The sequence below is a fragment of the Excalfactoria chinensis genome, chromosome 11 (assembly GCF_039878825.1).
Source record: "Excalfactoria chinensis isolate bCotChi1 chromosome 11, bCotChi1.hap2, whole genome shotgun sequence".
Taxonomy (NCBI): Eukaryota; Metazoa; Chordata; class Aves; order Galliformes; family Phasianidae; genus Excalfactoria; species Excalfactoria chinensis.
In genome coordinates, this window is record NC_092835.1 from 845,743 (window position 1) to 1,908,172 (window position 1,062,430).

The 1,062,430-nt window shown below is 52.4% G+C and overlaps 59 protein-coding genes, 1 long non-coding RNA gene, 1 other non-coding gene and 1 pseudogene across 111 annotated transcripts; 27 read left to right on the forward strand and 35 right to left on the reverse strand.

The window, feature by feature from the left end:
- The first annotated feature begins 1,305 nt into the window (after positions 1–1,305).
- Positions 1,306–6,458, forward strand: PSMD7 (proteasome 26S subunit, non-ATPase 7). The gene is made up of 7 exons (XM_072346131.1): positions 1,306–1,490; positions 2,121–2,212; positions 3,476–3,568; positions 4,393–4,490; positions 4,739–4,819; positions 5,193–5,284; positions 5,979–6,458. Exons 1-7 carry the CDS (start codon positions 1,417–1,419, stop codon positions 6,415–6,417), a joined length of 969 nt encoding a protein of 322 aa, XP_072202232.1. The 5' UTR covers positions 1,306–1,416; the 3' UTR covers positions 6,418–6,458.
- On the reverse strand, positions 6,417–38,208 carry WWP2 (WW domain containing E3 ubiquitin protein ligase 2). 4 transcript variants are annotated; one of them, XM_072346127.1, is made up of 24 exons: positions 38,138–38,208; positions 36,804–36,888; positions 36,063–36,210; positions 35,651–35,769; positions 29,789–29,926; positions 28,973–29,069; positions 25,082–25,221; positions 22,841–23,054; positions 19,137–19,226; positions 17,449–17,623; positions 15,754–15,808; positions 14,396–14,477; positions 14,051–14,179; positions 13,734–13,812; positions 13,548–13,619; positions 13,365–13,453; positions 12,152–12,311; positions 11,365–11,498; positions 11,136–11,276; positions 10,589–10,709; positions 10,190–10,294; positions 10,003–10,099; positions 8,904–8,976; positions 6,417–8,725 (listed from the first exon to the last, which is right to left on the reverse strand). In XM_072346127.1, the coding sequence occupies exons 2-24, from the start codon at positions 36,871–36,873 to the stop codon at positions 8,626–8,628; spliced, it is 2,628 nt and encodes an 875-aa protein (XP_072202228.1). In that variant the 5' UTR covers positions 36,874–36,888; positions 38,138–38,208; the 3' UTR covers positions 6,417–8,625. The 4 variants fall into 4 exon arrangements, with proteins under 4 accessions (XP_072202228.1, XP_072202226.1, XP_072202227.1 ...); XM_072346125.1 differs by having other exon boundaries at positions 6,423–8,725; positions 29,645–29,926; XM_072346126.1 differs by lacking the exon at positions 38,138–38,208 and adding an exon at positions 37,957–38,093 and having other exon boundaries at positions 6,423–8,725; positions 29,645–29,926.
- On the forward strand, positions 38,205–40,862 carry NOB1 (NIN1 (RPN12) binding protein 1 homolog). Its single transcript, XM_072346130.1, has 9 exons — positions 38,205–38,342; positions 38,428–38,560; positions 38,683–38,816; positions 38,920–38,991; positions 39,078–39,215; positions 39,289–39,498; positions 39,739–39,836; positions 39,949–40,093; positions 40,267–40,862. The coding sequence occupies exons 1-9, from the start codon at positions 38,271–38,273 to the stop codon at positions 40,534–40,536; spliced, it is 1,272 nt and encodes a 423-aa protein (XP_072202231.1). The 5' UTR covers positions 38,205–38,270; the 3' UTR covers positions 40,537–40,862.
- A 557-nt stretch (positions 40,863–41,419) lies between these two features.
- NQO1 (NAD(P)H quinone dehydrogenase 1) lies at positions 41,420–43,235 on the forward strand. 2 transcript variants are annotated; one of them, XM_072346651.1, is made up of 6 exons: positions 41,420–41,523; positions 41,887–42,051; positions 42,124–42,254; positions 42,395–42,508; positions 42,583–42,684; positions 42,759–43,235. In XM_072346651.1, the coding sequence occupies exons 1-6, from the start codon at positions 41,517–41,519 to the stop codon at positions 43,062–43,064; spliced, it is 825 nt and encodes a 274-aa protein (XP_072202752.1). In that variant the 5' UTR covers positions 41,420–41,516; the 3' UTR covers positions 43,065–43,235. The 2 variants fall into 2 exon arrangements, with proteins under 2 accessions (XP_072202752.1, XP_072202753.1); XM_072346652.1 differs by having other exon boundaries at positions 42,789–43,197.
- A 6,492-nt stretch (positions 43,236–49,727) lies between these two features.
- Positions 49,728–101,605, reverse strand: NFAT5 (nuclear factor of activated T cells 5). 5 transcript variants are annotated; one of them, XM_072346102.1, is made up of 14 exons: positions 101,132–101,605; positions 85,135–85,260; positions 72,299–72,857; positions 67,361–67,553; positions 65,850–66,040; positions 64,098–64,270; positions 61,850–61,984; positions 61,636–61,688; positions 60,098–60,230; positions 59,377–59,454; positions 55,931–56,070; positions 52,974–55,410; positions 52,178–52,424; positions 49,728–51,313 (listed from the first exon to the last, which is right to left on the reverse strand). In XM_072346102.1, exons 1-13 carry the CDS (start codon positions 101,202–101,204, stop codon positions 52,186–52,188), a joined length of 4,530 nt encoding a protein of 1,509 aa, XP_072202203.1. In that variant the 5' UTR covers positions 101,205–101,605; the 3' UTR covers positions 49,728–51,313; positions 52,178–52,185. The 5 variants fall into 5 exon arrangements, with proteins under 5 accessions (XP_072202203.1, XP_072202202.1, XP_072202207.1 ...); XM_072346101.1 differs by having other exon boundaries at positions 59,377–59,457; XM_072346106.1 differs by having other exon boundaries at positions 59,377–59,457; positions 72,718–72,857; positions 101,132–101,144.
- Positions 101,606–108,433: 6,828 nt separating this feature from the next.
- On the reverse strand, positions 108,434–120,218 carry CYB5B (cytochrome b5 type B). The gene is made up of 5 exons (XM_072346494.1): positions 120,006–120,218; positions 113,327–113,455; positions 112,754–112,780; positions 110,333–110,367; positions 108,434–109,395 (listed from the first exon to the last, which is right to left on the reverse strand). The coding sequence occupies exons 1-5, from the start codon at positions 120,159–120,161 to the stop codon at positions 109,305–109,307; spliced, it is 438 nt and encodes a 145-aa protein (XP_072202595.1). The 5' UTR covers positions 120,162–120,218; the 3' UTR covers positions 108,434–109,304.
- A 1,929-nt stretch (positions 120,219–122,147) lies between these two features.
- On the forward strand, positions 122,148–129,780 carry TERF2 (telomeric repeat binding factor 2). 2 transcript variants are annotated; one of them, XM_072346751.1, is made up of 10 exons: positions 122,148–122,380; positions 122,513–122,608; positions 122,724–122,854; positions 123,122–123,208; positions 123,739–123,885; positions 124,284–124,966; positions 125,207–125,587; positions 127,079–127,164; positions 127,850–127,902; positions 128,821–129,780. In XM_072346751.1, exons 1-10 carry the CDS (start codon positions 122,203–122,205, stop codon positions 128,977–128,979), a joined length of 2,001 nt encoding a protein of 666 aa, XP_072202852.1. In that variant the 5' UTR covers positions 122,148–122,202; the 3' UTR covers positions 128,980–129,780. The 2 variants fall into 2 exon arrangements, with proteins under 2 accessions (XP_072202852.1, XP_072202853.1); XM_072346752.1 differs by having other exon boundaries at positions 125,363–125,587.
- A 1,006-nt stretch (positions 129,781–130,786) lies between these two features.
- On the forward strand, positions 130,787–133,533 carry TMED6 (transmembrane p24 trafficking protein 6). Its single transcript, XM_072346362.1, has 4 exons — positions 130,787–131,041; positions 132,202–132,328; positions 132,510–132,661; positions 132,971–133,533. The coding sequence occupies exons 1-4, from the start codon at positions 130,787–130,789 to the stop codon at positions 133,193–133,195; spliced, it is 759 nt and encodes a 252-aa protein (XP_072202463.1). The 3' UTR covers positions 133,196–133,533.
- Positions 133,534–133,680: 147 nt separating this feature from the next.
- On the reverse strand, positions 133,681–135,565 carry NIP7 (nucleolar pre-rRNA processing protein NIP7). Its single transcript, XM_072346363.1, has 5 exons — positions 135,463–135,565; positions 134,526–134,612; positions 134,298–134,436; positions 134,071–134,211; positions 133,681–133,985 (listed from the first exon to the last, which is right to left on the reverse strand). The coding sequence occupies exons 1-5, from the start codon at positions 135,516–135,518 to the stop codon at positions 133,866–133,868; spliced, it is 543 nt and encodes a 180-aa protein (XP_072202464.1). The 5' UTR covers positions 135,519–135,565; the 3' UTR covers positions 133,681–133,865.
- Positions 135,566–135,590: 25 nt separating this feature from the next.
- COG8 (component of oligomeric golgi complex 8) lies at positions 135,591–139,484 on the forward strand. 2 transcript variants are annotated; one of them, XM_072346365.1, is made up of 5 exons: positions 135,591–135,941; positions 136,164–136,371; positions 136,621–137,439; positions 137,647–137,815; positions 139,092–139,484. In XM_072346365.1, exons 1-5 carry the CDS (start codon positions 135,628–135,630, stop codon positions 139,247–139,249), a joined length of 1,668 nt encoding a protein of 555 aa, XP_072202466.1. In that variant the 5' UTR covers positions 135,591–135,627; the 3' UTR covers positions 139,250–139,484. The 2 variants fall into 2 exon arrangements, with proteins under 2 accessions (XP_072202466.1, XP_072202465.1); XM_072346364.1 differs by lacking the exon at positions 139,092–139,484 and having other exon boundaries at positions 137,647–138,402.
- A 133-nt stretch (positions 139,485–139,617) lies between these two features.
- VPS4A (vacuolar protein sorting 4 homolog A) lies at positions 139,618–142,854 on the reverse strand. Its single transcript, XM_072346366.1, has 11 exons — positions 142,737–142,854; positions 142,476–142,587; positions 142,259–142,406; positions 142,120–142,181; positions 141,832–141,951; positions 141,471–141,627; positions 141,087–141,235; positions 140,860–140,941; positions 140,500–140,719; positions 140,282–140,422; positions 139,618–139,999 (listed from the first exon to the last, which is right to left on the reverse strand). The coding sequence occupies exons 1-11, from the start codon at positions 142,755–142,757 to the stop codon at positions 139,898–139,900; spliced, it is 1,314 nt and encodes a 437-aa protein (XP_072202467.1). The 5' UTR covers positions 142,758–142,854; the 3' UTR covers positions 139,618–139,897.
- A 487-nt stretch (positions 142,855–143,341) lies between these two features.
- On the reverse strand, positions 143,342–148,395 carry SNTB2 (syntrophin beta 2). The gene is made up of 7 exons (XM_072346449.1): positions 147,922–148,395; positions 145,311–145,521; positions 144,977–145,178; positions 144,733–144,875; positions 144,460–144,656; positions 144,102–144,283; positions 143,342–144,018 (listed from the first exon to the last, which is right to left on the reverse strand). Exons 1-7 carry the CDS (start codon positions 148,361–148,363, stop codon positions 143,926–143,928), a joined length of 1,470 nt encoding a protein of 489 aa, XP_072202550.1. The 5' UTR covers positions 148,364–148,395; the 3' UTR covers positions 143,342–143,925.
- A 197-nt stretch (positions 148,396–148,592) lies between these two features.
- Positions 148,593–153,277, reverse strand: UTP4 (UTP4 small subunit processome component). The gene is made up of 16 exons (XM_072346441.1): positions 153,049–153,277; positions 152,428–152,619; positions 152,247–152,331; positions 152,048–152,137; positions 151,597–151,808; positions 151,335–151,506; positions 151,163–151,254; positions 150,780–150,876; positions 150,364–150,428; positions 150,128–150,250; positions 149,847–150,006; positions 149,621–149,727; positions 149,410–149,505; positions 149,129–149,314; positions 148,873–148,983; positions 148,593–148,748 (listed from the first exon to the last, which is right to left on the reverse strand). Exons 1-16 carry the CDS (start codon positions 153,205–153,207, stop codon positions 148,632–148,634), a joined length of 2,064 nt encoding a protein of 687 aa, XP_072202542.1. The 5' UTR covers positions 153,208–153,277; the 3' UTR covers positions 148,593–148,631.
- A 108-nt stretch (positions 153,278–153,385) lies between these two features.
- CHTF8 (chromosome transmission fidelity factor 8) lies at positions 153,386–154,255 on the forward strand. Its single transcript, XM_072346409.1, has 3 exons — positions 153,386–153,713; positions 153,789–153,906; positions 153,975–154,255. The coding sequence occupies exons 1-3, from the start codon at positions 153,691–153,693 to the stop codon at positions 154,170–154,172; spliced, it is 339 nt and encodes a 112-aa protein (XP_072202510.1). The 5' UTR covers positions 153,386–153,690; the 3' UTR covers positions 154,173–154,255.
- Positions 154,256–154,284: 29 nt separating this feature from the next.
- Positions 154,285–159,693, reverse strand: HAS3 (hyaluronan synthase 3). Its single transcript, XM_072346410.1, has 4 exons — positions 159,543–159,693; positions 157,500–158,120; positions 156,994–157,095; positions 154,285–156,915 (listed from the first exon to the last, which is right to left on the reverse strand). Exons 2-4 carry the CDS (start codon positions 158,118–158,120, stop codon positions 155,992–155,994), a joined length of 1,647 nt encoding a protein of 548 aa, XP_072202511.1. The 5' UTR covers positions 159,543–159,693; the 3' UTR covers positions 154,285–155,991.
- Positions 159,694–160,524: 831 nt separating this feature from the next.
- TANGO6 (transport and golgi organization 6 homolog) lies at positions 160,525–185,092 on the reverse strand. The gene is given in 18 exon segments (XM_072346715.1): positions 160,525–160,918; positions 162,556–162,669; positions 164,428–164,579; positions 167,713–167,865; positions 170,570–170,627; positions 170,787–171,293; positions 173,655–173,789; positions 176,282–176,461; positions 176,585–176,711; positions 177,700–177,876; positions 179,219–179,331; positions 181,335–181,417; positions 181,960–182,122; positions 182,577–182,701; positions 183,157–183,304; positions 183,953–184,069; positions 184,332–185,002; positions 185,005–185,092. Coding segments are annotated over 18 exon segments (3,288 nt in total). The 3' UTR covers positions 160,525–160,741.
- A 779-nt stretch (positions 185,093–185,871) lies between these two features.
- On the reverse strand, positions 185,872–194,177 carry CDH1 (cadherin 1). 2 transcript variants are annotated; one of them, XM_072346323.1, is made up of 15 exons: positions 194,079–194,177; positions 190,340–190,572; positions 190,095–190,229; positions 189,833–189,988; positions 189,620–189,764; positions 189,331–189,506; positions 189,092–189,220; positions 188,817–189,002; positions 188,485–188,729; positions 188,266–188,408; positions 187,961–188,185; positions 187,537–187,758; positions 187,330–187,460; positions 186,961–187,104; positions 185,872–186,841 (listed from the first exon to the last, which is right to left on the reverse strand). In XM_072346323.1, exons 2-15 carry the CDS (start codon positions 190,535–190,537, stop codon positions 186,629–186,631), a joined length of 2,448 nt encoding a protein of 815 aa, XP_072202424.1. In that variant the 5' UTR covers positions 190,538–190,572; positions 194,079–194,177; the 3' UTR covers positions 185,872–186,628. The 2 variants fall into 2 exon arrangements, with proteins under 2 accessions (XP_072202424.1, XP_072202422.1); XM_072346321.1 differs by having other exon boundaries at positions 188,485–189,002.
- An 801-nt stretch (positions 194,178–194,978) lies between these two features.
- LOC140257174 (B-cadherin) lies at positions 194,979–200,697 on the reverse strand. Its single transcript, XM_072346260.1, has 15 exons — positions 200,495–200,697; positions 198,860–198,981; positions 198,668–198,787; positions 198,286–198,441; positions 198,067–198,211; positions 197,781–197,956; positions 197,581–197,709; positions 197,323–197,508; positions 197,002–197,246; positions 196,783–196,925; positions 196,329–196,553; positions 196,025–196,243; positions 195,806–195,936; positions 195,579–195,722; positions 194,979–195,473 (listed from the first exon to the last, which is right to left on the reverse strand). Exons 1-15 carry the CDS (start codon positions 200,607–200,609, stop codon positions 195,261–195,263), a joined length of 2,469 nt encoding a protein of 822 aa, XP_072202361.1. The 5' UTR covers positions 200,610–200,697; the 3' UTR covers positions 194,979–195,260.
- Positions 200,698–201,215: 518 nt separating this feature from the next.
- Positions 201,216–204,428, forward strand: LOC140257497 (cadherin-1-like). The gene is made up of 9 exons (XM_072346836.1): positions 201,216–201,257; positions 201,341–201,487; positions 201,595–201,750; positions 201,818–201,962; positions 202,076–202,251; positions 202,362–202,496; positions 203,637–203,779; positions 203,856–203,991; positions 204,225–204,428. Exons 1-9 carry the CDS (start codon positions 201,216–201,218, stop codon positions 204,312–204,314), a joined length of 1,170 nt encoding a protein of 389 aa, XP_072202937.1. The 3' UTR covers positions 204,315–204,428.
- Positions 204,341–212,284, reverse strand: GAS8 (growth arrest specific 8). 3 transcript variants are annotated; one of them, XM_072346378.1, is made up of 11 exons: positions 211,801–211,937; positions 211,358–211,450; positions 210,195–210,392; positions 209,805–210,011; positions 209,207–209,261; positions 208,439–208,644; positions 207,994–208,161; positions 207,547–207,633; positions 206,406–206,615; positions 204,917–204,982; positions 204,341–204,639 (listed from the first exon to the last, which is right to left on the reverse strand). In XM_072346378.1, the coding sequence occupies exons 1-11, from the start codon at positions 211,801–211,803 to the stop codon at positions 204,490–204,492; spliced, it is 1,443 nt and encodes a 480-aa protein (XP_072202479.1). In that variant the 5' UTR covers positions 211,804–211,937; the 3' UTR covers positions 204,341–204,489. The 3 variants fall into 3 exon arrangements, with proteins under 3 accessions (XP_072202479.1, XP_072202481.1, XP_072202480.1); XM_072346380.1 differs by lacking the exon at positions 211,801–211,937 and adding an exon at positions 212,032–212,284 and having other exon boundaries at positions 204,389–204,639; XM_072346379.1 differs by having other exon boundaries at positions 204,389–204,639; positions 211,534–211,829.
- A 59-nt stretch (positions 212,285–212,343) lies between these two features.
- Positions 212,344–215,220, forward strand: DBNDD1 (dysbindin domain containing 1). Of its 2 annotated transcripts, none has more exons than XM_072346382.1 (5): positions 212,344–212,496; positions 213,150–213,239; positions 214,120–214,266; positions 214,425–214,594; positions 214,664–215,220. In XM_072346382.1, the coding sequence occupies exons 4-5, from the start codon at positions 214,522–214,524 to the stop codon at positions 214,822–214,824; spliced, it is 234 nt and encodes a 77-aa protein (XP_072202483.1). In that variant the 5' UTR covers positions 212,344–212,496; positions 213,150–213,239; positions 214,120–214,266; positions 214,425–214,521; the 3' UTR covers positions 214,825–215,220. The 2 variants fall into 2 exon arrangements, with proteins under 2 accessions (XP_072202483.1, XP_072202482.1); XM_072346381.1 differs by having other exon boundaries at positions 212,358–212,496; positions 214,454–214,594.
- A 319-nt stretch (positions 215,221–215,539) lies between these two features.
- DEF8 (differentially expressed in FDCP 8 homolog) lies at positions 215,540–219,186 on the reverse strand. Its single transcript, XM_072346377.1, has 10 exons — positions 218,850–219,186; positions 218,597–218,746; positions 217,930–218,071; positions 217,694–217,858; positions 217,467–217,594; positions 217,155–217,268; positions 216,792–216,872; positions 216,577–216,717; positions 216,336–216,445; positions 215,540–216,241 (listed from the first exon to the last, which is right to left on the reverse strand). The coding sequence occupies exons 1-10, from the start codon at positions 219,171–219,173 to the stop codon at positions 216,139–216,141; spliced, it is 1,458 nt and encodes a 485-aa protein (XP_072202478.1). The 5' UTR covers positions 219,174–219,186; the 3' UTR covers positions 215,540–216,138.
- Positions 219,187–219,900: 714 nt separating this feature from the next.
- TUBB3 (tubulin beta 3 class III) lies at positions 219,901–224,398 on the reverse strand. Its single transcript, XM_072346838.1, has 6 exons — positions 223,458–224,398; positions 222,932–223,250; positions 222,311–222,766; positions 221,804–221,912; positions 221,210–221,320; positions 219,901–221,066 (listed from the first exon to the last, which is right to left on the reverse strand). The coding sequence occupies exons 1-6, from the start codon at positions 224,396–224,398 to the stop codon at positions 219,991–219,993; spliced, it is 3,012 nt and encodes a 1,003-aa protein (XP_072202939.1). The 3' UTR covers positions 219,901–219,990.
- A 2,132-nt stretch (positions 224,399–226,530) lies between these two features.
- On the reverse strand, positions 226,531–243,635 carry TCF25 (TCF25 ribosome quality control complex subunit). Of its 2 annotated transcripts, XM_072346706.1 has the most exons (19): positions 243,445–243,635; positions 242,330–242,491; positions 241,349–241,423; positions 239,195–239,319; positions 237,658–237,723; positions 236,425–236,507; positions 235,749–235,879; positions 233,836–233,935; positions 232,557–232,650; positions 231,478–231,519; positions 231,427–231,447; positions 230,717–230,822; positions 230,213–230,372; positions 229,220–229,307; positions 228,497–228,655; positions 227,928–228,018; positions 227,537–227,616; positions 227,003–227,075; positions 226,531–226,772 (listed from the first exon to the last, which is right to left on the reverse strand). In XM_072346706.1, the coding sequence occupies exons 1-19, from the start codon at positions 243,607–243,609 to the stop codon at positions 226,611–226,613; spliced, it is 1,983 nt and encodes a 660-aa protein (XP_072202807.1). In that variant the 5' UTR covers positions 243,610–243,635; the 3' UTR covers positions 226,531–226,610. The 2 variants fall into 2 exon arrangements, with proteins under 2 accessions (XP_072202807.1, XP_072202806.1); XM_072346705.1 differs by having other exon boundaries at positions 231,427–231,519.
- A 328-nt stretch (positions 243,636–243,963) lies between these two features.
- Positions 243,964–250,139, reverse strand: SPIRE2 (spire type actin nucleation factor 2). Its single transcript, XM_072346777.1, has 15 exons — positions 249,856–250,139; positions 247,671–247,708; positions 247,060–247,419; positions 246,889–246,969; positions 246,649–246,813; positions 246,485–246,571; positions 246,265–246,388; positions 246,023–246,192; positions 245,773–245,935; positions 245,428–245,558; positions 245,183–245,317; positions 245,039–245,106; positions 244,895–244,922; positions 244,640–244,755; positions 243,964–244,531 (listed from the first exon to the last, which is right to left on the reverse strand). The coding sequence occupies exons 1-15, from the start codon at positions 250,070–250,072 to the stop codon at positions 244,321–244,323; spliced, it is 2,094 nt and encodes a 697-aa protein (XP_072202878.1). The 5' UTR covers positions 250,073–250,139; the 3' UTR covers positions 243,964–244,320.
- Positions 248,591–249,582, reverse strand: LOC140257453 (uncharacterized; annotated as a pseudogene).
- Positions 250,140–252,183: 2,044 nt separating the features above from the next.
- FANCA (FA complementation group A) lies at positions 252,184–282,380 on the forward strand. 4 transcript variants are annotated; one of them, XM_072346248.1, is made up of 43 exons: positions 252,184–252,233; positions 252,681–252,787; positions 253,066–253,138; positions 253,412–253,554; positions 254,168–254,263; positions 256,031–256,104; positions 256,928–257,040; positions 257,788–257,867; positions 258,324–258,357; positions 260,677–260,743; positions 260,827–260,939; positions 261,897–261,973; positions 262,379–262,520; positions 263,054–263,187; positions 264,123–264,233; positions 264,619–264,714; positions 264,812–264,871; positions 265,934–266,022; positions 266,422–266,482; positions 266,572–266,621; positions 267,678–267,754; positions 269,421–269,525; positions 270,022–270,164; positions 270,581–270,651; positions 271,343–271,442; positions 271,863–272,062; positions 272,495–272,591; positions 272,813–272,989; positions 273,590–273,663; positions 274,097–274,225; positions 274,723–274,786; positions 275,014–275,180; positions 275,714–275,819; positions 276,303–276,362; positions 276,750–276,854; positions 277,533–277,645; positions 278,427–278,568; positions 279,852–279,914; positions 280,245–280,350; positions 280,693–280,768; positions 281,127–281,253; positions 281,665–281,757; positions 282,257–282,380. In XM_072346248.1, the coding sequence occupies exons 1-43, from the start codon at positions 252,194–252,196 to the stop codon at positions 282,362–282,364; spliced, it is 4,263 nt and encodes a 1,420-aa protein (XP_072202349.1). In that variant the 5' UTR covers positions 252,184–252,193; the 3' UTR covers positions 282,365–282,380. The 4 variants fall into 4 exon arrangements, with proteins under 4 accessions (XP_072202349.1, XP_072202350.1, XP_072202347.1 ...); XM_072346249.1 differs by having other exon boundaries at positions 256,931–257,040; XM_072346246.1 differs by having other exon boundaries at positions 252,194–252,233; positions 252,678–252,787.
- A 79-nt stretch (positions 282,381–282,459) lies between these two features.
- On the reverse strand, positions 282,460–289,467 carry ZNF276 (zinc finger protein 276). Its single transcript, XM_072346255.1, has 11 exons — positions 289,140–289,467; positions 288,014–288,323; positions 287,858–287,910; positions 287,151–287,642; positions 286,137–286,215; positions 284,976–285,056; positions 284,579–284,689; positions 284,426–284,501; positions 284,039–284,156; positions 283,678–283,777; positions 282,460–283,237 (listed from the first exon to the last, which is right to left on the reverse strand). Exons 1-11 carry the CDS (start codon positions 289,333–289,335, stop codon positions 282,952–282,954), a joined length of 1,902 nt encoding a protein of 633 aa, XP_072202356.1. The 5' UTR covers positions 289,336–289,467; the 3' UTR covers positions 282,460–282,951.
- On the forward strand, positions 289,409–293,521 carry VPS9D1 (VPS9 domain containing 1). Of its 4 annotated transcripts, XM_072346254.1 has the most exons (15): positions 289,409–289,658; positions 289,765–289,837; positions 289,923–290,015; positions 290,087–290,240; positions 290,559–290,670; positions 290,753–290,815; positions 291,194–291,246; positions 291,336–291,423; positions 291,541–291,626; positions 291,719–292,182; positions 292,284–292,413; positions 292,549–292,742; positions 292,815–292,881; positions 293,089–293,193; positions 293,263–293,521. In XM_072346254.1, the coding sequence occupies exons 1-15, from the start codon at positions 289,545–289,547 to the stop codon at positions 293,336–293,338; spliced, it is 1,872 nt and encodes a 623-aa protein (XP_072202355.1). In that variant the 5' UTR covers positions 289,409–289,544; the 3' UTR covers positions 293,339–293,521. The 4 variants fall into 4 exon arrangements, with proteins under 4 accessions (XP_072202355.1, XP_072202353.1, XP_072202354.1 ...); XM_072346252.1 differs by having other exon boundaries at positions 292,549–292,881; XM_072346253.1 differs by having other exon boundaries at positions 293,089–293,521.
- On the forward strand, positions 293,224–295,011 carry SPATA2L (spermatogenesis associated 2 like). Its single transcript, XM_072346256.1, has 3 exons — positions 293,224–293,345; positions 293,520–293,814; positions 293,897–295,011. Exons 2-3 carry the CDS (start codon positions 293,521–293,523, stop codon positions 294,830–294,832), a joined length of 1,230 nt encoding a protein of 409 aa, XP_072202357.1. The 5' UTR covers positions 293,224–293,345; position 293,520; the 3' UTR covers positions 294,833–295,011.
- Positions 295,012–295,280: 269 nt separating this feature from the next.
- Positions 295,281–298,808, reverse strand: CDK10 (cyclin dependent kinase 10). 2 transcript variants are annotated; one of them, XM_072346400.1, is made up of 13 exons: positions 298,640–298,808; positions 298,386–298,458; positions 298,154–298,225; positions 297,964–298,066; positions 297,774–297,855; positions 297,532–297,599; positions 297,137–297,189; positions 296,929–296,998; positions 296,749–296,808; positions 296,500–296,623; positions 296,284–296,423; positions 295,990–296,042; positions 295,281–295,919 (listed from the first exon to the last, which is right to left on the reverse strand). In XM_072346400.1, the coding sequence occupies exons 1-13, from the start codon at positions 298,748–298,750 to the stop codon at positions 295,816–295,818; spliced, it is 1,113 nt and encodes a 370-aa protein (XP_072202501.1). In that variant the 5' UTR covers positions 298,751–298,808; the 3' UTR covers positions 295,281–295,815. The 2 variants fall into 2 exon arrangements, with proteins under 2 accessions (XP_072202501.1, XP_072202502.1); XM_072346401.1 differs by lacking the exon at positions 298,386–298,458 and having other exon boundaries at positions 298,640–298,766.
- A 1,520-nt stretch (positions 298,809–300,328) lies between these two features.
- On the forward strand, positions 300,329–305,375 carry CHMP1A (charged multivesicular body protein 1A). Its single transcript, XM_072346763.1, has 7 exons — positions 300,329–300,447; positions 300,622–300,641; positions 301,277–301,354; positions 301,729–301,875; positions 302,292–302,420; positions 302,774–302,961; positions 303,544–305,375. Exons 1-7 carry the CDS (start codon positions 300,441–300,443, stop codon positions 303,563–303,565), a joined length of 591 nt encoding a protein of 196 aa, XP_072202864.1. The 5' UTR covers positions 300,329–300,440; the 3' UTR covers positions 303,566–305,375.
- Positions 305,376–306,268: 893 nt separating this feature from the next.
- On the reverse strand, positions 306,269–309,229 carry DPEP1 (dipeptidase 1). The gene is made up of 10 exons (XM_072346696.1): positions 309,123–309,229; positions 308,098–308,230; positions 307,886–308,018; positions 307,660–307,810; positions 307,511–307,580; positions 307,238–307,414; positions 307,079–307,163; positions 306,928–307,003; positions 306,663–306,798; positions 306,269–306,442 (listed from the first exon to the last, which is right to left on the reverse strand). Exons 1-10 carry the CDS (start codon positions 309,227–309,229, stop codon positions 306,269–306,271), a joined length of 1,242 nt encoding a protein of 413 aa, XP_072202797.1.
- A 1,195-nt stretch (positions 309,230–310,424) lies between these two features.
- LOC140257392 (sulfotransferase 2B1-like) lies at positions 310,425–312,682 on the forward strand. Its single transcript, XM_072346684.1, has 6 exons — positions 310,425–310,589; positions 311,414–311,622; positions 311,736–311,862; positions 311,936–312,030; positions 312,115–312,295; positions 312,371–312,682. The coding sequence occupies exons 1-6, from the start codon at positions 310,451–310,453 to the stop codon at positions 312,484–312,486; spliced, it is 867 nt and encodes a 288-aa protein (XP_072202785.1). The 5' UTR covers positions 310,425–310,450; the 3' UTR covers positions 312,487–312,682.
- A 1,632-nt stretch (positions 312,683–314,314) lies between these two features.
- CPNE7 (copine 7) lies at positions 314,315–319,691 on the reverse strand. The gene is made up of 16 exons (XM_072346565.1): positions 319,575–319,691; positions 318,682–319,116; positions 317,300–317,482; positions 317,155–317,229; positions 316,969–317,043; positions 316,675–316,758; positions 316,514–316,603; positions 316,326–316,424; positions 316,002–316,088; positions 315,854–315,913; positions 315,616–315,749; positions 315,439–315,493; positions 315,296–315,347; positions 315,076–315,209; positions 314,758–314,994; positions 314,315–314,663 (listed from the first exon to the last, which is right to left on the reverse strand). Exons 2-16 carry the CDS (start codon positions 318,904–318,906, stop codon positions 314,526–314,528), a joined length of 1,728 nt encoding a protein of 575 aa, XP_072202666.1. The 5' UTR covers positions 318,907–319,116; positions 319,575–319,691; the 3' UTR covers positions 314,315–314,525.
- A 1,231-nt stretch (positions 319,692–320,922) lies between these two features.
- RPL13 (ribosomal protein L13) lies at positions 320,923–325,211 on the reverse strand. Its single transcript, XM_072346124.1, has 6 exons — positions 325,062–325,211; positions 324,692–324,807; positions 324,210–324,351; positions 323,182–323,355; positions 321,625–321,681; positions 320,923–321,124 (listed from the first exon to the last, which is right to left on the reverse strand). The coding sequence occupies exons 2-6, from the start codon at positions 324,793–324,795 to the stop codon at positions 320,966–320,968; spliced, it is 636 nt and encodes a 211-aa protein (XP_072202225.1). The 5' UTR covers positions 324,796–324,807; positions 325,062–325,211; the 3' UTR covers positions 320,923–320,965.
- LOC140257544 (small nucleolar RNA MBII-202) lies at positions 324,511–324,588 on the reverse strand. The gene has a single exon (XR_011905052.1). It is a non-coding gene; the product is annotated as a small nucleolar RNA MBII-202 (small nucleolar RNA).
- A 142-nt stretch (positions 325,212–325,353) lies between the features above and the next one.
- On the reverse strand, positions 325,354–354,730 carry SPG7 (SPG7 matrix AAA peptidase subunit, paraplegin). Its single transcript, XM_072346123.1, has 17 exons — positions 354,504–354,730; positions 353,079–353,181; positions 352,069–352,158; positions 347,231–347,481; positions 346,822–346,961; positions 344,402–344,504; positions 342,797–342,922; positions 342,321–342,483; positions 341,703–341,876; positions 336,385–336,509; positions 335,158–335,260; positions 334,011–334,121; positions 330,672–330,787; positions 329,406–329,562; positions 328,730–328,893; positions 328,112–328,189; positions 325,354–326,902 (listed from the first exon to the last, which is right to left on the reverse strand). Exons 1-17 carry the CDS (start codon positions 354,594–354,596, stop codon positions 326,693–326,695), a joined length of 2,307 nt encoding a protein of 768 aa, XP_072202224.1. The 5' UTR covers positions 354,597–354,730; the 3' UTR covers positions 325,354–326,692.
- A 6,298-nt stretch (positions 354,731–361,028) lies between these two features.
- On the forward strand, positions 361,029–436,944 carry ANKRD11 (ankyrin repeat domain containing 11). 3 transcript variants are annotated; one of them, XM_072346900.1, is made up of 12 exons: positions 361,029–361,104; positions 413,122–413,266; positions 417,102–417,240; positions 423,605–423,775; positions 424,336–424,539; positions 425,593–425,735; positions 426,186–426,333; positions 426,787–433,490; positions 434,324–434,422; positions 434,528–434,671; positions 435,089–435,181; positions 435,879–436,944. In XM_072346900.1, the coding sequence occupies exons 2-12, from the start codon at positions 413,180–413,182 to the stop codon at positions 436,062–436,064; spliced, it is 8,118 nt and encodes a 2,705-aa protein (XP_072203001.1). In that variant the 5' UTR covers positions 361,029–361,104; positions 413,122–413,179; the 3' UTR covers positions 436,065–436,944. The 3 variants fall into 3 exon arrangements, with proteins under 3 accessions (XP_072203001.1, XP_072202999.1, XP_072203000.1); XM_072346898.1 differs by lacking the exon at positions 361,029–361,104 and adding an exon at positions 377,137–377,216; XM_072346899.1 differs by lacking the exon at positions 361,029–361,104 and adding an exon at positions 403,922–404,033.
- Positions 436,945–437,793: 849 nt separating this feature from the next.
- Positions 437,794–441,605, forward strand: SLC22A31 (solute carrier family 22 member 31). The gene is made up of 9 exons (XM_072346514.1): positions 437,794–438,177; positions 439,050–439,153; positions 439,226–439,380; positions 439,690–439,858; positions 440,053–440,186; positions 440,269–440,377; positions 440,463–440,677; positions 440,759–440,870; positions 440,958–441,605. The coding sequence occupies exons 1-9, from the start codon at positions 437,794–437,796 to the stop codon at positions 441,316–441,318; spliced, it is 1,743 nt and encodes a 580-aa protein (XP_072202615.1). The 3' UTR covers positions 441,319–441,605.
- A 74-nt stretch (positions 441,606–441,679) lies between these two features.
- Positions 441,680–447,775, reverse strand: CDH15 (cadherin 15). Of its 2 annotated transcripts, XM_072346609.1 has the most exons (15): positions 447,647–447,775; positions 445,895–445,986; positions 445,096–445,230; positions 444,846–445,001; positions 444,627–444,771; positions 444,380–444,540; positions 444,159–444,287; positions 443,893–444,078; positions 443,558–443,811; positions 443,313–443,455; positions 442,978–443,214; positions 442,656–442,895; positions 442,320–442,456; positions 442,082–442,231; positions 441,680–441,984 (listed from the first exon to the last, which is right to left on the reverse strand). In XM_072346609.1, the coding sequence occupies exons 1-15, from the start codon at positions 447,654–447,656 to the stop codon at positions 441,787–441,789; spliced, it is 2,373 nt and encodes a 790-aa protein (XP_072202710.1). In that variant the 5' UTR covers positions 447,657–447,775; the 3' UTR covers positions 441,680–441,786. The 2 variants fall into 2 exon arrangements, with proteins under 2 accessions (XP_072202710.1, XP_072202709.1); XM_072346608.1 differs by lacking the exon at positions 447,647–447,775 and having other exon boundaries at positions 445,895–446,016.
- ACSF3 (acyl-CoA synthetase family member 3) lies at positions 447,703–487,499 on the reverse strand. 8 transcript variants are annotated; one of them, XR_011905000.1, is made up of 11 exons: positions 486,502–486,726; positions 483,627–484,349; positions 482,282–482,437; positions 473,881–474,035; positions 473,632–473,777; positions 468,002–468,114; positions 459,871–459,997; positions 449,148–449,282; positions 448,917–449,028; positions 447,980–448,198; positions 447,703–447,811 (listed from the first exon to the last, which is right to left on the reverse strand). XR_011905000.1 is itself a non-coding variant. In XM_072346611.1 (11 exons), exons 3-11 carry the CDS (start codon positions 484,317–484,319, stop codon positions 448,081–448,083), a joined length of 1,755 nt encoding a protein of 584 aa, XP_072202712.1. In that variant the 5' UTR covers positions 484,320–484,349; positions 486,502–486,636; positions 487,445–487,499; the 3' UTR covers positions 448,061–448,080. The 8 variants fall into 8 exon arrangements, 6 of the variants coding, with proteins under 6 accessions (XP_072202712.1, XP_072202716.1, XP_072202711.1 ...); XM_072346611.1 differs by lacking the exon at positions 447,703–447,811 and adding an exon at positions 487,445–487,499 and having other exon boundaries at positions 448,061–448,198; positions 486,502–486,636; XM_072346615.1 differs by lacking the exon at positions 447,703–447,811 and adding an exon at positions 487,445–487,468 and having other exon boundaries at positions 448,061–448,198; positions 486,502–486,601.
- Positions 487,500–503,782: 16,283 nt separating this feature from the next.
- CBFA2T3 (CBFA2/RUNX1 partner transcriptional co-repressor 3) lies at positions 503,783–525,216 on the forward strand. 5 transcript variants are annotated; one of them, XM_072346440.1, is made up of 13 exons: positions 509,450–509,849; positions 510,631–510,801; positions 515,437–515,583; positions 516,534–516,611; positions 517,001–517,242; positions 517,959–518,048; positions 518,719–518,900; positions 519,463–519,701; positions 519,792–519,877; positions 519,989–520,184; positions 520,304–520,372; positions 520,480–520,670; positions 521,469–525,216. In XM_072346440.1, exons 3-13 carry the CDS (start codon positions 515,463–515,465, stop codon positions 521,745–521,747), a joined length of 1,773 nt encoding a protein of 590 aa, XP_072202541.1. In that variant the 5' UTR covers positions 509,450–509,849; positions 510,631–510,801; positions 515,437–515,462; the 3' UTR covers positions 521,748–525,216. The 5 variants fall into 5 exon arrangements, with proteins under 5 accessions (XP_072202537.1, XP_072202538.1, XP_072202541.1 ...); XM_072346436.1 differs by lacking the exons at positions 509,450–509,849; positions 510,631–510,801 and adding an exon at positions 503,783–504,042; XM_072346438.1 differs by lacking the exon at positions 510,631–510,801.
- Positions 525,217–526,069: 853 nt separating this feature from the next.
- Positions 526,070–529,048, forward strand: PABPN1L (PABPN1 like, cytoplasmic). Its single transcript, XM_072346572.1, has 7 exons — positions 526,070–526,285; positions 526,593–526,701; positions 527,087–527,151; positions 527,302–527,408; positions 527,610–527,697; positions 527,785–527,930; positions 528,047–529,048. Exons 1-7 carry the CDS (start codon positions 526,160–526,162, stop codon positions 528,084–528,086), a joined length of 681 nt encoding a protein of 226 aa, XP_072202673.1. The 5' UTR covers positions 526,070–526,159; the 3' UTR covers positions 528,087–529,048.
- Positions 529,049–530,162: 1,114 nt separating this feature from the next.
- Positions 530,163–532,472, reverse strand: TRAPPC2L (trafficking protein particle complex subunit 2L). Its single transcript, XM_072346196.1, has 5 exons — positions 532,388–532,472; positions 531,951–532,123; positions 531,167–531,254; positions 530,981–531,060; positions 530,163–530,329 (listed from the first exon to the last, which is right to left on the reverse strand). The coding sequence occupies exons 1-5, from the start codon at positions 532,418–532,420 to the stop codon at positions 530,284–530,286; spliced, it is 420 nt and encodes a 139-aa protein (XP_072202297.1). The 5' UTR covers positions 532,421–532,472; the 3' UTR covers positions 530,163–530,283.
- A 21-nt stretch (positions 532,473–532,493) lies between these two features.
- On the forward strand, positions 532,494–575,076 carry GALNS (galactosamine (N-acetyl)-6-sulfatase). The gene is made up of 14 exons (XM_072346194.1): positions 532,494–532,610; positions 536,118–536,241; positions 537,430–537,504; positions 538,522–538,624; positions 541,456–541,599; positions 543,242–543,308; positions 543,454–543,581; positions 544,587–544,726; positions 545,854–545,957; positions 551,628–551,764; positions 554,372–554,474; positions 561,777–561,898; positions 571,672–571,789; positions 573,911–575,076. The coding sequence occupies exons 1-14, from the start codon at positions 532,506–532,508 to the stop codon at positions 573,995–573,997; spliced, it is 1,557 nt and encodes a 518-aa protein (XP_072202295.1). The 5' UTR covers positions 532,494–532,505; the 3' UTR covers positions 573,998–575,076.
- Positions 575,077–579,607: 4,531 nt separating this feature from the next.
- APRT (adenine phosphoribosyltransferase) lies at positions 579,608–582,494 on the forward strand. Its single transcript, XM_072346195.1, has 5 exons — positions 579,608–580,060; positions 580,458–580,561; positions 581,374–581,507; positions 581,626–581,704; positions 581,980–582,494. The coding sequence occupies exons 1-5, from the start codon at positions 579,714–579,716 to the stop codon at positions 582,120–582,122; spliced, it is 807 nt and encodes a 268-aa protein (XP_072202296.1). The 5' UTR covers positions 579,608–579,713; the 3' UTR covers positions 582,123–582,494.
- Positions 582,495–583,443: 949 nt separating this feature from the next.
- Positions 583,444–587,045, reverse strand: CDT1 (chromatin licensing and DNA replication factor 1). Of its 2 annotated transcripts, none has more exons than XM_072346563.1 (10): positions 586,636–587,045; positions 586,259–586,363; positions 585,943–586,157; positions 585,584–585,778; positions 585,351–585,496; positions 585,132–585,235; positions 584,800–584,988; positions 584,379–584,513; positions 584,102–584,303; positions 583,444–584,029 (listed from the first exon to the last, which is right to left on the reverse strand). In XM_072346563.1, exons 1-10 carry the CDS (start codon positions 586,939–586,941, stop codon positions 583,866–583,868), a joined length of 1,761 nt encoding a protein of 586 aa, XP_072202664.1. In that variant the 5' UTR covers positions 586,942–587,045; the 3' UTR covers positions 583,444–583,865. The 2 variants fall into 2 exon arrangements, with proteins under 2 accessions (XP_072202664.1, XP_072202662.1); XM_072346561.1 differs by having other exon boundaries at positions 585,584–585,781.
- A 1,194-nt stretch (positions 587,046–588,239) lies between these two features.
- On the forward strand, positions 588,240–606,656 carry PIEZO1 (piezo type mechanosensitive ion channel component 1 (Er blood group)). Its single transcript, XM_072346152.1, has 50 exons — positions 588,240–588,377; positions 592,244–592,333; positions 592,898–593,020; positions 593,159–593,201; positions 593,280–593,427; positions 594,189–594,327; positions 594,425–594,638; positions 594,827–594,992; positions 595,100–595,192; positions 595,272–595,350; positions 595,428–595,519; positions 595,612–595,872; positions 595,944–596,055; positions 596,128–596,306; positions 596,383–596,531; positions 596,732–597,006; positions 597,565–597,722; positions 597,788–597,964; positions 598,036–598,161; positions 598,246–598,446; positions 598,526–598,730; positions 598,805–598,909; positions 599,001–599,154; positions 599,579–599,822; positions 599,902–599,998; positions 600,088–600,256; positions 600,336–600,425; positions 600,578–600,660; positions 600,921–600,992; positions 601,345–601,448; positions 601,518–601,611; positions 601,960–602,049; positions 602,138–602,310; positions 602,386–602,477; positions 602,568–602,750; positions 602,862–603,120; positions 603,206–603,394; positions 603,477–603,753; positions 603,829–603,949; positions 604,034–604,181; positions 604,271–604,485; positions 604,616–604,774; positions 604,861–605,008; positions 605,088–605,276; positions 605,345–605,437; positions 605,525–605,697; positions 605,766–605,888; positions 605,961–606,040; positions 606,123–606,321; positions 606,398–606,656. The coding sequence occupies exons 1-50, from the start codon at positions 588,314–588,316 to the stop codon at positions 606,645–606,647; spliced, it is 7,467 nt and encodes a 2,488-aa protein (XP_072202253.1). The 5' UTR covers positions 588,240–588,313; the 3' UTR covers positions 606,648–606,656.
- Positions 606,657–607,275: 619 nt separating this feature from the next.
- On the reverse strand, positions 607,276–610,604 carry CTU2 (cytosolic thiouridylase subunit 2). Its single transcript, XM_072346153.1, has 15 exons — positions 610,479–610,604; positions 610,318–610,392; positions 609,553–609,631; positions 609,415–609,474; positions 609,289–609,349; positions 609,050–609,159; positions 608,692–608,972; positions 608,482–608,617; positions 608,241–608,372; positions 608,066–608,157; positions 607,899–607,990; positions 607,779–607,827; positions 607,619–607,685; positions 607,489–607,547; positions 607,276–607,410 (listed from the first exon to the last, which is right to left on the reverse strand). The coding sequence occupies exons 1-15, from the start codon at positions 610,550–610,552 to the stop codon at positions 607,338–607,340; spliced, it is 1,440 nt and encodes a 479-aa protein (XP_072202254.1). The 5' UTR covers positions 610,553–610,604; the 3' UTR covers positions 607,276–607,337.
- Positions 610,580–617,986, forward strand: RNF166 (ring finger protein 166). Of its 3 annotated transcripts, none has more exons than XR_011904964.1 (7): positions 610,580–610,825; positions 612,276–612,432; positions 612,829–612,941; positions 613,274–613,388; positions 613,867–613,974; positions 614,804–615,220; positions 615,364–617,986. XR_011904964.1 is itself a non-coding variant. In XM_072346154.1 (6 exons), the coding sequence occupies exons 1-6, from the start codon at positions 610,593–610,595 to the stop codon at positions 614,867–614,869; spliced, it is 792 nt and encodes a 263-aa protein (XP_072202255.1). In that variant the 5' UTR covers positions 610,580–610,592; the 3' UTR covers positions 614,870–617,986. The 3 variants fall into 3 exon arrangements, 1 of the variants encoding a protein (XP_072202255.1); XR_011904965.1 differs by having other exon boundaries at positions 615,368–617,986; XM_072346154.1 differs by having other exon boundaries at positions 614,804–617,986.
- A 1,389-nt stretch (positions 617,987–619,375) lies between these two features.
- MVD (mevalonate diphosphate decarboxylase) lies at positions 619,376–622,411 on the forward strand. Its single transcript, XM_072346261.1, has 10 exons — positions 619,376–619,472; positions 620,210–620,280; positions 620,382–620,496; positions 620,572–620,712; positions 620,786–620,985; positions 621,060–621,134; positions 621,329–621,547; positions 621,616–621,731; positions 621,897–622,005; positions 622,082–622,411. Exons 1-10 carry the CDS (start codon positions 619,403–619,405, stop codon positions 622,160–622,162), a joined length of 1,197 nt encoding a protein of 398 aa, XP_072202362.1. The 5' UTR covers positions 619,376–619,402; the 3' UTR covers positions 622,163–622,411.
- A 325-nt stretch (positions 622,412–622,736) lies between these two features.
- Positions 622,737–625,503, forward strand: CYBA (cytochrome b-245 alpha chain). Its single transcript, XM_072346262.1, has 6 exons — positions 622,737–622,922; positions 623,446–623,515; positions 623,740–623,814; positions 623,919–624,002; positions 624,081–624,162; positions 624,252–625,503. The coding sequence occupies exons 1-6, from the start codon at positions 622,865–622,867 to the stop codon at positions 624,432–624,434; spliced, it is 552 nt and encodes a 183-aa protein (XP_072202363.1). The 5' UTR covers positions 622,737–622,864; the 3' UTR covers positions 624,435–625,503.
- Positions 625,504–625,627: 124 nt separating this feature from the next.
- IL17C (interleukin 17C) lies at positions 625,628–627,327 on the reverse strand. Its single transcript, XM_072346839.1, has 3 exons — positions 627,301–627,327; positions 626,890–627,212; positions 625,628–625,877 (listed from the first exon to the last, which is right to left on the reverse strand). The coding sequence occupies exons 1-3, from the start codon at positions 627,325–627,327 to the stop codon at positions 625,628–625,630; spliced, it is 600 nt and encodes a 199-aa protein (XP_072202940.1).
- Positions 627,328–629,356: 2,029 nt separating this feature from the next.
- ZC3H18 (zinc finger CCCH-type containing 18) lies at positions 629,357–668,013 on the reverse strand. Of its 4 annotated transcripts, none has more exons than XM_072346814.1 (20): positions 667,873–668,013; positions 667,407–667,474; positions 662,135–662,747; positions 659,590–659,674; positions 657,266–657,414; positions 656,867–656,959; positions 656,164–656,321; positions 654,908–654,940; positions 653,267–653,384; positions 651,581–651,873; positions 642,011–642,211; positions 640,873–640,998; positions 639,811–639,912; positions 638,207–638,350; positions 637,227–637,379; positions 634,994–635,154; positions 634,232–634,425; positions 633,191–633,287; positions 631,666–631,762; positions 629,357–630,382 (listed from the first exon to the last, which is right to left on the reverse strand). In XM_072346814.1, the coding sequence occupies exons 3-20, from the start codon at positions 662,714–662,716 to the stop codon at positions 630,184–630,186; spliced, it is 2,985 nt and encodes a 994-aa protein (XP_072202915.1). In that variant the 5' UTR covers positions 662,717–662,747; positions 667,407–667,474; positions 667,873–668,013; the 3' UTR covers positions 629,357–630,183. The 4 variants fall into 4 exon arrangements, with proteins under 4 accessions (XP_072202915.1, XP_072202918.1, XP_072202916.1 ...); XM_072346817.1 differs by having other exon boundaries at positions 635,000–635,154; positions 662,135–662,730; positions 667,873–667,943; XM_072346815.1 differs by having other exon boundaries at positions 662,135–662,730; positions 667,873–667,943.
- A 659-nt stretch (positions 668,014–668,672) lies between these two features.
- On the forward strand, positions 668,673–670,371 carry LOC140257348 (lipid transferase CIDEC-like). The gene is given in 7 exon segments (XM_072346596.1): positions 668,673–668,748; positions 669,218–669,285; positions 669,427–669,571; positions 669,645–669,794; positions 669,909–670,093; positions 670,172–670,322; positions 670,324–670,371. Coding segments are annotated over 6 exon segments (714 nt in total). The 5' UTR covers positions 668,673–668,748; positions 669,218–669,235; the 3' UTR covers positions 670,357–670,371.
- Positions 670,372–670,880: 509 nt separating this feature from the next.
- ZFPM1 (zinc finger protein, FOG family member 1) lies at positions 670,881–699,387 on the reverse strand. The gene is given in 12 exon segments (XM_072346842.1): positions 670,881–671,800; positions 671,802–672,002; positions 672,004–673,709; positions 673,839–673,988; positions 674,109–674,204; positions 674,452–674,676; positions 674,778–674,987; positions 675,452–675,557; positions 677,522–677,655; positions 684,732–684,827; positions 686,577–686,708; positions 699,098–699,387. Coding segments are annotated over 12 exon segments (3,243 nt in total). The 5' UTR covers positions 699,138–699,387; the 3' UTR covers positions 670,881–671,653.
- Positions 699,388–705,478: 6,091 nt separating this feature from the next.
- ZNF469 (zinc finger protein 469) lies at positions 705,479–827,246 on the reverse strand. 2 transcript variants are annotated; one of them, XM_072346864.1, is made up of 4 exons: positions 827,208–827,246; positions 740,300–740,406; positions 721,056–721,126; positions 705,479–718,152 (listed from the first exon to the last, which is right to left on the reverse strand). In XM_072346864.1, exon 4 carries the CDS (start codon positions 717,988–717,990, stop codon positions 705,796–705,798), a length of 12,195 nt encoding a protein of 4,064 aa, XP_072202965.1. In that variant the 5' UTR covers positions 717,991–718,152; positions 721,056–721,126; positions 740,300–740,406; positions 827,208–827,246; the 3' UTR covers positions 705,479–705,795. The 2 variants fall into 2 exon arrangements, with proteins under 2 accessions (XP_072202965.1, XP_072202964.1); XM_072346863.1 differs by lacking the exon at positions 827,208–827,246 and adding an exon at positions 753,100–753,314.
- Positions 827,247–831,669: 4,423 nt separating this feature from the next.
- Positions 831,670–853,133, reverse strand: LOC140257415 (uncharacterized). The gene is made up of 3 exons (XR_011905014.1): positions 852,959–853,133; positions 848,831–848,893; positions 831,670–832,922 (listed from the first exon to the last, which is right to left on the reverse strand). It is a non-coding gene; the product is annotated as an uncharacterized lncRNA (long non-coding RNA).
- A 27,194-nt stretch (positions 853,134–880,327) lies between these two features.
- BANP (BTG3 associated nuclear protein) lies at positions 880,328–996,316 on the reverse strand. 7 transcript variants are annotated; one of them, XM_072346736.1, is made up of 14 exons: positions 996,160–996,316; positions 987,637–987,781; positions 987,062–987,133; positions 986,710–986,804; positions 985,386–985,585; positions 972,827–972,949; positions 972,000–972,175; positions 961,696–961,935; positions 946,122–946,289; positions 937,444–937,574; positions 934,500–934,562; positions 932,662–932,706; positions 884,196–884,339; positions 880,328–881,189 (listed from the first exon to the last, which is right to left on the reverse strand). In XM_072346736.1, the coding sequence occupies exons 2-14, from the start codon at positions 987,704–987,706 to the stop codon at positions 881,118–881,120; spliced, it is 1,599 nt and encodes a 532-aa protein (XP_072202837.1). In that variant the 5' UTR covers positions 987,707–987,781; positions 996,160–996,316; the 3' UTR covers positions 880,328–881,117. The 7 variants fall into 7 exon arrangements, with proteins under 7 accessions (XP_072202837.1, XP_072202836.1, XP_072202840.1 ...); XM_072346735.1 differs by having other exon boundaries at positions 934,500–934,571; XM_072346739.1 differs by lacking the exon at positions 987,062–987,133.
- A 5,097-nt stretch (positions 996,317–1,001,413) lies between these two features.
- Positions 1,001,414–1,015,753, forward strand: CA5A (carbonic anhydrase 5A). Of its 2 annotated transcripts, none has more exons than XM_072346745.1 (7): positions 1,001,414–1,001,561; positions 1,007,186–1,007,383; positions 1,009,887–1,010,005; positions 1,010,945–1,011,040; positions 1,011,183–1,011,245; positions 1,011,342–1,011,497; positions 1,012,795–1,015,753. In XM_072346745.1, exons 1-7 carry the CDS (start codon positions 1,001,429–1,001,431, stop codon positions 1,012,972–1,012,974), a joined length of 945 nt encoding a protein of 314 aa, XP_072202846.1. In that variant the 5' UTR covers positions 1,001,414–1,001,428; the 3' UTR covers positions 1,012,975–1,015,753. The 2 variants fall into 2 exon arrangements, with proteins under 2 accessions (XP_072202846.1, XP_072202845.1); XM_072346744.1 differs by lacking the exon at positions 1,001,414–1,001,561 and adding an exon at positions 1,006,479–1,006,658.
- A 2,015-nt stretch (positions 1,015,754–1,017,768) lies between these two features.
- SLC7A5 (solute carrier family 7 member 5) lies at positions 1,017,769–1,048,399 on the forward strand. Its single transcript, XM_072346743.1, has 10 exons — positions 1,017,769–1,018,486; positions 1,029,057–1,029,182; positions 1,039,326–1,039,431; positions 1,040,074–1,040,118; positions 1,041,401–1,041,524; positions 1,042,623–1,042,726; positions 1,043,276–1,043,372; positions 1,043,698–1,043,847; positions 1,044,631–1,044,808; positions 1,046,460–1,048,399. Exons 1-10 carry the CDS (start codon positions 1,017,892–1,017,894, stop codon positions 1,046,513–1,046,515), a joined length of 1,581 nt encoding a protein of 526 aa, XP_072202844.1. The 5' UTR covers positions 1,017,769–1,017,891; the 3' UTR covers positions 1,046,516–1,048,399.
- Positions 1,048,400–1,062,430: the final 14,031 nt, after the last annotated feature.

Genomic DNA, 1,062,430 nt, shown 5'->3' on the forward strand with positions numbered 1-1,062,430 from the left:
TCTAGATCGTCCTCCCTCATCCTTCAACAACCTTCCTGGCATGCTGAGATTTTCAATCTCTTCTGACTGATGTAGGAATCAAGAACAGAACCGAAGTGCGACTGTCGCATCCAGCCTGAATGCCAGGGGTCAGAACAGCTTACGGTACGCAGCCCCACCGCTCCAAACTTTATATCCTTTCTGTCCCTCGGTTATTGCCCGACATGATTTAACAACTAATTCCTTATTTAACGATGTCAAAGGTTTTTAGGAAATTGACTGTATTTCACCAACGATATATTTCTTCTTGATTACAGAGCGGTTAAAATGATTTTAAACCAAGACAGCAAAATAAAGCAGTAATAAAATCAATAGAAGGAATGTTTTAAGCACCTTTTATTAGGTAATGGCATTTAAAATATCCGTAGCTTGTAATGGCACTTAGGATATGCCCAGAAATCAATGGGCTAAATTACTTATTGAACTGGTTAATTTGAACGTTGAGTTTTATACGTGTATTGATACAACACGCCGCAGGATCGCCGGCCGCCTGTGAGCCGGGCGGTCACAGCTCTCCCTCTGCTGGAAGAACCGCAGCAGCGCCGCCGGAATCCGCCACAACGGCACCGACCGCGCGTAACGGCCGAGCGGCGCCAGCAGGGGGCGATGCCGGGGCTGCGCTTGGCGGGGCGCTGCGGGATGGGGAACGGCGAGGCGGGATTAACGGCGAGGCGGGATTAACGGCAGGGCGGGATTCAGCCCAACAGCGCCTCACCCGAACGGCGCCACGTGGGCGGGGAAACGGGCGGAAAGAAACGCGTGGGGAAAAGCGTGGGAACAAGGACCGTCCTTCAGTGCCTCCTCAAGAGCCAACGCGTGGGCCCGGACGGGGCTCGGCAACGGGACCGGGCGGCGCTGCGGGCGGCTCTCGATTGGCCGCTGAGATGATGGGCCCGATAAAGACCGGCCGCTCGGGGCAAGGCCGGCCGCACAGCACGCGGCTCATCGCGGCTCGTCGCGGTTTCACGCGGTGCCGCCACGAGTCCGCGCGGCCGAACCGCTCCCGACCCCAGCGCCAAGAACCGGCCCTAAAGCCCCCCCGGCTCCACCGGAGACCCCCTCGGAGCCCCCCCAAGTCGAACCCCGCTCGCTCCGCCCACCTCCCTCCCCGGCCCGCCCCTCACTTACCTCACGCTGCCGACGAGGTCACTTCCCCAAGATGGCGCCTCGCCGCCGGTCGCGCGCGCCTCCCCAAGATGGCGGCGTCCTCGCCGAGCGGGCCCCGCCTCCCGCCGACCTTTCCAAGATGGCGGCCTGGCCCCGCCCCGCCGCGGGGCAGGCTGGGAGCGGGGCCTGGCGGCGGGGAGCGGCCTGCGGCGGGCTGGGAAGCGGAGCTGACGGCGGAGCGGGGCCGGAGCGGGCCGGGCGGGGGGCGCCATGCCGGAGCTGGCGGTGGAGCGCGTGGTGGTGCACCCGCTGGTGCTGCTCAGCGTCGTCGATCACTTCAACAGGTGGGACCCGGCCGGCGGCGGACGCGGCGCTGAGTCACGGGCCGGGCCGCGCCGCGTCGAGAGGGACCGCGGGGGGGGGTCGGGGCCGGGCGGTCGTTGGGTCGGGACCCCGAGGCGGGGGGAGCGCGGCCCGGAGCGCGCCGGGGGGGGGGGGGTTCGTCCTCGGGACGAGGAAAAGGGCTGCGCGGGCGGCAGCGGGCCGCCGGTGGGCCCTCACGGCGCGGGGAGCCCCGCGGGCGGCGGGAGGGCCCGGAGCCGCTGCGGTGTGTGACGCCGAGCGGGGATTAACGGCCGCCGCGTGCCGCCAACGGCTCCGCTGCTGGGCAGCAGCTCGTGCGGGCGCGGGGCAGCGGAGGGGACGGCGCGTGCAGCCCCTGATTGCAGCGCTCGGCTTCCTCAGCGCCACGCGCCGAGCGGCGCCGCGCTCCGACCGTGGGTCCGAGGGCACCGGATAGCTGCGCTGTAAGGGAGTGCGGTAACCGGGGACACACAGGCGCAGTGACACAGTCGCGGTGCCCCTTCTCTTGTGCCCGGCTCTGCGGTGCTTGGCACGCCCGTTGCAGAAGCAGCCGCCGCTGCCCGGCTGTGTGTGGGGCTGCGGTGTGGGCACTGACGGCCTTTTCCCTTCAGAATAGGAAAGGTTGGGAACCAGAAGCGCGTGGTGGGCGTGCTGCTGGGCTCCTGGCAGAAGAAGATCCTGGATGTGTCCAACAGCTTTGCAGGTGAGTTGGGTGTCCGGTCCCTGTTAACAACGTAATTTAAAGGCTGTGCTGTAAGTTTGGGCCCTAAGCCGCCCCGACAGGTTACAGGTCCAGAGTCTAGAGAACCTCTGCTTTAGGAGGGGTTGGGTTGGTCCATCTGCAGAGGCCTCTTCCAGCCCCCATCATTTTGTGACTCAGTGAAACCAAAGTGGCAGCTGCCCGCTGTCAGAAGTGCCATTGGAGCCTGTCTTGCCCCACGGCCTCCCTGCAGCGTTGTGCAATGTGAGTTCCAGCAGCAGCTGTAAACTTCTTGAAGCACTGCTGACTGTTTTGCTGCATTGGACGTGCTGACCTCTGCTGAGCGCTTCATGTCTCAGCTTGTGGAACAGCTCAGTGCTCGTGTGCTGTTACTGCTTATGGAGAGATGTCATCCTCAGACTTAGTCCACTTAAAGCGCTCCTTCCTTTAAGCACGTTGGCATTGAAACCATTTCCTCTTACATACTTCCATGTGATACCATGAGGAATTTTTGGATGCACGGCTCTCTGTCCCATTTGTGTTAGTTCCATCATTTCCCCCCGGTGACAAAGCAGACATTTCTGTTTATTTATGGAGTTTCACAGTTGAAAGGAGTTCTCCCATGGGACGGCTTCTTTCTGGTTTTCTTTGCCAATTTTGGAGGATCTTTTTTTCCCTTTGAGCTGAAAAGAGGTTTGGGGTGGGTTTTTTTTTTGCTACTACTGACGGCCTTTCAACTTTGAAGCTGTAACATTCCTGTAAATCAAAATGCGGAGAGCAGGCTGTTCTCAAAACCAGCAGTGTGCCCCTGTGTACAGCTGATGGAATAACTGCCTTTTCTCCGGGGTAACTGCTCCTTCCCCAGAGTGCCTGTTTATGTTCTACTAGGCTGTAAAAGCGTTGATGAAATGCATCCTACGGTGAAAGCTCCTCTTGCTCTTTGTTGATCAACAAACTGCAAGGTCTGCTGGGATCCTGTTTATCATATCAAATGTGTGTGCATACCGTGCACTTACTGTTGCGTAAGGGAGACTTTCCCTCTGACGCTTTGATGTTGGCCACCGAGGGTAACTTTCAGAACGCTTTGCATTTTATTCCTCAGCTTTAAAACTGTTGGCAATTAGGAAGGATTGCACTGTATTTTGCCTTTGCAGCGTAACATTGCAGAGCAGTTGAAACCAATTAAGAGCTATCCTAAAACATGTGTTTCTATAAATACTTTTAGTCACAGAATTGGTTCCTTAAACACTGACGTTTTACTTCCAGTACCTTTTGATGAGGACGACAAGGATGATACCGTGTGGTTCCTAGACCATGACTATCTGGAGAACATGTATGGAATGTTTAAGAAGGTCAACGGTAAGTTTAGGTTGCTTTGCAGTCATGGATACACACCCAGAAACTTTACTTTGTCCACATGAGAAGGTGCGTTCATAGCTAAGTAGGAATGATGTGTCCAGGTAAGAAGCCTCTCCATGATTATTCCTTATGCGGCTTCACTTTTGCTAATGGTTTTCCATGGATTAATTTGCGCAAGTAGTTTGTGCTAACACATTCATTCATGCCTTATTAATTTCCTGACAGCTCTGTATCTTCAGAGTTAGATAGATTTCAACCATGCTGCTATTTCTAAAGAGTTACATCTGTTTCTCTTCTGTAACTTCTGTGTAGATTTTCCTTGAAATTGTTTGGGTTTTTTTAAATGAACAAAAAGACATATTTTGTTCTTATGTAATATTACAAATACTACAAGCTCCTGACTTCAGTAATGATTCTCTTGCTCTTCACTGCTTCATTTGAGACATTAGAGCTGAACGTTTGGTCATAACTTCACTTCCCAGCTCTGCCCTGGGAACAGTGTGAGACATTTGGGAACCAGTTCCTGTTTCTAGAATGTTTGCATCCTTAGATGTCAGAGTTGCAAGTTGACGGATCGCTGTTGTGTGAATTTCTGCATTATATGGAATAGTCCCACTTAATGAAGAACCTTGGAGTACAGTTATTTCTGTGACATGGCCTCACTGATAGCCTGTCATTGCCTTGCCTCCTCTGATTCATTTTCCCCTGCCTTACATTTGTCTTCCCCATGCATCAGATTGCTCCTTTGCTAATTCAGTCCCACCCAAATACTTTTGTTTTTGTCTTGCTACACAGTTCTGATTTAGAATCCTTTCTTTGCTCAGCTAGAGAAAGAATAGTTGGTTGGTACCACACAGGCCCTAAACTGCACAAGAATGACATTGCTATCAATGAACTGATGAAAAGATACTGTCCAAACTCTGTAAGTACTGCGCTTTGTTTGCTTTTCTTTCTCTAAATGCTGGACCTGGGAGTCTTCGGCCCCTACCCTTGTAACTGTTGATACAACTTGTTTAAAAACTCACTGCAAAGTATTTTAAACAGCTGTAGATGTCTTATTTCAGTGCTCGGAGCTAACAGCTCTGCATAGCCTATAGTGTGATGGTATTTTGTTCCGGTCCTTGACTAAAACCTAGTACTCTATAATGTTTGTTTTGTTTTTTCCATAAGGTGTTGGTGATTATTGATGTGAAACCAAAGGACCTGGGACTGCCCACAGAAGCTTATATTTCAGTTGAAGAAGTTCACGATGTGAGCACTTAAGGTTTTTCTGTGCCTTCCTAGGGAAGGGGTTTCCATTGAAAGATGGGTGTTAGGTGCCTGTATGTTCAAAAGGATGTACATCCCGTGGCACTCATCTGCCCTCTGCAGAGGTGATGTTGCATTCACTGGCGAGGGTCTGTATGCTTGAGTCCCAATACTGTTTTGCCCTAATTTGTCCCATTGCCTCTTCCTGATTCTGTCATGCAGACAAGACTCAGTCCACCTTACACTGCTTTGGCACTGTTCACATCTCCCCTCTGTTTGAGGGTGAGCCATCTGTACTGGCCAGTCTGTCTCTTTGTACCTGTAGTCAGCTGTGCGCACTGCCTAACCCTGTCTCCTTGTGTTTGTGCACCTCAAGGATGGCACTCCAACCTCCAAGACGTTTGAGCACGTGACTAGTGAGATCGGAGCCGAGGAGGCAGAGGAAGTTGGTGTTGAACACTTGTTACGGTAAGCACCTTTAAGATGAGAGCTTTCTTGTGAGACTTGCACAGCAGGGAACGTGCTCCATCTGGCATCTCCCAGTGCCAGCTCCCTGGAGGAAATGCAGGGCTTGTGAAACATGCTGCTTACGTGCTAAAAGTGTGTTCCCTTAGCAGTCTTGCTTGGCACGTTCAGTCATTGCTAGTGAAAAGTGTAACTGCCCACTGAAACTCCATCGAATGCTGACAGCTACACTGTCAGAGTTTCAAAGCTTTGGAATATCATGGTTTGGAACCATCTCAGCCCCTGCGTACATCACAGAGCAGGACTGAGTGGGAGCACGGCTGCTGGAGCTGCAGCTGACAAACTGGCAAAGCTTGCCAGCCAGGAAAAGAGCAGTCACCCCATCCACACTGCACAGCCTTTCCACCTGTTGGGAATCCCGTTGGCTTCTTTCTTTCTGTCCCCCTAACATCATTACTACTGTTCCAGAGGCAGCATTTCTGCACAAAAGCACACAACGACCTATTTTAGACATACTTCCTAATGTAAATCAGTTTGATCTCATTCTTTGGCTTGAAGTGTTCTGCTTATTTGTGCTTCATCTGTTCTTGTGAATGCTGTTCTTTCTAAACAGGGAAGACCTCTTAGTGAATACGCACTATCCTGTGATGAGTACACAGCAAACATTCTAACGTGGAATCTTTGTTACACGTTTCAGAGACATCAAGGACACCACGGTGGGCACTCTGTCCCAGCGGATCACAAATCAGGTCCATGGCTTGAAGGGACTGAACTCCAAGCTTCTGGACATCAGGAGCTACCTCGAGAAAGTAGCCATGGGCAAGCTACCCATCAACCACCAGATCATTTACCACCTTCAGGATGTCTTCAACCTGCTACCGGACGTCAACCTGCAAGAATTTGTCAAGGCCTTTTACCTGAAGACCAATGACCAGATGGTGGTCGTTTACCTGGCTTCTCTTATCCGCTCCGTGGTTGCCCTGCACAACCTCATCAACAACAAGATTGCCAATAGGGATGCGGAGAAGAAGGAAGGACAGGAAAAAGAAGAGAGTAAAAAGGAGAGGAAAGATGAGAAGGAGAAAGACAAGGAGAAGAGTGATGTCAAGAAAGAGGAGAAAAAAGAGAAAAAGTAAAATGTGTAGTTTTTTTATTTGTAAATTAAAAAAATCTTGTAAACTAAGTCACTTTGCTGCTGGGTTTTCCTTTGTAGTGATAAGCGCTCTGGGTTTTTGCTGCTTTGATACTGCGTTTGTTATGACATGGCTGTACGGATGGACTCAAAGTGGCAGAAGCTGCCCAAGGAGCGATTTGCTGTGGTTGGGTGCTGTGGTCTGGCTGTAGCTGGTGATGGATGGGATACATCCAGGGTGGGCTGGGCTGTGTCAGTGCCGGGGGCTGACAGACAGCAATGCAGCCAGAGGCCCACAGCAAATGAATTCCTGGGGGTGGGCTGTGCCATACTGGCAGCAGTTTCCCACAGCACAAGTATAGTCTGTTAAAGAAATAATAACCCATCGCAAGTGCTGCTGAAAAGCAAAGCGATGGCAAAATTATGGGATGCCGGCTGGCCCCTGGTGGTGTGAATAGCAGGCTTGGTTAGTTCTGCTGGGTTGGAGTTTTTCTTTTTTTTTAAACCAAGAGCTGCAATTCCCAGGGATGCTGTTTCTCATGTGCCTGATTTCCATTGCTGCCTCACAGCTTTGTGCCCCAGCACCACACACAGCATGACAGCAGCCAAGCCCCAGTGGCACCGCGTCCCCATGAGGGTGGTGCCACCGTGCTGTGCCAGTCATACCCACCCCTCCCGCCCTGGCTGCAGCCCACTAATTACAGGGGACATATTCATCATGGCACCCAGCTGCGGGCATGCAGCCACAGAACCACGGCCAGTCAGCCATCCCAGAGCCATTTTTAACTAAACATGATTACAGGCTGGGGGAGGCAGACAGGCGCTGTACCCAGCCAGCCCCCCAGTGCAAGGCAGGCGCCTCCATGTGTGCACAGAAAAACAGATGGAATGTATGTATGTATTCATAGAAACCAACCTAGAGCAGCTCTGAGCAGAGCTGTCCCTGCTCCTGAAATAGGGGCATGGAGGGAACCCAAACCTCCAGCCTCATCCACGGGGTGGGGGGGCAGAGGGCTGTCCCTGCACTGTGACACCAGCCAGGGACGCACCATGGCAGCTGCTTGTCTTTTATTGCACAAGAAATCGGCATCACTGAGGCAGGATGGTGCAGTACAAAACGCTCCGGTCACCGGTCAGAAGCTATTGCAGAGCTTTGTATCCACGATTTCATTTATGTACAGATATACACACACCAATGCTTGCTCACCAAGGCCCTGTCCTAGAGCCACTGCCAGGACACCACGGCCCTTCACCCCGGGTACAACAGGGCCGTGGGCAGGGCCTGATCCTGCCCTTATCACAGTTCTGGAAGCCCCTGGCACAGCACAGGATGGGGGTGGTTGAGCCTCACATAAGCTGCAGAGCACCAGCTCCCAGCACTTGCTTTAAATACCAAACAGCACAGGGCTGCACTGCACACTGGCAACTCAAAACAGTAGCAGGGTGGAGCTTGGTGCCGGCCCAGCCCTGCCTGCACCCCAAACTGCAGGCACCCCAGGACTTTGCAGGGAGCAGGACAGGGGCCAAACACATCTTTGTGAGCACCTGAGGCAGCGCAAGAGCCACTTCTCATCCTCAATGTATCTATGGAAACGCCACAGGAAGGCTGAAAAATAAGAGGGGAATAGCCTACACCTAAACCAGATCTCACATCTAAGTCTGGGAAAAGCCCCAGCCTGGCTCCTTAAGTCAGGGCCAGCTTCCATTGGTGGCTCTATGCCACAGGAGGAAGGGCTGGGTACTGCTACAGGGAGAGGGGCAAAACAAACTGTGAATAACACTGGGGTTCGGCTTCAGCGCATCAGTCAGAAGCTGTTTGTGTCCATTTCCAGGTGCACAGTGATTTCCCACAATCAGGGTCAACCCCACTAACATGGAGCAGCCTCTAGGACGGGAGTGCAGCCCACAGCCCCACGCAGGACCCACATCCCCCCAGCATCCCAGCGAGGGGACAGGAGCTGTGGTGCAGACTGTGTGCACAAGGCTGGGCTTGGCTCTTCCTCAGCCCCAGGCTGAGCAGGGACAGCTTTCACCCCCGCTTCCCCATCCCAACTTAAGTTTGGGTTGGGAGGGACACGTGGATGCTTCCCCGGAGCTGTGAGTGCAGACCTCATACAAGAACAAGAGAACAGAATCAGCACCGCCCGCACCATCCCGCAGGCAGCAGTGCTGTGAGCACCACTGGAGCTGCTGAGAGAGCAGCAGGGCTCCATCACTCCTGGCCAAAGCCTTCTGTCTCCTCAATGGCATACAGCAGCTTCTCCTTCAGCTGTTCGTAGCTCTTGTAGGGAGGCAGATCCAAGCGGTTAAAGCTGGTGAGACAGGGCGCTGTGAGCAGGGCAGGGAGCCCGGTACTGCTGCCACCCCCCTCCCACGGGTCCCCCCAGCAGCTCCATCCCATGCGAGAAAGGTGTACGGGCAGCCAGAGCCCCACACAGCCCCACAGGGACACCACCATGTGCCCCACACAGTGTCACAGCAGCCACTCACCATGTATGGCTCCGAGGCAGCCACGTCTCTTTGCCGACTTTATCGATGCAGAATTTCTGAGGCCCATTGCTGCCTGTTAATGGTGAGCAGAACCAAATCTCATTACATGATCAGGAGCTGGAAAAGGACTCTGACCTGGCCCTGCAGCCAGCAGAGTGACTCAGCCCTACGATCCTACAGCATGCGGGGGCAACAAACCCAGAGCTGTACTCAAAGCTTGTTCTGAGCCCTCTACAAAGAAAATGAGTATCCAAAGGAAAAGCAGAACAGTGTTTGCCAGAGCACGTAGTGACACAGCACCGAGCGCAAGGCAGGTGGTTCAGCAGCGAGCGCTGAAACACACATCTGCAGAGCCACAGGAGCCAGCAGTCTGCCTGCACACTTCAGGGACCTGGCTCAGGAGGTCTGAGTCACTGAGGCTGCTTTTAACAAAGGGTTGGCCCTGGACAGGCTTCGGGGGGCTGGAAAAAGGCTGATATGGCAGTAAGGATAACTGAACGGGTTAAGTTAGCTGGTACACATCAGTTCCAGGAAGACAGTGGGCAGGCTGCTAGGGGCCCCAAAAAGCAGCAAATTAAAGGGCAGGCACAGAGTAATGCAACACTATGGTTTTCCAAAAAAGGGGTTTCATAGCATAAAAAATTGAAATTAAATAAGCAGAAACACAGAATCACAGGGGTTGGAAGGGACCTCAAGAGATCATACAGTCCAACCCCCTGCTAAAGCAGGTTACCCACAATAGGTCACACAGGCAGGCATCCACACAGGTCTTGAATATCTCCATAGAAGGAGACTACAACCTCTCGGAGCAACCCGTTCCAGCGCTCCATCACCCTTACCATGAAGGTGCTCCGAAAAACCCACTAAAATCTCATTCAAAATGAGGCTACAAACTGGGCTGACACAGTTAACTGCAGTGGCACAGCTAATGCCCAAGGAATTTGTCTTAGTACAGCACCAACCACACTGCCTCACTCAGATGTCACTGCAGCTGTACCACTGCCCTACTAGAATGGGAACATGAACACTTGGCCCCAGCAACCAAAGCCATGCATGGCCATCACCCCCCTCCCTGCCCAACCTTAGTGTGGCCACACACCGATGAGCTCTGCGAAGCCCCCAACAGGCAGGCGGCACGTCCCCGTCACAAACTGCAGCAGGCGGATCCTCTTCTCATTGTCCATCTCCTTCACCACCTGCAAGCACAGGGAGGAGGATCCCCATCACCCCACAGCCTCGGGCAGCGCCCAGCCCTGAGCGTGGCACATGAAGGCTCTGGGGCTCACCTGCCAGAACCACTGGATCTGTTTGCTGTTCTTGGTGTAGTGCCGGTAGATGGTGTTCTTCTGCCAGTCGTTCATGTCGATCTCCTGCATGCCGCACAGCATCAGCTGGGGATGGAGGACAGTCAGGGGGATGGAAATACAGCCCCGTGTTCACACATCACAGCACTGACTCTTCTGGGGCTGTGCAAGGCACGAGCTTGAGCAACAAAAGTGTACAAGGGAATTCCACACCTCCGATGAGAAGTTCTCACCAAGAGACCCAACATGCAGCCCTGCAGCCCCTGCTGCCTCGGGTGGGCACATCTCTGAGCCCATGGGTGAAATCAGGGATCGAGGCTGAGCAGAGCTCAGACACCCCATGGGAACCACAATGGCCTTCCTGGGGCAGGGCCCGCTCACCTCCAGCTCCTTCTCATCAAAGTACCGCAGCCACTCGAGTGGCACCACTTCGTTGAAGCCATCCAGGAATGCCTTGGTTTGCTCCTCCACACCCCGAGTGAACCTCCAGTCTGTCAGCAGCCTGCAAAGGCAGGTAGGGGTCCATGGGTGGCACCGGGGCTCTCCTCACCATCTTTCACCCTTCAGGATTCCACGATTCCCTCCCACTGCTCCCCACGGCCCACGAGCAGAAGTCGGCTCCGACTATTGAGCAGTCACCATCAGGTGACCATCAGCAGCACCACAGTGTCCCCAGCAGCCCCGCAATACACAAGCCAGCCAGCAGCATGGGGCGAGGCGAGGAGTTGCACCCTCTCTCCCCTCTCCTCTTCCCTGAGAGCCCTGGCAGCCGCCCAGACCACAGGCAGCCAGACCGCAGTGCAGTGCTGCGCCAGCTCGGGCTTCTCAAAGCCACGTAGCCAAGGAGGGGCCACGTCCCCAGCCCCACACTCCCACCCAGCGCTGCCATGAAGCCAAGTGCCCAATGTGGCATCAGGACCAGACTCACATGATGTACTCCTCCTTGTTCTCCTCTGTCACCCGGATGCTCTCACCGCCCTCCTTCAGCTCATGGGTGGTCACCTTGCCCAGGATCTCCATGTCCTGGATGAAGTAGAGCTCCAGGCCGCACTCCTCCAGGCTGTTCTCCCTGCAGAGGGCACCGGGACGTGAGAGGCCACAGGGGGAGCACTGTGCCCCCCCCGTCCCCCAGCAGCCCCAGAGCGCAAGGCACTCACTTGGTCCAGATGATGGAGTTGTAGAACTCTGGATCAATGGATTCCAGGTCCTTCAGTGTGGGCCGCTTGTTCAGCATCCGCTTGTAGAAGGGCAGCGTGAAGCCGGTGTCAATGAACTTCCCATGGTACAGAGCCTGAAGGGTGTGGAGATGGGGATCAGAGGGACCAGGATGGGCTCCTTGCAGACCACGGCTGGACCCACAGCATGGGGCTCGAAACCCTTCCCCTCCCCACCATGAATTCCACTGCATCTCCTTCTCCCGTCGCAGCTCTATTAAGAGCACTTGTTTAAACAGAGTTCTGCCGTGGCTTCCCTGAATCCCTGGCTTCCAGGAGCCCCAAGGCAAAGGCAGCCAAAAATAATGCAGACGCTTGTCTAGAACAGCCCAGCGGTGAGTAATAGTCTGGAGTTTTATTGGGATCCTGCAAGGCGCGGGGCAGGGCGCAGCATTTTGGGCAGACCCTGCCCCATCTGGGACCACTGCAGCCCTGTGCCCACCAGGCCCTGGGGAAGGTGAGAACAACAGGAGGAGCCAGGCAGGGGCAGCTGGAAAACCTCACACTGCTGGGGCTAAAAACAGCCCCAGGGCTGCAGAGCCGGGTGGCAGCCAACAGCCTGGAGGCACAGCCCCAGGAAACTGTGACCCCAGCCTCATGATCAGCCCCAGCCCTGCAACACGTCACCTCATGCTGCCACGGCCACTCTCCCTCCGGGCACACACTGAGCAAGAAAGTGCTCAGAAAAGGTGACCCTGCCAAGCAGAGCTCCCTGGCCCCGGGCTCTTACCATGGCAATGAAGCGGCCGATGAAGCGGAAGTAGGTGAGGTGGTCAGGGTTGATGGAGGAGGCGGGGTTGATCTGCAGGCAGTAGTTGTTCTTGCCGGCATACTCGAAGAGGCAGTACATGGGGTTGAGCACCTCGTGGGACAGGAGGAAGAACCACTCCCTGGGCAAGAGGAAGGGAAAAGTGGTGAGCAGACATCAGCACCTGGGTCTGCTACGGGAGGCTTCGTCCCAGCAGTGGGGACAGCCCTGTGTCCGTGAAGCACAGCTGCACAGACAGAGCCCGGCTCCTCGGGGTGCGGGGCAGGCACTGAGCCCTGCTGAGAGTATTGGGCAGCCCAGGACCCGGCCGCAAAGTGTCTCTGAAGACATCAGTAAGAAAAATCTAGCTGCATGAATCCAGTCTGTCAAACACGTGCACATATGCCTGTGCACACATGTACAGTGCCCGCAGACACCAGCTACCCTTCACCACAACCCTCTCTTCTCTCCCCTCCCCGCCAATTTCCCACTGGAAGCAGTGCAGAACAGGCGCAGCCCTCACTCTGCTCCCCCACCACTGGCAGTCCTCAGACGCAGAGGCAGCCCCGGCATCCCGTCCGTGGTTCTACCCTGTGGTAGAACAGCATGACGTAACCTACCATAGGGTAAAACCACTGGCAGGACACGGAGAGACACAGGCAGCAGGAGCCCTGCCCACAGCCAGCGGCAGCATCACTGGGAAGGAGGAGGTGGGGAGCACACTGCAGCACGGGTTCTGGGGCAGAAGAGGCAGTGCAAGCCCACCACTGAGCCTGACACCCACGGCAAGCTGGCCAGGGGACAACAGACAGTCCCTCCAGCTGGAGGCACAGCAAAGTGCCACACGGCACCATCCACTGGGTAGATGGTGGAAGCCAGCAGCACCACATTTGCCCTGGCACACACCGCCCGTCTCAAGAAACACCAGTGCCTGTCCTGCAGGGAGAGGAGGCAGCTCAGCCCATCACTGGTGGCCACACTGCACTGAGGGCTGCAGGAGAGCCCAGCTGGGCCCCCAGCCCTCCCTGTACAAGGGATCAGGGAGTGCAATGCCTTCCCAGAACTCACACTGTTCTCACCTCCTCTCCCTGAGCAGGCACCAGAGGAGGGCCAGGAACCCTGAACCCTGTTACCAGAAGGCCTCATGCCATGGGGGGCTCACCCAGCCCCACAGCAGACGTGGCCCCACACTCACCTGGCAATACCACCATAGTCCAGGCCCTCCTCACCACGCATGATGATGTAGAGGCGGCGCCGCAGGTCGTAGGGCTTCATGTTCATGATCTACAGGGGGCAAGGAGCACATCACTGTGGGATGCTCAAAGTGGGGGGACAGCCTTGTGCCGCCCAGGGCTCTGCCAGCCCCACACCCCCTCACCTGCTGGAAAGAGTCCTCAAAGAGAGTCTGCCGGGAAACACTGATCTTCACATGGCTGGGCAAGGCATTTGACTGCAAGGCACAGACACGAGGCCGTGTGGGCTGGCATGGCAGTCCCACATCACCAGCACACCCATGAGCACCCCCAGCCCCGTAGGCACAGCAGCCCTCAGCTGCACTACTCACGTGGCAGAGGAAGCGGAACTGGTGGTACTTCCAGCGAAAGCTCCGGTCGTAAGCACCTGGTGACCCACCCTGCTTGCTCCTGCAAAAGGCGCACCAGCTCAGGGCACGGCTCCAGCACCTGCTGCCACGTCCACAGGTGGGAGCTGCCCCCCACTGCACGCAGGGAGCTCTCCTCTACACAACGCAAGGCCCTACACTCACCTACACACAATGCTCAGCGCCTCTGCCACAAAGCCCCACTTTGCCCCCCCTGCACTGTGACCACACAGGTAGATGAGCTGTGAGCGAGTGACCCCAGCCCAGTGCCAAGCACATACCCAGACTCAAATCCTGGCCGTGGGTCCTTGAAGGTGGTGGTGCGTGTGTTGTGGTCCACGAAGTAGCGCACGCCCTCGTTGGTGTATTTCATCTCCCAGCCAGGCGGCAGAGGTGGCTCCTGGATCATCCTGTAGGCAGAGATGGGGTCACCACGTTGCCACCTGAGGGGAGTCTCTCCCTGCTTCATGTCGCTCTCCCTGGAGACTCCTTGGACTTTTGCACCTCCAGCACCACGTTTTCCCTTCCGGCTCCCCAGCCTATGTGGCTCAGCAACCTCACAACCACTTTACTGCGCTTGGTGCCCCACCACAAGCATCACCCCCCCTCTTCCCATGGGCTCCTACCCCTGTGTGCGAGGGTCTTCCCACTGCGTGGTCCGTGTGTTGTGGTTCACGTAATACACCCGCGCGTTGTCCTGTCTCTTTTCTAGGAGGAAACAGAGGAAGAGCAATAGCTGGAGCGCAGCAGGCACCAGTGTCCCAGGATCAGCCCTCCCCTCCCAGTGTTTGTCAGAACCCCCCTCTCCACCTGCTCTCCCTTTGAAAAAGGCAGAATCAAAAATGAAAATAGTTACTTTAAAAATGACATTGTTTTTTCCATGTGCAGAAGCTGCAGTGCCTCTGGGGAAGGCTCAGTGCTCCAGGGACCCCAGGGGCACCCCTGCTGGGGGCATGACCCCAAGGATGCTTTTTTGCAGCCCCGCTGCCTGCACACACACACAGCCCTCTTCATGTAGCACACAGCCATAAGACAAACACACTGCTCACACCAGCACCACTGCTGCCCACTGTTCTGCTCCTGCTCCGCTTGCTGTGTCCGCATCACCACGTGTGCCCCCAGCACAGCCCCACTCCATGCTGGGAGGGACGCTCTGCACGCGCTCCCTGCCTCCTCCCTGTCCCCCGCTGCTCACTCTCAGGCTGTGGGAGGGAACATTCCTGCCCCCAACCCCACAGACACGCCAGCCTTGGTGATGGGGCGGCTCCAGCATTTCTGCTCATGGCTCCAGCTGCCCCAGGGACTCCATCCATCTGCCCAAGTGCAGCACAGGGGTCGGACAGCCTCCCACACCCCAGCCCACCCTCCTGCAAGGATGCCCCCCTCAGGATAGGTGTCCTCTGCACACACTACAGGTGGCACTTGGGCCCTTTAAAACATCCTGGCACTCCTCAGCTCCCTTAATGCCACCTCCATGTCACCAGACCCTTTCTGCTCCAACTGCCAGCCCTTACCAGCTCAGGTACACCGAGGTCCCCCACACTCTGGATGTGGCACAAGGACAGCAGCAGCACCTGGGGACAGGGCTGCCATCCTGTCGTGCCCAGGGATAGGGCACCCAGGGGCACTGCGTGGCAGCAGGCAGAGCTCGAGGGCTCTGGGGCCGAGCAAGGAGTTGGATCCCTGTTCTCTGCCCCAGTCCAAAGAACAACCACAAACACTTCTGCATTCAGTAGCTGAGAGAGAGAGAGCTGGGAACTTCTCCAGGAAAAGAGAAAAAAGGTGGAAAAAAAATGGGAAAAAAGCTGGATTTCAAATCAGAGATGGAGCTAACCGTGGGCAAACAGCCCCGCACACAGCAGAGCACGGGGAGCGCCGTGTCCCCAGATGGGGCACTCACTGACACAGGATGGACGCGCAGATGCATGGAGCATCTTGAAAGCAGCAGGGCAGGGCACAGGCAGGTTTGGGGCTCTGTACTTACCCCAGCCAGGAGGAAGGGGGCCGAGAGGATCATTGTCGGATGGGGCGCCGGACGGCTGGAGATGAGAGGGCAAAACACAAAATAAAAAGCGGGGCCAGGGCAGGCGGAGCAGCGGGGCGCAGACGGAGGGGAGCCCACAGCCCTGCTTCCCAATCGCCTCCCATTGGCCCACAGCTCCCAAAGTACTAAAAAAAAATAATCCAAAGAAACAAAAGAAAACAATTGCGCGCTCAGGGGGTGCTCAGGAAAAAAAAAAAAAAAAAAAGGAGGAAAAAAAAGCACAACCTAAACAGAGGATGGGGCAGCACGGAGAGCAGCGGGACTGTGTCGCAGCTCCAGATGTGCACGGCCGCACAGCTCCCGCTGGCCCGAGCGGCTCCCCAGCAGATACACCTCCAGCCTCCTCCAAGAACCACACACAAGAGGGAAAAAATATCACAGGCCTTTCCAATGAAATCATTCCCACAAGCCCTGTCCACGCCCAGCGCTTCCTGGCGGGGCCCGCACCCCCCTCCTCCTCCTGGGCAGCGCGCGGGGCCGGGATGCGCTCGCACTGAGGGCACATTCATGGCTGCGCAGACAGGCGGCTCCCGGCCCCCCTCCTTTCCCCCCCCCAGCAGGTCGGGGCCGCACAAAGCACCTTTCTTGTGCCGGGCGGGCGGCCTCACCCAGCCTGAACCAGGGGGTGCTCCGGGCACTGCGCCCTGCTTTGCGTTAGCCCACAGCTCCAGGGATGGAGGCGCAGCCCCGGCAGCCGGTGATTCAAGGCAGAAGGAGTCTGGAGGTGACTTTGGGGTTGTAACAAAAAAGGCCTTTCAATCACATCTCTTGAAACCCAGCCTCAAGAGAGAGATCGGCATCCCAGCCCACCCCCATGGGGATGGGGCACAGCCACCACTGGGGGTGTCGGTGTCCCCTGCCCACCCAGAATGGGTGTCAGTCCTGCCCAGCACCCTAGGGATGCTCTGGGGTTGGAGCAACCCACATCTCTTGGCTTTTCCTCTTGCACAGGAGAGTCCTGGGCACAGCACGGTGCACCTCGGGTTGCTCCCTGCCCAGGGCAGTAGCTGAGCAACGTCCAGGGCTGTCACCTCACTGTGACTTAAAAATAACCAATTCAAACAAACAGAGCAGAGAAACAAGAGCTCAGCACAGCCCCGGGGAGTCGGCGATCAGCAGCTCTATGACCTGCAGCGCCTGAGAACAGCCCTGTGCCAGGAGAGCCCTCAGCTCACGCAGTGCTGCTCCCAGGCAGTGTGTTGTGGAGGGACCCTGCTGCAGAACAGCCCAGAGGGGGCTCTGCACTGCCAAGAGGGCAAAGAAAGCACAGGGTCCCAGTGGAGAGGAAGGCAGAGCAGGAGCCATCGCTGCTGGCAGCACAAAGCTCAAAATGAGAAGTACAATCGTTTCATCAGGCTAAATTTGGAGTGCGCGTCCCTCCCTCTGCACTTCACAGAACACAGCCAGAGTGAGTCGCGCTGCGCTGGAGGGGCTCCAAGGCGCCTGGCAGGGAAGCCAGTGGCAGATCACAACCGAGCCTCAGCCGGAGCCCCCTCCTCTGCCCCTACCCACAGCGCATGGGGCCGCAGGAGTGCAGCTCCCTCTATGGGGCCTGCCCAGCTGTGTGGGCAGCAATGCCCACGCCACGGACACCCCGCCACTGCCCCCTGCTGCCACCCAGCCCCCAGCTCTCACCTGGTACAGGAATCTTTGGCTGAACTGCTGCATGGCTCCCTGCAGCTGGCTGCGCTGGGACTGCCACTGCTCATAGTTGCGGACGTACTCAGCCGTGGGGCGCTGCCACGTGGTGGTGCGGGTGTTGTGGTCCACGTAGTAATAGCGGCCTCTGGGGTCCACGCGCTTCTCCCACCTGGAAGCACCATGGGAAGATGTCACTTCCTGTCATTGGGAACAGGGATCCCTGGGCACGTGTGGCCCCGTTTCACTGCTCTTAGAGCCTGATGACCCCTTCTCCAAGGGATTCCACACCCTACTGGTGAGCACACCACTGTCCCACCTCCTCCAGCACTCCTGCTGCTGCTGCTCAGCCCCCAGCACATGGCACCACGCTGCTGAACAGAGGACACAGTGTGGCACACCCCTGCTGAGAGCACTGCAGCAGCAAAGGACAGTAGTGACAACCAGCACAGACCCAGGTTGCACCCCATGCTCAGCTCACACAGCTACTCAGTGCTACCACCGCATGAAGGCACAGGGGCTCAGAAACGCTCCATGGGATCAGCACCCTCCAGAAACACAGGTGAGAAAAGCAGCCTCCAAGGGAGGAATGGGCTGAGGTCCCCTCTGGGGACTGATTTCTCCTCTCACGCTGACAGCACAGGCTGACCTCCCACACTCGCTCTATGGGAACAGACTCTCTCCCAAGATTAAGCACTGCTTTCCAGTGCAGGTGCTCCATTCACAGCTCTAGTTCAACCAAGTTCATGCTGAAAGGGTTCCTCAGTACAAGGTGAGTCCTGCTACAAGGGCATACAGAAGCTCACTGGGACCTGGGGCAGCTTTGCTCCAAGTGAAGTGAGGCAGTGCTGCCGGGCACCACAACTGAGATGCAGTACATGCGTTCCCAGGAAGGCAGAGGCAAGGCACCAAGCAAACACCTGCACTGGCACAAGCTGCCCAGAGAGCTGTGGGCACCCATCCCCTGAGGTGTTCAAGGCCATTAATGGGGCCCTGGGCAGTCTGAGCTGGTGGGGGCACTGAGTCCACACCACAGGGTAGGACTGTGGAAGCTGTGAGGCTCCTTCCAACCCAACTACGCTGTGACTCTGTGATTCTAGGATAGGAGGGAGGGAGCACACCTGGGGCCCTCCCAAACCTGTCTTTTCCTGGGAACTGACCCTCTCTGGATACCGGGCAGCTTTTAAGCTGTTGGAGGACCAGCAAACAGCAGGGAGGGCAGCATGAGAGCATGGGGACCCGGAGCTCCTAGGACTGGTTTGTATTTCACACTTGCTGCTATGCTGGCTGCGAAGCACCGTGCTCCTTCCAGCAGTGAGCTAACCCAGCCCAGAGAGCAGCAGCTTGGCTGTGCTGACTTCTCTGTTTCTGGGGAACAGAGAGGAGGTGAGAACACAACAAGCTTCTGGAAAATGCACAGGACCTGAGGGCTGCGCAATCCTGCAGACGCAAGGCTGACCTCCCCCCAAACACAAGTTCTGCAGAGATTTTCCTGCAGGTTTCACAGAGCTGTGCAGAATTGTATGCGTGAGAACAAACAAACCCCAGGGCAGTAAGAACAGAGGCCCCTCTGAGCAGATGCAGTCCAGCTCCAGGCTTGGGGCATACAGCACTGCCTGTGCACGCTCACCCAGAGCTCAGCCCTCCTACCTCACCATACCCCAGACCTGCCCCAAGGCCCTTACCCTGGCGGGAGCGGCCGTTCCCACGTGGTGGTCTTGTTGTTGTGGTCTACATAGTAGACTCTACCATTTGGCAGCTCCCGCTGCTCCCACCTGAAAGAAACAATCGCAGTTGGTACAGACAAGCAGCGAGCCCAAACCCCAGCAGGGCAGAGTCCAAATCCTGGCAGCAACCAGAGCCTGCTGCGCTCCATGCCTGCGCCACACAGCTCCAGCACTGGGCTGAGCAGCTCCAGCAGGAGACATTGAGGACGCTGTGCTAAGCCAGGGCCATGCAGAGGGGCTCGGCCAGAATGAGCATCGGGGACCCAGCACTACCCAAACAATGTGACAACCCATAAGGGCTCTCCAGGACCAGTGGGTCAATAGTAATTAATAGTCAACTTATCAGAGAGTTGCATCTGGTGGGTTGTAACCTGTCTCCTTGCCCTGCTTAGCTACAGAAGTTTGAGCTTTCTTTAAAGCACAGTACAACAGCAGGTCCACACGGCAGCTCTTTGGCTTACTACACACAGAGCAGGGCAGAGGTGCTGCAGCAGGCTGCGTGCTGAACACAGCTGTTGTTGGGAGCATAGACCCGTGACTTCCTGCAGAAGGCAGGAGAGCCAGTCACTTCACTCAGGTGCAGTTTTATGTCCCGTGTGTTTTTGTTTCGTTTCTTTTCATACATTTTTAAAGTAGAACCTTCAAGTTTGGGCTGGGATTGTGTTTCCCCTGGCAGCCCTACTGCTGCCAGACACCATGAGGATGCAGTCCCCCAGGGAACCCAGTGCTATGGGGTGGCCCAGTCCTGCACAGCACTGCAGCCATTCCTCACCTCCATTAATTCATCCGTGGAAGTTTACACTCTGGCAAACACAGAGCCTCTGTGCAGCACCACGCTTTGTCAGCTCTTACTCTGCAGCACGCAGCTGCTGACAGATCAAGTGTTCTCCTGCCACACTTCTGCTCCCACAGGTCTCCCTCCCAATTCAATCTTCAGCCTCAATTAATCACCACTAAAAGCCCTGGGAAATTAACCTGCTCACTTCTGTTGTGCTGGCAGCTGAACGGATGCGGGCTGGCAGGCCCACACAGCACTCTGCGAAGGTGCTCCAAGCTGCAGTGCCCATCATCTGCAGCACTCATGCTTTCCCTAAGCCCCCAGGGTAAGACATAAGTCCAGAGCTACATGCACCTCAGCCCCAGTGAGCACCACGTGCGCCTGTGCTGCAGCGGGAGCAGCAAGGGGTGGCTGCGGGGCAGTCCTGCAGTCCAAACAGAACACCTTCCTTATGTAAGAAACCACAGCAGCGTGCCTGCTGCCAGGCACATAATGCAGCTCTTTGTGCACGCAGACGGGGCTGTGTGCACAGAATGGCAGCGAGCGCCTGTCCCCGCGTGGGATCACTGCTGATAGGAACCAGATGCGGGGCCGGTGGCTCTCATGGCCCTGCTGTCCCATGGGCACCCAGGCAGGAGGCCCAGGACCCCACACTGAGGCTCTGGGCTACTCCTGCAGCACAGCCGCTCTTCAGTGGCCAGGGGCAAGGGAGGGATCCACACACAGCTGGGGCTGGAACGATTCAGGACTCCTTCCAGCACCCTCCAGCCCCAAACAGACCGCCCGTTGTATGCTGCCTTTGTGCTCAGCACATCTGGTGCAGATGTTCAGAGAGAGTTCTCTGATCCCCACGTGAACCCAGCAGCCTGGAACTCCACACGCAGCCCAGCCAGCAAGGACGGATGGGCTCAGAGCTGCCCCTGCCCTGCACAACGTGAGCACCCTCCCTGCTCCCAGGATGGAAGGGGATGCTCAGAGGAGTCCAGAGAACAGGCAGCCTTCTGTTGGCTTCTTAGGGACAGTGACACGATGGCTCCCAGCAGCTCTGCAGGAGACCTAGTGATCGCCAGGGCTGGTGAGGACTACGCAGTGCCAAAACAGCCTGGTTTGGTTTGCGTGCCTCCTGCCTGGGGCATCACTGTCTCCTGCAAGTCAGCTGCATCCTCATCCCATGCTGGGCCCCAAACCATGAATCACAGCAATCCCCCAGTGCAGTGAGCCAGCCAGAGGCAGCTTCACCACACTGGGTCTCCAGAGATCCCCCCAGAGCTCACTTATGCCATTCTCAGGGCCACAGTCGTTTCTGCAATCCCTGCTTAGCAGAGGCAGCAGCCTCCAGCCACCCTCACACAGGGCTCACAGCCCAGCCAGATCCAGCGCTCTACACTGGATCACCTGGGAGCACCTCAACACTCAGACCCCACCTGAGGAGCCGAGCAGCTGCCACAGCTCAGACGATGCATACAAGATGCTGCTGCTCTCCTCTCCCACTACAAATCCTGTGTTGAGAAGCAGGGAGGGGAAATTAAGGCCCCCCTCCACACCCTGGGGAGGAGCATCCACATCTCTGCACCTCAGGCAGGCAGAGGTGGGGAGGAGAGCTCCCATTTGCCTGGTAAGCACAGGAGGGGCATGGGTTGGAATAAAGACCTTTTTCAGAGCCCTGGACTTTTCCAGCTGCCTGGAAACAGGAAGCGCCCAGGCCGGAGAACAGTAACCCTCACACACCCCACATAAAGGCACACTGAGCCGTTAACCCTAATTACCTGTGACTGACACATCAGCAAGACCCTGACCTTCCAGGCATCGGCTTAGCCAGAGGAAAATAAACAGCTCCTTCATACGCATATGAGGCACTGCAAGACCCTCCCCCCACCTCCAACTTTGCATTCACACTCCAGAGCAAAGGTGTAGGAAAGGTGGAGGCTCAGCTTGTACCAAGCCACAGTCCCACTACTTCTCAGCAGGACACAAAGCAGCCAGAGAGGAGCCCAAGTCCCAGGCATTCCCACAGCACAGGACTGGGCTTCACCTTCCCAAGGATGACCCCCCTCCCTCTCTCCCAGTAATGCCAAAAGACCCCAGGACCCAGGAGAGGCCCAACCTGGCTCCAAACACTGATGCACCACAGGACTGCTCACCTCCCTGCTCAATCCACTGTAGCACTAGACATAGAAGCTGTGGGAGGATCCCTCTCAGCTCCCCACAATGGCCATTTCTGTCGTATTCCACTCTTTGATATCCATGCCTCCCTTTTAGAAGGAGCTCCCTGCAGATCCACACTCTCTCTCTCTCCTATGTTCTTCCCTCCAAACCTTTGAACAGCCACAGGATCTCTGAGGACTTCACTGCTTCAGGCACCAGCCCTGGAAGGCCACTAACAGCGGAGATGTGATTCACTGTTCATTTCCCCTGGGCCCCACAGTGGATACAGATCAGAGTCCTGGCCCAAAGGAGGAGAGAGCAGTCCAACACAGACAGACCCCGCTCTGGCTGAACAGGAGACAAGCTGTGTCAGGGATGGGAGACACAGATCCCCATTCAGCAGAACCAGACAGAGACAGCAGGTCTTCTTGGATGCTTCTGCACTCCCAGCAGCACCCCCTCTCTGCTCTAGGCTCCCTTCCCAGGCTGTGCTCAAGGCCCCTAGCAGGGCTTCCCATGCCCTGAGCTCTGCTGTGCAGGAAGGCCATCGCTGTTGAGCCCTGCTGCATGGCCCCAGCTTTCCAACACCCATCCCCTCTTGCAGCACAAAGCAGCATCCCAGCAGCTCTCTCACTGCCTCCAGGGCTGTGCCTCCCTCCTCAAGTACCCCCAAGGCACTCAGCCATGCTGCTCCATCAGGAAACAAGAGCCTCGAGCTGGAGGAGACAGAACTGCTTACCCAGGGGGCAGAGAGTCCTGAGCCTGCACTGCTGTCCGTGCCTGCGGGGTGCTGGGTGCTGCCTCCTCGGCTTCTGTGGAGCCAGGCAGGGCAGAAAGGGTGGATGCAGCAACAGAACCATCAGCTGTGCTCGCCGTGTCTGCAGCCAGCACGGCAGTCCCCGCAGCTGGCCGTTCTTCTTCCACGTCTGCAGCTCCCACCACATCGCCGTTCACTGGGAAGGCAGAGGGCAGAGATGTTAGCACCAAGAACAGCACTGGCTGTTCCACCACCCTGGAGCAGCCTCACAGCCATGGTGGTGGTGATGACACAGAGCACACGGTTCCAGGCCAGGTCCACAGAGCCCCTGCCTCCATCTCTCCTCTTGAGAACAAAGCAGACACAATTGCATTTGTGCTCAGCATCCCTTCTGCTGCCTGCAGATGTGCTGCAGACCTGACATAGATGCCAGATGTGAGGAGCTCAGGGGCAAGGCTGCCTTGCAGCATCCCCACAACAGGCACTGCTGGGAGCTGAGTGGTGCTGGTTCCACTGCATTTGTGGAGAGAGGAAGGGACTGAGCAAGGGAAAACCACAATGAAAACTGATCAGGAGGAAAACACAGACCAAAAGAATGACATTTGTTTGATGAATATTTATCAGCCAGCCAAAAAACCAGAGCTCAGCAGCACAGCAGAGGATAACTTTTGCCACAGCCACAAATTAAAGAATTCAAAACAAAACAAGGATGCAGGTAGAGCTCCACAGGTCAGAATCAAGAAATGGAAAAAGCTGCAAGCCCAAGTTTTGTAGGAAACATCACACAGTAGCCAGGTGTTCACTGCTGGCAAGCCTTGCAAAGGAGATCGAGGAGCTTCAAACAGGCCGTGCCAATGTTCTGAGGGAATGTGACTCGGGTGACTGCACTGCAATTGCATTGATCTCAGTCCTGGACAGAACATGGGAAAAGATAATTCAAAGTCCACTGATAAGGACTATGTGAGGAGTAGGGCTGGGGCTAAGCTACACCATGGAGAATGCATGCCACGCAGTAACTTCCTTTTCTTCTCAGGTGAAATTACAGCTATCGGCTACAAATGCAACTGGGAAGTTCTTGCAGCAGTCTGCTCCAAAACTGCACGCGCTATTGTCAAAAGAACACACGGGGCTGGGAGGAAGAGGAAGGCTTCTGCAGGCAAACTGAGTGTGACGCAGTGCCCAGCACCACCCCCAGGCAGCACCTCCCATCCCGAGGTGTTACGCCCCAGCTGGCACGCTGCTGAGATAAACAGCAACGAGGACGGCACAGCCATAAAGCCACTGGGAAGGCTGGGGCCGGGCCAGCACAAGGCGTTGTGAAGTAAGCAGAGCCCAGGAACAGCACCGTGCCTGCGGGTGCGTCACAGCGGGGCAGGGGCTGGGCAGGCGGTGGCACTGAGCAGCACTGGGGCAAGCTGGGACTGCAGGCTGAACTGCCGCGTCCCAATGCAGCCCTCTGCACACACACCTCCCTCCCAGAATGGGTTTTGGCAAAACAGAATCACGGTGCTGCAGCTTTTTCCAAAGTAATGGGAAAAAAAAAAAAAAAAAAAAAAGGAAAAAAGTCCTCAAGGGTTGAACCAAACATTTCCTTCCATCTGAAACAAAGCGTGCTGCTTTCCCTTCATGTCTCTGACAAGAGCAAAAGGAAGGACAGAACTGCTGCAAATAACAGTGCAGGGGAGTAGGAAATGCCTGTGGTAGCGGTGTCACCCTGCTGCCACCTCCCACCCTACAGCACCACACCATGTACTCGCCCAGGATGAGGGACACGGGACCCCTGCAAAGCCCACAGTGCCAGGCACTGTCCTACCACCACATCCTGGGGCAGCTCCTGCACATCAGCAGAGAAAAGCTGGTGAGCTGTTTGTGGCTTTGTAGTCACACACTTGGGTCCAGTGGACAAGCCCATGAAAAGACAAGGAAAACTCTTCCTGAAGGTACTGCTGGCAGAAGACTGAGTGTCCTTCTAAGGGGTGGGTTTGTGCCCTTACAGAAAGGAGCCCCAGGAATCATTACAGAGAGACAGAACAGGTCCCACCAGTGAGCCTGAAGGAGCTGCCCGGCTTATCAAAGTGAAACCAACAGCTCCTTTATGGGGAAAGAACCCCTCAGCACTACGGGACCCTTGATCACAGTAGAAAACTCCTTTCCCCCTCAGACTGCACCCCCAGCTCTGCCCACCCCATGCCCACAGCAGCAGCAGATCCCCGCCTTGCTCACCAGTGCTGCTGGCAGTGCCATTGGCCATGCTGGTGGGTGTCGGGCTCTTGGGTGGCTGCCGGTGCCGGCTCCGTGCGTTGGGACTTTGCTCCCCGCTGCTCACACCCTGCCTGGAGGCCCCAGCAGCGAGGCGGTGTGTCCTGCAGGGAAAGAAACGGGAGGTGAGGCACAGCTGGGCCTGGGTAAGAGCCTGTCTGCCCCGTCTCCGTGCTGCTGCTCCTCAGGCACAGACGTCTGCCTGCTTGCTGGGACACAGCAGCACAGACCTGCTCCGAACCAGCACGCAGGTCCTGGCATCCCACCCCCAGTGTCAGAGCCCACAGGACACAACTCCCAGTGCAGCTCTTGCCTGCATGCCCAGAGGTGATCACACACCGCTGCCTTCTGCACCAGGGGACCCCCAAGGAAATGCTCACAGCAGCCATGAGCCCGGTGCAGAGACAAGTGAGGAAGCTGCAAGCTTCTGCCTATGCTGCCAGGAAGGAACAGCTGGGAAAGGCAGCACTGAAACCACCACAGCCAGAGTCCAACTTCTCACAGGGATGGCTGGTGAGGGGAAGGGGAATGTTCAACAGCAGGACACCTCATTGTGCACAGACATCAAGGTGAGAGAACTGCTGACCAAGGGAACACTCCGACACAGACCCCTTGGTGTTCAGTCCATAACTGGGAGCAATGACAGCTCTGCACCACTGGGAAGAGCCTCTTCCCCACCTCAAGGCCCAGGGAGCACAGGCAGAGTGGGGCCACCGCTGCCCAGGGCGGCACAGTGCTCACAGCCACAGCACCAGGATGCAGACATTTAGGGCTTGCTTTGCTCCAGCCAACTACTCCCCTTAAAAGGGCAAAACCTGCAAACTGTCCCCACTTCCCAGGGTCAGGCCGAGCTGGGAGGGGACAGCAGCTTGGCAAGGGCAGGGCACAGCATCGCTCATGCCACCCACGCCAGCTCCAGCAAGCCCTTGGATCCTCCCCGTGCTCCTCAGGGAGCAGCTTGCAGCAACGCCAGGCAGAGGAAGGGCTGGGGCCAGGAAGAGACACGGGAAGGCAGAAAGCAGCTCAGAGCCAGCCGGGCTGCAGGACCCAGATCTCTGTGCCCATCCTCAGTTGAAGCAATGGATGGATGAATGTCCTGTCCTTACCCTTCTTGCTGCAGATGAGCTAAGAGCTGCCCGCAGTTTTTAGTGACCAAAACAGGATGTTTCCCTGCTGCCAGCTGGCCGCACAGGGTTATCAGGCCTGAATTAGCCCGCGGGCCGCCCAGCCCAGCCCTCCTACGAGCGCTCCCATCTGGGCATTGTCTTTTAATAGATGCATGGAAACAAACCCAGTGAGGCCACGTGACAGAAGCTAGACTGGGAACAAACTCTTAAAATAGAAATGGGGGAAAAAACAGCAGCACACAGATGGGAACAGGCAGCAGTGTCACCGGAAAGGAGCAGGCAGGGACAGCCCGCTGCCCTGGTGGTGAGCATGAGCCCCACCATCCCCTTCCAACAGCCAACCTGGGCCAAGGCAAAGGGATCGGGCACAGCAGCAGGGTCAGCCACCAAGGCAGAGCCCTTCTGCATGGGCTGACACAGGGCAACAGAGAAGGGCACATCACCCATGCTCACCTCCAGCCCAGGCGTGAAACACAGAAATGGGTTCCATCCCCATGAGCCAAACACAAGGTGCCAGGAGCCACTGAAGTGCCAGCTGGTCTCATCCAGAACGCAATATGGCAAATGGCAGCTGGAGAGGAATTCTCCCTGTCCCAGAGATGGGGAGGAGGCAGCCACCATGCCCCACATCATGTGTTGTGCTGGGAATGGGGACATCACAGGCACCAGCACCTGAAGGAGCACCTGTCATCCCACATCAGTCAGAAGCACTGGTGCTTGGCTCTGAAACCCCAATCAGTGTGATCCCAGCCCACTTTATCCTCATTACCCAGCACCCTGCTTTGTGAAGCAGACAGAGAATGGGGCTCTCACCAGGGGGAATGGGGCTCATGGATCCAGAGGTGCTGCTTGTCCTCAGGGCTGCTCATGCCCGTTACCAGCGAGGCTTTGGATGTGATTAGGCAGTAAAAGTTAACACACAGTGCACCAAAGGAATCACTGGGGTCTGCACTGTTTGCAGCAGGTGACAGCAAAGTCAGAGGGCAGCACTCAACAGCGCTCAGCCCACCAGCCCAAACCCAGAGCTGGCTGCTCCAATTACATGCTGTCACGAGGGGCCTCTTAGGCCCCCATGAAACAAATGGGGATCATGGCAACCCTCTGGGCACCCATAGCACCAAACCTCAGCCAGGGGCCTCTGGGCTGTTTTCTCTTCATGCAGAGCACTGTGGAATTTCACACCCCGTCACCAAGATTAGCAGCAAATCCCAAGATGACATTTGCTCAGAAGAAGAAAGAGAAGCCCTGAGCAAGCAGTTTCCCTTGGGGGGACAAGTGTAGAAATAGTCAAGGAGCAAAGAATGAAACTTTTCTTTCCATCCTGCCTGCGAGCAAGTTTGCCAGCATCCATCACCAAGCCTATGAAAATAAACACTGCTCTGCATATAAACAGAGCTAACATCAAACAGCATTCCCATGTGCAAAGGACCTGGGGAAGGCAGCTGCCTCTGCGTTGGGTACACACATGCTTTGCCCCATACAGCAGTGCTACACCAACACGTAGGTTGTTATGAACAATTTGACATTCAGATGAGCCCAGAACAAAGCAAAAACTAGTGATAAAGTTTCCCATGCTGTGATTTGTAACAACTGCAGGCTGGCACAGCTAGAAGGTCTCTGGAGGTCCTTTCAGAAGCACCAGCCAGGACTCAGCATGCCCCTCTTGCATGCTCACAGGTAAGGAAGACACCAAGAGCAGAAACTACTCACAGGCAGAAAGCAACGTGGAATGTGAGGCACTCAGTCTCCAGGTTGAGCATCCCAACCAGTTCTTCGGTTTCAGGCTCTCTAACACCAACTGAGAGCTGCTGAATGGCTGCAAAGAGCAGCTCTTGCCAGGACAGTCTCATCTCATCTCTGAGATGGTGTTAACACCCAGATAGCAGGAACCAGGAGCAGACTGGTTCAGCAGACTGGAGACAGACTGCGGTCAGCAACGTGTCACCACTCCCCTACCCCAGACAAGCACTGTACTGAAGCATGGGGTCACTTTTCTTTAGAGCTAGAAACTCTTATCTCCTTCACTCCTCTCTCGTATGTGCCTGGTAGATAAAGAGGAGCAGAGGAGCTCCAAGCACACAGAGCTCCTTACCATGCTCCTACACCTGAAGCCCGCAGGACTCATGGAGCCCCTTACTGCGCAGGCTGCAGGCTCACTACAGGCACACTTTAACCAGAAAATCCGTACAGGCTGCTGGGCTACTGCCACACCATGGAAATATAAATAGGTGTTAAATTCAACTCCATGTTGACAGTGTGACACGTCCCTCAATAACCACAGCTCCAAAAAGGAGCAGCTCCGCACTGCTCCATTCCAGCAAGAAGGCAGGGACAGGCACTGTGCCAGGCAGGGTGGCTGCTGCCCAAGCATCTCATTTCCTTTGGAAGTAGCTGTTATTTCCCTGCAGCTAGGTTTGCTTTGCTTCTCTTGCTCTCCCTGGGCTTTCTGAAGCATTCCCCTGTGACCACCAACATGGGTATGGTGCCCCCAGTCTGGCCCAGGGCCATGCTGCAGTCAGAGGTTCAGTGCCCACCCCTGAGCAGCCACTCAGAGCGAGCCCCATGCTCAGCTCTGCTGCCTGCACCCAGCCCTACCCCAAGTCTCCTGCATGCTGCTTTGCTGGGAGATCTGGAGGAGTTACCATGTCCCTCAGCCACATGGACACTGCTCGAGTGCCCCAGGGGCTCAGTAAATGCCCAGTGATGGACTGGCAGGTGCTGTGCTTACCTTGATCTGCTCCCAAAGCAGTTTGTGGTGGCAGACTGATGTCTGCTCTCCGTGGCTGCAGCCATGCTGCCGGCGTCCCGTCCAGGCACCTGGGACCCTGAATAGGTGAAGAAAACAACTATAGCACTGATTAGTTCTACCCTCCTTTCTTCCTTCCCACCATAAAGGAGACTTAAAAGCACAACGCTGTCTTCCCACTGTCCACCTCGACTCCATCCATAAGGAGTTCTGCTCCCTTCTGCCAGCCTGGGCTGGGGCTCTGCCCCACTGGACCCTGGAGCATTAGGTATGACCATGGGCTCTGTCAGCATCATCAGAGAGACTCACCCAAGGCCCCCAGGTTTTAGGACCTGGATCACCCAGCAAGGCAGAGAAGGAACAGAGGGAATGCAAAGCAATGCACTTCCTAGCATGGGCTCTGCTTACTCCCTGAGCAGCCTCGGGCAGTCAGACATCTGTCCATGCCCCTGCACATGCTCCCTCCCCATCGAGGGCCCTTTTCTGAGTGGTTCACCAGATACAGAATGCATTTGCACAGCCCAACGTGGGAAAGCTATAGAAGGGGCTGGACTGCTTGAGCACTGAGAGGATGCAGGCACGATGCCATTGACACTCCTGTGTTCCACCACACATCTGCTCTCACGGGAGCCTGGAGCAAAGCCAGGGCCTTACCTGGGGGAGCAGGTGGCTGTCGGCACTCAGGTGTTTGCTCAGCAGTGCTGGGGGCTGTGCTCTCAGCCCCGCTCCTCTCCCCGCCGCTGCTCACCGCCTCGTGCACAGAGCTGCTGCGTGCATGCGGAGCCGGGCGGCACTCACCCTCTGTCACAGCGCTGCCATTCGGCAGGCTTCCCAGATCAACAGCCGGCCCGTCCAGGAAAATCGTCAGCTCTCCACCGGAGACAACACTGCCTTTGTTCTCTGTCTGCAGGTTCAGGGTCAGCTGCCTGTTCTCCACTGGGGGAGATGAAGAGAGATAGAGAAGGAGACCACCGGTCATCACCTGTGACCTGACCATGATGAGGACATCACATCCCAGCCTCCTGCAGGACCAAGAGCTCCCCGTGGGCCCCAAAGGACCCTCCAGTGTCAGCTGTCCCTCCAAGCACCAGCAGCAGCCCGACACCTACAGGTACCCCACAGTGCCCACAGAAGACTGTCAGTCTTACAGCCTGCTACTGAAGGAACCCCCCAGGCCCCCCAACCTGCCACACAAAAACACCATTCTCCAGCCACGGGGGGCAAGGCCAGGTCCCTCCATCCCCTTACATGGAGACACAGTCACGACAACCCAGACCACAACAGCTCACAGACCCAGATCTGAGGCTATAAGGAGAGACTGTGCTGGATTCATGTATGGAGCAGGAAGGGATCCGGGCCAGCACAGCCATCAGCTGCCTGTGGCACAGAGCGGATCAGCAGCACGTGCTGAGGTGCCTGAAGTCCTGCTCTGCTGCAGAGGAGCAGGAGCGTGCTTCAGGCTTGGGTTACTCTTCTTCTCACCTAGAAAACTCAGACAAGCAGCACAAGAAAACCCCAGACCCATCACTCTGTCCACATCCCCACGTATCTCTTCCACTGAGCCCAGAGGACTGTCCCATGACATACAGAAATGCTCAGCCCCAGCACTGGGCCACCTCTGCACCAGTTCAGGCCAGGAGGAAGCTGCCAGCTCCACTCCATCGTGAGCCAGCCCAGCTCTCAGTGCTCAGCAAGACTTCACCAGCTGTTGTCATTTCACCCACAGGTAATCCATCAGGGGACACTGCCTGCCACAGCTACAGCCACAGGGAAGGCAGCAAATGAGCCACAGGCACCATCCACCAAACAGGGGCTGCACAGCTGCTACAAGAAGCAGAGCCTGCCCCAAATCACTGACTGCTCCCTGTCCCAGGGTGGGCACACGCTACACACCCAGCTCTCCAGGGGCCATCCAGACAGCAGCAAGTCACCTCCCCATTGCCACTGGGGGAGTCACCAGCTCCCAGGCTGGCAGAGAACAGCACAGAGGCTGCCTGCACACCTTCCACATTACCCCAGGAACAGAAGCACAACGGGACCATCAGTACCACAGCTCTCAAACAAGTGCGGCTGTGCCCCAATGGAGCCAGTAGGACCAAACCAGCCAGCTCCGCCACACAGGGCCAGAAAAGTTTGGCTGCCCCATTGTGGGACGGCAGCCCAGACACTTCCTGACTCATTTGCTCAAATAATATTTTTATTATACACGGATTGCTCATGACACAACGGCACCATTTTTAAGCAACCTGCTTCACCCTGTCTCGCCATGAGGACGAGATTCAATACCCACCCATGGGAGCAGAAGGGGAGTATGTTCCCCACGGACCCCTTGCCTTGTCCCCAGCTCATGGTGAGGGCCTGGCAGGGGCTGCAGGAAGCATCTCGCACACTGCGCCCACAGCCCAGTCCAGCACAGTGTAGAGCTCAGGGCTGGGAGTGCTCCCCAAGCCCAGAGCTCTAGGACACAACCCCAGAACCCACCAGCCACACACAGTCAGGAAGGGACACAAACAGGCAGACGAGGGGTCACCGCACTGCAGGGTGCTGATCAGAGACGGAACCCTCACCACTGCCCTGCCTGGAAGCAAGGCCTGGAGACAAGCGAGCGTGGAGCTCTCTGGGACCTGCTGTGTGCAGCATCACCTGTTGTGCCACGCTGAGCATCCAACATCCACCCCAAACCTGGCACTCACGGTGGACAGAGGCTTGCAGGACAGGTTGTGCACAAGCATTGTGAATTCTGGTCCCAAGGAGGCAGATGCCCTCGGTGCCCAGGGCCCTCACCTCAGGGCACAGAACGGATGTAAGCTGGAGCTGATGCTACTGCTCGTTTCCCACCTGCCACCAGATAGGGCTCTCAGTTAAGCCCGATCTCACCTATCTGCATAAAGGTGTTATTCTCTGAACTTCCAAGGGGAACAGATCTCACGGATCCTTCTAAGAACGCGAGACAGAAGATGCTACTGAGCACAGCCAAAAAGCAGAACAAACCCAGGCCCTGTTCCTCCCTGCCTGCTCCGAGCCGTAGGAACGTGCCCTTTCCCTGAGCCACACGGAAGTCACACCCGCACACACCGGGGGTCCCCACCTCCCCTCCCGTGAGCGCCCCGCAGCCCAGCGCACCGCAGCGCACAGACCCTCATTGTGCAGCGCCCGGCCCGGGGGGACGGCAGCACAGGAGCAAAGACGAGGCGTCTCCGAGTAGAGGATGTGAACATGAACCTCCCAGCCGGCTGCCTTCTCCCCTTCTCCACCCCCTTCAGCTTTTCTAAAGAAAATAAACACCGGCAGAACCTTCCATTCACTGTCCCCATCCAGCACGCGGGACGCACAAAGGGACATTGCTGCTGCACCAACAGAGGGTCCCCTGAACGGCCAAGCACAAAGGCTGCCTGTGTCCTGCCGGCTGCCAGAATGTCAGAGGGATTATTATTATTTTGGGAGGGGGTCGGGGGTGATTCGGCCCTGAATAAGGTCTCAGTTCAGCTACTTCCAGTGCCCCGCGTGCGGCATCAGAGCTCCCATTTAGTGGCGGTGAACTGGAATTCCCTCCCAGCCCATTAAGCAGATTTACAGTTCCACCCTGGTAGCAGCGAGCACAACTCTGCACTGAGCCCAAGCCCCCTGGGACCCCTGGGAGCCGCCTGCCCATCAGCACCAGCATCGACGGGAGGGGACTGCCCTGCTGCCTCTCACCTGACAGGGACGGCTCCTTTATCCCACAGGCTGACAAAACAATTGCACACCTCTCACCTCCTACAGCCCTCTTTGCACCACCGTTCCATTGCATACAGATCCCAGGTCCCCCTCAAACAGCTCCACGTGACCAAAGCTGCACCCACCACCATCCATGAAAAAAGCCCCGCACGGAGCCACCTGGGGAACCACTGACACCAAGATCAGCAGCTCCTCCAGGCTGCCACGGCCACACACTCCGCTCAGCAATCTACGTGCCCCCAGTTAGCTTAGGGCAGCAACACCAGCATCCCAAGGCACACACAGGGTCCCTGCTGCTGTGGTCCTCTGGGAGGAGCCTGAGGGGAGCAGGACATTCCCCAGCAGAGTTTAGGAGAAGTGAGCATCGTTAGTCTGACAAGAAAACCAGTCTTCCCAGACAGTGGGAGATTAGTCCTTGCTGCTGACCCAGCCTCTGGTGCCCAAGAATCACTGACAACTCTGCCCACTCCACTGCCATGCAGCACAGCCAGGAGAACCTCAGACCTCTTTTCCCTTCCTTTTCTCTGACCAGGCCCGCTGCCCCAACACAGGCACCATTAAGCATTCACTGCAGCCCATCTGGCTGCCTGCATTCACCACTCCTTGGTGAAAGAGCCTTTGCTTTCTGGCCACGCAGAATTCCTGTGGCAGCACATTCATGCAGTGGGGTCAGCTGCAGCTTTCCAGAGGTTCGGGGGTTTGGCCAGAGGTGCAGCAGAATGGAAAGAAAGGGCTCTGCAGGATCTGTCAAGTCCTGGCATATGGTGCCACTGGAGAAACAGGAGCCTGTTGATGTAACTCGCAACCTGAGCAGTAAGCAATAAAAGAGAGCACTTTCATCCGCGAGCTGCAGCCCGGCTCACTGGTGTCCCTCCAAAGCCTGCACAGACATCCACCGCTCAGCTGCCAGGGACCAGCAAACAGCAGCACCAAGATCAGCTTCCACCCAGACCGCGCCGGGGGCCACGCGGGGACACTGCTCCAGCCACACCAAGGAGCTGCTGGCGCCTGAGAACAGAGAGCTGCTGCTGGGGGGCCCAGGGCAGGGCTGTGCCACCGAGCACAGGAGGCTGCACCTCATCTTCTGTCCTTAATCCCAGCCGAGGACAGGAGTGTGCTCTGCCCTGAGCCCCAGCACAGGCCGCATCCTTCTAGAACAGCCTAGGTCCAGCTCTCCACAGGCTCTTCCCATCACCCAGCCTCACTGCAGAGCTCTTTTTCCAGGCTGCAGGCCTCAGGGCTGAGGCTGTTCCACCTGGAGTGACGCGTGCTTGGCAGGAGGACCGACAGCGAGAACAGAGGGAGCCACGGCTGCTCCTGGCAGCACGAGCCCTGCAGACACTGCCATGAACGTCACTAGAGACGAGAACACCACCCCTGCTGGAAAACACCCATCTGCCCAAAAGCTGAGCCATGAGAACAATCCTTCCAGACCAAGTAAAGCTACAGGAATACAAACAAAAGATTGCAGTTATGCTCACATAGTGGTAACTTACAGAAAACCTCACTAAAACCATAGCAAAAAGAGCAGGTCAGACAGCAGCATGCTGCCAGCCAAGAGCTGCCCTGGGGAAGACATGTCCCTGCTCAGCACTTCCCAGGAGCAAGGAACGAGCTCGGGGGCTTCCAAGGGGCAGAGGGCACTCAATCCAGAGTCTCCTTCAGCAGAGGGAGCTAGGCTAGATTAGGGCATCCCTTGTCCAGCTCAGAAGGATTTAATCCCAGCTTACATGTGTGACCTGGCCAACTCCCCAGTCACCAGACTGCTATGCACCGGGAACGGCCTCCTCATCTCCTCAGCAAGCAAGGCAGGATCCAGAAGATAGGCTGTAGGACACACTAAGTCCCTTGCCAGGGCAGGGTCCCCAGAACGCAGCCTTCCCTCCAGAGGAGCAGCAGCAGCCTGGTGCCCACACAGAGCCGGAGCAGAGCCCTGAAGGCCGAGCAACATGAGCAGGGCCCAGGCTGGGTAAGACAGGCAGCATGCAGGACTGCCCCCCCTGCAGCAGCACCTCCCCAGCAAAGCAGCGCTCTGCAGCTTTAAGAGTCCTCCCTCCTGGCCCACAGTGTCAAGGAAAAATCTGACACATTTTTTCTGCCGCACGTTAACGAAGGCGCTAGAACAGCCAGTTGCCTTTTCCATTCATTTTCCACACAGCCCCCTGGGACACCCACTAATGAAAGGGCTGATTGTGCCCTGCCGCAGGAGTGGGCAGGTAGGGCGGGAGCAGTGGCATGACTGGGAGAAAGCAGGAGGGAGCACCATGGGGCTGAGCCCCCAGCACGGGCAGCTTGAGCAGCCCAGCCCTGTGCTGCCAGGCGCCAGCCAGGTCCTTGTGGGCTTTACAGCATGACAGCGGCAAACGAACTTCCTGAGTGTGCCAAGCAAGGATGCAGCGATGCCAAGGCCCTGGGGACACCAGTCATGGCTGCCCCAAGGAGCACAGTGGGGGGACTGCTGGGGCTTTGTCACCTGCAGCAGCAGTGCCAGGGAACAACCCCATGTAGGCCTGTCAGGGGCCGAGCACAATCCACTCCCCACAGGGCAGAGGCCCCTCTCCCCCGCCCCACACCAGCTCTGTGTTCTGTGAGAAGCAGAGCTTTGCTTGGAAAAGACAGAGCGAGCCTTTTCCAGGCCCGCACAGCAGCTTCCACAGCTGAGCCCTGAATGGGTGCCTTTATGCAGAAGCTGCCGCCACAGCCACACTCTGGTGACCACAAATGGCAGCAAATAGCTGAGGGTTTGTGTTTCCGCACAGCTCTGGCACCCTGGCTAACGCAAATCTGGCGGCTGTCACAGCCAGCCCTGCACCCTGCACACAACAGTGCCTTGTTCCCTGATGGGGCCACGCGGCGTGGGGAGACCCCAGCCCTCAGCAGGGACACAGACTGCACGGAGGCCGAGGGACCCAAAGCAGCTCTGGCCAGGCCATACGGACGTACATTTCCCACCGCTCTTGAGCAGGTTCCAGAGGCTGACGGAGGCAGTGCCCAGCAGCTCGTTCCTCAGCGTATGGCAGCTCCACACCTTCAGGTCCAGGTGACTCTGAGCCGTGACATTCCTGAAGACAGAACAGAAGAGGGTCCATTACCACGGCCTCGTCCCTTCTCTTTGCTCAGGAGCAGGCAGTGCCAGGCCTGCCAAGCCAGGGAACAGAAGGGATGCAGGGAAAGCCTTAGGGTGACAGGAGACCGCATCCCCTTACTGGTGACACTCACAGCATCCTCATCAGGGGCAAAGCCCTCTGACATCCAAACAGCCCTAGCTGATGGAGTTGGATGGATCCCCACTAAGGGCTGGGCCTGGGAGCAGGGGACAGCCCCAGCCCCACAGCACAGGGTTGCAGGGACTTACAGGATGAGGATCTCATTCCACAGCAGCTCAGAGCTCCCCATCTGCTTTCCCGTCTTCTTGGTCTCGCTGGGCAGCCCATCGCCCGCCACCTCCACGTAGCAGTTCATCCGTGACTGGCGGCTGTGGGCCTTGGGCTTCACGGACACCACTGAGTGGGACAGGCAGGGGTCAAGCAGCAGCCCCACAGCCACAGCCCCTGCCCAAGGACACTGCTCCACATGTGCACACCCCATCTCTGCCACCAATGCTCTGGGAAGGGGACAGCATTGGGCTGAGACAGCCCCGGTCATGCTTCACCCACTCCCATTTCACCCCACAGACACCTACCATCCCTGTTCAGCTGCTCCCAGCCCCAGGAGCCTGATGAGAGAGCCCATGCTCTATGACAAGCCAGGGACACAGGGGTTCTGCAGGAGCCAAGGGAAGGAGGCAGTTGGCCAGGGAGAACTGCCACGCTCTAGATGGCCATGCCCGGACCAGAGGGCTGTGGGCAGTGCTGGGACACAGCTCCTAGCATCTGGAGCCATCTCGTGGCCGCTGCAGCACAAACACCGCCCTGGCAGAGCCATGGAGCCACATCCCAACAGAGGAGGCAGAGCCCTCCACAGGCAGTGCTCTGCTTCCAGAGGCCATCAGCACCAAGACCTGGTAAGGGCTGCATGCATCACAGAGCCTGGAAAATGGTCCCTCCCTACCAAGGGTGCACCCAAAGCCCAGCTCCCAGCCCTGCACAGGACTCACCTTTCACAGAGAGCTGGGACTTCTCACAGGGCAGCCCTGCCCTGGCCCTGCTGGAGCTTGCAGAGGCCATGTCATCACCCCCGGCCTGGAAGGGAGAGAGAGAGAGATGGGGACTCAGCACTGAGTCTGAGCTGGGGCCCGAAGATATCCTGTGTCCAGCACTGCACACAACAGAAAGAGCACACAGCCAAAAGAGCACACAGCCACTTGGGGCAGCAGCCTGCAGGCAGCCTGGTGAGCAACTCCACCTCACCCCAACCCCAAGGCTGCTGCGGATCCTGGCCATGGGGACAGAGCAACCTCCAGTGCTGCTGAACACCAAACGAACGCCAAAGCCTGCAGGTGAGGGCACAGCATGGTATGTGCGATCCCTTGGAAAGGATAAGACAGCAGCACCATGAGCTGGGTCTGCTCACAGCACAGCAGAGCTGCACGTCCCTCAAGGATGGCCCAAGTGGCTGCCAGGCAGCAAAATACCATGGAAAAATCGGTCCCCTCTACTCCAACACGCTGCAGAGCTGCAGCTCAGAGAGGAGAGGAATCGCAGACTCTCCAACGGCAGGGCCAGACCCCAGCACGGCCTGCACCTCCCCAGGCACTCACCACTTCCTCATGCTGGGGCACTGCACCGCTGACAGCAGCCGCAGCACTTCCCTCTCCCCTGTCTGCCACAGCTTTCCCCTGGAGCTGCACACGTGGCAAAGCAGCAGGTTTTCTACTGAAACGCCTGACCGTGAAGGAGAACCCCAGGGTCAGGGATCACGCAGGAGCACGAGGTGCTCAGTCTGACACCGACAGTCAGCTCCGGTATCACACTGCTCTCACGGGGCCCCGTCTCAACCCCCGCTAACTCCTTTTTAACCCCTCCCGATACCGGCCTGGCACAAGGCTGAGGCCTCACACAGCTCCCCAGGAAGGCACTGCTGGGTGAGGCCATGCAGGGGGACGACAAGGTGCCCCTCCATCCTCTCTGGCAGCTGGGAGCCCAGCTTACAGACTGCGGTCACATCCAGGACCGCCTGTCACTGCAATTACTGCGGCGCACAGATACACAAACATTAGCTGTGCCCACCACAGCGTCGCCGCGGGCGGGGGCAGCTCCCGGGCTGCACGCCGAGTCCCGCCGCCGCCCCCTCAGCCCACAGACACTCACCGCCGCCGCAGCTCCTCACGGGCCCGTCGCTCCCTCCCAGCCAGGCCTCGGCCCGACCTGCCCCGCAGTCGGTGCCCCGGGCCGCCCCGTCAGGCTTCCCCTCCAGGGGCCGGCAGCCACCGCCGGTCAGAGCCCCCGTCACCCCGAACCACCCCGAACGGCACCGGGCCGCTCCGCTCACCGCTCAGCGCCGAGCTCCCGCTTCCGGCTGCAGCGCCGCCGTCATGTGACCCCGCGCGCACCTGACCGCCCCGCCCGGAAGTGCTCCCGCGGCGCCGCTCCCATCAGACCCCGCGCGGCGCGACACGGCGGACATGGCGGACACGGCGCGGGTGCCGCACGTGGTGGCCGACGCCGGCGCGTTCCTGAGCGGCGCCGCGCTGCAGGTACGGACCAAGAAGCCCGGAGAGGCTCCGGAACGGGGTGGGCGGGGGCCGCTCCGCGCCGGGCTGACCCGCGGCCCGCCCGCAGGACGTGGCGCAGAGCGTGTACACCGTGCCCGAAGTGCTGGCCGAGATCCGGGACCGGCGGGCGCGGCGCCGCCTGGCTGCGCTGCCCTACGAGCTGCAGCTGCGCCGCCCGAGGGCCGACTTCGTGCGGACGGGTGAGTGAGGGCGGGGGGCTGCTCGGATGTCGGGCTGCTCGTAACGGGCTGCTCGTAACGGGCTGCTCGTAACGGGCTGCTCGGATATCGGGCTGCTCATAACGAGCTGCTGGTGCCCGCAGTCACCGAATTCGCCAAGCGCACCGGGGACTTCCCCAGCCTGTCGGCCGCCGACCTGCAGGTGTTGGCGCTCACCTGCCAGATGCAGACCGAGATCGCGGGGCCGGGCAGCGTCCGCCTGCAGCCCCCGGACAAGGTAAGGGGGGGATGGGGATGGGGTGAGGATGGGGATGTGATGCTGGGGTAGGGATGGGGATGGGGTGGGTTGCAGGCGCTGCTGAGCCCGGCGCTGCCCACAGGTGCAGCTCAGCTCCAGCCCACGGCACCCCGAGGCCACGCTGCACCTCGCCGGCTTCCACCTGCCTACCAAGGTATGAGGGGAGATGGGGACAAGGAGGGGCTGTGAGGGCTGAGAGGAACGGGGATGTGGAGCCCGCGGCTGCGGTGTCTCCCCCAGCACAAGCGCCCGCGGAGGAGCCAGCAGCAGCACGGCCCTGACAGCAGCACGGAGCTGCCTGACAACGCTGAGTTCAGCTCCTTCCTCTACTGGAGGCTGCCCCTGCCTGACATTGAGGACGAGCTCCAGGAGATGTTGGTGAGGCTGCTGTGCTCACTGCCCTGCATCCCGGCTCCTTGGCATACACGGCACCAACTGCCCGTCTCTGCAGAAAACACACAACGTCTCCAGCAGAACAACAGCCACTGATGAGTGCCAGAGCTCAGATGGGGATGGTGCTGAGGAGGAAGGGAGTGATGATGACGACGAGGGCTGGATAACACCAAGCAACCTCAAGCAGGTCCAGCAGGACACGGGGCACTGCGACACCGTGCCTGCCAACGTGCAGGTGGGCTGTGTCACCACAGATTTCTCCATGCAGGTGAGTGTTGCCTCACATGGCACTGGCTCCAGCCCATAGCTCGGTTGGTCCCACACACGTACCATACAAAAGTCAACCTGCGGTGCTTTCTTTTGTGTTCAAAGCTGTCAGTTCTCCACACAGCAGAGGCCTACGCAGAGCCCATTGGCTTTGCTGTCCTTGTCCTCTCGCTGCCCGGGCAGGCAAACTTGGTTGGAGCTCCTGGGCTCATGGCATCTCGCTTTCTCCCCCTCATGGCAGAACGTGCTGCTGCAGATGGGCCTCCACGTGCTGGCAGTGAATGGCATGCTGATCCGCCAGGCCCGGAGCCACATCCTGCGCTGCCACGGCTGCTTCAGGTGTGGGCACAGCACCACCAGGGCGAGGGGCAGCCTCTGGGGCTGGGCAGCGATCCCACTCCTGGGCTGAGCCTCTGCTCTAGTAAATCCCCTCTGTCTGTGTCTCCCACAGTACAACTTCGGACATGACCAAGGTCTTCTGCCCTCACTGCGGTAACAAGACGCTGAAGAAAGTTGCAGTGAGCGTCAGTGAGGATGGGAGCCTCCACATGCACTTCTCCCGCAACCCCAAGGTGCTGAACCCGCGGGGACTCAGGGTGAGTTGCTGCATGGGCTGGGCCGGGTAGAGCTGTGGTTGCCTTCCAGATGTTCCACTTACTGCAGGGACTCTTGGGCTCCTTTGGCTGAGTTCTCTCTAAACCGGCAGTCACCGTGAAGATCCTCTAACCAAGAGCTGCCCCCGAGGTTTAACAGTCTGTTCTTTGGGCAGTACCCGCTGCCAGCACCACAGGGAGGGAAGCACGCCAACAACCCGCACCTGGTGGAGGACCAGCCCTTCCCGCAGCAGCGGCTCTCCCGCAAGGCCAGGCAGAAGACCAACGTCTTCGACCCCGACTACATCGCGGGGCTCTCGCCCTTTGCAGAAAATGATATCTACAGTCGCGCAGCCAACCTGCAAATCCGGGACACGGCACTGGGCGCTGGTAGGAGGCGCCTGAACCCCAATGCTGTGACAAAGAAGTTTGTGAAGAGGAGATGAAAGGCAGTTCAGGGCCTTCAGCAGTGCAGCTGCGAGAGAAAGGGAAAGCTGGGCTGCCTGGGGGCTGCGTGGCACCTGGTGGCAGCATGAAGGTGAGATGCCTGCCGTGCCGGCACCCAGCCTTTCCTTCTGGGCTTCTTCAGGTGTCTGTGGGGCAGGCAGCAGCTCTGGGTGTGTGAAGCACTGACCCTGACTGCCTGCCAGACCCAGCACATGTGGAGAGTGCTGGCTGCGCTCCTAGTGAGGTGGTGGCATTTCTGTTTGTTTCCAAGGGCACGGTGTTGAATGACAGCATTGCGAATAAACACGAAATGCTACACCACCGTGACTCAGTCTTTTGTCCATTGAAGGGGAGGCAGGGCGGTTGGGCTGGGGTCCACCAGCAGCTCCTTGGGGCAGTTTCTACCAGGGCACTCCCTGACAAGCAGGTATTAATCGCAAACATTGTAGCCAGCCCAGCCCTTGCTGGGGCTCTGTGCCTGTCTGCACCTGCACAACAACACAAGCCACCGCACCAGCACTGCATGGCTGCTTCTGTAGCTACACGTTGCTGGACGCGGGGCAGGGTATGTGCTCACATCGGGATGGGGAGGGCACGGGGCAGTGTGCACACCCCTGGGGAAGCCCCAGGCAGGTGACAGCCCCCGGCTCTCACCACAGCAGGGCAGACCAGTAACACTAACACGGCGAGCTGGTGGCTTCCAGGGGAGTGAAAGCAGCACAGGGCAGGGTGTAGCTGCCCGAGGGCAGCGGGTGATGCCCCAGGGAAGGGATGCAGGCAGGGACACGGCCGGGGACACACCACGAATCTCGTGTGCCAGCAGCGGCGCGGCACCAGTGAGTCTCGGTACTGCACGCTCCGCCCCTCGGCCGGCCCCCTGATCTCAGCAAGCCCTGCCCGTAGCGAAGTTCAGCCCGGCACTTGTAGCAGCCACGAGCCGCGTTCCTGCCTCGCTCCTGGGAGCCCAGCCGCCCCGGCAATGGCAGGTAGGTCGGCACTAGTACCGGTACAGCTGGATCCTGCCCGGGGACAGTGCGCGGTACCAGCGCCTCGATGCTGCTGGGTCCAGCTGTGCTTTCCTCTCTATAGCACCAATCTGGAGCAGATGATTAACTGCGCCACTAACTGCTGCCTTCATGGGCTCATGTGGCCTTGGAGCTGCAGCTCCTGGCACGGACTGCCTGGGGCAGCAGTGGGTGCTGGTAGGGATTGGTGAGGGGGCAGCTGTAAGGGGGTCTACCATCCACGTGGCACCCACCAGGCTCTGCAGGGCAGTGTGGACTGCTCCTAAGTACAGCCATGTGGGTCCATTGGCCCCAGTGCCACTGCTGAGCCGCTCTCTCCCACAGGCCGCAAGGCGCTCATTGTGCTGGCACACCCTGAGAAAACCTCTTTCAACCACGCCATGGCAGCAGCAGCCAGCAGCACGCTGCGGGACAGGGGCTGGGAAGTCACCATCTCCGACCTCTACGCCATAGGGTTCAATGCTGTGCTCTCACGGAACGACATCACCGGTACGAGTGCGGCCGTCATCCCCATCAGCCCCCCAACCCGTCATTCCTCCCTGAGCCCCCACCTCCCCGCAGGGCCCCTCAAAAACCCCGACTGCTTTGTCTATGAGATGGAGACGGCGCATGCGTGGAAGGAGGGACGCCTCAGCAGCGACATCGTTGCTGAGCAGAAGAAGATCGAAGCGGCTGACCTGATCATCTTCCAGGCACGACTGCGGTGCAGTCTATGAAGACTGCATGGGCTGGGGTGATTTTGCAGGGGGTGGCTGGTTTTGGAGGGGCTGTTTCAGGGGCTGGGAAGAACAGCAGCACTCGCTGCCTGACCCAGCACCGCCTGTGCCCGCAGTTCCCACTGCAGTGGTTTGGGATGCCAGCCATCCTCAAGGGCTGGTTTGACCGCGTTTTCACCGATGGCTTCGCCTACTCCATGGCCACCATGTATGACCAGGGACCCTTCCAGGTAGGCCTTGGGGCAGTGGGGGAACACGTGCTGGCCCTACAGCTCCTCCTTCCCCCCCCCCTTCCCATCCTCAGAAGAAGAAAGCCATGCTGTCACTCACCACTGGCGGGATGGGCTCCATGTACAGCCCCAGCGGCATCAACGGCGACATGAACGTGCTGCTCTGGCCCATGCAGGTAGTACGGACGGGGCTGGGGACAGCGTGGTGCTGGGCGCACTGTGCTGACAGCTCCTCCCGCCCCGGCGGCAGCGGGGGGCCCTGCACTTCTGCGGCTTCCAGGTGCTGGCACCCCAGATTTGCTACAGCGTGCGCTACGCGAGCCCTGAGGCGCGGGCACAGATGCTGAGTGCGTGGAAGAGCCGCCTGGCAGCCGTGGAGCAGGAGAAGCCCCTCAGCTTCGTCCCCAACAGCTGCTTCGAGATGAGCCCGGCCGGTGGCTTTGTGCTGAAGCGCGAGGTGCTGGCGCAGCAGGAGGGGCAGCAGCACGGGCTGACGGTGGGGCAGCACCTGGGCAAGGCTGTGCCCCTCGATGGGCAGCTCCGGGCCCGGGAGTAGCAGCCAGGCCCTGCACCTGCACTGAGGCCACGACCTGAACTCACAGAACTGTTTTTTCCACATTCCTGACATTTTGCTGCAGAATTGTACTCAAAATCAAAGCCTCCAAGGCACAAGGGCTGGGGCCTGTGGTTGGGGCCTGTGTGAATGCAACAATAAACTGAGGTCCAGAACCTGGTGGCGTTGTGCTCTTCTCTGCCCCCATCAGGCAGTGCAGACCCAGGCCCAGCTCTGCTGCACATGCACCCACGGGACGGGCCGTGCACTGGGGCAGTATTTGAGCTGAGGAATCTGGAGGACAATCTGGATTGAAGTTAAAAGAAAGGGATCTGAGGGCTTCTCCAAGCCAGCAGGCATCACTGCAGAGAAAGAAGCATGACGCTGGCTAAGCCACGTGGGGTTGGGAGGCCTGAGCTGGGGGGGCTCCATCCATAGCAGCGTGCATTGGATTATCAGCGTGGGACTGAGCTCAGAGGGAGAGCGAGGCTGTGCCAGGCTGCAGGAAGGAGTTCCTCTGCTCCCTTTTCTCACCCGCTCAGAAGCTGAGGGGGCACCATGACAGTGACTCAGCTCTCGGGACAGTCCCTGCCCACAGAGGTCATGGCCAGGAGCCAGGACTTGGATGCATCATTGAAAAGAAATGCTAACAGGAAACTGAACACCCACACAGCAACACACGCCAACACACGCCCCTTCCTCCCACAACAAGCAAATCGGTGCCACGTTTCCTCCTGTCGTGTTACAACAGAGTTCAAGGGTCTGATCTCTGCTCCAGTATCATACAGCAGTGCATTCTGGCAGTGCTCAGGGGAACTTTAATGTTTTTGTTCCTTACCTCTGTTGCAGTTTTCCCCATCCAGGCGGTGCACAAAGCCCACGTTACCACGCATCGGAGCACTCTCTGCACAAGCTGACTTCTGCCAAGTTGTATCCCTGCTATTTCTCCAGCTTGCACATCCACCTGAAAATTCCAAGAAGGAACTACCTCAGACCGTGCACTGCCTGCCTTGCCCACAAAGCATCATCTTGTTCAAGCTTACCCTCTAAGAATGCAGCCACACTTACCGAGGCATACTTTCAGTTACAGTAATTGATCATACTCCCCTAGTCTATCCATTACACCTCCTTGCATCCAGCTGAGCCATGAGGCAGATCCCAGACCTCAGCCTTGCTGCCAGCTCTGCCCGAGCCGAGTGGGGTGAAGCCACTGCCAGCCCTGCAGGAGAGCCCACGGACAGGGCTGTGGGAGACCGCAGAGGGAATCCCAGCTCAGGCAAACCATGAAATACCTCCCTGAAAGCTCTGCAACTCACAGCTGGGGTTTGGGTAGTAAGCAACCTAAGAGACCTCAAACCCCAAAATGAAAAAGAAACATTACAATTTTCCACCCTACAGTGTATGTATGTCACAGTGCCCCTTCCTATGCCACAGCACAACCAAAGGCACAAATCCATGCACTTCTGTCTACACAGTCACATTTTTTCCCCAGCAGAAAGGCGTCCTTGAAAAGAACCACCACAAGACTTTACACTGCAAAATGAAAACTTTCATTGTTTTATTCTTGACTGCAGCTGTTTACAGAAATATAGTTGCGAGTATACAAATGTCCCAATAGAAGCAAAATATTTTATTTTTTAATATTCAACAAGTTATCACAGGATAGCTAAAAACATAGATGCAAATGAAATATCCCCCTCAGAACAAACCGAAAGCACTGGGGATCAGTGCTCTGAAAATCCCATCTACGAAAGCCATATACACAGAAATGCACAGGGAATATCTGGTGCTACTTTCACATTGCAGGACAAGGGAAAAGGCAGCTCAGCGGTTGATCAGTGCACTGCAGGAGAACATGGCAGAAAAGGCGGCACCACGAGACAGACTCAGGTGTTAACAGAGGTAGAATGCTCTGATCTGAAAGGTTTTGGAGCTTACTCACCAGCAACGAGCTTTAGTCAAAATGTGGAGTCGCCTCCTTTCCAATAGTGTTTAAAATTAAAAAGCTTCAGCAACGCTGTGGGCTTTTAAGTGGGACACTGGAACTTGTCTCCAGGTCCACCACTCCTGGGGTGGGGAGGCAGTGCCTGGGGGCTGCAGGGCACAGCAATGCTGCTTGGCAGCCTGGGCCAGGGGGCAGCTCTGCAGACTAAAGGGAAGTTAAGGCAATTTACATTGTCCAAACATGGGACCCTTTCCTCATCTACTTTACAATAAATGCACACAGCATCTTCAGCAGTTCTGGAGGCTAAACTGAGCATTGCAAAGAATTTTGGTGAGTAACCCATAGGAGGCAGTGAAATCCTCTTGTTCCTCACCTCGTCCCAGTACAGTGATATGTTATGAGCAATTTCATCCATTGAGATAGCAAAAGCTACAGGTCTCCAAGCTCCAGCAGCAGTGGAAATCATCTCAGAGAAAAGAAATGAGGATGCTACTTTCAGTTTAGCAGAGATGCTCTGACAAAACCTGCACCAGGACAACAGTGTCTATTCATCAACCTCACACCAAACCGCAGTGAAATCCACCAGATTTGGCATGAGGAGTCACGGTGGACAAAGCACACACTGCTGACTTTTCAATCTAGGTTTCCTTTTAGGGAGCTCAACATCTCAGACAACCTGCAGGAAATCAATATGGGTTGGGACAGCATTCCCCATAGGTAGGAACTGGGGAGAGCTCTCACAGGGCTCCAGGGAGACGGTGCTCCAGATATCAACTACTTCAATACAAATATAAGCAAGTTTAGAGATGCTCCCCCTGACATGCGAGGATCGGAGCAAAGAGAAGAGGAATGCCTACAGAGTAAGCCTCAGCATCACAACCCAACCACAACCCAAGCTGAGCTGCTGCCGATATCCCTTGCTACGCAAAGATTCACAACCCCACTGTAAGAACAGTGCTGGTGTCAGCTCAGCTGAGCACACACACCACTGCTCCGTGCCTGCAGGAGCTGCTCACAGACGCAGACAGGAAGCGGTGCTAATGACAGCCCTGGCTGAGCTGCTGGAGGGGAGCACACGGAGCACATATGGTGCAGATAGTGTGCACTGCCATGGTGCCCGTCCTGTGGGCTGACCTGACAACGCTGCCGGTTCACAACACATTCACACAACTATTACTAAAAATGTACAAAAATACAAAACTGTACAGCTGACTTCAACAGCCACTTTAACCCACAGACATGAGTGACTTCCAAAAGCAGAGACAGCTCCTGAAGCAACGCCACCAACAGTGCCACACGTACAGTACTGAAAGGTGCTCTACAGCTACCAGCCAGCTGCTGGAAAACCTCAGTAAATATGAAAAAAGGAATATAATTTCAAGGTAATAAAAATGTAAATATAGCAGTACTCTATACGTGTCTATTGACTATTTATAATAGATATGTGACTCCTCTATATACATATCTACAATCCTAGAATATACAGGCATTGCCTATTTACACACCTACACTGCTTGTATGAAAGGCAAAGCCTCTCCTGCGTGACCCCTCAGCTGACTGCTGCCATACACAGCCAGCGTAATCGGTCTGAATGTGAACATGAAGCACTCACAACCTATCCCAAAAGACTACTCCAAATTAAAGAGACAACCCCCAAAACAAATGAACACCTTCCACCCACAACTCACGGTTGAGCGCATGCAAAGCAATTCTTTCTCTTCCCTCTCGCTCAGATTTGTGTCTGCAATTTTTAGCACTCCTCTCCTGTAATAACTCTGAAAAAACAAACCAACATCATGCAGATACGTGAGACTGAAAAACTGACAGGAAAGTCCTTACCAGCTCTTAATGAATGGGCACATGCGTGCCTGCACATGCGTTAAGCAGGAACTGTGCTTAGCTTTAGTCCAATAGAAACTTCTGATTTTGATTTTTAATAAGCCAAAATGCTACTCGACCTGTGACTTAAAACATCCCTCAAGTCAAACACAAGCTTCTCACTGGCTTGGGATTCCTTCTGAAGACTCTAGAAATGAATGAAAAAGCTGTTCAGACGAGTTTCATTTTTAGAAACTACATCATAAATTGTATCACAACCCTTCCATTTTGATCCCGTTAAAGCAGGGCAATGCCCATCAACACAGTTTCATTCTATCTTAAAACTGAATTACTGCCCGTGATTTTAAAATCATATATATATGATTTTAAGATTTATATATATGATATATACAGAACAGCTGGTGATTAAACCTCTACTTGGAAGCAGTAAGGTTGAAATTGTTTCTTGAACTATTTTGATGTTAAATAGCAAAGCTCTGGGCTTCAGAAACTGCTGGAGGAGTAAGCAGCAAAGAGGCAATTAATACCAAAAAGTGGAGTTGCTAACGAAGCACGCTCATTACTTTGTGTATGATGCTATTCATACACAGTTTTGTTTGCTGTTTCTTCTTTACTTGTAAAACAAGGTACAGGCAGACAGGAACCCAAGGCTGGTAGTCAGCAAATGCAGCTCTGTAGCTTTTAATCTGTGCCAATAAACCTGTTCCATAAGCCATCAGGTACAACAGGTGCTGGGCAGGCAGCAGAGAAGGCATCTACAACTGGAGGAACAGCCCATGTTTAGGACGGAGGCTCAGAGGGCTTCAGAGAGAGCTCAAGCAGCAAACAAACAGAAAACCCATCACAGCAACACAGCTCTGGTTTTTCCACTAGTTTTTTTCACCTAGTAATATTTCTTGCATTTAACTGCTGCGTTGCGTATGACAGCAGGTTCTTTTTTTACAGTAACATTAGGAACTTCAAATGTACAGACTAAATGTGTCAGTATCTTCCTACTTTCTCCAGCAAAATGGATTAGATGTGATATCACTACCTCTCCGCTCTGTGCCAGCAAGCATCCACCAGCCCCCAGTCTAACAGGCACACCAGCATCAACTCACAGAGGAGTAAGCCAAGGGAGTAAAAATGCAGAATAAGCTCCAGTTATCAATACCAACTGGTTTGTCACTGATGCCCAGGACTCTGATAGCACACCGACTGGCTCACGCTGCTCTTGTCTCTTTCTGCCATGAAATCCTGCAGGCTGTCCTTAAGCTCATTATTGGCTTCTCAAACCCCTCATCTGCAAGCAGCAGTTCCAGCACTAATCAACCACTGAGCAATCTTTTCCTTCATAAGACAAATACTTTTTGTAACCAAATCACATGTTCAAAGTGTTGTACATTTAAACATTGACCTAAAATGAAACGAGATAACTTTAAACACAACAAATGAAAGGTGTTATCCAAAAGTGAAAAATGTGATAGCACAGCCCTTTTTTTTTTTTCCTTTTTCTTTTTAAATGAGCCACCTGAAATATGCACACAGTCAAACATATCCTTCCCCTGGAGCTGTAGCAGTCTTGGTACAAAGTTCTCTTTTGGACACCCAACTTCTTAACTGGAAAATTGGTCCCTGGTGACTTGGCACTGACCAACAACGCTTCAACAAAAGGATACACCCTTCAAAACAATGGAACAAAAACTGAAGCAGCATACAAGTGAATGTGTCGTTCCTATTACTTCTGTGTATGAAGGCCCCAGATGACACCCCACAGTTTGTCCTGGGACTGGGATCCTGCAAAGCCACCAGCTCATCTGTGAGAAACTGGCTATCGACTTCCACGACCATCTGGAAGCTGTTTCGGTCCACAATTCTCAGTCTTCCACGCATCCTCATCGAGCATTTAGTCAGTTCTGAAAGGTTGCTATTTTCATGTCATGAACCATAACAGGGTTTTGTTAATATTTGCTCTTAGCAGAAAAAAAAATTATATATATATAAATCACAGGAAGAAAAAAGTATGGTTTGGGGTTACAAAGCAGCTCCGGACAGTATGAAGCAGGGAATTCTTTTTACCGTGATTAAACTTTTAAACATTTTAGCATAATCATAAATTAAAAGTTAAAACACAGAGGCACTAATAATAAAATATTAAATAGACAATGATAGAGGATAAAAGCTGAATGGCTCATTCTAAATGAAACCCCGTTATCCGCTCTACGCCTAAATGCCTACGGGTTTCCGTACTAGATTGAACTGCTGAGTGACAGACACCAACACACACGGTGAAGCTTCTCATAGCCAGCTGGAACAATACATTGCCTGATGGAATGGCGAGAGATGAACAAGTTATTTATGTTGCAAAAAGTACTTAAATACTCAATAAAGACATAACAAACCCCACCCCACCCCACTGTTATCAGACGCCACGTTGTGGTAGAACATCAGACAAACTCACAAATTTACCACAAAAATGTGTGGCAAAAAGAATATTTTATATATATGTATATATATAAATTTTTATATTTATGCCAATGTACTCACTCAGTACAAATAGCAAAATAGTATACCATTTCCTAAATACAAAATATAGCTTTCCAAAAAAATGAAACACACATTAGATATAAACCATCCAAAACTTGAACGATTGAAAACTGTATTCAAAATTAAATGACCCAGAGCAGGTCTCTTTCTGAAAAGTTCCCTTCATATCGGCAAGAAGCCTTACTACTGAAAACGTAATTCAATGCCTCTCAATGAGAGAGAGAAAGAGAGAGACAGAAAGAGAAAATGAACGTTAGGACAGACCGACAAACAGGAAAAACCACTGAAACAAACAAAACCTCTACACAGCTCAGCTAAGCACACGAGTTAGGGAGAAAACACAGTACGCAACTGAAGTAAGTTAAAAACCATTTACAGACTATTCTTCGTTATTTAAAATAACAAAAATGAAATAGAACATGATATCAACTATGCTATACCGAGGCGTAACAGCCATCCACGACAGCTGTCTGGCTCTAACTGCATTAACAGCTTTCTACGTGCAGAAGGAGAAGAAACAGACATCCGAATGAGGCTGTAGCGAGCTATCGCAAAACCTGCTGGACAGTCGGAGCACCCAAGGGATTCCCATGCCTCACAACACAACTGCATGGTTTGGAGTGGGTTGGCTTTACATTCTGTAACGAGTCGATGTCTGACAATCTAGAAGCTGTGCCCAGGGGGCTGTCAGGAGGAAAATAACATTTCAAATTGCCAATGAGCTACAAAGATGCAACAGCTCAGGATACAGTGAGATTTTCAAGAACGGGTAAAGATGATTTAATTTCCTCCTATCTGGAGTAAAGTCAAACAGAAGATTTACAACAGCAACAGCTGGAAAGTGACTGGTTAAGGGGGATTCCCACATTTCAAGGGATGCAGAAAAATTGCTTCCTCTTTCCTTAATCTCTATTTGTCAGAGCCTGTTTGACTGAGCATTTTAACAGCACAAGGGTCGGCGCCATGGACTCCTAAAAGCTGCTTCTGATCTTGAAAGAGAGCAGGATATTTATAACACTTCCAAAAACATAATATGGAACTGAGGAAGAGAGAAGGAAAAACACAAAAAGAAAGAAAAAAAACAGGTTTGAAAATGGGTAATGCAGCTTCAGCAAGTTCTGACCCATACAGTCAGCATGGGAGACCAAAAGTTGTTGTTTCTTCAGCCAGGCAGAACGTTCTTTTCAAGCTGAAGGTATTTAAGAGGTTAAGATTTTTAGAGCATAATTTAACTGAAAGCTCCCCTTCATTTCTTCAATTTGTTAGAGCCATCAAACCCTTGCTCTATTTACAGTTACATGTAAGAGACACAGATAACCGTTAATTGCGTTCACAGATGGGAAGCGCCCACCTCTGTCAGGCTACCTACAGCAGCAAGCAATTCTCTGCTCATTTGTTATGTGTGTAAATATTTTCATTGCCCCCTACTGCAGTTAATAAATCACAGTATTAGCTCTCCCACTTAAGTGTAAAACAGCCAGTCCCTTCACTTACTGACAGCTATGAGTCACGATTCATGTCACGGGTATTTGATGTTTCTGCTTCACTAACTTTTCTACTCAAAAGAGGGGATGTAAAGAAGAAAGAGGGGGAAAAAAAAAAAAGTAAACATAGTATGTATTACCTTCTAACAACAATAATAACTGACCAGATATGCTTTAAATTCAAAGAGCATCCCACTCATGGCAGGCATCAGGAGTCAGGTAACAGCACAATCCTGTGCCCTCATAAAACAAAGCATAGCTTTTCAGCATTATTGGTACTATGAACCTTGAATCTCAAATAATACAGTCATAGCCTTAGGTGCTAGACACTGCAACTGGCCACATATGTGCTCTTGAGAAAAGAGGGCCACTTTTTGACAGAAGCAATCAGTTCCACGCTGCCTAATCCAGAGTCACAAGGTTTGAGAGGATCCATCACCTCTTCCTTCAAAGAATTTCTGCATGGGAACAAAAGCAAGCAAAAAAAGTTAGACATCACAGAAGTCACCTTCCTACCTCTACACAGCTCCTCCATCTCATCTTGAAAATGTCCTTTACAAGCAGACATCAAACTATGAGCAAATATCAGAATCGCGCACTCCTCCGTACAGCCGGATCGCCTTCCTTTAACTCAAGTTCATATCGTCACTCAATCTCACTTCAGTGAAACTTCTGGGGAATTTAGGATGGCAACTCAATGTTCTAAAGCCGAGTAACATCCTGTGGATAATGTTAAGATTCTGGAGTCTTTCTGTTCCCGGTGTAGCCAAAGGCTCTTTCGCCTCTCTAAAAAAGGCATCTTCTAAGAGCAGAATGTTTCCTGCTCGCTGCTGATCCTGTGATCTCATTTTTAACAAAGACTCGCCATCAGACACACTCAATACCTGCCATAGTCCACAGAAACTTGATTTCACGTTACAGTACTGTAACTCAGAGGGCAACTTCAGAATAGTACAGGCTTGAGCTGTGTTATTTACCCAGCAAGCCATACACTTTTAACTACAGCCATATTCCATAATGTTTGTCTGCCAAGCTGCCAGTGATCCACTCACTCCTTCCTACTGAGGCACTACACTATAAAAACAAATGACAAAACACACAGCAATCAAACAACAAAACTCAGCCAACTGTCTCATAGAAACACTGATTTTGGACTATTTTAAGTAACTCTTTGTTCTACTTACTGATACTGTATTCTTAATTCATCATGACTGATATCTTACCTGACCGCCTGAAGCATGGGGATACACTCCAAAGAAAAACTTGCTGAATAAAAGTATGCAGAGCAGTAAAGAGCCCAGAAACACAAACACACTACTTACTTGCTTAACTAAAATGAGCCGGTCATATTGTTCCCCTGGTTTTGCAGTGAAACAAGCAGATCGTCTATTTTCTCAATATTCTGACTGGGTGCCATAGCTGAAGGTAGTGGAGAAGTCTCAGGTATCTGCTGGGAGAGAAGCGCTGGCACTGCTGCTTGGCCCTCGCTCTGTGGCTGACCTGGCTGACTGATAGCCATCAACTCATCGGGCAGTGCAGCTGGTCCAGAAGGCAGCAGCTGGCTACAGTCTGTTAAGCCGTAAGTAAAGAACAAAATGACAGTTTCAATTTGATTAATGCAAGTGGCGAATTAGCCAATCTCCTCCTATATATCCCCACAGTTTTCACATCACCACCTTTGCTCACCACTCCCTACAAGTATACGCACAGGCTCAAGGTATGCACTCTGAATTACAGACTCCGTATTATGACCAAACACTACTGATATGTCAGAGAAAAATACTTTGCTTCAAGAAAAACGAGATGTGTGACATAAGAGAAGCACTAAGCATATATTTAGACACACACAGTATTCTAGGCAGCTTCTGTCATATGGTAATTCTAGGGGGAGGAAAACCAACAGACAGTGAAGCTAAGAGTACTCGTGCAATGCTAAACTTAACATAAGTGTATGGTCAGAGCAACAGGAATGCATACATACACTGTATGCGAGTGGCTGTACTGCCACATTACTTTTTTTTTAGTTAAACATACTAAAAGTGAATAATCATTGTCTTGCAGACTCCCATCAGTAGCTCTTCTAAGCTCCCAGTCATGCATCTGTCAGGCACCACTTACTGTTCTGAATTCCAAACAGGAATATTCCTGAAGTCTGCTGAGATGAAGCAGGAGAATTCTGCAGCTGGTTGATAGCACCTCCTGCTGTGTTATGGAATAAAGAAGCTTGCTGCTGTGGAGGAGAAGCAGTTCCTTGCATTCCTGCCATGCTGTTTTGAGAAGAGTACATAGGAGATTGCTGCAGATCTTGCTGGCTCATACTGTTCTGCAAGGCAGACATGGAAGCTGAAGAGATGAAAAGGGTGACCTGCTGCTCTTGAGAACTTGGTGACCCTTGGACCAACTGAATCTGTGGCGAGTTATGGAAGATGGCTGGCTGCTGTGCTTCAGCCTGGCTGGATCCAGGATTCTGTAGAGAAGACACTGTAGTCTGACTCTGGAATTGCATGGGCTGCTGTTCCTGGTTTATTGGTGCCATGTTAGACTGTGGATGAAAAATGGACTGGCCTTGTTGCTCCTGATTAGTAACGGGGTTTTGGTTTGGGTTAAAAATCATGTTTTGCTTTTGAGAAGCGATTGTACTCATTGCATTCTGATTACTGAACATCATGTTCTGTTGCTGCTGCTGTGGCTGTTCTTGAGATGGAGGACTGCTCTGAATAGCAACTATTGAATGCTGAGGCTGGAAGATCGCTCCTTGTTGGTTCTGGGGAATTGAACTGGACTGGATGGAACCTAATGGTACTTGAGGCTGAAACAAACCTTGCTGAGCAGGCTGAGTCTGTGGCTGCTCCTGAGGAAGCATAGAACTCTGGATATGGGATATCTGTGTCTGTTGTTGGAAAGATGTTGGCTGCTCAGTGTTTGCTGCTGCCTGTAGAGGAGAAATGGAACTTGGGTTTGTAAAGAATGACATCTGCTCTTCTTGAGTTGCTGGGTTGCTTATTGAACTCTGGGAAAGGAACATGTTGGCAGACTGCTGGTCTTGAGGAACTGAAGAGCTCTGTAATACACCCATGGTGCTCTGCGAATGGAACATTGGAGGCTGCAGTTGGTCTGACGAATTAGTATTGGTCTGGTTGTGGACAATGGAATTTGGACTGTGAAAAATGGAGCCTTGTGTTTCCTGTGATATATTCTGAGTATCACCAATAGGATTCTGAGAGTGAAAAAGCTGAGCTTGTGAGTGTGGAGATTGCTGCATAAAGTTTGCAGGCTGAATAGACATCATTTCTCCGCCCTGCTGGAACAGACCGCCTCCTTGCTGCTGAGCTCCACTTGGCTGAACAGTCATCATGTTTTTAGTAGATGAAAAGAGATTCACTTGAGATTGACTTTCTCCACTGTGCTGCATTTGAACCATGGTCTGAAATACAGAACTTTGCATCTGTTTACTCTGTCCTGAAGCTTCCTCTCCATCTGCAGAACTTGACGCCTGAAATATAGTAGGCCCATTGTTGGAGACCTGCTGCTGAGCTGTAGAATTAGTCTCACTTCCAGAAACACCAGGAGATGAAGAGAATAATTCGCACTGCATTTGCATGTCTTCACTCGTTGATAACCCACTCATTATATGAGAAGCCTGCTGGTAAACAGGTGACTGTTGGAGGGCTCCATTCCCTGAAGTTGTTGAAGAGAACAAATCGGACTGCATCTGTGTAGCAGCCTGACAAATGTTTTGCTGGATTCCTATCACCATTGCTGCAGAAGTCTCCATTGCCTGCTGCTGCTGCTGCTGTTGTTGCTGTTGCTGATTGGACAGTGTATTTTCAGGCTGTGAATGAACATTTTCACCTCTTCCAGGCAAAAGGTTCTCTGGTCTGGAATGAACAGCTGTATCTGATGAGGAAAATATCCCAGGATTTACGCTATTTTGTATCTGACTAACTTGCTGAAAGATATCTGCATTCAGCTGATCTTGAACATCCTCGCTGCTGTCAGACCCAGAAAATAAAACAGAAGATAACTGTTGTTGAGCTTCCAGTACCTGCTGCACCAAGTCTACATTTCTACTGCTGCCTGTAGCAGTGTTAGTTGGAAAATTTCCAGCCTGCAATTGCTGTATAGTGTTCTGCAACTGACTCACACCACTCGCTGACGAGAAAATACTTGATGAAATCTGTTGTTGTAACGCCTGTGCTGGTTCTGGTAGTGTAGATTGTTGTTGTTGCGAAGCATCAGTTAACTGTGACAAAGTGACTACCGTGCCATCTGACTGCAAGACTTCTCTGGTTTGGGAATCTCTTGTTTGGAACTGTGCAGCTTGCTGCAATAACGTGTCACTGTTCTGCAGCTGACCTGGAGTAGAGACAGATGAAAAGCTACCAGGCTGGGTAATGTCCTGCGTTTGGATAGTAGTTAGAGTCTCTGGATTATAGACCTTAGGCTGTATTTGTTGCTGCTTTTCGTTTTCAGAAGGTAAATGGGAAGCAGAAGTTGGTATGCCAGGCATACTGCTTTCTAATGTTTGTTGAGTTGGTCCAACTACTTTTGAAGCCTGAAAAGAGCAGCGATACGTTAAGCAATTCACATGCTTTATCAGATTACATTTATACTATTTCCACCAACTGATAATGCTCAGGGAAGATGATGGAATATTTGATGGCTGTGCATCTCTTCATACATAACCAGCAATGCAATCAAATGAGTGGGAAAATGATGGAAATGCTATCTCAAGGACGAGTCAAGTCACAATTCAAGGAAAGCAATACCGAGAAGCGATTAAAATAATATCCTTGCAATAGTTTACTTATTCTGTGTCACAGGACAAAAAGAACATTAATCATAGTAGCATTATCCAACCAAGTCAGGAATGTAGGAAGAAGAGAGAGTTACTTTCAGAGGAAACTGTCCATTACTTTAACCATGCCCTGAGATCATAAGACCAGACTGATCTCGGACATGTCATTTTCTCTGCACATACTCTTCTCCACTGTGCACTATTAGAATGCAGGCTGATGAGTAGACATAATTAGGAGTACTGAAGCCGATTATCTTCAGATCACAATCAAACTTACCTTGAAGACAGGGGGAGATCTTTTTTCCGCGCTTACTTCCATTGGAGACACATCTTCATTCTTAATCATACTGCTTGGCATGAGTGGAGTTATCAAGGCACTAGGAAGAATATTTACCTTCTCCAGATTACAGCTGGTAGCTTTCATAGATAAAAAGGAGAAAGAAATGTAAACATTCACTATACAAAGCACGGGTTTCTAGCAGTGGCCTGCTTCCCATTTAACTTCTCAGTACTACCATAAGAGCTCAAAGCCCCACATAAGATGCCAAAATGAAGAGATCACTACAAATATATATCAGATAATACTAAGAAACAGTAAAACTGTTCATGTTTTCTTTCATTTGTGTCTTTCTGGACCAGGAAAGCCAACCATCAATTGTCTTAAACTGCAAACATAAAAGCTTAACACATCTTTCCACAAAGCTTTTAAGCCATACTGTACTTGGCTGTACTCTATTTTGATTTTAGAAATGCCTGGGTTCTTTCTTCCAAATAGAAGTGTGAACGGAACATCCAAAGCACTCAAACTGTATTTTTGCTCTGTTCAAGAACTAACCAAGTGAAAACTAGATAAATCTGCATGCCAGCTCCCTAGCGAGAGCAAGTTGTTATTTTGCCTTTGCAGCGCCTTTCTTTCTTTTTGAAATAGAAAGGTGGCTTCTTAACACAAATTGCATCTCCTTGTTTTTCTTACTGCCGATACAGATAAAAATATATCTATTACATAGGCTGAGATCTCTGCAGAAAATGAAATGAGTTCTCCTGATTTAAAATATTGCTGAAATTACCTGAGCTTAAAACAAATCAACAGAAAAATCTGTGAAGGCCACAGACCTGTAAGTAGCTTTGAAGTAGATTAAAGAATTAATCCTCAACATACAGCAAAAAACCTCCAAACCCTGAACAAATTTAAATCTTACAATAACATGGCAGTAAAGTTTTTGCAAATCTGTATCAACAATATGCCATGCCCTATGTCACAGTTCTCATGTGTTTGCTTATTCTACATACAAGCAAATATTGTCTCCTGAAGTGTTATCTTCTATCTATAGTAATAAATTCTCAGTCATCAGTATGCCAACACAAATCAGTAAACCAACAGCCAAACAAACTCCTCCCCTCCCATTAACCCACACATTTGGGATGGCTCCAGAAGCACAGGCCACGTGGCCTGGAGTGCTGGGTCGTGCTGCTGGCAGGGAACACAATCTGAGCAGAGGAATCCCTCTCCACGTCTGCCTCAGGACAGCCACTCATACACAGCGCTGTGTCTCCCTGCAGTGCACTCACAGTTAACAAGTTTTCCACTCTTACATGTTTAATCACGTTGTATTAACTGGAAGCAATAAAAACTTAGGTAATTAAAATTCCAATGCCATACAGCGTAGGCAGTAGCAACAGTATGTTGGTTCACAGTGACATACTTGGTTGGAAAGATGAAAAAAAATGAGATTAAAAATAAAAAAGAATTTTCAAAAGCAGAAAACTGCTGTTGGTTTTGGTTTGTATCATGTTTTCAGATTTAGGTATTTTAGAACTTCTGAACTGCTACAATGATGTTTTCAAAGCAAATACACCCTCTTTCCCTTTTCTCCCAGTGAAACTGGAACCTGTAACCATCTTTACCCATTCACAATCAATGCCAGGTGGCTACTCTGCTTGAAGGATGTGTGTTTCCTGAGGCAGACTCACTCCTCTTTCCCGAGTTCAGAATTCTAAACGTTGCCCTGAAATACAACTTGCTCCTGAAATCTTTCAAATCTACAGTCGTGGAGCAACAAATCTGAAACTGTTTTGGGAAGCAATGCGTTGGATTTTTGCATTTATACAGATGTAATAACTTTATAGGGAATATTTACAGATATCTGAGACAAAGTTTGAATTTGCCTATGATAAGAACAGAAAGGCCCCAAAGTTCAGTATGTAACTGTACAGGCGCTGGGCGGCAACAGATTATTCTATCTGAGGCTGCGGTACGTGATGGCACCTGTATTATGAATTCTATGATATTGTTCCCAAACAAACAGGAAGAAAGCCACGTTCCGCTGGATCCCCACTCGCTCTTTATCATTTCAGAACAGTGATGAAGGATAAGCTGGGACATGTAGAGATAAAGCAGACAAAACCGTCTGACCTAAGGTTCACCTCCAGCCTAAAGCACATTGAATAGGTACAAGAATGAACAGCAAAAAAAAAAAAAAGCCAAAGGAAAATCCACACAAGGAAAAGACAAGTTCTCTCATGAACAAAGACATGAGCCAATAGGAACCACGTGTGTGCATGTGAACAGCACTGTTCTCCCGATGCAGTTGCCATCTCATCTTGCTTAAGCCTCCATACTAGATTAGATAGATGCCAGGCTTGCCCCGATACATTGGCTATTATTATCCTTATCTTTTTAATCTAGCTACTAAGAAGCCTTACCAATCCTTTGATCAGCTTGTTTCATTGCCCTAAACCCTTCTGCAAATTTCTCCCCTATTACTCTCTGCAGGTTTAAACTCATCATATCTTGCATTATCCTACCTAACAAGTTGTAAAGTCGACTTATAAAAACATTCCCTGTCAAGGCCAAATGTACAGCTATTAACCTTAAACATGAGCTTCATGATTTTAACCTGAAGCTATGGATTCCTATCAAACTTGTGATCACATTGTTAATTTGCTTACCTTTCAATCCGCTTCCACCAGAGCAGGCTCTGGAAATTTCCATTGACCTTTGTACACTGCCATAGTTTTAACAACCAAAATATTTCCTTCCTTTATTTCCATATAGGAAGGATCGATTCACTTAAACCAGCAAGCCTACAAGATTCTCTCTTGGAATAAAGCAACAAACCTTGCATGGACAGAATGACAAGGAAAGGGAACAGCAGTGAAGGAAAGAAAGCGGAAAACACCAGAATTCACCTTCCTACCGGAGCCACTGAAAGCAGCCATAAAAATCACTGGCCAGCTTCAGCCCACACCATATTACCACTCCATTAGAACTTTAGGGAATAGCACCAAGTTAGTATGTTTGGGCTTTTCAGGGCTCTGCTCCTGTAACCTCCCCCTGCCTTTTTATTTATTTACTAATTTCAATTGACACTACACAGCTTCTGAATCCTTTGTTCTAACTGTCTTCTTATTTTCCTCTCCTCTTCTTTGTAAGAGTATTAACTGAAGACTGGAATGCAGGTTCAAGGCATGAAAACAATTCTTTAAAAATTATTTTTGCTGAGGTTTTTGCTCTGCTCTCTCTCATATTACAATATACTTCAAGGACTGCAGTTATTAAGTGAAATACTCAGGATTAGAAATCAAACCCCGCTGCAAGAATGCTGCCAGGTTTTCTAAGTGCATACTTAGCTTCTCAGGATGGCTGCTGATTCATTCCTGCAAAACTTGGGTGGGAATTTATGGTTAAATTATTAACAACAACGATAAGAATCAATTTAGTACCTTTTATAGCCTCTTCAAAAGAACAATGTTGGGCTGGGCTGGAGATTTCCTTCTTCACATTAACATTCAGAGTACCAGCTGCTGAGGCAAAACACATTGAAAACTTCCTTATATTAAAACAGCAAACAAGAAAAAAATCCTCAAAGCAAACTCAAACAGTTACTTATACCTTAAAATAATTAAGCTTTTTGGAAACTCATAACGGCATTTTGCAGCGATCAGTAACTTTCTTTATCCTGTGAACACATAGTTCACAAAATTGTGAACCGCGGTGCCCACAATATCATTTTCACTTCCAAAAATGAAGTCAGCGATTGCACCGCACACTGTCATGTGGATACAGCAACAAAAACACGTCATGAAACTTCACTCCTTACAGTAAAAGCTGGTGCTGTTTTTCTGCTGTGTTCTGTATGTAGGATGCTTATATTTTTCCTACTCAGCTTCATTTTGAACCTTACAGAAGAAATGCTTAAGAACAGCTGCTAATGATATCTGTCAATGCATTTTGATGGCAGCACCATGCAGCTGGTCTGAGCTACCCATATCCAATGAATAATGAAATCCAAGGACTTGGCTTTCCGTGGCAGAGCAAATCTTAACCACAAGCAGAGTCTGCAAAGATCCTCATTATTTAACATTTGTTATACAGACTATGAGGTTAGGAATGAAAGGCTGAGCAGGTAAATGCCCACTCCCTCCTGTATTCCATTTCACATACATGTGTCTGGAGTGTACGTAAATTGCTGCACATCGTGTGATCGTCCAGCATTGGTCACCACGTAAATTCCCACAGAAACAGCTGAGGTTATTCGCTGGTCATGATACGGTGGCACCTTCACAATAAGGTGATTCTGTAAATGCCAAAAACAGCAAAATCATATCAGAAACCTCACTTCAGTACTATTACGACCATCTACCTCCATAAAACATAGAAACAGATTAATAAAACACCAGAAAGAACGGATGAAAACGTGGTCAGTGAAGTCAGCTGGTAACAATTTTGATTTCATTTTGGAAGGAGTCAGAATTAGTCAGCCCAGAGTAAATCAGGAAGCTTGCAGTACTACTTTTCATTTTCACAATAGAACTGCAGGTTGTATTGTATAACAGCTTTCCTACAGCCACTGTTTTATAGACAACACTTCCTGGACATCAGATTTTAAAGTGTGATTATCCAGAAGCACCGGAGCTGCAGCACAGTCAAGCTGGAGCGACAGGCTGCCTCATTCCACTCGACACAAAGCTACATGAGAAGCATTTCTGCACACCAACTGTTGCTTTACTTCAGATGGATTTTAATTAGGATCTGCGCATTTCAGCTTCTAATTTACACGCTGACGGGTCACACACGCAGAACGCCACTCAGCCCAGAAGTTTGCAGGCAGGCTGGTTGCCAGCTGCCTCCTACCACTTGTCTGCCATGGAGCAGCTCTGTGCTCATTTAGGCACTTAGTTAACTCTTTTTTTTTAAACTGAAGGGGGGAGGGAAAAAAAAAGCAGATCCAACAGAACGAACATCTCATCTTTGGAAAAAAGCAACGGACTGCAGAATCACAGTCCCAAAAGAGAAGCTTGTCACTAGAGCATAGAGGCAGCCCTCTCAGAAAAGAGCTGCACATTATGTATTTATTGTAGCCCTTCTGCCTTTTGGGCTCACTGCAATTCCCTTTTCAGCGAAGGAAAGCAAAATCTTTTTACATCTCAAATATTTTGTGGTGGGGTTTGGCTTTTTGTTTGTTTTTCTAGTACAAGAACTGACTGCTTGTGAAGCAGCAAAGAGAAGAGACAGAACAGTGACACAGCTTATCTGTCTCAAAGTTAATAGTCACTTTAGTATAGAAAATATGGAAAGTCAAATCCGAGCAAAATTCAAGAAATTAAAAGTAGCATTAAAAATACTGCCTATATTGTTTAAAATTCTATTTTTCTTTTCTTCCAGCCAAGGGAAGCCCGTTCTCCCCCTCCATTATTCAATAGCGCTGACTGAAAACGAAGCCACTGGGCACATTTTCCAGCTTTCATCAACAGGAGCCACACACAACAGCTTTAGCAAAAGTGAAATCTTCTTAAGCTCCACTTCCCCAATTCTATGCTCTGCTTTCTATTTGCAATAAGCCTGTGCTCCTGGAGCACATTTGCCAAGACAACGACTTAAAACCTAAGAATCAGTGATTTGATCATGCTAAAAGGGAGCCCACAGGTCATCATAAAAAGACAAATATTAAGAAAAGAAAACAGAACAGTAATAAGAAGTACCTGATGAAACAATTCCATGTCTATTTCAGCTTCTGCCTTCCAAGAATTTTCATCTAAACAAAAGTCAAAAAGCATAATTTATTGCTCATTCACATAAAGCAACTTATTTTAGTGCCTTTGATTCAGTTTGTCACTTTGTTCTCTACAACTGCTCTGTATGAAACAATAACCCGAGCATGCTCTCTCTCCAAGAAGTTGTTGCTTTCATACTAACCAGAAACATTCTCTTGGAAAATCACTTTCGTCCCCTTTAGAAAGTTCTTGCCAATTAGAAAAACTTCCTCTTCGCCCTTCACCGAACAGCTGTGCAGGCTTTTCTTTAGGATCTCGGGAACTCCTGCTGGTTGAGCTGCAATTGATAAAAACACAGCTTGAAATCCAAGAAAACATCAATATCCCAGAAAAACCACCAAGCTTTTGTTTACAGGACTATAACTTACTTCACTTATGGGAAAGAACAAAACAAATCCTAAATTTCTTTCTTTAAATATATTATTTCTATTATTTATTTTTAAATGTACTGACTCCTTAAAAAACACGTGTTGGTAAGCGACCCAAAAGTCATCTTTTCCCCTTTCAACTGCATTTCTTAAACTTTTCAAACAAAATTTCCAGTGTTTGAGCCATTTTCAAGAGCTACACATGTCTGCTAATATAAATCCTTGCTACACTCACATCTCTTTCCTTGAGGACTACAGCAATCCGTATCCCCTGAACCAGCAATGGGGATGCAGCTTACCAACACACACCGCTACAAGCCCCTGCCTCTCCAAAGTCATTGGCCGAATCGTGGGCTATGAGGCTACGAACTGGTTGTGCTGCAAACTATTTCTGTGCTTCTTGAAGCACAAACCCAATAAAACCACCGTGCTAAAGGAAAATGACCACCAAAATGGCTGAAATACAGACACACACTTCAGTGCATGGAGCAGTTTTGGAACCCTCCTGGCAAAGAGTCTAAACTTCCCTTGGGCCTTTTGAACAAAGAACCGGATTTTTAAAATAATGCATCTTGACTTTGTCACATTTAATATGCAACAAAATAAATCCAGTTCCTAACAGAGGCTGTTCAGCCAGCTTTACTATTCACCATTAAATCCTAGTGGCGTAAGGCTGTACTTGTGTTTTGCATTCATGTGGCCCACTTTCAATGTTTAATAATAGTACTCTCTGAGCTTACTGCACAGAAGAGCATACATACCATAACGGTCCACATTATTTAATGACCTTTCAGAAAGGATTTTTCTACAACTGTTGAAGCAGGTTCCTAAGCAACCGTTACGCAGCTACTAAATATGCTCAGTGCACATGAACTTCTCAATAGAGAAACCAGATTTAGGTTTGCTAGCAAATTAGCAAGACCTACACTTTAAGTCATCTTCATTAAAGGGCCTGCATCTCACGTCTGTAGCTTTGGGAACATTATTAATACTGCTGTCACAGTGGCACAGAATCACAGAGCCATAGCAGCTGGAAAAGACCTTTGAAGTCCCCCCAGACCAACCCCTCAAAGCAGTTCTCTACGGCAGCTTGCACAGGGAAGTGTCCAGGCAGGTTCTAAATATCTCCAGAGAAAGAGCCCCCCATTGCTCTGGGCAGCAGTGCCAGGGCTCTGCCACCTTCACAGGAAAGAATTTTTTCTCCTGTTCAGATGGAACTCCCTGGGCTCCAACCCGTGTGCACTGCCTCTTGTTCTGTCACGGTGCTCCACATGTGGCTTCCCCAGGGCAGAGCAGAAGGGAGGAAAACCTCCCTCACACTGTTGGACTCTCTTTTTAGTACAGAGGAAAAGCTCTCCTATCCTCTTGTTCATCAAATACAATACAAAAATACAAAGAATTTAAAACAGCAATTGATGCATCATTTCTCCAGTCTTTTCTCTGACAAACTCCCTGTAACCGATGCAGCAGCTCTACTCCGATTTCATTTTCCACATTGGTCAGCAGAACCTAAACAGTCAAGGCAGCCATCTGTTCTCAGTGTTAAACAGAGCGTCTTAATAAATAGCTGTAAAAAGTTTAATTCTTGCACTGAACCAGAACAGATTCCCCCTCTGGCTCAATGAACTCCCACATCTGTACAGAGCCATGCTTAGTAACTTATGACAAGTCATCTCTATCACTGAAAGCTGGCAGATGGAAGTGACAGTACAGAAGAGATTAAAACCTGTTTTAAAGTCATACAATCAGTTCAAAGAATTTCTCATCTTTTAAAAGGCAAAAATGAATTTAATAACAGATTAGCCATTTTGTAATGACTTTTAAATACTGGTCGGTCATTTAATGAACACCCTGCTCCAAATAAAGCTCATTCCACTTGATTTGAGCCATAGCAGTTCTGGAACAATCACAGATTAACATAGCTTTCATTTTATTGTTGCTGTGATTTTTTTTTCCTTACTCCTTCAATCACACCATAACCCAGAGTCCTCTGACACCAACGGCTTTAGCTTGGATACTTACTGCACAGAATTGGGGAAGAAGGTGTCTGCAGAGTCAGCGTGGAACCGTCTTTGCGAGTGATGTTAACACGAAATACCAGCCTGGCACGTGTGCTTTTTTTCTTGGAGCCAGCAATCCCTATTCTAGCTTCGACGTCAGCATTTCTCAGCTTCAGTATTCCCACGCAATCAACCCTGGCAATAAGAAGCAGTTGAGGGTTTAATCAATTCAGCATCTTTTTAAATCATTTCACTTGTTATGCAAGCTGCATAAAGTCACAATTCTTGAAGTAACTACTGAAATATTATTAATTATTCACATGGAAATTTCTGTATAGCCTTTCTCATCATATAGCTGTTTTTCAATTCATCCCTACCTAATTTGGATGCTAAATCATGGGAGGAAGGAACGTGAAAATAATATGAGTAGAAAAGAAAATGCCATATAAGAAAGTAATTCTGGTAAGCATTCAATTTGTTACCAGAGATGTTTATCATTTCATTCTCTGGACTAGATCTGGGTTTGCAGAGTTATTAATGAAAAACATTCTGGACTGATTTAAAGCAGCAGTAAAACAAAAAGTTCAGGGCAGTAACTGTGGTACTGGGATAAATGGATACAAAGGACGACGGTGAGAGAGAGCAATGCCACGCCAACCTTTAGAAAGACACGACTAATGCGGAAGGATTTAGAAGAAAAGATAAACGAACAAAACCCTCAGCCTGATGTGCTAAGGAAAAGAACAGTAACTCTACCAGGATCTCAGGCCTTACATCCAAAAAGTACACAGGGCATCTGATTCTGAATTTGAGTACAGCAAACCTTTGCACTGCATGTCACCCAAGGAGGAAAAGCATGGGAATAGTGAGAAGAGGGAGGAGAAGAGACAGCAGTTCCCATGTGGCACTGCCATTGCCATCAACATACAACTACACCACCACTGCTGACATACCAGGAAGATTCCTGAGGCATTCAGTATCTTGTGAGGAAGCAGCCAGGGCAAAACTTGTCTTCCTTGGTAACTCATTCCTTCCGGTATCAATTTGCTTACAGGGTTTTATATTACCGCTTGAGGGCAATTATAAATTATTTTAAGAGCCAGTTTTTACTTAACGTGGGGAAAATGTTACATAAAACAAAAAAGTCAAATGATCAATCAGACTGAGTTCACCCCTCCTGAGCAGCAGCAGCATATACAGCTTAAACGCATCTGACAATCATTCATTTAGTGTCCAAAACGTTGCCTACATTTGACCAGACAAAGTCCGTAACGATAGGAAAGCACTAGGCTTTCATGACAAAGAACCGCCTGACAGGAGTGACAGAAATGGAACAAGCACAGAGGAGAGAAAACAGTTTAACCTCTTTGTCTACATGTCCCAGCCCTTCTGAGAACTAAAGATCCTGCTGTTCACCTTTCCTCTTCTGATAAGCAGTTTCATACTTGTTAAATGAAAACAGAGCAGTGGAACCAGTGACAACTTCATGGTTCACGCACAATTTGAAGGTGCAGGTTATCCTTTAAACAGTCCATGAAACTCTATTAACAAAGTCCACAAAAAAATTCCTACAAAAAGACAAGACTAAACATCGAGCATAATAAACAAGCAGAGAATGGGATTTAAATGTTTCTCTTACGCTTGCAGCTCTAAGTGCCTGACATGTGCCAAGACGTTCATACTTCTAGCTGCTAAGCAATCCAACTGAGAAAGGAAAGTCAGTTCCCAAAAACAAATTAAAAGTATACCTATTTTTTTAATGAGAACTACTCACGCAAGTGTCATATTGTTGCTAGGGTCCAGTCCCACCTCGATAACAGTAGTGCCCTCGATATCCACCTCCTTACAGGGAGTGGTGTTTCTCCCAGTAACTCTGCAGGCCTGGTAGAAGCCATGTGGTTTCACCCGGCCGGAGTCATTTCCCACAAACACCTGCAGCACCACCGGCTCGTTGTGACCTTCCAGCTGAAACACAGCAGCACAAATCAGATATTTCAGCTGAACTTAATGAACAGCAATGTCTTAATTAAAGCAGGGAACATTTTACGCAGCTGAACTTGAAGTGAACCTGCTCCCAGTGTTTGCTGGAAACAAAACAAACATAAGCATGATTTTTTTCATATCTAGTTTCTAAATGAAATCACAGAATGGTAGCTAGGTTACATGCTACAGATGGGCCAAGCCAAAAGACCTCTGGAGGTGGCCTATTGCAGGCTCACATGTCTGCAATCAGACCAACAGGTTAACAGCAAAGAGCTCGAAAGGCCATGGCTCCCAAAAGGTACTTCAATAAACACTTTACTAAGAGGTAATGCTTTCTAACAGAAACAACTTTCTTAAGAATAAAACAAATGTAGTTTTCAGACTAAGCTGCTGATGCATTTCTTGCTTCACTGTTCCAAGTAGTTTTGTGTGCAGAGTATGAACTAGTTTGCCTGCTGGTGAAACAGCTCGAGCTTCCAGGAACTCTGCAATGTGAGACTCTTCCAAACAGAAACTTTTCACTGACGGGTGCTAAAGGGTAACTGGGAAAGGAATTAAAAGGGAATTCAGACAAACAAAGGCCTATTAAGAAAGCCCACATAAATGAACACTAAATCACCATAGCAACAGGAGTATATGAATGGATTCTTTTCTTATGAAACTTTACTGCACTTCTATATTACTGAAGAGGACAGAGTGAAGTGTTGGAGATGCTTGCAATGCTGTTGAACTGGTCTTTAAAGACAAGTGCATTTTACTACCCTGTAAACAGCATAAATTTTTAAGGCCTGCAAGGAAAACAAACTTTTTTTTTTTCTTTTTTTTTCTTTTTTTCTTTTTTTTTTTTTGTGGACCCAACAAACTGGTTTGTATTGAGAACGGCACCGCTGCTTTCCTAAACTGGAATTACTAAGGAAACGTATTAGAGGAAAGGACAATACAGAAAGACATAATGATGAGCCATCAGCAGCAGCAATTGAACAGGTACAGAATTTTGCTGTCCTACTTTTGCATTTTCAACTTCCTGGCTATCTGTATGCAGCTCATCTAACTGTAGCCTAATAGAACATGCATCAGAGATGAGGTATCATTGCCTTGATGTGAAATTTCCTGCCTCTTGTAATGTTGTGATGCCAGTAGGTGTCTTTGTACTCTCAGGAAGAGGCACAGTACAGTTTTAAAGCCATTACAGTAAAGAGATTGCAAAGTAAAAATTCCAGTCCTTATCTGAACTGAACCGGCTCCCATCTACTTAAGTACCTTAAAAAGATCTTTCATATCACCTAATACTAAACAGCCTACCTTTACAGTTGGAAAACCTTGTTGTGTCCGGTCTTTCACTGAGCCTCGGCTGCCTTCAGTCAGATAACGAGCCCTGTGCTGGGTTTCTGGCTGCACCACTATCTTCAGCTCCTTCCCCTCACTTTTGGTTGGATACTGACCACACAACATCGGGGTCTTCTTCCCTCCAGTTCCTTTCTGGCTCTCCGACGCTCTGAGAAGTCAAAGCAGACCCATTAAAAAGATGTTAAAAGCAGCTCCCCAGTAAAAATAAAATCACAGAAGAGCTATAAGGGGAAGATGTGTATATTAATGGATTCATAGTTGAGAGATTTCTCCTTCTGACAGAGAAGGAGACCTGCAGGATGAAGAGGAATGGTGATTCCCTGCCTCTTCCATCCAGTGCAAATAGGAACTGCTTATTCAGAGAGTAAACATAAAGGAAGGGAAAAGCAATTAGCATCAAACTATATTAACAGACAGAAGGCTTATAACCTGCTGTTTTCATAGTGCTTGATACAGCCCATTATTACTGGAATAAGCCATTATATTTCTGTTAAAAATATACATAGGTACACACACACACTGAATGGATTTAAGGTTAAAATGATACTTCAAATAGGAAAACAGCCTCATGCCTGTCTCCTCCCGACCTTGCATCTCCATGCAGACTCAAATACTAATTTCTGTTAAAACACATTGATAAATTTATGTTTAAAACAAATTAGTTGTAGTAAAAGGTTCCAACATAATGGCACAAATTTTAAAGCTGCGGTGTAAGCAAAAGAGTGTTCCTTTGCTGGTGTGCACGTTAAGATGTACCGTATTTGCTGTGATCAGTTCCATAATTAAAACTGGAATGAAGAAGCCCTCCAAAGCATAACTTTTGGGGATCAATTCTTAGTTGGCTTTAAAGCAAAAGGAAAGGAAACTCTTGATTTTACAGAGAGCAGGTTTTTCTAATGATCATGAAGTCCAGTTAACCCATCTAACATTAACAAATTTAAATGTGCCAGAGCAAATGGGACAGGCAGGAAAATACATCATTTTTTTCTTTAAACTACTAAAAAGGCATTTTTAAGTGCTACTCAATCTGAAGAAAGCAGCTTTAAGTCACAAACCAAAATCTTGTTTTAGTGAGCGACATACAGAAGTAACTCATCAAGGACTTCTTTTCTGAAGGAGCAGGGTGAGAGAAACACCTTTTCTTCAACAATACTGAGAGCTTTGCTGCTGCCTGCACCCACTGTTTAATTCTGCCATGGACCTGATGCCAAAGCAGCCTGTAGTGCTCTCTTCCCGGATGCCAGGTGACCTACACTAACCAACGTCACAGCTTTCCTGCAGCTGCTGCACCATGGAACAGCACAAGGCCTCACCATGTGCCAACGTTCCTGAGGCACTGAGCACAGCTCCTGTGTCTGCAGGGACTCTGTCCCCTGAGCCCCCCGCAGCCCCCTGGCTGCCACGCTCCAACTTCCACCAAACCTTCCAGAGGTCTGCAGTGCAAGTCACAAAGGGCTGTGGTGCACCTCGGGGAGCTGCTGGGAGGTTTGTGCTGGGCCTGAACCTCGCTTTTTCTGTTCCTGAAGGTTAACTGTGGAAGAGGCGAGGTCCCAGACCTACTGCTCCTCCTTCCTCAGCTGTCCTGACCCCATCAGGCCTGTGCCAGCAGCTAACAGCAGCCAGCCACAGCTGGCAGGATGGAGGCCCACATGGCAGCATCCTGCTGCCCTGTGCCCTGAATACAGCCAGAGGCAAGTCAGACGGGCTGTTAGGAAAATGCTGTGTAAAAAGAGGCCTTGCTTTAGGAACATAAAAGGGGCAAGTTGTCTTCAATGTAGTGTATACAAATCCTGTGATACACTGTACACTGCAGGTAATACCACTATGCTCTTTGCTTAGATAAATAGTAATTGAATTCAAGCTTTGTTAGATTATCGTTTATCTGTACTTCCTGTCAGGACATTACTCCAACAGAGCAGCCATTAAAAGGAATACATTTAGTAACTTTCACTCAGTGTCTTTTTTCTTATTCAGAACTTTAAATTACACAGCTGAAGTTCAGTTCCCACAGGGGATGTGAAACGGAACGCTGAGCAAGGCCAGCTGCAGGGCACACGGCGGCGCTAAGCGAGGCGCTGCCTTCACCTCCGCGTGGGCTCACTTCGCTGCAGGAAATGCAGCACACGAGCTGCTTACGCTGACCTTGTTGCTCTTCACAATTCCAGCTAAATAAATTAACGCAGAAGACTACATAGAGAATTTTGAAGGGAAGAGTCAGAGAGGCAGCCGTTAAAGTGAAATTCACTTCTGATACCAAAAATACCAGGTTTTATCAGTGTGACATTGACTCATTGGCCTCTCTGGCACATCGCTATGTTTTCCTGAGAGCACTTTGCTCTTAAAACCAAGTTACCTTCATTGTCAACATACTAACATTTCACACCTTGCAGCGCTTACGTGGAGAGATGCTGCCTAACGATTACTTGGAAAGTCTTCCCTTAAGAAGAGGATTACTTTCAGTAAGATTAGATGAACATGGAAGTGATTTTTCAGACTTTGCCAGAATTTCTCAGAGCTCTTACTTGTCAGATTGCCAGGATATATCATTTTATCATTTACACATCCTTTTAATTTAGTCATAACACTAGTAGCCATGCATATACAAGTAGTAAAAATAATATTTCACACACACACACCTTTATTTATTAGCTTAATTGTTACCAGACAATGTCTCCTCAAAGCTAGCACTTCTTTTCTAAAATACAAATGGCAAAACCCATGATTCTATTAAAACAGATTTCAGGAGTTAACGTTTGTCTGGTCCTGCACTTGCATCATGGTTGTTCCAAGTGAAGACCTGAAAGTGAAAGCGAGACCAAGCATGACTGAAATCTGAGAATCTTTGCTCTAAATCACTTTTAACTTATCTATTTTCAAAAGGCTTTCAGAAATTCTAAGAGTTTCCATAGGAATAAATTCTTTTTTCTACCTCTGAAAGACAACCAGCAGTCTCTTTTGAGACAAACTCTATTTCCACTTCACCAATCACCAAACGTTCTTTCCTGGCTTTTTTCTTCAAGCCCAATGTAAATGAGCTCCTTGGGCTGAACCCCAACAGGACAGAAAGTTTTACAAGCTGTGCGGCCACTTCTGTGACCTACGTCTGTAACACTGAAACTGCATATTCTAACTACAGAATTAACTTCTTCCATATCATAGCTATCTCTTATTGTATAGCTATCTCTTATTGCAAAGCCCTTGTTTAAAAGGCCAGTTCTGTTATGTAAGATTTTTGCTTCAGTTTAATCTAGCCTAAATGAGGCACTATAGATACATGCTTATCCAACCCCTTGTTCACAGGATACTGATGCAAGTATTGAAATGCTCATTGGTTAGCCCCTAATATTCTAGGGAATACCATACTCTTGTAATGCTTCCGACTGAAATCTCATATCCTGTTCCCAAGTTTACCACATCTCCTCTTTCTGCCACAAATCACAGTTTTTGCCTCCTGATAAGAGTTTCTTCCCTTTGTTATTGAGTGAATGACCTCCTTTGTGCTTGCTGGCAGCAGCTTCCTTGATCCAAGTAACCACGCTAATTTGCTTCCTAGGTTCTAGCAAGACTTAACGGTTCACTTCATCATAATTTTTAGCTGCCAAAATAATAGATGCTGAGCAACATGAGACAAGCTTAAAGCATTTGTCATAAGGAGACACCGAAGTGATCTCCATACAGCTGTTGCTGTCAAAGGTTTGAGAGCAGCAGGTGACGGTACCAGCTCCTGGTAACCAGCTAGCTCTGTATTTCCCAATGATGTACCTAGTGTAGGAAGAAGCAGCAGCACACTCTGGAGAGTTTCTCAGACTCACTTTCTGAGTCTTTCACAGTGAAATTTTAAGTATGGAACTGCAGTGACCCTGGGAATACAGACTCCAGGCTCTTTCCCCTTGGAATATGAGAAGTTCATAATCTTTCCCACCACTCATACTTTAATATTCACCATTACTGTGATGAACATTAGAACATACTGCAAGCACATACGTAAGAACAGAAACAAAATAAAGAACTCTCCCCCAAAAAACAACAAAAGAAAATAACCAAATCTATCCACTTGACCATCTTAGGAGTACTACAAAAGCCACAAGATAAAATATATATATATGTATATATATATAATCAACACACTAAGCTGATGGATATTTTGTCTTTAAGCAACTACTGAAATGCATTTAATGAACAGTGTGAAGTGGGAGAGATGAGAGACCACCACCCAGGCGTGCCCACATACAGACACACGCATGCACACAACCCAGAAGCACAGAGAGAAACAGGATTAGAGATTTATTTCTGAAAAATCAAATACAGAAGTGAATTCACAAGTAAAAACAAAATTTAGTTCACCATAGAATCCTGACATTTTTATTAAAAAGGCTACGTTAATTTAAATGATGAGAAGCTTTAACAAGCCATTAACTTCTACTCCCATCACTCTCTCTATTTGAAAATAGAGAAAGGGACAAACAAGAAGGTAAAGCTCATAGGCTGAAATCCTCACATAAAATACTGCAGAAGCAGCAAGGTTTGGGGTGTGTCCAGTCCACTTCTGCCTTTGTTTTTACATACAATAACATTTTCACTGTCATTTTATAAATGGGATTGTGCAAACTTTTAGGAATCTTGAGTAAACAAAAATACAGATGAGTGCATCAGTGCTCTTCCAATTGTTGTGACAAACTTTAGCTTTACCTTTATTTAAAGATTGTTAATCTTTAATGTTTAAACAGCTAAAGTCTAATGAGACTTCATCATGGGCTAGGACGCCAAAGGGAATGGCAGAGAAGGGAAGGAATTTATGTGAGAACCTGAGCAGGAGGTTGACGGGAAGGGAGTTTTATTAGTTTGGTTTTACATATGGTGATAGAACTTTAAAAAAAAAAAGCAGATACCAACCCATTTCCTGCTTTTGAGTTGCCTTTGCTGTCCGTGCTGAGCTGAGAAAGGACATAGTGAGGCGCTTTGGCACTGTCGGCATCAAATATATCCATGTTGGACTCTTCACAATCTCGGCGTTTGATCCCTGGCCTCTGCTTTGGATTTCGTTTGCGTGATTTACGTGGCACCTCAGTGTTATCATTGTAGGAACTGGTACTCATGTTACTGAAGTTGGAGGGTGAATCCTCCATCCACATACTGCAGCTCTGTTCTGATTCCAATCCACACCCCTCATCCTGGCAGGACATCCGACTGTTGTCCAGCAAGTCCTCAGGTGGTGGCGAGATGTACAGCACTGTGTGTCTCTTCGGCGTTGACTGCTGCTGCTGGACCGTGTTACTGGTTAACTGCTTTTCACTTACCCCTCGGTTACTTACCCCCACGGCTGAGGAGCAGCTCTCCACTTGCATAGCCTTGCTGTCGGTGACTGAGGTAGAGTAAATGGTAGGACTGGAAGAGGTGGTAAAGGAGCTGCAAGCACCGCCCATGGAGGAAGAGGAAGGAGCTGAAGAAGCATCTGCGGTGTACAATTCAGAAGTAAATACAAGACACATGGTTCTGTGTGTGTGCTGGCTATAGCAGTCCCATTGAAGTAAGTGATTTATGAACAGATTTCTTTCCCCCGACAAATATTTGGAATTTGGTATGTTTTGGACTGTCAGTGCTCAAAGCAGTAAAGCCTAGCCAATACGGTACTTTGGACATGCCCAAATAAGACTTAATGCGTTGCGCCGTGGCCAACTATTTTAAAACTTAAAGTTAATTCAGAAAAATGGCTGCAAGTAAACAGAGCCTTCATTGCCTCAGCTGGACTAATTATTTGTGTATAAGCCATTTCATCTAAAATAATGGAAGCCCCAATGCAAAATGCTTATAATCCACATTCAATGCCAATTAAACCATTTATCATTGGAGTTTATTTTTTGAAAAAGACGGGACTGTGCTTAGCCACAAAATATTAAAATAAGTTTCTAACCTATGAAGCAGAGAACTACAGGTCATTTTTAATGCAGACACTCCCTGCTTCAGAGGCAAATCCTGGAATAAAAATATGAGAAAATAAATGAGAAAAGAGCTGCTGATTATTCCATCATAAATGAGAAATAAAATATAAAATCAACTGAGTTGGTAGGCAAAATGGAACTGGTATCAGTCACTATGACATAGCTGTTCATTTTACAGGTTCAAAGCAGGGATGAGAGATCTGGACTGGTGAATATTGACACAAGGCCATGTGAAGTTTCTGTAGTCTCCAATTCCGCATTACACTTCATTCAGACTTCATTAGCTGAGTCCCCTAAGCGCACAGAGGCGGCTTGGGAGAGTCCTCTAACAAATCCACATTAAGCAGGGCATTTTAAGCAGCGTGATGGCAACTCCTCCAGATGCCCCATAGATGAAGCTGTTGTACAAATGCAAAGGGCAGCAAATTGATTAGAACAGAACCCTGAAGGTGTCTGGAGAGCAGCACAAGCATTTCCACTGAAGAATGTCAATAGCCAAATCAGCTGAAAATGGAGGCTGGCAGGTTTGAGAGAAGGCAGCAGGAAGGACACGGCTATTTATTTCAATCAGCCGTAGCTCACTGAGGAATAACTGGATTTTATATCCAGATTTTAAGTTCCTAGGGAGGAGATGCAGTTTTCTTTATTTCTGCCCTGCTAACTACACCTCACACTATAAATATGAGCTTTAGAAAGAATCTAATTTGGCAATCGATCGTCCATAACAGATATAGGTAATAAGACAATGTGTTTGATCAGTTGAAGTTATGATGAGGTTATGGTGAGAAACGTTATACTTTATTTTTTTTTAAATCCGAATTATCACTGAAAACTGTCAAGCCTAAAAGGCTTAGAGGTAGCTGAACTATTTTATCCAGTGTCAAACATTTAAGAGTAGTATGAAGGTATATTCGGCTATAATATATATTTAATTAGCAGCAGAAGTCAGAAAACCCTCCTGTAAAGCAGTCTACAGCTTTTCTGTACTAAATAAAATGGGAAGCAAATCAAAGGCATTTCACATTGGAGTCGAGTGAAATGCAGTGGCCGCTACAGAACACCAAAAATCAGTTCCGCTTTTATTCACACAGGGAGTCCCTTCCCTGAACCTCCCAGAGAACCAGGAGCAGATGAATGATACCAGTTCCATTTTCCAGTTTGTTCTTTGGCAAATACAGTGGCTGAAATTGGAAGATTCAGTCACTTTGAAGTGCATTCCAATTTAAAGGCAAATTTATCCTTTCTATATCATGCATTAATGCAATGCTTTTTTCAAAAACATTGATAGGATTGGCAAGAACTATTAAATCCAGATATTAATTTCAGTGACAATATTTAGAAGCTGATTTGCAGCCACTTTGAGTTGAGGTTGTTGCTATTTGCGATGCTTCCTTTGTTTTGTTAAAATAGTTAGTTTCTGTTCATCGTTTATGCACACAAAGAAACAGGAATACGTGGGGTGTTTGCAAGGAGAACACGTGGAGCGCAGCACAGCGATGCTGGGCTGGGCTGCTGAACAGCAGCATCTCCCGTTTAACAAAAATCGCTTCTGCTCTTTTTAAATGGATGAAGCTGAGCATCGCGTACGTCACGATGCATGCAGTGTATGCAGATCTCATGCTTTCCTGTCGGTGACAAAGACTGTGACAAATGCTCTTGGAAATACAGTTTGATTTTCAGGCGGTGCTGTGCGGAGCCAGGAGTTGGCCTCAATGTTCCCCGTGGGTCCCTTCCAGCTCGGGATGTTCTATGGTTCCATGAATTAAATAATTACGTGCATTGAACCTGGCAGCAGGGCTCTAGGATCGAAGGACTTCTCCTCTACAGGGAGCTTAATATCAAGGATCATCTTTTTACAAGTGCAACATGTTGCACTGCACTGCGCCTGTGCATCCACTGCCTCAATATAAATCCTGTCCAGAAATGAAAGTTGAATTTTTCCTTCTGTTTCTTTGAGAATTTTAAGTCCCTAAACAAAATACTTCTCAATGTGAAGCTAAGCCAGATGCTAACATTTACATTATTTTTGGATGCAGCAGTTAGAAACATTTAAGCTACTCCAGTTATTTCTGCCAAGTTCCCAAGCACAGTTTCTTCTCCATCTTTTGTTCCTAACATTAAAAAACATGTATATGTATGAACATACGGGTTTTGCCTCCAGGAGGGAAAGAAAGAAGCAAGAACTGTCCTTTACACATTGGTTATTTTCTCCTCCACGTGTCAGAGACAACCCGATAAAATGAAATTACGGAAACATCAGCATTGAGATGAAAAAAAATGGCAAGAAAACCTCTGTCGTCAGCCATCCATATTCTCAAATGAATGCTACTACCATCCAGAAACATGCAAGTGTAAAAGCATGTACAGGCCAGCGCTGTCCCTGTTATAGCAGCTAAAATATGTAAGAAAGGATGACAAATACCGAAGCCAATTAAACAAGCTGGCTATGATGAATATCCAAAATGTAACATACATTTAGGGGGATGAATTAATAACTCTTCTATGAACATTTTAAGTTAAGCAAATACTGACAATTGAATACAGCTTGTATTTTCTCATAGGCAGGCCTTTAGCCAACCCATTTTCCTTTGATCCAGTAAACAAATAAATGGGATCAACCAAATGAGAATCCACAGAAGTTACTACAACAAACAAAACACTGCATCTTTCACGTGGCTCCCTCTGTTACATCAGCCCATTCCAAAGCCTGTGACTTTGTGTGTGTATCTGACACCCAAAGGGGGTCTCTTGGTTGAATATGCTACATTCAAAAACGCAGTTTTTCCTACAGTTCTTGGTCATTCGGTCTCGACTGGCACTGCTTGGTAAGGTGTGAATGGTTTGCACTTCCAGTTCTTGCGGAAGGAAGTTTTCCCCAGTATGCAAAGAATAAACAAAATATAACCATCAGGCACTCAGTCTGACGGGTATACCTGGTCAGCGGTCGCTCAGGTGACAGTGGAAACAAACACGCCTTGCCCAGTTCAAGCATTTCTTTTATTTGAGGTTTACTTTCCTTGGACACATTGGGAAATGCTTACAGGTGGCTCTTTCACTTGCAGTTTAACAGTGCTTGCAATGACAAACATGTAGTTTCAGCGAGCATGCACAGTTGGAAATTTAAGGCTGAGCGTAATATTTTAACACATTTTCAAAATGCAAATTGCTTTCAGAGCAACAACATGGGATAGAAGCCAAGTGCATGTTATGGCAAGTATGCAGCCACAGTACCATAAATGAAACATGCACCAGCTTCACAAGGCTTTGTCTTGAATTAATAAAGTGTGAGAGAGAACTACTGCCACGTTAGAGCAGCCTCAATCACTGCCGGAACTGAACCTCCTGAAGCTACTGATCACCATCTCTATGCCACCTAAGGCAGCTGAAATCAGTAATCCAGAATTTGTCTTACATGAGTGTTTTTCCCTCAGATAGGTCAAGTGACATCAAACAGTTCAATGTAAGGAACTTCTGGTCCTGTTTTGGACAGCATAATTTGTACACCAATCAATAACTCTGACACAGGTAAATGAAAGAAAGGAATCAAGAACTAATAAACTGCTAAGTGCCAGAGCTCAGAATGCAAATAAAGATAACCCTGCACTACTCCTAGAAAGACTACATCTCAAAGCAACTTGAGCTGCTGTCATTTTGCATTTGCTTTCCAGAAAGCCTAAAATAGGGGCTGGCTGGTCCCAAAGAGTTACCTGACTTTCAGGAAGCGAACAAAGTCATATTCACAACCAAGAGACTGAATAATTCAAGTTCTGTCTGAAAACAAAGAGCAGGCAATGAAAGAACGGATGCAACACGCATGTGGCACAAATGCATGCTGCTAAAAATCACAGGCTTGTTAAATATCAGAGAGTAAGGGAACACGTAGCAAAGAGCATCCCCATGAGCAGATCAGCACAGTCTTTTCCGTAACAAGCTATTGTAAAAGAAAATGTATTACCTCCTGAATTGCCAGCTAAGGCAATGCAAATATTTCTATATTTTATTATCTTGTGAAGTCAAACAAGGCATTCAGCCTTTAAAAAAATGTCTGAAAGGGAGAAAAAAAAACAAAAACCGATCACTTCTTGGCATTGCGGGGCCTTGTCTTTGGATAAAACTCACATGGAGCCAGAAGTCAACCCTGAAATCCGTGTTCAGCCCCATCCATGGAGAGCATTCAGTACAAGGGTTACCAAACCTTGCAGAGCGAAGTGTCTTAATGACACCTTTTCCTTCCATCATGGCTAGAGAGCAAAGCAAATCGTTTCTCAGCCTGGAAAGTTCCAAAGGAGATATTTTTGGTTTTACAAGTTTCTCTGCCACCTGTATGTGAACAGTCAGGACTAGCAAAGAGCCATTAAAGGACTCACCTTTTCCTAGCCTGCATCCCATGTGATCCACTATTGTATTTCAGGAAACAATTGAGCACAGAAATGAAAACTCATCACATAGAATAAGGTTAGAGTCATTTATAAGTTTAATGTGCAAAGTATACCCCTTTATTAAACTTGTTACTTTATCTAACATGTCATGTTTTTATAAGACTTGTTTATTTGTAGAACTACTGAACTCTGGAGAACAATTTCAGTCCAAAAACAAGGATACTACGTGCAAAATTTCCAGCATCAACCCTTGTGTTGCCAAAGGCTTTCAGGTGAAAAACAGAACTTGCAAAGTGGCTGCAAACCTGCTTTCAATACCTCACATGCCAAACCTGGGTTTCTACTTTTCTTGTTCTTGTATTACTGATGTAAAGTCAACAACTTTTCCAAAGAGTTTAGTTTCAAATCAGTATTAACCCACTATTTAGAAACAAAACAAACAAAAGGGGAAAAAAGGAAAAAAAATAAAAACAAAAAAGGAAAAAACAAGAAAAGGAAAGGAAGAAAAGAGACTTATGAAGAAGTCTGAAAACAAGACCGACCTATACCCTGGGTGAGATTGGATGGGTTAAGTGTCTCTGGCACTATTTGTCTTCACTATTGACAGACACTGTCACACAACCCACCACTCGATGCCTGTCTCTGAATGGCGAAGCTAGAATGCAAGTTAAGTGTATTAATAGAGAAAAAAAAAACTAGCATCCCAGCAAATATAATAAAGCAATCCAATTCACCAGTTATTTAAAAAAAAACACTCAGATTCAAGATAAGTAGGTTAATTTAATTTACGTTAAGCCCAACAGTGTAAATTCCCCTTACATTCACATGCTGAACCAAGCAGTGCATTATACTTTGGGTAAATACATCAATCAATCAGCTTTTATTATCAGTGACATCCACCATTACGTTAACACTCCAGTTTGGACATCCCAGCAGCACTGTTGTTAGTGGCTCGGGCCCAGCTCAGCTCCTGCCAGGCAAGGCAGAACTCCAGGCCCTCAGCTGCTCTCCAAGCTCCCCTCAACTCCCTGCGCCCTAAGACAGGGCCTGCGCAGCACATCATGGGTCCCAAAAAGGGCATCTCAAGATAAGAATCTGCCTCTTTAGTTCTGTAGGTCCACAGTTGTATTTTTCCCTAACAAATTAGGAACTCCTCTTGGCCTTCAGGAAGTCTTCTCTTACAGTAAGCACCTGAATTGGAGTACACTGAGGATGTTCTCTTTTTACCCTTCTCTGACTTGGTTTTCCTTTACTGATTAAGAAACAAGCAATCCTTAAGCCTCTTTTGATGTAAGAACAAGACCCATTTGATGCAAGAATTTGTCATCAAAAATCTCTCAGAACAGTAAAAGCAGTTCGTGTCTGACTGAGCAGCTCTGGAAAAGAGGCATTTGTTGGTTATGTAAGACTCAGGAAGACCGAAAATAAAGCAAATTTAGAAAAAAAGATCTAGAAGAAGTCTCTATGATCCTTTACATGCAATTATCAGAGAGCTCTGCTCCACGCAGCATGGCAGACGTGCTCAGTGCACAAACCAACCCACAGAACTACAGTGCTGTCACTGAAGTCAGAGAGCACAGCCAGCTGGCTTTTAAAAGACTTAAGACTCTTTTCCTTTGGCATCTCCTGGGCACAGATGCTCGCAGCAGTCTGCCCAGAGGGGCCCACAGCTAACAGGGCCCAGCTCAAAGCCTCTGCTGCCAAACAGAGCGGCCTGTGCTGCTCTACTACCCACAGCAAAGATGTGTTTGTAGAGCATCTGCTTTGGTTTCATCCCACAAGAAAGAAGTGCTTGCCACAGCCGAAAGAAGCACAGTGCAGACAGACATCCCCGAAGACATCCTCCTGGGGGCTACAGGAAGGCACCTCAGCTGGGAGCGGGTGGGAAGAGGAAGGGAAAAGCCTACAAAGAAATGGAAGTTTTTACAGACATTGGAGATCAACTACAAAGAAGCAGCTTTCTTTTTCTGATAGTTTGTTTACAATGTGTAGTCATAAGCCCAGTAGTGGCACCGATCTCCCCTTTGAAATTTCTGGTAAATATCCCTGTATCAACAGGAAAAACCGACTACTGACACCAGGAAGGATGACAATGTGAGAAAATATTTTCAATAAGAATGAAAATTAAGAAGCTCAACAAACTACTCAAAAATAAAACAAATCTTCATTTTGAAGCATTAGAATCTTCAGCTTAGAAATGATGCAAAAAGCCTTATCTTTGGAGGGGAAAATGACCCATATCCTTAGCACTCAGTGTCCGCCTGCAGGGAATCCAAATATTTTTTATCTATTTTGCTACAGAAATGTCTGAGAAGCAAAGCTTTATTTTCATAACTAAAATGACCAGAAATGCTTAGAGCAAGATAACAGCTCTTTGATCCAAAAAGCTGAATTACTGCTGTTGGGGACAAGTAGTCTACTACCTTTACTTAACAAGGAGTATAAAATTGATAAGGAAAGGTAAAATTTCAGCATTCAGAAAATGTATCTCTAGGATATAAGCATAAGAAACATGGGAGGCAGAAAAGTTCAATATGTAACAGATTAACTGTATCTAAACACAAAGATACCAAAGAGTTCAGTACACACATCTCAATGGCAAAAAAAAATCTGCTGCTCTTTTCTTACACCACCAGCTCCACTCTTTGGGAGGAATTCAGTTTCGGGAACTGGAAGCTGTCGCAGTGAACACAATGCAGGAAAGAAAATACTATCCTGAGGAGCAATGCAAAAATACAGAAGGATATATTTGCCTCTGTGGTAAATGGAGAGCAGTGTAAGAGATCATCAAGTAGCTGAAGAAGCTCCTTCCAAACTCCATTACTGCAAGAAGGAAAAGATGGTAAGAAGATGGAACAGTTTTCTTTACTGGGGCTGTGAAGGTTTGAACATTCCTGTCTCTGAAAATAAAGGATGAACATGCAATGCTTGCTTAAAGTGCATGGCTGAAAATACTTGTGAATCAACCCCAAAAGACAAGAACAAGGAACTGACCCACTAATGAGAAAAGACACCTTTGAGGAAGGACTTAAATTAGCAGTTGATATTTTAAGCACTGAAGTACTTTCTCAGTACATCTTGACCAACAGGAAAAAACTGGTCAACCCTTGTAAGCAACCAAAAAGAATCAAGCATCCCTCCGTACAACTGGAGCCTAATACTGTGCAGAAGGCATTGGTAAAGCTTCAGCCATACGTCTCATACGAGACGTCTCCAGGCACAGCTTACAGCAGCATCTCTTGGCACGACACCTTCATGTATTTTAAGAGTCTGTACGATGATTCATATTTAATGTGTTTGTGGTACTCCAATACCAGGCAAAATCCTATGTCCTGAACAAAGACACTTGTGACACAAATAACAAGCACAGAGAATGCTTTTCTAGGGGTAAAAATCAGACCCCTTCCCTCCTTTCTGCTTTCCTGAGGTCCAACAGAATTAGAAGCTTGAGATAGCAGCTAAGGTTGTGAACATAGCAGCTCAAAATCCTAGAGTTCTATTAAATTATACTTGCCTGATCATTATTGAGAGAGTGGGTAATAGCACTTTGTCTAGATTAACGAGCATCAGATACACATTTATTAACAAGTTAATGAATCCAATCAGCAACATTCCATTTTAGTACTTGTAAAGCTGTTCTGTAAATGGCAAGACAAATTTCAAAATGGAAGAACTAGAAGTCTGTCCCCGAAAGGTCATCACAGCTAAAACCATCCTGCTCCTCCAAAGAAACCCACTTATTAACTGCAGCAATAGAGCTACCTCGATTGCAATGATATTTTTAACAACACTTTTTAACAAAGTCCTCCAGAAGAGTGCCTGACAGAAAAGCCTCAAGCAAGTTGAGTTTCAGCCACATCCTATCTTGCTGTGTTTTGGGAAGCAGAGAACAAACTTTATTGCCTACTACAGAAGTAGTAAAAAACTCTCATCCCGTAGGACCACACCTGACAGCACAATCCTCTCATTATCACAAGCACATCTGCAATAGACTTCTACAGTGTGCTAGCAGAACTTATTAAAAGAAGGATTGATTTGAAAAGAGATAAATGAGAATAACCTACAGTGCTATGGAGACTAACTAGCATTTCTCTGCCACTTCCGAAAAACTGCAGAGTTTTAGAACGAGCGAAAGCTGACAAAAAACAACAACAAAAAGAGACACTAAACAGGGAAAGATTTCAGAACAAGCAGGTCTATGCCACAAGCCAAAGACATTTCTCCTCCTCATCCTATCATCTGTACAGTGGCAACCCCCTGAAGATGCTATTATGGACATGAAATACACAAACAAACAAATAGCCAATTGTGCTGTTTAACAGTAAATTTTAAACTTACGCTTTCCTGTACAAACTGACACACGTATAAAGCCCTGGCTCATTTCCCTCTTCTTTCCTGTTAAGAAATTAAAGCCTAGCTAGACTTCCCTTTATAACAAGAGGCAGGGCTTGGTAATGCCACAGTAATTCAAAGACACCATAGCAATCCTAAAGCAATTAGTGAAAACAGCAAGACCCGATATACCTTTGTATCTAGAAACATGGCACACCTGTGGCAAGAGTAGAGCTGAAATGCTTGTGATCTGTTCTCCATAGAAAGAAGTTTGGCTGCAGAAGGAACACACAGGTAACCCCACTGAAAAGCAAAAGCACTCCTGGGATTCTGAAAGGCAACTGAACTCTGGGCAGAGCACCTGCTCCAAGGAAGTCACAGACCCCAGCACCACCTCAGAAGTACTGAGCTCAAGGCAGCTTGGAATAGGAACCAAACCCCATGGAGTGGGGACTGACTCAGCTGTCACTGTGGAAACCGTAAGCTCCCTTCTCTTACTCCTTCCTTCACCTACAACTTTGGTACACGTGCTTCCTATGCTCCTAAAATTTGTCCCCAGCTTCAAAGAGAAATGAGACTTGGCATCAGACTTGCAGGGACTCCCAAGCACCACTCCATCCATGAGGCGTATGGAGCGTTTCCTCCCTTCCTCCTGACAGGAGAAGGAGCAGGGACTGTCCTTTCAGCATGGTGCTGTGCCTATACTTTGGATCATAGTCTACAGCCCTGCCTTCCAAGTAAACAGTTATCTAAGATGCACTTATCGACGACGTGGTGGAGGACAGAAAACCCATTAACACCTTAAAAATATCTGGTAACACTCAGTGGCCAGAATTCCAGGGCTGAGTGTGCATGGAGGCCTTTAAAGGCAGCAGCTGCACCGCTTTGGGCAGGGGCTTATCTCTGCTCACATGTGCACACAGCACAAGTGGCTGTGGAATTATCCTGGTCATCACAATCGTATGTTTATAAAAGGGCAAGATTCAATTGTTCTTGTCCTCACTGTGGTGGAAATTGACATAACCAATGAAAACAAAACCAGTCTTTGCTCTGTTTTCTTAATTTTTTTTCCCAACAACTAGGAGAACTGTAGTTTCTGTACGTGGTACTTCCGATCCAAAGCTTAATGGCACTCAGATACTTAACTGTCTCATCACAACACTAATGGAAGGCCTCCAGAGCCACAGCTCAGTAAACAGTTTAAACTATCACAAAGTGACAGCCACTTTTTCTCAGTGCTCCTTTCTCCTCATCCTACTCCTCCCCTTGTGCCACCAAAGGCATTGTGCAGGCCCAGCTCTTGGCTGAAGCAGGTCCTTCAGCAGAGCGCTGTGCAGCACTCGGATGGAAACCTCTTCTTTTGGCAGTGGGATCAGTTTAAAGTCTTTGTGAAACTTCTATACCACTGACACTGAGAAGTGTTCTTAATTGAATGAGTAAATGTCCTCCTTTCAGCGTTTGCAAATAAATCTCCACATTATTCTTTGCAGTTTTTCATTGAAGAAAACCTTGCTGCAGTTTAACCCCAAGATAGCTAACACATTCTTGGTTTTTTTAGAGGAGCTGGACTAGCTGTTAGCAGACACTAAATACCTGGAGGAAACAGACATTTAGTTCTATTCACCTCGAGTGTTTAAGATTTCAGTTAGATACAGAATTAATGAGCGCTTCGTGTCTGTCTGTGGATTTAGAGTGTAACAGGGCTTGTGGGTTTTTTGTTCTTCAAGATCTGTGTTGCTACAGGATTTGGTCACTGCTATATCTTTGAACAAAACTGGTCATAAAGTACTTTGATTTTGAGAAACATATGCCCAAATTGTTTTTGAATAACTGATACAAAAATATCAAATTAGTAACTAATAAAAACATTTTTTCTTCAACGCAATTACTGAAGTTCCACTGTGCACAGTTAAATCCACAGGTTCTCTCTGAAGAAGTCTGGCAAAACATGACAGGTGAGCAGTGCTGTAAAGTTTTTCCAACAAGTCTACAATCACTTTAATTTCTCATCAGGATTCCTGTGTCATGCAAATGTGGGAAACGTTATCATATAAATATTGAATGCATATGAACCCATAGAGGGAAAAAAAAAAAAAGACTAATGCAGCTATCAGAACTCTCACCTTATATACACACTTTTTTCCTCAAGTAACTTAAGGCCAAATAGGAAATTGAAACATGACTTGGTTATGAATATGGGGATCAAATTATGAAAAAACCAAACAATCCCCATCCGATGATGAAACACGTTTTGTTTTTCCCCTTTTTCCTCATTGCACGGATGTTCAGTAATCTACAGAGGTCACAGACGAGAATTCAAGATGCACACCAGCACTAACCTCACAAATGAGAACTTTGCCCTTAAATCCTGACCTTATATTTAATGAAGACCAATGACAGAGTCTTTAGACTGCAGTCTAAACTGTGACTGGGAGTAAGCTAGAGAAGAGAAAGATAAAGAGGTCATACCTCATTTTTATGTGCTGACAGTTAGCAAAAAGATCAACTTATCAGTTTTTAAACTGTGCTGTCCTGACTGCTAGTTCCCATTCTCATGTAGTTGAGAATTTTATAATACATTACACTAGAGAGCTATGAGGGAATGGAGTTTAAATACTAAGCTTCCTCCTCAGGCCTCTGAAAAGAAAACAGGACCTTTCTTCCGCCCTATAGAGGGATCTGAGATCTCCCATGGCCCAAAACAACCTCCATTCTATTTTTTTAATCCTTGCCAGAATTCCTAGTTCTACAGGTGGTCGGCATTCTGACTCAGCTTCAAGCAGGTATGTATACCTCTAACAACAGAGTGCATTCCGGGAGTTGAGAGGGCTGTTCTGAGTAATCACAGAATAGGAAAATAGAAAACATTTCCTATAGATAAATTGTATGTGAAATACAACAACTGTTGACATAGCATACTTGATCATTTGGGTCACCTAGTTTATGTTGGGTTATAGCCCCTAAATTTTCACAAAACTTCTCCACAAGCCTTTTACAACCAAAACTTTGCCAGCACTGTTCATGTTGGCCAGAACGTTACAGGCCTTAACAAAGCAACAGAATAAATGAGAATGCTTACCAGCAGCGACTACAGCTGGAGGAGGCGAACCTGCCTCGCCACCACTTGTTTGGCTCATGGATGCTACAGATGTTTCTCTGGAAGGTGGTAACTGCAGCTCCTTTGGGAGAAGGTCATAGACAGATTCTGTTGGACAAAGAAAAGGACAAAGTTTTAATTAAAAATGCATTCCTGATCAGCAGGAGAGAAGAAAATGTGTTTGTATAAGAGATATGAGCATCGACTCAACATTTTCAGACCCTTCCTAAAAAGTTACATTAAGCACACGGAGATCTTAACCTCGCAGAATGAAGTTCTTTCAGAAAACAAACCAACCACGGGAACACGAAGATACACATTCTCGAGTCCAAAACAAGATACAAATTTGTTCCAACAAAGAAAGAATTCATGAACTTCCACTGAAGCTGTAGCTGCTTAGAACAGAACTTGTTTAGCGCTCTGTAGAGATGACAGCATATACCAAGAAATGCATAAGCATTGAAGGCAAACATGCACTCAGTGCAAACTGTGCAAATGACTTTCAAAGAAACAGAGACTAATTTAGTATCATCATCTCCAGAATATCCTACAAGGTCTTCCCAGGTAACAAGTGTCAGTTCTTGTTATCTAAGATTCTTACTTCCATTTATCTGCAGCATTTTTCTTGCCTCAAACTTCTCAGTAAACTGCTGTAGATACTGCAAAGAAAGCAAATTCCACCAAGAACTCTACTAGTGACATTGCAGCGCACCCAGCACTCTCTGATCTGCAGGAATACCACCTCAGCACCCGCACACAACTGCATGTACACCTTCCCAGGAGGACACAAAGAATGCACCCAGTGTAGAGACAGATGGATCTCTTTACATTCCCTGGCTTGCAAAGGGAGCACGAGTGACGCTGAGGCTCCGTGCTCCTGTTTCCCAACCTGTCTGAGCGGGGCAGATGGGCAAATCCCAGGCAGAGCAGCCAGGAGCTGATTACTGCTGTGAGCAGCTGCTGGCACCCAGCTTCTGAATTTGCAGTATAAGGCATCAAAACTTATGAGGAAGGGTCATTACACCTTCAAATCCGCTTGCATACAGGAAGGAGTTAGTGAGAGACCCTGGTACCACACTTACAACCGACATCAGGGCTTTTCACCCTCTGTTCTCCTTCTCAAGCTGCAAGGTCAGTCCTGATGCACAGAAGCAAAGTTCCAGCAGAGGACAGACATGCCTTCACACCTTTTAAAATCCAGCTGGTGTAGTTCAAGCTCCCAATGCTACCTCGCACTCTGCAGGCACAAAAAGGCAGCCAGCAGTGCATATTTGTAGGAGGTGGTTGGTTGTCATGCCACATTCTGAGAAAGCTTCCGTGAACCACAAATCCCAAGCAGTTTTCAGAAAAAAGATGTTTACTTATTTCCATGTTGAATGCCTCCTATAAGCTTGGCCAGTGTCACAGCTGTCAGTGCATCCAAAAACATCTCCAAATAAAACGTGGCATTTGGAAGCCATGGGATGTGTACGAGTCTATTTTCTGCTGAGCCACAGATTGTCTTCAAGAGGAATATTCTGACCCAAAGGCTGAGGTTGCTGCCCCAGCAACAGAGGCCCCAAGGCAGCTACAGACACTCAGCCACCCCTGGTGCACAGCGCCAGCCCCAACACTGGGACAGAGGCCCTGCAACAGGGGACCAGCACCAGCCCCATAGTCAGAGGCTGCCGGGTACATTTTTATCTGTATGCAGAATACACGCATACATTTTCACTCCTCACTGTTGCCTCTCAAGGAGGATTTCTTGAGAGGACCGTTCATCATTACAATTCCAACATGACTCACAAGATATTGGTGTTAGCTACAAAGCCTCGTTCCAGCTAAGTAATTAGGTGGGATCGAGCTTTCATCTTTTTTAAAACATGTATTTTTAATTCTCAAAAGTGACAAAAGCATGTCAAATCTGCTGCTCTAAAGGGATGCTCGGAGCCAACAGCCCCAAAGCAGTTTCTCAGGGAACAGATAATTTTAGCACAAATATGACCCGCAACAAGCACAAATACAATCTCTGTGAATAATTCTAACAATACGATAAAGAGAGCACAGGGAGGAAAAGCAAGCATTCAAACTGAAGCACATTCCCAAAGATCACAAGACCATTAAGAGCAAACCTTTAATTTCATGCTTCATTGCTGAAAGACCAAGCGACTCAAAACGGCCTCAGCCGCGGCAGCCAGCTGCCATCCCCACACACCTGGACACGAGTCCAACAGCACATCTAAGCTAAGGGGAATCTCCTGGACTTTCCTCAGAACAGGTCCAGCTTTGTGAGCTAACACCCAGCCCCCGTCAGCAGGGTTACTAAGAACTGTCCCTGCAGAACTTCCCTTGGGAATCTGAAACAGTTTGGGGACCTTTACGGAAACTTGCCACATCAAACCTGCTCCGAACACATCAGACTTCAAATGAAACTTTGTGTTTTCACCTAAACACAGGCCAGTGTTTATATACGCTGCACTATAAATAGCATTAAAGCAGAAACTGACAAATGCCAGAAAGATTAGACTTGCTGCAAGGAAACCGATTCTTCCCGAGGGATGCAGCTTCTCCCCACGCTCACTGCCATACTATCCCCTTCTCCCCATGCTCACTGCCATACTATCCCCTTCTCCCCATGCTCACTGCCATACTTCAACAGCTCAGACTCCTTCCTCTCCTGATCAGCTCGATGCCACTGCTGTGTTTGGTTTTCCGTTGGTTGCCTTTTTGGTAGTGGAGTGGGGCTGATTGTTTGTTTTTTAACACGCAGATACTCCTTCTGTGAGAATTTTGCATTTATTCACATGGAAAACATCAAGAAGAAGCAGTTATTACCTAAATGCAGTATTGCGTTTGAAAGCAAAAACAGTTTTAAAAAAATTAACACAAAAAATACGTAACTAGAATTCCTGTTTGCAGCAGGCGCTGTGCTGAATGAAGGAGCCAGGCTGCACTCAGTTGGCAGCACCAGCACCTCCAAATTTACTGCTGGTTTAAAACCCCCTTGAAGAATGCACCCGTTGATCTCGAGTTTCTGTTCTTCTCTAGCAGCAGCTCCTCTGATGCCCAGCATTCACCATGAATACAGTTTCTTTTTTCCAGACAGGAAAAGAGGAACCTGCATTTCAGGACTGTTATTACTGTGAAGCATAAACAAGACGGACACACCAGCCCAGCCCAGCAGCAGCCCTGAGCTGCTCACATCCATCCCCACACAGCCACGCTGCCAGCTCTCCCACCGCACCCTCAGCAACCTCCTGGATCCCACAGCACCCCTCTGAATACCTCCCTGGACCCACCAGGTGAGCCCCGGCTTCACAAATTCTATTACCAAAATCAAGGACACATAGGGACAGGCAGATTTACACCAAGTACTTTAAGTGTCAAGTTTCTTCACCCGCCCTTTATCCAATTATCCCAGCACTGTAATCTCTCCACAATCAGCTGCCTCTAACTTTGATGTTGCTGCCAATTATATTGCCACCTCAGAAAACTGCACTTCACGTGGCCGTCCTGCCAGAACAGCCCAGATCCTGAGCTCATATCCAACACTGCAAGATTTCAGATCCTCTGCAAGCACACGGCTAGAGGTGGCCTAAGCCCCTCAGAACTGAACGTTCCTCCTCTAGCATTGGATATGTCCCACAGAAAGCTCACTGGTGTGCTCACCTCTCAGAGAGGCAGGACAACTCCCCTTTTGGGCAACCCCCCATTGTCAGAAGAGAAACCACTGCCAGGCAAAAGCTCCCTTATTAAACAATACGAGCCTAATGCTGACATGGGGACAGATGCTCCTGCTTCAAGTAGATGGAAGGTGGGAAGAGGAAAGCAGCAGTTTCCTCAACACAGCTCATGAAAGGAGTGGAAAACAATCAGTGCAGCTATAGCTCAGCAAGCCCAACACACCCAGAGCCAGCATTGCCTCACATGCAGCACTTGCAAGCCTTCTCTTTAGCTACTCACATGGAAAGAGCCTTGAATGACTCCTCAGTTACATCCCATAGAAGTTTCAGCTACGCAGATGAAGAGTTTTGATCCCAGCAATTCAGTGCCTCGCTGGCTCACACAGTGCCAGAACCGGTTCATGACACTGCAGGAGGATTCATCTTCTCCCCAAGCTCTGTGAGGAGGCTCCTCAGGTACAGCTGAACCACCACAAGTCCCTGAGCACAGCCAGGCCATCCACAAAACCCTCAGGCCCCAAAGTAACAGCAGTGCCCTGTGCGCAGAGCAGCCGTGCAGGAAAGCACAGGGTCAGTGCCAGTGCACTGGGGCAGGTAGGGCATCCCCATGGGCTTTTTGCCTTTAAGGGTATGTACTGGAAATCTCTCACCACTTCCTCTGCCTCCTGAACAACAAAGACAATCCTTGTGTGTAATAAGCTCTCCTCACCAAATGGCTGTCCATCTCCACCAATACAGTTCTCCTCAACATGGTTTAATACCCACACAGATTTGGCTGCTTCTCCCAGCGCCACTTCCTTGCTGTAGCACATGACAGTCACACCAGAGATTAGACAAACCTTGGTGCACTCCTCATATCAGCTGGCAGCATACTAGCAGAAATCTCTTCGAATGAGGTACTCCGAGCTGATCAAAAAACAAGCAAGCAAACAGGCAATGAGCTGTTTACATGGAAGTAAATTAAAAAACAATTAGAAGTACACAAACACACAAATAGCTTCAGCTATAGAGGCTGCAAGTGAGGAAAGTACAGTGGAGCACATGTACTCTGCAAAAGAAGGACGCTAATCAGAAAGAAAATAAACCACCAAAACCAGTGTCCATGTTGCATACATCCCCAGGCAGCATAGAAAAAAACAGGTTCAAAGTGCCCATGCACATACAGATTTTGTGATGCTCACCAGTTCACAATAAAGCGTGGGGTTTGGAGCTAAACCTGTATTACAAGGTCCCTGCTGTCACTCCCCACTCCAAAGTTAGCTGCTGTTTAATGAAGCTCTATGTGCAACTGAGGTCTTTCAGAAATGTTTGTAGAAGGCAGTAAAACCAAAACCTATGCTATATCTGAAAAATCAAGGCTTCTGATCCTTTCAGAAGAACCCGCATGCTTTGGTTGGTTGTTCTTTGTTTGTTTATTTTTAACTAAGTTTGGTTCTACCCACAAATCCAGTCTATGACAAACAATATAGTTGCATACAATAAACCCAGTCACTAAACAACACCACAATAGCTCAGTTCACAAAGGGTTCTGAAAGGGAGGTGGGAGTGTTACGTCAGCTCTAAATACTCAACACACAAGCAAAGCCTTGCTTTGTAACAACATGTTAGCGTCAGGAGACCCTGACGGATTTTTCTGTAACAAAAGCCTGGGTGTGGGAACACTTTCAAGCAAACTATTTCACGTCAGGAAGAGCCTGTAGGAGCTGATCAGCTCCCTCCATACATCCACCAAGGAAAACGAAGTCCTCCCACATCCTCCACGTTTTGCTTAATTGAACAAGCTTGGTTCTTACAGTACAGAATGATGGGATGAGCGCTGCTGCAGCATGCAGGGATTGTGTGCACACAGCCCAGCTGCACTCAGGTCAGCAGGGAGATGCAGGCAGGCAGCCTGATGCTTTGTGCCCCTAAGTCAGCAGGGAGCATCGCAACAGCCACGCTGAGTGCACACCTCCACACATGTACAATGGCACAGGATCTGTGCGTAACCAGCAGAAGGTGCAAGTCATCACTGCTCCGGAAGAGCCAAGCAGATGGGCTGGGGCAGGGAACTCCTTCATAGCCTTGATACAGGTATCTCAAAGCATGTTATGAGCCTGTCAGTATGATTTCTCCTATTTCTGCACATGCAGAAACTGAGCCACAGGCAGGCAGCAGCTGATGAGGCTGCCCAGCCACCAGCACGCAGCAGGACTCAGCCGTGTCTGTGCAGGCCAGAGCTCAGTCTGCCAGGTAACACCACAGCAGTGCTTACATGACACCTCTGGGGGTGTCTCAGAATAATGTGATTAAACATAGGACTCAGCTCAAACCAACACCTTAACCAGGTGACAAATGAGTTTACGTTATGTCCTTTCCCCGTGCACACATTGTGAGGAATACATCCTTCTGAAAGGAAGGCACACCAGCTGTGCTCCAGGCACTCATGCTGCTGCCTTCCTTCAGCTGCACCTCCAAGCAGGCAGCGGTGAAAACAAGTGAGTGAACTTGCTGCTTCCCCTGCGTTGTATCACCCATGCCACGAGCAGTGGATCTGTGGATGGCAGCACAGCTGAACACCGGGAGCGAGTCCTCCCTCCGGTGCTCCATTTACTGTCAATACTGGCAGAGTTATATTGCCGCTGCAGCAACAGTGGCAGGTTTTCAAAGTCACTGCAGCGTATACAAGGCTGTTTTACACAACCAAACATACAAATCTTCCTTCCAGTTCCCTCCTGCTTCAGACAAAAGCAGCAAACCCTAAATCAACACAATTCACGAGCACACAGGGAAAGGCAGATGCCATCATTCTGCCCACAGCAGAAAACTTTGATTAAGAAGTTGATGTTGGTAAAACTCCCCTGTGAAGCAGCAGCAGAGGAGCTGCATTGTGCTCACACACTGCACACACAGCACACACTGCTCCAGCAGTGCAACACACGGCATGTACTGGTGAGCAGGAGAGGAGCTCACTGACACACAGCCACCTTCACTGTAAACCACGTCCATCAGCAGTACCTCACTAACCAAGTTCTATCGCAACTCTGGTATCATTGCCTCTTGTATTGAAAAATAAATAAAGAAAATCCAAAAGGGTTTTTCCTCCTTTTTTTAAAGCTGCAAGCACCGAGACAAAAAATGCTTGTATTAGAAGGGCAATCGTGCCAATAATTTATACCTGAACAGAAGTCACTTACTGCAGTGTTCCACCAACCTGCAGAAAAGCTGTTAATCTCAACATTCAGGGTTCTGCTCAGCAGGGTAGGGTTGAGAAATTAATCCTTTTAAAGTTGAATTTCAACAACTGACAAAGGCATGTGTTAGCTGAACTCTATTCATGGCACACGTCCAAATATCAAATAAAGCTTTCCTGGCTGTGTTTCAGTCATCCTCATTCACAGCTCAAAGAGTACTTTTATAAATGCAGACAGACAGTATAAATCCTGGGTCTTGTTTGCATCCAATTTTACAAATCTCAGAAAGACAACAACTTTATTTAGCGAGTGTCACTTCAAGAATTGGACCGGCACTGACTTACTAAAAAGTCTGTCCTATGCCATTGTAAATTCCAGACTAAACTCCCAGTACTCAGAAGAAAGTAATAAAACACGGCAGACAAAGTGAAGAAGGACAGAAGCACAGACACACGGCCCAACACAGCCAAACCACCCCAGCACATCTCAGAGACTTTGCTATATCCGAGGAGCAGCAGCATTCTAATAGGATCACTGCTCATAAACAACCCCAAATTGAGAAGAATGAAAAGAAAACAACCCAAAGCTGCTGTATTTTAATTTTCCGGCATGCAGGAAACTGCACTGAGGTTGCCCTTTGGAAAGAATCCAAATATGATAGGTATGAAAATTCAATTAAGGGATTCAAGCAACTCTATTTTCCATGTAACAACAGTAAATAACAATGTTACAACAGCAACACTTTGTGACTCTACCCAGTAAGGAATGGAAAGGGTTCTTGGTTTCCTCCCCACCTTCCTTCTGCCACTAAAAAGCTTTGGGAAAGCTCCCAAACGCCCAAATATTGCGTGTCCAAAGAACAAGTATTAGCACGATCCACTCACTGACCACTTTAAAACACTGCTATTGTGCCAAAATCCAAATTTACAAGGAATACAGGTAATCAGGTGCTCCAGGCAGGTACATCAGTTCTGTAGGTGCAAAGCATCAGCTGGAGCCAGAGACGCAAGTCCATCTGACACTGCACTTACTCTTGTCCCACTATAACATCTCCCAGCCTTTTCAGGTTTGCACAATGTTTTTCCGATGGGCTCATTTTTGCCACCTCTCACATTTGCTGTAGAACAACTGTAACAGCACCCACTGCTGTACTGCCAGCAGCAAAGACAGATGCCCCTCTTCCTTTTGAGCCACACCACGGTATCTGACCTCAAAGAATTCAGACTTCAAATACACTGCAATTACCTCTCAGATTCAGCATTTCATAGTGAAGGCAGGTCTGGAGGCCACATTCATGAGACTTGGCATGCTCCAGTGTTTCCTACCATGGCACCATCCGGAGCCCACAAGCCATCAGCACAGCCCCTATGCTCACTTCAATAAGCTGCTGACATTAAAGGGTGCTTTCATGCACCTTCCCCCAAACTGAAGAGCACTTATGCTCCCTTACCATCACTTTAGTTCCTAGCTACAATTCAAGTACTATGTTTGATGATAAAGTGGGAAGCCAAGCCAAACATTTAACAGCAAAATATGGATAAAAAGTTCTTTTCTGTACTGCACAGCTAAATCCCCAATGGAAACAGAGGAAGAGCAGCAATGAAAGAATGAGTGGTGTAACTAGTCTGGAATTGCCAAGTGGTAGAAAACATAGAGATTGTAATGCCAAATCAAACTAAACAGAGATATCTTTTCTCTGATAGCAGCAAACTACAAGGACAGGTTTACAAGAAGCAGTAAGTTTTGCACAGAGTACCCTCCAGGCTCTACAAGCGGCTGCAGACCTGCTCCCTACCGTCACGCTTTGCTAAGCAGGTGTGGTCCCCTACAGATCTGACACCTCGAGCCACTGACCCTTTTACCACCCAAAGCATCAATCAGCTATTTCTGAAATTAAATGGTGTACCAAAAAAAACCAACACCCAAATAAATGTTGTTTAAAATCACTGCCTGCTCATTGCACTGGGTGTCTTAAACTCTGAAGCCATGAAAACTAACAAAAAAAGCAAGGCCTGTTTACCTGTGCTTTATCATCCACAACCCCTCCACTCAATCCCTCAGTTTTGCATGTGCAATGCTTTGTATGTGCTAAAGCTCAATGAGGATTCATGGAATGTAATTTAACAGAAGATAAGCCTGCTGGGGGTTAGAGTTCACGGGGGTAATCAGCTGGCATGCAGATAACAATGCTTGCTGGACACCCCAGCAAAAGCTTCCGGGGACTCAGGACATGCCTCATTGAGGGCCAGCCGCTGGAAGGGAGCAGAGCATCACAGCCTCCCTGCTGTATACTGAAGACCTCTGCAGCTCCACTACCTTGTCTTTTCTCACTGAACTCTTAAGGGACAAGCCTCGTTCTCAGAGTTCCTTCAGCAGGTACTGGTATCCCACTGCATCAGGCGTCTGCTCCCAGTTCCCAGGGCTTCAGCTTTCTTTCCTCTACATGTTAAAGCTTAATTCAGTAAACATAAAGCCCTGCAGATTCCCTGGCTCGGTGGTAGAAAGGTAATCTTCTGAAATGAATTCTTTTGCTATTGTATTAATGTACTGAAATACCTGCACAGCAAGCAGTACTTAATTTTACTCTAAACAATATAATCCCTTCCTTGCTACCACTCCTCTGAAAGCATCTCTTTTATTGAACTGGCAGCATACAACTTAAACAAAGTGCTGAAGATTAAACTGAATCTTTTCAGTCCACAAAATAAGAATCCAAACGATTTCCCCATCTGATTGAGGAGCAGTTCCATCCCAGGTACAGCTCAGGTTTCAAGGCGAGGCAGAAGGCCCCATCTAGAATACAGATGCCTAAAAGAAAAACAAAGCCAGTTTTATACCCAAAGAGAATCTGTGTGCAGGCAAAGGAAGGGCAAGTGCTCACTCAATTTTACTTACAGCTGGGAACTGATGGGAATTCTACCAGCAGCAAATGCAGAGAAGAGTTTAAAACTGATGAATGGGGGTACATGCCTGGAGCACCAAACTCCACAACACAGAGAAAGTCAACTCCAAAGGAACACGCTCCTGCTGAACAGGTGTAACCCCTCTGCGAAGGGAGCAGCAGGGCTCCAGCTTCCAGTAGGGTCCAAACCTGTCAGATACCTTCAAGCCAAGAAGCAATAGGACACAAAACCCACACATCTACAAATTTGGGGAAAACCATCGACTACATTCAAGAAGAATAATTTGCCCCAATAAGAAACGCAGGTGAAGATTGACACTGAATGTGAGTTGCTGATGTGAGAACTCACAAAAGTCCCAACAGAAACAAGAACACTTCAGAATTCACAGCCAGTCGTGCACATTGGCCCTGAGGATGACAAAGGGACTGGAGCAGCCCACACAAGCAAAGCTGAAGATGCTGGGCATGGCCAGCCCAGGGCCGGGATGGCTCTGGGGGTCACTTCTGTCTGCCCTGCTGCACACAGCAGCTTGTACAACCACCATCAGTGAATGGTCGTATGAGCAGATCGTGTTCCCCTATGCACAAGGAAATATAAACTGCCATCGGTTCATGGAAACTACTGAACTCTGCAGCTTATTATTTTCCAATCACTCTGTAGCGCTGCTATCAAAACTTACAGATTCTTCTGCTCAGCAAATCCATACAAAATATCAGGGCCCCGGACAATGCGACTGAAACAACTGGCGTGTAAGTGGCTGTTTGTCTGAACTGCAGTGCAACTCCAACAAGTGCAAACTTTTTTTTATTGTTGCCTATAATTCTTTCTTTCCTACAAGCCTCATCTTGCCAAGCACTGGCAATGATTGCTATCCGTCTGCCTTCTGTTTGCCAAACAAACTTCACCACAACTCAGACCTGTCTTTAATAACAAACCTCCGCATTATTTGGTACATTGCATCGGTTTGATAAACTTTGCAAGGTGACCCCAAATCCTTTCCAATTGTTTACAAAGCAACTACAAAAGCTCTCCAGCTGCTGTTGGGGCAGCTGATGGATGGGACCGGGATCGCAACTCCTCAGCACACCCACCCCAACGGGAAAGTGTTCCCTACACTGTTGCAGGGACATTTGCCACTCAGACCACGAGCCACACAGTGAATGCTAAAAAGTAACAGAGTAATGCTACAAAGTAACAGAGTATCATACAATGTAGCAGAGAATAATCATCCTGTTCAGGAGCGACTGGTGAGCCCTATGTGTCCCTTTCAACTTGGAATTCAATTCTATGAACAGATGCTGAGCATTTACATTTCAAGTCCTGCTAAAGCACCGCATGCTTTTGCAAGCAGCAGTTGCTTTGGATTTTACCACTGACCCAGCAGAGTCTGTTAAAATACAGTTCAAAGTCAGACCCATTAGTTCATTTCAGTCAGTCTTTAAATCAGCTGCTGTACTTACTGATGAGAAAGCCAAATCTTATCCAAAGAATATTCACCCTCATCAGTTTACTCTTAACATAAACACGGGGAAGATAACACACATGATAAAGCGCACAGGGACGAGCACGTACCTTACTTCACCTGCACTTTGGCCACTCACCAATTCCTGCTAAGATTAGCAGCATATCTGAACTTCAAAATGAGGTCAGGCCGCTATCTTCTTGTGTGAAAGAAATCATTACTCCTCCAGACGACTATTAGAGTAAGTACAAAAAATGCAAGAAAAGCAAACAAAAAACAAAGTCTCTAGAGCAAAGCTAATATAAGAGATGCAAAGAGGCAAAACCTTGTGTCTGCAAAGTATATAATGAACTAAAAAAGCTAAAGATGAAGGTGAGAGGAAAGGAGAGCACAGAGAAAGACTTTCTGTCTCTGCAGCAGTCAGGAAAACCTGCACAGCAGTTACATGTAGTTTTTCAACTTCTGGATCCCTGAGAAGCCTCCAGTGCAGAACGCACAGCGCACCATGGGGCAGGCAGGGCAGGCATGGCACAACACAAGGAGCACCTTATCCCAGGGCAGAGTCAGACGTTGGCAGCTCTGCCCCAAACCCTTCCTCTTCCAGCACCAAACCCCAGCACTCTTCTACCCTGTCTCATCTGGATACCACCACAATGTAGCTGCACAGTAAGCAGGATCGGGGGCAAAACATAAGAAAACCTGACCCAAAGCACAGTGTACTCCTAGCCTGGTTTTCCAATTCCATTCATTTGGAGACATAAGAAAGCACTGCACTGGCACAATGTAGAGAACTGGGTGGGAACACGCAGCACAGCGAGGGGATGTTCCCACAGCACTGTCCTGGAATCTTCTAATTCTGCTGAGAAAAGCTCGGAATTCAACACCCTGCTCCAAATCCGGACAATCGTTTTGCAGCAATGCACTCCATAGCTCTGATTTTAAAGCCAATAAGACAGACCCAAAGGAGAATCAGACCTGTCCAAGGCTGGCAGAACTCACAGGGCTTTGGAAGAGCTACACCCTGGTCACCATCAGCCTGCAGAAAGAACCACTCAGCACGGCCTGCTACAGCACCACCTTGGAGCTCCTCAAAGAAGCTAAAACATGTTATTTCTGCTCCTGAAAACTGCTCGTATTTGTTCTGAAGTTGAAAAGTAACAGCAGGCTCTTGCTGTTTTCATAAGGCATCTGTTCCACTCTCCTTTGATCATTCATTCATTGCCTCGCTAGAGTTACTTCTTGGATCATGGAAAGAAAAAGAACTCTAGTAAAAAAGCAAATGGCTACAAGCGTATGTAGTGCACCAATAAATCCCAGTGAGCACAAATAGACCGCAGTCACGTAAGCATGGAAGGAAACCGAGTTTTGACTGGGTGACATTTTCAGGGCAAAGGAGCTGTTCAGGAGACCGCTCACATTTTTCTTGTTGCTTCCAAGCTCCAAAATCCCTGCAGTTTTACAGGTATTCAGATACGAAAAACAAAACAGAGAAAAAAAGAAGAGTAAAGAGCTCCCATCTTACCTGCTCCAGTGAAAAGATGTAACTTCTAGTACATGTTACTCTTTAGCTGTGCAAAATGAAAGCATTAGCTAAATTAGCACATTTAATCGGTTCAGATTTAGTGCCTGACATTGAATGAACTGCTTTGATTGCAATTTTGTACCTCTGCCTGTTCATAATGAATAGTTAACTTTGTTATATTCGAATGCTGCATATGATATTCAACCACAGAACAACCAGCCTCAAGGTTTTTGGTTTTACGCTTCAGTGATTTTTCTACTACATTACCGATCTGTATGCACTTTTTGGTGGCTTTATTTCAAGAAGGACACTATGTTATATAAAGAGCGGAAGACTGAAATTTATCACTATCTCTATTATCTATTAGCAAACACCATCCTTCAACAACAGTTACAAAGGATCTACTTTTTACAAGTACTGGTTATATACTGTACACCAAAAGCCAGCTTTCCAGTCCTCGGCACTGCAGGGATGAGCTCCAGCACCAGCCCCAGAGCCGCTGCCCAGCGCTCCCACAGTACTGACAGCCACGTCCCAAAGGCTGGGGATCCCACAACCCAGGGATCACAGCTGCTTCCTGGGCACGCTGAGCAGACGTGGGCCCATCCTTCCCACAGCTAGTTTTCACACGTCCCTTCCCTGAGTCAGCGTAAGTCATTCGAGGAGACCCACAGCAAACTCCACCTGCAGCCATAAAACTGTAATTTCTCTTCCCTTCTTCCTTTTCATTTCTTTTTTATTTATTTATTTATTTAAAAGGAGAATGAAGAAGGGAAAAACTGAGTTTGTTATAACAGGATTGCTCCCCAAGCCAACAGTTCAATGTAGGGCTACAGAACCACTGGTGTGAGCAGAGCAGTGAGGAAAAGAGAAGGAAGAGACTGTCTGAACTCCGCAAGTGCAGATGCATTCTAGCTGGGCCTGCTTGTGAGCAGCAAGTACGGGAGTATGAACTGGAAGATAAAGCTCTTGGGACGCTCAAAGGAAAATATTCCCTTTCCCAAGCTAAACATGAATGGGAAAAAGCATCCTCAGAAGAATAATCAGAGCAAATTTTAAATCAATGGCTCTTGCTTTCAATTGCCATTTCACCTCAAATCCGTGTGGGTTCAGAAGTTCAGCTGGACATTGTGGCAGAAACACGAGGACAAGAATCTGCACTGAAGTGGCCATGCAGAGAGAACGTTAACGCGCAGTGACAGCGTGCTGGGTGACGTAACAGCTGCGGGGAGCAGGCCAGGCCGTGCCATGAAGCACCACAGCAGCCTCATCCCAACTCTCTGCACATTCAAACATAACCTCTCTTTCTCCCTAAGAGCAGACGGCATGATTTAATCCGGGCGCTAATACTCTTCTACTCCCCTTTCAACTGAGTAAAGCACAAACATTAGGAACTGACCCCCAGGAAGTCCTCGTGCTTCACTCCGTTACCAAAACACCTCCGTGCCCACAGCTGGCACTCACACACAGGCACGAAGCAATGCAGCCAAACTCACAACCCAGGGCACGGAGGAAAAGCCGCAGGGCAGCCTGAGAGTGGGACCCCAGCTGTGGGGCAGCACTGCCCTGCTCCCAGCACGGCCTCCCCGCCAGCACACAGCTCTGTGTGGACCTCCTCCTTTATCTCATCAGTTGTACTTACACTCTGATCCAGGATAAGTTTATCCAGAGCACAAGTGCACGGGATAAGTTTATCTGTACCCATCTATAAAATAAAACAGCAACCAAGCGTGTCCTGATTAATCAGATAACCACTAATATCTTTCCCGAAATCCTGCTAAAATCATACCAACAACCTTGCAGCAAAGAGGAGAGATTAGTTCTTTATTCTGCACGCACATCTCATTCATTCGAACTTCCAATTTAGATCAGACGCATCCCACACTGACATCTCCTCAATCTTTCACTACAACAAAATACAAAAAGCAAATCCTGCTTTAGGGTCTCCAGCACCGCTCAGTACAACCGCACCGCACAGAGCCCCGCTGCACCCACAGCTCCTATGGGCACTCCCAGCACGAGCCGTCCCCCTCTGCGGGCTGTGAGCCCACAGCAGTGCCCCCAGAAGAATGTGCTCCTGATGAACCAGTTTGAGAGGCTCTTCCTACCTGGAGCTGACACTCCATCATCCCATTAAAGTGAAACAAATCAAGGATGTTGGCAATCCACAGCAAGGTGAGTGAGCCCACAAGTTCTGCACAGTTACGCACAAGCCCTTGAGGAAACCTCATTCTTATAGAGAACACCTTTATGTTACGATGCTTTACAAATTGTTTTAATAACGCGCTTCTCAAATTCTCAGTACAAACATCCAAATGATTTCTGAAATCGCCCTCCTCGCCAGCTGTGTTTTTATTTTCTTTCTTTGTTAGAACTGCCCCCTTCTACTGCTGCGGCTACAGCAAAGCCAGGAGGGACACACGCGTGGTAGGCCACAGAACCATAAAATATCCCACGTCGGGGAGGACCCGTCAGGACCATCGAGTCCAACAGGGCAGCCTTAGAGCCCTTCAGCAATAGGGCTGTAAAAGCACACGACGGGCCGCACGGCAATGGCAGCTGGAAGGCCCAGAGCAGCGAGAGCTCTGAAGTTGCACTTTATTCCTGAAAGTGTTTTAATGTCTTTAAGCTTCAGCATTACCGACACGTGTCTCACAGTTAACGACCATATTCACATCAGCTCCAGAAATACTAAGTGCATATCTATGATTTTAAAAAAACCCACTTTAATCTTTCCTCCGACGCCCAGCTCTGCACAGCCGTCCTCAGAGCAATACAACGCCGTCTATCCAGCCGTGCATCCCCATATCGCCGCTCCTCCGACGATTTCCCCCAACATAACGACGTTACAGCCCTTACAGCCCTTTAAACGACCGGACCGGCAGCCGCTGCCTTTGTCCCGCCGCGCACCCCGCGGGCACGCTGGATGCCGGCGCTCCCCCCGGCCTCGCCGCCCCCCCCCCCCCGGCCCGGCCGGCTCCGCTCCTCCTCGGTTCGGCCGCCGCGCAGCGCCGTTCCCCGCCGCAGGCCCCGCGAGGCCCATCCGCATTCCCGGGCGGGCCGCGAGCCCCCCGCCGCCCCCGCGGGCAGAACCTGTCCGGACACATTCTTGAGGCGGCCGCGGCCGGGCCAGGAATGCGGCCGGGGCGGGCGGGCCGAGCGGGCCCGGAGCCGAGCATCCCCGCGGCGGGAGACCCCGGCGCTCCCCCCCCCCTCAGCCGTTTGCGCCCTCCCACCCCTCACCCGGCCCCGCTCACCCTTGGAGTAGAGGGACTTGGGGGACTCGAGGTCGAGGTCGGCGCTGAGCAGAGAGATGAAGTCCGAGGGCATCGCAGCTCCGCGGCCCGGCTGGGGCGAGGGGGGCGGCGGCGGGAGGGGGCCGGCCCGGGGGGGGGGCGCTGCTGCTGCCTCCGCCGCCCCGGGGAGGGGAGGGCGGGCACCGGCGGGGGAAAGAGCGGCGCTCCGCTCGCCGCGGGGCGGACCGGGTCGGGCCAGGCCGGGGGGGGGGGCTCCGCTCGCCGTCGGGACCGGGCGCCGCCGCCGCCGCCACCCGCCGCTGACAGGAACCGGCCGCTGCCAACGGAACGCGCCGCCCGCCCCCTCCGGCACCGCTCTGCGCCTGCGCGGGGCCGCGGGGAGGGGGCGCGCGCCAGGAACACCGGCGCCGCCGGCCCGCGCATGCGTCGCGGAGGGCGGGGAGACGCGCGGACGGAACAGCCCCGAGGCCCGGCCCTCTGCGCCTGCGCGGAGCGACCCGCGCGGGCCGACTCGGAACCGCGCCGTGAGGGGAGAGGCGCTGCGGGAACCAGCGGCGCGAGGAAGGGTGTGCGCATGCGCAAGGAGGGAGGGGGGGCGGCAGGCGGAAGAGCCGCCGTGGTGGCGGGGGGCGCGGAACCGTCTAGAACGATGGGGGCGGGGCTGGGCGGCATCGCGCGGGAGGCGCTGAGGGGAGCGCGGGAAACACGTTGGGGAGGCCTGGAAGTCTGTGTCCGGATCTGGGCTCACGGAACCGCAGATACACGGATGAACCGTGGAGAAGCCAACGCAGGGCCGCCAAAGTGCTGAAGGGGCTGGGGAACCCCTCCTGTGGGAGAGACTGAGGGAGCGGGGCCTGCTGGGCCTGAAGAAGGCCCGAGGGGTCTCGTCGCTGTGTAAAAGTACTTGAAAGAAGATGAGAGAAGGTAGAACCGCGCTTTTGTCTGTGCTACCCAGAGCCAGGGCTGGAGGCAGCTTGTGTAAATGAACATGTGAGGTTCCACTTGCCCAGCTTGCACTGCTGCGTTGTGCAGTGATGGACATTGAGGCCATAGGCTGTGTGGTCTCCTGCATGGAGATCTCCAGAACCAGCCGCAGGTGGAGCTGGGTACCAGCACAGTGTCCCAGAGCAGAGCACTGAGAGGCCTCTTCAGATCTCAGCCATTCTGTGAGGAGCAGAGCAGGACGAAGCTGTGACCACACTGTACCAATCCTGGCAGAGGCTCTGGTATCCCTGGGCACTGCAGCTCCTTCATTCTGACAGCTGACAAACTGCCTGGGAGCCAGCATCCCTGCTGTGCTGTCCTGAGAAGGTGCTGCCAGCAGATGGTCTGCAACAGAGAAGGAAGGCAGATCTTACTCCTGAAAGCAATGAGGTATGGATCAATAAGAGGTAAAGCACATCAAGATAGGAGATGACAGCATAGAACGAGGCTAAAAGTGGAGAAAGAGAGTCAGAATCCTGCAAGACCTCAGCTTCCAGCTTCACCCCAGACTCAGGTGAGCTTTAAGTTGTGAGGGCAGCTACCAGGTTTAATCAAATCTGTCTCTGCGTGTTCCTACCAGCCACAGGCTCCCTGCTGTCTGTGGGGTTGGGCTGTGTGAACAGCAACTGAAACCCATCTTGTGTTCCTTGCTGAAGCAACTGGGACAGCACAGGAGGAATTCAGACCAGTTCCTCCTGGGGGCTGGAGGTCACCACTGGCTGGCACAGCCCAGCAGGTTTGGCACCAAAACCCCAAATGTGCCTGGCTTTCCAAGACTGGCATGATTTGGAGGTTGCCTGATGACACAAGTACATGCACAACAGAGTGAGCACACTGATGTGCAGGTTGATGTAAGTGTTGCCCCATCTGTGTCGCTGAAATCTAGAACAGAGATTTCCTGATCCTGTGTGGCCTGTCACGGCCCGTGCAGTACTGGGCACTCATGGTGACAAATCCAGACATGGGAAAGGCTGGAGTGCCAAAGGATGTTGTAGATTAACAAGTATTGATCTTATGCATTTTCCTGTACTTTTTTGATTTTTTAGCGTTTTGTGTGCTTTGCTTTGGATGCACATCCAGTTTCAGAGCCTGGGCTTGCAGCTCCAAGCAGATTTGCTGTGAGCTCGTGGTGCTTTGAAGGTCCATCTCAAATGTCAGTTTGGCTGATGGGGAAGATATTTAGTGTCCCAGGAGGGGGAACTGCACGTGGGGACTGTAGTGGAAACAGTGAGTGCTGTCATAGCTGTGCAAACTGCATAAACAAGGGAAGTTTAAATTACAAGGGAAAGGAAACCTGCAGCCGGTTTGGATCAAAAGGGCCCACAGCTGAGTGAACACACTGATGTGTTTTTTCCCCAGTCATCACAGCGGAGATTTACAGAACGATAGGTTCTGGTCAGGGATGCTGCCTGTGGCATGTGGAGGTGCTTGCCTGCATCCTTCCCCACTCCACTCCCATTCACAAGCCCTCATGGTTGGACTTGAACTTATAGGTCTTTCCCAATCTTAGTTAATCTATATGGAATAACATAGCTGAAACACAAAAAAAATCTCAGCCAGTTAACTGCCAGGCACTGAAACACGAGACTTCCATCAAAATGTATGAATTCTGTGTAATTAAGGTATTTCCTCGTTTTATAATTAAGCTCTTCTCCCCGTGTAAGCAGTGGATAGCAGCAGGTGTGAGTGGGAAGCAGTCTGTACCAGGCTGTCTGTGTACATTGGCAGGTGCATGCGTAGAGTCACTAGCCCTGCTTGCAATGTCTAAACTTGTGTAGGTGTTGTATTTTTTATCTGCGTTAGAGGGCTGTCAGAAAATAATTAGGCTCTTTCAACAGCTGCCCTACTCCCAGATTACTGCTTCCTGACTCATTAGAGCCGCTGAGGTTGGCAGGAAACTTGTTCTATAGTAATTTCTGCCAGCAGCGTCCCTGGAGACGGGGCAGCCTCGTGTGTGACACCAGCGTCCACTTCAGCCTCGTGATGGAGGCACTGGGCCGCTGGAGGCCACTGGGCCGGCTGCTGTTTACCAGAAGATCGTTAGTGCTGTCATTAGCAACCATCAGGAGCTTCCCGGTTGCTCTGATGGCTGCGTTGGCTGGGCACTCGAGCAGCACGTGCAGTGCACTGATTTCCCGACTATTTGGCCAACTCGGGGTTTTAAAAGGAGGAAAGAGTGGGGCTGTGTGACCCTAAGATAAGGATGGACATTCTGTCCATGAAGAGTTTCAGAGCCACGTGGCAGCTTCATCTCGTGACTGGTGCTACCGGTTCCATTGGTCCCCAGATTATGTCAGCTAACATCCAGGACCACAGCATGCAGTTCTCACTGATTTTCCTTGCCCAGTTACCACATCAGCAGTTGCTCATTTGTGCTCGTCGCTGTTCTGTTCGTTCCTGGGATTCCCCAACCAGGTACCACTTATCATGCGGCTGCTGCAGCTCCCATGAAAGCTGCAATTCGGAAATTCTAGATCTGGATTCTGCTGGCCGCTGTGGGAGTGGGAAGATATACTCCCTTATAAGTATTCCTGTAAATAAATGCTGTGTTTTTCGTGTCCATTTCACCTTTCTGTTGAAAGCCCTTCTCCCACATTTGTGGCCATGATAGTTTATGTTCTCATGTTCTCCTGGCAAGCACCTGGTGGCACGAGGTGATGCTCTGCACACAGCCAGACTGTCACAGGAGCAGACCTAAAGGTACTTAACTGACAACTTCCTCCCTACTTTACTTCCATAACTCCTTCGCTGCTTATTTGTCACACTTCCTGAGCAGGTGACTGGAATTTGTCAGGGCCTTTCACTACACCTCTTCTGTGATTATAAAAAGTCAAATTGCTGTTATTATAGTATTAAATACTGTGCAGAATCAGCATCTACTGACCAGAGAGCAGGCATTTGTGAAACTGGAAAGACAAGACAATGCTCAGCCACGTAAACGCACCAGCTGGTCATGGAGATCTGCCTTACAAATAAGTTTAGAACAGAAGGAGAGTGATTGCACAATGTTTATTAACTGCAAGCTTGAAAATTACCCATGTTTAGACCACCATGGAATGAATGCTGCAAAAAACCCCATTCACTCCCCCCTGCCACCAAACCTGGTCAGCATTGCTCGCACTTTGTTTGTCCAGAAATTGTTGCTTTCCTGGCGCAGTGCAAGAGCAAATCATGCTGCTTGGTTACAATGCTCTCAACAAGATCTTTGGCAGAGGCTCACTTTTAACTGATGCCATCTGAAGGATCTTTCCTGACAGGAAGACAAATCCTACATCTGCAAAAGCTCAACATTTTCTCAGCTTTAATTCATTATTAGTTTTAAGCAGAACAGCTGTCATGGCCAAATTTTCCCTGCTCTCACCACACTGCATCTACACCCAGCCATTTTCAAGAATCCAAGTTACAGCTCAGGTTCCTTCTCGATGATGTAGCTCAGCTGATGCTGGCATCCCCTTCCCAAGAACTTGTTGCTCCAGGAGGGCCATGCTGGGAAGCAGCTGCTGTGCTTCCCCCATCCTTTGGCCTGGCTCTACTCATCCTGGAGGTGTATGGAAACCCCGGGCCTCAAATGCAGATGAGAGCTGGTCAAATTTATAAAATGTAACAAATACTTGAAAATGGGAAACAGTAACAATAGGTAGATGTCCAAGCGTGCAGTAAAACTTAATGCTAAGCACTAATGGGCTAATTCCCATTTCAGGGAGTTTTCTAGCAGGACAAGAGCTGAGGTAGCACCTGTATTCTGTGGCTGAACCAAAGCCAGTCCCAGCAGCACAGGAGTCAAGCACCAGTGCAAGGACTTGGGATCCTCCTTTTTTAATCCTCATATAAAATGGGTAAACAACTTTGTTAATGCTTCCTTCATGTGCTAAGCACTTCCAGGCCACTGGCCCCATCACTTGGTGATCCACGGGAGGAGACAGGAGATGGGGGCTGTGCCCAGCAAGCAGCATCCAGCCTCTGGGGTCAGCAGAGACAGTGCCCTTCAGAGGAACACTGAGGGATGCTGCTCCTAGCAGGTAAATGTGGAGAAGGCTTTTATGTAGTTCCTGCAACTGAAGCTCAAACATCTTGATAGGTCAGCCTGCATGCAGAAAAGGGGCAGCTGTTTGGCAGAGGCTGCTTGCGTTTCCATAAGACACTCAGAAAGGCACTTAAAACCACAGAGATGCCACATAACAGGCTTGGAGGTCTTTCATGGGTAGTTAATGGGCTGAAAGGAAGCAACAACAGAAGAAAGGCAACATGGCAAACTGGAATAAACAAGTCATTTTCTCAGCATAAGTAGCAGCAGGACAAGATGCGGTAAGGGCAGAATGTATTTAGAGCAGTCAAAATGCAGCTGAATGCAAAGAGCATCAGGAAGACTATATTTTAAAAATGAAACTAATCAAAACGTAGGTAGAATGATGCCTGCAGAGGAGACAAATCTGTTACCATCACACCAGCCAGCTCCTTTCCTCAGGTTCCTAAAACCAATCCCTCTGACTGCTGGAGAGGGCTCAGGACTCTCCAGAGCTAATTCTCATCTGAAAAAGATGTTTGAAAAACATGCCTTCCAGCTTAAATCTTCAGCTTCATAGAGAATCCATTATAAACCTAGCTAAGCTGTTTCCAGTGTTAATGACCTAATGATAAATGTGCAAAAATATCTGTTTCCAGTTTGAACTGCTCTTGCTTTAATGAGTGGACCTTGTTCAACTTCAACTTCATCCTCCAGATCAAAAAGCCCTTTGATGAAGTTTCTATTCCACATGCAAGCACTTCCGTGCTGCAATTTTTGTAACCTTTTTCTTCGATAAGCTACACTGAGCTCAACTGTCTTACCATAAATAATGTTTCTCAAGCTTTTAATCACTTACGTGTTTTTTTTCTCTGGATTTATAAGCGTCAGAGGCACAGCCATAGCATTCATTCCCTGCAGCAAGAGTGCCAAATGTGGACAAGAGCTCCCACTACCGCAGGAGAGGAACGCACTCAACCTTTACCCCTGGTGTCATGCTCTGCCACCTCCTTGGTGTGATGCTGCACTGCACGCTTCCCAGGATGTAGACTGGCATCCCAACACACAGCCCAGCATTAAGTTCACCAATAACACTGGTGGTTCGGTGCCAGCAGCTCACCTCAGCCAACAGCCTGCTCTCTGGTTTTCCTGGGGAGCGTGTCTCCTTCCAGGTCAGAGTTTCAAACAGCACAAGTTGCTCTTTGAGGTAAATCTGGAACACACTTACTGAGCAGCTCTGCCCTTTTGCTGTTAAATCAAATCCTTCCCTTTTTCCTTGTGGTTTTTGTATTGATTTCATTAAACCATACCTTACACCTTGCACTATCAGTTCAACCAGAAACCTAAGCAGCTCAACTAATCTCAAATACAAAAATATCAAGTTAGACTGACAGATCTGTTTTCCATAAACTTAGATTGACTGACCCGTTGCATACTTCAAGACCTGTTAAGACTATATAGCCTGTTACCTTTATCAGTACACCTAAATAGAACTACCCAGATCTTTCCTACTAGATATTCCTTGGCACAATTTTATCTTTTTGCTATACTCTTGTTAAAATGAATAAACAGAAACCAGACAACCAAACCAGCTAGAACAGAATGAGGGACAACATAGGGCATTCAAGAGCCACTTAGGCAACAGCAAGCTTTAGGTTTTCCTGTGCTGCGTGCAAGGTAGGCCAGATAATTCACTGTATAAGACACAGCAATCAATGGAATAACGTCCTGCAGGGGGGGGGTGAAACAATTCCTGGGGGGCTCCTGCTGCAGCTCTGCTAAAACAGCATTTGAAAAACATGACCTGCTGCTGCTGGGAGAAACCAAACCAAGCCCACTGGAGGAGCAGACGGAGCCCCAGCAGCATGCTCCATTCCTAATAGCTATGCAGTTCCTTGGCCTTCATCGTTAAAGAGGTCGACTGCAATTCTAAGTGCAAGAGACTGCTGAACAAACTTCTGAAGAGCACAGTGATTCCATAGAAAAGGACAAAATGGCACAACCTACGGGAGGTTTTCACAAACAGGACATATTGCTTCTCTTTTTTGCTGCCACTCAGAAAGGTGAACTGCTTTGCTGCAACATTTGGATTAGGAACAAGTTTGAGACTGCTAAAGGACATATGAACCTGGAACACAAATTCCTTTCTGATAACGGATCCTGACAGCACCTCTCCAGCTGGAAGAGCTGGAAAGCTTCATGCCTCATGTTGCATGAGGCACACCCACCCCTGTGCTGCTGGAGGCTGGCTACAAGGCAGATTATCCTCCCATATTTATTCCAAGATAAAAACAGCATTATGCACAAATCCCAGATGGATTTCTTTTCCTTTTTATTTAGGAAGGAGAGGCAGGATTATTTGTGGGTTCCCCCCCCATCTGGTACAGATTCACAGGCAGTAAGAATGAGTTTTGTTTCCAATACATGTGTTGGATCAAAATCCCAGGAAGAAAAAACTCCATCTCAAGAAGCCACATGTCAGTTCCCATTCCTGGCATCACCACACACGGCACAAAAACACCCAAACAAAGAAGGATCCAAGGCATACATTGTTTCACAGAATATACACGTTAAAAGGACAAGTAGAAATATTACAAAATCAACAGAATCACTTTTAAAATATTTATATTTGTTGAACCGTTAAAAACAGACACAGAAAGAGGTAGCAAAGCTAACAACTTCCTGCTGCTCTAATTAGTGTTGCCTGCATGCACTGAATGTTACTGTGGAACTGAATCTCAAAATCTTCTCTGGACAGAATTGTAGACGATTTGCAGTTTGTTTCTGATAACGCTATTTGACGTAGAGGCAAATCCACAGGCTCACTAGCAGCTGTTTCACGTTGTCTGGCTTAACAAAAAGGCATTGAAAGGAAAAGGTTATCTGTATTTTACTTCAGAGAGCAAGAGAGAGCGCAAGCACACACACTAGGGAGACCACACACAGATGTAACACTAACAGGATGCTTCACTTGCTCTGCCACAGCAAAACTGAAGAATGACAGATCCCTGGGTGGCAGAGTTAAGACAATTTGACATGACCTTGGTCCCATGGATATGAACATCACTTGACAAAGCTAAAAGCAAGGCATCAAAGGTGAAGGGAACCGGAATTCCATGTGTTGTGTGCATGCACTCTCTCTCACACCTGCTTCTTCAGGCTTTCTGAGGTCCCGTCAAGGCCAGTTCAAGAGGATCTCCCATCCAATATGTAATAGCGATACATTAAACCTATGACCAGTGCTCCAAAGATGGGGATTAGCCATGTTGACCAGAAGCTATGGGGAGGAAGAAACAAAAACAAACAAACAAAAACAAAACAAAAAAAAAACACCCAAACACACACACACAAAAAGAAGAAAGTATTAAGTTATAACACATTCGATACATTCACTACTTGCTACACGTCTGTCTTCACCCAGCTAGCACCAGCTCACAGACCAACCACAGAGGACAGAACAGCTCTAGCTGTCCCATGCTCAGAGCTCCCCTACCCCTGTGAGAGGCCCCTGTAACTGCAAGGACGGCTTGGTTGCTTATAAAAGAGCAGCTGGGTTGCTGAACTTTCCAGCCTGGCACATACAGAAACCAATCTGAGTTTTTTGTTGTTTTATTTTCTTATAAAAGCCAGACTGTCAATTTGCGCTATACAAACAGCTGAGTTGACTCAAGGATGGAAATTACTACAGCTACCCCACAATAAATCATCCTTACTCATAAACCTGAGACCACAGGCACAGGCTCACCTTTAGCAGCCTCCTTAAAAAAAAAATAAAAATTCTGATAGGAAAGACTAGGTTTGTGTTCTGGTTGCAGGCATTCCTGAATTCACAACTAAATCTCACTGGTCACCATAAAGATCCTTCAAAAAATGCACACTGCTGAGAGTATCCACTGTAGCACAAAGGGAGTGCAGCCACACTTGTGCAACATGAACACATGGACAAAGAATTCAAGCTCAAAAATCCCCAGGTGCCTGCTCTGCTCAGCGTGAGCAGGGGACTTCTCACCACCACTGGCTGCACCTCCATCTCCAACAAGAGAGATGCACAGTGTGATGCAGTTTGGCAGCTTATATTACAGTACCTGCTTTTTGGAAGGACAGTACAGTAACATCCCATTAAGTTCTTCCCTGCCTGATGGAGCTAATCTGCAGTCCTACAAACGGAGAGTCCCATTCTCTCAATTTCTTACTCTTATTTTAAGATACTATACCTTGCTGCTTGTCCTGGGGATGTCCTGTTTTGATCCTGAAAGAAGGAAGAGGGAGTTAGCAGGGGAAAATAAATAAATAAGTCATGCTAATAAGACTGCAAGACTGGACAGGTGACTGTAAATGCAGAGGAAAAATAACCCTTCTTCTCTAAACATCCTCTCTCAGAAGCATAGATGCTTCTGGGGATGTTTGCCCTTCTCCCCACCTTCACATTCTTTCTATTAGTCTAAACCTTCCCACCCAGTTCTCAGTTTTATACTGGAACTCTCACATCTCTCAAAAAAATGGCCTTGAAACCACTCCATTTGTTTGATGTGATTCAGAGGGTAACTGATGATCACAGGTACATAGAATTGTTTGGGTTGGTAGGGACCTTTAAGATCACCTAGTGCCAACCCCTCTCCCCCCTCACTGTTTGCAGAGTAGGATGCTCACAGCCCCATCCAGACTGGCCTTCAGTGCTTCCAGGGAAGGGGCATCCGCAACCTCACTAGGCAACCTGTTCTAACCTGTTCCAGTATCCCACCACCCTCACAGTCAAGAAGTTCTTCCCAATACGTAGTCTAAATCTTCCTTCTTCCAATTTACAACCATTTCCCCTCATCCTGTCACCACCTGCCCAGCTTTCCCCTTCAAGTACTGGAAGGCCAATATAAGGTATCCTCAGAGCCTTTTATTCTCCTGGCTGAAGAGCCCCAGCTGTCTAAACCTGTCCTCATTGGGGAGGTGCTCCAGTGCTCTGATCATCTTTGTGGCCCTCCTCTGGACCTGCTTCAACAGCTCTATGTTCTTGTGCTGGGGGCTCCAGAACTGTTTGCAGTATTCCAGGTGGGGTCTCACGAGAGCTGAGTAGAGGGGGAGAATCACCTTCTTCAAACTGTTGGTCACACTTAACTTGATGCAACCCAGGATATGGTTGGCCTGCTGGGCTGCAAGTGCACACTGCCAGCTCACGTTGATCCAGATAATCATTTCACATTTTCCAATCCTCTGTCTGCATCCCTAGTTGCTATCTTACTGCTTGACCACTGACAAAACTGCAAAGTTCTCTTCAAATCTTCCTTCACATACAACCTGTCCCCAAACTTTCATACTGTTTTCAAAAGAAATCTGAGAAAAAAGAAATCTGAAAATAAGTTTCCAGTCAGCTGAAAATTACTTTATCAATTCTACAACCTCAGTGGCTGTTGCTGTTCTCCAGTATGTACCAACCAAAAATTGCTTCCACTTCTTGAGAATCACAATGCTTTCTTTCCTGCCACAACACCCCATCAGTGGACGCTAAACGTTAACATTAGACTGTGGGGAGTTACCTCTGACCTGAGTCATAGGAGTATGCAGTCACTACTTCTTTTTTTCCTGGTAAAAAATAAATAGGTGGGATCCACGTTACTTCCATATGTTTAAATTATACTTGGGTCCACTTTTAAAATTGATGTTGCACACTAGAGAAAGACCCACTGGACTTTGTTTAGAACACAAAGATATCTGCAAAAATAGTTAACATCCAGCAGCATTGCTCAGATTAATTTCTATGCACATTTTAAGCACATCACTCTGTTAATGAAACAGAGTCGAACCAAACGATATAATGTTAAGGTGAATGCATAATCACACAGTCCAGCTTTGTAACTAAGAACAAGATTTACTCAGCCTGATTTATTCTTTTTATGGCTGACTGTAATAAGCGAGTTCTCCTGAGGGCTCCAGTTGCTGCTCTCTGTTGGCAGTTTCCATATTGATTCCTGGTACTCTGCAAGTGGCCCTGCTTCGAACAACATCTAATGAAAGCGTTGTTGAAGACAGAGCTGTGCCTGGTCCAAGCCAAGTAAGAAGAGAAGCCAACTGCAAGACGCGTGTTTACCTCTCAGATGGGATTCTATTTATTACCATTTCCCTCTTCCTATCCATTTTGAAGGCATTTTTGCAAGACTGTGTCCCATTCTAATCCAGGAGTACCTAAGTTTTAACCAACACCTATGATTTCGAGGGCAGTTAACAGAGAATTCTTGTTTTACAGCCAATCCCATGGTGGTTGTACCCATCTCCTGACTTGAATGTAACAACACTAACAGTTCAGTCATCAGGACAGAGCAAGCACTGCGAAAATATAGTCTGTGGCTCAAGGGGCAGAAATAGCATTGCTGATGGCAGAAGGGAGAAGGCACAAAAAAAAACCCCACTCCCATTTTCACACCGAGGTGCTTGCTGAGCTTCTGAACAAACCCAATGGAATCATTTGCTTAGAAGATTTATTTGCTTCTATAGTTTGTAAGCATAAAGCCACAAACTCCACAGAGGGAGGAAAAAAAGAAAGAGCAAAATAAAAGGTGTGCGGTGACTTCATTGTTCACTTTGTAAGCATAATATAGTTTCCTCAGCATTAAATAAAATGGAGCAGTAAAACACCAATATCTTACCTTGGAACCTCCCTTTTTACGGTCATCCTGTCATGGGCAGAAAAAAAAAGAAGGAAAAAAGTGATAAGCAGTGACTTCAAGAGAAACCTGCAGTCATTACAGCCATTATGAGGGAACTGCTCTGTACACAGTCCGCAGCACACCAGCAACTGCCTGGACTCCAGTTTTCAAAGTAGACATACCTACAGCACCCAAAGGCACTGTCTCTGTAGTAGGCAGCAAGCTGGTGTTGGCGTCATGCCGGTCACCTTTCACCCTCCTGAATTCTAAACTGAGCATGAGGAAGTTATGGTACTATCAGCTAAGGAGTAACTGACATGGTTAGCTCCCTTAAGTGCCACCAATTTAACTGAAGGGAGAAACCTGTTCTGAACAGTGGGAAAAGAAAACTAATCTGGTTTTATTCTCAGCAGTGATCCTCTTTCCTCAGTCGAAATCCTGGGTGACACTGTATAAAAAGCCTAACTACTTACTGTGCAAGACTCATCTTGGTGTACATTTTCTGGGTTACATAAAGGAAAGGCACATTTCTACTGCATCCTACCCTGTGTTTGAAAGCAGGCTGGTCCTTACCGGATGGATCTCCCCTATGTAGTACTGCTTGAGCATCTCCCTGGCATCTGTGGAATGACCAACATCTTCAAAGCTCTCCGTGGCATCTCTTCCAGCTTGTTCAAGCAAAACCTCTTCTCCACCTGGATGCTGGAAGAGAAGATTTAAGGTGAGCAAAAGGCTGGGTGCAAATGAAGTACCCAGAATCTCAGCAACCCTTCAGTCCCTTTTCATTCCTTCTGAATGCCTCAAACCACTATCAGTAGTAACTACCAAAGATTCAGTCATCCAGCCTCTCCTTCAGGAAGTCTCAAAGAACAATGCATGCTGCACAGCCTGGGAAATACCTTGCATTAAGTAAAAATCTTTCCAAAGAGGCAAATCTCCAACCTACAGAGAAGCACAGCTTAGCCCCATCCTACAGCAAAGCTAACTCTTCTGCAGGTCTGCAACTGACATAGGCAAGAAAATAATACAGAAGAAAGCATATCCTCATGTACCTTTCCATAGGCCTCACAAACCACACTCCCTTGCAGAGGAGCCTCTGCTGCATGATTTTTTCATTAAGAACTTCCCAGAGACAACTCAGCTCTTAGTGAAGCACAAGACAGTGCTGCATCCATAGGCATCAGTGGAGGAAATGATGTTCTACTTCTTCAGATCTGACAAAAAAACAGCTTCTTTGCATGTATCTGTACAATGAGGGGTAGAGAAGAACCAAGGGAAACTGCAGTGGCATAAGAAGCTACAGCTCTAGCATGGCTGCACCGGTACCGAACTTGACCCAGCGTACAGCTACTCGGTGCTGCACATTTTTTAAAGTGTACCATTTGACATCACATACTGATTTCAGAAACTCAGGAGCTGCAGCAGCAGAAGCTGGTGGTGGCAGACAGTCACAGACAAAGCCAGGCAGCTTGGACTAAAAAATCCTTAGTGCAGGGCTGTCTTCCTTGATGGGTTGGGCTCTCCTTTACACTGTCAGTACCAGAATTCCAGGAACAGATTGGCAATAGAAAGCAGTAACTACAAGGCCAGCAAAGTACAATCTATTTACAGTGTATGTACGGGAAGAAATAATACTTCTGTTTAAACTACCAGCTAATCCAGTTAAACCAATAAAGTGATCAGGCTGCTGAGTCCACACACAAGGACTAACCCAGTTCTGCAGAGCACTAGGCAACAGGCACTAGATATGCCGCCTCAAAAAGATGAGACTTGCTCAGTGCTGCCTGAAATTCCCCTAACAAGAAGAAGCCTGGAACCGGAAAAGTTAAGAGTAAATTTCACATCAAAGGACTAAAAGACCTATTTTTCTCTGCAATACACTTTTCCTTACCGCAGACACAGAACAGTTGTTATTGCCTCTTTCTTCAGCTTGTTTGGTTTCTCTCCCAAAAGTCTAAATATTCTCACTTGGCTATGCCACTTCATACCAAGCATACTGCGTGTGGACACAAAAACAGCTCCGTTGTTTACTCCAGAGAGGTGCTGCAGCCAACTCTCCAATCCCCATATCAGAGGTCTTTATTCTGAATAAATCCCTTTATTGGCCAGGTATGTAACATAATCAACACAGAGCGCTCTCAGCAGCTATGAAGGGCAAAGTCTGCAGGCCTGGGAGGCAGCAGTCAGGTATTAGCTCTCCTCATCTGTAAAACCAAGCAAGGCTTCGCTCTGCTGCTCCCCTTTGAGCCCAGCCACATGTCCCACTGCCACTGCTTCTGCACCAAGGCTCATCTGATCTCAAAGGCAGCCAGGTCAGGGGCTGCCATAGCAGAAAATCAGCCCATCAAAAGAAAGGAAAGGAGATGATGACTATTTGCTGGTCATTGTGAATTAACTCCCTACAGACCTGCATGCATGAGAGTCAACAGGAGCAGAAGTTGTAGCGGGACCAATTTAGGTCACCACAGCACTCTTTAGCTCACACTCTCAGACCTGATTGTAGTGGTGGATGCTGCACCTTGTTCTGCACAATGTGTGCAGTTGTCCAGTTTACAGAACACACTTGTAAAGACCCACTTGCAAAGAAATGAGGGGACAAAGGGCCAACCATTTACTCTAAGGTTTCTACAAGAACCCTTTTGGGATATCCCAATAGCAATCTCATTCCAGAGCTGAGACTCATTTAAAGATTACCCTGCTTTCCTAATCATCCATCCTAGATGAACAGACAAAACCCTGCAGTAAGACAGAACATGGAGCGGCCATCCGCTTTTGGTGGGAACCAGTTATTGCGTGTTCAAGGGACAAAAAAAAAAGGGGAAAAGAGAAGAATGGCAAAGGCTACTCCTCTTTACATGCACTTGTTAAACCTCCAATAATTATTTACTCATGCACATCTGTCTATCATTATCACCAAGTCAAAGGAAAAAATACAAGAATCTTTGGCATATCTTATTTCTGACAGAACTCTCTAGTCTAGACACCCACAGCTGCAGCCAGACAGCTCGTACCTCGTCATACCCAAGCACATGTAAAACCAGACTATTTGTACAAGCCATCTACTCTGCCACAAAACTGCCCAAAGCTACAGCTCCTGCAGAGAAACAAACTGTGAGAAGCATGGCAAACTCTGAAAATAAAATGTACTTCCAGAAAAAATAATGACCAAAATAAAGCTCCTTCTGAAAATGAACAGACAAAAAGCCAGCGAGAACAAGAGATGGGCCCAAGTGCCAGCCCTCCAAACTCTTTCTTAGCAACAGTAAAGTAATCAGGACCTCCCCGTCTCTGGAGTCTCTCACATACATAATGCATTAAGTACCTGATGACAGCAGCAGTAATAGTCTTGAGGCACTGGCTCTGAAAGGACATACCCAGTGCCACTGAGCAGAGAAAGCAGCTTTACAGAGGGAACCCTGCTGTCTGGGAGGGAAAGCAGCAGCTGCCACAAGCACAAGGCACTCCATAGCCCCAGCCCTACAGCACAGGGAGGTTAAGGGGGAATAAAACCCAGGATTTGCAGAGTATGCATAATACTTGGAACTATAGCAGATGACCTCAAATGATTAATTTCCATGTGATCTTTGAATCAAGTTCTCTGAATCCAAGACTGGTTCCCACAAGGCAGAGAACAGCAGCAAGATGTTGAGTAACCCCATATGCACTCCAAACTTACTTTAAATATGCACTCATGCTCTTGATGATCCTTGATGACTCTCCCTCTAATTAGTATTTAGGAGCAGCTCATATATTTCTCATGTTCTGTGTTCAGCCAGCAAGATTTTTATTGGTGAAAGCCAAGGAGATGCTCTCTCTGCGAAGCCTTTAGAAGGGACATGTAGCAGCAGCGGTCAGAACTAACTGCACTGCTGACAGTACCTGGAAAGGCTTCAGAAAATGCAACGCAGAAACTTGATGCAGAAGGAGAGAACCTGGAGCTGTCTCTCCACAAATGCCTGTCCACGTGTGTGGCAGCCACCCTTACAGACCTGTGGCAAACTACAAGTGAGTTCAGAAGCAACACTAAGTTCTGGTTAATTAGGTTGCTGGATCAGATAATACAAAATCATCACATTGAGGACAGATGCAAAAGCTTTGATTTCCAGCCACCATTATTAAAGAAATATGCCATGAAAGGAAAGAGTATGTCCGTGACATAGCAATGTGTCAGTACCGTGCAGGCCAGAAAAACACCTACACAAATGGTGTTCATCAGCCACACGTCCTTCCTGACTTGTTGTAAGACATGAAGCAGGTTTCCCTAAGACCATCTGCATAGCACTGCAACAAGTCAGCGTAAGGAAAAACAGATCCCTGACATTCCTTCTTGTCCCTCACGGAGTTTTGGTTTCAGACACACCTGAGTAGGCAGGAATTTTGTGCTGGAAGACAAAGACATTCCATATTGTTTTCTTACTACTGGCACACAGATTTTGAGTTGGCCAGTTAACAGCTGACCTGCTGCACCTACGGCTGCAGAAAACATGAAGCAATATTCAACAGCCTCACTAGCAAGGAGGCTTCTCAGCGATAACACAATTGCTCCGAGGCAACGCTCCAGCAGAATTCAGCAATCTTGTTCAAATAATCTATGGCCAAAGGCCAGAAAAGGCAACAATTAGACACTGCTTCAGTAACTACACAAGATCAAGGGAAAATATTACCCACTGAAACTCTGATAGCTGCAGTTACAACAGCTTGGAGCTTGAAAGCAGAACAGTTTATCAGACAACTGTAACCTTTAAACAAGACAAACACTCCTGGTTCCTATCAGCTCCACATTGTTCTCCTGTCACTGGACTGATTACAGCGGGATAACAGATACAAAATATGTTTTTGCCAATAAATTAGGCTGTGATTTATGTTTACAAGCTTTAGATAGCAGAGACTTTGTTAACCACGCTACTACACTTACAGGAGTAGCCTTACTCTTCTTCCTTTCCCTAATCAAAGTGAATTTTTATGTCAGAAAAACACAAATGGGAGAAGGGGCTGGGGAAGGGCAATGCCAAGATTTCCTCTGAAGGAAACACCCAGGGCATGAAAATGAAGCCATTTTCTGGGCTCATTTATACACACTGAAGGCACTCCAGATACCATCTCAGCAGAAAGAGCCAGGACAAAGACTGTGACCGCTCCATAGCACCCATGCTGAGAAGCACTGTCATACACACTGTGCATCTGCAGGTAAATACCCTGGAAACGGTGATTTTGAAGAAAAAACTTCAAAGACATTTTTTTTCTAACTCAATTCTGAAAGCAATAAGCAACAGCCATAAGCACACATGGAGGCAAACGTAAGACAAGGCACACGCTTCCTGCAAGTACCTTCCCAGCTTCCAGCTGGTTTTGGCTCTTCCTCAGCCCCAGGTACTCTGTTATTTAGAAACAAATAGTGAACTGCTCTTCCACATTTCTGTCCCATCTTCCCCTGAATCTGCCTAAACTTCCTGCATCCCTAATGTTCTTTGGCAAGAAAGGTCTGTTCCTTGTTGTGTGAAGAAACTTTGCTTGTCTTGAAACAGGCTCCAGCCAGCTTCTGTGATGCCTCCTGTTTCTTGTACAAAGAGTTTAGAGGCAGGCAAACATGAATGCTTTCAGAAACCCACGTAATAACAGGTGTTCACAATCAGCCCCAGCACCCTGCCCATTTCAGCTGGTCAGCAGAGTGTGCTGAGCCCAGTGTTGTGCTCTGCTCTCAGGAACAAGACAGGTGCCAGATGACAGTTTAGCCTTGTGCCAGGGAACACAAACATCGGGGCATGCGTAAAGGTGGCAGCCAGCTGCCCACACTACTCAGAGACCTCCATTCTGCTCATAGCTCCACTATTCAATGGCTTCCTGAGCCAGAGCCACGTTCAGTGGGATTGTCTTCCCTTTCCCACCCTGACTGCTCCTTATGGTACAGCACGTATGTCTTTGTGTCTAGGTGCACAGCCAGTCCTGCACCTCAGCTAGAGCTGTGGGCTCTCCTGTACAACAAGCAGTTAAGTATCAGCAGATGACTTGCTGTGCTCCTGCCCAGCACCCTGCAGCCACACTGCCACAAGTCACCGTCCTCCTGTCCTACATATCTTTCCTTCCAGCCTTCCTATGGACTGGGTGCCCCCCCACACCTATCAGATGCCCAACAACAGCTGCTCAGCAGGTTGCTTTTCACATCCTGCAACTGAAAACCATTGCTAGAGTACTAAAAGCAGGCAGAGCTGAGCAAATGAGCTATAAGCCAGGACTCATTTCCTCAAAGGAAAAGCAGTAATTGTTGGTTTGAGAGCTGTAAGCAGTAAAAATCTAACTATAGCAAAGGCCATCTCAAGCCACCGTAGTAAGAGACACTGAAATGCCTCATTTGTACACTGGGATACCCTGGAGGCTTCTCTTAAACTATGTGTTGGGAGGAAAACTCAAAGCACAAACCAGACTCAGAATGAAGCATTATGATGCTGGACTGTAAGAACAAAATACATCTTATGCAACTTTATATCTTGTTTATCAACACTGGAAAGCTACACAGAAAGCCACTACTTCCAGCTGCCAGGCCACTGTAACAGAGCTGCCACGTTATCAGCCTCCTCCTATCTGGAAAGCCTCTTACACCTCATCAAAGGAGTTCATCATTACCGTGATGTGTACATAGCAGACATGCTTTAATCACATATGCCTGGGGGAAAACAGAAGTGGAATTTACACAAGCAAAACCAGCAAGCAGGAACTTGAAGATTTTTAATGAAGTGCTCTCCTACAGCCGGCTCGAACCAGCTCTCACGCTATGGATACCACAGAGCTTGGCATTACTTTAAGCTGAGACAAAAGCCCTTTAGGAATTGTCTAGCATTTCACCACGCTGTTTTTAGCTCCCAGCAGTACGGATAAGGCTTTCAACTCTCTCAGAAGGAACAGCCTGAAGGCATCGAGTCCTAAGCACAGTTTTTGTCCCCGCAGCCACGGGAACTGGGGATGTCACAGCGAACGCAGCCTGCGGCCCTTCCTCCTTCGCACGGCTCTACAGGCGGCGTGCCGGGGTCGGGGCCGCACCCGCTGGGTTGTGACCGCAGGCCGCGGCGCGTCTCCTACAGCGCGGGGATCTCCGGCGGGCCGGGCCTCCTCTCCCTCCTTCTCCTCGTCTCCCCCGGGGCGCCGTCGGGACGCAGCGGGGCGCAGAGCCCGGAGCACCGCACAGCTCCGACCCTCCCCCGACTCCCCCGGCCCGGCCCTTCCCCTGCCCGCCGGACCCCGCCCCGCGCGGCCTCACCTCCTCCAGGAAGCGGGTGACATCGTAGACGCGCCCGTGGATGACCAGCCAGGCCTCGCGGTTGGAGTTCCGCTTCCCGACCTCCTCCAGCGTGAACACGGGCCCGGCCGCCTCCTCCGCGCAGCCCGCGGCCTCCGTCCGCTTCCCGGCCTCCATGCTGGCCGCCCGCAGCTTCGCGGAAGGCGCGGTTTGACCCGCGGCAGCCGCCGTAGCGATGGTGGGAGGAGCCGCCCCGCTGGGCCGAGCGAGCCGGCCAATGAGGAGCGAGCGGCCCCGGCGGTGGGGCGACTCCAGGCAGCAGTCGCAGCCAATGGGAAGCGTTTGTCTGTTGCCCCTGGTTGGTTCCCAGCGTCATGTTCTGCAACGTGCGACACGTTCTCAATGAGCGCCGCTGTACTTTCATCTCTGCAGCCGGTGCTTGCAGCGTTTGTCCGTACATTCAACACAACCTCATTGCAGTCCTTAGCATTCCCTGTTTCTGCTCTGACAGCAGCTTGGTTACTTCTTTTCTGTAGCTATCCACTATCTTTCCAGGTATCTCTTCTGCATTTACATGCAGTACGGTGGGATCCTGGCCCTGGACGAGGCTTTCAAGGCACGTTAGCAATGCCTGCACCAAGCACACAGCGGGCACACAAACACGGCAGAGAGAGGAGCGTGTGGAGACCAGAATGCCCCAGTAATTTTATGCCCCAGTAATTTTCCCATGTTGTTTTCCACTACCAATGGAACAGACACGAGGCCCCAGCAGCGCGGAGATCTTGTTGCCTGGAATGTTTGCTTTCATCTGGAATCGCTGCATCGAAATCCATCAATCAGCTGGTTAAGGCTAAAAGCACAAGCATGGCTGTAATTTGTGTCTTCCTGCCCCGTGTTTCTCTTGGCACACAGAACACCAAACCTCTTCCTGAAAGGGAACTGACACTGGGAAAGGATTCAGTGAAAGCGGACAGGAAGGCTCACAGCTCTGCTGGCCCCATGTCCCTGCTTCCTCCTCATTCATCGCAGAAGATCGAGAGCATAACAGTGCTTTGCAGTGCTGTGGCTACTCTGAAAACGACCAGTCCAGGATCATTTTGCAGTGCTGGATGCTGCTGGCACACAGTCGGCACGGGCAGGCCAGGAGACCTCAACCAAAGCGCGTCGCCCTGTCATGTGTCTCAGCCCAGGAAGCAGCCATCCCTATCTCCCTCCGCAGCCTTCCTACTGCAGCCGTGACACCGTCCCCTTGCTCAGCTCCCTCTGACCCGCGCTGCCTGCGGCGAGTCGCTGCTGCTGGGCCTCACACCGTTCTTTTGATCTCCCTTTGTTTGCCAATAAAACCCCCTCCCAGTTTTACTGTTTTCCACTTGACACACAGATTTTTCCCATGTGCGTTTCCTTCTGCCCGGGGTGGGGGCAGGGAGTGTCCCGGGTAACCTCACGTGAGAGGAATTTCCACGTGCTTTTCCACCTCAGGTGAAGCAGCCTCTGAGATGAGGCACGATGTGCTGCCAGGGCCCCAGGGCTGCCACCAGCACGTGCTTGTGCTGCTCGCTCGCTGGATCACTTGTACCACAGCACTGCTGGTGCTGCAGGGATGTGCCAGCACAGAAATAACACAGCACTGCTGGTGCTGCTGGGATGTGCCAGCACAGACCTAGACGGGCTTTAGCAGTAGGCCCAGCTGAACCTCCTGAGGTCCAAGCCAGGCGCCCTGCCTGCCGGTACGGGCTGGGGGTGAAAGGACAGAGCACAGCCCAGCCAAAAAGGACCCGTGGGCAGCGGTGGATGGCAGCCCAGAGAGCCGGCCGTGTCCTGGGCTGCACGGAAGGCAATGCGGCTATCCGGGGAGGAGGGATCCGTTCCAAGTCAGGCCGCAGGAGCCATGAGAACCAGACCGAGCTCTGGCTGTCCCCGTGCGCCGCAGGGAGCCGGACCGGGCGGCCTTTAGAGGTCCCTTCCGGCTCCGTGACTCCATCACCCCGCTGGACACGAGCAGCCGCTCCCGCCCCCATCCGCGCACTCGGGCAGCTCCGTGCCGGCCGCACCTCCGGGCCGCCAGGCGGCAGCAGCGCGGCGGGGCTGGGCGGGGCACGCGGCACCGCGGGGTCAATTCTCGCGAGAAAAGCCGCGGCGCAGAGATGGGCGTGGGGCGGGGTTTCGGCGCGGCGGTGTCGTCACTTCCGTCGGCGCGGCCGCGTCACTTCCTGGCGGGATGGCGGCGAAGCGGTCGCGGGCGGCGATGGAGGAGCAGGAGAAGACGGCGGCGCGGAACGACGACCGCGAGCAGGCGGTGAACCGCTGCGTGCTGCAGTTCTACTTCCACCAGGCCGTGGCGGCCTATCGCTCCGGGAGGAACCGCGACTTCCGGCAGCTCCGCGATGTGATGCAGGGTGCGGGGGGGCGGGACGGGGCGGGGCCGGGGGAGGACGGGCCCTCTATAACCCCTCTGTAACCCCTCTGTAACCCGTCTGTAACCCGTCTATAGCCCGTGTAACCCCTCTGTAACCCGTCTCGTCCCGCAGCGCTGCTTGTGCGGCCCTTGGAGCGGGAGCCGGCCGTGGCCCAGATGCTGCGCGTGATGCAGTTCCTGTCGCGGATCGAGGAAGGTGAAAACTTAGGTGTGTCCCCCGTCGTTGCTGGTCGCCCCGCAGGGCCGTGCTGGCTGTGGGACTCGTGATGGAACAAAACGCTTCCGTGTCGGTTAATGAAGCCACGGGCTGTGAATTGTTGTAGATTGCACCTTTGATAAGGAGACGGAGCTCACGCCTCTGGAGTCAGCGATTGGGATCCTGCAGCTGATTGCGAAAGAATTCAGCGTGCCTGAGAAGAAGATAGAATTCATCCACAAAGTGCTGAAGGAAGCTGTAAGGCCTTTCCTAATAAACAGGCTGTTGTGTCTCATGTCCGTATAGTTTTCTGTTGTTCATGTTGTTATGTCACATGAGAACTGTCATAGTTAGCAGTGAATTGGCTCAAATGTGTGCTGCATCATTTACTTTAGAACTGAACACCAGCTTGTACTGACAGCACGGGTTGCCCCTGTGCTGTGGTGATTACTGCACGTACTTTCGAATTGGAAGCAGTGTTAACGCAGCATCAACAGAGAAACTGGTCTTTTTTTTCTCTCATAGGCTGTTATTGTCTGCATAAAAAACAAAGAGTTCAGTAAAGCTTTGGCAGTTTTGAAGAGACATATGGAGAAGGATACTGGAAACCAGGTGAGTCGGCATCTGAATGAAAGATGGAGGAGGGCTGTGGGTTATGGGTTATTGTGGGTGATTTGTGATTTCTGCTACAGCCATAAGTTTCACTGTGAGGCCAAGAACCTTGGGTAGGTCTGAAAAAGAAGAAAAATTAGAAGGAGTGAAGTGGGTTGAAAAATGAATCCACAGCACTGAGCATTTCTCCAGGCTGTTGGCTGTCACTTCATAGCGTACTCTTTACACACATTCCCTCATTCATTCTTTGCTTCAGGACAAACACAAGCTTACGTGGTAGAACAAGAGCTGGCAAAGAGAGTGGGAGGAGGCCCCATTTCTGTCTGTGTGCAGTGTATGCTCTGAGGCCATGAGAGCAAACAGAACCAGTTGGATTTCCTATTTATCCAACTTCTTCCTAAACTGACGTCAGCTTGTTGGGCTTGCGTAGCACCCAGTAGGAAAGGCACCCAGACCTACTTCCTCATATTCACTTATGATGGGTCACTTATAGGTCCAGTAACTATTCAGAGCATTCTTGTCTCCTTCAGAAAAAGAGGACTGAGTTGCAGACTATCATCCGGGAAAAGAATCGCGCTCATCCAATAATCAGAGATTTCTCATATGTGAACTTCCAGCAGTATATGTTTCAGTTCCTGAAGGCCTATGTGGATACCTCGGAGCCGCTGCTGGTGACGGTGTGTGTCTGCCCTGCTCACTTACTTCCAGCCCTGTGCTGGATTCTGCCCTCATGTGCTGTAGGACGCGGCATGAAATGGAATCCTGGGGAGAATTTTCACCTTTCCATGAGACAATCGAATACAGTGATTTGGGTTGTACATGCAAAATTGTTGCAGTTTTAGTACCTGATTAATAGCGGATTAAATCTGAAATACTTTAAATCTGTTCCTAGAAGGTTTAAGCAGTTGGAGATGCTTTTCAACTGTTGCAGGCTTTAGTTGGTAGGCATGAACTCTGTATGTAGTGCTCAGTGAACTGCAAGTAAAAGCTTAAAGCTCACTTAGAGCGTAAAGTTGAATGGTGTTGCAGTGAATTATCATTTTAATGGTTACATGTTTTTTTTTTCCCATCCAAGATGATGAAGAGTCTGAACTCGGAACGTGCTGAGGAACCAAAGCGCTCATCGGTGACTCCTGAGTCTCCAAGCAGGACAGAGGACCAAGAAGAAGCCTATGAGCCCTTAAGAAGAGTAAAGCACTCAGCGGGGACTCTGAGACGTGCAGAAACTACAAGAGATGTGGTGAGAGCTCCAAGCCGCCCTGAGTTGGCAAAGGACTCAACAAGAGCTCGGGAGCATGTAGAAACAGTGAAAGATGTGGCGAAGGCTCCCTGCCCTGCTGAAAGTACAGAGGATTCACTGGGAGCTCCAAGATGTGCAGAAACTGCCAGTGATGTGGTGAGAGCTCCCAGCCCTGCAGAAACTGCAGAGAACCTGGCAGGAGCTCCAGAGTGTGCAGGCACAGTGAAAAATGCAGTGAGAACACCCAGCCCTGCTGAAAGGAGAAAGGACCTTGTAAGAACTCCAAAGCGTGCAGAAGCAGCCAGAGACGGGGTGAGAGCACCCAGCCCTGCTGAAAGGGCAAAGGACACGGCGGGAGCTTCTGAGCCTGTGAGAAGTGCTAGTAACCAAACGGTTCCTCAGCCTAGGATAGCAGCTGTTCAGAGCTCAAAAGTTCTTTCAGCTCCTGTGGAAGTATCTGAACAACCAGCAGCCGCAGCTCCAGTGCATGCAGGAGTGTCCTCCAGGGATCTGGAAAGGTGGGCGGAGAAATCTGGCCTTGTGCTGTAGATAAAATTTGACTGTGCTGGTGGCCTTGGCTGTGTTCGTAAGGAGGGCGGGCAGAAGGGTTGGGAGTGGCTTCTTCAGTAGATTTTATTTGCACCATAGGGTCATAGTGAACTGGTGAGGGTCACAGCATGGGGAAAAGACTGATATCAGTGAGGTGGAACCGTTTAGGTGAAATACTTACAAGCTGCTTAGTTCTGTTTATTTTGTAGGAGGACCTTTAGAACTGTAACCATGTACGGAATTTCTGTTCTGAGAGAAGCTTTCAAGATGCTGTCCAACTCCCCGGATGCGGATGCGCTCTTCAACAAACTGGATGAAACAGACTTACCTTCCCCCCAGCAAATGTTTCCTTCTGTATCCCACAGAACCAAGAGACGGAAAGAAGAGAAGAATCAAGGTTCTGAGACCTTGGACTCTCCTGAAATACCCCAAAAGAGCAAACGCTTGTTCACCATAAGCAAAATGATCATGGGCCAAGGCAGCCAGTGCAGCAAGTCAAGCGAAAGCCCAGACTCTTCCCAGGAACGAGTCGTATCTTCTGCCTGTAGACCTGTTCAGGAATTGTCTGACCAGCCTGTATCTACTGAAAGGTTGAGTATGAAGCCCGTCTCTCGTGCTGTGATCAAATCTGCACCCAGTATTTTCGTGTAGATTAACTTGAGCAGTGTGAATGACAAGAAACCTTTCTTTAGTTCAGTACAAGTGTATTGGCCTTCTTTGTCCACTAGCATGTGTAGTGACCTTGTTATAACTTGCTGTTTGGTTACTAGACATGACAGCGATCCAGCAGCAGTCAGCCAGCCAGTGCCATTAGTATTGGCAGGTGTTTCTGACAGTCTCTTGGGGGTAACCTTTCTGTCCTTTGAGAAGTAGAATCTCAGACTTTTTATTTTCCTGAAATGCATTTGGCTAAGAAGCTCTTAGTTGCAGCTTTCTGACTGTTTCTGGAATCTGTTACCAATTACCTTATAGCTGAAATTACTGCTGTGAAGGGGGTAGAGGGATTTGAGGTTTCTAATTTTTGTACTTCCTACAGACAGCAGCAAAGTAAGCTCACTGGCAGAAGTCTGAGATTAATACTGGTGTATGACCCCTAAGCTTAGTCTCCAGAGTATCTCCTGCAAGCCATAGCAAAGGTGTGACAGGTTCCTGCTTCAGTTGCTGTTCTTTAGTTAGCAGAGATGCACAGCGGGCAGCAGTAATACTTTGGACCTCCAGGAGTGAAACTGGGAAGATTGTTTGAGGAGAACTTTGTGTTCAGAAGGAGAAATAAATCATTTTCCCCTGGTTTCCTGGCTGAAAATTGCTAAGAACCTGAGGTTTAGTTTTGGGAAGGTAGGCGGTGCAGATCTTTGTGTTCTGCTGCACAGCTTCTCTGGAGATGTGTTGTCTTGCTCTGAAGCACCAGAGTGGCCTCAAACATCATGTGCTGTGATGCAGCCCGCGTTAGTGTGAGCAGTGGTGAAATCTCTCAAGTGCCTTGCCCAGAGTTAAGCTTAATGACCAGAGATGACACTGAGACTTGATTTCCATCCAGCTATATTGGATGTGATAGCCATGATGAACTTCTGGAAGTATTCCTGAAGTGCCTAACTTAATTTCACTTGTTTGTGCTTGAGTCATGGGAGCAGGTAGCAGCACTGAGGCATGTTCCATCACAAAGGCTCCTCTAGTTCAGCTGCTCTCAGTGTTAACAGTGGAAACTTGTAAGCGATGCTTAGAAATACTGCAGGCTTCCTGCCCTGTGCTCTTGTTGAGTTAGTGCTGTATGTGGTGGCCTGGAAAGCCCAGTGCACGTTGGTTTGCTAATGCTGTTAACATGCAGTTATTAGGCTTTGCAAGTGCTGATTACAAAATACAATATGCTACTTGTAATTGAGTGAGATAGAGCTGGTAGCCTCCAGCAGAGACTCCTAAGGACTCATCCCCACTTTGAGGGGAATGGAGGGGATGGCTTGTTTACACAGTGCTTTGTGGTATGTTTTTCTGTATAACTTGCCTGCTGTGCTTTAGCTAGCCCTGTACTCCGCCACCAAAATCTTTCTAGCCATCAGCTGAAGTAATTGCTTGCTTGCTTTCAGGTCCTCTCGACCAAGGTGGAATGGTTCATATTGTGAGGAAAGAAAAGACAGCTGGAGTGATGAAGATGAGCTCTTTGCAGATGTAGGTAAGTACAGATCTGCTGTCATGGGCATTAACTGATGGTAATCCTGGTTTTGTGTCTCATTTGTAGATGCCTTGCTACCTTTTGTGTCTGATTTATGATTTCTGGTTCCAAAAAAAAATGCTTAATGCTGAGATATTTGGGTTTTGTTCTTCTTAGCCTGAAATGTGTAGCAAGGCCTCATGTTCAACTTTCAGACTAATTGTGCTCAACTTAAAGGATGCAAATATTGGAAATTCCTTCCCTTTTCCTGCTACGTAGTCATGAAATAAAGGTTAAATCTACCTTTTCATGCAGATGGATTTTCTGGTCTGGTTACCTCTGTGGCTACATGCATGGCTTAGCTGGCATTGCTGGTTAAAGGGAGTGGGTGAGGGTCCAGAATCCCTAATTCCAGCCTCAGCACAGAATGTAGCCACGTTCTGGGTATATGCCCCTGTTCTTGACATAGTGACTAGTTTAAAACAAAGCCAGCCTTACTAGGAAGCTTTCCATAAAGCAGCGAGGGTTTAAAAGAGAGATTGCAGAAAAGAGAGGGATAAATTTATTTTGCTTTGCTTTGTGTTGTGGGATTTTCTCATTGTAAGCAACTGCGGAGCTCGGCAGTTAAGCCAAAGTTTGTCTCTTAGGAATGTCTGTCCTGACATTGCATTGCTACACAACTTAATTATCTTGTTTTGCTTTTCAGCAATAACTGAGACAAGCAGCAACAACTCTACAGTCTATGGTTCCAAGAAGCAGGTAATGTTAGAGCTCTTGCAGCCTTTCTGTAAAGTTTGAAATCAGAACACGTCTGTAGAGAAAAGCAAGCTATCAAATGATAGGAAATGTTGGTTGAGGGGATACCCTGATACAGCCCCCTGCAGCAGGCTGAGCTGCTACCATGTGCACAGGCTGGACTGGGGAGCGGTTCTTGCTGAGACCTTGCAGCACTGTGGCATGGTTAGTTGTCTGGGTTTTGTGTTTATAGGGTTGGTGTGAGTTTCTCTTTTAAAAACAGATTTGACAGTTGGTTGTGGTTCTGTGCCTCCCACATATCAGGTATTGGGTATTGGAGCAAAGCTGCTCTTCCCTGGTGTACAGGGTACAGAAGTAGGTTTGTGAGCACTGGAAAGGTTCGGCATTTTGTTCAGGTGAGGCAGCTGTTCCCTTCCAACAGCTCCAAATGACTGTCAGCCTTACTTATGGGTGAATGGCTGCTGGCTCTTGTGCAGCTGTACACGAAGCAATGCTTTTGTGCTTATGATTGCTTTCTGCATTTCTGTTTTATTTGCCTCCCATGCAAAAATTCAGCAGACTTGACCTTGCAGTTTTCACACCGCCTCTGTGCAGCTGAGTGGGAGGTAGGCACTGAGAACTCTGTATCTCTGCTTGCTGCTGCAGCAATGGGTAATTCCTCTTCTGTGATTAGTATGTGTTTTGGGAAGCAGAACCACTTGAGTTTGTGCTGGAGCTTGGCATTGTTCTCATCTACAATGAAGTGTTTTTTGGATGTCTGTGTGCTTTTGACAGAACAGTTCCACCTTTCCTCATGTTCCTAGCACAGATGATAAAGGAAAACTAGTTAGGAAGGAGCTGTTCTGCTGAGAACTGTGCTGTGTAACTCGGTTATGAGACTGGACTCCAAACTGACGGAATGCTGCTTACCTGCTTTTTTAGAAATGGACGGTACAGGAAAGTGAGTGGATCAAAGATGGCGTGAGGAAGTACGGAGAAGGGAGGTGGAAGACCATCTCTGAGAAATACCCCTTCCAGAACCGCACATCAGTGCAGATCAAGGACCGCTATCGGACCATGAAAAAGCTGGGGATCGCCTAAGGCTGGGGAGCACGGGATCCTTAGTGTTGCGGTGTTCTTGTTCTTAAAAGGTTGACCGTAGCAATACTAGCAGCAAAGCTGCAGCGCACTTCCCTGATGTGTGTGGTGAGCCCTGCATTGTCATACCAGAGACTGCTGCAGCAGATGGTTCTTGTCAGATGTGGTTTCTGAGGAGCCTTGTGTCTCGAGTTGTAGCTGCAAGGTTTATGTCTTCTGCAGGTGGCAGAGGCTGCAGTTTGAGTGCATTTGCTAGGAAATGGCCTGGATTGGGACTTCCTTTTCCTACCTGACAACCGCAGCCAAACTGATGGGCTGCTGAGATGTCTCCTGTTCTGCCATTGGACAATATCTGGGTAACTGTCAGTGGCTGTTTTTATGTTTAACTTGTCTGAACTGTTGGAGTTTTGTTTGATCCATTTGTATTCTCTCCTTTGGAGAGGCAACGCAGTCTCACGGTCTCTGGGAAGAAGTTTAAACAAGGCTGTTTTTTTCCCAGCAATATTTTTCTGGCCCACAGGTGGGATCTTCTCCTCCCCCTTCTTTTCCTCCTCCCACCTTGCTGAGACTTAAGCAACTATTTTTTTTTTATTATTTTTTTTTTTTTAGTAAGTAAATATTGATTGGTCCCACATTAAACAATCCAGCGCTTAATGATGTTGATTGTGACTTATTGTCTCCTTCCTGGCAGCAGCATCCCGTATGCCATCCCTGCAAGCATGTGCGTCCTGACGGTGCTGTTTCTTGCCTTCAGGCGACTGAGTGGTATCTTCTATAAAATAAAGTTCTTTGCTGATGAGTTTCAAGAGTTGTAATGTGTGAATTTGTACCTCCCTGATAGCAGTGAGGCAGCTTGGAGGTGGTGGTGGGGGGGGGGTGGAATGGGGATACTCTGAAGGTGTGAAGTGCCACCTCACAGGTACTGAAGTCTCACGTCAAAGGGGCATTTCCTAAAGGCACACTGCTGGCTGTGGGTGAGAGCACAGAAACCCTAGAAATGCTGGGAAAGCCCAGCCAGGATTGTTGCTTTTTTAGTTATCCCGTGGCCTCTGGACTTACAGCTGGGGCTTCATGTGTACTGGGAGCCAATGGACAAAAGCCAGGCAGCTCTGCAAGGAGCAGCAGAGGTGCCAGGGGGACTGCCCACCCGGCTGTGTGGCAGATGTACCCTACAGAAGCACAGTAGGGTTGGATCTGGAAGGATTACTGGAACAGCTCCTACTTCCACCCTCTGATCTGTTCAATTCTTTATTTTAGGAGATTTTTTGGAAGGGTTTTGTTTCTTTTTTTAATCAGTGCTCTGGGCTCAGTGAAGCAGCTGTGGAGCTAGTGCTGGGTAGCACAGTCTGTTTGGAAACACCTGCTTTCCCCTCTGCCCTTCAGCAGCTGCTGGAACGAGCTTCCCCTGCCACCTGTTTGTGGCTGTGCGTTTCCCTCTGCTGCTGTAACACTACTTGTGCTGGAACAGCTGCAGATAGGGGGGACCACCCTGAGCTTGCAGGGGCCGGTTCTGGGCTTGGTGAGAAGCATGCACTGGGCGGTGTGATTAATTGCTTTGCTCACAAGTACTGGTAGTGTTAGTCTGCAAGCAGAATGAGACTGGCTGGGACCTGGACCAGTGCTGTGCAGCCAGGAGATGCTGAAGGTGATTGTGGTGCTTTGCAGCAGCCCTGGCACTTAGCAGAAGGGTTCAGCTGGGTAAGATCCTACATGAACAAAGCAGACCAAGTCCTGCTGTGCACCAATATCACCTTGAGGAGTGGAGCCCGCTCCTGCTCAGCAGTGCTGTGCAGCAGCACAGGCGCAGTTAATGATTGATAACGCTGCTGCCTCGGCTCTGTGCTGCTGCCCAGCTGGAAGCAGCATGTTGCTGCTGCTGCTCCTGGTGCTGGGGCTGCCAGGTCCTGCTGTGTGCCCCAGGACTGAGCCCCTAAGCGGGGCCAGCAGCGAGCCTCTGTTCCGTGGTGCTGACCGCTATGACTTTGCCATTGTCGTCCACGCTGGCACTTCTGAGTGCTTCTGGCAGTTTGCACACCAGAGTGGCAATTTCTTCTTCAGCTTTGAGGTGAGTATGTGGGACAGTCCTGTGAAGTTGTGAGTGTGATGCTTCTGCCAGTGGGTTTGGGGGAATGGCTGTGCTGGGTTGGTTTCAATCAGCAGCTGTGTGGCCCTGTGGTGGGCAGTCCTCCTTGTTAGTCCCATGGTGAGCTGGATGTATGAGAGAAGCTTTTGCAGGATAACTGCCATATGCCAGTTGACCTCCAGCCCTGCTGTCCTTGGGGTGGAGGGGAACATCCTTGGTTGAGCCAGGGAATGGCTGCGGTAACTTCAATGGCTGCTCCTGAGGACTGAGCTTTTTATTGTTATTTAAGGCAGTTTCCTTTCTCATCAGCAATCCCATCCGTTAAACGCACACTGAAAGCCATGAGTGTGCTCAGAGTGAGGAGGTACAGGGTGCTCTGGCTGTGCTGGCCCTGTACCCAGAGGGAGCTCGCTGGGGCAAGCTCAGTGCTGCAGGAGTGCTGGGCTGGATTCCATGGCAGGACCTCAGCTTCCCTCTGAGCTATGGCTGGAAGGAGTATTGAAGGTCTCAGGTGCAGCCATATCAGTTTGTTCCTGTGCTTAGTCCCCTTCCCACGAGGGAAACCGGAGCCCTTTTATCTCCTGTTTACACTGCTGGCTGAAGGAGCTTGGGGGCACAGCTGCCACCACCTCATGCTTGGCAAAGCAGCCACACACTGCTCATGTGGGAACAGCCCCAGGATGTAGCACAAGCCCAGCTGGCCCCAAACATGCTCTTGCTCAGCCCCAAAGCCAGCAGACAGCTGGGAGCTGCTCTGCAGTTTTTTGGGCATGCTTTTGGAGCCTGCTCTCCCCTCCTGGGTCCTGACAGCAACCCAACACAGTCCCCTACCTCTCTGTGAGTGCCAGCAGCACCGTGGGCAAGGACAAAGAACTGAGAGATGATGCTTCTCAAGACTGTGGGTTTTGTTTTCCTTTTATGTGTAGCTGGCAGCGGCTTGAGGCATTTAATGCTTCAGGGTGCAGCCAGCACCCTCAGCTCCTGGTGACAGCCAAGCAGAGGGGACCTTGCTGGACTCCTTGCCTTCTGTTTTCCCAAGTGAAGAATCGGGCATGAAAGACCCATAGGTGATGCCTCCCTAGGGACAGGTGTCCCCTTTGGGCAGCGTCCCAGCCCTGCTCTTGGGTGTCTCCCCCCTCCAGGTGCAGAGGGCGACAGGCATGGCCAACAGCAGGTACATCCTGGCCACAGCAAGAGACCCCAATGGCTTCCAGCTCGGCGCCTCCCAGGACGTGCGAGGACAGATCAACTTCCTGACCAAGGAGACAGGTCCCTGCTGCCTGTGTCCCCTGGGGCTGGGTGGGCTCTGTGGGGTGTGCACTCCCCACAGTGCTGGTGTGTGTTGTGTGGTCGTGGTGCCCTCCCTGCCTGCACACATCAGCACTAAGTGCTGGAAGCAGCGCTGTCTTGAAACAGCTTAGGGAACAAAAACCTCCACTTCTCTCTGCAGGTTTCTACCAGCTGTGCCTGGACAATGGGCAAAATCACTTTGGCTTTGTGCAGGTGTATCTCAACTTTGGTGTCTACTACGATGGTTTCAACATGGAAAAGGAGCAGCCAAAAGAGAGGAAACAGTTGAATGACACACTAGATGCCATTGGGGTAAGTGCTGCTCCTGCCACAGAGTGCTTCAAAGCAGGACATGGCTCGGGCAGGTGCAAAAATAGGCCAGAACTGAATGCAACAGCACTGGCCTCCAGCAGCACCTCATGGCAGGGATGGGCAAGTTCTTCCTGAGGGACTAAAGAAGGGCATTTGTCACTGCTTGATGTGCTGCTGCCTAACTTGGTGTTGAACCAAGCTGGTGGCTCAATGTGTGTTCCTGCAGGGGCTCTGCCAGCTCCTCAGCAGCGCAGTCTGCCCGAGCGTGGCTGGTAAGCACCTCTCCCTCCTGTGGGGTTGTGTCTGCAGGACAGCATTCAGAAACTGCAGATCCACATCTTCCACATGTGGAGGTTCTACAACTTCGCCCGGATGAGGAAAGGGGCAGACTCCTTCCTCCTCGAGTCCAACTACCACTACGTCAACTGGTGGTCCATGGCTCAGAGCTGCGTCATCGTCCTCTCTGGGGTCCTGCAGCTTTACTTCTTGAAGCGTCTCTTCAACGTGCAGAGCTCTGGGAAGCCGAGGTGCTGACAGCTCCCTGACACAGCACAGCCCACAGGAGCACCCACCTGCAGCAGTGACTGAAGGGCTTGCCGGCACCTCCCCATCAGCCCCTCTGTTTCCCAGAGCTGAAGAGAAAGCCCAGGTCCCGCTCTGGAGAGGAGGTGGCATGGTGTAGCTGGAAGCAAAGCTTGCTCACCTCCCACCTTTAATTGAAATCACCTCTAGGAAGAAAAGAACAAAACCTCAACTTTGTGCTAGTGTGTCTTATCCAGCTTTTAGTGCTTCAACCTGCCCCTGTTGGCTAGAACCCTACTTTGTGAAGTGGTGGCAGCCATCCCCTCTTGTGCCTGCCTGGATGCTATGATGGCAGCCTTGAAGGCAGCTACCTGCTGTGCTCCTGCCTCCCTCCTGTGTATTGCTGCCTGCTGCACCAAGCCCAGGCACCCAAATCTGCAGCCAGGACTCAGGACTGACACCCCAAGTTGTTGCACGAGACAAGAGGCAGTTAGGAAAAAAGAACAGGCTTTATGCAACCACAACAGCAGGGCTGCTGCCTCTTTGTGCTCACAGTGGCTGGCAGAGGCTGCTCCCTGCTTGGGGTGTGCTCCCCATGGCTCTGTGTGCTGCTACCACGTATGATGCAGGACAAGTCCATTCTGCCCAGGAACGCTTGTGGCTCCTGAGTGTTTGCGCTGCCCTATGTCAGAGTGTCCTCACTGCGCACGTACTCCCCGACATCCGCCTGGTGAAACACCACGATGGCCATGGGATCCACCTTCCTGCAGTCCTGGGTGGATTTTGCAGCTACTCCAAATCCCTGGGAAAAAAGAAGTGGGATGAGGGAATGTTTTGCAGCCCGGCACCTGTGCCCTTAGGATGGGAAGTGTGGGGAGGCCACTCACCAGTGGTATGTCAGCCATGGAGTACACCACCACCCCCTGGTACTGTGCTGTGTTCTCTGTGATGCGGCCCAGGCCAGACTTGAGCACGTGGTTGCCGTAGAGGAAGGACTGCTCCGAGCCTGGCTTCACCCACACCTTGTACTAAGAGTAGGAGTAGGTGAGCCACCAAAAGGGTGGCACTGGGGACAACCAGGTGTTGAGGGGGTAGAGGGGGAGGCACATCCTACCTTGGCATAGGGTGCAAGGAAGTCCAGGGCAGTGACATTGAGCCGGAACTTGTGTGTCTTGGTGAACTTGCCAAAGCAGGTGCCCAGCGCCACCAGGCTGTCCCGCGGGATGCTCACAGCACACTTCAGCAGCTTCTCACTGTGGGGAGATGGCGATGGAGCAGCTGCAGGCTGAGGGGGCTGCGTGGGCTCAGCTTGTGCCCCACAGCCACACCAAGCACAGCTCACCTCACATAGTAGACACGGTCCCGGTGCAGGCGGAAGCAGTAGGTGCCGTCAGGCCGGTCCACCAGCAGCTGGATGTTCTCGCCGATGCTGCAGGGAAAAACTACATCAGACCCATCCCTGGTGCTCCCCCAGTGCCCTCCAGTCTTCTTTGCTCCTCCCGGTCCATTGGTCTCTTTCAAACCTCGTGAGGTTCATCGAGGCCAAATGCAGGGTATTAATTAGGGCAATCCCAGATAGATACGCAGACTGGGGAAAAAAACTGTGTAGAAAGCAGCCCTGCTTAGAAGGAGCTGGGGGTCCTGGCAGAGGAACCGCTTAATAGGAGCCAGCAGCCTGGAAAACAACAGTATGCTGGGCTGCATCTACAGCCCAAGATGGGCGACAAGGGGCAGGAAGGGGATTGTCCCCATCAGCTCTGCCCTCATGAGGGTCCATCACGGCGTCCCGGAGCCCCCAGCAGATGCTGAGCTTTGGGAGGGGGTTCAGAGGCTGCAACGCTGCTCTAATGGAGGAAGGCTGAGGGGTGTTGAGGCAAGAAGGCTGCGGGCTGAGCTCGCAGTGCCGTGCAGGACCGGAGCACAGCTGATAAATGGGAGCAGAGGAGCTCGGTACGTGGTCTGACGGTGCGGGGCAATAGGGGGCGGCTTTAAGGGGCAATAGGGGCGGCTTTAAGGGGCAATAGGGGCGGCTTTAAGGCACACGGGGAGGTTGCGGTCACGCTGTGACACCCCGCGCCGCACTCGGTGTCCACCCCCGGAGCTGCCCGTGGCCGCGGGTCCGGCCCCCCGAGCTGAGGGTCACGCGGCGGCAGGAGGAGCGGAACGGCGCGCGATGCCCGGCAGCTTTAGCGGCGCCACGGCTGCTCGTGTCCGCCCTGCGCTCCGTCCTCCGCCCCCCCCATCCCCCCCATCCCCGCCGCCCCCCGCTCCCCGCTCACTATCTGCCCAGCTTCTCGAACACCGCCCGCGTCTCCAGCTCCGTCAGCGGCCGCATCGCCCCGCGCAGAACACGCCGCCGCGCCGGAAACGGAAGTGGCGGTACCCGCGCCGGAAGTTTATACGCCGGGGCCGGAAGCGGCGTGTCTCCGTGCCGTCGGGGCGTCATGGCGGCGGAGGAGGAGCGGCTGCTCGCCTGGCTGCGCGGCCCGGCGGCGGCGGGATCCGGCGGCGCTGAGCTCGCCGCGTACGTGGCGGAGTTGGCGGCGCTGGGGCTGGCGGAGCTGGGCCGGGAACCGGCGCGGTTGGCGGCGGAGCGGGAGCGGGTCGGGGCCGAGACGCGGCGCTTGGCCTTCGAGCATTACCGGGCCTTCATTCGGTCCGCGGAGTGCACCGGGAGCGCCGGGCGCGGCTTCGGCGGCATCGAGAGTCGGTTGAGCAGCGTGATGGAGAGACTGCCGGCACTGCAGGATGCGTGTCGGTGAGTGCGGATAGAGCCGGGAATAGAGATGGGATGGAACCGGGATGGAGCTGTGGATAGAGCCGGGGAGGCGCGGGACGGGATGGCGGTGGGTGATGCTGTGGGCGGTGGATCCCTGCGACCGGATCCGATGTTGAGACCCGGGCCGGCAGCAGAGCAGCTGAGGAGCTCCCCGGGTCTGCCCCTCTGCCCGCTCTGTGCCGAGCCTTCCTGGCCCCGCAGGAACTTCATGCGTGATGCCGAGGCCATCGCCTGCAGCCGGCGGATGAACAGCCTGACCCTGAACCGGCACACGGAGATCCTGGAGATCCTGGAGATCCCGCAGCTCATGGACACCTGCGTGCGGAACCGCTACTACGAGGAGGCGCTGGAGCTGGCGGCCTACGTGCGCCGGCTGGAGAAGAAGTACAGCAGCATCCCCGTCATCCAGGTAGGGCCGCGCTGCCCCAGCCGCACAGCTGTCCCACAGCCATAGAATCACTGAGGCTGGACAAGACCTGTGATCGCCAAGTCCAGCTGCCAACCCATCCCCACCGTGCTCACTGAGACCCAAATGCCACAGCTCCGTATTTCTTGATGCGTGGGGCGTTGTGACCAGAGACCCGGCACTTGGTCTTGCTGAGGCTCACGCGGTTGTTCTCAGCCCGCTGATCCCACCATTGGGGCTCTCTCCTCACAGGGAATTGTGGCCGAGGTGCGGCAGTCCACCCAGCTGATGCTGAACGAGCTCATCCAGCAGCTCCGCACCAACATCCCTCTGCCCACCTGCCTGCGGGTCATCGGCTATCTGCGGCGCATGGACGTCTTCACGGAGGCCGAGCTGCGCATCAAGTTCCTGCAGGCGCGGGACGCCTGGCTGCGCTCCATCCAGGCCTCCATCCCTGAGGATGACCCCTACTTCCACCTCACCAAGACAGTGGAGGCCTGCCGTGTCCATCTCTTTGACATCATCACACAGTACCGTGCCATCTTCTCTGATGAGGAGCCGCTCCTGGCCCCCGAGCAGCCCTCCCTCAACGAGGGGGCCATCTTCCACGGTTGGGTGTTGCAGAAGGTCTCTGAGTTCCTGCAGGTGCTGGAGCGTGACCTGCAGCGAGGGGTGGGCGGCCGCTTGGACTCGCTGCTGGGGCAGTGCATGTACTTTGGCCTCTCCTTTAGCAGGGTGGGGGCTGATTTCCGTGGGCAGCTGGCCCCCATCTTCCAGCGTGTCGCTGCCACCACCTTCAGCAAGGCAGTGGAGGAGGCGGTGGAGAAGTTCCAGGAGGAGATGAATTCCTACACGCTCATCTCTGCCCCGGCCGTGCTGGGCAGTGCCGCAGCAGTGCCCGTACCCTCAGCCCAGCCAGGGACACTGCAGCCCCCCATGGTGCTGCTGGACTTTCCACCCCTTGCCTGCTTCCTCAATGGTCTCCTTGTCGCCTTCAATGACCTGCGGCTCTGCTGCCCCATCGCTCTGGCCCAGGATGTGGCTGCCTGCCTGAAGGATGCCCTTGGCAAGGTGAGGTGCTGGGGCTGCATCTACGCTCCTGCTTTGTGGTGGTGAAACAGAGCGGCTGCAAATGAGGATGGTCTCTGTGCCCGAAATGCTGCCTTGGGCCCGATGCTATGAAAGGGAAGTGGCTGTTTCACACGTCAGGTTCTCCAGGTGCTTGGCTTTGCCTGGGGATTGTGATCTGGGAATGAATGATTCTGTTCTCCGCTCCAGGTGACCAAAATCATCCTGGCCTTCCACCGGGCAGAGGAGGCGGCATTCAGCGGGCGTGAGCAGGAGCTCTTTGTCCAGTTCTGCACAGCGTTCCTGGAGGATCTGCTTCCTTACCTGAACCGCTGCCTCCAGGTTCTCTTCCCCCCGGCTCAGCTCGCGCAGGCCCTGGGTAAGGCTGCTGTGGGAGGAATAAAGCGGGAGATGCTGTTGTCACCACGGGACGCGGTGTTGGTGGCACTGTGCTGGTTGTGCCCACCCCTCTCTCTGTGTCCTGTAGGGATCCCCCCGGCCCAGCTGCAGCGCTACGGCCACCTGGGCTGCGTTGATGTGGATGCTGTCAGGGAGCTGCTGGTCCCTGTCCTGCCAGCACAGGAGGCAGCGCTGCCGCCCGGTGAGGAAGAGCTGTCCCCGCAGAGCCCCGCGCTCACACTGCATCCCCCGCAGCCAGAGGGAACCGGGCCAGGGGAGCCCCCGCCAGAGCAGGGCCCAGAGGAGCCCGCGGACCCCGCAGCGGGGGCTGTGCTGCTGGATGGGAGCGGGCCCGGAGGGGAACGGCCTGAACTGTGACCTGGGGGCTTCCGAGAGGGGACGGCCGTGCCGCGGGTGGGCGCGCTTGTTCTGCGGGCACGGGGGTCCCCGCGCGTCCCCTCGGCGGGAGCGGGCCGGGCCCGCAGCAATAAAGCTGTGCCGCCCGGTGACTGTCACTGGAAGCCGCGGAGCCGTCGCCGTTTCTCCTCCCCGCCGGCAGGGGGCGCTCCGTCGCCGCCCTCCCCGCCCCCGGTTCTTCTCTAGCCGCGCCGCCTCGCGTCCCCCGTCATGGCGGCGGTGCTGTGCCGGCGGCTGCGGCCGGGCCGGGCTCCGGGTCAGACCCGCGGCTGCGGGGCCGAGGCGGGGTCGGGCTGGGCGGCGTTTCGGGAGCGCTCCTACTGGCAGGCGCTGCGGCGGCGGCTGCGGGGCCCTCCCAGGCCGCCCTTCTCCGAGCCGTGCCAGGTGGGCGCCCCGGTGCTGCGCGCCGCCGCCGCCGCCGTCGACCCGGAGCGGTTGGGCGGCCCCGAGCTGCGGGCGCTGGCGGCGGCGCTGGCGGCGGGGCTCCGTGCGGGGCCGTGCCTGGGGCTGAGCGCCCCGCAGCTGGGCGTGCCCCTCCGCGTCTTCGCCGCCGCGCTGCCGGCCGAGCGCTGCCGGTTGTACCCCGCCCCGCTGCGCCGCGCGCACCGCATCCAGCCCTTCCCGCTGCGCGTCCTCGTCAACCCCGAGCTGCGCGTGCTGGACGCCCGCCTGGTCACCGCGCCCGAGGGCTGCGCCAGCATCCGCGGCTTCTCCGCCTGCGTCCCGCGGCACTGGGCCGTGCGCGTCTCCGGTACGGCCAAGGACCCTCCCCCCCCCCCCCGCCCCTCTTTCCGTCCCCGCGGTGCCGCTCCGGCCCCACCCGCTCCGTTCCGCCGTAGGTGTGGATGAGAACGGGGAGCCGGTCAGCTGGGAGGCGACCGGCTGGGCCGCCCGCGTCGTGCAGCACGAGATGGACCACCTGGACGGCGTGCTCTTCATCGACCGCATGGACAGCCGCACCTTCGCCAACACCGCCTGGAGTCAGCTCCTCGACTGAGCGCGGACCGAACCCCGTCAGCGGTACGGCACTACGGTACTGCGGAACTACGGCACTACGGCTCCCACCTGCCCCTCGGAGCTTCTTTTCTGTCCGGGAAAGGGGGCTGTGCAGGCGGGGGCTGCCCGTTTGTCCTGTAGCACCGCGGGAGGGGCTGGGAGCTGCTGGGCCTGGGGAGAAACGAGGAGGGACCCAGAGCCCAGAGGCCCCTCTAGAACGTGCTCCTTGTGGGGCAGAAGGCTGCTCAGTGCTCAGTGCCTTGGAGCAAACAAAGGGCTGCGGAGGGGGGGCAGGGGGTATCCCTAACGCTGTGCCCCTGCACAGTCCCAAAGCCTTGCTGTGGAGCAGCAGTGCCGTGGAGTGGCTGGGCAATGGGTGAAGCTTTCAGATTGTTTTTATTTTCATATAAACAAGACAGAACCCAAAGCAGCATTAATTTAAAAAATAAAAAAAAGAAAAGAGCAGGAAGAAGAGTGTGGAGCAGAGGAGCACCGGGGCACCTCCGTTAATGTCGGCCCTGCCAGGGCAGCATGCCCCCGTCCCTGCCTGGTGCTGACGTGTGATGGGTTGGGTTGTGAGCTGCAGATGAACCTGTTTGGCACGGCCGCCTTCCTGGGAGCAGCGGGGCCCCACCATCCACCGCGGCCCTTAACCTTCCTGCCCAAAGTCCTCTGTGAACTTCTTCACCTTCAGGAGGTCCTCAGTGTTCACGGTGGGGCGGGTGGTGGCCAGGGAGCACAGCATGTCCGACTGCAATACAGAGCAGGTGGCAGCTCAGATGTGGAGACTGGGGGGATGGCAGCATGAAGGGGACATGCTCATCCCTACGGTGATACCACTGGGCAGCAGCTTCCCCCAGGGGGGCTTGGGAGGACTCCGGCACCCAGCTGCCATGTGCCTGCACCAGGCCCTGAGGCAGGTGGTAGCTCTGGATGAGGCAGGGGAACCAGTTGGGCTGGGGTGGCAGCATTGCTGTGCTGGGGATGGGCCCAAACGCAGCAGGATCTGCCTACTGTTGGCAGCCCCACTCACCATGCAGACGATGGGCTCCATCAGCTTGTCACTGGGCACCTCCATCCAGCTCATCTCGGTGGCACCCACGTCCCCAGGCGAGCACGGCGTCAGGAGGTCATCCACCAGAAGGTTGGGGTTGGTGCGGGAGGGGCCGCGGACCTGGCGTGAGGCAGGCAGTGCTGCAACACGGCCTCAGTGCCCCCCTCCAGCAGCACAGCTCCTGGCACCCAACTCACCTTCTTGAAGTGCGTAGCTGACTGCACCTTGCGGACAGGCTGCATCAGGGCATCCCGCACAATGATGCTGATGTCAGCCCCGGAGTAGCCGTCTGTCTTCCGTGCCAGCTCGTGGATGTCAGCCTCTGTCAGAGAGTGTGGGGTGTTGCCCAGGTGCAGTTTGAACATCTGGGCCCGGGCTGCCTCCTCAGGTAGTGGGATGTAAATACGCTTCTCAAACCTGAGTGTGGCACAGGTGGCCATGGGTGAGCGGCTGTGTTCAACAGCAGGCTGACCCCGCGCTGCCAGGTCTCACAGCCATATTCAGTGCAGTGCAGGGCTGTGCTTTGGGGCACTGCAGAGGGATCGTGTCCTGCTTACCTCCTCCTGATGGCCGAGTCCAGCACCCAGGGGATGTTGGTGGCACCGAGCACCAGGATCCCGTCACTGCTGTTGCCCACACCTGTGCAGAGAAACAGCAGGGACTTGAGAGCCATCCCCAAAGGGGATCGCTGCTTCACCCATACCCACCCCATCACCCCGTGTTCCCTACCCAAAGGTTTTGCACGCCTTGGGCAGCTCATCCGGCCAGGGGAAGCCCCACTCACCCTGCATCTGCACCAGGAACTCGGTCTTGATGCGCCGGGCCCCCTCGCTCTCATTCTCATTGCGGGAGCCGCACAGTGAGTCCACCTCATCGATGAAGATGATGGAAGGTTTGTGCTGCCTCGCCAGCTCAAAGAGGTTCTTCACCAGCCTGGGCACAAAGGCAAGGGGTGGGTGCTCCCACCCAGGGCCCCAGGCAAGGACCCACAGCTCCACTCTGCCACCCACTGCAGAAGGGCACGAGCCCTACACACCACCGCTTCCTCCCGCCCCTGCCTACCCTGGAGCCCTGTGCTGGCACCAAGGAAGGGAATGCGGTGTGCGGAGAGCAGCCACCCCCTGGGCAGCCATCCCTGGGCCAGCCCACAGCCCTGGTGACACCTTACTTCTCGCTCTCTCCCAGCCACTTTGACAGCAGGTCCGAGGATGACACGGAGAAAAAAGTGGAGTTGTTGGCCTCGGTGGCCACAGCCTTGGCCAAGTAGGACTTCCCAGTGCCAGGAGGCCCGAAGAGCAGGATCCCTCGCCAGGGCGTGCGCTTCCCTGCGACAGAGCCCAGTGTCAAAGCTTGTCCTGCACTGCACAAACTGGATCTGCACAGGGACCTCGGGCCAGAAGGGACGCACATCCCTTCTGCTCTGGGTCACCTCCCTGCACGCACACCTCCACCACAGCTGCCACCCCTGGTGGGACATGAGGCCCCTCTCCACGGCCAAGCGGCAGTCTTGGAGCTGCCACGACCCTCACCAGTAAACAAGTGTGGGAACTTGATGGGCAGGATCACGGCTTCCTTCAGGGCCTCCTTGGCTCCCTCCAGGCCAGCCACATCGCTCCACCGCACGTTGGGCTTCTCCATCATGATGGCACCTGCGGGGCAGAGATGAGAGCTGGAGCCCACAGCTCTGCCCCCAAACCCCCCCCCCAGCCGTGCTGACCCCACGACACACAGCACAACCCCGGCCACGAATCCCAGCAGTGCCCCCTCGGCACCATTCTCTGCCCTGCAGCCGAGCACAGCGCTGCGCCACCGCTCACCCATCAGCTGCTCCTGCAGCTTCTTCTTCTCCGGGTTCTCTCCCTCGCTGTCGCTGTCGCTCCTGGAGAGAGAAGGCGGGGATGCGATCGCAGCGGCCGTAGGACAGGCCCTGCCGGGAGGGGGGCATCCCGCACGCACCCCTTGGTGTCATTCTGCGCCTCCTTGACCGGCCTCTTGCCCTGCTTCTCCCTGCCGCGCAGATACTCCTTCAGCTTCTCGGCCCGGTCCAGGTACTGCTTGCACTTGCCGCGGATGCTCTCCTTGGCCTTGTCGCTGTGCGCCTCATCTGCTCGGACAGCCCCGCCCGTCACCGTTTGCCCCGCAGCCCCGCGCCCCCCGCGCCCCCCCCGCTCACATTTGATGGCGTGCAGGAAGTACTCCACGGCGTGCTGGTACAGCCGCAGCGCCTCCTCGTAGTTCTTGGCCTTGTCCTCCTCGGTGGCTTTGGTCACCAGGTCGATGGCTTTCTGCGGGGGGACGCGGCGCCCTGAGCCCGGCCCGGCCACACCGAGCGCGGCCCGCCCCGCCCCGCGGCCGTGTCCGCTCAGCCGGACGGGACGGGCCCTCCCGGCGCGGGGCGGTCGGAGGCCGTTGCCGGGCGGAGCGGTCGCGGTACCTGCAGGGTGGTCGTTGTCATCTCATCGCCCGGTAGCGGCCGCGGCTCGCGCGACCCGGCCCGGCGGCGGCGGCGGGGGCCCGCGGGACCGCCCCGACTGCGGCTGCGCGCGGCGGATACGGCGCCCCCTGGCGGTGGCCGCCGGGACGGCAGGAAATGGGCGGGGCTTCCGTTGGACGCGCCTGTGCTGCGTGTGCAAGGTGTGCGCACATGGACAAGTACACAGCGGTGTCCCTGTATGCACAATACATTACATACATGGTGCCCCAACAAAACAGCGCATACACAGCGCACGTGTGTATTGCTGCACGCACCTATGCAAAGGCAGCACAAACAGATGGCGTGTGTGCAGCATGTGTGTGTGTGTGTGTGTGTATGTGTGTGTGTGTATGTGTGTGTGTGTGTGTGTGCAGCACCCACATGCAGACCGCACAGCCCACCCTCACAGCACACAGCCCATGGCCGTGCAGCCCCCCGCACGGTGCCGATCACAAACCCCACGAGGCCAGTGTGTATAAATAGCGATTTACAAAGAGTACAAAAATAGAAGGGCTGTGCTGGGTGGGGACTTTGCACCCCCCGTCCCAGCCCGTGGGAAGCAGAAACGTTTGCAGAAGAGTTGGGCCGGGGCGCAGCGGGACCCCCAGCAGCACCATCCCCGTGCCGGGGGATAAGGAGGTAAAGTACAAAAAGCAAAAGTGCATTGATCTACGCGGCCCTCCCCGAAACCACGAGGCCCTCGGGGGTCCCGCCGTGCCCCCAGCCCAGGCAGGAACTGCGCTTGTTTGCAGACTCTGAGAGCTTGGGGGGCACCCGCCCTGTGATTGAGGCACGGCAGGGACTGAGCCCCCTGCCCATACCGGCATCACAGCGCCAGGCCCCACAGTCCCCCCGAGTGCCCACATTTTTAAGACGAGGCCCCCAGGGGGGACAAACGATGCCCAACACGGTCCCACCTGGGGGAGGAACACGCGGTGAAGCCCCCGGGGGGAGCAGCGGCCCCGCCACAAGGCACAGGTGGTGAGATCAGAGATGGCTTCTGGGGACGGGGGATAACGCTGAGCTCCCCCTGAGACACAGAAGAGGAGCCCCCACCCCAAGGCACCGAAGAGGCAGGCAGCGGAGGGGGCTCCATGTTTCCCCGGCTGCTTTGCGTTGTGGAGGCAGCCGGGGGGGGCAGGGCCGTCACCTACACCAGCAGCCCCATGCGGGTGACTTTGGCCGAGAGGAAGGTGTGCAGCACGAAGACGATGGGCTTGGGGCAGGAGTGCAGGTCCAGCGCCTGTGGAGGGAAAGGGAGAACGCTGTCACAGCGTGGGGGCAGCCCAAGTCCTAGGGCACATCGGGATAGGGGTCCCTCCTCACCAGTTCCCCCTCTGGGCCTCCAAAGTCCAGATAGAGGGTCCTGATGCCATCGTCTGCTGACAGCTTCAGCTTTTCGTAGGGGTAGCGGTACAGGACGCTGCCGCCCGCCTCATCGCGGCAGATGGTGAAGCCGCCCTCGTAGTGAATGCAGAGCTTCACCTCCTGGCCGCCCAGCGTGCAGCCTGCAGGAACAGGCACGGCTTTGGTTCTGCCCCCAGTACCTGGCTGCAGTCACCCCAGACACCCCAAAACTCCCCCAAGCAGTGGAGGAGGCAGAGATGCCATCATGCAGCACACCACCATCACCCCGGGGACTCCCTGTCCCACGGGCAGAGCCCCGGTGCTGCTGCGCACTCACCCACGGACACCTCCTTGATGAGCTCAGCAGCAGCGTGGCAGCCCTGCACCAGCACCCGCGTCCAGCAGGACAGGTCACGGTGCGTCTCCACGCGGAAGACGTGCATCTCAATGCCCTGCCGTGAGCCCGTCCGCGTGGCGAAGGTCAGCTCCGAGCCCAGCGAGGGCGAGCGGCGGCCTGAGCCTGAATGCACCAACCTGGGGACGGGAGGGGGATGTCGGTGCTGCATCCCATGTGTGGGGACGGCTCCTGCGGGAGTCCCCATCCCGGTACCTGGTGGCCACCAGCGGGTAGCTGTGGCACGGCGAGGCCCACGCATCGCGCGTCCAGGGCATGGCATCGTACAGCAGCAGATCTTTCTCCGTCACCGCCATCAGCACCGGCCGCCACTGCTGCCGCCCACCATCCAGCCGTGCCTGGCAGATAAGGAGCACGGTGACAGGGCAGCTCCAGCCACCACCTCCCCAGCATCACGGTGCCACCCAGGGATGGCATCCCCCGGTACACAGACCCGTACCTGCTCTGCCAGCCACGCGACATGCTTCACCTCCCGGCCCCCAGCAGTGCCACCCAGCGCGGCGTTGAGCTCCGCCAGCACCTGCGGCAGCAGCGCCGTGATGTTGGCATGCAGTGCTGTGAACCACGAGTGTGCGGTGGCCGTGTCCTTGCAGCGCAGGATCAGCGTGTTCCTGCTGTCCGGCGAGTGGAGCTCGATCAGCCTGTGGGGATACGGGGCGCTGGGACGGGGCCAGCCCGGCTGCAGGCGTGCTGCCAGCAGTGGGGCCGGGATGGGGGCACAGTGCAGCCCGGGCCACGTGCCAAGCGCTTCCCGAACGCCGCCGCCTGCTCACCGGTTCTCCAGGTCGGGCATGCTGAGGTTCCTCGCAGCAAAGCACATCTTCAGCGGGATGACCTTGCGGTCACGGGCGCCGTGGTGCTGCGGTGAGCCCGAGTCCTCGCTGCCGCTCAGGCTGGGTGACTGCGGGGCAGCCCCTTCCCAGGGCAGGTCTGACACCAGCGACGGCTTCTTCATGTAGGGCGTTACCTCCCGCATGAACTTCACTGCGGACACGGGGGGTTGCCGTTAGGGATGGGGGAAGAGGGGCCACGCAGGGCCGCACCAGCGCTGACCCCTGCCGGGAGCCAAAGGCTCACGGGGCCCACCCCGCTACCATCGGGATGTGGGGATCGGAAGGGCTCGGCGGTGCGGCACAATGGTGCGGGCGGGAGGTCAGCCTGCAGCCCATCCTGCAGCCCATCCTGCCCACCCTGCCGCACGCTGCGGCCAAGTTTCCAGTGCCGCAGGCGATCACAGCCCCAGGATGGTGCCTGCAGCCAGGACGTCCCGGCCCCGCGCTCCTCTCCAGGCTGGGAGGAAGGAAGGACGCATCACTCCGGGTCCCCGCGGACCATCCCTCCCCAAACACATGGTAGGCGCCAGGAAGCCAAAATCCTTCGCTCGCTGAGTGCCGTCCCGTCACCACGCCGCTCCCCGCTGTCACGTTCAGGGACAGCCAACACAATGCGTTCCAGATGCTGGGAGCGCTGCGTGCCAGAGCACAGAGCAGGGGGTGACGCCGAGCAGCGGGCGGGCGGCCCAGCCAGAGAGCGGAGCCCCTCAGCAGGGAGGGAACAGCCGCAGGGCAGCAGGGAATTAGAGTGAAAAAAAGCAGCAAGTAAGCGGTAATCTGCTGTGAACCAGCTGTGAAGCGCAGCTCCCCGCAGGCGGGGAGACGGCCAGAGGCAGCGGAGGGAGCTCCGCGGGGCGCCCGGCGGTGCTGCTGAGCCGACACGCAGCTGGAGGGGATGCGCTGCCCTTGCTGCGGGCACCAGGAGATAATATTAGCTCCCGCCGCGCTTATCCCCGGATTACTCCTTCCCCACGCACCTCTAATCCCCACGGGCAGGGCAGCGCCTGGGGTGGATGGCTGTGGACAGGGACTCCGCCGGCGGCAGCCCCTGAGGCGGCTCACAGCTGGCAGCCAGATGTTGGCAGCCTGCAGCTGAGGCTGGGGATGGAGAGCAGAGCGCTGGGGCTGCTGCTCCCTGCCCAGGAGTGAGTCAGTGAGCCCTCTGTGCTCTGAGCCGGGCTGCTGGCAACGAGCAGCAGAGACAACCACATCCCTGAAACCCCCAGGGCAGGCTTCTGAGCCCAAAGCGGGAGCTGCTGGACACACGCTTCATGCCCCCCTCCCATGTTTTGCACAAGGCACCCCGCAGTCCTTGGGGAACCCGTGCAGCACCAGATGTGCAACCACAGTGTTCCAAATGCTTGGGTGGGTGGTGTTGGTGCAGTCAACCTGGTGATTTTCCTGCCCTTGCTGTGGCCAAGGCGGTGCAGACACTGCTGGGCTGTACAACCGTGGCCACCGCAGGAAATACAGCCCAGCACCGGGCCACAGGCAGCAGCAGAGCCAGAACACAGCTGGGAGATGCTGCTGGAGGCAGCGCTCCAGGCAGGGCGCAGGCATGGAGCTGCCGTAGCAGTGTGGTGCAGCACAGGGGGCAGCGGCACATGCAGCTTCACCAGCTGAGCTCAGTCCCAGCACGGCTGTCACGGCACAGCACGCCTACACGCTCACCACAAAGGAAACCCGGCACTGCTGCACCCTCACAGCTCACTGCAGGAAGGCTGCTGCACCCTGGGCTCACCCACAGGGCTCTCACCACAGCCCAGACCCCCATTCGCAGCCCAACATTACCAGCCCCCTCCCAAAAGCACCGGAGTGCTTTCCCCACCCCTACGTGCGGATTTCCTCTCACAGACCTCCTTCCTCTTTCCCAACTCCCTGCCCGGCGCAGAGAGGTCCCTGCGGGCCCAGAGCTCAGCTCCCAGCTCCCACCCAGGACGGGGCAGGGGTCTGTTCCGCTGTGGTGATGGCGCCCAGCACAACTGCCTGCAAGTGGAGCCCAGGGCTGTGGAGCAGGCACGGGGCTCGGTGTCAGTGCTCCTGGCACTGCGGCCCCCAGCCGGCTGGGGCACCCAACCCACATCCGCGGGGCGCTGCCGGCTGCCTCTCGTGCTCTTCCCAGCCCCAAACACGTTCGTCTCCTCCTCGTCCCCCGGTGCCCCGGAGCCAGCGGGGGCAGCTGAGCCACACAAATCCGCACACGCCCTCGCACCGGCACGCGGCCCCGCTGGCCATCAGGATGGGACGCGGGGGTGGCACCGCGCTGACACCGGTGGCACCAGCAGCGCCGCACCGGCAGGTCCCGCCCCGACTTGCCGGGAACAGGTCGGGCAGGAGCCGGCGCTCCGCGGGCACCGAGCCCCGTGCAGAGCATCAGGGCGGGCACCGCGGGGAGCGCCGCCGGTCCCGGGACACCGCTGCCAACCCCAGGGGCACGGCAGCAGGGAGCGGGCTGCGACGCGGCCGTCCCCGTCCCCCGCCGGGAGGAGGGCAGCGCGGGGCGGGGAGCGGGGCCGGGGAAGGGGGGGCGGGGGGGGCGCGGGGTCGGTACCTTCCAGGATCACCTCCCTCCCGGCGCGTTTCAGCGCCTGCACGGCCTGGTCGTGGGTGGCGTCGCGAAGGTCCACGCCGTTCACCGCCAGGATGGCATCGCCCAGCCGCAACGCGCCGCTCCGCTCCGCCGCCAGCCCCGGGAAGATGCGGGAGATGAGCACGGGCATGCGGTTCTCGCGGCCGCCCTTGATGCTGATGCCGAGCCCGCCCGCCTCCGCCTTCACCACCCGCACCCTCCGCACGCAGCCGGGCACGGCCGCCTCCGCGCCGCCCCACTCGCCGCCGCCGTTGGCCACGCCGTTGAGCCCCGGGGTCGGTTCCGCGGGCTCGGCCGTGAGGCTCAGCGCCTCCCCGCTCAGCTCGGCCGCCACCCGCACCCAGCGCTCCCGCAGCAGCAGCTCCAGCAGCCCCGCCTTGGAGGCGCGCGTCCACACGGCCATGCCGCCGCCGCCGCGCCGCTCCGCCCCGCCCCGCAGCGGGCCCCGTCGCGAGGGCGCGCCCCCCGCCCGCATGGCGGGAGCCCATTGGCTGCGCGCGTCGCGAGGGGCGGGGCGGGGGCGGCTTCCCGCGTTCCGATTGGAGGGAGGGGGAGGCGGCGGCGGGACGACGCGGCGCGGGCGGGGGAGGCGGGGCTCCGCGCTCCGGGAAAGGACGAGGCGCGGGACCGCGGCGAGAGAACAGCGCGTTTATTGAGGCCAACGGCCGGGACTAAGTGCCGAACTTCTGCTGCTGCACGGGAGGAGGCAGCTGCGCCGCGATGTCCAGGGCGGGCCGCTCCACAGTCACCAGGCAGCGCCCGTCCAGAAGGTCCGCGAACAGCAGCGGCTGCGGGAACAACGGGGTGAGCACAACGCGGTGAGCACAACGGAGCACGGGAACCCGCACGGCCCCGCGGGTGGTGCTAAGGGCGCTCCCGGGATGAGATGCACGCAGCAGCACCACCGCCCACCTGGAACTTCTTGCAGATCTTGAAGGCGTGCAGCTGCCGGCGCCGGGCGGGCTCTGAGAGCTGCTTCAGGGTGTTCTGGTTCACCAGCATGGCTTTGTTGTCGGGCAGCGGCTGTGGGCACGGCTGGTGTTGGTGCTGCAGCTCGGGCACCAAGCCCTGCACACCCCCTGCAGTGCTGCACACCCCCCGCCCTCCCCTTAGTGCCAGCAGAGCAGCCCCTGCAGAGCACGCTCCAGCGGGGCCCTTTTCAGCTCACCAGGGACTTGTCGAGGACACACAGCATGTAGACGTCGTGCAGCAGGACCTGCGAGGCGTTCTTGGGGTTGAAGGCGATGTGGATGATGGGGGAGTCCCTCTCCAGCCACAGCCTGTGCAGCCCGCTGTTCTGCACCGCGCGGCTCCAGGCCGTGTACTGCTTCTCGGGGATGCTGAACTCAAATAGCTGCGGGGGGAAAAAGATGGGTCCCCATCATCAGCCCAATGCCGGCACACAGCCGGTCCAAAGCAGCACGGGGCTGCTGTGGGCACAGCTCCCACCTGCTGGTCCGAGTAGGAGATGAAAAGGTTGTTGGTGGTTGGGTGGATGGCGAGGGCTGTCACTGCGCAGCTGTAGGTGGGCACTGTGCAGTGGTGCTGAAAGGCAGAAGGACAACGCTGCCCCACATGCCCTCTGCCACCCACCAGGTCCTCCCCCAGTGCCCGGCTCCAGGGACACCACACGGGAACCCACACAGAGCCCTGCCTGTACCTTGAAGTGTTTCAGGTTGTAGATGTGCACCTCCCAGTCCCCGCTGACCGCAGCCAGCCAGTTCCCATCAGCGCTCGACGCCAGCAGGTAGACGGCTTCCCGGGTCCCTGAACAACACCACACACAAATGCTACACAGACACAAGAAACCCTTAAACCACTCCAAAGTGTCCCAGTCCGAACAACCTCAGCCATGTGCCCACAGGGCCCCAGGGCCTGCTCCCCACCTGCAGGCGGGCGCAGCGTGTGCAGGTGTTTGCAGCCCCCCGGTTCCAGCAGCTGCACCACATGGACAGAGCCTCTGTCGGAGGCGATGAAGAGCCTGCCTGAGTCGGAAGCACACTGCAGCTGGTAGGCTGGGAGCAGCAGCTTGGGCACACCGGGGACCTTGCAGTGGGAGAAGGCAACGCCGTTGGTCACGCTGCTGCTGAGCAGCCCCACTACTGCTGACCCACACACTGTGCCACCAACAGCCCCCCAGCTCCCTGTGAGCCCCCCCGGCCTCCACCTTCTTGACGCTGATGTTGTCGCCCTCATGCTGCACGTGGTAGAGGTGGAAGCGAGAGGCAGTGCTGTAGGCAATCCAGCTGCCGCAGGGTGAGACGCAGCTGCAGTAGATGTGCTCAGGACCCTGGGGATGTAGAGGCACTGAATGGGGTCTGCAGAACATCCTGGCACCTGCAGCTTGGCCATCAGAGGAAGCAGAGCTGCCAAGCACAGGTGCCAGCTCCAGTTCAGCCTTACCTTGCTCTTGAGCTGCAGGAGGTGCTCCGGCATGCGGCTCACGGGAAGGACCTCTCCATCCTTTCCTGGGATGACAACTAAGCATCAGCAACAACAGAAACCATACAGACCCCGATGAGAATGGCAGGGGACCCAGGAGGAGTGGTGCCAGACACCAGGATGGAACCAGACCCTTCCCCAGCCACCTGGAGGCTGAGCTCCCCAGGGCACCATCCAGCTCAGCGGGAAGAGTACATTGCCAGTAGCACCATGGCTGTGCACTGTATAACCCACTGTGCACTGTGTAACACAACCATAAGCAGAGTAGGGCTGCACCACTCCTCTGCTGCTCTGGCAGACTGCACCCCGTAGTCCTCCAGACACTGCCCTGGGGTTAAATACAGAGGTCTGTACCCAACAGCCACCCGCAGACGTACCGGTTTTATTAGTAGAGCCAAGTCTCCAGAGCTCCAGGTGCTGGGAGAACTGGAAGAGGAGGAGCCGGGCTTTCCTGGCACAGGAGACGAGGCGTCGCTGTGGGCAGAAATGGGCACGTTGTCATGGACCACAGCCTGGGAGAAACAGCCCGGGCTGCCGGGGAGAAACAGCTCAGGTTCTGTGGGATGAGAACCAGGAGAGGGAGCCGCAGCAGGACCAGCAGGACAGGCTCATCAACTCAATTCTACTCTCCATTTCACTGCATTACAGGAACCCGCAGGCATGCCAGGGCCAGTGGGGCAGGCAGGGCCTGGCTGCTCCCTCAGAGCTCACCTCGTGCCTCCAGGAGCCACCACAGGACCCTGCTTAGAGCCATACTCACGTGGGGAAGGGTGAACTTCCGCAGCACTGCATCATAGCTCTTCTTCTGCACCTTCTCCATGAGCGGGCGGATCACCAGCTGGGCGTCCAGGCCTGGAAACCAAGCAGAGCTCAGACAAGCAGCTATTGGAGGGGGGGACACCACCCACTGAGCTCCCCCTCACAGCCCGCACCTCCAGAGATGAGAGCTGTCGGGGTGTGCACCACAGCTCGCACGTCGTGGGTGTGATGTTGGAACGGCTTCGTCTTCACCCAGCGCTTCTCCTGGCTGCCTGCCTTCACTGGCAGCAGCTGGAGCTGGTAGGTGGACCCCGCCGAGGTGCCCACCATGATGCTGTCCTCTTTCTGGAGAAAGAGAGAGCTGTGGCTAACAGGGCACAGCGCTGGATACCACCTGGCTGCTGGCACTGCCATCCTGGCCCAGGGTCACCTCACCTCCGACACAGCCAGTGAGAGGGCAGCTGAGGTGTGGACAGTGTGGGAGTCCTGCAGCGTCCCTCGCTCCCAGTCCCAGAACTGCACTCTCCCAAACGAGTCCGAGCTGACGACGGTGCCGCTGGCCAGGAAGGCGATGCTCCACACCACGCACTCGCGCTTCTTGGACTTCGGCACATGATGGTTCACCATGATCCTCTGGGCGGTTCGGCCTGAGGTAGGGAAGGGCTGTTCAAGATGAGGAGCGGGATGACCTCAGGCTCCTCACTTCGTCCCTTCCCTGTGTCCTGTGCACCGCAGAACTCCCAGGCTGGGAGCTGTGACGGCGCTAAGCAGGCGTCCCAAAGCACAGACCTGGTGCTGCTGACAGTGCCCCGGCACAGGGGACACCCCGGGCTCCCCCTGGGAGCTGCTCCAAGGAGTGATGCCCCTTTCTGGGGCAGTTCATTACCTGAGTGGACATCAAGTACACGGATGAAGTCAATGGAACCAGCTGCCAGGTGGGTCCCCGAGGGGTGCCAGGAGAGGCACAGCACACGCCCTGTGGAGATGGAAGCCCCAGGTGTGTGCCGGGCACAGCAGCCTCTTGGTGACCAGGATGGCACAAGGAGCAGACAAGGGGACGGTCTCGCAAAGCCCCCCATGCTCACCTTTCTGTCGGTCCAGGTTCTTCTCAAACTGAACACCGCCAGGTACCACCTGGAAGAGCTTCACGGAGCCATCCTCACAGCCAACCTGGGGAAGGGGGGATAAGGATCAGCTCCTGGGGGCGGCAGCTCCTCTGCCATCGCCGGCCCCATTGCTGCTGCCGTCCTCATCCCCGCTGCTCACCGCCAGCCGTGTGCCGTCCCCATTGGCAGCCATGCTCCAGATGGGTCCCCCGCAGCCATCCACAGCGCGGGCCGGGCGCAGCCGCTCCAGGTCGTACTCGGTGATGTCCCCGCTCAGGCCAGCCCCAAAGAGCCGCTCCCCCGCTGCCCAGCACAGCGCTTCCACCGAGCGTGCCTGGTGCCCGGGGATGGCCTGGGGGAGAAGGACCCGTCACCACGGCCCGTCCTGCATCCCCACTGCCCCCAACCTGTGATCCCGATTCTCCGCTGGTTCTCCCCTGTCTCCCAACACGCCGGTTCCTCCCGAGTTCCCATTAACGCTCCGCGCTGGCTCTTCCCGGTAACCCCCGGTTCCCCGCTGTCATATGACCGGGTTCCCCCTCCATCCCCCCGGTTCATCCCCTCCGTTCAGCCCCACTTCCCGTCGCTCACCCTCCCGACTCTCCCTTTGTTTCCTCGCAGCCCCCATCCCGGTCCTTCCCCCCCCCCCATCTCGCAGCTCCGCTTCCCTCTCCCTCCTTCCCCCCCCCCCTCACCGCCACCACCCGGCCCGATCCTCCCGATCCTCCCGATCCTCCCCGCTTTCCCCGCTCCGTCCCCCCGGTTCCCGGCCTCCGCCCACCTTCTCCATGAAGTAATTGGCGGCGAAGTTGTACACCTCGACGGCGCCGTCGGTGCGGGCGAGCGCCAGGCGGCGGCCGTTGTTCCGGTAAGCCATGCAGCGCACGCCGGCGGGCACCAACCCGAAGAAGCGCACGCGGTGCACCTCGAACTCCCCCATCGCGGCTCCCGGCCCCGATCCGCCCCGCCGGGCCCCACGTGCAGCGCCGCGCTCCCGGAAGCGGAACCGACCCCCGGTGTCCGGAAGCGGAAGTACGGAGTAGAATCGGCGGGACGTTCGGTTGCGTGGGGCGGTGGGAGGGAGCGGAGCCCGGTCAGCTGCGGGGTGGGCACGGGCTGTGCGGCTCCGCTGGGACGTTCTGGGGCGCCCAGCGCGTGGGGAGGAATCGGGGCACGGCGGGGAAGCGCAGCGCGGTGTGCGGCTGAACGCGGCGGGGCTGCAGAACGTGGAGCGGGGGATGGGAACGTTGGGCTGAGCGGCCGCATCGGGACAGGACACACAACCGGGACAGGACACACAGCCGGGGTGGGACGGAGCGGGCCGGGCTCAGAGCAGGCGGGGGGTCCCGGCGCCACGCGGCAGCCCGAGGGCGCTTCTCATCCCGTCCCGTTGCAGTGGCGGCAGCTCCGCGGAGCGCACGCGATGGTGCAGCTCATCGTCTCCAGGTGAGTGAGAGCCCGGACCTGCCCCGCTCGGCCGCCCCGCGCTCAGTGCGTGACAGGCCGCTCCTCCCCCGGCAGTGCTGGTGCGGGCGGCCCGGAGCGCTGGGTGCTGCTGGAGCTGCAGGGAGAGCTGGAGCCGCGCGGTGGCGGTGCGCTGCCTGGCAGCCTGCTGGGAGACCTGCACTACACGAGGGAGGTGAGCCGCTCTCTGAGCCCGGGCTGCGGTGCCCACAGGGCTGCCCTGACCCCGCTCCTCCCACGCAGGGCATCCCCGTGCTCATCGTGGGCCACCACATCCTCTACGGGAAGGTGGTGCAGCTGGAGAAACCCTTTGCTGTCCTGATGAAGCAGGCAGCCGACCCTGCGGGGACGCGCTACACCGTTATTGCCCTCATCAAGACCAAGCTGCTCTTCAAAACGCGGCCCAAGCCCATCATCACCAACGTGCCCAAGAAGGTTTGAGGACACGGACCTGCTGCCACGGGAGCAATGCTGTTCCTGTGCCGTGACACTGCCGAGGACAGCAGGCATGAACTCATCACCTACCTTAGGCATGGTGCCTCCTGCAGGGCCAGGCCATGCCCCCACTGGGGGCTGCACATGACTGCCACCAGCACTGCCTCAAGCACCAGAACTCAGCTCTGCAGCCTTGCACATGGTGCTGCCAGCTCTGCCCGTCCTCCTGCCCATGCCAGGATGGCTCGGGCTCACTCTCGAGCTGGCTGCCTCCTCATATTCCCTTCTAAAGTCGCCCCTCCAGACAGCAGAGCTGCAGACAGCGTCTACCACTTGTCGTAGCACCTTCCCCCCTCAAGTCTCCTCAAACCTGGGAGCCCACGTGGAGTTGTGGAGGGGGAGCAGGGATGACACGCCATCTTTCCTCTGTGCAAGTCTTTATTGTGTCAAATCCACCAGGATATAAAAAACAGACTTCTCAAAATATGAAAAAAATATGAGTTAAAAAATAAATAGATTTACAAACAACCAGCAATAAAGTGTAAATACGAAAAGAGCTACAAAAGTCTCCTAAAAAATCCCATCTTAAATAAAAAGCCTGACTCGTAGAAAGGTTCTAGCCCTGAAAAGAGGGCCCGGGGGAGATGGCCATGGGTAAATACCCAAGGGGAACCAGTGGGCAGGGAAAGGCTGGGAACTGGCTCTCCCTGCCCTCCTCTGCATGTCCGGGCCCAAAACCCAGCGCCTCCCCGCTGTCTAGACGGATGCCAGGTTCCCTCCTCGCTTCCAGAGCTAGGGGGCAGAGGAGGGGCGGTGGAGAAGGCAGCTGGCATGGAGCCCATGGGACGCAGTTGGCTTTGTGGGTCAGTGGGCTGCCACCACCAACCCACGCTCCAGCTGACCCACAGCCTGGGTTCTCCTGCTTCTGCCCAGGCTGTGAGCACAAAAATGGGGTGCCAGTCCCCCCCCCCCAAACATGCTCTTTGGCAAAGCACAACAGAGGAGTTGCCCTCCTGGGGCAGCCAGATCCCCAGAATGGAGTCGGAGGGAGCTGTGGGTACATGCCCGCACATACACAGCCATGGGGATGGGGGTGATGGCTTTGGGGACATTCAGAGCTCCATGGGGACAGAGCAGGGGATGCTGAGCCCCTGTGCGTGGGCCCAGCTGGCAGCACCAGCCAGCGGTGCCTGGCATTGGCACAGCATCTGAAGAGTGTGGTGCCAAGGTTGGGATGAAATCCGATTTCTGCCCCTAAATCATGGCAGGGAGGGGGCTGAGCCTGCAGCCTGCTCCTGCCCGTGCAGGGGCTGCACAGGGATGGTGGGGAAAAAATCCTGGGGAGCAGCAACCCCAGCAGCATTGAGTATCACAGCTCAGCACCTAGCTGGACACGTGGGGTCCCTCCTCCACAGTACCATAGGGGGACATCAGGGGTCCCAGGAAAGCACCAAAGGATGGGGCCCAGTGAGGTGGGGGAGCCCAACCAGTGGAGCTCCTGCCGCACCCTCGCACCAAAGCAGCAAAATGCTCAGCGTGGCACAAGGAGAGACCCTGCAGCACCAAGGCTGTGCCAAGCACAGCTCCAGACAGCCCCGGTGTGTGGCCGCTAGCACCCACGGGGCTGAGTTCTACAGAAAACAGCAAAAAAAAAAAAAATTAAAACTAATTAAAAAGGAAAAAAAGAAAACCGCAATAAAAAAAAAGCAAGACTTGATCACAAACGCTGACCTCGGGGTGCGCTCAGCGCTGCCGGATGCAGGGAGCAGCAGCCAGATGGGCCACCGTTGGGTCAGCGCCGGCTGCAAGGGGACCCGCGCCATCCTCACACCTCGGCGAAGACCAACCCGCACTGCTCCTGCCGCTTCCCGCAGCGCCGGGCCACTATGGCCAAGTAGAGCGTCAGCAAGGCCACCCAATAGCAGGCGTAGAGGACGGCGCCCGAGATGAGGAAGGCCACCTCGGTGTCACTGAGCAGGTCCTGGCTGTAGGCTGTGTAGGCCAGGCCGCCCAGCAGCACGGCCGCCCACACCGACACTGGCAGCAGCCCCACAAAGTTGACCACGATGGTGCGGCGGCCCGACGTGCCCCAGCCCGACTTGTTGATGGTGGCGATGGCAAACATCTTGGCGGGCAGCAGGCTGGACATGTAGAGCAGGGAGTAGAGGGAGACAAAGATCATCTCGGCGCTGCCACGCAGGAAGCAGGCGTAGGTGGCCTTGATGATGCCCACCAGCTGCACCGTCAGCAGGAAGAGGAGGATGTTCCAGATGCGCCCGCGGTAGAAGAGCTGGATGACGGTGGCGATGAGGAAGAAGGGGAAGAAGCCGGTCACCACTGACTCGTAGGTCATCCAGAGGTGGTGCTTGTGGAACCACAGCGCGTTGTAGAGCCACTCGCGGAAGTAGGACTTGCTCCAGCGGGTCTGTTGGTTGAGCCAGCGCAGGTACCGCGTCGGCGTCTCCGTCAGGCAGCGGGAGCGTGCCGTGTACTTGGTCTGGTAGCCCAGGCTGAGCACGCGGTTGGTGAGGTGCCGGTCGTCCCCGAAGCTGCACTTGGTGCCCAGGAAGGTCTGGTGGTACCAGTCCTCCAGGAACTGCTGCAGCAGCGCGTTGCGGTACATGCCCAGCGGGCCGCTGATGCACTGCACGCAGCCAAAGTAGGACTGGCAGGCACGCTCCACATTGAAGGCCATCCAGTACCGCACGCTGCTCAGGAAGGAGATCCACGAGTCGTACTTGTTCAGGATCTATGGAGGAGATGGGGTCAGTGCCACTAATGCAAGCGTGGTGCCCCCCAGGCGCTCCCCCCCGACCCTCCACCATACCTGGACATCACCACCGACACCGCCGACGCGGGGGTCGGCCTCCAGGATGCGGAGCATCTCGGCAGTGCAGGCGGGGTCCAGCACCGTGTCTGAGTCACACACCTGGGGGCAGAGGCAACGTCGAGCCCCGCTCCGCCACCCACGCGCGCCCGGCAGACGGCCCAGCCCCAGCCGGGCAAGCCTGAGCCACGGCCGGCGAGACGAGGCAAGGCCTGCAGAGCAGCGGGCGGTGAGGGGAGCGGAGCGCTCCGCAGTGCCGGACAACGCTGCCCCAGGACACCCAGTTCTGGTCAATGGCATCATGGTGGGATACCCCAGCTGACCCCAACACAGGCACGGGAGGTCTGGGCCCCATGCGGTGCTGCACGGTGTCCCCCAGGTGATACCTGCATGCAGCAAGGGATGCACCAAGGAGGTGATGCAGAGCCCTCCCATGCAGAGCTGCACCCCATGAGTCCCCAGATCGTCCCTCACGTCCCCCCCGCCCGCCCGGACCCCACATCCACCTGGATGTAGTCCACGGAGTCTCCGAGCGCCCGGAAGGCCGTGTACATCACCTCTCGCTTCCCGCCCCACTTCTGCAGGATGCAGGAGTAGGTGGTGCCGCGCACCAGAGCCTGCACACGGGCCAGCCCTTCCTGCAGCCCAGCCTCCGTCTCGCCCTCGCCCCGTGCGTGGAAGTTACTCCTCCACACGTAGCTGCCGGCGCGCTCAGAGCCCATCACGTCGTGGAAGATGTCCAGCATGTAGGTGTCGTCGGGGCCGTTGCCGTCCACCACCATCACCACTTTGAGGTCAGGGAAGGCGATGCGCTTGACGGAGTGCAGGCACTTCTTCAGGTAATCGGGATCCTCCTGGTAGGCGGCGATGCAGAGCGCCACTGAGCGGCCCAGCCGCACCGGCTGTCCCTCGGCCCTCATGCGTCGGTGCTCCAGGAAAGCAAAGAGGCTCTGGATGAAGAGGTGCAGCCCCAGGATGGCCCCGTAGAGCCCGAAGGAGAGGTAGTGCTTCTCCGTGTGGATGAACTGGTACCCGGTGACATAGGCGGCCAGGATGCCCCCCAGCACTGCCAGCGCGAAGAGGCTGGTCCCGACGACACGCAGCGCCGTGGAGAGGCTCACTGGCATCTGGGTGGAATGGGACAGTCAGGGCACGGCCACCACCCAGGGGACAGCGCGAGGCGGGCACAGGGACCAGCTGGTCTCCCAGCCCACTTGAACCTCATCCCCATGCAGACCTCGCTTTTGGGATTTCCCCACCCGCAGCCCTGCAGGGCTGGGCTGGAGGACAGGGAAGGGCACGGGGACAACGGGCAGCAAGCTGACCCCAGGGGGGAGGCACAGCCCCGGGACCCCCGGTCCTCGTACAGCGGGACCCGGCTCGGCCTCTCCTGGATCCCCCACCCCGACTGCGGGGCCGGGACTGCGCCGCGGGGCCGGGGGAGCCCCGTGCTGAGGGAGGGGGCGGAGGCGGGCAGCGCTTCCCGGGTGCTCCGCAGTGCCCCGCCGCTCCCGGTCCTCCCCCGCCCCGCAGCCCCCGGTGCCGCTCCGCGCTGTGGGGGGGCTGCGGGCGGTCCCGTGGAGCCGCGGGGGCGGAGGAGCCCCGGGCCGGCACCGGCGGGGCTGGGGGGAGGGAAGGAAGGAAGGAAGGAGGAGGGGAGGGACCGTTCCGGGACTCACCGTGATGCTACCGGTGCGGATACCGGTGCCGGTGGTGCCGCTCGCCCCGGCCGCCGCCGCCGCCGCCGCTGTGAGCCCGGCCCCGGCCCGCGCGGCCGCTTTATACCGCGGCGGAGCCGGCACCGCCCGCAGCCCGCGGGGTCTCCGCCCGGCACCGGGACCGGCACCCCCGGCACCAGCACCCCCGGCACCACCCCCGGCCACGCCCGCAGCCCCCGAGACCCGCCCGGCACCGGCCCCAGCCCCGCACTGCGGGATGCACCGGGCGCCGGATCCGTCCCCATCCGTCAGCCGGGGACAGCGCTGGGAAACCCGGGGACACAGCGCTGTCAGCCTCGTGCCACCCTCCAGGACCCTCCCCACCTCCCCACGCCCCCCGTAGCCATCAGCCACCCCCTCCCGGAGACACACGGGGACACCTCGTGCTGTCATTCTGTCCCTGTGCCCCCCCAGGAACAGGAGCCCTGCGTCCATCACAAGCGATGTCCCCGCGCCAGGCTGACGGCAGGGCACTGCCAGCCCCGACACGGACCCCGCCGAGCCGCAGCCTTCCCTCCTTGGGCTCAGATCCCGTACTTTTGGGTTCCTCCCAGGCTGGGTGCAGGGCTCGGCGCCGCCCTCCAGGGGGACGCTCCCTGGGCAGACCCCGGGGGTCCCACGCGCACGGTGGGGCAGGGATGAGCTGAGACCCCCGCACCGCTTCGGGTTCCCACGTGGCACCAAGCGGTCACATCTACGTCCCTGCTGCTGGGACGCGGGGCGCGGGGTGTCCCGGCACCGCAGGTGGCAGGGAAGGGACGGGGACAGGAGGCTGCACACCCCACCCCGCTGCAGGTGCCCAGCGCTGGGGTTACGCTGCGGCCCCGTTACCTTTCAGTGTGATCGCAGCTCCCGGGTGCTCTCCTCGCACAAGTGCTTCCCAAGGTATAAATAAAATTTCCTCCTCCTCCGGCACAGAAATCTCCTTGTTTGCAGCGGCAGAATTGCAGCCAGACGCCCAGGGAGCCGCATTAATACAGACTTCTCATTCAAACCCTTCCTCTGGCCGTCTGCTCCAGGCCCTGGCAAAGCACAGCCGGTACGGCAGCATCCCGGCGTGCGCCCGCAGCCCAACACCGGCACCGGCTGGCGGCTGACAGCGCAGAGGAGCGCCCGACCGCCAACGAGGACAATGCGCTCCCGGCCACGCGCACACCCGGCGCAGCTCAGCACAGCACGGAGCTGGTGGCTTTGCCGGGGGTGGGGATGCAGCCCCGTACCCCAATCTCGCAGGGCTGAGGCACAGCAGCACCACGCACCCCCAGCTGCAGAGTGCCGGACCCTCGGGTACAACCCTGTGATCCTGCAGCCCCCTGCCCTGTTCACCCACCCTGCCCAGGGTGTGCAGTAATGCTGCAGCTTTGGGGTGTCCCCCTCACTGTGGTACCCCTGGGGGCTGCCCTGACAGAGGAATAGGGGTGACCCCGGTGCCGGGATGCCCCCAGACAGCGGTGCACCGCAAGGCCCTGCAGTCCCCTCAGCACAGAGGAGCTCCAGTGCAGGTCCATAGCGCTATCAAATAGGCAGATGAAGGGCTCCAGTGCTGGTGGGATACAGGAGCTCGGCAACACCATCTCCATTTCCCTCTTCCCTCCTGGGAAAATCACTCAGATATGGGGAAAATCACATTTTGAGTCTGATTCAGCTGCTCCTTCCGGCTATCTTTTTCCTTAGCCCATAAATGCCTCTTGACCCCAGGGGTCTCCTTGCGATCCTGACACCCCAAGCCCCCAGTATGCAGGGGCTCTCCATGTGTCTCATGGCTGAGATGGCACGAGGGCATTGTACGGCTCCCAGAAACAGACAACACACAGCAGAAGATTTCTCCTTTTAATCTCACCCCTCCATGCTGCCCCGGCCAAGGGGCACTGGAGATGCTACATGCCCTCAGCACCGCTGTGGTTTCACCAGGCTGACACCTGCTGAAGGCAGCCGGAGGGCACAGCAAACGTATCTCCCCCAGGGAGCAAATTCACACAGCACCAGAGCAGGAAAGGTGGCTTTCTGCAGGGAACGGCTCCCAGCACCCGCTATGGCAGCACCACAATCTTCTTCTCCAGCACCTGCGGAGGGAACAGGACGCTCCTCACCGCCGTGTCCAGCTCCTCCAGTGCCAGCTGGGCGTGCAGCACGGCCGCGCCGTCGGGCTCAGCTGCCACCACGTGCTTCAGCAGGCGGTACAGGTCCCGCAGCACATCCTGCAGCACCTGGAGAGGGCGGGCAGCGGTTCGGAACCTGCAGGGGCCTCATCAGCACCCAGGGTGAGCCCCACACACAGTGCATGGTGAGCCCCGGCAGGTGCCCCGTCCGCCTGGCCAGCACCAGGACACGGCCCTGTTGCACTGCTGATTCACAACCCTCCATTCCCATTGCTCAGGTTCTCCACATGCAGGCAGCACTGCATGATCTCCCCAAGCCCCCAGATCCCTGCAAGGATGCAGGAGATGGGTGCAAGCTGGGCAGCCCCGGCAACAAACCCAGTTGGTACAGTGGGTGAGGACAGCCACCAGACTGCAGCACCCTCAGCCCCCACACAGGATGAGCCCCATGAGCAGCCCCAGTGACCCGGCAGCTGCAAGAGGCAGCGTGGGCCACAGAGTCACTGCCTGCAGAGGGGCACAGCAGGAAGAAGAGCTGCTGGGGATTCCAATGGGGAACTGGCTGCTTCCTTCCTGGGAACTGAATCCCAACATGCTCACTGCTGGGAAGGAGGGAGGAAGGAGATGATGACCTTTCCAGGTCAAAGTATCCATCACCAGGGCTCCAAGGGCAACTTCCCACAGCTTCCCAGGACCCAGCGTTGCTTATCATCATGTCCCCTCTGCCCCAGGAAGGAGGATACTGCGCTGGTTACTCTTCAGTGGTTGCGCACATGGCACACAGACACTGGCACCAAACACCCACAGGCAGCACCTGGCAGAGGTTCTGAGGCTGTTGGGTTGCTGAAACAAGCAGACATGGGCTCAGGAGGAGTCACGAGCGGAAGATGCTCTTGTGTGGTTTGGGGAAGATGAAGCAAGTCAAGGCTGTGATGCAAAAACATCACTGTGCCACATGCCTGTGTCTTTACAGCCCTCAGCTCGGGCCCTGGAGCTGGAGGGACTATCAGCGTCCCCAGCCCACTTGTGCCCCACGGTGGATGTGCTGCATGTCTGCACTAGCAAATAATGCACCAGGGACTGGTGTGTCCCCACATGACAACACACCAGTCCTGAGCTGCTCTTGCCTTTTCCAGAACTCCTCTGTGCACTCCCACTGCAGGAAGGATGAGAATGGAGGGAATAGAGGAAAAGGGCAGCTCTGGTGCAAAGAACCAGGAGATAAGGAAACAGAAACAATTGCAGTGAGGGGCTGTCACTGTGCCGAACTGGGCTCTTCCTGCTGCTGGCTGTGCTGGTGCTGAGAGCACTTTTTATAAGAGGATGAGTCGGTGCACCCAGCCCAGCCCTCTCCAGGCTGTTCCCACCAGGAGCACAGCACACACTGCTGCTCACACCAGAATCAGCAATAATGCAGGCAGAGCCTGCAGCTGCTCAGGTAATTATAGCTCAGTTAATTTTCTCCTAACTTGCTGCAGCTGCTCCACACACTGCAGCCAGGAAGCTGGGAGGCACTGCGGGGCAGGAGGGGGCCCTCAGGGTGAGCACAGCCACCATGAGCATGGGGACACGTTGAGGCGGTGCTGGATGTGACAGCCCCTGGGGGGGGCACCCCCAGTTCAAGGGGAACAGCCTGGAGGAGAAAGTTCCTCCCATGTGCACCCCCAGCCCCCTCCCTGCTGCCCTCCTTGTCACTGGGGTGGGTGACACCCCCGAGGAGCACCATGCAGTGGGAACGGACCCACCTCGGTTGCCTTCTTGCTGAGCCCCCGCAGCAGCAGCACCACCACATGCACGGCCGCTCTCCGCACCTCCACCTCAGAGTCCGTCTTAGCGATGGCCGTCAAACAGGAGGACACCTGTAAGGGTGGCACAGGGAAATCAGCACGGGCACACGGGGTGACCTGGTGGGGACAGCATGTGGCTCTGATACTCGGTTTATGGCCTGAGGCTGGTGGATGGGGATGGAAAACACTCCCAGCACCTCTGTCCTTCAGCAATGCTGCTCCGTATGCACTGCTGCTCTGTATGCACTGCTGCTCCGTATGCACTGCTGCTCTGTAGCTGGGCAGCAGCAGCTCACCTAGAGCTGGGGCACTTTGCTTGGGGCTGGGACAGGCTCTGCTTGTGGTCAGTGGGCTGCAGAGCAGCGGTGAGCCACACACTCAGGATGGAAACTCACCATCAGTAATGAAGCACAGAGCTTTTTCCTGAGCCAAGAAAAGGATGCAGCCCTGTGCTCTTCTCCTTCCAGCTGCAGAGCTGCAGGCAAGCCGTCTGCCTCACTGCAACGGTGCAGAGCACTGAAATGGGGATGGACTTCTGCAGCAAAAATCAGAACTGCTGCAAATTGTGCAGAGCGTCTGGCATTATGAGTGCCAGGCTGAGTGGTGCAGCTGATGCTGGCACCGTGCCGGCTGTCAGCTGTCACCCTGAGCATGGCAGCAGGTGAGGGAGGCAGTGCCAGTCCCTCTGCAAAGCTCAACCCACGTCAGAGGGAACCGAGCCCAGCGGGACTGCAGTGTGCTCCCGGGTGACACACAGTGTCCTTAAAAGCCCGCAGGGAAACCCTGCTGCCAAGGGGCTGTGCTGCCCTCCAAGCACTGAGCCCCACTGCCTGCAGAGCACTGAGCACCTCCCGCTGCCAGGGGAGCGTAGTGCAGACAGACGTCTTTCAGAGCCTTAAGAAAAAGTGGAGTTGAAGGAACCTAATTAAACACCCAGTGACAGCAGGGAGAATTAGCAGAAAGAGCGCGTTCCTGAAATAGCTGCATGTGTGGTGCATTGGCATCTCATCAAATGCTGTCATTACCCAATTGATGCGTGAGCAGCAAGAGGGAACTCAGGGGAAAAAAACCAGAGCTCAGTGCCGGTGCTTTGCATTCCCTCCAGCCCTGCACTGGCACAGCTGCTGAGCCCTCACGGCAGCTGCAGGGCACGGGAGCACAGCTCTCCAGATGCACAGATGCAGACTGGCCCCACACAGGCCCTGCAGCACCCAGGGCTTTGCACACCTCACCCCATGGCACCTGTCCGAGCAAGGGCTGGGCGCCGCTGCCATCGCACTCCTGTGGGCACAGAGCTCTTCTCCCCATCAGTTGTAAGGAGAGGGATAATGAGGCTTCATTAAAGGGGAGGAGGTGCCTCTGGCAGGTACAAAGCACGCCTTGAGGACTGTAGTGAGATGGCTATGGGAGGAGAAGAAACTGCTGTGCTTCCTTGGGGCTGTCTATCATTTCCCATCACAAGAGACATTTTAAGCTATTTATGAAGCTTTCAGTGCTAGAATTTCCCAAGCGTTTGCTTCAGAATGAATGACTTCCACACTCTAATAGCAGCAAATACCATTCACATCCTCTCCCACAGTAAGCAGTGAACAAAACCATACTGCTGTGCCCCCAGCAGTGGCCCTGCCAGCAGCTGACAAACCACCCTCATTAACACCCCCCAGGAGGATGCCCCTGGGGCCGATGGGGCTTCAGTGCTGCCCCCAGCCTCTGTCCCCACCAGACCCTGGCCTCAGGCCCTGCACCCAGCACAGCCCCTGCCCAGATGGACCATCTCTGTCCCCAGGCAGCGGGAAGCAGAACAGTGACTGCTGGAGGGAGAGCTGGTACCTCGTGGATGACAGAGCCCAGCTGGAAGCCGAGTCTCTGGCACAGCTCCCCCAGGTTGGAGAGGCTGCTGGCACGCAGTGTGCTGTCTGGGTCCCGTGCTCCCCGCAGGAAGGCGTGGATCAGGGGCTCCCGGTGCTTGATGACCATATCCCCTGCGAGAGAGAGCAGAACCGTGGGTTGTGGCAGTGCCAGATGGTGCCGTGTTTTGACCGCAAGGAGATGCAGGAGCCCCATCCTGCACTAGAGCTTGCTCCCAGCACTGCTCAGAGCAGCACCACCCCCTCAGCTCCCAGGGCAGCAGCTCTCCATCACACAGAATGGCTGGATGTAACACCCAGGGCAATGCTTTCTGCCCAGCACAGGGAACCGTGCTCAGAGCACACTGCAGACAGACCCCTAATGGTGACCCACTGTGCTGCTGGGAACTCACAGATCTTTGTCTGGGGCTGCTCAGAGCACCACAAACTCCCCCAGTCTGCTGCTGAGCCTTTCAAATAGGTGACATGCTACAAATAAATAAAATAGAGTGTGAAGGCCCAAATTCTCACATCACTCAATGCGCAGAGCCCACACCCAATTAGCACACGCAGACACAGGGAGGTGTGAGCCAGCTAATTAGGAACACTGAGCGTGCAGCCAGTGACCTGCATGCACAATTAACCAGTGCAGAAAGATGCTTAGAACAGCAGCCTGAAATACACCCAAATGTGAGGGCACCTTCTTGCAAGAGCAGTTCCCATTGAGCAGAGACTGCTTTGATAAGGATTAACCTGAGGAGGTATTTGGGATAAATGAGGAAACCAATGCCCTGCACACAGGGATAACCTATGATTACGGCCACGCTGCCTTGATGTCCTCCCCAGTCCTTGGGAGCCATCAATACCATGTAGGCACCACTCTGTAGCACAGCAGACAGCAGCAGGGAGGGATGGGGACACAAGGGATGCACTGTGGTCCCCGGGCACAAGGCAGCAGCAGGAAAGCTCTGAATCACTACAGTGGCAGAAAGCAAAGCACTTCTGGAAGCACCAGATAAATTCTCCATCTCGAACACAAGAAGCTTTGCAACAAAAACAACTCGGTGCAATTTGTTCTATAAATACACAGGCGTGCCAGGACACAGCGCAGCCCACAGCAAAGGCGCTGCTGCAGGGAGGAGAGCCCCGTGGTGCCGCACCAGCCGCTCACTGCAAGTGCTTCAGGCTGTGCCACGTCCTGTGCCCATGCTCAGTCCCCAAGAGGAGGCTGCTTGGGGCCGTGCTGGCACTGCTAAGCCTGGCACAAAGGGCTGGGGCTGTGCTGGAGATGGGCAATGCAAAAGTGCTCCTGCACTGTCCGTGCCAAGGCTCAGCCTTGCCACACGCACACCCCAAGTGCACCCCTCACCCGGCCCTCCCCTTGGGGCCTTGGCTGCGGGCAGTGCAGCCCTCTGTCTGATCCTCCTCGCACCTCCACACCTGAGATCCTGGCTGGGATCCTGGTTGAGCTCCCTGTACCTGCAAAGCTCCCACCCCCCTGGTAGGTGAGGAGGCATCTTTAAAGGAAAAAGTATCTTTGAAGGATCCAAACGAGCTACGAGCAGAATAAAACCCTGACACACTGCAGCGCAATTATGTTATTATCTTAAAAGAAAGGGCCCTTTGCCAATTGCTGCTCATGCCTAGAGCCAAGAGATGGTTCCCGCAGTGAGGAGGGAGGACGGAGGAGCTGCTGGCAGCAATGAGACAGGCCAGGAGCTGTGATGCTTTCTGCCCTATCAGCCCTCCCCTGCACGGGGCAGATGTACACGGATGTTTCCCCACCTGGCACAGCTGCTGGCTTAATGCACAGCTAAGTTCAGCACACCTTGAGCACGACCAAAGCCAGGAGGCACTGGGCTGGGAGCGCAGGTTGCTGTCACTCAGTTGGAGAGCACAGCAGCGCGTGCCTCTGCCCAGCTCCACCACCACCTTTCAAATCCACACCGGCTCAGCACATGGCAGCAGTTTTCCACATGGGAAGATTTCTCTTCCTTTTTTATTGCAGCAGGACTCCGGGGCATACAGTCACTGCTCTGCCTGAACAAGCCACTGCTGTCCCGTGCAGCCATGCTGGGCAAGGCAATGAGCACCACGCTGTGTGCTTTGAGAATGGAAGCCAGTGGGGGATACCTGAGCTGGGGGATCAGAGCAGGGAGGGCTCACAGCACAGAGCAGAGATCTGTTGTGGTCTCGGAGTCCTGGAGAGAAGCATTTCCTTATAGTGTGGCCGTTATGGGCAGCAACAGATTGGACTGATTAACAGGAAGGCCGGGCAGGTTGCACCTTGTCCCCAGGTTCCCAGGAAGAAGGGTGGCACAGAGCTGCCACCGTGCTGGCAGATACCAGCAGGAACAGTGTGAGGGTTGGCTGCCAAGCTGGGGCCTGCCTGTAGCCCCAGTGCTGCCTACACTCCTATCCAGCCTGAGCGGTATCAGACCTCAACAGGAAGGCATGTGGGGCTGGGAGAGCACAGCTCATATCCTATGGGACGGGGCTGCTGGCAGCCCCACAGCAGCAGGGACAGCAGCTTCCTCCTTCCCTTCATGCCCTGGGAACACCAACAGCCTGCTCTCATCAGCCTCATCTCCACCAGAGAAGCACAAGGCGTTTTAGGACATGTCCCAACAGCAGCTGCCGGGAAGGCCTCATCCAGCTTTCATCCCTCAGCCCTACATGTCCAGGCGCTTCCCAGTATTCTCCAATCCCAGCACTGGCTGCTGAGGGTGAGGGGGAATGGCTGTGGGATCCGCACCCCCACTCCTGCCCTCGGGGTTCAGCTGGGAAGCTCCCAGTGCTGGGGCAGGATCCCAGCTCCTGTCAGGCCATGTCCCCCAGGCAGGATGAAGGCTGGGAGGCCCTGGGGACCTGCTCCATCCGTCCTGTACACAGGCGGATGGGGTTTTCCAAAGAATTCCAGGCCTTTGAGCAACACACCAAAGCCTTGGGCTTATTTTCCCAGCACTGCTTCCCAGATTGCCTCTCCGCCCCTAGTTCTGCACGGGTCCCTCCAGCCTCACCATGCCCACAGCGGGTTCAGCCCCATTTGCTAATATCCTAAGTGATATCACACACAGCCCGGACCCGCAGCCTGGGCTTTACCTGGCCTTTATTCTCAAAATACCCCAGTCCAACCCTGCACCCGCTTCAGGACAGCAATAAGCTCTGTGTGCTAGAGGTGGGGGAAGCACAGGAGAGCAGTGTCCTGCAGCATCCTGCAAGGGCTTTGCAGCGTCCCAGTGGGAGAAGAGAGCAGCCAAGGACTCACCCAGCGCCCGAGTGACACGCATCAGCACCTCGCCCAGCTTCATCCTGGTCACTGCAGCTGCCGTGTCCTCTGTGCCCTGGACAGGACACCCGTAGCGGGCCAGCAGGACGGGCAGGATCTGCTCTGGGTACTCACTGGACAGCAGGGCAGCACCTGGAAGTCAAAAAGGATTGGGAAGGATGGTCCAGGGTTGAGCAGGAAGATGGCACACATGTGGGTGGCACTCCACTTACGGCCAGGTACCGGTGATGTGTGCTGGTCTCCTGCCTCCACTGCAATGGGAATGGCTGAGCAGCACCCAGGCAGCAGCAGCCACTGTGGCTCTGCATTACAGTGAGCCCCATCCCATGCTGCTATCAGGCCCAGCTCCCAGATGTGCTTTGGGAGATGCAAAGGATACCGTGGCACGTTTTAGGCTCCTTGCAGGAATCCCTCCTGAGTAACTGTGGAAAATGACCCCCAGGTCTCACTGCTTGCTCAGCATTGCTGGGTTTTGGCTTGCAGGTATGCCCAGGCTGAACATGAATTCTGCACAAACAAGCATGTCGTGCCCTGCATGCTCAGCAAAGCGTATCATGTAGCCCCCTCTGCACAAAGCCAAACCACCAAGAGCCTAGCATAGAATAAGCTGGATGCCAATCTGAAAGATAAATAACAGCTGGCAGCAGGTGTCCACTAATTACTGCTGGTTAATATTCATTGACCCAGTGTCTACACAACAAGCCAGACATCACTCGCTGCAGGACACTGCCACAGCAAGCACTGGGCTGGGCATGCTTCTGGGCACCACTCGGGTGTGATTCCTGGAGCCCAGTCTGGCCTCTGCCCTCTCATCCTGTACAGTCGAGACTGGCTTTGTGCAGAGCTCCTCCAGCACTGGGCTTCTGCATGCAGGCACTTCTATGGCTGTGGCACTGGGATGGGGAAAGGCAGCTGCTCTCCAGGGAAACGCGAATGGCAGAATTGGACTGTGCCAAAACCTGAGTCAGAGCGAGGGTTGAGAGTGAGCCCGGATCCAGCTCTCCTGCCCTCCAGGAACCTTCACCTCCAACCCAGTTCCCAGTTATCACAAGGCACTCAGCATGAGTTACCACCCACAAGTCCAGGCACATCCAGAGGGGCAGCGACCTCTTCTCCAGCATCACCCATGTGCGCACCCGGTGCCGTGGTTCCCATCTGCACCCCTGCAGCAGCCGGCTCCCAGCAGCAGGACTGTGTGCCCAGGGGTGAGCCCTGCAGGCACAGCGGGAGCCCGGAGCACCATCGGTGCCTCTCCTGCTGCTCTCTGGCCTCACGTGTGGCACAGCATGGCACAGCACCCTACAGTATGCTGCAGGTGCCAGCACAGCACACGGTGAGTCACCACCACAGGGAACTGCGTCAGGGTTAATCACAGCCATAGCCGGGCTGCGAAACACAGCGGCAGCTGCACACCGTATATTAATCACTTGGGGAATATTTCAGCCTGCATTTCTATTTCACCTGCAGGGCAAGGACAAACCCATCCCGCTCAAGACCATACAGGCATGGAGAGGGAAGCATATTGATAAGATCGCTTTCCAAATAGGTTTGAAGGTTACCTACTAGTGCAATGGAGACGCAGGGGCAGTGCACCCTCTTCCTGTCCCCAGCTCACCTAGCCTCAGTGAGCTGCCCCACCAGCTCTGCCTGCCTCCAGTTGAAACCCGGTCCTGCCAACAGTTTCCTCTCCCATTTCAGCCATGACAAGCTTGTAGTTTGCTTGGGGTCTCCCAAGGGCTCCGGTTATGTTTAGGGAACAACCTTCTTCCAAATTACCTCTGCTACTCCACATACACACAAGAGACAGCAATCTGAAAAGGCAGCCCGTTCCACAGACATCTAAACCACATCTGGGTTTGGAAGCTCCTCCATGCAGATCACTGCAGTCAGCCCGGTGCCACCGCATTACAACAGCAGCACAGGGAATAACTGAACGATGAGCAGGCCAAGTCCCAGGGGTCTGCATGGAAGCAGCAGAGCTGGGGGCCCAGCTGTAGGGAAGCTCCAGGCATGCAGAGTTTCCTCCTCCAAGCCCCTGCTCCAGCTATCATGCAGCTTGGGCTCTACAAGAACTGCAGTGCAGTGCCAGCACCAAGTATTGCCAGTCCCAGTTCCTGCCTGCATAGATTTGGTGCCAGAAGCACAGACCCAGTGCAGGGACAGCACTCAGCTCCTGCTTGTCCTCAGCTGTGGAACCTGCGCAGGGCACCCTCACCTCTGCACTTGCAGCTCTACTGAGGATGCACACTTGTGGTCTGTGCACATTAGCAGTTAAATCAGACAGTAAATTAACTAATTACCCATTGACTAAGCACGAGGAGAGCTACAACTAGATGAAGCCCAGAAGACAGCACTCACCAGCTTCAGGACGTAGGAGCAGAACCCAAGGAAACGCTCAAGCTCCAGGTGTCCCACTCCTAGTGACACCGAGGTCCCTGGGAAGGTCTGGCACAGGGGGCAGTGCTCCCTAAGCTCCCAGCCCATCCACACAGCACTGCCATACAGACCATGGCAATGTTGGTGACCCTCCCACCACCAAGACAACCCAGTCCAGAAAAGCCATGGAAAGAGGCTGCAGTTGGCATAGAGCCCTGAGTGCAGCACAGTGCTGCTGCTTGGCTCCTACACAGCCCTCCCCTGTGCTGCTGCCTCCAAAGCCCCTCGGTGGACTCTTCTCCAGGCTGTGCCCTCATGGCAGTACCCAGGGACCCTGCACAGCCCAGCCACTCTACACAAAGCACAGCACCACGTACAGATGCAGCACTGCCACTAGCACACAGTGCTGTCACTCCCCAGTGCTACACAGCTGTCCCCCCCCAGGTCATGAGTTGCTCACCTTGGATGGCAGAAAGGTAAACAAAGGAGTCCTCGTGCTGCACGTTTTCTAGGAAAACCTGTCAAGGTCAAGCAGCAGATTTGTTACCAACAGCTGGAGCCCTGCAGCAGCCTAACACTGACACGAAGTGGGCGCTGCCAGCTGTTCTGCCCCAGAAGCTTCACCATCCACCCCATGCTTTTGTCACAGGGATGGTGATGGTACGCAGACCCTGTACCTGGAGGATTTTCTCTTGAATCTGAAGTGCCTCGGGGTCCCGCTGCATTATCAGGCTGGAAAGACTTCGTAGGGCAGCTGCCCGGACAGGAACCTGGGGGTCATAGGCTGATAGAAGCAGCTCACGAAGCTGAGCTGGGGCCGAACTCTCAGCACTTGGGGCTGCAGCAGGTCCTGCAGCAGAGGGCTTCCCGTGCACAGTCTGCTCTTCACTCTCTCTGGGAGCCAAGGGGCAGCTGCAGCCATGGCCGTGCTGCGGCAGCGCCCCGCCAGCTCCTGGGCTTCGGCAAGAGGCCGTGCCAGCTTCTGTCCTGCCTGGCCCCAGCTTTTTCCCCAGCACATTCTCAGCTGCAGAGTCAACTGTCTCAGTGGAGAAGGCGCCGTGAGTGCAGATGGCGATGCGTAGGTCTGCAGCCAGCTCCTGGATGACGGGGTCAGGATGAGTGCAGGACACCTCCTCCAGCAAGGGCAGCAGCCGCTTCAGGACAGCAAAGTCGCTCGACTTCAGCTGCAAGGAAGGGAAAAGCAGCATTGGCACCATTGTAACAAGGGGCTCACGCTGGCAGGGGGCTGCTCCCTCACGATGCTAGTGAGGGGTGAGCTGGGAGCAGGAGGTGTCATACTCAGGGGTTAAATCTGTTGTGAGACTTTGGCAGGGGGAGTTGTCTTGGTAGCCCTGCAGGAGAGTGGGACTGCTAAGCACTGAGGGCTGCCCCACGGCAAGATCTGGTTGCCAGAGCATCACATCTCAGTGCACACAGCAGGGATCTGTTGCGCTGCTCTAGCTGCTTTGTGCCTGCAAAGTGAAATCCCAGGTTAGCAGCAAACGTATCAATTGCAGCGCCCTCCCTCTCTGATACCACCTCAATCAGCTCATTGTACAGAGCTCCAACAGTGCAGAATTCTCTGCTGGGAAATAAAACACTTTGTGCACTACGAAGTAACATGGTAGCTTTCCGGGTTGAGAACGAACAGCGTGTCAGGGGAGAAGGTGAGAAAGCAGCAGGCAGGGCAGGCACTGCAGGAGCTCCCCAAGGACACCTCCTCATCCCTGCACCAAGCAGCACCCCAAATGCCGGGAGCCACAAGCACTCCACAGAGATAGATGCTTGGCCCTGATGCTGGCACTGATGGCTCTGCTCATCCCACAGCACTCTTGCTGCCCTGCCAAAGCTGCGATCCCCTGTAGGAAGCGGCACGCAGGCGGTTGCAACGTGCCAGGCAGCCCGGCGGGGTTTGCTGGCACAGCACGCAGCCCTGGGGGCTGGGGAGAAGTTCCTGCCCTAACCTGGATTTAGGATTGAATTGCTAGATCCCAGGAGGAAAAGCTGCGCTGCTAAGGAGTGAAAAGCAAAGCTTTACCGGAGGTTTCAGGGGAGCATTTGGATGATTATGTAAAGACAAAAAAAAGCAACAAAAAAACCCCCACTTGGCCATTCAAAAACAAACAGCTTTGCAGCCACTCCTGCTGCTTCCAGCACCAGCTGTCCTGGGAAACCTTTTTCATTCAATCCGCTGGCCAAGTTAAGTTGCTTCCATTAAGAAGAGGAGGGAGCAGGGTCTGGCCTGGGAGGGGGCCCATTAAGGCAGCTCCGGGACCACCAGCGAGGCGGGGGCTGCCTGGACCAGGACCAGCTCCAGGCTTTGCATTTCTGCAGCCAGGCCAATGGAGAACGGGGGGTGCTGGGACGGCCCCCAACAGCCTCAGGCAAACCCTCCAGCCCCACGCTGAGCACTCAGTTTAGCCCCAGGGCTGCACATGAAAATGCAACGCTAGGGGCCAGGAGGAGGCAAGGCCCCAGGCCAGCACCCGATGGGCGGCTTTGCACCTCCTCTTCCTGCACATCAACTGCCACAATACGCTCATTAATTACACCAGAACTGCCTTTTGCTCTTGCTCTAATTGTAGGACACTGCTTGTTCTCCCCTTATTTGTGAGCACGCCATGTTTGCTTTTTAATTAAATGTCCCTTTTCCCAATTCTAGGAACGTTGCTATTAAGACAATAAATCATCTTCTTCCATTAACGTCTCAATTTTCCTTTGGGCAAGCCCAGGGATGAAGCAGCTGACTGCTCAGTGAAGTACAATGGCTTCGCAGTGCTAATGAACGTTACCACTCTGCAGCGCTGTCTGACACCACCAAACCCACAGCCTACATGCAGCCTACATGGAGAGGTTCACCAGGCTCAGATAGAGCACATAGATGTGTAGGGATGCAGGAGATGACAACGTAAGGAGACTGTGATGGCAGTGCTCTACCAGAATCTTTAGGAAGCACATTTTGGATGACCAATGAATTAACCAACATTTTGTGACCAATGAGCATTTTCTGTGCCTCTTCCCACACTGAAACAGCGCCGTGTCCAGGACACTGCAGCCAGTAGCACATGATGATGATGGGACAGGCACCACCATCCAAGCAGCAGGACATGAAGCCTGCAGGCACACCTGCAGGGCTCGCAATGTTCCACCCCCTCACCTTGCTAGAAGCACACAACCTTTTGTTTGGCTGCTTTCTCATTAGGAAACCTGGCACTGTAAAGAGAGCTTGGTTAAAGGAACAAAGCAAATAGTAGGAAGTGGCTCCTGAATGCCAGCGGGACCCAAAGCAGCACACACGTGTGCAGGCAGGCTGGTGCTTCCGAAAGAGATAACAAGGACCATAAAGAGTGTGGCAAGGATCCCAGGGCTCACGCTGGGCTCTGAGTGCCATGCTGGCAAGGGACCCTTGGCTGTGCTCCCAGGAAGCACGCAATGCATGTACACAAATGGTATTCAGGAAACCCAAACCTAACGTATCCCAGTGGGGTCGGCATCACCTCCATCAGCCCAGTGCGTTGACCAGGGCTTGCCCCACATCTGCTCACCTGCACAGCTCCGCTGAGCATGGCAGCCACCAGCCCCATGGCCATGCTTAGGGTCTGTGCTTCCACTGCTGTGCTGTGGCCCCGGGCCAGGCTGACGCACGCCCGCTGAAGTGTGATGGCCACGAACTCCTCCACCTGCCAACGGATGGGAGAACGGTTAGGAAGGGAGGTGACCCCAGCAGTCCCACTGCTGCTCCCTCAGCCCCAGCAAGGAGCTGCTGTAATGCCAGCCCTGCTAGGGAGCCGTGGAGAGCTGGGGGACAGCCAGGATCTTGATGAAGCCCATCTGCAACAGGAACGCAGCATAATGGGGCTCTGCTGGTAGACGTGTTTGAGTTCCCAAACCATTGCCATTCCCCAGACCCAGACACCAGCACAGCCCTCAGTCCTGCCCTCTGAACCAGCAGATGAAATTCACGGGGAGAAGCACCACAAGGGGAGAGGCAGCCAGGCTGGGAGCTCCTCTCCTCTCTCCCACAGCCCTCCCTTGGAGGGAGGAAACCAGTATTTGTGAAACATGAGACCTAAAATCCAACACTACCATCCACTTCCTGAGACACAGCAAACAAAGCTGAAGCAGAAAGGTGCTGACAGCCTGGCCCATAAACAGTCACAGCAGACTGGCTGCCGCAGGGCTGGATGCCTCTGCCCAAGCTGGAAAAACAAGGCTGTTGCATGGGAAGATGCTGGGGAGCAAAATAGGGCTAAGAGGGAGCAAAGTGGATAGAGACAAGCAGGAGGAAATGTGAGAGTTCCCTGAAAGATCGTGCTGGAGAAAAGTTTGAGCTTTGCAGACTGGCAACAACGACCTCAATTTGGTGGCTCAAAGGGCTCTCCAGCAGGAGAAAAGACAAATCCAGTATCAGATATCGTGTGCTGCACACACAGCTGGCACTCAACACAGCCCATTCACCGTGTGTGTGTGTGTGTATGTGTCACACTTGGTGATTTTCTCACAGTTTTCTCTCCAAGCCAGTGATGATCTCGCTCGGCTGACTTTGGCCTTCTCAACACTTGGCACCGAGATCTTTGATCCCACGGGCTTCCTGCGTTTCTAATGGAGCTTGAAATTAATACTTCTTTTCCTCTGTCTGCTCCGGGTGAACTTGTTGACTGCAGTGGGAGCTGGGTGCTCATTCACGGTGGGAAAAGCATGAATTAGCAGTTACCACTGCTTAACACACTTGTTGCAAAACAAGAGGAACGCTTTGGAGTAGCCCCTCCTTTGGAAACAAAGCACGAGAGCAACAAGGCACCACTACAGCAGCTCCCCATGCTACCAGCCTCCTGCCAGCACTGCAGGTACCGTGCGTAAAACAGAATCCTCATTGGAAGGGCTCTAAAAGCCGAGCGATGCCATCTTTATTACATCCTGGAGGAGAGCACACTGCATCACCAGTGGCACACCAAGGAAATCAAATCAACCCCATCAAACTCAACTGTGAGGGGGAAAATGTAGAATAAATGTGCAACTCAGGGGGTCCACAGCTGCCTCCAACCTCCATCCCTGGGCTCAGGCCCCATATGGAGAGATCCTACTTGCTCTCGTTCTGTTCTACACAAATACATGCTGCAAAGCAGCTGCAGCAAGAACAAAACCCCCTAAGGAACCATGTGCTGCAGAAAACGCTTAAGAACACAGCTATGCAGCTGCCTGTTTGAACCTGAGGGATGGGTCCTTGAAATATGACCCCCAGTGTTTACTTGTAGGTTGAAGTATAATGGCTTTTTTGTCTGCACTTCTTTTTTTGCTTGTTGCTTTTAACACCAGACATGCTGGATCCAGAAACTCAGCAAAGCCCCCCTCCCATTTCCCACTCCCAAGTTTTGACTTGGACAGCAGAGCTGGCAATGCACAGGTCTGTGGGTTAAGGAGGGTGCAGGCACGTTGCTGGTGCCAGGCTGAGCTGGGTGTTGCAGCAACCACCCCTGTCACTGCTCCGCCACCACAGGGCACAGCACAAGAAACGCCATTGTTCCAAAAAGAAAAGTGAGAAAAACTGTGCAAGAAGTGACCTGCTCTGCTTCAGGAAGTCATAGGTAACCAGTGTAATCAGGTCATTGAGTTTAAAAAGAACAGGATGAGGAAGTTAAACATGCAAAGCAGCTGGTTAAGCATTGCCTTGGTGCACAACAAAGCCCTCCCAGCCAGCCAGGTGCAGGATAGGAATCTCCTTCAGTGCCACTGCACTGTGGGCTCAGGGGTGACAAAGCATCACATTCTAACAACCCTTTGAATTTACAGTAATTAATACATTTTGCAGCCACCTGCTCAGGAAGACATCTACAGGAGCATGCACTTGCTGGAAAAGCCTGCCCAGTGTAGATGTCTTCAAGTTTTGCTAAATTATGGGAAGTGAATTTTACTCCAAAACCATGAAGAACTGGAATTTTGATGACCTACCTATTCTCTTGGTTTTCAATACACAGCCATAGAAACATCTGCTGGCTGTTCCTTCCTACATCTGCAGCTTACTCTCCTCCCTGCTGATACAGCACAGGATGGCGTCTTGTTCAGACACTCACAACTAACTCAGTGAACTGCTTTTCTTGGTGACATTCTAGTTTTCTCCTGCTGTTTCTTAGCAATTACGTACGTGCTCCCCCAGGACTTTACCATCACCCACCTGAGCAACATTGGTGAATACAGTGTCTGAGACGCTCTCACACAGTGTGGCCACAAGCTGCAGGATCAGCAGTTTCCTCTTCTGCCCAGCACTGTGCTGTTCCAGCTCCAGAAGGCTCCGTCCAGCCACAGAACCACAGCTCGCCGCTGCCTCATCCTCCACAGCCACATGTGTCAGCGCCTGATGGGAAGAAGCAAGGTGAGGTTGGACACAGCAAACCACATCCAGGTGCATCACAGCCCCTTTCTTTGCTACCTGTCCCAGGGAAACCATCCCCAGGGATGCTCCCCCCAAAGCTCTCACCTTCAGGCAGTGGATGAAGAAGTCTCCAGCCAGGCCACTCTGCTGGCAGTGAGACAGCAGCTCCACTAAACTCTCCACGTGGCACTGCTCCAAGGACACCTTCTGGTAAAGGGCCTCATCTTCATCACTGAAATAGATTTCTATTCGTGTGAAAGCCAGTAACAGGACAAGCTGAGTTGGTTGTGTCTCCAGTCACAGGAAGCAGAGGGAATAAGTCCCACACGTGTCACCCAAGGGGCAGCCCATGCACTGCATCACCCTCAGTACCTCTCCATGGACAGCCCCGAGTTGTGGGGCACAACCAGAAAGTGTGTGCCTGGAGGCAGCAAACCCAACTACTGCTGAGTTCATTTGGTCTACATGATCATGCACTCAGCTTATTAATTAACCTACATTCATTAAAACAATAACATTAACAGAAACCATCAGTACAAAACACACACTCAATGCAACCATCCTACCCTAGCACTAGTTAATTCATTCAGCAGTCACAGCAGTCACAGTCAGAACAGACAGAGGCACAGCCATTAAGAAATAATTTCAAATTATATTCAGTTTAAACAGCGCAAACCCCAAGGCAGACCTTCTTCTAATTCGGGTCAGGAAAAGATTGAAATGAAACCAGAATGAGCACATTTCTATGGGGTTTTGTTACACTCGTAGTGAAATGGGCGCCTGCAGCTGCTGACACACCCCTGCAGCAGACACTGCTGGCAGGAGCTGTGTGCTCTGTGTGCCGGGTACCGCTGCTCCGTGCTCACATGTGCCACATGACATTGCTGCCTCTATTTGAAGTGAACAGGGGCTGAGCAACCCTCGGTTGCATAGCTGGAGTCTAATGGCTGTCATTTATTCACCACATGGCCACGCTCTGACTCTACATACAAAGGCCATCTGCAAGAGCAGGAGGGGGGTTTGATTCCTGGCTCAGGTACTCTGGCATCGCTGGGTCCTTGCTGTGACAGTGCCACCTGTGCCTGAGGGATTCCACCAGCTCCATACAAACGTGGTTGGCCACAGGCAGACGGGCTGGAAGTGGAATAGGTGTCTGCAGTGTGCTGGGACTGATGGTGCACAGATGCTGGGTGATGTGGGGCACTGATCCTTGCACTCACCTGATGGGCTCCTCCACTGCGACAGCCGCGCCGCCCTCACTGCCCACGCAGAAGCGGCACTGCGGGTGGAGGCGGTGCACACTGCTGGCCAACCCCACGCAGCCCTCCAGCACCCACAGCGAAGTCTCCCTCTCTGACTTCTCCAGGAACCACAGCAGCACCTCCTGGCACGGGGAGCTGCAGGGACAGAGACAAAGCAATGGTGACCTTCTGCTGCCTGCCACAGCCCTCCCTGCAGCGCGCAGCAACACCGCAATGTGACAGCGTGCCTGAGAACAAAGGGAAAAGCATGAATACTCTGCAGTGAGCACAGACTCTCCTTGGGATGCTCTGGGAGGAGAGATCTGCCCAGCTGAAGGCATTTGCGTCCATTGAAGAGGAGCTCAGCAGTACATTCTGTCGTTCTAGTATTCACAGATGGAAGAATGTAGGCCCTCCAAGATTTCAGCCCAGCCAAGCAGAGAGCACTCTGCCTGAACAGTGTGTCTGTACAAGGACAGCCACTCGCACGCAGTCTCAGTATGCTGCATGCGATGCTTCGTGCCAATCTGACAAAGCTCAGAGCTGTCAGCCATGCCAAGAAAGAGGAAGGAGATGGGGAGCACTATAAGGTGGCACGGAAACCCCTGCCAAGTGAAGATGCAGGTTAATGAGATTGAGTAGCAGTGCGGTGCCAGGGGTCTTGAAACTTGAACGCTTCCAGGCAGCTGTGGTTTTCATCACCCCTGCCAAATTCCTGTGTAAAGAGAGAAGCTAACAGCGACTGCTCACCCAGCAGCACCATTCACTTGGCTTGTTCTGAGAACTTGCCACAGCACTCGCTACTCTTTGAAGTGATTAATGAAGTCTTTAATAATAGCACAGACCTTATAGGGGAAACCTCCAGAACCCACGTGCCAGTACCACCAAGGCACCAATGTAAACCCACCAGAAACACAGGTACTAGAATGGCCCAAAGTCAGAGCAGCCCAGGAAAAGCCTGGGAGGAGAATAGGGAGAGGACAGACAGCGCCTGGTGACCACTGCCAGCACAGCTGACATATGCCATGTTCACCACTGCACATCAGTCATGGGGGAGCTGGGCACAGTTGCCAAGAGGTATGTCCCACATGCACTGGAAAAACGATCCCATGTAGCAAAAAGATGATCTTTTACTTTCTAATCCATCCCCACAGATCCTTCCAACACCCAGCCAAGTCCCGGCATTACCAGCCCTGTCCTGGGGCTGGGCTGCCCTTGCTGCACACTGCAGTGAGGTAAGCAGGGCTCCCACAGGGCAGACCTGCCCGAACACCTGGGCTTCAGGGAAGACAAAAGTGAAGACAAGAACTGACTCCCTGGGCACAGTAAGGTCATGCACCATGCCTAGGCCTGTGGCTACTGCCTGCTTTTAATAAGCTTCTCAGGGTAAGAAAATTAGTCTCCACTTCTATGCGCATCCATATAGAGCATGTACTTTAGAGTCAGGCAGTAAGAAGAAACAAAACCCCAGAAGAAGCTGTGCACAATCCTCCCTTACCGTAAGTATGACACATTCTGCTTGGCAAAGGAATAGAGGGAGAAAACCACTCCCAGGACTGACTGCAAGGATCTCAGAAGCAGGCTGGAGCTGTCATTCCCAACCACGTATACCTACAGAGAGAGAAGGGCACATGAAGAGTCAAACTCTTGAGTGGAACAGAGGGATGGCCAAAGGAGGACGGAAGGTATATCTGTGATGACACCATCGGGCATGGCACAGTGCTTACAGCCTCCACTTCTTTCAGCCCATTCTCCCTAATTATGCATATCCTGCATTAAAAGCAGCTTCCAGCACCATCTTTCTCTCAGCATTTGCTTAAACACAGCAGGGTTCCAAGCTGCAGGAACACTGCAGCAAACTCAGGAAGGCTGCTGCTTAGGGGTCAGGTCACAAGCTATAGAGGGATGCAATAGACACCTTTGAGTCAGCACATCTTAAGGAAACTGCATTCAGAGCCAAATCCCAAATACAAAGATCAGTCTCTTACGGGAGCTGAGGTGTGCTGAACTGATCAGGCTTGGAGGATGCAGTAGGACCACAATCCTGCCCTCTGCTTCAAACAGCACCTTTCTGAAGCACCCTCAACCTGCTGTTACCAGGGCACTATATACAATTCCTGCTGCTGCTCAAAGAGCAGGAAAAAACAGCCTCTTCTTCTCCACATGGCTTCCAGCTCAGAAGACTTTTAACAGAGCGCTCCCTATACCTCCCATCAGCTGGGGATACAGCAATGGGGCTCTGGCCCACCAGAGGCATTGTGACAGCCCAGGTATGGCACTAGGAAGGACACTGTCTTGGTAATTCTTGTACTGATGCAAACCAATGTTTTGCCTTCTCTAATCCCCACGGAGCCACCTTTCCTCACCAGAACCTTTTGTACACAAAACCTCCCTAATGAAGCCTAAAGGATGGTTTCCCACTCTGCATCAAATGACATTTGCTAGGAAAGAAACCCCCACAAATGGCAGGCTGGAGCTTCCATCACTAATCTCACTGCTGTCAGGTCTAAAGCACTGTGCCATTAAGCAGGGATCCTCCCCAAACTCCAGAAGCGTTCTCATTGTGAGCAGCAGCCACAGAGCAGCCCTCCAGACTGGTCTCTGCCTGCCAGCTAGTTGCAACAGATCATTAGTACACAAAATACTACAACAATCACAGCATTTAAGAGCTTAGGCTGCCTAAGGCCATGCCAGTAAGCCAGTCACCCTCTTCTTGAATTCCTGGGCTTGAGATGTCCTTCTCTGCTGGAAAGTGTCCAGCTGCTTTCAGGCAGCACAGCACTGGGAACACTGGTGGGAAAAGGAGGCACGAGTGGAGGTTTTAGAAGTGGTTCTCATTGAACAGCTCTGGTCTTTCACATGACAACATCTTTCCCTCCAGCACCAAAGCTCAGATCTGGTGCTTGAGGCCTCCCCAAGCCCCAGCACCTGATCAGAGTCCAAGCACCGGGCAGGCAGCTGCCAAGCTCCAACAGCCCCCTGTGCTGCACAGAGCTGCACTGAGGCTAGACCACTGTCCCCAGGCATGGTCCTGTGCCACGAGCAGCTCCCAAAGGCAGATCAGCAAACAAGGCTGCAGGACACCCAGCAACAGCTGCTGATGGATGGATTACACACCCACAGGCTTTAAAATTAACATCACGCACATAGAAATCCACATCACGAGGTCAGGCTAGAAAGGTCCCTGCAAAGCAGGCTGCTCGTTTTTCCTTACTTAACCCTCATCTCTTTACCTTGCCCAATGGAAGGGGATGCACTGTAATTCCCTGAGCCACCAGACGTACCAGCAGGAGATGGACCGCTGAGGACCCCCAGTGGGCACCAACTGCGGTGCCCTTCTCGGATCTGGGACACCTGAGGTTGCTTTATCAGGACATGCCTCTGATGCTGACAGGTGAGACACGTCGATTTTGCCAGGGACTGACATGACAGCACCATGGGGACTGCTGGCCTCCAGCCCACCACCCCAATTCTTTCCTTACTTTCAGTGACACACCAGAAAGATGCTGGGGAAAAAACAACAACAAGCCAACCAGCAAGAGCTCACTGCTACTAGCCAGCTCCTTCCTAGAGCAGCATTCTCATCTCCCCACAGCCCAGATCGCACACTCTACCTTGAACACATCTTCCACACAGCTGCTGAGCTCTGCCTCTGTCACCAGCACCGTCCCTGCTGACAAATCTTCCTCTGCTATTTCTGAAACAAAGGGGAGAAAAATAAGTGCCTCCACGTACTGAGGAGTCCCTAATAAAACGTCAGCCCCTCGATGCCCAGCACCAAAAAGCCTACAGATAATCTTGCTTACTCTCCATGAGGGAAAAGTATGGGAGAAGACAAGCCCTAATTAGCCACCCTAAACATCACTGTTGTAAACTCTGCAAGGTTACAATCAAATCAAAGCAGCCTTCTGATGGATTATTCTTTGGAGAGCTGCTCAGTGTGGGAAACTGACGGCTTCCATCCAGAAGACCAGAACAAGACTGTCAGAATGGAAGAGGCTCTATAGAGAGCTGGCAGAAGCCCCACTATTTGACCTCACGCTAACATGAGTTAAGTGCTAGTAAGCACGGTGCACACAGCCACCTAGACATGTCCACAACCAACAGACCCAGGCTTGCAAAATATAGCCAAATAACCAACGCGTGAGAAAATTCTGATGGAAAAACAAAGACCAGTGGGAAGAGAAATCCCGTCCTTCCCTGCTCCAGGGCTCGCCATGTCCCCTCGCCAGCTGTTACCTGCTGCATCTGAGCAGCGGAGAAGCGGTGCCAGCAGAGGCTGGAGCAGATGCTTCTCTGCCAGCTGAGGGTGCTCTTTCGCCATGGTGAGCAGCGTCGTGGTGGCCACTCTCTGGAACTGCCGCGCTGTCAGTTTGTCCTGGATGTGCAGTAGGTCCAGAATCTGAAAGGAAAGCCCACGGTACCAGAACTAAACTTAGCAGCTGGATCCGTGCAGCCAACGGCAGAGACTGAGGACCCCCATAACACTGCTTTACTGCACACTGGGCACAACACACCAGCACCGAGGAGCAGCTCTCTGTCCTACACACAGGAGGTGTTTCTGGATATTGTGAGCCTGCATCACAGCCAAAGCTCCCCCGCAGAAAGCTCCTTGAAGCGCAGTGCTCAATAGCTCACGTGATCAGACAAGGTCACTCAGTTTTCAGTAAAATACAGAGAATTCATGAGCAGGGTAAAAACATCCCATTGGCACAGCAGGAGGAAAACAGCTCTGCACTGGGGCAGCCAGGCCCAAGAAGGGTGACGTTCAAGCACTGATAACACAGATACTGTGCTGAGAGCGCTCCCGCTTTGCATCCAGGCAATCAGCAGGCTGTGCGGAGGGCAGCGCCTACCTGGGGGCACACGTGTCTGTAGTAATCCTCCAGGGAAAGGCACTGCTGAGGGCAGGAAGCCAGGATCTTTGCAACCGCATCACATTTTCTCCAGTCCACAGCTGCTGCTTCAGCATCAGTGCCACCTGCCCCACACACAGAAAGACATGGTCAGCTCAGCCTGACTGCAAACAGCAGGGCTGGTTCGGGCTGAAATCAAACATTTCTGGCCAAAAAAAAGAAGGCTTTCTAATTTTTATTAACCTCGTCAAGCATCTTTCAGGAAACACCTGGGGCTGAACGGGAGAAAAGGGAAAACTATTGTCCAAGGCTTCTGACACGGGAAAATGTCTATAAACATCTCGGTGAATGAGAAAGAAAACAGGGGGAGGCTGTGTTTGAATGGTTCATGCTGCAGGAGTCCAACAGCATCACTACAATTAGAAGCAAAATCTGCCCCAGCACCACAGAAGCCAGTTTGGCCTAACAAAAGTGTTCCCCATATCGGCTTCCCATGGGATGAATCGTCTCAGACACATCATTAGAGTCTTTTAATCTGCAACCCTGGAAACGAAGAGCTGCGCCCAAGCACCCAACTCACCGCCAGCTCCCTCCATGATGCCCCGAACCACAGCCTGAAGCCCGTTGGGTCTCATCAGCCGCTCTGAGAGCAGCTGGCCACAAAGGCGACGCAGCCATGCTGGAGACCGAGGGAGGGCTGGCTTTGTTTCTTCCCCAGCAGGACCACTCTGAAAGGAAACAAAGGAGCAAGCTGAGGAGCCAGTTCTCCTCAGTGCACATTTGTGGGCAAGGCCTCGCTAACAGGCAAAGCAGCCTGCATCCTGCCCCAGAGGACTTGGTGCCACATAGGAGCAGAGGTTGGGGAAACATTTGAAATCACTTCATCCAGGGGCACTAAGCAAATTAAGGCTTAATGAGAGACACCAGCCTTCCCGGGAGCATCCTGTCATAGGGAGCTTTCCTCCTTTAATTAAAGTCTCCCAGGATCAGGCAGCAGCTCTGTCTCATTACTGACACAGGGGCTCACGGGATGAGTCAGCTTCAATGTACATAAGGGGACAGAAGTGGCGAGTCCTGCTCCTGGGCTGCCCAGGGTGCAACCCAGCTAACACTGCCTGAGTCCTTCTCCCCACTGCTAATAAGGCAGGCTCTGAAAAGGCCGCAGACAGCAGCAGGTGACAAGGCAGCAGACAACTCTGCTTCACCAGAACTGATGCAAAACCTTCCAGGTGCAGCTGAGCCCAAACCAACCCCGCACCTTGCTGTCTGCAGGCAGCAGCTTGCCGCGTCCTAGGACACGGCTGAGCAGCTGCCCCACACAGGACAAGAGGCAACGGCCTTAAGTTGCACCAGGAGACGGTTCTGCTGCCTGGTACCTGCTTGGGGCCACCCTGCAGGATGAGCAGCTCCCGCACCGCCAGGGGCTGATAGACACGGTCCAGGATGTGCTGCAGGGCTTCCCGGCTCTGCGCCCGCTCCGCTTCTGAAAGGCCCTGGAAAAACACAAACCCTAACGTGGGGAGGGCGGCCCGGCCGTGAGCACTGCGCCTCCACACACCGGGCACCCAGCTCCCGCACTGTACTAGCAACGGAGCTTTCCTTTATCACACCGAGACTCACACGTGGCACAGAAGCAGCTACTACGAGCAGCACCGAGACTCCGGGCAGCCCCAAACCCCGGCTGCTCCAGAACCAGAACCAGAACCGCGCGGGGACACGCCCGCAGGAAGCAGCGTTAGGATGGGGACCACCGACCTGGCAGTGCCCGGCGGGGCCGTGGCCCAGCAGGCAGAGGCTGGCGAGGAGCAGACCGAGGTGCTGCGCGAGCAGCGGGGCACCGAGCGCGGCGTGCCGGGTCAGCTCCACCAACGCGGCGGTGGCGGCTCGGAGCCGAGTCCCGTGGGCGGCCCTCGGGGACGGTGGCGGTACCGGGAGCCCCGGCGGCCGCCCCACGCCCGGCGGCAGGTACGGGACCAGCCCCAGCCCCACCGCGGCCCGCAGCGCCCGCCGCACCGCCCGGCCCTGCGCCGCGCTCAGCGTGTCGGCGGCGGGCGGCGGGGCGGCCCCGAGAGCGGCCGCGGGGGAGGGAGGAGCGGCGGACAGCGCCGAGAGCCGCTCCTTCAGGCACAGCAGCAGCGCCAGCACCGCGCAGGCTGCGGCCCAGCCCGGCTCGGCCTCGTTCTCCACGCCGGCTGCCAGCGCGGGGGCCCGGCCCAGCACGGCGTCCCGCAAGCCGCGCAGCGCGGCCCAGCACGGCTCCCCCCGCAGCCGCTCCTCCAACGCCGCCGCGTTGCCGCGCAGCTCCTCCAGCCGCGGCGGAGCGCCGTCCGGGCCGGGACCCGCGGGCGGCCCCAGCAGCAGCTCCAGCGCCTCCAGCACCCGGCACGGCTCCACCGCGCCGCCCGCCATCTTGGAGCCGCCGCCATGGCGGGGAGGTCGGGCGGAGGGGCGGGGCTGCGCCGCGCGGCGCCATCTTGGAGGGCAACGGGAAGGAGAGAGGCGCCGCCTGCCGCCATCTTGGGCAGGTCGGGGTGGGCGGCGCCATCTCGGGCCCGGTTCCTCTCGCCGACCACGTGCGGCTCAGCGTGTCGGGACGGCTCCCACCGGCTGCTGTTACCGCCTGCGGGCGGGGGGGGAGGAGCTCGGCGGGAGCTGCCCCGCGCTGCGGTACCGCGTTGTGATCGGCGGGTGGAGGAGCGCGGCGGGGTGGGAAGCGTCCCAGGGCTGCAGCCAAACACGCGCTGCCTTTGGAGTAAACAGATAAGGCTCCCACTGCGGAGCTGCAGCACCTCGCCTGGCCGGGGCTGCAACCGGGATGGCTGCGAATCCTCTGCTCGTCTCCCGGGTGGCTGAAGCACGGCGTTCTGTTCTCTATTGAGCCCTTACAGCCTTGGGCAAACATCAGTGATAGCGCTGCCTGTGCTGCAGCCCCACGGGTCAGTGGGGCGGAGTGTTACACACAGGTGCAGCTCCTCTGATAAGGCACTTCGATGCGAGTCCAGTTTTCACACGACCTGCTGCTCCTCCCTTCCCAGGGCCTGTCCTTGGCTGCTGTTAGATACGGCTGTGCTGCTCCGCAGCCCCCGGTGCTGGGAAAGCAGGCTCTGATATGAATCCATCGGGGCTGCGTTTCATTTCTCTGCAGCGCTCCGGAGCACCCCAAGGAAGCAGCACGGGGCAGCGCTGCCAGCAGAGGTACACACAGAGAACACAGCTGTTGGTTTTCTTACCATTTATTCTTTGGATTTGATATAAAAATCATTGCATCAATGAACACTTAGCCAATGGGCGGCCTTCCAGCGCGCATCGGGCCCTTTCCCGTATTACAAGTATAAAACAACAGCTAGATGTGGAGTTCAGAGTTTAAGTAAAGCCACTTGATTTCAGAAAGCACCTCTCATTAACAGAGCAATAATTACAAACAAACACCTGCTATACACAAAAATAGAAATCTGCATGTAAGTATTATGTCAAATATAACTCTCTCGTGTATCGTGTGGAGAGAATGGCACATCATTGGGCTGCGGGGCTGATGCCCACCCTGTGCTGCACACACAAGAGCAGCTCCACACAAAGGCCATCCCAGACCCTGAGTGCAGCGGAGATGTCGGGGTTGGGAGCACGAGGTATTAAGGAGAGTGCCGGAGAAACCCTTTCCTCTAGCAAAGGGAGAGAGGCGATGGGGGCCTCTTTCCTTGCAGGGGGAGAGATGCTGAGCACCATCCACGCGCTGGGGGCTGTGGGATTCGGGCACTGGGAGCTGACCCAGGAGCATCACACCTCCAGGCCAAGGAGTGCCTGCCACCAGCCTGTTCCCATGGAGCCCCAAATGGGACCGTGTCCTGTGTGGGGCGGAGGGGGCAGGAAAAACGTGGGCTCCCCAAAAGCCTCCAGCCCCGGTGACCCTGAGCTTCCCCTGCACCAAAGGGGAGGGATGCGAGTGATGGATCCAATGTCGCTGGAGGGGGCTTTGGCTGCAAGACCCAGTGCACGTCCGAGGGGGTGAAATGGCAAGAGTCACGTGGTGGGACAGCCAAGGGGACGAGGGCTGCCTAGTCATCATCCTCCCCGCCGCCATAGAGCTCAGCCAGCTTCTTGAAGCGGTTGCCCCACTCGTTGAGGTAGTCGTAGTCCTGGTCCTGGTCTTGGTCGGAGGAGTTGAGGGAGCTGAGCGACGTGGCCTCCGAGCCGCCGCCCTCATAGTCGAACACCAGCAGCGAGTCGTAGGGGGGCGCCGTGGGGTCCGTGTCGGCCGCCTTCAGGTTCTGTTGGGGTGGGGGGCAGAGGAAGGGCTCACCTGGAGCTCCCCCCCCCGGCCTCAGCCCTACGGGATGGGAGCGCTGCGGTGAGCCCAGCGGGGCCGGCGCAGGCGGTCGGGGCTCACCTCGTCGATGAAGTTTCCGATCTCATCGGGGTTGGCGGGCCGGGGCCGGTACTGGGGGGCGGCCATCAGCGGGGGGGCCACGTCATTGCGGATCACCTCGGGGCGGGCGTCCAGGCCGCGGTGCAGCTGGCTCAGGTCGTAGTCCTGCGTGGGGATGGGGCAGAGAGAACAGCAACGTGACACTCGAGGGATGGCTGTAGGCACTGCTGCTCCCGGGCAGAATGAACCGGGGTCTTACAGGGGATTGAGAGCTTTGTGCACTCCAAACATCCCTCATGGCCACGGCAGCGCCCTTGGGAACCACCTGCCATAGGGGCAGTGCTGCAAGGATCCCATGAGCAGCACTGAGACCTGGCACCCCGGTCCCACCTGGTCCTCCTCGCCGCCGCCCTCCTCATCGTAGTTGTAGACGTTGTCCCTCATGTCATCCTCAGGCGGCAGCAGCGGCTCCTTCTCCACTTTGCGTCTCCGGGCAAAGAGCAGCAGCAGCAGCAGCAGGACTGGGAGCAGAGGGCATGGCGTCAGGGCTGCGACGGGAAAGCAGCCCCATCCAATTCCCCATCACACCATACTCACTCAGCAGGGCCAGGATACCCCCCAGGATGCCCAGGATGGCGGGGACACCCAGCCCACCGACGATGTACGACCTCCGCTCGCAGTTCTTGGCTGTCCCTTCACACTCACACACCTGGGCTTTGACCTGTGTCACCTGTGCCTTGCCCTGGCTGTCCGTCAGCTTCAGGAAGATGTTGTACTCGCCCGGCTCCAGCTCCTTTTTCAGGCTCATGGCCAGCTCATCTTGTGCAAGAGAAAGGGGACTGGGCTCAGAGTGGTTCCCAAGTGTGGAGACACTATCAGGGCTCTGCCCCATGGCAGCTCCCCATCATGAAAGCCAGCAGAAGATCAGTGCTGGTGGCATTCAGGGTAGCACAGAAAGAAGTAGCTGGGATCTGGCCCTTGCGCAGTGTCCCCTCGTTGCCCCGCACCCCACAGCACCTACCTTGGCTTATTATATCGGCAGTCCAGTTGTTGCTGGAACCATGCTCCAGTGCTGCCTTGAAGGGGTAGGTGTGTGGGGGCAGGTCCTTGTCGACAATGCTCAGCACCTGCTTCTCAGGCTGCCGGCTGCAGATCTCAAAGGACCGTGGCTCTGGGGTGGGCCCGTTGTCATTCACATCCTGGAGGAGCAGCAGCAGCGTCCCCGTACCGGTGGTATCGGGCACCCCTACAAAGCCAGCCATTAGTGAGGTGAAGAGACCACATCCCCAGAGCTTCCATCTGCCTGCAGCAGGGGCACAGCCTCACCATTGTCCACAGCCAGGATGATGGCCTTGTATGTACTGTTGATGGCGTGCACCGACTCACGGTCCAGTGGCTGGGCGGCCGTGATGAAGCCGTTCTGGGGGTCAATGGCCAGCCAGCCTGCTGGGTCGCTGCCCATGCGGTACCTGGGCAGAGGGAGCGGTCAGGGGGAGCTCAACGCCCACCCCGTGCTCTCTCCCTGCAAGCCAACCCCCCACTCACGTGATTTTCTGCATCATGTCCCTGTCGGGGTCTTGGGCCGTGTAGGATGTAACCTCGTGCCCCACTGGTAGGTCCTCTGGTACCCCCACCCTCTTGATAGGGGGCACGAAGACAGGGGGCTCATTCACATCCAAGACGTTCACCAGGACACTGGCAGTGGAGAGTGTGATGGGCACGGACAGGGGCACTTTGTTCTCCACCGTCACCACCAGGTCATAGCGGCTCTTGGTCTCATAATCCAGGCCCTGCAGGGTGGGGTGAAGGGTTGAGGTGGTAGCGGGGCCGATGGGGACATGACCCACTCTGGGGCCACTGGCAGTGACATGACCCACCTTGGCTGTCCTCAGGATGCCATTGTTGGTGCTGGGGTCAGTGGTAATGCTGAAGGCACCATCCTGGTCCCCACTCTTGATGCGGTAAATGGCTTGCCAGGCTGGGGAGCCTGGTGCGTCTTGGTCCGTCACCGTCAGCCTGACCACCTCCATACCCGGCTTGTTCTCTTCCACCACCCCCTCGTACTGCAGAGAGAGCACAGGGATGGTCACAAATGGGCAGCCTGGGGAGGGCAGCAGCTGGTGAGAGCCAGCTGGGGTGGGGGAACACGTACCATGGTGGGGTTGAAGATGGGAATGTTGTCGTTGGCATCCGTGACCTCAATGATGGCCGTGGCGGTGTTGGACAGACCCTTGCCCTCCTGGTCAGTGGCCTGGACAATCAGCGTGTAGTTGGGAGTGGTCTGCAAGATGAGCTCACAGCATCAGAGACCCCGCGTTCCCACAGAGCGCCCCACCGCCCCTCTGTGTGCGGGCTCCGTGCCCACCGTGGGGCACAAAGGAGAGCGCCCACCTCCCGGTCCAGCCCCGTGCCCAGCACGCTGATGACGCCCTTGGCCGGGTCGATGGTGAACATCTGGGGGTGCGGGCTGGGCGGCTGCTGGCTGACGATGGAGTAGCTGACGATGCCGTTGTCCGTGTTCACCGCGTCGTCCGCGTCCGTGGCGTTCACGGTCATCACGGAGGTGCCTGGGCAGAGCGAGGAGCCGGGCAGACGTCACTCGTGGGACGCGGCACCGCCGCCCCTGGCACCGCTCCGTCCCGGGGCTCCCGGCCCCCCGCCCGCCCACCAGCCCCCGCACCCGGCTTCGCGTTCTCCTCGATGTAGCCGACGAAGACCTCCTTGATGAACATGGGCTTGTTGTCGTTCTGGTCCATCACGGTGATGATGATCTCCATGGGGTCCTCCACGGGCTGCCCGCTGGCCGACACGGCGTGGGAGAAGAGCTGCGGGGGGGGCACCGTCAGCCCGCACGGCCCCGCACGGCCCCACCAGCCCCACGGCCCCCACTCACGGTGTAGCGATCGATTTTCTCCCGGTCCAGCTGCTCCGTCACCTCCAGCCACCCCGTCTCGCGCTCGATGATGAAGATGCCCACGGGCGGGCTGTCCGCGCCCTGCCCCGTGATGCTGTAGTACACCTTGGACTCCTTGTCCTTGTTGGATTTGATCTGGCGGCGAGGTGGGGCGGTGAGAGGGGACACCCGGGGGCCGGTGCCCATCCCGGTGATGCCTGACCCCCCAGGCCTAGGGACGGCTCGGCCCTCGGCCTCGTACCTGCACCAGCCTCATGGGGTAGGGCCCCCGGTGGTTCTCCAGGCAGCTGATGGGGGGGATGACCCAGTCCCTCTTCTGCCTCCGGAGGAAGCCAGAGTCGTGCTTGGGGAAGGTCAGCACAGACGGCGTCATGTCCTGCAGGAACAGCATCTCATCCTGGTGCCTGTGGCAGCACAGAGCAGCCCAGAGGCACCTGCTGCTCTGAGCCCCAAGCAGTGGGGCTGCAATGACCATGGGGACTTCACCTGCAGGTGGTGGTGGTGGTGGTGGTGGCGGCGCTGCCTGTGCCTGCCCACAGTCACCCGGGCCGAGTGCCTCTTGCCCGTGGCATCCCGTGCGTAGATGATGAAGCTGATCTCCCTCCCATGGAGCGTCAGTGGCCGTTTTGTTGAGACGACGCCATCCACGTTCACCTTGAAGCGTGTGTCAGTCGGGACGTACATGGCCCACGGCCGCCCGCTGCAGGCTGCAAAGCTCACTGCGGGCAGAGGGAAGCATGAACAGGGTCACCCCACCAAGCAGCACCCACCATGCACAGCGCATCCCCGTGCACCACTGCATGCACAAGAATGCCTAGGCACGGAGCACCCCTGTGCACTGCAGCGTGTGCAATGCAGCCTGTGCGTGACCCACTGTACCATCACAGAACCATTCAGGTTGGGAAACACCGCAGAGATCCCCCACCCACCCCACCCTGCCCATAACCACATCCCCAGTGCCACATCCCCACAGTCCTTGAACACCCCCATGGACGCCGACTCCACCACCCCCTGTGCAGCCCGTGCCAACGCATCGCCGCTCCTCCAAAGAACTTTCTCCTAATACCCAACCCCAGTGTTCTCCATCCTCGCCACGTGGCACGGTGTGTCCATGCAGAATGTGCCCCCATGGCACAACGCGTGGCACACCGCTGCTGCCCTGCCCGTGGCTGTGGGCTGAAGGTGCTGTGCTGCTGCTCCAGTTGCTTTTCAAATCAAAACAAGGGCTGAGTCTGGCTCAGATCCACTGGCACGTGGCCACCCCAGCAGCCAACTGGGGTACGAGCCTGTGCAGTGGGGAAGGTGCACCCAAGGGCGTGAGACAGCAGCTGGGGCACCCCTGCTGCCCAGGCATCCATACAGCCCTCCATCCCCTCTGCTGCTTGGGGTTCTTTTTGGACAGATGGCACCCCGGAGTCACCCTGCTGGGTCGCAGCGTGAGCTCCAGCACCGGCCACGCAAGTCTGGCACTGCTCACAGCAGGGACCGGCACGCCAGGGCTGAGGACAGCCTGGGGGGGACCGCGCAGCTCAGCAGCGAGCAGCAGCATCACATGAGCCAGGGCCGCATGGCTGGAGCTGCCAGAACAAACGCTCCTTTGTCTGGGGATGTTTTGTTTGAGCCGGCAGCACCCAGCCCGGGTCCCCCTGACCTGCACTCCCTCGGCTCCCACATGGCTGTACAGCACGCGGGGTACCGCCATGGCACAGCAATGCGCCCGGGGTGGGAAGCACGGAGGTGGGCTTCCCGGGGGCGGCCGTCACTGCCGGGACCTGTCCCAGCGTCCCGTGTTACATCAGCCGGCAGGCAGCCAAGGAATTCAGAGACAACAACGAGGGGGAGGTGATGGCAGAGCTGGGCCGGGGGCCGCTCGCCCACCGCCGCGCCGTGCTCCCCGCGGGGCGATGCCAACCCAGGCGGGACCCCGGCCAGGCCGGGACAGCCGGTGGTGCCGGCTATGCAGGGCTGTGCCGGGACATGCCGGGCGCTCCCGCACCGTGGGCTCGCGGTGGGGAGGTGCCCCATCCCTGCGGGTACCGGCACCTGGCACTTGGCCGGCGGAGCGCACCGTGCTCAGCACCCGGCCCCGCACCGACGCGGTGCAGCGAGCACACCGTGCACAGCACCCGGCCCCGCACCACCGCTAAGCTCCCTCTCTCCCCCCCTCTTCCCCTCCGCGCCCGGCCGTGCACAACCTGTTTTTCCAGCTCCACACTTGAAAGCCAGCCCCTCCCAGCTCCCTTCTCCCCGGGGCACGGAGCCAATGGGGCCTCGGCGAGGCGTGGGGCAGGGGTCGAGCTCAGGGGCTCCTGCACTGCGGGAGGCAACTGAGTGCCCCTGATTTCCTGGACCCTCAAATGCGTTCGGCCACGGGGCCAAAACCAGCGAATTATCGGCTCAAAGCTGGGGCGGGGAGGCGAGCCCTCCGCACTGGGCTGGGACCTAGGGTCACTAAGCTACCCCCATTCTGTTGTGACACAGGAAAGTGTCTCACTGGGGCTGGGCACAGGGTGAGTCACAGGCACAGCCAAGTGCCACCATCCCAAGGTTCTTCCCCATCCCCACGCAGGTTGTGCAAGTGTGGCTGTGCCGGGGCGGAAGCTGGAGGCACACGTCAGCCCATGAGCAGCCGGGGTGAAAGTGCTGCAAGAAGGCAGTGAGCCACACGTCTGCCAGGGTCTGACATCACCGAGTTTCACCGTGACTTCAGACTCTCGAGTTTTCTCCCATTTGGGGCTGATCCGGGATCTACGCAACTGGGGAGCGTCACACCTGGCTGCAAACCCGTGTTCCTCCCGTAAGGTGCCGTACCCACATAGCTGAGGGCTCCTTGAGAGCTCCTTCCTGGGATCTGCCATCCCACCCCCTCCCTTGGGACCCTTTGTGCAGTAAGTGAGGCTGAGCTGAGCCCCAGGGATGCGGGGCAGGTGCTGTCTGTCCTTCCCTTGGGGTGTGGGGCAGCAGCAGCCCCAGCATCCACCAGAAAGCATCGTGCCATGCAGCTTTTACAGCCCGCATTAACGTGGAGGAAATTGCTCCTTCCTCCACTGAGCCCTTTCATCAGCCAGGCAGCTGCAGCGCCGCTGGGGAGCCCAGAGCTGCACCCAACTCGGCCCCTGGAGCACCCACTGATGTTCACCACCTGAGCGCCGCGCGGGGCCAATCCAGACCTGTCTGACTGCAAACACAGCGCTCTGCTCATCGGGTAATTACAGGGAAGCTCATCATCCTGCTCGTGCTGAGCCGCAGATGGGGCTTTTGAAAGGCTGCACGGCACGGAGGGCACGGCAGGATGCTCTGTGGCCGGGCATTGTGGCAGCACCACAGACGGGAAGTGCTGGTGCTCGGCTGCTGGGGATTTCCAGCTGGGAGCCGCCACTGTGTGCTGGGTTAGTGCCGCTTGGCACGCAGCTGCCCGTCACCCTGGTGTCAGGCGCTGCCCCAATGGGCACAGCCTGCTGGCGCTGCACAGCTTTGGTCAATGATTAACCATCAGAAAGCTCACAAACATGGAATGCGTTGGTGCAGTGCAGGGTTCAGCTCCCAGCCCCGATACTCCCCAGCGTGGGCGAAACTCAGACTGGAACTCCTCAGCCACCCTTCCTAAGAACCACCACCTGCACCCACGCACGGCTCTGCACCAGGACGGGCGCTCGGCACTTGATGTGGGCTTGGTGCCGTTGTGTGCTCGGTGCTGGGATGTGTGCTCGGCGCAGGCTCAGGGCCAGGCTCCATGCCCCACACCCAGCCTGCCGGCCCGAACAAGCCCGCTCCGCCTGAGTCAGCGCCGCCCGCCTCGGTGCTGCTGGGAGAGGCACCCACTGCCCCTGTGCGCCCTCGTTCCGGCACCTGCACCACCGGGCTGCTCCGTGTGCCCATGGCCACCAGCACTGAACCAGGCAGAGTGCAGCTGGCCCTGACAGCACGCAGGGCACACGGGCACTTAGCCACGGCTTTGTTCCCCGTGGCCACCCTCGGTGCCACACACCCAGCCCACCCCCACAACCACATTTCTATGCCACTTTGCCACGCACTGAACCTGTCCCAAGAGGAAAACCTTTGACCTTGGTGCCAGCCACCCTTGGTACCAGGCGCTGAGCTTGTTCCCGTGTCTCTCATCACCTCTGGTGGCGCACACCCAACCCATCCCCACGACCACAGCTCTGTCCCACACTGCGGGGGCACAGCTCCGTACCCACAGCCCCAGCCACCCCCGGGGTCCTACCTCGTCCCAGCTCCCTGCCCGCCGCCACGCTGTCCCGAGGCACGCTGAAGGCGAAGGTCTCTGCAGCAAAGCCGGGCTGGCAGGGGGCTGCCTCGTCGCACCGCCGGCCACACACCTGCCCGAGAGAGGTGTCAGCCCGGTCCCCTTCTGTCCCGTTCCGTCCCCTCCGTCCCGCCCGGCAGCCCCGCACCTGGAGCAGCAGCAGCAGCACCAACACGGGGAAGCGCTGCGGGGCAGAGGAACCCCACCGCCGCCCCATGGCTCAGGGACCGGGCCGGTACCGCCGCGGACGGAGCTGCCGAGCTCTGCCTCCGCCAAGCGCAGGTGGGAGCGCCCCGCCCGCAGGTGTTGGCCCCGCCGGGCCTCTCCCCGCCCCGCTCCGCCTCACCGGGGCCGCCCCGTCCCGCCTCACCGGGGCCGCCCGCCCCGTCCCACGGCGCCGTCCACGGGGGGACGAGGGGGCGGTGGGGTCGGTCCCTTCTGCGAACGGCGGTGCTCCGCTCCGGCCCGGAGCTGCGGAGCGGGCTGAGCAGCGACCCGCAGCGCTACCGCCGCCTCCGCGGCTGCAGCGGGGCAGAGTCCGCACACAGACGCCGGGGCTGCCCGTACCGAGCTGGGACAGAGGCCGAGCCCCGGCAGCAGCACCGCTCGTTTCCCCCCTTAGGCGCCGTGCTCAGCCGGCGTGGATAACGCAGTTAAGTTGTTTAATGCACTTATTGCTGAGCGCCAAGCGGGCAGAGAGCCCTGGGGATGGGCAGCGCTGCTCCCTGCGCTCCCCATCGCTGCACACGGGGGATGGGGCTGCAGCAGCCCCGGGTGAGGGGGGTCTGCTCTGAGCCCTTGGGGTTCACATTGCCCAGAATCACAGCGAGACAGAGAAGGGTCTTAAAAAAGGAAAAAAAGGAAAAAACCACATCCTTTATTAAAACTTCCCTAAAACTTCTACAGCCCCAGCTCAGCCGGTTGGTACCAGCCCAGTACCACAACAGAACCACCCCGATACCACCCCGGTACCACCCCACTACAGTAAATTCATGGTTGCTTTAAAAACAAAAGTTGAAACACACAGGAGGAAGCCAAGGCTGCTTCTAACAGCACAGGGAGTGCAGGAGAGGGCAGCGCGGCCCCAAGGCACGGGCAGGGTAAGGCTTTGGGCAGCAGCAGCACTGGGGGGGATGGGGGCTAGTCATCATCCTCCCCGCCGCCATAGAGCTCCGCCAGCTTCTTGAAGCGGTTGCCCCACTCGTTGAGGTAGTCGTAGTCCTGGTCCTGGTCTTGGTCGGAGGAGTTGAGGGAGCTGAGCGACGTGGCCTCCGAGCCGCCGCCCTCGTAGTCGAACACCAGCAGCGAGTCGTAGGGGGGCGCCGTGGGGTCCGTGTCGGCCGCCTTCAGGTTCTGTTGGGGAGGGGGACAGAGGAAGGGCTCACACGGAGCTCCCCCCCCCGGCCTCAGCCCTACAGGATGGGAGCGCTGCGGTCAGCCCAGCGGGGCCGGTCTCACCTCGTCGATGAAGTTTCCGATCTCATCGGGGTTGGCGGGCCGGGGCCGGTACTGGGGGGCGGCCATCAGCGGGGGGGCCACGTCATTGCGGATCACCTCGGGGCGGGCGTCCAGGCCGCGGTGCAGCTGGCTCAGGTCGTAGTCCTGCGTGGGGATGGGGCAGGATGAGGCTGACACCCAGGGAGCGCTGCTTTCCCCCCATCCCACCTCCCAGGCCTGGGCCTCACCTGGTCCTCCTCACCCCCACCTTCCTCCCCGTAGTAGAAGATGTTGTCCCTCGTGTCATCCTCAGGCAGCAACAGCGGCTCTTTCACCACCTTCCTCCTCCTCACCAGGAGAAGCAGCAGCAGCAGCACAACTGCAGGAGAGGAGCTCCGTCCATCAGTGGTTCATCCCCACGCCACATCCCCGCATCCCCCCCACACTCCAAGCTGCTGGGCACTCACGCAGCAGGGCCAGCACAGCGCCCAGCACGGCGAGCACGATGGGCACACCGGTATCCACCCGTGGCTTCTGAGCACAGCTCTCCACCCGGCCCTGGCAGTCACACACTTGTGCCCTGATGACAGTGACCTGGTCCTTGCCCTGGCGGTCGAAGAGCCGCAGGTAGACGCTGTACAGGTTCTGCTCCAGGGGCTCCGTCAGCCACAAGGCAACGGTGTCACCTGTGCGGGGTAGGTGACAAGCTCAACTTTACCATGTTGGCTCACGTGGCACCAGGTGCACCACCACCTCGAGTCCCCACATTACCTCCGCTGCCAACCTCCACCGCCCAGCTGTCCCCAGAGCCATGGCTCAGCTCTGCACGGAAGGGCCCGGTGTTGGGAGGCAGGTCCCGGTCGGTGATGGTCAGCACCTGGGGCACAGGGCTGCGGTTACAGATGACGATGTCGCGGGGCTCGGGCTCAGGGCCGTGGTCATTGACATCCAGCAGGGTAAGGAGCAGCGTGCCGGTGCCTGTGGCGGGTGGCAATCCTGCAGGGAGGAGTGGGGCTGGTAAGGGACCCTGGGGCTGGTAAGGGACCCTGGGCAGTGGGACTCCCATGCTGGCAGAAGGCATTGTGGGCAACACAGGCACCACTCCCTGCCCTGGGGCTGAGCGGGACGCAGCCCCCGTGACACCAGCAGCACATGTCCCTCACGTGGGACTGCAGCCTGATGGGAACGTGGGAACAAGAGCCTCTTTCACAGCCGCCACACTCACCGTCATCCACAGCCAGCAGCACGGCCGTGTAGGTGCTGTTCTTGGTGAACGGGGACTCACGGTCCAGCTGCTCCCGTGCTGTGATGAGGCCGTTCTCAGGGTGCACGGCCAGCCAGCCCGCGGGGTCACTGCCCATCACATACCTGTGGGCACAGCGGGTTGGTCCTGCGGGGCATGGCAATAGGGATCCCTCTGTGACCCCAACCCAGCCCTGCTCACTTGATGCGCTGCTGCTGGGCTCTGTCAGGGTCCTGGGCTGTATAGGAGGCAATGGGCTGCCCCAGCGGCACATCCTCTGGCACCTGGGCCAGCCGCAGCGGCGGGTCGAAGGCGGGTGCCTCATTCACATCCTCCACATTGACTGTCACCGTGGCTGTAGCTGTGGGCAGCTTGATGGCAAAGGGGGCTTCATTGACCACGGCCACATGGAGCACAAACTGCCGCTTGGCCTCGTAGTCCAGACCCTGTGTGAGGGAACAGGATGGGTAGCACCACCCAGGGCTGCTGGCTGTGCTACAGGGACAAGCAGGGGATGCGCACCTTGGCCGTGCGCAGGACGCCCTCGTTGCTGGCAGGGTCAGTGGTGATGGCGAAGGCACTGCCCTCGTTGCCACGCACGATGGAGTAGACGGCACGCCATGCTGGGGTCTGTGGCTCATCCTGGTCCGTGGTGACCAACCGGGCCACCTCCAGCTCAGCCTCATTCTCTGGCACAGCCGCCTCATACTGTGGATTAGGAAAGGTCAGCACGGAGCCCACAGCACCCGGCACAACCTGCCCACATCCCGGCCACGGTACCGTTTTGGGGTCAAACTCAGGAGGGTTGTCATTGACATCCGTGATCTCAATCACAGCCAGCGCCGTCGTGGTCAGCCCCTGCCCGTCCAGGTCGGCCGCCTGCATGGTCAGCGTGTACTCCCGCACGCGCTGCGATGGACAGACAGACATCAGCACCCGCAGCCGCGCTGCCAGGGCCGCCCCGTGGGCACGGGTCCCACCTCCCGGTCCAGGCCGCTGGCGATGACGCTGAGGGTGCCGGTGGCGCGGTTGACGGTGAACATGTGGGGATGGGGCTCCCGCGGCTCCTGGCTGAGGATGGAGTAGGCGATGACACCATTGTAGGTCTCCACATCATCGTCAGCATCCGTGGCATTCACCTGCATCACTGAAGTGCCTGGGGGACAATGCAGGGGGGTCTGTGTGAGAGGGGTGGGTACGGAACACGCATCCCAAGAAGGACGCATCCTGCAGGAGGCAGAGCCTCCCCACGCAGCACAGCCCTACCTGGCAGCGCGCCTTCGGGCACGGAGCCCCGGAACACCTCCTGTGTGAACTGGGGCTTGTTGTCGTTTTGGTCCGTCACCGTCACTATGATCTCCATTGGCTCCTCCACGGGTTTGCCATTCTCGGACACGGCGTGGGAATAGAGCTGCAGGGCAAAGGGGGGAGTGTGGAGACAGCACGGCACGGGGCTGAACCCGGCACCCCACAGCAGGGACTTACATGGTACTTGTCAATGTGCTCCCGGTCCAGCGGCTGCGTCACCTTCATCCAGCCTGTCTCCTTCTCAATGGTGAAGATGCCCTCGGGGGGAGCATCCGCCCCCTGCCCGGTGATGCTGTAGAAAATCTTTGCCTCCCGGTCCCGGTTTGATTTGATCTGGGAGGAGATGCAGTGATGCAGGACTGTGCCTCCCCAGTGCAGGGTGAGCAGCCCTCCACGCACCCCTCAGCCATGGTACCCCAACCCGGGTACAGGATCTGTGCCCATGGCCAGCATTCTGCTGCCTTCAATGCACACAGCCATGCCCAGCCCTGAAATCCCACCCAGACCTTGGAAGATGCACACACACACGGCGCCACTGACACCAAAGGGGCCCCCATACCTGAACCAAGTTTTTGGGGAAGGGACCCCTCTCATTCTCGGGAACTTTGATGGGAGGGATCACCCAATCCCTCTTCTGCCTCCTCAGAGCGATTGGAGCAAGGGGGACATCGGGGACCTCCTGCAGGAAGGAGAGCAGTGAGGGAGCGGCCACACGCGGTGGGTTTGGGGACGGGGCTGCCGAGAGCGTTACCTGCAGGGAGCGCCCGCTCCGCACGGGGACCCGCGGGCTGCTGGCATCCCGGGGAGCCACGGGCAGCGGCCCGACGTTGGGTTCCTCGATGTCATACAGCGCCGTGCCGTCTCCAAAGGTCGCTGCGAGAGGCAAAGGGTCAGGGGGCCGGGAGGGGACGCAGCCCGCTGCCCCCAGGAGCCGTTCCCAGGCCCACACGCCATTCGAACGCCCTCGGGGGTCCACGTGCTCGCAGTCCAGCCCCAGGGAGCGGGATTGGGAAGGTCAGGGCCGCTCCCAGCACGGGGGCGGGCAGCAGCAGGAGCGCGCCTTGTCTTTGTTGCCGAGATTACGGGAAATTCCTGGGCACGCAGCGCCCTGCCCCGCGCCTCCCACCTCAGCGTGTCCCCGCCTCGGGGCTCCCGGCTCAGACCCCCCCCCGGGCAGCGACTCCATCATCGCAGGGTCCCACACCCGCGGCCACATTGCAGCCCCGACCCCCAACCTGGCAGCGTTGTGGGTTTAGGGGATTAGCGGCGCTAAGCTGCTCCGAGCGCACTGCTGAGAGGCTGCCTGGGACTGGGGGAGATGGGAGTGGGCGAGGAAAGCTGTGCCCGCGGGTCTCTGGGTGGGGAGGACCCCTGGAGGGTCCTATTATCCCTATTATACAGAGCTGGAGCCTGGAGAGAAGCGCTGGCGGCCCTTTATGGCAGACAGTAAGGAAGATGATGAGGCCGGAAAGGCAGCAGCCACATCATGGCTGGGACACGAGCCTCCGTGCCACGGGAAACCCCCAGCCCTCAGCTGTGGCTTTGGCGCTGCTCTCTGCAGAGGGGACGAGGCCTCAGCTCTGCTCCAGCACCAGCTCAGGGAACAGGACCCCCCCCCATCCCCCCCCTGTACCCTCAAGTGCTCCGGGGCACTCTGCCGACCACCCGTGGGGCTGCACCCCCAGCCCTGCCCTGGCACAAGCCCCACAGCCGGCAGGAGCTGGGCCGTGGGCAGCGGCACGCAGCATCCGAGCGGGCTGAGGTCAGGGCCTGGCACGAGGAGAGCACTTACAGCGAAGTGCTTTGAGTGCTCCGCAGCCATTAAGCAGCGCTGGCTGCGGCCGCGGTTCCCGAGCAGCTCCGCTCCCCGGGGACGTCGACGAGTAAACACCGCGAGCAGCCCCACCGGCACCGGGACGAGCCGCTGCCCCTCCCCACCCGGACCAGAGAACGGACCCCCGGGGCAGCCGCTCCCATCGCCCACCCGCCGCCGACCACCGACCCGCGGGGTCCCGGCGCCGCCCAGCAGCTCCCGGCCGCTCCCCACCCCACGGCCCAACCGGAGGCACGGACGGGACCCGAGGGGCACCCGCAGCCCCCACTCACGGGGCGGAGAGCAGCCGGGAAAGGAAGGACCGCTCCCACCGCCCGGTGCGCGCGAGCAGCCCCCACCCCGCACCCTGACGGTATCGCCGGGCCCCATCCCCGCGGATCGGTGCGGGGCCGAGATGGGAGCCGCTCAACGCACCAAGAGGAACTCCGCCGCTCCGCCCGCCCCGGGGCAGCCTGCCCTCTCCCGACGCGCGATCCCGCACGGCTCGGCGGCACCGCCGGCCCGACGATGCTCCCCGCACACCGACGACGCCGGTTACCGGTTACCGCTTACCTGGAGCCGGGAGCGACCCGCGGCGCGGCCCCGGGGGGGAGCACGGCCGAACCGGGGCGGCGGCGAGCAGCAGGAGAAGGAGGAGCGGGCAGAGCCCGGAGCGCGACCCGCACATGGCCCCGCCGAGCGCCGCGCCGCGACCCGCCCGTTTCAACGCGCCGCTCCAGGTGAGGACGCGGCCGCGCAGGTACCGCCCGCTCCGCCCCGCCCCGCTCCCGCCCCGCATCGCCGGGAGCTCCGCCCGCTGCCGCCGCGCCTCCCCATGTCTCCGTGCGGCACCGTGAGAAGCGCCCCGGGACCCCCCGGTGCCGCCCGCAGTGCCCGTTTCTGGCACCCCCGGATCCTTTCCCACGGGGCTGCGTTGGATCGTTGTGACCGGCAGGACCCGGCACTTGGCCGCGTTGGGCCCCGTCCCGTCGGTCTGCACAGCGTTGCCCCCGAGCGGCGGGGCTCCCGCTGCCCCGTGCCCGCATCCCATCCCCGGGCTGAGGGAGCGGCTCCGGCTGTTAAAGACAGACGCAAAGAAGGGGCAGGAGACCCTCACCCTGTCCTCAGCAGCATCACTCCCCGGTGAACACGATGAAGGACGAGGGTTCTCCTCGGTCCTTTTGCTGCCCGGTGCCCACGTGAGCCGAGCAGGGGCAGCACTGCCAAGGTGAAAGTCCACAGTGGGAGCCATGATGCATCAGCCCTAAAACGAGCTCACAGCAGGGCCGGAGCCATGGCACGCCGAGTCTTCATCATCTTCATCCTACTCGTGCAGGTGGGACCCTCCGCATGGTGGTGTAGGGCTGTAGGGAGGGGCAGCAGGCCTGGAGCACAGCCCCACCACCATCCATCCTGCAGGACGTGGCGCTGAGCGCTCGGGCAGATGTGCTGACCTTCCCCAAGCACGACTCCGGCTTCCTCCGGAGGCAGAAGAGGGACTGGGTCATCCCCCCCATCAGCTGCCTGGAGAACCACCGGGGGCCCTACCCCATGAGGCTGGTGCAGGTACGGGGCCGAGGGCCGAGCCACCCCTGGGCCAGGCCGAGCACGGCATCACCGGGATGGGCACCGGCCCCCGGGTGTCCCCTCTCACCGCCCCGCCTCGCCGCCAGATCAAATCCAACAAGGATGAGGAGTCCAAGGTGTACTACAGCATCACGGGGCAGGGCGCGGACAGCCCGCCCGTGGGCATCTTCATCATCGAGCGCGAGACGGGGTGGCTGGAGGTGACGGAGCAGCTGGACCAGGAGAAAATCGATCGCTACACCGTGAGTGGGGGCCGTGGGGCTGGTGGGGCCATGAGGAGCCGTGCGGGCTGACGGTGCCCCCCCGCAGCTCTTCTCCCACGCCGTGTCGGCCAGCGGGCAGCCTGTGGAGGACCCCATGGAGATCATCATCACCGTGAAGGACCAGAACGACAACAAGCCCATGTTCATCAAGGAGGTCTTCGTCGGCTACATCGAGGAGAACGCGAAGCCGGGTGCGGGGGCTGGCGGGCGGGCGGGGGGCCGGGAGCCCCGGGACGGAGCGGTGCCAGGGGCGGCGGTGCCGCGTCCCACGAGTGACGTCTGCCCGGCTCCTCGCTCTGCCCAGGCACCTCCGTGATGACCGTGAACGCCACGGATGCAGATGACGCGGTGAACACGGACAACGGCATCGTCAGCTACTCCATCGTCAGCCAGCAGCCGCCCAGCCCGCACCCCCAGATGTTCACCATCGACCCGGCCAAGGGCGTCATCAGCGTGCTGGGCACGGGGCTGGACCGGGAGGTGGGCGCTCTCCTTTGCGCCCCACGGTGGGCACGGAGCCTGCACACAGAGGGGCGGTGGGGCGCTCTGTGGGAACGCGGGGTCTCTGACGCTGTGAGCTCATCTTGCAGACCACTCCCAAGTACACGCTGATTGTCCAGGCCACCGACCAGGAGGGCAAGGGTCTGTCCAACACCGCCACGGCCATCATTGAGGTCACGGATGCCAACGACAACCCCAGCTCTGATAGCATCCCGACAACCAAGGTGGGTTGCAGCCCTCCCAGGCAGCCCTAGTGTGGGTGAGTGTCTGTGCTGTTCCCTGTGGCCCAGGAGGGAGCTGGGCTCCATCACGCGGGCAGCCACACCTCGGCACACTGCAGGAGGCAGGCAGGTCGAACGAGCACAGCTCGTCCAGGTGACACCCCAGGGGCTCAGCTCCGCTCTGGCACCCCGACATCCAGCTGGGCTCAGGTCCACCAGCCCTGGGGCTGCGGTGCTGCCAAAGCGTAGGTGCTGCGGAGGCACCTGGGAGCACTGCCCGGTGTGGAGCCGCCTGCGCGGGCCGGCCCAGCCGGGGAGGAGCGTGCTGGGATAGCGGCACTCGGCCCGGCAGCTCCGTGGGGAGGGCAGCTGGGCTGGGGATGGCGCTCTGAGCGGTGGCACCGGACGTTGTGGCTGGCGGAGCAGGATGGAGGTGAGGCAGGTAAGCCGTCGGGTGCCCTCACGTGCCGTTGTGCCTCCAGCACTCCCAGCTCAGCCGGCAGCCAGGGCGCACAGCCGGTGCTGGGCTGGAGGCAAACACCCACCTCACTCCGGCACCCTCAGATCAGTGTCTGCTGTGTGTCCCACCGCACAGAGGGGCAGGTGCACCGCTCTGACCCTGCGCTGGCTGCCTGCCCCGGGCAGCCTGGGAGCACTTGCAGGGTTAATATCCACTGCACGTGACACGGTGACACTGCAGATCAGTGCAGGCCGGGAAGGCGACGGGGACATGGCTGCTTCCAGGCAGCCAGCAGCATGCGGGCACGGGGCTGAGCAGGAAGCCCGGCAGGCAGCCCTCCTTCCCGGCAGAATGCCCACACCACGGTAGCAGCGGTGCCCACAGCACGCAGGCAGCTGCTGGGCTGCAGCACAGCCCTGTGCCCCAATGGCTGGTCACAGCGTGGGAGGGTGGTGGGCAGCTGGGTCCTGCGGGCACAGCACGGTGGTGGGGAGGGAGAAGTGCCAGCAGGGACCCAGCTGCACGGACACGGGCTTGGGGTGCATGGGGCACTGCCAGAGGGTGGGGGACACCCAGGGATGGGGGGGGCTGCCCAGCTGTGGCAGTGCCTACCCAGCATGGTGCTAGGGGAGATGGATGGCAGTGCAGAGGCACCCCGGTGCTGTTCCCTTCTTGTGCCACAGGCTCCAGACAAGCCCGAGGTGCTGAGCGGTTCCCTGACCACCCACGTGCTGAACACAGCCACAGGGCTGCCCGCTGCCGGCCTCGCTCTGCGCCTGGCACAGCTGGGGGGAGCAGGAGGACAGTGGATGGAGCTGGCACAGAGGTAGGAGCAGCAGCAGCGAGCAGGCAGAGGAGATTGCTGCCAACATCAGCCACATTCTGCTTCCTTCTGCTTTCAGGTGGACAGATGTAGACGGGCGCTGTTTGCCCCTCCTGCCCCCTGGGCAGGCTGAGGCTGGCACCTATAAACTGCGCTTCGAGACGGCGGCTTATTGGCAGGGCCTGGGGTACACCAGCTTCTACCCCTTCGTGGAGGTACCAAAGGGCTGAGCAAGGGGTCTGGGGCACTGCCAGGAGCCAGCTTTGGTCACAGCAGGAGCTGCAGGGGTTTGGGTGCTGTGTCCATGCTGGCAGGAGCTCACAGTGCTCAGCCACGCTCCTGCTGCACTGCCAGCACTGTGTACAGGGATGCCCAGGCTACAGGCTGAGCAGGGGGCTGCTTTTGGCCGTGACTTTAACCCACCCACCACCTCCCTGCTCTCCCATAGGTCGTCTTCACCATCACTGACCCAGCCCAGAAGCTGCACGTCCCACTGCTGATCAGCCCCTACTCCTACACAACGTACCGGGGCAGTTAGGGCAAGGCACATCGTCACTCCAGTGCCACGGGGGAATCTGACTGATACTATTAAAGGACTCAAACAGCACCAGCGGTCTCAAAATATTTGCTTTCCTTCGGGTCGGATGCTGGGAGCACAAGGCAGGCACAGCCCTGCTCCCTGTCCCAGCAGCAGCTGTGGGTGCTGCCTGGTGTCATGTGGGCACTGCCACGAGTCCTGCAGGGCCCTGCCCCACTGCCTGCCCCACCACGGGGCTCTCCAGGGGTTTGAATCCCAGGTTGTCCAGCGGGATCCCAAAGGACGTCAGCTTGGCCTCCAGTGTCTGCAGCATGTCGTTGTGTGCCTGGAAGAAAAATGCTCCGTGTCCTGGGCTGCCACCCCAAAATCCAGCCCCTCCCTGCCAGGGCATGGGCAACCTGCGGTCTCCTGAATGGTGGGGGCCCTTCAACAGGTCTTGTTTCACAGGGAAATGAGGGAATGGGGAAAACTGCAGGCTGGGCCAGAATTCCAGGGCACAGAACAGAGCAGCCAGCCTCTGCTCAAGGCCTGGAGGGAAGGCTTCTGCTCTTCCTTCTGCTCCCCAGCCCCAGAACACAGCATGACTCAAACCCCTTCCTCACCTTGCAGGCTCGAGCCAGCTGGTACTGCAGGTCCTCAATGGTGGCGTTCTTGGAATTGAGCACATCCTGCAAGCGGAGACAGCTGTGTTAGACGTGGGTTGCTGGCACCAAGGGCACATCAGCCTGGGGCCACGCTGCAGGCCGGAGCATGTGGCACAGAACACTGAGCAGATGCTTGCACTGGGACATGGCTGGGCAGATAGTCACCACCCCGGAGCCAGTGCTGCCAGGGACAGTGAGCCCTGGGCAGAGGCAAGGCACAGGGACCTCCCAAACCATGAGCAGGAATGCCAGCAGAGCCCCACCATCAGCATCACCTGCCTCGCTGCAAGGGGGGGTGGATGGCAACACCTGCTCCTGCAGCACCTCCCTGCCACCACAGCACCAGGGAAATTACAGGGAGAGTCTCCCCAAGATGACGCCGGTGGCTGGAGGCAGCTGAGCAAAGGAATTCAGGGACCCCAGCAGCTGTGGGAGAGCGCGACGCCTCGACGCCTTCCCAGGAATGTGTTTCCTAGTCTGCTGCTGCGGCACCTGCTTGTAGGTGACAAACCCACTGTCTTGTCACACAGACTGAAAGCCTGGGGCTGCTGCTGCTTTCATCACCAGAGCTCCCTGGCAAGAGGGAGTCCATGAGCACTGCTGTCACTCACCGAGGGGACCAGGAATGGAGCAGTACAAGCAGGAGGACACCAGGGAAGCAGCGAGCAGGGAACCTGCATCCTTTGTGTCTCCAGCCAATGTGAAGCAAATGCTGCTTCTCCAGTTACTGCTGCTGCACACTCTAGGAATGCAGGTCTTTGAGCTGCCACACCGCGCCAAGGCTCTCTGCATATGTATTTTTAGCATGCCAGACATTGCAGAGCTGCTGGGAACCTGTCTGTGCTGCCTCTGCAGCCAGCAAGGCCAGGAGGGGCACGGCTGAGGTTCACCAGCGGTGGCTCCCTGCACACACAGTGCCCAGGGTCGCTGAGATGGGCCCTGCACACAGCCCACTGCTCGGCAGCACATCCAAATGCCACATGCCACCTGTCAGCACAGAGACCGGAGCAGCACTGCCTGGGGTCATTCTCCTTGAAACAGACTCCACCTGAGCGAGAGATCAGTGCCAAACGCCCACATGCTCCACTCTCCAGGGAGAGCCGGAGCGCCCTGCGGCACCACGCAGTCATGGGTGTGCTGGGAACAACTGACACAACAGTCACAGCCCGGCTCTCCACATGGCGCAGCCAACAGCAGAACAGACTGAGGTGCTTTCTGCTGTGTTCTGAGGCTGGGGGCTGCCCATACAGCTGGGTATGCAACAGTGCAGAGAGAGGACAGGGACTGTTTCCTGCCCCACTGCCAGGCTCTGCCCTTACGCTGCCCATGCACCTCAGGACCTGGCCACACTCACATCTCCAAGGTTTCTATTTACCCCAGAGCAGCCTCTGCCCTTCAAGAGGGGGAAAGGAGAGCTTCCGCAGGGCCCTGCACCAGTGCACAGTACCTCCAGCTTCTGTGAGACCAAGGAAAGGGCTCCTGGCTCGAGGTTGGATGCTGCAAAGACCTTGCTGAGCTCCACCTCCTTTTTCTCCAGGACATCGAGGAGTCCTTTCAGCTTGCGTTCCAGGAGCAGGTTCTTGAACCCAGTCTTCTGCTGTACTTCGTTAATGGCTTTGGTGAACTTCTGATAGAGCTCATCTCGCTCTGCCTGCACCTGCTCCAAAACACGGCACTGCTTCACACCATCCTCTGGACCCTTTGGGATATCTCGGCTTGCTGCAGCCCTCCCCCGCACCACCCTGGCACTTCCTGAGCTCCAGAAGGGAGTAAATAGGCCTTCACTGTCCTCCCACAGCAGCAGAGACACCATGCTCCACTCAGCCTGTCCCTGACCTCCACGCTCCTCTGATCTCTGTCCCAAGGCACTATTCTGGACTACAGAGGGGCCCCAGCATGCAGGGGTCTCTCCTCCCATCCTTGCAGCTGGCAGGAGTTCCTGGCTTACAGCTAGTTAATAAGTGTCCTAATTAGAATCTCTCCTCCAAAGCCTATTTCTGACTGCACTGAATATGTTGCTGCCTTAATGATGGATTGTTAACGAGGCCTCAGATCAGTGTTCATATTCCTGGGGATTTCTACGAATTGCAAATGAGCTCTGCTCTGCCTCAATACATTTATCTGGGTTAGCTGCAAGGGAGAGGCTCAGTCTGGGAGAACTCAGTCAACAGAATATTCCTTGAAGAGGCTGCACAACAAGCAAGGAAGTGACATCCACATGCTAGCAGAATGAGGGAAATACTGTCCCCATATCTCTCTCCACTGTAGCAGGAGCCTCTCTATGCAGCTCCACTCCTGACCCAGTGCCACAGCCTCCCACCAGCAGGCCAGGAGGGGACCATCAGCACACGCATGATTGCTCAGTGAAGTACAAGGCTGAGCCTGTCTGCTGAGCATAGGAGACGCCAAAACTGTGATAAGCTTTGTTGGAAGTAGCAGCTAATGCGCCGCTCTGGATTAGAGATTTGGAAAGCTTCCAGCTCAGCACAGCACAGGCAGCCTCTGCAAAGTCCTAGTGCCTAAAACTCTACGTGGGGACAGGGTTTGGAGAGAGAAACAGGATGGCCAGACCCACCTGCAGATCTCACCTTAGTGAACCGCTGCTCCAGCACTTCATGTTCCCATTGAAGGTCTTTCAGTTCCTTATGGCTGATTTTCAGATGGGCTTTTGTGTTCTGCAAGTAGGAAGCAACAATTACAAGACTTCTCTGGGAGATGGGTGTTCTGTGTTCTGGCAAGGGGGAGAGCAACCAGCAGAAGACATGGGGTTGAGAGAACACAAGCTACAGCCACACCAACACCCTTCCTTGTCTGCAGCAGAGGCTGCTCTTCTTTCTTGCTGCCAGAGTTCTGGAGTCCTGTCTGAGGTCTTACACACATCCAACTAAGCTGAAAGGGACCCCAAGGCATTTGCTCAGCAGTCTGGCCAAAGAGCTCTCAGACAAGCTGCAGAGGTCACTGCTGAGCAATGCCAGGAAACAGCCGAAGTGACCCAGGGAAGAATAGAAAAGGGCTCAGCAGGGCTGGCAGCTCACCATCAGAGCCTCCTTGTCCTTATTGTAGTGGGCCAACTTCTTCTGCAGCTCAAACACCTGCTCCTGGGTCTGCTGCAGGGCCTCCTTCAGTTGCTTGTTCTGAAGCAGGGCATCTGCCTTCTCCTTTTCCAATTGAGTTTCTCTCTTCTTCGCCTCCTCCACCTGTTCCTGTTTTTGGGAACACAAGTGCTCCTATAGGCAGGGTCTGCCCAGCTCTTCACAGCTTCCCAGGTCCCAACACCCTCCCAGTGCTTGCCCAGCAAGCCACATCTCCCTGTGTACAAGAACTTTGCTCATGTAATGTTGTACAACTCCCAGGAAAACAGGAGTGCCAGTACTTCCATCAGGGAACTGGCCAGATCTGGGGCAAGTTACTGGACCAGTTCCCTGGTGACACTACACAACAGGGCTGCAGCAGTGGGGTCAGAGAGCAGGCAGGCATTACCTTCAGCAAGCTGATGAGCGTCAGGTTTTGGAAGGTGACATCGTCGTGGTAGTTCTTGAAGTCATGGAAGGCTTTCTCGTGGTTCTTCATCAGCTCACTGATCTGGTTGTTTTTCCTCTCCTCGACTTCATGGATCTCAGTCTTTCGGCGCAGGTCAAGCTGATCCCGCAGTGCTTGCATCTTCTTGTTGTACTTGGCCTCCATCTCTGGGGAAGTGCACAGGGGGCTGAATGAGACCCTCCCACAGAACCCAGGCCCTGTTAGCAAACAGCAGCCCAACACATGCCACTGCAGCACTGCTTGAAGACAGGATGCTCGTTAACAGCCCCACAGCAGCTGCCACCAGCACATGGAGCAGTTATGTTGGGACCATGGAGAGCAGAGCCCAGAAATAGCATCCTGGAAACAGGGCATGGAAACGCTCCAAGGCAGCCCGTGAGAACCCGATGCATCCCCTGAGGAGAGCACTGGAGCCAGGACTTAAATCTGAAAGGACTCCTCCAGCCACCCAGCCAGGCAACTGTGCTCAGCAGTATGGGCTGGCAGCAGTGAGAGCCCTGCCTCCACCCAGCAGACGCCTGTCCAGGTTCCATTTTCACAGCACATTCAAGCCAGGCTGAGTTCAGCTTGGACAGCACTGTTAGCTACGCAGCCCAGCAGCTGTGAGCAGAGAGCAAGAATCGAGGGGAGAAGTGGCCTCTTTCCACTCCAGGAAGGCTATCAGGCTTCCTCAGCACACAGACACAGGGGCTTTGAGCATGTCCTGACCTTTCACTTGTCTCTCGAAGTCATTGCATAGCTGTGTGATCTCCTCCTCTTGTTTCTGTTAGGGAAAAGTTTCATGTTAGAGGCACACAACTCAAGCTTGAGGTTACTGCATCACTACACAGAGCAGGCTAGAGGCAGTCATTCTCCAGTCACTGATGTCCACACAGGCCATGCCCAGCCACAGGGCTGGAGTCCAGCAATCAGGTGCTGTCCCAGCAAGCAGAAAAAACCCACGGTCAGCCACATCCCGTGGGAGCCTTTCCTGCTCCCTGGGAAAGCTGCCACCACAGCATGAACCTATTATCCAAACCAACCTGTATTAGGTTCTCCAGCTGTCCTCGTGGCTTTGAGCCATGAGGTTGACTCTCTTTCCTGCAGGAGAGTTTTCACAGCACTTGCTCCAGGAACCCATTCTCCCTGTTCCTGTGCTCTTTCCAGTGCCTCTCAAGTACATCTGACACTGATATCTGTGGGAAACCCCATTCCCACCTCACCAAGACACCAGAGGATGCAGTCTCCTGCTCGCACACCAGGGACCCACCACTTCCCTCTTCAGCAAAGGCACTTTGCAAGCAGATCTGCCCTGCCAGACACTTACCAGGCGCAGGTTTTTCACCACCACCTCGTTGGCCAGCTCTTGCTCCTTCAGGTCCACTTTCAAGGAACGCATCTCTTTGCGCAGCTCTGTCTCCTGAGCCCAGTGGTCCTTCTGGGCCCGTTTCATGGACAAGGTACCCTCTACTTTCAGATCGGAGAGGTTTTCCTGATGTTCATACAACAAGTGCTTCACCTTCTGCTTGTAAACCTGAAAACAAGCCAGAGACCAGGTGAGAGACATCAGCAGGAGCCAGCAGAAAAACATCTGAAGTTCAGGTTTGAACTGAGACACCTCTGACTTGTATCCAGCCCAGCTACTCCCCCTCTGTCTCCTTCCCTCATCTACCAGGGCACAAGGGAAGGAAAAGGGCCACACATCTCACCCTCCCACCTTGATCTCCACTTGATGCCGCTCCTCCGCCTCCTCCATCTCCCTGTCCTTGTTACGCAGCTCTGCTTTCTTCTCCTCCAGCTGCCGTCGGGTGACCTCCCAGAAGGTGTGGATCTTGTCACGCTCCAGCTGGAAGTAGTTGCGCTCTTCCCGTTCCCAGTCCAGCTCCTTCCGGAGACGTGTAGTGTGCTCCTGCAGCTGCAAAGCAAAGAGGAAAAGAGAAGTAGGGGGAGAAGGAGCACAGCTCCCTTGAAAAACATGCCTCAGCGATATCAATGGTGAGCTCTGTTACAAGGCTGGAGGACGTGGTAGCCTTCATTTATTTTCTCTCTTAAGAGAGAACAGAAGGAGCGAAGTGCTCAGGACTTGACAAATGACCCCTAAAAAAGAGCGACAAGATCTCGCCCTATCATAAGCAGACAGGGCTCAGGCATTCCGTCTCACATTCTCAGATGCTAAATAACACTGAGACGTGCAAGATCTTATCTGCAGACCAAGGTGCCCCAGAACAGTATCATCTCCTCCTGTGTTTATAGGACATCCAGGACAGCAGGCCCATGTTGGGCAGCTATGGCATCTACCTGTCCTTGCTGTCCCTAAGGGAGCTTCCCACCCCCAAAGCAGCACAATTCGGGACGTGCTGAGAGTTCAGCAGGCTGCAAAGCACAGAGATGTAGACTGAGAGAACAGGGGGTTGAGCTTAAGCACAATAGCCTGCAGAGAAGAGACTGCTCATATCAGAAAGGTAAAGGAGATCTAGTTAAAGGGGGGGACAGATGGAGGAAGAAAATACAGAGAGAAACACTGATTCTAGTAGAATTGGTCAACTAGCTGTCTATAGGAAAGCACCACAAAACATAAGGCACTTATCAAATAATATTCTCATCAGAGGCACCTTTTCCAGAACGTTTCCACACTGAGCAGGAGATCAGCACAAGAGAACGGTATAATGGGACGAGGGGAAGTGAATGAGGGCACGAAGCAGGAGAGCAGAGTGCCACAGGCCAGCAGTAGCAAAGCAGGATGAGTTGGCTGCTCTGTACAGAAAAAGCACCGAGCAGCCCTAATGTCAGCAATGAAATGAACACTGCCTGCTGCCCCCCAGATCCCACTGCCACCTGTCATCCCTGGGGCCTCAGCCACAGCACAAGGGAAGCGCTCACCTGCTCCTTGCTCATCTCCTCTAGGGACACAGCATCCACCACTGCTGGAGCTTTGCCCTTTTTCCCTTCTTTTCCAGCTTTCTTTTTGGGTGCCTGCAAAAAGAAAAGATGTGAGCTGTAAGCACAGGAGTGGAAGCTGTGCTGCACAGGGCTCACCGGCCGGCCACACGGCGTACCTGCTGCCATGGCGGGGCGAAACGGGTGCTATTTCGGACCAGGACCAGGACTAGAACCAGGACCCCTCCCCAGAGCACACCACACAGGCAGAAGGCCCAAGCACAGCACAACCAACTCTTCCCCCAGCACCGAGTTCCAGGTGCTCCCTACCCCACCCATAACAGCTCCAATTCCCGGAGCCCCCACACCCGGCTCTGGGCCACCTCGGCCTTTAAGCTGAGGGTTGAAGCCCCCGCGGCCCGGCCAGGCCCGGCCCAACCCCTCACCATGGCGGCGACGGCTGCTGCGCGGTCTCCCAGGCAACGCTCGGGCAGGTCTCGCGAGAGTTACGCCGGAGCGGACACGCCCCCTAGCAACGCGGGGCCCGGCCTTAGCAACGAGCGGCGAGGCCTGCTCGAGCCCGTCCTGCCCCCGAGCCCGGCCCGCCGCGTCCCGGGATCCCGGGCCGGTCCGCAGCCCCGCAGCCCCGCTCCGCCACTTCTCGGCCCCTGCTGTACCGCGTCACCCCCACCGGTGGCTCTCGAGGGGCCGCAGCGCAGCCGGGCCCTGCCCCGGGCTGTGCGCCCGGCCCCACAACGCCCGGCTCCTGCCTTCAACACCGCGGGGCCCCTCCGCGTCCTGCGGCCCTGATGCACGCCCCGGGGCTCCTCTGCATCCCCCGACTGCCACCTGCGGGGCTCCCCGCACCCCGGCACCCATCCGCACTCCCAGCTCTGCCCGCGCCGCGGCCCCCTCCGCACCCCCGGTGACTCCCGCCCCGCTGAGCCCCCCCTCAACCCCCCCCGGCTCCGGCCTCCGCCCCCGGCCCGCCCCCGGCCCCACCCCCGCCGCGGCGGGCAGGAGCGAGCGGGCTGCGGGCTGGCACCGGGCCCACCCCGCCCCGCCCAGTACCGGCACCGACACCGGCACCGGCACCGGCCCGGCCCGGCCCATGGAGGCTCCGGGAGCGGGCGGTACCGCAGGTGAGCGGGGATGGGATGGACCGGAGTGGGGCGAGGGGAGCCCGTCACCGCGGCATCGGGTCGGGCCGAGCAGGACACGGGGGAATTTCGGGGGGGGGGGGAGGGTAGGTGTGCAAGGGGAGGGTGTGTGTGTGTGCGGGGGGTGTGTCCAAAGGGGGGTGCATACGTGCACAACGGGAGCATGAAGGTGGCTGTGAGGTGAGGACATGGAGTGCGGCACATCTCACCCCCTGCCCTGTCTGAAGCCCCCACCCCGCTGAGCGGTTCAGCCGGGGTAGGAGGGCTGAGATGTGCCCCAGGGAGTCAGAGCTGGGGCTGCCACCTGCCTGCAGGCAGCGGTGTGACACCTGCGGACACTGGCGGTGGCCGTAATGCTACACCCAGGGGTTCCTACAGTCGTGGTGGTGTTCGGGTGGCATCGTGTGTCTCCTGCACACGCCCATCCCTCCTGAGTGTGCCCCGTGTGCGGCTGTGCTGCTGCCTCGGTGACGGTCTCGGTCGTGCCCTCCCACCTCACCGGGTCCTTGAGATGGGTTGGGGATCCTGGTGGGGTGACCCCCATTGGGGTGACTGGAGCCCACTGCTGTCTCACTCTGCTGTTGACGTGAGTCAGCAGAGCACTGAGCCCTGATGCTGGCCTTGCTCCTTGCCAGGAGACAGCCGGTGAGCCTGAGCAAAGCAGCACGGAGACGACATGCAGACGGGGGCCAGAGGGGATTGCTGCGGCAGGGACCAGCGCCCCGGTGGGTGGGGGCTCCGCTGGGGGGAGTGGGGATGGGATGATGGCGGGGGAAGGACACGCTTTGGATGGTGGTTGCCCACCCTGGGATTGAGGTTGAAGAAGAGAATGTGCGTGGCTCTTCCTGGCCACGGAGCAGGGTGGGGATCTGGTTTCCCAGACGGAGGAGGGGTGGTGGTAGTGATGGGTGTCCTGTCCTACCTTGCAGGGCTGGGACATGGTGCTGGGACAGCTGCCTGGGCATTGTGCTGCTTCCTTGTCAAATGCCACTGTAATTTCCCTTTCCCTCTGCTGGCTCCTTTGGGCAGTGGGATTTCTGTCCCCTGCCCACCACAGTACCAGCTGCCTGGGGGAAGGAGGCAATGCCCCAGTGAGTGTGTCCCCATACCATCTCGCCCAGCAGCTAACTAGGGCAGGGCCCAGTCCAGCTGTGACACCAAGCAGACCAGGGGCCATAGTGCCCTTTGCTGCTCCACACTCACACACAGGGTCTCTTGGCCCTGCTCGGTGCCAGCTCAGCCCTGGCTGTCCCTGAAGAGGGGCTTTTCCAGGCACTGCCTCTGCCCGGCCCCGCCAGCTCTTCTCAGGAGACAAAACGCCCCTTGTCTGGGCTCCGGCCTCTGAACAGGCTGTGCTTTTGTCTCACCGACACAAAAGGGCTGTGAGGGGCGGGGGGCTGCCGGCTGCGGGGAATGGGACTGATGGGGCCCATGGCAGCTGCTCCAGGCAGCATCGCCTGTCCTGCAGGGGGCACAGGGTTGGGGAGCTGCTGTTCCCTCCACCAGATAGCCCTGGGCGCCCAGAGTGGTGGCATCAAGGCCACAGGAGGGAGCTGCCTTTGCTGCCCCAGCCCTACACCTACATAGCAGGTGCTGGTTCTGCAGAGCTGGGCAAAGAGGCACTGGCTCCAGAACGAACAGCAGGGACGCCCATCCCTGGGACGGCGGAGGAGACCACTGGTGCCCCCACGGAGGAACAGGGTGGCATCCCCATCCCCACTGCCAGCCTGCTGCAGGTCACCGAGCGGAGACGTGAGTGCACCCCCTGCACACCTCCTGCCTTCCCCTGTTGCCCCCATAGTCCCTGCCCACCCCGAGCCAGTCATTGTCACCCACCCCTCCCAATCCTTTGTCCCTCCCTGGGTCCATGCCCAGCCCCCTCAGATCCCACCAGGGGCTCTGTCTGGCAGCTGCCCACCTGCAGTCCTGCTGCCCACAGAGCCGCTGAGCAGCGTGTCCTCCCTGGAGGTGCACTTTGACCTGCTGGACCTCACAGAGCTGACCGACATGTCAGACCAGGAGCTGGCCGAGGTCTTCGCTGATTCAGACGAGGAGAACGTGGCCAGCGAGTCGCCTAGTGGTGAGTGAACGTCTGCCTGCACCCCACTCTGCCGCTGTGGCCAGGGGGCTGAGCTGCCTGTCCCCATAGGGCTGCACCCGCAGGCAATGCCGCGGGCAGGGTACCTGCGCTCACCCTCCTGGACTCGTGCACGCGAGCATGGCCGGGAGAAGAAGCACCTCAGCGACTCAGAGCTGCAGCCGGGCACTCTGGACGCCTTCCTGGCAGTGGAGCAGCCGCAGCAGGAGTAGGAGCTGCCCCGGCTGGTGGGGACAGACACGGGGACACGCAGGGATGGGTGCTTTGCCTTGTCCCCAGCACTTTCTGACCACGTTCCCCACTCCCTGCCCCAAGAAAAAGCCGTGCAGGACAAAGGACTCACTATGGGACAAGTGGCGTGACCGGGCGCTGTGGGGTGGCAGCTTCAGACCACGGGTACCAAGCAATGCCAAAGCTGGTGGCTTGGTGGGGAGGGGGAACTGGCCCCTTCGGCCCTGTAGCACAATGGGGGCTGCGCTACCCGGCCCCCACCTCCTTCCCACCGTGGTCCCACTGTGGCAGGACCAGGAGCCGTGCAGTGTCTGTACTGTACCGCCCACCGCCATGTAGCACTTGTGTGTACTGTTAAAACCAACCAACCCGTGGCCACTGCTCTGCCCTGTGTCCATTGCTGCAGGGAAGGGGGGATGCAACACCTGGATGGGGTGGGGGCTGCCAGGAGCAGCAGGTTGCAGGGAGGTGGGCCGTGGGGAGCCTCTGCAGGAGCAGAACTGAGCATAAGGGAAGCTAGGAGGAGGGACGCGGGGGAGCTGGCACACGGGCAGAGCCAGACCTCATCTGCGAGGGCCCATCCCATTGCTTCCACGATGCCCACCACAGCTCCCTCAGCCCTGCCCCCCGCTCTGCCAAGAGCAGCCCCCAAGGCCGAATTGTGACTGCGGCGCTGTGCAAAGAGGCAACGCAGCTGCGACAGACCGGGCAAGTGTTGCAGGAGTGGTGTTGGGGGACAGCATGTGCAGTGGGGGCTCCCGCGAGCAGCAGTGCGCAATTGTAATAGCAGAGGAGGCAGTGGTGTGCCCCCACCCCTGCTGTAGTGTCACACACCAGCACTGCCCTTAAACCCCTCCCCAGCGTCCCTCAGCCCCGGCCTTCAGTGTTCTAATGCCTCCCATAATGCAGGGGAGGAAGAAGAGATGCTTCCCCCCAGACCAGCAGCATCCGACCAGGTAGTGTTCACCCAGGGCACGTGGCTGCACGTGGTGGCTGCCGGCAGCCCCACCAGGTTAGCGCTCCCCGGTTCTCCCTCAGACGCCATGCCCAGCCCTTTGGGAGCACGTGGAAACCTCAGCCCCATCCAGGCACCCTCACCCATCCTGGCAGAGCCCGTTCCTCCAGCTCTGCCGGTGTGTTCACCCACGCAGTGTGGCTGCGGGTGGCAAAGTGCGGGACCCCCGCCCAGCACAAGTCCTGGCCCCACGTGAGTAGCAGAACTGAAGTTTGCAGGGCAGCCTCCGCAGCCATCTGTCCATTGTAGGGCCCCGGTGGCCGTGGAGCTGGGCCCTCGCTCAGGGCTCTGCCTCGGCCACTGAGTCCTGGAAGAGGGACTGCTTGCGCAGGCTCAGCCGGGCGCACTTGGGGCACGTGGTGGAGTTGTCGTAGTAGCAGTCCCTGCGGGGAAGCACGCAGGCCCTGGAACCACCCGTTCCTCTCCCTGCAGCACCCAAAGGGATGCAGGTGGCTCCAGACAAGGCGCCTGCCCTACCTGTGGAAGACGGCGGAGCAGTCAGTGCACACTGAGGTGTGGCTGTCAAAGGGGAAAAGCACGTCGCCCTCCTTGCAAAGCTCACACACAAAGCCTTTTGCCTGGCAACGCTGGGGTGAGAAAAAGCAGAGGAGCCCCTGGTACCTGGGTGCTGACAAGGACCCCCAGGGCTTCACCAGTGCCCTCCTTACGGCTCCGGTCCTGCAGATCTCAGCCTGCCCTGCAGCACCGCCCCACTCACCTCGCAGTCCAGCTTGATGTGCTTGGCAAAGAGGGTGTGGATCTCCGTCAGGGAGCAGCTCAGGCGCCCAGCCTCGATGTCAATGAGGTCCTGCAGCGAGTACATCTCGTCGTTCTCTACGAAGTGCTGTCGGTCCTGCAGCTGTATGGGCAGGCAGGTGTCACTGCTGTGCCCACGGACCCAGGGCCTCCCCCATGCCCGCCACTGAGCCTGACCTGCAGCAGCAGCCGAGCCTCCATTGCCTCCTTGCAGGTGATGAAGTATGGCTTCATGAGCAGGATGTCCTGGCGCAGCTTCTGCGGGGACACCGGGGACCAGCGGTGTGATGGGAGCGGGGAGAGAGATGGGGAGAAGGTGGTGGCGGGGCAGGATGGAGACGGGGACGGCGATGAGACAGGGGTAGTGTGGGAATGGGACAGGATAAGGATGGGCATCGGGGGAGGACAGTGCCAGGACAAGGCTGGGTCAGCCTCAGCCCTGCAGTTCAGGCACCCTCCCAGCTTACCCTTAATGTTGCCCCCGCCCCGTGTCACACTCCCACCAGCCTTGGCCCCCCCCCATGGCCACACCACGCTCACCCGGATCTCCACCAGCTCCTCCACGTAGTTGAAGAGCAGAGGGTTGATCTCCCGCAGCTTCAGCACGGGCCGCGACACCATCAGCGCCAGGTACCGCATGCTGCAGCGGGACACCTGCACACACACCGCTGTCACACTGCGTGCGGGGCCAGCGGGGCCTCGCAGGGCACAGGCTGAGCCCTCCAGCCCCGTGGAGCTGCTCTGAGAGACCCCATGGCCAGAGGCACAGCCCTGCAAGCGCCTTCCAGCCAGGGACACAGCCTCCCAAGTGATCCCAGGGACCCCTGCGCCCCCCACCAGCCCCACGGGCACCTTGCGGGGCTCGAAGTCCCAGTTGTGGATGGCGCGTGCGGGGACGACAGCCAGGTCGTTCCAGTGGCAGCTGCTGCAGTAGTAGAGGCCGGTGTAGTCGCACTGTCGGGCCTCGCTGGGCACCCCCCCTGCAGTAAGGCACACAGTGGTACCGGCACCCGCACTGCCACCACCACCCCAAAAGCATCCCCCAGATCCCCCCCCAGCCACAGCCCTCGGTGCCTTACTGAGGGCGATGGGGGCCCGGCACTCGGCACAGCGGTAGTCCTGGCTGTCCAGCCCGCTCTCAGGGCAGATGCTGAGCTGGTACTCGGCCTGGTGGCTCACCTTGGACCTGACGCAGGGCTTGGTGACCAGGGGCAGGCACTTGCTGTGGCACCGATAGTAGCACCCTGTGGGCAGGTGGTTGTCAGCTCAGGGCTAAGGGGGGGCTGCAGGGTGGGTGTCAGTGCCCCCGACCCACCTGTGCAGGTGTACCAGGTCTGGATGAGGCCCCAGATGATGGTGCTGCACTTGTCACACATCTGCTTGACGCTCTTGCTCTTTTCCTTGTAGAAGCGGTGCTCCAGCACCACGCGGATGTTGGGCTCCTCTTCATCAGGGTCCTGTGGGTGGGAGGAAGGGGGTCAACGCAGCCCTCTGGTGCCCTCAGGACCCTCAGAGTCCTCCCAGGACCCTCAGCTCCCTCCCAAGATATTCAGAGCCCCATTCCCTCAAGAGTCCTCCCCTGAAACATAAGAATAACCTCAGGACCCTCAGATCCCTTCCCAAGCAGCTCGTCCCTGTGCTCCCAGACCCTCAGCCCCCTGCCCTCAGAACCCCCCTCCAGCCCCCTCCATGACCTTCAGAGTTCTCCCAGGACCCTCAGATCCACTCTTGGACCCTCAGCCTCCCCAGGCCCTCCCTCAGATCCTCCTCAGGACACACAGGGTCCCCCCACGACCTTCAGAACCCCTCCCTGGACCCTCAGGAACCTTCCCCATGACTCTCATCCCCCTTCAGAACACCCCCCAGCATCCTTAGGGCTCCCCTTCCTTCAAATCCCTTCCCAAAGACCCTCTTCCCACCCAGGACCCCCGCAGGACCTTCAGACCCCCCCCGTCACCCTCCGCGTTCACCCCCAGCCCCACCTGCAGCTCCTGCAGTTTGAGGCGGAGGTGGATGAGCCGCACGACCGCGTCCTTCTGCCGCTCCGAGTGTTCGGGCAGCGCCAGGATGGCGCGGCGGCACTCCTCGATGGCGCGGCGCAGCTGCTGCACGTCGGGAGCCAGGATCAGACCCTGCGGCGGGGACGAACGGGAGGAGACCGGGAGGAGAAGGGGAGGAAGGTGAACCGCAGCCACCGGCGCCGCCGCTGCCCCCGGCCCTGCCGCCCCCACTCACCACGGGCCGCGAGAAGTGGTCCTCCGCCAGGCCCAGGTCCATGGGACGCTCCGAGCCCTCCCCGCCCCCCTGGTCCGGTTCGTGCCGCCGGGCCGCATCCAGCGGGGGAGCACCGGGAGGCAGCGGCTCGTCCTCGCCCGCCTCGCCGCCGCCGCCGCCACCGGGAGGCTCCGGGCCCTTGTTGAAGGGGTTGAGGTGCGCCTGCCGGAACCGCGCCAGCCTCTCGTCGTACGCCATCGCCTTGCGGGACGCGGAACCGGCAACCCGCGGCACCGCCCGCACCGGCACCGGCACCGGCACCGGGCCGCCGGGGGGCGGGGACATCGCCGAACCGAGCCCACCGCTCGCCCCGCCCCTCCCGACAGCGCCCCCTGGCGGCCGGCGGAGCGCGCAGCGCTGGGTGGGGCTGCGGGGCCTCGGGTCCCATCGATCCCGATCCCCCCCCGCCTCGCAGCCCATTGTCTGAGCGGCACCGCCGCATGCAGCCCCCGCCCGGAGGGATGGCAGCCAAACCAGCACCCACAAGGGTAGGGGAGCCGCATTAGCACCAAAGAAGGAGCGGGGAATCTCCCATAGAAAGAGTGGGGTCCCGTGTTGCTCGGGGTCCGTGTGTGCGTTGGGGGTGTCCCTGACTCTCTTAGAGCTAAACACGGCCCTGCGTGCTCCGGGGGAACCGCCGAGCCCGTGCGAAGTGCTTGGGGCAGGAGACGGGACAGAGCCCCTGTGGGGGGGGCACAGCACGGGGGGCTTTGCAGCATTATATGAGCAGAAGTTGGGTATGGCCATGGTGGGCTCACGTGGTCCTCAATTTCCCTTCCATTACGGGTTGAAAAGGGAATATTATGCCCCTCCCTCCCACTGCCCCCTCCACTCTCCCCACTGTATGACCCCCCCCCCTTCCCCCTCCCCTCCCAAAGGCCAGAAACCAGAGCCAGGAGTAACCGGACAGCCATAAATTTATTGAGTATTCAAAAAAAATATGAGACACAAACAGTAAAAAACAAAAAAAGAGGAAGGGGGAGCCCATGGGGAGGGGGGGGCGGGGGAGGGGGGGAGAGGGGTCAAGCTAACATGGGGCTGAGGGGAGCAGACACTGAGGGGTGAGGCCGGGGCCTCCCCCGAAGCAGCGAGTGTGGGGCCATCACTTGGCGCCCTGCGCCTCCGACTCCTCCTCATCATCCTCGTACATCTCTCCCTCCTCCTCGGCCGTGGCGTCCTGGTACTGCTGGTACTCCGACACCAGGTCGTTCATGTTGCTCTCCGCCTCGGTGAACTCCATCTCGTCCATCCCCTCCCCCGTGTACCAATGCAGGAAGGCCTTGCGGCGGAACATGGCGGTGAACTGCTCCGAGATGCGCTTGAACAGCTCCTGGATGGCCGTGCTGTTGCCGATGAAGGTGGAGGACATCTTGAGGCCACGGGGCGGGATGTCACACACCGCCACTTTGACGTTGTTGGGGATCCACTCCACGAAGTAGGAGCTGTTCTTGCTCTGGATGGCCAACATCTGCTCGTCCACCTCCTTCATGGACATACGGCCACGGAAGACGGTGGCCACAGTGAGGTAGCGGCCGTGGCGCGGGTCGCAGGCGGCCATCATGTTCTTGGCATCGAACATCTGCTGGGTGAGCTCGGGGACGGTCAGGGCCCGGTACTGCTGGCTGCCACGCGCCGTCAGAGGGGCGAAACCGGGCATGAAGAAGTGGAGACGTGGGAAGGGCACCATATTGACAGCCAGCTTGCGCAGGTCAGCATTGAGCTGCCCGGGGAAGCGCAGTGAGGTGGTGACGCCGCTCATGGTGGCCGAGACGAGGTGGTTGAGGTCTCCGTAGGTGGGGGTGGCCAGCTTGAGCGTGCGGAAGCAGATGTCGTACAGGGCCTCGTTGTCAATGCAGTAGGTCTCATCTGTGTTCTCCACCAGTTGGTGGATGGAGAGCGTGGCGTTGTAGGGCTCCACCACCGTGTCCGACACCTTGGGGGACGGCACCACGCTGAAAGTGTTCATGATGCGGTCGGGGTACTCCTCACGCACCTTGCTGATCAGCAGCGTGCCCATGCCCGAGCCCGTGCCCCCGCCCAGCGAGTGGGTCAGCTGGAAGCCCTGCAGGCAGTCGCAGTTCTCACACTCCTTCCGCACCACGTCCAGCACCGAGTCCACCAGCTCGGCCCCCTCCGTGTAGTGCCCCTTGGCCCAGTTGTTGCCGGCCCCGCTCTGACCTGGGGATGAGGACACACGAAGGGCGCATTGGGCGGAGGGCACGGTGTGAGGATCTGGGATTGGGTTGGGGCCGGGCACCACCAGGATGCGCCTGCAGGCAGCCCCGGGGTGAACCCTCCTGGCGTGGGGTGTGACTACCTACCGAAAATGAAGTTGTCGGGGCGGAAGAGGTGCCCGAAGGCTCCCGAGCGCACGCTGTCCATCGTGCCTGGCTCCAGATCCACCAGGATGGCGCGAGGCACGTACTTGTGAGCTGCAGAGAGAGTGCCCCGCGTGCCAGAGGGAACAGCCACCACCCAACCCCCCGCTGCACATCTGTGCCCCAAAACAGGGGGACCCCCGAGGCCGCGTCCTTCCAACGTCTCCTCTCCTCCTCTAAACAAAGGAGTTCCCTTTGGGCAATTCCTACCTCCCCCTTCCCACCCTCCCCCCACCCCCGCTGTGTCCCATGGGGCTGGTCCATCCATTTCACGTCCCTCCATTCCCCTCAAAGAAACCTATACCCTTACAGAGCCTCGGGGGCTCCACTCACGTACCACAGAGCTCAGCACACCCGTGTTCCCCTCCCTTTTGTCCCCACAGTATAGGATTCCCATGGGGCTGGAGACATTCCCTCCCCCCCCCACCCACAAAACCACAGGTTCCCACGGGACTGAGGGCAGGAGGGAGCGTGGGGACATGAGGTGGGGGAGAAGGGGGGGGTGCATGCGGAGTTGGGGGGGGGTGCACCGCTTACAAGAGGCCTCATTGTAATAGACGCTGATGCGCTCCAGCTGCAGGTCCGAGTCGCCCACGTAGTTGCCGCTGGGGTCTATGCCGTGTTCATCGCTGATCACCTCCCAGAACTGGTTTGGGGTGGGGGGGGCACGGGGTCAGCGTCCCCGCGTGTCCTCCCCGCACCCCCCGCGCCGCTACAGCTGCGACCCATCGCCGGGGGAAGAGAAGGAGGGAGGGATGCCGCACCCCGATTCCCCACCCCAGGGTGGGCGCGAACCCCGCACCGGGCGGAGGGGGGGACAAAGGGGGTCCCGCATCCCGGGGGGGCGCAGCCCGATCCCGCAGCCGCGGCTCCCTCCGCAGGGTGGGCGCTGTCCGCGGTGCTGAACGGCGGCGGCGGGGCCGGAACCCGCGGGCGGCGGCGGACAAAGGAGCGGGGCGGGGCCCTTTGTCCTCCCGGTGCGGCGGGGACGGAGGCGGTGCGGGGAGCGGGGGGGGGGGGACCTTTGTCTGCCCCCGCCGTTACCTTGGCGCCGATCTGGTTGCCGCATTGCCCCGCTTGGATGTGGACGATCTCCCTCATGGTGCGGCCGGACCGAAGCGGGTCGGGAACGGAGCGGCACCGGGAGAGGAGCGGCACCGGGAGCGCGGGGGGCGGTTCCGCCGCCGCCGCCGCCTTTATAGCCGCCCCGCGCCGCACCGGGCCGGGCGCTGACATCACCGTAGCTCCGCCGCCAATCAGCGAACGCCGCCGCAGCGCTGCAACTGCCCCTGCGGCACCGGCGCCGCCGCCGCCCCGCCCCGCCCGGCCCGGCCCGGCCCGATTCTCTCCTGCCGGGTTCGGCCCCGCCGCACTGTGAGGCCTCGGGAGCGGCCCGGACCGACCCGGCGGCACCGCGTTGCCGGAGCATCCCCGGGGACACGGACACGGCGGGGGGGACACACAGAGAGGGGAGGGGGACACGCGGTGGGGGAAGGGTGTCTGCAGCCATTGTGGGGGAGGAGACCCGCCCACTCGGACACGCGTGGGGTACCCCGCATCGGGGATGGGGTGACCCCCGGACCCCCCCGAGCATCGCATGTGGTTGGATCACGGTCCACTTCGTGTCCCGGGGATAAAGGGACCAACGCCCACCGGGGGCTGTACCGGGGAGGGCGCGGTGTCCCGGAGCCCCGCTGGCCGCACTGCGTGCCGCCGTAGAACAAAGGCGATGCCGTTCGGAGCCGCCTTTGTCCCTCGGTGGTCGCTCTCCGCAGCCCCCACCCCCCTCTGCAGCCCTTCGGGGAGCGGCCGGATCCCCCCGCGGCGGTGGTGCCGGAACCGGTGCTTGCATCGCTGCTGTCGGGCAGCCATCCGTCCGCGGGTGAACGTGGGGCACGGGCTGGTGCAAAGCGCCCCGGTCCCGGTGCTCGGGGCTGCCCCACATCCAGCACCCACGGCCACGCGCGGTGCCAGGCACACATCACTGCAAAGAGGCTTTATTTGGGAGTGCGAGGCCAGGCAGCCCAACCCCGGCTGCATTGGGGCACCCAGGAGACACCCCGCGGTGCGTCCGTCTGTCCATCCACCTGTCCGTCCATCCATCCATCATCCATCCATCCTTCCATCCATCATCCATCCATCATCCATCCATCCATTATCCATCCATCCTCCTGTCTGTGCCACTGCCTACCAGGAGCACAGCACCACCTCCCGCAGCGTCCGCCGGAGCTCCTGGCTCCGGAAGGCGTAGATCAGGGGATCGACCACTGAGTTGCAGATGATGAGGATGAGGAAGAGGTTGAAATAGCTGAAGAAGCAGGTGCAGAAGGGGTTGGTGGGGCAGGTGACGATGAGGATGAGGTGGAAGAAGAAGGGCCCCCAGCAGATGAAGAAGACTCCCAGCAGGATGGTGAGCGTGACGGCTCCCTTCAGGCTGCTGGTGCGGTAGATGGTGGGCTGCTTCTGCTGGCTGGAGATGCTGCGCACGTGATGGCGCGCCAGCGCGAACATGTGGATGTAGAGCACCAACATGAGGACCAGCATGAAGAGGAAGAAGCCGATGAGGCAGAGCAGGATGGCGTTGTTGCGGTAGTAGGTGATGAAGACGGTGCTGGAGACGGTGCTGGCCAGCCAGACGCTGGCCATGGTGACCACGGCGCGCTGCAGCGTCATGATGCTGTGGTAGCGCAGCGCGTAGAAGATGGTGATGTAGCGGTCCACGGCGATGACCCCCAGGAAGGAGAGGGAGGACACGACGGAGCTGCAGATGAGCATGTCGATGACGTTGTCCATGTGGCGGACGATGCTGGCGCGGATCACCAGCACGCCGTGCTCCATCAGCAGCATGAAGAGCGTCTCGGCCAGGTTGCTGACGCTCACCAGCATGTCGGAGACGGCCAGGCAGCAGATGAAGTAGTACATGGGCGAGTGCAGGTTCCTGTTCTTGAGGATGGCGGCAACCACCAGCAGGTTCTCCACCAGGCTCACCAGCCCCAGCGTCAGGAAGAGCTCGTTGGGGATGTCCAGCCCCTGGCACCAGGCGCCGCCGGCCCCGGCTGTGGTGTTGCTCTGGTTGCCCTCACTGGCATTCCAGGGCTCGCGCAGCAGGCGCAGGGGGGCCAGCGTCGACATGGCCCCGGCCTCAGCCCCAGGGACCCCCTGGCTGGGGGCCGTGGCCCCGAGCACAACCACAGCACCTACAAAGCCCCCGTGCGCCCTATCAGCCCCGCCAGTGCTCCCACAGAGCCCAGCCACGAGGCAGAGGGGATGTGGGCACCTCTGCGTCCCGGGCACAGGGATGGGGAAGGGGTCCCCCACCCAGGAGCCCACAGGGCAGCAGCGCGGGGACCCCGCTGTCTCAGCCGCCCTCCCCGCCAGCACTGCCCGGCGTATCTGGAGCTCAGTGAGAGCTCAGTGGCGGTGATGGGGAAGAAAGGGCCCTTTCTCTGTCCTAATTTAAAGCTGGCTCCCTCGGCTCCTCCTCCCGAGAAGGGTGGGCACACACATGACGGCCTGTGCCTGGGTAGCCGGGGGCTGAGCCGTGCCGGGGCACCGTGCACTGCGGGGTCTCTGTGTGCCTCGGGGTCCCACATGCCCTAAGGCTGGGCATGCCATCTGGGGGCTGTGCACCACAGTGGGGTTTCCCTGCACCTTGTGGGAACCTGGTGTGCTGGGGGACTGCCCACACTGGGGATCCCATGTGCCATAGGGTTTTGCATGCCCTGCGGAGCCACTATGCCCTGGGGACCCCACGACAAGGGCAGCGTGAGGGGCAGAGCCCATATACAACCATGGCCACATCCCCCCGAGTGTCCCTGGGAGGGTGCCGTGCTGTGGTGCTGTGAGGCAGCCCCGGGGATCGTCAAAGAAGCGATTGAGCGCAGTTCCGTGCTGTGGCCGCTCACGGTCTCTTGCACAGCGCGGTGCCCCTGGGAGCTCAGGCAGGCCGGGGATGCGGGACCCATCTGACCATCATGTGCCTTCAGCTCACGGTTGATGCCTGGAGCTGCTCAGCCACCAAAGAGCCATTCAGGGTTCCATTCCATGGCTGTTCCCACCGGATGCTTCCACCCCATTCTTGTGGGGGTCGGGGCCTCCCCAGGGCTCAGAGTTGCCCCTGGCCCCGCGTGGATAAAAGCAGCTGTGTGCGGGGCGGGTGCTCTGTGCCAGGCATGGCTTCATACCACGAACGGCACGCAGAGCTGAGGTCAGGGCACTCGTCTCCGCTGCTGTGCTGGGAGCAGCGAGGCTACGGTTGGAAGCTGCAGCACAGGGAGGTCCTCGAATGTGCAAGCGCGATACCCGGCCCTGATCCCCAGCACAGCTCACAGCGCCGTGCGCCCACAGCCAAATGCTGGCGGCGCAGCCCGGCTGGATGGAGCAGCCCTGCTCGGCGCCATCCACCTGGGCAGACGGCGTCCCCAGAGCCTCCCGTTCCCCGCAGGCAGAACCAGCCCAGGCCGGTGGGGAAACGTGAGCGGGAGGAATCCGGCCCGGCAGACATCAGCTTCCCCACCCGGCTCGGCGGCGCACACGGTGAATTTCAGCTTTATCAGCTGCAAAACCCGAGTCTGCTGAGCCCGGCAGTGTGAGCACGGATGGGCCTCGGATCCTGCATGGATGGGGGGGGGGGGGCAGAATGGAGGCAGCCCCAGCTGGGGAGCTCCCCCGAGGGAGCCCGGCTGCAGCACGGCGGGGGGGGAGGGGGTAAGTTGTTCCGGGCAGTGCAGCCTCATACACCGTTACACAGCAGAAATGTGAGCAGCAGCGATGAGCTAAGGGCTTTATCGCAGCTGACCTCATTCCGGGCACTGCACCGCTTTGCGCCCTGCTTGAAGGCAGCAAAACAAGGGAAGAGAGGGGAAAGCAAAGAGAGGAGAGGGGTATCCTTTCTGTTCCAAGCACGATTAGAGGCTGCAGCACAACAAGAGCTGCTCCCAGTCAGACACCGAGAGCCGCTCCGTGCAGCCCAGTCCATCCCTGCCCCCAGGGAGCAGCCCCCGCAGCGGGGAGGGGGGGAAGGAGCCTTCACCCGAGGAGGCGCAAAGGACGGGAGGAGCACAAGGGATCTCGGATGATTAAGCACAGGACGGAGCTCAGGAGAGCAGCTGGGGGAATCAGGCAACGAATGCATCCGTAGGGGGCCAGAAGGAGCCTAAGCTGCCGAGGGACAGCTGCTGTAATTAGCTCTCCCATTTTAAGACACAGCTCAGCCCCCCCCTCCCCTGGCCGCAGCCTCCTCCCCACAACACCATCCAGCCCCTCTGCTTTGTAGGCCTTTATTGGAGTGCGGCGGGGTTGGACACAGCTCACACGGGGCTGGGGGCAGACGGGAGCTCTGCGCTCAGTCCCAGTCCCCGTCGCCTTCGGGATTGTCGTCTCGTGGGGGTTCCTGGAACTGGATGTTGGCCAGCATGTCCCGCATGGCCGCCATCAGCCGGTTCACCCCCTGGTTCAGGTCCTGCCCGGCTCCCGCCTCTTCATCTCCATCGTGCCTGATGTCACCCTGCAACAGAGGGGAGCTGCAGCACCCAGGTTCAGCGCTGGCTGCAGCAGGCAGACACACACAACAGCACATGCCAAAATGCACCAGGCTGCTCTGCAACCTGACGTTTACACGCTGCATATGCCAGGAGCCACTCCCTTTGCAGAAACACTGTGCAGTAGAAACTTCTGTGCACTGAAAGCAAAAGCGTGCTCTGATTTGCCGGAGGCTGCTTTGCTGTTGCTACATACCTGCAAGTTAAAATTTGGCAACAGGGATCGGAAGAAGAGAGATAAAGTGCTTTCATTGGATGGATGATTCGTTCTGAAAGACAGACATGGCACACCACAGTTAAAGGGAGGCTTTTACTCAACCTGTGCTCGTTTGGGCCGAGACGGGGCAGTGGAGCTGGTGAGACCCACGCTGTGACAATGCACAGCTCCCTCTGCGATCCAGCTGGGCTCCCCCCGTACCTCCCTCTGGGAATTCATTGTTTTCTTATCCAGATTTCATTTACCCCGAACCACCTTGGTTAAGAAACAACCCAAGTTCTTCAGCAGCCTTTGCCTTCACGGCTGTGATGAGCTGCTGTCTGACAGCCACCACCAGCCCCAAGCAGGAGCAGCAGGACCAGTCCTGCCTGTATGCTCTTCCCTGTCAGCAAGCACCACCAGCCAGGCTGCTCTTCCTCCCAGGTGGAGGAGGACAGCAGCACAGAGCACCCTGAGGCTGAGAGCATCATCAGTGGGAGGAGAGCTGTGCCAGCAGACACAGGGTGAGGGTACCTTTCTGGTCTAGTGTAGGAGATGATGGAGTCTAAAGGCGGAAGGGGGTCAAACCCCATCACGGGCTGCGATGTCACCTCCTGCAGAGAGGAAGAAGAGGGGAGGTGAAAGCTGTGCACCTCCAGGCACGGAGACGGTCGGACCAGTTGGGCAGGCCTTGGTCTTGGGGAAATCATCAGCCACAGCCCAGCCTGCCCACACAGCACCGTGTGTTTATCCCAAGGACGCCCAGGAAGCTGGGCACACTGGGTGGAAGCTCCGAGGTCACGTGGATGTCTCTTTCTGGTGGCTCTGGCCTGAGATGTGCCCAATGTCTGCACATGTAGCAGGGACTGCAATGCCACCACACTGCACACGGTGCTGCTGTCTGTGCCCTATCAGGACCCCTCACCAGAGGCAGAGCTGCCGTGGCCTCCTTCATCTCTGAGAGAATGACGTGCCGGTAGATATTCCTGGGTGCACTCTGGTACCGCATCTTCCTCCTAAAGCAGGGAGGGGGGACAGCAGCTAGCAAGAAGCACAGCTCAGCACAGCCAGCGTTTCATTTCTGCTTCTCTATGTGCAACCTCAGCTTCATTCCTGGCTCTGCTGCCACTTGCTGCATCAGACAGAGCTGGCTGCAGGCAAAGCCAAAGTCACTTGGCAGCTGCTGACCTTCAAATGGAAGAGCAGAACAGCTCAGGGCACTGCACAGCTCGCTCTCACCAGCCCCCGTATGCTCCAGGTCAGCAGAGCAAACTAACTTTAGTTTAAGACAAAAACTGATGCCACCCTCCACCCCCCCCACACACACTTCTCAGAGCTCCATAATGTTTCTAAGCACTCTGAGCAAACCCCAGCATCACTGCTGCCCAAGAGAGAGCTTCCCCCTTGTCTGAAAAGCCCCCAGCCTGATCCGTCCCTGTTTGTCAGCACTGAGGTCCAGCTTGAGAGCTGATCACCTCTGCCTGCTGCACTCACTTGTGTTCAGACTCCTCCACCAGCGGGTCCCTGGCATCCACCATGCGTAAGACCTCGTGGACGTTCGTCTCCAGCCAAGCCATGACAGCTGGGTCCTTCCACAGGGAGTGAGTCCTTCCCACATAGAGGGACGTCAACTGGTTCAAGGCAGGAGGCTGGCTAAGGAGACAGACGTGATTCAGCGCACTCTCCTCCTGCCTGCAGGTCTCTGTGCTTCCTGGAAAGGGCTCATTGTCTCCTCACTGCGCTTCAGCGTGAGAACACGGAGAGAGGAATCGCAGGCTCCCAGCTCTGCTGTTTACATCCACCTTCCCCAGTTTTTCTGCCTCTTTCTATTTTGGGGATAGGCACAGCCACGAGATGAAAGTTACTCTGCCTTCACCTCAGGGGGAGACCATTCACGTGTTTGGGAGGACCACGTGTCAGGGAAATCCAGACTGGCAGGAGACAGTCTGCCCCGAAAGCACGCACACATCGTTCTGACTACATGTACCAACAGGCTGCATGATGAACTTCTGACCCAGCCGCATTAAGGTGAAGCAGGTCTGTCAGAGTTATCTGACAGCCTTGATGGGAATCCATTATCAACGCATCTAAGAGCCTCTCAGAACAAGTAATTATTCTCTGCAGCTTTTAAGCTCCATTAGCTGCCTGGGCAAGCAAAAGCCCCACAACCAGCAGAACCGATTCCTTCTCTTTACTGAGAACATCTCCAGGCCTTACCTTATCTGAGCATTCAGCCCAAAGAAGGAATGGGAGGCGACCCTGGCATCAGGCTGCACACTGCAGTGGTCCAACAGCGGCATGAGAACTGCAGGAGAAAGTCACACAGCTCGTGTTCAGCAGAAGTGCCATGGGAGCAGTCAGTCACCACTGCCAGGCCTGCAGAAACAGTCCCATTCCAGGGGCAGCTTTGCAGCTGGAGGACATGCTGCGTTTTAGCCTCTGGATGATGGAAACAGACCCAGCGTAAATAAACAAGAAAGCTTCTTTTTTTTCTTTTCTTTCCAGTTAAATAAGGTGCAACTTGATGCACTTCGTCTTTCTGGCCTTTGAAATTAAATAAGACTTTTATGCCAGTCACCATGACATACAGTAAAAAAAGACTGTTTCAACCAACACAAACTAAAGCTCTGTTCAAACGCTGTTTATTCTGGGCTCTAAAGACACATCCTCCTTTGCATTCTGTGCCCCTCTGGGCTTGGAGGGGCTCTGAATCTCCCTTCAGGGACAGCAGGGATAAAAGCAGGAGTGATGGGCAACCATGGAGAGGACATCTAAAGCACAGCAGTGCCTGGGAGAGACCCACTGTCTGTTCGAGGCACCCTCAGGGTAAAACGTTTTTCTGCTTGAAGAATTCATTTCTCTCTCTCCAATGAAGGGGCATCAGCCGCTCAGAGAAGAGGGTGAGCAACAGGGAAAACAGCTGCTTCCCAGCACATGGAGGACTCTTGGCTGCACGTGCCCTGCATTGTCACTGCCCTTGCACAGGGCTGGGCAAGATGAACCCTGGCAATGGGTTCTGTCAGTGGGCCGAGCAGCATCACCCCTCTGGAGTCAGGGCTCCCATCACACACAGACAGAGGCCAACAACATTTGCAAGCCATAGGCAAAATGCTGCTCCTGCATTTGACTGCCTGGAATCCAGCGTTCATTCTCACAGATGAAGACACACAAAGCCTGCAGGGACAGACTTACCGGTGGGGACAGACTTACCGCTTGGGAACATGATCAGCGCGAGCTGGATGAGCCGGGCAGCTCTCTCCCGGGCTTGGCTTAACTCCAGCTCCGAGTGCTCCTCCTGCTGGCTCAGGAAGAAATACGCCAGTGGCACCGAGAAGGCAAAATTGGGGAGCTGGGACAAGTTCCGGTGACTCTGCAGGATCAGAGGGTGAGAATTACCGAGAAATGATGCTGTGCAGTGATTTCAGTGCAGCTTCACAGCTACTGGCTCGGTGCCCCCACAGCTGAGTAAGCGATTTTGAGTTTATACAATTGATTGTAGGATACCAGGATTACAACAGAAGTTAACACTGACACCTTAAGCCTTCATGGTTGTTCCAACAACACCCAGCTGGCAGCCTGGCCATACGACAGCCCCCAAAGAGGTAACGGCTTACAGAAGCCCCACACTCTCCAGTCCAGCTTGGCAGGGAGAACCCCAGGAGCAAGCTGTCCCCTAGCCCTGCCTTGTTCCTCTCAAGACTGTTGGCAACTCACCTCCCACTCCTGGAACATGCGTGTCAGGAAAGTGTATTCTCTAGCTCGGAGGGACAGAAAGTCAATCAGCAGCAGCACACACAGGGGGTCATTCTCTGGATCAAGGCTTCAGAGGGAAGCAAGCACAACAAGAGGAATTTAAAGGTGTCACAAAAGCTGAAGTGCCTGCCCCAATTTCTGAGTCAAACAAGACTTTCCTACTGGCACTCAGGGTCATTCCATATTCAGCAAACGGAGATAATAAGGATAAAGACATCCCCGCACAGCTGGGAGGACGGTGCAACACCTCACCCACACTGTGCCCCTGCAAAGAGGAGACAGACCTGCCACAGCACCAAGTGGGAGGAAGGCTGAAGCCACTGCTATGCAGCAGCTCTGCTGAGACTGCAGGCTCTGCTGTAATTATAAGCCAGGCCCAGAGCTCAGTAACTGAAAGTAAGGGACTGTGAGGTCCCGTATTATTAAGTCTCCTTCCAAACAACCACCTATCTCTCCAAAGCAGCAGTACAGATAAGAGCACAAGCTCAAAACTAACCTGTGGAACTACATCCTTAAGGAGTGACACTGAGACTGGGGACAGTATTACAGCTCCATTTGCTCTGTCCAGCCTGGGCAGATGAGGGTTAAGCATGTTGCTCAAAGCATTTCCTCCTGAGCCCCACAACCCCTGGCTCTGGCTGCAGGGATGGGGGCACAGCAGGGGCACCTACCTCAGGATCAGCTTGCAGAACTCCAGGGCTGTCCGGGGACAGCCCCTCTTTTCCAGGAACATCAGGTGTTTGAACAGAGCCAGGTAGAAAGCCCTGTGTGGAGAGCAGGAATGGGTTTTAGAAGCCTGATGTGAGAGCAGCAGCGCATTTCAGTGAAGAACAGGGACCAAAAATCAGCCCAAATCAATCTTTTCTCTTTTTTTTTTTCCCTCCCCTTCTTCAATTTTGATGCCTTCATGAAAGAATTGGGACAAGAAACCCACGGCTGGTTCTACATCTGATCCCCTTGTGCGCACACACACAGCCCCTAAGGCTAGCTACTCAGGACAACAGAAACAAGGCAATCTCTGAAGCCTGCATGCTACAGGCTTTGCAAAGCCATGCCTCTGCTGCTGTCCCTGCACTGCGTAGGGATGGTGACACAGCACATGTGACACGTATGGGGGGTGGGGATGAACATCCCAGTTGGGTGAGATACAGATCACAGCGTTCGGGTCACGGGCAGCACGGTCTGACAGCGAGTGGCTGCTGGAAACCTGAGCAATCTCCAGGTAGAGCAATTTGGGAGAGATTACTCAGGTCAGCTGACTGGAAAATTCCCAGAATAAAGTCACCTTCCTCTGCAGCTGCAGAACTATCAGTGTTACATAAACAGCCAGGCCTTGAGGAGCGCAAGTGCCAGGAACAGTGGCTGAGCAGACAGCACATCAGTGACCAGACACAGACTTGATCACACCATGAGGAGTTCTAGGACAAAAATAAGTGCTACTTCGGGCTAGCATGTACCAATTGTACATAAGGGATGTGACAGGAAGGAACTGCTAATGCTCCAATAAGAAATCCCCTGGGAAAGAAGATGCTTTGCAGAAAAAGCCTCAGCCTGCCTCAGTGCAAGTGACCTGGCAGCACAAGAGCTGCTGGTAGCCTTCTCCCAGGCACTTCCTGCTCCTGTCTCATTAAGGGATGTTGCTGTTTCCAACAGAAAGGGACATTCAAGGTCCTTTTAAGCTGCCACCATCACAGCATGGATGACGCAGCAGGGGTGGTAAATCTGGGTCTGTGTGCCCAAAGTAGGCCATGGGGATGCCACAAGCGCCCTCAGGCTGGTACAGAAGCAGGTGGTTTCCTACCTGTTCTCTGGCCGCCGGTAGTCCAACCTGCAGCTCCCACTGGTGAGACTGAAGACGGGGTGGAAGGCGCACTCCAGGCTGTACAGAGCCCGCTCTGCAGACAGCATACACACCATCAGGACTCGCCAGCAGCCCTGCATAGCATGCTAACCCAGCCTTGACAACATGGGGGTCAGTTTAGTCAAGAAGACACTGCTAAGTGAGATGACCCACAGGCAAGGAGATAAGCTTGTTCACACCCCAGCAAAGTGCAAAGCAACTTCAGGGTCCCAGCAGATAACCAGGCAATCAGGTCCTGCTCCTTTCTGCAGGCCTTACATCAAACTGGGGTTGTGAAAAGTAATTCTTCTGGGGAAGATCTGGGATTGAGGCTAGTACAGCTGCCTCCTCTCCAACAGTTTTCACATGTAGAAGCCAAAGATCCTGTCCTCACTTAACCTCTGGCCCCTCCTATCATGCTAAAAAGCACATGTTCTTGTTACCAAACAGCTCATCTCTGCAGCACAGCAGTCTGAGGGACAGCTACCCCCCAGGACGCCTCCCACTTGCCTGAAATGCTTGAAGCAGAGTCTGACACACAGTGTGCTGGTCACTGTGGCCTGAAAGGTCAATGTACACTCTCCATAGACAGGGTGGGCTTCCCACACTGTCTCTCACACTGCAGCATTTGGTAGCTGCTGAATCAGACCCTCTTCCTGCATAGGACTTCCTACAGGTGACACCACCCCATCACATCCAGACAATCCCTTCATTCTTTTTAAAGGTGAAAGGCAATGTGCTTTGTCACAGACAAGCAAGTCCAGCTCTACTCAAAAGCCTCCGGCAAAAGCTGCAAGTCTGAAAAGCAGCATGAGGCCGAGAGCTCAGGGCCACAGAGTCACAAAGAGAGACAAACCCTTCTGGTTTGCTGCAAAGAAAACAAAACAAAACCAAAAGCCTTTGATGGTTAATCCATAGCAACTGTTCAGTTGTGACTTCTAGGAGGGATTTGCTCAGCACTGCATGCATGTGTCTACAGACACAAGTCACTGCAGCGCCTCTTCCTTCTTCTCCCTCTCCATGCTGTACCTTCAGCAAAAGCCTGTCCCCAGCAGCACAGTGCCATGCTGCCAAGTACTCTGGCTGGCGTTTTCCTTAGTGTGCTTTCATCAACTCCAGCCAGCCACAGAGGGAAGGCTGCCGCTGCTGCTCCCTAGCCCACAGAGCGGATTATACTGCAGGGAATCACTGCAGCCTCACAGCCTTTGCCAGCACATCCACCCCACACCTCCGCTCTCACCTACGAGGTCACGGGCCATCTCCTGATCCTCTTGCATCCGGCAGACATCACTGAGTTGCAGAAGGGAGTCCACATGGTATGGGTTCATCTGAAGCAGCAGCTACACAAGAACATGAGCTTTATTAGATGATGGCACCAATCTCTAATGCACTCTGCCTACAAGGCAAGCTCTGTGAGACTGGCATGAAGACAGATGCCCTGATGCAGCGCATAAGAGAAAGGGGCTGTTCTTGACTCTGGATCTGAATGTGAGGGTATATCCCACCCAGCACCATGCCAGATGACAAAGCTATTCTAGCACAAAGGCTGTGCCAGGCCATTAATCATCTCTGCTGTCCTCCAAATTGTGCCCAACTCCACTGTGTCCTTTTGGAGGTGGAGGGTCCAGAACTGCACACACCATTCAGGATGGAAGCAGAAGGCGCTATTACATTTTTGTTCCATTCCCTACCCCTTTCTAAAGAAGCCTGAATGTTTTCTCAGGCTTTTGCTTCCTTTGGGCACTGAGGACACTTCCACACATCTACTAGAATCCCAGAATCCAGTTCCTGAATGGTAACGGACAGCAAGAAAGGATTTCCAGGCTGCTGAAAGCAAGCCTAAGTATAATCATACTTCAGAGAACTCTTTGTTCACCACTTATCTTATAAATGGGCTACAAAGGTTCAGGAAGTTGTACATCTGCAGAGGCAGACAACATTCCCACCTACAGTACAAAGCTTTCACATTCTAGGCTGTCCAGCCCAGTGCCTTTGCCTCAGTGCCTTCTGCAGATGTTTTACTTCTCCTTGCCCTCTTTAAGTTTCTTAAGTTTCTTAAGGTGTGGAGCACCTGAGGTCATAGCAATAAAGGAAAATGTTTTTATTCCACCACAACTTGACCAACAAGACTCATTTAATCCATCAGGTAAGAGCAGAAGAGCATTCACTGAGCAGGACTCCCAGAAAAACGTGTTTTGCATTTTGCATGCTGAAACCACAGCAGCAAGGCAGATACAGGCTCTGGCCACACACGCTGTGGCTGCCACAGGTATATTGGATGGGGTCCTGAAATACTTTGAGCATCACCAAATCCTGGGCTGTTAGATTTTCCCATAACAGAAAAAAAATGAGGCTAAAGCCGTAAGGCCATCTTCAAATGCAGTCAGGGCATTCAGCAAAGATAAAGACCATGATATATCATGGAAAATCTGTCCTGCTCTGCACGGTGTGTGACAGTGTGTCTGAACGGGCTTTAAGATGCTGGACAGAATTTCCTTGCAACTTCTGAGGTGAATCCCCCAGCTTAGTTAACATAAGAACCGATGAGCTCCAGAGAGCACTGGCTGTGAGCAGAGGGTGGGAAAGCAGGAGGAACTACACTTTGGCCTCTTTAAGGGCCTTTTGTCTTTAGGAGACAGTGGCCTCTTTAAGAAACTTCTCTAGGGCATGTTTCCACACTCACGTGGCCAGAGTTTTCAGAGCAAAAATACTTCAGTTACAGTTCAGGGTCCAGAGCAATTTCTCTGTTGCTTATCATTGCACTCTATAAATGTTACCATACGCTTTAATGAGCTTGAACATGCATGAAGAGCTTTCAACAAAAAGACTGTTTTGCTGCAATACCAGGAAAACACTTTTTTTTCCCAACCATGCAAGAGTTTATAAATAGAATAACTGTTAGTTTAGGGTCCCATTTAAAGATGCATTTGTATAACATTTTTCCTTTCCCAGCTGAAGAGTCGAGACAAGAGAGCTTTATTCCTATCCCTTTGGTTCCTGAAGGGCTACCTGGCATCCTCCAGCAGTGCCACCAAGGGTGGGCCACCAGGGATTGGGTCTTATTTGCACTAAGTTGCCCCCCATCTTACTTACAAGGCAAATGCTGCCTCACAGCACCAGTGCTTGAAATGACAGAGCAATTTCACAACATACCACGATGTTGTTGGGGTCCATGGACTCCACAGCATCCAGGAACTTGAACTGCACTTGCTGGTACTCACGGTGGTGCTCAAATGTGAAGTACTGCACGCCCCTCCTGGTCTCCACCAGCTGCATGGCAATACCTAAGGAGTACACAGACATGGGCCCTGCTGGTGCCAGCCTGCAAACACGAGCAGCTGAAACTCTTCTGCTTTCTTCTCATGTAGAAAGCTTGTATGCATTGCTGGCTCCACAGCCAGGTGTGTTTTCAGAAACTTCCACAGAACTTCATTACTTCCCCTCCTTCTATGAGCCAACTTCTGAAACCCACTCGAGAAGCCCAGACAGCTTGCTCTCCCTGTGGGTATTTTCTCATAGTCGTCTAAGACTATTGCAAGAAGGGAAACATACATCACCTGCTACCTCCAGTAAAGGGAGGGAAAAAAGTCAGATGCTAAGGTGTGATGTGAAGAGCCCTCCTTGCTGAGAAAGGAAGTATTTTCCATCATTAGCTGATGAGCAGTTCCCCTCTCACATCAGCCGGCACAGAAGCCAGGGCCTGGCAGCTGATGGAAGCAGCTCCACTTTCTTTGCACTGAGGCTCTAAGAAAGCACGGCTGGCAGGAGCAGCCACATGGACATGGGACTGTCAGCCAGAAGCATTCTGAAGCAGCATTGAAAGCCTCACCTGTTTTGCTGTAGCGTGGCCAGGTGTTCTTGGGAGCTGTCAGCCACGTGCTGCGGACGTACTGGCGCTGCCTTTGCCTTGGCCTGAGGACATAAACATGACAGGTCACATTTTTCCTGCACAAACAGAACGCAGAGGGCTAAAACCAGCCAGAAAAAGGATGATTCAGGGAAAAAAGATCCAATTTCTTCCCCAGATGCAGCCGCGCCATGCAGAACTTTCACCCAGAGCTTTAACATGCTTGCTTTTGAGATACAACATACCTTCCTCTGGCTCTTCCTTGCTTTACCCATTGCTCTTTGGGGCAGTCAGTGCCTCAAGCACTTCCACTTCAATGGTTTCTTTCCCTTGTTTTTACTCCTGCCAAGTTCTCAGCTGCCTCTTTGCTTCAAAAAGCTTCCCAGGCCCAATTAAGAGAGCCCCATATCCCTCTGACTTATATTTTCCCAGCAGGGCCTTCAAGTGTTGACTGATTCAGTTTAAGCTGTACTCATAAGGGGAACCAATTTACTGGTTCAGAGCAAGAGGAATTCAGAAATCAAGGCAATTCTAAGGAAGTCACATCTCCTTAGTCAGGGACTGCTTCTTTTTCATCAAGTGCTAGATGCCACCTTTTGCTTTAATCTCTCCTTGAAGGAATCTAATTCATCTACAGACCCTCTCACAGGTTTCCCTTTCCACTGCCCTGAGCTTATACTGCACATTTACCAACCAGCCCCCAAAACCAAGGGTTTTCTGGATAACATCAATGACAAAGCAATGGATAATTGCACAGAAATCTTACACCTAAGCAGCAGTTGGTACCCTGAGCCTACATGAGCAAGTTTATGAGACTACCTGGAAAGTATTCAGGGTCTACTCTAAGACAGAGACTTCAGAATAGTAACAAGAAACAAATGCTGGAATAAGACTAAGAACCTAATAGCCTATGAAGCTGAACAAAAGGATTTGATAAGGGCAATTGACAGTAGATGGGAGAGGGGAAAAAAATAACCAGCAAAAGGAACTACTAGGTAAAGTCTGAAGAAACTTTACACCTTTCTCACACACAGCCCCAAAAACATTCTTCTGACCCCAAACCTGACCACTAAATAAGTAAGACCCCCTGAACACATTGCAGTGCCCTGGGTTCCCAGCATATATAGCACCAGGGATTCAGTAAGCAATGCCAAGGCAAGGATAGACACAGCAACTCAAACTTCAGAAGAGTTCACTAATACATTTTGGACTAACCTCTGATCACCGAGAACAGCACGAGCCCCAAAGTATCTCTTCAGCTCATTCTCTGGATTCAAGTTTCTGAGAACGTTGAAACAAGAAAGAAAAGTTAAACAGACAAAAATCTTGCAATCTTTTCCTTTTTAACAAAGCCAGGTATATTGTACCAAAAACCATCCCTAGCCAAACTCCTGGACTGTCACACACACACCCCTCTGGTGTGACACAACACACCAGGAGAACAGCTAATGGTCAGAGCAGGAGGTATCCAAAGCCCTGTTCAATCAGGTGCACAGCTCCTTTGTACACTGCTCCAAAGATCTTGAGCTAGGGAATACTGCTGCCCTCTCCAGGACAGCTGGGTCCTAGCCTGGCATGCTCCCAGGGACAGCCTCGGTTCAGGGAAACATGCCTGGGGTATTTGCACCTGGAAAACATGAGATACCTGCTGCTAAGCCTAGCAGTGACGGATTGCAACCCAAGGCAAGCACCCCAACCACCTTATGGAGGCTGGCAAGGCTTAAAATACATGTTTTTAATACAAAGATGGTACATCAAAGCATGACAACACCTACAGTTTTCTTAATCTAACCTGTGGCCCAGAGAAGGGAGGCACATTTAAGGGGGGTTTCTCTCTGCCATCCAGTGAGAAAGGCTCAAATGAAGAGAGGGAGTGGGAAGGTTGAGATCCAGCACTGCCAACTCACACCCACTCTGAGATTATCCACTTCTCAAAGGTTTCTGAATAACGTTCACCTGACCAGAGAATTCACTGAAGTCTAAAACAACCTCTTGGCAAGCAAACATCCCTCCCTGTATTAAAAGGAAAACTAACTAAACTAGCAAGAAGAACCCACCAGCCTAGATTGTTTTGATGCAGTGTGTTTGGAGGTTTCAGAACCCTGAGTGGTAGATCGTTCAGTCCTACAAGTTCTTTTCCCAGAAGACAAAGAGCTGCCAGTACCCATGTTAATCCAGAACTCTGAGACAGGCTGGACACAGAAGCTGGCTGATCCAGGCTGTGATGTTACAGATGTCTAGTGTGAGGCTAATAGCCTCCTCAGCTGGTGGACATGCCCAGCACTTAGTCCACTTTGTTGATGGTCACATATGGGAAAGGTTAGACGAGTCTAACAAGCATTCCTGGTGAAATTAGTTGCTGGTACTGCCTAGCCCTCTTTGAAGGGCAGCATGTATTGATGTACTGGCCAGGTTAGCCTGGCTTCAAAGCTTTATGTGCTGAGGCACAGCCAACCAACAGTTTTCAACACAGAGTCACCATCAGTTTTAGCCTGAAAGGCACTTCTGGGGGTCACCCTGATCCAGTCACCCGCTGCAGATGGGACAGCAGAGAACACACATTGCTGCTAAAAACTGAGCACAGCTTTAGGAGCAGTAGTTAGAAACGGGGCTGTGTGCAACTACTACCACAACTCCTTTCACATAAGGTTCTGGATTTATGGCCAGATTACGTAGGTAGGCTTCCACCTCCCTTCCTCAGTGTACAAATACTTCTGTCACACTCAAAGCCAGGAAGGAAAGAGAGCACTACCTGTGCTCTATGTAGAGCAGAGGCCTGCTGTCTGCAATTATTCCACTCTGGGTCTCTTGTGATAGTCCATTGGTATCCTCAATCTTCTCCAGCAAGCTGTCGATGTCTTCCAGGTCATCATCTTCCTTAAGACATGCATATGCAAAGACAAGGCAGTAATTACAAGAAGAGACACGGGGGCACACAGGTCACCCAGCCGCCTCCAGGTCCTGTGGCTCACCCCAATATCATCCCACAGACCCCACTGTCCACCCTGATTCAACCCCACTTTGGGATCACACATACTCTTTCGTAATGAGGCTTCTTGCTTTCCACCCAGCGCCTCGCATTTCCCTCAGGAATCCCACCCTGCGCCTGCCATCCCTGTCCAACTGCCCCCAAAAGGCTGGCTGCTCTCCCTCCTTCCTCAAGGCATCACAGGATGCTGCTCTTCATACTATCACAAGCCTGAGCGTGTCAACTGAATAAACCCAGCATGGCAGACTCGCTGCCGGCCTCGTGCTCTGAGCCCAAACCAACTGGCCACAGTGGTCCTTCCCAGCACAACACAGCTCACGAGTGTGCGTGTCTGCTCTCTGGTCTCCCCTCTCCTACAAAGCTGTGCTTTGTCTCTTGTTTAATATATGACGATCTAACTTCCTAAAATACCATGAAAAGTTGGGAGGCTGATTTTAATGGTAAAATAAATCAGCCTTCACTATCTGCTTTCCACGGAATCGTTGAATTACTGCTGTGATCACTGTAACAGAAAATTAGACACTTGCACGCCTGTAATCCAGTTCTAACGTACTGCATGGCCACCTCCCACTCCTCTAACAACCAGAAGAACACATCCAGCAGAAAACATTCAACAGCTGTACAACACTTTCACCTCAGTTTCCCTCTATTCTGCCCACAGATAGCAAGTGACACATTTCTTATGTGGCCACTTCACATCCCCCTCAGGATCCACATGGGCAGAAAGTGGAATTCCATTCGTGACACTCAGCATTCCAAGGTTGCCTTTTCTAAATAGACTGTGTGGAGTGGGTACATGAAAAGTGCATACTGCTTTGCATTCCAGTGACAGAACAAAGGTAGCTTTATCTCTAGTTTGCAAATCAAACTGCCTGTTTCTGGAAATTAAATCTCCATAGAGATTAGGGCTGGCAGATGTCACCCTTCTGCTCATCATTCTTGGACCAGGAAAGGCTCTCCGTGGGGTTCTCTCCCTTGGTGACTGAACCCTGAGCCCCCAGATGTGTTTCCAAGGAGGTGGCTGCCAGCCCACACCTACCTGGAGCAGCTCCTCCAGTACCCCAACATGCTGCAACTGACTGTGTGCGGCCAAGGACCTCTCCCAGATTAAAGCTCTCAGCTTTTAGCAAAAAAAAAAACCTAGTTCCTCACCTGAGCTGTACTTACGTTATATACATTACTCTTTTAAATTCAGTTTCCTAGACCATCTCATGCAGTGACAATATTCAAGCATAGCAGATTGATAATAAAGATTTGAGTATAAACATGTCTCTGTTTTACCCACAACACAGAGCATTATCTGACCTGTTTCTCTTCTTTAAACACTCTTACTTAGGAGTGGACAATTAAGACAATGAGAATCACTGTCCCCTCATTCCCTTCATCACAAGGAGACAGAAGCATATCCTCCTGGAAGGGCACTTGGCCATGTATGTGCTGAGAATGCACTTGGGATGAGCACACACTTGTCAGCATTTAGCTATACGATGCCAAACAACAGAGAAGGTGCGTGACTGTGCACAGAGAAACAGCCAAAGGTAACACGAGTCACTGTCAGCAGTGTGAGCTTTGTAGAGCTCTGCAGAGCTGGAAGAGCTCTCTAAGTAGGGCAAAGGCAGCATCATGAAAACGCAAAAAATCTTTGCAAGCCCCTCCTGTGTAGAGCCTCAAAGTAAAGATGAAAGGCAAAGCTGCTGTGAGGATTTCAGCTCTAAACCACCTGCAGCAGAGCTGTGCTAGTCTCACTGCTTAAAGGACCACAGTCATAAGCTGCTGTTGCCATTTCATACACTTAAATGAGTACAATTCAAGGAGGAGCACTCTTTGCTTCAAAATCTCTTCTGCAACCACTTTGCCATCCCAACCCAATGCAGACACCAGCACAGCCACCAGCCCTCAGAACAAACACACACGTACCAGAGCCTCGCCTGCTGAAGTTTTCTTTGTTTTCCTTTTCTTCTTTTTCTTTCGTGGCTTGTTATTCAACACAGGCTGCAGAAACAAATGAAACAGCTGTCAGAGCAAACCCAAACACTGAATGCTGCTGTGTGTGCTGCTGCTTCCCCAGGGCATACAGAACTAAACTACAGTTTTCCAGGATCACCAGCTCTCCACAGTACTACCCCCAAATAACAGAGTCCCAAGAACAGCTCCACAACTCCCAAGCAGCTTCCAGAGCCAGGAACCCAGCTCCAATCTAACTCTACACGTGCTGACAGCTCCCATGTTTCTACCCAGGAAAACCACAGAGCAGCAGCAGGCGTGTTCTGCAGTGTTTACACAGCAAATTTGGGGTCAGGGCCACATCTGAGCCACTGCTCACGTGGGGTCTGGCTGAGCAAAGCTCACCCTGCATATCTGAAGTGTTCCCAAGCCACTGAACTAGCTGGAGCACACACAGAGAGCAGCACCTGCTCCTCCAGCCACACTGCCGCCACACCAAATACTGCGCTCTACTGGCTGAGGCCAAGGGGCTAATTCATTTCACTGCCCCTACCCTCACCACCAATATTGTATGGACTAGATTTACAGCATCCAGCTCTTACTTAAAAAGCCCTTTTCTTCACATGCTTCTGCAACTGTCATGTCAAGATGTTTTTGAGCTGAAACAGCCCAGAGAAGGGACTCTAACAGAAAATGACAACAACAAATGCAAATGCAACAGGAAAGAAGCACGTCCAATCTTTAGTTTATATTGTTTATATTCAGTTTACATCATTCACTCCAAAACAAATGCTTGCTGAGCACTGACCCAGCAGCCCAGCCCTATCTACAGCACAACACTGTATTAATTGTGCAATGAATGGAGCAGAGAAGCAGCCTCTGTTTCTGAATCACTTTCTCTTTGCACCTTGCATGACAGCAGCTGTCACTACCAGGCAGCTGCAGTTGTGTTACCGTTTGGTCCGGCTGGTTTGTCTCTTTCCCAACTCCATTGTGTTCTTCCTCTTTAGGTGTAGGCTCCTCATTGCTCCCTTCTGCTACATCATGCTCTTTGAGCCTGGCATCTGCTCGCTCCTCTCTGGATGACAGGTCATCCTCTGGTTCTTCGCTGGTGATCTGTGCAAAGAAAAGACCAAGCTGCAGCAGCAGGTACATGGCTGCATCACGCCCTCTCCTACAGCCACAAGGACAGGGTTGTGCAACCTTGTTCTATTCACACCTGTAAATGATAGAGAAAAGTGCTGCAGAAGCTGGGAAGGGCTCAGCTTCTCAGTTCCTTTCTCCAGAACAAGGGCTGGGGATGATAGGTCATTGAAAGCACAGTGTTTGGTGGGTACCAAGGTGTCTTTGCATTTACTTACTAGTTGCAGAGCCACGACTACATGTCTGCTATGACACAGTAAGCACAAATCACACAGCCCTATCTGGATCCCACTCTCCAACCAAGCTCGTCCACAGCCTTGCAGTTAAGGTGGGAACAGCTGGGGCTGGCTAAGGGGACCAGATCTTTCCCTCCTGGGATCCACGTGTGCCATCAGTGCCCATCTGATCCCAGACCACCAGCACCGGGATCACGCACGCTGGGAAGGCAGCAGACACGATTCTGCCACCAGCAGCAGGGCTGTCGGAGTGCCCAGCAGCCAGAACCAGCGCTGACAACACGTCCCAACCCTGCTCTGCCGTGCCCTGCATTTCCTACTCCGATATCCCGGCCACCCTCGGGTGCCACGCAGCTCCAAGCATCTCTTTGTGCACCCTACAGGCTCTGCTCCCCACCTGCTTTCCCTCCCCTCCCCGTTCAGCCCCAGATGCCCACAGACCTCCCCACATCTCCTCCCTATTCCCACGCTTCTCCTTCCCTCGGGACCTCCCTGTCACCCCACGCTCCGGCTCCACGGCTGACACCTTCCCCAAACCACGACCACCTGCCCGCCCCTCGGCCACTGCCACCACCCCGACAGCGACACCGACAGCTCCGTCACACACACAGGCCGTGTCACCCCACGAGGCCCACTCGGGCCCCACCACCCCTCAGGCTCCGTCACCCCTCAGGCCCCGTCGCCCCTCACCAGCTCGAAGCGGTTGCTGACACCGGGACGACCCCTGGCTTTGGCAGCTCCGTGCGGCCATTCCCCGCCCGTCTCGGTTCCGGGTACCAGGCCCAGCTCTCCCAGGCCCGGTTCCTCCTGGCCCCGCTGCTCACCCCGCAGCCGCCGCAGCGCCCTCCGCGACATGGAGCCCCGCGCCGCACTGCGCCTGCGCGGCCCGGCCTCCCCGAGCCTGCGCCATCTGACCTACGCACTGCGCCTGCGCGTGTGGCTTCAGCACGCATGCGCGGCATTGGCGCCGGCCGGGCAGTGCGCTCGATGTGCGACCCGCTCGGCGTGGTTCCCACGCGGGGTCACGGCGGGACGTGAGGCGGGGGCTCGGTATGAGGGGGGGGGCGAGCATTGCCGGGGGCACCGCAGTACGGCCAGGGGATGGCGGCGGGGTGACGCGGGGCCGGCAGGGAGCGCGGCTGCGGTCACCTGGTGTGCGTCCCCGTTACCGTCCTGCCCGGCGCCGTGCCCGACTGCATCCAGCGGGGAGCAGCCCAGAATGGTTTATTGGAGGGGCCGTTATGTACAGTGTGAGCGAGGCACCCGCGGGGCCGTGACACCGACGCGGGGCAATAAGGCGTCCCGGTCCCTGCAGGGCTTGGCACGGAAACGGGACCGAGAGGACGGGGGACAAAGTGCCCCAGAGAGACCCCCATCCCCGTCCCCAAGGGCTGCGCCAGCGCCCCATCGGCAGCGGGGACGGGAGGGCGTCACGGGGCTGTGGGCTGGGAGCCGCGGAGCCCCGCATCCCCCGGTCCGTAATGTCCGTAAGGTATATAAATATAGAGGCTGTGTGTATCCATCCTATGTATATATGTACATCTGGGTAGGGTGGGCGCCGGGCCCTCACTCGTGCCAGGAGGTGCAGCGCAGGGAGCGCGGGGCGGCGGGGCGGCGGGGAGCCGCGTTGAGGACGGCCACGCTGCGGCGGCTGGAGCTGATAACGTCAGCCACGAAGCCGGTGCAGTCACTGCAGACGTCTCGGAGCACGGAGCCCTGAGCGTACATATGGGGGAACTCCTCCTCCACACGACGCCAGCCCGGACCTGGCAGCGAGCTGTGGGCGCAGTGTGTGCCATCAGCCACGGTGCGGGGAGGAGGAGGAAGGGGGGGGGGGGAGGAAGGCGGTGGAGGACGCGGGACCCTTGTAGGGTGCTGGACTCACTGGAAGGTTTCCCTCTTGCGCAGCGGCAGAGCTTTGGCCAGCAGGGAGCCTGGGAGGCTCTCGAAGCCCAGCGCGTAGACGGGGATGTGAGCCAGCTTCTTGGAAGGCATCTTCATCTGTCAGGGTGGTGGGCATCAGGGGCAGCACCCGAAGGTGTCCCCTTCAGCCCAGGTCCGTGCGGGATCGGCACAGCCCAGAAAGTCAGACGGGGACTGGGACTGGGGTTGGTGACAGTGACCAGAGCAGGTCCCTTACCTTCAGGCTGCAGGAGGAGCAGACAGACCTGGGAGTACGGGGAGAAGCAGGTGAGCAGGGCCACCACCAGGGCACCCTCCCACCAACTCCAGCGCCATGGCATGCAGCACAGCACGGCATGGCATGGCATGGCACAGTGCTCACCGCTTGCAGAAGAGGCAGGCTGCAGGCCAGGAGAAGAGGGGGAATTTGGCGCGGCAGCAGCAGCAGACCTGTGGGCACAGGCAGGGTGAGCGTCAGGTGCAAGAGGCATGGGGGCAGCTCAGCCCCTCCAGTCCCGGTCCCCACCTTGCCCTTCTTTAGGCTGTTGTAGAGCTCCTTGCTCTGTAGGAACTTCTCCATCTCGGCCTTGACCAGCACCCTACGCACGTTGATCATCTCCTCCACTGTAAGGGCCAGGCTCTCCACGGGGTGGCTGAACTCCTGGGGGAGACAGGAGCCATCACCCCACACGTGGCATGACCTGATCCCCCAAACCCTGCCCCGTGAACCCTCACTCCAGGCCATGCCTGCAGCTCCAGTCTCACACTCACCAGCCAGAGGTGCTTGGAGCTGCTGCTGGGTGCAGTGCTGGAGCCATCCTCTGGCTTCTCCTCCACAGCGCCCAGGGCAGCACGGGGTGTGGAGCCGTATGGCACTGGGTGGTAGCTGGCGGGGACAGAGCCTGCAGGGTGAGACACCAGGAGGACACAGTGAGGACACACTGCCACACACAGCTCCTCCAGCACATGTTGGCTGGAGAGCATGGCAAAGTGACCCTTGGTGACACGGGGACAGGGATGTCACAGGGCACGTGGGACATGGGGTGGGCTGTGCTGATGACAGGGACGCTGATGGGATCCCAACACAGGACTGGGCTTCGGGCAGCACAGGAGTACCTGATCGGGGCCGGGGCTCGGGATCCAGTGACTCCAGAACCTTGGGTGCTGCATGGCCACCAGCAAGCTCGCTCTGGAACTGGGCTAGGTCCTGCTCTGAGAAGGAGCGGTCCCGCTTCATGGGCAGCCCCGAGACAGACTCTGTGCTTGGTGAGTCCTCCTCCTGCAAGGCCACAGGAACAGCGTCACCTAGAGACCCCCACACCTCTGCTTTGTGCCTTGGCATCCCCCACCACAGCCCCTTTCTCACTTCGGAGATGCTCATCTCCTCCATCTCTGCCAGTGTGGGTGCCTTGAGCAGGATGCGTGGCCGTGGCCGTGCTGGCACGGTGCTGGCCTCAGGCATGGAGAGATCGATGCAGGAGTTGGATGTGAGGTGGCTGGAACAGGCGTGCGGGATGCAGGGCAGCGAGCTGTACCCTGGGAAGGGGATGGGGTTTGGCACTGGGTCCTGCCGTGACACCCGTGGTGCAGAGGAGGCAACGCCAGTACCTTTCTGACCCCGGTATGATGTCTCCACGGGCCGGAGCTTCCTCTCCTGCTTGATCTCCTCCAAGATCTTCTCATGCGGTGTCCTCTGCTTCTGGGGCAGTGGCCGTAGCCGCCGCTCTGATGCCTGCAGGACACGGAGTCAGGATGCTGCAGCTCAGGGCTCACAGTGAGCCCAGCCCAGGGGATGTGGCCACAGGGAGCCTTAGGGGTCAGCACCCACCTGCTTGAGTGGGGGCCGGGAGCGAATGAATTCCAGGATGAGTTCGTGGGCATCCTTCTTCACTCGTGGTGGGATGTCCCCATCCACCTGGGAGAGGGCAGTGTCAGCACCAGCGCTGGTTGATGGAAGCACATCCCAGTGTGGGGACACCCGTGTGTGCTCACCATGACCTTGCGCAGCTTGTAGTTACGCGCACGGATGTCCTGCATGAGCATCTCAAAGGGGGTCAGCTGGTACTCGGTGGGCAGAGGGTTGAACTGCTTCTCCTGCACCTTCTTCAGCTTGACACCGTGCCGCAGCTCCCGCATCAGCTGCACCCACAGCCGGGCCTGCCGGGGGTGTGGGGTCAGCGCCGGCCCTCCCACAGCCCCATCCCCCTGCATGGCTGCCCCGTGCTGCCGTACCCAGTCCGTGTTGCGCAGGCTGCCCAGCTCTGCTGCCGGCCTCTCCTCTGCCTCCTCATCCTCCTTCAGCTTCTGCAGCATCTGTGATGGCACAGGGACACTGTTATCCCACTGCAGTCATTGCTGCATTGTAGGATCCCAAAAATCTCCCCACGCGGGCAAGCTTCTCACCTCCTTGGCATCGCGGATCTTGGCCAGGAAAGCTTTGAGCTCCACAGTTTCAGCAAAGAGCGCCCGGCACACGGCCTGGTAATGAGCCTGGGCTTCATTGGGATCGGCAAGGCGTGCAGCACAGCACCTCATGGCCTGCCCGAAGGTGCGCACAGCTCGCAGCGGCCCCTCGCTGCTCTCCTCCTCCTCCTCCTGCCCCCCATAGCCCTCATCGGCCGTGCCACAGCCGCTGTCCTCTGAGTCACTGTTGGTCATCAGGTCGATGAGCTGCTCCAGCTGTGGGCTCAGCTCCCTCTCCTCATTCTCATCCAGCCCCCAGTCCAGCGCCCGGTAGATGGCGAAGCCCAAGGACTGCACCATCTGCAAGGAGAAGCCACTGCTGGGCCACCGAAAGCCGTGGCACTGCCCGTGCCTCATCTGCTTTCAGAGCCCCATCCATCAAGTGTGAGCCTCACCACACGGTGCACACCAGGACCCCATTGCCTCAGGGCAAGGGGAGCAGGAGGAGATGCACAAGGGAACACATGGTCATGCTGTGATGCCATGACACCACCTGCCCAGTGATGTGCAGCCAGCAGGCATCCAGCTCAGAGATATGGGTCCCTACATACCTGTGCTTCAGCAGCGGGTGTCAGCAGCAGGGGCAGCTCTGGGGGAGAGAAAGGCACAGTCACTGAGGCCCCAAGGCTGGGGGTCAGTCTTATCTCACCTTCTGCCCCCCACCCTGGGGCTGCTGCACCCGACCCAGGACTCCCACCCCCAGCTGGTCCCATCCTGAGCTGGCACAGCCCCGTGTTGTTTGCAGGGACCCACAGAACACAGCCCTGTATGTGGTGCAGTGACAGGCAGCACTCAGCTGACGGTGCTACCAATGCTCCTTTCACTGCAGAGATGGCACAGCTGGAGCACTGTGCACACACACACAAGCTCCATGCACACATAACTACCATGCACACACACAGGCACCATGCCAATACTCAGAAGCACCAAGCACACACACACACACACAAGCACTATGCACACACACACAAGCTCAGGCCAAAGGCTCACAGGCAGCTCAACTCTTCTGGGGGATCATTGCAGACATGGGATGAGGAGCAACTGTGCCTTTTGCATGGGACCCAAGGGAAGTGCTCAGGTGCCCCTTGCATCCACTTTGCCCAGCAGCAGCTGTAGAGCAGAGCACTGCCCTGGGCCCAAGAGAGCACAGGCCATTACCCCACATCCATCATCCCCACGTCCATTATGTGCTGTGCCCATCACCCCACCATTTAGCTAATCAATGCAGCAGTCCGTGGCAGGGACAGCTGAGGCTTCGTGCTGGCTGCAGTCAGGAGCCCAACCCAGGACCCACTGAGCAGGACAAGGCTGGGAGGAACAGGGCTGCAGCCCCCTTCCACTGGCTACAGGAGCCTGTGGCCCCGCAGCCATGTCAGCCACTAAGCCCTGCAGGCAGCCCAGGGGGGTGGCATCACATCCCGTATGGTGGTGGAGCAGCCAGCAGATCCGGCTGGGAGGAGGAAGCAGAAAAGCTTTTCCTGGATGCAAACCAGGGACGGAGGAGCACCCATGGCTGCAACAGGACAGGATGCACCAGGAACAGCAATGCCTGCAGCCGTGGTGTCAAATGAGGCCATGATTCTGGTGGCTGTGCAGCATTCACCTGCTGGCTGCTCCCTTCAGGGTAGGTGATGCTGTGGGATGGGGACATGGAGTACACCCCTTGTGGGTTCACCCTGTGCCCTGTGCCACTGCAGAGCCATGTGCAGGTGCTGGTACTGATGGGACCCAAGCCATACCCACGGCTGTGCTGGGAGCTACCCACAGCAGCAGAGAGCCTGGATGCATCTCCATGTGTTCCCAGGAGCATCCCTGCAGCCAGCAGCAAGGACACAGCCACACCGCAGCACCCTGCTTGCTGCCAGCCGTGGGGACGCGCAGCAATTGCCGCAGCCTCGCTGGGCAGTTGGAGACACCGCAGCGTCCTCACTCGGCCCGAGCACCACGAACCACTTCGGGGCACGCAGGAGCCGGCGGGCACCGGTCGGGGCTGTCCCCACGCGGGGCGAGGCGTGGGCTGAGCTCTGTCATTAGGCGCAGGCTGCTCATTGCTGCTGGCACCCGGCCGTGCCTAATTACAGACTATAAACACAGCGGGCTCTGCCCGGCAGCACCGCCCGCCCGCACGGAAGGCACGGCCGAGGGTGCAAAGGTCGGGGTCGGGGCTGCCCCGCGATGCCCCCTGAGGGAGGGGGGTGCGAGGTCTGTGCCCGTGGCTGCGCTGCGCGTGTCGCTGTGTGCCGCTGTGTGTCCTCGGGCGTCGGTCCGTCCGTCCCCGCCTGCGCTCCGTGCCCCCCCGCCACCCCCAGCCCCACGCACACCCTCGCCCGGCTCCATTCCCGCCGTCCCGCAGTGCCGGTCCCATCGCTGCCAACACCTCCGGTACCCCCCGCTGCCAGTCCCGCCTTCCCGCCCCCCCGCTGCCGCTGCCCGCATTGCCGGCCCCACACCGACGCCCACGGCCCTCCCGTCCCTTTTCTCTCCGGTACCGACTCCCTCCATCTCTCCTCCAGTTCCCGTCCTTCCTCCCCGGCGCGGATGCCCTCCACCCGTATCCCCAGCGCCGCTGCGGCGTCGGTAACCCCGGCAGCTCCGGTGGGCGGCAGGCTGCGGCACTCCCCGCCGGTGCCGGTACCCCCCGGTGCCGGTAACCCCATACCCTCGGCGCCGGTACCCCCTCCCCCGGTGGCACCCGCGGGGGTGCCGGCCCCGCCCCTCCCTCTCCGAGCTCCTTACCGGGAGGCGGGGGTGGAAGCGCTACGCTGCCGTCGCCGCGGAGGCGGATGTCGGCGGTGCGGAGCGGAGCGGCGGAGGGGGCGGCGGCGGCGGCGGCGGCACGGCAGCCCTGGAAGCAGAGCGCCCACGCCTGCTCCTCGTTCAGCGGCTGCTCGTAGCACTTCAGCACCTCCTCCAGGGACAGCTCCCGCGGGCCCCCGCCGCCCGCCCGCGCCATCGCCCCATCCCCGCGCTCCGCCGCCGCCGACCTCCGCCGCACGGAGCGGGGCCGGGGCGGGGCGGGAGGGGCGGGGGGACGGCTCCGCTCGGCTCCGCTCGGCTCGGCACGGCTCGGCCCGCCCCGCCCCGGCCCCGCCCGCTCCGCCTCCCGCCGCCACCGGGGGCGCACGGCGGGTACCGCGAGGAGCGGCGCGGCGCGGCTGGGCTCGGTTCGGCGCTCTACGGCTCCGTTTGGCGGGGCACGGCTCGGCTCGGCACGGCGCTGCTCACACGGCTCGACTCGGAAGGGGCTGAGCGGGTTGGCGGGATGCAAGAGCGGAGCGTGGCGTAGGGGGCGTCGGGACGCGTGCGGGGTGCGGGGTGCGGTGCTCGGTGCGCGGCATGCAGCTGCGTGGGGTGCGGGACGCGGCGTGCGGGATGCGTGACGTGGCCTGGCTCCTGTCACCTGCACGGCTCTGACCGGAGGCGTAGGAATCAGTCAGCTCCTCGGGGCCGACCCGCCTCAGGATGCGCCGTGAGCCAGTGAACGGTCACAAGGACGCGGCAGCCCTGGCGGCTGTCAGAAGCAGGAAGGCTGGGGGCCATCCCTGCAGACTCACGGAGTGCCGCGAGCGAGGTGTTCCCCCACGTTCATCCCTCGGCTCTGTGCCTGCAGCGCACATTCCCATGCATTCCTGCAGCACCCAGTCCCGTGCATTCCTGCAGCACCCAGTCCCGTGCATTCCTGCAGCACCTGCAGGGAAGGAGATGAGACCTCGCAGCTGGTGTATGGGATTGGGGCCAGCATGATGCAGTGGGCAGCAGAAGGCACCGAGATGGGGCATTTCACAGAGCCCGTGTTCTACGGGAGTGTGGCATGGAGGCACCAGCAAAGGTCGGTATGGAATCATTGCATTCAAGTTGGAGAAGACCTCTACAATCCCCCAGCCTGACCCCAACCCACCCCACTGTGCCCATAACCACATCCTCCCGTGCCACATCTCCACACTGCTTGGACACCCCCAGGGCTGGTGACCCCACCACTCCCTGGGCAGCCCTTGCCATTGCCTGGCCGCTCTCTGGGAGAAGAATTGTCTCCTAATATCCGACCTGAACCTCTCCAGATGCTCAAGTCTCCGTCTCAGCTTCTGCACACAAACTGCTGAGATGTGAATGTGCCACTTGCTCTGCCGTCGGCTGGCTTTACAGCCTGATTTGGAACAGCAGAGGGAGGAAAGCTGAGCAACACACAGCTGTGCTGCCCATGGGCACAGCCGGGGTGGCACGGGTGGGTTGGTGCAGGGCAGTGGGACAGCAATAACTCAGCCCACGGGACACAGGGGAGGGCATTTGAATTACAAAGCACGGAGCCCTTTGCTTTGGGTACGACCGTAATTAATGTGTAATCGAGATATAATTAAAAGTTACCGCCTTGGAAAAAAAAAAAAAAGAGTCAAACAAAGCCAAACGTGTATGTGCATGGGGGGAATGGAATGAAAATGAAAGAAACTGGGGGAGGGGGGGAAGAAAAGAAAGAACAGGTTGGGAGAAGGTTGCAAAGTGCTGCAGGAGCATCAGATTGACACGCTACCCAGCACCCCATGCAGCACCGCAGCAGCGTGGCAGGGCTGGGCCGTGGCAGTGCCGTACCCAGCAGCCTGCAGCGGGCAGTGCTTGTTTGCAGGTAATGCGTCCTTCTAGGTGCCCTTTGTCCTTCCTTCCAAAGCCGTTGAGTTGTGAGCACATTGAGCTGTGAGCACGTTGAGCTGTGAGCACATTGAGCTGTGAGCACATTGAGCTGTGAGCACACTGTGCACACTCGCCCCCACCGTCTGCAAACAACCTCCCGGTTGGGAGCTCCCCGTCGGTTGTTCACCTGCGGTTCATTGTTCCCAGCCTAACGAGCCGCGTGTCAGCGGGTCACGTGTCAGCCGGGCGGCGCTGGGGACGGTCACACGCCGCTTTGCCCTTCCCAACATGGCGGCCTCCTGCCCCCCTCCCCCACGCCACCACCAAGATGGCGTGGGATGACAGGTCCACGCCCACTATTCTCTCAGCCAATAGGCGGAGGTGCGCTCCTCCAGCAGCAGCCAATGGCAGCGCAGGGCGGGGGGGTTGTTTTGGCGGGCGCGCGGTGGTGATGGCGGGTGCGGGCGGCAGCGCGCTGCGGGAGCTGTTGGGTATGTGCGGGATTCCCGGTGCTCCCTGCAGCACGGCGGAGACGAAAGGAGGGATGGATGTCCCATCTCTGCCCTCGGGCTGCGCCATGCTGCAGGCTCACCTCAGGGCCTCCCCAGTGCCCCATCCTCTCAGGGATGCTCCCAGGCCTGGTGCTCTTTCTGTGGCCTCCACGCTGTGCGAGGGGCAGCGCTGGGGTTGGTTTGGGTCTAAGGACCTCATAGACTGGCCTACATCTACAGCATCAACGTGGGCTGGGGGCTGTGGGCCCTGTGTTGTACAGCAGTGCTGTGGGCCCTGTGTTGTACAGCAGTGCTGTGGGCCCTGTGTTGTACAGCAGTGCTGCTGGGCGGTGGGCTCAAACGTTGGCCTTGGGAGAGCTGCCCTCGGAGCGGTGCCGGGGCATGGAGCGGGCCTCAGTTCCTAAGGAGACCCAAACTTCTCAGCAGGGAGAGCCAGGAAACGGAAAAGCACCTTTGGGAGCATCACAGAGCTCCGGACGGCGGCTCTGCGCCTCCTGGATCACCACCAGAACCTGAGTGACCTCCTGCTGGAGGTAGGAGCGGGCTGGGGCCGGCAGAGTGCTGCTGTATGGCCGTCCTGGGGCTGTGCTCTGGGGAACCTGCAAACCCTGCACCTCTCTGTTACCAGATCTGGCTTCCCGTGGATATGTGGACAAAATCTCTGGTTTACCTTGGCCACGTAATGCTTTAATTTCATTTCAATTGCTCCTTCTGCATAGAATGCCAGAGCTGCCAAACATGCCGTAGAAGGAATAGATCTATACATGTGTGTAACAGACATCTGAGACTGTTATGTTTGTTTTGCTTCCAGGTAGAAGGTTCAGACAAGCCAGCGGGAGAAGGTGGCACAGAGCACCAGGAGTTACCATCAGAATCATTTATCGGTGAGTGAAAGAGTGTTGATGGGAGATGAACGTGGAATAGGATCGTTCTTTACACACCACGTTTCTGCCTGTTAAATGCAATTCCAATTCTGCACTCTCCTCAATGTTCCTGACCTGCCATTCAGCTACTAGTTTCTTACTTGTCCACTGGAGGGTATCCCTGGCAAGATCGGATTGTTTTATGTTTTCATCTGGAATTTCTCTTCACAGTCACGTGCTCACACCTTTTTTTTTCCCTCCCATGATGCCAAGTTTATTTTCTTTCTCCTTAAGTCTCCGTTCTGCAGGAACAGGCCTCAAGGTTGGGTGTACCCGCTGCAGTCTTGGCAGCCAAAAATGCTGTTGTGAAAATCGAGCAGATCTGCCAGTCTTCCGCGAGCCCCTCGCAAGCACCTCTACTGAACTCAGACCAGACAGTAAGCAAAGTAGTTGATATTTCGCTTATATTGTATCATGTATACGGTATTGATGGTTTGGACTTTAAATCCTGGACTGATAAAGACTGATAAACCCTCTGTTCTGATAGAGATTCAGACATGTAGGACCCCAAGAGGCTGATCACTCATTCACGTGTCTGATATGCTCATAGATACGTGGCGCTCTTCTCCCATATGGAAAGCTGCTAGTTTTTGACAGCTTTCCTGCTGTTGCTAGAGCAGCTCTACGCAACAAGATGCGACCAGCACTAGTGTGCTCCAGCCTTCCCTGGTGTGGCTCAGTGTTTTTTATCCTTGTTCCATCTTTATCAGTCTTTTCAGTTTGCAGCATGGGTAGGTGATGGTCTTCTCCCCAGAGCCTGGGCCGTGACTGCTGGCTCACGTCACCCTGAGGAGCTGTCAGGTGCAGTGTGGTCAGCTTGGCTGCCTCTAACTCAGCCTTAATGTGAAAGGCTTGGGCCCTTCCTCAGGGATTCTCTCCACTATTCAAGTCTTCAAAAAACACAAAGTGGGGATAAAAAAACCCAGCAAATTGTTTTTTTGTAAGAATGTGTTATTTATAAAGGAAATGATTTCTGCTTCGTGATTCCAGGAAAGGTTGTCTTGCTTGCTTCGAACAGTCAAGGATTTGTTGGAGAAAAATGTGTTCAGTCGCTCACACTTCTGTCAAGAAATCTGGAAAATGAAGGTGAGAATTCACAAATCAATGTTGCTTTGCTACAGACCATTTAGATTTCAGCTGTGGGATCAGATAGCATGCTTTTAAACTGCTCCACCAGTGCAGGGCTGAGATAACTCTAAGCTGGACAAGTGAAATGCTGCCATCTGCATTCCGTTTACTTTGGTGTCTGTCATCTGCAGCAGTCTTGCCATTGCTCACCCCTGAGATTTTAAACCCTTTCTGCACGGAGTGAGCATGGCTGGTTCTAGGCAGGGCACGGACAACACAGGGTCTGGAGTTACAGCACGAGTAGCAGGAATAAACTCATCTGGGGCGACGCTGCAGTTAATACAAGCTTTGGAGGGTATTGCTTTCTTTTCTTCTTAGCTTCACTGACCTACTGTTATCAATGAAATATGCTAATAGCTCTGTCCATCTGCACATAGGTCCCCAGATCAGTGCAGGATCTCCCAGCTGGCTGTGGGGTACCACGGCCCCAGCAGCCCTTTGTGTGCTCTGCCAGTAGTGCCCTTGGCATTCTGGCTCCCTGCTTTATTTATCTGGGAATTGCAATAAGCCAGAATGAGTTCATAGTGCAATTGGCCTGAGAGAAATAGGACAGCAGATAACAAGTTGGGTTGTTTTCCAATCGTGTTGTCTTGATTTCATTTGGGTGGTTTGTTCTCTGAAGAGAAGTGGTGCTGTGGGTAGAGCTAAGTACTTCTAGCAAAGCAGACAGTTTTGGTTGCTTGTTGCTCTGGTGGGAAAGAGTGAAGAGACTGACCTGTCTGGATAAAAAGGTGCTCTCTGGTCTCAAATATCCATTCATGGGCTGAAAATAGAATTCCGTGTGTTTTAAGGGCTGATTAAAATCTCCTTGTTCTCAGGTAGACACGGAGATCAAGTGCCGCTGTGTAACTGAGATTGATGTAGTAAAGGATTAAGCTGTTGAAAACAAAGTACGTGGGCGAGCCTGGGGTCATGCTAAAAAGCAGCTGTGAGTCACTGCAGGAGGCTGCTGGGGCTCCTGGTGCCTTGTGTGCTCCCAGGAACATCTTCCCCTGAGAGGAGTGAAAAACGTTTTGTTTCTGGGTCAGAGAGATTCTGTGCTGGGATTGGAATGAGCAGAAGCTGCTGCTGCACCATTTTCTCTGCTTGGTGCATCCTGGAGCTTTGCTGGTACGAGATGCTCTCCATACTTTTCTGCTGGGAGCTGCAAGCGATGTCACAAGGAGGTGGGAAAGGGCAGCGGTTTCATCCACACCAAAGCTGTGCCTGGCGCTGGTTGTGGCAATAGCTGGCCTGGTGTTCAGGAGCAGGACAGCTCAGGTGATGGTTGGTGTTCCCCCGTGCCCGTAGGCCTGTCTTGTACAGCTGCAGCATCTCTTTCTGTAGGCTCCTACAGGGAAATGGATTTGAGAACAACACTGAATCACAGAAGCTAACAAAGAGAACTAAGTGATAATTCTCCAATCTGTTATTGGTTCTGAGTGAACAAGACTCTAAATGTAGAAGCTTTCCTGTTTTCTGGCTCCTTTGTTCAGAATTATTATTGCAGGGCAATGAAGGCTGACATATCTATGACTTGACCGTGGAAATGTGAAACACCCCTCAGCATTTGTAGAATCCAATCATAACCTTTCCTCATCTGATATTGATATGTTAGCTTTTAAATTCCCACAGATCCCAGGCTGCTTGACTGTTGAAATTTGGTTCCATTTCTTTTAAGTACGTCGTTATCAAAACGTTAAGTGTGAAATAAGTGCTGTGACCACATTGTGATGCTCTTGGTAGGACTTTCCAGTGCTGGAGGCTGTGTGGCATCTGCACAGAAATGGCATCGCTGGGCTGGGAGAGCTGCTGGAGAGGTGAGTGGAGGTTTGGAGGTTTGCACACACGTTTAATCTCATAAAGCCTATTGAAATGTAATCGGGCATTAGTCGTGAGTATTCTGGACTAAGAATATAGTCAGATGCTTGCAGGTGATCAGATTAGCAGGATTTAAGAAGTTAGCCAGGGTTTGAGAGGTTACTCGGTGTTAATTGGCACAGTTCAGGGCATGGTGACTGCTTGTTCCAGGGCTGCTGAATCACTTGTGATGTGGGGCAGGAGAGTTGGGTGGGAACTGCCACTAAAGACCATTCTTAGTTAATGTTCCATCTGATTCTTTGTTCCACTGCCCTTGATGGCTGTGTGGGGATACATCCCAGGTGGTGTGGGGAAGGGCTCAAAACCCAGCCCCTTTGGTTCACCTGGCTGTGCCTTGAGATCTGCCTGGAAACTCAATGAGAATTAGGGCTGGTCTTGCTTCACATAAACCGTGTGCTTCTGTCCTCTCAAAGGCACTGTGTCAGTGAGGTGTGGCAGAGCTCATCTCCAGAGGATGTTACTCTAAAGAGCTGGTTTGTTTTTCCCAATATGGAGCTAACCAGGAGGATCAGTTACTCCTTCTGAAGTTCACGTTGTTATTTTTATGGCGTTGAAAGAATACGACTGCAATCTTTGGTGCAGCCTTTGATGTGGGTTTGCTTGTCTGCTAGTGGGATAGAAAAAAAGCTCACAGAAATGTGACATAGAGGGCAGAGTCCCACATGGTCACCTCCTTCCCAAGACCAAGGGGGCGGCGGAATGAAAAACCAAGCAAGGAAATATGGAAGGGATTGAACTGAATGTGCTTCTGTTTGTTCCCAGCAGCGCAGACGGCCATGCTGTGGAGGAGTGGTTGTGCAGCAGCCTTTGTGCTCTGTGTGAGCGGGCAGAGGGGCCTCCCCAGGACGCAGAGCATGCAGGACGTGTTCTCTCAGGCAAGGAGAGGGTCTGGCTGCTGCAAATGCTGTGCTGGTGGGATGCTGGGAGCTTAAGGATGGGGGCCTCACGCTGCATTTACTGATGTTGCTTCAGTGAATTTAATTCACTGAATTTTATTTAATTCTTAATTTTATCTAATTTTATTTAATTCTTAGTGAATTCTTCCCCTTAAGAGATGATTGGTTTGAATGCCAGGATCTCTTTCAAATACCGTATTAAAAGAAAATACAGTTGCAAGATGTACGGGGCCAGTGATAACAGCTCATCAGATAAAGAACATAATGCTTATGCAAAGTGCCCCAAATCTTTCTAACGAGAAATATTCAGGAGCTGATATTTTTTCCCCATCTTTTTTCTAGTTGGAAACATATTTTCCATGCTTTTATTTAGAAAAGAATCACTGCCCAGTTTACTCGAAGGGTTGTAGTCAGACCTTTGGGCCAGTCAGTTGAGCAGCTAAAACTCACATATTCTGCAGTGGTAAAAGAGAGTGAGACCTATGAACTGCTTGGTCTGTATAATCCTTTCAGTTCCTTTGCTTCTTGGCACTGATTGCTTTAAGCCCTTTTTGCCCAGGAGTAATTTTACTCCATGAAAGAAAAAAAGAGAAGCACTGAGCAGTCTTGCTGACTGTGCTGCATAGTGAGCAGTGCTTTTCAGACAGCAGCCCCATTGGGAAGGGAAAGAGCAAAGGGTTTTAATGAGAGGGGATGCTGTAACATGGATTCCTTCTTGTTTTGCAGACTTTGCGATCGTGTTCCTTCAGAATGGCTTTCAGCCTTCAGAGCTGGGAAGGAAGCTGGAATTCAAGAAGGTCCCCCATGTAAGGACAAAAGGAAACTGATGAAAATGGTTGGTTAAAGAAGTAGATACCTCGTAAATCGCTGCCTTTCTGACTGTAAATCAATCTGAGTTAGAACAACAAAGAAAGGGCACTGGTCCAGTTGCTAGGAGCGGGTGAGGAGGAGATGTTGAAACCAGAGAGCACAGACCTTTCTATGGAGAATTTCTCCGAGGTGACTTGTCAAGGACGTTTTAGCCTCTTTGGTTTCACCTTGATTGCTCTTTCTTTTCCATTTGTATGTGAGGCATGGAATGCTGGCAAGCATGGGAAATGCTCGCCCCTCTGCCTGTCTGCATCTGTTCTACATCAGACCCTGAGGTAGAAGTGAAGCATTAAATCAAGGACAGAACTTTTTCTTTGAGTCAGTTTGCCTTTTCTGCATGCAATTTAGCTGTTCTCAACACTAAACGGTCTTAATTTGTCCATTTTGCACAGATCTGCCATGCTGTTTTACAAAGAATGCTGACATGTAAGTGTTCTCGTGATCTGTAACTTTCTGCAGTTGCTGCTCAATGCTAACTTCATTTCCTTCCTCATTACTCAACCTTGAAGGACTCGGAGAAATCCTCTTTCTGGGTTGCTTTCTTTGCATATTTGTGTCACTGATGATGTGTGTCTCCTGTTTTCCTCTTTACTTTTGTGAAGTGAGTTTCTTCTATCGCCACAGATAACTTCTTGTTTCTCATGCTGGTTCTTTTTGATCCTCCCAGCTGCAACGCAGGGTAAAGATATCTGAGCTGGCTTTTAACAACCTTGATTGGAAGCAGTTCAATCTTCATTTGGTTAACTTCTCCTGCTTGTTAAATTAAAGGTTGAATTTACAAAGTTAGGTGCCAGGAGGCTATTCTGCTGTCTCACACTTTGGATCTGCAAACTCATGTTTTGTGAAACCTCCTTTTTCTTTTACGTAGAGCAAAGGCATCTGACGTACATGTGTTGTCTGTAAACAGGCAGCGTTCAGCTGTCCCATGGATACGTGCCTGTTGTGCTGCTGCTGAGAGCTCAGGGGTGGTAGTGCCTGACTTGCAGTGCAGAAACCGATGCAGAAAGACTAAACGCACTGCAGGATTGTTTGTTGTGTGTCACAGGTGATCCTCTCGACAGGTTGCTGTTTCCACTGCACTGTTTTGACTGCAGAGGAAATGTTCACTTACAGCTCCTCATGTGGCCTAGACCCCTGTGTTAATCCGAGCTGACCATGTGCTGCTGCTCTTTTTCTGTTGCCTTAGTGACATCGCTTTGCCACTTTCCTTGCTGGCACGTTTCAGCAACGAGCTGGGTGCAATTGCAAAGATGAGCACTTTTTGTCTGTTGCAAAATGACCAAAAGCCAGGATGCAACACCAGGTTTGCTCCCAAAGACCCCTTCTGTGTCTCTGTATGGGTATTGCCAGCCTGATCCCTCACCCTGTGTCTTGCAGACAGCGCTGCCCGTAGACAGATGCCTTGCAGACCTTGCTGAGCTAAAAAAGGAAAGCTGCAAGGGAAGTGCTTTATTATTTAATATGTATGAGTTCCATCTCAGGTGACCCTTTAATAGCGCTGGCACTTGAAAAATAACCCTCATAAGCTCAGGACTAGAGGGATACGGGGGGAAGCGAGGCAGGCTGCTGGCAGGCAGGGTGGAGTCTGTGCTAACCTGCTCTTCATTTGACCTTCATGTTTCTGCAGCCTGTGCTGCCACCGGTTGCCTTACAGTCGATCTGAAAACACATTACATGTCTCCTGTGAAATCCTTTTGTTAGCGTGTGCTGTTGGGTCATCTTTGAGGAGGTTCACTTGGCTCATCAGCTGCTTTGGAGAACGTTAGGATGCTTTATGTAAAATAATTCACGCTGAATGAAGCTGCTCAGAGGCTGAGAGCAGCCTGGGAGCACTGTTCTACACAGCCATGATCTTGCTGCACTGAACTCCTGTGCCTGAGGATAAGTAGAGCTTATCTCCTTTTCTCTGTTCGGCCCTGCTTAACCCTAAAGCATTCCTCTGCAAGGGAAGGCAGTGTTACCTGCTAGCCCTGTGGACTGCCCTACAAAAGGCACACGAGGGATGCCGGTATTAGTGCCTCATTTAGGTAGAATTCCTTCTCAGAGTGCATCACTGAAATGATCCTAACAAACAAATCCTAACGGACAAAGCAAAGGTTTTACTGTTAAAAGAGGAGGCTTTTGAAGGTGGGATGGGACCAGAAACAGAAATACCGCAGCAGCAGCTGTGGAGCTTAGGATCTCTCAGTATGTGGGCTTTGAGTTGTGCAGTCTTACCCCCAGGACCACGTGCTGTGTGAGCTGCTGCCTGTTTGAGCTCCAGCGGTCACTTTGGGGCAGGCCTTGCTTTAAAGGAGTGAAGCTTTAAAGGTGAAGCTGTCACAACCGCGTGGCATTCACAGCAGTGCCCTCTTTGTTTGCTGAGGATGGTAAAGACCGTTGTCTCCAGGCACAAAGCTGCCTGTGCAAATCTCTGCCTCCAGACTTCTCCCCAGCACAGCTTTGCAGTGTTTGCACTCACGTGTGCACTGCCCAGTTAGGGTTAGGTTTGGAAATTAAATATTAATGCCCGTCCATTTTTAGATGGCTTAATTATGAGCGTGTTCGTAGGAATGCTTTTAAAGTGGTTCAAGGTTAATGGTAATAGTTTTTGAGCCTCTGTGTTACTTCTGAGAGATTGTTGTGAGATTTTGATGCTGAGGAATGGTGCGTTTCCCTAATAGGGTCACCTTAACTGTTAGTGTAGTGTCACAATTCCTTCCATTTTTCTCACTGCCTTTTTGTGTTTTTCCTTTGGGGTACCAGGGGTCCTCGATGCTGTTGGTAAAGAGAAAGAGGAAAGTGACTCCACATTGCAAGCTATGAGGTTCTGGTAAGAAATGCTGTTCCTCTGAATAATGGAGGGCTGATTGTGGTCCTGTGCATCGTTTCTGAATGTCTTCTTGTCATTTATAGGCTGAATGTATTTGATGCGTCCATTTATAAAAGTGCAGTTGATCCGGATTCCTTGCAGCAGTTTTTTAGACACACCCTGACTGAGGTTCTTACCTACAACCCGCTGTTGAAAGGTAGGAACTGCTGGGGAGCAGTAGGTGGCTCTGGGTTTGCTGTTGAGGCTCAGGAGCTCTATCCCACCCAGTGACCGAGTGGAGTCCAGCCTGGAGAAGAGAGCGCAGGGATGCTGTCTCACTCCCTGGTTCTTCCCCACCCACATGGTGCCAAAGAAGATGAAAGGTTCACCTGGGCTTTAGTGGGCTGTAGTTCAGGAGGAAACTGTAGGTGGAAAGTCAGGGGCTCCAGGCAGGGCTTCAGCCAAAAGCTCATGTGGAGTGTTGGGAGAAACACCCACCAGCAGCCTTTGTGGAGCAGACGTGGGAGAGCTGTGGCCTCTGGGAATAGTTTTGGCCAAAGGAGAAACTGGATGGGAGAGCTGGTACTGCAGAAAGCTTGGGGCTGACATCCTGCATCCCTGTAGGTCTTGCTTTAAGCACCAGCCATAGCCTTCCTCTGCTCACTGGGTGTCTGTCATTCACTTCATTTTGGTAGGTCCGTTATGAACGCAGGAAGGCTTCTGTGCATGATGGCTAATTGTAAAGTTAGATGTCTTAAGAGAAATTACTTTGAGGCTGCAAAGTCTCTAGTGAAATATTATCACTCCAAGCTACAACCTGCAGGTCCTTACAGGCAGTATGGAAGAGCTGGTCATTGTTGCTGGCTTCCATTTAAAAGAGGAAAAAGATGGCTCCTTGCTGATTCTCTCTGCATGCGTTCTGCTGGTCAGTGAATGCGTTATCCCAAGAAGAGCTCTGGGATGGCAGCGCTGTGGTGAAATGACAGAGTCCATCTTCATGTAGTTTGTGTTTCAAAGATGAATGGGAGAGAGAGGGTTTCAGCAGGTAGCTTATAGTGTTTGTGGCTGTGAAAGCTAAAGGGAAATCTTGTGTGGTGAGTTCTGTATTTTAGATGTTTGTTTATTTAAACCTGTTGCTGAAAACCATTAATATACTCTTTTATTTTGGGTACAGTGTCTGATGCCATCCACCATCAGAAAGAGTGGAGCTTTACAAGGACGTGTTCGTTGCTCACTGCCTTGTATCGCAAAGTAGGTCTTCCTGGTTTTGCAAAGAGAACATTGCGGGGTTGGTCTCGTATTCATTAAAATATCCGAAATGGGATTATTTAAAAGTAGTGCATTGCAGAATCTGAAGCAGCTGCCAGGAGCTGCAAGCAGGACAAAGCTTGAAGCAAAAGTACTACTGGAGTTTTTGTTTGCGCAGCGATCCTAATGGGTACAAAGATAAGATCTGAAGATGTGAATTTTCACTGTTACAGAATACAAATGGCTTCTGGAGGAGTTGGAGTATGCCTGTGTGTTTTAGCCAGTGCTGGTTCCAAGCCAGAATAATGTCTGGCCCTAGAAAGCTGGTTCAAAAGGTGCATGCAGAATAGCTTTTGCAAAGGGCATCCCCATGTTAATCTTGACAGTGCTGCTCTCATTCTCTTCCAGCTGTTTGTGGCATTCAGTGCAAAGGAGTTGATCTGCCAGCTGCAGCAAGTCCTGGAGACACATGAAGTGAACTGGCAGCACGTCCTGTCCTGTGTTTCCACACTGGTGGTCTGTCAGGCTGAGGCTGAGCAGTTGTTCAAAGGTACGTGGGTGCTGGCAAGCCTGCAGGCTGCCACGTGCCTCTTGCTTCTCAGGTACTGAATGAGGAAACCATCCTGAGTAGTGCAGCATCAAGTTCAGAACTCCTGCTTTGAGATTTCTCTAGGGGAATGAACCACAGGAGCTCACCCTCTCCATTCAGGTGCTCTGTGTCAGCTGTGATGTGAACGCCAGGCGTTGTGACTGACGCTTCCCTAATTTAATGTACAGCTAAGAATGACTGTTTAATAAGTACTTCTGTGATTGTGTGGTGTAGCGATTACTTAATTCTTCTATCTTACCTTTGCTGTTAGAGTGCCTCACTGATTATGTCATTGCTGGGCTCCCTGCAGTTCTTGCAAGTTGAAATCCCCAAGTATTTGACCACTGAAAAAACATAAAAGAACCTCTAAGTTTCACCAGGCCTCAGTGCGTGATCCTCTGGGGCAGATGTTTCATTAGATATTTGTCTTAATGTAGTCTACCGTGGCTCAGTTGTATAGAGCAAAGGTTGAGGTTGCTGCTTTATGTTTCTAGATCTACTGAGCCATCTCCTGATAAAGGCCTTTGAGAATTATGATATGGAAAATATGATCACTGCATTTCTGATTGCCCGACAGGCTGCCCTAGAGGGCCCTGCTGTGTTCATGCCTTACTCTGAGTGGTTTAAGGTAAGACTAAATAAGACCTGACTTTAAGTAAATGAGAAACCTGTGCATAAGGAATGCTTTTCTGCACCAAATATATATATATATAATATAAATAAGAAACCTGGTTTCAGACTAGATCACCAGGAATTTAAAGCCAAAACAAACAGAATCAAAAACCCAACGAAGTAACAAGTGATTGTATTGGTATTAGGAATAATGTAACATTTATTATTGCCTTTGTGTCTGCAAAGAATATATTCATTTGGCTTTCTCTGGTCTTCCCTCCTTTCATCTTTCAAGTACATCTTGCCTTCTCTAGTTATTTGTCAGGAATGCAGACATGTAAATCCTGTTATAATCATAATCTTGGATACATTTCAGTATCTTGATAACCAAGAGTGTTATGATTGCATAATTTGTGGGTTATTGCACATGAGGCATTCCTATTTCCTGGATGTTTGCATGCAGCTGTAATTGGTGTGTTGGACCTTATAGATAATTGGTAATTAGCTTTCGGTTGTAAACACATTGGTATTTTGGGTATGCAAATCTCCACATAATAAAGCATCCAGGATGTAACTAATTTACCTTTTGAAATATTCTGTGTAGGCTGACTGGCTCACTTTTCTTATGGTGCCCAGATAAACCTCCAACAATGTGTTTTCCTGGTGAATTTCAGTCCTTTGGTGCATTTTGGTCTTGCCTTGTCTAAGTCCCCTGAGTGTTCCTGTGGTAGCATGTGAGAATGAGCTTTGAGCTTGACACGGAAACTGGGGAAAGAAACTCAAAAGCTTCTGTAGAGACTCCTGTAAACTTTCTTTGGAGTCTTTTCTGCAGAAAGATTCTATTGATGCAGAGCAGATGTCTGTAAGAGATATGTGGGATTTATGCGGTGGGTGCTGGGATGCCGGTTCTTTCCAAACTGAAAGGTTGCATTGTCACTTTCTCTATTTCAGGCCTCCTTTGGGAATGCTACCGGTCACCACGGGAGCAGTAAGAAAGCTCTGGTCTTTCTCTTTGAGTTCTTGTCAGAGCTAGTGCCCTTTGAAGTAGCCCCATACTTAAAGGTGAGAAGCTGCTGGTAGAAATGGCTGTCTAAAGACAGCTACAGAACTGCTCCATAATAAACATCCTTGCGCTCTGTGCCTTTGAGCATATTACTCGTGTTGTTAGTAGCAATTGCACTATTTCCAATACGCTATGCAAAACCTTTCCTCCCTGAAATAAACAAGATTCTTTTATTTCCCTGAGAAGAAGAGAATCCCTTTTGTGAAGTTATATTTAAGTGACTGAGTGGGAAAATTGCACGTCAGTTGCTGTGAAGCTGTCTTAAAGCAAGCAGTAATGTCTTCTGTGGGGGATGTCTGAGGTAATTGAGAGGAAAAGTTAGCCAGGGTTTTACTGTCACTTCCTGTAAAAATGGCAAATCTTGCTCTGAATTTTACATTTCAGGTCCATATAATGTACCCACCTTTTGTGCCGACAAAGCATCGCTCGATTCTCTTGGAGTACATCACTCTGGCTAAGACCAGACTGGCTGACCTCAAGGTTAGTACGAGCTGTCCCTTTGGAAAGACATCCTTTGAGATGTGTCGAAACATGAGTTGTGCAGTGACAGTGCCCATGTCTATGTAACCTTACACAGGTTGCTATAGAAGATATGGGGCTCTACGAAGACTTGTCTTCCACACACGAATCCGTGCAGGTACTGGTCATCTATCCAACAATCTTCTCATCAGTTATGCTCTTCTCTTCTGTGGAGGTGTTAGTTATCCATCTGCCACTCCTACCAAATCTCAGCACGCTGCTAAATCTTTTCCATCTTTAAGGCAGAGGGGATAAAGGTTGTGAATATGGAAACTTACCCTGGATATCATGAAAATTAGACCTGCATAGAGGACAGATAGATGGTGTATCTGATGAGTATTCCCAGAGTCAGGCTGCAGAGGAACTCAGCAATTAGCCAGCCAGTTAGTGGCCAAGTAGCACCTACATCAGCCACCTAGTCAGCATTTGCTGTTTGAAGCCAGGGAAGTGCTGGCTACTGCTTGCCCATCCTGTTTGGTGGGATGTGGAAAATAATGGCAAAACGTTGGTAGGAATTTAAGGAACAAAGGATAATCTAATGGTGCTGTATGGTGTGAGGAAATGAGGTTATTGAGACCAGGAGATACAGAGCCACACGTCTATAGGAACTGAGGCTGTGTTGGCTCTGCTGGTAGAGCAACTGATCTGTTTAGTGGGTAAGAAACTGGCACAGGTTGTTAAGATGTCTCATGGCTCGAATGAAAGAAACCTGGGACAACAGTCATCCTGCCTGGAGTGCAGTTCTGGCAGCAGAGGCTGGAAGTGAAGGATATGAGTCTTAATTCCAGGCGTGTGAGTAGAATGGAATAACAATAAAATTCAGAACAGAGAAGGTATCGTCCCTGTGAGGGAATGCTGAATAAAGAACGTCATGTTGAGCAGGAATATCTGCTGCAGTCAGTGTATGAGTTGGGTAGAGAACTACACGGACCTTTGGGCTGACACAGAAGGGCTGTTATATATAACAGCCTTCTTATGGCAGGCTGATGGTCCAGGTTTCTCTATCCCGCAGTTTTACGCTGCTCATCAAGTAGTTCTAGTTATTCAGTTGTGTTTGTTCAGTCACTGCCCTTCACAGCACAGACAACTATTAGGAGCCCTGAATGAGCAAGTGGGGAAGATTGCCACCATCCTTGACTTCTCACAGTATCTTTCTCTCTTTGTTGCTTGTGTGAGCCAGCCCCAGAGCCAGGCACTTCGTGACGTTGAAAAAGCCCTTCAGATATTTGAAAGCACAAGGAAGATCCCGACGTCGGTGATAGAAGCCAGGTACTGTGTGCTTCTCAACCCTTATTTTTATCTTCAGTAATAAAGGGGAAAAAAAAATTAAATAAAAGCCAAGTCCAAATCAAAATAACAATGCAAGAAAAATGGAGGAAGTCAGCAAAGGAGCATTTGGGAAATTCTTTCTATGTTACTCATTTCCTCAGTACTCATCTAAATTGAGGCAATTTCTGCAGAGACTGAAGAATACACATACACATACACATGCCAGCGAGTCACAATTACTAGAATTAGAAACAAAAGAAGTAATTTGGTAGCCCGGTTGGTTTGTGGTTATTCATACCACCATGAACACTGCTCTGTTTGCGGGAACCGGCTTCATTTGTGACATAACGAAATGGCACTTTGCAGCTTTGGCTTTTCATAGTTTGTTTTCTGCCTCAGTATTTTCAGGCGACCCTACTATACTTCCTGGTTCCTTCCTGCCCTGCTCAGGCCACGTGTGGTTAGTACTCTGTTCTTTGGGTCCTCCTGCTTAGCAGTCTGTTGGTAGAGAGGTGACTTGCACCTAACCTGCCTGCCTTTCTCTTGCAGCTCCCCAAAGCCCCGGATGTGCGCATGGCCTTCATAGATTGCTTAAAAAGGTACTGAGGCTCCCCAGGGCTGTGTCCTGAGCTTCTGGACTTTGTCTTCTCAACATCAGATTACCGGAAGCTTTACACCTTGTTTGCGAAATGCTGTCGGTTGGCCAACCCTTCTGGCAGAGCTTCGTGGCCAGACTTGTTTGTGGCTTGCAGGTTGTGGAAGGAGTAGCTTTTCTGTGTGGGTAAACGTCTTCAGTTCTGTAATTAGTCCAATTAAAACTGCTCTAAAACCATGATCTGGAAGGAGTCCCACGTAGCCCTTTGCCTGCAGGCCAGACACATTTTCATGCCAGCTTTGGAGAATGCAACCAAGCATAGGAAGACGAGCCCCTCTGTGCAAAGCTCTGCCCTCTTTGGGGAGAGGATATGGGAGAAGGGGAGGGTGAAAGCCAAGTGTATGGTAATGCTCCTTGAGTTGTTCTTAAGACAGCAGGGTAATGTCTCAGGAGATGGCAGCCCCTCTCAGAACTCAAGCCCATCCCATGGCATGTTTAAAAGCACTTCTCTGCCTTGCAGAAACAGCTTTATTTACACCCAGCAATTCCTCCATAACCTAACGTGGAGAGATGCTCACAATGCTGCCTACAAAGGAGCCTTTCAGTCCTGCCTCGTAATTCCAGTCTGACAAAAAAGAGAAGTTGAATCTTTTTAAAAACTAAAGTTGCAAGTGAAGCTGCAAAGTTATTCTGCCTGCCCAGCAGGTGCTGGAGGTCGGACTTGGGCCTCCATCACAGTAACATCTAAGATGTGTGAATACTTCATGTCACGTAACTTAGAGTCCTCAGACATCTACGATGTATGAAATAGGTATTAATGTGTGTGCTGTCCGTAGTGTTGTTTGGGGCAGTGTGTGTTATACTTGCATAATACTGCCAAAGCCTGGGATAGACGTATCTGGCCCTCGTGGCAGCAGATGATTAAAAGAAATGCTTCAGATGCTTTGGAGCCTCTAATTACACTTCATAGCGAAGCTGTTCCTTATGCCTGAATTAAAAAAGATGAAGGTTGAATGTGATTATGTCGTCTACTAAATGTCTTTTTCTATTATGATTTTAGAGCCGACAAAATACCCCCCAACTTGTACTCCACATACGTACAAGCCTGTCGTGCTAGGAGAGAGAAAACGCTACAAGGTAAAACAAGAAGAAATGAACTTACACTCACTTTGCAAGCTGCTGATGTTTGTGTCGATGCTGTCATACAATGGGAAATGTTCAACATGTGGCAGCTGGTTGTGTCTTTCTGTGTAAATGCTGTGTGCTCTTTGTGTCATTGAGGCATGAAATGGTTGCTGCTGTAGTGGTTTCCCCAGCCCCTCCTGCCCGAGTGGCATTTCTGTCTGCAGTCTGTCTGCAGCTCTGCGCAGTGCTGAGGCTGCAGATGAGGCCTGAGCCGGCTCATTTAATTCCAGCTCCAGCACACTGCCATGAATCAGCGTTTGCAGCTTCACCACTTCTCTGCTGTGCACACCCCCCAGTGGCACTGCTGCTGCCTGACCTCCCCACCGTCCCCCTGGGTTACTGTATGTGACAGTGTATGGGAGGTGGGGGGCATCTGATTTCATCTCCCATCTCTGCAGCCTCATTGCTGGTGCAGCAGGTATTTCATGAACAGTCCTGTCTTTCAGCAAGTGGCTTTTTCAAACACTTGCATATAATAATGGGCAGCACCTCCAGCACAGGTTTATCCCAGGCTCTTCCTGGTGCATGGTGGTGCTCTGCGTGATGGGCTGCCTCCCTGCGCGCTCCTGCAGCCTCCTGGAGATGCTGTATCTCTGTGACGTGCCCGAGCCGTCCTGTTCAATCGCAGACGTGCAACATTCTGCCTGCGGGGGTTGTCCTGGCAACGGCAGAGCTGAGAAATCGCTTCGTGCAGCATCGGCTGCATCCCGCTGGGCTGCGGGGCGCTGCGGGAATCGCTGTATTGCCAGTGACCTCTAGCGGTACAGCCCGCTCTGTGCCCGGCATCCTGCGTGCCCTGCCTGCTGTCCCCGCTGTCCCCCGCATCCCTGCCGGGCTCCCGCACGGACCCGGCCTTTAGGATTCTTAGTCAGCTGTAAACCTGCCCCTCTGCTGCTGCTGCTGCTCATTCTTGCTCACGGGGGTGACTCAGCACCGCTCACACCTCCTTGTTTTGCATTGAGGTTGTAACGATTCAGTGTTAACCTCGTTTGCTTCTCTTGGTGGCGGTTGTTATTCCTGCCCCGTGCACAGCACTGTGCTCCCATCTGACCAGATGCATTGGGTGGGTTCCTGCTCTGTTTCTAGTAGGAAAAAGGATTTCTTTCGTTTTCTTCTTTTAAACAAAAGGCAGCACCGTGGTTCCATTAACATCTGCAGTTGTGTCTTGTGGCTGGGGAGGGAGAGGCTGATGATGTGGTGTGTTTGCATTGCAGCGTTTCCCTCTGTGTTTTGAAGCTCTAGTTCCTTTAGAGGACAGCAAATGTTTCCGTGTGGGGCAGAGAGCTAAAGGGAATGGAAAGGAAACTGAAAGGGGGCGGCTTTTGTTGCTTTTGTCTTTAAGAAATGGATTCCGTTCTGAAGTTAGGTGTAAACTCATCAAGGATTAATCAAGTAGCACATTTTGTATGTGAAAGCAAGGCGGTGTGTGTGGCAGGCTGACAGCTTTTGGGGGGGATCTGTTACAGTTTATAGGAATACACAGAAATATAATGACTGCTGCAGGAAAGGTGAGCAGAGGCTGATGAACGTTTTATAAGGCAATTCGGTGCGTGAAGAATAAGGTAAGAACTGTGAAGATGTAAGAGCAATGAGTTGCACTTCCCTCTTGTTTCTTCAGATGAATCCAAAGTGGAACCCAGCCATTCCAAAGAGCCTGTTGAGCAGCTGGAGGCTGAGCTGGCTGCACTGAGAGTGCTGATTGTGGACCAAGCTAAACATGAAGGTATGGAAGAAGGCAGGTTATAATTACCCTTAACCGACTGCTGTCATAAAGCACGGCTAATGCTAGCCAAAGCAACAGCAGTAGTTACTCCCCACTGCTGCTTGAAGATGTAGTCTTTCAGATCAGTCTAATTCAGCTATGAATATGTATTTGTCATGTTTGAGTTGGGAACTGTGCGATGACTGCTCAGCACTGCACGCATCTTTGCTACGATAGGCAGCTCTGTTCCTGGAGCTTGCCTGGTGACTCAACCCCCCACCTTCTGAAGGCTGTTTTTTTCTGTGTGTTCATAATAGGACTGTGGAAAAAAATAGCTTTGTCTTCTAAACTGAAGCTGGTTGCTGTGCTCCAGCTAGTATTTGTTGCTCTTTACAGCTTTTCATGGCATACTTTGGGTTCTGATCAGTTGGAGCCTATATCACTTGTCCTGTTTCATGTAGAGTTATAAATCTTTCATGCCCTCTGTCCTGCCTCTCCTTCTGTTACTGCCTCACAGATGTGCCAGCACAGATTGCAGTCGTTTCTGACAGACTCTCTGTTGTGTTGGGTCACAACAGTGATGAGAATGAAGCTGCCACTCTCAATTCCCGAATCCAAGTCAATGTTTTTGACCCCAAGCTGGAGCCCCGTCATCAGAATGTGAGTACCACCCATTGGAGGTGACAAACGATACGCTGGGTGGGTACATCTGGATGGTACTTGTGAAAGGCTGCTTTATCTGCAGCAAACAGGAAATACACTTCTCCTTTTGTCTACTTCTTAGTGCCCTGCAAAGACTATGCCCATGTTTTAACCTCCTGGAAGTCATTGGATGTCTGGCGGAGAGATCTAGAGATACATCCTATTAGACCAAGCCTATGATGAGCTGGTTTTCTTCACCAGACTTGCCTAGATTCTTGCTGTACATTGGGATCATTCCTGGGCTGCGGTGGGCTGAACTTTCCTGTTAGTGCCAGTGGATCTATAAAACCTGGGCAAACACAACATATACAGAGCACAGGTAGATCTGGTTATCCGGCTCAGTCAGGAGGAAATAGCAGTGTCTCTTATTCCAGGTTATTGATCTTCTACTGACATCTTTCTGCCAAAACCTGATTGCTGCTTCCTATTTTAACCCTCCCGACAGGTAAGATGCAAGTCAAAGTGTAGGAAAATGGCAGTGCTGTGCTGGGTGGCTGCTGCTTTGGAGCACAGCATGCTTTGGCAACCGGTGCATCCTTACCTCTCTCCTATACTGCTTTGCCTTGGTGACACAGGAGTAGGCAAACCTGTTTGGAAGCCTGTATGAAAAGGAGCTGTGATGAACAAGAGCATTCCAGACATTTTTTTTCCAAACCTCCCATCCAATCTCCTCAGAAGTTGGTTTGTTTTCTATCAACTAAACAGGAATGTCCCATAGCAAACCTCCCCCCTTCCTCTGTTTTCCTATTACTTCTTTTTTTACTTTTCTTTTGTGTTATGTTCCCATTTATTGCTCTGCCTCTGCTCCTCTCATGCCAGCCATCTGAGAAAGGCATCTGTGCCCCAGGGAGCTTCCTCCTCTCCTTGATGTTGTTTCAGAACTCTTTGATTACATATTGCCAATTATTTGAGGCAGGATACTGGTGGAGATCATGCCGTTGTAGGGGTCCTCAGTTCAGATGCTCTAAAAGTGACACTTCCCTCGAGCCTATAGAAAGAATGGTAATTATCTTGTATTTACAGGCCGCCACAGCTCAGATACATTGTGTTTAACCATTAAAAACCCCCAGACGTTTCCTCTGCTAGGGATAAAAAGGCAAACAGTCAAATATTCACGTGGCTTTTACCTTCTGCAGGCAGGGGCCGTGTCTCTCCTTGTTTGTGAAGATGCTGTGTGGATACAGGAGTCTCATACCTGCCCTTCTGGGGAGGCTCTGTCAGCTTCTTTATCACCAGGTTAGTTCTCCAGACAAAAATCCTCTGCTTATAGAGCGTTAAAGGTATCCTGGCTCCATTTCCTGTGCTGCAGGGCAGGCATCTACCTGTCTGGACTGTGCACTGAAGGATCCTCACTAGTTTTCAGGCTCCCAAAGATTCTCATTTCAGGAAAATAGCCCAGGCTTGCTCTCAGGAATGCAAGTGGAATGTTTTCCTGCAGAAGTGCTGCTGTGGAATGGCAATTCATTCTGAGATAGGAGCATGTTTAATTTATCTGGTGCCTCTCAGCTGCTGATTTGTTATAATTGCACCTAATTGGTCAATGGATAGTTACAGTGTTCCTCCACTTGATTCACTGAGATTCTTCTGCAAGTAGCTGTTTTGTTACAAATGGAAGACATCTGGTTCTCCAGTTCATTATTTTCACTTGTCTCGCAGGGCCCTTCCCTGAATGATGCTCATATTTTAGGACTGGCTGCTTTTATGATCCACTTCTGTGAGTCCAGACCTTTAATTCCCGAAATAGAAGCTGACTTTGGGATTTCTCAGCCTGTTGCTGAAAAGGTCCTTTCCATTTCTGAGTTCTGGAGCTGCTTGCTGGTGTGCAGGACGGAGGAATCACTTTCCTTCTGCATGAGGTGAGCTTATACCTCTCCCGTGTTCCTGCTTCCCTGCATGACGGCTTAGGTTTGGCACAGGAAGGGTGCTGGGAAAGCTGTATTTTTGTGGAGGATTTCCTGAGTGTATGTGGGTGTATGAGCTGCATAGAGCTGCTACCCAGACGGGCTGATGGTGGCCCCACATGACGTAGCATGATGGTGACTGATGCTTGCCAAAGGAAGGACTGAGTGGATGCTGTCCAAAACTTAAGTCACTGGTTCTAAAATTTGGGCCACATTTGCATTTGGATGCACACAAATAGGGATGGTCTCAAAAGTGAGCAGGTTTTGATCACGTTGGTTAAATCCATTTTAAACGCTCAGCCTTTGCTTTGACTTTGGACTTTGGTGATCGGGAAAAGATGTGATTGAACCAACCTGATAACCAAATTCTTTCTCTTCCTTAATCAGGTTCTGCACAGCAGCCGTATCTTATCTCCTGTGCAAGTTTCCATCCTTTTCTTGTGGCGATTTATGTGCCTTGGTTCCTCCTAGTCTTGTTAAAAAGGTAAAAGGAAAAAAACCCAGACATTCCTTATGAGAAAAATCAGATTCAGTTTTTCACTGCAGACTCCCGTGGAGCTGTAACTTTTTACAAAGAAAACTGTAGAAGAACATCTTGGTAGCTTCCCACCTTGCCATGTTGTCCGTTTGCCTGTTTGGCTGCTGCACACAGCAGCTGCACTGGGCCCTCTTTGGAAGCACGCATTGTTCTTCTGCCTGTTTCAGTTGCAGTACGTTGTGCCACGGCTAAGCTTGGAAGCTCGGGGAAGCACGAGCAAGGAGGATCAGGCTGATCTGGTCTGGAGTTCCCTGACATGCCCTTCTCTCAACTACAGACGAGCCAGCCTCTGCTTATGGAAGCAAGCACGGTTTCAAGAGCTTTTGAAGGAAAAAGCATTCCAGGTATAAACCTTTCCCATGGCTGAAGTTCACGCTGGGATTCTCATTTTTCAGCTCTGCCCTTTACGATTTCCATATTGCTGACAAAAGCTTCATATACAGACAGCACCTGAGAAGTTGGAATGATGGCTGGAGGACGTTATGTGTGGTCAGTCACACGCTCAGCGTTGTTTGTAGACTTTGATACTGATGATAAGGCAGAAATAGAGAACTAGAAGGGAAGAATCTGTGTCTGGTTTACTGGCAACACCACAAGGTTTGATGCAATATACAATATCAATAAGAAAATGATCAGGAACTGTAGAGAAAAAGCCTGATCTTCCCACTGTGTGCCATGCTATAAAGTGATCTGAGCCAGGTTTCACATTCTGAATTGTCAGAGGGTTGTGTCTGTGTGTCACTGGGATGCTTTATAGACTTGCTTTTGATACCTTTGGTACATTCTATGATTTATAGGTTTTAGGTCTTCAATTTAGGTTTTTTTTTTGCAGAGGAAATGGTGCTGGAACTTCCTTGGCTTCGTGCCTCTGGTTTAATCTCTCTTGATCTGTCCTGGGCTGCATCTGGCTGTGATCTCTTACCTAAATTGCTTTTTTCCTCCAGTTATCTTTTAGAGAGTGGCTGCTGTTGGAACTAGAAGTGCACCCTGAAAAGGATGTTCTTTCTGCTTCAGAAAGGTAACTAGAGAGAAAATGGGGCTACTTCAAGATCCTTCCCCACTCAAAACAGGAAAAAGCATTTAATGTTAGGAGATTTAACAACAAAGTAAATAAGCAAGGCTCTGTGGGACACAAATGCCCGCTGCCTACTACAGGAAATGAATTACAGAGCTCAAGCAGCGCTGGGGGGTGAGATGTGTTTTAACTTGAAGTTCACCAGTACATCCCTTCACCTGCATCTACAGCCATTCCAAGTAATTTTTCATAAAACCTCCCTGTTCCCAGCAGCAAGAAGAGGGTTCACATCTGGACATGCAGTGTTCTGCATATAGCCCTTACGTTGGTACAGCCCTTATGTTGGTGGATGAGCTTCCTTTTACATTAAGGTATTAAAAAAAAAGAAATCTATTACCGCCATGAAAGTTTCCTTATCTTCTTTTCAATACTGCAGGCAGGACTTCCATTACTGGGCAATCTATCAGTGGTATCTTCCGGCACCTTCTGCTTCTGGTGGCTGTGATGGAGACCTGGAAAAGGCGTGTGGTGTCATTATCGGTTGCATTCTGGATTTCTCACAAAGGTATTCTGCATCATGACTTGCTTTTCTGCAGCAGCAATGGTTCTGCTAATGGGCAGGCAAACTAAGAGCTGCCAGCTTGTGTCTTACATGGGGACATTTTCCCCATGGTGGAAGCAATTCCCTTCTTACAGGTCTGGCTGCAAATGAAAGGTGGGAGGTGGCCCCGTGTGACTCATTGGTCTTTGCATAAGAATCTTGCTTTAGGTGGCAGAGGTCTGGATCTGAAGTCACAGATAGAGTCCCTAGTCTGTGTGTCTCTTTTAAGTTCAGTTTGTATTATTTGTTTGGCCAGACAAGCGTCAGTGCCCTCGGGGAAGTGGCTGAAGCTAGAAAATGAGGAAGGAGGGTTAGAGGAGAGTTGCTGTCTCATGTAGAGCTTACCTAAAGAACATTAATGTTAGAGCTTTGTGCTCGTGTGAAGCCATTTGATACTACTAGAATGATGTTCTCTGTCTGGGTGAGCAGGGATAGTTACCTGCTGTGTCTCTTAATTTCAGGTTGGACCCAGGTAGCTGTGGCCAACTGAAGTCGGTCAGTCCTGATATTCTTTGCAAGCTGCAGGTGAGTCCAGATTTTGAAGTGCGTCTGTGTCCTTGAATTTGGCCAGAGACTTTTCTATTTTGTCAGTGTACATAAGACTGACATTCAGTTCTCAGATGTGAGCAATGGCATGGAAATAAAGATACTGATTTCTTTGTATTCCTTTGGGGAGAATCATAGAGGCTTTGAGTGCAAACTAGTATGCAGCCCTGACGAACACTGTTTCTCCCCTGCCCTGCCTTATTTAGGAGATGGTACTCGAGCTGGGATGTAGGAGAAAGCCACTTTCTGGCTGCTTGGATGCCAAGAGACACTTCTTGTTTGAGATTCTTCGGGAAAGGCTGAAAGAGAGACACTGTGCTTCTGCTTTGGGTGAACAGCTGTGGAGGCAGCAGGAGCTGCTGCTGCACAGAAGGTAAACGCAGACCTGAATGGCTGGGAATGCCTCAGACAAATGTGCTGTTGTGTATTGTGTTGTGTACTTACTTGTGCAGCTGGGTAGCCTCCCTTCAGAGCCCACAGCACGTGAAAATAAATGACATGGTGCATCCTGCTAGCAAACATGCAAGAGGTGCTTGTTCCCATGCACCCACGTGGCTTAAATGCTTCTGTGTGCCATCCTGGGCTTAAAGTTACCCCTTTAGATGGACTGTATTTCCATGGCCAACACGTATTTATGGACTCTGTTGACAATCAGCAGCACTCTTAATGCCACCACCTGCATTAATCATCCTTATGTTACTTGCTGCTCTAAGATAAGCATGCATTTCCATTTTGGAGCCACTGATAATATCTTTGAAGGTGGTTATATGGTTTCTGTCCAGAGGTTTGAGATCTGTGGTTTGACGTGCTCACAAACTGCCCCAGGTATCAAAGTCATGAGCTCTGAGAGCACCGACTCAGATCTTGATGACGACTTTGATTTTGTTTTCCTCTTTCCTGCCTAAGGATTCTGGTGGGGCTCCCTGCATCCGCCCTGATCGTGACTTGTCGAAAAGGAAAGAAAACTCTGTTGGACTGTGAAGATGTTTTTCATTATGTGAACTCAGAGCTGGTATGTTTGGTTAGCCGGATAATCGTGTCTTGTTGGTAACAGCTCTAGCTAGAGACCTTAAGCTCGTGCTTAGGATAGAAGTTAAGATGCAGCCAACTTAATGTACATCAGAATGTGGGGAATTTCAGCTTCAAAAACATCTCCGTATCTTTCTGGGGTCTTGCAGAGCACTGTTTGTGCTCAGGACAGTTATCATTTCTATTTATTCATCCTGGCTGATGGCATTTTCAAGCCCTGAGGCACAGCCAGATACTGCTACTCATTCTGAGACTGTTAATCAAACTGCTTCTGCTGTGCACAGCAAGCAGGGCCATCTGATGTGCTGGGACTGTAGAGCTCTATCTAGTCAGTGATGAAAAGATCTCTGCAACCTGAGCTGATAGCTGGGCTCTCACAGGGTGATTCCGTGCTATTGGAATCTGCTTGAAGAGAACATTTCAGAAGGGAAGTGACAGACCTTTTTCTTTCCTCATCTTGTTGCAGAAGAACATCTGTTCCAGGGGCTACGCGCTTTCCTATGACATCACTGCCCACTTCTTCAGGGTAAGCTCTGCCTTTGTCATGCTGCAATATTGTCCCTGCCAGCCAGAACAGTTTCCTTACCAGGACACCTGACTGTGTGCTGTTCTTAGCACTGAGATGTGCCATTCACACAGTTGTGTTGGGAATCACTGGTGTAAACTGCAGAAAGGAGAGCAGTAGTCCAGGGAAGTGGAGTGAATTAACAGGAGGAATTAATGGTGGAGTCTAATTTTAATACAATGCAGCAAAGCAGGCAGCAGAAAGAGAAGCTACTGGGTGTGTGTTTCTTTTGCAGGGCCATGCTGACCCCTACAGTTAGCTCTGATTAGTTAATGTATGGGTCTGAGAGGTACTTCAAAGCAGCAAAGACATGGGTGTGTAGTCATCCTGTGATATATCCTCACCCAGGGCCTGCTGAATGCCAGCTTGGACTGTGAAGAACCAGCAGAAGGAGTCAATGATGTTCTAACAACGAGTCAAACCAAGTGCCCCGTTGTGCTGCTCTCTGCGGCGGTAACCGTCCACGTTTTGTCCTTATTTTAATATCAGGTGTATGTTCTGTGCCTATTTAAAGTGCATCTCTTAAACTCCATTCGAGGTAAACTGTGAGGCAAGGGGTAATTCTTAGTGCTTTTGGAGAAAAGCGGAGTGTTTCAGTATACCCTCAGTATATCTGATCTCGGATGTATATCTGAGCTGTTTTAGTATACCCTCAGTATATCTGATCCCAGCTCGGGATGTGCAGAAGTAGAATGGAGGAACAGAGTTGAAGAGTGAGAAGGTGGAAGATGGAAGGAGCTGGTATGTGCCCAGCAACCCCAAATTCTGTAAAGCACGTTTTTTTCTCTCCATGTTACCCTTTGCGTCTTACTTGGAGGTAGTTGTTCTTGTAGCGTCTCACAGCTGTGTGCATCCCTGTGGAACAGCTGAGTTTTGAGCTCCCTGAGGTCCTGCCAATGGACTTTCAGGGCCCTGTGGTACAAACTGTCGTGGATGACCCACTTGGTGTTTCCAGGCTTTGAAACTTGTGGTGTTTATTATGTGTGTGTGTGTGAACATCTTGGGCTTTGACATTAAGTGGAGGAAAAAAACTGTCTCTTATTACCTGGCTGAGATAGGCTGCATACAACACTACAAGCAGCTACTAAGCATGCCACTGCTAACACTGCTGGTTTCTGGCTTTCTTCCTAGCTCTGGTGGCCACGGTTGGAGCCAGTACTTTGCTCTCAGTGGAAGAGACTCTTTGGTGCTCCGCTTCCAGAAGAACTGGAGAGACTGAGGGAATGCCAGTCCTCAGCAGTGGGGTGCGTACGAGGAACTGAACACCGATCTGCAGGCAGACCTGCTCTGATGGACAGGCTCCCTGGAGCTGTTCTGTGAGACAGGCTGGATTTCAGCAGGCAGAAAGAAAGAAATGCTAACGTGGGTTGAGGCTTGTAGGACAGCTATAGACAGATTCCTTTGTAGAGTTCAAACTCAGAATAGGTCATTATAATCATTTCGTCCGGCCTTCTGTGTAATATGGGTCAGAGTGTTTCACCATAAGGAAAAGAGAATCCTTTTAGAGAGGGCTGGAAGGCAGACTCCTTGTTAGACAAACACTGGAGGTGGCCTTTAGCACAGTGTTGAGTCAATCGGCCGCACCCTTCACTCCCTGGATGTGGTGAATTTCACATCTCTTGAAATTGCTGGTTGCTTCCCAGCTGCATCCTTTCCCCTCCATGTCCTCCCCCCCCGGTAAATCTGTCTGTTCAGCATCAGCATTCCAACCAAAAGCTGGAAATTCCCTATCAGAATCTCCTTATGGATTATTGCAGGCAATAAGCACCAGATAAGTGCAGAGATAATGAATTAGCTGCCCAACGTGTGATAAGGGAGATTTTGGGAGGCTCCTGTCTGTTGCTCCGCTTGTAATTCCACCGAATGGTCTCCATCCAGCAACAGGGACAAAGCTGGGGAGAAAAACTGTTTTTGATTTGGCCCAATCACAAACTGAAGCTCTTTGCCAGAAGCCCCTGAATCCCTTCCTCGTTTACAGCTGTGATTCTTTCTCTCAAACCATGACATGCTGGTTTTGTTTCCCAGCTTCCTTTCCTCGGGACGGGTTTTCCCTCCCTCTGTCCCTCCTTGGATTTGTGCTGCCTTCCTCCATCGCGCCGTTCAACAGCAGTCACCACGTGGGACAGAGAGGAACGCACTGAAGAGGCTGGGAGCTGACACAGAGCAGGCAAGGCTGGGCTCATTGCAAACACCTGCTGTTCTCCACACTTACAAAGCGAAAGTAGAACGTCTTTAACCTGAAATATCATTTCTCAGTTAGAGCCCGCTGTGAAATCCTGATGGGCTGATGGTAGAATGTTGATCTCCATTCTGGAAACTTGGCAGGAAGGCTAAAGAGAGACAGAAAGTGTTTGTGAAGCAGGAATGTGTGTGTTTTTAAGGGCTGGGAATGCCAGGAATGGACTTGTGGGAGATTTTCAGTTCTGTTCCAGGAAGTGCATCTGCCGTTTCACCCTCTGTGCACTGGAATTCCCTTCTGCTGAGAAGGAAGTTGGGCTGCTGTCCTGGCAGCTGTGTGTGTTGGTCTAGAGGAGATAGCAGGGAGCAGAGCTCAGAATGGGGAGTGTCTATTGAGGAATGCACAGGTAAATCTTGTTCATGCAGAACCTGTGCTTTACGGCTTACGCTGAAGTTTTAACCCCTGGGGCAAGAGTTGTGGTGGCAGCTCTTCTTGCCGTGGGATCGAATCCACCACTGCTTGTACTGCTCTAGAGCCATAAGCTATTAACCAGAAGCTGATCTCACCGAGGTGATACGTGCATTTAGTACAGGTGGAATAACGACAGCTTTCGCCTTCAAAGTCTGCTTTAAGACAGGAGGAGGATGCTGGAAAGACCTGAGGTGCAATGCCTCGCTGCTGTTGTTCCTGCCTTGGCCTGACTGCTGTGTGTGTGCACGCAGTCCTGCTGTGCACGTAGCTTGCTGTCTGGCCCTGCCCTCTCCCTTCTCAGAAGGTAACAGGAAAAGAAAAGAGGTTTCATTTTACAACTGAACGGGTGACACAAATAAAAGCATTACTTTAACTTCCCGGGGTTAGAAAACCACTTTGATTGGAGTAGTAGGGATCCAGAACAGCAGAGATGGGAAGCTGCACAGCATCTCCTGGTGGCGTGTAGGCTGTGGACTAAGATTAGCTCTCTGCCAGGTTTACATCTGTGGCAACTCGTTTAGTTTTCCTTGTATTTGGGATAAGTTGCCTTTGGTCTGATTTACTTGCTTTTAATTTCATATGGGATTTCCCCTGATAAGCAATGAACCAAGTCAGGCCCCAGGCTGCCTACTTGAAACATGCTGCCTTCACTTGAAAAGGGCAGCAGTGCTTGTAGCTCATCTGAGTCCATCCTGGGAATGCTGAATTTCACTTGATGAAGTGTTATTTCCTGACTGGAAAGTGTAAGTTCTGAGTTGTCACCGCAGATACAACTAACAGGCACTCTCTTTTCCTTGCAGTTCCTTGTTTCTCTGCTGTTCTTCTCACTCATGGATGTGATCTCAGCAAAAATAGCACCAAAGGTAAATTCAGCCCTTAGTGGATTCTCACGACTCCAAATAGATCCCATCAGCTTGGTTTGCTGCCTAAAAATGCTTTGTACAAGTACTCTAAGAGCTGGTAGCTTGCTCTGCCAGAAGGGAAGGATCTGCAGCATCCCAGACAGAGCCTGCTGGAAGCCCTTCTGTTCATATCAGATTGAAAGCGTCTTTTCCTGTCTGACGTTATCTTCCCTTTCACTACAGTAGCTTTCATTTCTCTGCCTGAACGTCTTACTGTCTCTTACTGAAATGTTTCTGCTTCCATACGATTAAAAGCTAAGACAAACCAAACCTGTCCCCTCTGACATCCAGGAAGGTGTGGATTTTCAGACATCTCTGGAATGGGCCCTGGAGATCCTGCAGTGCCTGGAAGAGAGGGGCATATCCTGGCCACTTCTCCTCCTGTCAGCAGAAGAAGGTGAGTGGGGAGGTCTAGTGCTGGACAGTGAAGCTTTATCTCTTTGATTAATCACTGTGCCTGTAAGAAGGAACTCCGGTGCCTTTGTGAGCTGCGCAGAAAATAAGAGTTCCATTAAAAGCTGCTTCTACTCTGCTGCCTGGTGACCTGGCTGCTAATTAGGGGTGATCAAAACTCAATGTTCATCTAGTAGCAAAAGACTAAAAGGAACAGCTTCCTTCTGTCAGGGTCACTGCACCCACCATTAGGGGTTACTGTGTGCTGGGAAGAAGCTGTGCAGACCCTGCGTGAGGGAGCAGAGGACCTCTGGAGATGCTTCATGCTTTTCTCTGACTGTTGCAGGCTCTGGGAAATACAGCGTCCTGCACAGCGCAGCATCGGAGCGCCACAGCCGGCTCTTGCCTGTTGCCTTCTACAGGTAACGACCCGCTGGTTGGAACCAGCAGGAATGCTTGTGGGGAGGATGTGGTCGGTGATTGCCATGCACTGCAGCTGGCCTGTTGGTGAGCCAGGCTCTTCTGGTAGCTGTGCAGGGGAGAATGCTGCGTCACAGCAGGGCTGCCATGGAAGAATCCCTGCATGCTGTGCTAGAAGTTTCCCTTCATCTTTGTGCTTCTAACAGAAGCGTCCCTGGCTGCCTTCTCTCGTGGTGGCCCTGCACACAATGGGACTTGTAAATCAAGCAGGAGCTCTAGCTGTCTTTGCTCTGTCTCTTTCCATTTGAGTCTAGCATGGAACCAGCACTGACTAGATGGTGCATGTATGATTTCTCACAGCCTGACCCCTGGTTTTCACCACAAGCTGCTCACCAGAGAGCGCTGCTTCCTTTACGTGGCACTCGATCTCTACATCCAGCTGCTCCAGCTCTTTGTGGAAGGGAAGGACCTGCCCCAGCCTGAGCAGGTAGGACAAGGCCCAGGCCCTGCAGAGCATATGGGGGAAACTCAGTCTCTTTCTTTCTTCTCCTAACTCTGAATCCTATTTGTGATCCGTTCCCAACACCACTTACAGCATCCCCCTTGTTCTCACCTTCCTGTACAAAGAATGCTGTGGAGCTGCATTTGCAGGCATGCAGCCTGAGGTGGGGAGAGCCCTGCAGGTGTTGCTGTCCTGCTGCTGCCTGAAACCTAAGATGCCTCCCTGCTGTTTTGTATGGGACCTTAGAATGCACATAGACAGTGACTGAGTTATCTGCCCAATGTATAGCTAGACCATGGGCACAGTATAATGGTTCCTTGTCCAGTTCAGGAGGCAGGGACTGAGAGTGACACTGCTCTGGGCTTTGATCTCCCTTCTCTCTTCTGAGTTCCTCAGGCAGATCCCTTAGAAGTGATCTCTGTGGCCCGTTGGTTCCTCCTTGATGCAATTCCACGCTGCCCTGCCAAAAGCTTTGGAAACATAGGACTGGTGCGTGAGCGTTTCCTCTGTCATCACTCTGAGCTGACTGCCTGCTCACTGACTGACAGCGAGCAGATCTTTCGTGCCACACTCCAATCGTACTGCTGCCTCCTGCTTATCACAGTGTACGCACTGCCCTTCTGTACTGCCCTTCTGTAACGCTGGAGCAGTGGAGGACACCTGCTGTTCAACAAGTGCTACAGCCCCAGCTGGCCTCCCTTCCCTGCTGCAGGCTCCATCTTTCTCAGCAACATTAACCATTGCTCTTTCATGCAGCCTCGCACTCGCTGCTTGCTTAATGCTCACTCTTAGGTAAAATATCAAGCACGGTTAAAGTGACGGGCGCTGAAATTCCACCCCTCCACTGTGCCCGTTAGTTCTGCCTGAGTCAGCGGCAGCACCTCTCCCTTCTGCTTTTGCACGTCGCTGAGAAGCAGCGAAATGATCTGCTGTTGCTGCAGCTTTGAGGAAGCAGGGGCAGCTCTGACGCCAGTTCCTCTCTCCCCAGTTACTGGAGGCGTGTGAAAAACTTGACCCAGAGGTGGGAGCCGCCCTGCAGCACTTCTCGGGGCCTGCTGCGGCCATGGAGGTGGATGAGGAGCTGCTCCTGTTCTGAGGGGTGACGCTGCTGCAGGGAGCAGGACGCACTGCCTGCAGGTGAAGGGAAAGACACCACCACCACCTTTCCCACCAGCGCTGTTTCTTTCCAATTACTCTGTAAATAATTTATTACAAGCATAACCATGAAGCTCTTATTACAATAAAAAGTAGGTTACAAACTTCAGTTTAGACTCGCTTTGGGATTTTCTTTTTCTTGTTTCTCCCCAAAACAAAATGCCTGCTTTAAGTTGCTCCACTGTCACACGTACCTTACAGCCACCCGAGGGCAGTTCTGAGCAGGCAGCAGCTTGTGCAGGTCGGGAACGGTTGTGGGCCAACTTTGTTTCTACAACTGTGTGCGTAGGGAGAAGGGGGGACAACAAAGGGGCGCCGCCGAACGTCCACTCCCCTTGGATTAGACAGACTGAGTACAACACTGCTGAATCAGACGTGAGCATGGAGAATCACAGCGTAACAAGCTTTTTCTGAGCAAGCTGAAGCTAATTCCATTGAGTTCTTTGGAGACTAAAACGTAGATTAAAAATCTCCACTCTGCCATATAGTTTCTATGGGGCCAGACTGGGAAAGCTTCCCCATTCCCCCTCAGGTGGGCTCTTGCTGTGCAGTCACTTCTGGCTTTACTGCCTGGCTTTCTGAAGTCCCTGATGTATTTAAAAGGAGAACGGGCTCTGACTCCAGGGGTTTGCTTTTGTCCTGAGTCTGGGTCAGAGGATGCACCATAGACATGTGGACATTAAGGTTATGGGCCTTCTCAAAGCGTTTCCCACACTGGTCACAGGCAAACTCCAGCTCGGTCTCCGCTTTGTGTTTGGTCATGTGGTATTTGAGGGATGCTCGCTGCCTGCACTGGAAGCCACAGATTTCACACCTGCAAGGCAAAGCGTGGGCTCAGCACCCAGCCCAGAGCCACAGCCTGAGCCCAAGCCGTTCATCACAGTGACTGAGCCCGCATTTTCCTGCGCTGAATAGGAGGTAGGAGCTGCAAGAGAAGAATGCTGCAGCCTTCAGCAGCTGGTTTAAAGCATCTTCTAGAACCACCCAAGTCAAGGAGCATCATCATTCTCAGCTCTGGGGCTCATCGCTTGTAGCTGAGCGTTCATCAGCTGAACACCGAAGAACAGGCATAGAAGAGGCAAGACTTGCTTAGCAAAGGGAAGCTCTGGAGCTGGGGCACACATTGGGGCAGTGGATGAATACTTAAAAGTGTCACAGAACTACACTGCACTAAGGACAGTAAGAGCTCAGCACAACCTCCTGACTCCCCCTATCCATTTCCTTGGCTCTGAAGGCACAACGAGGTACACTTACTGGAGGGGCTTTGCTCCTGAGTGCCGCATCTGATGGACTGAGAGGTGTTTGCGTTGCTTAAAGGTCTGCCCACATTCATCACAGATATAGTTGCGTACCTCTGCAATGGAAATGAGGAGAGACTCACCCACTGTGCTGGTTTCTCAGCGCACGAAACACACAAGCAGCTGTCCATGGTTCCTAGGGGAGCCTGAATTCCTCCTCTTGCCCATATATGAGTCCCATATCTGAAGGCTTGCTGCAGACTTACACGTCAGGAAGACATTTCTACAGCCCCCACAGTCTTGCTATGGCACCTACAAGTGAATTACTCCATGTTGGTAACACCTGTGCTCTGAGATGAGAACCCGTAGAGACGCACCTGTATGAATGAGTTTCACGTGACGCTGTAGGTACCGGTCGATCATGAACACCTTGTTGCAGCCTGGATGAGGACAAGGCCTCTCCCGAACTTCTTCATGATGCTCTTTGATGTGTTTCTGAAAAGAAAGGACACGGCTTCTAACCGCTGGTCAACAGGCACAGACTGGGGCTGCATTTCCTCCAGAGAAAAGAAATTGGATCCCACAATAAAAGAGATGCCCATCTTTGGCAGCCTCCTGTACCAGCACTGTTTCACTGTGAAAAAGCAGGGATGGATCTGGAGGCAAGTCTGGCAGAGGGGACTTCACAGGGCACAGCAGAATTCACTGCAAGAGCTGCTGCTGAGCTGCTGGAGTTCTGAGGAAAGAACAAAGCCTGATCTTACCTTCATGCCATCTGCGCCCCTGTAGACAGCTGTGCAGCCCTGGTAAGGACACTTGTAAATGGTAGGCAGCTCCTCCCTGCAAAGCAGAGGCTTTCTGTCAGCCAGGGGCCTGGAGCTGGGGCTGCAGCCTGGCTACAAACTGCTCCTTAGTACCTTTCACATTTGATTTTTTTTTTCCAGCCTGGTTTTGGCCCCGGCTTCTTCCTTACTTTGGGCTCTTCTGCTTTCTTTGCTTCTTTGCTGTCACTTTTCTTGCTGGAAACCCTCCAGGAAAGAAGAAGAACATCTGTTTAATAATTGATGCTGATTCAAGATCTCCCACCTAATTGTCCCTGAATGTTACGCCGGGCCTGGGGGCTTAGCCTGGCAACAACAGGAGCATGCTGTCAAACGCAAGCAAGCCACATTGCCATATTCAGTGCAGGGCTGTGCAGGAAAACAAGCTTGCCCAGCTGAGCCCACCCCACCCCCAGGAAGCAGAGGTGGTGCCAACCCTCCCGTCAGCCACACAGCTGGCACACTGTGCTGCACAGCAGGGAAAGCCCCTCACTTTTTCTCCGGGTAAGGCTCGAAGGAATCGTCTGAAGATTGCATGTTTCTCTTCTCGATTTCATCATCACTCAAGAAGTCTCTGAGAAAGAGAGAAGATGCCTTTTACCAACACGGGACTTGGCCGACACTTCAGCAGCAGCAGCAACATGTTCTTCATTTCCAGCATTCATCTTCCCCATAGAACAGCATGGCAACCGAGGCTCCACGTGTTCTCCTCCCCCACAATCTCCCAAAGCAAATACGGCCCCCAGTCACAGCAAAGAGCAGAACTGATTCCTCTTAGGACCAGATCCCTGTAAAAATGACTGAACTGCTGCCAGGAGAACAAAAATGGCTGCTTCGGAGAGAGTCTGATGTTGTAAACTACTTCCTATGCTAGAAAAGTCATTTTGTAGAGCAAGAATGTCTGGCACAGGTGAATTAAGCTACAGGTCATCCAGTATTTCCTCATAGGGAGCAGCCACATCTTTCTGTTTGTTTTTAAACCCCAAGCTACACAAGAAGCAATTAATTCTGAAGCCAGGAAAGGGGCAGTGGGTTCCTGTGGTGTTTTCAACATGACAGCTGACAGATTTAGCTGACACGCCACAGTAAGTTTGCACTTGGCCCCTCCGTACCTCCACTCAACCAGCAGCTGTTTACACACCTCACTAGATCTGGAGGGCTCAGCCAAGTCTTAGCTCAGAACACTCTCTAAGCAGCCTGCATCCCACTCGGGCTTCTTGTACTCTCCCTGTGCACAAAAAGGGTGATTTCAGAGCAGCAGCTCCTGCCTGCGAGCCCACACTGACCGCTCACAGCTGCAGAGGGGAACCAGCATCAGCTCTACCAGCACACAGCCCGGAGCAGCAGCTCTGCCAGCAAGCAGAACCACACAGCCCCACACCACCCTGCCACGGCCGCTGCTATCCCAGAGCATGGGGCAGTGCACGACACAACCAGCTGTGCTGGAAGCAACCAACAGACAGCGCACGCTGTGTGTGCAGCACGTGGGAGGGAGCCGAGTGCTACCACCGTGGCTGCAAAGAAACCACCCTGCCCCTCAGTGCCACCTCCCAGGGCCTTCTGAGGACCGGGTTGCTCGTGGAGAAGCTCTCCGCGGTCATTTCATACTCGCAAAGAAGACATTAAGGCTATTTTAAACCCACTCTTCTCTCACCCCTCAGAAAGGTCACTGAACTCGTCTTTTACCCGCTCATCCGACGTTGTAGACAGAACCTGCTTCCCACTCAACTGTCCTAGGGAACGAAGGAGAACAAGGAACGTTACTAGGAAAAGCAGCGAAAAGAAGCCAGAAGCAGCTGTTGAGAAGGCCCTGACTTAACTCGTGGTGGCTCATACTGCAAAAAAGATGGGCTCCACGACAAGTTAACGGTTATTTAAAGTCAAAGTCAATGTCTCGTGAGCTCTGGGAGCATCCCAGGCAGGGAGAGCCTTTAACCTGCAGCTCCCACAAGCATCCTTTGGTTTCCCAGTCACTACTGCCCTGCAACCAAAAGACTCCTTTCCCCAGTGAGTTCCGACTACCTGTTCTCTTTCCAGCAGCAGACATATCGTCATGTGACTGCCAGAGCTAAACAGATCCCAGCTTCTGAAACTCAAAATCAGTGTTAAGCCCCAAAATTTAAAAGACAGAAGAACGCAGCAGCAAACCTGTATTAAAGCAGCCCAAGAGCAAGGCTCCCTGTGCAGACAGAAGCGCCTCCCGGACCTCATGCTGCTCACATTGCCCTGCAGTCACAGCAGGGTGGGAAACCCCCCCCAGACTGATGCATAGCCAGGGTTTGGATTGATCCCAAACAACCACCTGGCAAACAGACAGAACGGGACCGCTCTATACAGCTTGAATGGTGCGTGTCCCAAGTGAGAGCAGGGCCACGTGGTTCTGCCAGATAGACACAGCCAGACGAACAGCCACATCTCTCCCCATCATCAGAGGGGAAAACAATGTGCAGAGGCAACATGCTGCACGACAGCTGGGCCAGCCAAAGCTTCACATCCCCCTTCCCTCTGCAAGATTAGAGCCGATCCTCTGGGCAACCAGCACTTCTGAGCCACAGATCAAATGCCATATCAGTCCCCAAGGAAAAGCACCCAGGCCCAGCGGCGCTCCCTGGGCAGATCTCTGCCTTACCCAGAGGTCTGGGGTGCAATCAGAAGGGAAATCCCTTACCTGTGGCACCGCTCAGTGGTGACACGGGCTGGGGCAAGGCTTTCTCCTGTAACGAGGCTGTGCTGTCCTGCTGAGAATGAGATGAATCCCTGTTCTGCGACGGCTCATTCTCCAACTTGAGTGGCACTGCTGCAGTCCCTTTGTTTGCGGGCTGCTGGCAAGGAGTTGTCCTTACTGGAGCATGCTGGGGTTTGGGTGCAGAAACAGCCTCAGCATTATCTGCCCCGTTGTCCGTCAAGCGCTGTGCCATGCTCTTGTTCCACTCCCGTTTGACAGCCAAGGCATTGTCAACAAGCACCGTACTACAGTCAGAATCCGTGTCCATGACGTAGTCGTGCCCGTCCCCGCAGCCCCAGACGGCACGGATGATCCCGCAGTACTCAGAGGACAGCACGCTCTGCAGGCTCGGCACCGACTGGCAGCCCCCGGCGTGCGCATGTGCCCACGTCACCAGGCTGTGCAGGCACTGGGGGCTGGAGGTGATCAGGTCGACTGTTGGAAGGGAAGAAGCAGCAGGCACAGGGTCAGTGCCTGCAGACTCGTTCCTTCCGCACACCCACACCGAGGCGCATGGCAGCAGGTGAGGGAGGCAGCCTACAGGCTGCTCTTCGCATCCCCCCAGTATGCCAGAACCGCCCTGCCCTCAGCACCCCCTGAAAACCAACCCTTCCCTGCTGCAGGAGGCAGCTCTGTGAGCAGCTACTCACCCAGACAGGAGGCACCTCCTTCCACACCAGGCTGAGCCGGGGCTGCGCCGCTCCTGCAAAAGCCAGAAGAGCAGCGATAGCATTAGAGGGACCGTACGGAACACGCGGCGATTCATCCCTCCCAATAAGCACCAGGAGCACAGAGATGCAACGTACTTTCCTTTCGACTTGACGTGGCCGGTGGGGGACGCGTTCACCCTCTGGATGAAGGTCCTGAGGACGCTGCGGCACTTGTAGAACTGAGCGTGGCATTTCTTGCAGACAAACTGTGGGAGCGCGGGGTCCTGGCGCACCGCAACCCCCACCAGCCGCTGGAAGTCCGTGAAGAAAACCTGATCCACGCGGCGCTGCTTCTCCGAGTTCTCCCCCATCACCGGGACCTTCCCGAAGGCGTTGCGCAGGCTCCTGGATGAGAACTTCCCGTGGCAGAGGCGGCAGTATCCAGTGCTCAGCGCTCTGCCGATCCCTGCGAGAGAAGGACCGGATGAGGCTGCGCGGCGCCTCCTGCAGGAGCACGCAGCCAGCTGCAGCCCGAGGGCACCGGCACAGCAGGAAGACAACATCCCCATCCCGTCATCCAAGCCAAGGCTGCCTTCAAAGCCCTGACTTCAGCACCGGCACGGGGACGGGAGGAGCGAGACCTCCGTGACTCAGAGCGGAGCTGGGGCTCCACACCACCACCACAAACCTATCACATCCCTGCCCTGCACCTCTGGGCTGCTCTTCCAGACCTGACTCCGGTGTTCCCAAGGCATCATCCACGCTTCCACCAGCGCTGCTCTCCAGCTGAAACGCTCCTTTTCCCTCTCCACTGTTTAAAGTATTAACAGGCAGCAGCTGCAGCCCTCAGTGACCTCCAGCCTCCACAGATCCCAGCCTGCCCGGCGCACTGTGCCCTAACGGTCCCACAGCCACACATAGGGCACCACACATAGGGCACCACACATAGGGCACCACACATAGGGCACCACACATAGGGCACCACACATAGGGCACCACACATAGGGCACCACACATAGGGCACCACACATAGGGCACCACACATAGGGCACCACACACGGGGCTCCAAGGAGGAGCTGCACACACAGGGATGGAGCGGCCGCTGCCCAGAGCAACGAGCGATGCCCCAGCGCTGCTCTAGTCAGATCCAGGCCGCGGCCCGCAGCTCAGCGCCCTACGGCCCCAAGTACGGCAGCGGCCTCGCAGCCTCCCTCCCTCCCGTCCCGTCCCGTCCCGTCCCGTCCCGTCCCCCCCCTCACGCCGCTCCCCGCCCGACTCTCACCTGCCTCCGCCGCCCCCCCGGGCCGTGCCCAAGCGGAATCCTCCTCCGCCGCCACCGGGGCCCACCCCGCGCTCGGTTCCGTCTCGGCCTCCCCCTCCGCATCCCCCCTGGCCGCGGGCCGCCTACGGGCATCGGGGGAGGCCGCAGCGGAGCCGCCCGCGGCCGCCAGGAACCGCCCGCGCCGATCGCGCTTCATCGCCGCTCAGCGCGGTCCCGGCGCGCCGCGCCCCGCCTCTTACGGCGCCCTCTTGTGGGCCGGAAGACCCGCGGCTGCACTTCCGGCGCGTCCTTTCCGTTTTGAAGTCCCTCCGGAAACACTCTCCGGCCGCACTTCCGGTTTCATCCCCTCGCTTTTTAGGTTCCGTCTGGGAACGCTCGGCCGCCGGGATCTGCGTTCCGAGCGCCATGGCGGCGGCGGGCGGCGCTGGGGATGGAGGAGCCGGACCGGGCCGAGCCCTGCAGACCGCCATGAGGGCGGCGAGCGGGGCTTTGGAGATGGACAGCGCGGGGAGGACGCGGGTGAGCAGCACGGCCCGGTGGGGGGCAGGGCCCGCTCTCTTCCCGCACCTCCCGCCCCCCGTTCTTGCGGCCATCCCTGCATCACTCCTATCTCACGTCACCGCAGGAAGCCTACGTGGAGTATCTGAAGAGCATCACCCTCATCTCGCAGGCGCTGCAGGACGAGGCAGGGCTGACAGGTAACACCCCCCCCCCCCCCCCCGCCGTTCCCTCCCCCCCCCCACCCCACTCAGGGGAGCGCAGCGGGACACCCCCATATCGCAGAGGACAGCGAAGGGCTCGGCCCCAACACCCCCAAGATGCTGAAGCTGGCAGAGCAGTGCCTGGAGAGGGTCAAGTCGTTGGCGGCCACGCTGGGTGAGGAACGTCAGCCCCGGGTGCACCGAAACCTTCAGCGGGGGCTGATGGAGCCGTGTCACCCCGCACAGGGAAAAACAAGGGCAAACCGAGCGCGCTGGGGGGACCCGCACCCATCTCCAGGCACCGCAGGGTTTTCTCTGATGAGGGAGGCAAACTGTCCCCCTTCCTGCCACCGGAGATCTTCCAGAAGCTGCAGATCGCCGAGGCACAGAGTGCGCGCAAGTGAGTGGGGCTGAGGGGCAGCAAAAGGACCAGAGCACAAATCCTATGGGGAGCAGGAAAAGGAGAGTCAGGGGGACCTCATTGCTCCCCTCAGTGCAGAAAAGCAGGGCAGGGTTGGGCTCTTCCTCCCAAGCAGCAAGCAGGTAAGTGTGGTGCTTAGGGACACGGCTTATAGATAGGGGTGGTTATGGATGTTGTGGGGTGGGTTGGGGTGAGTTTGTGGATCACAAAGATCTTCTTCAGCCTGGAAGGGTCCCAGCTGGCCAGGATGCCTGGCTCGCATGCAGACCACCACAGTGTTCACCTCATTCCCTGCAGGGAGCTGACGCCACTGGAGGAGGCATCGCTGCAGAACCAGAAGCTGAAGGCTGCCTACGAGGCGCGGGTGGCACGGCTCAACCCCAGCCAGGCCCTGCAGAAAACCTCGCTGGTGAGTGGGGAGCTGGGAACAACGGGTCCCAACGGTGGGACTTTGAGCAGGTGTCACCCTCGTAGTGTTCGTTGCTTGGCAGACGCTGTCTCTACAGCGGCAGATGATGGAGAACCTGGTGATAGCCAGGGCACGAGAGGAGACCGTATCCTTTCCACTAAGAGAGTGCCTAAAACAAAGGTCCTGCAGCTGGGCCTGGCTTCCTGCTGCAGACCTCAGTTCCTTGCCCCAGGATGCACCAATCCAGCAAGTGCATTTGATTTTGAGTCCTGCCCTGTTCCTGGCTGATGTGAGGGTACAGATCAAAGCCATGTGGACAGGCTGGCTGCTGCTTGTCCAACTCTGACCGAGCTGCCCACGTGTCCTTGCTCTGCCAGCCTAGATGCCCTGGGGGGCTGTGTCCCCCCATGTACCCTGTCAGTGCTTCTGGCTGTTACTTCATCAGCCACCTCGGGGCTGTGCTGGGTGAGATGCTGGCTCGCTGCTGCGGCGCTTCCAGTGCCTTAACTCTGCCATGGCCCAGCTGCAGAGGAAAATGGAGGAGCGACGGCTGCGGCTGCAGGAGGCGGCCAACAGGTGAGGGAAGGGGTTGGGGAGTCCCAGTGGGGACTGCGAGGGTGCGGAGCTCCCCACAGACCCCTCACCTGGCACTGTGGCACTCGCAGGAGGTTCTCCAGCAGTGTGGCCCTGACCCCTGAGGAGCAGGAACAGAGAGAGCTCTATGCTGCCATCCTCGAGTATGAACAGGACCACGTGAGTATGCGCTGGAGGCTGCTGCTGTGGATGCCATGAATGCAGAGGGCTGTGCTGGGAATCAGGGAGAGGGGCTATTCCCACGTCCCCACTGACCTGCTGCGAGCGCTCCCCCAGGACTGGCCACGGCAGTGGAAAGCCAGGCTGAAGAGGAGCCCGTCAGACCTGTCCCTGGTGACGGGGCTCTTCTCCTGCCTCCTCAGGTACTGCAGGGCTGACAGGGGGCTGTTTGCATAGCTGGAGGGCCACAGCGCTTGCCGTTGTCCCCTGCTCACCCCTGTCCCTCTGCTTCCAGCTTCCCAGAGCACCCCATTGCCCAGCTGCTGCGCAAGCTGCAGTGTGCGGTGTACACTCGGCTGTACCCAGCTGTCAGCCAGAACAACCCCGAGGCCGCCCCCGCAGCCCCCGTCGGCCTTGCCTTCCTCTCCCTGGATGCAGGGGGGCTGCTGCCTGCAGAGCCGGGGGGGCGGCGGCTCCGAGCCTCCCGCAGCCTGCACTGCATGTTCTCAGTGCCGGAGCACGGCACAGCCACGCTGCGGCACAGCATCTCCGGAGCAACCCTGGCTGATGGCAGCCCCGATGCCTCCAGGGCAGAAGGGGAGCCCCGTTCTCCCCGGGAGAGCTCCTTCGAGGACCTGGAGCGGTTCCTGGCATCGCCTGAGGACTGGCCCCCGGGAGAGCCCACGGCTGGGCCCAAACCTGCGGCATCGCTGCAGGAGCAGCTGAAGGGCGTCGTGCGGGACATCCACAATGCCATTGGTGAGGGGCGGCCGTGGCTCTGGGAGGGAGGGAGGGCGATGCGGCGGGCCGGGGTCTCCCCGTACGCGGCCAGGTGAGCTGCGTAACTCCTCCCTTCCCAGACAGGCTGCTGTCCCTGACGCTGCTGGCGTTTGAGGGGTTGAGCACTGCTGCCGGCAAGGACCAGTGCCTGGCCTGCATCGAGGACGCCTTCTTTCCCCCGTTGTGGGCCCCGCTCTTGGCCCTCTACAGGTACTGCGGGCCCGGGGCTGAGCCGGGGGCTGAGCCGGGGGCTGAGCCGGGAGCTGAGCCGGGGGCTGAGCCGGGGGCTGAGCCGGGGGCTGCTGTTACGGCCCGTCCCGCCAGCCTCCCCCCTTCTGCCCGCAGGAGCGTTTACCGGCCCCAGGAGGAAGCCCTGGCTCGCAGCATGGAGCGGCACCGCCACGCCAGCCCCGCAGACCTGGGTCTGTCCCCTCGGCTCTTCCCCAGCACGTCCAGCCACCCGGCCTACGGCGCCGCCATCGAGGAGCTGCGGCTCATCCCGCTGGAGACGTGTCCCCGCAGGAAGCTGGACTGCATCGGTGCGGGGCCGGGCGGGGCCGGGCGCTGCGGTGGCCGTGGGACGGTCCTGAGCGCTCCGCTCTGTGCTGCAGTGCGAGCCCTGCGCAGCATCTGCGAGTGCGCCGAGGAGTATTGCGGGGCTCCCAGCGCCGGCACCATGTGAGTGAGTGCGGGGGGGCAGTGCGGCCTGCTGCCGTGGGGCAGGCGGGGCCGGTGTGTGCTCCGGGTGGGCCGGGGGCTCCCGTGGGGGTGTCCGTCAGCCGGTGTTCCGTGCTGCGGGCGGTAACGGTTCCGCTCTGGCCCCGTCGCCGTGGTGACGGTCCCTCCGTTCCGTGGCGATGTGGGTCCCGCCGACGCACGTGGCAGCGGGGCGGACGAGCTGCTGCCTCTCCTGTCCTACGCGGTGCTGCGCTGCGCGCTGCCCCAGCTGCCGTCCGAGTGCGCCGCGCTGGAGGAGTTCATCCACGAGGGGTACGTTGCGGAGCGGGACGTGCCGACCGCCCGCCGGCCCCGAGCCGACCGAGTGCCGGCGTCGTGCAGGTGGCTGCTGGGCGAGGAGGGATACTGCCTGACGTCGCTGCAGAGCGCGCTGACCTTCCTGCGGAGCCTGCCCTGAGCCGCCGGCAAGTGCTGCGCTCCTCCGGGCCGCCAGGGGGCGCCGGGCGCTCCGCCACTGCGAGCGGGCGGGAAGCGGGAAGCGGAAGAACGCGCGTGCGGGGCTCGGCGGCGGGCGGGGCGGGAGGAGCGGGACCGGAACCGGGAGCCGGAAACGGGGCGCTCACCCGCCGCGCCCGCAGGATGTGCGCGGGCCCGGCTCTGCGGCACGAGTACCGGCGGGGCCTGGAGCGGGAGCGCGGCGGGCCCGGCCCCGACCCCTCCTTCGGAGAGCGGCTGCGGCGGCGGCTGCGGGACGAGCCGGGGCTGCTGCCCGCCCTGCAGGACGACGCCGGCGCTCTCCTGGCCCGGGGGCTGCGGGGCCGCCCCGAGCCGGGCCCGTCGCTGCGGGCTCTGTCCGCCGCCTTCGAGCTGCTGGAGCGGGCGGCGCTCAACCTCTACCTCTTCCCCTGGCGCAAGGAGTTCCGCACCATACAGGTGGGTGCCGGGCCGGAGCCTCGTGCCGCCGGGACGCGGGGACGCCTCGAGCGAGACCCCGCCGCCTCCCTTCTCCTTGCAGACCTTCTCGGGAGCCTACGTACACGTGCTGCGGGCGGCGCTGCCCGAAGCCGAGCTGCTGCACTGCTTGGGCCGGCTGGGCTACGCGCGGCTGGACGAGCGCCGCCTCGCCGTCAACCGGCCGCCGTCGGGCTCGGAGCTGGCCGCTGCCGCCTGCGGCTTCTTGGCCTGCCGGCTGGAGTGCGACATCCTGGCCGAGGTGCTGCTGCGGCTGCGGCCCCGCCTGCCGAGCGCCGAGGAGCTGCTGGACGCGCGTCGCGTCGCCGGGGACGTGGAGACCTGCGTGGAGATGCTGCGGGAAGCGGCTCCCGGCTGTGAGGACGACAGGGAGCTGTACGGGGACGTACCGGTCAGCCCTGAGGATCTGTATTTCGAGGGGCCAGACAGCCCCGAAGATGGTGGGGAGCGATATGTGAGTCCCCCGGCACTGAACTCCAAGCTGCAGAGGGACCCTGCGGGACTGCAGGGCGTGCAGGACGTGCTCAGGAGGAACTGGGATGCCTGCAAACATAGTGAGCTCCGGCAGGAGCTGCTCCCCTCCCCTGGCCTTCCCAAGCCAGACCCTTCCTCCTCTCGCTTCTTCCTGCAGCAGGAGCAGAGGGAGGTGGGCAGCAGCCCTCCGTTGCTCTGCCCTGCGCGGCTGCCCCCTGGGGAGCCCCCACCGAGCAGCCACGCCAGGGATCAGCCACCTGCTGCCCCACAGCAACTCCCTGAGCTTCCCTCCTACCAGCTGCACTCGTGCCTGCGGCAGGGCACGCTGCCTGCCTACTGCTGCACCACCTGCCAGCAGCTGCATGCAGGTACCTGCGCAGCCGGGCTGGCTTGCCGCAGCCACCACCGTGGGCAGGAGCTGCGCTGTGAGCGGCAGCAGCGCCTCTGGCTGCAGCGCACGGAGGTGGACATGCTGCTGGCTGATGGCACCAGCACCCGGCCATAGCACGGCAGTTCGGCTTGAGGGGACACTGCTGCTGCTTGTCCCTCAGCCTGAGGGACACCGAACTCAGCCCGTGCTCCCACCGAGCCCTTGGACGTAGCAGGGCAGTGCAGGGAGGTGGGAGCTGGGAGGGCTGGGCCCTGCTCTGGTTCCTGCTGTAAGGAATGCTGCATCCCAGTAAAGCGTGGCTGCCTCGTGACTCAGTGGTTTTGTTCTGGCAGGGAGAGAAGGAGGCGGCCCTGGGGGGTCCTGGGGGATGAAAAACTAATGTGAGCCAGCTGGGTGCTTACACAGCTCAGAAGGCTGAGCTTATCCTGAGCTCCATCAGAAGAGGAGTGGCAGCAGGGACAGGAAGGGGTTGTTCCTCTCTACACTGCCTTTGTGAGGCCCCATCTGCAGTACTGCACCCAGGTCTGGGCACCCGGTACAGGAAAGATGCAGAGCTGAAGGTGTGGGTTGCAGCTGTTTTTATTGACAACAGAGTCAGTGTTGCACCACACAGCCAGTACAGGCCAGAGCTGGTCCTGCCAGACACCCAGCATCTCTGTACCAAGCCCCCAGTTCCCCCCTTTCAGTCCATGGCTCCATCCCACCCCCAGGGGATGAGGCAGCACAGGCTGAAACCCACCCAGTGCTGTGCTCACAGCTCCAGGGCTGTTGCCCCCTCTCAACTCCAGGACAGCAGGAAGCCAACAGTATACAATGCTTGGGCTCTGCTGGGCTGGAAGGCTGTGGATGTTCCCAGCATGAGCAGCTCTTCAAGGGGGTGAGGCATGAGCATTGGTAGCCAAGGCAGCCCCCCTAAATGCAACTGTTGAAGGTCTGGGGCAACGTGGCCAAGAGCCATCCCAAAAGGTGACAGCACCCAGCACTGCACCACTGAGTAGAGCTGTGTGCCTGGCCAGCAGTGGGGCAGAGCCAGTGCCCAGCCCTAGCAATGGCCATCCCTGCTCATGTCCCCTGTACCTCTCCCATGTGGACAGGGCTCAGGGCTTGGCACGCTTTGCCTGGCTTTCAGTCCCCGTGCTGGTGCTGGCTGCCCGCTTGTTGCGATGGTGGGGGAAGGTGGGCATGAGCTCTGGCTCGCAGGCTGGGGAGGTAAAGAAACAGGTCAGCAGAGGCCAAGCATTGCAACCCTGGCTGGTGGGGAATGTACTTACGCAGGGGCTTCTCCTTGAAGTACGAACTATCCAGGCTGTCTTTTGCCGTTGCACTGTGGGGACAAGATGTGGCAAGCTCTGTTCTCAGCCCAAACATGCTGCCACCTTCCCTCGCCCTCACATCCTGCCAGCTCTCCCACTCCCCACCCTGCCCATGCTCCTCCCTGCTCCCATTTCCACTCCAGAACCTGCCCACAGCATTGAGCCGTCCTCAGCTCAAAGGCAGCGTGATGCTGGCAGCCCCATCAGCAGGCAGGGGCCTGGCCCGAGCCCTGCCCACACAGCAGCTCTTACCGCTTCTTGGGATCGTACATGAAGAGGAAGTTGAGCAGACGCAGCCCGGCCTCTGAGAGCCAGGGGAACTTGTGCTTGAGGTTGTTGTAAGGCTGTTTCCGCAGGGTGTACTGACTCACCAGGGGCAACTTGGAGAAACCCTGAGGGAAGGGGTAGGGGAGAGTCAGGCAGGGCAGGAGGGCAGGAGGGCAGGCAGCACTGTGGGATAATTCTCACCGGCCAGATGTTTTCATTGGGCGTCCCCAGGAGCTGCACAATGAGGTCTATTTGGTGGATCTCAGAGGTGCCTGGCAGCAGCGGCTTGTGGGCCAGCAGCTCAGCAAGGATGCAGCCCACAGCCCTGCAGTGCAGAGGACACGCAGGAGTTGGTGGGGTCAGCAGAAATCCCTCTGATGGTGTCCTGGCTCCTACAATTCCCCCAGGCACCACCCAGCCGCCTCAGCCTCTCCCGCCCCCTGCCCTTACCACATGTCAATGCTGGTGGTCTGTGTTGTCACTCCTAGCAGCAGCTCGGGTGCTCGATACCTGTGCAGGGAAGGCACCATCCTTAGCTGTAGCACAGGCAGCCCCCTGCCCCCTGCTGCAAAGACCTGCTTCACATCATCCTGAGCCAGCACAGCTCAGCGCCCCACAATGAGCACTCACCACAGCGTGACGACTTTGGGGGTCATGGGTTGTGGTGGCATCCCATATGTACGTGCCAGACCAAAATCCGCTGCAAGAAAGAAAAGGACCTGAGATAGGAAAGAGGAAAGCTCCATGCTTTGTCTGCTTGTGGAGCAGAGGGAGAACTGCAGACACATCTGCAGCAGGAGCCAAATTGCCAGAGATGTGACAGCAGCCAGGGGCTCACCTATTTTCACACAGCCTTTGTCGGTCATGAGCAGGTTGGACACCTTCAGATCCCTGTGCAGAACACCGGGTGGTGGTGAGCACCGCCTGTCAGGCACAGCTCCCCCTGTACACACACTTCCCCGGGGCACTCAGGAGGACAAAGAGGCCCAGTGCTGACCGACCTCTAAGAGGTGAATCTCACCATCCCTTGCCTTCCCTACCCCAGCTCTCAAACTGCACAGCAAAGCCAAGGCTCTGCTCCAAGCCCCTGCCCAGAGCTTTTCCACACAGTGTTCCTTGCTCCCAGCAGAAGCGTGTGAGCTGAGGAATCAACATGCAGTTACGGTGCTCATCAGGCTGCCTCCCAGCAATTCCTCCCCCTACCACACACCCAACCTCTTCCACCGCTCTCACCTGTGGATGATGTACCTCTCGTGAAGGTACTGCAGACCCTTGAGGACTTGCAAGATGATGCATTTCACCTGAAGAAAGAGGACAGGAGTGTCCCCAGCATGTGAATAGCACCAGCCAGCCCTGCTGAAGCTACCAGCATAAGGTGGATTGCAAACTGCAAGGAATCCACACTGGTGGCCACAGTGTTGTGAATGGACTCACAGCTCTTTCTCAGCAGGTGACATTCCTGTCCCAATCTTTACCTGAGCCTCTGAAAAAGGTGTCTGCATGTTCTCGAGAAGGCTGGCAAGGTCCTGCTCACAGTAGCCCATCACCAGGAAAATACTGCAGGGGAGACACAGGCGTCTCGCTGCTCAGTACTACGAAATGTACCTGAGAGCACCGAGGGGGCATCAGCTCTGAAGGGTGGAGGGCACTCAGGGAGGCTCTCACCTCTCCAGATGGTTCCCCACAACCACCTCCTTCAGCTCCACGATGTTGGGGTGCTGGAGCTCCAGGAGCAGCGTGATCTCCCGCAGGCTGCTGACGGGCATTCCTGGGGGCAGCGAGAACCACACTGCACAACTGCCTCAGACAGAGGCCAGGAACCTGCCAGGAGGAGCCATCCCAGTTCCTCATGTACCTTCCTTCTCATTGTCCATCCGCACCTTCTTCAGTGCCACAGTCTCATCTGTCACAGTGTCCCGGGCACGGTCTGGAAGAGCAGCACAGGGCGGCTGTTCAGCACGAGGTTTAGCCAAAGGGAAACAGGCACAGCTGAGTCTCACTCAGCCTCAGTCCCACCGCCCCACAGCCCCCAGGTATGGACGTGCTCCAGGCCCTTCCACCCAGGCTCCATCCAGCACCGCACTCACACACGATGCCGTAGGTGCCCTCTCCGATCCGATTCAGCTTCTCAAACTCCTTCACGCTCCGGCATTTCCCCAGCTGGAACCGAAGAGCCCCATGACAGACACGGGCTCTCACAGTGCGGCCCTCAGCAGCTCCTCACCAACACTCCCCCAGCGCTACAAGCCCCGGCAGGCCGACGGTCACACCAGAGGGCAGCACTCCGAGCAATGCCCACACCGGACGGCCCTCAGAGCCCGGCTCCGCGCAGCCCCCTCACCCTGTCGGCCGGCGGCACCTCGAAGAAGCCGTCCCCCCACAGCCGCTGGAATCGCAGCGGTTCCAACTCGCTCTCTGCCGCAGCGCCCCCCGCCCGCTCTCCGTCCGCCATAGTTACGGCGCGCACCGCTTCCCACCCGCGGCGAGGCGAGTCGTGCGCATGCGCAACGCCGCGCGCGCTTCACCTCGCGCACGCGCTCTTGCGAGCCCCGCTCTCACGCTTGGGCTCACGCCGGGCCCAAGCGACGGTTGCTAGGCAACGCGCGGCCCGCCGGGCCTGCACTCAGCGGGACGGCCCGGCGCCCCGATCCGCCGCTCAGACACCAACCACCGCCCGCTCGGTCCAACTCGCTTTTATTGCCCATCTCCTCCCCAGCCGGGCAGGGCCGAGCCCGAGGGCGGGCTCTGGTTGGCGGTCTCTGTGTCCGTGGGCACGCAGTCAGTCACGGTGGGCAGTGGGCAGCCTCTGCCTGCGGGTCACGACTTGTCCTTGGCCCCGCCGTCATCCGGGCTCTTCCCGGCCCCCCCGGCTGGACCTTCCGCTGCCGTCCCTTCCGCGCCTTCATCCAGGGGCGGCGTCACGGAGATGTGGGGTGTGGAAGCGGCTTTTTTGTCATCTTGTGCTGGATCTAATGAGCAAAAGGGGGAAAAATAGACCCAGTGTGAAGGATCGCAGTGATGTGTCATAGAGGAGCAGGGGACAAGAAAGGGGACGGATCTGAGACCTCAGAGCTTGTCGGAGCCCCAATGAGCGCCGCTGCCCACAGAGTCAAACCCCTCCACCCGTTATAAAGCTGCTCGTTTAAAGCTGGGATCACAACGGAACAGCCTCATTGAGTGCTCTTGTGGGACAGCGAGGAGGCGGAAGAAAGACCCCAAAGCATCACAGATCCAAGGGGCTTTAGAGCTGATGAATGGCAGCAGCCTGTGATGGGCCGATTGATCTTCCCCTGCCTGCAAGACCAGGCTGGGAACAAAACGTCTCTACCTTCTAAGCAATGAATCCAAAGCGAGGGCGGGTGGCTGAGGAGAGAGGCAGCTCCCTGTGTGCCCAGAGAGACCCCCTGCCCCATCCCTGCCCCATTCTTATCCCATCCCTATCCCCATCCCTATCCCCATCCCTATCCCCATCCCTATCCCATCCCTATCCCCATCCCTATCCCATCCCTATCCCCATCCCTATCCCATCCCTATCCCCATCCCCATCCCTATCCCCATCCTTATCCCCATCCTTATCCCTGCCCCATCCCTATCCCCATCCCTATCCCATCCCTATCCCATCCCTATCCCCATCCCTATCCCCATCCCCATCCCTGCCCCATCCCTATCTCCATCCCTATCCCCATCCCTATCCCATCCCTATCCCCATCCCTATCCCACCCCTATCCCACCCCTATCCCACCCCTATCCCATCCCTATCCCCATCCCTATCCCATCCCCATCCTCAACCCGTCCTCACCTGTCCCCGTTCCCACCCCCACCCCCGTCTCCATCACAGCCCGCACTGTGGGACCCCATTACCCTTTGCTCCTATGTCCTTGCAGAGCAGCTGCCCCATGGCTGCCGTTATGGTCTCGGTCCCTTTGTGATGTCCCGGTGACACACACGTCACCAGCACCGTTCTGACCCCCCCCCCGGAGCCGCACCACGCCCCGACCCGCTCCGCGAGGCGCGGGGCCGCCGTTCCATCCCCGCCCCGCCGCCAGGGGGCGCCATCGCCAGAGGGTGGCGCGCGCACCCCGGAAGCAGCGGCGGCCGCAGCCGGAAGCGGCGGCGATACCCGGAAGCGGCGGCAGGGCAGGATGGACGGTAAGGAGGGCTTGAGGCGGGGGCTCTGCTGTACCGGGCCCGGCGCGGGGCCGCCGTATCGCGTAGAGGCCGTGAGGCCTTCCGGGCGTAGAGCGAGGCGGGCTGCTCCGCGTTCGGCCCGTGTTCCGGTGTGCCGCGGCCCGGCGCTGAGGCGGAGCTCTCTTTCTCTTGCAGACACGCTCTTCCAGTTGAAGGTGAGCGCCCCACGATCCCTCCGGCAGCTCCGTAACGAATCGCCACGGGCCGGTAACGGCGGACGGGCCGTCAGCCCCTCCCGGCCCCTCCCGGCTCCTCCCGCCCGTCACGGCCGCGCTCAGCCCCGCGCCCCGATGCGGTTCCCTCCCTCCGGTGTCAGTGGTGCCATCCCCGGGAGGAAGGCCCGTCCCGGCCGTGTTGGCACGAACGGGCCTCCGGGTGGCGCTGCTCTGCCTTTCCCCGGCTGACAGAGGGAGCGCAGGGTGTGAGCGCCATCAGAGTGCATTGAAAACAAACCGAGCTGCCGCTTTTCCTGGCTGGGATGGAGCTCATCAGCCAAGCTGGTACCTCAGGCAACCGCTGCCAAACTTGTTCCCATCTCCGCAGCAGGAAAACCGGCCCCCAACACACTGTGTGCTCTGGGAGCTTCCCTTCTACCAGCATCGCAGCCCTGGGGGGAGCTGAAACCTCCTCAGAACCTGATGGATCCCTGCGAAGCTAGGAAGCTGCACCAAGTCACAGAGCTCATGTTGGCACCTCGTATATGCTCTGCAAGTGGCCAGTGCCACACAGGTGCTGCTGCTGCTGCTGGCTTCCCCGCTGTCCTGGCACTAACCCGCAGCTCTCTCTCCAGTTCACAGCAAAACAGCTGGAGAAACTTGCCAAGAAAGCTGAGAAGGACTCCAAGACAGAGCAAGCCAAAGTCAAGAAGGTGGGTGGGAGCTTGTCGCAAAGCCGTGATGCAATCTGAATGCTGCACTGAGCAGCTGGAGACCCTGCCTCTTCTTGTGCCCCACTAGCGATGATAGCTACGTGCTGCTGACACGTGGAGGAAAAGGGGCACTTTCTTCTCTTGCTCTCAGTATGTTTTGAAGTCTCACCCTGAGATCTCGAATCTGCTGAGCAGATGCAGTGTGTCACTGTGACACAGAGGGATTTAATTCCCTTCCAAGGGTGTGCTCAGTGTTTATAGAGGTCGCAGATGAGCTGTTTCCTGCTGCAAGTCTGTCAGGCAGAAAATGGGAATGCTTGTTTATAAATACGGAGTGGTTTCTTGGTGCAGGCGGTTGCCCTTTGCTCTTCCAGGCCCTTCAGCAGAAGAATGTGGAGTGTGCTCGTGTCTACGCAGAGAATGCCATCCGCAAGAAGAACGAGGGGCTGAACTGGCTCCGCATGGCTTCCCGAGTAGATGCTGTGGCCTCCAAGGTGCAGACAGCAGTGACAATGAAGGGGGTAAGAGCCTCTGTTCTTCAGCACGGGGTTCTGAGAGCAGTCTGTAGAGTGTTGGCTCCTCCCTTCTCATCTGCCTTGAACCTTGGACTTCCTCGTTCTCACATGAAGATCCTGTAAGCTTTGCAGCGAGCCCAGTCACTCTCAGTTTAGTGAAGTTTCTGACATACCTGCAGCAAGCTCTCCTAGCTGCGTTATTATGGTTCTAATTAAGGAGGCTCATGCCAGCTCTCTTGTCTGTGCTAGCCATTGCATGCTGTGTTTACAGAGATGTGGGCTGGGACCCGTCCTGCTCGGAGCTGCAGGGCTGGTGTGGCACCTCTGACTGTGCTCCACCCGGGGCTGTGTGCCAGGGCTTTACTTTCAGCAGGGATGACTTTGCTTTTGGACAGTATCCATGAAGCAATATCTTCTTGCAGGTGACGAAAAACATGGCTCAGGTGACCAAGGCTTTGGACAAAGCTCTGAGCTCCATGGACCTTCAGAAGGTGTCTGCAGTGATGGATAAGTTCGAGCAGCAGGTTCAGAATTTGGATGTTCATACATCGGTAAGTGGAGATGGCCACGAGGGGGCTGGGTGGACTGGGACTGCTCTGCTGTCTAGCAGAGAAAGTGTTTGCTGTGTAAAGGGGCAAACCAGCAGGCGAGGGAAGAAAAGCAAAGGTGCTATCCCAGCTAGTGGTTACTCAGATGGAGCTGTGGATGCAGCTCTGAGTAGTGGTTACTCAGATGCAGCCCTTTCTGCTGCAGCTCTGCTATCAGGCATGAGGCCATGGAAGCTGTTCTGGTGAAGGGGCTGGTGGGAATAAGGGGTCTGCGGTTTGATTTTTGAGGGAAAGAAGCCATGCTGAGCTGAGTGACTTTGCCCGTGAGATGGGCTGACATGTTGTCTCTTTTGCAGGTCATGGAGGACTCCATGAGCTCCGCTACCACACTGACCACACCACAGGAGCAGGTGGACAGCCTCATTGTGCAGATTGCAGAGGAGAATGGTTTGGAGATCATGGACCAGCTCAGCCAGCTCCCTGAGGGTGCTTCAGCAGTAGGGGAGAGCTCAACGCGCTCCCAGGAAGACCAGCTGTCACGGAGGTTTGTTCTCTCCCAGATCCTTCACCTCATGTTGAGGCAGTTTGAATTCTTCCCAGGGGTCTCTCACTGATGTGAGGAGTGCTTTAATGCAGTGTGGTTGATGGAGTGGGTGCCGAGCCCCTTGGTGGTATTAGCTTGGGCAAACTAGAGCCTGCAGCATCTGTCAGGCAGCCCCTGTGGTGCTTTGTGAGGCCTGGGGAGGGTGCAGGCAGGCAGGCAAAGTAGCCGTTAGGGCTAGTGATGGGGGTGGCTGCTGGCACTTGGCAGCGGGATTCTCTCAATCCGGAGCAGAACCGTCTGCCCCTGCTCTGTGCTCATCTTCACGCAGCTGCTACTGCTCTGGAACGCTTGATGCTGACCTTCAATCAGCTCCAGGAACAGGCTGTTTTGCTGGAACTGCCCCAGGAGGAACCGATGAGCTTCCTCTCCCTGCTCCCTCCCTGCTGCTCCCCATGAGGCTGCAGCCGGAGTCCCTCTGGAGGCTTCTATGCAGAGCTGTGTCCTGCATGGCCTGGCTGACGGGTCCTTCAGGCTGTTTCTGGCTGCTCTCATGCCGGTTTCCTCTTGTCTTTTTCCTTTCAGGTTGGCTGCCTTACGGAATTAGATCTCCTGTCACCCCTGCGGACTGCTGCCATGCTGGTTTTATGGGGCCGGAGGGACTCAGGACTCCTTCCTCTCTGCCTTTACCACGTCCTTGCTCTGACCTGCTGGCTGGGCAGGGCCAACTCCTCCTGCAGCAGCGCGTCCCCAGCCCTGTCCACCTCCCTGCAGACTCTTCTTTTGGGGTGCAGTAGTGACCAGAGCAGGCAGAGATCCCGATGGGGGTGTGGAGCCACGGACAGCCCTTCTCTGGGCTTGACGAGTACTTTGCTGTTTCTTATTTTAGGGTGTTTTTCATTTGAGGGTCACTGCTGGCTTCTTGCAGTGTCCCGTGATGCAATGTGATTTAACACTAAATGAATCTGGAGGTGGGTCGCAGTGTCTCCTGGGGTGCTGGCTGCCAGCCTCTTCCCTGTGTAGCCTGCTTCTGTTGTTACCTGGTTTTGGGCTTCTGTGCTCTGGGCAGCACTTTGCTGGGGACCTACAGCAAGTGTCTGTCCACACAGAGCAGAGTTAGAGAAGGGGACAAGGTGTGTGTGGGGGGGCATGGTGTTTCTGGGGGCTTTGTGCCTTGCAGGAAGCAGTGCCCTTGCCCAGCTCTTGCCACTCGCTCTGTAGCCATATGTGGGTGCCCTGCTTGTAGGCTTCTCCTTGCAGATTCACCTCATCGTGGCAGGCCGACCCCCCTTTGCTTCTCTTGACCACAAAGTGACCTTTGAAACCTTCCTCCTGCCCTGCACAAGCCTGTGTGTGCGAATCCATGCATCCACCGCCTCCCAGCAGTACAGTTTGGCAGTGAGCTCTCTGTGCCATGACTTACCATTGTGCCCCGTCTGTGCCCCGTGCCCTGCAGGTGGGAGAGGATCTCAGCTGCTCGCATCCTTGCTGACTGCAGGCTAATCCCAGCATCCTGCTGCTGGATGGGTGTGCTGGTGTAAATGCCAGACCTGCCCTGAGTGTGCATCCTCCAGCCCTGTGCTGTGCCTGGCCCCTGCCTCTCCCTGCTGCCATTCCCACCTTGCTGCATCTGTAACCGAGCTTCCACCCCAGTGGAACACAACTTCTCAGCGCCTTCCTCTGGGCTGAGGTTTGCAATGCCTCTTCACCCAGACACCGCCGAGTTAAGGGATGGATGGGGAGCTGACAGGAAGGAAATGAAGTTTCCTTTGCGTCTCATGAGGAGGAATTCCAGGCTGCAAGCAGTGTGCTCCAGCTGCCTGGCCCTGCGGTGCCGGAGCCAAGCAGTGAAGCCTGCAGCCAGCCCTGCTGTGGAATGGCAGCTTTGCTTCATCGGCTGTAATGGGAACTTTCAGTCATGCACAGCTGCAGTGGCAGTGGGACATTGGCTGCTATCGGCAGGGCAGCAGCGGGAGGGGGCAGGCAGCTCCATCCCTGCTCCTGCAGTGCTGATGTCTGGCCCTGCGGTCAGGGACAGCTCAGCGCTCATAACAACAACAATTCTCACTGCTTTGATTATTTTTCCTGAGTTCAACGGCCTCGGCAGCACGTGGCTGGTGACCAGCAGAGCCTTCTTCCCTCGTGTGGGATGCGGGGTGGTGATGAAGGCATGGGAGGTGCCTGCGCCATGGAGTGGCACTGCTGCTGGGCACCATGTGTGGGGCTGGGGGCTGCAATGAGGCCCAGAGTGACCCTGTCCCTGCAGTTTCTCCCTTTTCCCATCTGATTTTTCTCTGTGTGTTGATCTGTGCTGGTATTTTTTTAAAGCTTGTCTTGTTTGCCTTTTTTTTTTTCTTTTTTTTTCTTCAAAACCCTGTTGATTACCTAATGCTGTTTTAAATAAACACTGAACATCCGTCATGGTGTGCACGGGCGGTTTAGGCAGAAGAGGGGGGTCTGGGCTGTGCCCGTTCCCTGCTGTGGGTTGAAAACCCAACTGCAGCTGTGGGGCTGAGCACCCACGGCCACCGCGGGGCTGAGCTGAGGAGAAAGAGGCCCATTCCTGCAGCCTTCCTGCCCAAGGGAAGGGCACCAGCTCCCACTGGGGGTCACAGCCTCCAGGGGTGGCTCAGGAGCCGGCCCTGATGTGTTAAGGACACCGGGCAGGCACCGCTTCCCTTCCTGCGGTTGTATTGGGGGAACCGGGCAAGCGGAGGCTGCAGCAGCCGTGGCACAGCCAACACAGCCCAGGATGGCTGCCTCCTTTCTAGATCCTTTTTCCCAGCTTTGTTTTCGGGCTGCTGAGCTCACTGTGCTCTTCCCCGTGCCTTTCCCTTGCCCTTCTGAGAAGCTCGGGCTTGCCGAGGGGAAGCCCCCAACTCCACGAAGTGAACTCCAGCATTTCCCAGCCCACAGACCCAGACCTGCCACCAACACCCCCCACCCATGGGTGCCATCCTGATGGAACTGGGACTCATCTCCTCCCCGCTGGCAGAATGGGCTCTGTGCCTCAGCCAAATAGTGAATGCCACAGGAAGATGACTCTCCTGCACAAGCTTGTTTTCCTGGTGCCCAGAGCTGCCTCCGCTCCAAAGACAGGCTGTTCCCAAATGTGAGAGGAAATTGCTAAGAAGATGATTGAGTAGCCAATTAATTAGCTAATGATTAATGTAAGCATCCTGTGGAGGCAGCCCCTCTGCCACCCTGGCCGCGTGTTGTTGCAGTGATGTCTCACTCCTGGTGCGGTGACAGCCTGAATACTGAGCAGGATGGCTTTATTTTATGGCTGGGCTGGGGCAGGACGTGGGCGCTATGGCAGCAGGGTACTGAGCAGGGGCAGCACCAGCACCAGGGCTGCTGGCAGGGACAGGGCTGGGCTGGTGCTGGTGGTGGTGTAGCCATAGTTCGTGCGGCATCCTCCTTCCAGCTCCTCTAGGGCGATGGGCTCCTCGAGAGGCAGTGTGCCCTGCAGGGACGCCTTCACCTGCAGGGCCAGGGTGAGTTTGTGTCACACGGTGCTTTGTGCATCTCCGTGCTGCTGCTCAGACCCCTGCTCTGCATATCCCCCATCTACCCTCTGTATCTATAGCCCCCCGTGCACCCTCACGTCCCATTTGTCCACGTCCCAATGCATCCCTACTCATCCCCATGCCCAGTGCATCCCTTAGCCCCATCCATTTCCATGCTGCCCATGCCCCACTCACCATCTCCACCCTCTTGAACACCCTCAGCAGGTTGTCGGCCAGCGCTGCTCTCACCTCCCGCTCCGTCCAGTTCCTGGCCAGCAGCTCCGCCACCAGCGCAGGGTACTTGGAGACGTCCTCCAGCCCCGTGGGCAGCCTGTGGCACCCACAGCTCAGAGCCCGACATGGGAGCACCCCAATCCAGCACCCCCCAGGGGACGCCCCACGTGCAGGGTCACCCCTTGGCCTCTCGATCCCGTTCCCCTCGTGCCATCACCCACTTTACCCTGTGACACCATCATAGTCCCCGCCAAAGCCAACAAATTCAGCGCCTGCCACCTTCTTCACATGGTCCATATGGTCTGTGGACACAGAGGGGCCGTGTGAGAGGATGGGGTGACACTGTGCCCCCACCTCATCCCTGCCCGCTGCCACACCTGCGACGTCAGCCAGCGTGGCCATGCTGTTGCAGGTCACGTACTGGTTGTAGAAGTTGACCATCACCAGGCTGCCCGTGGAGGCCTGCAGGAGAGGTGGCCCTGAGCCCCGTAACACCGTGCTGAACCCCCCCCCCCGTGCTCCCGCTGTGTGCTCACCACCATCTGCAGCACTTCGTCGGGCACATTGCGTGCATGAGGGCAGATGCTGTATGCAGAAGAGTGGCTGAAGATGACGGGTGCTTTGGAGACATTCAGTGCCATCTTCATGGTCTCCACTGAGACGTGGGCCAGGTCCACGATCATGCCCAGGCGGTTCATCTCCTCCAGAACCATCTGTAGGGAGGGGGACAGGGGTAGCAACAAGGTGGTGTGAGGACACCACAGGACTGGCTGGTCCGTGGCACCTCCACCCGGCTCCATCCCACTCACCTTCCCAAAGGGTGTGAGGCCGTGGTGCACAGGTTGCTCCTGCTCGGTGTCCACCAGCCAGTTGTCAGCCCTGTGCCATGGGGACAGCATCAGACCCCGAGCCTCATCCCCATCGCCCCCATCCCAACAGCATCCCCACGCTGGGCTACCAGGGTGTGTTGCAGCTGTGTGTCAGGGTCATGTAGCGCACGCCCAGGCGGTAGAAGGTGCGCAGCACACCCAGGCTGCTGTCGATGGAGTGGCCGCCCTCCACGCCGATGAGGCTGGCCACCTTCTTGTCCCGGAACGCCTGCTCGATGCCTGCAGGGACACAGCGGCTGCTCAGCTGGGGACAGGCTCCTGCAGCCCCTCACAGCTGTCCCCCCGCCCGCTCACCTGCGCTATCAACAACACAGGTGAAGGTCTCGGGGTACAGCTCACACATGCGGTGCACCACGTCGATCTGCTCCAGCGTGCGCTTCACTGCATCCTTGTTCTGAGTGTCGCAGGGCACATACACCGACCAGAACTGGTGGGATGGCAGCTGGTGAGCGCCCAGAGCCCCAGCAGGGGCTGTTCTGGTGCCCGTGCCCTGCTTGCTGTCCCACCTGGCCACCCACGTGCCCAGTGTTCAGCTTGGGGATGTTGGTGTGGGTGTCGTTCAGCTGTGTCAGGTTGGATGCCGGCAGCAACAGTTGGTTGTTAAACAGTTTGAGGAGCTGCCAGGGCAGGTCGTTGTGCCTGGGACACAGAGAAAGTGGAAACGGGGGGTTGTCTGTCCAACCAATCAACCACTCGGCTGCCCATCTGCCTCCCTGCTACATCATCCATCAGGCACCATCCATCCACCCACCATCCATCCACCCTCCCTCCTCCCTTCCCTTTTCCCCTCCCTCCTCCCCGCATCTGCCCCTCCCTTCTCCTGCCCCTCCCTCCATCCATCCATCTGTCCCTCCAGGATCTGTCACACCCATCCATCTGTGCCACCAGGAAGCAATGCCCAGGATTAGGGGTGTGGGATCCCCCCATGCAGCCCCCAACACCCATCCCCACCCGCTCCTCACCCCCTGCACATCTCCAGCCCCACATCTCTGCACAGGGATGTCACCACCACTGCCACCACCATGTGCTGTTATGGACCCAGCAGCATTGCTGGGGAAGCGCTGGGGGTCCCACTGCCTCACATCCCTTGGCTCCCACAGCCCCACTCCCACTGCCTGGGGTTCTCTGGGCCACGTGGTGGCTCCACACCCATGTGGGCACCACCAAGAACGGTGGCGTGGCAGAGGATGGGGACATCCCTAAGGACACGATCCCACAGGACTTCCCCCGGGGCAGCCTGACCCCTCACTTCCCGGCACCACTCCTGACGTGGCTGCTGGGGATCCCCATGGCCACACATCCCCAGGTACAGCACGGGATCCCCCAGCAGGGCCATTCCCACGTGTCCCTGGGGTGCTCCGTGTGGGCATTCTCAGGACAGCGCCGTCCCCATGCGGTGCCCGTGGGGTGCACAGTGCGGGCATTTCCCAGCAGGTCCATGGGGTTTTCTGTGCCGGGGATTTCTCAGGGAACCGAGAGCCCGTCCCGCAGTGCTATGCATGCTTTGGAGTGGCCGCGTGGCCGTGCTCACCCATCGATGACCGGCGTGGTGTTCATGATGCGCTCGGCCTCCTGCAGGAACGTCTGCCCCGAGCAGGGCAGCAGCAGGCACAGCAGCAGCACGATCCCGTACAGCATCCTCGCGTGGTGCACCGGCGGTGGGATGAGATTGCTGCCCTGCTGCTGTGCAGTCCCACTAAGTGCTCCCACACTGCTTACTGCCCTTCCCCGTGGTAAATCAATAACCAGCACTGGGGCCATAAACCCACCCTTGCACCCTGCACCCCAACCCCAGCAGTGCCCAGGCACCGCAACGGCCTCTGCAGCGCAGCGCAGGGTGACACGGGGACGCGCATAGCTGTGGTTACGCTCCCGGCCCCTCTAACACAGCACAGATTTTTTCTGCTGGGAAAAAGTGCTGCTCCCATCCCCTCCTTGGCCTCTCCAGCCCGGAACCCCCGGCCCCAGCCCGGCGCCCCCAGCCCCATAGAAGCACCCTCAGCCCCATGCCCCTCATGCTATGGGGTCAAACAGGACACGCTGCCTGGCACCCCTGTCCCCAGCTCACCGCCAGCCCTGGGACAACTCAGGCAGCTGCTCCCCGCTGTGGTTCTGAAATATGTGTTCCAGCTTGCATGCCGCGAGGGGCTGGAACGGGCTCCGGCCACCCCAGAGCCAGCCCCCATCATGGCGGCAGGCGGGGGCCAAGCACCAGAGCAACCCACAGCTCCATGCCTTGGCCACCTGGCTCTGTGGGCTGGGAGACAGCATTGGGGTGGCACAGCTATGAGGGGAAACTGAGGCACGCATCCACTCTGTAGTGCATCCTGCATCCAGGGCCATGGGCGGTGGGGACCACGGAGGCTGGATGCTGGGAGTGGTGTGGGGTCAAACAGAGCAGAACCAGCCCCATATCCTCATCGTGGGGTGGCCAGGCTGGAAACCCCTCTACATTGCACTGAGCACAGCCATAGGGCACCAAGGCCTCCACCATATAGAGCGAGGCATGGGGCTGGCACACCATGGCATGGGGCTGGCACACCACATCACAGGGGTTACCTATGGGGCCAGCAAAGCCTCTGAGCTCCCCAACCCCACGGGGGCTCGCAGCCCCCCATCACTCCCCACATCCCCCGTGGGCTCAGCCACGTGCTCCCCATGGCGGCCCCATCCCCAGACGACCCCACAGCCCCATCCCTGCGGCCGCACTCCCCTCCTGCCGGCCCCGCGCAGCCGCCCTCGGCCTCCTGCCAGGAATGTGTCGGGGGGGGGCCCACCCCACGCCCTCTGCCTGCCTCTCAGGCTTCCTCTTCTGCAGCTATTTAACCGCCGTCCCATCACGTCCGGCACGGCCCAGCAATGGAGCGCCTGGAGGTAACGGAGACCTTCGCCGGCATCACGCTGCCCGGGCACCTCCACACCGCAGAGTCCCTGCAGTTCGCCACCGACTTCCCCTTCCGTGACACCGATGTGGTCATCGTCACCTACCCCAAGTCGGGTGAGTGGCACTGGGTGGGGAGGGGATGGGATGGGGGGCTCTGAAACTCAGCTCTCACTGCTGTTGGGTCCCGGTGCTGCCTGCGTGGCCAGGAGCTGGGCCAGCCCCACGCAATCACTTTCCCTTCCAGCACGGACCCACAGACAGGGGTCCCGGCCCCACAACCATGCAGGAGGGGATACTCATCCCACGCCCTCCACTGCTGCAGCCCTGTCCCTGCCACATCCCCACCTCCAGCCCGGAGCAATGGGTGGAGGCTCAAAGGGGCAGTGCTCCTGTATTGCACCACCAGTCCAGCTGTGCCCTGTGCCACGTCGCACCATGCTGTGCTATGGCACACAATGCCTGCTGTGCTGATCTGTGCCACGGTGCACTGCACTGTGTGCCAAGTGACACTGCTGTGCTGAGCCATGCAGTGATAAGTCAAGCCACACAGTGTTGTGTCATGCTGTGCCATACCAGGCTGTGCTATGCCGTGCTTCCATATGGTACCATGCCATGCTGTTCCAGTCTCTTCTATACTATGCCATACCATGCTGTGCCATACCGAGCTGTGCCATGCCATGCCATACCATGCTGTGCCATGCCATGTGATGCTATGCCATATCTTGTTGTGCCATGCCAAATATATCAAGCAATGCCGTGCCGTACTGTACCATGCTGTGCTGTATCGAGCAATGCCATGCAGTGCCACTCTGTGCCATGTTGTTCCATACCATGCAGTGTCACACCATGTTGCACCAAGCCGTGCCGTGCCATGCCATGCTGTGCCATGCTGCGGCGCCGCGTGTGGGTTGGGGGTGCCCTGACGGCAACCTCCCCAGGCACCACGTGGATGCAGGAGATCCTGACGCTGCTGTACAGCCGTGGGGATGCGCAGCCAGCCAAGACCATCCCCAACTGGGAGCGGGCGCCCTGGCTGGAGCAGATCCACTTCCGCAGCTCACTGCAGGACACAGCCACGCACCGCCTCATCACCAGCCACCTGCCTGCCCGTGTGCTGGGCCCCCGGCTGCAGGGCAGCAAGGCCAAGGTGAGGGGTCCCCAAGGTGAGGGTCTGCGGGTGCACCCCATGTCTGCGGGCCCGTCAGCTCATTGGGCAGCTGAGCCTGGGGAAAACCTGAGCCCATGTTCCTACCCCACCAGGTGATCTACGTGGCCAGGAACCCCAAGGACGTGGTGGTCTCCTATTATCACTTCCACCGCCTGGCCAAGTTCCTGCCTGACCCCGTTTCCTTTGATGTCTTCCTCCAGCAGTTCCTTGAGGGCAAAGGTAAGGGCTGGGGAGATGTGGGGGCTGTGCTGTGTGCAGCTGTTGGCCCCCATCACCTGCTTCATCCCCTCAGTGCACTACGGCTCCTGGTTCGAGCATGTCAAGGGCTGGCTGGGCCAGCGGCAGCTCCTCAACATCATCTACATCACCTATGAGGAGCTGCACCAGGTGAGCCCCGCATCCCTCTATCCCCATTCCCCACGTCCCCCATTGCTGCGTCTCCCATCCCTCCATCTCACCTGCCATGCCCAGGACCTGCGTGGCACAGTGCAGCGGCTCAGCGCCTTCCTGGGCGTTACGCTGGAGCCGCAGACGCTGTTGGCACTGGAGCAGCACTGCAGCTTCGCAGCCATGCGGGACAACGCCATGGCCAACTACACCCTGATCCCCCGGGAGATCATGGACCACAGCCAGGGCCGCTTCATGCGCAAAGGTGAGGGGCTGGCAGGGCAGGGCCGTGGGCACACGGGTGCCCCCCGAGCGCGGTCCCAGCGCTGCCATCCCACAGGCATGGTGGGCGACTGGCGCTCCCACTTCTCACCGCCACAAAACACGCTCTTTGACCGCGTGTTCCACGAGGAGATGAGCGACACCGAGCTGAGCGCCCACTGGGCCATGGTGTGACGGACGGGCACAGCACAGCGCCACGTGTCCCGGGGATGGGGAGCAGCGGCTCCGTGCCCCACGGCTTCCAGCTGAGCGCTGCCGCCAACCCCAGGGCTGCCGTCCCCCGGTGGCCGTGACCCCCCGGCCCCTCACTTCCTGCAGCGCGGCGGGGAGCGCGGCACGGCTTGGGAAAGAATAAATATTTATTGCCATTCCCAGGCCGGCAGAGCGTTCCCAGGGCGGGGGCCGGGCAGTGCCGCAATCTGGCGCCGGGAAGTGGCGGCATTATCGGGGTGGGGGCCCATCATCCCAGGGCACTGTCTGGGTGTAGCCACAGCGGGGCAGCCGGGATATCCTACAGTGTCACCGTGGGACCCCATCCCAGCACGCCCCGCATCCCCTGCACTGTCCTCATGCCCTGCAGCACCACCAGCCCCATCCCCGGCTGCACAGCCAGCAGCGGCCTTACATACAGATCATAAAGCACAGGGAGGGCCAGTAATTAACCTCGGCAACTAAACATCGATTAGTGGCAGCGCACACCTCACACCCACAGGGGGACACAGCTTTGGGGGGGGTCTCAGCCCCCCCTGCCCGCACCGAGGGCCGAACACAGCCGCAGGCCCAACGGGTTTCTATGGCGACGTCCGTTATCCAGCTTGATTGGGATGAATCAGGCGCTATAAATATGATGGATTGGGCACTGCGCTCTGCCCATTGCCGCTACCATCCCCACACCCCACAGCGTTGCTCTGGGACAGGGACATGGCCACAGCACGAGGGCATGGCTGCAAGGACAAGCCCTGTGGCAGCACCCTGTCAGGGAATGGCACATCCCCAGTCACACGTGGGGCAGGGCTTGGGGCACACAGCAGTGGCACCGCGCTTGGAACTGGGCATGCAGCACATGGCATGTGGCACACAGCATACAGCGCATGACACATGGTAAGGAGCACATGGCACAGAGCACACAGCGCATGGCACATAGTGCATGGTGAATCGTACATGGCACGCAGCACACCGAGCATGGCAAATAGTGCAGGGCAAATAGCACATCAGCACAGCACGTGGCACACAGTGCGTGGCACACAGCAGCACTCAGCAGGCAGCCCACAGCACAGCACACGGCATGGCACACAGCACATTGCATAGCACACAGCACACAGCATGGCACACAGCACACTGCACAGCACACAGCACACTGCATGGCACACAGCACACTGCATGGCACACAGCACACTGCACAGCACACAGCACATTGCATAGCACACAGCACATTGCATAGCACACAGCACACTGTATGGCACACAGCACACTGCATGGCACACAGCACACTGCATGGCACACGGCATGGCACACAGCACGTGGCACAACACTCAGCACTCTGGCACAGGGCACATGGCACAGCACCAAGCACATCCAACATGGCACACGGCACGTGGCACAGACATTGTGCAGGAGGGCATCCCTCCCTGCCTCCATGCCCTGGATTTTTGTGCTGCTGAGGCTGCACGGTGGGGCAGCAGCAGCACAACTTGAAAGCAAAAAAGTACAGCAGCTACAAAGCGCTGCTGCCTCTCATTCAGAGGCCGGTGGCTTTCAAGTGACAAATCCCTGCTAATGAGAGCCATGGACAGGTACTGGGCAGCTGGGGGCCGCTTTCAGCTTTTGTTCCCTTCCATCCCTGCCTCCCTGCTGCAGAATGGGGCTGAGCTTACAGATGGGGCACCAGAGTTGAGTGGTGGGCTGCGTGCCCCCATCCCCCACAGAGTGTCTCTGGTTTGGGATTCTCTGTGATGCAGCAGCACCCCATGGGTCCCCGTGCACAGAGAGGAGATGGCAGAGGGAAAGGGCAGCTTGCTTTATTGGCCCAAGGATGGGTTTGTCATGCAGCCTCAAAACAACAAGGAGACAGACAAGCACGGAGCACAGGGACCACAGGGACAGCAGGGGATGGAGTGGGGACACAGTTTGTTGGGGCCTCAGCCACCCCCAAAGGACATGGCACAGCATCCTACAGCGACACCGGGGCTGACCCCATCCCCATACAGGCACACTCACTGGGGCGAGCCCAGGTTGGAGTCGGGGGTGTGGGGCTGGGGGCACCGCGGGGGGAAGGCCTTGTAGCTGTAATACTCCACCACCTGCTTGGGCACCTCGGCCAGCACGCACTTGGCCAGCGCCGTCGGGGACGCCTGCGGGATGGGGTGGGATGGGTGAGCTGGGGTTGGCTGCACCCAACACAGGGGGCACAGGGTGGGGGATAGCAGTGCTGGAGGACCCACTCACGTTCTTGAAGTCACGGAAGGGGACGAACTGGACGATGTCACGCAGCACGGGCTCACCCCGGGGGGAGCGCAGGATGCCGTCGTCACCATCCAGGATCTGCATGTCGGTGAAGTCGGCGTTGCCAACCCCCACGATGATGATGGACATGGGCAGGTAGGAGGCACGGACGATGGCCTCCCTCGTGTCCGCCATGTCCGTCACCACGCCGTCCGTCAGGATCAGCAGGATGAAGTATTGCTGGGAACAAAGGGACCTCAGGGACAGCCCTGCACCGCACACCCCGAGCATGCAGGGGGAAATGCGCACACGGGGCCGCACCGATGCCTCCTTGGTGCGCTCCTCTTCAGCCGCCACGCGGGCCACCTTAGTGATGATGGGGGCCACGTTGGTGGGGCCATACAGCTGGATTTTGGGCAGGCAGCTCTGGTAGGACTCCACCACACCCTGGATGCCTGCAGAGGTGAGAGGTGAGGGGTGCCGGCATGGCTCGGGGGTGCAGGGATGGCACTGGGCACCTGCACAATGGGGCTGCACTCACCCTCACACTCATCGTTGTCAGGATTGAAGTTGATGGCGAAGTCGTGGGAGACCTGGGGGAGCAGAGGAGCAAATGCAGCTGGGGGCAGCAGGATGGGTACATCCCAGGGGTCCCAGTGCATCTCAGGGCCCTCAGCCCCATACCTCGTACTTGGGGGGGATCCGTGCACCAAAGCCCAGAGCGGAGAACTTCTTATCACTGCAAGGGAAAAAGTGTTTGGAGCCTCAGCTTGGTGGATGCCAGCACTGCGGGGTGCCACCGGGGTGTCCTGGCCCCATGGTGGCTGTCACTGTGTTGTCTGGACCCTGGGGTCCCCCCACCTGTCATAGTCCTGGCAGATCTCCCCCACCGCCACGAGAGCCTTGAGGTACTCATTGGGCTGGTAGGGGTTGATGTAGTGCAGGGAGCAGCTGTTGCGGGGGTCCCCATTGGATGCTGTGAAGTCAATGGCCACCTGGTGTGGGGGGTGTTGGTGAGGACCCCGGTGTGCCCTGGGCAGCCCTGAGCAGCTGCCCCAGCACCGCGGTGTGGCCTCAGCCCTGATGGAGCAGCGCTCACCGTGAAGTGGATCTGGCAGCCGCCCATGATGTAGTCCAGGAAGGAATAGACCCTGTGGATCTGTCAGACAGACCAATGTCAGCCACTGGTGCCTCAGCAGCAGCCCGGCACAGCACAGCACAGCTCAGTGTGACACGTGGGCACCCACCTTCAGGTCCAGCAGCACCACGACCCCCGAGTTCTTGTAGTTGCGCTTCTTGATTTTGTACTTGGGGTTCATGCACTCCCACTGCACCTGCAGCACGTGGCACCCGCGCTGCCCGGGTACGGCCCCACAGCCCACAGCCCCATTGTGCCGCAGCCCCACAGCCCCCAGCCCCGCAACCCCACCTGGCTGACAGCCACGGTCCCATCTATCCCTTCCCCAGACAGAAGCCAGTGGAGAATCTGGGAGGTGCCTCGTGGAACAGGGTCTGATGGCAATCCCAAAGGCTGTGCCCCAGCCCTGCTGGCCACATCCCCGTGTCCCCACCTTGTTCTCCCCCATTGCCTTCTGCATCTCCTCGAAGGTGGTGAAGAACTCGCCGATGAAGTCGTGCTTTCCCCGTGAGTCGTAGTCCCACACGACACACTACAGGGATGCAGGTCAGCGCCACCCAGCTCTGTGCCCCCACCACCCCTACACCTGCCCAGGGACGGGGTCCCATCTCCCTTCCTCACCCTCAGCTTCCTCTTCTCCTCACAGCTGCAGAGGGAGTTCAGAGAGACCTTGAAGGGCTCCCAGATGGGGCTCAGGTTGTTCTTCACCACCTGCGGGCAGGAGGGCTCAGCAGGGCCAGGCACCTATAGGGTGGCCGTGGGACGGAGCCAGCCAGCCTCACCTCAGTGCGGTACACCAGCTGCTCGCTGCTGTCATCATCGATGCGGTAGATCTCCAGGAAGGGGTCAGACTTGCTGAAAAGGTCCTGGAGAAGAGCAGATGGGGCCAGGCAGAGCAGAGGACTTCATCCATCCCATCCAGTTATTCAAGCCATCCCATCCATCCCATCTCAACCCATCCATCCATCCCATCCAACCCGTCCTCTCTCATCCATCCGTCCCATCCAACCCGTCCTGTCTCATCCAGCCTGTCCCATCCCACCCCACCCCATCTGCCCTGCTCACAGGCTGCTCACCTTGTCATCCAGCTTCTTGGCCCTAAAGGCCAGCTCCACGTAGCCGTTGTTCCCCGAGATCTCCTCGGAGATGACCTGCCAGGACACCCAACCGCGGGCAGCTCAGTGTTATTCCCCTGCCATCCTTCCCCTCCCCGTCCCCCGTCCCGTTGTGGTGTCACCACGCACCCACCCGGCGTCACTCACCGTGATGGTGGATTTCCCCGCAAACTTCCCATATTTGAGGAACAGCGGCTTCGTCACCCGCTTCTGCGCCACGATCTGCCAAACAGGGCGGGCTCAGTGCAGACACAGCCTGCGGGTGATGGGGACCGGCACGGCGGGGGCTCACCTGCCCCACGGTGCACTCCATGCCCCCCAGGAAGTCATCATCATGTGCGCCCACACCGGCCTGCCCGTGGCTGTCGTACACCTCGAAGCGCAGCTTCTGCACCTCCTCGAAGTAGTAATCCACCGTGAAGATCTTGGCGAAGACAGGGTTCAGGTTGCTCTTGATGACCTCGCTGCGGTCCACCTGTGGGGCACACGGTCACAGCAGCCCGGCCCACGTGTCTGGGACCCAGCGTGGGGGGGGAGATGTGTGGCCATCAGCTCCTCAAGCAGCTCTGCTGAGCCTCCAGAAAGCACTTCTCCTAATGAGCTGGGATTTGCTCAGCAGTGGCAATTACGGTCCACTCTCCTATCAGTGAAGTTCAGCCTTCGATTGGCTCGAGCTCGATGTGCTGTGCTGGGGCTGTGAGGCAGCTCAGGGCTGGAGCCGTGCAGGGGGAACCGCCTGGAGCCGGGGATGTGAGCACAGGGAATGTGGGGACACAAGGACAGAGGGATGTGATGGCACAGGGATACAGGAACATGGGGACATGGACAAGGTGATACAAGGACGTAGGACCAAAGGAATGCAGGAACACCAGGCAGCTGCTGGATGGACCATTAATCCGTGCAAAAGCATTTCTCTGCTCACACTGATCCTGTGGCAAAAGCACACCACTGCAGCACCACACCTGATACGGGAGTAAGGGGTGTCCCTGAGTGCCAGCACTGGGCCCTGGGGCACTGCACCCCCCAGGGCAAACCCCGTATCGGTGGGGCTGCAGCCATGGGGATGTCTGTGCTCTGAAGCATGTTTTGTCCTGGGCTGGTTGGACCCAGAGAGCTGCCAGCAGGAGAGAGGCTGAGCACAGGACAGAGCTGCACCAGAGGGGCCGTACTTTGCACAGGGGGTTGCATCCCATGGAGGGTCCCACACCGCTTGCTTTGGCTCCGGCTCCCAGAGTCAATTACTTGCAGAGGGATTTCATGCTAAATCTGCTGGCTGAGCAGCACCGATTAGCGAGCGTGGAGCTGCTGGAGCCAGCCAGGAGCTGAGCTGGGGGGCAGCCACAGGAAGGAGCTGAGCTTCCCATGACCCGCTGGGACCCACACACTGCGGGCAGCCCATTCCTGGGTGCCACCAGAGCCACCGAGCACCAGGAGGTTCGCCCCGATCCAAAGCCCTGCATTGTCCCCACGCACCACCCGAGCATCCCGCAGCGCCCCACCACGGGGCCATGCCCTGCACCTTGCTCCCCACGCCCTGCACCCCACCCCGTGCCCTGCACCTTGCCCCCACTCCGTGCCCCGCACCTCGCGCCTGGCTCCCATCCCACAGACACCGCACCCACCTCGGCTCCATCCCTGCCCCAATCCCCATCCCTTCACCCCCGCCCTGCCTACCTCCACCCACTGGCCCTGGGACTGCATGAGCAGCAGGACGCAGGGGTCCGACTTGTTGAGGGTGTCGCGGTCCAGGAGGTGCCTGCAGCTCACCCGCAGCTCCACCTTGGAGAGGACGCCCAGCGACGCCTGCGAGGACGGCTCGGGCGCTTCGCCCATGGTGGCTGCAGTGCGGGAGGCAGCCGGGCGAGACGGGGGGCAGGCGGCTCCGTGGGACAGAGGCATGTGTGGTACCAGGCAGCCCTACAGCCTCGCTGTCAGCGCATGTGGCAGCTGCTTGTCATGCCCGGGGCGGGAGGCCCCGCAGTGCCAGGTGTGGGGATGGAGCCTGGGTGCTGCTGGGGGCTCGGCAGGTTCCCGGGGCAGGGTGGGTGTTGGGGAGCCCACAGACTCTCCTTGAGGTGAAGCGGCCGGTCCTGCCGGTCCCGTGGAGCCCTGCGAGGTGTCAGGACACCGTGGGGTGAAGCAGAGTTGGCCACATCTCGCTGTCACCGTGCAGAACTGCCGGCAGACCGGGGCGATGGGGGAATTCTGCCCCACTGGGGACACAGAGCCACCCTCCACCTGGATGCTGGCAGGGCTCAGCCTGGTGGTGCTGCAGCACCGGTTCTGCCACCCCATCCCCGTCCTACCCTCACCGCATCTCCTCCATCTCATCCCCATCGTCCCCAATTACAGCACCCAGCCTCTGCCCGCTGCCCCATCCCATGCCAGGAGCTACTGCCACCCAGCCGAAGTTTCCCCCTGAAGTCACGTAGGGCCATGCCCTGCCCGGCTCACAGCTCACACGCTGGGCACCATCCCAGCCTGGCTCTGCTGGGCACCATCCCAACACCGCCGCGCATCCCCTGGTAAATGGATCCCGGTGCCCCCACCCTGCCCACCCCCTTTACCTGCGTGCGGGGCTCGGTGCGCTGCCGGACCAGGGCTGTGGCCGGTGTGTGCCAGCCGGAGCCGCGTGCCAGCCGGAGCTGCGCCGCTGCCACCTCCACACAACTGACTCAAGCTGCAATTCGGGAGCGGAGCCCTAAGAGGGAGACTACAATCTCCGTTAACCACCTCGCTGCCGGCACCGGAGCGCAGCCCGCCTGCGGGCACTGATGCTGCCGGGGGTCCCCGGCACAGCTGGCAGCACCGCGGCACGAGCCGCAGCTCCGGCATCGCCCCCGGCCTCCTCCCTGCCCCGCACTGCTCCCACCCCACGCACCCCACGCACCCCACGCACCCCACGCAGCCCATCGCTGCTCCCCACAGGTGCCCAAGGCCCATCCCTGCCCCTCGTGGCTCCGTCCCCCCCCCGCGCTCCCCCCACCCCGGGGACAGACAGAGCCGTCCCAGCGCTGCCGGGTCACCGGGTGCCACAGCCCAGCAGCCCCGCTCCCCCTGCTCTGAGCCCCCCCCGCAGCCCCCCACAGCCCCCGGCACTGCAGCGCCGTCAGCGCAGCTTTACGAAGGCTGATATAATGAGCCCATATTCGGAGGGGATTAAAATGCAGAGAGGGCTAAACGAGCAGGAGGGCACTGCGGGCCCCGGGCTGCAGGAGCTAATCCCACAGTGCCTGGCAGAAATAGGCCGCTCTCCGGCAGCTCAGCACCCGGGGATCACCCGCATCGCATCGCGCCGCCGCTGCCATCCCGGGTTTGCCGCCCCTCGGCTCAATCACGCGGCCGGACACCGCGCTGCAGCACGGCCCGGAACTGCTGAGCCAGCCCGGGGCTCCCCGGAGCGGGAAGGAGCCCACGGCACCGTGACTGCGCCCGGTCAGCGCCCACGGACACGGGCGGCACGGCCCGCGGGAGCTGCGGGGCGGCCACGTGCGGCGAGGAGCGGGCTCGGCGTGGCAGCCGCGGGGGTCGCTGCGAACGGACCCCATTAAAGGCCCGGCGGATCAGCACGAGGAGCGGAACCGCAGCGGGCAGCGCCCGGCTCAGCGCGTGCGGGGCTGGGACCGGCCGGACGCGGCTCCACCCAGCGGCAGGAAGCGGTAAGGGCAGCCCCGAGCCGCCCCATCCAGAAGGGAACCGAGCGGCACCACCAGCTGCCCCTGAGCACAAAGCAAACCGCACACCGAGCTGCTCGCTCCCCCTGCGCTGAGTTGGGCCGCAGTCCCAGCACAGAGAACAAACACCTTGCAGGCCTGCACAGCAGCCCCCACGCCGGGCCCACGGGGACCCACACAGCAGGAGGGCTGAGCTCCGGGGCAGCAACACCCTGCATCCCCACAGGACGCCACACACCGCTCTGTTTCCGTGTGTCTTTATTGACAGCTGTAAGGAGAACAGCTCATTTCTTCTTCTCCACGTCCTGCTCTGCCGCTTCTTTGGCTCGTTTGGCGCGAATCCCAAAGAGCCGAGCGTTGGCGCGGGCCATGCGCAGGCTGGCAAAGGCCTTGAAGTTCTTCTCCTCCTCGGAGATAACTCGGGCCTTCTCCCGTTTGAAAACCTGATGGCAGAGAGAAGCCGCCAGTCAGCACACGCATCAGGGGCTGCCAAAGAGGCCGCGCTTAAAGCTCAACATAATTAATCTCGTTCTATTTCTACCACCGGCTCCAAGATGCTGCTAAGAACACTGAATGTGCCCCCCCCGGGCCCTGCCCTTATCATCACTCCAGCAGGCACCTCGTCTCCACCAGCTCCTATTTGTCAACACGTGTCAGCAGACGAGCAGGGAATAGAAGCAAGGCACGACCAAAGGCAAAATGAAACGGCAGTCGGGGCTGTCAGGGCTGCAGCAACGGCGGCTGCCAGCATCAGCTTCAGAGCTCAGCAGCAGCCTGCTGACCTGCCAGGGCCGGCACACGAGGCCGCACCGTGGACACGCAGCACAGCAACGGGCACAGCAGCAGGAGCTGCCCCACGTGTGGCTGTCAGCTGCGTCCCCACGGGACTCTGGCTGTAGGGGGCTGCTCCGTTACAGAGAACAAGACTCAGGGTCACACTTACGTTCCTGATGGGCATAACCGGCCCGGTCAGCTGAGTTGCCATCTTGAGTTCTTCAGGCTGCAAAATAAGAAGGGGGGGAAAAAAACACTTCAGGAACAGAAATGTAACATCTCTGTGCAGCACCGAGATGTAAGACCAGCCTGGTACTCCCAGCTCCAGGAACACCAAACCATCCTGACCAGAGCTGTAACAGCAACAGTACCCGATACAGCTCTTCACTCACACAGCTCTACGTGGCAGGACGTGCTGCACCAGCAGAGCACACCTTCCTGAGCACACCTTCCTGGCCACCCACACGGCCAAGGCAGCCGTGGCTTTCAGCTCTGCCAGCTAATTGCTCTTGTCTCCTGGGCCATTTTTAGCCTGCCTGCTCAGCGCTGCCTTCAGCAATTCCTTCCACAGCCAATTCCAGCTTCTGCTGCGAGCGCGGCAGCGACAAGCACGAATCAATCAGCTGAAGCGTCGGGTAAATACGTTTGAAACACCGCTCCACAGACAAGTGTCTTTATCTGCCCATATCAGAAACAGATTGCAGCAGACAACCTGAAAGCTGCGCTGAATTCACTAAGTCACAGGTTTGCGTTGCTAGCCAATTTCCAACGAGAATAGAACGCGTTTGGCAGCCATTCTGTGCACTACCCACAGCAGTCAGGAAAGGATCCATCTTCTGCATTGGCACGCGAGGTTCAGAAGGAGCTCTGACTTCATAGCCCTCAGGTCCGCCCTCCCTGCAGCCCCCCCCCAGAGCAGCACCCTGCAGTTACTAAGCTGACACACAGAGCACAACCCCCATGTCCAAGCAGCCTGTGTGTGAGGTCAGACCCTCTGTCAGATCCTCCCTTTCCCTGCTCTGGCCCAAGCGAGCTCCAGCCCTGCAGGCAGCACCATGGGAAGGCAGCTCAGGGCACACAGGACTCTGCACAAGACTGAAGGCAGCTGCTACACGCTGCCTGGAACGCACCGCCTGGCTCCGTTACTTGCAGCTCCCCGTGGGAAGCATGTGCTTGTAACAACAACAGCCAAGAACACAAGAAAAGCCAACTCTACTCTGGATCTCGGTGAGATCTTAATGAAAACCGTTTTTGTATGTCACCAGCAACAACCTTCTAGAGATTTCCTCTAATTGCTCCTTTTGCTCAACTGCTCAGCTGAGAAGTTTTGCCTTCCCCACCCTTCCCATACAGTTATAACTGCAGCAGAGCAGACACCCCACACAACCTTTTTGTTCTAACACTTGAGCTTCACAAACCGTAACTGAGCTGGCCAAGATGGAGCAGCTGGGGAGCTCCACGTCTGAGCTGCAGCTCCAGCAGTGCAGGCCCCCAGCCAGCTCACAGCACGGACACCAGAAAGAGCCCAGCTCTGCCCCTGCCAGCCCTGAGCTGTGGGCAGTCACCCCCTGTGTATGTGCACGGAACCAACGTGCCCCCCTCCTATGGGTCTGTGTTACTGCAAGTATTCCAGAACAGCCTGGGCACCAGGACAGGCTGACGGCCAAAGCTCTGCACAAGTGAGCAGAAAGGGACTGTCACGCCTTTCTAACAGCCAGGTACTTACAGAGCTGTCTCCCTTCTTAGGTGCAGACGGCTTCCTTGGGAAGAGGATAAGCTTGGAGCGATATTCCTTCAGCCGCTGCACGTTGGCTTGCAGTGACTCTGTGGATTTGTTCCTTCTCCTGGGATCCACGGAGATTCCAATCGTCCGAGCAAACCTTTTGTTAATGCCAGCCAGCTAAAGAGAGAGCAGAGTCAGCCATTACCATGTGCTGCTGGGGGCAGCAGGATGGAACAACCACGGTACGGGGCTGATCACGAGGGAAGGCACCTCTCCACAGCCAGCAACACACGGATGGGTTTCCTGAGCAGCGACAAGCAGGGCACTAAGGCTGACAGGTCACTGAGGCTGTGACAGGCACTGGATAGTTATGAAGTCAGCACGAGGCAAACCGTGGTGCACAGATTGCTGAGCGCTGCATTACAGAAATACTTTGGTGATGCTCCTAAGTGACACATGCCTCGCGTTGTGTTTAACTGCATACAGCCCCGTGCCATTTTGTGCTGGGGTCAGCATTACCCGAGATTAAAGAACAGCAAAGTGATGAGAAACTCGGTGTTAAAAGTACAATCTTACTGCTTTCATGCACCAATTTCACTGCTCTATCCTTATTAGATTCTAAACAAGACACCAGGGGGGGCTGCCCACGCTAACTGCCCACCACTGACTGCAGCTCCCCGGGCAGGGAGCACAGCACGCAGTCTGAAGCAAGGTGAGGGTGCTGGAGCCCTTAAGGTGACCATAAGCTGCTCATTACACACCCGTTATTTAAAGTGAAGCTCAGGAGCCTCAATTCAAGCTCTGTCTGAATCTGATTTTAAACAAACCGTGGGACCTGCCAGCCCAACCACAGCAACATTTCCTCTTCAAAGCAGCCTTTTGCTGACACACACCATTCCTCCCCCAACCCACAGCTGCTGAATGCACACAGTGCTGAACTCTACTATTCAGATGGAAAGGAACACAGCAGGGCAACACAACTGAAGGTTCACGGCGAGTTTTCCCAGCGACGATCAGCTCCCCGTACTCACTTTAAGCTCTTCCAGGCTGAAACCTCTCCCAGCACGAACTTTTTTGTGGTATCTGATGGTCGGGCACCTCACGATGGGCCGGATGGGTCCAGCCGCGGGGCGAGGCGCGATGCGACGAGCCTTTGCCTGGCGGGCCTTCCTCCTGCAGCGCGGGGAACAGCGGTCAGAGAGCGGCACTGCTGCCACAGCCGGCGCTCAGCCCGCTGCGTTCCCCTGCAGGGCAGCGGCTGCCACACGGGGTTCGGCCCGGAACAGCCCCGACACCGAACGAGCAGTTGGGACACGCGAACGTTCGCGTTCCGGAGCGGCCGCAGCCATCAGACAGTGAAGGGTTCGAGGAATCATCATGGCGGTACAGCGATTCCGGAGAGTCTCATCACCTGGCTGCGGCCGAACGACCCGCGGCCGGACCCGGCCCAGCGATGGCGGCGCCCCCCGAGCGGAGCCGCGGGACACACGGGACGGGACGGGACGGGACTCACCTGCGGATCTTGCGGGCGGGCTGGTTGAACCATGTGGCCACTCTCCGCTGCCAGTCCTTATGGAAGTGCGGCTTCAGGATCATGCCATTGCGGCTGGGCGCCATGGCTGCTCGGGCCTGCGGACACGGGCAGGGCTAGAGGCGGCCAACGGGGCTGCGGCGTCCCGGTACCAGGAAAGGCCCGGCGCAGGCCGAACCCCCGTCCCCCCATCGGAGCCTCCCTCGGGGCCCGGCCCCGTCCCCCCCGAGCCGCCCCGGGACCGGCGCGGGGCTCCGAGCGGCACCAGAGCGCTGCCGGGCCCGGCGCGGCCTCCGGTGGGCGGATGGCGACGGATGGCGCCCACCCCGACCGCGGATAAGCCGCCACTCACCTCCCGCCGCGGAAAATGGCCGACCGGAAAAGGAAGCGGCGGCGCGGCGCACGCCGGAAGTGTGGTAGCAGCGGCCAATAGGAAGGGCCGTACGTACGGCCCAATGAGAACGACGGTTCCGGAAACGTCTGGAAGCGGCTTCACCGCACCCGAAGTAAAGATGGCACCGATCTTAAAGGGGCCGCGCACAGCGGAGCGCACCGCCCACCCCACGCACCGAACCTTTGCAGAGGTTGGACCCGCGGGACGCTGTGCCGGCAGCGCATCACCGACAGCACAGTCACAGCTGGTACCCTCGTGTCAAAACGTTTATTGAGGCAGCCCGGAATTCAGCCATCCCGTTACACAAATAGAACCGGACAGTTCCTACCTGCTGCTGGACTGACAAGTACAAAGGATGAACTCCCTGTAAGGAAACAGAGGCCTGGAAGGAAAAACAACAACAACGTGGGCAATCACATCCCCAGCCATTTCTGCTCAAGACCAGGGCAGCGTCCAAACCATGGGCGTGAGACCCAGCAGGGCCAGGCCGGCAGCACAGCTCGTGGCGTCTTGGTGAGCAATGCCATGCAGGTGAGCAATGCCATGCAGGTGAGCAATGCCATGCAGGTGAGCAATGCCATGCAGGTGAGCAATGCCATGCAGGTGAGCCTCCTCCCTGCCCCCAAGGGAGGGCTCAGCTCCAGCTCAGTCAGTTCTCATGGAACAACTCCAGACAAGAACCCTTCCTGAAGGGCCTTACCCAGCCACGGGCACCAATAATCACTCCAGTGCTTCCCCTGATGAACAGCAGTCAGCTATTCACATCTGCTTTGCAATGCCGTGAGGACAGACAGCAGAACTGCCCGGTTTGTGCAGATGCACCCAGGAAGCACACCTGCATTTGAGTTAGCTGAGCACACCTCTGCACCTGCAAACAAGCAGCGCCGCTCAGCAGTCTGCCAGCACACATTGGAGCCATTCCCTGCAGCGCTGGCTCCTAACAACACACCGTCAGGTTATGCTGGTTGTGAACACAGGTTCCCTCACTCTCTGCTTCTGAAACCCTTGATATAAAAGTGGAACAGAAACCATTGATCAGGGAAAGGAAAGCCCGCATCCTACACGACTCCACAGCTGTAACAGGCACATATTCTACAAACACAGCAGCACATTCAAGATCATTTATTCTAGTGAAGCTTGTTTTCCTATTTTATGTTCAGCAGCAGAGCCGACCACAACAGCTACAGCACCATACCCAGCAGTCCTGCTGCCTTTCAGTGTGCTGCCCATTCTGGTGCTGAGGGGAACAGCAGCGCACTCCTGCAAGCACAGCACAGCTGGAGGCAGCACACAAGGACCATCCTTCACCCTTAAGAAGGAACACGCTGCCTGTGCAAACAGGTTCTTTCCAGCTTCTTACCCAACTCCTAATCACTAACATCCTGCTGAGAATCCATTTCAAAATCCTAAGTTCTCCTCCCTGCAGGTTAAAGCTTGTGTTACAAGACTAAAAGCAGCCATTCCTTTTATTTCAAGGAAACAGCATCACAGAGATGCCCTGCTCTTTATTTTTGATTCCAGAGCTGAGAAGAGAAGCTGTGTTCAAAAGAAGCTTCTGGAGTCCTCCCATTCTGCACCAGGAACGGGCTTCACACCGGCCTCAGGCGTGGCTCTTCCTCCTCCTCATGGTTTGGTGGCTGCTGGGGCATTTCTTCATCTCTAGTGTCTTGCTTGTCTCTCTCTGCTTGAAGCCAGCTCTGAGGAGCTATCATTTTCTTTGGCCCATAGGGTGGAGGCCCAATCAAAGCTTCAATGTCATCGTAATTTATCACTTCTTTCTCCAGCAGGGCATTAGACAGCTAAAAAGAGTGCATAAGGCATAATGAGGCACAGAGGTTTGAAAACTGACCTGAGCTCACCCTATCAGCTCAACTCGGACCTCAACATCTGGACACAGCACGTGCTGGAGCCCACAAGGAGCAGCCCCCGGCTACCACACCACAGACAGTGTGAGCTGGATGCCTGCTGGAGCAGAACAAAGCTCTCCAGGCAGCCGGCACCTCTCACAAGAGTGGGGTTTTTTCTTGTCAGAAACACCCAGTGTGACCGGAGGCAATAAAGTGCGCTCCAGGGAATGATGTGGCGAGTCAGAACACCAGGGGCAATTGGAGAAGTGCCCTTGCTGCCACTGTCACTGCACCTGTGGCCTTGCCTAAGATGCCACAGTAACAGGAATTGAGACTGGAGCCAGACTCATACTCCTCTGTACATAAATAACATGACACAGAGATAACAAAGAGCTGTTTTGTTCCTGCAGGCACGGGCTGAAGGTCATTAGAAGGTCCTCCCCGGAAAGTTAAATTCTCTGGTCCCTCTGCCAGCAGAAGGACCACGCTTGAGCAGCAGGTGGCCCTCAAACATGGAACTGCTCAGTTCTGCTGACAAGATGTGACACACTGACCTGGCAAATGCAACGCTCTGTAGATATTTTGGCTTAACTTAAAAGTTTTTCCTGTGATGAGCCTCTAGCAAACATCTGATTGTTGTTAAATGAAAGCATCAGAACAGAGGAGGCCTGCAGAGAGGACAGCCCCCAACAATGCCTGCCTTCAGAGCACTGCTGGGGCACTGCCCTGGGGACACAACTGTGATATGGGCAACAGCAGGGTGCCGAAGCAAACAAGTTCTGGACACCTTACTATGCACAAGGAGGCCTGATGGTGGGTAGGTGGAAGTGGCTGTTTTTCTGCTGTTGTTTAAAAAGAGATCCTGGAAAAGAGCTGACTGGCCAGGGGACTCCCCAGACACAAAGCAGAGGAGACAAAGCTCTACTTCTGCAATAAGGCCTCCTTCATATATTGGGTATCAAGGAGCTGGCAGGTGAAAACTGCCTGGAGGTACCCAGAAAGCACCAGTCTACCAATTCAGCAGTCCCAACACAAGCCCCAGAATCCCCAATGCAAAGCATTCTAGGACCACAGAGACACTGCTACAACCAAGCTACAGAGCACAGAAAGTATCAAGGCCAAAAGCAACAGTTGAAGGAACTCTACCTAACTCCAGCTTACCGTTTGCAACTTATCTCGGTTGTCCAATAGGAGTTTTTCTGTGCGTCTGTAGGCCTGAGCCACCAGCACTTTTGCTTCCTAGAAGGTAAGAAGAGAGATTGTATTGCAAGTGGACAAACAAGGAGGAGAGACCTCCACACAGCAGAACCTATCCGTCCTCAGTTCCATAACAATGCTCTCCCCTCAGCTCCATCTCCTTCAAGTTATTCTTTCTCCCCCCTCTGCAGAGCATTTCTCCCCCTTTCCAAGTCACATCTGTACCTCCCACAAGCTCTCCAGGGTCCTGTCCACAAAAGAACCAGGACTCCAGCTTTCACACTGCAATGGACAGAACAGACTGTATTTCACAACCCCTCACAGCAGCTCCAGGCAGCACAGAGCTGCTGGGCTGAACTCACAGCTGTGTGAGACTTTGTTCTTAATGCCTCACTGAACAGTCCTCATACACAGAACGGTACCAGAATAACAGAGTATCTCAGTGCTCAGTTGTTGAATTTTACTACTTAATGGCTGAACAAAAAAGAACATGCAAAGCATTTGGGTCCAAGTTCCATGCAATTTTCAATGAGGACAGAAAGTAAAGAACAAAGAGGAACAGGTGACCAGGAGCAGCCTTACGTGGTCCATCATCTGCTGAAGGCTCTGGCTGAAAGGGCGCCGGCCAATTCCAACAGTGCTGTCCCCATCCGGAAAGGAGATCTGCCCAATGCTGGGCACCATCCCATACTGCTTCACCATAGAGTAGGCTATCTTGGTCACCCTCTTCAGGTCATCCTGTGCTCCTGGGTGAGACAGACAGAAGAAAGGTATAGCAGGTCCAGCACAAACACACAATCCACCAGTCAAGAGATTAGAGGACCTGCAGGAATCCATGCATGTGAGCGCTTTACCTCACTGTGTGCACTGCAGAGCAATGAGTGACATACAGGTAGCTAGCTCATATGGACTGCTTACCTGCCACTGCTCTACTCTTATCCCGTTTAGCTATAAATGGTTGGCACTAAGGCACAGAAATCTCCAGGCTCTTCCACCTGCCAAGAGTCTCACTGTGTAATTGCATCTGTAGCCTTAGGCTTTGGGACAAGTCTGAGACTACGCAGTTGGAATCCACAATAAGAGGCCCTCATGCTCACAGTCCCAAGTCCAAGATCAAAACAAGCACTGTGAAATCTCCTTCCCACTCCCAAGGGTGGGAAACCTCCATTTCACCTTTCTCTCGGACAGAGCAACAAGTACGAAAGTTCAGACTCTTAGCACGACCTCCCCTTGCTCATGTCAGGGTCTGTCCCCTCACCTGTGGTGACTTTGTTAAAGGTGATGGCTTCGGACACTCTCCCTCCAAGTGCCATACACATCCTCTCTAGCAGCTGCTCCCTGGTGAAGAGGTATTGCTCTCTTGGAAGGATCTGAGCAAATCCAAGAGCTGCATTTGTTCGAGGGGCTATGGAAACCTGCAAAACAGAGCAGCTCCATCAGTTTGGAGAACAAAAGAGCTCTCAGCTACAGCAGCAGAGAACACAAAGAGGTCTGCATGCCCAGGGATATTTGTTTCAAGCAGTGGGGCTTGCTCACTAATCTACACAGGCACAAACTGCAGTTGCCATTCCCATACTGAAGGCTCTGCCTTCACAGCTGCAGAGAAGCTTTCCTCACTTTTAGAACAAGAAATAAGGAAGTTACCCTGAACAGCAAGCCAGTGAAATCTTGAGACTTAAGAGTGGCTTTGGAGGATGTAAGCCAGCTGAAGTTTACTTAACCGCATTCCAAAATCACGGGGACTACCTAACAAACATACAGGATGTCTTCAGAAAAATAAGACCCAATTCTCTCACCCATTACAAATGCAGCCACATTTTGTGGAGAGTAATTAACAACAGTTCGGCTTATACAATGGTCATTCAGAGTGAATTCGCTGCTGGTGGTAGGCCAAGAAGCTGTCATTCTTGTCATTTCCACCCCTCCACCTCTCCCCTGTGTCAGGGCTCTTTGAGGGGACGTGCATGGGACAGAACACACCCCGGGGTGCCAAAGGGGGGCCCTTCCTTACAGAGAAGGGCTTTGGGCAGGCAAACTCCTAGGCGTGCCAATCTGAATAACACATCTCTTTCGATTAGTATCAGAGCAGTTTCTCCAACGGCCTGACTGGTAGCTGCAACACGCTGGCAAACCACAGCAGAGAAAGAGATCACGCACGCACACACAGCAGCGCTTTGTGCTTGGAGCAAGTGCATGAACTGAGCAGCAGCACCAGAAGATTCAGTTGCTTCCAATGTGCCCAGCAACTGGGTAACCAGCAGACACTGGGAGCGCTTTACAGTCAGTTTTTAAATGCCAGAGTTCCCCTGTGGCTGATTAATCAGCTTCGGACCACCGCTACCATCACTGGAACCCGCTTTTCTTGACAGTGTATTTGCAGTATAAGTTGCTGTTGTATTTACAGCTTCAAGAGCAGAGTAACGCAGTAGGATTAAATGCAAGTGCTGTAATAAAATAATCAGCACGCCCTGGGTAGCAGCAGCCCAAAGAATTCTCTTCCCACCCAACAACACACATCGGTTACCTTCATCACTGCCTCCGTGTGCTCCAGCAGCCAGCCAACCAGCGCGTGGCCCGACTCATGGAATGCCACCACCTTCCTCTCTTCGGGTGACAAGATCTTATTTCTTTTGGCAGTGCCTATCAAAACACAGGCAAGGATCAGATCAGACAATAAGTGGGCAATAGGTGTAAGCAGCAGGACGTAACCCTGTACGGCTTGTTGCGCAAGCCAGCGCTGTCAGCCTTTTCCTCCTCTCCTCTTTACAACAGGCTTAATCACTGCACAAATAATTTCAGACTCTCAGTTGAATCACAGCTCTAGAATGCAAAGCTCTGTTCCGCCCCCAGCTGTGCCAGAGGCATCTTACGCCGTATTCCTGCTGAGGGACCTAACTGCAAAGTCAGCCTGCCACTGGGAGGGTGGAAACACCCCCAGAGCCCAGAAAAACCCACCAAACCACTACCAAAAAAAGGAAAAAGAAAAAGCAAGAGCAGCTGAAGCATCGCACCGATTCTGCTGTACTTCAGACCCACAGGGACAGGAAGGAAGGAAGATTTTGAGTTATATATATAAGAAAGGTCCCAGATGAGACTGAGTGCTCAAGTCAGCAAAAAAACTACGAGTATCTACAAAAAAAAACACCCAACTTTCTCCAAACCCCAGAACTCCCTGATTACCGATAGCACGCTCCATTCCAGCTTATTCCCAGGCTCCTGAGATCCAGCAAATTAAGCCATAACTCACACTTAATACTTTCTCCAGAAAGGTGATTTTTGAAAGTGTCTATTTTCCAACCCAGTAGTCCGTAACGCACAGTAAGTCCAATTAGGATTTCAAAAAATGCTGAATGCAAGTCAAGCTTCTAGCATGTAGAAAATACATTTGTTCCAGAATACACTGCGAATCAAGCAGTCATTATAGCTCCATGCATCAGATGCAAAAAGGTACCAGTGCTTTTAAGTGGATGCCTGCACAGTGCCAGGAGCAGCAGGGGGTAGAGCAGGCAGAGCCGAGAGCAGCTTGGTACCGAGGTTGCTTGATGTCTTGGAAAACAACATTCTATTAAACATTAATTTTTAAACAAAGACAAGAGCTTTATTAAACAAGGAAGCAGCAAAATGAGCGTGGCAGATCTTGTAGAAGTACTGCTCAGGGACCCTGGAAACCACTGCGCCCTGGAAGGCGTGATGGAATCGCAGCAGCCCTGATTTCCATTAGTCAGTCCATTACTCTGCCTTCAGCAGCACGTGAGCTCATCCCCGTACAACTCCTTCTACAAAGAGATGCACGGATATGCTATATATAGGTTCATGGGTTTTTTAAATCCCTGTCAGCCCACCAAGAAAGGAGGGACTGTGCTCTCCTCACAACAGCACAAAGCGTGCCCATGAAGATTGCTTCTGCCCCCAAATAACGTAAGCTGCAGGCTGGGGAGCTCCCTGAAGGCCTGAACTTACCACCTTTATGAGACAAACACTGCAGGAAACAACCCTGGGCTGGCTTTGCTGGTCTTAACGTTGTGTCCACAAACCCCACCAGGGCACAGGCTCTGCTCCATCTTCCCAAGACAAGCCCTGAATGCCTCTGTGTGCTCAGCAGGTTTCCTCCAGCGCTCCCGGGAGACCTGACTTACTGACTGCTTTCTGTTCCCAAACTGAAAACACAATGGGGACTACCACAGAGAAGAGTTCATGTTCCTCCCTCACAGCAACACAAAGCTTTAAGGCTGACAGGGCCTCAGGACTTGCAAAGTTCTCTTTTGATTCCACATCACCCTTATTAAAACCAGAAGCTTATAATGGAAAGCACAGTAATATCTTGTTTCCTTCAAGAAAAGCTTTTATAGCGACTGAAATGTTGAACTTAATTGTGAAACCCAGAAGCATTCTCATTACGTGGCAAGGGTACACTTAATATAAGGGCCCGGAGGGGTGTTCAGGGCCTTTTAGACTTGTTCTACAGAAAAAAATAAACCAAAAAAACCCAACAGCCAGGTCTTGCTAATGTGAAAAAATCAGATTAAGCAACAAAAAGATGATACTGCTTCCCAGATGCCACAGAGCCTCAGTGAAGCAAGCCAGCTTGTCAGCAGTGAAGCTGCTGAAGCCCATGCCCTCTCACGGCCACTACACGAATCCCAGATATTCCTTTTGCTGTGCATCCCCTGCGGTCTTACTTGCTTTTTGCCCTGTCTTCCATGCCTGGGGAACTGAGGAAAGGGCAGGAACCTGAAAGAATAGCCAAGGGAATCCCTGCGAGTTCAGTGCTCTCCCTTGCAGATGGAAAAACAAAGTACATATTGGCTATAGCCCATTAGGGTTTCTGTACTACAGTGAGAGCCGTCTCGCTGCCTGCTGCTGCATACAGCCTGGGCTTTGTGGAAGTGTGACCAGTCACCCAAAGCACTCCCGGGATTATGTTTGTAAGAGGCAGGTGAAACTGAGAGGAGACCTCAAATATCTTCTCTTAAACTAGGCAATATTTGGGCACTTTCCGATAAAAAGCAAACGGTGAAAACGCGATTCCTGCGCCAGGAAATAAGTGACCCAGTAGGAACACACCCTGCTTCATACGCTCTAAGAAAAGCACAGAATGCCAGGCTGGTTGCCCAGACTCTCCCCCAGTGATGACACCGCAGCCTGGAAGCAGTTAAGTGTCTGAATATGAAAGTCAGGGATTGCCTGCAGGAAAGTTCAGACACAAACCTACCAGATTCAAACCCCTCAGGTGAAGTCAAGCGTTCTGGGAATCCTCTCTCCCCCTCCCTATAATATATTGCTACACGGTAGTCTCCAGAGGTTCCTCTGCTGGCACTTGCACAAGCAACAGGGAAAGGCTGACAGGATGTTCTCAGAGGGAGAACAGTAATCCACTGTCTTTCAGTTTATTCTGCCAATTCATCAAAGTCTGGGCTTCGAGGCCAAGAAGAAAAATCTCTCATTTCTTCCTGTTGCTGGTGAGGTTGGGGCAGGATGGCCTATTTGCTTTGCTATTCATGTTTATGTAGCAGGTGTCCAGAGCAGGAACAAAACCCCAGAGATACTTCCACTAATTTATTTATTTAAGATTCCCTAAAATGTTTATGCATATATACAATATTTAATTAAAAAGCCACACAGCTCTGAGTCTTCCCCCTCTTTTTCTGCGTATACGCTTTGCTACTGAATGTCTTCTTTGAGCTGCTGGTTCAGTTTGCCTTCAGATTCAGAAAGGTTGGTCCATTTGTGATTATTGCATTCAAGATCTTACACAAGAAAGACCACAGAGATCCTAGCTGTTGCCCTGGAACACAACCCAGTCACCTGCACCTTCTCTCAAGGAACACAGCACAGCACAGTGAAGGAAGGCTGGGTCACTTACCTGCAATGACTCTTTCCACAGCATACTCGAAGTTGAAAGTATCAATGGATTTGTGACCTTCTCTAGCAGCATGGAGAGCAGCTTCATTGCATATATTTGCTATGTCTGCTCCTGTTGGCAAGAGTATGCAAGAATTACATCGGGCATGTTCTATGACAGGCAGATAAGGCAGAACAGATCTGGAGGAGGGCCTAAGGAAGTCACACAGCCTGCACTGCGAGCTCCTCTTTGTTCCTTGGGAACAGAGAGTGAATCTCATCCATGGTGTTTACTTTGGTTTGAACAATACAACTGCCTTGGCAACGAACGCGGTGTTGCCATACAGAGGACAGAGTTCAGCAATCAATTAACAGGCTAAAGCCAAGGCTGGCTCTAACAACAGGGGAGTGATGTGGGCAGTCTGGATTGGCATGGGCTGCTGCACTGCTCATGCAGCAACCACACAAACCTCTGTGCAGAAGAGAAAGAACATCTGTTCTGAGTTTGCGTGTGTGGGTGATGGTGGTGGGGGGCTGCTGAAAGAAGTCACGAAGAGGCAGTGCGCTGGGGCCTGTTAGAGGGGAAACCCAGAAAGGATATTCCAGGAACTCCGCATAAACAGGAACTCTGGAGCCCCTTGCTCAGCAATGTTTCAAACTCCCAGGGACTGACCCTGGAAGCAGGCTCAGTGCAGGAGCCAGAGCTGTCCAATTTCTACTCCAGCGGATGAAGGAATTGCTGTTCGTTTCTCCTATCCGCTTTCCTGGTAGTGTCTATCAATGCAGGTGTCTTTTCACATCTCAGTGTGGGGCAAAACACTTTATCTTCAACAACAGCTCAGAGAAGTGCATAAACAGATATTAGGATCCCAGGCACTGTAAATAGTGTATTTTTCCCCAGCTTCTGCATCTTGCTATTCCCACACATTGCAGGACACTGAAAACTGCCACAAACAATTGCTCACTGCAGCTCCATTCACAAGGGAGCTGATTAGGCTCTCCCTATTTAAGCAGAGAGGAAGATTTTAAGAGAAAGAGGAAAAAAAAGAAAAGAAAAACCCTTGAGACCAAAACACCCCTTAAACCTAAGCAACTGAAAGCTTCAGGTAGCTGAATTAGCAGGCATAGCAGGGGGCAGAACAGTCCCTGGAGGATACAAGATGTCATACCACTGAAGCCTGGAGTCAGCTCAGCAAGGTGCTGCGAGTAGAAGTTGGCATCTTGGATCAGTTTGAGACCCTTCAGGTGCTGCTCAAAGATCTCTCTTCTCTCCTGTGAAGAGCACAGAGTACTTACATAACAGTGAACGCTTGAGCCCAGCAAGCTTCCTAACATGGCAGCTTCGCTGCTCCTTAAGGCAGGGGGCAGAGGAAGAGCCAGACCTCCGGCAACAGGGACAGTGACACTGCCAGCAGAGGGCAGGGCTGTCCCTACAACACTCCAATTCGACAGGAGCCCTGATAAACACCCAGCTCTCAAATTCAGAACAGATGTACGGAGGCTTACCGTGAGTCACTGCTTTCTCTCCCAGGGCCGCTCTCCCCTTCTAACTTTCACTCTGATCTGTCTTTTAACTTTTCTCTTTCCATATAAGCACTTGCAGGAAGGAGCTCAGGATGCAGCTACCTGCTCCCTCCTGCACTGCAGGAAAAGAAAACCCCATCTCTGAGCTGCTCAGCCTGCGACCACTTACTTCCCAGACAGAGGTGGGGGTGAGCTGACGGATGGCCAGCAGCCAAGGAATGACTCATTCAGCTGGCCCAGGAGATCCTGATTAAAACAATGGGCTCAGTTGCCAGGGTTTTTCCCTTTCCTCCTTCAGGGCAGCTGCAGAGTTCATGCTTCCGGTGCCAGATTGTATCAGGCATTTGAGGTATTTTAACTGAAAACTCTGAGGACGACAGTAAAGCACAGATGGGAGAAGAAGAGGCTGTGCTGGCAGAGCAGACAGAACTTCCCTGCAGCTGAGCCTATTTCCAAAGCTCTGCCACAAATGTCAACGCAGCGGACATGACTGACTCCCCTAATAAATGGATTTAAAAAAGCATTCAGAAGGAAAGTCACTTAGGCTGCCTGAGAGAAAATGAGGAGCTCAGTGAGGAAAATGGTAAACCTATATGAGAAATGGTGCTCAAGGCACATGACGAGTTGAGCTTTCCCCACACCAGCCAGCTTTGCCAATTAGGTGGCTCCTGATTTCCCGGAGAGAAGACAACAAAGTTCTGCATCCGCATGGCAGAGAACCTCACAGAAGAATCTGCTGCTGAGGATCATATCTTATCTCCGTCTTCTCCAAGCTCAGCTGTTGCCAGGCCAATGAACAATCAGCAAGTAAAGGACTGGGACGCTTTAGTCGTGAACATTACAGAAAGGACGGGGCAGACAATGGAATATACCTGGAGTGTTGGAAGATCAATAAAGATGTGTCTGTCGAGCCTGCCAGGTCTCATCAAGGCATTATCCAAAACATCAGCACGGTTGGTGGAAGCCAGCACTATGACATGATCTGTGGTCCCCATTCCTGTAGTGAGACAAGTAAAAATCAAAAGTGAAGGTTTTCACCATTGCAGAGACTTCCTTGCAAGCATAGAGAGGGATGAGGCAGGGCAGGATGCAGAGAATATCTCACACAGCTTCATTACAAAGGCAGAATGCATTTACAACATCCTTTGGGGCAGCTGAGGCTGAGAAAGCATCCTCTTCAGCTAGGAGCACAAGGCAGGAAGGAACCTCTCGGGTCACCAAAGCCACTCCTGGTCATTGTGGACATGCTGAAATTCCCTTTTAAGCCCCAACTTTGTTTTGTTGGGTTTTCTTTTGCCATATTTTCAAATTGCTCCAGCTGGAAACCAGAACAGAATCTATACCGATGAGTTCGAACATGTCCGCTCATCCCCAGCCCTAAAACCAATTCCTGCTTCTTTAGTTCCAGTTGTACAACATATGTTAGCTGAAAGAGCATGTTCCTCCCCAGTATTGCTGAGGAAAGCCTTTTCAGCTTTCATTCACAGACAGGCTACCAGCACCACCAGAGAAGGAACAGGTTTCCTTCTGACCAAATGGGATTAACACAGAAATACAGGACATAGCCTCGCCACTCAATCACAGCATGGTTTGATCTGCATCTTTTATCATTCAAAAGGTACCCAGGCACACTACAGCCCAGAGCAGCACAAAGACCAACCCTGCAGAACATACACCACGGATATCATGTAGGCAGGGACAGAATGTGACCAAACAGCTTTGCAGCGATGATTAACACAAACTAGCTCAAGCCACAGTCACAAGGTTTTGTCTCCAGGTCTTAAAGATGAAGGGAGCATCAGGAATTACAGGCTCCGTGAGAGCAGCCAGCAGTACAGAGGCACCAAAGGCAGACAGGGTTTCCTGGGAAGCCAGAGCACTAACAGCTGGAGGAGGGCAGGAAGGGGCAGGTGGTTGTGTTGCTTGGGTGGGGTGCCAGGGATGATGTTGAATCACTGAACCACACTGCTTATTTATTACATTCCACCAGGTGCCCGGAGGCCTTTGGCTATGAGTCACCTGCTTCCAGCAGATTCAGCAGCCCAAGCACTCGCAGCCTACCCAGGGAAAGGACATGTTAGTCCCGTGTGCTTCCTTCCCTGCCAAGTCACACACTGCAGAAAGCAGCTCGATGCACGTAAGATGGGTGGGATTCAGCTTTCTCTGGCTTCGCCAGAAAGCTGCCAGATGTGTCAGCATACAGGAGCTCAGCAGAGAGATTAAGGTTACAGGTAAGTCAGAGGACTGGCTCTGTCAGCTTTGTAGCAAACCTCTGTTCTTCCTCCCTGCAGGACACTGTCTAAATAAGCTCCTGGAGAGGATGAAGCTGACCGTTCTTCAGGTGTGCATTACACTGCGCTTTGGAATGTGATAAACAAGGAGAGAGACTGGCAGGCACTTGGGAGATAGCAAGCTTCATTCACACAGCAGGATTAGATGGTACAGGACATTATCAGCTTTGGAGCTTGGAAAGCTCGACCTTAAAATAGATCTGACTATTAGAATGAGTATAATCAAAACAGAACCACTGAGTGCATCCTCCTCGCAGCAGCTTCTGCCCCACTTGCTCTCGATCCCGCTTCCCAGCAGTGCCAAACAGCTCCAAGAAATCCTCAGCACAGCCTGAGTCACATCACGCTTCCCAGCACAATGTCACCTGGCACGTGACAGGCGCTGGCTTCCCCAGGCAACGAGCAGTCATGAGAACAGGCTACAAAAACACCACCTCAGCCACGTCAACAAATCTAAAGCAGCTCTGGAAATCTGGCCTGAAAAGAGCCTTCATATCTACAGCGTCAGGCACTTCTAAAAGGAAAGGGGGAGGGTCCACTCGAATCTCTGAGTGCCCTCTTGCCCACTGACACAGTGCATTTGATAGGCAGCTCGTCTGCATTGTTAGCCATTCATTCAGAAGCATTTTGGACATCATTTGTGAACAATATCATTGAAAAAGGGGCCACCGTTGTGGGGGAAGCCAAGGGGTCACAAACCTGCACCCAGCACAGACAAGGGAAGAGGTCTGAGGACTTCACAGGACTGGCTCGCATCTTTATTCACAAAAGCACGGATCAGCCCAGGACTGACAGGCTCCTCACAAACGCATTCAGAGCAGAGGAGGTATTTGGGTCACATTCCTCTTCCGCTTGTTTGCGATTTGTGAGGGAAGATTCACTATTCAGCACAGGCACCTGTTCTGACAAAGGCTGGAGTACGAGTCGCTCTGGTTTTTAAAGTCAGCTTTTGTACAGCTCAGCCCAGTCCCTCCCCTTCTCCTGCTGAATTCTGATGCTTCCAGAACACGAAGCAAGCTGTCAGAAGGAAGCGAACCGAGGTCACTTGTAGAAAGAGCACAACTGCACTAAAATCAGCATACCAGAAACACAGAGCATCAAACCGCACATCTCAGCCCTTACAGCTTAGCACAGGGACTTTTTGCTTGGCGTCCTCACCCTCCCTGCAGCAGGGGTTCCATTTGGCTCTGACCCTCCTTTTCTCCCTGTGCCTTACCTCTGAGCAATCTCATTTGCACACACAGCTCCACAATCACTGCTAAGATGATGGTTCACAGATCTACTTCTGCACTTGATTTTTCTCAAATTAGCAGCTCAACTCAGTTCTGTGGTGTTACCTTGCAGAAATTCAACCTTTAATTTAAGCTCAAGGCGGTGACAAGAGACCCGTGACCTCCCGTTTCAAGGCTCTCATCAGAAATACACACAAACCCCCCCCCTTACACCTGGGCAGGCTCTCAATCTCCTTAAAATTCACTTTCCTCCCAAAAACTTTGTTTTGTAACGATGGACACAGCACGTCAGTGCTCACTGAGGTAGCACGCACAATTAGACAGCAGTTCAATAACACAAGCCAGGATCACTGCTGATGCATACAAGCTAACAGTAAGCCAGCCCATGGTGCCTGCACTACCAGTCTGCCAGCTGTCTCTCATCAGACGCTGTGAACTTCTTAGGCTGCTTTTTTTTAATGCCTGATAAAGCATTCAGCAGAAGGAGGGACTTAATACACGATCTGTATGAGACAAATATATAATCATGAAGCAACACCCAGTTTCGAAGAAGCTAGGCAGCACACGGTACAGAAGCTGTTTGCTCTCAAGGACTCTCAGTGCATACACTAAGGATAATACTCACTTTCTAAACTCACTTTTGAATGATTTGTGCCCTGATTTTTGAACGGAAACTCACCCAGAAAGCAACAGTCTAGAAACAGCTCCTGACTTGCAGATGACAGGAAGTCAGACACTTTCATTTCTAACACTGAGATGTGGATTGTACTGACCACACTTTCCTGAACACACAGGTGGGCCTCCATCTGACTCAGGGGTAACCTGTTGCCACTTCACCCTGCAACTGTCAAGAGGAAAAAAGACACAAAAGCAAACTGGGATTGCTGTTCTATGTGTTACTGCAGGCCTTTCCATTGAGACACCGCTACACAGATACAGCTGTAAGCAGTTACACTCACTCCAAATATGTTCATATGCTTGGCCATATTGCCTAAGTTAGTGCATGTGCACAGTCCCAGGGAACTGCACACATGTATTTATAGCCATTTCTGGTACCTACATAGCGTCATATGTTTCACAGGATGCTCCTCTGATAACCAGATCCATGCCTGGTAATTCAGGACCCACTTACAGATCACGCCACTCCTTCCAGAAGCTCCCTTGCACCTGAGCTGAGGCAGAGATGCCTGGAGGATCTCTATACAGCAGGATGACTCTATCCTGTTTGTACGGCGCTGTGCTCCTGCTTACAATTTTCTTCTCCTTCTGCAGCACAGGCAGAGATCCAACATTACAGATCATCTTGTGTGCAGTACAGAGGAACATTGATGCTTTCCTGAAAACACTTTACAGATCCTAGCTTCTCTCCCTGAGAGCGGAAGGCTTGCTCCATAGCAACCTCCAGAATCAGCCTTGCTGCAGAACCACAGGAAGCACTCTGCTTCAGTAGGGCTGCACCCAGTGCTTCGCTGTAAAAACTCAGTCAAGAATATACACGTACATCTGGAGAAAGAGGGTTGGTTTTAGTGCAGAACTTCCCGTGTGAAGAATCCGATGAGGTAAGCGCCACATTTATGGTCAGACAAGGGAAAGCAGCCCTGTCCCACAAAGCAGCAGACAGATATAAACACACGCTGATCTGCAATTGTAGGATTTAGCCACAGAAGCAATGAGAGTTAGGTCAGGGCTGCAGGCTCTGACAGAGTTATGACTAAGAATAGACAAAGGATTGCTCTTTTTGGCATTTGTGCCTGAGTAAAGGGTTGATTCCATGCGCAGTACAGAAGTCATCCAGAAGAGCAGCACCTAACCAGGACTTGTGAAACTTCTCTCTCCCACCTTAGACAGGCAATCCTGCAGCCAGGTAAGCAACATGACAACAAGCCAAGGGAAAGGAGAATGAATGCATTTCACTGCATATACCCCTCTGGGACAACTAAACTTCAGCCCCCGTCACTAAAATACTACCTGTCAGGCAGTGTATAGCAAGTATCCCACAGCATTAACGGCCAGCTGGAACTAAGCATTACCAGCTGAAGACACTACTGTCCTTGCTGCCAATTCATTCTCTTCCGGTTGCTCAGTACTGTAAACAATTCCTCTCCAACTGACAGTGGGAAAACACTCCTGAACCAAAGCCATTTGCTATAGAGCGAGTCTTTGGGGCTGCTGCCCTCTGTCAGCCATGCTATCTAACACGTGTTTTCCATCAGATTTATTAGCAGGTGGATGCTCGTGTGGTTACTGAGGTGAATTCACTCTGACTGTGACACTACACTCTTTCCTGACCTGGCCTTTGGAGTACAGTCACAAAAACAGCTCATTCAAGACTGCAGGGTTTTTAAGTTTACTAGATGTAAATTCACCTGGCCTTCAGAGCTACAGCCCTTCCCTATGCAGGGGTCCCAAACACGGTTCTCATTTGTCATACAGAGGGTCTTTTAACACGGACACGACCAAGATGCAATGCTGAGCTTCTGGACTGAACATGCTGTGAAGTACAAGCAAGTCTTGTTCCAGGGAAGGAGGAAGAAAGGTTTGTTTCATTTTAAAGCAACGTTGAATGCTTTAAGAAGAGAACACTAAAAGAGGCGTGGCAAGTGCAAACAGAACAACAAACCCAGATCTTCAAGGTAACAAAGGCTCAAACGCCAGAGAAATACTGACCGTCCATTTCCACCAGCAGCTGATTTAACGTCTGCTCCTCCTCAGCATTAGCAAAACCAGACACATTGGTTGAGCGCTTCTTGCCCACAGCATCAATTTCATCAATGTACACGATGCAGGGTGCACGAGCCTGCGCTTCTCTGAAGAGGCTCCGAACTCGCGCAGCTCCAAGACCTACAGAGAAAGAGAAGAAATGAGCTTCAAAGCTAGAATTGTTAGCTGTAGAGCAGGAGTCATGGATCCAAAAAGGCACCCAATCCTGACCAAACCCTCACTGTGTGACCCTCTCAACATGCCAGACACAGAGAACCAGCCACAGAACTCCTATTCTAACATCCTTAGACACTGCTTGTCATGGAGTAGAAGCAAGTCAAGGATAATGCTTTCAGATGGAGACCTGCAGTTTCCCTCTTTAAGAAGCAATTAACTAGCAAGTCAGAGAAAACATGTTTTAGGTACTACATAGTTAACTATCTGCTATCACTGAAAACCTTCCATGCTTTCAGCAGAAATATCCAACTCCTCCTTCTCATGCAAAGAAATGAGAAAACTCCTTTGTGAGGGATCCAGACAGCATCCTCCACACAAGCTCTACTCCCTCCCTCCTACAAAGCTTACCTCCTATCACCTCCACAAACTCAGAGCCTGCCATGGCCAAGAAAGGCACCTGTGCTTCAGTGGCCACTGCCTTTGCCAGCAATGTCTTCCCGCAGCCCGGCGGTCCAAGCAACAAGGCACCCTTGGGCACTTTAGCACCAAGCTGAAGGTAGCGATCAGGGTTCTGTAGGAACAACGCAGCTGTGTCAGATCCTCAGCTCACACACAACATCTGCACAAGAACGTGGTTTTCCAGAGCTTCAGGACATTGTTTTCATCCTGACCAACCCTGAGCTCCTAATAGGAGCAGCTACATCTGCAGCCTGTTACAGAACTGGAAATAGAGACTGAGTCACGTTGATCACAGCAGAATAAAGTTTCCAGCCTTTTTAAAACAAAAGCTGCTTAGTATCATGCATGATAAAGAGAACAAGTATTCTCTCTTCCCCAGGTTACCCTTCTATCCCAGAAAACAGGCAGTGACTGTTTTATTGTACCTTTAAATAGTCCACAAATTCTTTGACTTCCATTTTTGCCTCGTGCATTCCCGCTACATCCTTGAAGCCAATCCCTTTCCCGGATTTTCCATCCACAATGGTGAAACGAGCCATCTTCAGCTGGTTCTGTGGAAAGCAGCACAAGCACTGAAGATGCTCTCCAGACAGTTTGCTTCCACTGCAGGAGACAGGGGCAGCTGTACCTGTGCTAACAAAGACCATTACAATGCCCACCAACGCACTGCTGTTTTACTAACTTCTGCTCTGGAAATACTTCACAGCCAGGCTGCAGGATTGCTGACTTAAGCTTTACTCATCAATATTTTGTTGAGAAGAAACAGAGTAAACCTGCATTACTACTTCCAACACAACCCAGCTCAACCTCCCTCAGACTGAGTACTAAAAACACGTGGAATGCCCCAAGCTTTAATTAATATCCTCTCCCCCAGACTCTAAACGCTCTGGTCTTTAACACAGCCAGGACAGGTATAGTTTTAAGGGGTACGTATGGACTGTGAACAACTATCAGAAGTAAACAAATAACTCTGCCTTGTAAATGTGTGCCAACAGGCATTTTACACCAGTATCCAACACCATCAGTTTCTCCTACAACACAACCCAGGGACAGAACCGTAGGCTCTCCGACTGAACAGGCACCACATCTCAACCTCCTGGTGTGCACTAAGCCACAGCGACAGTCAGAACAAGGCTTTAGTTCAACACTCTGCTGGTAACTGCTCATTATGTTCTGCTGAAAACAGTCACTCAGGATCTTTTTGTTTGCTTTGAGAAGAAAGTTTATAGCTTCTCATGCCTTAGTTTATCCAAATGAAGAGTTAAACATGCAGGGCCTTGCTGTCCCACTTACCCAAGGGCAGAAATGAGTCCTCAAGGCCCTCGTTACTCAGCATTCCTTTAAACTATTCTCTTCCAAGCAGCTGTACCCCTTTGTACAAAAAGAATCTCAAAGCCAGAAGAGAACTTCAGAGGACATTGAGTGGGGAATCCAACAAGGGACTGAATGCACCACTATTTTCACCCCCAAGTCCCTGCGGTCGATACCAGCACACCCAGGGCTGATTTCCACACAGTTTCATCAGCTGATCCAGGCAAGGGAGGAGGGTAGGAGGAGATTTAAGTGATGTTGCAAGTGAGCCATGTGGCGTGAGGGGAACAGGCCAACACATAATGAAATCCAGAATCTGAACATACTTTATAAATTGAGAATTCATTTTGCAGAAAGCAGCAATTCCTACTCCTGGCTGTATGGGAGGCATATTGGCAGGACCCAGTGAAAAACACCATCTGCAGCTGCAACTCATTAACGAGCTTTGAAAATAGCAGAGCAAACTGGACTGCAAATTCACTGAGCTCAGCCCTTCCTGCCATTGGGGAAAGAAAGGGCCTCCACTAAGGCCAGTTACTGTACAATCTGGTCAGATGATCGGGACAGGAAAAGAAACGAGATGTATCCAGACTGAAGAGTCTCTGACATCAGTTAACTCTCAATCTGTGTTGACTTTGCTGGGGAAAAGGAAGGAGGTGAGGCCAGAGGACAAGAGTACCCACAGGATGCAAAGCAACAGAAAGACCCAGGATACTCACAAAAGCATTGAATCCTCCTGCCCGGCCCGCAACCCTTATAAGGCGGAAGATGCTCCACAACATGGACACAGCCACGAGGGTCACTATCAGGGAGATGACGTCACTGAAAGGACAAAAGTGAGACAGGTAAACTGAGTAAATATTACAAGCTGTACCTACTTTTACTGTTTTAAATAGTCCTGACACTTAGGCTAGAAACGCAACCGTGAGCATCCATGACTAAGAAAACACCACTTGTGTAGTTTTTATATAGATGTAAGAAAACCCCAACAACTACATAACTTCAGAAGTTACACAGAAGATGCTGACACACGCTGCTATGGCTGCAGAAGCAATTCCCACTGACCCTTTGCTTCAGAAGCATTATGCTCATCAAACAGGTAGGACCTGCAGGAGTCAGATCACATCCTGAGCAGGGGCTGATGGTGCTGGCAGTCCCATCCTGTGTCCAGAAACACCTGGCAGCTCCTAACTGCCCACTCCTGGCACAAATCCCAGTGCAAGCGGGCTGGGACTCAAGAAGCCCTACCTCAGCCCCCTGCATGAACACGGCCTGACCCCATGAAATGATCCACCCTCACCGCACTTCTGTTCCTTATCTTGGAACTAGGAATATGCGTGCCATGCCTCTGAAATCCCCTCTAAACAGTGAATCAGTTTATGATTCACTGAAACGAGGGGAATAGCACATGCTATATTATCCCCAGCTGCATTGTTTCTTCTCAGTGAAAGCTCCTAGGCAACGCTGAAAGCTGAAAGTCACCTCCAATTTGTCAGCTGTGCAAGCAGAGGATTAATTCTGAAATGCATCAAGTGCCCAGATCTGAAGGTAAACTGAATGCAAGCCGTAAGTACACAGTGCCACACAGGTTAAACTCCTGACTCTGACGTCTCCTCAGAGAGGATTCAGACCCCACTGCATGTCTTTCAGGGGTAAGGCAAGCAGCTTGTGGCGCTGGCTGACTTCAGCAGTTCAGTTTACTCTTCTTAGAACTTTGACAAAAATTGGCAAGCCCTGAATTTCAACTAAAGATTGCACGAGCCATTTGAGAAGTTCATCTATCTCCATGTAAGTCACGTATTAAAACTGCAAAGACACTGCATGGAGGACAAGCAATTAGACAAACTCCTCTCCAGGTTATCTTCCTCATACACAACCGTGATATTTTATTTCACACTTGAGTGAGGCACCTGGAAGGAAGGGCTGCACACCAACCATGCCCACCTAGAGGGAAATGATACCACGCTGCAGACCCCCAGGGCTGCTGAAACCAGATGATGCAGATCTTTGCATGGGGCACAAGCAGATGACCACACCACCTTGGCAGACAATTGCAGCAGTATGAAACTATCTTTCTTGGTTGTTAGGATACAGGATTGCTCCACTTGGCAAGCACAATACTGTGCTGCATCTCCCGTACTTCAGAACCAGCAATTAGTCGAGAGCTCTCCAAACACCAGCCTCACACACTGATGGAAAGCATCTTTCTGCAGCAGTGACAGCCATCAGTGCTGGCGGTGGGTCTGTCCAACAGCCCAGATCTGTTTTGTGCCCTGGACTCCATAAATCCTATCTTGTAAAAACAAACTGCCAGCCTTACCAGAAGGGTAAATAAACCACATCAGCAAACAGCCACAGAACACTTGTACATCATAGGGAAGAACAAGACGAAGCCTGGCCAGAGCATGGTAGTCTTTCAACAAGATTTTCTCTCTTGTTGTTTATTTGAGCACTGACTCCTTAATTACTGTTGTTTTTAAGAGCAGAAGATCTAGGTTTCAGGTAACAGAAAGTTTAATGAAGTACCTCTCTCTCACTGAGATTTTGTAGCTTAGCAGCAAAGCTGCTCTGCTCAGTATGTGGCTCACAGCAGGAGCCAGCACCAGCACAGGCTGTCCTGTGAGCTACAGCCACCTGGGGAACAGGCCTGAACTGGGCGTTTATTTTTACAGACTGAATCACCACCGCAGGCCTTCCTCAAAGCATTTAAATGGGGGAAGGCCGACTGCACCATCAACATTCAGCACGGAGCAGGGTCTAACATCACACTTGTTGAGTCAGGATTTCTATCTCACAGAATCCATTAGTGCACTCGAAGAATGGATTATAAAGACAAAAAGGTGCACAGCTAAGCAAGAACACAAAGCAGCCGACAGGCTTTCCTCAGACCTGCTGACACCGAGCTGAAACATTTTGATCTGCTACACGCTGTGGTTCCACACACCTCCTTGGGACTCTCAGTTCTGAAACACTACAGCCCATCCAGAGCATTTCTGACAGACCAGCTACCTGCTCCAAACAGGGACCACTTCTTTTGTTTTGTATTTACATAACATTCAGTTGGAAGGAACTTTCCTCTCCAAGCGAGGCATGTTGTTGCCAGCATAAGACAAACAGTAAGGAGGAGCTGAGGTCATACTTTCCGTAAAAGCCGGGGTGTTTGTAGGAAACGGGGATTCTCTCTCTCTCATCAATGTTCAGCTCGTCCTCCGCAGCTCTCAGCTTCTCCTCAAACTTGTCGATGTTTGCCACTCGCATTGTGTACAGCAGGGTAACGTTCTGGAATGCAATGGGAAGCAGTATGAAGACAGTGTAAGTGCGGTAGAAAGACAACAAGGAGCAGACGGGGTGCACAGCATGGCCGAGTCAGACAAAATAAACATTGTTATGTCCTTCGTTGGCCACACCAATGAAATAACGAGCAGATAACAGACAGAGGGACTCCAAGTGAAGTTAGGGACAAGGCCATCTTAAGGCAATTCAATCCTTTTTCTCTCAGATCTCCTCAGATCTCTAAGCCTCTATTCCAAAGGCAGAAAGTCACTCACAACTTGTCCATGCGGGGTCCCTCCTGGGTGCAGGTAGATTTCCACAATATCACTCTCTGGAACCACTTCGATTCTCTGGACTTCCCCCTTGGACAGCATCTCGTTGATGAAGTAATTCCAGGAGATGTTGGTCCCTTCTCTGTTCTCGCTGACCGTGAATCGAAACAGCAGCACTATTAAAGTAATGATGAGGAGTGCCCGCAAGCGTTCCAGGTGCATCTGATTTTCCCTTTTCCTGCGTTTCTCTTCCTCTTTAGGGTACAAAAGAAAATAAAATCAGAGAAGAAAAATGTCAGCATGTCAGTGCAGAACTTTCTGGCCAGCAGAGGGACAGCCCCATGACAAAGATGAATGCAGCACTACCCCTGGAAGCACCATACCCATAGGCACCACCTGACTTGCACCACACAGGCCATTTTTCAGCTCAGCTCACGAAGGCAATCAGAGGTTGTGTGACTTGCTCAAGGTTACACCGTGAGCCAGGTTTTCGGGTTACATTACACTTGCAGCCCTTTCTGCCTTCTCAGCTGCCAGGCCACAGGGCCATCAGCTGTACACATGGGCAGCAGCAGGGCAGAAGTCTGGCTATGAAAGCATACTCAGATGTAAACCTAGCAAAGAGAAGGAGGCAAATTTTGCACCCCATTGGCCAGCAATAACCTGGGTGCAACACGCTGCTGCTTCCCGACCCAGACTGTTTTACCACAGCTACCTGCAGCTGTGCCCCATGCCCCAAAAGCCACACAGTGAGGTGCTGCCTACACAGACTACATGGACAGACAATGGAGAATTGCCTCTTTTAAGTGTAGCTTTGGGAAGGGGAGGAACCAAAGCACCAGTGAGGCAAAAAAGCCCCCTGCTTTTAGATTTCAGCATGTATCAAGAGATGCAGCAACCTTGCAGCTTCCTGTTCTTAGGCAGCCCAGCCCTGCCGCAGGACACTTTGCATGGTCTCAGCCCACCAAACCAGTTACAACCCCACCAGGTGCCATTCTGCCCTAAAATGAAAGCCTACCTCACTTTTCTAGTATTATACAGATGCGGACCAAATAAAGCCATCAGACCTTTCTTGCTATAAATTACAGCTGTAGCTCAGTTCTGAGTATCATGCATCTGCTCTGCCTAGTCCTGTTAGATATAACAATGCCTACTAGAAAAATATTAGGGCTAAATGATGTAGCACAGCCCTGCAAGGCATAACTGCTTCCAGCTGCACTCCTGATCTGCCGGCACCCTGCATCACAAGAGCAACAACAGTTCTACTACCTAAGAAAAGATCTGCATTTGCAATAAATCTACAACAGCACAGAAGAAGAGAGATGCGATTTATCCATGAATTGAAACGCACAGCAAATCAATCTCAGTACCTTAACAGAACAGCACATTCTTTCCCTGGCTATGACTTCACTCTCACACAGGCCTGGTAACTCTCTACACTGAGGGTCTTTATCAGAGGGGGATTTAAACATTACATGTGTTCCTGCACTACTGACTCTGGAGACACAAGTAGAGGGGATGGGCTATGCTGAGGGTTTGCCTGCAGAGCCTTTTTCAGCTCCCAGCACTTTGGTAGTGCAAAGGCAGAATTCTGGGAGTGCTGCTCACTGCCAGCCAGCCTTCCCACATTAAGATGACAACCAATCTCTCTTTCTACAGATACACGCAGGCTCTCAATAGATATAATTTACTGCTCATTCCTGATAGCAATTTAAAGCCGACAGCAACACGGCACACATAAACACCATTCTGCGCCCAGAAATGAATTAATTCTGTGCCACCGGACTGCAGGCACATCTGCCTGCCCCAGCCTGGATGAGATTTATTTGCCAGCTCCTAACAAACGCTGTGACACCAGCATTTATCACTAACCACCAATCAGAGCCTACGCACGCCGCAACAAAACCAAGGGCCAAACATATGACCCAGGCAGACGCTAAAAAAAGTACCGTGTCCTTCAGATGCACAGCATCATTTGTCAGCCGCTCCCCAGCCTCGCTCCACATCCAGCAGGAAAGGTTCCTTCCTAAATAGAAACAATGCTGCTTTTCAGATAAGGCTGTCATTCCAAAACACAGCGACAAGCTCAGACGCTGCGTCCAGCCCATCCGCTTCCTTCTTTGATGTCTCCTCCTCACCTGCGTGTTACCTGCTAGATCCAGCTTTATTAAAACACAGCAATTAATCCAAAGGAGCCCTGTAGGTTGACAGTTTGATTAAAGGAAATTAAAATACAGTACAGTAAGGCCTCAGTCTGGGCATTGTCCTCAACTACAGAGCAAGTTGTAAACAACAAAGTTTTATAGAGAAAAGAAAGGACTCCAGAGAAATGAGCACAGACATGAAGAAAGTCTGTCTACTGCTGTGCAAACTCCTCGGAGATCTCAGCACCAGCTGTGGCTAAAGCACTTCTCTGTACTGAACTTCAGATGGGATGCAAATAAACACGTTCTAAAGCACAGACAGCTGAGGATGTCATCACCAAGGAGATCGCTGCTGGCCATCGGGCACCTCACACCAACAACTTACCCAGCAGCTCAGATGTTTAATGCACGGCTGAATTGCTTCAGAACCGTCTAGAAAGCTACAGGAGGATGCAAAGTTTTCTTCTACCCTGCATTTAATTATGGATAAAATTAATCTATCTCTAAGTTTATGCAAAATGTGACCGTCTTTATAGAACAACATTCACACATTGCACCATAAGCTACCCCACAACACCCAGCAAATGAGAACCAGGAACTGGATGTGACACTCACAAGCAACAGCTGTGGGAACACGTCCAGCTCTTCAGTCTCTGAAAGCCTCCACAAAGCAATGATTTGCCATTAACCCCAGATCTGAACTCTCTGATTAAAATCTTGCAAGGGCTGCACTGACAGTTTGAAGAGTTCTTTTTAATAATTACTGCGGAGATGAGCATTCCCCTGGAGACACAGGGTAGCATTCCACCTCCCAAAGTCAAGCTATCCATTAATCACAGGAGAAAAGAGGCCACAGAACACAGCATGTTACTGTTTACTAATTTTAACAGCCGCAGCACTTCAGGGCGCTGCACACACCACCACCCTGTGTGGTCTCACTAATGACAAGCACCCCAGCTCTGCGCTCAGGCTTCTCTAACGAGGACTCTGCCATCCCTGCACTTGCGTCCCAATGCACCTCAGTTACACAGACCCGCTGACAAAGCCACAGATCTGGGCTTCGAGAGACCGTGTGCAATGGCACGAGTCAGGCTGAAGGCATCACCATCTCATTGCTTTCACTTCACACGTCAGTTCATTCAAGAAGATTCCATCACTGTGTTTAAGCACAACAAGGGAGAAGCCAACCTGTTCCACTGCCTGATGATACCCAGGTAAAACTCTACACCACAACACGTAGAAGCGTGAGATGCCTCCTCACTTACAGCAGGCGTCTGCTGCTCTGTCTACACAAGACTTACCCTAGCTCAGGAGTCCAAGACAAAGCAGCACACAGCCATCCAACAAGTCTCAGACAGCAACAGCCCCTGCAAGCATCACTAAAGCCACAAAAGGAAGAAAGCACTCGGGGCTTTAATGCTTCTGCAAACACCATTGACAAGATGCAAGTATGAGACCTTCATCTACACAACTTCTGCCATATAAGCAAACCCCAGGCCAGCAGACACAGAGTGGGCCCTCAGCTGTGGGACTTCCAGCTAAAAGCTGCACCACAGAGTCTGAAAACAGCCAACACAGATCCCAGAAGCCTTGTATGAACTTTGGTTCCTGGGAGGCTCGAGGGAAAGGGTATGCATTCATAAATGAGCAGAGAGCTCTCCTTACTGAATTGGAAGAGTCAAATTACACTTTCTAAATGGAATGCAGATGTTATCAACCTACAAATAGAGAAAGGTTGCCAACAATGCCAATGCTTGAAGGGACACCCACAAATCAGCTCCAGTTCAGAAAGTCTTTGGGGAGGACCTACGGGTATGGGACAACTGGTAGAACACACAAGGATCAAACACAGGCCTAGTGGAAGTCCAGCAAGGCTTTTGCCCAGTATTCGAGTGCTATTTCACACCCCTGCTCCTTTTTAGTGCCATTTCATTCCCCTCCCTCCTTCCCCAAACAAGCTTAAGGTGCACAGAGGGCACACTCCTTGACTTCTCTATGTAACCCGGCATGCTGCACAGCTCCATAGATTTCAGGACACGTTCAGTGAGATACCATTAATTTTCAGGACATCCATTATGCTGGGATGCCTAAGGATTAGACAGTGCAAGAGATGCATAAACAGCCCAAAGCAAACAGCAGCCCAGTATCCACGAACACCTGCTTTACAAAAAGACAAAAATCTGAGCAAGTGCCCCTCAGTAACTCAGCCAAGAACTCCTTAAGCAATCTACTGTTTAACTCGAGCTCTGTAAACCACTAAAAGCGGACACATCCACAAAGAAGGTAAACAAAACAAGAAACAGACTCCGGCTTCAATTCATGTTAACATTCAGCTCCTCACTCAGTCAGTGCTACGCACCAAAACCTCCAGACTGAAACTCCACAGAAGGAAATGGGATTTGCAAAGTGACAAAATTAAAGCAAAAAAAAATCCAAATCAATGAAATTATTTGCACAGAACGCAAAGTAGCACCTTTCACAGATCAGTTTCACAAGCTGCATGAGCATTCCAGTAGCTAAGACAACACACCCCTTCAAGGCTGCTCTTAGCCATAGGCTGATGAGCTACAGGAACAAACCTCCAGGACCCAGAGATGAGCATTACCATTACCTGCCCATGCTGTCCACTCTTACCCCTCTCACACACACACACACACAAGATTCATGTCATTAAACGTGCTTTTGGCACATACATACCCTCCTCCTCCTTCGGAGATTTCTTTTTGAATCCTCCATTCTTATGGTTACTCCTTTGGCAGGCTGAAGTAGTAAAATAGCAAGTGCTACCTGCAGGCAAGCAGAGTTACACAGTCACCACCAAAGACCTCAGGTGACAGAGAAAGGTGGACCAAGGACAGCAGAAACACATGAGCTCCAAACGCACAGAAATCCAAGTTCCACACCCACCCAAGAGCACAGCTCCATTTGCCTGCCAAGAAAATGAAACAGCCTCATAAGAGGGAGTAATGGGAGGGACAGACTCCTCCAGTTTCCTTATATAACATACACTTCTCAACAATTCAATTGAAGAGATGAGTTTGTTCAGACATGATTTCAGTATGGCAAAGAAAATCATCTGGAGCAATGCATTCAGTACTGAAACACTTAAACATTCCCCAAGGCATAACTGAAGTTAACTGGTACGGTCGGTTAAAAGCAGCCTCATACTGGAGCTGGAAATGCACGCTAAAGGAGAACGTGTGCTGGAGTTAAAGGCAGGTTTCTCAAAACACGCTGCTGGGATTCTCTAATAAAAGCCAAGAAAGCATGGCAACAAACAATAAAACTCAGAGTGGATGCTGCAGAACAATGAAGCGAAGGCTTTGTTTGCCAAGAAAACACCAAAAAATGAGAGAAGCGAGGTAAGTGATTTCAGCTTCAATTGCTCACGGTGAACGATATTTTCTTCTTAGCTTTGCTAATGAGACGCAGGAAGACTGTCCAGTTTGAAGTCTGCCGTTCATAAATGACTGATGACTCCAGTGCTTACTTCATCGCACCGAGCTCCTCGGGGAAAGGTGCCACTGTTCCTCTCTGCCACCAAACAATAACCCAGAACACCTGCAGATTGCTCACTGACCCCAGAGCCAAGAACAGAACAGCCTGATTTCAGCTCGAGGAACGACGAGCGAGGAAAAGTCAACATGCTTCCTATATAAGACTTTTTTTTTCCTCCTCCACCTGTACAGTTGTTCTTCAGGACTCACCTAAGAGATTCCAAAGCCTGGCTGGATCTCGGATGATGTGCTGCTTCACTAGGACCCCACCGAGACCTTGACACGTGGGGGAAATTGTTTGTGCCAGAAGGCCCTGAAGAGGAAGATTAAGAAGGAAACAACAACTATTGGAAAAGTACTGTGACTGCTTACCATCCCCACATCCCGTGAGACATAGACTTCTGGACATGAAAATATTGTGGGTAAGTCACAGGACCGGCAGCTGGAAGCCCCAAATATTATTCCTGGTTGTGCTGTGAGCTTGCCATGTGACTGTGAAGATATTGTTTACAATCCAGTTTAAAGCAAGCACCGGTATAAATAGAAACGTATACTCAAAACACTTGGATACTGTGATCAGCTTCCTTGCTGTGCCCCTGCTATAAAGATAGGTGGGAAATCGACTCTTCGGATACAAACACACCCTCCCCTAGCAGATAATCTTAAGCATTACTACAATGTAGCCCTGTTCACAACAGTAACACAACTGTTTTCCCCATGGGAATTCAGCAGCAAGCCTACGGCTTAAAACCCACATGGAAGGGCTGTTTCACAGCATCTGAAAGTCGACACAAACTAATACCCTGAGTAAACACAAGTCTTCCCCTTTCTCAGCTGTATGTTTCCCTGTCCGGCTGTGCCTCAATGGCAGAGACAAGCCAGACAGGAGCGACAACTAGGCTGAAATCCCTGGCCCTCCTTACTTGCTAGACAGCAACACAGCTGCTTGTGCTGGCCTGTCAGCATCAGTGCTTTTTGGAGTGGAACGCTGCAGACTAATTTAAATTGATCACAGAACCGAGGCAGTTGGAAAGCCTGGCATGATGCACACAGCAATCCCACAACTGTCCTTCCTCCACTGCCTGCTTGGGCTGCCTGCACTTGATCCCTGCACTGAAACACAGCGAGCTTTAGGTCCTGCTGGAGGCCTGTATAGCTCATAGAGTCACGGATGGCTTGGGTCAGAAGGGACCTTACAGGTCATCTTGTTCCAACCTCCTGCCGTGGGATGCCCAGGCAGCGCATTAACGTCAAACAGTGCTGAAACCATCAGGCTGCACAGCTGAATTCCTCCAAACCAGATACACCCATCTGACTTTAATGGACATTTCCCATCTGCTGACCGATACATTTTGGGACCCGAGAATGAAACCTGTCAAATTAAGATGCGTTTGCTTTGAACGACGCTCACTGACACAGACTCCTTCAGTACCAGTCTCCCATACTCTTGGCAAAGGAAAAACGAGCCGTCAGTCCCAGCTGGTCATTAACATTACAGCAGTTCCACACCCCCGCACACATCCCCAGCCCTCGGCCTGCAGGAGCGCAGCTCCACAGAGGCAGCACCGCATCGCACCGCATCGCACCGCGCCGCTCCCCCCGCAGGCCCCGGTCCGCCCAGCCCCGCGCCGTTACCTGCGGGCTCCGGGGCCGAGGCCGGGCCCACGCGGCGGGGTTAGGCCGCCAGCCGCAGCGGCCCCGCAGCAGCAGGAAGCGAAGCAGCGCCATGTCCCGCCGGCAGCGCTGGGAGGCGGCGGCGAGCACAGAGCGCCGAGGGAGCGCCGCGCCGGGAGCCGCAGGCCTCAGCGGGGACGGAAGCGGGCGGTGAAGGGCGGGCGGCCATCTTGGGGCCGGGCGGGCCGCGGCCGCGCTGCCATGCCGCAAGATGGCGGACGCGGGGGGCGGGGCCGCGCGGGTCGGCCCACCCGGTTACCGCGGCAACGGGGAGCACCGAGCTCGGGGCCGGGCCGGGCCGAGAGCCGCGGGCTGCCGCGTCCGGCCGAGGGGAAGGAGAGCGGGGCCTCCCGGCTGCTGTCGCTGAGGAAGATCCCCTGCTGACAGCTCGCGGTACGACGACACGAGGTAGGCGCCCTCAGCGCCCTCCTGCCCTGCGGTCCGGCTCTTGGGAGCCACCTCCTCCCTCCCGCCGCACCGACGCTCTTTTGCTCTCCTCACACGTACGTTCCCTTTGCCAGACCTGCAGGTCAGATCTCCACAACCTCCTGCCCGCTGCCTTTATGTGCCATTTGATTCCCTGCAGGAAGAAAGACACCTTCTTTCTTCTGTCCTGGTTTGCTCACCGGGATGCTTTCCGCAGGCCGCAGGGGCAGCTTACTGTATTGACACTGTAGTTGGGAGTCCCCCATCCCGATGTACATCAGGAGTTCTTGAACTGCAGATTGCAGGGCTACGTAAAAGAATAATAAATCATTATCTGTGTGAAGGATCTCTTCCTTCCCAGCAGGTCTGAATTAGCATCCTCTTTCTAGAAGAGTCTCTTAGGACGTTAATTGTCATCTGCCCCCTGGGATGTAGCTAAGCAAACCTTCCACCAGCAAGCTCTATTAGCATGTTAATGTCCCCGTCACTCCTGGAAGTCTCTCTGTATCACTGCCTTAATCGTCAAACAGCTTAATTTACAGACACAAAATTAAACCGGTTGCAATTAGTCTATATGGGCCGGTCATAGCTTGCAGCGTGGCAGTGGTGACAGCTGGCTGTGGGGGCACCTCTCCATGCAGCCACCTGGCACGGCCGGGCAGGCTGAGCTGCTGCACAGCCATGTTGCTGCCCACCTTGGCTCTGGGCTCTCCTCCTGACTCATTTGCTGCCCTCACCCAACACCATGCACAACCCACGGCTGCCTCCTTTGAGGCTGCAAGGAGCCCAGGTCCAACACAGCACACCAATGGTGAGGTGCGTGCTGCAGAGCTGTGGTGGCCCTGAGCTGTCCCTTGGGCTGGGGAATGACAGCAGAAGCTCCAGCAGTGCATGAGCCATGCCAGCCTCTGCTTTCGTTCTTTGCTGGGTGCCTGACAAAGAAACGGGTGCCACGTCTCCACCTGCCATGCAGAGGGACACTCACTGGGAGGTCATTTACACTTGCTGTTTGGAGGAGGAAATGGCTTGTTCAGAAATGCTGACTGAGGGGGAAGGCTCCTTCTAGAACAGGCTGTGCACACAGAGCAGAGAGGAGTGCACCAGGATCAAGGGGTTGTGAGTCCCAGCACCATGCACCTCTCTACCACAGCTTCACTCAAGACATGTCACAATGTGCTTCTACCGACTCTGTGAATAGACCTGTTGCTAATTAAGCCTGTCTATTTTTAAGAGTTGCATCATTTCAATAGAATTACAGCCCGATTAGAAGTGAAGCTGGGCAGTTTGCTTAGACAGGACAGTCCTGCCTTCTGCCATGCTGACCCAACAGGGAGCCAAACGGGTTTTGCTACACCTGCTTTATGCTTTTGCTGCAGCCTCAGTGCAGGCAAACTTGCACCCATTTAATGAAGCAAGGTTCCGAGAGCTGAGTGAGTCCAAGCTCAAGCACAGACCCTCATCTAGCTGAGCCAAGGTGGGCTCACTGACTGCAGCAAACAGCATTTCAGGTCTGTGGGGCTCTTCCTGGGACCTTCTCAGCCAGAAGATGTTGGCCTCGATGTGACAGATCTGCAAGGCCTGGTTATTTTCAGACGCACCACATAGCTGGAATTGACGCAATTCCTATTCCTCTTTCACACTGTGCCTCAAAGACAAGCAGATGACGAGCCACCAGGAAGGGGGTGCTGGGGTCCTTGCCTTGCTCGTGCCAACACAAAGCCATGCCAGGAAGGAGAGGCAAGAAGTTTTGCTCTGCGTGCAGCCAGCAATCGCCGTGGTTGCACTGCGACTCCTGCGTGGGCGGCTCAGGCTGAGCTGTGCATGGGAAGGCAAGTGCTGTCCTCTCTGCGTGTGAGAGATGACCTTGGGAAAGGTGGCTTCAGTCACTGTCCTTGGGCCGGCAATATGCTCCTCTGGGAGTAAGCCAATATTCTGAGAAGACAGATATAACCTGATCCAGGCTTGGCCTCGCTGGGATGTGCTCCAGCCATGACATCACTCAGTAATGCTATGTCTGTTTACTACTGTGAAAGGTGCAGGATTGGAGTCTGAAATCCCTGCTTTATCTCCTGAGCAGGTTAGGAAGAAAAAGCAGCATTAGCAGTCCCATCCGTGCATTTTTAAGGCCAAGAGAAATCAGTTTCCAACTCAGCCTTTCAGCTCTGCTGTGCTGAAAGTCTCACATCTCCTGTCTTCGTGCTCCCCATGAGACGGTCTTGCCACCCTTGCTCTAGCCATGAAGCTCAGGAAGCTCCCACAGGACCCCATCCACCCACCACCATAGCTCAGACTCATCTCAACGCAGCACTTTGCAAACTGAGGGAACGGATACCTGGAATCAGGTGTCTCACTGCACCACCACGGACCTGACATCAATAATGAATCAAAGGATTAAATGTAGAGCTGAAGCAGCCAGAAGGTAAATTCAGACTTTTAAAAAGACACAGAATTGCTCTGTTACCCGTGTCCCTGTCACTCTGCCAGGTACTCTTAGGAGACTTCTTGGTGCATGACAGGGCTGGCTGCTCCCCTTCAATACAGCAAGGCCAGGTACGCAGGGAAACCTAAGGAAGGACATGCTTAAAAGACCACATCTGCCCCTTGAGCACAGTGAAACTCCTGACCAAGGAAAGATCTCTTCAGCAGATAGCCTTTTTATTTGAGCCAGTCCCAGAGCATTACGCCCATTCCTCCAGGAACAGCCTGGGATCGCTGCAGCTTTTAGTGTTTCCTGGTGCTGTTGCCAGACGTTGCTACTGCTTCCCTGCCTGCTCCTCTCATCGTGCATGGGAGAGCATGGCACTGAGACTGCTCCTTCCCGTGGGCAACGAGGGCACGCCAGCCCCACAGCCGGGCAGCCACAGGCTTTGGGCAGGACTGGGACACACTGCTGAGCTACAAGCTTTTCTATCTGAGCTACTTCTGAATACCAGACAGTTTAACTTTAAGACAGGTAGGTGACAGATGGCTACAGGCAGGGGATCAGAGGGAATCAGCGGTACAGCAGTAGTGACAGGACAGCTGCCAGTTATGGCTTATGAATCGCTAGGAAAGGCAAGAAGGAGCAGTGCTCTGATGGAGGGATGCGCGTACCTCTCAGCTTGGATTGCACGGATAGAGAAGGAGGAGAGGAGTAGCTTGTTTGTAACTCGGAGGCCATGAGCGAGCAGATTGCTCCATGGGAATGCACCCCCCGGAGAGCTGCTGAGCTCAGAAGCCCAGGCATCCATCTGTGTGCGGGAGGTGGCTGAACTCATCTCCAAACCCCGCAGACGGGAGGGAGTCAGTCAGCTCCAAACGAGCAACTGTCACTCCGCACTGCTCAAATCCGGGAGCAAACCAGAAACCTAAAGCCTGTCATTAGGAATCATAAAAACAGTAATTAGGGCAGGACTGTCACAAGTTCACACCCAGAACATCAATACGAGGCATTTACCCAGCAGCGGGGGACCACTACCCTTGGAAAGCATCCTCTGCTAGGCGTGCTCCACCTTGCCATTCATATAGGCATGAGGTCTTGCAGGGAGCCGTGTGAACAGACTTCCTAGCCTTGAGAGCATCCTGAAGCCTGGAGGGGTCCAAAAATGCCACTCCCTGCACAGGTGAAGGGCATAGTATGTATGGGAGCTGAATCAGCTCCTGGTTGGCTGGCACTGCCCTGTCCTGGGCCCCTGGGGGTTCCTGAGGCTTCTCAGGGCTGGGACAAATGGTTACAGTAGACCGGACTGAGGAGTGAAACCTGCAGAAGGAGGCTCACCTTGGTTCAAGTGAGCTGTTGCATGAGCTTAGCTTGATGGTTTGACTGCATCTTGCAGAGCTGTGAGCAACCACCTTGCTACAAAGCAGGCACAAGCTAGCTTTTTATTTCTTAATGGCACCACGGGCAGAAAGGCTTTGTCTGAAGCGGGGGGGTGTCCTTTAACTAAAGGAACATACAGATGGCTTGAAAGTAGTTTTATCTAAGGAAGTGAGGTGGTGTGCAGTTAGGGAACTTTGTGCTGCAGCACCAGGAGTATCAGCAGTGCTGCTTGCTGGCTTCCCACACGGCTGCCTTTCTAACTGGCTTGCCTTGTTTGCCAAGGCCGTCCCTCTTCAAAATGTTAATAGGCGACATTAGCTGAAACATGAGCCACGCTCAATGTAAAGGCTCTTCTAATCAAAGTCCTTCTGAAGCTTTATTCTCTCGGCTTCTTTGATGTTGGCATTTGACTGGTCACACAGCGTTTAGCCCTGATGTGTGACTGGAGCAGTCATAATTCACGCTGTACAACCTACTAAATACAGATGCCCATCTCTACCTCCTGATGGGAGCTGAATCAACAGGGAACTGCACCCACAGTAACACCAAGCAGGTATTCCTGCCCTTACGGTTGAGATAATGGTTCCTTCCATTACAAGGCAGTTGCTGGAGAAGCTGAAGTATTTAGATGAGCATGGCTACCCAGAAGCTGCAAAAGCAGTTGAGTGGCTGACACAGATGCTGGGCAGGGTTGGACAAGGAAGGAGTAACTGCAAGGACCAAAGGATCACCGCGCTCCGTCCCCAAAGTTACTGTCCTTTTAGCTGCTGTCACAGACAGAAATAGGCCTGAAAGCACATTCCCCAAGTGCCCTCATTTCTCTGCCCTCACGCAGTGCTCTCTTTCCTCCTCAGCACCAGAATATTTGTTTCGCTTTAGGATCTGAAACCCCCAGCAAAGGATAAAAGCGCCCATCAATTAACCGTAGTTTTTCCTCTGAAGGATTGTCATTAAGTTGCAGAGAGCAAAAGCCAATCTAGGGTTAATGAGAGCGGGCAGGTTAAAGAGCCTTATCCCAGAAGTCTCACCTGGAAAACCAGGAGAACAACCGCCAGATGAGACAGATGACTCCTCCCCATAATCCTGCTGTTAGCGTGCTTTCATAAAGAGCTTTTAATGTCCCTCCCTGAAATAGGCTGAGAGTCCACACTGTGTTCAAATAAAGGTCGGGATGACACAGAAAGGCTTTAACTTCCTCCCCAGCGCTGGATCTTTGACCTGGATGACATTCAAGGCTGTCAAGGAAGCAGTGACAACCAACTACACTTAGGAAAAGACATATTTCCCTTCTAATCTACTGACTGGGAGGCACCAGAGAAGCAGACGCTTGTTTGCAGTGCTCTCAGGGAGGTGTGATGAGCGGCTAATGACAGGGGGGACAAGAGAAACCCAAACCAACCTCCTCGCTTTGACTGGTTCAGTGGGTCTGACGGAGGGAGATGGGTAGAGATAAAGAAGACTAAGCCCACATGGAACACGGCTTAACAGGCTCGGGGTCAATCTCTTCCCGCTGTTATTTAACAGCAGTCGGACACGTGCTCCTTCCTGTGCCGCCCCTTCATCGCTCCGGAGCCCGGCTGAGCTCTGCCGGGGGCTGCTGGCAGCCGGGCCACACTCAGCATAGAGGGAGGGCAAAGCCGTGGGGTTCGCTGCCGGGACTTAATAACTAGCACGGCCTTCTGCAAGATAAAGGAAGCGACAACTAAGCGAGAGCTGCCGAGCGGAAGGCGGCTCGGGATCCCGGCCGGGCCCAGCGCGGCGCACAGCCGGACCGGCGTCACGCCAAGCTCGGCCCGAGCCCCGCCCCCCGCTGTACCGCAGGCCCCGCCCCGGAAGCGCTCCCTCCGCTCCTTCCCGCCAATGAGCGGCCGCTCCGCCGGGACACGTCAACCAATGGAGGCCGCCGCCCGGCCGGCCCCCGGCCCCGCCCCCCGCTCCCGTCGGCCCTCGCGCGGCAGAGAGGTTTATGGGTGCGGGGGGGGGCGCCGCGCCGCCGTGTTTTCCATCCCCCCTCCCGCGGCGGCCCCGCTGACGTCACGGCGGCGCTGGCCCGGCCGGCCAATGGGACGCGCTGACGCGGCGGACCAGTGAGCGGCGGCGTCTCAGCGGCGGCGAGGAGCGGGCGGGCGGCAGCGCTGCGAGCCGTGAGCCGGAGCCGAAGGCCGAGCGCGGCGGGGCCATGGAGCGCGGGGCCGGGAGGGGCTGCCCGCGCCCCCTGCAGTAGCCCCGCGCCCTCCGCGCCCTCCCGTTCCCCGCCGCCGCCTCCTCTATGCGGCGGGGCCGGTGGAGCCGCAGGCCTCGCTCCTCCGCGAGGCGGCCCTCGGCCCTCTGAGCCCGGTAAGGGGAAAAGGGCGGCGGGCGTGGGAGGAACGGGGTCGTTTTGGGGAGGGGGGTTGGGGGGGGGTCCCGGCCGGGGGAACAATGCCGGAGCGGAGCGGCGATTTCCGCTTCCCATCCCGTCGCCCCGCGGGTATCGCGGCTGCGCTCCGTCCGTGCCGTCAGCGGCCTTTGTGCGCAGAGGGACCGCGCGCCGTTCGTGTCCCGGAGCGAAGGACGGGGAAAAAAAAAGGAAAATAAAGCGAAAAATAGGGAGAAAAAAAGCAAAAAGAAGCGATCCTCCCGAACGGCCGCGCTCCGCACACCGGCATGAAGCCCCCCCAGCGCCGGCGGTGGGTGGCGCGGCCGGGGGCTGCGGGGTGAGGCGGCCCCCCGCCCTCTGCCCTTTCCCAGCGCCGCAGCTGTCCGCGGGGAAGGGGCGGCGCGGGGCCGCGCTGGGATCCGATTGCAGCCCCCTTCCCCCCCCCCCAACCCCGGGTCTGTCCGCTCAGCGCTGCGGGGCCGCGTTCCGGGCACGGCGGTCGGGTTGCGGGGCACAGAGCTGCGTGTGCGGGCACCGAGCGGCGCGACCCTCCGCTGCCTTGTCGCGGGGTGCGTCGTTCTGTCGGCTCGCCGGCTTTTTTCCTTGGGGCCGAAGCGCTAAAGGGCGAAGGGGATGATCCCCAGCGTGTTTCTGCCGGCACCGCTGCGCGCTTTTGTGCGTGTTGTGCCGTGAGATCCACGTCTGATTGGGTTCACTTAAAGAAACTCGGTGCTTTGACGGGGCGGGTTGAGTGCGCAGCGGGCACTGCAGCACGTCTGCCCGGCGGCACAGCGCGGGGCTCCAGCTGCTGCATGGGACGTGCAGCCCGAGCCGTGCTGACTTCCCGTCTCGGTGGGGAAGTTCTGTGCCGTGCGCTGCCGAGCCCCGCGAGCGGTTTTCCTGCGGCGGAAGCTCGCAGGCAGCAGCCCCGTGTTGTGCCCCATCCCCTGCGCAGGGCTGCGCCCGTTCCAGGTGTGCTGGGCGCCGTGGAGCTGAGCTCTCCCATTGGGTTTTTCCTCTCTGGCTGCAGGAGAGCCCTCCGGCCCCCCGGAGCCGTGCAGGGCTTGCTGGGGCACATCCTGCTGCGAGGGGTTGTGAGCCTGCAGCGCTGGGCTGGCCGGGGCTTGCATTGCCTCCATGCTGGCTGAGCGAGCGCCGAGGCTCTGCTCTGTGAAACGCAGCAGCTCAGAGCTGGGTGAGCAGCAGCCCTGGGTGAGCAGCAGCCCTGCGTGCTGTGCTCCAGCTCCGGTGGGTTTGTGAGCCCTGCCTGCTGGGAGCTGGGGAGGTGGAAGGCAGCGCTTCTCCATCAGTTCTGCTTTCAGAAAGGAACTCCTGGGTCTGTGTTTCGTAAGAAGGTGGCAGAGGGCAAATTGTGTTTTTTATGTGCCATGTTTTGTTTGTGTGTCATTGTGAGGGAATTTCGGTGCGTGGATTGTCCAACGTGTAAATCAGTTCTGGATTGGGGGGGGGGGGGAGAAGGAAACTCATCAACCTCCCTCAGCAACAACAAGAAGCCACCCCAATCAACAAAAGGGACGGGACCCTTCAGCAAAGTGCTCACATCAGGCAACCTGTTAGGGTGACTCTATTCCCTGTTTCTCTGTTTTAATTGAGCAGCCCCCCCCGGTGCCGTGCAGGGCTGTGCTCAGCAGAGCACACAAATGCATTTCTCCGGGGTCACTGCAGCCCGGTGGTGTTAATCAATGCTGCACCAGCAGCGCTCCCCCAGCGAAGCAGATGGGCTGCCTACAACTGGTGGTGATTATTCCAACTGTGTAATTGTAACGTGGCTGCGCCATGACAGTGTTTCCTGCAGATACTTCAAAGGGAGGCTCCTGACACGTCTATCTCTGCAGCATTTCATCTGTACGCTTTGTCTCCTTGTGGCTTTGGGACGTTGTGTTGGAAGCGTTGCCATTGTTTTCACCCCATTGTTTTTGCCGTTCAAAGAGGGCAGTGTTCTGGAATGAAGTTCTCCATGGCGGCTCTGCCTGGGGACCCCGTGGTGCTGTGCCAGGCTCGGTTGGGTTTGGGCCTGTGTGGCCGCTGTGCTGGCACCGAGGAGGGGCTTTGAGCTGCAGTGTTGGGAAGCAGCTCCCGGGTGTGCACTGTGCACATGGCGTTGTTTGGGGGCAATCTGCCTGCAGCTGTAGCTGGGGACTTCTTGTTACGTGCTGGAGAGTTCCTGCAGCGCAGGAAGGAGATTCACGCCACCAGAGCTGCTTAATTGCATTGCACGGAGCAGCAGATTTGTGCTCTCCTCGCCTGGTAGCACTACCTGAATTTCAGGCTCTGCCGTCTGCGATCCGGCTGGAAATTCCTCCCTGGCGCTGAGCTGTAATGGCGGTACCACGCAGCAAGTAGCGACAGGCACTAACACAGCACTGCATGCAGCCACTGAGACCGGGCCGGCCTTCCCTGCTGCTTGTGCTCAGGGCTCATCGGGTGCCTCCACGGTCACCGTGCGGCAGTGAGGGCTGTGTGGGGAAGCCGGTGGGTGCCTCGCTATCAAAGGTTGTGGTGGTTCGTGATAAACCCGCCTGGTGTTGTTGTTTTTACCCCCGTCTAATTTAAACCGTGTGCGTGACACCGAGCAGGAATGATTTGTATGCGGCTCTGAAATATTTTCCTTTCCCCTGAGAGAGGGGAGGCGAGGAGCCGAGGGCACGGAGCGCCTGGCAGCCAACTCTTATGTAATTTGTATGCCACTGAGCACGGCCATAAAGGAGAGCGGTGGGAAATGGCAGCACCCTGCGCTGCTTGCCTTGTGCGGCCGCTCTGGGCCTCCTGACAGGGAGTGCTGCTCTGCCATCTCCTTATGGCGGGGGAGGAAAGGAGGAGGAAAGGAGCTGAAGTTGTGCAGTGCAGTGTGGGCTGTGGCGGCTGAGCTCCTGGAGATGTGCTCTCATCTCTGTGCCATCTCATCTCTGTGCTGATCCCACGGCAGCCCCGCGCTGCTGGCACATGAAACGCTGCCGTCCTGAACTTCTCTCATGTTTGTCTGGGTGGTATATGAGCTCCGTGGCTCCGAGGGTAATGCAGACGTTGCGTGGCAGAGATCTTGCTTTGATCTGACAGCTTTCAAGATCCATTTCCAATCGCCGGGTTCCATTAGCTCTGTTTATAGCAGCGCCCTCAGACTCTGCGCTGTTTACACCGCTCTGCTGGCCGGTAACGTCTCTGCGCACGCATTAACAGACCGAAGGAATGATTGGGGTCAGGGAATGGAACCGGCCCCGTGTGCTGGTAACTCGGTGCCCCCATGAGCGGAGCAGCACCGGGGTGGCCCCATGCAGGCGGTGCGGCCGTGACCCGCAGGGCAGTGCCGGGGCTTTCCCGGCTGTGGCAGCACGCAGGCGCAGCTCTCAGCTCCGGCCCTCGGAGATGATTTTCATTTTCCTCAGCCCGTCACGTGGGCGGTTTGTTCTGCTCGTTGCAGTGCAGCTGCTGCCAACGGAGGCCAAAAATGCAGCGTGCGGATGTTGGGAATGGGGAGGGGGGGGTTGGGGGGGGGGAGGCTGCCCCGCAGAGCGCGCTGCAGCCCGGGGAGCGCTGCGTTTTCTAGGTCAGGGTTGAAGGCGCTGTCAGCGTGCTGATGTGCAGCATACATTACTGCTGCCTCGGCCCCGCCATATGGATGCGTGCGGTGCTGCCCTTGGCATTCATGCGTTGAATTATTTATCCTCTACAAAAAAACAAGCCACCCCGATCTCTCGCAGCCTGCTTTCCCACGGCTCAGAACCGAACGTAACCGGTTGGTATTTTTAGACTCAATCTTCCCCTGCAGTTGATGGCGGCTCCGAGCTCCGATTGAGGGCTGGCTTTGTGCGGGCAGAGCTGCAGTGTGTCATGGAAGCACTAAGAGAGCACTGCAATGGGGAGCTGTGGGAGAGGGGCTGTGAGGGAGCTTGAGGGCCTTCGGGATGGAAGGGGAGGAAACATCTGTGTGTGTGTGTGTGTGTGTGTGTGTGTGTGTGTGCAAAAGCAGCTTTGTCTCCACAAGGCTGGCCTCTTTCCTATGCGTGAGCTGCTCCAAGAGGTGTTACTGCAGGCCTGCTGTGGGTTATAGGTGTGGTGCTGGGGGATGTGGTTGGTGGGGATGGGTTGGCAGCTGGACTTAATGGTCTTGGAGATCTCCTTCAACCTTAATAGGTCTGTTATTCCTGGGGTGTGACACGGCAGGGGGCAGGTTGGGGGGTTGGAGCTGGCTCTGCGCTGCTGTGCACAATGGAAGGGGCTGAGGGCCTCTGTTAGAGCTGCAGCACCAGCACAGCGTGGGGATGTTGGCCTGGGGAAGGAGAGCCCTGCTGGCAGGAGCAATGTGTCTGAGAACCCTGCACTGCTCTGAGTGCCCCGCAGTGAGAGTGCGTGTGATTAGAAACAATAACTAAAAATAATGTATCCTAGATGACTCTAAAGGGAAACAAGACTCGTGGAAACTCCATCGGTAAGGATGAAATTCTGAACTGCAGTTCGTGGTCCATCTCTGTTTCCCATAAAGCAGACCTGAAGGTGCCCCCTGCCCTGGCTGAGCCGGTGCACGCGGCCTTATCAGCTCATCTGGGCAGGAGTTCAGAGCTGTAAAGCTGGATCCTGCTTCCAGCCTCTCCCGTGACCGCTCCGTGTAAACAAACGGTGCCAGGAGCCCCGAGCTGCTCCTGAGCCGTGGGTTGGGCCGGGGGCAGGCGGTGGAGGAGGGGGGTCGGGCTGGTTCAGTGCTGGGAGTGGTGTGCCCGGGCAGCTCTCTGCACTGAGCTGTGCTGGGCTCTGGCAGAGCAGCGGGCTGCTGGTAGACTTTACTCTCTGGGTCTGTTTTCCACTCTGTGCGCTGGTGGCTGTTGTGGGTTATGCAATGCCTGTTATCACACCAGCGTACGCTGCCGGCCGCACGGAGCCAGGCTGCTCCTGCTGTGGGCTGAGCCTGGTCCTGCTGCTGCCAGTGGGTACAGCATTGACTGTGCTGCTGCTGGGGGAATGCCCTGCTCAGCACACCCTGCTCATGGTGTGGGCTGCTGCTCTGTGCTTGCTTGCTTTCATCTCACAGCCAGTCGCCCCCAGTGCTTTGAGCCAAGCTTGGTGCTGGGTGCACAAGGAACACAAGCCTGGGTGCTCTGGGGTGTGAAGCTTCTCCTTCCTGAGCAGGCTGAGTGTGGAAGGAAAACCTGTGCTCCTGGAGGCTCATCTCCAGGTTACCTTTGGTACCAGCCTCTGGTCCCATCAGCTCTGCAGGACACCTGAGATGTGTTGCTTTGGAGGACGAGGACAGCTGCTAGTTTTTCTCCTTGCTGCCTTGTGCCCCTGCCACGAGTTGGGTGCTGCTGTTCTGTGTGTCCTTCCTGTGGCCCAGAAGGTTCTGAAGGGCTCATGGGTGCTTCCTGAGGCGATGGTGGTGAATGAAGCTGTCTTTGGAAATGCTTAGCACTGGTGTTGGGGCGCTCAGTGTGCTCTGTGGGAGCTGAGTTGCCTTCCAGTCAGCCCTCATGCAAGGCAGGGGAGATGGAATGAGAAGTCAGCTCTGTGGCTTTTTCCAGGCATGCTGAGTAGTGCTCTTTAGTCAGAAAGCTGTGGGATACGGTCTTAAAATGCTGAATGCTCTTCTGCAGCTTGTTCTGCCTGCTAGCTTCTGCTTTACATGCCCCATTTCTTTTCCCTTCTGCTTCCCCTCCAATCCTGGGAACTGATCTCAGAGGTTCTGCTCCCATCTCAGTCCTCCTCATCCAGGCATCTTGCTTCTAATTTTAGCCCATTTGTCTTCTGATGCTTCCTCACTTCTCTTCCTGCCTTTCTGAGATCATCCTGCATCTCCATCTCCCTCGAGGTCCGGGCCTCGCTGCCGTGATGAGAGGAAGCTGCTTGGCACTGGGGCTGCTGGGAGCTGGAGGGTCTGAGGACACGGAGGTGGTGGTGGGGAGCAAGGCTTGGGGTGCCCGCTGTGTTGGCCAGCTGTTACACAGCTGTTGTGCTTACCATGAAAGGCCCGTTGCCTCTCCTGCATTGCTGTCTGAGCAGGCCGGCTCTGAGACACAGAACCAAAAGGTCTCTGAGCTCACCGTGCACACTGACTGTGTCCCTCAGTGCCACATCTCTTTTGTTCTGGAGCACCCCTGGGGACAGTGACCCACCTCACTGCTCCTGGTGGTACCTGGGCTGTCTGCCCTGCTGCGCTTCCCCCTTACCAGGTCAGAATGCACCCACGTTGAGAAGCCACCTTCCCTGTAAGTGCAGGCAAACGTGTGCTAACAAGAAGTGGAAGCTCGCAGATGGCTGCCCCACACACTGGGGTGATCCCCACAAAGCCGGCTCCCGGTGAGCTGAGCGTGCATGCAGCCAGCAGACCTCCTGTGCAGCCTGCACTGATAAGAGAATTAGCAGCAGATGGACGAGGTAACAGCCCTGACCATCAGCGTGATCGTTTCCAATCCCAGTCACCTGTGCTGCTCTATAGGAGTACATTACAGCTACAGCTGCCTCATGGGAAAGAACCCCACGGTTCAGACATGGGATGAAGCTGTAAGATGAGGACTTCAGGCTGCACGTGAGGAAGAGTTTCTTCTCCCACAGTGGTCAGGCAGCAGCACGGGCTGCCCGGGTATCTACATGGGGCTGGGGGTCCAGTGTGCTCCGTGGGTTCTGCATGGACTACAAACACCCGTGGCAGATGTGCAGCCTGGGTTTGGAAGCTCCTTTGTGCAGATGACGTTCAGGCCCTCTGCTGCAGCAGCAAGGAGCTCTGGTAGGAATCCAATCATAGCAATTACAGCAGGTTTTAAAAGAAACCTAGCAACTGCTGCTGTGCTTTGCTTTGCAGATTTTCCTCGCCTAAGATCTGTAGCTCTTTTCATTGTATGGGGAAAGAGAGAGAGAGAGGGATCTGTGCATTGTTGGAGAGAGAAATGTGGCTGGAAGTCTGTGCTGAGCTGGGTGACTGAATGAGCTGCAGTGATAACGGTGCTGCTGCTGTGGGCTCTGCAGCAAATGGTCTGCGGGGGAAGAGGAGCAGGCCTGGGATGGTGGGGGTGTGCAGCAGCCCTGCTCCCCTGCAGGCCCGGCTCACCCGGCTGCTGTTGTCAACAGCCACCAAACGATGAACAAACGAAGCTCTGGGTCTGGTTATGTAAAATGTGAGCGTGCTGCGTTTCTTACATCAGCGTCAGAACACAAAGGGCTTGAAGGTGCACTTCAAAGAGAGCAGTTTGCTTTATGGTCGGACCTCTGAGCAGTTTTATGTACAGGGTGGAGCGAACTCACAGAGAATATTGCAGTTTTCCCACTGCCATAAAAAGTTACGATTCTGGTGATTCGGGTGCTGCTGTGCAGGCAGGGGGGCGGGAGGCAAAGCCAGGTTGGTGGGCAGTGTTGGGCCAACAGCCTGCTGCCATCCTGCTGCTGTCCTCCTGCAGCTCCCCGTGTCCCATGGCTGTCCCCAGCTGTGTGCTGCAGCAGGGGAGGGCTGCAGGCAGTTTGTAACCTACTTTCTTCCTTCCGGCTTCTCCTTGGGGTGTGAGCCAAGTGCATGGAGAGACCAACAAATGGCTGCCTCTGGGGCCAGCCCTGCTGCCGTGCTTCACGAGAGGGGTACAAAGCAGAGGAGCGTTCCCTGAGAGGAGCATTTGGGCCCAACAAGTGCAGTGGGGCGGGGGGGAACCCGGAGGGGCTGCAGCCAGCAGGAATGCAGTGAGTCCTGGTGCTCAGCAGCAGCTCACAGCCATCCCCTGCTGCTGCATGGGCTGCTCTCAGCTGTCTGAGCACCTCAGCCTCTGGCTTCACGCACTGCAGCACGGTATAAAGGTGCTCTGTGTTTGCAGGATCGCAGAGTTACAAGCATTCTTATGTCTTCTGAAAAGCTGCTGCTTAAAGAATGTGCACCGTATCTAAGCATGCAAACACCTTTCTAAAGGTGCCTTGCTTTCCCTCCTGCGAGCTGAAAGAATTTTGTTCTACATAGATTAAAACTGGAAGGAAAAGAGCGTGCAGTCGTTATCTCTGGATGATCCATTAGCTGTGATACCTTCCCCTTTATTTATTTTTGTAAACACTTGTCTGAATGTAAACATTTGCTAGGCCATTCTGGATAAAACGTTCCTGCATTAACATATATTGTCATGGAGAATAATTTTCGTGTAACTGTAACTTGCTTTATATTTTCCTCCCAGGTTGCTATAGAAACACGGCCCGATGTGTGCTGGCAGAGCTGGGCTGTGCATCGCCCTTATAATGGACCTCTGTTAGCAGTGCTGCAGCAGCTGCAAGGTGCTCGGTTAGGGGTGGTGCTTCTGCAGGAGGTTTGCAGTCAGAGCTGCGTGCCGTGCTGCCTGGAGCTGCTGTGTGTTTGGCTGAAACCCTGCCATGGGTCAGACCTCAGCTTTCATTTCATTTGCTGCAATAGCCCAGCTCTTAGCGTTCCCTCGTGTGGTGTCTGGGTCAGCCTAAGATCTTTAACGTTCCAAACAGTGCAGTGCAACGTTTGTTCTCCTTATCTGTGCTTAGCAGACAGCTGTGGATAGCAGTGTGCGTTTCCTCTGAGCACCTCCATCCCATGCCTTGCAGTGAGCAACCACAGTGCAGTTGCCACAGCGCCGAGCTTTGCTCACAAGCAGAAACACCTTATTTTGGCTGGGAGGGGATAGAGAGGTGGTGGAGGTGGGTTTGGGCTGTGTCTGGCTGGGCCGGGGCTCAGGGGTGCCCTCCAGGAGCTGTGTGCCATCACAGTGGCACTGCTGGGCTGCTGACCTCGCCATTTAGAGAGTGATTCATTTCTGCTTAATGGCATGAGCTGAAGGAGAGAGGAGAGCCACGTGGGATTCCCTTCTGTCTGTGTGCTCTCACGGCCCAAGCCTGGAGCCGTGACCCAGCTGTGAGCGTCGCTTGCCTCCATCCCCAGCCCCACAGTGCTCAGTTGGGTGTAGGGAAGGTCCCAGCAGCCCCATCCTTCCTCCTCCCCGTGGGCAGGCGCCAATCGTCCCTTACGTAACCGCAGCTTATCCCAGCACGTGGATGCCTTTGGATGCATATGGTCTCACAGCTCTTCCTCGGTACTTTACGGAAAGAATTGAGTAACATTTTGTTCTGTAACGCAGTATTAAGAAACCCAGCATTTTTCTGTAATGGCGTACAAACAAGTAGTGCTGACATCCTATTTAAAGCGCCTGGAGGAGGCAGGGCTGAATCAGGTTCTGTTTTTCTCATTCCTACACACAGTGAGCAGTCCCGCTCCCCTTTGGAGGCCTGCAGCCCCTGGCAGTGCAGCTGAGCAGCCCAGTCTTTTCCCTCCCCCCTCCACCCCACCTGTTGTCACTGTGAGCTTAAGGAGTGATGCTGATCTGTGCTCCTTTGTGGCCCATCTGGGGCGCTGGTGTGGACAGGCAGTGTGTGTGCGTGGTGCTGAGCTCAGCCCTGCCCAGCTCCTGGCTGTTATCACGGCACAGCCTGGCCATGTGTTTTTCCTGCAGGTGCACGGATGAATTGCAGCATGAGCACAGTTGTGTGCATAAACTGATGTGTGCCGTGACTAAGTTACCTTGTGTGGATCCACTGAATAGACTCTCAGCTGATTATTCTGTTAAACATTCATTTGTTAATGGAAAGAGCAGAATGGCTTTGGTGGCACAGGGAGTGTTTGACTTTCTGCCGCTTCACTTTGAAGTTGGAAGTGTTTTTAAGGCTCCCTTCTTGTGCTCGGTTTTGGTCTGACGCTCCTTATAGGAAAGAGTTACAGGATCCCAGAGCTGTAGGGGTTGGAAAGGACCTCTGGATCTCCCCCTGTACAACCCCCCTCCCCAGAGGAGGTTCCCATGTGTTGGACTCTGTCCTTGTGGAATCCCATCAGGGTGGTCCCAGTGTGTCCAGGGAGCAGAGAGTTGCCTGTCCCCCAGTGAAGGGGCCCCTCAGCCAGCCCTAATGAAGGGCTTAATGAGCCCCCCCTCCAGTCACACTGCTGCCTTCAGGTGTTTGCATCTGACAGCCTTGGTCTTGCTGTATGCCACGTGCTTGGAGAAGGTGCCTGTCTCCACGAGGAGAGGTGTGTGATGGGGTTTTTGGGGGGGAAGTACTTTCCAAACCATCTCTTTGCTGTGCAGGATTATGGTCCTGCTTCTTCCAACAATAAGAACGTGGCAATAATTGTTCTGCCTGGAATTCCCTCCCTGACAACAACTGCAGGAGCAGGGTGGGGTTGTTTGAAAACGTTTGGTGATGAAGTGCTGGAGCAGCAGCCTCCTGGGCTGCCCGACCTCCCCACGTGCTGCTGCTCGGTTTCCTGCACAAAGAGCCGTGCTCCTTTTGGAGGAGCTGCTGAAATCGTGGTGACCACTTCTGTCCCTGCTGAGCAAAACTGATGAGGGATGCTTTGTCTGCATCAGGTCTCCCTTACTCTTCTGCATTCCCTCATTTGGCGTTGTTCATTTTGTTGTAATTATGCCCTTTTTTTTCTCTGGGTGAGGAAGAGGAGAAGCATACCGGAGTGCCACCTATAAACAGCACTTATTGCCACCTCTGCGTGCCGTGATTCATCCCTGAGGCAGCCAAGCCTCAGCATCTCCTGCAGTCCCAGATGCATTCAGGCGTTGTCCTCCAGTTGAGGCATGGCCAGGGGTCAGTGAGCCCTGTGCTGGGTGTCAGATCCCTTCTGTGCTGCTGGGGGTGCTGGGCTGTGGAACTGCTGCTGTGTGACCCCAGGTGTGCTGCCCTGTGCTCCTCGGGGAGAAGCAACGTGTGCCTTGGGCTGGCTTAGGTTGGCAGGGCCCTTACAGATCACCTGGTTCCAACAAGGAGCAGTGAGCTGTCAGGGGTGGGGTGGAACCCACACCCCCGGGTAGGCTGTGCCTGGAACAGGCTATCCAAGATTCGTGGTCTGTTTTCTTTCCTTTAGTGCTCAGTTTCATTCCCTTCAGGTTGGGAAGCTCCCTGGCTGTGTTCAGTGGGGCTTCTGCTGTGCTGCACTCACTTCCCCCAGCCTGGTTGGAACATGAGAGCAGCAGGGCTCAGGCATGAGCTGCTGGGGTGGTGGGAGCAGTGAGAGGAGGCTGCTGTGAGCTGCGTGTGCGTCGGGGCTGGGGCTTAAAACTGGAGTGGTTCACGATACACGGTTGTAGTTGTTTACCTCAAACTGCAATTATCTTACTTCCTGAATTAAAAACGTCACGTCAGCTTGCTGAAGCGGGATTTGATGACAAAGGCATTGTTTTTTAGCCAGCAGCCAGGCAGAGAACATTGCAAGTATACATCTAAATGTGACTTCACAAGCACAGCGCAGCCGGGGCTTTGGCTTGGCTCTGGCCGCTGCGCGGGCTCATGGGTAGCAGTTTGGCTGGGGATCAAGGCGCTGCTTTAATCCTGCCTCTGTCCTTTCGTCCTCTGCCTGCTTTCCCCACTGCCCTCCGTGCAGCTCGGTGCTGTGCTCCCGCAGGGTGGGACGTGCCCTGCCCTCATGGGCTGCACGTGTGGCTGGTGGGCTCTGAGCACGGCTGGTGCCCGGCGCTGCGGTCTGGGCGGCAGGAGGAGCCTCCACTGCACACCGGGGCTGCCCAAATGCTTCTTGCCTTCAAGCAAGCCCTGTGTGCTCCGAGGGCAGCACTGCTCACAGGGCTTTGGGCTGCAATGCTTCTGCCCTGGCACTGCCTGCTGCTCAGAACACACGGCTGTGCGCTCTGAGAGGCTCTGCTGCTTCTTCCCTTGGAGAGCGGCTGCGCGCTTCTGGAGGCAGAATGGTGACTTCCTTGGCCCCTCCTCGCCTAATTAGTGCTTCTTCAATAATTTGGAATGCCTGCATCCTTCTCGCAAATTGCTTTCAGAAAGGAAAGGAAATAGTTTGGTTATTAATAGTAACCCGCATCCAGCTTGCCTCCGAGCTGCTTGGTTGCAAATATGGGACTCAAAAAGGTGACAGATGTCTGTCTCTCGTGCCTGAGAATGTTCTGCATGTTCCCAGTGTTTTAAAATCGAGAGGAGTTACAGATAGGGGAGTGCTGTCCCTCCCTGAGCGCCTTGTGCTTTTGCCTAGAACTTCATAGAGACACACAGTGTGGGGTGGGTGCATGCAGGAGCACTGTGTGCCCAGCAGTGTGTGTGTCCCACACCAGCCTTGTTTAGCAGCATGGAGCTCAGCACAGCTGCTGTGTGCCAGTGGCTGTGATCTAACCTGACGTGGCTGGTTTAATTCCACAGCCCATACCTGGCTGTTGTGCTGTTGAAGGGCAGTGTCTTGCAGCGTAACTAGGACAAGTCAAAGCTCCCAGGGCTTTTTAGCTTGCTTTCATTCCAGCTTGGTGTGGCGTTTCCTACACATGGGCAGTGCTTCTCTATCTGCAGAGCTGGCCCTTGCCTGTCCCATCTGAAGGGCTGCTGGCATGGTGCTCTGCATTTACACTTAGTTCTCAGCTGACTGAGGTCCCCCTGGGCCGGGGGTTATTCCTGCTGCGGTGCAGCTGGCGAGGTTCTGGGGTGCTGTGACAAATAGAAGCTGGCGCTCAGACTTGTTTGCCAGCTGAGTGTTGCAATCCCAACGTAGGTACCTGTGGGCAGGAGTTGGGTAATCCTGGGCTGTTCTTTGTCACCAGCCCGAATTCCTGCAGCTTTCTAACGTGCATTGTTTGTTTTTCAGTCCTCGATTAGTTTCTTCATTTCCCTGTGAACGTTGCTGAGTTGTCAGCAGCTGGGGTTGCTGCTGCTCACGCTGCTGACTGCACTGGTGCTGCCTTCCCCTGTTCTCTCATTGGTGTGCTGGGAGCAGCCCTGGCTGCCTTTGCCTGCTGCTGGAGCACAGCTTGTGCCGGATTCTGCTGGCCTGGAAACCCCTTCCTGCTGCTGACTTCTATGGGGTTTTGTGTTTCAGCTCCATTTTTTGCCCTTTGCTTTACCTGCCTATATGGATACAGCCGGGTGGCTCTGAATGCTGGTAGTGAACGGGGCTGGGTAGCCAAGCCGTTTGGTGATGTGGAGGTAGATGGGATGCTGTAAGACTCTGCTGGTTTTCTTTTTTCCCTCCTGTAAGGCTTTGTTTGAAATCAATATTCTTCCGTGCGCTGTGCTAAGTGAGGCTCCTTCCAAAGCCAGGCAGCAGCTCTCTGCACGTACCCCCCCGTGGCACATTCAGCTCGCTTCAAGAAGCGCTGAACTCAATGGTGCACCTTTCTGGGAGAGGTTCAGCCAAGTTGCACAGACCCAGCAGTGTGAGGAAATGATATTTCATGTTGGGACACTACAAATGAAAACCTGCTGAGGTCAGGAGGGCTGTTGGAAGCCCTGGGGCTGCATAGTGAGCTGCTGCAGCTCCCTGTGCTGCCCGTACAGCCCTGATCCACGTGCTGAGCCATCCTGCTGCCATCTGCAAGCGGAACAGCCCTTGGTGTGAGCTACCAGCACTGCGGGGTGAGCCTGCGTGGTGAAGGCAGGATTTGGTCGTGATTTTGCTGGTAGAAGTGGGTGATCTTTCGGTGTTTTTAACGTCTTCTGTAGCAAACGGTGCTTCTTTATGACTAAATCCCAGCTGGGGTAGCAGCGTGTCCTCAGCCCGGCAGGACGAGTCTTGTCTCTGCTTGCTGCTGCAGAAGGACAAGCCGGAGCCTTGAGCTGCAGCCCGAGGTTGGCTCGGGAAACTGCAGAAACTGTTTGGAGTTAATTCTTTCCACTCATCAGAGAAGCCACAGAAGGGTGGTGAGGGTGAAGGAGAGATGAGAACATGCTCGTGTGTTTCCAGAGCTCTTAATTGTGCACGCAGAATAGAAAAACCTGGTTCAGTGGAAACTGTTTGGGCTTGCACCGCTCTTCTGCCACATCACTCCAAGAAAAAAGGGAGCTACTGAAATGACTTCAGCGTTCAGGTGGTGCTGAGGGCTGTGCTGGCATCTCTGTTTCTGACCCTGCCAGGTGCTTTTCAGGCTGCTTCCACGGGTCTTTGCAGGGGGAAGCAGTGAGCAGTGGCTGTTTGGGCCATAGGAGCTGCAGGCACCCCATCCCACTTGTTGGTGTTCTCTGTGACAGAGCTGGGATGTGCTGTATCCCTGCTGCTCTGCTCAGCTCCCATTGCGCGTGTCGGGGTTACAAGCAGTGAGCAGTCGGGTACGTTCCTGCTGGCCATTAGTTTTTAGTTCAATGCAATTTAAATCCAAAATGAAACACTTCTGTACCGTGCTTTGACCTACTGAAATGAATTACAGAATTTGAACCACCCAAGTCTTATTGCTATAAAAGGAAGCACAGAAATGTACCATACCCAGACGTCTTCTCACGTTCTCCTTATAAGCACGGCGCTGGCAGCAGTTGCTGCATGGCAGGCAGCAGCAGCACTCACTGCTTGGTGCAGTCCAGCATGGGCAGTGGGCTGCTGGGAGGAGTGTCTGTGCTGTGCTTGGTGTCACAGCTCCTGGGCTCCCAGCTTTCAGCACAGGTCTCTAAGCAATGTTCTGCTTCCTGAGCTTAGGCTGCTGGTGTCAGCTTGCTGCTTCTTGTGGGCCATGTTGGTCATGGAATCCTGGAGTGGCCTGGGTTGAAAAGGCCCACAGTGCTCATCCACTTCCAACCCCTTGGTGTGGCATTATGGCCAGGCTGCTCTCTGCTCTCCTGCAGAGCTCGAAGGGGATTCCAAGAGGCATCTCCCTGCCCTCCCCTCCTCGCTCATTGCATGTGCACCCCTCGAGCTCCCTGGCTGCAGTAGTGGAGCTTATCTTGCTGCACAGCTGCTGTATCGTGTGTATCCTCTGCGGATCTTCCCAGTGGAGCCCTAGAGAGATCCCTCATTGAAATTCTGTCTTTTCCTTAAATTCTGTCGAGGGAAGCAGATGGATGCTGGGGAGAAGGGCTGCCCTGCTCTCCTGAGACCTCTTCATTCAGAAGTTGGCACGAGTCGGGATTTGAGCCTAACACTGACACTGTGTTCCACCCCAGCTCTGGGTTGCTGTGGAACCTGAATTAACATAGGGCTGCTTTTAAATCAGAATCCAGCTCTTCTGGCTTCAAAGGAGCACCCACAGGGAAGAACAAACTCGTGTGGGGAGATTGTGCCTCCCGCCTGTTGGGAGGGAGAGCCAGCCAGCTTCATGCTTCTTTCTTACTCCGTGTGAAGCAGAGGCTGCAGGAGGGCCCTTTTGCTTTGCTGGTTGGAGCACAGTGGTTTCAGCCTGTTTGTGTGGCTGTGTGGGCTCACTTCTGATGCTTGTAAAGCACTTGTCGTCTGCTAATGCTGATTTCTCTTCTGTAGAGATGCAAGACGTCCTCTTAATCAAGACGTGTGCATTGCTGGATTCCCAATGTATGTTATTCAAGGGTTGCTACCAGACATTGCTCTGTGTGCTCTGTCAGCACGGTGCAGCGTCTGTCTGAGGTTCCCCATTGCTGGGCGCAGGGTGCTCCTTCCCTGCCCCAACTGCCTGCTCACCCAGTTTGCAAATTACTTTGTGCTCATATGAAGCAGCATCACAAGTCTCGAAAAGCTCCGAGCTTGTTTTGAATCACAACCAGGGCTCCTTGAGTGCTTTATTTGGTATTCAGGCAGCAAAGGGAGGCCTGGCAGTGAGCTGCCCTGCGTTGCATGCTGGTTTGGGAGCTGCATTGGCACTGCTGCATGGCACGGAGTGGGGACAGGTGCCATGCTGCCGGTCTTGGGATGATTGTGGTGATTCTCATCATTGGCTGGGTTAATTAGTGATTGTGATTTAGGCTTCTGAAAGTACGGCTTTGCTCTGAGTGGGAACATTGGGTTGTGCACAGCTGGAGTGCCGTGTGGGACCCGGCTGCTCCGTTGAGTTTATTAAGTTTGGTACCTAGCCTTTCTGGCCCAGCTGTAGGTGTGTGCCTGGGGCAGCATGCGGCTGGTTTGTGATGGGTGCAGGGATGTGGGTGAGGTGGTGGTGGGAGCACGGTGGCGGTCAGCAACTCACACCTGCCTTTCTTTTCTGCCATCCCCATTTGTTAGCAGGCTGCGCTCTGGGTTAGGGGAGGGATTGGTGCTCTCGCTCTGATACTCCAGCACTCTGAACACAATGACCTGTCTAATGAAAGATTCCTGTGTCTTTCAGATCACACAGCGATTTTGGGACGCAGCCCTGTTGGATTGTAATACATGTCCTGCTAGCGACAGCTTTCAGCTATGGAATCGGTAAATATTGACCTCACTTCTATCCGAGCGTTTCCGCTTGTTACCTAACGAGTGCTTCTGTCCTTGCTGGAAATTCTTCCTTTGCTTTGTATAATTCCAAGCCAAGTGTTGCAGCACCCGTGGAGTTACTTAAAGGAGCTGCTAACAGGTTTTATCCAGAGAAGTGCTCTTTGGAGACCTTCTCGTTCTCACGTTGCTCCCAGCACGGTGCGGTGCTGCTGGTCACACACGTCCTCCTGCCTGGAGGACCCCATGGGCTGCTTGCTTTGCTTTCAAGAAAGGAAAGAAAAAAAGCAGTGGAAAAAGTGCTAATTTAACAATCTTACGTCTCCGTGTGATTGGTGTAATTGAAACAGATGGCACCTGTTTCATTTTGGGCAGAGAAACCTCCCGATATGCTGAGGCTGTGGTTTGCATTCAGTGCTAGGATTCGACTTTCTGGTAGTGTTAGCAGGTGTAGAAATAATAGATTATCCTGGAGTGGAATTGAGTGAGAAATGGAGGCTTTTGGTGAAGCATTTTGTGAGCAGTGCTGCTGCCCCAGAGCCCAATGGAGTGGGCTGCTCCTGCTGGGGCTCTGGGTGCTCGGGGCCCTGGTTGGAGTTATGTGGGGTGATGCTGTCATTGGGATGCAGGAAGGAGAGCTGCTGGTTCAGGTGGCTTTGCAAGCTACTAGAGGGCTTCTGTCCTGGGTTTTGAGGGAATGATCCCGTCTTTAGCTGGTCCATACTAATGCCAAGGCATTCAGAAGGAGACGGGTGTTATGTCAGCGTCCCTTGGTGAATATTAATAGTGGTGGGAGCCTTGTGCAGTGAAACAAAACAGGCTGGGCATCAGTAACTCTCCCCTGCTGCAGCTTCGTAATTAAAGTGTATCAGGTGTGAGGCCTTCAGCAGCAGCTGCAGTAACTCTTTCTTTAATGAGTGCTCTGCAGTGGCCTGAAAAACTGAGCTGGATCCTCACATCAATTATAGAACGGGTTGTTTACTGCCTATTGCATTTCATCCTTTGGTACAAAGATTCTTCATTCTGCATTTAAGTCCTTTTATTTTGAGCGGCAGCCTTCCTTTAAACAACAGGATAAGTTTTCACTGCGGTAACTTCCACTTCCTTGACAATGCATGGAATAAGTGAGTGTACCTGTGCTGTTAGTGCAGCTCGGAGCCTTGCACTGAGGTGGGCTGTGCTCTTCCTTCAGGCCTCCTGGTGTTAGGCTTGTGACAGGGAGCATGCAGCTGCACCGAGTGGTAGCTCCAATGTCACACTGTGATTTCCCCCCCCCACTTCCAGCACTGTGTGCAGCTGCTGTGAGGGCTGTGGATCCCCTCCTGAAGGGTTTGGATGCCCTTGTGCTGGGGGTGAGCTGGGTGGGCAGCACTGCCCTGTGTGCCGTGGTGCTTATGGGGACATGGAGCAGGGCAGCTTGGAGATGCATGTGGGCCACACATGGCACGGTGCTCAGCCAGGAGCTGCTGGGGAGCACGTGCAGCGTGTTGTGTTGGGGAGGGCCTTTCTGCTGCAGGAAGTTATGAAAGCCTGAGATTTCTCCATTTTGGTGGATGGCTCCTTATTGCAACATGCACACATTGCTAAAACCCTGCTACCTTCAGTTCTCTAAAAGTAATCGCTTTGTTACCGTGGGAAGCTGAAGAAAACAGGCCAAGAGAAGGCAGCTGGGGGTGCTGGCTCCGTGCAGCCGTGTGGGGATCTTGTGACAGCATTTAGTGTGAAGCTGCCTGTGTTGTGTTCCACGTCCTGCAGCAAGGAGCAGTGCATTGCAGTGGGTGAGTGCAAGGCTGGGGCTCCCAGCACCTCCCTGAGGGCAGCGCTGCTGCAGAGCACCCGGAGGTGGCGGTGCTCCCAGCGGTGACTTTGGCTCTGCTGTGGTGCAGAGTCCATAGTGTGGAAGGCGGTGTGAGATGGAGGGCACCAGCAGTGCTGCTGGTGGGAGCTGGAGCCCTGCCTTGCTCTGAGCTCCTCAGGAGGGCACAGCTGTGAGGCTGAGGCGGTGCTGGTAAAGCAATCTCAATACACGTTTCCAGAATGGAGTCGTGTTCTGGAAGTCAGATGCTCCAATAACGGTGGCATTGTTCGGATGGAATGTGGTTGAAGCGTTTAAAAACATGAATGAATAAATGTTCAACTTGCCGATGACCAGCTCTGCTTTATGTAGTGCTTGTGGAGCTGGGTCAGGTCCCCTCACATAGCAGAGCTCTTCGGAGCCCTCAGGCGCTGCGAGGTGCTGAGATTAAAACTGTGTCTAAACTGGGCATTTAAAGCCGTATCTGCTGTAAGCTGTGGGGCTTTGCAGTGAGCACAGCTTCCTGCTGGCTCAGAGACACGCCAGCATCTGGGTGCAAAACACTGCTGAAATGTGTGGGAAAGGGCTTGGAAACGCTTCCCCTGCCCCATTGGAAGGGCTGCATTTCCTGGTGTGATCTCAGCACAAGCGTCTGCTTGAATCGCTGCTTTGACGCTTCGTTCTCTTCTATCAGTACTGCTGAAATGGCAGATGTTGTTCACGTGCCGTTTCTGGCAGATGCCACCTTTGTGCCCTCAATCTGAGCGTCCCCTTTAGCAGTGCGGGTAGGGGAGGCTCCTGTGCGTGTCAGTACTGCCATGAATCCCCCCAATAACCTTCCTGCTGCTAATGAACTCACCTGGCACGTGAGCACCATGGAGTGGCTTTAAGGAGTGGTTTGAGCTGAGCAGAAACCTCTGAGCAGTGTGAGCTGTTCCATGGGTGCTGCTGGGCTGGGTGCTCAGCAGAGCACAGAAGGAAGCTCCCAGCGAGAGCAGCCCGCAACCAAATATAACACTGCTCTTCCTTCCTCTTGTCTTCTGTTTTGAACCAGCCGAAGCCATTGCACTAACAACCTAAAAGAATGGAAAAGAGGTATTTTTTTTTCCACTCTGCTTGGTTTTCAATAACTGTTTTCACGAGGGAGCTGTGTTCTGCCTGTAGGAGCTTCGAGTGTAGAGTCCTGCAGCTTTCAGAGCCATGCAGCAGGAATCCTAGCATGGTCCGTCTGGGTGTCAGGGGCACCGGGGGGCTGGAGGAGCTGCAGGTGGGGTGGCTCGCTTCCTTACAAGGGTGGGCAGTGATAGGACAAGGGGGAATGGTTTGAAACTGAGACAGGGAGGTTCAGGTTGGATCTGAGGAGGAAGTTTTTCATGCAGAGGGTGGTGACGCACTGGAACAGGTTGCCCAAGGAGGCTGTGGATGCCCCATCCCTGCTGCATTCAAGGCCAGGCTGGATGTGGCTCTGGGCAGCCTGGGCTGCTGGTTGGTGACCCTTCATGTAGCTGGGGGTTGGAGCTGGATGAGCACTGTGGGCCTTTGCAACCCAGGCCATTCTAGGATTCCTTGTTTCTTGCAATCACAGGTTTGGGTTAGAAGGGACCTCTGAGGGCTGCCTGGTTCCCTCCCTGCCCCCAGCAAAGACATGGCAGCCCCATCAGGAGCTCAGCTCCCTCCAGACTGACTCTGGTGTCTGCAGGGTGCAACCTGTGCCTCTGCCTTCCCCATAAACAGCTTCTCATTTCCAGTCCGAATCTGCCCCGTTCTGGCCTGCAGCTGTTTCCCGTTGTGCTGTCCCAACACACCCCTCTAAAAAGTTGGTTCCCTTCTCCCTTACAGCCCTGTTAGGGCGGCTCTGTGCTGCATAGCCCTGCAGTGCATTGCTGGGAGCGGAGCTGAGGTGTGTGCCCTGGGAGGGATGCTGTGGGTTCCAGGGGATGGGCTTTGCAGTGGGATAGTGGGATTACACAGGAACGGGGCTGAAACCGCTTGTTTGCAGAAGATATCCATCACGCTCTGATTAAGTGCAGATGATGCGTTTGGCAGCAAGAGGTGTGCAATCTGTTCCTACCGTAAGGAGCTCGCAGACCAAAGGCCTGCTGATTAGAGCAGGCTGTTGGGGGTTTAGAATGAGTAATGATTCAGGAGGTTCTCCTTCCCTCATCTCTTGCTCTTTTGCAGAGCAGCGGAGATAATTGTTTTCCTGGTGGCTGTGCTGTTCACATCCATTAGTTGAGCTCTGTGTGTCCGTGGGGACAGCAGTGTGGGGAGGCTCAGTGGTGTCACTGGGGGACGCCTGGGCTGAGCATGGCCTGGTGTGGTGTTGTGCCAGGTGATGTGAGCGTGGGGAGGGACCGCTGGTACAGGCAGCTGGAAAGCTCAGTGCCTCAAAGCAGGGGGAAGATGGTATTGTTACTTCTGTCCCACGGTTCAGCTCCTGATGGCCCTCAGGTTGTAGAAGAATAGGGTAATGGGGCCGAGACCTGGGGCTTGAATGTGGGTTGGTTACCAGCTGAACAAGAAGTGCTGGAGCTCAAGTTCCCCGACGGCGCTGCTGCCCTGCATGTTGTATGGCAGTTTGTTCTTCCCAGCACAAATTCCAGAATGATTTCAGTGAAACCACACAACAAATGGCTGCTGTGGGCTGAGGGTGGGCACGGGAATGGCTTCCCACTGTGGGGGGAGTGCAGGAGCAGAGGGCTGTGCTGGAGCTCTGTGCCCCCCGGTGCTGCTGTGCTCCAGCTCCTTTGTGTGCAGCCCCCAGAGCTCAGCTCCAGGGCCACGAGTGCTGGTGGTGCTGGTGGCTCCAGTGCGTGGCTCTCCCTTCTCAAGCAGCAGTGCTCCTGGGCAGCCTCCCCTTTCTGGGTTAACAGCTCTGAAAAGCAAAGAGATGGCAGGCGTGTGTGCCATTCGTTTGAGGGAATTGCCACAGCAATGGATGCTGTCCTCTTCCATAAGGAAAGCTGGAGGTGGGTTTCCTTCCTGCTCATCTCCTTGTTCTGTGAATGAGTAATGCTGGAGGGTGCTTTGCACCACCTGATCCGGGCTGTTGGAGCAAAGCGTTGGCTTTAAACGGAGCCCCTCTGTGAGCTGTGTGGGCTCCTACCTTACAACACCCCGCAAGCAGCTTCTTCTGCAGCAACACGCAGCCCTGCTCTGCCCCCACAGCCTTGGGCTTTGTCTGCAAGGCTTCCCATGCAGGAGGCTGATGCTGGGGCAGCTGGTTGGTGCACTGAGTGCCGTCACATCTTCGCCTTGCTGCTTGTCGATGCTGTACCAGAGATCGGAGGAGTCCAAGTTGGATGACAGCAGGCAGTACACGATTTCATTAAAAAATGGAAACAAATGCATTAGAAAAAGAAATCCTGAGTTTTTGTGTTGTTTTTTTTTCCCTCTGTCAGCAGCTCCAGCTGCACCTGGGCGCAGCAGCTGGCCAGGCCTGAGGCTTCCCCCAGCGTTAATGGTGCTTTTACTGCAGGCTGAAAGGGAAGCTGTGTGTTGGCCGGCAGCAGGCTGGGCTCCCTGGCTGGGCTCGGTCCGTGGGCCTGCAGTGCAGTGTGAGCAGGGCCGGGCTGCGAGCGCTGCTGGGGAAGGAGAGCTGTGCCGTGCTGCTGGGGTCACATGAAGCCTTGCTGGTGTCCCGCAGGTAGCAGAGCTGTTGGCGGCGCTGTGCTGGGCGGAGGCACGCAGCTGTGTGCCGGTATTTTTAGATGTCTGCGTTTTCAAGGGCATCTGCACTCAGGGCTGACGTGTAGCCGTGCTGCAGCACAGCGTCTGCTCGGGGGCTGCTGGCGTGCTCTGGAAGGAATGTGGGCCGGGGCCCAGCAGCGCTTCCATGGGCTCTGTGCTGCCGTCCCTCCTCCCAGCCCCGCTCCATCTACTCTTCATACTTGTGAAACCGCACCGAACTTCGAGGTGCTCCCGTGTCAGCTTGGGCTGCGATGAGCAAGAGGACTAATGAGATCTGGGAGGCAGATCACTGGAGCAATGGGCCGTGCGTGGCAGCAGCCCGGAATCCCAGCGCCGTGTTTGCAGGGAGCTGTGCAGTGTGTGCCTCGTGTCACAGCCCTGCACTGCCTGCCATTCCCATCTGTTGGGCTCTGCGATGCTAAGCTCACAAGTCCCCTGATTGCAATCACATGGCAAGCGTAGGGTTCTCCTCTTGCCTCCGTACAACCTGTTTTCTCCCGACTTATTCTTTCCCATGCGGAGCTTTGCTTTGCCAGCAGGAAGAGGTTGTGTATCCCTCTTTGACTTGGGGCAGCTCGGAGGAGTGGAGAAAGCACTGCGCTGTTTTTTATGTAGCTGTGTTAAATGCCTTTGGATCAGCTCTTGGATGTGAGCGAGGAGGACGGCGTGTACTGGGCAAGGCAGGAATATGGTTTTTGTGAGCACATCGAGCACTCGTGGCTTTAGCGCTGGGAGATGAACTGGTGGGGTCTGCACTCACCTCGGGGGGATTCGTTCCCTCTCCTGCTATGGTTCGTTGCAGCTTCCTTTTCTTCAGTGCTGATGTGTTTTTGTTTACTGAGGATCCTGCATGTCTGCTGGTGACAGCAGAGCTGCGCTGCGTGGCTGGCTGGGAAGGGAGCCTGGTGCTTATTGGAGCCGTGATCCTACGGAGGCTGTAATTAGAAGGTGTTGAAAGAGGGCTGCATGTTTGCAGTTTGCAGAGTTGGGTTTTTTTTCTCTTGCTGCAGTCTCGGGGATCGCTGGGAAAGGCCGGTCTGCCCACTTTCTGCTGGGCAAACAGGAATCGGAGCTTCACCAGCCTGTGCCGGCCTGGTTATGAAACTGGTGTCTGTAAACACGCACTGGGGTGGCTCCGAGTCAGGAGGTAATGGAGCTGCAGAGCAGGGGCTGCTCTTCTATAGGGCTGCCTGGAGCTCAGGCACTGCGGGATGGAGATGCGTCTGATGGAGAGACGTGGTAGGATGGATGTTGAGCAGCACGGACAAACCTCGTTGCTCTGGAACTCATTGGTGACTCCTGACTTTTTTTCCCCTCCTCCTCAGCCATACTTTCACAAGGTATAATTAATTAAAAAGAAAAAGACAAGAAAAAAGGCGCTAGTTTTACTCTTTGTTAAAGCGTGCTGTTGTTGAGCTCTGTGTGGTTTGGCCTCCAGCCCTGCAGTGTTGGCAGCAGGCCTCGGCTGGAAAGAAACGGTAATTCTTTCGGGGTTGAAAAATGGGGGAGGAAAGATCCATGTGCAGCAGAGATGATTTAAAGCAGAGGGAGCCCAGTCACATATACGTACGTGTCCATCTATCTGTGTGAACGTACGCTAACGTTTAGTATAGAATGTTCCTGAGCCTTGTTTGTGTTGCTTTTCCTTATTTTTAGTTCATTGTAGTCCTTCCTATTTCTGACCGTGGGGAACTGGGTGCGCTCACACTGCAGGGGTTGCGCTCTGACATGTGTGCGCTGCATCCGAATTCAGGGGAGGTGCTGGGAAGGTGAACCCGAGCTGTCTGCCAGCAGCTGCCCCACATGCCGAGGGGAGGGCTGCAACTGGAGCCCACAACCAGGCTGAGATCAGCTCGTCTGGGGGTGCCGGGCCCGGCCTGGGCTGTTTGGGACCCTGGGCAGGAGCCCAGCAGGCAGCACGTGGCTGTGGGACGTGCTGTGCTCGCTGCCTGCCCTGTGCAGTGCTGCGGTGTGCTGGCACTTCTGCTTTGGTTCCTGAAACAGGCGTGCTGATGTGCGTGCACCCAGCCTGAAAAGGGAAATGTTCGCTTCTTTCGGCCGTGAGAGTCATCTTTGATCTTCCTTCTGGGCATGTTATGATCACTTCTCTAACAGCAGCGTTACAGCCCTCGTGCTGACAGCATGATTGCTGTGACTGTATGGGAGACAGGAGATAAACTTGGGAACCCTGTGGCTGGGCTCCCCATCCGGAGCTGGGGTTGCTGTCCTCTCCCACTCGAGTCCTGCTCACCCCTCTGCCCCAATGCTCTGTGCCAGACCTGCGTGGTGGGCTGGGCAGCACTGTGCTCTGGGTGAAAGGAATTGGCTCGCATAGGAACCTCTGTGCAAACATGGAAGCATACTGAGAGTTGCATCAAGCCTGGCAACGCTAACTCGGTTTGCAGTGCTTTTTGTTCTTAATGCAGATTGGCAGAAGCTGTGCAGGTGATGTCAGGGTGCTGATGGTGTCCCTGTGTCTGCTGGGGTCCCACAGCAGGGCTGCTGAGGAGCAGCTTAGTGGGGGCTGCGCTCTGCATGCTCTGGGGCTCTGCACCCTGGGAGGAAAGCAGATGTGAAACGGCACGGGAGTGTGAGGCTGCCAGCGGGGGGAAGTGGGCACTTGTTTTGGTAGCGGGGGCACAGCAGCAGGAGGGGCAGGTTGTGGAAGCAGCGGAGCTGTTTCTCTGCCAGTCTGGAGATGCAGATCCAAGTGTGCAGGGAGGTCAGACTGCCCACGTCAGCTGCAGCGCTGGGCCCAGGTGCTGTGCGATCGCTGCCTTAAAGGCATCCAGTGCTGCTGCTGGGTCCTTCCTGTTGAATTCCGCCTGCTTTGATTCACTACAGCTGGTGGAACAGTTAGGCTTGGTTCAGGCATGTGTGGAAGAGAGCTCATTTCATGCTTGGAATTGTAATTATGTTCTTTTCTTTCAAGCTGCCAGCAGTAAAAGATGTCTTCCGGTGTGTATTATCTAAATAAGCTGTAGTGTTTGAATGTTTTCTTATTTCACTTTCAGAACGTGGCAAAATAAATGGCGCTGACTCTTCCAGTTGTTGCTATGGGCCTGCCGGGGCTCTGGCTGTGCTGGCATCTCCTAGCAGGTCTGGTGCTGGTGCCACCCGCTCACCTGGAGGGCTCTGAGCCATGCAGTGGGAGCATCCCTTGTGCAGTGGGAGCATCCTTTGTGCTGCTGTCCCCAAGCACTCGGCCGGCCCATTTGTTCCCTGCATGCATGGTGCTCCATGCTTCAGCATGCTGAGCTTCTGAGCTCATTCTGAGCAGAGATGCGGGTAGTTTTTACGTGCAGCCATTGCAACTCCTCTTTGATTTTGGGTGCCTGCAGTCAGCAATGATCTGCTTCCCTCATCCCCGGAGCCGCTCTGCTCGCCCTGCGGTCGGAGCTGAGTGCCTGGCAGCCATTTGGGTGTCTCTGTGATTGACTGGAAGTCGCAGCAGATAAATCTTTCATGATTGGAAACCACTTAAGCCACGAGGAGGTGGCTGATCACTGGTTATTAGTGGAGAGGCTCTACCAAACAATCAGAGGAAATTGAATGGCAGGGTGTGTAATTTATGACTTCATCCCAGCACTGTGGGGCAAGCCAGTGGGAATCGGAGCAGGGGAAGGGTTGTGTTTGACAGCTGTTTTAAAGGATGACTCCGTTCGGTGTCATCTGTGGCTTGAATGTGTGGATGGATCCCAAGGCAAAGCCCTCTTTGGGGCAGCACTGAAGGAAGGCACACAAGAGGATGTGGTGCACAGCCTGAGGGCCGGGGGGTTCTCACAACGGGCAAGAAGAGTGTTCTGTGTTTTTATCTGGGGCATTTTCCTTTGATAAACAAAGCTTTGAGATCCTCCTTGGTGAGGGTTGAGGTCCTGCATGAGGGAGATGTGTCAGAGCTCACAGGTTGGATGGGGCCTCCTGTAAGGTCAGTGCAATGCCACGTGGCATTGGGACAGACACATGGCAGCTCAGCGGGGCTGTGCAGGGCAGGTGATGTGTGTGGGCTTCACGTGAGGGCTGACAGCTCCTGGAGGAACACCTGCCTTGGCTGGCACTGTCCCTGGCACGGCTGTGCTCAGAAGCCCTCACTGAGCTGGGAACCTGCTGCTGTGCTGTGGAGGGCTGCAGCATCCTGCTTCCTGCTGAGCAGAAATGGGGGGTGGAAGGGGGACCCCCAGACTTCAGCCTTTCACACCGCAGCACTGATGATGCTGCTCGCCTTCCTACTGAGCTGTTTGCCTGCTGTGTGGGCATGGGGTGCAGCGTGGGGTGAGCCTGGGGCTGTCTGTGTGCTCCACTTCTGGAGGGTACGTTCTTGGGAGCTGAAGTTTCCTGCCAAGTCTGTGCTACAGACCCGAGGGAGGGGGAAGAAGCCCTTCAGCTAATAAAATGCTATTTATTACTTCTATTTCTTCGGTTTTAGGTTGGTAGAAGCATTCCAAGGTGCAGCTTATGTGGAGAAGGTGACCGTGCTCTGCTGGCTGTGCATGGTGCTCACATGGTGCTGGGAGCAGTGCCTGGAGCTGTCCCTGCTCCACAGCACAGCACTGCTGCCCTGCAGCCCTGCAGTGCATCCCCAGCACAGTGTGCCCTGCCTTACATCCCCCAGCACAGCATGCCTTGCATCACCAGGGTGCAGCAGCTGCCCTGCTTTGAGAGGAGCCTTAAGGAACAGCACTGGCAGCCCTGCTTTGTCGAGCAGGGGAGCTTGTAAACTTGGGCTAAAGATAATTTATGGTTTCTAAAGCTGCTGCTGAGTAAAACTTTCCAAGGCTGGCTTCTGACCTAGCTATCGTCAGTGCTAAAACTGAGAGCAGTCATTTTAAAGGAGCGTTTTCTGTTGTGTTGATGAGAGGAAGGAGGAAAATAGGCTACCTTACTTCTAAGCACTTAATCTGCTTTGGGTTTTGCAGTGCATGTGCAGATTCTTTCAGACGTGGCTCTCGGGGTAACGGTTTCCTTCTTGTCCCTGTGCTGATGGTTGGTGCATCGTGCTCAGTCCCTTCTGCAGCTGTGGTGGTGCCAGGTGTGCTGTGCCCTGCCTGCAGTCCTACCGTGCCCCTCTGGTCTCCATGGAATGGGATGGGGGGGGGCATCTTTTCATGGAATTCATTCATTCAATGCTTTCTTCCCATAGAAGAATCTGGGTTTTGTTGTAGAAACGCTGTATCAGCATTAGCTGTGCTCCAGACTGGTCTGTATATTAGAAAGCATCTTCCATTCTTCATCACTTTGTCCACTCAGTTTTGGTTCTGGTTTGGCACCTTATAAACCCTCTCACTCTGCATCTCGGTTTCCCGCGCTCAAGGCTGCGGCGATGGGAGAAATGTAGGTCAGGGTGAGTCCCATTCATGCTGTATTTGGGTTGAGAGGCAGAGCTCAGCAGCCAGGCATTGCAGGACGGAGCTCACAGCTTGCAGCTGTGCTCCTGCAGCCCTCAGTGCTTGCATCACGTCCTGCTGCTTTGGGGCACAACTGCACCGGAGAACGCTGTGACTCCAAAGCGTGGCTGTGCTCCACTGGGGTAACCCTTGGAGCTTTCTGGCTGGGAGCTGCTGCTGCTCCACTTCTTATTTTCCTGGAGTTTTCCCGTCTTTCTCCCATCCATTCTTTTATAGGGCACGAGAGTGACAAGTTATTCAGGATCTTTGCTATGCGTTATGATTTCTTGCTCTCAGGGTGTCGCACAGAGAGCACTTCAGCTTTTACAGTTCTCCAAGGAAGTGATATGTAGCTGTTAAAAATAAAACAAAGCTGACTTACTGCACTCAGTGCTGCACGCTGCATCCCTGGGGTCTCGGGGCCGCATGCTGACACCCCCAGGCAGCAAGTAGCTCCAGGAAGGCCGGCAGCAGCTGCCCAAGGCTGTGGCCCAGTGCTCCTTGCACTCAGCCTGCAGTGACCGGGCTGTATGAGGGGCCCTAAGCTTGCAGCCTGGCCCCACATCCGCCTGGCCATGGTGGGAAGCAGAGTGCAGTGCTCAGACCCATCAGCAGCTGCTGGGAGCTGCGTGCAGCCCTGGGGCTGTGCTCAACGCAGCCTCTTGCTGCCTGGTTTGTGTCCTCTGCATTCCTTGTGCTGTGGATCTGCTCTTCACATTTCCCTCTTAAAAATGCCTCTTAAAGAAGCGTAATAAATCCCCGGGCTGGATTTCAGCTTCCTCCTTGGTGGTATGAGAACATCCACGCCCCTGGGGGTTTCCTATGGGGAAAATAAGAGGAATTGAAGAGTGGATGGAGGCTGCTTGGAGCTTCTCAATGGTGATGGTGTGCTCCTTTCCCATGCCTGTCTTCCAGTGGATGCTCTTTGATTTAAGCCTCACTGGGAGACCTGCCCATGGTTGGGCTGTGCCATGTTTTGCCCACGTGTTCCATGTTCCTGATACAGGGCTGTGCCCTCCATGATCCTCACCATGCCTATAACCACATCCCTCATTGCCACACCTCCATAGTCCTGGGACACCCCCAGTGTTGGTGACCCCACCGCTCCCCGCACAGCCTGTGCTGCTTCATCTCTGCTCTTTCCAAGAAGAAATGTTTCCAGTACCCAACTGAAGCAGCCCCGGTGCAGTGTATGGCTGTGCTCCCCTTGGCCTCACGCACTGTCACCTCCCGGGGCCTTCCCTGTGCCCATCCCCGGTGCCATCAGCAGGAGCAGAAATGGGTCCCTAGCCACCAGAGCTGCAGGCAGCAGCTGTAGAAATGTCGGGCCCAGGGAGTGCACTCATCTCACAGGGAGCCCGAGAGCAGCGTGCTGAAATAGCAGGCAAACCAAAGGCAAAACACTGCGCTTTTTCCCCAAGTGTGGACAGGCTCCAAGGCCATAAAAAGAGTTTGGAGAGGCTGTAAAACAAGTTAAACAATTTTAACTGGAGGCACCTCGAGCAGGATTCCTTTACAAATCAATGGGAGGTTTAAGCTGGGAGTTCATCTTTCTCTGAAAGACTTCTGTGATGGGAAACAAGGACGGGCTTTGCTCTCGGTGCTGCCTCTCCTCCCCCAGGCGCATCCTCTGGGGCTGCAGGGGCTGCTCCGTCGCTCGGCGTTGATTCAGGCTGCACAAATGCCAGCGCCACGTCATGCGCCAGGGATGGATTATTTTCGGCTTTTACAGAGGAGTAAATTTTGCTATTTAAACGTTTCCAAATGTCAGCTGTTTGCGTGCAAAGCAGCCCGGTGTGAGCGTGGGGCTGTGGCCGGGCGGTGGGCTCCACGTGTGGCACAGCGCCTTAGTCCCGGGTGCAGTGGGGGAACCAGGAGCTGTGCTCAGTGCTTGGTGTTCCCCATTGCTGTGCGATGCATGGCAGGTCCGGGCTGCATGGACACATGCGTTCTGTGCATCCCTGCTCGCAGGCTGGGGGAGGTGTGGTGTGATGGCCGTGGTGCTGTCTGTAGCTGCTGGTTTCCTTGCTGCTAAGTGTGTTCCCATGGAGGGCAATGGCTGGCGGTGCTTTGTTGCCATGGGTGAGTTCTCCGTAGCAACCCATGCAGGGCTGCCCTCGGAAGGAAGGGGAAGGAAGGGTCGTGGTTGTCTTCAGAGTTGCAGCTGGGAAGGTGAGAGCCGTGTTGGTGGCGTCAGCTGGAGATGTGGCTGCTTTCCTTTGGGGGCTTCACTGCTCGGAAGGGCAGTTGGTTGGTGTGCCTGGAACCCAAGAGCAGCCCCAGTCTGACTGGTGGTTGGGTTAGGTGGCCTTGGTGGTCTTCTTTTGGCCTTTAGGATTCCATGAGGTTTTCTTCTTCCCCTCTTATGAAGCATCCCGTGCTTAGGAGGGTCATTCGGGCACAGCCGATGCCTTCAGTGGTACCTCTGTGCAGTGCTGCCTGTGCTGTTACGTGGGGATAAATGCAGTGAGCGCAGCAAGTCTCCGGAACGTTGAAGTTTAACTTTATTTCCAGTTCCTAAGGAGATAAGCAGGCTCTCCTGCTGCCAGCAGGCCCCATGCTGCCATGCTGGGGCTGGGCTTTGAGCACACACCGTGCCCCCCTGCCGTGCTGTGTCCCATGCTGGGATGGTGCCCAGCTGCCCCAACAAGCGGTGCTCACTGGGGCTGATGCCTGTCAGTGTTTTTCCTAAGCTCCGGCACAACTCGGTTGACTTAATTTTAATGGAAAAGCTGCATGCAGTGTCCCTGCTGCTTTATATAGCAGCCAGCCCGACCAGTTCCCAGTCCCACCCCCGGCAGGGCATTGCTCCACAGCTTGTTGGTTTAAATGCCTCTAAGTGTGGTGTTCAAGGTGCAGGCCTAGCTAACCTGCGCATAAAAGTTTGTGTTTTAGCCAAAAGATGCCCTTAGCAAACCCAGCCTCAAAGCTGCTCAGGACTTTGCCCATGAATGTTCAGATTTGAGAGCAGGATGGAGTTCCTGGTTGCTTCTCTGTTGTTGAGGTGTAATAGCAGGAAAAGGCACAGGTTGGTGTGGGAGAGAAGCTCTGCGTGCTCCCATGTCAGCAGCCACTGCTGGGTTGGTGGAAGCACTGGGTTGGAAGGGATCTCTGGGACATGGCAGTGCTATCAGGAGCTCAAGGCCCACCAGCCCGACCCCGGTCTGCAGGGCTCAGCCTGTGCCAGTGCCTCACTGCTCGTATTGCAAAAGACTTTCCCTTACATCCAGTCTGAATCTCCGTGTCCCATCCCAGCAGATCCTGCTGATGAGTCAGTTCCCTTCCTCCTTTGGGGACTCACAGGCCATTCTCAGCTCTCCCCAGAGCCTCCCCATCTCCATTCTGCTCTAACCCCTGAAAAGCTGTTCCCCATCTGTTTTCTTCCTGCTGCAGCACAGACCTGAGCACTCCCTGTGCCAGCACAGCCCCCCTGGGCACGCTGAAATGGGATGGGGGGCATTTGGCAGGCAGGGGGCTGGGGCTGCTGCATCCATGGGCTGCACTGGAGCTCATTGCAGGTCACTTTGGAGTCAGAGCTGGGCTGCTGGGTGCAGCACTGTGCTGTGAGGCGGTAACTTAGGTTTGTTGGAAGCAGCTTTACCCCACCGTGCAGTCCCCAAACACCGGCTGGGACATGAGGCTGCATGCCGGGTGATTCACTCGGTGCTGACTTCAAAACAAAGCAGTGCGTGGAGGTGCAGGTTGGAGGTGCAGGTTGGGTCGGGCCGGCTGGCAGCTGGGCTGCAACGAGTCGCCTCGGGGCTGAGCCCACAGGGACACAGGGACAGAAAGTGTGAGCGTTTGCATTGTGAGCCCGCTGGCAAGCGTGAGACGTGTCTGCGTTGGGGCTAATGGGATTGCTCCCCCTCCCCGTGCGCACACTGCGTCCACTCTGGCGAAGGCAATTTGCTGTGCGTTCTCACCCAGAAATGAAGTTGTGTGCGAGCCGTGCGCGCCAATTTGGTAAGCTTCTGTGCACCTGTCCCATGTGCTTTGCAGCCCAGGCGTCAGCACGCTGCTCCGCATTCAGACACACAATGTCCCCTTGTGTGCGCCTGGCTGGAGGGGAACCCAGAGCTTCCCGTGTGAAATGGGGCTGGGAGCTGTGGGGATGGGGAATGGGCCTTGTTTAGCTTGGGGAAGAGAAGGCTTGGGGAGACCTCATGGTGGCCTTCCAGTGCTTGAAGGGAGTGTGTAAACAGGAGGGGGAATGGCTGTTTGTAAGGGTGGGTAGCAACAGGACAAGGGGGAATGGTTTGAAACTGAGACAGGGCAGGTTTAGGTTGGATCTGAGGAGGAAGTTTTTCCCCCAGAGGGTGGTGACGCACTGAACAGGTTGCCCAAGGAGGCTGTGGATGCCCCATCCCTGCAGGCATTCAAGGCCAGGCTGGATGTGGCTCTGGGCAGCCTGGGCTGCTGGTTGGTGACCCTGCACACAGCAGGGGGTTGGAACTCAGTGACCTTTGAGGTCCTTTCCAACCCAGGCCATTCTGTGATCCTATGACATGACTTCAGCCCGCTCCTGGCAGTGCCCCCATGGCTGTAAATCAATGCATTAGTGGGTGCTGGGTGAGGCGATGTGCAAAGCAAAGCTCAGCCCTGTACCTGTGCAGCCATGCAGGTGTTCCCATAGGCTGTGTCAAGCTCATAAAATAAGGAGCTTAATGTTGTGTGGCGCAAACGTGCGCACTGGGGGCGGTTATAGCATCGTTAATTAGCAATCTTTCTTTGTGGAAATGGTGATATTGTGAGTCTTGTTCCTGGTTCTTGCATCACTGTGCTCCAGGCAAGCGGATCCGCTCTGCTTGGGGCTGTGTTGGCCAACGTTGGGGTCCCAAGGGTCTGTGCAGCTGTTGAACCCCCACGAGATGAGGAGCCTCACCCTTCCTAGCTGCTGTTGGGTGAAGGATGTGCTCAGGGCTGGGGGGGGCAGGCTGAGCTCCTGGAGCTGCACTGCCCAGGGCTGGGCTCAGCCGGCTGCACGGCAAGGAGGAGGTGCTGCGGTGAAGGGATGTGCAAACACAACATTGGGAAAGAGGGGAAAAAATACGAGTGGGTGGCGATGAGAAGGAAGAGGAGGAGACAAGGCGGCCGGGCTGAGCAAAACAGGATCCTCTGCGAGAGATGGGAATGCTGGAAGGAAGCCAGGGAGGAAGCCTGAGAAAATGGAGAGGAGTAGGCAGGGCAGCCGGGCTGAGCCTGTCAGCAGGTATTCCAGGCATTCGCCTCCGAGGGAAGGAGAGCTGGGATGTGCACAGAGAGCTGGGATGTGCACAGAGAGAGCTGGGATGTGCACAGAGAGAGCTGGGATGTGCACAGAGAGCTGGGATGTTCACAGAGAGAGCTGGGATGTGCACAGAGAGCTGGGATGTGCACAGAGAGAGCTGGGATGTGCAGAGAGCTGGGATGTGCACAGAGAGCTGGGATGTGCACAGAGAGCTGGGATGTGCACAGAGAGCTGGGATGTGCACAGAGAGCTGGGATGTGCACAGAGAGCTGGGATGTGCTCATTTCGGTGGTGAAGCTGTAATTACTCTCTGAAGATGAAGGTTCTGTGAGCTGCGCTTTGGTGCTGCTGTCAGCCTGTCTGTAGGCTCCGCGCTGTGCGTTCTGCTGGGCAGCCGCATCTCTCCTCCCCTGCCCAAAACAGACAAGAAATAAAAGCCCTGCTGGCATCCCTTTGCTGTGGGCAGATCCGCAGGCTGTGTGCTATGGGTAGATCAGGCCGTGTCCTACCTGTGGGTGCTCAGCTCTCGGGAGGCTCTTGTTTCCAGGGCTGCTTCCCAGTTGCTCAGCACCAAGTGTGCCCTTTGCTTTGAGGAGTCCAGCACAGGTGGCAGCAGGTTGGTGCAATCAGTGCTGCACGAGGAGCATCTTTTAGCACACGTACACAGTGCACGTTTGCGTGCTGCAGGTGGGGAGGATGGCCTCTAATCTCTGAACCTGCTTATTGAAATGCCTTCTTTGTATGTTTATAAGGAAAATGGTTTGGGGCGTTTCCATGGCAGCGGGTGGGTGAGTGTGCCCGGTGCATGGTAGCACACTGTGGCTGTGATGCTTGGAGCTGTGGCACTCCAGCATTTCTCCTCCAGCTCAGGATGCTCCGTGTCTGTGCTCCCATGCACGTATTTAATGTGTCGTCAGCTTTTTCTCATTGCTTCCGAGTAGAAATAAGCAGCAGGTGCTGTGGTGGAGGTGAAACAGTTGTATTTCAGGAGGAGACTAGGGAACCTATCAGTAAATAACCCTGCTTTGGAATCCTTAAGGCTGCCAAGCAGAGCTGTGGTTGCATGGAGCTCCATTGGGCCGTGCTGTGCCCACCACGCAGCCTCTCTGGCCCATGAGAGCCATTCTCCCAGCCTTTGTTAGCAAAGTCCAGCAGCTTTTGCTGCGAGCGTTTATTGTAGCAAATAACACCCTGGGATAAGGGCTGGGAGCAGTGCTTCCATGGGAGCAGCAGCGCGTGCTGCTGGGGCTGCCCGGTGCCACGGTGTGAGAGTGGCACTGGGATGGGATGTCTGCATGGTGATGTGGGCACGGGCTGCCCCAGCATTCAGGTAGGGAGGGCTGGGGAGCACCGTGGGCAGCAAAGCCTCAGCTTGGCCCAGAGCTGTTTCTGGATTGCGAAAATAACACGGGGCACGTCAGTGCGGTGCAGCGCAACGCCCGCGTTGGCCGCCTTTGTCTGGGCCCCATCTTGCTCCGACTTGTCCCTGGGGTGCTGCTGGGTCTGCCTTTGCAGGGCTCTGCCTGTGCTAAAGGGAGGGAAGGGGCAGCCCTGGGCCTGGCAGCCTGGTGCTGTTGGGGGGACGGTGGGTGGGAGCTGGGGCTGCTCTGGGAGATCCCTCCTGCGCTGGGGGCAGGGATGGGCGTGGGGAAGCACTTCTCTTTTCCGCAGCATTTGCTGTTTGTAGTTGAATTGCATTAAAAAACGAATCCCGCATTACTGAGGAACGAGTGGGCGAATCGCTGCATTGACTGCCATGGTAACTTAAAGGGCTTCACCCGCAGCTGTCAGTGCTGGGATTTTAGTGCTGTAGCGACTCTTAATGCAGAATAGTTTCCAGGCCATTTAATTATTTGGTCTCCTTGGTTCAAAACAAAACAACACAATGCCCCTTTTCTCTCAGCTACCTTTTAGTTGATGTTTTCCTTTTTGACATGCATATATCTGCATGCCGTGCTGTGCCATGCTGTGCTGTGCCATGCTGTGCTGTGCCACCAGGAGCATGGTACAGGTTGCACATCATTGCCCTGAATGCTGGCTTAGGCAGCCCTGCTGTAGCATCCCATGGGAACCTATGGGGCTGTGTGTGCTGGGCTGTCCCTCCCGTGCTGCCCCACGCTGAGCAGCATGGCTGTGGGTTGAGGTGTATCCCTGGTCCCTGCTCATCACCCATCTTAGTGTTGCTGAGCATCCCGGCATGGTTCAAAATGGTTTCACCCTGAATAATTCATCCCCTGCTGCAGCAGAGGCGGCAGCGGGCAGCTCTCAGAGGGACCACCAGCCCCCACCCCATCCAGCCCCCCCCACACCTCCCCATCCAGCCCCCATCCAGCCCCCTGCCCTCTGTGGCCCCCCAGCCCCGCTGCTTTGTCTCTCGCAGCCATTCCTGCTGAACAAAAGCACCGCGTCCCGAGCACAGCCCGGCCCCGACCTCCTGACCCGCAGCTCTGGGCTCTGCTGCTCTTTGTTCCCAGATGCGCTCCCCCCAGCTCCCCCCCAGCCCCCCATCCGTGCACTGAGGAGCTGTAAGATGGAGGTGGTGCTGGCGAGGCCCCGTCCCACACTGCGCTGCCCTACTTCTGTGGGATCAGACGCTCTCGTTGCGGCCCCACAAAAGGCGTCTGAACGCGTGAGTTTACGTGGAATTAATCTCCAGATTCCAAACATGCCTCCCAGCCGGCTCGGCCTGGTTTTCCTGCGGAGGAGGCCGGCCCTGCATGGTGAGCTGAGCTGAGCTGCAGCCGTGAGCCATGCACAGGCACTGCCTTCAGCCCGCTAGCAGGAATGCTTTGGCTCCCAGACAAAACAAACTGCGACACGGCATTCTTTGTGCAGCATGGCCGTGGTGACAAAGTGGTGTGGGGCCATCCTTCCAGTAATGCAGGGCTGTGGGAGAAGGGTAAGGGATGAAACACGGTGCAGAGAGTGGTGCTGACGGCAGTGCACAGCGTGCACGCAGTTGTGTGTTCACAGGGAGCAGCTCTGCTGTGGGCTCGGGGAGCCGTGTGCCCATAGGCGCAGCCCTGAGGAGCACACAGGGATGGAGCTGTGCTGTTCCATGTCGTGATTCAGCTGGGCACGGATACATAGATCTGCTTCCTGGGGGAGGGTGGGGGAATGCTGCTGGAATGATTTCAGCAGGTCTTGGTGCACGTGGAGCGTCTGTATGAGCGGCACACAGACAGGTTCATGGAGTGTGCTCTGCTCGGTAAAAAAAGGTGAAAGAAGAAAGCAAATGGTTGAGCCCAGCAGCACCTGTGCCGGGTATTTCCTCCTCCCAGCTCAGCACCCTGATGGGGAAGGAGTCAGGCTGAGGGGCTGAGCTGCAGCGTGGGCACGGTATCCCTGCGGGGCCCCCGCCGTGCACCTGGCAGGCCGACTCCGCTTTGGTCTCGCAGTTGCCCCCATTGAGATGGAGCACGTAGGAGCACGTGGCGTTGGAGACGCGCTGTGCAAAGCGCTGCTGGGAACCGCCTCCATCGCATTCCTGTGCTGCAGCTGGGCCGTGCGCTCTGCAGCTCCAGGAGCTCTGCTGCCAGCTGTGGCTGGTGCTGCAGGGCTGGCGTGGGGCACCTGCAGGGGATCTGGGGGGTGTGCGGCCCTTGGGGGCACCCTGAGGTGCCGGCTGGTGGGCGCCCGGCTGCCTGCAGGGCTGAGCCTGGCCGTGCTGCACGCAGCAGCGGGGCTGTTCTGTAGATAAGTCCTTTTGCAGAAATGTCTGCTTTGAGATTGAACAACCAGGGAGCTGGGAAGCAGGCAGCGTCACGGCGTTGGGCTTTCACCAGCAACAAATGGCTCTGCTGGTTTAAAACGAACAGAAAACGCGTTCAGGTCAGCAGCGGCGCTGGGTTGGAGCGCAGCCTGTTTGCTCCATCTATATGATGAAAACACCACCAAAATAGAAGCTGTCATCACGACTTGCAGGGCAGGCAGGAGCCGGGCGCAGGCAGCAGCGCTCGGGGCTATTGCAGGCAGCTTCCCTGCTCCCACCCCTGCACAAACATCTACAGCTGAGGGAGGGATGCGGAGCTCGGCATGCAAAGCTTGTTTACAGGAGGATGCAAAGCGCAGCTGGGAAGAGGCTTTGCAGGCTGGGAATGACGTTGCGCTCATGTAGGCTGCAAGCTGAGGCCACCGAGCGCATGGCTGGTGTCTGTGGGAGGCAGGGGGGCCTTGCGCTGCGGGACCACGGCTGGGGGCAGCTCAGAGCAGGACAGCAAAGCGCTGCTGGCTGGAGGTGTGCTGGCAGCAGGCAGGCTGGGCGCTGCGCTCAGTGCAGGTCAGCGCTGCGGTGGCGGCTGTCACCCTGCGGCCTCTCTCACCTCCCTGAAAGCAGCACTTCCCTGCCTCGCGGGGAGCCTTACGGCTTAATCCATTGTTTGTAAAGCTCTTTAAGATCCTTGTTTGGAAGTACTAGAGTCTGGAGGATTAAAAACAATTTATTTTTGTGTATCTTGTATAATGCGCATCTCAGAGGCTTGCCAAGGAAGGAGGAGCTGCGAGGCAGACAGTGACGGCAGGTCGGAGGTAAACAGGAGGCAGCAGCAGGAGAACAAAGGGGGAATGGCAGAGTGCTGCTGTCCTGCAGATCCCAGCACAGAGCCCTGCGGATGGAACCGCAGTCTGCTGGGGAGTGCTGCTCCCCCTGCCCGGCCTCGTGGGCTGAGCCCCGTCCTGCCTGTGTGCTTGGGGAGCTGGGCCTGGGGGCTGCGCTGCTGCGGGTGCAGGCGGTGCCGGGCGCGGTGATTCATGGCTGTGCCCGGCTGCAGGCCTGGGCACCGTGTGGGTGTGCTGCCACGTGTGCCATGCTGTGCGTTCCCAGCGCCTCCTGCTCCCGGCGCGGCACATTCACAGCGTGGTGCATTACAGCGCTGTTCCCAATGGGGTGCGTTCCTAACACCGTGCATTCACAGCGCCATGCATTCATTCCCAACACAGAGCGTTCCCAATGCCGTGTGTTCCCAGCTCTCTGTTCCCAATGCTGTGCATTCCCAGCACGCATCCCCCCATGGCTTGTTTGGAGCAGCAGGATGCGTTGTTGTGCTGTGCTCCCACTGCTTCGGGCTGCAGGTCCCAGCCCGGGGCTGTCACAGCACTGCTGTCCCCAGGCACTGCTTTGCTCAGGGTGCTCGAGCACTCAGCGCTGCGCTGCTGTGCTTGGAGGAGTGGGATTCTGTCAGCTTCCTCGTGCTCAGGGCTGGAAGCACTGAGCGCTGTGGCTGAGTGAGGAGCAGGGGCAGCTGTGCCTGCAGAGCCATCCAGCAGCGGCTGCAGGAAGAGCACTGCTGTGAGAGCAGTGAGCGTGTGGCCGCAGCAGGCCCTGCAGCCCCACAGTGATGGGCTTTGTTAGGCACTGCCTTGGCTTTTTATCTGCTGCAGTTGGTTTGCATCGGTGCAGCGTGGAAGCAGAATGAACTCGGGGAAGTTCTGGCCCTGTTGGGCTGTTTGATAAGGTACCGCAGCCATCCTTCTAGCCTCCAAAGTGATAAACAGTATTAATTGGCATCACTCCCTATTTTTGCTGTTCCGACTTTGCCCCCCTTCCATCAGTGGATCTGCCTCCTGCCCCATAACTCCACGGGGCCACCACTTCTGTGCCCACAGTGACCCCACTGCTCTGTGCTGTGCTGGCTCAGGAAGGAGCATTTCTCTCCAGGTGTGTTTCTCCTCCTTCTCCTGATGGTGCAACTATTACATAGTTTTAAACAAAGGTTTAACCCTCAGAAGTGATGCACAGCAGCTTTGAACTGCATTTTCTCTTGCGTGGCAGGGAGTGGTTTCAGACCTGATCCCAACTTTCCCTCCTGGTGACCCAGCAGCTGTGCTGGGAGCAGCGTGGTCCCAGAGCTACCCAGTGCATGCACACTGCAGCCAGGGAGCAGGGATTAGCGCACGGCTCCTCCAGTGCCAGGGCAGGGGGGTGCTGAGCATTGCAAGAGAATCATTAATTCCTTGGGGTTAATCCTTGGCACATGCGGAGCCTCTGGAGCTCTGTCTCTGAGGCTGTTTTCATGGAGCTCCACCGCCGACACTGGGAGCTGCTGGCAGGCAGCTGGGCTCCCGTCGGTGTCAGTGCAGGGCTGCGCAGGGTGCTGCGGGGGGCAGAAGCACTGGGGTTGTTGTAGCGATGGTCAGGGGTTGAATGGGAGCTGCAGTGAGCTGCGTGCTGCTGCATGGGGCTGTGCCTTGTGAGGGCTGCAGGGGGGAGGGATGCACGACATTCACACAGAGATGGCCTGCTCTGCTCAGCAGCTTTCTGGGCAAGCAGCTGCAGGGCTGCGTGCTGCATCCCCAGGGCCATGCATGGCCATGGCACAGAGCATCCTCCTGCTCCTCCTCCTGCTCCCTGCCATGCCGTGTGTCTGGGCAGCTCGGTGTAGCAGCAGGCCTGCTGTAGAGGAAGACCCCTCAGCAAGGGAGGGCTATGGATGGGTGTACCAGGAGGCTCCAAACGGGGCACATGTCTGGGCACCACGCTCAGCCCCACACAGCAGGTTTCTGTTCCTTGTGTGGGGATGTGCTATTGCTTGAAGGGCTGAATGACAGACCCTCAGCAGCCTTCTCTCAGTGTGTGGTTTTAATTGGAGATTCAGCACGCTTGTTTGGATCCAGCCTTTGTCACTTGCAGCTGGGGCAAGGTGACCAGCATGGTGCTGCCTGGGCATCACTGGGTACCCTGCATGCACTGCTGTACTGCCCCATGGCCCTGCTGCCCTATAGCCCCTATGCTGTCCTATAGCCCTGTGCTGCCCTTGGGCATGGCACTGCCATGGGGCGAGCAGAGAGGGGCTGTCACCCTGCAAAGCGCATCCCAGCTCTAGCCATAACGTGGCGAGAGGGGGAGCGAGGGAAGGGAACAACAGCATTAGCGGATGTAGAAGTAGCTGGAATGAGAAGCTTTTGTGCCATTAATAACAGCTCTGGCTGGCAGCCAAGGCTCGGAGTGTGGGATTAGCCTGAACAATCAAGACTGCGGGATCAAAACAAGGAGGCAGGAACAGCGAGGTCACGCTGCTGCCATCTGCGCTGCCGCAGTGGTGGGAGGGAGCGGAAGAGGGGGCCGAGCAGCGGGCGGCTGCGGGGAGGAATGGGGCGGCCCGGGGCTCAGTGCTGCCCGGCCCCCGTCGCCCCCCATCCCCCATGGCCCCCCATTCCCTATGGCCCCCCATCCCCCATGGCCCCCCATCCCCCATGGCCCCCCATTCCCCATGGCCCCCCAGCCCTTTGGTTGTGGCGGTTGTGCCGAAATCGGCGTCTCCATGAAGAATGGCACCCGGTGCCCAATGGAGGGCTGGTGGCCGGGCACTGTGCTGCGGGCAGCCCCCCAGGCTGCGCTGCTGCTTTCAGTGCCCATCGGTGGGTTCCTGCTGGGGGGGAGCCATGGGGCAGCTCCGTTCTGCTGCGCCCCGTTCTCCATCGGGGCAGCCCGGAGTGGCGGCTGGGAGCGGCGCACGGCAGCGCTCGGAGCGTTCACGTTCCGCCCGTCTCTTTCCCCGTGACCCAGTAAATGTAACCGTCCTGTGAACGTAAATACAGAGCCGGGCGCAGCGGCAGCGCCGTGCCCCACAAACAGCTCCCAGCTCCGGCTAAAAATATCAGCGCGCAGTGACTCCCAGGCATTCTTTTGTCTGAATGCTTTTGAATTCCCTAATTGAAGTTGGTTGGAGGGCAGCGCACCAGTTTCCTGAATAGCTTAGATCTTGATTGTGAGCTAAAAAACAAGAGCAGGGCTGCTTTTCCTTTGTGTGCTCCTGTTTACGTCCCCTTCCCCCCCAACCCCCCGTTGAATCTCTGCGTTTTTTCCCGTTGGGTTTTGTGGGGCCGGGCGCTGGGATGGGATGCAGCTCTCCGACCCCAACCCCTTATGTACTGAGAGCAGGAAGCGCTCGTAATGGCTCCTAATTGCCTGCTAATAACGAAATCTGTGGGATTTGGCAGCGGTTGGGGTGTAGTTTTCTCCTGCAATCTGTCTGTTCCCTGCAGAAAGAACCACGTTGGAGCGCTGGCGTGCCGGGAGGAGTGGGATGGGATGGGGAGTGGGGATCCGGAGCCCCTCTGTCCTGTTGGGGCCGTGGGGCTGCCCTGCTCCTGTCCCATCTGTTTCATCTCAGTGTGGAAGTAGAAGAGCCCGGGCTCACTTTGTGCTGCACGCAGGGGGTGCTCCCACAACATCCCCATCCACCCAGGGATGGAGTTGGATGGAGGTTGTGGCGCAGGCGGTTCCAGCTGCTGCTCGGGAGCTGGGCTTTGTCAGGCTCCGTGTGCCAGGAGATGCTTCCCAGCAGTTCGGCAGCAAAACAAGCACATGTTTCTGTCTGCAGGGATGGCTGGAGGCCCTGGAATGGCCTCAGTGCTGGTGCAGGGTTGGGGTGTCAGCAGTTTGATAGGGGGAAGGTGGGCTTCTCCCTTTGTCCATGGAGGGGAAGCACATCTCAGTGGGTGCCACAGCGCACAGGACTAGCTGTATGCTGGCAACCTCTGCTTTGGGAGCGTGCTGCTGGAGTTTGCACCTGACCAAAGCATTTTCACTCCACAAACCACAGAGGGAGAGCTCCGGAATGGAAAACTTGACGCTGCCTTATCTGCAGGAATCCGAGCCCTGGCTTCTGTCAGCCTCCAAGCTTCCCCTGTCCTTCCAGCAGACCCTCAGCCTCCCTCTGGCACCCAATGCACGGGGAAGCCCAGCTGTGTGCTCACTGCTCCCGCTGCTGCCCTGGGGGTCCCTTACGGCTCCGGGTGCCCCCAGCTCTCCCTCCACGATGCGAGCGGCCCTGCAGGCTTCTGTCTGCTCTCCATTAGCAGAGATAAACCAGCCCTGCCTCCAAGGTCACCAGATGTGCCCGGAGCCCTTTGTGCTGCCGGAGGTGTGGGAGCAGCCCTGCTGCGGGCGCGATGACCCCGGGAGGCGGCTGTGGGGTCACACCGACATCTGGCACTGCTCACCGTGCTGGGCCCAGGGCTGCTTTTCCAGCGAGGCACACACAATAAGAGCAGCAGTTGCAGGAGCTGCCGCGCGGCTCTCACTGCCCGGCTTTCACTTGTCACAAAGCAGGATGCGTTTGCGGGTGCGTTTTGCAGTTATCAGAGCTGAGGATCGGGCGTTGTTTTTGCTGTGTGGCAGTGAGAGCTGCGCGGTGCTCAGCGCTGCACATCTGTGTGCGTTCAGAGCCTGCAGCTGATGGCACGGTTTCCTTCCTGCCCTGCCGTGCTCACACCTCGCTGGGAGCGCTCCCTGCTCTGCACTGTGGCGCAGGGCTGGTTGCTGGGGAGGTTGGGAGAAATCCTTCTGAACCTTCCTGGTTTTGATAAAGGAGCAGCACTCCTCACCTGCTAGGAGTGAAGCAGAGCGGCAGTGCAGCAGCTGGTCCTTCCTCCAGGCAGCACTCTGTGCCACATGGCACTGCGATGTGTCCCCAGGACACCCACCCGATCCCACTGCTGCCTGCTGCAGCCCGGTGTGCCTCACAGAGCCATGGGCTCACAGCATGGCTGGGTTAAGGGGATCCTGGTGCTGTCCTGTTTGGTGCACAGAGCTGTCAGAGCAGCACCCCACAGCCCTGCACTGCCAGCAGGGGTGGGCACCATCTATGTGCCCGCAGCTGCCAGCCTGACCCTGGTGCTGGGCTTTTTTGCAGGGTGCTCGGCTTCATGAGGTAGATTAGATCCAGGTTCCATTAGAAACCACTGGAAATGGGTTCCCAAGGAGTTCTAAGGTAAATCAATAATGTGTGTAGTCTCCCTGGTTGGATGTGGTGGCCGAGCCAATGGTTCATTTACCCTTTGGATTTACAGTGCTTCCCAAATGGTTCTGCTGGGGTTGGCTGACATCTGGGTCAGACCGGAGATGGAGTCCTTCAGCAGTGCCCAGTGGGTCTGATTTCCTCCCCATGCCCATGTGGAATGGGGCTGCAGAGCAGTCCCTTCTGTGCCCAGCTGGCAGGTGGTGCTGTGGGAACCCAGGGCTTGGTGCCACCATCCCCATCCCTGTCCCCATCCCCATCCCTGTCCCCACCCTCAAACCCTGGCACTGGTGTCTGAGTTGCCCAAACAGGGCTCAGGCTGGGTATGATACAGGGCCATGGTCAGGGAAGTCTGCCATGCCCTCTCCCCCACGCTGACATTATCACCAGGTTTCTCCCTGTAGCTCTGGAAGGCGGAGATGGAGCTGCTAGAACAGAATCTATTTTGATTACTAAAACTCCTCGCGATGCTAATTTAGTCAGCTCGTACGTTACAAATGTAGGCTCTGTGTGTTCAAACTGTTCTTGTTTTTTTTTTTTACTTAATAAGTTCTCAGATAGTTGCCATGGCAATAATCCTGGATTCCGAGGATACGGACAGGCCCACGGGAGCCAGCACAGAGGGAGCAGAGCCCGAGTGCCTCGTGGGGCTCCGAGCGGTGTCCCCAAGCCGTGTCCGGGCAGTGCGATGTCCCCACGGCAGCTGGAAGGTCTGCCTTTTGGCTGTGGCAGATGGAGTCTGGGGGCGAGGGGTGAGCTGGTGAGCAGCAGGAGCGGAGCCTGGAGAGCCGCCTCCCCGCGCACTGGGGGAGAAGTGGTGGTTTGGGGGCTGACCGCCTGGCCCCGTAACCAAGATCCCATCTCCCTGTGTGCGGGGAGGGACCGCGCAGCCCTCGCGCGTCCTCTTACACCGCTGCGAGTGCATTAAATGAGCGAGCGGAGCGACAGCTGGGCAGGAGGCTGCGAACAATGAAGGTAAAGTTGGCTTTCAGCGACGTGACCCTCTCCAGGCTGCACGCCAGAGGACCATAAATAATGGATGGGAGCAAGCACCCCGGCCAGCACGCTAATGTACGGAGCGGCTCAGCGCTGCTTCGCCATTACGTCAGCGCCGCGCCGGGCTCTCCTATCAGCACTGTAATTTTACTGCTTTTAAATAATACATTGCGCTGGGAGCTGAAATACTCCTTCGCCCCATTCAAGCCTACCAGGGTGTGCAAGCACACAGATGAATTTTACATACGGTAAAGATAAATTTTGTATCGAGCTGCAGAAAATTCCTTGCGGCCGGCGCTCGGCCTTGCCAGGAGTGGGGTGTGGAGTCCTTAGGCACCGACCAGCACTGGTGCAGATGGGATAAGTCCCCATGGTGGCTGTGCTGCTGGGAGCCCGAGGGCTGCTTTTGGCTTCTTCCAGCACGGGTAGTTGTCCAGGGGTGAAAGAAACTTCTTATAAACTAAAGTGTGGTTCAGCACAAAGCCGGAGATAACCCGAGACTTGCTGCAATCCCAGCGCGCTTTTGATGTCCTGGGTTTGCAGTGGGGAGGGGTGAGGTGTCCCGGTGCTCTCAGGGACCATTTGATGGATGCTGCAGCCTGTTTGTGTGCCTCCCAGCAGGGCTATTGGAACTGCAGTGCAGAAATAGCCTGTACCTGTGATGGTAGAACGTACCTGCACCAAAGCTGTGCAGGCACCGGGCGGGTTGTGTCCCTGTGGTCGGTCAGTGTCCCCATGGCAGCCCCGTGCTGTGCCTGCAGGAGCTGCTCGGGAGGTGATGCTTTGTTTGCTCACCTTTTGCAGCAAGACTGAAGGAGTTGTTATTTCCGAATCAGGAAGTGAGCAATGTCACGGAGCTGCATAAGAAAGTGTAAGCAGCTTACGGCAGATTAGAGACTGACCACTTAGCCATGCAATCAGATGGGGCGATGGTGTGATAAATCAGGAGCAGCTGCTTACCTGTCCCATGATGCTGTTTATCTCGGGCACGTGTGCTCCACGTTCCTTGGGGCGGAAGGGTGCCTGGTGCTTGTTTTGCAGGGGCAAAATGGCTGTAGGTCCCTTGCAGCCCAAAGGCGCTCTGTGATTCTGTGGTGTCATTCACTGAGCAGGGTGCACAGCTTTGCACTGCCCCAAGATGTGTGGGTTCCACTGGCAGACCATCCGGCTGTGGGTGCTGCAGGGCAGCGCTGCGTACAGCACACCAGGCCGTGTGTTGGTGCTGCCCAGCAGCTCCGTGGCACCTCCTGTGCCTGGGGACACTTGGACTTGCAGCTTTGCTTCTCCCCATCCCAGCAGCTCACCTCCCCTTGGCCTGGCAGGGCATCCTTGGCATCCCTGACAGTGCAGGTGCCTTCCCAGTGCTTCCCAACTTGAAGCACGGTGCTTAACACCCAACTGCTGCCTTAGTAGTGCAGAGGGCACCCGCTGCAAGGTGGTCCTGGGCCCTTTTTCCTCCTTTTCCTCCTGCTGCTCCCCAGGGGCTCGGAGCAAAGCAGTGATGTGGACTTGGCACCTGGGGGGCACCATGTGCTGACATCAGTCTGTTGTGGTGTGCTGGTGATCCAGAGACACTACCCAGCTTCCACATCTAGGTGAGCCGTAGTAAATTACCTGTAGTTAAAAAATGATGCTAATTAGATTCCAACGCAATAACGATTAACACCGCTGATCTCAATTCGCTGAGTTTCCTCGCGGCTCTAATTGACGGGAGAAAACCACCTCTGCAGAGGGGAGGGGGGGATCGTGGTGCTGCTGGCACCGCGCTGCACCCATCTCCTGCTGCAGCTGCAGCTCCCAGCCCCATTGCTCTGCTTTATTCCCAGCAGTGAGCAGTGCTGTGCCACATCACCTCGTGGTGGGCACCGCTGGGCTGCTGCTCTCTGTGTGCAGAGCGTGTGTGTGTATGGGGCCGTGTGGGTACAGCGTTACCTGCATGCCCACAGCCCGTCCCCTCACTGCACAGCACTGTGGTTATCCACTGGTGTTTCTGCAGGCTTTGGGCAGCCCGAGCTCTGGCTGTTCCTTGTGCCGTGCCGGGCAGCAGCATGCCATGCCACTCGGTGCACGGTCACCCAGCTCTGGAGGAGCCGGGGATGCTAACGAGTTTGCATACATTGAATTACAGGCAGGGCTTTAATAGTATGGTTTTTAGGCCCTGGCTCCGATCCAACATTTTTTCGTGCTATTATCCTCTATTTACAGCTCTCTGAAATCAGCTGATGTCACCGCACATATGTTTAGAGCCGTTGCTAAGGTGATGAGCTGCAGCGCGGGCGCCCACGCAGCCCCAGTGAAAGGCTGGGAGCTGCTGGGCAGCGTCTGTTCCAACACCGCTTCATGGGGAGTGCTGAGAGCCACAGAGCTGAGAGCCCCCATGGGGACACAGTGGCTGGGATGGGCACCGTGCAGGGGCTCTGCTGCACCACGGGCTGCCTCTAGGCCTGCAGCTGCTCCTCACCCGGAGGCAGGCAGCAGTTGCCCCAAATCCACGCACCCGATGGCTGGTGCCCATCCCACGTCCCCGTGGAGTCCCTGCGGTGGCACATTTGGGTGATGTGCTCCCATAGGCAGAGCCCATCTCCCGTGGAAGCCGTCCCCCGAAATGGAAAGCTATGGACCATCCTTCCCTGTGGTGAGCGGCACCGAGCTGCCATCACAGCAGGGCAGGATCCTGTCCCACGTGGAGCAGGGCAGCTCGTGGCGTGAGATGGAATAACTGTGCCCAGCTGGAGCTGCCCTCTGGGATTGTGCTGTAAGAGTGTTAAGGGGGAAAAGCCCTTGTGGGTTTAAGTCGGTGTGTGAAATGCATGTGAAGAAAAACCCTCTCGGTCCGAGGTGCTTTAGTGTCCTTTAGGCCAAAAGGAATAAGCAGAATCAGCCTGCCATTTCAGCTGTGCGAAGACACGGCTATGTGTGTATTCATCTCTATTTTCCCGTCCTCCAGTGCACACCAAGCATCTCAAATGATGACAAACGTTTTCTTCCCCAGGAGCTCGCTGTTCTCCCACAGATATTTCTTTCCTTTTTTAAAGGATGCTCGCTAGGGCTTGACCTAGTTTGGCTGCAAAACGATGCTGCGTGCACCCAGCACAGCTCCCTGCATTCCTGCTCGGTGGGCTGGGCAGAAACAGCCTCGCATTGCCCTTCCCCCTTCCCCCTTCTCCCTTCCCTCCCCCCTGTAAGGACAGGATTTAGCACATGGCACAGGTGTTCAGGCACTGCCAGGGGAAGCGAGAGCCTGGGTAGCTAATTTTAGCATAAAATATAAATCTTGTTAATTACTCTCCATGCAAGGAGCAGCGAGGTGAGGGCCGTGGAAAGGCGTTTTGCATCGTCTCGCTCCCACCGAGGGGGCCACAGCTGGTGGTGCTGATGGGCCGTGCTGCAGGAATGATGAGCTGACGTTGGGGTGCTGCTGCCATGTGTGGGTCGTGGTGTGGGGCACTGCTGGGGCTGCCTGTTGCGGAGCAGTGAGGCTGGGGGGCTACATTAGAAGAGAGCTGTTATGAAAGTAGTGCTTTGGGATGTGGCAGTGTAGGGCTGACCTGATGGCTGCTGTGCTCTGGGACCGCTGCAGGGACAGGGCTGTGAGCCAGGCTTGTCCCTGGGGTCCCCACTGGGCTTGTCCCTGTAGGGTCTCTGCTGGGTTTGTCCCTGTAGGGACTCTGCTGGGCTGGTCTCTATGGGGTCGATGTCAGACTTATCTTTATAGGGTCTCTGCTGGGCTTGTCCCTGCAGGTCCATGCTGGGTGTATCCCTATAGGGTCCCTGTAGGGTTGATGCTGGGTTTATCCCTATAGATCTTGCTGTGCTCCCCTCTGCCCACCTCACAGCCGCTCCATGTGGTGCAGCCCAGCCCAGCCCTGCTCCTTGCTGCAGATGGGGCCTTGCACTGGGGGTGCTGCCTTGCACATCCCCCCACCCACGGGTCTGGGTTTTTGTTCTGGGAACCAGATAGAGCTGTGTGTGATCAAGCGCTCATGACAAGATGGAGTAATCCATACTTGGGGCAAATCCAGGGCTTATAACTCCTAATAGCCTTGTCCTGGGTGCTGCAGCATGTGCTGCGCCGAGCTGGGGAGTCAAGGTCTTCGCTCCTGATGGTTTAATTTGGACAATGAGTATCACTTAATAGCAGCGTTTTATTACATTCGTTTCACTCTCACTTTTCAAAGAGTTCTTCTGATGCATTCAGGCTCCGGGCCCTTTGGATGCTAATGGACTTCTGCTGGGGTTTTGTTTTTGTTGCTGCGTAGCACCAGGGCTCCCATTTGCCGGGGTTTGGTATGAAGAACGCCCAGCGGCAGACAATGCGCCCATTCACAGCAGCACAATGGAGGTGGAACGGTCCTCATGTAAATCAGCATGCACAGCCCCATCCGGCCGGCTGTCTGTCTGTCCATTTGCTGGGCTGGGGCTGCCAAAGGAATGTGGTAGGTGCGTGTCACCTTGCTGCAGTGCAGCTGTTGGGTTAAGGTGGAAGGTGAGCAGCAATTTGCTCTGGGCGGTGGGGATCCAGCTGACAAAGTGCTGCTCCATCTTCTTACTCTTAAAAGCAAAACTGGCCTTGGCAAAGTCCCTGCAGGAACTGGGCAGTGCTGCTGCTGGGGGAGCATCTGCTGAGCTCCCAGCAGGCCAAGGGGGATGCAGACTCCCATGGGGGGTCCCATGGCACAGGGCTGGGGCTGCCTGTGTTTGCCCTCTGCAAATGGCCACCGCCAGGAGCAGCCCTTGGATCAACTTTGCACTGTGCTCCGACCCACACGGACAGCAAACAGCCACGCTTTGTGCTGCTAAAGCTGGGTTTAATCTCTTTCAATCTCAGTCACGAGTCAGAAAGGTGAAGGGGTTCACGGAATGAATCCAGCCTGGCCCTGTGGGTATGAGCTCCAGGCTGGGGATGCTGAGCCACATCGCCATGGGAGGGTGTGGGCTGGTTCCTACATGGCAAATGTCCCATGTAGGGAAAGCTTTGGGTCCGTGTGGCGGGGAGGTGGTTATGGGGTGGATGGAGAGAAACAGAGCTGTGCAAGGAGGAAGAGGGGCTTTGCTGGTGGAGTCCATTGGGTTTCTGTGCAGTGGGAGCTGGGCTTCGTGTTCAGCTTCCCTATGCTGAAGCATGGGATGGGGTTGAACCACGAGAGTGCAAAACCCTTTGGGGTTACTCTGCAGCGTGTGCTTGTGTGTGAGTCCATATATGTGTGCATGCGTGCGCACGGGGACAAGTGCTAGCAGTGTGCAATAGTAATTCACTGCAATAGAACCGTGCGAGCTGCACATCATTGGCAGCCCTGGGTTCAGGGCAGGCCGTGCCTGCTGGCACTGGGCTGGGCACAGACAGGGCTGCAGGCAATGTGGGTCCTCATCTGCAGCTCTGGACGGCCGGGGCCGTGGGAACTGATGTCAGCACACACAGCCTGGTCCTGCCATTGCGAAATGCAGCTGTGGCTGCAGAGCAGGAGGCAGCGCGGTGGGAAGCTGCTCCCGGCCGGCACTGCTGGTGGTTTGGGGCCAGGGCTCTCATTTATCCCAGCGCCGTGGATCCTGAGAACAGCCCCATCTGGAATGTTCTGAATCCCGAGGCAGCAGGACAGAGATTTCCTAATATACTTGTGTTAAACAGCAGGCTCGGTGTTGTAGAAAAGCCTGGAGTTGTCATCAGGGCTTGGGAGCAGTGCTGGGCAAAAGGAGATGCTCACAGGGATCCCAGGGCAGCTTCAGTCGTGGCCTTGTTTGGGTCCTGGGAGCCATGAGGATGAGCTGAGAACTGTAGGTCCACTTGGCTGCGCCCTCCCTGAGCGCTGTGCAAACCCCTCCTGGCAGCAGCAGCACTGGGGGCACCGGGGGGCACGGCTGCTGTGGGGTCAGGCAGAAGGCAGAGGGAAGGGTCATGGGGGGACCAGGTGCTGCTTCTGTGAAGGAAGAATCCATGCTGAGAGATGAACGCAGATGTTCGGTCTGTGAGAACAGCCGACAGGGAGTGACATCCCTGCCCAGACGGTGAGAACAGGAAGGAAGGGAAGCAGGAGGAGGATGCTGGGTGAGGGCAGAGGGGCTCGGAGCCCAGAGACCCCTCGGAGTGGCACGCGGTGCCATGCTGATGGCGATTGCCTGTCGGAGGCTGCCCGGTGGCACTGCCTGGTGACACTGAGCAGAGTGGGGACGTGTCACCGTGTAGATGCGATCTGTCTGAGCTGATAACTCAAAGATTTGCAGACACCTGTTTGTTGGGACAGAGCCTTCAAAAGGAACGTGAGACTTAAAAAATCTTGTATCTTGTTCCTATTCCAGCCATTGCAGACCAAACAAATGTGTTGGGTTTGCGCAAATAGTGTCTGCTCCTCTCGCTCCCATCCCTGCCTTTGAGTTTTTGTGGTGGGTACAGCCTGCAGCCGGCTCTCCTCTCGCTGGCTGGTGCTGGAAGACGTCTGCACAATTTCTCTTGCTCCAAGCTGGCAGGATGTGGACACGCTTCAGGGCATGGACAGCGGGCACCGGCTGACCCCAAAGCATCGGCACATGTCACAGCCACGGTGCTGCCATCACAGCCAGGACCAGGTCTGGTCCGTGAGGGGTTTGGGGTCATCCCCGCAGCCTTCACTGCTCCCAGCATGGCCGTGTTGTGCAATGCAGGCACTGGATGGCTCCTGCCTGTTTCCTTTCCCTTTTGGGACTGTCGCTTTTGAGGTCCTCTGCAGCCTCGTCTGGTCTCGGTGTGTGGCCTTGGGCTTGGCCTGCCCTGGGCAAAACAAACAACATTTTCAGCTGGTTCCTTGCCCTGAGAAGGGAGAGGAGGAGGCTGTGCTGGGAGACGTTTCAGGGCTGGAGGCTGCTGGGGGACTCACAGCCGTGTGTGGCTCACACCCATGCGGTGCCCTGGCTGCTGAGGCGAGCAGCTCCTTTGTTTTCATGGAGAAGCACAGGGGATGCCATTCCATTGCTCTCCATTGCTCTCCATTGCTCTCCCACTCCTCGCCGTGTGACCCACGTGCAGCCATCCCGTTTTGGAGCCTTGTTGGCTGTTCACAAAGCAGGCTCGGTGGCGATGGGCAGCACTGGGGGGCTGCTGGGGGCAGTGGCAGATGTAAGCAGAGCCCCCAGCCCGGCCCCCCCTGCGCTGAGCCGCTCCAAATGGAGGGCTGCATCTCGCTGCTGATTGTTGTGCAAATGCGCTGCTCCCTGCAAGCTGTCGGGCAGGCGGGCGCTGTGTGCGCACCGAGAGCAGCAGCTTTCCAAGCGTAATGAGTCAGCGAGAGGAACAGAAGGGCGCAGAATTAATCTGGCACCCGTCTGCCTTCTCGCAGTTAAACGGGTTTTCGTGGCTCCACGTGAATTGGTACCTGCCCTGCTGCACGCAGCCCCAAAGGCAGCGAGAACAGGGCTCTGCGAGGGTGCACCGATGACGTGCAGGGCACAAAGTGCTCCTAGCACGGCGCTGGGCTGCATCCGCTGGGAGTGGAGCAGCTCCTGGGGCAGAAGGCAGAGCTGAGCGTTTCCACGTCTATTGCAAAGCGCACACGAGCTTCCATTGCTCGTCACAAGCCGACTGAGTTTCCTCTTGCTCGGGCTTTTGGTGAGCGTGGAAGTTACCTGTGCTGCAGGGAGGGCCGGCAGCTGAAACCGAGGGGACAAAGGCTTAAACATCACAGATCACTAGCGGCACCTGGCAGAGGCTCTCAGGGCTGTAAATTGCTGCAGCTGCTTCCCTAGGAGGGCCCGACCCTGTGCTGAGCCCACAGTGCTTTGGTTACCAACCAGCCCTCGTGGTGTGTGAGCTCTGGCACTTAGTGAGGAGCAGGGATGCAGAGATGCAGCCTTCTGCTGCCTCCCCTCGCCCGGGCGATGCTCTCCATCCTCACCGTATGGCCATGCTGGGTTTGTGCCCAGCCGACCCAGCACCGGGGCCACCAGCACAGCGTGCTTGGCTGCAAGAGGAGGAGCAGGAGAAGGGTGTCCCGGCTCCAGAGTGTCCTCACACTGCCTCTGCTCCACGGCTCTGCTGCTGCGGGGCTGGGAGGGGGCCTGCACATTGCTTCTGAAGTTCCTTAAAGACAAAAGCAACCCGCAGACCAACCCCCGGGGCCCTGCGAAGCACCGAAATGAATGACGATGGCATTCCTAAGGTCCTCCTAGAGCACCACGTCCCCCCACCCCCCCTTCCTTGGGGTGCCCAGCTCCCCGTGCCGGGGTTCCCTCTGCAGGACGCAGTGCTGCAGGCTGCGGCTCCGTGCCTGCTGTGCTCTCTCTGTTTTCTTTCCCTCTCCCCGCCCACAGGATTCCCAGTCTTGTGATGCAGCTCTGCGTGACTTTGTTCCTGGACCATTTCCTGCAATTGTAGCCTTGCAGAAACCCGGCTGCTGTTAGGAGAAGTTAATGGGAGCAGTGTGTAGCGTTGTCAGGTGGTAATTAGCCGGGGAAGGAGTTTGCAAATGGTTGCTGTTCTGGCTGCTTCAGCGTAAGTGCAGGGAAACCTTTGCTGCAGGAGCTACGGGTCGCTGCTCGGAGCGCTGCTGCTGCACAGATGCTTTTTAGCCTCTTGTCTCCAGAGAGGAGATATTTTTGTTCACCTAAAAAGGCCTCGCCGGCCTTGGCTGCAGCCCTCCTTTCTGATCCCCGTTCCAGCTCATGCCTCGCCGTATTTCAGATGTCAGCTGCCTTTTCAGCCCCGTAACCAGGCAACACATGGCAGAGCAGGCAGCGCTTTGTTATTCCCCGGATCGCCGCACCCCGGCACACACAGCCGTGCTGCCGCAAGGGGAGCCCCGGGGAGAGCCCCGCAGTGCTCACCGTGCACATGGTGCTGCCCTCCCATCCAGCTTCCCAAAGCGTGCTTTGGGAGGAGGTTCCGTGCTGCAGTGCATGACTCCGGGCTGTCGGGGCACACAGCCTGCTCCAGGCTCACATGCCGTGTTTGCAGGGCAGCTCCCAGCTTGCTGCTGCGGTGCCGTCCTGCTGCTGCCCTGGGGGGGCCCCGTGTGCTTTATCCCCCAGTATCATCCCCGTATCCCCAGTGAAACATCCTTCTGCCACGTCTGACTTCTCTTTTCCTTCCTCTCTCTAACAGACGGTTGATGATGAGGCGATGGCAGCATAAATGAAGATCAAGTAAGGAAGGCAGAACGATGCCCAAGGGTGGGTGTTCTAAAACACCACAGCCAGAAGATTTCTCTCTCAGCAACGACATGGTGGAGAAACAAACGGGGAAAAAGGTAGCGTGGATTGTTTGTTGCTTTCCTTTGGGAACGCTGCCCCTCGTGCCCGCCGTCTCCGAGCTGTGAAGCCCATTTCTCACGGCAGTGCTTTGCCCAGGGCTGTTCCTCCCAAACCAAACCTGCTTGCTGGCTCTCTGCCTGCAGGTGAGGTCCCCTCTGCTTTCTCAGCAGCTGTAGTGCTGCCTGGGAAGTGCTGCACCTGCCCAGACCTGTGTTGGTGAGCAATGGGAGTGTGTGGGGAGACTTCCAGGAGCGCTGGGATTGTGTGAGGAGCTCTGCTAAGCATGGCAGGGCCGAGCAGCGCTGCGCTCTTGAGTGCTGTGCAAGGGAGGAGATCCTCCTCCTCCTCCTCTCCCCTCCTCCCCACCCCCAGCTGCCAGCACAAGGTCTGGGTGCTGAGTGCAACCTGGCCAGCAGCTGCTCTACACAATAGCTGTTGGCGTTTATTTGAGGGCCTGACTGGGCCTGAGATGAGGTTGTAACAATGAAATCTGAGCATCGGGGTAAGTGAGTACATGCTTTTCCCCTGTTTCCCACACCCAGATGCTCATTTGCTCCAGACTTGCGCTGTGCCTCCTCCCTTTCAGCTTTTCCTGGCCTTCCTCAGCTCCCAGTGAAGAGAGCTGCATTCAGGTGTTACCTTTAAATAAAAACTGACCCCTCCTCTGTTGTATTCTGCAGTGGAAACAAACATGGCCTGCTGTTCCTTTGCTCCCCCCCTTCTGGCCTTCCCTGGTTGTTTTCCAGCCCCGCAGTGCCTTGCTGCCACGTCTTGTGCTCTGATTCCATCACGGTGCCACACTGTTGACATAAGGAGGCAAACAACAAAGTACCAGTGGAGAAGTCCCCAGCAGAAGAGTGGCTGTAGCACTGGCAGCATCAGCCCATTTCCCCAGTCCATGTGTTTGGGTCCATAGCAGAGCCACACTGTGAGGTTCCCACTCCCCTCGTTGACCCTGGCCATTGCTGGGCCCGCAGCCTGGGGGCTCTCACCCATTCCTTGCTGTACTGCTGCTCCCACAGCCCTGCAGCAACATGGTGCAGGATTCCCCACCCCACACATTGACTGTGCTGCTAAACTGGGGGGTGAGCCCTGCTGTCTGCCCATGGCCGGCATGGGCTGTAGCTCTGTGGAGGCTCCAGAGGCCCTGGGGGGAGCTGGGGCCTGATCCTGGAGCGGGGCCTTATAAGGGCTGCTGCTGCCCTGGGCTGCCGGCTGCAGCTCAGCCCGAGGGCTGTGCAGAGCTATGCACGCCTTATATGAGGAATTCCGCTGCTCTGCGCTGCCCCACAGCTGTGTGCTCACAGCTGAGGCCCAGCCCAGAGCTGCAGCAGCAAGGAGAGCCCCGCTGGAGCTGCTTCCCACTGCAGCCACGTCCTGCACGGCTCGCTGTGTGCTGTGCTCCGGAGCTGTGGCTCACAGGTTCTGTGTCAGTGGGGAATGCTTGGCTGAGCAGTGGTCACACGACGTGGAGCAGGACAGGGCTCAGCTTTTGCTCAGGGCTTTCCTTCCTCCTCCCAGGTTCGGTATGGAGAAGCTGTCCCCTAGTAGTGCACAATCTGTGCTGCACCACGCTGAGCTACAGGTGATGCTGCTTGGGGTCGGGCAGCACCGTGGTGCTCCACGTGGTAGCACAATCCCAGCTGTCTCCCTCTGTGCTTTGAATGTTCTGTGGCAGCCTATCAGCACACGTTCAGACCGTTGTGAACTCCACACGTGGTGTGCTGTGCCCTGGGTCTAGGGACACCTCGAGGGACTCAATGGTTGGGGTGGTGCATGGGGTTGTTTCCCCCACCCTCAATCGGTCCTTGTGGGGGTCCATCCCTGCCCCTCCTCGTGTACAGCGCAGGCTGCCAGCTCTCCTGCTCGCTCACTGCAGCTTGTTTTTTTACGAGCTTTGCAACCTGAAACACTTCCAACATGTTTTGGAGAACAAAGGGCTTTGGGGATTTCCACGCAGGGCTTTGCATAAGAGGCCGGGATGTGAGTCAGGTTCTGCCGGTGTTGCAGTGGGAGAACCATGGGGCCACGTGGGCACCAGCAGCTGCTGGGCAGAGGGGAGGGGGCTGCAAAGTGCTGGAGGTGCAGCTCTGTTTGTGTTGGGCTGTGCATGGCTGTGCCTTGCAGAACGGTGCCCCTGAATGAACACCATTTGGATTGGTAAACTGGCCTAGGCTGAGTTCTGCACAAAGGTAGAAAGTGGTGTTTGATTGTGTGCGTCTGAAGTGACCCGAGCAGCTTGCTGCCACGGCCTGCCTCGCTGCTCAGAGATGTTTGTGCAAAGAGGAGCTGGCACGGGTGCTGCTGTGCTCGGTGTGCACCATGCATGGTGCTGGCTGCTGGGGCAGCTGCTGGGTGCTCGGTGCCGGGTTGTGTTGAGAGCGCCGTGGCTGGGAGCAGTTGGTGCTGCAGCCTTCCCCTGGGGTGAGGGTGACTTGAGGTGGCCCTGCTTACTCATCTAGTAAATCTTAGTAAGAGCGTAAGGTGATGGCAGGGGGGTTTCCTGAAGTCATGCTCTGCAGCCTGCCCTTTGCCCAAGCGGTTTCCAGCAGCACCCAGTGAGGAACTTTGCCCCCATTGCAGAGCTCTGCTCAGCGCCAGCAGCCCATGTTGCACACAGGTACTCAGTGCTCCTTTCTGTGCTGCACCGATCCAGTCGGGTCCTTCTTTCTGCAGCACCCAAGTCATGCACTGCTCAGATGGGTCCAGGATGACCTGAAAGTGAAAACTTCTACTTAAAGAAAGGATGACGTTTGTCTTTACAGTATTGGAAACAATTAGAGAAGGAAAGCTTAAAATAAGAATCTGAAAGCAGACGGTATTTCCAGGAAAGTGGTGCTCTGTGCTGCCTTCACTTCTCTGCGCTGCTTTGGCTGCAGCACCTGCAGGCTGCCTCCGAGCTCATTGCCTTCCTGGGGAGCAGAGCCTGGCCCTCCTTGCTCCAGTGGGTGGAGGAGGTCCCCATGCCCCTCACTAGTCAGGTTGCTGGTGGCAGAGCCCAGCTCCAGCTGCGCTCACTTTGAAGACCACAAACAAAGAGCTGCACTCGGTGCACGCAGCACGGCCCGGCTCCTGCTGGAGCTCTGCTCGGGGCTGACGGCTGGAAGGAGCGCTCGCAGTCGAGGAAATCCCGCCGCAGGGTGCCAGGGGCTGGACCGCATCCTGGCCTCCCGCTGCACAGGGCTGCTTTGTACTTCAGTGGCGGGTGGGACGCTGAGCGGGGCCGGGTGTCGCTGGCAGAGCCAGCATGGAACCGGGAGGAGCGGGCAGACGGAGCTGCCCTGCAGCCCTGCAGCCCTGCCTGCTTCAAGTCGTGCAGTTTCTGTAACATAAAACCTACAGGTGCGTGACTTTGGTTTGCACGAGACGCACAGGGTTTTGGTTCTGTACCAGCTTTCACTGTTGGGGTAGAAAACCTCGCCTGCCTCCGTGCTTTGTGCCATCGCCCTCCCGACAATGTCACAGCCCTCCTGACAATATCACAGCCCTCCCACTGCCCGTGCCGAGCAGCCCCAGTGTTGCCTCCCGCGCTCTCGTGCAACAGATTGGATTTATGCTTCAGGTCGCTTTTCCTCTTAAAATCCCAGTAGGAAGCAGCTTAGAATTAAGCGGCTCAATCCTTCAACCTGTGCTGCCCTCTCTGTCAGAGTGTTTTCCTGCAGAGCTCACAGCAATCCTTCTGTTGCAGCACTCCGACCCCGTACCCGCTGTGCACAGCCGGGCTCCGCTTTGGGATCGTGGGGCACGGCTGTGGCAGCGGCTCCAGGCACAAGCAGCTGCTGTGCTGGTCAGGGGACGGCTGCTGATCCCTGCTCTCTTTTCTCTTCCCAGGATAAAGATAAAGTTTCTCTAACCAAAACTCCCAAGTTGGACCGGAACGATGGCGGCAAAGAGGTGAAAGAGAGGGCTACCAAGAGGAAGTTACCTTTCACTGTTGGAACAAATGGAGATCAGAAGGACTCGGATACAGGTACGGGATTCGGACTGCGCGGTGCAAACAGGAGCACCCTCTGGGAGGGCAAAGCTCAACGTCTGCAGCACGTTGCTTGTGTCAGTGTGTGGCTCCTGAGCTCGTGGCTGGCTTTGTAAGCAGAGAGGAAGGGCTGTCCAACACCTGGAGATGGAGGGGATGCGGTGGGGCGGCTGCAGGAGGCTGTGTGGTCACATTGGTCCTTTTGGTGCATTTCTTGGTAGTCTGTGGGTGGGAGCTGTGTGCAGACGGGGCAGGTCAGGGTCACAGGCTGAAATCATAGAAATTGGACTCAGAAGATCAGAATGCTCCTAAAATAGGTAAAAAAGATGTGAAATTTGGGAGAAATAAGGCTGCTTCCTCCTAACCCTGAGAGTTTTGGGTCTGCTTCAGAGTGCAGAAATGTCATAAATGCTGCTGGTAGCGTGGACAAAAAGCAATTCAAACAGCAGCTGGGCAGGGACAGCACAGTGCCACCCCCAGCACGGGGTCACATCAGCCACCGGCCACAACCCTTCCTCTGCTGGGGTACAGCTGGGCCTGTAGGTGCACACAAGTACCTGGGGAGGCTCATGGGGTCCCCCAGCCCTGTGCAGGTGTAACAGCGTTGCCCACAGCTCCCATTTAGCTGCACCTCTCAATCACACGTGGTCCCCAACACCCCATCTGGGTGCTTCTCCCTTCCCAGCCTTGGCATTCAGCAGTGGGATTGCAACACCCGTGCGTGCCGTGCCAGACCCGGGGCTGACCTCCAATGATTTATTCCATGCAGCCGCGCTTCCTGGACCGCCGCACGCGGGCGTCCGTGTTTGTCTGAGTGCAGCTTTGCTGCGGTGATCCATAGCCACGTGAAATGCAGCTGGGAGACTTGGGAGCTGGGAGAGGTCACTTTGTGCCTGTAGTGGGATGTTTTCCATCTTTCCATGTTCAGACAGCAGCGTGGAGCCTTGTCCAGCTGTGCTGTGAGGCGCAGCAATGCCTTGCCCCGAGCAAGCTGCACGAGCTGCAAGCAGGGAAGTGATTCCACGGTAACTCAGCTCTAAATCCCATACAAATCATTCCTTCAAAACTGTTTGTAGAGCAGAAATCCTGAATCTCAGGTGCTGGGGAAAAGAAAAACGGCGTCAATCTGTGAGCATCCAAACTGTGCCTGATACGGACCCAGCAGCTTCCCTCTGCCTCCACTTCTCCTCCCTTCCTTCTCCCCCCTGGTGCAGCTCCCACGCCCGCAGCGTGCCGGGAGCCCACGTGCTGCCTGGCAGCCAGCACTGCCAGCTCCTTCCCCAGCAACCCCGGGCTGCCTGCAGCTCCTTGCTGGGCGCCGTGCTGGAGGGAGCTTTGGCAATGAAACAGTACAGCAAATGGTAACATGAAGAAGCACACTGCAGGGGAGGGGGGTGGCCCTGCTGGGAAGCTCCAGGCTCAAGGGGTGCAGCCCGGCATGCAGAACGCAGCACACTGGCCTTGCTGGGAATGGCTTCTTCGGCTTTATTTCAGGCTGCCACTCGAGGCCCCTCAGCTCCCTGTGGGGAGGATTGTTGTGTCGGGGCTTTCAGTCATTCCTGGTGAGAGGCAGGACTCAATGGACATCTCTAGGGTGCTTGGAGAGCTACTGGGACCTGAGCAGGGCAGGCTCCCAGTTGCCAGCAGGTGCTCATGGCTCTGAGCACAACCTCTTCCCATGCTTTGGGGGAAGAGGAGCACACCGGGGCAGCTCTGCCCTCATGGGGTCACTGCTGGCTGCTGCCTCCAGCCCCTCGGCCTCACTGCAGCTTCAGGGCTTGGGTGGCATCTCTGGGAAGGTTATACGTGTTTGCAGGATGGGAGTTTAGAAAAGAGGAGCACGGTTTTGTCCAGATGGTGCCTAAACCCTGCTACTGCTAGCTGATACCCTGCCTTGAATCAATTAGCTCTTAAAATTGCAGGCATAGGAGCCGGCCTGTGCTTGTGCTCGTGTCATAGCCGTGCAGCTGGTACAGCATGTGCTGCTCCGTGTCAGAGGGGATGGCAGGCACACTGACCTCAGCAGCAGTGCTTCAGAAACCCTGAATAGCAGGGCAGTTCTAATTCTGAAGCCTTCTGAGGAGGGGTTCTGGTGGGCAGGAGGGCTGTCACAGCCATGCAAGGTGAACCAAACGGCCCCTGCACAGCAGTGGGGGCTTGGCATGGGTCAGGGCACGGGATGGGGAGCAGGTTGTGCTGGTGTCAGCGCTACGGACTGCTGTGCTCCAGCAGCATCCGATGTGCAGCTCTGCTCTGGGCTTGGCCTGCAGCGTGACGCTGATCCGAGGTCAGCGATGCGATGAGTCAGAGCCGGCCCAGCCCTTCCCACAGCACAGCACAGCACTGCACAGCACAGCACAGCACAGCACTGCACTGCACAGCACAGCACAGCACAGCACTGCACAGCACAGCACAGCACAGCACAGCACTGCACAGCACAGCACAGCACAGCACTGCACTGCACAGCACAGCACAGCACAGCACTGCACTGCACAGCACAGCACAGCACAGCACAGCACAGCACTGCACAGCACTGCACAGCACAGCACTGCACAGCACAGCACTGCACAGCACAGCACTGCACAGCACTGCACAGCACAGCACTGCACTGCACTGCACAGCACAGCACAGCACTGCACAGCACAGCACTGCACAGCACAGCACTGCACAGCACAGCACTGCACAGCACAGCACTGCACAGCACTGCACAGCACAGCACAGCACAGCACTGCACAGCACAGCACAGCACTGCACAGCACAGCACTGCACTGCACTGCACAGCACAGCACTGCACAGCACAGCACTGCACAGCACAGCACTGCACAGCACTGCACAGCACAGCACAGCACAGCACTGCACAGCACAGCACTGCACAGCACTGCACAGCACAGCACTGCACAGCACAGCACAGCACTGCACAGCACAGCACAGCACAGCATTGCACAGCACTGCTCTGCACGGCTCCTTACTCACTGCCTGGGGGTGGCAGCGCGAGCAGCAAGGCACTGCCGTGTCCACAGCAGCATCTATGGACACGCTGGTTCCTTCTGCGTGGCTCCGCTGGCTGTGTGCAGCTGTGGCTCACGGCTGTGCCTCGCTTTGCTTGGATCCTTTCAGCCCTTTTTTTTTTCTAAACTAAAATAGTCGAGGAACTGTTCTCACCTAGCAACGGGGAGGGAGCGCCTGGCAGAGCTGCTGCGCTCCATAGTGCCGCACTGTGCGGATGGGCTGCAAGCAGCAGCAGCCTTCACATGCATGGCCCTTCGAGCTCCCTGGTGTGTGTGTGTGTGTGTGTGTGTGTGCAGGAGGTGTGTGTGTGTGTGAGGCAGCCACCCCCTGCCCCCCAGCCCTCCTTAGCATGCAGGGGAGCAGCCACAGCATACCATGGCTCTGCCAAGCATCTATCAATGATGGCTTTTTCTTTCATAGAAGAGCTTTTATCGGTGCTGTCTGCAGTGTCCTGCCCCCAGCTGCTGGGGGGGAACCTTCCTCCTCCTCCTCCTCCTCCTCCTCTTGGCCTCGTGGGAAATGAGAAGTCGGGCCCTTAAAATGGGTCTCTCCTGGAGTTATTTATCATGGAGATAGGATTCTGATTGAACACCGAGGTTCCCCCTGCAGCAGCTGGACAGTCAGTGGCTGCTCTGCATAGGCACACTGACATGTTTCTGTGTGACTGTGTGACAGTGAGCACAGCTCAGGGAATCCATGCTGCCTGGGCTGCTGGGGACGTGGGGCATGACACCGAGCCTCTCCCAGGTGAATCCTGATGCTGGGGCTGCGGGGGCTCAGGGTGTCAGCTCCTCTTCCCCTCTCTTTCCTCCCTCCCTCCCTTTGGCTGCATGCAGGCAGCACCACCATGTGCTCATCCCGCAGCCACTGCAGCACACGCTCCAGCTCTGTGCTGCAAACCAAGCCCTGCTCCCTGCTGCAGGCTGCATGCTCCCATCCACTGCCCTCCTGCTCTGTCCCTCGGTGCTGGGCTCAAGGCTGCCCTCACCGTGCACCCTCCGACTGCTGCAGCAGGGATGAGTCACACTTACGCATGCCAAGCTGGGGACTGGGAAAGCAGAGCTTGTGCAGTCTCTCGGGGTGCAGTGCAGTCTCCATTGCTGTCTGTGCCATTCTAATTTATTCCTATTGATCTTCTGTTTACGTGCCTGCTCGATGAATAAACCCGAAACGCCCGACCCGTGAGCGGTGCTGGTTGCTGAGCTGCTCAGCACGAGCTGCAGCTTTGGGAATGGTATTTTTCCTCAGGGTTCCACCTTGTAAGCCTGTGCTGTCATGTCAGAGCCGGCTGGGCAGATGCTGCCTGCATTACAGGGTACGTGGGAGCGGGGAGCTGCTCCCTGACCAACAAACCTGAACCCAAAAGGTTCCCCCACCATTCATCTCTGCCTGTGCCGAGCTCACAGAATCCCAGTGTGGTTGGGCTGGAAGGGACCTTAAACATTATTCATGGGGCACTTGGAACCTGGAGCCAAGCCCTGCATGCAGCTTCCCCTTGTGAACCTGCAACAGCTGTGCTCTGAGCAAAGCTTTGCAGGCTGCAGTGGAAGGGGTTGTGGCTGTGGGGCAGGCAGCCCGGTGCTGGTGAGCGCTGCACAGCACGCACTGCCCGGGTTATTTTTATCGTGTCGATCACATGCTTTTCCATGCTAAATGTTCTGTGGAGGAGGAGAATTCTCCAAGTGAGGAATGAATAGGAGTTTAGGGCTTTGGGGTTGAACTTAGTAATGAATTTCTGTAGATCTCAGGCTCGCTGCTGACAGCCTGCAGTAGCCACGAGCATTAAGGAATGCTGCCCAAAGCGTCGCCCTGTTGGTGCTCGAGTGGCAGTGGGTGAATGCTGAGGCTTTGTCTGGAGAGAGTACAACGTGGGTTTGGGCTTTCTGGGCTCACATCAGGCTTTGCAGCCCCAGCAGGGAGCAGAGGAGCAGGGCTGGGCCCCAGTGCTGCATGTGAGCGGTGTGCCAGAGGGAGTGAGGAAGGGAAAAACAGGAAAGAAATGTTATTTCTTATTGCTTCATAGGCCAGGGGAGGAATGCATGGCTCTCAGAGCCCGTTAGAGATGTACGTGTTCTGCTCAGGTGTAAGGTGGAATGTTTGCAAGGAGATGTGTCTGAATGAAAACATGGATATTGCCAACTGTTTTGTCACCTCCCATTGAGAAATAGCACAGATCCAGGGGCTCCAGGCTGCTCTCTGCAGTGTGTGCAGCCTCCATGCAGGGGGGGAGGCGAAATATGGGCATAACCCCATGGGACAGGGGCCTCGTGGTGGTACATTGGCCTGCCTTGGGCCCCATACCATACCATACCATACCATACCATACCATACCATACCATACCATACCATACCATACCATACCATACCATACCATACCATACCATACCATACCATACCATACCATACCATACCATGTCAAGAGCAGGGACTGCTCACCTGCATCTGATAACCTCTGCGTGGCCTCAATAATTCTGTCACCATCCCTCTGTCCGCAGCAGGAGCCATCAGTCGGCCAGGCTGCAGCACGCCGTGCCAGCACTCAGAGGAGGGTGGGAGCAGCGTTGGGTTTTCCACGCGCGCACGCCATATCTCCTTATGCTTTCTGCAGGGTTAGGACAGTTGCCTGGTAGGAGGCACGCAGCAAGGCTGCTTGGCAAGGAGTCTCCTTGCTGCTCTGCAGATACACGTTCTGCCTCCTGCTTGGCTGGCTGCACGAAAGGAAACTGAAGTTTGGTTTCCTCAAGTGGGAGCTGGAAGCTTTGGCCGCATCCCTGCAGTGGGGTGCGGGCGGCTGCGGGAGCACCAGCACCAGGGGAGGGGGCTGCCAGCTCTCCTTGCCTGGGGAAAGGAGTGATATTTGCAAAGAGAAAACTGGAAAAGCACTCCAGAAAGCTGTGGTCAGGCTTCTTGCCATGGCGTGGCGGTGGGGTGGTCCAGCAGGCTGAGCTCTGTGGTTCTGTGAGCCAGCAGTGCTGCCCAGCTGTCACCCTGCACCTCTGCAGCACTTGTGTTGATGCTGCTCGTGCCTCCAGTTCATGCTGCTCTGTGGTGGTGGAAGGCTGTGGGCAGCCCTTGAAGCACCGTGGCATGAAATGGAGGCTGTTAGAAGCTGGATGGAACGTGCAGCACAGTAGCACTGTTGGTTCTGGTTCTGTCCTGTTCCATCCCATCACACCATGGGTAGCAGAAGGGTGGCATAAGCCTGGTGCCAGCATTCCCAGCACTAGGACATGCTCTCCCCTGAGAAAGCAGCAAGGATGCAGAGCACTGCTGGCACCAACCTGCTCGGGAAGGAATGTGGCTCTCAGTACGGCAGCACTCACTCACTCACTGGTTGTGCTTTGTGTCACAGAAAAGCAGGGTCCAGAGCGGAAGAGGATTAAAAAGGAGCCCGCCACAAGGAAGCCTGGCTTGCTGTTTGGGATGGGCCTTTCAGGAATCCGGGCAGGCTACCCGCTCTCTGAGCGCCAGCAAGTTGCTCTGCTCATGCAGATGACAGCAGAGGAGTCTGCAAACAGCCCAGGTGAGTTCGGGAGCGCGGTTTGTGTGGGTGAGGCTCACAGCCAGCTGTTGCTGTTGCATACATCCCCCACCCGCCGGGGGTCTGTGTGGGCATTGTGCTGTCTGTGCATACCTTGCATCCCACGTGCAGACGTTGCAGTTTTAGCTATCAACTCTGTGGTTCGTAACCCTAGTCCAGCAGCTCAGGTTGCTGTCACTGGACCGAGCTGTGCAGTGCTGAGAGCATTCAGCTGCTGTCCAAGGAAACGTCGCCCTCCCAGGGCTGCTGGAGCTCACAGACACTCGGTGGCAAAGGCACTTCCCTCAGGAAGGGAGGTTTTGGGGCGAGGATCTGCACATGCTGCAGTCTTTGCACAGAGTGTGATTCTCTGCAGCAGCTCTGGCAGCCTGCAAGTGCTGTCCGTGCTGCACACACAGGCTTTCCTCTGTCTTGGGTCAGTTAACAGTGCCTTGTGGGGAGCGTGTTGGTGGAGAGATGAAAAGTGATGCAACAGCTCCCTCTAAGGGTTTGGGTCTTCCCACGGATGGCAGCTGGTAACGGTGCTTCTCTCCTCCCTGCAGTTGACACAACACCAAAGCATCCCTCTCAGTCCACAGTTTGTCAGAAGGGAACTCCTAACTCTGCCTCCAAAACCAAAGATAAAGTAAATAAGAGAAACGAGCGAGGGGAGACTCGGCTGCACCGAGCTGCCATCCGCGGGGACGCGCGGCGCATCAAGGAGCTCATCATCGAGGGTGCCGACGTCAACGTGAAGGACTTTGCAGGTGAGCAGCCCCGGCAGCAGGAGCTGCGTTGGATTTTCCACCTGGAGAATGGCTGCTTACAGAGAAAGCCCTGCCCTCGTGTCGCAGTTTGCAGTTGGTCAAGGGGAGACGATCCCAAAATAATGGTAGAATCACAGAATAAGGATTTTGGTTAGAAAAGATGCTGTGGAATGCTCACACCAGAGCTGGGTGGCCGATGCTGCCAGCATCCTGTGCTGCACGTGCTGACCGCGGGGTGCCCATCCGCTCCTGCTGTGCTGGCACCAGGCAGCTCCACCTGGCACAGCCCTGAGCCGCGCTTCACTCTTTCTGTTCTCTTTGCACGATTTCGGGCTATAAATAGCAGTGCACGTTCCTCTGCCCGTGTGATGAACATCAGTGCAAGAGTGAAGCTCCGTGGTGATTAATTCTGGTCACAGGTGCCCCTCTAACTCAGCAGTGAAGGTTCTGCAGCGATCTCCCACGGCGCTATCAGCAAAACACCCGGAGCTGGGAGACTTCAAAACAGCGTCTGCTTAAAAATAGCTTGTTTGAACATGATAAAATGCTTCGTTCAGTGCTCTGCAGAGGTTTGTTTGAGAACTGGGGCCACTGTTACTGTGGAGATGTGCTGTTTGGTGTATCTCAGATCAGGCCCTGTTTTGCAGTGCAGGGTTGCTTGCTTGGAGAGCACAAATAATGTTTGTTAGGTCTGTGCAGAGGATGTTCTGGGGGAGTGTCTGCAGCTCAGCGCGCTGCTCTGTGTGGCAGCCCTATTGCTCAAGCAGGAAAGGGAAAGGCTTTAAGCCATGACTTACACACAGCATCAAGTTCCTTAATTCCATGCCCCAAATTTCACCATTGTTTTTGCTAGGTCTGTACTGCTTCCATCTGGGTGCAGCTGAGGTGGGGTGGGGCTGCAGGGGCTCCTGCAGGGCTGCAGTTGTGGGGCAGAGCTGCAGGTCCTGGCACAGAGCTGTGCGGCACAGTCAGCAGAGGCAGATGGATGTTCTTCCTCACTACCTGCGGCTCCATGAAGGTGATGCCTGGTTCTGAACGTGTGTTTGATTGCAGGCTGGACAGCATTGCACGAAGCGTGCAACCGGGGTTACTACGATGTTGCAAAGCAGTTGCTTGCTGCAGGCGCTGAAGTCAACACCAAGGGGCTGGATGATGACACCCCCCTGCATGATGCAGCAAACAACGGGCACTTCAAGGTTGGTTTTTTGCTGTTCTTTATGGATGTTGTTTTCTTTTTTTAATGACTTCTTTTTTTTCCTTCCTGTGCTTTCAAGCAGCCAGCTGTGCAGACACCAAGATTCTGGGTATTTTGTTTTCATTTGCTGCTGATAGCTACATAGCAGGTGAGAGCTCTCTGCCCCATTCTGCTGAGAGCTTTCCTTGTGTAGGAGGGGAGCTCAGCCCTTCTGGAGCAGGAGGAGAGAGTGTGGCCTTGCATCTGATTCTGCTCCCTCCTTCCTTGCCCAAATCAATCCACGTTGCTGAGTTTTGTCTTCTTTCTTACCAGTATCTGTTAGTGCCACCAGTTTGTCCCTGGCAACAGTCTGCTCTCCAGCTGGAGGATGTGCCCCGTTCTGTTTTATACCAAAATCATGCAGATAAATAAAATCTCTATAAATATTTAAGGTCTCAATTTCTGTTTTCAGGTGGTTAAACTGTTGTTGCATTATGGAGGGAATCCTCATCAAAGCAACAGGAAAGGAGAGACGCCATTGAAAGTAGCCAATTCTCCCACCATGGTGAATCTGCTCCTGGGGAAGACGACGTACCCCTCCAGCGAAGAGAGCTCAACAGGTGAGGCCAGTTTTGTGCACGTGGGGGTGGTGTTTGTGGCCCCCAGCTGTCTGTGAGCACAGAGCTGTAAGGAGGACAGCAAGGTTAGACTCATCAGAGTGCCCACATGCTGCTGCTGCTGCAGTCCGGGGTCCTTCTGTAGCCATAAGCCCAACTCAGACAAGTGCAGCCTTGAGCTCTGGGAGTAGTGGCTGTTTGCTCTGGAAGCCCACACTGAAATAGCTTGCCTGCTGCAATTAAGATATAGGATTGGAAGTCATTTGTAACGCGGACCTTTCCAGGCTGTGCACTGCTGTCATAGCTGGGCCAGATAGGAAGTGCTGCAGGTTTCATTAGAAGGAACTGGAGGAGAGGTTCGTGTCCTACAGTGCAGGGTGGGGGGGGTCGTGGCTTGCACTGTTTGCAGTTGTAATCCTCTTTGCAGGCCTTAACATGCTGTTGTTCTCTCTGCAGAGACCTCAGAAGAGGAGGATGCCCCTTCCTTCGCGCCCTCCAGCTCTGTTGATGGCAATAACACAGACTCAGAGTTTGAGAAGGGTTTGAAGCACAAGCCCAAGGCCCAGGAGCCCCCCAAAACCATCACCCCGGTGAAGGACGAGTATGAATTCGATGAGGACGATGAACAGGACCGGGTTCCGCCAGTCGACGACAAACATTTGCTGAAAAAGGATTACAGGAAAGAGACTAAAGCAAACAGTTTCATTTCCATACCCAAAATGGAAGTGAAAACTTATACTAAAAATAACACAATTACACCAAAGAAAGCTGCCCACCGCATCCTGTCGGACAGCTCGGACGAGGAGGAGGCTGGCGTCGCTGTGGGGACAGGCGAAAAGCTGCGTCTCTCGACCCACTCCATACTGCCCAGCAGCAAGATCCGGGAGCCGGCCAGCACCAAGGCACCGAAGGAGAAAAGCAAAGTAAAAAAGAAGCGGAAGAAGGAGACAAAAAGCAAAGAGGTTCGGTTTGGCAAAAAAAATGACAAATTTTGTTCCTCTGAATCAGAGAGTGAAAACGTGGAGAGTGAGGAGGATGACAGAGACTCTCTTCAGAGCTCTAGCTGTGTAAAGGACTCCAGGCTAGTGCTAAAGGAATCCTCCTTGTTTAACTCTCTGTCTGCCTCATCGACCTCTTCTCATGGGAGCTTGGGATCCCAGAAACACAATGCTAACCTTACAGAACAGCACTCCAAGCACTGGAGGACGGACAATTGGAAAACCATATCTTCTCCAGCTTGGTCAGACGTCAGCTCCTTGTCGGACTCCACGAGGACGAGGCTGACGAGCGAGTCAGACTACTCGTCTGAGGAGTCGAGCTTGGAGTCCCTAAAGCCAGTCAGGAAGAAACCAGAGCACAAAAAGAAAAACACCTCCCACGGCACTGTTTCTGAGAAAAAGAATTCATTCCATAGCAACGTGGATGGAGCGATTCCAAAGCTGGACAAGGAGGGAAAGGTGGTTAAAAAGCATAAAACGAAACACAAACATAAAAACAAGGACAAGGGGCAGTGTCCCATCGGCCAAGACATTAAAATCATCAAAACTTTTTCTTTTGAGTTTGAGGACTCTAAACAAAAGCCTGAGAAAGGCTTGATAGTAGAGACAGAAAATCCAGTTGAAAACAAATTGAAAGCGTTAAAGCACGAGCGAGAGCACTGTAAGAAGGAAGACAAGCTCCCCAAAAGTAAAGGGGAGGAGAAGGACTGGTTGTTTAAAGATGAGACTGGAAAATCCTCTAAAGAGGAGAAATCGTTAAGAAAAGTCAAAGATGGTAGTAAAGACATGAGCAAATCCTTCAGAGAAGGATTGAGTAAATCGGAGAAAGAGAAGCCTGCAAAGGAGAAGTCTCCCAAAGAGGAGAAGCCGAGGACACACAAGGAGGAGAGAAAGAAGAAGTCGAAGGACAAGCAGTCCAAATCCGAAAAGAAGAACGAACTGAAAGAGGAGAAAGCTGCTAAGCTGGAGAAAGAAAAATCCTTCAAGGAAGAGAAGGAAAAATGCAAAAAAGACAAAATGTACAGGGAGGAGCCTGGGTTCGATGAGTTCAATAACAAAGCCCAGTTCCCCGAAAGCGAGGACACGAAGTTCAGCCTTTCGGATGATCAGCAGGAGAGGTGGTTTTCAGACCTGTCTTCTGATTCGTCCTTCGATTTCAAAGGCGAGGATAGCTGGGATTCCCCGGTGACAGATTTCAGGGAGATTAAAAACGACACCGTGGCAAAACTGATCATAGAGCCGGTGAAAGAGGAAATTAAAGACAAGAAAAAGGAAAACAAAACAAAAGAGAAGAAGGAGTACAGCGAGAAACGCAGCGAAAAGGACTCTTTCTTAAAGAAGAAAGAAAGAGACTATGTGGACAAGAGCTCGGAAAAGAAAAAGGACCAAACAGAAAGGCACAAAGCTGCTCCTGGTTATTTGCCTGAAAAAGATAAGAAAAGGAAGGATTCTGCAGAGGGTGTCAAGGAGAAGAAAGAGAAAGATACGGGTGAAACCAACAAAGATAGAAAGGATTCCTCTGATGGCTCTAAAGACCGAAAAGAGAGTAAGACGAAGCAGGAGGAGCCCTACCGGGATGACTTCAAGGAGTACGGCTGCGAGGCGTTCTTCAAGGAGAAGTCTGATGCTGAATTCAGCGGTAAAGCCCTGGAGAGCTGGGAGAGGCACCACTCCGGGAAGGACAAGGAGAAGAAAGATACTTCTGAGAAGGAAAAAAAAGAAAAAGTGAAGCCAGAGAAGTACAAGGAAAAATCCAAGGAAGGCGACAAGGAGAAAAACGAAAAAGCGGCTCCTGAGAAAATCCCAAAAGACAAAGAACTAGAAAAGAGCTTCAAAGAGAAGAAGGAGAGCAAGGAGAAGTACAAAGATCTGCACGGCAAAGACAAAGAAAGGAAGAGTTCCTTCGACCAAGTGAAAGAGAAGAAGGAGAAAAGCTTTTCCACAGACCGAGAAGACTTCTCTGAGAAAAAGGATGAGAAGAAGGGCAAGGAGAAGAGCTGGTACAGCATCGCAGACATCTTCACTGATGAAAGCGAAGATGAGAGGGATGATTACAGCTTGACGGGGTTCAAAGTGGGCGAGTCGGTGGGGAGCGAGATGCACCGGCTGGACAGCCTGCAGGAGAAGGACGAGGGTGAGAAGGAGCTGTACTCCGACAAACACCGCAAGTACTCCTCCGACCGGCAGCACTCCGGGGAGAAACAGAAGGAGAAGGAGTCTAAGGAGAAGAAAAAGGACAAGGGAACATCGGAAGGGGGAAAAGAGAAGAAGGAGAAGAACTCCTTTGAAAAACACAAAGAGAAGAAAGATAAGGATTCTTCAGAGAAGTACAAAGACAGGAAAGACAGAACGTCCATCGATTCCAATCAGGAGAAGAAGAAGCAAAAGCTCCCAGAAAAGGCTGACAAGAAGCACGCCAGCGATGAGAAGGTGAAAAACAAGCACAAGGAGAAGCTGGATAAGGAGCATTCCAAAGAGAAAAAGTCTTCAAAGGGAGGAGAGCCTGAGAAGAGCCTGCTGGAGAAATTGGAGGAGGAGGCTCTCAATGACTACAGAGATGATTCCAATGACAAAATCAGCGAGATCTCCTCCGACAGCTTCACGGATAGAGGGCAGGACCCAGGGCTCAGCAGCCTCTTTGAGTCTTCAAATCTCTCTCTTGCGGACGCCTCTGAAGAAAAGTTCAAGGACTCTCTCCCATTGCCCTGCCTGCAGGACAAACTGAAGGAGAAGGAGCGGCACAGACATTCCTCATCTTCCTCAAAGAAGAGTCATGAGAAAGAAAAGGCGAAGAAGGAGAAGACTGAGAAAAAGGAAAAAGCAGACGAATTCAAGGAGTCCAGCAGCAGAAAGGATTCTTCTCATTATGAAAAGGACTTCTCTGTGGATGGGGAGGCTTTCAACACTTCCTATGGCATGAAGGCAGAGCCTGATGAGGAACCGGAGAAAAGCATTGATTACTTATTTTCTGAAAAGAAAGATAAAAATGATTCTGAAAGAGAGCTGTCAAAGAAGGCGGAGAAAGAAAAGGCTTACGGTTCCAGTGCCATCAGCACAGCTAAAGAGAAAAAGAAGCGAGATAAACACAAGGAAAAATGGAAGGAGGAAAAGGAAAAGCACAGAGACAAACACGCAGATGGTTTCTTTAAACACCACAAAGACGAGCCAAAGTCAGCACTTAAGGACAAGGACAGTCCTCAAGTTACCACCTTCAAGGATAAATCAAAGGAGGAGAACCTCAAATTCGGTGAGAGCAAACTGAAGGAGAAGCTGAAGGAGAACCAAGAGAAAGACAAAGCAGAGTCGATAAAAATAAGCAATGGCAATGAAAAAATAACCCTTTCCAAAGACAGCAGCAAGAAGGATGCCAGGCCGAGGGAGAAGCTGCTGGGGGACGGAGATCTGATGATGACCAGCTTTGAGAGGATGCTGAGCCAGAAAGACCTGGAGATCGAGGAGCGGCACAAACGGCACAAGGAGAGAATGAAACAAATGGAGAAAATGAGGCACAGGTCCGGAGACCCCAAACTGAAGGACAAGATTAAGAGCTCTGAAGATGTCCGCAAGAGGAGCCTGGATCTGACTGCAAAGAAGCCACTGGCGCTGGACACCCAGCTGAAGGACAAGAAGCTCAAAGAGCTGGGCCCGCTGACGCCCATACTGTCACCAGAGAACAAGGCACAGCCCACAGCTGGGGCAGACTCCAAGGACTGGATCACAGGCCCGCAGCTGAAGGAGATCCTCCCGGCATCCCCCAGGCCAGACCAGAACCGGCCAACGGGCGTCCCCACCCCGGCGTCTGTCGTGTCCTGCCCCAGCTATGAGGAGGTGATGCAGACCCCACGCACGCCCTCCTGCAGCAACGAGGACTACACCGACCTGATGTTTGAGTGCGCGGACTCGCAGCACTCACTGCCCATTTCCACCATGTCCATGAACGCGTGCTCGCCGTCCTTCTTTGACAGGTACACAAACGTTGCGGGTGCCCTCCCCGAGAACCCCGCTCAGACCCCAACTCGTACCATCCCCTCCTCAAACCTGTACCGCTCCATCTCTGTCGACATCAGAAGGGCACCCGAGGAAGAGTTCAGTGTCGGAGATAAGTTTTTCAGACAGCAGAGCGTCCCAGCGACGTCAAATTACGACTCTCCAGTGCAGCATTTAATGGAGGAGAAGGTTCCCCTTCCTTCTGTTCCTGCTGAGAAGTTCCAGTGTCTGTCTCCTGGATATTACTCACCGGACTATGGGGTTTCATCGCCCAAGGTGGAAGCCCTGCACTGCCCACCTGTGGCGGTCAGCGGGGTCTCCCAGTCACCCGAAAGTGTCTTTTCTGGTTTACAAGCCAAGTCCTCCCCTTCGCACAGAGACGAGCTTCTAGCTCCCTCAGTAGAAAGTGCTCTTCCCCCCGACCTGGGCATGCCACTGGATACCACAGAGGAGCAGCAGGCCACCGCCTCCATCATGCCACCAGAGCCCACCTACCTGCCACCAATGGAAGAAAATAATTTTGGTTCGGCAATGCCGGAGCAAACCAACATGGACTGGGATGCCCCTCCTGCCCGGAACCCCGACACAGCGATCCCTCCCAGCCTGATGGCCAATGCGGCTGAGCACTCTGTCGGCTGGTCCATGGGCTCTGAGCTCCTGATGAAATCACCCCAGCAGTTTGCTGAGTCCCCGAAACCTGCACTCTGCTCCCTGGAACCCATCCATCCTACGCCGGTCGCCTTCATCCCCACGGATGCTTCCTACCCTGTTTCTCCCATCTCCTACCCTCTGTCCGTGTCGGAGCCGGGGCTGGACGAAGTCAAGGAAGATGCCGAGGAGGCAGTACCGGGAGAGATGGCGAGTGCTGAGGAGCAGCCACCATACATGTCCCCCACGAGGCTAGACACCTTCTTCACCGGCTGCAAGCCCCTTCCCGAGGAGGCACCCGAGATCCCCGCAGAGGCCCCCTGTGTGCCAGCAGAACCTCAGGCAGAGGTGGTCAGCGTGCCAGAAAACACCTACTTGGAAAACAACAGCACGACGCCAGCGAATGGCGAGGAGGCGGTGACGTGGCCAGACCCCTTCACCACCACTGAGGATGAGCTGGACCTCGGCCCCTTCTCACTGCCCGAACTCCCACTGCAGCCCAAGGATGCGGCTGAGGCAGAGGTGGCCGAGGCAGAGCCGGCTGAGGAGGGCATGGCTGCAGCCCCAGAGGTGAGTGCTGGGAGCACGAAGGCCGGCACGGCTGCCACAGCTGGCGGAGAGGTGGAGGAGCCCGCAGCTGTCCCAGCAGCACCCGTCCCAGCCACAGACACGGAGCCGCCAGCCGAGGAGCAGAAACCTGATGGGGCTGTGCCAGAAACCACCTCGGAAGCTACAAGTGGGACAGAGGAGAAAGGAGGGGAGGAGGCAGAGGCACAGGTGCTCCCAGCTGCCCCGTCAGAGCCTGCCCAGGCCGAGGGCAGAGAGGCAGAGGGTGCACAGGATGAGCCGGCCTCCGCTGCGGTGGTGGAGGGCAGCTCCGGTCCTCCTGCAGCCCCCACCGATGGCAGCACCGGCCCCGAGAGCACAGCAGGGCGTACCGGGAGCCAGGGCCCTTCCTCACAGCCCGAGGCTCCTCCGGCTCAGGCAGAAGTCATTGAACCAGTGCAGAAACCGGTAGCAGAAGCTCCCAAACCCCCCAAAATAGAAGAGATTCCTCAGCGGATTACCAGGAACCGGGCGCAGATGCTTGCCAACCAAAACAAGCAGAACGCCGCAGCTGCTGAGAAGGAATTTGCTCCCGTCCCCGCACCCACCACCCGCACCAAGGGCCGCGGCACCGAGGAGGACGATTCCCAGGCGCAGCACCCACGGAAGCGCCGCTTCCAACGCTCCAACCAGCAGCTGCAGCAGCAGATCAACACGTCCACCCAGCAGACCCGCGAGATGATCCAGCAGACCCTGGCAGCTATCGTCGACGCCATCAAACTGGACGACATCGAACCGTACCACAGCGACAGATCCAACCCCTACTTCGAGTACCTCCAGATCAGGAAAAAGATCGAAGAGAAGCGGAAAATCCTCTGCTACATCACCCCCCAGGCTCCACAGTGCTATGCCGAGTACGTCACCTACACGGGCTCCTACCTGCTGGATGGCAAACCGCTGAGCAAGCTCCACATCCCCGTGGTGAGTCTCCTCTCTTTGCCTGTAGTGTAAAAATGCAGCACTGAGGCTCTGCCCTGCCTGCCAACACAGCCACATTGCCCCCCAGTACACCCTGAGCACCTCCATGGAGCCCAGTTGTGCCTTTCCTGTTCTTCTGGACAGATCTCAGTGACAGGATGAAGCCTTGAGGTGCAGGTGGCTGCGTGGTAAATGCATCCTGAGATGTGTTTTTGCGGAGAAGGCCTTAGGCTGTTCTTAGGAGCCTAAGATTTGTTCAGGTTTTAGAGAAGGGTGGTACGAATGCTTTGGATTTGAGGCCAGAAGGCAGAATGGCTTTTAAAGGCAGTGCAGTAATTGGGTGATGAACCTAGGAGAGTGCAGGATGGCTGCTCTTAGCTGCTGCCTTTGTCCGCTGAGCACTGCAGTTAGACCTGCTGACAGCACACCCTGCTTGGCAGTGGGATCCACCTTCCTCTGCTGCTCGGCACAAATGTGCTCTGCGGATGCTTGGTGCTGCAGGCAGTGACTCCAGGATCCTGCAGGAGGTCAGTGTGACTGCCTCCCCCCCTGCTGCAGACAGGGTCGGGTACCCCGGCTATTTCTGCTGCCCATGCAGCACAGTCCATGCATCATCAGTCCAATGAGTTAGCACACCCTTCACCTGCCCAGCACCGCAGTGGGTCTAGCTGAGCTCACACCTGCCTGCTCCTTCCCACACCAGCTCAGGACCCAAACGCCACATCTCTGTGGTTCTTGGCCTCCTCCAGGGCTGGTGACCCCCCAGCTCACTGGGCAGCTCGTGCTGCTGCCTGACCACAGCAGTGTTTCCTACCTGCCCCGTTGTGTCCCCGCAGATCGCCCCGCCGCCATCCCTGGCAGAGCCCCTGAAGGAGCTGTTCAAGCAGCAGGAGGCCGTCCGGGGGAAGCTGCGGCTCCAGCACAGCATCGAGCGGGTAAGGGGCAGTGCCAGCAGCTCTTGCTGGGGTCAAAGCCCTGAATTTCCTTTGCTGAGAGAAACTGAGGTTGCCGTGCTCACTGCTGTGTTTGCTCCCCCCCAGGAGAAGCTCATCGTCTCCTGTGAGCAGGAGATTCTGAGAGTGCACTGTCGGGCAGCACGGACTATTGCCAACCAGGCTGTGCCCTTCAGTGCCTGCACCATGCTGCTGGACTCTGAGGTCTACAACATGCCTCTAGAAAATCAGGTCAGTAGTGCCTGCCTGCCGGCACAGGGCTGTCCCTGGGGAGCCGTGCAAGACCCCAAGCAGATGGGTTTATCTGGGTTGAGTTACAGGCAGAGAAGCATTAAGGTAATCTGAACACCGGCTTGGAAAGTGCCGGGCTGCTCTCAGCACACATGACATGGGATCCCTTCCTCTGCTCAAGGAGTTCTGTGCTGCTGGGAGGGAACTGTGCCGGGTTCTGCGAGTGCTGATGTATCCCCTGCACCATCCACAGAGCGGGCAGTGCCTGCATGTCAGGGTGTGCTCCTCTGGCCTCCCCCCCGCCCCCTCCCGGCTCTGACTGTGGTGAGCGTGTGCTGTAAGAGGGCTTTGAGCCTGTTAGACCTTGGAGTGCTGAAGGTAAATAACCCATCTCCCACGTCATTCCCTTCTGCTCAGGGAGACGAAAACAAGTCGGTCAGGGACCGCTTCAACGCACGGCAGTTCATTTCCTGGCTGCAAGACGTGGACGACAAGTACGACCGGATGAAGGTAAGGGCTGTAGGTGCAGTGCTGGGCACAGATCCCACTGCTCAGTGCCGTGGGGTGCGCACAGCATTGGGAGCTGCATTACTGTGGCTTCCAAAAGCTCTGCAGTAAGGCACGTGGGGTGCTGGGCCAGAACCAGGGGATGGGGACACGTCCTGCTTGGACCCACCTGTCTGGCTGCTGTTGCTGTGTTGTCATCCTGAGCCTCCTTGCTCTGCTCGCTCCCAGGGCTGCTCTTGGCTGGCTACAGCAAGCTCAGAACCTGCAGCAAACTGGGAACTGGGGCAGGGTCCAGAGTGCTCTGCAGGGCTCTGGGCAGGCAGACCCAGGGGGGACATTGGGCCACTTGTGACTGTCATGGGTTAACCATGACAGTGACAGAGAGGTGGCAGCTCTGTGCAGGGAGCAGCTCTTGGGCATTGAGTACACTGCTGCTGGCACCACTGGGTCAGAGCTCAGAGTGCTCACAGCTTCCAAAGCTACCGCACCCCCCTTCGCTGCGCTGCATGGCTCTGTGATGGGCTGATAATAGCAGGGTGGTGCAGTCTTTAGCTACGAGAAGTGAGGAGAAGCCTAAGTGCAGCAGGCACAGAAACGAAAGAGCTGCTTACCTTTGGAAGGCCTCAGCTAGACAAGGATCTCACAGGGCCGTGCGGTGTCCCCTCCTGCCCTCACCCCCCTCTGTCCCCTTGTCCTGCAGACGTGCCTGCTGATGCGGCAGCAGCACGAGGCCGCGGCGCTGAACGCGGTGCAGAGGATGGAGTGGCAGCTGAAGGTGCAGGAGCTGGACCCCGCGGGGCACAAATCCCTCTGCGTCAACGAGGTGCCCTCCTTCTACGTGCCAATGGTCGACGTGAACGATGACTTTGTGCTGTTGCCGGCATGACAGTTCTGCACCGGGAGACGTCACTGAACACTGGCACGGACGGAGCCCTCCGAGGTCGGGCGGTCGCGCTCACATTCACCCTTCCCGCTTGCTGATGAATCCCTTGGTCAGAGGAGGAGGAAGCAGCTCTCGGCAGAAAGACGACAAAACAAGCAAAACCGACCGACCAACCCGATAAGAACCGAAAACAACCAATTGCACTTTCTTCACAGCGCGGCCCTCAGTGCCGGACTGACGGCGCAGCCCCTCGGTGCCCGGCGGCGGGCAGGAGCAGCAGGTGGTGCTGCAGGAGCTGCTGACGGAGAGGAGACCGCGGGGGGGGGGGGGGGCAGGGGGTGATTTTCTCTTCCATCCATCCCGGGGATGTCTCAAAAAAGACAAGACTGAGTCAAAAGAAGCCACACGCAGAGACACAACCCGACACAAAGGACAGCGGGGCCCACGGGCAGCGCTGCAGGGCGGGCAGCGGGGCCCAGCAATGCCCAGCAATGCCCAGCAGAGCCCAGCAGAGCCCAGCAGAGCCCAGCAATGCCCAGCAGAGCCCAGCAGAGCCCGGCGATGGGCGGCGGTAATGCAGAGAAAGGACTTTGCCAACTGTGTTTTTAATGGAGTCAAATCCATGTGGTTTATATATATATATATATATATTTTTTGTTTCCTTTAATCTTGGGCATTTCGTTTCTCTTTCTGAGAACATAACTTGAAAAAACACTACAGAGCCAATACTCATATAAAGAAAAATTGTATCCCATAAATGCTGTACAGTTTTTATATACATTAACAATGTACTTTTGCTGCCTTCTAGATAATTTATTTTGCAACACATTACTGCACAGTTGTAAATAACTTATGTACTGTAACATCACTTTCAGTTATGTGTAAAGAAATAAATAAATTAATTAAAATTACCTTCGTCTCTGCGGTCCAGCAGCGCTGCCAGGGGAGCAGCACAGCACTGAGCCCATTGAACCCATTGAGCCCTCTGACCCCACTAAATCCATTGAGCCCACTGAGCCCCCTGACCCCTCTGAGCCCATTGATCCCACTGAGACCATTGAGCCCACTGAACCCTGCGACCCCATTGAGCCCACTGAGCCCCCTGACCCCTCTGAGCCCATTGAACCCATTGAGCCCTCTGACCCCACTGAACATTGAGCCCACTGAGCCCCCTGACCCCACTGAGCCCATTGAGCCCACTGAGACCATTGAGCCCACTGAACCCTGTGACCCCATTGAGTCCACTGAGCCCCCTGACCCCTCTGAGCCCATTGAGTCCACTGAGCCCTCTGACCCCACTGAGCCCTGCAACCCCTCTGAGCCCATTGAGCCCATTAAGCCCCTGAGCCCTCTGACCCCAGTGAATCCATTGAGCCCACTGAACCCTGAAACCCCATTGAGCCCACTGAGCCCCCTGACCCCTCTGAGCCCTCTGACCCCTCTGAGCCCTGCAACCCCTTTGAGCCCATTGAGCCCATTAAGCCCCTGAACCCTCTGACCCTACTGAGCCCCCCGACCCCTCTGAGTCCACTGACCCCCCCCCAACGCACGCAGCCCCGCAGTGCCCATCTCACACGCAGACCCCGCTGCGACCCCCCCCACCCCCCGAACACCGCGCGGCTCCAAACGCCTCGAACCGAACTTCTGCCCTTCGGGGGCGGTCGGGGGGCAGAGCCCGGCCCAGGGGTGGGCACAGCGGGAGGTCCCCGCCCTCACCTGCTGGGCCGAACGGATGGCGGCGGCGTCGGGACCGGGACCGGGGGTTGGGGGCGGTGGGAACGGTGGGAACGGCGGGCGGCCGCGGGGTCGGCGGGCGGCGGGGGGGTGGGCTCCGTGCGCGGCTCTGGCGCTGGGCTGGGCGCTGGGCTGGGCGCTGGGAGTCGAACCTCCGCACCGCTGCCGCCCCGACCCCGCGCTGCTGCCGCCGCCGTTGCGCCGCCTGGCGGGGTCCGCTCTGCTCCGAGCCGCCGTACCGCGGCTCCGAGCCGGATGGAGTCCGTGTCAGCTCTACCGGTACCGCGGAACCGCCGCTCCGCCCAACGGCACCGGGCCGTGCACACGAGGGTGGCACTACGCCATGCCCGCCGCCGGGCTGCGCTCCAATCTGGTCACCGAGGTCTGCGGGGAACCCGGAGGAAGGGGAGGGTTGAGGGGATTGTGTTGGGGTTTATGTGGACCGCTGAGTTTGAAGGGGGTTCGGGAGGGTCTGGGGGGGGCGCTCCGGGGCTGGGGAGGGGGTTAAAGGGGTGTAAGGCTGTCTGTGAGCTTTGGAGATGGGGGGGAACCGGGTGCGGGGAGGTGTGGAAGAGTGCGTGGGTCTGGGGGATCTGGGATAGGTTTGTACCGGGTGGGGATCAGGGAGTGGGGGGGGAGTTATGGGGGTCCTTGAGTTCGTGGGGGTTTGGGAGGGGCTGAAGCCTGAGAGGGGTTTGAGAGGGTTCTGGGGGGTGTTCCTATGTTCTGGGGGGTCGGGGCTCTTAGGATCTATGGGATTTGGAGGAAGGTGGGGGATTGGAAGGGTCTTAGGGTGGGGGTGAATGGTGTATGGGAGGTCTGGGGGGTCTGGAGCACAGGGGAAGCTGGGGTCCTTGGGAGCTCAGGAGAGAGTTGGGGTCCGGAGTTCTGAGGGGTTCAGGAGGATCTTGGGGGGGGGGAACGGGGATTAAGGAGGGGTGGGAAGAGCCTGGGGGGTTCCCTAAGTTAGGGAGGAGCTGAGGAGTTCTGGATGTGAGTTGGATTTGCAGTCCTGGGCCTGTGGGAGCTTGGGAGAGGTTGGGGGGCTTGAAGGGTCTGGGGGAATCCCTGCACTGTGTGGGTACCTGAGGGATCCCGAACTGGGGGTTCTGGGGAAGTCTTGGGGCCCAGGGTGGGTGTCCAAGGGACCTCAGGGGGCTCTGGAGGGTGTTCCTGAGATCTGGCACTCCCTGGATGGGTTGGAGGGTGCCCAGAAGCCCCCCCAGGCAATGGATCCCCACCTCCCCCCCGCAGTGGGACCTGGTGTGTGCTGCACGTTGGAAGGTGCCCCTGGAGCAAACCACGCACCTGCTGGGCTGGGCGCTGGGCAGCGTCACTGCGGGCATGGCCTGCGACAGGTAGTGGGTCAGGGGGCTGCTGGGGTATCCCCCCATAGCGTGCCCAGCACAGCTCACCCCCTCACCCCATAGGTTTGGCCGCCGCCCCACCTTCCTGGTGTCCCTGGCGCTGGCGGTGCCGCTGGGGCTCAGCGTGGCGTTGGCCATCGACTTTGTCATGGTGCTGGTGGCACGGCTGCTCTTCGGGGCTGCGCTGGCCGGAGCCTTCCTATCCCTCTACGTGGCACGTGAGCGGGGTGTGGGGCTGCTGTGGGGCGGGGGGGGGGTGCTGCGGGGTCCAGCAAGTGGTGTGTTGTGAGCTGAGGGATCCTGCAGGGTGCGGGATGCGCCAGCAAGTGGCGTGCTGTGGAGCGCGGGATGCTGTGGGATGCTGTGGGATGCTGTGGGATGCTGTGGGATGCTGTGGGATGCTGTGGGATGCTGTGGGATGCTGAGGGATGCTGAGGGATGCTGTGGGATTCAAGGCCCTGCAGGGTCCGGGTGCCCCATGGCCACGACCCCCACCCTGCACCGTTTGTCCCCACGTCTCACACCAGGGCTGGAGCTGTGTGACCCCCCGCACCGGCTGGAGGTGACGATGATCGCCGGCTTCTCCTGGCTGGCAGGAGAGCTGCTGCTGCCGGGGCTGGCGGTGCTGTGCCGGGACTGGCGGGTGCTGCAGGGCGCCGTGACGGCCGTGCTGGCGCTGCTGGCGGCGTGTTGGTGGTGAGCACGGGGGGGAGCGGGGCCGGGCGGTGCCCGCTGCGGGCGCACCCCGGCATCAAAGGCTGCGGGGCTCTCGTGAGCCGTGGGTAAATGTTTGCTCAGATCTCGAGCTGAGAGTTTCCAGGAACGGGGTGGGGATGGTAACGGGGGGGGTCAGCCCCTTTCTCACCCCGTGATGCCGGTTCCCCCCGCAGGTGCCCGGCACTGCTGCTGGAGTCCCCGCGCTGGCTGTTGGCCACGCAGCAGCTGGACCGGGCCAGGAAGACGCTGCGGGCGCTGACGGGGAGCGGCGGGCGCGGGGCCGAGGAGCAGAGCGGCACCATGGCGGGTGCGTGGAGGGGGGGGGCGGTTGGGACCCCCCTTCTTGCTCCCTCCGGTGCCGTGCCGGCTCTGAGCTCTGTGCCACGCAGAGCTGGAGGCGCTGGCCGAGCAGTGCCCGCAGCCCCGCTACCACACGGTGTGCGAGATCTTCGGCACCAGGGTCATCTGGAAGAACGCCGTCATCCTCGGCTTCACCGCGTGAGCGCAGCGGCACCGGGATTCCCCGGAACCCCCAACCCGTCCCATCGCACCCCCCGTCCCCAGCCCGACCCTCACCCCGCAGGTTCATCGGCTCCGGCATCCGGCACTGCTTCTCCCGCAATCTGGTCCCGCACCTGCCGCGCTTCCTGCCCGCGTACTTCGCGCTGCGGGGTCCCGAGGCGGCCGCGTGCCTTTTCCTCTGCGTCACCGCGGAGCGCTGCGGGCGTCGCGCCGTGCTGCTGCTGTGCACCGTGCTGACCGGCACCGCCTCGCTGCTGCTGCTGGCGCTCACCCAGTGTAAGGAGCCGGGGGAAGGGACCGGGGGGCGCTGAGGTTTGCACCCTCCTGGCTCTCCTCCCCCCCCCTCTCCCCGCACAGACCTCCTGGAGCTCATCGTGCTGATGCTGTCCGTGCTGGGGGTCACCGCCTCGCACGCCGTCACCATGCTCAGCATCTTCTTCGCCAGCGAGGTGCTGCCCACCGTGGTCAGGTGAGCGGTCCCCAACCCCCCCACAACATCACCCCTGTGCTCCCCGGTCCTTCTCCCTCCTCCTCTCAGCTCGTTCTCCCCCCGTAGAGGCGCGGGGCTGGGCCTGGTGGTGGGGGCCAACTTGGTGGGCTCCGCGGCCGCCCCCATCGCCGCCGTCGCCAGCAGCCGCGGGTTCTTCCTGCACCACCTGGTGTTCGCCTCCTTCGCCATCCTGGCGGTGCTCAGCATCATGCTGCTGCCCGAGAGCCAGGGTCGCCGCCTGCCCCACTCCCTGCAGGAGGGCGAGAGCCAACGCCGGCCCCCCCTCTTCCGCCGGCCACCCCGCGAGGACCACCTCCCCCTGCTCGCCCCCCGCGGCATTCCCCACGACTATTCCCGCATCGTCCCCTCTGCTCAGAGGGCGCTGGGATCGGGACGCGGCCCTGCGGGTCCTCCCACCGAGACGTAGCCACGGCCCCCGGGGGGGCTCACAATCCTACCGGGCCAAATTGGGGTTGGGGGGGGGGCCAAGCCCAGCGATGGGTGCACGCAGACCCCCCTCCCCCAGTGGCCAAGCTCAGCGCTGCGCCCCCCGCTGCTCCGAGCCCCCCATCCCCGTGTGGCCCTGGGGCTGGGAAAGGGCTGCGTGCCCACCGCTCCGCCCCCACATCGCTGGGCCGGATCCTGCCCCTGGAGGAGCACCGCTGGGAGTCCTGGGGCGGGGGGTGATGCCCCTATGAGGGAGGGGGGGGTTGAATTGGGGGAGGAATGCAGCGGTGCTGCCAATAAAAGTGCCTTTGTTTGTACACGGGGGGGTACAGCCGGGGGCGGGAGCTTTATTGGGGGAGGAAGGAGGGGACCCTCCCCAGTGCGGGGCGGCACCCGCTGCGCTCAGAGCCGCCGCGTCGCCCGGCTGCTGGACGGGGGGGGGGATCCTTCACGGCCCATAGAGGTCGGCCAGACGGCGGAAGCGCGGCCCCCACTCCCGCAGGTAATCGTAGTCCTGGTCTGCGTCCGTCAGGCTGGAGACGATGGAGCTGAGCGCGCTGCCCGCCGAGCCCGAGCCCTCGTAGTCGTAGATGAGCGCAGTGTCGTAGGGGGGAACGCTGGGGTCGCTGTCAGCCGCTTCCAACCCCTGCGGGATACGGGGCGGCATCGTCACCCCCCGTGGGATACGGGGCGAGGACGGGGGGTGGGGGCAGGTGGGGGGTGGGGGCAGCGCCGCGTCCCACCTCGTTGATGAAATCCTCGATGTCGGAGGGGCCGCGGGGTGGGCGCCGGGAGGGACCCGGCGGGGTGGCGGAGCGCAGCGGCGCGTCCCTACGCAGGGAGGGGCGGCCGTGGGGCGGGGGGTGCCGGAGCTGGGTCAGATCGTAGGCGTCCTGCGGGGCGTGGGGTCGGGAAGGGGGCAATGAGACCAACATCCCCCTCCTCCCCCCACCACCCCGACCCCCGGCCCGCTGCCCCCACCTGGTCCTCCTCGCCGCCTCCCTGCTCGTCGTAGTTGAGGACGTTGTCCCTCACGTCGTCCCCCCAGCGCTGCAGCAGCCCCCGACGGTGCGCACGGCGCCGGGTCCGGACCTGCGCGGCCCCCAGCAGAGCCAACACTGCGGGATGGAGGGTGCGGGGTCGGAGGATCCACGAGATGGGGCGCGGGGCGGGGAGGGACGGGGGAGAGAGTTGAGAGAGGTGGGATGCAGGGGACGGGTTGGGTGGCGGGGCTGGAGATGAGGGTGCGAGAGTGGGGCTGGGGCTGCGGTGAGGATGGGATGGGATGGGCGGTGGAGGCTCCGCGGTGCCACTCACTCAGGAGGAGGACGGCGCTGCCCACGATGACCACGAGGGCCTCCAGGGCGACCCCGACCCCGGCGCTGGTGGCCGCCAGGACCCCGTCCTCGCAGAGCCCGTCGCGGCCGCAGGGACACACGGAGACGTTGAGCAGCTGCTGCTGCTCCCGGGGGGGAGTCCCGGAGTCCCGCAGTAGCAGAGGCAGCGAATAGGACCCGGCGGGCAGCTCTGCCAGCACGGCCAGCACCGCGTGCGTCACTGCCGGGGGTCGAAGGGAGCACAGGGTCAGCGGGATCCCCCATTATGGAGGCCTCCCGGCCCCCCCCCCCTCCACCCTCACCGTTGTAACGGGTGACGCTCCAGTTGCGGGCGAGCTGCGGTTGCTGGGGGCTGAGCTGGAAGTGGAAGGGCGCTCCGTGGGGGGGCCGGTCCCGGTCGCTGGCCCCCAGCAGAAGGGTTCCCCCCCGGCCCGGCCGCCCGCACACCGCCCCCGACGTCGGCTGCAGCTGCGGAGCGTGGTCGTTCACCTCCACGATCTCAATGGACAGCGTGCCCGTGGCCGAGAGAGGAGGGTCGGCTGGGGTGGGGGGGGGAGGAACACGGAGAGGACCGTCAGGGGGAGCGCTCAAAGGTGCGGGGAGAGAGAGCGGGGGATGGGGGTGAGGGGACGGTCACCGTCATCGCGGGCGAGCAGCAGCGCGATGTACCAGCCGCCCTGCAGGAAGGCGGACGGGTCCCGCAGCTCCCGCTGGGTCCGCACGGTGCCGGAGAGCGGGTCGAGCTGCAGCCATCCCGCCGGGTCGTACAGCAGCGCGTAACTGTCCGCGTGGGGGCGAGGAACGCCGACGTTACGCCGCGCGCCCCCTCCACGTGCGCGGCCCGAAGGCGCAGCTCGTCCCCCCCCCACCCCGCCCGCTCACGTCAGGGTCTGCAGGCGGCGCGTGTCGGGGTCGCTGGCGGTGTAGGTGGTGACGGCGGTGCCCGGGGGGGTCCCTTCCAGCACGCTGACGCGCCGCGGGTTGTCTCGAAAGACGGGCGCCTCGTTGACGTCCCGCACCCGCACCCTCACCGTGGCCACCGCCCGCGGGCTGCTCGCGGCCCCCGCCTCCAGCGGCCGCTGGTTCTGCACCGACACCGTCAGCTGGAAGCGGTCCCGCACCTCGTGGTCCAGCGGCTGCGCGGGGGGCGGGGGGAGGAGTCAGCGAGCGGGACACCTGGACCCGCATCTCCCCCTCCCCGCCGCCCCGCGGCGCACCTTGGCCACGGACAACACGCCGTCGTTGGTGTGGGGGTCGGTGCGGATGGTGAACGCCCCCTCGGGGTCACCCTCCAGGATGGTGAACTTGGCCTCCCAGTTGGGCGATCCCGCCAGGTCCTTATCGTGCACCAGCACCCGGCCCACCTCCGCACCCACCGCCTGCTCCTCCACCTCCATGGAGAACTGCGGGAGCAGAAGGAGGGGAGGGCTGGCTCCTACCGGGGGGCCGTGGCCCCACACTCAGCCCTGCCCGCCCCGACCACCTCCTGCTTGGTGAACTCGGGAGCGTTGTCGTTGATGTCCTCCAGGTAGATGACGGCGGTGGCGGTGGTGGTCAGCCCGTCCCCGGACATGTCAGCCGCCTGCAGTGTCAGGTTGTACACCCCCACGGCCTGCGGGGATGGGGACGGCGCTGAGCCCGCAGTCCATAGGGATCCCCGCACCACACCTGGCCCCACGCATGGCTTTGGAACCCCCCCCCAACCTCACGGTCCAGGCCATCCCGTGCGGTGCAGATCTCCCCGGTGGAGGCGTTGATGCTGAACATGTCCCCGTGGCCCTGCTCCAGGATGGAGTACCGCAGCGCCGCGTTGTCCGTCTCGGGGTCATCAGCATCAGTGGCCTCCACCGTCAGCACGCAGGTCCCTGCAGTCACCACAGGGCTGGGGGGCCACTTATGGGGCCGGGTTGTGCCCCCCTGCCCCATCAGCCCCCCCCCAGCCCAGACCCACCTGGCGCAGCGCCCTCCACCACGCGCCCGGTGAAGACGTCATGGCGGAACAGCGGCCGGTTGTCGTTCTGGTCCACCACGATGATCTCCAGGTCCGTGGGGTCCTCCAACGTTGTGCCCCCCAGGTCCAGAGCGAAGGCCTTCAGCTGTGGGCACACAGGGATGGGGCTGGAGGGGCAGCTCAGGGCCAGGGGGACACACGGCTGTGCAACGTCCTTACCCGGAACCGGTCGTTCTGCTCACGGTCCAGCGTGGCATTGAGGAACACTTTGCCGCTGAACTTATCGATGGAGAAGATGCCCAGGGGCTCCTCATCCACCCCCGGCCCCTTGATGCTGTAGATCACCCCCCCGGGCTGCTGCTTGTCCGACTTTATCTGCATGGGGGGGGGAGGAAGCAGGGATGGGGCTGGGGGCTGTTCCCACCCCTGTGCCACGGGGGTCCCTTCTCCCTCCCCCGGCCCTGCCTACCTGCACCAGGAGGTGGGGGATGCGTTTGTGGTTCTCGGAGATGCTGATGGGGGGGATCACCCAGGCCCTTTTCACCCGCCGGGACCCCTCGTGGTGCTGCCAGCTGGGGGGGCTGCCCAGGGCTGTGCTGGCATCCTGCAAGGGGGGGAATGTTGGGGAGGAAGGAGTTATGTGTTCGCATGGGTCATGAGCACAGGGCTGGGGGGTAGGGAGGCATGGGGGCTATGGAGGGGTTAGGAAGAGGAGCAGGGGCTACGGAGGGGCTGCAGAGTGGTCACAGTGAGGTGCAGAGCTGTGCTGTGGGGCAGGGGGAGTCACAGTGAGGCTGAAATGGGGCCGACCCACAGCCTCTGTCCATCCACCCCCGGGACAACCAACCCCCTTTGTGGGAACCCAGAGTGGGTGGGGAGGGGGTGGCAGTACAATGGGGAGCAACCACCGTGTGACAGCCCCCCCAGGGCTGCAGGGCCCAGACCAGAGCCCCAGCAGCCTCACAGTACTCAGGGCTGAGGCCATACCGAGGAGCTCCACACGGGTAGTGGGCTGTGGGGGGTCCGGCAGCACTGCTGGGGGGGGGAATGGAAGAAGCTGAGGGCAGTGGGGTGATTCCAAGCCCCCCCTCTAGTTCCATCTCATTATTCTCCCACCTACAGGGTGAGAAATACCACCGTGCCCCCAGAATCCCATCCCGCCACCCCCACAAAAGTGCATCCGTTGGGGGCCTGGGCCCAGCACCCCCCACCCCACCGCTCCCCCAGCACCACCCCGCTGCCCCCCATCTCCCGGCCCCATCCCTTACCCTGGCGCAGAGCGGGGCGAGCAGGCAGGCGAGCAGCAGCGGGGGCCCCATGGCGCAGCCCCGGCCCGGAGCGACAATAACGGCGGGGACGGCTGAGTGACAGCACATGTGCTGGAGGGGCCGGCCCCCCCGGCCGGCAGCTGCCCCGGCCGCTCCCCCCCCTCCCCGCTCCTCCCGCCCGCCCGCACCGCGGGGCCCGACGTGGCGGACGGCTGCGGGGGGAGCGGGGAGGTCGGGGCCGGCCGTGGGGGGGGGGTCCCGAGGTGTGGGGGGTGATGGGAGGGGTGTGGGGTACGGGATCCCCCCCCGCCACGCTGAGGAGGGGAATGCGGCAGCTGTCGCCGGGTGCGCCCCGGGGATGCCGCGACGGGGCGGGCGGGCAGAGCTACACCGGCTACACCGCTCCCCTCGCTCTGCACCGGGACCGGCCCGGTCCGGCCCCCCCCCCACGCCTCCGCCTCCCGGAACGGCCCCGCCCGCCCCGCGGCCGCGTTGCCGGGACAGGTGCGGGGCCATCTGTGCTGACGGCGGGCGCTGGGCGGGGGGCCAGGCCGGGTGGGAGGGGGGCGGTGCGGCCTTCCCGGCCCCGACAGCCCCAGCCTCAGCCCCAGCCCATCCCACCCTCCCCCATTCCTCCCCCCCCTTCCCCATTCCATCAAACCCATCCCATTTCAAAAGCCCCATTGCCGTTATCAGCCCCATCTCACCCCCATCAATTCCATCACTGTCAGCCCCATCACTATCAACTCTGTCCCGCTCAGCCCCATTCCCATGAGCTTCATCCCCACCAGTCCTGCACCCATCGATCCCACCTCAACCCCAACAATCCCCACTACCACCCACATCCCATCCTCATCATCCCTATCATCCTCGTCCCTAACCCTACTCAACACCCATCCCCACTGATATCCCAACCCTAGTCTCATACTCATCAGCTCATCCCATCTCCAACAGCATCATCTTTGTCCTCATTACCCCCAACCCCAAGCCTAAACCATCCCATCCCATCCCATCCCATCCCATCCCATCCCATCCCATCCCATCCCATCCCATCCCATCCCATCCCATCCCATCCCATCCCGTCCCATCCCGTCCCATCCCCACAGCTCGGCGATGCGGTGGCACCAGGTGGCAGCATCGCTCCGGCCACCGCTGTCCCCGCACCCGGGGAGGCCGCAGCGGGAGCGGCGGGGGCTGCCAGGGGAGGGGGTGGGCAGGCTGAAGTCGATGCCCCCTCCCCAAGGCTGGGCAGACGGGCCGTGTCCCCCGTCCTTTGTCCCTGGCAGGGGAAGGTGCGGCGTTTTGGTGACCCGGTCTGGCAGTTCCATTTCCCCTTCTGGGATTCTCGCTTTTGGGAGAGCCCTGACAGCCCCCCCCCGCGCCCCCTCCCACCACAGGGCATCTGCTGCAAAGCAATGTGGGCTGAGGGGGTGAGAGATGGGGCACGGAGGCAGAGGACAGGGACAGGGGATGTGAGACACGGGACATGGAAGAGGGACGTGATGCACAGCCATGGGATGGGGACGTGTGACAGGGGACGTGCGATGACGGCAGCTCTCTGCCCCCATACACTGAAGCCCACGCACCAACCCGACCTGCTCAGAGAGGGCACAGAGATGGCGACCTCACCAACAACCAACCCCATGCACAGGGCCGGGGCTGCAGGAGGACAGGAGGGGCCACGGGACACCCCCAGACCGTGTGAGCCCCTCTCTGCAAGGTGCCAACCAGGTGTTCTGCACTATTTGCTACCTGTGATCATCCATCAAAGCGATCGATCGCGCTCCTATGGAGTTTTATTAATGATCTTGTCACGGCGCCGGCGCTGGGTGCTGGGCTTGTCGGGAATGATGGATCATGAAGAGCCCTCGCTGCGATTTATTCTCCGGTGACCTTGTCTCTCCCCATTGTTGCTTGCTTAAGAGTTATGAATGTGAGACATGATAATTTGATATTGATCTATTTGGCGAGTTACAAAATTTACTGCGTCGCCGATGGCGTAACACAAAGGATTGGTGCGGAGTGGGGCCGGGAGCCCTCCCAGTGCTGGGGTGACCCGGGCAGAGCGTTCCCTGCCTCCATTACCTGTGCTGCCCGTCACTGTGTGTCCACCCATCTCATTTCTGGGGGCTTTATTCCACGCTGAGGAGCCCTTGGAGCACAAGATGGGGCTCCCAGGCCGTGCGCTACGCCGGATAGAAGCGCTGCAGGAGCTCCTTCTTGTTGACTTTCCCCATCTGGTTACGTGGGATCTCCTCCACCACTATCAGCTCAGTGGGGATGGCGTAGGGGGCCATGGTGTCCCTGCAATGTGGGCACACGCTGTTAGAGCCCACCCGAAGCCCTTCTCCATTGAGATGCCCACCTCTGGGGGCCGCTGCTGAGGGTGCTGTGTGTCCCCGAGGGTGCTGACAGCTGTCTTGCCGTGCACAGCAGCGGTGTGGCATGATGTCCCCATGCCCTTTGCAGGGCACAGCGGGGAAGCTCTGCCTTCTGTGCTGTGTGTCACCGAGCTGGGGCCGTGCCCGGCCCCCCAGCAGTGTGCTGGCACTGATGGTGACACGAGGTGCCAAGTGTGCCCGTCGGCATGGCCCTGCTGCCATATGTGTCATGAGAGCCACAGAATGAATCACACTGAAGAGGGACATGTGTCTGCTGCCAGGAAGCGAGAGAAGGGCCGAGCATATGGAAGTGACATGAGAAATAATGTGGAGAGACAGGGCGAGGGGGAGCAGTGCCCACAGCCATCCCCTCCCCAGCATCAATGAGACACCAGGACAGCAGTGGGGTGGCACAGGGGGACCTGGCACAGCCCCAGTGGCACCGTGAGGGTTTGGGCTCTTCATCTGGCCTCGTCCCCCGACTCCTCCAGCAGCCACTGGGCAGCATCTCCTCCATGTCAGCTCAGTCCTGGTCCCCCCCTCCCACTGTGGCAGCCCCAACCCTGCTGGTTGCAGCAATGCCTGGAGCACATCAGTGCTGCTGCCTGGAATCAGTGAGTGTGGGGTGCTGCAGCCCTCACCTGGCCCACTCCTTCAGCTCCTTCACCGACAGCATCTCCCCCCTGCGCAGCTGCACCACGGCGCTGACCCGCTGCCCCCACACCATGTCTGGGGGTCCAATGACAGCCACGTCTGGGGAGAGAGCAGAGGATGTGGGCTGAGGGGCTGGGGGCTCGTTCCCAAAGGCTGACAGAGCCTCTGAGCTCAGGGTACGGGCTCCAGTGCAGCCCCATGGCCCACACGCTGCCCACCTGTGATGTGTGGGTGCGCAAGCAGCTGGCGCTCCACCTCCAGCGCACTGATTTTGAAGCCCCCATTCTTGATGATGTCCACCGAGGTGCGGCCCTTGATCCAATAAACACCATCGTGGTAGGCTGCCGTGTCCCCTGGAAAACAAAGAGGGATCCCTGAGAGCTCCCCCTGCCACCACACACAGCATCCCCAGGGACCCCACAGGGGGGTGCCAGCCTTCCCAGGGGCGCATGGAGCAGGGCTGCCATCAGGTGGGGGGCAACATCAGTTAGATGAGTGCCCACTCGAGGCTCCATCGCATCGGGTGGGCAGTGGGGGGGCAGGTGTGTGCTGGTAATTCCTGCTGGCACGGGGGGTTGGGGGGGAGGGAAGATTGAGGAGGGGTCACGACAGCGCAGCCCGGCTAAATGCTTAACAAGCTGTTGCTCTTTGATAGCTACTTAAGATGATTACTCACATCCTGCTAATAGCGCCTTCGCCAAGCGGTGGGTGAGGAGGAGGGGGGCTGTGCTTTCAGATGGCAGCACGGGGCTGGGGGGGGGGGGGGGGAGCTCTCAGCGCTGCCCCCCGCCCCCGTCCTCACCCTCACGGCACATCTCTGCCTTTGTGTCTCCCTGCTGCGGAAGGCAGCTCCCGGCATCCCTGCACCCTGCTCCCAGGGGACAGCAGAGGTGACAGGTGAGGTTTGGAGCACAATGCAATGACAGCAGCTCCCGAGCCGTGCTGTCACCCTGCTCCTGCACCAGCAGCTCTGGCTGTGGGACAGCTGCTCCCTGCCACCTCTCCGTGCAGCTCCTCAGGGCACAGCCATCGCTTCCTTCCTTGCAGCCACATGGGGATGGAGATGCGGGTCGGTGAGGCTGCACCCTGTGACCCCACGCCACACTCCTCCCATGGAACAAAGCCAGCAGGCAGCAGCAGCAGCCTCCAGCACACGGCACAGCGCCGGGGCGCAGCTGATGCCGCGAGGCCATGGGATTATTGTTTCCCTGACAGCAGCCATCAGTGCTGCCTTTGGATTCGTTTCAAGATGCTCAGCGGGCATCTGCTTGGCGAGGTGCTGGGGCTGTGCTGTGCTGCGTGCTGAGGAAGCCAAGCTGGGGGCAGGGACCTTGGCGAGGCACCAGGGCACAGAGCTGAGCCCCAGCATGGGGCCGGGCATCCCCACGTGCTGCCCACATAGAGCACCTCCATGGAGCACCTCCACCTAACAGTGCTCAGCCCAGCAGGCACCAAAGGAAGGCATGCACTGTGCCACCTCCGTCTTCAGAATGAGGTTTGGGGGTAAAAGTGCTTCTGTTTATGAGGGAAGGGTTGACTACGTCCTTGGATGTGGCTGCTACAGTCACACGCAAGCCTTGGAAACCCACGAGTTGCAATGGAGGCCCTATTTCCAAATGCAAGCCCCAGAGATTTCTGCAACGAGTTTCAAGTTGCAAAGATGGAAGAGCCCTCATGGCCTTTGGTCCACAAAGCAGGAGGTGTCCCAGCAGCAGTCCTAAGCGGAACAGAAGGCTGCACGGAGCAGCGCTGCTGCACAAACGCTGCCCAGCTCCTGGGCTGACAGCCCTGCACGATGGTCAGCACGTTGCTGGCAAACACAGCGGTGCTGCAGCATCAAAGGTGGCAGGAGGAAACATTTGGGCAAAGTGCTGAACGAGAGAACAATCTGGGTGGGGAAATGAAAAGCTGGAGGAGCTCTGAGACGGCAGGAATGCAGATAAGGGAGCCCTTCGGGTGAACCCAGAGGAGCAGGGACTGGGTTGGGATGCAGAGCCAGGGCTGAGCTGGGAAAGCCCAGGCACTGAGATCAGATTTACAGAGCACAGCCAATGGAGAACACATTCCACGGCTCCATGTTCTTTGAGGACCTGGGAGGGTCCATTCTGTGACTCGAGGATCTTGAAGGTCCTTCCAACCCAGCCCGTTCCGTGGCTCCATGACCTTTAAGGTATTTCCAACCCAACCCATTCTATGGCTCTATGATCTCCAAGGACCATTCCAACCCAACCCATTCCACGGCTCCACGCTCTTTAAGGCCCTCCCAACCCAGCCATTCCATGGCTCTATGATTCTATGGCAATGACACCCCTGCAGCCCCCAATCCATCCATCCTTCCCAGCACAGCTCCAGATTCAACGCTCAAAGAAGATCTCTTCCTGCTGAGAGAGCAGCTGTGGGAGGAGATGGGGGCGGGTGGGCAATCAGCAGGTGAGCACTGAAGGACTCCCCTGGGAACGAATCCATCCCCTCCGCAGCAAAGTGCCCACCCTGAGGGACGGGGCTGTGTGATAGACGCACGTTGTGGACATACACCTTTCCCTCCCCCTCCACGAGGCAGACCGCATCGCTAGATCCCCCATCTGCTCGCATACATCACACACTTCACTCCGGTTTATTAGCTGGAATAAATCATAAATATTTCATTATACATCAACGAGGCTCGGCTGCGGGAAGGCGCCATCCATCACCTCGACACTCCTCGCGACCCGCCGCCATGCAATAAGCTTTCCAGTCTATTAAACAAGATTGATACAGTGCGCTGGGATGGACTGGGGGAATTTATTTATGGGGCAATGGGAGAGGGAGGGATGGAGCACGCGGTGAGGAGCGGACACGCCGGAGCTGCTCCCATCACCTCCTTGGAGGTGGCAACGGGTGGAAGCTCCATCTCTGGGGGGCTGCAGGGGGGAGCAGCTCTGTGTGCATAAAGCTCTGACCCTGCACTGCTCAGCACCTCCACGCTCAGTGCAGTGGAGGTCACTGTGTGCTGTGCTGGGGTCCATTGGAGGCTCTGAGGGTGATGTCTATGTGTGCACCTATCTAATGAAACACTAAACGACAGGCTAAATAACAGAAGCGACTCTAGGTTGATTTATGGCATCGGGATGAATAATGTGTGTCACTGCTGACAGACATCTTGGCTTCCAACACGCTGCTCCAGAGGTTAGAGAACAAATTGTAGCTAATTAGCAGCAATTAGCACCTCTGAACCGCGGGATTTGGGCTCTGTGGTGGAGCAGGGCCTCATGCAGGCTGCCTGCCCTGGGTGCAGAGGGCTCCCTGCTCACCTCTCCCGTGCATTCAGCATGCACAAAGGAGCCCCCAGCATCATTCCTTCCAAACGTGCAGGCGGAACATCCCGGACAGGAGAAGCAAAACACCCAAATGATCAACAGCCACAACTAGACCAGTACCAGGAGGAGGACAGAGATGGAGGAGCCCAGAATCCAAGCTGCGTGCCAAGAGTCAAGCTGGTTGCAGCATCTCCTCATCCTGGGCTGCTGGAGCGAGCTGCTGCTGGGGCAGAACTGCTCACATGCAGCAGGGTGATGCAGGGCAGGACGGAGCTGAGGTCTGGCTGCCTTGCCCCACTCCTGTCCTGCTCCACCACTGAGCTCAGGGCTCCCTCAGCCGCTCCGAGGTGCGCTCAGCTGCCAGCACACCAAGGGCACCGGTTGGTTTGTGCTGCGAGCATTAATAACGCATCAAAGCTGCTGGAGGGGGAGAGAAAGCAAAGGAGGGGGAGGCTGGGACTTCTTTACGAAATGCATGCATATGGATAACGCAGCAATTATTAATGAGGAAATCATCTCCCTCCCCAGCAGCTCCCAGAGCTTCGGCTTGCTTGGGTACAGTGCAGAAGCCCCTCCAAAGGGAGCGGGTTCTGCAGCCCGACCTGCAGCACAGAGCCCCCTCCAGGTGCAGAGCTTCACCCCCCGTGGGGCTCAGTGCTCTGCTTCCTGGGGCTGGGATGAGGATTCCCTATTACATATATATAGGTTTTGCCTTCACCCAGCCCAGCCCAGCTCTGGGGGAGTTTGATGCTGCCTGAGCTGCAAATGGGATCTGGTACAGGGATGGTGGGAGTCTGCAGCAAAGTCAGACACCCCCAAATGCCCCCATATATGGGGCAGGGGGCTCACAACACCGGGGGGTGATGGGTGGCTGCCACCCTTTGCAGACCACTTAGGCAGAGCCGGGCTGTGACGCTGCTGCAGATCAGTACCTGCATGAAACCTGGAGGTAATTTAATGGCTCACAAGAAAGGAAATAAATCTATTAGAGCAGAATCGCTGTTTGTTTACGTACCTTGCCACGAACAGCACCACGAGCAGCAGCAGCAGGTGGATGTGCAAGCACCATTTATTTACATAATAAAATTGCCAAGGAGATTTGCAGCTCAGGGGCATCCTCACCTCCCTGTGCACACTCCTGGCTCCTACCAGCCCTGATGGCACACGGGCAGAGGACAGACCCCGTGTCCACCCTGACTGCCCATTGTAAGAGCTGTGAGCTCAGCAGCCGATTCCCCGCTTCCAAAGTCCTGCACACAGCACTGGGAAAAGGAAAAGCAAGGAGAAAAAGAAACCCTGCTCAGCCTGGAATGAATTCACATCACGCTCCGTGTGGGGATGCCTGTTTGCATTCTGCATGCGGCGGAGCTGCGCGGTGAGAAAGGGCAGAGCCCTGCAGAGATGAAAGGCTGCACAGCCTCCCCTGGCATTTCCACCTGGAACAAAACTGCACCCAAGGGCATCTCCCAAAGCGCTGTGCTAGCAAGGCACCGCTCACTGAGCACAGATGGAGCTGCTACCTGCAAGGAGAGAGCTGCAGATAAGAGAAATCTGATTGCTGGGTGGTAATCCTCAGCCCTGCTCCACACGCTGCTTCCAGTGCATGCTGGGGACCCGCTGCTGGCCTTGTCCTGGCTGATACATCAGTGATCCCTTCACTTCCCAGCTGCAGTCTTACAGCTTCTGGGGCTCATTGCAGCAGGGCAAGATGCCAGGACGATGCTCGCTGACCCCACACTGTACCCAGGTCTCCCCTTGCAGCTCGCTGGCTCTCTTAGCTCCATTACTGCCCTGCATCCCACCCGGTGCAAAATCCCCTGCTGTGTCCTGCACCCCAAACCCAGACACAGGTGCCACCACGTCACTGAGATCCACAGCTGGATGGTCCCACTTTGGGCAGTGGGTCTCCCCCGGTATTTGGACCCAACAAAGGGTTTGTCCACACTGCCCAGCTGTGCTGGCTGGTCCCTACACAACACACTGCCCACTTCCTCAAGCAATCACAAAATCATTCAGGTTGAAAAAGACCCGTACGGGCCCCAAGCCCAACTCCAACACACCCTATTGTGTCCATAACCACATCCCTGGGTGCCACATCTCTGCAGTTGTGGGACACCCCCAGGGTTGGTGATCTCACCACTCACAGCACAGCCTGTGCTGTCGGGACAACACACGTTTTCTAACAAGCAACCCAAAGCACCCAACAGCACGGCTTCACACAGCACGGCTTCACACCCTGCTCTGAGGGCACTCCATTTCAATCACAGAAAAGCAGCAGATAAAAAAGCCCAGCCTTTCAATGCTCCCCTAAGCCAGCCAGGCAGGGCATTGGAGGCTCACCATTAGCAGGAGCTGGTGGGTGACTGATATAAGCAGGCTGGGTGGAGGGGCTCCCCCCACAGAGTTACTGCAGATGGGTTTGCTCAGAGGAGAAGCCAGGAAAGAAAACAGGTAAGTAAAAATGAGACACGTTGGGTTTTTTTTTTCCCTTCACATTAGCATTTAAATATTTATAGAAATCCCTGCAGACAACGAGATGAGAAAGAAAAGTCAAGGAGTAATAAATAAGTGAACGCTGCAAGGTGTGGCAGCCCGGCAGAGCATGGCTGCTGCTGCTGCTCAGCAGTGGGGTAACCACGTGTGCATGGCTAAACATGGTGACTGTAATAAGAAGGTTAGGCACAACTCCACTGCTCTGGTTTCTGCCCCTCTGCACAACAGCTGAGGGATCAATTACACCTGAGCTAAGGAATGCAACACTTCTCTGTGCAGCAACCTGACCCGGCCCCTTGTGAGATGGATTATTAAATAAAGCGGAGATAATGAAGGGAAGATGTTGACTGGAGAGGCAGCAGTGGGACACACAGCAGGATATCTGCTTAAATTGTTTGCTTAAAGATACCAAAGCCCACACCTCTGCTTATGGTGCAGCACCGTTAGTCGTAAGTCAGCCTTGAGCAAAGGGAGGACGCTCGGTGCAAGCAACCAGGTCTGCCTGGTGCCAGAAGGAGCACAGCTTGGCCCATTTCCTTCCACATTCCATGCTCTCTCCTGCTACCACTGGTTCCCCTCTCAGCTCATTTGTGAGCTTGCAGCTCTCCTGCTTCATCAGGCTCATAGAGCTCTGCAATACAACCTGGCCAGAGCTGGGATGGGGCTCTGTGCATCCATCCCCGCGTTGGGAAGTCATCATGAGTGGTCATAATGCAGCGAGCCCTTCTCATCCAGGTGCTGCAACAGCAAAGCACAGAGCACACCCAGGAAGGTAAAGGCTGAGAGCAGAGCCTGCATTTGGGAGATGTGGGCACCTACTGTTCCCCCCGCCCTGCACTTGGGGTGTGATTGCTCCATGCCTCTGATGTTGGACTCTGGGCACTGGAGGTTCTCGAACAGTCCATGGTTGGCATCCACAGTGCTTGCTGCAACCAGAGCAGAGCCTTGTGGAAGAGTAAACAAGTTCTGTGCCAAAAGCTGCCCTCATTTACAGCTACAATCCAAAGTCATTCCCCAGACCGCTGGAAACACCACTCTTCCAAGCAGACATGGAAATACGTGGGCTTCATCTCACCCTGCTCTAATGGCCTTTGGGCTTCCAACCATCAGGCAAAACCTGACTATGTTGTCTCCTTATTGCTCCCAGAGAAAGAATAAGCTTCTTTTATGCATAGAAAAACCTCTTCAGTGAGGGCTGGTGGAGGTCTGGGCCCATGTTGCTGCTGGCCTGCCCCACTGGAGAGCACAGGGCTACCCTATGGGTGCCACCGCTCACACCGGGTTGTGATTCTACCTGCAAAACATTCTAATTATGGAATCGTTATTAAAAAACCCGAATTTGCATCAACTGAATTTATGACTAGGAGAGACACAGCAAACAAACAGAAAACCTGCAGATGAGGATGCTAATGAGGTGCATTTCTATTTATAATCCGCCTTGATCAAGCAAAAGTGTTTTCTGTTTCAGGTGTCAGTGCTACTCCCACAAATGTAAGTAATTCCCTTGGCAGGGAAACACCTGCCTGCCTCCAGAGGTGGGCATGGGATGGGTACAGAGCCATGTGAGGAGAGAGGGAAGAGAGTGAGAAAAAGGAAGGGAAAGATAAAGAGGAAGAGGAGAGAAAAGGGGAAGAGAAGGGGAAAGGAAGGGGAGGGAAAGAGGAAGGGGAAGAAAGAGGACCTGCCAGTATGAAGAACAGCCACACCAGCTTCAATGCAGCTTGGAGGAAGAAAGGTAAAAGATGAGTCATCATTTCAAAACGTTCATCAAACAAGTTAAATAACTTTTACTTTCTTAACGACTTATTAATCAAAGAGCATTGATTCCTGAATCAGATTCTACTACCAACAAGCTTTCTATCTTCTCCATCCCGATGCACGCATTAAGAGAGTTTTATTCTGACAGATACAATATAGCAATCAATAAAATCTTATTATATGGAGCTGAGATACATGGATTTGTTGCAGGATTTATGCATTACTTCCCAGCCTGGTGCTATTTCATGTCTCAGCCTTAACCTGTAATTGAAAATAAATCTCTCTGAATACATCAGATTCTAATTCTCTGGGAGTATGGCAATGGAAGCACCGTCCTGGGGGCTCAGTGCCTTCCTTTGGGGCTCAGCGCCTTCCTTTGGGGCTCAGCACTTTCCTTTGGGGCTCAGCACTTTCCTTTGGGGCTCAGCACCTTCCTTTGGGGCTCAGCACTTCTCGCTGCCTGCAGCAGATGGGGGGAGCCCTGCAGCCTCCTTGGGAATGGCCGGAGGGGATTCCGATCTAAGCAGCTCTGTCAGCGACATGGATACAGTACAATAAAAGTAATCAAATTGACTTCAATGGAAACGAGAGCTGCAGAGAGATAGGCAGACAACGGTGCACATCTGAGGAAATCAAGAGACAGGGAGCAGCAGTAAATCACCTCTGCAACACCCAGCCATTCGGCCGCATCTCATTGCAGCCAAGATCCTGAATGCACCAAAAGGTCACAGCAGCGCCGTGCTGCATTCCTTCCTGCAGTGCACACACACACACACACACACACACACACACGTTCCTGCTCTCCAGTGTGGGCACACTTGCAAGGGGCTGTTTGTGCACTGTGGCAATGCTCTGTAGTGCTCACAGGCGTGCAGGTGTTGCACAGAGCTCCTTATTGCTCCCTGGGAGCTGCTGGAGCCCTGAGCTCACAGTGCTGATGTTCCTTCCTGCCACGGAGGCAGCGGCCGCCCCAGCACTGGATGTGATGCTGCTCTCCTTGGTGAGACAGTTTCATGGGAGAAAAACAGGTTTTAATAAAGCAGCTGCCAATCAGAGAGCGAACGACTGCTGCCATGGAAGTGTTGGTTTTTAATACCTTCTGCAAAACACACACGCTAGCATGATCTACAGGGACTGCATGCAGAAAGAGAGCTGTCCTGAGGAAAGTACTGCCAAATAAACGACCTGCAACCAGAGAAAGCTCTGAAATGAAAGATTCCTTTGTGAGCCTCACATTGCAGAACGCAGCCTGGTAAATACCCTGAGCTTCGGGGCTCCTGGGTTACCCCAAATCACAAAGCCAGAGGAGGAAACGAGACCCACTCTTGTCTCCATGCATGCAAACAGCACCCAGGCGGAGCCCCACGCTGCTCACAGCCCCTCCATGAGCAGGGCAGCAGGGCACCAGATGCTGCAAAGCACTGGAGGAACGCATGCAGTGCCCCATCACGGTGCCGCGCCGGGTTCACCACGAGGTGCAGCACAAGTAGTGCCTGCTCTTCCCTTGCAGTAATTACTCTTCATTTGCTGACCCGCTGCTTTTTCAGATTGCCATTAGCAATCAGCAGAGTGCTAAATTACAGCTGCTGTGTGTTCCCCGCTGCCTCCTGCTTTGCTCTCTCTAAATCTCCGAGTCCCAGTGGAGCGTGGGGGACCCGGCACTGCCCAGCAGCACCGTGCCAGGCTGCTTTGTCACCTGGTGGTGACCCACACGGGCTGGCACTGTCACCATCCCTGTGTCATCACCTTGCTCTCCAGCAGCCTCACCTTCCCAGCACCACTCAGCCTGCAGCCAGGAGATGGGGAACAATGAAAGGCAAAGAGGGGTGAGGAGAGGATGAGGAGCTGCCGTCTTCCTGGGGCTGCTGTGAGGGTACGGAGTGCTGCTGGCATCCCCTGCTATCCCCAGCCCCGGGCTCTCCTCTCAGCTCAGCCAGCGAAAGGGTTAAGTTTAATTTATACTGATTTCTATTTAATATCATTCTCTCCCCGTAGGAGCCGGCAGCTGTGAGCTGATTGTACTCTCTCATTATGCAGTCTGTATCACTAATGGCCTGTGACAAAGGCATGCCATCTTCCAGGCCTTACCCCCGAGAGCCAATTAAACACACATACTCCCTTCCTGTTTGCGGCGCATTACAATGAAATTAAACTGAATTTCAAAATCATTTTCTCCTAAAGACATCTCTTTGCAATAATTAATGCATGCTATTCCTTTCCAGCTGAAATATTCATCAGGAGTGGTGCCTAAAAAGAAAACCTCTGAGGCTGATTGCCCCACAGCCAGCACTGCGCCCACCATGGGATGCCCAGCAGTGACAAGAAATCGCTGCTTCCTCGCAAATGGATGATAAATAACAGCAAAGAGGGCATCCCAAATCCAGCCCCGTGCTCCTGGGTTGGTGAACTGAAAACAGGGGGCAATGGGAACGTTAGAAGTGCTCATGTGTGAAGGTTGGGTGGGAATCGGGCATCCCATCCCCCTGAGCTCATCATCCCATGTTATGAGCCCAGGCCCTGCTGCACAGCTTTGGGCAGGGGCAGTCAGCACTGCTGGTAGAGCATAATGGGATGTTTTCAAGGCATTAGATAAAACCTACCGGGGACCGAGCTCCAATATACGTTATTGTTATCGGACTATTACCTTCTGGTGGAATCTGATTGGAAAGAATCAAACAGCAGAGCTGATCCCAGCCCTGCAAACATCAAAACCGCATCTCACTTGTGGTCAAAAAGGGAAGGCAGAGCCCGAGAGAAAGAAACAAGTCTTCAAATCCCTTTGAATTTCATAAACACAGCACAGAACAATAAAGAGAGCCTCGGGTTCAAAACAAAAGGCCTCTTTCTTTGGAGCTCCCTTTATTCAGAGCTCCCTTTATTGGGAAGGCGCAGACTTTTCGCTTAAAACTAATTCAGAATGCAACATTCTGGCAATTCCAAACCCTCCTTCCTGACCTGCTCCCACCTCCAGGGCTCTCCCTGGGACTCCAGACAGCTCAGCTTCCCAGGCATTAGGAACCAGGAAGGGAAACCCCATGGAAACCTCCAGTGCAGTAGCAGTGGTTGAGCTTCAAACCCAGTCACACCCACAGCCCTTACGGGTTCAGCTTTGATAGCAGCAATAGATGAGAGCAGGGCTGCCCCAGGGATGGGCCCACGCTCCTGGGGTCATTGCTGTAACACCTGCTTCCATTCAGCTCAATCACAGACTGTTTCCAGGCGCTGAGGTGGCTGAGTCCCACAAAGCACAGCCCTGCATGTTGCACTTACAGCCAGCAGCCCAAAGATTCTCCACCTCTTGGCTGCAGTGCAGGGGAACCCGGTGAAGCCATATCCCATTCTCCACACCCACAACCAGCCCTCCTGCCCCCCTCCTCAGGATGCAGTTCGGTACCTGTCCTGAACCATCCATCGGGTGTGAACGCCTCCCTGGTTTCTTTGGGTCTGTTCCAGTACTCACGGAACACCGAGGAGCCGCGGACCAGCAGCTCCCCTTCCTGCCCCTCCAAACCCGGAGTCACCTGGAACACAGAAAGAATGACTGCCTGCATGAAATGGCCATGGGGCAGAACGTTGCCTGTCAGTTCACAGCAGCCCCCCATCTCTCCCCACACACACATAACACCCCTCCCTGCAGGTCTCCCCATCCGCTGTCCTGGAGCAGGATGGGTCATTGCATCCCATTGGGATTCTGCCTGCAGGCTGCTGGGGATGGGAGCAGGAGGCAGAGGGACACTCCTGAGACTGTGCCATACTGCAGCCTGCTGTGTTGACAGAGAGGAAGCCTCGCTTTCCCAAACTGTCAATCCAACACTGTTTTTTTTTTCCCGAGGAGGTGGCAGGAAACACCATCTGATTTGTTCTCAAGGACACACAGTTTCTTTGGGGCTCACTACGAGGCAACGGTTTCAGTGACAGCCCGGTGCCCTGCAGACCTGCACCAGCAGGTTTTCTATAGCAACAAAACCAAGATCCTGCTGCGATGGAAACAAGAGAGGTTACAGCCCTGCCTGACATGGCACGGTGTCTCACAGCTCCTGCACGCTCATCGCTCTGCAATTACAAGGATGCAAGCGGGCTGTGAGATGAGGCACAGCTGCAGCACTGCCCCCAGCACTGCACTGACCTTTGCAAGGAGGACGTGCAAAAACACCGCTGGGAGAGAAGGTCACTGCGAGAGCTGCTTGGTCACATAGCTCTGACCCTGTGCAGAGAGCATGCACTCCACAGGAGCACCGAGCCATTCCGTGCTCCTGCTGCTATAGCAAAGACACAGCTGGGACACTGAAAGGCAGCAATGCCAGAAATGCAGCCACCAGGGAACGCTGCAATAGCAACGCTGGAACAGCCAGCAGGATCACAGAGCACGACAGACTTTGCTTTTGATGCAACCAAGGCTTCTCTAACAGAAAACATTTAGAAAGTCGCTTCCAGGGCACAGTTATTGTTTTAACTGACTTCTTCCTGATGTCCTGCCTTGCAGGATGTGCTGACCTGCACAAACAGCCCCAGCACTTCTACAGAGCTGCCATTTCCTTCAATATCTCTGTGTGTCAGAAACTGGGCTGAGCCTCCAGAACCCTTGTTGTGCCCCAGCCCCACTGTCTGGGATACAAAGCCCATCACTGCCAATGAGGGAAGTTCAGTTTCACGTTGGCATGGTAAGGATGGTGTTGGATCACAAGTTCATCTGCACATCACCTAGCAGGCAGCACAGACCTCAAACCCCACCAGCAACACTTCTCCCAAGGGCGATTCCATCCCAGCCCCTTCCAGCACCCCCTCCTCCCCCTTGTGCCTCAGCTGGAGACAGCAGTTATCTGAATTCCCCTCACATCACAACATTTTAATGACTTGTGCGAGCTCCAAAGCCAATCCCCGGAGCTCTCAGGCTGCCTCTGACTCCACTGACAGGGCTCAGAGGGGAAGGCAGAGGTGAGTGCCCCAAGGACCCGCTGCAGCTGTCCTGCATTCCTCCACACCACCCCAACTGACGCCTCCTGCTTGTTGATGAGAGTGCAGCATAAACGTGGCTGTGCTGAGAGCCCGGTGCCTGCTGTGCCCTCAGGAAGGGTAGAGGAATGGGGCAGCGCTGGGCACTGATCCTGCCCTACCTGCACCTGCACTGCTGCTCCTCCTGCAAACCAAACCCTGAATGAGCTCCAAGTTTCCTGTCACATCAACTCGCCGTTTGGCAGAGGCTCAACCCACATCTTATCTAGAGCAGCGCTCCTTGGCAGCAAGCACCTCCCTGTTGTGTCACTTAATGATGTTATGGCTGGCTTGCAAACAGTAAAACAGAAAGGCCGTGACGTTATCTTAATAGGATTTTGCTTGTTGAACTCCAAATGTCACCGGTGCTGCTCCCCAGTGCAGCACAGGGGATGCAAACCACCTCATTGCCAGCAGGTTGAGAGCAACACACATTGAAACACAGGGTTTGAGGCTCCTATCTGCTGCACCCATCCCCTGCTAGAGCCACGTGTGGGTAATGCAGGAGCTGCAGCAGCACAGCTTGCTGCGTTGTTGCCTTACCCCATCAAAGCTCAGAGGTACCCTGTGTTGGTACACTGCAAGCAGCTGCTGAGAGCACACAACTGCTGATGGCACAGGCAGCCAGTTCTCCAAGCACCGTGTCTGAATGCACCTCTCAACAGCTTTCATGCACTGAACAGCATTTCATTCATTGAACACCAGCTCTGGTGTGCCCTGCAAGGCTGCTGCCCGGCAGTGCTCTGCATTGTAATGCACTCAGCGAGTCGAGGCACGCTAGATAAGATTCCATTCCCCATGCATGAAAATAAGAGGTTGTAATAAAGCCTGGGAAGGAATCAATGTGGGTGATTACACAGTGAGTATTTTCCCTGCTTCCAGGTTACCTCTCTCCAAGCAGGCAGCGCGGGCGGTTTGTAAATGGCTGGGAATCCCCGCTTGGCACGCAGCCCTGCGATTTGTTCAAAGTGCCCATTTGTTTGCTTGTGGTCTCAAAGATGTGCCATCCCACCCCCCAACCCCCGTCCTCCGGGAGCAGCAGGAGAGGAGTTTCTAATGGACTTTAATGGAATTAGCAGCTCTGATGGGGCCAGGCTTACAGTGGTGTGCGGATGGGATGCAGGGAGGCACTGCAAACGCCTGAGCGGGAACGTTCAGAAAACAAAGAGTGGGAGCTGAGAGGGAATGACACGTTGTTAGTGCAGCAGAGCAGGGAGGGAGGCACAGGAGCTGTTAGGAGAAGCAGTAGTTCACTTTGGGAGCGGCAGCGTGATGCCACAACCACGGGCAGTGGGAAACATTTCACTTCTGGCAGCCCCCCCTTCCTTACCCTCCATAGAATCGTCTGGATCTCTTTGTGGGGAAGCACCGCAGGCCCAGAGGCTGCAAATCAGAGCATCCTCTCTTAGGAGGGAGCCTATAAAGGGATGTCACACGCTTGTGAAGCAGAAGAGCAGCACTGCCTGGATGGGGAGGTGGGATGGGGCAGCGCCCTTCATGCCCTGCAGCTCTTGCACCATCCTCCTTTTGCCTTTTTCCATTTGCCTCTTCCATCCCCAGCGCTGCATGGGCTGCCACCAGTGCTGCTGCAACAAGGAAAAGCAAAACCCTTTACATCTGCGGAGAGGAAGGTTTGCTTCTGCACCTCTGCCACGGCCGGTGCTGCGCATCTCAGCTTGGAAACGCTTGGCACTTCTCCCCACCTTATAAATAAGTGATCACTGTCATCAAAATAATTAAGCAAGCCAGCCTTTTAAGTGACTAATAGAAGACGATAATTGATACGTGTGAGGTTTATGGAAGCGATGGATCCCTGTTAGCAGTTCTCAGACAAACAAGAAAAAAGCAACCATACTAAGCATGGAACACCAAGTAACTTACAGGTTACTGACCCCTGGACCCATGCAGACCAATCTCCCATGCACATTCATAATTAAAAGGTCCCTGCTAAGCTGCGTGCTTGTGTAAAGGCATCATCTTTCCTGTAGCTCCATGCCCTGCAGAAGGCAAGCAGGAAGCAATGCAGACAACAAGTTATTTTCCTCCTGCTGGAAAGAGGCACATTTCTGCTCCTCGGAGACATAATGCAGAGAAAGGAAAAGGAAAATGGTCCCCAAACACCCAAACCCCAGACCCAGACCGTAACCTACAAGGCCACACTTCACATCTGCTTTTGTAATGTTAACACTGATAAAAAAGGCTAAGGATAACACAATCAATTTACTTTTCATTTTGGAAGGTTGTAGATGTAAAAACAGGGCAGCTGCACAGCTGGAACGCTGGCTCTTATGTTCACAGAACCCAACCCTACACTTAACAACAAATGCTGCTCCACCAAACCCAAAAGCGCCTGTAGATATTTATAGGCAGCGCTGATCTGTACAAGTTCCCAGGCTGATTAACTCCAGCTGATCCCAAAAGAACCACAGAAAGAACCCACAACTGGGAACGGTCAGTCCGCCCTGCAGCTCATCCATGAGCCCAAACTTCTTGATCTGCATGAACTCTACAAGCCAGCAGTGTCACACACTTCCAGGAATGCCAGCAGCTCTCTGCTGCTCTTGTTTGGAAGCCTCAGAGATAACAAATGAGGTGAGATGTCAGCACATCTCCCCGCTCCCCCAGCTCTGTGCACTGCGGGAGGACTCCCAATGAGCACTGGGAGCACTCGGGGGCAGGCAGAGCTCAGGCAAGGATTCAATTAGCATCCCACCTTCAGTTCGTTTGCCATAAGCCTCACTTAAAAGTCGGGGTCAGAGGGGCTGTGCTGTGCTCTGACTGCAGAAGCTGCCCGGAGCCTTTAATTGCTTCCTGGTGTGAACCCACCCAAGGCAGTGCTGCCTCCTCTCCTTGGCTGTGAGCTCCCTGGGGCAGGTGCTGCTCGTTTGCCTCCTGGTTCCATGCTTCAGCATTTCCTCCTTGGGAAGCACTTCCTAGATGTGCTACAGTGGTCACAGCCTCCAGCACCCAGGGGGGAAACTGATGGGATGAGACAGAGTCATAGGATGATTGGAGTTGGAAGGGACCTCTGACGGCCATCTGGTCCAACTCCTCTGCAGTGAGCAGGGAAACCCACAGCTCCATCATTGAGGTGCTGCACAGAGAAGGGATGAAATCTACGTCAGCCATCGTGGAACAGAGAGGAATCCATCTCTTGGAGAACCAAGGACTGGTCAAAGGGAACAAGGATGGCTACCCCAAAGCAGGGAGATGTCTGGAGTAAAGTCCTTCACCTGTAAAGGATGGGAGATGAAAAGGGGAAGGTGGGGAAAGAAAGCATAAAGTGGTAGTAAAGAGATTAATAGATAGCATGAGGGTGCTGTGACAAAGGTCAGCCCAAAGGATGCGCTCGTGGAAAGAGGCTGTTCTTGACAGATGGACTCAGTGTGAATGTGCAAAGAAACAGCCAAAAAGGCTCCTGGGAGCTGCCTCTGTGATAAGAACACCTTTCAGCTGGGAAACACTGGGAGCTGATGCTAATGTAACCTCTACCTCCACCTTTACACCTAGGAAAGAGAAAACACAGCTATGGCCACAAATGAAACATCAGACAGAAAGAATAAAGGCATATAAACACCAATGAGAACACAGTCAGCGACTGTGCTGACTGAGGAACTAAAAAGCCCACTAAGATCATCCAATCCAACTACCAGCCCATCCCCACTATCCCCACCAACCACCTAAAAGAAGACCTTCCCTGCCAGCCCGCAATGGGCAGGTCCCAGCAGAGCAAGGAGCGAGGTGCAGCACCCCCAGTGCCCTCTGCATGCAGCAAGCAGGGTGAGGAGCTGGCAGCCCCACGGTGCAGCACGCTGCTGGCAGATGGCAGAGCCATGGGGGGGCGCGGGCAGGAGGGGCTGGTGGCTGCGGGGAGGGCCGGCCGCCTCCGAGCCGCTTCCCATCCAGGACGACAGCTTGCATATGGATAAACAACGAGATAATTACAACCTTGAAGGGAGGAGAGAAAAGCCCATGGCTGCAGCGTTCTCCTGCTGCCAGCTCCTGCAGCCCACCACCCCACACACACACACACATACACTCTCTCCACAGCCTCATCACAGAGCAAATTGCTGGCCATAAAAGCCCTGGCTAGAGTGCTGCATTAGGTACAGCTGTGCAAGCGTTTATCTATAGATAGACCCCCATTGTCAGAGAGTGGGGTTTGGCTTTCGTGTGAGCGAGCAATTTGGGAAAGTGAGAAGAAAACAAAAAAAAAGAAAGAAAGGAAGAAAGCCAACAAAAACGACAACCCAAAAACCTCACAAGCAACAAATAAACAAATAGAGAGAGAGAGAGACAATACCCAGCAGCTCCCAGGGCTTGCAGGCCGCTGCCAGCTGGGAAGCTGAGCGTATGAAATATGCATCGCACTGAACAAAGCAAAACGAAGTGCTCGGTGCTGGAAAGCTGTAACCCTTTCCTGCACACGCGGGGAGCAGGAGGTGCTCAGACTGAGCTGGGCTGCCTAAACGTCACAGGGAAAAGGGTGGAAAGACAGAGCACCTTGTGGGGGGGGGAAGGTTAGGAGGAGCCTTGCTGCATGCAGGCACTCTGTGATTCCATGTGCTGAGCTGTGTGGTCAGGCAACACGGAGGGCAGGTTGGAGGTTTGGGAACTGCTTCTTGCATGAGCTGGGGTGGCCTGGAGCAGCCCATGTCCACTCATCCCACTCCTGGTTCTATGGGAAGGTTTGAGGAGGAGGACAGCATCTGCCCATGGTCCCAATCCACACCACCGTGCTCAGGAGAAGGTACAGCAACAGTGAGCAAGGAGGAAGCATGGGAAGCATCTGGAACACCTGGGAACCAGAAAGCACAGGGCTCACAGAGCTGCAAGGGGAGCTTGTGCATTAAAGGAATCCAATCAAGAGACAGGAGGGAAATGAAGAGAGGAACAAAGAGATCCAGCAAACTTTCAGCTAAGTAGATTATTGATCTTCAGGGTGTGCCAGAAACCAGCTCTGCAAATTACATCAGTCCCCTGCTGCAGGCTCGCAGTTACCGGATGGCGACGCAGAAGCACTCCCACCACCACCACCCCTCCTTATTTCAGCAGGGCTGTGGGGCTGGGACTGGTTCAGATGTCGCTGGGTGTCCCCAGGCTGCTGCCTGCAGGGTGCACAAATGCATCCAAAGGGTGAAATAGCAACAGCAAACAGAACCCCCCAGCAGTGAGAAGGTGGTGCTGGCAGGGAGCTGGTGGCTGTGGGACAGCCTGTGTATTCTGTTGTCAGGAGGGAGCAGGAAGGGAAGGCAGTGACCTTGTAAGGCTCTCTGCAGCTCAGCAAATCAGCTCCATGGCAAACACGGGCAGAAAGGGAGGGCATCGGGTGAGTGGCAGCCCAGCCGAGGTGTGAATGCCTCGCAGATGGCCCTGACAACGCGGCCACCTCACAGGAGCCGAGGGATGCAGTGCAGAGAAGTGGGGAGCTGAGCTGTGTGTGGGGTGTTTGGGTCCTGCAGCACAGCCACTCAGTGCTGGTGCTTTCATTATTAGCAGTGCAGCAGCGCAGATGTGCACCACACTGTGTGTGTGTACGGAGAGAGGTCCCTGCCCTGACAGCCATATAACCAAAGCAGACGGCAGGCGTTTATTGCTGCCAGGAGGTGTTTATTTCCTACAGGGGAACCAGCAAACCTTGATGTGACATTTGGTAATTTTACACAGCGACAACACCAAACTGTGCAGAAATGCCCAGAGAAGTGATGGGGCTGTGGATGTGCTTATCACACCCGGGAGAGCTGTGCCATGTCCTGCTGTCACCTTCTTCCCTCCCTCGAGACCCTTTAGCCTTAACACTCCCACCCCACAGCTTCCATAACCCTTAACCACAGTCTCAAAGCCTTTCTTTGAGGGAAGTGAGGATATATTTACCAATCCCTTCCCACAAGCCAGAAAGCACAGGCAAAGAAAAGGGGACGTGGGGCTGTTCAGTGACGCAGGCAGGAGGGAGCAGGTGCCCAGGACACCAAACAGGGACGGCCCCAGTGCCACGGAGCTCATTTCTGTGCTGAAACCCAGCCAGACCCCTCTTGGGCTGCTGAGTGCTCAGACGGTGTCCTCCTCGTGTTAAATAAATGCCACTGCTGTGCTCCCCCTGCTATGAGTTATTAAGCAGGCAGGCACGCAGTGTGTGCCAGCAGCAGCAGCTCAGGGCAGGAAGGGCATCAGGTGGGGCTGTGTGAGTGTGACCGCAGGTGTGAGCACTGACACCAGCCCACCACTCGCAGGCAGAGCTGTGCTGTGCCACCTGCAGCCACAAGTGCTGACACCACTGCCCACAGCCCTTGTGCCACAGCCTGTACCTCCCACCCTGCACAGGGGGTTGCTGTCTCTCAGATGACGTGTGGGAGGACCACACTCGTGGGATCCAGAACGCACCGTGGGCACACCGAGCCATAAAACGAACGCAAGAGAGAATCAAATGGCATCGCTGAGTTCCTGGGAATAACAGTGCATGCCCAGCCCTGATCCCTGGGGCTTCAAAGGGCTCCAAGAGTGAATGAAGCAGCAGAAACACAGCTGAGTGCTACCTGTGTGCCGTGCTCATCTCCCTGAGTGTGGATGGTGTAGGATCGGCCATTGCCTTTCACCGTCTCGGTGGCGATGCGCACCTCCACCCCGGGCAGTGGGGTCCCCACGGAACCTAGGAAGGAAACAGAACAGGACTGAAAGAGTGGGCAGCAAGAAGCCAAGGATACAGCAGAGCAGCTGCTTTTCTTTTCTCTCAGTGGCATCTGCAGACTGTGCTGGCGCTGAAGAAGCTCCTTGCAGGGGGTTACCCTTCAGGAAGGCTTTGATCACGTCGTATGTCTGCATGCAAATGTCACTGAGCTGCCATATTCCATTTGCTGAGCAGGCAGTGCTGGATATGCCTGGGAAAACAAACGTGTCTGCAGCCCTGAGCAGTCCCCCTTGGACGGCCTTTGAAAGCACAGGGACAGCTTCGTAGCTCAGTAATGAAGCTGTTTTGCACCATGAAACCTACACGAAGATGTGAAAAGAAAGAGCACGACTGCTACAGCGGCTCACTGCTTCTCTATAGCTTGAACACGACAGAGAAGGCAAAGGCTTACCAGTGTCAGCATTGCAAGGGATTACCTCAGTTTTATGAGACATCAATACGCTGTACACAAAGCATCAGAGGAGAAAAGCAGAGATCAAAACCACAACATTCTTCCCCAGGTTTCAATTTTCAAAGCCTGGGAATGTGGCACAGTGTCACCAAGCACCGCAATTAAGCGCCAAGGGCTCCCACTCCTGCAGCACCCCTGTCCTTTGGTTTAATGCACAGCCCTTGCAGTGAGCAGAAGGCAAAGAGGAAGGACAGCTTTGCTCCCGTGACCTCATCCTGCTGGGATGCTCCAGGCACAGCAGCAAGCAGGGCACTGGGGCATCTGCTGGCTCAGCAGGTTCCCTGCATCTCAGTGGCACATGACAGCTCTCGGCACAAGATAAGGCTCATGGCACTCATCCCCTTGAGCAGGGAGCTGCCAGCACGCAAACCTGCATCGGGCACACAGCAACCTGTGGCTTGGGAGGGCTGGCAGGTTGCACTGGTGTCTGCTCTTTATTTTGAGCTGATTGATTTTTCCATCTGGAGGGCGTCCAGCCGTGGTGGTGGTGCTTTCCAATTGGGAAGTCCTTACGGTGGGGGTGTGCAGGACCAAGGAGCCCAGCACTGCCTTCCTCTTGTTATCTGGATTTCAGGCATTCAGGTTCAAGGTATATTTTCCCTGCCCCGCTCTCATTCTCCCATCCAAGCCCTGGAGGTCTGCTACCTGTGACACCACGATTTGGTGTCTGCTACATTGGTCAGTTGCCATGGAAATCGATATGTCGTGGTAGCCCAGATTTATGGCGTCCCTGCAGGATCAGCTGAGAGCAGATGGGCTACGAGGGAGTGAGATTTTATTGCAGCAAAACTACCCTAACAATTAGCAAATCTGGCAAGAAATAAACAGCAAGCTACACGGCAGGTCCGTGACGTGTGTCTGTTCAGCTTGAGACTGCCTTTGGCATTCGGGTCAGCTATTGCAAGCAGCCAGGTCCTTCTCCTGCCACAGGGCTGCTCTGACACAGCCAAATTCACTGCCAGAAGCCCAGGACCGGGGGCTGCAGCAGAGCAGGAGGGAGAGGTGCGCTCTGTTCTTCTCACCAGGAGCTGAGGTGCCACTGAGCTGCCAGGGAGAGGTATTTATATATATTCAGCAGAGTTTTGTACCTGCCACGAGACTCCAAGAGGACTCAAAGCAAGCTATAAATCACAGAAAACAAGCCAAATGTTTGCACATCAAGCTTGTCAAGGCCACCTCCTTGAATTCTACGGGCATGTTTTCTCCTGTGTGAAAAATACCTTGTGCCGATAGCCCTAAAGCTGGCTGAAAGACACGGCAAGGGATGGCAGGCAGACACTGCGAGTATATTAAGTCTCCCAGAACTCAGGGAGGGGAGCAGCAGGCAGCCCAGTGAGCTGCCACAGACTCCCACAGGTTTGCCAGCCCTGGAAGCCTTTGCATTAAGATCAGATCAATGCCTTCCTGGAAGATGCTCCTTTGTTGTATGCGAGTTGCCAGCCTCAATGCAGAACACAACAGGCTGCCCCATGGGCAGCAGCATTGAATGACAGTGGCCATTTCTGGTCCCAGTCTTTGAGAATGAAATATCAAACACCAACACAACGCCTCCAAGCAAATACAAAGACAAGCATTGGGCGAAAGCAGAAGCAACGCATAAGATCAGAGCCACGTGGGGAGCTGTGTCATTATGTTCAGCCTGAAAAAGTTTTTTTGGCACTTCAGAAGAATGATTAACCTGCAAATGGATACCTGTAAAGGCTGAAAATGCTCACAGCATTGATCAGAGCTACACGGGACTGACAGCACTGATCCAGTTTGTGCACAGGCAATGACTTGAGCTCCTCAGGCCTGGGTGATGTGTTAGAACACACACCACGACGTGTTAAGACACACACCATGTATGTAGCATGATGTGTTAAGGCACGTGCCATGCCAGCTCCAAAGCTCAGTGGTTGGCTGTGCAGGTTGGAAAGGCCACCTGGCCCCGCTCCCTGCAATGAACGGTGACACTCACAGCTCCATGAGCACTCAGAGCCCCTCCAGCCTGACCCTGGGTGTCTGCAGGGAGGGGATACGAGACCCAAATCAGGTGTCATCAAAAGGGAGTCAAAACTCAGCACCTCCCACCTCTCCCAAGTGGAACCAGGAGCAATCCCTGCTCCTTCCCCTCCCTGTGCCCTTCCAGCTCTCCCCATTCTGCACGCTCTGGGATGCTCAGCGAAGCTGGCAGCACGTTCCCAGTGTCAGGCTGCAGTCAGGAAGGACTGACACCATTATTCTTCCTCACCGGCTCTCCTCTGTTTAAAAAAGTTGTCAGCTCTTCCCAGATAAATTTAATTGGCCCCGCGCTCTGTGTCCTCCGGTATCTGGGGACCTTGATGCTGTTATGTGCAGTGCTGTCCTGGGAGAATTGAAACAGGCCAACGATAAGGCACTCAGCGATCTCACTGTCAACAATACACCGAGTCCCCGCTGTAGGAGCTATTAGCTGCCTCTGATCTAAACCTCCAATTAAAGTGGTGATTAGGCCCAGTGAGGCATTCTCCAGCCATGAATTATTCATCTCCCTTCACAGTAACAGCACCAGGGGGATTAGAATGAGAGCTGGTGAAAACAGAGGCATTTTAAGCAGGGTTTTAACCATATACAAGCAAACATTTATCTTTCAAATCTTTCATCTTTTCTTCTTTTTAGGAAATGAGAACTCCCCCCCTCCCGTGGCCTTCTGGATCCGAGCCCTATGGGGTAGTGCCACAGCACCAAGGACACCTGTTGGACACGCAGGGCTCTGCCCTTCCCCAGCCCCACAAGGGAGTGAAGGAGGGCAGGACAACCCCAGCAGCCCTCCTCAGAGGTTGGACTGAAGCAGCAGAGCACGATGTGTGCTGCTTCTGCTCCGAGAGAAACCCACTGGCAAGTGTGAGGGTCCGTGGGTTTACCTACCCAAGGGAATCTGCATCTGGAGGCTGGGATGGATCACCTTTGGGACAGACGCTTGCAGTACGGACACATTCCCTCTTTGGGGCTTTCCAGTGGCAAGGAATGTCACATTTCTGAAGCCACAGAGCCATAGAAGTCATAGAATGGCTTGGCTTGGAAGGGTACTTACAGCTCATCCAGTTCCAACCCCTGCTGTGGGTCACCAACTCCTAACTCAAACACTAAAGTCATCCCAGTCAACCTCAATATCTGCTGCTTCAGCTCTGGCCATGCCCAGCAAGCCCTTACATCATGTTTAACACCCCAATGCTTGCCGAGGCCCCCATCTCCACCAGCACCTTGCCAGGGTGCTGCAACCACAGGGCTCCTCCAGCACAGCCCTTGCTGCTTGGCCACGTTGCTACACTCCTTTGTGAAAATGAAGCTGCAGCCAGCAAGTGTGTCTGCTGTCAGCTGCTGCATAGCATCTGTCCCCAGAACACTCTGTTTTGCAGGGAGCTCCTCCTGCCTCAGCCACTGCTGCATTTCTCAGCTGACTCGTTCGTGGTGGATACTCCGCTGTACCTGGTGACCTTACATCCCAGCCTCTAATGGGGTACTATATCAAAAGCTTTTCACAGCTCCGGTAAATGATGCCTCAGCTGCACCCATCTGCTTCCCAACTGACACTTCCTGAATTAAATTAATCAAGCCTATTCAATCACAGCTCTCTGTCTGTAAGGTTCCTGGCTGATCCACACCTTTGTGAGATTCTTCTCTCTCCTTCCATAGGGCTGCAATGAGCCCCAGCTCAGTGGCTCTGTGACAGACACTTAGCCTTTATCCCAGCCCCTCTGCTCACAGCTGTATGAGATTATTTACCCCCAGGCCTGGTATTGCCAGAGACTACACACTGCCCCTACTCAAGAGCATGTGGACCCAGCTATGGAATTAAGAGCTGCCCCCGGTGTCCATTTCTGCCTTATCCATACAGCCTTTTTGTCTCTGGGGAGATTGAGAGCCTCCACTCATTTCCCCTCCTAAAGATGAAATAAAAAGCAAACATACCAAAGCTGTTGTGACATCCAAGTGACCTCAAACCACCGTCCTACATCTTGGGGCTCACAGAGAGCCCAAGCTCGTGCAGGTGGGAATTCAGTTTCCCTTCTCCAGCATGCAGTAAGCACTGGCCAGACTGGGGGAATCACAGCGACGCTGCAGAAGTTAACTGCACTTTGTATTTTATGCTGCCCTCGAGCTGTTCTCAGTTTCAGGAGCCAATGCTGGGGGAAGCTGTGGCTTCTCCTTTCCCTGTGCAATCCCTTCAAGGGCACAGCTGCTCCAAGCAGCAGGACTGGGGTGTGAGGGGAAGCCACAAGGCACAGGACAGTCCCCCCTGGGCAACAACAGTCCCAGGGAGACCAGAGAGCAAAATGATGCATGTGGTGCCATGCATGTGCAGACAGCATGTGGGGAGGAGAAGGTGGCATAGTGGTAGGCTGGGTTGCTCGGCAGACAGATGGCCATGTTTATAACCAAAGGGAGAGTGGGGGGCATTTGATATTTTTAATGTTCGAGATCAATTTATTTCTAGGTTACGTAAAAGTACAGATATTGAGAGGAGTCACAGAGTGTAGCTAAGAGAAGTGAGGGAAGACAAGGAGAGAACAGAGCCAGCGTGTACGATGAGGTGTGACAGTTTCTAATTCCTGAAGAGTCAAGAAACTTGCACTAAAATAAGAGTGAACAGACACCCTGTTTTAAATGCTCAGTACTGACTGATGGGACACGAGCTGCTCCTTGGAGAGCCCTGTGTCAACATCCTATGCAAATACAGCTTCACAAAGCAGAAGCTGAAGATGGCATCCCATCACTGTGTTTGAGCTCATTAAGACTTTGGAAATCATCAAGCAGAGCACATCAAGTGTGCACTCTGCCTCCAGGACAGACCTGGCCTAGCTGGGTTGGTGTGTAACACTGCAAGCTCTGCACACACACTCGTGGCTTGTCATGTCTTCCCAGCACCAGTTCCTCTACCAGCATTGCTGCTCACACCACAGTCTGCTCCTCAGACACAAATGGTGATTAGATGCTTGTTCTCTGTGGTGAGAATAAAGAAGAACACTTGACAGCAAAACAGCTCTGAATGGCGTCAAGACTCCTACCTGGGACACGGACTCCATGCAGAGGGTTGGAAAGTGCCATCCCAATCTCTGTCATCCCATACCTCTCCAGCAAAGTGTGCCCAGTGATGGCCTTCCACTTCTTCAGGACGGGCACAGGCAGGGCTGCAGAGCCTGACACCATCAACCTGCCCATGGAACACCATAAGAGAAAGCATCTAAGAAGTTTGCATTCCAACAAAATGTGACATAAAACCGGCATGCACAGAAAAGCTTACAAGTCCCACCTACCTGATGTTCTCCTGGCAAAAGGCACGCACAAAGTCCTGCACTTGGGGCTGAGAGAAATGCTCATCGTAGTATTCTATCAGCTTGGCGTAGATAGTGGGCACTGCCATGAAGACGCTGACACGGGGAGCTTGGGTGCTCAGGAACTTCTTCCAAACCTAGGAAAGAGGCAACATACATACATACATATATACCCGAATATAAATTGCAGAGCGAAGTGATGATCAGCACGGTCAGTGCCAACTTGATAGCTTTTTCTCAGCAAGGGATCACCCATCGCTTTCAAACTCCATGATCACATGATAGCAGTGGCACTTTCTGGTACCACCAAGCACTTGCTGATGGAGACAGCCTGGGGTAGGAGTGTTCTGTGAGCACACAGAACAAGCTAAAGGCTACACAAAGCTGCCAGCTTTGCAGAGGGGAAAGACACAGAGTCGCACACAATGAACACAGCACGCAGCTGGGAGCCCATGGACATGAAGCTTCGAGGACCCATCAATTGGGCCAAACTCCAGGAGCTGGCTCTGCTGGAGAGCAGTGAGTGACCCCAGACGCCACACTGGCTGAGCAGCTCCATGTGGGAGCAGTTATTGAAATCAGACCCATTTCTTCCACACGTTGTCACTCTTCCCCCCAGGTGAGCTCTCCCCAAGACAAGAACGATACAAAGCCATCAATAAAGGGCTCCGGCCCCGCTTGGTTCCAGTGGCGGCTGCCTCTCTTCTTTCTCCCTGCCCTGTTGTTGACAAATGTATTTCCTAACAGCTCCTGACACCGCTCGCCTCCCCTCCCTCCCTCCCAGCACACGCTCAGCTGCACACAGGCGCGTGCGGCGGTGAAAAAAAGCATGAATTGATTGGAGGTGAACAAGTGATTCTCCTTCATGCTGTCACCCCGGGTGCTGCTGTGTGTGCTGCCCCTTTCCCCTCCGTCCTGCTCGCTCAGGCTCCATTTCATTACTTTCTACTTCACTGCTCCAGCACCACCTCTCCCTGCCGGCTCTCACTTGGCTGCTTCAGAACAATCAGCCCCTAAAAAAAACCCCATGGGCACGACGTTGTTCTTCTTAATGCAGCCCTACACATCCAACAGAGGCAGCGTCCCACCTAAGGGATGCACACATTGGGAAGCCACCAGGCATGGGGTTGGGACTTAAGGATACCCCCAGAGCCACGGGAGCTGGGACATGAGTACTGTGAGCCCCCCAGGCACTGGGGAGAGCAAAAAAGGAATGCAGTGTGTCTGCAGTGACACAACGCAGTCATGCCCTGACGCTGCAGGCACCCCTGCCAGCACAAAGCCCTAAACGAAGGCAGAATAGGCATAATTGCATGGAGGAGGATCTGACCCTTACTGTATGTCTCCCAGCCCGTCTCCCCAAAGGTCTTTTTCTTTTCAGCCTCACAGCATTTTTTCCATTTGGGGCAGCAGCACAGAGAGATACATCTCCAAAGCCAGGGATCCGCTCCTCTCCCCCCTGTGCTCCACGGAGCTACTGCCTCAGGCAGGGGAACAGGTGACAGCAAGCAGGCACCGAGCCTGTGCCAAACAACTGAAGGGAGACAGACGTTTGGAACTGCTCGATCCTCACCGTGTGATTTGCTTGCAGAAGCCCGGAGCAGCTGTGGGGAGTACGGGCAGCCTTCCAGTCTGAATGGCTGTGCAGCAGATTTATTTTCACATGCATTTGGATTAAAGAACAACAACAACAACAAAGCAAACAAGCACGCAACGACATCACTCCAAAATACAGCTCCCCGCTGCACCCCAGGATCCCCCGTCCTCACACATCTGCTCAGCTCCTGCCCCAGATGAAACCCATTGTGCCACCATCCTGGCGATGGGTGCAGCACCGTGTCAGCCTGACTCGCCCCGGCAGCAGCCCCATCCTGAAGATAAGCAGCTGCCTTTGGATGCGTGCCACCAGCCGCTGCTGGGTCGATCTGCTGACAGCCAAACATCCCCACCTGTTCTGCTGCTGCTCAGCCAAATCTGGATCCCGACCATGTGTTGTAGCAGCACTAAGCACCGAGCTGCGGCACAAGGCTGGCAGCCCCCAGCTCTCCTCAGACCCAGAGGCGTCCAGAGGGCTTGTTGCTGCCCAGCCAGCTGAAACAGCTATTGCTGCTTTATAACCAGAACTTCATGGTTTAAGAGAAGGATCTGGGAAAGCCTCGTTACCTGGGACTAATCAATCAAGCCCGGGACTTGGATGGCCTCCAGCACGGGGCCAGCTTTGCCCTTCCCACGCACGGCATCCCCTGACACTGTCAGGTTCAGATCAACGCGATCCATCTCTCCCTCTCTGTTACCCAACGTGTCACTGTCACATCAATCACCCGCAGACGGGATATCGGCAGCCCACCGCTTCCTTTCGTTTTGCTCACCTGAGACCTCTGTCACAAATGCACCCCCTGCTCTGCCTGCCTGCAGGGAGCTCAGAGATGCCATCTCCAGCTGGGACCCCCCAGCCTGGCTCTGGGGACACCCAGTGGGGCACAGCCCTCTGGCTCTAACACTGAGCCTTTAAATCATCGCTATAGTGCAAAGCACAAGAACCAGTCTTCAGATGGCATATGTTCAGGAGATATTGCAGAGTGGACCAGAACTCCCTTTAAGATGAACAAAGGCTTGAAGCAAACAGCTTCCAGCTGCAAGAAAACAAGAATGGGTACAGCTTCCCATCAGCAACGATGGCAGCAAAAGCACTGCTGGCTTACAGGACGGGCTGCCTGAGCCAGCAAAGCAGAAGAACCTTCTGTTCCCAAGAGCCCTCTGACATTCCTGATTTTCTTCCCCTCCCACTGCACAAAAGCATATCTGGGCAATTCCATGGGCTGGCCAGTGGGATTTTGCCAGCAGGAAATGAGAGGGGAAAAAAAAAAGAGGAGAGAGAGAGGAAAAAATGACACCAGCGGGTAGAAAACAATCCCAGCGAGGCAAAGCTGCAAGATTTTCCCACGTATTTCTTACAGCACGCAGATGGCACGGTGGTGAATGAGGTGGTGAATGAGGCCAGAGGAACGTGCAAGCTGCTCCCATAGATTGTCCTTCCCTGCAGCAGCCTCCCCAGCCTGCATCCAGAGCTGCTAACGTCACCTGAAGGAGGGGATGCAGCACGGAGAAGAAAAGGCAGCGATTTTTCCTTCCTTAACAGAGCCTTTGCCCTCAGAGGGAAACGTGAGATGGCATAAAGCAGACAGAAGCCAGCAGATCTATCAGTACCTGGGCAACTTCTAATGCAGAGGAAAGGAGAAGGTGGCAGCGGCCATTCGTATGCTACGTCCAGGCAGTCTTTGCCTGATGCAGGGCTCTAAAAGGAGCCAGAAGAGACGTGGGCAAAAATGCCTTAAAGCTGAAAGCAAAAATTAGCATGGATTTTCCCATTAAACCCAAACAGATAATAGACGACCCATCCCGCTACCTCTATTGACAGACACAACAGCTCCTCTCTCCTCTATAAAATGATGGTATCATTTTCAGTGGTTATCGAATTTATTATTATTATTTTTTTTTTAAAACCTTTTCAGCAGCAACAATAGCTCTAATGCAAGGTTAAATCATCCCTTTACTTCTCCTTTTGATCTGGGAGCTGGCTTTGTGTTGTGCATCGATCTCTGCCACGCAGGTAGCGCTGCCCGCCGATCTGTGTGAGAGCAACAGTGGCTGCAGCCAAACAGAGCTGCTGCTGGGGAGCAGCATGCACAAAGGGAAACGCTCCTCTCTTCAAAGGGAAACCAGGCCCTTGGTGGCTTCACCTCGTGTGTGTTGCAACCCCAAACTGTTTGTGCTCCGCGTGACTCTGGTTTTAATCATTTATTCATCAGCGCAGTTTGACAGCCCCACTGTATTCCAGGCTGAAGCTTTTAAACCTTTCCTGTGCTGCAGGCATACTGAAAGGAGCAAGCGCCTTCCCTGGGACCTGGGAATATAAGTAAATATGACAGGCTCCGGTTCCATCTCTTCTTTCTCCCCGCACACATGAAAAGACGTTACTCCCGAGCAGATGCTGAGGACAGACGGCAGAGCTGGGGAGACAGGAAGAAAAATGCTAACTTCTGAAAGCCAGGTCTGCAAGAAGTGATCAAACGCAACCCGTTCGGCAACAACCTGCTCCTCCCTCCACCGCCTCCTCTTTGAGTCTGGAGCAGAAGGAAAAGGGGAGTGCTTTGCTCCAGCTGAAACACTACGGGACAGGCAATCCCAGCGCACCGTCCTTTTGGTGCTTGGTTATTGCACATCAGAACCCTGCGTGCTTGCATTTGCTTTGATGATAAAAACAATCCCTAAACCATCCGAGGCTGATGTCTGCAGAAGCGATAGATCACAGGGAGAAGCTCAGGACCACGGTGCATGCATCTCCTCCCCGCAGGCAACCATGCTGCTGCTCCATGGGACCTCACCACGCAGCCAATCAGAGGCACAAGGCAGCAGCACCCAGCCCTCACCTCGTTGTAAAACAAGGCATGGATTTTTAGAGGGGTACAGACATTCGAGGCACAGAGTCAACCACAGCGACTCTGGCACTGAAACAACTTTAGGGTGACAAACCTGCACCTCAGCATGCTTAACCAACAAAGCACCTGCAGGGCAGAGACATGGCTGTCACCCTGCAGGCGGTGCAACGCAGCTCAAGACCTACAGAGCCAAAGGGGCAGCACAGAACACAATGAGTTCAGATTCCTAAAACTCTCCTCCATCCCCTGTGCTGAAGAGCAGCCAGGATCTGACCTTGTGTTCAACGCAACCGGCTGACAGCCTTTCTCAACTGAACATTCATCCCTTAAGCATTTGTCCCTTGCTGTCCAGGCAGGAGCAGTGGTGCCCCAAGGCAAGAGAAGCGGTTCCCACTGTCCAGACTCAGAATGAACCCACACTGGCCAAAATCCTCAGCAGGCAGCGGGCTCAGGGTGCCCCCACTCTGTAAGCAAAGGTTCAGAAGGCACTGGGAAATGCTGGCTGCCTGCACACGCAGCGGTGCAGCTGGAGAAGCATGCAGCCTGGAAGCAAGCTCTGCCAAGAGGACCAGAAAGGGATCCTTCGGCCGCAGCTCGCTCTGACTTCAAAGCACATTCTGCCCTCCCCGTTCTCACGCTCAGCCGAAAACAAAAATAACATCAGAGCTGCCCTCGCCCCACACAGCTGCTGGGAGGAACGAGCTCTCAGATACCATTCTGCCCTCTCTGCGTGCCCACAGCAGCACGGAGGTGTCGCTGTGCTCAGAGCTGTCCCTTCCAAGCAGTGAAGCACTTTTGCAGTGCTGGGTGCTGCTCCCATGGCCCCCAGGGCAGGCAGCAGCTGGGGGGAGCTCCCAGCATCACACTGCAGCCGATGCAGTGGGGACTTGCACGGTGTGGATGAACTGACTGCGCTGCTGGAAAGTATGGGTCCATTTATAAACCCTTTATTAATAAATGATTAATAGATGCAGCCATATTTTTTAATAACTTACAATAAAAAGATGCTGCAAAAAGCTTAAGCGAGACAGCCTTAACAGATGGTGCTATAAAGTGAATTATAACATGTACAGTAGCTGGTGCAAAGTAATGGATGTCCTCATTTAATAAAAAGAATCTGATTTTATGCAGCAACTTTCACGCTTGAGGCAGCTCAATACACTTTAATGAGCCCCCGTGGCCCCAGCAATAGCTTGCACGCAGCCCTGGGCATCAGGTGCTGTTTTGGTGGAGGTGGATGTGGGTCAGGACACGGAGGTTTTTATTTTACAGTTTGATTTTTTCACCTTTCCATGGACCAAAAACAGATGAAAGGGGCTGAAAGATGCAGGGAGTGACAAGTCCTGATCCGGGGCTCAGAATGCCTTCTAACCAAGGGGAAAAAATAAACAGCGTTGTTACCATCACCCAAACCAGACTGGCATCAGTATCTGACTACAAGGCACACCACAAACGATGTAATTTAATAAAGGCTGTAATAATAAAGTATTTATTTTGTATAATGAAGTGTTAGTGATTAGAAACCAAACACACATCGGGTATGCTGTTGCGGTTTCTCTTGAACCCACGCCAGTATCACTCAAGGCTAAATATGCCTGCAGCAGGTTGAGAGTAAGTTCCCAGCCTTGTTTTGATCAGGCTGTCAAGTGTTTTAGCTGCCATCCGGGTTTCTTTATATCACACCATAATTGGCTGCTTTCTCAAGGTGCAACCAAGAGAAAAAAGCACGCAGCAAAACTCGGGCTCCTTTTGCAAAATCCTCCACTGAAACTCTTAAAGCTGATTTCAGTAGCAAAGGGTATTTTGTAAACAGCTGGTGAAAATAGACTGGAACTGAAAGGCAGCTCGCATTAAACCCCACAAGAAAGCCTTATTTACCCTCGCGTGCTTTCTTTGTAGTGTCGATCAAACCACTTTCAGCTCCCAGGGGAGGCCCTCGGAAAAATAAAGGGAATAAAAAGAATAGGAAAGCAGATGATGTCCTTCAGAGCCCAAGTGCACCTGAGAACCCCCGGAGCTTCACCCACTGTGCCGACTTCTGCCCAAGTCCAACCTCCAGGGTCGGTGTGATGGCCCCGGTGCTGTCCTCACTCGCCCTCACTGCTGGCTCCAGCAGAGGGCTTTGATCAGAGGCAGCAGGCGGGCACCCCGCTGCAGGCACCCGGACCCATCCTTCAATGTCAGCTCATTGATTTGCAGATGTCGGGAGAGAGCACAGAAAAACACAAGGGTATAAGGGACGATCAATCACCGGGGGCACAGGATGTGGAGAAACGCGCCCTCCAGAGGGCTTGGCTTTGCTTCCAGGCTATCGGCACGCTCCTCTGCTCCACACCAGCTGCCTCTTAGCAATGCCTGGACAATGCTCTGAGCCCTGGGTCCGATGGGCATGCATCCCTGCTGCACCCCAAGCTGTGAGCACAGAACGCTTCTTGGGGTGACACCATAAAGGTGGCAGCAGGTAAATTAGGCAGTGACTATCATGAAGATGTCGCCAGCTCCAGCTGCCAGGGGACCTCGCTGCCTTCCTCTGCAACAGCATCCTTCTGCAGATGTGAACGTAGAGAGCTGCCCCTCTGCAATTCCGGGGTTGTTCCCCTTGGAAGGACCGGTGCTCAGCCACCAGTGGGGTTTTCAGGTGCCAGGGCCGCCTTGAAACAAGAAGGGAAGAGCACATTTTCTGTGGTTGCCTCTCTGAGAAGCAGAAATCAGCTAAGAATCACACGGTCATCAGCTCACTTAGATCACAGTCCAAACTCAGCTACACCCCAGAGTCGCAGCATCAAGGCGTTCCAGGTGCACCCCGTGCATTTGCTCTTTGTCCTTTCAGCATGACAAAGCTGCCTGGCACATGAATAAACACAGACACGTAACACAGCCTGTGCAGCCACTAAGCACAGGCTTGACAAGCTCTCATCACTTGTCCAAGGAGCTGCCTACTGACAAAGCAGGTCCCCTTTCTGCTTTGAAGTGGCACCAGCACCTGAGGTTGCTCACTTAATAGTGACGCTGCTCATCTCGGAGCAAATCAGTGCCTCTCACACCACCACCAGTATCAGGGGACGTAGATGAACAGCACCAGCTTCCAGGAGCCAGTAACTGTGGAAGCTGTTCTATTTCACTGCTGGTTGTTGCTTTCCATCCTCTTGGTAAGTCAGCTACCTGCCACCGTGGGCAAGGAACAAAACACAAGCAAAGCACTGAGACTGGTGCTTCCCATCCCAGCCAGCAAACAGCACTAAATGCAGCAGAGACACACTTATAAATAAGGTTTCCCTCCTGTCACCTTTCCTGCAGAACTGCAAGCAGCTCTCAGTGTGCAAACTCTCATTTACATTGCTGCGTCCAAACTGACAGATCTGTTTACACTTGTACCTCCATAGCTCAAGAGCACCGTTTCTATGCAAGTGACATGTATTAGCATTTCTCTTAGCCAGGCTGTAAGAAACCCTGAAGTCTGTGTTCTGTCATGTAACGTAACACAAAACATCGAGGACAGGGAAAATGCCAGCTACTCAAAATGAAATATCCAACCAACAGTAGCGCTTCAGGCAGCTCACTGCCAACACGTGAGGGGAAAAATCCAATACTTCCACCTTTCTCCTTGTACCAGAAAATGAACAAGCCTTGTTCTGGGTGTGGATGCTCTTAGTGGGTAACGAGGATAGATCACCCCCAACATGAGACCCCCAAAGCATCGAGGAGGAGCACGGTGTTGTGGTTATGTCTGTCACACTCCAACAAGTTGTCCCCTCCAGCAGAGCACACTTACCCCAACCTGAGCCTCCAATAGAAAGGGGTTCTAACAGTTTGTGAACTGCACGCAGCCAGCAGCCAAAGAGGTCGGAATTGTTTAAGAACTTCTTTGCTGAGTTGCTCTAATTACAGCACATGGGGTCTTGCTGCTGAATTTCAAAGACAACACACAATCCCTCCAGGCTTACCATCTGCGCGCTGAATTCGGGCAGCATGATGCATGTTGCTCCCACCCAGAGAGGACAGAGCAGCTTATTGATCACCCCGTGGACATGATGCAAAGGCAGCACGTGCAGAATAACATCATCTTTCTTCCACTCCCATTTTTCAACCAGTCCCGTGGTCTGTGGAAAAAGACATGCAACTCAATGGCAGGGCAGGAGGAAAGCTTCACCCAGCACAAGGTACCTGACCCTCCCAGCATCTCCCTGCACAGCTGGTACCAGAAACCCCACCACTCTCAGAACAACATTTGGGCACAGAAATCCCTTCTTTAGGGTGAGCAGGAGCAAAACAAAACCTGTTTAAACAAAACCAGAGCTCAGCTGACACAGTTTGGACACTGATGGCATTGCTCTTTAAGCATGCAATAACCAGTGGGAGCAGGAGATTGATGTCCCATGAAGGGAATATACAGAATATATATCAAACTTCTCATTATCCCTTCACAACAGGGTGTTTTAAAGTGTTAGACCTCAGGCTTCTGCGAGGAGTGAAGTTCTTCAGAGCGCAACGTTAGCAACTGGAGAGCTTATTTCCAGCTCTCTAAAAATAAAAATCAGTGGAATTTGGTCACACCATTCACAACCCTCTTCCACAGGGCAGGGAGCTTTCTGGGAGACAGCACCAAAGACAGTCGCTGCTTCGGCTGCCTCCTAAATGAGCAGCATATTTGTAAGGGAACAGATTCTTTGCCCGATATAGCCAAGCCCTGGCTCTATCCATCAAGGCTCTCTTACTGCACCCGCCACTGCAGTATCTGTGCATCCAGAAAGGCGTGAGCTCGACGACGTGTCCGTAAGGCACCGTGTATTGCCTGCTCTTTTTCCCTAATGGCACGAGTCTCTCTGTTGCAGGCAGTGATAACAAACTGGTGAGGTAGTCAGCAGGCTCATTCAAACTTTTAATTCCTTTTGGCTCAGAGAGCTAATGGATTTTTTGCCTTGGGGATATATAGCTAAATAATGCACAGACTTCACCCAGCACTGTGCAGTGCTGGGCTAAGTTATATTCCAATTATGGGCAAAGATACCTTGCTAGTCACAGTGAAGGAAAGAAAACTGCAAAGAAAGCAGTCCTTTTACAACAGGTCTCACCTCTGCTGCTTTCCAAGTAAGGAGGCAGAAGCCATGCCCCTGGCTGCAAGCACAGCACGAGCTTCACAGCCTCAAACACCGAGTCCTGTGCTTAGCTCAGAAGCACCGGGGGCTTTCAGGACGCAGCCCCACAGCTCTGTGCAGAAATCAGGTCTGTTATGCCAAATGGACAAGACCTCTAACTCAGCACAAGCATTGCAGAGGAAGCAGCACTCACCACCGCCTGCACGTTCTCGTGGGTGCTGAGGACACCCTTCGGTCTCCCCGTCGTCCCACTTGTGTAGATTATCATGGCTCCCCTGTCTTTCCAGGAAGCACTGGATGCCAAGGGCACATCTTCCACCGCTGTATGATCTGCGGATCCACTGCTATGAGACCCGAGGGGCAGCACTGGGACTCCCAGCTTCTCAGCACTAGGGGATATTTTCCCCACATATTCCTCTGTTGCGATGACGAGAGCGCTCTGCGAATCCTCAATCACGTACTCCAGTTGCTGCACAGGGTGCTTTTTGTAAAGGGGAACCGCTACGCCTCCGCTCATCCAAGAAGCCCACTGGGCAACCACATACGAGGCATCATTGGGGCACAAAAATGAGATCCTCTCCTCCTTCAAGTCCCTGCTGGAGCACTGCAGGACTCTGCAGATCTCCTGGGACAGGCGGAGGCTCTGGCAGAAAAGCTCCCTGTATGTGTGCTCACCATTTTGGTCAACAACGGCGACTTTATCACCAAAAGTCAAAGCCTTAGTGAAGACAGGGCTGACGTGGTGGCTGCTGGCTGCCCATGTGGTTTGTATACCCCTCCAGGGACACACAGCCCTCTTCTGTCCATGCAGCCCCCACCGGTGCAAGTCCCGAAGGAGGCATCGTGCAGACCAGCTCACACGGGGGGAAAGCAGGGAGAGCAGCATCCTGCCAGCAGAGCTTCTTTTGGAGTGATTCTGCAGAAAGCAATTATAGGAACAGATAAGTATGAGCAGCGATTACCCAGGGGTTTATTCCCACAAAGGAAAAGTGGCAGCTTTCATTTGAATAATACCCACTGTATTATTAATGGTTATGGTTCAGACTGCTGTATCCCCAGCGTGCTAGGCCCTGATCAGATAGAACAGGACTGAGACCCTTCCCTGTGCAGCCTAACAATCTAACTTACACTACAAAACAGTTTTACATCGATCTGTAATATTAGGACATGGAGTAATGGCTACCTGCGTTGCCATTCTAACTCAGTTGACCAGCACCCTAAGAAGTTAAGTAATTACAGTGGTAACTCACTCTCAATTTGCACTTTTCCTCACATCTCTGCTCAGTTTGGCACTGAGACACAAACCCCAAGCCCCCCAAGCCCCAGCCCAGCAGAAACTTGCTTCCTACAAGCAATCTCACACCAAAGCACAGGCAAGTGCTCAGCCCCCTTGACCTGACAGCCCATCCATCACAGGCATCGCTTTGACTCTAAAGCTTCCTTACACGACAGACCAGTCAGGAGGTTAACAACCACCAGGCAGCCACAGGCAGCAGAGCCTTCGCCACGCAGCTGCTTTCCCAGCAAGCAACAGCTGCTGGTTTGTTCTAGCGCTGCTGAAAGCACCGAGCTCAGCTGTGCCACTGGTGCAGAGCTCAACCCAGACACCCAGCCTGGCTTCCTCACTGCGACAGGGTTTTTCAACAGAGAAAAGTCCAGAAGGGAGCCGGAAGGAGCACCAGTACCACTAAAGACTGATCATTCATTAGATGCTTTGATGATAGGAAGATCACAGGCTGGCAGAAATGTTTTGTCTCCCCTCAAAGAGAAAAGGCTGTGCAATACCTCTGGGCAGCACTTGGATCATCCCACAGGAGCATCTGGGAGAGTGAATGCAGTGCAAAACCTGCAAGAACATAATGGGGAGATGGACGCCTCAGCTACAGGAACGCCTTGCAAGGGAGTCCATTGGTGTGCCAGAGACAAGAGGAAGATGTGACAGACCGAGAGGGCTGAGGAGCTACCTCAAACCCAAAAACTCCCTCTGCACTGGGCCTGCAGCTGCAGTTGGAAGCTCAGCACACGATATCTCCTTGAGTCTGGCAATTGTGAGTGTTAGAACATTGTGATAAGCCACTCCAAGCTCCCAGCTCAGCTTCCCACCGTAGGGTGGAGCTGAAACAAAAAGGATGCAGGGAGCTGGCAGTGACTCAGGGAAGAGCTGAGCTCAGGCAAAGCTCAGATACCTCACTGACAGCAACAAGTGTTGAGGGTAGTGATTGGAACTACATGATCCTTAAGGTCTCTTCCAACTTAAGCCATCCTATGACTCTTAGTATTTGCCTTTGCACAGAGGTGGCTGCAAGCCTTGCGGACTCTCATCCGCACTCAGAGCATCTCTCCCAGCGGAAGCTGCTTTGAACGCCTTTTCTTTTGCATATCAACCTCAATTTCTGCTTCTGCAGAAGCAACTTGTGTTTTGCTGCGGAAACGTGGGGGCAAAGCTCTCAACACAAAGGGTGTCACCCGTGTGCACTCGTGATTGTACCATAGGGATGGAAAAAAAACAAAGCAGCTCATGACAAAAAGAGCATGACAACTTTCCATTTCTCTGTACGGACTAAAACATAAAATAGAGAAGGCAATCACATCGCCTCCACCCAGCCTGTGCCCAGCGAGATGTTAATGCCCCAGGCATTAAGAGGGGCATTAATGGGAAGTGAGCGACTGCCAGCATCACACCGTGCTCTAGTCCAGCACAGCTAAGTGCACTTGGCATGCTCGCTTTTCCTCACAAGGCTCCGGAGCAGGTGTTAGATGCTGCTTCAAAACAGCAGCTTCCAAAAATCACATTATCCCTGTTCCAGCACAGCGCCAGTCCGGATTTAATGGAACAATAAACAGCAGCACCTTCAGTAGGGCCTGTGCATTTATGGGCTTCACTGAAGTAGCGTTCAATGTGTGTGTGTGTGTGTGTGTGCAGTGACAGACACCTGGGACAGTGTGAGCAGGGTCACACCGGAGCTGTTTGCTTTACTTTGCTCAGAGACAACCAGCAACACAAACGCTCATCTATCTTCCTGGACAGAGGATGCTGGTCCTCTACTCAGAGCTGGTTAAGACCTCACCTGGAGCACTGTGTCCAGATGTGGAGTCCTCAGCACAGGATAGATGTGAGCGTGGACAGATGGAGGCCACCCAAATGATCCAAGGGATGGAACAGCTTCCCTGTGAAGACAGGCTGAGAGCTGGGGCTGTTCAGCCTGGAGAAGAGAAGGCTCCAGGCAGATCTGAGAGTGACCTTTCATTATCTAGCGGTGGCTATAAGAACGGGACTGACTCTTTAGCAGCGTCTGTCATGGCAGGACAAGGGGAAATGGTTTCATGCTAAAAGAGATTTAGACTGGATATAAGGTAGAATACCATACAGGCAGTAAGGCACTGGCACAGGCTGTCCAGAAGGGTGGGGGATGCCCTCCCTCGGGGTCAGCTCTGAGCACTGATGGAGCTGTGTGTGTCCCTGCAGGAACCAGGTGGCCTTACTCTCCATGCCATACTCTAATGAGACGGGACAGACCCACACCGAGGGCCATAGGGCCAGCATAGGGCCTGCATAGGGCTGCATAGGGACTGCATAGGGACTGCATAGGGCCTGCATAGGGACTGCATAGGGCCTGCATAGGGCCAGCATAGGGACTGCATAGGGCCAGCATAGGGACTGCATAGGGACTGCATAGGGCCTGCATAGGGACTGCATAGGGCCTGCATAGGGACTGCATAGGGAATGCATAGGGACTGCATAGGGACTGCATAGGGACTGCATAGGGCCTGCATAGGGACTGCATAGGGACTGCATAGGGACTGCATAGGGCCAGCATAGGGACTGCATAGGGACTGCATAGGGACTGCATAGGGCCTGCCCCATGCCGAGCCCCCACGGCAGGAGGCTGAGGGCAGGGCCCAGCATCATGCCGTGCGCAGCTGAGCGTGCCGTTAATGGCTCCGTAATTAAAGGCCCCCCTTGTTTCAGCCCCGACCCCCATCCGGCCCCGCCGCCCCGCAGGGTCTCACCTGGCGGTACCGGCAGTGCGCAGGGGGCGCTCCGTTCCGAGCGGGCTCCGGCGGGAACACAACTCCCCGAAACGAACGTTCCGCGGTCAAAACGTTCCGCCTCCGCCCGGAGGGCTTTTGTAAAGGTTTGACCGCACGTGGCACGCACACCAGGCGCCATGCTGCGGGGATATGAGGGCACAGCGGAGGTGCAGGGCCGGGATGGAGGCTCCATGGGACACAGCACAGCTCTACGGGGCACTGCACGGCCCCATGGCCTCGTGCTCCCCGTCACGGTGGGGTGACAGCGGGCCGCCCACCCCCAGCTGTGTTTCCACCGCGTGGCCCAGCCAGGCATGGCGGGGTGGGAGCGGTGTGGGGACGGCTGCATGGCCGGGGGCTGCCCCATGGAATGGCCCCCACGGCGCAGCAACTCACTGTGCTGCTCCGCAGGGCACGGCTGGCTGTCCTGTGCAAGGATTGCTCCGTCCTGTACGGCTCCTTCCTCATAGCATGGCGCCCTCCCCAGTGCAAAGATCAACTGCTGCATGGATCAGTCACTGCACAGCTCCTTCAGTGCACAGCTCCCTCTGCACTGCACAGTTCCTTCCCCATTACATAGCTCCATTGCCATTGCAGAGCTCTGTCCCCGTGCACAGCTCCCACTTGCAAGATTCCTATTGCACAGCTCCCACTTGCAAGATTCCTATTGCACAGCTCCCCACAGCACAGCTTCCTATTGCATGATGCCTTCCATATTGCACAGCTCCCCGGTGAGCTGTTCCTCATTGCACAGCTCCGCATTGCACGGCTCCCCTCCCTCTGCACAGCTCCTTTCCCATTGCACTCCTCCTTAATGCACAGCTCCTTTCCCATTGCACTCCTCCTTAATGCACAGCTCCTCAGTGCAGCAGTGCTGCTGGAGGAACCCAGCCATGCAGCCCCAGCCCCCTCCCAGCAGTTGCCCACCTCCCCACCGGGAGGGCTGGCAACCACCATTTCCAAGTGTCACCCTGCAGCTGCACCCGCTCTGCTCCACACTGCCCTGCCACCTTCCTTCCCCTTCTTGCACTTGCCATCTGTCACCAGCCTCCCTTGCTCCCTGGCCACCTCACGCTGCAGGGATTAACCCCCCCCAGCAGCCGCAGGGTGGGCTCTGGTGGCACTGGAGTGCTGCTGGTCCTGATACCCCAGTGCAGGGGATGGGGTGCACAGTGTGGGGATGGACATGTGACAGTGCAGGGCAGGATGCTGCTCTGTCCCTCCTGTTTGTGTCCTTGATTGGGGGTGGGGGGGGGACATGGCCAGCTGCCCGCATGCACAGCAGATGTCTGCCCTCTGCTGCTCCATCCCCGGCACCTGCTGGCCACTGGCCATCTGGACCCCAGATCCACTAGGGATGATGCTCAGCCCCCACTTTGCTGACCCCCACACCCTAAGCCTGGGATCCTGGGACTGTCCGTGCCCCCACACAGCTCTGTGTTCCCAAAGGAGCTCTTTGGGGCCACTGTGGTTCTCAGCCCCCCCATCCTCCCCCTTTGTTTGGGGCTGAGCCGCGCAGCCTGTGCTGTTGGGAGTGCGCTGCATTAAGCAGCTCGCTGATTCATTGTGGATCCAGCAGAAGGTTTTTATTGCATTGGAGTTTACTGGTGGCAACATCCATATTTATTTAAAAAGAAAAGAGAAGAAAAAAAAGGAACGTGCTTACAAATGTGGTGTAAACAGCACTATTTGATGGGGAAGGTTGATGCTCAGGGGAAGCACTGCAGCTGCAACCCTGTGCAGTGCAGGGGTGGCCAGAGAGGGACAGGGCCCTGCATGGGGACGCTGTGAAGGACAGGGACATGGGGACACAGCAGTGCTGGGGTAAGGATGAGCCACCCTGGCTGGGACAGCCCGAGGTAGGGGACAGGGAGCGGTGCGGAGGCACTCGGCGTGAAGTGCCACCCTAAGTGCCTCCCACCTCATGCAGAGAGGATAAGTGCAAAATGGCCCTATTATGATAATTGTGTGAAATTATGATGGATGGAGATTAGCTGCTTGTTGGAGGAGATGGTGGCTGCACGTGTGACATGGCCCAGCCAGGGGACAGGAGGCACAGGGACGAGGATACAGGGATACAGGGACAGGGATTGGCCTCTGGGGTTCTTCCTATGGCCTTACCACCCTGGGAGCTGCTGGCTATGGGGCTGGGGATGTGATGCAGCTCAGACAGCAGGTGCTACACAGTGGGAGTGTGGCATGGGGATGGTGTGACCCACATGCAGCCCCAGGGGCTCCTCACGTGTTGTGCCAACCTCAGCAAACACACCCTCAGTTAGGGGAAAGCCTGCTTAATGGGGACGGCAGGGAGCCGTGCTGTGGGGCTGTGCTGTGGAGTTCTGTGGGAGCCAGACTGGGAAGAGGGTGATGATGCAGCCCCGGCACCCCTATGGATCCTCATAGATGTGGCTCTCAGTGACAGCAGTGTTCTATGAAGCTGAGCAGGGCTGTCCTTGACTCCTGCCCAGGTTCACCCATGCACATCCCTCAGATGCAGCCAAGCTCCAGCTCTGGCTGCATCCCTCTCCAGAAAGCCCCAAAGACCAGGAATTTAGGGCAGAAGGGGGAAAACTGGAGAGGCACGGAGGCTCGCAGTGCCTTTGCCTGCCCTGCTGATGGCTGGTGGTCACAGCTGGGGCGCGGCATGGGGACACCGCATGGCACGAGGCCATAGAGGCCGCACATTGAAGCCGGGAGGGACCCCAAATCCTCCCAGCCATTGGCACAGAGCCTCTCCCCTCTTTCTCCTTCCCAATTTCCTGGGCCCCCCTCTCACAGCAGGTGGATGCTGGGTAAGAGGTGTGTCTGGGAGCCGTGCTCACCACGCAGCGTCGCCTTGCGGGGCTGCCGCCGTCGTCGCCTCCTGCTCGTCGGTGTGGGGTACGCATGGGGACATGGGGACAGATGGGGCCGAGCCTCCCCACGTGGCACCGGGGTGCTCCAGAGAGCGATGAGGACGTGCCAAAAGGAAAAGGTCCCCCATGCGCGGCGATGGCACCACTGCCAGATCCTCACTCTGCGTTTTTCCTTTTCTTTTCCCCCCCTGTTTGGCTTTTGGCAGCAGGGCTGGGAACGACAGCAGCCCCCCGTGGCCCCGGCCCCGTGCCAGGGCGGGTGATGGCAGAGGGGCTCTGCTCAGCTGCGGAGCATCCCCACGCTGCGCGCTGCCAAGTTCCTTGCGCTGGCACCACAGGCGGCTCCGGAGGCAGCGAAGCTGGGGATGGATTGTGAAAGGGAACGAGGAGAAAAAAAAGATGGACGCATGCCATCGCTGGAGCGGCGAGGCTGCCAAAATGCCAGCAGGCAGCGTGGGGCCGAAGCCAGCCGGAGGGGAGAGGAGGGTCTGCAGCCCATCGTTGTGCGGCACATGGAGGACGGGCAGTGTGGCGGAGTGCCGCTTGGCCAGGGCAGGATGGATGGTGGATGATGGAGCTGGAGAGGAGGAAGGTATGAACTCGCCTTCGTTTGCATGCCTGCTGGGTGCGTGGTGCTGGGCTGGGTGCCCGTGGCCTCGCTGCACTGCTGGTGCCACCGTGCTCCCGACGCCTATGGAGGAAGGTATGGGGCTGCGGGTGCTGGCGGTGCTGCAGGAGGGGATGTGCCTTCGCCGTGCCGTGAAGCACGGGAGGCTGCCCAGGGCCAGGGCTGGGCTTTGTCTGGCCAGGCTTTGTCTGCTGCGATGGATGGAGGCGGCAGGGCTGGGACACGAGGGGCCGGCTGGGAGCAGGGCACGGTGGGAGGCTGTGTTTGGGATGGGGGAGCGATGGGACAGCCCAGTGAATTGCAGCCCAGGGGATCTCTGGCATCCAGAATGCAGCAGTGCTGGCTGCCAGGGAGCAGGGTGGCATGTGTTCTGACATAGCATAAACCACCCCGTAGGAGTCATCCCCTATTCCCGACCTGTGAACAGGCTCAGGAGGAGCTGGAGGGCAGAGCAGAGCCATGGAGATTATGCTGCAGTCCTCAGCACAAAGGGGACAGTGAGCAGAATGCTGTCCTCACCACCAGGCTGGGCTTGGGGCTGCAGGGTGCTGGAGCTGCATGTTTGGGGTGCACACTGTGTGCTGGGGATGGGATTGCATCACATACACTGAGTCCCCTGCACCACCCCAGCTCCTGCGCAGTGCTCTGCACCCACCAACGAACCCTCTGTGCCTAGCAGCATCTCTGTGCCCTCTGCTCCCACACCATCAGGACAACCTTCCTTGGGGTCCCCAGCCCAGGGGATGCCCCATGAAAACCTCATGGGATCATTGCTTAGGGCAGGATGAGGCTCCGAGCTGCCACCGTGGGGGGCTGAGATGTGCCCCCCCTCCCCCCCTGCACCCCCTTCTCCCTCGTTTTCCTCCATATTTCACAGTTCCTGCTTCCTGCACAAGCTGGGGGTCTCCGGGGACTCCAGCCAGATGTTCTCTGCAGCACACCACATTGCTTTCCTAATGAAATATTCATGCAGCCTCGCTGCTTTGCTTGCCATGAAAGCCTTCGGCAGCTCCCAGCCATGGAAGCCCTGGGCAGGCAGCGCTCTGCTGCTCACTGCAGCTCACCATGCTTCATCCCTCCGTGCTCATCCTCCTCCTCTTCGAGCTGTGTGGGTGATGCCAGCACAGGAACTTTGTCCCTGCTCTCCTGGGACCTTACAGTGAGGCATCATGCACCCGAGGCTCTGCCTTAGGGACAGCTGTGTCCCGGGGGGGGTGACAGCTCCGGGATGGTCCTGGTGTGGCACACGTTGTGGCAGCAGAATGGTGGTAAAGTGTCAGAGCCAGAGGCCTCGCCTGCCCTGCAGCTCCCTGCCAGCCCGCAGCATTAGCAGTGCCATGCACTATAATCCAATTAGGTTGTTTATGCAAACAATCAGGTTTTATGTTTCAGTAAAAAGCTTAAATAACCTTAATCAAAGAGAAAGACCCGATATTATCACCAGCACTGGCTGTGGTTCATCAGGATGCTCTGCTCCATACAGGGCCATGCATTCAGTGCTTCGCCTCCAGCCCATAGCCACTGCCATCCCATGGGTGCTGCCACCTCAGGGCTCCCCCCAGCACCACATCCCTCCTGCACAATAGATAGCGATCCAGGGCCCCTCAATCCACAGTCTGGAGATAATGAACTGCAGCTCCGGAGGTGTTAATCAGCTACTGATGAGTTTCAGGTCTGTCCCTCTATCTGTCAATGCCCAGACAGGACTGTTAGTGATGCAGTAATTGTGGCTGTGGTCACATTAGAAGGGGAAAGGGCCTGGCTGTGAGTGTGGGAGCATTCCTAGAGGAGGAGCAGCATCCAGCCAGGGCTACGGGGAGCACATCCCTTCCTCCCCAGGTGGCACATGGTAGAAACAAGGTGGTGGCCATCCCCATCCATTCATTCATCCATTCATTCCCCATCCAGGCTGGACCTGAGGCACAGGAGCATCCTGGTGCTGGGAGGAAATCCACACTGCTGCAGCCAGAGGGAAGCACGGCAGCATGGGTTGGGTGGCACAGGGCCACCACCAGGGATGACATGGAGAGGTGGGGACGTGCCCACCAGCGCTGCCTCCCCGCGCACCCCGAGTTGGTCGCTGAGTAATAAGCTATGCATGTAGTGTAGAAATAAAACATGTTCTGCAGAACAAATGATGTTAATTTGCTGAGAGGCTCTGAAGCTGAGTATTAGCGAAATGCCTTGAGGGAGAGAGCAGCAGCTGTGCTGGAATTAATGGCAACGTGCCGAATTAGCACCGCTATGCATCATAGTCAGAGGGAAAAATTACCAGAGAGAGGGGGAAAACAGCCCCCTCCACACACCAGCCCGGACCCCGGTGTGTCACAGAGCAGAACCTGGTGCCCGTGGTGTGCCCTCAGCCTTGGCAGCACGTCCTGGTACCCAGCAGTGAGCTGCTCTGTGCTCTGCGGCTCCCCCATAAAGCTGTCCCCAGGAGCACTCAGCATCCCTCCTGGTGCTCAGCATCCCTCTGGACCAAACTGTGCCATTGCAACATCCCCGAGGGAGCATCTCCTGCTGCTCTCCGTCCCCAGGGCCCAGCGCTGAGCCATGGGCTGGGTGATGATGGGCTGGTGGCATCCCCTGTGTCTCTCACTGCCTGTGGATGCTCGTCCCTTGTGGCACAGAACACTGCTCTATTTTTTGTCACTCTGACCCTTCTCTCTGCTTTTTGCTCTGCAGATCCTCAGCCCCATGTTGGATGGAGAAGCTCCAGCCCAGTCTGAGTGCTGCCATGTCACCATCCTGCCCTTTGGGTTCTGACCCAGGACATGGGCTTGTGTCTCCTCTGGACAGCAGCAGCCAACACATGGACCATGCCAGGCAACGGATGTGCCACAGGGGTCTGCTCCTTGCTGGGCTGTGCCAACAGCTGGGCGCACAATGTGGATGACAAGAACAGGAGCCACCCCTTGGATCTCAGCATCCCCAGGAGCACATCCAGGCAGAGGATGCTCCCTGCCCAGCCACACACAGAGCATTGCCACACACAGCTGATATGGGAGCACGGATCTGACCTGGGGAGAACGACTGCAGCAGCACGGAGGGCAACACCACAAAGAACCGCCTCTTCCCAAGGGATGCACCTACCCCACATCCTCAGGATGCTCCACAGTGGCCGCCCCATCCCCATTCTGCTCTGTGCTCTGCTCTATGCACCACCCCAACCCTGCGCACCCCCAGGATGTGGCTGGCATCCCCTGCAGCCCTGGGGGCAGACTACCTGGCCGTGGGGCTGTCGGTCACCGCCGGCTGCATCTGCCGGGGCACGCAAGAGTGACTCCAGATGCATTAGAAGTGCCACGCTCGAATTTCAATTTCATCGTCTCACAATCATTTTCAGGCTCCTCTTAGTGCCACATTAACGAAGCCTGCTCGTTTGAATGCATAATTAGCCCAAGCATTCTACCTCGCTAATTTTGAAGCAGGAGAAGAGAGTTGGGGGGTGGCGGGAGGGGGGGGGGGGGGGGGAATTTGCATATTAATTTAGCAGAGGGAGAGAAAAATTGTTTACCACTTGCTTCTTGCTGTTGATCACAGCGGACTTAACTCTTTCCCGGGTGCCATCTGGAGCTGTGAGCCTTGTGCTGGCCGACACGTGGGATGGGATTCGAAGGTTGCGTGGCTGCAATTCAATCCCCACCACGCAGCGTTATGGCAAATGGGACTGCAGCACTGGGGTTGGGTAGGCAGGGGGTGGTTGGGGTGGAGGTGTGTGCCACACAGCAGCACACCTGGATGGGAAGTGACATTGTCACCGTGCACGGACATAGGGGTACCTGCTGCTCATCCTGCAAAGGGCTGTGGGGTCTGGGTCTGAACTGCTGCCCTCCTCCCTGCTCTGCATCACCCACCCTGAGCAGCAAGTCATGCTGCTGCCTGTCCCCAAAATCCCTCTGCAAAGGGCGCATCACCCTGGGGATGCCGTGGTGTCACAGCACTGTGCCTGCAGCCCTGGGGCACCCTCTGGGCAGAGGGACACCCACTCGGAGCAGTCAAAGCACACTGCACTGCTGTGGGAGCCTTTGTTTGGAGTCTGTGGGCGCCCTGAGCCGGGCTGGGCGGTGATTTGTCTGCCTCCTGCAGCGGGGCTGTCAGCTCACAGCTGCCAACCGCTTCCATTTGCACTGCCATTAAAAAATCGCAGGTCTGACAGGTAGGAACAAAATAAAGCAGGGGAGAAAAGCCTCAAAAAATAACCCAGCGGGAACATCTTGGGCTCACCACATCTGGAACCTTCCTCACGTCTATTGAGCTCTTTGGATCTGCGTCCCCAAAGGAGTTTGGTCACTCTGGGCAGCCTGCATGGAGCCAGCCAGCACAGAGCCACCCCAGTGCATCCCAATGGCCTGGAGACACCGTGCCAGGTCAGCTCCTGCAGGGATGGGGCCTGGCAATGAGCTGCCACCCAGGGGACACCGCATGCCATCCCCATGACACCGTGCTGGCAGAGCAGGGCCGGCCCGCAGAGGGTTAACAGCTGATTGCAGCCTTTGTCTCTGCATCAGTGTACATAATGCGCCCCGCATTTGCATACTGCAGTGTGCGCTCAATTAAAATGAACTTTTAATTTCTTCTAAGTAAATTACTTCTTCCCGCTACGTGACGTGCACAAATGTCAGAATAATGGGAGAGCCTTAATGAGCTGGGAATGAGGGGCAGGGAGGGGAACGCGGGGGACCCTGGGCCACATTGCAGCCACCTCCCAGGGACATTCCTGCTGCCACTGTGTCCCCAGGGCAGGGCAGACCCTGGCATCCACCTCCTGCTTGCTGCAGCATCCCTGCAAGGTCCAGCCTGCTGCCTGCACACCTTGCATCATCCCCAAAGCACCCCATGAGCATCTCCTGCATGGGGTGTCCCCGTGTGGCTGTTCCAGCCCAACGTGACCCAGTGTGATGCTTGGGTGATGCTTGGCGTGATGCTCATGCTGATGGTCAGGATGGTGCTCAAAGGTGATGGTCGGGGTGATACATGGCAGCAAGATGCCCTGCAGCCCAGCCCTGCCTCCTGCACAGGACCACCCGCCCATCCGAGGGCTGCAGACGTGGGGCCAGATGGCAGGCGAGATTACTGCAATTTGATTTTCAGCTAAATCACAAACCTGGATGAGCGAGTGCTGCTCCAGATGCATTATCCCTAATCCCCTGGAAGGGAACCTTTTGAAGGAGATGGTCCCAGGGCCAGCTTGGGAGCAGCTGGGTAATCCCGGCCCGGCTGTGCCGGGGGACACGGTGCACTCCGGATACACCGCGCTGCGTTACCGCGCTCACTGCGACCCACATTTGGTGCTGCACAGCCGGGGTGGGAGCAGATGGGGCCAGATGGAGTCCCACCAGGAGCAGGCGGGCACCGGGGCAGGCCAAGCTGAGAGCCTGTCCTGGCTGTCAGCCCTCTGGGAGGAGAAGGGATGGAGTGGAGGTAGCAGGGATGGAGTCAGGTTGTCCTGAGCCCGGAGCATCCCTGCGCTGCTCTAAGAGCCTCCCAGCACTTGGGGTGTTGGTGCCATAGGGAACCATTCCCTTTGACCATCCTCTAATCTATTAACTGGGATGTAGGAATGACTCCTGGCTTGCCGGGAGGAAGAGGAGTGAAGGAGCAGGGTGGCTCAGCTCTGCGGGGCTTGCTGCGCTTGCTCTCCAAGCAAGCAGTCCTGGCTTCATGCTTTTGGGGTCGTCGCTTTGGCAGTGCCCTTTTCCAACCCCAGGACCCATCCTCCCCTTTGGGAGCAGCAGAATTACAACCACGGGACCAGCACGACTTCTGCAAACAAACCAACCCCTCCAGCGGCGGAATGCAGAGCTCTTGTCCCTCTGCTCCCATACACACCACCCGTCCCTGTGCTGCTGCTGACCCCGATTTCCCATCGCACGGCGCCGGCGGCCGAGGTCACACGGGCTGCAGACGGCCCATCCGTCACCGGGAGACAACACACACAGCGCTGATCACAGAGCAAATGGAGCCGGGGGACGGTGCCGATCAATGGGCGCATTAACCTGAGCCCACATCCTGCTCCCTTGGGGCTGGAGGCGGTCCGGGTAGCGGCGCTATTCATTCCTTCCCGAGGGGGAGGAGATGTGTGGTGCACAGCTTTGGCTCCTCCAAGGCCATGAATTTCCCATCGCGGTGCCCCCGGATCGGGGCTCCCCAGGAATGGAGCCACACGTTCCCCCAGCGCCGAAATTTACATTGAACCACAAATTAATTTCATAATTTTTTCCTCTCTAATTATGCCAACATCTGCTGCGGGGCCCAAGCTGTGCACATGCATTTTAATACATCCCTCCCCCACGTCTCTATCTCCCAGCACTGAACTTTTCGGTAATGATCGGCGGGAGGAGGGCTCCTTTCCGCAGGAGGGCAAAGCTGAGCGCAGGGAAGGACTCGCTGTGCTGCAGTTTGGGGGCTGGGGGCTCCATGTTGGGTATGGGGGGGCGGCTCTCCCGCAGGGATGCTCCATCTCAGAGCCATCTATGGCTGCTTGTTGGCTTTTCCTGAAGGCTGACCCCACACCAGGACACCTTGGTCCTATTTCCCCCTACCTGCACCCACACTGCCCTGTGCACTCCACCTGCCCCCCATAACAGGGGCGTCTCACCATATGCACAGCACCACGAGTGCCCTATGCCACCAGCACCCTTCCATCTGTGTGGTACCCACAGGTGCTGCAGTGTTACGGGATGCTCCCACTCCATGCATACAACCCATGGATGCTTCCCCATATTGGGATGCTCCCACTCACATGCATAGCAGCTAAGGATGCTGTCACATATTGGGATGCTCTCACTCCATGCCTGGAACCCATGGGCAATAGCCTACACTGGGTTGTTCCCACTCCATGCATGGAACCCAGAGGTGCTGCCCCACACTTGGGATGATCCCACTCCATGCACACAACCCATGGGTGCTGCACTGTGCTCTACAGCTGGGAAGGCAGCATCACCCCCTCAGGATGCAGAGCCCCAAGCTGTCTCCCAGCAAGCAGCACACAGCCAACATCCACATCTCTCACTCCAGGACTGGGACGCCCCATCCCCAGCTCTGGGGGCTCCATGCCCCATAGCACCCAACCCATCCACTGAGCCCATCCCACAGCACAGCTCCTCTCCTGCCTGGGGAGGGGAGAAGGAGGGCAGAAAACAAAACGCTGATAGATGGCAAAGCCATTGAAGTGCCGCCGAGTCAACTCTGTATTTTTAACGGCATTTAAATGCTTCCCAAGCAGATTAATAAGGTCTAGGTAATAGCAGAACCAGTCTATATTTATTCTATCTTAAACGCCAGTTTGTCAGGCTGTATTAATATTGATGGCAAGGCTTGGATTGAGGACAGCGAGCGCTGGGACTTGGCTTTATCTCTCCCCACCAGGCTGCCTCAGCCCCTTATCAGGCCGTGCTGCGCAGCAGCTGCCTCTTCAAGGGCTCAGCGCATCCCTCTCCTCCCCCCGCTCCCTCTTTTTAATCAGAGGAGGAGAAGTTGCTGGCTTGATCGTTCCATTTTTATCTCTTTTATTTACTCCATTTTCATGTCTTTCAGTGCATATTTTATTCCCATCAAGGCAGGACCATTGATAGCTTAAGCTGTCCCCCCACCCCACCCTGGATCCCCCCTTGCTGTGTTGACAGGGAAGGACGAAGGGGAATTATGGAGGAACTTCCCCCCCCTGCCCTCCCCTGCTGCCCCTCACTGCTGTGTCCCATTGCCACCAATGCCCCCAGAGCACCCAGCACTGGTGCTGTGTCCCAGCAGGGAAAGCAACACGAGGACATTTGCTCTCAGGTCATGAATGCAAAATGATCCCAAGCGGTGTGAATGGCACGAGCAGGGCTGTGGTGTGCCATGGGTCCCGCAGGATGTGAGGGTCCATCCTCCTCCTCACCCCATGCCTGCACACTGAGCATCAAAGGGCCCCTCTGCTGGGAAATGGAAATCCTCATTAGCTAATAAAAAGCCCATCGCTCGCTCTGACTTTAATATAATTAACAGCAGCCAAGACTTCAATTAAGGTTTTATCCAAACTTCAAAATGCCACTCTCGCTCCGTAATTGCGCCGGGGCTCCCCAGGCTGTGCCCATACATGCAGTGAGCTTGTCCCAAACAAGGAATGTCTGTCTGACTGCTCCTTGGTGAGAGGCAGAGGTCCTGCTCTGACTTCAGTGGGGAAATATACTGGAGGGAGTGTGTGGTGCTGGGAATCGGGCAGCCCTCACGGCTCCAGGTGCCAATGGGGATGGATGGGTGTGAAGGGTGAGGGGCTGGGGATGGCTGATCCCCTGCATGTGCAGAGATGTGTGAGCCCCAGGGATGTGCAGGGATGCAGGGTGCACAGAGGCATGCAGGAATTCAAGGTACCATAGGGATGCACAGGAATGCAGGGTGCCCAGGGACACGTAGGGATGCAGGATGCATGAGGACATGTAGGGATGCAGGATACACAAGGATGCACAAAGATGCTGAGTGTTCAGGGATGCCCAGGGGTGCCAGGCACTGCGCTGGTGCACAGCACAGCCCATCTCCTGCCCTGCTTGTGGCTGTAGATGAAGGAGAAGCAGCCCCAGGAGATGGCCCCGCAGATGGCAGCGCTGTCGGAGAGACGGGGCCCATAATCCTCCCCATGGGTCCCATTATCATCTCTATCTGGTGAAAAAACTCTCGTCCTGGATGTGTCTAATCCTAATCGCTCCGTATCGCGCGGGGCCACTTCAGATGGCCAGACGGACAGACCTGCCCCCGTCCCCACATATCTGCACAGCCACAGCCGGGGCTGGTGGGGGGGGGAGTGGGGACCCCTTTGCTCCTAATCCCTGCGTGAGGGCTTCATTTAAAAGGGGATTTGCTGCTGATCCCCTCCGCGAGCTGAGCGGTCATTACAGGGGTCAGCATCAGAGCAGGGAGAGCCTTGTTAAAAAATAATAGTGGCATGTTAATTTGGGGTGGGGGTAACTCAAGCTTCTGAGTACAGGGCATGAGGATCTGGGGGTACTCACCGAGATGCCCCATTCGATCCCCTACAAAACCCTCGTGTGCACATTTTATGCAGACCTCTCCGTGTGCACATCCATATTTATAGGGGCACACGGTGTCCCCAAGGAGCGGGGGCTGCCTGGGGGCTGCTGGGATGAAATCCGGCAGGGAAATATCCCGCAGCAGGTGCAGCCTGCAATGGGGCTGAGCGGCTGCCAGCCGGCCCCCAGATCCCGACACATCTGTGCTCATCAGTTGGACACCAGATGGGCCCCGGCTCTGCGATTTGGGTTGGAGTGAGGACAGGTCTGGCTACATCCGGACGGTGGCAGAGCTCAGCCTGGGATGCTCACATGCTGACAGCATCCCCAGTATTCTTAGCCCAGCATTTTTAGCTTGTTTTGCCAGCTGGAGGCTGGCTCTGGATCGGGGTGTGGGACAGCTCAGTGCTGCACCACTGAGCCCCTGTGCCATAAAGGTACCCCAACCCCATGCAACCCAATCCTATGCATCTCCACTGTGTGCCTCAACTTGACCAAAACCCCACTCCAGAGCATTACCTTTCATGGGAATTCATGCCATGAGGAGGAGGACGTGCCTTCCTCCAGCCTTGCCCCTGCCCAGCATCTACTCCAGCCCACATCTTCCCCCGGTCCAACATACAGAAGAAGTCCTAATGTTAGTACCCATACCCACTCATCCCCATCCTTATCTGCATCCTCACCCTTGTGCTCATCCTCATTTTCATCCTCATCCAGTTCCCATCCTTCCCCATCCATTCTCATCCCCATCCCTACCTCCATTCCTTTCCTTATCCTCATCCTCATCCAATGCCATCCCATGCCATGCCTTCCTATCCCATCCCATGCCATCCTATCCCCACCTCATCCCATCTCATCCCATCTTATCCCATCTCATCCCTATCCATTCGTATCCATTCCCATCCCCAGCCCAATCCCATCCCTATCCCATACCATCCCCATCTCATTCCTATCCCATCTCATTCCCATCCCCATCTCCATTCCTCTCATTGTCTCATTCCCATCCCAATCCCATTCCATCCCCATCCCATCTCATCCCCATCCCCAACCTCATCCCCATCCTTATCCCCATCCCCACAGGTGCCAGCACCGCCCTGGGGACACTCAGGGTCAGTCTATTTGGGACACAGAGACCAGCACCCCGCCTTGCTGCAGCTGCACATCCCCACAGCTCACCACATCGTTTCTTCTCCTCTTCCCCCCCTCCCCTCTCTCTCCCTTTCTGAAAATTGATAATTAACCTTTTGTCCATGCGGCTGTTGTGTTTATTTGGTGCGGGCGGCTGCGGGGCGCTGATATGGAAATCGCAGCCGGCAGCAGCTCCGCGTCCCCTGCGCAATCTGCGGCGCGCACAGCCGCTGGGCAGAGATAAGCAGGTGCTCATTCACAGCCCGCAGCTGCCTGCGAGGGCAGCCCTACCTGATCACTGCAATCTCAGTGAAAAACTACTTGAGGTTGGGCTGCCGCGATGGGGAGGGCCGATAGGAACCGTGCAGCAGCTCCTGGCGCCCAGCTCGCATCCTGCCTCTGCTCCCATCCTCTCCACCGCGCGTCTCACTGCTCCGTCTGCCTCTTATCTCCCTCTCCACATCCCTTTGATTTTTTTTATTTTATTTTATTCATTCCTTAAAGAATTTGCCTTTGTGTTTCATGCGAACTCCTTTCTCCTCAGTTCTCCCTTTCAGTCCTGGCTCCTTCCCCATCCTCCACATTTGTGGAGGTGGATTTGGGCATCAGTGGGGATGGAATGGAGCGAGGATGGGATGGGATGGTGTTGGGATGAGGATGGGGATGGGAATGGGATGGGAGAGGGTGGGGATGGGATGGGGATGGACATGGGATGGGGATGGTGTTGGGATAGGTATGTGATAGGGATGGGAATGGGATGGGGATGGGATGAGGATGGGTACTAGCACCCCCCTCCAAAAAATGGCTGAACTGGATGAGCACGCACCCACTGCAGTGCCCGAAATGCACAAGCCATGGGATGCAGTCACCCCTTTTGTGTTCAGTGGATGTTATTATTTTGCTCACGGGTTACTGCTGTGGCTTCCTCTGACCTTGGTTTCCCACCCAGGGGTGGTCCCATCTTTCCCCCTGTGTCACACAGAGGGGACATTGTGCCACAGCTGCCACTGGGGGTTTCTCGCTTCCTCTCACACTCTTGCTCTGAGTGTTGGGGTGGGGGGAGCAGCTCCCGCTTCTCCTTTAGCGGGGGGAAGTTTCTGCACAGCATCAAACATGCAGCTCTGACTCAGAAAGAGAGCGCCTGGGAGTGCCGCGATGCCCCACAGGGCAGGCAGGGAACAGGACCCTGGGATCCCCCGCATGGGGCAGACCCTGTGCTCAGGGCTGGGGCATTCCCCATGCAGCTGCTGGGCAGCTGTGCACAATTCTCCTGCCAGAGAAAGCCCTGAGCTGCAGGTGATGTGGGGGGACGTGGGGCTGCAGCTGGTGGGGATTTTCCTCACAGGCCCCAGAAGCCTCCAGCTCTGACTCAGACCCCCAGGGTGCTCCCCAGGACCAACCTCTGCCATGCAACCCCTGTGTGTCTTCGGTACGACCCCTGCCATGAGATCCTGAGGATGCTGAGCCTACCTGGCCATAGAGGATATAAAAGGAGATGAGGCAAGATCCTGAAACAGGGGGGAAAGCCCTCCAGCCCCAGCACTGTGCCTCTCAGCCCCCATGATCTGCTTGCTCCATCTCATCCTGGAGCTGGGAGGACAGTACTGCCCCAAAGGATGCAGCGTGTATGTGAGTATAGGAATGCATCCCCTGGGTGCTGTGCCCCGTTCAGCCCGGCTGGGTGCTGTCTGGCTGCTTTGTGGTCCTTTGGCCCCGTGCTGGGGTTTCCGCATGTCCCCTGCAGCACAGAGCCACGTGCGCTGTCCCCTGGGGCCCCCAGTGCTGCAGTGTCAGCCCTTCCAGCAGAGATGCTGTGGTGCATTGACCCCTCTCAGCCCCCTCCCTGCCTGCACCCCCCCGTCTCCTCCCGTCCCCCAAAGTCTGTGGGCTGGGGGAGCGGAGTGGGAGCCCTGGGAGCCATCTGTGGGAGCCCAGGTGGCCGCCGAGACGCACCATCTGCTGAGCCACCTTCGGGGACCGTGCCGGCGCTGCTGTATTTTTAGGACGTGTTTCCTTCCCTCCCACCTGCAGCCTTTCAGTTTTCTAACAAGTTGTTTCTCTCGCTTGTGGCTGCACTGTCAGTGAGCCCCAGCCCTTGTGCAGGGGGTGGGCTGGGGGTGCACCCTGCTGGGGGCCACCCTGTGCACAAGGCACACACCGAGCAAGCACCGGAGCACCAGCAGGCAAGGGATGTCCCATGTCCACATCATCCCTGTGCAGAGAGCTTGGTGCTGTGCAGCTCCCATCAATGAGCTCTGCTGCTCCAGCCTGCCATAGTGCACCATGCATCATCCTGCATCGTGCCCGTCGTGCCGTGCCATGCAGCTGCCCGTGCCAGGGCTGCATTTTGCCAGCTGTGCCATGCTGGCTTACCAACACTGTGCTGCAATTGGACAGCTGTGCCACACTATGCTGTGCTTCACTGTCTGTGCCATGCTGCATCTTGATGGCAATGCCGTGCTGCGCCGTGCTGCTGCCTGTGCCGAGCTGCAGCTCGCTGTCCCCTCTGTGAGGAAGTGAAGCCGGCACGAAGGGGAAGTTGTTGGAAAGTCAGACCGGAATGGCTGATAGGGAAGGCAGTGCTGGGCTTGGTCGCAGATGGTTCCTGTTGGGGAAGGACACGGGCGCAGCTGCCCGGCCTCCCCCCACCCGCCGCATTATCGCTGCCCGGCAGCTGTTCACCTTCCCCCTCGCCATGGGACTCGGTGCTGCTGCCACCGCGGGCCCGGCGGTCACACGAACGGCCGTGGCAGTGGGGCAGGCACCGTACGGGCAGGACGCCCTGCACTGCGCTGCACCTCAGTGAGCCCTGCGGCACGCAGCCTGCCCGGCGTGGCTCCTACGGTGACACAGAGCTGTGCAGGAACAGGCTGGCTGTGCCACGCACTGCTGGCACCGCTGTGATGCCCGGGGGCACTGCCAGGCTTGAAGGGCAGCCATTTGGCAGGACCAGCCCAGGTAAGAGCGAGGTGGATGCGGGGAGATGGGGGCTGTGGCTGACACACATGTGTGCGTCATGGTGATGGTGACTCGTCCCGATGTCACCAGGCTGGGCAGCAATGGGTAACCTATGGGGTGTCCCCCTGTGGGCTGGTGGCAGTGAGAGGGCATGGCTGAGTCTGCAACATTGGCAGAAGGCAGCATGAGGACCTGCTTGGTGCCAGCCCCGCAATTTTCCATTCTGTAATGAGCAATCAGCTGTGATTTTATCCTGTCTGTGGGGTTTGAACCCTCAGTTTGCCTGGTGATTTCTGTCACTATGGGGTCATCAGCCCACGTGCTGCTCAGGAGCACATCGTTGCGCTCACACTGTCGCAGTGGCATCAGGTCCAGCCCGGTCGCTCTCCAGGTGCTCCTTGCAGCACCAGGGCCAGTTGCAGGGTCTGTGGGTCCCCATGTGCTGTGCTCTGCACCCCCAGCCCCATATCTGGGCACCCGCTGGGCTGTGCCGGGCGCGGGAAGGAAAGCGGCTGCCGGCTGAGTCACCGGCGTTTGTCTGCCCTGAGTGAACAATGCTGGCCCTCTGCCTTGCTTCCCTTTGCTCACCCCTTTTCCTGGCGGTAGCGAGCTCTGTGGCACCATGCACCGGGCGCAGCACCTTGCAGCAGCCACAGCACCATGCATCAGGAGCAGCATCGGGCACCATGCATGCAACCATGCACCAAGTGCAACGCCATGCATCAGGCACAGCACCATGCACTGGGAGCTGAACTGTGTGCAGAACCATGCACCAGGTGCAGCATCATGCACCAAGTGCAGCTCCCAGTTGAGGCACAGACCCCCCACATGCCAAGGGCTGGGGGTGCCCCCTCTCTGGCAGCAATGGGGACCACAGGCCTGGTGTAGGGATGGCGCTGCTCGCCCTGTCTTGGCACACACCCGGTGCCGCCCGCAGAGCCCCAACACTCAGTGCATCCCAGGGCTGATAACACAAGGCTGACTGGAAGGGTGCAGCGAGAGGAGCCGTGCAGATTGCTGCTGCCTGGCAGAGCTGCCGGTTGGAGGCTTGGCAAGAGAAATGTTTGTTTTGTTGGCCAAATATCTCGGCAAACTTCCTGATTTGCTCGCGGCCAGCCAGGAGCCGATAGGGCTGGTGGGGCCGTTGCTGCTCCTCACTGCGGCGTCGGCGCGCGGAGCTGTTATCTCGGATGCGCAGCGGGCAGGGAAGAGGTGGGGAAAGGGAAATGAAATACAACAGAGGTGGCACATTTTTCGCTGGTGATAAGGAGCCCTGCTTTTAGCCTGGGAACCTGGAATCAGCGCAGGTGGACAAAGGCCGCTGCAATGTCTGCTGCTGCTGCAGTGCAGCTGGACCTTGTAATGCAACTCAGAGCTGTTGGGCAGCTCTGCTGTGAGCACGGCACGGCACATGGCACAGCATGGTGCTGCTGTGCTGCCCCAGAGCAGGCTGCACTGGACTAACTCTTCCTATGGATTTTGCAGGGTCCTGACTAGCTGGAAGTGCAATGCAAACTAATTAAATCCCCATCGTTAATAGGCTGTGGTAGTTTGACAAGCAGAAGGGGGGCTGCTGTGCTGCGGTGGGGCTGAGAGATGGGCCTTAAGGCACAGAGAAGCTGCAAGCACAGCCCCAGCAGCTTGGAGGCTCAGTGCACACAGAGGGATGGTGACACATCCCGGACCCCCAGTGCCTGAGCTGTGCTGTGCTCTTTGGTGTGGGACGATAAGCAGTAGGGCCTGGCTTCCATGGGAGCACTCCCAAACAGCAACGAATCTGTCCAGCCCAGCAGCAGGGGAAGGCAGGCACAGCCAGAGCAGAGCCCCATCCCTCAGCAGAGCTGGCGGCAGCCGCTTCCTGCACAGCAGATGTCCCTGCAGCGGATGCAGCTGCGGCGGGCGATAGGCAGCAGGGCGAGCTGCCTCCTCCAGCCACTGGCTGCCCACCAGCCCTTATCTCTCCTGTGCCACCCCTGCCCACTCAGTGCATGGGAAGAGGGGCTCCGGCCCCAACTGCTCAGGGGAGAGCACTGAGGGCTGCAGAGCAGCTCCTGCAATGCGTCCAGGGATGGATTTAGGAACTGAGGTTAAAGCCCACTCGATGCATGCATGCACCGAGGTGGTGGGGCTGTGCATTGCCCAGTGCCTGCTGCGTGGCCTGCTCTGTGCTGCAGGGAAGCACCTGGTGATGCTCAGCCTGACAAGGTGCTCAGATCTTTGGAGGCAGCAGATTGGATGGGGGAACCCAGACGGGCAGGCAGACACGCAGGATGACACCGGAAACCTGAGGGCATGGCTGGGTGCCTTCACCCCCAGACGAGCCCCAGTGTGGGGCACGGGGTGACTCAAGGAGTGGGGAGGGGAAGGCATGAGGAAAGCAGCACCGAGGGCTGCAATCTGCTCTTGGAGATCCCAAAGCTGTGCCAAAGGGGAACCCTCCGCCTGGGGTTGCTCCTTGGCAGCTCCCCAAGCCCTGTGCAGATGGACATCCCTCCTCCATCCACACACTGAGCCAGGCATGATGTGTTCTGGTGCTGCCATCACCCATGGCACCACTGGAACACTGCTGCAGGGACGATGCTTGGTGGTGGGAGATGCCACCTCCCCAAACAAAGAGACAACGTGTGCACACTGAGCCCTCAATTGGCAGTGGCACAACAGGCACAAAGCCACATAGTCGTTATAGAAGGTTCCAGTCCCTCTGGAAACCCACAAGGGCGGTGGGGCCCATCCTGCCAGCCCCAGATTTGCAGGGGAAGGATTCCAGTGCTGTGCTGGGACAGATCCTGGCTATCATCCCCTTGCAGGAGCTTATCTACCAGCCTGGCTGCTTGTGCTGCTCTCCCATTGCTGCAGAGCTTAGGGGGGGAGAGGGGATGGCTGTGTCGTCCCCATGTGCTGGCCCATGGGATCCACACATGCCCATGGGAGTGCTGAACTGGGGGGTGGGGGGTAGGAGGACACGAAGGGGTTAACCTGGCTGGAAGTTTGCTCCCTCTCAGCAGTGATTTAAACCAGACCGAAAGGTTCTGTCATCCATCACACTAACAGCCAGATCGTTGTGTTTTAAAGTGTCTGTAATTGCAGCGATGCTGAGAGCAGGAGAGAGATAAAGGCTGAGGAGATGCAGGTGGGGGGGCACAGGGCTGGGAGCGGAGCCCCTCCTCGGTGGGGACGGAGCACCCCGGTAGGTGCTGCCACACTTGAGAGCATCCACCAACAGCACGGAGCCACCCATTATGGGTGCAGGGTTTGGGGGCAGAACCCAAAGGCTTTATGCTCCCAATACTGCCTTTATCTCACAGCGACTGCACCACCACTGTCCCCTCTCCATGTGTTGGGGGGGGACAGAGGGTGACATCCCTCCCCGGTGAGGAGGTGGCCGTGGTCCCTCTGTCCCAGCAGCCACGTGCTGCCAGGCCGACGGGGCGTTATTAACATTCAGCCGAAGCCCTCGGAATGAAGCAGGCTGACACAAATGTTTATTTTCGCAGCGGTGAATTATGACTTCAATAGACCCAAATTACAGGGCTGCGCGCGACGAATGGAAACGCAGCGGCCTCTGGCACCCAAACGGCACCGGGTGGCACATGAGCCAGCAATTGGGAAGGTGGGGGCTATTCCCAGGGATGGGGGGGGAGGAGGGGAGCTGGGACAGCACAGGGCGGGCTGTGCTTATGGGGGTCACCAGGCAGGCACTTACCTGGGGGTTTCACAGCAAATCCAGCAGCTCGCAGGGCATCCCCATGGCCTGCTCCCTGCTCTCCTGCTGCAAAGAGCAGTGATAGGAATCAGAGCATCACTGGGGAGCACTTTAGGAATTGCTGGGTGCTCCACCATGCATGCACCCTGTGCCCAAACGCACCCACGATGCTGCATTTGCATGTGCCAGCTGGGGCTGCTGCTGCTGCTGCACTGCAGAGCTGTGCTGCTCAGCCCCAGAGGGTCCTGGGGAAGCCCAGAGCTGGGAGCTGCAGTGTGCAGGTGGGCAGAGAGGCAACGCAAATAGGATTGCTGTATGCAGGGTACACGGCAGCAGGAGTCTGTGGGGAGAGGGATGCTGTTCAGGCTGGTTTGAGGGACTGGGATGTCCCAGCTTGCAACTCGCTGTGGTGCAATTGGAGCTTGGCATGCAGTGGCCATGCAATGGTCATTTAGTGGCCGTGCAGTGGTTGCAGAGCGGCTGTGCAATAACCAAGCCGTGGCTGTGTGACAGCTGTGCTGTGGCCACACCACAACCACGCAATGCCCAGGGCAGTGTCTGTGCAGCAGCTGCACAGCTGTTCCGCAGCGTTGGTGCCACGCAGCACCCGGCAGCAGTTGTGCAATGCTGGTGACACTCAGCCTGGCAGCACTGCCACCATCCCCAGTGCCCGTGCTGTGGGAAGAGGTGAGGATGACTGATGCAAGAAGCAGACAGGCACTGCACGCAGCAACTTGCAGAGGGAGGCAGCTGCCAAGCAGAGCGATTACGCAAAGAGGCAGGGCTTCACTGGCAGGGAAATTAGCAGGGCTTGCGTTACCCGCTGCACAAGGCAGCAACAACATTGTAGTAGGACTTGGAGAAGGAGGGACACCCTTAACGTTGCCCCCCCATTGCAGGCACAGGGTGCCCAGCAGCACCCAGCTGTGCAAGAAAGCTGTGCTAAGCATTGGGGTAGGCAGGGAGCCCCATACCCCACTAATGTGCACAGCTGGCCCCAGGGAGCCCAGCCAAGGAGGTGTGGGTTGGGGGCATCCCATGGCCAGGCAGGGTTGGGTGCACGGATTGGGGGTGCACAGATGCTGTGTGTGTGGCTGCTCCTGCTGCACCCTGAGCATCCCTGGGGCAGCGGGGGAAGGAAGCAAAGCAACCCCAGCCCCTTGCAGTCCCCAGCCCTCGCATGTCCCTTGCCATCCTCCAGCCCCATGCAGACATCTCCCATCCCCATGCAAACCCTCACCCCAACCCCTTACATCCTCCCAGGACACGTGCAGCCCCCAACCCACACCTCCCCCCGCAGCTTTGCAACCCTTGCAGATCCCTGAACCTTTTACAGACTCCGGCTCTCTGCAGCCCCCAAACGTGAGGGCTGGGACGGGAGGGAAGCAAGACTCCCGATCCTGGGCAACCCACCCAGCTCTATGCAAGATCCCCGACCTTGTGCAACCAACCCCTTGGGTTCCGCGCCCCCCATGCAGCCCCCCCGACCCCTCGCATCCCTCACACCCCTGTGCAAACCCCCGATCCGTGCACTCCGCGCATCCCTCCTGTCCCGAATCCCTTCCACCTTCGCTCTCCCTACACCCCCCTCACGTCTCCCCGAACCCCCCCGCTCGGGCGGCGGTGGCGGTGCCGGCGTGGGGCGCCCCCTAGCGGCGGCGGCGGCGGCGCCGGGTGTAAGGCAGCGGCGCGGGCGGGCGGCGCTCACTCCGGGGCGGGCGGCGGCGGCTGCGGGCGGCCCATCCCCGCACGGGAGCCCGGCCGCGGGACCCCGTGGCCGCTGCACGGCGCCGGGGGATGGGCCGGAGGGCAGAGCGCAGGGGGCGAAGCGCCCCGAGGATTTGAGCGGTTTCTCCGCTTCCCGACCCGCGTTCCTCCCGCCGTCCGTCCCCCCCACCCCACCCCCCTCGCCGGGGGCAGCGCCCCGACCCCCGGGCTGGCGGCTCCCGGAGGTTCCGGGCGCGGGGGGCAGGTGCCGGGGGGAGCCGCCGCCGTCTCGGGGCCGCGCTCCGCCCGCCTCGGCCTTAACGGGGCCGCGGGGCCGCCGGGGTCCGCCGCCGGTTCTCCCCGCGGTCTCCGCTTCGGGACGTACCTCCACGGGACGGTGAGTGCCGGGGAGCGGGGAGGGGTCGGGGCCGCTCCCGGTGCGCGGGGCTCGGGCTGCCGTCGGTGCCGCGGAGCGCTCCCGGAGCGCCGCACTCGGGATCGCCGCCGGTCTCGGAGAAAGGGGGACGGGAACGCCGGCGGCGCGGAGCCCGGTGCGGTTCCTCGCCTTGCGGAGCCTCGTCCGTGCGCTGCGGGGCTGCGGGGCGCTCCCCCGGGGCGGGGCGCGGTGCGGGGACCGCTGCTCGGCCGGCGTCTGCGTTCGGCTCCCGTCGTTTGGCTGCGGGCAGAGCGCAGCCGTGAGCCCCGCACCGCCCCGAGCTGCCCGCACGGCTGCGGGAGGCGTTGCTGCGAAACTCGGCGGGCGCGGAGCTCGGTGCCCCGCCGGTGGATTTGGCTGCAGGAGGTGCACGGGGCGGCGGGGTGGCACCGGGGAATGACCGCACCGCCCCGCACCGCTCCGACCCCGCGGCCCCGCACCGCTCCCACGCGCTTTTCGCTGCGGGTTTTGGGACGGGGTGGGTTTTTTTTTCCGCTCTTAACCGAGGAAAAAAGCAACTTTGCAACTTCCCTTCAGTGTTACGGAGCCGCCGCCGCTTCATTTTGTTTTCTTAATTTGGGGTCACGTGCGCGTTGACAGTGCCTTTGAATCTGAGCGATGGTTTCGTCTCCAGCTCAGAAGGAGCTCCGCAGCTCTTCCCTCCGTTGATTTCCCTCCGCTCGGGAACAAAGAGAGATTTTTTCTTCTTTTTTCTCCCTTTCCCACCACCTTTAACCCAAAGGAATATCAATTCCCCGCTCCTTTGTCGAGCGACTCGAGGACCAAACGCCGCCGTTCCGCTTTGGGCGCGGAGATGCTGCGGAACCGTCCCGGAATCGCGCAGCGGTCGCGGAGCAGCAGCGAGGGGCAGCGCTGAGAACCCCGGCAGCCGCAGCCCCGCAGCGCCGCTCGGGTGAGGATCCGCACCCCTACAGCCCCGAGTTTGGGGGCCGCGATGGTTTGGGTCGAGCAGAGCGCTGGGGCTGTGAGTCCCTCCGTTTCCGTGCCGGGGGAAGCGAGGGGGGTGTTGGGGGCACGTTGTGTTTAGTAAATGTGCGCACAGGGAGGAGGAGGCGGAATGTTTTCCTATGGGGCTGGGTGCTGCCGTGAGGTTGGGTGCCGGTGTGCGGCGCGGCGAGGCCTCGCGTGGGTGCAGGGTTTGATTTGTTGAAGAGTTTGAGGGTGGAGGGTGCAAAAATGCCCCGGTGCTGCGTGCGGAGCTTGGGGAGGGGGCTCGGGGCGCTGGCAGCTCAGGGTGGGCTGTGCTGGGCTGTGCTGTGCTGTGCGCACCCTTGTTGGCTTCACCGTGGCAATGAGCGGTCAGCTCCACGCAGCTCATGCTCACGGGTGCCCCGAGTGCTGTAGGACCCCTGGAGGAGAGCTCCCCGTGGCACAAGGAGGGGGGCACGCGGGTCGCAGCCACCGGCACTGATTCAACCCCTGGCCGGACGGGTGCAGCTGTGGCACAAGCACGGTTTGAGCGGCTCGGGGCCTGACCCTGCAAGGCAGCGCTGGGAGCTCGGTGCAAAGCTGGAGTGTCCGCAGCGCTGGGATGGAGGCTGAGCTGGCGGTGCTGCCCCTGTCCGGGTCGGGGCTTATTTTTGGATTTCCTGGAGCTCGTTTGCTGCCTCCCCTCCCAGCCTTCTCGGCCTCCCCAGGGGCAGCCCCACCTTGACGAGCCCGCAGTTTCCCTTTGGAAGATGCTGACCAACGTTTCCAGAAAGCATCCAAAGGATTTCCTGTTTATTTTGCAAAATTCTCATTAATATTTTTCTTTTTTTTTTTTCCCCCTCCTGCTTTTATTGCATTAAATCTCACACGGGTGAAATTGCCTTGAGATGGAGCCTGCAGTTAAAGAGACACAAAGAGTTTGGAGACGCAGCAGCCCAGAGGCTGTGGGGGTGCTTTGCTGGACCCTTCCTCCCCAGAGCCATCCCCATCCCAGTGCTTGTAGGGCCGCTTGTAAGGATGAGGCCACCCTTGGACACTGCAGAAAAGATGGCACGGAGTGTTTTAACCTGGGGCTGACACTGTGACCCCATGGTGTGCCCATAGCCGTGGCACAGAGACGTGGCCATTGCATGGGGACGTGGCCCCATGATGTGCCCTTACCCACTGCACTGGGATATGGCCATCTCACAGGGATGTGGTTTGCAGCCGTGGACGCCTCCCGTCTGGGCAATGCTTTGGAGAGCTCAGCCCCACACGTTCCCATGCTAACCGTGGTGCTGTTTGCTCGTGGTGTTTAGAGAGTCTATTTAATTCCCAGGTGCACAGACAGCTGGGGAACGGCACGGTGGGGTGTGCGTGTGTGTGTGTGCGCCATCTCCTCCTGCAAACTGCTGGCGGTGGGGCACAGCGCTGGGCAGCGGGGCAGGGTCCGTCCTGCGCTCCCCCATCACCGCTGGGTCGGGTCCTCAGCTGGAGAGGCACAGGGACACGGGATCCCGTTCCCAGCGCACGGTCCCACGCTGAGTCACGCGCTCCGGCGCTCGGTCCCGAGACGCTTTTCCAGGCAAAGGCTGAAACGCACAAAATGTTCGACTTGTAAAATATGTAGCGTGAGAAAATAGCCTTTTCTGCTCTCCTCCTCGCCGCCGCCGCCGCCGCTCCCCCTGCCCCATCTGCTCGCTTGGAACGCAGCCCGCAGCCCGAAGGGGGGGGGAAGGGGAGGGGGGGGGAACCGCGAGAGCGATGCAGCTGACGGCACGGGGGTCACCCGGTGATCAGCGCCGCGCTGGGGAGCGGTGCCACCCCGCATCCATCACGGGGCGCACCGCGGCTGCGTCGGGTCCGAGAGGATGATGCGCGGGGAAAGCGTCCTCCTTCCTCCCTGCGTGCTCCTGCGGGCGTCTCTCCCCCCTCTGGGTGCGTTGCGGGGGGATGCGGCCGTTCCCAGGGCATGGGAGGGGGTTTGAAGCGGGGCGTCACGGGGAGGCCATGGGAAATACCCTACGAGGAACCCGGGAGGGAGCCGAAATCCCCGGAGCTGGCGACGAGCCATTGTTTTCACCAGCCACCTTAATCCATCATTATCTGGGCATATTTCGGATCTTTGCCAAGAGCAAGGTGGGAAGGGGGGGCTGCGAGCATGCTTTCCCTATTCCCCTGCCATCCTTTTTGCTGCCTGTGTGTAATTAACAGAGTAATTAAAAACAGGATGAGTTAATTGGTATTCATTTATGTGGCAGATGTTTTTAATTGAGATACGAAACAATTTACCTGTTTACATAAACAATAGCAAATGAAGGCTTGTAAAACAGAGAGGGCTTTTTTCTTGTGGGGCTGGGGATTTTTTTCCCTTCTTAGTTCTTTTTTTAAGGACAATCGGAGTGCCCTCCATCTCCCCTCCCCTCTCCCACTGTGCTGGCTGGGAGCTGCAGTTAGGTTGGGTTGAGTTGGACTGGTTTGTGTTGCAAGGCGCAGTGCCCGTGGACTGTGGGCACTCCGTGCTGCTGGTCTGCTGCCCACGGGCTGGGGACTGCCCTGGGGGTATCTCACTTTCAATCTGCCAGCAGTTCACCCTCTGTGACTGCTCTGTGACCCCATCGTCTGTCTGCAGAACCCTTTTAGATGTGGGATAGCTCTTTGGTCAGCAGCATCCTTCCAGCACCACGATGCTCTGTGTCCTCACTGGTGTCACCCCTGTGGTCACAGTGTCCCCAGGGTGGGGCCTTTCCCCGTGCTGGGGCTGAGTCCTCAGGCTGGTGGCAGCACTAGGGAAGGTTTGGCTTGGTGAGCATCCCTGTGAGTATCTTCATGAGCATCCCAATGGGCATAGCCCTGAGCATTCCATGGACATCCCTATGGGCATCCCAATGAGCATCTCTATGGGCATCTCCATGATCTCCCCATAAGAATCCCTATGGGCATCCCAATGAGCATCTGCATAGCCTCAATCGTGTGACCCCAGCTGCTCCCTGAGCTGCTTCCTGGGATGGGATACCCAGCACCCCCATAACCATGTTCTGCAGCAGGAAGGCAGCAGGGTGGCTGTGCCCCCACACCCCCACGTGTGTTCCCCCGACCCCTGCCCGGTCGCACACGTGGAGCTGCCGCTGGCGCAGTGCTGCCCTAACGCACTCCAGATGGAGCAGCTCCGGCCCTCGCAGTCCTATCTGGGAGTTGTTCTTGGCCCCCGTGGCACCAGCAGCTGAGCAGCAGGAATGCTTTCCTTTGTTTGGGAGGCAGCCTGGCTTCGGGAGACGTCGCCTCCAGCATCTGGATTTCATTTGTGGCCATTTGGAGAGCATGAAAGATGCTGTTCTTTTAATTCCCTTTTAACCCCTTCATCACCAAGAGCTCTCTGACCCAGCCCCGTGCTGGAGGATGCAGAAGGGGTGCAACCACCCCGCGTGCTGTGCAGCCCCTATGGGTACAAGCCCTGCTGTCCTTGTCCCCAGCTGCCCCATTGAGCAGAGGGGCAGCCGTACCACATGGTGCCTGCAGTGGTGGCACAGCCATCATGATGTGGGGACCGTGCCCAGCTCAGCATGCTGGGGGTTAAACCCTGTGTGTGACAAATGGGGTTTGGGGGCGCGGGGGTCCGGCATCCCATTCCCATGGGGGAGGCAGGGTGGGGTGTGGCGGCAGAGAAAAGACTAATCCTTTTATTTTTATATTATTACTTATTCATCTGGGCTGCGCTGAGCCTAATGGAAACCAGATGTAGGAAAACAGACACAGCCCCGAGCGGCTGGGACAAATTACCCCAAAGGAAAAAAAAAAAAAGAAGAAGGAAAAGAAAAAAGAATAATAAAATGGGGGGGAAAAAATTCCAGCAGAGGTTGAGCGGAGCTGGGCAAACATTGCCACGTTTTGGGGGTCGAGTGTGAGCACTGGCTGTGACCCCTGAGAGGGACAGAGGGACACGTGGCCGACAGCAGGGTGCTGTCACTTGGGAGGGCACTGGGGGGCAAAGAGTGGGGTGTACAAAGGGAGAGGCAGCGTCCTGCTGTGGGGGCAGTGCCACCCAGCATGGCTTTGGGCACTCCTGGGCTCCAGTGCTGAGAGGTGCCTCATTTTGGAGCCATCTCTTGCTGCTGTGCCCTCATGGCGGTGTTTGGACTGTGAACACAGCAGGAAAAATTTATGGCTTGGAGAGGAGGGGGGAGAAAAGGAAAGAAACCACACGCCCAGACACGGCGGTTCCGCGGGTGTTTGTTCAGCTTCGTGGAAACTCTTCTCCCGGTGGGGAGTGTGGAACAGCCGTGTTGGCGCCGCCATTCTCCGGCATGGGGACAGGGCTGGATGGGGACAGGGCTGGATGGGCACCCTGTGCCAAATGGGTGCTGCTGGGCTCAGTGCCATCTCTAGGGCTGCCCCCTGAGTCCCCCATCTCACGCCGTTTGCCCTCGGGGCTGAGTGCTGCTCTGCTGTTGGATGCACCATGTGTCCGTGCGCCATCTCACCACCCCACATTGTGCACAAGGTGCCGTGCCCCGCACTCCCACCCCACTTTGGGCCTGGAGACGCCCCAGAAAGGCCCACGGTCCCCATTGTGCCCAACCCACCCAGGTGCCGCTCACCACCCACCCTGTCCCTGCAGACCCCGCCGCACTGCGGGCCGCCACCATGCCTGACTCGCCAGCTGACATCAAGACGCAGCCCAGGTCCACGCCGCCCAACATGCCGCCACCGCCGCCCGCCGTCACGCAGGGAGCCACACGTCACCCCTCCTTCACACCCAGCACCAGTGAGTATGGGGATGGGGATTGGGATGGGGATGGGGTAAAGTTGGGCTTGTGCCGTGCTGGGGGTGTGTGATATCCTCATGCCATCCATGTGCCAGAGTGGGGATTGAGACTGCGTGCGCTCTGCCTGTTCCCCAGGAGATGCTTGGGGATGGGGACGTCCAGGTCTCTCTCCTGTTGTGTGGTCATCAAATGGGAGCAGTGCTGGCACAGCCTTGGGTGCAGAACCACCGCAGGGTGCTGGGACAGCATCACAGCCCCACATGGGGAGGGTCCTCCTGCCTGTATCTGGGTCATGGCGTGCTGCCATCAGAGTGTTTGTAGTTGGGGGGAGCCCCGGCCACACCAGTGCTCTGTGTGCACATTGTGTGCCTGCAGGACTCACATTCGGGTTGGTCCCAATGCTGATGTTGCAGCCCCGGGATACAGATAGGCAGCTCAGGTGGGCAGGGGACAAGGCAGTCCCTGCCACCAGCGCTGCTGTGGCTTGCCAAGGTCTCTCTGTAAGCACACGCATGCCTGTGCCTCCTTCTTGCATAGAAACCCCATCAGGGATGAAACAGCCCCAAAACGATGCCCCAGCCCCAGCCCTGCTCCCTGGTTTTCCCCACTTGGTCCCAACCAGATGTCCTCTAATTAGAAATCAGATTGCGCCCGTCTGCTCTCTGATGGGTTTTGCTTTTTAATCTCAGCCCTCCCGTTACGGGCATCCCCATCCCATTGGTGTGGGCACCCTGCTACTGCCCCGGCCCTGCTTTGGGGCAGCGTTTTGGCTTGTTCTGACCCTCATGGAAGTTTTGCAAGGGACCCAATGGGGCAGTGGAGCACCCGCTGTGTTCCAATGGGACGCATGGAGTTGTGCCCATGGTGCTGTGCACAAACCCGGGTCCCCCCCCAGGCTGAGAGCTGCCCCTCTGCTCTCTCATCACAGCGTGTTTTATTTTGCTTGCAGATCGAGACGCTGTCCCTCCGACGTTTCTTCCTCGCGGCCGTTTTCATGGTTGCTTGAAATGGTCGATGGTCTGTCTCTGTAAGTAAAGTGAAGCACACGCTCTCATGAGAGACCCGAGATGCAGCGCTGCCCCCGGCCCCTCTCCTTACCCCCATCCCAAAGATGCACACCCCATCCCCGTGCCGGCTGAGGGACATGTGTGGCAGCTAACTTAGGAACGCACCTGTCATGGGAATAAAAGCAGTTGTGGCCACAGGGTTATTTTAGGCCCCTCTTTAGTGTGGTGTGGCACCGCAAGGTCAGTGCATGCGTGGGGCATGGCTGTGCTGCTCGGTACTGTGGGATGGGAGTGGGGCATCGGGTGCTGCCCCCAACCCTGTGCTCTCTGACCCAAAGGGACCCCATCGCCGTGGTACCCACAGGATTCTCAGGCCCCCCCATCCCTCATCTCTCCTCTCCTCTCACAGTGATGAACGGCAGCAGCCACTCACCCACTGCCATCAATGGGGCCCCGTCCACCCCCAATGGGTTCAGCAATGGGCCGGCCACCTCCTCCAGCGCCTCGCTGTCCACCCACCAGCTCCCACCAGCCTGTGGAGCCCGGCAGCTCAGCAAGCTCAAGCGCTTCCTCACCACCCTGCAGCAGTTTGGCAACGACATCTCGCCTGAGATCGGGGAGCGGGTGCGCACCCTCGTCCTGGGGCTCGTGGTACGTGCATGGGGAGCAGCAGGGGATGCTCCAGCCCTGGGTCTGTCTGGGATGGAGATGATGGGTGGTGATGATGCTCAATCTTTAGCGTTAGGTTAGATATTAGGAGACATGGGCTGAAAAGAAAAGCTGTGTGTGCCCCATGCTTGGGAGAGCCCAAGGCCAGCTTGGATGGGACTTTGGGCATCCTGATCTGATGGATGCATCTGCGTCCATGGCAGGGAGCTGGAACTGGATGTTCTCTAAGTTCCCATCCAACCCAGCACAACCCAACCCATTCTATCATTCTATGGCTCTGTGATCTTTAAGATCTATTCCAACCCAATCATTATGGCTCTATGATCTTTTTGGTCTCTTCCAACCCAACTCAATATATTCTGTCATTCTGTGGCTCCGTGATCTTTCAGATCCTTCCAACCTGATCTTTTCCATGGCTCTACAATCTTAAAGACCCTTCCAATCCAACCCATTCCATATCTCTGTGATCCAACACAACCCATTCCACCGCTCAATGATCTTTAAGGACCATTCCAAACCAAACCAACCCATTCTATGGTCCATGATTCAACAATACGGTTAAATGGCAAGAAGAAGCCCCTTGGTGCTGCAGTGCCTTAAGTTCTGGATAAACAGAGGCACCTTGCAGGTTCTGCATAGCAGAGGGTTCCCCTGGGGCAGCACGGGGGGCTGGGGCTGAGTGGGTGCTGTCCCCACAGAACTCCACGCTGACCATCGAGGAGTTCCACGCCAAGCTGCAGGAGGCCACCAACTTCCCACTGCGGCCCTTCGTCATCCCCTTCCTGAAGGTGAGTGCCCCGTCTGTCCCTCCCATGGGGCTGTCCGCAGTAAGACGTGGGACGTGGACTGTCTGCAAACCATTTGCAGTTCATTTCAAAATCCTCCTTTTGGACATTTTCTTTCATTATTTTCTTTTCGCCCAGCGCTGCCATTCCTGGCAGACGTTCTGGCCCTGTAAGCTGGGAAATGCTGAACCTGTGCCTCCTCCCCACTTACGCACCCTTTGCTGCCCTTCAACGGGGCTGCCTGCGAGGGGACAGCAGAGCATCCCCAAGGCCGGCACCCTGCTCCCAGCTGCTCCCACCCTGTGCTCCAGCTGCTTCCCATTAGGCTCTAAGTGCAAGCAGCCGGGCGCGGCGTGCTTCCCAGACTCTGGATTTTTTGGTTGGTTGGTTGGGTTTTTTTATTCGGGGTTGTTTCCCCAGCCAGGGAAAAGGGCGGTGTGCGTCTCTGCCTCGCGTTAACGTGTTGGACAGATGGGGGTTTGGCTGTGGATCAGCTGCCTGAAGAGAAAAGCAGAGCTGGCAGCCGGAGCACCTGGCTTACATGTGTTCCTGCTGCTCCGCCGCCGCTGCTCTGAGAGCTATGAGGATGGATGGGGGTGGCTGCTTTTGGGGCAGCTTTTGTGGAGCCGTGATGAGGTCTGGACTTTTGCTTCCCACCCCCTCCTCCCTTCAGGCCAATCTGCCCCTGCTGCAGCGTGAGCTGCTGCACTGTGCCCGCATGGCCAAGCAGAGCCCGGCGCAGTACCTGGCACAGCACGAGCAGCTGCTGCTGGATGCCAACGCCTCCTCACCCATCGACTCCTCCGAGCTGCTCCTAGAGGTCAGCGAGAGTGGTAAGAGGAGGACGCCAGACAGGTGAGGATGTGGTTTGTAGGGATGTATCTGTATCGCCCCAATGGGTGGCACGCGGTCAGAGGTGCCAAAGGGGTTCACGGTTCTGGATGAGGTAGTCTGGGATAGGATGCATGGTTTGGGATGGAGGTGCATGAACTGGGGTCTGGTGCTCAGTCCAGAGTGAGGTTGTGTGATTTGCATATGCTGCAATGGTCCATAATGTGAGTGTGAGATCTGAGAGGTGGAGCACAGTCCAGAATGGAGATATGCAGCCAGGGACAGGGTGCATGTCCAGGATGTGGTGCACAGCCTGAGATGAGGATGTGCAGTCTGGAATGGGGGATGTCTTCCGGGATGTGCTGCATGGTCCAGGATCCAGTGCACAGTCTGCAGTGGGGTGCATGGCCTGAGAAGGGGGTGTGTGGTTTGCAGGCCAGAATGGGTGTGGGGGAAGACAGTGCAGGGTGGGGTGGCATGTAGTCAGGGGTGCAAAATGGGTACACGTGTGTGGGGTTGCACACAGATGCTTGGAGACCCCACGGGGACCCCAGGGAACCAACATCCTCTCCCTCCCACCCCCCAGGACCAAAGAGAACGGTTTGGACCGCGACCCCCTGCACCCCGAGCACCTCAGCAAGCGGCCGTGCACCATGAGCCCGGCACAGCGCTACAGCCCCAGCAACGGGCTGAGCCACCCCCCCAATGGGCTGCCACACACCCCCGGCCCCCCGCCCCAGCACTACCGCCTGGAGGACATGGCCATGGCACACCACTACCGCGACGCCTATCGCCACGCCGACCCCCGTGAGCGCCCACGGCCTGGTGAGCTCAGCTCCTTGCTTTGGGTAGATTGGGCACAGTGTGGGGCTGGGAGGGATGCAGAGCTGACTCCCCCCTCCCTCATGCTTGCAGCGGTGCATGGCACACGCCAGGAGGAGGTGATCGACCACCGGCTCACCGACAGGGAGTGGGCAGAGGAGTGGAAGCACCTCAACAACGTACGTAGAGCCCCCTGCTCACCCCCAGCTCTTTTTCCCCGAGCACCCTTTGCTCCCATGGCCCGAACCCAGCATCGCAGCCCCCCAGTCCCACTGTTCCACCCTTTTCAGCTGCTAAACTGCATCATGGACATGGTGGAGAAGACGCGGCGGTCGCTGACGGTGTTGCGGCGGTGCCAGGAAGCCGACCGTGAGGAGCTCAACCACTGGATCCGCCGCTACAGCGACGCCGAGGACATGAAGAAAGGCAGCCCCCCCTCCGCCCGCCCCCACAACAGCTCCTCCAGCTCCGAGGCACCCCAGTTAGGTATTGGCCTGGGGGGCTGCACCCTCACCAGGGTGCTCGTGCCATTCCCCCAGCACAGGGTTGGGATGGATGGGGTGGCTGCTGCTAACGTGTTCCCCCATGATGTTGCTCCTTTGTAGACGTGCATCGGGATTTTGCACCGCGGCCGCTCTCGGGGTACATGCCTGAGGAGATCTGGAGGAAGGCTGGTGAGTGTGGTCCCTCTGTATCCCCTCCTCGTGCCCATGGGGCCAGAAGGAGCCGGGAGCCCCCCAGGTGCCCATCCCCCCTGCCACGCTGCCCACCTCCCTTCCAGAAGAAGCTGTGAACGAGGTGAAGCGGCAGGCCATGTCCGAGCTGCAGAAAGCTGTGTCGGATGCTGAGCGCAAAGCCCACGAGCTGATCACCACTGAGCGCGCCAAGATGGAGCGGGCGCTGGCTGAGGCCAAGCGGCAGGCGTCCGAGGATGCCCTCACAGTCATCAACCAGCAGGAGGACTCCAGTGAGGTGGGATGGGATGAATCATGTGGGACCCACATCTGTGCGTGCCAATGGCACCCCGGGGTGGTGGCAGCAATGCTGTCAGGATGGGAAGAAAAGGGGATTTGGGGAGAAGGGGGCAGAGTTCAGGGTTAGGGTTTATGGTCCTATATGAGGGTGTGCAGTGCAGGATGGGGGCACAAAGCTGGGGATGGGATGCATAATCCAGGATAGGATGTGTGGTCTGGGATGGGGTAAATGGTCCAGAATGGATGCATGATGCAGAATGGGGGTGCACAGAAATGGGATGGGAGTCCAGGAATGGGATGATGCATGGTCCGGGGTTGGAAAGCACAGTTGGATGGGGTGTGTGGTCCAGGATAGGGTGCTCAGTCTGAGATGAGGATGCATAGTCAAGAGTTGGGGTGCATGGTGCAGGGTGGGGTGTATGGTCTGGAATGTGGTATGTGATGAAGGACCAGGGAACAGCCTGCAGGATGGAGTGCATGGTTCGAGATCGGGTGCATGGTCCAAGACTGTGGGAATTCAGTCAGGGATGGGGTGTGTGGTCCAGGATAGGGTTCATGGCCCAGGATTAGGTGCGTGGCCTGTGACTTGGCACACAGTTCAGAAGGAGGTCGCATGGTTTGGAGTGTGGAGTGCATTCGGGAATGGAGATGTGTAGTCTGTGCTGGGGTTTGTGGTGCAGGAATGCAGTGCACAGTGCAGGACCAGGGAGCACAGCCTGGGATGGGCGTGTGGTCTGGGCTGGGTCGGCTGCCCCCTGTCCTCCAGCACTGAGTTTTGTCACCTCTGTCCCCTCAGAGCTGCTGGAACTGCGGGCGCAAAGCGAGCGAGACCTGCAGCGGCTGCAACACCGCCCGCTACTGCGGCTCCTTCTGCCAGCACAAGGATTGGGAGAAGCACCACCACGTCTGCGGGCAGACTCTGCAGGGGCTGCCGGCCCCCTCCGCCCCCACAGCTGTGGGGCAGCCCGAGGCGGTGCCCCCCATGGCCAGCAGCCCCAGTGATGCGGGCTCAGCGGGCGCATCCCGTGCCGGCACGCCGGGCACCCCGGCCCCATTGGAGAGCGCGTCGCGCTGAGCGCAGACTGACACCCATCGCAGCCCTCCGCTCCCATACTGGGTGACCTCCGAACCGACCTCGAGCTCTCAGATAATCCTCACGGATCCTCAAACTGGGCTTTACGTGGAGTTAAGGCAAATACTCATCGTTCTCTGTTCTCTCTGCGGTCTTTGTTTTTTGGCTTTTTTTTTTGGTTGATTGGTGAAACTTTTTTGTTGGTGGTTTGTTGGTTTTTTTTCCCTGCTGTCCTTTGGGCCATCACTGTTCTTTGCTACCCGCTGGGTTTTGGCCTTTATTTTTTTGTTTATATCCAGTTTTCTTTTCCGGATGAGGAGTTCGCTCGCAGGAAGAGGAAGAAGGCTTTGTTTCTTCATCTTCACCTCTTTTGGTGTGTGGTTTTTTTTTCCTTCTTTTTTTTTTTTTTTTGTAAAAAAAAAGAAATAAAAACAAAATAAAAATGAAACCGTCGGACTCTTTGGCTTTAAGAAATTATAAAAAAAAAAAAAAGAAAAAAAAAAAAAAAAGGAAAATCCCAAAAATCAGACACCGCCGAGCCCAATGGAAGCTCACCTGTAACTACCTTGCTAGCTAAGCCAAGAACAGACCAGACCCACCTCTGCTCCAAAGGAAACCCAAAAACCAGACAGATCCAAACGTCTCTCCACTGCCAAAGTTCGTTCCGTTCCGTTGCCGCCCGCTCCGACGCTGCCCCGTCTGCACGAGGCCGGCCGGCCGCACCGGGGGTTGGAAGAGTTTGTTACCATAAAGCAAAAAAAAAAACAAAAGGATCTTTGGGGGTTTGTTTGGTTGGTTTTTGTTCTTTTTTTTTTTTAAGAAAACGACAAAACAAAAAGCAAAAAAAAAATGATATAAATGAAATACAACCCACTAACAAAACAAAGACGCGGCGCTCCCCGTGTGGCCCTGGGGACGTGAGCGGGGACGCGGTGCAGCCCTACCTCTGCCCAACGCTGGAGATGGGAATGGCACGAGGGATGGACCCGGCCGTGCCCAACCCGCTCCCTACATTGGATGTTTTTGGGGTTTAATGTAACGATTTCCAGGAGGGAAGGAGAAATATGGAAGAAAGCAGCACCTCCCCCAGGAGGCGGACAAAGAGCCGGGGGTGATTTTGTGTATCTGGCAGCATTGTACAAAGCGCGGTGAGGACGGAGTGCAATACGGGAAGTGAGCGGCTCCGGGAGGAGGGACCCAGTGCTGCACCTCGACGGGAATGTAAATAGCGTCTGCACAGGTCCAAAAAGTATCTTAACGATGGTGATGGTGATGAGAAGAGACATTTGCCAAATAAAGGATGATGATCCACACGGGAGGATGTGGTGCGTAGGAGCTTAGGCTGAACCGCAAGCAGGAGTCATGTGCTCAATAGGAGCTTTAGTTTTCCGGATTTGCAAAAACCCATCCTGTGTGTTTTCTGTAGGCAGGGGACGAGGAGGGGGTCGGGCTGTTCTGGTTGTGGTGCTGAGGGGCTGTCCGGGCCGTGCCATGGCACGCCATGCCATAATATGATATGCCACAGTGTGCTGTGGTATCCCATGGCATGGTGTGTCATGATGTGCTATGAGGTGCCGTGTCGTGGCCTGCCATGCCATGGTGTGCCATGGTGTGCCACTGTGTGCCATGGGATCCCATGCCATAGCGTGTCATGTGCTGTGGTGTGCCATGGTATGCCATGCCATTATGTGCCATGCCATGGTGTGCCGTAGCATGCCACATCATGCTGTGGTGTGCTGTGCCGTGGTGAGCCATGCTGTGGATGCCATGGTGTGCTGTGCCATGCCATGCCATTCCATGGTGTGCCAGGCCATGCCATGGTGAGCCATGCTGCGGATGCCCCGCCGTGCCATGGTGCCCCGTGCCATGCCATGCCACATCATGGTGCCATCTCCCACCCCCAGCCCCACAGCCAGTCTGTGTGCACCCCAAGACCCCAAGCCGGGGGCCACACCAGGGGCCCCTTGCGTGACTGTTCACTTTATTTATGGTGTGACATATGTAATATTGTCTATTTTTCTTACGTTTCCTGAGAAGAGGTAATATATAAGAGTCTTGCGGGTGCTCCCACAGGGGCCGCCTGCTCCCTGGGTGTCTGTTCCCCCCCCCCCAACCCCGTGTGCCCCCTCCCCACCCTGCGCCGGGGCTCTGCCTCTCTACCTCCGCCTCGCCGGGAAACAGCGGACGGGAGCACTTACACGGCGTCTGCTCTCGTTTCCACTCCTTTTCTGTTTTGCTTTCTTTTTCTTATTATTTTTTAATTATTCTTTTTTTTTTTTCCACTCCTGTTGTTTGTTTTGTTGTTTTGTTTTTTTTTAATTTTTTTTTAATGATTATTATTTTTTAAACAATAAAAATACCCTAACAAACTTTGCATCGAAACCAAAAGCCGAGGGAGGGAGGGAGGGAGGGGAGGGGAAGGGAGGGGAAGGGGAGAAGGGAGGGGAGGGGATGGGCGGCGCGGGCGTCCAAACCAGAACGACAGCTTTAAATTGTGATGTTTCCCAAAAATAACAGTGCTGGGAGGACGGCGGCCGCGGGGGTGGCCGAAGCAGTGCTGCTTCTGTAGGGTTCTGTTCCAAACTGGGGCACTTCTGTAGGGTTCTGTTCCAAACCGGTGCTGGGATGTGCATGGGAACAGGGAAACCCGCTCCTTGCGATGCCTTGGTTGTGTCCCTTGGTGGGGACCCGGGAGGTGGCAGATGGCTGTGCTGTCTGACCCTGGTGTAACTGCATGGCCTGGGGACATCCTGGGTGCTGCTTGGGGACGCAGCGTGCCCTGTGCCAGCTCATGTCACTGCAGCCACCTGCTCCCATTTTGGGTACCCCGTGTGGCTGTAGTGAGGCTCATAGCACAGGGACATTCCACCCGAGGTCCCTGACCCCGCAGGATGGCAGAGCTGTGCTGCGGGCTGCAGGAGGGGGCACAGCACCGCCTGAGTCCCAGCCCACCAGGGCCATGCATCCCCCACCCAAAAAACCCACCTGAAACCAAAGTGCCGCCTCCCAGCAACGCTCCCAGGACCCCAAACCTCCCCAGGCAGCCCCCAGCGGTGTCACCGCCTCCCCCAGCCCATATCCTCAGAGCATCCCCTGCTCCTCACCTGGCTTTGGGGATGGGATGTCATTCACAGCAGCTCTCCTCTGGGACCCCTGTGATGCCAGCCAAAGGCACAGCACCAGGAGGGAGGTGTCTCCCCGGCAGTGCCACAGCAGCCACGGGGATGGGGACAGTGGGGTTCTGCAGGGCTGGGGGCTGAGGGCAGAGCTCTGGCAGTGGCTTTGGGGCCAGCACAGAGAGATGACTTGGTAGGACTTTCCTTCGGCATGCTGTCCCTCCCCCCCTCCCCGTGCTGTTCCCCGCTTTCTCTTTGTGTACTGTATGTTCGATCTGTGAAAGATGTAAACTTTATGATTCAGGTTCTGTCTGTTCTTATCTCTGTATCTGTGTAATAAAAGATGATTTAATATCAACCCGAGGTCTCCGCAGCCTGGGTGTGTGCCGGGTGCCCTGCACCCTCTGCCCCCAGTCTGGGGGGGTTGGGCGTGAGCATCATAACTGGGGACAGTGCTTGCCGTTCCCTACTAGCTGCCCTTCCTCTGGGCTGCCAGAGCATCATTGGAGGGCAGTGGAGAAAACCCCATAGCCGGGGGGGCCGCGCGTGCCGTCCCCCCCCCTCCCAGATGCACACACGGGGCAGTGGCCGAAGCCGGGTCTCGAACTCGCGGCCCCGAGGTCCGAGCCCGGGGCGGGGCCGCCTCCCGCCCTGCCAGCGCGGGGCGGGGCCCTGCTGTGATTGGCTGCTGATGTATGAAAGTGGCGCGCTGGCGGGAAAGGCGCACGTGGCGGCGAGAGGTCGGCGGGTCTGCGCAAAGAAAGCAGCATGTTTGCGGGCAAGGCGAGGTGGGTCTGCGTGGTGGATGTGGGAACACAGCTGGTGGGGGGGGCGCTGCGGCTGCCCAGCACTCTCAGAGCCGAGGGTTCCTCCCTGAGTGTGAGGCTGTGGGCTTGCTCTTGTTGGGTTGGGGCAGCGTGCCCTATTGCTTTCTCTGTTTGTCCTTTGCTGTTCTGCCACCCCTGGGGCTGGTGTTTGGCCCTGGCCTTTTGATTCAAGGGAAGCTCCCTTCTGCAGATTCCTGAGCTGGGCAGTGACAGTGAACTGGAGAGCTCTCGGTAGTGCTTCCTGCTGCAGCTGTGGGCTTCTGTTGCAAGCCTATCTGCAGAATCAAGGACAAACAGCTTTGGAGGTGGTTGTTTTTCCTTCTCCTGGAAGCACCCTTAAAGCTTTGCCTGGTTAACATCCTGCTTTTGTTTCCCTGTTAAATGGCTGTTTGTTGAGTTACTTCTCGCCCCGTTCCTGCCCAGCCCTCTTTTCTTGGACTCTTCTGCGATCTGGTGGCAAGACCCAGCATCCATGGCAGCAGGGGAGGCGTCCTGGGATGTGCCGGAGGTGGCAGCTGTCCAGAGGGCTGCAGATGATGACTCAGACCACAGCCACCCAGAGGAGGACAGCTTGGAGGAGCTGGGTGTGCAGGACCCTGTGAGTATCTGGCTAAATGTGAGATCAATTTTCCCCTTTTCTATATGGGAATAGGAAACCTCCTGCATCTCTGGTTCCCTCTGGTAGTTCTGCTGCTGGGACACCTCTGCTGCAGCACTGCTTTGTGGGCAAACACTAGCAAGAAAATATTAACTGGGTTTTCTCACTAGTGGAGCTGGGAGCTGAACTCCCCTTTACTTGAAGTTGTTGTCCCCTGTCCCCAGCCTGGGAGCCCATTGCTGCAGCACAGGGTGGGGAGTGGGTCTGTACCATGTGCTGCTTGCATGAGCTGTGCTTTGAGTTTCAGGAGCTGGAGGCCATCAAAGCCAGAGTGCGGGAGATGGAGGAGGAGGATAAGAGGCTGAAGGAGCTGCAGCTGGAGGCTGAGAGCTGCCTCCTCATGGGCTCAGAGGCAGGTATGGGCTGTCCCTGGGTGCTGTTGTGTTCCCCAGGAGCATGGGGTGTCAGTGGGGCTGGGGTGTGCTGCTGTGCCCCTATGGGCAGCCCCACGCCAGCTGGGACCAGGCACATAATGCGGGGGAGGGAGAGGGTGCCCGGCACAGTGTGGTGCTGTCACTTGTCTTATCCACCTCCCACCTGAGATGCAGCAGATTAATTAATTTCAATTAGGTAATTGAGTCGAGCGCCTTCAGGTGCTGTGAAGAAGTTGCCCTGTGTTATTCTCATGCAAGGAGAGGTGGGGCAACAGGTGGAGGAGGCAGCTGAAGTGTGGGGCTGGGGATGCCCAGCCTGTCCCCCTCTGCAGGGCTCCCTGTGACAGCACAGCCTCCATCTCTGCAGGTTTGTTCCAGAGAACGACCGAGGGGAAGGTGGAGGCTGACCAACGATCCATCTATGTGGGCAATGTAAGTGAAGGCTGTGGAACAGGGCCCAGCCTGCTGCTCCTTGCCTGGCAGGTGTGTGCCATGATCCCCAGCAAAGGGTCCTGGCCACTGCCCGGCAAGAGGCTGGCTGCTCCCAAACCCAATGGGACACAATGAGGGCTGTGGTTGCAGGTGGACTACGGGGGCACGGCAGAGGAGCTGGAATCTCACTTCAACAGCTGTGGACGGATCAACCGCGTGACCATCCTCTGCGACAAGTTCTCAGGGCATCCCAAAGGGTCAGTGCTGGGTGCATCCTGTGGCACTGCGGGAACAGAGAGCTTTGGCTTTCCTAAAAAGAAGGAAGATGTGGCTTGAATGTTTGCAAAGGCAGGGATTTGTTGTCACCTGTGGGGGCTGGGTGTACCCTGGTGGGGGGGGATGCTGCTTTTCCAGGTGCTGGGCAGCATCCCCTGTGCTCTGCTCCCTGTTTCTGGCAGGTATGCATACATTGAGTTTGAGCAGAAGAGCTCAGTGAAGGCAGCGGTGGAGTTGGATGAAAGCATATTCAGGGGCCGTGTCATTAAGGTCAGAGCTGGGCAAAGCCCCTGGGGCGCAGCCATCCATCCCAGCCCTACAGCACAGAGCTGGTGCTGAGCCCCCACTGCTTTCCAGGTGCTGCCCAAGAGAACCAACATGCCGGGCATCAGCAGCACGGACCGTGGTGGCCGCCGGGGCCGCTTCCAAGGCCGGGGAGGGCTGATCCCACGCTGGGGGTACTATGGGGGGCAACCCGTGAGGCTGCGGGGGAGGACGTACAGGTGAGGAGCACTGCGTTTAGCTGCTGGGGCTGAACAAGTGGCCGTGCTTTTGGGCTGCTGATACCTCGTGTTGAGAAATGCCCCTGAGCTCCAGCGTTGGTTCTCTTCTCACCTAGGGGTCGGGCCAGGCTGCTGCCTTGGTATTTCCCATACTAGAAAGAAAGACTGCGCTGCCCTGGAGATGCCAATGGGACTGAAGAGATGGGATTGGAGAGATTTAAAACCAACCAAACAAATGCCTACCCAAGCCAAAAAAAAGATTAATTTTAAGATGCCATCTGCCTGCCCTGGGGATTACTGGTGGCAGCCGAGTGCTGTGCAGCTGGAGCTGGGCGCGAGGGGGAAGACTGGATCTGCTCTGCTGGCATCCCTGGAGCCATTTCCTTATCTTAGGGCTTGTTTTTAAAGGGAAAACTCTGTGTTTAAAAAAGGCGGGCTGGGAGACCACCATTACAACATGAAGATCTGCGTCGCAATCTGTTTTATTATGTAATTCTCACGCTAATCTTTCAGGATCCTTGGTTAGGATTCTTCTAGCCCAGATGAACCCGCTCCTAAAGCAGCTTTTCACAGCTCAGGGCACTGCCAGACTAAAAATCCCACAGAGTTTTGTTTTCCTTAGGACTTCGGGATATACCTATGTCTGTTTTAAAGCTCAGAGCCTGAACTCTTGCGTTGGTTTTGCACTTGGTCCAGCATGGGCTGCGCTGCTGAGGCTGGCCTTGGTTTCTCAGTCTGAGAGACCCTTGGGCTCAGGCTACAAAAGTGGCTTCTTCGAGGGCTTTGAGCTTTCCTTTAGTAGGTTTGTTAATTAGAGAGGCTTAATTTGTTTTAATAAAGACTACTTTGGAGTGTCTGGATTGCTTTATGCCGAGTTGAGGAATAGGAAATGCTGAACTCTTGTCTCTGTGAGTGAGAGGAGTGAAGGCTTTTATAGGAAACTAACAGCATAGCAGTTATGGTGCTGCACCATGGTTAGATGGTGGGAGGGGGCCCGGCTGCTTTCATCTCCCATTATTTGACGGCTTCTTGTTGATTAAATGGATTTCAGTTGTGTTTGAGGAGGTCTTGTAAATGTCACTTGTTTTAAAAATAAATGATCCTGCTGTGTGAACTTCATCTGCTGTGAGACTGTGATGGCTGTGCGCTGATGCTCCGTGCTGACCTGGCTCTCTCCAGGTTTCCTGTATCCTTTGGAACTGTGTTGTGGGTTTTTTTTTCCTCCCTCCTTGCATTTCTAACTGACCAGGTGCTTTTCTAGCCCTTTCTATATAAATAGCTGCTCTTTGATTTGGTGTTCTTTAATTAGAACAGCTTGGAGCTGAGAGGGGGGGGAAGGAGATGCTAATAGATTAGATTGGGATGGGCCATGCAGCTGTGCAATCCTGATGTCTCTTGGCATGGATTGATCCCAGCTGCACTACCTGTGCTCCCCAACCTGAGCCAGAAGTACTGCTGTGTGTACCCATCCTGCTTCGGTGAGTTGCAAAGTGTTAACAGCAAATGCTGTCAAATCCTGGTCATTCGTGTGTCTGCCCCAGAAGGTGAGATGAACCTGCTTGAGCCCTGCACTCAAGGTGCTGTTTGAGGCCAGCTGTTTGCTCTGTCTGCCAGGGTGTTCTCAAGTGTGTCAGCACTGTTTGTGCTTACAGAGACCTGGAGCCTTCAGCTGACTTGTGCTGGTTTCTCTTTCCAAGAACTCCTGGAGTACACACAGATCTGAGTGTTTCCCAGTAAGGAAAAAAAACAGGGCAAGGAGACCAAGTATGTTTGAAATAAGCTTTGCTTCTCGTGTTCCTGACACAGCAGCAAAGGGGGGGCTGGCAAACAGCTAAAGGGCTGCTGCGCTCCTTTGCATCAGAGGAAGTGCTCTCAAGCACCAGCACTTCTGAGGAGCAGTGTCGCTATTTGTGCCTCTCAGCTGACTGCTATCTAGGCTGACCCTAATAATAATAATCTCTTAGCCGTCTCTTGTGCAGCTGTGCTTGCTCTAATCACGAGCACAGTGGGAACTGCTGTCTTTCCACATAAAGCCCAATTTCTACAGAAGCATCTGAGTTGCACAGGAGCACAGCTGCGTGCATTTCTGCAGGGAACAAGCCTCATCTGATGCTGCTGACCTTCCTGAAGGAAGAGCTGGTTCTTGCATGCGATATGAAGGCACAAGAGAAGCAGAACAGTGACTTCTGTGCTGTATGAGGTTTGCAGGAGAAGCAGAGGCACATGCAGAGCTTGCAGGTGTCAGGTTTATTTTACATAGACTCGAAATATTACACAAGGAAAACAATATATACATCACGCTGTGGGCACGCTCCTGTACACAGGGAATGACTGGATCAGACTGGGCAGAGCCTCAGCACACTTGCATCATCATGGAGTTCACCATATTATCAAAAGCCCTAGGGAGGGAAATAACACAGCATTGGAGGAAGCTGCTAGTTCTGCACACCACATCTCTAAGCAATGCTGGTAGCTAGCAATGCTTATTGGTTAATGAGCTGGCTTTCCTGAGGCTGAATGCATGGTTTCACTCTAGCTACAGCATGTTCCTTTGAGTGAATAATGACTTTAGTTAAACTGAAGTAAGGGCAGGGCTGCTCCTGGCTGAGTTTTCTTGCCTAAGAAATAGCAATTCACAACATTATCCACATTTCCTGGGAGATTTCAGCTTAGAAACAGGGAGCAGCAGTAGCCCTCACAAGAGGAGTTATGTGTGTTGCAGATCTCAGCCATCTTTATTCAAGGATAAACCCTGGGCAACTGCAGTAGTTTGTTTCCCTGTGGACCTGCAGGGAACTCCTTCTATCCCAAAGACACCTTTTTCCTGTGTCACAGTTTCTAACACCAGTGCTGAGCTGGGGGGGAGCTGGTTCAACTGAACTTCTCAGGGGGCAATCAAGAGTTTCCTGTTATGTGGTAATGGCCCAAAGACAACCCAGCTGTTTTCCATCTAAGTGGTTACAGCACATACAGCCACATGGGTTCTGTTCCTGGCCCTGCTGCATCACAGATGCAAGATGCAAGGTGACAAAGGTGGTCAGTTCGCTTACCTGGAATGGATACGGTCTCCTGGGTTATAAAAGGGGTTGCACATGATGTCTGTGTAGGAATTATGCAGCTTTCGGAACATCTGAAAAGGGATTGTGGTTTAATTAATCTTTTCTTACTTCTCAGCGCTTTATGAATAAGCAGAAGAAATGCTGATGGAGCAAATGGTGCTGATTTCCTGCACTTACACTGCGGATCTCGTTGTCCCGAAGTGCCGTGTTTGAAGAATCCACCACCATAACAAACTTCACCTTCGAGTTTGTCACGTAGCCATATCTGTGCAGCCGTTAAGGATTGTGTTATGGAGGCCAGCAAAGCAACTCAAACAGAGCTGGAACACACTCAAACAAAAAAGCTGAGAAAATATAGGGTTCTTTCTGCACTCATCACATAACTACAACTAGATGAGGTAAATAAGACACCAGGTCGCTCCCCTTTCTCCCTCACTGCTGCCACTTTTGGTAACTCCAGGTCAAGCCACGCTCCTATGCTGGCCAGCAATGCATGCCTTGCACTTCAGAAGCAGCCTCCCATTAGCTGCTTTGGGTTGCTTTCTTCTTAAGGGCCGTTTCAGTGACCCACCTTATCTATTGTCATTTGTCAGGCTGCAGTCAGAGACCTGGAGATCCTCTGATATCACTGAGATCTCGAACTGCAGAAACTGATGACCGGTAGCAATGAGGTTTGTTAGAGCAGGATTCAGAAAGCCAGAGGATGCTCCAAAGGTCAACTCTGTGGCTCAAGAACACTGGGACAGCTGCTGAACTGAACAAGGGACCAAACCCAACCCTCTGTGTGACAAACCGGGCTGCAAACAAGTCAGTGCATCTCCTGCTGATGCCTTTAATGTGGCACCAAACGGGAAGGGAGGTTTCCCACATAGAGCCCCTTGCAAGGAAGGCTATTAAATACACTCGGGCACAATTGTGGTGAATGTCAAACACCGACACCACTCAGACATTACAAAGATACACTTTGTAGTCTTCAGTGGGGTAGAGGAGCCCTAAATAGAGCTCTCTCTGATCCACCATAGCTTTGCCCATGGCAGAGATCTTCTCATCCACGACGTCCAGGGAGGTGTGCACGGTGTAATGGAACTTGAGCTCGTTTTCTGTTGGCACACTCCGGATGTACAGGGGGTAGTTCTGTGGGGGATGACTGATGATGTTAACACGGACATGGCCTCGTTTTGCTCCTCTCATCAATGGCTGACACTACTGGACTGCTTTCACACTGAGACTGCCTTGCAGCCAAAGCCAGCCCGGCCCTTTTACCTCCACACTGCACCCACAGGGATTGACCCCCTCCCCGGCCCCATCACCCTTGCTCCAGGCTCACAACACCCCGTTCCCCTCTCCCTTCTCCATCCCCTCAGAGGACCCCGCAGGCCGTCCCGGCCTCACCCGCACCTCCTTAGCGATCACCGCGATGCACACCGCCATCTTGTCCCCGCCTCCTCGCCGCCTGAGTCACGTGTCGGGGAGAGGAGCTCACGTGACGCGCTCACGTGACGCGCGGCCGGCTCTCATGATGGCGGTTGCCATGGCGAGGGCGGTGCTGGTGCCGCTGTGGCTGTGCTGGGCTCTGGGCCGCGCCGCGCCGCCCAACGTGGTTCTGCTGCTCATGGACGACGTGAGTGCGGGCTGGGACACCTTGGGGAGGGGGATGGGAGCGCACTTGGGGGGGCACCTCGGCCTATGGGACGTTCCATACGTCCCACCCCCTGAGTGGAGGCCGGTGTCACGCAGCAATGGGCTGCTGTGGGCCTGGGCTGGGCAGTGAGAGGGGCCATGGCGCTGTGGGGGGCGGCACTGAGGGGTGTGAAGGGCCAGGGGCTACAAGGCAGGCTGGAGCTCGTCATTAAAGTGGTGCTTCGGGAGGGCTCAGGGTGCTGGAGGGAACTGGGGCCGCTGGCAGGCTGTGGGGTGAGCAGGGCCCTGCTGGGGGGGGCTCTGAGCCTCGGTTGGTGGAGGGTGGGACCCTCAGAAGTCCTCTGGGAAGTTGGTTTGGGATGCTGAGGAGTTCAGCAGGGCTGTGGGCTGACCCCCACTTTGCCTGTGTGTGTCCCATGAGTACAGGGTTGGGGTCTTCGGTCAGGTTCAGCAGGTTGGCTCCTTTACCCTGCTGCTGCTGGACGTTCGTTTCAGGCATTTATAAAGAGCCGTGGATGGGAACGATGAGATTTTTGTTTTGAGAGCGCCTTGCACGTTTAGTGGGCACAGTGGTGGTGGGTTGGGATTGGGCTGGATGACCTTAGCAGTTGTTTCCAACTGCAATGACTTTATGATTTATTTGTTTCCTGATGTTCTGTCTGAGCTCTACTTCAGAGCGGGTCTCTCCCCTGTGCGTGTGACCCCAATGAGGTCATGTTGTATCCGGGTCTCCATACAGTTCCAGGTGAACCTCCAGATTCAGCAGTTTGCTGCATCCATTCCCTTTGTCACTTGGGCATCATGTGTGGGACAGCACGTGGATAGGGTCTGTGTCATGACTCACGGTCAGAGCCCTTGGGCACAGTGATTCAGGCACTGCTTGTGGTTTGATGTGACGGTCTGGAAAAGTTTAAATGAAGTTTGTGACTACTTACTATGAGAGCTCTCACAGCAACTCACAGAGAGTTGATTTCTGTCTCAAGGAAAGGACAAGGGGGAATGGCTTTAAACTGAGACAGGGGAGATTTAGATTGGATATTAGGAGGAAGTTTTTCACCCAGAGGGTGGTGACGCACTGGAACAGGTTGCCCAAGGAGGCTGTGGATGCCCCATCCCTGCAGGCATTCAAGGCCAGGCTGGATGTGGCTCTGGGCAGCCTGGGCTGCTGGTTGGTGACCCTGCACATAGCAGGGGGTTGGAACTGGATGATCATTGTTGTCCTTTTCAATGCAGGCCATTCTATGATTCAAGGCCTTTTGAGATTTTATGTAAAAGTGGAGATGATTTGGAGGTGTTCACACAAGCCTCTTTTTCTTCATTGTTTGTGGATTTCCTGCTGAAAACAAGCGGGACTTCTCAGGTCTGTAAAGCCAAGCCTGGATGTAGGCATTTTATAAGTGGTGCTTACACATATGCCACCTTATCTAGGCATGTAATCACCTTATCTGCAGCTCATAATGACTGAGTGATTAACTCCACTGTCTTTGGCAGAAGAGTCTATTCACCAACTTGTAAGTGCTGGAAACTGGGATGTTTTTGTTTTCACCCAGCACTGATGGAATCACTGCTGAGTTAAGGCCTGGCTTTCTAACCTACAAAAATAATTGTGTCAGTGCCTTCCAATAGCAGAGATGGAAGCAGAGGCAAGCAGCACTGGGTAAGGCACAGCTTCAAATATACACAGACTCTGATACCTTTCAGGAGATGTTTTAGAAACCCGGATGTTCCTCCTGAAGAGCTGAACAGAAAGAAAACTCAAGTCGTTAAACAGCAGATATGACCCCAGGTTAAATAAATCACAGATACAGAAGTGCATCTGTTTTCAGCACAGGCATGAGTTGCTGCCATCTTCCTGCTTTGCTTCTCGTGTTTTCCTGTCATCCTTCAGATGTACTTGGAGTAGAAGTGCGTTGTGTGCTCTTCCAAGCTCCTCAGAGAGCTGCAGAGGGTGGGTTTGTGACTCACAGCCCACTGGGCTGCCTTCTCCCACTTCAACCTGCTCGTCTCGCTGTTGTTCTCATAGAGTTTCTATGATTTCTATGATCCTGTATGAAATAGTTATTGTTTTTAATGGCCAGTTGAGCCGCTGGCAGTCCATCTTCATGTTCCATTCAGGAGTATTCCCCCCCCCCCCAAGCAGGCATTTGTCATTTTTGAGATGGAAGCTCTGTGGGACAGCAATGATCCCACTCTGGAAGTGTTGGTACAGCAGAAGACACGAGGAGGCACAGATCCTGCCTCGAGCTTCTGTGAACTGTTTATTTAATATGTGCTGTTCATTAGAAATGCATCCCCACCGTCTTTTTCCTTTGATCCTTTGGCTACTTCAGTGTCACTGTGTGTGAATTAGAGCAACTCAGCATTCTTTTCTTCTTTCTTTCTTTCTGGTAGAGATACCGTAGAACTGAGGACTCGGGGCTGATCTGAATCCATTTCAGTCCCACATCCCAGTGTTTGGTGGTGACATTTAATTGCTCTTTGCTGAAAGTTCAGAAACCTGCTTTGCAGCTCTCCAACGCTTCTCTTTTCCAAACCACACTGCTGCAGTGCAAATGGTAGGCTCTCAAATGGGAGCAGACAGATGGCTTTGTAAGGATCGAGATGCATTACATCCTCTGTATTAGTTGCTCACCTGATACACATCTGTATTAGAGAAAGCTATTGCCTTTTTTAAAGCACGATATAATCTCTAGCAACCACGGTGCCTAATTGCTCATTAAGTTGTTCCCTTCTAGAACCTTCTGTTTTAAGTCACTTGCTTTTATTTGTGTTATTACCAGTAATAGTTTTCAGCGGTGAAAGCAGACAGCGTGACGGTAATTTTACGGCTCTCCTGGATGGGGACCGTGCAGCCCCACTGTGCTGGGAGGAAGGCACAGACCCCAACCTCCATTTGCAAATAAGCAGAGTGACATACGATGCCTCTGGCAGGTTTCTTTCCAGAGCTTGCTTTTAAAATAAACATTTTCCTCCAGCACTGCTTTTGAATTCAGACCTCTTCTTTGCGTTAATAGTTGTGTGTACATAGATGGAGCAGATCGAGAGGGTGCAGGGGTCAAAGGCACTCAGCTGAGGGCTGGATAATTTGACTTGCAGCTGCGTGACACCACTGAGCTGTATGCTGTGTGATGTCCTCCCTGCCATATGTGTGCTTGCCAGTCTCTGGAGTCAGAGTGAAGATGGTCGGGCTCTTAACCTCATCCTGCTACAAATGTTTTAATGTCCCTTTGAGCACAAGCAAGTCGTTTCACCTCGTGTGTGCCTCAGTTTCTCATTGTGAATTAAAACTCTGATAGCTCCCAGCTTCGCGGGGTTGGGGAGGATCAGTTTTATCGTGGCTGTGAAGTGCTCCCTGTGCAGGGAGATGAGCTCTATGAAGGTTTAGAAAGGAAGAGATAAAAATAAACGTTTTATGTCAGCCCAGAAGCATTGTCATTTGTGGAAGAGTAGAAGTACTTTCCCATCTTGTGGTGTGTTCTTCTTGCAGATGGGTTGGGGTGATTTGGGAGCTTTTGGAGAGCCTTCTAAGGAAACTCCTAACCTAGACCAGATGGCTTCGGAAGGGATGCTTTTCCTGGATTTTTATGCTGCCAACCCCCTCTGTTCTCCGTGTAAGTAAACCTGAGCTTTAAACTAGCACATAAGAACGCCACCTTCTGAGATTGGGATGAGTGCCAGCATCTGACATGAACTAGCAACCAAACCAGTGATTACCCTCAGGGCAGAGTTTGGATTTGTTGCTTTGATCTTGTCTGTTGCTTCCTTTTTATTTACGTTTTGATTGCAAAACCTACAGTCTTAAGTTCTTCCAAAGCAGCACTTTAGTGATCAAATCAGTTCAGCGAAAGGACTTGATAAAGTATTCTGGTTTAGTATTCCAGCCTCATTTTTCTTCTTATTTTGGATTAAGCGGACAAAGCAATATTGAAATGCTTGCTGAAGGAAAAAAGTGTAGTTTGTCTGATTCCATTGGCTTTGATGAGAGTTTTGTGCAAGGAATGGCAATGTGTTGTATCCACTTGTTGACCCTGATGTCTAGCAAGGTTAATGGGGAAGAGACAGGAGAGAAATGTTTGAGTGAGAAAGGTTATTTATTTATAATCCTTTTTGTTAGTTTGTTTTCTATGCACCTCTCCCCCAGCTTTACTAGCAGACAAGAACTGAGACAAAAATGAGGAACGGGGCCTCTCTGTTTGGATTTTCTTTTAGGAAATCATTTGTCAGTCTGTTCATGACTGTCCTTGCTCAGAAGAGGCACTTAGAATACAGCAACGTCCCACTAAGTCCAGTGGCACTTCAGCATGTGCTTAAACATCTATTTAAATGTTTCCTGCAGACAGGACCTGGCTTTTATTGCCAAAGCTGGGCAGCTTCTTTTAGTTCACTGTTATATGACTTTCATTCAGACTTAGCCTTAAGCTAAGTTGGTGGTAGGGTTTCCTCTTAAATACCTATGCCAGGTATTCCTTTTATAGTGGCTGAGATAGGAGGGCTGCTGCGCTTACTGTTGGAATTAATTGCTTTTCAGCAGAGGGTAAACTGATTTAATAGAGGGGTCACGTTTTAATCAAGCTTATCCTGGAATAGCTCTAATTGTATCATATAAGAACGTGACTGTCTCCTTGGCTCATTGAGAAGGGGATTGCTGCCCACACTAAATGTGGCTGGCCCATGTAGCTGGCTGTGTCTGGACACCAGTGTGCTTCAGTCAGCATGCTTGTTGTCAGCCTGAACACAGTAACACTGACTGTAAGCAGAGAGAGCACCTAGAATGAAATGATTTTTGCTTGTTTCTGCAGCACGGGCAGCACTGCTGACAGGTCGCCTCCCAGTCAGGAATGGTTTTTACACGACGAATGCACACGCCAGAAATGGTACGAGCTTCACTCCTGGTTCCTCTTCTGATTTCTGTCCCTGCCTTGCAGTAAGTTTTGCTTTGCGCAAAGGCTTGCTGTGGTTATCTTCTCTTAAGGGTCTTCCAGAGTGACACAGTTAGATTGCCATGTTAACTGCTGGTAATAAGCATGAAATTTATTGTTTCCTCCTCATCAAGCAGAAAACCTTCTCCTGTGAGGAGACGAGGCTGGTTGATACATTTGCTTCTGCTGGCTGAGAAGTGTTTCCTCTGGGCAGTGCAATTGGTGTCTGGTTAAACAGAGGCACGTGGGGTGTGCGTTAACACCCAGAGCAAAGTACAGGTTGCTTACCGTTGCAGTCGGTGTGGCTTTTCTGGCTCTTTTAGAAAGGGCCATTTTACAGCCCTGTTGTGCCTGTGCTGCTTCCAGGAAAGGCTACCCATCCATGCATGATGTCTCTGGGTTGATTTTGGTTCCAAAGTGACAGATGCTGTGTGAGGCCAAGGAGCAGCAGCTACGTATCGATTCATGCTGGATCAGCAAGCGTGCTCCCAGCCTCCATCCACACCAAAGTCACACCTTGTATTCTCAAGGGCTGCGGAGGGAAATGCCAATTCGTCAATCCTTTGATTTAGGAAAAGAAACACCTTCGTTTTTAGATGACTTAAAGCAGGTTTGCAGAAGTAAAGGCAACTCTGCTGGGCTCCTAAAGCATTTGTTTTCTGTGTGATCCCCATTTCCTTCTGCCCCTTTCCTTTCCCTTTCGCCTTCCTTCTGCAATGGCAGCCCCCCTTGTTTTTTTGCTGGAGCAGTATAGAAACAACAGGTTTCTCTTTACTTGAGACGGATTATTTGCTAAATCAACTTGCCCCCTTCATCTCTTGTTCTGGGAAGACTTCCAAGGAGTGATAGCGCTGGAACTTCACACTAACTGCTCCTTCTGATCCAATAATAATACTTGTAATGATGGGTGGCCGTGAGCTGTTTGCTGTCATAATTGTAAGAGTCAGTAAGATGTTTGTTTGTTTTGCACAGCGTACACACCGCAGGATATAGTAGGAGGGATTCAAGATTCTGAAATACTGCTTCCAGAGCTGCTGAAGAAAGCTGGCTACACCAATAAGATCGTCGGCAAATGGTAAACTTTTTAAGACCTCTTCCTTTGAGACTTCTAGGTGTGTGTTTGCGTCATGAAGGGAGCAGCAGGACAGGCTGAATTGGAGGAGAAGGACATCTGAGCTTCCAAACAGGCTGCCTTTCCAAATCTGTGGTGGATCTTCGCTCCTGCTGTGATCAATTTCCGAATTGAGTGTTAGCATTACAAGTACATACGTACATCTGTACGTATATATAGACCCTGCAGCTCTTTGTGCTTTCATCCATGTACCACGCTACTTAATTACATCAAGAAGTGCCAAGATGTTCTGTTGGAGCTTGCCTTCGGCTCCTACGTGCTTTTTATCTTTGTCCCCTGCTATAAGTTGTTCTTCTTTTTAATAGACTGAATTGCACTAGGTTTTTTGGGAGGCCGGGGAGGGGAGAAGTGTATGGTACAGAAACAGAGATACAGATGCTTGAAGATGAGTGGATTGAAACCAGAGCCATGCTGAACCCTGTTCACTTAGTGTAGGAGATGAGGGTGGATGGGGAGGGACTTGGCCAGGGTAGCTGTTCCTACCAGGTGTTCTAGAAGAACCAGAGAGCTGATCCAGCTCTCTGTGCACGTTGTGCTTTGGCTTCGTTGACTTTCGGGGGAGTACAGCAAAATCTTTGCAGATGTTTTGCAATGTCTGTGAAGAACTGGGAAGGAAAAGCCTGAAAGGTATTGTGTTCAAACACAGGCGGTGGAATTACAGGTCTAATGGCTGAAACTGGTGCATTTGTAACATTGCAATTTCAAATGCGCTTGTAGGCTCTAATGGGATCCTACAGGGCATGGGGATCTCTGATCACAATTTGGAACAGCGCTGTAATAAATAAATGTATAAATAGCAGCTTCAGAACTACACAGACCCCAGCTGAGTGCCGCTTAGTTAATAGAGTAGTTGTTAATGAAGAGACTTCAGATAGGATTAATACCGGGTGGGGGGGAGGTGGAATGCTGTTTAGGAAAGTAATGGGATACATTTTCTTTAGCAGTTTTGCTAATAAGTTAGAGAATGGCAAGGTTGGATTGCAGTTGGATTCACCGGTAGTGCTGGAATTGGAGAGAAAGCAAACTAAGCAAAGACAGTGAATTATTTATTATCACGAATCCAAACAGCAGAGTAGCCATGAAGAATCGGATCAGTGGGCTGAATGCAATAAGATGCAGTTCAGTGCTAATAAATGCAAATTCATCCGCCCAGGGAAAAGAAAGAAACAACTCAGATCCAGATTGGTTCCAGGCAGTTATTTGGAAAACAGCAAATCTGGAAGGACCTGCAGCTGTTAGCACGAAGCAGACTAAATACCAACGTGCAGTGCACTATCATTATGGATCCAGGAACCGTTGTACCGGAGAGGATTGGGAATGGTAGCATGCAGCAGCACGCTCTGGCATTTGTGAATATCACCTGCTTTGTAGAAGGGTGTTTGGAGGGGGGAAAACAAAGAGGTGTAATGCAGTAATTCAATGGGACTTTCATTATAGTCCCTGTAGGATTTCAGGGCTTTTAAAGGGTTTGAAGTCTTCCAGCAGGTTTTTTTATCCTTTAAACATCCCCTTTATAACCTTCTCAGGGTAACGGTGAGTTCCACGGTTCAATTGTATGTTTGCAAGTCGAGTATTTTCTCTTTTCTCTGAACACTTCAGAATTTGTTGCATTTCATTAAATATCCTCTTTGTGTGTGTTTGTGTGTGATGTGAAAGGGAAAGAACAGTCCGCCTTCTGCATCTCAGTGATTATTGTATGCTTCCTTCATGTCTCTTCCTTTTTACGTTCACTTGGGTCTCTCTTAGTGCAAGATGTTTTCTCATGTCGCCTGTTATTCCCCTGGCGTAGCTTTGTAGCACTTTATATAGAGAGGAGGAAAGGGGAGAGTCGTGTGTTGGAGGCTTGCAGTTTTAGTTACATCACTGAGGTACTATCATAGCTGGAATGATGATTATTTTATGCTGCAACTCATTTTGGAATAGCTCAAAATGACACCGTGGTTCACTTTATTCCAGGTAATGCATTTTATGTCCCTTATGTTCAGAAAGTGTGCAGAGAGTGATGGCACAAAACGGACAGGTTGCAGATGCAGACTTGTGAGTAGAAGCTGGAATGATTAAATAAACATTTAGGTACAAAGATCGTCTTCAGAGATTGGGAGAGGATGGGCGTTCTTTATCTTCGAGATGGAGAGTTTGCAGTCAAGAAGCAGGAGATTAGGAAGGAGCTTTAGCTTGAAAGCAAGGATGGAGAGTTTTCAAGCAGAGTAGTAGAATGCAGCTGTCGTCAGTGGTTGCTAAATAGGTTTTATGTTCACTTGTGCACGTCAAGAACTTGTTCTCATTTACATTCGGGTCTCTCTGTACCATTTTGGCAAAATAAAGACTCCATAAAAGGAATGCAAATGTAACAGTACGTTTCACGAGCTTTGCCGTGAGTCTTTTTTTTATAGCTCAGTGGTATAAAAGCGACTTGTTATAGATCAGAATCCTTAAGCAAAACATCATGTGCGTCTTTGCGGTGGCTTTGGGCAGTGCAGTTCAGCAGTGCAGACCGTCAGGACAGCGTGAGAGAAGGCACCAATGGAAGGCAGTAATGGAAAGCAGGGTGGACAGTAGGCTGAAATGGGATGTATGTAAGCACTGGAATAACTCTGCGTGGATCCGTTTGTGACAAGGAAGATCGAGACAGTGTTCTGCAGTTGTTTCTTTGATTAAAATGCTTGAAGTTTTTCTTCTTAGGCAAAGATTGTTTTCTTGCATACCATTCTGATGAGATTATAGTTTGCTTCAATGCGGTAGAATTTTAACTCATCTGTTTCTTTTGTTCCTAGGCATCTGGGTCACAGGCCCCAGTTCCACCCCCTGAAACATGGTTTTGATGAATGGTTTGGATCCCCAAACTGCCATTTTGGACCTTATGATAACAGAGCACGCCCAAATATCCCTGTGTATAGGGACTGGGAAATGATTGGCAGGTAATTCAGCTAATTGCCTGCCAGTTGCTTTCAAAAACATTACCTGGTTGCCGGGAATGTTCTTTTCCTTGCTCTCCCTGCTGATGTTTCTGTGCTGGAAGGTGAGCTAGTATAGCAAACTAGTACCAGTGGAAGGGGGCTGGCAGAACCAGAAGCTGCTTCAGAATCAGGCTGAGTTTCAGGTGTGGTTGAATGGCCAGTGCTGTGCAGGAGCTTTGCTCTGTGTGGAGGACTCTTGCAGTGTGCCAAACATGAGGAATATCCTCCTTCGGCTGCGTTCTGAGATGCTTTGTGCTGAAGGCCTGTTTGCTCTGCAGCTCAGCAGTGTGCTGACGCAGAAAAGATACTTATAAAAGTTTGTGAAGCACATGAGATGCAGATCAGAGCCCAGCCCAAGGCTGGTTTAATCTACCGTGCTCTGCAGTGACCATCTGCAGCAGTTACTTATAGAAGGAAACAGACGTGGAATGGTCTTTCTTTCCTTGGTTGTCCATCTTTCTGAATGGAAGATTGTGCTCAGGTCTTTAAGTAGCTGCTGGCTTAACATCCATGAGCGAGTCTGAGGCTGGCCAACATCCAAGCTGTGGATAGCGATTTCCACTGGAGTTAAGACAGAGAGAGGGAAGGCCTTGTGGGGAAGCACACGAGGCAGACAGAAGCAAGGTATGGATTAACTGTCAGGAGCTCTGTGGATTTCACATCTCAGAAGCCCTACTTCTGCAGTAGTAGCGCTTCCCAGAGGCTCAGCATGGTAGTCGGCATCTGAAGTTCCCTCTAAACTCCTGTTTTTTGCAGGAGTCCCGTTTCCCTCAGCTCTGCCTTCCTGTCTTAAATTTAAAATTCAAGCTCATGAAAGATGAAGTTAGGTGCTCCATTGTGAGGATTAATAACAGCCCGAGTGCTGAGGCCAACCTGCAGGTTGCATGCAGACCATCTGTGGATGGCGGCTGCTCCGCAGCACCTCCCTGAGATGTTTGCTTATCCTGTTGCGCCCGGAGGCTTCCTGTGATGATTTCATTCCACTGCTTCTCTTGGAAGCTGCTTCCACTCAGGACTGAAAGGCTGCTTTCTTCCTCCTCTCCTTGCTTTGTAGTAACCTCTGTTTGTGCAAGTGTGCAGCCTGTACCGTTCTCACTCTTTGCTTTTGTGCCCGGTGTCATCTCTTTTCACTTGCTGTTATTCTCCTGAGGACTGCCACCTGCCCTTCTTTGCTTAATTGCTGTCTGAAGACACGTCAAGGACAACGTGTTTGGAGCAGCCCACGTTGTGATTCCAGGGCTGCTCTGTCTCCCTGAACATTTTAGAGTACTTCTAAAAGCATCACTCATGTCAGACAGCTCTCAACTGAAGGAGCAGTGCCATAAGGTTATTATGTGTGCTGCCCCTATTCTCAGAGCTCACAGTGAGCAATCAGTGGCTCGGGTTTGTCCAAATCTTGCAGTCATCATTAGTTAGAATCTGGTCATTTCACTGCTTTCTACCATAATTAGAAATAGGATGACGCTGCTTTTAATACCTGAACAGAGTTGGTTGGTTACCTAACTGAGGATTCCACCTGCTGTGTCGTTAATGGCATGGGGAGCATTTTTGTGTTGCGGATTCCTTCGGATTTGTTCTTTTATTTCTCTCTGATTCTTTATAGATACTATGAAGATTTCAAAATCGACCTGAAGACGGGTGAAGCCAACTTGACTCAGATCTACCTACAGGTACGGTTTATTTTAGTGCTGGTTTCTAACCCGCAGTGACTTTATGGTTGTTTTTCTATTGGTTTTTGGTTGTGTTTTTTTGTTTTGAAGAGACCTGGATGACAGGAGGCAATTCTGTTGCATTCCTTTTTATTGTTGTTTACAGGAAGCTCTCGATTTCATTAGCAAGCAGCAGGCCAGCCAGCAGCCGTTCTTTTTATACTGGGCAATCGATGCCACTCATGCTCCTGTTTATGCTTCCAAACATTTCTTGGGCACTAGTCAGAGAGGACGGTGAGTCTTATTTTTGTGTGTTCTTTGGGTTGTTTTTTTTTTTTCCTATTTTATTAGTTAATACCTCATGCTGGGGAAGTGTAAAGCCTCAGTGACATTCATTAGATCATAGAATCGTAATCATAGAATGGCCTGCGTTGAAAAGGACAATGATCATCCAGTTCCAACCCCCTGCTATGTGCAGGGTCACCAACCAGCAGCCCAGGCTGCCCAGAGCCACATCCAGCCTGGCCTTGAATGCCTGCAGGGATGGGGCATCCACAGCCTCCTTGGGCAACCTGTTCCCACCCTCTGTGTTCTTATAACCAAGTACATAGATAGTTCCTCAAAAGTACACGTGCATGTGTTAGTGAAGACTTTGCTTGGGTTGTACTTGAATGTTTTTCCTATAATCATAACTGAAGATCACACAACTAAAATGGGAGTGGGAAGTCTAAGCTCCTTTGCCAGTTGTGTAAGTGCTGTGTGTGGCATTATGATTTCTGGAAGGCTTTTGTATGATTAGTGTCTGTTTTAAAGGCTTATAAATCAGAGCAGCAAGTAGAGAAAAGCGTGTTTGAAAAACACAGTTAACAGGAGGTGAGAGTAACTCTGCAGCCATGATGAGCCTCGCTTCTCAGGATGCAATTTCAAACCAATATCAAAACTCAAAATGGAGTTATTAGCTTTAGGACTATGGCAAAGGGATATTGCCTGTGTCTGAGAACCTCAATAGTGAAATATTTATCACTTCTAGTTTCTGTCCAGGGGTGGCTCAGAGCTGAGCAAATTCTGACTCTTAATATCCAGGAGAAGCTGCTCTGGGCAGGTATGAGGCACAGGCTTTGCAGTGACACTGATAAAACTTTTATTGCAGTGCCCGCTGCACGAGGAAAGTGTTTCTTTTCACAGAACAGGTTTAAAATGTGCTCGCTAAAAGCATTGTGGCTTTTTTCACTATATTATGCTGTGTGAGTCTTTTCCTCTTTTGCTGCCTTTAATGTTTTACATTTACTTTTGCTTCAGATATGGGGATGCTGTGCGGGAAATTGATGATAGCATTGGAAAAATCCTAAAGCATCTTCAGAAGCTGGGTATCAGTGAGAACACTTTTGTGTTTTTCACCTCTGATAATGGGGCTGCTCTCATTTCAGCTCCTAAACAAGGTGAGCCTCAAATTAACAAAGCTGGACCGCAGTTATGAGCTCAAGGCTTATATCTTCATGTCTGAGGGAGAAGAGAGATCTGTACCTGGGAGTTTCCCTCATTCTCTGTGCAATTAGGTGGAGCCTCAGAGTTTATAGCACTCACATTTAGAGTGAATTCTGCTCACATTCCTTCTTTCAGGGGACTGTTGGAGGAGGTATGCTCAGCTAGGTGGAATTTGTGCTGAACCTGGTGTAGCTGGTCACTTGTATGCTTTACCACTTTGCACTGACAGTGGTTGGGTAGATTTTAATTAGGCCCAAGCACAATAACTTAGCAGGACTTTTATTCTCCGTCTGCCAAACGTTGATTTGTGCATCTAAGTAATGACAGAGTTCGGGAGCCCCTTCTTCTTTAAAAAGATCAGGAAGAAAAGCTATTTTTGTTTTCCTTTGTTTAAATGATTGTTTCTCCCGGAGTCATTGCAAATTGATTTTATAACCCACTCCCTTCTATTTGGAGGCAAACTGTCTCGTGGTTATTAGACCACAGAGCAGGGAGTATCCTGAGCTCTGATGTCAGCTGAGCCACTGTGTTTGACTTTGTGTGACCTGGAATCAGCCTGTTTGTTCTTCAGTAAGCTCTGCTGCAAGGCTGGGTGAAAAACCCAGGCATTCCTGCAAATCACTTGCTATCTCTGAGAGAGGACATTCAGGGAATGCATGATTACTTTTTTTTTTGTTCTCATTTCTGCATCTAATGCTGCTCTGGTACTGTTAAAGGTTATGAGGAGAACAGTCTTTCTTGTCAATGTATTAGATTTCTTAAGTTGCAAACAGCAGTTAACACCCTTAAAGGGAAGGAAGATACCTCAAAGTCTTTTCTGTGTCTTCTTTGTTCAGTAGATGGCAAGTAGTGTTTAGCTGTTTCTCCCTGTGCCAAAATGACACTCCTAAAATTCATCATAAAGGGATTTAAAACAAACAAACAATCAACAAAATCAACTCTGGATGTATTATTTGAAGAATGATTCACGCAGAAATGGAAACTTGTTTATGAGTAGCCTACACATTTCCTAGTTGACAGTGTTCCTTTGTTGTGTGCTATTGGCGTGCAGGGGGGGTTGTGACATCGTTTCTTTCTCCAGGAGGAAGCAACGGTCCTTTTCTCTGTGGCAAACAAACAACCTTTGAAGGTGGCATGAGAGAGCCAGCTATTGCTTGGTGGCCTGGACATATACCTGCAGGAGGAGTGAGTATCTCTTAGCAGCTCTGATCTGGTTTGAGTGGACAGAAGTGAACTCAGTGGGCTTTTAGGTCAGACTTGTAGCGTTTCAGTCCTGATACTTGTCTAAATAAGGAGCTGGTGGCTGCTTCCACAGCACCATCCCTCTCCATTATTGCAAATTTGCAACTGCTGTGCCTATGGTAAGCACTTCTGGGAAGCACTGTGTGTTCTGGCCTTTCTGTCTTCATAGTTCAAACCCTTTACTCTTTTGGACCACAGTAGTTTTAGTGGGTTACATATTTGAACAAGCTGAAGTGTAAACACACATTTGTACATCCCAGTCTAGAGCACGAGCGTGTTGCCTGCGCACACCCTCTGCACTTCAAAGTATCAAGTGATTTGACCCTCGCAGCTCCCACTTTGGTGTGTGATGAAAGTTCCACTCGGGGAGGTCTAGATACCAGAATATTGCTCCTATCTGCCTGTACACAAATTCAGATAACCATCACTTCAAAATAATCCTCTGGTGACACTGCCAGCCTCTCTTGTCCCAGTTCTCATTAAAGAAAGATGCAATCAATTCTTCTGCAGGCAGGGTTCCTAGTAAATAATACAGATTCCCTCCCCTTTGTGAGCATCTCTCATCCCTGAAGAAAGTGATACTTCATTAGCTGGGCACTGAGCTTAAAACTGCGAACTATTCATAAAGAGAATATCTATTTTTCGAAGTCGCATTCTTTTTCAGTGGCTTAATTGATCATGGATAATGACAGTTTACTGTTTGCATTGTGGAGGATGCCATCAGATATCCCAGATCCGCAGCTGAGGGCAGAAGGGTGGTTTGGTTTCCTCATTTTTAAGGAATTCACAAAGCCTACTTGGGATGTTTTATTATGATTTTTTTTTTTTTAATCTGAAATGAAAACAGCCTTTTTGTTTAAATTTAAACATTTCCATAAAGTCTTTACGAGCCAAGTACAACAGCCTGGGGCTGGCATAGGAGAACATGAGACTGAAGCCGACTGTTTTGTTTTCCATGTCCAAACTGGATAATGTGCTAAAAGTAAACATGCATTCTAAATGGGAACAAGCAAATACCGAATTTAAGCATTCTTTCCATTGTATTAACTCCAACGATAATTAGGAACACAAGCAAAGAAATCTGGAGGCCAGTTCATTTTCTGAGCGTAACATCCCCATACCACACTCGCAGTGGTAGTACTGAGTGTAGGGTAGCTTTCTGTTGCAAGAAGCAGTCTCGGTAGCCTGGTGTGATGTGTGGCTTCCTGCATGAGGTGACAGCTGAAGCTGTGTGAGTTTCTGTGAGCAGACATCGGGTGCACCGGCTGATGTTGTGCTGCAAGGAGCATGTGTGTGCTCAGCAAGCTGGAGCGTGTGCTGAAGGAGCATTGGGCAGGTGTGTGCCCAAGAACCCACTCCTGCACCACTATTGGTATCATCCTTGGCACTTAAACACGTGCTTAAATCCGAATTCTCCTTATGCTGGGCTCCAGTCTGGAGCTGTCGGCCAGATGCCTGTGCTTGCAGGTGTTACACTTCACTCGAGCACCCTGAGAAGCCTGTTCTGAACAGCGTGCTCAGGATGCGTTGCTTTGCTTTGAGCTGTACCCCAATATGGCACTGCTGCAGATAAGTAAGTATGTGACATCTACTTACATGTCTTTTCTGCTTGCATTCTTGCCATCGAGGCTCCAGCAGTGATACCCACAGGAGCACTAACTGCAGGTGAGAGGTTTGCCATTGCTTCTGTGAAATACAGCTTAGTCTGTGCAAGCATGTAGTGTGCCTGTAGTTCCTGCTTCTTATCGGCCTCTTTGGAAGTAGCGAGTGAAGAGACGTGTTTCTTGGTATGCTTTTGGCTTCGTTCTGGTATCTTACAGAGAATGTGGCTTCAACGTCATCTTGATTGTGAGTTGAAACCCATCTGAGTCTTGTGTTGTCCATGCAAAACATGGAAAGACAGCTTCCAAGTGTCTCACCGCACTCCCTTTTTGAATGAGCAGAAGGAAACAAAGGCTTGGGTGCCCTGAACCAGGGTGGAAGCGGAGGGCTTCCCAGGAGTGCCAAAGGACCTGCTCCTCTGTCCTGCGCTGGGATTGCTCTGTTCCAGCCATGGAGGTTTTGCAGAGCAAACATTGGGCCAGCAGCCATCTCAATTGGCACAGCTGCAGCCAGCAAAAGCAGACGTGTGCCTCTGGCCTGTGCAATCCAGCTATTGGCTGGAAGGCTCATCCCGCTGATGGACTCCGGCAGTCTCCTCGTCATCTCATTGATATCTATGTTTTGTTCGGTTTCTGTGAAAGGGCGCAGCTTGTTTAACCGAAGGAGCGCCTTTTTACATAAACAAAAGAAGTGAGGTGACAGGATCGCTGGCGCTTGACAGGACGTCGATAGAGGTTGGGGGTAATCGGCGCGGTTGGCTGATTCGCAGTTATTTTGGGGAGAGGGGTGCCTTGGGAGTCTGTGTTGCTCTTGGCATCAACATTCAGTAATTCAGGTCCCCCGTCAGGAATATTTATTCACAGGAAAACAGCCTTTCTGCAGTTTCTTCCTCAGCGGTGTTTTCCAGGTGAATTCACATCAAATCAGCATTTCCCGCATCGCATCTGCCTTCTGGAAGGATCCAGCTGGAAAAAAAAAAAGGAAAGAAAGAAAAAAGAATCCTATTCTGTTGGTATTTGCATCCTCCTCTCTTCCCTCGCCCTCCTCCCTTTCCTCTCTCGTGCCTGCTTCCTGAAGGAGAAAAGAACATATCAACCCAAAGACAGCATTGCAACCTTTTCTTCGCTATCTCCCGTGGGGCGCAAATTGAAATTGAATTAGACAGGGATATCAGGTCTGCTCGCTGTGATAACTGTAAAAGGATTTTATTTAAAAACACCCTGACATTTGTTCACCCAGTTTCAAATATTTAGCTTTCCTCCTTTCCCATTCCTGGCGGGGGCGACTTTATTAATTGTCGCCTTTGATTCAGAGTTAAAGCTTGAAAGCCCTGATAACGGCACTGGTGACTATTTCTTCTAGCGACGTGGCCCACAGCAAAAGGATTTCATTTTCTTAAAGACGTTCTGTGTATACTGAGAGTTTATTAAAAAGAAGGGGGAGGAAGAAGGGGGGGAAAAATCCGTTCTTACGTGCGTAATGCCGGCTGTTTCTCGCTGATACAAGCAATATCTGATCTCACTCTTTCTTATATATTATTTATTTTCTCCGGGCTGTTGCCCTCTCTGGATTTTTCTTTTTCTTTTTAGGCGACTAAAATGAAAGAGCACTGTTGACAGGAGAAAATGGTAATTTTAATTTTTTTATTTTTTTATTATTATTTTTTCCTCTGAAAATACTTCAAAGTTTTATATAAATATTAACCTTTCCCCCCCTTCCACCCTCCCCCCGTTCTACAATGCGGTGCTGCAGAGCACAGATAAATCCAAGTGGCTGTGGCACGGGCATTTAATTTCCTTAAGAAGTTTTCTCTGCTTCATGGAAAAATGTAGTCTGAGACCAGAAACGTAATTGGATGATTAAAGAGAGTCATCCACGTCTGGTTATGGTTAATAAGGAGCGGGTACAAGGAGGCTGTGGTGGCCCCACAGGGTTGTCACAATGCGATATATAAATTAGGTGATATTAGAGGCACGAGGCTCAGGTCAGCAGCTGCCTCTTGCTGCTTGTTATCGAAAGATTGAGGCAAGGGGATGGAGCGACAACAAGGAAAGTGACTTTTGGATTTGCTGTAGAATTGCAAGGCCTCGTAACAAAAAGCCTCGGACGCTGTTCTGCCTGCCTGGTGTGGCAGGAGAAGGGAGCAGGCCTGTGCCATGTCTGCTCTGATTGGACTCTGAGCTCTGCACTTGCTGTTCTGCTGACCCCACAGCTCTCTTAAGGCTTGCTCGAGGTAAATTAGCCGGCAGATGAGCCTACAAGGGACTGAGCATCTCTGCTGAGATGCTGAGCTCTTGTAATCCCCTTTGACCTCAGGGAGAGAAGCTTTCCCAGCATCGGCGGCTCATGAATCTGTCTGGCTCTGGAAGGAGAGAGTTGATGCTTTCTGGGTTGTTGTTGTTTTTCTACATGCTGGTTTTTAGTATTTCAATGTTTTCTGCACACACACATAAGACCAGAGAGGAACCTCAGCGAGGGGACAGTCATGGGAGCATCCCAGTGTCTATGAATGAGGCTTCACAGCTAATGCCCAAGGCCTTGCCCAAGGCCTTCCCCAAGACATATCAATTGCCCTGCCTTCCTGGGCGAGGGTTCCTGTGCTCAGGGCTCCCTCTTGAAGCATCTTTGCACCTTGTTTGCTTCATAAGACTTGTGAGAAAGCATTCTCACATCCAGCATTCATATTACGTGTTCCTGCCAACACCTTTTGATGAATGAAAGCCATTACGGTTTGAAATTGCTGTAATCAAGTAATGCGATATTGTAATGTTCAACTTGTAATCAGTCCTCTGCATGCTGCTTTCTCAATTCTTCTGGTGTGTTTTTAACTTGCTAATTCTTCCTTTAGTCCCAGTATCCCAGGAGAAATAGCATTTTCCCTTCATTTTTTCTTTCCTCGGGAGCAAGGGAACCAAAATCTTGCAAATATTCATTAGCATGTTATCATTTATCATTGTTTTTTTAGTAATTAGTGTGGCCCTCAGGCTGGGGGTCTGTTATGGACAAGAAGGAGGATTCTGAGATAGAAAGGCTTTGCATTGTGATGTTCATGCTCATATCAGCAAGCTGCTAGGAAGTGGGTTTTGGTCACAGCGTGCTTCTGAAGTTACCACTGGGAGCTTGTATCAGATGGCGAGAAGGGCTCTGTTCACATCACATCTCGTGCTGGTGCATCCTGGTGCAAAGCATGCTTGCTCTTGGTTTGAATCTTATCCACTTCGGTGCAGTGTGCTGCTGGCTAATGAAACATCTGACAGCAGCCAGCTGTAGCTAACCCAAGGAGGATGGGAGCAAAGCTTCAGAAGGGATCAGTCAGAAGAGAACGTTTTTAGGACAAGACAGAGAGAGAGAAGTGTGGCTCCCAATTAAAGAAGAAAAAAATAAGAACAACAGCAAAAAGAAAAAAGAGGGGGGGGAAAGCTTTGCAAATCTCTGTTGGAACCAAAACCAGATGTTTTTCTCCCTTATTAAAATATATACTAAAAATACCACAACTTTACAGTTCTTGAATTGTTGGAAATGGTTTGCAGATGAAGTCATCAGGCTCTTTTTGTTGTTATCCATCTATCCCTGTGCTTTCTGTGCACGCTCTGAGGATATTCTGGAATACAGAGATGACCTGGGGAGGGAACAAATCAAGGACCTTTTTTTTTCTCCCCTTCCTTGTTTGAAGTGCTGATTTTTCAATCCACAAATGACTCAGAATTTGTTAAATGAGGTTGAACTGTGCAAAAAAAAAAACAACCACCAAACCCAACAAAAATGCTCCTTAGAGTTGGATACGTGGAGAGAAGTGAGAAGGAAAAGAGAGGAAAATGGAAGTGGAGAAGTATCGATCATCTCCTTTGTTATTCTAACATGAGGTTTGCTGGTGGCTGCAGCACTGCAAAGGGCGATGCTCTTCAAAGAGAGGTTCAGGAGGCAGAAGGTTTGCTATGGAGGAGGGCAGCCTCCTCCTGGATGGCTTTTACTGAAGGTCTTTTTGCAAAAGCATTTCTGTTGATGTTTCAGGTCAGTCGCCAGCTGGGCAGCGTGATGGATCTCTTCACCACCAGCCTCTCCCTGGTGGGTCTGCAGCCTCCGAGTGACAGACAGATTGACGGCATCGACCTTTTACCTGCCATCTTGCAGGGCAAGCTAATTGACAGGTCAGTTATGAGCCTGGAGCTCTGATCCTTGCCTCCGAACTGAAGTGGTGCCAAGCTTTGCCTTATTTTTGTTGTTGTTTTTCTTTGTTGTTTTTTAAATTGAGTTTACGGAATTACTTTATAAACTGAATAGATGCATCTTTGCTCCTAGCCGATGAAGTGAGGTGGCACCAGTGCATTAAATCCTCTGCTGGAGCAGGCAGAGGTGAGATTTCCTGACACACGACATATTGCTGTACGATGGAGTCTGGGGACAAATGCAGATGTCAGGGGGTTAGCGGGGATCCTTGGAACAGCATATGGCAACAAGGGAGATAAAAGCCTGCGAACTGTAGCCTGGGTAGGGGAAAATGCATTATTTATTACTGGAATAAACATCCAGGAGTATATTGGCTCTTTGCAGAGTGTATTTCTGGCTTGAGAGAGGCTGGAATTAAAGGCTGGGCTGCCGCAGGTGAACCAGAAGCCCACCTCTTCCCAAGGTCCTGTTTCTTTAGGTGCTTTTATAAAGGCGTGTTGGAATTAAAGAGCTGACATCCTTATATGAAGGAATACCGTTTGGGTGCAGATATGACAGCAAACATCCTTGGCTGTCACTGGGAGGCCTGGAGGTCAAGAGAGGCATTTTTGTTGAGGTTTGGTTAATTTGGCAGCCTGGGAAATCCTGAGTACAAACATATTCTTTGTTAGTGAGACAGCAAGGAAACATACACATGCAAAACATACTTGAATTCTTTTCTGCGTTGGATGTGAGCCTTTGTTCCACAGATCGTTGCTTATGTGCCTGTTAAAGCGAGAAGTATGTGTGCAGCATCACCTGAGAGCTCATCTGCTGGCTGACTGCAGGTCCTGCAAATACAACCTGCTACTTTGGTAGAGCTTTCTTATGTCAGCAAAAGAGGGGGGGGGGAAAGGCAATATCAGCCACCCATCTCTTACAGCAGTGCCATTCGTGTTGCTATAATAATTACTCAAGGTCTCGTGATGACTCTTTGTTTTCTCATTGATTTATTTTTTTTTCCCTATTTCTTTTTCCACCCCAAACCTGACTGGGACATCACAGTTCCCATTGCCCCAAGGCGTTTGGAGGGGATGCAGTTGTGGGGTTCTTTTTAAGTTTATAAAGGAAAACAAGTGAGAGGGCATGAAAGGAATTGGTGACAGTGGAACTTTCAGTATAAGCTGAAAGCCTTTTTCAACGATGGCAACGTTTGTTGTTGGGTTCTTTTTAATGCAAAACGTAACCTGTGTGCCTTCAGTCAGAGGGGCACATCGCAGCTTGTCGAGTAATCTGTGCTCATGGCAGATTTTTATGGAAAAAAGGAGACTGGCACGTTGGAGTGTGGCATGTTTGTTTGGGTTGTTTCGTTTTGTTCATGAAACTGGTTTAGATCAAGTCCTGCCTTTTGGCAGGCTTCTCAGGCTGCCTTTATTTCACGGGCACTTCAGGTGTTAGGATGCAGGACCAGGCACTGCTGGCAGCAGCATTTCCCCTTTGTTCATGAGTGGTTCTTAATGACAAAGGACAAAGACTCACTGTTTGTGCAGGGAACCTGCAGAGAAGGCTGCGGTGGTTTCAGAATGGAGGAGATCTAAAGCCACTCCTGTCGTTGGAATGCAGAGATTTTAACCTTATCTCATATTAAGGGACTGTGTTTTTTCCAGGTAGTGTCACCAGAGCCCATAGCCATTGCCTAGTGGTGTCTGAATCAAAGACAAAGGATGCTTATGCCCTTCCCAGTGCGATAAACAGCCCCGTGCTGTCCTCCTGCCAGCAGGCTGTCTCATGTCCTTGTGGGACAAACTGCGGCAGCCACTGAAACCTTTCTACTGCAGATAGACCATTTCAGTAGGAGTTTATACTGTTCCCTCAAATAATAAGAGCATGTTTTGAGGGACACCAAAGGGAGCACTGCTGGGATGCCCAGGAGGAAGAGTAGTGTGTGTACTTTGGATGTGGATCGTGCCCTCAGTGAGTTACATTTAGGGTTACTTTGGGGGAGAAGTTGAAGATTTCACCATGAGTTTCGATGACATAAAGGGCAATTCAGGGGAAAGTGAATGGGCAGGAGTTAAAAATGAAGCCTGTCTTGCTGCCAGGCTTTTTTTTTATCATATGGAGCTTTTCTGAGATGAAATCCCCAACAGGTCAGCATCTGGTGTCCCCCCCCAGCCATCCTGTGCCTCAAACAGGAGCAGCACGTATCTTGATGCTGCCATAAAGAGGAGTGTGAGCATCATATTCTCAGTGAATCCCCGTTTCTCTGGCAGACGCTCGCCACTTCTGAGACATTTGGTGTTTAAGTCGGCACGCTCTGTAGGAAATAACAGGGTCTGATAGTTCAAGGATTAACAATCACTGGCAGCCGAGCTGTATAATATTTCATTCTTGCGCCGTGTGAGCTCTCAACTTGATGAACACTTTAAAAAATGTTAATTGAAAACCTTGCAGTGGAGACTATTAGGAGGCAGCCTGTTTCTGACTGATAGCTGGATCGGAAGTCAGACGCCATTAAAGTGTTTGTCTCCCTTATCAGCAAGGCAGAGGCAGCAGCTGCCCAGGCTGGCGTGCTGGCATTTCTCATGCAGTTCTGCTCTCCCTTGCAGGCCCATATTCTATTATCGTGGCAACGAGATGATGGCGGTGAGAGTTGGGCTTTACAAGGCTCACTATTGGACCTGGAGCAACTCCTGGGAGGAGTACAGCAAGGTAACAGCACCCCGACCTGCACCTTCATCTCGTTCCTTCTGTCTTTTCCCAGTCATTCTCCTGGGGGGGGACGAAACCATTTAAAGAGGTGTTTTAACTGGGGGATGCCACAGAGCACTTACAAAGCAGCCTTTCATTCATAGCCTCTTAAGAGCTACCAGATCTCCAAAATCCAAGTGGGACTGGTGGCACCTGCACCCCTGTGCTGAATGAAGTCAGAGACAAGCAGAGGAAAGTGAGCAAAGCCTGACTTGTTCCAAGTGGGTGTTCCTTGAAGCATCACTTAATGCCCCTTAACGTTAAGCTTCATTCCCCAGAGTGCCCTGAGCTGTGGAAAGGGGGACAGGGATGTGCTGTTTTGTTGCTTTGTGGATTGTTTTTCTCTCTGAAAAGGAACAGCAGCCATCGAAAACAGTGCACTCCATATGTTTAACCTATTACCAGCACTTCTGCGAGCCCATATCGCTCTGTAAGATGTTTCACATTTTGTTTGCCAAATAGGCACCGCTTGTATAATTGTTCTGGCTGATCTTCTCACAATTAGATGTTAAACACTGTGATTTTTCTTCTTTTTGTGACTTCCTTGCCTCAGACCTGGGTACTGAACTCTGGGATGTATCTTGAATGGCAAGTTCACACGTGCTCCTTGCTGATTATACCTTCAGACATGAACTCAATGCATTATGGCACAGCTTTCAGCAGTTTTGACAGCAGGCTGGTATTGGGGAGGAATTCTTTGTGTGATTGAGGGTTTTTTTATGCCTTCCCCCCCCCCTTTAACTTATGGTGGGTCCTCAAGGCATCACAGGTGCAGAAATAAGTGCCAGTGACATTTGTGGATGTAAAAGTGCGTGGTTTCTTTCACTGGGATGTCCTGGGGGTAGAAGGAAAAGTGGGCTCTGAGGGAGTCGTTCACATTCAGGGCTGTAAATGTGTGCGTTTGTCTTTTTAAGGCTGCAGTGCTCCAGGAAGTTTCTGCTTTTCACACAGATTAGGAAGGAAAGTTGACTCTGAAAATGCACTGCACGCTCCGTGTCAGCCCTAATATTGCGCAGCTAAAAGGAGATAACGTGTTTGTATGTTAGTATGTGACTAAAGCACATGTGTCACACGTGACATAACGTGGAGGATTTTCCCTGTGTGAGAGGCACTGGGAGCTTATATGTTGGTGTGTAGAGCCATATGAATGGCCTTGGGGGCATGCTTGTCCCATGTGGATGGAAGATAATGTCGGACATGAATAATTGCTCTCCATGGTAATATATGCCCGTACACATACTTACATACCTTGTGTGGTCATAAATAAACGCCCGCATTGATCTGAACTTACTGGTACATGTCTGAGTATGTGTGTGGCTGTGATAATGGGGACCAGTTACTCATTTCAAACGCTCTCCTACTGTGAGAAATGGCAGTTGTGCAATTAAGGAATATTTATTCCTTTCTGAGCCGTTGTTTAACTGCTGTCTGATAAAAGTCAGCAATTATACTGTACATCAGAGAAAGGATTAAAAATTCACTCGCTTTCCTGCAGCTTGTATCACATGTGGTTGATGTGGGTAAAATTGGAGCACATTAGTGGACAGACTAGCCATTAACAACATGCAGAGGAAGCTGAGGCTGAAATTTGTTCCAATTCTCCTCATGTCCTCAAGCCATTAATTACAAGCTTTGCAAGTTTAAAAATAGAAAGAAATCCGAATGCGGAGCAGTTCTGCAGTTCTGAGCCTTGTTTGGAGACTTTTGTAATCTCACCTTCTGATACGAAGCCTCTTTTAGTGCCTGTTGTTCTCAGCTGTTTTGATATTGGACTGGAACTATTCGGCTGGAATCAAAAAGGCCAATTTGTTTGCTAATTCCCTTTGAAAAACGGATTTGCATACGTGTGTGTGTGGCATTAGGAGTTCTGTCTGTCGGCAGGCTTTGCTGTTCCATGCGTTTGATTTGCCATCCCGTTAGAGCTCTAGCTAACGAGGCCATGTCAGCTGTCTGATCTCTAGCTTGGGTCCTCGCCTCACTGTGAATCTGAACTTTCCAACGTGAAATTCTTCCTGTCTCAAGGGTCCTAACTCAGACATGGCATGAACAGATGTATCTGGCTGGCATGTCATTCGTTTGGAAGAGGCCTGAAGTTGGACAGATGTGTCCGAATGGCTTCCTGCACAGCTTTAAAAGGTTTGTTTTGTGGGTGGTTGAGTCTTGGGTCTGGGCACAGTCATGTCAGTTTAGGACTATCAACCCTTATGGGATTAACTAGAAAGAATGTGCAATTTTGGCCTCTAACCCAGAACGCTGTGCAATTGAATGTAGTATAAGTTAGTTAAGTAATAAAGTATGTATGTATAAATAAAAGTCTACCAGAGGGAAGCAGCCTGTGGAAAGCAAAGCCTTGGGAAGCATAACAAGCAGATGAATGCTTCTCTCCATATGGCACTTGGAGTATTTACACTGGACAGGTCCTGTGCAATCAGTGAACAGGTTTCTGGTTGTCCTAGACTCCCATGACATTAGCGTGCCCTCGCTGGTCTGCATCCTCTGCATTAATGGCTTGGTGCTGAAACCCGTCAGCTTTCACAAAGATGAAGTGTGTGGTTCTGTTCCTGTTGGAAGTGGAACAAACGGGTCATAGATTGGTGGACAACGACTGAAAGATAAATCTGTGTAGAATGTGTAGGATTCACTTAATCTGACCCAAGGTCTGTGGGACGTTTTCCACCATCACTGTGACGTGGCTTTGCAGCTCAGACTTCAAACTGCACCCAGGCAGAACTCAGCCACACTGCTGGCCTTTGCCAAGCCAGGGGCAGAAGGGCTGATGCTGCAGAGGAATGAGGAAGTAAGGAGAAGCCTGGGGAGCTCCCTTTCCTGTACAGCACAAGACACGCAGGACTCTTCTTGGATTGCAGAGTGCACAACAAATACTGTGTGAGGAGGTGATGTTTCATGCACTGCTGCTTTATTGCTGCTGGTGTTCATGGCAGTGTTGCTGGGTTTGCAGCTTCCTTTTGCTCAGAGTTGGTACTGTTAGCAGCTCTCTTGTCCTGTTGATCGAAGGGAGAGGGACGTGTAACCTTCCCCATTTGGAAGGAGAGGCCTGGAAGAGGAGAAAAATGGCTTTTCTTGATGGATTTACCCAAGTAGCCAGCAAGTCCTTCAGGAACTGCTTCGGGTAATGTTATGTCGAAGGGGTAGGAGAAAGGAAATTGCCATCTCTCTGCCTGCCACTGAGGCTATCCAGCAGAGAGCAGTCATTGTGCTTTCTGAGAGCTGAGATGCAAGAAAGGGGGAAAAAAAAATGAAATTAAGAGTGTGGAAAAAGCCCTTGGGGTCATTGGAGAGTGGCTGATAACATCAACCTTCCTGCTGTCAGCTTAGTATCTTGTTAGTAGCCTTCAGTGATTTTTTTACGGAGGGGCTCCTGCGTCTTTAAGCGATCGGTGGAGGTGCCTGCGAGGAGACCCTATTGTTTTAATGTGAAATGCCACCGGGGTTATTCCTGCTGCAGTCTGTCTGATTGCCCTTCTCCTCAACGCAGAGGGATCGATAAAGCCTTTTCTGCGAGGGGGATGTGAAGTCAAGTAGAACCTCACAAATAATGACATTTGATTGTGGTCCTCTGAGCGTATGAGCTAGCCATTGATCGCTGCTGCCTGAGAGCCGATGGGGGCTCACTGATCTGCCCATCTTTGGGGGTCTCTTCCAGACAGTTAACACATTAGAAGCAATTTTTGTTCAACAGGCCGCCGGAGCTCCGGGTTTTGTTGGGAGCTGCCATTGCAGCAGCGGCGCCGTGGCAAACAGCGAGCAACGTGCCTGGCTTTAATTAACCGCTGATCTTTTCTTCCTCTGATATGAATGCAGCTCTGGGTCTCGTGTGGTGGAATGGAAAGACATGACCAGCAGACAGCCCCCAGATTCTGTGCTGCCATCTAATTCTGCCTGTCAGATCGGAGTGAGCTGGGCCAGCGCCAGGGTGACGAATTGCCAGAGGGCTCACGTTGACACAAGTGGTGATTCCATCGCTTGGCGTGCAGCCCACGCTGGCAGCCAGCTGTATTTGTCTCATGTCTATATTGACATAGCATCTGTGGTCCATTTGCTCTGGAAATTGAAGCATAAGCTGTGCAACCGATTGCCACCAGGTCTTAGGGATGGAAAAACCATCCAGGTTACGTGATTGCTGGGAGGAAGGGCTGAAGGATGTGCTCGCCCAAGGGCTTCCCTGATGTGCAGGGGATGCTGCTTGGCTTTTTGTTTGAAGGAAAAGAAAACGATGGCTGGGATTGCTCCTCCAGCAGGCAGGTGCAGAACGCTGCTGGTGTCAGAGCTCTGGTGTGGGAGCTGAGATGCTTCTGTTCGCCATCTGATGCTCTTTGATTGGTTCCCTTAGAAAGCACAGAGCCGGTGTGCTCCAGATAGGATCTTCTGGCTTGGCTTGTGTGCTTTTGTAGTTGAGAAGGAAAGATCCAAGAGTTTGCCTAAACGCAGGGAGTGACCTTTCTGCTTTGTTTGATCAGCATTACTGTCAACATGCAAATTACCCTGGACTGTGTGCAGAGCGAGATAGAAGGCATGTGCTTTAACTGATCCCCTGCACGTTGTTACTAACAATCTGCCAAAGAAAGAGCTCCGGGTAAATAACAACACAGTGGAGGCTGAGCTTTTGTTCTCCTGGAGGAACGGGCAGGTGTCCCTCCTGCTCTTTGCTCTTCTTCACACCACACCATTTTATTTTCAAGCAAAGCTGCCATCCTGTTGGCACTGTGGAGTAAACAAGGAGATCTCTCTGCTTCTTATGGTTCAAGGTGGCTTTTGCTCCAGATGAGAGTTGGACACTTCTGTATTTACTGTTAAAGCCTGCAGCGTCCTTAGGGTCTGTGGGGCATGTTGTCAGTTCAGGCTTTTACAAGAAAAAGAAAAAAGAGTTATTTAATGATTTCGAGTTATCTGTTAGTGACCTTCACCAACAGAAGTGCTCAAGAGGAGGAGACTCCCCTTCCTCACCAGACCTGCTGCCTTTCAGCCTGCATGTGGGGCAGCAGAGCTGTTTCCCTCCTGCCCTGCAGGGCAGCTCCTTCTCTCCTGCCAGAGATGGACACAAGGAGTTTGGGCACATCCCTCTGCCCCAGCTCCCAGCAGCACACATGACCAAATCCTCATGCTTTCCAAGCAGCTAAAGGCATTGTCCAGATGCTCCAGAGTGTGGATTGCCTCATCTTTAAATACTCCTCAAATCCCAAGCAGATTTAGTTTATTCTGGTTTTGCTCCAGAAATTAAAAGCAATCTGGACATGAGGATCCCAGACTTTCAGCTTAGTGGTGTAACTGATTTTTTTTCTACTTTCCATCCTGAGAACTGAAAATGCTTTGAGATAAGAAGCAGAGCGAAGTAGAGCTTGTGGGTGATAAGTTCAATATTCTTTCCTGCCACGTGTGCAGAAGAGCAGGCCCCGCCGTCTGTATCTGCAGTGTATCACTTGCTGTGATGCTGGACAGTGCCTTCATCAGGTACGTGGGGTTGCAATTGCACCTCCTGGCATTTTGCTCACTTGCTGATGAATGGGGAGAAAAGGTTTGGAGCAGTCTCCGGTGGTGGAATGTTAGCAGTCACACGGCACATAAAGATCGGAACGCTCTATTATATTTGTGGAGATAAAGTTGAAAGGCCTCAGAAATTTAAAGCGTGATTTCAGCCGTGCTTTAGGAGAGTTATTTATCACTGTCATAAAGCAGTAAGTTTGATTGATTATTGCTTTCCCCAGCAGACTCCTTTAGAGCAGGGCACTGATTGTTCAGCTTAGAAAGGTGGATAGCTTTTGGCCAGTGGCCTCAGGCAAGGTGTCACAGCACCTGCTTTCCTAGGAGGCTTTGGGGCATCCCTGAGCCTTATTCTGGAGCCTCGGCTGAAGGAAACAGAAGACAAAATGTAAGCAGAGCAACATAGAAATAAATACCCCACGAGACTCAAATCTTCTTTCAAAAAGAAGCATTTGCAGCCAAAGAGTATTGTACCAATTAGCGGGCTCTTAATTAAATCGCTTGTTTGATTTGCATCCAAATTATCATTTGGATATGATGTGGGCTTTGATACCTTTTCATTAACTGTTCCTTTTGGGGAGAAAAAAAAAAGAAAGATAAATCTATTTTTCACTCTTTTCCCGAGGCCTGTGGCATCAGAAGGTCAATCATTTTTGTATCCATTTAAAGTCCATTATTGGCCGGCCACTACAACCTATCAAGCAACTCTCTTATTTTTCCAGTCAGTGATTCAGGAATCTATAGCTCAGTGCAGATAAATGGGATTTCATGGGCTTCTAACCTTCCTGCTTTATTGAAAAGCAGAATATTAACTGCTCCACTGACCAGCTGTCCATTAAAAACACAGGCTATTTTTAGAAAATTGTTTGCCAATCAAATCCGACCAACATCTGTAAAGGGCTTTTCAGTTTGCTTGGTTTTGAAGCAAATGTTCCAGCTGCTTTTCCAGCTCCATTGAAATATTCCCATTTATCCTCTCTCCACGTCTCTGTCCTCGTCTCAGGTATTGTAAGCAGCGCAGCGTGTTAGCTGGGATTGTTATAAGCTGGGTTTTACAGGTCCATTTGGTGCCAGCCCTTGCTGGTCCCCGGGGCTCCCTGCGTTATTTTCTGTTCGGTGAAATTAGTGCTTTACATTTTTCCTCTGTTCCCAGGGCTAAATGAGTTCTGTTAGCCCACAAGGCTGCAGGCAGGCTCTGGGTTATTAGCCTGACATCTGGCTAATAACTGGCTGCAGTTCGGGAGCTGCAGCCTGGCAATGCGTGCAAGGGCAGATGCAGAGAGCTGGCTGCTCTGGGCCTGTGAGCTGACGACTGGCTCTGTCCCTCGGTGGCCGTCGAGCACTTCCCCACTGCTGGTGGCAAACAGAGCCCCAGTCCTTGTGCTCTTCGTTCTGTTGCTGCAGGGAGGTCCTGACTTCTCAGTCTCCAGGCATAATACAGTTGTCCCAGCACAGCTCTCGTTTCCAGGTGGGTTCTTCAATACCAGCTCTCTGAGCTGCTGTGAATCAGGTCAACAAATGCACCCGTTTCTTCAAAATTAGCATCCAGTTTATGCCAGTGCGATGCGAGTGTTGTCACCTTATTTTACCTCCTACAGATTGGAATCCAGTTTGCAGAATAAAGTGGACTCTCTGGGTTTAAGCTAATCGTGGGTTTCACAGGGATACTGGAGCCAGATGCCAGAGAAAGCAGCACCAGCTAAAATATTATTACTCTCTCCCCTGCTTCATGCTTGATGACCTGTTTCCTTCTCTTCACTGCAGGGCATTGATTTCTGCCCTGGGCAGAATGTCTCTGGAGTGACAACACATTCGCAGGAGGAGCACAGCACTTTGCCACTGCTCTTCCACCTGGGCAGGGACCCTGGCGAAAAGTACCCGTTAAGGTGAGCCAATTCACAACGATGTGAAAACACTCAGCACTGCTGGTGTACGCCTTATGTAATCCATTTGCCTTGATAGTTGTTTGGTCTCTTTTACAATCTGCTTGAAAACTGTCCCAGAAAGCCGCCATCACTTGCATGAGTAGCAAAGAAAAGGAACAAGCTGGTTGGGTGGGTGTGCACGTCTTGTCTTCATTCAGCTCATTGGCTCTTGGTTTGTGTTCCAGCACTGCCAGCAGAAGGCAGAATGTTCACTTCTGGGTAGGACAGGGCGAGGTGCAGGTCAGCTGTGGAATGAAGCTGCAGCAATAGTGTGTCTGCACTGGGAGCTACTCTGCTGCAATTCCCGGTGCGTTTTGGGGTTAGGGAAGAAACACCCGGTGATCTTTCCATGCTCTGCAGTGCTTTTTTCTATGCACTGCTTTGGAATCTGTGAAGGCAAATGGGGTGAGCCATCAGTTTCCTAGCCCAGCTAAAGGAGCTTCTCCAGAGAGCCTTTGTGAGAGGACTTTCTGCTCAGTCCTTTTCCCTCCTTGGGCTTCCTGGCTGTCTGAATCCATTTTGCTATAAGCCGACTATTGTAATATTTATCTCCAGCACACACCATGCCCTGAGAGATTTCTGTAAGGATTTTTGTAGCCATCAGCCAGCGCAGTAAATCTGGCACCTCCAAAAAGCTTCTGAGGTGTCCCAGCTCCCTCCTCCCTTCTGCATCGGTTCTGTTCTCTGACAGCACTGGATGCAGGCAGAGACACTCAGCCTCATCCCTCGCTTGTGGCTCCGAGTTGAAGGATGTGGAAGCAAATAAAGGAGAAGCTGGTGCTGCTGTGAGTGCCTGCACAGCCATGGTTTTGTGCAGCAGCTTTAACAGAGAGACGTTTCCTGAGCTGACAGGACTGCAATTACTCAACTGTTTTAAATAATTGAGTGGATCCACTCGCTCCATTACTTCCCAAAGAACTGAGCCTGTGCTGTCCACTAAGTGTTTCCACTAGAGAGAAGGGGAGGAAAAATATTTTCACTTCTCTCTCACTTAACAGACGAGCACCCTAGAGGTACATTAGGCAGTATATAAAGCTCTTCAGAAACCCAGCACGTTAGCACGTCCTTTCTATTGCGTCTCAGCACTAATGAATAAAGCAAATCTGCAGCTCCTGTTATTTTAAATTCAGCTCAGTGAAACGATGCTGCTGGGTTGGGATTCCAGATGAGATTATGCCCTGTTCAATTGAACAGCTACTTTATTTTAGGAAGATGAATGGATAGAAATGACTTCTTTTTCCACAAATGAAATGGTGGTAGTATTAAGTGAACTGCAGTTTGTCTGCTGTTTGTGCGCTCTCAAATTGCTAGAGATTTGATGGAGAGGAGATCTTGTTTAAGGGCTGCTTGCAGGATTCCTGCTTCCTTCTTATTTAGGGAAGGCATAAAGGGTGTTCCTTACAACCACCACGGGCTGGGCATTGAAATTAATTCCAGTTTAACATCTGCAATCATTCCTCGTGTGGATCCATGGATTTTTTTTTGGACACTCAAAGCTGTTTCTTTGATTGAATTTTATACCAAGATTATGACGTGATTATGGGAAGCTGCCGTGTTGCTTAATATGCAGACCCTAATAGAAAGCTGCTTCTTTATAAATGACTCTTCTGCAGCACGTGATGATGCTGTTGTCTCCTCTCTGGTCACAGTGGAAAACTCATGGGAAGTGGGTCTCCCTTATCCAACGTGGTAATTAAATTATCCTCATTTGTGGAGCTGTTCCTGTTGTGTATTTTTATTTAGCTTAATTATCCCCCTTGGCAGGCAGCCTGCTGGGAGTCCCGACACTAATGTTTCTCAGAAGGGAATCCAGCATTCTCCTCCCAGCACACATCTGTCTGTCTGTACGTGCTGGGTGTGTTTGTGTGGCCTGTGCTCAGCCTTGAGCTTTCTGTGTTCACAGTCCGTGTTGGCCACAATCCCCTGTTCATCCCCTGGCAGCCCTGGGGGTGTGAGGTGTATCGCATCGCTCTTTCACCACCTTGGCTCCTCTGGAGCATCCTTTTGTTGCCAAAGCAGTTAGAAAAACATGTTGCCCCCCCCATTTTCTTGGTATGTTTCGTTTATTGATTTTACTGTTTTGCCTTGTTAAATTGACACGTGGTTTTAATTGGCTTTCTGCTGCTCTTCTGAAGGCTGTGAAGGAGCATCACGGCACACTGACGCCCCGTGTTTCTCTTCGTTTGCTTTTGTGACGTTTAAAATTACTTTTTCCTTATTTTGGTGCAACTCTTTCTCCCCCAAGAGAAAAGATTTTAGTCATCTGTTGTGTGTCTTGATTTGCATTACTTTGGCGTTAGAGGCATGTGCAAAACCACGTGCAAAGAGGTTTCATCGCTTCATTTGAAGGCCAAGCATCACACAGAGATTTACAGTCCTTCCTCTCCCTGACACAGCTTGCCACACTTCCCAGAGCCTGCCTGGGAGCACTATCAGCAAAAGCTTATCTCAGGAGCACTTCTCATGCAGTGGAAAAACTGGTCAGGCCATTACAGGCAGGTCATGTCATCATGCTGAGGACATGTCGGGCAGTTCGGAGCCATATGGCACCCTGCACTTATGTTCCACTGCACGTGAGGCAGGGTGTGCATCCTTCTGCATGTCTGACTCTAGGAACGGACCCTCCCAGCAGGGCAGTGTCTGTTCCTTCCTGCAATTGCCCCTTCTGTTTTGGGATGGATCAACTCCAGCACCTCAGCTTCTGCCAAGGGATGGAATTGTGTTTGCCCCCTTTGCCTTGAAAGGTAACTGCTGATGTATCTCCAGCTTGCAACTTCACCCCAGCAGTCCGACAGCCTCACCGACTTTCCACGCTGTTAGCTGGAGCTCTTGGCAGTGCCAAATGAGCATTAGGAATCCTGCCTGAGCTTGCCCCAGTGATGGCATTTTTACATCGTCACATCAGCAGATGGGATGGAGCACGATCCCTGTCCTGTGGCTGACCTTCAGCATTGGCATCAGGTACATTCACTGCCAGGCTTTGCTCCCTCTCTGGAGCAAAGAGAGGACTCACCTGGGAGCTGTGGGTCTCTGGTCCTGGAGCAGGGAGGAGCTTGGCACCGCAGGACGTGCTGTAGGTCTGTCTGGCAGCAGGATGAGGTGGGGCTCACACCTGCCCACAGGTACTTGATAAGGCAACGTTGGCATCTGGAGAGGTGCTTGTAATAAGAACACCTGCAATACAAGGGTATGCGTGGGCAGTGCATTTCAAAGCAGTGTGGTTCCTGGTAAATAATGTTTCTTTTGGTTGCCAGAAATGGTAATGTAACTGTATGTATCTAAGTAAGAGTTACCTTGTTATCTAGGCTCTGCATAGAGAGAAATGAACTTCCTGCGTCTTTTGTCATTTGAGAGATTGAGTTGATCTGTGTAGGTCACCCCATAGAAGACTTTTTTTGGCTTGTTTAAAGGCTCTCAGCCTTTCAGTATAGATTGTGTGTTAGGCAGCACACAAAGCAGAAGCGTTTCTGTGAGTCTAAGCAGTGTTTTGTTTCCTCCCTAGATGCACTGACTGATTTTGGGAGGGTTTGTGTTTTCTTGGTTGGCTGGTTGATTTTGCTTCCCATCGAAACACTCAAACTTGCAGAGCTCCTTTGTTATCAAACCCATCGAAATGCAGAACTAGAAGATCTGATAGGGCATCTTGATTGGAGTCTGTTATGTTCAGGGTATTGGGTGTCCCCCAAGTCCCCACCCATGGAACTGGTTTCTCCACTCAGCCTGTATATGACAAATTCAGTTAAATTATCTGTTGGTATCTTCCCAACCAGCTGTCAGCTTTGCTACCTGACTTAGAGGTTGTATTTTACTGAAATACTTGGTGCCAGTCAGGAAGAACATGAGCGGTAATGCATAACTGGCACAGCTTAAAATACAGCTAACAAAACATGCAGTGCAAACTGAAGGAGACAGTGCAGTTCGGGTCAGGCTGCAAGAAGAGTTCATAGCAGAAATCACCTGAAATTCAGCCTGTTTGCACCGAAGCCTTGCTAACAATTAAGTACAGCTCAGGTCTTGTTGGTACTCCGGGGTGGTAACAATGTCTGCTCTGAGCTATTAGCTCCTCTCAGAACCAAGGTTGCTACATTTGGAACGACAAAACACCTACGTTTGACTTAGGGCAATAGGTTTGATTATTATGGAGGAAAAAGGGGAAGCGATAAGATGTGGGTTGATGAACGTAATGATTTTTAGAATGCATTAATTAACCAGAGAGCTCACAAATGCCTATTGTGAGCAGATGGAAAATCCTGGAAATTATCAGAGAGGTAATTGCAGTGGTTATGGAAGCAGCAAAGAAGGGAAGAAGCTCCTGGAGGGAAGCTGGAGGGGAAAAGATCTGATGGGAAGGCTGCCAGTCTCACCTCAGTGATCAGGGCAGGAACCTCTCCAATGAGAAAAGAGGGAAGGTGCAAAACAGGGGGGAAAATGTGTATAACAAAGAGCCAGAACTTGGCCCAGGGGAGGCGCTGACTCCTCTCCTTCTTGGTTTAGAGAGGAAAAAAAAAGAAGGAAATGGCAACAGCTGCATTGCAGGAGTGAATTAACTGCTGCCACGGGAGAGGTGGCTCCGAGGAAAGCCACAGCTATGGAAACCATGGAGGACTGAGGATGGAGGCAAACTCAGCTCGATCGATGGCTGCTTGGTTGCTGCTCTTTGCTTGGCTCAGTCCTGGATTAGAGCTCTGTGCTGCAGCGTCTGATCAACCTGTAAGTTGTGCTTAATTGCAGCAGACCTGCAGCCTGCAGGTAGTTTGCTGAGTTACTGCCTAGATGGAGGGGATGCTGTATAAGGACTATTAGAAGAGCCACGTGAACCAGTGCAGAATGCTGTGTGAAGCCGTGAAGGTGAGGGGACACACACCTGCTGGGGAGCTTACATCTGGCTCCTGAGGATGCCTTGCAGTTGGAACTGCCCTTTGCTTTTCTGCTGGGCTCCTTTTTTGTTTGGCCTTGTGAATAAATGCGCGTTGCTGTGCTGCAGAAGCAGAGCTCTGAACCCTTTGTCTGTATTGTGCAGACTGTAAGTTCCAGAGGAGCCTGGTAGTAGAAAAAAGGAATAGAGGAAGACAGAGTAATAAGCCAAGAACTTGGATACCACGTTGCAGAGCAATCTGATAGCACTGATAACAGATAACATCAAATTACCTGAATCTGGGTGTATTTCACAGTGAAAAATAATGTTGCTTTTTAAAAATGAAATTAATTCCATTGGAGGAGGAAGTGAAATACACCAACTGTTAACCAAGTTCTGCGCTTTCCCCCCCCATAAACGTGAAAGCTGCTATTGAGAGCCTACTGAGATGCGCTGTGCAGTAACCATTTGGTTACGTTCCTTTGAATAATAACGTGGTTCTGTCACTCTCGGGATAGAGATACATTGCAGTGCCTGTATACAAATCATCAGGAAGGGGTATAAATTAATACATCAAGATCTGGATCTGGAAAAGTAAAAAAAAAAAGCTGATAGTGCTCTTTAATTTCCTGTGGCTTTGATGCATCTGACAGCGTATTTATTATGGCAGAGCAACCCTTTTCCTTCCCCCCCTTACAGGTTGGGATGGTGGCAGAACCGAAGACGAAGGACTCAGACAGTGCTCTGATACCAAAGGCAGCGTGTCAGCAAACCCTCCTCCTTCCAACCTGAATTTCGCCATAGGGCACGGTGGGGTTAATAGCAGAGCAGGTTACACTCAGAGCTGTTTGGAGAGGGAGGAGATGGGAACAGATTGCCAAGGCACAATTACACTAAATGAACTAAGCACAGACCACACCTGTGCCTGGGACCCTGCGCTCACAATCCAGCCCTGATTGGCTCTCCAGAGACTTCCCGGAGGTAAAGTGTCAATTAGTGTAATGACCCTGGACTTTGTCCACTCCGTTCGCTCATTCTGAGCGTGGAATAATTTCATGTGCGCTGGGGGATCTCTTTGAGCAGACTCCTCACAACACCACCTGCTCACCCTCGCCGCTGCTCTCTCATTCTTCCAGTGCTATTCCCAGCTCTCCTTCTGCAGGATTGTTGAGCTGGAATACAAAATGCAGCGTGCCCTGGAGGCAGCGAGATCTGCAGCCTTGCTCAGACAACAATAGCCAAACACCTGTACAGATATTATCTTGTTTTGTAGTAGAGGATGTAGCAAGCCCTGCCCTCACAGTCCAGACCTGCAAATGCACTCGAGGAAAGGAGGGGACTGTGGTTCCTGAATAGGAGAGACTCCCAGCTCCATTAACAACTCAGACTGATTGCCATGAAGCAATTATCCCCATCTAACATGCAGATTAAGGCACTCCTCTCTTGCAGGTTTTGTCACAAAATGCACCTCGTTGATGGGACTGGAGAGTTTGAACCCGCTGTACGCAGACAGGGAATACTTGACAAAGCATTGCGTGGATGTTGGATCTTGTTATGTGTTATGGTGCTGCAGAGCTCAATTTGAGCAAGCCCTCAGCTCCTGAGACCAAGTGTTGTACTCCAACAGGGAAATCAGCCCCAGCCTTGCTGTGCTGTGTGCTGACAGCACTTTTGCTATGTATGCATGCCCTGAGCTGCTGTCCTGCAGGCACTGCAGCCCCATACCATGCTAGAGACCTGCTGTACCTCCAGCTGGGCAGCACAGCTCTGTGTTCAACCCAGCCAGCTGATCACCATCTCTGATGATCTTCCGGCACTGAGTGATGCCTTACAGCACTTGAGGTCCATTGCTGCCATGTACTTCAACGCCAGGAAGGCAGCTGCAATCGGATATGTTTTAAGCCAGTATCAACAGGTTTAGCCAGCTTAAGAGCATGTTAAACCCCACTGAGGCGAGGTTTATAGGTTAGCAGTGCAACTTGGAGCATAATCTATACGTGTTCTTTAGCTTTAGCAAGCTTTGTGCTTCTGTGAGAGGTATGAGGCTTTTCTATGTGCCAAACTGCTTTGTCGTGCTTTAGGGAAGTCATTCAGCCTGTGCTAAAGGCTCCGATAATCTAAGAGAGTAGGAGCTGCAGGGGAGAGCAGTTGAAAACCACCAGGAGCTGAGGTTAGGCCGAGATTTCATGTCCCTGCTGAGCAAGCTGAAACAGCCAGGAGTGTCCTGAACATGGGAATTAAAGCAAGAAGATGGTTTAAATGATACGCGCCTACTTGGTTACACTGCAGCATTCACGTGTCTGAGGCTGCTAACGATGCTGTGGATAAAAGCAGTGTTTGAGATTATAGCAAAAGGGATTTATTTATTTTTTCCTTGGGACTGGACTGGCATATTTGGAGCAAAAAGCAGCAGTCGTGACAACATACTGTTCATCTTTCATCCCGACCACAGCTGTGTTTTCCAGTGCTCTGTCCAGATGATAGCTAATTTGGAGGCATACGTATGAAAAGCCGCTTCGATGGATGAAATTTGGGCTCTTGAGCGCTTAAATATTTGTAAAGGCGTTAAAGAGCTTAATTAGATAGCAGCAACATTTTGTCTTGCAGGTCTGCTTCCACAAGATGTGGAATGCTGTGGAGATGGCACAGGCAATAAACACGTTAGGTAGTTAGGAGAGCTGCAGCAGAAGGCATTAAGCGATTAGCTATCTGAATATCCCATGCATGCTGTGCAGCCCAGGGACTCACCCGTGCTTTAGGAGCACTCCCTGGGCACGCATTGGCTTTGCTGCTTTGTGTCTCTGTGTGCAGGCTCTCCTGCATTAGTTGTCCTCTGTGTGTGGGCACTGGTTAGCTTGAAACACTCTTAGCCTCTTTTAAAAACCTGCTTTGATATTTGCAGGCTCTCTGCAGTGTCAGCAGCCCCGTGTGTTTGAAACGCAACTGGAGGACTCACAGATAAAATCTGCCTGGGCTAAAAGGCCATTGTGCCACTGGGATGCAATGCTCACCAGGCCTGGAGTGTCCTTAGTGAGGGTGAAAAGTCAGAGAGGGTGGCTGGTGGCCTTTCAGTACCTAAAGGGAGCCTGTAAACAGGAGGGGAGTCAACTCTTTGGAAGGGCAGATAACAGCAAGACAAGGGGAAGTAGTTTTATGTTGAGGGAGGGAAGATTGAGGTTGGATGTCAGGGGGAAGTTCTTTACTGTGAGAGTGGTGAGGTGCTGGAACAGCTGCCCAGAGAGGCTGTGGATGCCCCGTCCATCCCTGGAGGTGTTCAAGGCCAGGTTGGATGGGGCCCTGGGCAGCCTGGGCTGGTATTCAATGTGGAGGTTGGTGGCCCTGCCTGTGGTGGAGGGGTTGGAGATTCATCATCCTTGAGGTCCCCTCCAACCCAGGCTGTTCTGTGATTCTTTATGAGCTATGAGGGATACACGCACAGAGCAGCATGCAACTCTGGGGGCTTCACCATTTCCATGCAGTCCATGTAGACCATACAGCCAGGATACAGCTAGCAGGGTGTGAGAGCAACAGATTAGTTTGCTTGAGCTTGTCATTTCAAATTCCCTTCCGCTTCTCTATCAGCAGCGCTCAGGCCCATCCCCACAATCAGCTTCTCTCTGGACAGCTGCCGAGATGAGATATTTATAGGGTTTACTGGAAACTGTTGGCACGTTGCTGGGCTTCGAAATGTGATTGTTTTTCAAAGTAGGAAATTAGCCGGAGTTTGGGGCTGGTGGCCAGCTCGGACTGTAAGCAAAGGGAGCCCGAGGTCAGCACCAGGCAGCGCTGTTTCTCTTTTATCTTCAGAGCCAATTTGCTGCTCTCTGTTTCTTAAGTGACTCTTAAAGGTGATGGACAAAATGAGATCATTGGCTGGTCATCCTGTGCATTAGAACTACTTGAAGTATTAGTGAAGTACACTCTGAAGCACTTAAACAAGCACCTACTGGAGTAACAGTTGGGTAAAAATCTGGTCATTTATAGTCTCGTATGAGGGCTTGGAGCCTGATGGATGGGTCCTGGCTTGGAATAATAAAGCTGTAATGTTGTGAAATTAAGGAGGTATTCTTGTCTTGGACAAGTCACTCCTATTCTTCTCCATCTTCCTGTTTGCATAATGGTAGTTCATTTTGCTTAGCGATTGTGAAGTTTTACTGGCCAACGGTTGGTTGCATTTGAAACCCTTCGCTTGAGAACGCTCTTGAGAACAAAGTAGTGACATTGCTGTCACTTCCCTTCAATAAGTGCTTCCACGTGATGCAAGTCCTGCATCTTGAAAGAGTGGAGGATGGGAGCACTGGGAACTGGATGACCTCTCATGTGACATGCTGGAAAGACAGCCTTGGCAAACCTGTTTATGTGCTAATGTACCTGGCAAGGTGTCTGTCCTGTATTCTGGTCTCCCTAGATAACCACTTAAAGCGCCGGCAGACAACCCCAGAAGCACCTTTCCTTTGCTAATGACATCCCCCTGGGATCCGACACAGGCTGGCAGCATCTCTGTCCAACAAGTGAGGCACTGGGGCTGCTGGAAGCAGCAGCTGTCCATGCTGCAGCCCTGCACTGAGCTGTTCTGCAGGAGCCGTGTGCTGCTGTGCTGGGGAGCACACCGGGCTCTCTGCCATCCCTGCCCCCCAGGCTTAGTGTCAGACCTGCAGCCTCGTGCCCAGCCAGGATGGATTCTCTCAGCCCAGGTCCTTCATTCCCAATGGACCTGCGGGCGGTTAGTGGTGGCTGCCTTGTTTACATGCTCTTCTCCTTTGCTGCAGCCCAGGAAATGTCTTCTGGCATCTTAGCGATGCTTTAACAATGCTGTGTGTCACGCCTGATATATTCAGGAAGCCTCACTAACAACTGCTGAATTTTTTTCACCTTCTAGTTTTGCCAGTGATGAATACCAAGGAGTTATGAGGCGGATATCTGCTGTGGTGCAGCAGCACAAGGAGACCATGGTGCCAGGAGTGCCACAGCTCAACGTGTGCGACAAGGCCGTCATGGTGAGCAGTTAAAACATTTACAGTTCCTTAGCTTAAAGTATATTTTGATGCTGGGAAGGGATGGAGAGGAAGGGAGGGCTGTTTGTTGCCTGTGGGATGCAGCAGCACAGCATAGGTCATACAGAGCCAGTCGGGCTATGTGTGCAAAGTCTGTCAGCATGCTGTGATAAACTGTGACTTCCCTCCTTAGAGATACCAAAGTATCTACAAGTAGATGCTTCCCCTTTCTAATCCCCTTTGCAGCTCTCAAAAGCCCTCCGTGTTTTGGGTGGTAGGGCTGAGGCAGTGGATCTTGTCAGATACTCAGATCATTGAGCATCCTTTGGTCTTGTGTGGTCTCCATTGAGTACACCTGTGCCCTTCTTTTCCAAAGTCCTTCTGCTCTGAAGCCAACCAAACTGGTTTCCAGTTCTGTCTTCTGTTTTGAGTTGGAAAGTTACGGTTTGGCTTTCCTTCCAAATGCTGCTTGGTGTGCTACGAACCTGAGAAACAAGCGGGATGGTTCTTAGGAGATAAGGTTGTCAGATGACAAGAGTTGGTGTAATTTAAGGGGATGTGCCTGTATAGACTGACACAAAATAGCAACAGACAAAATCTTCCTTACACTGAAATAACCGTATGAAACATACCCTGGGTACCTGCTGCTGAGGCTCTGCCCCAACCAACCAGGGCAGTGCAGAACATGGAGCTTCCCTGGAAAGAGTTTTCCTCTGTGCTTCCAGCTGCAAAACTGGTTGATGAAGTGCAGGCGTGGTGCTGTTGTGCAGCTGCTCTGGTGCAGTGTGTGCAGGTGCTGTAAAAGCAGTAACGCTGTTTGTCAGCACACGGTGTCTCTGGGTTGCAAAGTGGAGCAAGTGCTGGGGACTGGAGGTCTCATACTTCACCCCATACCCCAGCCTTCTCTCTGGAGCTGTGCTGCCTGAATATTGTCTCTGTTTCTTTGGACCTCTGGTGCCTCTATGGAGTAGTCAAGCATCTGAAGTTTCCGATGGTGCAGTTGAACATTGAGAAATGGATTTAGAAAAGGCATTCGCAGTTTGTAAATGATCCAGAGCCCTTCATGCAGCCATTCCACCAAACTCCGCTCTGTGTTCTGCTCGAGCTGCAGAGATAGCTGGTGTCTCACTGCCATCTGTTGTCAGCTGCATGGAATAGAAACATGCTCCGGTATTTTTGATGGGGTTAAGCTTCTCTTTACCTCCACAGGAATTTAATCAGTTTAAATGACTTGAAAAACTTCATGCTATAAAAGGCAGCAGGTCGGAGCTGAACTGAGCGTTAACAGGTGAAAGCAAGAGTCTCCCATGGATGGACTTGGAGAGTCAGGGAGAAGAACACACAGGATTTATGAGGGCAGAGATCTGCCTTTCACATTGGCACAGACCCAAGTTTTAAATGGCTCCAAAAAAAACAACCCTGAAATTCAAAGAACTTTCTTATCCAAACTCCTTCCTGTTAATCCCTTTGGAAGCTGAGGTTTGCAGTGGGATTCCTTTCTGATGTTGCTGTCTGTTGCATGCGTGCCAGAGATAGGTAAGCTCAAGAAACATGAAAACAAGGGAGGAAAACAGTTTTGCTCTGCATGCATTGGGGTAGTTGGCTCAGAAATACCTCCTGCTCCATTTGTTTGGGATTTCATCCATCATTTAAGTACAGCCATTGTTCTCTCTCACGCCTTCAGCCTTCAAACACTGGTGATTTTTACTTGTTCCCTTAATAAAAGACACGGATATTGTAGTGCTGAGGGTATGAGCTCTTTTCTGGACCACAGGAGAAGTAGGAGTTCACCGACAGCTTGTGATCTGTGTGCTCCATGCGGCTGCAGGTGAGGGAAGAAGTCACTCCGAGTCCCACCAGATTGCGTTTTATAGGAGAAACCATCATATTCCAGCAGAGGGAATCGTCTGACGCCTAAGGGTTTGTAGTCTTCCCTAAAGCCTTTTTGAATAGGATTTGGAGCTGGAGAATGGATGATCCCAGGAGCATCAGCTGCAAGAGTTCTGTTTTACAAGCAAGACGTAGGAGTGTTGTTGTGAGAAGCAAAAGGAGCCATTTAGGATGCAGGGCTCAGCAGATACTTTGTGTGAAGGTCTGACTTCATTTTGTGTGTTTTTTTAACAGAATTGGTCTCCCCCGGGCTGTGAGAAGCTCGGGAAGTGCCTGAAACCACCCAAGTCTGATCCGAAGAAATGCTTTTGGTCTCATTGATCTTAACAGCAGCCCTCAGGAGCTGCCCAAAAAGCCCTCTCACCGCCTGGACGCAGAGTTTACAATGCAGCTCTTCTCATGTTGGCACTCCTGTTTACACAGGAAGGGTGTGATGTATGCGTGATATCATCATTTGCTCTTCCAAAAGGGACAGTGTTTATATTGCTTAGTGCTCAGGGTTTAGCCTGTCCTCATCTGTTGGTTTAGTTGTTTCCGTACATGGTAAATTTTCAGCGAGGACTGTTTTAACTGTGAAAGATCTCTGGGCAACCACAGCTCTGCCATGAGCTCCGAAACACCACGGCTGCACCTTTCCTCTGCCTTCTTCCAGCCGACCTCTGGAATCGCTGCTTACGTGGATGCCCCAGCAGCAGCCATAGGAGCCTGCTCAGGAAATGTACAGCCCTGCCCAAGCTGCCCTTGTTTTGTTTGCTTGTAACTTGTTGCTTTAACATTTCGTTTCCATTGTGAACTCTTTGGACACCAACTTGTTTTTGCCTGTTCTTCCTAAGCTCGCAAGTACTGGGTGCAGCCGTACGGCCCACACAGCTGCTGTGCACGCCTGAGTGCAAACAAGTGCTGCGTTCTGTTCTCAACTAAGGGGCAGCTACAGGCAGAAGGCCCTGCGTTTTTTCTTCCTGTAGCTGCAAGCATTCAGCAGGCCACATTATAAAGCAATTCGCAGATAGGATTCATGTAAGCATTGCCTTATTGCTGGTATACGGAGCGTTCTCGGGGAGCTGGGGCTCTGTTGTTTATTTGTGGGATTTTCTTTATTCCCAAAACTCCAGGTCCAAGTGTGGTGTAAGTCACTCTTGTCATCTCGTGACCTGGGCCCACCCAACTGCAGGCTCAGAAATGCCCATTTACATCACACGTTAACTCTTGACCCTGTTTCCAGCGTATGCTCTCTGAGGAATTCTTCTTGTGCAAACTTTCCCCAGCCTGGGTGTAGCACTTCTCTAAACAGAGTTCTTGGTAAATGCAGATTCTTTGCATAATTTCACGTTGTAAAAATCGCTCATCCCATTTTTGAGTCTGCTTTTCATACCCCTCGCTGTTGCTGATAAACGTCTCTCAAACGGAACCTGGCAAGGTTGTTGTGGAGCTGTATGGGAATAGCTAGAAGCAGGGTTAGCTTGCTGTCTGCACCAATGACAGGTCTGCTTCCTACCTGCCCTAACCAGGAGCTGTGCCAGAAGCGTTCCCAGCCCAGCGCTCCATTCTTATCACAAATATAGATACCACCAGATGAGGGAGTCCGTCACCACAACCGCCTGAAGGTTGCTGTCAGCTCTCCAACAGCTGTGAGCGTCTGCTGCAAACTGCAACAGCTTCATCTCTGTGCGCTGCCTATAAACAGGGCTGCAGCTCCCAAACACACTCCCCAGTGTGTTTGCATTGTGCACATGGTAAGCATGCCAGGTGCTGGTAGCCACGCACCCTGCCTTCCACTTCACTCTTTTCTCTCTTGCAGCTTTGTGCTTTTTTCTTCCTCTGTGTTACTTGCTTGGGCACGCCAGCCCGCTCTCAGCACACTCAGTGTTTGGTTACTCAGCACACAAAGTCTTCATCCCTTATTGAAATAGTCCCTTGGTGCATAGATACTGGATGTAAACTTTACACTACAAAGCTGGCTGCTGGAAGTGACTTGAAGTTTGTTTCCTTCATTGCTTCGTGTCTGTTAGCTAGAAAGCTAACAAAGCTTCATATAAAGAAGCGACTGCTTTAAATAAGTATAGTAGTTCTACAGCTGGACAGCCAGGCAGGATTTTAAATCATCCCCAAAGATGTACAGATTTTAATGTTAAAGTGAGATGAGGAGCTGAGGAAAATAAACACATTTAGCAGGGAGCAGATAGAAGGTTTGTGTGCACACACCTGTGGAACAGCTGGCACCTTGCTTTGGGGCAGCCTCATAGCTCTGCCTCCCAGCTCATGGGGCTGGCTGGGCTTAAAAATAACTTGTTTTGTTTTCCTTGCATTATTTTTAACACGGATCAATTACTCAGCCCACACAGCTGCCCGGCGCACTTGGGAGGCAGGGGGGTAAGTGAGCTTAGCACACAGCCATGGGACAAACACAGCCAGCCTGCAGCTTGGGGGACAGCCCCTCTGCCCCTTGTATGTAGCCTCTGGTTCATGTGACAGCTGCCTGCTGTGGGATCTGCCCCTGCTGCACGGCTCCTGGCTTTGTGGGGGCTGTGTGTGCTGTAGCTGTGAGCAGGGAAAGGGGCCTGGTGGGATTTAGTGATCCACAGCAGGGCTGCTTCCTTGGTGGCTTCCTTCCTCAAGCTGTGAGCCAAAGGGAAGGTAGTGTCATGCTAAGGCTGCTTCTGCGTGACGTTCCTTTCTTTATGTTTAAACACATCTCCTAAATGCTGAAAGCTTGATATCTGCTTGGGCTGAGAGTCCGAGGAATTCCTCTCCTGCCTTTAATTTCCAATTAGCTGAGCCTCCCAAGTCTCCCTCCTCTGCCCCAGAGGCTCCGTTATCGTCCCACCCTCCGTGCAGAGAAGCTGCTGAAATTGATGTAACTAATAATCGTGGAGAAAGTCCTCCTGCATTTACAGTCTGCAGCTACACAAATGGAGCCTGGGTTTAAAAGCCTGCAGCGACAAATGGATTATTTCGGTGGCAAATTAGTCTCCGCGGACCAACAATTTGGGGAGCTGAACACTGGAATGGGAATGCGGAAGATCAATTCCCAACACTTAGAGCCAAGGTTAATGCCCTGCAAACAGTATTGAGTGCAGTGATGAGAGATAACGTGCCTCCGTGTTTCAAATGCCGAGCAGAAGAGTGCGGTATTAGAAGCAAAAATGGGAGAGTTTGTGGGGGATTTGGGGTCGGAAACCGGTGTTGGGAGGCAATGTGCTGTCTGCAGTCACCCCAAAGAGCACTCAGGGCTGAGCAGGGATCCTGTGGCTGTCCTTGGCCTGGGGAGCCTGCAGGCTGTGCTCACTGAGTGATCCACTGCTTCTTCCATAGCCAAGTAACTGTTTTGCAGTTCCAATGGCTCCTTTTCCACTTTTTCGGAGCAGTTTTAATGCTTGGAAAAGCACTCCTGCTGTTGTTTTCTGGTTCTGTTTGATACTTTCCATTTGCTATCAGAATGCAGCACTGCAGCGTCTCTCCAATCAAACTCATAGCCTTGAAGTGCGGTTGTGAGGAGGAACTGAAATCTCATCCGAGGTTCCTTCTTTTTGTTGGAAAACATCTCCTTTAGACACAGAGCAGGCCCCATTGCTTGCTTTGCTTTATATCCCGTGCCTCCACTTGGAGTTTTGCAGTTGCTCGAAGTCCAGTCCGAATTATATAAATCCTAAATAAATGTGCAGCCCAAGCCAAAAGCCTGTGGTCTCTTAGAAGAGCAGAAACCTCCGCCATCCAACTTACCAGAGCCAGCCTGGCAGCCAGCACACGATTCTCTGCCTTTTCCAGAGCCACTTCACACCCTCCTGAGTGACAGGATACATAGGCTGGCAGTGCAATTCCCCCCCCACCCCGAAAGGGATAGGGGCAGAAAAGGGCCAGCTTGCCAGCAGTGAGAAACGCGTGCCAAATGCATTAGCACTGGCTCCAAATCCCCCTCCTGCTTTGGCAGGAGGAGGGAAGGAGTTCTGTGTCCCCTCCAAGGGCCTGAGCTGGGGTCAGCTCAGCGCAGGATGCTCAGCAGGCAGCACCAGAGCGTGGTCCCTTACCCCTGTTAGTGGGGGACACAGCAAGCTTGCTGCTCATAGCACCAGTCCAGAGCGCAGGGAGTTGGCTGGGGAGTTGCATTCCTCTGCTGTTGAAATAAGATATTTCACATTTGTGGGGGTTTTTTATTATTGTTATTATTATTATTATTATTAAAAACAACAAAAAGAAACTGGTTGAAAGTGCATGCGTTTCCAAAGCTGAAATTGAAACGAAGCGTTCCAGAGGATTTGGATGGAAATTGTAGTTCTCGTTTCCCCTTGTGGGGGTATGTTGAAACTTTGGGCATTTTGTTCCACTTCACGCTCAAGTTTGAACATCCTGAACGGAACAGAAACTTCCACACTCAGCACAGCTCTTCTAATTGCCCGCTGAAGCTGATTCGAGTTAGCTCTGAAGCCTTCCTGCAAACAGTTGCTGTGTTCACGGTCTAACAACACCTCTCCCACCAGGACCTTAAAGCGCTTTGCACTCACTCATCATCCATGAGTGGGAAAGAGGGGCAACGGTGGGCTCCCCATCCTGCAGTGCCATCAAGGGAGGCAGATGTGGAGCTGCATTCCCCCCCTGCAGGCACGGAGCAGCCCAGCCCTCCCCAAGCTGCGAGCGGATGCTGCCACCTCCCCACGATGTGATATTCCAGAGCTGAAGGTCCTTTGACATCACTGTTGGAAATCGGTCCTAGGAAAGTTCTGTTTTTCGGGTGGAAACTGCGGTAGGAGTCAGCGCTGCTGTTTGAAAAGCTGAACAATGAGAAGGAAAGTCGTTTCCTTTCTGGATGTTAAAATCGGTCGGTGCCGCCCTGTGCGATGGGGGATTGATGAATGAGGTGCAGTGCTGACAAAAGCCTGGAGAAATGTTCTTAAAGCCGAGCTGGCACCTTGCGTCGTTTCTGGCAGCTGGAGGGTTGCTGTAACCTTCTGTAGGATCAGTGCAGGGCCTGGGAACCTCGTGTGGCTGCTGGAAAACGCTGCTGTCCTATGGGCTGCAACTGCAGAACCAGGTGAGGTGGAACCATGGTGTATGGTGGGGTGGCACCGGGCAGGGCTGCCCGGCCATGGTGCCATGGGGAGGAGGCAGAAGAGCCCCTTCCCATCTCCTGCTTATTTCCACGGGCAGGCAGGCAAAGTAATTCCATCTCTTCCGTCCACCAGGAAGAAGAGGAGCTGCCGGAACGGCTCACATCTGGTATTGTCGTTGGTGGGATGACAAAAGAGATGAACCCTTCCAGTTCTTCTGTGGGAGCACGGCTGCAGCGCAGCGCCTGTTCCAGCGGATGGCCGAGTGCCTCATCTGTGTTTGCTTCTCTGGAACAGCTGTTAGGATTTTTCTGGTGCCAGGGAGATAATCTGACTGCAGGGAAAATCTTACTCTGCGAGGGAACGGTTGTGGAAGGAGGAACGCTGAGCTCCTGTGTGGGCTGCCCCTGGCAATGGAGCCTGGTGAGGGAGGGAGCAACCTCTGCGCTGACCTTTAGCTCATCCCCAGCCATCCAGCACGCAGGTGCCTTCATCCAGAGGGCCAAAGAGACCTTACAGCCCCTATGGATGGAGAAGGAAGGAAGTGGAGCAGTGGAGGATTCAGCCTGCAGCCTTCTAGAGGCTGTGCATTGAGAGCTGGCAATGCAACAGCATGGGGTGCGTGGGATGCAGGCAGAACCCTCGCTGTGCAAGAGCCCCATCTGACAGCTGGAAGGTCTCCAGGCTGCAGGGGCAGCTCTGTGTCCACAGCCAGGCTGCTGCATTCCCTGTCAGCAGTGGGCACCGGGCTTGGCCAGGGATGCTGCATGCTGGAGCTGCCTTTGCTTTCAGTGGGCAGCTGTACCTAGGGTGCATTTGGTGCAGCTCCAGGTCAGATCTGCTAATGGAAAAGGAGATGTGCAATCACTCGGCAGCACGTCTCCTGCCCATGATGGATTTTGCATGGGCAAATGGCAATTCCCACAGCAGGAGATGGAACTGAGAGCCGTGCAGCACCGTGACTGCCTCATCAACAAGAGCCACAGAATCCTAGAATGGCCTGGGTTGAAAAGGACCAAGATGATCATCCAGTTTCAAACCCCCTTGCTGTGCGCAGGGTCACCAACCACCACACCAGGCCACCGGTGCTCCCAGCCATGCCGTGCGCTGCTGGGGCTCCGTGGACCAAAGGCTGCGTGCCCGGGGGGGGAGAAGGAACAGAACTTCGAGTCTCGGTGCTCGGCGCAGCCTCGCAGTGCCACGGAAGCTCCGCCCGCTGGGGGCCGGCCGGCCGCGGTTGCGCAGTCAAAGCGCGCAGCGCCATGAGCGAGGAGCGGCTGCGGGCGGTGCGGGACCGCGTGCGGTCCTTCCCCGACTTCCCCCTGCCTGGAGTGCTGTTTCGGTGCGGGGCCGGAGCGGGGAGATGGGGCTGAGGATGGGAACCGAGGGGCTGGGGTTGGGAATGGGAATTGGGGTGGGGATGGAGGCGAGGAACTGGGAATAGGGCGGGGGAATTGGGGTGGGGATGGGGGTGGAGTTGGGAGATTAAGGGTGGGGATGGGAGCTGGGGGTGGGCGGGAGCTTGGGGATGGAGCCAAGAAGTTGGGAATGGGGCTGGGAAATGGAGCTGGAGCTGGGGATGGGGTCAGGGGTGGGGATGGGGCAGGGAGCAAGGGATGGAGATGGAGCAGGGATGGAGATGGGGAAGGGATGGAGATGGGGAAGGGGCCCCCTGGGTGCAATAGCAGCATCACCTCCATCCCTTGGTTGTTTGCTAACTGCTCTCCTTCTGTTTGCAGTGACATCAGCCCCCTGTTGAAGGATCCTGTAGCTTTCAAGGCTTTGATTGATCTTCTGGAAGATCACCTGAGGGCATCCTGCCCCAAAATCGATGTCATTGCAGGTGGGTGTTCAGTCCCTGAGGCTGCTGCGGGGCACTGTGTGCTCAGAATCCCCAGTTGGTAAGTGTGGGCAGACACCTTGCTAATTGCTAATGGGACAGGAAATAGCATAGCCTTTGGACACTGTCTGTTGGCCTGTATTGTACAGTAACACCAGTATGGTATTGCCCTTAACCCAGTGCTCTCCTTTCCTGAAATACTGGTTTGATACGAGGCAGATGCCAACCAGTGCTACTTCATTGCCAGTGTTGTAATTCTATTGTTAAAATAGAGGCATTCAGCGAGCACTGAAAGCCATTGTGCTGTGCCTGGGCAGCCCCATGGCAGGGAGCCCCTGTTCCAGCATGTTTGCTTTCCCATGCAGCTTTTTTTCAAGCCAACTGACACAGCCATGGCAGTGATAATGCATTACAGCACACGCTTTAAAGAGGCTGAGAATGAAAGTGCTGGGAAAGGAACTGCTGGAGCTGGGTGATAGCCCAGAGCTCGGAGTCTGGACCAGACCTCCTCCAAGTGCCTGCTGATAACCTGCTGTGCAAAGTCCTTGGCTGTGTGGCTGCAGTGATAACCGGGGCTCAGCTGAGCTCAGCTCTTTGAAGGAGAGCTTGAGGAAAAGCCCAGAGGGCTGCTGGGAGGTGGGGGGTCACTGGTGGGTTGTAGGACACTGCACTGACACCTTTGGGTTGTTTGCATTTAACCCTTGGGAATCGCCATAAGGGCGCGTTGCTCTTGCACTTGGGAGGATGAACATGGGCTGTCAATCCCAAATGGCTTTTCTGAGTGTTCTTGCTGCTTCTCCCCCTCCCCTCCCCAGGTCTGGACTCCCGTGGCTTCCTCATAGGCCCCCCCCTGGCTCAGAGACTGGGGGTTGGCTTCGTGCTGATCCGGAAGAAGGGGAAACTCCCCGGCCCTACTGAGTCCATCTCATACGCCCTGGAGTACGGCAAGGTGATGCCCAGTGGGGGAAGGGGCCAGCAGGCTGTGCCTGAGCTCAGAGTGTTAGCAGGTTAGGAAGTGTTCCTCTGCAAGGCAGGGCTGCAATGAAGATGCTCTTTCCACCCTGCAGGCTGAACTCGAAATCCAGAGTGATGCTGTGGAAGCAGGACAAAAAGTGGTCATTGTGGATGACTTGCTTGCAACCGGAGGTGAGAGAAGCAGAGAGAAGCAGGTGTGGGTCACCCTGCTTTCCTCCACGGGCAAACCTTGTGTACGTTGTACATGGAAACCACCATCCATGTAACGTCCTGCAGCATGGGAGGTGGCAGCGTAATGGTAATTTACACACAACATGTGTAAATCACTGTAGCAGCTACACCTCATGCTGTGCATGGTGCTGGAGTTCCCTGCGTTGCTGCATGCTTTGTTTGGTGCTGCTCCTCAGCCACAGGGGGATCTCTGCTGAACCTCCCTCTGCATGCAGGTACAATGCGTGCGGCCTGTGAGCTGCTGGCGAGGCTGAAGGCTGACATCCTGGAGTGCCTGGTGGTCATTGAGCTGAAGGCCCTAAGAGGGGCAGCCAAGCTGGAAGCCATCCCTTTCCACTCCCTGCTGCAGTACGACTGAGGCTGCTGGCTGCTGCAGCACCTCTTAGGGTGCAGGTGGTGACTCTGGGTTGATGTCACGATGGGGTGGGCAGTGGGGACCTGCACTGACTCCTGCACAAGAAGCTATGGGAGCTGGAGTCCTGTTCATTTGCCAAGCCACAGATCAAAGCATGCTTAGTGCACAGATCCTTTTCCCTTTTCTATTTGAGTTCCTCTCTTTGGGGAGGGGGACCCCGCAGTGCCATTTTAGAGGTGCTACCAAAGCAGGGCCGGGTGCTCCATGGAGCCACAGGTCTCTGTGCCTGAGCCCAGCCCTGGGAAAGCTCTCCCACCTCCCCATTGTAGCAGGGACTGAACTCAGTGATACAATAAATGTTGACTTATTTTTCTATTCTTTCTAAGCTGTCTCAGCACTCTTCTTGCGGTAACAGCAGCTGTTAATGACCTTCATGGCAGCACTGGGGGCTGCAGCCTGAGCCTCCCATTGCCACCCCAACCAGAGGCAGCAGCGACCACGTCCAGGTATCTCCATCACACAGGTCAGAGGGGGGTCACCTGGGCAGCGTGGATCTCAGTGCACCTTCCAAACACAGAGCATGGGGATGGCACACTGTGCGCACAACCTGTTTTTAACCACCCTTTCCTAAAAAGCCAATCCAGTGCTGCTCTGCACCCCCCCACAAAGGAAACCTTCCCCTGGGTGCTGGGATCCCCAGGCAGCCCCACACCGAGCACACACACTTGGCACTGCTTGCAGGAACCCACTGTGATGTAGAGAGGGGAAAATGAGTTCCACCCCACAGAGCTGTGTGTGGAAAGCAGCTGCACGCTGCGGAGGCGAGTGCTGGCCTTACTGCTGCCAGGGCTGGCTGTGCGTGCAGCCAAGGGGTGACATCAGGGAACGTGGGGACGGTGCTTTTCTTTTGCTCGATGCCATGACTCACAGCGGCAGCACTTCAGAGCTGCTGCTTCCAGGCAGGAGGAAGCGTGTGTGGAGCTGTGAACGGGAGCTGTGCTGGGTTGAAGCCCTGCTGGGACTGTGCTGCAATCGGCCCTCGGCTGGGAAGCTCCAACCTGCTCAGCCCTGCACAGCGCTGCAGGGTGCAGCACAGCACCTCGGTGCCACCCCTTCAATTCACCCAACCCAGGTGAGCAGCCCTGCGTTGAGCAGCCTTTCCCCGTGCTCACCCCCCCTGCCCCGTGCCAGAGCCCTGACAAGAGCTGCATTCAGCTCCTCACAGCCCACGCTCACTTTTTCCACCGAGGCTTTTCTGCACTTGGACTGTGCCCCAGCTCTTCCCTGCGTGAGCGGCCGGGGCCCTCAGCCATAGAGCAGCACAGACAGCAGGAGGAAAAGCACTGGGTTCACAAGGCGACTCGGCTATATTTAAAACATTTAATCCAAATGTGTTTTGACAAGTCCTGTCGTCGTTTCCAGCGAGCGCTGGAGATGTGCTTCCCTCCCTTAAAAACACAACCAGACCCAACCACCGCAAACAGCACTTTGCCACTTCTCTCCCTCCTTCCTCCTCACCCCCAACGCACACAAGAAGCCCCTGCGCCCATCCAGGATGTGACACAAGGGGGGCTGGAGGCTCCAGATCTCACCCCAGACCCCGCATCTCCTTCAGCTTTAGAGGCAGCTGCGACCTGCAGGGACCCAACAGAAGAACTCAATCAATTTGCTCCTGGAGCACGGCCGGAGCTCGCTACGCTTGAAGAAAAGAGAACTGCATAGGGAAAGCCTGGACTCCAGCAGGGCTCAGTGCTCTTCTGCCTCCTTGGCCGCCTTCTCCAGCCTCTCGGTGACAAGGCTGAGGTCCGTGTTCTTGTCCAGCTTGATGTAGGTGTCGGCGCGGATGGCGTGGAACGTCACCCAGTCGGGCAGCAGCTCAGCCAGGAGCCGCAGGTGCTTCTCCATCTCACCTGCAGACAACAGCTCAGCTCCCAGCCCGGCAAACCCCACCACCGTGCCGCCCGCAGCCCCACACCCCCTACCTGCCGCCATCTCCGTGGGGTAGCTGTCGGCCATACGGGCACACAGCAGCTCCATGGGCAGCGCCAGCTTCTTCTCGGCCACGAAGACCCCACGCAGGATGCGGGCCATGGCCGGCAGTCGGCCCAGCATGGCCAGCCGCTCCTCCTGCCCCACTGCCCGCGTCATCAGTGCCTGCAGCCGCCGGGCCTCCTTAGCACGGATCTGGGGAGCAAGAAGAGGGTATCAGACACAGGTGGGGGCCCCCCCCGGGGCCGTGGCCAGGATGGAATTACTCACTCGCTCCAGCAGCTCCTGGGACACCCCTTTGAGAGCGCTGGAGGTGCTGGCAGGGGATGCTGCTTTGGAAAGCGCCGGTTCCTCCGCACCGGCTTCAGCGCTTCTTAAGGCCAGGTTGGCAAGAGCTTTTTCCATCTGCTCATGTGGATGGAGGAGGAGTTGAGTTACAGCTGGGTGGAAGGAGAAGTTTCCCCTCTGCCGCCCCCCCACCCCTGGGGCCACCCTGCAGCAGCCCAGTGCTCCCCCCACATGCATTAGACCCATCTGCATGGGGCATGACCTCACCTCCAGCCCCATACACAAGGATGGTCAGCGTGTGTTCCCTCCTTACATTACCCCGTCGACCCACACAGGAGGAGCCCTTCCCCACTCCTAACCCAGACCCAGTGTGATGGCTGCTGTGGGGATGCTCCCTGCTCACCTTAGTGCTCACTGTGCCCCGAGCTGCACTCAGCACCTCCTGCGCCGTGCTGACCTTGTCCTCTTGTGGTGGCCGTGGCAGCTCTGCTGGGCTGATGTCAGGCACCTCGTCCACATTGAAGCGGGGATGCCAGCGGGTCAGCTTGTCCTCTGGCACCTCCATGGGAGGGCTCAGCGCAGCCAGGAATGCCTGCAGCAGGGTGAGAATGTGGCAGCTGCTTTGGGGAAAGCCAGAACACATTCCTTGCTCTCCGTGCTGCATTACTGTCCTCCCAACCCGCTCCTTCAGGGGTTGAGAACAGCCTGGCTGCCTGACAGAGGGCTGGGGCTCACCGCGTGGTGCTGCTTGACAATGTTCACCAGGCTGCGGTGGAACTCCTTCCTGCGCTCCAGCAGGCGTGATGCTGACAGGTGAGGGCGGCCGCACAGCTGCTCATCTGCAGGGAGAGAGCAGTGTCACAGCCAAGCCCTGAGTGATGGTGCAGCAGCAGAGCTGCAGGGCTGACCTACACTCAGGTGGTTTCAGAGCCAGCAGGTCCCACTCACACTTACCTTCCCCCAGCACCGGCTCCAGTGTCAGCTGGTACTGCGACTTCTTCACGCCGCTGCTGTAGGTGGGGATGTTCTTCTCCTGGCGGAAGCGGTAGGACGTGGGATACACTGCCTTGATCTGCCCCACGTGCCGCTCCTCAAACTGCCTGCAACGGCACCAGGGAGGTGGGGAACCCTGTGGGCTGACACGGGGAAGCAGCTCCAGCTTCACGCCAGCCCTGCTGCAGACTCACTTGCGCATCATGTCCTGCACGCCCTGCTTGACCTTGGCGAAGGTGATGGTCTCGGAGCGGTTGAAAAGCATCCCAGCAATGGTGTCCACGCTGCGGAACATCTCTGCCAAAACCTTGTACTTGTAGGGTAAGGTCAGCCCTGGTGGCGTGTCCTGTGCCAGGGCATGGAAGCGCTGGTACGCGGGGAGCTTTGTGCTGCTGGGAATGGAGAGGGGTCACTGGGACAGCCCTGAGCCTGCAGGGCTGAGATGGGAGCAGCATGTCCCCCCAGCCTGGGGCAGGTCCTATCTGCTGCCCCCATCCCAGCATCTCACACTGCTTCCAGCTCCCAGCGCTCCGGGGATGAAGTTGTTTCTCACCTATTCTCTGTTGCTGCTGGAGCCTCTGTCCCGGTGACCCCATGCTGCCCCGTCCCACTGCCCGCTGCCTTGGCACGGAGCCGCAGCTCCAGGCCCCGCAGGCTCTGCAGGCGGCTCCGCAGCTCAGCGCCGACCCCAGTGGGGATGGGAGGCACTTGGGTGGGGGGCTTCATCCTCATCCTCTGCAGGCGGCTCTGCAGCGCGGCCAGCTCCTCCTGCGGGGTCAGAGATAGTTAACAAAGGCTGAAGGCACAAAGGGAAGAGACCAGGTGGAGACCCCAATAAGGCACTAAGTCCCCTCCCCCCATTCCCATACCTGCTCCAGGCGAGGTGTGGTTCCGCTGTTCTGATCCAGGCTGGGGGTGCACGTCCTGCTGGCTATGGGGGGCTCCAGCGGGCCCAGCGATGTGGGGCTGGCAGGCTGTGGGTCGGCAAGGGAGAGGATTAGGAGCTGAAAGCTGGGGCTGTAAGCTAGGGCTGCCCATAAGTGTGTGGGGATTCCCACCACCACCCCACACCCTAAACCCCAGGACAGCATCCAAACAGCGGGACCCCAAAGCAAGCACTGGGACCACCCCCCCCCCAGATCAGACACCAGGGACCCCCCCCACTCAAGCATCAGGGATCAGCCCCCCGATCAAACAACAGACAGAGGACGGCGCCCCGCTTCCACGCCCCCCCCCACGTGCCCACCTCCGGCCCAGCATCCCGCGGCAGCTCCAGCCGCTTCCGCGCCGACTTCCCGCCCCTCTCCCCGCCGGGTGTCTCCGCTTCCATCTCCCGTCGGCTCCGTTTCCTGCCCGCCATCCGCGGTACCGCCGGGGCAGCGCTGCGGCTCGGGGTGCGGGGCGATGCGGGAGGCGGAGGAACGGCACCATCGTTCCGGGATCCCGGAGGGGTGAGGAGGGCGGCCTTGGGAGCGCGGGCGCCGTGCTTGGCGGGGAGGCTGACGGCGGCTTTGGTGCGGCCGAAGAAATCGGTGAGGCGGAGCTGCGCCATGCCGGCCGGCCGCGGGATCCCGCCGGTGGTTCCGCTGCGGGACGCGGCGCGGGCGCGCGAAACTCGCCGCGCTTGGCGGGAACTCGCGCGAACTGCGGCTCCGCCCACCGGCGGGTCACGTGAGGCGGAATTGGCGCCACGGGGCTCTTAAAGGCGCCGCGCTCGTTTGGCCGCGTTGCCGCACGTGGCGGGGCGGGCGGGGCTGCGATTTCGGTTTGGGATGGGGGGGCTCCAAGCGAAGAGAGGGGGGGTAGCAGAGCACGCAGCTCCCGGAGCAGCTCTCAGCAGGCACGGCGGGCTGCAGGTTGCTTCTCTTGTCCTTCCTAACCTGAGCGGGGCTGGGCTTGCAGCGAGGGCTCCGGGGTGGCCGCCACCGCTGCGGGGTGCAGTTTGGGTTCGGGTCGCTGCCCGGATCCGGTACGGCACGCTTGCCTGGAAAGAGCCTGACCGGGGCACTCTGACCGCGCCCGCAGCGCATTACGGGGCCGCGTTGCACTCCGGAGTGACTCTGAAAGCCGGAGCGGGGCGCTCGGGGCCGAACTCGGATGTGCGAGCAGGGCTCTGGGGTGCCGTTCCCGGTGCCCATTTATTCCCGCAACCTCCGGGCTCGGCAGCGCTGCAGTGAGAGCTCCGGGCTGGGATGCGGCGTGCATCGCATCGCCCTTCCTGAGCCCCCAGCGTCACGGATCCGGCAGCTCCGAGGATCGGTGCGGGGATGCCCGGAGGTGACCCAGGTGTGAGTCGGGGGCTGCGGCACAAGGATGGGATGCGGAGCTGCCGGGTTATGGAGCGCGTTAGGAGAACAAACGAGGAGAAGCCAAAGAATGCGGAGAATGTCACGGGCTGATGCTTCCCGCTCGGGGTGGGAGCAGCGGCCGGTTCCAGCGCTGCCCCTATGCCGGGCTGTAGGGTCGGACTCCCGCAGCTCTATGGGGCAGCGCTCCGTGCTCCCACCTCATCTCCAGCAGCTCCGACGCGCTCAGCCTCGATTAACTCTGCAGTCTTTTTGGCTCCTTTATTTTTTTGTTTAACGCCGAGCAAACAGAGGAAGCGCCCGACCTTTGAGTTATCGTTTGTTTGGTTGGTTGTTTGGTTGGTTGTTTTGTTTCTCGCCTCCTTCCCGTGCTTCTACTTTTCTGCGGTGCCGCTTGGAAGGGCTGAGACCGGCCAACTCGCGACACTGATGGCCGCAACGCCCGCGGGCGGCGCTAGGCGGGGCCGGGCCGAGGGGGCCGGGCGGTGCCGCGTATAAAAGCAGCGGCGGGGCGGGGGGAAGAGCGTTCCCTCGCAGCGCTCCGGGTCCGGCCCTGCGGGGCGGAACGGGAACGGCCCGGCCCGGCGCGGTATGGCCCGGCCCGCGGCCGCCTGAAGCATGGAGCGGCGTGTGCTGTGCGCGGGGCTCTACTGGCTGCTGCTGCCGCTCGCCCTGCTCGCCGGTGGGTGCACGTGTCGCGCGTTATTCCCTACCGGAGGGGTTCAGGGTTATCCCTCATTGGGGGTGTTGGGCCGCGGGCTCACGGTGTGGGGGTGACTCCCCCGTTTCCCCCCCCCCCCCCACTCGGTGCTGTTCCCACCGGTGAATCGGAGCCGGGACGCGGTGACGGGGGTCGGGAGGGGGGGCACGCAACTTCTTCCCTGCCGAGAGCCGCAGACGGAGCGGCGCTCGGGGGCTGCGGGCAGCGCTGTCACCAGCGGCCGCCCCGTCCCACGTCCCCGGGACCGGCCGGCCGGAGCCCCGTGCGCTGCGTCGGGGCGGCCGCTCCGCGCACCACCCACAGCGGGGAACGCTTGGCCCCCAGCCTGGAAAATCCCCGCGTCCCCCCGAGCGGGACAAGAATCGGCCTTTTGAACTTCGGGACCGTCCGAAAGGAAAACCTTTCTGGCTCCGCGGGGCTCCGTCAACACGCGTGGTTCAACGGGCTCCTTGTGCGGGGACCCCCCCCCGGGCTGTGCCACCCCCTGGCGGAGCGTTGCCCGTCCCCGCCGTGCTGGCGGAGGAAGTCGGTGCCGGGTGAAAAGCTTCTTTCTGCAGTTTGCTGTGTGCGAGGAGTGACTCAGTGCATCGCGCAGGATGTGAGGAGGTTAATTATAACCCTGCCTGCAAACCGGGACGGGAAGGTGGTGGCCGGGCTCGGCTTGCACAAGGCCGGGCGCATCCCGTGCGGTCACGCGTGTCCCCCGCAGCCCGGTGCCTTTTGGCGTTGGGATCCGCGGTGCTGCGGCCCCGTTGCGGGACGGGCTGCCGCTCCGACACGGCGTTCTCCCTCCCTCCCCCTCCCCGCCTCCCGGTGGCTTTTGGGGCCCCGCTCGGCAGCGCTGTCCCGGGATACGAGGTCAAAATAGAGGTGCGGGTGACTCAGCGGGTGCTCGTTGGGCAGCTGGGCTCCCTGCACGGGGGGGGAAACTGAGGCACGGGGCGGGTGGGAGCCCCTCAACCTTCCTTTCCCTGCAATTAAGCTCTTCCTCGACGTCCGCAGGATGTGAGCAGGCGGCTCCCAGCCAGCCCGGTGCGGGCGGTGGCCGGACCCTGCGGCACGGTGGCCGTGGCCCCATAGGGGTGAAGCTCCGTAGGGCCGGATTCCCACCCGCTATAGGGGTAGATGTGGCTGGTTACGCCGCGTGCAGCCCCCCCCGCCCCCAGACTGCGCATCCCACCCAGCATCCCTCAAGCCCTCGGGCAGCGCTTCCCTAAGGATGCGCCCCCCCAAAGTGAGGGGAGGTTCTGAGCCGGAGGGGGGTGGAGACAAGCGCTTTCTTCCCCCTCCCACCCCTCCCAAGAGCGGGGTGTGGGGGTCCCGGGGAGCGCAGCAGGCGCGGTGCCCGGCGTGGGCTGCGTCCAGCTGCCTCCTGCGGTCAGGTGCTTTTTTTAAATGAGGGGAAATAAGAGGAGAGGGAAAAAAAAACCTAAAAAAACCTCCGTCCAACGTCTCCAAGAGCAATAACTCCGTTTCCTCCCAAGGGCGGTCCTGGGGGATGGGCTGTGCAGGGCTGCGGTGGGAGATGCTCCGTCCCTCGGTGCCGCGGGGTGTCTTGGTGTCCTGCGTGGGTTTGCAGGGGATGTCGATGCGCGGTGGGGTTTCATCCCCCGCCTGCAGCTGTGGGGATGCCCCGAGCATCTGGGGTCCCCCCTGCGACTGCTGGGGACGGAGGTGTCGGTTCAGCAGGGCGGGCATCCCGGTGCGGTGCTGAGCTCTGGGTTGGCTCCAACCCCTCGGTGGCCGCCGCATCCCTTTGCAGCCCCGCTGCTTTAGGGCAGGGTTGGTGCTTGGGGCCGCGCTGCCCGTTTAACCTCTCTGCTCCCTCTTCCTCCTATGCGCGGCGCAGATAAGGACTCGGGGCGGAACGACCGTGCGGTTTGTCCCCAGCGGTCGCTGTCGGTGCTGTGGGGGGACACAGGGGCCGTCCCCATCCTTGGGCGATGGGCTGACATTGAGCACCGCTCCCCCGGCGAGGCTTTCCCCATCCCTGTCGGTTGTGGGTTTTCCCAGGCTGCGCTCCGGGGAGATCCCATAGAATCCCTGTGGGGAGCGGGACGGCCCCTGCCCCGCGCTGGCGGCACCAGGATGGATTTTCCACACAAACAGGATATGGTGGGGCTGCTTCTTCTTCCCGGAAAGCAGAGACGGGGCTGGGAGTGGGAATGTGCCCGTGGCTGCTTCTCACCGGGTTCTCAGTGCTGCTGAAGGGCTGCGGGGATCGTTCCTTGTCCTGCAGAGAGCAAGGAGCGGCACCGATGCCAACCGCTGGGGCTGCGTGCAGCCAGCACTGCCAATGGGGTGCTGGGCAGGGGGTCGGGGTCCCGGCACCACTGGGGTCTGGGAGCCACCTTCACCCTACAGCTGGATATGGCTCCAATTCCATCTGAGCCCCATCTCCTCAGTGCTGCTCTTGTGCTCTCCCTGCTGAAAACGGGGGCAAACGAGGTGCTGCTGCGGCCCTCTGCATGGCCCCCACCCTGCCGGGGGGTTATGGGATGGATCCGCCGCCGGGGGGAGGCTGCAGGCCGGCAATAAGGAGCAGCAGCGCGTTTATCCCATCTCCCCGCTCCGCTGGGACGCACAGCCGGGCGGACCCAGCAGGGAGGCACCCAGCAAAGAGCAGCTCTTACCTCAACAGGAACAAAACCTCGTGGGCGGTGGGTGCTGCTGGCACGCAGAGGGGGGCGGTAGGTGCCACCCCCCACCCAAACACCCACCCGGCCGGCTCGGTGCAGCGGAGGCAGCGCGGTGGGGAGCGGCCGTCCCGGTGCCTCAGGGCAGTTCGCCTTTGGCACGCTCTGCGCTCCCGGCGCTGCCAAACTGGTTTTTCCCCCCTTCTCCGTGCTGCTCTTTCCCCGCTGTCAGCGCGGAGGGGAACCGACTTGCTGTGCCGGTGCAGGACAGCCATGGGAGCCTCGTCCCGTGGCGCTGGGAGGGTCTGGGGGCAGCGGTGCCACCCCCGGTGCTGGCCACACTGAGCGAGATGCTGCTTGCTATGGCACATCCCTCCTTCCCATCCCTCGTGATGCTCCAGGAGTGATTTCCCCAACTCTTGGTGGCAGCTGAGCCACGCCGTGGCAAGTTGTCCCTGTGGACACATACCCAGTACTGCTACCCTCCCTGACAGCCCTCCATCCCGGTGTTGCTCTGGGCACCAATCCCCCTTCTCACCACCATTGGGGTGACCCCCCCTCTTCCCCAGGGACCCACAGGGTCTGTCCGCAGTGCAGTGATGGCTCTGGCTGCCCCTCGCCACGCTCCGCTCCCTGCCGGGCCGGCTGCTCATGGCTGGCGGCGGGGAGAGGAATAGTTGTTCCATGAGATCATGGCTTTGCCGAAATGCAGTGAGCAACGCTGGGCGTGCGGGGAGGTGACGCGGGATGGGGTCACCGCTGGGAGGCGGCGGTGTCCCCAACGAGCTTGGCGATGTGAGCGGCCCCCAACCCCACTCGGGGGCTCCCCAGACACGGGGCAGGTGGGGACTCCTCGGTAGCCCCGCGTTGGGGTCCATGGGAAGGCTCACGTGCTGCTGCAGGATGCTCCATCCCATTAAAACCTGGTAAACACAGGAAGGGCCGTGCCGGGCTTGCAGCACATCCCCTGGCGCTCGGCCCACCCCAGCACCCTGCCCAGCAGTGGGGGTTCTGGTCCTTCTAGTTTGGAAGGGAGCAGACCCTTCCTTGGGCCGTTCTGAGGTCTGCACCGTTTTGCATTGACCCAGTCGGGGTGTTCTCACCGAGCATCCCGGTAATGGGGTCCCTATGGGGTGTGGATAACACAGTGTGGCCCCATTGCCCCCAACCCTGCCCACCCTGTGCCCTCAGCTTGCCTGTTCCGTTTCAACGTCCTCTCCCTGGTGTACCTGCTGTACCTCCTGCTGCTGCCGTGGTTCCCAGGACCAGCTGACATCTCAGGTGAGGGTATTGCACTCTGGGCTCAGGGACCATCAGTGGGGTTTGGAACTATTTTTAGGGGCTGCACGCTGTTCCTCCTGCAGGTACCTGCTCCTCCTTTGTGGTTTCCCCAGGGCCGGGCGGCTCCACGTGGCAGCCTCGTTTGGTTAATTATAGTCTGGTGCAACTATTAATAGTCCTCCTGCTGCCAGGTGGCCAATTTTGAGCCTCGGCCCTATTAACCAGAAACCTCAGGACCGCTCCTGGTGTGTGGCCCTGTGCCCAGGCGGGTGCCCAGGCTGTGCCCCCTTCAGCCAGGGAAGTGAAGGGCTGGGGGCACGGCTGCAGGTGGGGCAGTTTGGGATGGGATCAGGAGGAAGTGGTGTGTGGATCCCATCATTGAGTGCTGACTGTGGGTGAATGGAGAAGATAGTGTGGTCTTGGGGTCCCACAGTGCTCCTGGGGGGGGGGGCTGAGGGCCTGGCATCATTGGCATGGCACCAGTGTACCCTTCCCAGGAGTTCAGAGTGGGGATGCTGGCACCCCTGGGGGCTGCTCGGGGCGATGGGTGCCCATCTCTTGCAGGTCACGCCGGCCGCCTCCTCAAAGCTCTGTTGGGGACCAGCCTCCTCTTCCTCCTCGCCCACTTCGTTTTCCAGATATGCCTGTACACACTGCCTGCCCTGGACCAGTTGCTGGGGCCCAGCTGTGAGTACCCCCCTGCCCAGTGCCAGGTTCCTCAGAGTCCCCAGTCTGGTGGCATTTGGGTGCAGGATCCCACCTACTGTGCGCTATGGGGCTGATGTGAGCTCAGTGCCACCCTGACGCCTCCATGCTTCCCCACAGGCAGCAGCTGGGAGGTCCTCGCCCGGCACATCGGGGTCACCAGGTACGGCTCCCTTAACGTTGCTTGTGGTTGCTGGTGGTGGAGGACCCCCACCCAGCCCCACTCTTTCTCTGCCCTCAGGCTGGACTTGGGTGACCTCCCCAACTCGGTGCGCTTGGTGGCCCCCGATGTTGGCATCCTGCTGGTCTCATCCCTCTGCCTGTGTCTGTGCCACCGCCTTGTCCCCAAGGGCAGCGCTGCCACCCACAGACCGGAGCCCCCTGAGCAGGTGAGGTGCCACCAGTGCCACCAGCAGTGCTCCTCCTGCACGGCCCCTGTCTGTCCCCATGGGGACACCCTGGTGCCTGGGGACTTGGGCTGGGATCCGTGCTGGGGCTGCACAGTGGGGAGTGCTGTTTGGATGGTCAGCGATGGATTGGGTCCCCCCATGCCTCCCCCTCCCCGGGGTGACTCAGCCGTAGAGGAGTGCCCGTGTTTGCTCCCGTGTTTCCATAGGGATCCCACAAACAGCCCAGCCCCATAGAGCTGCTTGATGTGGGACGGCAGAGTGCAGGCTGCCCACGGCTGGGGATGGAGCCAGCTGGGCACCGTGCAGTGCCATGCAGTGCTGTGCTATGCCGTGCAGTGCCGTGCTATGCCATGCCAGCCCCATGTGGGTGGTATCAGTGTCACCCGTGCAGCTCCGTGCTGATGGCACCTCCATGTCCCAGCCCCATTTCGGGTGCATCCCGCAGCCCCGTGCAGGCCGTGCTGTAACCGGAGCGCTGGCAGCGTGGATGCCTTTGCAGTGAGCACGGGAGGCAGGCTGGAAAAAAGCTCAGTGCTGGGAACCCGGCTGCTGCTGCCAAGAAAAACAGCCGTGTTTCAGAGGCGCTTTCCAAGCGGCCGGGAGATAAACACGGCCAGGTGCAAGGCTGGGCCACGTGCAGAGGGGAAACTGAGGCACGGCCAGCAACGGGGACCGGGGGAGCCCATGGGGGGAGTCCATGGAGGGGAGGGGCTCACTGCTGTGCTTCCTGCCTGCTGCAGGGGGAAGAGCAGGACGTGGAGCGGCGCGGTGGCACGGCCGGCGGGGATGCACCGCTCAGCGCCAGGCTGCGGGTGACGGCACACTGGGTGCTGTGGGCGGCCGGGAAGGGGTTGGCCATCCTGCTGCTGGCCTTGGCCGGTGGGTCCGGGGCTGGGGAGGGGGAATGCAGTGAATTGAGGGGATCTGTGGTTGGGGGATGTGGGTGACTGACCGCTCACGGGGCGCTGCTCTGCAGGGATCACCCTGCCCTCCGCCTCCTCCAGCGTCTACTACCTGCTGTTTGTGGGGCTGTGCACCTGGTGGGCATGCCACCTCCCCTCCAGCCGTGCTGCCTTCGATGCCCTCTGCGTCCTCGTCAGCCTCTATGCTGCTGCCCACCTCCTGTGCCTCTATGCCTACCAAGCACCCTTTGTGCAGGGGGTCTTTCCTCCCCCCACCATCTGGGCACGGTAAGCGGTGCTGTGGGTGTCCCCCTCCATGTGTACCCCCCACCGTGGGTCCCCATGTCCCCAGGGATTGTTTGCAGCCAGCACAGCTCCTGCTTGGCTCCCATCCCGCTCACAGCCCAGTGCTGCAGGGATGGGGACATTGCTCATCCCACAGGGTTAATGCCACCCACGTGTCCCCCCCTTCACAGGGTGTTTGGCTTCAAGGACATCGTCCTGTACAGCAACTGCTCCCGACCCAACGCCCTGCAGCTCAACACCGACCACCCCTGGCCTGTCTATGCCAATCCTGGCATCCTGCTGCTGCTCTACTACACCGTGGCCACGCTGCTGAAGCTGCGCCGCCTGGACAGAAGGGTGAGGGGCTGTGGGTGCTCCACAGTGGCCCAGGGTGTGTGGTGGAGGGGGTGCTGTGCTCTGGGATGGGACTTCCCCAGGTTACAGCTGGCTCCTTGCTCTTGCAGAGAGCAGCAGCGCCAGCGCAGCCCCCAGCACGGGATCTGGTGGAGCTGGAGAGCTGGCCCAAGGACAGCGATGGCGTGGCTGAAGACACCAAGGTGAGCTGGGGATGTGGCACCCTGGTGCTGTGGGGGTGTCAGTGGATGCTCAGCCCTCTCTACCCCTTCCCCCCTCCAGCCCATGCTGTCCTCCAGCACTGGGAAGCGAAGCGCGGAGAACTGCACCGTCCACATCATGGGTGATACCACACCACTGGGTAAGCCCGGCTCCAATGCTGCCCCATCCTTGCCCTGCAGTGGGGCAGAGGCTCACAGCTCCTGCTCCCCTGGCCAGGCAGGGACCGTCCAGCGGAGCGGCTGCCCCTGCAGGCACTGTGGCACGTCATCATGAACCAGAGCTATGTCTGCGCCCTCATTGCCATGATGGTAAGGCGGGCACCCCATTGTAGCCCCCCAGGAATTTTTCTCCAAGTCATGAGCCTGAAAAAAGGGAGCAGCTGAGCTTTTCTGTCCCACAGGTGTGGAGCATCACCTACCACAGCTGGCTGACCTTCGTGCTGCTGCTCTGGTCCTGCCTCATCTGGATCGTGCGCAGCCGGCACCATTTCGCCATGCTCTGCTCACCCTTCCTGCTGCTTTATGGCATTGCTCTCTGCAGCCTGCAGTATGTCTGGGGCATGGACCTGGGCCCCGAGCTGCCCACTCGTGTTGGCCTCATGAGCTTGGAGCAGCTGGGGCTGGTGCGCCCCAAGTACCCCTGCCTGGACCTGGGGGCCAAGGTACCCCCCACTCCACCCCTATCCCCATCCCCATGGTGCCCACCAGCTCTGCTCACCGCCTGTCCCTGCAGCTCCTGCTCACCCTCACCTTCTGGCTGCTGGTGCGGCAGTTCGTTAAGGAGAAGCTGCTAACGAGGAGGTGCCCGGCCACCCCGCTGCTGGAGGTGACAGTTTCAGATACAGGTGAGTATCCCTTGGTGACGCTGGGGGCTGTCCCCATGCAACCCACGGTGCCAGCAGTGCCATGCCTTACAGAACCTGGCCAACAACGGGATGTGCTGAAGGCACTGGGGGCTCTGGTGCGGGATTTCTATGCCAAGTATTGGATCTGTGTGTGTGCTGGTATGTTCATCGTGGTCAGCTTTGCTGGGCGCCTCGTGGTCTACAAGATTGTCTACATGTTCCTCTTCCTCCTCTGCCTCACCCTCTTCCAGGTACAGGGGATGGAGGTGCTGACCCCATATGGCGTGTGCACCCAGTGGCACCAAATTGATGTCTCCTTCCCTGTAGGTGTACTACACCCTATGGCGCAAAGTGCTAAAGGGCTTCTGGTGGCTGGTGGTGGCCTACACCATGCTGGTGCTCATTGCTGTCTACACCTTCCAGTTTGAGGACTTCCCCATGTACTGGAGGAACCTGACGGGTCTCACCAACGAGCAGTGAGTGTTCCCCATCCCACCGTGGTGTCCCCATCCCACCATGGTGTCCCTACTGGTGCAGTGGCACCAGGGCATGGCCAGGAGATGCACTGCACACAGGGAAACAAAGACATGGAAAGTTTGCCTTGCTGAGGACACCCATGTGTGGCAAAGGGGATGGAGGCAGCCCCATGCTGAGCACAATATCCTCTCCCTTCCAGGTTGGGTGACCTGGGTCTGGAGCAGTTCAGCGTCTCCGAGCTCTTCTCCAGCACCCTCATCCCAGGCTTCTTTCTGCTGGCCTGCATCCTTCAGCTTCACTACTTCCACCGCCCCTTCATGCACATCACTGACCTGGAGCACATCCCTGCTGCTGAGCTGCAGCCCTGCCACATTCCCCGGCCCGAGGAGCTGCATGGCAGCCGGCTGCTGAGGGATGCAGCTGTTGCTGAGAGTGCCAGGACTGAAGGGGGAGAATCCGACACTGCCTCGCAGGGTACTGCCAGGGGTGGGGTGTCCTTGGGGTTGGGAATGGATGGGATGGGGTGTCCTCCAAGCTGAGGAATCAATAAGGGATGGATTGGGGTGTCCTCTGTGCCTTGAAGAGTACAGGGATGGACTGGGTTCTCTCCTGAGCCATGGAGGAGCCAGGAGGATATAGGATGGGTTGGGGTGTTCTCTGAAGTCTGGAGGTTACGGGGATGGATTGGAGTGTTCTCCAAAATCAATAAGGGGACAGGAGGATATGGGGATGGGTTGGGATGTCCTCTGATATTTGGAGGGTACAGGAATGGATGGGAGTGTCCTCCAAGCCAAGAAGGGGCCCAGGAGAATACAGGGTTGAGTCAGAGTGTCCTCCAAACCTGGGAGGGGCGGATACAGGGATGGACTGGGTTGTCCTTCAGGCCCAGAAAGGGATGGAGGGTTACAGAGATGTGTCGAGGTGTCCTCAGCCTAGAAGAGTACAGGGGTGGATCAGGGCATTCCACAAACCTGGAGGGAGGGGGCAGGGTTGGGTTACCCTCCAAGCCCATGATGGTCTGTGTCCTCACAGCACCCAGCAAGTGGGGCCTGGTGCTGGAGCGCCTCATCGTGCTGGGCTGGACCTTCTCGGACACGCTGACCCGCGGGCAGGTCTTTGTGGGGCGCCTGCTGGAGCTGCATATCCTCAAGCTGGTGGCCCTTTACACCGTCTGGGTGGCTCTGCAGGAGGTATGGCACAGGGGCTGGGGGTCCCAGCGGGCATCCCACGGTGCTGACACTGTCATTGCCCCCAGGTATCACTGATGAACTTCTTGCTGGTACTGCTGTGGGCTTTCGCCATGCCTTACTGTCGCTTCCGCCACATGGCCTCATGCCTCTCCACCGTCTGGACCTGCATCATCATCGTCTGCAAGATGCTCTACCAGCTCAAGATCGTCGACCCCAGCGAGTACTCCAGCAACTGCACCCAGGTGCCAGAGCAGGGATGGGGATGGTGGTGGGGTCCAACGGCTGTGGGTGCTGACACTGTGTCCTCCGGCAGCCCCTGCTCAACAGCACCAACCTGAGCCCAGAGGAGATGGGCAACTCCACGCTGTACCGCGGCCCCGTGGACCCCGCCAACTGGTTTGGCATCCGCAAAGGCTTCCCCAACCTGGGCTACATCCAGGTGGGCAGGGGGTGCGGGCAGGAATGGGGCGGGATGTTCTGCACCCTGTGCACAGTGGGACTGAGCGCCCCTTGCTCCCCCCAGAACCACCTCCTGGTGCTGCTGCTGCTGGTGCTGGAGGCGGTGGTGTATCGGCGCCAGGAGTATTACCGTAAGCAGCACCAGCTGGTGGTCCCCATCACTGAGACCATCTTTGAGGACGTGTCCCGTGAGCAGCTGGACCACGGCTTGGTCAGCTGTGCCAAGTACTTCATCAACTACTTCTACTACAAATTTGGCTTGGAGGTGGGCAGCGGGGGCTCCAGGGCAACGTGGGGCACCATGCTATGTGTGGAACTGAGCTCCTGAACCGCCCCAAATCCAGATCTGCTTCCTGATGACGGTGAACGTGATCGGGCAGCGGATGAACTTCATGGTGATCCTGCACGGCTGCTGGCTGGTTGTCATCCTGACGCGGCGCCGGAGGGCGGCCATCGCGCGCCTCTGGCCCAAGTATTGCCTCTTCCTCGTGATCTTCCTTCTCTACCAGTACCTGCTGTGTGTCGGCATGCCGCCTGCTCTCTGCATAGGTAAGGGGCACGGGGAATGGGCTGGGGGGTGTTGGGGGGCCAAGATGCAGCGTGCAGCTGTCCCCCCCGCCCAGATTACCCGTGGCGCTGGAGCCAGACCCTCCCCATGAACTCTGCGCTCATCAAGTGGCTCTACCTGCCTGATTTCTTCGTGGCCCCCAAATCCACCAACCTCATCAGTGAGTGCCCGCTGGGATGGGCAGGGGGAGGGTGGGCCTGAGGGGGCTTCTCTGAAGCCCCTCCCCCACGGGCTGAGCCATGTGCCTGCAGATGACTTCGTGCTGCTGCTGTGTGCGGCGCAGCAGTGGAGGGTGTTTGTGGCCGAGCGCACCGAGGAGTGGCTGCGGGCTGCGGGTGACAATGCGGACCGGCCGGACCTGGAGCGAGAGCCACACAACCCCACACCAAACTTCATCCACTGCCGGTGAGTGCCCACGGCTGGGGGGGCACGGAGGGAGGGGTGGCATCTGCAGGCAGTGGGATGTGCTGGGATGTGGTCCACAAGGATAGGGATTGGGATGGGGTCCCACAGGATGCGGTTGCAGCAGCACAGGGCCAGGGAGACCCAAGTGTTGCCCCCACAGCTGGGTCAGGAGTGACCTGAGGGTGTGTTGGGATCTTTTGGGGAGATGCAGCGATGATGCAGGAACCCACTGAGCGTTGGGATACCCATTTACTGGGACAAGCACTTTGTACCCCAAGATGAGCACTGAGGGGTACTGGAACCCCTAGATAGGAACCTGCTGGCTTGGTTGTGGTCATGTAGCACTTTGCTGCACCCCAAATGGAGCTGAGTGTAGGTGCTGGGAAGGGGATAAGGATCCTGCTCTGAGCACCCCGTTCTGCAGGTCCTACTTGGACATGGTGAAGGTGGTGGTCTTCCGCTACCTCTTCTGGTTTGTGCTGGTGGTGGTCTTCATCACTGGGGCCACCCGCATCAGCCTCTTCGGCCTCGGCTACCTGCTCGCCTGCTTCTACCTCCTGCTCTTCGGCACTGCCATGCTGCGCAAGCCAGCACGAGCACGCCTCGTGCTCTGGGACTGCCTCATCCTCTACAACATCACTGTCATCATCTCCAAGAACATGCTGTCGGTGAGGGCACCGTTCCCAGGGTTGCTCCTCGGGTCATCCAGGTGGGTGCAGAGAGACCAACCTTGCACTCTGCCCGCAGCTTCTCTCCTGCGTCTTCGTGCAGCAGATGCAGAGCAACTTCTGCTGGGTGATCCAACTCTTCAGCCTGGTCTGCACCGTCAAGGGCTACTACGACCGTGAGCACTGGCACAGGGTGGGCTGGGAATAACAGGGGAGGCATTTTGGGGTGCTGCTTCACCTGTGCCTCCATCCCTCTGCCTGCCAGCCAAGGAGATGGGCAAGGACCAGGACTGCTCACTGCCAGTGGAGGAGGCTGGCATCATCTGGGACAGCATCTGCTTCTTCTTCCTCCTGCTCCAGCGCCGCGTCTTCCTCAGCTACTACTTCTTGCACGTCATGCTGGACCTCCAAGCTTCTGCCCTGCAGGCTTCCAGGTGGGGCAGGGGGGTGTCTGCGAGGTCCCTCAGGGTACTGGGTGAGGGTACCCACCATCCATTGTCCCCATCGCTGCAGGGGCGTCGCGCTGTTCAGAGCCAGCCTCATGAAGAGCATGCGCTCCCACCGGCAGGCTGAGAAGAAGTCGCTGGCTCAGCTCAAACGACAGTGAGTGGGTTTTGAGGGGGGGAGGGAGGGGTGTTTGGGGCACACCGTGGTGTAGGGAGTGCCCGAGGGGTGGGGAGGTGCCGGTTCCCAGCTTGGTGATGGAGTACTGGGGGTTTGGGGAGCCCCGGAGCATCCCATGCTGCATCCCACAGGATGGAGCGGATCCGTGCCAAGCAGGAGAAGTACCACCAGGAGCGGCTGCCCAGTGGTGAGGGGCAGGATGGGGCCAGGGCAGGTGAGAGTCGGTCGGGGGGTCCCCAGCCCCTCCAGTCCCCTTTTGTCACCGGAGTGGTGGCCTCAACCCATCACCAGCTCTTACCCCCAGCATCCCCCACCCCTTGCTGTGCAAGGACCGGTGCAGCCCAGCAGAGCGCACAGCGGTTAAAAGCCCCCAACACCCCAGACCCCCCCCATACCCTAGAATGTCCCCATGCCGTGCAGTGGGGTGGGTTGACCCCATTGTGGCCATGCTCAGCCCCCACTGCCGTTCCACAGCACCCAGCAGCCCGGCGGACCCTGCCCGGCAGAGGGAGCGGTGGTGGCGGCCATGGTTAGACCACGCCGCAGGTATTGCCCCGCAGGGGGCGCGGGCGGCACGCGGTGCCACCGAGGGGAGCGACGGTGACGGTGCTTTTGGCGAGGTGACGTCCCGCATGCCTCCTATCCCCGCTCTTGGCATTAACCGGGGCGTTCTCTGCTTGTGTGCACTAACGGGGCGTGCAGTCTGGGTATCAGTGCTGGTACAGAGGGGTACCTCTCTGGGGACCTCAGACTACTTGGTGCTGAGGTCTCCGATGGGGTCCCTGTGGGTGTCCTTGGCACTGAGCACAAGGGAGATGGCAATGGGGACGGCTTGGGCACCAGCCGTGCCGTGTCACCCTGTGTCACACTGCTGTGACAACCTCTGTCACCCCGACAGTGCTGCATTCCGGGGAATACTTCCTCTTTGAGTCAGACAGCGAGGAAGAGGAGGAGGCAGCAGTGCCTGAGGAGCCACGGCCAGGCAGGCAGAGCGCCTTTCAGGTGAGCCTGGTGGGAGTTGGGTGGTGCCAGCCGCACTGCTGGGTGCTGACAGTCTCCTCCCCAATGCAGCTCGCCTACCAGGCCTGGATGACCAACACCAGGACAGCACTGAGGCAGCAGGAGTGTGAGCAGCAGGAGCAGCTGGGTGATGAGCTCACTGCAGGTGGGGCTGGCTTATCCCAAAATGGGGTTACCAGACCCCTAAGTGGGGCCATTGCACCCTAAAATGGGGCTGGAGGTACCTGGAGTGTGTGTGTGAGGGACGAGTGGTCCTGTCCCACTGTTTGCAGTTGGGGTCCTATAATGGAGCATCATCTCCATGGGGGGGGGGTTCTCAGCATGTGTGTGTATTCTCTGATGGCAAATGCAGGGCTGTGTGTGAGCTGTGTCCATCCTTGAATTTTTAAGAGGGTGGGCAGTCATGGTGGTGGGCAGAAAAGCCACAGAGAGGGTTCAGAAGTGATATCTTGTCCCATCATGAGGAGGTCGTGACTTGCTGCCTGCCTTGCAGGGGACAGCAGGGCAAGGGAGGAGGAGGCATTACAGGAGCCAGAAGAGGCTGAAGGCCAGGAGGAAGGAGAGGAGGAGGAGGAAGGATCTGGTAGGTGGGCGGCAGGACCTCACCAGCCATGGCAGGGGTTGCCCTGAGTGGGTGCAGAGCCACGAGCCCTTCTCTCCTCGTCCAGCAGAGCGGGGCAATGTGCTGCAGCGGGCGCTGAACACCCTGCGCTTCCTGTGGGTGCTGTGCCAGGCCATGGTGGATGGCCTCACCCAGTGGCTGGATGCCTGCACGCAGGAGCACACCGACATGTCCACCGTGCTGCAGCTCGAGAGATACGTCCTGACGCAGCGCCTTGCCAAGGTGACACCCTGGAGGGGGGGATGGTGGCACTGGGACTGCAGCATCGTGGTGGTGCTGACCCTATACGTGCCGTAGGGTGAAGATGTGCACCGTGGGGTGCTGGATGAGCTCTACCTGCTGCCACCCGAGGAGCCCCAAGAGGAGCCACAGAATGGCATCACTTCCAGGCAGGTGCATAGATACCCCCTCGGGGTGCCCACCTGCCCACTGTAGGGGCTGCCGAGGAGGGTGCTCACCTGTCCCCGTGCTGTCCACAGTGGGCGCAATGGAGCTGAGTGTGAACAAAGGGCTGAGCCCCCCGCAGCAGAGTGGCCTCTGCAGAGAGGCAGCCAGGAGCAGGTGGCAAGTTGGGGGTCACGGGAGGACGTGGCGGGGTCTCGGGAGCTCCTGGCACTGCCACAAAACCGGAGCCGGACAGCCAGCGAGCTGCTGGTGAGCAGGTAGAGTATGGGGATGGGGGTGGTGGAGATGGGGATGGAGATGATGAGGGCAGTGGTGGTGATGGGGATGCAGTGGGAGTGGGGTGCAGGCTCAGCCCCTATGCCCCACAGGAGGCTGTATTTTGTCGAGCTGGAGGAGTCAGAGAAGTTCTACCAGTCCCACAACCGCTTTCTGAAGCTGCTGCTGGCCATCTATCACTGCGTGGCCGCCCACTCCGAGCTGCTCTGCTACTTCATCATCATCCTCAACAACATGGTGACCGCCTCCGTCATCTCCCTCTTCCTGCCCATCCTCGTCTTCCTCTGGGCCATGCTCTCCATCCCCCGGCCCAGCAAACGCTTCTGGATGACTGCCATCGTCTTCACTGAGGTGGGCAGGAGGTGGCCGTGCAGGGGACAGTGACATGATGACACCCAGCTCTGGCTGCCACCTACTGACACCCATATCCCTGCAGGTGATGGTGGTGGTGAAATACCTCTTCCAGTTTGGTTTCTTCCCTTGGAACGGCTACGCCATGCTGGTGCGGAATGAGGGCAAGCCCTTCTTCCCTCCCCGCATCCTGGGGCTGGAGAAGACCGACCGCTACATCAAATATGACCTCATCCAGCTCCTGGCACTCTTCTTCCACCGCTCGCTGCTGCTGGTGAGTCCCGTGTGTGCTTCATGGGTGAGGGCTGGTGGTGGCCAGAGCCCCATTGTGCTCCCGTAACCCTTGTCCTTCCCAGTGCTATGGGCTGTGGGACCACGAGGAGGATCCCTTTGCTAAGAAGAAGCCAGAGGTTGAGCAGGCGGAGGAGGAGGAGGAGGAGGAGGAGGAGCGGCAGGAGGAAGCAGGGTCCCCAGCGGTGGCAGCAGAGCCAGGAGCTCTGGGTGCAGCTGTGGGGTCAGAGCTGAAGGGCGATGCCCAAGGGCAGAAGGAGGGGAGTGGGGATGGAGCAACACATCTCCGCTTCAGGAGGAAGAGGCGGCGGGGCAAGGAGCCAGCAGCAATGCTGGAGGAAGGTGAGTACCTGGAATTGGGCCAGATGTGGTCTTGCAGGGAGCCAGGTGGTCACCCGTGTTGCTTGTCACTCACAGAGGATGGAGAGGAGGAGGAGGAGGGAGAGGAAGAGGAGGAAGAGGAGGAGGCAAAACAGAGCCACTCTCAGAAGAAGCTGAAGGCGTTTGGTCTCCGGGTCAAGCTCTTCTTCCTCACCATGTGAGTGCACCTCGGTGTGGGTTGGGGTGGGGATGACAGCTTGCAGCCCTCTGGTCACCTGTCCCCTGTCCCTTTCCCCTCCAGGGCACAGAACATGTACCAGCCCGTGCGTGGGTTCTTCCATGACATCCTGCACAGCCAGTACCGGGCAGCCACTGACGTCTATGCCTTCATGTTCCTGGCTGATGTGGTTGATTTCATCATCATCATCTTCGGTTTCTGGGCCTTTGGGGTGAGCTGGGGGCTCTGCAGGGTGCCAGATGGTGGGATCCCAGTGTGAGGTCAGGCAGGGTTGTGTCCTCACCTCTTTGGTATCCCCAGAAACACTCGGCAGCCGCCGACATCACCTCCTCACTGTCGGATGACCAAGTCCCAGAGGCCTTCCTGGTCATGCTGCTCATCCAGTTCACCACCATGGTGATCGACCGCGCGCTCTACCTCCGTAAGACTGTACTGGGCAAGCTCATCTTCCAGGTCATCCTGGTCTTCAGCATCCATCTCTGGATGTTCTTCATCCTGCCGGCCGTCACTGAAAGGTGCCGGTCCCCATTGAGAGACCCCTAAAGATGTCCTTAGATGTGGTCCTTGGGTGGCCTATGGGGTGGTTCCTTTATGTGTCCCACTGGGGGCTTGGGCAGCCGGAGGAATGACACATCCCTCCCACAGGTTGTTCAGCCTCAACACAGTGGCCCAGCTGTGGTACTTTGTCAAGTGCATCTACTTCTCACTGTCAGCCTACCAGATCCGCTGTGGCTACCCCACCCGCATCCTGGGCAACTTCCTCACCAAGAAATACAACCACCTCAACCTCTTCCTCTTCCAGGGGTACGGGGCAATGGGTGGCACGGGGACAGGTTGCATTCACTTGAGTGAATGGAGCTGTAGCAGCCCCATCTCCCCGTGCCCCCTAGGTTCCGCCTCGTGCCCTTCCTGGTAGAGCTGCGTGCCGTCATGGACTGGGTCTGGACTGACACCACGCTGTCACTGTCCAACTGGATGTGTGTGGAAGACATCTACGCCAACATCTTCATCATCAAGTGCAGCCGTGAGACGGAGAAGGTACGACCACATTGAGCCCACTGCCATTCGGGTGGCTCCAGCTGGGTCCTACCAGGCAGCCCGTGCTGTCTCTCTGCAGAAATACCCACAGCCCAAAGGGCAGAAGAAGAAGAAGATCGTCAAGTACGGCATGGGTGGCCTCATCATCCTCTTCCTGGTGGCCATCATCTGGTTCCCACTGCTCTTCATGTCGCTGGTGCGCTCGGTGGTGGGCGTCGTCAACCACCCCATCGACGTCACCGTCACCCTCAAGCTGGGGGGGTATGAGGTGAGGATGGGGGGCAAGCTCTGCATCGGGCACCAGGATCCCACACTGACCGCTCCATATCCCTGCAGCCACTGTTCACCATGAGCGCCCAGCAGCAATCCATCCAGCCCTTCACACCGCAGGACTACGAAGCACTGACCAATGAATTCGAGAGGCAGCCGGTAGCCCCAAAGCCCTGCAGTCCCCTTCCTCTGTCCCCAGTGGGTGCCCCAACGAGTGCTGATCCGTGTGCCCCATTCCATCCCCAGGTGGCCATGCAGTTCATCACGCTGTACGGCTATGAGGACATCGTCACGGCACGCATCGAGGGCAGCTCAGGTTCACTGTGGAGCATCAGCCCTCCCAGCCGTGAGCAGATGCGGCGAGAGCTGCAGAATGGTTCCTCTGACATCACCCTGCGCCTCACCTGGACCTTCCAGAGGTAACAGCAGGGTTATTGGGGAGGGGGCAGCCCTATCTGTGCCCCCCAGCAAACCTTTGTGCCTGCAGGGACCTGGGGAAGGGCGGCACGGTGGAGCACACCTTCGACAAGCACACCACCGACCTGCAGCCCGGAGCACCCGAGCGCATGGAGCTGGCCCAGCTGCTGCAGGGCACCCGTGATGCCCCTGTGTGAGTGTCCCTGGGGGGGCTTAAGGAAAGGGGACACCCCCAGGGATGGTGCTTCATTCTACTTTCTTGCAGGCAAGTGCCCAAGCTCTTCCCCAAATACATCCGGGCGCCCAATGGCCCTGAAGCCAATCCGGTCAAGCAGCTGCTGCCAGGTGGGTCCCATTGTCTGTTGTGTACAAGATGGGGGTCTTGCCCATCGTGCCATGACCTGACCCCCCTCTGCCCACTCCGCAGATGGAGAGGACAGCTACCTGGATGTCGAGGTGCAGCTGAAACGGGAGCGCTCAGGCTCGGGGCAGGGCAGTGACAGCTTCCTGGAGTGGTGGGTGGTGCGGCTGAAGGATGCTCCGGCACGTGACGGCAACATCCTGCCCATGGTCATCTTCAATGACAAAGTCAGCCCCCCCAGCCTGGGCTTTTTGGCTGGCTATGGGTGCGTAGGAAGGCAGGGTAGGGAGCTGGGGGTGGCAAGGAGAGAGGGAAGGTGGTTTCATTCCATCCCCTTGCAGGATCATGGGGCTGTACGTCTCCATCGTGCTGGTGATAGGGAAGTTTGTGCGAGGCTTCTTCAGCGAGATCTCACACTCCATCATGTTTGAGGAGCTGCCCTGCGTGGACCGCATCCTGAAGCTGTGCCAGGACATCTTCCTGGTGCGGGAGACGGGAGAGCTGGAGCTGGAGGAGGAGCTCTATGCCAAGCTCATCTTCCTCTACCGCTCACCCGAGACCATGATCAAGTGGACGAGAGAGAAGGAATAAGGGGAAGCGACTCCAGCCCCTCACAAGGGGTGCATCACCGCCAATGCCTTAAGCAGCCCTGTGGGGTTGCGTCCTGCTGGGGGCACAGGACGGTGCTTTTAGGAGGAGGATCTCATCCTCACCTTGCTTTGAAGCCGTCCAGCCAGCAGAGACCATGTTGTGCCTTCTCTGGGGGGGGGGGCTGGCCAGCTGTGGGAGGTGTCAGGAGTTGACACCTCATCCCCCTGGCTGCTGGAGGGTGGGCAGGAGAGCCAACATCTCCCTGCACCCTTCAGCCCCCCTCCACAACCAAGTTGAACTCTAAAGCAATACCCCCATAGCCCTAGAATGGGGGGGCACGGTGCTGTGGCCCCCCCACTGGGGCGGCTGGCATCCCCAGCCGGACTGTAGACACTTGTGACTCTTTTTTTTTTTAAATTCAAATGGTTTTATTTATACAGATATCTAATAAAACAAAGCCGAGGCCACCCCAGCCTCCCCAGCACTGGGGTGGGAGTGGGGATGTGATGCCTGTGGGTATCGGCACCCCCTGGATGGGCACTTGGAGGGGGAAGGGGGGCCCTCCTTGACCCCCTGCTGGTACTGGATCATTTAAATCTGTCTGTCACCACCCAGTGATCCCAGATTCCCTCATTCTTATAGGACCTTCCTGCCCCACAATGACAGGGCTCTGTGCTGTGCCCTGTGCCGTCAGCTCCCACCAGGCTCCTCCTCATCATCATCCTCCAGCAGGAATTCCTGGATCTGCTCCTTCATCAGAGCCCTGTGAGGGATAGACCTGCAGCTTGGCTGCACTGTCCTCATAATGCAGGGAAGGGACCTCCCCAGCTTGTCCCCCTACCTGCAGTTCCTGCGCTCAGCTTCGGTGCGCACATAGGATGGCAGCGTGGCTGGGGGACCCTGCAAGAGAGGGGACAGTGGGGACACTGAGCCCTGGCCCCAGTTCCTGGGGAGCCACCCCAAAGCCTCACCATTTCCTTGAAAGTGAGGCGGCAGCTGTAGCACAGCAGTGGGATGAAGGCAGCTCTGCTCTCAGCCCTGCGAGGAGAAAGGATGGAGCAGTGACAATGTCCTTGCTGCTGTCTCTGGTGTCTTCATATCCCCCATGCCAGAGGGCATCCTACTGCTCACCCGTTCCCTGTCTCTTTCACCAGCGTGGGCTCTAAGGCCAGCTCCTCCTCTGCAAGAACCAGGGGACAGTCACACACTTGGCACATGCTGTCACCCCAGTGTGTCCCCAGTGCTACTCACCCCCAGCTATGTCCAGGGCACAGAGGCAGAGCAGGCAGCGCTGCTGTTCACTGTTTGCTTCTGCTGGAGCCACGCTCAGCTTCTCACCCGTCCTGAAGATGTGAAGAGGGAATGAGCAGGGGCACCCCACTGCCTGCCCCCAACCACCCCACCCTGAGGTGCTGTACCGATACACAGTGCTGATGGTGGAGGGGAAATCCACCTGCAACCTCAGCAGGAAGTTCTCCATCAGGCGGTGGATGCTGGTCTTCTCCCGGCGCTGCGGGGGGGAACAGAGATAGGCAGGATGGAGGGGCCCACAGCTCAGTCTGGCACGAAGTGGGGGGACAGGGGCAGCCCTACCTTGGCTTGGAGGGGTGGTGTGATGACTGTGGGGACGCCAAAGAAGTGGTTGTAGAATGCAATTTCCTTGGCCATATAGTCCCGCATGGGACGCACTACTGTCACGTCACCGTGACGAGTGTCCACAAAGCCCTGCAGATGAGCAGGAGTCTGCTGAGATACTGCCACCAACCTGGGGACAACCCCAGGCACAGAGCAATGCCTGGGTCCTGTCCCAGTCCCAGGCAGGGATGGCACTCACTGTGTCCATAGCGAGGAAGGCGCCGCGCCCCAGAGCCAGGTTGGTGAGCAGCTTGATGGCCACTCGGGTGCAGCTCTCACCTGTCATCACCTTGGTGTAGCCCTGTGTGCGGGCAGTGTGCAGGAGGAGGTGGCTCCTGGGGACACAGTGACACCGGCTCAGACCCACGGGGCCGTGCCATGAGCTCACAGGGCAGGAGGAGTCCCTCACCTCAGCATCTGCAGCAGCTCCTCCTTTGCCGTCAGCGTCTCTGCTGAGTCAAAGAGCTGCTGCAGCTCCTCAGTGCGGGCAGCTGCAGGCAGGCAGGCATGGGAGTCCCCTGTGGGACCATCCTGGGTGCTGAGCCCTGCAGTCGAGGTGTCACCATCCCCACTGGCCTCCTCCTTCCGCCGCTGCTGGATGAAACCCTCTACAGCTGACTTGTAAGAAGAGCTTGGTTCACTGTCCCCACCAGGGCCCCGATGCAGGATTGAGCCAGGCAGCTCCAAGGCCTGTGGACAGACAGGGAGCTGCGTGCAGGCAGCCACATCTCCCCACATTGTGCTCCCCAGCCCCATCCTGTCCCAACCTGCTCCAGGGAGGCCAAGTAGTAGGGGAAGCCAGTTTCCTGTAGCAGGGCCTCCATGCGGGTCAGGGTTTGCTCCCGTTGCACCAGGCTCTGCCCGCACACTGCTCCCTCTGTGGGCACAGCAGCAGCAGCTGGAGCAGGGGGACACACAGCCCAGAGCCCCACAGCAGGAATGGGAAGGAGGAATGGGGACAGGTCACAGGGATGTGGACGGGCAGCAGGGCTGAGATATGTCTTACCATCAATGTAGATGACTCCAGGCACGAAACGCAGCCTCTTGGCCGTCTCACGGCTCAGCCCCTGGCACAGCAATGAGGTAAGCAGGCTAAGCTGTGCCCCACGCCCCCCACTCCCCTTACACTCACCTCTTGGACCTGTCGCAGCATGGCACTGGAGGCCATCCCACCCGACAGCGCCAGCAGCACCTGCAGGGACAGCAGGGACAGTCAGCAGCCTCAATGCAGTGCCCCCAGCACCACATCCTCCCCACGTGTCCCCACTACCTTCTCTCCTGGGAAGATGACTCGATTCTTGCCCAGCATGGCACGGAACTTGTGCACAAAGTACTCACGGAAACAGGCTCTGCAGGGACACATGAATAGTGTCACACAGGCATCCCCTGCATCCCAGAGCCACGATGTCTCCGTGTCCCCATGGCCGATGGCTCCAAGCCCATAACAGAGCCATAACAGAGCCATAGCAGAGCCATAGCAGAGCCACAACAGAGCCACAACAGCCATAGCAGAGCCATAACAGAGCCATAACAGCCATAGCAGAGCCATAGCAGAGCCACAGCAGAGCCACAACAGAGCCATAACAGAGCCATAGCAGAGCCACAGCAGAGCCACAGCAGAGCCATAGCAGAGCCATAACAGAGCCATAACAGCCATAGCAGAGCCACAGCAGAGCCACAGCAGAGCCACAACAGAGCCACAACAGAGCCATAGCAGAGACATAGCAGAGACATAGCAGAGACATAGCAGAGACATAGCAGAGACATAGCAGAGACATAGCAGAGCCATAGCAGAGCCATAACAGAGCCATAACAGAGCCATAGCAGAGACACAGCAGAGACACAGCAGAGACACAGCAGAGACACAGCAGAGACACAGCAGAGACACAGCAGAGCCATAACAGCCATAGCAGAGCCATAGCAGAGCCATAGCAGAGCCATAACAGAGCCATAGCAGAGCCATAGCAGCCATAGCAGAGCCATAGCAGAGCAGGACGCCCCGCTGTCCCTACACCCCACATCCCGCTCCCCTCACCGACAGAACGCATCCCCGATTCGGATGACGACGGCGGCGGGCCCATCTCCGCACTTCACGCACGGCCGCGGTTGGCTGCGGGGAACGAAGCAGTCACGGATCCCCGCCCGAAACGAGGCGCGGCCCCGGTGGACGGAGCAGCGGCGTCGTCCCGCTCCCACCTGCACACGGGGCCACGGCGGCGCCGCACCGGCCCTTCCCCGCACTCCCCGCACGGCCCCGCCGTATCACACATGGCTCCTCCGCTCCGCTCCCCCTCCCGCCGGCGCACGGCGATGACGTCACGACGCACGGCGACGTCACGCCGCCCCCCCCTCACGCTGGCCGCCGCCATGTTCCGCAGCCTGCTGGTGGCGGCGGCGCAGCGCCCCCAGGCCCCGGGGCCCGGCCCTCCCCGCCCGCCGCCCCCCTCCGGTCCCGCTGCCGAGGCGTTGGAAGCGCAGTTCAGCTGCCCCATCTGCCTGGAGGTCTTCCACCGCGCCGTCGGCATCGCGGGCTGCGGCCACACGTGAGCGGCGGCAGTGGGCGGGGGGGGGGAGGCTGAGGGGGGTCGGTGTGGGCGGTGGGCCCGGGGCTGCCGGCGGTGAATGGGGAGGCCCGGAACCGGGCTGTCAGCGCATCCTGCAGCTCATCCCGTACCCTGCCTGCTCACCGACAGCATCGCTGGCTCCGGGACCGCCGTGCCGCCCCGTGTTATGCCTTACCCCATTATAGGGCCCCGTTCCCTCATCCCATCCCACGGCACACCCGGTACCGACCCCCCGTCCCGTCTCACACCACAGAACGGTTGGGTTGGATGGGACCTCAAAGATCATCCGTTTCCAAGCTCCTGCCGTATCTGGGGTTGCCAACCTCTAATTGAGGCTGCGCCGGGCCCCATCCAAGCTGAATGAATGCCTCCAGGGATGGGGCACCCCCAACTCCTGCACACCATGGCTCCATTCTGTACCCCCAGCTGGTACTGGGAGCCCCCATCCCACCCTGTGCCCGCACTGAGTCCTGCTGTTCCTCCCCCAAAGTTGAGTCCTTTCCTTCTCTGTTCCAGTTGGAGTTTCAGGTTAGAAATCCTCCTTGAATCCCCATGGGAGTGCACTGGGTCCCCTTGGCAGCACGGTGTGTTGGTGCCACCTCTGAGCCCCTTTTGGGGACGTCCTCATCTTGTCCCAAGGTTGTGGCACCTCTTGGTGCCGTGGTGTGTTTGAGGCTGAGGGAGCTGCATGGGGTCGGAAGGGAACTGGAGGAGAGGACCCCCCCTATGGGATTTCCCCCTCCTATCTGCAGTGCGTGTGGCTTCTCTGCAGCTCTGACCCTACTAAGTGTGCCACGCTGCCACCTGGGAACCTTTGGCAGTGACATCCCTGCGTGCTTCCTTGCTGTCATGTGGGGAGGCAGTTTGTGGGGCAGGGGCTGTGCCAGCTGCCAGCACAGCTGCAGAGTGACATGAGCTGGGTAGCAGATGGGGACACTGTGGCACTTTAGGTGACCATGTCTGTGTGCTGAGGGGTTGCAAGAGGAGAGCAGGAGGTGGCACGGTGCTCAGCCCTCCCCTCCATGTGGCTGCGTGGGTTTCCTTTGTGCTGCAGGCATAAGGACCTTAAGAGGAGGTGAACTGGGCTCTAATGCTTGAGCTTGCATGCTTGCTTTGTTCCTTGCAGCTTGAGTGCTCAGCACCTGATATTGCTCTGCTCAAATCTGGGCCGTCTGCTCGCTGCTCCTGGCCGTGAGGCTCCAAGCAGTGGGCACACGTGTGTGCAGCCCTATGGCACGTGCAAAGAGTGATGTTTGAAGGGCAAGCAGCTCTTTTGGGGATTGAGCTGTGCCTGCCTCCCCCTCACCATTTCCCACACTGCCCCGTGGGGATGCTGCTTGCTATGTTTTGGGGCTGCCCAAGGTGCCCAGCAGCCCCGTGTCCTGCCCTGGGCCTGAGGTCTCACTCCTGCTTCTCTCTTTGCCCCCAGGTTCTGCGGGGAGTGCCTCCAGCCCTGCCTCCAGGTGCCATCCCCACTCTGCCCACTCTGCCGCATGCCATTTGACCCTAAGAAAGTAGAGAAGGCTTCCAGCGTGGAGAAACAGCTCTCATCCTACAAGGCTCCCTGCAGAGGCTGCAGCAAGAAGGTAAAGTGTGGCTCAGCCCAGCCTGGGGTGGTCAGGTCTGAGGTGCTTCTGGAGCAGCTGTAAGGCTGTGATTCATGGTGCACCTCCACAGACTGCTGGTGTGCTTTCTGCCTTCTGTTAACTGTAGGAACCTTGAAACAAACCACTGTCACGGTGCCAGAGCAGTTCAGGGCTACGCCTGTCAATAGTTCCTCTTTTGCAAAGGAAACTGGACCTAGTGCTGCAGTAATGCAGCCAGCCTGACTTCTTATGTGTAACCACAGTTTGCTCTGCTGTTGATTGGCCAAAGCGTGGTGAAAACTGCTTTCCTCTTCCACACTGGTGGCTCAGGTGCTTTGTCTGACGGGTGAATGTGTTCCTGCAGCCTATGGGAATATTTCTCCTCTCCTTTTCCAGGTGACCTTAGCAAAAATGCGGTCTCACGTCTCGTCTTGTGCAAAGGTGCAGGAGCAGATGGCCAACTGCCCCAAGTTCGTTCCAGTTGTCCCCACATCCCAGCCTATCCCCAGGTACTGTCCTGTGTTACATAGCAACATGCAGATTGCACAAATGCTCTTATCCATCTCCTCTAGAAGCTCTATAATCCAGATGTGTGTTAGGCTTGCTTGTTATCAGTTCGCAGTAAGGAACATCAGCATGCTTATCCTGGTGGCATCTGCAGCCCTGGCACTACCTTATGTCTCAGACAGTGAGAAGGGGCTGAGCCCACGGCTGGGCTGGGTAACAGGCTGGTTTTGGTGGGACAAAGCAGAACAGGCAGCAACAGAGGTGGCTGGGTTTGTTTGGAAGAAGCTGATCCAGGCACTTGGCAGGGGTCTGAGCTTGTTCTCATTCTCTTTAGCAATATTCCCAATCGCTCAACGTTTGTGTGCCCGTATTGTGGGGCCCGGAATCTGGACCAGCAGGAACTGGTAAAGCACTGCATGGAAAACCACCGCAACGACCCCAACAAAGTGGTGAGCAGGGCTGGGGTGGTTCTGGTTGGGTAACTGCTGGAAATATGGATAGATTCGTGGCATCCTGGGCTGCCTGCACACAGAGCAGCCCCTCTTGGCTTTGTTAGAGGCTCTCTGGAGTGAGCTGCCTCTGTCTCACTGTGCTTGTGACCGAGCTGGTGCTGGATTTGCTCTCTCCATTGCTGTTGGATTGACTGAGGTGGGGAACTCGCAGCTCTGGCATCATCTGAACGGTGCTCGTGTACACATTTAACTAGTCAGCGAGCTACAAGCATTCTGGGCCAGGTGTCAGCAGAGGGATCTGCTGAGAGGGCAGAGGCACTTGGCACATGCACTACAGTGCACACCCAACCCCAGAGAGAGTTGGACCACTGCTCAGTCCTCCTTTGTGCCATGGCTGCACCAGCTTCCTGATGCCCCCCAGCAGGACTGGAGGAAGCCCTGTGCCCAAATCTCACAGCTGCCCTGTCCACTGCAGGTGTGCCCAGTGTGCTCAGCCATGCCCTGGGGGGACCCCAGCTACAAGAGTGCAAACTTCCTGCAGCATCTCCTGCACCGGCACAAGTTCTCCTATGATACCTTTGTGGTGAGTATGGCTGTGAGCCAGAACAGAATCATCTTCCTTGTGTCCCACACAGGGTGTCTGGGTGACAAATCCAGCTCTTCTTGCCTGCCAGGACGAGCCTGTCCTGGTTTGCAGCACATTGAGGGCTGCAAGGGGACAGTTCGTCCCTTGGGCTTTGTAGGATGCCTGCAACCCACGTAGCCCCACTTGGGAGAGCTCCTGGTTGTTCACACTGGTCCTTGTTAGACACATACTAAGGCATAAGTCACCCCTAAAGCAGCAGAGAGAAATGTTATCCCTCCCCATGAAGATGGTTTGTTTTTTTTCCATGTGCTCCATTAAACTCTTCCCCTGAGGAACTGTAATACAAAAGCCCTTTGCTTAAGGCTTCACGTGGGGAAACACGAGGAGAAGGCGAGGAGCAGCCCAGCCTGCAGCATGGAAGGTCTGGCTGCAGCACAGGGGGACGCCCTTTTGGGGGGCTGCAGACCCTCTGTATGGGGTGGAGGAGTGTGACTGTGCAGCTCTGGTCACGGGGATCAGCAGATGGTTTTATTAGCATCTGAACTTTGTTGCCTGAACCTCGCTCCAACTATTTGCAGAGAAATATCCCCAGCCCAAGAAGAGGTCACTGACTTAGAGCACTGGAGAAGAATGTAGCCTTGCAAGAAAGCTTTCCCTGCAGCCCATCTGGGAAGCCTTGGCCAGTTTCATCCTTGCATGCTGTCAGGTCTGAAAGCAGGGATGATGTCAGGGGGCTCAACCCAGGCAGGAGAGGGACTGAGACACAAAGAGAGGACATCAGAGCCTCACACCACTGCCTTGCTGACCATCCATTCTCTGTTTTTAGGACTATAACATCGACGAGGAGGCAGCACTGCAGGCTGCTCTGGCTCTGTCACTGTCTGAGAACTGAGGGCTGCCACGGAGCTTCGCTTCGGACTCCCCCTCACACCCCTTTTGCACACTCGACCTTCCTGCTGGGGAGGCACAGAACTGATGGTCCCCTGAGAACCACCGCCTCTCTTCCCTCACCTCTCTGGGCTGATCCCACCACCACAAAGAAGGCGGAGATGCCTCAGCATCACGCTGGACTGGTGAGTGAGCAGAGCTGTCAGCTGCTGGGAGGAGAAGAGGACAAAGGGGCCGTTCCTCAGTTAGACATTTCATACCCATACACGGAGTGTATACCTGTATCCAGATCTATTTATTAGTAGATGCTTTTTTGGCACCGTTTGTCTTCATGCTCTTCGTTGCAATTTGATAGGTACGTATAAAACTACGTTGCGTTTAAGGCAGAAATGCCCCTCGTTTCAAACTGCAACCAGCCACGTCCCTTTTGGGGGTTGATTTTTTTTCTTTTTTTTTTCTTTCTTTTCTTTTTTCCCTTATTTATTTATTTTGGCAAAGGAAGAAAAACAGCACAGAGCGTTTTGTTTCATTTTTAAACCCCGCGAGGTTATTTCTGGAGACGTCGCTCCGTCCCCCCCACGCTGCAGGTGGGAGCTGCCTCCTCTTCCTTGCTGCCACGCAGCCCAGCCCAAAGGCAGCAGGCTGAATCCCAGAGCAAGACTTGCGGGCCTGCTGTGCCCTCGTGGCTGCTGCTTTGGAGTTGTGGACTGTCCCAATGCAACTCCCACCTCCTTCCTTTTGTACCAGCTCTTGTGATACTGCGTTCTGTTTTTCTACATGAAGCGGCGCGACGCCTTTTCCACGTTTTATAGAGCAGGAACAGAAGCTGTTACTCTTCACACTGCAATATCCGTCACCGGGGACGAGAGTATTTTTATGGAACATTATTAAGAAAGTCTATTTTTTAACAAAACAACAAAAAGAAACCAACCAAACGAACATGCTGTGGATTTGAAATGGGGTGGGAGGGAAGAGCTGGACCCTGGGCCTGCAGCTGGGACTCTGCTGAGCCACGTGAGCATCTGGGCTTCCTCCTCTCTTCTCTCCAGGCTCTGTCCCCTTCTGCTGTCAGCTTTTCTCTGCAGGCGGTGGTGAGGCCGTGTCAGTGCAGCACTGTGCTGGTCAGAACACGGCCAGCCCCACAGCTCTGTTTCAAAGAGGACCTTTGGGAGGACAAGCAGCCCCTTTGTTGTATGGCTGTGATCCCTGGGCTGTTGGCTGCGTCACCGGGCTCCTTGGGTTCTTGCTGGGTGCAGCTTCTCTGGGCTGTAATGCTGATGAGTGGGCTTCCTTCCTCTGCCCACAGTTTGCTCTCTCAGATGCTTGTCATTAAACAGCAAGCAGCGTTGGTGTGCTGAACCGGGAGCAAAGGGTGCAGCCCACCAGGCTGGGCTTGCAAAAGCTCTGCTGGAAATTGCCCAAGTTTGGATTTTCCTCCATACCCACAGCTCTGCTGTAACCCTTTGGCACGGCAGGGGAGAATTTCACTGGGAGGTTTTGTGCTTCTGCAGTGGCAGTGTTAATCCTTGCAGGCAGATCTGGCTGCGTGGCGCTGCTGGGTGTAACCCGGAGGGGCAGCTTGCGTGCGGGTGTGAAGTGAGGAGGTGCTGCCAGCTGGTGCTCAGTGCAGAGCAGCTGGGTTGTGTGGGGGTGTCTGCCCGTGGTGGCTGTGCAGAATGGCAGCCTTAATGCAGAGCATCTTGTCCCCTGAACCAGGAGGCTGCTGGATGTCTCTCAAGTGGGCACTTGCTGCTCTGAGTGAAGCTCCATTGCTCCCTGTACTGGACAGGCAGTAATTAGCTGCAGGGCACATGCTGTGTCCCCGTGTCATGCAGTGCTGGGGCAGAAGGTGCAGCTCTTCATGCCCTTCCCTGTGCCCCACTGTCCCCTCCCAGCCTGCCCTGTGCTCTCTGCTCTGCTCAGCTGAGTGCAGGTGGAAAGGAAATCCACCTGGCTTTGGGCTGACTGCCATCAGCCTGAGCATGGCCAGGGCCCCATGCAGCATAATTCCCTTCCCGTGTAATGAGTTGCCAGCAGCTGGAGGAGAAGAGGTGTGTGTTGGTGCCCTGCCACCCTTTGGGGTCACTCCAACAAGGGGGCTGGCCCAGGTTTACCACGTGGAGGCAGTGAGGTGACACCTATGTCCCAATAGGGCTTTGAGATGACTCGGAAGAGTGCTCTGGAGGGCAGCAGCCCCCACTGTGTGCTGGAGGGGGGGGTCTCAAGGAGTCTCTCCAAGTTGGACCCCAGGCTTTGCCCCTGAGGGGTACCAGCCGTGCTCTGTGCTGTGGGAAGCAGGCACAATCCTGTCCAGGGCTGGCCCAAAAGCATCCCAAAGGACATCGTCCTGCTGGGAAGTGTCACTGCTCTGCCCTGGGGCTGTACCTGTGCCATTGAGGCTGAGCTGCTGCCTGCATCCCCACTCAGAGAAGCTTCCTTTTGTGGTTTGCCTGAGTCCTGGTTCCCTCCAGCTCTGCTCTAGCAATACTGTCTTTTTACTTTAAGTAGTACCAAGTGTTCTGGGGGCCGGGCTGTCCACTGTGCTTCTGGCAGCCCCCTGGCAGGGGGAAAGGGCTGGGGCTGCTCTGCTCCCTCTGTGCAGCCAGTGTTAGCAGGAAGCAATGGCGTCTTCCCTACCCAGCCCAGGGGCTTTCCCTGCTCCCACTGGGATGGAGTGGGGACGTCAGAAAGGAACCTGGTTGGGTTTCCCTGTCCCTTGTCTGGGACCCCCGAGGATCCTGCTTAGAGGGCTCTGTCCCACGCAACCCTCCATCCGAGCTCTAGCTGCCTGCCTAGGGCAATGTGGGACTCCTTCCTTTTCGCCCCCGGCAGTGTTGGAGCAGCAGCTGCTGCTTTGGTAAAGCACTTTAAGGCAGCCAGGTCAGCTTCCACCTCTTTCCCCCTTGCAGTGGGGTTGGGAGTCCTGCAGTGCTGCCGGCTGTGCTCATCCATGTTAACCCTGAACCATTTTTTTTTGCATAACCACTCCAACTTTTAATGAGACAGACCCGTTTTTTGAAAAAGGAGAAGAAAAAAAAGAAGAAGAAGAAAAACACGACGATGTATTTGTAGCAAACCACGGTGGGGTTGTTTTTTTTTTTGCTCAATAAAGGCAGTTTCATCCATGGGCTGCCTCCGAGTGCAGTCTGTGCCCCATGGGATGCTGGAGTGGGGAGTGGGGAGGGGACAGCACTGGGGCCCAAATCCTTCCCTGTGCAAAGGGCTCATTCTTCCAGCCCTGTGGCCCTGAGTCATTAACTCCTGCCATTAATGGAGGGGGTTGGCAATGCTGTGACATCACCAGACCCCATGGGAACCTCGTGGTTACCCTTGTCCAGTGCTGGCAGCGTGTCCTGGCACACACTGAACGTGCTGTCCCAAAAGCACTGCTGGGTGTGAGCCAGGGGGCTGTGCTGTGCGGTGCTGTGCAGTGCTGTGCAGTGCTGTGCTGTGCAGTGCTGTGCTGTGCTGTGCAGTGCAGTGCAGTGCTGTGCAAGGCTGTGCTGTGCAGTGCTGTGCTGTGCAGTGCAGTGTTGTGCTGTGCAGTGCTGTGCAGTGCTGTGCAGTGCAGTGCTGTGCAGTGCAGTGCTGTGCAGTGCTGTGCTGTGCAGTGCAGTGCTGTGCTGTGCAGTGCTGTGCAGTGCAGTGCTGTGCAGTGCAGTGCTGTGCTGTGCAGAGCTGTGCAGTGCTGTGCTGTGCAGTGCTGTGCAGAGCTGTGCAGTGTTGTGCTGTGCAGTGCAGTGCTGTGCTGTGCTCGGTGTTCCTGCTCCGGGTGTCCCAGGGAGGTGTCCTGGCTCTGTGCCCCCATGGTGGTTCCCTGGGGACGCAGTGCTGTCTCTGCTCAGCCTCTTCCTCCAGTTCAGGCACCCTGAGGCTGATAGCGCCCTGCCTCTATTTCTGTCCCATAGAGGGTCTGGGGGCTTCAGGTTCTGCAGTCATTAAAAGTGGAGCTGGGCTCCACTGCTGTGAGCAGAGAGATGGGCTTCATTGATGGCAGTCCCTACAACAGGGAAGGAACCCCACAGCCCAGAATAGCCGTGTGCCTTCCTAGCTCCATACTTAGGAAGCTCTGGGGGGGCACTCAGAGCCTGGGGACCCCCAGTGAGGGGATACTGGGGGGGGGGGGGCTTTGGATCTTGGCTGCCAAAGGGTTAAGAGGGGCTCCTGCTGCTTGTCAGGCTGAGGAGCAGGTGCTGGGAGCCCTGAGGATACTGGGAGCACCGGCACAGTGTGTGTAGTGGGGTTACTGGGTGGGTACTGGGGATACTGGGAGTACTGGGAGCCCTGCAATAGGGACACAGACCCCAACCACGGCCCGTCTCCGCGCATGCGCGCTGCTCACAAGGCACCACGTTGGCCCCGCCCCCTTCACCCCCTCTCAGCACCATCAATGGGTGGGAAGGGGCGGGGCCTCCCCGTGGTCCGATGCCTGCTATTGGTCATCCGGCCCCGGCCGCCGTGCCGCCAGCCAATGGCGTGGCTGGGATCGCACGCGCGAGAGGATGGGCGGGGCGTGGCGGCGGCTGTGTGCGGAAGCATGGCGGCCGAGCGGGGCACGGCGCGGGTCACCTGCACGGCACCCGTTAACATCGCCGTCATCAAATACTGTGAGTGCGGGACGGGATGCGGGACCGGGGCGGACCGGGATGTGCAGGGCTGGGTTGTGGTGTGCTAAGTGGTGTGCCGTGCCGGGTCAAGTTGTGCCGAGCTGTGCCAGTGCAGTGCTGATGGGCAGCAAGCAGTGCTATGCCATGCCATGCTATGCTATGCCATGCTATGCTATGCCATGCTATGCTATGCTATGCCATGCTATGCCATGCCATGCTATGCTATGCTATGCTATGCCATGCCATGCCATGCCATGCTATGCTATGCCATGCTATGCCATGCTATGCTATGCCATGCTATGCCATGCTATGCCATGCCATGCTATGCTATGCTATGCCATGCCATGCTATGCTATGCCATGCTATGCCATGCTATGCTATGCCATGCTATGCCATGCTATGCCATGCCATGCCATGCTATGCCATGCCATGCTATGCTATGCCATGCCATGCTATGCCATGCTATGCCATGCCATGCTATGCTATTCCATGCCATGCTATGCCATGCCATGCTATGCCATGCTATGCTATGCTATGCCATGCTATGTCATGCTATGCTATGCCATGCCATGCTATGCCATGCCATGCTATGCCATGCTATGCTATGCTATGCCATGCTATGTCATGCTATGCTATGCCATGCCATGCTATGCCATGCCATGCTATGCCATGCTAAGTGGTGCCATGCCGTGCTGTGCCATGCCAAGCATTGCTGCATCTCTCCACATCTGCCGTAGGGGGTAAACGTGACACCGACCTCATCCTGCCCATCAACTCCTCGCTCAGTGTCACGCTGCACCAGGACCAGGTTGGTGCGGGGCTGTGTGCCCACCCCCAGCCTTGGGGATCCCATATCCCCATCCCCGGGGCTGTGTGTCCCCCCCCTGAGCTCAGTGCCATCCCATACAGCTGAGGACCACAACCACAGCTGCTGCGTGCCGTGACTTCACCGAGGACCGCCTGTGGCTGAATGGAGAGGAGGTGGATGCAACACAGCCCCGGCTGCAGGCCTGTCTGCGGGAGGGTGAGCTGGGCTGGGGGGCTGGGGGGGCACAGAGCCTCGTGTCCCGTGCTTCCCTATAACCCCATCCCTGCACAGTGCGGCGCTTGGCCCGCAAGAGACGTGGTGACGATGCTGCAGCCCCGCTCAGCCTCTCCTACAAAGTGCACGTCGCCTCTGAGAACAACTTCCCCACTGCTGCCGGGTTGGCATCCTCAGCTGCTGGCTACGCCTGCCTGGGTGGGTACAAGGGGCAGCAGGGGGGGTGGAGAGTGGGGTGATGGGTGTTAACACAGCGCTGTTATCCCTGCAGTGTCGGCGCTGGCACGGCTGTATGGTGTGGAGGGGGAGCTGTCGGAGGTGGCACGGCGCGGGTCGGGCAGCGCGTGTCGCAGTATGTTGGGGGGCTTCGTGCAGTGGCACCGTGGGGAGAGGTCGGATGGCAGGGACAGCGTGGCACAGCAGCTGGCACCTGAGACACACTGGCCGGAGCTGAGCGTCCTCGTGCTGGTGGTGAGGGATGGGGATACAGCTGGGGCTGGGAGCTGGCCCTTGTTGGGTGCCCCACGTCTTGTGGTCTCGTGTAGGTCAGCGGGGAGAAGAAGGCGGTGGGCAGCACGGCGGGGATGCAGACCAGTGTGGACACCAGCCCCCTGCTGAAGGTGGGTTGGTTGGTTGGTGATGAGCAGCACAGGCTGCCTGGGGAGGTGGGGAGGACCCAGGGGCCATGGGCAGTGAGCAGGGTGGGATGGGTTGGGTTTGGGGATCATGGCCATCTCCTCCAATGGTGGGGGGCTGCAGGGAGCAAACCCCATTGGATCCATGAGATGACCCCCCCTTGGTGCTCCCCCTATAGTACCGTGCTGAGGTGGTGGTGCCGGAGCGCATGACCCGCATGGCACGCTGCATCCAGGATCGGGACTTCGAGACCTTTGGCCAGCTGACCATGCAGGACAGCAACCAGTTCCACGCCACCTGCCTTGACACCTTCCCCCCCATCTTCTACCTCAATGACATCTCGCAGCGCATCATCGCCCTGGCACACCGCTTCAACGCCCACCATGGGTGCACCAAGGTAAGGCAGCCCCCCCATGGCCTCATCCTGCTGGCACTGCACAGCTCTCACTGTGTCCCTGTCCCCAGGTGGCCTACACCTTCGATGCTGGCCCCAACGCGGTCGTCTTCATGCTGGAGGACACGGTGGATGAGTTTGTGGAGGTGGTGAGACGCAGCTTCCCACCCAGCTCCAATGGGGACCAGTAAGGGTGTTGTCATTTGGGACTGGGAGGGGGGGGTGAGAATGGGGATGGAGATGATGGCGATAGGGATGGAGATGTGGGTAGGGACCGGTGGGATGGGAATGGGGGTGGAACCATGGGACATGGGATGGGGATGGGGACAGCTGAGTGCCATCCCTGCTGCAGGTTCCTTCGAGGCCGGCCCGTTGGCACAGCGGTGCTGCCAGAGGAGCTGGTGTCAGCCGTGGTGGTGGATCTGGTACCGGGGGCCATTCGCTACATCCTACACACCAAGGTATGGGGGGGGGGGATATGGGGACCCTGAGCCTCCTGCTCCGTCCTGTCCCCTAACACATCTCCTGTCCCCACAGCCTGGCCCTGGCCCACAGCTCCTGGATGACCCCAGCCAGCACCTGCTGGGCCCCGATGGGCTGCCATGCCACTCTGCCTGAGAACAGGGGACACCGTGATGGGGACACTGTGATGGGGACACCGTGATGGGGACACCACCGGGGACAGCAGGGATGCGCAATGGGGGCTGCCAGTGGGGGGACACACAGGCAGGGACCCACCGTCCCAGTGCCTGCTTTGGGGCTGTGAGATGCTGTGCTCAGCTGCCCCCATCCCAGCCCAGATGTGGCTCCTCCCATTGCCTGGTTTTTAACTCTTTTCTAATCCAATAATAGAGGTTTTCCAGCCGTAGTGCTGCTCTGGGCTTTGTGGGCTCTGTATGCTGTGGGGAAAGGGGAGGGGGGCTGTCCCTACTCAGCATGCCCTGTGTCACCCTGTGTCCCACCGGGGGTTCACCCTGTCCTGAGTCACTCCGTGGTCCCATCAGGGCTGCTCCTGTCCCATGTCACCCTATATTCCCATGTCACCCTATATTCCCATGTCACCCTATATTCATTCCCATGTCACCCTATATTCCCATGTCAATCACCCCGTGTCCCCCCACGGCCCGGCGCTGCGTGGGGGGCGTGGCCTGAGCGAAAGTGGGCGTGGCTTTGTAATTAGTGGGCGTGGCCTGAGCGCATATATGGGGCGTGGGCTACTAGAAGGGGCGTCGCTTAAGAAGGGGAAGGGGTTCGGTTGTGTGGCTCTATCGCTGCCTTCCGGGTCGGGCTGGGCCGAGCCGAACTAAGCAGAGCCGGACCATGGGGCAGATCGAGTGGGCCATGTGGGCCAACGAACAGGCGCTGGCGGCAGGGCTGAGTGAGTGCGGGGTGGAGGTGCGGAGTGAGGGGGCTGGGTGATGAGGGGGCTGGGTGATGAGGGGGCTCAAAGGGTCCCATGTGGGATGGGGGATGCAGGGATGGGGGTGTGGGGGGGTGAGGATATGGGGAAGAGAGTTCCGGGCTGGGGCTGTAGGGTTGAGAATGCAAAGCTATGGAGACGGGATATGGGGAGAGATCCGAGCCCCACGCAGCGACCCCTGGCTGTGTTCCCCCCCCCCCTCCGAGCTGTCCTCCCCCCCCCCACCCCCCCAACCCCCATCCCGTTTTGGCCCAACCCCGCCCGGAGATGGAGGAAGTGAGCGGCAATAAGGACGCGGAAGCGCTGGCGGAGCGTATCACCCCCATCGTGTGTCACCGTGTGTCTCCCACGCTGTCCCATAGCCCCCAACCCCCGCCACGTTCCCTGTTTGAGCTGCTGGGGGGTCCCACGCCAAGCATCCCCCGATGCTCCCACTCGTGGGCGCTGCCGGGATGCCAGCAGTGTCCCCGCTGTCCCGCAGTCATGCTGACCGGAGGGATCGTGGCGGTGGCGGGGCAGTTCAAGGGGTGGTACTTCGCTGCTTACGCCATGTATCCTTATGGGGCTCGGGGTGGGAGGGGGCACCTTATAGGTGGGGAGGGGGGGGGGGGGGTCCCGTATCTCCCTTCCCTCTCTTTGGCCCCACATCGTTCTATTCCTGCCCCTATGGAGCTGACCCTCAGCCCTGGCCTCATTTCTGCCCTATTCCCTATGGGTCTCACCCCCACCCTTGGCTCCAAGCACCCCTTTTCCTTGACCCCCCATCCCCCTGCAGTGCTGCAGGCGCCTTCGTCTGCCTGTTGGAGTACCCGCGTAGCAAGAGGCAGAAGGGCTCCACCATGGAGCGCTGGTGAGTGATGGGGTGGCATTGGGGGTGCCTATATGTTTAGGGGGGGAGGAGGGGGGTGGTCTATTTAGGGCCGGGTGATCCACTGAGTGCATATTGCCCCATAGTGGCCAGAAGTACATGACAGCAGTGCTGAAGGTGTTTGGACCCCTCACCCGGAACTACTACATCCGTGCCATCCTGCATGCAGCGTGAGTGGGGTGTGGGGTTGGGGGGTGCACCCTGAACCACCCTAATCCCTCCCCTTTAACCTTCCCCTGTACCTTCAGGCTGGCCGTCCCTGCTGGCTTCTTGCTCTCCACCATCCTGGGCACCGTCTGTCTGGGCATTGCCAGTGGCATCTACCTGCTGGTGAGCTGCTCTGGGGGGGGGGTTGAGGGGGTGATTATGGGGCTGAAGGAGGGGTCTCCCTGCTGATTGCTCCCCCCCTGGCCCTGCAGGCAGCGGTACGTGGGGAGGAATGGAGACCCATTGAGCAGAAGCCCCGGGAGCGGCCGCACATGGGGGACACCATCAAGCAGCCCCCCAGCAACCCCCCACCCCGACCCCCTGCTGATGCACGCAGGAAGCAGGCGGCAGAAGTGGGGGGGCAGGTGAACCCCATCCCTGTAGAGGCTGAGTAACACCGAGCTGGGGGTCCCACTGCTGCACTCCCTTCCCTACTGTACCCCTCCCATTGGTCCCCAATCCCCTGGGGGTGCTCATCCTTCCCCCCTTTGGCTCCTGGGTGATCTCAGAATCCCTGGGGGCTGCTCAGGTGCCCCCCCATATCCCATAGGAGCTCCCCCCCAGCCACCACACAGCCCCATAGTGCTGCTGGGGCTCACGCAGCTCTGCTTTGCTGCACCACCTCTTCACGTTTTATATGTTGTCTTTTTTTCTTCTCTGGTTGCTTTTTTGCAATAAAAGGACCGAAAGGCCCCAGATCTTTCCTGATCCCACCCCATTCATTGCCCCCACGTGCCCTGGGTGTGAGTTGGAAGCTCAGTGCCCAAATCTTTAGTGACCTTAGTGATGGGGCAGACCTGGAGTGGTTGGGGTTAGGGTCCCCAGAAGTGACCCCCAGCCTCTTATCCTTCTCCCCCCCCACCTCCAGCACCCATGGGTGCTCTAAAAGCATGTGGAACAACCCCGGTAGGTGGCGCTGAGTCCATGGGATGTGAGTGCTTGGGGCAGAGCTGTGAGAAAGGAGTGGGTGGTGACAGGGTGCTGGCATGGGGCCGTCCCCACCCCCCCTCACCTTCCACCCTCCCCATTGCCTCCCCCTTCCCCTGGGTGTGCTTTGGGGATGGGGGATGCCCCCCAGCATCCACTGGGGTGGCTGGAATGGGGGTAACCCAATGCATCTCTATCCCTGCATCCTTGGCACCTCCCCTCCAGCATCCACAACTGGGGGACCCTGTGCACCTCAACCTCTTGCCCTCCCAGTTTATCCCAGTGTTGCACATTGGGGGGGGGGGGGGTCAGGCTTTTATTTTCAGGCTGCGCACTGCCGGCCTTCAGGAGCACATGGAGGTCTCAATAAATAGCACTGAGGGGGAATAAATAACCGGGGAGCACCTGGGGAGTGCTGCAGGTGTGGGTTGAGGCTGAGCCCAGGGCTGCTGCCTTATGGGGGTTTGGGGGAGCAAAGGGGGGGGGGGGGTCAGCAATAAATACAGGGTTACAAAAATAAATCCCCCAGCGGGCGTCATAAATAAGTCATAAATAAATGGTGGTGGGGGGGAGGGGGGGGGGCAGGTGGAATGAGTGCTCTAAAACAAGCACGAGGAGGGTGACACGGTCACAGGGTTGGGGGTGCTCCAAGGGAGCGGGGTCAGCGCCCGGTGCGGGGCAGGACGCAAGTGCAACCCACGGGCACACGGATGTAATCCACCTCAAAGGTGATGAGGCCGGGGCTGGAGGGACGCGGGCAGGGCTTGCGGCGCAGCACCATCATGGTCTGGTGGATGGGCACCGAGTTGAGCGCCGTGGTCTCCCTCCCTGTCTTCACATCCACGCAGCCGGTGCACAGGCACTCGGCGAAGGCCAGCTTGCGTGGGTAGCGGTCCTCGTCCTCGTCGATGCTGCAAGAAGGGCACGGTGTGAAGGCCTGATGTGGTGAGCATCCGTCCCTCTGTGTCCATCCCGCTCCATCCTTCTCCATCCCGTTCTGTCCATCCCACTCCATCACACTGCATACTTCCCGCTCTGCCCCTCTTGCATCCGTCCTTCTCAATCCCACTGCATCCATCCCACTCCACACCACTGTGCCTGTTGCTATCCAGCCCACTGTTTCCATCCCACTCCATCCCTGAGCCCATTCCTGTCCATCCCTCTTGTGTCCATCCCTCTTGTGTCCATCCCTCTTGTGTCCATCCCTCTTGTGTCCATCCCTCTTGTGTCCATCCCTCTTGTGTCCATCCCTCTTGTGTCCATCCCTCTGTGTCCATCCCCCCATCCCTCTCCATCCCATTGCATCCAGCCCAATGTGTTCATCCCTCTCCATCCCGCTGTGCCCATTCCTATCCGTTCTGCTGTATCTCTCTCCATCCCTCTATGTCCATCTTGCTCTGCCCATACCAATCCATCCCACTATGTCCATCACTCTCCATCCTGCTGCATCCATCCATCTCCTCGCTGTGTCCATCCTATTGCATCCATCTCTCTCCATCCTGCTGTGTCCATCTCTCTCCATCCCCATCCATCCCAATGTGTTCATCTCCCACTCCATCCCACTGTGCCTGTCCCTATCCATCCTGCTGCATCCCTCTCCATCCTATTGCGTCTATCTCTCCATGTCCATCCTCTCATGCCCATTCCTGTCCATCCTGCTGCATCCCTCTCCATCCTATTGCGTCCATCTCTCCATGTCCATCCTCTCATGCCCATTCCTGTCCATCCTGCTGCATCCCTCTCCATCCCATCGTGTCCATCTCTCTATGTCCATCCTCTTGTGCTCATTCCTAACCATCCCACTATGTCCATCCTGCTGCATCCATCCATCTCCTCCCCGCTGCATCCATCCCGCTGTGCCCATCCCTCTCCATTCTGCAGCATTGCCCTGGGTCCCCCCTTCTCTCCATCCCCTCCACCTACCGGTACCGCCACGGTGAGATGGATCTCTCATGCGGCTCGCTGTGCAGCCCAGCACGGAGCTGCATTGCCGGACAGGAGTGTTCCCTTCTCCTCCGCCTCCGTTGGGCAGCTTCGATCTGCGGCACCAACTGCACAGGCACGTGTTGCTCCCAGCGCAGGTTGCGGCCCAGGAGGTGTGCGGGTGCCTCCCCGTCCCGCAGCTCCGCTGTGCCGTAGCACCGCACGTGGGGATGGTGGGGATGGTGATGCGTGGGGACGGCAGGACGGCGCAGGCAGCAGCCCAGCACGGCGGCGCTCAGCAGCGCCAGCACTCCCAGCCAGCCCTGTGTGGGGTGCAAGGGGTCAGCTCAGTGTGTGTGTGTGTATGTTGTGCACACATGGATGCAAAAAGGCAGACGTGCATGGTTCTACAGGCCCATGTACACCCTTATAGCCCATTTATGCACTAACTGCAACACATAGATGGCACATGTGTGCACATATAACATACATCAGCTCCTTGGAACACATTTGCACATGCTTCCATACATGTATATAAACTCATTTACACAGACAACACGCACACAAGCATATAGAATACATTTGTACATGGAGATAACATACGTGTTGATATAATGCATTGAACCTATATAGACACATCTATATGGACACAACATACACGTACACAAACATGTAACAAGTTCAAACGTGTACACGTGTATACACACAGATATGCACATGCATTTATGCTCATATACGCCCTTATAACACTTATACACACAACACATGCCCATATAACATGTATTTGTAACATGTGTATGGCATTAGTACATACATGAGTTATAATGCATCCATACACATATGTAGCACACCTATACACACACACCCCTCTATACACACACATATAACACATCTATGCACACAGATAGAACACATCTACACACACACACCATACATCCATGCACATGTAACACACCTATACACACACCTCTATACACACACATAGTACACCTATGCACACACACATAGTGCACACCTATACACCTCTATACACACACATAGTGCACCTATGCACACACACATAGTACACACCTATACACCTCTATACACACACATAGTATACACCTATACACCTCTATACACACATAGTACACCTATGCACACACACATAGTGCACACCTATACACCTCTATACACACACATAGTGCACCTATGCACACACACATAGTACACACCTATACACCTCTATACACACACATAGTGCACCTATGCACACACACATAGTGCACACCTATACACCTCTATACACACACATAGTACACCTATGCACACACACATAGTGCACACCTATACACCTCTATACACACACATAGTACACCTATGCACACACACATAGTACACTCCTATACACCTCTATACACACACATAGTACACCTATGCACACACACATAGTACACTCCTATACACCTCTATACACACACATAGTGCACCTATGCACACACACATCTATGCACATAGAACGCCTCTATCCACATACACACACATACATAACACACACACACATCTATGCACACACACCCATCTGTACACACACACACACACACACACACCCCTTATCTTTGCTCCCGGCATGCATGCACCAGCCTGTTCACACCCACGTGCACGTTGCACACCCATCCCCTCCCATTGCCCCCAGCGTTACCATGGGCTGCAGGACGGTGTCGGGGTGCTCTGAGCTGCACCCTGCCGTGGCCCCGAGTGGCAGCGCTGCCGCCGTCCCCGCCTTTATATAGGGTTAGGGCAGGTGATGTACACACACCTGGAAACTCCAGCTTGGGCTGCCTTCCTCCTCCCCGCGGCCGCAGCACTTCCTTCTCCCGGCGTGTCCCAGCCCTGCAAGGAGGGGAGGTGGGGAAAGCAGGACGGCCAAGGCCTGCTCTGTGTGTGTATGTGTGTGTGTGTGTGTGGGTGTGCTGGAGGGGAAATGGGCTTTGGATACAGTGATGGCTGTGGGGATCTTGGGGTCCCATCCTAAGGAAGGCGGGGTGATGGTGGATGGGAATATGAATGGGGTCACCACGTAAAGCCCACCAGCACGCTGACCCCCCTTTAGGGAAGGCAAGTCCCAGTGCTAAGGATGGGATGGTCCCAGTACCCCAATGCTAAGGATGGGATGATGGGATGGTCCCCGTGTGCCCAACGCTGTCACTGCGCTGCTCCCATTGCGCAAGCTGAGAGGTGACATCACCTGCACGATGCGGGGCTGCTGTGAACCTGGAGCAGAAATCCCACATTGGGCAACCTTGGAAAGGGCTGAGGTGGGAGCTGGGGGCACAAAGTGACCAGGCTAATCATGGAGGGGTGGCGTTCAACCACTTCCCCCTCCCCCCCCCCCCCACCCCATAGGGCTGCTTACACAGGGCTAAATAGCATGGGATGAGCCTTAGGCAATGAAGAGGAGTAAAGAGCAGCAGAGAGAGCAGGAACTGGTTATCAAAATACTTTATTTCAGGGAAGATCCCTCAAAAAAAAAACAACAAAAAAAACAACAACCCCCCCCCCCAAAAAAAACAACAAAACAAAACAACCCCAAAAACCCCAAGAGGAGCCTTCGATCAGCCAGACATCCCATAAAACGCCTCCAAAGGGCTCCTTTCAATCAACTCAAACAAGCCGAGGCTTCAAATAAAAGACAGGTCGTTTTCCCAATGGGACTTTGAGAGTCAAGAATATATATATATAATTTCTGTTCCTGGGGGGGGGGGTGTGTGGGGTGGGGAGGGGGGTGGGATGTTGCCAGTAGTTCACAGCAGTTTTGGGCTCTCTCGTTACACAGCATAGAGAACTGCATGGCTGGAGACACTCAACACACAGCGGGGCTAACTAGGAGGATACAAGGGGAGGCTTAGCAAAGAGGGAATAAGGGAGGAGAGAGAGAAAAGAAAAAGAAGGGAAGCAGTGAGAGCATCCCACGGGGCTGGAGGCCTCTGTGCATAATTTACATGGGAAGAAAAAACAAAGGGGGTGGGAAGGGGGAGGTGGGGGGGGAGGGAGGAAGGGGTGACCCCCATCCTGGCACCAGCATGGGCTGCCCAGCCCCATGGGGAGCAGGAGGGCAGCGCAGAGCCCAGCTGGAGGTGTTTCTTTTTGTAGGTGTGGGGTTTGGTTTTGTTTTTGTTTCCTTTTTTTTTTTAATCCTCTTTTTTTTCTTTAAAAGAACTGCAGCCAAAATGAATGAAGACACAACTGCAAAATCCCAACGTGGCCGCCTTGGACGCTATTTATAAAACCATGACCAGTCACTCCAGGCCAGCACTATACTTTGCCAGGGATTTTGGCTCGCTTGCGAGCGATGGCATCTTCCACTGCCTTCAGCTGCTTGAGGAGCTCCTCACGCCGTGACAGCGTGCTGGATTTGCCCCCCTTGGCACCTGCAGGGCCCGGCTCCGTTGCTTTGCCTGGGATGCTCGTCACTTTGCTGGAGCTCTTGGACTGCGGTGAAAGCTGGCGCTTCCTGCGGGACAGAAAGTACAGAGTGGTGAGAAGGGCTGCGGGCTGCTGCAAACAAAGCCCTGCCGGGGGGACAGATGGAAGAGAGGGAGCTTGAGGTTTAAGCTTGGTGCCACAGCTGCGGTGATGGCCCACAGGGCTGCGCTCGTGGTGTGGCATGAGCTGTTGTGGTCTCCACTTGTGTCCTAGTGGTGCAGATCTGGCACTGCAGGGGTCCCTCCTGACACCCAACGTCACCCTCCTGACAAAGCAACAGTGACCCAAACGGCCTCAAAGAGTTTGGAACAGGCACAGACCTACAGCCCACAAAACCCCACTGCTCCTTAACCACCCCATGGCTGGGACCAGGGTGGGCCGAACCCAGCATGCAACAGTGCCAACCCAAACAGCAGCAGGAGGTCCATAACCAAGGTGCTGTGAACACAAGTCTGCAAAGGCTGAGGTTCTTTAATGCAAGGAAAACAGGACCTCTGGGCCAGGAGGATGGGGCTGTGGTAGCTTGGGCTAGATTTTGGGTTGAGAAGACTCTGACACACAGCCCCAGGCCCATGCAGCTACACATCTAGTTCTGCAGTGGGACATTCCCAGCAGCAGGTGTAGGTTGCCAAGACATGGACATGAGCTGGCCACATGGCAGCAGAGGGGATGGAACGACATCAAGCACCAACCATCCCCTACCTGCTCATGCAAGGGCCCTGTACTAATACCTCCCAGCAAGCCAAGCTAAGAAGAAAGGAAACTGGGCACCCCCAGAGGAGTTCAGCAGCAGCAGGAAGGGGCTGCAGTTTCTTTCTCCTAATGTTAGCATGAGGCAGAGCCACGGCTGAGCTCGCACCTAACCCAGTTGGCTCCTCTTGACGGAACTGACCTCAAGAAACCCCCCCCGGGCTCCTGCTCGTTTCTGAGCCGGAACAGCTTAGTGGCAGCTTCTGCACGAACCCTTGAGCACCTCTGGCTCCTGCCCAAGAGTTCCGCGTCCTTCCTCTCTCTGTGCCTCCATAGCAACAACTGGAAACTGCTACAGTCAGAGCCTCAGAGCTGCCCCGAGAGAAGGAACTCAACTACCGGAGAAGTGGGGGAACGTGAAGGAGCACAAGAGCTTCTCAGGAAGGACACCAGAAATGGCCGCCTTCTGTGCATGAGCTTCACCTCACCTGGGAAAGGCTTGAGGAGAGCACAGGGTCTTCTGTGCAGGGCTGTGACTGCAGGGAGATGAAGGCCTCCTGCCTGAGGCTCTGCTGCCCCAGCCTCATCCCCACAGACCCACGAGCACAAGCGGGCACTCACCTGTCTGTCTGTGCAGGAGATGGTTTTGGGTTCTGGCCCCTCTGTCGTTCCTGTTTGGGGGATGAGGCCCTTCCCGTCGCCTTCCTGTCACGAGAGCCTACCAGGAAAATGAAAGGTGAGATGTTCTTGCTCGTCACCGAGCTTGCTCAGCTTTGCTTGCAAACCTGTGGGGGTAGGTGCACCCCTGAGCACCAAACCTGAGCTGTTATCCCCAGGCAGGTTATGCAGTTTGTACAATGGGCATGCAGGCATCTACGCTGGCTCTGCATCAACCACAGCTAACAGTGAGTGTGGGCTCCATGAGACAGCCTGGGCTGAGGATGTTGCAAGTTTGGTCACAGCACAGTTACAGTAAGAGGGATGTGATGCTCAGGGCGCATCATCAGCTCTGTGCCATAACACTTCTGCACACCGTGCAGCCTCACGCTCAGTCAGGGCTACGGTCCCACATGTCACTGTCTAAAACACTTTATCATGTGTAGTATTCATGGATCGAGAGCAAATCAAGTGGACCATTACGTCTGGAACTATCAAACCAGCACAGTTTGTTAGATCAACTCATTCACCCGGCTGCAGCCCAGCACCTGTGAACTACATCCCAGTGAACTTACACCCTCACCCAGTCCCTTCCACACTGCAGTAGTTGAATGCAATCAGGTTATTAGCACAGACATTTTTTTCTGGCTGGCACCCAGAGTCAACAAGATCCACCTACAGCTGAGACAACAGGGAAAACAACATCACGTGGCAGCGGTGGCTCGCTACGTCAAAACCAGGCATCTCTGGCCGTCCACTCCCCTCTTGTTCTTTGCATTCAGTCCCTCTCAGTGAAGCGCATTAGCTGGGTTTTCCAAGATGCTAACAGTGCTGCTGAGGACTCAGGCAGAAGAGGACACTTGGAAAGCCTGTGTCTTTCTAAACACGCAGGGCAGAGCAGATTGTGTCACACGCAAGTGGGGAAATCATCTCATTTCACAGGATGGATGATGCAGCCAAACTATTGCACTCATCCCGGAGCCTTGGCAGCCTGCGCTCCCTCTCTAAGCACCTGCCAGAACTTCTATCAGGAGAATGAGATCCCGTTGTGATACATAGAAATACAGGGTGAGGACCCTGCAAACTCAACAGCCACAATCGGTGCCGTTAGAGAAGGACGGGCAGCCTTCACGGGACAGATGGATGCGTACCTACAGTGGAGATGAAAAGTAAGGGCTGCTTTGTTTTCCCGCAGGGAGTTACACAGACATAGTGGAGCCAGGCACTGGCAAGGCACACCACAAGACAGCTAGGCACGGCCAGGCCCAGGGCTGACCTCACCTCGCTGACTTCACAGGCAGACCGCAGCATCTCACCGCCACCATGTTGTTGCAGCAGGACAGCTAATCTGCCCACCTTATCTGAGGGTTTGGAAGGGCACATGCCTGCAATTAACCCCTGCAGCAAGGGGGACTCCCAGAGGATGCTGTCCCTTGAGCCGGGCTGCCTCCAGCAGCAGAGCAGGAACCCTTTGAGGGCTGCATCTCACCTCTGTCGGGTGACAGGTTCGCCCGTTTGGTGGGAGGAGAGGTCGGCCTGTCTTTGTCTGCCGGCTCGTATCTCTTCCTGCTTCCTTTGTCAGCTGCCTAAATGGAATGAAACAGACAGCGGGACTGAGCAGCCACGTCCCTCCGGGGAGGGAAGCAGGCAGGTGATTTCCTGTGACAGGTGCCAGCCACACGCTGGCTCACTAACACCAGCACATCTCCCGTGATTAAACTCTGTGCATACCAGTCCCCACCATCACTGGCACCAAGGACAGCAAATGCCAACGAGCTGTGCCTTCCAGCACCCGTGCCAGCCAGTCGTTAGGTGTAATTGCACACTCCTCCCCGCAGAGCATGCTTGACAGACTTGATAAAGTTGCCTTACGTCATAGCACAGGGAAGTAGGGAAAACTGCAGCCTTAGACTGCAATGGGGAATTCAGACCATCAGGAAAGAAACAAACACGTGAACGCTTCAAAACCAGGAACCAACCATGTGATGGGAGCCAACACCCTGCTCCAGCACAAAGCCCCACGAGGCCAAACTCTCTCACATGATCCAAGATAGCTCCTCTGCTGAAGGCACTCAACCGGGGCACTGGGATCAATCCCAGCTGCTGCGGGAGGCAGTCGCCACTTTTACCTTCCTGCCTCAGTTCAGGACTTGCCAGCAGTTGGCTCTGGAGCGGGCCAGCAGGAGGGCAGCTCACTGCGAGCATGACTTCAGTGGGCAAGGTCCGAGCACATGTGAGGCCTTCGTCTGCAGCCTTCGAGAAAGCAGGGAACAACCCTTGAAGCTGCAGCAGGAATGTGCCCCAGGGGAGCCGCCAACACGGTCCCGAGCTCCAGCCACCGCAGGGTGTGTGCTGCCAGACTGGTTCTGTCTGCAGCCTCGCCAATCCCAGCTGCAGAGCTGCCTGCTGAGCTCATCCTGACAGCACCGGGTCCGGAGCTCCCTTCTACCAGCCCACAGCCGGTCCCATCCCATCCCATCCACTCCTCAGACCCCTGAGTGCAGGGAACTGCAGCCACCCCTCCTCTCACCTTATTCAAGAGCGTCAGTTTGATCTCTTTGTGAGCACTGAAGCCCCCCTGCTGGGACTGGGGAGCTGTTGGCTGCTGGGCCTGGAGAAGCTGCTGGGATTTGCCCCCCTGGGTGGGCTTGGCTGATTTCAGCTGAGCAGGCACGTCCCGTTTCCGTTTTTCCTCTTTAGCACTATCTTCTTTTTTCGACTTTCCTGTTGAAAGCAAAGTGCAGATAGAGCGGCTTGTCACCAATTCCTTTCTCCTACCCTCCCTTTGGAAGGATGCTGCTCCATCACAGACTGAAAATGCCCACACGGTTAGCACTGCATGTGGCCCCAAAGTAAAAACATCTAGGAAACAGTAACTTCAGCTGAGAGGATGCTTAACATAAAGAACAAAAGGCTCATGCTGCTACCTCTGCTGCTGCCTAAAAAGAACAGAGGACGTGCAACATGATATTGGATCCAGCCAAAAGATTGGGCATCAGCTTGCAGAGGTGAAAAGGAACAAAACGAGGAGAGGGAAGGTCAAGCAGAAAGCTTGAGCATGAGAAAGCAGCTTTAGAGCCGCAGCTACACAGAGGAAAGCTCCACATCTTCCCTTTCCACAGTCCCACCTGCCTCAGGGGAAGCCTCTGGACTCCCCTAATCCACCCCAAGTCCCCGTGAGCTGCTCAACCATATTCCAGAGGCCTAAAGCATCACCAAGCTGGTTGCACATCTCTCCATTTCTTTACCCCTTGGAGAAGAAAGAAAGAAAATAAAAAGGCAAACCAGGTACCTCTACCTTTCTTCTGCTGTGCAGGGGTTGGGGATCGGGAGCTGGCCGAGGAGACAGGGCTGGCCAGGTCTGCATACATGTCTTCTGAGTCGGCGCTGCGCACAGAGCTGCTGCTGGAGGAGGCACTGGAGACGGAGGAAACGCTGCTCACACTCAGGGACCTGGAAAAAGCCAACAAGCCATTACAGTCAGGAACGCAACAAAAGAAGGCAGCAATAAGACTGATGTCTTTGTTTTAATTCCCCAAACAGAGCGGCTGGGGTGTCAGCTCCAAGGGCAGGCTGTATCCAGCAAAAGGACAAAGGCTCCCAGGGTGCTGGCAATGTGAAAATCTAGAGTGTGTTAAGATGGGAGTCTGGAAAGTGCTGTTTATTTATAAACAGGATTAAGGCAAGAAACTTCAACAGGTCACTGTTATTCCAAGAAGCAAAAAGTGAAAGCAGGGTGTGTGCTTCCATGTACATGTCAGCACTGTGGCTCAGGTTGTCAAGAGTTTCCCGGCAGTGTTTTTGTTGCTTGGCACACATTTATTCATGGAGTCTTTGAACAACTCTAGCCCTACTGCCCACATCTCCCCAGGGTACAGGAGAGCCCAGCTGCTTGCTCTGAGGATGCATATGCTGTCAGGAGCGGTAATGACAGGGAAGGAAGAGTGTAAGATGGCTATCTGCTAGTGGATTCACAACAAGTGTCAGACAGTCCTATTTGTTTGAGAAAGACTTTCTACTTAAGAACACGTCATACAGGGCTATATGCGCAAGTGGACTCCCCTGCAGGGGCAAGTCTCCAGCACAGCCGTGCCCAAATCCCAGCCAAGCAGGAGCTGGCTCACACACACAGCCACTGCCAGGCAGGACCAGCTGTATGCTAACCCCATGAATATTTATGCAGCCTCTCCAGCAGGTTCTGCAGGCAAGACTCAGCTCACTCACTGAAAGCTGGGCTGTGCACAACCACACAGCCTGCAGCAGCCACAACGCAGACGTGCCCTGCAACAAGCTGCAAAGTCGCTACCCATGGGTATCCGTGCCAGGGCTGAGCTCTGGGAGAAGGGTTTGCTGAAGGCACAACAGCGACTGGATGAGCCACAGTTTCCTTTGGGAAAGCTGCTGGTTACCCGGCTGTGACAGCAAACTTGGCTTGTGTACAGCCTATTTCCCACAGGTTTCCTCCTTGTCTACACGCCTGCAAAAGCAACAAGTGCAGCCCGGTGCCACACGAGCAACACCCGCACTGAAGTTTTGCACCCATTTCCTCTCAAGCCCTCGTGCAGCAGGGCAGTGCAGGGCAAGCACGTTGAGCGCTCTCTGAACTCCTTGCATCAGCCCTGCCTGATCTGATGAAGGCGACAAGCACGTCGTAAACAAGCCTGCATTTCCGTAAAATAATGCGGATATTGAAGCTGGGAGTTTCACAGAGCTCAGAGTTAATGCTGGGCTGAGCCAAATCCTATTTTATCCACTGGCTTTAGGCAGGTCTAGCTGTATGTACTTCCTTACTGGGAAGCTTCACGTTTCAAGGCTGTCTCTGAAGTTTCAGGGATTCCTGCGTACAACAGATGCCAGATGGATGAAGGAAGGACGTGAAAGAGGTTGATCTTGTTACTGGAGGGAGTTAGCTGTTTACAGATCGCACAGACTAACAGCCTCTGAACTAGTCACTCGGGGCTAAATGCAAAGGGAACTGGTCATGCAACTTCACCAGCAAAGCAAAAATATCATCAGTGGAGCCTTTTAGGTGTTTTCAGACCCATCCTCCTGCCGGGCCCTGCATCTTCCCTAAGGACATCCACTAACTGGAGAGAACAACAGAGGTTTAGAATTGCAAAGCTCCGCAGACCAAAACTGGTACCCTGGAAATAAATAACTACATGGGGTGGTTCGGTTCTTGGTTTTGTTTTGTTTTCTCTTTCCCACAGCAAGACAAAATGTTAATCTAAGACCTGGACGTCAGGAGAAACAGCTTTAGTGATGCTTTAGGTAAACATGGACAGTTCAGCACACGACAAATTATTTCTTTGATGAAGCTGCAAGGCCTCCACCGTGATTCAGGACTCTGGATTTGTAATGCCACAAGAAGGGACACGTCCACAGCAAGAAGGAACAAGCAGGAACACATCCTACTTGCCTGCAGCTGCTGACACTGAAACCTAGAAAGAGCCTGCATTGCAAGAAAGCACAGACACCAACAAACAGTTACAATGTGCCGTTATGGAAGGCCATGAGGTTTATACCTGGATTTCCTGGATCCAGATGGGGAGTGGGAGGCTGAGGCAGACGACGATCTGGAATGAGATCTGGAGAGGGACCGAGACAGAGATCTGGACCGGGAGCTGGAGCCGCTGTAGCTGCTGGCGCTGCCGCTGATGCTGCCGCTGATGGTCCGCCTGCAACACAGCCAGCAACACTTTGCTCAGTGCACCCAGTGACACGGGGCTGCAGGACACTGCCCAGGGACAGCTGCAGCACGGTGCTGACACGCTGCTCTTCTGTATCGCGTTAAAGAATGGTGCTTTGCAAACAGAACTGGTTTGGATGCTCTTCTCGGCATTGTTTTCCCTCCATCTCTCTTATGAACAGTAGAGACTTTATGCGAGACTGAATTATGCTTGTCAAAGCCAGATGAGCTAAAGCTGCAGGGACAGCAGGCTGAACTCTGCTTCCTGCCCACCAAACCTCCATTGCCAGAGCACACAGGGATTGCACTGGGATTCAAAACATACAGCACAGAAAGGATGCTCAAAGAGTTTCAGCTCTGTTCAGCTGACCTGGTGTCACTCCAAGAACAGGCAATGCTACCTGCATTTCTTCCATAACACTTTAAAATGTGGAATAGATTGAGCCTGATTAGAATATTTACATAGAGACGAGCACTCCTTGTTTGAACGCTATCAGAAGCTTCTCTCATTTCAAATGCAAAGGGAAGAGCAGAAGACAACAAAAACAATCAGAGGACAGACAGAACAAGCCCTCTGAGACATTCAGATGTCTTCACAAGATGAAGCTGGGAGCAGAAAAGAGACCTGTGCTCAGAGGACATAGCACTGCCGGATGCCGATGGACCAGCTCTATCTTCCTGTTTCCTTCCCACCCCAGGAAACAGATTTCTCCATCAATATCAAGGAGTCTTCATAACAGGTACTTCAGAGACAAGCTCAGGACTTGCTCTATCTTCCAGCAGATCAAACCTCACTCCACCCCACAGCTTTCTTACCTCCTGGGTGGAGTTCTGGTCTGACGTTCCTTCCTTCTTGCCTCCCTATTATCCCCTGGCTTGGCTGGCTCTGGTGCAGCTGCTGTAATCTTAGCGAGCGGCTGAGGGACTGGAAGGGCAGCTAGTTTCTTCACTGATTTTTCACTGTAAGATAGAATTGTTATGATCAGACTCTGAAGGTACGGAACACAGGCGTTTTCTAAGAGCACTGATAATTGCTGCTGTACAACCATTGCAGAAAGCAAACTCATCTCACCAAGCTGCTCTCAAACAATACAGATCCTCTGAATGGGATCTGGTTCCTCTACTCTCCATCAAGTCACCTCCTCAGAGACAGGCTGCCCCATACAGCAGCGGATTTGGGAGATGTTTTCCACTTGCCCATCAAGTACTGAAGCAGACTGTGCAGAATCACTGCTGTCTCCTATCCAAGTCTGTGCTCCTCTACCTTGCAGAATACTTGATGGCAACGCCTTGCACTGCTGTGCACGGCTTTTGTCACTTTATCCATCACCCAGCGTGTGAGATGAGGATCCCTTTGGCACCGCTCAGAGCATTCCAACCTCTGCTCTACTAGCTGGGTGCTGCTCAGCATCCCCAGCAGCGCAGTCACACCTGCTATTAAGTGGGGAGGAGGCAGCTGCCTGCATACTAAAATAGAGACTGCTCATTCCTTTGTGTTTAAGAATATCTGAATTCATTCCCTGCAGAACATGGGATTAAGTGCGTGCAATGTTACCCAGCCAAACCGATCCCCCTGCTAGTTCAGTTTGCTGCCCGGTGTCACCTGTTACCAAACCAGCACTGCAACGTATATTGGAAAGGTAAAAAGACGTGGCTGCAGGCAGAGAATGTGCCCTTAAAGGGCTGAGCCCTCTGAGTTGAGAATAAATAAGTAAATAAATGAAGCAGGTTGAGGAGGTACGAGAAGTGTGGCAAAGGGCACTGCCCCATACGCTGGAGGATTCAGGGGGATTCCCATGATGTAATTGGTTTGCAGGTCACCTTAGCAGAGGTGACATCACTGCAGTGTTGTGACACCCTCCAACCTATCCGTAACTTACTCTGCACGACAGCAGTTTGTGAAACAGCAATTTCAAGCATCCAAAAGAGCAGCGTACAGAAACTACACAAAAACAGAGTTCATGTATTCATAGCCTGCCCAACAAACAGTCCCAGAGCCACAACACTGCTTCACTTCATCACCAATATTAAAAGCAGGTGAGTCTGGACTATTTTGTTATTCTAACGATGAGCATTAACTAAAACTACAGTAGATGAATGAATTGGGCTTTTGCAGAGCTCCTGTGTAAGCATTCTGTACACACACGGTATTTAAATAGCAAATCACGTATGCGTTTCAACCCTCATGTATACATACAATGCTCAAGGATACCTGTAGAGTTTAACTTGAATTTAAGATGTGAAAGCGCTGCCATTTAATCGGCCATGCAAAGCTAAACACAACTCAAGGCAAGTCAAGCTTTGCATCTTCCATTTCTTCCTTAAGCTGTCAAGAAGGTCAGAAGGGTCTGATTCGGGTCAGGAGCTCGGCTGCTGTTTGGAAGCCGTTCTGTGTTATCAAAAGGGATACAAAGCCTTACCCTTTACCAGCAGGTGGTAACAAGTCCCCTTTAGCCTTCATGAGTGGCTTGTGTGGAGATGGTGTTGGGGAAGGAGAGGGTGATGATGAGAAGGACCGTGACCTGGAAAGGAAGAAGACCAGATGTTGTCACTCGGTGATTCTCCTTACTGGCAAGACTGGAAGTGCCCTCCTTGCAGCTCAGTGCTTGAGATGCCTCGGTGACTTGCTTTCTGAAGAACCTTTGCTACTCTCATTTAGAGTGTTCCTCACTCTCCCACCTTCAGAGAGAGGAATGCTAATCTAAGTGTCCTGAATGCTTGGCATTGTCACATGGGGAACAGAGGCTGGAATGGGGTGGCTGGGGAATGTCAGCTTGCTCTGCTAGAAAGATGCATGTGCTGGTGGCTGGAATCTCTCCTAGGAGAAATCCCCTTTCTAAATGAAGCCACGCTCTGCCATCAGCTAAACAATTCACTGAGGCTTGGTGCAGTTTCAGGTCTGAAGTGGTGCCTATCTAGGGAGCCAGTTCTCCCACTATGCACATTCCAGATTTGGGAAACTGTCTGCAGGGGTAAGGAAGTGGCAGAACTATAAACATGCCCGTGTTTAATTAGTACGGGACACAGGATTGTTACTTTGAAGTGTCAGGACTATCACAAGACAAAACTGCATGGGCTGCTTTATTAAAGAAACGTGATTTGCCTCTTTAAATATAAATCCCAGTGCAGCGATAGAAAAGAGATGCCAACAACTTCCAAATCGTAAAATGCAAATGATGGAAACGTTAATCTCAGCCAGGCTCCTACAACTGCCTGGTTACCACAAGCATGGGAAACAGCCCAGGCACAGCAGCAGGGCACACGTGGGTGGGAGCACAGGGGAGAAGAGGGGGTGGCTGACACATCTGCTTCGTTCCACAACTGAAGCAGCAAGCTGCCTCACAGTCTCTCATGTTTCCCTCACTCAGGAGCGGATCCAACACTTTATTTCAGGAATTGGCTATTTGCTTTTAAGTAGCACCAAAAGAAGCAGTGAGAAAGCGTTTGGGGAAACAGGATACAATTCCTTTCTAACCCATTACCTGGACCTGCTGCCTGAGAAAGAGCTGTGTCTTGAAGAGCGGCTAGAGTAAGAGCTGTAAGAGGATGATCGGGAACGAGATCGCGAGGAGCCTGAACCAGAATAGGTGGACGACCGAGAAGAGGACCTGCAAGAAAAGCATTTCATTCAGTGCCTCTTAAAAAGTCCTGAGGGACCAAGGTACATTCCTTCCACGGTTTCAAACACTGCTCCAAAAACACCCACCCTCTCCTGGAGGGCCTTCCAGTTCTGCAGTCTTTCCTCAGCCCCCATCCCAGCTTTTCTCTAAGGCACGACTCTATTGCTTCTACTCCCCCCAGACAGGCTTCCCTTTCCTTTACCCAATGACTTACCATCCCTTTTTGAGAACTCCTAGCACACCACTTTACCAGGCAATCCCCCCCATTAGGTTGGGTCGCACACATAGGAGAAAACAGAAAAACCAACAGTGCAGCAATTCCAATGGAAAAATAAATCTATCTGGTTCAGGAGGGCTTTGGTTCATAGATCTGTATCTTACTCGCTGTGTTCCTCATTCTCCTCTGATATATGTTTTCCCTCTTTGCAGGAGCTTCAAATTCAAGCATTTAAAGGAAATGGATCCAGCTTATGCCTCAGCTCTTCTAGATTCAGGGCGTTTGTTTTATTTCTTTCTGAGAAGTGAACTTCATCTCCCCTGCTCTGGTTTCTGAGCATCTCTGCACCTCTCTAGGCCTCCTGTCAAGCCTCCACGAACCCAGTTTTTCCCCAGGTAGCAGCATGCTTTTCCTCATCTCTCTAGCACTCCTTGAGTGAAGAGGCACCAACTCCTACAGCTTCCAGCTCCTTCTGCACTACAAGTCAGCTTTCACCCTGGACAGCATCCCTACAGTGTTATTTTTCCCCCAAGGCCACACTGCTGCTTAGCCCTCAATACACCACAGCTCTTTACAGCACCCAAGGCTACGTGACTCCTACAGCCTCTCACCTCTGCCTTCCACCTCACTCCTCCTATACATCAGCGTCCATAGCAGTTATGGAGCTGCAAGCCTTGAACTGCTTCCCCAAACACCTCCATTCTGCTAATGAGAGAGGCACACCACACTCCCCGGTGTGAAGGAACGCTGCCAAAGCTTGGATGCGACACGCTCTTCCCTTACCTTGAAGAGCCAGAAGCAGAAGCTGAAGAAGCAGAGGTTTTCCGGCGCCTACGGGCACGGCTGGGAGAGACAGACAAGCCCAGTTTCTTTTTGGGGGACTTAGATCGGCGCCAGGGGTCCTTCCATTCATCTGCCCTCTTTGACTGAGCAGTGGCGATGGCCGAAGCCTCCTTCTCCTTCTTTGGTGGCTCAGGCTGACGGCTGGAAAACAAAGAGGAGTGAAATCCCTGGGATCTTTTTAATATCACACGGCCAATAGAAACGTAGGTCCAGAAACTCATCCTACACACTGGTACAAGCTCTAAATCTCCACCACAGGACACACGGCCCCCACTGCAATGAGGATACCAGCCAGACATGGACTGAGAATGGACAGAGTGTGCATCTGTGCCGTGTCCTCAGCACAGCCAACTAAGCCAAACAGCCAGCAGGCACTAGGAGAAGAGATTCAGCCCGAGTTCCTCTCCCACAGCTCCCTTATGGGAGCATCACGTGGGGCTGTCAGCAGCCTCACCCCAGCCAAGACACACCGGTGTGCTTTTACCTTCACAAAGGGGACAGTTACCTCGTCAGCTGAGCAGAAAGCAGTTTACAGCTGGCTGTTTATCGCTGTATTATTCTCTAGGTGCTTATAAACACAGCTGAGCACGTGCTCTCCTGTTCTTGATAACACTGACAATTTGACAGGGCACCCTCTTCCCCTCAAGGGCTCTTGCTGTGTTTAACCCCTTTCTTTGCTCCTCTGAGCTGCCATTCTCCTCCACAGCCCTCTGAAAAGCATTCAGCCCTAACTTCTCAGCATCTGCACCAGATAGTTCTCTAATGAGTTTCTTCAGGCCCGGGCTTTATCACATCTTTTTATCTGAGGATGATTTAACCTGGGTTTTTTCCCTCACCCTTATTCCACCACACACGTGACCGGTCAATTACCTGCTCATAACCTTCTTCGTCAGCTTTTAAGTAAAGTTTACACTTGCTTAAAGGTTAATGAAGCCTATTGCACTCATCCAATTACCTGTATAATTACGTATTTATTCCTTTTCTCCAAATAATGAACCCTCTCACTTGGAGGACTGGGGAGGGGAGGCCCTTCCATCTCCAGGCTCAGCCAGTACCACCCTATTAGTCACACTGCTGTGAAGCAACCACTCCCCACACGACTTCCTCTACCTCTCGAGATAAAAAAGCAACCTCCAAGTTTTCTAATAATTCCACGGATTGCGTTTCTTGCCACAACACTTTTCCAACAGACACGGGATAATTAAAGCCCGTCATCAGCAGTCTGCTCTTCCCTTTGAAGGCTTCACCAGTCACTCAGATGCCTCACCAGCTCCTTGTTTGGTAGCACCCCCAGTTGTCTCAGCACACAGCCCAACTCCTACAGCCTCTCACCCCTTGCCAAACTCCACAGCTTGTACGTGATGACATCAAGGGGCAGAACAGCATCCTATTCTCTCTCCATCTTCCCAGCTTTAACTACGCCAGCTGCACAGTTTGCCCCTCCCCTATCTCTGTACGTATAGAATTCAACAAAAGAAGAAATTACTCTTTCACGTTCACCAGCCCCACAGATCTCATTCTGGCCTCACCAGGTGATGCTCCTGAGGATGACGTACCAGCATACAGAACTGCTGACTGCCTGCTAAGAGTCCCAGGCAGGCCATGGCTCAGTATGATTCACCAGGACCTCGGTTGAGCCAAACCATCCTTTCCCGTATTGCTCTCCCATATGCTATTCAACATGTTATTTGCAGTGGGCTGGTCTGGTTTTTCCATGTTACATCTGCAATTATATCTGAGTGTTTAATCAGGGGGGAAAAACCTTGATTCTGAACACGGGGCTGGGATAGACCCGACCTACTATTCATACTGTGATAACACTGAGTGGCCGTATCCAGGACTGAGCCCTTGTTCCAGCAGATCTGAGGTTATCCAACCTTTGCAGTATCTTCAAAGCAACAAAGCACAAAGAAGGAAGAAAGGAGGTAAGGTTCAGCCTACACACCTTGTATCCAGCAGCAGGTTAAAGGGCAACAGAATGGAAGAGAACACCGTGGGAGGATGCTACTGAACATGGGCAGCTGTGTTCACTCTGATGTCCTCCCCTTGGGGACATGCAGTGGGAGATGCAAGGGGAACATTCTGCTGGCACAAAGTGGGCAGAGAGTCACAATTTCCATCTCAAGACTTGGGAAAAAAAACTGCTGAGAACCTTTCCACAGTGCTTAACTCTAGACCTTGGGTATGAGCTTGGAGCAAAGGTGACTATGAGAACAATTCCCATTACTTGCACTTATTAGACGGTTTAACGCAATTCTCCCTCGATGAGGTCACTTACTGGAGGAGAGGTTTCTTCCCCAGGAAAACCACAACAGAAGGCCTCATTCCTGGGTATGCTTTGGCTTTTGACTCAGCAGTAAATGTGTCACCACACTATAGCCAAGAAAGAAAGATGATGCTCGTGTCAGGGCATTATCAAAGGCTTTCCTCAAGAGTTACTTGCGTGCCCAACGTGCACCATCACCACATGAACTTGTTCAACTCAGCACGAGGGAGTGCTACCCGATGTCATTTGGCTCATCTCCTACAGTGGAATCCAGGGGTCACAATTGAAAGTGAGCCTGAGCAAGTGGCAAGATGATCCTCACCATCCGCCTTGGAGTAACATCTCAATTACAGTCTGCACAAGTTTCACTGCAGAGGCTACCAAGGGCTGGCAGCCCATGAGCAGGCAGCACGTTGGTGCCATGTCCTGTTGCAGGTGGATGCAGGTGGATGAAAGCAGGGGAAGCTGTGGGGCTCCGAGCAGAGCTGGCCGAGGGAATGGCATCCAGTGTGATTGCTGCTCATGTTGCCATGCTGCTGGGCTCTAACAGGCCTCATCCTAGGGTAGGCTCTCTCTGTACTTTCACTCTGGGTGATTTCCACTTCCCATCCTGTGCTGGTTCTGGTGTTTGACTGAGCTCTCTGTGAGTCAACTCCTTGGTTGAAGAGGGAGGAACAAAGAGAATGAAGCCCCAATTTGGAACTGGGTTGGTGAGTCCAAGCTGCACGGAGGGGCTGAACAACTGCTGCACAAGGCTTACAAGAGCTTGGGTGGTGAACCAGGTCAGCTCCTGCGATTTACACACACTCATCCTTGGCCACCACTCATCCAGCTGCAGGCAAGCCTGCTGCCAAAGCACTTCTGTACATCCAGCTCTCCTTCTTCACCCACTTGCAGTTTTCAGGAACTACTCTGGAGTGCCTTTGAGCATTAACTCCATAATCAGACCGATGATGCCCAATCAAAAGCAGCTTTATTTCCTCGCAGACCCCAGAGCAGCAGCATCCTGCGTCACCAGGGTGTGAGTGGCCATGGCAGAGCGCAGCTATGTTTTAACCATCCTGTTTTAACCTTAAAATAACTGAACGCTTTCTTTCCCAGAACGAACATGTTAATGCACACATGGCTGGAATTTAATGACAGCCCTCAAGCGGAAAACTGAAGCTGAATGTGGCTTTGGCAAGACAAGGAGGAACAAAAGTAACAGCACGGCACAGCTCAGCCCCAGCTCCCACCGAGCCTCAGTAGGAATTCAGATGGGGGGATGGGGGAGGTCGGTGCCCCCCAGTCTTCCTGCTCGTGTGCTATGCAAATAACGCCAAAGCATTCCTAATCTCAGCCGGAAAATAAGCTTCCCAGGGAAAAGTGCTTCCTTCCTTCCCTCCCCGAGTGACACCAGCACCATGGGTAATGCACACTATGGGTAACGCACACCTTATCGGTGATGGTGACGTCAGCCTGGCTCCGGGGCTGCTCTTTTGGCCGCCACTTCCAGCTCAATTTTCTCCAAGAGGAAAGTCTGGTGACGGCTTCAAGCTGCTTCGTTTCGAACAGGAAAGCAAAGGTTGTGTCGCCGGCACAAGTTTTCCTTTGGTGTCAGTGGAATTTTCCAAAGGAAGTGAACTCGAGGAATGTTTGCAGGCATACGCCGCAGCGCTCGTTAAGGCCTCTATAACTTCAGCAAAAATCAGCTCCAGCCGTGCACGTGAAGGCTGGCACATCTCCCATCTCAGCACAGGAAAGTCACTCATCCCCAGTGCTGCTAACGAAAGCTGCCAGGTTCTAAAAGTCACTCAGCAATGGGAACCAGCCTGTGCAGTGCCAGCACTCATCGAGTTGCAGGAGTGTTAGCAGAGGTTTTGCTTTTCTCAAGAGGTTTCCATCTCCAGCCCAGTAATCAGTTGCTTAAAAAATAAATAAATAATAATAATAAAAAGATTTCTTCAAAGCCCGACGGGGAGAGGCTTTGAAATTAAAGAGCTGGAGATACAATCTGAACCTCCAGGATGAAATCATCCCAGTGGGCAGATAAACGTATCTGCGATGGGATCTGCCCCCAGGGCCGAGCATTTGACGCCTCGAGAGCCTGCCCGAAACGAGAGGGACCCACATGCAGCGAGCAATGCTCCCATCTCTGCAATGCTTTAATAAAATCCTGTGTGTGGGATCGATCTGGTAGCTCTGACTCCAAAAAGCCAAAGAAAAACACATGCCTTGAGATCCACATCTGAGTCACTCCGTGTTCTCCTTCGTATCGAGGTGCTGTTACGAAACCCTTCTCCTTTTGCTGTAGAAATGGAGGCACAACCTCAGGAAACACGATGATCAACCAAAGCTCCAGCCAACGGTAACGCTCTGCAGAGAACTTGGACAAGATTTGCTGATTTGAGTCTGGAGATTTTATTCTCATTCATTCCCCAGATGAACCGGGAGAATAAAGAGAGGTTGCCTAACCTGGTTCCAGTGCTCTTGTACCCCAAGAGATGGGGATCCTTACTAAGAGCACCTCCTTCCCCTCAGAACCCTGTGATCTACCTGAGCAACAGCTGATTTGAAGAGCTGCTTCCAGCAGAACTCGAAACAAGGAGCAAACCCGGTGCTATAGGGAGACCACCAGCAGCTGCCAGGATAGATGAGAACGACCCTCAAGACTCTGAATTCCTCCAAAGAAACAAGCTCAGTCAGTCTGTGATCTCTCTCTTTCTCTCTCACACACACACACTCATGAATCACTCCATTTGCATTCCCTACTTTTTGCCACTCCTTTATCTAATCAGCCTCCCTCTAACATTTTCTAACTTGCAAGCCCTGGGTAACCTGCGCTCATTGATTTCACACTCCAGGGTATCCTGCTCATTAATGTGAGCACCCCGGGGACTCATAATGGCCTATTACAGAAACAACGTGACCCAGCTTGAATAAGAATGCCAGAGAGCTCTGCAAAGGGAACGCAGCCCTCCATCCCAGGGCCTGCAGCACTGCCAGCGTCCCACAGCCAGCAGCTGCCATCACCTCAGCAGACGCAAGGAGAAGCACAATTCTCCTTGCTGGAAGGGCTTCCTGAAGGATTTGTGGCTCCCTACAGAAGTGCTGCCCTTTCTGACATTGCTTTCCAATTTAGCATCCCCACTCGCAGGTGTTATTTTTATTTTCTTAATGGCTGCTTAAGTGCACTCCATCGATAGCCTCTAACCCAGCCAAGGCAAACTTCCTTCCACAGAGCTCTGTTGTTAAGCAGAGGGCAATGCACATGAGTTCACCAGGACGTGACCTCTTCCTGAGGACTTGGAGCTGCCGGGATCTCCTGTGTGCACCCAGAGATATCTCTAAGCACCCTTCTCACCCCATCTGCACTGGTGTCCTGCAGGTTTTGGGCCCAGGCTGAACTTACCCAACATGGAGATGAACCTCCTAGAGAATTGGAGGACCAATTTCTCACCTTAACCTGAATGTTCATCAAAGCACAGCCTGTAGCACCCTGCGCACGGAAAACCCCACACTTCTCAGAGTGGGAAAGAACCTTAGGGCTGCCTCACTGACCACAGCACAGGATTATATCCTCTCCCTTCCTGCTTATAGGAACCACCACGCACCATGACCTCAGGGCACTGCCATGGCCAGTGGGCCCTATGCCTTAACACTCCTCAGTGCTTTGGAAAGAAACACTAACAAGTCCCACGACAGCAAGTACGTTGCTTAACGCCCTGCTGAAACAATCAGATTCACTGGGATGATGACAGGATAAAGACCTATGCAACAATAGAAGGATTAAAACACCTTACTATTTCTGTGTGCAGGGTTGCAGCTGAAAGCCAGCAGCTCCACGGCTGGATCCAGCGCTCAGGTTGGAACATCCTGTCCTGCTCTAAGTCAAATCCAATCTTTCATGCCAACTCTACTCCAACATGCTTTGCACAACAGCGAACGACACCGGCAAGAGGTAGACACAAAGCTGAAATCTGGTGCTCAGCAAAACCAGGCACAGCCTGAGGCCTCAGAACTTGTTCTGGAGATGGGGAGCACAGGGCCAGACAGCCACGTTATCCCTCCCATGGATCACAAAGTGTACCGGCTTGTTTGAGTGTTCGATGCCTGAGGAGGGAGGAGGAGGAGGAGGAACAATTTCACTGCTGCTGCTGCAATCTCAGATCGTCGACTTCTTGGAAAGCTCATCTCAAGCTTGGGGAAAAAAAAACAACACAACCAACCAACACATTCCTTTGAGAAGGTCTGATCCTCGTATGCCAATCCTATGGGAAGCCCAAGTGCTGCAGCCTCTTCTCAAAAGGCTGAAATAGAAACATTTGCCATCGAGTCTTCCTGGGTTTCTAAGTGTGCATCTGTTGAATTCTAATCTTCCTCATCAGCAGCAAACACGATGCAAGGAAGTCCTCCAGTTCTCTGCTGTTATCAGCCTCAACTGCTGCGCGTTGTTTAGAGATCAGATTAAAGTTTCCTGTTTGCAGTACCATCGAAAGGGAACTTGTTTTCATGTGTCAGGCATTTGCTTTTCAAGCTCTTTCATCCCTTTGGACTCCACGTTCTGCACACACATGGTGATGAGGGCACCTGGGAGGGGCAGGTAAGCCAAAAACCGGGCTCTAGCGAATGGGGAAAGCACAGAGGCTATAAATAGAGCCACAGGTGAGTGCTGCTACCCGGGACACGTAAACCAATCGCAAACCTTTTACACATTAAACAAACTGGGGAACTGTTTGATGCCGAGGTGCCAAAAACGGAGCCTCTGCAACCCAGCCCAAAGGAGGGGATGTGGGGAAAAGGTGAGGCTGCTCCAACAGGCACCAGGTAAAGCCCATCCAATGGCTGTGTGGGACAAAGCCATGCTGCATGGAGGTGCTGCGCCCTGGGATAAGGGCTTTGGGGTATGCAGCACATGGATGTGGGGGATGTCTGGTGCCTGGTTTAGTGGGTGGGAACTCTACCAAGCTGATCTATAAGGTCCCTTCCAATCCAAGCAGTTCTATGATTCTATTCTGTGATTCTGTATCTTCTCCAAAGGAATATCAGTTGAGTTACTGCCTACTCAACACCAAGAGATTGAAATGCTCCTTGTTGGCAGCCACAGGAAGCCCGAAAGAAAGCCCTGCACGCTCTGCCTCCCTCCTGGCTTTCTGCTTGGCCTGCAGACATCTGCTCCTGCTTTCAGCACCAGGCTGAGGGCGCTGACAGTTGTAGGTTCTCTGTGATCCACTTCTGGCAATAACAGCAGACAACACAGAAAGCAAAGAGGCACATCCAGGACTCCTTTCAATTTACCAAGACATTACTCAGAGGGTGGCGAGGCTGAACCACAGGCTGCCCCACGGAGCTAGGGATGCCCCATCCCTGAAGATGCTCAAGGCCACGTTGGATGGGGCCCGCTGGCAGCCTGATCTGGTGAAGGGCAGCCTGGCTACAGCAAAGGGAATGTGATGATCTTTAAGGTCCCTTTTGACCTAAGCTATTCTATTATCCAATGAAGACTTAACTCCAAAAGGTTGCTTTGAGGTTACAAGAGGCAGTCCACAGCTCATCTAAGTGATGCTTATGAGACAGAGGTGCACACAAGGGAAGCAGGAAACCTGTATCCACAAAGCATGTAACACCCCAAACACCATAAATCCCATCTCTCAGCTCACACGGATGGTTGCAGGAGGCAAGATGGGTCTAAGATTGGCCAACATGTCCACTGCTCCTACCCAGCATACCCTGGGCAGTGCTGGCAGCGAAAGCTCCTCCACCAAGCCCTACCTGTGACCCTGCACAAGTGTCAAGGGAAGGAGATTGGCAATCATGGGCATGGTGACTCAATGCCAATCAGCTGATGCTGCTTTCGCCATCATCATCACATGGACAGCGAGATCTCCTCCATCACTGACCCAATGAGAGCACAAACCAACAGTAAATGTGTAATTAAGTGCACAAATTATGGTTGTAAGTGAAGATTACAATTAAATGTAGTTCCCCTTGTTACTATAACCATTCTGACACTTACTGCATCAAAGCACCCACAAGACTCAGTCCCAGTCTTCTCAAACTGAGACTTCCTCTTGAAAAAAAAGAGGGTCATCAGCAAAAAATCTGCTTTCCCACCCAACAATACAAACAAAAGCTCTGAATCAGATTCAAGACTTCATCCCTTCTCTCACCTGAAAGCACACAGATCCATGTGGCACCTTGTCTCTGCCCTTCTTATCCCCTTTTTAGCATTAAAACACTTTCTTATGCTCATGATGTTCTCCTCCAGCAAGGAGGAGCAAAATACATTGTCCAGAAGAAGAAGCTTCAGTATGTCCAGGGCAACACAGCTTCCCTATGCCTCTTCTGCCCCAACATGCACATACACACACTTGTGCACACAGATGTTTCTAAGCACACCATCACAAAGCTCTACCTGCCACTGGTTTCCAAGGTTCTGATGCTGATGATTAGTTTTCCTGAATGAGTCTTACAGCAGGAAATCACACATTTCCCTTACTCTGAACCAAAAGGTGTTGCAACATTAGAACTTTCGTGAGATAAGTTCTATATTTACAAAGTGCTTTACAAACATGCCTCATACACAGTATATATGTCATTGTACTGAAGGAACTGACTAGAAGAAACTCATTTCAAGGCATGTGATTCTCTCAGCTTTTCAAACCTCTTCGTGGTGCTTTACTTCATGAAGTAAATACAGTCCCGAACAAGCTTTGATTTATGTCCAAGCTTTGATTTGTGGCCCTGGTCAAGGCCACAGAGTCACTCCCATCTGTAGGATTCTCAGTGTTGGGGGCTCAGTCAGCCTTCCACCTCAAACTCCAGCTGAACATCTCTGTACCTCCAGGCCATGGGTCTGGCACTCTGCTCCTTTCAGAGCCTGGTTACACAGACTGCTGCATAGCTGATGTTTTAGCACCACTTAGTGGCCAGCAAGGCTCACGTGAAGCGTTGCCTTGCTCTTGAAAATACAGCTCGACTACAGTTGCAGACAACAAAGAGCGGGTCCAGAACAAGGCCAGATGTGAGGCACTGGCACCGCTGACCAGAGAGATGTGGGTGCCCCACCACTTGGAGGTGCTCAGGGCCAGGTGGGACGGGGCCCGTGAGCAGCCTCACCTCGTGAGGGGGCACCCAGCCCATGGCAGGGGTGGGAACTGGATAGGAGGTAAGATTCCTTCCAATCTAAGCCACTGTATGATCAGCACAAACCCATTCATGACCCACAGCTAGAATGCTAAGAGTGAAATCAAGCCAACACTTACCTTGGTAGCAGCGGGGACCGGGGCTTTGGTTTATCTTTGTCCTTGTCCCGGTCCCGGTCCCTGTCCCGGTCTCTGTCCCGGTCCCGATGCTGCCTGTCCTTCTCATCTCTCTTCACCCGTTCCCTCTCACGTTCCCACTCTTCTTTCCTCCGCTGTCGCTCCTTGTCACGCTCCCGTTCGCGTTCCCGTTCCCGCTCCCTTTGACGCCGCTCTCGCTCCCGTTCCCTCTCCCTTTCTCGTTCCCTCTCTCGTTGTCTGTTTTCTCGTTCCCTTTCCCGTTCTCGCTCTCTTTCCTATAAAAAAAAGAACAAGAGCAATCACTGTGTCAGGATGGCAACAACTAACACGGGGAGGTCTCCAAGTCTCAGACTGCACTCCATCCCATACAGCCTCCCACATCAGAGCCAAGTATCAAGACAAATCCAGAGCAGGGAGGAACAGAAGCACTGCATCACATTCATCACAGTTGTAATTTTCAAAGGCAACAAGCAAAAAGCCTATGAACAGGAAGGGAGCCAACTCTTTCAAAGGGCAGATAACAGCAGGACCAGGGGAAATGGTTTGAAGTTGAAAGAGGGAAGATGTAGGTTGGATGTCAGGGGGAAGTTCTGTGCTCTGAGAGTGGTGAGGTGCTGGAACAGCTGCCCAGAGAGACTGTGGATGACCCATCCATCCCTGGAGGTGTTTGAGGCCAGGTTGGATGGGGCCCTGGGCAGCCTGGGCTGGTATTCAATGCGGAGGTTGGTGGCCCTGCCTGTGGAGGGGGTTGGAGCTTCACAATCCATGAGGTCCCTTCCAACCCAGGCCATTCTATGATCTGTGATTCTGTGAAAAACTACTTTTGCTTATTATACCTATTAAGGGAATGTATTGATGTTTACAGTATTTGCTCATTATGACAATGTCTATAATAAGCTAATTAACTCGAGAAACAAGCACCACAAAAACTGCTGGTGCATGATATATAGCAACAGCGAGGACGAGGCTCCTATCTCTGCAATGCTTCTGTAAGAAAAAGAGGTCATGCAGCAAAGCAAAGCCACTTTCTTATGAACACAATGAAAACCACCACCAAGCTTCCCAGAGAGCAGGAGTTACTCTTTTAGACACCACTCCTGAGGCACAACAGCTCACAAAAGGATGAGCAGAGAAAGGTGTATAGCCTTGCTTCCATCGCGCTCTGCACCTTGCAGCAGTGCAACACCAACTGACAGTGGCTGGGCTTTTGGCAGCAGGCAGGGTGCTCCCCCTGCCCAACTCAAAGCAGCAGAGGACAGCCATGCTGGAGCCTCTGCCTGCCCGCATTTAATCCTTTCCATCTGTCCCAATAACTAACAACTAAACCATCCCTCAGCTACGTTATTTCCTGGAAACTCCCTCCCCTCTCCAAAATTTCCAAGAACAATTGCACAACCGCCTCGTGCTGGAGGGAGCAGCCAGGGCACGTGAAGTGAAAGCACCCTCGGTTAGGAGAGCAGAAAGCTGCACCCAGCGGTGCCACTGAGCTGCCAGCTCCATCACCTACAGCATGTTCTGCACGGTAACTGAGGATTTAACTACTGTGAGATTTGGCATCTTCAACATACAAGAGAAACCCTGGTTCAGCTGCACTGGAACGTGACGAGCAGCAGAAATACTGGAAGAGAACTGAAAGGGAACGTGTGGGAAAGGTACTGCCTTACTTACTCTGTAGTTACGGTATGGATCCGGGTCTGTGTACTGGACCCTGAAATTCTCATACTGCCCACCACGCCAGAACCGTTCTATTTCATAGTCATAATAGGGATCTGCATAGGGATCAAGCCTACAATGAAAAACAGGAGGTTAGAAAGGGAAATACCGCTCTGTCACCACACAGAAACACTACATAGCCTAGGTCAGCTCTTAGTCACTGTGTACTGACACGAAGAAATGTGTTCAGTGGATTATGGCTGAAGAAAGTGGTTTTATTTCCCACATATTCCAAACAGAAACTGCCTTTTTAAAACGAAGCTTATCAGAGAAAAGCACCAAACTTTCTTGATAGCACAGAAAAGGACACTACTAACCCAATTCAGCCTTCAAATCAGCGTGGTAATAAATAATCACTTCTTACAGCTATTTCAGATGTATGCAAATGTAACAGAACACATTTTGCCTCACTGACCGAGGGCTGCACCCTCTGTGTTTGCACACACAGCTCTTTTGAGCACACCCCAAGCACAGCAGGCTGTCACCTCCTGCTCTGCAGCCACCAGAGGTGATGGGTGCACAGCAGTGCTGCCTGGATAGGGAACAGAGTGATGCTGAACAGCTCAACTTGGGAGGCAGACAGCAGTGCTGCGTCCCTACACCTGGAATACTCCATGCATCAAAGGGAACTGCAACTGCAGCTGATATCCTCCAGTGGAAAAGCCCCGAGCACACAAGTGGACTGGGGGGGCACACGACATGCTACTCAACTGCCAAATACTTTAATTACTTTTGAGGAGGAAAAGGATCTAAAATCCCACCCTCCTTAAATCTCCAATGCTTCTTAGAGATTTCTGTTAGTATTCTCTAATTTTAGTTGTTTTTAATTTGCATATCCAACGACATCCAATCCCTGCCAGCCACCTGGAGTGCAAATATCAGATCCATGGTACAGATGGGGAGGTGGGTACGGGAAACAAGAAACTTCCAGGGCCACAGAGCATTCAGTGTGGCAGAACTAGGATCATAAACAAGTGCTCCCAACTTCCAGGTCATCCACAGCAGGACTCTGGCTGTTGAGTAGGGGGAATTTGCATTTGAAGAAGTGCCAAATAACCTAAGCCAGGCTACCATGGAAGCGCTCCCCTGCCAGTCTAGAAGCTGCCTGTTTTTTCTTCCAGTACTTTGAATCTGTTTAAGATCTTTGCTTTTCTGCCTGAACTGATAAGCCAAATGAAAGCATGCCAGGGAATCCTGCAATACTGCTGCCCAAGCCTTTACCAAGAGCTGATGCCAACCAGGTAGCAGTAGAAACTCGGTGACACCAGGTGTTTGAATAGAAGAAATCTCAAGCTGACACCAAAAAGGAAGCTCTTCACTTTTAAACCCAGCCTCAAATCCAGATCTCCGCATTCCCTTCCTATACCTATATATAGTCATTTCATTCACATAATAAGCACCCCTGCTGTGTGTTTAAATAACTACAGGTGAATAATCTGTATCACCCCCAAAATACATCCATTCAGTCAATGAACTGCCAGCCACATCTGTGTGCCACTTGTCTGTGGCCTCGGAAGTTTTCAGAAGTGCAATGGAGAAAAGAAGGGGAATATTTTCTTACAGTTGCAACAGTACCGGAATCAAAGACCTGCTTACCCATAGTTAATGTTTTCTTTGATGTCCACCTCCCTATAGTTTTTCAAAAAAGAGAAAGGGATTCATGAACTATTTAGACATCTCCACATGTCACAAGACAATCCTGAAAGCATTTAGTAACATTCCAGCTGAACCATCAGTGGTTCAGTTGCTGGTGTCCATCCGTGCATGAGAGAGAAATCACTGTTTCTACAGCATACAGCAGTAAGCACTTGGTAACTTCTGCCTGCACACACTACATATCTTACATATTTTAACATCATAGGCTGCTCCTACATAAAAACTGTTAACTTTCAGAAATTCCATTCATTTTCTTGCTATTATTTAATGTTGGCTACAAGTGAGACCAAACCTTTTGCTTGGCTGTATGAAAGCACAGACAATAATTCTTACATAAATGAGGCAGTGGCATAGAAGGATGCTGAGTGAAAATGCTTTAACTGTACAGTTATAAAACAAGGATGATTAACCCACAGAGTATTGCTGATAAAGTGCCGCAGGTACAACTGAATGCCTTCTTAGAGGAACAGAAGACAGAGGCTGATTTCTACAAAGGGAAAGAATTAATAGGGGGAACTGATGGATTAGTTTGCAGAACTGAGTGGAAATACCTCCAAAATCTCTATGTGTAGGAACAGGGGATGCGTGCACATGAAAAAAAGCATGGCTTTACCTACATCATTACAGAACACAAACCTCTTTCTTAAATGTCGTTTTGCAGATCTCTTTTTTAGCTTCAGAACTACACTATGCACATCTCCCAGAGCAGACTGACGTACCCTTGCACCAGCTCCTGCCTGCCCTCAGTCATGACAGGATGGTGTCTGAGGTCGCTAATGTTTTATGTTTTACCTTCTTCAGCAGTCACCTACAACTTAAATTCAGGATGCTTCTTTTTGCCCACGCTATGCACCCACAGCTACCAGGTTTGCTTTCTGAACAGTGCCTTACTGAGCAGCTTACACCAGGGACTGGTCAAGATGTTTGTTAGGAGCCTTCTTTCTCAATAACCTTGCAATTAAACACTCAGTGAGCTGTGACAGCGTGGCTGCTGCTACAAAGCTCTTGGATACTGAGGATATTCCAACTTCACAACCCCAGTTTTGGTGTTTAAACCTCTCATGGGTTGGAATTAAAAAGGGAAAAGAAGTCAGAAGAACGAGCTGGTGCTGGGTATTCCAGCTACCTGAGGGCTGCCACACTGTACTGCACTTCCACCCACCCAGTCTTTTGGCAAGAACAAAACTGCATCTTACGCTGGATCTCGGACATCTCTGGTGATGCGGTAATTCCAGTCACGGAAAAACTCATTTTCCTTGTCAAATTCACGTTCGTCTTCTCCAATAGTCACAGTGAACCTCTTCTCTTCAAAGTCAGGCTCCTGTTCTTTCCTCATTGTTGCCTTTTTTAATACCTGTGAGGAAAAAACAGAAGTTCTGTGAAGAGACCTTCCTGAAGGCACAGAACAGTCCCTCGCTTGGGAGAAATGTGCCCCTCAACTCCAGCATCCTCCTTCTGCCCAAGTCTCAGCAATGTGCACACAATGGCATTTTCAGCTCAGAACAGCTACTGTACTGCATTCCAAGCATGTAAACCCCATGTTCTGCTGATCAACACAAGGATCTTGTAGGTGCTAGACAAACAGAAAGGGAAATGACCAGCTTGAAAAGTGCTGCTTTGTTGAGGACATGACTTCAGCTTCCCCAAACTGCCCTGGGCCACAAACTCCCCCATGGCTCGTGCTAATAAGAAAAACAAACCTGGATGTCAGCTCCTCTTGCCTATACATTAACTGTGATTGCAGGAGGCAGCAGTTAATAAATTAAAAGGCAGAAGGAAGGCTTCTGAGAAAGAGCCCGCATGACATGCTGCAAAAGAAAGCTCTGCTGGCATTCTGCTACCAGTGGAACCCGTCTGTGTGTTCTGGAGAAAGCCAACATACTTGTGGATGCCACTCACCTCCTTCGCATGCCGGAGTCCTCTCTCCCAGGCACTTTCTGTTGGAGGATCCGGAGGAGGGGGAGGTAAGATTTCATCAACCACCGGCCCTCCCTGTCAGAAGGGTACGAAGAAGGAGACAGACATTCAACATTAGTTCTAAGCAAGCAATCCCTTTGTGAATAGCTACTCAGGAGTACCTTCAGAATCTCTGGAGACGCATCAGCAGGGCATACGGTGGGACACACGTGGAAAATTATTCCCCTCTACTAGCAACTTCAAGACCACCTTTTCAGAATCATATATGCAGTAAACGTACAGAGTTTTGCTAAAACACTAACTCAGAACCTTCGCTCCTCCTGGAGCAGGAGACAGAAGCTGAATGCAGAAGCCAGGAATTCACACAAAAGGAGTGCATACCCACGGGTTGGCTGGCATCAGCGGGTGAGGGCCGATGGGAGGTGCACCATTTGGGGAGAAGGGCTCAGGCTTGGAGATCAAGGAGTAGTTTCCTTTGTCATTCACCCCGGGGTGTATAAATCGACAGTTCATGCCCCAAGTGCAATGACCTGTGGAAATACACGGTCTTCTGTTAGATTCACGTGCGCCTGAACAGTATTGCTTGTTCAGCCCCACTGTCATTTGAAACCCATCAAGGAACAATGCTGCTCCAGACACCTGACCACCCTCCTCTCCCAGTTTGCTGAGCTTTGCCTACTTGCATATTCTATCCCAGGGAGGATAAACTCCAGCCACAAAGAGATCAACGTACAAGAACCTTGTTATGCCAGGGAGAAGGGAGTGATGGATGCAGACACACCGTTAAGCAAACGCCGTAATAAGCCCATGAGCTCTGCAAGCCACATTAAAGACAAATGCTTCCAACTCAGAGCTTCACCTTTCACAGAAAACAACCACTATAACCTGACAGCAAAGAAAACATCACAGTGCATTCGGAATTAACAGCAATCTGGTGAGGCACAACCATACATCAAAGATGTCTCTCTGCAGCCGACTCCACGTGCCTGCCAGCACAAAGCAGGAAAGGAGACACTGTTAAGGAGGGCGGCAGCCGGCAACCTGCAGCAGTTTGCTTGTTAGCTTCAGTCATCATCCCAAGGAGATGGCAGCGCTCAGGGGGTCTCTAGCAGGATACAAAGCCAATTCCTGATTTTAATTCAGCTCGTCTTCAAAACAGCCCATTTTCTTTCCTGCTGGCAGTTCTCTCTGCATCAGGCAACAGACATCTTGCAGATTTTGCAGAGAAACGCATCACAGAGACATCACTAATTCTGTGTTCTCTCAGGCATTAAAAGCATTGATTTTACAGGCAACAGAGCTGCTAGCAGCACGTGGCCCAAGGAAGAAGCCTCCCTGGCCTCAGCAATGTGTCAGAAATCCATGCTGCACCCGGCTAAAGGAAAGCACTTGGTCCCTGCAAATGCTCTTCATCAGTCCCAGATTAATCACAGTCAGAGGTAACACTAAATGCTGTCGTGCTGTCAGAAATAATGAGAGCACAAATCCCTTTGCAGAAGCACGCTGTGGCTGCAGCATCCTTCCTCAGCACGCGGCTGAATGCCTGCCCGGAGGGGTCTGTGAGACACCCCACCAGCCCCTACTGCCTCATACAGAGGTGTCAAGGGGAATGAACCACCCCCCTGAAGGGCACGTGGCAAAGCAGCCACACGTCGAGCTCCTTCCTTGAAAAGCATCAAACTCATCATTCATGCAATTGGAGCAGCGCAGCCGCACGAGTGCTTATCAGACACAGCAAGACTTGAAATCTGGGTGTCCTCAAGGTCCCAAGTGAGCAGTGCCTGACCTCACTGATGGTAACAAAGCCCTGAGGGGGGGAAAGGCAAAGAGAGTGTCAACACTACCTGAACCAGTGCCAAGTCAAAGAACACCTGGGGCAGGAGATCCCGCAGCCTGAACTTTGACTCAGGCAAACATTTCCATCCAGCGGGGGCGTGTGTTGTGCAAAGGATTGAGGAACAAGCAGAGGGACTTCCCTGTGCCATCGGCATCCCTAGCATGCTCAGCACAGGCACAGCAGGAAGCCAGGGAGACGTGCTGGGTGATGGGCACATCTCTGGAAACCCCCAAGCAGGTCCCTATGCTGCGTGTGCTGCTGATGCAAGGGAGGACTCCACCCTGCTCTCCACCCTCCTTTTAATTTCAGATTCCAATCAACTGTTCAGCGATGATTGTAAATAAAGCACAGTCAATGCGCAGACATCAAGGGGGCCGAATGAAGAACTATAAACCACAATTTAGAATATAATTTACTAAGAACTGTAGCCCTATTTTCAGTTAAAAAAAAAAAAAAGGGCCATTTAATAAGTGGGGAAATGAGCTGGCCATCAAATTGCAAGAAACAATTATATTCTGGCAAGGCGTCAGCTTGATAAGAAAGAATGAAGTTTGCCATTGAATGACATCACAGAACCTCTTTAAGCACCAGCTGATGGTCAAACCAGCCCCAGCAGTTTTATTCCATCCTGTTTTGAACACACCGATGAGTTTGCCTTTATTTGCTCCTCCTGGGTTCAACATACCCAGGTCACAGGAGCTTTTGCATATTGGCCCTACGTAAATTCAGCACCTGGCCACCAGGTAGTTGACACTGGAGATGCCTGGGGCAGAAATTACCATGTAGAGAGCAGCTTAACTGCTGCTAAATGTAGTGAGAAAAACTACAGCACCTTTAGTCTGCTTCCACCATCACAGCGTGCCATTACCTTTCATGAAGAACCGACAGGTGGGACGTGGCCTCACTTTCCTGTCGTTGGGATCTTTAACTTCTCCTTCTTCCAAGTCATCGTCCTGGAACAGACAGACAGGCTGACATCTCATGCAGTGATTTGACATTTCACAAGATGGTCCAATATCAGTCACTGCAAGCACACCCTGAGCCAAAGCACAGGGGAAATTCAAAAGAAGCTTGTGATCAACACCCCGAGTATATCCACAATGCACTGCAAGCAGCGAGAATGTGGATCAACATCAGTGCTTTCTAGAGCTGACTGCTAAGCCCAGCAGGCACCATGAACATCCTGGCACCACAGGCAGACCACACTGCATCAATTTACTCCGTGTACACTCAATAACCAAGGGTACAATGGATTAAAATCTTAACATACCTTGGTTGAATGAATCTGGTTGTGCACTTCCAGCTGACAGCAGGTGGAATGCAATTAGAGAAAGCCTCATGCAAACGAGCTCAATTGCATTACCTTTCCTTGCTGCAGGCTACGAGTGCACACTGACAGCTATGGCAGCACATCTGGGTGATGCCACTGTCCTCCAGAGCCTCCACACTGCCTGTCCCTGCTTGTCACACCTGCTCAGCTCAAGCAAATCCCTTCCATTCATTGATTTAAAGTACACAGCACAATTCCCGAGTACAGTACTTAATGCAGGGTCCCAGTATGGTCACCCTCCAGAAGGGACGCTAAGTTAGATATCAGGGGGAGTGGTGAGATGCTGGAACAGCTGCCCAGAGAGGCTGTGGATGCTCCTTCCCTGGAGGGGTTCAAGGCCAGGTTGGATGGGGCCCTGGGTAGTCTGGCCACCATGGAACTCCTCAATGAAACAGCAGCCAGGGCTTTGAAGTACCTGCCTTCCCTTTGTTCTACGTGAGCACAGAGCTGTCAGGCACCCCACACACACTCAACAGTTACCTCTCCCAAAAGGCACAAGCCTTATCTCACACTCTCGGTTCACCACTCATCTTTTAGCACACAAAACATCTGAGCAGGGAGCAGCTGGCGGAGGCCTTCCCACTACAAGGCAATACCAACAGCCCCACGGCTGGGAATAGATGAAGAAAGTTGCACGCTTTGATCAATTTAAAAGCTGGAAACGAGGAAAAAAGCACTGCTTGCCTCTAGATAAACACAGAGTCTGCAGGGAGATGGATTAACAGCCCTTTCTGCATCCCTTTGAGGGCAATGCAAGGAGCGTTCTCCTGAGCAAGAACTGATCTTAAAGACAATCCTTTTACCCAAATTACAACTTGTATTAATATCCCCTCCTCCAAAGACAGGAGTCCAAAAGCAGAGCACAACGTGGACCTCAAAGAGGTACCCCAAAAGCCAGGGATGGCATTCAAAGATGAGAGAATGGCATAAGCAGCTCAACCGGGCCGCTTTCAAAAGAGCCGTGTGAAGTCTTTGCCGACGCTGTACTCCAACAAAAGGGAAAGTATTTATTTCTGTGAGGTCTCCTTGGAATCAGGCAGCTGGGAAACCCGTTATGAGTTAATGTATGAGAAGCAGAGTACGAATTCATCCTGTGCTTTGTAAGGAGAGCGCTCCTAAGAATGCCGCGGATTCTAAAGGAAAGCATTCATATTTTAATCAAGAAGCAGGCATGGAGTCAGGGAGCCAGGAATTGATTTTATCCTGCCTGGATTCTCTCACAATACACTGAAATTCCTTCTAACTCGATCAGAAATACACAAAACTTTGGGAGAACGCTGACAGCGGTTAAGGAAACTGCTTGCCAGAGCAAAGCATTGATGAAGCAAAACTGCATCGCTTTGTTTTAGAAACAAAAAAAAACCCACAACAAAAAAACCCCACAACTTTTTTTAGGGAAAAAAATGGCTGATTATAGACCTGCTTTAACCCCAGAGCACAGCAGGACAAACTGTGCTCCATTCTTCCTAAGTACCTACACGTGTTTCTCAGCTGAAACAGCAACTTTTAGGCCTGCACATCCCTGAACTGACGACCAGCTCTCAGGGTCTGCCTGGTTAAGCACTTCCCAGGAAGCCCAGCACAGTCTGCTCCTCCTGCTGCTCCCAGAGCATGCTCAGGGCTCTGGGTTTTTTGTACCCCTGACACCAAGGCCGGGAGCTGCACTACAGCCTCTCAAACTAACCTGACGAGACAGCTTATGAATGCATAATCCATCGCTAAGTAATTTGCTGTCAGCAGCATCCAGAAGTCCTCTGAGAGCCAAAGCAGAATAGTTTCTTAAGGCACTGGAGCTGTTCCACACAAGGCAGCTAAAGGCTTACTTGCAACTGCTCCAGCAGTAAGTGACACAGACAATTTTTCTACAGTATGTGGCAATGGATGGCCTAGCACCTGAGGTCAGGACTTGGCCCACAACAGTTTTACCTCTGATGGCAACATGTTACTTGCATGCTGGGGACACAACTAGCACAGACACCCACACCAATGAGGAGAGAAAGGCACAACACTCTACAAGGCAACAGCTCAAACACAGGGACAGGCCTCTCCCAGAACTGTCCACCCCAGACCAGCTCCTACTTACATCAATTTCGCCATCATCAATCTCCCCATCATCTTCTTCTTTCTTCTTCTCCTTGATGGGATCCTGACCATCCTTTTCATCATCACTTTTACTGCTGGATTTTTTCTCCTCCTCAGGGGCGTCATCTCCTTTCTCCTCTTCCTCATCATCCTCACCGGCAGCTTTCTCAACATCCTCCTCTACAGGAGCAGCGCTTGGCTCCTCGGGAACCTCCTCATCATAGTCCAACTCATGCTCATCCAGCTCACGGGTGACCGAGGATGCTTCATCACCAAGGTCATTAGCACGGTTTTCCTCCTCTCCTTTGCGAGGCGGGGGGCTCTTCAGCTCCCCACTCTGCTCGTTGTTGTCAGAGTCCTGAGACTTGGCTTCGCTCAAGTGGTCCTCTTCATCTGAGTGGTTCTCCTCGCCACGGCTCAGTGCCCGGCCTGCGTCCTCCTCCTCACCCAGGATGCTGCCTTGCCTGCCTTCTCCATCAAGTCCTCGCTCTGAACCGCTCTCCTTTAGGACCTCGTCATCAGAAAGCTGTCGGTCTTCATCAGGAGAGCAGGGGTTTCGCTCAGGGCTGTTGGAAACATCCATCAGTACCCAATAGCCTGCGGAGGGAAGAACGCTACACTTGTTATGAGGAATGAGCTGGGGAAAAAAAAAAAAATGGGTTCACCTTTTGTCTCTTAAAGGGGAAAAAAATGCCTGAATTTATCAGGTTTATCACAGTATCTACAAGAAGCAAACAATTTAAACTGCTTTAAAAACTTACTCCAGATAAGCTAAAAGTAAGTTACCCTTGATGTATATAAACAGAGCTCAAGGCTGGGATCTCATCTACAAGCTCTAAAAGCGAGGTGCACATACGCTGCCTCCAAGTAACCGCGGGGGTTTCCCACCCCTGTGACATTTCTCTCATGAGCAAGTGAGTGAGCTCCAGAGCACAGGGTCAGGTTTTGCAGACACATCTGGTTAAGCATAAGCACGTGGCATTGCAGATTGCATGGGCTCCTGAAGAGGCAGGAGCACCATTCACAGTGATCCTAGGAAAAACTGGCCATGGATTGAAAAAAATTCAGGGAAAGTAATTGCAGTGAGGGAACTTGGTGCTGAGATATGGCAGGAGGGCAGATGGAAAAGCATGGAGCATTGCTTCTGTGCGCTAAGAGCCCATGCTGGAAAAGCAGGCACAGCTTTATTACCCATAGGACTTATCTGCATCCCTATAAACTTCTTGGGATGAGGACTCTTGTGTTCATGCCCCAGATGCTGCCAGATGTGCTGTCATCACTGAGACAGCATCGCCTGCCTTTGCCACAGTGCAGCCCTCATTAGCAGGTACTGGCAGCAGACTCTGGTGATGAAAGTCACTCTCAAGACAACACCATTCATTATACCATGGGAGGCTGCAGAGGTGCCACAAATGCTTCTTGAAAAATAAAAGAAGCAGCACAAGTGTATCAAAACAACAGCACCCAGTAAGTCTGCTCAAATATCAGCTAGCTGATACACATGAGGATGAGCTGAACATCCACTGGAGCCCTGGAAAGCAGAAGGGTCATGCTGAGCTGCCTACAAGCTCCTCGTGCCTCCTTGCACTTCTTAGCTCTTGCTCACAAGCAAAGCTGTGATTTTACTGAAAAGTGATAAACCAAATTAAAAGACAGCAATTGCCTTTCGGTGATAGCAGCTCTGGGCAGTTAAGCAGGATGTAATCTGAAACAAATGATATTCTTACCGTGCCTATAAAGGTTGATGCCGAGTTCATAAATGCTTGCACAAATCGTTGCTGGCTTCAAGAGGAATTTTATGACAGCAATTTTAATTGCCTAAGTGCCTGAGAAGTTACACTTTGCATGCACGCACAGCAGCTCAGCGTATGACACCCGAAAGGTCAGCCTGAAGAGGCCAGCACAAATACAGAAGCTGTCAAGTATGGATGTATTCAGGAAATTTGTTTTCTAATTTCTTACAAATAAGCGGCACCGAAGCGAAGGCTTTGAAGTGACTCACTGCCTTTCTGCACTCGACACCGGGCCCTGCAAAAGGCTGGGAGAAAATGAATACATTCTCACCCCAAGCTGAACTGATGAGCATGAACCATTCACCTCCACCATTAAAGCTATTGTAAAAATCCAGAGCATCCGTTAGTTACAATAATTTCCTATTAATTCCCAACAGCAGAAATGATAAGAAATGCAATAAATGACAGCTGATTGTAAACGAGTTCACAAAATCCAAGTCTCCCTTCAGCAATGGGCCTCATGCCCTCCTGCTGCCTCTATCTGTTCAGGCAGTGAAGCAACACACAGAGGGCATTTACGGTCTCTACGCTGCTCTCTATGCTGTAGGACTTCAGCAAGAGCACAGCTCAGCTGCTCCCTATGGGCCCTTGTTCCCTGTTCACTGGTATGCAAGGAAAGATGCTCCAAAATAAAGGAATCGGGTCTTCTGAAAACAAACCCTGCAGCCATCCCTCAGCCCTGGGCATCCCCCTGGGTCTGAGCCAAGAGGGCAGCAAGTGAATGTGGTTTATATCACAGTCACAAACCTACCTGTGACAGCAGCACATCAAAAGAATGAGCAGAGATGGGAGAATGCCTCACTGCTGACCTAACCAGTATTACTTGCAGCCCCTCTTTCGGGGAATAAAAGATACAACCGAGTGCTATGAAAGGTGATGGCACCAGAGGAAGAATTAAGTGAAACGGTGGAGTCTTTGCCATGGTCACTCAGGCTTCCTCACAAGCTGTAATGGATTTATTCATTCCAGGGTAGCAGCAAACTAAAGCTCACGGCCCAAGTCCTGCCTCAGAATAACCTGCCCAACAGTCCATCCCAAAGCTCTGGAATCCTGCAGGTTGCTTATTTAAATCGTTGTTCCTTTTTCTTTCCGCTCTCCTTTAATTACACGTTCAGATGAAGAGCAGGAAGATCTGAGGACAGAATTGACTACACAGAAGCATTTTCATTTGAGCAAAGTAAGAGAACAGAAATCCACAGCTTTCATTCTCACGCTAAATGCTGTTTCTTACCATCTTCAAAACTGGTTATAAAAGCAAAAAATTAACTTCTAAGCTCCAGGTAAGATTGTTTGACTTGTAGCTTTGAGTGACGGGGCAATGAACCAGCCATACAATGATACTTCTCACTTAGCTTTGAAGATAAACCTCTGTTATCTTGAAAACTGCAGGTAGCTCAGATAAAGCCAACTTTGGACACAGCCACTTTACCCCTTTTACTACAAAATCGACTTCACTTGCTCAAATCGTGTCGTGTTTTCATTTCCCCCACACCTGAAACAGATGAGTTCAGAACAGTCCGCCTTGCCAAGCCTGACACGTTGTACAACCCTTCCACTGAGAAGCTTTGGAGTGACTGCAACCATGGAATGCAACCTTGGCCAAAACTGCATCTTGTACTGCCTAGAGAAGCACTTTTGCACGCCTTATTGAATTTTAAGTCCCTTAAAAGCAGTTCATGTGTTGTCAGTAGAGACACTGCAGATTTGGCAGCTAAGCTTTCCAGCTGTCCCATCTGCAGCAAGCACATGCCATCCTCCCAGCTCCCAGACAGCACTCGCTGTCCCCACAGATCGAGCAAGACTTCCCTCCTGTTGTTCCTTCTGGATCCTCGTGACCCATCCAGTCCCCGTTGCCATGCAGCAGCCTGCCAGTGCTGCCATCAAGAGTACTGCAGATGGTCCACCAAAAACACCAGCAAATGAAACAAAGAAAACCCCTGAACAGTTCCTGCAGAGTTTGACCTTCCCTTCACTATATGTCTTGAGATGAGGAACGTCTCTCAACAATGCCTATTGCAGGCACGAGGCTGACAGTCTGTTTCTTACTGCTCTCTTTCAATTAGAACTCATTAAAAGTTTAAGCCCTATCGTTAACTAAGCTGACGAAGCAAAGCTTTGTGTGCAGCTGACTCACTGCTGAAGGTAGCAGTTTGGTGGCAGACTAAACAGTAATGCTGTAAGGACCAATCTGAAACAGGCACCAAGGAAAGATCATCTTGGCAAGCACTATTCCCATTCATTACATTTCTCCCTCAGCCTTTATGTGGTGCCACAAACGAACAAGAAATACGCCTTGAAAGCAGTACAGGAACCAACAGCTGAGGTGATTCCAGCACCTCTGGGAGCAGGAAGGTACCCTACAAAAAAAAAAGCCATGTCCTGAGAGAGCCATCAGCTTCACTCTTCAGTAATACAACTTTGCCAGTTGGATGGCAAGACCCAAGCTCATCCCCAATGTCAATAACCACAGATAGGCACCTTGCAGTTTCAGGGTGCTCACAGGGTAGAAACCAGAGGAGCAGCACTGCCTCTCAGTGCGGCTGGTGAGAAGGAATGGAGGCCTCTGTTTCAAGCAGAACCCTCAGGGATAAAAGAAGGTTTGCTGGTTTATTTTTTTCCCTTTCTTGTAGCCAAACAGTCTGATGCAAAATCAAACCTATCCATGAACATCAGTACCTAATGTAGAACAAAAACGTGTGGGAGCCTGTTCCAAATCAAGGCACAAGGATGGGTGAAGAGTGACGTCCAAGTTGAGGAGAATGAATGGGAAACTGAACTGACAAGACAGGTTAGAAAAGAAACACAGCACAGAAAGGTCAGGGGGACAAAGATGTGCAAAGCAGAAGGAAAACAGAAACGAAAGGCAGGAACTATGAGCAAAAATATGGAAGAACAGCAAAACTGGGAAGGAAAAAAGTAAAGCCTTGTGGTCTGAAAAAGGAGCATCATATTAAATCAGGAAGAAACAGAACAAAAGCATAACACCCAGTCCTTTGCTTTGAATGATCCTTAGCAGGTTAATTAACTAAAGCAGAAACTTCACTGACATCCTCTAAGGAAGACCTGACTTTGATGATGCACAGAAGAGCTGTTAATGTGGATAACCGAGCCACCTTTTGACATAAGAGAACTATTTGCTGACAGCTGTATTCAGTGAGCTGCCTTTTAAAGAAAGACACCTAAAGCTCCGATCCAGAACACTAACACAACTCTCTACATTGCTCCTCACTGCACTGTATCAAGAGAACCCTGGGCCAGACACCTTAAGAGAAACAGTCATATGCAGTTGGAGTTTGTGCTCCCAGTGCCACTGATTTTCCTACAGCTGGAGCACACCCAGCCCTTCCTGAAGCTTTGTAGCTCCCAACTGCTAATTTTCAATGACAGGAGCCATAATGCCAGGCCAGAAAACAAGCTCCATCCCTTCTGCATTCAGCAGAACACACCAATAACCACAAAGCTTAACTTTACCAGCCTTACCTCAGCTTCCTCCTGCCAGGCTGAGGACCTGCAGCGCCCCAGGCTCCTGGAGCTCTCCCTGTTCCCACCTGCGTGGGGAGAAAGCCAGTCAACGCCCCCAGGCTGCAAACTACCCCTTCAACCAGCCCCCACCCCACCAGCTTCTACCCCTTCACACTCCGACCCCCCCGAGTGCCGCATCCCCGATCAGGCTCGTCTCAGCACCGCTGGCTTTTGATGGGGTCACTCTGGGGCTGCCCACTCCCCTCCCTCCGCCTCCTCCCCCCAGCACCGCCCCCCCCAACCCCACCGCACCGGTCCGTCCCATCACCTGCATTCATCCCCTCAGGGGTCGCTCGCCCCCCCCCCCCCTCGCCCGCTTCCGCCGCTGCCACCCGGGCCCGCCCCCCCTCCCCCGCTCCCTCCGTTTCCCGGCACTAGGCCGCAGCCGGCACCCGCAGAGCGCGGCGGGACGGGAGCCGCTCACCTGGGCCGGGCGGGGCCGGGAGGGGAGGGGGCGCAGCGGGCGGGGCGGGGCGGGGCACGAGCGGGGCGGGGGGCGGCGGCGGCGGCGGCTCCGGCACGGGCGGCGCGGACGGGACGGGGCCTCTACTCGCGGCGGCGCAGGGCGGCCATGGCGTGACGTCATCCGGGCGCGACGGCCGTTCAGGCGGGGGAGGGGAGGAAGGGGGCGGAGCCTGCGCGGCCCGGCGTTACGCGCGCGCGGCCGAGCAGTCCGCGTGTTAAAGGGGCCGCGCGCGGGAAATAGGCCGAGCGCGCGTGCGTGCTCGTGCCCGCGGGGAGGGGGGGCACAGACGTGCGGTTGGGCACACTCATGTAGCAATGCACATATGCATGTGTGCACCCACCTGCGTGGGTTTGGAGAGGTGCACATGTGCATGCACACACTTGCTGGTGTGAATACACGCGTGGGTACACACGCATGCATGCACAACAAAGAGGTGCACACGTGCGTGCGTGTACGTGGAGCTGCACTGACGCGTGCAGCCAGGTGTGCGTGGATAAAGAACTACCTGTGAGCACGCTCTTGCATGCGTACACAACAAAGCAGAGCACACGTGTAGGCACAGAAAGTACATGTGCACACACACACAGAGGCACAGCTATATGCAAGTGAGCACCAGGCATTTGGGGTGCTAGAACAAATGCTTGTATTGCTGGGGTGATGCACGCTCGAGGCTCCCCATTCATTGCAGGCGGGGCAGCTGGGCAGGGCTGGACCCACCCCTTGTGCCAGCAGCCAGAGGAGGTTGGTTTAGGTGGGAGGGATGTGGAGGTGGAGCCTTTGCTGACAGCTATATAAGGGGAGTGTGGCCGTGGGGATTGAGTCTGTTGGGCAGAGGTGAGTGGGGATGGGGATGGGGATGGGGATGGGGATGGGGATGGGGATGGGGATGGGGATGGGGATGGGGATGGGGATGGGGATGGGGATGGGGATGGGGATGGGGATGGGGATGGGGATGGGGATGGGGATGGGGATGGGGATGGGGATGGGGATGTTTGTATTTGCTGGGTTGGGTGCCTCTGACTGCCTTAAATCCCTTGCAGCCCCCCAAAGGGGTTGGGGCACAGTCCTACACTTCTGCTAACCTTTGCTCCAGCACTGACTCAGAGTCCATGCACAACTTTACGCAAGAGCTGTGCTGGCAGCAGGACTCTGCCCATTGCCTCCAGCCTGTCCCTGGTCAAAGGGCAGGCACTGTCCCTGCTGTGCAGGGTGGGTACCACTGGGATATAGGGACGGGGTCTCCTGAGGGGTTTGGGAGAGCTGGATGCCACCATTGCTTGGGCTGAAGCTTTCTCCCTGCCAGGTTCAGTTCTGTACCAGCATGGATTATGCCAAGTCCCTGAGCCTGCGCCTGGCTGCGCCTGTTTCCAAGTAAGCTTTGGGGTGACCCCATCCTCTAGAAAGGGGACATTGTTTTCCCCCAGCTCTGACACCACTCAGCACACTGAGTGAAAGCCCAGGGCTGGGGATGTCTTTGTGAAGCCCCCTGACCATTCCCATCTCCCCCCCCAGATGTGTCTCTGCCAGTGCTTCCATGACCCAACAGCTGCTCCTCTCCAGCCCGGCCCCACGGCCCCGACCCTTCCGTGTCTGCAACTGGGACCGCAGCCTGCGCAAGGGCATCATGGCACACAGCCTGGCAGAGCTGCTGCGCCAGGTGAGATGCCCATCTATCTGTCTGGGGCTCATCTTATCTGATGGGCCGTTCTCTCACCACTGTCCCATTGCAGGCCCAGGGTGCCCTGCTGGTCCCCGAACCCATCACGCTGGTCCTGGATGAGGATGGCACTGTGGTGGAAACGGAGGCTTTCTTCCGCACTCTGGAGGAAGGCACAGTGCTGATGGCCCTGGGCAAGGGGCAGTCGTGGTCTGCCTGCAAGGTAAGCGTGGGAGCCCGTTTCATCCCATGGGCATCCCACTGGGGTCAATGGGGATGAAGTTGGGTGAGGCAGCATGACATTCCTTGGGCAACTCCTGGTCCTGCTGTGCCTTAGGCTCCTGGCTACCAGCTGAGCCTGTCCCACAAACCGTCCCGCCGCATCGACGTCGCCTGTGTCACTTTTGACCTGTACAAGACCAACCCGCAGGACCTGGGCTGCCTCAATGTCAAAGCCACGCTCTATGGCACCTACAGCATGTCCTACGACCTGCGCTGCTACGGGGCCAAACGGCTCATGAAGTGAGTGCTGGGAGGGCAGCCACATCACCCATAGGTGCATGGAGCGATGCTCACTCTTGTTTCTCATCTCCTACCCAGGGAAGCACTGCGCTGGATGCTCTTCAGCATGCAGGCCACAGGGCATGTGCTGCTGGGCACCTCCTGCTACATGCAGCAGCTGCTGGATGCCACCGAGGAGCCCAAAGAGGAGAGCTGTGTGCCACTGTCCCACGTCCTGCCCCGCAGCCTCCCCCCTGCTGCCCCCCAGCAAGATGCTGCAGTGAGGGGATGGGCATGTCCCTTCCTGGGGGGGGGTCCCAAAGCCCCCTCCATAGGTCAGTACCTAGAGCCTCTCCCTGCATGCTGCCACCTCTTCTCTATGATGCCTGCTGCTCTGTAAATATATTTATTGAAGTAAAGCTGTGCTTCTTGCAATGCTGATCTGTGTCCTTTCCCCTCCCTGGCTGGGTTTGGGGTGTGGGGGGGGGGTTCAGCTGCTTGCCCCACTTGGCACGGGCTGTGCCAGGCTGTGGTGCAAGGGCTGCTGCTGCAAGAGGCCCTGGGGGAGCTGTGGCACCACTCACTGCCTGCCTGGTGCCAGTTTCTAGCAGGAGTGGGAGGAGGGAGTGCAAATCAGTGCCCATCTGCACTGGAATGGGGGCAGAGTTTCAGGGAGGGGATATCCTGGGTGAGGAGTGGGTGGTGTATGTGCATCCCCCTGGATTGCTCCCTCCCTGCTCAAAAATGCTGAGTTATGGAAGGAAGAGGACCCCATTAACCCAGACAGGCTCCTGTTGCGATGGTTTTATATAGGATTTAATAGCTTATACTGGCTGAACCCCAGCCCCTGGGTGCCCTCCCCAGCACAGCAAGGATACCAGACCCCAGCCACACTCCCCTGGGGCTCCAAGCCCAGCTTTGAGGCTGCAGCATTGGACCCCACAGCCAAGCCCAGGACTGGGTGTGAGACAGCACAGCCCACCTGCAGCTCATTCTTTTCACTAGCCAGACAATTACTCATCAGCCTCCATCCCCACACCTGTGGCACCACCTGGGCAGGGGCTGCACCCCAGCCCCTACCCCCCCCCTCCAGTATGGAGGCAGCACCCGGTGTTATTAGACATATTTATTTCTGTACACACTTATACACACGGTTCCCAAGGATGCTTCATTCTCAGCTTCAGTGCTCTCCTGTTCCAGGGCCTTGGTTGTGCCCCCCTTCCCAGTAGTGTCTGCCCCCGCCCCAGTTTCTCTGCAGCACCACGTGGAGAGGAGCAGTGGGGCAGAGGAGGAGGCTTTGCAGAGCTGGGGGGGGGGCAGCCCCCCTCCCCACACCACGGTGCCTTCAGGTCCGTGCTGAGGTCCTTCCACTTAGGGTGCACGTCAGCACCCAGAGCAGAGATGTGGTGCCCTGGGGTCCATCACCCCAACCCCACATCTGCATTGAAGATGGTGCTGCATCGCTTTATAAATACACATCCATCACCGGGACATCAGCCCCCAGTGTCCCCCCCCAGCCACACCATTCCCACGCAGCCCCCCCCAGCCCCAAACTGCCGATCAGAGCTGGGGGGAGGCCCTTTACTTGACGTGCTCAGCCGCGTGGGATGAGCAGTAATACTTCTTGTGGGCAATGAAGGTGGACAAGCTGCTGAACTTGATGTTGCACAGGCGACAGTACCGGTGGTTGCCGTTGGGCACGGGGCCGGGCACAGCCTTGGCCGGGGGGGGTCTGCACCCCCCGGTCTGTATAGGAGGGTGGAGTGGGGGGCTTGTCAGTGGGGGGCCGAGGGGAGATGGGGGGCCGGGGGCTGCCGTTGGGGGGTGCATCGCGAGCCTCCTTGCCGTTGAAGCTGTCCCGGCGGAGGCGTGGGGCGGGTGGGCGCGGGGGTGAGGCGGTGGGGGGCTCGGGCGTCCTGCCCCCCCCCGGGCCGTGGGGTGTCGGGGAGGCCATGCGTGGCCACAAAGAGCCCGTGGACGTGGCGGAAGTGCTCGATGAGGTCCCCCTTGATGGCCCCGTTGAGCGGGCAGTAGGGGCAGACAGACAGCGGCCCTTTGGCACCTTTAGGGTATCGTGAATCCCCCATGGACACCGCGGGGTAGGTGGGTGGCAGAGCCTTGGCGGTGCCTGCAGGGGCCATTTTGTCCCCTTCTCCATCGCGGTGTCCTTTGGGCACAGCTCCCTTGATCTTCTGGAGGTGCTCCATGGCACCGGGCTGCAGCGGGGTGGCAGGGCAGGAGAACTTCTTGTGGGTCAGGTAGCTGTCCAGGCTGTTGAAACTGAGGCGGCACGCCGTGCACTCGTGGTAGTCAGCCAATGGCAGCAACGTGGCTGCGTTCTGCTCCCCGCCGCGCCGCCGCGGCTTCTTGCTCAGATCGATGGGGCCCTCAGCATCGGGGCTGGAGCTGGGCGAAGGGGCGGCTGCTGGGGCTTTGGGGTCGGGCGGTGGGGGTGGCTCAGCCCCGTGGATCTCGTAGAGCTTGCGGCGCTTGCGGGTGCGGAGGGGCTGTGGGATGAAGGGCACCTTGGGCAGGCCGGGCCGGCGCAGCGGTGGGTCGTGGCGCGATGCACAATAGAAACGCTTGTGGACGGCGTAGGTCTCGTGGCGGCTGAAGCGGATGTTGCACGCCTCACACAGCGTCTTGCTGGGGTCCTCGTCCCCCTCCGAGCTGACGGGGCTCTGGCTGTCCTCGCTGCACCGCCCTGATGCTGCCACCTCCGCTTCCGGGGACACCGCTTTGGTTTCTTCCAGCGGGGCGGGCGGTGTGGCTGTGCGCCCCACTTCGCCATCCCCTGATGGAGCGCCCTGCCCTTCACCCGAAGGAGCAGACAGCAGCGCCCCAGGGGTGGGGGGACCCTTGGGGGCTGGGGGGGGCACTTTGAGCTTTCGGGCACCGGGAGGGCTGTCCTCGGCCAGGTGGCGGCTGGAGCAGTAGAGCCGCTTGTGCACGTAGTAGTTGTTGATGTTGTTGAAGGTGATCTCGCACTCGAAGCACGTCGCGCCTTTCGGCACCGGCGCTCCGGTGAACAGTCCTGGTGGCACCGTGCCGTGGCCCTGCTTCAGCCGGCTGTGCACCAGCTCTGACATCTTGGCCAGGATCTCCGATGCCTGCGGGACCACGGCTGCAGCCTCGTGCCCAAACAGGTACTGCGGCAGGAAGACGGTGCCACCCGCCGTGCCCGACCCTGGCTCGCTGGGCACAGGACTGGAGCCCGGTGTGGGGCTGGCCAGTTCCGACTTCACCTTCCCTGGGGGAAGGCTAGGGGGGGATGAGGTCCGGGAGCTGGGCTCTGGCTCCGAACTGGGGCTACCAGCAGCCTCCCCGCTTTTGGGTTCCTCTGCCTCGCTTCCAGCTGGGCTGTCAGCTGGCTCCTCCTTGATGCGGACAGCCTCACCGGAGGAGGAGGAGGAGGACTGACCTTCTCCAGGGGCTTCACCATTCTGCACCTCGGAGGATGTGGGTCCCGTGGGGGTGTCTGAAGGTGATGCGGGCTGTGGAGTGGCATCTGGGCCGGGCAGGACAGTGGACAGGGGGCCGTGCAGCACCACGTGCTGTGGCAGGGCCGGCAGCCCCTCGGGTATGAAGGCGGGCAGGCTGCACTTCAGCACGGCTGCATTGTTCGGCTGGCTCAGCCCTGCCAATGGGAGAGAGGTGTTAGTGGCATCCCACCCCACATCCAGGGCCATAGGGGGACACAGCCCTTGCTGGGGCAATGCCAAGTGGCATTAGGGGGGCTGGTGTGCGGACCCTGTCCCATACCCACCGGGGGTGAGGGGTTTGGCAGTGGGAAGTGCTGGCCCTGGTGAGTAGACCTCTCCCTTGGAACCTGGCTGGCAGATCATGTGGTTGGTGACCAAGTGGCTGTAGAGGATGTCTCGTGTGGTGGAGATGAAGCCGCAGCTGTGGCAGACACCTTCAAAGGACACAAAGCGGGTTTGACCCATGGGCATGGGCCCCACCGCAGGATCTCTCCATCATTCTCATCTCCCGGAGCTGCTATCCCCTATGGGCACACCAGGCAGTGCTAACTCACCATTGAGGGTGTCCGTGTGCACCTTCAAGTGACGTTCACAGTTGGCTTTGGTGGTGAAGGCAGACAGGCAGATCAGGCAGACGAACGGACGCTCCCCTGCAAGGCAGACAGAAGGACACCTCAATGCTGAGGGACAGGGACCATGAGGACAGCACATCCAGCTATGCCTGCTCCATCTTTATGGGAGAAGGCTTTGCAGGTGAGCACCAGCTTGCAGGGCACTGCCCCAGAACAGTAACCCAACTGGGGATGACCCTCATCTGGCTGCAAGCAACCCGCAGCCTCCCTGTGCCTTGGGGTCCCTGCTGTCCCCAGGCTGTGCCGTGTCATGCCATGCTCATACCGCTGTGGCTCCGCATGTGGATTTCCAAGGAGCTGGCACTGGGGCAGCTCTTCTTGCACTGGGGGAAGGGGCAGACACGCTCGTTTGGGTACGTCTCCTTGGGCTTCTCATCCACAGCAGGTGAACCTGCGCTCTGCCGGCTGGCACAGTAGTACATCAGGTGGGCTTGCAGGTTGCGCTCACTCCGGTACCAGATCCCACAGTCCTTGCATGGGAAGACGTCCTCTGCAGAGGGAAGTGATGGATGCCAGGGGATGGAATGAGCATAGAGATGAGGACCGGCATCCCCTTGGGGACCCCTTGCCCGGAATCACCCCATCACTCACTGTTCACCACGGCGGTGGCCAGGATGGCGGCCATGCCTGCCTGCTGGGGCAGCAGCTGGATGTCAGAGTGCAGTGCAGCTGGGTAGGGTGAGTCTCCAGGCTCTGCCTTCACCGCCTGCCTGGGGATGGCAGCTGGCTCTGCCACCACAAAGGCACACATGGGCTCATCCTCCTGCACGGCGCGCGTGGTCTTGCACCACACGGCGTCATCTGGAAGCAGAAAGGCGAGAGGTCAGCATTACCCCCCGGGGGTCTGGTGCCCAGCCTTGCTCCTGGGTGCTCTCCTCCCCCCCCGCCACCGTGGCTAAGCCTGGTCTCGCCTGGAGGTGGCGGTGTGAGCCCATGCCTGAGCTGTGCTGATGGGCATAGCGCCGCTCTGCCAGGAGTGATGTGCCCCGTCCCATGCTTGCAAAACTGCTTGCACTGAATCTTGCAGTAATGCCTGCATTAAGTCTTGCAACAGTACTGACTTGCGCTATTCAGTGCCTGCACCAATGCTTGCACTCAAGCTTCCAATGACCGTTGCACCAGTGCTTGTAACACTCACACCAAGCACTGCACTGCGTCTTGCACCACGATCTGCACTAACATTAGCAACAAGGCTTGCAGCCAGCACTGCACCAATGCAGCCCCCATCACTGTGCCCACCCCCCGACCCCAGTGCAGGTACCAACCCTTCCTGTAGATGATGGCGTTGGCATCGGGCTCTCCAAGCACCAGGGGCAGGCAGGACAGCCAGCAGCTCTCATCCTCCAGCACCAGCGTCACAGGTGGGCTCTGCTGTGGGCAGGGAAGGGTGCAGGTGAGCATCAGGGTTTGCATGGCACTGGGGCAGCAGAGGACAGCAGGGGACACTGGCATGCCCATGCCAACGCTGCACCCTATGCTGCCTCCCTGCATCTCTAATGAATATTAATGAGTGAGGATGGGAAGAAGGGGGGTTGGAAATTAATCTGCCTGATCCTCTGATGGCTGCCGCGGTAACGATATGAAATCTAATTATTCCTCCCAATATTTCTAAACCCTCCAACTCAGACTGACAGTCTCAGCCAGTTTTAGGCCTTATCACTGTGAGGAGCCGAGTGCTCGCAGCGTGATAAAGCTCACACACACACACAAACACACACACACACAGAAGGGCTCACACACATGCGTGCACACTGCACCGGTGCACACGCAGTGCTGAGCCTGCAGAAAGCTGCCCTGCCGAGCAGCTTGGCTCTGTGCATGGGATACACAAGCAGACACAGCTCCATGTGGTGTCGAGGACCCTGCAGCACCCCCGGGTGCTCCCACTCCATCCACAGCCACAGCAGCAGCTGCCCGTCTGCAGCCCATGCTGAGAACCTTCCTTGTTTTCCCCCGAACAAAGAGGTCAGTGTCTCTGTGCCGAACCAGCCCTGATAACCATCAGAAACCCTATCTGCTCCGCATCCGCCCGGGCTGGTGTTAGCAGGGCAGCTCCCCCCAGCAAGCATCCTTCCTTGGGGGAAATGGGATGGGCACCAAGTGGACACCTAGTATCCCTTTACTGGCGGTTTGCACACCCTCCTGAGCAATGGAGTTTTGGGGAGCACTGTGGGACCCTCTGGGGATGCAACAGACCTCCTCCTCCTTCTCCTCCTCCATCACCTCAGCCACGGTGCCTAACGCAGCAATGGGCACAAGCCATGCTCCTCATGCACCAAAGCCACCCAATGTCCCCATTAAAAGCCTGTGTATGGGATGGATTCTCCAGCTGCAAGCTGGCATCTGGGGGAGACCACCTCTATCTCCCCTCAGCGCCAGCAACAATTGCGAAGGGACCCGAGGGCGACAGCCCGTATCAGGGATGGGGCTGCGATTCCTTCCTCGCTTCCCCAGGCAGAGATAGGAGGGAGGCGAGTGGCGGAGGAAAGCAGGGCTGGGAATCATCAGCCTGCCTCGATAAGGGAGCTGCTGAAATGGGAGCAAAAATATTTAGACAATAAATGAAGTATCAGAAAAAAAGCCGCGCATATCTTTAAGGAATCAATCATCCTGTACCGGGTGTCTGGACACACGGCGCCAAGCGGGAGATATGGAGCCAAACTGGGCAGATAAGGGTTAATCAAGGATTTAATTCGGCAAAGATAAACGGGCCTGAGCTTAAAAAAAAAAGGGAGAAAAAAAAAGAAAAGAAATAAAAAAGAAGAGTGAGGGAGAGTGGAGGAGGAGGAGTGGGGATGGAGCCAAGCTGAGATCCCGGCTGCGGAGCCCCTGGGCTGGAGCTGACCTGCATGGCTGCAGGGAGGGGAAGGATGTGAGCGTGTCTGTGGGGCCCCAGCCTCTTCATGCATCCCTGCACACACCCATGCACGCCACCCGCACTGACAGAGCAAGCACGAGCCTCTGCTGGTCCCAGCTCTGCAACACGAAACTCCAACAGTCTTGCCCCAAACCAGCAGAAACCCAGCCTTCCCAAAGGCTCCCAGCGCCTCTCTGTGTCCCTGCTTGTCCTTAACGTTCTCTTTGTGCATCAAATCCTGCTGCACCCCAACCCATCTCTGCAAGCACACACATACCAGCCAACAGCCCGCTTGCAATGCTAGGGGGACCACCAGCCTCTCACCACTGCTGCTGTCCTGGGCACCCAAAAGCAGCCAAGGGATCCCCATAAAGTCCCAGTGCTCAGCACAGGGAAGATCTCTCCTCAAGCGATCCCAGTCCTCAGACTGGCTCGCCATTGCTGCAGGGCTTTGCCCACTGCTATGAGCTCTCCTTACCGCCTCGCCGTGTCCCGGTGATGTCGGCTCACTGTGGATGCTGCCCTGGAAGGGTCCCCAGGAGAATCCCTCGGGGAGGCTCTGTCGGACTCGCACCCGGCGCTCCCCATCCTGCACCACCAGCTCCAGTTCATCTGCAAGGAGAGGGATGGAGTCAGCTGGTCCCATCCCCATCCATCCCCATTCCCATCCCCCATCAGAGCCTGGAAGAACAGGAAGGTTCTGTGCAGGTTTTGGGAAAGCCCCAAGCACCACTGGGTTCCCCAACTGCAGTTCCTAGGCCAGGGAAGCTCCCAGGTCCCCAGCTTGGTGGTCCCATACCAGTGCTGGGGGTCTGGGCACACCATGGTACAGCAGAGAGGAAGGAGCGCTTCCTATCCCCGCATCCAAAGTCGCAGAGGCTTCAGGGCTTAATGGCTTTGATTATCTGATAAGACTCTGGTTTAATGGGTTAGATAACATGTTAATACACTATGAAGGCTGCTCTAAAATGTTTTAACTGTGCCTTTGTCTTTCGGAGCGCAGATAAGATGGCAGGTAACCAATACTGGGATGTATGAGCTCTGGCTGCTCCATGCCATGAGGATGCTCTGTGAGGATACCGAGCTGCCACGAGCCCTATGCTAGGATCCTTCTAAAGCCACCACATGTGTTGGCTCACAGTTCCTGCTGCCACCACAGCACAGTGGGGGACATCAGCGTTGCACCCTCTGAAGGGCTCTGCAAAGCATTGGGGTCCCACAGGCAGGGAGAAAGCTGCGCTGGCTGGAAGGTAAATTGCTTTCAGGGCTAGAAACGTGGGGAGGAGAAAATGATCCCATGGCTGCTGAGATTGAAATCTGATGTGTTTATTAGCTGGGCTGACATCTGGATCCTCTCTGTGCTGGGGTTATTCTAGGTGAGCGTCAGGTGCTGCCTGTGGGATTGGAGGTGTGCACTCACCCAGCTCCATGCTGTCACCTCAGGTCCTCTCTGTCCCCTGCCCTCCTGTCATCCCTCCGGATCACAGTGAGAAAAGAGCTGGGAGAGCCCATAGGTTTATCCCCTAGGGCCCAGATTCCCTATGGGCTCAGGGCTCTCTGGCCCACCACCGTCTTTGCCACTCTGCCCAACTGCTCTTGTGGAAGCTGTCCCCATCCAAACCCAACTGCCACCCCCCACCCGCCCCAGCATTGCCCCCCTGTTGCCCCCCTCCCCCCCATCTCTGTGGTAATCAGCAGCGTTTGGGTCAGGAGACCATGTCTGTGAGATAAGAGCGTTCGCCTGACACTTCCCATGTCAGAGCACTTCATCTTCTGTGTATCAATCCCCAGCAGAGAAAACACGCAGGCACTGATAAAGAGAAAACCGTTCCAGACAGGGGGACAAAAATAGAGCCGGCCCCATCGCGGGGCACACAGCAGCACAGTCTGTCTGCTGGCACCCCAAAAAACTCAGCATAGGGAAGGTGCTGCCTGGATCCCGGTCTGCTATGTGCACATGAACGAAGATGCTGCTGGATGTGCCCCCATGGGTACACGGGGTGACAGGGAGGTGGCCAGCTGTGTCCCTGTGCTTGTCACAGCACCCAGGGAGAGGAGGAAAAAAAACCACTGCGCTCAGCCCCAGAGCAACGCAGTGGGGACGTGGCACACTGCAGTGCCACCCCTTGGGGACGCTTGAGGTGACCGACATGCGCACAGCCCGGATGGTGGCCCCAGGGAGCAAAGTCTGTGTGCCCCACATTGCCACTGCTACTCGGTGTCACCACCCCACGGGGTGACACAGCCCTTATCTAATCTCACCATCGGGTCCCGGTGAGGCGGAACCACACCGATACGGCAGGAATTCCCACCTCCGAGATGATTAACCAAACGGGGCAGGGATGGGGCTGTGTGCTTTGGGGTCACCAAAAGCAGCAAAAAGGATGGAAAGAGGGAAAAGAACCAAACCCAACACACAAAGCTCAGTCCCAACGGGTGCACCTATTCAGGAGCTGCATAGGATCCCAGCATCCACCCCAACGCCCCATCACAAGTAGACACCACTTGGGGACACATCACCATGCCACGGTGTTTGCCATGGGGTTGGCAGCTCCTTCTCCCCCCGGCGCTGTGCTCCAGCTTATCTCCCCATCGAGATTTCAAAGAAATGGCCCGGGCTATGCTGGAGAGCAAAGATTAATCCTGTCATCGCCCCGCTGCTGGCTATCAGCTGATAAATGAAAGAGAAAGGCTGGCTGCCACCTGCACCTGGGGGCTGACGGGGTCCTGGAGAGGAGGGGACAAAGGGTGACCTGGGGTGACACGAGGTGACACGTGCACTTTTCCTCCAGGAATAAAGAGAAGGGGAGGATGGAGGGTGCCCAGCTGGTCCCATCCCAAAAGGCTCCCACGTCCCGTGCCCAGTGTGTATCCGTGGGACTTTAATCAAATTTGAATGCATCAGATCCGCCCTGGGACAGGATCTCTGATTTGAGGACTCGGAGTGTTTGCAGCTGCCTGGATACTATCTGGATAAATACTGCTATCAGGGAGTCATGGGACTGCTTCCCAGCACCATGCATCACTCCTATTAATACTGTGCCTTGTGTCCCAGCCCCCAGGGCCAGGTCTGGGGGTCACCTGGGGGCCTTAATGCCCCAAATGCATCAAAATGAGACATCCTGGAAAGCATGGAAATGAGACATCTTCAACAATGTCTGGGACACAGGGGGAAATGGGTGCCAGCCCAGGGATCCCTGAAGGGGAGGCCAAGTCTGTCTGTCCATGCATTCATCCTGTCCGTCCACCCATTTGTCCTTCTATCTGTCTATCCATCCACCTGTTTATCCACCTATCCATCTATTCATCCATCTATTCATCCACCTCTCCATCCACCTACCCGTCCATCTACTCATCCATCTGCCTATCCACCTATCCGTCCATCCATCCGTCCATCTATCCATCCATCTGCCCATCCATCCCTCCACCTACCCATCCAACCATCCACCCAGTCATCTGCCCATCTCTCCATCCACTTATCTCACTACTCATCCATCTATCTGCCCACCCACCAACCCAACCATCCATCCAGCCATTTGTCCACCTACCCACCCATCTGCCCATCCACCCACCTGTCAGCACCCAGCCTCCCAAAGGAGCATCCCATCCAGGAGACACGATCGGAGCACAGAAGCGGAGCCCCCGAGCCCCCTGCTGCTGTTTTCAGAAGCCGTGAGCGCGTGCGGCGGAAGGAATAAATCCTGACAACTCAACTAGCGCAATGATGTGATGGCACCGCGCCGATAAGATGGAGGGAGCCGATTGGGAAGAGTCTTAAGCTGCAAACACGCAGCATCTCCACTCTTCACCTCCGCTCACAAAGGGAAATCTCTCCAAAGGGGCTAAGGAGATTATCCCGGCTTTGCCGTCCTGGGTGCTCGAGTAATCAGGGCAGCCTTGGGAACAACAAAGGAGTGAGCGGGGCTTAAATTAGAGCAGGCGAGAATGGGGGCTCGGGCAGCACTCACCCCTCTCCCACTGATCCCAGACCACCGTGGGACAGCCCTGACCTCACGGGTGGCTCTGGGCTCCTTTAGGGGGGGGGGGTGTTGAGGTGAGTGCATAACTCCCTGCTGCCTGGGTTGGGGGGAGAGTTCTGCCCTTATCGCTTCCCACCATCGCTCACCACTTATTGATTTTTTCCTCTATTTTTTTTTTTTTGCCACGGTACAACAGCAAATCTTTATCGTGCTGAACCCTGACCCTGGTTAATGGAGGAGCTGTTACCTACCCTGAGCAGCACGGCGGGTGCAGGTGGGGGGCGGGGGAAGGAGGGCACGGGGCTCCGCTCACCAGCTGTGCTGGTACCAGGTGTGCCATGTGGTGCCCACGTACCCCAGGGAGTTGTGGTGCCCTGCCCCAGCAGGATGCGTCCCGATAGCTGGGTTTGCATTCAGGGCGTTGCTGCGTCCCACATATAGATGGGGGCACGCTCCTAAAGGGTCCCCATCCTGCATCCCACAACTGCAGGGGGCGTGGTGCCAAGGGATCCCCATTCTCATAAAGGGAAGAGCAGGAGGAGAGGGATGGATGGCACAAGGCAGCTTGAAGCTTGCCTCTCCCTCAGACCATAATGGCTGCCCTGGTGGGAGATGCTATCACGCCTCATTCCAGCACAGAATGGGTGCCCTTCCTGCCAGGATATGATTGGCCCCACAGCTCTCTGTTGCACTGAGTGTGCTATGGGGTGGCAGAGTTGATTATTAGGAATACAATCAGAACCCCCCCCCCAACAAGAAGAGAAACTTTCAGTGTGCAGCAGATATAGGGACATACGTACATCCATCTGCTCCAGCAGTGTCTCCGCTCCACCCTGAACATCCCCACACACTGAAACCATCCCAATTGCCCCAAGCATCCCATCACCCCACAGTGCGCCCAAGCAGCAAGGTGACAGCCACGTTCCCAACGTCCCCAACGCAGGACAAGTGTCACCAGCCCTGCTGCAGCCCCAGTGCCATCACAGAGCTTTGCCACACCACTAGCAAGTTGGGCACGAGGGGTAAGACCCCCATCTCATGGGGCAGCCACCCCAAACCCCAACTTCTCCTCCTTCCTTCCTAGCAATCTACCACAAACACAACTCTGTGCCGCTCAGCCCGGCTCCGGGCGATAAAAGAGAAATAGCTGGAATAATTTTTCCCACCCACACATACCATTGTGGAGGGGAAGGGGGAGAGCAGGGGCTGTCCGTCAGGACGAGCCGTCCCTCCTCGCCGTGCCCTGCTCACCCCGATAATAAACCTTGAGGTTTGCACACCAGCTCCGGGCGGCGAGAGATTATTCGGGCAGGAGTCAGGGCGCAGATAAACACAACCGAATGAGAGAGGGAAAGGGGAGGGGGGGGGGGGGGGGGGGGGGGATGAGGAGGGAAGGAACAAAAGGAAAGAAAAAAGTTTGTAGTTTTAATTAGATGGAGGAAAAAAATGGCTCTGAGAGTGTTATCTCTACACCGGAGCTGGGAGAGCACGTGGAGATGGGCAAAGATGGATACGGGGTCTGTAATGGGGATGGGGGCAATATGACCCTTGGAAACCGATGGCCCTGTGGGGAGGGACACTGTGCTCCACACAAAAGGTGGCACTGTGGGGATGTGGGCAGGGGATTGCTATTGGTGTGGCATCATGTTCTTCATGCCAACACCTAATTCAGAGCCACTTGCTGTACCCCTCCAGGAGGCAGTTGAGACCAGGAGAGGGTACAACCCTATATGCCCGATTCTCTGCATTGGAGGAGGGGCTGGAGGGCTGCAGTGCTGCCCAGCTCCCAAATGAGTGGGAGAGGTGCAAAGATGGGGCTGGGAGAATGCTGGTCATGGGATGGTTTGGGGGATGGGATGGGAGCAAACCCCCCTCTAGGACCTGGATAGTGCCTGATGGGTACCGACAGCAGAGCTCCCACACCAACACCTCTCCAGAAAGTGCCCCAAAGTGACCAAAGCGCGCCTGACCAGCAGTCCCCCTGCAACACCAACCCAGCCTCACCCATCTGCAGCGCTCCCAAGTGCAGGAGTATGGACTCCAGCTATCAGCTGTTCACGTATCAGAACCCCCTGCCAACAAGGTCATTCCAGAGATTAAAAGAAATACTTCCCCCCCCCCACCCCCTCCCCACCACCAACACCTCCTGCGCGTGAGGCCAAGGAAAGCCAGGATGTTCCCAACATGGGCGCTGCAGCAGAGAGGTGATGAGGTTGACCATGTCATCCCACGGGTGAGACCACTGGAAGAGCATCCCAAGGGATGAGCACCCATAGAGCCCTGCAGACCCCTGAGATCCCACGGGGTGCGAACAAAGGCGCCGGGAGCAGTTCACATCCCTCCTCCCCCCCCCCCCCCCACACACACACTGCATCTTCGCGGCTGCCATTGCTGACATACGGCGGATCCTGCCAGATAAAAAGAAAATTCAGGCTGCTCAGAGTTTCCCTTTTTGCCAGCTCCATCCCTGATAAGTGCAGAGCCTGCAGAGCGCCTGATAGACGGGCTATCGCGGCGGTTGGTGCGAAAGGAACACCCTATCGCTGCAGCATCGCCGGACCGCCATCAACTCCCAGCCACACAGAAATTAATACCACTCCAATTACCAGAATAGAGATGGGCTGGGAGAAGGCGATAATAAAATCTCTTTTACATAAAGAATGCAAATAACCCGCTGCAGAGATGGGGGGAAGGGGAGGCATGGCCGGAGCCGGGCGCTGCACTGCATGGTGCTCATTTTGGGGAGCACGCTGCTTCCTGCTGCAGTGCAACCCCATGGAAGCCCCTAAGGACCAGGCATGTAAAATGCTGTGGTGGGCGAACGGGATGGGGTTTGGGATTGCTGGCAGGGGAAGGGTTGCTTTTAGGAGCGATGCGTCGCGGTCACAGGGACAAAGGGCCAGAGAGGAGATAAGGAGGAGCCGGGGCGGCCTCGCAGCTCCTTCCTGCAGGAAGGGATGGGGTATCAGTGGGGCTGCTGTGTGCTTCCCCTCAGATGGGGAGCGGGGCCCATCCGTGGGGATTGGGGCAGCTGCTGCACACGTGCAGTGCTGGGTAGACCTTCCCAGGGCTCTGCATTGCACGCAGCCGTGGGGACGCAGCGGGTGTCCCCATACATCTCTGGCACTGGGGTCACCCCTTCCCGTCATGTGCAATGGGGAGGAAGCGTGCCGCTCTGTGAGGCTGCCAATGGGACACACACATCCCATCATCCAAAGCACTGGACCCCAAAACACAGCACAGCCACTCAGCGGGGAACGGTCACCCCAGAGCCATCAGGTCCCATTGTGCACACACCCACAGACCTAATCTCCATGGGGGAACCCCGACCTTGTCCCCATCAGTGTGGAGGTTTGAAGATAGGCACGATAGGGCACGGGGCACCCGGTGAGGGTGGCGTGGAGATACCAGTGGGGAGATAGATGGCTCGAGCTGTGTCTTGGGGTTTTGATAAGCATCACAAAACCACTCAAGTGGTTACCAAGATGCCTGCAAAGTGCCCTGTGAGCACATGGGGCAGGACAGAGCTTCTGCACACTGCAGCCCCAATGGCCTTTACAGTCCCAATGGCAAAGCAGGGCACACAGGATGCTGCGCCCATCACCCTTTGCATGGAGCCTGGCAGGAGGCACGATGCTTGCAGCATGCCCCAGCCTCAGTCCCACTTCTGCAATAGGAAAACACAGCGATGGCCGCGCAGGGACCCACCTGGCCCATTCCAAGAGCTCAGCTCCTGTGTGTTCTCTCCAGGATCTGACTTCTCCGTCTCCTTTGGGCTCTCCGGGACCTCTTTGCACTCCACCTCTGCAGCAGAAGAACATAAGATCAACACGGAGCACCTCAACCCACAGCCTACACAAAGAACCCTGCACCTCCCCTGTACCAAACTACATCCACAGGGACCTCAAATCCACATAACACCCATGGGGATCCCAGAGACTCATGATACAATGCATCACATCCATGGGGACCCCATAAACCCATGTCACAGTGCACCACATCCATGGGGACACCAAACCCACACAATGCATCACATCCATGAGAACCCCAAACCCATGACCACACCAAATCCATGGCACAATGCATCATGTCTGTGGGCACCCCACAAACCCACACAATGCATCATATCCATGGGGACCCCACAAACCCATGGCACAGTGCACTACACCCATAAGGACCTCAAACTCATATGATACACGGCATCCACGGGGACCCCAAACCCATGGCACAATGCACCACATCCAAGAGGACCCCAAACACACATAACACACCCAACTACAGGGAATCCAAACCCACACAACACACCACATCCATGGGGACCCCAAACCCATAACATAATGCACCACACCCACGAAGACCCCAGTGCCTCCACCCTACCCCGACCCCCACCACCACCCACAGCCCCACGTCACCCGCTGCGCTCTCCCGTCACGGCTCTATTTGTGGCATATTCATAGCAACTTGATAACAATTATTTTCTCCATTAACTGCTGCTGGAGATGCGGCAGATAAGAGCCTATCTGCATATGACAGTGTGGAAGATTAGTGCCCAAAGTACATGTTTGCCTTCGTCCCGGGCGGATCACCCGCGCGGAGCCCAATCGATAGGCGCCGGAGCGAACACCCCGGGGTGACGTCACCGCCATGGCAGATTATTAATACAGGTGATAAGCGGAATGATTAACATCAAATAAATCAATCACCGGGTATAAAAGTCCTATTATTTTTGGCTATAAATCAAAGTGCCTGGCATATTGATTTTTATCCATCTCGCTGAAAGCTTTAGTGGCCGTTATTGCTGCTCGGCATTATCTCTGCTATCACCTCTTTATCGAGCAGGGCCAGTGCCAGGTGCAGCTCCGCGCCCGGCTCCCAGCTCTGTGCCCCCATCAGATAACACTCCCCATTCCTAAGAAAACTCTGCCTCTGTGGGGCTGACCCCATGGTTTGGGGTTGGGGCGCTCGCTGGACTCCCCGCTCCCTGACCCCATGGTTTTGGGGTTGGGGTGTACACCGGGAGCCTCTCGACCAGCCCCACGCACCATGCCCCGCCGCTGTTATCTCGCTGGGCAGCTGATTAGGGTTTGCCCCCACCTCCGCAGGAAGGAACTGAAGGGCTATCTGGGCCCCGGGGTGGGGCAGCAGGCGGCAGGCAGGCGGCAGCGGGCAGGAAACGGGCGGCAGCGGCACAACTCTGTCCCCATCCCATTGGCTCTGTCCCCATCCCATGCACCAATGTCAACCTTGGGGGTCCCTCTGTGTCCCCGCATCACTCGCTGTGACAGTGCCAACATGTTTGCAGGGAGGCATCCCAACCTGCTTTGGGATCCAGCATAGCCCCATGTGTGGTCTAACCTCAACATGTCCAAATTGTCCCCAGCTGTGGTTCCCTACATGCTCACAGTCCACTGAGAGCATCCTCTTTCCTGGCCATCATCCCAAGACAGAGCCTCCAGGAACGCCAGCGTTTTGCTGAACCCTCCATTGAACCCTTGATGGGATGCTCTGTTTGCTAATGTGGAACAAAAGGTGATGACAAGCAGGGGCTCTCACCTTCACTGCTGGGGGGGCTGCAGGTGTCGCACTCCGCTGAGCCCTCGTGTTCTGAGGTGGCCCCATCCCTCTCCATGGGGCTCTGCTCGCCCACAGCAGCATCCTCACCTTCCTCCATCGCTCCCAGAGAACCTGTGGGGCACAGAGGGTGGTCAGCACAGTCTCCTGCAAAGCAGTGGCATCCACACTCATCGAGGGACCCCACAGAGCATGCCCCGTGGTCCCCACACCCCTCTCCCAATGGGGGTCCCAGAAGAATGGAGATGCCTCTGGCGCGCATCCTCCTGCTGTGCTGGAGGAAACTGGGGAGGTATATCAGGTGGAAACAGGGTGCGAGTAGGGCACACGTTGCACGGTGCAGGAGGGATGCACCGCAGGTACCTCACCACGCCGCCATCCCCATGGCAACGCAGCATCCCTCCCGCACCAAATTAAGGCACACCCCCAGCACATGGCACAGCGGGCAGGGAGCACAGCAGTGGGATGGGGCTGCAGCCCTCCACTGCTCGCCGTGACTCCAGGCATGTATATTTACAGCGGGAGAACAAAGGGCCATAATCTATACAAAGCAGACAACAATGAGCGTGAATAAAGAGGCTGCCGGAGAAGGGAAGGCAATTTATTCTAATTCTGCTAATTTCAGTTCCAGCACAATTAAAAAGACTCTGATAATATTCAGAAACAATCGCCGGCTAACAAATCGTTTCTCTCGCAGTAAATGAAACATTGTTAGGCTAATTTTTTCTTTCACGCCTTCCCAGCTCTCGGGCTCCTGATAAAGTTAACCCGAATCATGCTGCTCTGGCACAGCACTGCCACAGAGGGATGGAGAGAGACCAATGGGGATGGGGCTGTGTGCCCATGGGTGTCCCAATGGGTATTCCAGTGAGCATCCCAATGGGTGTTCCAACAAGCATCCCACTGGGCATCCCTATGGGCGTCCCAATGGGTATCCCAATGAGCATCCCACTGGGTGTTCCAATGAGCATCCCAATGGGTGTCCCAGGAAGTGCCCCAATGGGCGTTCCAATGGAACCACCCTACTCACATCCCACCCTGACAGGCAATGGGGACAAAACCCATTCAAAGAACTCATGTTTTTGAGAATGCTATGGGATGCCTACTGGGAAGGGTTGTACTGGGTGGGGACAGGTGGTACCCACTGCATCTGGACCCACTGCATCTGGACCCACAGCCCCAGGGGTGCAGCCCCGCACACAGCATCCCAGCCCCATGCAAGGGAGCCCCGATGGCTGTGAGGCTTAAAGGAGCCCTCGGCTACGTTAAAAAACAATAATAATAATAAAAAAAGGAGGGAAAAGGAGGAGAAAAAAGGAAAAGAAGAAATAAAAGGAGGGAGAGAGTGTCGGAGCAGAGCGTCATTTCTGCGGGATTGCTGGGAGCCCTGCGCAGTTATCGCCGCACACAGCCTCCCTCCGCTTGCCTGATCTGTCTATTCTTCATTAAGCAAATACGCTGAAATGGAAATGAAAACATAATAGCTATTTGATTTTCGGCGAGATATTTTGCATATTGGTTCGGTGCTGATAGCGGAATTTCATCAACTCCCTTTTTTCATGCTTTAAAACTGAATTACTGAGGCTGGCTTTACAGCGAAGGGAAGAGCCCAAAAGCGCTCTGCTCCCAGATCCTCCGCTCGGCGATTAACTCTTCTTCCTCCTCCTTCCTTCTCTCTCTTTATTCTTCCTTGATAACAAGGAGTTTTCTTTTCCGAATCACAGCGACTGTAAGAACTTGTGTTGAGGTGTGCGACGTGCCCATGTGCCAACACTGGGGTGGGCAGCACGAGGACCCCCCTCATCCACCACCAAACCCCACACCTTTGCACCCCCAAAACGAGGAGCTTTGGCCATCCCTTGGCTGGGTTAGCTCCGACTTTGGGAAAAATCAAATGGGAAAAAAAAAAAGAAGAGGGGACTATTCCGTGCTGCCAAGAAAGAGACCCTGGGCGCACTGAGAGCAGGCATGCAGACAAGAGCAAAGCGATAAGGGGCTGCGATAACAGATAGAAAATAGCAACAGATCCAGACTTTCCCACCGGCTCTGAGTGGGGAGGAGGAGGAGGAGCCCATGGAAGCGGTCCTGCAAGCTGCAGCATTGCACGTGCAAGCTGGGGTGACCTGCAAGCTGCTGGCTATTATCAGCATGCATCAAAGTACAGGAGATGGCTTAAATAAAAGGGATTTGCACCGCACAGTGCTGTGAGCCACGGACCGAAGGGTGACCCCACATTTCACCCCAAATCACCCAAAAGAGATAATGGGGAAGGAGAGCCACGCTGGTGCCCTGAGACTCCAGTGTCTCCATTCCTATGGGGTTGGGATCATCATCACAGAACCATGGGCACAGCTGTAGGGTCAGCCAGTGGCAAGCAGCCATATAACAACCTCATTCTTCACATCCACCACATCCCCCACACTCCAGCTGACAGCTACACTGACATTCCGAATTAAGAAGAGAATTCAGCTCCAAATGCAGAGAAAAACCAATCCCAATCCCCAGCAGCCAGGCGAGCATCCCCACCACGTTCTGCCTCCCGGTGTAGGGAGAACCACCAGGATGGGATGATGGGTTGCTCATCAGTTGCATTGCAATGAAGATGCAAGGCCACAAGCCTGAGCGCCTTGAGACAGCGCAGCAGCCTCTAAATACCAAATTACCTCTAAACCCCAAATCTCTCTCCTTCCCTCAAACCAGCCCAAAGCTGCAGAGAAGAGCCACAGCTAGCCAGCAGTATTCCCTGAACAACTGGCTCCCTCCCCAGTCTGTATTGGTTCCCATCTGCACCATCGCCAACTGGATGTCCCCAAACACCACACACTGTGCTAGACCCCTCCAGCCCCCACCCCATAAAGCCATCCCCATTGCTGCGCAGCAATTCGGCCACATCCACCACTGCATGGGGATTCCCCAGGGTCTTGTACTGAGGTTGTGCTGCAGCCGCCCTGCAGCACGTGATGCCTGGGGAGCAACCTGGGCTGCAGGGTGATCCAAAACCGCCGCTATCTGATGGGCCAGCAGCCCACACTTCTCACCCAATTTTTTTTTCCCGGCACTTATTAAGGTTTCTTTTCCAGCAGCCCTAATGCTCTGCATGGCCTCGGGTGCCCTGAGCAGCACAGAAGGTGCCAGGAGCTGCGGCCAACAGAGGCTTTGGTGGCTAGGAAATGACACGACTCCCCAAAGGGCGTTCTATCCACGGGGTTATTCTGTCCTCCCTGTGGCTGACCTTTCCCATCTTAACCTGACCAAAACTGCAACATACTCCTCAGCGATGCGGTCTCGCTCATTTTGGGGGCAAACGAGCTTTTTTCTGCACAAAACTGTCCCTATCAGCCCAAGTGCAGGTTTGGAACGGCATCCCCACACCCCCCGCTTGGAAGATATCAGCATTTTTAATATCAACCCCATGCACGGAGCTGATAATGTTGGGGCCAGCCCCAGCCGTACCTATCTCGAATCGGGAGCCCTTTTCTATCGCGCCCAGATAAACTCGCCCTGCGGCTCCCTTGTGTTAAAAGGGTGAGGAAGAAAAGAAATAATAAATATATATATCTGGGGAGGCGCGGCGGGGAGGATGCTTATGTCTGCACCATAGGAACGAGGGTGTCTCGCTGCCAGGGTGGGGGGGGGATGCTCTGTTGGGTCCCTCAGTGCATGGTGACCCCAACTCAATAGCCGCAGGGGACACCTGCATCCCTAAGGGAATGCTCTGAGACCAAAGCAGCAGCTCTACAAACACCACCAGCAAGAGGCTAAGGGACAATGTTGAGATGCGGGTGGCACCTTTCCTAAGGCATAGGTGCACCCTCCCTGTGCGTGCCATTGGGATGGCAACCTAAGGCCACAACATGCCTCCTGTATCCTTGAGCATCCCCCAAAGCAAGCAGGGCCTGGATGGGGAGAGGTCCCACAGTCCTCCCATCTCAACCACCCCTCTGAGTTCCATAGGTTCCTTTGGAGTGATGGAGGAAGACGATGTTAGAGCAGAGCCCATCCGGCACTCCGCTTCGACACCCACAGCGATGCTCACCCCAAAACGTGCACGTGGAGAGTGAGAAAAAGGAAAAAAAAAAAAGAAAAGAAAAAGCCGAGCCGAAAGGCAGAGCCTGAGAAAAACCAGCCCTGCTGATAGGGGAGAGATTGGTTTCAGCCGGAGCTGCTCCCCCTGCCAAGTCCACATCCTATCTGCGCGGGGTGCAGTTACTTAACATTCATCACCGGCTGAACTCTGTAACTTTATCAGCGCCCGAGCATGGCGCCATCGCCGAGCCCAGCCATTCCCGGCGCTCAGATAGGGCCGATAAACCGCTGATAGATTACAGGAGATTGTTTCACTTCAGGGGACGCGATTACTAATACTAATAGCGAGAGAGCCCGCATCGTATCAAACAGCCGCCGCGGGGCGGGGGGAGCGGCCGCGGGGGGCACGGGGAAATAATGAGAAAGAAAATACAGGAACAATGACAATGAAGTGACTTTACGTTTCAGATGGGGCCGATAAAGCCCTGATAGATTTTAAGAGAGGAAAGCTTCTAATAGAGCCGTCCCCATCCCCGGCGCATCAGATGGATTGGAGCAGATTGCTACACAAAAATGGGGATGCGATCTGCTGCCGGAGGATGGGGTGGGAAAGGAGATGCTGCTGTAATGCCTCTGCGTGGGGGAGAAACTGAGGCAGCACCATGCAGGGCGCGAGGACATGAGGGGATGCACAACTGCCATCAGGTGGCACAACTGTGTGGTCCAGGAAATGGCCTCCAAAGGATCAGGGAGCAAGTGGGCCTTGGCTGCTGGCTGCTAAAGGGACTTATTTGGGTCAAGTATCTCCATTTCCATATTTTTTCCTCCAGCTTGGAATAATGATGTCCTGCTCCTGAGCAGGACCCTGGCACTAGGAGGCTCTGGAGGATGGGAGGGGATGGGATAGACAGGAACGGGGATGAGGATGGGGTGTGATAGGGATGGGAATGGTGTGTGATGGGAGCAGGGAGCAATGAGGATGCTCACCCACTGTACAGCACCACAGACACCATAAGCAGCAGGTGACGGAGAAGCCGGAATTCACACTCTGTTAATCCAGTGACAAATCGCCCCTATCCACATAGGATCATCCACCACCTCTTACTGCTGCAGGTCCCCAACCTGGGGAACCCCAAATCCCTCCATCCAAACAACCGCCAGCAAAGAGATGGGACCAAATTGTGACCCTAAGCCTGAAACTTCAGCCACCAACAGCATCACAAGAGGACGAGGGCACAGCAGGAAGCCTACCAGCCACCAATGTTGCTTGCTGGGGATGCTCCCACTCCCACAGCACGCCACCAGACCCAACCCCACCGCCAATAACATGGGGACAAATAGGAATGGGGAGCACAGCACATCCCTGTCAGGCACAGTGTGCAATGGAGCCATTGGTTGGGCTCTTGCATCCCTCGCTACCCCTGTGGGTGTGCAGCCCCCAGTGCCCTTTGCAGCCCCTCTCTGCCCCCAGCAGCCCCCAGTGCCGGGTTGGTGTCTGCACACCACGTGTGCTTGGGTTGCTTTTCTTTTTCTCTCTCTCTTTTTTTTTTTTCCTGTTCTTGGCATTTTGGTGGAGCGAGATAAGGGTAAAAAACAACAGAGCTGCTCGGAGAGTGAAAAAGGGAGATAGATAACGCAGATACCGACTCCTACACAAAACAGTCCCGGCTTTATCGCTGCTTTTTATCGCAGTTCCTCTAAAAAAAAATAAAAATAAAGAGAACAGCCCAACTGGAATGGGGCAGCACATTAAAAAATGAACTTTATACTGTTTGCTCTTTAGTTTTATATTTGGATGGAACAAACTGAGATTCCCGTAGCCGATACCTTTCCCGGTGCTAGGAACCAAAAAGCCGGCGAGTCCCGTTGGCCCCGGCAAGGATGGCTGAGGAACATCAGCAATATTTAAGAAAAGACGTAATAAAAGTGATTTTTTAGGGCACCAGGAAGGAAGGTTTGAGCATCCTTAAGGCTGGATGGGATAACAGTGAGGATGGGCCCACGGAATGGGGCTGGACCCAAAGCCGAACCACGCAGCAGCATCGCAAGGCTGAACCTGACACACAGAGCACAACAAGCAGATGAAGAAAGGAGATGGGAAGAAGTCCTGGAAGCAGAGCTGGGGCGTGTGAGGAGGTCCAGAAGGAAAAGCATCACGAGGCACAGCAAGCTGGCTGCAGTCCATTGGGAACAACCACACACCACGTGGCATCACGGCAGAGGGTGAAGCTGAGCATCCCCATGGCATGCAGCAAAGCACGGTGCCAGCAGGTCCCAGGTGGCCAAGTGCCATCATCCTTAGGGACATAACGCTCATGGCCTGAGATGCAGCACAGGCAGCATGATTGCATGAAGCCATGGCATGCACGGAGCGAGGATGTGATCCAGCTCACAGCATGGGAAGCACACAGCCCTGTATGCTCAGACCCCAAAAGCTGCTGCCTGCTGTGCCCCACCTCACCCTGAGAAGGAGGGAAAGGGAATGAAAAGAGGAAAAAAAAAGAAAATCATAAAAATGGACCAGAGGTTTTTTTCCCTCCCCTACCTTCTTTTTGAAAAACATAATTTATCTGTGTATTATCAAGAAATCCAGACACTTTAATCAGTGAGCTATGAAGTCAGTATTTCCATTCTTATCTAGCGGAGGAGTGGAAATGGAGAGCAGATAGGCAGCTCCGAGCCGGGCCGTGGTGGGGAATGTTAATGGGAGGAGCAGCAGAGCCATTGGCTACCGAGCTGCCGCTATCGCTGCCATTATCGCAGCCTTATCGCCGCAACCATCGCAGCGCAGTAATGGGGCCAGTTCAACTTTCCGCATTATCATAGAGCTGGAAGTAGTGCGAGAGGCCTCGGCTGGGAGATGGAGCACCGTGAGCCACCCCAAGTGCCAGGAATGGGGATGTGCCCAGCATGGGTGGCACCGCCACGATGGCACTGCGCTCAGCGACCCCGCTGTGCCAAAGGATGGCCACCATGCGACCCTATTGCATCAGATGGGCAGAGAGAAAGAGAGAGAGAGAGGCCCGCTTCCTATTGAATGGGAGATGTCAAGAAAATATGTTGATGTGAGAAACGGGAGATAAAGAATTATTTTGGAGAGGGGAAAAAAAAAAAAAGAAAGAGGAAAAAAGAAAAAGCCGTGGAAGGCTCTTATCGGGAGTGACTCATAGGCACACACTCCTTAACCCCGCTGCAGCCCAAGGTCAGCAGTTACATTCCTTTCAGCATTTCATCCCTTCTGAAAAAACACGCTGCTACAGGAACAATGCGCAGCCTTCACTGCGGCGGCCGTCGGAAGAGGGAACTTCATTAGCCCCGAAACACTTGAACTTTTCTGATAAAATATGGAGCAGGACAGCAGCTTCGCTGAGCCTGGGAGGCCAAAACTCCTGAGTCAGGCGGCTGCAGCGGTCACGGGACACAACCAGCAAGCTCTGAGTTAGAGGAGACCTCCCCTTCCTCCAGGAGCTGAGGATGAGGCCTCTTCCCTTGCCCACAAAAGGTCTACTTGACCCCAAAGTGCAGGGTGCAGCGGCTCTGCCCCAGGCTTGGCCAACACTTCTGCTCCCTGTCCCAGTGCCATCCTTGCAATGGATGTGGTGCCATCCACCCCAATGCTGTGCATTACACCGCCGCTCATGGATGTCCCCATCACCCATCTCCCACTGGTAGGCATCCAAGATGGGGACACGCAGAGGGATGCAGGGCAAGGTGTTGCTGGGTCCACAGTTGCCTTTGGGATACTGCCATCCAGTGCCCCTGTTCTGCCCTATCCACTGCTCCATCTGCCACAACACCCCTGGGGACATCACAGCTCATTCCCAGCCAGCATCACCACCCTGCAACTCAGCAAAAGCCTCGCAATCCACTCAGGGAAAACAGAGACCGCACCAGACTGCACACAGAGCACAAATCCCACAGACAGCCCTGTGACTCCAGGTGCTGGGGACAGGGTTGACCCAAAGCGTGGTGCTCATCTCCATCAGAGCCCTGGCAGTGACCCCTGGCTCACCACAGTTCTCATCCTGCAGGTAGTGGGGAGGATGGCATGGGGCTTATGGGGACAGCAGCTTGGGGACAGACCCTTGAATAGGTCTGAAGTTGGGGTAGCAGCCCACACAAGTCCAACAACTGGCACAGCCCAGAGCGTAGCATCCAAGTGTTGATCATGCCACAGGGAGACCCAGAAGTGAGCTGTCCTGGTGCCACCAGCCACAGCAACAACCCTTCTCCCAACCCCACGGGGTACGAGGTTGCCTTTCTCTAACTTCACAGCATCACTTACAGTTGGCTCAAAGCCCTCACCCTGCAGCAAGCAGAGTTGGTGGCCACGTAGGACCAGACCCAGGAAGCTGGGATGTCCCATAGCGCTGATGGCAACATGCCCACCATCACAGCACCAGCAGCCCAGCCTGGGCCACCCCATTCTATATATATATGCTCCCATGGACCACGCTGGGTCCTCATCTCTGTGTGCATCCCAAGGGGATGGCAACAGCTGGCTGCGGGGGCAGCGGTGCCACGGGGCCCTGCCAGCACTGAGTCACGGCTGGCAGGAGCTCGGAGGGGCTTGCACAAGAGGGGAGGGGTTGGCACGTAGGGTGGCAGCACCCATGGGAACAGCAGCAGAACCCAGTGGGACGTGGGGGCTGTCCCCATGGGCAAGACATGTGAGGGGCTGCACCCCCCCCCCCCCAACTCCAGTCTCACAGATAGGACCGGTTTAGGGAGGTGCTGCTTATCCTCAGGGTCTCCCCTGCAGATGAGGTGGGGAATCCTCCCCAACCCCGGAGGGGGGGGAAGCGGGCTGTCTGCCACCCACTCCTCTCAAACAGCACGGATGGGGAAACTGAGGCACAGAGGGCGGTGAGGATGGAAAAGTGCAGCAGCAGAACAACAGGAGGGTGGGGGGGGGGGAGGAGGAGGGCAGGGAGGGAGGAAAATAGAAAGAACAGAGCGGAGGGAGTTAGTCACCTGCATGCTACCGAGAGAGGAGTGACGCAGAGCCAACAGCGGGAGGAGCACCAGGAGGATCAGACACCGCGGGGTGACCGCTGGCACCAAAAATAGATCCCAGCACCGGGGTTCCTGCAGTGCCCACAGCCCCATTGCACTGCAACAGAGGAAAATCACCCTCCCCCCCCCCCCCCCAACGGGGCTCGCTATCTAACACCATCATATGGCAATTAAAAAGTATCCACAGACAAAAATATGACAGCCCTCCCCCCCCCACACACACACACCCCCACGTGCGTTTGCTGTGCTGAGCAGAATCAGAGATAGCGATCGGAAAAGAAAGTCAGTGCTCGTCAAAGTAATGCAACATCTGTAGGTGATAAGCTCGGCTTCCACTTGAGGCTGCTTTGCACACAGGGTAGTGGTGGTGGGGGGGGGGGGGAAGAACGCACTGAGAAATAACAGCACATGCATGCAGCTGCCCCCCATCAGGTAATTAAAGCACCTGCATTAATCACAATTGCAAGGGAAGGGAGCGTGGGAGCCCTTCTGCCCCTCGTTGCTGTGTTTGTTGCTGCAGCGAACGCTGCTCCAGCCTGGTTGGGAGAGATAAGCAGCCCCTATCTGTGTTGGTGATCTCTATCAGGATGGAGATCGGCTGTGCTTATCAGAGCACAGATCTGCTCCGGCTGAGAGCAGAATAGAAAGGGAAAAGGAAAAAAAAAGAGAGAAAAAACCCACAGCCTCCTGCAACGACAACAAAAGTGCTCATTTAGAAAGGGAAAAAAAGAAGAAATTAATATGTTTATAGACTAAAAACAGCCCTCGGTGGGGAGGGGGGGGTGCACGGGTCAATGTTATCACCCCCCCCCATCGCAGGGCTGCGTGCCGCCAGCTGCTCGCTCATCAGCCGCGCTCCTGCGTTTGAAGTTAATAAATATCACGGGGCTATCAGCAGTGGGGATCAGCTCCTGGGCTCTATCAGCCCCTCACATCTATCTGCCAGCAGAACAAAAGGCTGAAAAAAATATATATATAATAATAATAAAAGAAAATAAAGCGGCGGCAGCTGCAGGGAGCTCAGTGTGTGAAATGTGATGGAGGGAGGAAGGGGGTGGGGGGGTGAGCCACCCCATTGGGTAAGAACGTGGTGTAGGGACAGGCATGGGGATGGGGACATGGGATAGGGAATAGCACATGGCATGGGGATGGGGACAAGGGATGGCACATGGCATGGGGACATAGGAGAGGGGATGGGGACATGGGATAGAGAATGGCACATGGCACGGGGATGGGAACATGGGATGGGAAATGGCACACGGCACGGGGATGGGGACATGAGATAGAAATGGCACATGGCATGGGGATGGGGACATGGGATGAGGAACAGTAACACAGCATTGGGATGAGAACATGGGATAGAGAATAGCACATGGGAAGGGGACATAGCATGAGGATGGGGACAGGCACGTGACACTGGGACACGGACACAGCATGGGATTGGGGACATGGAATAGGGAATGGCACATGGCATAGGGACAAGGGATAGGGAATGGTGCATGGCATGCAGATGGGAACATGGCATGGGAACGCGGGATAGGGAATGGCACAGGGCACAGAGACCCTGCAGAACACAACAGCTGGATGTGATGCGCCCATCAGCACATTCCCATCGCGTGGCATTGAGGGGGGCACCCCGAACCCCTCCCTGGGGGGAGAGGAAACCTTCAGCACACACAGAGCAGAGGGGAAGGTTGAAGCGGGCGGTTAAATATAGTCCAGTGTCTGATCTTTGTCTTATCACTGCCGGCGATCGGCCGCGATCTCCCCTTATCTGAGCTGCACATCGGGTTTTTCAAATATACATAATGCAAAGAGAAAAAAAAGAAAAGAAAAGAAAAGAAAAGAAAGAAATAAAAGGGAGAGATGAAGACAGAGAGGGAACATAGCGTCACCGGGGAAAATAAAATAAGCAGATAGGGATCTGGAGGAGGTTTTAATGCTCCAGCCGAGATGATAAAAAGGATAGACTTTGTGGAAACAGGTCCGGTCTGTACATGAGAGGAGTCTGGTTACCAGAGCCCTGATTCATGCATACTTTCCCTCCTCGGGAGAGGGCTGTCGGAGGCAGAGCAACGCGCTCTCGCGGCGCTCCACGTCTCTAATGACTGTTTTCATGTTGACACATACAGGAAGGGTTCCAAGCTTTCAGCTTTTAATCGCTTTTGGCCATCGCTGGCGGCCTGAGATCAGCCTCCCACTGTATCAGTGCTTCGCATCTCTGCAGCGAGTGGTGTGTAGGGGGGGGTGGGGGGGTGAGCCGCCCTCACCCCATAGCCCCCCCCCATGCCCCATAGCACCCCATAGCCCCTCTACATCCTCTCTGTATTATCCCATTTTCTGCACCCGGAGGCCAAGAGGGACCCGGCTCCATCGCTGGGGAGCAGAGAGAGGAACCCACAGAAGTTGGATAAAAGGAAACAGGGAATAATAATCAGAAGGAGTAAAAAAAAAGAACCCAACAAACCCAACAACCACCCGAGGAGGCAGCTGGGACTATTTTTAACTCCAGCCGGGTAAAAGTCTGCTGAGCTTTATCGCCAGAACAATCACCCCAGGCAGGGAAACAGGTAGGTGCAACTCAGCCTTGCAATTATTTCAAGAGAAAGATAAAGCCCTATTATCACATGGTGGCCAGCCTTCCCTATCCTCCCATCTCGGCCTTATCGCCCGCTTCCATCGACTCGAGGGGGAAAGAGAGAAAAAAAAAGAGAGAGAGAAAAGAAAGAAAAGGCAACGCAGAGAAAGGAAGGGAAAACGCAGCCGGAGGAGCCCGACAGCAAAAACTTCCAACAGTTGGGGGGGAATTTCTCCTAACACACAACGACAAACGGCGCGTCCCAACCCTGCATCGCACGGACCCACGCGGGACAGCGGCCGAACGGCCCCCACGGGGATCCCGACTTCCTTCCCTCCCCTCTCCACCCCCATCGCAACGCGGAGAGGGGACACACGGCAACGTGGGATGTCCCGTGGAGGTCGGGGAACCCCACGCGGAACCGAGAGCCCCGTGGGCGGCTCCGGAGGGTGGGAGCGATACGATCGGCATTGCAGGGCCGTCCCGACAGAGCGATGGTATCTATCGGGCCGGGACTCGCGGAGCGGAATATATGCAGCTCTTATCGAGGGCACCATCGGGAGCGGAGCCGAGGGGAAGGCGGTGGGCAGCGAAGAGGGGAACGGGGGGTGGGGGGGGGGAGGGCAGAGGCGGAGTGTAAAAGGGTAATAAGAAATAATTAAAAGAAACGGTGCGTAATCATCGCGAATTATTAAAAAGAACCGAATAATAAAAAGGAGAAAAAAAAAATCATTAAAAAAAAAACAACACAAAAAAACCAAAAAACACCCGAATAATAAAATCAAGCCATTAAAGCGGGGAATCAAATCATTACAAAACAGCCATTAATAAGGAAAAACAAGGGTTGGGGGGGGGGGGCTGTGCGACAAGGCGAAGGACTCACGTTTGATCTGCCGGGGGTTGCTCTGTTTCCTCCTGGACATCGCTCGGCTCGGGGCGAGCCTGGCGGCTGGGCTGGCGGCAGGTGGGTGGCGGCGGGCGGGCTCCCGGCTGTTCTCATGCCCGCCCGCCCCACCACCACCACCACCACCACCCCCCCAACCCCAACCCCAACCCCGAGCTGCCGGGCCGGGGCCGGGGCCGTAAACGGCGGAGCGGAGCCGCAGCCGCCGCCGCCGCGGGATTTTCTCAATGGGGCGCCCGGGACGGCTCAAACGCGCGGAACGTTCCACGGGGGCGTGGCCTCCTCCACCGAGGCCGCCCATAGGCCGCCGCCCCCCCTTTAAGCCACGCCCACCGGATGGCGTAGTGCCGCGCGGCGCGGGGCGGGGCGGTGTGCGTGTGTAAGGGGGGGGGGGGGGTGCAGGGTTTGGGGTTCGGTGTGAGCCGGTGGGGTCTTAACTCGGTCCTGCGGGGTCCTGCCCTCGTGTTTTGAAGGTCCCCAAGCCCTTCTCCGAGTCCTCATCCTCCATTGGGGTCTCCAAGCCCCGCCCCGCTTCCACCTCTCCCGATTTGGGGTCCCAACGCAGCTTTTTGGGGGGTCCAGTGTCCAGCTATGAGACCTCGAACGGTTTTGAGGTGACAAAGTGGGTCTTCAGTTCTCCCTCGGGGTCCTAGATTCCTCCAAGCCCACACACAGCCCCCAAGGAGGGGATGTACTGTATGGGGAGCCCCTGTGTCCTTGCACACGGGGACATCTGGGGGCATCTGCTCTGCAGGGTGACATCCCATCCTGCCCACCCCACCTGAAATTCGGTGTTCCCGCAGTGCCTCATTCTGCTCTTCCAACCCCATCCAAGGATGGAGAGCACCCAAAATCCCACCAAGGTCCATAGAGCAGTGGGAACAAGCCAGGGCACAATGAGGACAGATGATGGCACCTCTGTACCAGCCCTTGGTGCCAGCACGGGCAGCTGGTTTGGGGCCAAGCAGGGGCAAGAGGGGGCTGATTCCATCATGCCTCCATAATCAGCGTATTTCTGCTGTCAAAAATAACCTATGCCAACAAAACCCAGCCCTTGGATACTGCAGGGCCCCACAGTGGGATGGCATGGCATGGCAATGCATGGCACATTATGGCACTACTTGGCCATGTCCTCCCCCATCTCTCCTCCAGTGCGTGGTGTGCATTTCTTCTTTCTTTTTTCCCTTCTTTCTTTTTTTTTTTTCTTCCTCACTATCTATTATATGTTTTTTTTTCCTACTCCTTTTTTAAAGGGTTTTTAATTAACTTCCTGTTTCAATGGTGGGATAATGAGTTTTAAGCAGCACATGATTCCAGTAAAGAGGTCAAGCCGGCAATGAGGATGTCAAAAGAAATTAAGTTAGGAATTAAGAAGAGTTCCAGGGGAAAAAAAATGGAACCATTGAGGTTGGAGATGCTGCGGATCAACCTGTCCTGCTCTCCGTCCAGCCCCTAAACGTCCCACACCATTTTTCACCTCATTTGGCCCCGAAATGCAGCTTTCCTGGAGACCATCAAGGCGCCAGGCACGTGGCTCTATCTGGTGCCCTTTAATTCTCTGCCACAGCTCACATATGTCTACATACGGCCTCAAGGGTTGCTTGCCCCCACCCTATGGGGTTGGCATGGAATGGGGCTGGGAGGCCCCCCGTGAGGGTCCAAGTGGTATTTTGGGGTCAGGGTGATGGGGATCCCTTTGCGCATTCCTTGCCATTGTCCTTTTAATTAGCTTTTTGTCACCCACCCAAACCCTACAGCATCTCCCCTTCTTCCCCCCCAACCCCCACCCCCCCCTCAGAATTTGCAGTTGCTTCAGATGGGATCTGTTGGTGCAGGAGCATCCCCCGTCATGCTGTGTCTCACCCCATTGCATGGGGTGTCCCGGTGTGGGGACACCTCCTTGTGGCAGTGGGTGACAGCAGCTGCACCTCCTCTTGGTTTTGTCTCCCTCCCACCCCCCCTTCCCCATCCCGCTGTGTTTGCAGAGTGATTGTTATAGGGGAACAGAATAAATAGCGTGTTTTCCCGAGGAGTGAATTACATGCCTGCAGAGCAGAGATAATGCACAAGCAGCCGTTTCCCCCATTGTGAGCGAGGTGACATCTTTTTATGGAGCTGTGTACATTTGTATTAGTGCCAATTAATCTGGGGTGATATTATTAGAGAGGATGCGTCGGCAGAGGAATGTAAATGGAAAAAGCTCGGGTGCTGCCTCAGCCATGTTTCATGGGTAACGATGCTGGGTGCACCCAAGAGGTGCTGGGTGCCTATGGGGACCACAGCTGTGTTGGTCAGTGGCACAGTGTGGCTCTGATAGGGTTGTAGGAATAGAATGGATGCAAAAGTCTGGGTGTTTTTTGGGGTGGGAAAGGTCTTTTGGTCTGAAAAGGGAGGAATTGCATCTGGGGTGTCCTGCAGTGCTGGGTGCTGGGCAGGCCCTGCCACCTACCGGTGCTCACAGCCCTCCCTGGTGCCACCTGTCACCTCTGCACTGAGCCATGGTGACCTGGGCTTCAAAGGAACTGTGCAGATTGCTCCTGGGTGATGGGCAATGTACAGAGAAACCCCCACCCCGAGCCCTGAATTCAAGGGATCAGGGATCAGACCATATGGGTCCCTTCCAACTTGGGATATTCTGCGATTCTGTGATTTCTTGGTGTGTTTTCTTTCTTCTTCTTTTTCCTATCTTGCTGTCCGCTGTGGGGATGATGCTACAGCCCTGAAATGGACTGATATCCCCCTACCTGGGGCTGAGGCAGGATCCCCTTCCTCCACCCCTCCACTGAACACCCACCCCAGCGTGAAGATTCCCTCCTCCACTCTATGCTGGTCCTTAAATCTGCACCTCAATGGAGCATCAAGTCCCCATCCTGCTTGCGTTCCGATGTGCAGCTTGCACACCTGAGGCCTTGGGCACATGAGGTCCCTGGCAAGGAGGGAGCATGTGAGATGGGATTTAAATTCCTGCTGTGTAAGGAACAGCCAGATTTGTCTCAAGGAACAAAAATATCTCCAGCCATGCTGGAAGTGTGACAACCATGGTGGATCCCGTTATCCATCAGGCACAGTGGTGAGGCTTAAAGCACCTGCTGTGGTTTCAGGAAAGGCAGCTGGATCTGGGGGGCTCTGAAAGCAAATGGCATCTGGAAGAAAGGAAACATGGGCTGGGAGCAAGAAGGCAAGAAATATCCAAATGTGATGGGAGCCTTTGTTTCAGACTGGGGCTGCTGGCAGGGCTGTGCACATTGCTGCAAGGTGCCGTGCAGCATCCCAGAGGTACATCACTGTGGTGGCAAGGAGCATCCCATGCCACGCTGTCCCATGCTGGGCCATGCTATGCCTTCCCATCCCAACCCATCATTTACTTCCTTGCTGGAATCGTGCTGTCAGGAGCCTTTGCAATCAGCCAAGTGTCTAACACGCCAGCAATGCATGGATAATGCAGCACTCAGCAAACAACAGTGCTTGGGAGCTGATGGAGTGGGGGGGTGAGAGGAAGAATTCAGTGCTCCAGTGGTGTCTGTAGGAACATGAAGTGCCGCAGGGAGGATGTTTGGGGCTCTGGCAGCGTTTGGGGGAGCAGTGCATGCAGGAATATGGCTGGAGCAGTCCCTGCCCAACTTCCCTGCACCTCCCTGCAGGAAACCTGTTGCTCTCAATGGGGTTTTGCCATGGTGTGAAGCTGGAGGTGCGGGAGAGCTGCAGCAGCAAAGCAGAGTGAAATACTCCTCTCCCCAGTAGTGCTGCATCCCCTGTGAAATATAGGAGCGAGAAAACATAAAAGTCCCATTTCCAACTCCATAATATTTCCTGCCAAAACAAAGTAAAATGTGCTGCTTTAAATTTTCTGCAAAATTCTTTTGAGGTTATTTTTTCCCCTAAATTAAGCCATACTAATTATTTTCTGCCTCTTTATCTCCACTCTGCAACACACCAGGAGGGTGCGGGCGGTGAGCGTTTTAAGCCTCCATAAACAAAAGAGTAGTTTGGAAAATAATTCTATCAATTAATCAAATTAATCCTGCAGTTTTAGTTACAAGCCCCAAGTGGCAAGGATTCCAGCCTGCGGTTATGAGCTATCTCTCATTGACAGCGTTTAAATGTTATGATTGCAACAGTAATTAAAGAACGTAATACGCCTGGCTTTGTGTCCGCCTCCCACCTCCAGATCTCAGCGCTGTGTGGCAGAGGTCATCCCGAGGACAATTTGGGGATGACCAAATGGGGCAGCTTTCCCCACCTGGACCTGATCCCTGCGGTACTGTGTCACCGCCAAAGGGTGAGTGGAGTCTGTGTCTGTTGAGGTGCTCCAAAGCTGTGGAGATGTGGCATGTGTGGGCATGGTGGGATGGATGGGGGTTGGACTTGGTGTGCACAGAGGTCTTCTCCAACCTTAATGACTCCACGCCTTCTATGAAAGGCAAGGGGAATATGGAAAATACTGGAGGTGTCTTGCAGATGCCACTTCAGCGTCCCCATGGTAGGGACCAGGCATGAGGATGCTGGGGATGGGCACTGTGAGCTCACATCCATTGCTCAGCCAAGAGCACTAAAGATATGGCAAATCTGATAGATTTCTCATGAAATCCAGAGCAAGTGGGTGGGGTTTGGGCAGTAGCTCTGGATAATGGGCATCAGAAAATGGGAATGAGTTTCTGCTGGGGCAAAATATAATGCTTACACTGAGCATGCATCTGCAGAAGTGCTTCAAAATGCAAAAGGCAGCCAAGAGTCCCACTGCGGATGGGTTGGAAGATGAAGGAGATGTGCAAATTATTGCAATGTGACGGAGGGGGCACCAAGTCCTTCTGCAGCTGCTTTGCATGGGACAACACCGAACGCCAGAACATCAGCCTCTGAAACAGGTCATGCAGTGGTTGGGTTAGAAATGGGGCTGAATGTGGCTGAGATCGGGGCGAGCGCAGCTGGGGGGAAAGAGCCCACAAACGTCACACAGACAGGGAATTTCTGTGAAAATATTGGAATATATTTGAAAAGATTAATCACGTATGATTTTACAGTACCACCCCATTATTTTCATCTCATACTTTATTTAACAATATTAAAGAGGCACTTTAAAAGCACACGTACGACATCATAAAACGGCGTTTCCTGCTCTTTCTCTGCTTCTCTGACAGAATATCAAAATAAAAAACTTTTTTTTTTTTTTTTTTTTTTTTGACATAACACATTGCACCCAAGGTAAATTACCTACAATATTTTTATACAATACAAAGGATTGTAAAGATACATATTAACAGAATAAAGCCTCTTTTTTTTTTTTTTTTTTTCTTCTTTTTAAATCTGAAACAAAACAAAACAAAATTGCAGGACAGACGCAAAGTACTCTTGACTGTTCATATCACATCAGTGCATTACTTCACCTCCTTGACTTGGGAGTGCTTCAATAGTATTTAGTTATCTTCCATGTCCTCGTTTGCACCTGAGATTTCTTTCTGGTTCGAAAGTTCGGCTGTGTAACGTGCTCGTTGGGCGTGACGTAACCTTCGTGACACTACGGAGTACCAGCATACAGGATTGTCCCTCACCTTTGATTTTCCTGCCTTGTTTTCTCTTCCAGGTAACGGCTGCTTCCTAACGGGTTCCCCTTTTATTTCTCAATCGAGGAAGTCTGTATTCACATTACAAAAGAAGAATAGCACCAGTAACTGCATAGTAAAAGCGGATACCTATAGAGCCACTAACTCAATACAGTAAGATGGGGTAGAAGTGATACCGTTGAGGGCACTCGGGTTGTACCGTTGCGATGCGGTAAATTGGCACAGTTTTGTCGTTGCGCAAAAAAGAAAAATAAACAACCCCCCACGAACAACAACAAATAATAATAATAAACATCTCCGAGCCTTCTCCCTTCCCACCCCCCTAAAAAAAACCCCCCGCCACCCCTAAAAACCAAGAGTTTGTCACAAGTGTCAAGGTGCAGTGTGCCGGCAGCTCTCCTCTGCGCGCATCGTCTAACAGTGGTCAAAGAGCGGCAGCGACGGCGGCAGCGCTCGGACAACCCCGGCGCCTTTGGGATTCTCCTGACGACGTAGAAACCAATTCCCAGGGATGGCTGTCAGAATATGGGATGCTTGATGCTTAATTTAATTATTTTAACTGTATCAGCTCTTAGGCCGGCTCCCTATTAAATGAATCGTATGGGATTATTTGTGCAAAATCTTCACCAAAAAAAAAAAATAAAAAAAAAATATATATATATATATATAAAAATTAAAAAAAAAATTTGCTTTCTACAGTGTACTGCACCTCATGAATAAGACGTCTACGGAATGAAGTTCATCTCTTCAAGTACTTTGTACAAAGATAACACAGACACAGTCTCAAAAGGGTCTGAGATTTGCAAGTATCCTTATAACCTCAGCACTTCTGCAATAAAGCAATTGCTCTTCACCATTCAGTCTGCCCAAAGCGATTACAATTTCAGTTCATGAAAATCATCAGCAACATCAAAGTTCTAGCATTTGCATGATAAATCAGGTGAATTAAAGTAGATTAGTAGACACAAAGCAAACTATTTCACAGAGGCTGCAGTGCAAGTTCATTTAAGCTAGACAGAAAAATCATGCTACACAAACGAATTTAATGCTTTGATAATTTTTCCCTTGCAAACCCCATGAAAGCAGCTGTGGATCACCATAAGTCACTTCCATAAATTACTCTGAAGTATCTCTTCTTAAAGGAATCTTAAAGCTGGTTAATTTTTGCCCGAAGAGCTGGCTGAGCAGGTTGTTCTGGGACTCGGCGGTGCGGTAGCTGGCTGGCCCGGTGGGCCTGGTGCCACGTGCGGGCCGTGGGCCGTGCAGTGAGCTGCATGGGGTCTGCACCGCACCTTTGGCCAACACCTGCTGGAGGCTCTTCCCCAGAATGGCCTTCCTCCGCCTCACATCCCCATTGGCGTGCCGCATCTCCCCCTTCTTCTGGCTGCAAGCATCCGGCACCGCTTTCTTCAGCTGGGAGCCCGCTCTGGGTCTGGGCAGCAGCTTGTTGCAGTGGGAGTCCCTCCGCCCAGGGGACAAGGCTGGGCCTTCGCCGTTGCTCCAGTCATTGCATTTGAGCTCACCAGAGCCCTCGCTCCTGGACAGACCCGGTGTCCGCATTTTCTTCTTCTTGCCGTCTCCCTCCATGTTCTCCCGGGAGCCGGCGCTGCCCCGGTGGCTGAGAGATTTATGCTCTTTCCTCCTCTTGGGGTGAAGCTTGGCTGTGTTGTTGGCTGCCTCGCCCCGGGCTTGGTGTCCTGTGGACCTGCTGGGGTTGCCACCATGGTCCTTGGGGCTCGTGCTGCTGTCCTTGATGCTGGCCTCCGGCATGGGTTTGTCCTTCGCCACACCACCCTGCTGGCCCTCCTCAGGAGCAGCCTCCCCACCTGTGGTCTTCTTCTGCGGGGTCGAATCTTTGGCAGCTCTGTTCAGTGCAGGTGACGCTGTCTTGTCCTTCAGGGGCAGGGGGTGATGAGCAGACACCGGAGAAGTGGCTTTGGGTGCTCCTTCCCAAGAGGAGGCCTCACTGGGGTTGACCCACAGTGTCCTGTGGGTCTCCTTGGCTGGCAGAGCCTCTTCCCGTGGGGAAGGAAGCTCTGAGACCTTCTTGGAAAGCTGGAGAAATGGGATCCCATCCATGGCATCGGTGGCTGCATCGGGATTTTCCAGAAGTCCTGCTACATATTCGTCTCTGTTGACTATGCTTGTTCTTTTAGGAGTATCGGCATAACCACATTTCTCAGTGAGGTGTGGAGGAGACAGCTTTTGGTCTGTGGCTTGGTTGCAAGCTAACCCAGCAAGGTCAATGCCAAACTCAGGTGAGTCCAGGAAAGGAAGTGGTTTCCCATCGAAAGCTTCTTTCTCCAGCTCTGCAATGGACAGGGCAGAGATATGACCAAGCTCTGGGCCACTTGTTGCAGCCTGTGGCAAAGATGGGGAGAGACAGGGGGGTGGAGGCAAGGTGTCAAACTGAGATTTCTCCATCTCTACCAGCAGGTCACAGAAGTCACCCACCAGCTCTTCTGTTTTCACCAAGGTCTGGGGCAAAGGCACCATTGGGTCCCTGGAGGCTGTAGGGAAGGAGGTTGGAGGAGGCTGAAAGTTGGGGCCAGCTGGAGACTCCACCAACTGCAGGTCACCAGTGTGGTTGAGATGAGTGGGTGAGCTGCCGTGGTGAACAACCTTCCTCCTCTTGCTCGGTGGCACGGCGTCCCTAAGAGAGCTATCCTCCCTGCCCTTCTCTCTGCCCTCTCTGAAGGCAGTGCTGGGCCTCATGACCCCTCTGAACTTAAAAGTCTTGTTGCTTCCCACTAGGTGCTTCTCCATGTGTCGGTCATACTGCTCCTTCTTAGAGAAGGTGTAGTTGCACATGCTGCATATGAAGGACTTCTTGATAACATGCATGACATCTGCACAGAGCTCGCAGGCGTACAGCGTGGTGTGCTTGATCTCCTGCTCCTCCACAATCCCGTGCTCCTGGCTGAGGTGGTTTCGAAGCTCTTTGGTCTCCTGGTAGAACATGGGGCACTTGTGGCACAAGTAAATCTTCTGCAAACTGTGCACCACCAAATGCCGCTGGAGTTTGAATGGTTTGGGAAACTGCTTGCCACAATGATGGCAGTCCCTGGAAGGATCCTTGCAGTCTGGGTGCATGGGGACAGACTTCAGAGTGCCTTCACTTTTTGACATACGCTCTGGAGAAGGGCTGGCAGATGCTTTGGAGGAGCTGGGAGCAGTTGCTTTCACTTTGATGCTGCTTTCTGAGGGCTCTTTCATTGCCCTGGCTTCCTGCTCTAGGGATAGCTCCCTGGGGCTCCTGCTCTCTCTGCTCACTGTATGCTTGCAGCTGGAGTCAGCATGCCGGGATGACCTGCTGGGTTTCCGACACATGATGGTGTTGAGGAAATGGGTGACAGCGTCATTGTCCTCACTGAAGCAGGACGGTAGGCCCATCACGGACTTCTGCGCTTGCCCCTTGCGAGCAAACTGTGTGGCATGCTCCCGGAGATGCTCGTTGTACATCCAGACATCAGAAATCTCCTTCAGGCACATCCCACAAGCCCACAGGCCTGCCTTGTTCTTGGCATGCTTCTCCTTCAGGTGGTCTCTCAGCTGTTCCCGGGAGCTGAACTTGCGCTGGACGCACATGTAGCAGGTGGGCGGTGGGGATGGGTTGTGGGTTAGCTTGTGGAAGTCCAGCTCTCCTAGTGTCAGGAACCACTGGAAGCAGACCTTGCATTTGTATTGCTTGTCTTTGGCCTTGATGGTGATGTCATTACGGTTTTTGCTCAGCTTCCCATCTTCTAGCTTACTCCTGCTATGCTTGCTGTGCTGGCCTGGCTTTGGCTTGAGACTCATGGTGCTGCTGTCCCCAGAAGGATCTTCACAAGGGCTGAAGAAACACACATCTTTCATTTTAAACTTTGCATTCAGCCTCTCAATGTCAATTGTGTGAAATTCGGGAGAGCCTGAATCTTCAGTCACCCTGACATCGCAGGGTTCCTCCACTAGGTCAGGTGGTTCGGAGCTCATTTCTCCAAGTGAGTGCTCACTCTCAAGGCCTATTGGGGCCTCAAACATCTCAGCAGACAGGCTTTCACCCTCCTTCTCTAGACTGCCCCAGATGTTCATGCTGCTGACATTGTCCATTTGGCTGTTTTCGCACAAGAAGGTTAGCATGTTGTCCTCCAAGTCAATGACCTCCTTCTCTCGGTCAATCTTCTCACCGTCTGACTTCAACACAACACTTTTAGATCCACTAGGAACATCTTCTCCACTCTTTGCCTTGTTGCTGTGACACATGTTGAGTGTTAAGGCATCGTCAATGGAGATGGTCTCATATTCACAAGGGTCCTCCCTGGTGACACAGAAGGATCTGGTGTTGCTGAGGTTGGATGCTACTTGGATGGTGAAGAGGTCGATGGCACCTGCTGGCTGGAGGTTTGCCTCACTGATAGGCTTGGGTTTCTTGCTGCGCTTCCCATAGACCCGTGTGCATTTCCTTCGGATGAACTGGTCATCCCTGGGGAACAGCTGGGAGAATGTGGAGTCTTCATCCAGTGAGTGCTCCCTGCTTTGTGGAACCTCTGCCTTCACCCAGTGCTTCGGCTCTGCAGATGTGGGGCTGGCTGCTGGCATGGGCTGCAGTGCATTGCATGTGGGGGACATCTGGGAGCCTTCCAGATCATACGTCTCCAGCCGTGGGACCCCATGGGAAGGAGATGGAGGACTCTGTGGAGCAGTGCTCCAGTTCCCATTGCTTGTGCCTCCCAAACCGTCTCTTGTCTCAGTGTCCATCTTTTCCCTGCTGTTGCCATTGTGATGCTGCTCTTCGCCTACCTTGCCTAATCCCTCCCCGACTTGCTTCACCAACCCACTAACCCACATTTTGCAAGCCTGCGTGCTACTTTCTACTTGATCTGGATCTTCCATCTCCTCAGGACAGGCAGCTGTGCTTGTTGTTGGTTCCCTGCTGGCCATCTCCTTTGAAGACGCTGTCCCATCACCTGGGTCTTCTGCGAGCTCAGCTGCACATGGAGATTGTTTTGTGTTCTGAGGGTGCTGAGATGAGTTGGGCCTGTTTTGTTCCTCTGTAGAGATGCAACCACCAGGCTCATGCAAGCCCTCCATGACACTGGGCAGGCTGGAGCTGAAGAGAGCAGGGGGAGGACCCGAATTCTCCTCCAGCTCACATGGACCATCAGGCTTGTGTCTGCTGGCATACGCCTTTGCTTTCCTTCGTCTGACTTTCCTGTTCAGCTTCTTCTCTGAATTGCCGTTTATCCCTTCAAAGTCTCTGCTTTGGCTCCTTCTGCCCTTTTCCCCCTTCCTGCCCTGCCTTCCCGGGTTCAGCTTCCCAGCTGACACCTCCCCTGCTGCCCTTGCCTCCATGCGCTGCCCCTTTGCCTCCATCTCTTGGTGCAGAAAATGTGTGTGGTGCAACTCCTGGGACGCGTCCAGTGATCTCACGCTGAGGTCACTCAGCACTCTGCTGACCACCTCCTGTATCTGTGTGCTGGGCTCTTTCTCCAGTCCGGTGCATATTTTCTTGGGGACGTGCTCAGCCACGTCAGCTGGCATCTGGGAGCTGCAGGTTTTCTCTTTAACCATCTTCAGGCTCTTCCTGGGGACTTTCTGGGCTGCTGCTTTTGATGTCCGGTCTGCAGGGATCAGGGCAGACCTGAGAGCTTTGTTGGTCTGCAGCACGCTGCTGTTCCTCACGTGGTGCTTGACAGCTTTGTGCCTGGTCAGGCCAGGCTTGGAGCGAAAAGAGGCTGAGCAGATGTCACAGGTGACCTGGAGCACGCCGGGCTTCTTTTCTTTATGGGGTTCATGCTGGGAAGGGTTTGGAGTACTGGGACATGTGTTGTTCTCTCCTTGGTCTGCATTATTCACTGAGCAACTTGTGGCTTCTCTGCTATGCTCAGCCCTGTGGCTCTTGGGATTCTCACCTTTAAAACTCTTTTCCCCATTCTCTGTGATTTTGGAGAGATCACCAGTTTCCACCTCTGCTGTGTCTGAGTGGTGGTCATTGAGCTCCTTGGGACCAAGATCTCCAGTCCTTTTAAGACCTCTACAGACAGCAGTTGGCACCTGCAGAGCAACAAAACCACTGGACAGAGCCTCTGGGTCATTCTGGCACTTACTGCCATCACTGGAGCAGTTCTCAAACTTTTTCTCTAGATTCAGGTTTACCTCTCTGTCTGCGATCAGCAGCAGGTCTGTCACAGACTGGGTGGAGTAGTTTGTAGTTTCTGGAGGTACAGAGTTAATGACCGTATCTGGGATGGCACACACTTGGTTTTGTTTAGAAGGAGAGCCTGGCAGCACATCACCAGCGCTTTCAGGTCCTTCTTTCCCAACATCTTGAGGTGGTGAGCAAGGAGCAGAGCACAGCTCACAAGGACCCTCCATCCCCCAAGCGTTCTTCTCTTCTAAGAGCTGAATGCCAAAAGCAGGTGACCCTTCTCCATCAGTCCCACTGCTCTGCAAGTACTTGGGGTGGGAAGAACTCATCAGCGAGGGCTGGCTGGCCAGAGCTTCATCTGCATCATGAATGCTGAAGGGTTTTTTCTTGCTGTTCCCATCTCTGGGGAGCTTTGCATTTACTGTGTATGTTTCTGGGTCCTGCGGCAAGGTGGAACATACCTGGAGCTCACTGGATGGACTGAGTGTGTCAGTGGGGCTGTTGGGAACGCTGCCTGCTCCCATTTGCTTGCTTTGCACAGATCCTGATACCTGCACATCAGGGTCAGCTCCTTCACACCACACTTTACATTCAGCCTCGTTTGTCCCCAGCATCTCCACTGCCGTGCTGTCCGGCATTTCTTTCTCTGGCACATTGTGGCTTAAATGGGATTGCTCATGTTTTGTAAATGCCAAGGTCGCTTTGTTTTTATCTGGCTCCTGCTCTTCTATGAGCTGATCAGCTTTCTTTCCTTGCCCTGGCAGCAGGGTCACCACTGTGCTTTTGAGTGGTGAGAGGTCATCGTGCTCTGGGGAAGCTCCATCTGCACGGATATTAATGTCATTCAGCTCTGTGTGCTCATTTGCTAAGTGCTGCAGGTCTGCTACGTTATTTTGCAGCTTGGGGTCAGCAAATGTGGATAGTTTTGCACTGTAAGAGCCCGTTGCATTGAACGACTCAAGCTGCTCGCATGCACTGGGGAACAGTGCAGCGTCTTTAGCAGGGGCAGCAATGCTCTCTGCATTGCCCTCCATGGGGCCATCCCCTTCCCCTGGGGCAGGGCGACATGTCTGATTTTCCCCATCATTGCTCTCCTCTTTCTGCTCTGGCTGGCCCTTGCTGGAGGCAGTGGGGTTGCTGGGAGCCAGCAGCACAGGGAAGCATGGCAGCAGCAGCTCCTCCTCGTTGCTCTTCACTGTCCGCGCCACGAAGAGCTGGAGCTGCTGCAGCGGGTTGGTGTCCTGGGGGTTCTTTGGAGAGCTCTGCTTGGGCAGGTTCAGCATGTTGAGCAGCCGTGCCGTATGCTTGCTGTCTCTGTCTCCGTGCCTGGGGGCCAGGAGGGCTGTGGGGCTCTTCCTTTCCTCCTCTTCTTCCAGCAATGCAGACCCACTGCTGTCCCCATTGAAATCCATGGCACTCTTCACCATTTTGGGTGCCTCAGACTTTCTGAAGGGCCTTTCTTCTGCATCTGGGCTGTCTTTGATGTGAGGTGAGAAGACAAGATCTGCAGCTGTGTCTGGATCTGCTTGAAAGCCCTGTTCAGGGTTATGGCGTGGAAGACAAGTACTGAACTTCTCCAGCTCTGCAGTGAGCTCCCCCGTTTTCCCCGGTGTGGGGAAGCTCTCAGTATCACGTGTGTGAGCCAGGGGTGGCAGGCTGTCCTCGCTAGCTTTGGTTACCTCCTGTGTTTCAGGGAACACGGTGTTGGTGGAAGCAGGAGGGCTTTTTGCAATGGGGTCTGCAGGGTAGATGGGCACCTCATTTGTGTCAGATGTGCATGACTCGGGCCGACTTTTGGAGGAAGACTCATTTTCCATCTTTCTGGTGTCACTTTCCTCAGTGGCCTCAGCTCCCTGCAGCTGCTCCCTGCTCTTGATGGGACAAAACCCATCTGCAGGGGCTGCTGTACACATCCCAGCATCCATCGAGACGAAACCCACAGGTCTGTGCCAGGGCTCCCTGCCTCCCTCATAGTTTCCATGTGTGACTGCTGGCTTCTCGCCCCCCAGTCTGTCCCCAGTGGTGAGGAGGTTTGAGCTGCCCAGGTCATCTGTCACAAAGAGCCCCTTCTGGTGGCCCATCCCTGGCTCAGGTAGGGATGGGAAGGGCTCAGCTGATCCCCGTGGGGCTGCAGCAGTGTGATGCTCGCCTTTCTGCAGGGTGGTTGGCACCTCACTGCTCAGCTTGCTGGTTTGCAGCTGACTCTCCAGCTCTGTCACTAAGCGCTTGATCTCCAGCTCATCATCCGATATGTTGTTCATGAAAGTCACATTGTAATCTGTTATCCTGTCCGGCAGAGGCAGATGGCTGGCGGGAATGGGTCCCTCCTCAGGGAATTTCTTGGTGAGTGGCTTGTCCACTGACAAGCCATGGAAGGGAGCCATGTCTTCGGGCAGCATTGGAGCCACCTCCTCCATCAGGGACCAGTCCTTCTCTGGCATGAATGCTGAGTATGGCTGCTCAAAGGGCAGCGGCTTGCTAGGGTCACCTCCAGGGCAAGCAAATGCAGTCACATAGCTGTCCTTGCTTGCAGGCACCGTCTCATACAGCGGTGAATCGAACTCGGCCACTGGCAGCTCTCCAAAAATGGAAGAGGAATCGAAGCTGAGAGGGGAGGAGGCCTTAGTCTGCGGGGTCCCTGTGGTGTAGGGGGAAACACTGGCATGCTTCTGCTCGAAGGAACCAGCATTGATGTCCTCTTGGCACAAATACATATCTTCCATGTGTGAGGGTGCCAAGGGCGGTGGCTTTGAGAAGAGATTGGCATCGTAGCGAGCAGGAAGGCCTTTGGGATCAAAAAAAGTGTTGTCGCTGCTGACGTATGGATCAGGCTCTTTGGTCAGCATCATTTCCACAGCACTGTCACTGACTGGGGCGGCAGGCACGGCATAGCCCTTCTCACTGTCACTGAGCCTAGGGGCATCTCCAGCTGAGTAGGTGGCACTGGAGCTGGATCCATCCTCATCAGGGGCTGGAGACATCAGCTCCTCTGCGTGGTATTTGAGTGCATCACCTGTGTATGGGGCAAAACGTTGCCTCTGGATGACCACCTCTGACCCAGGTGAGCCCTGAGCCTCCAAGGCAGGCTCTTTCGCCTCACTTGTGGGGTTTGCCGCTCCTTCAGGCTCTTCTGCCTCCTCCTTATGGGACAGACTGATGGGGCTCCTGCCTAAGGTGGATGTGCTTGGCAGCTGCCCCTCCTGGGTCTGTGGCAGTGACTCCTCTTCTGTATCTCCTTTAGCGGCAGCATCTGCTTCGTTACTTAGATGTGATCTGGAGCCTGCCACCAAAGGCTTGGCTGAGCCAACCCGCCTGCTCCCTCGGGATAAGTCCTCCTTGCTTTTCTGGCTTGTCTTTGGGCTCCTGTCCTCAGGATGGCTGAGTACAGCTGGTAGTGTCAGTGCCAGGCTACCCGAGCACCTTGTCCCCTTCATGCCTGCCTTCTTGCTTTCTGTCTCACTGAGACCACCCTTGGTGCAAGCACTGGTGCTGGGATTGCTGCCCATGGATGACTGGCTGCTGTGCCTGCAGGTTCTGCCAGCACTATCCCCTTTCTTGGTGGTCTCTGGACTGGAAAGCCTGCTGTGCTCTGGTGCCTCCCTTTTCCGGCGGTTTCTCCTCCGGCTGTAGCTCCAGGCTGGATCTTTCTCTTTGGATCGCTCACCTCTCCTGGGACATTTCTTACTGAAGCCATATTTGGCTCTCCCCATAAATGCTGCTCCCCTCTTTCTCCTCCCACGGAGCTTGCTGCATGCTGCTCCTTCCTCTTCCGAGTCGGAGATGTACTCATATTCCTGGAACCGGCCCTCCTGGGTGCCCGGTGCAGGCCTCCCAGCGAGTGTGGGCAGCTTGCTGCTCTTCGTGTGCAGCTGGTGGAGCTTGTTCTTCTGCTGCACGATCTTGTGGATGAGCTCCTTGCTCCATGTCCCGCTGCGGGCCTTCCTCTTCTTCACCTCCTTCATGGAGAACCGAGGTGGCTTGGGGCTCTTGGTGGAAGCACCCTGAGGCTCCTGGTTGAGCTTCTTGGGCTGCTTTTGGCTGGAGGCTGGCCTGGAAGATGCTGGTGGAATGCTGTTCTTTCTGCCCACCCTTGGCCTGGCTGTCTTCTCCTCGACTACTGGTTCTGTCTGCTCAGCATCACAGGCTGCCAGCCTCCGTGCTGGCCTCCTCCTGTGAGCGTGCTGCCTTCCCGCTCTCCTCTTTGCCCGCTCTTTGCCCCACTGGCTGTCTGCAGAGCAGTAACCATCCTTGAGTTGGCCCACCCCTTTCTCCTCTGTGGCCACGTGATTCATTTTGCTCTCTGAGGCCAGACTTTCCTTTGCTCTGTGGGATGCCACGCTGCCGGCAGCCTTCACCGCTGTTAGATCCTCATCGACGAAGACATCTATGAAGCTGCTGTCAATCTCTGGGTTGTCTGACTGGTAGCCCAGGCCATTGAGAGCTTCGGTGATCAGGCTGTCCAGCTTGGCGTCATCGATGTCCAAGTCGGATGCGGTGAGCGGCAGTGAGCTGGTGGTGAGTCCATTGAAGAGACCACCCTTCAGTGCATCCTCCTTACCTTCACTCTTGCTTTCCCCATCCAACAGAAACTCCTCACCCTTGTTCAGTGCCAACAAATGGGTCTGGGGGTCAGGAGACAATGGCATGCTGGTGGGTGGCTTGGGGGGCTCGGGGGCTCGCCGTCCCTCTTTGGCCTCTGGGTGGGATGTGCAGAACTGGCGGTGCTCCAGGAAGGAGGCCAGGTTGCTGTAGTTCTGGTCACACTGCTTGCAGGTCAGCAGCACATCCAGTTGGTCCAGGCTGGCGCTGCTGAGCGAGCCGGCCAACAGGTGATGGGATGTGTAGGGTGGTGGTGGAGGGGTGCCCCCGTCCAACTCCTCCAAGCAGCTTTTGGCCACCTCCACATCCGGCTTGTGAAAGGGGCTCTCTGGGGAGCACTTCAGGAGGTTTTCATCCTTTAGGGTGTCGGCAGGGTAGTGGAAGGGCTTGGCAGGGTCCTGGGGGTGGTAATGGAGAGAGGCCGAGCTCAGCATCTCAGAGGTGTGGAAGCTTTTGCTTCCCTCCTTTGGATGGCATGGGTGGTGAAAGAAGGGTGAAGGGGCAAGGGCTGTGGGCATCTGGCCATCATCAAAGCCGGCATTGAGCGGGCTGCTGGACATGGGCGAGAGTGAGGAGCAGGTGCTGCCACAGTTGGGATTGGGGACTGGGGAAGGCAGTGGGGACTCACATGGGGAGGTGACCACCAAGGCTGATGGTGGCAGGACCAGCGCTGAGCCTGATGAGCTCCTGGAGGAAGGAGGAGCAGGAGGTGGCCCTGTCTGGTTCATGCCATAGAAAAGGGCTTTGCTTCTCAAGTCGCAGCTGGGAGACCCCGGATCCTTGCCACTGTCAAAAGAAAAAGCACCCACAGAGGCGGAGTCCCCATGCTGTGCCCCAAGGCTTTCTCCTGATAAGAGCTTTTTGCTGTGGTACCCCGAGGGGCTGCTTAGGGGGGGACCTTTGTGGGCTTTACCACTGCCTGGCCACTCTGGGGTGCCAAGAGGGAAAGGGAGCTTCTGGCCAGGGATTGCTCTTGGCAGCTCCATTCTGTTGGGTGCAGGCACCGCGGGAGCGAGGTGTATCTGCTGCCAGGGCACCCTGGCATTTTTCTGCCTCTGCTGCCTCTGCTCGGGGCCAGGCTGGCGCTCAAAGGAGAACTGGCTTCCAACAGGGTTCGAATAAGGTGCTGAGTTCTGGTCCATGGGGGAAAACACCTTTGCGGCCCCTCCCCAGGCTTGCATGAGTCGGGGGTGGGTGGGCACCGGGGGAGGAATGCCAGTCTCAAAAGGCACCGATCCCGCACTGCCTGCGGGGGGACTGCAATAGGCTTTGCTCTGAAAGTGCACTTGGGAGAGATTGGGTGGCATGTTCCTTCGAAGGGGGCTGCTCTGCAGCAGCAGCCGTGGGCTGGGCACACTGTCCTTGGCTGAGGCTTGCCCCTTACCAACTGGCTTTGGCACGCTAGGTGAGTGTAAACTAGACGGAAAAACAGCTTGGTTTTCTTGGAAAGTGCTTGGGTTTTGGTCAATAGCACCAGAGGATGAGAGAGCACCACTGGGGTCGATGGGATGCTCGCTCCTGCCCTTATAGCATGGCAGTGGGCCGCGGTGTGGGGCAGGCAGTGGGGCCAGCAGCGGGGGCACACTGTACAGCCGTCCTGGGGGGCACGCACCCTCGAAGGGCCCAACACTTGGTGTCTCCTCCTGCCAGTCGCGGGCAGATGATGAATGGAAGCTGAATGCTCCATGAGCTGCTTGCCCAGTGGCAATGGCCACATCCAGGTATTCAGCATCGCCGCGGTACGGCTCCTTCCCCACCTCGTGCAGCAGCTGGAAGGGGAACTGGAAGGGCAAAGTGCCCAGAGAGTGGCCGCCTGCTTTGCCACCCTCAGGGAAAGAGCTGGGCTTGACCCCATAGCTAGCACCTGCGAAGCTCTTCTCCGGAGAGGGCCACACATTGCCCCCATTCGCCTGAAACTCAAAGTAATGTAGCTGCCCATTGGTGCCGGGGCTCTTGAGGGGCACGCCGGGTTGGGGCTGCCCTTTGGGGCCATGGGGCGGTGAGGTATAGTTGGCAGAGGTATGGCCGGCAGCTGCCTCAGGGAAGCAGCGGCCGAAGCTCAGCTCTTCCTCCTCAGGGATGCTGGGTGTGTGGAAGCGGTAAGTGCCCGCTGCAGGAGCTCGGCCGGGGTCGGGTGCCTTTGGGGGGGTCACCTTCTGCTGGGGGTAGGCGATGCCTATGGTGGGGCTGGGGCGAGTGCTGGCGATGCTGAGGCGGTAGAGCTGGTGCTGGCCCCGCTCGCCCTTCCCTGCTCGCCGGCTGCGCTCGCGGGTTCGGCCTTTTCCCGGAGGGGACTGGGGGCTGCCCTTGATGCTGCCCCAACTGCTCTCACCCGCAAACTTGGGGTTGTTGTGGAGGGATTTAAAGTCGATCTTCCCCGCTTGCTGCGGCCGGATCACGGCTTCCCGCTGGCTGTGGGGCTCCTTGTCCTTGGTGGACATGAATGAGGATGACCCCTCAGTGCCACTGAGCCCTCTGCCATCCTTCTCGCCGCAGCCTTCAAAGCCAAAGTCCTTGTCCTGCTCTTTGGGGCCAGCCTCGCTCTTCTCGCTGATGTTGTACGCATGCTGGGTCTCTCCAGTCATGGTACCCAGGGAGGGGGCTACACAGCCCCACGTGCCCGTCCTGCTGCTGCCTCCTGTCCGCCCGTCATGGCACAGTGCTGTGGGGCTGGTCGCAGGGACGGGCACAGGGCACTGCAGATTGCCAGGCACAAACAGGGTGCTGCTGCATCCTTCAACCGGGACCTGCAAAAAGGAGGAGAAACAGCGTGGAGTGAGAAATGGCAGAACCTGCAAGGCAGGACCCCTTCCCTTTGTGCTTTGAGCAGTGAAACTCTGCGTGCATCCCTGGGGTGAAACTTCTTGTGCTTCAAAGGATGCCCCAAGCAGTTCACCTTCACAAGAGCTGCTGAGCCAGGCACTTTTTCCTCCCTTGGAAGCTATTTCTGTTCACTTCTTAGCAACATAGGCAGAAAAAGATGACAGAAGAGCTCCACCTACGGATTACCAGGGAGGGCTGACAGCAGGGCTGGGAGGCATCCCAAAAGGGGTGCTGGATTTTGGGGTATGGCCAGGCAGGGCATGCCTGCAAAAGGCTTCTGCAGCCCTCAGTCCCCTTTTTGCATCATTCCCCCAAACAGCACTGCATACTGCCTGTGCCAAACGCTGCTCTGTAATGTGAAGACAAGAGGCATCCCAAAAACCAGTCTACCTAGTTAGTTCCCTAGTTAGAGTGCCCCTTTGGTGTCTGCAAGCAGCAATGCTGCAGGGAGCAAAGCCCCACTGCAGCCCCAAGCAGGGGAGGGGGCACTGGGGCTGCAAATAAGGCTACAAATAAGGCTCAAGTGCAGCTCATTAGTGTTGTGCTGATTGCAGATCCCATGCATGGGATGAGAGATCCCTCTGTGTCCCCCTGCAGTCCTTTCTGGGACCATGCAGGGAGGAAAAAGCAAAGCAGAAGGACGTTTTTTCACTCCCCAAAGTGAAACAAGCCCCAACCCGATGGGGCCGACCCCTGTGGCGATGGCTCTGCCACTGGCCAAAGCCAACACAGCACAGCGGCACGCGGGGCTCCAGCGAGCAGACAATGCCCCCTTATACTGTGCCGTGCTGCAATGGCACAGCTTGTTTACTGCTGTTTAACTTTGCAAAGGCTCCTGGCCAAGACAAAATAACCAAGGCCAGCATGAGCTCCGTTATCACAGTCGTGCTCTTTCAGCCACATAAAGGGGCTATTTTTTGAGAGGAAAGGCTCAGTTGTGCGTCCCAAAAGCTGCGGCGCTGGCATGGTGAGGGCTGGGGGCTGCTGTTGTGTTAGTGCTGAGCGCCAGGAGAAACAAACACGGGGCTGGCAGCGGGAGCTGGAGGTGGCCAAGTGGGGAAAGTGGAGCTGGTGGCACGCAGGAGCGTGCTGGAGAGCCATGGGCACTGGCACGGCAATGCATGGTGGTGCTAGCAAAGCCTGGGCATGGATGGGTGCCCTGCTGCACCCTCTGGGTGACACAGGAGCCTGGGGAGCAACACGGGGCAGGGATCTGGGGCTGCTCTGTCCCAGGAAAACACTTCTGCCAGCCATGGGATATGCACAAGGAGAGATGGTTGCTTTAATTTAAAGCAATAATCCTTTATTGAAGGATTTATGGATTGAGCATAGACACAGCTGAATGGGAAACACAGAATAAAATGCAAATAAGGTCCATTGCCTCTTATATCATTATGGAAGGGACTCTCAGCCTGCTCCTTCGCCTGGCTCTGCTGAGTCAACATGGCCAGCCTGGTCTGCACAGTGTGGAAGTATCACACAAGGTACGTGTGCACAGAGCCCTGTCCCCAGGTGTGAAAGCAGCCTCCATCACGAGCTTCTATCCTGCCACCCCTGTAGGGCTGTCCTTGCACACACCCACCCCTGTGTCACCCACAGTCCTGGCAACTTCTCCTGTCCTAGAGGGAAAGCTGTGAATCCCAGCAGTGGGATACAGTGTGGGGACTGAGGTGGCCACCACATCCCCACTGCAGCAAGGCAGCTTCTGGGAAACGTTAAAAAAGCCAAAAGAGCACAAACAAAACAAAACAAAACAAAACGAAAGCAAAAACCAATCAAGAAAAAGACGCCAAACTGACCCAAAAACTCTACAGCTGCTGAAACAAAGCAGGCAAAGAGGGCTGAAACCCCTCTGCAGGACCCTGCCGCAGCTCCAGCCCTGCATAGGGTCAGGGATGGGGAGGACAATCTGCAGCCCTGCGGGGGAGTGGAGGACGCAGCTCTCGGGGCCTCGCAGCCCCGGGTTCGGCGTCTCCCTCGCCTGACCTTGGGTGAGACATTTAATCGTGGTGACTCAGCTCTCCATCTGTAAATCAGCCCCGATAAGGCTTCCCCTCGCCTATCTGCCTCGTGTATCAGCTCCTTAGATTAGTGAGGCAGGGACTGTTCTTACCGCACTGTGCCCCGGTGTCACGAAGCCCTGATAGGGCTGGGTGGTGTGTGGGGATGGTACTTGGGGTGGGGGTCTCCCAGGGGTGGGGGTCTCATTTGGGTGTCAGTGCTGGATGCTGTTATCCGGGTCGGTTCCGTGGCCCTTGGAGGCACCGTGGTTTCTCGTAATGCAGCTTTGAGCAGACAGGGATGGGTGTGAGAGTAGATGGAAAACAACTAAACACAAATCCCAGCTGGGACACACCTTTAGGGAGGCACACAAAGAGCCCATGCCTGAAAGCAGCGGGGCTGTGTTGAGCCCTAAAAGCCCCACATATACTCCCCCTTCCCCAAACCCTCTGCTGGTTTCTGCCACTGTACTACAAAGATGCTTTGATTTCTGTCTGCCCTGCATGGATGGAGGGAGGCATTTAAAGGATTTCCATCTCACCTGGGCGGGTCAAGCAGCTGCCTCTGAAGGGGCTGTGAAAAATCCCTTCCTCTTGTGAACTGGCCCCTTCTCAAAGCAGGGACTGTTTCAGCTTTCTGTCTCTTGGGGCCAGGAAAGCGTCTGGGGTGGTTGCAGTGATGGGAGCTGAGCCTTGGCATCCCCCCGCTGAGGGGGTTTGGGGAGGGAGGAGGGGGGAGTTTGTGGCATGCCCTGAGCCTGCTGGGATGAGGAGCAAAGCCTGGCTCACAAAAATAGCATCAGAGCGCGCTGTCAGCTGGCCGGTACCTTGGCACCCCTCCGCCACGCCGCTACTGCCGGGACTCACTTCCACCTCCCATGAAATATGAATTTCTTGGCTGCAAGGGAAAGAGAGAAGTATGTCAGGAATCCGTGTTTGGCTTGGCTGCAGCACAGTGGCTCCCAGCGCCTGGGCTGGGCTTTGGCACGCGGCTGCAAGAAGGAGGGGTTCCTACCCCAAGATGCATTGCCACGGCCATGCCAGGATGGGTGCCCCCAGGGAAGGGGAACTGAGGCAGGGATGGAGATGAGGGCTGTATCTCCTGTTCTGATTCCCACTCCATCCCTTGCTTCTCATCCCAATCCCTGGCATCTCATCCCTATACCATGCATCCCACCCAGCCCCTGCATTCCATCCATCTCTTGCGCTTCATCCCCATCCCCTGCAACTCATACTCATCCCCTGCATCCCATCCCCATTCCCCATGTCTCATCCCCATCCCCATTCCCCATGTCTCATCCCCATCCCCCCTATCCCAGCTCTGTCTGCCTCTTCCCAGCCCTGCCCCAACACATCCCAGCCTGCCAGGGTCCTTGCCTGCATTCCCATTTGGCAATGGAGGGAAAAGAGCACTTCTGAGACTACTTAGGGTATTTTCAGGGCACACTGTTATCTCCCTGCCAGCTCCTGGCTCCAGGAGCTCTGCAGCACAGTGCTGAGCAATGCTTGCTGCTCCCCATGTGTGCAGCTTGGTCAGATCCCAAAACAGCTCATCCCTCTGACGTTAACCCACAAAACAGAGAGAAAAGCAGAATGGGGGCCAGCTCCTGTTCATGAGTGGCACATCAAGAGGAACACGATGGGTCCTTCAACCCTGGACAAGGCTTGAGGACTTGAAGGAGAAGGTTTGGTGATCGACACAAACTTGTTCTGAGGAAGGCCGGGGCATCCCTTGGGGAGGAGCCATGGGATGGAAGCCCTGCTGGTGTGTGCACACACACACGGGTGGTTTGGTCTGGCTCTGTCCGGGTGAGGAGCACCGCGAGAGACTGCTTCCAGCAGACGTTGCTGGCCAGAGGACGAGTTGGAAGGCTATTCACAAAGTTTGCTTCTTGCTCACAATGGTCCAAAACTGATTTTTTGGATCTGAATGGCTTTGGGTTTCCAAGCTGGTGAGTGTCCAGCTTTCGGTCTGGATCCAAAGTTTGCAGAGAGTCCAAATCCTTCCTCGGCTTCTAATGCAAGCTGGTTCCAAACAAGCAGCAGGCACATCCTGAGCTGCTCCCTGGGTACCCCTCAGTACCCCAATGTCTGGGCACTGTGCCCACGCTCCTCCCAAATATCCATGATGCCCGATCCGGAGGTGCTGGAAGGGCTGGGAAATACCCCATGGGGCTCCTAAGGGGCATCCAGGGTGGTGGAAAGAGGAGAAGCCACAGGAAGTGGCTGGAGGTCACTCCAACCTGCTGTCAGTGTAAGCAGAGCTGGGTGGATCGAGGACACCCAGCAAAACAAATCCCATAGATCCCAGTGCCTGGTGCGCACTGCTGCAGGTGCTCACACTGACCCCATCCCAAGGCTCTTTCCCAAAGGTGATGGGATGGCGATGGTAAGCACACGGCTTGGCTCTGATATGGGCAAGCAGAGCCCTTCAAGTGCCCTATATCCTAAAAAGTCCCTTACATGAGGCACCTGAGCACCTCTCTCGCCCCAATCCTGAGTCCCCAGGACCGTGTGGGTTTAATCTCCTCCAGGGATCAGCAGCGGAGCCGGGGCTGACAGCAGCATCTTTGTGGGGCTGTCAGGAAGAATGACTTATTTTGACGTTTATTTAAGAAATATTAATCTTTCATTTTCCTTCTAAATGCTCCTGTTTGCTGAGGAACTATCTGTTACCTAAGTGCTCCGATAAATCTTCCAAGGTAAAATTACATGTTAGATGCTGCCAGAAGGGTACATTTAAGAATGCTTCCCAAATTATCAACTGCATTAATCTTAATTACTTTGGTAAAAGTAGAGTCTGGCATTAGGGAGAGCTAAATTGAACGGGTGTTTGTTTGTCTTTATCATATCACATATTTGAGATCATTTAACGGGACGCAGATAAAAGGCGCAGGGCAGCACGGGGCAGAGTGACAAGGAGCAGGAGGGGACCAAGGAGCAGAGGAAAAAGAAATGTTGAATAGAAATGAATGCTGTTTCGAGTGAGGAAGGAAGACGAGGAGAGAAGAAGGTCAGCACCCCACTGAATGCACGCTGCAGGGAAGCACTGCTGCTTAAATCCCTCTTATGTGAATGAATGGGACCAGGCGCTCGCTCCGAGGTGAGCCTGTTGTGAAGTATTTGGAGGCATAAAAATGAAATAAAGCACAAGGATTAAGTGCTTTAGTTAACCAGGGCCTTGGAGAGCTATCGGGTATCTCTGCATCTCCCCAGGTCTGTGTGACCTGGGTATGTTCACCATCACATGGTGAGCTTGGATAAGTCAAAAAGGGATGGGAAGGATGTATCCCTATCCCTATCCCTATCCCTATCCCTGTCCCTATCCCTTTCCCTATCCCTATCCCTGTCCCTATCCCTTTCCCTATCCCTGTCCCTATCCCTATCCCTATCCCTATCCCTATCCCTATCCCTATCCCTATCCCTATCCCTATCCCTTCCTTCCCCTTTATTTTCAACTTACAAAACTTCACACCCCTGTGCAAATGATGATGAGCGCACAGATGCTTGAGGGAAGGTGATGGAAGCGGGTGAGAGATGCACCTGTGGAGGTGCTGGTGGGGACCAGGTGTGGGTTTGCAGTGCCTGGATGCCCCCAGATCCCACTTCCCTAATACAGGGCCCTGCCCTGGCTGTTGTGAGTCTAAAAAAGAAGAAAGGAAAAAAGGCAATGACACCATTCCCAGCTCAGTATCATGTTTCCTTCCTCCCAGCAGAGCCTGGGTCTGCTCCAAGCTGCCTTCCCCTCCTCTCCTGGTCAAACAGGGACAGGAAACCCGAGAGCAGATGAGAACATCGCCGTTATTTTCACCCAAGCCTCAGTTATCTCACTGTCCTTTTGGCATCCCTTCCATCCCCTTTACTCCATGGTTTGTCTGTGCTGGGTGTCACCATGTCACACTGCGTCCCCTGCACGAGCATCCACCATGCCCTTGTTCCTCTGTGATGCCACCAAGGTCCCCTTCTGTGCCCATATGGGTCCATTTCTCACCCATGCACACGTTCCCTGAGCAACATGCTTGGCTCACCCCATAGCTATGAGCAGATTCAGTGTTCCCCATGTAGATGCTGATGGCCTGGGCAGGATGTTGGGTGACACTGGGTGACACTGAGTGACATAAGGTGACACTGGGTGACACTGAGTGGCAGTGACCATACCAACCAAGTCCCCTCCAGCAAATCGAGACCACCGTGTCCAACCCGACCTCGTTACTTTGGGATCTGATAGGGGGGGACACTGCCTGATTTGGGGGCTTTTAAGCTGTCAGCTTTTCCTATCATTATTAGCAACGTCTTAAATAAGGTCTCTCCTCTGAAATTTGCTTCTGAAAGACAAGATTAATGAGCTTTTCCTTTGGGGATTTATTGCGCTTGTTAATTATTCTCTCCCAGAAATTTGGTTCCGAATATTATCAGCCCCTATATATATATATATATATATTTTCAATTAAAAGTGATTAAAATTCGCTCTCTATAAAAGAAAAGCGTTTTATTATTCTTTTTTTTTAATATATATTTTTCTTAAACTATCCCCTTCCCGATTAAGTATAATAGCCGAGAGAGGCAGATAACTGTGGCTGCGGTGGGACACGGCCGCCCCTTCGCCGCAGTGCTGGGTGCGGGACCCGCAGGCGCGCTGCAGTGCGCGGCCGGACCCGCAGAGGGAGGCAGAGGGAAGCGGAGGGATGAGGGGGGGGGAGAGCGGATGGATGCGCATAAAGCAGAGGAGTCCGGAGCCTCTGGGTGGTTCTGGTGCATTTCGGTGCCATTTCAGCGCGATTTGGGCGCAATTTGGTGCTACTTTAGTGCCATTTTGGCGCAGTTTCAGTACATTTTAGAGCCACTTCAAAGGATTCCAATGCCATTTCAGTGTATTTCAGTGCAATTTTGGTGCCACTTTGGTGCAGTTTCAGTGCATTGCGGTGCCATTTTGGAGCAATTTCAGTGCATTTCAGTGCAATTTTGGTACCATTTTGGTGCAATTTCAGTGCAATTTCAATGACATCTCAGTGTCATTTTGGTGCAATTTTGGAGCCACTTTGATGCAATTTCAGTGCCATTTTGGTGCTGTTTTGATGCAAATTCAGTGCATTTCAATTCCGTTTTGATGCATTTCAGTGCCATCGTGGTGCCATTTCAATGCTATTTCGGTACCATTTGAATGCCATTTTGGTGCCATTTCCATGCACCAACCCCTCTAGGAGATGCTCCATTGGGATACCAATGCTGATGGCTGCGGACATGGCAGTACCAAAGCAGCACCCATTAGCCACAGAGCTGAGTTAAACCTTTTTGGTGCAGGGAACAGCCCCAGAGAAGTAGCTGAGAGCTGTGGCAGGCACAGGGCTCACACACTGTGTGCACTCCCCAGCAGACATTCCTCGTGTGTCTCCCAAATGCAAAACATTCTGAAAATGCTCCGAACAAAAATGCTTGCTTGGTGGGGGACAGATCCAGTTACACTCAGGGCAAAGGGGGAGTGGTGCTGGAAAACACCCTGCAGCTGAAACAGAGCCCCAGACATCATCCACGGTGAGGCTGGCTTTAACCCCACACTATCCCCGTGCAAAACAGGATGCAGAGCTAAATGCAAGGGCTGGGGAACAAACCCAGGCATGCATCTCACCATACCCACGCTCACAAAGCACTGGACCTGGAGCTGCATGTGGGCACCAAGACAAAACCCATCTCCATCCCCATCCCCATGGCAATTCTATCCCTGCTGATGGAGGAAACTCATTTTGGAATCCTATGAACTGTTGCTCAGAGAGCAGCTTGCCACTCCCTCCAGCATGTTGCATGGCATTCCGGCAGGATTTCCTTTCCTCTTGCATTTGGGGGCTCTGCAGCAAACAGCAAAACAAGCACCAAAGGATGGAGCCTGTGCCAAGAACTGGGGAGGATGATATGTGCTGACATTGAGTTCTGCAGCTTGGTGCAGAGATGACAGTGCCAATGCCACATGTCATGAGCTGTCAGCTCTCTGCTGGGCTCACAGCGCACCATGGCATGATGCAACCTTTGCTGTGCTGAGCTTCCAGCCTGCCTTGATGCATTAGTGCAGTGTAAGCATTGCATTTTGGGGCAGCACCTCCAAAGTCCCCACTGAGTTGTGACAGCCATCAAGGCTGAGAGCTGCCCTCTGTTCTCTCAAGGAGCAAAAAGGTGTGGGGCCCAGAAAATCCACACAGAGCTGTAAAAAGGGCTGAAGAACAGAGGCACATTCATGGTATGCCTCAATTGGCTGCTTGGTGTGAGTGATGGGAGCAGCTGCATGCAGAACATGCTGGGATGCGATGGCAGGATCCTGCCCCAAGCTTTGGGGGCTGGCATAGGAGCCCTGTGGGATGCCTGCATGGATGGGACAGATGTATCTTGCAAAGAAGCTTCATGGGGTTCCTCTCCCTTTTTGCAGGCGTTGAGACCAAGGGATGGATGCTCACAGCTCATGGCTGCAGATCTGATGCTATCTCTGAATCAGCAGTGAAATGAAACTGGGGAAGGTTTGCTGCCCAAGGATGGGGTCAGGCTCACTTGTGGCTGCAGAGAACAAACCCTGCACATGTACATACACAAAGAATGAGCACGGGGTATTATTGCACAGGGCTGAAGAAAGGCACCTGCATTTTGCTAGAGGTAAAGAAGCAGTTGGGTGCAGCAGCATTGTGCATCCCTTCTCCACATGTGCTCACAAGATGCAAAATGAGGTTGAGGGATTTCCTGACAGCTTTGGGGCATCATTATGAGGGTGAGCAGAAGGATGCATTGACACAGGAAGGGTGATCCAAGGAGAGGATGCTGCTGCCCTTCCTGCAGGGAGAGCACAGCTGCAGCCATCCCCAGGGCTGAATTACACAGTGAGGTGATGCTGTGAGCAAAGGGTGGCTGAAAAGCATAGAGATTGCCTCCAGAATGAGACTGGAACCTAAGCAAGGCGGCCCGCATCGACCCTGCTAACACACACCCTGCCTGCAGAGGGGCTGGGATGCAGGTGGGGATGGCTCTGAGCATCCTTCCAGTGAGCAGAACTGGGAGGAAAATGGTGCATTCTGTGGTATCAGGGACAGCACTCCAGGCTTCCCAATGCTCTCCTCATCTGAACCGCCAAAGGATTACAGCAAAAGAACACCAAGACCCAACCCTCTGGGAGCCCGCCCGAAGGAAAAAAAAACATAAAGTCTATTTTTATACCCTGGCTGGAAAACAGAATTTCTCCAGGCAGCGACAATTTTTCATCATTAAAAAAAAATACTACTGAAAAATAAAACTTCTCACTTCTGACCGACAGGCAAAGCCCTTCTCTGAGCTTTTCCTCCTCCTCCAGAGGCAGGGGCTGCACCCAGGGGATGCTCATCCCTGTGTCCCCTCCTTCCCAGCACCATCTATCCCAGACAATACCCAACGTGATACCGCCGGAAACCATTCATTTCCCTGAGCTGCGGTGCTAGAGGGGGATTACCAAACCCAGCATAGTTTTATGCTGAATTCACACCCCAGCTGTGTTTTTTCCTTCACCTGGAGTCTCAATCTCAGCAATAGGGAATCAATGTAAGCCAGCATGGGGAGCACATCCCTGCATGCACCCATGGCCCACTCACAACTTTTTGCTCCATCCATCTGTGTGCCTGCACATCCATCTCTGCATCTGTGCCTGTCAGTCTGTGCATCCATCTATACGTGTGTGTTTGTCTGCATGTCTGCCTGCACATCTGTGTGTCTGCCTATGCATTCATCTGTGTGTCCATTTGTACATCTGTGTGTGCATCCATATGTCCATCTGTGCATCAGCCTGCACATCTGTGTATGTGCCTGTGCCCTGCTGCCCATTGCCCCTAGGTGTGTATCTGCCACCCCTACATCCCAAAAAGGCTTTTCCATGGGTCCTGGTATTCCCATGGTGGGAGTTCCAGAAGGATGTACTTGCAAGGACACTGGGGCTGGCTCATGGAAAAGACACAGAGATGCAACCAAAGGGAAAACTACCCATCAGTTCTAGTTTGTCCCTTAAATAGAAGCGGATGTGGGACACCCCTTGCAGTGCTGCCCATCCCTGGACAGGCTGAGATCTGGGTGCATGGCCCTGCCAAGACATCCTGGCACACACAAGGGGTGCTGTAGTGTGGAGCAATGCATGCACCCGCATCACCACAAACCACCTGTGCCAACAACCCTACAATAACAAAGTGGGGATCAGCAGGAGGGAAATGGGCTTGTGATCCCCCAAACTAAGGCAAGGAGAGGAGGCAAAGGCACAATGAGAAGACAACTCCCTCATTCCCATGTCCTGACACCCAGCCTCCTTCTGCTGCTCGCTCTTTAATTGTCCTCCCTGTGGGTTTCTAAACTGGGACTCGCAGCATCCGACTGGAGCAGATTTGTGCTCTGTGGTTGCCCGGTTGTTTTTTGTTAAGTCTCTTTCTCACAAACCTGTTACAAAGGCAGCAAAACGCTCTGCCTGCCCATGGAACACCCAGAGCTATAACCATAGCATGGGGGACATGGAGGGCCCTTGCCTGTGCTTCCTCACACCATGACCAAAGTGAGGAGAGCTGGAGCTGCTCAGCCCTTTTATCTGCTGCCAGCTCCCAGCCCAGCCTTCAGGTGATGGGATCCAAAAATCCCTGGAAGGCAGGGCTTGGCACAGCCAGAGATGCTGCCTCTGCCCTGCTGCTGTAATTATGCCACCAAACTTAGAAAGCAGCGGAAGAGCTGCGTGTAGCACTACGACGAGGAGGATGTTTAATTGCAGCATGCTGTGTTGTTTCCCCTTTGCGTGGCTGCGGCTGCCAACACGCAGCCAAACCCAACTGCAAAGCCAGGTGCTGATGGAAGATGCTTCCTTCAAGCAATTAATGCCTCTCCCCTCTCCCTGGGACTCCCATTCTCCTGCCTGAGGAGGAATGATTTCTCCCCGTCATCCTTGAGATTAAAATGGATATACGCATGGGAACCAACAGCAGCAGTGGGGACGATAGAGGAGAGCAGCTGATCCCTATCATGATGCCCCCGTGAACTCTGCACATTGATCTGCTGCTTTTCAAAGACAGGCGTGGATCAGAGCTGCTCCTCTCAGCTCTGCTTTATCTCCTCACTGCGTGACTCATCCTCCCCACATCAGGTTGGGCTCCATGCAGGGAACTGATGGTGCACACAGCCAGCATGGCTTCAGGGCTGCAAGCGCCATCCCTTAGACTCAGTCTGTATGTCCCCTCTTCTAGTAGTGTGGCACCATTTCTCCTTGTCCTGTACCAACCAACCCACAATGACAGCCACCAGCACGTCCCCCTCTGCAAAAAGAACAGAGGAAGAAAGAAGACTTTTGTTTCTTCCTCCTCTATTGACACAGCTGGGAGGGCTGGGGCCAGGCTCCTCCTCCTCCTTCAAAATACTCCACGCTCCTTCAACAGCACACACCAGCTCTGTGCAAGAGCATCCTTGGTGCAAAGCTGAGGCCACAAGCAGGGTTGCAATGGGAATGACACATTCAGCACATTTCCCCGTGGGTCACCACTGATCCCCCAATGCCAGGAGCAGCACCACCACCTCCCAGCAGTGCAATTCACATTGCCACCATTGGTGGGTTTGCTCCTCTTTGCCTCCAGAAAGGAGACAAATGCAAAGAATTCCTTTACTTTCCCACCTCAGTGGAATGACAGGTGAAGCAATAAAACGCTTTTAGTTTCTTCCCCCCCACTTTTATAGAGCTGTAAACTTAATTTCCTTTTAAACCATTTGCTTCCACTTAGAACCCAAAGGAGATCCTGCACCATAGGCAAAGCTGTGGCTTCCCTGCACTGAAGTCAGCACACAGAAGCAGAAGGTGGCAGTTCTTGGGGTAAGTTTAAAAGCTTATGGAAGGGAATCATAGAATTGCTCAGGCTGGAAAGGACCTTAAAGATCATCAAGTCCAACTGCAACCAAGCCAAACTCCCCTCTGCTAAATCACATCCCTGAGCAAGAAGAAAGATGGAAGATGGGAAGACGGAGCAGAGGAAAGAGAGGAAATTTCTTAGAGCATTAAGGGCCTGCCTTCCATCGTAGGGCATTACGGGTCTATAGTCCACCTGGGAGGACTGGGATGGATGGGTAGTGCTGCACCTGACGCACACACAAGCTGGAGCACACAGCTCACCCTCCAACACTCCTCCAGCCCAGAAATGTGCTCTGCCATCCATTTGGCATCTCCTGCCCACAGCTGTGTTGCTGTCACCCACCTGGCACCCACAGATGGCTCTGTCCTACATGGGCTCCCTGCACGCTCCAGTTGTGTGCAGCTCTGTCTGACAGCTCCTGGGCAATGGAGAGGCCATTCCTGATGCCCCCGGGGGTGAATCCTTTGCTTGTGGCAGCTGTGCTTGTTCCGTGGTGCTCAGCAGGCAGCCCACATGCTGGGTCTGTGGGAGAAGGCAGTACTCAGGGTCAGGGGAATGTTTGCACTGGGGATGCTGGAGGTGGGTTCTATTCACCATCACAGTGACCACCTACCATGTCCTATCACCTTCAGGCTGTCATGCTACAAACCCCCCTTGAGTTATTTGAGAGAAGCTCCACTACAGAAGCTGCTGCAGAAAGCAATGGTAGGGATTTTGGTAGAGTCACCTGCCTGCATCCTCCTCCATAGGAGGATCATCCTCCTCCCTGCAGCTGTGCTTGGGTTGATGGGGACACACAACACTGCCTGCCCTGAGCTAGCAGAGGCAGTCATTCTGAAAGCACTATCACACTATAAGCACAGCTAAATGCATGGAAAGAGTCATGCTTGATACAGCCCCCGTGCAACTCATTAGCACTGTGCCCTTTTTGCTGTGCTCAGGGCTCCTTAATGAACCAATCTCTGCCACCCAGATCCACCCCAACCCTCCCCAGGTGCATTGACTCCCCCAGAACCAGGATGGAACCACTCCTACTCCCTGCCTATTTTCTCCTTCCAGCCTGATCCGTAGCATCAATACAGACATTTCTGGGGTGAATTCACCAGAGATGCTGTAATGCTATAATGGGATGATAATAGCAGGATGGCAAAGCCTTTGGCTACAGCAAAAGAGAATGAGCCCAAATGCAGCAGCTACAGAGGCAGAAATGAAGGAAAAAAGAGCTGCCCACCTTCAGAAGGCTGCAGTTAAGCAGGAATCTCCAGCAAGAGATGCCCTCAGCTCCACTGCCAACCCTTAAATGAGCTCTGGGAAGGGGTGGATCCCGGCTCCAGCCCTTCCAGTCACTCAGGTACATTGCATACAGCTGAGCTCCCCTGGGTTGGCCCTGCCTTCCCACCAGGTGCTCCATCATTGCTTCAGGCTCTAACTTAACCTTTCCACTATAGATGCAAAGCACGATGTTTTCTGATGACCCAGACAAGCAAAACCCTGCATGCGGGACTCAGGACGTGACCTAATTCTTGCAGCCCTATGTGAGCTCCCAGCCCTCAGACCCAGTGGATCTGTACAAAAGATGTCCTTGGCTCTGTAGGCTCCCAACCCCCAGAAGTTTAAAGCACAACGTGAAGCTCACTTCAAAGAGCAGCAGCTTCCTCCTTGATAACATCAGGAGTCAGGATCAAAGGCTGCGTCCTAGGAAGTTCCACACAGGAGGGGAAAACAAAATTGCTTCCTCTGGAGCATTCCTCGCTGCTGAAAATAAGCTGGTGTAGGAAAGTTGGAGCATCATCTATAGTTAGAGCTATAGAAGATGTCAAACTTGCTGCCCTAAGGGCTTTATGGGGCATCCTGTTGATGGAGAGCAGGGACAGCAGCGGATCTCTGGATGCTCCTCCTCTGCAGCAATCCATCTGATCCACAAAGCAGGCTCTGATCACAACGTACTGAAACAAACCCCATTCACCCACAAGCAAAACTGCACTGATTTTTGGCACTGTGAGAGCATGCAAAGCACCACAGCCTCATCCTGCATAGGCAAGCTTTTGCAAGAGCCCCTTGCACTGCAGAGCACCCAGTGCCAGATGCTGCTGCTGAGCACACTGGGGACAAATCATCCGCCAAGATGTGCCACATGTATGTGAGTGCTGTTCATGAGCTACTCCTGCAAGCCCATCCCTGTCTCCATCCCATTCAGAGGTCCCACTCCTGCAGGCAGATGATGGCTCTTCACCTCCTCCTCCTCCTGCCCCAGCACACGGGGACAGCGGCTCCATTCTCTGCTGTGGCCTCAGTGATGATTAGTGCCTTTCAGGAGCAGGCTGGTTTTTTTTCCTCCTCGCCAGCCCCAGATGAATAGCTCTGGGCAGAAGCAAGCAGACAGCATCCCCTGTATTCCACGCTTCATATGAAAACCAGATGCCACGACTACGATTACAAATCAAAGCTGACAGGGGGACGAGAGGTTTACTCAGGAATTGAGAGAGGGCACGAAACCTTTCCAATGGGGCTACCGTTCAGCCTCGACACACAGACCCCTGATTGTGCCCTGGGAGCTGTGACACCGAGCCTGAAAAATGCCCATGGACAGCCCCTCCTGCAACTTGGCCTCTCAACTGATGATAACCAGCATGAGGAGTCATTACCCGGGGAGCCTCTTGGTGTTGTTAGCTTTTAACTTAGCACTGGCTATATTTTGTGCAGTGGGTGTGGGTGCTGCTGTATGTGGGGCTGCGTGTGTTGAGATGCATAGGCACAGTGGTGCTGGGATCTTGATGGGCAAAGCATCCCCCTGGGCTGCCAGCCCCTGTCCTATCAGCCCCTGTTCCATTGTCCCCAGTTCCACAGCTGATTCCCAGTGACAGCCCCAGCCCTGTGCCCATCCCTCAGTGAACTCAAGTGTTGCGAAACCCTCCCCAGCCAACATTCCCATTCCATTTGCCTGGATTCCTCCCTCCTCCAAGAAGAGATTTCACTGAGAATCCACTGCTATCCAAGCCCGGGAGCATTTCAGCTCAGTGGCAGAGGCAGAAAGCTGGCAGTGGAGATGGTTGGGCTGGGGAAGTGCTCTGGAATGAGAAGGATGCAATGCATTCCAATGATCATTGCTCCCCACCATCAGTCAGCCCAGGAACATCACGCTGATGGATTCTGGTCTCACCCTGAGAGCTGCTGTTGGACAGAGAGGAGATTCTACACCAGAGCTCACAGTAGCTTCCGTAATCATTTCCAACACCAATTATCCTCACTCCTAAAGCTTTCCCACTTGAATTCTCCAGCCTGCAGCTTTGGCTCTGCCACCAGGTGCTTCCCTGTGGGTTCAGGTTCTATTTAATAAGGCAATGACAGCAACAAGCTCTGCAAACCTGCCCTGTGTGGCTGCCTCTTGCTGCTCTCACGCTTTGCTATGCACTGAGCTGATGGAAGCCACCTGCATGCGCTCTGCCTGGTGCTGTGCATGCCCTGCCTCCATGCTGCACTGTCACCATGCTGTCCTGTCATCACGTTGCACCTCTCACTGTGCTGTGCTGTCACTGTGTTGCACTATCACTACACTGCATTGTCCCTAAGTTGCATTGTCTCCAAGCTGCACTGTCATTGTGTTGCACTGTCACCAAGCTCATGCTGTCTCCACACTGCACTGCCATGGCACTGTGCTGTCACCGGGCTGCATTGCCACCAGCCCAGCAGCACCTTTCTGCTGGGGCTCAATAAATGGCAGACAAATGCTTCCCCATCCCAGAGAACATGCTAGGAAGGACCTGATCTGGAATAACAGCTCAGCCTGACAGGGAAGGCTGCAGCACCGGAGCTGGGGATGCATTGCAGAGTTTCACTGAGCAGCATCCAAACTTTCCATTTCAGAAGCAATCTTTCACAGCTACATGGAATGCATTTAACATTTCCAAGCAGCTGCCAGCCCCGGTGTCAATGCAGCTGATCCTGCGCCATTCCCCTGCTCTGCAGCAGCATCAGGTATCACACAGTGGCCGTGCCATGCTTTGGGGCCACGATGCCCAGCCGGGAGCGCGTGGGAACCCTGCCGAGCCCGACACCCTGTCACCAGCTCCAGCGCGCGCCTCTGAGCTCCAGCCAAGGAAAACACCATTGTGTCAGGAGCAGACATGGGGCCGGTGCCAGCGAGGGCCGAACAGCAGCTCTTTGTGTCCCCCGGCAGTGCTTCAGTGTGGGGTTAGGTCAGCCCAAGCACAGCTTTTCACTCTGAGCCTTAGTTAATCTATAGGGGAAATGAGAGGCGTTACGCGGTGGGGCTGGGTGGCACGGAGAGGGGGTGAGGAGGAAAGCAAGCCTGCCACATGAGGGGCTAGCAACAGCTCAGTGGGATGGGAGCAATGTTATGGCCACCCCTGCATCCCCCCTCCATCCCATGCCTCAAATCCCATGCCCAGCATCCTTCCTGTATTTCATCCCTCCCTACAACCTGCATCTTGCCTCCCACCCCCTGCATTGCATCCCCTGCATCCCCCCTACATCCCACACACTGCATCCTGACCCCTGCAATCCCCCTATATCCCATACCCTGAATTCCATGCCCAGCATCCCTCCTGTATCCCATCCCTCCCTGCATCCTGCATCCTGCATCCTGCATCCCATTCCCCAAGCTGCATACCCTGCATCCCATCCCCTGCATCCCATGCCTGTATCCCATCCCCTGTGTTCTCCCTGCATCCCATTCTCTGCATCCCCCCTATATCCCATCCCCTGCATCCCATGCCTGCATCCCATCCCCTGTGTTTTCCCTGCATTCCATCCTCTGACACCCAGAGACATGGGGGCCATGCTGAACAAGGATGGGGGGCAGTTTTGACGGGCACCCCAGCCTGCACAAGGTGCACGAGCCCTTGTGGGTTCATTTCATGCACCGACTGAAACGATTTCATTTTGGTTCACACACTGAAAAACCTCCTCCAGCAGCTTCTTAAGCTCTCCAAGCCCAGGCTGCCTCCTGGGTATTTCCTGAGGATTTGAAAAGGTCTTTTAGAGAGAGAGGAGTGAGATGCAGCCTTGGCATCCTCATAGCTCTCCGTTTGCAGGTTGGATATAAGAATCTGCAAAGACTCTGATTTGCAGGATGGAGCACTCTGATGTGCCATTCGCTCTCTGTCCATCATCCCAAATCCAGGCATGGGGAATCCAGAGGTGCCACAAACACATGGACATCCACCCCCCCATCCATAACAGCCACGGCTTCATGCTCCAGGAGCTTCATGGGCCTTTGGTTTATTTTCAGCAGACAAAATGTCAACATTTTTAGGCACAGAGGGATGGCCGGAGAGCCTGACCTGTCAACATCCAGAATGGAAAACACGCTCGTCAAGTGCTCGGGATGAGGTTCTAATTACTCCCCACATACCAGCCTGCATAAATACAGCACAGAAGTCCAAGAAAAGCACACTCTGAATCTGACGAGCTTTTCCCGGAGCTGAGCTCAGCCTCCTTTCCTCGGGAACCACACACTTGTGCTGCAGACAGCAGCTTGCTTCCTCCAGGGTGGTTTACTCCGGCCCTAAAGGTGAAGCTGTTTCACCCAGCACCTTGATACCAATGGCAGCAGTGATGCTGCAGGACGTGAGCCGTGCAGATGTGTCTGAATGGTGTCCATGTGGGTTTGGGAGATGCTGGCTGCCCCAACCCCAAAGGATGCTGTGGGCAGATTGGGATGCTGCCGGCACCGTGCTGGGCTGTCACACCGGGGGTTCTGCCCTGCTCCCTGTTGGTGCCATCCCAAAACAGCGGATCTGCTTTGACTTGGTGATCAATTTATCATCTCCCCGTTGCTCTGCAATGCAGGTTTCCTTAACAAAAAAGCCAACCCAAAAAGCAATGCTTGCGGGGCTGTTTGAAGCCCCACGTGGGGGACCTGCCCTCTGCAATCCATTTACCACTTGGCACCGCTCAGAGGGCTATTTTTAAAAGGTATGCAACTGTCCCAGAAACCCAACTTTGAAGTATGGTTCAAGGCTTTGTTGTTGGGAAAAGAAAGGGCTTTTAACGTCCGTAATTAAATGCAAACACGAGCGAGTTATGGGAATGGAGCTGGCCAAAGCAGGTCAGCTCTGCTCCACCAGTGCTGGATGCTGTCCACAGCGCACTCCACAGCCCGCTGCCCTTCTCTCATCACTGCACAACGTTGCATTTTGCTGTCAGCTGGGAACGTTTCCATCCTAGATGCTGCTAAGAATCAGGAGCGAGGGATCTGTTCCCATCGGTGCTGGTGTATGAAAGCCAATCCTAAAGCTGGATGGGATCAGAACAGTCCCTGGTGCTGGTCCCCGCTCCTGGCCTTCCTCCCCTTCTCTTCCTCCCAATGCTGGGCTGATGGGGAGGCTGCTCCCCACCTGGCCAAGAGGGGAAAGCAATGCGTTGTGTGACGCTGTGAGAAATGGGGATCCCCTCATTCTTCCTTTGGAGGGTAGAAATTTGGAGGTGTTACCCCATGCTGGAGCATGAAGATGTTCATCTGTTAATTCAACACAGCAGCCTGATGGGAAGGGGCATTCAATATTCCCTGGCATGGGGATGGGGAGGGGGTAGGTGCTCACTTGTAATTAAACAGCAGCAGATCCAACTCAAACTGAGACGAGGCTCTGCTTTGAAGGGGACACTGATGCTTGCCTGCGGCTCCATTTTTCACATGCCTTCCTAAGGAGATGGCTATCAGTGCATGGTTTGAGCCCAGTGGTTTGCAGGCTGCTGTGCATCGTGCCCAGCAAAGTCCCATAATGCCAGGTGTGGGACGTGGGACAAATCCAAAGCTGTGGGTCGGGAAGGAGCCCAGCCTGGCGGCTGCATGGAAAGCAGGTGGGCAGGCAGCGGGGGCTGGCAGAGAGGCTGGAGCATTGCACCGAGGCCAAAACGCAGAGCAAATACCTGCCAGCACCCGGCACACGTCTGCTACTCCCAGCCCAGAAGCACTGGGGACAGGTGCCATGAAACCTGCCCATAAATTCAATGGCTCCCTATTAACTGCAGCCCTAAAGCTCTGGGTGGGATATTCCCTTCTGAACCAGGGTTGGGATAAACCCAGATGGTTTTCTTAGATGTCAGCATGCTGCCCTCTACAAGTTGGTGGTTCTGCCCTCTGCTCCAGAGTGGAGGAGGCAGCTCAGGGCCCTTTCAGTTACCCCTGTGTGATGCTGAGGAGCAATGCATTCTCCCCGCCAACATCACCTGGCTTGCTGGGATGCTGCTGTAGGATCAAGTGTGCAGCATCACCTCCACTGGCCACCACACTGAGGCTTTACAATAAGCAGAGCATCAGCAGTGATTGCTGGAGGGGCTCCAACGAACCCCAAACAAGCTTACAGGTTTTCCTCATCACCCTTAGTCTCAGGAGTTGCTTTGCTTGTGATAACACAAAGGCAACAGAGGGATTCGGGGAGTTACATCCGTGTTGAGCCACAGAAACTCAGCTATGGCAAATCCACAGGGCTCTGTGCCCAAAGAGAGCAGGGAGAGACGATAACAAGAAGTCCCATTTCCAAGCCCAAGCAGACAGCGCTTATGAAGGAGAGAACTTTCTGACTGCAGACAGGCAGATGGTTGATCCTTTTTAATAGAAGTTGCATGGGACAGCATCACAGATTTCATGGGAAGCCAAGAACTGCTCCCTGCAAGTTGCTCCTTGAAAGCCCATCATGACAATGAGGCCTGACCCCATTCGGGGTGATGCTGTAAGTCCACGTCCACCCATATCTGGGGTTGCAGATGGAGATGTGTGCAGCTCCACAGCCATGCAGCACATCCACGCAGCGCTGCTTCCTGGCCACATTAAGGCCCCTTTATGCTCCTTGAGCCATGTAAAGAGGCCTCTAAGTGAGTGTAAATTAAATTTGAGTTAGTTCTGCTTCCTTCTGAAGGCCCCTTTACGGTTCCAGCGAGGGGTGAAAGCGCTGCGCTGTGCCGACATGATGGGGATGGAGTCCCAGGGAGGGTAGAGGAATCCCATGGCCGTGCTTCTCCTTCCCAAGGGTGGAACAGGTCAGGATGTGGCTTTGAACATCCAGAAGCATTTTTCCCATGCAGGTGAAGGCATTCTGCCAACCTGTGACACAGCTGACTACCTTGTGCCAGAGCGCGCTTCCCCTGCAGCAGTGTGATTATAGGATGTCCCGCAGAGCTCTCCATCCAAAGGTGCTGTCAGGTGCTGCTGTGCAGCCAATTCTTGCATTTTCCCCAAAGCATGACCATGTCCTCACACTGCCAAGAGCAACTCCTGCTGTCAGTGCGTGCCCGATGGTTCCTGATGGCCATAGGGTAGAGGATGCTCCGCCTTGCAGCACTGATGCACCGCTGGGGCTTTATGCACCCTCAGCCGCTCCTCCTGGCCACAACGACCCCACTGCCTCCCTGCAGGGGTTGAGTACATTCCCCATGGCCTTGTGAGTCACCCTGAGGGTGACGATGAACTCTCAGCCCACAGCAGTTTGCTCCCAGGGTTGCAGCACCTCTCTCCCAGAGGGTTGGGAATCCCCTCCCCAAAGAGCCCGGGTGCCAAACACCTCCGCTCCAGGCACACGTTTCCAAAGCCACTCGCTCAGCCCCGAAGGAGTTAACAGAGCAGAGAACGACTCGGATTCCTCCACCTAACCCTCCCAAGTCCCCGTATAACCAGACTTGGCACTTTGAGAAAGCTCCACAAATCCAGAGGCTAAAACGCGCTGCCTTCCCTTCGTCAAGAGAAAGCAAGTCCCAGCTAATTGAGGAAACAGAGCCTTCCCCAGCCCCCTTCCAGCCTGCTTATTTATTTAGGGTCTTTTTTTCTCTTTCTCTCTCTCTTTTTTTCTGGTTCTTCCCCCAGCAAACATTAGGAAAAGAAAGTGCAAATTAATTTGGTGGGGCACGGCTGCGTTTTATGATGCTCCCCAGCTGGCGAATAAGGTTAACCCCATCGCTGCATCCTGGGCACAGCATCCCTAATGCCCACAGCCACTGCCCGGGGGGGGGTGGGAGGGGGGTGGTCTCTCTGTGCTCATGCCCCTTTCTCATGCAGGGAGGAAGCAACGGGATTAACAAAGTGAAGCAGAATGCCAGCAGATGATCTATTTTTCTAACCTCCCTTTTTCCCTCCCCTCACCCCCTCCAAATCTCGCTGCTGCTGTAGGTTGCCCGGAGCTTACAGTAGTTGTGTGTGTGTGTGTGTGTGCACAGTTTTTTTTTCCTCCTCCTTTTTTAAACTCCCTCTGACTACTGCTCACAATTCAAAGGAAATCTGGGAAACCGAATTCTCAGCTCTCCAAAGCAGCGAATGGAAAGTCACTTAAAGGGACTCCTGCCTTAAAGCGGCCGCGGAGATTTTCCTTTTGCTTGCAAGAATAAAAGGGGTGAACACCCCCCCCCCCACACACACGCCTCCTCTTTCTTGCCCTGAGCACCCTAATCTCTGTTGTCTCCTGGGGACAGGAGGTGTCCCCAGCCTGGAGGTGCTGGTTGGGCACGGAGCCTCTGTGGCTTGCATAGGAAGGGGTGGCAGCCCCATAGGGACCTGTCCCCCAAATCCCACCTCTATGGGGATTCAGCTCCATGAGTCCCCCCAGGGGGGGGAGGTGGTTCCAACACCGGGAGAAGGGTTAAAAGGGAAAATCATGAAAAGAGAAAAAAAAAAAGAGGAGAAGGAGGAAAGGCAACTTGACATCAAAGGCAACTTCTCTGCTCGGCAGATGAGCAGATCCATCCTCACTTCATATTTTTTGCAGATGAACTCGGGGCGGAGGGGGGCGGGTTAACCCCTTATCTCCCAGCACGCTAGTGACAGGGACACACTCTGAGTTCAGTGTCCCAGGAGTGCATCCCCTCCCTGGCCACAAAGCAGGGATGGTTTTTAGCTTTGGTGTGGGATGGGGTGGGGGGGGGGGGGAGGAGGCTGGGAAGGGACCGGCAAGTCTTTTCCTTTTGAAAGCCTGGGGATGGCACATCCAGCCCGGATACTTTGCAGCCCAGCAGCATCGATTTATAAGCTGACAATCCATGTCGAGTCATTGAATGAACAAAAAAGGGGGAGAAAAGTTGTGTTCAAGGGCCACCGCAGAAAGAAGCCAACCCTAGGAAAGCTCCAGAGCTGGGTATTAAAACCCCAACAGTGACATGTGGCAAACAGCACGCTCTGCTTCCCACCCTTCCACCCAACAGAAATAATATTGACACGGCAAGCCCTAAATGACAAAAGGGTGTTTACTCACCTCATTATAGGGTGGCCGGAGGGGAGGGCTGCATTCTCCTCGGCTGGAAATGAACAAGTCGGGGGATGAAGCGGTGCCGTCTCACCCCCGTGCAGCTCCTCCGTAATCTGGGTATAAAAAGAGAAGTCTTCATTACTGACCGCAGGCACGGAGCTGCTCACGCCCCCTCGGTGTGCACAGCCAGTAGCACACAGAAGTTGGGAGATGGAGAAAGAGAGGAGCACAGATTGATCCGCAGCTCCGGTGGGGAGAGGAATAAAGAATGGGGGGAAGAAATAGGGGGGTGGGGGGAGAAAAGGGGGGGAAAAGGGAAAGAAAGAGGGGGGAGGGAATAAAAATGGGGGAAAAGGGAAAATAAAGGGGAAAAAAGGGGGGGAAATAAAAGGAAAACAGAGAGAAAAGAAGGGAAAAATGAAGAGAAAAAGAAAAAGAAGGAAAAAAGGGGGAAAAAAAAGAAGAAAGTTGGAAAAAAGAGACAATGAGGGAAAAGGAGGAAAAAGGAGGGAAAAAAGGGAGAACAGAAAGCAGAAAGAAAAGGGGAAAGGGGGGAGTGGGGATAAGGGGGGGAAAAGGGATGAAGAATGAAGAAGGGAATTAAAGGGGAAAAAGGGGGGGAATGGGAAAGAGAAAGAAAAGGAGGAAAAAAGGGGGGAAAAGGGAAAAAAGGAAGAGGGAAAAGTTTGTAGAAGAGAAAGGGAAAAGAAGAAACAAGGAAAAGAAGAAAAAGGGGAGGAAAAGGGGAAGGAAAGAGGGGGAAAAAAAGGGGAAATTAAAGAAAAAAAGGGAGAAAAAAACACCCAGAAAACAAAGTGCTTTTGCTCTGAATACGGCACGGGAGGAAAAGTGGCTGTGGAGTTTCTGAGGGGGGACAGAGGTGGGGATGTGCCCTAAGGATAAGGAAATGCACCCAGGGAACCTCAGCCAAAGCCTTCATGAAGAGGACTGCTGCCAACTAGCAGCTCATGGATTGCATTTTCAGGCCTTTGCTGGCACGGCAGCTCCTGGGGCAGCTGCTGCCAGATGGGAAGAGCTGCCAGTATGGGGTTACAGCACCGCAGGTATCTCCCAGTTACATCCCAGTGCATCCACAGCTACCTTGCAGGGTCAGGGCTGATGGCAGCAGGGTCAAGCCTGGCTGTATGGCTTGCAATGGAAATTCAAATCAAAATAATAGCAAAAAAAGCACCCCCCCCCCAGTTTGTAGGGCTCAAAGGCTGGGGGACTTTGCTCTGCTCTGCCATGGAGATGCCAAGCAGGGTGACCCAGCAATTCCCACTGGCGCCGTCCCACTGCACCCATCCCTTCTGCAGCATGAAGAAGTGGCTGCTGTTCCATCCCAACCAGCAGGCAGGACTGCAATAACCCCCCCCTGGTCCACATCCATGCAGTCCCGTGAGAGCAAACACCCCTTTGCAGCACCAAATGCACTGCAAGGGTTTGCAGGGAGCGGCGGCGGTGCTCCAACAGCATCAGGTGTTGCTTGCAAATAAATCTCATGCAGTTTGAAGTTGCTCCTATTTAATGTCATTCTCTTTCTCCTCCTTTTTACTTGGCTTTTGCTTTCCAAAGGTGGCTTTTTTTTTGGGAGAACACCCCCAACATCAGCTCTGCTGCAGGTAGAGCCCATCCATCCCTCCATAGGATGAATGAGGGTGCTGCTGCGCCAGCCCTTAGAGGGTCTATTTGGGGAACACAAAGCATTACACAAACATGGTCCCAACAAGAACATCCCATGCAAGAAAGAGGGAAGAAAGAAGGAATGAGGTTATTCCTGAGGAGCTTCCCCGAGCTCCATGGACTGAATGAATTCATGCAGCTCTCCATCTCCACGCAAGGTCTTTTTGAGGAGGCTCTTTCGCAGGCAAAACAATGCCTTCCAAACTACATGCTGTATGCATGGATTTGTTTTCAATCCACCAACATGAAACCACTTATATAATTGTCGTACAGCAAACATCTCATTATGCAGCGTAGAAGGAATAGTTCGCTTCGTGTCCCCCCCATCTCCGAGCTCTGTGCTCTTGGCCTTGGCCAAGATGTTTCTCGTGTAACATAAATCAAAGCCAGGTGCATCTTGCTACGTGGAATACTTTGCTAATAAACATTGCTTAAAACAGATACACGCCTGTGCCCAAATACAGCCCAGCCCATCCTTTGGAGGAGCTGGAATTGGCCGGGTTTTCCCCCAGCAGTGCTAACAACCCCATCTTATCTGATACAAAAGACAGAGGAAGATTTGCTTTGCATGAGGAATGGGGTGAGAACAGAGCTCAGGTCTGACCACAGCACCCAGTGTGAACTCCCAGCCTGGATTTGCACAGCACTGCTGCCTGGGATGGCCCCAGGAAACATGCTGAGGATCGGAGCTTGTGGCTGGTAGCAATGCAGCAGCACTGCTTATCTTTGTCATTAGCTTTGCCTTTATTTCAGGCTTAATGAAGCCACAGCCCAAGTGGCAGGGAAAAGAGGGCAGTCCCTGCACCAAAGACATCAGGAGTGGCAGCTCCACATCCCTCCTGGCAGCTCAGGACTGCTCTGAATGATAGCCAGGTAGCAACAAAGCATGCAGTCTGCTCCATGGGCAGAGTAGCTTGAAGAGCCAAGAATGCTATTTATTTAGTCTGTCTTGTATGGTTTGCAAGAGAGTATGGGGAGCACCTGTGGGATCCTGGGCACCACACCATCACTGCTGACAAAGGGGACAGTGCTTCTGCACCCCTTCCCTGGCCCCTTCCCACCTGGGTGCTCATCATCAGCATACCCACCCACAGCCTCACATCTCCAAGGAGAGAGGATCACCACCTCCACCTTGGACAGGGGATGGGCACTTCCAAGGCAGCAAGGCAACAGATGGGCAGCATGAAGTTAATGCTTTGCTCTGCACTGCTGGTGAAATCCCCTCTCTTTTTTAGCTGGAAAACTTGCCGCATGCCAATTTGCTTCACCAGCTACTCTATAAATCCATCATTGGGGGCAGAGGGACAGTGGGGGCTCCATGTCCCCATGCTCCCTCCTGTAAGCTCTCCGTGACCCCTCTGGGCCCAAGCACTGATTTCTCAGAATGTCATTTTCTCGCTCTCTAATCTCAGGCTCTGCAGAACAGAGTGGCTCAGGGGGAAGCTGAGCACATCAGGGTTTCCATATGCCCTCAATGATCCCCAGCATAGAGACTCCACGTTAGGCACCATCCTGGCAGCAGTGCCCCAAAGCCATCGCATCCTGGAGTTCAAATGGAGATCTGCAGGTTATGCAAGGGGAAACTGAGGCACAAAGCAAATGGAGCTGCACTATGAGTAGCTTCTATAGCCCGATCTTAGGGGAAGAAGTTAAAAACGAAGGATGATTTTGGCATTCTTGCCCTCGTGGCAAGCGCGGGGCGGCTGTTTGCACAGCCCCAACGCCAGTAGGGTTGTAGCATCCCTTCCCAGCCCTTTGCAGACATTCAAGCTGGGAATCCTGCTAATGAAAGGAAAACAGAGAGGAGCTGCGGAGCGGAGGCCCAGGGTGTGGTAACTCTAGAAGGCAGTGAGGAGGCATGAATGAAACCTTTCACTGTGGTCCAGAGGAGCCCGTGGCACACGGGATTGAGGAATGCAAGGCAGGGCGAGCGCGCGGTGCGGGGCAGGAGCCACGTTCGTTAATTAATTAGCGGGATGGGATGGAGCTGCGGCACGGAGCGGGCAGCAGGATGTGTCCCAGCAGCTGGGGAAGGGGAGAAGGAGGCTGGCTTCCCAAAGGCTGAAAAGCTGTCCTTATTTTTTCCTGTAATTATGTCTCCAAGGGATCGCTAACATTTACATTTTTGTGCGAGCTGTACAGTTTATTCACGGCCCCGCGCAGCAAAGGGCTCCGCTCATAAATGGCCTTATTGATGCTCACCCTCCTATACATTGTGCTCAGTCCATGCCGTGAATGGGCGCAGTGTGTGGGGGAATGCCTCTCCTGGTGCTGGTGGGGGAAAATCCCCCAAAAAGCAGAAGGGAAGGGAGGCATAGAGGTTCCTTCACACCTTCTGCTGGATTATTTCACCCCCTTTTCCCACTTCAGAAATAAATCCGTCAGGAAAAAGAGGAGGAAATGATCCCTTAATGTTGCAGACGGCCCCCAGCCCTGCTCCCCTCTGCTCCATAGCCTTCTGCATCTCACCAGGAGACGCTGCTATGGGGCAGTGGGACAGCGTTCAGCCTCCCACACTCTCAGATGGAGCGGTATGCTTTACCTGGAACTTCTCAGGAAGCCTCTCCCCAGTCTGAGGTTGGGAAAGGCCATCAGTTGCCCTCAGATGGCTGACAGTTCCCCTGGGAAGCCCAACAGCACATGTGAGATGAGTGCGGGCAGCCTCAGGCACGCACCCATCTCTGCACACTGCCTCATGCACTGTGCTGTCCCCATCTCATCCCCACCGTCCCATTTCTCAGAGCCAGTGTCTACCTCCTAGCTCTTATTCCTCCAGGCAGGGAGCAATCCAAGTGCAAAGTCCCACACCAGAGCAAGGAGCCTTCACTGCCCCACATCCCTCTGTGGGGATAAGAGCATCGCCTGCAGCCAGCAGCATCCCATCCTTGCTGCCTTGCACGCTCTGAACACAAATAGTGCCCCTCTGTGCCTCCTCCACAGACACATAGATGGCATTATACTGAGCTGGCCCCAGCTCTCGGGCATAATATTTTTTTAGCAGAGGACTAAATATTTTTAACATATGCAAACACGCATGGCTGAGGCACCTCCAGAGCCGGGATGCTGAGGGCAGAACAATGTCACCTTTCTACGGCAGCGCTGCCGGTCCTTGAGATGACGATCATGCAGCTTTGGAGGGATGGGGGCAAAGAGAAACGTGGGAGATTTTGGGGGTGAATTTTGCAGAAAAAGGATCTGGATTCCTTTGAGGTGAAGGAGTGGGGATGCACAGAGCAGAGGTTTGTCTGCTGGGCACGGGGTGCCCGTGCAAACATACCTGCGTGCGCGCCAGCCTTGGCTGGGAGGAAGCGTTCCTGACTTAGAGCAAACAGAAAGGTGCCGGGTCAACTAAGTGGAGCAGAAAGTTCTGCCGTAGGTAAATAGGTCACTGTCGGCTCTCAATGGAGAGGCATGGCTGGGGACATTCCAGCCATCCCAGGCACGTACTGCTGCCCTTCTGTCCACCTCTGTGATGGGGAAACTGAGGCACGAGTGCTGTGTGTGTTTGGCTGCAAGGATGCTGCACTGACACCCAAGCGGTGTGAGAAGCCCAATTCAAGCCTTTAATCTGTGCAATGAGTTGCATCAAGCACTGCATGCAACCCTGCTTTGTTGCTCACCCAGCTCTGCACATCTTCTTCCCTGCTAAGAGGCCCATTTACACCGCCCCAAGGTGCTGCATTAACAAAAGTGGGAGCAGAATGCTGCCCATTGAAATGCCCCCTGCACCTGGGATGGGGTGGAGGTGAACCAGGAGCACAGAGGTCCCCTCTGTTTCTGATCACAAACCCATCCCAGCACACAGAAGCACATCGCTATATGGGGCTGTCCCATCCAAAAGCAAGATCCAGATTGAATAGGAACGCGTGCACATATCTATCTTTCTCCTTCCAAGCCCCCAGACATATTTTCAGCCCCAGATGGTGACAATCCCTCCACCTGATGGGCTGATGAGGACAAAGAAGGGACCCTAAGGTTGGATCAACTGATGCGCATGGGACAGCACAGCCCTCACCAAGGGGTTTGGCTGCTGGTGACAGCAGCTTCCTGCAGCTGGGAGCGCAGCGGCCGACGTGAGGATTTTGCTACTTGGCTGTGCTGGCACGGCTGCGACGTGCGGACTGGGCTCACGACTCATAGGAACGTCTGCTTTCAAGCTTCCTTTTCAAGTCTAATAAAAACAACCCAAACTTGCCTTGCCTCTCCTCCTGCTGAGCCACAAAACTGCATCCATGTGCCCAGCGGGAGAAAGCGAGCAAAACCTGGCGATGCTCAGGAGCAAAGTGCCACTGGGCTCCAGCAATGGGCACAGAGGGGATGGCGGGTTGGCACAGGCTGGAATGGCTCCTGCCTCACGCTCTGCGAGCTTCACTACTTGAGCTTTGTTTGGTTTGGAAAGGTGTGCCATGCCTGCGAGAAGCGTGATGTTCCCTCATGGCTGCGATGCAGGAGGCGGTGCTGGCAGTGCTTGCATGCTCCCATCCATGGTGCCTGGCTACCTCCCTTGCCTGCTCAAACACACATTCAATCCAGAGCTCAGCACCTCAAAAGCTCCATTTTCCAGCTGTTGAGGTGCTGAAAGATTGGGATTACACCAGAAGGAAAAAGAGACACCACAGCGGTGGCTGCACCTTACTGAAGCTGCACCTACGGGGGAGAACAGAGCATCTGCCCTGTGCCATAGCATCAGCCCTTGTGTGTGCCATGGTGCAGGGCTGCAGCATCCCTAGGCAGAGGGAGGACGTGCCCTTGGGTAGAAGGGACATGGGGGAGTCACACAGGTGGCTGCCGGCCTTGGCTGTAGGAGGATTCACACTTCTGTGGCTTTAGCATCACTTTGTGGCCATGTGGCTCCTGGCTTGGACCTCTGCTTTGGGGTGTCCCTGGGAAATAAGAGATGGAAAGGATCCACGTGATCATGGCTCTTGCCACCACCACAGAGGTGTTACCACATCATCTCTTTCCACTTCTTGCCCTTTCGTGGACCAGGCTGCTCAGATGGGATGGGGAGCTTTCCATTCTTTTGCAACCATAAATTCCTGTTGGATTTTGTAGTCCGAAATGAAACCTGTGGATGTCACCTGCAAAGGTGAGGAGAGCTGCTGAGCCCGCTCCTGCCTCCCTGCTGAAGCTTAATCTGCCTTCATTTATTTGCATTATGAATTCAGCAAAAGTAATGGAGGAGGGAGCAACCACCTCCTCCTTCCCATCTTCAAATCAAGACATAAACTCAGCTCAAAGAATCGCGTTGGTTTTGCTGCTGGTGGTGATGCAGTGAGGACCTTGGCATGGCAGAGTGCAATTGGGCACTGAGTCCCATCTTATTGCATCCTGCTACATCAGGAGGTGCAAGGCTGCCCACCTGCACCCACTGCCCAATAGATCCACGTGGGTCCCTTCCAACTCGACATATTCCATGAGATTCTTTCGTGCATTGTAGTGGACACAGCAGTTCTGCCCAGATTTTGCTCCAAGGAAAAGAAGCTTTTCATAGAGCTTCGAGCAATGTGTGCATTCGTTACAGAAGGCCCAGGGGGAAGCTGCAGGCTGGGCACTCCCAGCCAGGTAGGTGGGAGATGAAAGGACACCTCACAATCACTGCTCGATGCCGGATGAGCGTTTTTCCTTCAAATTATGGGAGAGGAAATTCAATATTTTTATAGGACTTGCCTTTGCATAATAAGGAACGGCGCGGGGAGAACAATTCGGTATTGACGCGCAGTGCAAACAAACGCCTTCTGAAAGCCCCTCACCTCTGAGCCCAGCCCTGTAGAGGCTCAGCAGCAACCTGTCCTTGTCCCCGTGGGGCTGGGACCCACTGCCAGAACCCTCATGAGGATTCAGAACCCAGGAGAACACACGTGAGTGACACCACCTGAATGAAGACTGATGCTACTGCAGCCACATGAAGCTGCCCAGGTGGCTGGAGGTGGGGAGCACATCCCTGTGCCCACATTGCATCGCATCACACCCAATTTGGGGGCATCTCTTCCCAAAATAAGTCCCATCTCTGAGCTGTCCGTGCCCTTGTAAGAGCCCAGCCTCCATCCCTAACACAGCAACAGGGGGAAAGCATGCAGCGCAGTCACCAATCAGGACTTTGAGGGACAAAATGCACTCAGCAAATGCAGGAAGGGACCTGAGTCCACAACTCTTCCTTCACCAAACCCTGGCTCTGCTGTCTCCATCCTCTGCTGCTTATTCCCCCCTGCTCCCCGCAGCCCTTGCTGAGCCCTTTGCTAGTAAACAGCACTCCGCCCCGAGGCCAGCTTTCCCAGCACTAAAAGCCCACTTATTTCTGTTTGTCGTGACAAAACAGTAGCAGATTTGTGCTATAAATCCCCATTAATGGAACAATCGATGTTGGCTTGTTCCCATTAGCACTTTCCAAGAGGGAAAACCCTTCTGCGTGTGCACATACGTGTGAGTGCGTGTACACTTCTCCCCCTTGCAAACAACAGCCAAGGGCTCTAAACTCAAGATCTCCCCTGGTAGATGCCAAAGTTCATAAGCAGAATCTAAATACTTCAAATCCTGACAAATTTAAACAGAGAAACGTCTTGTTGCATCACCCTCTAGAAGGCTTCTTCCAAACAAAAGCTGGTGCTTAATCCATGCATGTGCCTTCTGTGCAAATGGGGGGGGGAGCATTTGTCCAAAGTCTTGTAAAGACTTGAATTAGCTTTCAGTAAGGAAATGAAGGAGGATTAACCCAGCATGTGTGTGGAGCCTCATCCATTGCCAGAGTTCCTATATGTCCACTGGAAAGCAATGCCCAGCCTGGCTGGTCCCTGCTTTAGGAGGTATATGAAACCCTCAGAGGGGTTTTGATTGAGGACGAAAGAGGATCTCTGTGTTTTCCAGCAGCAGAGCTCCCAGCAGAGATCCTGGTGGGATGCAGCAGCCACGTCCATTGTGTGAGTACCACAGCTCCAATGGGCTCATTGCATCCGCCTCACCCACACCACGCTCCAGCTTAAGCCTCTTAATGGGGATGAGGGAGGAAAAAAAGCACATTGGTGGTGAAGAGCTCCAGCAAACAGGGCAGGGAGGAAGCAGGAAGTCCAAAGGCAAGGACAGGAGAGGTGAACTTGCACTGCAGCATCTGCTTCAGCAAGAAAAGAGCGCTGCTTCCTTCCTCCATCCCTTCCTCTCCTCCTTCAGCTGCGCAGCTGGATGGATCTCATCCCGACAGGGCTCACCCTGCTGGGATTTATCCCGACTGATGGAATGCATCCTGATGGATCTCATCCCGACGGGATAATCTTGATAGGGCTCACCCTGCTGGGACTATCCTAACGGGGTTCATCCTGCCGGCGTTTCTCCCGCTGTATGTTCTCAAATGGCAAACAGGTGGCGATGTTGTACTCCAGGATTTCAGCTTCCAGCCCCAAAAATCGGGCTGCATCCAGAGAGCCGCCCTCCGAGGCGGACAGGCTGCATTCCCCCCCAGTGTTCAGTGGGCCAGGCTCTGCTGGCTGCAGGCACAGGAGCTGAGCTGGGAGAGCAGCAGAGCAGAGAAGTGCACTGGGCAAGAGCTTTGCAGACAGCCCGTGTGCACCAAAAGCACCAGCGTGGTGGTGAAGATTGAAAGGTTAACAAGTTTTCTTGCTCCCAAAGCCACTTGCAAGTGCAGTCTGCCCTGCACGGCCAGGCATCACTGATGATGGTGTCCTGCGAGGAACCAGCACGATGACATCTTGCTGCACCCATTCCTGGAGGGAAGTCTGTGTGGGATGCTGTCCCCAAGGGATGCAGCATGAGGATCAGGGACATGGGGTGGGACCAGAGACATGAGGTAAAGGTGGCAGATGCTGCTGCAGAAGTCCATGGTCACAGCCTGTCCCATGCAGTGTATGTGATGCCACCCAGCACCTCCAACAAAGTGTGTCCAAGATCTGTGCTGCCATGGAACCAACTTCTTTTTTTTTTACAGAGAAATAAATCTGGTGCTGGAGCCTCTCATCCTCTGGAAGAGGAGGTGGAAGATATTGGAGAAGCTCCTTGCCTTCACTGTACCTTCAGGTGGGAGATTCCCACAGTGTGGGATACACTGAGCTGCAGAGCAGTGCCATGTTCCTACAGACTGGTGGCATTTCTTCAGCAAAGCCCCTCTGGCCACAGCTCATGGGGCAGCAGCCACGCCAGGTGATGGAGAGCAGCAGTAGAAGGGCTCCCAGTGGTACCAGGCTGAACGGCTCCATCCTGCACCCCTGCACCTTCTGTGCAGGAAAAGGTGAGCACTCCATGGAAGGGACAGACCAAAGTTCTGGGTGCATTTCATCAGGAGAAGCTGAGGTTGCGGTGGGAGGCTTGAGAAACACAGAGCAGCATCCATCCTCAAGCACGGCCCAGAAGGATAAAAAGTGATGGTGAAGCGCAGGCTAAGAAAGCAACGCACCACACAGAGCGTCATCCACAAAGACCCATCTTGCAGAGCAGACACGAGTCATCTCAGGTCACATCCAGACCTCTGCAGAGCTCCCACCCACCAAACCCAAACCCCATCCTCATCTTAGCACAGCAACCAGAACCACCACAAAGCCAAACACGCAGCCTATGGGATGGCAAACAAGCCTGATCCCACTCCCCCGATGCCTGCAGAGGGGAAGACGCAGCTGACTGCCCTGAAATCCCCCTTTGCTACAAAAATGCCGAGTTTCTGCATAAAAACCCATCTCTGAACACTGTTGGGCAAATGCCCTCCCCATCCCTAGCTCATCGATGAGTGATTTCTGTCTCTCAGCCGTGTAGGGTGACCTGTCTTGCAATGGGACGGTATGAGCTGTGCCAAAACGCACTTAAGGAACAGCACAGTGTTTGAACCACCCTACAACTGAACCTTATTACAAAAAAAAACAACAACAAAGCAAAACAAAACCCCTTCAGAAGAGAAACACGTAAATCCCAGCTCCTTGCTGGTGTTATCTAGCAGCCAGAGAAACGCATGCTATTTGAAACCACCATAAATATTAGGGGATGTCTGATCTCCAAGGGCCAGCGGATTTGATGTGTGGATGCTGTCATCTAGGAACGAGCAGGGAGCAGCAGACGTGCACTACTGACTCACACCGCAGAGATGCTGGGAATCAGCTGCAGTTCCCCTGTTTTCATAATCTCACGTATTTTATTTGCTTAAGGTTGTTGGTAACTGTTGCTTAGTAGTGGGCCACTGGCCCTTTAACACCTTTCTCCTCCAAGGATGGGCAGCCAAAGAGGACGGCAGGCGATTCCAGGGTGTTTCATTCCATGGGATCTGCGGCAGCTCTGCTAAAGGACTTTTGGGTCCCTGGGTGCTTCGATCCCGAGCGCGATGCATCGAAACCACAGCAAAATCAGAGCAGCAAAATAACTCTGGGTACATCTACTGGCCATGGAGAGCTCCAGAGACCCCTAAGACCATATCCTGGGTGGGCCGAGCTCCATTCCAGCCCTGGAGAGCACCCCCAGCCCCAAGCTCTGCTGGCACCCCTATCGCCTCGCAGCAAACCACGGCTCTCCTGCAGTGCCCATTGCAAACCGCTGCTTTAACCAATGTGTGCTTTGGGGTGTACTTAGCAAATGTCATCCCGAGAGTGGAGGGCAGCCTGGCGGAGTTGTATAGAAGTGTGTTCCTGCCCCCAGGAGACATCTCCAAGGGATCGCCAATTTGCCCACATCTGCCCATAACCAGCATCCTGCGATGGGACGCCTGTGCAGACCTCCCGCAGACAGGATGAGGGAGAGAAGAAAGGAAGAAATCTTCTTAATATCCCTCATTTTTCTCTCATTTTCCTCTCCTTTAATTACAGCCAGGCTCACAACACCTCGCTACCTGTGACATGCCTGGGTGCAGCCGTGATGCACGAGGATGCTCCGTGCTGCGGGGACGGAGCTGCACATCCTATGTGTTCCCTTAGGGAAAATCCAACCTGGATGCCAGTCCCATGGCACTGTGCAGAGCAGGGCTGGGGCACACAGGGCTAGGATGTGCAAACAGAAAGCTATCGCTTTTCGGATGACCCTCCTTATGATTTTAGAGCGGTCGAGAAGGAAGCGCGCTGCTTCTGATGGAAGATTAAAAAGGAATCGTGTCACCAATCCCGCTGGGAGTCCCTAGGCCCAAAAGATCCCGCGTTGACATTATAGCATTGAGATAATGCTAACCTTCATATGGATAAAATCGAGGGGTTTTATTTAAGGAAGCGTTACTTGAAACGAACGCATTGCAGGAATCCACATCAGCCCAGAAGCCGGGTGTCCTCGTCAGCCAAGCACATTCTCGGTGTCACAAGCTTGGACGTCGTTGCGATAGGAAAATTAAAACTATTTTGGGGCAGAAAGAGCCAAATTTGGAGACCGACCTGGAGAGTGGCTGAGGATCCGTGCGCACGCAGGGCTGAGCCGTCGGCACTGCAAAGTGATACGGTCCTCATCGGCACTCCCTGCGCGCATCGCAGGAGCTCCTCATCTTGAATGGGTTAATCCCATCTGGTCGGGAACAAAACCTCTTCTGAGTGTTTTTCTTTCGTTTACCACCAACAAAAAATGCCTGTTTTCACCGTGTGCCTTTTTGTAAATTAAACAGCGTCGTCGCGTCATCGGCTCCAGCGCGGATTTGTCTGGGGAAGAGTTACTGCCTTTAGCCCTGAGGCAGCTGCCTGACTCAAACTCCATCCTAAGTTTCTAAAGGATTCCACGAAAGCTTTTTGTACAGAAGAGGTAGGACCTGAGCCCGCGCGCCCATAGCGCTAAAAGAAAAGGACAAGAACAGTTCTGCACGGCGCCCCAAACCCAGCAAATGCTATTAAACACTCTTAAAATCACCCACGGGTTTCCAAAGAGGGGGTGGGGATCCCCCAAATGACAGAGTGGCTTCCGTGTTCTGTTCGGTGTCCCCAGGGCAGGAGCTGCCCCAGGTGCATGCATAGCGCTGGGGCATTCCCAGTGCCGAGGACACCTCGAGTGCCCGGAGCCAGGGGAAGCTCTGTGGGTGCAGTCAGACTGAGTGCAGAATGCGGCCCCTTCCGACCGCCACTGCCACCGAAAAAGCCCAAACAGTCCCCTCACCCCACCCCCAGCGTTTCCCCAATCCAACCGCAACACGGCAAAACCAAATGGATTTTCCAACAGCGTCCCCTCACCTTTCCCCGCGAGTCGGAAGCTGCCCTGTGCTGCCTTCCCAGTCTCTCTCTGCGCTATCTCCAGTCCTCCCGCGGCTCCGGCGGGGCTGGAAATGCCATCAGGCTCCGGCGATACGCAGGGGAGCCCCTCGCTGTCAGCCCCCGTCCACCTGCCCGCACGTTCCTGCAGCCCGGCGGTCCGGCGCGGCGTGGAGCAGGCATGAATCCGTCCCTGGTGTCTGCTGATGACTTCACTTCATTAGCATGCTCCTGATAGTTCTCTCTGACTGTCTTTTACTGACTTTAAGGCTCTGCTAATCAAAATACTGTAGCACTTAACTATTTCCTGACTCCGGGCTTTTGTAAGACGAAGCCCCGCAGGGTAACGAAACCCAAACGGGAACAGAGATTGGGATTCGTGCCCCAGCCTGGATCCGGGAATGGTGTTTGGAGCTCTGCAGAGCAGTGTGCTCCGTCTGGCTGCACCCAGGGCACAGCGCTGCTGTGCCGTGCGGGACCTTTAGCGCAGGCGGATGCGGAGAGGAAGGAGCCTTTCCACCTTCGGGGTGAAATTTCCCCCCGTGGAGACGGAGTGGTTTTATTTAAAGGCGGCTCAGACAGAAGCAGCTGAGCTGGGTCTGGTGCACGAAGCTGTCACCCTGCGGTCACCCATGCTGTGTCACCCGTGACCAGTGCCACCGCTGCCATTGCCTTCTTGCTGGTGTGAGCAGGGACAGAGAACTTTCTGCAAAAGCAATGGGGTTTCTGGGTGAGAGGAGGGGTGTGCAAGGCGCAGGCACAGAACACAGCCCTGCCAGCAGCATGCCTGACACATGGGACAGTGGCAAGGACAGCGCCCGGCACTCTGGGTGCCAACCCAAAGCTTTCCCCCTACACTTCTCATTGCTTTGGAGTCCATGTCAGGTTTTCCTTGCACAAAGAGAAACGGGAGTGAGTTTTGCAACAGTAGGATAGGAAAAAGAAAAAAAAAAAAATAAAAAGAGGGCAAAACTACATAAGCCCATGTGCAGCTCTCCCTGGGTGCATGTGGTTGTGCACCCATGGTTGCAAACAGCTGTTTCCCTATGTACAGTGTGCAGCAGTGTTTGCACACACACACACACACGCCATGCCCACTTTTTGCATGCAGAGTTCCTGCAGACACGGATGCTGCAGCCATGCATACATGCAACCTGTGTGTGGGTGAGGGGCTTGCATGTGTGTGCATGCACATGGGGTGGGAACACGGGGTTTAACCATTTCACTGTCAGCTCTGAGCACTCTGCCACCTGGAAATGAGGCAAAATCTCTGCGCCTGCGCTCTCACCCAATTAACACCCTCTCACCCTAACGAGAAAACCAGCCCCAAATAGCTTTTAATAAAGGCCTGCTGTGCGCCGGGTGTCGGAGTGTGGAACTGCCGTCGCAGGAGCAGCTGTGGGGTCCGGCGGGTTGGAGGCCTGATTCATACCCAGCAAAATGAGGTCAGGAGCGGATGAGTCTCCGAATGTTCATTTCTTCGCACAGGAGGTGACCCACATTTTTTGTGGCTGATTCACAGCTCAGCTGCAGACACGGCTATCTTTAGTCCCGGGGAGGGACGTGGAGAGGCCGTGCACCGTTGCCAGCCCCCGGCCCCTCCACAAGAGCCTTCTGGGGGCAATTAGTTCTATAATGTTATATGTAGATATATATATCAACCTCCCCCTGCTTCCTACAACTTCTGCTGGAAGAGAGCGAGACCACGCACAGCTTTCCTGCAGAGCTGGAAGGAGAAATGCTGCCCCAGCTGCGGGGAGATGGGCGCATCCCTGTGCACTGTGCACCACCAGGTGCCCACCCATTGCAGCCCCTTTTCTGGGACCTGCCGAACTTCAGCCCAGACACAGAGGGACAGGAAATGGGGACTTGGGGTCCCAACACCCTGTTGTACTGGTGGGGCCACATGGGCTGACAGGACCAAGGGTTGCCAACACCAGCCTTGCCATCGTCAGCAGGATGGGGACCAGTGGCTGTGTGGTCATTAGGGCCCCCCCAGAAGAGGAGGGCTCTGTTTATGCTGATAAGGGCAAAGGATGCTAAACAAAGCTGCTTTCTATTCCAGCTGGGCCCAGCATGGCTCTCCAGCACTTTCCCGTGCAAAGGAAGGAGCTGTTGCAGTTGTGGCTGCATCCAGCACCCGGAGCGCCGTTGCACGAACGATAACATTTTAGCAGTGTTTATCCTTCTCCTTCAGGGAGGGATCTTTCTTTATCTGTTTTTAGAGCCCTAAAGCACATGTTTACTTTTGACAATGAGCAAAGTCTCCAGCGCTGGCGCAGGAGAGCCTGAAGCATGGGTGTGAGGGTGATCCTGCGCTTAAAGGGCTAAAAATGACTTGGCTATATTTTTAAAGCAAGACACAGCAAACAAACAGTCTCTGGCCCTGTCCCATGACAGCAGTGAACACAGAGAGTTGCTCCGTACAAGCACCTCCCTCCCTGGGCAGAGCCTTGCAGGGAGGGTGGTCCCCAAATGGCCCAATCCTGACCACTGTCAGTCACATCACAGAAATACAGAAGGAATTGTGGAATCATAGGATGGTTGGGATCGAAGGGACCTCAAAGATCCTCAAGCTCTAACCCTCTGCCATGGGCTGGTTGCCTCCCAGATCTGGATGCCCATGGCCCCATCCAACTTGGCCTCGGGCACCTCCAAGGATGGGGCATCCACAATGCTCGGCACAATCTTTGGTTTCTCCCATTGGTTTGAGTTGAACGCAAGTAGCTCCCAGCAGTTCCCTTACTAATGTCAGCAAGCAGCGATTTCAAAGCCCTAAACCCCAAGCACATAGCCATGGGAGAAAGCATCACACACATCCAGCTTGCACCTGTAGCACAGCCACATAAAATGCAAATCTTGCTTCGCTTAAGAGCTAGCGTGAGTTGGCAAGGAGGGGGGATTTAAGTCTCTTCCTGTCCTATTTAATGCATGGACACCAATCTGGCAGGCGGAGATGGTGGGTGCTCCCCATCCATTCCCTGGCCCCTTCCCTCCGCCTATACAGTAGAGCATGACTCATCTATTTCATAACAAACACGAGCTGGGTAAAACAACAACAAAAAAAAGCTCCCCAAACCCAGCAGTGCATGCTTTCTTAAATAATAAACATATAAAAATGTTAATTAAATCATGCTTTTTGACTGAGAATGATGGGAAAATACTTTCGCACAATGCTCAAATCAACACAGCTTGCTTTTTTTAACGTCTTCTTGCAGCCAAATAGATGCAAAGACCAAGAAAGATGCGGGGCACGCACTGTGCAAGCGCTGCAAACCAAACAGCCTCTTCCTTCTGCAGGAAAGCATCTTCTGCTCTAAGGGAGGATGCCAGATGACTTAATGTGCCACAAGCATCTCTCCAAATGAGTCTGTAGTGAGCACAGATATGAGACCCAGATGTTGACCACAGCCCCACCAGCAATTAAAAGAAGAGATCCAAAGCTGAAGGCTCCTGGTGTCTCTCAGACACAACAGCAGCCCCAGCAAGACCAACGCCCTTGCTTTGAACAAGCAGAATGTTAGTAGGGCAATAGGGCCATGGCCAAACCAAGCACAGCACCGGGAGCAGATCAAATCCTCCACAACCAATGGACACTTAGAATATCCTTATGCCCTCATTCCTGGGGATATCCTTCTTGCAGCATTATTCACGCTGCTTGGGAGAGTTTTGGTGTCTGGCTTCCACAGTTGTCCCATGGATGGACTCCAGCCTGCACCAACTGGGATGAAAAAGAGAAAGGACGTGGGAGCTTCCTAGAAACCCAACAGCCACTGTGCACATGGTTTCTGAAGCGAGGAGGAGGCATTTAGTGGCCTCTGTTGTGGGGAGATGCTCTGGGATGGTATTGAAGTGGCCTGAGCCAGACAAAAGCATTTCAACAATAATGTTCCCAGGCTAGAAATGAAATCTGAGCAAAACGCTGGAAGTTACCCAGCAGAAATAATAAGGCATGTGCAGGAGCTTGCTGACTCCCAGCTGTTGGGAGAAACCCAACTTTGCCACCATCCCCAGAGATTTTCCTTCACTTTCTTGTAGAAAATCCATCCTCCCAATGCCACCAAGCAACACCAACCTTCTGGAGCAGGATTAGCCGGGCTCCACCACCTTCACCCTTTGGCCATTCCTCCCATGCTTTGGATGAGGGCAAGATCCTCCCCTACTACACCATGGAGTGCTCTGACAATGGAAATCCTGTCTTCAAGAGCATGGCTATGATGGTCACAGACACCCAAAGCTTCTTGAGGGACACCTTTGGCAGCGAGTTCCTCCTGACCACATGAGACTTCAGTGTGGCCAAGAATGGGATGGCATTCCCAATGACAGCCAGCCCCAGTCACTTGCTGTGCTTGGGCTTTGCTAACGCTCACCATCTTTTGTTTGTTTGTTGTTTTGTTTCTTTGGCAGCTTTTTAATGAATCTTATCACTAAAAACAAAGGAAATTACACTAAAAGGACTGTGCTAAAATATCTTTAAGGGCCTGACTCTAGCTGACACCTATAGTTCTAGTGTGTTGTGCCAGAGCGTGAATCATGCTCAGATTGTTGGCCAACACGGGCCATTTCCATTATGCAGCTGCAGTAGTTCAGATCTCCTGGTCTGTTTGTACAGAGCTTGGCACCAACTGCTTGGCTCCTATCCTACTGGTGGTACAACTTCATCTAAAACCCTCTGGCTATTGTCACCCATGAAAGGAATCGGGTTAAAGTTGGGGTAATGGGGAAGGAAAAAAAAAAGGGGGAAAAAAGAGGCATTTTGTGCAGCTGACCCAAAATGCAAAAGAGAAACCTTCCAGCAAAGTGGAGAACAGTGCGAGTTCAGAATGTTTGGTTTTTAAAGAAATGCAGTTAATGTCTAAGTTAATGTCTAAGTTTGGGAAGGAAAATGAAGGCTGGTTGGCTTCCCAATCAGGGATCCTCATGCAACGAGGATATGGGATCCACATTCCTTAATCGTAGAACCACAGAATCGCTCAGATTGGAGAAGACCTCCAAGATCCCCAACCCCAACACACATCCCACCATGCCCATAACCATGTCCTTCAGGGCCACATCTCCATGGTTCTGGGACACCTCCAGGGACAGCAACCCCAACATTTCCTGCAAAACCTGCAAAAACCACATTTACAAGCATTGAGGTGATTGCAACAAGCATGTGAGCAGCCAGCAGCAACGGCTGGCTGCCAAATCGCTCCTTTGCATCCTGCTGCTGCCCAACCTTCCAACAGCCCGCGGCCCCGTGTGCATCACCCAGCCTGGCTGTGCTTTCCAGTCCCACCTGCTCCAATTCCCCTGCCCCGAAGGCTTCAGTGCAAGCCGCAGCACGCAGGGCATGGAGCAGCCCCAGCAACCTTTTGTCAGGGAGGAATTTTAACACGGCCAATCAATTTGGATCCGTAGCACACCTAGGCGGCAACGCACAGGAATGAGGCAGCAGAGCATTAAAAGCTACAGAAAACAGAAAGGAATTAATTATGGGTGTTTTTCTTTTCTTTTCTTTTCTTCTTTTTTTTTTTGGAAATGGCATTCTCTGCCAAGCATTCTTGGAGTCCAGCATTCTTGTACCGCATCCAGGCTTGCCAGCCTCCAGCATGCAGGAGTCATGAGTCAGGGTTTGAACGGTGAAGTGCTATTGACTCAAAAATAATTAGACCGAGGGGGAAAAATAAATAAATAATTAAACATGAAACCCAGTTGCATCACTTGATTTTCGCACCCAGCCTCCATCCCTTTGGCACGCTCTGACATCACCTTTGCACTTTGCAATTACATCCTTTTTATTCCAAATGAACTCGTGCGTGCCCAAGCCCTGACCTGGGATATATCCCATCCCAGCCTGCGGGCTCCATCCCGCTGCTCTCCTTCCATGAATAATGGAAACAGGAGACAGAGGAACTTTCCTACGCCTCATCCAGCTTTGCCTGCTGCCACATTATCATAATATTATATTAACGTGCAAATTGTGATCGTTGGCAATAAAAAAATATGTAAGAGAACGGAACGTATGCACGAGTGGGGACTCATGGTTGATTCCATTTTGGGGACCAAGAACGAGTCAGAACAGATTCTTACTGTTTTGCTTTCAAGGATGTGGTAATTCCCAGACTGACGGCCCTCAACAAAGCACCCCGAGCCTCAGAAGGAAGGATTTCCACCTCTGAGCTCTTCATTTTAAGTGTTTATGGTTCTGACCTTCTGACTTTTGGGTTTTTCGATGAAAAAAAGATCTGAAAAAGGCGAAAGTTCCAAAACCTCTCGCTTTTATACAGTTTTCTGTCCAATGAGAATCCCAAAGCTCTACAGGTTGGGGCTACTTTATAAACTACTGACTGCACAGACACACGTGAACATACAGCCAGTGTTATTCAAGGGACACAAAAGTGTCCAAGCGCTCTCCAACATGTGCAACAAAGTGATGCTCAGAGTGCCAGCTTCAGCCCTGAGAGCCACAGCCTAAATTAGCTCCAGGAAAACGAAAGCAAGGTAATTAAGAGCAGATTTGGCCCTGTTTGTATACGAAAGCATTCTGGAAACTAATTAAAGCCCTGTCCAACGCAATGCTGTTACACATCCAGAATGCCACGAATGTGCTGGCAAGAGTGAGGATGGGAGAGTCAGCAACCCAACAGCCCCAACACCCTGCAAGCAGCCTCTGGAGCAGGCACTGGATTTACGAGGTGTCAGGGAGAGGAGAGAGTGTCGCTCACAGAGGATCATCCCCTTCCTACGCAGGAACTGAACTGCAGCCAACGGGAAACTGAGCGGGAGCTGTGGGAAACCTGGTTTTCTGCTCATGGGGCTGGTGGGAATAAACGCATGATGATACTGGGTCCGGAGAATGGTTTCATACCCTTAGAATCACAGAATCATTAAGGTTGGAAAAGACCTCCAAGAACCTCAAGAAGATCCCCCAATTTCCTCTCCCAAAGAGTGGCTGGGCACCAGCACAGGCTGCCCAGGGAGTGGTGGGGTCACTATCTCTGGAGGTGTCCCAGAACATGGACATACAGCACTGTGGGACGTGGTTATGGGCACGGTGGGATGGGGTTGTGCTTGGTGATCTTAGAGGTCTCTCCCAACCTGAATGACTCTGATTCTAAGGGTTTCTCAGAGTTGAAGCCACCCAGACTCATCTTGCCCATTCCCAGAAAGCTCTCCCAGCTTTTTCTTTCCATTAAATAAACCCAACCCCAGCTGGGCTGAACTTGCCTGGCTGCGCGTGTTGTCATTAATTTATGACATCTTGAGATAGGCCCAAATCACAGCACAGAGAGCCTCGTCCATAGCCGCATCCCCACCATGCTCAAACAAAGCCATCCCTTCAGCTCGTATCTCCAGACAGCAACAGAAAAAACAATAAGATTACAGGAAATTAAAAATGCATAGTATTTGTCAGCACCTCTACACTGCAGCTTTGACATTTCGTTTTTTCTGCCCAGCAAAACCAGACAAAAAGCATTTTCTCCTCCTGCTCATTCTTGGTCAACCTCTTGAATTTCAGACTTTCTGGGGAGGAAACTCAGTAAAAAATGACCTTTCTTGAAATGCTCATAAACCTCATCTAGCTTTTTCTTTTCCCCACTCGCCTTCATGCTCTGCGTACTCATTGGAGTGTAGCGTTATCCTCCCTTTTTATTTTCCTCCCTGTTTCTGCCACTGGATCTGACCAAGCAATCCGCGCCGAGCGGGATGAGTTTTCCATCGTTTCTGGTAGCAAATTCTTTATGTTTCATTTGTGGCTTTGAAGCACAGCAGCTCAAGCTCCAGAAAGGGCTCAGATGGGCCAAGGAAATATGAAACATCGTCATATTTCTCATGTTGGAAGCATTTTTAAAAGGTTGCATAGTGGAAAAAACGAAATATGAAAACCTTGTGGAAGTGAGGAGGTTCCTCGAATCCTCTTGCCAGCCCCCCTGCTACCGCAACAACAACAACAAAAAAGGGCAAAAGCAGAGGAAAATGTCAGCAATTCCCCTAAAAGCACATCTCACCCAACAGAAGGAAAAGCATTTTGAGTCCTGCAAAGCAGAAAGGGATCCAAAGCGGCAAGAAGCTTTTTCTCGACATTTTTCCCATAGTTGTCCTATTCTAATAATCATTTTCACTCTCTTCTTCTGGCACAGAAGCCCAGAGCCGATGTGTTTATGTCACTAAAGCCGCCTATGTACTCTTAAAAACTATTTTAATGGAAATGAAGCAGTAATGGAAACATTTCCATTTCCCATTTGCTTTTCTAAAGCTCTTTCACTACGAAAACCCAAACCCTGTGCTCTGGCTGTGCTGACAGATGTCTCTCTTTAGCATTGTTGGACATCATTCCATGGGGCTCAGCTCTTGATGACCCATCCTTTGACGTGCCCAGGAGGCCACGGGGACGTGTGGGCAACAACAGGACCGTGGGTGATGCAGAATAGGGGCAGCCCTTGGGGACATGGAGGTGTTGGAGAACCATGGAGATGTGGCACTGAGGGATGTGGTTATGGGCATGGTGGGGTGGCTTGGGGTTGAGCCTGGCAATTGTAGAGGTCTCTTTCAACCCAAATGATTCTGTAATTCTATGACATGGGTGAAGAGAGATAGAAGATGCCCTTTGCTCTGTCCGTGGGGATAGAAGGCATTCCTGTTCTGCAGCAGCTCTAGGTCCTGCAACAGTGAGCACAAAGGCATTACATCTGCGTACAGGGCACAGCACTTCATGGAACTCTTTATTTCCGCCCATCGCTCTGCCTGCCCCAGTCTGCAACAGTGATTTGGGCACAGGCTGCTCTAATAGGATCCAGGCAGCAGCTGGCTGCCTCCTGCTTATCGGAGGAACGGGACGCTGCCACGCCATGCACGAGCCAGGAACACTCCCTTTCTTTCTCTTTTTTTCAGCTGTTCTTCCACTTGAAGAATGAGGTGGTTTATGAGGATTTTCTTCACAGGGGAAAAAAATGCTTCAAAATATCAGACCGTGAAGGCAGAGAATAAGCTGATTTTTCATCACTTCAAAATTATGTCATAAAGGCCCAGAAAGAGGCTTTGGCTGATACATAAACACAGAATCCAATACAAGTTACAGAGTGATTAACTGAAAGCAGCGTTTCCAGAGGAATAATATCTACACAAACAGCCACACTCTCTGTTTGCTAAATGAAGAACAGCTCTTATGGGCTCCGCCAAGTGTCCTCTTTCTTTTTTTTAATATAATAATTAAAGAAAAAGATACAAGAGCAATCATCCCTCCCTTATTAAATGCAGAAACAATGCTTAAACTGTAGAAGTTTTACATTTTTGGGGTGGATCATTGCCCACCTTTCCCTTTGCATTGGATGTCTGTGCCTGCAGGAGCTGGGTGGGCAGCAGGAGGATATGTGGATGTGGGATGACAGCTGTGGTCTGACCATCACTGCTGCTGGGAGGAAGGGGAAGCTCCTCTTTATAAGCTCGTTAATCACAAGCGCGGTCTCACTGGGAGAGCGCCAGGATGGGATATTTGCTACCTGCTCCTCCAGCTGCAACCAGGGCTGTGACAGCAGCTCCTGCTGCACTGCACCTGGAGCTGGCTAAACCTGCACTGTGCACAAGGTAAGCCACCCCTAGGGGATGTTTCCCCTCTCAAAGCAAAGCTTCTCCCCCTAAAAGTGATGCTTCCCTCCCTCCATTTGTTGCTTTCTTCCCAAATTAAACCTCCCCATCCCAAAGAGATGCTCCCCTCTTCCAAACTGATGCTCCCCCTCTCAAAGTGATGCTACCCACCCCCAACGTCATGCTTCCCCTTCTCAAAGTGATTGCTTTCCCATCTGAATGTGATGCTACCCCACCCCAAGTTGATGCACCTCTCTCTCAGGTTGATGCTCTCCCTAAAGAGATTCTCTCCCCTCCCAAAGTGATGCCCCCCCTCTTGGAAAACTGAGGTTCTGAGCACCCTGATGGAGCTGTGGGTGTCCCTGTTCATTGCAGGGGAGTGGGACCAGATGGCAGCCTTTAAAGGTCTCTTCTAGCTCAAACCATTCTATGGTTCTGTGATTCTAAAGTGATGTTCCCCCCTGCATCCCCTCAGCCCACTGAAGGATGCTTTGCAGCACCATCTCCCCACGCTGCTCATCTGCAGTGATGGGCCACGAACAAGAGCGCTGCTGGTGGTGACGGCGACGCTGAATCACAGCAGTTGGGTCCAAAAGTGGGGAAAAAAAAGAAAAGAAATTCCTAATCCTCCTAAGTGGAGCAGCCCTGGGATTGTGCAACTGCATAAAACTCAGAGAGAAAGCTGGGTCCCACAGGAAAGTTTCCTATGGAAAGATGCACAGTGCAGCCCACCCCCCCCCGGAGGCAAGGTGCCATAAGCAGAGCCCGGCGGCCGTGGAATGGCTTTAGCAGGGCACTGTGCTCTGTACAGCATGTGCCTTCGGCTCCCAGTTACCATGGCAAAGAGTGAATCTTTGAAGTAAATAGTCTGTGGGTGACGTCCCAGGTCGGGTTATAGGCTTGCATCATCTGATTTGTGCTTTATTCCCATTCTCCCTGCTCTTTTTTTCCTCTGAGCGCAGACAAGCACAAAACCCTCATGGCATGGAGTGCGTCTATGGCTGCACCAGCTGAGACTTCAGTTAAAAAGTTTTCCTGGCACGAAAGCAATGCAGAAATGGGAAAGCAAGGCAGGCACGGCAGATTAGAGGTTCGAAAATATGCTTTTTGCTTCAGCAGCCTCAGAACTCATAATGTAAAGCCTCGCTTGGGAGAATACTTAAGCACGTAGCTGGCATTAAGCAGATGCTTTAGGTTCGCTCTCATCCCTCAAAATGTAAAGGCACCACTGGGTCATTGCAGGGATGCATGGATATAGAAGAATGAAGAGGGGCTGTGCATACTGGGGCAAGGCCAAATATCAGCACCTTGAGGTTATATCCAGCCCATAACGAGGGCAGGAAATCCACCATGAGTGGTACCCAAACAAAAACAAATCTGAGGAAATGCATTCGATTTGCATCCTGTTTGCAAAGTTCTTTCTCACCTGCTTGCTTCCCTCCCCAGATGCAAAGCAGGGGATGTGTGACTAAGGAAGGGTTTGTGCACACGGTGGAGGAATTGCAGACTGGAAATGGTGGGGATTGTGGGAGGGAAAAGGCAGAAGCTTCCCTCAAACGATGCTCTGGGGCTGGGGGAAGCCCTTGGTCCCCAGGATGCTGCCCTTGCAGGAAGCATCAGCAGGTCTGTCCCATTTCCCATCACCACTCCAGAATGCAGCTGAGTGCGCTTTGGGAAAAGGACTAGAGGTAAAGAAGTGGTCCCAAACCCCGATTAGGCAGAGAGGAGGGAGAGGTTTAGCCTAAGAAACATTGCTGAGATTAGAGCAGGTGCTGTCACTGGATTAGTCTCAAAATGGACAGATCTGTTCATGAAGCAACATCTTTAAAGGAAAGATCTGCACAGGATAACAGCATGTAAAGACATAATGCACATGAGCGGGTTCCTAATAGCTCCTTCAATTCAGCCAAGGGAATCTGGGGATTACTGGCCATTTTGGCAGAGAAATAATCCCTAGGATAATGGTAGGAAGGCTTTGATGGTAAAAGCCAAGGCAATGGGCTGGATAAAGAGCCCCATGCAAGACAGACATGCCGATAAGCCGGGGCAGATATTATCTTTTCAGCACCAGCCATGAGAAATCACTGCCTGGGCTCTTCACTTTCTAACAAACTTAATCGCTTCACGATGAACCGATGGCATTTCCACTCCCATGTGCTTTTGATATTACTTAATGAACTTAATTAGAAAGCAGCCATCCTACTGGAAAAACAGCATTTCAGAGGGTTCCCTTTCTCTGGTTAGGAGCAGCCATGTTACATCACTGGATTTCTTTGCTGTTCCATATGTCCAATAAGACATTCAGAGTCCACATCCCTACCTACACAACAGAGGCATTAAAGCCACATCCATCCCATGCAGGAGGGGGGGGGTGAAAAAAGGGAAAGACCTCCTGTAAAAAAGCTGCTGTGATTTGGGAGAGCCCCTCATGCCTGGATCTCTCTGCTCCTCCAAGTTGCAATCCACCCTGCTCCCTCCAGGCTGTGTCCCCAAGGGCTGCGTTCACACCATCCTTTGAGCCACCATCTTCTGCTCCTTCCTCTTCCCTTCAGTGCTCTGGAAGCTCTTAGACGTGGTTTATTTTTTATTTAATGTATGGCCCATTATCCGATGGGATGCACTCATTAGTCACAGCCGTGGTTTGCAGATTACAGCCTACGATAACGGCACTGGCGCGCTCAGCCACCCATTACGGGTTTGTTCTCTTTCGGAGTTATTTGTTTCCGCAGACAAAAAGCTGGACGGGCTCGAGCAGCTCCTCCCTGACTTGGAGGTGTTTCAGAGCCAATCTCCATGTCGAGGCTTTTTTACAGTGTGCGAGAGCAGCACCCACACCCGCGGGGTTTGACAGCTCCCACCTCCGCCAGGTCCACCAGAAGAGCTCCGCGCTGCAAATGGAAGGAAAGCACTGAGGGGATTGGCTTTCAGCCCTCAACTGCTTTTTAAGACCGAAGGTTTTCTTCTGCCTTTGCTTTCAGACAACAGATATCCAAGCTTTTCACCATACTCCATGAAAAATGAGACGAGCTTATGAGAAACGCAACAATCGCAGGAGCCTATGCGCTGCCTCTCTATCCTCTTTGGTCACTGAGGATATTTTAAGTCTACGTTTCACGACTGAAAACTTCATCTTGAAAGCAGATCTTATCTGGTTTTCCCATTGCCTGCTTCTACCGCCGATCCTCAGCTCCTCCAGAAGCTCGGCAGCCAGAAATGCAGGCAGCATGTAGGCAAACCAGCTCTAAAATTGGAATTCCAGCACTGAAATAGTGGAGCAACAGACCTGGTGGGATGCTTGGGTTGGACGTGGGGCTGAGCAAGAGTCGTCTGGAAAAGGATGGGGAGGTTATGAAATAGAAGGTCTCTCGGTGGTCGTTTTTGGAAACCAGATATAAGAGTGAGAAGGGCTGGAGGAGAGCTCAGGTGCATCCAAACAGGATGGAGGAGGATTCGGGACTGCTTAGAGGGTTTGGACTTACTTACAAAAGACCTTTAGAGAGCTATTAAGAGAAAGAGGCAGGAAAAGATATTTGGACATTTATTATTTTGTCTGGGTCTGTGAGGCTCCTGGGTTAGCTGAGATGAAACGCCTGGGCTTTTCTGGAACCTCGGCAGAGTCTGCATCTCTGCTGCTTTATCTGTCACGTCTCCTTCAAGAGCTGAATTGCAAAATCCCCACTATTTGCATTGCTTGCATGGAACGAGCTTCAGCTGCTGAGGACTGCAGGAGCCAGCTCTGGGCACAAGTGGGTAGGTGGTACTGAGATGGTCAGGTTGTGCCCAAGGGATGTGCCCAGGAGTTGAAGGAATGGTGCCATAAATAAAGCAGAATAAGAGCAGCATGAAATGCTGAGCCCAGTGCAGTGGGACCCATCTGACGGGGGAGTTGCAGCACACTTCTGCGACATCCATTATATGACATAACCTTTAAAGAAATGCATACCAAGGACATTACCAGCAGTAATCCCTCTGCTCAAGCAGGACTGCAAATGAGCAGCAAAGATGATTTACGTCCATCTGCAGTTCCCATACAGCCCAGTGCATTCCTACAGCAGCACGGGATGACACACTGCACTAACGCCAGTAACAAACTGCCATTGCACTCAACAGCACGGATCAGATCGGAAGGAGAAAAAGCATCAAGGCATTGCCCATAGAATCCACTCAAACCCAAGCAACGCTTTGGTCACAGCACAGATTCTCCATGGTCACTGTGGGCACTATGGGTGAATCCCATCCTTGGAGCTGACAGCGTTGTGGACTGTGTTTATAGCCACAGCTCTGCTTTCCTGGGGCAACTCTTGGCCCTACAATGGCCAAGAGTTCCCATCATAGCAGAGCCGAGAGGAAGACGCGGCTTAAGGATAAATGCTACTAACACACAGTCTGGGGTCATTGTAACACAAATTGCTACATCATAAGCATTGAAAGGTGGCCTTTCACTCCCATTTTTCTGGCCACAGTAGTAACTACAACTTTGTTTTAATGTAACTTCGAGCACTTAACTGGGGAGTGCTGGCATGCTCGCACAAGGATACGACGGGGAGACAGGACGCACTAATATTTGCCAGTGAGGCAGAACAGAAGACGAGATAAAGAACAGGATTATGCACGGCGCACTACATATTCACACAATAAAGAGCATTATTTCATTGCTCTTGGGACCGTCGTGCAAACTAATTAAAATGGTATTTCAGCATATTGAATTAATGACTCCTCTGAGGGCAGGAAAGATTTTATCAGCGGGCGTTTTGAAACCACGTTTGCTTTCAAAAATGTACCCGGTCGGTAATAATCTCAGCAGCGAAGTGGCAGAGTCAAGTAGGAGCACCTGCTTCATTGAGGTTGCTCTGCAGCCCTGCAGATGCCATCAGCTCGTGCTGCTCTGCTTTGCGTGCAAGTTGCTCACCTCGCAGTGCTTTCAACTCGCCTCCAGCTTAAGGAAAAGGCTACTGGCTGGAGAGAAAGTTGCAAAGTTTGAGGTGTTGTGCCCAGCTTGCTTCTCCTGAAGGTGACACTGTGCTGTCCTTGCATACCTCCTGACTCAGGATTAGGGCTCTGCTTTGGGATGCCATGGACACCCCCCATTACCTATGCTGGAGATGCTTCATGTAATGACTGATGTACTTCCCACAACACCTGCTACCACCCGACCCCATGGCAGATAACACTCCTCACAACCAATCCCTAGCCCAGGACAGTGGGGTTTTGCCCCACATCTCCCCCTGTAAGGATTTACATAAGAGGGTGGTGATGTGCTGGAACAGGTTGCCCAAGGAGGCTGTGGATGCCCCATCCCTGCAGGCATTCAAGGCCAGGCTGGATGTGGCTCTGGGCAGCCTGGTCTGCTGGTTGGCAACCCTGCACATAGCAGGCCATTCTATGATTCAATGATACATGTCATACCTTATGCCAAAGAGCAGATTTGTGTGTCTGAAGAATAGAAAAGCACTGTGAAACGTTTTGCCCTCCCTCCCCATCCCTCTGGGTCAGACATCGCGTGGTGCAGCCCAACATGCGCTTCATCATCGGTGTGGTCCTCAGCTCAGACGTGCTGCTGCCCCATAAAGTCTTTCCCATGGTCCTGAAGTGAGTCTCAGAGCAAGAATCAGTGTAAAAACCAACAAAGGTCTGGAGAGCGTGAACAGATGCCAAGAAGAGAGATGGGAAAAGCTTGCACTTCCAAGTGCCAGAGAAGACAACGAGACATAACAAACGCCTTCGTTTGGGAGAAAGCCTTCTTTAGGGAAGAGGGGAGAAGTCTGGAGAGGGAGCGGAGGAAATGTAGCCCCTCTCACACCCCCCTCAGACAGCTGAAGAATTAAATCAAAGCCAACAATTTTTCCTATCCAACCATAGCATTTTGGTGCCAGAGAACTCCCCCTCCGGATAACCTTCCTGCAAAGGGAAGCATCCTGCTCCAGCTTTCCTTGTGCAATATAAACCCCACCATCCTTCATCCTGCATGCATTTGGCTGTGCTGCTGGGTCCCTGTGCTCATGCAGATACACTCTATTGCTCATACACCACACACAGGCGCTTTTCCAAACTGTCCCAACCACATGGATGCTGCAGGTGTGCATGGTGCACAACACCGCAATTTGGGCATGGCAAGGGAGGACCAGAGATGCTGCACACATCCAGTAAGGGCTGGCTCATGAGGGCAGGTGGACGTTAATATAAGAACTTCATAGGTAGAATTAGAGCTCCCACCATGAACATGCAGATGTTTTCTGACATCATTTTAGCGCAGCCAAAGAATCAGAATTGTTCAGGTTGGAAAAGACCTTAACGATCACCAAGACCGACTCCAACCCATCCCACCACATCCACTGACCAAGTGGCTCAGTGCCACATCCCCATGGCTCCAGAGCACTCCAGGAATGGGGATCCCACCACTTCCCTAAGTGGGCAGTGTTTTAGTGCAGCCATGCCCAGGTACAATTCACTGCTCACTGACATCAAGCCAGTGTCCAGTTTCCTACCTGCTATTAAACTGCCATAGTCCCACCTGCTCACTGTCACTGCATCGCCACTGGGTGACAAGGAGCAAGAAACAGGGATCCTGCAAAGCACTGACCAACACTGCTGAGTTTTGAGGTCACTGCAGCAGCTTCTCACAAGCACCTTCTTTTTCAGCCCCAAATCTACCAACAGCTGAGGCAGCCCACACCGCAGGGCTATTTAAAGCTGAAGCCACGGCTGCAGCTGTGCTGACTTGCAAGATTCCCATACGAGTCTCCTTGTAGGCTGGAGAAACCTTAATTTAGATGGCCTGCTGATTGCTGTCTGCACAGGGAAGGAAAGAGCATCTTTCCCCTTCCCAACCATAAAAGCTGCAGTCATTGCCCTCCAATGCTCCCTACTGACTGGCTCTTGCTTTGGCATCTCCTCTTGCCAGCAGAAGCCCGAAGGGGACTGTGATGACACGCTGGGAGCTGTGCTGTCCTCCTCCTGGGATGCACAGAGCACACATAAAAGCATTTAATCTCCTGGTGTCCGCTCCCTGCCCATCCCAAATTAGGGCAGCACCGCTGTTTGTCTAACTGAACTTTGTGCTTCCCACATAGTGGTAGGAATTTCCTGCTTCCTGAGACAGCAGTAAATACTTAAATATGCTGAATGCTGAATGCTGACCTGGTGCTGGGCTTTTGTTCGCATTTGGGATCTGCAGATTCTGCTGGAGCCACCCCAGTGAGGGTTTGGCTGGGACCAAAGGAGAGCCAGGTCCCTTCCCTCCACATAAACCCAAAGCTCAAGGTTATGTGGGCAGAAAAAGAAATTAAGGATGTTTCTGGTTCACTGGGGCTGGGAATAGCAAAGAGGTGCATGCAGCAAGAGTAACCCGGGGGGGGGAAAGGGCAAAGGCTTGGCAATGAGCTCCCAACATCTTCTATTACCAGCAAATGTCCAGAGAATTCCCAGTCCAGCAGGATCTCGTGGAGCTCGAGAACAAAGTCAGTCATTTAAATAGAAGCCTTTCTCCCTGGTGCTGCTCTGCTTCTAATTCTTAATTGGACGAGGCAGGTTCTTTCCTATTTCCAATAGGGCTGTGCAAAATTAGAAGATCTATTAGCTTTGCAAAAACTGAAAAAAAAAAAAAAGAAAGCAAGCAAAGCCTTCTCGAGTGGTTTTCAAGTTCTTCTCAGACCGCATGTGCTCTGAGGCAGGGTAATTTTGTTTAGTGTAATTCACTTGCTCTAATTTCCTGTAATTCTCGCAAGATAGATGACTATGTTTTTTGGTTATTTTCCACATCTATTCAGCACTAATTTCCCCTGGAGCAATATTTAGGTAGAGAATGGCCTCAGAGACACCGGAGGGTTTGCAGGAGTGATGGAAATGCCCAATGGGTTGGATCAGTGCCTCGCAATGGGTTGTTATCCCCAGGCCCTGAGGCTCTCTGAATTATACTTCTAATTAGCCCGGGTGACTTCATTTCACTTAATTGCTCATAGCTGAAAAATGCTTGCTGTGAACCGCGAGCTGTTGGGGAGCAGGTTGGGTGGGAGCATCTGTAGGTCAGTGGGGTGGTTGGGATGTGTGTTTTGACAGGTAAAAATGGGTTCTGTTGAGGAGGCAGAACCTCAGCAGCTAGGAAAGCAAACGCACGCCCGGATGCATGAGCAGAAAACTCAAATCCTTGCTCATGGCCCCCAGATCCGAGCACAGCACAGCTCTGCGTGCTTCCACACCGCTTCTCTGCTCAGTTATGGCTCTGAGTCCAGCTTGGACTCAGTGACCCATACAGGTCCCTTCCAACCGGGGATGTTCTGTCACTCTGCGATGCTTTCCCTGAACACATTCCCACTCTCAGGTCCAGTATCTGCCCTCCATTTCTTTTGGTCCAGCTCTGGCTCTAAAAACACCATCCTGGCCACGTTGTGATTCGCTTTCACCTCCAGGTGGAGCGTTCCGGTTGCTGTTGCACAGCCCAGAGCTCCCTTGCAGGCTGCAGCGGGGCCTCAACTGGACAAAACCCCCATGCATGAGCCCAGAGCACAACAACTCGCAGCCCTCTGAGTCACCACTATGCTGAGACACGTGAATGGCAGCCAAGAGGTCGGCGGTCCCCATGGGGAAATGCATTTGTACAGAGACCCACCACCACCATCCCCCAAAAGAAGGCAGAAAATGGGGGTTCTGAGGCTGGCACGGTGCAGTGGGGTGCAAAGAGTTTGAGAACTATAGAGTCAGCTTCCAGCTCGGCAGCAGAAAGCTCTTGGGTTTTCTGGAGCTAGCGTGCTGTTCCAGGGTGGGTTTTCACACTCCGAGAACTGGAAAGCCGCTTGCAAGCCAGAAAGGAAAAATTGCAACAGAGGAGTTTGGAGGAGGGGAGGCATGGATGGAAATCCACCCTTCTCGCTTACAGGAAGGCAACTGGGAGAGAGCGCGGCGTGGAAATGAACTTCCCCAAATAAAGGGAATTTAATGCTAACCAAAACACCCCGACGCAGACGAACTTAATCACGGCGAAGCGAGAGAAGGTCGTTAAGCAAACAGCAGAAGTCAAAGCGTTGAGATGGGGAATACATTTAGAGAGAGGCTCTGAGGGAGAAAGAAAAATGGATGTGGGGAATTGTGAGGCAAAAAGTGAGGTGAAGAACTGAGACAAAGGGAAATATATACATGTGTGGATATGAGTGTTTTCCTTGCACCCTGGAAACCATTTGTGAGCATTTCCCTGACGAGCTCCTACAGCAGGCATGATGGGGCAGGATGCTCTGTGCTCAGCACATCCAATTTCCACCCCTTAGATATGGTGTTCCATTGATCTCAATGAGGTGCTTGCTCAATGAGGCACTGGAGCCAATATTTACTGTTACAGCTACACTGCAGAAATGTCTTTGTCATTGAAAACTGGGCAACCAGAAGGGCAGGATTAAGGGTGGAGAAGCACTGGGTTGCCCAGAGGCTGCAGGTCCCCATCCCTGAAGACACCCAGGGTCAGGCTGGAGGGGCTCTGAGCACCGAGTGGGACCAGATGGCCTTTAGAGGTCCCTTCCAACTCAAATCATTCTTTGGTTCTATGCTCAGCCCAAGCTCTTCATCCATCAAACCTCTGCTGGGCCTTCCCATTCTTCATGGGTCAGGACAGACCCAGCCCTGGATGCATCACAAACTCCTTTCGAAGAAACCAACACAGGCATTTATGCAACACAGGAATCAAACCCCGTGTCTACAGATTCCTGCTCCCAACACAATTAGCTCTGATTAATGGGGCTGCCAGAAGATCACTCACCAGGAGCAACAAATAACATCTTTTTCCACATTATTTCCAACTCCAATAAGCTGGAAAGCAAAACACATTTCTATTTAACAAATATCTTTGTACTCATTTACCATTCAGATGATGGCTTGGTGTGTTTTTTGTCCTGCAGAAGAGATGCTACAACCCAAACTGAACAATAAAACAATGTAAGCAAGCTACCTGCACACGGGCAAGCTCCAACTGAGACCTGTAGAAGCTGCAATATCCCTTATCCCATTCTCTTTCCCAGCTCCTGCATAGCTGAGCTAAGCTGGTTGATGAAGCTGAACACCACAAAGCATCATTTTCTTGTCCAGCACAAAGTCCTCAACTCCTAAGAGCAGAGTGGAGTGCCTCCATCTCAGGGATCTGCACCTCCTGACAGCTCAGGGATGCTTCCAGCCTGCTGTGCTCACCTCCTGTCACTGCAAATAGGAAAGAAACTCCGCTCATCCAAACAGAAACTCCAGCAGCCCCTCCAGGTAATTCCTCTTACTTGAGACAGCCCTGGAGAGCCATTGCTCACCTCTTAATCCCTCAAAAACATCCATGGGAATGGCAAGCAGGCTTTCCCCCATCTGCCCCTTCCCTGCCTCTAGTCTCAGAGGGTTTTATTCCAGGTCAGCAGGTCCATGAGGAATAATTGCACTGGAGGAATGGCATATGCCACCGCCGTGATGCAACATGGCTGAAGGGAGCACACGCCTCAAGGGGAGCAGCTGAGGGAATGGGATGGTTCAGTCTGCAGCACAGGAGGCTCAGGGCAGACCTCATTGCTCCTGAAAGGAGGTGGGGGTCGGCCTCTGCTCGCATGTAATAGTGATAGGAGGAGAGAGGATGGCTTCACAGTGCAACAGGGAAGGGCTGGGTTGGATATCTGGAACAATTTCCTCTCCCACAGAGCAGTGATGCACTGGCACAGGCTGGCACAGGGAGGTGGGGGAGTCACCATCCCTGGGGGTGGCCCAGAACCACAGAGATGTGGCACTGAGGGACATGGTCAATGGGTATTATGGGGTGGCTTGGGGATCTCAGAGGTCTTGTCCAACCTATGGGATTCTATGATTCTATAATACAAAGCAAAGGGAGGGAGGAGAGGGAGAGAGAAAGCATGACTCCAGCAGTTTTCATTGTGCTTGGCAGGGCTGGAAACAGTGATGGCAATAATTTGACCGTAGTCTTTTGAAAACTGCTTGTCAAAGATTTTCCAAATGCTGAAAAATACAGAGATACGTATTTGTAAGTAACCACCAGACTCCATCAGCTCATCTTGACCAAGTAGTCCACAATGACATTATTCCACAATGGCATAATCCTTAGAGAAAAACCACAGCATTCTTGGACCGAAAGCAGAAACTTGACACATGTAATACCTAATACTAGAGTGTACTTTATACCCTGCTTTCCTATGAGTCATTTTCCATCCCGCTGTCTGCTGAAAACTCTTGTTGTTTGTTTATGAAAGAATCCCTCAATGGTTTTATTGATGACAGGAGAAGGCAGAGTTGTGACAACCTGGAGACCTGCTGCCCAAACTGGCTCACCTGGAGCCTTCTGCTCAAGCCAGGAGCTGCACACAGAGCCAGATCATAAGGGACCATGCAAGAATAGGCAGAATATTCAATTTTGCAGTCAAGTCAGGTTGCAAAACAAGTAAAGAGAAATGCCTTTTAATTTACTGGGGTGTGGGGGGTGATGCTCGTTTGGTTTTTACTGTCAAAGCCCGATTTTCTTTGCACAAATGCAATCACTCCCAAAGCCTATCAGGAAGAACACACTCTGGGTAGCGTTGCAGTCAATACAAGGAAATGGGCAAAGGAAATCGTGTGTGCACCAGCCCCCAAAAGCAAAACCACTGCTCCAGCTCCAGAATGCAGTGCAAGGGCTTGGTTCTTGAGTTGGAAGAGACTCTAAAAGATCATATAGTCCAATTCCCCTGCAATGAACAGGGACATCTCCAGCTAGTTTTGCTGGCAACCTCCCAGGTCGCTTGATAACTGCAAGACTGACCTTTCCTTCCCCTCCAGAACACAGCTCCAAGTCTGCTTACAGCACATTTGTTTTTTCTGGTTTTCAGGGCTTTCTAACTGGAAAGCAGCAGGAAGACCTGGAGACAGTGGTCTTTTGGACACGCTCCAGCTCCTGTTGGCCCAAATAATGATAGCTGAGCAACGTGACCCACATGCGCTAACAAACTCCAGAGCAAGCAGCAATGCCCCATGGTCTGCAGGAGATCAGGCTGATGGATGGTGGCCGTGAACACAAGGGCCTTGGTGACAGATGTGCCACCGCCATGAAGACCGCTGTGCCTGGCATACAGCAAGGCTCGCCATTCTCATTAACACCAATAATCACAGCAATGTTACGAACACCCTTGCTTCAAAGAGAGGGTCTGCCTGCCTCAGCTTCAGCCAAATACGAGGAACAAACTTAAATATTTGCACTCATATACACGTACCATAAACACACGCTGCAGCCAAGCCAGCTCTCCGACCTATGTGTGGTGCTGACAGGAGATCCCTGGTGCAAATGTTACACATTTGCCTTATGCTCATTCTTAAACAAAATGAACAAGGGTCAAAGCTACGTTCCCGGACGAGGGCACATTTGCTCTCCAGATGGTAACAAATATGAAGGGCTTTTCTGTGAGCAGAATGGACAAAGAGATGCTCTGCAGTTCTAACTTCACTCTGACCCTGATGCTGTACAGTACACATATGGTTTTTCCCCTAGGCTTATGCATCAGAGATGTAGTTTGGGAGTAACAAAGCAAAGCACAGTAAAAATATGGTATTTATCCACATGGAACTTGGTCTCACATCACATCAAGCCCCTCAAAGCTCACTCTATAGCTGGAGCACCTTCACCAAGGCCTGTTGCAATGTTCAGCCTTGGGATGGAAACCTGCCTGCAGCATATGGGGGCTCATCTCCAGTGTCTGGAGACCTAAAATAACTCAAGAGTGGTCTCACTGAACAGGAAGGAAGAAAATAGACCAGCATCGACTCAAAGATGTTTCTCAAGTCAACTGGAAGAGCTTGCTGGCTTCTAACAGACACAAATCAATTTGTTCTTTCCTTGTGGGTAAAAGGAGCTGAGATGCTTTGGAGCAGGCTATCTTCAGCAGCAACAGCTTCCCACCCTCGCTCAGCAGGATGCTGGAGCTGGGGATTTCTGTTGCCTTGGTGTTGCACAGGGATTGGAGAGCTGCTGCAAAGGGAAGCTCTGCCATTTTTTTGCCACCTAGCACTGCACTGAAGCCATAACTGGCACTACAGGGTGAGACGACGAGAGCAGAGCTCTCTGAGCATGCCATCAGCCAGCTCGGTGACTGTGCTCCAGGTCCCACAATGGGACAGACATACATCACTGCTCCTCCAGACCACAGCACGGAGCTCAACGCCCCCGCGGAAAGCACAGTGCGAAATCTCAAAGGAAAGGCAGAATAAAATGGGGCCACGGCCCCACGTCAAAGCGCCCGGGTCCTGTGCCCTGGAAGCAAAGCAGACAACGGAGCGCTGCAACCATTCCCAGTTGTTTCTGTTTTGTTTTCTTGGCCTAATTTCTTTCAGGCCGTCAATAGCTGCACGTCCTCCGCGGAGCCAAGTTTAAATCTAGTCAAGTCTTGACTTATCCCAGAGCAAAGAAATGTCCTCGTCAGTTTTCTAGCCAGGAATGCATGCGTTTATATTGGCCCGAAAAGCACAATCAATAGTCCTGGAGCAAACGTACTGCCACCTGCCACCTCCCCCTTCTCTATCCCATGGGGATCAAGCTCCTGCAATCATTTCTTAATGAGCCTGAGCTACCAGGTAAGAATGGATGGCTCCACGGGTGGAGAACCGGTACTCTTCAAGCTGCAACCTTCCTACCTCAGTCCCAACATTGAAGCTAATGCGATGTGAAAACTATTACCCAATCACAGAGGAAAGTTAATTCTCCTGGACAGTCTGCAACATGCAAATATAACAACGATCTTTGCCATTTGCAACACAATGGAAAACTGCTAATAAAAGTTCCTATTGTGTCGGGGATGTAATACTAACCGCATGGCATTCGTCCCTCCCTCCTCCCTCTCTACCCTCCTGCAGCCAGGCAGCTAAAAATGGCTTAAAACTTCCCAGCTCAAATGCTCTCGAGGGTAATGAGTGATGCTGAAGCACCAGGAGAAGTCTGGAGATGGATGCTGCACCGTGCTGCTCCCCTCCATGCAATAAGGTACTGCCTGTGGAGCTGGGGATGGACACAGCAATGTGCAGGATTGCCATCTAGCACCTAGTTAATAGCACCCTCTGCTCTCAGCACCATGACACAGGTCCTTCATCCCAGACTCCTCCAAAATGCCATGTTTGCACCTTCCTTCCCCATCACCAAGCTGCTGCTTGCGCCCTGTGCCCTTTCCTCATCCTCACAGCAAGGAAAAGACATGTGCATGCATATATGCTGCACTGACATCTGCATGCACCTTGTCCCACCCCAGGAAAGGAAGCCTGAATGCAGGGATTAAAGCCTGGGTTGGCATTTGCAAGGCTGGATGCCCAGAGCAGGGCTCTTTCACCATCTCTCAGTGCACAGACAAACAATCCCATTGCTTTGCAGCCCACTCCAACACCTGTGCTCCAGCAGCCTCATTTGCAGGGATGCCAAGGGAGGGGCTGCAATCCCTCTCCCTGCTCTGAGGGCTGTGAGCTTTCCCATGCATCCCTCTGACTCTGAGTCACTTCCTTCCTTCCCAGGTTTTTCGGCTCACACTGTGGGTTACAGCAGCAGCAGGACGGGGTCAGGTGGGTGAGTAGGGGCAGAAGCAGCTCCCACTTCTGCCCTGCTCTCTTGGCAGCCCCCTTCTCCTGCATCCCACATCATCAGTGTCTCCATTCTGCCCCAGCCTCTCCTCAGCCCTTCTGCAGGAGGAAAGCGTGGGATGAAGCACCTACGAGATGCAAAACCCAGCTCTGACCGGCTGCAGGAAAAGCAGCCCTTACAGGGCAAGAGGGGGCAATTAAGAGATTTCAGCTGGAATCGGTGGCTGCAGTGTCTCACTGAAGCAGCCAAATGGCTTTATTTCTGTGTATTTGTTAATAATCTCATTATTTACAGGACCCATGTGCTCTCTATTACCTTGCATTTTCCAATATTGAAGGGACATCTGAGGCTGGTTAGGCTGTTTGTAACGGGTCCATCTTCAGCTTTTGGTATTTCCTGGCTGGCACACGACCAAATCAACACACTGCTCTTTCCATTTAAAAAACAGTCCCCCCTAAGGAACCGCCTTAAGCACTTATCTCGTTCAGCAGCTCCTAACGCACAACCTGCTCTGGGACTGCATAGGTTTCAGTGGGAAACAAAAACCAACCCCATGCCCAAATGTAAAACTGAAGAACAATAAAACAGAAAGCTCCTTTGACCCATGCGATTGTCCACTGGTGAGCTCACACAAGGCAAATAGATTGGGAATTGGGAATGCTTTGCATGAGGAGGTATTCCAGGGTTTAGTTCTATTTGGAAGGGGGTATTTATATTTAGGAGGATCTGAGAGCTGCCTGCAGATGTCAGCTGTGTGTCTGTAAGCCCAGGACATGCTGCCAGCACCTGAACCTCTGCTGTTCTTTCCCCCTTTGCAGCTGTTGGAGGCTCAGGTGGAGAAAGCATGTGAAGCAGCAGCATCCCTTTGTGGATGCTGAAGGCATCTGCTCCCACCGATTCTAGGGGCAGCAGCCTGAACACTGAGTGCTTAGCAGCTCTCTGTGCTGTGCCTCACACGAATGGAGTGAAGCTTTGCTTTCCCTGCTGGCACCCCCACATTTCACAGTGCTGGTGATTAGCAAACCCTTGCTTACGGTGCATCCTTTTTGCCCTGGGACTCTCAGCCTGCATTCCACATGTGGCACTTCCATGCAACAGACCTGCTTCCTCCCCAGCTTCACCCCCTGAAGCCGGACCCACCACCCACCCCAACGAGCACCCTGACATCAGACACACAAGTGGAAACACTTGGAACCCAATGCAGATGACTTAGAAGACTCCAGCAAACAGCCCACTGGGACCAGCATGCTGCTTTTGGTTCTGAACAGATATACGTGTACGTGTGTCAATAGGAGAGATGTTTCTGGGCAACTCGTGTGCCACAGCTGTCATCAAAACTGGCAGCACAAAGTGAGTCACATCAAATCATTCTCCAGAGTAGCCAAGGATGGTCACAGCTGGGACCCAGAGGTTGATATACAAGGTCTGTGGCTCCTTTAGAAGGCTTTCCCTGCCCTGTGTCCTTTGGGGATCACTACACACTTGTTGCTTCTTGAAGGAAAGGAGAAGAAAACTTGGCTGCTCTTGCAGTGCTGGCAGGAATTGAAGGGAGCTGCATTCCCAAGTAGGTACGGTGCAGCATTTGCAGTGATGCTCCCACATATTGCACCTCCAGCCACCCCACCATGGCCTAGGACCTCAATGCTCACCTAGTTCCACCCCCCTGCTATGTGCAGGGTCACCAACCAGCAGCTCAGGCTGCCCAGAGCCACATCCAGCCTGGCCTTGAATGCCTGCAGGGATGGGGCAACCACAGCCTCCTTGGGCAACCTGTTCCAGTGCATCACCACCCTCTGGGTGAAAATGCAGGTGATGGTGGCCAGCAAGGGTCCAACACAGCCTGAGCCCTTCAGCTGGTGGCTGGGGAGACCAGCACAAGCTGCATCTCATGACCACCTTGTGCCTGCCACGTCCCGCTGGCATGGCTCAGAAGGTGAATTTGCTGCCATTTCTGCCTCCTCCAGGGTTCACGGGTGGCCCAGAATATGACAAAACTTTGAGTTGTTAGCAAAGGAAAGAGATTTGGGCTGGAGTTCCTGGGTAGAACTGCCAGATGTGTCACTTCTACTCAGAGCTGCGCAGGACGCAATTGGCAGATGGTTGCCGCTGGGGAAAAAGCTGGAGGGGAAGGAAGAGAAGTGCAACCATTTCCCAGGTCACCTGTTTCCCTTATGCCAGCTCCATGCCTAAAGCACAGCCTGCACATTTCTCTTGTCTTAACCCTTCTTCCACTCCTCCATTCTCCTCCCTCCCTTGAGGGAGGCGCTCGTAGGCATTTCACACCTAATTATTTATTAGCCTTAATGAACACCATCATGCATCCACTCCTCTCCTCATCCATAGCTGGTTTTAATCGGGCAGCTCCGTCCTCAGCGACACGGAGTTGTGCAATCTCCTGCACACATCTGCCACCAGCCCAGCTCCATCCCTCCTCCTATTTGTTTGAATTGCAGGAAGGAGCATTGAGGACTTTCTTCAGTGCCTGTTTAGGGAGAAATGTCAGTCACTGCATGGGGAGAGAGAAACCTCTCCAAGATAAAGTTCCAGGCGGAGGCTTAATCAACACGATGGCCTCATTAACAGCACAGCCCAGATAACGCAATCCTTGCAGTGCTGGCATTCCTCCTTGCTGAGCAGGCACATAATAAATCAAGGAGAGATTTGATGGGAAAGAAAAGCCACGCTCTGTTCCCATGTGCTCTGGTGGTACGGCTTTCCGTCCCAAAGCCTCCAAACTCCTGCAGGATGGAGCTGGAGCTCACAGACCCCTCCTGCAGACAGGAGGCCAAAGCCTCTCTGAAGAGGTCCCTGAAGATCTGCAGTGGGGTTGTTCCAATCCATTTGTCCTATTTTCCATTCTTCCTTTCTAGGTAGCTGCTGCTGTGTGTGCATGCCTTGTGTGCATGCGGGCCTGCTTACAGAGCATGTTGGCCTCTATGGAAGGGTTAAACCAGCATTAAAAGATGCTCTGCTCTATAAGATTTCAGGCATGTCCTGGACAACTTTTGTCCTGACAGCATCCCCTGAGGGATGAGGGATGGAGAACTGCCTTCTCCTTCAAGGACCACCTGGGGGGTGCCAGGAGCATTCTAGAGCTGTGCACCGGTGAGGTTCAGGGGATGGAGGGAAAGGCCCAAATTGATCCAACAGCACAGCCATGGCTGTCCATGAAAGGACAGTTTTCATCCCAGAAAACATCATGGTTAAACTCACATCAAGGCTTTGGGCTTGAGGCTGTTCTGCTGCTGTATGGGTAGTGAATTCAGATTTACTTATGGATTTTGAAGGTATCTGGAATCTGAACCCAATGCTTCAGAGCCCGGACCATCTCTTCATTCATTTTGCTGCTCCTCTTTTTCCTGCAGAAGAAGCAATCTCTCTGCTGACTCCAGTGCTCTCATTTATCCCCAGAAGAAGAGAATTTCTTCTCCCCATCAGATCACCTTGCAGGGAGCATCCTGGCAGCCTGCAGGACACAAACCCTCAGCTGTGTGGATTGCAGCGCTGCCTGGAAGCAGGCAGATTGCTCTCCTGGAACTGCCACCGTCAGCGAGCTTCACCTCCATTTCCTCCAGGACTCTGGGACCTTCGTCATTCCAAAGCCCTTTTAAAATGTCATCACTTCAGGAGAGGCTCGAGCCAGGGCTGGCCTGCTGGGTGACGGAGTGATCAGGCTTTGAACTTTGAGTCTGGGAAGCCGAGAGAAGCCAGAGCAGGAGCTGACATCACCCTCACTTGAGGCGAGCGGCACGGATTCTCCCCGAGCCTGCACACTGTAGCCACTGTCAGATGGTGATGGGAAGCCAGGATGATGAACGCATGAGTCACTGCGGCTCCATGCTCTCCTGGGAGGAAGGAGCAAGAGCTTCATTGCAAGAAGTAGCTTTTTTTTTTCCCCCTGCTGTAAATCTTCGAAGTGCAGTGATGAGTCTGAAAGGTCACTGGGGCTTGGCACTGCTTTGGCAACCACGAGCCAGATGGCTTTGATAGGGAAGGGAAGGCTGTCTGACTCCGAACAGCTCTGCAGCTTCACCTGCAGCTCGTCTGCTTCAGCTCTGCTCACCTCCTGGCTGCTCCCAGCAGCCAAGCAAAGGCTTTTAGGGGTTGGGAATCCTGATCCTACCTAACAGAATGGGGTTTTGCATTTGCATTCAGCAAGGGAGAGGTTTCAACAAAGGGCCCTGCTTATAGTTTGAGGAAAAAGTGTATAGTTTGAGGCTTCGGAAGAAGGGAGAGATGAAAAGAAGTCAACAAACCAACTTCAGTCCACGAATACTAATTGAAGTCCATAGGGATCAATCTTATGACACCAAGATTAAGACTGCAATGATGGCTTTCCAAGGCCAATCTAGAGCAGTGTTTTGCCACTGCAAGGGGATGAAAGCAGATGCCCAGGGAAGGGTTTAAGGATACAATAAACATGCACTGATTTCTTTTTCCCCCCAGAATAATATTGTCCCAGCCTCAAAGAAACTGCAGCTCAGGGACTTCCTGAGCTGAAGGAGGTGTTGTCTTTGTAATATAGAGAACTCCAGGGATTTCTCTCCTACAAACCTCTCCATTGTCCCCTGGTTAATAGCAAAAGACAAAGAAACAGTTCAGACCGTGATGATGAGGTGTCAGCCTGAAATACAGGGGGAGAAATCTAAATGAATTCACCTGCACCTAAAGCCAGGTCAGAGAAAGCCCCATTTCTCCCTCTGACAACAATATCTAGGTTCATTAACAAAAGTCCTGCAGTAAAAGCTTTCCCTTGACCTAATGGGAATCCTTGGAAGGGTTATTTCAGTGCTACAAGGCTGAATGAGTTGGTTCATTAAGCAGCAAAGCTGACAAAACCCACACAGCATTTCTTCACTGACCATTATTATTACTTTACAAAATGTTTCCCTGGAGCTTTCAAGCAGCTGCAAGCGAGTGTTTGCTTTTCAAGCAAATGAATGGGGGACCCATCAGCACCCAAACACATCTGTGTGGAAGTGTTAACTGGCCGCTGGGGTGAACCTCAGAGCTGGAGAGCAGCATTAAAGGACTCAACGAGGAGGGGCAGCAGGAGATAAGTCACTCCTCATCACACATCTGGAAGTGGCTGCAGCTGTACACTCTGCATCTCAACAGAGGTGAGAGCGGGGAGGTACTGGAACAGCTGCCCAGAGAGGCTGTGGATGCCCCATCCATCCCTGGAGGTGTTCAAGGCCAGGTTGGATGGGGCCCCGGGCAGCCTGGGCTGGTGTTAAATGTGGAGGTTGATGGCCCTGCCTGTGGTGGGGGGGAGCTTCATCATCCTTGAGGTCCCTTCCAACCCAAGCCATTCTGTGATTCAACACCACTTTTATAAGGGTTTTGCCATTTGCTCTGCTATATTCCCAGTGACACACGACCTGGGCAAACACAGAATCTCTCTGGTTATGCACAGAACAACGAGCCTTTTGCACATCCCTCCACGAATGGCATCCAAGGAATGCCAATAGAGCTTTCTGCTCCGCTAGAGAAATGGGGAGTGCATTCAGCAGGACGTGTCTGTGCAAAAGACTTGGCCTAGGGGATCCGTCTTAGGCTCATTTCTCAATCAGGAATTTCTGCTTGGCTGAAGTAATTCTCTTTGCCACTCTCAGTAATTATTTCACAAAATACATCACTCCAAGAATTTCTTCATGCTACGTCTCCCTCCCCCTGCCTTGGCACTGCTGTGTGTTATCTCTGTTGCTCATCTTGGCCGCGTGCTAACAGCAATGTAAACTCCAGGCTAGATGCAACATCTTCATGCCTTATGACAAATACAAGCCTCTAGTTTGACGTAGGAAACAGATTCTATTGTGGCACAGACACCAACTCACTTCACTACCCAATGAATTTTTTCAGAGGTCACGCTGAAATTGGGCAGAAAAACATATAGATGAAAATGATACAGCCTAGCAGTCTTTGGATGACAGTCCATGTACTACCAGGATCATACAAGGCAGGAGCAGGTGCTTATCATGGCAGGGAATGGCACCTCCTGTGGCCTATAAGCCCAGAGCTTCCACATCGTGTCAGACAAGATAACTGACACCTAAATCATTTGCAGTGCACTAAATTAGCATCAGGTCTTCCTGCACCCTTTGGCTGCTGGCTTGTTTTTGTAGCCCACACCCCAGAGAGGAGGCCCAGCTCTTTGATAATGAGGCATTTCAGCACCTACTTAGGATCATTATTGGTCTCTAATGAGGATAAAGGTGGTGGTGGTATTTGACCACTTGCCTAATTAGTTTATAGCACAAATGCTCCCAGCTGAGTAGATTTACCAGAAAGGACAAAATTCTGCCCCTACATTTTGGGGAATGTTCTCTTGCTGCTGGATATGGATCCTTCATTCTCCTCCCTAAACCACAAGCTGGTTTTGCTTCAGTTCTGCTGCTCAGTGGTCCCAAGAGAGCATCCCTGGCATCACTCATGGTGGGATCAAACCCCATTCATCCTGGGCTCTCTCTGCTCATCATTGCCCACATCCAGAGCTGCTGGACCAGGGATGATTCCACATCTTGAACACTGGTTGTTCCAGAGACCACGCTGGGCTTCGTTGTTAATGGGAGAACAATTGTGGTGAGGCTCACATTAAACACATCAGAAAAAGCGTCAGAAGTTCAGAGCTTGGACTGAATTGCCTCTGAAACCCTTGGGACAGGAAATCCCTGATGCAACGGCCATACAGGAGAAGCACTACTATTTGTTGACAACCTCATGAAACCGTACACACCAGAATGCCCAGCTGACTGGAAATCATTTCCCTTCCAATGTTCAGCTAATACAAAAAGTGTTACAAACACATCTCGGACTGCTACAGTTTGCTTTGCTTTCAAGCATGAGATCCTTTCACATGCGTTATGCTGAAGGATCTTTAGGCGGCCCATGGTGGAAGCTCTCCAGTGCAATCCCCTCCTGCGTGTTTGTTAATGGCCCAAATGAGACTATCCAGCAGTGCAGTGGAGTAGAAGAAAGCACAGTACCACGTTTATCTGAGTAGGTTGGGGTGGTTGGCTGCTGGTTTGTTTGGTGCTCTTGGAGAGGGAGGCCATGGCTTCCCACCTCACCTTTCCTGACCTGTACAATGGGCACAATTCTGCTGCTCACGTACACATCACGCAGGGACACGAACATCACACATGGAGAAACAGAACATAAAAACTATTACTCTGTTTTCAGGTCAGCCCCTTCCTTCTGATCTCTGATTCATTGAGAAGAAAGCCCAGTATGGTTGCTTAAATGCAAGAAGCTCAGCATCCCTCTCCTAACGGGCTTTCAATTTAACAAGCATTACACAGATGTAATTGGATTCAATCTCTACTACACCTGCCATCTAGGGCAGCAGCCACCAAGTAATATGCAATATCAAAAAGATTGTGTTTGGCACAGCCCCCTAATGAGGGCAGCTGCAGCGTGCTGCAGCCAAGAAACTGTCAAAAAATGACAATCAAAACCAGTTATGGTCAAAAACAACAAAAGAAAAAAGAAAAAAAAAATACATAATTGCCTTAAAAATGAATGAACGATACGTTTACCTCATATGCCCAAGAGGACAAGCTGTGTGTCTAACAGCCTGCTTTAGATCAGGAGGACAAACACTGATAGGGGGGGAGAGCAGTGCAGAGAGCTGCTGAGGAGAGTGAACCCAGGGTGAACATTGTATGCATGCCTCCTCCAGCTCCACAAAGGGATATTCAATGAGCAGTCCCACTGGCAGCCCTAAAGCTTACCTAGGGGCATCTCTGCAGTGCCATCACCTACCCTGCTGGGAGAGCTTCTCAGCTTCTCAGCCCCTTCCACTAGGGCTAGAGAAAAGCTCCTCCAAACGAGGCCTTCAATGAGATCTCCAGCTTCCCACTGCTGGCACACGTTTCCTCTCCAAGCTCTGCCCCTGGAGAAACCCCATAAGAAACACAGGCTGGATTGCTGTCTTAATGTTGAGGCTATCAGCACATTTGCCTGTTGCAACACTCATGGTAGCAGGCTTTGCTGCAGGGCCATCTCTTCTATTATATCTCCACCACCCCAACTTCCAGAAGTTACCAAACCCTTGGCTCTTTGTTAACGCTCTCTCTGGTGCTCTACAGTGGGGGTTAAAGTGCACACGGGGTAAGCTATGCACTGTTATGGACTAAAATCTTGGCTATAGGTTCACATTATCAATTCAGAATTTGCAACACAAACATCCCAGCATCCCCTTGGGAACGCATGATTTAGAGGAAGGAGTCTCTGCTGTCTTTGCTACAGACATAACTTGCACTGACCACATGAAAACTTGTGTGGCATTATACAGGGGAAAGAAGAGACCCGGAAAATGAATTCAACCTCTCCGCTGCTTTGCAAGTCAGATTCTGGTTTTGTTTTCAGTGGCTCGGAAGGTAAGCATTTAAAATAGGTCCAAACCACAACATTCAGCTCCAAATCTGTACTTTCCCAAAGCTCAGGGTTATGTGGAGCCAAGGTTTTGGTTTCTCTCGAGTTCAGGGATGTCCGGATCAAAGCACAGTTTCTGATGCATCTCTAGGAAGCATCACACCTGTTTGGAGCAAGCAGGGAGAGCCAGGAAGGGCGGCACTGACCCAGAGAGCCACGCACAGAGACCTTCATAGGGGGCTGGACCTCCACCAAGGGGTTAGAACTAGGTGACCTTTGAGGTCTTTTCCAATGCAACCATCCTATGATTCTGAGAGGTGAGATGGGTGCATAAGGCTGCAGCATCTCCCAGCCTCAGAGGAGGTCTGTCAAGGTAATCATACAAAAAAGGCCAAACTGCTGGGATGTTCATATGTGGGAACAGCCGCAGCTCGTCACAGAAAGGCTGAAGATGTTAGAACAAGTAGCACTCCACGCACTTGATCTTTTTATCCCCCCTCATTTCCATTTCCTTATAATGGCTCGATTGGGACCGTGATGTTTCCCATACTTTGTCTAAACTCCAAGAAGAAAGAACACAAACAGTCAAGAAATATCTGCTGAGCTGCTTCACTAATTGGCAAAGAAGGCAAGAAGCTCCACCATACTCTCCCCATATGTTGCTGAGAATACGGAATGTTTATGATACCAGCCACGGTGCTGCATTAACTGTGTTCCTTGCAAGGTCTCCGTACATACAGCTGGAAATCCCATCCTCTGACATAGAAAGGCAGGCAAGGTAAATGTTAGATAATGCACAAACCCCAACAGGACCACGGGTGATGCTTTCACTCAGAGGGCACTGGAACAGGTTGCCCAAGGAGGCTGTGGATGCCCCATCCCTGCAGGCATTCAAGGCCAGGCTGGATGTGGCTCCGGGCAGCCTGGGCTGCTGGTTGGTGACCCTGCATGTAGCTGGGGGTTGGAACTGGATGAGCATCGTGGGCCTTTTCAACCCAGGCCATTCTATGATTCTATGATTCTACGATATGAAGCATAAGGAACAGCTTTGCAAACCATTTGTCACCCCACTGTGCCCACCAGGGGCAGTGCTTGCCTCTGGCTGCAATGTGAGGATGTGCAGGGATGGGCTTCATGCAAAAACACCAACCCAATGCCCATGGCACTGCTCTGCAGTCAGCATCACGCTGGACCATGGTCACTGTCACAGCTCACACACAGCCCACTAACAGCCAAAACAGCAACAGGGAATGGGAAAACTGCTTCAAATTAATTTTATGTGAGCCTGGAGGTGGTGAAATGAGGACTGGGAGGGTTTCAGGGCAGCACCACGCACAAACAGAGCTTTATGGTGAGGCGGGTGCCCTGTGTGTGCACCCTGCTTGCACAGAGGATCTCTGGCTTGTGAGAGCACCCACAAGAAGGGCTCGCATTGCAGCTCCCTGAAATCTGTCCTTCCACCATGCTTCAGGACAGCCAAACCCACACGATCCAACACACGCTGTGAGCTGCTGCTTGCTCAACTCAAACACGATCAAGGAGCTTTGGCAGAAGCCAGGTCCATCCCCACGCCGGCCTGTTTTCTGAGCCAAGGATCACAAGGAGGCTTGCTTAATATTTATGTTTCAGCAGTACCCAGAAGCTCCGGCACAGAGCAGGACTCCATCCCGCTACAGACTGCACAAAGAAAAAGCTCTGAAGGAACAAACTGCTCTGCTCTGAGATGCTGCAGGAGCTGCACCAGAGGCTTCCCAGCCGCTCTGCAAACCCAGACAAAAAGCCATAAAATCTGGGCTGCAGGGAAGAACCAGGAAACGGGTAATGTGATAGAAGGAATTTCTCCATCTATAACCATCACAGCTCCATAAGGTTGTTTAAAATAAGGAACAGAGACTGTTTTCTTTGTGGAAATCCTATGTTTATTATTAGTTATGCCTCTGAGTATAAATAAATACGTAATGGATTGCATATTGGTTAATTCCCTTCATTGTGCACTTAATTGCTTCCTTGTTTGCTTTGTACTTTCCACTCTGCTATATCCTCATATTTCAGCTTAAGCTCATCCCTTCCACGTTTGTTTATTGTGTCTACGTTTCCAGAAACTGAAAGGTCAAGAGAAAACATGATTTGTTATGAAACCTGCTAACATTAAAATATCCACCGTACGGCGCAGCTCCCTGCCCTGCCCTGGCATAACTTTCCCTTGGGAAGGCAGCTCCTTGTTCAGACCCCATCAGCCTCTACGCTGGGCAAGCCAGTTCACTGACAGCTTCCCAGAAACATCCTCCCCTTTGTACATCTCCCAGACAGGAGGCTTGTGTTGAAGCACTCAGCTCCCGTTCCCAAAGAGGACATTCTCTTAACCCACAGGACAGATGCTCCTCGGGCAGGGATGCTGCCAAAGCCAATGGCTCCCAGCCGACACCTCCTCAACCCACTCTGCTGGGGCCACCCTGGGCTGAGAAATGAGTCACCAGCTCCACTGGCACTGTGGATAGTGCTTTCCAGAAGGGCTGGTGGGTTTTGATACGTGGATGCCCACACGGAGGAGTTGGAGCTGAGCGTTGCAGCAGCAACGAGCTACACATGGTTTCACATAACCCCCATCCTGGCTGTGCACACCTAACTACAGTGTTTGTAAGGGAGGTGCTGTCACCTTCATTTCCAAAACGAGAGGGAAGGAAGCAGCAATCCTGACAACACACAAAATGCAGGTTGGACATTAGGAAAGACTTGTTCTCCAAAAGAGAGGTGATGCATTGGCATAGATTGCCCATGGAGATGGGGAAGTTCCTTTCCCTGGAGGCATCCGAGAACCGAGGGATGTGGTCAGTGGGCATGGGGGGGGGGGGGATGGGCTGGGGTTGGGTGGAAGGATCTTAAGAGATCTTCTCCAACCTGAATGAGTCAATGAAACCTTCGTGGGCATCTCTGGAACACGTGGAAATGGGTTTCCCATTTGAGTTTGTTTTGGGGGCAAAGCACTCGCTGCTTTACAGCAGAAGTATGGGTGGGAAGTATGCGTTCCCAACAAGAGCCTATTTCAAAGCACAAAGAAACACACGCTTTTTCCATACAAATATTAGAGTTGTTGGTGCTCAGCACACAGATGCACTGGCTGCAGGATCTGGCCATACAAAGACGTGTGCTGGGGAGCACAGGCATGTTCCCCTATAGCAACCCAGGACAGAGGGACAACTGCTCCTGCAGGAACAAGCTGCAGACAGACATCACCATTGCCCTATTGCTGCCATCCTCCATGCACCAAGAAGACATCCTGCACACATCTCTTTGGGCAAGAAGAAGGCATTGCTCTCAGCACCAGCAGCCTTATGCCCCATCATAAGGGTGAATAAGTCCATGTGCAATGTTTTCCTATGCAATCCCCAAGGATGAAGGCTGTCACCACCAGCAGCGCCTGACTAGCACCATTATTTATTGTTTTCAGACCTGTCCTCAGACTGTAAAGCTGCCCAGAGTTTCCAATAGGCAACCGTCTGTTAGGGCTCCCGCCCTCCGTCTGGTTCAACCTCGTGCTTCTTAAAAGAAAGAAGGAAAAAAAGAAAGAAAGCAAAGGGCTGGTTTTTGGTAAGCAATCGGAGGCTTAAAATTCCTAACACAACCTTGTTAGAGGTAAGGAGAAAAATATGCGGAGACGTGAAACAAATTCCTGGCTAATTCCTCGGGAGACCCAATCAATGGAAGACTTCTCCTCTCTGTTTATTTTGTTCCCAGCAGAAGTCCTGGCCTGTCCTCTTCCGATTCCAAAAACCGATGGTGCTCCACACCCAGAGGCCATGACATCAGAGGATATTTTAGGAAGACAGCTCTGTCTCCAGCCCAGGTTTGGGCCCGTTCCTTTTCCCTCACTCAACCCCACAGCTTCTGCCGAGTAGTCACAGCTGGCTACTGGGTGCCAAAGCTGGAGGTGAATCTAAAAAAGAAGGAATTGTCTCTTCCAGTAATTTCCCTCAGAAGAAATAATATGCTTGGCTCGTCTCTCTGTTGATACAAGGGTGACTCATTAATCCAACAATGTGAGCCTGTTTTAAGGTTAATGGCAGGCATCTAGAACTGGCAACCACGTCAGTTGGCAGCTTCCGAGCTCAGCTAAAAAAATGCACATTTATCGTTGTAGTGCATCCGGAATGTGGCCGTACCTAAAGATTTCATTCTCAGACTCATTTTTAAAGGATGCTATTCTCAGAGTCCATTAGTTCCTGACTCTGAGCTTGGCTACAAAATCACCCCTGTCAACCACTTGTGCCTCTTCTTTGTGCCTTTAGGGAACACTGGTGGTCCAGTTTGACCCCAAACCTTGGAGGTGAAGGTGGTCTCAGCCAGCTGGATGCTGAGATCACGAAACCAGAAGGCAATGCTCAATAGGAGCTTTACAGCTCTCTTAATGCCCCATTCAACCTCACCCCTTAAAGCGCATCTGGGGAGCAAAGTCTTCAAGAGGAAAATCCCAACTGTCTCCTGCCCTTCACCCGGGAGCTGAGGAACGCTGCTCTCTCTCCCCACTTTACTGGTTATCCGCCCTTTCTACATCAGAAGAAGAAGGAAAAAAAAAAGAAAGAAGCAAGAATCTTCTAATCTTCTCTCCCTGCTCGTCACCTCCGAATTTTCCTTTAATTTTTAAAAGATGTTTGCTTGGTGGGTTACAGCAGCCATCCTGCGGACAAATGCCTACATCCTTACTCACAAACGGCTCAGGCAGAATTCCCAGGGATGACAGCTGGCCAAGTCTTCAAACGCTCCATCCAGCCCTACCCAAGCCAGAGCCATGCGGAGTGCTGCAAGCTCAGCCCCCCCCCCCACCCACCCAAAGGCAGTCAGGCAACCCATGAGAAGAGAAGGGAATTTATTTTTCAGCATCAAAGGTTTCTGCTCCCTTCTAAGAGAGATTATTTGAATTGCTCTCCTGTGGCACAGCAGATGAGCAGAAGGGTGATGCAAGCTCCGTGGACTGAGCACAAGAATGGCCATCCTGGGACCACAGGCCCATCCAAGCCTGGATTTGCTTCCAACAGTGGCTAAGAGCCATGGGAAGAGTACAAAAAGTAGGAGCCTGAAGTGATACTCCCCTATTATAGTCTATCAGCCTCCAGCTTTTTTGCATCACGGACATGTACCAAGCCAGGTGCTCTGTCTTTGCAGTTATTAGCCCTTGGCACATACTCCTGCCAAGGTCCATATGAGGCTGGCCTGCAAGATCTCTGCTAGGCTTCCAAGTCCCATAACCCTGCGTAGCTTCAAGGCACAGCGTAACCACACTTGTGAAAGTAGCCTGATGACTTTAGTATTAGTCAGGTTAGGTCTCATTACACATCTGCTTAGCATTTGTAGGACCATGCCTCAAAGCTTAAGGTTGTTTTTTTCCAAATATAATGATTCTTTTCATTTTTTTCCTGCAAGATTCCCAGTGACAGCACAATACATCATTTTAACCGTGGGCAACGATCTCAAAATGCAAACCTGCTGCTCAGCTCTTTCAGAGATGCACCTCATCTTTTAATCAGTCCTTCAATACCAAACTTACACACCTATCAGCTGAACAGGTGGCTCCTAAAGATCTGAGATTAGAAAGTTCATTTGTTGCATGACTTTGGGAAAACTACCTTCTGTGTTTTAGGTCCAGAAGTCACAAAATGTGGGTAAGCCGAACAGGTTGTTGCCGCTTCCCATCTTGTGAGACCTTCTAGCTCTGCCTTGAGGAATAGACCGCATCATACACCCTGACATGTCACACAGCAACACACGTGCATTACTCCAAAGCGGATAACAGCCTCCTAATGACCAAAAGAATGACTACATGTGGGCAGAGCAGGCTACTTCCAATAACACTTCCACCACGTGCACAGCCATGCAGGCGCAGCCTACCTGCTGCTGAAGTTCATGTGGTTAAGCATGTAAGCACGGTGCATATACCCATTCACTGCATCACAGGGCCATTACAGTTGAAGAGACCACTCAGACCAGGTGGTACAACACACCACGTTCCTCATCCTTCACTGCAACAACCTCATCCTTCACTGCAACAACCACAGTGAGATGCCCGCAGCCACCCAGCCCCTCTCCCAGAATCACACACTTTGATGAGTGGGCTTTTCTCTTAATTTTCTTCTCTTTTTGCAGTTTTTTCCCCAGGCTGGAGAGCCTTATGAGGAACAGAAGCAGCCGAAGGACACATTTGGGCTTTTAACAGCTCTGCAAAGCCAGGCCACCGAGCGCGCTAATCACTCGCAGCTTTCGTGGACGTGGAGCGGGTGGATGCACAGTGGGAGGAAGGCTGAGGAACCCCAGCTGCTGCACCACAGCATGGAGACAGCGTGCATGCTACAACCAGGTCCAGGTCTGCCCAGCCAGCCCTGCTCGGCATCCCCATCTCTCCCTACAAAGCCGGGATGTGACCCCACCGTCCTCTGGCCCGTGGTGCGCTCCTCTCCCTGCGTGTCACCCTGACATTGGGCTCCATGCAGACACTCAGCCTTGGCCTGTGGCACCCAGGCGAACGAGGAACAGCTGTGGAACGCTTCAGCCCAGACAACGAGCCGTTTTCTAGAATTCAAAAGGTCAGGAACAAAATCCATCTTGGCGGAAGGCCGCCGTGTTCCACCGCAGCGAGTGGCCCAGAGCTTTCCGCCGCCATCTCCACCAGGTGCCTGGGACCTTATGGAGCTCCCAACGCACCCGTGGGACCCTTCGTGGGACGTTCACCCAAGTTCCACACGTCCTGCTCCCTTCGTGCTCACGGCAGTGTGTGCAAAGGCTTTCCCTCTTTCACTGCTTGGCCCCTTTCCCCGCTGGCCGCGTGCCTGGAGCTGGCAGTCCCAGCATCCCAGCAGATCCATAAATAATTCAACAGCTTGCTAAAAAAAGGGATCAATCATGTTTATGGTTCTGAAACATGCAGAAAACGGCGGAGCCCCGGAGTACCAGGAAGAAGGCAGGAGAAAGCAGAGGGACGGCATGAGGCGAGCAGCGGAGGAGTCGGCGGTAATAGGGCTGAGCTACTCAAAAAGAAGAAGAAAACCCCTATTTTTTAAACAAAATAATAGTGACTTAAAAAAAACCCGACTTCTCCAATTCCAGATGAGAAAATATTTCAGGGCTCTGAGCAGCGCTGTGAGAGGTTCCAGCTCCAGTGAGCCTTTTACACATCTTCCAGTAGCTTATGCTTTAAAAATCACACGAGAGAGAGAAGCATGCATTGCTTTGGCTGTTGGTGCCTATTTATTCCCCCGCTCCAGCAGCAAAGTATGCCACAGAGACAAGTCCCGTCTATCCTTATGGCTACTGCTCCTTCACTGATATGCAAACACCAGCATTCATCCATGCTCTTTTTGAACTCTATTACCTCATTTTCTACACTGCTGTTATTTCAGTAACACCATCCAAACCAGAAATCATCTCCTGTACTCTGCAGATATTGGTGTACAACCCAAAGCCTGCTTTCTTACACAGAGATCTCCAGATCTTTCTGGCAAAGAGGGATTCCTGACAACTGCCTGGGCTGCAGCCCACGCTGCTGAGTGCTGTTTTCTTCACAGCTTGCCTTGCTTTGGCTGTTGTGCTAGATGTAGTGAAAAGAGTCATATTATATGTATATGTGCAACCAGGGGCTTACATTAGCAGGGGAGTGCCAGCATTCCAGACCCTGCTTGTCATCCATGCATGGGAGGTCCCCCCAGCACTGCTAGCATAAGGACACTGCCCATGTTTTCTGCAGCTCTTTCACTCTAGGAAAAGGGCCACACTAAAGTGCTGAGGTAGAGCAAAGCACTCATTCTCCTCCTTATTTCAAAGGAACAAAAGGAACATGGAGATGAACTTGTAGGTGAAATGGGCCTCCAGCCGCTCATCCTACTGTGACACCAACAGCAGGGTTTGGATCATGGGGTCAGCCTGAGGTAGCATTCGCAATGTCTCCCATCAATGGCTTCAAAAAGAGGATGAAAGTAGCAGAGGAACTTGGGATGGAAAAGGTCATTTATCTTTCTGTGAAGCACTGAAATCCAGCTTTTTCCAAGCCATGGGCACATGCATATTTTCCAAAGCCTTGCAAATGCAGTGACTCTTGGGGATGAGCAGCTGGAGGGGATAGCTCTGTTCCCATTCCCCTGTGCTCCCCACAGATGCCTGTGGCAAGCTTTCCCAACCCAACTCTACCACGCCACTATGGAGCTTGCAGAAGCGTGGCCTGCAGCTACGAGCAATAACAGAGACATTTCCTGGTTTAATCACAGATCTGATAAACTGCCCAGTAAGAGCCCACTGACAGCTGGAGATGGCCCTGTCCATTGTGGGGAAGTTGGATGAGGTGATCTTTAAAGGTCACGTCCAACTCACTTGATTCTACAAGCTCATGACAGCCTCTGACCATTAAGACGCACAGCTTGACAGGACACACTTGGATGCATTAGGATGGATAACAAAGAGCACCTGGTTCCTGAAGCACCAGTTGGCCATGGCTTCAAGCACCTCCCACAGCCAGACCTGCTTCATTGCATGTGGACGTGAGTGGGATCAGAGGAACACTCAGCTCCCCTCGTATCCAGTCTATCATGGGAAAGATGGAAGCAGCGTCCATCCTCCTACCCAGCCTGCAGGGAAGGGCCAGCAGTGTGAGTGAAAAGCTGTTTCCAAGATGTAATTGCCTCTGGCACCTTCTGTGGGATGGGTGGGTGCTTAGAGGGTGCCCGTAATCCTCCCAGGGATGAAAGAGACTTTTTCACTCCTTCCAAAAAAGAAAAAGAAAGAAAAACAAGGAAGAACGTCCAGGTAAAAGTTTCCTTTGGGAACAGAGTTCTCCAAAATGTAGGTGGTAGGACAAATACAGTGCTGGAGATGCTATACTGAGAAGCCAGTCGTGGTGAGCTTCCATCCCAAACATGCCTTATTGCTGTTGGGCTAGGAGGCAAATTGTGAGTCCAAAGAAAAGAAAAGAGAAAGAAATAAAAATCAATGGAACTGAGCTTGAAAGACAGTAATCCAAATGCTACTTAGACACTGGCAAGCACATGCTCTCTTTCAGACTAGAGGAGAAGAGAAAACAAACATGCTGCTCCCGGGAAACACACTGGAGGTCTTCAGCAGGGGGCATGGGGAGGAAGCTCCACACTGACCAAGCATCAGCTTGGATTGCTCATTCAGAGCTAAGAGTTGGAAACACAGAGTGCTTGGGGAGACTGGCACCAGACTGCTGCCTGCTCTCACACACACACAACTATTTCAGGGCAGAGGAATTGGCAGCAGCCAGCAGAGCTGGCCAGCCAGGAGCTGCAGCATCTCTGCACACCCATAGCATTTCCTGGGGGAGGTGACTCACAACATACTTCATGCACCTGCTCCACGGATGGTGGCACACACCCAAGAAATACCACATTTTAGGTATTGATATGGGAGCTTTGCCTACCTGTAGTATAAATGAACAACACTTAATGTGTTCTGTATTGAAGATGTTTTCTGATGCCAAGAAGAGCTCAAAAAAAACCAACCAACCCAACAAACCTGAGCAAAGAGAGGAGAGCAGAACCATGGGGGAGACCAAGCATAGAATCATACCATTACCAAGATTGGAAAAGACATCTAAAATCATCCAGTCCAACCAGCCACCAACATGTCCCCACTAAACCAGGCCCCTTAGTATGCACCAAACCTTCTTTCTTTTAGCTTGCCTGGGGAGCAGACATGGAGCAAGCCCAGATTTCTGCAGGAACCCAATGGAGCAGCATTGCCAGCCATGTCCCCATCAGCAACATCCAACACATTCCCTACATGGTGATAGCCACTGCATAGAGGAGCTCTGCAGGAGACCTCTGCTATCCTCCTCGCACCACTGGCACCACGGCAGCATCCATCTCTACCAGGACCATGGTTGGACCTTTGGGTGGGTGGGTTTGGGGTAAAAAAGGGCAGGCTGGGGGCTCTCCTCAAAGGCGGCGGTAGCTTGCCAAAATGGGTTTACACTTCTTAATCCTCTGGCAGGTTTTGGTAGGAAGCTGAGCGCCTGCACGTAATTAAAAGACCTGCAAGCACACCTCTGGCAGGTTGTTTTATTTCCCTCCTCCCCATATGTTTCTTATAGTCCCCCTGGCAAAGCATCTGACAGCTTCACAACCTTGAATGCACTCAGCTGTGTGAAGGGAGGGCAGCGCTGGTGGCTCCATTTTGCAGCAGGGACAGAGGAATACAAGGCGAATCTCTGAGGAAATATGGGACAAAGCAAAAGAGGGACTTGGATTCCCCTAAGCCCAAAGCCTCTCTGCTAAAACAAAGGAACACCCCTCGTCAAGGCCAGCTACCATCAACAGCAATTAAACATCCTGAGCGTGTTGCCTTCGAAGCTCTGCAATGGGAGCTCAGCAGCCCCATTCCTCCCTAGTTCATCTTTAAGCCCACTTTCACCACTGTCACCCACACCAGGATCAGGCCTCGTGTACGGGAACACTTCCCACTCGTGTGCTGGCGGCCAATGCAACACCTCCGAGTGGGTGAGCAGCTGATCCCCCCTGTAATACAAATGACTTGCTAGAGGTTTTATTTCCTAAAAACATTCGCAGCCATCCTAGGAAGGGTAATTCCCATTTGTCAACTTGAGGTTTTCCTGGCAGTACCTTCTAATCTCTTGGCACCGCTTTGCAAGTCAGAGCAAACAGATGTGTACGGTCACAGACCCAACTCGTGCACGCACGTCAGGTGTGGGAGCTGATCAAAAGCCTCCTAACAAATGTCAGGAGTGCATTTTGATGACAAATGGAGTTTGGATTCGTTCTTCCAAGCGATCCGTTTCCCCAGAAGTTATCAACCATTCATCAAAAGTAACAAAATAAAGGGAACAAATTTGCCTGGGTTTTGCTCGGCAGCTTTTTTGCTTTCTCCGGGAGGAAGAATCTCAAGTTTTCCCTTGGGCAAAACCCTTTTGCTTTGCGCTCCAGCACGGCGTGATCTGCGGATGCCATCAGTGAAACTTTTGCTCTCAAGCTGGAGGGCTGCTCACAAATCAAACAGCGGCGTGAAGTTGAAACAACCTTCCCTTTTTTTCCTTTAAAATTCTTCTGTCTTCTTAGATTTTTATAAGCACCTCTTTCTCCCCAAGCGCTTCAACAACTGCACATAGAAACATCCAACACAACCCAGCCAGCAGCATTGTCCGTGGTGGGGAGGGAGGGTGTTGTGCAAAGCCTGCAGCCCCCAGGGAGCCTGCAAATTCCCCATCAGCAGCCAAGTCCTTCGGATAAGCTCCTCTGCACGCAAAGCTCTGAGACAACAGAGGGTGTTTGTCAGCAGGATTTCCCTTGCTGGAATTTAAGGCGGGTGTGTGCTCAGCGGGGCTGCAGCCTGCCTTCTTGCACTGCTCTCAGTGCTGAGGAATACCATGGTTTGGGCATGGCAAAAGCTGACCCTGCAGTGATTCTAGTGATGTCTTCATTTGTCTCCAGACAAAAAAATGAACTCAAATACATCTTGATCATAGAACCACAGAACGGCCTGGGTTGAAAAGGACAACGATCCTCACCCAGTTCCAACCCCCTGCTATGTGCAGGGTTGCCAACCAGCAGACCAGGCTGCCCAGATCCACATCCAGCCTGGCCTTGAATGCCTGCAGGGATGAGGCATCCACAGCCTCCTTGGGCAACCTGTTCCAATGCATCACCACCCTCTGAGTCCGACAGCTGTGGACTGTCCAGGGTTTTGGGAACACTGGAAAGGGGCAGCCCTCCCAGATCCTTAGATCACGTGTAACATGCGTGTGAGATACTGGGACCATTCCTCCTGCCCCACAACGCGAAGGAACAGACATTTTACCGAAGTTATTTGTTTTTCTACACTTAACAAAGGCACTGCAAAAAGATGTGTCGGGTTTTGTGTCCTGACTGAGCTGCCCACTGCCACCACCAGGTGCCTTTCGGATCACAGTTTCCCTTCCTACACTACCTGGAACTACCAAATGGAGAAGGGGATGGTGCAAAAAGCACTTCAGAAATAGCAACGACCTGAAATGTTCCTTTTCCCCATAGCCAGCATCCTCTGCGGAGCTCTTTGGTGGAGACTTCAGAGCCAGAAGAGCAGCAGTGAAAAATGAGAGAGCAGGGCAGGTCTGCATTTCAGACACATCCAGTATTGAAACGATCTGGATGCCTGGGAGAAGATGCAACTTTTTGCCTGAATGAGGACTTCAGGATTTGTCCAAAGCTGCTTTTTGGAGGGAGAATACCAGAGGAATTGTGTAGTTAGGAAAGCTGGGCAGTTCCCCCCCCTTAAATCAGTTATCGCCGCAATCCAGAAACAGCTGAGACATACAAGGCCTGTCACAACTGACATCCTGAGTCAACGTGCAATAAAAAAACTACCCCCCCACAAAAAAAGTTGGCAGAGTTTTAGCAGGCCAGGTGATGGAAATAGTTCAATTGTTAACACAAAAGGAAAGGGGCTCCTGTTCAGCTGCAAAGCTGAGCAGCAGCATTGCATGTCCCCACACAAGAAAGGTTGGAAAACTGAGTCTAGGAGGCTCAGAGGTCAACTGTATTTACAGGTTGCATCTCGTTCTTGCGGACAGGGAGGGAATGCACCAACAGGCACTGTGTTCCTATAGGCAGGAAGTCATCCAAAGCAGAATCAAAAGAGCCTCTGAAAAGTAGTTCTTCCCTCTCCTTTGCTATCATTTAGGAAACAGACAGCAGTACACAACTGCTGGTGTATGGAAGAACCACTGTTAGAGCATTTCTCATCAGTGCTGTTACACTTAGAGCACCGGGAGCATCTGCATTACAGGAGCACCCCTGGCACAGTACTGGACATCAGATGCACACAGCCGTGCAACCACCCAGCTATAACCAGCAGATTTCCAGTGGGGGCAGAGCAGCGGTCTGCCAGGCATTCTTCCAAGCAGTTGTACTGTCTGGATGGGAGGCAATCCGAAATCCCCCAGGGATTTGCAAGCTTGCTCATAGGGCTGCTAAGATTTATTGCATGCATGCAGCAGCGCAACCGGGATGCTTAACAATGAAACGCGTTCATTGTGTAACCATCCAAAGGAGGTAGAAGGAAAGTATTAATTATAGGAAGAGACTGCTTTCTGCTTTTATTCCAGTAAAAGGGAAATGTGGGGGCTGCTGTACTTCATCTTCCCTTTGTTCTTCAGAAGTGCAGTGCACAGCTTGGCAGGCACTGCAGGGAGCGGCTGCGTGGTCCCATCTGCCCCAGTGGCTTCACCTTTGTTCCTGTGGTGATGGGGACAAGCAGGATGCAGGGCCGAGCACAGCTCGACAGCCAGGACAGTGAGCTTCAGAGCCTGATTTGCTAATCCTTTATTTACAACCCACCCTGACTATTAGCAGCTAAAACACCCAGCCCATTGAACAGCCTGCCTGCCAACCTGTCCCTTTCCGAGCACCCTCACCTTGCCTTTGCACACCTGTGGCATTGGCTCAGCTTATACAGAGAGACCTTGCAGAATACAGATAAACTGCTCAAATGCGGACCACCCTCAGGTCCTCCCAGAATACATCTTCTTCCAGCGGAACACCAGGACTCACACTGTCCAACCCATGCCAGATTCCTCCCATGAGGACTCGGTGAGGTTTTGGCACGAGCAACCTGAGTGTTGCAAGAGGCTGCGGAACGGTGACGGCTTTGCTGGGAGGACAGACACGTCCTGGCTGCTGCCAATGGGGCTGTCCAGCCAGCAGCCCTTCTCCCAGTCCTCGCCGTCTCACCCCTGAGAATTTCAAATTCTTTTAAAGGTCGACTACCGAGCCAGCTTACGGAGATGCTGGGAATCTCCATCAGCACTGAGTCAGGAAGAACCACAAAACACATCATACCTCTCAAACCCAACCCCGACTCCCTCCTGAAGCATTCCTCCAGCATGAGATGGACGATCCTCCAAACAGAATGAGGATGCACTGGGAAAACCAGAGCACTGTGTACAGAACACCACGACTCATGGCCACAGCACAGAGCCAGGAGCAGGCTTGGGAATCACCATCCTGAGTACAGAGTGACTCCCCATGCGCTCTGCCAGCAAACTACAAAGCGTGCGCAAAGGACAGAGATCTGAGGAGCGCAGCAACAGCTTGTTTGTGTTTCTGCTCAACTGCAGCTGGATGTTGCTCAGAGGCAAAGCTGATGGGGACTTGATTTATTTATTGGATGATGTACGCAATTCAAAAATATGGCACCGAACACAGAGCTCTGGAGAGGTTGTTTAAAAGCAAACATAAATCAAAGAGCTCAGCAGAAAGCATGAGACACTGTGCGCTCTCGCTGCACGCCACCTCCACCTGTCACCTTTGCACAAGCCCTAGCGCACAGGGAGTTGCACCCATTGAGTTTGGTGAGCTGCTCCTGTCCCATCCAAGCACACACAACCCCATGCACGAGGCTCTGACCCAGTCTTCCCATGAACACAGTAACCAAAGCTCTTGGTCATTATTATTACTCTGACTTCCCATGTTGGACTGTGGCTCCTGGGCACGGTTTTGCTCAGGCTCAACCCATCACCTGCCTTAGGTCAGGGGAAGGAAAAGCCACCTTAGAGGCTTTGGGGCTGCCTGTATCAACAGGTCTTTTCATTTTTAATAACATTGTCATCCCACTTATGTAAAATATGTATTAAAACTAAAATCCATAAAGTTTAGGTCTGCTGCCGCAGGTTAAGTAAACATCACTTCAATTTGCTGTTAGTCCTATAGCAAATGCTCAAATGTTTCACATTATTCAGGCAAACTATTTCTCTCTCTACATATATGTATTTAAAGAGAATCTACAGCAGCATAATACAATTTGTGCTCAGAATATACAACGAGGCCACAAGCCTTCCTCACTCCCCAGGGACAAGACATACAGCTGCAACCTGGTCAAGTGGGAGGTGTCCCTGCCTACAGCAGGGGGGGTTGGAGATGGATGATAAAGGGGTGGTTGGAGATGGATGGATAAAGGTCTCTTCCAACCTAAGCCACTCCATGATTCTGTGATTCCTTGCATGCCTCCCCCAGCAAATCCCAAGGGTTGGTGCCTAGAGAGGAGTGACTTAGTGCTTGGTTGCCATGAACTTGAAGCAACCCAAAGCCAAAAAAAAGGCAATTTCTTTCTAGAAGGTCAGAAGACACAACTTTACAAAGCTCCCATGGGACCAAATTGGGCTGACGAGCGTGGAAGATGCTCTAGAAGACAGAGTTCACTTTTTCCTCTTGGCTGTGCAAGCTGATCATCCTCTGATGGTTTCATGGGCTGCAAGAGGTTACTGAGAAAGCAGCTCCCAACAGTACCTTGACAAGTCATGGCAACACGGCACATCCATCTCATTGACAATGTGCCATCTCCCCACCCTCAAACCACCACATCAGTGCTGATGATCTGAGGGCAGGATTGTGGTATCATCACATGAAAAGGGAAGTAGGAAGTCTGTAAGATTTAATTCCTTTTAAGCACAACACACACACCCTATCAGCAACCTCTCAGAAGGAAAACATAACCTCCAGCTTCTCACCTACAATGGAGGGAGAGCCCTTTCCTCCCGCCAAGGCTGAAATTTAAGCCTAATCATGGATTAAGCTACAGAAAGAAATGCTTTATCTCTGTGAGACTTAAGCTTATATGAAACTACAGCAGTTCCACGAAAGCACAGAATCAAACCCTGCCCATCGTTTGCTCCCAGAGAAAAGCCCAACAAAGCAAGTCAAGTCTTGCACTCCAGAAATGAACTGGAAGGATAATAAATATTATTAAATTCCATTAGACTCTGAAAACATGAAAGCCTCGTTTAGGGGAGGGAGTACCTTCTGACATGGGGATGATTGATTTCCAGTAGAGTTAGGAATGTTACGCTTGCTCAATAGAAACAACGAACGCACATTTGGGTTTTTGTCCTCAGCCAGAAACTGCAACACACATTCCTGTGTCCTGGTGATGATGAGTCAGGGAAGAGGGACTGCTCAGCCATGAGGCAGGTAGGGAGGTGCTGACCTGCACTGCACACAGCAAAGTCAACACCACTGCAAGGGGATGGATGAGCCAATTGCAGATCTCCAGAAGGGGAGCAGAAAACACACCAGAATATACTCATACTGATATGAACGTTCCAAAGGACTCTTTGCTCTGCACAACTTCTGCATTTGCACAAAGGCAGGATTTAAATCTGGATCTGCACCTGGATCCTTGGGCAGACAGAGCCAGCAAAGCCCATGATGAGAACTGAGCGCGGCGTGCTCATCTCACTGCGCCTTGGCCACTGCTCCCCATTGCAGTGCTGAAAGCACGAGTCTTTCTGAAGCTGGAGCTGGTGGAGTTCCATAAGTGAACTTAACACCCTGACACCCACACTATCCCCAGAGCCCAGCCCAGCCCTTCCACCCCGGCCACTTCCACGCACCGCTTCCACGAGTCTAAGGTTTCTCAGAACCGGCCCCAGATGCTTGGAAGCTTAGGACACAGCTAAAATGTGGCCTCAAGCCTGGGAGGACAAGAGAAACCAAGCCGGGGTTGTTTAGCATCAACCCACCTCGGCCAAGCTGGGGGAACGCAGCTGCGGCATCCCCACCGGGATCGCTGCCCTGCCCTGCTTCATAGGGAGCTCTGAGAGGGGGATGCTAACATGGAAAACCCAACCTTATGGACTCCCAGGCCTATTTATGCAGCCAGGGGTGAGAGCTGGGAATGAAACCACCGGGGTCTTGTTTTCTACTCAGCCAAGAGGCTGTGCATCCTTGGCCAACAAAGAGCTCTGTTATCTCCGTTCCTCAAACAAGACAGATGAAAGATGCTGCATGCGTGCAAAGAGGTTATTATGAGCGCTGCTCATGTGTTGGCAGCAGAAAGGCAGGTCTTGCCCTGGGCAGTGCACACAGCCCACTCTGGGCGTTATTTCTTCACTCAGTAATCCCTGTGTGCTGTTGTTAACACCACGTATGCAATGTGAGGCTTCCCTGATGGCTGGAGGAGGATCTGCAGGGTTGGTTGTTGGGCTGTAACTGGATAGAGGCTGCTACTACAAAGGCTTTTGGAGAGATGTTTGCGAAGGAAAGGAGGAAGGAGGAGGGCACCAGCTCTCAAGCAGAGAGCACACAGAGCTCTTCCTCCAAAGCTGGGTCAGTCTGGCTGTTTTTAACCTTTGGATCAAAAATCAAATGGGCAAAAATGTTTGTGAGACAAACTCCTCTCAGGCATCCTAAGCCATGACACACTTGCCATCACAAAAAGATACAGCAGAGCTAAGGGCACCGTGAGGACCACAGTGTGCTCCATGGATGATGTGAACATCTCCAGAGCAGGAAAGAGTAGAAGGAGGAGATGGAGAGGAATAAAATGACCCAGAAACAGAGTGTTTTGGGTTCCGTTCCAGGACCAGGCCTACAACGTGACACTCCTTGGCCCATTTTCTAGGGATATGCATACACGTCGTTCTTCAAACTTATGACCTAGGCTTTGGTCAGGCTAACCCCAGGCAATAGCAGCATTTCAGCTGCCACCTCCCTCAAAGCGATCTCTCTCTCTAGATTTCCTCTGCTGGCCCAGCAGCAGGCTGCTGTTAGCTTGTCCTGGGCTATGTCAGCAGAGGCTAAAAATAATTATCCTTAAAGGAAATCCAAACACTACAATCTCCTCTTTCACTCACTACCTAATTAATAGTTTCCAGGTCACCCTGGCTTTCTGAGAACATCTGTTTGTTTTCACCATGTTCAAGGAAAGTCAACGCTGGCCTGAAACGGGAACATGAAAACACGTTTAATGTTTGCAGTCTCCCCTCTGCAGCCATATCTGCATGCGGGGGCCCCTCAAACTGAAACATGCATCCAAAGGCGGATGCATGCTGCAAACCTACAGCATGAGCAGCTCAGACAGCTGCCAGTCTTTGCAATCACCACCTGCAGGTTTGGTTTCTACACATGTGACCCTCAGGTCAGTGTGAGCATAGCCAAAACAGGAAAAGTCCTTTTCTATTTATGGGAGGCTTGCACAAATCCAGCCCTGCTTCTACTGCAGGACAGGGTGCACACATCTTGCTCTGCATGGACTCTACTTGAGGCAGAGCATTGGGTGACCCTGAGTTTGCCAGCTCTGCTGAAACACTGCTGGAACCTCTGCAGGAAGCGCGCAAAACAAGGAGGTGCGCAGCAAGGAAGAGACACCAGAATGAGACAAAAGATATGCTGTTAATGGAGATGGAAAATCACACTGAGATGGACAATGCCCCATCCCTGGAGGTGTTCAAGACTAGGTTGGATGGGGTCATGGGGAACCTGATCTGGTGCCTGACTTAGAAGTTGACAACCCTGCCTGTGTTGGAAGTAGATGATCTTTAGGGTTCCTTCCAACCCAACCATTCTGTGCTCTTGTGATACTGCTCCAGGCAGCCAAAGCTGCAGCCAAAGCTGGTGAAACAAGAGGTCAGCCCATAAGGATGAGCAGAAGACAGGATAGAAGATGAAGCCTACAAGCGAAGTTTCTAAATGAAGAGCAATGGGTAATAAGATGAATGGTGGCAGAAGAAGACTGGAAGACTGAGAAGATCTGACTTCTGGATTTCCCTATACCATGGGACAGAACCCGGAACCCATGGCCTGTCAGCACCTCCAGCACTCCCCAGCATGGCCGGGGCACGCAGCACGGCTCTGCAGGCTGCAGCCCAGATCATCCCAGGGCTGCGCGATCCCGAGCTGCATGCCAGAAGGCAGCATGTTGGCTGGGCTGCTGGGCGATGACAGGAATTAAGCAATCATTCATTTGTCTTCGTTGTCAGAATGCTGCTCCGCCCAGGAACACCAAGTTCTTGGGTGACAGCACTGGGAGGACCTTGGGTCGCTTCTCAATTGACGCCAGCTGTGAGAGTTGGCAGAGAGCAGGACCAGTTGGGCTGTTTGTTGCCCCCATGTGCCCATGCTCTCTGATACAGCAGTGCCACTGCAGCATCCCAGCCCCAACCAGGACTGGCATCCACCTGAGCTCCAGCATTCCCTGCAGGACTTTCCCCCAAGCAAAGACACAAGTCCAACTGTATGGCTCTGTTCTTTCTTGCTCTTTCTCCATAGCTACCAATCCCTGTCCATACTATGGCTGCTCCCTGTCCCCAGAAATTGTATTCCTAAAAATCACAGAATCATCCAGGTCGGAAAAGACCTTTGAGATCCCCAAGACCAACATCAACCCACTCCACCATGCCCACTGACCATGCTTCTCAGTGACGCGTCTCTGGATCACCTCCAGGAACGGTGACTCCACCATCCCTTGGGCAGTCTGTGCCTGATCACTCTTCTGGAGAAGAATTTGCTCCTAATATCCAACCTGAACCTCCACTGGTGCAACTTAAGGCCGTTATCTCTTGCCCTGTTGTGTTACCCAGAAGAAGAGGCTGATCCCCACCTCCCTACTGCCTCCCTTCAGGCAGGTGTAGAGAGTGATAAGATCTCCGCTGAGCCTCCTCTTCTCCAGAGTGAACCATTCCATTTCACCTCTCTTATCCTCAGGTTTTTTTGCATTAACTTTGCTCCTCAGTGCCTGGCTCTGGTTATTTTTCTGCCCCACTGCTCAAGGCATGGGAAAAATAAGCACGGTGTCACGTGGAAGAGCAGCAGCGATGTTTGTTCTGCTCTCAGAGGAACTACATTTTAATGCCAAGCCCAAAGTGCTGCTCTGCTCACCGAGGACAGATGGAATAACAGCCCAAGAGCCACTGCCTTGGGTTGTGGGACAACACATGGGGAGGATGCGGTGACAGCGGCACAGCTTGGACATCAGCTGGCTACAAGGCCTGTACTCATTTTCCACAGCTCTCCTCAGGCACTGGATATTCACATTAACCCAGTAACAATCCCAAACCATCAAAACCATTTTCCTGGGCACTGAGGAGACCGTGGCTGAACCTTCTGCTTTCAGTTCCAGACCAGAGCAAACATTCAGCATCAGTGTCATGGAGCAAGGGCCCATCGTCCCAGCCATGCTGCTCTAACCACAGGGATCCTCAACCACAATAAGCACTTTAACTTGGAAAACAGGGAAACTTAGATTCCTTCAACTTATACTGTTGTCCTAATGTGCAACGAGTTAGCATGATCTGAATCAGGCTTTAAGAGCATCCAACCTATACGCACTGAAATCAAGAGCACAGCAGCCCTTGACCTCAATCAACAGAGGAGCAGATCTTGTCTGGGGACAACTGCTCTTCAGAACAGGCACAAGGGAATGAGCATCCGGGAGATGTCAGTGCCACTTCCCAAGATCAAAGCATTAATAAAACACTAATTCATTCCCATGATGAGAAACCGCGGCAGAGAAAGCACCCATGATGTGGAGATTAGCGCTGAGGCTTGCAACCATGCAAATAATACAGTGATTCACTGCCTGATTCAAAGGGAGGGAGAAAGTTATATTTTCATTAGGGATTTTCTTTTTCCCCTTTAGCCAAGGAAAAAATAAAGCAAAAGTAAGCCTTTAAGTGCAGGTCAACCAAAGCGCATGACCAATCCCTTCGTTTTGGTTTGGTGGATAAGGTTTCCCTTTTGCAAAAGAAAACGAATGAAGGGGGGAAAAAAAAGGATTAAAATGTAAGCAAGTCACAGAATGAAACACTGCTTCGGAATGGAAGAACAGGAATACCTAATTCTGAAGATACTGAAACAAAACACACTGCCCTGTACCAAAAGATCAGCTACTAATGCCAGCTCAGTACATAGTTCCAGCCAACCCCCAAATTGCATTTCTCGGCAACTAAGCCATCCATCCTGAAAAAGGTTGCCCAGATCTCATCAGGCTCTAAAACCAAAGAGCTCCATTACTTGAGCACAGAGCAAAATCCCATCACCGCAACCATGCTGATGACTTGGATCCTCTCGGAATGTTCCCAAACCATCACGTGGAATGAGATTTTGTAAGAGTCATTTCAAATGATTTGTTGGCGGTAGCTTTTAGGAGGAAAGCAAGAGATGTGATGGGATTTTGTTTCCTCTTTGGGACAAAAAGGGGGTGTGGGAAACAGGAGTTTTGACAGACTTCCCCCGTCAGGCATTTCCATGTGAGATGACACAGGTTCCAAAAAACACACGACCCCATTACCCAGCTGTTATTGCTTCTACATCATTCTCTGCCTTGCCAGCCCACTTCTGGGCTTTCACAATGGCAAAGATTGAGGGATCTTGTAGCAGCAGCTTCACAGAAGCATGTCCTAGTAGAGGTTAATGGCAGAACTACGGTCCCACTTGACTTGGGTTCGTTATGGGGTTTTTAATACTGTTGACAGAAAAGCCTTTTCATCTTCTGGGAAAATAGCAAATGGGCTCTAATAAAAGAGCAGGCCTATGACCTTGTCAATTACAGACCTCCAAAGCAGGCGTCTCAGCTCCCTGTGCGTTGCAGCTTTTGCTCCATTCCCAGCATTGCTTCCGCTCCAGCAGAGCCCAGGAGCAAAGAAACCAGCACCCGAACTTCACTTCTTGCACAGCAACCAAAGAAATACACCCATGCGCAACCAGGACCTGCTTCTGCATGAAGGCAGCTCTTGAGGGATGACATGAGTGTTATCAGGATCAAGCCTGGACCCTTCGTTGGGATCAGTATCAAGAATTCAAACCCAGCAGAAGCAGCACAACTCTGAGCTCACACCATTGGAAGCTGGACTAGATCTGAACAGACTCAGCAAGTTTTTGCGTGTGTGTGTGTGTGTGAAAACACTGCCCAGAAGAAACACAAACAGAACCAAAGCAAAACTACACGCTAGAAAACTAAGGCATTAAAAACTGATGGTTTCTCCAACCTCAGCCATCCTACGATTCTCTGAGCTCCCTCTCTCCTTCCTCACGCCGCTTTCTCCTCCCCAAGTCTTTTCTACCCAGCATCAGTTTTCCCAGCAAACTGAGAATAGGGCCGAGCTTGGAACAAAAATAGCCATCATTTGATACCACATTCCCCAACAATGTGTCGTGGTAATCAGGATTAATCCAGCCCCAGCTCCTGGCAAACCTCCTCCTGGAAGGAGATGACCTCCCCAGCGAGGTCAGCACGAGATGGGAGTTCACTTGCTCCTCAAAACAGAAACGTCAAAAACCCAAAACATTTAGGGCCTTATTCTGTTCGTATTTACAACTGGCTGCATGTTGGGGAAATCCAGCTGATGGCCTTGGAGCTGCTCATGGTTTACATCACCACCAGCAAGAGAAGAGTTGGGCCATCCACTGTGCGTGCTTCGCAGTGCTGGCTCGGAGCCATAATGATCTGATCTCAATCTACATTTTCATTAGGCTTGTGGGTGGTTCAGAGCAAGGGTTTTATTGGGCTCAGAGACAATAGGGTGCAGCTGTGAAGTTTGCATCCGGATCTGAACTTGCAAAGAGTTCAAATCCGGGGTTTTGGGTCAGATCCATCTCGAGCATTAATTTTCTAGATATCAGAATACCACCCTTGGGACTTGCGAAAGCAAGGCCAATTCTGGCTTACAACGGTGTAACAGCATTGCCCTCCATGGAGTCTGTCCTGATTTACACTAGAGGGAGATTAAAATTCATGCCAGTGCAGCAGGGAGGCTCTACTTTCTGCTTATTGCCACGATTTCTGTGGACACAATAACATCTGTTTGCTCCAAACCAGGAAAATATACTAACACGCTTCCCATCCATTGGCTGTTATTGCCAAAAGGACTCTTAAGTGCGTTTCGAGCTACTATTTTTGTTTTGGGAAGATGTGCATGACTCCTCCGCTCTCGCATCCAAATGGGTTTTTTCATCCCGCTCGTGCTGGCAGCCATTAATGCTGCATCTGTGCAGTGGTGTGAGCCGTGCTGCGGGGTGCTGGCAGGGCTGCAGGCTGCCACCCACTGCCTCGGTCCCTGCTGTGCCCCTCCTGCTGCTCTGCAGCTCCTCTTGTCTTTATCCAGAGCACCTCAGGTCTCTGGGAGTCCCCGCTTTACAGCTTCATGCTTTTGCAGAGGGTGTTGCAAAAGCGTCGCATTCAGGGATCGAGAACGAGCAGGAAGGAAATGCAACGTAGAGCTCAGATAGAAGCTTGCTTTCATCACCTCCCAGTGGAGTTTTCAGGGACTCAGATGTTTAGCCCAATACGGGACTAGTTTTTTTTAACAGTGCTAGGTGCACATCTGCGTTTTCCAACACCTCGAATGCTTTTGTAAATCAGGAATATAACATGGCTCAAACCTCCTCCTCTTAATCATGTATCTCCAGAACGTTTGCTTCAGATTCACACACTTTGAGAGCAATGCTGATGGATAGACAGGGTATATAGCTGCAGGGAAAGGCCCACTATGGCCATGAACACCCAGTTAAAGTATCAGGTGGGGAATGGCTGCAGGCTCTATGTGCAGAAACATAAAAAAATGGGTGAGCACAGCCATTAAACACAGCAAAAACTCATCCTAGTATGAGATTCTTGGACACTCTAATGGCCTCATGGGTCTTCACCTTTGCCCAAGAGCAAAAGAAGGCTTGCTCCTGCATCTCAGTCACAACCAGGGGCCCTTCTACAGCTGCACAGAACTGATTCTGGTGGGAATTAACACATGCAAAAACTGAGGACAGCCAGTCCGTCCCTCCTGACAGCAGGGAAAGCTGTTGTGGTTTTGTAATCCATCAGCGTACAGGTTCAGGAGGTGGGGAAGCAGCTGCACTGCTGCTTCTGAGCCACCAAGTGACAACTGCCAGCCTGCACCCCCTCACCAAACAGATTATGCCTTTATGACTTTCCTATTGAAGTCTGATGTGTTTAAGGTGACGCCTGTTGGCAAGGAAAGCAACGAGACTGCTCGAAGAAACCTTCTCAGAGGTGTGAACAGGAGAATTCAAAGCACTTCTGCACGCATCTAACAATAAAACCTACAGCCCCTCCCTGCTATGAGGTCTCACAGAGGGCTGCAAACCCTACATCCCATTGCAGGGCACCATGCCAGCCGCAGGACATGCAGCAAGGAGTAGAGCTGGTCACAGCTGCTCCAGCACAGTCCCAGGTAGGCAGAAAGTGAGTGCACAGCTGGAGCTGGGCCAGCCCGGCATGGCCAACATCTGGCTTTGCTCTGTGCTTTGTTGATTCTGTGCACGGGGATGCAGAGCGCCCGCATCTTCCTCTGCATTTATCTCCCCGCTGCAGCCCCTTGCTTTTTGCTGTTGTGTTTCATTTGGTCTGTGCTGAAAAGCACCCTTTGATTAAACAGTCGTTCTTCTCTAACAACTGGGGATGTTTCTGATTGTATCAGACATAAAACCAGACCCCCGAGTCCAGATCTATCCCTCTGACACAAAGCAGAAAGCCTTACACGGAACATTTCCTAAACCTTTAATGACTTTTCTGTGTTATTGCTTTTTTGGTTTTGGGGGCCAACACGAGGTCTTGGACTCAGAGCTGGAAGCTTTGCCCACAGCAATACCTGGCTCCTGCCCACCCCTCTCACTGAGGCAGGTGTTGTTATAAAACCCAGCTATTTCACACCTAGTTCAGACGCCGACTCTCCAGTTCAGGTTACAAACTTTCAACTATTTTGCAATGTGGAACCAAGCACGCTCTGTTCTTTGCCCCATCGCCTGTGTTTTACTCTTATAGCTCACCCTCAAACACTCCAGCTGATGCAGAACCTTTCTCCAGGATGGATGACAGGTGCAGAGTAGGGCAATCTTACAGTCTGCTTTGGAAGTTCCAGCTGTAAAACTCATCAGTCTGGGGCACGCCGCTGTGCTTGCCTGGAGGTGTTTTTCCAGCAGGAATGGTGAGCGGGAGGCACGGCAGCACCGCAGCCCCAGCAGCAGCCAACCCCACCATCCCATCAACGTTCGACCTTCCAGCGCCGTCGCTAATTGTCTGCAGGCAAAGGGAAGCTCCATCCAGTTAAGGAAGTTGGAAGGAGCAGCGAAAAGCTCAGGGAGTTCAGAAGGCTGCTGATGAGCGGATTATGTTACTGAGAGTTCTTAGACTTCCTTCCATAGGGACGCTTACATATATTGAAGGCTGCACGGAAAAGGCACGCGCTTGTCAGACTAGCCAGCAGTTAGAGCATAGATCTGAAACATCAGACAACGGGTAGAAGGGCAGATGCAAAATCCCATTCAGCATCACCGAACAGGGGCTAATAAATCTACCTTGGAGTTTCCAGGAACCCAGAGGATCTCACTTGCACATTAGTGCTTTTCTTTCCAATGCACATTGTCAACACGATGACATAAGCGAGCGCATAATCCCAATACGTGCACCTCTTGTCCAGCTCTCCGCTCCACTTGACTCACCATAAACATGCAACTCCCACTCTTTTGACTTCCACTGTCATTAATCTTTCTTCTTGGGAAGCTTCAGCTATCAGTTCGCCCAAACCGAAGCAATGAGGTCATGCATGCGGGGCCGCTGGGGGATCTGACTCAGAGGGGCAGTGACTCAGCCATGGGACACTTGCAGAGCTTCGGGACAGAGCTGACCAGGAGGGCGGTTTTAAGGCATCACTCAGATATTTGGGAGGATTTAGCACAGATGGGAAGACTCAAGAATGAAGGAGAGTGGCAAGACTGAATGTGGTGCGCATGCATCGGCAACCGCCAGTCTCCATCTCTCTGCCAAACATACATGTCCAGCCCGCTTGTTTTATGCTTTTGTTGCCCTTTTTTGTTATGTTCTAATAAAAATAGATATAACAAAAATATGCTTTTTTATTTACATACATTAATTGTATTGCCTATTTTTTACATGGCCCAAGACACTCCTCTTCACTCAATGCATCCCAACCAAGTCCAAACAATTGGGCCTGCTGGACACCCATACAAGTGGAGAAGTGAAATGAGAAAGTCTCATCTTTGTGGCTCTCTTGGAAGACTTTGCTTTGTCTCTGACTCTCGTGCTTTGGTGACAGCCTGAAGCTAACATTAGGAGGAAACCTGGACCAGAAGAGAGCTTCCAGTACTGCTCTTTGGCAGAGCTATCTAGGAGCAGACGCACAGCAAGGATGGTTTTATTTGGCAACGTGCTTGGAGGAATATACATACATACAAATATATGAAACATATATATATATATATATTTTAATACCTTTGGCAAATAAAGGATCGTAAAAAGAAAAGTTGGTTGGCCTTCCTGACCGAGCAAAGAACATACTTTGAGTTAAAAAAAGACTCTCAGTTGAATAAGATGGAGCAACAGAAAGTTTCATCCGCCTCTGAACCTGCCACGTGCGCTGCTGGTGCCACAAATCAGGGTCAGAAAGAGCACTTCGCTTACGAAAAGCAGTTGATCAGCAAAACAGAGGCCTGCCACACCTTTAGGGAAACATATTAGAGACTAATATCTTCTCGATTAGGTCCAAAAAACCATGTATTAATCTGCTCTCATGATCTGGAATGAATTGTATCCAGCATAAATCTCTAGGCTGACAATACATACGAGGCAAAAGAACAACCACATGTTTCACGTTGGAGTTGCTCTCTTTTTTCCCCTCTCCCCTTCCCCTTTAATTGCTTGATGCTAATTCCAAACTCTGCAGATTTTGCTTTGCCCTCCAGCTCCTCACTTGCCTTGGGACTGCAGCAACGCTTTGGCAATCAGATTGAATTTCTTCCATACCAAGAAGGAAAATGCCCGATGCAGGTCTTTGCACAAGAACTAGAACAACCACACACTGCTATAAAACGTCCACATTTTATGTGTGTGCCCAGAAAGCCTATTTCAGGCATGATAGGTGCATAAAATAAATTGCAGACTGTTAAAATGGTGTCACTTCTGCATAAAACACTCATAAAGGTAATTGGCCTGTCCCCTTACATCATGTAAATCACTCCAGAAGCGCTTGGCCAGAGCAATTCGGCACGAGAAATAAAATTAACTTGCAACGTGTCAAGGAAGTTTATGGACAAGATCCTCAGGAAGTCACCATGCTGGGATGTTTCAGTGGGGCAAAGGGAGCGAGAAAGGGCAGGATAACCCATCCAACCTGCATGTTTTTGGGGACGTGACACTCGGATCCAAGGCTACAAGCAATGAAAGCTCATTCAGTCTCTGCAAGGACCAGGGCTGGTGCTGGCCCAAGGCACAGCGAGTTACTGGAACGCATCCATTGATGCAACTGGGCTTCGCACCAGGTGCTATACAGATCTGGAAACATACTTAGATTCCTATTCTTAGGCATCCATGTGCTTTCTGGCATCCTGCGAGGGGCCTACCTGCATTTTTTGGAGCTACAGTACTTCAGGAATCCAGTTCTAGACCTCTAAATTCATAATGAAATTATTAGCGCAAAGCCCCAGTGGAGTTTCGCACATGTTCCCAAATCATTTCAACGGACGCTACGGTTTACACACAAGATTTATCTCCCCCAAAATAACCATGAGCAAAAACGCATTTGCTAACTGAACAAGAGGCCCGCGCTCAGCTGTAACGGTGCTGCAAACTCACATTTCAGCCCTTTCAGATTTCAACATCGATTGGAAACTGCACGCGGATGACACCAAAGTTTGCCTTTCCAGCAGCATTTGTAAGGTGCTGTGCATTCCATCAGGCAATCCGCATTTCCATCCATGGGCAGTCGCACGGTGGGTACAGGTGAAGCAGTGCTGTTTATTACTATTTCCACGTCATAAAATAAATGCATGCAATGTTTTACAGCGTGTAAAACACTACCTGAACCACAAAAATCTCTACCACGGGGGCCTTAAATATTAAAAGCATGCTTAAGCACAGCTGCTGGCGAGACAGAGAGGGGTAGAGGTGCTCTTATTAAGTTAAGGCAGAGCTGGAAAGCAAACCGAAGCGGGCAGTTGTGCCTGATCCTGAAGGCAGCTCTAAAGTAGGCCAGCTTCACACTAAACATAGAATCATTAGTGTTGGAGAAGACCTCTATGATCACCAAGTCCAACCATCCACCCATCATCAGTGTTGCCCACTAAAACATACTCCTAAGTATGGCTTAGTAATTCCCATCAAAAGAGAACATGGGCAAAAGGAGAGCCTGTTGGCTGGCATTACAGTCTCAGGTCCTTTTCAAGAAACAGGACCCAAAAATGTTACCTTTGACCACCCAGTGGAGAAATCAAGGCATTGCCTGGATACGCAACTTGCTCAGTGCTCAGCAGCCCCACAAAAGCAGAGGTAGCTGCAAGGGAACCAAAGTCACATCCAGGTCCTCCAGCCACAAAGCGCACAGACACAAGACTGACAGAACAGAAGACAAGCTGGAAGGAAAAATACCTAGGTAAGGGAGATGTCTGGGGCCTCCGAGCTCTCCTGTGGATGTTTGTACATCCAAAGACAAAACCTCTGCCAGCTGAGTCCTATTTATTCGCAACTTGTCAAAACCACGCAGTCAGAAAGAACTGTTGTTTTGGCATCTTGAGCCACGTTTCACCATCAAATTCCAGGGGAAGATTAAGTTACTTAAAAAAAAATAATCTTGAATGTTCTCATCTATTTCTTTTTGTTTTTCTTAAATAGAAGCCGTGTTAAATTGATAAGCACAGACAGCCTTTCAGAGCTTCCCCAGCTGCTCTCACTAAAGTGAATATAACTCACCAGCCCCTCTCCTGGTCTTCTTCCCAAGGGAAAAACCCTAATGCCTTCCTCAGGTGTGCTGAAGAAGCTTTAAACCTTAACAAACCTCACTGTTAAAGTCAGGACGTTCCCATGTGGTGTGGGTGGCAGTAAGATTAGGCAGTTTAATACTCGATGTGCATGCTTTTAATACCCACCCAAGCCTCAAAACCAACACAAAGATGAGAAATTTGCTCAATTGGTGAGAAATGGGCTTGAGAAGGAGCCTCTGAACTTTGCTTAAAGAAACAATCATGGAATCATTCAGGTTGGAAAGGGCCACTGAGATCATTGAGTCCAACCATCAACCCAGTGGCAGAATGCTTCTGCCAGCATAGGAAGGAAGAGTCCCTCCTGCCCTTCCTTCCAACCACGAAGCCCCACTGCACACCCAAGCTCCAAACTGCTTTCCAGACCTCCTGATGCCTCTTGCTTCTTACAGTACTTCAAAGAGCAGCGGAGAACATCCATACTCAGCAGTGTCCTGATGGGAGGAGAGATCTGAGCTACTTCTGGAACCAAGCCACCTGATGGGCTTTTAGCATCCAGCCTAGCATCTGCATCCAGCACCACACAACCAAGTACTGAGAGCTTGATGTCTATGCAGTGCAGGCATGCCCCATGCTCCTTTCCAGCTACGTCTCTTAATTTTATGCCTATTTATTAATATATGCTTGATAACACCACGGAAAACCCAACAGTTGATAAGATAGAGGTTTCAATGCCCAAGAATGACCAGACAGCCAGAATCCACACCCTATCTGTGGCTTTTCAAGTTGACTTCAAATAATTCCTAAAGACATTCCTGGGAACCAGTTCTGCCCAGGGTCAGACATGCACCCAATGAAATGAACTGTGCCCAAGCCATTATACTAAGCAGCAAGTATATATATATACACACATATGTATATATGTATATATCTTCCCTAGTCAACAGAGCTTCAAATCCAATTAAAAACTCCATCAGGCTGCAGATGTGACCTGAAGTGGCAAGTCTGGCAGCGTTCCTGTTCTCAGAGCAAAGCACCACAAGGAGTGCTGTTGTTGGGAATTCTGCCACTGGAGGGGGGGGGGGGGAGGAAAGAAGAAAAAGAAGGAAGAGAACAAACACTTAAATCTTTGTCATCTTCCTGTCTGTTAGCATTGAGATTCTGTTGTTTGCACAAGCTCCTGGCACAGACCCAGCTCTCTGCAGCATAAATACAGCCACAGAACATCAGGCTTTTCAGAAGCTGTTCCTTCCGAGTGTGTTAATGTGGCTTTTCAGGCAGTGTGAGATGGAGAAAGCCTACTGTCAAGGCATCCTATGTCAGTCTGCTTTACATAAAGCAGCACGAAGCAGCAGCCAAGCTGTCTCGATTTCTGACTCCAACTTCAGTGTTCACCAGTCTCATTGGAAGCCCATTGCCTGACAGTCTGACAACAACAGGGTTGTTGAAATTAGAGATGCTCGGGTCCTTTCTAAGGAGGTTTGCAGACAGATTCCCAAAGCTCGCCTTGCAGCTGCCCCCGAGGTTTGCCTGGCTGTTCTCCCAAGCACTGCATGCATCTGGGCTATCACCAGCTTCATTAACATTTCCAAGGGAGATGGGTCTAAACCAGAAGATCGGATCCAAATATCCTCCAAGTGGATGTGAAATCCAAACCAAATAACTTAAGTTCCACATTTGTCCCTCTCTCCTCTCGCAGGAGGAAACTCCACCTACCAACACCTCTAAAACTGGAAGTACTTTAACATCTAGGTCTGTCTGCTGCAGACATCAGCATAACCAAGCCAAAGCAGAGATTGAACTTTAGAAGGAAATTAGCCACGTAGCAAAGGATCTGGATGAGGACCAGGAGACCAGAGTCAGTTCCATACAGCTGTCCAGGGTTAATCTCCGTCAACTTGCAAACAATGCATGCCCACATCAAGCCCAATTTGTGAGCAAAGATATCTTTACAAAGCAAACAGTTCAAACTCAGCAATCAGCAAGAAGGAAAACACTCAGACTCGTACACTTCAGATGTGCCTGACATGGGCCTCGGAGCAAACTAAGATTTGGAAGCCTGACAACTTTTTGTCATGTGGGCACACTCGGTTTTGGATTTGGAGTCAACAACTTTGGCTGATCCATAAATCCCATCCAAAACTGAGAGCACAATAGGTTGACATCTGAGTAAGCTCTCGATAATCAAAGTAGCAGATGCTCATCCAAGGCAAGCAGTCTATGAAGATTTGTCTGTCAGTGCTTTTTAAGGCTTCCCAATAAGCAAGCTTAGCAGTTTTGCAGCCGCTAAGCTTGCAACAAAAGGATTTTTCCCATTAATGCTGCCAAACGTTTCAGCTTGCAGAACAGGAGTTGAAAAGCAGCAGCCAGGTTACACCTGCAAACATGTAACTGAGTAACGAGCACAATTAATTCTCCTCCAACAGCATCCACATGTCTGCCCGAGGTCTGTTTGAGATGATTATCATAAAGGCATCATGTTGGCAATGCGTTATCAACCACCATCTATTCTGGACCCTCTCCAGTTTAATCATTATATAAACACTCACACATATATATATATGATTGATTTTAGGTTTAGACCAGACACAACAGAGCACAGAAGCAGAGCTCCACCTGGTTTGCTCAGTGATGCAACCCCCCCCCAACACACACACACACACAAAGGTTCTTGATGACATTGAGCTCTTCCATTTACGTACGTGCAGCAGACATCAAATTTATGTTCTTCTTGAAACTATTCACACAAGCAGCAAAACCAACAGAGGAATCCAGCATCCTCACAGCATCTTAAAAACCCAGAAATATTTATGATCAGGCGCTGGGCCTCTTAATAGCTGAAAGAAGTATTTCATAGATGGGCTGGAGAATGCTCTTTACAAGACCTGCTTGACTTCCCATTGGGAATTCAGCATCTGAACCAGGAACGAGTTTTAAAATTACATAATAATTCATAAAAGAAAAATATGGCACAAATACTGCACTTACAGAAAAAAAATCATAGCTTTAATTAAAAGGGAAACATATAGAGGTCTTATCAGGGCTTTTGGCAAGGAAGAGTCGATGCGTTCAGTGTTATACAGCCACAATATACTGCAGTTGGGGTTTTTTTTCTGTACTTCAATTTATCTGCCCTGAGATGCATTTCATAAGCAGGGAGTTATTGGAAAGCTCGTACTCTGCGTTTGCTTAAAAGAATAAGATGGATAACCCCATTCACTAAGTATCTTTTAATCGCATCAATCCAAGCCCATCCCCTCGAGGTCCTTATCCTGAGTTACCCTATGGAGGTGAGCAGGGGCCATCTGTCCCTTCCCTTACAGCAGAGCTCAGCTTGTCCTCCTTGGGACTGGGCAGCTCAATTCAGACCATTTTTCTTCTGTTGGGGAAAATTCTGTGTACAGCCTGATGAAAGCAATCAGAGCTCTCTGGAGCATGCCCGAGTAGGACAAAGAAGCTACAAAGGGTCTGGAGCACAAGTCTTACGTAGTATGAGACAGTATGTATGTAAGGACAGTATGGTGGGATGAGGATCGTAGAGGTCTTTTCCAGCCTTTATGATTCTACAATCACATAGGAAGGCACATGCATTGCTGCCCCATCCCACTGCTTGGTGTTCCCATTTCTACCCATCAGAGTTCCATCTCTGCTGACTCATTACAACAATTCCCTGCAAAACCATCCCATTTTTGCTCTCCCAACTCACTCCAGCTACCATCACCACCTCCTGGAAGGGTGGGAAGCCATGCATGTTGTCTATGGCCACGCAACGCAGCAATCCCATTTACAAGAGCACTTCAAATCAAAGAAACAAATCAGACCTCTATACTACCGCCTCACTACCACATCCCAGCACTCCAACCAGTGACTAACAGCACATTCAAGCAAAGGTTATGTCACCCTAAAGTTATTTCACAACAGGGTTTCCATGCCCCATGTGCCCCTTGCAGCACAGCTCAGCAGGGATTTGCTGTCTGATCCCACGGAGCAGGACGGAGTTACAGAAGCCCGAGGATGACTCACATCACACAGATCAGTCTGAGCTTCTGGATTTTATTTTGATTCCAGCAAAATATTCGGCTTGCCCTGCAGCAAACCTATTAGTCACGCTCGCTTCTGGGAACAGTCAGAGTCCAAAAGGGATCAAGAGTTATATGTGGTTTCCCTCTTTGATTTGATTATTATTCATCAGCGGTGAAATTCTTTCCTCCGCAGAATCCCTATCTATCATGCATCCCTCCGATGGAATATAGGTCACCTAATTTCACCCTTGAAGAAACAAACAGTTGCTGAGAAAAAGAAAAATCCCTTTCAGATTGCTGAGAAACTTCTTTAGAACAGCAGGAATGGCGGCTCCTTCGCCCCACGGCCCAACTCAGCCTCATTTTAAGTCAGAAATACCCCAGTGAAAGCACTCGGTCCCCATCCTTTGAGGGGAGATCTATCCAGGGAGCACAGAAACTATTCAAAACAGGCGAGCCCTATTAGCATGGAGGTAAAATAAGACCCAGATGCTGGCGAAGGGCTTTAGCAGGACCCTTGGGCCGTTCCGCGCGCGCAAATGACTCGTTGCATTTATTGCAGCAAGATTCAGCAGAAATAAAGCTGTCTGCCGTAACAGATGGATATGACCTCTAACAAAATGGATCTCAGAGGAAGCACGTGCGCAGGGAGGGATGCTCTGCGCAATGCGTCCAAGGGGACAGCAGTGAGGTGTGCTTATTAATGATCAAAGCAATAAGAAGATAAACCCCGCTTCCAGCCATGGGTGCTGGCAGGGGTCCTCGCTCATCCCCCAGGCTACCACCATCTCCATGTAGGCGCTTTCATTTCCTCTCCTTTCATCACCACCAGTGGTTCCCATTGAACCACCTTCCAGCACAACCTGAGAACAGGACGGGATGCTTTTTATGGTGGAAGGATCACCGCTTACAGAAAAACACCATTAAAAGCAGCGCTGTTTCGTACAGATTACTTTCCCTGGGACGGCAGGAATGTGAGAAGTTTTCACAGTTTTAGTTGGACGCCGAGTACCTTTGCATTAGAAATGTAAATAGGAACTTAATCTGAGCCAGATTCTTTCCCAAAGAGAGAGAATCCCCAAGACTTCCTCCAACCCATCCAGATTTTATCTCGCTGCTAACGCGGCGAACTTCTGAGCTACCAGCAGCAGCGAGACAAGAAATCTCCGTGGGAAAACAGCAGCTTGCTTCAGACCTCCTCACCCAGCATCCCTGCCCTTCAGACCCAGCATTGGTTAGCAACACGCGTGGCATTTCTCTCTAAGCAATTCAGCCCAGTCATGTCTTTGCGGCATCTGAGAGCTACACCGCAGCTTGCACGTAGTCGGCACGGTGAGGGTGGGATGATGGGTGAGCCCATAATAAAGAACAGGCTATCTGCAGTTTGCAGGCAGCGTCACAGCCCAAGTGGCTTGCAGGAAGGCAAAGAGAAGTCCTGCAAGCCGATTGCTTGAGCTCTACTTCCTACCCATTTATACAACCTTGCTGGGGCTGCAATCACACGGGCTACAAAGTGAGCTGAATTAGGTCAGTGCATTCCAACAGGCGTACAAGTTTGATTAAGTTTGACCTACTATTATGTCTAAAGCCTGGAGAGGTGAAATGATGTCTTGGTAGACAAACTTCAGTGCTTATCCTGCAGGTCCATTATCACAGAACCAATAAGGATGGAAAAGACCACCGAGATCACCCAGTCCAACCATTACAGCAATACTGATGACTGAAAATGCATTTCCTGGTGGAATTTGGGAACAAGAGTAAAGAAATCAAGGATTCAGAGTCACTTCATTTATACCAGAGCCAGAAATATCTTTCAGTTGCATAGAGGAGTTTCTGTTTTCCACCAATCAAAGCATGATTGATAGGGAAGGGCCTGGAAGAAAATGGGCACTGAGCAGCATTAACTGCATCCTGAGTACCCAAATCTGTGCTTCACATTGAAAGCTGTGGCCACAAAGCATCCAAACTTCAAAAGCAAGAGTGCCCTCAAGCTCTGTTTTCCAGTCTGTTTTGCCCATGGGCATCATGCACAAACATCTGCAGGTTCATTGCATGGATTTATACACACAAGGGATTGCACAAGCAATTAAGAGCTTCATGCTACATAAACTGGTGCATGCAAACAAATGAATGCACATCCAGAACCCCTCGGATTCCATCTTCAAAACCCAGGTTGGCAATTACTGCTGTTTGTGAGATGCAGTGCAGGGGAAGATTCTTGTTTTACAGCCTCGGACAAAGGAGGAGATTAGGGAGAAGAGCACTGTAATGAATTCTGAGAGGAAGAGCCATGCATAATTTCGTGCCTTGATCTGTTCTAAAGCACTTCCAGAAGACGGCCTTTTTGTTTTCCAGACTGAGCAATAGTTATAAATAGTTATAAAATCAGAGTACACTTTGCTACAGCAACAAATAAATGCATATTTCTAAAGGAAAGGAAAAAAGAGAGAAAAATCCAGCAAAGCGAAGCTTAATTTTTTCCCCTTCTTTGTAGCTTCAGCTAGATTTGCAGAGCATGCACACGTTTGCATTTCATGGCAAAGGGTGAGCAGCACAAAGAACCTTTGATTGCAAGGCTCCCCCAAACACCAACACCCCCACAACCACCCGGCAGGGCTCCAGCTGCAAACACAGAAAACCCATTAAAGAGCAAACAAACAAACAAAACCCCAAAACACACACAAAACCCAGCCAGAAAACTGCCAGAACCATCCCAACTCCCCCTCACCGCCTGCTCTCTACAGGGATGAGCTGCAGATGCTGCGGGCTGATAGGAATAAGGCCAGGTCCAGCCCAAGCTCTCCCTCCTATCCCTTTGGGAGCAGGAGGTGGGATGGGGAGCACAGACAGACCCTGAGGTGTGTGGGGTTCACTCTGACCTCACTGTGCTCCCAAGCCCAAGCTTCCCATTGCTACGTGGGTGGTAGAGCTTGGTGGTCCGCAGCGAAGCCATGGAAGACCCTCACCTTGGAGATCAGCACCCTCGTAGCTCCATGCTTTTTCCATTTGCCATGGGATTCTCCTGCTTCTCCTTGCTCAGCTTTGCTTTCAGCTGCACCCAGACCTCATTCCCCATTACAGCAACCCTGCTCCTACACCCCACGTGTTTGCTGAATGAGGACCACGCACAGCTTGGCTGACACAAGCGCTGTGGATCCAGAGCCAGCAGCAGCTCCTGGGACCATTCCTGCTGCCCACTCAGCCACCAGCAGGACGGGACCTCCAGCCGTGGCAGCAGGAAGACACGTCATCACTGCAGGGTCCCCAGTGGCACCGACACCCCTCCCACTGCCCCACTTTCACCCCAAGCAAACGCACACCGGTGCATAGCAAACCATCCTGAACTTGAACACCAATAAAACCCATAGCATCTCATTGCATGCGTCATCCCCCAAGCACTCCCCAACTGCTAAGTGCTTTCCTGGTTTACAGAAGCAGCCTGGAACTCTCCCAAAGGCTGCAAATGAAAAGCATGGTATGGCAGATGCAGCCCACCTCCCCCTGCAGTGCTGGAAGGCTGTGCCAAGTGCTATGAACAGAGGACAGGGCACAGCTTGCTATGTTGAGTACAGAGCATGTAGGATGCTCAGCAATGGTCTCAGATCATGCCAGCCATGATCAACACAACCACAAGGAGCTCTGATACAACACTTTATACTGTTCAGTTGGCACAGAACACATTAGTTGGGGAGTTCAGACACCTTTAGAACACACCACCAACTGCATTATCCTGCCCTTCCTCATCCCCTAAGCCCAACCAAAAGCATTACCCATGAAAGATCAGACCCAATCCTCTGCTCCCACCCAACGACAGCCTGCATCTCACCGCAGCCCTGCATTTGCAGCAGCTTTGGTGAACACACAAGATGAATGGGCTCAGCGATTACTCCCACTGAACCTATAAAAGGAAAGGTTGGAGATTTTTCTTCTCCCCTCTCTCTAAATTGCTCCATACATCAGTAACCACAAAGCAAACAATTGCCATCTGCAGAGACAGTGTTCTCCTTGCAGGAAGGAGAGGGGGTGTGCAGAGTGCTCTCAGGAGAGGGCTCAGCTGTTGAAGAGGATGTTCTAGTGAAAAGCAATTAAAGCCGGGTAAGAGAAGTGCTTTTTTCTCCTTCTGTTGTGCTTTGGGGTTTGCACATACTGGTATTTGTTCCTGGGAAATTGCTAGAGGGTGACAACAGGAACCCAAATAGCCGAGATCCACCACCTGCACTGAGTAGGATGGGAAGGGTGAAGGATGTGCCCAAGGCTGAGCACTAAGCCTGCAGCTCTGCTCCCCACCTGCTGTCTCTCCTCAGAGGAAGATTTTCCCTCCTGGTGCAATTTCCCCCTCCACGCTTCTGCATATGGGCACCAAGATAAGGTGGAGCCTGTACACCAAAGAGCAGAATGGCCACGTTTTCCCCCCTAATTGATTGCTACACAATTAACCAGCACTGCTCAGCTGTTAACACCTGTTGTCAGCCCAAAAGACACCAACAAATACCTCATTTTCACAAGAGCACAGATCCAGATGCTCATCACCCTGATTCCACTTTTCCCTATCAGCTCCAGGAAGGCTTTGTGTTCTCCCCACCATTAAGAGAGTAGGAAATTGGAAGTTTCAACACAGCATTCAAGGCACACACCATGTCCCCAAGTCAAAAAGTTGGTTGTCCCTTAGGTGAGTTAAAGCTTGAAAGCCTGACCAAAGGGCTTTAACAAAACTTAAACACAGATAAACCAAATTTCTGCTGAGAGACATGCAAGGTTTCAGTTATCTGAACAAGTGCCTACTGCAGCATAAATGCATTAAGGACATTAAAATCACCATGAATTTAATCCAAATGTAATAGGACTGACTTAGGCATGCACTGTGCAATTTGGTACTCACTCTATTTTTGTTATGCAAGATTGCTAATAATGCTCACAAAGTGAAGTTCAGACATTCAGGTTTTGCTCCTTGTGTTTCACTATAGATAGAAAGAGAAGCAATTTGCAGAGCAAGTTTCACTTACAATATAATTCAACCAAACCTGAGCATGAAGAAGAGAATCCTTCTTCTTTCCAATTCTTCCCCTTCCACACTGAACAACCTACCCCTAAATTCACCTCCTCCTGAGCAGTCTGCTCTGGCCAGCTGTACTTGAATTCACTCTTCTTATCCTACACGAGATGCACGTTTCTATCACCCAAAGCCACAATCTTGCTTACACACAGCTTGGTAGGATGAGCAGACACCAAAAACGACCCATACCCTGAATGACTCCTATGGCTGCTGTTCAACTGATGGCTGAGCAACCTCAAAAAGCTTTTTTCTCTTTGAGGTTAGAAAACCCATTTGCTTTTGGGCTTGTCAACTTCTACCCCACTCTGGGAATCCATGGAATTACAGCCATAGTCCCGACCACAGGAGGTTCAACCACGTGGTGCCTTACAAGAAGTCATGAGGAAAGACAGAGCCCTGCCTGTGCAAGGCATTAAGCAAAGCGGAGCAGAGCATGACCCAACTTACCACCAAGATACTCCTTTTACCTTCAAACAACGGTTCATGTGTCCTACAGGCAAAAACCACCGTGACCACAAGTCTGCTAAATGTGAACGGTTGCATGGAGAGGTCCTGTTACAAGCCATGGAGGTCTGTCATGGGGTTACAGATGGTTTATAGCCTCACTGTTCTTCAGGGTAAAAAAAAAGAGACCTCTGGAAAGTGTGCAAAAAGAAAATCATATGCACCTTTTAGTTATAAATATCACTGACCCAAACTGTGAGGTCCTTCTGCTGGCAAGTGGTCAAGGCACTCAATGTAAAGAAACGGGATCGAATGCAGTCTTGGTGGGGAACTTTCTGAATGAGAGAAAACATGAGCCCTCTTCCAAAGCCACCCAGCTCAGATGTGAGTTATGAGCTCATTGGTGATGTGAGAATAAAAGACGCTAAAAGAAAAACAAGAAAACAAAACGTAGGTGGTAGCACTGAGGTCAGAGACAGGAGGAAAGGGAAACAAGAATCAAAGGGCAAAAGGCAAGGGGAAAAGCTTTCCTCACCCACATATCAGACTCAGTAATACTATTGGGGGAGTTCATGGACACCCTTTGTACAAGCAAACCCAAAGCTTGTGAACAGAAGATTCCCATTGAAAAGCTGTGTTTATTCCTGCAAAGCATCGACATTAATGAAATCAGGGGAAGTTCACAACAGCTACACTTTTCTTTGTGTAACCAATGGTAGCTTAGCTGGTATCCTGAAAATATCCAAGTCAACATTGCCCCTTTTTGGTGACATTTTTAATTGACATCATGCTACAAAACTATCCTACCAATCCCAGCCAGGGCCTTTTCTCCTTCATGTATAGGAACTTCTCAAGAAGGACTTTGTTTTTCAGCTGTTTACAGCCATCTTCCATTCACAAGCCAAGGCCTCAGCAGGGCTGGCTCATAGGAACCAAGGATTCACCAACAGTCTTCCTTACAAAGGGTGTTTTTATGCTCGGCGGATGCATTTGGTTTTATTAAAAGTGATAAATGTGATCTGGAGAAGGTTCCGTTTCCAACCAAAGGCACAGAGGAGAAAGGATGCAACTCAGGAAGGATGCAGCTGAATGGAAAGAAAGCTGAGGAATAAGTGACAGCACCATAACACGTTTATCACTTCCCAGCCTGTTCTTGCCAGTTTTGCCTACTCTGAAAGAGGATAAGGATTCTGGGAGAGCAGGAATAAAAATCCAATTCAATTAAAAATAAATACATAAGGAAAGGTTTCCTTCTGTTAAGCCCGATTGAATTTCCGCAGTGGGAAGGCAGGTCGGGGTGATGTCATCCCACCTCCTGCTTTCCATCAGTTGGACACATGGAGTGTGTATCACTGCTTAGAGGGGAAAGCCCAGAGCAGCCATGCATCACAGGCAGGCTGGGGAAAGGAAACAAGCTGATTTTCCTATTCCAATGCAAAGCATTAACTGTGAGCTGCTTGCATTCAGGTACCACTTTGCTGCCCCTCGCTGCCCTCATGATATAGTGATAAATTATAGGAATAAAAGCTCAAAGCCAAATCAAAACCTCAATTAATCCTTAAGTCTTCCCGATGGATCATCCCACGGAACTGGTCTTTCAGAGCTGGATCTATGCTGGAGTGTGCCCTGGATCCAACAACTCACTGCCCTGAGGACACAGGTTCCTTCCCTCCCTCCACCCTTTCCTGATTAGGACTGGCCTGGCTGGTTTGAAAGGATGGAAGAGGAGGCGGAAGGCTTTGAAGACATTTACTGTGCAGCATCTGTTACCAGCATGTAGTTTCCTGGAGCCAGCACTGCACCTCTACCAGAAATACCCTGAACTTCATTTGAGGAAACAAGTGCTGGAGCGTTAGGATTAAGAAGTCTGTTTCAGTGCAAGCATCAGTATGAGCCCTGGGCTCAAGGCTGTGCCTCTTAGCAAGCTGCCTCCCCATAGGAAGAATTGGCTTTTCTCCCATGCTCTCTGGAGATGCTGGCCCCTGCAAATCCACCCCACACCAATGCAGCCATTGGGGTTATAGGAACCAGCTGCATGGCCTATGGAGCAGGGCACTGAGCCTGGCACCCATCTCAGCCACACTTGGCTGCTGAGTGCAGGGGTCAGCCCAGAGAACAGGAGGGATGCTGGCACATATGACATCTGCACCACAGTCATTTTGGGGATACCTGTGGAGGAAAATGCCACCTGAGCATCTGTCTCTATCCCTATGTGGTGCTGCAGACATTGCCCCAGAGCCAGAGCTCTGTGCTCCTGCACTAGCTGAGCACATCTGGGAACGCAGCTACCGGGAACAAACCAACAGCTGGAGCAGGAAATTAAGAGCTGAACGAGATCAAACTGCCACTCTGGAGCTCCGCCAGCCTCGGGAAGCTTCAGAGCATAATTAGAAGTGCAAAAGGTTTTGTTTGCTACAACTCGGAGACAAAACACGTCTAACCTTATCTGAAAGGATTGCTGCAAACCCAAAGCAGAGCCTGTGCTTCCCAAGCAAACACAGAGGGGACCAAGAAAACAGAACCAGAGACAGTTCATCCCAGCGTTAGCTTCTCACAATTAAATCCGCGTGCGTTTGTGCAGAGCGGCTCACTGAAACTTAAGCAAATAGCAGCAAACCTCAAAGAACAGGAGAAATCTCAGTGCATCCCCAAAGTATGCAGCAGCCGAGGGTTGCAAAGATGCCAACTGGCAGGAAACGAGGAGGGAACACAGTATTCCTAAGAAACCTCCTCATTTTTCCCATTGATGAGTCGGGCCAATCTAAAGGAGCTCAAACCTTTCCCCTAAATCAGGGTAAAGAGGGAAAGAAAACACTGTAATTTCAAAACGAGCAGACCACACACTAAAAGAGAAATTAAAATAGTAACGGAGAAAGCAAGCCTACGTCTCTTCCATCTTTCCTTGCTGCACTGTTTGCTCAGGATTCCCTGTATGGGAGGCATCCATTCCAGCTCTGCCCATGGCCCACTCCAGCTGGCTCAACACAATGGCTGTGGTCAATGCTCACCTCTGGGCAAAGCCCACAAGCTTTGGGACAAAGGCAATGAAGGAAATGGCAGAAAGGAAAGAGAAGCCACTGTTAGAGCACAAGTCCACAAAGTGCAGAATGACAAAGGTTGGAAAAAGACCTTGAAGATCACCCAGTCCAACTATGGATCTGTCCCACATGAAGCCAATTCACAGCAAACCAAATGCAACTGTTTAGCTGCTGTTTTGCCAAGGGGAAAAGCAGGAGTAAGGAGGGATTGGATGGAGCTGCTGGACCAGAAGGACAAACACAGCTCCGAGCACAGAGAGGTCTCCCAGACTGACCTGGAGAAGGCAACAGGGAGAAGTGCCGTGCTGTTGGCTGTAATCTCAGAGCTCACCTGCAGGATGCAGCAAGCTGCTGCCTCACCAGGGAGAAAAGACAGACAAATACCTTCCACAAACCCACTAAGGATCAGCAAACCAACGGCAGCTCTTAGAGACAGCTTCCTCAGACACAATAGGTGGAGCCAGTCGCAGCCAGAGAATCACTTCTGCAAAACCCATTCCAGAAGCAGCAATTGCTCAAACCCACAACCCAGCAGCTCCGAACACTTACACAGAGGCAGCAGCTGCTCTGCTCAGGGAAGGAGTCAGAAAACAGCCTCAGGTCTGGACTGGATCGCTTTGCTGCAGCACAAAGAGCCCCAGCAGGTCTCCCAGAGGACCTCACACAGCGGTGATGGTGTCACCTCCAGCCATGTGCTGCCATCTCCCCAGCTGGGTCTTGCTGGCAGATCCTCCCCAGCTGCAGCGCTGATGCTGCTGAGTGCCCCACAGAGGTGCTCAGAGCTCCCTGCTCTGCTCGGGGAGCTGCAATCCACCCAGGACACCGATGCCTCCAAGCCCTGCTGCATCTGCCCTCACCCTATTTAAACGCCTGCCCTGGTACCACAGGCAATTTCTCCTCCTGAATTCCTTGCATATTTCCTCTAGGTCCAAAAATTAGCCAAATCATTTCAGAGGGGAAAAAAAAAAGAAGCAGCAAACCACAGTGTACTAACCAGGAGGTGATTATGCTGTGCCTTGCAGCCCATATGCTGTGCTCTGCTGCCATCAGAGCTGTCAGAGGCAGTCCCAGCACAGCTTGTTTGTTTGCTCTGGTGCTGCTAGCCTTGATTTCAGAGCAGAGAAATAAAAGCAAAAGGGAAAAAAAATGAATAAATGAAAACAATAATAATTAGTTTGCATACAGAAGCGTTACAGTGTATGAAATATGAGTGGATGCTGGCATGCTTTCCTGAATCACAGCCCTAGTTCTGTCGCCCCTTGCGTGCATTTGCCCATGGCAAGCTGGGATCCAGGCTCACATGCACTTCACAGCAGCTCATACAGCATCGAGCTGCTCCTGCTGCTGTTCTCAGGAGGCACAGAGGGATGCTCGCCACCCAAAGGGAGTCCACAGTCAAGCAAAACCCTTCTCGCCACTCCACTATTCTAGGAGAAATAAGCTGATGCCAAAGCTGTGGCCACAGCGCGCACTGGTGGAGCATCTGAGCACCATGGGAACCCCCGACCCCATGGGGGCATGGCTCTGAGCTCACCCAGGTACCATATCACTGATGCAAGAGGAAAGCCAAAGGGAGCCATCACACCAAGGGCAATGAAGCTTCAGCAGCTGCCCTAGGGCAGCTCCACTAACACCTGCAGCACTCTGCAGGATGGACGAGCCATGAGATACATCCCAAGCCTGGTGCAAAGAGCTCAATTCCAGGAGCTCTACGAGCCCTACTCCATTCCCCCTCCCAGCAACACTTGCTCTGACCCACAGCTCCCCAGGCAACCACATCTGTTTGCTTGGCTGTCTCAAGCTGCAGCACTGCCAAGAGAATGAGAACCTGGGGCACCTCCTGGCAGAGCCATTACAACGTCCCCCTTGTCCAAGCTGGCACCAGCCCTGTACAACCCAACCACAGGCACAGCTCCTTCAGTAAGGAGCTCCAACCCTTTGGCAGAGCCCTGCACTGTCCTGCATAGGAGGATTCTGCCTGTCTGCAGCATCCTTCACATCACCGGAGGCATCAAAGAGGGTGTGATGTGGTTTAATGGGGCAGGGGAAAGCTCAAAGGATCCCTTCTGCAGGTACACAGGCCCCTTGTACACAAATGGTTTTAATCCATAGATCACCTTTGCTTCTTAGTTTACACTGATGGCTTCACTTGACCTCTGCATACACAAATGGTCTGAAAAGTTCCTCCAAGCCACTTATTTACACCTACAAACCGCCACTTTTTATTTCACTTAAAACACCAGAGCGCAGCCAGCGATGCTGTATTATGATAAGCCCCAGGACCAAAATGTTTGTTGGGTTCAGGGAGTATTTGGGATTGGAAATACCAACACCGGACAGGAGCGAGCCGGGATGCACCTTAAGGATCTGCCCTCCCTACAGCTGCACCACAGCCGTGAGGAAAGGGAAAGATCTGGAGACTGGGGAGACACAGCACTGGCCTTGCTATGCTTTCACAGTGGCTTTGCATTCTCCTCCTACCCTCCGTTACCTCATTTGCTCTTCTCTCTGCTCTCACTCTGCTTCTTGTTCTGCGTAGGTCCCACACTCAGCATGACAGATCCCAGCCACAGCCCCGGGCGCTTCCGTGGTTGCCATGAATATCGCTTTTAATCACCCAGATACACCCAAAGAGCCTCCACTGGGAGCTAAGCACTCCATCTCTTACACCACTTCCCCCTCCGCTATCTAACCGGTACCATACTGAGCAGAGCTCCCTGAAAGCACCTTGCCCAGACGTAGCGTAAAGAAAACTCTCAGCATCCACATGGAAAACCCTTTTTTTTGGCTGAAAACCTTTGAGCTCATTCTTAGCCTTGAAAGAATTCAGATTTGTGGGAAGTCTGGAGGGGGCTGGACAAGTCTACACCCAAATCAGACCCATCTCCTCAGATCCACATTGCTGTCCCATCGCTTCCCTTCCTGCCCAAACCCTGGGCACGTAACAAGGGATTTCCCACTGCTGGACTTCACGTTTCCATCTCATTCTGATCATCCCTGGCTCTGTGGGCTCCAACTCTTTTCTGATTGAATTACTACGCTCTCTCCCTTTCACATTTCTTCATGCTATTCCTGTCACATTCAGCCAGCACATGCAGCAGCACTGACCGTGGCTGTATTCTGGTTTCTGCACCCACCTGCAGAGACGGGAGTGAGCACAAGGATTAATCCAACACTTAATCCATCACAACACCTGGGGTCCTCCCCAGAGGGCGGGGGGAGTATTTTCTTCCTCCTACTCGCCTTCATGCCCCATCCCTGGGCTGCTTTTGCAATGGGAGCTGCCAGCTGGGAGCCCATCCCTGCCACGTCCCACCAGCTGGTTCACAATGCACACCCAACAAATGCGGCACTGCACAGAAATATCTGCTTTATCTTATGCACAAGAGCAGGGCTGCCAAAGCGTGCACACAGCTCCTGTGCTGATTGAATAAGCGTGTGCGTTTTGCTGTGAAAAATTAGCCCTTGGAAATCCCTGGCTGTGGGGAATCATGCTGGACATAGAGCCCTTTCACTGACATGAAATATCCCGCTAGATGACGCACTGCGCTCCTGTGGACAGGATGTGGTCAGCTTATCTTCCCCTCTTTTCCTCATCTGAGAAGCTGGCTGTGTGCTCTGGCTTTCATTGCAACACCTTCATTACCCCGACGGCCTTTCCCAGACGCTTCCTTATGTCACAGCTCAGCCCACGGGATGCTAACGCGATGGAATGGCTCGTAAAGGTCAGCGCCACTCAGGGGATGCACTGGGATGTCTGGATTCCTTCTGGATTCCCCTCGCTCCAATGAGGTTGGAATGAGGGAAGGGGGGCAGCAAGGCTCCAGGTGCAGCCCACCCCAACCTCCACCCACCTCCCCTATGGGCTCAAACCTCGCACACACCACAGGGGCAAGCAGGTGGTCATGAGCCACGGAGCTGCTGTCAGGAATTTTCTCCACCGTGGTTTGAGGTTATGTATTTCATTATTTTCTTCAATCTCCCTTTTCTTTTCTTGAAAATAATCGGTTTGCTCAGATTCTTGTGGTGAAAAGCTTCCAGTAAGTTCCAGTGTGGAATCTAGGCAGAGGGACAGATTATCTGCCTGCAGTAGGACACCTCACTTAGAGCAGCCTAATAACATAAAAATGATATATTTTAAGTCCTGCTCCCTCAATAATACCTTTTAATGTACTCAACTTATTTTAACATTATAAATAAAAGTGTTGGCACACAGCGAGGTTTCTTTTGGAAGGGGGAACGATGTGCTCTCCAGCTCCATAGCTTCTCCGAGCTCCGGTTGCCAACCTTGGAGCTGGAAATCCAACTTACTTTAATAAGCAAAATATTCCATTTTCCATGTATTGTTGATCTTCAGAATGGATCCAGTTCCTGGGAGTGACGATGAAAGGCTGCAGAGTTCTTCAGAGCAAGAGGTGAAGCTCATCTAAACCACATTACAGCCCATTGCTATGGGGTTCTGACCATCTCTTGGACAGTCTTCCCTTGGAGGAGCAGCTCCAGTCTGCTTTGACGGTCTCATCTCCATCAGCAGCTGTTGAAGGTTTGGTCACTCCTTCCACTCCGGTCTCCTCACCACAAAAGCCAAAAGATAATTTCAAACCCACATCATCCTGTTGCTTGGAGTCCCAAAACATTGGAAAACTGGAAACGCAAACCCAAAACTTGGTACCTTGAGCTCATCTTTTAACGGGGGAGGTTGAAAACAGCCCTGAAAAGATACTATCAGTGGTGTTTTCCAGAGCTTCATGAACAAAACTTTCTCTACTTTTTGGTTTTTAATAATTCCAGTGAAAATTGGAAGCTCTGGGAGAATTTTTCCACAAGTACTAACACATTGCCTACATATCCCCTTGGATGCAGGTCTGTTACTGCAGGGATGGCTCATGCGGTGCTGACAGTGCTAAGCACCTCGGTCTCCAGGAAAGAAGAGCTGGGAGCCTTTTGCTGGAGGGAAGGGGGGGGGGGAAATAGAAAGAAAGAAGGAAACTTGGCAACTTTGAGCTGACTGGGGGGAACGAGGCCGTATCGCTAGCACCCGTATGCACAGATGGCCGAGAATACAAATACCTACTCATAATATGGCTCCAGATGTACCAGAAACTCACTATTGCCTTCAGGCATTCTGGAGGCAGGTTGGCTCCCCAGATAAATCACTTTGTTGCTTCCAATGACTTCATCTCAAAGAAGGGTGGCCACTGGGCTTGGGGGGGTTGCTGGCAGCCGTGCTGAGCTGCTCTCCAATATTCCCTGGCTCAATCATCTCCCCAAGCCCCATTATCTCCAGTCGTGCACAGAGCTCATCTCGCTGCTCCATGGAGATTCCCCAGGCACCGGCTTCCATACGATAGGTTTTTCTTTTGCCAAAAAAACACTGAACAACATTGACCTCCACATTCTGGCATCACCGCTTCTCATGGAACACGCGTCTACTTTCACATCCAACTAGGATAACTGAGGCTGTTTTTGTTGTAATTCTGATACAGCTGCATGACCGAAGAGTCATAGATGGAGCTGTTATGGAGTAATTGACCTGGTCCGCTGCTCCCCAGAACGATGATCGCAAGCAGACCAGCTGAAGGGTGGGTGTGGAACTGGCGCTGCTAAACCAAGGGGTCCCCACCCCATCAACTTCTCCTTCCCCCGTGAGCTCTGCGTTAATAAAAAAGGGTGTGCCGATATTACGCCAACAAACCAGAGCGGGATTTCAGTTGCATAAAGCGGGTGAGCAAGTGCTTGGGGCCTGGGAATGGCAATGGAAAGATGCCCTGGGATAACTCTATCCCAGCATCTGTATAGCAATGCCGGTTCAAACCAGGCAGTCCAGGTGTGTCCATTTGCACCGTACCTTATCCTAATGCTCATGGCATTGCTTTCTCCAAGTGGGCTTTGTTACCCAAAGGTCCTACAGAGCTCAGACTCCAAGAAACACGCAGAGTACCCATCACGGAGGGAGCTGAGTTCATGATTAGCATTCCTTGGTGGGACCATAATACAAAAGCTACTCGTGATTTGTAGCGTCCACCCCTGGAGCTGAAAGCAAAGACTGCTGGAACAGTCTCAGTGCAGCCGTCTGAACGGGTGCAGCTGCAAACCCCTATAAAATTCCCAGCCACACCGGCGACGGCCAGTTGCTGTGCCGAAGTTGGACTGGAGCAGAGATCCAGCACTTTGAAGAAGGTACGGTCTGTCTCAAAACATCCATAGTTGGAAACGTGGCTTCGTTCCAGGTCAGGAAAAAACAAGATGAGAATGTTGAGCTGTCTGTGAAGAGGCAACAAAGTCACGGGGAAAGAAATCCTTTCACCTCGAGTCAACCAAAACGTGCTGCCGCACTTTACGCATCACCTACGTGCTCTCACCTATAAGAGCTGGGCAGCCACTTTTAAGATGAAACAAAGGTAGCACACCATTAGAAAAACGTGATGACATTTTCCTTGCAAAGTACATCTCAAAATGAGAAGTCTCCCCCCCCTTTTAAAGACCTTCTTCCCTCATAGACAGACAACTGCAGATTCAACTTCCCACATTGCATCGAGGCTGAGTTACAACTGCTCTATCTCAGCCAGCCCTCCACGCTAACAAATACATCCTGATCCTATCAATCCTTGCAAGGCTTCTGGAATGGCTTTTGTTTATAGAGGCGAGACCTACAGCAGGACACTCAAAATATCTCACACTCTGCTATGCTGCAGTGCCTTCTTGACTGGCATGTTCGAAGACACTTGGAATAGATATGACAAGGATCAGAGCTCACAAACGTTCTCCTGTCACGGGGAATACGCACACAAAGCCAGTAGAGATAAAAGGAAGGCAGGATGGTGAAAAGATGACAGTCTCATGAAAGGCACTGGCATCATCCAGCAACAGGAAAGCCTCGCTGTGGGAACTCTATCCTGTTCCTACAGCTTTTGAATTCAACATCTCACTGAAGTCTCTGTGCAGGAACAACGAGCTCTACAAAAATGAGGGAAGGGGAATGTGCCTGTATTTCACCAACACCAGTTTTCACAACTGTTTCCTCTCCGTGCCCTTTCGTGCCACGCTTACCAACCAAGGAGCTCCCAGGTGAACGTACCAGCACACAACTGTTATCTTCCTCCCTTGCAGGACCACAACTGAGAGGGTAACTCCTCCTTCTGCAAAGGAGGGTTCCTCTTTGCAGAACCACAAGCTGACTTCCAAGCAGACAGATGATACCAAATGAGTTTCTAGGCTGGCAGAAAGAAGGTGAGAACAAACCTGCCCAAATCCAATGACAGTAACAGAGGGAAGCGGGGCAGGCATCACGTTTGGAGAATCATAACTCAATGGCTCACATGGAAGGGGGGAAAAAAAGGACATCCTTGTAATGGTCTCGGAGCCCCAGATTTGATGAATTTATGAACCATCCACATCGCAGCAGGTTGGAAGCACTGACTCGAGGGGGGAAATCCAACCCTCCCTGGAATGTGCCCCAGCTTGGAGATCAACATCATCAGGGACCTCTTCCTTGGCTCAGCAGAAGAGTACGATAAGGAAAGATTTGCTCACGTGCATACTTTTGAGAGGTCTCAGTGTGTTCAAACTTGGCTATACTTCGGCGCTTAAATACACTCCAGACCTGGATGGCTCAAAGGGACAGCATTGTTTGAAATCTCCAGACCTCCAGGAAATAAATGGAAAACTTTTCTACTTAGCATACAACAGGGGTCAAGAGCAGAGCATGTGTACAGCGTGTGAGCACTGGGATGTACATTTAGGAATACAGACTCGTGCATCTACGTTGGAGGGGTCATGGCCTGCTTAATCACTGGAGGACCATCTCCTCCACCCCAGCACATAGCAGGGAGGGAAAACGGGGGGACTGCTATGCTACACATGTGGTCCAGGAAAACCAAAGTCATACAGACTCCCTTTCCAATGCAAGATGATGGATGTGAAGTGATGCATGAAGCCAGCGCAGGCTACATCCCTCCTTGCAGTGAAGGGGAAAGGGAGAAGTGGACTGACTCAGTTTTGCAGTCTGTTCTGCCATCTGCTCCTGGAACAGCAGACTCGTATAGCAGCCATTCTGCAGGGCTTGTGGAAAAGCCACAGTCTGATGCCAATCCTTGTTGGTCAGAGTTTTGGGACTATATTTAGTCCTTTTTGGAGAGAAAAGGGGTGTTATTGGTTGTTACTAGTACAAAAAACATGTGATACAGTCAGTAACAGCATCATGTGATGCCTCCTAATATCCACGCTCCACATTTCTGACCTCCCAAGCAATTTTTAGCATTATTTTTGATTAAACCTTGCATGATACATAAAACACCAACCAAAGAGAGATTTGCTGCGTACTGAAGTTTAGAGCCACCGTGCCCCATGCAGATCAGAGCAAAACAGCTTGGGGCTGGGAAATACAATCCACTACATGATGGGGTTTAACCCATAAATCTATGGTTTCACTGGCACAGCTGCTATGTTGTAACATCAGACTAGACATCAATAAGGAAAGAGTTTGCTGGCACTGTGGAAGCCTATCATGTGGCTCAGCTAATTAAAAACTGACCTCGTCCACAATCATTAAAATGTTGTAATCACATGCCTGCAAGAGATTAGATGTAGAAACAGACCTCCCCGTGCTCCCATAGATCAGTAGATGAATGAGTCTGGCTGAAGGGCCTGATGCTCAATCTTGTTTCTGAGCACACAAGCTCTGTCACAGACGAGGACCCAGAAGTTGGCTGTTTGCTGCTTCCTCTCTCTCCCAGCCCATGCTTTGCTTTTGCCAGGCATGGAGGAGTCACATCAACCTCTTCCTATTTCACCAAGTGATTTTTCCTTGAGCCAGGGTTGCAGCCAGGGTGCCAGGGCTAATATATCTTAAGCAGTTCTAGAGAGGTGATTTAGGCAGGGGTGATAGCATCAGCTATCAGGGGACAGATTCCAGCCCTGGCACTCAATCCTTGACAGGTACATGAAGACAGAGAAATTGATTTTCAATTCTCTTGAAACTCGGTACTCATTCTTACGTTAATCTCTGGAGTGGGCACACTCAGCAGAATGGGAAAAGTTAATTAAGGGCAGATGAAAGATGATGGAAGCAGAAGAATGGATAAGAGGGGACAGATAAGAGACAGTACATCCCTTGGAGGATGGTAAGAAGGTGCACTGAGAGCTCACATATGGGATTTTGCAACCCACAAAACCTCCAGGTCTGTCTGGTGCTTGAAATCCTGATTTACAGACAGCGTTCCTGCCATACCTCCTGGCTTCACCTGCACACTGAGCATCCGTCCCTGTTCAGAAAGGGAAGAGGCAGAAATTCCTCAGAAATGGGGGGAAAGCAAAGGAAAACGAAGCAACAAGAAGTCATGCTCAGACACAAAGAGCCTATTTACCTAACTGGCTAATAACCAGAAACACAACGTTTTATACATCCCTCGCTTCTTCACAAGCTCATTATATTTCTGCTGTTGGAATACCTGCACTCCTACACATTTACATGCTTGGTTGCTCTTTTCAAGCTCAGGTCCAAGGAGCAACCTGTGGACCCCAGTATCCCAATGGGATTCTGCCCTCTGACAATCTGGCTTGCTGGTTTAACTGGGCATGTCACTTGTGCATTCAGAGAAATAACACTGAGCTCTTCTTATTTCCTTGCTTTATTCCTCTTCTGATGCTTTTAAAATCCATTCTGAAGGAAACTGCTCCAGAATGCTTAAATTCATCCTGCCTCCGGATTCCTTCTTATTGTGCTTCGTCCCTTATGAGATGAACTTACTAGAATGGAGGGCCATATTTCAGGCAAAGGCATTCAGCCGATTTATATAATGGCGAGATATTTTCCATGTGTTTTGTATGCCTCTTAACACTTCTGTTTGCTTTTTTTGACCACTGTTGTGTACGGAGCCAAAGGCTACAACTGAGCAACCGCAAAGAAGTTTAAGTACTTCTTCCCGATTAATATAATAAACTTCGAGGAGAAAAACTGCAGAAGCAGCTCCAATTATTCCCTCTGCTGTGGCTCACTTGGCATTTGTCAGTACAGAATTCAATCTCTCGTTAGCTTATTTCAGCTCCCTCCTAGCACCCAAAGAGCACTTGCTTCCAATGCCACGTTGAAGCTGGAAGTAACCCAGCACTGAGACCAGACAGCCAGGGGCTATTGCACGTCCCATCCCACTGGGCTACTGCTGGGGATGGGGGCAAGAAGGGAATTACCCTCTTAAAAGCAGTGCGAACTGAAATACAGCACAGCTATAAAGTATTTGCTGGGTGCAAAAGAGTGAGCTCCAAAGGAAGGAGACTGCATGCACGCAGTACCTTCACCTTATTGGCTGCTTAAAAAAGCCAGCACATTAACCAGCAATGCATTGCAAATGCAGATACTCATCATTCTGAACCCGTGCATTCCACTTAAAGAAGAGCTCAAGGTCTTCCAAGTGTTTCCATGAAACCAAAAATCTGACTGCTTACGATGTTTAAATGGCTAATGGGAAATCCAGGCTCAAACCAGACACAAGGGAGTCAGCCTTCAGGAAGCCCACAAACAAAAGGGAATCAATTCCTTACAAGGGTAGACAACGGTAAGACAAGGGGAAATGGTTTTAAGTTGAAGGAGGGAAGAATTAGGTTGTATGTCAGGGGGAAGAGAGTTCACCACTCAGAGTGGTGAGGTGCTGGAACAGCTGCCCAGTTGGATGCCCTGTCCATCCTTGGAGGTGTTCAAGGCCAGGTTGGATGGGGCCCTGGGCAGGTATTAAATGTGGAGGTTGGTGGCCCTGCCTGCAGCAGGAGGGTTCAAGATTCATCATCCTTGAGGTCCCTTCCAACCCAAGCCATTCTCTGATGCTATAAAGCCAGGGCACCCCGGGATAGAAGACAATCTTCAGTGGTTCGTACAGAGGAGAATACAGAAGAGCAGAATATGGGCATGAACATGTTGTGCAACAACACCGATTTCTTCAAAACTGTCTTAATGAAGACTTATCTTCCAATCTATGAGCTACAGCTCTGAAACATCCTCTCCGATTGCAGCCAGAAACACACTGATTTCTTAACAGATGTTGATAATTATTTAGAATTAGTATTTAACTAAACTCAGGCATACGATGTCCTCCGCAGCCTGGTTTAGCAAAAAAACCTATCTGACTTGGGATGTGTCTCATAAGGTTCTTTCTTCCATTGCTGTACAACAGAGAAGTTTGTCTCGGTAATTGCAATTACCTGAAATTAGGATAATCTCTATAGGAGGATGCAATTGCCAGGGCTGCTTTATCCAAACTAAACTCTATGGCTATTTATATTTAGAGATACCAATTAATACTGTGCTTTTGTTTTGCTCTCTGAAACCCATTAAAAGCTGCAGTTCTCGGTTCAGCGCCAACCTGAATGACTTTATTTCTTGGAAGGACGCACACTGACTGGCACAAAGACAGTATTTACCCTGGATCCCAAACACTCTGTGTCAGGATTTCAATGTGTCGCTCCCTGGGAGTTCACAAATACCCCAGATCTTCTACTGAAGGAAGTGTCCACCAGCGTGCCAGGATGCTGCTTTCTGCTCCGCCACGCGCCAATCACAAGTGGAAATTCTGCATCTTGCAATGGGGAAACACAATGAGGAGGGCAGTGTCTCCTACTTCACTCTCAGGTTATTTCTACTCACATCTCCCTGGACACGCTCTATCGCACGCCATCCTTCCCTCTCATAGCCCCAAATCTAACCTGCAGTTCTTCTGTTCCCCATCCAGCCTAACTCTCTCTCCTGGCAAGAACGCTTCCTCCTCTACATCTCTTCCAATATCAAATGGAATTTTACTTGTCTTCACCTGACCGGCTAGTCACGCAGCCCTTTCCTTGCCAGAAAGCTCCTTTCAAGCCTCACCCAAGTAAAGCTCTTATTGCTCTTCTGCGCTATTTCCTTGCGCCATGCAAAGAACACGCTACGGAAAGATAGCTTTGCATTCTTGCACAATTTTCTATTCTAGAATGCAGTTCTTCCATCATTCTGAAAAGCAGAAAAGCTCTTAAATAGAAAGACCAGCTCCCAGAGGGCCGCTGGATTTACTGAGCATTGACAGTGCTCGTACAACAGAAGAGAAAGAGGAGCTCCTTCTCTGAAATGCACATGATCTAAACTAGAGATGACAGGATTACGGCTGCGTTAAGCAGTGATCTGGCACTGCACAGCCCCCAGAAGATGACATGTTCCCAATCCTTACAGGCCAAACAGACGTACAGTATAAAACAAAAACTCCAAATGAAACGTTTCTTGGAGAATTATATATATAATTTTTTCCCCCCCTTAAATATTTCGGCACCACTTCAGCCTGTTATTTCAGCATAAGGCTGGTCTCTCTGGACACAAGGTTAACTCCATGTCTTAACTGAGGAACGTGCTTCAGATGCACTGCTGAACTGCGACCCCATAGATGATGCTGGGTCAAATAACATGCTTACAGCAGGGGAGGCTCTTGAATCAGAGAGATCTAGCATGAACCAAGATCCAACCTCCCAGCTGTGTAGAGTTCAACTCTATTGCAGAGGTCAGCACTGCCTTGACTGAGCATTAGGTACTGATCCAATTAGTGCAATAGGCAATGTGGAGATGGTGTTAAATGAGGTTCAGGCTACCAAACACAAGACAGAGTCAAGAGGAAGGCTTTAGGTATCCCATTTTATACCAGCATACTTCCTAACACCAGCAACTTTGTGTCAGCCCAATGATACATAAGGTTTTTAATTCCAAATCCAGAGCTATTGCATACCCCAGTTACACCACAGTGCAACAATCCTGACCAGGCAGATTAATTTCCCAAAGATATGGCAATAAATGGCTCTTAGAGCTGCTAACCCACTAAATAATAATGTATTTTGTGAGAAGTCAACAAACGGGTTTGGTAAAGGGTCCAGTTCTTCAGCATTCTGGACATCCACGTTATAAAACCCCACTCACAACTTGAACACAGCCTCTGCATTAAGACCAGCACAAGTTTTGGCTCCCAATGAGCAGCTCTAGAACCTCAACTTACTATAGAGCCCTCCCATCAGAACCTTCCGTTATAACTACTCTATTTCAACTGCCATGTGTTCCCAGCCCTTATTTGAGTCCTTTCTCAAACTCATTATGCACCTACACATGGAAATACACAGAACTCATTTTGCCTTTGGGACCATAAGGCCAAAAGGGAAGAGGCACCCAATGGTCACGGAGAGGACTGGCACATCCCCTTAGCTACGTCGTTCTCATGCTCCTTCAGCTCTACAAATGGCAGAGCTGTTGCACAATAGGCAAAAATAAACGTGCTCGGAGACTTTTTATCTTAGCAAAGAATAAAACGCGTCGCTTTCTGATAACATCAAAAATCCACAGAATGGGAAAACTCGAGGAGGAAACCGAACGCTGTAAAATCCTGGAAAACAATTAATAGATTTTTCTGTGCTTTCATAATAGCATTCACTTGGGTAACCATAAAAAATGATTATTATGGTAATAAAACAGGATGAATAATTTATTATAAATCGCAGACAAACTGTTCCCTTCCAGAATTCTAAGACGACTGCCTGCATATGAAAATAATCTCTTCAATGCGTTTGCTTGCCCCAACTGTTGGGAAAGAAGACGTCTGCCATCCTCTATAGTTTTATTGGATTCCTCTTTTCCAAAGCTTTCCTAGGGAATTCAAAGTCATAACGCTGATCCTATTGGCATCCCGCTGTATCTGCGAGATTGCTTAACCTGCTTCCTCCCACTTGTTTAGCACAGGGCTCGGTTTTGCTGCCTGCCGTATTCTGGAACACACTGAACAAGTTGGGAAATTACTTGCTGACCCCCTCCCTAATATTGCACCTCCTCCACAGAGGATACTCATACTCAGCATACACTTGCTTGCAAATCTTGACTGCAACAACAGCATTTAGAACTGCTGGCATCTTTCTATACAGACTGACCATCACAGTAACAAGTGAAGGTCTAGGGAATAAACAAACGAGTTACTTGCCAGACGCTGCACTTGGAGGGGGATCTTTTCATCACAGAGCTCATTTGTTAAAGCCTTTTGCAAACCCAGGTGTTATTAAGCACCCCACAAAGACCAACACAAAGGGGCCATCCTGGTGCAGTTCTCCAGCCTCACCATAGCCTACTTCTATCCCCCTCTTCAAGTCTCCACCACCACCAATTGTTTTCTGTTCTTTCTTCTGTTGCTCCTTAGATCTACATCTTGCCTATCTTGGGTCATATATATTCTTTCCCCTGGTGACAGACATATGGAAGTTGGGTTTTCCAAGGGGGAAGAGGAGAGATGCTGCTCAGCAGGGCAAGTTCTAAAGATAACCCGAGTCCTGAGAGGGACACACAATAACCCTATGGTTACTACATGAGCAAAGCCATCCTCCCTTTGTATCTGCTATGGCAATAGGCTCAACAGAAGCCCTGAATTACCATAACATGGGAATTACCAGTGAGTACAAACACAAGCAATAAGCAAAGCTCCTTCCAAAACTAACAGCCATAACTCACTATTGGAGACCTAACAAATTACCTATTGAGAAAAGTAGAAGCCTGATCTTAATAAAGCATAACTGCCTGGTTTGGCTTCCACAGACGTTAGAAATGTTCACAATCTGGAACTAAATGGGCCTAATCTGAACAGCAAATAGGAACCATCATTTGGGCTCTATCTGTAACCCTCCAGTTCAATTCACAGCTCATTTTTTCTGGAGTTCAACAAGCTACACATAAACCTTCGAGAAAGAAAAAGGATTCGCTTCGTGTCTAATGCAATCCATTAAATAAGTCTTCACACACACACACGCGCCATCATAAAATTCAATTTATTATAGTTTGTAAAATGCGATTCCCCTCCGTGATAATTAAAAAGATATTGTAATAAAAGCCTTCGGTCTTCATGCACTCGCATTTGTCAAGATCTGATTTTTATCTGAGCAGAAAGATTATAAGGACACGGAATCACTCGTACATCCCTCAGGCAGCCATAGGTGAGCCACATCCATAACAGGAAATTGAGTGCCTGAAGATCCCTGCACCTCTTCCAATGCACACAGGTCCTTGGTGTGAACAGGGGATTAACTCTGCTTTGGTTTCAATGGCAAGCTCAGAGCTGGTGCTACAGGAAAGGGCAGAAGAACCAGTGGCACGACACTGCTCCATCCAACCTGTGCTGTTAGCTACTATCCTGGATCTTCCCCTACCTGGTTTCCAAAAGAAGGAGCCCAGTAGTTTTCTATTGAGCTAAAAATGCGTGCAATGCACAGTCATTTCTCCCTGACTCAAGCAGAAACAGAAGGAGAGCTTCCTCATGCACGCTTCCAAGCCTACCTTCAATGCCAGAGAAACCTCACACTATTTTGGCACCTTTGCAGGGCACGGCACCATTCCTTTGTGGCTTTTTCCTGGCCCCTTCTCCCTCTCCTGACACATCCACACACACAAAACCCAGCCGGGACTCCAGCCCTGTGCTCAGCCACACATGGGAAAGCCCATAGAAAAGCTGCCCAGGGATGCAGATGGCCCCATCCCTGCAGACACCCAGGGTCAGGGTGGAGGGGCTCTGAGCACTGATGGAGCCATGACTGCCCCTGTTCATTGCAGGGGAATGGGACCAGATGGCCTCTAGAGGTCCAACCCAACTCATTTCTAGGTGTCTTTATTGCACAACTAGTCAGAAAGCACCACAGTATTCCCACCCAATCCTCTTGTCCACACAACACCTACATAAAAACACAAAATCTCTGTAAAGAATTTAAGAGCTCAAAGCAGGATACCTCAATCCAGACAAGTCACTGTCGAAACAGAACACAAACTGTGAGCTGTTTGGAAGGGAGCCTAAGAGCAAAGCATGACAATAGATGGAGACTAAAGAACACAAGGACCATTGCTACCATATGGAGGCCGGTATTTGCTTTGCAGAATCCAACCACCAAGATCATTTATTTATTTTTGCACAGCATCAGGCCAGGACTGAAAGGGAAATCATGCAAAGAGCAGCACAGGAGACAGCATAAAGGCTTGTCTCTTTTGCAGAGCAAACTAACTGCACTATGCATTCAAACAGCCCCACTGCAACACCAAGTGATAATGCAAAGAAACACCGTACAATACATATATTAACGTTCAGGCTTTTTAACAGCAGTGCCCTGGAATCATCATCTGCAGTTCATGGTGTGTGAGCAGAGCTGCTTCTGCCTGTGTGCAAACGGGTGACGTTGATGCTACCTGTGATGTGTGAGCAGAAGGAAAACAGGTGAAACCTGCAAGCTGCTCTCCCCTACTCCAGAAAGTCACGCAGTGCACTGGTTTATCAATTAGAAGGACACAGTTGCTCACAGAGCTTGAATTAACCACTCACAAACACCTCCAAGGCCACGAAGCCTCACAGAAAAGCAGGCAGAGCAAAGCATAGAGATGGTCAGTTCTAATCCAGGGCTCCAGAAAACACATCTGGTTCTGAGAAAGGCCATCGCTTGCAGCTCATCTCTGTGCTGCACACGAGAGGGCACTGTTCTGTAGCTCAGGGGTTGGAGCACCCATTAATTGCACTGCATGCAGATGGAACTCTGTGAGCATCACACAATTAAACCTCCTCCAGGGAATTCGCTGAGCAGCCAAAGGCAAATCCAGCAACTGGTTCAGCATCTGCAAACACCCTCAGGTGATCACTTGGGTGAGCAGCGCTGCCCACTTGAAATGAACAGAAAGTGAGAAGAAAAAGCCAATTATCACACTATGGAAGGCAACAGTTTTTTGCTGGGGGTATCAGTGCTGGACGTGGCACAAAGAGCTTCAGAGGAGCACAAGGTCCAGCCCAGGCTGGGTAAGCAATTAGAGCTTGGCTGAGTATTTCAGGATGAAACAAATGCTCTAATTTGAGCATGTGAGGCTGAAGGAGCCTCTAATTGAATCCAGCAGTAAAGAAACTGGCTGCAAAGCAGTGACACCACCAAGGCCACAAGGCTTGTGCATCAGGCAGAGGAGAGTGTTAGCACTCCCAGGACCCCAGTCTGCTGTTAGCTGGGTGCAGGGGACATGGAAGGAGCAGAAGCAGAGCAGCAAAGCAGCAAGCAGGTGTACGAGGTTAGGAAGCACACAGAGCTGCAGCTCCTCCAGAACAAACACCACAGAAGTTCCCTTACTTTAGCAAAGCCAGATCTGCAAGACAATGCATGGGCTGTGCTTTCAGCTTTGTCCCCCCATCTGACAAGCCTCTCTGACTGCTGCTGCTGCATCTGCCACATTCATCACTCTCAGAGTACAACACACATCACTGCCCACAGCCTTCCTCCCCTCCACCTGTAACTCACCCAAACCAAATTAGCAGGAAAGACACTTTTACTATTTAAAGCACAGGAATCCACCTCTCCTTCCTCCCCCCCCCCCTTCAAGTCCCACTTTTAGGCTTCCTTATTCCCCCTGCAGCACGTGTTGACAGATGCTGCATTCCTCTCATTGCCATATGTTTCTGCAACAGGGGAAAGACAGCGGCAGGCTACGGCCTGGAAACATGAGTGAGGCAGGAAATTGCTATCTGTTCATTTGATATAAAGAGAAATATATATTCACGGCTTCTCCAAAGACAATAGCAATAGGAACTGGGGCCAATGCCTTCGGATCCGATTACCTGCATCCCAAAGCATGTTATTACTCCCTTCTTCACCTATGAGATTTACAAAGCTAAAATGCAAGAGGCCAAGCCCCGTATCTGCCTAGTCATCGTGTCTGCCTCTCATATGCTTTTCTCCTCTTTGTATGAAAGAAAAATGAGCCCCTCACCATCGGACGAGCAGAGCATTGTAGGCAGGTTCCCCAGTACTACTGAGCACTGGTGACCACAGGCAGCTCATCTCTCCAACCTACACAGCATCTCTCCATCCTACACAGCATCTCAGCCCATGCCAACCCTCCACGGTAGCCCAGCCTGTCTCCCATCATTCCATCCCTCCAACCCACACGGCAGCTCACCCCATCCATCCTACACAGCATCCCAGCCCATCCCTCTGCCCCAACCACCAACAGGACATCCCAACATCCCAGCAGGAGATGTTGTATGAAGCTCCTGGATGAGAGGCATCCTGCAAGTGCCAAGTCAACCGGCCAGTGGAGGCTTTCCTTGTATTGAATAACCTGAAGATGGCCTCAGTCCAGCAGTGTTGTGTGTTACCAAGGACAAAGTGCATGCCTGGAACAAAGATTTGTTGTCCTTACGTGGCCTGTGAACTTCCTGAACTCATCTGAGCCTACGAATCAGGAGTTCATCGCTGCATGCCACACCGAGGGGTATTCACGTCTCCCCTGACAATGCTCTGTATTGCTACGGAGTCATTATATCATCATCTGCATTTCAGAAAGATGTTTCAAACATCTGGTTAGCTTTAAATGCACAAAACCACATGCACGCATCAGTGTTCTTCACGTTAATCTGCTTCTCCCGTTATGAGGGAACACAAGAGCAGATGAACCTCAACGACTCCTGACTGATGGACACTGTTTACAGTTCAGATGACAACACCAAGGTATTTCCTCTCCATCTGCAGCCAAACAACAACAACAACGAACAAGCACCACCAGAACCCCTCATCACCAGTCATGGAGCCCAACCCTGCTGTCACAACCCCAGGTCACAAGAGCTGCAGAGGTAATAACATCACAGCAACAAACAGCATCCTTCATCCCTATTCCAAAGGGATGCAGATGGAGAACATTATTTTACCTATTGCTTAGAGGCACTGAGCTCCGATCTGGGAACCATTTAACGCAACAGTGATGATTAAACTAGAACGTGAGCAATCTCCTGCTTGCTCAATTCCACCATAATAGAAGCAAAACGGAATTTGATCAAGAAGAAAAGTGAGCTCCTGTCATGCTGCCAGAAAGGCACTGTTGGCTGAAGGGACTCCATAGAACAAAGCATCAATGAGACAGGCACAGATCACTGCCCAACTCCACCACAGCACAGCACGAGAACAAGAAATCACAAGCAACGTACTTGATACTGAAAACATCCTTCTACAAAAACCCTGAAACATTTCCTTTTACTAAAAGGAACGCTTCCTTCAGGGGATGACATAAGAGATACTGGGAGAGTGGGGAAGGGGGAAGATGATCGCCACTAGAAGCACCTCTTCTGATAAGAGCTCTGGGAAATAGCAGGGTGTCTACAAGCTTGGTGTTTCAAAGAGAAGATAGAGATGAAAGGAAGGATAAATACACCAAGAGCTTCCCTCGCCTCAACAGTCAGCCTGACCTCAGAGCTCCTGGAACAAGGTGGAATAAAACACATCTCTCTGCAAAGACAACTTAAGATACTTAAGAAAAACTGCTTTATTCGACCAGTCCCATCCCCAAAACCATCACTTCTTTCCATCAGAATATAACAGCAGTTGCAAAGCTTTAAGGGCAAATGCACTGGAGTCCTGCAGGGACGGTGCTATCCTTCTGACCTCCTGCAGCACACCGACCACTGCAGTCATCCAAGCACCCAGCCGTGTGAAGCCCAAGAACTGAAGCCCTACAACCACAGCTTCATTTGAGCTCTTGTTAAACGTCCCTCCCTGAGCACACAATGTCTATTTTGCCAAGCATCAAGAGGTGGTAAATCCTCTGTAGTATTCAAACACATGCTTCATATCTAGGTCAATGTATTGGTTTCTGCTTCCAGCTAGGATTCACATTATAACATTTCCTTGTTTCCAAAGCTTCTCCCCCCAAATATCCCTGTGCATAAATATCCAAATCACTTCATTTCTTTTCCCCATGAATTCAATGGATTAAATATCTCACTTTCCCCAGCTCTCACATTGTTTGCCTATAGCTTCCCCCTTGCCTCTTAACTACATTGACAGCTCTTTTCAAAACAAACAAGATCTGACCCACAGCTTGACGAGAACACACATGACCATGACCTTTTTTTAGCACTGGGACCTCATTTCGTGACAGCCCTGTCCCTTGATACGAGCATTTATTTTCCCCACCAGCCCCATAGGTACCGCCTGCTTGCACAGCTCTCAGATATGGAACCACATCTGCATCAAAGCACACTGAGTTCCCGTGGGCTGAGCTTACCAAAGCCTTCCAGACCACATGGCATCGCTTCTGCGCTCCCTGCTCTGTGCTTCCCAGCCAAAGCATGAGCTGTACAAAAGCTTTATCAGCAGTAATTCCATCTTGACTCTAGGTTGCTGATGAGACGATGGAATAACAATGTGCCAAACTCCGCACGGCCCAGCTAGCAACCTCTCTGATTTCATGAGGGTTCCCTGATGATGACTATTCTCTCAGATCTAACAGCCAATTCTTAATCCACTTGGTATGTGTGCTTGATGCTGTAAAACGCTAATTGCTTTCTTAAGATTCAAGTCCAGCGCTTCCAAGAAGTACCTAACTGTATTTTACCCACCTCTATCAACCAAGCCCTGCACAACAGTTGGCCTCCATTAAAAAGCATCCAACAAAACCCACGTTCGCCCACAACTGGAACAGTTTATCGGGGCTTTCTTCTCCTCTACAGAGAAGCTCCCAGGAAAGCAGAGCAGCCAACCAAGCAGCAATACTTCACCCCATTGGGAAGCCCAAACTATCTGGGTGTCAAAGGCAAGAGCTGCTTTTTCCAAACCAGAAAACCAGATTAAAGCATCCATGAAAGCAGGGCACTCAGAGCAGAGAATTCAAGAACCCCATGAGATAAACCATCACTCCATAACGGCTCTCCAGAAGCACACGCATTAATTGGTAACAGCCTCAAGAACACTCAGAATTGAAAGGTAAAGAAAGTCTTCATATTCCCCTCACGCTGGTCAAATACAGCTCTGCTCATTTACCCTGCAAATCCAGCCCTCAGTTGAAGCCATAACAAGCTACAAGCAGCCCATCTACACGCTCCCTATCATCCAGCTCTGATGAACAGCCTACATGGGCAAACCCAATGAGTCCCTACCAGTCTGGGCCACCAGGTGCCACTCAATTAGGGCAGATGCTTTCATTCCCATCCCAGCCTTGACGATCAAAGGCTCTGGTATGTTACAAGTCTTCCCAGCCCGCCCGCCAGTTGCCCACCAAACAGCTATAAACGTTCAACAGCTCTCTCTCTGCTGAGTAATTGGGAGAGAATTCGCCAACGGCCGCGCGAGCGCTTTTCGACGTGGATCCTCTAGTGAATATTTACTCGCGCAGGCATGCGACGTGATGTTGCTTTCCCACAAATGTTCCTGCCAATGCAGATTTGCTCATCTGAAACAGTTGGGGAATAAACAAAGACGTGTGGTCAGAACGAGCAGCGCAGCGGATCAGCGAATTCGAGATGGAATAAACGTCGATGGTGGATGAGCCCGAGCGCGGCGAGGAGTGGCTCGGTGCCCACACACTCATCATTTGCTCAGCAATTTGCCTTCCCTGTGTCAGATTTGCCCCCTCTTGCCTCCCTTTCTTCTCCCCTCTCTGCTCCTGCAGCCAAACCCTCGTCTCCAAGCGGAAATAGAGGAATGTAACGTAGAGTAGTAAATACCAATAAGAAAACATATGAAAACGATCACATAAATGGGTGAAGCACTTCGTGCAGTTTAATTGTATAGCCAGAACTCAGCATTGCCTCACACCCTGCGGTCACCAGGGAGTACCGTAACCTAAAAGCGATGAAAGGAGGTTGAGGATCAGTTTGACAAGAAGTATTACAGCGCTGCAGACGCTTTAGGAGTGTGGGATGTCTCAGGTCACACAAGGGGCTTTCCTCCTGATGGGATTCATCTGTGATAAGAAACAGCTGGGAAGGCAACCCCAACCCTCTGCAAGGGCACAGCAATGCAGGAATGCAATGGCACAGCAATGCAGGAATGCAATGGCAGCCAGCAGGAGAGCTGGTGGCCTTTGTGCAGCCTTGGCCTCCTACACCTGCAACATCTCTATCACTTCAGCAGGGACAATGCAAGACCTCCTCGTGCTGCACAGCTCACTCCAAACACCACAATATCCAGCCCCTATTTCCTTGAGCCCCATCACTCTCTGGTTTCCATAAGCACAAACATCACGCGGCAGTTAGAAAACACAGGACTTCCAAAAGCAAGGTTGAACACCAAACATGGATCCATCAGACCACACAGGGTCTTATTTTCACTTCATATCCCTTCAGAAAGCACCGACCAACCCAACAACCAACTGCACTTTTGATGAGAGGAAATAAAAAGAGAAGTACCTGGTGCTGGCATTCAGGAGATGGGATCACACAGGGCAGAGTCGGAGCATCGAATCAATAATCCTGTCCAAAATGAGAAAGAATAATCAATACTTCTTCAGAATTGAAAATAGAAGATATCTGATTCAAAGGCTTTCGAGTAGAATAGCTTTGGAACACTCTTGTTCATTAAGGAGGAGGAGCCTTGGGTCTCTCTAAGCCATGAACTCTGTCCTGTAAAGGAACAGCCATTAAGGCCTGTAATAATACTGATCACTCACCCTCCTGCGATGGTCCAGAAACAAGATTTTTGCTCTAAGATATGCCTTTAAAACAAAAACCACCAGATGGGGAAGCTAACAATAAAGCAGAAACACCTGCAACCATCCTGGTTTGTTGTGGCTGCAAGAACAGGGCTCAAAACCCAAATGCAATGGGGAGCCAGGTTAACTCCTTAACTGCTGGACATGAGAAAGGCTTTTCTTTTGGGGACTGGAACAAGATGATCTTTAAGGACCTTTCCAGCACATGCCATGCTATGATTCCAGTCCCTACAGCGAGTGGACAGGAGTGGCAGCATCCCCACCATGCTCACCCCATTGCTGCTCACCAGAGCCCAAGCTGCCAACTCCAAACATCAGATCATTGCTTTAAGGACTCAACACCCCAAGGCTCACATCAGTCTGTTACAACTAAAGAACATATCCCAAGCCACTCGGATGGTAGAGAAATCCAGAAAGCAAAGATGACACTCAGAGAATCATTCAGGTTGGAAGAGACCTCTGAGATCTTCAAGTCCAACCTGAACCCATCCCACCGTGCCCTCTCAGTGCCACATCTCCATGGTTCTGGGATACCTACAGGGATGGTGACTCCATTACCTCATTAGGCAGCCTGTGATGGTGGCGCCTGGCTGCTCTTTTGGAGAAGTTTCTCCTAATATCCAGCCTGGTACAACATGAGGCCATGGCCTCTCATCATTGCTGCTACCTGGGAGAAGACACCCATTCCCACCACAAACTGGTTTCACCCAGAAGCCAGCTGACAGAAGGCAAACTGAAGCACCCCTGCATTGATTTGTCTTCAATCTCACCATCTGCAGCAACTGACTCACAACTTCCAAGTGTGCGGGGCTGGCAGGGCTACAAATCCTACTGACTCATCACATGGATGGGGAATCCCGGGGGTTACGACCACGTCTGGGAGGGAACGTGGCCTCCCCATTCACAGCGGCCATCAGAGACTCCTTCCCAATGTATCTATGGCAAACAGAGCTCTATTGCACAACCGACCACGCAAAGCTTTCTGCTCAAACACAGCCAGCATTTGGAAATCACAGAAAGAACGCCGAAAAGATAAATATTTATGGGCTTTGATGAACTGCAGCACTGAGCTGATGAAATCAGGACTTCAATGTGCTTGGATCGCCCTCCACCCCAAAATGAGCAAGGCTTCATTGCAAATATCGCTGTGCATGTGAGTGATTTATGCAGCCCCAATGGCAGGGAGCACTCGTGGTAGATCAGAGGGCAATCTATTAATTGACACTCAAGACAGCTGTGCTGACACTAAGGAGCCCAGCAGCACTGGGAAGAGAACCTCAACACACACACCAAAACACCTTGGAGCTTCTGCAGTGCAAGAAGCACCAGAACCCTGGTGCAGAACAGCACTGAGGTGCAGCTCCCTTCTGCAACCCTCACTGCAAACTCCCATTGCTTTTCACACTGCATTGCAGTCTCCCTGGCAAAATATATATATATATAAGCCAGATAAGCAATGCCTGCCTACAAGTGTTACCATCACACTTCTAACCCATCTGAACTTCAAAGAGACCAAACAAAAGTGCTCATCCCAGCAAATACTTGCTCCTGCTCCCACCTCCAGCATCTTTCAGGTGTCTGATGATCAGGTTAAGCCACAAAAAGATTGTGCAAATTAAAGGATTCCCCAACAGCTCCGAGGTGGCTGATAAGCTTCTTACCCGCTGACCTTCTAAAGCCCCTGAAATCGATCAGCGAGTGAGATTAAAATAAGAAAGAGAGAAGAAAAAGCAAACATAGGGCAGCACGCTCCAACATGACCCTCTTAAAAGGAAGTAAAAGCTCTCTGCAGGCTCCACGTCCTCTAAGCCCATTCAGTGGGCAGGTAAAAGCCACACTGTAGAGTCTCCACCTAAACACAAAGGCAGAATCTAGGTCAGCATCCTCCTGTAGGGGCTGATATATTTATCGGTGCTGCTCCCACCAGGGTTTGGTTGGCTTTTTGGTGCCCAACAGCTCCTCCCTCCCCCAAAGTCTGCACCAAGGGCCATCCCCAGCAATGGAGCAGCTGCTCCAATCCTCCCCTTAGCAAAGAGCCTTGTTTTGATTTCCCATTTGCATCAGTTTTATGCCCACGTGCCTGGCTTTATTACGTGCATCTCCTCACTCTCCTGACCCAGCACCTCTTCCAGAGATTGCCATCACGCTGTATGAGATCCTTATCTCGAAACAACAACGAAACAAAGAGCACTTTCAGGCTGTGTCATTGCACTGGGAGAGATGGGCTCCAAGTTAACGGCTTGAATTAACGAGCCAGTAAAACTTAAGATGACCTTCTTTGTAGTTGTTGGCACCAGAGGAAACATCCAATCTCCCTTTTTACCTCTTCTCTTTTTGTTTGCGTGGCTTTAGATGGGTGAGCAAAGAGCTGCTGATGGTATCAACTGCTCCATTTCCATTTCCAGCCCTAAGAAAGAGAAGAAAAACCTCCTCCTTCCCAATTCTCCCGCTTCTCCAAGGCAGAGCTTTTGCTGAATGATAAACGGTATAATTAAGCTTTAACGAGGCTGTCCACAAAGCAGCACTATTCAAGCTACGGCTCCCTAGAAAAGGCTTTGCAAAGGATATCGGGGGAAACAGACGCTATTAAGGTCACATTTCAGCAGCATGTGAGTCTATCTCAGCACACGAATCACTCGGGGGGCACAGCAATACCTCTGCTGTGGTCACATTGCTTGGGATTTGCATTGGGTGCGATGCCAGCTGCAGGACCACATCACAACCCACAGCACAGCCCAATACCTCGTCCCATGACCCTTCCTATTGCCTACCCCAGCTGTTAGCTCTTCTATTCCCCACCCAAACAAGCTCCAAAAGGTTCTTTACAGCCAGCGCTGACTATTTAGGAAACGTGCACCCACGTGTCCCGTAAATCCAATAGGGTCGTTTAAACAAAGTAGCACTGTTTGTATTGTGCCCTAGAAGCACAGGAAGCTTTCGAGGAGCACTCCCAGATGGGACAGCCCGGCTCCTCACCCCCAGACTGCAATATTCTGCCTCCAGACAGGCAGGACGAGCAGCGCTTAGGAGAGCTCAGCCACTCAATAGGGATTTCCGAGGCTCCATCAGACCCCAATTCTTCCTATTCAAGACTTGGCTCTGAAAGGACCAGAACTGAGGAAGGGGAGGAGGCTGATATGGAGCAGATTTAAGCTACAAAGCACACAGTGCTGCAGGGGGGTGGGCAGAACTCACCCTCCCACTAGGAACAGCGAGGGCTGCACTTGTTCCCTTATTGCAATGCACAAAAGGCTATTTTTTAGTGGCTCTCTCCGAGTAGAAGGTAACGCGGTGCATCACGTAATTAATTACAATGACTTGGGGGGATGGCCCCAATCATGCATACGGGGTCACAAGGAGAAGAAGAGAGGGAGATAATAGCAGCATCCAGCAACAAGAAGGGACTTGGTACATCCACTGCCAGCACTCGGAAACCATAGAAAGGCCTGGTAAGAAGTAACACTCAGACATACCTACTGGTGATGCTGAAGAGCTCGAGACCAGTCAGGATGAGGCTTTGCAAGAAACAGAGAGCAAAACCAAAAGCCGCTTTGCTGCTAAGGAACGGCCCCCTAAAGCTGCAGCAGTTCCTGTATTCCAAGCTCTCAGACGCAGAGCTGAGGGATAACCCCAGGCAACAAGGAAGGAGCAAAGGGAGCATCGCAGCTGAGCCCCCAGCTCAGGGCAGGCAGCACAGTAGCACCAGGGACCGGAGAGGGAGCCGAACCAAACCACAGCTCAGCCTCCCACCCACGCACCAGGAAATCACAACCCATTAGCGTCAAATAAAAGCGTTTTCAGGACACAAAGGAGACACTTCACTGACCTGCTGAGTTCGTAGGTGCCGTTCTAGGAAAGCAAGGCCGGTGTTGGGAGATGCTGAGATCTGCAGCCAGGTCCCAAAGGAGACGATGAACAGCACGAGGTCACCATCAGCCCAAGCACAGCACCAAGAAACCCAAATCCAGGCAAAAGACTTTCACGGGAGCGAAGGGGCTCCCCGTCCGGCTCCCTTCCTAATGCGAGCAAGGAGAAACAAAAGCTGCTCTACCCATTTGTAACCCCCGGGCAGGGGGAGGGCAGAAAGTGCTCCTCTGCAGCCAGCTGGGAGCAGGGCTGTGCCAACCCGTGATCCCTTCCACCTGTCTGCGGTCACTGATTGCCCACCTGCGTGAGCACGAGCAGCACGAGGGCTGCGCTCGTGGCTATGGGTGCTTGGAGCCACTCTAGGATTTGCTTTGCAGCATGGCCCCCTGTCTGCTCACAATACACGTGCTCCCAGAGCCCCTTGTGCACATGGCACAAGCAAGGGGCTCTTGCAAGCTCTTTCTGCAAGCCCCGGCTAAGAGGGCTGTGTTGCATAGCTAACAGTGGTGACTACGTTGCAAAACAGTTTTGCAGCTGAGAGTTTGCTCTGTCTGACAGCGTTCTTGTGCTCTCTGCTGCAGTTGTGCTTTCCATGGAAGCAAATAGGAGGCATTAATCTCTGAGCAACCCACATAAAAGCTATGAAGAACCTTCCAGAGCGTGCCATGGGTGCCTCTGCATTTCCCAACAGTAAAGAACTTCTTTCTAATATCTAATCTAAATCTACCCTCCTTCAGTTTAAAACCATTTTCCTTCACCCCGTTGCTACAATGCTGTCCCAACAGCAGCGTCCACAGCAAACATTGCTGCTATGGCTCGTAATGTGCTTTACAAGCAGCAGCTGGGAGTGCACACAGCAGCTGAAACGAATCCTTTCCCCACCCAATCCACAGCCCGGGGAACAGGCACAGCTCTCCCTGCTTTCTCCCACCTGAGCTGCTGCACCTTTGCTCAGGATTGGTGCAAATGTTGTAGCCCTGGTGCTGCCCTACAGATGGCTTCCAGTGCAAGAGCAGTGCTGGGAGCTATCAAACACAGCTGCCTTAACCCTGCTCCAAACGTCAGCTTTGAGTTTCCTTCCCACTTCCACTGTTCCATTAAGGGCATTGCATCCCCAAGAGTCAGCAATGGAGCTGATTCCCAACCATCTCCTCACTCCTCCTGAGCCTTTTTGCTGGCTTCAATGCATTCATGGACGTGCAGAAATAGCAGAAGGACCCTGAGCAATCAAAATGCTATTTCTGGATGGCAGCAATGACAGCTCCGCTCCAGCCTGACTAACTTATGGGATGCAGTTCCTATGGAGTAACCTTTCAGCAGGCAGTAATGGTGTCAGTTCTGCTTTTGGAAGAGCAGCGAGGTTGGGAAGTGCCAAGATTCCCCAGCAAAAGGCGGCCAGGAGAAAGCCAGCTGTGACACCCCTACAAATATGCTCTATATGAATGCTGGAGGGCTCGATGGAAACCGGAGAGCACACCTCTGGTATTTGCAGTGTATGCATTTATATTTTTCCGAGGCCAGGGCCCGTTTTTGTGGGGTTGTAAATCAGCCATAATCAAAATGAATTCTCAGCACCAAACGCCGCCCCAAAGAAATCATTAAAGGATTTTATATATATATATATATATATATATAGGTCACTTTTTCACTTTAGGTTCTGCTCCTGATGTTTCATCCCTCACCTGTCTGGTCCTGAGATCCAAGAGCCTGGATGTGAGCTATAAGAAAACAGCAGAAGCAACGCCTGCCCCTGCACACTGCTGAGATAGGTGTGGCGTGTGCAAGCAGCAAGTGCATTTCCCAACCACCCCATGCTATGGAGCAAAGCAGATTCTCCTTTTTATGAGGACAAACCAGCACTCAGCCAATATTTAACGAGTGGAGAGGATTTCCAGCCACAAATGTGAGGCACTGGCAAGCATTGGCCGAGAGAGCATTTCACCTGTCCATGTGTGCATGTGAGCAGTGTTGGCTGGCAAACAGGCATTGCCAGGCTCAGGGTGGACAGCCACCCCAATGTGAGACGGATGGCTGCCCAGAGCCAAGAACCAGGGGGGGGGGGAAGGTTGAAATTGCACTAAAACTCGATCTGCAGAAAATGGGGAAGGTCGAACAGTGCCACAGCAGTGCTGTCTTTCATTTAGTTTTGGACAGGGCACAAACCAGTCTTGCAGGGAGGAACATAGTGCTGATGCCATCGGATTTTTTCATGTGCGTTTTGCAGCTGGCGGTGGGAATGGGGTCGGTGGAGGTCCCTGTGCAGGGACTGCACAGCACGTCCCCTCCTGCAGCACAGGCACGTCCTACAGGCAGCATCCCACAGCTCCTGGCATGTCCAAGTGTCTGCACATCAGAGTAGGAAAGCAGCTCCCAGACAGATTCCTTTGGCTGCAGGAGATGCTGATCCCTTGAGAGGATGCTGCCTGCTGCTCTCCATGCAGGGACACCCTGGCAGCTCCCAATACGATCAGCAACGTGAGACTCATCACTTCTAGCCAGTGCCCAAATCCAACAGCCCTATATCTGGGGAAAAGCAGGAGAAATCCCCTCTCTGCTGGGGAATTCCTGTCCCAGAAACAATCCCAGCACCTGCCCGGAGTGCATTGCAAAGGTTTCCCTTGGATAAGCAGCAGAAAAATTGCAAGGGAAGAACAAGAAGAGAACACTGAGCTGGAGGAGGAGGATGAAAGCCACTTCCAGTCCATTCCAGGGCACTTCCAGCAGGCCCAGCCCTCACCACACAGCACAGCACCTTCCCCCTGCCCCAAGCACATCAGCAGTGCCAATGACATGGGAAACCCCACTGACACCTCCCCGGGTGCTGTGCCTCACTTCCCTCTGCTTTTCAGCTCTTTAGCATTGCAGCATCACAGCCCGGAGCCACGATCCCACCTGCAGCTCAGGCTGGGCTTAGTGTGGGATTCTTCCAGCTCAGGAGTCAGCAAAGGTGAGAAAAGGCAAGAAACAAACAAGCAGCAAAGAAGGCTGCCAGCTAAGAATAAAATTAAGCCGGGGATGATTTCAGACGTCGGAGTTTGCGCCATCCCTTTTCTCATCTGCCCTTGAACAAAGACAGATAGTGAAATACCTCTGGAATAAGAAAATATATATATATATATTTAAAATGTGATCTAAACGCTGCTTGCACAGAGCAGCAGCACGAGATGTGTTATCTCTCTCCCCAGGACAAAGGGCTCATTAATCATCTTGCACTATTCCACGCACCGTATCTTATCTCAGCTTGCTCCCTACGCTCCCTTTCACAGGGCAGAAGTGACAGCAGTAAAGCGTTTGTTCACATCATTATGTATTGATGCTCCTCACCAAAATGGCCTTAATAGAGATAGAGATGCTGACACTGCCCCAGATGGTGGTCACCTCCTGGGTGGGATCTGTCCATGGCACAGAGCTGGGGACAGGAAACAAAACCCTGCAGCAATGAGGAGCAATGTGAGGCCATAAGGGAGGTGGAGCACAGGGGGCACGATGCAGGAATTAAAGCAGTAGAACTCAAGGTCTTTCTCTCTTGGGAGAACAAACCATCAGCAAATAGGGCAGATCAGGTCCTGCCCCAGCAGCAGAAATCTGCCCGATGGCAGCACAAAGTCTAAAGCACAGCATGGATGGATGCAGCTCAACCTCTTAATGCTATCCCATTATCAGCACCCTACACCACTGCCCTGCTGGAAAGCCACTCCTGCAGCACGTGGGAATGGCTGCAGCTGGAGAGAGGCAGCATCACCATGGCTGCACTGGGCTGGGGGTCCTGAAGCACATCCCAACAGCAATGGCCACGAGTGGATGGAGGGCGACATCACCCCAGGAGCAGAGGTTGGGATTAGGGTCCAGGATGGGCATATGCTGCAGCAAAACACTGGGACACACCTTAGGATCACAGGAATCCCTTGCAGTCTCCAGGGTGCAGGCTGACCTCATTGTTCCTACCAGAGGACAGGCTGAAGCCTTTTGCTCCTGTGCTGCAGAGAGCCTCGCACTGCACCCATAGGTGCAAAGCAGGGTCCTGCCTGCTGCCCAGCAGTGAAGCGGTGACCTTCAGAAAGGTGGAGACTGATGAGTTATGAACCCATGGCCGCTCCCCCCGCGGCCGAACTCATGTATACACTTATGCAATGATTTATTTGCATCCTGCACGAAAACAAATGGATGTTTTACATATTTATATCATAAGACAAAGCGATATTTAAACTGATCAAAGACGGCGGCAGATCTGGAGGCGATTAGAGCAAGTGTTTGCTTAACTGAGGTCACGCCGCGCTCGGTGCGGGTGAGGCTGCAGATCTGCTGTGCACATGTGGGTGCATGGAAGGGCAGCAGCGTGCTGAGAGCCCCCAACATCCCTGCAGTGGTGACAACAAGAGCACAACCCAGCACAGCTCTCAGGTACATGATGGAAATCCCCGCAGCCGGGGTTCTGAGTTGCAAAGCTGCAAGCTGTCTGCTTACAGTGCTCAGTTCTGCCAACCAGAGCTGGCACACTGATGCTGTCCTCGCAGGGATCTTCCTCTGCAGCATCTCAGGCTATGCACCAAACCGCAGCACTGGGCAGGTGCTGCTGTGGAAACAGGCAAGGGGTAAAGCATCCCCGCTCACAGGGATGCAGGGTGCCTTGGGGCAGCACTGTGCTGGGATTCGACATCTGGGGCCCTGCTGGCGGAAGGGAAACGCTCCTCCATCCGTTTCACGGGATGTTGAATTGGAAACAGCATAGATCTCTTCCACCCCCTTGTCATCCCGGCTCTCTGCAACTCATTTCCTCCACCCTGGCCCCTTTTGGCACCTGGGTCCCAGTGGGGAGGGATGGGGCTGCATCCTGCAGCTGTCTGCACGGGCACAACCCTAATGAGCCCACGTGTCCCATGCATGGGACGAGATGCTCCATTGCCCCGATGTCACAGCACGCTCTGAGAGCCGATTCTCCACCTGTTTTGGGCAGGATGGGGCCCCAGCTGGCTCTGGGGATGGACACAGCATTGCTGATGTGCTTTCTGCTTTTCAGCACACAGCCTCGCTGCAGGTGGAAGGCTCCCCAGGAGGGCTGAGAGCTCAGCAACCACAGGAGTTTTCTGCAGCATAATGATGCTTTGGGGTGGACGTAGCCAGGCAGCAAGCAGGGAGCTCTGCTGTCAGCTGTCCCCTCCACAAACACATCCTCATCGTTCCCAAGAAATGGCTGAGAATTTGCCTTTCCCCTCCCTTTGGCAGCACACGGAGGTTGCACGCTCTGTCTCGCTATGCGGGCATCAGTGTGATCACAGGGTCACACAGCCTGTTCACTGCAGAAAAGCAATTATTCGGCCTATAAAGGGATTTTGAGACAGAAGAGCGAAAGAATTAAGACTTCCTGTAGCCAAATTCCTGCATAATACATAAAAGACACATAAAAGGGCAGCGACTTCAAACAGCATCTTCCAGAAAGAGTTGAGCAGACAAATGAGGAGCCGTGATTTCCTATCTGATGGGGATGAGGTTCAGCCTCCCCCCAAAGGGAAAACCCTCTGCAGGACCCTCATGTTTCCAAGACTGGTCTCCCTGCAGCACAAAGGCAAAGCCTGTGCATATCCAACCCCACAGGAATACTGTTGGATGGCAGAGCAACTGGAATAAGCAAATGACCCCACAATAAAGGGTTCCAACGTCTCCCCAGCCACTACCACCACCCCTTTGCTGTTCACACGTTCCCTTCAGCTCCCAGCAAGGCCAACCCCAGCACCCCCAAACTCGCTGCAAAGCCTTTGGAAAAGGACAGGTTTCATCCTTCTTATCTCAGCTCCGGAGACAACATTTATCTTCTCTGACAGAAATCAACTTGGGATGCGAGCGAGGAGATGAATTCAAGGCCAGCAGACCCAGGAGGGCCCGCACAGCTCAGGGGGAAAAGTCTGCACCATCAGCATTTGGTTCCAGTTTGTCCCTCTGCTCGACACGTTGTCAGCGCTTGGGGGAGACTGAGCAGGCCATGCAGAGCACAGAGCTTGGGGCTGCAATACGTGACATTCATGGGATGGGGGCTGCACCCCCACCACATCCCCCCGAGCTCTCCACGCCATCCTACAGCCACGTTGTTGCTGGCTTCCAGGCCAGCTGGGCTGCGGGACAGGGATGAAATAATATTTGGATGCTCTCAGTGGTAACAAGAAGGGTTTGCTCACAGTGGCGTTGCGTGCCGGCAGGTTGAGTGAGGTTTCAGGAACATTAGAGGTCACCGGTGTCTCTCCATGGGTAGAGAAACAGCATTTGGTAAAGCAGGATGGATTCCTTTGCTACACAGAGTGAGGAAATGATGCTGAAATGGTAGAATGGGTCCTGAAAGCCTCAGAGATGCTGGGCATTAAATGGCAAGAGGGGGTTAGGTGGGAATCTGCACCTCTAGGCCACCAGAATCTGCCCCAAAGTGAGCAATGAAACAGGCAAATCCCATCACCAGATCAGACACGTCTGTCACCCTGGCATCAGGATCCAGAGCTGAATTGCCCCCACTTGGGGGCAGGAATGGAGAGCGAACCCAAGCAAATTCCTTGCCCAAGGCAAAGCTTTTGCTTGTGCAGACTTGGCTCATTTCTCTAGGAAAAGCTCTGTCCTCTCCTGTCCTGCACAGCCCAGATTTGGAGCAAAGAGGGAACAAGCGCTGCTCCATAGGGATAGGAGACACCTGATGCACTCCCTGTGCACTGCACGTGGCTGAACAACTGTGTGTGAATCAAAAACCTCTTCTTGGTTCACCCGGAGCCTCAGCTGCTCCCTGCAGCACTCACACATTCAACGCCCAGCTCAACAATAGAGCCCACTGCAGGCTGCAATGAGCCAGGGATCTCCAGCCAGCCAGAGCAGCCCAGGCTCAAAGAACAGAGTGTCCTGCCATGGAGGGGGTGTCTCCGCTGACCTTCCTCTATCAAAGCTTCCAGGTTCTGTTTGCTTGAACTCTCAGTTCCTCCTTCGTGGTTCACTGGAGCTGACATATCATTGCCAACTGTACTCCAGAAGCAACCCATTGCGCTGAGATCCAATGGCCAAACAGCCTCTGAGGCACAGAGCAGCCCAGCCAGCAACCTGCAAAACAGGTCCTCACTACATGTTGGTGATGCCATCGATGGTTTCATGTTTGATCCTTTACATGTGCTTAGGGAGAGTGGGGGGGTGATGGTTCACATGTGGACTTGATGGCCTCAGAGGTCTTTTCCAACCTTAATGATTCTATAGCTCTATGCTGTGTGCTCCCTTCCCTCCCCACCTGCTTGAAAACCTCAGCAGTGACATCCCAGCCCTTGACTTCAGTGCAATGGAAGGGGCTGGGCAGGCAGCACTTGGCTTCTATAGGGGCTTCTGTGGGAAGAGCAGCATAGAAGGAATGAATCCACTGCTCCCCTGAAATAACCAGTGATCAAAACACACCTCTATAAAAGGATGCAGCTGCCATCCACTGTTACACAAGCCTAACTAAAAAAAAGGAACCAAAAAAAGCAGTGTTTCCCTCCCTTTATCCCACAAAGAGACTGCAAAGTCCTGGGGGGGCAGGCACTGCTATTCCCCATTGGATAGAATGTGGGAAGGGGGGGGTGAAGCAGGAGCTGGTCCTCTCCAGCATCTGCATCCCTGCAGGCATTTACCCACAGTGCAAAGCTGTGAGTACACCCTGCCCAGCAGGATGCAGGCTCAGGATGTCCCAATGGGAAGAGCAGCCCTGCTGTGCTTCAGCGTGGAGCTGCCATCAATTTTAATGCTGTTTTTCAGAAATCCCTGCTGCCGATTGGAACAAAACCCACATCCTCTCATGGCAAAGCCTCCATCCATTGGAGCAGCAGGAAACGATGATGCACTCTTTTAAGGAACGAAGGCCCTGTTTACATAAAGGGCCGGGGAAGAAGAGAAAGAACAATATCACAGGCTTGGAAAAGAGACTTTGGGTGTGGGTTGGGACCACAACAGTGCTCAGGGAAAGCCAAGAGGGACACAGCTTCCCTTGCAGGTGGGGACACACAGAGCTCCCCACTCACCATCCTCCAACACCTTTCCAATGGATAAAAACACACAAAAAACCACCTGAGAGCTGTTCTTGGGTTTTTCTTTAACCAAGGCTTCTGCAGAGGCCTCAGAGCCACAGTGAGCAGAATGTGAGTCTGTTCTGGTAATGCAGAAAGCATCCCACTGCTGGGAATGGAGCAGGATGCTGGGGCCGGCAAGCAGGGACTCTCCGAGGGCTGGGCAGGGCTCTGCCTCACTCCTGCCTTTGAAGGGTTTTTCTCATGTTGTTTGAAAGTTTGTTTATCCATCTGGTTGTAATTCTGCTGAGGTTTGGGTGTTTTATAGTTAACAAGAAAATGTTTTATGCACCCCAAGCTATAGGGAGAAAGGGTGGGGGCTCCTGGAAGCTTTTGCTGCGGACAGCTGAGCAAAGCACATTTCCTGCAAGGCAATTTAAGCTTTGAGTCACAGCACCGGGGTCCTCCAATGGGCCCCACAGAATTCCATGCTCAGAACAGATGCTGTCCCCATTTCCCTGCTCCTTTGACTCACAAGGCTCTCAGTGGGGACCAGATCTCCCGCTCCTATTTTGCCCCACTGCCTCCACCCGGGGAGGATGGGGCACCACTGCTTCCCAAAGTGGCACATTGCAGACCCCCAGAAAACCTCTTCACGTGAGGCCTGTGTGACAGTGAAAGTGGAGAATGCCTTTATTCACTGGAACACAGAGATTAATAAAGCCGTTGCTGTGCTTTCAGATGGGATCATGGGAGCTGAGCCACATCCTCAGCGACCCATGCATCCCATCCTGCTCCCACATTGCCTTCTTCACCCAGGTCCCTCCCAGCTGAAAATCTGCCTGGGAGCAGATGTAGCTCTCAGAGGAGCACTGAGCTTAGTCAAGGCCTTATCAGCACAGCCCGTCCTTTCCTTATCACTTTCACCCTGTGGGTCCCTCTTGATTCAGATCTGCCTGCCTGTACTCCATAAGCTTCTAACTATCAGCTCCCAGCTCTCAGCCGAAGGATTAATTCCTCTCGCTGCCTTGCTTGAGAAATGCTCGTGCCCCTTGGTCATGGTTAGACTGAGTCACTTTCTGGCCAGACAACAGCAAGACTCTGCTGAATGGACAGGCAAAGCCCAAGGACCAGTTTGCTCCTGAAATCGACTACAAACAAATCATTCATCCACCACAAATGAAGTTTTCCCAGCACAGAGAGGGGAAAAGGTCCAGGCTCAGCACACAGCCTTCATGCACTGAGAACTGTCCTCCTCAGCCACAACACTCACACACATCTCGCTGTTCTCACCCTGTGCTTTATGACAGTCACATAACACAGCAGTGACTTCAGCTCAGTGCACAGCAGAGGTGATGCAGGGCCCATTCTGGCTGTGTAACCTCAGATTTGGGGTCTTTAGGATTAAATGACTCCGGGGTATTTTATTGTCTTTGAAAACAGGTGAAACACTGGAATATAACCTGTTGGGAGCAAATGGATGCTGGCAGGTCTGCAATTCCCTTTAGCACCTGGAAGAGGGGATGGAGGAGCTGCCATCAGCACCCTCCAGCCCAAGAGCTCTCCCCAGGACACAGACTCACCCATCCACAAGGAACAGAAAAGAACACTGATCTGCTTTCACTACAGCCACCTGAGGCTGCACTGAGCTGAGAAAACTGAGAAAGTTTTGATCCCCACTGTGAGGGCAGCAAAGAGGGAGATGGAAACCTCAGCTGGATGCAGGGAAGGGCTGCTGCTTCCCCTCGGCTGGGCTGCCAGTGCAGGAGCAGGGCAGCAGCAGCGGGACCTGCGAGGCTTTGCAACCAAGAACAAAGGATCTGACAAGGGGAAAAGCAAAACTAATAAAGCTCCTTTCGTTCTGCCCAGCCCAGCTGAGGGAGGCTGATATAAAAAGCATGGAGAACCGAAGCTGAGGGAGCAGCTCCCTCGCCTGCCGGTTGTGTTGTTCAAATCCAGATTGCTCAGTAAGAAAACAAACCCCAAAGCCAACACCATCCCTGCGCACTCACATCCTTGCTCTGCCTTGCCCAAAAGCCACGAGATGCTCTCTTGCTCTCTCTCCCACCCTGAAATCATCCCGGCACCGCTTGCCTCTCGCTGATGGTTATTAACGGGTTTTAATCTGATGCTGAAGAGGTGAGGCCGTCAGAGCTGTGGGTAACAGCTGTGTCTGATTAACTCTGCCTTGTGGAGTCGGTTTCGTTTGGAAGCCCACAGCCAACTCGAAACTCCCTTTGGAAGGTCTTGGTGCCATTGTGCGAAGGGAAAAAAAAATACTAAGAGAAATCTCAGGAGGAGATTAATTTATCATCCGCTGCTCGTTAACGTGTGTCCACAGGATGAACCTCTGTCACAAGACAAGGGAAAAACCAGCCTTGCTCAAAGCCAATCTGGAGATTTCCTCAATCCCCGAGGAAAACAAATATCTGCTAATCTCAGAGTCTCTGGGCCAGAGCTGGATATCCATTAGACTGAGCAAAAGCCAAAACTCCAACTCTAGTCCTCTGCTTTTCCTTTTCTCTGTTGGCTCTTTGCGTGTTTTTCAGCACAGGGTTGAAGTGCTCGGTGGCACCTCAAGTGTCAACAGCAGTGATGGTCCCTTTGGGGCATCACCTGGCTCTGCTGGAGCTCAAGCATCACTCAGCCATTCCAACATGACCCAGGTCATGTTGCCAAGCCATGAGCCTTGGGCTGAAACATAGCAAAGTTCTCCCAGGGGGAGAAGATGATGAGTGGCCTCCAGCACACACTCTTCTCCTTGGGATCTCCTGAGCTATAACCCACCAGTGCAGCAACACACGGATGGAACCAGCTGGAAGAAAGGACTGGCATTCTTTTAATGGTGTTGTTTTAACTGGTAGATGATGATTCTAGGAGATGGTAGCACATCTTGTTACGTTTGCTTAATACCCAGCCTTAAATGATATTCACAGAGAGAGAAAACACCACCGCAGGACACTGCCTGGGTAAATCTTGCATCTTTGCTTCCTAAGCCCCAGGACAGAGATTTTAGTTGCAAGGAAAACAACAGAGATTCAACCAAGCAACGAAAAACAAAAACCCACTGGCTGACCCAGAGGTTTGCCTGTCCTGTTTGCAATTCATCCTGCTGATGACAGACTCCGAGACACTACAATGGCCCTGGTATCTAAAACCTATGCGTGGAGACCTTAAAGGGTGGCAAAATATGCCAATACACCTCTTCTCTTCTGACATCCATCACACAGGATGCAGCTGATGAGCACACATCTATGTCATCAGGCTCCAGTCAACAGTCCAACCTTGCCACCACCGACCAAAGCCAACAGTCCAACCTTGCTACTTCTGGTCAACATCATCAGTCCAACCTCATCATTTCTGACCAACGCCATCAATTCAACCTCGCCAACCTGGTCAACATCATTGGTCCAACCTCATCACCTCTGGTCGATGCTGCAGACCCAACCTCACCACCTCCGGTCAACATCATTGGTCCAACATTGCCACCAAGCTGACATGACTTTGCATCAAGCACAGGGCTCTGCTGTAGCTCTCTGAGCATGGATACCTGCAGTGTGGCTGCTGCTCACTCTCATGCTATTGCCCTGAACCATGAAGCCCACAGAGCTGCCAGCTCCAGCATCCACCACAGCATGAGAAGAGCCTGATTATCACAACCACACTGTACTGGTCAAGGAACAGTCATTTTGGCATGAAATCTCAGTTGCATAAGCATTTCTTCTTTCTGGTTGATTGTAAAACACGGCCCGAGGTTTCCTTCAAAGTGAGAGGAGTGTTATTGTAAGTGCTGAGCGGGTAAAACACACTGGAAGGAAAAAGAACCAGAGCTATGCAAGCCTCAAGTCTTTTCCAGCTCTGCAGACTAAAATTATTGGAGTTCAAATCACTGCTATTCTTTGGAATAGCACCTGGGAGGAGGTTTAAACCCTCTGAACAAGCATTATTAATTTCTTTAAAGGGGAATTTTATTCTCCAGAGGAATATAATTTTTGCGTTATTGACACCAACAGGGATTATTAAAAACGGTGAAAGCAAATTAAAAGCTAATTCTGTTCTCGCCATTTCCTGCCTTATGCTTTTCCCATCCCGGAGTGTGAGATGCTGCAGAGGAAAGGAGCATAGGATGGGCTGAGGGGAGCTCAGCATGAGCTGCAGAGTTTGCTTCTAAGCCTCTGCCACTGCTTTGCATTTCCCATTCCCACTTGTTTTCACTTTCTGGTGCACACACACCAGGGAGAACCACAGCAAATAGAAATAGAAGAGATCCATCTTCTTACCTTAGCTGTTAGTGGGCCCCTACCCGTCCCCATGAGCACTCACTCTCCAGCAGATGACTGCACATGCTGTTGCAGTTCCAGAAGCGTATTTAAATGGATGTGACAGAAATCACCTCCACTTGAGCTCCTGGGTACAGAGCACAGCCTTCTCCTCACCAAATAAAGCCTTTATCCGGCAGCAGAACAAAGCTGCCTGCTGAGGAGGACTGGAAGCAGCATGCTTTTACAGGACAGATCTCTGCCTCGAGGTGAAAACTAACTCAAGGCAGTTGTTAAGCAACTGGAAAACAGGCGATTTCTATTAAATCCTGCAGGGCTTTTCTGAGTCGTTGTTTTCAAGCTGTGTCCCATCTCAGAACATCAGACAACACGCAGGTGCCTGGCGTTTGGTGAGCACAAACCGCTTTAATCAGTCACACGTGTGCACGCCCTGTTATCTCCAAACCACTGCTTTTCATCTCTTTGCATTTGTCAAAACAAGAATGTTGTCCAGCAGAAATCTCCTATAGAGACATCCCGTCCGTGGCTTGTTGCAGGACACACGAGGGGTTGCTTCTCACAGTTACTTCCATGATATGGAAGGTATGGCCAGCAAAAAGCAACCCACAGCTCTATGTACCACCACCAGCAGTACAAACTCCTCCAGTCACGGACAGGAAGGGATGAACAGGAAGAAGAACTGATCCAAACAGGGTAGGAAAAACCTGCTTGCTTGGTGGCTGCGAGCAGCTCCTGCTAGCATCCTTTGCAGGAAGAAACACAATTCAGCCCCTGGGGTGACTTTTCTGGGGGGAAAAAAACCCCAAGAAGCAGCAAAATTTGTGCAGAGGAGCTGTGATCCAGTGCACACGTTGGCACATGGCATCTTGCTTTGATTGCTTACTTTTTGCTGTGTAATCACCAGTGATCATTTCTCCGTGCCAGGACCATCAGGCATGCTTGTAAAGTGATTGCCTACCCCACGAGAGAGCGTGCCATCGGATACCTCGTGTGCTAAGCCATGAACTGCATCCACTTCGGCACACACAAGGCCCGAGGCCTCGAGGAAATCAGCAATCCAAACAAACTCTGCTGAGGTTTAAGAGATGAATTATTTTAATAATGCTGAACTTAAATTGGATTCTGCTTTGGAGACGGTTCTCTGCAAAATGTCTCAAACTAAGGGGGGGGGTTGACCAAACTGCAGCTCCATTGTCACGTAGTTTTGCCTCTTCCCCTGTGCTGCTGATTAACAAGATTATTTATGTCTAAGCACAAGCCCAGCCTTCTGTTTCCTTATCCAGAAGCTTGCTCTTTCCACAGAAATATGACAGCGAGTGGATTGAAAATGGGGGAAAAAAAAGCCCTGCTGTCTCCAATGACTTCTGCTTCTGGCACTTCAAGAGCTGCTCCTTGCTTTGTCTGCTTTGCTTTATACCTTGCCTTTACGTCTCCCTCTCCCAAAAACCAACTTATCATGATGCATGTGCCTTCTGCAAGGCAAAAGGGAACACAACTCTTCCAGTTTGAGAGACCAAACCAAGAAAACAGGTGAGAAGTCCCCACAGGTGACAACCTTTCCAGGCCATACGTGCCCTAGCAGGTGACTCACTGAGCCCATGTGCACAAACATGAGTCCATCGACCCTTGAAATCTCAGCACAGACAGCACAGGGAGCTTCCCCCTCTTGCTGTTGGATGGATGTGATGATTCCCACAATCTGGGTGATCTCAGGCAGGTCAGTCTCCCCAATGCTCATACAGGAATTACCCCATTGGGAAAGCTACAGCTGCAAGTCCCCTGGCTCAGAATTACTTGAGCAGTTCCCTAAGGTAAATACACCACAATGAACCTAAGGTAAATACACCACAATGAACAAGAGGAAAGGGAAGGGGAAGGACTCTGTCCTGGTGGGAGAGCAGAGATGCTATACCATTAGTGAGAAGATGTTGGTTTTTACCTGTGCCAAACTGTGATGCACCAGTGCACGAGTGATGCTGGACTCTGCCCCGTGCACAGAGAGATATTCAGCATCCCAGAATTCATGGTCTGGATCTGCACCATAATTCAGGACCTTAAGCTCCCCACAACTGTGATCGAGCCCTCCCACCTGGAAGCACAGGTAAGAGCTGGCCCAATGGCATAAAGGAGACCCCAAAATTGGTCCTTCCATCGCCATCTCAGTGCAAATGGTGGCACGAGACTTTCAGCTGAGATCACCAATACTCACACGTAGGGCTGCTCTGTGCCATGTGAAGGTGATGGATGCAGACGCTCGTGCTGTGAACCCTGGGAAGGACAAGTCTCTGCAGGACAACTGTGTGTGTCTGATGTCCTGCCAAGAGCATCCTGGCCCTTGTGATGGAAAAAGAGCTTCAGCAATAGCTGAAATCCAAACCCTGATGTTGATGAATTACAACAATATATCTCTGCAAGACCCTAGACATGCTAATCATATCATGAGGGTGCTGGGCAGTGAACTGAGAGACCTGCATTTAGTTCCTTGTCCTGCTGAGGGCCACATGTGGTGAGATACAGCTCCAAGCGGCTACAGAAGTAGGCTTAAAACACTGGGAGGAGTTGAATGAGTGTAAGTTGGTCTTGGCTTTGTCTCCCTGTCATAAAAAGAAGCGAATTTAAAGCACCGGATAAAAAGTAGCAGCAACAAGTGCAAAGTAAATAGAAAGTCGGTGTACATTAGCTGTTTATAGCAGGAGAATGAGTCAGTCTATCCCAGCAGTTTTTGTTACGACCCAGATTAGGCCTTCAGCAAATCCCCACCTTGAAAATGGAAAAAGCCTCTGTATGTCACACAGAAATAGAAATTTTCCAGACACACGAGGACAAGAGCTCAGACTGACTGGACAGACATCACTCCACAATGTAAAACTACCATCAGGTTTTCTTATTACTACTTCGAAACCGACCTCGTTTATTGCAAAAGTCAAGAAGTGAAACCGTAGTTGAAAGGGAAAAGCTTTGCATGTCCACATACACAGGATTCTTTATTCCACGCGCTGTAACCTGTTCCATGTGCTGGTTACCTGTTCCCCCTCTGGGAAATATAAGGCTGTATAAATGGAGAGTCCATCTGCTCGATGCAGAGCCCCAAAGAACGAATAACACCAACAAAGACGAAAACCAGGACAGGTTGAACTGCTGCAAAGCGATGGTAAAACCCTGTTCTCAACTTAGGCTTCTCCCATGGGCACTTCCATGCACTTTGGCCTCTGATCCCAAGTCTTATGTTCCATAACCAGCAGAGCTCCAGCCTGCCACTTCTGGGTTCCTTTCATCCTATGGCTGACTTCCCTTGAGGATCATTTCTTCCCTGGATCCAAGGAGACATCAGTGAGGAAAGGCAGCTGCTGACACGTGCCAAAAACAAGCCAAGCATGGGGATACGTCCTGGATTCTCAAGGAACCCCTTGGTACAGCCTACTTGCAAAGGGACTTACTACCTATAAAATCAAACTTCAGCAAATGCAGCTGAAGGAGCTCTGGGCTTTCCCTAGACAAATGCATGAGATTCCTAGCAAAGCCTAGCAGCTGTTTACAGCTGCTCCCTCCATAAGCCATGCCTTTGGAGCACACACAAACTACTTGGAGTGGGTTGTTGTGCTGGAAGAAAGCCTCTGCTAAACATCACCGAGGGGCTGGAGGCACATCTACAGGGGAACTTGTCATTGGCACTGCAAATGCATGGCACTGCTGTATGGCCTCAACACTTTTGCTCAATCTCTGGTTGTGGGTTTTGGTGCTTTGGGTTCATTGCTGGATTTTACTTCAGCTTCCTGGCTTTGAACAACTGTGGGATCCCAAGTAAAAAGCTAACCTGAGAAAAAAGAAAGAGCAGAAGGCTTTGACAGAGCTGAAATCCTTTAGAAATGAATCAAACGCAGAGTCTATTGAACAGCAGACAACAGCATGAGCTGAGTGAAGGCTTCATAGGAGCAACAGAGAGTGCTGCAGGTCAGCAGGCACTGCTGCACAGCCCACACCTCCCCAGGTAGAGAGGAGAGCTGCTAAACATGCAGAACAAAGCAGAAGTTATTGCTGCTTTCATGTAGAAACTGGAGGTTGGAAGGGCTCGCCAACTTTGGGAGCAGAGCAAGGAAAAGAACCGACAGATTTGTTCTATTCACAGGTTACAGCGAGGAATAAAAAAAAATAGGCAGACAAAGATAATGGCCAGAATTTGTTAAAAAGACACATTTTCCATTACTTACAGAGAGAGATTTTTGGAGAGATGTCTGATGCCAAACATATTTCTGTGCTCGATGCATCAGCAGCCTCCTGGCAGGTGCCCTTAGGAAAACAAAGTGCGTGTTTGTGGGCATTCAACACTCTATTTGAGAGGCGCTTTCCTCAGCCTGTCACTTGGGCTGAGTTCAACACCAGAGGTGTTTCACTGGAAAATCCAACATCTTTTTGTCGGTGTATCCGGGAGGGTTCCAAAGTCTACAGAGCGGATGCTTACATCTGGGGAAAATCTGCACAGAAAGCATGAGAGAAGCTCCAGCTCACTTTGGAAAGGGCTGAAGTTGCTCGTCTGGAGCTGAACTGCGAGCACTGGAAATAAGGAGAAGATAGGAGGCAGAGCAGGTTGGCTGGAGGCACCCGGCTGCCACAGCAGACGAGGAGGAGAGTCAAGGATTTCCTGGAATTACTGAGTGCAAACAAAGCTGCCCTACTTCAGCTGCTCAGAACAGCAACCTGAGAGCGCTACGGTTCACAGAGCTGTCCCGGGGAACAAGGGATGCTGATCCTCATGGAACAGGCTTCTGTGCTGCTGTGAGGTGTATGGCACGGGCTCTGCCATGGTCAAAACCAAGAGCCATGCCATGCATACCTCAGTGCTGGTAGCACTGTGTTGATCTTGGCCACAGTGGATGGCTTACAAGCTTGAAAACAGAAGTCCCTCAGGTGTGGTTTGCTATTGGCCACAAACCATGAGCATGTAGGGATACACGAACATCACCATGCCAAAAAGATGCTGAACAAGGCACTCCTGCAGAGCACCTTCCAGTTTCAGCTGCAAACACACCATGTGAGGGGCACACACGGTCTGGTGGCTGCAGAGATGCACTGAACGCTTCCTAATCCATCACTCTACTACCGGCAGCAACAGCCTCACATGCTGCATTCCCACCAGCACCACGACCAAGTTCCAGGCTCAGAGACCCACTGACTGGAAAGGGGCAGCTCCCATCTCCCCCTCACCCATATATACATTCTATATTCCATACATACACAATTGGAAAAATTACAGGTGGCAAATATGAGAGCTGTTGCAGAAGACAAGCATTCACTCACAGGCAAGCAACAATGCTTGGCCAAGCTAATATACTTCTAATACACTTTTAATCTCAACAGGACCTTTTCATGTTTGATAGGATTTTGTTTACAGGCAGTAGGACAGCAGAGAGCAATGTTTCACACTAGGCTAAGGGAGAAATGGCACAGAATTAATTGCTCAGGGTTGTCATGTAAGGCAAAAACAGTCAAATGAGGACAAAAATCAGTGCACTAAGAACAGCTTTTCACCAGAACTAAGAAAACAGTGTACAACCTGGATCATTAAACGCCTTTCCATGTTATGACTCACTAGAAGACACAGCAGCTATCCACATCTCACTGAGTTTTACCACGTGTGACAGCTGAAATAAAAGTCCTTGTGATGGGTTTTGTTAATGCAAACTCCAAGCTGGTTGTGTTTAATCACTGCAAGTAAAATAGTAAGAAAGATGTCCAACACTGCATATGTACTAAGGATCAAAGCTGGTGACAAGTGGAACTAGTGGATGGATTACAGTTGGCATCCTGCAAGTGGGAACTGTGTGCTGGATAAGACAGCCCGAGCCTCAAAGAGAAAGAGGGCTGATAAAGACAGGGAACACGGGGAGAGAAATAGCATCATATTTAAGAGTAACACATCACGTTTAGACCCAATATGGAGCGGTCTTAGTAACTGAAAGAGTCACGTTTTTAACGGCTAGCACAGAAAACAATGCATCCTAGGAAGGGACCAGAGGCATGAAGTTGTTGGCATGCAAGGTTTTCTTCCTATCGATTGTAAGGGGCAGCATGGGGAAAGGAACTGATCTTAAATGAGAAACCAGATATGAGATGAGGAAGGGCCAAGAAGGACTGCAGGAGAACCGACAAGCATTTGATGTGAGAGAGAGAAGAAAAAGCCAAACAAGAGGAAGTTTTCTGAATGGATAAGGTTTGGGCAAAAGGCAGCGTTCATTGAAGCCAAGAGGAAAGGATGTTGCGTTAGTCAAGGCACGATGAGGCAACAACTTGGACAAGTTTTAGCTGTGAGGAAGAAAAGGTTAAACACTTATGGCTGAAAACACTTAATCTAGGAACGGGAAAACAAGAAGATGTTTATTGGCCAGAAGTAGAAGGAAAATCAATCCACCACCTGAGCTGTATCAGCTGAGACAAGTCCTCTCAGGAGACCTTCCTTCCCCTCCCACTTTATCCAGCTTCCTCCTTCAGCCCTGCCTCCCTTCCCAGCTCTCTGTTATCATTTGGATGCCTGTCTTTTCTTCTGCAAAGGACTTGACCAAGGCAAACAGAGGGCTCATAAATCCGCCTGCCTGGATGTGGCTTTTTGATGTCTGGAGGGCAGAGACAACACTGCTGAAATTTATGTTCTCTGAGGAGGACTGAGAAAGGCAGAAATTTATGTTAGGAAAAAGTGACTGTCATCTCAGTTTATCTCCTAGTTTTGTAATGGAAAACAGGCTTCCTACAGACACATACACACAAAGCCCAGCATGAAACCACTCATGAACTGGAGCGCACGAACCAAGAACCATTCCATAACAAGTGCTAAAAACAATATTAATAACGTGGTAAATCACACACAGCCTCCGACACCCCCATCTCCCCAGCAGGGAGAAGGCACCCTGTTGAGAAGCAAAGCAGCAGCACCTCTCTGCTCTCCCATCCTTCCCTCTGCCTGTATCAATCACGTTGGGTCCCCCAGAGCAGTGCACTGACCACAGACAGCAGTCGTACATTGCACCAGCAGCAAATAAAGCATAGAGCTCTACCAGAGGGTGCTTCAAAGCCTTAAAGTGACAGCTCCAAACCCACCCCAAACACGTGGAGCATCTGAACACATCCAGCTTGTTGTGTTGAATCAGGCAGGTACTTAGTGCAACTCAGGCAATGAGCAGGAAGGAGTTAAGCTGCTAAAGCAGAACCGTCCTCGTTTGTATATTAAAATTACGCTAAAGATTGGCATTCCTGCTAAATGAGCACGCTTTTCAATCCGTGGCAGTTCATTTGGAGTTCTGGATTCACAGCAGGAAGCAATACAGATCATGCTTCAGCAACTACAGATCATTTCTTGAGACTGTTTGCAAAGAAACGTGAAGCTTGCATTAAGATAAAGAGCATCAGTTTGAGCTGCTCCCAAATAACCTGAATCCAACCCTACCTCAACCTCTGAAGCTCACACCAAGCCATCTCAAAGTATTCAAACCATTCTGCAAGCGTTTAGACAGGAAGCTTTTCTATACTCACCCTGGAGGAAGTGGTGGCATTACTGATATATGTCCTGCACTACATTAAATGTGGCTGTGGAGTTATTTATGTGCTTTTCCTGACTTCTTTTGACACGGGAGTTGATTGCAGTGCTGTATGATTACGTCTGCATCCCCGAATCTTTCTCAGCTGGAAAGTCTCAAGTTCCAAGCTGGGATTCCCTCTCCACCCCCTTCTCATGCACTTAACCCTCCTCCTGCTGGATGCATCCAGTAAACATCCACACAAAGCTTTTAGGTACAGAGGCAGCAGAGAGGCAGGAAGGCAGGCTGCAATTGAAGAGGAAAAGAAGCAGACGTTTTCTCAGATGCTCCCTTGCTTTTTAACTCTGTGCTACAAGAAAACACTTTTTACTGACTGTCTTTTTTACTTTGGACTCTTAGAAACCGATCCCAGGGGATCAGGGATTTCAAGTCGGTGGGTTTTTTTTTCCCTTCCCTAATTGTTTCTTTCTTGAATTCTTTTTCTTATGATCTTTATCAACCCTCCTCCTCTCCCAGCTCAGTTCCCAGACCACCTACGGGCAGAAGCATTGCTCATGAGTGAGACATTTGCTGTCGGCTACAAGCAAGCATCTGTGTACAAGAACCCATCTCATTGGTTTCAGCAGTTGCATCTAACCCTACACAACCCTCGTATGTTGGGAACTGTGCAGCAGAGAAGCAACGTGTGTTCTTCCTTGTGTGGACACTTGTGCAGAGTGAAAGAGCTGCCAAAGGCAATCATAGAATCATGAAGGTTGGAGAAGAACTCTAAGATCATCAGGTCCAACTGTCATCCCATCACCACCCTGCCCACTAACCCACGTCCCTCATCCTCTGACCTCCCATGGCCAGGCATGCCCACCACTCCTGCTAACCATCATCTCATTCAGGATGCAGGTGATCAGACAGGCCAGAAGCAGCTCCCTACAGCACAGCTCTGGTGGCTCAGAAGGTTTTGAGATGCTAAGAACCCTCTGCTGTCTGGCTCGTGGGTTTTATTCTTGAGTTTAATGCTGAACTCATCACCAGATCTGGATTTTGAAAGGAGTTTTCTTCAAAGACATTGCAAAGAACAGTTCTCTCCCACACTTACTGTGTCCCATTCCTGGGGCTATCTGGGTATCTTCTAATTACAAGTTTCAGACACTGCAGGAAACCAAGACAGCAGCAAAGCCCTCAGTCTTTTCTACTTACACACTTCAATCGTATGGCTTTTAAATTTAGGATACTTCCCCAGCATCAACAGGCTTTACAGAATGTGCTGGGAGAGAAGAGCAGCAACTTCCTCTGTGGTTCTTGAGTCCAGAGAATGGAGTTAATGACTGCGGGCTTTACTGTGTGGATATACTGCTGTGAAGGTGCTCAAAGCTGCAGGACTGTGGGAACCACGGGCATCCCCTGAGATAAACCTGGCGCACTCACAATGGTGTGCAGCTGCTGTAGATCAATGCATGCTCTGTTACCGTCACTTGGTGAGCTGCAGCATCACGTGGGTGGATTTGCTGACAGCCCATCAAGAACAGGAGATACCTCAAGCTGAGGAATTCACCTCTCCTGGCAGTTTGTTCCACTCATTCATTTTATTTCAGGCTTATTGTCAAAACACTGTGTCTCATTTCCCACCTGAACTGGAGTGGCTTATGGTTCATGTAATTCCCTCCCTGCCCAAAGCCAAGAGCTCATCACCAGGCAGCGTTCTCCTCCCGAGGGGAACACTTCATTAAGTGCTCTCATCTCATCCTCTCCCATTTGCCCAGGTCTGTGCACTGATTAAAGCAGTGAAGATTCAGAGGGACTTGGAGCTCAAAGTTTGCAACAAGGAGGGAGCTCGAACATTTCTCTGCCAGGTTCATTCCTGCACAGCAAAGAATCCCCCTATGATGAAACGACACAGGTAAAAAATAATATACATATATGTGTGTATGTATATGTATATAAGCAATTCCCCACACATAAAACCTTCCCCTGATAATGCAGCCACTTCCTGCTCACGGAACAGGAAAGAAAGGATTTTCACAGACACTAAGGAGCAGTCAGACTTCTGCTACAGAAAAAAATCCACATGAGAACGCATGCAGGTATCAGGGCAGAAAGCAGAGAGATGCCAAGTTCCATTTGCTGGTTGAAATGGTGAGAAGGAAAGTGCTGGAGAAGCTCCTAGTTTCGTTAGAACGCTCACTTTAATGAAACACGAAGGAATTCCAGGCAGAGCCCAAACCAGATGAAATACCCCCAGATGCTCTCGAGCTATTTTACAACACTAAGTTACAAACAAGGCTTAAAAAAACCACACACACACACAAAAAAAAGCAGAACTGGTAACTATTCTTCTGCCCCCCCACCCTGTCCTGTCCCCTGCCTACCTCCAAAAGCTGCTGCTCCTTGGGTAAAAGGAGGACACTTTTGTCAATATTGCACTTCAAAAACATGAAGGACTCCTCAGTGCGAACCCCCCTCCCTGGGCTGCGTGCTCAGCTGCAGAAAGGCAACCTGAATGGATGAGAAGGGAGGAAGGGATTCAAAACAAATGGACAAACAGCTCCTTTCTCAGCTGCTCCACGATTCCTCCCACCTCCTCCTTCACGGACATTTGGGCTCCTCTGTTTTGCCTCTGGTTTTGCTGGAGAGAGCAGGGAGCCCATTAGAGCAGGGGGATTAAGAGAGTTGAAGTGGGATCGAGTAATAAAACTGCTGGTAAATAATGGCAATTATGCATTGCAGATGGCCCCGGCCAGAGCTCGGCATTTCAAAGGCACAGGGCAGGGAGCAGAACTGCACACTCTGCTGTATGGACAGCACGTCATTTGTGTCCAATGAAACGATACCAATCTGAGATCACCAGAAGAAGAGCTGCCCTAAGAGGGGTAGGACAGCAGGGAGGCGATGGGAAGGAAGACACAAAGTGGTGAGTGCAGCAGCTGCTTCACACAGACTGGAAGGCTGAGCAGAGCTCTCCATGCACCCCACATTACTGCCTACTTGCATTAACACGAGTGCTTGCAAAAGAAGTTTAAACTTAGCTACTGCGTGGGAAAAGCAAGGCAAAATCTGGTTATTCAACCAAAAACGTTGATAATTAATTGCAGATGCATCGTGTCCAACGGTGGTGGCTTTTTATATACTGGTAAGCCAAAGAAGAGAGCTACTCCCCTGTGCACAACTGCTTTCTCTGTCAGATGCAATTCAGAATGCAGCAGCCCAAGGGTTTAGCCTTATTTTTTAATTAGAGGTAGCTGGCCGAGCTCCTCTGCTACGATTAATGCAGCAAAACAAATACAGGCTTCACATAAGACTAGATAGAAAGGCTATGGTGGGATAAGTGGAAAATATACATATCAAAAGGAAGTGAAAAGAGGGGAGAGACTTCCTGCACTAAAGTAAGCGCTGAACCAACCCCAGGCCAACGGGGGTGTATGTACATAACTATATATGATTCCGTATCATAGAATACATTCTATATCTATATATGATTCTATGATACTTTTATGTACGTGTGTATATTAGATACGTACACAAGGCAAGTCAAAGAGTACTTTTCAATTAATCCAGTGGTGTCAGCCAGCTCCCAGTTGTTCCCTGCTTTACCAAGGAAGTCAAGGACAAATTTAATATATACTCATCCATTCATCTATTAAAAATCTCTTTCATATACGTACAGGATATTTATTCTCCCTGTGGTAATAGCAAGAGTAAAGTCCCTTTTATTTCAGTTGACTTGCTTTAATTCTCAGCTCCTGCTACGATGCGCTGAAATTGGCAAGCAAAGCCCAGCACGTCTTTAACAGAAATCCCAAAGATTCTGTAAGAAAAACAAGGAATCAGTGCGGACAACGGGGGGTTTTACTGCTTTCAAATGAAATACCGTCCATGTCCAGGCTGGGGCATAGTGAGGGACAAGGAATGGTCTGTCCTTACAGCTTCCATCATGGCATAGGATGGAGCGACGTCGGGCTAAACTTCGCTTTCCATCCAAGCTTTTGTCAATCTGTTGCACAACTGGATTAAGTTTCCATTAAATAGTATGAAAAACCCGAAAGAAAATATTTACTGGAAGATTATACAGCATATATTAACTCACGCTCGACTCAAGCTGTTGGAAAGAGATGAAACCAGAGAGTTTGCTTAAACATTCAAAAGCACAGCTTAAATCGAGCGCCTGGAAGAAGCACAGAACCTTTCCATGCCTACTGGTTCAATACAAATACCCACAGCCAGGAAAAGAATCCTAAAGATGCCATTCTTTTTTTTTTTGCCCCAAGTATAAAGTTTTATTAGGCTTAATTAAAAGACATTCTTCTCAGACAAAACGCCCATTTTAATAAATAAGAAAAATAAGGCCAACAAACACAACACACCCTTGAATTAAACATCCCACATGAAGCTGTGGATGAGGATAAAAAGCAGGTTTTCCCCCAGTCCCATCTGGTTTATCCCACCACTGACCAACACTTGATGAGGTCCCCTGACCTCTTCAGAGGTTGAGTTGCATCCCACCCACCTCAGCTCTCAGCTTTGCACAGCTCCTGGCCACGCTTCCATCAGCTCCTGCCTCCACCTGCTGCAGTTACTCACACTTCTGAGGGGTACAAAAACAACCCCCATATACATCTAACCACATTCAGAAGAGAAATTAAGCATGTCAGCTCGTAGCAGCACATTACAACAGCAATCTCAGCTTACCCCAAACAGCACCGTAACTAAATGACTTTCTTATTCCTGGCTTTGGTCAAGGAAATGAGGTTTGACTGTCGAGCACTCATCTAAATCAGCAGAGCTTACAGAATTGCTTTGGGATCGCCACGGCTGGAAGGGACGTTGTTCTTATTTCTGATGATGGAAAACAGTTTTTGCTGCGTTATAGCTGCAGCTCCAGATTTTCAGTGCCTGGATAGCAATTCTGAAGGAATTACTGATACAAGTTGGTGCGATGTGATACTCCGCAGTAATTAGTGTGGCTGTAGGCTAGATTCACTAGATATCAGTTTCCTCACTATGTTTTCTAACCTGAAACTCCAGAGCAACTTTGTGAAGCAAACAGATATCAAAGCCATGGCTACCGGAGCGTGGCAAACACATGCCAGGTTCTCCACGATGGAGACAAGCACTAGAACAACATCTTGGCCAGCATTCCTTTCTTTGCGGGCCAATTGTCAATACTGAAATGTCTAAAACTGTGCCTAACGAAGGCGTTCCAGTTTATTTGGGTCACAGAAGGATGCTCATTTTTATAGTTCTGTTTTGCAAGGCAAAATATGTAAAACTAATAAGGAATACAAGGCAGGAAAACAAAACCAGAAACGAAAGAAGCCAACAGCGTTTGATTCTTGGTCGTAGGTTCTCACCCCCTGCCTCTTGGACTGAAGCTGTGAATAACTCAAGGAGACAAAATGGGAACTCATTCCGAGCAGATCTACCACAATGGCCAAACAGTTCTGGTGGACAGAACTACCTCTGTGGTGACACAACAGTGACCTACCTGAATGGAGAGCCAAGCAAAACCCTCACTACTGCTGCAAGAGCATCTTACACACAATAGGATTTCTTATTGTTGCTATGTTACTGTTAACGATGATCTCTGTATGAACACACTTGCACAGGACCTTACAGACTCATCATAGTTACAAGCTTGTCCTGAAGTGCTCTTCTTGGGATGACTGGTTTGTACATGACATAGCCTGTGATGTGTAGAAAACATATAAAACATTCTTGAAAAGAAGTCATTTCCTCTGTGGACAAAGACATAAATCCTGCAACTACATAAAATGTAAGGGAACAGGGACAGCAATCATTCACAGGAATACCTGACTCAGTGCTGGAGTCTCTTTGAACTGTAAACACAACGTGACACAGCTTAGACAAATGCAAACATTCACAGCCCAGGAAAAAAAACCCATGTCTCGAGGAACATCTGACTGCACAGAAGGGTCCTCTGCTTACCTACACATTTCAAATGATTCATACACTCTCCACACTGGGGAAGGTTTTGCTCTCCTGAAATCTAGCCACTGTTATGCAGTCACTTTGAGCAGGAGACTTGAGCATGCAGCAGTCTAATGGCTGAAGGAAAGCTCTCTTGAACTCAGTTCTTTCCTCATAGGCTTCATCTTCTACTTGAGCTGAAAAACGCAGAGGAGAAAACTTAATTGTATCATAAAGACAGATATTGCTACAGTTTGAATCTGTGTGGGTGTTCCTCATGAAAACAGGAGATGCCCAAGGCTCAAAAGGACAGCTGGGCAAGAGAAGGACTCTCTGATGAAGACAGGAAAGGCTCTGTAGCCCATATGAATGCAGCATGAGTGTGCTATGCGGCAGCATGCAGATGTGCCATCCCGATGCGTTCTCAGTGTCATTCCCAAGAGATAAATTATTATTAAACATGCTACAATGCACAGCCTTCCTTTATTTTTAGGCTTCTGTTTGGATGCCGAGCTCTTTAATAATCACCCAGTCTGAGAAACGCGCTATTAAAAAAAGAAACTGAGGAGCAGCCAAATTCTTCGCCTGCCTCAAACATTGTATTCCGCAGGCTGTGGTTCAGTTTGCATTGTATTTGTGCGTCAACAAATGCCCTAAAGGAAAGCAAGAATTTACATCAAGTGCAGCACTTACCAGGGACAGCATTCCCAGGAATTGGGTGTGCATCGTCCCTCTTCTCAGAAAAACCTTCATCCTGAATTGAGCCATGTAGGATTGCTGTGCCCCCACTTATGGACACGTTCAATGCGGTGTATGAGCCATATATTGGCAATAAGCATAGATCAACACAGCTGAATCAAATACAAGCCAACCCCTCCCGCAGTGAATGCCATACTTTTCTAAGGAGGTTGGAGCAGACATACATCCCTTCCACTCAAGCTTAGCAAATATGAAAAGGTGGTTTTGCTGAAATTGATATCCAGCTTCACACAAGTCTTGACAGGGAGAGGATTTCACCTTTGCTGCTTCAGGCTGAATACCAACGATGGGTATCAGAAGTTCTGTAACTCAGCTGGTAAAGGATGGATTCCAAACTGAGGTATTGCCCCAAATGGCTGCACTATAGAAACAGGAGGTACTAAAAGAGAAACAGCTGAAAAGAATTATTCACATTTGTAACAATTATTTCATAAACGGAGACAGGGCAGGTTTAGGATGGATCTGAGGAGGAAGTTTTTCACCCAGAGGGTGGTGACGCGCTGGAACAGGTTGCCCAAGGAGGCTGTGGATGCCCCATCCCTGCAGGCATTTGAGGCCAGGCTGGATGTGGCTCTGGGCAGCCTGGGCTGCTGGTTGGTGACCCTGCACACAGCAGGGGGTTGGAACTCAATGATCTTTGAGGTCATTTTCAACCCAGGCCATTCTGTGGTTCCATGATGACACAAAATAGGATTTGCAGACTCAAGAGCTTAACTATTCCATTTTCCTTGTAGTGAAAATTTAGTTAATAACATTATCTAAGATCGATATCTTCCTTACAGACTTAATCTTACTTCTCAGTGGACAGCAGAGCTCACCTGATAGCATCTGTCTTCGGATGCTCCAGAACTACACTGCTATGGCACAGCCTGGTCCAACTGTACTCGTTCCTACAGCAGAGAGCAACTTAGAGCTGCGCTATTCATAAATACACATTTATTTTTCATTAGAAATGCATAATTACAGCATTTAAAAGCATTTTCCCCTAGAAAAGTAGTTAAGCAACAGTACAAACAAAATTGTTAGTCTCCTGCAAATACGTTTTTCATTACACCGAACAGAAAACACCAGCAAAAGGCTAATACTTGCAGTTATGGGATTTTTCTTTTCTTTTTTTTTTAATATTTTCCATTTTTTGTTATAAACACCATTGCAAATAAAAAAGCTGTCTGAACGGTGAAAAATATTTGAGCTCTTGATCTTCGATCCGTGGTAAAGCAGGTATTGCAAAGCAGCAATCCGCCTCCTAAGACATTTTGCGGACATTCAAATGGTGTAATTTCACAGAAGAAACGACGGGATGAAAGATGAATTTAAGTCTCACTGTTTCGATTAATTGGATTTCTTTCCACACCGACTTTTTTCCTCCTTACATATACCTAAGGGCAGGCCACGTGTTTGTTTCTTTTTCTGAGGGGTATATTCTCAACAGACGCAGCAGTGCAGCTCCAATTGCAGCAAATGGCTCTGGTTTGTTCTGGGTGAGCACAAACGGGTGGTCAGAAACCTGCTATGTGCACAGAAGCCACTGTCAGCCTAGCAGTCCATCTTCCTGGGGCTGCACACGACGTCTGCAGGGCTTCATTTCCCACCGTGGCTCACTGATATCTCAGCTCAAGCAGCTTTTCACCGCTTCCTTATTGGATTTGGATGGCTCCGTGTTCTATCTGCATTTCTGGTTGGATTGCTGACTGGAGGGTGTCAGTGCCCTGCAGAAGGAAACGTGAGATCAGGAAATCAATATGAAGACGTTTGTCGCTGATACAGCCAAAGGAGCAAACCATGCTAATACCAAGTTCTTCTCTACACCAGTGCAATAGCTGCATGAATATCAGCTCCATGATGGAGCTGAAACAGAAGGTGCTTACGAAGGCACTGAAAACAGCCAGGAGAACAGAAAGAATGTAACGTTAAAGCAATTAAAAGAGGTCTCATCGAAGATGGAGCTGCCCCACGTCAGTACTATCAGTGCTGGGAAGGGGTAATCCTGCAGCAAATGGCTGTTTGGACCAAGTTAGCCAGTGTACGGAAAACCAGATTATGGAGCACGTTAAAGCCATAAAATGAGAAGCATTTCAGAACAGCTGTGCTGGCTTGGATAAAATCCCTCACACCCAATAATCCTTCCCCTGATAGCAGCCAATATCACAAGCACAGATAAACTCTGAGGAAAGGGTAAGTGCTTAATGGTATTTTCCTGCACACTCCCACAGATTCCGGAGATCTGCCCTGCATGGATTTTCCCTCCATAAATTCATCTAATCGATGCTTTATGTAACGTCCTGGATACAGAAGTGTTTCCGTGGAGTTCTTCTTTTATGACAATGCCTTCCTTGCTCTCAAGCCTGAGTTTGAGGTTCGATGAACCACAAAGAAGCAGGGGTGGAAATTCAACCTGCGTTCCTCTCCTTTAGGGTTTGCCGTATGGCCACAGATTATTTATTCACATGAAAATACGGGAGGTTCAGAATCATAAAGCACTGCTTCTATGCGACGATTTGCCTGCGAGATTTTCTCTCCGCCTCTCTGATTTACAGCCTGTAATTGCACACCACTACATTCTGCTCTAGAGGTAATTCAGCTCTTATTTACACCTTCGGTAAATTGGTGTTAATAGATCACTGTCAATAGATGAGTGTCAAAGCAGTGGATAATCCTAACATACTGCCTCATTTGTTAGCAGGAAAGTCTTCAAGTGATGCAGGTTTTCACTCCCAGTAGATGAAAACTTAATGGAATTTAAGTAACTACCAAATAACAGTCAGAAGGGTAATGCTGAATATCTACCCAAAGTTCAGACTAACGTAGAAGGTTGCCCAAAGGGGACAGAAGCACAGTTTAGGTTTGAAATCGCCTGCAAAAGAATGTTAGCACATTAATGGCTCGTGTTTATAGTTGTGCCATAAGGGAACTAAGAGCCTTCTGGAATACTTGAGATTCTTACTTCTGCCTACAGCCGATTTGCAAATGCAAACTCATGCACTGCACTGAGAGCACTGAATTGAGGTGTGCAGCACCGTGTGCTTCAGCTGCAGACGGAGAAGGGACTCATTGCAAACAGCTCCCTGCCACCTTCAGGCACAGCTCTCAAGAACAGGAAGCCTTGCAGTCAGAATTCACACTTGTGGTGCTATGAGCATGGAATTTGCACAGGGAACAGCATCCAACGCAAGCAGATAATTAACTCCACTTTACAAAGCTTCGATTGATAAATGGATTCGAAGTCATTGAGGACATCTCAGCACCTTGGCAAAGAAGCCCATGTGATACAATTGTTGGTGAGAGACAACTCCGTGACCTCTTCCTTCTGATGAAGACCTTTCTAAGCCTCTAGGACTGTTCCACAATATTAAGCCAAGAAAGCTACAGCTACCCCCATAACTCCGTGCAACGCCAAATTCCAATTCATTATCAGATCTTTGGTTTCCAGTTTGTGTAAAACGAGGAAATATTTATGGCAAACTTATTTTTAGTCTGTTTTTCCTTTCATACTTTTCTTATTTCGCATTCCTTTTCTGTTTCTCTTCAGCTCTGTATAAATCTGTGGTTAACCACAATATTAAAACCTAACACGGTGCAAAGTGTCCCTGAAGAGAAAAGTAGCTCCTCTGGTGGCTGCCAGTCGTGTGGGAGACGGATGCTGATGTTTATAACCACAGCCTCCTACCATGGGAGGTGGGAGCCAAGGGGGGAGCGCAGCCTCCAGGAACAGCCCCAGCCTGTGGGTGCTGGATTTGAGATCTCCAAGGCGTGGAGTGAGGACAGCAGCATGGCAGGAGAGAAACACCTCTTGCTATCCGATACCTATATGCCTATTAGTTGCATGGGACCAGCAGTACTCTTGGTACTGCACAGCTTCAAGAAGCAAGGCATGATCCATCAGCAATGCTCTCGTCCAGCATGCTATTACAAGTGACTGTGAATCGATGACTGGGGAGGCCTGAAAGTACAGAGGGAAGGAACACGACTTCCTCCATTTCTTGTGCAGCTCAAGAGACCCAACATCCAAATGTTTGCAGCCAGGTCTGAACTCTCTGCAAAACTGGGTATCTACGTGACAAGATTCCCTTTTAAGATTGGTTGCTGAGGATAACATTATAACCTGGCTGGTAAGCCAATACGTCTCTCACAAGCAGTAGGCATTCTCTAGGAAAGGAGCCAACTCCAGTTGGGTTCATGGAACAACATGTAATCACCTTCAGGAAAATGTGACAGCTGCTTCTTTTGTATGCCTGCACTGCCACCAGGCATGGCTTTGGGCTGGTCCCAGCCTCAGCTACGTGACTCTTCAAACTGACCAAGGAAAGAAATAAAACACACCTCCTCCACCTTAACTGAGCCCATCAAGCGTTCACTTACAATTGCATACATTGCAGCTCCCGTGGGAAATCCAGGCTGTGGATCAAAATAACTGGAAAACTTCTGTCAGAAAATGAATAACCTTTTTAAGAGAAACCTCAGGCTGAAAAACACTTTTTGGATAGTTTCCAAGCCAGTTTTTTCCTCCACGTCCTGTAAAAATGGCTCTCAGCCCTCAAGGATGCAGAAAAACAATGGTGACCAAAATAACTGTTCTCTGGGGGCACTGAGCAACAACGCCAAAGAAGGAATAGTCAATAACCACTATTTACCTTTAAGAAAATTATCTTAATAATTTGGCATATATGGCATATATATATATATACAAATATCTCTACACATATATGCAGGCATACTTGACTGGTTGCAGAGTGGTCTGTCACAGGTGTGAGCTGCACATACTGGACTTGGATATCGCTGCCTTGCAGTGGGGATCCATCAACTCCTCCTGATGCAGGCTCGGCAGATGCAACAGCTATCAGCTGAGCACCCTGCAACACCTGCAAGCAGAGCAAAGGAAAAAGAGCTTGTGAACAGGCACAGCCAAGAATGCATTAGGAAACATCGACCTGAAAACAGATGCAACAACCAAACATGATTCAACATTGAGAAAACTTGTGTATCAGTACAAAAGAGGGGGAAACAAAAGGCAGACATTGAGTTCACTTCTAGCATCCTCGCACCTTCAGGTTGAAAATCAGAGGGTAGAAGCCAGGTTTGCTGGGAGAAAAAAGGAACTTGTTCAGTTTTGCTTGCTTGCTGCTGTCTCCTTGCATGGAAATATTGCGCTCCTGTAGCTGGGAAACATTTCAAAAGAGGTTTTTTTGGCCAACTGCTTCCAACGAGAGATAGTGGCTTTCCTAAGGAGTGGGTTGTTACCGCCCTCGTGATAAATGACACCTCCCTAAGCGCTGCAAAAGATAATTGATGAAGGATTCATAATTCTGCTAATGATTATTGCAAAGGGTAAGTGGGACAGACGGAGCAGTCTGCGCTGCTGTAATGTCAATAGCACACAGCCATCCCCCAGCTAATGTGTTCACTGTTATATAAATAGAGAGACGGAGCCAAGATACTTATTCTCACAGCCAAACACATTCAACTTTGGACAATTTGTTGCAGCAATGTTTATCTTCCCATTGTACACGAAGGTGTAGATTTACAAATTACCGCTAATTAATGCTCGCAGCCACTGACTCTACACATCTGCATGTTGACTGGTTGAGGCTGGGTCCCCCGTTAGCCAAGGAGCAACAAAAGAGCAGATGCTTCACCCAAAATCACTTGCTTAAATGCATCCCTGCGACGAGAGCGACTGTAATTTACTACTTAAACACAAATCAGAATGAAATATACATATGTGAACAACAGCAAGTCCCCCGATCTCATTTCAAAATGCAGCCAAAATACACAAATTCCGTTTTGGTTTCTATATGCTGTGAGTGCTGTTTTGTTTTTAACTACCTCTGGTATTTGAACCACAGCGCTCAAAAGATGCCTTTCAAACAGAGGAAAGAGAACCGAGAGCAAAAATAACATTCTGAACAAAAGCTTCCCTTACCCAAGTATGATTTCCCAGCTGATGGGAGGGTGGGTGGCCGTGAAGGAGTGGGCAGCACAGCCCGTCCCTGGGGAGTGTGGGAGGCCAAGAGGTGACCCCTAGGAAGGACCTTTGGGGTGTTGGCAGGGTTTTATGGGGATCTTGGGTGTTCCGAGATACGGTCAGCACTGAGCTGCAAAAGGATGCTGCGTTCTGTTTTTACAGGAGCAAGCAAAAGCCTCTTGTCCTGCACTATTTACTTTGGAACGACATGATACGCCCTGTCAGAACTACATGGCAGTCTGTCCTATTGATTATCCGCAGCTCTTAAATGTATCTTGTCTCATTAACTTCCAAAGCACAAACTTCAGGACGACTGCAAGCAACCAAACCAGCCCCTTTCTTGCACGCAAACTGCTTTGACAGCAAAGAAGCCTACAGCTGCTAACAGCACCAGCTCCCCTGTCTTAGGATGTGCTCCCAACAGCACCCCTTGCAGTGCACTTCAGAAGAGCTTAGAATCATAGAATTCTATAATAGCCTGGGTTGCAAAGGCCCACAGTGCTCATCCAGTTCCAACCCCCTGCTGTGTGCAGGGTCACCAACCAGCAGCCCAGGCTGCCCAGAGCCACATCCAGCCTGGCCTTGCAGGGATGGGGCATCCACAGCCTCCTTGGGCAACCTGTTCCAGTGCATCACCACCCTCTTTCTGTTATTTCAGTCTTAAAAACAGGCTTAGAAGTTTGTTATGCTGCAGAGTTCGAAGTGGTTGGATTTGATGATCTTTAAAGCTCTTTTCCAACCTGAGCAATTCTAAGTCACCCTTTCTAGTTCTCTCTAACAGCGCTACTGATGGATACCTGGTTCAGAAAATGCCTAATGAGTCCAGCTTTATGTAGTGCAGTGAAGGAGTGGTGGAACAGAGACCTCAGCAATAGGGGCAGGTGCGAGGATATGGCTTTTCTTTGGCTGCTCACTTGGCTCCCAGACCAACACATCAACGTTGTGATTCTTACCTGCCCTTGACCTTAAAATAATGGATTTGTACCACAAAAATTAACAGTCTGCCCTGAAAATGAACCTCTTTTCCCAGCTCCGCTGGGCTCCTCCAACATCCTGCCTTGCTGCTCCAAAACAGGTAACAGAATATGGTTAAACTGAAAAATAATAAACTTTCCTTCTAACAGAAGGGATTAATTCATGCTCTGGACGCCCACAAACAAGCAGCCCGGAGGCAGCTTCCACTTGCTCAGCACATAACCCAGCAGGACCCGACTCTGAGTTTGACTCACACTCACTTGGGTTGGTGAGGGCTCAGATCAGTGCTAAGAACAACCCTACAGAAGTCCACTGTTAAAATTAACAAGCAGACCTTAAAAAGTATATACATATATATATATATATTGATAATTCAGGGGAATGTTTGGAAAAAAGGCATGTTTGGCTATCTATTACGGCTTGATGGCAGTGCAAGGTGTTGCCTTGACAATGAGCTCTGAGAGCCTTTACAACACCCTTACATACCCCTCTTTGCAGATGCAAAGTGCTCTTCAAGCACTGTTGGTGGCCTGGCCTGATCTTCCCAACCTTCCCATCTCAATGATGATAACACTGCGTGGTGACCCTGCTGTACAACCCACCTCAACTACAAAGCACCAGAGAGCCCCATCCTCCACCGTACCCAGCAGCTCTCAGAAGAAGAAAATGTTCCCTAACTCCTTCCGAAAGAACACTAAGCGTTTTTCTATTAGTTTTGATTTTCAACCATCCTAGAAATACCAGAAGGAAAAGTATTTTGCTCAGCTGTTTATAATGAAGTGTGAACTCCTGGCATCGCCCGCTCACAGAACCGCAGCCTCTCTGACCAAACATTTGCTTTCCTTAGCGCTTCCAATGAGGCTCAAGAGCCAATGGATCTGATAAAACAACCTGAGAGATGGATGCACCCTTCCCATTCTCTTGAAGCATGTTGTGCCCATAGACATCACCCACCCCTCCTTACAGCAACACGTGGGCCAGATGGGACCTGCAGAGCCCTGCAGCAGCATCCAGCTGTGCTCCCATTCACCCCAACCTTGTCCTTCCTCCTGTTGGGTGCTTTTTGCTTCCTTCCCCCTCTGTTGTTTTTCTATCCTTCTCTTTTCAAAGTCTCGATGGATGGAAACATAAAAGCATTGAGTTGGGAGGTCCCAGATTTCTATTTTTGGCCCCGTCTTCAGTGAGTTTGCCATGAAAAATGTGGTAATAATAAAATTAGTAGTAATAATGAAAACCAGCTCTTTTCTCTGCTCTCCTCCTTTCCATTTTTGCCCATAACTAAGAGTTCCATTCAACATTCAACTGCCAGGGCAGGAAATAATAATAATAATAATGAAAAAAAAAAAAAAAAGATTAAAACATAATAGATTTTCCTTTGGTTTCTTCCAAAATTACTCCAGCACAATTTCCAACCATGGTTTAGTTCCTATCATCACATCCTCTGCTGATTTTACTTATCACAGGAAATGGTCCATCTTTTCCAAGTCATTCTCTATCCCCCAGCCTTCCAGTCCAGGTAACTGTCTCAGGATAACCAAAGAGTTGTTTAGCAAAGAACCAAATCCCTCAGTCTGCTCCTTGAAGGACTGAGCCTTCTCAAACACATTCTTGCTACTGTTGTTGTGTCCTTTCTTATTAATCTAGGCAAGCATGTATGTTTGCCTACCTATAAAAAGCCCAAAACTGAGACACACTGATTTCAACGCCTTTGTTTTTTCCACTGTTTCTTCCCATTCCTGCTGCAGGAATGCAATAAAAGATGAGGTTTCTTTAAATAACGGGACTGACTCACCGAAAGGATGGTTGTTCATGGATGGTTCGCAGCTGAGAACGCTGCAACACTGACGCACAGCACCTGAGCAAAAACTGCACATCCAAAGCGAGTTTTGCAGAGGAAAATGGAAAGCTCTGTGAAATGCTGCAGCTAAAACATTGGTGAAAGGACAGTTTGGGCACAGAAGTGTGCAGACAGCAATAGCTTTATTGCCCTCCTGTGCTGTCGTCATTGATGCATTCAAAGAACAAGCACAGCTCCAAGCAAGTCGCCAAACCTTTGCAAGTACAAGTCTTTGCAAGACTCCTGCAGCACTTGCTCTTAGCACAATGCATTACTTTGCATTTGGCTTAATTAAAAGGCAGGTGGAGTCAATCGTATCAGAGTGCAAAAATGACCTTTTGCTTTCATCAGTGGGCATTTAATTACACTGCCATTACATATCATTCATTATCAACTTTCATGATAGCATGATGATAGTGATAGTTAACCAAATAGCATTAATCAAAGATATCTGTGGGAAAACACAAACGGGAAGGCTTCAAATCACTTTTTGCAATATATCCAGTAAATTTAACACTGCTGACAATCGTTTGCTACAGAGCTTCCTTTTAAGTGATCAAGTGACACCCTGGACCTTAATTTGCTATTTATTTCCTGCATAAAACGTGCCAATACAACAATAAATTCAGCAGATATAAAAGTCCAAGATAGAACCATTGCAGGAGAGAGGAACTCTCCCTGCTGTGTATTTCTAAGCGCGCCGCATCGAACCGTGCAAAATGTGACCCTAAATCTGTCAAAACTTCATTAACTTACACCCCTACAGAGCCATATAACTGAGAGCACCTCCTTTACATTCCCCCAAACTAAAGCCCATGAAAACCAAAACTGATTTCGGGTCTACCAAGTGTGGAGAAACGAGGAGAGTAATTGCAGAGTACGTTTTTATCAGTGGCACCGTTTCCTCGCATGACAAATAATAAACCATCTCATCTGCTTTTACTTGGAGCGTTATCAAGCAGCACGGTTTTATTCCATAATGTCTACTCAGAGATTCCCTTAATGCGCCGGGACAAATCCCAGGGAAATGCAAGAACACAAATTGCAGTTATTGCGGTTAGTTGAACAAACTTGACAAAAAATCGTCCACCTTTCTGGTTAATGTGGTTGGATTGAGCTCAATAAGGGGCAGCAAGCCGTGCCTTAGCAGATTTAAACCATCTGCAGCCTCCAAAGAGCAGAAGCCCCTTCCCAGCACCTCACTGCCTGCAAGCTGCATTGCAGAGAGCCCCAAGGAAAGTGGGGCTCTGCAAGCCCAAGGGACAAACCTCAGCCTCTGAAAATCCAGGGCATGCCATAAAGCCACCAACACGATGGTTTAAGGAGAGCTGGAGCTGCTGGAGTAATGCTGCAATGGGCCCCGAGCACAGGAGAGTGAGATGCACAGAGCTGGACTGAGGTGCACAGAGCTGGACTGAGGTGCACAGAGCTGGATTGACATTTGGAAGGCAAAACACAGCAAGAGTTCGTGATCTTTATTAACATTACCCTGTATGTTTTTTTCCCCTCTAATGACTTGTCTGGGGTGTTTGGAAAGCGTTCACATCTGATTTGTTCAATAAACTGGAGAAACATAAGGGAGCCTAATAAACACAGGCAGTTCACGTTCTCTTGTTTCTCTTTTAGAACAGACACGTCCCTCACCGGCACCCTCCCCCCAACCCTTTCCAAAGGGCAATGCAACCAAAGTAGTCTGACCCATTATACCTGGATATAAGGTACACAGCACATATAGTATTTACAAATGCATAACACGTATGGAAAAAGCAAGGGGCTCACAAGCTGCCCCCAGGTTACACTAACCTGCCTAAACTAAGGGTGAAGGTGCAGGCATTCAGCTTAAGCATCTCAGGCCCCATAAAATTATGCTCAATAAACCAAAACACAATACAGGCCTTCACTGAAAATGCACTTCAAAACTGGCATGTGTGCAAACCTTGATTATAATTAGCTGGCAGATCAGCTGCAGATGTAATTTCAGTAAAAATTACTTGGATACGGAAAGAAGAATTACCTCATCTAAATTGACTGCATCAAATTAAAGGGCTTGTAAGGAAATCTGCACCGTGCATCTGACTCATCTTTTGTACAAAGATGCTCTCAGGAAATGGCCTGCTGAGGGAAATTTCCCCAAACAACCCTGTGGTTAAACTAGCAGCTCTTCTCAGACGTTCCCAAATCACAACCCACGGCCTCACTGGAGCTGTTACACAAAAGGGAGTTTTGTGTGCGGGTACCTGAGCTAAGCAGCTTGAGTATTTCTTGCTCTCCTTCTCCTCTAGAGGTGAGGCTCAGGCTGCTGTTCCTCCATCTCTTTTCTGGATCTCTCTCTAGCTTAAGCAACGTGTATACGATGAAATGGATGGAACGGCTTCCAAAGGGAAGAATTTTTAAGAGCAGAGCATTAAACCTCCCTACCATAATTCACTATTTCGAGAAATACTAATGAAGCATTTGGCTTAAATGGGTTTTGTTGGTGCATTGTTGTTGATTTTTTTTTCCAATCGAATGTTGTTTTTGGGATTTGGTCAACACAGAACTGAGTGCTATTAAGAAATGGCTTGGATAGAACAGAGACAAATACTACAGTGTCAAAGGAACGGCTTGAAGCTGGAGCTGCTGAGTGTATGAGCTGCAGAGGAGTCAGCCCTGAGTGACCCAGACTCACTCCCACTGACCAGCACCGATAGAGGTTATCCCAGTGAAAAATAAACGGTGACTCACGCAGCATCTGGATGGTGGGAAAGTTTTTGTTGTGACATAACAGCCAAGCGGGAGAGGAGAGTTTCGTCTTGCAGGGCTGCCTTCCTTTACATTTTTGTGTGACAAGTCTAAAAATGTAAATACGGTTTTAAATGTCACCCCGCTGCTCTCGTTCTCCAGTCCTGTGGATCCCGCCAGGGTGAGTTAGGCTTCAACAAAAGGTCAAGAGAAATGCCGGAGCACTCAGCTTTAAGACAAACACACACTACAGAATCCTGCTGAAGTCTTCGGCCACTTCCAGCACAAAGAGCATCCAGTCCTTTCACAGATAACTTCCAACTGCAATTCATGCTGCTAGTGCTGACGAGAGGATCTGTGCCCTGCAATGAGACTAGCAGTAAACACGGCAGTGAAAGCAGCCAAACCCAGATCACCGAGGATCCACCAGAATCAAACACATCTGTTATTGTGCTCTGAAATGCCTAAAACAAAGTATGGGTTTCCACTCAGAGCGGTGATTTCAGTTTGATTCCACAAAGAAGAGGCATGGAGGGGAGCTGCAAGTGTTTACATTGCAGCTAGCAGTGAATTTTGGTTGTTTTTAATGTGAACAATATAAGATGTGAAAGTTTAGTGCTTGTTGCTCGGGTAACAAAACACTGCTCCCACCGTACGCTCAGTGCTGCTATTACAAGGGAGAAATAAGGGTGGGGGGGAAAGCACATGTGACAATGGTGTGAGCCTATTTTATGGGTAGGGGAACTGCAAATCTGCAGTGCTGCAATGAGGGGTGGTGATGCACTGGAACAGGTTAATAGAAGTCAACAGCAGGTTCAAACATTCTCCTTTTTTCTACCAGCAAGCCCAAGGAAGCCAGGAAACCTAAGGAAGATGCTTCTTTGATGGGCACAGATAGAGATACAGGCCTGTGTTAGTTGGCTCAGGTATTACTTCTCCACCACATGGTTTGAACACAAACAGCTGAGGAGTTCCACTGGGATTTGCACAGGCAGTATAAACTCCAGAACTGCAGGTCAGAGACATTGACACCATGAGAAGGAGACAGACATACAGTTCATAGCACTGCAACTATTTCCTTGGTTGGTATCGAGCATGTTAGTAAGTAACAAGTGTCTTATGAAGTGGTCACTAGCTTTTGTTTTGAATGCCAATTACAGCAGGATGAGCGCAGAGGGAAGCTGATGGATGGTAGGAGGAGGGTGGCTTCTATGGGGCACACAACACAAGAGCTCAGTCTCCATCCCATGGCCCCAGAGGTAAGCATTCCATGGAAACATCTGCCATTGTGATCATGTCAGTTCCAGGCAAGTCATGGTTCCAGGTATTTTAAAAAGAGAAGGATGACAAGAATGAATGGATTGAAATACAAAGTATTTCAAAATACTTCGACATACCCCACAGCTCCATCCTTGGCTTTATTTAACAGTTAAATTCACGTAAAGAGAATCCAAGCTAACATGAACTTTACCTACATTGCTTAAATTCAAGCATGAAAAAGGACAGCGTGACTGCAAACAGCTCAGTTTGCTCCGGCGATGACCAAAACCAAAAGCAGCTGTAATGCAGCTTTAAGCTCCGTACCGAGTTCCACTTATTAAAAAAACCCTTATGTTTCACATCAGAAAGACTCGCAGACAATTGAGCTCCAAAGCCACGAGGAAAGAAAAATGATTGATTTCTTTTATTAAAGTAGGTGCTCTCACTTCGACGCGCTGCCGTGTTTAAAACTGTCATCTCTTCCACAAATTTAATCTGTCAGACTAACACAAATCTCCCTCCTCTGATTTCCATCAAAGCTCACTGATAAGAGATCAGTTATAAATGCTGCCGTGAAACCTCATCTTTTCTGCTCAGCTGCTCCATCAGCGCTCTGCTCAGCAATGGAACCTCACACGTGCTTTCCCTTCAGTCAGAGCACCATGCAGACAAACCCTAGCACTGCCTTGGAGAAGCACTTGGGAACTGCTGCTTCCTTCACACCAGCATTTGCAGTGATGAAAATAGGCTTTTTCTACTCTAGAGCCATAAAATGAGAACAGAGCATCAGTTTGGCACACTACGTATTATGGCCACGCAGATTACACTTGCCCAATTTTGCTATTAGTTCTTGGTTACTGATTTCCTCCTTAGTTTATTTCTCTCAGGTTGGGGTCAATAAGCTGACCTTCAGGAGCTGCAGGAAGTGTTCAGAACGGGAATTGCAGGTCGAGAACACAAATAACATCCCTTTCCTGGCAGTGATTTCCAAATTGCAGCCTTGGTTTGCATGCATTAACCTCCATTGTGACACCCTGTGATGCACAGGAAAGCATTTTCAAAGCAAAAAGCACTGCAGCTGATAACCAAAGCTCGTCTGTTTCAATTCTGAACGAAGAAGAAGGGATTGTTTATCCACTTCCCTTCCTGCACCGCTTAGAAAACTCTATCAAGTCATTCTGAGCGCATTAGGTAACATGTACACGCTGTTCCGCTATAAATCATTAAAATCTCTCTGTTTTGGGGTGGAAAACAATTGGCACAGTAGTTGAGTGCCTGTTTTCCCTCGCGGATTGAACTTCGACCATATGTCTGTTGTCAGGGCAATTTCACCCCTGAAGAACAGCCTCGGGACTCCTCCAAAGCTCAGTGCTCTTATCTGTGCTCTCTGTCATTTATTTACCCATTCGTTCACCGCTCGCGTTTGTTTTCCACTTTGCTGCGACCCACGGCAGCCGCTTACTATGGGATGTGATGATGGAGACAGCCCACTGATGCACAGGCTCCCAATCCCCCACCGCTGCACTGCAGGGCTCCCATTCCACCTCTCCGCAGTTGAACCGAGCTCAGGTTCTCGCACACGGCGATGCGTTTTGCTACCGGCTGAGCCTGCAGGCCAGCCAAAGGCCTCTCCTCTCCGAAGGGATACGCAGGGAGCATTTGCATACATGTTAAACTTTCCTATCATCATCATGACCGCATTTTTTTTACGACACCTTTTGGAACAACTCTCCATTTTATTTTCTTTTTTTAATCTCTCATTTTTAGTGAGAAAAGGGAGAGGAATCCGGAGCGTGAATTTGAAGCAGACTTCAATGAAAGCTCTGAACCCATAACTATTGTTTTCTTAGAGCACACATCTGGCCTTCCCCAGCATACTGCCAGTTCTGTAACTCAGTTTAATACCCAGCTGGGATAATGTAAAACTAGCATATAACCTAAAATCAATGCTAGAAGCACATTTTTTTTGTTCAGTAATACATGTATGCATTAAGTTCAACTCGACTAACGTTCTACCCACATACTGAAAAGCTTCTATCGGCAGAGGGGGGAGAGGAAGGGGAAATCACACCCCAACCAGGCACTGTGCATGTGTGGCCACACAACTGGAGTCTGGAACCAAACCTCACCCGAGCAGCATAAAATCGTGCTTATAAAAGGTTAAAATTACTCTTTTTTTTTTTTTAAATTATTATTATTTTTACAATGAAAAGGCAACTTTTTAAAGCGCAGACATTTAAAATGTGGTTTTCTCATAACATCAGAAAGGAATTATCAAAGAGCGTAGCACTGGTGTGGTGCAGGAATGTTCCCCGGGCTGTTGACAATCTTTTCCCTGACCAGCATGAAACTCTCCTCTTTCTGCAGCCCGTGGGAAGCGCGATGCCTGCTAACAACATTTTCACTCTTAGGAAACTAAACATACCCAGAGTGCACGGAGAAAACTGCTGCACAAAGAGCACTGAGCCTACAGAACGCTCTCACATAGGAAAAGCATCTTCTTTTGGCAACTCCAACGGCCAAAACGTAACTCAAAAGCCAGGGCAGCAATAAAAGCGACAACCCGATAATGTTCTCCTGAAGGCTGCTAATAGGTGAGCGCAAAGCAAGGAACGCGGCATGCTTATTTTAAAAGCAACTGGCAAAATGGTACTGAAGGAGTTGAAAGAGGCGTCTGTGACCGTGATTCCTTCCTCCAGTCCATTAATGCAAGAATTATTTGACTGGGGTTATCAGATTTTAGTTTGCACAGTAACTTTGCACCCCACCATCAGAGCCTGATGCTGTACGGCCGGCTGTTCTCGGGAAGGAGAAGAAAGGCTTAAAGAGAATCCAGCCTTTTAGAAAGAAACATTTGGACTTGATCAAATCTGGTCTCGATACAAATTACGGTATTTACAAACCAGATTTGCAGCCCTCACGTGGCTCCTGAGACTGTCCTGGGAGCACAGAACGCCAAGTTGTTTTAAATACAAGGATTCCATACAGCATGTACTCTACAAATGCATTTTTTTTTTGTATCTTCTACAGAAAACTTCTGTTTTTTCTGTTTTCCTAATAAAAAAAAACAACCCTGTCTATTAGACAAACAAAACATGATGTTAGAACAGCAGACCTGTATCAACCCATCAGCCTACCTGCACTGCATTGCTGCGGCTGGGACTCGAACCATAAACTCACCACTAATTGGGGAATTCTGGAAATGCTTCCTCTTATACGGCATTCCTAGGAGCAAATCTCCTCCTGGGCACCAATATTTCCCTCTTCAAAAACCTTTTTGTATCTTGCTGTCATCACAACGGTCAAGGTGCAAAGACTGCACATTGAATACCACAAAGCCACCCCATGACCTCCACTAAATCCGTGCCTTTAGAAGGAAGGGAGGAAATGGGGCTCAAGGAGAAGGAGACAGCAAATGCTGCTTTAGTATTTGCCATAGCAAGAAGAAGATAAAAGCATAGGAAAAAAATAGAGGGGTAAAACGGACCCCCCCAGGGGTGCAGAAAATTTACAGCTTGCAAACTATTCCCTCTGATACTTCACGTATTTATTTACCTGCCGATGTACCTGTTGCATTTTCCCACAAGTCTGATGTCGAAATCAGATCACCCAAAGCACAAAGAAGCCCGTTATATAGTAAATTATCCACACGGGAGATAAGCAACAAAATGGCCCTGAAAAAAGATGGCGTTAAAAAATGTTTTCTCCATTCAAGCACAATCAGATTAAAAATAAATAATAAATCCTAATTATCCATCTTAGCATTTATGACAATTTATAAACCACTGCACATCACAGGCTTTGAGGAGCCAGTGCTATAAGACAGAAATAAGAGTTAATAACTACATATTAAAGTTCAGGTGGTGGCAGATAGGATCGTGGTGAACAGGTAAACTTTCCCCATAGGTTTGAGGCTTTATGTTTTGGGAATAATTTAATCTTCAGCTCCTGGCTGTTTCTGTAGTGATGACACTTCCCATACACAGCTGGCCAGGGGGTTAAGTTAATTGCCCAAGTGGGCAGGCACAGCTGGAAATAACGAGAAGGTAAGTATGAAATCTTGCTCAGTGCTCAAGTTCCTTTCCCTGGTAATGCAGAGAGGAGAATTCCTGCATCATCCAAGGATGAGTTTCCCCAGCCCCCAGATTTATATTATTAGGGCTCAGCAATTCAACACTTTGCTTCTCTACCCGCCAGGGAGCAAACCTGAACAGGACAACAAATTGAGCCGTGGTGTTCACCACTCCAAAACAGACACGCTCCTTTGCTGTGCCCCTTCGAGATGCAGCTCGTTTTCAGCTTTTTCAACTGTTCTTCCCCTGTGGAATCCCGTATCTCCTGAACAGCTGTGGCAAACATCAGCACTGCTCTGGCTAATGAGCTGTTCCACTGCTGGTCATGGGTCCACACCAGACTTCTTGCTGAATACTGCATGAACACGTCTCCAAAACGACAAGAGGCAACTCAAAGAAAAATGAGCTCCCCAATGGCAACGCTCACAAATGAAGCACTTGTTTGAACATTTGACAACCTTTGATATTTCTTTACTAAAGTCAAGATTTGCTACAGTGGTCATTTCTACCACTGTAAAAATGCGCTGTCTTTGTGAACTAAATGGCTGGTGACATTTACTGTGGTCTTTCCAGAGAGCCACACAGGTCAGTCTTAGACCTATTACGTGTTTTATGCACAAAGAGCTCCTTTGAGAGCACGAGCAAGCTCCATACAGATCGATGCACGTCTTTAAACCATTACAGATCTCATTACAGAGAAAGCATAGCCACAGTCGCTGACATTCATAAAGGAATTTCTAATGTATCAGGGCACAGGAAAGCAGTTCTGTTATACAATTCCCTTTGGACTTTTTTGGGGTGTTTAAGAAGAAGAGAGCAAAACACAGTAGCTACCTACGGGAACAGAGAAGCACTGCTGCTTTTCCTGGACAACGTGTGATGCTGTTGTGTACAAACCCACAGCTGAGGCTGCACGCTCCCTTTTATTTTAAAGTGATGAACAAAGCTATACGTTAGAGTGCTCACTGAAATAAAACAACCAACTGCAGAGCACCGCTGTTACTTGAGTTATGGCAAACAGGGTAAGAATGTATTACTGCATGTTGAGATACATACAGGGCACAGGCGATAAGACCTGCATCTTGATAAAGAGTTGAAAAATCCTGTCAACACGTCGGTGAAATATTAGATTCTAAGATAAATCAGCAATAGAGGGATCTGCAATTAATTTGTTGTGCGCCAGACTCTTTAAAAGCGGAGAGGGGGAAAGTTTTGCATTGAGAAGCAATTTGAAGCAGTTCAAATCTGTTTGCAGTGTAAGTTCCGGAGCACATCGGCAATTGATGTATTGGATATAGACAGCAGAAGTCTCTGTACACTCAGCTCAAAGCACTGGACCAGGAGCTGGTTGTGCACTTAAAGCCATGCGAGCTTTCAAAAGCTTCCTTAGCAATAAACACAAATAAAATTTGAAATATATCACATGCATCACAAGAGGGAAAGTGAAGAGAAAAAAAGAACAGGAAAAGCAAACATCGGGTTTTATTGTTTCTATTTGGGCTGGAAATTAGATTTCAGATTGAAAGGACAAACACTGTTTGGTCTTATGTCTAAATATGTTTGTCCGCTGGTGGAAAACTGAGGAAGGTTTCCGTCCAAGGAAAACAATGAGCCCGACCCAACAAACCGAAGGGTGAGAGAGGATTCAGCCTGCGTGATATTACGGACACAAATCATGTTAAATTACATGCGAGCAAAGAGACAGCTCTGAGCCTCACACACCAAGAATTTCTCACGCTGATCCCATGCCTGAAATGCTCCTGGCCTCCATCCTTCCCGGGGTGCAGCCGCCTCGCACGGAAGTACCGCAGATTTTGGCTATCAAGCAAGCAGGGCCAGGCACAGGCCTCATATGTACAGCCCAGCCCCATGTATGCATGTGAAACCTGCGCCCATAGGAGCCCCTTTCAAGCAGTCTGCCCTCAGCTGAGCACCTAAAGCACCACCCCATGCACAACTCACACACTGCACTGTAGTCAGGTTAGATTCAGCTTGCTGCACTGACATCCACGGCTTTTCAGAGCATTATAAGCCCTCCCAGTGCAGGTCTGCAGGCAGCAGCAGGTGGTGTTCTTAGCTGCTAAAAGAGAGGCTGTGGATGCCCCATCCCTGCAGGCATTCAAGGCCAGGCTGGATGTGGCTCTGGGCAGCCTGATCTGCTGGTTGGTGACCCTGCACATAGCAGGGGGTTGGAACTGGATGTGCATTGTGGGCCTTTGCAACTCAGGCCATTCTATGATTAAATGCATTATTGTTTTAGTTCTACTTGCACATCTGCCATGTAGACAGAGAAGACCAAGAAAAAGAAAAGCATGAACTGCCTTTAAGAGAGCACAATAAAACCTTCAGAAAACTGATCTACAAAAGCATGCCAGGAAACTTGGAAAGCCAAATCAGTTTTAATATCACGATGATTGAGTGCATTTAAAAGGAAAATGAAAAAAGGGAGGATGGTTTTGCCTCAAAATGCAATTAGATAAAATCTATCTTAGACCACAAACGTACAAAAATAAATGAGTAATAAGCTGCTAATCTCCAAGACTTTTCCAAGTTTTTACTTACTCAAGAAGTGAACCGTCCCCAGATCTCTTAAATAGGAAACGCTTTCTATTGGTTATCTATGACTAACGCTGCTAAAAGCTTCAGATTAACAATTTTGGGGCATTTAGGCAATTTTTCCTGACTTTAAATGTTCTGCTTTCCGTTTCTTTAGCAGCATTTTTCTCTATTATTATTATTATTATTTTTTAATGAAGAGCCAAAAACTTTAAATGAAGAATATTTATTTAATGCCTGTTCTGTTACTGACTTGATTTACAGGGCAGCACGATAACTAAAAACTCATTCGAAATACTTCAGGATTTCGAACTATCTGGCTAATGAGTGAATAACTGCCAAGGAACTCAATGACTTGAGTCACTGGTATCCCAGGTAAATAGGAACTGCCCAGATACAGAATGTTCCCAGCTGAGAGGCCAGGGCTGTGGAAACTGGCTGACAGCAGCCGTGTGTTGTTGGGAATGAGAAGCAGAGGATGGAGTGGTGGAAGGACTCCTATGGGACAGGCTGAGCTGAAGGAACGTTCAAAGGCTATGAAAGATTTATTATATCATGAAACCACCTGAATTCCTCTATGCAAAATGCACTGCGTTTTCAACTTAAATAGATACCTACGTGATGTTGTCTTGTCTTCTGAAATACACAGAGAGCTATTACCAAAGTATAGAACTTTGCAGTAACCTGGGACAGCACTACAGCCACCACCACGAGAAAACACCAAGCAAATAAAACAGGTCGGTGTAAAAGCCTCGGCCACATATTGTGAAAGATGAGCCCAATTCCCAACATTACTTCAAAGCAAAAGTACAGAGAGAACAAGCCACTTTTCCCTCAGTATATGAGGAAAACCTTCAGAATTAATATTATGTAGCCTGTTTTACAGGACATTCCTAGTTACAGTATCTGGTTTTGGCAACATTTATCTTTGCAACTGAAGAAAAATGTTTCCCTTCCTTACATTAGCAGGAAACATAAAGCTTTGCTGAGCCGAGTCTTGCATTGCTTAGCACCGCTCCAAGCCAGGCAGCAGCCAGTCCCATCCCATGCAGACCTGCTCTGAGCTGACCCAACCTGGGCACATGGAGGTTCAGCGCAGAGCCCTGCAGGCTTGAACCTTCAGCTCCACCTGCCTCTCTGGTCCCAGCACATCATTTCCAGAGCAGAATACAATGTGACCTTACCAGCATCTAACGAAACACTGCCAACTATTTTCACGGCCTTTGTGATTTATGGCTCCGTGATGTTTTATTGTGATCGTAACCTTTTTCATTAGCTTGTAAATTAACGACTCGAAAAAGTGAAAGAGAAAAAAAGATGAAGCAGAGATTCCAGAGTTGTCATGGTATTCTTTAAGAAAAACATTTTGAAAGCAAGCTCTTATTTTAGCCAAAAAACAAAGGCTCTGAGTTCCCTTACAGCCTTTACAAGCAGCTGTGGGCAACTGCTAAGATGAACAGAACATTCTGCTACCTAACTAATACAAATCCTTGCTTCTCATTATGAAAATTAAACCCAAGCTCCTTAGAAGACACAAAGAGCTGATTGCAGTTTATTTCTGGTAGTGCTCAAGGGATGCAATGAATCTATGAAGCAGTTCTACACTCTTGGGGCTTCAGCTGCCATTAGCAAGGACTGGATCTACTGTACCAGGCTACCTTAGCTAGAATCTTTGCTTATGAATTTGCACATCAAACAGTCTCTATTGCAGACACACACAGCACGTGATGCGCAATCATTACAGTCCTACCAACCCTAGTTTCTTATTCTTGGGATGCACTGGAGACAGGATGGCCTGTCAGTACAGGGGTAGTGAAAAGCAGCCATGGGATGGATAAATTATCAGGGCAGTTCCAGTGACAACGTTTAAACCAAACAGGTGCCATTCTTGAAAGAGACTGCTGTGCTTTACAACACGTGCTATATTACATATAGCAATATGTAATGCACGTACTCAGCAACGGCTGTCGGTAAAATCCTTACAGCAAGAATACTGAAGACATACATAGCACACATGCTGAATAAGAACCTAGTGATTTCCAACTGTTTTTATTCCCCTTAGGCTCGCTTAAGAAATCCCAATCACTATAAACTAGCCATTGCATTTCAGACAACTATATATTTTCCCGAGCATTAATATATTAAACATATGAGTGCATATAATTTAAACCAAACAAGTGACTTCATCTTGCCAGCAGAATGAAAAGCCTCCTGAAACGGCTGCATTTGCAACATAGCGAAAGAGAACTCGTGTATATGAAACACAGCAGGGAAATGAAATGCATCCCAAAGATGTTGGAAAACAAGCATCACAAATACGTCAGGCTCTCCTGTTTGCTAAGAGTGAGGTATTTGAATATAAAGAACTGCACTGTATGTCAGAGCTACGAAGCTCCCGGTGAATGCATGGACCGAGTGGCTTTTCTAGATCTGGTTCCCATCTGACATGGTCAGAGGGCTGCAGAAAAGTCTCCCGATGCGGTTCAATGCACAGCAATAAACATTTTGCTAATTGTCCACAGAAGAACTGGAAGAATTTCCAGTTATTAGTCATAAGCTCCTCTGCAAAGAAGGAGCGCTGAGATGTGATCTCAAGCACAGCAGAAAGGAATCAAGCCGTTTTCCTCCAAAAGCAAGAAAGCCTTGGCTTCTTCCCCAGTAAAAGCAAGAGAAAATCTACCATGAATCAGAGCAAAGGCTCAAAAATGCAAACAAGAAATCCAGGATTCCTAAGTTCTTATATCTGCTCCCTATTCACTTAGGTGATTTGGGCAAATCATTGCTTCCATCCCCTCACGCGTGCGCTAAGGTCGTTACTGCTTCCTTATGGGTATGTTTTGGAGAACTGTCTGACAGAAAGGCTCCAAATCCATAAAACAAGGGCACGGGATGCTACCAGCAGCTCCACACATCTGGCAGGGACTCCACTGTCAGAGCTGCACTTAAAAACAGGTTAACGATAGGAAATAAGTCCCTGTCTCCCCTGGAAGCTGTGAACCAATTAGACTGCACCCTGTCTTACGTGCACTGCTGACATTCCTCTGCAGCTGAATCCTTCGCCATCACTGGAAATACCCATACGATCCCTGCCTGGGTTTTCACATTTGCCATTAAGCACATTACTAATTTATACATCAGCAGACAAAACTCTGCTCCTGCACAGCAGGTGGGCACAGGTTGGGGGATGTTTCTGTGCCTCAACTAGGATTGTAATTAAAGAGACATACCAGTCCAATAACTGCACAGGGAAGGGATGGTGTGCAACTCACAGACAACAGCCACATTAATTAATGCACTTCCAAAATGATAGCAGCTTATTATGCACTTTCAGAATTATCTAGGGGGAATGGTTTGAAACTGAGACAGGGCAGGTTTAGGTTGGATCTGAGGAGGAAGTTTTTCACCCAGAGGGTGGTGATGCACTGGAACAGGTTGCCCAAGGAGGCTGTGGATGCCCCATCCCTGCAGGCATTCAAGGCCAGGCTGGATGTGGCTCTGGGCAGCCTGGGCTGCTGGTTGGTGACCCTGCACATAGCAGGGGGTTGGAACTGGATGAGCACTGTGGTCCTTTTCAACCCAGGCCATTCTAGGATTTGTATGATTCCATGGTTCAATGCTGTCACCTTCCATTTGCAATCCGACCCCTGAAATCAGCTAGAACTCTGCTGGTGGACTCGGACAACACAGCACTGACAAAGCACGGTGCAACAACTGCCACAACACACAGCTGCGCCTTTTAAATCACGCACCGCTGAGCAAAAGCCGTTCAGCTTTAAAACTGACAGTACCACATCCCTTAAACTGCATTTCAAACGTTATTGGTTAGCCCCTCCATAAGAGGAAAAGTTTGTGAGCAGCGCGTTCCCTACGGAAAGGCAGCGCCGCGTTCAGCTGAAGGCGACCACGATGCGATCATTAGGATTGCTCCGACAGAATTTCATCTGCAACCATAATGAAATAACAAACCAGCAAGATCTGCACACACAGAAAAATAAGCGCTGAGAGGCAGGCATGCCTATACGTATCCAAAGCCTTTCCTGCTTTTATAGACGCCATTTTCATCTTCATTCTGCTTGCTGAACGCTTTATGGCACATCAGCACATGCGCAGGGATACCTCCACAAAGCCATTAAGTAATTAAGTTCTCTTTTTTCTTTAATCAAAAATAAAACCCATTTTGCTTGTGAAATCTTGGCTCAATTTACCGTATTTTGTGTCCTATAACGTACCCTTTTTCTCCTCGCTGCTCTGTTTCTAACACCTGATCCCTGCTAATTCTTCTCGCCGCTATTTTGTTCAACTTTTTCTTTCACTTTCCCATAGTTCGATTCCTCCCGACATCGCTCGGAGAACAAACGCATCCAGGTTTTACAAAGCATCTGCTCCACCCAACACCTCATTCATAAATGCTTTTACAGCACCGCGTGGAAAAAAAAAGCCCTCAGAAGAATAAAAGGGTTTTACCTTCTGCTTGATCTCTCTCTCTCCCTTTGGTCTCATTTTTCTTTCTATAGGTGACTCGCACAGATAGCAAACAGAAGGGTCAAATCCAACCAGCGATGCCCCCAGCTCCCCCAACCCCACAGCAGAGCTCTGACCTAGGGAAAATCACTAACAAATGCTTACAATGCTCAGAGTGAAAGCATCCCCAACACACAGCTTTTTTTTATAGGGCATATGGATGTATGTGTGTACGGAGACATATTTCACTAGCGTGGTCAGTTAGGGAAAGCGGTTCAATATGCTCCTCATTTCTCTATGAAATAAAGAAATCATTTCAATCGCCTTGTTGTTCGATTTGGCCAATTTGAACCAATTTCTGCCTCCTCTCAACACCCACAGGGCACTGCACACAGTGCTGGACCCCAAACCCTGAGCAGACATATGGGGGGCTGGGAGAGAGCTCACCGAGTGCTGGGGGATGCTTGCACTGCGAGCTGATAAGGAATGCAGGCAGGAGCGTCAGCACTGCAGGACTTTGTCAGCTGCAATGGGAAATGACACCAAGTCATCTGTTTCAAAATACACCCAAGTTAAGATTAGCGTTGCTTGAAGTGCAGTATGGAAGCTTCAAAGAAAAGCAGCACTGTAGTACGTATCTTAACAAAATTTCTCCCCCCGAGCTGTGCTTACCTCACAGTAACCAAGCACTGCATTCAGCTACTAAAAGCTATCGAGTCCACAAAGCACAAAAAACAAGCGATTATAATAATGCCATTTTTGTAGCGGGCACTGAAAACAGCAAAGTCTGAGCCAGGTCCTGTCAGACTAACAGCAAAACTCCCGATTGCTTGAAATGGAATAACACAAAAGCACAGCACGAAGAGCAGGACGGCTGCTGTCTGCATAGAGAAACGGGTCAGACACGTGAGCTGGGGCACCCAAGGGGAGCAGGAAAGCTCAAGGTGCCCTCCCCAGGAGCTGCAGTATCACAGTGCAGCCCCTGGGATTAAGGTAAAGGTAGAGGTGGCACGAAGCCCAAGTCCATCTGTCTGTCCCGCTACCCGGACATGCAAACACTTAGCAATGCCTCTCTAGAGCACAGAACATTTTTAGGTGTGTAAGCCAAGCTAGATCAAATCCCTCAGCAGACAATCTCATTCATAATTCAAATGACTTCCACTCAATTCAATTTAATTAGACTCAAAAGCGAAATCAAGATACATGAATTAAATCTGCTTGAATTCTGTAAATTACTGCCCACACACGGGCTTATTAGTTTAAAATAATCCACTAAACGTACACCTTTGGTTAATTTAGATAAGCTTTTTGAAGTACTCTTGTAGAGAGAAGCTGAGAACACAGCATCTCTGCAGAGGATGAGCTCTGCAGAATCACCCAAGCTATTCCTGCACACCAATCTGCAACTGGGGGGTTTTGCTTTTAAAACAAAACAGAAAGTCTGAATCTCCACCGAGATATTCCCATGTTAACAGACTGCAGCCACCTCCTGTGGCCACATCACACTGCTGGCAATGCTTATTCAGTACTTGCTGCAGGCATTGCTGGATGTAACATACACCCAAACAATTGTCATTAAACACAACGAGCCCCACACCTGCCCTGTTGATGCTCAGCGCAGAAGTGCCAATAACTGTAAAAATAACATGGGAAATGCACTTGCTTTTTTTTCCCTGCAATCAACCTGACCTTCCAGAACATCACCTTAAAGATCAGTACAGAAACATTCACAGCATACATTTTTCTCTCCGATCTCGCTGCATTTCATCCTTTAAGAGCCTTATTTGTTGCATATAGTCACCCCATATCCAACCCCTGGGCTGTGGTGGAGGGGCCGCCCGGAGCCCTCTCTGCTGGCAGTCAGCCCGTTCTGCTGCAGCTCTATTGGTGCTGCGTGTTACCTCCATCCAAAGCCATTTCTGTGACTCTGGGAGGCCAAAGTTGATGGAATGTGGGAAACGATGCCAAAACCAAGCCCAGCTCTGGCGAAAGAATCACCTCCAAACAGGAGGGTACAACCCCATATAACTGTGCGACAACACGTGGCCCCACACATCAGCACTAGTATCTCAAATCTGCTTAATTGATACCACCCAAAGCACGCTGCAGCCCTCCAAGTGTTAAGAGCGGGGAGAGCCAGCAGCCCTCACGTTTTCCATTTATCAGCTTAAAACCCCTTTTGAAACACTGCCAAAAGCCAACCAGAAAAACCTCTCGCTACCTCACAGCCTCCGGTGGTGAACAACCCGACGGATCCGTCAAGCACAGCTACACGTTTTCAACAGCCTGAGAAATTACCGAACACTTAATTAATAGAGCCATTAAACCCTTAAGCTTTCCCTTTCTTCTTGAGGGAACTTGGTGCCTGTCCCTGATGGGTTATATTCTAGGAAATTCCTGGGCTCTGTTTCTAAACACTCGTAGCTAAGGGAAGCGAGAAGGAAAGACACGCAAAAACATTCAAAAGAACAGCTTAAAATACTTAAAAATAGCTTTAAATACACAATATCCATCAATACGCTCTTTTACGCAGGAACTAGAACAGCACCCACTACTACTCAGTACATGGACCTGCATAGACACGACAGCTGAAGCCAGGTAGGGAAGATGCACGCATTTCCTATAGGTTATGCATTGCTGATTCCCGTGCTTGCTGTGACAGCTGTGCCTTATGGGCTTTCATTTCCCAAAGGCAAAGCCAAGCCCTGCAGGCACAGCGCTGCTGGAAGAGGCACAGCTCCCGCCCTGTTGCCCTGGGCCTCTTCTGGCCATGCTCTGCTTTTGCCAGACTCACACTTGACGTTCACTTGTTTTTTAAGCCTTTACACGGGTGTTTCTTGGAACTAATAAACCAAACCCATCCTTCTTGACTCATTATGGCTTGGATTTTATTTTCCACTAATTCTGGTAGGGATGGGTTTCCCATAAGGGATTCATTCCCTCGCTACCTAGGCTCTCCAAGATTCCTGTTTTTGTTTTAGCAAGCAATAAAGGAGCATTTTTGCTTGCGAGGAGCACCGCGATTAGAAGAGAAGTAACAAATCACGCTGCCTGCTGGGTTAGTATTACTGCTTGTTATGTGGCAGGTTATTACCAGTAGATGCCTCTTGGAGCTGCAACACAAAACTCCAGGAATTCTTTAACCCACACGAGATACCCGTTCCCGTTTCTCCCAACCTTTTGTCATCCGGGTTTTCAAAAGAATCACCCTGTGGAAAAGATGGGAGTTATCTTTTGTTTCATTTCCAAGAGTGCAGAATTCAAGTTGGAAGATGCCAGTGCTGTTGTTGGCCAGGGGTTTGCGAGCTGTCTGAAGCAATGCATGGAGAAGCCTTCCTATGCAAACGGCCATTGGGTAACATGTCATAAAGACTTGCTTGGCAAGTGCCTTTTCAAGGGAAAACAATATGATTTTTTTTTTATCCCCATAAAAACACGCAGGCTGAAAACTGAGAACGGTATCCAAGTCTATGTAAAAAAGAAAAGAAACAATAATTGTGAAAACTATAAACGAAATTAACTCCATCACTGAAGCTTTTTCAGCTCCTGCACCGCACTCTGGAACAGGTCAGCACCACTGAGGATGTACTGTGCTTCCTCAGAGCCCAAACCCAGTGACTTTGGCATCTCTGGATACGGTCCACAGTTCCATCTTTTCCTCCACTGCCACGTTTTGCCCTGCCAGCTCAGCACAGCGCACAGAACCCCCACAGCCATTGCTTTATTGGGCCCTAAAACCTCTGCACCAACCCCTGTGTGTTTGGATCAGTTTTCACTGCGGTGCTGGAGCGACGTATCAGGAAAACTGTGATTTAATCGGTGAATAAATTCATTTGGGTTCAAATTGTGCTGAAAATGCAACCACAGAATAGCCCCGATTGGGTGGGATCCATACAGACCATCGAGTCCAACCCCTGGTGGGCACAGAACACCCAATCGATGTGACCAAAAGGAACCCCAAGCTCCCCAAATCTTACACTTTAATTCCCGTTCAAACAGGAGCACAGCAATAATTACAGACAGTTATCACCTAAGCATCCTTACTCTGAATGCTGCATCCTCAGTTACCTGCAGTCTGATCACTCTATTATTTACCCCAGCCTGGCTTGCTCATTGGCTGAGGTCTGCAATACAACTGCATGAACTGAGCGCAGTGTTGCACTGCTGCTACACTGACAAAGCCGTGGCACAAAAGGTTACAGCCCCAAACTGGAAAGACCTCGAGTGTCTGCTTGAAAACATGCAACCGTGCCTCCTGCGGCCTGCCTGGGGCAGCTGGATGTTGAATGTTTCTCGTCTGAGAGCATTTAATACAATTTGTAAAGACTGAAGGAGCGGAGCAGATGGATCCAATTCCCCTCAAGTGATTTTACAAAATGAATTTAATTCCTCGTGAGCGTTTTGAATGATTTTTTTTCTTTTCCCCTCCCCAGAAAAAGAATAATACCCCAAATTGAGAACTTACACTCAGCTTAACAGGAACAGACTGTATACATAAACAGCTTATGGGGGGAACACAGCCCCGAGTCCAGCTGGTGTCATATTTACTGGTGAAAACAGAATATGTTAAAGGAGTTCACGATATTTCCAATCAAAACATACTATTTACAGAGCCTATTTCTTTCCAGATTTACCTAAAAACATAAAGACAACTTCTATTAAGAATGGCAGCAAGTCAGCGTATCTCCAAAAGGGGAAATCCTGAGCCAAGGAGCCTAAATTGAGTCCCAGCATCGGGAGGAATGCTATGAGATTTTTAACTGCTGTTTGCTTTTTAATGCTTTTAATCTTAACATTCAGAAAGATGCACGGGAAGGTGCAAATGTAGGGAGCTGACAAACCATTCTGACACAGCAGACACCGCTGCAATGGAATCCAAACATAGTGTTCCCTAAGAGCAGGGCAGCATGATGGCAGGTGGAACCCACCCCTAACAGCGTGAAGTCACACACAGACACACACGTTAACTACGGGCACTCAGAAAGAAGAAATACACAGGAACAGAGGTAACGTTCAGCTAAATGGACGTGAAAAGGCATGGGAAAGAGCTAAAAATACTTGGCCGTTATACGTTATTCAGCATGCGATCAATTTCAGCTCCCCCAACTCACAAGCAAAAAAAGCATAAAGAAGGTGGCCAAGGAGGAAGTAGAAAAGGACACCGCAGAGCTCAAAGTTCTTTAAGAGAGGTTGGAAAGGTTGCAAAGACGCACACCGGGCTGTACGTGCTGCACTGTGGCACTGAATACAAAAGATCTCCTTATGCTTCAGTAATTTAGCTCAGCACCATGAGATGCTTTTCACATTTGCTGCTTTGCAGTGCTTTACTTCGCTTCCAAATGGAAAGTGACACCTCCGGACACTTCCTTCAGCTTGCTTTGTGCAGCCAATGCCCTCCGTTCCAGCTAGGAAGGATTAATGTGGGCCATGCAGGGTCAGTGCTGCGCTGCTGCACTCCCAGTTGGAACTGCTGCTCCTGCACGGTGCAGGGAGAGCTGCAGGGAAACGAGCTGCTTGCACAGCAAGCAGAGATGAATGCACGCACTTTAAATGAAGCCATGCTTCAAGCGATCATTGAAGGCTTCCGACACTGACAATTACTTTTTTTCATTGCTGTTGCTAATTAGGAAAAACTCCAAACCGAACACAAGCAGCAGCAGGATATTTTGGAAATCAAAAGACTTAATCGTAGAACTCAGGAAAACTGAGACTAAAAGACAACGACTAGACAGTAGAAAAGTGTGTAAATCCTTACCACTTGCACGCTCCTCACCACCTCAGGGGGCAATGCGGGATCTAAGCTAAGAGCTGGGAGCAATTCCTCGCTCCGAAGCGGCGCATCCTCCGCGCTGCTGCTGAAATGTGAGCACCCTCCTCTCAGCAGCCCGCTATCTGCGAGCCCAAGCGCTCAGGGTGCTCATTCCAAACGTGGAGTTTCTCAGTGCTTCCCTGAACGGACTTAAAACTGAGATAAAGCAGATACAGCTGGAAATGCAGCATGGATAAAGGAAACCAACACACGATAGGCTCCAACACTTAGCGCGCTAAGTTCTCGGTGATTTAATAAGGCTCTGCTGGCCAGGCAGGTGGAAAAGGAAACGCTGGTTTCTAACGTTCCTCTAACTCAGGTAAAAGGTAGAAAACCTTTCCCTTTAAGTGTGAAGGAAAAAACCCTGCTGCATACAGTAGGGCTCAGAGCATCTGCACTGCCGACACGCTCGTCCAGCTCAACAGGCGTAAGGCTGCATGGAGAAAAGTAGGGCTGCAATTGCTCCTTTTTCAAACTCTGAGAGCAGCAGACCAAATCCTGCTGCCTTTGACAGCCCGTGCACTGCTGCTGCAGGGACAGCACTCATTTAGCTCACTGTGATCAGCTTAACCTGAGCCGTGCCTCTCCCAAGCTCCTTTAACAGATAAACCCTTTTAAAACCTCATTGCTTCAGACCCTACAAACATCGACCATCAGAATTATCAGATAAAAAATCACCGAGGTGCTCCACGCAAAAAGTTCTATCAGAACAGCTGCACAGAAACGATCGCAAAAAATCAGTTGAGGGGTTGTTGGTTTGGTTTTTTTTTACCCATCTGTTTCACATCAATTTCTTCCTCAAAATCCTTCAGCCTAGACGCAGCTTTAAAGACAGCAGCAGTAAATTAGAGAGTGGCGCACCGTAAGCTCATACATTTTAGTAACGCAGTAAAACCCTCCATCCAACAGCGTTGAAAATATTCTATACGAGAAACTAATCGATAGTAAAACATCAACAGAAAGCACTCGTCCAGCAGGGTATTTTCCCTTTATCTCCCATCATCCATTACCTTCTGGACAAGCTTGGGATCATTCTCCAAAATAAAAACCATGCATTATTAACAAAGAATGTTCTCCAGGGCATACATGGCATGAAGGATCAGAAAAGCAGTCAATAAACTGCTCTGCAGGTGTTTTTCTACCATTTCTTAACCAAAAAGCAATAGAACATCCAATCTGTTCTTCTCTTTGGTGGGAACGCGTTACAGCTTTGCAGCCATCAGCTTCAATAAAAGCATTATGAGGTGTTTCCTTTCCCCATGTAGGCAGGTGGCTGTAGGATGTTATTCCCGGCATAATGAAGAGTTAATATGGAAAAGAAGTACACATTAAGTGTTGTGTTTTGTGTTTGCTTTTTTTTAAACTATTTTAATAGCGTACTTAACTCCAGCAATACGCCAGGACAATGATGAAGTACAAACTGCATCCCTGCAATGGAGCTGGAGAAACATTGCACCTTGCAGCTGTCTGTGCAGGCACTGCTGGGGGAGGCAGAGGGTCCCAATGGGCTCAGTCCCACCATCCCCACCTATTGGGGAGCTGGGCTTAGGAGAGGAACAACTCAGGTTAAGCTGACCACTGTGAGCTAAATGAGTGCTGTTCCTGCAGTAACAGTGCACAGGCTGTCAAAGGCAACAGGATTTGGTCTGCAGCTCTCAGAGTTTCAAAAAGGAGCAATTTCAGCCCTAATTTCCTGTGCACAGCTTCATGCATGTTGAGCTGGATGAGCATGTCAGCAGTGCAGATGCTCTGAGCCCTGGTGTGTTTAGAAGCCTATTCTTAATTAAGAGATTACTTTAGAAAGTCACTCAATGGCTTCTCGACGTGCTGTTTTTTCAGCCTCCAGAGCCTCTCTCAGCCAGGAGGGCTCACACCATTGGTATCATTATATTTTGGCTGGAAATATCTTGACACGGGCAGCTGTGGTGCTGACCGCAGTGCAACAAACACATACACAGGGCAATGTGTGTGCTGACCTGCCAACAGCACCAGCACAGCAACTCCCCATCGTGAGAAGTTGTTTCCGGCAAAGAAAATGAGCTGCTGCTAAGCCTGCAGATTTTAACCAAGGCTCTGGCCATTGCTGACCTTAAACAGCATGCTTATCACCTAACCCAGCCTTATGGGTGCTTGACTTTTTTCCTTCTATAGCCACCACAGAAGACATGGCTGAAAGAAAGATTCTGCTCATTGTTAGGCTTTTGTTCCCCTCACCTAAATATTCAGTGCTTTCATTTTTGTTCATCCCTCACATAGGCAGTAAAGAACTGCAATGACCGAGTCCTACCTCCCTACCATTAAAGTCAGAAGGATCAATGGGAACAATTCTACCAGAGCACCTTCGAAGTCAGGCAGCACTCTGACATGCAGAGCAGCTCCTGCTATCTTGGATTCAATAGGAGAAAAAAAGAAGGTAAAAAAATATTCAGATACTTTATCTGTTCAGTTGCACGTTCTGAACTGTGCACTTGCAATGGAGCAGCCACCAAGTTCCGATGGCTGCTGGCAATCTTGCAGCAGCCACTGTCACCAATCTCTCATTTAATTATCCAGTTCCATCATTACAACTGTCAGCATGACCTAAGGCCAACCCCATCCCAAATGGCAGGACGCACTGTAGGCTGCTGTCCCAGTGTCTGCTTTGGGGTGAACTCATCCTCACCTTAAAAAACAACTGAGGAGAAACTCAAAGACTTATGGAACCATCTATTAAACCGTATCAGGAAGCAATCAGCAATGAAGAGGCCGATAACAGCAAGCCCATTACAACCACCGGTAGGAACAAATGATGCTGACAGCAGGATTGATTGGGAACTGATTCCACAGATGCTGAGATCTTGGCCAACCAGGCTGTTACAGCACAAACTGATAGCTTCTGCAGAAATTCGTGCTCCTTTTCTTCCCCGTTACCATCACCACATGGTCAAGGATGACTGAGCAGCACATACTCCTGGATTGGAAAAGGAGGGATGAAAACATGGGAAAAGCAGCCTGGATTTGCAACCTTGCACACGTTGGTTTCCTGAGCCAATCCTTCACTGTTATCTTACTACAGAGTTACTCCCATTTATAAAAAACAATCCTTTCAGAACCCTAAGAATTTTTACCACTATTATTTAACGTTCTCTTTTTGTCTTTTCCTTCAAAACCCACACCTGGTGCACCTGGCACACAGCCGACTCAGTCTCTAATCAAGAGACCTAACCAAGAGGCAGAGGCACAGGGATGGGAGCTGGAATGTGCTTGGGTCTTACAAACTCCCTAACCCCAATCGGATGGCTAAGGCTTGCTGCCTTTGTTTCGTCTGTCTCACCGGATGCTTTCCTTGGCACTGGTACAGGTGGTGTTTTTTGCAGTCAACGGGATCGGCCTTCAACTACACAGAAGAAAGCCCTGATTGAAGTTTTGGCTGGGTTATTAAATTCTAAATCGTAAGAACCTAATAAAAGACCAAAATAGTCTTATAAATATGTATAACTTTATACGTTTTATTACCACCAAAAGTACGGACCATGGAAAATTACACTGAAGTTGTCAAGAAATGCCATTTTTTACATCCTAGAAACTGATAAACAGAAAGGGTTCTAAATAAATGCTTCAAAGCTCCTAATCCAAGACAAACACTGTGATTACAGTTGTAGAAGGGTCCCGCAGGGCATGTGTTGGGTACTCAATAGTTTCACATGGTAGAACTAACCCCTGCCTTGATAGGGCAGCAGCTGTACTTCAAGGCACGAGCACATCTGGTTATCCTACACACGCTGGAAAAACTGCTCCTCGTTCAGACATGCAACAACCACAACCAAACAAAAAAGCGAAAGCATTTTCCCTGTAAAAACATTTTCCCAATATCTAATATAACACTGGAGCTCTGAGCTGTGTCACTGCTTTATATGGTGGAAGTAATGGATTTCATTGGCCCAAGCTCTACACCCCTTAGAACTCCAGGGCTCAACTAGGGCTCCCCTCCTGTGCCAGAAGCATCAGAGATAGAGCATCAGTACATTTGTTTCATTACTATCATTCGGAATAACTAAATTTAAATACATGCAAGGAGGTCGTTTGCCACTTGGTTTTCAGCCTCATAGAATAGACCGACTTCTCCTACATTTACAGTAGGATTCAAAGCACAGCTATTGCCCTCCAAGACTGCTCCCGTGGTAACTTGGTTTACGTTCTTCGTTTTGAACAAGAAAGAAAAACTTGGATCAGGAAACTGTTTAGTTCAAAAACCCATTGGATTCAGTCAAAACAAGAGGCTCCTGCATATTCTATGACCCAAAGCTCTTTGCTACCGGCAGCGTTATCCTCCCAAAATCAAGCTGGTTTTGAAGCTGCTGAAACAAATGGCCAGCAAATGAAACAACAGTGGAAAAAAAAAAAACCTATAACATAGAAAACAACTGGCTTATACTTATCCCCTGGCTTCCATGCATTCAATCTGAGCTCTACTACAAATACTTCAGGAAGGAAGAGGCCTTTTTTTTGTGAATCACCTTCATTCTGAACTTTTTGGTCTTAGCCTTCTCGTAACCTTGAAACCCAATAATGATAAAATTCCAGAAATACTGCAGAGACCACAAGGGTACTTAGCTGAAGTGTACTGTTACAGATATGACATTTAGAATCAGGCCTGGATTCGGCCGGACAGATTCTCTAATATAATAAAAATAGCCGTTTCTTTCCCACATTTTACTATCTGTCTTTGTTTATTCAACCATTCAGCAAACCCAGCTGGATCACAGACATTGTCATCAAAGAAACATTCTAGGTCAGCCAGCAGTGGATGCCAATTGCCTAAAAATAAATAAGGGCTTTGTCACTGGAGTATAATTTTAAGGCCCTTGTAATGAATAATGGAGGAGATCCTTCCAAGGAAATGGGATGCACTGATTTTGAGCAGAAGGATTTCACAGTTAATCTGAAATCCACAGTTATTGTCAATTCCAGATAACCTCATTGTTATTTTACTCCCATAAAAATGGCATGTGGAAGAGCTTCTCAGAAAGTCTGGTATTAGTTTCAAACTCTTAAAGAGGGGCAAAATACCTTGGGAGTGAGACGAGACCAGCAACTATCTACCACGCAGGCAAGAAAACTGAAGCAATGCAGTGCACCGATTTCCTATGGGTCACGATAGGACAGTTCTGTGGCAGAACTGGGATGAGATCCTACAATTTCTAGCATGTATCCCACACTGTCTCCAAGATAAGAAAAAGGATAACAAATAGCTCTATCAGTATAGACTAATTGCTGAAGATCTGAAGGGACCTTCAATAGGGAGAGCATCTACAGAAGTCAAAGATGCCAGTCCAACTAGCGGGGCTATACCAACTATACCAACTGTAAATTGGAGTTGGGTGGTTGCAGCATCACTGATGACAAACTGTAACTTCTGCCATTGCAAATTCTTTAGAAATGAATGGTTTTACCCCCAGATCTTTCAACCTGCCACCATCGGTTCCTCCTGGCAAAATGAACTCATGTTTTACAAAGAACACAATAATAACTCGTAAGACTACGAGTTAGGAATCCATGAGCCACACTGAAGCCATCTCCTCGCCACCTCCCCTTTCACGTGCCACAAACAGATGAACTTCACACCTCTAGCAACTAAAAGAGAGTGCAGGTTAATGTGAGCCCTTGCCTGCAATGGAACAGGCACAGGATCTGAGCAGGAGGAGTTTTGGCTTTCAGTTCAGCACTCCATAGATTATATGACATTAAGGAGCGGAACAGATCCCCGAGAACCATAAATCCAAGTCCTAAAACAACACAGTATGTCAATATTTCTGTTAGGGCTGAGAGTCTCTGAATTGATCTTTGCTGAGCTCATCCTGCTTTACTCTTATTCAGTATTTTGAAATCACCAAGATAAACCATCCCAAGAATGACATCGTAACTCAGTACGATTCAAGTGAATATAATCCACTCCTTGTAAAACCAGGGAATCACTGAATGCACTGCTATACTCCTGGCTTTGCCTCTGTGAGATATAAGCTCCCATACTCTCTCGACATCTGATATTGCTGTAACATACATTAGGAACGACGTTTCGTCTCTCCAGAAGGAAATCCAACCGATTTCTAACATCCCCAAAGTTGCCGAAACCGTTCAGAATCTGATGTAAACTATCCCAGGCAAATTATTTTCTTTTCTAATTGCTTGGAACTCTGCAGTTCCTTAAAATAAGCCTCCCAGAAAATGCCTCTTCACAGTGCTCTCATTCTACAAGCGTTACAACTCCAAGTTCCTTAGGTTTCTCAAAGCGCTCACGATAAAAATAGGCTGGAAAAAAGAAACACTGAACCAGGGGAGGAAAGAGAAAGAGAAAAAGATTTTGCACGTTTTTCTCATCAGGTTGGATTCTATTCTTCCATTAAAGTCATTCCAAGAAAGAAATGATTCACACTCCCCGAGTTTAAATGCTGAGAAATTTATGGTATCTTCCATCCTTGCTCTGCCTGCTCCAACACGAGCCTGCAAGCAATGGGAATTAGAAGCCACAGCAATGACAGGAACGTGAAACCAATGCTTCCCAGCCTCTCTGGGAGAACACGTCGGGTACTTGTGACCGCAAGCTTGCCTTTGTTTACTCTGTTGTGAAATACTTCGTATTCTGATCAGTTCTGTGGTCGCAAGAGGCTTAATGAATAAAATCTGCTCCAGCGATAATACCGAGACTGTTGTGAAGACAATTCCCTGTAAACATTGATAAACAAACACTACCATAACGATAGAAAAGATAAAAGCTGGCTGAAGTTACTCTCATGTGTCATAGCATTAGTTGACACAAAACGAGTGTCATGGTTTATCAACAGACCCATCTTTCAGAAGGAAGAACTGAAAGCAACTAGGACTCACGGGTCCATTTTCTCCTCCTGTTGGGCTACAACCAGGCTGTGCTCTCAGGGATCATGACAAGGTAATGCAGGTTGTGCTGCACAGCTGGAAGTTTGTTTCTCTTAGTTGAGCAGATCAGCTCAAGAGAAAAACATCAGGAGCTGGAAGGAAATATTGACAGCCAACCTTGTGCTCAGCACTTCTTGCTCAGTGCCTGGACCTGAAAGCATGTGTTGCTGATGTAAGGCTGCTTGCTCACTGCCCTCACTGCCCCTTGGCATTCACAGCCTCTAGCACTTGCCTGTTGGAAACACTTCCTTGCAAAATTATGTTTTTCATCCAGAAACGATGCATCTGTCTTCTATTATTGTGCACTACACCTGCATGGGTTGGCTCTTGCGCACAGCATCCTGCTGCCAGTTACTACCCCTTACCACCACCCCCACAGCATCAATTCCATAGACAAAACCCAGATTATTACTAAATTACTTTCCTGTCCTTCAGTTCAATGCTGACATTGCTTTCTGTGCAGCGCAGGCATTCTTGCTATCACTCCCCCATTGAACAAAATGCCAAAAGGTGACATTCAGTGCTGTTATCCTGCAATTTAACAGTACCTCATCCAGCTCCAGTTGCAAGGGTTTTCACTGATCTAAGGTTACAAGACCTCCTAGTGCTCCCTGAAGATCTGTTTTTAACTCTTGGATGGGCACAGTGCATGCTTTTAAAGGGTTATTTTTGAACAAAACCAGAAAAACCCTGGCTTGCTACCTCTAAATAAGCTGCCACAAGGCCTACTGAATTCACACAGTGACACTGAAGATGCACTGCCTCCGTTGCAATTAACGGCTTGAGCTGCTTTCTGCGAGATCCCATCCTCTGTGCAAGCTCTGGCAACTGCAGGCCACATTGTGTCTGAATCTGGACAGGCTTTGTCTGTGTATACTTGGTTTTGATCAGGTTGACATGTACTAAATTTAACTTTGGTCTTTGTTCCACTGCGCTTTTGGCTACAGCTCCAGAAATCATGTCTGCAAACAAAATGTCTGAGTGTTGTGTTTTTTTTTTTCGTTGGCCAGTCCTCCACGCAGTCAAAAAATAACCTCTATTTTCCAGCAGGATATCACCCACTTGCTCTATTTGGCAATACCAGTTAGTGGCTGATGGTCAGCTGGCCTCTTCAAGACAAATCCTGAATGCTTCTCACATGGCTCTACTGAGGCCAGAACCTCCTCCTCCTTTTCACTGCACCAGTGCCTAATTTCTCTAGCAACTGCTACCTACTGCTTCATGGCCTGTGGCCCCAATTACACAGAGGTAGCAGTACAGAAATCTGAAGGCTTATGTCATTTCTGTATTGTCACATCTCTGTAGCTTCAGATGGTTTGGGGTTTTTCCTCTTTCAAGGGAAGGCAGCCCAAGGGCAGCTGCACTCCCTCACTTGCTGCCCTGGATCTGCCCACCCCATCCCAACATATACAGCAAGAAACCACCACCCTAGCATCTCCTTCACAGCTCCTCCCTGCCCAGCTCGCCCCACCTGCAGCCATCATTCTCTCCCCCCCATTCCCAGCTGCTCCCCAACCCACGAGCATCCTCCAACTAAAGCTGCATTCACCATGGGGCCTCTTCCCACGGCAAGCTCACGAGTGGTTCAGACCAACTCCAAAACATCATTCATCTCCCCTCCAAAACATCATTCATCTCCCCTCCTCCCTGCTGCAGACACATCCAGATACAGTGACAGTGCTGCTGAGACTCATTCTAGTACATGACTGTTACCGAGACCATGGCCCAGGCAGTAAATTCTTCAGGCAGTCCAAATGGCCACCCTGGGCCACACAACAGCCATCATTGCTCTGGGCTATCAAAACGATGCAGTAATTTCCAACAGAGCATCTCCAGCACTGAAGTGAACTCAGACAATAATCTGAGAAAACCATCACTGGCAAAAAAACCCAAAAGATTAAAATCTGCATAAAAACAGAATTCTGCTTCTTACGGGCTGTTGTGACGGCCCTCCCACCTCTGTGGGGAGGCAGAGATACTGGATAAAACAAAAGCAAATGTGCAGCACGCAGGCTGTGGCTGCAGCTCCCTTCTTCTGCACCACGCCACAGCAGCCTGGCCATACCCATTGCCCTCCCATAAGCAATCCAGCTTGCTTTCATTGACAAGCTCTGCTGCTTGGAAAGGCATTCTGCTTCTGAGCTTTTTCCCATCAGATTACGATTGTGATCTCATCTCTTATCGCCTTCCATTGCACTGACAATAAAAAGAAATCCCTCAGAACTGAAAAAATAGCTCGAGTAGTTTGATTAGCCACAGGACTTTCTATCGTTTCAACCTCTTTCAGTACACTCGGCCTTAGAATGTAAGAATGAACAGCTGCCCTGTATTTCGGATCTTACCGGAGCGCAGCATCGTTCTGATTTCTTCAATCCAATTTCATAGTTACTTTTCTTTCTCTCTCTTTCAGAGCTGAAAGAAAACGGCTAAATGCATCAATAGTGCCAGAAGCAGCTATTGCTGCCCAACCGCATTCCTTTTTGTTGTACTCAGCCCGTTTGGGTTTCAGCTTTCCTGCACACCTAGCAAACACAGACTTTAAATCCTCTGTTCTCCCACTGACTGCACTGTTTTCTTTTTATGCCCAGTACAGCACGGAATTCAGCCATCCCATCAGATTTCTGCATGCGTGCCTCTGTACGTTTTGATATATACGTCTTTTCTAAGTCCTACGGTCTGTTCCAAGTTGGCAGCCTAAGTTTGACAACCCTCTATATTTACCCTGCCTGGAAAACTCAGCTCCCAAAGGGGCTGTCCCTGCCACCATCAAAGCTGCCCAGGGAATGTCTCTTGTTCTTCTGGCTGAAATTCAGCACAATCACCAACCCTAAATGAGACACTTCTTCTCTGCATTATGCGCGACTCACATTTTAGGGTTGCTTTCCCTATTAAACACAGTTATAAAGCTGTACACAGTCTGCTAATTGGCAAGCATGGTGACCGGGCACAATTAGGTTTGCTTCTGAAATATACATTCTGAATCACATATGTCTGTTAGAACTCCCACACTGCTTTCAAGAAAGGTTATGGAGGAAGAACTGACTGCATAACACAACCAATTCACAATAAATAAAGATGGTATCAAGGAGGAAAGCAGTCCCGAGCAATTCAACACAATACTTCCATAGAAGCAACAAACCACCAGGCAGGAAATGAAAACAAAAAAGCGATGCTGCCTTACAGTTTCTAATCTCAGTTACCGCTCGCTCAGAAATGCTGTGATTTCTGCATGAAGTCATAACTTGAGATCACGTTTCTGGGGCCGTGCCAGCAGCTCTGTGCTGCTGCCCGCGCTGGGATGAAAGTGCCAGGCAGTGAGTGGGATGCAGAGTGGTACCTTGGCAGTCACTGGGAGCCCTGGGGACAGAGCTGCCCAAATCACCTGGAATCTGAGAGAGGCTGCTGGAGCTCGAAACCAGTTATGCAAAAGTGGCACAAGCAACACTTCAAAGGGAGCAATGCAGGATATTCCTGAAGTTCCAGCAAAAAAAGCACGGCCGGGAAGGAATGTCAGGGCAGGAGAGAGCCAGGAGGCGGCCTTTGATGGGCTCTGAGAACACAGAGCAGGGGAAACCAACGTGAAGCCAAAATGAGAAGGTTCTTCTGGAGCCAAACTTTTCCTGGAGCAACCAGAGAAAAGAGATGCCAGAGTCCATCCTGAGGGAGAAACAAGCTCCTGATTAGACAGACGTATGGAGACATATGGAGAGGAGAGAAAGTCTACTTTTTTGACCTAAAAAAGAACGGTTCAAAAAGCCTTCAAAGAACAGGGCAGGAATTAAGTCTTTATTGAAACTGATTCCTAAGACGTTGCCTTTGAATGCTCAGAAGATCCGCAAAGTTTTTCATAGAATAAAAAAAAACAATAAAAAAACAACCAACAACCCTCCTGGATCAAAATAACTAGAATGCAACTTCAAATTCACAGCTCAGAGGCAATTGATGCCCCAACCTCGGTCTGTGCAGCAGCACAAGTCATAGAGCTGACTGCTGTCACAGCTGTACCCAAATAAAGGCTCCCTCCTTTCAACCAACACTGCTTTTAGAACCAGAATGTGAGGTTTGTGGTACTGTCATGCAATGCACCTGGTGCAACTGGACTGAAAGGATAGATGGGAGCTCCATGCACTGTGATGATGATGGATGCTGTAGCTTAAGAGACCTTAGGAGAAATATTACCCAGTGTCCAGCAACGTGTATGAAAACAAGGGAAATAATTAGCAATGGAAACACTCAGCGAAACAAAGAGCTGCCTGTGTGTAACATCTAAACAAAGCCAGCCATCTGATCAGCTGCACGGCAATCTGCACAAGACGGGTGCAACTCGTACAACCTAATTATTCTCTACCTACATTAGTTCTTCCAGTTGTCACACATTCCTCTGATGTTTTGGAATGGGGCACGATTTTCTCTGCTCAGCAGTGAGCGCTGCTCTCCCATATGGTGCAGTCACACTCCGGGCGATGCTTATGGAACAACATTTAGAAAACAGCTGGAGAAAGTCACAGCCCAGGCAGAAGCACAAATGTCCTGGGATGCTCAGAACACTGCACTGCTGCTGGTACAGCTCCACAGCTCCCTTCTGTTGCATTATGAGACTCTGATCGATGACCAAATCATGGTGTTAAACCGTGCTTTTAATTCCTCACGGGGACTGGCAGTCAGAGAAAATAATTTCATTTCCTCTGTACTTTGTAAGCACCGCACTCCGATAGCACCGCTCCTCAACGGGTTTTCGGCAGCAGCTCCACCAGGACGCACACAGGAGCTGTTCCTCCCCGTTTCTTTCTCCTTAAAGCAACCGCTCTCAAAACAATTCCCTACAGTGCTTCAATCTTTGCGTTACCCATGAGGATCGCAGGCACAGAACCAACAGAACAAGGTGAAAGTAACTTCTCTTACGGATGCCCGGCAACCTCAGCTCTCCCCCCGTACGCAGCAGCCCGCTGAGATCAGGTACAGCTGCAAAGTTACACTGCCATACATTACTTCTTAAATTCAACCCCCATATCACGCACAGCACAGCCGACGTGCCGGAGCAACCAGGCTGCTGTGCACCTCTGCTGTGTTTCACACAAGAGAGGGAGTGCAGGGGAACGGCACCGAACACAGCACCGAGGTGCTATCAGCAGCAGTGCGCCGACCATAAAACTCCACGGCTATCAAACACAGCGCGGAGGCACACAGGAGGCAGCCAACTCTCGCCCCTCTTTAAGCACAACGCAATTCTGACTTTCATTTTCCCTTTCTCGCCGTGTTTCAGTGTCACAAAATAACACCGTTTTGCTGCCTGGGGACATTTTAGCTTTTGGTTTTTGCCAGGCGGAGAAAAGCAACGATTTTCACTGCATTTGAACATTTTGCCCCAATTTCTGCTTTAATAATAATTACAGTAAAAACACAAGGCAACAAATCCACTCCTCTTTCCCCTAAAACACTCCACTCGAACTGGAAAACACAACTCTCAATGCATTCAACATTTGGAACCAATACAGCATTGGTGTGGATTCGGACAACGATTCAAAGCTAAACCCCAGTTCTTGCACTGACAACGAGATCCGAGCTGGATGAAAGGCAAAGCCCTTTATCTGCTAGGGCTGGAGTTTGTGATGGGAGCTGTTTCCGTGCTCAGCGCCGTTTGCAGACGTGGGGCAGCAGCTGCTGGATGCCGTGTGCCATTACAGAGTCAGATCGGGGGGGAACCACCAACTCTCCCGCTCTGCTTTCCTGCTCTGAGCAAAACAAACGTAGAGGGATGTTATTCAATTCCAACGGGTAATTTATTACTTTTGTTATGCTTTCTTCTGCTACAGTTATGCACTTGTCTGTAATTAGAAGGCTTTTCATTCTGGGAAAAATTATAATATATGCCTGAAAACTTATAATAGTGAAGGAGAGAAATGATGGGAGAGAATCATAAGAGCATTAAGGCTAGAAAAAGACATCCAGGATTATCTCTCTGACAGCTCTGAAGTTTGAGAAGTTTGCGCTCCTAATTTTGCCGTTGACACGGAAAGGCTCTTCTACTTCATATTTCAGGCTGGGAAAAAGTATATATTAAATAAACATTAAAATCTATAAAACAATCTGGCTTGGCCTGATGCAGTGGAACTGAAAAATAAGATTAAAACTGTATTACAAAGATGGAATGTCCTTAATTGACTCCTGAAGGCGCTGGCTGCCAACACAGCACAGAAGCCACCAGTCCAACCAGAGCCAACGAACGCGTGGCCCTTCCCTCATCGCCACTGGATCGAGAGCACTAACAGCGTCCACTTGGTCAACAGTTTTGCAATGTTCGAGGAATTCTTTTGTTCCTCTGACTCTCTTTGCTGTCGTTTTCATCGGAGCTTTCCAGAAAAACAAACAATCGTTGGAAGAAGTTTGCAAATGAGTGATAATAAGCGAGGGCCTCAGGCAGCGCAGCGAGCATTAAATGTGCCGCTCCGCCTGGAAAACACGGACACAACTCGGACTTCGGGTGTTCTGACTTTGTAAGAGTTGGAAGGGATGGGTTTCTTTTAGCCATCAAGTTCGACAGCAGTCTCAAAATGCATTTCACCACACCTACACGAACATTTTTCCCTCAGAGATAACACAGAAGTGTCCCTGAGCAGTCCCACCGACCCATATCTACCTCAACCATTCCCAGTCCTCCACAACTACTAGCCTGCTCCAAATAACACACACAGATCCAACTGAAGGTCGCATTAATTTGGAGCATCTCCACAGAAGACGAATCTGTTCCTCAGGTCCACGGCTTTTAAGAATAGATCTACACAAACTGCCATGAAACACATTGATGAACTTCATGAGTGATTTCATTATTTAGAGTCCAGTGTTGAACAGACACCAAATAATGGAGCTCTTGGAATCATTTGGAAAAGAATTAGGCCAACGACAAACATTTTTGACAGTTCCACTCCCGTTGTGCTCGATTGAGTCACAGTTTAATTCAGAACAGATGACTCTCTGATCGCTCCTTTCCCTATGTTACACACAGCATCTCCCTGATTTATCACCGCTGACAATGAAAAACATGCACCTAAAGGTAAAATCTGGCATTTCACTACAAATCTCTGAAGATCAACGTCCTGTTCCAACGCTGCACAGACCTACGGACAGAACTGACTGCCCTTTAGGAGACGTGCAATCCAGGTTCACACCAAAGCACAACCCATTCACACACAGGTGTGTGGGACAGAGTCAGTTTCACTGACCAAAACTTGATATCTGATATTGAACTTCCACAGAAAGTAACACAAAACAGTTCTAGGATGTATAAATTCTGATTAATGTTTTGTCATTACGAGTTGATACCTCTGCTTACCTACCGGCACCGCTTACATTTTGCTTCTACCTGAATCTGATGCATTACAGAAACTGCCACAACCCTCTTTTTTCTTATTAACAATTGAAACCAATGGGCTGACTGAGGTTTGGAGTCCGAAGTTCAGCCCTGAAACAGAATACAGTGTCCTGAACACAAAGCAGAGCCTAAGTCAGATGGGCTGGGTGTAAAAGCATCTTCTACATCACTGCCATGGGACTGAGATTCCCCATTTTCAGGGTCATTGCAACAAAACAGTTAACCAGAAAATCAAACTAACCTGACATGTGACTTAAATCTAACGCTTCCTCCTGGTGAGCCCCATAACACTTGTGCTGTTTAACATACATATGTAACGTCATTCCAAAAGCAGGGAACGATCTATTTCAGGAGCAGAAACAGTTGTTAAAAAACACCAGAGACATTTATAGCACAGGTTCATTCATAGCCCAGTCCTGGTTGGAGCCCAACAGCCCTATCAAAGGAAGAGCACCTCCATGTAAAGCAGTGCATCTTTCTGCTTCCAGATCAGTCTGGACTGATAGCTCTAGATGGATAATTGATGGAGCCTGAATGCAGCAATTAGTCCCAGAAGATCGGATCAAATAAACTCAATCAAGCTTATAATTTCAAGTGCTTATTCCACAAAGAATTTTGTTCACAGAGCACCGCAGAAATGGCTAAAGCAAGCTACTGTGGATAGTTTCCCAAAGATACTTTCCAAATGTTACAGTAATAAAGTGAGATTTTGAATACGCCGAATACATCTCGGCTAATTAAAACACCATCTGAGATCGGAACTGAAAACTGTGCTGCTGATGTGGGATTTCAATCCCTAAAGCAAGCAACAAATTGGTCATTTTGTAGTTCTTTAATGTCAGTGTCTGCTTGAAACAAAAATTAACTATTAAAAACTCCAGCTGCAGAAATATGTGGTTTTGTATACGGCCCGTTCCAAGTCAGCACACAAAGCACAAAGGAATGTTCTTCCAACATCCTACTTCAATTTATTCGATATTTGCTCCTCTACTTCAAAATATTTTAAGAATTCTGAAAAACTGGACTGAAAACCTGTTGGGGAAGATGGAAGGGATTAAAGGCAAAAAACAACACACGCTCCAAGTCAATCAGTGGTGAAATCTCACCGTGTGCAGCATTACATTACAAAAGCCTTTGCGGAAAGCCTGTGTAAACCACATAGGTTTTCCCTCAAAGATAAACTCAGCGCTCATCTGCTTATGAGCCTCTGTGATTTGACTCGGAAAAGAGAGCTGTTGTGCCCCAACTCTTCAAGCAAGCAAATGCTCAAAGAGAGGAGACAAAGCAAGGGAGTCCTCCTGCTTGTGAAACAGCAAAACATCCCCTGGATCGCCCAAGTGAAGCAGACAGCATGGAAACCTGGAGACAAGTTTAAATCATTGAGATTTACTGTTGCACTTAACGCAGTGCAAAGTTTAACCACACTAATGGCCTGAACTCTATACCTGCCATTTAGTAACCTGACAACACGCACGCACCAACGCAAGTGCTTTGTTTTTCATCAGGATGAAATGAGATCTCTCCATGCTGAACCCTTAAGCAATCATCAGGGTCAGCCAGCAGCAAGCAAGTAGCTGGTTCCCAGCCAAGGATATATAATACATACAGCATGAAGCCATCATGGGCACCAACAGCTCAACCCTACCACCAACCCCCCAGATTCTTCATGGGTTGCAGTCTGGGATGGGGGGGATGGTGAGTTCTGAAAGCACACGTGGTCCAAGGGGCAGCCCCACTGCACTAAGTAAGGGAGCACAGAGCTATCAGAGCACGCAACAGAGCAGTGATGGGAGATGGGCACATCCGCAACACGAAGACACAGCTCACATCACATGGGGAGAAAAAAGCAGAAATGAGGAGCGCTAGGAAAAAAAAAAAAAGAAGCCCAAACAAAACAAAAAAGAAATGATTTGTCTAGATTAGCACAGCTGATAGCTTTGTGGGGACTGCTATTCTACAAGCAGAGATTTTTATTACCAAAATCTCTAATAAGGGACAGCTTAGACCTATGCCTTCTATGAAGGCAGAGAGAATTATTTTTCCTTATATTTAAAAGATTATCGCTTCGTATCTCATCTCTTCTTATTAAGTTTACAGCAATATTAAAACAAGATTTGGGTGAATAAAGAACATAATATACTCAAAAATAGAGAACATATTCTTTGGAGCATTATAAACGCTCCTGTCTGCTTGAATGGAATTTTAATGGAACAACCCACCCTCTTAGGAGGAAAATAGAAAAAAGATGACAGAAAATATTATCCTTTTCCAAAGCCTTCATTTAACAGCCTTGCTGTACAACCACTGCTGATCACTCTATGGACTCCTTCACTCATGGACTGTATCAAACCAAGTATAAGAGATAAACTAATCGCCTTTATCCATTTCTTCCACCAGCCAGAACATGCATATAAAACAAAAATAATTTGGAGGGGAAAAAAAAGAGCCTATTATTTTTCAGTATTAAAATAATACGCCGATTTTAACATCTCTGTGTACTTCATCACTTTTGATCTGTAAGGCAAGGAACAGCAACGAAGGTTATGATGTGAGCGCAAGACTCTACAGGACATTAAGACACTGTGCTGGGAACTGGGACTTCTGAACAGAAGACAAAAATAGTTGAGTGACATAATGTCTAAGCCTTAAGAAGCACAAGGGAAAAGCTTGGTGTTTAAAGCACAGACATTATATTATGCTCTTAGAGCCAACTATCTGCTGGAATTTACTATTTGCTCCCAAAACAAATCTTTACCTGCGTCACTGAAACGGAGCATGAAAGCGGGGTCAGTTTTGGATCTTCTGTTATTAATGAGAAGTTATTTCCTTCGTGCTTCATTTTGCCAAAAGCTGAACTGAATGAAAAATGCCATAAATACATCTGAGATTTTGCTACTGAAAACTGTTTAGAATGCCTTCAGCAGTGGGATTTTTCTCTGCACATAAGGGCAGGCCGGGTCCCACAGCAGAAAAGGGGAGAGAAAGACAGCAGAGCATGGCTGATAACTGTAGTAATTAATGATCACTAGAGGATGGAGAAAGCTTCTTAAGCAAGTTGACCTAAAAGGCAACTGTGATGTTTTCTCTCACAGCAAGATCACAGAATCATGGAATGATAGAATGGCTTTGGTTGGAAGGGACCTCAAGAATAACGAAGCTCCACCCTGAGCTACAGCTCGGCACCCACTCTAGAACTTGGCCATCCAATAACTCACCACTGAAATTTTACATCGTTAATGAGAGCGGAAGGCCAATCACACACAAAGTCCAGACACTCGCTGTGTATGAAGAGGTACCTTCACTTTCAGGCTTTCCAAGGCAGCTCCCAAGCAGAAGGACCCCTGAATTCAGCAAGAAGTGCTCCATCAACACAACTGCATCACAGGTGAAGTCTTGTCCAATTGGAATCCCTGCATTTAGACACAGGTGATTTTCACAAGTGATACCTCACTTATGAAACAAGGCCTGCTGACTCGCAATGAGCATCCAAATGCCTCAGCACTGCCTATGGGAGCGGATAAGTTATGCAGTTTAAAAAGAGATGGGCATTTTCAATGAAATCTCAGTTAATTTTGCATTCTGAAGCAATACTGAATGCAGTTCTTGCAATAATACCTCTCAAGCAGCAGCTCCCTTTCTGTGCTTTGCTTGATATTTTATGCTTAGTTGACTGACACCATGGCCCTGTGTTTTCCCCAATACAGTCTCTTAACACGAGGCACGAAAACTTCTGTTTTTCTGACATCAAAGATAACAACACGTTTGCTTTAGGAACCTCACACAGAACCACAATGACAAGGACCATCATGGCCACAATGGCCATCCTGCCTATCACTGTCCCACATCACAGCATCCTGTCCTGTTGCACCGCTAAAAAAAGGCACGACCCTTCCTCCATGCTTTATTTGTGAATCCATGCCTATCTGTAAGCCTTAACCCACTTCACTGCCGTAGAATTAATCTGATTTGCATTTCCTGAAGCACCTGTTCAGCTACAGCACTGCCTCCTCCAACAGACTGAGCCTGCAGGACTCAGGAGCTTGATGACTATTTTGATTGATCCAAAGGGAGGAGTGGAGTTTAAAACAGAGAACCCCTCTTCTGTAGGCTGCCAAATTAATGTGCACAAAGGGCTGTCAGCAAGGGGGGAGGAGGGGGGAAGGGAATAACTCAATTAAAAGGTTTGTGCTAAAATTTAAGTTGTCTTACTTCATCCACAAATACAAAATGTTTCTAACATTGGATTTGCACAAAGCACGTTTTGTTTCAAAACTAGTAATTTTTGTACCCAAAAACAGAGCGGACCTGCAAGGCTTCGGTCCAACTTATTACCGAAGAGGAACCATTAGGAAATAATCAGTTACTTTTTTCGAGACCATCCAAGCAGTGCCTGAGCTCCAGCTGCACTATATTGGGGTTTTCATGTTGGTGTTTTTCTTCTAGCAATCCTGTTTGTTCCCCTGTGTGCGTTATTCAAAGCAGATGTGCTGCAGCAGGGAAAAGCCTCCTCGATTTCCTGCTGCACAAGTTACGCTCCTCTTCCTCTCTGCCCATCACACACACGCATGCACACACAGCCCCCGATGCATGCAGAAAGACTCACGCTGTTAATGTGCCTCTGTCCTCACGGCACTTGCAGGGCTGATGTCGGAGCAGCGCATTCCTCGTGCTTTGGATTACCTCCTCATTTCTTCAGGCTTTTGCTCTGAAGGCAGCTGACAATCATCTTAATGCTACTGCCCTCTGCTGCTTGGAAATCAGGGATAGGAATAGCGACGCGTGCACCGTATTTGTTCTTGACTACAGAACTCCAATTTAAAAACATAGTATTTTTAAATCCAGAACTTTTTGATTAGATCCATTATGTGAGAAATAAGAGCTGTGAAATACAGTTCTTCCCTCTGTTTCAGATAATATATCAATATTAAAGTTACTAATATTGATAGAAACTGCAGTATCTATTTCCAAAGGCTTAGGAAAGACAACTAAAACGCATGTATAAATACAATATAAAACGCATTAGACATTTTCCTTGTGAGACTCCATGGGTATTACATGGAATTACTAGAATTAGCAAGGTTTATTCTCAACATTTGGAACACTTCTCTCCCTTTTCTACTCCTGTAAGGCTTAACAGCTTGCCCAACACTTCAGGCAGAGAACAGCAATAGGACAGATGTTTCAAACATAGGTGATGAGGTCATATCTCCTTTCAGCTTGTTATGGGGCATGCTGTGTGTATTGAAACCAGACCTGAACGAGGCAGCAGATCCATCCTCCTCCTGAGGATACGAAACACAAGCTCTCACTGATCCGTTCCTCACACACGTGTCTGTTCTGACCTTTCAGGCCCAAAAGCAGCAAGCTGCTACTCTGCAGCACTCCATTCTATTTGCTCCAGCACGATGGCAGCTTTGCAAGCATCTCTTCTCTGATTGTGGATTCATCAGCTCACAACAAACTCTGCACGTACCATGGGGATGCTCAGCTAAAGCTTACCTGCTGAGCTACCTCAATGCTGCCAGAAAGCCCACAGCAGCACAAGCAGCAGGAAGGCTCAAAGAGGCAATGGGAAAACTGCTCCATACAAACATCCCAGTGAGCAGCAGAAAAATGTGCTACTTATGTCATCCCATTCCTCTGTGTACACAGAGCTCAACAGCTACAGCGGTGCACTGAGAGCCATCGGATCAAAACCTCAACTGTGAGAGACCATGTCTATAGGAGATATTAAGTTGCTTGTTTATTTTTTTAATGTAATAACAGAATGGACTGGGTTGAAAAGGACCACAATGATTATCAAGTTCCAACCCCCTGCTGTGTGCAGGGTCACCAACCAGCAGCCCAGGCTGCCCAGAGCCACATCCAGCCTGGCCCTGAATGCCTGCAGGGATGGGGCATCCACAGCCTCCTTGGGCAACCTGTTCCTGTGCGTCACCACCCTCTGGGTGAAAACCTTCCTTCTAAAATCCAACCTAAACCTCCCCCATCTCAGTTTAAAACCATTCCCCCTTGTCCTATCATATCAGAAACAATTTCAAGTGTTTATTGCATATGCATAGTTGGAGGAATGGTATTACAAAAGCAATTTACAGTTGCTGACTGTTTGCTGCTAACTACACACTCTGTTTGCTCTGGAATCCACTAACTATTCCAGCTTACCTACAGATACTCTTACTTCAGATTAAGTGAACTAATGCTGCTATTCCTATTAATTATTTGTTCATCGAGCAGAACAAATCGTCAGCTCTCCAGCAATATATAAATGATCTTATTTTAGATTCTGAAGTGCATTAAATTTTTTAATTTAAAAACTAGGGCTATTAGTTGAAGATCATTTGCCTGGTGTCACTTTAATTAATTTCCACATTGGAGAAAGGCTGGCTGTGAGGATACACTGAACAGAATGCCTAAAACACAACAGCAGTGTTAAACTGCTCAAGTTTGCTTCTGCCTCTCTACACTCCACAGCTTACAAGCAGTGCGGCACCATGTTATAATACCATGTGCAAGGCACACATTGAGCACCTCCTGACGTGCAGAACACTACGGCTCAATACAGGAAGAGAATGCTGGAGGTAGGGAGAAAGGAAGTCGAGTAATCAGAGGAAAGAAACAAATTAGAAACCTTCTGGTAATACACAAGTACAAAACTCCCAGCCCAAAGAAACTCCCACTGCTCCGAGGTTTCAAGCATTAGTTAATACGAAGTCTAATTATTTTTGCAGTTTGGTATTTTTATTAAATATGCATTGAAATATGAAACTTTCAGCTAATAGAACACATGTGTAGGTAGGGAGCGTTCTTTTTTGGCATCATTTCTTTAGTTCCATGAATAACGATGCCAGAAAAACAAGATCTAAATTCAGTGCAACTACCAGGACGGACAATTCAATAGTGGGTGGAAAAATAAAGAAGAAAGAAAAAAGAAGAAAGCAACAACTGCAGCATTCTACAGAGACGCTGCTGGTTACTGCCAGCATCATGAGCCTTAAGACACATCCGTCACCTTGGAAGCTTTACTGATAAAATTTCATGGTAGATTTATGCCATTTTCCCCTGTTTTTCAGATGAACGATCCCATGCTTTGCTCTGAACAAGAAGCATAAGGTTTACAAGAAGCCGGAGCTGCAAAGGGCACATCGGTAAGCAAAACCAATCCTCAACTCAACAGAGAGGATATTTGGAGCCTGCTAAGGTGTTGTGGTTTAAGAGAAAATGATTTACTAAGATAGAGGAAAGGATAATGATTATGATGATGATATATATCCATATGAACGCATAGAACAAGTGATGCACAAGCAGTTCTCACCACCCCCAACAGACACAGAAAGCAGAAGAGAGCAGAGAATTCCCACCCCCTTCAGAACTTCTGCACGATGCCATATTGGACAGAACATCCCTCTGGACAGTTCAAGTCAGTCCTCATTACGTTCCTTCCCAGCTCCCTGGGCTCTTTGCTGAGAACAGCCTTGGTTCTGCACAGCACTGCTCAGCAGCAGCTACAAACACCAGCATGTTTCTAACGCTGCTTTTCTCCTAGAACCAAAACACAGCATCACCCCTGAAGGAAACAATTCCATCCCAGCTGAAAGTAAGACAGAAGGTCACAATAATAAGTGGGAAACAGGAGAATAAGAAGCATTTTCAAAGGGAAAGTAAGTACACCCATGTGTCAGCTGGGCACATCGATAAGTGAATGAAGACACCGAAGTGATGCATTATTCACTTCCCTTATTATCCAACTGCTAAGAATCCCCTGGCAGGGAATGTTCAAGTTCTTAACCAGGAAGAAAAAGACACTCCTGAAAAGTAATGGACAGGTGGGGAAACCACAGAAGTCCTTTTGATGGCAGGTCATGCACAGCCGATGCGAGCTACTGGATTGTTATGACTTCCATTAGCACTGAACCATATCGTATGACAGGTTTTTGTGCTCTTATCCCACTGCCAGCGCCAAGGAAAATGCATTAGTTTCAACTTCCATTCTTAAACCACAAACAGAGTTGAGTTTAACTCATTTTCCTTCGCAGTTTTTATGAGCTAATAGCTCCAGAACTGATCGCTTACCACAGCTCAGCTGATGAGCAGGAGCCAGCTCAGCTGCTACAGGAATCATGTGAGTGCTGCTCATCCACCCCGTGGCAAAAGCAATCCACACAGCCACAGCTGCTGCTGAAGGTTTTGATGTCGAGTGAAGAAAGGAGATAAAATACTCTAAATAGTTGCTTGCTGCTTGTTTTTGCTCTGCTGAAACACAGCTAAGCAGCAAGTGCTTTGAGGGGACCTGGGTGCTCAATTCATTTTCTACATCACAGCCACTCAGAAGCAAACTGTCCCCATGAGTATCTACACTGCTTGATAGCCCAGGTGTCTTCGTACACACAACCTACTGACGTACTGTATGTACACACACAGGGTCAGGAAAACATTTAGCATTCAGGCACATCCCTTAATATAGCAGCAATCTGCAACGATGATTTTTAGACTATATCCTTTGGCTCTACTTAAGATGCAATTTGTGGCACACTGAGAATGCACTGCAGGGGAATAACAACCGTACTAGAGAGCTCCATATCACCTAGAGAGCTCCATACAGGAATATTGTTGTGCTGTGGACCACAGCACCAGAATTCAGCATTTAGCAAAGCATGCCTGAGATCAGATGTTAACAGCATTGCCAACACCTAACATGGACATTCTGCTCATTTAAACACTTACTGACTCATCACTCAAAGCAAAAACTCTTCTCTTACCTCATGTACGCACATGCACCCAATAAAAGCATCTTATCAGAAAGAACAAAAGCAGATGTGAAAGATCTGGTTCTCCCCAAACAGCCATATAATGAAAAAATAGCTGCCTAAAACTCAGCAATAAACGTCCGTCAGTTTGCACGGCCTGCAGCTCACATCTGGCCCCAGTGACAGTTGATAACGTGAAAAAGAACATACTGTACACCAAATAATCAATCCAGTTAGTAAACATAAAAGCAAAGAGGCCAAAGAAAGTAGAAAACATGGGGATAAAGCCTATGGCAGAAGGAACGGTACAAGTTTGGTCACACGCTTCGAGCCCACAGACAAAACACTTAAGTTTGTGTTTTCTCATTTTGTGAGTTGCTTACTTAAACAAAACCCAGAAGAGATTTTCCCTTATAAAACAGAGGCTCGTAACGTGAAATCATTCCAACTGCAACAGCAATTCTAAAGCAGGAAGGTGCTCAGAGCTCAGCTTGGTTCCTACCTGCCCATCCTGCCCAACGTGCACTTGATGTATCTGCAGGTTTCCCTGTAAAACAAAAAGCATTGACAATGAATAAGCTGTGAAGCCAGAAAACTGCTCACTCCTGAAAAAAGCCCGTTTCTCATCTCATTATCAAACCACTTCAACATTAAGGAAATCTACTAATTGAGGAAATTCTTTTGAGGGCTATCTTGGCAATTCAGCTACGCTTCAATGCTCAGCGCTTTAACCACAGAGGATAAACAGACTTCTATTATTAAGAAAGCAAGGAGGGTTTTCAGCACCAGCAAGTCTTCCTAGGATTGTTCTTTTTCCATTTAAGTGCCGGTGCAAGTCAAAGCCTTACTGAGCTAGAATTAGCTGTGCAAGGCTTAGCAGCACAGAATGCTGCCAGAAAGTCACTGTCTGTGCTAATAGGTTTTGGTTTCACCAATATTTGATGCTGAAGTCCAGCATGGTTCCATTACAGGAGCTGCATCCATTGCAACCAACTCTGAATAACGTCAAGTGTTTCAAAGGGAACTGCAGCTACAAAGTCTAAAGCTGAAAGAAGAATGGTAATGAAGGGAAGCCTGCACCCATACGTTCAAGGATGCCTTGCTAAATGCAAAAGGACTAAGAAAACCCGCTGCCCTAATGCCAAGAAGAACATGGCTTTCAGGAAAAGAAATTAGTTCTCTGATTTGCATATTTTCTGGCAACACTTCCTCTTTTCTTTTCTTGAAGCTGCATACGTTGCAATAAACTTAAAACCAGATGTGTGCATCTGTCACAGAGCAACGTAACCCTTCGCTCTCTCACACCCAGCAGCTCCCAACCCACAGATGCGGGCGTTTAAACCTCAGCATCGATTACAACTGGACATGATGAATGGCTTTTTTTCTCTTCCAGCAGCTTTAAAACCAGCAGTGCACACTGCAGGACCGTCTCAGAGTCACTATAGCACATTTTGATCCATTCTTGCTGCTCCCTCGGTCTGAAAGGCTTTGTCAGGAACACTGCCTTTAACTGTAACATTTATACAGTATTTATCATAATATTTACCCTTTGATACCTCCCTGGGTCATCACTATTCCTCTACACCAAAAGCGGTTTAATGAAATGTTACTTGGATGCTTTGGAAATGGATTCAGCTAACCCACAAACAGATATGTTTAACATTAGGCAAAAAAAATACATGCTACAGGGCAATCATACACAGTAAATACTGCACTCAGTATTTATGTTTAACCTTGTTTTGCTATTGCTTCCTCGTGTAAACAAAGTCTGAGAGCCAAAGAAACAGGACAGCAACCGCTGCAGCTATGAGTTTCTATACGTCCTTAAATAACCAACAGCTTCCCCACTCAGGTACATGGTGCAGCTTCAGTGGCCATTTTGAGTGGAAAGAAGAGTTAAATCAGAGGGTTCAGTACTGGATTTATCCATTTCCTTTCTATAGTTCAATTTTTATGGCAGAAAATCATGAAGTGCAAATAGTGCAGCACCAGATTGCTCGATGCATAATGAAGGTAAATTCACTTCAGTCTGGAAATCATCTTCAGGAGATGAAGTCTGACTACTCTCCTGCTGAAGAGTTTACACAATTAAAGACACAGAACATTCCCAACGCATCCAGTTTGCACACCTACAGAACGTTGTCTCAATCCTCAACGACAGCACAAGCACCCAACCTAGGTTTCCTATAATGCTCTGAGGGTACCCAGCTCCATCTCCAATGAAGACCAAATGTCGCAGTCATTGACATCACACACAGCAGAGTCTTCCTGGGCCTGGAGAGCATGCTCCCAAATCAGGGCCCCTCGCTGTACCCACATGCACACAAAGTTTTAGCTCACCTCGCTGTCCTGTGTGATTTGGACTTGCTCGCCTTGAGGAACCTGGGCTATGTGGAGATGGCCCTGCGGGATCCACAACAAAAGAAAACACCAGGAAGCATCAGAAGGAAACCAAAACTAGAGGAAGAAACTACTTGTTCGGATTGAATGCAGTTAAAACATTCACAGTTGTAGGTGGAAGCAAAAGACTTAACCAACAAAAAACATTTAAGATTGCTTTAACTCTAGTGTAACCATATTTTGCCATCTTTCATTCGTTCATGTTGACATCAGAGGAAAAGAAAACAGGCATAACAAGAAAGCCATATTTATATGGTACATGTCTCTACAAAGGAAGAATCTGCAATTGTGAGTGATACACTGGACTAACAGGCACTGGTCAATAGGCATTAGCTCTCCCAAACCAATGAGTTCAAAATCAGAAACCCATTTAAAGGCCTGGGAAACTCAGTTCTTCACAAAGGTACAACAAAACTACCTACAGATTGTTCCTAAAAGGTTATTATTTTAAAATCACGTGCATTTTCACATTAGCAAAGTTATGTTAGCACAGTGCAATGCTAACAAGCACCTCTCAGGCTGCTATAAATTGGCATGAAGTTAGCAATTCCAATGCAGCTACACCAGCTTGTGTTAGACAAGAATCTGCCCTAGGGGCTTTAATAAGGTTAATGCTCAGCGTGGCCAGCCACACCACCCTTGCAGAATGGCATCGTGCCTATCATTGATTGAAATGTGGATAAGAGGATGGAAGGAATTCCTTGTGCATCCTCACCAGCCCAGAGAGGTCTCTGCCACTGTGATTTACCTGGAGGGAGATTGGATTCTAAATAACCTACTTTGGAGTTTATAAGGCTTTGTGTTCATTTTAATATGCCTGCATGAGACAGAGATTAAAGATAATCATTTGGAATTCTGTCAAAGGCTCTTCTTATTTTATAACACAAGAACAATTGCATGTGATTTTCAAAGAAACACAGATCCCTCTATTTCAAACAGTTTCATTTCCTTTGGAAGGAAACTATCTATTTATAGGGAGAAAAAAAACATACTGGAAGTATCACTCTGACAATAGAGACTGTATATAAAATTAGAGCACAGCCCAGTCCACGTCGAGATTAGAATCAGTTTCCCTCCTTAACACTGAGCTCTCAGGGCTCCCAGGGAAAAGCAAGGAACATTTAAAGGATCCATTTACAGCATTTTCAAACAAGCGATCCTTTCTGCCTGGGGACGGGGGGTGGGGGGAAAGAAGGTGACTTTATTTACCTTTGTATCATTGCAGCATTCCAAAACAGAACTGCTCACTCATCTTTTGCAGATACAGAGCTGGCCTTCAAGGACAGTCTCTTTAGTTTGTTTGTGAATTCCAACAAAGCCCCTCTGAATCTTAACTCTTAAAGTTCACAGACGTTCAGGAAATCCCCTGCACTCGGTTCAACACTGGTTTGCTTTAAATACACACACTATAAATGACTACTGCTATTGTAATGACTCTCAGCCCTATGTGCACCGTTCCATAGAACTAAAAAAGCAACCACCTCAATCTGCTTTATGGCCCTCCCTACATGCCAGACAAATTATGGCCACCATGTAGGTCAATAGCTCTTAAGACTCCTGCAGCCTGGTTTCTATGGACAGAGGGTTTACATCACTGTACAGAACAGTGTACACATCCCTGCACGTTTAGTTCTGTGCTTGTACACTGCCTACCAGAGCTGGGCACTGGCCCACACACAAGGCTTCTGGGTACCTTAAAATCATGAACACAACCAGTGAAGGAGTGAACGTGCAGATGTAATTTACTGCTTCTCAATGTTGCGTATCAGAAACCTCACGTGTCAGGAACATCACACCATCCATCTTTTCATTATTTTCTTCCTTTCTTATATATAATTTAAAGAAAAGGCGATTCTTGCAGTTAATCCATGGCACACAGGAGCTAAACCAAGGTATGTTTTGGCAGAATACACAAATCTTGTTTAAAAATAATCTTTGTCTGAGCTTTGATAGCAGCCTCATGGTCAAAAAATGTCAATATTTATAACTGCTGCTTATATACATGTATCTAAATGAATACACATGTAAAGGTTCAGCTAACAGATGTTCAAAAATGCCTGAGAATGCAGTCATACTTGAAAATAAATGAAGCTGTGAATCACAGAAATGCAATTTTGTTTCGAAAGTCATAGTTAGAACTACTACTTCAGGGTGAACTGTATGGTTTGGAGGGCTGCTGTTAGTATTACGGGAACAAATGCTAGCAAAAGACCAGGTAGAGACTTGACTTCTCAATTCTAGATAGACTCATAGGATGGTCTGGGTTGAAAGGAATCACAATGATTATCTGGTTTCAACCCCCTGCTATGTGCAGGGTCACCAACCAGCAGACCAGGCTGCCCAGAGCCACATCCAGCCTGGCATTGAATGCCTGCAGGGATGGGGCATCCACAGCCTCCTTGGGCAACCAGTTCCAGTGCATCACTACCCTCTGGGGGAAAAACTTCCTCCTCAGATCCAACCTAAACCTGCCTATTCTCAGTTTCAAACCATTCCCCCTTGTCCTATCACTGCCCACCCTCACAAACAGCTGTTCCCCCTCCTGTTTAAACACTCCCTTCAAGTACTGGAAGGCCACAATGAGGTCTCCCCAGATCCTTCTCTTTTCCAACCTAAATAAGCCCAGCTCCTTCAACCTTTCTTCATAGGAGATACAGTAACGAACACATATTTATCTGCAATGATTTTGTGAGCAAGTCCTGCACGAACATTCTTGCCAATAACCCTTTACATAAGCCTTCAATGTTTATTTTCTGAAAGTCACGCTTACTAAATGACAATGAGTCATTAGGAACAATAAGAAAAATTAAATTTCAATTGAAGCAAAGTTTACATTACCGCGGATTGTTTAAACAGAGTAATTTAGAAAAGGCTGAGTACATACTACTTGGACTTGTCCATCTTCTCCTATTTGGTGGATCTGAACCTGCTGGGCGTTGGCCAGTGCGTAGTGTAGTGCCTGTGGTTGGTTCTGTTGGATCTCATTTGAGGCTGACACTGAGCTCTGAGGACCCTCTGAAAGAGACACAAATCCACCCTTGTTACATCCGTATCACTCGTGCCAGCAGCCCTGCAACAAAGCATGCTTAAAAACAGTGAAAAAACAAGAAAGCAGACGCAGATCATTAACGGTTTTATGCACATCGTTGCTCATTCGCTGCAAACTTCAACAGAGCCCCAGATGCTGTTTGGTCTCTGTGAAAGCACACATTTAAAAAGCATCTTTTGAATCTACATTAAGAGTTCTGCAAATGTCAAAGGAACGTAACAGGAAAAGCACACAGACTTCCCACTACAGGACCGGGCTGTTTCCTTCTGCTCACTGCGACAACCACCAGGAAAGCCAGCAGCAGTTTTCACTGGGATAACCTGCATTACAAGCTGGCATTTCATATATTTATTTCCAGACTTTCCACCTTTGTAGAAAAGATCCTCAAATATAAGAGGCAAGTAAAAACTAGAATTAGGTTGCAATACACAACCACTCAAATGCCATTATTTCTTGAAACCTGAAGGTTTTATGCATGTGGTGGTCAATGACAATGCAATAACATTGATAGCTCCATACCAGAGGGGTGTAATGGAATACAAAGGAGCAGAGGCAATCTGGGGGAGGGCATCACTACAGGTGAATGGCACCAGATACTGCACCGCCATTGGGAAGAGCCCTGGAATGTCCCCATATTACACAGATGAGGAAGATTCTGCACGAGTCCCAGCTTCTTTTCTTTCCTACATCTGAGATAACTATGAGAACAGGACTGTCATAACAGGCTCTTAAAATAACATATTAGAAGAAAGGCTTTTCTATATACAGTGTATCCACAATCAGCTTAATGGTTTTCTTTTGCTACGCTACAAAAATATTATCAGACCAAATCTTCGAAGCAGCGAGTTTGTTTTACAACTCTTTCTTTCCCCCCAGAGTATTTATTGCTCTGACAACTGACTTTTACGCTACATGGTAACATAAAACACATTAACATTTCACACACAGTAGCATTCAGTACAACGAGGCTTTCAAAGCCTTCAAGTGGAGGAAGCTGTAATAAAAATATTTAAGAAGTGCTGTCACTCTGCTTCTGCTGTAGATAATTTTCTTACAAGACGTTATGCTTTGTTTAAATAAAGGCTTGCAGGGCCTCGTCCTGCTCAGAGATGGCTGATGTAGTTCGATTTTAAGCACAACCAACGTAACAGGAAGCTGGTTTTCATAACTTTTTCATACTTCTTAATACCCCCAAGATTAGTCTGAGGACAGAACGCTGCTTTCACAAGCCTGGGCTTTATTCAATCATACAAAAATGTTAATGGAAACGTTCTTTAATAAAATTATCCATTTGGTGCTGTTCTTTCTGCGTGTCTGCAAATGTTTGTGGAAGAACACAATTTTGAGCCTAAGTCTGAACATGGGGATTGGAAATGAATTCAATGCCACCAAGAGTGTATTTACTTATTTGTTGAAAAGTTCAGTTGCTTAACAATTCAACTGAACAGCTGTCATTATGTCAACAATCTGCAAATGTGTAACTACAACCAGGGGACTAATGGAATAGCTCAGTAAAACACAACGGGTACGTGCCTCTGGTACCTACTGGATACCTTGCATTTGACAAGCAGCTAGCAAGCCAAAATGCATCAGTTCTTAAATACAGACCTGTTGGCCACCATGCAATTCCAGTACTTCCCACACTGCTGTACAGCATTCAGGACTGGGTTAAGCAACTCTGGGCCTGGTATGAGAAACTTCAATGGCAGTCAAATAGAAATGGTGTGGCCTGGTGTCAAGTTTGACACCTGCTCATGCTTTCCATGGGCAGTGACTTTGTCATGATCACCTCAAGTGGTGATTCTGTATTCCCATTGTCCTGCTGCAAAACTCAACAGCTGAGTTAAGGCCCAGCATCAACACATACCGGGATATCCAAATACGTGAGCCTTCCTTGAGATGAGCATACATGTACAGTTATATAGTGTCTATATATGAAGATAGATATGCATGCACACAAGTGTAAAGCACCAATATATTACACGCACATAGAGAAATGCATTTTTAACTTTATAAACCATCTTTTGCTCACAGATGCCAGAAGTTATTAAGCTGTTCAGAAAGGAACAGAAGATAAGGACTGAATGCCATCATGCTGTATATATCCTGCATGGCCCATCATAAATAGTTTTCACATCGACTTCACTGCAGCAACCACAGTTGGCTCAATTTTTTGTGTGTGATTTTTTTTCCCCCCTTTTCTTCTCATTAGGAATAAAGAAGAGGATTGAAATGTGTCTAAGAACAAAAACATCCTTTATAATCACTGCTACTCTCCAAATATCTGACCAGACAAAAGCAATATTTATCCGCTTTTAAACATCCCCCATTAAAAACAAACACAAACATGAATAGCACACAGCTTGAATAGAGGATATGTCAGCGGCTATAAATCACCATCATGTAAACTATCTGGCTTTGCATGTACAACTTTGATATGTTAGAGAATCCCTGGCACAGAGAAGCCATACAGCTGAACTCATGCTGTGAAATGCCTGGACATCAGCTGGGCAGTACACAGTGCTGCTACTGAGTGCACTCCTATGGCAACCCCAAAGCATCCTCATGGAGATGAGAGTTTTGAGCTACCCAGGGAACAGCACTGCTGCCCTGGCCATTCCTCACTGCTTATGCTGTGATAAAGGAGGATAAAAAACCCTGAAGTATTCCTTCTTCCCTACAGAATTTGTTTCTTCCTGTTTTCACTAGACTTCATATTTACCAGTTGAGCATCTGTGTTCTCATTTTGGAAGGAAATGGAGGAGGAACAGATTCTGCAGTTGGTGGGATTTAAGCTAAGCCTCTTCACTTGTGGATTGCCATTCCAAAGTGCTTCACTTCCCTGTGGGCTCCACATTTCTGCTTACAGCCTAGGATGTGTTCTCTTATCTCCTTGATACGTAGTGCTAGCAGGGAAAGGTTAATGGGCAAATGAAGAAAAGCACACTTTAAAAGCAAGAAAAAAAGGGGGGGAAAAAATACACCATTACCCAGGAATACAACTCTATGCCGTAAACCATTATCTCAACCTGGCTCATCCAGTGCTAAACGGCTCCAGTTCTGCAGAACTGCTTTGAAGATTTGGCCGTGACATCTGTTTTCACATGTGACATCTTGGCACAGCTGAGCACTTCAGCCCAAATCTACATGTAAATCCCAAAGTCACGGGCCTAACTAATAATTCCAACATGGAAAACTGCGATAACAGCTTTAACAATCTTAAGAGAAATTAAAAGAAAGGGAGTGAAGGCACTCTGCAGCTAATCCGCCTCTCAAAAAACTCATTTCCTACTCTCTTCCCTCCACAGACTGCTAACAAATTTAAAATGAATATCTCACTAAATTATCATGGCAGCCACACGCACAACTTCTATCAGAAAAAGGGAGAGACAAAAGCACACATTAAGGAGTAAGCCATTGGCTCAGAGATGAGCGACCCGCTGCAGTTAATGCCTCAAGTCCAACAAAAGGGAAGAGCCAGAAGAAAATAAGGAAACAACTTCTGTCTCCATTTAACAGTCTGCTACAACTTTATGCAAGCCGTAAATCTTGCAGATACTGTAAAGCTGCTCAGTCATTTAAATGTAGAGCAATCTTAATGAGCATCCATGGGGGTGGAGGACAGAGAAGAGGCGTTCATTGGTATCTCCCTACCAGCTTCCTGATCCTATAGTCTGCAGCTCGGTTCCCCTTCAGCTCCTAAAACAAGAACAGTACATGACAATGAGTGCCAAAAACCTGTGGGGTCTATGTAAGGGCCATGGGCTCAGCCTTGTGCTCTGTCACATTTCCACTGCTAACTTTCCCTTATCATGAACAGAACAGAGAGGAAATCTGTTATCATTTTTGCATGCACAATGCAAATCAAAGCCACACACTAAGAGGACTTTTACGCACAAGAAGCAGAAAAAGCCTACAAGTTTGGACGTGTCCAAAGAGCGCAGAAGAATTCAACTCAAGAACAGCAATTCTCTTTGGATGTAAATATTTCAAAGTTATTTATTACGTGTGCAATAACTCAGTGCTCATAAAACCCACCAAACCGCAGAGTAGACGAGGTTGGAAGAGACCCCTGGAGATCACCTAATCCAATCCCCCCCTCAAACCAGGCTCAACCATTGTAGTTTGCTCAGGACTGCAACCAGCTGGAGATGGAATCTCTGCAGCCTCACTGGGCTAGCTGGTGCTGTGATCAACCACCCATAAGATTCCTCGAAAGCAAAGCAGCACAAGTCAGGTCACAGGCAGGTGAGTTTCAGACTGCTCTGTTTTATTTTAAACAAAGCAAATTAATTGCTTCTAAAAAGCACCTCTGGAAAAATCAAGAGCCCTAATTCATAGGAGAGGGAGTACAGCCGAGCAGGAGCCATGCTGATTTTGACACCATTTCAAGAACCAACACAAATACTATTTCCAATGATAGAGCTGAACCCAGGACACACGTTGAGTCATTCAATTTTTCACTGCCAAACAAAAGGATGAAGCCATTCCACACTCCTCACATAGCAACATCCAAGAAACACTGTGATACACATTGAGTTGGACTCCATGATCCTTGGGGGTCCCTTCCAGTTCAGGATATTCCATTACTCTGTGATTCAACATAGGAGAACGGTGCTCCTTTACAACATTTGAAGCAAGTGCCAATAACTTTCTGTTGATTTAAACGTATACCATTATATGAAGATATAACAGAAAGCCACCTTGCTATTATCAGATCCCAGAGAGAGGTGATGAAAATCATATTACTTCAAGCCAAACAACTGCTTTGGATTTGAGTCTTTTTTTTTCTCCTGTTGTACCTTCAGATCCCAACTTGAACAAGAGCTACAATATATTACAAGTCCGTAGTCAGAAAAACACTGCCAAACTATGGAAAAAGAGTTCATTTGGGAAACGTGGAGTTCATTCACACTCAGGCCCTCAAAATCGTATTTAATCATCACTTAATGATTAAAGTTATGATGATTAAAATCAACACTCAATGAGAACAGCTCAGCTGCATGGCAGACACTACGCATCTACTCAGTATATCTGCTGATGGCAATGGAGCATCTTCAAAAAGAAGCGTTTTCTGAATGCTATGAGAACATAAAATCATAGAACAGCCTGGGTTGAAAAGGACCACGATGACCATCTGGTTCCAACCCCCTGCTATGCGCAGGGTCACCAACCAGCAGACCAGGCTGCCCAGAGCCACATCCAGCCTGGCCTCGAATGCCTGCAGGGATGGGGCATCCACAGCCTCCTTGGGCAACCTGTTCAGTGCATCACCACCCCTCCAGAATAAGCCCTAAAACTTCCATAGGAAATGGTGACCATTTTGCTATTAATCAGAGGCTATTCCATGGGTATTCCTAATCCTTTTTTAAGCAATACTTGGAGGAATACAAATGCCTATTACACACAAAGGGGCACGGAGCAAGTACCACACAATGAAACCAATCACAGAGCACACCTAGACGCTGACCTAACAGCCTTGCTAACAATAGTGGGAAAGACAGGTTCTCAAGTAGCTGGATTCCAGACCATTTGAGGCTCACCTTAACTTGCCCCTTGAAACAAACACTACCATAAAAGCTGTCTGGGTTCATATGTAACACTTTAAAAAGCCGTACTTGACAGCTATGTTGTCATAACTGTGAAATACAGACCTCCTTTACTTCAGAGCTGTGAAATATTACTTCTCTTTCCTGCTAACTGGCAGCAGGAATTCTGCTATATCCACTATACAGTGTATTTAATAAGGAACAGATGCCTGTGAATTATGATGCTGTAATTCCATCGAGGGTTTCCAGAGATGTCAAACCACAAAGACAAAGCCTGAGCAGTTCACAGAGACACCTGAACAGACCAGGATGACTGCAGCAATGACAGTTACCTTTCCAAACAGCATGTGAATCTGTCCTTTGCCCTGCTATCTTCGATTCTTCCCTTCTGACTCAGCCCCTCATCCATCCCACCTTCCTACCTCTTCTTCCTCCAGGTGAAATCCCGCTCCCACCTGCCCTAGGAATGCAATTAGTTTCCCTGAGGACCACCTGGCTCTGAGAAGAGGGCTGTTTTCCTAACACAGCTTTCACAGCGGGTGCGAATGTAGTGGTGAATGCAGCCAATGTCTTTACAGCCTCCCAGAAAACCATGCCAGTGACATTCTCAGCAAGAGCAATGTTTTAAAGAAATTAACAAAAAACTCCATGGAACGTTTTCACGTACCATTACCAAAGGCAGCTGTTAATGCTATTGCCAGTTCTCTACTTTTGGCCGCACAGCTTATATACAGTCCTGCAAATGACATGTCAAAACGCCTCGTCTGACCTTCACCATCTTTAGGACCATATTTAGGGTCTTTGATGTATTTAGGAGCATACTTCAGACATGCAGTCACCTCTTTGCTACCCAGAGGAGCTGAGACGTGCTGTACAGTGGGAGCCCCGGGAGGCACAGAACACTGGGGAAATGCAGGAGGATGGGAGGACCAGCTCAAATCCCAGGAGCTGCCCCAGGTGCATTTGTACCCAAGGAACAAGATAACTCTGAGTGGTGTTTGTGGAACTGAGATAGGGCTAAAAGAAAACACCTGGAGGTTGCAGCTTAACGAAAGAAACAACCCACAACATATTACTTTACGGCACTCTGAAGTTAAGAGCTCCCTGAATCTGTGCTTTATGTCTCTATATTGGTCTCTCCAAAGCTCCCAACCAGGAGATTAAAGATAATATTTGTTAATAATAAATCTCAATGACAGTCAAAGTGTATGGGCTAATGAGCACAGGCCTGCAATAACCCCTTACTACTGCATTTTTACTCTAAGGAGACTGAAAATAAAAATCCCATCAACATACATATATATATATATACACACATATGGCTTATGGTTATCATTAGCTTGATTAGTTGTTTTAATTTGAAAATTTTGGATTTGATTCCCAGTTCCAGCACATAAAATTTTCCATTGAAAGCAGATTTTGGCTTTCTTAGCATGAGATACAGTGGTTAGTGTTAACATGCAACCAAAAATTTTATGCAGGCAAATAAACTTGCTTCCTTTTCTTTGGGCTCACTTCCAAAACACTGGTTTTAATATACGATGTACAAATGTCCCATAACACTGCTTTATATTAAAAGCATGAGCCAGAAACGTCCTACGAGAACACTTCTTAGCTCAGTATTTTTTTTCATTTGTTATTATTATTCGTGCCTACGCACCTATGTGGAAATACAGAATCAGCTCCGACATATTTAATTTCTACTGAGGAAAATACTTTACAGACAACATTTAGCACGTCCCCCTAAATGGGGTGAACACACTGAGGAAGGTTTATTCATTTCACTGCGACCACGAACGCCAGTTGCAGATGGAATATTCTGACCTCCTGCTTAAAGTCTATCATGGTAAATTACACACGTGATGCTGCACATTGTGAGTTGTTTCAATTAGCACACAGGACCATACGAGTAAAGTCAGTTCAGAGAACATACAAACCTCCAAAGGCAACTCTCTAATGGAATGGGATGTACTACGCTTTCCTTCCTGACAGATCCACATTTTACAACTGCTGTAGACAGTTTCCCTTCTCCCTCTCCTTCTGGTGCACAAACACGTCTTGCTTCCTTTCTTGGGTCAGCACTATGTTCCAGTCAGTGGTTTTACAGCCACAATTTGTAGAAGCAATAGATGTTCATGCTACCAGAGACCGACTACAGTACGAGCCCCAGGAGGCCACCAAGGGCCCTAAATGCACCAGAAGGTGGCTGGACTGTATTGAATCTGCAATGATTTAACTATGACTGGCTGACTCCAATTACTAAATGAACACTGCAGTCACTCCTTGAGGAGCCCTGCAGAAATATGCTTGTACTGTAATGGAGTAACAGAGATGTCTCCTTGCCAAGGATAAACAGTACTTAAACATTAATAATAATACAAAATCCACTAAAAAAATGGAGAGGGATACCATCTCCATTTATATTTCTTAGAGAAATAATCAAACTTTGAAGGTACAACATGCACCAATCACTACCACAGCTAAAGAATAAATTCTGTATTGTGATGGAATACACAGCAGTGACAGCAGAATAGCAAAGTCCTAGGCTACAAGAAGCAAGGGCTTGCTCAAATGCAACAGCCAAAGGCACGGGAATAAAAGAAGCTGCTTACCTTCAAAAGACCTCAAATACACAGAAACCACCAGCAAGATGCCCTCACCTCCACTGCCAACCCTTAAATGAGGGCTGGGAAGGGGTGGATCCCAGCCCTTCTGGTCACTCATGTACATTGCATCATGTACATCATGTACATCATGTACATCATGCACCCGAGCTCCCCTGGGTTGGCCCTGCCTTCCCACCAGGTGCTCCATCACTGCTTCAAACCCTGACTTAGCGTTTCAACTACATCTGTGCAAGGTATATTGAAAGACAATTGCAGATATAAAGAGAAAAATAACCATCAGATAAAACAGAAAACTGTCTGTTTCCATGTTCCTGGATTTTAGGGGCTTTTTCTTTACCTGAACCACTGTAAGACGACGATGAAGGCGTTCTCCTTGAGAAGCTTTTCACAGCAAGACTCTGTCCCCGCTGCTTCCGCCTCCAGGCTGTTCGGCACTTGGAGTCTATGCTCTGCTTGATTCGATACCAGTCAGACTCTGAGATCCCAAACTTATAAAAGAGATGACCTGTAATTAGAGAGAAACACAAAGGGGTGGTACCCAGTTCAGATCTGTGTTTGCAGGAGCACACAGTGCTGATGGACGCTGCCACACACACCGGGCAAACAAGGAGCTGAATGATTCAGAACAGCCTAAAGAAAAACAGTGAGAGTGAGAAACATGCCAAAGATGTACAGCGGGGTCATTTCAGCAACGGCTTCAACAATATTCACAAAACTAAGTGTGCACAGTTGTGCATTTAGAAGCATTGCTAACACAAAGCTTGCAGATGTACGCTTCTACCCATGGAAGCTGCATCTAAGGTAAGTAATACAGCAACAGAAGGATCCAGCTCTCCTAAGCCCAAACAGGAGAAAGCTTTATTTATTGCTGATAGTGCTCACGATGTGCGTGTATGACAAGCAAGAGGCCGCATAAAGTTGCATATAAAACAACCTCCTAAAACTCAATGCGGGATTCAATAGAATCCAATAAAAACACAGCACCAAATTTGAATCTTCTGAAAGCGTTACTACTGTTACTGAGTCATTTAAAGAGCCACATTCTGCACTTCCCAGCATTGGGTGCTAAGTTGCCAAACTCTTCTAAAAACACCATGTTGGTACGTTGGACTGTTTGAGTGTTCTGAAACAAAGCTGATACAAATGGAGTCCCGCTGCCAACACAAACCACGTTCGTTAGTCTGCAAACTCTGCCATCCAAATGGAAGCCTAATTGTACAAGAAGTGGTGCAAAAATACTCATTAAAGTCCAAAAAAAATTGTTCGTTTCAACATCTGGACAAAGAGATCAAAAATTGAGAAGCAAATACGTCGTATATGGATGGTTCTTTCAAGGCACTTCTCACATCATTTTGCTGTAGCCTCACAGCGGTTTACATCTTGCTTAAAGCACTCAGAACTGGGGGTGTCTGATTGGATGCTAAGGGAAATTTATAACCCTGAACTGCAGGGGGAAAAAAAAAAAAGCACTTGAAAAAGTGAAGCCAACATTTCCAAAGTGTGATGTAAACCAGAACCATCCCAGCATTCACCAACCGTTGCAATTTCAGGACTTTCTAAACCTCTCAGATTCAGATTTACAATAGTTAAAAGCCAACCCAAAGCTGCACTATTTGGTTTTGGTCAACGTGGCTGTGATTGAAGGAGCTCTTACAATTCTTGTACTCCTTTTTGTACTCATTGCTTACCATCCCCAGCACAATAAAACCACCTTTTCAACCTATTGAGTTTACAGATTTACACTGTAAGAGGACACTGAAGTACATTAGTGAAGCAGCAAAACGCTCCAGGTTTGCACAGACTGAGCTCTGCACTTTCCTTTGCATTATAACAGAGTCCTCAGAATCTGAAATTCACGGGTGCTGTTCTAACATGGCCACGAGGAACGTCCTATCCCTGCAGTCATCATCACTTTCCATTTACTTTCTGATTCCTTCAGTATAGATTTGTTCACAGAGCCACTCGAACGCACAGGAGGAAAGCACTGGCATCAAGAAGCCGGTTCCAATGCACTCTAAAAGGCTGAGGACTGATGCTTAGCAATTGACAAGGGCACCTCACTCCGAGATTGCTTTCCAGACCCTACGCTGTGTCTCCGAAATAAGGGTGGGAGTAGGGAAGGAGGAAAGCTGATCGGAATTAGCATCTGCTGCTGTGCAACAGTTTCCTTTCCATGGGTGTCAGCAAAAGGAAAGCACATACTGTACTGTAAATTGTAAGACCACACTTCCGAGTGCAATCTATTACCAATATGCACTTATCCAAAGAAATGGCTTTAAAAAATCTTTGCAGCAACGTCCAATAAAAATAGTTGCGTTTTTACTCTTGGTATGAGCTCAGCAGTGCACACGGGGTGCTTGTGCTGTCCTGCATAACACGGCCATAGGCTGTGATTAGTTTGAACAAATGTCCGTGTTTTGCTCGTCGATACATTTTAATGACTATCATCTTGTGTGCTGCTATTAGAGAAGCGACTGCATTGACTGCAGCCCTGAGAACACTCACAGTAAAGCAGTCCAGCCAGAGATTTTAACTCTTGCGATGTCAGTACGGCACATTCCAGGACATCCCTCTGTTCCAACAGAAATCAAATGCAAAACCATTTATGACCAGAGCCCCACTGAGCTGTTTGCATTAGGAGACCCAGCGCCAGCAGGACAAGAGCTTAAGAAAGATGATGAGCAGAGGTGAGACGTAAAGCATCCCAGAAGCTGCTCCGTGGGCAGAAGACAAGAAGCAACATTTGGCTTATTGACTGCAAAAGTTAATTAAAGTGATAAGAAACAGCCGTGAAAAATTGGATAGAGGGACCACTGCCTTCATGGAGAGAACACGACAACAGAGGAAAGCAGGGAAGACAGATGACAAGCTGAGGGTATAGTGAGAAAAGCAGATTTGGGACTGGAGAGAACGTCACAGAAAGGTGTATTTCTCTTCCCTTGCCCATGGAATTCCAACTCAGCCACCCAAAGGCATTAAACTGATGCAGAAGACACAGCCACTGCATGCACACCACCACTGTGTGCTCAGCCACAGCGACTGCACCTGGAAATTGGGCATAGCAAATCAGCCCTTAAGCAGCAAGATAGCTGACATCAAACTACGTGAATTACAGATGTATAAATCCATCCTGCTGGTACTCCAGCTCTAAGTGTTAACCCTATTAACAGGTCTTTAGCAATTGCCCCAGAGCTGCCTGCTGATGGCTGAGCAAGGACTAATAATGCAGCTGACAGCGGGGTGTTTCTGAAGTACACATGCACATATAAATATGATTTACCCCTAGCAGAGATCTGTCTTGAGAACATGTGCAAGCAATACTAGAGAAAGAAAGCGTGCTGCCTCGCTGCTCTCTTCCATAAGCGATCACATGCAGGAGAGCTCTCAGCCCAGCTGCTCACTCTGAATATGTCAAATACCAGAAAAGAAGTCTGAAAGGCAGGAATAAAACAAGATGCTGCAAACGAGACCTTTAACATGGGGAAGTCCCTATTAGAAAGGACAGCAACGTTTCGGTGAGAGGAGATGTGGCTTCTCTGAATGCTTGCTAGTCAAAAGCAGCACAAAGCACGGCGAGAGCACAGCTTCCCTGAGGCACATCACAGCCCTGATAAAAACATTTAGACACGTTCAGCTGTATAATTCAGCACTCTGGCAAAAAGACAACAGCATTTGGGAAGAGAGATGCATTGGGAGCAGAGAAGAGAAGGATTTGGATGGTCTGAGGATGGCTGAGAGGGGTTTTGGAGGTCTTTCCTCCAGGACAAGGGATGGCTGCAGGTAACATCCAGAACAAAGGATGTGATTGTTTTAAAGTACTAAGAGTCCGGAGCTTGCTTTCTTTGGGAACCTCACCTCCCAAATAAAGCGTTATAAAACTTCATCCAGCAAAAGCAAGGAGGGAAGCATGCGTGCATTGGGAAAATTCAACAAGCCAGCATGAAAAGCAGCAGGTGCATCACTACAGCTGGAGCCCAGCATGGGAGCACTGCACCACTTCTGGGGACACGTTTACAGAGCTTCATAGAGAACGAAAAGACGCCGTGACACCAAGTTCCAGAAAGCTTCCTGTGCAGCACAGGATCAATCTCATTGTTGCTCATCTAAGAAAAAAAAGCAATGGGAAAGATGATAAAGATGCGGTACAAACAGAAAGGTTGTCAGCAGTGGATGTCTGAAATGACCACACATCCCCACGCTGGTTTTAGGCAATGAATGTAGAAAATGTTTTGGGGGGGATTGAGGATTTTTCATAGAGGGGAAAAAGCAGAAATAATTAAGGAACAAAAATGAAATGAAAACAACGCTCCTGAGAAAGCAACCCTCTCTTTCTTAAAGGTCAGAAGTCAGGCAGCAGACAAAGCAACCCGCGGAAAACACTGGATTGTAACAGAATTTAATTAAGAGCAAATTGAAGGAGGAAGAGAAAACGTTTGGAATATCAAAACCAGACATGAAATATTCCACAGACAAAACCCGCCTCCGAAAAAACAAACTTCATGTCAACAGCTCACATTTAGATGCTGCTTCCCGTTCTCCACGAACACCAGACTTGTTTGCAGAATTAAAAGGCAAACCATCGCACCCACGGAGCTGGCAGGACTCCTTTTGCTGCCCTTCATCCTGGCATGGAACAGATTCATCCTCTTCTATTGTTGCACTTTGAAAGGCTGCAGGGAAAGCGTTCCCCCAGAGCCGCTCGCATCCACGTGCGATCCAAGCAGGCAGTGAACTGTTCTTTCCACTTTCAACTTCAACATTACTTTTCAAGTCTGCCCTTTTTAAGAGGGTTAGAATTCAATCTAACTTCAGATTCAAGTGATTAAAATCAATCGACAGAATCATTTTCTTCCTTAAGCGACAGACCCTGTGAAGAGCAAGGGCTGCAGATTTTGCCTGCACACAGAGTCACAAAAAGGGGTGATTATTTGGGGTTTTGGCCAATAAAACACATTTTTTCACGTAAGGGTCATACATTTGGAGCTCTTTTTATTAAACAAATAATGCACGGCAACAGAATCTCTCATTCAAAGTACTTGAACAACATCAAGCACCGCTGCGGTTACTTCTTCTGTCTTCAGGCTTCAGCTCTTCAGTAGGTAATCGTGCATTGAGCACACTGAAGCAATCTCTCAAAGAGTAATTGTTGGCTCATTTAGGGCTGGGAGGAGGTGGGAGTTCGATCCCCTCTGCTCAGAAGCCAACCCACCTGCACAGCTCTGAGATGTGGGGCTGGGCGGGGGGATGCCGGCACTCCCCGCTGCCTCAGTGGGTTCCTTTAACTCTTACACTCAGATCTCTCCAACAGCTATGAATTTATCACAGAGCGCAGCACGCACCCTTTCCAACACAGATTACATTCAGGGGTGCACACAAAGCAGCCTCAATCTCAACAGAAATCCTATTCTACTGCACAGAGCTAAAGGAGGATTTAGCAAACCTGCAGCAGTAACCACGAGGACTTTTAGAAGTCCAACACTAAAATCAAACTCAAGTGCTGGTGAAATCCCAACTTTTCAAAGCAAGTTCCACTGTCAGCTCCCAAAGAGAACAAACGTCCTGTTTCCCTCGGCACAGAAGACCTGCTTTAGGAGGATTTGTGCAAATAAGGTCCCGTGACAAATGGATTATTCAACAGCACTCTTCAGCTAAGTTATAATAACACATAAAAGCCGAAATGACACGTTAATCAAATCCCCTCCTGTGCGGACAACAGGAACTCTATGCTGCCGATCACATAAGGGATATCATCCTCAATGTGACAAAGTGCATAACTGCTAATTGTAGAGCTGTATTTCCACGAATACCCGCACAATGTTTACCCACAGCTGGGAAATTAAGTCTGACGTGACAAGAGAATAAGGGAATTCCTAAATATCGTGAAGGATCTTAATGTAAAGAGAGGAATGTTCGAGGTAAACACTGCAGATGTGAAAAACCAGAGTGAGTCATTGCTTTGAAACAGAAGTGTGTGATTATACAGTTTAGGGAATGAGGACTAACATTGGGGACACCAAAAATACACTCCTTCCAGGTGTGTGTTGCTCAGCGCAACTATGCTAGCTTCCAGATGCCACCGTGCTCTGGGGTTACATAAATACACGTGTCAGCCCATCAAGGAACTAAATATGTGTTCCCATGGCTCTACAAGGCAGTTGGAACAGAAGTGGGCTGGCAGATAGCAAGCCGTGCAGGCTGAGCTGACCTCATACAGTGCCCCTCTCTGCTCCATAAAGTACAGTAATGCAGCTCTAATAATTAATTACCCACATCCCAATGGCCCCAAACTCTACCGGAGCTGAGGAACGAGATGGGCTGTTCTTTAGGATAAAAATCTCTCTAACACAAATGGAAGCAGCACGTTTTTAGCTGTGTCAAGGAAACTAACGCTTCAAAACCATGTTATCTCAGCTGCTAAAACAAAACCGAGTTCAAATGAAGTCTCTGGCTGGTAGGAATCCTTCTTTTGGGATCAAAAGGGTGTGCTGTAATGTGCCACCATTAGAGAAAGGCAGAGGAATCCTTCAACTACAGTTGGCATCTAATTATGGGATGCTAATTACAGTGTTTAAGGCAACCTACAGACTACAATTGCATGCGGCTGGAACAGAGAAGAACAAGGAAGAAAGTTTCCATCTGTAACATTAATCTACCACATTTAAGGAGGAAAAAAAAATCAAATCAGGAAACAATATTTAACAGCATAAAAAGCAACCGTGCATAGAGGCTCGTGTCTGAGTCAAGAACACTACATACACACACACACACACACACATATATATTTTAGCATCTGTAACCTCAAGGTGCACTGACGTATGCTGTTCTCCAATGCAAGACCTTCTGCAGTCACACACACACACCTTATGCCTGCCTGCTAACCCTCCTCCCTGCCCCTACTTGCTGTACCAACAGCAGAACCTGTTGGATTTACTCAAGCCAGAGCTATCAGCACGCAAACGATGACATCTAGTGGAGCAGCGAATGCACCAGCCTGAGGAGGACGGCTGCACACATATCTATCGTGCACCACTGCTCCAACTCCATCTCTGCTGCTCAGGGTTTGTGGGGTGCACAACCAGGATCTGCTCTCACATGGGAGGGGGGCAATCCCTGAGTATGGCAGTGTTCCTCCTTGTACAGGATTTCCATGCTGTGTGTTCGATCACAGTGCTCTGATGGTGACACAATATTAACAGCTGGCCATACGTAAGCATCTAATCACAGAACGGCTTCAGTTGAAAAGGACCACAAAAGGACCCGGGTTCGAATCCCCCCTGTGGCGCAAGTGGATAACTGCCGCTCTGCTACACTAGAGGGCTCGAATCCCGGGAGTTGGACTCGATGATCTCTAAGGTCCCTTCCAACTCGCACGATACTATGATACTATGATATGATACAATGATCATCTGGTTTCAACCCCCTGCTATGTGCAGGGTCACCAACCAGCAGCCCAGTCTGCCCAGAGCCACATCCAGCCTGGCCTCGAATGCCTGCAGGGATGGGGCATCCACAGCCTCCTTGGGCAACCTGTTCCAGTGCGTCACCACCCTCTGCATGAAAAACTTCCTCCTCAGATCCAACCTAAACCTGCCCTGTCTCAGTTTCAAACCATTCCCCTTGTCCTATCAATATCTACCCTCGTAAACAGCCATTGCCCCTCCTGTTTAATAACCAGAGTGTACTTATCAAGAACATTAAGCACCTAGCTCTTTAATTAAGTTTAACTCCAAATGAACAAACCCAACAAGAAAATAATTCTAGACCAAATCAGAGCCTTTATACTCTGTATACTCTGCTATCTTCCTGCTACTCTTCCCCAGTTACATGAAAGTTACTCCACAGTGACAATACAAGATATAACCACTTCTCTTTTCCCCCCCAGCTTTGAAAGAAAACAGATTCCCTGCTCTGAAAAACATCTCACAAATCTGAAGGCGCAGCAAATGAAACGAAATACTTTGGGGGATAAAAACAAAACAAAACAAACCCAAACCCACAACAGAAGATCTATGTTTCATTTCCTCCCAGAATGTAGATATTCATGCAACATTCGGGTCACAGTATGAAAGTGAAATTGCATATTTCATATATCTATAGCTGAAAATCGCAATGGTGGCAGCGTTCCATACAGACTATACAAGCATTTTCATCTGAAACATCTTCATGAAGATTAGGACCTCAAGGACGCCAACCCTGTCCCTACCGATCCCCCTTCCAAATCAAAGACCTCACGTGCTCACCTTCCTGCGCAATAAAAATGCACACGTGCTTTTGAGGCTTCCAATACATTCACCTTCCAGTTTGGCACATTGGAAATGTCAGAGTTCATTTACAATCAGACTGAGCAAGCAAAGATCCTCCTATTCTTTTTAGTCCCTCTTTGGGGAGAACCGCTCCCGCACGGCGCGCCAGCCTTCATTCTGCTTTGGAGCAGAACGTACCTGGGTATACGATGTGTTTATTGCCAAGAGATTGACTTACTGATTGAAATCAAAGTTTGATGCTGAAAACAAATGGAATCGCCCCATTTGAAGCAATAACGTGTGATCGAAACAAACAGCCCTGATGTGAAGGAGCCGCGGCCAACGATCACACATCAGGTCACTTCTGATCTCCGCAGCTTTGAAGAGAAATTGATTCAACAGGCGTTTATTTTTTACACAGCGGCACAATTCAACCCGACAGAACCCGCAGATGGAAAAAAAAGAAGAGAGCGGAGGGTTTTGCTTTCAGCCTCCCCTCCTGAGCCACCCCGTTACATAACCCCTCGCCGCGGTGCCTCAGGATCCCATCTGGATGGCAGTCACCGCCCCACGTGCCGCCAAGAAAAACTCACTTAGGAATCAACAACAAAAATTTCTCCCCTTCCGAAGGAGTTTGTGGGTTTGGAAAGGGCTGGCATGACAGAAACCTGAACGCTGCGGGAATTTATTTACATTTTACTCGCGGTCCGCTTGAGGCATCTCCCCATACTGCTTTGTAACCCTTTGGAAACGAAGGAAAGTTCAAAGCGGAGGAGGAAAAACCCCTCAACTTTCTGGAATTCCTTTGTGAGATATTGTGGACCCAGGGCGATGTGTGTTATGTCTGTGCTGACCCACCTGAATGCGCTGGCTGGGCTGCTTTTGCTCTCACCATCTCATGGATCAAATGCATTACAACTCTTACTGCTCGTGTCTTCTAAAACCACATTGCTAAAGTTCAGTTTTCCCATTCGACAGTCTTCAAGAGTAAAACTATTTCTTCTCTAAAGGCTGCTGAGAGTTTGTCAGTGGAACTTAGCCAAAAAAGGATGCTGTATATTGAAATTATCTAGGATAATCCCACTGTATTTCATCTATGCACGGACTGAGCCCAAGCGATGCTGGGGAGATGCCGGCCAATGGTATAGGCAGCGAAAGCAAGGAATGCTCCTGGCTCAGACCCCAGAGGGGCACCTGCCCTGCTGACAGCTGTAACCCTGCAGGAAGGTCCATAAATCAGTCCAAAGAAAACAGTGATCAGCACAGTGCGATGCAGAGGTCTTCCCTTTCACTTGAAACTCCATAGCCAGGATGGATCCGCAGGGCTGATGGGGAAGATCCTCGGTCTTTGCTGTCAGTGCTAAGCAGGAAGGGCCCAACCCTTCTTGCTGATGTCACTGTTTGGGGATTCTTCCTTCAGGAACCTGCAATGGTGTCTGAAATCCACCTAAGAATCCCTTGGTTTTCGTTCTGTAGCTATAATGCAAATAAATTATCATATAAATTATCAAATGCTCACACTGAGCATTTCTTTCTAACTAATGACACAATTTTGACCCTTTTTACATTATACCCTCTCAAAGCAATGTCTGAAATCACCAAGGAAATTCCTTTTACATTCATAGACTGATCTGTTTCAGCAGAGAGCAGGGCACTTCAGCACGTACACTAAGTCTGGCCAAAGCGCAGAAGCATTAGCAGGATGGAACAATCACGTTTAGGCCATAAAGAGATGGTCCAAGTGACCTCATGTATTAGTTTTCTTCTTTCTCTAGAGCCCAGGAACTCACACATGCTTGACAGCACATCATGCACAATCAAGCTACATGCAGTCACAGCTACAACTGACAGGCTAGGCAGTTGGAAATGGAAAACTAAATTCATGGCTTTTACAAATGCAGGAACCACATGAGAAGTGTGAGATGGAGAGAGAAAACACTCTGCAAACAATTTATTTCTTCTTCCCCCAAAACTGCCACCTTTTTTTTCAGCTTACTGAACAGTAACTGGCTAGGAAAGTAATTGAAATACACATAAGTGCCCAGGAAAGAAGAAAACAACAGCCAGCAGTAAATTACAGTGCTTACATAAAGTCAGTAAGCAAGGGCCAGCATTGATGCCATTTATGAGAACTGCGGTGCTGAGATAAACTCGATGGGTTCTCATATTATCTTCTTGCCTAGCCTCAAAAGAGGTTATCACTTCCCTCCATGTGGCAGCGCTTAATTGATTCACAAAGCAGCAGCTATTTGGTACTGAAGCCAGACTTCTGCAGCTCTCAGGAAGACAACGTGTTTGCAACAAGCAGCACTGCTGCATCAAGGCCTTTCCCAAGGGTGCTGTACCAAAATAAAGAATGCTTTCTGAATATCATAAAAGCGTAACAAATGTTTTCTTCCCCTTCTTTTCACTCAGAGATGTGCTGAGCTCTCGGACTCTGCATCTCACTCTCTGCTTGAGGGATGAGATAGCTCAGCAACTCTGCAGACTCTTCCTGCTCTCTTCCCGAGCCATCACAGAAAGAACCAAAAGCGGCTCTTCTGGGCTTGTCTGATGGACGTGGTGCCCTTAGTGAGACTCAGAGCAGAGGCTTGGAATAGCACTCAGCTCAGGAGAATCTGCTTCAGCTCCCCCATCTGCCACAGGCATGATGCTGCAGATTTGGGCTAATCCTTGTTTACTTATATTCAACCCTTAGAACTGTAAAATGGGGGTTTGTCCTACCTCTAAACCATGATCTGACAGTCAAGAAATGAACTGCAATATCTAATAACACCCCTGTCCTCAAAGAAACGGGCTGAAGTCAGTTAATATTTCCAAACTTCTCCATAGGATTTATTACTAGGAGAAGAAAATGTTGGCAAAAAGTATTTCCAGGGACCACAGGATTAGCTCATCCATGTGGACACAAACCACACAACTTCTTCCCTGAATGCTATAGCTTCTAAGATCAGATAACGTCCTATATAACAAAGAAACAGAAGAATGGGTTAAACAGAAAGCTGATATCAGAGATCCTGATGGAATCCACCATGGATCTGTGTGTCTCCAGTTGCTCATAACCAGGACTTGGAGCAATCCATGTTGCAGTTATGTGCAACACTGTGTTGTGTCACTGTATATATGCCGTATATTCTAGGGCAATATTTCAACATGAGACACACATGAAGCCCAGGTAATGAGAGGAAGACAGAGTGCAAAAGAAGCTTAAAGAGATCAGGAAGGAGAATGGAGACTAAAAAGTGCAATTTATAAAAACACTGTAATAAAGTGGAAAAAAAAAAAAGCAAAGGCATCCTGCATTGGTAGAATACACTGCGAGTAACTGCAATGCTGATAGAAAACATTCCCTGTAATGACAAAAGTCTGATGCATCTCCTAAGGCAGATCCACCACTGAGAAATATTAGAGCTAACAGCTTGCCTATGAGATGCAACTTCTTACCTTTCCTCCAACATGTAAAAGCATGATGATGCTGGTGGAGGATGGAACATAGGCATCCTGTGCTTGTTTATTACCCCGCACTGTTATTAAGACCAAAATCTTCATTAAAGGCCAATGAGAAGTGAAGACATGAGTGAATTACTGTGACCAGCAGATTCTCCAGGACAGGCTTTAAGCTGCTGAAACTGGCCCAACGTGCACTATGTGCACAAGTACGTGGATACAAATACACGCATTCTGCTCCATGCAGCACACTCTACACAAGCAGGAGTCAAATGTGTTTCCTATTAAACAGATGTGGGTGGTCTGCTTCTCCATCTGAAGCAGTACCGTGTTGATTAATTTTGTAAAGCAACACAGTGCTTAATTCTATCTGAACAGCTCTCTGAAGAGCTCTCTCCTATCGAAGTGTATTAATATCTTTCAGCTAGTAAAATATAAAGATGAAATAAGCGTTAACCCATGAACTGAAGGTTAATGCAATTCACTCTACAAAGCAATCCTGGAAGCAGACAGGGAAATTCAGCAGAACAATACTGAACCGACAAGGGCTGCAGGCAGACATAACCACAGGGATCCTATTAGGAGGACTCTTGGTGTCCGTCAACACAGCAGAACATAAGGGCACAGCTCTCCCTTCACACCGTTAGTGAATCTACACCTCTTCCTTCCACCCAGCCCCTCGTTTTGCATTTCATTTGTAGATACTGACCATTTTTCCTCTTGTCAAATTTGGCCAAAATCGACAACTATGTTAAAAACTGACAGGTGAGAGCCTGCAGAAACAAGTGTGCAGATGTGAGAGAGTCACAGAACTGAAGCACTAACAGCAAATGGGGGATAACTCCTGTTACTTCCCTTCCATTCTAGTATTCCTGTTTTATACAGTGAGGACTACTGGCAGTGGTGGTGATCTTCAAAGGGCTAAACCTGAACACTGTGTTACACGCTGCAAGTTAGAACTGCTGATGTCCTTGTATTTCGTGAGAAAACATCTATGTTTTCAGCTAATGAGCTACTTAATGACACACAGTGCCTTTAAGTCATTTTGGTTCCTTGCCTAAAAACTTTTCTCACTACCGCTGCCACCCCACAAGCACATTTATACCACAAATGAAAATGAATACTTCCAAAGATAAACTTCCATCTCCCTGCGGTGAACCTTATGCAGCACACCAAGAATTCTTCATCAACATGCGTCCATTCGTTCTCTATGGCTTCCGCACATTAGTCAAAGTATTTTCTATTGAATACAGATTCGGATGCCTTCTTTCCCTTCAAGGAAGGAGAAAAGAAGAAATAAATAGCTTTCCACTGACAAAACTTAAAGAAACCTGAGACAAAAGGAATGATATAATCCTTTACACACTGGCTTGGGCATTGCTAGCTAGGATTGGCAAAAGCAAGGCTGATGACATTAGATTTTAACAGAAGTTTAAAATAATGCATCAAAGTAGTACAGCTCGGAGCACAAGCAAACCACACAGTCAGGATAACAACATAACTTTGTTCCCATGCCAGCACCACACTCAGGTTTTGGTAGGATTTATGCAACAACGCATCATAGAATCATGGCATGATAAAATGACTTGGGTTAGAAGGGACCTCAAGGATCATGAAGCCCCAACCCTCTGCCCCCCCCACTACAGGCAGGGCCACCAACCTCCACATTGAATACCAGCCCAGGCTGCCCAGGGCCCCATCCAACCTGGCCTCAAACACCTCCAGGGATGGACGGGGCATCCACAACCTCTCTGGGCAGCTGTTCCAGCACCTCACCACTCTCAGAGTAAAGAGCTTCCCCCTGTCATCCAACCTAAACCTTCCCCCCTTCAACTTCAAACCGTTTCCCCTTGTCCCGCTGTTATCAGCCCGTTCCAAGAGTTGACTCCCCTCCTGTTTGTAGGCTCCCTTTAGGTACTGAAAGGCTGCAATGAGGTCACCCTGCAGCCTTTTCTTCTCCAGGCTGAACAATCCCAGCTCCCTCAGCCTGTCATCAATAACATCACCAATAAGAACCAGATGGGCTCTGGAGCAGCACTGCCAAGCAGGCACGACGTGCCGGGGCTCTTCTCACCACCCCTCTGACAAATAGAAGGATGAAATCCTGGCACAGCTGAACTCGACAGGAGTTGTACAACACGGCCAGAACCTCATCCTCAAACATTATGAGGCATTTATCCATATGCTCTCTCACATCACAGCAAATTCATTATCTGCCTACCGAAACCGAATTGCAATTTAAATGAATTATTGGTAGTGATAACATAACATGAAATCGTTGTTTGTGGGCCAGTGTTGTTCCTAGTAAATTTATTGCTTCATAAAGTTTACATGAATTCTCTTTAGTTGTCGCTAGAGATGCAAATCTCAACAGCCATTAACATCCAGGCACCCAAAACAACAAACTGTGGGCAGGTTCATGCAGGGCACAGCTGCTTCCAGTTGGTTACCCATTGGCTCCCAAAAGAAAGCAACGCAGCAGTCAGTGTGCAAAAGGAGCTTTCAGAACTGTGCTTATGGCACAATGCACACAAACCCAGCTGCTCCTGTGCCCATCACTCAGAACGCTGCTGCTTATGGCCAACTGTTGGTTACAGTCCTGCCGCTGCAAACCACATGCCTCTAGCATTTGGTCACACACATCCCTTCCCAACGTTCACTCTTTCAAATCTATCCAGGTTTAAAAAACAACGTAACACGATCATTTGCACTGATGAGATCAACAGATAAAAAGGTTTAGGAGATCCAAATTCCTTTGGATCATAATCTCTCCTACAAATACAGATTTAATGTGATTGCAATACAAACCTGACATCATCTGCTTCAGGTACACAAAAAGACAATTGGCCTAATGCAGCAAACTGAATGGTTATTGCCTATTACCATCCCCGAGATAGCCAGAAAACTACCAGAAATGAAAGCAGGTCAATAGGAGTTTATTTCTTGGCTCAGTTTAGAGTACAGAAAGCAGTATCATCACCAAACACTCTTCTGCGTAACTATTAAACCCATTGCCCTAACAGAAGCACAAAAACAAAACATCAAATTCTTCAAACAGCACTAGAAATAAGCTCTCTCTGGCTATGTTCTTAAGCCTTAATTGGCATTTCAAATTGGCAATGGCATACAAAACATTGCAGTGTAACAAATTATTCCTTCCCTACTAATCCACGGCTGACCTACATAAGGTCTGACGATAAAGAGTGAGCTCTAGTTCAACGAGTCAAGTTGGTCATTTTCAGACACACTCAGTTCTACAGTCATGTTTAAAGCTCTGCTTCCTCTACACAGCATATATAGCAAGGCATCACACAGGAGCTGAAGCACCATATCAGATGCACGTCTGCAAGGCCTTCACCTGCTTCATTTGCAGTAAAATGTTTACACAACAGCACAAGGAAGAGACTTGGCTGCCTTCAATAATGTATTCACCACGTAATCCCCTACTAGAAGCCACTGTATCAGAGTGAGATGCATATACCCAGATTCCTCTTCACTCCTAACTAGGGGCTATGCTTACTATGTTCTATATGCAAAACACTTTTAATGCCTTTCACACTGTCAAAAACTGCATCTGCAATGTAAGTAATATCTGTTTGTTAATGCATAATAGCTTTAATTACCAAAAACACTCACATGCTGCAGCAGCCAGCAGTACATCAGCACGGTGTGAACCCTTGCTGCGAATCCACAGGCTTTATGACACTTAATCTCTCCTTAAAAGAGATGGCAATTTTTTTTCCATCTCAACATCAGAGTAACTTTTGAAATAATACACACAAATGAGAAGTGAAAACCTGAGATGAAAGCCTATTATTTTGAACACGTGAGCGGTATTTAAGTGCCCCCTGTTCATTGCAGGGGAGTTGGACTAGATGACCTCTCAGAGTCCCTTCCAACTCAAGAGATTCTACGGCTCTATGAATATCTAAATAAATAACTTGTTTCCTTTTATGATCTCTTCCAATTTAGCCAAAGATCAATTGCTACACTTGGTGTGCTCGCAGCTTCTAGCTGCAATAAAATCTCAATTCAGATTTTGATATTGAGGCATTTCTGGCCCACAACAAGCTAACTTCAAGCAGTCCATTATGATTCCTTCATAAGCAACAGATAAAAAGCCATTTGTCTGGCAACACGCTCCATTCTCCTAGTTGCACCACATTCTGTAAGTGGCCCACAGTTGCAGTATAAACTGGGAACTTTCAGTATTATACTCACAGCGGATTCCATATATCATGAGAGGATCGAGCTGCTTCTTGCCATGCTTCCCCTGGCCTGAAAGGTTGGAGATGGCCTGAATTTCCCGATGGAAGAGATAATCGAGCAACGTCAGTGCCATCTTCTCGGCTGTGCGGCAGTTGGTGCTGATGTGCAGCATGTCAGCAGGGGTGATGGGGCAACGGACCCGCATCTCAGGGTTATTTTCATCTCCAAGCCATGTCCCGTTGGGGTAATCCTCTAGAAAGAGATTGTAGAAATCATTATCATGACCAGGAATGAAAGAGTCAGGTTCAGGTAGCAGCCGACATTTAAGTTCTTTCTGTTTTCTTTGTATTCCCCATAAGCTTCTTTCAGGTCTAGAATGACTGTGATAGGCTCGTGGCATTTGTTGTGGATAAAAAGTTAATTCTCAAATCCACATCAACAGTGAGCAAAGCAATTACCTTTAACATCCTGTTCTACAGAAGGAACCCAGTGCAATTAGTCCAAACGTCTGATTCACTCACATAGCTCTGAAAAGTGTCTCATGTTAGAAACCAACAGCTGAAAGTACCCTGTGTTCACAGTACTCATTTTTTATCAAGTCAGTCATTCCCTAAACATGAATTACTACAACCCCATAATATCCTCAAAGTATAGCTAATTCCAGCAAGCTAGCAGCTTTGAACCACATTTTTTCCCCCAAAGCATCAGATTAAAACGAGTCTAAGCAAGAAATTATACTCAATAGCGGTCAGTAACTTATCTGATCGCTTACAAAAACAGTATTTTAAGCAACAGCAATCACTCAAAATGGAGCCAGAGATCCCAATCAAAATTTTGTCTCTTCCCTCAAATTTACTGGCCAGCATTCTATGTTATTTCCTAAGAACACGGCTTACCAAGGAATAGTCCCAGCACAAAGATAATACATTAATCATTAGTCAGCTCCCCAGCGCATCTTCCCTTCTAGTCAAGGCTGAGGTCACCTAACTTCTCTGTCTACACACACACTTCTCCTTATACATATCTGCAGAAGACATTAGACTTTGCCACACTGTCTCAGTTTGAAGGAGTTCAAACTCCTATTCACCTTAAGAGAAATACTAAGCTTTCAGTGTAAACCAATCTTTGGTAATGCCAAGTGTTTGTGGATATGAGATTAACAAGGAACTAGAACAGAGCTCAGAGGGATGACCAACCACTCGCGGAGGATGGGATGCAACACATGACAGAGGGCAAGATGCTCATTCCAAATGAAAACAGAACAAATGTTGACAACATCAGCAGGAACTGGAAAAACAACCAGCATTCATTGACAGGGGTCATTTGATTTCTGGGTTTGCTCTTAGTAGAGTAAAACACAAAGCTTTCTGACTTAGGAATGCCTTGCTTCTCCTGCTCTAGAGCATTACAGAATCTTCCCACTGTTTCACATAACCTCAGAATGGTAAAAATGAGAAAGACAGTCAATTATATGATTTATTCCACATTAAATGCCTTTGAAATGGTGCTTTATGGCATATACAAAGTCATGAAGTCCTGTCTGCCATAATCCCTTTAGTCAATAACGTGACAGGAGTCCAATAGATCAGCACTCTTTGTATTGAACCCCAAGCAATCAGCAGCCTCCCTTCTAACAACCGGTACACGTTGTCAGCCTGCATTTCACCAGACTGTAAGCCATGAAGATACGCAGTAAAACCTAACATGAAAGCAGCTCCAACACGAAGAACACTTTTACAATACGACCTTCAGGTTGGGTCATACCACTGCTGTCAGCTGTAATTTCATTGCAGTGAATAACGACAGCATGGAGCAAACGTTCGATTGTGCAATAGTGATGTATCATTACAAACAACAGATTATCAAATATAGTAATATCTAAGGAAAAATACTTATCACTGACATATGGAGCAGCTAGCCCATCAAATTTATTTCTGATGAAATCAGAACTTCGTGCTCTGTTCTGAATATATTGTTATATGCCCCTTTTTATTCATATGTATATCAAATAACCCATATATATATATACGTTTTTTACTTGTACCTAAACTATGTCATAAAGCACACGGGTGGTTTTCTGTCCACGGCACCAGGTGCCATCTGAAAAATAAGGTGGTTCAGATTAATTACGACTTGTTTTGAATGCCACTGTGTCTGGCCTCACCACAAGTCTGGTTAACATTATCAGGGAAAATAACATTCTGTTCCTGAAGACAAATGGAGTGTTTGATAAAAATTTGGACAGAGCTGGCAAAGCAAAAGATGTCATAGGAGAGATGGGGATGTTTTTCAAAGGAAAGCCTAGGAAGCAAAAGGAAGGTGCTACACGCCTTCCAAATCTTACTACCTTACCAGTTCACACTATTACCAATTAGGTGTAAGTAATTAATATAGTGGGAAAACCTTTCATCTGTACTCTTGCTATCAGCCTGCACCAACCAAAGATTTGTATTGATTTGCAAAATCATCACTCGTGTGGTTTTGTCTTTTTTCTTTACTGGCACCAAGTCCAGAACATACTGTTTTCACCACATGCAACTGTCCTTTTATTGCTAGCAGCCTGCAAAAAAGACACTGCCTTGTTATTCTGACCTATGAACACCAGCCCCGCATGAAATTCTCTCTTGTATTTCCATCCTGCTTTAAAAAGTTCGACTGAAAGCTTCCTTTTGTCTGCAGAAATACAAGGAATCATTAAAGAGAAATGATGTGTATGAAACTACCGGCGGTCTTTACATACATCCACTCAATGTTGACGCCAACGCTTCCATTCGGTCCAATCTAAACTGGTTTGAATGTGCTATATTAATTCATTCCCTGCAGTCTTCTAAATGAAATTCTTCCTGTCAAAATGAAACCTGAACAAAAAGCTGATGGTAATGAGAGGCTGATGATTCAAAAGAGCACGGTAACCTAACAAACATTCTGACAGCTCTATGGATGTGCACAGCGTTTTTCTCATCCCTCCCTTTGCCACACATCCCAGGTAACACACATAAACATATGCATATATAACCATCACTCAGAGCCTTAAAAGCTGAGGTCCACAAGCTTGGCTGTGTAATCATTTTGTACCAGTGGAACTTACATGAGTGAAGTTACATCTGACTATCTCTATGAGCTACCTGATGGCACACAAGCTAAAACTCTCCTTATCGTGTATGAAAATACCTGACTTTCAATGTGAGGCTGGATCAGGCTGTGGGCAACCTGATGGAGCTGTGGATGTCCCTGTTTGTAGTAGTGCAGTTGGACTAGGTGACCTTTGGGGGCTTCTTCCAACCCTATGGATACTGTGAAAATATTACCCATACTGAACTGTCAGCGTATGTGGCATCAACAACTATGAAAAGACTGACCTCCAAATTGATGGTGAGAAGAGGAAGCAGAGCATCAGTTATGAGGGAACTGGCTCCGAATGACTGGAAAAAAAAGAGACTGAATAGGGAGAGGGACAAAAAGACGGAGTTTGATGGACGTTCTTTTCTCTGAGCAATTATTTAGCACATAAATACTATTGATTAAAGCTACTTCATTCAAAGCTTCCAGCACTCAAGCCTCCTTTTATGTTCACTGTAATGGTTCCTGATGTGAATTATCAGGCATTATATTTATATCTAGATAGGATCTAGATGAGCCGGGTTATTTAGTACATACGTTGCAAAATTCAGATACTGAGCCAGGACTCCACCAGTCACACACAGCAGCGCAGCTTCTACTATTTAAAGTCTGCCAAAAGGCAATGAACACACAAAGGGCTGGGGAGGAAAAATACAGTCAGATAACACACTTTGCTTAAAAACCAGCACGTATAAATGCACGCGCTCATCCGTATGCCAGGGTAAACATAAACCTTTCTGGTTTCACCCTGAAGGATTTTTCTTCCATTAATTTTCCTAATGGCTCTGCTGTCCCACTTAAGCTCTGGCATTCAGAATGCACTCCGCGGAGCAGCTCCACCATGTGATACGTGCTGCAGAAAGGTACTTCCTTGCACTTCTGTATGCCAAATACTGTATCACCAGCAAAGTGGCTCTCGATCATTCCTATTTCCAGTGTTAAAAGTCCTGATGTTTTTATCTGATTTGCTCTCTGCACTCAGAAACTCATTTCAATGACAGACAATCTAAGTTTCTGGCTTCTCTTCACTGTTTTTTCAAGATCAGAAAATTTGCCTTTATCTCCATCCTGCTGAATCCAGAACTAGTTTGCTTTTCAATGCTGCTTTCAAATCTTTTTGACTGTATTAAGTCCATTTCTTTTATCTCAGAACACAGTTGACCGTTTCTCTGTGACCAGAGAACACAATGGTTTCAGCAAGTACGTGTGAGCAGGCAGAGGAGGCTGGGGCTGCTACACAGCCACACACTGCTACAGGAACAGTGCAGGGAGCTTCAAGGTTAGCAACCAAACCCCAGTGCCAAGGGCACAGCCACCAGACAAGAGTCACTGCAGATTTCATGCCTGGTCTCACCACGCACATGTGTGTTCCCACCCAAGGAGACAGCAGCCCCTGCACTGCTATTCACACCTGTCTAATAGGACACGTTCCCCTGTTCAACATATGAGCATCAGCAGTAAGACCAGAAACAAAGCCGGGCTTTGCTCTCTCACAACGTGTTGTCAACCATTCCTCTAAAACAAAGGAAAAGATGAAGCACCTGCCCACATCAAAAGTGGAATTAACTCATTCCATTACTCAGTGTAGTTGCATTTGAAAGGCTGGGTGGAAGCTGGTGCTTGCAGCAGAAAAAAACACCTGGTAGCTGCCATAGAAAGGCAAAAAAGATGACTTCAGCTCGAAACATAAAGAAGTCCCCACTCCTGGAGACATTAAGTAATATTTTGGCTGACGTGTAGAAGATTCTGCATCTTTTTAAGTAAACTCTTGTCAAACAGCTGGAGTGCTTTGCCCCTGCAAGGGTTCATGAGGGTGTGATTAGCAGAGAGCTCCCAATAATCCAAACTCAATGCAATCCCATCTCTATAGTTTTCTTTGGCTTTAACCCATCAGTAAGTTCGTGAGGTCCGAACAGTGTGCTCACATCAGCTGTGCACACTGCTATTTTAAGGATGGAAAAAGTTTGCTGTGTGAAGGTTCACTCTCGCTGTCTGCATGTGGACATATGGAGCTCGGCAGGAAAAGCAGAAGAGTTGCAAGCGATGATATAAAATGCAGGATTCCATCTTAACAGTGAACTAAAAGTCCTGTAGAGACATCTTGGCCACTTATAAAACAGCTGTTTGGTATCACACTTCGAAAACTGTGAGCTCTGTTAAATACTACTATTGGAAAAGAACCGCTTTAGATGCAAAGCTGAAGAGACAGATTGTGACTAAGCAATTTTCCTTAGGAAAAAAAACAACCCTATTTTCCTTTTAATTAACATGCCACATAGACCAGCTTTCCCTTATCTTCTCCACAAATATGCATGTTTACATTTCCACTTCTAATTCTGTGATAGTCTTCAAATGCAGCAAAAAGAACACTGAGAAAGCAGATAGGATACAAAAGCATCACACACGGTACCAAACATTGCATGTCAGTGTTATCGAGTGTAAAGTTCACTGAACCAAAAGCTAAATCAGTGGATCTTGCTGTTTTATTTACATCACTTAAAAATAGTCTTCAAGGGGCTCTCTTCAAGCATTTCACATACTCAGCCAGTGCGTTTCTTTCTTAGCAATTTCAAAGCCTTGGCTTCAGCTTAGACGTTTCAAATAAGATCTGCTTTTAAGGCAGCACAGCAATGCTGAATGGGGTATTCTTATAACACAAAGATGAGAGGTCCAGCTTTCCTTCCTTCCACATTAAAAATAGGACAGTAACTCTATTGTCCAAGAAACAGATTTAAAAAGGATAACAATGTGAATTAATGTTTCTGGAACAGATGCTCCTCTTGTCTGTACAGGAGGTCACAGAACAGAAACTTGAAATGTTACCATACACTGAATGTGTGAAAGAAAAATACTCTTAGAATATTCCTCACATCTTGAAATCTCTTATATCTTGAAAGCAACGCGTGGTGCTGATCAAAGTACTCCTAAGGATTGGTGTGTAAGTAGAGAATAATCAGAGTGCCTTCAGATAGCTCATTGCCAGAAGTATTCAGCATCTGAGCTTGGTTGCTGAGTTCAATTGGCTCTTCAAGTTTGTACTTTTTCTGTGCATAAGCAGCAAAAAAAAAACCAACAACCCAGCAAGTTCTGTTTATACCCACGCTCTAAGGGGAAACTTTGAAGAGCAGGTGGGGAATGGCCATGGCTCGTGGACTGCTTCCTATAAACACAACTGTGCAATGATCTCTAATCAGCACTGGGCACTGAGGAAAGTACTTTGGAAATACAGAAGAAATACAACACAGAATGTAGGGAAACCCATCATCGACTACTGAGGAAATGAGAGCTACTCTGAGCAGTGGAGATGGCAAAAGATGAGGTGTTCATAGGGTGCTGTACAGTGACATGGGATGTACAGTGTTGGGGCTGCAGTGACAGGTATTTTGAATAGAAGGCCAGAGAGTGACTAGGATGGGAAGGAACATGGACAAGCGTTATTTTTATCTCAGATGTTATCTATTAGGAACATGAAAGCCTCCTTTTTAAGCATTGATCATTTGAAAGTCTATTCACCATCCTTAACAAAGCTTAATTTCTCCTAGTTGCTCAGACTTGCTTTTCCTCATCTAATGTGAACTTCCTGCAGTTAAAAAGTTCAGACAAACACATTTGAGAACGTCAGAATATTGTTTAACACATTTGTGGTGAGAATGAAAGCACGCAGGGCTGCCAGGTTACAGCTCAGTCAACTGAAAACCAACCCTTTGCAGGATTAGTGCCACATACCAGCACCAGAGAACTCATTAAAACCAGAAAATAATATAGGTACCTCAAACTGCAGGTTTAAAACTTCTGTAATTTAAAACTACTGTGGATCTAATGTTCTCCTTGGTTTCTGCAGGGGAAGACAAAATCCAAAGGAAAGTCATGATATTAGGGCCTAAGTTTTCATGAAGAGTGATGCTGAAGGAGCCTCTCCACCTCCAAAACGGCACCGATGGAATTAAGGAGGTCACTTCTCTGCTTACTTTCCATAAGACATTGGACAAAGCTGGAGGAGTTGCCTGTGCCTGAAGTCACACAGCTCAGCACACTTTCTGATCACACATAAATGGATGATAAGCCATTTGCACACACAGCTAAACGTTCACGACTGCAAATCATAGGATCACCAAGGTTGGAAAAGACCTCCATGATCAACCAAGTCCGATCACTCACCCACCACCAGTAGTTCCCCTCTCAACCACATCCCTCAGTACTGACAAACCATTTCTGGAGCAGTTCCTGAAGATCTACTGATAGCAACAATTTATAAACGTTCTTCATTCATCAGCTGCTCATTGGTTTTCATTAGAAAAGCTCAAGACACAGAAAGCACAACTTGGTTCAAACCGGGAACGTGCTGTATTCGAAACCTACTGTAAAAACACATCCATGTCACAATTAACTGGACTTATACAAAAGCAAAAAGCACATCCATCAACTGATGGCAGCCACTTGAAACACGCCCTAGTGATAAATGCTCGTTCCTTACTCCATTCAATGAACAAGATGCTTAATCCATGCTGAGAACAAAAAAATGAGGAACAAACAAGAAAATTCCCCAAAATGTTTAAACACGGATTAAAGAAACTTCCAGATTAAAGAAAAAGCACAGATCGCCTCAGGAAAACGCATAATGAAAATGAATGCTTTCTAAACTATCCTATGGGATTAAATGTCTTTTGGAAACAGCCAGCAGAGAGCAAACAATGCATCTATGACCTGCATTCTGTAAACCCCCACAGTTCAAGGCCATGCTCAGTGTCAGCTGAAGGCACACCACTAACACAGATGTGTTTTCCTCCCTAGACACAGGGCAACAGACAGCAGGCAGGCCAAAAGAGGGCTGAAGTTTGCCTTTCTTGTCCCCTCGTATCCTAGGACCAACCCAGACTCCTCTGAGCAACTCAAAGCCATTCAAAATTCTGCCCCAGACAATGAAAGAGAGCTGATGGGCGCTGTAACTTTTGCTTTCTACTGCAAAAGAAAACAAGCTTGCAGAGCAGAGCTGTTACTCTCCATTGCTTCTTTTCTTAATAATTTAATTTGTGACATACTGCAGGCTATGCTGCTTAGCATTCCTGCTGTGCAAGCAGTCCTCTCTCATCTCCACGAGGGCACAAGAGGTAAGCATGGGGATTACTAATCTGATCTCTCCAAGCATTCATCAATCTCCGGGAGATATTTAATGGATGACTGTTCTAAAGGTCTGAAGAAAATCAGATCTGAGGATGTTAATGGATTAGCCATTTCTTCACAATTTACATATACATCTGCAAAGAAGGCCAACATCACATTTGTCTGTGCAAATCCGTGCCAAAAGCACCAAGGCAAAAAGGGCATAAGACTACAAACTCCCTTCTAATGCTTGAAACTTTGCTCCTGACATAGGGGACGCAGAGCTGTACAAAATATGAACAGACCCCACGAAGGGCATGCTTCATATACAAGCCCTGCCATTGTAGCAACACCTGGGACATTTATTTGCTGAATAAGATTACCTGAAGATTTCTCAGCCTCTCCCAATCTGGGCCAACGCATGCTAAGTGTGAGCATGCAAAGTATTTTCCCTCTCTGGTAACATAAGGTTTTCTACCTCACGCAGCTTTAAAGCTCTGCAATGAAAGCTCAGAGAAGAGTTTCTGCCGTAAATACTGAGTGATACATACGCTGTATACTGTTACAAATGCAGCCTTTTTTGATGACGTTGCACACGCCAAATTCTGTCCATGAATGCTCAAAGTACATCTGCTCTCATAGAAGCTCCACAAAGTAAGTTTTCAGGGTAAAAAAAAAACAAAAAACCCAATCTTTAAAAATACTTACTTCAATTTCCATTGAAACAATCCAGGGTAATAATTTGTATTATCCTGATCAGCATCTGCACCATAACGATTTTATCACTTCTATTTGTGCCATTCATTCTATCAACCGCATTAAACTGGAATAAATAAATAAAATTTGACAACCTCCTTTTTCATCCTCCCTGGTTTCCACCAAAGCAGCACATAATGTGTTTTACTGGTCTTCTTACTGGCACTCCAGCATGGAAAACAACTACAAGCTGTTTCCAAAGACCTCAGTGAGCATACCTTGCATTCAGCCAGCTCCTATAGCCAGGGAGTTCTGGCTTTACATTCCACAGGCTCGGGATCTATCTCTATTCCTTGCATCGTTAAGTGAGTCAGAGCCAAAGCTATTATCAGTGATGCCTTCTGCATGCTGCTTTCAGTTGACTAAGAAGACACTGACCTTCCTCCCACTGGTTTCATCAATGTGGAGGAAATGGGTAACTAGAACACAGCTTGTGAAACTGGACATCTTAGGATTTCCTTGTCACCAGACATCGATCAAAACTTGAGCACAGAAGACTTCCAGATATTCCCTAATCTAAAGGAGCAGAGATCTTATGCTAAATTCATCTGATTCCAGAAAGCACAGAATAAATTTCCTCATGTGGAAGCCAAAAAGGAATGAAGACGAAGTCAATCTGGAAAGAGCTCAACAAGGAACTTACACAACTAATAGAATTTCTAGCTCATTCTTCAAGTTCAAAAAACAACGGAATTGATCACAAGTTATTTCCATCTAAAACCCAGTGCCCCTTTCTGCAACTGAAACTGTCAATTAACATTCTACGCGATGCTTTTTCCAATCATGTTAAATAGAACACCTTTACAAGGCTAATCTAAAATTCTTGGACTTCATTAAATGTGATTCAAGTGTCTACAAAAAATCTGTTTCAGAAGAACCCGACACTATCTACCATCCTGCTAACAGTATCTTCCATATGAATTTACTTATAAAACTCTTGAGAGTTGCTGAAATAAATACTTGTCATTTCTAAGCACTGAAGGAGTGGGTTGGTACAACAAGTTGAGATGGACCAGTAGATTCTATTTCCCAGAGAAGGCATTTATTTTCCTGAAACACCCAGTGACAGGAAATCCTGAAAGTTGCCTATCTTAATTAAAAGGTTTAAAACAATTTTTACAGGCAATTTTAATTAACTGCTCTACCTGTAAAGCTAGTATAGATTATATATATATATATATATATATATAACACACACACATACACACACACACAAATATATATTCGGTCAGCTTATTATTCATTCCTATCTGATGCTTGCTGTGCTGAAGCTTCTAGCTGAATTTGGGTTCATTCCACCCTCCCATTTACTTTGCTCATGTAGTCTTAGACCAGCATACCTTCAGAGTTCAGCGTAATAAGGGTGACGTTGTTCCCAATACTTTGGCTTCCTAATTGTCCACTGTTGGAAACTGAATCACTGGCTTCAGAGCCACTCTCTCCATCTTCGTTGTGACTGTCGTCGTGCCCTGGGACCTTCACCACTATGGTGTTCTGCCTACGTCCAGGAACAGCACTATGGAAAAGAGAAGGATGTAACTTTGGGGAAACCAAATCCTACATCAGGAGAAACATCATGATAAGGGAATTAAAAACACCAACTGAAATTTCCTCTAACAATCTGCAGTTCATAACTAAAGACTACCCAGAAAAACAAAACAGAACGAAAACAGCAGAATAAAGTTTCAATACAAATTATACAAACTTATTAAGAACATTTTCTAACCACAATCTATGTCTTCGCTTAATTTTAACTATGCTCTCAACAGTACAAAGTTTAACAGCCTTACTGGGCTGCTGCATATTCTTTATTCAGTTGATTAAATACAGGATATTGGCACGTTCCCAAGTAATTATGTATCCATGTAAAAAAAATACGTAGCCATGGGAACTCTTTCAGTTGTCATCTCTCAACGAACGCTGAACCCATCCCAGATCCTCTAAGCTGTCCTCTGCACACCAACAGCAAAGCAGTGCTCCATACCTTCAAATGCAGGCTTTCTCCAGGCAGGACAGATGCATTCATTTAGTACTTGCATTTATTTTACCTTCCCTCCCTCCATCATTACCTAAAACATTCCTCACTTTCACCGGGAATTGCTGCAGACTGCTGCTGATCTGTCAAAGGAGGGAGTGAAGGGGGAGGATTCCCAGAACTGCTACTAACTTGCTAAGGATATTTTCCAGAGAATCCGCTGCTCTGCTCAGTGGCTCTTCCTGCCCAACCATCTTGGCTACAATTGAATTCTGTCGGTCGTTGTTCAGTATTACTGTGGTCTGGGGAACAACACTACGAGACAAAAGTCAGAGAGGAAAAGGGAATGTAAAGGAGAAGACCTTTGAAATAATACATTAACACAGCCTCATTGTTCAAATAGTCTTCTCAAAGAACAAGGCTTAGAGGCAGTCCCTGTTTTTCCCCCCCGTATCGCAGTTACGTATCAAATGCTAAAGCTGGTAATCCATTGCACTTGACATCTGTATCACTTTAAGCACTCATAACTCTTTCAGAGGACAGACGGCTTCAATGGAATTATATAAAAGTCCACGACCCCTGGAAAAGTGATAAAGAATCCATCAACTCAAGACACACAGGAGGAAGTCTGCAAACCACAGCTCCAGAGAGTCACCAAATTCTTGTTTTGACAATCCTGGAAGTGAGCATTTTCAGAGCTCCTACAGCCAATTTATGTGGTAACGCAGCTCTGCTCATAGGACAACCCCTAGAAAAAGAACGTGAAGATTCTGACAGCAGAACCAGACATGGAGCGTAGTTTAAAGTACGTATTGTTGGCCAGGGCAGGGGGCTCTGAGGAGCAAGGAGGTGAGAGCAGCACTGAGGGCATCAGAGCAGAACGTTAAATAATAACAAGACTAAACTAAGTCATGTATTAAAAAAAAATCTAAATTTTCTTTCTAAAATTTTGTTTCTGAGATCACCATCATTATTCCCACACAGTTTCCTTATCTGCTGAGCAAGGCATCGTTCTGATGTTGGAGCTGCTTTTGGTCATGGTGAGCTAAAGGAGAGAGAGAACTGCAAAGAAATGTTTGTGTTTCAGTGACAGGGAAGGTTTTCTTCTTTCTCTTTGCTTCACACAGTAAACAGTCTGCTATTGTTTTTACTTGTCCAACATCTCAAACATAACTGACGGCCATTTATTTTTCCTAACTGTATTCCTTGGCTAATTGTTGAAAGAAATACGAAAGACAAACAAATTAAACAAATGTGATGACAGCAACTCTGTTTATTTCAGCTGTAACAGTGCCCGCTTGCATGAATATTCATGTGTGCTCATAAGACATTAAGGGCTACAAAATCCATCGCTACGATCTAACGAAAAGATAAGAAACTGTCCTAAGAGCAAACAACAAATGGATCTCAGCTTTGGCTCCACTGAAGTGGCTGATATGGTTTTTTTGGAAACAAGAAGTCCAAGGGCCTGATGCCCTGCTCCCCCATTCCAGCAGTTGTATCTGTTGCTAGTAACAAATGGGATTCCTTGAGGACTGCCAATGATCTGTTGGACTGCAAACCTCGTGAAGCTCTGGAAGATGTTTGTCTAATCATGGATGAGTACAGAGTGTGCTATGGCTTCTCATGTCGATGCGAAGTTCAAGTTCTATTAAGCAATAAACGGGTTGGGATTTTTTGGTTTATTTTAGTTGCAATCTGGAGTATAAAGGTTTACGACGATTTCACAGTCGCCTTTTCAACATGATCTCTCACTAAGAGAAACTACACGCATTACCAGACCCTACATTCTCCTATTTAAATAAAAAGGCAACTTCTATTTCCCCCAGTTTTAAGGCCAAACGCCCACCAGCTACTCGATCAAACACCAACACTCAGCAGCATTGGCAGCTGCCCCAGCCCAGCAGCCACGTCTTCTTGTTACATCTCCCAAGCTGTCCAAATGGATGAAGTTTTTACAGGCCAACTTAAACGCTCACAAATTTTATACTTCCTATTGGATGTTATTATCACCATCTTTCCACCAAACGTTCACAAGTACCGTTTACAAATCTCACTCACCAAAGCTCGTTTTTAATGAACACTGAATAATTAATTGCAGCTGTAGAGATAAATTCAATAAACTTCCATTTATCAACTCCCTCAGCTTTGGCTCGTGTTGAGCTTTGGTTTGGAAAAAAATAGCCTTAGCATTAAAAAAAAGAAAGCCTGGTTTGGGTTTGTTTGTTTTTAAGACAGCATTCATTTTTGAAGACGACACCCTGGAGATGAAGCCAGAGGGCATACACCTCATTTAAAGCCATCCTGAATGAGGAAATGCTTTGCTATGACCCATCAACACAGATTTACCCCCTCTCCTCAATGCATCAATATACCTTCAAGTTCACAGATTAAATCCATGATTTCCTCTTCCCTCCGAATTTAGCCCTACAACAAACACCAGGTCCTCTCTAAGCATTATCCGATTAACTAGGAAAGGTTAAACTATCGAGAGGAAAAAATCCACCATAGGGTTGTTTGGGAGGAGCCACTAACTAAACATACCATCTTACTGACACTTCTTTTCCTGGCTATACAGCACAAAGGCAAAACCAGACACCACAGACACAAGGAAAATCTTAGTAACCAGTCACAGTAACAGCCAACTTGTCCATCGATTGCTCTGCACTTGGAAATGAGCTGTTGCCGAGTGGTAAGGATACAGAGGATCACTTTGGAGGGGAAACTGAGTCACACAAAGCACTGCGGTAGAGAACAGTATCTGTTTGGGGACGTCCAACACAACATAGCACACAACCACCATTGATGGATCTTTCTCAGAGATTAACCCGAGTGGGAACTCTACATCTGGTTTCAAAGTAACTGAGTGAAGCTTCTTGTCCATTTCCAGGAATCACGAGGCGGTGGATAAAACATCTCTTTCTGTGCTCTGTATTTAACACACAGACTCCACTACAACCCATCCTGTTCTACTTTGATCCTAAAGGAGAAAGATTATATATACATTTTTTAACTTTGCAATGCTTAATTCCTGAAGAACAATGCTTCCAAAAGCAAATAACCTACAGAGGAGGAAAAGGTTGCCTTTCTGTTCAGTCCATCATGAAGGTTAACCCAGAAGCTATCATTCTAGCCCATGCTCTGCACGTCAGAACGCTCCGAAGCTGCTGACCAGTTCTGACAACAAAGAATCACGAGGCTGAAAGTTCTGAGAGCTGATGCTGTGAAACCTGATCAGCTAATTTTCTGGAAGGAAAACAGAATAACAGTTGTGACCAGTACAAAAAGGGAGGCCCGATGCTTGCCAACAGGAGGATTTCACACTCAGTTCGTACACAGACAATACGGAAAGGCACAAGATTCCCTGCAGATATGGGAATGCGCTCCCCAGTCAATTCCCTGCAAGATGTTCTATTGTCTGTTCTCAGTTCTGTTTATTTTAGGGAGACAGCAACAAGAAATGTGCTGAACCTATACAACTTTAAACAAGGAGTTTATGTAGTCAAAACAGGAGGGGCAGCCTTGAAGAATCCAGCAGAGGAAACTGTTAAATTACAGCCTACCAGACCCGCACAGTAGAGCTTCTTTTTTTCAGACTATACACCTTATCCCAAACACAAATAATCATTACTTTGATCATTACAATTATTTTATGCACTAAATGAAAATGATGAAGAAGAGGGAGGGTGGCTACCAGATCCCAAATGAAGCAATTCTTTCTATCAGTTCTGCCAGCAGTACCACACTCACAAAAATGATGGAAAGAAAGTATTAAAAGGGGTCAGAAGGAGTGCTTCGGAAACCCAGCGTTTCTGCATGAGCTTTCAGTACTTTCCATTTATGTTCACATATTCCTTTCCCCATAAGCATTAGAACTTGGAGAGACTGCTTCTGCAATTCCACTGTTCTTGGACACAACTTAGTGAAAAAAAAAAACAACCTAATGCTAACAGCACGGTGCGTGTAGATAGATTTATATTTAGGGATTAAGTTTCTTAATGTCTCTAAATGGTCTGCTAAATTACAGCAGAAAATATTTCTAAAAGAATAAACATGCCAGATAACGATTTTCAAGTGCGCACGTTCAGCCTCTGGCTTTTTACTGTTATTATTTTTAAATACACAAGACCTTTCTATCTTTTGCATAAGAAAAATGCTGCCAATGGTGATTCTCAGTCTGGAAAATGAGAAAGTCAGATAGCATCGTTACTCTTTATTTTGTGTCACTTTTTTTCTTGCCAATAATCTGTCCATCACACAGAACATCATCGGTGCCATAAAGGAACTTTGCCATTGTGACATTGCCCACTCTCTTCCTCCCAGATTAAGCCTTCATTTAGCAGAGCAAAACAGAAGGAACTAACAGAACCAACCTTCTGGAGTGCCTCTGGACATACTAACACAAATAGTTAATGGAATCTTTACAGCAGTCCTCAACCAGTTCAAGAAAGAAGTCCTCTCTTCGGGCCATTTCTGAGCGTCCTTTGCACATAAATGAATGCATGCAGCTCCTAATGCTTCAAAAGAAGACTAAACTTGCCACCAGCTAAATGAATGGCAAGTGAATGTTGATCAGCAAGCAGAACAGTAAAACACCTGCTATAGGACAAGCACTCAAACAGTTAAAGTTTTAATGGCCCTGAACTGTCCAGTTGTCTAGCCATAGGCAACCGCCAGAAAAGCAGCAGCACTATCCATCATTTTCAGTAACAGTTCAGTTACCCAAAATTATCTTTGGATTCTGTGCATCTGGAATATCCCATACAAGCAGACATTATAAAGATAGCATTAATGATTAGGTCTCATACGGAGACAAGCCAAAGTAACCAACCATCACGAGAGAGAGATTCATGAATCTGAGCACCGAGAAAGCTGTAATAAATTTATAACACAGATAAAGCAAAAGCAGCATTTATTAAAACACACTTAAGAATTAAAATACTTGAGCTGGAAACTCGCTATAAACTCCAGACCTGCTCCAAGTTACAGAAGATATCTACGCAGTTTATGGTGCACAGCCTTACCTACAGAGCCTGCCTTTGAGTTGCCTGACAATCAGAAAGAGATGAATTACTGCTTTCAAACCAACTTAAAAACATTTCAACTGTGATCATTCACAAATGCTGACAGCCTTTCGCAGGGGTTCTCCATCTAACCAGACGCTAGACATTGCTACAAGGGATCTGCAGAACCACCACTTCCCAGCTCAGTACTTGATGGGTTTTACAACACCTGTAAGTGCGTAAAAGTAACTCTCACTTTAAAGAACGAATTCTCTGAACACAGCTGAAACTTGGTAGAAATTAAATGCATGGGGAAACAGCCTGTGAAGGAGCTTTAGACTAAGCAGACACCGAAAAGAAACATTAAAACAGTACAGCTGGGTCAGCTTGCAATCAGCAGCGAAGTGCATTATAATCAGAAATTAGCATTAGTCTTCTACTTCTGAATAAAGACCAGAAAAACAGGTCACGGCTTACAATCAGCAGGCTAACACCAGCCTTTCCAGAGATAAACGTACTCAAAAACCTAACAGCAAAGATAACACGAAGGTACATCAGTAATTTATCGTGGTTGGTAACAGACGTGCAGAACAGCAGAGCAGACTCACGAGTAGATTGTAGTGGCTTAATCCTGCAGTAAAGTGTTACTTTTCCCTTAGCAAACCCACTCCCGGACTGGGATGACACCCCTCCTAGGCACATTCCAAGCAGAGAACAAAAGCACTTCTCCCTCCCCCCTCCCCATCAATTTCAAATGCACAAAGTACTGGAAATGAAACAAGAACTAATATAAAATGCGTATCTTATAACCCAAATAAGAAACGGCTCTATTTCTAAAGGCAAAAAAGCCCAGAGGGGAAAAAAGCCTCATCTATACATGTTATAGAAACCACCTGCAGCACAACCACTGCGGGCAGCTGAGCACAGGAGTATCAGAGGGGTGATGTGGGCAAAAGGGCCAGGAAGGAAACCCCAGAGTGGGGAAAACGTGCCCCATTCCTACCCAGTTGCCTGCAATGAAAATCATTTTCCAAACTTCCTTATGATTTCTAATCTCTGCATCAGAATCATCACAGCCTTCAGCATCACGACCACAGCACCAGGTTCCTGTAGGCAAACCAAAGCACGCAGGGTGGTGCAGAACTGATTGCCAAGGTCTATTTCTGTTTTTCTTGCCTCACATAATTACCCACCATCAGCCTGACGATGCTGCCACTCTGAGAGCTGGTACTGAAGCTTTCGTATATCTGTATTTTTACAAATAATACCATTTTGAAAGACACTGGGAGCAGATTTGCTCTCTCGTACCCCACCCTTTAATATGGAACAAAGACCGAGCTGAAGATATGCAAAAAAGCACAGTTCCACAGAAGGGGAAAAAATCCCTTTTGGAAAGACATTTGGATTCTAAAGTGTGCTCCTGACGGTTGGAAACGTATCAGTTAAATAACATCTGCTGCAGATGGAAGCCTGGCTCAGTGCTGCCTCACCAGCCTTGCCGATCCCTCGCTGGATGCACGGCTTCTCATCCCTCTGCCTCCAGTTCCAGCTCCTTCCCACCTTGTGCAAAGCAAAACCAGCACTCTCCAAAAGCCACCGTAGGCTCTCTCTCTGCTAATGTACTGTTTTTCCATACATAGCTAAGACCAGTGGGCTTTGCAGCCTTTAAAACCAGTACTACCAGTGCGTTAATCTGGTGTGAACAGGTATGCAAGTTTCTTTCGGTCACAACAGAGGACATTAAACATCTGCCTTTTCCATAAGAAGAAAATTTACCGCCAGCAATCAGTGCCTGATGAGGTGCTCCCCTTCTCTGCAGTGTATCCTTGGAACAAAACAGCAATGCTTTCAATGGAAAGTGCTCCTAACGCTGAATTTTTCAACTCTAAGCACCTCCAGACACCGACATGAAAAACACACTCTCAAACCTGGAGCACAAAGCAATACAAAAGGCTTTTCTGCCCCCTTCTGTTCATTAGGTTGGACAGACGACTTGTACAACACACAGCACGCAAAGTGTACTTCCAGGAGCTGCTGCACTGCTTCAAATACACTGAAACTCCAGAGTTGCATCAAAATAAAACCTTAATAACCATTTTCACTCACTGTACAACACTCGTGCCCTCGTATCAAAAAACAATAATCCTTTTCAAATGTTTCTTTAGGAAAAAGGAGAAGCACAACCCGTACAAACTCATTTCAACTGGTGCACTCTCCACCCTTATTTCTTAAATGCAACTGCTGGCTGTGCTCGTGGAGACACAGAACTGAGGTATAAGTTCTGCTTTCCCCAGAACTCAACTAATATGACCTTACGGGATTTGACAACAGCATAGATCAACCTACATTTTAATGCTTCTATAATTCGTTTTAAATGGCTTTTTTCTTACACAAATTATACTAGTAAAAGCTCCCCCTAATCCAGACACAGAACTCAAAGCCTTTTTGATCCCCACATACACCTCCCTTTTTCATTAGCAGATAACCTTACGACTAAAGGATGTCCATTCCTAAAATGTCTGGGCACAAGGGGCAAGTTCTTTAGCATTTCAGACTCGACTGTGTGTATTGCTGAAAATCTTTGCTATTTCTTTAAACAACTCAACATTCTATCCTATATATATATATATACATATATATATATATATATATATTAAAAACATGTTTTAATCTCTACATTTTTATTTTTCTTTTTAAATCCATTTATTTTGCATCTATTTCTCAGGCAAAAGTCATCAGTCGTGCTTGCTAAGCTATCATCTGAATCACTGTGCTGTTATATAAAGGATATTTCAGCCGAAATCAATAAGTTAAAAACATATGGGCTGGGAAAGACAAATCAACACAGTTCAAACCTTGGTCAGCTCAAGACGTTCTGTAGATTAAGCTCCATCCATACACACGACTCCAAAAAACCAGAAGAAACGTTCGTATTCAATTGTTGTTTTAATCCTACAACTGACCTCGAGCTCTCAACCTAAACGCTATCTGAAAGTTATATATTGTTCCTGAATTTAGCAAATCCCACCAACAAATTCCTACATGTTTGGCTCCTCGATATCTTAATGCAACAATAATGGAATGTGAAACTCCAACGAGAACACAGCCGTGCAAAGCTCAGCAATCCAAGGCACCGCTTCTCCTCAGTCCCCGCGTGAATTTTAACTCCCAGTGGTGGAGGGATTAAATACCAAACGGACACAAATCAACGAGACGTGGAATTTAGAGCACTTGGTGACGGTCTGTAATAAAAACTCCAGACAGGCAGAGCCTACAGGACAACATTCATTTCTTAATATCTACGTCTCCAGCACAAGCGTCCAAAACAAGAGTTACGACTGCTTGCAGCACGGCTGCTGTAGATCTTGCCGGATACAGCAAATTGCAATAAAAATCAGAGTCAGGAGAATTCCTCAACTATTTTTAATATAAGGATGTGTCGGTCCCAAGAATAATGAATCACGGAGGTTTGCTGAAGTTACAGCATGTACCAGTAAGTGAAACGTGTGTGGCAGTGCATTCAGAAGATGTCAGTCGAAATGATTAGCACAGAGGAGCAGATTCACTCGAAAGAAGTCGAGGCTGTCAAGTTCTTCTGATAGACTGGGAGATTCTGGACAGGGTTACAGTGTTTTTCAGGGAACCAGACGTTAAGTACTTTGTCCACAGTGCAGCCAAAAGCCAACACTGCAGCTCAGGGATGGGGGGCTGTCGTCTCATTGCAGAACTGCAGTCTTTGCTTAAATTCAGTTCCCAACATTGAACTGCAATTGTAAGAGAAGCTAATTTTCCACACAAATACATCTACTGCACCTCAGCAAGTTATTTGGGGATGTCATCTGTTAATTCACATATTTCAAGCCACGACAATTCCTCCAGGCTACAACACAGCTGAATGCTTGCCAGCACTGTAAGGAGCAGGTGGTTGATTTCCTTCCTTAAAGGAAACCACTGAGCTCACACTTCACACTTGAAAGCTAATGACTATGTGTGTGCCTGCGTACTCAAAAATGGGTGTGTAAGAAACCCACCCCTCTGTTACAGCTTTGCTGTGAGGGATGTAAGGAAAAGGGGTGGTGAAACAGAAAGCAAAAGCCATAGAAGGCATAAAAAGTAATAGCATCTCGAGGCAAATGATGCAGTTAGGAAGATGTGGCTCCTCGAGTGAAACTTCAGCTTTGTCTAAAATGGTTTGTTTTTTTGTTGTTCATTTTTTGTGTGTTTTTTTTCAAAATGCCAACATTCCTTTGCTAATTATTATATTCCTATTATTATTTCATTAATATTGACCGTGTCCTCTGATTGGGGGGTGAACCTGAAATGATACAGATTTGCCATCTTCCTTCTCACACACAACACCTGCGGGCTGGGCTGGTGCACAAAGAGCTGCTCTACACAAGGGCAGCATGACCCCCCTCAGTTCTTGATGACACAATCCCATTAATTACAAACAGAACTCCTACTGGCTGAAACTGCAGGTATGACACTCCAACTGCTAATTTAAAACAAGTTTGTTTGCACACAACACCGCTGACCGACAACAGAAAATAAGGGGGAATGTTGGTTAGTTGATTGATAGTACAGGGTCCGGACCCAAACCATGACAGACACCCATCTGTGCTTTTCTCAGCCACTCCCAGACTTCAAGGGCTGCACTGAATGCTCTGTTGGAAAGAGGCCCCACCAGCAGACATCCCAATAGATAAACATACAGCGCTTGCTTATAAAAAGTGACAAGAATTTCTGCAAAGCTGATGAACTCCAAATCTTTCCCTCAGATTCTCCAAATACGTTCTGGTCACCACCCTAAACAATGCAATGCCTTTTTAAGACCTTTCTATGTGGAAACAAGGTTAATTATGTTCCCCAGAGCCTCAGCAACCACTATATAACGATAAGAACTGAAGACTTACTATTCTTTTTGAAAGCCTTGATTAGTATTGTTGGATAATTCATTAAAAATCAATAACAATCCTTATGATAAAAAGGCAACAAAAATGAATAAGCCATTCAACTCCTGATAACATGAAATTAGGTTGGCTAAGGGAGTTGTAATTCATAGAAGAAAAATTGCAGGTATTTGGTTTTTATACCAATACCTTCATGAATCTCAGTGGTCACAAGCATATTCTTACACTGTATCTGGTACACAACTGCATCAAGCCTTCTCTGGTGCATATAAAAATCTCTTTTTTATACCTTAAGACAAAAAGAAGAATTAAAAAGACCACCAATGCAGAGTCCTACAACCAGCTGACCAACCCTACCACCACCAGAAGTGAATGGCAGCCAGGACAGCCACACGCAGCTTGAGTTGGCCAACAACCATCCCCTGAGCAGATCTTGCTCAAGGACACCATGCCAGGCCCTTACACCAATACTGACCACACAAAACTCTGCAGTTTCATTGAATTCTTCCATTAAAGACAAAAATACATGAAACTCCCCCTCCAACCTCAGTGATCAGCATCCCTGATTGCTTAGCTCCAAACACACACGGTAAAGAACCAGATGTACGTGGTCTGTATTTTAACTTCACCATGACAAAGGTTCAAAGGAAAGATCTGGACAGAAGAGAAACTCTACTTACATAAGAATTCCCATATTTCATCGGAAATGTTTTTATGACTATAAAGAAAGTACCAATTTTAAACGTAAATCCTCTCCAAAATCAATACATTTCATAAACCATTATCCTCGATTTAACAGCAATAAAAAAATTACATCCTTGAGAACACAGCAGAATTGCACAACGTTACATTGGCAGAACGCATCCAGAAAAACAAATGAGGGAGAGAGTTCTGTGAAACCAAAACAAATTCCTGTGTTATCTAAAGCAATCAACCTGAACCATTTATACTTGGGCTTACTCGCTCAGAAGAATGATTAATGGAAAGATGCTAACCAAAATAACGCTGTTTCTGGACTGAAACCTTTAAGATGAAAGATTTTCTTTAAAACATGGGTAGGAGATTTCAGCTGTGCTGTCACACCGTACGTTCATCAACTTATAAATCTCAGGGCTGGGCACATGCTGCATTTCAGACTTATCATGTGTGGGGCTGCCACTCTGACGGCCATCAGGCACCGCACCAGCTCTGCTAGCCAAGAAGCTTTCAGCAGCTACCGGGATTTTCGAGCAGCGTGGTACCTCATAAAGAAAAGTAATTGGGTATTTCTAATGGCCACATTGGCAGGAAACATTGCAGACAGAGGAAGAGACATAATCACCTTGTGGAAGGGAAAGCAGGGTTGTGCTAATGCTGCACGGAGCTGGACACAGCTCCCAGCACCAGCACAACACCATGACCAACTCACAGCATTATGCTGCCGATGTTCTTGGCTCTTCTCGAAGCCCAACACAGCTCTGTGTGATCTAGCACTCCTTGCCCTCTGTTCTTCTAGTTTTGAAACTCTGACAGCCTTATTTCCAAATACTGATGAAGAACCTGTGCTCATTTAGTCAGCTCTACCAGCAGCTGGTTGACAAGCCATGGGTAACTATGGTATAGGTAACTATAGGTAACTATGCTTTTCTTAGAGTGGCAACCCTGGCAGGAAACATTCATTTCTTATGGTAACGAGCTTATATTCCACCCTGTCTCATAAAGGAAAGAACGGCAAAATATCATAATAAAACGCGATTATGAGCTCGAGATACAATCCTTAACCTAAAATATCAATTATTAAAATATCAATAATAAAAGTTAATAAAATACAGCAGTGAGCAAGTAGTGGCATAATAGAAAAAGGCTAATGTTGGTGGTTTGTGTCTGTCTGCTTATCTCGGATGGATGTCCCTCATAGCATAAAGGAAAGAATTAATGTTTTCTGTGGAGCTGTAAAGCAGCGCACCCAGAACACTGCACTGAGCATAACTTATCAAAGTGCTTTTTGAGAACTGAGTTCAGAATGGGTGATGAAAAAGATCACAAAGTGGAAAATCAGACTGACAAAAGACAATTTACATTTGCATGCTTTGACTGCAACGGTATTATGAGAAAGTCGTCTATGGATGTTACACAGAATAGAAAATAAACAGTAATTACTTAGAGAAGTATTAAGTTTTTCCTAGGAATAAAATTATCAGTGATGGAAAAGTTGTTACACAAAGAAGTCTCTTGATCCTCATATTCCTCTGGCTGGAAAAATATCCATGGTTACATAGATAGGCACATCAATATTGAAGATATTTAGAACCACATTAGGCAAGTCAATGGTGTTCCAGGGCAAACCTGCCCCTTCATCAAGGTGGATTCGGTTATTCAACAGATTCTCCATCTCATATTTCTAACCCCAAAACAAACACAGATACTGCTCTACCGAGAGTCTTTAGAAAACAAACACATGAAACGATCTCCACTGTAGTTCTGGCTGATAAAATGTGAAGTAATCAGAATGATGAACTCATTAACTCAAAGCAACCAGATAAATAAATAAAAGCAAATCTTCAAAACTATCTAAAAACAGCTGATGTGACTTTTCCAGAGATGGATGAATCTGTCTCGTTTAAGCCAAAATGAAACGTGGAAACAGTTGCAAACTGTCCCTGGATCTGTGTGACGGGATTAGTCTTACTCTACCCAGAAGTAACATTGTGACATTGGTACCAAAGTTACCTTTGAGAAATTCATTCCACGTTCATAAGCAGCACACCGAGATCCCGACAGCTGCATGGAACACCACCAAGTTGGATGCCAGAGGAAAGGATTTAGGTTATTTTTACAACATTTCTATTATTTTCTTACCATCGTACTTTATTGCAGGTCTGCGTAGCGCCAAGAGGAGAACCTGCCACCATGGGGACCTGGATGGGGCTGTGCTGTTTGTTCATGACAAGATCCAACTTCTCTTCCAGTGATTTACAGGTAGCCTCTAGAGCCAGCAACTTTGCCTCAATGCTATCCAGTCGCAGGCATATTGTCTGATTAATGGAACACAGGAATGACTAGAAAGGGGAGAATAAAAGAGAAACTGCTGTTAGAAACGTACATGTTTATCTTCAAGCAACATACACATAGGGAAGCACAGATAAATGTAACTGGAAAACAACTCTAAAGGAACTAGCAGTGTGCCTAGTGACTAAATTCAGCCACGGACAAAACTGATGACATCCAGGAGCATTTTAGCATTCTCAGACTCATCCAGATCCTTATTTAGAAGCCAAAAGCATCCAAGCCAAACACATTTGCACCTAAGCACTTTGTTAGTATGATTTCATACACCACAAAATCATTTAAAATGACAGGCCAGTGCCTTTCATTCAAAGTATTTAAAAACAAAAGGATTATAAACATCTGAAAGCATCTTTTTGGATAGAGTTAAGATTTCTTTTCCTGTCCAAACAGATAAATTCACATGATTACAGTGGAAATTATTTCAACACAAATCACTTCAGAGATGATAAACGCCGCTCACTTTGGTTTTCTCTTGAAGAGCAAGTCAGGAAAAGCAAATAAATAAAATCTGTTTTCCTAAGCAATTTGATTTAAAAGAAAGCATATTGCACTTGGTTTCCCTTGGGGAAATACAGGCTACTGAAGGGTAACAGCACACGTCCTTCCCTGCAAACAGCAACCACGCCACCTTGTGGCCCACAACTACAATTTACACAGTTAATCCGGCTGTTCTATAGTGCTGCTGCCCCCCACCGCTCTAAATACAGAGCTCCACTTCCTATGGCACAATTTCTATATCGAATCACATACGGTTGAACAAATACGGTAGCAAAATACAACTCATGCACTTAAGCATCAAGACAAAAACACGGCTAAAATACACCTGAAAGGGCAGAAAGAACAGCTTGGTTTGGAAAGACCTCAAAGATCAGCCATTCCTTGCCACGGGCTGGGATGCTAAGAGGAGGTCAGGCACCAGATCAGCATGGGATGCTCTGTGAGCACAGAGAAGGCTGGGCTAACTAAGCCTGAACCAAACACAGTTTAACTCTGCACTGCAAGATGGATATAATTCCAGTCTTACATACAATGACACAGAGTGGGTTAATTTTCCCCAAGAAAGCTTACTTAATTGCTTTTTTCTAATAAGAACTGAAAAAGACACGGTGGTAACCTTAATAGAGGGATCCTGGCAGTTAATTTCTATGCGCTGACGTTTCAGGGTAGGCTCTACATCGTCGTCTGTCACTTCATGATTCGCCAACACAACTGCAAAGAAAAATACGCCATAGCACATACTACAAGAGACAAGTTACAAATGCGTTCAATGGACAAATCAAAAAACACAAAGGGAGTCTGGTTAACGTACTGTAGTGTTTTTTCAAACTTATTTGTGTTAAATTACGACAACAGCTTACTACTTCTCAAGAAATTATTACCCAGATCTAAGACAATTTCAGCCCCAGTGAGGGTGTAAAGCTTGGGTGTTACCTTGGATATTTCTTCTTTTTATCTTAGGAACTCACCGTGAGGAAGCAGAGTTGCCACATCAGCTGTTCTGCTTCGACAGATCCACTGGCTTCTGAAACCCCAACACTCTACAAAACCGTAAGCAGTGCTAATGAAGTTCTAACAAACACAGGATTTCCCCCACTTTACGCAGGGTAGCAATAGATAGTTTGCTTGTTTTTTTTTTCCCCAAAATAGATTAACAAAATGCTGCAGGCTTTCCCAAATAAATAGTTGGCTGTGCAGACCGTGCTGTGGGTGATAATCCTGCCCAGCAGGTTTCCAGCCAGGCTGGGGCAGGTGGCTCTCAGCTGCTCCTCCAGCTCTTAGGAAACATTTCTAACCAGCTTTTTTCCTTCTGCACCAGAAAAAGGGTTTCTGATAAGAGCTTATATTTCCTGTAACTGCAGTTACAGTTCATTTCTGTCAACACTTACTCACCTATACGTGAGTGATAATCTGATCCAAAGGGTATTAAAGATACATTTAAAAAAGCTGTTTAAATTCAGCTAGTAGTCTTAATAAGCACTTTAGATGTCTAAATAACAAAGTTCAGGAGTGATTTCCAACTTGTCAGTGGGTAATACTGTACCTGGGTTGTCTGGGGTCAAGTCTTCAACAGCAATCTGAACAACATCTGACAAATCCTGTTCTGACATCATTCAGAACCAGGCTGCAAAGTCCAGTCAAACACCACTGCAGGCCCCCAGACAAGCAGTTTTACGAGACATGCAATCCTGAAAAACAGCAGCAAGGGAAGCATTAATCCCTGATATACAACAATTTAGGACTCACTCTTTCTCAGTGACCAACAAAGAAAACTGCTCATACAATGGTACAAACTGCTGTGCTCATTGGAAGCTTCAGCAAAGAGACAGCAGCTGCACTATGGGCATCTCCTCCATGACAAAACCACCCTACAGTAGGAGAGGACCACACTGTAAGCCTTTCTTGCTGAGTCTTTCTACATTTTCCCCATGGATAAAGAGATAGTTTAGCATCAGTGATTTGGTGGCTCGTGGGTTTAAAACACACACACAAAAAAGTCTTCTTTCCAATGTACTAACATTGTTTATTTTAAAGGCTCACAAGTATACAAGCTCACCTGTAAATTGCAGGGTTTTAATTTGCAAACTATTACTTGGCTCTTGGAAGCACTCAGACCCAATCCTTGATGTTGCAGTAGCACGGGAATCTGCACAGATCCACACATACACAAGTTTCTACCCCATACAGACTATAACAGGCCTCAAAACTCAGTGGTGACTGGGAGATCCCTTGCTGCTAATTACAAGAAGGCTTGTTTGCCCAAGGAGGCTGTGGATGCCCCATCCCTGCAGGCATTCAAGGTTAGGCTGGATGTGGCACTGGGCAGCCTGGTCTGGTGGCTGGTGGCCCTGCATACAGCTGGGGGTTGGAACTCAATGATCTTTGAGGTCTTTTTCAACCCAGTCCATCCTGTGATTCTATGATTGAAACAAAAGTTGCATTTTTTTTTTCCTTGGCTACTGAATCTGTTTTTTCTACTGTCTGATTCTGATGAAGCTATTTTCAGAATATTTCCTGATTTCTCAGCCCTGTTCCCTTGGAACCCTCCATCAATGTTATTTATTAGGGTTTTAAAAGAAACTTTCGGCCTCTAAAACTGAATTAAAATCACTGGAATTGGTTGTATCTGTTTCTTCCCACAGCCATAAAAGGACGGGCATAAAACACAAAGAGATCAGCCAACTTTCTTTCTCCCCTGCCCCCTTCCCAACCTGAAGCAAAAAACACAAGCAAAATAATTTGAGGTTTACCAGTGGAAACGGTAATTCATCCCTTAACATTGACTCTGAATCAGCTCCAGCTCTGCATAAAGATTTCCCTATTTCCCTCTTCCATTGGAACACAAGAAAGCCATTAAAGCATGCAGGTGGAGCACTGGGTGCCGGGAAAGCATCAGAGCTTGGGAAGGATCCGGGGCCCGGTGCAATGTCAGCACCCACCTCCACACTGGGACTCCCCACATCTCAGAGCTGTTTACTCAAAATAGTGGTGTTGCCAATGTTGAGTCATTTACAGTTCTGATGGTGGTGAAAAACGGACTGGGACTGCACGGCCATGGCTGCGCGCCCAAGAAAGCTGGCAATGTCCTAGAGAGCACGGGTGCCATTTGGCAAATGAGATTTGCCATTTCTGAGAAACCCTGGTCTGCAGCCAGTCCTAACATCATAAAGCAGCTGTGCTCGAGTTGCTGTCCATAATGTCACACGCTGCAATACTGAGAACCCAGCCCTTGAGTTGAACGCATCAACTGCTCAAGAGCTAAAAATGGACCAACTGCAACAAAACCCAACTCTGAGAACTTCATCCATTTACACAACGTTGGATTTCGCTGATGCTTTGTGTTGCCTTCTAACCAGCTGCGCCCACAAATACATCAGTAACTCATAAATCATTCCAAAGGATTTGTATTTCTTTCAAGCCATTCTAATACATACTCAGCTCTCCAAAACTCATCATAAAAATGACTGAGATGAATTAAATCTGCCTGCAACACAAACAGAGTAATTTCATGCTTCTGACCTCTGTTCCGCATCTCTCGTGGGTCACAGCCCAAAGTATTCAACCTCTGATCAGAAAATGAGCCCTGAAAGATTCTGCCAGTCCTTAAATAACAGCATGGCTACGAAGTCCTGATGGGGAAAACAGCCATTACACACACACAACAATGTTTCTTCATAGCATCAATATTTATTTCCATTTAAACACATAGCGTTACAGTTTCAAGGAATCCTACGCTGCTGGTAAGCAGTTGGCCAGCATCAGCACAGAACCCGTTCTTGCATTCCCTGTGGGTGGACCAAAACATAGCTGTGCTGTCAGTGCATTCAGTGAGCTGCTGTATGGAGAAATGTGGTGATGGAAGCAGTGGCTGAGCGAGCTGCAACCACAGCAGCTTCTACAACTGGGAATAACTCTTCCCAACTCAGAATTCCAACTTACAGTTGAAATCTTCTACAGCAGGCTAAAGAACCCTATGACCAGCACTTCAGAACCAAGGGCGAATGAATGATGAATTAAATATCACTCAAGTTAAAATTAAGATTGCCACCTTTGAAAAGCCTCAGCTTACAAATTCAGAACAACTTCCTCAATCCGTTTTCCATGTATTTTACTTGGTGAAGAATTCACCACCATTTCCAGAAGCTAAATATTTCCTCTAACATTGACCAGATATCCCAAGCCTTCCCCAGTCAGCCCTTCTGACTGCAAGCCTTGCCCCCACTGACTCTAAATTAAGTACCCACATTAAGAACCTGATGATGAAACATTACCTGGAGTAAATACAAAGTGATAAGAGAACAACACAGACAGAAAGGCAGGAAGCTTGAGATAAGCCTCAATGGGGAAGGAAATGTGCCTGCTTTGCTTCCCCCGGGCAGCGTGCAGGTTGGGTCCTACAGGGCCAGCCCAGTGTTACCTGGGGGAGGGCACAGGAACACCGCAACCCTATGAGCACTCTCACCCCCCATTGATACACCTGATACTCTAGATTTAAAGTAGCCTTTGTTTAATTAAGTAAATTATTATTTGTAAGCAGTTAAATCAAATTCAGGTCAGCAGAATTCTAAATTAGCCCACCCGCGCATGAGTTTAATTTAATTAATCCATTTTAAAACATTAATGCAGAATAATTCTTCTGAGCACTTGCTTGTAGACAAAGCTATTTCCTGCAATATCTGATTGCTTTACACAATCACAGGGCATCATTCCAAAGCATATAACCAAACGCATCCAGTGACTTGTTAACACACGAGAACATGGGCTGAACATCAATCTTCTCTCGTGCTAATTAGTGAGGGCAAACACTGGGTTCTTCAAATAACACCAACGTTCTCCATTGCTTTATTCTGCTCACAGCGTTTACTTGGACTTTTCTTATTTGAGTAGATCATTGCTCCCCTTGCTGGCACTATTCAGCACTGACAGAGGCACAGAATCACTATGACCATCCAGTCCCATCACCACCGTGCCCACTACATTGATAAAACACTTCCATCATGTGCAGATGAAGCAAAGCTTATCACCAGAGCTTTCACCATGAACTGCTCTCCATCACCTGGAACTGGCAAGGAAACTCCACTCCGGAGATTCCTAATGGCCAGGACAAGAAGAATAAGCACCAAAGCTGCAGCCAACTGCAACTGTAGCAATAGCCCACAGGTCTATACATACTTACAGTAACAGTAGCAGGCAAATAGTAAAATAACAGCATAAAAAAAAATGGAAATCCAACTTTAAATTACACATATATACAAAGCAAACCAATAAGGTAAATAAAACAATTGCTGTCTGATGAGAAAAAAGCCATAGAGAAGCACAGGTTGACTTCTAATGGGGAAATAGAAACAAATATGAGATGGGGCCCATTTGGATCTCTGGTCACCAAAATTTAGGACTCTTTTCAGTGTTATTTAAGTATGAAAAAAATCATTGCTACGCTCCAGCCAAAACCTTACAATGTTGTTACTTAGAAACAGCAAGGAGCTTATTAAGAAATATATGAATAGAAGCTCCGAATGAAAACAGTTGCTCAAACTGAACAAAGGAGACCTTCTCAGGAGTGACCACCTACAGTATGATCTATACCCATACAAAGCATTGGTAGGTGTTCCTAAGGCAACCCCAGTAACCATTGCAATAGTCAGGAAGCACCACTGAAGCTTCCCTCCCGCTTAATACCTTCATTCTATTCTAATGTGCCAATGATTTTCACAAAGACCTGTCAACTTGTGTCGTTTCAAACCATTTCCCTCTTACAAGACCACTTATAGAGTCAAGATCAAGAAATAGGAACCGGATTTAAAGGAAATGAGCATCGTTTTCAGTTCATGCCCCCAAACACCCAGTTTTCCCATTACATCGCCCAGTTGTTTCAGTATCACAAAGTAACATTTGTCTCAAAAATAAGTAATTCTCTGTACTCAAGAGAACAGCTGACTGAAGGGTATCTCAGTGTATCAATCTTTCAGTGACCTCTGGAACAATTAGGTCTATTTAATTCAGTGCAATTATTGGCAAGAAATCGTGGGAGAATATTATTTGCTCTGAATAGAAGACATTACTAAAATCTGAGCATGCTTCAAGCCACCAGAGCAGTAGGCAGGTTTGTATCCCAAACTAGAAAAGACCTGGCAGCCAACTGCTTCTTGAACATCCACGTTGTCTGAGCAGAATCAGAACATCTCACTGCTCAGATGAAACAAGAGCCCTGCACACAGGGACAGCACACCTGCACTGCAGCCATGCACAACCAATGAGGAACACCCAGGTTGGGGTACATTGCACTGCTCAATGGAAATCTCATTGAAGAAACCCAAACCAATAGAGGGTGCTGAGGAAAGTCGTGTCCCATGCTGTTCCATGAACAGACAGCACTGTTAGGAAGCCACTTCCATCTGCGAAGCTATTCCGTGTGCTGGGCTGCTGCTGTGTTCATATCAGGACACTGGGTGGACATCATAGGGCTGCGTTGTGGAACACAGATAGTGAGCTAGAATTTATCTCCCTCTGGTCATGTTAACTCACCACATTACAGCCAGCTCCTCTAGAGACAGAAAATAAACAGAGAAGCAGGCTGTGGGAATAAGATGCATATTTGAACCTGACCTCATTCCCTGATGCCATAAGATATAGCCTGTTTAGCACAGCCTTTTCAATGGCACCAGGATTCAGACTGGAAGCACTAGAAATCGTCACTTTCCCTTTACAAACTGACTTGGCTACAGCATGTACAGGCTTTGCCCTGAAGGCTGCTCAGCCCCAACACAGGAAGCACTGCAGGGCCAGCATGCAGCTCAGCTGTGCTCTGCAATGCACACAACCAAGACCTCACTTCAGTCAGGTATTTACAGACATCTGGCTCAGGTTCAAAGGAGACTTGAGCAAATGCTTCGTTCCTTTGTGCTTGGCTTACCTCAAACAGGAAGTTCACAGGGAAAAAAAAAGGGGAATAACACAACTTTGTATTTTTCCAACCACGTGCTCATCTCTCATACACTGGAAAAATCTCATCTAGCAATTCTGGTGGGGGGGGAAAATAAAAGAGCCAACCAACCAACCAACCATGCTGCTACAGGTGCCTGCTATCAAATAGCACAGCAGCCAACATCAGATCTAGGGCAAACCAAGCCAACTGCTCAACATCTCTCAGATTTACCACCTGTAAACACTTAAAAAAACATCCAAGCTCCTGAAACAGACCTCAGTGCTGCTTTAAAATCCAGGGGTAATATTTGTGAAGTCTTAGTAATATATGTATATATCTGAAGAGCATCACCTGAAGAAAAACAGATCCTGTGCTCTTCTGAAATACTTTACCAGTATGGCTTGAACCTGTTTGCCATCATCCCTCCCTCCTCTAGAGAACAAAAGGGATTCCTGCTTAAGCTTGCAAGAGCATATCTAGGTATGCTGGCAGAGTTGATACATGTAGCAGGTACAGCTGTGTTTGTAAGGAGTGTTTTTCTTCACAGTTCCTATGAATCCACGCCAACACGGCAGAAGACGGGCATTCTGTCTTCGTTTTAAGATACAGATGCATCTGAACACAACGTATGCTCCCCTCCTGCAGTCACGGCTTCCCCCTTCCAGCCATGCTTTTACAAACAGGAAATGAGATGAAAGAATTTTGTCCAACAGATGTCATCATAAATTACTTTATTGGAGGTCCCAAACGCAAAGGATTTTATCAGGTTCACCTTCGTGTGCACGTTGGCAGTCTAACAAGCGGGAGGCAGAACTAAGCACTTGACAGCACCTTTTTCAAGAGCTACAACTGCAAGGAAACAAGGGTTTGATGTGACTTTTAAAGGCATTTTATTTTTATTGTTACTTGAAGGAGCAGCACTTCACATTTAATGGTTAAAAAAAAAGAAGAAAGCAAAAACAAAACAAAATTACTTCAATAGATAACAACTAAAGACCAAGTCCCAAACTAAAGCAAATCAGAGCTGTGGAAGGAAAGCGTATTGGTGAAGTTTGGTATCCTGTTGTCTGAATTGTTTGGCCTCCTGTACAAAAATGACCCGCCTTTCTCTTCCTTTTAAAATGACTGTAATCAAAGTACCTTTCATTTACTTCCTAAGGAGGAAATCTCAAATCAAGCCATTCTTCGGTGAAAGATACGAAGGCATTCAAGCTCTGAAAAAATAAAGATGTATTCTTCCTGTACAAACAATGCTTTAAAGGGCAGTGAAAAGCTGAAGATAAATACCAGAGATGAGGTAAAATGCTTGAAACGTGATCCTGGCACTGCAATGAATGTGAGCCTGGATTCTGCAACAGAGCACTGCTCTGCAACGTGGGGGGAAAACCTGTAAGCGGCCCTTGCAGGTACATGGAACCACAAGCTCATCTTCCTTCACTTCATCTGTGCAGAAGAGCAGAGAATGAGTTCGTGGTGCTGTGCTACAAACAGAGCGGGCAGGGAGCGAGCCTTCATGACACACACAGCACAACAAGTGCTGATGGAATCCTGTCTGCTACAACAGTCAGCCCCATGCTACCTCTGATATGCCTGAATACTCATTGAAAAGAGCCATACAGCTTTACACCTGCTCTATATTCATGCAGCCATCGCTGGGTAATGAAGTCATTAAAGGCAGTTTCTGTTACAGCGTAACAGATGATAAATTAAAACCAAAGCAAAAAAACAACGTTGCAAAATATTTGCATCCTCTCGAGCAGATGGACTGCTAACGCTTCCAAAAGCCCAATGCCATCTTTCACTCTCATAACTAATAAGTCTTCCTTCCCAGCACGTAGTACTGCAAACTGAACTACTGCCAAGGAGCACTGAATGCACAGAGTCCAGTTTCAGCACGGCTTATTTTGTTATTCTGGTCAGTTCCCACGGACAACCATTCACAGGTGCAGAGTCTCCCCACCCACACCAACCCATTGTTTCAGAAGGCAAGGCTGTGATATGAAAACAAGCAGGGGTGATTCAGCCCTACGTTAAGATCTTGCGTGAGCAGCCAAACCCCTACAGACAAATGGCACGCTTACTCCTTGACATCAGTCAATAGGGCACTACACCCAAGGTAACCTAACGCGGAAGAAGTGAAAAATAAAGGATAGCTTTACAATGAATGGTGCAAGCGACTTTGCAAACTGCTCTAATGGAAGCAATCCGTGCTGGATGTGGCTCTGGGCAGCCTGGTCTGGTGGCTGGAGATCCTGCACATAGCAGGGGGGTTGAAATTGGTTGATCATTGCTGTCCTTTTTCAGCCCATTCTATGCTAAGCAATCACTGTGCTGCTACACCCCCTCCCAATTTATTTCCTTGGGGATTTTCTTTTTTTTCCCTTGGTGATCTCTAAAAATAAACCCATAAATAAACCATCCCCACAGCAGGATAAAAGCACAGCCTTCAGTCAAGTGCAGAACTTCCCACAGTGCATTATTGCAGGACTTCTTAAAATATTCTTGCGGTTGTTGTTTTTTTTTTTTGCATTACAGATAAGGAGGAAGAACAAACGTTAAGGGTGCGCTGCCCACCCCCGAACAGAGCAGCAGGCCGGGGGTGCAGGTGTGGAAAACCTTCACTGTGCCCGATGACCACACACAACGCGGCCTCGGGGGGCTTCCCCGCATGAAGGCTGCAGCCCCCTCAGTGTCTGTCGCGATAGGGAAGGGGGGGGGCTGCCACTGATACACCCGTCCATCCCACGACCCGAAAGGGGAATGGGGAGAGACGGCCTCGGTCGGAGGGGACGGCGGTGAGCGGAGGGGCAGCGCACGCGGAGCCCCCCAGCCCGGAGAGCGGGCAGGCGGGGAGCGAGGCGGCGCAGGGCGGGCTGCGCACAAGGCCCGGCTCCGGAGCCCCGCGGCCGCAGGAGGAGGAGGAGGCGGCGAGGCCCCGGCCGCCCCCCCTCGCTCGCTCCCCGCCTGAAAGCCCGCAGCCCCCCCGCCTCACGCCCCTCCCCGAAGCCGCCGCCTCACGGCCCGGCTGCTCGGCCTGCTCTGTGAGGAATGGGAACGCTGCGAGAAACGGGGCTCTACGCCCGGCCTGAGGCCCCCCGGGAGCTCGGCCCCAGCCGTCCGGCCGCGGGGCGCCGCGGTTACCGTGTGCGGTGCCGAATTCTCGTGGTGTTTGTCGGGCGGCTGCGATAATGGCGTCCTTCCTCGCGAGAGATCTCCGTCTCCTCAACGCGCATGCGCCGCCGCGCTGCACCCGCTCGGCCCCCGCCCGGCTCGAGGGCCCGCGCAGGCGCACAAAAGACGCGGCCTCGCAACCGCCCTTCACGACCGCGCCGCTGGGAGAGACTATAACTCCCAGAGGGCAACGCGCCGCTCTTGGGCACCGCCCCCACCGAGCAGGCCGGGACCTGTAGTACAATCGGCTGGAGCGGTGCATCCTGGGAGTTGTAGTCCGCACAGCGCGCATAGGCGGCCATGGCCCATGTGATGTCCCCATCTCAGCCTTAGTGTCGCTGCTCTACGAGCTCCGCCGTGGCAACGTCCCGTCTCGTTTATCTCATTGCTTTCCTGAGCGATGGAGCTGCGGCTCTCAGCCTCCGCAGCTGCTTGTGAGCGCATTCAATGCATCTCTGCCCTCCCCTACTCCCTCCTATTCAACCCCCTATTAAACAGATCCTGAGCATCAGTGGGATGGGATGATCCATGTGAGCTTCCTTTGGGGGTGATCGTTCTCACTTCCAGCGTTAAAAGAGTCATTGGAAGCCTGGAAATGAACAAGTGGCCTTACAAAAGAAAGCCTTGCTTTCTGCTTCCTGATTTGTAGATGATGCTCAGCTGAGTCCATGGGCTTATTGAGCGCGTTCTTTCCTTCCACAAGCAGATTAGGAAGTTCACAGGTCAAACTACTTACAAACTGACTTTTCCCATTGGATTATGTTATGCTTTGCCGCACACAGAGTTGCCCTGTGCCAGACTTGGCAAACTCAAAGCAACCGTTCTGTCCCTGCTAGAAAAGCAATGGCACAAATAAACACCAGAGCATTACCTGCTGTGCAGAGCTGCCAGCAAAATACTTTGCTGTCAAAACCCAAATCCATCCTAACAGCCCTCCTGCTTTCTCATCACTGCATTCCCTCCCAGAGATCATTAACTCAGGTTCTGCTGAGGTGAGATCCTGCCCCTCTCTGTAAAGCCACTTCTCAGCTAAAACAACACATCGACCCGTTACATTATTCACCCGCCGTCATCAAAGTAATGGTAGGAAATGATGGCAGGATCCAGCTGATGCCTACACCTTTGATCAGAGACACAATAAAAGTAATACAGCAACTTGGCACCTTCTCAGTGCTTCAATCTGGACCAATTTTGACTCTTAGTCTTTATTTACAGCACGAAGCACTTACCAAGGATAAACAGGTGTTTCCTGTGCTTCACAAAATACATCTTCTTTTAGCAAACGAGGCCTTTACTTTACCATGAGGTAAGAGATTGCTCATAAGCCAGCACCAGGAAGAAGCAGATATGCCATTCTATTCCAGCTTCAACCCACTGTATCTTGTTGGAGTGTCTTTGTCAAACCAGCTCATATTCCAGCCATCTCCCTCCTCACAAAAATGAATAAGAACATCAGGGTGCCAATACAACATCCTTCTTTTTTTATCTTATTGAAGAAAATACATCCTGTTGCTTTTCTGGCTTATTCATCCAAATGAAATAAGCTCAATATTTCCTTGTTGTTTTAATTCCTCACCTTTTCATCCTTATTTCTCAGTCTCTCTCTTGCACTATACCCTTATGCCAACTTTTCTCTGCCTCATTATGAAAAATCATTTGGTTCCAGGAAACATCTAGCTTATTTTACCTCCGTATCAGCATTCACTTGCTATTGTTTCCTAAGGAAGTCGCTGTTTTTAGATGTTTTTTGTGTAGATCAAGAGAGATTGGTATCTCGTTCATTGGTTTCCTTTTCTTTTCGTTAGAAGCAAAACCCCACCATAGGGTCAGAGGTAAAAAATTAACACGCTGTGCACACAATTTTGCAGCTGCATAAGCAGTAGGAAAACAAAGGTTGCCAAACAAAGCATTTGTTTAAACAAGTGACTGGCATTCATAATTAAGTTCAGTGCTGAACATGAGTGTGGAAACAAAGGCGAGAAGAGCACAGAAGATGTGAGCAGGGCAGAGATGTAACCACAGTGCTTTTGCAATTGGAACTTGATTATATACTGTGATATCGAGAAAAAAATAAAGGACTTGAAAATCTCCTGTTTGTTCAGTTTCTGAGTGACTTTATTCATTTTCTGTGTATTAATTCTCATAACTGGAATGGCCTTCTGAGCACATCATCTGCTCTCCTGTGACATGGTGCTGCTTCAGGTGGTTTGAATTAGCATACAAGAATGGGTGTAAATCACATTTTGTTGAGCCCAATTAATACTAGTGCCATTTGTAAACCCGCTGCAGCGTTTTGCCTTATTGATAGGGAGCCTCTTCACTGTTGAAGCTTAGAATCAGCTTTCCTCCTGCAAGCACACACCTCTCATCACTGATCTACAGGTAGTGTGTCTATTGTCAGTTATTTCTTTGATTTTTCTTTTGTTGGTCTCTTTCTTCTACAAAACCCAGGTTGGGCTTTGGAAGCTTTTACTCCTGCACATACTCTGTGACTTAGGGCAAGACATCGACTTCTTCTGCTCTGACTCTGATCTCACTTCTGTTCTAAGCACACCACATCTCATTTGCTGAAGATATTCCCAATTTTCATGAATGAAGAACAGAGAAAAGACCTTGAATGCCCAAAGCAGAGAGAAAAAACACTGTTGCGCGTTTGGTCACAGTTCAAGGTATCGTAAGGACATCTGTGCTAAGCTGAGAAATTAGGTGAGAAGGGACGGGCTTGATCTCAGTGCCCTCTTGCTTATTTACATACTGTTCAATTTCCATGTCTGCATCATGGAACAAATAATAGGAATCTATCCCCTTTCTCAGAAATATGTCACTCTAAAAAGCTCTGTTACAACTTTACCCTTCAGTGACCTTCCCAGCTGCGCCTGCTGCCCTTTTGCCTGTTATGCAGCTGATAGCTTTGCCCAGTATTTGCTGGTTTGCTAGCTTTGCTACAGCCTGTGTTTATTTGATCAGGTACATTATCATCACCGGTCTTTTTTTACTCCACTGGCATTATCAAAATGTTAAAGGGCAGCTCATCACACATAACACTGTTAGAGGATTTTATCCTTTCCTTTAGACTCAAGGTTGCCTGAGAATCCTGTTTGTTTACTCTGTAGCCCTCAGCTCCGTATCAGCTCTTTCAGATCTCCAGGCAGAAAATGTTTCACAGCATCTATATACCATTAATGTTATTATACTGAACCAAATTTGTCCACCTCCTATTCCTGGACCTGAATTCGTGTGAAAGTCTTTGCAACGTTACCCCACATTTTCAGGTGTGAGAGGTAAAATGAATTATGTGACTATTCTCCCCCCTCTCCCCATTCAGCAGCTGTCAGGACACACCTGGAATACTCGGCCAGTTTGGAGTCCCACAAGGCAAGAAAGACTAAAACTGGAGGTTGTTAGAGTGGGCTGGAGAGATCAGCCACATTAACAGACATTCTAGCCAATACTGGATGCAGAAGAAAAGCTTTCCTTAGGCTGAAGTGATACGTAAGGCATGAGAATTGTGTGCCAATCCACAGAGAAATGAGCGTTAAAGCCAACAGAGGAATGATCTACTGCTGGATGATATTTGTAGGTGCTCTATAGAGGTTTCATGCAGACACCTCAGCAGCAATGCCAGTCTAGGTAGCTTCCATTTGTTCTATGCTGTCAGCTGTTCTAAAACAATAACTAGCTGAGGAAGATGTTAATTATGTGATTGCTTTAATTATACCTTCCTAACTACAGTCAAACTGTAAGACTGAAAATATCACCAATTAAATACGTTTCTAATATAAAATACCAACATTTGTTAAGTGGAGACAAGACATATGTGTTGTCTGGACCCTGAGGCTGATAAGTCCTGACAACCTTGAGGAGGTTCACCTGGAGCATCCACCATCCTCCACCCATGGTCTAGGAACCCATTTAAACTCAAGCTTGAGCTCTTTGAGCTTTGTTTTTAGGACACTTATTTTTAGGTTTGCCTTTAGCCCTGTCAGTAAGAAGGACTTTGGACCCATGTTGTTGCTTGGCTTTGGCCCTGTCTCTTTTTATTCCTGTCCAGTCTCCCTGCTTGGACTTTGGACCTGGTTGTCTGCTTGTAGTGGACCTTCTTATCAGTGCCAGCTCTGTTCAGTGTCTGCAGGATGGCACCCTGCTGGTGAGGATCCCAATGGTGCTGGGCTCCCCACTCCTCTGCCCTTGGTGAGAGCTGCCTCTTGTTCTCTGACATGCCTAGGCACCCTCTTCAGATGTCTTTCCATCTTATTTCTGTAGAGCTGATAATAACCTGCAATGCTGTGAAAAGTCTTTGGAGTTGCTTGGTTTGAGTGGGAAAATCCAACTCTGAGAAGCTGTTTGCAAGGGCTTGCAGCTGTGCTAGGAAGAGCAATACAGTGACAGACACATCCCAAAGAAAGCAAAAGAGAAGCTATAAAACACAGACCTTTCATATCAGGAAACAGAAGTTACTGAAATTGCATGTAGAAGCAATGGAGTAGCTCTTCTCATGCTTTCATCCCTAAGAAACAAGTCAGAGATCCCTGTTGTCCCCACTGGAGAAACGCTTTGGCTTGGCCAGAGTGATGTTTGAGTGATGTTCCATAGGTGTGTTCTTAGTCTGCATGAAATCATCTGTCTTATGAGGCCCCTTACAGTTCAGAAGAACAAATTCTCTACCTTGGGGTTGCCACATTACTGTGTTATGTGCTCAGAGATGAAATATTTTCTCTACATTTTTCTGCTCCATCTCCAGCTCTGAGCAAACCTCATCTACCTACAAACTTCAGTGAGTTCCTCAGCTTGGGCACTCATCACTCCTCACAGTCACACCTGTCGACAACAGCGATGCTTAGCTATCAGCATTCAAAGAATGCATGCATGAAGAAGTGATAAGAAACCTCTTATCGCATATGAAAGAGAGGTTTGTAACCCCCTGGTGTTCTTGGAGCCACACAAGAGAAAGCCTGGAAAGCACACAAATAATCATCAACTAGCCCAGCCTACAGTGAAATTAGAGCCAATGAGAAAAGCCAGAAGAGGGACAAGTTGAAAATTAACTATTTGGTTAGTGCTCTCTCCAGCCAAGAAAGGGTGCTCTCAATAGATTGTTTTTATAAGCAGGTCTGGAGATCCCTTGAAGCTGTTATGCCCACAGCATTTCTTTGCCTCTTTTCACCTCAATAGGCTGCTGGAATCTGGAAAGTTGCTCAGGCTGTTCGATTAAGGGAAGATTTTGAGTGCTGAGGAGATAATGATGAATAGCATAAGGACAAACAGCCTGGGGCGTTTATTTAAGCAGCTGAAAACTGTCTGGAGTTCACCTGAAGCGCCAGCACGAAGCTGCAGCTTGGCTACCTGCACTCCCAAAAACAGGAATGATGCATGTAAGTATTTCATGTCATTCAAATGGTGCTGGATACCTGCATGTAGTGCTGCAAAGATTGCAGATGTAGCTGATGCTCCTGTTGGCTAGCAAAAAAAAGGGAGGGATTTTTTAGAATGTCATTGAAAGTTTAAGGAAAGAAGTGAATAGGAGTGAAACTAATAGAGAAATACCTTGCCAAACTGCCTGTTTGCTTTCCATGTGCTGGATTTAAATGCTGTTATTTCTGCTCTAGCAGCGTTGCTGGGTTGTTTGTGATTTTAGCTTGTAACTACAATGAAGAAGCAGACTTTATAACAATTAGCTTCATCTTGCAAGGCTTTAGTTACAATAAGATCTGGATTTACACAATGGATTCAGAATGGCTTTGAATTTAACAGGCACTACAAAGCTGGATGTTGAAAATGAGGCCTAATAGAAGTACTAACCCTAAAGCCTGCCTATAGGAGATCTATAATAAATGACTTGGGTGCAGTGTACACATAACTGAAAACGCCAAAGATTAAGTTGTTTAAAATGATGATAAACTTATCTAAGTTGGATTTGTATTGAGGCAAACCAGGGATTGCCTGCTTGCTCAAGTGAACGTAATGTCAGCTGGAGCAACAGTTTCCCCTGTGAATGTATTAAGCTTATTAACTTTTCTCCGGGAACATTTGTATCTCTCCTTGAAAACCATGATGTGATTCTCATCTATTCTTTTAATGACTTGGAATTGTTTGGTGGTGTCAGAAGGCAAAGCATAGAAAGGCTGAGATCTGAGGTGTGCTCACTGTCTGGGGGTTATCCACGGTCCACAGGAGCCCAATAGGGAGCTAAATGCTGCCATGTTTTTATCCTGTGGGCATTTGTCCATTGGAAACTGCTCTGAGAAACCAAAGCTCACTTCATGCTAACAGACATTCCTGGAAGGGATCATATGAGGCCGTTCCATCCCAAGGCCACTCTGCTATTAAACTAACTACAGATACTATCTGGTTTTGCTCACGTTCCTCTTCAGTTTAAGACAGATGCTATTTATTACTGGAATCTTTCTCTATTCCATGACATCCATGTAGGAAACGCCAAAACAAACATTCAGAAAAATACCATCTTTGGAATAGTTGGTTTTGGCTGCCAGGGAATAGACACCAACTCTGAATAAGCCAGCTTGTGTGTTCCTCCATCTGGTGGCTAGACCACATACATAACATGCATTGAAAGCAAAATGCACATTCAATTAAACTCTGCCGTGTACAGATGATAGCACAAGCAGCCAGATCAGCGACAAAGACTTGATCAAAGAAATGGCCCATATTTTGAAGCTTGGCTCAAACTAGACTACTTAGTACTGTCTTCAATGTAAAGTTGATCTTTCCCATTTCACTGTTACCCTGAAGTTCCTCTTTTACCTTTCCCTTTGTGCCATTCCCATTCCCAGAAGCAATCTCTTGCCAAGCTGGGTGGTGACGCTCAGACTTTTGCTATGATAACACAGATTTGACTGACAGTTCCCACTGTGACCTCCCAAAAGCACAAAAGAAATTCATCTACACTGCAATTCACTGAGGCAGCAGTGTAGAAACAGTTCTGGGAACCATAGGATGTATGTCAGGATTTCCAGTGTCACAAAGTACCGTAGTGGCTGCCTGTAGTAAGCTCTGTGTAACTTCCATCAATACATGCAGGTAAGGGATTTCAGGCACCTTATAATACAGTAAAGGAGCTGCTTCATCCTAATAATTACTGTCAGAAAAGAAACAGAAGGACTTTTCTCTTTCTTGCCCTTTGAGAAGGCAAAGAGAAGCAGAGTCCTTTCGTTCTATTTTAAATAATGGTCCAAATACAGCAGTGACACGCGATCCAGGTGTGCCATCTCCAGGACAGCACACACTATTGCACTAAGTGTACACAAACTGTCCATGAGACAGCTTAAGTCCTTTCTGTACAGCATTGCTAAACCCGTGTGCATAATTTTAGCAAATGGTTTTTCATACAGCAAAGATAAAGCCCCCTATTTACTTTACCTTGCCAACTGAAATTACCTCCTTATCTGGACTTAGCCTCAGCCACTGCCTTCTCATCCAGGCTCCTATCTCTGCCAAACATTCTGGAAGCAGAGAAAAAAGCTCAGCGTTTCACAATCTGCTGCCGCTTTCCTGTTGAGCTTAAGAGTACTCTGTCAGTTGCATCCGTTTGATAAAAAGCATTGGGCTGTTTATCAATAAACTGGCCTACATCACAGTCCAACTCTGACATCAGTTCAGCACAACTTTCAACACCTTGTCATGATGGACCGCAGCCAACCAGCGCCGTTATCGTCCAACATCTTGATTCAGACTAAAAAGCCTCAAAGCAAATCAACCTCTCTTGGATTTCCTCTCTCACATTCAATCCAAGTGGCTGAAGCAGAGCCACGGTCCTTTAAAGTTTAGATGTTTATTTTTCTAATTCCGAATGTGTTGCTATGGAAAGCACAATGTCAGATGGAAAAATAAGCATGTATCTCTCAAATGGGTGCAGTTTCCTAACTGCTCCCACAGCCCCATCCTCCTTGTTTTGTTTCAGAGCAGGGTGAAGCTTGTTCAAAAGGCCCCATGGAAACAAAAGGCTTTATTCAACAGGCCTTTGATTTTAATTTCTCAAGATTAACACCAAAAAGACTAAAATCTGGTGAAACTGGCTCACTGCTTGTAGTTGGACACCATGATCTTGGAGGTCTTTTCCAACCTGAGCAATTCTATGATTCTATGATACCCCTCATTTTTGCTTGACAACTATCCAAACTAATTTTTGCCCTCTTTCTTCTAACACTATATCCCTTATATGCCAAATTTTGCCCTCACCCCCACATACTTTAACTCTTTGAAAGGGTAGATAGTGGCAGGACAAGGGGAAATGGTTTGAAGTTGAAGGAGGGAAGGTTTAGGTTGGATATCAGGGGGAAGTTCTTTACTCTGAGGGTGTTGAGGTGCTGGAACAGCTGCCCAGAGAGACTGTGGATGCCCCGTCCATCCCTGGAGGTGTTCAAGGCCAGGTTGGATGGGGCCCTGGGCAGCCTGGGCTGGTATTCAATGTGGAGGTTGGTGGCCCTGTCTGTGGTGGAGGGTTGGGGCTTCATGATCCTTGAGCTCCCTTCCAACCCAATCCTATGATTCTATGATTAAGTGGATTTCAGATAACTGTAAACTCTTCTACACTTGGCAAACCATGAAAAAAAAAAAAGGCTTTGTCTCTTTAAATCAAGTTTACACAAGTGAAAACTGGCACTGAACCCTTTCATTTAACTGAACTGATTCTGGATTACTTTTTAACCGTACAACTGTTGCTTTCAGGATGTTTTCTTGGGAACTGTTATAAATAACAAACAACATGTTATTATATGCAGCCCATATTTCACTTGGGATCTTTACTCACATCCTGAAACTCCTGATGATACATCAGCACTAATCGAGCTTTCTAACAACTAGTCCAATTAGATCTGTTGAAGCATCCATAGCTGCAATGAATACAGTGAGCAACTCAAAGTATAGAGCCATGGTGCCTTTCTATCCACTGGGACAAAAGAGCAGTGCCTCCAAATGCTATAAAGCTAAATGGAGCACCGCTGTGTCTGCTGTTCTGACAGCACCACGGGTCTGCCCATAACAAAGGAAAAACAACAAACTGGAGCCATCCTCAATGACCCTAAATGAGGTACACATGAAGTCAGCGTGCAGGCTGCGTGGTAACTTAATTCTCACAGTATCTCTTGATTGGCCCACTTGAAAACTGATCTATTAAGTAAGGTTTTTATTCGCTTCCCGCTTCGGTTCTGTATCACTTTCAGTTACCCCCTAGGCCAGTTGCCAGGTTCCTCTCAGGCAGAAAGTACAGTCAGTTCAGGAACAACAGAGGGCATAACTGAGACCCTCTAGATGGTCCAGAAAGGTTAAAAAACATAAGAATCAAGCCGCTGCAATTCTCAGAGCTGTCATTCTCTCCTGATTGCTGCATGAGAGCTGTGCCTGTGTGGAGAAAAGCACCTCTAATTGGGACATGGGCATGGAGAAGTTCTGTTTCTGACCCAGAAAGGAATCTTTTGGGCTGTTCTTGCTGAATGCTGGGAACAAAGCTTAGGGTTTATGTTTCCTTTTGCAGCCGGTTCTTGTGTGTTTCTGCAGTTTCCAAAGCAAAGAAAAGCTGAAGCTTGAGAAGGAAAAGGGGGGGATTTTTGGTATAAGCCTAACCGAAATGCATGTCCACTAAGAAATAGCACGTGCATGTAAGCTGGGTGCACATTCTGTGGATGGGCCCCATCCAACCTGGCCTTGAACACCTCCAGGGATGGATGGGGCATCCACAGCCTCTCTGGGCAGCTGTTCCAGCACCTCACCACTCTCAGAGTAAAGAACTTTCCACTGACATCCCACCTACATCTTCCCTCCTTCAACTTCAAACCATTTCCCCTTGTCCTGCTGTTTATCTGCCCTTCCAAAGTGTTGAGTCCCTTCCAAAAAGCAAGAATTCAAAGCAAGCCTTCGTTGTATTTGCAATTAAATCTTAGCACCAAAAAGAAATGACTGTACTTAAAGGAAGGCGTATTGAACGGAGGGGAAGTAAAAGGAGATTCAGGTGTAATAAATCCTGACATCCGTATGAGCTCCCATGCTGTCCTTGAGCCTCAAGGGGAACCACCGGGTGGCCGTGCAGCCGCTGGAAGCAAATGGCTCTGCAGATTTCAACTCCGGAGCCTTCAAGCGTTGATACATTGTGGATGCAACGGAGACTTCAGGTGCAACATTGTAAACCAGAGCTGACCCCCAGCTGGGTATATCCGAGGCGGTACCGAGCATCACCCGTGTGATATCAGCCCGAGTGCGGGAAAAGGGCAAGAAACACTCGCATGGCGATGTCCCTTAACGCAGCCACAGGATGGGGGGAGGTTGGGAGCGCAGCACCGCCCTCAGCGCACCCGCCCCTCAGGGCGCCATGGCTGCGGGTGGGGCGGTGCGGTGACCGGCGGTGCTTTGCGCGATGCTCCCGCTGTTGCTGCGCCGGGCTGCGGCCGCTGCTTCGTGGAAGGGAACTCGGAGGTGCAGCCTGGGCGCCTGCTGCTCGTACCGCCTGCGGAACGCCCGTGAGTGCCGCTGCGGGCCGAGGTGGGGGGAGTTGGGTTTGGAGATCTCAGAGCGCTGCGGTGAGGGGTGGCACAACCACAGAGTGCATCTGCCTGCGGGGAGGCAGCTGGCATCGGGTAGAGCTGTGAGGAGGAAGCTGTAGGGCTGCGGAGAGGAGCTGACAAAGCTACAAACCGGAGCTACCTTAAATTGCATGTAGAAAACAATCTTCGAACAAGCAAGAGGGGTGTTTTCTTTGATGGGTGTTTAGTAAGTGCATAGGAGCTTTCCCACTGCTGTGACTCAGACCTCTGAGCTTCCCTGTGCAAGTCTGACTCATACGAGTGGAATTTTTTGGGTGCACTCTTGTTTTTTTGTTTATTATTGTGATGAACTCTCTTACTTCCCTACGCACCCGCTGACTTAAATGATCCTTCCTAGCCAATATTTCAATACACCTTTTGTTGCCGGAAAGTTCTCAAGTCTTTAGTCTGTAATTAGTTCTCTAAGTGTGGGTCAGAGCCAAACTCTCTCTGTTGCCTCCCAGTGCATCCGCTTTGGCAGAGCCCGCTTACAATTCCCGGGGGCAGTCGGCAGTCTCCTATCAACATCCAGTGGAGAGACAGCGTCTACGACCCTGTCCTGAAGCCTCTGAAGATCAGCTACGACCCAACAACGTGCCTTCACATCTGGAACAACGGGTATTCCTTCCTGGTGGAGTTTGATGATTCTGCTGATAGATCAAGTAAGGAAAGCTGAGAAAGTAAAAAGCAAAGCTATTAAAACTTGAATAATCTACTGCTTCTCTTTTGCAATGTAAACAGATGTATTTAACGCGTTTGAAGTGATCAGTGGCAACACTGCTTTCAGTTGGAAAGCATACATACTGTAGTGGAAATGTTAAGTCACAGCTTGGAGATGGAGCACCTGGTGGGAAGGCAGGGCTGACCCTGGGGAGCTCAGGTCTGTGTAATGTGGCTGAGTGACCAGAAGGGCTGGAGCCAGGATGCACCCCTTCCCAGCCTTCATTTAAGGGCTGGCAGTGCAGCTGAGGGTGTCTCTTTAGAGATCTCTGTGTACCTGGGGCTGTACAAGAGTAAGCAGTTTCTTTCCTTTGTTTATGGCTGCTGCATTTGGGCTTATCCACACCTGTTGCAGCCTGGGACTTTTCTACTTTGCTATCATTGCTGTGCTTCCCATCATATTATAGTGCTACGTATACTTATCTCAATATGCTTTTGAAGAATCGAGTAGTAGCAAGCTGCTGCCATATGGAGAAGGTGCTTGTGTTCCTTTTGATTTAGCTTAAGCAGGAATCTGGATGTGGAATCCAGTTAAGCATTTCAGCAACTTGTTAGGAGTGGGCACTCTGTCCTGAGCTCTCATTCTTTCTTCTTTTATATGCTTGGTAGAGTCGGGTGATTTCAAATCAAGACAATGCTAATAAATTCCAGACCTCCTGTTGGTCATTCCATTCATAAGGGTAGGTGAGCTGCTGGTGGTCGGTCAGGGATGTTGGGAGACATACGGTTCATGTCAGTTATTCAGCTGGTTTTTGGAGGGGGACACAGAGGGACTGTGGGCAAATATGCAGCTGCTGGATTTGCTTTGGAGCAGAACAAGAGGGTGAAGAAGAGGATGTGAGTAAGGCCACTGAACGTGGTCCTGTCTGTGTGCACGAGTGCCATCCACTGCAGAGAAATGAGATGGCTGATGTGATTCTTTCCCCTTGCTGTTAGTTCCTCGTAACTTTCAGTTTACTTTGTGATTATGAAGGAGAGGAAATGGAACAGGAAGCTGCTTATAAAGAAGGGGTTGTGAGTCCCTGTTTCTTTCTTACCTCATTCTTCTGTCTGCTGGTTTACACGTGTGCCTATTCCTAACTTGGGAGCAAACGTTCAGTTGAGGGCGATGGTTCACATGAATGTAATCAGTCTTAGGTCTGAGTCTTTGCATAGTCAGGAATGAGTACAGAAGGACTGTGTTGGTATTGCAGGCCTGGTCTTCATCCCATCCCTGTAACGTATTGTACTTCATTATGGTTTTCTTTATGATGGTCAGTTTTGCATTTATCCTAATAGCTCAGCAGCTGTGAATGAAATGTAATGTCAATGTGCATTGCTTGTTTTATCTCATCTCTGCTTGTAATGAATGAGCATTTAGTTAGAACTTAATGACTGCTGAGATTCTGGTACAAAGCTTTCAACCCCTCTTATTTCTTTGCTCCTTAGAACTGAACTGATTCACTTCTTTCCAAAAGTAGTGCTGGATTGTGCAGTTTTTGTGGTGGTTTGCTGTAAAATTGAAGCATTTTGTGCAGTTAAGTAGAAAATGGGTGAAGAGGTCTCTATAGCAATGCATTTGTTATTAGCTCCCCTGGCAGTAATTAGGATCTATAACTTCCAGCTGCCTTGATGTAATAACAAGCAGGAAGGCTTTGCAGGATCTTCCTGGTTCAGTTAGGATGAAATGAATGTAAGCTGGCAGACACAGAGAAACAGGCCTCAAGTTTTCATTGATGTATTTACCAAATCAAGGTTGGCTTTCTAAGATCAGGACAGCAGGCTGAATGTTCACCCTCATTCCTGGCTCTATGGGACATTGGTAATCACAGCCTGAACCTCTGATTAATCAGCTGAGGCAAGTGTTGGGTCAGCTGTGGGAGCACAGGTGAGAGTAATGTAGCTGTGCTCCTGGAAGGGATGGAGCTTGACTCCTTCTCCTCTAGACCTCATTTAAGGGCTGACCACCACTAAGGCAGCATCTCTTGGAGATTGCTTCCTGGTGGAGATTGCCTCAGCATTTCCCAGTGAAGGCATCCATATTGGTGAGTTTTTACTCATAATTATCCTTTTGAATATCTGTCACCATCTCTGTTACCATCTTTGTATCATTCTACCATACACTGGCTAAAAGTGCTTTGTGGCTCCCAGAAGCAGAGAGTTTCCCAAGGAATGGTCTGCTTTTGTGTGCCTTATCTGCTTGTGGAGCAGAAAAGTGTTGCATGAGGTCACTATTCAGCTGATCTTTGATTGGGTGTAGACTATTGGGACCACAGGGGAAAAACAAGGATGTGTTAGGACAGTTTTGTCCTAACAATGTGATTTGTGGAAGCAACCGAGGGATAAGGGGATGTCTCAGGAAGGTACTTGCTCCAACTGACTGCTCTTTGGGTCAATTTGTTAGTGCTGTTTGTCTGGATAATTCCACATCGTGCTTGTTAAGGTGGATGCCTTGTTTCTTTTTAGTCATCGTTGGAGGTCCCTTGGAAAACCAGTACAGGTTGAAGCAGTTCCACTTCCACTGGGGAGCCATCAACGAGTGGGGATCAGAACACACAGTTGACTGTAAATTCTACCCAGCAGAGGTATGAAGAAGAACCTGAACAGTGCAGATAACAGAGGCTGTCTGTGTGAACTGTCACGCTTGCTAGAAAGTGCTGTGTTTGTTTACAAAGAAAAAGGCATCTTATTTACCAGTGAGTTCATATTGACTGTATTTTCTGAAGGAGGATGCAGGATTGAAGTAAGCATTGGCTCCTGCCTCCAAGTTTCAGCTACGTTTTTTTCCTCCCTGAATACCTAAAGTGGAGGCTGCTGCGCAACCCAATGGCAGGCAGCGAAGAATCATTGCTATTCCAGCTCTGTCAGGACAAAGTGGCACAAATCCCTTGTCTGCTCTCCATTTAAAGGGGAAAAGGGATCATAAACAGGCTCTGGAGCAGTCAGAGCAGACATTTGTCCTGGCATAAGGAACAGCAAATGAGTCAATAAAGAGTGTGGGGTCAGGGGGGAAAAATACAGATGAGGTTGCTCAGGGCAGGTGGTGGAACAGCAGTAAACATAATTATACACCAGAAATGGAGCATTTAAAACATGTTTGTTTGTTTGTTTCCCTAGAAAATGCTTCTCTCCTGTTGATGTGCTCATAATATATCAGTCAGCTTTGTGAGATGCTTATTAGCAGCGAGGCTGTGACAAAGTGCTCAGGCTGATGTGGGCTGGCTGTTACACATAAAATCCTTCAGGAGAATGCAAGTATTAGGCTGTAAGCAGTTCTAAAGACATTTGTATTACATGCAGGACTCAGTTCCTTATCAGAATAGCATCAGTTCCTTATCAGAATAGCATCAGTTCCTTATCAGAATAGCATCTTCCAACAGTACTTTGGTTATGTGGCCTCTGATTTCCGTGGTAGCTCACTGCAGCATGGCAAATAGCAAAGAACCGAATGCAATGAAGGTGAGAAGTCAGAGTTCTTGCTGTCATTGCTGCGCGTGTTGATGTCTCACTGATTCATGTTTCAGCTGCATTTAGTACATTGGAATGCTGTGGCGTACCCAACTTTTGAAGAAGCTGTGATGGAAGGTGATGGCTTGGCTGTAATTGGAGTGTTTTTAAAGGTACTTTAGTATAACAATCTCTAATGCTTTAGTTTTATTTTGGTAAAGCACTTTTAGTGCAAAATACCTCTAGATGGTATACGCTGATACGGTGGATAGGTGGGATGTTGGCTTAATGTTCTCTCTTGCTCATCTTCTATAGCTAGGAGCGCATCACGAAGGTCTGCAGACATTGGTGGATGCTTTGCCAGCGATCAAACACAAGGTAAGTGTTTGTACGTATCCCACCAGTTATCATTCAGCCCTTCCTTTTCCCCCTCTCAAATTACAAGTTATAAGATAAGTTCTATCTGGGTTTTAGGACACTCTTATTGAGTTTGATGTCTTTGACCCCTCCTGCCTGATACCTCCATGCCCTGATTACTGGACGTATGCAGGCTCTTTGACCACCCCACCACTTACTGAATCAGTCACGTGGATTATTAAGAAGCAGCCAATAGAGGTTGATGAGAATCAGGTAAGCCTCTTGCTGATATTTAATAGCACACCTGTTTGCTGCCTGCTGCTGTGGAGGGAAAGAAGCACAAAAGAAGCTGCTTCACACCCAGTATTTGTTTTGGGGTATCCTGATCTTAACCACAGTGCTGGAAGGCTGAAGATCTTAGCAGTAAGCAGTTAGAGCTGTTTGTTCAGCTCCCCTTATAGAGCTTTGTCCTGATCTCCGTTAACAATGCCTTGTGTTGGAAACCATGCCCTGGAAGCTTACGAGGTTATTTAGCAGAACACCATGTAATTTTTCTCTCTTTACCACTCTGCTCTCCTTTCCATGGGAGGGAGGGAGAAGAACAGGCAGTTTTTGTGACGTTCTGAACTCTGACCCTTTGTGCATATACCTGACAGTGCATTCACTTGCACTGAAGTCTTGCAGAACCTGCAAGGCCTGTTCCTTCCCCTGGGCAGGCTCTGGGGGAGGAGGGATGGTGGCTCTGAGTCCTTCACATGCTGTTCTGATGGCTGAAGATAGAGTCCCCATTGGGTTTTCTCCTTTGCCTTTGTAGACACTTCTGCCCACTACTTGGCTGTTTTGTCCTTGAGCTTTTTGTTTTTAATTTGCTTTTAGAAGGACAAAGGTTTCAGGTTAGTTCAGGTGGTCGGCAGTCTGCTGACCTCAGCCTGGACTTATTTCATGCTCTTTACTGCTTATAATTGTAGCACTTTGTTGTACAGTGTGATGTTATTCCTTGGCATGAAATAGATACAAGGATGAGCGAGAAATGGTCAGGAGAGCTGATCAGAATTGGACAATATGCTGGCTCTTAATAGGACTCCTGCATGCAGCGAGGCCATCTGCAAAGTCAATCTTGAAGCAAATATGAACGGTGAAGAATAGGCATGTACACAACCTTCATATTGTAGCTCACATAAAGGAACAGAATGGGAAGAACTGCAGACTGTAAGAAAGCAAGGAAAAAGGAATGCTTACTTTTTTTTGCAGTTCAAGTTTTTATACATTTTCTTGATGGTTCTTTATTCTTTCATGGCATAGGAAGCCTTATTTACTTAGCACTGTTGCATGCTAAGTAAATGTTAAGTAAATGCTAAGTATGCTCTTTGCGAGGACTCGAAATCTGATCCTCTGCACACTTCAGCCCCCATTTATAAACCATTGAGGATAAAAGCCATGTAGGTGGTTGCAGGTTGGGGTTGCTTTTCTTTTTCCTTGAGTGTCAGCGTATGAATGTCTGTATAAGAAAACAGAACTCCAGAAAGGGTTTGGAACTCCAGGAGCTAAACTGGCCATTTCTCATTCTCAGCTGGAGGCGTTTCGGATGCTGCTTTTTACTTCAGATGGTGAAGAAGAAAAGAGGATGGTGGACAACTTTCGCCCTCTCCAGCCCTTAATGAACAGAACCGTCCGCTCTTCCTTCCAGAGCAGGCATCTCTTGGATATTGAAGCACAATACTCAGACCACGCTCAGCAGATCAGGCCATAGATGGCCCTTAGAACATCAGTCCAGACTGTAGTAATGGGGTTTCCTTTACTCTGTAATGATTTCTCCTTTTTTGCAGGATGTTTATGCCATGTGGTTTCATAGACAGCTGGTTTCAATTCTAAGAGTCAATTGAGCTTCAGTAGAGAGGCTGTGTGTATTCTAACCTATGGGGTTTTCTTTTAATACAAACTCTTAACAAATTGCTCACTTAAAAGCAGGGATCAGTAAGGAGTTGTTCTGAAAGGCAAAGGGAAAGCAGGGCAGGAGATCTTTCCTCTTTCTGTCTTCTTTATGTCTTCAAAACTCCTCCAGCAATTTGCTGTAGAGATGTTTCAACTCTGTCCTTTCTTTCAAAGCAACAAACAGTGACTAGGATGATGAGAAGAAAAGGGGGAAAAAAATGCCTTGTCTGTGTGACCCATGTTTATAGTGGATCATACAGTACATGTTTATAGTGGATCATACAGTATGTCTGCCTCATCTGTGCTGCAAACCATAAGACTTTCCAAAACCTTACTGGCAATTTAGAATGGGACTTATGGACAGTTTTGCTTTTGGAACGTAATGGGATGGTAGATGAGTGTGGACAAAACACAGCCATTAGGTACTTGTAAGATCTTTTTTCACCCAGCAACTTCTAGAGCATCAGCACCATCTTTCCATTGTTTTATCTTAAGCTGAACTTCTATTCTTGAGTTACCCACCCTCGTGGTTACTGGGGACCATGATGTTTTATATCGCACCTTATGGTAACAAAGACCAGTGATGGTTGAAACTCAGTTGTGGACCAAGCAAAACTGTTTAAGCTATGAGCTGTGGAGCCTTATACTGAAGTTATGGTCCAGTTGCCACAAACAGTGCCTACCTCTGAAGCATGCTACTAGCTGTAACTTTCTCTAGTGCACCTTTCTGAATGACTTTTTATGCTTTGCTGTATATAAGTGTGTGTATGTGTTAGCTCCCATACAGAATGTGTGAGCTCAACTTCTGAGGAGGAGCAGTTCTGGTTGTATGCTCATGAAACAACCTTCATAGGATGGCTTGGGTTGGAAGAGGCCTTAATGATCATGAAGCTCCAACCCTCCTGCTGCACGCAGGGCTGCCAACATTCCCATCTGATACCGGACCAGGCTGCCCAATCCTGATTGATTGTATTTCATGTATATTTTTGGAGCTCACATTTCTGGATCCTCTGCCATTAAGCAGTCTGTTGTTGTTGGTGTCCTTCAGTGCTAATGATGCCATGAGGACCAACTGGTCAGTGACAAATTCACATCTTTGGAATCAATACTTTCCCATTCCAAGTGTTCACTTTAAAAGCACTTTAACACTTTATAGTGTGACCCTAATGGATTTTAAATCAATCTGAATATTTTTGCTTAACCAATTAAATTTGTGCCTTAGATTCCTTAATGGCTCTACCTCAGACTACACAGTAAACCTAAGAAAATCTCCATTGGCTTCTGCTCTGTGTGTGATGTACGTATGTCTTTGTAATATAACCCAAGCAAAGCATTTAAAATTGACGCCTTATAAATAAGGAGGTGGGTATGGCAAGGAGAGCTGAAATAGGCTCTTTGAGATCAAGGAGAGAAGCCAGCTGTTTGCTTTACTGATGGAGGAAAACTGTTAGGATTACAGAGGGAACAGCTTGGCTTAATTTGGGTCTGTCTGAATTACCAGCTGAAAAGAGCAATGGGAAATTAACCTGCTCACAGCTGCAAGTTAAAGCAGTATCTCTGAACTGCTGCATGAGCTCTGGTTAGGAAACACCTTGTGGTTAAACAAGCAAACTCTTGCTATAGTAAGTGAATGGGCCTTTAGAAAAGCTTCATGCAACTGCTCAGAGTATTTTAGTTGCCTCGGTACACAAACCTTAGGGTAAGTTACCTCTGCTCTGCCAGGCTCATTTCACCAACCAGTGTTGTTTCTCTGGCTCATGCAAATGCAACATGCATGTTTTGTTCTTAGGAGATTGCTGTGGTGTTGATGTTTTACCTTCTACATCCAGTCATATCTACATATCCTCACATCAAATCTATCTCAGCGCTGAGTTTCATATATGTATGCATATATATACACATCTGTGCGTGTAAACAGGGTCAGAAGAGAAAAAATGAACTGGAGTGTGCTTAAAACAAGGAAGCTTTACAGGGATTTGCTGTTCCAGTTGTGCTGCTTTCACGATACCTGCTCCATTTCCATGTCTGTGTCTCAGCATCTCTGGTTCCAATGGACAGTATCCCAATTGCAGGGCAGGCTCTGGTTGAAATTAATGGGCTGGAAATGCAAGTGGGTCTTGTTTTTAGGGATTATTTGTTGTATTTTGTTGGGTTCTTGGTTAATTTAGTTAATGTAATGACTTTGCACAGCTGACTCAAACTGTATTTGGAAGGTGTCTGCATGGGGATTGTTAGGCGGTACAATAGAGAAGGGTCAGAACAGACATTGTTTGTCCTTGTGTCTAATTGCTTCTGTTAATTAATACTGCTCTGAGAGATGTTCCTGTAGCAGTCAGTGCTATGGATGAAGTGCTGTAGTGGAACTCATTTTGAGGATGGCTTAATGAAGTGAGAGTAGAAGTTCTCAAGTGCGTATTGCAATACATGTCGTGCCTAATCCTACCTTGATGAAATGATTGCCTTTGTAGACAATGTATGTAGCAAGAAGTGCCTTTTGTACTCCTAGCATGCGGACCTTTCTTTCCAGTTTTGATGTAAAGAAACTTCTAGCTACTGTATTTTTAGTGTGCAACCATGCAATAAAAAAAGCACAGCAACCTGTGTCTGTATTTCATTGCGCAGTTAAGCTCCCCAAGCTAGAGAGGAGATTCTCTATCAAGAAAATAATTCATCCTTCAGAAGGACCCAGTTCATTATGAGTGGGTTATGATCAGATGTCAGACAGACTCTGATGCTCCAATCTGTGAAAGGCTCTGCTGGACTGTATTGTAATTGGAATGAAAGGACAATGACCCCTGTGTTGCAGCTGTACTGATGGGTGCCCAGTTATTTGCTCCGTTGGGACAGATGCAATATCCTGCCTGCAAGGGGATTCCAGGTTTGGAGTTCCAACCTGCCTTGTTTCATGTTTATTTGGTTCCAGTGGGCTCTCTTATTTTGATTGAGGCAGCTGTGAGACACGTGCATAAATTCTAACAAATGGCCAGTTTTCTTCTGATATTGGTAATCATTTGCCTCGTTCGGCCTTTCATTTTGATGCCACAAAAATCAAAGTGCTTGAATGTTAACATAGACAAGTGGCTGCGTAATCAAATTGTCTTCAGAGGTTCTACAGAACAATGTGGGGGCCCGAAGAGTTTGTGGTCAGAGCTGGTAATCACACGTAACCACCTATGAAGGGCTTGGAGGACAGAAGACACCCTATGAACACACCTGGATACTGCAGGTAGGTATTTTCCCAGCACAAATGGAGCAACAGCAGCAGAATTAACTCAGGTTAGTTTGCAATGCAGCCATCTGTGTGGGTGACTTCAGGTGGGGAGGTGCTGCTGCTCAGCTGCTTTTTGATCCCAGGCTTTCCAAATGGCAATGGTGACAGAAGTGAGCTTGAGGTCTGCAACTCTTAGTGGTCGTTCTGTTTAAAAGTTGCTATTTGGAAGATCTGGGTGCAGGGAAGGAAAGATGGTCCCACTCCTTTGAGAACTAGTGGGAACTGATGCTTTCGTTCTCGGTACGGGTGCTGATAGAAACTGAGCAAGGCAGTCTGAGGTCTGAGCGTTGCTATGGCTCACAGCCCCGCTAGGTGTCACGTTCTGACAAGCTCTCTCAAAGCTGCTGGACGGAATCCTGCATTCCTCTGCTGCCCCAAGGGGAGTCCCATTGTCACTGTCCAGATCGAGAGACCTGGAAGCGTGTCTCAAATGTTACGGCTTGTCCCCAAAACGCAGACCTGACTTTTCTCGAAGGTGTCTTCCAGGAACCCCCTGACCCACCGCAGTGCCTGGAGCTGGTTGGAGCTGCATGGAGGAGCACGATTTGGGGAGGAAGAGGGCACTGAGCCTTGGTTTTGGAGCCTGGATGTGACTTCATGTGCGATGCCTGCTACCCTGCAGCTGGGACACAGCTCCTCTGAGGTACCACTTCCCACTCACAGCAGGGATGCTCATTGCCAAGTGTGGGTTTCTGGGCGCTAAACTCATCTCCTATCCTGCAAAGACAAGGATTTGTTTTAGGACTGACTTCTCTGTGAAGCTGCCAAGTTAAGTCTCCTTGGATGCAGATCCTGTGCCTTTGCTGAGGCAGTGTGATGGAAACTGCTTGCTCTGCCTGCGTGCTTGCCAGGTTGGCAGGAATTGTGAATGTATCTTTTCAGTGCAAGAAGTGAGGGCAGATTTTAGCAGCGCCTCTGCAGAAACGCAGGCAGCACGGCAGCTGGAACGAGGCCTGTATTTGAGTCAAGCATGGCGTGTAGAAAGGCACAGTGAGCACCCTGAGATCGGATGAGACCGTGGGATTTGGGTGATGTGGGATTTGGGTGATGCGGGTTTTGCAGAATTCAGGCTTTCCTTCCCCAGCTCCTCCGCCATGTTCTGCTGTGTAAGAGCCCAGCCTGAGTCGGGTAACACAACACCCTGCCTGGCCGGCTTCGAGGAGCCAAAGGAGGCTGAATAGGGGCACCGCTTTGCTCGCTCGCTTTCCCCATCTCCCACCTTAGGGCGGACGGTGCGGAGCTCGGCGCTTTCCCGGAGCAGCACCTTGCGGGGCTGCAACCGACTCTCCTTCCTCCTCCTCCTCGTCCTCCCCCCTCGAGGAGCCCGGCCCCTTTGAGGGCATCTCCCCGCCTCACCGGGAGGCGCTCCCCGCACGCCGCCCACCACCGACGGAACAAAAGGGGCGGCTGCATGGTGGCAGCCGAGCGCCCGGCTGCGCCCGCCCCGCTCCGCGCCCCGCCACAATGTCGGGCAGCGGTGGCGGCAGCAGCGCGGTGAAGAAGAGGAGCCCGGCGGGCTCGGCCTCCTCCATGGCGCAGGAGGAGGAGAAGCAGGCGATGGAGAAGATGCTGGAGGCGGCTGGAGGGGCGCAGGAGAACGGCTGCGCTCGCACGCCTTCTCCCACCGCCGCTCCCGCTGAAGGTGAGGGGGTGGCCTTGCAGCGCTCCATCACGCTGATCAACGGCGTGGCCATCATCGTGGGGACCATCATCGGCTCCGGCATCTTCGTCACCCCCACCGGCGTGCTGCGGGAGGCCGGCTCTCCGGGGCTGTCGCTGGTGGTGTGGGCCGTCTGCGGGGCCTTCTCCATCGTGGGCGCCCTGTGCTATGCCGAGCTGGGCACCACCATCACTAAGTCCGGCGGGGACTATGCCTACATGCTGGAGGTGTACGGCTCCCTGCCCGCCTTCCTCAAGCTCTGGATAGAGCTGCTCATCATCCGACCCTCCTCGCAGTACATCGTAGCTCTGGTCTTCGCCACCTACCTGCTGAAGCCCATCTTCCCCACCTGCCCGGTGCCTGACGAGGCTGCTAAGCTGGTGGCCTGCCTCTGTGTCCGTAAGTAGCCGTAGAACCCCCGCGTTCCCCCCCGTTCCTGCAGGCTATCGCTGCCCCACGTGGTTCCCGGCTACCATCTTCCTTCCCTAGCCCGCCCGTGCCGGGGGCTGCTCCCCTTTCTCCTTTTCCATGCAATGCAGGCTTAAATGAATTCATTTTAATTCATTTTTTTTCTTTGTTTTGAACAAGATGAGTAGAAGACCCCCATCCCTAATCATCCAAGCCAAAAAATAAGTCCCCACCTGGTATTCTGGGCTGGAAAACCCTTACGGTTGTCAGAACCACAGCGCAGCAGCGTGCTGTAAATGCAACGTGTGTTCCGTCTGTGCACTGCAGTGGGATTTCTATGGCCCCAGTGCAGCACAGGGCTGGGGACTGCAATTCATGGGGCACTGCTGGGCAGCCCTCTGTGTGTCACAGCTGATGTCCATTGCGGGCAGCTCTCTGTCACCAGCAGCTGGTGCTGAATGCGGTGCTGCACTGCCCAGCTGTTTTCAGCGCTGCTTTTAAGTAATTGCTCTGCTTCCGTGCTTGAGAACTAGGCTTCGGATTCATAGATGTTTAGGTATTGGGGTGGGGTTTTTTTGCTGCGTTTTGGCTAGCAGACGTTATTTCTCTTGAGCCTCTCTGAGGAGTTCAGAGTGCCATGATGCATTTTGGGTTACCAACATCTCTGCTATGGCAGATGCTGCTGTAGTCCTCATTTTACATCTGCTTTTTGAGCCCCGGTGTTGTCAGTGAGGCCTCATTTTTCTTTCCTCCATCCAGATTCCCCGCTCCATAAATACAGCAGCGTTTTCTGCCTTTCTTACCTTATTTCCAAGTCCATTAGCATCCTGCTCATAGTCCCTGTGCCACTGTAAAGTTGTGCATTCCCATAAGATACATCCTTTCGCTGAGGGCTTTATAAAGTATTCACATGGTGCCCAGAGTTGCATGCTTTGTAGCACTGAGGCTGTGGGAAGGGCTCTGCCTGTGCCATCCAAGGGGGGGGCCGTGTTAGATTCCTTCACCCTATGAATATTGCAGGCATTCACAAGCTGCAATCATTGTGGGATGATATATTATCTGTAAACGCCTTCATACACAAACTGACCAAGTCTTGGATGCATTCTCGCTATTCCTTGCTAGTGGGTAAGATAAACAGGCAGGGCAGCAAACGGTGCATTTTGGGGGCCAGACTGAAACTTACTCCCCAGAGAAATCTTTCATCATGCCACAGAAACTGGACAGATGTTTGAGCTTTCCTTCCAAGCCATTAGCAAACTGGGCTGTGTCTGTTAACAAATAGATAGTTGCCCATCTAATAAAGACGCAGCAGGCTTAGAAAATAGTTCTCCTGGTTGGTTTCTTGCGCTCTGGGGTAAAACCTGCTTTTCCATCTTCCTTGATCCTGTGCAACACTTTCTCCAATGACACAGGGTGTGCGTGCACTTGGTGTTCACCTTATTTATTTGCTGGGGAGGTAACAGCGCGAGGGAGCTGATGGCATAGACTTCCTTACTGTTTCATGTCAAAGTTGTGCGGTGCAAGGACTCGCTGAGTTGATGAAATCTTTGTGTCTTTACTAATAACCTGACTTTTCATCTGCAGGAGATTTGCTGGAAGACTTGGGCTCAGGTGTTTCTGTTCCCATTTTGCTGATCAGAAAACAGATATGAGGGGTAATGTGAGACTTGCCCATGGCAAGATGTCTTCATCCACGGGGTGGATTGCATCATGAATCTTGACGCCAGGTCTAATTCCTGCTTTTGCTTCTCTGATAAGTACTATCAGTGTCTGCAATACCCTCATGCTAGCAGTTAGTTTTCCTGCAGTGGAGTTTGTTCTTGAACCTTTGCATCGAAAGACCAAGGAAAGAGTTGCTAGTCCTACAAATCTGCATCATTTCCATGTATTTCTTCTTTAAGCCTTCCTCCCTTCCGCCCATGGGTAGCCTTCTGTTTATGCTTTGGCTTAAATCTTTGTCTCCATTGCTTTGCAAGGTTAATTCATTGTGCGTCGCCTTCAGCAAGTCAGGTCTCTGTAACGTTGTTTTCTGGAGTTAGCTTTCCTACTGCCTGGTGCCAAAACCACATCGTGAGATGGGAACAATAAATGGAGTAAAGCTGGTCCAAGGGCTGAGGGAGTTACACAAAGCTTCGATGCACTTATGAGGCACTTTGTTTCAGAGTTGTTCCAAATACCCATAGCCAGGGACTCTATGTTTGTTTTTCCAGTAGCTCTGGGGTAGGAAAAGTGACCTATTTGGGCATGTGCTCCACAGCATGTATTAGTCACAGAAGGGTAGAATGGTTTGGGTTATATCAAAGAGGGAAAGAGTGATTTGGGAAGGGACAAGGGAATATGGGCCCTGCACAGTTGACTTACTACATCTCTGGAACAGCACCAGCTGTGTTCTTTGCAAAGCCTGTGTCTCAACCTAAAGTGCAATTGAGTGCATGGTTTCTGCAAGAGGAGAAATATGAAGTTGAAACAACTTCACGTGTTATTGGTGTTGAAGAGTCGAATGAGTTATGTGTTGTTGGGTGAAAAAACAGCAATTGGATTCCTGGGCATTAAGGTGGTTTGAATAAATCACGGCCTTGAAAGGAAGAAAAAATAGTTGGAATAGAGAGCTTGATTCCTCCTGAAGCACTGAAGGAAACAAAGTGGGTGGTAAGCAGAATTTAACTTCAAACAGATACTTTCTGCAATCAGGGTTGTAATCTGCAGCTGGTATGCAGGAGTTACTCCACAAGGTGTTATGAGTGCTCAGTAAGGTTGCCAAATAAGTGCAAGAATCCATTAGAAGGAAGCCTTCCTGTAGTAAGCTGGGTCAAGCCGTTTGTCATGAACGTGGGTTATTTTACATCCATTGCACAACAGCTCGTGCTCTCTAGTTGTTTTAGCCAGTAGGTTACTCCAGTAGCTTGTGGCCGTGTCAACTGCATGTCACTTAGTGTGTGATGTTGGATGTCTGATGCTTCTAGGGCTGAGAAGTCATAAATGTTACCCCTTTTACAGAGGGTGGAGGAACGGTTACTAAGTCCTGGCTTCTCATAGTTGATGACATCTGTGTTATAGTATCGGTATTCTATATGGCACAAATAATATTTCCAGCTGTTCATTTGAAGGTTTCCTACATCTGTGAGCATCTCTTTCAAGTGTGGTGCATTAAATTCCCTGTAGAGGGGGGAGATGGGATAACAGTACTTACAGATGTTAACTGGTTTTCGACTGGTGTCTCACGTATCCTAAGCTGTTCTTACTGCAAACATCCTAATATCCAGCCTACCCTCCCACCCAAGTGCTGCATAACAGGTTATTCTATAATTCACTTATTTCTTGGCAATGTCTCCTGTTCCCCAGAAGCTTGAGGAAGCTGCCAGTTGCATCTAATTTTACCCTTCAGTATCAAATGGCTGATTTGACTGTTAGCTTCTGAAACCCTCTATTGCTTGTCAATTATATATGCTAATCTGGCACTAAGAGCCCCAATATTGCTGCGGCAGTATCTGCTCTTGCCAAAGCTGCGATGTTTTAATCTTCTTTCCAAGTTCTTTAGACTTGTTTTGCTGCTCGTGAAATATTATTTCAGACGCTGCTGCAAGCGTGGGATTCCAGGAACATCATCACACATTCATCTCTTTTGTTATGAACAACCTAAGAAGAATTAGGAGCAGTCTGTGCAGGGCTGAGTCGTGCCCATAGCACGTGCTATGTGGAAGTGCCTGCCATTGCCCTGAGTGTGCTGTGAGTTACAGGAGGGGAATGGCATCAGATCCAGTGGTTGACAAAAATGCCTGAGCATCAGCCTTGAATCCCTGCCTGATTGTAGTCCGTATTCAGTAGCTGCACGTGTTGCAAGCTGGATTTCTTTTATCTGGTACTGATGTCTTACTTTGAGTCTGTTTGGCCAGTTGTTTAAAGTGAAGCTGTGAGCAGATTTTTGAGCTCATCAGGTATAATGGGGCAAGCAAAGCAAGCACAAAGTGCGTCTTGCACTTGTGTGCTCAAGGTAGGTTTATTCTGCAGCATGGGATTAACCCGCCATGCTGAGCGGGTTGGGAAGCTTTGAAGACTTCTTTTTTTTTTACCTCTTCAAGAAAGGTGGATTAAGTAACTAAGCTGCGTCTGTAAATACGGACCTGTTTGATCAGGTTGGAAAGGAGGGGTCTTTGCAGAATCCCTGCTGTACGGCTAACGCTGCAAGGCAGAGATGGCTTTCTTAAATCTGCATTTAATTAGAGAGAGTAGCATTAATGAAAACAGCTTCTGACACTCGCAGGGCTCTCCTGAAATGGATGAGGGTTGAAGCACTCTTGTAACACAGCAAGCAGCTCCTGTGTTTCTTGGCATCCCCCTCTTGGCTCTTACAGCAAATGTCCCATTAAATTTGATTGTATTTGAATGATTTACATTACCACCGAGATCCTTCCGAGTCTTGCTCTCCTCACATGAACTAATTGGGATGGCTTTTTCAGAGAAACTCCCTGTGGTCAGTTGAATTCAATGCAACACGGCAGAGTATTTCAGGCATCCCAGCAGCCTCGCAGTGTGGTGTCAGGGGTGGCCACGGGAAGGTGCTTCTGTGTAAGCATAGCATAGCCATGGACCAGATAGGGATCTTGTTCCTCTGGGAAGAAAAAAGTAAAGGAAGCTGGAAACTCCTGCAAAGGTGCATGCAGTATTGCAAGTCAGTTTTAATATAGACACATTATTTTCTGGTGCTGTCTGCTCCTTAGAATCATAGAATTGATAGAGTTGGAAAGGACCCCTAAAGGCCATCTAGTCCAACCCTTTCCCTACTATGGACTGATTACAATGGCTGTTGGGTTTCTCCAAGGACTTGTCCTTGAAGAAATAACAGCAGAGGTTTCCTTTCTGTCTTTTCTGGTTGCTGCTATGCAGGGCACAGGGCTCCACTCAATATCTGTCAGCTTGAAGTTTCCCTTATTGTTTTCTGTCTATATTACTTGCGTTAGCTTGTCCTGCTAGAAATAGATACCTGAGGTTGTTGGGCGGCTCTGCGTCCTCACAGCCACTGGGATATAAAGTGAGGAGTTCCTTTGGCCATAGTGAATAGTTACGCTATTCATTTCCCAGTATTTCAAACCACTGTAGCCAGTGTAGTGTCCTTAGTACTATATAGAGGAACTCCTTATTTTTTATGTGTCTAACCTCCCGTAGGCATAGGCAGTGGTTCTCAGCAGGCAGTGTGTTCCTTTTCCAAGCTTGTGGGTTACTTGGTGTCTGTGCCACGTCCTGGTGTCATCCCCTGTGGTTTGGTTCTTGGTGGCCACACGCTTGGCTGGTCTCTGCTTGAAGGATGTACTCCTCCTGCTGGAGGACAGAACCATGCTTGTGTGCATTTTGTGAGGGGTTGGAAGGAGCAGCTTTTGCTGTAGGATGGTGCAAGGAAGGAGCTGGAAGTAACTGCAAGGAGAAAACCCAACAGCATCCTGTGGCAGATGGTAAATGGGAGCATCGTGGTACGGCTGTAAGGACTAAGGGAAATGCATGAGACATGGAGAGGAGGGACTGTGTGATTCATCCTCTGTGTGTTACAGCTCCTGTTTTCCTGGTGAGGAAGCTGAGGTGGAGCACATCCCATCATTCTTCCTCTTTCACAATGAATTCCCTGCTCTGTTTTGCATTTTCTTTCTGCTCTTGCAGAATCACGAATAAGAACGCATGGGTAACCTGCAGTAACTTGAGTTTATGTATTAAAGCAAGCTGCTTATGCCCATTCATCCTCATTCTGGAGGTGTATATGGACTTACTTTTGCTGTCAGCAAGTGACATGGGCTGCTGGATTCACATCCTTTGATGCCCCATGGACACAGAGCTCCACACTGGCTGCTTGTCCATTTGCATTTGTTCAAATGGAGCCGCCCTGAGCGCTGTCTTTTTTCCATTTCCTATCCTTGGCCCCATTCCATTACCCATGAAAGCTGCAGCCCTGCTCTTTTCTCAAGGATGACTGCCAAGACCATTGCATCATAAATGCCAAACCCTGCTTTACCTGTGTTAGTGCTCCATTCATACACTGTTTGCTTTGGGCAGAACCACATGCCCACGGGGGAGCTTTTCTCCCTCCTGTCTTTGCCTTTTTAGATACCGATGATGTTGTTACCACGGGGTGTTCATCGTGGGTTTGCTACTATCCCTTTCTGCATCTGCTGTGTAGGGATTCATTCCCATTGCTATCCAGTGTTTGGGAGTGACTGTGTGGGACTTGAGACCAGGAAGCTTAAAGGAATATCCCTATAAAATATGAAGGGGAGTGGATGTTGTTCTGAGCCCTATGTTGTGTTTGTCAGTTTATCCTTGGTTCCTACCAATCTAAGGGGGAAATTACCCAATTGTGCCAGCAAATCCCAGCAGAACAGGGGAAGTGACCTGGGATAAGCTGGCACTATGAGGGCAGAGCAAATAACTGGAGCTGGACCTGCTGTTGTATTTGGGAAGCCCTGTTTGTCTCAGGAAGCCCACAGCTGTCAGCTGGTTTTACCTTCACCTGCTGGTCTGGCTGGAGTGCCCTGGAGGGAAGCTGGTCACTAATGGAGATGAAGGAGCACAGTACTTTGTAAGTATACCCCGTGAAATGCCAGGGAGCATCTCTTCCACTTCCACCAAGGAATAAAACACAAATGGTTCTCTCTTACACTTTAGATCTCTGCAGCATTCCGGCTCCCATTATCCCAATTATGCAAAGCCCTTTTGAGTGGAGCTGCTGGGTCAGACGGATGGTGGCACTTCAGGCAGTGCTGGAATGCACATCCACAGAATCATTCCTCGAATCCCTCCTAAGAACCACCCATGGGTCACACTGAGCACAGGGCTGCCCCATTGCAGAGCTGCTTCCTGGTGGCACCCAGTAGCTGCACCTTGAGAAAGGCACAGTGTGGTTGGGTGCTTCCATGCGTTGTTGTGCTGAGGGACCTCAGAGCTGTGACAGCACAGCTTCATGTCAAGCAGTTCGTCTGAGGTGAATGGAGGGATGGCAGCAATCCCTCGGCTCCACACTTCAGAGCAGAGGAATAAAACGCGGGGGTTTGGGGGAAGCTGAGCTCTCTGTTTCCTTGAGAAATTGAGCAACTGCTGGGATTTGTCTTTTGCTGAGAAAGCACCCGGCGTGTTGTTGTGTGCCAGGGTCTGCGTCGTGTCGGTTTGTTTTTGTAACCCATCTCACGTTGGAAAGCATGTAAGCATAGTAACTTCCCTGAGCTCGTTTGGGAAAGGCAAATATTATTGCATGGTGGGGAAAGCAAAGCAGAGAGACTGCGACTTGTAGGGCTCTGAACCACGGCTGCTGTGGGAGAAGATCTCAGCCGTGTTCAGTTTCTGACCTAAATTGTTATCTTGTTTTTACAACGGCACCGCTATATTCTTTGGGGCTAAATGCAAAAGCTCGTGTTGCTTTTGGGTTTTGAGCTGTGTGGAAGCTTTTGCCTTTTATGTCCAGCCCCAGCAAGCTTTGTACACAACCAGAAGGTGAAAAACGATCCCAGGACGGCAGCCTGCTGGTTCAGCCTCCGCGCTATTGTCAAAGAAACAGAATGCCTAAATGGGGAAGAGAATGTCCATGTTGCACCTCCAAGGGCTGTCTTCACTAACGGGAAAATGTGCTTTTAGATGTGTTAGCTCATGCTTTAAATATCCCTCTGTAAACAAGGGGAGGTTTATTTTTAGCTTAATCACCAGTCAAAGTGAGTCCTGGATCTGCAGTTTGCTGCTCATCCTCCCCATTAGGATTCACCAGGGGTGCTTCCAGCAGATGAATTGTATCTGCTCGGTGTTGTTTGCCTCTTTTCCTTCCCGTACAGTAAGTTGACCTTGCTGTCTATTTTAGTCCTTTTACCTCACCATTTATCTGGATGGCGTTCCTCTCAGCAGATGTTGAAGGCAGATGTGGCTCAGTCTCCACTGCTCAGTGCTGCTGGGCCTTGGGGGTGTGGTGTCTTTGCAATGTGGCCTATATCTCCTGAGCAACATGTGGTGAAGGCATTGTGTGATAGCGGGCTATATCTGGGGGAATGTGCCTGGTGTGAGCTCTGCTTTCCTCATCACTTGCTTTCTGCTGTGTGCGGGGCAGCCAGAATGCACTGTTCTGTCACCTGCAGCCTTACTGCAATTGGGTCAGTTCCAAAGCACCACCCTCCAAACAACCACGCTCCTTTAAGTGCCAAATGGGCTGAAATGTGTGATTCCAAAAGGAGAGTATCTGAAAATCCTCATTCCTTTTAGTTTGTGTTGGCTCCTTTGCTTTTCTTGGTGAAGATTTGCAAGGAGCAGAGTAAAAGCCAACGAGCCTGAAAGCAGCTGCAGTGTTCTGGGATATGCAGGGTGCTGCTCTGGGACTGGCTGTGTCCTTCCCTGCCCAAGGTTCCCTGACCAGCTTTTCCTGCAGCCCTTAGCTGAGCAGTATGCAGCTCTTAAATCCGCTTATGCTGATGTCTGTCACCACGGTGCTGGGCTGCAGTGGGCTTTTAGACCCTTGTGAATGAATGATGCAACTTGCTTCCCTTCTTGCCTGCGTGTGCTCTGAGTCACCAGGAAGTCTTGTCACTCTGTCACACTCATTGGAGCGGGAGCTGTAAGAGCCTCATCATTGCTGTCAGATACAGAAACTGGAGTCCTTGGGGACTGGGCCCTGCAGCCAGCTCTGGGTGCGTCTGAGCACACTCATCAGTTCCAGCAAAGCTATTTCTAGCCCTGCTTTGGGCTCCCTGTGCTTCCCTGAGCTCTTACCGACATGGTCATTCCAGGGTAAGGATGGAGGGTGGCTGTAAGCCAATAAGACCCTTTTAAATGTCAGTGCTTGTTGCTCATTCCTCCTCCCATCGTTTCATTTCTCAGTTTGCAATTCGGTGTGCAAATTCCACTCGTGCCCTCCCTGGAAGCAGAGTGGTGAGGCTACAGCAGTGAGCTGACCAGCAAGAAAATGATCCTGTGTGCCATGAGCCTGAGAGCAAAGGCACTGCTGCTCCATCCTACTGCCTCAAGTTGGGCTGGTGCCCGCATCGAGTTGGGCATAGCTGTAACTTAGGGATCATCTTGCTTCAGGGCAGGGGTGCGGTGTTGTTTTCGCTATGATGCTATGTGTGTGTTGGGGATCTCAGGGCACGGTGCACTCTCACTGGGCAGTGATAGAGCCACCCAGCTGCTGTATTTCTCCCTTCTGTCCTATCAGACTCACTCTCCTCTGTAGCACACATGCATCTTAGGCTGCCTGGCAGTTGTCTGTCCCAGCAGTCTCCTGTACTGCAGGTAAAGCGCTGTGCTGATGGGCAGCCTCACATCTCTGACAAAGGCTGAAATATCTCCATCAAATGCTCTGGGTTTTGAAACACGAGTGTAGCCTGTGACCAGGGGAAGGTGACCTGAGCCTGAGTGCTTTGGAAAGTGGCCCTTTGGCTCTGGGCTGCTGTGAAAATGTGCTGCGGGGGTGAGAAGAGCCTTGCCACGAGGGCAGAGGCCAGAACGAAAGGGCAACGTGTGACAGGCACATGAAGGAACGTGGTGGCCAGGCTGTATTTGAGCACGTCCCGTAATGGAGCAGCACTTCTGGGCTTGCTCCGTCCTGTACCAGCTTTAGAAAAGCTTGCCTGGCTCCTGGGGGTTAAAAATACAAGCTGCAACCTGAGTGGGAAAGGCTCAGAGCCCAGGGGGAGAAGCCCGTGGCTAAAGAAGGCAGGATGACGTCTGTCCTGCTGGCTGCAGGAGCCTGCCATGGGCGCTGTGCTGACACGGTGTGCAGGGAGTGAGGGGAGGCATCTAGCACGTGGAGCAGCAGCATTCCCCGTGTGACATTTGCCTGTCTCTGTGACATGCTCTGGTAATGGCTGTGACAGTCAGTGCGACCATGGGGTGTGTGGGGGTCGAGCACAGGAGAAGAGCTCCATTGGCTCTGGGTCCTTTTCCCATTTGCCCTGCTGACCTGCAGGCTTTGTTTGTTTCGTGGCTTGCTGAACGTGTCAGGTCTGCCTTCTTTTCTTTCATGTTTATGCAGCACAAAGTGGCCCTGATGGCCTCTTAGGTGCTATTGTTAAACTGGAAACAATACATCAGTTCTGGAAGCTGCCCAGACATCTCTATGATGTCTCCACGCAACTACAACATCAATTGTCTCGACAGGGATTGCAGCAGGGTGCTTCGATGCCCTTGGCTTCAGTCACCGCTTTTATTTATATGCCCTCAGAAATGTTCTTTCCGATGCAGAAGGACAATTCCTCATCCCTAGGAGCGTGTGCTCCATTCGCTCTGCTGTAGAAACCCAGCACAGAATGGAAGAACACGAAGAGCAGTGTTGCTTCTGACAAGTTGCTGTTTTAGGTCTTGGGTGATGGAGCTCAAAATGTGATGTTTGGTACCTAAAACGTGGCATGAAGTTGAGAAAGACTGCAGAAGAGCCCTGAGAACCCCAAAACTAATGCAGTTGTGAGCTTGGTGGAGTGCATCAATTGATATAGACTCCTCGAGTTTGTTTGGGTTGTAGCAAAAAAAAGCAAACACCGATCCGTCCTGATTTGTTGTCAGCTCTTTGCTGAATACTTGACGTGTCTCTCCCGTCTGTTTCTTGCAGTGCTCCTCACAGCAGTGAACTGCTACAGTGTGAAAGCTGCTACCCGTGTTCAGGATGCCTTTGCTGCAGCCAAGCTGCTGGCGCTGGCTTTGATCATCATTCTTGGCTTCGTTCAGATTGCCAAAGGTGAGTATGTCTCCTTTTCCTTTTGAATGCGATGCGGAGTTGAGGCTCCAAAAAGCCAAGTAGGTAGAAGTGAGAAGATAAGAAAAGAAGCCAAAAATTTGCTTTCTTTTTGTTTCTTTTTTTCTTTTTCCTTCTTGCTTATTTGCCTCGTGCACGTATCAAACCCCCTCAAACCTGCAGGAACGTTTGGTTCCAAACCCCTTTGATCAGCTAATGAATACAGATGTGCTTTACTGGCTGTTTTCTTTATTCTTTAATTAGTTTTACTTTATAAAAGCAACAGGCTGCCCTGATGGATACCCCATCCATCCCTGGAGGTGTTCAAGGCCAGGTTGGATGGGGCCCTGGGCAGCCTGGGCTGGTATTACATATGGAGGTTGATGGCCCTGTGTGTGCTGGGTGGGTTGGAGCTTCATGATCCTTGAGGTCCCTTCCAAGCCAAGCCGTGCTATGAAAAAGCAAAAGGAGTTTTCTCAGTGACCAGCACAGCCCTGCTTGGTCAAAGTGGTCGTATAGAACCCCAACCCCCCCATCTGTGAGGAGGATATGCATGTTGGTATTTTAATTCTTGTTTCAGCTATGGGAGCCAGTGCTGTCTTTGCAGAATTTCTTGCTTTATCAGAGGGTTTATTTTCTTCCAGCTCAATGCCTGCACTCAACAGGAACATTGTTGGAGGCTTATCACAAAATACACCTCCCTCCTCTTTTTATCTCCCCTGCTTTGCCAAATGTTTTTCTCTCTTAGAAGTAAAAAATGAGCCTTTGTTGGTTCTTTCATGTTTTACAAGTAAAAGTCTTTACCAGTTTGTTTGTTTGTTTGCAGATAATAATCTTAATTCGCATGCTCAGAATCCCCTGCCCCCCTCCCCACCCTCCACTCCATGTATTTGCTCCTTCTATTGAGGCTGAGCCCTTCCCTGCCCTGGTTCTGTGGGTGTAAATACATGTTGATTCTGCAGGCTCCTATCTGTAACCAAGAAGAGATTTTGGTCTTGTGTATAACACCCCATACCCACCTGTCCCAGCAGCTCTTTATCTCCCAAGAACTTGTCATCTCCAGTTTTTCTCCTCTCCTTGTATTATGTTATACTGTCTTCTGGCTCCCAGCAGTGCCTCTGACCTATGAATGGAGCCTTTTGTGCAGCTCTCTCCTGCAATGCTGTCCTGGATGCTGCTTTCTCGTGCCCTTAGCTGACCTGGCACAGTGCACAGCCAGACAGGATCAGGGGCAGAGCTGAGCACGTGGCTTGCACCTTCTGTGCTGTCTCAGAAAGGCCGCTCTCAGCTGAAGTACATAGGAAGCATTTCCCTCTGCGTGTGTCTTTGGGCTGGAAGTGGTATGTAACCTGTTACAGCTGTGAGTTTTTGGTAAGGTCTCAAGGTATTATGAGCTGTGTGGGCAAAGTGAGACTGGATCAGAGTGGCAGTCTGGGGATGGAATGAGGCATTCCTTAGAGAGCCTGGATTGGTATGCAGGGGCACACTGCTGCTTGTCTGAGTTCCTATTTTAACAGCATACTGCTTGGGTTCCTGCCCATAGTCTAGCATGGATTTTATTGACTTTCTAATGGAAGTTGCAAGCTCTCTGGTAAATCATTCAGAATACACCCTTCCTTTTAGTTTCTGCTGCTTTCTCAGCTTATCTCCAGTGATCATCAGGGCTTGAAGCACCTCTCCTGTGAAGGAAGGCAGAGGGAGGTGGGCTTGTTCAGCTCAGAGAAGAGAAGGCTCTGGGGAGACCTCAGTGCAGCCTTCCAGTACCTGGGGAGCTTACAAGCAAGAGGAGGACTGATTTTATACACTGATGGTGCTGGGATGAGTGGGAATGGCTTTAAACTAACAGATGGGAGATTTAGGTTAGATGGTAAGAAGAAATGTTTTATTCAGAGGGTGCTGGAACTGGTTGCCTAGAGAGGTGGTGGGTGCCCCATCTTTGGTGGCATTCAAGGCCAGGTGGGTTGGGATGCTGGGCAGCCTCATCAAGAGGCTGGCAACTATGAAACGAGATGATCCCCTCCAACCTAAGCTGTTCTTTGATAGGAGTCTATGAGGTCACACAGATGACTCAGCACTTCTGTATCAAGCATGCACTGAGAGCCTTCTTTTCTTCTTACCACCATCTACAGCATGCTGAAAATGGGGAAGCGCTGTGCTGCTTTCTGTCGTCTTCAGGATGAAGGAAAAATGAATGCCCTCTGTGAGATAAGGGAAGTTTTAGATCAGGCTTTAGGAAAACACTTTCAGCTGCACTGCAGAGCTCAAGTAGGATGTCTGGAGTGGTTATGGAGCTGTTTGAGCGGAGATCTGTAAGGGTAGATGAACAGACATCCCTCAGGAGTGGTTTAATAAGGCAGAACTGCCTCAAAGCAGGGAGACAAACTGGTACCTTGAAGCCCTTGTGTCTGCTAGGTGAGGCTGTGCTGCACACTGCTACTACAATGCAGAGCTGCTGGATCTTCTCCAGCAGAAATACTAGAGGGCCAGGCTTTGAAAGTGCTGACACTTTGAAATGGAGAACTTGCCTCTAAAAGGCTGTTTAATCTCTTGGGTAGGTCGATGATCCAAACCCTGCTTCTATTGCTCCCTTATCCCAGCCTGGATGCTCCTTGCACAAAGAAGGCTCCCAGCACAGCCAGCTCAGTCCCACACCGCTGCCTGCTGTTGGGTGAAATGCACACTGAGCCCCAAATGAGTTCTGTGCTGTTTGATCTGGTGCTGAGATCTCAGCCATGGGAGGGCTGTGTGTTCCCATGACACTCCAGAGTAGCGTTGGAGCGTAGTTGATTAGTTCAGTGCTTACTTTCCCGATGCTGTTTTGTGTTTACAGTATCCATAAACAGAAGAGGAGCAATCCCACAGTTTCTTGCTCAAATGTGGAAACTTCTGAGGCTTCATAGAATTATGTCCTTCTCTGTACTGACCTCCCGCCTTCAGCTTTTGGGCTTTTCTTGTTATCCTTCCATTGAACATGTTCATTATTTCCCAAAAAGCAGTAAAGTCTCAAGACAAATAAGAAGTGTGTGGCAATATTACCGCATGGAACACAGGGTTTCCTTGTGATCTTTCTGCAGACAGCTGTTTTATATCTTCTTTCATGCCAACTTCAAAAGGAAGGGAGAAATTGGTTTCCTACTTAACGCAGCCTTTCAACTGCTGGACAGTTGGCTCAGTATAACCCATCCCCTTGGGTTGTGCTTATTGCACTAACATACAAGTTACACTTTTAAAAGCCTTTGTATGACTGATGTTGTGCTGCTTTGTAAGCTCAGTGTCCTGGACTTAGTGTGCAAAACCTTATCTTTGCTCGCCCAGCTGTACCACTGTGCACTTAAACAATATGAACAACTTACATGTGCAAGATCAGCATTTGCTTTTTACTTTCCTCTTACTAAGAACAAGGTGTTGTTGTTCTTCTTTTTATCAGCTCTCAGGTTGCCTCCTGTCCTGCCATCTCCATGGCTTTCTGGCCGTGTTGTTTGTTGGGTGAGCAGGCAGTAGGACTCAGCTGGAAGGAGCAAAGCAATCAACAAGTGTGTACCTAGAAACCAGCACTCCTGCTTCTTACATGTGAGGAAATCCAGCAGAGATCTCAGTGTCAGAAGTCTCAAATCACATCTCGGAAGGGATATTCAACCTTTTTCTTGTCCCTTTTCCATCTTCATGCCTGATCTCAGATCTCTTGCCTGCGCTGTTGCCTGCTATGATGGCAGCAGTCAGCGTGATGCTGCCTGCTTCCCTTTGCTGTGCTTGTTGGAAGCGGAGCTGCATCTGCTGAACCAGCACAGGGTGAGCTAAGGACAAAATGGGCACGTCCAGCTCCAGACATTTCCCGTGCAGAATTTTGACTAGGCTGGGAATCTTGTTTGTGTCAGCCGGCGTTGGCACTCCCCACATCAGCATTGCCCTTTGCAGACAGGGATTGAGAGGTGGCAATGTGAGAGTGCTTCTGAAAGCACAGAAATTAAGACCCAGCCAGATTATTTTGCTAGTTCTTTCTCTAAACTTTTTAAGACCTGAGGGAGGGAAAGCTTACTGGGGCCATGGGCAGCCTGGTGTAGTGTTAGATATGGAGGTTGTTGGCATGCATGCAACATGGGGGTTGGAGCTTTATGATCCTTGAGATTCCCCCCCAACCCCAGCCATTATATGATTCCTTTCCTCTGGGATTTTCTTCTCTGCTGCCAATGGTAACAGCAGCTGAGTACCTAATTCAAGCCCCTTAAAGCTAAATCCACAGCAGCTGAGCTGAGCTGAACTCAGCAAACAGCAGAGGAGGGAGAGCAGCTCTGGGCACAGAGGGCAGGGCTGCTCCAGGTTTCCCTTTGACCAGTTCCCATCACCTCTTGTGTTCACGGGGTAAAACCAAGAGCCCATCTGAAGGATACTGAGGATGGGGTTTTACAAAGAGATGCTTCCCCATTTTCTGCCCCATCCCTTAGGACCAGGAGCCAACCTGGGACATGGGAACCTTCTGGTGCTGGAGCTGTGGGTGCTTGAAATGAGCTTGGAGGACAACGCCAAGCCAGATGGGCGTTCACTCAGTTATATCGTGACTAACTTGCACTGTAGATCCTCTTTGATGGTGATGAGACAAAGCCTATGGATAGTAAACATTCCTCCAGCTTTTAATTGTACCTATGCAAGTTGGGGCTGAGGCTCTTATACAAAAGGTTGCAAGAAGTGTGCCCTGCAGCTGCCCGTGCTGTTTGTTGTTACATTGGCAGTCAGAAATTCACATTTCATTACTCAGAAAAACGTTTTACGAAGGGCAAGCTTTGAAGGAAAGCCTTTGTGCTTCTTTTACTCAGCCTCTTGTTAACGGAGGGCACGAGGAATGGAAGGCTGCACTGAAGGAGAGCACGAGTGAATGGGCTGGGAAGGCTGCCAGGATTCTGCACCTCTAAATCACATCAAGCACATGGCAGGGATTAATCAGGCATCTTAACGTTAGCTGGAGGGTTGTTACAACACAATTATGTTTCACGGGCCTCTCACTCTCTAATCTTTGATTTCATCCGCAGCCAAAAGGTGAATGCAGGCGCTGAGGCTGGGTGGGCACGGCAGGTTGCTGTTGTGCAGCCTGGCTGTTCTGATTTGGTGCTTCGTTTCTGCTCAGCCAACTTCTTCGTGCCTGCTCTGCCCCAGAAATGCTTGGGAAGTACAGATTCAAGGATGGAAGGAATCATAGAATGGCCTGGATTGAGAAGGCCCACAGTGCTCATCCAGTTCCAACCCCCTGCCATGTGCAGGGTCACCAACCAGCAGCCCAGGCTGCCCAGAGCCACATCCAGCCTGGCCTTGAATGCCTGCAGGGATGGGGCATCCACAGCCTCCTTGGGCAACCTGTTCCAGTGCGTCACCACCCTCTGGGTGGAAAACTTCCTCCTCAGATCCAACCTAAACCTCCCCTGTCCCAGTTTAAAACCATTCCCCATTGTCCTATCACTGCCCACCCTCATAAACAGACCCTCATGTTTAAACGCTCCCTTCAAGTACTGGAAGGTCACAATGGGGTCTCCCTGGAGCCTTCTCTTCTCCAAGCTAACTGGGTGGGTTGTGAGGCAGCTGACAGGAAAGGCTTCTCAGTTGTCCGAATGCAGCTATCCCAGCAATGCAGATGTATTTAACTAGAGAGCAGCTAATGCTTTGGCATTTACTGTTTGCTTCTCTGCATCTCTGTCTGGGTCTCTTTGGTTGCATCAGAAGCAATCATTCACGCCTGATGTGTATTGATGCAGTCCACAGCTCTGTATGTGCATTAGGTTTTACACTGCTCCTTCCCACATTTAATGACTTTGAAATTAAAGGCCTGGATGTCTGATGCTGGGGGTCTGAGAGACAGGTTCACCCTAAGTGCTCTTGAAGTTGGTTGGCTGTAGGTAGCCTCTCTTTGCCCTCTCTGGTCAGGTGGCACATTTTCCTGTGTCATTCCCAATCACAGGTTTCTATGGTTGTGGACTGAACCCTTTGTGCAGGTAAGCAAAATAAAGCTGAGCTTATGGGAAGTGACTGGAAACCCCCTGGGTGCTTTGTCTGGGGTTAGCACCTTGCTGTTCGTCTGCTCTGATAGGGGTGGACAAGGGGCACTTAGGAAATACCTTTCCTATTGTACCGAGGATCAAAGTGACCCCATTTGTCCAGCCACTCTGCACTGCCTCTGCTTCCTGGCTCCTGGACAAGGCACGGAATGCTCTGTACCCACACCTGACTGACCCCGATGCTGCTTTTGGGTTTGCTTATTTATTTTTCATCAGCAGATGTGAAGCTGGCAGACACGGAGATTGGGAAAATCAGGAGGTGTTTGCACAGGGGGAGGGAGGCAGGGGCATTTCTGATGATATCAGCAGGATGGAGAGGAGGTGGAAAAGGTAACAGAGTCTCATCCGGCCCAGTGCTCCAACGGAGCATTGGAGAGGAGCTGTGCAGCTGGAACACAGCTCCAGCAACCAGCTAACTCCTTTGCAGTCTCTGGGTGCTCTGAATGCCTCAATAGACCTCATAGTGTGTTGTGGGGGCACGGATCTGGCAGCGCAGACCCAAAGGAGAAATAACAGCTCTTTGTGAATGGCATTTACGAAGCTTCCCTGCTCTGGGAGGAGAGGCATTTTCCATAAAGCAGAAGGGAGCAATTGAAATAAGGAGTGTCATAACTTGTCCACAGCCAGCAGTGAGAACTGGGAGCATAACCTACAAGCTCCGGCTCTTCCTTGGATGCTCTCTGCTAGTGCTAGATTTGCAGCGGTGTCTTTCAGTCTGTAAGCAGACACCCATGAGCTCAGCCACCATGGGACCCAAGTTTAATAGCAGCACAGGGAGAGCAGCAGCGTGAAGGTCGGTGACCGCTATAAGGGAAGCACGAGTGGGCACGTGCTGGGAGCTGGACACAGCTGTGGGGCTGCTCCTGGCCTTAGAATGCTCCTTTGCTGCCTTGTTTTTTGGCCTGTCAGCTGCACTCTCACTCACTTTGCTCAGGAAATGTCTCAAGTGGATATATATTTTTTTGTGTGTATGCAGCACGTGCCTCTTTGGCTCAGTTCTCCCCACAAGGGAGACAGGGCAATACCCTTCTCCCCCCCCCCTCCCCCAAGCTGCCCTTGCTGAGTTCTCTAGATGGCTGTGTTCCCTCTCCTCACTGTTTAGGCAAGTTAAAAATAATTATGGTTAACGACTTTCTGCAATAGAAGATCACTGCGCTATTAAAACTGGAGCGGACAAGACTAGGGTGCCAATGAACATTCTCAGTGGAAGGGTCTGAACATGCAGCACATGGACCGAAATAGGGCCCTCCTGCTGAAAGGCCCCAGGTGACCCATCGCTCACTGGTGCAATTACCAGAGTCTTGGCAGCTGGCAAGATCAGCAAATGGGGTTTCTGTCAGAGCTTGTTACCTTAATTTGGTTAATTGTAGAGCAGAGTGCGGTTGAACAGCCAGTTCAAACCAGGTTTCAGAGCACCAGGGTGCCAGGCACGGGCAGGGCATTGCCTGCTCCCAGTGGCTGTCAGTGGGATGGGATGGATGCAGGAGCTGAGGGGGTGAGCAGAGCACACCCCTGCCTGCAGCCTGCCGTGGGCTGGGATGGGTTTGCTCACAAAGCCTTTGCACAGCAGTTGCCACGCTTGGCAATCTCACCTGCAAATTTGTACCTGTTGATTTGATCCCAAGTCTGCCCAGAGGGTTGAGTGGTGCATGTTTGGGCTGGAAAGAGCAAGATGTAGCTTCTGTCTGGAGCAGAAGTTCATCCCTCTGTTTTGAACAGCAGGACAAGTGTCTGTGTTAGAGGAAGGGGTAAGAGGGAACCGAGCTGCACCACCCAGCCCAGTATCCCCAGCCTCCAGCCATGGCCACCATGGGGGTGAACCAAACAACATGAAGGCTCTTCTTGGGACTTTTCTCAGCCTCCGGGTCTTCTGCAGCAGGCACGGCATCTTTGTTTGATTTCACTTCTAAGCATTAGCACAACAACCTCTTGAACCTCTGACTAATTGGTGTTGGGGTGGCCGTTAGCAAAGTCAGCTCCAGGTGGGTGCAGTTGGAGCTCACCTGCTGTCTTTTAAAGCTTAGCCCACATAGAAAGACAGCTGGCATCCCTTTCTGGCAGTCTGTGGGTTGGTTGGTTTGTTTTTTGCCCCAAGATGTGGTGCTGGCTACATCTGTGACCACATTGCCATGAGGCACAAGTCAGTTACTGTCTTTGGCAGGGCAGGATGGAGCTTTGAAAGGACATGAGATGAGATGTCATCTTCAGAGCGGGCTTGTTCAGAAGCCCAGGAGAAAAACCTGCCATTCCCAAGTGGCTGCTTCTTTGTGATGCTGCATTCAGCTGTGCTCTTCTCCCCCCCTGGGCAGCTGTGCCAGCTCAGCCCTTCCCTGATGACTCTGCACGAAGGCTGGGGAGACACAGAGTGAAACCTGCAGGTGTGACAGAAGAGTGAATGTGAGAGCAGACATCCCAAGGGCTGTTTGAAATGCTCACAGAGCTCTCCTGCACCATTGGCAGGTGATGCCAGCAACTAATTGAAATCCCTATTAACGACAAGAGGAGCTTATTCCCATAACAAAAGACCTGGATAGAATTAGACTGATAATTATTCAGGAGGTGCTGAAAATAAACGAAGGTGAGCTGAGGCTGTGGGATGGATGGAGCAGAATGTGATACCGTGCACACCCACCTCAGCTCCATTGTTCAGAGCCAGGCCAGGGCATTCATGCTACATTAAGCTGACGTGACTGAACCCGTAAGCCAGGAATTAAGTTTAAACTTTGCAGCATTGCATCAGTCTGCATTTCCACACAGCTCTCCTGTTTCAGTTCCTCGTTTCATTCAGGAACAGGCAGCTGGGTCCTGCTTTGCAGCCTCCATCAGCTCGTTGGCTGATGTTACACAGGTCACAGCACTGCCTGATCTCCCGGTTTCCTCTTTTTCTCTGCCCACTGCCCTGCTTTTGTACTTGGTTTCATACTGCTGCTCCCAACTACGGATGTGCAGCAAAAGAGGGAGCAAAACCCCACAGAAAGAAACACCCTCAGCAGACCAGAGCCTTGGCCCTGTCCCACTGCTGGGAACGTAGTGCTGTGTGTTTAAAGCTCCCTGAAGTCAGACTTGTTATCTGCCTCCACAAACTGAGCTGTTGGTGGCACAGGAAGGTGAAACTTCCCAATGTGAGGTGGGAAGAAAGCGCTGCCAGCTGTTAAAAGCACCTCGTGTTGTTCATACCCTGTTGTCTCCCCAGCTGCAGGGCTGGGCACCCTGTGCTAAGAGCAGAAGGGTTAAGCTGCAGGCGCTGCTGACTGCCATGTGATGCAGTCACTTGGACGATTAGCAAAGATCTGTGCCCTAAGAGGAATCACATGGGGCTGATGGGGCTCCCTGTATGCAACCTGGCTTTTGTAGCTGCAGGCTACATGCAGGTGTGGTGCTGAGCCTTGCTTGCTTCCCTTCCTTCCTCACTGAGGCACCAAAGGGAGCGTGACATCATCAGCGGGGCAAGCATGGAGCCTCCACATCAAAAGGCTGGGAACAAAACAATTGCAAAGCGTTGTGAAGCCAAATAAATAAACCCCTGGCTGCACGGAGGGGAGTTGTGACCAAGTATACAATCAAGTCCTCTATTAATGGCTTCTTGTTTCAAAAGCCAGCTCCATAACAGGAACTTTGGACCCTCAAGCCCTAAAGGAGCTATCTTCTGCTATTCAAGCCCTAAAAAAGCTAACTTCCCACAATCAAAGCCATCGCCACAACCCTCTGCTTTATCAGGTGGAAATGGAGGAAATCCTGGGGTTTTTATCGAAAGAAAGCAGCTTTCAGTTGAGAGAACAAAGCGACCATATCTGTTTGCTTAGCATCTTCCAGCAGGAAGGCCCCCAGAGTGTTTTCTTCACGAGGAGATAGCTGGAAGATTACCTTGGCGATAGCACGTTGTTGTGTGAGAAAGTCTGACTGCTCGCTAATGGCTTGCTGCTCAACAGGGCAGATCTGGGCCCGATTATTTGGTGCATTACCCCCAACTGAATCAAGCACTGTAAAACCGGAGGAGTCAGCGCAATCTGAGTGGGTGCAGGTGCTCTCCAACACAGCACCAGAGTGCGTCGGTGTGATCATCAGGTGTCTGGCATCAATCCTGACCTCTTGTTTTCCTCTGTAGGTGATGTGACGAGCCTGACTCCTGAGCACTCCTTTGAAAACACAAAAGTAGGCGTGGGGAACATTGTGCTGGCCTTGTACAGTGGTCTTTTTGCCTATGGAGGATGGTAAGATGCAGCCCCCTTCTTTCTTCGAGTGTTAAACACTGCGGTTTGTTCCACTCTTCCCTAGGCTGTGTTTGCAGGAGGAGCATCATCCACGACTGTCCCCACTCTTTGCTGTTAGCAGGGCAGTGAGGCAGATAGCTGCTCTGGGTTTCCCAAGTGATGTTAGTAGTTGTTCTCTATGTACCATTTCCAGCTATGTTACTGAAGCATGGATTCACATAGCAGAGACTGTATGCTTACAGATGAGTTTAGGCATATGGCAAAGCAGGGAGAGTGCCGAGTCCATCTGTGGCAGCACCAAACTCCTGGAGGACATCGCTGTCAGCCCCTTTAGGCACTTAGCAGCCCAAGGAGCTGCTCATATTGCAGTGTAAGCCATCACACTGCCCGGAGGGTGACCCTGCCACCAGCCCTGAGCCTGCAGCCAGCTCTTCTCTCCTCTTGCAGGGAAGCTGGCAGCGTGGTGTGCAAATTACAGCACCCAGAGCTTGCATTTCTGCAGGTTTGCAGCTAGGCATCACCCACTGATGGTTTTACAGCAAGATTCGGTGCTTATCTCACCTAAAACTCCCTTGCAGACAGGTAGGGGTGAAGGGCTTTATTTACTAACGCGAGTTCATCGCTGTCCTTTTCATGTTACAGGAATTACTTGAATTTTGTTACGGAAGAGATGATAAATCCCTACAGGTGAGTGACTTCCCTGACAGGGAAACTTCTTTATGGCTGTCCTGCGTGTGTTATTATGGGTTGTTCATCAGCCTAAGTCTCTTTCTAGGGATACAGGCTAATGGCATCGCTCTGCCTTGGATTAAAGGAGGGGGAATAATAATCTCTGTCTAAGAAGGGCTGTTGCTTACACTGGATTCTTGTGCTGCTGATATTATCTGCCTTGTTGGAGAGTCCTATTTCCTTGGCATGGCACCTCTCTGAATTACAGGCGAGGAAGAGGCACTTACACCTTTATTGCTTTATTGTGTAAACTCCCACAGCAACGTGCAGGCATGCATTTGTCACGTGCTCTTCCTGCTCTGTCGAGCAACAGGCTGCTTTCTGCACTGCTTGTGCCACTCGGGGCAGTGCCAAGGGAGCTGCAGAGGTGAGGATGGGCTGCACCAAAGCAGAGCATCACTGATTGATTCATCCATTCTGCCTGTAGGGAAGGTGCAGTTCTCCCATCAGCACAGGCTTATGGGATTGGAGTCTGCTCCTGGCTGGCCCCAGTGGAGATTAGTGCCTGCTGGGAGCTAAGGCTGGTGTGCTCTTTTCTTGACAAACACAGTTAAAGGAAGTTTTTGCACTCTGCAGTTATTTTCTTGCCTTCTGGATGCGGCCATGGCATTTGAGTCTCACCATCTGTGACTTTGGACCAATTAGCTGGGGACTCAAGCAGGGTTTCCTTTTTCAGTTTCTGCTCACAAATGAGGTTAGACTGCTGGGAAAGGCACATTTGTACCAACGCAGCCTCGTCTTTGCAGCTCCACTCAACCTGTGGCTGAACTCGTTTTCTCTGAGTTCAACCAGCTTCACAGAATTAGAGCTTAAAAACGGCCAACTCAACCCCTGCTCTTTCCATCCCCCACAAGAGAGCCACCAGCACAGATGCATCTCCTTTGCCCAGAGATGACTGTGCTAATGCTACCAGCTACCAATAGACTTGAGGTTTTATCTTTACTTGATTGCCTTGGCGGTGACCGTGGATTACTGCTTGCCCAGATGGCCAGAGTCTCCCTCTGTAATAAAAATCCTTTCTGCCATCATCCTTCACTCTGTCAGCTCTGGGCTGTTCCCATTTGCTGCTCTCCTGGAGGAAAGCAGTGCGACTGAGAAACTGGAGAGCCATGGAGGAGCAGAACGGCTCCTGCCAGCTCTTAAGTGAGTGCAGGAGGGCTGCAGCGTGAGCCTTCAGCACTCCCTGTCAGCAGCTGTCTTCTGAGTTAGAGCTGCGTAACAATTGATGTTTTCTTCCTAGAAACCTGCCTCTGGCTATCATCATCTCACTACCTGTAGTCACTTTGGTTTATGTGCTGACAAACTTGGCTTACTTCACAACCCTGTCCACGGAGCAGATGCTGACGTCCGAAGCCGTGGCTGTGGTAGGTGCATTTCTAATGTGACTCATCTGGCTTACAGGGCTGGTTAAATTGAACTTACAATCTCTGCATACATCTCCTACTTTGTCCCTTGTTGATCGTGGCCGCTTATTAAAAAATAAATAGATGAAATAAGCTGTCGTTTGATGGGAAATAAAGAGCAACTGTGACAGAGCAGGGAAGAACGGCATGATACCAGGGGGATTAATCACAGATGGGGGAGGGGGGGGGTCAGTTAGCACTGCTCTTTGTTCAGAAATAGCCCAGGTTGCTGCTGCTGGCCCCATGACTTATCATCAGTTACCGGAACGTGATATTTATGGGAAAAGGTCATTCAGACAATACTGGACTGAACTGTTCTCTCTCTGTATCTTCCTTGTTACAATTAAGAGAGGAAAAAGAATACCTCCATTAATTAAAATGCCACGGAGGTCAGAAATCTGATTGCTTCAGAAACGAGTGGTGTGGCATGACCTTGCAAAACAGAGTGTGACCGAGATTGTCTGATGCTTTAGGGGGAATCTTCTGGCCCAGGATGGTCAGCGTGGGCCATCAGGTGACAGCTCCATCCTTTGGGTCAGCGCAGAGCTCCAGCCTGCAAGCACACAGTGTGGCAGGGGGGTTGAAACTAGATGATCATTAATGGTCCTTTTCAACCCAGGCCATCCTATGATCCTATGACTCTATGAAATAGCAGCCTGCGTTGAGTTACTCTTGTTTTGTTCCTTTGCATGTCTGCTAAAATCAACATGGCTGTGATGGCACAGGGCTGCAGTGTGAGTCTGTAATTCAAAGCTACGACTCCAGGTCGCTGTGTTTGTACAGGGCCATGTTTCAATGTCCTCACTCAGCTCCATGCCTGCAGTTAGCAATATCTGAAGGGCTGAATCTACTTCCATTTGGCTGTGAGCTTTTGGGTAACTGTTCCAGTAAATATGCATTAAAATACATGCATAAAATACATACATAAAATGCAATAAAAGCTGTTCTCAGGGAAAGAGTTAATTGTTCAGATTACTGCAAATGTTAAAGCTTTGTAGGCAACCATGAGTTCTCTTGGACATTTGGGTGTGATGTACCGTTCTCATTGACTCCATTTAGGACTTCGGGAATTACCACCTTGGTGTCATGTCCTGGATCATACCTGTCTTTGTGGGCTTATCGTGCTTTGGATCTGTTAATGGATCCCTCTTCACCTCTTCTCGGTACGTTTCTTGTTGAGTTTTGTGGGCTTTGTTTACAAGCAGTGCTCAATGCCTCTGGGTTTGGAACAGTTGTCCTCCCTGGAGCAGCTGTGGATAGACACAAAGTCTGAAGGGTCTGGAGGCCATGTGGGGAATGATAGAAACAAAAACAAGGCCTTAAAACCATATCCATTTTAAAAAGAGAGCCTGCAGTCATCCTAGTCTTCCGTTCCTCAAGCAAAGTCCTGTTGAAGTTAATTAGGACATAAACAAACACAGGCTTGGAGCTCATTGGCATTGCCTGAGAAAGTGGGTGTAATGAAAACCAGAAACTTACGCAACTTCAAGGCTGAGAACTCCCTTCAGAATGAGGAGAAAGGATGGGGAGGACACGGGCTGAGGAGGTTCAGGTCTGATGCATCTCCCCAAGGTTATCTTAGGAAAGTCACTTAACTGTTTGCTCCGGAAAGGAGGATGTAAATACATCTTTTTGGGCTATCCCTAAGCAGAAGACAAAGCCCAGCCCAGGGCTGAAGGTTGCAGTGGTCATAAATTCTCTGTGTCCCTCAGGCTGTTCTTCGTTGGATCCCGAGAAGGACACCTACCTTCAATTCTCTCCATGATTCACCCCAGGCTTCTCACTCCTGTGCCATCCCTCGTCTTTACGGTAAGCCCTGGGGTGTGTGATGGGGAGTGTCAGCCTGGTGTTGGGACAAGGGTTTGGGGATGGGATCCCGATTGGAGAAGGACTCCAAGTACAGCCATCTCTGCTTGCTGCTGTGAGAGGGGACAGGTTCTTCTTCTCATCATATCTGATATTCCATTTTTGTTTAGTAATCGTTCCAAGCACCATTCAAAAATAGTTTAAAAAGTAAAAAAAACAGTCAACCTGATTCTCTTCTTGGCACACAACTCCCATGTTCGTTGCTTTAATACATGCAGTTTTTCCTACCTTTCCCTTTGCTAATGGCTTTATATTTTTTTGGATGCAGTGTGTCATGACCCTGCTCTACGCCTTTTCCAATGACATTTTCTCAGTCATCAACTTCTTCAGCTTCTTCAACTGGCTGTGTGTAGCCCTGGCCATCATAGGCATGATGTGGCTGCGTTACAAGAAGCCAGAGCTGGAAAGGCCTATCAAGGTATGAGCAGTGCAGGAACTGTTTCAGGTTCTCCCAGTGCTGGGCTTCTTCATTTGAAATAGCTCTTTCAAACCAGTCAGAGGCTCCAGCTCCTCTTCCTATATGGAAAAGGGAGTGAAATGGGAAATGTATTGCCATCAGGAGAAGAGCTGTGGAAGCATGAGCTGTGTAGTTATCAGTGATGTCCCAGATGCATCAGAACCTGCCAAAAGCAAATGGGTGCACTCACCACCCAGGAGGTGAAGAGCTGTTGTGATCATGAGAGCATGGGCATGAAGGATGCTCTGGGTGGCAGAGCTGTGGGGTGGCCCAGCACAGAGCTCTCAGTGACTAACATGCTCCCCAGGCTGTGACTCTCAGTGAAATGCTCCGTAGCATCGTGGGATTCACTTTAAATGATTTAATAAAGCAGACAAACCCATGCCTGCAGAGATGAGAACTTTGTTCTATTTGTCCTTGGCCAGCTTGGCAGCTCTGCATCCCAGCTGGGAGGAGGCCAAGACCATGTCAGCCACAAGCATGCCTGCCTTCCTTATGGGCATGCTTCTCACTCATCCCCCAGAGCACACTCAGGTCTCTGCCAGGCAACGGGGGGCCAGAGAGAAACAAACTCTCAGACCTGTATTGGTGCCTTCCCAGAGTAACTCTTTCCATGGCTTGTGCTGTGTCTGTTGCTGCATTTGATGCTGTCGGTTCAGATGTTTTTTTATAAGGAATCATTCCGGAATGTTTTTCCTTCTTCCCCTGATATAAGTTCTTACCCTTCCTTTGGTCCTCGCTTAGGTGAACATCTGCCTGCCCATTTTCTTCATCCTGGCTTGCTTGTTTCTCATTGCTGTTTCCTTCTGGATGACACCAAAAGAGTGCGGGATCGGCTTTGCCATCATCTTCAGCGGGATTCCTTTTTACATGTTTGGGGTCTGGTGGCAAAACAAGCCCAAATGGATTCTCCAGGGCATCTGTAAGTATTGCCAGGGCAGAGCAAGGGTGCAGCCTTGGAATAGCAGCGCCTCCAGTGAGCATGCTGCAGCTAGCAGCGCTGGCTCTTGTTTGTGCAGGGAGGGTTCCCAATGCCTTGGCTCTGATCAATGCTTTTAACACCAGCAAGTTTTAGCTTGACGATTACCTTATCTAACAAGCACCTAAAGTGCACCTTGGCTTGTGATAGTTGCAAAATTTGGGCCAAATATCTGTGGTGGAACGTAACTCAGTGAGCACGTTGCTGCATCCTGCCCCTTGTAAAAGCACAGGTCAAGCCTTTGCCAGCAGAGAATACCTCTGTAGCGGTGTTGGGAGGGAAAAGTAATAACAGTTCAGCAGTCTGAGCACAGTTGGCCTAAATTTGACTGCTGTCAGATGAGAATTAGTCCCACTTCATTGGTCAGCCAGCGCTAACATTTCTATTCCAGTCCAAGTTCCCTTTGACATCCAAATGTGACAGCAGAGCAAGGGGTGGAGAAAACCCTCCATCCCCTGGATGTTTTCTCTTATGAGGCTTATTTTTAAGGCGTCTTTGGGTAAGGTTTTCCAATGGAGTGTATTTGGAAGGGCTGGGAATGCTGTGCTTGGCACACGCAACCTCTGTCTGAACAACTGCATCAAGGAAGTCAGTCCACGTTACCCAAGCTCGGAGGTCTCCCATCTGCCTCCCAGCCCTCGTGCTGCAGGCTGACCCAGAAAAGCAGACATGTAGAACTGCCCAGCCTCAGCTGGGTGCTTTTTATGATGAAGAAAAAGATGTTTAACAGCGCTCAGCACTCGTAATCCTTTTTTATTTTAACACTTTTTTTCCCCTCACTTTTTTATTATTCTGAGTATTAGGCTCAGTTCCTGGAAGAGCCATTATTGCTGTGCCCAGGTGGTAAATTACTGCATTAATTACTTTCCCCCCCACCAACGGCTTTTAAGGATAAGAGAGAAAATCTCTGGGAACACACAGTGATAATCCTGCGAATGCCCTGCTAGAAATGTGAACTTTAAGCACGTGTCTACAAATATACATTGTGAATAATTCAACCACCTCCAACTAATCTGAGTTTGACTCCGCTTGCGTGCATGTAGAACTGCTGCTGGTTTTCCTTGGAAAGGCTGTTTTGTGGCATCCAAACAGGGAAGCAGAAGAAAGGTGTGCTTGGATAGCAGCCACCGTAACGAATGCTGGGAAAATAAAGAGGTCTAAAGAAGGTGTGTGCACGTACAGCTAAGGTTTTCCAAATTGGAAGAAGATGCTTTGGCCTGTGCCCCTTCCTGCTATTGTGCCTGACTCTGTTTGGACTGCTTACAGCTTTGGCATTCTAATGCAGTTACCGTGTCACCATGCAAGTAGAAGCTGGTGCCGAGTGGTTCCAGGGCAGTGCAGCATCCATCTGCAGGATCAAAGCTCCTCCTGTTACATGCTTGAGTTCTAAGCAGGAGTGGAGAGCAGCCCGTGGTTTGTTTGCTTCAAGCTTTAAACAGTACTTGGACTAATCCTGCTCAGAACTGCAGTGGGTTGGCTAAGGGGTGTGCCCTGCTTCTTCTGAAGCAAAGAATTGTGAGCTGAGACCAAGATCAATATGTTGGGCTCTCTGTAAGCAATCCCTTTGACCCGTACTTTGCTTTTTCTCCCGCAGTCCACGCAACAGCCGTGTGCCAGAAACTGATGGAAGTGGTTCCGCAAGAATCGTAAGCAGGAAAAGCAGAGACGTTCGGCTTGAGGAAACGCACAATATTGTTTCAAGACGACACAAGGAGAAAAACACTTCTGATCCCTCATCAATAAAACCTAAGCACTGGAGCACCCTGTCAGAACTGCTTCGTGTCTGACACGGTGCCGCCTGCTCTGCCTTGCCTCCTCCAGCCCTCCTGCTGCCGCCTGAGAAGTTCTTGGTACGAACGTGGGCCAGGAAGAGGAATTCCTGCCGGCGACTTCTTGTGCATCCAGTCAGCCTCTGTGCGTGTGTGTGTGTGATACTGAGGGCCGTACCTCAGTTCTGTGTGGGCTTACTAAGTTGAGAGATGAGCCTGACCCACCTGCCCTACCTGGTCGGGGAGTGGGTGAGGAGGAAGGGTTGTTTGAGGGCTTGGGCTGGTGCTGGCTCTCACGCACGTGCAAGCTCACGCATATATCTGTGCTACTGGTGCTTTGCGTTCTGTCCAGTGAGTGCCCCTGGTGGTGATGGATAGAGGTGAGACAAGGCAGAGCAGAACTAGTGTCAGAGAAATGAGAGCGAGGAAGCCTCATCTGACTTGGCTGTCTGGTCCCCAGCTGTTGTGCGGCTGTCGCTCTCAGCTCCAAACCATCTCCTGCTGTTGAGCCAGTTTGCTGGGATGCCCTTCTCAAAAATGCCCACCCTGAGCCCTGTGTGATCACGCTGGGATGGAGCAGGCCTAGTTGCTCCCAGTTAGCCCAGGGAACTGCAGGTGGTCAGTTCCTTAGCCTGCTCGCACCTTGTTTTTGTGTAGGTATCATCCAGCGTGGGGTGAGCCCCTCTTTGCCCTGCCCTTGCCTGCAGGGTTGATCAATACATGCCCCTAAGCCAACTATGAAGATGAAATATGGGTGGGATTCTCCTGGTTTGTTCCCTGGGTTCTACATGGCAGGTAGAACCAACTGGGTCTGGGGGGTAGAAAGGGGCACACACCCCAATGGCTGGGCCTGATTTAACCCTAGTCTGCTGTTTTGCTCAAGGACTGGAGGCTTCTTGAACAAGTGGCTCATATTGCCTCTGCATTCCATGTGATAGTCAATTGGAAATCAAATGCATCTTTTCCTCACCAGTAAGCTGCACTTGTCTCTGTGGCAGTCTTTTTTTGTGCTTGTGCTTCAGAAAATGGTCGGTGATCCTCTTATTCCTCTGCCGTACTTTTGTAAATTAAGCTGTTTGGAAGCTGGCATCCTCCAAGAGCAATTGCTACCTACTGGATTCTCCTCTTAGCATAGAGTCGTTTTGGAGAAGAGGCATTAAGGACAACAATGGTACTACTAGCTCATGCTTTGTCCTTTTAAGAAGCTCTTCAGCAAAAAAAAAGAAGCATTTATGTTATAGCAGGTGGGCAGCTTCTGTCCCAGCGTGTGTGGCAGCGACCACAGCTGTGTCCCACACGTGTCTATGTGCAGCTCCTTGCTATTGCTTTGCCAGGCGTGCATCTTTGCTTTAAGGCAGGGATAGGTGAGACAATCATCGTGCTGAAACCTGTGTGGTCACACTGCTTATTCCATGGCAATACAGTGCAGAGATACCCAGCCCAGCCCTGCTATGCTTCACATTGCGTCAATGCACAGCTCTGCTTGAGCTGAGTTAACCTATGGAGAACTGCAGCTGGTTGGGGTATGTCTGCAGTGCAGAAGTACCCAAAGTTCTGGCCAGTGCATGGCTGTTCAGGGACCTACGTGCAATGAATTGGAGCATCTCAGAGCCCATGGGGAGACTTTTGCATAGATAAGGTCACGAGCTATATAAATCCTGAACTCGGTTTTCCTCTGCACGAGGAGTCCTCTTCCAGCTGAAGGCTGAGATGTTTTTGCAGGGTAGCAATGGGAACTCGCTCCTTATGGGCCTGTTTTATGGAGTCTCTCCCCCTCCCCTTTGGTCTTGGCAGGTTTTGGCTGCAGTGGTCTAAGGGCTGGTTTCCTGCAGGGCCTGGATTGAACTTAGGGACTCTCAGTGCTAATGATATAAACCAGCAGAATCAAGTCGAGTACTGATTTACATCAGATTTAACTTGCATCATAAGACCAATCCACAGAGAGCTCAGAAATGGGTCCAAGTCTCCCAAACGTCTGGGGATCGTTTGGTTTGGGCATAATCTCTTAATGAGTTTCATCAGTGATGAAGACCATCAATAAACGATGTCCTCTTGGTGACCCTTTCACACTGGTTTTACAGAGGAGATGTCACACTGAGATTTATTTTTTTATTAACTGATCTTAATTACAACCTTAACTCGCTCGCTTGCTATTTTAAGAAGGTTGATTATTTTCTACTTGCTGCTAAGGATCTTTCTGTTGTGCTACTAACCTGCTGCCTCTGGCACTGACGTCACATGTGTGGTGACCTCGTTTCCACAGCAATAGAGGTATAGGGAGAAACCCAACCAAGCACCAGCACAAATTCACACAACTTTTGTATTGGACCAGCTCACATCTCAGCCCTCTCAAAGACTGATTTCTGATATCCCTGATTCACGGAGGCTGCTCGTTTCCCACTGCTAGATCTTGGTGGCAGGGCTGGTAGAAAAGGCTTTTTACACTACAGATTATGGAGGTGATAAATAAGGAGATAAGACCAAATTTCATATCAGAGGAAATGTGACTAAAGCTGCTTCTCCAAGGGGTGAAAGCTGTAAGTGGCCATGGCTCTGCAGCTGTGTCTCTGTGAGAGTTACTGTGCAGTGGCTGTTGCACTAAGCTGAGCCCCAACCCTTACTGCTCTTTATGCAGCTTAATTGTGAGTCTTCGGAGTCCCAGCACTGTGGATGTTATAGAACAGCATCCCATGGGATTCAGAGGAGGCTGCAGCCCATGGCTTTGCTTCAGGTTCCTTTTCCTGAGCGTGAGCCCACTCTGGTAAACACACCATTGTGTTCCAGCAGCCCCATCTGTGCACAGCTGAGTTCAAAGGGGCTCCGGTGCTTGCACAAACTTTCAAGACCCGTTAGGTGGAAGCTGGTGTGGAGTGGCTTTGTTCTGTGTGCTGTGCTGTGCTGCCGGCCCTACAGGAAGGTTTCCTCTCTCTGCTGCTGCCCGTGCCTTCAGCCATAGCCACAGTGCTCTCAGGCTTTAATAACAATCCAAAAGGAAGCAAACAGCTGCGTGCTGTCCTTACGCAACATGCTGGCTGTCTGGGTGGGACAGCAGCTTGTGCACAACCCTGTTCCCAAAGACATCCAAAGGGAAGGCGCAGTGCAGCCAGACCTTGGTGGGGTTTTACCTTTGGAAGCTGTTGAAGCCACATTGCAGCTGAGAAAGGGCAGCCTGGGGGCTGTGTTGGAGTTCAGCACCTCCCCAGAGCTTTGCATTACAGTCCCATGTCTATCCATGGCGTGGACGGGAGGTGGTCCTGTGATGGTTGAGCCCTGAGCTGCCAAAGGGCTGCTTGCTTCAGGAGGGGCTGCAGCCTCCCTCTGGCTTCACCCGTGCATGGGAAGTTTCTTCCCAGTTTACACAATCCAAACTGGAACTGGCAGTGGGGTGAGGGCTGCACACTGCTCAGGGTCTGTTGTAGGCCCTGGTATGCTCAGCCCTCCCCCCAGCCGTGGTGGTTGGCGATGTCCCTTGCGTTAGGTCATCTCTTAGGAATCAATGTCCAGAGGGTTTTCTTTGCTTCGAGCTCGTTGCGTTAGAAGGGGGCGATGCTTCCCCCCAACTGCTGAGCGTCAATGAGAAAAGGAAAAAAAAAGAAAAAAAAAAGAAAAAAAAAAAGAAAAGAAAAAAAGAAAAATATTTTTTTAAAATACTGAATGAATTCTGAAGTGGCCTAAAAGAGACTTTATAGATATAAAACACTGCAACTAATTCCCATTGGTGATTCCCATCCCAGTGCAGGCTTCTGGCTGCCACATGCCATGCGCTCTCCTGCACGGGGATGGTTTTCACACCCCCAAGAGATGTCCCCATTTGTTCAGGGCTCAGAGTGGGGCCCGTGTTCCCCCCACAGCCCTGCAGGGAGGGATTGTGATGGGACACGGACCCGGTGCTGACCCATGGAACAATGGTGAGAGTCACTGCTGGAGAGTGAGCTGACTTTCCCGAGCAACCTTTGCTTCTGAAGTTCATATTTTTGTCCTTTTCTTTTAAGCAGGAAAGAATTCTCTCTTATTTTCTCCAGAAAATTTACACCTCTTTGACCTTTTTGTTGCATTTGGTTGCTTTGCAAAAGAAAAGAAAAGAGAAGAAAAAAAAACAAACCTACTAATTTAAATGTTGCTGTAGATGGTGTTCTATTTATTTTTAAGGGGTAAATATCTTTTAAGTCTTAATACTTCTACAGTCGATGCTATTTACAGTGTCCGTGTCCCATTGGCACAGCAGTTCAGTGGCTGGCCGAGCTGCTCCACCAATGGGAACACCGTTAAACTGCCTTGTAAAACAAAACGTCTCCCACCACCATGTATTTTTTTTCTAGTATTTCTTGATCCTTTTATGTCTGTGGTTTAACAAACCTGTTCCGTGTTCGGGTTGGTTTATGTTTCGGGTTATCTGGTTGTTGTTTTATTTTTGTTTTGTCAGTTGTTTTTTTAACAAAGAAAGCTGAATTACAACTCTCCCATTGCTGGTCTTTGCCTCCAACTCATTTTGCACAAGGTTCTGTTGTCGGCCCTGCAGCCCCTCTGCCCCTTCTGCTCTCATGTGCACATCCCTGTGTCCGGTTGGGCCTAATGCAGATGAAGGTGATGGGGAATGGCTGAGGAGAGGCACATGGGAAGGTGGAGGTGTGAGGAGGGCTACTGAGGGCGCCCCTATGGGAGAAGATGGGGCTGTGCTTTCTCATTCGATGCTCCTGCAGACATCAATAGGGAGAGATGGGCACACAGTGAAGCTTCAAGCCCAGCAGTGTGTGAGGCTGCAGTGCTGCTGCACACATTGATACGGGATTTATGCACTGCAGCCAGCTGGGTGGGGGTGGTTAGTGAGTTCCCAAGAGGCAGTTCCTGATTCAGGAGTGAGTATTGCATCTACTGCAGAAAGTAATGCTTGGAGTAATGCTTGCAGTGCTGCATGGAGCCCTGCAGCCAGCTTAGAGCAAACCCAGCTGCTGCAGCAACATTCTGCTTTATATGAAGTGAAGGAGGAAGTTAGGGGTGCAGAAATGAGGGCATTTCAGGGCTGTCGTATGCAACCAGGGACACTTGGCTGCATTAAAGGTGCTCAGTGGAGGTATTAATCTTAGGAAAACATCCCTAAAAGCCGACGTGGGCAGAGAGCGGAATAGCGTGTGCCACCAGATTTACAAGAGATCTCTCACAAAGTGACAGCTGCGGCCAAAGAAGGAAAACAGAAGGGAGAATAAACCCTGATAAGACACAGCAAACATTGCATTCGCAGCGCTGCCACCAGCACAAGAACAGGAAGGGGCTGGAGCCTGTGGAAAGCCAGCTCTGAACAGGGCTCTGCAGACAGGGAAGGTGGCAGTGGAGAAATGACATGAGTTATTTGCGTTGTGTTCACTACGGCCTTGCTTGGAGAACTTCCCAAGCTGGAGCTTTGTAGGGAGCGTGTGCAGGGAACTGCTGCCAGATAAAGCATCGTGCTTGGGAGCAAAGCTCCAGCTCTGGGTTTGGAGACTTGGAAAGCTCCTGGCAGGTAGATGCAGCCCAATGCATGGCCCAGTGGTGATGCCCATGGTGTGGGAAGGGGCACGTGGGGATGTCAGAGTGAGCAGAGGGTGCAGCGTTGGCCTGGAGCAGTTGCAAGAAGTTTTAATAGGGGATACAGTGAGCAGAGACAGAGAGAAGAGCATCCTGGGCAGAAACACTGCCTTGGGATGGGGTAGGAGCCAGCAGCTTCTGGTGACTTGTGTGAAATTCACAGTGGGCTGCAATGAGGGATCTCATGTGAAGCAAAAAGCAGAATTGCAGTGCTGTTCTGTGACGCTGCTCCGTGCATCCATCCCGAGCACAAAGCTGCCCCTCTGGCCCAGACACAAAGGCAGGAAGAGGTTTCAGCACACGGTGATGTTCATCACACGCTCGAGGGCAGAGGATGTTGGTGAGACCAGAAGTCTGCCTGCACCAGAGTTCAAAAGGAGCGGATAAAAGGGGCTGTTGTGAAGCACAGCAGTGCTGAGCTCCATGTTCCCAGGGCTGGGAGGGCTAAGTGGGATTGGGGCTGAGCTGCAATGGGAGGGGAAGGCTGGGAATGCAGCCCTGGGGCACATCAGACACAGAAACCATCGCTTTTCCCATTTCTCTCCCCAAAACCAAAGCAGCAATGGAGATGCTGGGGGGTCTGCCATTGTGGATGGAGGCAAGCCTGGCAGAAAGCATTAACCCAGTCATTTAGTTGAAGGTTTGCGGACAAGATGAAAGGTACCAAATAAATGTGTTTGCAGAGGGGAGAACACAGCCTGAGGGTGGGGTGTGATGAGCTGGGAGATGTTTCAAGGGCACAAATAGGAAGGAAAGAAAGGAACTGAGGAGGGTTGTGGCTAGAGCCTGTGAGGGAGGTAAATTAGTGCAGCCAAATGAGATCCAGGTGTGAGGAAGATTAACAGGAGTGCTGCCGTTGACCAACTGCCTTTCAGCAAAGGAAAGAGGAGAACAAAACTGTCTCCTTAAAACTGAAGCAATGGAAGTTCTGCTCGGCAGCCTTATTTTTTAACAGAAAGGAGCCACGAGGAGCTGCTGCCATGTCCCCCAATGGAATGGAGGTGTCTCTCAGAAGGTTGGCAGCCTGGGCACTCCTCTGGCCATCCAGCACTGTGCTGCGCTCCTGCTGCTCTGCTCGCACTGTCATCACTCATCACTTTGTCATCTTCTGGAGCACAGCACTGCACCAGCAGTGCCAGGGACATGCAGAGGGGTTAGCAGCACTCTCTCTGGGGCTCTGATAAGTGCATATGATTGACTTTTAAGGCTGCTGCTGGAAGAGCTGAAGGTCTTTATCCATGCTCTGTCTTTGCACAGTGCCAGTGCAATGCAAGCTGTAAGCCGGGCATCAGCAAACACCTCCCCAGACTGCTGGAAATGAGGTATTGTCTGTAACAGCACCATGGCAGATCTCACAGCCTCCAGAGCAGCCAACGGCATCGTCACCAAAATGAGTAATGACAATAAAATGTGCAGAGCCTTGCACATGCTGTGTGCCATAAGCTAATGGTGCGGACATGGCAAGGCTCCTGTACAAACCCTGCAAGTGTAACTGCACGGTGGGAACACAAACATGTTCTCCATTTGGATTGAGTTCCTGGCGGATCCAGGCAGTGACTGCAGGAGTTCTGGAGCTCATAGAGGTTCCTGCTCCACTTGTCTGGAGCAGCAGTGGCTGCTGTGACAAGAAGCTCACCCCTCCTGCCTGGGGGAGCTCATAAATCAGGTCTGGGCATTGCAGGTATTTGGAGTTGTGGTGCAATGAGGTGCAGGGTGAGGTGCTGCTGCACGTCCTGTCTTGGAGTCAGCAGATCAGCTAACATAAAAGGCAATGTCTGGAGGGTGTGCAGTACCTGCAGGCCAGGAGGGACCAAAGCTATTGTCATAAAGGGTACGCAGAGCTGCTGGGCCTGCAAGGACTCGCAGTGGGGCTGCTGCTGGCCCCAGCTTTCATTAAACAAAGTCAGCAGACCAACTGCATGTGGGTAATAAACCCAACAGTATGCGCAACCTGAGCTGAGTAAAGCAAGCTGAAGGTATTTGGGGTCGTGACAGCTGCAGCTGGGAGCTATGGACAGACCGAGGGTGCAAAGCACTAAGGAGCAGGCTGGCATGTGTGGGGACCTGAAGGAAACACGCCATAGGGACACTGCACCATGAGACCAGGAGGTGCCCATTCCTGAGGGTGTCCCAGAACTGCAGGGATGTGGCACTGAGGAACACAGAACAGCAGGGTGGGCTTGGGGGTTGTAGAGGTCTTTCTAACCTGAATGATTCTGTGGTTCTAAGAGGTGGCTTTGCCACATCTCGTGCTCGGTGCACGCTGGGCTGCTGGCTCCCAGTGCTGCCATGTCCGTCTGCCTGTCTGCAGCTTTCCCTTGCTGAATGGCATTTTGCCATTTGCCAGCATTGTTTCTCCTTAGGAAAAGAAAAAACAAGAGCCCAGATGGACAAAGCTGCTTTCAAAGAGGCGCTGCCTTTCAGTGGTGCAAATGGCTGGAGCTCTCACATGCTGTGTTTTCTTGTGCAATCGTTGCAAACATCCGTGCTGGCTGCGGGCAGTGGATCACGGGGCAGAAGCCATGGTGCAGAACAAGGAGGTCTGGGCTGACCGGCTGCTAATTGGAGCCTCCTTCCTCAGGTGGGGAGAATAATTGCATGAACACAAAGTGCCAGCTCCTAGAAGAGGGTTATTTAAAGCCACACTAATCCAAGTGTACACCAGTACCTGTGAGTTAATTGGAAATGATCGTCCCTGGTAACATTTTGGTTTCAGAAGGAATATGTGGGGATGGAAAAATCCTTCTGCTGATTGAACAGCCTGGAACCTGAGTTAACCCAGGTGGATCATAAGAGCAAAAATCTTGAGAACCATCCTCTGTAGGATTTTCCTCTTGCTGCATGGGTTCAGTGCCACCTGAGTATCTGTGCTTGCAGGAGTGGAGCTATTCACCCCAAAGTTTGCCCAGTGCAGAGCTATGGTGGGGTCACAGAAGTGGAATCCAGAAGGGGATCTCCTGCAGGAACACGATTTACAACCATCAGCCACTTCAGTGCCTGCTTGCCTTGACCTGCTCCCTGCCCAGACAATGGGGAAAGGCTTCAGCCCAAGAGCGCTGGGAGAGCAGAGCTCTGTTGATTCATGCAGAGGGTTAGGTGGGGAAGGATGCTTTCATGTGGCTTTCCTTGCCCTTATAACACAAATTCCAGGCTTTCTGTGGAGCTCACTCCCTCCACTGCATGCCACCAGCTCCAGTCCTTGTGGTGATTTGGGGATGCTTGCTCTGAGCATCAGCAAGAGGGCTGATCTCCTGCCTCTGTGCTCCAAAAAGAAACCACAGGCACAAGGCAGGCTTCCCTCCCTGGGACAGAGTTTGGAGCCTGCTTAACTTCAGCCAGGTGCAGTGAGCACAGGGCCTGGGAGGAGATGGGGAACTGGAAACCAGGAGGAAAATAGGCCTGGCATGCAAAATGGAGCTTGATCCCATGTTAGATCAAGGAGTGAAGGTGCACTCAGATGTGTGTCCCTGCCAGGTCGTGGTGCAGCAGGCAGAGGAGCAATGGCAGGAGCTGGCTTGCAGCAAACTCAGTGGGGGCAGGAGGATTTGGGCTATGGCCCTTAAGTTTGTTCTGCAGCACCTGGGAACATGAGGGGTTTGAAAGCCAAGTCAAACTGCTGGTACCACTTGGGTTATGTTTCTTGGGTACTGAGGGTTAGAGGATTTTCCCCAGCTGGGTTTGGTGGGATGGGCAGTGCCCATCTCATTGCTTCTCCCCAGCAAATGACCACTGGTGCAAAGGCTGCTGCCCTATGGGCACAGTGGAGGAACTAAGGGATCTGTAGGAATGAGGAACCCAACACCAACCCACATCTGCAGCTCAGCCCTGTGCAGGTGAGCCCATGCTTGGGGAGAACTGCCAGTATCGCCAGCATCTCAGAGCATCCCTGGGTCCCAGTGCCATGTGTTTGTCTGATCTGCACTGACAGAAAGCTGTAATGCACACAGCATCCCGCAGCAGCCAGCTCCCTGCCCATGCAGATGGGCTGCTGCTCACTCCGACCCCACAACACGACAGTTTATCTTGTGGGAGAACACGAAGCTGGTCCGAGTGTCAACAGCCACCATAGAAACGCAGCTCCCCTCTGTGATCCTGCCCAGATATCACTGCAGAGCAAGCAGCAGATAGCAGAGCAAATATTGGTTTTCCAGTGGGACCCAACTCCGCTCTGCTTCATCAGCAAGAATGGATCATCTGTGGTGTATTAGATTGTTTTTCACGTGGAGTTCTTCCTGAGAAAGCCCTGCTTTCTGTTTGAACATCACAGAGAAAAAGAAAGCCTGATGTTACACATCACCCATGACTGATTTTCTCCTTCCTGCGTATCTCTTTTATTCTAGTGTGAGAAATGACATCACAGAGGAAGTGATGGTGGCTATTCCCGAGAGAGAACACGCACATTAAGAGAACACCCCTAAGAGATGCTAGTCGAGATTGCAGCTTGACATTCAAAATAAACCCTTTGAAAAAGTAGATGGACAGATCTGAAACCATAACCTACTGCATCGTGTCGGTGACAACGCTCTGAAACTTGTTCAGAAGTGGATGTGATGTCACCTTTTACAAACAGGATCATACTAATAGCTGGAGGTTTCATCCAGCCTGACACTCCCTGCAGGACTGTGACATAGCGGTGGGGTTTGTACATGAGGCATTGCCTTGTGCTGGAAGGAAAGAATCATAGAACCATAGAATGGCCTGGGTTGCAAAGGCCCACAATGCTCACCCAGTTCCAACCCCCTGCTGTGTGCAGAGTCACCAACCAGCAGCCCAGGCTGCCCAGAGCCACATCCAGCCTGGCCTTGAATGCCTGCAGGGATGGGGCATCCACAGCCTCCTTGGGCAACCTGTTTCACCTACACCTCACAATGTAGACGACCATCCCTGCAGGGAACTCTGCAGGGAGTTCTGGGTTTTACTATTGCTGCAGCCATGGAGCGTGCAGCTCATCGGCTCCATGCACAGTGTCTCACAAAGCACAGACCCCATCACAGCAGGCAGCCCCTTCACTGTGCCCCAGCAGCCCAGCACCTTAGAAGAACATTTCTGCTCACCAAGGAGTGGTTGATATACCCAGGTTTACCTTTCTAAGCCAGTGAGAATGAATAAATATTTTCTTTTCTTTTGCAAAAGCACAAGGAATCTTGTCAGGGTCAGCGTTTCCCGAGGGCAAATGTTTAACGTGATAAGGGATGTATGGAGCTATCTTTATTGGGGGGCGAACAAAACCAGACTGAACTGGAGTGAGAGAACATACAGGATCCCTCTGCAGTGCATTGCTCAGCATGGAAAAGCTGTCAGCCCGAGGAGATGGCAGCAGGAGACAACCTGGCCCAGTCACGGCCAGGCTGGAGGCAGTGGCTTTTTGTGAAGACAAAACACGATTAATTTAATCAACAGTCAAAGTAATTCAATCAGCATTGCCACTATCAGGGCTGAGGTGGGTGAAAATCAAATACTAAAGGTCAGGCCCTGTCCTTTACCTCCTCAGCTGTAAAAAGAAACTGCAGACGTTGGGAAAAGGGTGAGGAATGCCCCCATCTGGCCTCTCTGGGGGGCTCCATCCATCTGCAGTAGGCACTGGGCTCACCATGCCTTGGGAATGTCTTTGGCAAAGGCAGGATGCTCCTCTCCTCCCAGATAATTCGGGGTATGTGTGATGAAACAGTCTTCAAAACAAAGTGAGGGCTGGTTAGGTGCTAAGAGCGCTGATTATCCTTAACAAGAGAATTAGTAAGCTGTCTATGAACAGAAAACAGGGCTGAGAATGACAGGCAGTTTGTGATCCTCTGTGCCTGCATGCAGTTTGACACCCGTGGACGCAAGTACCAGCAGTACCAACACGTGCACCAGCTCCAGGGGCAGAACAAACCTAAGAGGGTGAAACAAATCGGCTTGTGCTCGCTCTCAGGGCAGGCAAAAGCCTTGCACTTAGCTCCTGCTGGAACTTCTCCCTTCATCATCTAATTAGAGACAACTGAAGAACAGTTTGGCTCTACCTGAATGGGTGAGGATGGCAGTGTCAGAAATACAGATTTCCTTAGTGCTGCGCACTGCTTTGGAGCTCTGCACCTCTGCAGATGATGCAATGTCACTGCTGCTCTTGCAGCACCACGTGGAGCGAGCCGTCCCTCGCTGCAGAGCTGACACCCGGCGGCACGCAGCAGCCATTGCAATCCAGTCTTAGCACATTTCACCCCGGGTTGCATCAGACTCAGAATTTGAATAACGGGGGAAAAAATGGGGCTATGTACGTAAGCACCGGAGATTTGATGGTGGTTTTGGCTGCTTTGCTCTTATTGAGCGATATGACCATCGCTGTCTGGAATTCACTGCTCAGCCCTGGGCTCTTGGAGTTTCCCTTCACTCATTTCATTGAATTATTTATCTTCCTCTTTAGAAATGCAAGGGGGAATTCAAAGATGCCGGGGTGCCACGGATGGAGCAGAGCCCTGTACCCAAGTCTCCCTACCAACCCCCTGTCCCCCAGGTGAAGTGAGCCAATGCACAATGACACAGGCATTTCAGATGAACGTTTTGCATCATCTTTGTACATGGGCAGATCAATACGCGACCACATCCATCAAGAAAACAGGAATAAAGCCAAACAAGCCTGATGACAGGTGAGGAGAAAGGGATCCACGCTCCACCCTCATATTGTGAACCACACAGCCTTCCCCGGGGATGATTAAGCATCTCTAAAGAAGCTTAGGGAGCTTAATGAACAGCTTGCTAGCCTAATTAATTAAGATCCAGGACAGACATACAGGCAGCATAAGATTTCTGCCTTCTTGTCCCTATTCTGGGAACCAGCACAGTGGCTTGAGCAGATTGATGGGAAGCAACGACACAGGGAGATGTGACAACAGCCAGGCAGGGATTGCTTGTGCAGCTGCTGGAGTATTTTCATCAGGAGCAAACTCCAAGCTGGGCTGCTAAATGCTGCCAGGCTCAGTGATGCTGCAGACACCCTGCACACTTGAAATGTCTGCTCTGATGAAACAGCGGAGGCAAAGAGAAGTCCCTGTTGCAGTCTGTGTGACAGGATGCTTGACGAAGGACAAGCGAGAGGAAGCAGTGACACACGCAGAGGGATTTTGCTGCTCTATGAGGAAGAGCAAAAAAAAAAATTGCAGCAAGAAATATATCTTAATGCTTCCTGCTTGCTATCTACCACACCTCTCATCCTGGCACTTTCACTGTGAGAACATTCATTCATTAAAAGTGAGCAGAGCGCAGCTGGAGCTGATCCTGCTTCATGCATACAGGAATACAGAAGGGAAGGGTTCCAGCTGATCATAAAAGCAACCTTTTTGATTCTAGGTGTTAGATATTCATTGTAGTGCTCGAATGGACACGTCTACGTTTAAAAACTGGGCTCAGAGAGGGGAGAGGCAAACTTATTTGCTCCCACTGAGTCTGTGGGTTTGTCCCTTCAGTTCTTTTCCTATACATCAGCTGGAGCTGCAACCTTCATTATTGCTGCTCCTGGTGCTAATCATTAGTGCTATAGAAATCACCCTCACCCCAAACATGCAAGATTGCTGCATCACTATTAATGATTAGAAATGTGTATTTCTAAACAACGTTCTGGCTCTGTCTCACTTCAGTTCTTTCTCTGCCCTTCTCTTTCCAAAACCCCACAAAACCCAGTGACGTCCCATTGGCATGGTGAGAGAAAGAGCCTTTTCAGATGCGCTGGGAAACCAGCTTCACGTGTGACAATCTGCTGATGGATTTAGATAGATATCCCTTGGGATCTGCACCTGAATAAAGCCATGCTTTGTACTCTGCTCCAGGGAAGGCTCTGCCTTCCTCTGCTTCCTCTAAGATATAAAAGCACCGATTTCAAACCAGAAAATACAGGAAGCCAATTGAATGGCCGTGAGATATTATCAGTCTCTGAATGGAGCAAAGCACCGTTGCTGACTTTGCAGCAGCCGCCTGCTTGGTTTGCATCCAGCCTCACGTGCTGCGAGCATCTATGGAGACCGAGGGGCCTCTGCTGGACTGTGAATGCAGCCAACGTGAAACTCAGGCTGTGCGATAGCTGGGATTTGTAGCAAAGCAAGCATGGCATGACTTCACTTTCCCTTGCAGCTCACTCCTCTTGCTTTGCAGGGCCTATAGCAAAATGCCTCTGTGCTGGATGCTGCCAGAGTGTTTGAAGTGCCCCTCTCAGCAGTCCTGCAGTTCTCTGTTGCTTCATCCTCACCTTTCCAGAAGGGCACTGTGGGAATACCAGCTCTTGCTAGCACTGGTTGACTTAGTTACTGTGCTGTCAGCATGTCCTCCCGTTTAATCTGTGCCATTAATTCTTGCCTTGCTACTGGCTTCCGAAAGCATTAGCAAGGGAAAAATAAATCAAGTGTTAGAGCACAAAGAAGACTTGTGGGAAAAAGCTTTTGATTCTTTTCCGAGGCTTTCATGCCTGTTATTCTGAACTTTGCTGATACAGCTGGATTTGCCATCCTGTTGAATGAGCATATTGCAGACCATAAGAAAAATAACAAAGTAAAAACCACGTGCTCTTTGTGTAGGTGGGAGCTGGGGATGGGCTGCCAGCTATAATAGCATGGGACGCTTTGTAGCAGCAGAATGAACAGTGCAAAAGCCAACAGAATCAAGCTGATGCCGCGTCCTTATCAGCTCACAGTTCAAAACACTAAAACAAAGCGAAAACTTTGGGGCGGGGATTAGAGTGTGCAGACATCTGAATGCAGCAGCGTGTGTGAGCCTGAGCTTGTCCATGTTCGGGAGCACACATCTGTCCTGCAGCTGCAGGAGGATGTTTGTGTGAAAGCGTAGGCAGACATCCGTGTAGGTCGTGTGGGAACATGGAATGGCCCTGGGTTTGTTCAGGGTGATGGAAGCCTGTGTATAGCGTTCACATAAGCCATTATGGGGGATATACTTTCAGGTTGCAGTCTTTAATCTCTGCTTCTCAGCCGAGGTGTCCATCAGATGCATTCAAGACCTCTTAGCAGTTACCATCACTGCTACAGCAGGACTTGCACATCATGGCAGAGCAGGCGAATATTTATCCCTGAGAAGTTCGTGCCCTGATTCATGTGTATGTTTTGCTTTGAGTTTTCAAATAGCAGTACAAAGTTTGCTTTGTCCTTTCATCCTCTTTTTTCCCCACATATACCATGAGAAAGCAGACTGCACAGTTCAAGAGACCAGAGAACTCACACTGAGAATGTTCTGCCCCACGCAGTTCCCCACGCAGGGGCAAGTTCCAAGTGACCCCGAGCATCTGAAACTACATTCAGAGATATGGAAAAACAATGACTTGCGAGTGTAATTTGGGCTCGCAGAGCTGAGGATGGCTGAGTGATGGGAATACTCGGAGTGCTGCAGCACCAAAAAGGCTGGTGCAAATGGAGATGGGTGTACGGGATGCAAAAGGCTCCTTGTTCCCCCGTTAACCTCACGCCTGATGAACACCTCAGGGGGATGTTTTGTGAAGAGGTGGATTTTTTCATATCAAAGTCTCCCCTCCCAAAGAAAAGTCTGAAGAAGAAGATCCGGCCCCAAGGGGACTCAGTGACCAAATTCCTGCAGACATCAGGAAGGGACATTTTTCACATACTGGTTTCTTCTTGAAGTTCAAGACCAAGAAGCAGCAGGGGAGCTTCCTAGCCTATGTATAGAGCCAGGGAACTCAGCAGAGTGCCTGTAACTTGTTGGCTGAGAAACTGCCCCGTTCACTTGACCCAGCTCCTCTGCAGCCCGCTGTTCTCTTCCTGGGTATAAACACTTCACAGGCCACAGCTTTAATTGTAACCACCATGTTGTCAGAATGACCAAACAAACAACATCCTGGTCAGGATGGACATTGTCCACAACCTTGAAGTATTTTCCCAGCGCTCCCCTTCTCCATGCTTTGGGGTCATGTTTCCAAGATGTGAGGTTTGTGTGTAGGCAGATTTTGAAAGGGTAGGAATTCTCCTGCAGTCTCTAAAGCACGTACTTGATGTTTGGGGCTAACCTGTGGGTACTGAGCTGTGCCTTCAGTGATATCCTCACTGATCTGGAGTAGGCATTGGGTTGGATAGGAATGAAAACCACCCTGCCTTCAGGCAACACGGGCTTTGAGTAATTGAATTCCCTCCCTAAAAGCATGAAACAACCACAGAAGCAATTGCGAAGTGGAATGAAGGAAGCCTGCAGCTCTAAGATGCATTTGAACCCAAGTGACGTTTATACTCTATGTTCTGGTTATGTGTTC

Excerpts from the sequence above, each read along its gene's own strand:
- PSMD7 (XM_072346131.1), top strand. The coding sequence starts at position 1,417 with ATGCCGGAGCTGGCGGTGGAGCGCGTGGTGGTGCACCCGCTGGTGCTG. Across the intron at positions 3,569-4,392 it reads AATGTTTAAGAAGGTCAACG|CTAGAGAAAGAATAGTTGGT; the intron begins GTAAGTTTAGGT and ends TTCTTTGCTCAG. Across the intron at positions 4,820-5,192 it reads CAGTTGAAGAAGTTCACGAT|GATGGCACTCCAACCTCCAA; the intron begins GTGAGCACTTAA and ends GTGCACCTCAAG.
- WWP2 (XM_072346125.1), bottom strand. The coding sequence starts at position 36,873 with ATGGCCTCTGCAAGCTCCAGCAGGGCCAGGGCAGGGCTGCCCTGTGAG. Across the intron at positions 29,927-35,650 it reads GCTCAAGAGCGGTGGGAAAT|TGGAGAACAGGCAGCTGACC; the intron begins GTACGTCCGTAT and ends CATCTCCCCCAG. Across the intron at positions 13,620-13,733 it reads AGTTCCGCTTCCTCTGCCAC|TCAAATGCCTTGCCCAGCCA; the intron begins GTGAGTAGTGCA and ends TGTGCCTTGCAG.
- NOB1 (XM_072346130.1), top strand. The coding sequence starts at position 38,271 with ATGGCGGACACGGCGCGGGTGCCGCACGTGGTGGCCGACGCCGGCGCG. Across the intron at positions 38,343-38,427 it reads TGAGCGGCGCCGCGCTGCAG|GACGTGGCGCAGAGCGTGTA; the intron begins GTACGGACCAAG and ends GCCCGCCCGCAG. Across the intron at positions 40,094-40,266 it reads TGAACCCGCGGGGACTCAGG|TACCCGCTGCCAGCACCACA; the intron begins GTGAGTTGCTGC and ends TTCTTTGGGCAG.
- NQO1 (XM_072346651.1), top strand. Across the intron at positions 42,509-42,582 it reads ATGACCAGGGACCCTTCCAG|AAGAAGAAAGCCATGCTGTC; the intron begins GTAGGCCTTGGG and ends TCCCATCCTCAG. Across the intron at positions 42,685-42,758 it reads TGCTGCTCTGGCCCATGCAG|CGGGGGGCCCTGCACTTCTG; the intron begins GTAGTACGGACG and ends CCCCGGCGGCAG.
- NFAT5 (XM_072346101.1), bottom strand. The coding sequence starts at position 101,204 with ATGCCCTCGGACTTCATCTCTCTGCTCAGCGCCGACCTCGACCTCGAG. Across the intron at positions 64,271-65,849 it reads AGCAACAATATGACACTTGC|GGTTGATTGCGTGGGAATAC; the intron begins GTGAGTAGTTCT and ends TCTTATTGCCAG. Across the intron at positions 56,071-59,376 it reads TTTTGAAGAGGCTATAAAAG|CTACCAGCTGTAATCTGGAG; the intron begins GTACTAAATTGA and ends TATCTATGAAAG.
- CYB5B (XM_072346494.1), bottom strand. The coding sequence starts at position 120,161 with ATGGAGGCCGGGAAGCGGACGGAGGCCGCGGGCTGCGCGGAGGAGGCG. Across the intron at positions 113,456-120,005 it reads TCACCCGCTTCCTGGAGGAG|CATCCAGGTGGAGAAGAGGT; the intron begins GTGAGGCCGCGC and ends CTTCTCTTCCAG. Across the intron at positions 110,368-112,753 it reads GTAAAAAGGGAGGTTCCAAG|GATCAAAACAGGACATCCCC; the intron begins GTAAGATATTGG and ends TCCTTCTTTCAG.
- TERF2 (XM_072346751.1), top strand. The coding sequence starts at position 122,203 with ATGGCGGCGAAGCGGTCGCGGGCGGCGATGGAGGAGCAGGAGAAGACG. Across the intron at positions 122,381-122,512 it reads GCTCCGCGATGTGATGCAGG|CGCTGCTTGTGCGGCCCTTG; the intron begins GTGCGGGGGGGC and ends CTCGTCCCGCAG. Across the intron at positions 123,209-123,738 it reads AGAAGGATACTGGAAACCAG|AAAAAGAGGACTGAGTTGCA; the intron begins GTGAGTCGGCAT and ends TGTCTCCTTCAG.
- TMED6 (XM_072346362.1), top strand. The coding sequence starts at position 130,787 with ATGATTGATAACGCTGCTGCCTCGGCTCTGTGCTGCTGCCCAGCTGGA. Across the intron at positions 131,042-132,201 it reads ATTTCTTCTTCAGCTTTGAG|GTGCAGAGGGCGACAGGCAT; the intron begins GTGAGTATGTGG and ends TCCCCCCTCCAG. Across the intron at positions 132,329-132,509 it reads CTTCCTGACCAAGGAGACAG|GTTTCTACCAGCTGTGCCTG; the intron begins GTCCCTGCTGCC and ends TTCTCTCTGCAG.
- NIP7 (XM_072346363.1), bottom strand. The coding sequence starts at position 135,518 with ATGCGGCCGCTGACGGAGCTGGAGACGCGGGCGGTGTTCGAGAAGCTG. Across the intron at positions 134,212-134,297 it reads TCCTTGCACCCTATGCCAAG|TACAAGGTGTGGGTGAAGCC; the intron begins GTAGGATGTGCC and ends TCCTACTCTTAG. Across the intron at positions 133,986-134,070 it reads CCATGGCTGACATACCACTG|GGATTTGGAGTAGCTGCAAA; the intron begins GTGAGTGGCCTC and ends CTTTTTTCCCAG.
- COG8 (XM_072346364.1), top strand. The coding sequence starts at position 135,628 with ATGGCGGCGGAGGAGGAGCGGCTGCTCGCCTGGCTGCGCGGCCCGGCG. Across the intron at positions 136,372-136,620 it reads GCAGCATCCCCGTCATCCAG|GGAATTGTGGCCGAGGTGCG; the intron begins GTAGGGCCGCGC and ends CTCTCCTCACAG. Across the intron at positions 137,440-137,646 it reads TGAAGGATGCCCTTGGCAAG|GTGACCAAAATCATCCTGGC; the intron begins GTGAGGTGCTGG and ends TCTCCGCTCCAG.
- VPS4A (XM_072346366.1), bottom strand. The coding sequence starts at position 142,757 with ATGACAACGACCACCCTGCAG. Across the intron at positions 141,628-141,831 it reads GTTCCCACACTTGTTTACTG|GGAAGCGCACGCCCTGGCGA; the intron begins GTGAGGGTCGTG and ends GCTCTGTCGCAG. Across the intron at positions 140,720-140,859 it reads GACTCGGCCATCAGGAGGAG|GTTTGAGAAGCGTATTTACA; the intron begins GTAAGCAGGACA and ends TGCCACACTCAG.
- SNTB2 (XM_072346449.1), bottom strand. The coding sequence starts at position 148,363 with ATGGCCGTGTGGACGCGCGCCTCCAAGGCGGGGCTGCTGGAGCTGCTG. Across the intron at positions 145,522-147,921 it reads GAGGGAGGTGATCCTGGAAG|TGAAGTTCATGCGGGAGGTA; the intron begins GTACCGACCCCG and ends CCGTGTCCGCAG. Across the intron at positions 144,019-144,101 it reads GAGGCCCAGAGGGGGAACTG|GCGCTGGACCTGCACTCCTG; the intron begins GTGAGGAGGGAC and ends TTCCCTCCACAG.
- UTP4 (XM_072346441.1), bottom strand. The coding sequence starts at position 153,207 with ATGGGGGAGTTCGAGGTGCACCGCGTGCGCTTCTTCGGGTTGGTGCCC. Across the intron at positions 151,809-152,047 it reads TGTACTTGATGTCCACTCAG|GCCGAACCGCCCAGAGGATC; the intron begins GTAATGAACTGC and ends TCCCTACCTCAG. Across the intron at positions 149,315-149,409 it reads TCTCCTACTCGGACCAGCAG|CTATTTGAGTTCAGCATCCC; the intron begins GTGGGAGCTGTG and ends TTCCCCCCGCAG.
- CHTF8 (XM_072346409.1), top strand. The coding sequence starts at position 153,691 with ATGGTGCAGCTCATCGTCTCCAG. Across the intron at positions 153,714-153,788 it reads GTGCAGCTCATCGTCTCCAG|TGCTGGTGCGGGCGGCCCGG; the intron begins GTGAGTGAGAGC and ends CTCCCCCGGCAG. Across the intron at positions 153,907-153,974 it reads ACCTGCACTACACGAGGGAG|GGCATCCCCGTGCTCATCGT; the intron begins GTGAGCCGCTCT and ends CCTCCCACGCAG.
- HAS3 (XM_072346410.1), bottom strand. The coding sequence starts at position 158,120 with ATGCCAGTGAGCCTCTCCACGGCGCTGCGTGTCGTCGGGACCAGCCTC. Across the intron at positions 157,096-157,499 it reads ACTCCGTGGACTACATCCAG|GTGTGTGACTCAGACACGGT; the intron begins GTGGATGTGGGG and ends CTCTGCCCCCAG. Across the intron at positions 156,916-156,993 it reads GTGTCGGTGGTGATGTCCAG|ATCCTGAACAAGTACGACTC; the intron begins GTATGGTGGAGG and ends TCTCCTCCATAG.
- CDH1 (XM_072346321.1), bottom strand. The coding sequence starts at position 190,537 with ATGTACGTCCCGACTGACACACGCTTCAAGGTGAACGTGGATGGCGTC. Across the intron at positions 189,003-189,091 it reads CCATCTTCAACCCCACCATG|TACGAGGGGGTGGTGGAAGA; the intron begins GTACGTGTTCCC and ends CTCTCTCTGCAG. Across the intron at positions 188,409-188,484 it reads GACATGATGCAGAAAATCAC|GTACCGCATGGGCAGCGACC; the intron begins GTGAGTGGGGGG and ends CCCTCTGCCCAG.
- LOC140257174 (XM_072346260.1), bottom strand. The coding sequence starts at position 200,609 with ATGTGCGGGTCGCGCTCCGGGCTCTGCCCGCTCCTCCTTCTCCTGCTG. Across the intron at positions 197,509-197,580 it reads CTGAGTTTGACCCCAAAACG|TATGAGGCGGCTGTGCCAGA; the intron begins GTACCGTGGCCG and ends CCTAATCCACAG. Across the intron at positions 195,474-195,578 it reads TCGGAAACTTCATCGACGAG|AACCTGAAGGCGGCCGACAC; the intron begins GTGAGACCGGCC and ends CCTCCCCAACAG.
- LOC140257497 (XM_072346836.1), top strand. The coding sequence starts at position 201,216 with ATGGCACGCCGAGTCTTCATCATCTTCATCCTACTCGTGCAG. Across the intron at positions 201,258-201,340 it reads TCTTCATCCTACTCGTGCAG|GACGTGGCGCTGAGCGCTCG; the intron begins GTGGGACCCTCC and ends TCCATCCTGCAG. Across the intron at positions 203,780-203,855 it reads TGGATGGAGCTGGCACAGAG|GTGGACAGATGTAGACGGGC; the intron begins GTAGGAGCAGCA and ends TTCTGCTTTCAG.
- GAS8 (XM_072346378.1), bottom strand. Across the intron at positions 210,012-210,194 it reads GGCATCAAGTGGAGATCAAG|GTTTACAAGCAGAAGGTGAA; the intron begins GTGGGAGGGTGA and ends GCTTGTTTTCAG. Across the intron at positions 206,616-207,546 it reads TGGAGCAGCGGTTCACTAAG|GTGCAGGCAGAGCGAGATGA; the intron begins GTGAGATCTGCA and ends GTTTTGGAGCAG.
- DBNDD1 (XM_072346381.1), top strand. The coding sequence starts at position 213,191 with ATGCAGACGGGGGCCAGAGGGGATTGCTGCGGCAGGGACCAGCGCCCC. Across the intron at positions 213,240-214,119 it reads CGGCAGGGACCAGCGCCCCG|AGCTGGGCAAAGAGGCACTG; the intron begins GTGGGTGGGGGC and ends CTGGTTCTGCAG. Across the intron at positions 214,267-214,453 it reads GCAGGTCACCGAGCGGAGAC|AGCCGCTGAGCAGCGTGTCC; the intron begins GTGAGTGCACCC and ends TGCTGCCCACAG.
- DEF8 (XM_072346377.1), bottom strand. The coding sequence starts at position 219,173 with ATGTCCCCGCCCCCCGGCGGCCCGGTGCCGGTGCCGGTGCCGGTGCGG. Across the intron at positions 218,072-218,596 it reads TCAAACTGCAGGAGCTGCAG|GACCCTGATGAAGAGGAGCC; the intron begins GTGGGGCTGGGG and ends TCCCACCCACAG. Across the intron at positions 217,595-217,693 it reads CCGGGCCCCCATCGCCCTCA|GGGGGGTGCCCAGCGAGGCC; the intron begins GTAAGGCACCGA and ends GCCTTACTGCAG.
- TUBB3 (XM_072346838.1), bottom strand. The coding sequence starts at position 224,398 with ATGTCGACGCTGGCCCCCCTGCGCCTGCTGCGCGAGCCCTGGAATGCC. Across the intron at positions 221,913-222,310 it reads GCAACCAGATCGGCGCCAAG|TTCTGGGAGGTGATCAGCGA; the intron begins GTAACGGCGGGG and ends ACCCCAAACCAG. Across the intron at positions 221,067-221,209 it reads CCCCGACAACTTCATTTTCG|GTCAGAGCGGGGCCGGCAAC; the intron begins GTAGGTAGTCAC and ends CCTCATCCCCAG.
- TCF25 (XM_072346705.1), bottom strand. The coding sequence starts at position 243,609 with ATGTCGCGGAGGGCGCTGCGGCGGCTGCGGGGTGAGCAGCGGGGCCAG. Across the intron at positions 235,880-236,424 it reads GCCACGCTACAGCAAAACAG|GTATTGCCATGCAGCTGGTG; the intron begins GTGAGGCTTTCA and ends TGTACTCCTTAG. Across the intron at positions 232,651-233,835 it reads GATGGCCCGTGACCTCGTAG|AGCGGGCTCTGTACAGCCTG; the intron begins GTGAGAGCGGAG and ends TGCTGTCTGCAG.
- SPIRE2 (XM_072346777.1), bottom strand. The coding sequence starts at position 250,072 with ATGGCGCGGGCGGGCGGCGGGGGCCCGCGGGAGCTGTCCCTGGAGGAG. Across the intron at positions 244,756-244,894 it reads GCTCCTCCTGCAGCCTGAAG|ATGAAGATGCCTTCCAAGAA; the intron begins GTAAGGGACCTG and ends CCACCCTGACAG. Across the intron at positions 244,532-244,639 it reads CGCAAGAGGGAAACCTTCCA|CTCGCTGCCAGGTCCGGGCT; the intron begins GTGAGTCCAGCA and ends CTGCGCCCACAG.
- FANCA (XM_072346246.1), top strand. The coding sequence starts at position 252,194 with ATGGCGGGTGCGGGCGGCAGCGCGCTGCGGGAGCTGTTGG. Across the intron at positions 256,105-256,927 it reads CTGGGAGAGCTGCTGGAGAG|CAGCGCAGACGGCCATGCTG; the intron begins GTGAGTGGAGGT and ends GTTTGTTCCCAG. Across the intron at positions 266,023-266,421 it reads ACGTCGGTGATAGAAGCCAG|TATTTTCAGGCGACCCTACT; the intron begins GTACTGTGTGCT and ends TTTCTGCCTCAG.
- ZNF276 (XM_072346255.1), bottom strand. The coding sequence starts at position 289,335 with ATGAAGCGCGATCGGCGCGGGCGGTTCCTGGCGGCCGCGGGCGGCTCC. Across the intron at positions 288,324-289,139 it reads CGGGGGGGCGGCGGAGGCAG|GGATCGGCAGAGCGCTGAGC; the intron begins GTGAGAGTCGGG and ends CTTCTCTCGCAG. Across the intron at positions 284,157-284,425 it reads GGGGCGCAGATGGCATGAAG|AAACACATCAAAGAGCATCA; the intron begins GTAAGATCAGGC and ends CTTTCTTTTCAG.
- VPS9D1 (XM_072346251.1), top strand. The coding sequence starts at position 289,545 with ATGGCGGCGGCGGGCGGCGCTGGGGATGGAGGAGCCGGACCGGGCCGA. Across the intron at positions 292,414-292,548 it reads CCGCTCTTGGCCCTCTACAG|GAGCGTTTACCGGCCCCAGG; the intron begins GTACTGCGGGCC and ends TTCTGCCCGCAG. Across the intron at positions 292,882-293,088 it reads GCTCCCAGCGCCGGCACCAT|CGGGGCGGACGAGCTGCTGC; the intron begins GTGAGTGAGTGC and ends CGCACGTGGCAG.
- SPATA2L (XM_072346256.1), top strand. The coding sequence starts at position 293,521 with ATGTGCGCGGGCCCGGCTCTGCGGCACGAGTACCGGCGGGGCCTGGAG. Across the intron at positions 293,815-293,896 it reads AGGAGTTCCGCACCATACAG|ACCTTCTCGGGAGCCTACGT; the intron begins GTGGGTGCCGGG and ends TTCTCCTTGCAG.
- CDK10 (XM_072346400.1), bottom strand. The coding sequence starts at position 298,750 with ATGGCGGACGGAGAGCGGGCGGGGGGCGCTGCGGCAGAGAGCGAGTTG. Across the intron at positions 297,190-297,531 it reads GAGAGGTACATCATCCACAG|GGATCTGAAGGTGTCCAACC; the intron begins GTGAGAGCGGTG and ends TGTTCTGCACAG. Across the intron at positions 296,809-296,928 it reads CCCAAAGTCGTCACGCTGTG|GTATCGAGCACCCGAGCTGC; the intron begins GTGAGTGCTCAT and ends TTCCCTGCACAG.
- CHMP1A (XM_072346763.1), top strand. Across the intron at positions 301,876-302,291 it reads CAGCAGTGACAATGAAGGGG|GTGACGAAAAACATGGCTCA; the intron begins GTAAGAGCCTCT and ends ATCTTCTTGCAG. Across the intron at positions 302,421-302,773 it reads ATTTGGATGTTCATACATCG|GTCATGGAGGACTCCATGAG; the intron begins GTAAGTGGAGAT and ends TCTCTTTTGCAG.
- DPEP1 (XM_072346696.1), bottom strand. The coding sequence starts at position 309,229 with ATGCTGTACGGGATCGTGCTGCTGCTGTGCCTGCTGCTGCCCTGCTCG. Across the intron at positions 307,811-307,885 it reads CTGTGTTGTTGATAGCGCAG|GCATCGAGCAGGCGTTCCGG; the intron begins GTGAGCGGGCGG and ends GTGTCCCTGCAG. Across the intron at positions 306,799-306,927 it reads GACTATGATGGTGTCACAGG|GCTGCCCACGGGGCTGGAGG; the intron begins GTAAAGTGGGTG and ends TGGGTGCCACAG.
- LOC140257392 (XM_072346684.1), top strand. The coding sequence starts at position 310,451 with ATGGAGCGCCTGGAGGTAACGGAGACCTTCGCCGGCATCACGCTGCCC. Across the intron at positions 311,863-311,935 it reads GCAGTTCCTTGAGGGCAAAG|TGCACTACGGCTCCTGGTTC; the intron begins GTAAGGGCTGGG and ends TCATCCCCTCAG. Across the intron at positions 312,296-312,370 it reads GGGCCGCTTCATGCGCAAAG|GCATGGTGGGCGACTGGCGC; the intron begins GTGAGGGGCTGG and ends GCCATCCCACAG.
- CPNE7 (XM_072346565.1), bottom strand. The coding sequence starts at position 318,906 with ATGCCTCTGTCCCACGGAGCCGCCTGCCCCCCGTCTCGCCCGGCTGCC. Across the intron at positions 315,750-315,853 it reads GCTGCCAGATCCACTTCACG|GTGGCCATTGACTTCACAGC; the intron begins GTGAGCGCTGCT and ends CCCCCACACCAG. Across the intron at positions 315,348-315,438 it reads GGATCCCCCCCAAGTACGAG|GTCTCCCACGACTTCGCCAT; the intron begins GTATGGGGCTGA and ends CTGCTCCCCCAG.
- RPL13 (XM_072346124.1), bottom strand. The coding sequence starts at position 324,795 with ATGGCGCCCAGCCGCAATGGCATGATCCTGAAGCCGCACTTCCATAAG. Across the intron at positions 323,356-324,209 it reads TCAGCCTGGAAGAGCTTAAA|CTGGCTGGCATTAACAAAAG; the intron begins GTGAGTACGGGG and ends CTCTCTCTTTAG. Across the intron at positions 321,125-321,624 it reads CGGTTATGCCCATCAGGAAC|GTTTTCAAACGGGAGAAGGC; the intron begins GTAAGTGTGACC and ends CTCTGCCATCAG.
- SPG7 (XM_072346123.1), bottom strand. The coding sequence starts at position 354,596 with ATGGCGCTGCTTCGCTTCCTGCTGCTGCGGGGCCGCTGCGGCTGGCGG. Across the intron at positions 353,182-354,503 it reads CTCGGCCCCGGAGCCCGCAG|GGCCTTCTGGCACAAACAAT; the intron begins GTAACGGCGCGG and ends CTTCCTCTTCAG. Across the intron at positions 328,190-328,729 it reads TTCAGCAGATGATGGACCAC|GAAGCAAAAGTGCTGGTGGC; the intron begins GTAAGGCTGCTC and ends CTTACCTTCTAG.
- ANKRD11 (XM_072346900.1), top strand. The coding sequence starts at position 413,180 with ATGCCCAAGGGTGGGTGTTCTAAAACACCACAGCCAGAAGATTTCTCT. Across the intron at positions 423,776-424,335 it reads GGAGTCTGCAAACAGCCCAG|TTGACACAACACCAAAGCAT; the intron begins GTGAGTTCGGGA and ends TCCTCCCTGCAG. Across the intron at positions 433,491-434,323 it reads GCAAGCTCCACATCCCCGTG|ATCGCCCCGCCGCCATCCCT; the intron begins GTGAGTCTCCTC and ends GTGTCCCCGCAG.
- SLC22A31 (XM_072346514.1), top strand. The coding sequence starts at position 437,794 with ATGGCGGCGGCGTCGGGACCGGGACCGGGGGTTGGGGGCGGTGGGAAC. Across the intron at positions 439,381-439,689 it reads CCTATCCCTCTACGTGGCAC|GGCTGGAGCTGTGTGACCCC; the intron begins GTGAGCGGGGTG and ends GTCTCACACCAG. Across the intron at positions 440,187-440,268 it reads GCAGAGCGGCACCATGGCGG|AGCTGGAGGCGCTGGCCGAG; the intron begins GTGCGTGGAGGG and ends TGTGCCACGCAG.
- CDH15 (XM_072346608.1), bottom strand. The coding sequence starts at position 446,002 with ATGTGCTGTCACTCAGCCGTCCCCGCCGTTATTGTCGCTCCGGGCCGG. Across the intron at positions 443,812-443,892 it reads GCGTGTTGTCCGTGGCCAAG|CCGCTGGACCACGAGGTGCG; the intron begins GTGCGCCGCGGG and ends CCCCCCGCGCAG. Across the intron at positions 443,215-443,312 it reads GCTGCTCGCCCGCGATGACG|CCGACCCTCCTCTCTCGGCC; the intron begins GTGACCGTCCCC and ends CCCCCACCCCAG.
- ACSF3 (XM_072346610.1), bottom strand. The coding sequence starts at position 484,319 with ATGCTGCTCTCCCTGCTTTCCCCCCGTGTGAGCTGGTCTGCACGATGC. Across the intron at positions 449,283-459,870 it reads CGATGGATGGTTCAGGACAG|GGGACACGGCAGCCTACCAC; the intron begins GTACCGAACTGC and ends TTTGTTTTCCAG. Across the intron at positions 449,029-449,147 it reads TGCGCACCCACACATCACAG|ACGTGGCTGTCATTGGACCC; the intron begins GTGGGCAGCGTG and ends CTCTCTCCCCAG.
- CBFA2T3 (XM_072346436.1), top strand. The coding sequence starts at position 503,988 with ATGCCCGGGGGCACTGCCAGGCTTGAAGGGCAGCCATTTGGCAGGACC. Across the intron at positions 515,584-516,533 it reads CTCCTTCACACCCAGCACCA|ATCGAGACGCTGTCCCTCCG; the intron begins GTGAGTATGGGG and ends TTTTGCTTGCAG. Across the intron at positions 520,373-520,479 it reads GGAGATCTGGAGGAAGGCTG|AAGAAGCTGTGAACGAGGTG; the intron begins GTGAGTGTGGTC and ends CCTCCCTTCCAG.
- PABPN1L (XM_072346572.1), top strand. The coding sequence starts at position 526,160 with ATGGCAGCAGGGGAGGCGTCCTGGGATGTGCCGGAGGTGGCAGCTGTC. Across the intron at positions 527,698-527,784 it reads TCAGGGGCCGTGTCATTAAG|GTGCTGCCCAAGAGAACCAA; the intron begins GTCAGAGCTGGG and ends ACTGCTTTCCAG. Across the intron at positions 527,931-528,046 it reads CTGCGGGGGAGGACGTACAG|GGGTCGGGCCAGGCTGCTGC; the intron begins GTGAGGAGCACT and ends CTTCTCACCTAG.
- TRAPPC2L (XM_072346196.1), bottom strand. The coding sequence starts at position 532,420 with ATGGCGGTGTGCATCGCGGTGATCGCTAAGGAG. Across the intron at positions 532,124-532,387 it reads TCGCGGTGATCGCTAAGGAG|AACTACCCCCTGTACATCCG; the intron begins GTGCGGGTGAGG and ends CATCCCCCACAG. Across the intron at positions 531,255-531,950 it reads CCCACTGAAGACTACAAAGT|ATATGGCTACGTGACAAACT; the intron begins GTATCTTTGTAA and ends ACGGCTGCACAG.
- GALNS (XM_072346194.1), top strand. The coding sequence starts at position 532,506 with ATGATGGCGGTTGCCATGGCGAGGGCGGTGCTGGTGCCGCTGTGGCTG. Across the intron at positions 543,582-544,586 it reads GGCACTAGTCAGAGAGGACG|ATATGGGGATGCTGTGCGGG; the intron begins GTGAGTCTTATT and ends CTTTTGCTTCAG. Across the intron at positions 571,790-573,910 it reads TGTGCGACAAGGCCGTCATG|AATTGGTCTCCCCCGGGCTG; the intron begins GTGAGCAGTTAA and ends TTTTTTTAACAG.
- APRT (XM_072346195.1), top strand. The coding sequence starts at position 579,714 with ATGGCCTGGGTTGAAAAGGACCAAGATGATCATCCAGTTTCAAACCCC. Across the intron at positions 580,061-580,457 it reads CTGCCTGGAGTGCTGTTTCG|TGACATCAGCCCCCTGTTGA; the intron begins GTGCGGGGCCGG and ends TTCTGTTTGCAG. Across the intron at positions 581,508-581,625 it reads ACGCCCTGGAGTACGGCAAG|GCTGAACTCGAAATCCAGAG; the intron begins GTGATGCCCAGT and ends TCCACCCTGCAG.
- CDT1 (XM_072346561.1), bottom strand. The coding sequence starts at position 586,941 with ATGGCGCAGCTCCGCCTCACCGATTTCTTCGGCCGCACCAAAGCCGCC. Across the intron at positions 585,497-585,583 it reads GTGCAGGACATGATGCGCAA|GCAGTTTGAGGAGCGGCACG; the intron begins GTGAGTCTGCAG and ends GTGCCGTTGCAG. Across the intron at positions 584,989-585,131 it reads TTGTCAAGCAGCACCACGCG|GCATTCCTGGCTGCGCTGAG; the intron begins GTGAGCCCCAGC and ends ACCCTGCTGCAG.
- PIEZO1 (XM_072346152.1), top strand. The coding sequence starts at position 588,314 with ATGGAGCGGCGTGTGCTGTGCGCGGGGCTCTACTGGCTGCTGCTGCCG. Across the intron at positions 594,639-594,826 it reads CCCCCCACCATCTGGGCACG|GGTGTTTGGCTTCAAGGACA; the intron begins GTAAGCGGTGCT and ends CCCCCTTCACAG. Across the intron at positions 602,311-602,385 it reads TGACGCAGCGCCTTGCCAAG|GGTGAAGATGTGCACCGTGG; the intron begins GTGACACCCTGG and ends TACGTGCCGTAG.
- CTU2 (XM_072346153.1), bottom strand. The coding sequence starts at position 610,552 with ATGTGTGATACGGCGGGGCCGTGCGGGGAGTGCGGGGAAGGGCCGGTG. Across the intron at positions 609,160-609,288 it reads TGGAGTCATCTACATTGATG|AGGGAGCAGTGTGCGGGCAG; the intron begins GTAAGACATATC and ends CTGTGCCCACAG. Across the intron at positions 607,686-607,778 it reads GTGAAAGAGACAGGGAACGG|GGCTGAGAGCAGAGCTGCCT; the intron begins GTGAGCAGTAGG and ends TTCTCCTCGCAG.
- RNF166 (XM_072346154.1), top strand. The coding sequence starts at position 610,593 with ATGACGTCACGACGCACGGCGACGTCACGCCGCCCCCCCCTCACGCTG. Across the intron at positions 610,826-612,275 it reads ATCGCGGGCTGCGGCCACAC|GTTCTGCGGGGAGTGCCTCC; the intron begins GTGAGCGGCGGC and ends CTTTGCCCCCAG. Across the intron at positions 613,389-613,866 it reads GCAACGACCCCAACAAAGTG|GTGTGCCCAGTGTGCTCAGC; the intron begins GTGAGCAGGGCT and ends TGTCCACTGCAG.
- MVD (XM_072346261.1), top strand. The coding sequence starts at position 619,403 with ATGGCGGCCGAGCGGGGCACGGCGCGGGTCACCTGCACGGCACCCGTT. Across the intron at positions 620,713-620,785 it reads TGCTGGCTACGCCTGCCTGG|TGTCGGCGCTGGCACGGCTG; the intron begins GTGGGTACAAGG and ends TTATCCCTGCAG. Across the intron at positions 621,548-621,615 it reads CCCACCATGGGTGCACCAAG|GTGGCCTACACCTTCGATGC; the intron begins GTAAGGCAGCCC and ends CCCTGTCCCCAG.
- CYBA (XM_072346262.1), top strand. The coding sequence starts at position 622,865 with ATGGGGCAGATCGAGTGGGCCATGTGGGCCAACGAACAGGCGCTGGCG. Across the intron at positions 623,516-623,739 it reads TACTTCGCTGCTTACGCCAT|TGCTGCAGGCGCCTTCGTCT; the intron begins GTATCCTTATGG and ends ATCCCCCTGCAG. Across the intron at positions 624,163-624,251 it reads CCAGTGGCATCTACCTGCTG|GCAGCGGTACGTGGGGAGGA; the intron begins GTGAGCTGCTCT and ends CTGGCCCTGCAG.
- IL17C (XM_072346839.1), bottom strand. The coding sequence starts at position 627,327 with ATGGGCTATAAGGGTGTACATGGGCCT. Across the intron at positions 627,213-627,300 it reads ATAAGGGTGTACATGGGCCT|GGCTGGCTGGGAGTGCTGGC; the intron begins GTAGAACCATGC and ends CACCCCACACAG. Across the intron at positions 625,878-626,889 it reads ATCTCACCGTGGCGGTACCG|CATCGACGAGGACGAGGACC; the intron begins GTAGGTGGAGGG and ends CCCTTCTTGCAG.
- ZC3H18 (XM_072346814.1), bottom strand. The coding sequence starts at position 662,716 with ATGGATGTTTCCAACAGCCCTGAGCGAAACCCCTGCTCTCCTGATGAA. Across the intron at positions 651,874-653,266 it reads ATCCATACCGTAACTACAGA|GAAAGAGAGCGAGAACGGGA; the intron begins GTAAGTAAGGCA and ends TTTTTTTTATAG. Across the intron at positions 638,351-639,810 it reads TTACCACCTGCTGGTAAAGG|TGAAAAATCAGTGAAGAAAC; the intron begins GTAAGGCTTTGT and ends TCTATCTTACAG.
- ZNF469 (XM_072346864.1), bottom strand. The coding sequence starts at position 717,990 with ATGACTGGAGAGACCCAGCATGCGTACAACATCAGCGAGAAGAGCGAG.
- BANP (XM_072346735.1), bottom strand. The coding sequence starts at position 987,706 with ATGATGTCAGAACAGGATTTGTCAGATGTTGTTCAGATTGCTGTTGAA. Across the intron at positions 987,134-987,636 it reads CTTGACCCCAGACAACCCAG|AGTGTTGGGGTTTCAGAAGC; the intron begins GTACAGTATTAC and ends ACGGTTTTGTAG. Across the intron at positions 972,950-985,385 it reads ACCTGCAATAAAGTACGATG|TGTTGTTCCCCAGACCACAG; the intron begins GTAAGAAAATAA and ends TTTGTCTCGTAG.
- CA5A (XM_072346745.1), top strand. The coding sequence starts at position 1,001,429 with ATGATGAATAGCATAAGGACAAACAGCCTGGGGCGTTTATTTAAGCAG. Across the intron at positions 1,001,562-1,007,185 it reads CAAAAACAGGAATGATGCAT|TGCATCCGCTTTGGCAGAGC; the intron begins GTAAGTATTTCA and ends GTTGCCTCCCAG. Across the intron at positions 1,011,041-1,011,182 it reads TAATTGGAGTGTTTTTAAAG|CTAGGAGCGCATCACGAAGG; the intron begins GTACTTTAGTAT and ends CATCTTCTATAG.
- SLC7A5 (XM_072346743.1), top strand. The coding sequence starts at position 1,017,892 with ATGTCGGGCAGCGGTGGCGGCAGCAGCGCGGTGAAGAAGAGGAGCCCG. Across the intron at positions 1,018,487-1,029,056 it reads GGTGGCCTGCCTCTGTGTCC|TGCTCCTCACAGCAGTGAAC; the intron begins GTAAGTAGCCGT and ends TGTTTCTTGCAG. Across the intron at positions 1,043,848-1,044,630 it reads AGCTGGAAAGGCCTATCAAG|GTGAACATCTGCCTGCCCAT; the intron begins GTATGAGCAGTG and ends GTCCTCGCTTAG.